The sequence below is a fragment of the Tauraco erythrolophus genome, chromosome 9 (assembly GCF_009769465.1).
Source record: "Tauraco erythrolophus isolate bTauEry1 chromosome 9, bTauEry1.pri, whole genome shotgun sequence".
In the NCBI taxonomy this organism is placed as follows: domain Eukaryota; kingdom Metazoa; phylum Chordata; class Aves; order Musophagiformes; family Musophagidae; genus Tauraco; species Tauraco erythrolophus.
The window spans coordinates 31,496,640-32,650,072 of NC_141473.1; the positions used below are offsets into that span (position 1 = coordinate 31,496,640).

General features: G+C 38.9%; 3 protein-coding genes and 2 non-coding genes across 8 annotated transcripts; 4 read left to right on the plus strand and 1 right to left on the minus strand.

Moving 5' to 3' along the window:
• Nucleotides 1-18,194: 18,194 nt before the first annotated feature.
• Nucleotides 18,195-41,990, minus strand: OPN4 (opsin 4). Of its 2 annotated transcripts, XM_086616313.1 has the most exons (12): nt 41,964-41,990; nt 34,632-34,774; nt 32,569-32,702; nt 31,212-31,415; nt 27,982-28,153; nt 27,103-27,267; nt 24,141-24,248; nt 22,820-23,000; nt 20,207-20,359; nt 19,607-19,675; nt 19,213-19,251; nt 18,195-18,386 (listed from the first exon to the last, which is right to left on the minus strand). In XM_086616313.1, the coding sequence occupies exons 1-12, from the start codon at nt 41,988-41,990 to the stop codon at nt 18,195-18,197; spliced, it is 1,587 nt and encodes a 528-aa protein (XP_086472439.1). The 2 variants fall into 2 exon arrangements, with proteins under 2 accessions (XP_086472439.1, XP_086472440.1); XM_086616314.1 differs by lacking the exon at nt 19,213-19,251.
• A 46,546-nt stretch (nt 41,991-88,536) lies between these two features.
• On the plus strand, nt 88,537-164,001 carry WAPL (WAPL cohesin release factor). Its single transcript, XM_086616194.1, is given in 22 exon segments — nt 88,537-88,621; nt 91,970-92,190; nt 92,193-92,225; nt 92,228-92,280; nt 92,282-92,492; nt 111,725-112,774; nt 119,881-119,999; nt 135,482-135,577; nt 138,803-138,955; nt 139,203-139,339; nt 141,316-141,427; nt 146,624-146,851; nt 151,712-151,823; nt 152,742-152,839; nt 154,419-154,495; nt 155,713-155,888; nt 156,199-156,314; nt 157,037-157,198; nt 158,495-158,702; nt 159,907-159,995; nt 161,091-161,186; nt 161,566-164,001. Coding segments are annotated over 21 exon segments (3,591 nt in total). The 5' UTR covers nt 88,537-88,621; nt 91,970-91,991; the 3' UTR covers nt 161,632-164,001.
• Nucleotides 164,002-197,927: 33,926 nt separating this feature from the next.
• TRNAS-AGA (transfer RNA serine (anticodon AGA)) lies at nt 197,928-198,009 on the plus strand. Its single transcript has one exon. It is a non-coding gene; the product is annotated as a tRNA-Ser (tRNA).
• Nucleotides 198,010-245,470: 47,461 nt separating this feature from the next.
• On the plus strand, nt 245,471-793,933 carry GRID1 (glutamate ionotropic receptor delta type subunit 1). Of its 3 annotated transcripts, XM_086616474.1 has the most exons (18): nt 245,471-245,549; nt 247,695-247,850; nt 470,445-470,729; nt 552,259-552,464; nt 666,145-666,198; nt 679,298-679,471; nt 690,064-690,225; nt 691,531-691,650; nt 735,755-735,856; nt 737,414-737,611; nt 739,572-739,896; nt 741,281-741,419; nt 762,597-762,792; nt 773,851-774,017; nt 775,354-775,594; nt 775,853-775,939; nt 784,773-784,808; nt 793,505-793,933. In XM_086616474.1, exons 1-18 carry the CDS (start codon nt 245,471-245,473, stop codon nt 793,931-793,933), a joined length of 3,156 nt encoding a protein of 1,051 aa, XP_086472600.1. The 3 variants fall into 3 exon arrangements, with proteins under 3 accessions (XP_086472600.1, XP_086472601.1, XP_086472602.1); XM_086616475.1 differs by lacking the exon at nt 775,853-775,939; XM_086616476.1 differs by lacking the exons at nt 775,853-775,939; nt 784,773-784,808.
• A 334,812-nt stretch (nt 793,934-1,128,745) lies between these two features.
• Nucleotides 1,128,746-1,128,819, plus strand: TRNAN-GUU (transfer RNA asparagine (anticodon GUU)). Its single transcript has one exon. It is a non-coding gene; the product is annotated as a tRNA-Asn (tRNA).
• Nucleotides 1,128,820-1,153,433: the final 24,614 nt, after the last annotated feature.

Genomic DNA, 1,153,433 nt, shown 5'->3' on the forward strand with positions numbered 1-1,153,433 from the left:
TTGCTGCAGGGGATCCTAATTGGCTGTTTTGGCTTAGAGAAGAAAACAGTGAAAGAAAAAAACCCAAATACACACACAAAAACGGCTGAAGAGGCTACGTGCAGCTCATTGCCAGCTCCACATAGACCAGGGACTGAGCTACCACACCGATGTCACAGGACCTCTGTGGTGTTGGCTCGCTGCCAGAGAGCCTGAGGTTTGGCACAAGCGCAACGAACATACAACAAGGCTTAGAAGAGGGATCCTGTGCTGCCAACGTAGTTTCTCCATCGCACAGATTGCTCAAGGATCCCTACACCACGCTAGTGTCGCAGCGGGCCCCTATGCATACGCCCGTATGCACAAGGATGCAAGATGCAATCTCAAGTCGAGCCAATTTCCAAAGTCAGATTTCGACCAAATGACTCACCTGCTCGTTTCTGCCTTCCCAGTAAAGGCTTTACTGGGTAACATTTTCCACCACAGAAACTGCTTAAACCTGCAGGGAGCCTTTCAAAGCCAGCGAGTGGCTCCCACCCTACGGCCCTCGCTTGCGGGCCGCCGGTGACTAACGCAGAGCCGGCCTTTCCCTGCCCGGTAGGCTTCCTGCCGACCGCCTAACCGGAGAGCGCCGGCGGACCGCTGGAGGCTGCGGGACCCGGGCGGCCCCCGCCGCCCCCGGCCCCGCTCTGCCTGGCACAGCCCGTCCGCTCGCACCGCCCGCCTTCGCCCACCTGCGGTATCTCGAGGAGCGGCACCGGCCACTCCGGGCCGACCGGGAGCCCACCGCTACCTCTGGCCACGCACCGCTTTACCGTGTCGCGCCGCAGCAGCGGTGGTGGGCGGGCGTCGGCCGGCGTGGGACGGCCGCTCCGCCGCGGCCAACTTCCCGAGCGGAGCGGCGGGCGGAGGCCCCCGCCCCCGCAGGAGCCGCAGCGGCCCTCAGCGGGCGGCGCTTGCGGTCATACGCACCCGCGGACATGCCCCCGCCGCGCCGCCTCCCCCGCCGCCGGACAGCGGCCCCGAGGAGGGGGGCGGGAGAGGCGGCAGCGCCGCTAACGCCGCCCGAGGCGGGGGAAGCGCCGCTGCCCCCGAGGTGGAGCTTTTAAAGCGCCCGCGGCCCTTCCGGGCGCCTCCGCCGCGCGTGGGCGTGGCGTGCCCGGGGCGCCGGTGCCCACCGGGCGCCGCCGGCGCCGCGCCGAGGGGAGGCCGCCCGCCAGCGGGGCGGCGGCTTCCCCGGGGCCGCCGCGAGGGGGCGCTGGGCGGGCGCGGAGGAGCGTGAGGGGATTTGCCGCCGCGGGCGGGCGCGGAGTGACCCTTAACGCGAGACACCGTTACCGGCGGTGCCCCAGCACTTTTAAAAAACCCGGTTTTGAACGGAGGTCACCTCTTGGCCTCGGTGGCAGCGCGGGAAGGGGACACAAAGCTGTGGGGAGCCGAGCGCCGGGGGAGCAGGTATCCGGGGGCGCCGGGCGTCTGGGTGCCCTCAGGGCCGCGGCGAGGGAAGAAATGGCTGCGGGGCGGGGGGAAGGGGGAGGCCGGGCGTGCTGCGCCCTCCAGAGGGACCCGGAACGTTCTGGAAGGCGGCGCGGGCGGCGGGCGCTGCCCCGGCTTCCCGGCACTCCCTGGAGGGGGCACTGGGCTCCTCGTCTGGCAGCGGTCCGGCGGGGCGGGCGGGACAGCGGTGCCCTGCCCCAGCTCGGCAAAAGCTGTTCGGCGTGTGCGCCGATGCTCTGCGAGCTCGGGGCCCGCAGCCTGCAGCGCCCCGTTTCCTCACTGCCGGAACACGTGTGGCATCGGTGATTTCCCCTTAGGAAAAGTGGAAGTGAAGGGTTTGTTGTTTTGTTTTTTCCCGCAGTGGTTCCCTGGTCTTGATAGGTAACGGGTCGAGTGGAAAAGTTCGAACGACAGCCCGAGAAGAGAGAAAGGGTTTGGAAGACAATTTTCAAAAAATACAGAATGAGCAACGTAATTGCCCGCCTGAACTTAAGAGGTTTTTGCCCCTTTTTATTTTTTAATACCCAGCCTTGTGGTAACTTCGTATGGCTGCTGGGTCTTGTCCAGGTCCAAGCAACACACATCCCTCTATTCAGCAGTGCCATGTGAAGTTTTTATCATCCGCTCCCAAACGCACCTTCCAGAAAGGCAGCCGTTTTCTCAGTGCAATGGCTGAGACACTGCTTTATGGGTTTCTTTTTTTTAAAAAAAAAAAAACAACAACCCTGTTCCCAAGCGCTGAAACCCTCGAACCCGTGCGGTGCTCCGCCTGAGTCCGCTGGGATTTTACAGGGGAGCGAAAATCCCCTAGGCTGGGGAAGCTGCCGGCCGAGGCGGGAAAGAAACGTGCAGGAATCACCCGGCGGCGCCGCCGCAGGACGCAGGGAGAGGGCCGCGGGGGGTCAGGGCGGTTTGCTGCGCCGCTGCGGGCGGCTTCCCCCGGCGGGCGGCTCCCGGCGCGGCGGCCCCGTCAGCACCAGGGACAGGCGCCTCGCGCCGGCGCGCGCCTCGAGCGGCGGGCGGCGGCTGCGCGAGCGGGAGCGGAGCGCGGAGGCGGGACCGCCCCCCCCCGCCCCTCCGCCCCGATCCCTGGGAACCGGGGGTCTGGAAGGGCAGCGGTTAGCACAACCTTTCGCGGGAACGAGAGCCAAAGGGCCGCGCGGGTCGTGTGCGGGATGAACCCCTCGCCGCGGTACAGCCTGACCGTTTGGGACGCGTTCTCAGCGCAGCAGCTCTGGCCGATACCTGGAAAGGAAACTGAACTTTCCAAGACTCGTTCTGGAGTTTTCGAAAGCAGGCATTCTTTATTGCAGCGCTGGGTGCACGGGGGATTTCTCCTCCTAGCGTGCACACCTGGCTTCTGGACAGTTATTAGTTATACACTACAATCATGCATGTTCATAACATATTTACATATTCTCAAACCATTGGTTAATTTTCTCTCCCTTTACATGTAAATTACTTCGCATGCTCAGTTCTCTTCCTCCGCCCCTTTCTTTTGGATCTGGGGTATGTTTAGGGTAGGTGGTCCGTGAGTCGGTGGTTGCGATCTCCCCCTGCCGGAATTACCTTTTTCCCCCAGTCACTGCATGTTCACAGTTCAGAAAAACATGATAACAAAGTTTATGCAGTTTCTGGGATGTTCCCTCCAAGGGCAGACAGTTCTTGATAAAGAGTCTCCCTTTTAACCACTCCTGACAGCTTCAAAGATGGTCATCTTGTTAGTTTCTTTAGGTATGCGTAAATCACCTACTGCCCACTAAACCCTTCATGAAACTCTTATGCAAAAACTTTAACCCCTTTATTGTTGGGTAACAGGCCTGCTTAAAAGAATCACGGTTGGGGTTTAGTGTTTCTCGTCTCATGGAACCTAAACTCTCTTTATTGCACATGTGCACCGTGCCCAAGTACCTGAATACATTGCTTTTCACGGAGCGTTAAAGTTGTCACTAATTACTACAAGACAATGCAGTTTATATGAAAGGTTTGTCAGATCTAAGGCAACGTGCAAATAAAGCAGTATTACCATGGATTATAAAATGAAAATCCTTGCAACTTTTTTTTTCCCCAAAAAAATATGACAATGCAGAAAATAATGGGATGGCTGCTGCAGAAGGAAGAAAAGCATACCATAGTGTTGCACACAGTTTTATAGATCACTTAGTTTTCAACAGCGTATTAGATATCACTTTTTCCAAAATTCATTCGTAGCTAAAATTATCCATCTCATTAAGGAAAAAAAGCGTTGATGCTGACAGCAGTATGTTCAATTTGTGTTTTAATAAAGAAATCAATTAGAAAGTTGGTTTAAAAATGGCTGTTTGTGGCTACTGATGCCTCAAGCTGTGGAAATACCAAATTATTTATTTCAGAATTGCTTCTTATTACACAGTTATCAGAACTGTGAACCATTGTCAGCTAGATTAATCTTGAGGCAGCAGTGAAATGGTATGGTAAAACATAAGAAATTTACTCAGGTCAATTTATTTAAACTTTATGTATCTTAATTTACAAATGGTGTTGCTAACCAACTCTGATGGTGATAGATACTTCTATATCTGCCAATTAATGAAAATAATGGATACTTGCAGGGGCTAACTGTGCAATGAGGTACTTTTCAAGTAAGTGACTATTTGATCCTGAACTTGGTATAACAAAAGACCTAAATATATTTTCCTTTTCTGCCAGAAAGCTTCAGAACTTTAAGAGATATTTCATTTTTCAGCTTTGAATAATGCTTTTACCATGCTGTAAGCCTCCCTTTTGTACATGCTCATACCCTGTTTGCATCAAGGCTGTTTGATTCTTTAGGAAGATTAGGTGGGAATAAATGAGGGCAGAATCTGATTTGACTTTCTGTGGCACATGGCAAGGCACTTCTGTGTGCTCTGTACTAATTTCATCATATATTACATGCATGTGCATTTAAAACCCTCCTCAGACCTTCAGTAGCATGTTTAAGGGGTAGGAATTTTGATCATCAGAGGCTTTTTGCAGTCGATCTGTGTTAAGGAATATCAAGACGAAAATATGTGCTTTGTTATCCTTGAAGTTAGCTGTAGCTGTTTGTCATCCTTTGAACTCCTAATCGACTCTGCTGTCTCTTAGAAGCCCTCTTTAAATAACAAAAGCTTCAAATGACCGCAAGTAGTTCTCCTGCAGATGAGAAAGCCCTGGAAAGTAGCGTAATTGATGCCTTAGTCTGGAAAACAGGATCCAGATGGAGGGAAATTATGTTTATTATGAATAGGGTGATGATCTGTTAGATTATTCCATTCTACATGCGATAGAAAAAAATATATATTTAGATTTAAGGGCTTACACCTGTAACAAGGCCTTTAGCAACCTGATTTTCAGCTCCCTGGTAAACACGTCATCAAGGATGACTGCAAATTGGCCCCTAATCCTGTTCTGATAACCAACAGATCAGTTTTGCTTCAGAATTTGTTTTTGTTTGAAACAGGGTAGCATCCACTAGCTTTTATGTGGCTCATTAAGTCACTCCAGGCCAGAGAATTTCAAAGTATGGGAGCTCTACCTGCTCAGCACTCTAGAAGAGCCTACAAACTTGTTCCCAGAAAACTTGTACCTGTCTTTCGGAGGGACAAAATCCTCTATTCTCTTTTTCTAGCAAGCGCTAGTGACAGTATTCAACTTGCATTTTAAAAACCATTTCAAAAATACGTTGCTGACCTACCAATGGCCTTGGAATAGTTCTGTGAAACACCTTTGGCATCACCACTTAATTCGAAAAGCTGAAGATTGAAACTACTCTGGCCAGGCCATGCTGTGCAAACAGTCCTATTTGCTTTCTGGAAAGTAGCTCACTGGTAGATTTAGCTGCCCGTTTTCCTCTGTGACTCACTCAGTGTGATTTGCTTTTGACCCATGAGTTTCACTCCATCCTGGGCAATTTCCTGTCTTGGGAAATTTGGATAGTTCTGTCAAGGGCTAATTCTGGGTTTTCCAAAAGTCTTTCTCCAAGTCTCTTATCCTTACTTCTAATCGCAATCTGATCTCCCTAACTGTTGCATTAGCTGTTCAGCCTCAGATCAGTCACAGAAAGACTGTTTTCCATGTAAATAAGCCCTTCATTTTACTTAAATTTCTGCTGTATTATTTTGTTAGGGTTATGAGGCCTTTTGGTAGGCTGTATGCAGTTTAGCTGCAGTGATTGAAAACTGAAGATACTACCATCATGGGTGGAAACGTGAGAGAATGATCGCTGCCCAGCAGGGCTGGCCTCCTCAGCTACTGAGGGGTTCCTCACCACTGATAGCGTTAGGAAAATTTTACATGTAAAATAAATACACTGCAGCACACAATGGGGACGCGGTTTCTCCCGGGATAATATTTTTGACATCTGATCTCATTCCCTGCCCAGGGAAGGGGTTACAATTCTGAGTTCAGAAATAAACTAGTGATGAGTGTGGCCCTCTGGGAGCCTCTACTTGGTTGCAGTCAATAACCAGATATTACCTTTGGTTTTAGTGGGCTGTGTAGGTGGTGTTTCTCTGGGGTGACTTTGATGTAACTGTTCAGACAGAAGTGTTAACTTTTAGAGGGGTGCAGATCTGGGGTGCATTTGCACTGTCATTTACCCAAACTATAACAACTCCAGTAAATGAAGCCTTTCCATTTGTGATTGCTTATTGCTTAGCAGTTCTGACTTTTCCTGTCCTTTGCACATGCTGTGTAAGGGGGCGGGCGATCTGTGGTCTGTTCCTTCTGTCATTAGCGAACAAATAACCAATTTTCAAAACAACTCACAATTCTCACTTCCCTTCTGATAAAAGACTGGAAGGAATTTCCTTAAAATTAGGACTACAGGTATGTCCAAATAACAGTCTGATTGATGTAGGATTGTGGCTTAATTTCTGGCATTGGCAAAAAAAGCTACCAAAGGAATCTAGTATTTTGGATCTTCAAAATTATTTTATTTTGCAGAAATTTTACAGAAAATCTTAGGAAAATGTAGCAAGCACAGCTCAGATGGGAATCATATTTTTACATTGCCTCTGCTTTAGTAATTTTACCCCTGTGAGACAGAGATTTGTCGTTCCCATTTTCAGTCTTATCTTACCAGTTTTGCAAAGTTCCTAATGTTGCCCACATGCAAAAGCAAACAAACAAGCAAACAAACAAGCAAACAAAACAATCAAAATATCAAGCTGTTTATACATAGAGTTCACTAAAACGTTGTGCATCGCAACTCTAGAGTTTTGCTCAAACATAAAAAAGAAGGCTGTCCCTATGGTAACCTCCTTGGATTGTTCCTGTCATTTCCCAGAGCTACATTATTAGCATAACATTCTGAGTACAGGGTAAAAACAGAGTTATGGCAGTAGGTAACTCAAGATGGACTGTCAGCAGGGTGAACCCCAGCAACGCAGCTTGACTCGTAACCCAGGCTGCTTTCATACTTGGGGCCAATCCAGCCTCCAAATGTCAGCATTGACTACACACAATATCCACAGATCTTGTGCTCCAATTCTAGACAGAAGAAGAGCTGGAATTCTCTCTAAGTTTAAACTTGATCTATTTTCAGTTAATTTGGCTGAATAAATGTTGGCCTCTTAATTCTAGCTCGCTGTTCCTAAGTGTTGAGTTGTAGATGCATGCTGTTTGTATGAAGGGAAAGGTATCATGAATCGCCTCCCACCCGATTCACGCGGTATCTCTCTGCATCTCTCACTTAAAGGCTGATTAATCCATCCCTGCGTCTTTCTTAAAACAGGCACTGCCAGTGCTCTGTTTGAGTACTGAAAAAAGGCTACTGAAAATTTTGCAACTTTTATGCAAAACCTTCCTGATTTCGCCTTGCAGCACTCCAAGAGTAAACCATATGCCCATTTACAGATAAACTTGGGCACTGCAGTAAATTGAATTGTCAAGGTCACAGGGGGGGTTAATGCCATGCTCTGGCTCAGAACTGATTATCTTTGATACTTACCACAAAACAGTGTCAGATGAGTGTCAGCCTTGTTCAGTTTGATTACTTGGTGCCTTGATCTGATGATTTGTTCAGTTGAGCCTATTGATTAATTGAAACAATTTTAATTGTGACATTGGAAGACTAGGATAAAGCTAGCTGAGAAAACTGTGAGCCAGTTGGCTCTTCCAAATAAGGGCTTAACTCAAGCACCACTTTTCCTTGAGCACTAACAAATTGTGTAAGCATTAAAATATATGTTCCCAGAGCCTTTTAAAAGAGATATATATGAACAAAGGCAAAGGGATATATGAACTTTAGGTTATCCAAATTAAGAAAGACTGCTCATCTCACCTACTTTAAAAAACGAGAATTAACGAATATTTTGCTCTGCTGCTGATACACTCACTGCATCAAAGCAGTAAAGGAGGAGCAAAATGACCCATGCTTTTCTGAGATTTTTTCGTTTAACTGTAAATAAAACATGTCGACTGGCTCAGTGGCTTTTCTCACAGTGGCCTACAAGTAATGCTTTGGCCATTTTATAGTTGCAGGTAAAAATAATGATTTTAAAATAAACTTGACAGCCACTGGAGAATGACTACTGGTATATGGTTTTTTTTTTTCAAAGGGTAGCATCTCAGTGCCCCACCTTTCAGTATCCCACAGAATCTTCCCTGGCCCTTCAAGCATAAAGTAAATTTGTTTTAACACCACCACCTCAACAGATAACCTGGAGTAAGCTATTACTGTAGCAATATATCTGTTAAAAGGAAAATAGAACAAACTAGACTGAAACATAAGCACAACAGTTTTCATTTAATACATTTATGCTAGCAAGTCTGTCCTGCCAGTTACATAAATCTACACAGAAGAATATGGGCAAAAGCAAACATTTGCTACTCAGCATCAGTTAGGAGATTGTAGCCAAAGGCTCCAACAAAATACAGTGACAGAACTGCTTCAGGTGAGGACTTGGCTATTTAATAATGATTTAAATAAAGTAGTCTCAGTTTTCATTCACCCATTCTTCCATTCCTTTCTTAGTGTTTTTGGTTGTGCTGGGAATAAGGTAGGAACTGAACTCAAAGCAAGAAGGGCAGGTGAGGGAGTGTGCTAGCTGACTTAGCTTGATTCTCCCAAGTGGTATTTTTTTTGTCTATTTGAAAAGTGTGTAGGGAGATTATTTATTTCTGAGTTGAGAGGAAGAAAGATCAGAAATGTCTTGATTGTCAGATGAGAAATGTACAATTCATGTAAGATGGGAACTGACAAATCAGCTGTGTCATTTGCACTTGCACAACATTTTCCTGCACTAAGCAGAATGAAGGACTGGTAGAGAAAGGCACACCGTGTCAAAAAAGTGTTCTTGACTACCTCAGTTCAATCACAATAAGAAAAATAAACACAATAAGTGTTATAAGTAAAGTAAATCACTAAGTAAAATAAACAAATGAATTTAATATGTCATTTTATTGGCAATTTCAATAATAAAAAGTTTGCTTAGGGTCAGCCAAGCTTTCCAACTGAGTTTCAGTGGCCTAGGGGAGGACAAGTGGGATACAAATTCAGAATACTTTTATATGAGTAACCTGATTCAATTTCCCCATGTTTAGAGGAATGCATGAGTTAACAAGAACAGAACTCCCAGACGAGTCAATGGGAATGTCTTATTCCTTATTCCATTTATCTTATTTTGTTCCTCAGCCCTTTCCTTTACAAGTTGGATATTAGTTGTAGAGGTGCTGAAATGCAAGTTTGAATGAAATGTTTGTTCTGTGATGAGCTTTTTTCTTTTGACAAGATCTTGCAAATTAAGATCAAGTAAAATAATGACAGTCAAATTATAACTTAAGTCAAATAATTCTACTGAAATTAATGTTTCTTAAGTAGAACCAAGCCACTAGCTCTTGGAGGGAGGAAGCAGAGAAAGGCAGGTGCCTACAAGTTAGCCATATCTTGAAGCAAAACTTGACTTGTCAAAGCAACCGATATTTTAAGCGTAATTTGTGGTGAATATGTAATAGCTGAGACTGTTGCATTAGTACTTAGGCTGGGACTTCCAAAGAGTTTCAGTTGCTGAAGTACAATTGAATATCCCTTGCAGAAGCAAGATGCATTTTCAAATCTCTGTCTCCAATCCTGAGAGATCCTAAACTCAGGAAGAAAATCTTAAACAAGTAGGAAACTAATTACTGATACACAAAGTACTTAGTAGGGGATGTTGCTGTATTGCCATGGGACTTTTTGTTTTGTTTTAACATTTTTAACTGACAAATTCAGAGCTGATTTGAGACCCCTGTGAAGTGGCTTAACTGCCATGATTTTCTGTTCAGAGAATCTTCCTTAAAAAGTGAGAAAATTACTTCTCTCTGAAACCCAGCTTCCATCAGGATCCACCTCATGTGGCTGAAGCATTATGCTGTAAGTCCTTACTGGTATCAGGCCATTCCTACTTCTATGGCTGTTCTGGTAAGGCATGTGGCCCTGGCCATCTTTTGGCAAAAGAAATGCACTGATCTTATCTAAAATCAAAATCCTAGGTTTCCCAGAAGTGGCTTCCAATGATGTTGGACAGTCAGCTGTGTTATTTTGAAAACCCCTGCAGTAATTTTATTTTTAAAAACTCGAATTCAGGCAGCTCACGCTATTGCCATGTTCATGACCTGATCTAATAAGCAATTGCCTTTGTGCTCTGACCCAGTAAAAATGGAGCAGGTTCAGCTGTGATGAGGATTCATTCTATTTCAGGAGACAGCACAATGAAGAGAAGCTGCCAGATGCAGCCCTCTAACACATGCTGTGGCCTCCTTAGCCCTGTCTCTGACATCACTATGGTCTGGTTCCTACACATGAGAAAAATCAAGGAGGGTTGAGTCAGTGAAAGAAACAAAGAGGAATCTGACACAGATGGTAACAGGTCCTTTGCTGCTAGTGGCCTACAACAGGAAAGAGAAGAGACACGTTTCATATAAAGTTTTTGTGTTTTGCAACACTTCAGGATTCCCTAGCTTATTTACAGTCCCTTTATTTTGATGCAGTGCTAATGAATATCCTGAACTGTGTTTCTTTTTTTCTATCTTTGCCTTTGGCTGTCCTCTACTGAAACAATTTGGGGTAAAGCAAGAATTAAAATAGATGTGATTTATTGAAATGGAGTTTCACGTGATGTTTCATGGAGTTTTCATGGTTTTAATTCCTTCAGTCAGAATAAACGGTCTCTGCAGTGCCCAGAGAGAACAGCTTTTACTGCATGAAACTTATTTCTCATCTGACTGAAGATAATGACCCAGGACCTGAAAGATTGGTGTGTTTTTTTCTTTTTCAGAAGAATGATTTTCAGAAGGAATCTATGCAGTGAATATGACCAATCACTCAGCTGCCTGATGCTACCACCTCAACTCTCTCCTTCATCAGATTAAGTTCTCTTCACTGAGCAGCAGCAGAAAGTGAGTTTTAACCAGCGCATCTAGAAAACAGCACTTTGAATAAGATGTATCAATACATGTTAAGGGTTCTGCCATGTGCTTCTGTTACTCAGAGAATTCTTCTGAGGACAGCAGCATCAAAAGGATTCATATTTTTAAATAACAGTTGGAGGATTATTATAAACCCAGATTCCATCTGTTAACATGCTAAGGTAGAAGCCTACATGGTTTCTTTGAAAGCCAGGAGGGGGTTGTGTTTAGTTAACGCTGGCTTTGGCACCTGAGGGCATTGGGGACTGCTTGGAAAGGGGTACTAGAAGTGTGAACTAGTGAGAACTAGAAGAAGATGGTGACACTGCTGGGAGACAAGACCCTGGAGGGCTTGAAGGCTGGACTGCTCCAGGACTGTCTCTGGGGTGAGTGACAAGGAATGCTTGACTGCAGGACTTGCCTGGTAGAAGGGATCTGCAACCTGATTTTACGGGCACTCAAGAAATCAGGGTTACAAAGAGAAGTGAGGTAAGAAACAGCTGTTTCATGCCAGGTCCTTGGAAGGGGTAAGTGAAGGCCTGCCCTCTGGCCCTGTGGATTAGCTGGCAGAGAGTTGACTGATTCCCTGGTCTGCAGGAACTGGGGAAAATGAAAAGAATCTCTAGGAGGTGTGGACTGAGCTGAGCAGGCTCTCTGCAGTCTGCACAATAGGATGAAAGTGAGCAGTGGCATTGGGAAAGAACTTCCAAATTCAGATCTGAAACTTTTGATTAGATAAAAAAAACCAATTTTTCTTGTTTGTTTTTTTTTTTTTTCCAAACCTGTCTTTCTTATTTTCATCTTTTTTTAAGTAGATTTGTATAGCATGTCTAATATAGACAAATAAGAGTAGAGGTGTCACCCAAGACACTGAGGTATATTCTCTTCTCTGGTTATGTGTTTACAACTATGACCAGTCTAGCGTATATTAACACTACTCGCAGTCTGATGGAGACCTGATTTCCTTGAAGTCACAGCACAGCACTGGGCAGTTACCTTAGAGAATCCAGTGCTCTGTGATAATAGCTACATGCTCCAGGCACTAGAAATGCTTCTATAAGTTTTTAAGAATATAGTCTTATTCTTTCCTTCCTTCATTCCTTTTATGGCTGAACCTCACTGTATTCTGAAGACTTGTTTGAGTTCAAACTTTGATGAATTGCCCTACTTTAAATCCTTTGACATTAATGGAGCTCTTTTGTGTGTGAAAGTAGAATCTGGCCTTGAAAAGGGTAGCTCATGCCTGGACAGGACAGAAACAACTGTCTGATGTTCAGAGCTGGCTGCACTATGCAGTTTTCTCTGATTTTTGTTCTCGGCAATATCCAGAGAAGGTTGTGAAAGTCTTGTTGGTTTGGTTTTGTAGTGCTTCATCCTGTTAATGTTGCCATTGTTTCCTGGATGACACTGTTGGTCAATGACTCCCTTCTTCCACTGGCGATTTTTTCCCCATTGACAGAGCAGAAAACCCTAAAAATGATTCTATTATCTGTTTGACTTTGCTGACTTCAAGAGATAAATCTTACTATGAAGCTTCAGCCCTCTTTCAAGGATCGTTCTCTTAAATCATCTCCTGTTAATTAGTTGCTTCTTTCCATAGATCTGTTTCAGCACCTTCTCCACAGATTGTTTTCCTTTTTGCTTATGTACCGTGGAGCAAAATTTGATCCAGTGATTTTTAATATTCACCTTCCTCAAGGGAAGACATTATTACATATGGGACTTTTTGATCAAAGAATGTACACAATTGCCTGATACATATTTTTGTGAGTTAAATTTTACTTGACTTACTTGATTCTACTTGACTTATGTTACAAAATAAAATGTACCTGTAAATGATAACTGAAGTCAGCTTGGTGGGCGTCTGTAAGTTGTTTCTGTTAAGTAACTTCTGTTGAGAAAATGAATTACTGTGCATCCTTTATCCACTTCAGTAACAATCTGTGACTTTCATATGTAGTAGTATAGTTTAGACTTTTTGGTATCTGTGCAGTAAAGGAAGAAAATGTGAACAGTGGAAAAAAGAGATGATACTTCCAGTTGTGAATCGGAACAAACTGCAAAAGCCAGTTTAGAGTAGCCTCATGATGATGAAGAACGCATTGTCTCTATTTTACAGGTAGAAATACTGAGATATGAAAAGATTAAGTACTTTTCCCAAGGTCACACAGAAAATACAGGAAAAAAACCCAAAAATAGGATCTTGAACTTCTGATTCCAACTTTTGTGCATTTTATCAGGACTGTTCTTCCTTCTCTTTGTAAGATTTGCTATACCAAAGTAATGCTTTCTACATCAAATCACAGTGGGCCTAATAACAGTACAGTTTGCAGCCCAACTTATCTATCAGTATTAACCTGGGCTTTAAAAACTGTGAAACTTAGGAGATTTATTAATGCGTAGTTCCATGGAGCTAGCAGCAAATACTAGTCTGGAAAAATATTTTTAAAATTCAGCAATTTTTAGTACTGACCTAACATAATCTTAACTCCTTCATTTCAGTTGTGTGTCCTGAGGGGTTGTGTATATGTTTATGTGCATGATTAACTTTAGGCAGCTGAAAAACTTTATAAAAATCAATTATACCAATCCAAAGGGTGCATCTGGGCATATGTAATACATTTTTAAAGTACTGGGGCTTTTGAAGGAAGTGCTGTTACATTAGACGTGCAGCTACTTTCTGTGTGACCCTTCAGGCATGGCACTGTGTGCAAGGTTATGGATTTTCCATTCTGTTTTTCCAGTCAGTGGAAAACATATAGCAATTCTACGTATGCCTGTAAGCGTCCCACGGTCTATTCATGAAATGTCCTTTATGAAACTTTACATGGGAGACCTTGTGCTGTCCAGTAATGTAGTCTCAGATTTTGAGTCTGTTTCTGAACCATCTTCATGCACACATGTGGAAGTTGCAGTGAAGTCTATGTGTTGAGGGAAACAAGTAATGGCTTTGTTTTTACATTGTGGATAAAACATGGCTCACAAAAGTCGCCCTTAGCAACTTTTTAACATATGTGTCATTTCATTTTTTTTAGTGGGTGAAGCTAATTATTGATAACAAGATAGAATGCTGAAATTGGATGATAGTACTGAGAGCAGATTCTTTGTGGGTAGAAAGAAACATGAATTAATGTAATGCAACATATATTGCAACAACTGCCCTATCATAAAATTTCCCATTACTAATGTAGGAGGTAACTGTTTTAAGGATAAACTGTAGTATTAGAAAATCACATACAACTCCATAAATGAAAACATCAAACAATAGTGGACTAAGAGGCACATGATGAGCTTTGCTTTCAGGTTATGTCTGTGTTGGATTGTGTGTTGAGACAGTTTAACCTGAGTTGCAGCCCACTCTGCACTGCAGCATACCTAAGTCTTGACTCAAGCCTGATGAAGTTAAAAACGGTGTTCCTACAAATTCTACTGATCTTTTAAGGTACAGTCAGCATCAGAAGACCAACGTAGGCCGTTTTTGGTATGAATTTTAGTGCTTCTCAGTCATAGATCTGACGGATTATTCCTGAGTATGTATTGTAGTAGCTCAAATGAAAATGAGTCTTTCAAAGGTTCTCCCATATAAAGCCTCTTTGGCAAACGGTTAAAATTTTCCTGAATGTGATCAAAAAAATCTTTGGTAGTAAATCTGAATCAATACTGCTGTACTGCTGTTTGTGTAAGTTTAAAAATAAAACTACCCAGAAGGATAAGGAGGAAAAGTTCACTGTAAAGAGGGATGGATCCCTTTCTATCTCAGCCACTGGTCCTGCTATTTACCCCCAGTTTCAGGTGAATCTTCATCTTGAGAGCCAGTTTCATTGCGAAAAAGCGTTTGTAGGTGCTATGCTGACCAGCCACCGTGAGGCCAGCTTTGTAGTCTAATATCACGAGATCCTGACATCTCTATACACAGTGAGGTGATATCATTGTTTGGAAAATATACTAGCATTTTCCTATGCTGGCATGACTCTTGCAGCATTTGCTTTGCTCTGTGAGCCAGGTACAGAGAATTCCTGTGCTGTATCTCCAGAAGAACTCTGCTGCTGCCAGGGCTGCTGTAACTAAAAGTATTTCCCTACCAAAATAAATCTTCTTACTAATGTTTGTGCTTTATATTAGACTGTTAAGATTCTAGAGAAACTTTTCTGGCTTTGTTAAGCTTACACTGATGATCATCTCAGTCTACCATCCTTAGAAGGGATGTAAATAGGACAACTTACAAATCTTTATAACCGTGAACTTTGCATGAGTTTGAAAATGAGCATTTAGGCTGTAAATTTGATGGGGTAAGGAAGGCATAGTAATCTTTTTGTTCTACATGAGATGTTTAGTGTATGGGATTTTTGCCCATGTCTAGGGTTGCTGGGAATGACAGTACTAATAATGTTCACTTGTGACCCAAGTCTGAGCTTGAGCTCGAGCCCATGGAGGTGCAGAGCTTGTCTGTTAACTCACACCACTGCTTGCTGTTGCCTTGGTCAGCAGGCTGCTCCGTGAGCAGCTGCTGTTGCACAAAAGGCCAAAGGGAAGCGCCTCAGTTTTGCCCCAGCTCTTTCACCCCTCCAAGTCTCTGGAACATACCCAAGCGCGTGGTGAACTATAGGTGGTCTCTCCAGCGCAGAACAGGCTGTGCGGTTGACTTTAACTGAAACATGAATCATCTCAGTCCTAAATTATTTTAATCCAATAAGTCATCTGTGTTAAAGGGTGCAAAGAGACAGCAAAGCGGAAAGAATGGCTGCCAAGCGGAGGATACAGGACACAAATAAAGCTGCTAAGATGACATGAAATATGAACTAGTAACGATTTATTCTAAATGCCGCTGGGGTTACAATGTGAATCACTTGGAGAGATATTCAGGTGAAATGCATTTTGTAGGCTTTCCCCTGAATGATTTTTATAGTCTCAGCAGAGGTGAAGGGAAGGCAAAGCTGTTAGTTACACAGGGAGTACACACAAGAGTTTTGAAGTGCTCCCAGACAAATTCTCCCTAATTGATGTATGCTTTTCAAGCCTCTTGTAAGTAGACGAGCACGAACAGCTGTAGTTCTTTTTATAGGTACAAACTAATCTCTAGTGCGTATAGAGAGCAACATGCTGCGGATTCGTAAGGCTTTTCTAGCCGTGGAACTATTCTTTTTATACCTTCTAAAAGTGGAAGGGAATGCAGAAGAGAGCAGATCGTAGTCTTCAAGAATACTACTTGGGAACAAAATCATTACAGGAGCAAAGGGTCTAGCCCTTAATGGCATGTACCATGCCCTTCTTATTAACATGTGAAACAGCATACGTGAGTTTTGACCTATTTTCTTGACAGGTTCAGCCTTTTGTGCCCTAAAGTGGGCAGCATTCGCTAGCATTTCTTCCCAGTTTTCGGTAGTGTGAATGCCCTTCATGGGAAAGGATGGGAAGAATTACATGCTTCATGTTTTTAAATAATTCTAAAAGCCTAAGCAATAAATCATAATAAAATTCCTTGAACTTGATGACTATCTTTGAACATACTTCCTGTTTGAAGATGATATGTTTTCTCCCTTCTTTCTCCTTATCGCTAGCTGTATATATTATCGGTTTAATATTGTCCTTTCCCTGGAGACAGTATCCGGTTGTGGTAGGTGGAAGGAGGAGCTGTAATAGCTCCTTTCCATCTCCAATGCCTATGATTTTATTTACATAAAAGCATCCTGGATTTTGAACAGGTTGTTTCTTTTGGCAATTTATTACCTACCTGAATGCCCCACTTTTTCATGATCTAACACTTGGCTGCTACAGAAGTCATTATCACCTCCATTTTTAGTTTTAATAGCCTTCCTGTTAATAAACCTCAATTTGAAGTAAGTTTCCAAAAGTTTGCTTCAGAACAATGCCCCATATCTTCTGGAACCCACTGATGATTTTTTTCCCTCTCAAAGGAATAAGCTGGTTACATTATTATTGTTTTTATGGCTTTTTTTGATGTGGCATAAGGAAGAACTGATTTACTTAGGACAAAATTACCTGCCGGGATACCTCCATTTTTGCAACCAAAGGGAGAACTACTGGAGGGCCCATGGGGAAGAACTGTTTCAATAGCTCTTTGTGCCCTGTGCTTTTGGCTCAGAAGGTATATCCCAACTGTGGACTGACTATACCTCATAATTCTTATGACGTAGACTGCTAAGGATTGCAAATGGATTCTGTCTATTTATTCTCAAGTGCTACAAGGAGCACCAGGGAAAAGAGGAAATCACTATTTCATAGAACTCTTTTCCTTTCCTTTTGGGGGAAATAAGTACAATCTTATGGATTTAATCACTGTGGGAAAAAACCTCAGCTATAGGGATGCTGCTGTTCAGAGAAAAGAAAAATTAAAATGCTAAAGTGGGGATGGTAAGGATTCCACACATTTCTAGAATAACTATTTTTGGAGAATTAACCCTTCTCCTTCAAGATATACTTTAGAAAAGCACATCTAAAGGTAAACCACTTTGTTATATTAGAAGGCAGATGTATTGACTTACCCATAAGACATTTTAGTACAAACATTGCTTTGAATTCTTCGTTCTTGTCATGAAACCTGCTATAAGAAAGTTGGGAGGAGTTTCTTTTTACTTTCCTATAGCTCTGGGGAGGCTAGTTAGGAGCGGCTTAAACTGGTCTCTTAAGTGACTGTTGGAAAAAGAAGCTAAGTGTGGAAAGGACCATAGCCTTGTCCTCAATGTGATTCCTTTCTCTTTGCCCAGGATCTCAGAAATTGAAATAAAGATTGGAGACTTAAATTACTGTGCAAGTGCATTGCCTTTCAGTTGGATCATAGAAGAAATGGGGGAAAATGTGTCCTTAACGAGAGAAGGGAGCACTGACTGTGTATTTAAGTTTTCGTTTGGTTGAGGAACTTCCCAATAATGAAGAAACAATCTTCAGGAAGTAATGTACGTTTTCCCCCAAATCTCTCAGCTTTTGCTCAATAATAGCTTCGAAATTAAACAACACTAAGTGAACAAAGGCCAGTTTTGAATCCCATAGTTCCCTTTCCTCTCAAGTTAATCCTAGGAGGCTTGTAGGTAAGATCCATGCAGAGGTGGAATATACCTGAGCAGAACAAAATCCAAGCAGAAGAAATTGTTTCATGAGCTGTGTAAAGAATAGGTTATAGATCAAGAAGTGAACCACTGGAGAGAGTTCTGATGCTGAAAAACTTACTCCCCATTCTTTTATCCTTGCTTTTCTTGTGTTGTCTTTGCAGGATTATTTCAGAACAATGTAGGAAGGTATTCTGGATTCAGCTGGTCTATAGTTGTTCCAGAGATATTGGCTAAGGTGATATTCTAGCATGCACCACTCACTTAGCTGTTTGACTTCTTGTTCTGCTTGTGGTTGTTGATCTTAGGGTACAGGAAACCAGAGTTGTATCCAGAAGGCAGCTCTACTCCTTGGACATTGCTGTATGTTATTGTAATGCTGGGTACCTGGGCTGCACATAGTTTGCAGTGAGACTCTCCTTTTCCTTGTCTGATACCATTCAGGCTCTCACGTCTCTAAGAGATGAAAGAATTTAAAAGAAATTGAAAGCACAAACATCTACAAGGAGATCAGGTTGCATCATCTACAAAAAAGTGGCATATATTTAGATAAATCAATCCCCATGACTATCTCAAAACCAAACTTAAAGGATGGAGAAAAAAGTACATTTTTTGAATATTTCATGAATAACTTATGAGAAAAAAATGGTTAAACAAGTTAATGTACTAGAGCACAGATTTTGCATTTGCTATTTAAGAGTAGTCTACTTTGACAAAAGACCAGGCTAATGACAGCACATTTGGCTATGAACAGAAGTGCTGTGAATATGCTCACATAGTCTATGATTTCAGTGAAGTAAGGTGTCCCTCCATAAAGAGGGACTATTTACATTTATTGAGGCAAGATGTGATGTAAAAGTTAGCGATAACAGTTTTAAGGAGAAAGCGAACTAGAGAATGAAGTGAAAACAGGAATTGAGAGAAAGATTAATTAGCATGTTTTGACGATAGCAATATTAGCTGTCACTTGCACAGGACCAAAAATTGGCAGTGTTAGAATGAGGCTAGCGAGAGCTCATAAGGATCACTACTAACAATAAAGAGATAATTTAAGATGTCTATATTACATTAGGGTTAATACTGCAAAGATAAAACTGGCTTGTTTTCACCTGTCAACTCTTTTCTCTTATTTCCCTGTCTGTCAAGAATTAAGGCAAGTTGACTCACTTGTGGCAGATGTCCAATTTTACCAGTATGTCGTAACTTTGTTACATGGCAGGAGAAATAGACACTAGCACAACATCTTCCTGAATAGGTGATATGGTATGTTTCAGAAACTTACCTTGATTTCCTCCGAGTTGCATTTTGTAGATGTTTGGTGCTACCCAAAACAGAGAACATTAAATAGTTGACAATGTCATTACAGCAGTACTTGCCACAAGACTATGGCTGTCTCAGAGGTACAGCCATGGAAATGTCTATCTCAGCTTACTGTGTGTATTATTCATGTAAAGATGGCTTAAGGAGAATCCTGTAGTACATGTGTTCACCTTCTGCTTAGTTTCAGCGATGATCTACCCTTTGTGATGATGTTTTCTATATTCTGCTGAGAGTATCATGCAATTTTTTACATCTCAAAAAATAACTTAATTTGTGCTCAGAGACTGGGATTGTAATTAGTTTTTGTTCTCTCAGTTAGTTAGACTCATACCAAATATTAAAATAGTAATTCTTACAGTAGGTGTAGCAGCGTACTCTGTGACATTCAATTCCACCATGGGTATGTCCTCAGCATCTACAGCTGTCTGAAAAATGAACATAGATAAGAAAGATATAAATGACATAGGTATGTCACAATATTTTACATATGTGAAATGGAAAGTATAGGAAAAAGAAATAAAAGCGTCAGCAGAGGACTGACTGAAAAGTGGTGATATGCTAAAGGTAGCCTTGTTTTTTACCTCTCACCATATGTGTTCTTCTGATAGCAAATGGCAAGACAACAGAAAGATTGACTAAGTAATTTGGACAGTGAAATACAAATGTTACTGAATATACACTTGAAACCAAACCCAAGACAACATACCATTCGGATGCTAAGTTCACTAAAACAGCACCACTGCTTGTTAGAAATGCAGCAAAGACAGCTGAATAATGAATCAGGGTGGAACTAAAAAGCCGATGACCTTTTACAGCCTCTAAGTCATTACTCATTGTGTTAACTCTAGGTTATCCCCATCTTCTTGGCAGGAACCTTCATGATTAATTACAATGAAATGTGCAGATTTGTTAACCTCCCAGTTGTCAGAGAATTTAGGTATTACACAGTCTATTACCTTCTCACAAATCCCAGAATCATGGTGCTTCAGTTTAGGTTTGGCTCCTACGTCACTAGTTTGAGTTGTGTCTTTACACGTTTCGTAGGAAGTCTGTCTGCTAGCGAGTCTGGAGAACTTATTGGGGGCGTCAGTTTCTGTGTCAATACAGCCCTAAAATGAATACAGCAAAAACAATCACACTTGGTTCCTTAGACTTCCGTCCAATTTGCCCCGTGAGAATCAGTTTTACCTAGACAGAAATTATAAAACAGGCATTGTATAAAAGACATTTCACAAAAGTTATGCCATGTATGACTTCATAAAATCTTTGCTTATGAGAGGTACAAACAAAATTATCAAGTCTGTTGAGACTAAAATTTGACTTACTTTTTTTTTGTTCTCCACAGGATCCACTGCAAAATTTCAAACAAAATAGTATTTTATTGTAGTGGATTGTTGAAACTTCTCTGATTCACCTCATAGCTCTGAGGAGACAGTGTTTCCATAGTAGCATCCAATTAGGAAGCACAGGTGTTTGGAGGAATTAGGGCCAAAGTTTCCCAACATGGCTTGGGTGTGGGCAGAAATAAACGGAAGGAAATGTCCAGGAACTGCAAAATCACTGCTTTAGAAGCATTTGTTCCATGAGAGAGCCCTGATTTTATCAACTTTTCCAATTAATGGGAAACAAAAAAATAAAATGACAAAACACACCAACCCACCAGAATTTCCTAGAAGTAAAAAATTCTGTTCCTTTTCCTCACTCTGTCAGCCTTTTCACTACAATGAGGAAGAACAACAGAATTCCATAGATCATAATAAAAGAATAAAACAGCTAATGGGGTTGCGATGAGCAGCTCATGGCAAACCAGCCTATTTTCTGTTTGACAATGTACCTTGCCTTGAGATGGGGAACATAACAGTGTGATACACTTTCTTGATTTTTTTCATGCAGCAAGGGTTTTTCATAAGCATTCTGTGTGCTTCAGATGTAGCTTCCGTCAGAAGAGAGTATATAATTGCTTGAAAATACTCAAAGCAATTATTGGTACTGTCAGTTATTGATAATTTCATAAACTTTCCCCAGGGAAGAAAATAATAACAAGAGGTGTAGAAAAACATGAACTTCGATGGAACTGGAGAAATTGGCCTGATGAGTCTGTTACTGTTAAGAGAGAATCCCAATTAGTGCCTTTCTGCATTGTGAGTGTATGTCTAGAAGTCTTATAGCTTAACTGAGCCACATATGGTGCAAAAAAACCCCAAAATAGATTGTCAGTGAGCATCAAAGAAATTTTGTTTGTTTGTTTTAAACTTGAGCCTTTCTTTCTGCTCTGTTATTCAGCTGAACTGATATTACTTCTAATAAATCAGAGTATTCTATGGTCAAATCAAATAGTTAAGGGAAAAACAGATTCTTGTCAGAAAACCTTGACTCTATTATTGTTCTGAACAAGATCCAGACTTACTCAAAGCTTATAGGAAATTCTAGACTGCAGCATGCCAATTGCTTGGAATTTTTTACTTCATGTAGTTTTCATTCTCTATTCCACTGTTTAAACTCAAGCATTAAGAGTTGCTTTCCTAAGCAAAAAGAGTTGTTGAACTGTTTGTATGGTTCCCCTTCCCCAGCACTGACAGTACAAGAACACACAGTGTTACTGAAGAAATCTGTTAGTTTTTAAGAATCAGGATACACAATCTAAGAGATACAATATAAAAATGTTCCTTCTTTATTAACCAGTTTGAAAACCTTTTCACCTGAATGGTGGCTGCTAATCAGAAGAATTTAATTCTGATTGGACTGAGAAGTCAAAAGAATACAGAGTATAAAGAAATTGAAAGGTCATTGTTAAAAACAACTGATAGAATTCAGTGCTTGGCCGATTAGATATGATTATTACCTTGATTATGAAAAAGAAACACCAAGAGAATTATGGCTTTTCATATATTTGGAAATTTCATTTAAAACAATTTCAATTAGCTAACTAATATGCTTAGTTAGTTAGTAATGTAACTTTTGATTGCAAGAGGGAGCTGAAGATGCTGAATATTTGCCCACTTTCCATCTGCTATGCAAAACATTTGGTTTCACTTAGACTGGCAGAAGCAAGCTGTTAAGGTCTTCTGTGAGAATGATTCTGTAATGGATTTACTGATTCGTCTAAATCTGATTATTAATATGTTTCCAAATACAGCCCACTTCACTTTCAGAAAACATTATCTGTTTCATTACAACCTTACTTTCACTAGAGAACTATTTAGTGACCAGCAGTTTCTTTTTTGTGTGTGTCCAGACTCCAAATCTGTGTTCAGACAAACACATGCTAGAAGTACAATCATTCAAGGGTACTCTGACTCTAATTATCCCTTGCTTTCTAAAATTCCTGTTGTTCCATCTTTCCACTCTTCTTTCAGTGTCACAAACCATCAAGAAGACAAAGATTTATATTCTGCTTTTACACTTCAGCCTTCTGTCTTTTATTTCACTTTGTCCCTCTGCTTTCTTTGGAGCTCTTATAATGAGCACCATAATGCATTTTATCTAAAGAATCTACCACTTTGAAGGACTCTATATGAAAATGAGTTACTTTACGATTAAAATGGATATATAGGAAGTGTGTCTCTTACTGATTCACTGTCAGAGAGAGAAGACAGTCGCCTTTTTCCTTTCTGCAGCCCACTTAGTTCAGAAGACTGGCTGGTTACTGTCGCTCGTCTGGAGGAGGGATAACTGCTGAAAGACCATGAGCCTTTAGGAGAAATTCTCAGCAGGGATCCAAGGCAAGGAACATATGTTGCAATGGCTGCTCTAATGGATGAGAGGTAGAACCAGACAGATTTTTTTTCTTTTAGCACAAAAATTCAGTAATCATAAAGAATGCATTTATTCAGAGAGATGAACTAGTGCTGCATGGACTGCAAAATTACTGGGTACAAAAAGAGTTTTCCAGATATCCAATATCTCATATACAATCACCCTGGAAGATCACTTATTCACAGCGTTCTGCAGAACTCAAATTTATTGCTTGGCAAGGATAAGGGCATTAAAGTGTAAATCTTCGAACTGAAGGGAGCTATTAAAATGATGTTTTATCTGCTTTCAGCTTAATCAGGGCAAAAATAAAATTCTGTCCCTTTAAACTGAACCTCACAGAAGTACCACATAATGAATTATTTTAATCTTCCCCTAAGCAGCTATTCTAGCTTCCTCTTACACATCTGTTTGCTGGCTATCTGTAGAGTTATGCAAAATGTGCAGTTACAGTATTTCTTTCCTCATATGCAGTGTAAGAAAACTCTTTTGCCTAGCTTTCCCCTTCCTCCCAGCCTTCCCCACTTAGATGTTCATGCCCACCTATTCTCTAACCAGTTCCCCAGTAGGTCTTTGTAAAGGGTGAAACATACGAAGCATATATATGGCTTTGCTGCCATCAGTCAGGTCTCACAAACTGCATCTGAACTTGATATGGTAATGACCCTAGATGTTACAACTCAGAAGAAATACTGTCTGAAATATGAAAGCTTGAAGATGCACAAAATAGGGAAGAGGTGGATTGACTTGCTGAATTGCATCTCTCGCTGGCCTGGTAAATTTGACAAACTGCTATTTGCAACACTGACAAATGTCTTCATCTCTCATGAAGATAGTTAAAAAGTTTATGGTGCTTTCCTTTGAGGTGGGAAGGTCTGTATTTTTTATCATTTAATCTGTAAGCACAGACCAGTATCCATAAACATCTCTAACTCCCATCCGCATAGTAATTTGTTCCAAGTACAAATTCCACTGACATTTATGTGTCACTGAAAAGTTTTCTTGGGGAGGGCAAGGCTCTCTTGCAGAGGTAAAATGAGCAGGTGAAGCAGAAGTCAGGTGCCAGTCCTAAAAGTGACAAAGTTGCTGTCTGATTTTCTTTGCTATATTAAACATAGCTTATAAAAGCAAACTTACCTGTATTTGGGGTGAGTCATGGCATAAATGATGGGGTTATGGATGACAGAAGCTTTGGCAATCACAGCTGGTATGGAGTTCATGAAGGGCGTTAGGACATGGGAATACCTAGAGTAATGCAAATGCATTATATATTTAGTCTTGGGTTCTGTGTAGTCTATGCAGTTATAAACTGACAAGATAATGCTGTATTAGTAGAAGGAGGAGTTCTGTACCCAAACAGTGAGAGACCAAATTTTACATCCTTTGCTTGTAAAGATCAACACCAGCCTAACCGCATTTCTGAGAAACATGATTTTCTTGTGGTTTCGCTTGCAGCACCTCACTACTACGACTCAGGATGGTGGCAGTTCCCATGTTGTTTACCCTAGGGACAGTCAGACTTCAATAAGTAAATGTGCATTCAGCAGAGTATCTATCTGTTCCAAACTCGGCAGATATACTTGCTGAATAACATGTCTAAATAGATGTGCAGAATGAGGCATTATAGGGAATGATAACTAATAAATCTATTTTCCTGTTCAAACTTCATTTTTTGCCTGATCTGAACTAAAAAGGGAAGGGGAAGTATTTTTCTGAATTAAACACTGAAGGAAAAATATTTTCAAAGAGTCATATATTACAACCATGTGCTACTGTGACCAGGCGTATATGCAGGTGATGTGACTCTAAAGGATAAAATAATTATGATTGATGTCTGTCGGCTATGCTGCTATCAGCCAGTTAATTTTTGAAGATAGCTTGAAGTAGCCGATAAGGTCTTGGTGAGGAGAAAGTCAATAGAACGGCTCCGACCAAAATAACAATAACCTTTTGTAGGCAGTTTCTACCAGGCACCTTCTCCATAGACCTGCTTAGAGGCTATGGAGACCTCTTCCTGCATTGGTAGAAACAGTTGTAAGTTAAATGGCCCAGTAAGTCAGTCTTTCCTCCCAAGGATAACATCCTTTTTTAATCACTACTCTTCTTCCTGAGAAGACAGTCTAAGCTCCATCTTTCAATTAGCCTTGTATGTCTGTAATACTATGGGAGAAAACAGGTTTTCCTCTCAATCCTCTCTCAGAAGAAGGTCTCTCATATGAGTGCTGCAAACAAACAATGAAGAGGATTGTGTAAGTAGGTGGCAGCTCATCTTCCTGGTTAAGAAATTTTTCATCATACTATGGGAATATTATCTCTGTGATAAGGTGGAAATGGTTTGCCAATGGTAATACAGGAATCATTTTGTCAGCCGCCTGAATGTTGAGATGCCATTTCACCTCTAATTTAAGGCTTTTCTCTGATAGGCATGTTCTTCATATACAATTTTTAACGTGGTTTCTCCAAGTCACACTTTTAAAGCATTAGTTAGAGGTGTAATTCTTCACAGAGTCTGGAGAACACACAGCAGTGTGACCTTGTGGGAATGGAGTTTTTGACCCTGAGATGAGAGAGAGAGTGAGAGACAGAGAGATAGTGATGGAGAGTTCAGCTAACAGAAAGCAACAGTGACAAAGGCTTTTGTTTAAGCCAACCATTCCTGGAAAATACAACCTCTAGACCAACAATATTAGTGAGCATGACTGTGTGCTAGCTCAGTATTCCCCATCCAAACTATTTTCTGAAGGAATTAAGGTTCTTTCTTCATTTTGTGTGTGTTGTTGCTCTGTCAGACGAGTTGTCTTTAGCCCAAGACTGTAGCCATGTCAGACTCCATGTCTGCCTCCCATATGTGACATGTAGTGATTTTATCTGAGTTCATTGTAATAAAAGTCCTCCAGAAGGCCTTCAGGCTTGGTCTATTAATCTCTGAAAAATCCCCAAAGGATCGCCTAAAAGGCATAGTTCTGAAATGGAAAAAACCCTCAATGAAGCTGCGTTGCTCACCAGATGTCTGTCCTCTTATCTTAGCATTTTTTCTTCTTAAGCATAAGATTTTAGAAGTGCTATGTTTAGGAAGCTGTTTTCCTAAGATGTGTTTGAGAAGAGGCCCTGCAGTGGCCTCTTCCTTTGGTGTGTAACAAAAATCTCCCCTGCCTCCCGAAATGCTCCGTCATAAGTAAATTTATCCTGTGTGTCAATTTTAGGAAATCTACTTTTTATTTCTGACTTGAAAAATACAAATAGAAGTGTTTTGTACTGTCATAGCAGTCTTCCCCTTGAGGATTTACAGTTGACAAGACTTTCTAAAGCAGGTAGTCACACCCATTTTACAAAGGCTAAACTGAAGCACAGGAAAATTCACGTGTTAACATGGGAGAAATATCCACATAGAGCCAAGGCATCTGGACTCCCAGTCTGTTACTTGTATCTGGATTGTATCAAGTATATTCTGGTATCAAGCTATGTACAGATACTGTATTGATAGTATTTTGCTTTTGTTGAATTGCTCAATTAAATAGATTAAGAACATGCTTAGATGATTTATATTTACGAACTTTTATATCCAGCACCAAAAAGCTCCCCAAAGCAAGTTTGTACTAATTTTGAACTTGCTTAAACTTGTAAGGAATTTCAGCAGTTTGATGTAACACAAGAAAACGAATACACTTTTGTAAGTAAAAGAAGTTGAGAAAGAAAAGAAATTCAACTCCTGGGTGGATGGTTTTGGGCCCCTTATTTAGCATTTTGGTGCTAAATAAAATTCAGATAGTTCAAATATGCTAGCATAGAGAATCTGCATTCAGAAGTCATCAGCACAGTAATGTTATGTTGCCAGTAATAACCTTCCTGTTTTCTTTTTTTTCCTTTTTTTCCTCCTTTTTTTTCCTTTTTTCCCCCTTTTTTTTTTTTTAAGTCAAACTAAGAAAAAATCATGGTCAGCATGTGCCTAATCTGTTAAATGTCACTCCTAAATACATGAATGTTTTGGATGCACTTCGGGCATTAAACTTGACAGGTAGCTTTGACTTTCATCTGTCTTTTACAATTTCACACCTTTTGTTGTAACTGAATATTCCTTTGCGGATACATTCATAATTACCCAGCAAAAGCTACCAGAGCAACAACAGAGTATGGTGACCAGGAAATGACATAAAGCAAGATGACAATCAGTGCAATTTTGGCCATCTTCCACTCATTTTTCATCCTCTGATACTGTTTCTGGAACTCTTTATTTCCGTGTTTGTATCCAAATGTCTGAATAGACCTAGGGGAAATAAACATATAACAGCAAAAAAAAAAGGAGGTAGGGAATTGAGCAAATAGCTTCATAAAATGGGGCAACAATTACACTTATACTAGTTTATGCTAAAATTCATACACTTTTAATGTGCTAATGTATGTATGTGACCAGTCCTTCACAATTCAATGCACTTTTGTTGCACTAATCAGTGGTGAAATTCACGTGTGCCTCAGTGAAGAAAATAGTCCTGTACCAGCAGAATTTCCACGTAAGTCAGGTATTTGAGCCAGCTGAACAACACTGTATTAAATAGAGTTAGACAAGCCTTTGCTTCCTTAGGTCTGATTTTGGTACCTTAGTCTCTACTTCTGAGCTATGTGACTGCATATGCTGATATCTATAGGACAGATATCCAGAGATTACAAATGTAGTGGCAGGCATGGCCTTTATTTTTACAACAATCGTTTTTGTTTCAGAGACCCGTGATTAAGTGTTTTACCCTTTTCTGCATCATTAGACAATATACTGAACACCTCTGGCTTAAGTTCAGGAATGCCCTTCTAAGGATCATATTTGTTACCATGTTGACTATTGACAGAATTCTTGTTTGTTTTCCCGTCTCAGTCATGCATACAAATTAAAAGGGAAAAACTTCCCAATTTGCTTCTGTGAGTGTCTTAAGAATATAAGCAGTCACTTAAACAGAAGGATGAAAACTTAAGACTGTTGACTACTTACTTGTTGGCCTTCTTGATAGCCTCAAATATAAAGACGTAGCTGTATATGATAGCAATCAAAGGAATGAAAAAGACAAAGCAGAAAAGCAGCATTGTGTAGGCACGGACTGACGGTGTGAAAGTAATGTAGTCCCAGGAACAGGAAGTCAACAGACCCTCGGGGACATACGCACCTGGAAGGAAAGACGGGAGAAGGCATAAGCCATGACGTGATTCTTATTCTGAGTGCAGAAGTTAAAAATACTCAGAATAACAAGGATTTAATCCTGTCTCTTCGAGGGGAAAAGAGGTTAAAAGCACACACGATTCTTTCTTTGAAGCACCTCATTTCATTTTCTTTTACTCTGTTGCCCTATTGTATTTATGTTGAGCAGTCTAAGGTTTCAGATGGGAAACCCGGATCATTTCATTTGAGTTCTTGAATATTGTTTAAAGCTCAACATAGTCAAAGGATATCTCTCCAGGATACTTCAGTGGGTCTTGGATCAGACCTATATTGTTTTAAAGTATTTCCATTTCCTGTCAAATTGCTGTCTTCCCAAGGAGTGAAATGAAACTGATTGCTATAGCTACCGCTTTTTTAAGCTCGTGCAGGTAAGAGAAATTTACTGTGCAAAGGAGAGAGATTCATTGTGCAGATGAAATTAATTTTGAAGTAAAGTTGAGTACAAGTAAAAAAAAAATCATACATACATAATATTCTGCCTGAAATAAAATATAATCTCCTTAAAGGAACTGTGTCAAACTGTTAAGTCAAAAAATTGTCAACAGCAATGTCTTTTTACCTTTGTATTTTAATTTTCACTGTTTACAGTGATATCTTCTGTTGAACTCTTAAAAATATTGCACCAGCTGTGCTCAGATGCATCTAATTACCGTATGAGAGTTAGTACTGTGGGTACTATTAGAATCTAATTACAAGATAACAACACCCTTCAAGTGATTATTCCACCTTCTCCAATTAAGAATCTAGAATCTAAGACAATATTGTCATTTTGTTGTTTTAACAGTTCCTCATTCAACTAAAGGCTGTTTCTCCCAGTATTGCAGTTTGCCTGCTTAAACATGCTTCATGTTTATGGGCGACCAGAATGACAATAACAAGACAATAAGAAAAATCTGCTGAAATTCCACTCAGTAACTGAGTTGGTTGCAGCATCCTTTGGGAAAATCAAACATTGCCATGTTCTCACCTCAGCTGAGCTGACACATTCTCTTCTGGAATTAGCACAATAATGGGCTGGGGTTTTGAATGATGAGTTCATTCCAACTTACTGACTGAGAGTGGTGACTCATAGGAAGCAAATTAATGGTAGTGAGGCAGATTCAAATGAGGAAGAATAACAGGAACTCTGTGACAAGTTGCAAGGATCAAGATGCTGTATGTGTGTTCCAATTTGCAGGCATAAAATTCACATTTACAAAAGCAAATTAGTTAGTTAGTACTAAATGCCATCCTTATTGGTAGCCTTAGTGAAGATCCTAATGGCTGAGTGGAGAATGTGACCAACACCTTGTGCAATTTGCCCGTCTAGAACACAGTCAAGACATACTGAAGATGTACTTGCACAAAATACTTAGACTGTATTCCTCTTTTGTGTGAATAAAGAAATTTAGATTGACACTACTATCTTACACGGCCCCTGTGGGAAAGAAAAAGTAATCAGGAAAAAATGCCAATACATTTATTTCACTTTTATATTGTTGAATTTGGTTCAGCGTAAGTAGGTATGGGATAATAGGCAGGCGCATCCTTCACAAACTTTGACTCTGATTTCATCCACTGTTCTTTATTCATTAAATAATGAGCTTAAGGAAAAGTACCATTGTCATATAATATGCTGTAATACACACTGGATTTTTTTTCTTTTGATTGGAGATCTACATGTTGTCATGGTTTGATGTGGAGGGGGGGCTGGTTCTGGTGGCAGGAGAGGGGTTTTGCTCCCTGCGACCTCCCCGGTTTTGGAACTGGGTTAGGCTTAGTTCTGGCCACCAGATCAGACTGCCATCCCCCTTGGGGTTGAGCCAATAGGGCGCCTCTGCGAATTGCCCTATTTAAGTCAGGACAAAGGGACCGGAAAAGGTGCTTCGCCCAGGATCAAGCAGAGGAGGGAGGAGGGCACTGCCCCCGCTCCCTGGCTCCCGGCCGGGCAGCTGCCTGCGTCAGGCTGGCGGCGCCCACGGAGAATGGTGGCGGCGGAGCCAGCTGGGGAATGCGGGGGCACCCCACTCCCGGGGTGCCCACTGGGCTGAGTTCACCTGGAGAGGACTGAGATCTGAGAGAAACAGCCGCATTGACAGCAGGTCAGTGAGGATGGAGCGGGAGGAGGTGTGCCGGAGCCGAGTTTCCCCTGCGGCTGATGGTGAGATAGCAGGCGGCCCCCCTGCAACCAGGACGGCCTCGGTGGAGCAGAGACCCACTCGCAGCCCGTGGGGAGAAGATGCCTGAGCCTGAGGATGGTCGTGTTGGGGTGCACGACAAGGCAGAGAGGCATCTGGAGTCTGCGTGACGACCCACGCCGGAGCGAGTGGCTACAGCTCCCTAAGTATCCGAGACTGTGGTGCAGCCCACACCGGAGCAATCTGTGGGGAAGGATTGTTTCCAGTGGGCTGGACTCACGCTGGAGAAGTTTGTGGATTTTTCCTCGTGGGTAGGGGATCCATTGGAGCAGGGGAAAAGGGTGTAAGGACTCCTTCTCCTTTAAGAAAGAAGCAGCAGTAACAGCACGGAATGAACTGACCTGCACTCCCCCAGTCCCTGCCCCTGTGCTGCTGGGGGGAGGAGGTAGAGCCGGGAGGAAAAGGAAGGGGGGGGGGGGGGAAGGTGTCGGTTTTAAGATCTGGTTTTGTTTCTTTCTGTCCTCTCAAGTAATCGGTTTTTGTTTCCCTTTGTCCTTCTAAGTAATCATTAATAAACTGTTTTGCTTTGAGAAAAGCTCTGCCTGTTTTGCCCAGGACCATGGTTGGTGGGTGCTCCCTCTGTTCTTGTCTCAACCCTCAGTCCCTTTGTTTTTTTTCTCTCCTCTCTGCTTTACTGGAGAAGGAGAGACTGTGTGAGTTTTAGTTACTGGATCAGCCTAAAACCACGACACATGTTTTATCAGTTTTCTTCAAATTGATATATTCAAGCCTAATATGCAGGCCATTAATTCAACCCTCTTCTGTATCTGTAACCGGTCTTTAATTCAATGATATGAAGGGAAAAAACTTTTATTCCATTTCACTTACTCCATCCAAAGAAGGGCGGGAGGCTCCAAGCCAAAGAGTACAGCCAGACTCCTACCAGGATCATTAGAGCCTTCTTCTTAGACGTCACTCCAACAGAAGCCATAGGGTTTGTGATGACAAAATATCTGTCCAAGGCAATCACCATCAAAGTGATCATAGATGTGATGCCAAAAAGAGCTCCGCAGAAGCCATACAGCTCACAGCCTTTCAATGAAGATGACAGAAGTAGCAGTGAAATTAATCTATCCATGCTAATTAATTTCTGGGAGAGTTCAAGTCTGTGTTTCTTGTGAGCTACTGTCTTCTGGATTTTATAAAGCAATGGAACTTCAATTTTCCTGCAGTTGTAATGCTATTTCAAAGCTGCTGTCTGTCTTGCTAATTACATTATCCATGGAAATAAACTTTGAAGATTATGTCTGCTTGAACTGCTGGAGACAGTGATACTTAACATATTTTCACTCATTGATTTTTGATGTTTCTAGTGGCATCATTTCAGCAGTTCATTAATATCTTGTTTAACTCCAGTTTTACTGCAGCTCCTGTAGGAACAGCTGCTTTGCTTAACAATGGCTTATAGGTACTTTGATATCATGAAACCGTTTATATCTCAAGGTCAGCACGACTGGAGTAAATATGCAGACTATGAATATATTAATGAGTGATTTTATTCAAACCACCTAATGATTAGAAACAGAGGTTTGGGTTTGGTTTTGATTTTAACACGTATACAATTGAACACTTCATGGAACTAAAAAAAAATGTGCTCTTGGTCATCAGAAATCAAAATAGCAACTTTACTTCTCTGACCTTCCTCTCTGTCAATACCGGCTCAAGAGGCAAAGAGTGGACTTCCTTTTACTACAGTTATAGAGGAAGAATGAAAGCATTTTCATTGCACATTTTCTTGCTGCACGGGAAGCGTTCAGTTAATACTTCTGTTGTGAAACTCACTTTTGCCAGGCTTTCTTACCTCACCTTCCCAGATGCAAGTCCCAGAGCAGGTTATTTAGAGGAGCTTGGTGCACCAGACAGCGGCGCTTCTTCGTCATAGGACTCTGCCAGTAACTAAATTGTGAGGTGATTGGGGAAGAATGCTGGCAAAAAGACTAGTCATGTGTCTTACGTTGCCAGTGTTGCCTTTGTATCTCATACGTGTAATTCTCCTCTCCATGATGGGAATGTATTTATTGCAGGCAGACAAAAATGTTCAAAGAAACATTTGTGTCAACATTGAAACAATGTTGAGAAATGTCCTCAACATTGCAAGTTTATCTGAGGATAGGGAAATAGTAGATTAACTGCCACTATGTTAAGAATATACTTAGTGATTTCTTAGAAAAAAACATATACAAACCTTTCTCACCAAAAATCCAGCGTTTGTGGAGGCTGTTGGTGAAAAAAACTGGAGACTGTGTAATGGACATCAGGAAGTCGCTAATAGCTAGATTGATGATGAATATGTTGGCTGGAGTCTGAAGGCTCTTACTCCTACAAAGATCAGAAGGAATGTTGCTAAACGTTGCTGCACTGTTAATTATGTTGTTACTCTTTCCTGTGAGCCTTGGCAGCTTCACAAATACCAAGACATGCTACGTAGCAAGCTGGAGCAGAGTGTTTCTCATTTCCCTCACCAGAGCTCGTAAACAAGGGTCAGTTCTACACATTTATAGTCCTGTGCACTTCAGAGGATTGTTTTGATAACCAGCTCAGTGATGGGGATAAGTCATATTGTTCTTTAAATATTCTGACCCAGTGCACTGCATGTCCACGATTAACAGGAAATTAAAGTTGATGTACTCTATGGATTTGCTGGATCTGGGTCGTGTTAAGCAGGGGGAAGAGAGCACATTTTCCACTGCTGAGAAGATCAACAGTGATTTCCAAATACAGGGATTAAGCAAACTCACTATGTACCACATCAAGCATTTTGGTTTACATCAATTCTTCTCTATGACACTCGTTTCACCAGCCTGGACACTGGCTGTAAAGAGAGCAATAGCCAGCCTTCAGCATATCCTGCCTGTATATGTTATTCACAGTATTATAGTACAGTGTTGTAAAGGGTACACGTGAAAGCTCAACTGAGAACTCCTCCCTTTGGGGCTCGGTGTAACTTTTTAGCTCCTTTCTCAAATCTTCCGTCTTAAACACAATTGAAAAATACCAGAATAAATGATGGGTTCTTTGCACTGATCCAGAATCAATCACTAGGACTACTGTCCCCTCTCTGCCAGTTTAGGAGCAGGGAAATATTATTAGTAGGTGCTTATAGGCCACTTGTATTTGTTCAGTAGTCTGCAAAGTTACTGAACATAGTTCTGTCTCAGGCAGCTGGCTATCTTACAGTTTGCTGTTACTCGAGACTGCTTTGTAGGCATCTGATGTGTTCTGCAAACATCTGATGTACTTGCTACTTTGCTATCCATATCGCTTTCTGTCTTCATAACATCTTCAAATAGAGACAAGCTGCGTCCTCCAGTGGAACTGCAACTGCCATGACCGAATTTGCTGTATGGGACCAGCCAAACAGCTAAGCTAGCTCGTGTACTTCATCCTCATGTATCTGGTCTGCATGCCAACACTTGTGTTCTTAAGGCCATGTCATTCACACTTAAGTGTTAGTATCTACACTGAATGCACATGCTGAAACCTACCCTTTAATGCTCCACATAAATACAAGCTTGACACCCAGGCTACTTGCATCCACACTGCAGTGATTTAAGTTAACAGAGCCTAATTATCATGTAATTGCTATTATTTTGATTTGTTACAGTAGTGCCTAAAGACTAATCAGGAAGTAGAAGCTCACTGGCCTGGATGTCATGCCAATGCTCTGCCCCAGTATGACAAAACAGAAACAGGAATGGTGAAAATACCACATTGTTGTCAGAGAGTCAAGTTTCCTTCAGATATAAAAGTTGGATTGTGGCTTTAGTTAAAAGCAAATAAACCAAGTGTTAGAAAATGTGAAAATAGGAGACATGGCCAGTAAGGAACAAAGGGTGTAAAGAAACAGACTAGTAAGCAGCAGGAGGAAGGAAACATCTAAAATAGAGAAGATAAATGGGAGGCACAGGTGCAAAACATCCCATCGGTCCGGTGCAGACACAGTTCAGCTCGTAGAAAGAAAGTCACTGGAAGGTTTCTGCTTTGGCTGTTGTACTATTGATTGGCATATCTGGGTGATTCTTTGCAATTTTGCTCACAACTTTGCTATGGCCATGGTTAATGGCAAGTCGTCAGTGGGAAATGGCAGGTTTTCATTTTTTTTTTCCTACAGCAGTGTCTCTTGGTGCATTTTTCATATGCCTGCATAGTAGTCTGATAGTATGCTGGCACTGCATTTACAGAGCATAGTCAAGGTACTGTTAAAGTTCATAAATATGAATATTTTAAAAAAATCCAAAAGAAAGATACCTGCAGAAAGCATAGATGACCAGGAAATTACCCAGACTTCCTGTGATCCCCACTATAAGAATGACTATTCCAATTGTATAATGGGCATGATCTGGGACATCCACTGTGGGAAAGGCACCAGGAACATCTTGCACTGTCATCTTCTGTGGAGTAAACAAAAGGTTGTAGGTATACTGTCAGATTTTACCAAATAAGGTGGCATGTGCTTCTCTAGAAGGCAATATGGTCAAGAATGCAAAAAGACAGCAAGCAAAAAAGTCAGAATAAGCTAACTGCTTTCAAATTACATTTGTTGTTGATCATCTTCATTGCAAAGGTCAAAGGGCGGTTTATATGTTTCTTGTTGATTTAGAATTTTGGTGAAGAAATGCAATCTATTCTCTCCCAAAAGAAAGATAGGGGTATAGAAGAAAAAAAGAGAGAGGAAGTGACCCTTTGTATTGTATCTGACGTCAAGTAAAGCAGTACTTAACAAGTAAATTTTCTGTAGTTTTCATTTCAGGAAAGTTTCTGTATCTATGAAGTATGATTTCTGTTGTCCTCTGACATTACTGGCTACACTTCTCTAACTAAGTAGAAATGATTTTCTATGGATAAACATGCATTTATTCCTTTAGTAGTACGGCTATTTCATTTCTGTCACTGAATAACACTGAATTGCTAGCTGCCCTCAAGACTTAGTTGTCAAAAGCCTGGCAGCATTGAAAAAGAGTCTTTCGGAAACTGAGTTAAGGATCAGAAAACCTACACCACAAATACTTTATACCTTATGCCTGGTTTCCATGCCACTTTTGTTCTCACTCTGCACTGAATGAAGGTATTTTACTCTCTGTGAAGCATGTGATAAAGCACTTGATGAAAGCATTTGTGCCTTAATCAACTAATAACTCCTAGCAAAATTCAGTAGCCAAGTCTGAAGACTACAGCATTTTAAATAATAATACTAATAATTTTTAAACATTTTTAGTTAAGTGTCAAAAGCCACAAACACATTTTAGGTCAAGTGACCTCAGATTAGTAATGAAGCAAACAATAAGGCTGCACCTAGAAAGCAGGGTGACTGGATAGATATTGAAGAGGAGAGAAGAACAGCTGTCCAAACCATCACTGTTCTACTGCCTTTTGAAAATAAGGTCAGGCAAGGAGACTTAAACACTCACCTCTGTGCAACTGCCACTGTCCTTAACGTGTCTTGGCATCAGCTCTAATCACCTAGTATTGTAATAAAAAAGACCAAGCCCCATCTTCATTCATCTGCATGGACAGATTCTGTCTCCATAGATAGGCTTTTCTCATCCAAAGGTGGCACTCCCTCTGCAATGGCGTGCCATGACCACTTCTTATAGCTGAAGCCTGCAAAGCTACAGCCATGGCATTCCTTAGCGCCTGAGCTACAAGAATCACACCAGGGTTGAGAAAGGCCCAGGAAACAGTTTGAGTTGTTTGTAGCCTACCTGCTGTGAATACTGTCAACTTGGCTGTGGGCTAGGATCCAGGACAAGGGAATTACCTGTACCAAGTTCTGTGCCTGTACCAGGCTTAAATAATGCTATGAAGCTGGATGTGGTCTTTCCAATCACTAGTACTGGCAGGCAGTGGTACAGCTGTCACAAGCAGTCATACCTTCCCAGGAAAAGGGAGGTTTCTGGTAGGAAAGGAGGAAAGTGCACAGAGGTAGATATGAAGTTTTCCCTTTTATGCCACAATTGTGATAGCAGCTGTCATTCACCATTAGAGTGCAACTCTGAAATGCCTTTGACAACACCCCAGTTACCAAAGGAAATGTATCTTTTCAGACAAAAGAGGCAGACATTACTTCTGAATACATCTGTGAGACTGGGCTGAAGTTATTAGAGACAGTGTGTATTTAAAACCAATGTGCCAGTAGCAAAAGGTGAACCCCAGGAGTCTCTGGAATTCTGGAAGAGACTGTCTTTTTGCTTGTGTGCTGAAGATCTGCCCACAGCAATCCTCAACAAGTAGAGCATGCTCCCTGGGTTTCTACGTTAGCAGCAATGAAATGCTGGACAAATACTCTGATCTTAGAAAAAAACGTGGCTCTGGCTGTTATTATAATTGGAGCAAAACACTAAGGTTGAAACACTAACTGAATGACAGCATCATGACATTTACTGTTCAGGTTCCTGCAGCAAAGTATAAGCTGACATCACATCATCAACATCAATGGGCACCTTGCCTATGCAGAAATTGCTGTGTTTAACATACTGCTAGTAAAATAATAATTAAAAAAAAAATCCTGTACTAATAGCAAGTGGGGAGGGAGAGTCTGAGATAAAAACTGTTTTGAGTAAATGAGATCAGGTGTTCTTTGGTTTGATTTTTTTCTTCGTTAGCCTTGTGGCTAGAACATTTTCTAACAGCTGTTCTACAGAGAGTTAATGATGATTATTAATGGAATGGAGATTTCTGATGTTTTTCCCTGTAGCTATCCATTTAATCAAACCTAGTTCAAGGTAAGAGAAATGAAGCAACTAAAGGAGCTTGTTTTGGCTACAAAGAACAGATTAAAATGGCTTTAATTTGAATGAAATTTGTGGGGGACTAAGGACAAGAAAAAAATTTAAAAATAAATATAAATACACAGAGAAATCACAAGAGAGGAAAGGTTATTTCAGGGACAGTAGAAGACTTATATTGGAGCAGTGATAGGACATAAATAATAATAAATATATGGGCAAAGAAAAGGTCAGTGGCAAAGAGGAATAAATTCACTTTTTATCATGGACTTCCTGTAGGCCTGGGATTTTTATCACAGGGTCCAACTCTGGCTATTCTCTAAAAGGAAAAAGTCAATTATTAAAAAAAAGTAATTTCACTGTTTTTATTGGAAATACGTATCTGACTGAAAGCTTCTCTAAGTCAAAGAAAGCTGCTAGTTGACCAACAAGGCATTAGATCAGATCTAAGCACTTCGAATTCATCACTAAGTTGCATACATACAGATTCCTTACTAGAAGGTGAAAACATGTCTGTATCGAGTTCAGCTGTAGATCTTCTAAGGGAATTGTACGTCAAAAGAAACAATAGGGAGAAAAAGGAAATCAGGTCAGCAGGATAATCAAGAAATCAGACAATTCCCAAAGCTTTTCTCTATTCAGTTTCTTGAGCAGATTAGCCTTGTTTAGTCTCTGTCTTCTGTTGTCATCCCATGCTATGAGTACTTAGTTGGCAAGGGATAATACAAATCCCACTATTGCAGTCCCCACTGTAGCAGTTGTCCTTTGAGGATACTCTGAACAACTATTTCAATTGCATCAATAATACATAGCATTGTTGCCTTGCATGTTTTCCTGTTCAGTCTTCTTTCTATAAACACTTAATAACAAAGATATGAAAAATTAAGGTAACACTAGCACTTCATTATTTCTCTTCCAAGTGATATGACAACAGTTTATTTAGTGTAAAGTGGTTCAAAACATCACCAAATGCACAAAGAAACTGAACTGGAATCTAAGAAGTTGGACATTCTCCAGTGGATGGACAATGGACTACAGCTTTCCTGAGTCAACAAATAAAAGACGCTTGTACCTGAGACTCCGGACCACTGGGTGCCAGTATACCCACAGGCCTACTGTGCTGTGGGTGGCTTAGATCGGTATTAATTCTGTAGGAAACAATTCATGGGGAAGCACTGGCTTCCTGACAGTCAATCAATATAAACATTGCACGTTTCTCAAGCAAGCAAACAAAATTGTCATGGAAGCTGTGGAAGACATCAAGGTAGTAACTGTAATGTAACAAAATTTCTTCACAATAGGTACCGAGGGTCAGTTGGAGAACATATCTTCTAGCCCAGGATGGCATTTTAGTCAACCTTAAAAGCAGGTTTTGTAATATTGCTTGGATGTATATGAAAACTGGGCTTTTGCTAGAACTGTAAAAAAATTTTTTTTTGTCTCTGATAGACATGTCATTTCTTATTTATTATTTATTTACACCATAGTTTTGCAGAATCAGATGGATAATTTTGGTGTCGTAAACAACTTGGGAACTTGCCACACTGATTCAGACCAGCATTCCTTACAAAACACTAGCCTGCCTTTAGCCATGACTGGGTGTTTCGCAGAACTGTGAAACATGCATAACAAACAGTGATGTGGGAATTTCATTTTCAGTATAGAATTTTAGCAGTTGATTTGTACCCTAAAACAGGGTTATTATCCCTTTGAAAGGATAATCTTAATGGAGGATATTTTTATCCTCCATATATAGGTTTAATCCTTTTCTAAATCCTACTCTATCATTTGCCTCAATAGAGTCAGTGGCAAGAAGTTACAAAGTTATGAAGTTCCTCTTCGTTAATGTATTTCCTTCCCACAGGTTTAAGTGTGTCCTTGGGAAATAGTAGAGGGAAACAGCTGAGTTTAATGCAGTTTGCTGCCTTAAAGTGCTCATTGTTCTCCCTAAAGGAATCCTTGTCTACTGCCTGCAACAAAACAGCTAAACCAGAACTGACTGTTCTCAGTCTGTGTTCAGTAAACTTGACTGAGACTTATGAACTTGAGATGCTTTTTGGGAGCTTGGAGGAAAAAAAATGTTTGATAGATAAACATGTCTAAACTCTTGCTGTTCTGGCCTTCTCTGTGGAGGCTGCAGCACAATGTGGAGCCTCGTTATTCTATTTATGGCCTGCTGCCACAGCTCGTTACAAGGGAGGCACAATTCTTCCTGGAGGGCCACTCTGAGGAGCCAGCCTGCTTCTGGGGGAAGAGAGCAGCGCATAGTCCCTTCTGCTAAGGCTTGGTGCAAGCAGAGAAGGTGTAAAAATAAATCAGTCCCCAAGAACATCAGTGTAGGGCAGAACCAGTATTTCACCACGAAGTTTGTCAGGACACTGGTCTGAAGTGAGTTAAAAGGATAAAGGAATTCATTTGCAGTCCAGGACAAAACCACAATTCCTAAGTGATTTGCCCACGTTGAAAGAAGTCCAGGTCAGCAATATTTGATGCCTGCACCTATTCTGTCTTGGGAATCTGTTTATTACAGACATTTTCCTAAAGAGAAAGTTTTCTAAACAGTTATTTTGTAATTGATTAAAAAAAATACCCAAACCAACCAAACCAGCTCACCTCTGAATAACTTTTACCAGAACACATACCATTTTTGAAAGTCCAACCTCTCCCCCACTGCCCATAGCATAAGAAAAATATTTGTGCATAAGTGAAAAAAGGACAATATGCAAAGAACAAAGTTCAACTATTATTGGGGAATAAAATCTGTCCTTTTTCAGAGTAAGAAAAAAGTCACATCACTTAATTTCTGTTCACTTGGAGACATTGATTACTGAAGTCCTACTAAAGCTATCAGTGATGAGGCAGGAGCAAGGCCATGCATGTAAATACTTGTACTGAATATAAATCATATTCGATGTAGGCTGCTCCTCATTCTCCCAATGGCAAGAGTATAAAGCAAGGTTTAGTTTATACTCACAGGGAAGGAAGAAATCCTCATAAGGTCATTTGGGGATTTGAACAGTCCCTCATTGACTTTGGCAATCTACCAGGTTTCTTTGTTCTTAATTTCCCTACAAACACAGGTAGTGAAGCTGCTTATTTACACAGCATGGCTTACACAGCCAATGGTGGTATTAGGCCTTTTACATTGCAACAAATCACATAGTTTAGAAAAATTATCAGAACAGAAATACTGTAATTTCCTAGGGTTTCTAGGTGCAATGTTTGTACTGCCTACCTACAAGAAGCCTCAAACAACTGATAGCCCTTATTTTTCTTCACAGTTCCTTGCTCTGATTTCTGAGCTTGCCTCTGTATGCACTTGCTCTATGATGACAGGCAACACCAAGAGGCGTGTAATCCCACCTCAATTATGGTTTCAGCAGGGTGACGCCATCTGCTAAGCCCTCTTTCCAGTAGGCAGCAGGGCTTGCCATAGATGGTGTTTGTCCCGTCGAGCAATTTGGGTAGCAGATTTTGTATCCTATCTTCCGGATTTAACCTCAACCACAGCAGCACATATTGCTTTCAGTCCTGAAACTCTCTTAAACCAAACTTTGTGTCAAATTAAAATGCAAAAGTTTGTAAATACAGTCACTTGACCTGGGGAGAGAAAACGGACAGCTCATTACCTCTTTCAGCAGAATAAGGAAAAAATCCATTTTTAATTTCCCAATGTAAATCACTCTGTCCCCAGCATCCTTTTTCATTTTGCCATGCGCTCTCCAGTTCCTCTTCGCCCTCACTGCTATGTTCTGCTATCCTCTTTCATGTGTTATCCATCTAATTTAGTCTGTAAGCGCCTTGGCTCAGGACATTTCTCTGTTTATTTTCCTGTAAAACACTGTGCACATCCAGTTTTTATTAAATAAATAAACAGACTGCATTTTTATTATGCAAATAATAAAATATTTACTGGTCCTTCATTATAAATTAAGATCAAACAAACACTCAATGCAACATCCTATATGCATAAAACTTTTGGAGTGTTTGAAACTTGCGTACAATTTTTAAGTATCCACTGTGTTATGTAAGCCATGCCAAAATACCTGGTGTGACCATGTCAAGATTTTAAGTTGAATTTCAGATTTTAAAAACTTTAAAAAAATAGCTTGAGTCTTTTTTTATTCTTTACTTTTAAACAGACTTTCTTATAAACAGTAACTGAACAGAACTTTATAATCCTAATAGTATACGGAGAAACACAACAAGGAAGAGGAATTCTGAACTCCTTTGTTTTGGGCTTGTGAGGTAGGATGGAGAGTATTTTTAGTATGCCCAAATAAATTTCATCCTGAAGTGGCTTCACAACAGATTCTCACCTTCACACTTCTAAGGAAAATTTCTTTCTGTTTAGTATTTAACAACTGAGAAAGAGCTGTGATAGAACTTAACCTGGGAAAACCTTCTGAACAGCTATTTTGGATAACTGCAATAAAAACTCTTTAACATTTACCTAAGCATTCCACTGGGCTTAGAGACTATTACAGAAATGATGGAGATTTCCATCTTGAATAATAACACAAGAGAGCATTGTGTTTGAACTGCTAAACAGCTGTTTAATACACAAGAACATGTTTTGACAGTCTGCACCGTATTTGGTGTACTTTGCCATTAGACATTCCTCCCTGTCTTCTGCCCATGTAACTGCTGAAAAGCACTGCTTCTACAGTCCTTTCTGCAGCAAATAATAGTTAAAGAAATAAAAAGAAGATTTTAAAGTTTTCATTCTGTTGTTCATTATTGTATTACAGCATTATATGTGTACATGCACCTTAAATGGCCGTTTACAGTTCTATAAATGCCAGCTTTGCCAGCAGAACTACTTGCTACAGCTGTTAGTGACAGAAACACTTACTGTTGGGGCTCTAAGAGGCAGGTCCATCTGTGTGTAGGCATTGGCTTCCGAGTCATTCCATGCATCGAAGGACTCCACAATTTTGGTGCCGTTGGGGTCCTCAGAGGGACAGGAGATCCCTCTTTGAATGGGCTGATTATTCAGGAGAACAAAATCTAAGCAAAACAAAGAAAGAAAAGCTCTCCTCTGAATTTAAGTCAGCCAATTTACCTTTTGTGTGTGTGTAGAGAGCAGATTGTCAGGTTTTCTGGAATAATGTGAGATCCAGTGCAGAGTTTCTCACTAGAGCTTCAGATTGCTTCACTCCATCTTCAGCTTAGCAAAGGGCAGCCGCAGCGGCTTCCATTTAAATACAGGAGATGGCAGGGTCCGCACATGCCCAGTTCGAAGCTTGTTCCGTCCAGATTCCAGCTTCGCTTTACTGACAGTATAAAGCTGATGTTCACTTAAAAGTGCTGTTATCTTTTTTGCCTTTGACAGATTTATGTCTGAATTTTAATGCTATATCCACATTATCCCTGTATGAAGACAAAGTTAAAAGGTTGACTTCAGTGTCTGTCTCAAATATTAGACCGTACTGTTCATTTTCGCTGTATTGGTGAATTAGTTTTTTGTAGTCTGCTTTTAAAGAAGATGTATGTGTACAGTTCTGCTGAAATTGTCTTGTCCCTGCACTTCTGTCTTGTAGAATTTAGGTCACGGTTATTTGTTGGTCCACTTCTAAAAATAAACAAAAAATAGGGATAAAACCCCCTGACATCATCCTTTTCTGCTCTTCAGTTAAAAAAAGAGAAAAAGCACACAAATAACTTTAGGCAGAGAACAGCAAATAACCACTTGTTTCAAGAGTGATCTGCTTTCTTTTTCAGTTGTGTCTATTTAGGGTGTACACGAGCAGATTCTTATTCACACAAATTTTCCTTTACATTGGACTGTGCAAAGAGATACAAATTGTTGTATTCCCAGTTGAAGGCTGGTTTTCATTGTGGTAAACTGAAGTTTAATTGCAATAGAGAATTAGGCACAGAGTGTGAAAAAGCTGTTCTAGCAGATCGTGCAGCCTGAATATCACAGTTTAGGCCTTCCACCCGCCGTCAAAATGACCCTAATGCAAGCTATTACCTTCTTTGCAGTTGGTAATAAAAATAGATGGTGTGAACTGCTTCTGGAGAGCCTTTGTGAGAAGGCTGCGATAGTAATGGTGGGAACTGAATTCCTTCAGCTCAGCACGGATTCCCCTTTTCACATATTTTTCCTTAAACTAGCACTTATTTAAACTGAGGGAAAAGGAATCACATTTCTTTGCGTGAACAGGAGCTGTGCCGCCATATCAAAGGCGCTCACCTATAGTGCTGCAGATTCCCTTTCCATGATAGTCATTTGAGGAGGGTAGCGTTTACCTTGTGTCACCAGGCCACTCAACATTAACGAGAGAAGACACTTCTTAGCCTCTACAGGCTCTCAAACTGTGAGACCTTAAAAATAATTATTAGCAGACCTGTTGTGAAAGGCAGAGAGACTCTATAGAGTATTCCTGCCCTGCAATGTTAAGCAGACACAACCAAGCCAGCTTTAAACTAGCTCTGCCAGAACTGAGCTCAGAGGTGGCTAATCACCTGGTAATTTTTAATTTTGTCAATGTCTGGGATTCTATGGTCGTTTTCTAGGGAGTGCTCTTCCCCTTTTCTGTATGTGTGACATCAGACACCTGAATATCAGGGCAACGGTTGACATGGCATTAATGGTACGAACTTCAAAAGACATTGATGTGACTCCAAATCCATCGCTCTATGTTCTTGCATACACAGTGCTCGCATGCAGCACACTGCGGGTATGAGGCAACAAACAACAGAGTTCGACGTTTTGAGGAAGGACCTTTTTGGAAGATAATTTTGCATTTTACCAATAAAAGGCAAGAGATGTCATTACAGAAAGCCACAATGTGAAACTCATAGAAGCTCATACTATCTTCAATTAAAGCTTATCAAGGGAGTAGAGCAGAAAGTACATTTTAATGATTGAAGTGGAGAAAAAGAAGGGAATTGGAGATCTCACATTTGTGTGAACTTTATGTTCCAGAAGTTGCATATAGTTACGTCTTGGTCTTATCAAACTGATAAGACAAAGTTTGGGACATATCGTCTTCAAGGACGGGCATAAATACTAGATCAGAGGTGTTCTCTGACTTGGTATTCTAATTTTCTTTGTGCAAATCCTCTTAGTTTTCTGCTATATATCTAAGTTTTACACAATGCCAACACTCAATCTGTTTACATACAGCTTATACATTAAGTTACCTTTTCCCTGGGCCACAGATTAAATTTTTCTTCTTTCTTATCCTCTCAATAACAAGTCAATGCACTGAAAACATTTCATTTCCAGTTAGCTTGGAAGCAACCAATTTTGGGCATTTTTAGGGGAGCCCATAACATGTTTGAAATCAAATCATGGAATAAACGTAGTCTCTTTTTAAGTAAATCAAACATTGTAGAAACTGTGTCTTCTTGCTTCATTAGATTTGGCACTGTTGTTGTACATGCCTTTCCAGATAGATTAATTCGATTAGTTCAGCAGCTGCTGAGAGTATATTATGAAAGAATACACAGTATAACGGTGAGAAGGAAAGTTTCCCCAGTGAGAAGTGGATGCTAGTCTAAAGAGAGCTATTGATTTGGTATCATCCTTCCTTAGCCTCTGGGGCCTGCTTGTGTGAATGCTAAGTACTTGCAAGCTGGTGAATTGTTTCTGAAAATTAGACCCTAACACTAAGGTTCATGTCCAATGAAACGTTCTCACATGATTACGGTTGTCTGATGCTGTGTTATAGCCAATTGCTAGAGGCAATTCAACTGACCTGTTTTATATGTGATGCCTCAGCTTCCGTGGAAGGAGAGAAGTCATATCCTAGAACTGCACAAGGTGTGACGTATGAGACATCTCGTTCTCTGTATCTAGGGCTTGGGAAGTCAAAGGCATATAATAGCAAAATGCTCACAAAACATTTTTTCCTCTCAGATTTGCCTGTGTTTTATATGCAGTATTAAACCAGAGAGAAGAATTCGAAGTATTCTACTGAGCAGTAATTGTTTTTCTTTATAGGTAAGGCTTGAAGTTATCAAAAGGCTAGACTTAGGGATCTGGAAGGAAATTTGCCCCCCATCTCTCCCTTGTTTACTGTCCACCAAAAGCTTACCTCTGTTGTATCCTTGGGAAGCTTAATGGAGAAAATATATAGCTCATGACCTCAGGTGCTTTCTAAAAGCCATTCTGCTCATCCTAAAGTTTTCAGACATTTCTGCCACAGTTTTGTGTGTGAAACACACCAAAGCCCACCTGGCTTATGGCCCAGGTCTGAATTGCCCTCTAGTCACTTCTGGAGAAAGAAAATCTGCCCAGAATTCACCTCTCTGAACTCATTCACATTGAGGTGTGATGAGAACATCTTTCCAAGTTTTAGAGTCCTGACTTTCACCTGCACCACTTGCTACTGATAATTAACTTCTGTTGATACATTTTTATAAACCACAGGTAGAAATAACAGAAAGACCATGGACTCCGGGACACTTCCATGAAACTGAGAAAATTGTCTAACAGGACAAGGGAAGGATAATGCATGGGTAAAATTTCATTCAAGTCCAAATGAGCGTAGGAGTTCTTTCGCAATGAGTGAAAGAGAATAGTGCCCTCTTCTTTGGCTGGGAGCTCTGTGTGGAATTAGATTTTAGCTCATCTGCAGGAATACAGAGGGGACTGAAAGAACAGGTAATCTGCTGCTTAGAAGATAAAGACTGCTGTTGGGAAACGCCAGGTGAGTTAGAAGACCAGGGATATGGTCAGCCAGACATTAACGTCCCGGAGACATTTACGAAGGCTCACCTGGGCTTCCTTAAACTGTACAAAGGGTCACTTAGGTTTCCTAGGCCAGCATGAGGAGAGAGGAACAGACTATTCCATAATAGGAAAGGTAAACTCCCACTCTTCTTTGACTGCAGATACAGTTCTGGTATTTGAGTTACCACAAATGAGGAACACACAAAACAAGGAAGTTGGATGATTTTCTTCCCCTGTTATGACAGGGAGAATGATAGTGATAACACCTGTAAAACGTCTTGGGGATAACAAGGCTGCCTCAATATATGCTCTGCTTGCATTCTAAACACATTAGTTCTTTCTGTAAGTGATAGGATAGAGGGAGGAATTACTGATTTTTCACTTGAAAGCCTATCCATTCTCAGTATCTGCCTTTCAAAAGGCAACACCACACTATAAAATCTGAGTCCATAGCAGCATTCCTTACACAGTCCCTCCTATATGGAAGTTGTGAGCCCTGGGTATTTGGTGTGATATTGCTTGTCAGTGGCTGTAACATGTGAAAACACGTTTCTCTCAGAAGCCTTTTTAATGGTCTACTTTGTACTGGTACCTGCAACAAACTTATCTGCTTAGATATGCAGGTGAAAACTAATTGCTCATTTATACAGAAATCTGGTTTCAACCATCTGTGTTCTTTTTGCCTTTTAACAGCTAAGATCTGTCAGATGGGAACTCTTCCACTCCCTAGTTGTTCCCAGATGCATACTGCAATTTTGGCACCCCAAATAACAAAGCAGGAGAGAGTTGTGCAACGTATATCTTCTTTGTGCTCTATTAATAATAGAAATTAAATTTAGTTTTTCATACCTGAAGTAACTTGGCAAGGGAACATGGAAGCAAGAACACCCTTTGTAAATGAAATTGTTAAACTGAGTACAAAGTTCTGTATGGCCTTTTATGGGAACACGCTGTTGGGACTACCCAAAAGTCAATAGACAAAATAGAAGACAGTAAATCAAATCATGTGGTTTCTGTTCAGCTGTAGAAGTGAATAATTCACCTCATAGGTAGTTGTAATTTTATAGGATAGCCAAGATCTATGATCAACAGCAAAAGCACAAACCATGGGGTGCAGCCAGCAAGCATGTAACACTGCAGAGCTGTTTAGCCCCACAGCAGGGAGTCCCAGGGCTGGACTGAGCACAAAAGGGCCAGACCAGAAAGGATGGTTTAGAAAGTCCATTCAAACATAAGTTTTTTCCTAAGACAAGCCAAAAAAAAAAAAGTCGTTTCTGTTGATGAAAAGATTTTATCAGTGATCTCTTCAACAGTATGAATTTAGCTCTGTAACATGGCATTAGACTGCCACTCTATGGAAAGATACAATCCAGCAGGTGCTCTGCCTTAGTTTCCCCAGTACTATTTCCAGCTTAACTCTAGTAGCTTGTAGCTTCAAGGCCAGGTAGCTTGCAATGGTCAACCCACCTCCTCACAGAGTCTGAAGACAAAGTAGTCACACGGAGAGCTCTCCAGACCAGTTAAGTTGGGTTTGCAGTGCCTCCAGAAAAAGCTCTTACCTTGTTTGTGGGCTAAGCCTTCAGATTCATCCTTCCCTGTCTCCTATGGCTTAACATCTGTCCAAAGCCTTCCCTTCTCCAGGGAACTCTGGCTAACCAAACTCTTCTCAAATCATTTCAGCTGGAAGCGTCCCAACTTCCAGTCCGAAATAAGAGCTCTCACCTTTCCAGCCCTTCTCACATGTGTGAAATAAAGCTGATTGGGCTCATGCAATTTAGTGCCTACTCTAGGCAGGGACAAATCATGTTTTTAAAATGATAGAAAAGTAGTATCATTGCAGAAAGAACAACCTCCTCATCTTTCAGGCAATAATCAGATACAAAAAAGGAAACTTCCCTTGCTATTCTCTTGTCCATAATAGATCGGGTCTGTGCCACAGGCAGCTCAGTCTGCAGTGGGCTGTAAGGTGAGGTCAGCATATGGTGGTCCCCAAGCTGCCTTGTCATCTTTGCTGGAAGCAGACATTATGAAAGATTTGCTTAAGCAAATATACAGCAGAATAGTGGGTTTTCCAGCTAGGGTAGAACTCAGATTAAAAAAGAATTATTGGTAGAGAAAGGATGAGAAATTAAAACTGCAGAGAAATCCTATTATCAAGCGTTTTCCCCCACTCAAGTACTGACTGCCATTAGAGGTGCACACAGTGGCCAGTGACAGAGAGCAGTGCCAGGTTTGGGTCAGTATGAACAGAGTTTGTACTGATTACAAGAACAACAATTGGTACCATTGGTTTTTTTTTTTTTTTTTTAATCTCATCTGCTTATGGAGTAGTTACTTCTGAAATAGAAAACTCAATGACTAGGGCCTATCGTGGAGAAGGGCTGCATAAATATCTTGATAGGCAGATATTATTGTCTTCAAACGATCCTCAGAGAATAGATATACTGCCCTGATGGTTGTACAACTGTTTTTCCTGGCACATACTGTCTTGTCTTAAAACATCTCTGTAAATAAATCCTATCCTTTCTAGAAATACCATCCATGATTCTGTAAAAAAAAAAAAACAAACAACAACCACCATTATTGTCAATCCACTGATGGGAGAAAATTATGTTGCTGCACTAATAAGCAGACAGCTTTATCAGTGATGGCAGCTTAAGTCTCAGCAGCTCACAGCTGTTGCAGGTGCCCTGTGCTTTGCTGTTCTAGCCTGCACTGTGCCCAGGGCTTTCACAAATTTGGGCAGGATAAGAAGGGAGAAACAGAGCACTCACTAACATCACTGACTTTTCAAAATCTTGTATTTGAGTTGTTTCTGAAAACAGCCTGAAGAGAGAGTGCAAATTAAAAATACCAGAGGATATTTTAGCCAGGTCTGTAGGAGATTTCAGTGACAAATATCCTGCCCAAGACGAAACAGCCAGCAGCAGCTGAAGCAGACGCAGGATTTGGCTCAGATTACAATGTTCAAGATTTGGGCAAGATTCTGTTATGGCCACTGAGAAGCGAGACATTACGAGGAGTTTCTCCCTGTTGCAACTTGAAACCTTCACACAAAGTCCAAACTCAAACAGACCTAATGCTTAAGCTAGAAGAAAATCCACTGCAGTTTTCTAATCAGAGATTCTCAATGTACAGAAGTGTAAAGCCATATGTCCATTTCTTTGTAAACTCTTCTGCCAGGGCTGTCATCCAACCTGTCAGCACCTTGGACGCTGATTTCCCAAGTGTTCATGAGGCTCTAAATGAACAGAAATTCTTTGTTTAACTCTGCTGTGTGGCTTTTATTAATACCTACTCTGCTGGTAGGCCTGCTCTGCTGGACCTCTGGGTCCTCACTAACTTCTGTTTCAGTTGTTATGACATCCTTTCTCTCCAACCTTAATTAATGGAATGTATAGGGCAATTATCACAAGGCTGCAGACAGGATGCAAGTGTGCCAGTGCGGCTATGTCCAGCTCAGTGTGAGCCCTTTTCATCTCGATCCTGTCCTCTCCTAGCCCATTGCTTGGCTGTTATTGCCAGGCATCCCCTTTTTTCCTCACCTTTTTCCATTAAATCAGATGTATATTGCTGGTTTTCACTTCCAAGGGCCTTAACAGATTATGTACCTCCAGGTTACCTATCATCTCTGCGACAGCATTGGCTTGCCAGCTCTCACATCCTGTCAGCCAGTGATGCTCATTTCCATTGTTCACTGAACACAGTTTCCGACATGCATGATTTGCTTGTCTTCATGCAGTTCCTCATGCTGGTGGCAGTGGCAACAAGAGACATTGACAATAGCTCGGCCGCAGGCACACAGAGCCTGCTGGCCGTATGGTCAGCGCTGACCTATATCGTCTGATTGTTACCTGCTACTTTCCTGCCAGTATGCCTCCATTTCTCATCTCCCTATACTTTGATAACAAGCTCTTGGAGCAGAGACTTTTTATTCTGTGCAGGCATAATGCTTTGACTTGCCTAACATTTCTAGGCATGAGAGTAATGAAAACATTGTGGGCTTCTATCCTCTGGTAGCATTATGAATTTCCTTAACAAGTATACTCTGCCTAATTTTTTGGTGATGAATTGGTAAGTAGTTCAATGTGATTACAATAAAAAGTCGGTTGAAGCTCAGGGTTTTGTTTTAATAAAACTGTGGACTTCTGTTTGCAGATTGTTTTCAGACCTTAAAAAGCAAACCAGAAAGCTTTTTGAATAAACAAACATCTCAAAAGCAAACCTATATGAACTAAGTGATAAAAAACACTGGCACTGATCCTCAGAAAGCCATACTATTATTTCTCACTTTACTTTTATAATTCTGCAGGCTCCCTACAGAACTGGCATCCTGTTCATGACTTGCAGATGTTGCTGCAAATCAAGAAAACATAGCTGGGTAGTAATTTTGTGTCACAGCAAACAAATGTCATCTCTACTTACTGTAAGATTTTTCCACTGAAAGAATATCCTGAAATTCATGTATGTGATTGGGAAAGCTGGGCACTGTATTCCTCTCGCTCTTTCTAGATGGGTACAAATATGCTTGAAACACCAAAACATATTAAAAACATGCATCCTTGAATATGGATTTATTTTCTGGCCTGATTCTCCAAAGCAGTTGAGCTATTTTGCACACCACTACGCAGTTTCCTTCTTGTACAAACTGAACCTTAAGAATGTCACCAGTAGGAAGTGACTGACCTCTCCCCTGTATAATAAACAAGTCGATCCTGTGATAAGGGACATCGGATTTAGGCAAGCCTTATCTCACTACGGAGGTGAACGATTCAGCTACTTCTTTCCTAGTGAGAAAATCAATGTGCTCTTTTCTAAGCAGAGTTTCAGTAATGGAACTTAAGACTGCAGAACACCTCGATAAAGAACAGACACTTTGAAGCATTTTTCCCTGATTACAAAAACATTTCCTTTGCCTGTTTTTACCCCTTTTTGCAGCATTTAGTAACAAAAGGTAATTTACTAAGAGTAAAATTCTCATCCTCTCCTTGCTTTCCCCCCAAGAAACCTCTATCCAGCCAAAAGTTAAGCCTTTGCCCTTACTACATAAATAATATTTTACTAAACAAATGCATTGCTACTGCCTTTGAAAAGGGAGATGATGAAAGTGCTACACTTTTTCAGTGTTTATTTGTAGTAACTGTCAGGGAGAAGGGTAATGAGAAGTACAGTCACTTCTGTCTTCACAAATTTAAGTGAAGATAAGTTCAACAAATCCTAGCCATGCAATCAGTACAAATTGTTACTATTATGTTACTGACTATGGACGAACTTAACAGTCTACTCAGTCTTCTTGTTTTCCAAGTCATTGACTTGTGGTAGAGTTACTTTCTTGGATTTCTTTTAAAGTGAGAGTCCAGGGCTGTTTATTTTGCAGTTCACAGAGAAACGTCCTTTTGCGGCAATCGGAACTAGTTACCACCATCAAACAACTGCAGTGATCTCACTGTGCTCTAGTGTCTTGCAGACAGCAAGTCAACAATGATCATGCTGGTTACTCAGTAAAAACAATAGAAAAATAAACTCCTGGCAGCATTCTGAAGTTAGATACCAAAGAAACTCGGACCTATTTTCTGAGCATAAACGTTTCACATTTAAGGAACAGCATACCTGTTAGGACTCAATTTTACAGTACACCAAAATAAATATTCCACAGAACATAAAATAATCTTCCAGATCTAATCACCCTTACAGAATTAAGCAGTTTTGTACTTTTATCATGGATTTACTTCTCAGAATGCATAAGCCAACATGCTCTACTAACTCAGCTCTTATCACTAGAAGACCTGAGCTCTCCATTACAAAGCAACTGCAAAGCTAGTATAAATTGCCCAAGGAAGATTCTGCCACAGAACGAGTTTCCAAAGCAAGTTCCTTTCCTAGCCATGCTTGTTACCTGACAGACTCCAGTTTCGGAACAAATCCTCCAGAGCTGCTTTACAGTGGATAAACAGTGGAGGCTTTTTTTCCATTCACCTCTGCTGATTTGAAGACTATAGAATCTCATTCTCCAGAGGAACTTCTTGACTTTTTAACAAGTAACTTGGTTCCGCTGTACTCCAGTTCATACCTGTAGAGCGGAAAGAGTAGCATTTCGTTTTTCCTGGGGGTATTTTACAACAATCAAACAGTCAGGTGTTCAGACTCTAAAGCAAACAAACAAAAATTTAGCTAAGAATAAAGAAAAGCAAGAATTTAAAATTACACATGAGTGCTAGACTATGTTGGGGAACAGCAAAGGCCAGCTGCTCTACAGGGGCTGGGAAGCAGAAGATGATAATAACCAGAAGGGCAGGAGCCTCCCAAGCCAGGGCACCATCCCACAGCCTAAGAGTGAGGTGAGCCAAGCAGACCCAGGGGATGGTAGCCAGGATCAGTTGAGAGTCCAGCTATCAGGCAAGTCCATGCCAGCAATGCAGGTCTGAGGCAAACCTGGGAGCAAAAGGCAGCAAGTCAAGGTCAGTGCCAGTACCCACGGCTGGATCACTGAAGCCCATGGCTAGGGACAGGCACAGCTGCGATAGGCTCATATCCTGGTTTCAACTGGGACAGAGATGGTTTTTCTTTTTAACAGAGTTCAGGGTTTTGGATTTAGTCTGGGATTTGTTATGAGAAGAATGTTGATAGCACACCGATTTTTATCATTGGTACTGAGACATCAAGGACCTTTCAGCTTCTCATGTTTTGCCAGTGTGCAGGAGCACAACAGGCTGGGGGGGATGTGCCCACAACTCCCCGTATGATTTGAACTTAGACCTAGGATTGAGGTCCAAATTGGCCAAGGGTGTATTCCATATCATGCAACATCATGCCCAGTGCATAGATAAGGGCTCACCTGGAAGCTGGGAAGATTCACCTTCTGATGGCTCTCTCAGACCCTCACAGTTCTCTCTCTCTCTCGCTCTCTTTTTGCACCTCTTGCTCATCCAGGCGACGGATGGGACAGGTATTGGTCACCAAGTGGTGAGCAATTATACTATGCATCACGTGTTTGTATATATTATTAACAATATAGATATATTCATATATTATTACTTTTAATTTTACATTATTATTAAATTGTTCATACGTCACCCCATGAACCTCCTTCTCTTTTCCACATTGACTCTCTTCCCCCATCCCCTGGGAGTGGAAGAGGGCGAGCAAGCGGCTGCGTGGTGTTTAGTTGCCAGCCAGGTTAAATCATGACAGCTCAGAAAGGGAGTGCAGGGCCAGGCCTAAGCTTAATGCAGCCCCTGGCCCCATGGGTAGAGGGGGTGGATGGAGGTGTCAGGTGAGGCTGGTCAGAGTAATTAAGACCTATTAGTGCACTCAGATCCTTGACAGACCCTGAGTCTCAAATTCTAATTAAATTCTCACTACTAAATTCTTTCTGCTGAATTAAATTCTTAATAAATGAGCCCATTTTCTCAAACACAACATCTTACTACCTTGTACTGATGTCACCCTAAATACCTATTTACCAACTGGCCATTTATTTAGGATCTTAAATTCGGATTTGGAATCTTCTGATATTTCGAAGTTTAGAGCAAGAGATCTCATGAGGGATTATTTATTTATTTATTATTTTAAATCATCTGTTGCATTAGGGAAAGATCTTGGTATTTAATGAGTATCTCTAAGAACAGAAGAGTATGAGAATGACTCCAAAGGTCTGTCCAACCTAATATCCAGTGGCTAAAAGTAGCATGCCAGGAAAGAGTGCAAGAACATGGTGAGATTTCCCTGTAGTACTCTTTTGGCCTCCAACGATATGCAGCTCAGCAAATCTATGCCTCTCAATCATATTTCAGTGATCTAAATCAACATTGATGAGGCTTTTGTGGGTTTGTAAAAGGATTCTGGATGTAACTAAGAATGTACTTTCAAGTTGTCACATAAAAGTCAGGGAAAAAAAGGCTGCAGTCTGAACCATGAAGTTATTTTGGTCCATGGCAAATTACTCCTTTAGTTTGAGCACAAGCACAGAAATCTGAAAGCTAATGCAGCCTCTCTTGGAAAGCTTTGTATAATTTAAAACACAGTCCATGCCACAGAACCAGTTTTCATCTCAGCTCAGCAGCTCCTTCATGATATGCAAGTGCCTTTCAAAACATTGCCAGAACAAACCAGCTGAGATACAAGCTCCCTTTCCCTCCTTTCTCCTAATGATTGGAAGAGAAATGGCAGGGGGTTGGAACTAGATGATCTTTGAGGTGCCTTCCAACCCTAACCATTCTATGATTCTATGAAATCATTAAATCATCCCTCTCAAAATGAATTTTTGATTCACAGATTTTAATGCAGCATCTTAAAAAAAATATTCTAAATAACCTTATTAAAAGCTCTGATTTTCAAGTCTTGATGATCAAACCGCTGAGATTCACGTCCAGAGAAGTGCCTGCAACTGAAGCACCCAGAATGACTAGCTGAAGATCTAGGATCATTTTATAAAATTAGGCTTCAGGAACTGAGAGGTTGAATAAAACCTGAAATCCAACAGAGTAATGCAACATTAACATTTGCTGTGTTGGGAATAGTTTCTAATCACTACTGTTTCTCAGGCTTTTCTTGCGGTACTTCGATGGTGCTTCTACTGAATTTCCTACCTTTACTCATGAGACATTACTGTATTAAAAGCTTCTTCATTATTCACTGAGTGCAGAAAAATAATGGAGAGGAAACTTGAAAAGGGCAACTGTTGTGCATTCTCCAACCATTCCACTGGGGCTGAGTTCTTAATTTTTGGTAACCAGTAGAGTTATGAATATATACGCTCCCAAACTGGAAGGTATTTTGTAAGTTTTGCTTAAGGATCAGTATTGAGAGGTCATATTAGAGATCATTCTGAGAGAAATATTGACCACAGGGAGCTGGGTATTTTCACCCTTTAATGATAATCTATGCAAGTGCATTTTGGAGCACTGGTTCTGGAATTTCACCTATATGCTTATTGTGAGGTCACTTGATGCATTTTCTGAAAGTGCAAATGTAGGACTCAAAGATGCTGATGGTCTTTTGTACAGGGTACTTATTTAACTAAACTCTGATGAATTATGCACAATTTGTTGTTAGTTTTGAAAGCTTCTGCTTTTACCTGCCCCGCCAACTTGTTACCATGCATTAATTTGTGTGTGTCTGAAAACTATCTAGTTTTCCAATTATGCCAGTTGATCTAATGAAAGATATTTACCTACAGAGCTTGCACAGCCTGTCTTTACCTATAACAGTTATAGCAAAGTACCGACAGAAATAATGATGTGTTCCCTGACTTGATAGCATCTCTCCCTAAATTCATGAAACTACGCCAGAAAAATAAAACACAGAGTATGGTCATTAAAAAAAAGCACGTGTCATGTGGAGAAAGAAAAGGAGACTCGCAGCTGTAATCCAGCCCACAGATATAATTCCAGCTGATTTTCCAGTGTCATAATGAATTGTTGCTCCATTGAACTTAGGGCAGCTTCTGAGGAGGGATATTAAATACAATGGTAGGCATGTGTGTGACAACAGGATAAAGCACAAACAATTTGGGCCTCTATAAGAATACGGGTTTGTATTTCAACAAAAGAATTAGGAACTGGAAGCAGGGCTTCAGGAGACTTGCACAAAAATATTGAAAAGGAATTACAACTTTACTATGGAAGGGCAGATAGTTCATATCCCAGTGACGGTACGTTTTGCTGTCTGCTATCAGTTTTAGGTTTTAAAAATAGAAAAGTACTTTGTTTCAGTGAGTCTTACAAATTGTATCTGGAATTTAGCAACTGAGCTGGATTATTTAAGGTTTCTACCATTTCTCTAGGAATAATAGCTTTCAAGTCACATGTAGCTAGCAACTTTTATGATGATGTATGCACCAAGAGGAAACTCAGCGTTTCCTTGGTCACTGCTGGCTCATACTGTTAAAGACTTTAAATATCAGTACTCCTGTTAGCAACTTACATTATGAAAATGGAACCTAACTGTGGCATAAAATGCTCTTTTAATAGATGTTTTTTTATTTTTCCTAGCTATAAATGTTTGAAAATAAGTGTTGTAAAAGATTTTCCCTATGACATACTAGTGACTGGGGAGGACTGAATATCAAAAAAAGTCTGTATCTCGTATTTCCAGCTGCTACTGGAAGTCAAAGGAACAGACACCTTTACCATATGTCTGAATAAACATGATATTTTTCCCACAAGATTTCACCTGAATATTTGTGTTGATAGTCACATTATATAAAACTGTATTAACCTAATGCTTCTGAAGAACTACATTTAACTTGGTTGAAGGCATGTGATTGTTTAGTACAGCTGTTATTAAGTCAGAAAACAACGTAAACAAATGAAAATCTTGTTTCAGACTATTTGCTTTAATATGAAGAATGAAATAGACAGGAACAAGAGGCAGAGGGCACAAATTTCAAATGAGTAATTTACATCTGAACACAAAGAAACACTTTTTTACTGTGAGGTGGTCAAATGTTGAGACAGATTGCCAGAGAGGTTACAGAATCTCCATCTTTAAGGATATTCAAAAAGCTGACAGCACAAAGGGCCTCAGCAACCTGCTGTAGCTGACCTTTCTTAAGCAGGGTGGGTAGAATAGATGATCTAAAGCAGCACTGCCAAACCTCAGCTATTCTGTAACACTCTGACCTTAGGAAGGAAAGGATTTCTTCCTTGTTGACCGGGGGTCTATTAACCAGAAACAACAGTAAGAACATAGCAGGGGCCAAAAGTCTAACATAGATACCATACAGAAACAACAGTTCTGCACTCTGACGAGCTGAGAATGCAGCTTCAGGGGAAAAAAAAAATATCTTAGGGACATGAAGGTCTGAAAAAATCTCTCTCACAAAGAACCAACCCAAAAAGTGACTGCTGAGATGAGGAGTTAGCTGTGTAGATATTAATTCACGGACTACAAAACTCATTTAATACTTTTGGGAATAATAAAACTCAAAATTTGATAAGATTGGTTATAACTTGACTTTGTACACCATGAGCAAATGCTAACCAAAGTATATTTTCCCCAGAATATTCCCATATACCAATACCTCATTGTTGAAATAAAATACACTAATAATGAAATTCAATCAGTTATTTTCTTTATCTAGCCATTTGCAAGTTGTTTTCCTGTTCTGGTACTTAAGAAATCACAATGGAAGCACTTTTTACTCCATACTTCTTAGTAAAATCCAATTTTAAACTCATCACTTTCGTCCATCTGACAGAAGTAAGATTTCACTAGGTAAAATTGAAAAATTAATATTCTGAGTTATGGGTAGTGTCTTTATTGATGTTCTATAGTCAATAGCAATTCCTCTCCTCTCTGTAAGAAATATATGCATGTATTTTATAGGTTTTACTACTAAGCAGTTCCACTAGAAATTTATTTGGCTGATGCTAGCAAAAATCTATGTGATTATTTGGCCATGGTGTGTTTTTCTGGAACAAGAAGATTGTTGGCTGCCCAAGGAAACTCCTACGATGCTAAGGAAAGAGCCATGAAACTTCTGTGCGCTTTCAGAGTATATGAGGCTACCTACACTACTTTCATCAAAATAACCATGTCTGCTTTAACTGAAGCCTTTTTCCAGTTGATGCAATGTGCAAGTGTTCTTGAACATATGGGTGTCCCTCTTCAGCTGAAGACAATACAATAATCATAGCATGATATTGGTTTAAATATTATTTACTATTTTAAGACAAAAAGAGTAAGAGTATTCACATATTGGGCTTGCATAGCAAGAGCAGTGTAATTAGTCTTGTGACAATTTATGTGCAGATCGGCACTTAAACTGTGTTCACTGGCAAACTGAACCTGAATTTCAGGCAGGTGGTCCTCTGGCAGCACCTGAGCTCCTGCAGGAGAGGAGCATGTCAGCTTGGCAATTTGGACTTCTCCAAACCAGGTCCATGCAGCCCTGTCTGTGAAAGAAAGTGATTACCTCCCCAGGCCTTTCATCCTTCTCTGAACTATTTCTCCTCTTCAGCTCTGATGCTGTTGTCTTGATGAATGGGACAAAGAAGCAAAGTTCCCTCTTTGTCTTTACTTTCTTCAGGAAACAGTCACAGGTATTCAATTACACAATAGCCCAGCTGTTTAGAAACTTTTCTGCATTGGAGCGTTAAGGTAGAAACCTTTCTTCAGGCTACACTGCAGTATCTTACAACATATGTTTGCCATGTTTTGCCAGAGGCTTGAACAGTTTACAGCTTTTCCTAAACATCAATTGTTAGTACAAAAAGCAGATACAGAAAAGCTGACATTTCACCTGTCCTTTTTCAACAAATTGGAGTAAAGAACATAATCTGTCAGCTATAATGTGAATTTCTCATTTCTCCTTTGCTGAATTTCAGAAGTGAAGTACTGTGTTGAAACTGGAGTCATCTCCAGGTAAAAGTATCTTTTGATAAATGGTGGCACCGTAAATACAAATTGGAATAATATTAGAGAGTTTTAGGCTCTAACTTGAGCAATTTCTCACCAAGCCTAGATGATGGCTTATTTCTTGGCAATACGTTAAACAGTTTGTATTAAGCAAAAGAAAGCAACAGGGAAAGTAATATATATTACTCAAGATAGTGCTTTCTCAATCTGAAGTTGATAAGGTCAGAATTACAGGTAATTTTTTTCATCTGTACTATTTTACTTTTCTATTATTGTCAGCAAATTTGACGTCTTCTGCAAATTAAATAATTTATATACTTTTGATATAACTGACCTCTGTTTTGTAAGAAAGTATTGTCTTCCAAATACTAATCGTTCCATTTTAGCTTCTCTGCAAGCTGTGAAGAGGCAAGCATTTACCTAGTTCATATGAAGCTTTCACGTGGCTTCATTTTCTGTCTTATTCCATGGGAGACTAAATCTGCAGGTGGGACCAGCACAAGCACCAATATCTGATGCTATGGAGCATACCCACTGCAAACTGCAGAAAGATCAACTCTCACGCCAAAAGAATCTATATGCACATTGAGGATAAGTGACAGAAGTGTTTGGACATCTAAGGCTCCTGTAACAGCTTCTTGTCCTTGTAAAAAAATTATAATCTTAGGGAAAAAATTCTTATGATTGACAGGAAATTTTTATGCAGAAATAATGTAGGTCTTAAAGCAGCTATGCATCTTCAATAGCCTCCACCATCAAAAAACTTAGTTGCCTCTTCTGAACTAGCTGTATGCCCTTTAAACACCCTCCATCCCAGCTCATCCCATTCTGAGACAGATGTCTAAGATCAACCAAAACAAGTCACCCTCTAAGGCTGCCTGTCTGTCTCCACACTACAGAGAGGGCACAGATGACTAGCAGAAACAAGGTATAAAACTCCTGCTAAGGTTAGCTGAGGTGAATCCACCCTCAGGACATAGCTACAGGAGAAATACAGCACATGGGAAAACATTTCATTATGCTGGAGCCTGGCTTTTTTTTAACATCTTTATTTTTTCTGTTCAACTAGTACTAGTGGATCCAAGAAACAGGATTTTGAATTAGTCTTGAGCTTTCTGTTATTATTTGGACTACTTCACATACCACTTCGATAGCCTCTGTTACTTGAATGTTGTACATTCAAACCATTCGGGAGACTGTGCTCTGTGTATGAATGAGATTCCTTTTTAAGAAACAGTGTATTAGAATGCTACGTTAAAAACCAAATCTCTCCTTAAATACCTAAAACCTCAAAGTCTTCATGATGGGACAGTGCCAGCAAAAATAAATTGTAAGGGACTTAACACTGTAGTGATAGATAATGCAGGAAAATTACTACATCTATTCCTAAGTAATCTTAAAGAATCTTCATGTCTGAAAAAAAAAAAATAGTAAAATCAGCAATGCTGGGGCTAGTGAAATAATTTCCAAACATTTCCGGTAAATAACAGTAGTAATGCAAATATAAAGCCATTGTATTGTGTCATTTGAAAAAGTTCCTTGCTTTCACTCCTCTGTTGTTCATGTTTCAGTGATGACTGATGAATAAACAGTTGTTTATCTATAGGAAAGCGGCATTACTGAGTCTGAAAACAAGAGCATCTGCTGCTGGAGCTAAAGAAAAAAGGTGATTAGCACGCAGGGGTTAAGCCAGGTTAGATATAAAGGAGGGACAGAGGACCTGTGTTGTAGCTGGCAGCACAGTTTGACATGGTGCATGTTACTTTAGTAAACAATGTGCAACAAGCATGATTTGTCACAGAAGCCTTAAATTGCCAGAGGCGTTTCTAGTTTTTTAACTGTGCCTCTATCTCCCATTCATGGTCAAAATCAGTCTATCTTTAGCAGGAGGACAGGGCAGACAGTTTCATTCTTGAGTTTCCCAGAGGTCAGCAGAGGCACTGGGGTGCAGATTTCCTGCTGTGGAAATGGGCAGTTCACCATGTGCTCTTTAAGAGAACACTGCAGCCCAACATTTGAAATTTGAATTTGGCTGAGGGTCTTTCATTTATGGTGACACTCTGTCTTGTCATACAAGGGTACAAACCAGGTTGGAATGGGAACGGATCCTTGTATTCTGGGCCGTACTACAGAACCCCTCTGCTTGAACAAGGAGGAATACAATGTGACTGGGAGAAAATCAGAAGTGATGTGTCTAGTGGCATTTCTTTGGGGTTGCTAGGAGAGTGATATAAAGAAATAGGATCTTTTTACTGTTCTCTTTAGTTTGCTAGTAAGGTGGCTAGAAATCCTAAAGCTTAGGGCATACATTTTTCTGTAGTTATTTACCTGGGAGAAAATAGGTATTTCCAAGTTAATATTGCTTATGTATTCATATTAATATAATTAATAGCATCTGTATTTATCTCTTGAAATCAAAGGCTTGTTCTTATAATTCTGGCGTATGGAGTTCAAAAGACTTCGCACTGATTATCCCAACTTCTTGGTTTAGGATAGGCAAAGGGAAGCAATAAAGAAAGAAAAAATATTCCTGAAGGAAAGCCCTGTAGTATTTTAAGATTGTTGGAGTCATGAGGTCCAAAAATGTCTTGGGAAGGTAACAGTTGTATTTCTAACCATACATTTAGAAATACATTGCTTTGCAACCATATAGCTCTGACAGTACACCTAAGTAGCTTGCGTACTTAAAGAGACAAAGTAGTTTCAGATGACCACCTCTTATGGGTTGTCACTTACAGGGAAACAGGGTGCCTAACTGTCCTCCTGTGTATTCTGAAATCTCCAGTAAGATCCAGAAGCTAGAGAGATAACCAACAAGGGGAAAAAAGTTAATGCTAACAGAAATCAGACAATAACCACTTCCCCTTCTATTACGTAGAATACTATCATTAGGTGATGAGTGAAAAGAGACTGTGTTAGTGCCAAGGAAAGAATCAATTCGATTTGTATGAGACAAGAGATTGACACTATTTAAATTCAAGATAGAACTTTACACTGACTGATTTATTTACCAAAAGATAGATACTACTGAGTTAATTAATTTCAATCTTCTTCCTTCACAGACATTACCAAGAAAATCTTTTTAACAACCTGTCTCCACCTGAGGAACTTTCTGCTCCACTTCATACAGAGTGTTTGGCTCTGAGTCTCCTTGCAGAAAAATAATGGCTATTAGGTGACAAGGTCTAACAGAAAACCACCACTCAGACATGTGAAACCAGGTACATTTAAAACTTCTATTTTATAACTCTTCTTTTACAGCCACCTGCACTATCTTCTATATCAAAGTCCCAAGCCTTGATTTACATAGGCATGTGATCTTTGTATTGCTCTTCCATAGCTGATGGAGGTGGCACATTCTCATTTTTGCAAATTAACTTAGGTGACTAAATCTTAGATGTTTAAAAACCTGATATTAAGTAAGATTTAAAAAAAAAAATACCATTAAAGTACTTAAAAGAACTGGCTTTGAAATATAGTGTAGATTATCAGTGCTGACAGCCTAACACGAAGTCAATTATTATAGCTATGTACAAAAATAGTGAGGGACTTAAAAGTGCAGGTGATGAGTTAAATACTATATTTAGCAAAATGTCTGTGATCTACCAAAGACATAAGCTATCAAGACACCTGTAAAATAGCATGCAGAAAATAATCAAAGATATATAATCTATACTGAACAGAGGTGCTAATGACTGAAGTATAAGTATTCAACAAAGTAATTCAAAAGTGCAGATTAGGAGATGATAGCTAGAGGAACACATACAGTCTACAAGTTATTAGTTAAAAAGATAAAAGGAGCTGAAGTTTGTGGCCTTCGTATTCAAGAGATTGAAGAGCTGGATCTGGTTGTATGGGGGCTTGTACTGCTCTCAATGAAACATGAGAAATCCAGTACTAAGTAAGCTCACATACCTGGGCACCGCAAAGAACCTGGAAGTGGTGGGATGAGGAGCTGTTCCAGCAACTGAGGAGCCTCCACAGTGCGAGCAGCAGACTGTGGTCCCTGTAGAGCAGTAGCAGCCAGGGACAGAGCAGCTCACAGCCAGTGTCAGAGTCAGGCTCTGGAAGAAGCAGCGAACATGAAACGTCACTCTGTTACCTTTGAAAAAACACTGCTGCACATGCACGAGTGCTCCATTTTTGTACTGCCTTGTACTTGCCAAAGTTCAGTACAAATTCCTCTTATATAGAAGGCTGATGGAAGGCACCTAACATTTAACTGAGTTGTATAGGGTTTGTGTGGTGACGTTTAGGTAGCATGGGGGGTTACGGGGTGGCCTCTGTGAGAAGCTGCTAGAAGCTTCCTCTGTGTTGGACAGAGCCCATACCAGCCAGCTCCAAAATGGAACCACCACTGGCCAAAGCCAAGCCCATCAACAATGGTGTAGCACCTCTGTGATAACATTTAAGGGGAAAAAAAAAAAAGGCTGCACATCAGCAATTGGAGTCAGAGAGAGGAGTGAGAATATGTGAAACAACCCCACAGGCACCAAGGTTAGTAAAGGAGGAGAGGAGGTGCTCCAGACACCAGAGCAGAAATTCCCCTGCAGCCCGTAGTGAAGACCGTGGTGAGGCAGGCTGTCCCCTTGCAAGCCATGAGGGTTAACAGTGGAGCAGAGATCCACCTGAACCCCATGGAGGACCCCATGCCAGAGCAGGTGGATGCACCCAAATGAGGCTGTGGCCCTGGGGGAAGCCTGTGCTGGAGCAGGTTCCTGGCAGGACCTGTGGAGAGAAGAGCCACACTGGAGTAGGTCTGCTGGCAACATTTGTGACCCCATGAGGGACCCACACTGGAACAGCCTGTTCTTGAAAGACTGAATCCCATGGAAGGAACCCACCCTGGAGCAGTTTGTGAAGAACTGTCTCCTATGGTAGGGACCTCACAACAAGGCAGGGTAAGAGTGCGAGGAGTCCTCCCCCTGAGGGGGAAGGAGCAGAGAACATGTGATGAACTGACCACAACCCCCATTCCTCTGCCCTGCTACAGGGAAGAAGGTAGAAAAAAATCAGGACTAAAGTTAAGCCTGAGAGGAAGGTGTTTTAATATTAAGGTTTTATTTTCTCATGATCCTACTCTGATTTTGATTGCTAATAAATTAAACTAGTTTCCCCAAGTCAAGTCTGTTTGCCTGTGACAGTAATTGGTGAGTGATCTCTCCCTGCCCTTATCTTGACCCACGAGCCTTTGGTTATATTTTCTCTCCCTGTCCAGCTGAAGGGAGGGAGTGATAGAGCAGCTTTGATGAGCAGCTGGTGTCCAGCCAGGGTCAATCCACTGCACAAGTAATAGAAAAAACATAGTAAAGGGGAGGACAGTACAGTAGCACAGGGGACAGACAAGAGCAGAGGAAGGGAAGACATAGCAAGGAATGACTAAAGCAAGCAGTAGCACACCATTCATCTAACAGCAGTAACAAGAGGTACCAGCCCTTTACTCTGGAGGAGTAGAAATAAATCTACTGACAGCATTAATGAGTAATGCTTGAAATCAATAATAAATAACAATGAATGGATCTGAAAAGTCGTTAGTGGTGTGCAGGAAGCTTACTTCCTAAAAGTAATCTGCATGAACATTGACATTAGAGCTAGTCAGAGAATGGATAATCTTGCCTGTGCAAAAACTGGTATATCCTCAAGTGATACAAAAAGCATAAATTCTGATTTTTTGCATGAAAAGAATGTCAAATAAGTTTCTTATAGGTCCCTTTCAGTGTTTTTGCATGAAGCTTATAAATTAAAAATATGTTTATTTCAAAAATGTTGTGAAAGAATGCTGATATTCAGTTTTTTTTCTGGATTAAATCAATGAAATTACTGGAAAAATATCTGGTTGAACTGTCTTTTGCTAAGGGACACCTATTTAGAAATTTTTTTAGTAAAGCTTTCACTGGCACTAGAAGTTAATGATATGGGAAATAATTAAATACAGTGACTATGCCATCTTGCTACCTTTCCCTTGTAGCTACGTAAAAAGCCAAATAATTTTATCTGTTGTATCTAGACAATAAAACACTCTTCCATTACAGGCTATTTTGGTGTAGATTTTTTATCATTCTTTAGGCAGAAGAAAAAAAGCTGCAAGGGCCATGATAAGACTAATAAGTCAAATCAAATGTATTTTATGAGGAATATCTACTGACACCAAATATATTGATCTTGCTCATGGTTCTGGCATAACATTTATGTAAGAGAACTACAAATCTGTAAAGCAAATCTGTCACAGCAATCATCTGTTCAAAGAAGGGACTCCTCTAGAACCTGTACTTAGACATCTAAGAATGGCCTCTGAATGTCCAAAGCGAATGAAAAAGGTCCTTTCCAGGCTCTGCTCACCAAAAGACAGATAGCCCCCTATTAACACGTAGTGTAGAAACAGAGTGGGAAGAGATATCTATCTTATTCCTACCATCTATGAAGGGGGAAAATTCTAAGATAGCTTTCTGAAAAAAATATTCTGAAATTCTGTATGAAATATTTTTAGAAGCAACCAGTAGACATTTGACACCTCCAAAAGTCACAGATGCTGATCATATTACTTTCCTCCTCACTCTGAAGGAAATTTGGTAACTTCAGACCCCACTACTAGTTTGCTTTCCTTTGTTATCCCTTTGGTCCCTTTGGTTTTTCCCCTGTTTGTGCCTAGAAGTTGCTGTTTCCTTGAAAGGCACGTTAAAAACTGAGCATGTGCTCTAACTGGAAATAACAAATGAGGTTAAATTCACTTCTAAAGCAAATTCTATTAATAAAACTGGTTTCTGAAAGCTAGGCAAGTTTCCAAAAGTGTTCAGAGATAAAAAGGAATAAAATAAGATCACGTGGTCTGTAAGAACAAGTGCAACAACTCAGTGTAACTGATACCACTTAACCTCTATCAAACCTCATAAGGACATGAAGCTTATGGTAACTAAAACAAACATACGCTAAGTCATATGGATTTTAATGGTGTTTGTGTGTGGCAGATTAAATCATGGTTGGCTTTAACAGCCTCTTTGCTGGTCGGGAAAGTATGGATATGCCCATGTCACTGACTACCATAGATCCTTGCTGAACAAGTGACTCGTTTGCAGCACTCAAACCCTAGAGGTCTGGCTGTAGTCCACTGAACTGGACTGAAACACACTCTGGTAAAAGCAAAAACTCTCAGGTGAGTTCTCAGTCGTAAGAGCTTCCTCTGAACACACGTGTTAAATCCCATAATGGTAGGCATTGGAGGGAGGTTGTGTTCTTTCAGGAGTTAGTATATGAACACTTTATATAGTAAAAAAATCACTTTATATAGTATTGTACATACCAATCTACCAGATCAGATGTCATCCTAAGGGTTGGAATCCTGTTGAAAGGAAATTGTGAGTATAACCAGAAGAAAACAACAGTAGGATGGCCTCAAAAAAAAATCACACTCAGAATTATTTAAGTAGCATTCTGTGAAAACTTGAGAGTTCAAGCAATACTTCATTTAGGCCAATTTACACTATTCTTATTGCACTGTAAATATCGACTTAGTGATGAAAATAATTTATTTTCTAACCTTTTTCACCTTACTCAGTTCTTTCTCATCCGCACCCAACTTACTGTTCTTTCATTTTCCACTCATTTCTTCCTTCTTTTCTCCTAAGTGGTCTGTCAAGTACATATCTTTCAATCTCTGTGGAAGAATAAATACTTAGTTTCATAGGAAATGGAAAAGCATGACAGCAAGCTATTTTTCTTAACAACAAAGTGGTGGACCAGATCTGCAGCAAACTACCTCTGGGAGCCTAGCAGTCATTGCTTGGAAAAATTCAGAGTTTCGTATCTGCCAGTCCCACTCTAATTTTGTATTCAAGAGTTCTTTGCACACCCAGCAAGCTAACAAGTATACAAACTGCATAACAAGACCTATTAAAAGCTTTCACTGCAATATTTGGCACAGACTTAGGGGCTTTTTGTTAGCTAATGAAGGAAGCCTCCATTGTAGAGGATGACATTAATTAGTAAGACAAAAACAAGGAAACAGTTTTCCCCCACAAGTAAAGGCATTTACTGCATGTTGCTGCATATAATGCACTAGTTGAATTACAATAATTTGGCAAAGTCTGCACCTACTCTGAAAAATAACCAACAGTTTAAAAAAGGTCCACACCCGTGCTAGAAGAATATAACTTTACAGAAGCTATTTCATAGATACAGCTGTTTTGTTAAATAGATATTGACTTAGTTATTTGTAAATTAGTTCCAAAATAGCATAATTCTGATTTTAGAAGCTAGATAAGGAGAATGAAGGTATTTTCTTTAACAAATGGCATTAAGATAAGGTGAGCTTTGGTGGTACTTAGTGAACTACTACAGAATCTGTTCTACAGTCTATTAAACACCATACAACAAGACTGTGTTTGTGTGCATTGTTCCTTCATTTGATTACATTGTCTAAGCAAATGCAATCACAGCAAGATAAACTACCTCCTGAGATAAGACACAGGGCTCAGCCAGAGGCAGCTGTTTCATATCTTTCACAAGCAATTAACTGTTTTCAAGTAAGTAATCTCTTATAGGGAAGGGGTGGAAGATAGCTTGTTCTGTATGAAAGTAGAGGGCAAATTCTGACTTCTCTGAATACAGTTTCTTTGAATAGCTACTCATTTTTAATTTCAAAGCATTGACAAGGCACAATACCTTTACTTACAACCTATTTTATCACATGACAAAATTACAATGCCTTGTCTCCATCTCTTCTGCTGCAGGATATCCAGCATATATTGTTAAAAATATACTTTGCATAATATAAGTGAAATGATAGCTCAACTAAGAAAAACTTTCTGATACAGTACAGCAAAAAGTATTTAGCAAAGAACCCAAGTCTTTAGAAAGATTTCTTTCCCACTTGTTCTGTTGTTCTAGATCTCATCCTCTGCAGTCACCTCTCTTTATCATCATCATGATGCAGACATACAAGAACCTTCTGTATCTATAGAAAAGTAATGTCCTGTTGGACCTGTCCTTTCCCTTAATGAAACCTGTGGAGGTCCATGTTTCTCAAATTTCTCTCACTTCTACTTTGGAAGTAATGTTTGATATCATACCTCTTTATTCCCCTACTGTTACTTGGTCTGAGCAATTCTCAGTGCTTCAGAAGCAAGTTACACCATGACTTACCTACCATTCATTAATATAATTCAATTATATTATATGTTAGATTCTGATTAGTCACTAATATATCTCTATGAAATTTAATTTTAGAAGCACATACTATTTCTGTTACTTCTCCAAGCCACCTGCTCTAGTGCAGCTGGAAATGGTTCAGCTATTATAAAACAAAACCATATGATCACATATGTTTTTCCTAGCCAGCTTATCAGTTTGATTATAGCAAGAAGAAAAAATAACAGCAAAATATTTTCTCAATTGTTAAAGACTGATTATTCTAACAATACTGATTAGGAGAGCTGAGACAAATATTTGAAACATGAACCACCAGTGAGGAATACCACCTCATAATCACTCATCCTTTAAGGAAGTTCCTCAGTTGGGAGTTGCAGCAAGATTCATGAGACCTTTATGAGCAGTCTTGTTCAGCAAAGAAGGGCTGAGAACCATTACTGTAACCCACAGTAAGCATCAACAATTGTTTCTAGTCTTTCTCATAGTATACTACAGTACTGTCCAATTTAAATTGTAAATTTTAGTCAGCAGAGGGTGCCTGTTAGTCTGTTTGTCAAGGATCCTGGGGCACTGTCACAAAACTAGAACCCTAAAAAGAAAAACCAATTAACAAAAAATTAAGTTGGAACATGAATAGCTTTCCTAAACAGAGCTTTATTGCAAGGGTAGCTCAAACACTAGAAGTAATTCTCATTTGCATTTCCAGAAGCAATTTTTAGATGTAACAAATCAACACAGAACAACATGCATCAGTGGTTCCTGCTCCATGGTTGTCACTTAAGACTACAAGTTGAGACTAGTACATAACTAGTGAACCCCATTACTTTCATCTGAATCCTGAAATTCAGGGTCAGTGACTAACTCATTGAGAGTTTGCTTCTTTCAGTCTTTGAGAGCCTAGGGATCAATCACAGGGGATACTGAGGATATTACTGTGATGCATAACAGGATGGATGAAATGGTTTATTTACTCATCACTTAGAGGATACCACTGCTTTAAGTTACTACAGAGTTAATGTTTTTTATGTAGGAGGATTAACACCAATTTGATTTTCATATAAGAATGAAATGCAGTTTATACAAGTGATTTCTAATGTGAATAAGCCTCAGATTTAAAGACAGGAATGCTTTACTAATGTATTATTAACAAAATTGAATATGAGCTTTAGGTCAACATAGAGTTAATATTTTTTAACAAAACTGACTGCAACAGAATCATAGAATGGTTAGAATTGGAAGGGTCCTCAAAGATCATCTAGTTTCAGCCCCTCTGCCATGGGCAGGGAAACCCTCCACTACACCAGGTTGCCCAAAGCCTCATCCAATCTGGCCTTGAACACTGCCAGGGATGGGCAGACACAACTTCTCTGGGCAACCTGTTCCAGTGCATCACCACCCTCTGAGTGAAAAATTTCTTCCTTATATCTAATCTAAATCTGCTCTCTTTCAGTTTAAAGCCATTGCCCCTTGTCCTATCACTACATGCCCTTGTAAAAAGTCCCTCTCCAGCTTTCCTGTAGGCCCCCTTTAGTACTGAAAAGCTGCTATAAGATCACCCTGGAGCCTTCTCTTCCCCAGGCTGAACAGCCCCAGCTCTCTCAGCCTGTCTTCACAGTAGAGGTGCTCCAGCCCTCAGATCATCTTCATGCCTCTCCTCTGGACTCTCTCCAGTAGCTCCATATCCTTCTTGTGCTGGGGACTTCAGAGATGAATGCAGTATTCCAGGTGCAGTCTCACAAGACCAGAATAGAGGGGTCTGAACTGATCTTCAAAGACCTCTAGAAAAATAGCAGAAGCAATAAGCAATCTCACAGATACAAGCTCTTTTTATATAGAATTTTTAGGCATAGATCACCAGGGGAAGTTTTACTGAACTAAGCCATTCATAACAGTCTTTCCAAATCAGTACTACTTATTTACAAGTGTAAGAAAACAAAAGTACTTAAAAGATGATTTTGATGTAAAAAACCTTTGTGTCAGGAAACAGCAAGGGCTAGCAGTTCCCTAAAGGGCTAGAAAACAGACAAAGCAGTACAGGCAAGAGAACAGGTACCTCCACCAGTGAAGGCTCAACATCACCATACCTGAAAAAAGAAAACAGAACAGGCTGAGGAATAACAATTAGCAGTCCAGATGCTTATACACATCCCTGAAGATGAGGAGGAGGATCTGAAGTCAAGTTGAAGCTGTACCAGGATCAGACCTACTAATGGCAATCCAGACAAGGCACCTCATAGAGCGGATTTAGAGTCCAGCCACAGAACAAAGACCAAAAAGAAACAAATATAGTAGAGCTAGAACTATAGACCAGTAGCACACCTACAGATGACCTAGGGCTGAGCTTAAATAGAGCTCCTGGGCAGAAGTGGGTGGAGGCAACAGCTGACACTGGTCAGGGCAATTAAGGCCTATTAGGTTGCTCAAGGTTCTGACAGTTTGAAAGCACTCTTGCTTCCCCTGAGAGAACTGATGTACTAATATCTATATAGCTATGTTTTTGGCTTTTCTTGCCAGGCTTAATAAGGTAAAAAGTTAAAAAGAAAGCGTCTCCTTCAAAATTGCAGTTTGATCACACAAGCTTGAATTACATCCCCAAACATTCCTCATGTTGCATTTAAGTTCACCATAGTTTCTCTTCAAGTTCCTGAAGTCAATGACATTTAAGTGATGTTCAGCTTCAGACATGAGGCTGTTCACATTTCTACTCATTTTATCAACGGAGCAAGAATACTCTGAATCAGGGAGAAACAGAGGGCGACTCAACACCATACAATGAGCCCCAAGCAGAGATGCTAGTTTGGATTGTGGAAGCAAATGGAGACATCAGTGTAACACTTCTTCCCAGCTAATTACTCCTGCTGAGCATTGCTTTTCAGTAATGTTAACTGTTCTACCATAGTACTGTGCTAGCTTTGTTCTGTAACTTCTTTTGCTACAACTAGCTTCTCTGTGCAGCACAATAGCACATGGTATAGGCACACTAAAAATAAAAAAAATAAATAAAACAGTATAGAGGGGGATAATAGTCAAGAATCTGCACTGCCTTGTGCTCTTGGATGTCTCTATGTTGGATACATAAAGATCCCTGAAATGGATATCAGTTGGAGGGAAAGACAACTGGCCACATTGATTCAAGGCACATACTGCAGGGCTCCTGCCATTTTTCAAACTGTAAACACAATGGCTGCAAGTGAGCATGGGCAGGGGAAAATGTTTTGAGCTGTCACAAGGCTGTGAGGAATGTGGTCACATGCTGTGCAGGCACAAGTCATGTGCAGAGCCAGCTGTGCCAATAATCACTTGAAAATTAAATTGCAAGAGCAATGGTGCCCATGTAGTCCTGTGATACCTGTTTGAGACAGCACAGTTCTTCCAAAATATCCTTGGTTTGTGCAAATACAGTATTTGTGTAGCTGTGGATTTATGAAGAATTGCATTGCTTTTTTTTTTTTTTTTGCTTAAGACAAATTAATTCAACATGTGAGGGCCCTGAATGAGGCTTTAATGGCATAACAGTCTCATCTGGGACCCTCACCCACACCTTCTGCCTGTGGCCCAGGAGCTCTACTTAAACTCAGGCTGAGACTTCAGTATCTAAACTCTGCTCTAGGAGTGCTGGTCTCTGGCTTAGTGCTAGTTTAATTTGGCTATTGGTTTAAGTCCTGACCTATAGGCTGCTTTTCTAGTTTCGTCTCAGATTTATTTTGTTTCTCTGAGGTCTGCTGGGTACTCAGTGAGCCATGTCTGACCCTGGCTGTTTGTACTGGACCAGATCTGATCTCTAGGTCAATTTTCTGGTTGTACTGTGGACCTGTGCCATTGCTGCAACTTGCTGGATAACCTGGATGCTTGATCAAACCTGGCTGCCTGCTCAGGTACTGGGAATATTACTCATCTTGTTACTGTGTCTGGCTCCTTGTCTGTTAGGGTACAGCTGGCCTTTGTCTCCTTACAAAATAAAGCTTAGCAGCTATGGAACTATCTGCATGGCCTTTGGGTATCTTCAATGACTCTATTTCTATTCGATATGAACTTAATGCTACTATTAACAATGCCTTACAGCTCACAAAATCCCTCTATGAGTTTTCTTCAACTGCCCTTCAGGCGGTTCTTATAGTTTGTCATTTATATAATGTGTTTTCACATTGCTTCCCACAGATACAGTTCTTCCTGTGCAATGAGCCAGTTCAGAGAACTGAAAATAAAGTGCAGCAGAAATGAGTATAGAAAGCTGATGGAGGCTGAGCATGAGGGATGATACAGCTCTAATCTGGCTTCTTTAGATGTGCCTATTAAATTGCTGGTAGTCTTTTTCCTTAGCTGTGCAGGAGTCAGAGGGTGGCTTTGGTTGCTTTTACTGCTTCTGAAAGAAATTACAGGGCAATTGTTTTAAGTGAAGATTTCTGCTTTATTCAGTGCTTGAGGTAGCCCTTGTTGTTAAATCCCAGGAGAGAAATGATGACAAGACAATCCATATGGTACTGGATTACTATTTGAGTATTCTGACTTTGTCTTGTCTTAAAAATGTGAGAAGACAAAGGCTTGTTACAGAGCACCATGGGCCAAACTGCAACTCTAATGTGACTGCTCCTGCTGTATCAGTCAGGTCCTACCACGCTTTACGAGGGAGGTCTGCCAGGCCAGATGCTGTTCTCATAAAGCAGGCTACTGAGGAAAGGGGAAGTAATAACATTCCGTTCTCCCAGTGCCACATTTGTCACCACAGAATGAACTCTTTTTAGTGAGAAGCTGTAAAAGACTGCAAGGGTCAGCAGGTTTGCATTCTAAGAGTGTTGAAAAAGGGTTTTTTTTTCCACCCAAAACCACACAGAAGAAACACAAAAAAGGCAGGAAGGCAAAAGTAGTATCTTCATCTTGTTGTTCAGAAATGGGACATGAAGTGAGTAAGACAGTTGTGTAAAGCCATTCAGGAAGTCCATAGCAGAAATACAGGCTGCCTGAGTCCCAGCTTTGTCTGGAAGACCTGTCTGTCCTTGCTTGCACAGAAGGCTATGTTCTTCTAGAAATAATAAAAAAATATTTCTGTCTCATGGCTGCTACCAGAGAGGATGTTGGCTGTTCAGTAGCCAAGTCTGTATTTGTGGGTGTGAATTTGCTGAAGGATGGAAAAAAATACTGAAGGTGGAACTATAGCTGCCTGGTGGACTGGGAGTGGTCTGATGTGGCAGAAGGTGTACAGCCTAGTCAGATGGGGACTATGGCAGCAGAAGCTACCTCAGCAGCATAATTATGCAAAACAGACCAGATGCTGTTTACAGCATGTGGAAATTATTTTTTAACATTCAGAGATACTAATGATAATAGTCTTAGATGTTGTTAGAGGAAGTATTTAAAGTGATTTAGTCAACCCTGTCAGACTCTACCAGATACTCTAGAAAGGGCAAGAAAGGAAGATTATATCCTGTTCTTGCCTTCTGGAGATACAAGAATCTTTTTTTTTTTCCATTTAGGACTTGCGTATCAAGTAAGTTTCTCTTGCATCAGTGTAGAGGAGGATCGTGCCATGAGGCACGAAAATTACTTCCCCCCCCCCTTCATTTCTGCAGTTCTCACAGCCTTAATGTTCTTCCACCTTCCTCTTCTTAGAGGCTGTCCGCAGTTGGTTGTTAATGTATTTTTGCACTGACATGCTCCATTGCACTGTATTAATGTATGTAGCTCTGTCATAACATTATGAGAAGGAACAGTCCTGCACTGACAGAAGGAAAAAAATATACACAGAAGAGGTGCAACTTTTTTATCTTGTAGAACTTTAGGTTACAGGTTGCTATGTTGAGGTTTTTTTTTTCCAAGAGTGACAAGAGTATAAAAGAAAAACAACAGAATACCTATTAAGGAATGACAAGTTGGGTAGTTGCTTTGGCTAGTAGCTTTTATTTGAAGTGTGTAGTAAAAGCTAAGCTAAAAGCATGTTATTTTGTCTTCATAGCTATTTTAGCCTGAGTTAAGAATATTTTTTTTTTCTAGTGCAGCAAAACCTCTAGATTCACGTGTATCTTAAATGCTCCTTAATCACTGATGTATTGTGAACTATCGAGTAGGTGTTCAATATACATAGGCTTTTATATATGGGCAGACACTTCCGAACTATGGAAGCAGTAATATTCTGGCATGTCAAGACCTGTTTACAGATTAACTCTTAGGTGTGCTTGTCTAACAAACAGAGCCATTCAAACCTACTGAACAGAAGTAGTTCCCACTGATATTTGGAGTTATGGTTTTATGTCAGGACTTACATGGACGTTTTCCAGGCCACAGATTATATAACTGAAGAGGCTGGGAGTAAGTGGTGGATTAGATAATGAAACTTATCATGGCACAATACACTGTTTATATGGAGATAACTGCAAATGCAATTCTGTAGAAGAGAATTGACTGTGTTCCCTTTTGAAACAGAATTACTTCAGTTAACTCTTCTCCTGAAAGAGAAATCAAATGTTTGTGAGACTCTTGGAGGTGAAAAAAAAGTTTTTGATTAACATAGAACCATATTGTTATAACATGTATATATTTTTAAATATAAAGTAATGTTTGATTAAGTTGCAGTCATCTGATGATGAATGCCTTCCTGAGGGCTGCTGGTGGGAAGATGTAAGCTTGATTTGAATTATTGTCTTGTATAAAGCCAAGCAATGTGGTGGTATGTGGTGATGTGCACTGGGATGGTCTTTCGCTGCTGGGGAGTTACCTGTAAGGAGGGGGCAAAACTCTTATTTTAATTTAGTTATTCACTTGGTTGTGCGTGCTTCCCTTTAAAAGAACTGAACTCCAGTGCCTTAGAAAAACCTAAACTGTTTCTACTGTTTTAGCCAAAGAGCAAAGTTATATCTAGCTGGATGAAAGCTAAATACAGTGGTGGAGAAACAGGATAGTTGCATTATTGTGCTGTCCTCTCTAGGTCCATCCTTCTCCTCTTAAACAAGTCAGAGAAGCCAAGGTAGAAAGCACAGGAGAAGTAGGAAAGGAAGAGAAGGAATGTGTTAAGGAGAGAGAGATATGGATGTGAAATGCCAGAGGATCAGTGAGCAGATGAAACAGACTGAATAAGGAATGATAATGGGAAAGACTGCATGTGGGTTTTTTTTGCCTAAGAGTAATGGAGAAGTGTCTGGTTTGCTAGTTTTCACTCTCTGTCTCCATGATTACAGCTGTGACTTTGCGGGACTGACCTTCTGCAAGATGCTGTATGACCTATCTTCTACAGGTGCCACTCAGTGAACATACATACGCTTGGCTCGTCTGTGAGCCTGTAGACCTTGTCTGCATTTGATGTATTCGGTAACTGTTTGGTGCTCTTGAACGTGTGCAACTGCAGATGGACTTTGTCATGCAGTCTGAGGAATGTCTGTGCCAGCTGCACTCTGAAGCATCAAGTGAGACTACCTAATGTCTCTGAGTGGCTATCCTACACCAGCACAAGTCCCCAGAGTCCCTGCTTGCTAGGTTCAAATAACATCTTTTCTAGCAAGTGACTGGCTATTAGACAGCCAGGTCTGACAATGAAAAAGTAGATCCTTTTTTGTTGAAGAACAGCATCTGTAGCATTTCCTCAAATAGACAAAATCAGGAGTATGCCTTACATGTGTCTCTGAAGGACTACATCCCCTACATCCCCTTTATGATCAAATCTTCAGAGTTTTGAAAAGACACTGTTGCATGTTAAAAGGTGAACATAGGTGGCCAATCATCATGTGTGGCTCTGGACTTGCTGCTTTTGCTGATTTTTCCTATCTCTGGTAGTCCTTTTGCTCTGTGTGAGAGGTGCAAGTTAACTGAATGTCATGTCGTATTGTATTGCGTTGTGTGATGTGTTGGCAGACTCTATGGTGGGGTGAGACCAATGGTGCCAATATAGCAGTTCCCAGTGAAACTCTATTTGCATTCTTTGTAAAGTGCTACTGCTGCCTCTGCAGGATTCAATTTTCTTTCTATTTTTATATCATTTCCAAGTCTGTAGTTAATATTAACTGACAGGGCCAGCTGAGAATCTTGGGATTTCCTATTACAGATAATTAAGGAAAATACTAATTCATACACAGACAGATGCCTTGTGGTAAATTGCACTGCATGAATATCATTGCCTTCACTGCTAATTCTGTTTCCTACTGATTACTGAATCTGTCTTCTAGTATAAGGTGCTAGAGGTACACAGCAGGTTTTCCAGCAAGTAGACATGTAGAGCAAGCTGCAGAGAAGCTCTTTTTTTTTTCTGAAGTATCGCTTTTATGGGCCAGTTGTCCTAAATTGTTCTGTAGCTAGAATATACAAGAGCTTGCATTTTATGCCTTCTTACTGCAGCTTGGAGAAGGACCTGGGAGGGGGACTTGTATTTGTCAAGGACTTTTCCAATTCACTGTTATTATGAAATTGGCGTGTGGTTCCATATTTGGTTACAGTTGAGCTTCCTGTTTTGTTCAGGAGAGACTGCCATCAGGGAGCAGGAAGAGTGAGCTGCTCTGTGAGGTAGGCAAGCCAGGAGCTGAGGATGACAGGAAGGCAGGTGGAGGAAGTGGCCTCACCAGTCCCACAAGACTTGTGCAGTAAAAGCAGAGAAGGGCCAGTGGCAGTAATGAGGGGCGGCCACAGTTGTCAGTAGACAAGTCTATAGTGATGAGACACCTCCAAGGTCTAATGAGAAAGCTGAGCTGGGGTCCGGATCAGCAAGTCACACCACACAGTGGGGCTTACCTACGACATAGCTCAGGATTAGAGGCTACACTTCAGACCTGCTCAGCCAAACCAATGCGAGGGTCTGAACTTAAATACAGCTCAAAGTGAAGTGGAGGAAGCCCTGATGAAGCTTCTCACAGCTCTGCTCATGAGCCTGAGTGAATGTTGCAGCTGCACTGCATCTGAGTTGGGCTTGAGCACAGGGCACTCAGGGGTGGCAAGTTGCACACCCTGTTGGTTCACTCCTGCAGCAGTTGTGAACTACTATGTGCTTGCCCTGTTCTTGAGCTTTTTCCTGGACAGGAGGCAGGATGTTGGGTTAGATGGATCTACAGTCTGATGGAATGCAGCCATTGTTATGGCAGTGTTAAACCTTTCTGGCTTCAGAATAATCTGGTTTTGGACATAGAATAACAGGAGTTCAAAATTCAACTGAATGAACTGCCATAGGTTGAGCAGGTTTTAAGTGTATTGCTTTTGTAAATAGCACTTCTTAGTTGTCAGTGTAAATATATCACCCAAGTATTCAAACAAGCAGGTAGCTGTGATCAGAAGTGCAAAGCTGACCTCTTTAACATATTGGGGAATAGACATGTTTCCTGGGAGACTGGCTGTTTATCTTGTCAGTGAAAAGATTTGATAGTTTAATCCCTGTTCTCTAGGAAGGAGAGTGCTGGAGTCTCCTGACTCATAACTTACCAACAAGCAGAAGGGTAAATGATTGTAACGTGTCTGAGTCCAGTGAAATGTGCAAGAGGAAGGAGATCTATGCTTGCCTTTCACCTTCTCAAGTGTCTCCTGCAGAGAGCTATGAGAGCAGCTTCACTGGAGTCACACCAATTTGTTCTCATCTTCCCACATTGAGTGCCAGCAGCAGGGACACTACGGCAGGTCTGGCTTTTACAGTCCTCTACCTCACGAAGAGCTAGTCTGAGTGTGCAGACTCAGGCCACAAACATCCTGCCTGCAGTACAGGTGTGGCCCCCAACTAGGTCCATAGAGTTGCTACTTTAGGGGGGGGGAAAAAGACTTTCCAGTTGTAAACAGATCAAACTTCATCTGGAATCAAAGAAACACAGAAGTATGGCCTGAAGTAGATCAGAGGCTACATTTCAAACCTACTTAACCAGAGGCCTTTCATTCAGTTTAATATTCAAGTCCTGTTCTTTTATGTTTGAGTTACTGATTTGAAAGCACTTGTGATGAATCAAAGCTACTAGCACACATGCTTAACACTAACTTCTTTGTGCTGTAGAGAAAAATGCAGACTAAATTCCTGGAGTTAAGCATGAAAATTGGGAAATCAGTACAAATATATGGGATACAAGTTTAACAGAGCATGAATGTACTTGGTTGATGTTGCTGAGTGCCCTTTAAGACAAGGATATGGCAAAGCTCAGTAACTGGATTTTGACACTCTGTTGCACCAGCTTGCTTTTCTAGCCCTGTTGTGCCTCTGCTTTTATCCAATTTTATAAGTTCATATCTCAGCATGGTTAACCCTGATTATGGTTATTCCGATATCTATTAAATGAACTGCTTTTTACTAAGCTTTGTTTCCAAGACCCTTAAAAAACCCCAAACACTAGGGTTTGTTATTAACTAGTGGCAAAACAAAGGCAATCTGTGCATCTCCAAATTGCTGCTAATTCTTTATCTCCTCTCCCTTGGAATACTGAAAAGCCGATGTCTAACCACACACACTGTTTCTATCGATCTGAATAACCCAATGAGTGCTGAGACTTGTATTTTCTGTTCATGCACTGCAGCCATCCTGAACTACAGCATTGGTGTAACAGACTGAGATACCCTGTGGGCTCTAACTTAAGCAGCTAATATTTTAATGTGTCGGTATTAATGTGTGTGTGTGTATATATATGATGCCATTTTCAAAAAGCATATGGATCACTTGGCACTTATATGGATATACAATTTATCATAGAATCATAAAATAGTCTTGGTGAGAAGGGACCTCAAGAGGTCTCTTATCTAACCTCTTGCTCAAAGCAGGATCAGGTCTAAGGTCAGACCAGATTCCTCAGGGCTTTATCCAATTTAGTCTCGAAGACCTTTGCAAATGGGAACTGCACAGCCTTTCTGGGCAGCTTGTTCCCTTGCCTGCCTGAAAAGGTTTTTCTGTGTCTGCAGTTAAAATTTCTCTTATTATTATAACTAAATCCATGTTATGAAATAAATGCTAGATTTTAGTTCAGCTGTTTAATTGGAGTAATGTCAGATGCAGAACGCAATGCTGAGAACCTATGTGGGCCATAGGTGAAGTGCTGCTGACAGGGACAGAGGCTGATGTCTGTAGAATATATGCTCCAATAGGGATACAGGGCCCTGCTCATGTGGTATTTAATTGCACACGGAGCTCAATGTCTGTTAACTCAGCCAGAGTAGAGGCTGTGACAGAAGCAATGCCGTGACACCAGAGTACCCTAAAGTAAAAGATGTGTTTGTAAAAGTTGTACTGACGGGGTCTGCCATACCTGGTTTTCCTAACAAGTTTTGCACATCTTCCTCCTCTGCAATCTAGGCATGATTCATGTCTGTGCTGCTGCTCATAACTTTGTAGAGCAGCAAAACCAGCATGAAATTGATGTGATCTTTCTTTGCTGCCCAAAAGGTTCTGAATAGCAGCCCTGGAACAGAGCAGGCTTGTTGACTTCATTCTGCAGCTGCATGACAAATCTGCCTCTAAGCCTGCAGCTTCAAGAAGACAGCACAGCATCTGTTCACATAAAAGATAGCTTTTGGCTTTTCTTTTTCAAAATAATGGGAAATGTAAACTATGGTTTTAAATGGAAACTCAGAAACAGGTGACTTGGGCTTCCCTCTTTTCCAGAAAAGCTTCCCACTTATCTTTGACAAAAGGCTGGATGGATTATCCTCAATTTGAATTAAATATTTTGATCACATGTGGAGAAATTAACATCTAATTTACAAGAAGCTTTAATCCTGGTATAATCATGTTCTATTATGTGAATTGCTGTTTAGTGAAGCTACAAATACAAAGTCTCCTTGATTTTTATGGGCTGTTTTTTTCTATATGCATTTTCTTGTCACCATGACAACTTCCTGTCAGCTTGTCTGACACTGTGCACTTCAGAGAAGTTACAGTTAACCCAGGGCCTGAATGCAGCGTGCTAAGGAGTAACATCTGAGCATCTGATTTCCATAAGCTCATGCATAGTTCTGCTCTGCTGAAGTCTGATGCATCCATGCATGCAAGTTTAAGAAAACAGAACTACATTATTTTACTAGCTCTTCAAGCTGCAACATACTGCAATTTCTCCATTATCTTTTCATTCAAATTATGTACACAGGTTTGTAAAGCCAATATTATAGACATGTTTGTGAAATCAATGTTTAACTAAACAGATTTATAGCCTGACTTATAAAAACATCTTTACTTTTCCTTTAGGAAACTATTCTCTTTATAGTCTAGCTTAGAAGTTTTTATTATTGAGTACTGGGATAGGCACTTAATTGTTGAGTATTTTACCATAGAACTAAGCTGCCTTACACTTGTCTCTATCTGCTCTCCAGTAACCTAGAAAAACATTCCTGCCTGTGCAAATCTCGCTGATCTGCTCTGTCAGGAGGAATTTTTTAAGTTAACTTTGGCACTTATAAGATCTGTGCATTATTTGATCTGAGATGCCTGGGTTGATACTTTGTGAGCTGTGCTGATTTGTGTTGCTGGGTGATGGTGGGTGCTCATTGCCATGCTTCCTCACCACTCTATACAGTATTTTGTTGTCTTGGGAGAGTTTGCACTGGAAACTGGCAGACTTTACCAAAATAGGCTTTTTGGACAGGAAGCTTTAGTTCCTTGAAGGAAGAATTGGCAGGACAAAGAGTTGAAAAATTTATTTGGGGCATATCTGAAAGTGCCTCAATGTTTGAGGCGAAACTGAGACAGATGCCTGATGTACTAAGCCTGACAGATGTACTAAGGGCAAAGTTTCTTAAGGAAATGTGAATGGCTAGACCTCTATCAGAGATGTTTATTGCCCATTGTTTGGCAAGGCTGTGGCTTAAAAACCTTGTGTGTGTGTTTTCCTGTCAGCCTCAGAAGAAAACCCTTGATCATGAGTTGTCTTACATATTCATGCCCAAACATTGAACTAGGTTACACGGTGGAACTTAACAGTAGATGGAGAGATTAGTCTGCTGCACAGAGCAGTAGTACTGCTCTTGCTTATTGCATTGATTCTGTATGTTCCAGCTGGCACCTGCTATGTACATCATGCATAATACATCCATTTTCTGTGTGTAAAGCCTTGCATCATATTTGGTTTTTTGAAGAGTTGTAGTGAATAACTTGAAAGATGCATAGGGATATTCTCTTTTCCTGAGCAAAGCATCTAAGTATCTGAAAAGGAAATTGGTTACTTTTGGCTGCATTATCTGATCAGAAAGGCATGTAGAAATGTGCTAACTACAAATATTTCCACCATAAAAGAGCTACTTGTCCCAGTTTTTGCTAAAAGGCCACTGGAAATACCTTATTTGAATCATGGGCCTGGAGATGGGCTATTTGTTCTGTTTTGCCATGGAAGTAAAGCCTTCCAGGAGAAGCATTCTAGACCTTGTCATTGTAAAATTTCACAGTAAGAGGATAAGCAAGTCGTTTTGTATCACCTAACTGAAAAAGAAGGCACAAACCACTTAAAATGGGGAGCAAGGTTGCGGGGGAAGACTCCCAACTGTCTCTTAGGGAGTTTGTTGGTATTTATTCTTTTACAAGTGCTGGCTGAAGTTATGTTCAGAATATCTGTGTGACCTGCAAGACTAATACAGCTGTGACAAACCAGTTCAGCACTACAAACAGCAGGGATCTGTCAGAAGCAAAACCCTGATCTCAGCTGGTTGTGCTACTGATGAGATTTTAACTTTTGGAGTCCATGCTAAAATGCATGCAGTTGAAAGCAAACGAAGATGTATTTCATTAACTTTTGGACTATAGTTATACTAATGAAATGACTAAGGAAATTGTTGGAGACATGTCCCAGTTTACTCTAAGCCAAAAATCCACTGGACTATTTTAATGTACTGCTGCCAATAGCAAAATGTATGACTTGACAATATCTTTAGGGTGATACAAATGCAGTTCAAAGTAGTTATAATCAGATGGAGTCAAAATCTTATTTTGAAAAATAAACACTAAATGTTTAATTAAATATAACACCGGATTGTAACATGGTTCTTAGCCTGAGTTGCCAAAAAGTTTATCAGTGATCCTGAAGGGTAAGTGCATAAGTTAATGCTTCTAGATTTTCAAGAAATGTTTGGTAACTTCTTTATTTACCAGTAGGTGTCACTGGAGTCCAGCAGAGAGCTATTATTACTTAAAACATCTTTTCTTCTTAATCGAACCTTTATTTCATAGAGAAACACTCAGTATTTGTACATGTTGATGTACATCCAATAAAAATGAAGAACTGCAATCAATGTTCTTTCAATATGTTTTTTTCTGTCTCAGCTACTGATAACTGTTGGTGAATAACTCATTGGACTGAGAAAGAATTCTGATTTATTTTTTCTCTGCAGTATGCCTGAATCTGGTCCAAGCTGACAATAATCAAAGTGATTATTAGATGCAAAGGTGAAGCCAGTTAGCAGTGCCTGTATGATTATTCTTGCCCAATCTTCCATTTTCGGGGATTGGGGAAGAAGATGGAAAATCAAGCCAAGAGCTAAATCTTCAATTTTTTTGGCACCTGTGCTGAAAATTACAGAGTGTCTGGGAACTTGATGGGACAGGAAGGACCTGTCAGCCACAGAGTAGCTCTCTGCAAGACTGAGAAAGCATTTAGGGAGCTCCACTTTTGGTGTCTGTAGGTGCCTACCTCTGGAAATAAGCAGTACAGTCTTACTGGTGTCAGGCGTGTTTTTCCTCCAGTCTTAAAGGTAAACTACTTTGAAAGAATACAAAGAAAATATATAATTATGTGTCATTAGTGTTTTGTGGTTGTACTTTATTATATGCATGTTTCTCTGAACTTGCTTCCTACCCCTTGCATTAGAAGACAGAGCACTGTGTTGAACAAGACTGCTTAGGATTGAGCTAAAGTAGAGCATGGAGTGGGTTTTATTTTCGTATTTTAACGAACTTGAGTTCTTGTCTGCTATGTGTTTGCTAGACAGGGGATCCACAAGGTGTTTTGATTGAAATGCACTTTAAGGTATGCTCAGGTATTTGCAATCTGAAAGGCACAAATAAGCACCAAGTAGCCACCTGTGCTTACTGCATCATGTTCAAGCCACTTAATATCAAAAGATAAAAGGGGAGTTAGGTTTTATTTTCCTCCAAGTATGGTAAGAGGCTTTTTCTTTATGAAAACCACCAGGGAGTTATTTTGAGTTGGTTGAAGCAGTCTTAGTTTGAGCCTAAGCTCTTGAATCAGTACATTCCTCCAGTCTCCTTCAAATGTTTACCAAGAAATGACTGTGCTACACAGTAAGCGTTTATCTCAGAAATTCAGGATCTTACATCCAGTAGAAAACTAGCATAAGGAGGCTGCTGCAGGCCAATGTATTAAGATAATATGCTTTTGGACAGTAAATGCACTGCCTGTTCTGTTGCCCTTACATGTGGCTAGATCCAGTAAATGATTCATTTGTTGGTATGTCTAAAGAACCAGTCAATACAGAGGTGGTTTTTACCTTTTTGTTATCTTTGAAACCTTTCTGAAGTACTCTGCCACCACTTGTTAATGGTCTCTCTCTGTTGCACACTGTCGGATGATCTTTCACCATTTCACAGAATATGGTTACTCTGTATGCAGTGAACCTTTTTAAATGCAGGCAGGGTTGCGGAACTGGAACAAGGTATGGTCCTAGATGTACCAGGGTCTTGTGCAACAGGCAGAAGACATTGCAGCTTTCCTCATGGTGCTGCATTGCAATTTGAATAAAGGTGAAAGTAATTTGTTCAGGGCTGTATTCTGGTAGGACACTAATGAAGTCGCTAACTAGTATTTTCTTGCCACCTGCCTTCCCATGAGTAAATCTTCATTTATTTTTTTAATTTTCATTTTATCAGCTTAATTTGCTAGCTAGTACATGAATTCTGCTATGATGTTCAGGGACACATCCATTCAGGCCTCCTTAGTCCCACAAGCTTTAATTCTATGGATTTTCTTTTTCAGTTGTAGTTTATGTTGCTGTTCTTTGTATCATTGCATACAACCCTCAATAGCCACACATACAGGTCTCTGCAGCAGCTTAGTTGTTTGACCTGATATTGCTGTGGTTTAATGTTTTGTAACTGCTGTAGAAGTGCGTAGTTACTGGCCAAGTTCTACTCTGACTAAAAAGTAGAAACAAGTGCTTGAGAAATACAAAAGTGAAAACAAGTATTGTAAATAAAATTCAAAAGAGAATTGAGTGATTATATCATCTGTATATGAGCCACACACCTAATAATCAAAGCTAAGAGGGCAAAGGAACACAATGTATATGTGTTAGTCATGTAGGCGCCCTTTTTAGTCATGTAGGTGCCCTTTTTAACTGGTGGAGGAAGAAAATTAGCAAAATAAGCAACAGAAATAGCTGCTACCTTATTGCTGGAGAAGTAATAGAATAGGACAATGGCAGTCCTACCAATGAACTACTTATACGAACAATTTAAAACTCTAATTGCTTGTTGTGTTCTCATGTTCTTTCCCCAAGCTTTCTTGGTAGCTTTCCTTAAGAGTTGCTGCCATGAAGAGAGACATAAATTCAATAATAATGTGAAATAATAAGTTCTTAAAAGAATAATTTTAAAAAATCTTCAGGGAGAGAGAGAAAGGCTGGTATTCAGTCTGGTCCTCCTATAAGGCTGCACCAGATCTCAGATGGTTGAGAAGGTCAGCCCCCTTTTATTCCATAATAAAACAATGGAAACTTTACCTGACCAAAGAACCTAGACTTTCCTTGCTCCTTTTAAAGTTAGGCTGCATCCTCACTGCAAATGAGTTGTTTTTTTTTCCTGAAATACCTTGGCATGTTGTAAAATCTTCATGGGAAACAGCACAGGTGGTTACGTTCTCAGCAGAGCTTGCTGAGATAAACTGCATAGCAGATAAAGTTCTGACCTTGACAGTTGTAACAAGGTGAAAGCTACTTTGTGCTTTTCCCACTAGTATTTCACCACAGGTTTTTCTAGTAGATCACCTAGGGGAAAAAAAAAAAACCTGCACAGAACAACCACTGAGAATTTAGCTGTAGCTGAGTGTCTACTGTTGGTTCATCAAGTAAAACTAGTCTTTCCAGAGGCTCTTGCATTGCAGAGATGATGCTACTGCTCACATGATTGCAACAGATGGGTGTGCAGGCCAGAGAGAAGTTGCAGTAGCATGACTTTTTCTGCTAGCTGCCAGAGTTTGATTCATTAGTTCCACGATCTGGGGAACTCTTTCCATATCTGAGAACTGGCCCTTTGCTGCATTCCTATAAGGGTTCCTTTGTTCTGTCCAGTGGTGCTTGTTTCAACCTTTCAGTTACTGAACTTAATGCCTTGGTGTGACCATCTTGTATGAGGAGACATACAATATGATGCCAATACTGAAAAATATGATCAAAAACTGTATGAAGATCCCCAATCTGAATGCCTTTCAGTCTGTCTTCTCAGGGTTCGGGGTCAGAAATAAGCACTATGCTATCCATTGGAAATACCTCCCTAAGAAAAGCCATATTCTTGACAGAAATCACACTTCCCTATATGCTGGGTTGCAGATCTCCCCTCCCTCCCCACCCCTGTATGTTCTGCTTTATAGTCTGCTCTGATCCAGCTGCGGCAGCTCTCTGCAACCCAGCTGTTCTTGCCCACTCCCATGCTGCTGCTGGTGGCGTTGCTGAACTTCCTCCAGCATGCATTAGCTGTGATACTAATGTATAAATTACTGTTTTCAGAGAGGTTGACTAAAGCATGGTAATTAGTTACTTAATGTGTCTCTTTACCCTCCCTTCCTCTTTGCTGTGCAAATGGCAAGGGGTAAATTCTAGCCCCAGCGAAGCAGCGCTCTCACCCATGTGCGCCAAGTGACACTTGAAGGACAGGAACAGGAGGAGACTGACGTTTTGCAAAGAAAAAGCAAAACACACTGAAATGGTTAGCATTTTAAGTGGCACTAATGGGGATGTGAAAGCACTGCAGCAGCTGTGAGTGCAGCAAGAGCAGCAGGACATCTTCTCCCCCATTCCTTCCCACCTGGACAAGAGACAAGGAAGGAAGTACTATAGGAAGCTGGAGAGAACTTGGGAGGCAAATAGTGCCCAGGCTGAGGCACAGAAGAACAGGGAAGAGGCAAAGGAGAAAATGCTGAGTGGACTGAGGGACCACAGGCTTTCATGGTTCTGGGGGGAGTGGGCATGAGGAATAACAGGGAGAGCTTTCCTGTTTGCTGCTTGGGCAGCACTTTGCAGGGAACTGGGGCAATGGGGTGTTCAGCCTGGGAAAACAAATGGAGCAAGGATGCTGTTAATTCCTGTACTTGATAGGAAGGATACCTAGTGGAATGCAATAGGGAGCTGTAGGACTCAGTTTGTCTTTCCCAGAAAAGTTTTTAAGATGGAAAAGCTGAAGTTGTAAGATGGCTGCTTACCTCCCACTGCTGTTCTCATGGAGGCAGATGCTAAACTGGAGTGTTTCATGTGCTGCTTTTTTTGTGGAGGGTTTTGTGTAATCGGGTTTTGGGGTTGTTTCGGGTGGGTTTTTTTTGTGAAGGGAGATGGCAATGATCAACAATAGAATTCCACAAAAGGCATAAGATGGCTGTTGAATTCCACTGTCTTTGAGAATTATACTTATCTACTGCCAAACGTAGATGGGGTTTCACTTTTTATTTGCTCTGTCTTGGTACTTATTTACTTATTTACTTATTTGAGGTAAGCCAGATGAAAATGGAAATAGCAAAGCTTAGCATGTTAATTGCCAAGCTTATTAAGGTGTGAAATTTTCAAAAGTATCTAAAGTAAATTAGGTGCAGAAAAATTGGCTCATCTCTGTTGTTCTCAAACGTAACAATGTTTTGTTTTCCATCATCATCTAAGTAAAAGGTTTTAGTAGACTTACAGGCTGCTTTTGATACCCAAGATAGAATAGACAGCACATAAATTAGTTTAATTTATCCTCTGTTAGTCACAAATTCCATCATGACCATGAATTTGCAGTGTTGTAGATTACTCTGTATGGGGGTTCTACAAAGGCTGGAAATACTGTTGGAAATACGAAGCTAGCCCAGGGGGTATAGGGTGTGTGAGAGCTTTCAAGTGACATCCAATTACTGTCACTATACTGCAAAATTCTCTAAATTACTGTTTAAGTGACTTATGTAACCTAGGCTTTAAGTTAGAAATGTATTTAATTTAACTTCAACTCTTAACTTTATATCCAAAGAGAAACTATTTTCACATAGTATCTCGGTGTCACTTCCTTCCTCTGGCCACATTCTTCGTTCTTTCTGGTACTCAGGACAAACTTTTTTAATGTTGTAAAGAACTCCCCAGACCCTCAAACTATTTTGAGCTCTCACAGTACTGTTTTTTCCTCTTTGTCTAACAGATCGGTTAGTTACCAAATAAGACTTTGACTCATGCAACAGTATGCAAAACTCAAACTGGTTTAGCTATCCATTTTACTCTTGAACTTTAAACAAGCTAATTAGTAGCTCTGGTACAAGAGTACTCACAAGAAAAAAAAAAATCTTCTCACTTTTTGTGTTCAAATTATGTATTTTAAAATTTATAACCCGTTTTCAGTAGCTCTTCAATAACTGAGCCAGAGGTTAAATATAGAAACTTGTAAGCCTTCTCTGAAACACAGCACAAACCTCACCCATATCTCAGATTAAGCTTGTGTGTCTCATCACAAGGCCCAGCCTATTTTATCTTTGCTTTGTCTAGCACCAGTTGTATACTGGCTTTGGAGAGCACATTTGGTGTTTGTTCCTCAGAAGTAATACCTAAAAGCTACCAATGCATTGATAGGTACTTGGTAAAGGCCAAAAACTTATTTACTTATAGGATTACTCCACAAAACCATAGTCTGGCATCTCTTTATTGAAAGCCAGTAATTTGGCAGTGGGTGAAGTGAAGGTAAAGTTAAGAAACAGTAATGTTTCTTAACTGGAAGTATTGAGACAACTCTAAGCTCCTCTGTGCAGTGAAATCAGCCTTATTTTTATTCATTTTGCGTTTGGGACCTGTATTTAAAACCTTTCCTCAAATGACAGATGGCTAGTATGATCATGTGCTGTGAAACCATTTTAGGTTCCAAGGTTGTAGAGGTTTTTTGCTTTGCTTTTGTTTTTTTTTCTTTTCTGAGCTCCTCACTCCTCTAAAACTACCAAACTATATATGTGAGTATGACATTCTTCTTTTAATGCACTGCTCTTCTAGCAGGGCATCCTTAGTTTTCTCTCCACAAGCATTTTAGGCGATACTGCTTACAGAATTTGAAACAGTAGATTGGATGACTGTTTGATGCCCGTCCATATTTGCTGTATGACACAATCTGCATGGAGTATTTTTTCACTCTACAGATCGTATCGTTAATTGAAGTCTCAAAGGTGTGCATAAACATAATGTACGTGGGTGGAGGTAACTGCTTTGCACAAGCTACCGCTTTTGGAAGTAGGAGCACGTGAAAGCCACTATTTCACGGTCTGCACTTCGTCTGTTTCATGGGACTCTTCTGCTGGGCATGCCTCCTCTCTGGAGCAGATGTAAAGGCTGCGGACGGCGCAACCCCTGTGAGTACGAACCGAGTGCCGGCAGGAGTGGAAGGGGCTCGTTTCCCCCGGGCGCGGCTGCCCGCTGCTGCTTGGCGGAACAAACTTTTAATGGAGCCGACGCGGGGCTGGCTCGGTGCTCGCCGCCTTCCTCAGCTCCCGCGGAGGGTTCTGACCTCCGCTCCGGCTCCTTCCTGCTGCCGGGCCGGGGCGGGCCCCGCGGGGGGACGCTCTCCTCACGCCGCGGCCTAGTCCGCTGCCGGAGCCGGGCGCCACTGGGGCCGGACCGGGCTGCCCGCGGCCGGCGCCGCTGCCCCCGCCTTCAGAACCGCGCGGAACCGAGGGGGGGCCGCCGCAGGGAGGCAGCGGGTCCCGCTGGGCCGCCCCTGAGCAGCCAAGCCCTGCGGGCCCGGGCCCGGGCTTTCTCCGCCCGCGCCGGGGCCTTGCCGCGGCCCCGCTCCGGGAGCGGCGCCCCCCGCTCGCCGGCCCGCGAACTACAGCTCCCGGCGGGCCCTGCGCGGGGCGGGCCGGCGTCAGCGGCGCGCGCGGAGCGGGCGCGTGCGCGGCGGCGGCGCCGTCGGTTGAGTAAGACGGGGCGCGATTGGCTGCGGGCGGCGGCCGGGCGTGGGACGCGCAGTGACGGAAGGAGCGGGGCAAATGGCGGAGAGATGGTCCCGGGCCCCGTCCCGAGAGCGGCGATAATCCCCGCGCGGAGAAAGCGGCGCCGGAGGAGGCGGCGCCGGGGGCCCTAACGCGCGCGCCACCCCGGGAGGGTGCTGCCGCCGCCGGGGCAGAGGTGTCCCGTCGGCGAGCGCCTTTCGCAGGAGGCAGGTCGGCGTCCAGAAACCGCGGCGAGAGCCACATCCGCGGCGCCGCCCCGCCCCTGCCGCCACGACCGACGCCGAGGTAGGTGCTGGGCGGGGAGGCGACCGGGGGCGGCCGACCGGCGCCCGAGGCCTGCGCGGGCCGCGGCGCAGGCCCCGGCACCCCGGCGGGCAGGAGCGGCCGGCCGCTGCCCCCGGCTGCGTCCCTCTTCCGGGGCGGCGGCGGTGGCCGCCTGGCGAGGCGTGAGGGACAGCGGCGGCCGCCCCCGGCCCGCCGGGAAGTTTTCGGGGCGCGAGTCGCAGGACTTCGCCCAGAGGTGAAGTGCGGGAAGGGGTGCGGCCTGCCGGGCCTGCGAGTGCCGGCGGGCTCCGCCGTTCGCCCGGGGAGCGGGCGGCGGGCTGCCCCGCGGCCCGGGGACGTGTGTAATGGGGGTTGGTTTTCCTGCGGAGTGGGGGGAGGGGCCGGGGAGGAAGGGAAATGACATCAGAAATCGCCGGGCGTGCACGGTGGGGTGACCCGGTTCCGCTAACACCCCCCTTCCCCCGCGCCGCAGGGGGAGGGAGGAAAAAAGAAACTGTCACCGTGGGATTTCATCAGCTTCTTCTGCCTCCGTGCATTTAACCTATTTTCCTTTCCTTTGATTATGTAAGAGGAACGGTGTAGAGAGAGGCAGCGAGGAGGGGTGGCCGATGGGCTTTTGGGGGGGATTATCGGGTTCTTTATGTCCAGCTGATCCGCCGAGTTAGCTCTGGGAAATGCGGGAGAACTATGTTTCGGGTTTTATTTTGCTTGTATATACGTTTCTTGCACTGCTCCAAATATTGCGGCACAATGCAGGAGAGAGAGGCAGGGAGTGGAAACAGAGTGAAATTGTCCAAGTTTTTAATTTCACACAAAGTGGAAAGCAGGAGAGAATTGTAAGTAAAGAGTAAAAATCCTGTTATGTTGATATTCTCATGGAAGGAGGTACATACGTATTTCTGTATCTTTAACCTAGTGTGAGACAGGAGTTTATAGCACGAGGTATTTATCTTTTCCTGATAGTCGATTTTTAACCTGTTTACATTATATTGAACGCTCGAGTTTTGACATTTTGATTCAAAACTCCTTATGAGACAATTTTAATTTTTAAACTTATAAATAGGAAGATGTAGATCGAGGGCCTTTAATTTCTGATAATGAGGTCCTCTTGACTCTAGGAATCTTCTCATTAAAACTGCAACCCACAAGTCATGATTTAAATCTGCTGTTATTTTTGCAGATGTTGGAAGTGCAGTGTTGAAAATACTTATTTGAGTCAGGGTTTAGGGGAGGAAAATGTGCTGGTAGTGGGTGAAGTGATTTTATTTTTTTTTTTCTGTAAGAGTTGTATAGAAACTGAGATGTTAATACTTCGCTTCAGTTTCTATAGCTCTAAAAAATGACTTTTCTGGTATAAGATGTTTTAGTTACTCTTAAGCATTTACAAGCGTCAGCAAAATAAAACTATTAAGGTCAATTTTTTTGTTCGTTTTCTAAAGTGCGTGGGGAAGTTTTAATTTCGCTCTTGGATGGAAAATGAGAAATTAGAGCTACTTGCAGGGGAGTGAAAAAAGAAAAAGTTTGGCAATAATGTGTTTGGAGCAGCACAGAGTAGGCTGATGACACTGTGGGGAAGAAGAGGATGGAGGTGGGGTTAAAGAGTAACATCTACTAGGAGCAATCAGAAGCAGTCTGCAGAACGGTGTTTCAAAGCAGAATTCTGGTTCAGTAGATAAGCACATGCCTTTGCCATCCGTCTTCTAAACTGCTGGGGAGAAAAGCGTTTGCCAAAGTGGTTGTTCCAGTATCTTTTCTGCATTGCAACACCATCTGCCTGGCAAACTTCTGAAGTTCAAATTTGATACTTTTAATTCACTTAAAATTTGCTCAAACATAGATGACCTGATGAATTGCTTAACTTGTATGATGAGTGAAAGTTGGCCTCCTCTGATAAAGGGGGAACTATTATTAGTGAGACAGCCTTGCTAGAGCGAAGCGATAGAGTGATGTTTCTGGAAACTAGTCTGGTGATTTGGAAGAAACTAGTCAGTCTAGCGCTTCAGGTTGAGAAACTGAGTGTCGAGATGAAAAGTAAACTATGAAGAAAGACAGTATACCACATATTCAGGGGAATAATAATTCAAACAGTTGTCTCGAACAAATAGATCATGTGATAAGTTTATTAATGATGATTTTAAGCACTATTTTGTATTTACTATATATGAAGGCCTTTGACACTTGAAAAGTTGTATTTCTTCATTCTGTAACTTAAATAAATGCCTCCCATTTTATCAACTTTTCTGCAGCATGGAGAGTAATTTCAGAGAGAAAGATGGACTTGATTAGATTCAGACTGACTATAAAGAATTCCAATTTCCGATTTATGTTCAGACAAAAAAAACCAACAAACAAAACAGAGATGATGGTTTACAAAACAGAAATGATTGTTTGTTTTATGTTGTCATTGTCCCGTAGTTGAAGTATTTTTTTGGGAAACAAAGTGGTGTGTCTTCCTTCTTTAGTTAAACAAAAGTAGAAATAGAACACTTGCAGGGAACTGTTTAAATGTGTTCCTGTTTAATCTGTTCATATTTAAACTTTATTCTTCTGAGGGAGCAAACTGTGAATTGGACTACAGTTGTCACAGCCTGTAAACAGCCGTGGTTTATGTTGGTCTGCATAAGGTGTCCTCCCTGTTCTCAGAAACGGGTTGAGAAGTCTCTCTTTGTTCCTATCCCTTGATCAATGAGATTTACTCGTGGGGGATTACTCTGTACCAGTCTTGACCATGGACGGTGCAGATGGCGTAAACGACATCATATTACCAAATAATTTGCTAAGTAAGTCTGAGTGTGCGAGAAGAACATGGGGTGAAGTGTTCATCATTATTTCTGAAGAATTAGTACTTGAAATACCTATGGCAACTTGAAATAGTCTGACAGTTCTTTTCAGTTAACTACAGAGAGTCCTTTTTAAAGCCATAGTGTGTTACTGGACTCTAGCAGAGAGCTGCGTCCTTCAGATGTGGTGAAATATTGTTTAGTTTTCTGCTGATGTTTCCTGAAAGCAGTGCTATCTATACTTGAAAATATAAAATTAGAGCAAAGCAATACCAAGAATAATGTATTGGTAGCAGATTTTTCTTAAGGATCCATTGTGCCGTTTGTTTTACAAATGTGCAAGTAACTGAATTTCGAGTTAAGTTGGTAGATGCATTACTTGTTGCAGAAACTTTTGACATAGTGACATTCGCATGTAAGTGAGTCCATAGAAAGAAGTAGATGATGTACCTGTTGCTCCTGTGACATGAACATGCCTGGTGCTTGTAGGCCCAATAAAGGATGGAACTACAATCATTTGTGCTAAAAAAGTGGGTGAATTTATGGTTTCTTCTTTCCTTTCCAACAGAGAATATGAAACAGGAGCCAAAATGACATCCCGATTTGGGAAAGACCTACAGCCGAAAGGGGGAAACGGCAGTTCCAAGTTTGACGAAGTTATTTCCAACAAACGGACCACCCTTAGTACGAAATGGGGAGAAACCACCTTCATGGCCAAATTAGGACAGAAGAGGCCCAGTGTCAAACCAGATATGTTCCGAAGTCCTAAAAAACCCAAAGTTGAAGATGAAGTACTGAGGATCCATTTGGATTTGACAGTGATGAAGATCTCTTCCTGTGTCTTCAAAGAATGTGTCACAGGCTAAAAGCTCCTCTCAGCTTGGAACCCGGTGAAGCTGCTCACTCTGAGGACTTCACTCCTCTTCTTGAAGCTAACAGCAGAATTAATCAGCCAGACAGTGGAGAAAATGTTGCATCCAGCAAGTGCATGTCTTTTGACAATACTGTTCCTCTCTTAAAAGAAAAGAGCACAAGCAAAAATGTGGAAGATGGAGAATGCAAAGGCAGCAGTGCTAAACTTGTAACTGCAGGTACGTTTACTCAGCTGTCCGGATAGCTCTGTTATCCTCTCATTTTTTACTAATCTACATTTTAGACTTTGTGTTTCAAGGTTTTGCTAAATATTCTAATAAAACTCTGAGACAATTAAATCTTAATTGTAAGAAATTGCAAAGGATGCGCTATTTAACTAAAAACATGAAGAAAATTCCTGCATTTTATGCATTGGTCTGAGATCCTGGGCACTCTAATCCTTATGTCTGCAAATTGAGATACAGTGCTTTAGAGCCAACATTGTATGTTAGTCCACCTTGACTAGAATAATAATCTTCCTTTTCTAAAATTTGTTCTGAACTCAACGCGTGTGTCATTTTTTAACATACAGTATTTTGAAGAGTGATGAGTTGGTAATAATAGAATGCTCTATTCTTAAGTTGCTGGCTTTAATTCAGCGTGGGTACATGCAGGTGCAGATACAGCTTACAACCTCCCTTGTTTGGTTATTTGGATGGAAAAAGTAGCTTTTTGAACTTCAGTTACACAAAGGTATATTTTTTTTTTTGGTTTTTAATTAGCACATCTTTGTCAGTGTGTACATAAAAAGCTTCAGACCTATAAAACAGAATTCTGTCAAACTTCTTTTAGGGCCTGTTTTCAGGCTCTGAAGTGTGTTTGTAAGATATCTTAATACTTTTGAGGGGAAATTCACAAATGCTGTGGAGCTGAACATCACTAATTCTGTTGGAGTCACTCTTAGACAAGATCAGATGTTATTATCTCTCATTAGAAGTTTTCGTATAGTGGGCTGATTAAACTGCAACTTCTAAAATTGGGCAAAAGATCACATTAGATGAACCTTGATGAAGATAACACCTACAGACTTGCTCTGAGTTATCATAATCAACTTTAACGAGAAGGTCTTCTGTAACTTTGAATTCTCAGATATGGTTAACTTAACCCTGGGATCCGAAATTTGAGTGGACTTGTCCAATTGCAATACGGTGGACAAGAAGATACTGAGTAGTGGAAGATATGCATAGCTCAGTTATGCGTAAGATAATTTTATTAGCGATAAAATTCAAGAAAAAAAATGTTGATTTGAACTGTAGTTTGACAGACACATTGGTGGGATGTGTAGTTGTCTTTTGATCTCTTATTTTTGCTGCTGAAATATTTCTTGTTTTCATAGGGTTTTCTGCAGTTTATTTATCTGTAAGTCTGATCGACCCTCAGTCTGGAAATAAAATTTATGTTTTGCTAGTTTGAATATAGTTTTCATAAGAGATTGAATAGATTCATCCCCCAATAGTTACAAGAAGAAGGAATAGTAATGAGTTTCCTTGGTTGTAAATGAGAGATTGTAGCAGAGCAGGTTTTGCAGTGAAACGGTTTCCACGTAGAAGAGCTTTGTCAGAACAGTATTTTTCAGGTTGGCAAAGAAAATGAGAGCGCTGTGGGGACAAGGTGTGATAGAGCTCTGGAAATTTGTAGGGCATGAAAGGCCAAGAGAAACAGACTTGAGCAGTTTCATCGAACTACTTAAGGATATGGTTTAATGGGAGATTAGGGACGGTTGGACTGGATGATCTCTAAGGTCTTTTCCAACCTAGAAATCTATGAAATTGGCGCTTCCTGGCTCCAATATTGTGCAAAATAATATAATACAATATTTAGCACAGAAAATCTTTTTAATTTGATGCTTATCTAAGTTCTAGAACTCGTTGTTAGACAATACTATATATACCATAAATATATACAGCTGTAAAAGGAAGGAAGCTGGCGAATCTTGGTGGATAAGTCCATCAGTGGCTGTTGAGCATGGTGGTGGTCTTGATGGAGAGAGGGAAGTTACTTAAGCAAGTTTACTGAAGGAATTTCTGTTCTTGTGTGCCTTCATGAAGTAGTTGTTGCTGACTACAGTTCAGCCAGAAGCAGTGAAAGACAAAATGCATCTTGCTCTGATGATACTGTTCTTTCAGAATCTATTACATTCTGTTTACACCCAGTCAAACAGAGATAAAAATCTGTTTCATATCTTTCTTCAGAAGTTAAATTCAACTGAGGATGAGTCTTTGCAAAACATCCCAGGAGAGTCTTTAAATAAGGCTAAGGAAACCAAGACTGTAGTTTGGTGATAGTGTTTGTTTTGGACAGTGTAAATGAAACTTGGATGGCTTAAGCAGCTATTATGCTTGCGTGTAGACCAATCCAAAACAAATAAAAATTGTCTCCAAGTACGTCACTAAGATCGTTCAGCAATTAGAGATAGTGGTATAGTTAGTTTAAATGTAGGTACCTCAAAGGTTTCTTTGTTGTTTTAAGTAAAATTTGATGGTATGAGGCTATCTTTCAGAACTGGAGAGAGTTAATTTTATTGATTTGGCAATGGAGGTATGAGGGAAGAGGGAGCTTAAGGGAGAAAACCAGTAAAATGTGGTTTCTTGTTGTGTGATCTCCTGAGGTGTAGTTTATGTACGTCTGCTTACATGTTTCTCGCCCTTCCCATAATCATTTTCCCTTCCTGGTGACTCTTGAACTCCACCAGGTTCAACCACAGTTGTTCAAAGGACTTAGATCCTTGAGATAGCAAGCGCTACTATTGCTGAAGCAGAAGGAAAAAAGATGGCAAAAAAAAGGCAAGCAGATGGAGCAAGGTTAATATTCCCATTGTGAGAGACACTGCAATGTGAGCTCAACCTTAGCCCACATACAACAGTGTATCTCTGGGCGTAGGAGATGGGGCTGTATTAGTACTGATGTTCGTGAAAGTGCTTGGTTAACTTGTTTTAAGTGCAATTTGCTGGTCCTTGTGCTGGTACTGACTAGACAGTGCATGAATTAAGGTCTCAAGACTTCCTGAGAGCGAGTGCCATCATTGTGTCCTAATTCTTAGCCTAGGTGCAATAAGGTTAAGAATTGGAATAAGGTGCAAACTGCGGCTTCAGCGTGGCTATGGGCTGGCTGAGCGCTACAGTTTAGCCTGCTAATTCTGCTCCAAATGCATTATCCTGCATCAATGTCTATTTCTTTGGACATTAAAATGAAGGTGATGCAATGGCAGTTAATTTTAACTAATGTTTGGTATTAAAAAGCAGTCCATTTTTTGGGTTGTTTTCATAGTCGTGCAACTGTGTAACATGGTTAAGGATCTGTATCTTTTATTCAAAATGGTATGATTTTCTGGTCTCTTTTATTAATAGCCTTCAGCTAGTGCTTTTAACAATCTCATTGTAAAGGCTTTGAGAAGCTCTTAATGTGGAAAGCTTCTCATAATCTTACCCTAATGTTGCTTGATCAAGACTTAATACTGTCAGAAGAATGTTCATCAGTAATCCTGTACGTAACAGGTAATGTACAGATGGTAGGAGTTCAGGTAGATTAGAAATAGCAAAAGAGTTTTCAGTATTCATAGTTACTGTTTGGTCACTTTTGTTAAGGTGGGAGGATTGATAGCTAGAAAGTAAGTCATGTCATTGGAAAACATTGTAGTGGTAATTCATGTCAAGCAAAAATGCACCATCTTGGAAGGCGATCTTTTTTATGAGAGAATCTTACAGTAGGATAAGCTGAAATCCCACAGAGCAATACTTTCTTGGATTTCTGAAACACCTTGTTGTTGTGGTTTTTTATTTGGTTTTTAAACTGTTAAGCTTATTCTGTAAGGCGTAAACCCAAATAGTATTTCACACTAAATTCACCTGCACACAAGCTTTAATATAAAAATATTTACAACCTTGCAGAGCAAATTGTGAGGTGCTAGTTTAAAAAAATTTTCTAATAACTTTGGTTTTAGAATATTTATTTAGCTTTTATTTTGAAATTAATGTAGTACAATTTTTCAGATGTAAGTTAAAGTCAAAGCTTGATGAATTTTAAGAAAGGGTATGGCGTTTCATAGTTACATTAGTGTATGAATATGTTTCAAATTGGATAACTGCTTTCCCTGCTCTGGCTATTTCAGTTTAGGGAGATACTACTTCTGGTATTCTTGTGTGTGGGTTTGTGTTCTGACTCTGGATGTTGTGCTCACCTGCTGTCTCTGGCTTGTGTGCCACAGTGCTGGGCTCTGTAACTCAAGCCTTTGGGAGGATCTAGTCCAAGTTGTCGATGCTGTTCATCCGAGAAGGCACTTGGGTTAAGAAATGTCTCAAGTGGTTGGGTGATGTCTCTCATCTTTGCGTGCCTCGTATTCCTGCTTGTAGACTATGAAATACTACTTATTTACATTAATTCTAAGTTAAAATATTGGATATTTAATGACACTTTTAACTGAGAAGTATTTTAGTTGGGCATAGATTAAGTCTGATTTGATTTAAAGCCTATGAGTTTATTTCTTGAAAATATATTTTGCTTGTTGTGCAGAACTAGAAAATAAAATGGCTTAAAATGGCTTTTCAGAATACAGAGCGGTGTAGGAATAGTGGTCCCTTTCTGTAGAGTTCTGATGCTAAGTACAGATTTTGTTGTTCTTGTCTCAGCAGTGCCCTTTAAGGCTTTTTAAGATTAAAAGGACAAAATGTTGCATGTAAAGTATTTATGATACTTGCTTTTTCTTTTTTTTTCCCCCTAACATTTAGAGTAATTATGAAAATCACTATTCTGCATCTTGTCATTTGTCAGTAGGTACTGGTATTCAAACACAGCTTTTTTTTCTGGAAGTAGTTTTGCTCTTGGTGCTGTAAGGAAACATTTGCCACTTTACTATTCAGTTCTTCTGTGTTTCTAGGTAGTTCTTAATGCCCTCCTCTTTCACTTGGGGCTCATGCACATACCAGTAGCAAATCAAAATGGCAAATGCAATCCTTCTTAATAACTTGTTTTTATGCAGTGCAGGAGTGAAGGGATACAACTGTGTTTAACTACTTGTGACACAATATGCAGAATCTAGTTTCATTTAGTTGCTTGAAAAGCATACTCAGTGAATAATTGGCAGAAAACGGTTGCCCTGAAAAGGAGATAGTTCAAGTTGTCGAGTCTGTTCCTGACAGACTATCCTGATAGTACCTTATTGAGTGTGTCTGCAAAGCCTCTGCATCCTGATTATGTGGGTGGCGGAGCCCTATCTTTAGAGTTAGGTTTCAACTTCTCAAATGCAAGTTCATTACATGATTACATTTGACAGCAAGATTTGCCAGGGTATTCCTTTCAAATTGTTTTAGAGCTTCTAGTTTGTGTTTAACGGTGACATGGATGTTTAAGATAATAGTTAGGTCTGAGTAGTCTTATCTTTTTTCTTCTGCAGAGTTGAGTGCAATTTATTTACCTCTTGAGGAAGAATTTCAGTTTAGTCATTTTCTGTCCAAAAATGGAGCAAAAAGTTTGGGGAAACTGTATGAGGTCTGAGCATTTGGCTGTCTTAGGAGAGACAGCTGGCAGCAACCATGATTAAAAACAACTGCAGCTGTGCTCTGGCTGACTCAAAGCATTAAGAAACTGATAGCAGAGAAGGGGAAAAGTCTGCCAGAAAATATGTATACCCATAGAATTTCAGTGTTATGAGGCTTGTTTAGATGGCAGTAGTTATGCTGGCTATATAGATAGCTGGAGTTTATCCACAAGGCTTCTCTTCAATTGTTTTTTTTATGCTTGCCCTTTTTTAAGGTATCACTTCTCCCCTTACACACAGAATTTTCTTGCTGTGTCAGTACCCCAAGTTCAAAGTAATATGATAATTGTTGTCATTTTTTTTTTGACTTTGGTATTACTCTGATACTTGGTTGAAGATTTGGTGGTGCTTTTTTTCTTGAAAGCTTTTCAGAAGTCTCAAATGACTGAAGTTCTGTTTAATTTTCAGTATTTATACTGGTTTGCTAAAATAGCAGTACAGGAAAAAGACTCCTAGATTTAGGAAGGAATCTTTTGATTTCTGCAACGTACTTTTCCCAATGCCAGGGAAGTGCATACTATGTATGTCCATGTACAGAGCACACAAAACCTTTTTCCTTCAATCTATTAACTCCCCTTTCCCAAACAACAGTGAGATTATCAGTACCTTTTTTAGAATCCATACTTTAAAAATCATTCGTTTTTTATGGACTTTTACAATGAACAGTTAGTTTTTAAAAGGTTGAACTTGTGACTGCTTCCTAAGTTCTTTCATGTTTAAAAAGTTGAAATAACTTTGCATTCAAAACAGTTGGTCATTGCTCAGAAGAAAAAAAAAAGGAACATGCATACCTCTTTCATGGGCCAAAGCTTGCAGGAAAGCAAAAACCAGTTGGTAAGGAAGCCATTTCGCGTTCAAAATGCCAAGATCTTACTAATTGTATGGAAAATGCTTTTCAAGTTCAAACTTAGCTTATATTTTCTTTTAAGAAACTGCTACTGTATTCAGTAAAGGGCTTCAACATATTTCTGAGTGGTATCTGAATTCAGACTGATTTAGCCTAAGGATGCATTTATTTTGACAGTTATTAGTGCTGCTATGTTATAATAAGCTTTAATACTTTCTTCATAAGGGCTCACACTAGAAAAGTCAGTGAAAACAACCTTTTTTGGCATATGCCAGCCCTTCGTGTTGCTCGTGACACTTTGTCTTGTTTTCCCTGCAAGGGGGAAGTAGTTAGCTTCCTGGATCAGCTTTCTCCTGCTGCTGTGAGCAAAAGATGCCCTTCTGAGCTACCAGTGAGGAAGAATGTGTCTGTGTCACTGGACTTTCCATTGGAGGTGAACACATGGTACAGCTAGTTCAAGCTCTGACAACTCTTGTATTACGGAGCGTAGCAACTCTTCTGACCGTTGGGTTTGATGTTGCACAGTTTCACATCTCTTCAGGACCATTATAATTTTAGATTTCTGACCAGTAGTCTTGCTTGTGGTTTTGTAGAGTTTTTCAAAGCTTAATTCTGTGCTGGAAGACAGAAATTATTTTTCTTTCTGTAGGAGGGGGAGTTTAGCGTTGTTTACTAAAACTGCAATTTGTCCTTCATTTGAGAGAGTTGAAAACTTTGCATGCAAGTTGGGTGTGGGCGTTGATAACAGGCTGCATGGTATGTTGGGTTTTTACGTAATATCAGTGTCTGTAGAGTCACATAATTTATATCGTTATGAGTGTGGATAGATACAGATGCGAGGCAATGTTAAAAAAAAGTTACATTTGTCTTGTAAGGATGTACTCACCAGAAGAAAAACAGACTTTAAATGAGGTTTTCAGAATGTTGTAGAAGAGTTTTAAGCAAGATTGGAAAGAAGAGTGAGGAGGAATGATAGTTATTCCAGCTGTGAAAGATAAGCTGTAAGACTTGTGCAACTAGGTGCAACTTGGACAAAAATACTTATGTGGGAAAACAGAAAGGATTGAAGTGCAAGGCAAGTTGTAGGGATTTGATAGAAACTGAGAGGCTGGATACAACTGATGACAAGCAACCTAGGTTAATTTTTAGCTATATTTTAATTGGAGGAGGAAATGCCTTTAGTAATGAAGAGTAAATTAATAATTTTGAGGTTTGTTTTTTTTCCAAAAAAAAATAGCTGGGAAGGCAGTTGGACTGAACATGACACTATGGTTTGGCCAGGTGCATGTGCATAGATGGGTGTGAAGGTGGCATTGAGATATGCATGTTGAGTATGAGTGACTTAAGATACAGTGAAGATCAGGGACCAGGCAGAACATCCCGTGGTTGCTAGCTGAAGAGTAGAAGAAAAGGGGGAAAGTGGCTAGATTGTTACTTCAAAAACCAGCATCTTCCCATCCTGTTGAAAATTGTGCCTGAGATAAAAGCAGGTGATTAGCTCTGTGAATATTTTCTGAGCAAGAGGAAAGGTGGTCTTGTCAGCCTGCATCCCTCTGAAAGGCTTCCATTTCCGTCGAAATACAGGGATTTGAAAATAAGCTGTACACCGACTGACAGGAGGTATCATTTTTGCACCAGCGTAAGACAGCCTTTCCGAATGCCTGCTAGTAGCATGTTTTCCGAGTGGAAAAAGAGCCTATGAGGAATTACTTATGGCTTAAACAGAGGTCCAAGGTGAGAAGCAATAAAGCCATGGCTGGGGTTCAGCCTTTCACAGGGTGGAGCTACAGCATGGTGGGCTGTTGTGCTCACAGCAGCAGCAGAACAGTTCATGTTCTGAAAACATAAAAATCTGTTAGGTTCATGGGATGAAAGTAATGGTTTATTAGAGATGCTGAACACTCTGTTACCAGACTGAAAGGCTGCATCTAGGTGACTTGAGAGAAGAAAAGGTGTTTTCTGTCTCACAAGCTATATGTTTAGAATAGCTACACTAACTGAAATTGAGTATAATGTGATTGAGAACTTGTTTGATTGAGAACTTGTTTCATACCTAGTGTTAATAAATAATAAAATTCAAACTTTTTGTATGAATTGCCTTAGAATTTTGATATTGAGGGTGCTGGAAAGGAAACAAGAAGAGCAAACTATTCTTAAGGAAAATATTTCTTTGGTGGCAGTAAATTAAATCTCTGTAGGGTTTTCTGTGGAATTCTTCTGCAAAAGAAGGTGCCACTTAAAACATCTGCAAAGGGGAAAACAGTGTCTGTCCTACCTGCATGCAAACTTGTTGGGAACTCATTTTAATTCAAACAGTAAAGAATCAGAATTACTTAATAATTTTTAGTCATAGCTATGGTTGTGGTGGTTCTATAATTTTAGCTATTTTAGTGATTGTCAGCCATGAAACTGGTCTTGAGAGTCTCATCTTCTGAGGTTCTTGTGCTTATCTTCTGTTTATGCCTGCTAACAGGCACTGCTTTTCGAGATCTTATGAGTGTCAATGGGTAATGATGGATCTAAGTAAATTTTACCCTTTTCTTGGAGTTGCGTATTTTATATCTGTAAGCTTTTTTCCTCTGTTTCCCAGCCATTCAATCATTGGCTAAAAATGGATCAAAGGAGTTTAGTCTGTAACCTTTTCTTGTTACCAACCAAAACATTTAATTTCCAGTGTGGAACAGAAGAGGGAAATAGTAATGAAATTTTTTTTTCTTATTTGGGGAAACGCACAGCTTCTCTGCAGTCACTGGTTTTCTGTCCAACCAGAGAAGACACTGTGTGTATGTCTTGTTTTGGCTCTCTTCCCAGAAATGAGGAATGTGATACAAGCATGTGGTAAAGTTTCGTCTTTTCCTTTAGCTTGGTCAGCTTCAAATTGTGGAGTGATGTAGCTTTATGCTTGGGAACATTGGTGATGGTGTAGTGGGGCTGTAATAAATGTTTCCGAGTGTTTAGGAAGATCAGGCAAAGCTGTAGCTCATAATAAGCTTAACAAACTGTTTCCTACATCCTGTGTCAGTGGTCTTTTCATGAGCTGTAGACGATTCATGTGTATGCACTCACTAGGTGGAGAGATCTGAAGGCCTTGGCTACCCTTTTTTTTAATGTTATTGACAACTTGATTTTTGTTTTCTTGCTTTTACATCTGTCTTGGTAGTCAGGTGTCTCTTTGAAGAGAAATAAAGAGGAATATAAAATTGGCATCCTGCCACCTGCTTGCCCTTTTAATGATTTCATTGTTTCTGACTAACTTTAATATTACCTATGCATTCACAATGAATTCTGTGAATTTGTGTGGTTAATACGAAAAGAAACCTAGTTTAAGTTTGTGGATTTGTGTATAATAATTTGATCATGCTCCTTTTGGCATTAAAATGAAGGCTTCTGCAGCTAGTTACATGACAATGAAGGAGATAAGGTCCCATGCCACAAAGCTAGAGAAGGCAATATGTAGCTTGGAGGATGCTGTGGTTAGCGTTCATCAAGAGTTGCTAGGAATGAGGGAAAACTAGCCCTACTAACTGGAACTCCAGGTTAACATTTAATACTGGCAACTCTTCATGAGTAAATAGAAGAAATAAACATTTATTTTGCATATGTCATAATATTTTGACATCTTAGCATGTTTTCTTAGTATATAAAGGCTAATACTGGCTGTCCTTTTGTTTTCTTCAATTTCCTAATAACATTTCTACTTGTTAATCAGATTTGATCAAACTTGGAGTGGTAAGGAGAGATTTCAAAGGTAAAATGTTATTTCAAGTGTCATGAGAAATGGTAGAGTGAAAAACTGAGTTGAATTAATTCATCTGTTCCCTTACCTCTCTCTTGTCTGCATGCTGGTAAGGAAAATGTGGTTATAACTGAGTCTCTAATCCATTATAAAAGGCAGCAGCAAGCTGGCTAGCCAGCACATGTTGCTGCACGTGATCTGCAGTGTGTGCTGTCTCCTGCCCAGTCAAACAGGTTGGTGTTGAGGAGGCGGCGGAGGGTGGTTGAGATGTGGGGCAATGAGCTTTGTTTGTTCTGTGAGCCCCAAATGTGTTCAAGACAGAAATTTACAATAAGAGGCGTTTTTCTCACAGCCTAGGAGACTGCTCTGTGCTCCAGGTAACTTAAAAATAGCAAATAAGATTCTGCAGCTCTGTTACTGAATTGTTAACAAAAGCATATAGTGTTTGACTTTAGGCAATTAGTGTTAGACCGTTAATAATGGTTTGATTTTTTTACGAAGCTGAAAATGATGTTTTCGGACTTAGAGCCAAGCAACTTAGACTTGTAAGATAGATGGAAATGAAATTAAAATGGGGACTAGGCTGGAGGATGTGTTTCTTGATGGTTGGTTTGGATTATGGTGGGGTTTTTTGCCAAGAAGAGTGTTTGGTTTCCTAAAGGATTTTTTCCCTTCACTTTTTTTTTGGATTCCATCTTGGTGTATGCTGTACCCTAAGGATCAGTGTATAAAATTGTTAACTCTTGCAGCTTTGGTAGTTGATGGAGGGAGTGTTATCCTTTCTCCAAACTTCAGTGTTTCCTCTTCAAGTAAGAAGGCTGTCAAACTTCAAATCTCCTCTGAGAAATGATAAAGGTTGTTTTTATGGCTTCCCCTTTCTGCATTAACTTGCTCGCTGCTTTTAGGCCCTGACTGGAGCAGGTTTTGACCAAGTTTGAGTTAATGGGAGGATAAATGCCGTTACAGTGAACCTTGAGCAGGAACGAGGATAGTTCCTGCAATGTGTATCCAAATGCTAGAAGTGTAATGCTAAGTGATTAGTCAATTGTCTCAATAGTTTCATTACTGTACATATTCTAGTATGTTATCAGTGATTACATGAGAAAATACCAGTTGGAGCTGTCTAAAAAAATTCTCTGAGGAATCTGTGAAGCTGTCCAGGCAAAAAGATAAGTATCTCTAGTTTGACAAAACAGAGCAACTCTGGCAAGATGTAGAACAAATCCTGGAAAAGGTTTTTGCCTGTTCCTTTTGGTCTCTTGATGCTTATTTCTAGGTCCTGGGAACATGCTCACTTGTTTCACAGAAAGCTGCCTTGCGCTAACAGATGATGTTGGTCGGTGACTGTCACAGCTCTCTGTTGCTTGTACCAGTAACTTCCTCTTATGTCTACTTGTTGTTACCAGAGGTGAGAAAGGAGTAACAAATGTGTCCCACTCCACTCCAAGCAGTGGGACACAGTCAAAGGTCAGGTTTAGAATTACTCATATTTTTGCATTTTTAAAACCTTTATGCATACGTCTCTATGTTTCTTTGCCATTTTGTATACGATATAAAGCGACTGGCATCACTTAGGCAGTTGTGGACATAAATTGCCATATGGTCTCTTTATTGGTTCTTCTAGCATTTTTTTCTCATTTCATCATCAATCCAGATGTGAAGTTTTTGAGCCAGGTGAACAGAGAGATTTCTTAGAATCCCCTTTTTTTTGTTCGCTGCCTGCACTAGGAGGCAGCTTGAATTAGTAGCAGAGGTCCTGCTCAACTGATCTAGTGTGGCTTTTGGTCTGGAAAAACTATTGGCCTTCACTTTTTTGTTCTTTAAGACAATATATAGCTAAAGATGGAAGTTGAGAAACAAATTGGAAGTTGTCTTTCTATCTTCAATTAGTAACTTGTTTTCTTTGTAACATTCAGTTGAAAACACTTATGGATGGCATACAATCAAAAAAAGAGGTGGTTGTTTTCACTCTGGCAGTTTCTGAAAGCCTTGCCATTTTTTCAGACCTTTCACCATCTCAATAGAAGACACTGCATAATTACACACTACTTATTACTGAGATAGAACCAAATGTTTTGTGGGTGGGGAGGTGTTCCTTCCTTTTGTCACATAGTACAAAGAAGAAATAGTAATGCTTCTGAGGGCTATTTGGGAGTGTATTTTCAGGTAGACATTAGTTTCTTATGAAGAAAACTCTTAAAATAAAGGTGAGATGTGTTATGGGTACTTGATGAAAAAAAAAGTTGAAATCTGAGACGTTAATGTCAAAAGTATCACAGATGTTCAGCTGAAGAACATAGGTGTCTTATCTGTAAAGAAAACTAATTTCTCTATTTTTTTAAAAAATAAGTGTTTTTAAAAGAAGTAAATAAATTCTAGAATTGCGTTCTTCCTTTTGTACATGATCTTAAAAATGGAAAGGCAAGAGGAAGTCACACTATGGCTATTTATGGTAGCCACAAGGCATTTTCTGTTCTTATATTAAATATGCATTTTCAAAAAAGATAGGAACAGAATATTCTCTTTATATCCATCTAATCTAAATTATATAAGTCTAGATGCACATTTGTGTAATGTTTAAAGCTTTATTACTGAAAAAGCAGTGGGATTTTGACAACTTGGTTACATTTTTTTACAATGAAGGTGGTGAAACACTGGAACAGGTTGACCAGAGGAGTTGTGGATGCCTCATCCCTGGAGGTGTTCAAGGCTAGGCTGGATGAGGCTTTGAGCAACCTGATCTAGTGGAAGGTGTCTCTGCCTGTGACAGGGGGCATTGGAACTAGATGATCTTCAAGGTCCCTTCCAACCAAAACCATTCTGTGATTCCTGCTGTTTGAACGTTTTCATGTATCTAGATGAGTATTAAACTATTACCTTATAGAACTGAATATCTTGCAGTGTGTGAACTTGAATTTGTGTCTCTAATGGTCATCTTAAAAATGTTACTTGGGACAATAATCATCATCACTTAAATACAGCTTTGTGAAGTTGAGTTGTGTGCATCTCTTTGTGTGAAAACATCTCAATGTGGTTGGTGGGAAAGACTAGAAGTTTTACTATTTTTTTTAATTCATCAGCAATGCTTAAGACATTCCTATCTTGCTAGTGACATAAGCTAGAGCATAAAATAAAGCAAGAAGTAAGTATAGATGTGTAGGTGTTTTTCTTTATCAGTTAACATTTCATTTAGGCCTGCCAGTCATTTTGATTGCTTGTCACATACTCTGGTAATTAAGTTCTAGAGATTTAAACAGAAAACAAATCATGATGGCTACAGAAGATTGTTAGGATTCTTAGGAATATTGTGCTAGAACCTGGAAAAAACAAAACAAAACAAAAAGACTCTCTAGTGGGTTATATAGTTATACACTATTGCTCATCTGAAATTACTAGGGGGACTTATTGTGGTATTTAAGCTCCAAAAGAGCCTAATTGCAGTTAAAACCGGGAGAAGAAATTATGTGCCTCTTTTGAACTACAGAATATCTAATCATTCAAAATTAGTTCGTTTTCTCTGTGCTTTCTGTATCTGTAAATAAAATTATATGTTTCCTACAATCATGCTAGCTTCTGCTGTAATAGTTTCTACAGATAAATACAGTAATTTTTGAAATCAAGGTTATCGGAATTGCTGGTGATTTTACACCTTTGGGCAATTAGCAAGTGATTTGCAGTACATTCTGGTATAGAAGCTTGAGTCTGACAGGTATTGATCCACCCATGAGACTACAACAGTGGCTTGACCAAGTGTCCTTAGAGGAAGTATTCCTCTAAAGTCACTGCGTAGTTTTCCATTAATGCATTGTGATGATCCAGTTTTAAAGCCAGACTTTCTACCTGGAGTACAGTAAATGGTTTACTGGTTACATTTTCCATCAGCCTTACTTGTTATTGGAGATGGAAGAACCTTCCTGCTACAGTTTACTAAGACTTCGGAAGTACTGGGTGGTTTTAAAATTTCGGTGTCTGATAGGTGCAAAATGGAGTGGGAGGTTAATTGCCACTTACTTGCTGCTTATAAGTAACTATGTATGCTGTGTTAAATTACTAGCTGAGAGTGAAAAGTGAGATGTGACGTTTTGTTGGTACTTGTGAGTCTGTTCAGAGACAGCTCAAAATTCTAAATTGCTTATGCACGTACTCAAAACGATGCTTTCTTATAGAAAGGCAACAGAATCCTACGGTGGTACAGAAAGCAGTTAATGATGAGTGCTTGGCTTTTAAGATCATTTTTTGGAAGTGTAGTAAACCAAGCATCAATAAAGTTGTTTGGGATAGAATGGATTTGTTATTTGAGCCGACTGAAGAAAGTGATTTTACTCACAGATGAAGAGAAACAAGGAATTCAAGGCTGGAAGGACTAGAAGTATGGTGCTACTGCCTAACATAGTCTGAAATTTTGCTAATACACAAGTGTACTAATGCCTTGAAATACCAGTGTGTTTTTGGTGGTCCACTTAGAGGCAGTGGAGACTGGCATAGAGGAATTAATAGCTGTCTCAGTTTCCTCACTTTTGTACTTGGGACTGTTGGGAACAAGCATGAGGAGAAGAGTAGGCGGGTTGGGTAAGTGTGAAATTGGAGATGAGAATAGGAGCCACTCTAGAAGAAGAAATGTGACCACCTCAGTGCAGCAAGTACAGAAAAATGGAATTGGAGAGAACAGATGTGAAGAAAGATTGTTCTTGTCATGGTGCAGCTCTCAACTGATGTTTCAGTTTGTCCAAATGAGGCTGCTGCAATAAGAGAGGGGAGAGTTTTGTTCCCTTAATAGGTCACAGGCAACTAGATGGGACTGTGTTGCTTGCTCAGAGCCCTACAAATATTAGGCTAATTTTAGTGTATTCCAGAATATTCTAGAACAGTTTGTAGAATAGTTTCTCTGTGTATGTAACTATATCATCAAAATTAATATTTGCATTGAGTGAATTTTAGTTATCTGTTTGGATTTATTATTACTTGGTGAAATAACTACAGCAGCACTGTAGTTGATAAGGTCATAAGGATCATCTTTCTTACAAAGACCTAGTAGGTGGCGATGGCTTTAGCTCTCGGTTACTGAAAGGGTAACTTCCAAGCAAGGGATTGGAAAAGTGAAGTGGTTTCAACTGCTGAACACTGCTTCAGAACTGATGAATGAAGAGAAGAATTCAGGGAGTATGCTTTAGATGGAGTGATCTTAAATGAAAGACTTCAATATGCACTCCCTGAATATTTTTGCTTTTTGAATATAAAAAATCTGAGATTTTAAGAGAACATATGTGAAAGTATAGCAGAGTATAAAAAACCAAAAAAAAAAAAACACTAAAAAAACCCCCAAAACCTCACACCCCCAAAAAAAACCCCAAACAAATAACCTTTTTCAGAATAGTTGATTAACATTTCTTTGGAGACAAATTCGTTGGTAATTTTTTCCATTAATTTTTTGTCAATGCTACTGATGTGCATGAGATACTTTTTTTTGTATCTCTGGCCTCTTCAGTCTGTTTTCCAGGCTTGATGTGTTGATCACCTTCTCTGCTTGAGAGGACAGACTGTAGCTGAGATAATGATTCAAGCTAAGACAATGTAAAATTAAATTTCAATTAAATCTCAAAACAAATTCCTGAATTATTTGACTCGTGGGTTGTAGTGCACATATGCATGCATCTCTGTTCCTTCCCTGGGAAGAGGAGATTTGATTTGGTCCTGGTATGAAATGCAGCTCTTGAAAAATCCCAAGGTTCATTTAGAATGGGAAAACCATTCCCTTTCCAGATACACATACTGAAACTTCTTCCTAACAATTCAGCAATTCAGTATTGTTTAGTAAGCCAAGACAGGCATATTTTAAATGTGCTTTTTTTACATGTTGCTTAGACTTTATTAATTCAAGTAAATATGCACTCAGATACAGAACAGTAAGGGTGAGGCTGCAAAATAGCAGAAAATATTTTTTCTGTATTTTAGCAAGAAAGTCTGAAATTTTTTTAGTTTAATTTGCTGGTTTTCATGCCTAAGTATTATGGTAGTCTTCAGCTGCACAATAATATTAAACATATGGGGGGGAAAAGGAACATCTTGTACACTGTCAAACTCACTCTTTGGTTACAGAAAGATTAATTTTGGTTGGGCCTCTTAGATTATCACAGGCATGAGACTGAAATGGGAATAACAAGATTTCTTGTGTAACGTAGTGATACTGAAAAAGATTAAACAAGATTCCATTGCTGAGATGGCTGGGACTGATGTTCTTGGGGAATTTAATTTTGCATTTCATATATTCTGTGAAGAGCTGTTTTTTATTTCTAGCTGAGTATGTAAGATTCTGTAACAGGCCTCAGCTGGACTCCCAGAAAACTTGGATGCAGTTTGTGAGATATTACTTGTCCTCTCTCCCTGAGGAATTTCGGCTAGGATTAAACCAATTTCCTGCAAAACTTGACTTGGTGGTTGCTTTTTATTACTAGAATTTTCTGCTTGCACCTTCAAGTTATTTTATAAACCGTATGTACAAGGACGGCGTTTAGATGGTGTTGTTTTAATTTGAATACAAGTGAAGGAAAGTCCCTGGAACAGTACTGATGCTCACATTCCTCATTAGGAAGGCCGAAACCTATGAAAACGTGTATGCCACTTGGGTAAATGGTAGCTGATAAAGTTTAACAGTCAGGACTGGTGACTAATGCTAAAGCCTTCAGTTTACTGGTGAGTTTAGGAAGCGTTTGCTACCTGTGCTGATTTGGGCTAAGACAGAGTTGGTTTTTCTTTTCAGTAGCTAGAAGACCTCTGTGTGTTCGATTTAGTCTGGGGTTTGTTCTGAGAAGAATGTTGGCAGCACGCTGATGTTCATAGTTGGTGTTGAGACAAGAAAGACCTTTCAACTTCCCATGTTTTGCCAGCGTGCAGGAGCACAGCAGGCTGGGGGATAGTATGACCAGGACAAAGGGCTCACAACTCCTCTTATGATTTGACTTGGGACTGAGGACCAAATTGGCCAATGGAGTATTCCATATCCTGCAACGTCATGCCCAGTTTATCGATGGGGGCTGGCTGTGAAGTTTGGGGACATGCTGTCTCGGACTTCTATCTCTCTCACTCTCTTTTCAGGCCTCTTGCTCTTCTGGAATTGTGGTGTCAATGATCAGTTTTCATGATTGCTTGATGGGATGGGTGTTGGCCACCAGGTCATAAGCAATTACACTGTGCATCACTTGTTTGTGTATGTTATTATCATTTTATATATTATTTATATGTTATTATATTTTATATATTACCATTATTACTTTTATTCTAATTATTAAATTGTTCTTATATCAACCCATGAGACTCCTTCCTTTTACCATTTAATTCTCTTCCCTATTCTCCAGTGGATGGGGAAAGGGAGAAGGTGAGCAAGTGGGTGCATGGTGTTTAGTTGCCAGCCAGGTTAAACCACGACATTACCTAACAAATTTGAACCTGAGGGGTTGCATTCTACCAGCGAAGCCTCTTTTATCACTGTAGCATTCTGTTCCTGTGTCTTCTAAGCAAGTTCTTATCTAGCTTTTTCTTTTTCTACTTGTCCTTGCCTCGGTTGCTTCTGTTTCTCCAGTTTATCTCATCGTGTGCTACTCTTCTATGCATCAGGGTCTTCTGCATTCCAGTGAGACTTCTTATCTTGCTTCTCCTGGCCCAGACAGTCCGTACAGTGAGTGTTGATAGTAACGGTAGACACCTTGGTTCCTGTGTTTGGTTATACTGTCTCAGAAGTTTCAAAGAAATTTCTGCTCATCTTGTTTCCAGGAAATAACACACTTGTATTTCTGGGTATCTTTGTGTGTGTGTGTGAGGTGCAACAACAGAGCATGACAGGTGCCGATGCAATCTTTGTGAAACTCTGGTACCAAATCCACTGAGCTTTTGTTGGTATTCAGGGAAAACAAAGGGAATGGTCTCCCTATCTGTTTAGAGGACATCCAGTGGAAGACTTAATACCGTCTTTCCTGGTGTTGCTGTTGTGTGGGTGCTGGTCGACTGGAAACAATTCTTACAAAAACTGTTTTCTTACAGTGGAATTTGATCTCTTTGACAGTCTAAGATGCAAGTGTGGCTGTGGGTTGGAGAAGTGCAAGACTAACATTCGGCAGCAGCTCTTCTTCAGATCTGTAGAAGTTTATTGTAAAAACCTGCTTTTCAGAAGTGATTTGATTTGAAACTACGATGAGAATTGCATTTTCTGTGTTTCTTCTGGAAGTTCAACTATTTTAATTTGAAGCAGCAAAATAAAATAACAGTTGCTGAAGTTGTGTGCCATTCTGTTCAGGGTACATTGGTCAAAACTTATGTTATGGTTTGTGACAGGGACTGTAGTGGTTTTAGTACAGATATATTAGTGGATTAATTTCACTGGTTTTAGTAGCTGTACAGTTACCGTGTTAGTGAATTATAGGGTAATTTTCAGCAAATTTACTTAACTTCACTGGTAGGTTCTGTGATCCATGCTGCTTTTTATTTCTACTGTGATTAGATCTCTCAACTGTCCAGTTCTTAGCCCAGGAATATCTGAAGGAGCAGCTATAGACTGCCCATGTAACTACTTTCCTGACTATAGTAGGCTACTATAATGCATCGTGTAGTGTTAACAATGAATATGTGCAAACTTAGCTAATTCATGCATGTTTTGTGTTTCTGATGATATTGCCTATTCAAGTTCTATGCAAAATGAAAAAGTACTTAAAGTAGGACGTCTGAAACAAATCAAACGCTAAAATCTGTATCGCAGAACTTTCATTTGAAACGTTAGTGTAGTTATTGCTTGATGTAAACAAGAATTTGGGGTATATTTACATAAGAATAAAATATGACACTTGTAAACTATGTACGGGAAGGAATTTTCTTTGCTTGTATAATTAGAAAATGCTTTATAATTGCTCTTTATCTCTAATTATTCATTGTAAGTCACTTGTGTGTGAAACACTGAATGGTGATTGACTTTACTGAAAGCTTCGCTGCAGACTTTTTCTCCCTTTTGTGTAGGTTGTATAGATAAATAAGTGATTGTCTTTAGGGCTTACCGTTGTTTTTTTCACAATGCATATGTTTTCAAAGTGACACTTAATTCAAGTTAGTGTATATTTTTGCTAGAAATGGCAAAAATTTTAAACTGGAAGGCTTAAAAAGTATAAACCCAAGAGGATAAGGACCTCTAATGTTTTTTGTCATTGAGCACTGAATATTTGCTGTTATATTGTGACACTTTGAAGTTGCCCGCAAGGGTGATTGATATTTTTTTAATAATGCTTTTTAGTAATAAATTTATCTTTTCTTGTAGATAAAATACAAGATTTAAATGAAGATAATGAGAAGAACAGCCATTTAATCTGTGAGAACGCTGAATACAGTAACAAAACCAATGCTGAAACTACAAACACTTCTGGATACAACATTGAAACCAAGGACTTGCCTGATTCTTGGGACTCCCACATCGGAAAACCAGCAGACTCTCCATCAGAAACATCTCAGATGAAGGGGCCATTAAGAACTCATTTGTATGAATGGGAGGATGAAACTGAAGACACCAGAACTGGAGAGTATATATTAGATTTTGACAATGAGCATCTCTCAGAGATGAAGAGCAAGGATGAGGAGTGTGATAAAGAAGATACTGAAAGTCCAAAGGAAGCCATTAGTGAAGAACTTGTGCAAACTATTCCTAGGCCAAGCAACTGTAGGACATACTGTCGATCCAACAAAGCAAAACAGCAGGGGGCAACAAATTTTGACAAGCTAATGGATGGCACTAGTCAGTCTTTATCCAAAGCAAACAATGAGTCAAATAATGATGGTCTGAACCCAGCAAGAAAAGTTGCTTTAAGTAGTGGGACCAGTTTTAGAGGGACGGTTGGACGGACTAGAGACTACACTGTTCTACATCCATCGTGCTTGTCAGTTTGTAATGTTACTATACAGGACACTATGGAACGAATCGACGAGTTTACCACAGCAGCCCCTACTGACTTGGGAGAAGCTGGACGCTTAAGGAAAAAAGCAGACATTGCTACTACAAAAACTACAACCAGGTTTCGACCAAGCAATACCAAGTCCAAAAAGGATGTCAAATTAGAGTTTTTTGGGTTTGATGATCAAGATGAGGGAGGGGGAGATGAAGGTGCCTCTAGAAGTTCTGGGAGTTCCAATTACAAAATCAAGTACTTTGGGTTTGATGACTTGAGTGAAAGCGAAGATGAAGATGAAGAGTGGCAGGTAGCAGAAAGGAAAGCTAACAAAAAACGAAGTAGAACTGCACCGTCGTCTTCGCTACAGTCAACCTCTGACGGCAATGAAAACTGTTCCCAGGATAGCCAGCTCAGTACTAATGCAGGTAAGCAGAACTCCTCTAGAATATCTACTTAACATTTAAATTTCTATTTTATATTTTGTCCTTTTCTCAGTATACCTAGGAGTTTGTTAAACAGTACTACTGATTTGGAAAAGTTAAATTTGCTTATTTCTGCTGTAGTCCTCTGTAGTGGTTCATAGTTGTCTTGAAGTGTGCTTTATACCCCTTGATCTCTTGCCAGAGGTCGATTTTTTTCTATTTGAACAGAAGATTCTTACCTTTTTGGTGTGTTGAGCATACAGTACCTATGCCCGGAGGCAAATATCTTCCCACAAAAGCTCCACATCAACCCAGAATTACAGACCTGAGTGCAGAAATTTAAGTAGCTCTTAGGGTTGTGAAGTATCTTTTCTGGTGTTGTGCTTTTGAACATGCTTGTAAACAGTTTGGACCTTTCTCAAGTTCCATCTTATCCAAGGATGCATGGCTCGAGGGAGAGGCTGTGGGGACCCATGGAGTGCCAGCCTGATGATTGGCTTTGGATGTGCCTCTGCATGATGTATTTCTGCTTTTGCTTCCAATTTTCAGATATCTCCATCTTCTACATAGGTGGTACCTGTGTGTGTACATGTACACACACACGAGTAAACTGTTTATGCAGAATTTGCTGAGTAAGTTGTGGTATTTGGGTGCCTTTGGAAAATTAATCTTGCTTGGTGGTTGATTGGGTCCCACATAATGACTTTGATCAAGGTTGAGGTTTATTGGTGAATAAGAAAAGGAATAACTTTGCTGAAAGGTTTTTTAGCTTTTTTTTAAAAAAAAGGTCTAATGCCAAAGAATCGTGCATGTTGGAATAATTATTTCAAAACACTGCCACTGTCCTAGGGGACTTTTTGGTCCTCCATTTTGGAGCATGAAGCATGAGAAGTTTTTATCCATTCACTGAACTTGTGACATTTTTAAGAATTTGGTGAGATATATTTCATTGTGATGGGAAGAGGGGAGGACTCTAGCCATGCAAATGTTGGAGAAGCTGTTTTTTTCCTACAAATAGCTTCTGCTAATGTAATCCAGAAATAAAATTTCATAGGAAAAAATGCTCATTTCCTTGTTCTAATTTTAGTGATCTCTAAACCCAGAATTGTCTGTAAGCCTTTTAATCAAAGGTAAATGTAACTGCTAGGTTTTTTGTAAGTTCTAAAAGGGCCAAATTGATACTGATGTTATCAACTGATACTGATGTGTTTTCAAACAAAAGAACCCTTTATTTTTTTTCACAAAATTTAATTATGAGACACTTGCATTCCAGCCTCTTTGGAAAATGGATTTAACTTACAGGGCCGCTTATGAAATACTGCATCTGAATCCCTTTCTCTGATAGTCTTTGTTCAGCCATTTATTCCAAGGAAAAAAATTGCTTATACAGTTAATGCAGCTGAGAAGCTGACCCATTAAATGATCCTTTCAGCTGCTGTCCTCTGGACTCTGAAAATATCTACAGTTTGCATTCAGCACTATGTTCACCAGGGAGGCCATTATACTGCGAGGTATCACAGATTATTTCACTGAAATATTTTCCTCAGAGATTCCTATGGCACGGGTTGATGTAAATCTGTGTTTTGTTAGTTTCTTAGTACACTTCTTCACTTCTCAGGTACAAGCTACTGCTCAGTGCCTCTGCTGAGAGATGCTTCCCCTTTGTTTTGCACCTCCTTTGCTCATTTGATTCCTGTTTTGTGCTACTGTAGCCAGGTGACATTGACTTGCATTTTTTCTTCTGAAAATTGAAAGGGTGACATAAAGTTATTTCGTTAAGTTACAGCACATGCCCTGGTTCAATCCCATAGTACAGACTATAAAAACAGGGAGTCTGTTGTTACCCTAAAATTTGTAGAACTCCTTGATATACTTCATGCTGTCTTCTCTCAGACCTTTGAAAATTTTGAGCATTGTGATCACTCAGAACAGCTACATTAAGGTCCTTGAATATGATGATGCTGAGTCTGAGAATTTGTCGAGGACTTCTGTATCTAAGCCTGAAGTTGTAGTAAAATATGTGACATTGCTGAGAGTTATTATCTTGACGTACTGAAAAAAGTGACCTCTGTGTCCATGGAAAATGCCAGTTTTGAATCCAAGCCTCAGAAAAAGCTTTCAGAACATCTTGCACAATAAAACTTTCCTGAGGTTACAAACAGTACTGAGAGGTGCTAAGTGCTACCTGAGTTCTGTGTGTGCTGTTCTTTTTTTGTACTAATGAATAAATCCACAGATAAAAATCCAGTGTTCCCGTTCCAGATTGACAGGTGAGATGCCAAACTGCCTCTCTGATTCCGGCCCTGGAAATATGAGTTTTGATGTTCTGTGTGTAAAGAATGTTATATGGCATTGTCAGTTTTTCAAGAGATTTGATACTTTCTGTTACAGTCTTACAAAATTTTTGCCACGATACTGGTTTGGTTACTTACCATAATCTAGGTCTATTTTTATGAAACATATTTTAGAATCTTAGTATAAAACATCATGCAAAGATTTTCTAACTGAACTGGATACAGACTGTTCCTTCTAGTCTAGTAGCTCACAGTAGGGGGAAAGTAAGTTTAATAATAAGTATTTAAATGTTTCTGCAAATGAAATTTAAGGAAGCACTAAAGAGTAGATGGACAATATTGTTAGTGCAGGAAAACATGCAAAGTAGGTAAATTCAATTTTAGTTACTGTCTTTCACTGAAGTGTCTTTTCCGTTCACTTGTACGATAGGCTTGCCTCCTGAAATGGTAAAAAACCCAAACAAATATCTTCCAAAAATCCCCAAACCATTAGATGCTCCAGCTTTTTAATTCCTTGACACTGCTCATAGACTTTTCTTTTTAATGAAGGTACTATCGTGCTTTAAGCCGACTGGCAAGTAAACACCACACAGCTGCTTGCTCAGCCTCCCCCACCCCCTGGGAAAAGAGAGGAGAATTAAGGGGGAAAAAAGAAGGAGACTTGTAGGTTGAGATTAGAACAATTTGATAATAACAATGTAAAATTTAAAGTAGTAATGATAGAATAGCAATAATATCTATATAATGATAATACATACAAGCAAGTGGCGCACAGTGTAATTGCTCACCACTCGGTGACCAACGCCTGTCCTGGCAAGCAGCTCCAAAACAAATGAGTCCTGCACTGTAATCCCAGATGAGTGAGAGGCCTGAAAAGAGAGAGAAAACTCTGACAACCCTCAGAAGAGAGTTCTCCAACAGAGAGCATGAGATGCTCCTAACTTCCTCGTCAGCCCTCATCTATGTACTGGGCATCACATTGCATGATATGGAATGCTCCATTAGCCAATTTAGCCCTCAATCCTAAGTCTAAGTTCAAATTGTAAGGGGAGTTGTGGGCCCTTTTCCCAAAAAGATGGGAAGCTGAAAGTGCTTCTTGTCTCAATACCAACCATAAACATCAGTGTGCTGTCAAAATTCTTCTCATAACAAATCCCAAACTGAATCCAAAGCACAGCACTTTCCTAGCTGTTGAAAAGGAAAACTAACTTTGTCCCAGTCAAAACCAGAACGGGTACTTCATAACTTCATAAGCCTGAGATTTTTGGTGAAGCTTTGAGTTCTAGTTAAAGTTGCTTTTTTTTTTTTGCTGTTGCACTGTAAAATTCTCTCTTACTCGTCGGTGAAGCAGAAGCCTCTTTCACCTGCGAACCTCCCAGCTGTAGTCCGCCAGAACGCCAGGGGTGAAAGTATTGATGAGACTTTACTGGATCCGAAAACAGTACCTGTATGGTTTCACTCACCAGAACACAGGATGACTCTAGCAAAGCAAAGCTTGTATTACCAGAGGAAAAAGACTTAATTCCTTGACAGTGTTAATCAATGGGGAGCTGTATCCAAGTGAAGTTGAATAAATGACAAAGAACAGCAAGGCTTAACCAAAAACAACTTTAAGCTTCAGTTTTGAAGAGCGAACCTGTATCTTTGGCATAGCGTTATACTTCTGGAAATAACTGTGCTATCATTTTTTTTCTGTCTCTTTCTAAAGATTCTGCCGTGGTTGTCGGCAGTTTGGGTGGTCACTAAGTTTTCTGATATATTTAACTTCTGAACTTGTAGGCTCGCAATTATTTATTTTCCACCTGTTCCGCTGCGACTCCTAGGACTATGTTAATGCTTGTTTTACTACATTTCATTTTGGCCAGTGACAATAAAATTATTACAGCAAGTGACAGACATAAAAAAACAAAACAAAACAGAAAAATGCTGACTAAAATTAAACATTTCCATGTCTTTGTGTGGATTCACATAAACAGGATAGAGCAGTTGCCCTGAAACCTCCTGCTAAAGGAAAGTATGAAGGTCTATCCTCTCTAACATGCTTTTTTTTAGTTCAGCTCCTTCTTTGCTATATATCACGTAAGCAGTATAGTAATGATGAACTACAGTATTCTTGATTTAAATTGTAGTAGCTGTTATCCTGTTACTGTAATGTAAGTATTGCAGCTTAGCCTTTTGCTTTTTAAATCGGTTCTGATTTACAACCTAACCTTTGTGTCATGCATTTGTTTTCCTTTCAGTGAGCAAGATGAGATTCTTAAAATCTTTTTGGATAGTAAAATAGCTTTTGTATATCAGTATCTAGCACTCAGTTAATTTCTGGGGAGCAAACTTGCCCTATATTTTTTTCTTCCTTTATATCTTCTCAAAAACTGAATCACCTTAATTAGGTAAATATTTTTAGACAGTTGAGAGTACATCAAAGTCCTCAAAGGCAGAGTCCTGTTTGGACTGCAAAATCTTCTGCAAAATTACCCTTGGGCAGTAAAACAAAACTCGGTTGTTTTTCCCCAGGAAATTTGCTGAGTTGTTGCCTTCTAGTTGGTCTTTGAACTTCTTTCCAATTTTAGCCGAGACAGGCAGATTATCTCAAAGATGATAAATGCCTTGAAAAAAGTTGGATAGAGGAGAAAAGGCCTTACATGCTCACATATTGAGAAAAAGGTCAATATGCTCATCTTTTCTCTGAGGGGAGAAAAAACATCCATACAAGAGAGCCAGTGGAAAAAAAGCTTCATTAGTGTCACTGCTTACGAAACTACTCTTGCCTTTGCCTGGCTCAGTTAATGTTAAGAAAAGACTTGTCTCCCACACCCTATTTAGTTTAGATTTGAAAATCTAGTAAGATGTGCATGCAGAGTGCTTTTAGGTTACCAAGAAGGCCTCAAAGAGCATTTCTCAAATGAAAGCATTCCAGATAATCTCACAAAACTAATCATAAAAGTGTCTGATTATGCTAGCAACATCAAAAATGCAAAATTTTCCTATTGTACGTAGGAGTTGAAACATTTTTATCAAGAAGTTTCTTTGAATTTGAAATTATTTAATGTAAATAGGATAGTTCGAGATCACATAGGGGTAGAATTCAAACAGAGAAACTTAGATGATTTTAAAATTGTGGCTTAGTTGATATAGAGCACTGTTAATCATTATTAACCACAAAACCAGCTCCAAGTCTTAGTGCAAGGCACAAATTCCTGTGATGATTGGTGGGTGAAAACATATCTTGCATTTCTGGAGTGATTTGCATGTTTTAATTGCTATAGTCAAGCGAGTTACTTTTTAGCTTTTAATCTACGATAGGAGAGTCCAGTTCTGTTGGTTTGATTTTCCTTGGGAATTGTATTCAGGGCCTGACTTCTTCAAAAGAATTTCAGGATTTGTAAGGATGTGTATCAAAGCAATTTGATTTGACTCAGTTAACTGGTAAGTTCCAGTAAAGGACTAAGTTGACTTTTACATAGATTTGAAAGTATTTTTGCTTTATTGAAGTTAATGGAATTAGTCTGTAATATTTTTCCTCTGTTAGGCTAATTTTATCAAAACATGTTTTAAAGTCAGTTGTTTTCAGATTGTTTACGTGGTGTTAAGCTCTTGTGCTGACATCGTACAAGTGAACTGAAAACCAGTGGGGTGGGATGCGAGAGGCTGGTTCCAGTAGGTGCCTTGCAGTGGGTATCCAGCCTGCCCTGGTGCTGCCAGGTCCGTTGAAATTTGCTTCAATTTAAGAAACTTTTGAGCCTTATTTTAAAAATACTTGTATCACCCAGACTAGATAATTTTTGCGTCCATGTGAGTGCCGTTAGAAATTTGCTTGCCTGATTTGCTTTTGATTGCCTTCTTGCCTAGGCACTTGACCAGTCCTTTTTAGAGGTTGTGAGTGCACTTGGGGTTAGAGTAATGGATCCATCCATTACTGCTTGTGTTTTTGCAGTGCAGTTTTCAAATTGCGGCAGCTTCTCTGGAATAGATTGGTTTTCCAAACTGCTTATCAGATGAAACAGTGCTTCTCTGTGCCTGTCTTTATTTCTGTCTTGAAATGTATGGTAACTTCTGGTTTGTCCCATGTGAAAGAACATAAGCTGGTCTTCAAGATGCTTCAATAATGCTTCAAACACAACACAAGTTTAAAGAAAAAAAAATAGGGCAATAACTTATTAGATCAGTGAATTGCAGATTTACAGTCTAAAACTGAGTACTGGAACTATTGGTAAGGCAAGTATTGATACATTGAAAGGCCATTTCAGCTGTTCTTTCTTTCAGCATACTTCTTTCTGAGCTGATGACCATATTTTTTAATACTGTTTGTAGCAGAATGAGAAAATATAAACAGACTGCCTTCATGAGAAGTAAAGTAGGATCAATTCTTTGGTCCTGTAATTCTAATGGGAAGTATTCTCTTTCTAAATCTCTTAATCTCACACTTTTAAAGAACCTCATCTACTGTTTAGTTAATCTACTGCTCAGAATTGTAGCAGTAAGCCATAAGTAAGCACATACAAAAGGTAATCTGGGATTCAGAGGAGTATAAAATGGGAGATAATAACTTGAATCTTATGCAGTGAACAAGGGGTGCTATAGTAATTGTGAGCATGTACCTTGTAATGTGTCTTCTGTGTATTACGACAGTCCAGCCAGTAAACCTGAGCTCCATCCAAAACTGTATTTGACTTTAAAGCCGATTTTTTTCTGATGAAGATTGTTTATTGTATAATTTCAGAAGCTCTACGCGTGGAGATGTCAGATGTAAGAAATGCTCTAGCAGTTCAATAGCTTTCAATATGGTTGTTTCATGTCTATGTTTACCTTTCACAGATCTTCTGGAGTTTTCGGAGGATGCATCTGGTGTGCCTGAAGGCAATAAGAAATCCACAAATAAACAAGGTGATAAATCGAAGGAGAACACCAGGAAGATTTTTAGTGGGCCAAAGCGGGTGAGTAATATTACTTGAGACCAAGACAAAGTTCTTGTTTTAGTTAAGTCTTCAGTACTGATGTTTCTTCTATGTATGTAATAGGGCTTTTGACCCAGTTTATATCTGCACTTGAGATCATTTGTTGGCTTTTAAGATTGTATCTGGAAAAGTAAAACTTTTAAGTGCAAAATTTTTGTATCGAATACTGGGAATTTCACTTTTCAGATGCAAGTCTGGGATTGCACAATGGTAACGTGTGACTTAGATGCATTCCCTTCTAGATGATTGTTAAAGCAAAACACCATTAATACTGTGTGTTTTTTTCTTCTTTTTGCCGCCTTCTCTCTCTCAAAAAATATCTTTCGTATTATAGAATTGAACCTTTCTGAAAGCTTCAGAAATGCTGAATGCTTTGGCATTGGTATAGTCTTTATAAGGACAAATGCCTTTATTGCATGTGGAAAAGTGAAATTTTCTTTCAGTTAAAAAAAGAAAAGTAACCTCTGATCCTACCCACGTATACCTAAACTATGTAATATTCACTATGAATTTGCCCTTTCATACTGTGAATGGAGCTTATTAATTTTGTTGATACTAGGTGTGGTTTATCTTCCCTGTTATTATAGGTTACTCAGTATTTTCCAGCTTTTGGAAAAGTGCCATACAGCAAAAATTGTGTTTAGCTGTTAGGCGAAAGTTTGCCATAGTGGGATCCATGTAATCTCCATTAAATGACGCTTCTACGACTTGATTGTCCAGGATGCCCATTTCTAATGCTTAAGGCCTTTTCGTGCGCTTTTTGCATAACATGCTCCCGTTGCCTGGTGAAGAGGGTAGCTGTCTCACCATTGTTGCGATCCAGAACTGGTATAGTGAGAGAGTGGGAACTGGAGAGGGAAATGCACTTGCATTTCTCCTTTCCTTTTGAGTTCCGTAAGTTTTGCAGGACCCGGCAGTTGCCTGTTATAACAGGAACTCTTTTATCTTTGTTCAGAATGCATTCAGCAGTCTAACAGTTCTAAGATCTATTTTTAATTGTTTTCCCTGTTATTTTTCCTAAAGAATTCTAATCATTGAATCAGAGTCTAAAATTTCTCATAAAGCTAATTACTTGTGTTATATGATAGTTTTACTTAAAGTAATTTTTAAAGGGTTTTTTTTGGTCTTCCAGAACCAGAAGATTTATTCTCTCCCCAGCTGTGTTGATATATAATCATTTTCCATTTAAAAATGTGGATTTGTGGGTTGGAGGAAGGAGGACAAATTTGTTTTATTTCTCTAAAGCATGCAAGGGAATATTTTCATTTGGGAGGACACATGACCAATAAGTATTGTCAGTTGTCATGCCCTTCTGAAGAGAAGTACTGCTTCCTGTTGCTGCTTGACTTTGGAGAGAATGGGGAGCGCTTATGTGCGAACTCTTGCCTCTGGAGCCTGAAGTCAGGCTATCGATAAGTGAGGAGGGTCTTTTCAGAACTGAAATAGTATTTCTTGAAGACGAGAGTTTCTCAGCTTCTGCTGATTAAATAATCATTTAAAAAAAATCAGCTTCCTGTCAGTGAACATGTTGCAATAGACTGAGAAACAGAAGTACAGGGAATGTAAATTTAACTGTACCTTTGCTGTGTTTTTTAAGAGCAAAAACCAGCTGTGGATATTCTGGTAAATATGGAATATTTCTTTAATGTTGAATTATTTATGTGCTTCAAATACGATTCTATAATACCGTTTTATGTTTTCCTTGTTTAATTTTATACTGTAAATACCTGAGGGTTTATATCAAAACTGTTTTAATTAATTTTGAATGTACACATTGTGAAATTATGTGGAAAAAACCTTACAGAAATATCATACCATATGAGAGAAAAGGGTTTCAATTCGAGAAAATTCTCAATTGAGAATAAACTTAATTCAAGTGGGAAAGGTGAGAATGAAAATCCTTTTTGACCCTGTAGTGATATAATGGACCTAGAAGTAGAAATTGCTGTAATTGCGATTCAGATTTTAAACTTTAATGTTCTCTAATCATATGGCTGTTACATGGGGTTACTAAAAAAGCTTGTAAAGCTTGTTCTGATGGTAATTAGAGACGCTATAATTATCTTCCTAAACTATGGATATAGACTCCTAATCTCAGTTGCATCTTAAGGGAATTTTCATTCTGGGAATGAAAAAAATGCACTAAAGGTACTAACCTGACCGTAGCTAAATGATCAAAAAAAACACTAACAACAAAAATATCTGAAACTTCTTTACTGTCTCATAACCATTTTTGTTTCTTGTAGAAACTAGCAGATACAGTATAAATTATTTCCTGCTAGGTGGTGATGTTAGGGGTATGGCACTTTGCATGACACTGAGCTGAAAAATAAACAGCTGTTACTCAGGAAGCAACAGGTGGTATTGTTAAACTTCAGTAGATCCAGAAATATGAAGTATTTTTTCCAGTTTGTAGCCTGCAGGACTCTTGCCCATGCTTGTGCTTTTGAAACCTCTAACGTTAAAGTCCAGTTCTTGAAACTTTGATCATATGTGTAATAAAAGATTACAAATATTAGTGACTTTGTGAGTAACAGTGTTTCTAAAAACTGCTTTTAATGTAAGGAGTCTCACCGACATCACTGACTATTCACACACATAATAACGAGCGTAAAAGTTGCGGTAGCATGTACATTATGATAGGTATGTAAAGTCTCAAGCAGAATTCTGCTTTTAAGTGAATTAAATCACTTTATCCTAAGCCTGAGTTACAGGGGGAATATTTTGTTCTGTAGCAACATGATTACATACTTACAGTACACAAATATTGGCATTACTTGACTTGCAAATTATGGGTGTGAAGCATACATGAGTAACATCTGCAGAAGTTTGTTTGCAGCTGTTTAGAATTTTAATTCAACTGGTTCAGTAACTTGTGCTCTAGCATGTAAGTGTGGGAACTCTATGGGGCTGTGATATGCCCACCTGCTGGTGGTCCCTTTGAGTTTAGTTCCTGTTTTACAGATGAAACTAATTTTCAGTTCAGGCAAAAAACAGTAAGGTATGCCAGAACTTTTTTGTTGCTGTGGTTCGAACCTACTCAGACTAAAGGCTTGAAAACAGGGGCTGTAAAAATTCTTTCCTGAGATTTCTTGCTCCTGCGTCTCTCACCACAGACTTGGGCTAGAGTCAGCAAATGAGGAGAATCAATTTTTATAGAAATACTCTGAAACAGTTCCAAATGGTCTTACACAAACTATGTATGTCTCTAAATAGGAACCTGGAAAAAAAAAATTAGACATGTACAATAAAGAGAACTAGTCTATCCCCAAACTTAATCTCTTGATTGATCAGTCTTAGAAGTTGATGGCTGTGCCTGGTATTTTGTGCCAGTGCTGTACTTCAGCATTTCTGTTACCCAGCATGCCATTAAGGACCACCAAATCCTCTGAACTGCAAATTTTCTGGGATGGCCCTCTGCTCTTAAACTCAAATGAGAGTGTCACCTGCAACTGTGCTGATCCTAGTTCTCTCTGTAGCCAACCTAGGCAAGGTGAATACTGATTACCTTTGAATATTCCAAGATAAGAACATAAATAGAGTTGCAAATCATAAATAAAAGGTGTATCAGCCTTTCAGCTTGAGGAGCCAGGGGAAGGGGGAAGATTATAATCCTTTTGTCAGTGCTCTTCAGGGCTGCTAAGACACATGGGAAGAATTAATTTGTCAGATGAAGTGGGACAAAGGAGGTATAACAGAAGAACACACTGACTCTTTCCAGTAGACAAACCCAAAAGCAGTCTCCATGTTGTCTTTTCTCAAAGTAGCATGAAATTTCAAGGGATTAGATGAGTGCTGTGTCAGGATTCTTTTCCCCTGTGCCTTAAAATAGGTGAACTTCAGAAAGGAGTCTTTTAGAATTAATTTTTTAGATGCTGATATTTTTTGCACTGAGTATATTTCATAAAGCTTCCATGCTATTATCAACAGAATGCAACTTAGCACCTATAAAAGACTGAAATTTTCTTGAGGATAAACATATGCTTTTTATGATTGGTAACATGAGGAAGAAAGTACTCACTGCGTTAACAGTCTGCGTTGGTGATTCGTGGACTGTTGTTCACACTAAAAACTAACCTGAATGCTAGTCTGTTGCTTAATGACTTCTGACTTTAGTTCAGATTTGTGTATTTCCCTTAACTACTCAGTTTTGCAATGAGAATTGAATGTTAATAAACAAATTTAAAATAGCATAAATATTTTTTCTTATTCTCTTATCTTGCTATGCCCGAAGAAATTTCTCTAAACTCACTTGTTGAGGTCTTAGCTCTAGAAAACCTGTTTTGCAACTGTACACGTTTCCCAACATCTATGCAGTGGACGGGGAGAAAAACATTACATGGGTGTGCTTTTTTCTTTTTTCCCCTCTTGTGCACACCTTGGGTTGTACAGGAAAAGGTATGGAAAAACCTCTTTGCCACAGTCTCGATTATCATAGTGTTTCTGTTTGGGCCACTTGCTCAAGTGCTGGACCACAGAGTTTCCCGTGCAAAGCACTTGCCTTGTTTGTTTTTAACAATGGCATTGCTTGAAAGTTATTCCACTAGTGAGGAATGCATTTGTCAGGAGAAGCTGAGGTGGTCTTGTATTGTGCATTAAAAAAACGATGTTGACAAAAAAAACACCAAACCCAAAAAACCTCAGCCTACTGTAAGGACCGATTTTGCCTGAAAAAGACAAAAAACTGACAGATGTATTTGGCGAAGCTGCCTTTGCTCTTTTTGCTCCACCTGCTCACTCCTGTTGCCTCGCTCTGTCGATTTCCCCAGTTGTGTATTGGAGTAAATTGAGGAACTCATCTGTGTTTAAAAAATAACCCACTAAAAGGAAACGTTCGGCATAAATGTCAGTCCAGTTCACTGAGAGACTGTAAACAATTGTATCCACTCAGTGGAGGGAACCAAAGAAGAGAGATTAAGTCGTTTTAACCTGGTTAAGTCAGCATTGCAACTGAGAAATGCTCACTAAACACAGGCGGCGTTAGCAGGATTACACATGTTACTTTGATCAAGGGACGTTCTTAGAGTCAGTTGTGACAGTGGTGTGGAATATGTGCATGAAATCATTGCTGAGTTCAGACACGGCTTAGCCAACAGACTGCTTCTGAACTCTGTATCCGAGATAAAAACCTGATCCAGTCATAACCCTGTAACTACTTATTGCTTTTCATGTTTTATTCAAGTTTTACAAGTAGCGGCTGTGTTTTGTGCCCAACAAGGTACAGAAATGTGTGCAAGATTTCAAAGCGTGTTTTCGGGACAGATTATTGGAGGGACGTGTTAAATCACTACTGTGTGCAGAGCACTAATTTGCAGTTATCGAGTGCTGAACCAGCAAAAAAAAATACCTTCTTTTCTTCTATGTGACTTCAATTTGATCTGCAACTAGTTCATAGTTCATATTTATTTGCATCTTTCTTGTCCTGTAGGCATTTTTTTCCTTGAGTAGATCGTTTTCCTTGAGTTGCCATGTTCCTGATAAAAATTGTAGGCACTGTGAGAAACTGTCAGTCCTTGAAAATGAAGCTTATGGGTGATCCTGTTGTTCCTAATAGGATTTGCTGTAATGCAGGTTTAAGGGTATAACCTATGAGATCTCTTACAGGGTGATGTGAGCTTTTTCTGCTGGTGCTTCGTGCTGACTGGAAGAAGCTATAAATACCAGCTTGAAACAAATGCTGTGTCCAAGTTTACTTGAGTTCCAAGATGAAATACTTGTACCTGATCTTTGAAAGTGTTTTGAAATTGGAGAAGTACGAAACCAGGCATGGCTCTTGGTTTGACTGAGTAATCTTACGGCTAATATGGCAATGACGTGTGTGTGGGAGGGGAAAGAAAGTAGGCTGCGCTGTGATCTGTAGTTTTCCACTCAGCTTGTATTATAGGTTACAGTAGATGTTTATCAAAGACATCCTGTAAATAACATTTATTTTTGTTTGCCTGCAAATGAACCTGCATTTCCCCAAATTAATTTTTTTAAGATTTTAAAAAAAAAAAATTGTTTAGAGTTAAGGTATGTGAAGATTAATTTATCTTAAGTGCACGACCTCAGGTGGTTTTGGTTAATTATTTTTCCATAGCTTATTTTAAGTAAATAGTCTTGGAAAAACAGCAGTGGAAGCGTAATTCTGAAGTTTTGCTATATCAGTCATAGCGGAAACATAGTACGTTTACTGGTAAGATGAAAGTAGACTGGTCAGAACTAATTTTGAAAAGAACTGCTTGTCTTTATTTCGCGTAAGCTTTGGGAAAAAGTGTCCTACCAGACTGATGAGCAGTTATAACAAAGCATTTTTTCAGTGATATTAAAGTGCTGATACTGCACATGTTGAAATGCTATTTGCATCCTAATTTAGCATGTCAAAATTGCATTTTTTTAAATGGGAAAGATGGTTAGTTGACATGTTATTTTGACTCTGAGGAGTCGAGCTGAATTTTGACAATCAAAATAGTCTGTGAAATCTCTGGCTTGTATCAGTTCAGTGCTAAGCCAGCAGTCTGTTTCATCAGCAGTTTGACACACAGTGGTGGTCAGAGCTGACAACCTGTGACAGCATGCTGCTGCTTCTGCAGTACATTCCTTTCATTTACTGGTTGGTGCTTTCTGGCAGATGGTCTACCCAGTCCTGAACTGAAGTGTTTTTTATGGGTTTTTGTCCAAATACTGTTTGTTGGAATGATGCACAAGAGATGAGCTGTTTTGAGTGCTAACCAAGTATAAACAGCATGTGTATTTTAAGCAACTTTTATATTGCTGGAATAAAAATGAATTTTAAAGATAAAAGGTGATAAAAGGCAAGAATAAATCTGTTAAGTAGTTGATTTGTTACAAACCAAAGCTTCATATTATTGATACAGTTATTTAGCTTAACCTTTGCAAAACCAGATTCTTTGGTAAGCATATTTATTTAATACTGGCTTTCTAGTGCTTACAGTTTAGGGGGTTTGGAGGAAGGGTGGTGTTTTTTTTGTTTTTTTTTGTTTTTTGTTTTCTTTTTATTATTAATGTAAATAGACCAAAACCAATTCTTAATTTTTAAGTTAGTGAACAGGATACCGATCAGGACTGGCAGGTTTTTAGATTAGTCACCTAATTTGAAGAGTAAAGTAGCCCCTCCTGTAATTTTACTAAATTGAGTTGGAGCATAACACCATGAAGCTGTCTCAGAGTGAAAACAAATACCAAGAGTTGGTCTGTTAACTTCAAGATAATTATTTGATGCTGATCAAAATTATTTTCTTCCCACTCTTTCATATTAAATGGTGATGAAGAAGGGTGTGTCCTGGTAGATGCTAAGCTGAGATCCTTCCACCTGGCAAAACTGCTTCCTTATCTGTTCTCCATATGCAACTGTTAGGTAGAACTGGGGTAGCAAGGTTATTGGAAGGGCATTTTTTCTCCTGTGCATTGTCAAGAAAGATGTTATCAGTTGAGACACAGCTTTGTTCTTGGAAAGGTAGGGACATGAAGTGCGACATGAAGGTAACAGGCTAAGTCCTCATAGAGGCAAGAGGAACAAATGAAAGTAGGCAAGGAAATCTTTCTCCCCTTGTGTGGGCTTACGCTTGTCAGGAAGTAGGGAAATCAAGTTTAAAGGAAAATGTTTAATGTCACCGTGGAAACTTTGTGGTTTATACTTTCAGCTCCTACTGGTATTAACTCTTAGGCAAGAAGCAAAGATGCATTGAAATGTTTTTGAAACCAGATTTTTCTCTTGCATCTTCACGTTTACTACCTCCCCATCAGTTGTGCAGTTCCCAGTAATTAACTCAGTGTTTTAGTAATCAGGCAACGCAGGATAACTGTGTAGGATAAATGTTACATTGCACAACACCTTGGTCCTGTAGAAAGTTCAAATCTGGGAAAAATACGCAAAGATACTCAAATATACCAGTTCCATTTGCCAGTGGGAACTTAATTTACATGCAGATGAATATGGAAAATTGTCTTCACGGCTCCCGTGTACTGCATGAGCGTGGTTGGTTCACTCGCTCTGGCTGTTAGATAACGGTGTGATGCAATGCAAGCGCCTCTTGAGTGAGGAACAGTTGGTGTTGAAGGCCCATTGTCCCCATTACAGACATCTAGAAGTTTTTACTTTGCATTAGCTTGATTCTGATCTGCTTTAGGAAAAGCCCAGTAACAGCTGGCATGTGGTAGGTGCTCTCTGGAAGAGCATCTTCAAGTTTGGTTTCATCAGAAAGGAATCAGGTAAGCACACTCGGAGACTCGATGATACGAACCGCAATGTTGTAACTGAGGACATCTGGGAGATGTGCTTGAAAAATATTTTACCAATCCAAATGGAAACGCTTATGTGGGTGTGCGTGCACACACACGCATCCCGACCATATGATCTCTGGAATTTCATTGCTGTTGCAATTTTGTAAGGCTTTCCTGTTAGTAGATTGATAAACTTTGAGTAGATTAGGATTAACAGGGAGGAGGGGTGCGGGGGTGGGGGGGATGTGTGTGTGTCTGCCTTTATATAGCAACAAGAGGGCAGGATTTTGTCTAATAATTATTACAAGGATGTGTTTGCCAGTACAGTTATTTGCAGGCAGATGCAGGCTTCTCTGTTCTCTTGATTCAAGTGATGGTTTCCAGTATTGTGGTGATATGTCTGAACTGTTGTACCCTGTCCCCTTTAATTAGACTTGTCAAATTAGTAACCATAACCATATGGCTTCTGCTTCTGAGCTGACCAGTTTTGGGTACACTCAGTGTAAGCAGCGTACAGAACATCATTAGCTACTTTTGTTAAAGAATGGATCTCGTGTTTATCAAACTGTCCTGTTTCTTCAAGTTGAGCATTCATGTTTCACTTGGATGGTTGACCCATCCTCTTGGTCTGCCCTGTAGGCCTCCTTTTGAGCTTTGAGGAAGAAAGAAAAAGCATTTTGCAGTTTTTCAGAAGTCTGATGCAAGGAAAGCTTCAGTGACATTTTTTCCCCTGCTGCTCATTGTGTTGTCTGCTGCTGATATTCTTCAAATTTGTCTAACAACTTGTAGTTATCTAGCTACGTGCATGCATAATGCTTTTTGCGTACTGCATTAAATGATATAGCAGCTCACGATTAAGTGGTCCATGGCACCCAGAGGTGATTTGTTGGCACTGATCTACCACTGTGATCCAAGTAATGGAGATTTGGTTCACATTTTGAACACTAAATAAATGACTTGTTCTTGGTTTGCTTTTGCTTTTGAACTGCTGTTGGAAACTGCTGACTTACCTGGAGTCCAGGTTATCTTTTTTCCTGTTACATACGCATGGCTCAGCCTGTGCTGAGTTGATATTCCATCGTCTTGTTTTGAAGCGTAATTTTTTTCTTTGCTCTGAATGGATGTTCATTCCTTTCCCTTTTCAAAAGAAACAGTCCATTATGAATAGTTCCATGCTGCGTAACATACTTATCTTTTCTCCGTACAAAGTGAGACGTGCAGTACAGAGTAGTACTCTTGATTATGAATACTAAGTGGTAAATAATAATATATTTTGATTTATTGGAGTTTTTTGTAACTTGTAATTTTGATGAGCATCTGGCATACAGTCTTCCTGAATGTCCTTCAGATATAAATAATGCATTTATCAGGAACGTTTTTAGGTTTTCCTTTGCCATTGTCTTCTACCTTGGAGAGTCTTCTTGCCTACAAAAGCTGCTGTCTGTCTTGTTTCACTAGTATTTTCAGCATGACTCATGTCCCTGACTCTTATTTTCTGCTATTCTTATATCTATGAATGGCCGCCAGTGCTTCATCAGTATGTGCAGAGTGCCAACTCTTGAAAATTTCAGCTGTGAGGCTTTCAGGGATGGGAGGTTAAGCATGACCCATACTCTATGCTGTTTGGACGTGATCTAATAGAACTGACAGCCCCGTGCATTTTGTGAAATCTCTGGCATTAGTTCCAGTTTTGCATCTTGGTTCACCCCCCAGAACCACATGCAGAGTCCCTCAGTACATGTGCTTCATACCCTTACTGAAATATTTGCACTCTTTCAGGCATCTATCTGTGTGTAAACAGCTGTCAGTTCTGTACATATGAAAAAAGGAAACTCTTCTGCTATTCAGCAGAAGCTCTTACAGCTGATTAGTATTGCAGAGTTTATTGCAAATGCCTTAAGAACACAGAGTTCAAAGGAGTGGTATGCTTCCACTTGCTTTTATTCTGAGTTAGTCTTGAGAGGAAAAATTCCTCAAGAAAAGTCTGCATTATTTGAATAATTGCAAGGTTGTCTTGTCTTTAAGAGAAAGTCAGTCAGTTTCTTAAATTGCTGCTGCTTAAATATCAGTGTTGCTTCTTCAGGGAAGCTTGTTATCACAAGCATTTGAGCTGCCTTAAAAAACCCACCAAAACCAAACAAACCAACCCCTTTGCTTTTGTGATCAAACCCTTCTGAAAAGTCTTTGTTCACTAGTGTTCATTTGATCTTTTATACTCTTCTTGGCCTCAGTTCTGTCACACAGTAATCTGAAGCAAGTCTACGTGGTGCTTACTGATTGATCAGTATTGGCAGTTTCTTTGCAATTGTTTTGGAAATTCATCTTTGTTTTGTGTTGCAAGGGAAGATGTGAAGGTTACTTCAGGAGGTGGTTGTAAAGGAGGGATGTATTTGCCATGTCCATGTCCATGTGAGTTACAAGAGAGGCTCCAAAGTCTCTGCATATGTGTTAGAACTGATCAGGACGTATTTCTTTGGAAAGCAGTGTTGGATTTTTGCAGGTGTGTTGGTGGTCGAGCTGTGTGCAATCAGTGTGAGACAGGATGCTGGACCAGAGGGAGGGAATGGTGGGGAGCAGTGTCTACTGTCTAATGCAATATTACTGGGAAGGCATGGAATCACAGATGAAATGATTTTGTTCTAAAAGCGGAAGATATTACAAGGGATAGTGGCTAAAACTAACCTTCATAGATGTTTGAGGTTTTAAATAATTACTGTTTTCAGTTTAGGTTCCATACAAGAGAGCTGTTAAATGAAGACATCCTCGTTTCTCAGAACAGGCATTTGTTGATGGCATTACCTGATTTCTTACATAAAACGTGGCTTTCTTCTATATTGCGTCCATAATCACAGAATCATAGAATGGTTTGGGTTGGAAGGGACCTCAAAGATAATCTAGTTCCAACCCCCCTGCCATGGGCAGAAGAAACCCTCCACTACACCAGGTTGCCCAAAGCCTCATCTAATCTGGCCTTGAACACTTCCAGGGATGGGGCAGCCACAACTTCTCTGGGCAACCTGTTCCCTTGCCTCACCACCCTCAGTGTAAAAAATTTCTTCCTTATATCTGATCTAAATCTCCCCTCTTTCAGTTTAAATCCATTGCCCCTTGTCCTATCACTACAAGCCCTTGTAAAAAGTCCCTCTCTAGCTTTCCTGTAGGCCCCCTTTAGGTACTGGAAAGCTGCTCTAAGATCACCCTGGAGCCTTCTCTTCCCCAGGCTGAATAGCCGCAACTCTCTCAGCCTGTCTTCATAGCAGAGGTGCTCCAGCCCTCAGATCATCTTGGTGGCCCTCCTCTGGACTCATTCCAGTAGCTCCATGTCCTTCTTATGTTGGGGACTCCAGAGCTGAACACAGTATTCCAGGTGGGGTCTGACAAGAGCTGAGTAGAGGGGCAGAATCACTTCCCTCGACCTGCTGGCCACACTTCTTGTGATACAGCCCAGGATACAATTTGCTTTCTGGGCTGCCAGTGCACATTGCCAGCTCATGTTGAGCTTCTCATCCACCAGCACTCCCAAGTGCTTTTCCTCAGGGCTGCTCTCAACCCATTCTCCACCAGCCTGTACTTGTGCTTGGGATTGCCCCGACCCACGTGCAGGACCTTGCACTTGGCCTTGTTGAACTTCATGAGGTTCTCACAGGCCCATCTCTCTAGCCTGTCAAGGTCCCTCTGGATGGCATCCCTTCCCTCCAGCATGTCCACAACACCGCACAACTTGGTGTCATCTGCAAACTTGCTGAGGCTGCACTCAATCCCACTGTCCATGTCTCCAACAAAGATGTTGAATAATAATGCCTCAGCAAGATGTAAAGTGCCTTGTCACAAAATGCTTTGAGATGCCCTGGATTTGATTTAGTAAGGGATTAAGGAAAATAAGCGAAGAAAAGCCCATTTTTGACTGTTAAATCAAAAGGATGCCATCTTTGACTCAGGAAGCCTCTGAGCCCTGGGTGTTTAGAAGGAATTGTCTTTATCTCTTTGCCCTGTTGAGCTTTTTCCTACGCATCAGCTGTTGCTCTCTGCTGAGGAAAACACACTAATGCTGTGTGGACCTTTTCATTATGCTGGCACAGCTGTTTGTGTTCTTTGTTCTTATTCCATGTCGAACCACTGAACTTGATCTGTTATCTGTGCTTCCTTGCTGTATGCGTGTGTACGTGACAGAGGCGCGAGATTTTGAAAAGCCAAGACTGCGGGCACTCCTGTCCCAACTGCTGCCTCGCTAAGAGGAGCTGGAACACCAGGAGGACTGCTCCCCCTGCGCCTGACAAGGGCTGGGTTAGGTTCGTCATGGGGCACAAGGCCTGAAGAAAAAGGAACACGCAGGTGGGACATAGGCTTTGTGCACTGGGGCAGCAAGTATGGCATGCTTTTCCCTTGAAATTCATAAAAATGAGAGTCCTGCAGCAGCAGCAGAGTGTGCCTTGGTCTGTGCCCCTGTTTCTGTATCGAGCTAAGAGAATGACATAAATCGAGGATCCTGTTGTGTGGGCTGCACCTCCCTGCAGCATCTCCCCTCTGGGCACGCTGAGCCCGACACTGCTGCTGCAGAGACCTGGAAAGCTTCTGTGCAGCTGTAGTTCCCAGGCACGAAATGCAGGAATATTAATATATTTGTGTCCATTAAGCAGAGGTAGAATACCATTTGGGACTATTAATAAAGAATATCCCATGTTAATAGAACTTGTGGCAGCTGTAATGCCGTACAGTGCTGTCAGAACTGTAGTAGTTACGTGTCTCTGCAAGGTTAAGAAGAATTGGCCATCAGTGGAAATGGATACTAAATACATGCTACGCTTTTGTGCTGTTTGCTTGATAGTGTGTTATTTCCTTGAATTATCCTGTATACCAGGATAAGGCACCCAGAAACTTATACCCTCTCTTCCCAATCTTAAGCATGCACTGGGAGAATTTGTGGAACAGTTGTAATTCAAGGGACAAGTGATTATCTAGCAAATACTCAGTGGTTCTCTTGCATTAGACATCTGTGAAACACTGTATCTTTCATGATTAAAAAAGCATCTTCGTTACTAAGTTGTCCTTTGTTCCTTGCAATCCTTGATTCACTTTCAGGGTAAGAATTTGGTATTCAGGAACGTGTGGGAGAAAAGAAAGTTAAGCTTTTAACCCTTTTGTCAGAAGTAAACTTTTTTTCAGGTAAGGGTCCATATGACACCATCTTCCCATTTGTGGACAGAGATGTCCTCTTGTAACTGTAGCAGCATGAACTTTAAAACTGGTTTCTCAGTTTAACTTTTTGATTGTGGTGAGATTGTCAGGAAACTGGACAAGTCAGTGCTTATGTTACTTGGCAAAATGAAAAACTGAAATTATAAAAAACCTTATTTTGGTATTCTGACATATGGCCATGGTGGCTACATGTGGCTGCTGAAGGACTTTTTATAGGCATCAGCTGAAAATGTATTGTTTGAAAGTGCTTCCCGGAAAAATAGGTAAAACTGTTTAGACAATGGCCATTGTATACTTGTTGCTGAATGGTACTTCAGTGCTGCTTTAAAAAAATAATTAAAAAATCCAACTAAATTAAGTTTTCTATATGACCACATCAAAACTTACTGTAAGAGGGAAAGAGGCTTTTCTTTTGTTTTGGAAACTAAAATGATTTAGTGCTTGGCAAGTCTTTTGGGCTCTGAAAAGTCATAGCTGAGATTTTCATTCTACTAATATTCTTTGAAGTTTTATTAGTCAGGACATTCTCTTCTTGTGAAGAACGGGAGGGTGCAGCAGCACAGTTGAGTTTTAACAGTAATACAGAAACTCTTGACTTACAGTCTACTTTCTAGCTTTTGACATGCCAAAATCCTGTTCCATTACATAGACCAGTGTTCAATCCATAGCTGGTACTGCTAGGTTTGCTACACATAGTGCCTCTATGGGCTGTACTTAAGCCAGTGTCTGTTTTAAATGGCTGATACGTTATATTTTGACAGAAAATTATTTTTAGTGCTCAACTGCTTTTTAAAAATATTTTTTCCACATTTAAAATGCTAGATAAATGTGTCTGAGGAGGTACGTAGTTACACAGTTTACACAATATATTGCATGTTAGAAATTGTGAAAATTGTCATGGTATATTAGTCTGGAATATTATTAGGCAATTAGACTGGTAAAGTCAGATGCTAGAAATATAATTCGGTCTTTACTTCCTCTAAGAATTAGATTGTATTTCCCAAAGATTCAAGGACAGTGAATTTTGATACATTTTGATTTGGCTTGACACATTTTTGAGCAGGAAGAAAAAATAGGCTTCTTAATTTATTCATATGGATTAAGGCATTTCATTTGAGTGGTTTCTATTCCTCCAAGCATTGAAGTCTATATCAATTCTACATTTTGCTTCTAAACTGGTTATATTTTTTACTGACATGGTGTTTGCTAACATGTCCAAGGACATGGAGCTGTTGGAGCAGGTCCAGAGGAGGGCCACTGAGATGATCCAAGGGCTGGAGCACCTCTGCTATGAAGACAGGCTGAGAAAATTGGGGTTGTTCAGCCTGGAGAAGAGAAGGCTCCAGGGAGACCTTATTGCAGACTTCCAGTACCTAAAGGGAGCCTACAGGAAAGCTGGAGAGGGACTTTTTGCAATAGGACATGGGGCATTGCTTTAAACTGAAAGAGGGCAGATTTAGATTAGATCAAAGGAAGAAACTCTTCACTGTGAGGGTGGTGAGGCAGTGGAACAGGTTGCCCAGAGAGGTTGTGACTGTCCCATCCCTGGAATTGTTCAAGGCCAGGTTGGATGAGGCTTTGAGCAATGTGATCTAATGGAAGGTACCCATGATTGGGGGTTGGAACCTAGATGATCTTTAAGGTCTCTTCCAACCCAAACCATTCTATGATTCTCTGTTGTGTTTGTTGTGGGTTTTTTTCCCCATAACTGTCTGTTTTTGCCTAGAGGAAGATTGCAGACCTTTTGTCTTTGATCAAATTTAAAAAGTAGAAAAAAAGAAAAATTCTTGACATACACACACAGAGCATGTCTTTTTCCATTCGAATGGGTCTGTATGTCTTTAAAACCATGAGATGCTGCAAAGTCTTTCAGGTTTTCTGATACATACCATATTGAGAACTTGTGTTGCTGAGAATACAGAAGGGGGAAAACGGAAACTCATTTTACTTGTTTGGCTACATTATTGCTACAGTAATTTTTGAAGTACATCATGACTACTGGTAGATTTGCTTAAAAAATAACTTTTATTTTAATCTTTTAGTCTCCTACGAAAGCTGTATATAATGCTAGACACTGGAACCAGCCAGAATCAGAGGCTCTGCCTGCACCACCGGTTTTGAAAACTCCCAGTGTCCCAGTAAGTAGACTTTTTTTTTCCCTCAAGTTTAGTAAATCTCCTTTTAAGATTCACTGATATTTTTTGAAACACAAATTCTTGATATCTGGTAATGTCACAGTAATTCAGAACAAAGTCCACTTTGTGATGTGAGCCATTGGATATTTGATAGGAAAGAAATTGTCCATGAAAATACTCTAGAACGGTATCTTCCGTATCATTTCAATATACAGATACAAAAACATACTTTAATCAAGTTATGTTCCCTGATGTGCTGAAGTTAAGCTTTCTAACAATGGACTCCATTTCATCTAATGTGAGAACTGCTGGTAATACTTTGCTGATACTCATAGAAAATCAGAAAGTCACAGGTCAGAAAGGAAAAACTTTAAAAGAGATTTCATTTATTTTTCCTTTCCAATGGAGTAAAGTATTGTGAATTGCTGACTTGAGTCTTTAGACACTATGAAAGAAACAAAATTTTCTGTATACAGCCAGAAATGCTCATATGCATGTCAGATATAGGCATGTCTACAAAAAGTAGACAAGAGGTGAAAACAGTTCTTAAAGTAACTTGTTTGTTCAAAAGTCAACGATTGTTCGGAGGCTTAAGATAATTGGGTTTTAACTCCTTTGACACCCTGAGGATCCAGGGCCTTGGGCTTATATATGTGTAGAAATTGCTACTGATTATGCTAAGAGAGCATTGTTCGTTGTCAGTAAACTTCATTTCATTTGGTGCCTTGCTTACAGTACCTGGCTGACAACAGAAAATCAGAAAGCAGATATTTTTGCAGTGATAAGTCTTCAGCTTTTGCTGTTGTCACTAGTTTCAGTTTTGTTTTTTTCATTTGTTTTAATTCCGCTTATGTGTGTGTTTTTCTGATGATAGCTCTTCTTTGATTTATGGTTGATTTTTGGTTGCATCCTCACTGTATTCCTTCCTTCGACGTTAACTGCACTGCCTGGAAAATGCCGATGACTCATTTAAAAAAACCATTACTGCTAGTGTTTGAGGAGAGAGCAGAAGTACCAGTCCTGGGTTTCTCCTACACCCCTTTCACAATTTAAATTATGTACATTTGAACTGAAGCTTTTGTTGCTTATTGAATCTGTGTGTTGATACTGATTTTTGTGACGTACTCTGATAGCTAACTTAAAGGCAGATTTTGTCTGAGTCTCCTCAGACAGACTTTGAATATATCCTCTTCAGGCTAGGAAAATGTCTGGATCATTCGTAATCAGACAAGCCATTTTGTCTTCTGTCAAACTTCCACTTTGTAACTGGAACCATCAAAATACTAACTCAGGAATGTGGCGGAAGTTTGGCTGAGCAAACCAGTTAGGGGAATTTGTTTGTATCTGTTCCTCGTGTTATGATGAGCATCTGAAGGTACTTCAGTCACTTTTTTTAACATTGATTTGCATGTGTATAATTAAGATTTAATAAGAGTTACAAGAGAAATAAGCCTTGATCCAAATGTTGAGCGGTAGTCCCTGCACAGATGATTCTGACTCTTTAATTTCTGTTGAAATTTGTTACGTGAAGATCTGGATAAATTTGTCTTAGATTTACAGCGAGAAACCCATAGCATGCAAACCACTTAACGCCAAGTGCTCTTTCTTGTGGCCTCTCCAAGCTCCCTTGGAATTTGCTTCGAAGGGGAAGCCCTTAACCAAGATTTGGATGAGATACTTCAGTGAATCTCCTGTGTTCACAGACCGATAAGATCAGAGCCCTCCAGTATGTGCTCTAAACCAGCTTTTCAGGCTGGTTTATTAGCATTTTGCCGCTGGAGCCCTAGTAAGCAAATGCTGAAGTGCTGCGCAGTGATAGAGGCAGCACATAAAGACTACTCTGTTAATATAACAGGTCGTTTTGGCTTATATTTTAATTTTGACTGTCGATGTACGATGCACGAGAAGGCTTTGTCTCAAAATATCCCCTGGAGTGAGTAACAGTTAACATATCCTGTATGCCTGCGTATTAATTCGATTTTTCTCAGTCACACACTTAAAAAGTTCTCATTTTTATGTGTAAGGAAACTGAGAGGTTGAGGGTGAGTAAATGACCACCGGCATTGGCACTTGTACATGTAGAATTTGGTGTTTGGAGGCCTTTCCTGTATGCCTTGTTTTCTGTAGCTTGTCTTCATGTTTGATTTTGTGCCAAAGTAGTAATCTGAAAATAAGATGACTCCTTCAGGCTTACAGTAACCTCAGACTAATCCAGAGGAGTAGGCTGAGGAGAAACCTGTGATACTTGCCTGATATGGCTGAAAACATGTCAGTAGTTACTCCGGACCTAACATCAATTTCTCTAGTACCTGTTGCAAGTTCAGAATAAGTTTTGCTGTATTTCACGCTATAATATGTTGTTCCTAAAATGTTCACACCGCAAATATGAGTAAGGCCAGTGCATGGAGAATACCATGAATTTACAAGAGCATACTCTACCTGTTTGAGGCGTGCACCATGCGTCTCTTATTTCTTTGTGTGGCAAATTTTTATGGTGCTACAAAATTTTTATTGGTAGTCTTTTACATACAGGCAAAATACAGTTTGGAATATCAGATTGGAGGGGTCGGTTTTCTGATAGCTACACCCTGAGTACAGTGGTGCAGTAGCCTCCAGTAGTTAGGAATGAGAACAGCAGGCGCAGAGCTTTTCAGTTCAGGTTGTCTTGAGACAGTGACCGCTCAATGCTGTGCTCGTATCCAGACCAGTCTACTTAATGATGGTTCGGTATAGCAGCCAACTTAGTCAATCCTGGAAGCTCCAGTGTAAGGGGGTAAGATACAAGTATCAACAAATACAAGATAAGTATCAACAAATAACTGTTTTTAAACACTGAACTTGGTTGGTTTACTTACCGTAAAGCTTAAGAAACCAGTGTAAAGGACCCTTTTTTTCTCTCTCTTCTTTTAGTTTCAGAATTCTACTGGAGCTTTCCTGACTACTTAAAACTGATTTTCGTGTTTAAAAATGCATATAATTTCTGGTATCTTAATTATTTTTTTAAGAGTAGGTACATTATCACATAGCTTAGATACATCTTGGTAGTGTAAGGCTAAATAGTCCCAAAAATAGTCCCAAAAATGTGAGTTTGACACAAAAATGTGAGTTTGACTAATTAGTCCCAAAATGTGAGTTTGACAATTGCACACCTGTACTGTTTCCTGATGTATTTAGTGTATGTTTACATGCTCAAAACATCTGCCCATTTTAGCACTTTCTTATTAATAGGTAAGGCTATCTTCAAAGGAGGCAATTCATAAAGATGATGGAGTTTTTAAGGCTCCTGCACCACCTCCCAAAGTGATAAAAACTGTGACAATACCTACTCAGCCCTATCAAGAGATAGTAACTGCATTGAAATGTAGGAAAGAAGACAAAGAAGTAAGTATTCTTAACAAATTTTTAAGATAAAGAATTACTGGTAATCCTAAGTACTGAAGGAACAGTGTCAAAATGAAATTTGGCTTTCCTATTAAAGATAATATTTTATCTAAATAGTTGAATGGCCTTTATTAACTTCTTAATGTTTCCTTGCACTCAAAACTGAATGGATTTTAAACTGTACTTGTTAAGGTTATAATCAATCCCAAGAGCAACTTACCTAGGTCAAAATATTTGTCTCTTCCAGTTATACACTGTTGTTCAGCACGTAAAGCACTTCAATGATGTAGTGGAATTTGGTGAAAATCAAGAGTTCACAGATGATATTGAGTACTTGCTAAGTGGATTGAAGAGCAATCAGCCCCTAAACACACGTTGCCTTAGGTAAGATATCTTAATATAAAATACTGAACTTATATTTAAGAGATATATTGAATTAAATATTCATCAATGAAATAACCATGCTTTAAAATGTTGTTTGGGTAGTTACCTGGCACTTCTGCTCTAAAGAACAACATTTGAAAATAATCGTCAAGATGATGTATTGTGAATAATCAAAAGTAGTATGACTAGGAAGATGAAATAGAAAATTGTACAGTAGGAGGCATTTTCAGCACACTTATTTTCCTTGCTATACATTAAAAAAATATTTTCTGATAACTTTTCTGTAGCACAATCTACTTTACGAAGTCTGTTCTGGTTTTAAATGCAAAATTCAATTCTCAAATAAAATCCTCAAGACTGGAAAGCTTGCTAGCTATAGTCTGGAACTAATGTAATACTGAGATACTGTTTAACTCCAACTGCCTGTTCTTTATCTGCTGTTGAAAAATAACATAGCTGGCATCCACTGGAAGTATTGCAGCCTGAGTATTAATTGGAAGGTTCCCTCAGTTGTCTTGAACTACTAATCGCACTCTTAATATTCAAGTTAAACAAAGTTAGTATCAAAAATGTTAGTCTTGCTTCGAAATAGTTTGTGACTTAATATTGATGTCCATTACCTGGATGAAAAAGGAATTAGAATGATGTTCTGTAACCATGTAATAACTTTTACTTTTTTTTGTATACTTACAAATTTTCCTCTCTGTTTAGTAAAACTAAAACACTAGAGACAGGAAAACTTGAATCTACAGAAACAGGTGATGAGGACACTTTACTTGAGACTTGACTGTAGATGAGAAAAAGCTTTACATGCTTTTAAGAGAGCTATTTTAAAAATTTAATCTTCATGTTCCTCAAAAACGCAGTGAATATTGTTGCTGGAGTATAAACACAAGAAATCTATTATCCAGTTTGTACGTACATGATGATAAGAATAAATTAATACCGTAATGAGAGTTTAGGAGTGGTTTTCATACTGAATGCGCTTAATTTGCTCATATGGCAAGCTTCCTAAGATCTTAAACTGACTTTTTTACTTTCCAAATTTATATCATGGAATGTAACTTGTATAAACACCATAAAAATTTTTTCTTTCAGTTAACAAATTAAAAGAAAAGTATTTTTCCAAAGGAAATCAATGTGTAAGGATAGGAATAAACCTAAAAGAATCAGAAACTGGTAGGTAAGCTCTAACTGGTGCTGTTGTGATGGGAGACAGAAAGACCACTTGTTCTTTAAACACCATTCCGTATGAACCTTGTGTAGTAAAATTCCTCAGTAGTCACGGAAAGCTTGACTGCAGAATCACTCCCACATTACTCCACATTTAAAAGCAATATATTTTCAATAGTCTATATGTTGCACTGTGACAGAAATGACAGACAGCTTGCTAATAAAACGAGGGGAAGACTTCCGTTTTTAAAATAGAACTGTTATGCTGATCGCTGATTTTTCCTGGAATCTGTGGTGTTTCCATCAACCATAAATGCAGCAATAAATATTAAAAATGTTTGGGTGTTTTGTAAAAGGCATAAGGGGGACTCATCAGTCAATTAGGTAGATAACTGTTAGATAGCGATGGAAGCTCACATTTATAGTTTCTGATAAAAGCTTGATCCATAATAGGCTCTCCAGTGCCTCTAAATCAGAGCTTCATGCTTAATCCTGTTAACTGTTTGAAATTATTTCAACTTTTGTTCGAAAGAAGCAAGTTCAGGGTACTCTTTCAAATCCTGTTTTTAGCCAGCCTTAAAATAAAGTAGACACAGTTTGGTGCCGATAAGCAACTGTTGAATAAAACACTGCTCTGTTCACCAATTACCAATTTGCCTTATACTAATTTTAGAAGAAAAAGCCTGACAGAGTTTGTCAGGGTCTGAGGTATATGGTCAGTCATGTTTTGCAGACTTGTTTATCTGCCAGTTTTGTAAACGCGTTCATTTTAGTTGTTCTAATCCAGAATTAATTTTCCCTAGTGTAATCAGCTTGGCGACAAAGTGCGCCATGCCCAGCTTCCGAATGCATCTGAGAGCACATGGGATGGTAGCCATGGTTTTCAAAACACTGGATGATTCCCAACACCATCAGGTATGGATGTATTGTGTATTTCATTGAAGTTTGATGCCTGTCTACTTTGTATGAATTTTATGTACACATAATTCCAAGTCAAGCATCCAATAGAGTGTGCATCTGGGATCAGTGACTCCATTTCAGAAATCTGTAGGGAACTGAAAAATAAGGGCACCTGCATTCCAATTACAAATTCCCCTTCCACCGTTTATGTGCTTCTGGGTTTGGAAATTCTTTTTAGAAAATCATTTAAGCTTTTTAAAAACACTGACAGTGCTTTGGATTAATATTGTATATCTACTCTTAAGGTTTTTTAATAGTTTTATTGTTGTATTTATAATTTCCTTCAAATAAAATAAATTTGAAAGAAATCCTTTCTCCCTGTATTTAAAGATGGCTCTCAAGTGCCCATCTCCAGACTTGCTTGTATGTGAACTGGCACCTTCTCTGTACCTGCTGTGGGGCATTTTTCATGTCCTGTGCTTGTCTCATTGAGCAGTGCTGTAATTGCAGGTGTAAGATGTCTTGAGTATGTGTAGTCTTCTACAGTAAACCTAGGAAAGGCAAATTTTAACTACTTAGGATAACATCTTTTTAACTTGAGAGTTAAAAACTGAAGCGCTTTGGGTTTTCCTTCTGAATTTACAAGTTCAATTCGGCTGTAATAGAAAATGCTTCTTGTGAGCGATAACTATTTTTCCAGTGACTGGAAACCGTGCCTCTTTGGGGTATCCCTTGAGGTACTGTTACAAAAGCTGAACATAGTTAATGTTACTTCCAGTGGGTAGTAGATATGTATCTCCAGTCAGGTTTATTACTTCTATTTAATAGCTCTGGAAGAACGACATACAGTGCAGAAGGAAACTTTGCACCTACAGAAATAGACATTTAAGAGATTGTATTTGACATCTTATCGTGGATGGGGGGAAAAGCTCTAGAGCTTTAAGTAACTAATTTAGAATAATAGCTTATTTTCCATCTCCCTTAAAAATTAGCGATGGCTAACTGTAAAACGTGGGAACCAGGTTCAATGCGTTCATCGTTTTGTGAGCTGACAAAACAGTGCCAAGTGACACTAGAAATAAATAAAGTGTAGTCACGTTATTTAAGACGGTTGCCACCACTGAGTTGCAGGAGATGTGCAGAGGACAGCTACAATTCCTTGGAAAACGGACAAGCTTTCTCGGTGTATTTTTGGCTGTCTTTTAGCAGTTACCGTTATTCCTTCATTTTCAAAAGAACTAGCACATACAGTTCAAAAGGAAATTGCATGCTATTGTTAGTCTGCAGTAACAAAAAGCATTGATTATGTTCACTATTTTCAGTATATTTGATGAAACACTCCCTTTTGTCAGGAAAAAAATAATTGGTAGTTAATGTTTTAATCTAGTTACAGTGCATTCTTGGTACAGGTTATACAGTGTTATAAAATGACTGATTCCTCAAACTACTATTAGTAAATGCTAAAATATGTTCTCTAGCTACTGACAGTATATGCTTCAGCAATGACCCTCTCTAATTGTTTCACTGAAATTTTACTTGTTCAAAATGAATAGAAATTTCTCCACTAAATCTCAGTGCAAAGTAACTGAAGAATAATAAATTACACTAGACTTTGCTTGCATGGCTCAGATTCATTTAAGATGAATAAATTTAAGATGAATAAGAACGGGGGGGGGGGGGATGACGATCACACACACAATTATTTTGTTAATATTTTCTTTAAAGTATTTTGGAGATGGGAAAACTGCCACGATGACATTGCTAATGGAAACAAATACAACTGTATACTCTATTCCTTGTACTGGTACAATGGAAAAGACTGAGAAAGTAGGGGACTTAATATAAGAATATAAAGTCGCAGTTGCAGAGGTACTTTTTGAACCAGCAAGGAAAACAACATAGCCAGTTATCTTACAGATCTGTGCCCCAAAATATTTACATGAAAATTACTTGTTCCACTGAATTTTTCCTGTATGTTTCTCTTTAAGCTACAGTTTCAGTTTTTAACTGTGTTTGTCACTCCAGCTATGCTCTAAAGGTTGTGGACTATTATTCATTTTTTAAATAAAAGCTATATTTTCATTATAGCTGTCAGTAGTTAAGCACAGAAATGTGGTTTTGTAATGTCTTCAGCGTGTGAATAATTAAAAAAAAAAACTGCATTAAATGTAGTGCTGAACCCTAGAAAATAACCATCTGTTCCCACAAGCTGGAGTATAAATAGAACAAGCAAGGGAAGACAAGGATGAGAGTGGGTGTAAATGGTCTGCTGTTTCTGGAGTATGTGTTCAACTAGGATGTTTTCCTGAATTCTGTAGAAGTATGGAGTGCAACTCCGTAGTTAGATATGCCATAAAATTTCTGTCTAGAGCAAACGCTATTTATTTTACTTTTTTCTCCTCTCCACGTTTATTTGGAAGCAGAATGTGTTTTAAGTATCTTGAGGAATAGAACAGTGGGGTAAAAAAAAGCCCAGCCAAAAAAAACCAGCTTCACTTCTGCAATCCGTAAGGGTGGGATTTTTGAGGATTTGAGTTCTTTCCGTGTATGGTAGGGCATGGGATGTCTTTCAGACAACATGTTTAACTGTTTTTAACACTTCTAGAAGATCAGAGCAAAATGTAGAGTTGTTATATTCAAAATTAAACCAACTTGCGTAGAGGGACTTAGAAAAATGAGTTATAGAAAACCCGTATCACAGGCATGTAGCTGAAGCATGTTTGTTCCACGTTATAAGCACCAGTCACATGTGAGGTCCATACTTTTGCAACATCACTGTTTTCCTGTTGCTCATCAGCGGTTGGAGGCTCACTGGCCTGATTGCCTTCTGTATATGTGCTGTTGCAGGAACCTGCTTCTTGTCACACGTAGCCACTGCGCTCCTTTTTGTTGTTCTGACAGTCCTCCTGCAGCCCATAACCTTCCATGTAATGTCTGAGTCCCCTGCTTGGGTCCCTTCTGATCACAGCTGAGTATCTTAAAACCTGGGTGGAAGGTCTGAAGGGAAGTGTTGGCAGAGCTTGTGGGGAGGGAGGACCAGTACTCTCCGCACAATAGAAAGTCTGTCGGATTGCAAAGCGGGGAGCCTGGGAGAGGCAAGGGCTTGGTACAGAAATTACAAAATGAGCCTGATTGCCTTGTCAGGCTTTGGGGTATCTGTAAAGCATTTCTGAGTAGTGATGGAAGAACAGCCTCTGACTTTATGAAATGCCTGAATATTGGCAGCCCACAGTATAAATTCAGAAGTTTCCCCTCTGTTAACTGCTGCATAGTTTCTAGTCGATAGAAACTCCTTTGGGGGCTCGAGCATTTTTTTATTTTCTGTTTTTTTTGCCAGGAAGCTCACCTAGATAATGCTGGTCACTAGAAAATTATTTTTCGTAGAGGTTGATTTATTAGGTCCCATGTTGGCTGAACAACGGTTAGCGGAGTGACCTTTGGTTTCTCTGGAATGCATGTGCTCCTATGTCCTGTTTTAATAACTGTCATTCTGAAGGAACAGAGTCCTCTTCCGGGAACCTGAAATTTCTTACAGTTTAAACCAGTTACAAGTGAATCCAGAGTAAAAAAAAATTTCTACAGTGATGAAATTGCAAAGTTTATTGGAGAAAGTTAATTGAAATTAAAGGAAAGCAATGTATCCCCTGACTATGTAGACAAGCCACATAAATTGCTTTCAGCCGTACCTCTGACAAGGCTGGAGTAGCGATATTCACAGCTAAGACTTCAAGAGCAAACAACCAACCAACCTTGTGTCTAGAGGTTATGTTCATGAAAGGACGTGTAGATTTGGGAGCTCTTGCTTTCTTCCTTCAGTATTCCAAATACGTCTTTGGTAGTCCTTTGGATTAAAGTCTTGATTCACCTGAGGGTTTCCTTGACTCAGACATGAAGAAGTTTTAAGATGGCTTCTGATAAACTGTCACTGCCTAGTCCTGTTTTGGAAATGCTGATGCTGCTTAGTATGACCAGGTATGATTATCACTCGCTTCTGAAATAAACAAGCAGCTGATGATTGCTGTGGTGGTTGGCTGAACTCTAAACAAGATCTTCATCTCCTGTGACACAGAAATTCTGCCCTTTCCTGTTGAGCTGTACAACATTGACATGCCAGAATTAGTCTGTCTCCATCTCTAATTCACCTTATACAGAAAAAGTTGGAATAGATCCATGCAGCATGTTGACTCTCAAGACTTGAACTCACTAAGAGACACAGACCCCCTACCCCTTTCAGCTCTTTTTTCCTCCAGATATCTGAAGGTATTGTGCCCAGCTCAGCTCAATCCTCCATGAACGATTTTCCTTTTCACCATAACTTGGAGCTCACCTGGATAGATGGGTCTCTTGGTGCAAGTGCTGTGCTTACCAGCACTGGGGACAGATAGCTTTGTTCTGATCTCTTCGCTATCATTTGTCCCTTCCTGGCCGTCACCTGCCTTTGCTCTTCTGGATCCTCATGAAGATGAAATTAAATTCCTTCTTGAAGAAGAATTAAGTATTCTTTAGCTTATAAGAGGTCCCTATACACCAAGTCTGTGTAAGATAGGGATGGTCAAGATAATAACATTTCCTTGTTAAGGACTGATGGGGACAGAGTAGAGGGGAAGCTGGTTTGCGCTTTGCCTTCTTCCAAAAAGCAGAACTCTCCTGGAAATTACATGTGTTTTGTGCTGGAAAAGTTTGGGTAAACTCTTAACTAACAGACCTGCTTGGCAGAATTGGAATGTGTGTCACCAGCCTCTCTTCCCCCTGCCCTTTACTTGGAAACAGTGTCTCCATGATCTCTGTATTTTCTAGTGCTGTCACCAGCTTATCCCATCGAACCAGAACGTTCACTTACCTTGCCGTGTACCCTGTGCTTTTTCACTTTGTTTGCCTGCCATCTGTCCCTTCTACAACACTGTGTTACTGGAGTTCCCGTTTCTTATTCTGTCTGCAGCACCGAGTCCCTTAAAAGTAGAAAACCCTGCTTTTCTGCTAGGGTTTTGTAAGTGAACGGAGTGATTTATGTGTCGGTTGTGTTGGTTAGGAGAAAGCATTACTTAACTTGCTAGAAAGGATCTACATTCAGCAGTAAGTGCTAGCGTAGACTGGGACTTGACCGGCTTTTCCTTTCCTACATCTTCAGCTTGTTTATTAAAAATTGTAAAAGGTCTGTCTAACATGGTTACTAAAAACTAACTCTTTTTTTTTTTCCTCTCCCGACCCAAGAATTTGTCCCTTTGTACAGCAGCTCTAATGTACATCCTGAGTAGAGATCGTTTGAACATGGATTTAGACAGAGCTAGTCTAGATCTGATGATACGGCTTTTGGAATTGGAACAAGATGCTTCTTCTGCCAAGCTGCTGAATGAAAAAGACATGAATAAAATTAAAGAAAAAATTCGGAGACTGTGTGAAACTGTTCACAACAAACATCTTGATCTCGAAAACATCACGGTGGGTATCATGCTTTTATTTGAAAGCCTTGGCAGTAGCAGAATGCTTAATAAAACGGAACTTATAAGCATCATCCTTAATCTCATCTCTCCCATAAGGACTCGTGACATTTTGTCCACCTTCTATGTATCTATGACTGCACTGCAAGTATTTTCTTCTTTAAATTTTAAATATCCTTTCTAAAAGGCTGTTCGTAGGATAAAGTTGTTGTGTTCTTCAGCTGTCTGAGTACCATTCGCTCCTGCTACGGGAAGCTAGTTGAAGGTAGCACTTAAAGCCAAGTGACTTTAACCGTGTGTTTAAACACCACGTTTAGATTATTTGACTCTATTTCTTTGCTTAAGTTTTAGATATATGTTCACAAACAACAGGGATTCTTATGTGAGAATGAGAGTATTGTGTGTTAAATTGAAAATGTGGTGCAGGTTCTCCCATTAAGAAAAATTAAAATCTGTTCTACAGAAACTGATTTCTCTCTGCCCAAAGTGTGGTGACAGATCTGTTCACTACCACAGATAGATGAGTTTTTTTCCTTCCTTTCTCAAACATACTCAGCTGCAACAGAGTGAACTGGTTTTGTTTGAAAGTAAGTTTGGCTATGGTTTGTTGCTAGCATCACGCCAGCTTGAAAAGTAAGGGGTAACTTGCAAGTCTTTTTAAACGTGTATTTGAAGAATTGATGACAGATTGACTAGATGAGTAGTCATAGATGGCAAAAATTAGTAATGTGGGTTTGCTTTCACCCTATTTAGTATAACAGATTTTAGTATGATCTTAATTTTTTAATGTACCGTGGTATATTATTTCAATGTTCTCAAGATTGTTAATAGGTTTTTGCCATTTTTGATGTAATACTTAAACCTGACAGGAGAAGCTTCTGATTTATTCATTATGAAGTGAGCTTTTTAGAGCTTTATCTCTGCAAGTAATGTTTCAACTCCTGCCAGTAATCTGCAGTCAAGATTGTATTCCATCTTAAGTTAGATTAAAAGATGATACACCTTCTTAAGCTGGCATTTTCTTTTGTAGTTTTTTGTGACTTTTTTGTTGGCTTAGGAAGGGTTGAATTTGGTTTGTTTTTCCCAAAATTCTAGCTATGGAACAGACAGCTGAATTGGTATGCAAAGTCAGTAATATGTAGCAGTAGAAAAAGCTGAATTTTGGGGGAGGAAGATGATATTGATGATACAATATTTAACCTTGGTAATCAGTTTGTGGTGGCAAAGGAGAATTGTTTTGAAGTTTCAGTTTTAGGCTCGTTTCCTACAAACCTATGAAATGTGCAGGTAAGGGGCTTGTATTCATTTTCTGGGCTTCTGAAATCTGCAAAGGAAGAAGGAATTTGATACTGTTTTCTCCACTTTCAGCTTACTCTCTGAATTCACATGATAAAATCTGAAGATACCAAGACAGAATGAAATTTTTTCTCTAGGTGGTGATCATCTAGGAATTGGCGTAATCAGTGTCTTGTTTCAGTGCTGGTTTGACACGGAAGGCAGCTCCTGTAGCTCAGTCTCAGTGCCAGGATATCTTTTGCACTATAAAACGTAAGATGGCTCCCTTTATTAAGCATGGAACAGCTGGTACAGGTTCCTCATGGCTGAAGTATCCAGCCACACAGACCGCTGTCTCCTGTTTGAGCTTTTCTCGTATTCATAATTTGAGCTAGCCTGATGGTTTTTTATAAAGCATAATTCTGTCCTTGTGCTTTCTTAGGCATAGTTTTAAAGGGAGTGGATATATTAAGAGACTCTGTCCTGTAAGGAAGTTGTCCACGAGTAAAGACTAATATTATCACAGCTCATCGGTTTCAGCTTTTGTTGGTGTTTTTTTTTTTTCCTGAGGCATCTCTATTTGTTAAAATTATGTTGAGCTGTTGTTGTAAATGTGTTGAATACTGTAGTACCTCACAGATGGAAACTGGTTCCCTCCCAGCTGCACCATCTCGAAGCAGAGACTATATAGTGTTTAGAGAATATATGCGAGACAAATGAGATGATAGGTTCTCTTTCAATTTATGGTAGTAGCAATGGTAAATTGAGACAGTAATGAACTTCATATGTAGAAGATAAAGTTGCTTTCACATAGATGTCATGAGATATAATAAGTAGTCTCTGTTTTGTGCCAGATGACAGGCAGAAAATGCTAACAAAAATGCAAATCTTCCAGGGGTAAAGAAAAGATCTGTGCTTTTTCAGACTCAGACACATGCCCTGAGAAACAGAAGGATTGTAGCAGATGTTTTGATAACTCCAGTTCGTGCCTAACCAGTTACACCTTTGTTTTTTTGCATCTTACACAGATCAAATGCAGATGATCAATACTGGCTATCTCTTTCTGCAGTGGTGTTTGTGTGACTATCTAGAAGTTAGGTGGGACTGATTTTTGAGTACTCAAACAGGTACTCAAGGGGTTCTGTTTTCTAGACTGCTGTGAACATTAAAAATGTAAACGCAGAAATTGAAAAGGAGTTCTCTGTGGGCTGAATTTGTTCCAGGGTGTTTTTTGCTGGCTTAGAAGAAGATAAAACCGGAGAACTTGGCCTTCATGTTAGCAAATGGCACTTTGCTGTCAGTCAGCATAGCCTTCTGTAGCTGACGCTTGCAGCTAGCTTCTCTGTTGCATCATAACGAAAACCTTCAGAAGTGACTTCTCTTTTCAGTCAGGGAAAGAGGTTATTCTGTTTTCCCTCTCAGCATAAGGCTGAAAGCTTAAGGGAACCATGTTTTGAACCTTTGGTGTTAAAATTTCATACTCATTGACATAAAAATTGGATAGAACAGATTACTTTCTTCAAAAGCAAGAGAGTTAAAAGGTTGGGTTAATTTTATTTATTAAAAAATAGAAGATTGTTTTCTTGTGCTCAATAGTATAAATATCAAATTATGTTCTCATGCAGTTTTTTGAAGTCTTATTGCCCTTTGGCAGAAAACTAAGCACTATATTTTAAATACAGAGTGGCCTTTGAGCTTTTATTGTGAAGGTATGTAGGAAGTTAACTAAATCTTTTGTAGCTAGTAAGATCTCCAAGGAAAACTTTTAATCAGCTTCTATCTATTTGGTTTAGGTTATGCATGGTTTCAGATATCCATGTTATGTTATTTTCAAGCTCATTTTATAGAAGTGAAAGGAATCATATGAAGAGGATGAGAAAGCTACAGAAAGCTAGGGATCTGTCAAACTGCTGTCTTCATGTTCTTCCTTCACATTTCTCATTTAATGGCTTCAGAAGGGATGTTCTCCATCCATTGCTTAAAATACCCTCATCTCCTTTTGCATTATGTTTTTAACTTACTGTTTTTAAAAGCGTGAGAGGTTGGATCTTGTATCTCCCGGTGATGAGGTAAGAACACTGTGTTTAGTTTCCCTCCTGTAGGAAGACTCGATGAGTGGCTTGGTAATTAAAGGTAGTTAGCAGTTTCCCGGGTGGTGAAACAGTTGCAGGAATAATTGCAGCTTTGTCTTTGCTTCCTCTGTGATGGGGAATTGATATGATGCTGACTCAGGGAGGGATGACCTATTGTAGATTTGCTGCTGCTTCTGTTCTCTTGTCCCCCACAACACTCCAGTTACATTGGAGAAATGTTGTTAGTAAGGATATGCTCATCAGTGACAGTGTGCTGCGGAGCTTGCTCCTGAAAAACTGGAAATAACTAACTTCGGGTGGTAACTTTACTTTATCAAGACTAATCTTCAACTTTCTTTTCCTCCTTGGAAAGCAGTATTTTGAAAACAAGGAAAACAGCTGAAGCTGTTGGGGGGGCTCATCCAATTTATAACTTGGTTTTCCAAGACAAAGGGGTTTTTACTCAAGCCAGGTGAGTACTGTTATTCCCAGGAGGTGCTGAGGTTTGAACTGGTATCCTGGAACATGCTGCACAGCTCAAAATAAGCACAGCCCTCCGTGAAGCATTACAAATCAAATGTGTCAGGGAGGGAAAATGACTTGAGAGTGGTTAAACTCAGTTGGCTTTAATGAGATCTTACGGCTTTTTCACTGACCTTTCGTTGTTGTATTTATGTACCAGATATGAAATTATTAAGCTTATAGTAGCCTAGAGTAGCCTGTGTGTTGTCCAGGTGTTGCAGAAGTCTATACTGGTCATTTTTGTGCAGGTGTAAATTTATACCTACGTATATGTTTTATTATTAACATTTGCCTTTTATTAGAGGCCTTTGGAAAAAACAAGTTATAGACTTGACTTTATAAGTGGTGTTAGTTTTGGTTAAAAACATTGCAAGAGATTAACTAAGATAATCACCTAAAATCTCTTCAACTTCCATTTGCAGGGAGTAAACTTATCTTTGCTGTTGAATTTCGATGTGTATTCCTCTTTTTCTAAAAAAAAAAACCCAAACAGTAAATATAGTAAGATTTTCCACAGTATTTTAGTTTAATTGCTATCTTCTATGAATTTAAAATTAAAGCCACAAAATACCTATGTTAGAATCAAATGTATTCTGAAGCAGCAGAGCCCAGTGCATCTGGGAGACAGAGAAGCAGTGTTCACTGTGGCTTTTCTTGGTTTTTTTTCCTCTCTGGCTGATTTGTCCATTTCCTTCCTCCACTTGTTTCTTTTGATAACAAGAGAAACAGATGAAAGGAGGCTGCTTAGGTTTTCTAAGCTATTAATAAAATCAAGAAAAAGGTGAAAATGCAAAGTACCTTTTTATCAGTTCTGAGTCATTTTTGTAAAATATGCTTATTTTTCAATTTGTTCTTGCTCCCTCTGGTGGTGGTTCTATTCAAAACCTGTAACTTTTTTTATGGTTTTTATACGACGTGTATTTGTATGACTTGATGTGTTGGCTATAGCTACATATTATGGTTTCACTAATTCTGGAATCTAACTCTTTCAGACCGGGCATTTGGCAATGGAGACATTACTGTCTCTCACTTCAAAACGAGCTGGGGACTGGTTTAAAGAAGAACTGCGACTTCTAGGTGGTCTCGACCATATTGTAGATAAAGGTACATGGTGTGAAAAATCAGTGAATCTTACCACGATGTTTGCTTTTCTTAATGTTAGTTTTCTGTGATTAAAAATAGAAGCATTATGTGTTTTTCTCAGCAATGTTAAAATAAAGTATGTAATTCAATATCAAGTCACTGGGAAATATTAGTGACTTTAATCTGTTGCATGTGGGATTGAAAGTAGTTTTAAGATTAAACAGAATGTGTATAATATTGCATATAATGTGTGAGATTAAAAATGGCTTAAACTTGGAGTACAGATCACTGCTACGTATCTCTGTACAGCACACAAATACAGCACACTTCCTCTAGAGTAAAATCTCCTTTTCAGTTTTCTAGAATTATTTTCAGGCTTGGTATTTTTTAACTAAATATCCTACAGGAAGTCAACCTTTCAAGAAGAAATGGTTGGGTTTTTGTTTCCTTAAAGATATATTTTTATTAGATTTTTTGGGTCACTGTCTCAAAAATAGTTATCTAACATGAATTCTTGAGCTGAATAAAGCTTGGTCTTAAGTAAGCAGAGGATCGAAGAGAGGAAAGCATTGAACTTGCACACAGTTTCTGACTTGTAAAGTGTGTGGAGAGTGTGCATGCTGTATCTTTTTTCTCTTTTACGAAACAGTGCATTACAGTTAAGAGAATAGCCGTGTGCTCTACAATCCCTTCATTGTCAGTAGAAAATAAAATATGCAAATAGGTGATTTGTGGCAACAATCACAAACTTGAGGGTGGTTTTTTTTAATTTACTTGGAGAAATGAAAACTTTTGTGATGCTGATCGTGTCTTCATGATTGTTTCCTGTAAAGTGTAAAACAAGGTTGATAGCAACTCTTGAGTAGCTAATTATTTTGTCCACTTGGCTTTTGAAGATCTCTTACTGACAGTGGTAAACAACTTCTTTTTGTTGTTTAGTTAAAGAATGTGTGGATCACCTAAGCAGTGATGAAAATGAAGAGAAGTTGGTTGCTTCATTATGGGGTGCAGAAAGATGTTTACGGGTCTTAGAAAGCGTGAGTATGAGCAGACGCGATGCATTTCTGAGAAGGGCCTTTCCTCAACCAGACCTTTTCAATGTTACATTCTTTCAGGGTAGAGTTACATAGTAACACTGTAGTGGTGGTTATTTTTTATAGAAGATACTAATTCTCAGTGTTCCTGGAATGTTTGTTTGTAGGTGTCTTTTACTGTTCTGTATGTATGGCCAACATTGCAAATTTATTCTTGTTAAGAATAACTGAATGTAGCATGATGCTTTTTCTTAAGTTCCCCCAAAAAGCTGCTGTTTATGGATGTTGTGTTTGAGGCATGGGTTTGGCTCTAGCGTGTGTCTAGTAATGCTGGATCATTATAGAAGCAGTATTTTCTTAGAAGCAATAAATTGATGTATATTTTAAGAATTGCTACTTTCAAACATCAGCTGGCCAAGTGTTGAAGGAGAAAACTGCCCTGAAAGTCAAACTAGTCCTGTAATTGTTTAAGCATGTGTGTTGAGGTGGTAAATATTGTTTAATTAGATCTTCGAACAGAATTAAAACACATAGTAGTTTTGTAGAGCTTAATTGACAGGAATTGTGACCATATGCTTCTCTACAATGCCTTGTTTTGCTGAGTTTGGTATTTGTGACTATATAGTGTTACTCTTTTTGTGTTGTGATACTGTAAGCAAACAGAAGAAGTGTTGTGATGTTTCAGCAGGACATCTCCACACATCAGAAAGCAATGTTCGGGTTCAGAGTACAGGTCAATGAATCTTAATGAGCACCTTAAACTCAAGTCAGAGGGCAAATAGCTACAGTGGTAACTTGTTTTCTTCATAAAGTAAAAGGACAGACTCAAAGATAGTGTAAAAGTAAGCTAAAAACTGAGAACGGTGAACAATTGCTGGAGTACTAATTCAAGGATGGCTACTTAAAAATTAATAGCACCTAGTTCTTTGCCTATCTTCTGAACAGTGAGAGAAAAAAGCCTTGTTTAGTGGTAGAATATTCAGAATTGAACTTGAGGGTGATTTGTGATGTAGTAAGATCCTTAGGAAGTTGAGAGACAACAAACATCAGTGCACCAAACCATGCAAATTTAAGAGAAGAACTTTTACTGTTTCCAAAGATTGATTCTGCATTTCAATCCAGGGAATCAAGGAAACACTTAATTTTTATGACTGGATGCATAATAAGCTCTCAGAAGTGGAGCTGATGTCAAGTCCTAAAAATAACATTATATATATAATTGTATTATGTGTTATATTTTAATGTGTATTTACATACATGTGTATGCATACACGTGTGGGGCTCAGTAGTCCTAGGATATAGATTCAGGGTTCTGCTGTGGCAGAACATTCTGCCACATGGCTTCTATACTTACTGTATCAGGGAAGATGGTTTTGTCTTCACTGCCACAATTTTATGTGATTAATTACAAGGTGAAACCTCCATGGAAGTACTGGACAATGGTAAGTGAGAGTTTACATTGGATAGTAACCAAGAAATGTGTAACTGAAGGCAGTGGGATGGGTAACAGTGGAAGGGAAATGCCCTTCTTCCAAGGCAAAAAAGTCTCATTTTTAATATTATTTTCTCCTCCCCTTTTTAGGTAACTGTGCATAATCCAGAAAATCAGAGCTATCTGATAGCGTACAAAGACTCGCAACTCATAGTCTCCTCAGCTAAGTAAGTTGCAATGAAAAGACAATTTTGCAGAGCGCTGCACATAATAGGGCAAAAGATGTATTTGTTATACAAGAAGATTCTAGGGGTAAAAGCCTCCAGAATTTCTACTGTTGCTTGTCATTAAGTCATGCTGAAGTTATTTTAGAGGAGGGTATGGGTAACTACCTGAGTACTAACAATATGAAGTGCTGCTGTTGTTGGTTATGTAGAAGCTGCAAACTGTGCATTCAGCTTTTCAGTGCCAAGATAGTATGAACACGGAAAAGGGCAGTTGGGAAGCTGTGTTTATTTAGTGTGTTTTCGTTGTGCTGCAGTGTTTACTGAAATGGAGCATAACAGAATTTACAGTGTAACTAAGAACTGGAGCGGTGAAATTGTGTTCCTGACTGTTTTCTCTGGCAAAGATGTTTGTAGAAATACCTCTAACCCATTTATCAATCTGGGTGAGGTCTCAGTTGACTGGCAGAGATTGTATTCCTCTTGTACCGCTCTTCATAAGAGAGTAAATTAAGCTGAAAATTTGACTCTGCAGACCTCATTGGAAACATAATTTTGGTTGTAGGTTAGATATTTTGAGTACTTTAAATTAAAAAACAAAAACCAGAACAGATCACTGTTTACTGTGCTATTTAGACCAATATACATTTTTGACATGTCTTCGTTTCATTTGTAATTGAAATCAGTGTTGTCAATTTGACATTGCACTAGAATAATGCAGTAAAATCAAGCCTGTGGTTTAGTAGTGTTATGAGATTAAGGTTTTACTGCTGGGAAGTCATGTCATTTATTTATTTCTTACAGAATGGAGATAGCTCTGAGGACAGAACAAGAGAACGTTTAGATAACACTGTCACAGTAGTGTTGTGCCTTGATGGTCAGAGGATACGAGAGGCTGGGTTTGCAGGGAGAGCAGATATCTTTTGTAAGACCATGTGATGAAGTAGGAAAGCAAAAATAACTTTTGCTCTTGAAGTCTCAAGCTGATAAGCTCTAAGCCACAAAGCTTTCCTGGTTTTTTGTTTTCACGATTTCAGTTGAGCTCAAAAGATTTTGTAGGTGATAAGTTGATTATCTCTCCTTACAGGCTGGGCATGTGGGCATCAGAAAAATTTTGCCTAAGCTCTGTATTTAAGGTTTTTTCCCTGGTGAGACGAGTATGAGTGTGGAATGTCCTGTATGTTGTCGAGGTAATGTTGTTCTGCATCTTCTCCCTGCAGAGCACTGCAGCATTGTGAGGAGTTAATCCAGCGATATAATCGTGCTGAAGACAGTATCTGTTTACCAGACAATAAGCCTCTGCCTCACCAGAATGTAACTAACCATGTGGGTAAAGCAGTGGAAGACTGTATGAGGGCCATCATTGGCGTCTTGCTCAACCTAACAAATGATAATGGTAAAACAGAAAAACCTTGCATGTTCTGTGTTAAAGCATCAAATAGTACATTAATGTAAACCCTTTTCTTATTCTGATTATGTTTTTTCTGTGTACAAGGCAATAAAGCAGTTATGTATGGTAGGTGCTTGCTTTACAGTAATCAGTAATTTGTCGTTGGAAATGGCATGAGTAATTGCAAGTGTTAAGGTGTGTGCTTTGGCCAAGACAGTCCCATTCATCTTTAGGGCCAAAAGGTTTTTATCCATCTGCTTGTGATTATGAAAAAGAGTACTTTTACATTGAGCCTCTGAACTCTCTTTGTTTACAGAATGGGGTAGTACAAAAACAGGTGAACAAGATGGTCTGATAGGCACAGCTATGAATTGTGTGCTTCAGGTTCCAAAGTTCCTACCTCAAGAACAGAGATTTGATATTCGGGTGCTGGTAAGCTATTGTGTTTTACGTTACCATAAAACGATTTGCCTCCTTGTGCATTTGACTACTCCGGTTCTAAATCAAAGAGCAGCCTCTGTGGTTTTCATTGACCATATATGTACTTAGTGAGGTACTTAAAGAAGGTTTCTGTAAGGATTTGGTGGTTTTGAGCTCTAACCATTTTGCCTGTGTCTGGTGGGAAAAGTGCACTGCTAGATGAACAAAGACATTTAGCTAAATAAGTTTGTGAACGATCTAATTTTCAAATGTCTTTTCAACTTTAGAAACATAGTGGATGCTATTGCTTGAGATAAAGGCTTTGTCAAATTTACCTCAACTTGTGTAAAATGGGTCAGTGTGGCCACAACAGCAACAGTGAAATTGTGTATGTGAAGGGTCTTTTATGAATATAAGCTGAAGGTGTCCAACCTGAATCCCTAATCTATAAATGAAATTTCATCTTTAAAAACATGGAAAATGTTTTCATGTTCAGAATTGGAAAAATGGAGATTCCCGCGTACAAGTTCTCGTATGCAGGGATCTCAGTTTTGCCTTGTGTTTCTTTAAATCCTGATCTCTTTCTATCAAACTGTTTTGTAAAGGTGTGTTAGTAAGTTGTGTGTCCTCAGAAGGACACAGCCTAAAGATGACATTTATCTGGATAGATGTTTTATGCTAAATTATCCTTTTTTTAAAGTATGTAATCCTCTTTGTCTCTCCAATTCTTGCAGGGATTGGGTCTGTTGATCAATCTAGTAGAATACAGTGCTCGGAATAGGCACTGTCTTGTCAATATGGAAACATCGTGTTCTTTTGACTCGTTCTGTACGGGAGAAGGAGATGATAGCCTAAAGATAACTGGGCAGATTGATGCTGTTCAGGCTTTAGTGCAGGTAAGAAATGCGCCAGAAATGTTTTTTTTCTGTTACAGTTACCATGTCTCATGATTGGACAGTCAAGGGGGAAGGGAGAACTCCCCAAGTAAAATTTTTCAGAACTTTTTTCTGTTTAGTATTTTGAGTAGTACAACATAGTGGGGGAAGAGAGGTACCACTCACAACTTTGGCTTTTTCAGTACTGTGCTTTAGAGAAACAGCTTTCCTGGGAAGAGACAGTGGTATCGTTATTACAGATATCAAAAGGCTGCTCTGATCCTCCATAAAGTTTTCTTGTTCCTGTACGGTTTATTTCTAGTTTTCTCATTCCTAAATGGTTTACTTATAGTTTGGTTTTAAGCCATCTGTAAAAATTGTCAGCTACTCTTGTCTTACATGCTTTGCATCCGTAGATTAAGTACTATCTCTTTGGAAATTTGCAACTTTAAGTAAAAAAAAGTAAATATATATTGTGCTATATAAGAGCAATAGAATATGGATGTAGCGAACATGCATGAAAGAGCGTTCTTAACTGTTGTATTGACTAGCTTGTTTCAAAAAAAGAAATCCACCAATAATTCCAGTGAACAAGCTCCACCATGCAAACCAAAATAAAAGACTTGAAAGGATTTTAAATCACAGCCTTTTTATTTCAATTGAGATAATTTCATGGATGCTTTTAGCAATTCTTCTGTGTAACTGTGTGAAATAACTGTCCAGCAGCAAACAAAAAAAAATTCGACAATAAAAATAATAAATATCTAAATGTATACAGCTCAGTAAAGCAGTATTTAAAACTGATGATTATATGGTTTGGGAAGTAATTGGCACGATACAAGTGCACAATATGAGGTTGCTGGTTCAGTGACGTCCTTGATAAGTCAGTTTAAATTTGTCTTCCAAATTTTTGCTTTTTAGACATCAAGGGAAAAGCTAAGGGAGCAAAGAGGGGACAGCTAGCATGAAGAGAAAACAAGGATTGGTAGAGAGCAAAAGTGGACAGGAAAATATGGCAACTTTTAGCCTTCAAGTGGTGTCTCAAAGAAAACGATTGGACATTTACGATCCTCAAGAGGAGGCTGCTGACTGATTCAGCACTGGGGAGGGAGGGGGGCCTTTTCCGCAGAGCACAGCGTTAGTGTTGGGATGAATTATATTTTCCTCTGAAGAAGAAAGGACTATTGTTAAGAAAAGTATTAAAGACTAACTGTATTAGGGGATGAATTGTGAAGGGGAAATAAAGTCTCAAGTATTAATTCAATGTGTTTAGGGTTTAATTTGCAATAGAAGTTCTCCTGAAATTTTCTCCTGTAGCTATTTCTTGAGCGCGAGCGAGCGGCACAGCTGGCCGAGAGCCAGACTGATGAGCTGATTAAAGAAGCTCCTACTGCTCAGCATGATAAGAGTGGGGAATGGCAGGAGACGAGCGGGGAAATACAGTGGGTCTCCACAGAAAAGCCAGATGGTACTGAAGAGAAAGATAAGAAGGAAGAAGATGATGAAGAACTTGATCTTAATAAAGGTACGTTGTCTGGTTGTGATGAGCTCAGAAAAGGCCAAGAATTCTTGATTGCATGAATTCCCACCTCGTTCTCTGCATCTTGTCCATGTGCAGTCTCTTGGGCTGAGATTTCCTCATCGTATCCTCCCAGTGAAACTGTTACAGACTGGAAGTAGGAGCAGTTCAGAGCTGAAGCATGAGAAGTGGAAGAAGTTGTGCTACTTTTTATTTTCCTAGTAGTGCTGTCAGTTTTTTCTTAAAAAAAAAAAAAACCACACAAAAAAAAACAACAAATAGTTTTTTTAGGATCATTCTGTGTAAGAAATATTCTGAAAGGGCTGGCTTTGGGGCCTTTGCCTTGTTCTACTGAAATGGTCCTTGAAAGTTACCTGCCTTAATTTTTTGTTTTTCAGGGTATTGTGACCAGCTCTTGTTTCATGCAACTTTTAGGGTTTTTCCTTCCCCTCCCTGTTTGCACATGTGCTTCTTCTGTCCCCATCTGCTTTGTGTCTGAGTTCTTCTCACTCCATTGGTGGTATCTCATGTAACTCTGTAATGCCTTGATGTTCTGCATCTTTGGTAATTTGTTCCAGGAATTTAAGTATCTCTAAGCAGAGTTACATAGTTTAGCTCTGGAAGGTCAGAAATGTCAGTTCTTTTCGTTTATTCTTCTAATAGTAGGTGCAATATTTTACTTATAATAGTTTTTTAATCTTCTTATAGTAGGTACTGTGTATTGCTTTTTCCAACCTTGCTTTATATCCTTCCTTGTTGTTGTAGCTCCAGCAACTGGTGTCTGCAGCTATTTGTGGTTTGCCAAAAAATGCTGAGTCATTAGCAAAAAGTGCTGTATCTGTTGTCCTGAGTACAGTAAACTACTTTTGGTAGAAGTCTTACTGGTTTACAGAATCACATGAGACATTTATATTTGTATTTTGGTGTGTTAAGCCTACAGTTTCCACATTAAAATGGTAAATAATAACAAAATACTATACAATGTAATGAATTGAAAGTGAGTGAACACCATTTTTCTGTTCAAGAATGTGTTGCCGAGTTAGTAAGTACAGAGTTTGTCTGATTCTTGCCTCTGAAGTCTCAGTCCAAGAGCTTGTTTTGTTTGAGGAAAGAAGGATTCTGAAAAGTGATAGTGAAAGATTGTGTTTGAAGCAGTAAAAGGTACCAGCTGCTTAGGGAATACAATGCACTCGGTTGTCTCTCTTTACAGCTCTTCAGCATGCTGGGAAGCACATGGAAGACTGCATTGTGGCCTCGTACACAGCGTTGCTTCTAGGCTGCCTCTGCCAAGAGAGTCCAGTAAGGGAATAAGTCAATAACTTGCTCTTAAGTCCAATACAATTTTTAGGGAAGTAATAATTTGCAGTACTGAAATAGGTTTATTAAATTAGGGTTCAGTGTGAGCTAGTACATTGATGAAGCTACACTGACGTGTATAATTCCACAGAAAGTTGCCAGAAGTATTCCATCCAAAACATATTTTCTTAACATTATGTTTATCAAAAACAGTTGGAATTGGACATTTAATCTCTTGCACCTCTCTCTCCCCTTTCCTGTTAGTCTTAGCCCACAAATGAACTTACTTTGGAAGTTTCTTACAAAGGAAAATTGGCTTGCCTGTTCTGTAATTACAAAAGCTTGCTTTATTTTTCAGTAGTTTCAATAAGCAAGTTAACATCAGACTTTTTTTTTTCCATCAGTCTGCTTTATTTTTTTCTCTGTTGAAGTTACATGAAATTCGGTTGAAGTCGAAGGTGATTGCCTCAGGTTGGAAATATGTAACAGAAAGCTGAAATTAAAACTTAATACAGAACTGTAATGGTTGAGAACTTCATAAACTCTGCTGTCAAATATATGCTCAAATGAAAATGAGGTTCAGAACTGCCTTCAGGCTTGTTTAAATACACCGTGAAGGCAGAAATGGTCTTTCACGTGCTGTTCTGTACCTTTTGACTGAGTAGTTCCATCCAATTTTCGTGTTTGGAGTGATACTGACAGTAAGGTCAATAATTCTCAACCCTTAACAATTCTAAAGGGAGATTCTCTCCATGTCAGGAGAGTAATATGGTGAGGTTTTTAGTTCCTGATAATCGAGGAGGTCTGGTGGTGGTAATGATCTTAAATGGGGGGAAAAAAAAACAAACACAAAACAAACAAAAACCACAAAAAGCAACAACAAAAAAAATTCAGCAGTTGTTGTTTCCTAGAAACATAGACACCATAGACACCTGGGTATTGCTTAAGAGACATGTAAATCATAGAGATGACAGCAAAAGCCATCTTAATAATGCTATGAACATACTTGTCTTACTGCATCTCATGTGCAGAGTTACATAGTGCTGTGACAGAAAAATAATTCCCAAATTAAAACAGATTGTTTGTTTTATTTCTTAGATCAATGTGACTACTGTGAGGGAGTACTTACCTGAAGGGGACTTCTCAATAATGACTGAAATGCTCAAAAAATTTCTCAGTTTTATGAATCTTACAGTAAGTAATACATATTTTAAATTGATGGATGTAGATATTTATGTAATTGTGTTCTCTGTTAGTAGTCCACACATTTGTAGAAGCATTTAACATTTTTCAGTTTGCGTTTTTAGAAGAGCACAGGATGATTCTCTGGTTTTAAATACTGACAACCCATTTGTCTGTCATTATTTTGGTAGTAAATGGAGTGAAGTTTTCATTCCATTTCATTGTGTCTGGTCAGGAAAATATTTTGAATAATCATCTGCTTGAACCTAGCTGCTTTTACTTACGTGTAATTCTAAATACTAAAATTCTAAAATGAGTGTAGCGCTCAAATATTTTAAAGATGTATTACAAATGCTTGTTTGTTACTTGTGTTTTCTGTTACATTTTCCAGTGTGCTGTTGGAACAACAGGCCAGAAATCTATCTCTAGGGTGATTGAATACTTGGAACACTGCTAGATACTTAACTTCCGCTGCAGGCACTCTAATGCTGGAGCTACCCTTAGACAAAAGAAGAAGTCATGAAAGAAGTCCTTGAAGGATATACCAAGAGCATTCATCTGTGTCATTCGTGTTCGGATTTTTAAGGCTACCTGGTCTCTTAACCATGCAGTCAGCATTTTCTAAAAGACAGTTACTACATCAATCTGCAACTATCAAAAATGAGGGGAAAAAAAGTTCTGAGGAAAATAAATAAACCAACCATGCTGTTTATGATGCAGTGCAGTATTTAAATATTTTTTGGCAGGGTTTACCCTCCCTATCTTTTTTCTTGCTTTGTTTGTGACAAGTTTCAAGGGGAAGAACTTGCTGCTGATAGTGCAACTGCTGTTTACTGTTGAGCCACTGTTTCATGCCAGCCAGGTGCGAAGGCAGCTTAGCTACTGAGGTATCAAACAAATGTTCTAATAAAGAAGTTCTGGACAGCAGCACCGCTCCTATTTGAGTTTAATTTGCTCTTGCTTTTTTATTACTAGATTATTCCAAAATCATAAAATATAAATTTTTAAATACTTTTGTGATTTTAACTACTGTCTATATTTAAAATTTGTTGGAATCCAAAGAGGCAAGGATTGGATAGTTTATTTTTTATACTGTTTTGATTGAAATTAGGTTGTTGAGCTATTTCTCAGTTCTAAAACTATCATAGCCCATGTACTGTAAACTGATAGACCATAACACTTTGTAGTTCCAAGAAGCATGCAAACCCATAAACACATAAAGCCATTTGAGGGTATGTTATCCACAAAAAAAACAGTAACTGTAAAAAGTTGTGCCCTGTTGGAAAAAAGAAAGAAAAAAAGATTAAAAAAAAAGAAGATACTCAATCCCAGGGTAGTTTACACTTCTAGTAAGCAAAAACTTTGAAATGCTGTTTTAATTTGTTTCAAGGAAGTGCTCGAGATGTATTTTATAATGCTCAGTACAAAGAATTTGGATGTTTTAGGGGGAAGAATTTTAAAGAAGCTAAAACACCAATGGGGATTAATGGTTCCAGCTGACATAATCTTTCTATTTCATTCTTCTGTAGTATGACAAAGTTTAAATGCATACAATGCAAAGCCTTAAATTGCTGATATAGCTAAGATTTTGTTCAGTCTGAGGTCTAGTTCACAGAAAAGCATTGTGTTTGAAGACTCAAGTGGAACAAAGAATCCCAGAAAATACATGACTCTTTTTAACAATTTTTTTCTTGCACTCATTATTCAGACCAACAGAATTGGTAATTATTTTTATTAAGGTGGTCTTGAATATTTGCAGACTGTTCTGAGATCTGCTTCATCAACATTTTTAAATACCTGTATAGGTAGTTACATCATGTTATTCCATTGAATTTGTAAGACTTGAAGCCATAAAAATATTAGTTCTATGTATAATGAGGAGGAAATAACAGGAAATCTAACCTGCTTTTAGATCTTGTGTTATCTCCATGTATAAAGTTAAGAACTTGTGCTTTTGTATCAGTGCCAGCTGTAAATTTTTTACATACAGTGGCTGCCTTCTATGTCTTCCTATTTTTGATAATGCAGATTGTTGGGAATTCTGTAAGAAAGTAACTGATTAGCGGCAAAAATCCTATGTTGGTCATAATTTTTTGTGTTTTCTCTCATCACCTTCTAAAACTTAGTGTATCAGTGTAACTTAGAAAAGGTTGTATTCCCCTTTGTTTAAAAAAAACAAATAAATGAGTAGTGAGAGAGAGAGAAGCTGCATGTAAATTATCCACATCAGGAGGAAATGATTGAATATTTTGCCCATCTAGTTTTCTGATTTTAGAGATTTTTCACTTACAATGGGATATCAAATTGATTATGTAGTTTTCTGTGGAGAGATGGCAAGAGATGCGATGATGGGGGAAAGCAGGGACAACTACCTTTCTTTGTTACACTGGTAATTGTTTGGGAATTGATTTACCTCAGTGTTTAACAGTTTTTTTTCAATGTAACTAATTGTCAAGCACTGACAAATGCAGATTTTTTTTTTTGAGGGTGGGGGGAGAAATCACCCTGTGAACTGCAGTGCATTTTTGTGTGTTAGACCCTCAAATAACTCTGCATTAAAGGGTACTTGAGGCCAACTTGCAAATTAAAGTTTTAAAGTAACTTTTTTCCATTGTAAATATTTGTGTAAATACTCTCAATTGGAAATTAGAACAGTAGAGTACTTTTCTGAATCCAATCCTATTTTTATTTTATACAGTATTTCTCAGCTGTGATCTTTGGAGCAAAAGCCAACGGCAGGAAAAATAGTTTGTACCAGTTTCATGAAGTATGTCTTTGGGTTTTTGTAAATAATTTTAACTCAAATAAAATTGCTACTTTCAATACATATCTTGTCTTTTAAAATGTAATGAAACACTCCTTTGAGTGATTGCAGAAAGAAGGTAGTCAGGTAAATTGTTAACAGAAAGAAAAAAAAAGAAAAGAGGAAAAAGAAATAATAGAGGAGCATCCTGAAGGTAGTGCTTCTCTGTGTTTCACTGGCATGTTGGGATAAAAGAAAATTCAGTGCCTGGACCTGAGGCTGTGGTCAAACCAACTAGGGCTTGAAATTTTCTGGAGGTGATGTACTCAATCTCTTGATTTGTTTTTGAGTTCTCAGCACAAGGTGCTGTTGATCCTTCAGCTGAAGGGGCATGTGACAACTCTGAAGAGCTGTAGTTAGCATAACAAAAATATGCTAAAGCATAGGGGCAGTGGGGCTGCTTTTCACATCGTGGGGGATGTTAATGGCTTCTTTCTTGAGTGAGAAAAGAAAATTACTATGAGCATTGCTCTGTTTCTCTGGTAATATGAATGATGCTTTAATTTCAGGATGGGTTTTTTCACATGGATTTTTTTTCTCAAGTGATACAACTAGAAACAGGTACAATAAGCAATAATTGATGAGCTGTAAAGCCAGTTGAATGTGATGTGTCATCTGGTTGCCACTTCAAGAGAATCAGCATGACATAACTATTTCTGTGCTGCAACGGGGTGTTACTGGAGTTGGAAATGTGGAGCAGTATGTTATTAGTATGTGGCACTGTAGGAGGCAAATACAACTTTAGGTAAGCAAACACTTTGCCCCCCCCCCCCCCAAAAAAAAAAAAATCGTAACATCTGGTAAAAGCATTTCATCTTGGTTGTTTTGTCAGTAGATATGTAATGGAAGCATTATGTGTGGATGTTTTGAGATGACATCAGCATTTTCAGATTAACAGGACAGTTGTGAAGTTTCTGTAGAAGGTTTGGGAGTCGTAGTCTTTCACAGGGATTATTTCATTTCAGACTGTTCTGAAATGCATGATTTGCATAATAACAAAGTGATCTGGCACGATCTGTACAGCACTGACTTATCAGGAGCTTAATGTAAAAGCAGGGAGTAGCGCTGGAGATGATTTCTCAAGGTGGGCTGGTGGAACTGTTTCTGTGCTGTCAGCAGATTGAGTCTCCCTCAGCAGAGCGTTGGACAGTGATGACAAAGGTATAAAAGCCTTGTTCTTCTCCCCGAGCCGAGCATCGGTGCCAAGCGTGCAGCTGGAACTGTGCGGTTCTGCTGGGGAACTGAACGAACAATGCACAGCCACTTCTGGGTGGACGGGAGGATAGTGGGAGTTCTCATACCAATTTTAGGCTGTTGTATTTTTTAACTTTTTCTGTAACAGAATATTCTAACAGGAGTTATTCTTTTAACCATGTTTTCAGGCTCAGGTACCTCACTGAATTGATAAAAATGTTTTTGGTGTCAGATGCACTAGTGAGTATTGTGTCTTCCGTCATTTCTCCTTTCTGGACATCAGTAATTCTTTCTTTGAGTAAGCAGAAGTCAAAGCATATTCAGTTGCCTGGGACTCTCACCAGGCAAGCCGCTGTGGCTTTCTCAGTAAAGTGTTTTTTTTATTAATGTTGTACTTTTTGTGTTTAAAGGGCAAGGAAAACAAAAACGTATATTTGAGTTCAAAAGATAAAGAGGATTTAAGCAGCCGCCATTCTTCTTCATCAAGCCCTTCCTTAAAGGGTGGCTCGTTAATTAGGTTTTTGAAGATAATGAAATTGGAGTTTGCCCTGAATCTTGCTGGCCAAGCACTTTCAAAACCAGACCAATGTAATTCTTAATGCTGCTGCTTCTCTTCCTCTGTGTAATATGTTAATTTGTCTTTGGGTAAAGGACACTACTGGATTCTCTTAGCTTCGTGGAACAGAAGCCATTCATACATATTCTTTTTTACCTGCTTAAAGGTCCCTGGTCTAAGGGACTGTAATTTATTAAGACATTTGCAGCATCAGTGGGTGCAGATAGTCTTACTGTAGTGAAACCATTATAAATAATGCAACTGCTTGAAGTCTTTAGCCAAGGGTAGATTGATTTACTGATGCCACAAGAAACTTTATTCCAACTGTGAAAATTAAACTTAATTTGCAGCTCTAGGTTAAGCCTTGGGTTGCCATGCTTGGTGTGATATGCTGGGACAAGAGGCCCTCTCCGCTGATGCAGAGGATGTTGTAAGGAGCCCTGGAAAAAGCAGTCCTCATTGGGAGGGAAGTGAACTATGCTAGAGACTGCCTAAAATTTGAGAAAGACATTTTTGTGTCTTTCACCTCCTGTCTTCTAAACTGTATCTGTAAGTCTCCTGGCACCCAACTTTTGCTACTACATGTCAAACTTCCATTTCATCAGCTTAGAGGAGTAAAGGCCAAAGAATTTCTTGATGTGCAGAAAGCTAGATTACTAAATAGTAAGAGGTGTTCAGAGAGTAGTACCTATTTCCTTTTATGCCTATGGCATAGACTCAAAATTCTTGTCTGAGGTGATCCAGTATCATTTAGAGGAAGATTCACTGTTGGAGAAATATTAATAGTAGGGTAAACTTTTGCAGGGTAAAATTGGGTGATATGGAAAATAGGACTCTGTCTGGCAAAAAGGAAATAACAGGAATTTTATTTAGATTTACTGTTAGTGTAGGAATTCTTTCCGTTTCCTGTATTACGACGGAAGATTTGGTTGTGTCTCTGCATGTCATTTTTAAAAGTGGAGAGGAAGAGTGTTAACCTGGAGTGTGGAGTGGATTAAATTGCTTTCATTCCACCTGTAAAGATGACCCTGTGATTGTCTCCTAGAACAACAGTTCAGTGTTGGTCAGGTGAGTGAGTAGGAATAGTTAGTGTCTGTTGCTCTTTTCCCTGAACTTTCTGTCTCTGTCACTTTACCCTCTTAAGAGGATTAAATGTATTCTCACCACTAAAAATAAGGAATAAAGACACTGAAAAGAAGATGTTCTACCAGAAGAAAGGTTTGATTCAAAGGTGTACCAAAGAATTTATGTTTAACTGTGGAGATGAAGATTTACTACCTGGATAAATATTTCTGTTAAAAGATCCAAACCAGATTTCTTCAACAGGTTCTTAGCTTGCATTGTTTTCACCTTCAGATTCACTGATGTTTAATCAATAGAAACAAAAACTTGAGAAAAGTAACAAGGGCTTCGATTTGAAGGAAATAAAAAAAAAACACACGAACAAACAGATACTAGAAATAATTTTACCTTTTTCCATCCAGTAATTGACCAAAGAAAATATATTTAACTAGCCTGTTGATAGGAAAAGGACTTGTGAATGTGGCTGTGATACATGTCTTAGTGACAGTTACTGCTCTTTCGTTTCTTTCTGCATTACGGAATTCTACTTGGTGGAAAGCAAACCCTGATGAAAAATATGTGTGGATGTGTGTATGCATGCACATGCTCGTGCACACGCACCCCTATGTCTGTATATGTAGTCATTTTGGTTCTTTGCTGTTGCCAGTACCTAATGCATGAAAATCAAGGTGAAGGGCATTTCTGCAGAAGTTTGGATGAGCAAGGAAAGGAAGGAGTTGGGTTTGCATCAAATGAGACCGTTTAGGAGCTATGCACACACCTTACTGCCTCTGCGAACAATCCCAAAGTTGTGGAACTTTGGGCTTTTTTTATGGATGTGTTGTTGGCCTCTTGTCCCAGACATGTGGCTCTTGAAAGCGTTTCTGGAGCAAAATGTTTTAAAACGTCCAGCCTGTGTTGTTTTCTGATCTGCTGTTTAATTTATAGTCTCTGTTTGAGTGGAATTTAAGTACAAACCGTACAGAAAACTTGCAGTAAGATCAAGCTTGTGTCACAGCTTTACTCTTGGGCATAAATTTAGGTTCAAAAGGTTGATATTCAGTTTACTGAACCTCAAAAAGTAGTTTAGTAATGTGTTATATAAACTGCTGTGTAACATCTGGTGTCATTTTGCTGGCTCATATTTTGGATTTTTGTCTTCATTCAACAAGGAATTTTAAGGCAAAGCTAGCTTACCCAGATTAAAAACGCCATTGTGTTTGTCTAGGTTAAAGTGCCATAATGAAATTACACTTTAGCAGCAGAAATGGAGCATTGTAAACTAAATAGAAGTGATGCAGTTATTGTTTGTAGTCTCCTTTGCCCTAACTATTTTTAAAACCTGGCGATAAATTTTTAGTAAGAAAAGGTTAATCTTCCTAATGGAAAAATCCTATTGGAGTTTGTGTGTCGCGTATATTCATGCAAATCATACAACCAGTTTTAAAATGGAGCTTCATCTTGCAATACAATATTTTTTATTTGTCATACCTTAGATTACAATGAGATTCTTACTGGGGATTTTGCAAGAACAAATTTGTAGCTATTTTATCCTGAGTAATCATAAAATTTCCTCCTTCCTAATTTGTTATAGGTTATAACAGTTCTTCAAGTATCATTTCAAATGTAAGACAAAACCAAGTACCGTACAGGACTTCAAATTCCGTTTATGTATTCCTGTAGAACATCAATTAAAAGAGCTGGGACAAACCAGTACTCTAGAATGATTTGCTAGTCTATTATACATCCAGTCTTAAGACTGTAAATTTTTTAAAAAATAAAAATCAGTCTCTCAAGAGAACTAAATCAATTTTTATGTTCCTCACAATAAGACATAAATATGTGGATATCCTTGTGTTGTCATACAGTGTTAAGAGGTTTATAAAGATGAAATACACTGCAACTGTAATTTTATTTAACACTTGTGATTAGCATTCAGAAGTCTTCAGGAGAACTGGTTTGTGCTGTTTGATTAACATACATAATGTAGCTTCAGCTTTTTTAAATCTTCTGAAAATCTCTTTTGAACTTTGCTAACTGCGACCAAATGAAGTGGCTCTTGAACCACGGCTGTCTACACGATCCTACCCTTCTCTGTGAGGATTTTCACTGGACAGAGTTTTCCAAATGCTGAGTTCAAAGCCTGAAGTCGGTAACCTTGGGCTGTCCTGCATTATGCCAATGTTCTTTAAAGCTGAGCTCAGCCTATATACCTTTTTCTGGGAGAAACCCTCAGCAAAAGCTCAGTACATGCCTGGTTCTCAGCGAGACCAAAAGTCCTCCTAAGTCCATGTGAGCATGAGGTCAGACCTAGAGGAGGCTGCCTTGGGGAGGCCTGTGTGGCCAAGCCTATGCACTTGAAATCCACTGAGCAGGGGCTTGAGGCCAAATACACCTGAAGAGGGTTGGCATGTTTGTAGGAGTTTTGCTGAGGTCACTACAAGTGGCCATATTGGGCTCTGGCCCAGGGTCTCAAGCTGTTTGCAAAGGAAAAGCATAAGATGAAGTGGGGGAGGGTACCTGCTCAAGCTGTGTCTGCTGAACACCACGTTTTGCTGATGCTGAAACCCCACTGTGTTTCCTGGGCCCAAATTCAAAACCCACCTGGTTGCTGAGCCATTGCTAGCAACATTCCAGCAAGAGGAGCAGATGGCACCATTGGAATGTACTTGCTTTACTGGGTCTACCAAAAAAATAATTGCACTAAGATGTTGGAAATGATACAATCAAAAATCCTGAAGGAGTTCTATGAACCCAGATTTCACTAACTACTGTCATATGTGAGATTCTACTTGGACTTTGTGAGTATGTGGGTTGAATTCCCAAACAGGAGATGCAGTCTTAAGAGAGGTGGAGATCATCTCCCTTTCAAACAGGATTTTAGGCATATGTAAGACAAGAATATCCGGAAGAACAAGATTATTCTGCACAGCCTTAGTCATTGTCTTAATTGATGCTTCCTCAACACCAGTAAATGTCAGATTATTTCAGAAGCATATGGAATTGTGGATGTCCTGGAGATGAAATAAGAATTCTAGAGATTCACATTTTTGAAGGAAAATAGTATTTCTTAGCAGGGTGGTGCATTAACTTGTCATCCCTCTGTGATGAACAGCAGGGACAGAGAATACCCTTAGTTAACAAGCTTTCCCCAGAGATGCAATCAGGAGACACAGAGGTCTGACAGCATGAAGAAGACTCATCGTGCAAGTTATCAGAAGCTGGATCAACATCTGGGCCTGGCAGGCGGCTGCACAGCACTTCCTGTTCTGAAGTGTTGAGTATTTCTTGTAAGAACAAGATGCCACTGAGGTCTTTGAAAGGCCCCAAATGGGCTGGCAGTTAGACTGCATGTGCTTTTCACTTCCCAAATGAGATCCCAGTAGTACCACATGCCACCCAGATTTAGGTTGCTATCTCCCAGTGTGTTGGACCTGCAAACAGTTGCCATGAAGATTACAGGCAGGAGCGCACCATGAGTAACATGGTTGCAACATAGAGAAATTACCAAGATACAGCTAAGCTCAGTACTCTGCTTTAAGTTTGTCAGTAAACAGTGTAACGTCTGCACACGTGGTGGCAGGCTCCAGAACCACAGTGGCACCAGGCTGCCAAGTGCTTTCCTTGGAAGCTGCCTTGCCCTCTTCCATTGAATGCAGTTGAAAATTGTAGTAAGAAATCTCTGCCTCTTCCCCCATCTTATTTCAAAATCACCACTGAAAAAAAGATTTTAAAAGAGAAAAGTCCTTGTTGCGCAGAAGTACATGAGAATTGTTTTTCAGCACCAGGAAGAAACTTTTATTCTAGTCCCTACTTGTTCTACAGGAAAAAAAAAAAAAAATCATTCCATCTACTGAAAAGTTTTAAAGGGCTACTGTTTCAAGATGCTGAGTCTTGCTTCCATCAGTCTAATGTTCAGGCTGCTTCATGGCACTTGGTTTATGGCCCAGCTTTCCAGTGTTGGTTCTACAGAAATACTAAGCATACATGAAGCTACCAATCCTGAATTTTCACATGACAGTGAAGACCAGCACTGACTGGTCTGCAGAGTACCGGGCAGTAGTATTAGAAAATAGGAGGTGGTTTACTCAGAAGTGAGCTCGCCAGCCATGATGTCCAATTGTAAGAATGGATATTTACCAGACTATAGTTGTTGGAGGTGCTGTGAAAGGTGAGAAACTCATCATCTCTTGCTCTCAATGGTTTCAGAATAACCATTATCATAAGCATCAAATGTCACCGGAAGAAAAGGAAGATTACAGGTCTTTTACTCTTTTTACTCATAGGAGAGAACTAGGAGGTCCAGGAACATTCACAACCCAGCTTTGAATACAGCTTGCCAAAACAAGCTCTTGAAGCTCCAGAGCTCAAGAGCAACAAGTATTCCTCTAGCAGGTTTCATGCTGACTCCCTTCTCTCTGTAGAAATACAGTAATTGTTGGAGGCATGTTGTGACTCTGCCTCCTCTGATCTCCCCTGCAGCTGGCAATAGCCCCGAGGGATTCTTTTGCTGAGTTTCTGTGGCTCTCTGGAGTGCTCGAAGGGTGTGGAAGTACACCTGAAGTCCTGTCTCTGTGATGTCTGCCCCATGGCAGTGGGGGACATCTGCGATCTGCCCTGCTGGGCATGTATGAGCAAAGGTGTGTGTGTGCTTGGCTTCAGAGTGCCTCATTTCTGCAAGGAGCTCTGTGAGTGCACGTGGAGCCTTACATGAGGGATGCAGCACAGAGAGAGGAGAGGAGTTCATTGCTAACTTGGAAGCTGTCATACTGGTTTATGCTGTCCTGGTCACACTGGCTGGGAACCGCTCATGTTACTGTGTAAGAAGTTCTGCACTCTGGTCAGACTGCAGGAGTGTTCAGAGGAGATCTTCTGAACGTAGATATTGTTGTTAATAATGTGGGAAATGGGATGGAAATATGAGGTTTTATGAAAGGCAAGTGACAATAAGGTGTTAAATTGTATCCTGCATAGGGTTAAATCAATTATGAAAAATGAGAAAAGCCACCACACCTGCTGGAGCTCACACATGACTTTATGAAGAGATCGTGCACGAATGTAGGATGTCTTTAGTTAGCTCCCTTGCAGCACTGCTACTTAAACACAAGATTTACTGAAGAGACATCGCCGCCAGTGTTCTGGCAGACACACAATGCTCTAGGCTTTTACTGTTTGTCGCTATTTACAAAGGATTTGAGAATAGAGAGCACATTAGTTAAAAACAGTCGTCTTGGAAACTTGGTGGAGGGAAAAGTGAGAAGGACATGCCAATGTCAAAGAATAAACTGTATAGCAATGAAAAGAGCTGACTGTCAATGACCATCAAGCCCAACTGATGTGGACCAAGAACCCTAAAGCAACTCAGCAGGTGGCTGTGGTTTATAAAATTCACTTACAGTTGGAACTAGAGGAAAGACTGTGACCACAAGCTTTCAAAAGTGCTTCAGAAATAATCCTCCTAATCGCAGGCTAGAAAGTTTAACTTCATTCCAAGAGAAATTGCTAGAAGTTATATGCTATAATAAAGCATAGGCAGCTGGTGAGGTACTTGGTTAAATATTGGGGGGAACCAGCTGCTGTAACACTAAGAGAAAGTGTAAGTAAGGGCTGCTCTTGGAACTCCAAAGGAGCTTCTAAGTAAGCAAACAGGCGTGACACAGTTAAAACCATGCAAGCGCTGGTTGAAAGGAACTCAGGAGATCATCTAGCCCAGACTTGTGCTCAAAGTGAGATGAGTGACCTAGCTAGTTCAGGTCAGCCCTGGCTTTTTCACGCCAAGTCTTGAAAACCTTTAAGGATGGAGATTTCACACCCTCTCTAAGTAATCCACACCAGTGCTGTACTGCTGTCCTAGTGGAAAAAAAATAAGGTGTACTTGTCAAATTAAAAAGAAAAAAAAAAAATCAGTTTTCGCTGAAGCCTCCTAGAGATCCTAAGCTATGCATAGAGAGAAAAGTCCTCCATTGGACTGATAACCTTCAATCCAAGGGCTTAAAAGAGAAGACCTGATCCAAAATCACAATCCTATCTCTGCAGGAAAAGAGGAGGCTGCTGAGTTCCCAAGGGCTGCGGGCTGAGTGCTACACTGTTGTGTGGGTCCGTGAGTGACTTGACAAAAGAGGTATGGTGGGTGGGAAGGGTGATGGACTGCAGGTGTTGGGCAGTCTGCAGGTATTTGGTTATTCATGATAGTCAGATACAAAGCTGAACACAAAGACCTGCAGAGGCTCTAGTGAATGATGGCATGATGAAAAGCACAATGAAACTCATAGCTGATAAATGTAAAGTAATGCATGTGAGGAAAAATTACCTATATCAAGTTAGACTGCAAATTAACTGTTGACACCAGGAAAAAAAAAAAAAACAAAAAAAAACCAAAAACCAGCATTGTCTGACTATTCAGTTTCGGCAGAGGGCAGAAAGACAATTGTAACATTAGGTGTTATTAGGAAACAAATAGAAGAAAAATAAACTGTCTTTGTATCATAGTATGCATCCATGATGTTGCCTTGTTTTGAATATGCCATGGATTTAAGGAGATAGCAAGACAGAGGCAGATAGAAAAAACCAGCCTCTTTATCTTCCTTTCTTCTGCTTTATCATAGAATCATAGAATGATTAGGGCTGGAAGGGACCTTCAAAGGTCATCTAGTCCAACCCCCCTGCAAGGAACAGGGATATCTCCAACTAGATCAGGTTGCTCAGGGCCTCATCCAACCGGGCCTTGAACGTCTCCAGGGATGGAGCATCCACCACCTCTCTGGGCAACCTGTTCCAGTGTTCTACAACTCTCATAGTAAAATATTTTTTCCTAATATCCAACCTGAACCTACCTCCCTCTATTTTAAAACCGTTACCCCTTGTCCTATCACAACTGGCCCTCCTGAACAGCCTCTCCCCATCTTTCTTGTAGGCCCCCTTGAGGTACTGGAAGACCGCTATAAGGTCACCCCGGAGCCTCCTCTTCTCCAGGCTGAACAGCCCCAACTCTTTCAGCCTGTCCTCATAGGAAAGGTGCTCCAGCCCTCTTATCATCTTCGTGGCCCTCCTCTGGACCCTCTCCAACTGGTCCATGTCCTTCTTATGTTGGGGACTCCAGAACTGGACACAATACTCCAAGTGAGGTCTCACAAGTGCAGAGTAGAGGGGGAGAATCACCTCCCTCGACCTGCTGGCCACGCTCCTCTTGATGCAGCCCAGGACGCGGTTGGCCTTCTGGGCCGCAAGAGCACATTGCCGGCTCATATTGAGCTTCTCGTCCACCAGTACTCCCAAGTCCTTCTCCTCAGGGCTGCTCTCAATCCATTCTCCGCCCAGTCTGTATTTGTGCCTGGGATTGCCATGACCCAGATGTAGGACCTTGCATTTGGCCTGGTTAAACTTCATGAGGTTGGTACGGGCCCACCTCTCCAGCCTGTCGAGGTCCCTCTGGATGCATCCCTCCCTTCCAGCGTGTCGACGGCACCACACAGCTTGGTGTCGTCGGCGAACTTGCTGAGGGTGCACTCCATGCCACTGTCCACGTCACCGACAAAGATGTTGAAGAGGGCCGGGCCCAACACGGACCCCTGAGGGACGCCACTTGTGACCGGTCTCCACTTGGACATCGAGCCGTTGACCACTACTCTCTGAGTGCGGCCATTGAGCCAATTCCTTATCCACCGAGTGGTCCATCCATCAAACCCATGCCTCTCTAGTTTAGAGAGAAGAATGTCATGCGGGACAGTGTCAAAAGCTTTGCACAAGTCCAGGTAGATGACATCCGTTGGTCGACCCTTGTCCACTGATGCTGTCACCCTATCGTAAAAGGCCACCAAGTTGGTCAGGCACGATCTGCCTTTGGTGAAGCCATGTTAGCTGTCACCCACAGGTATTATTATACCTGAATAACCAGCAATAGGTGATAGCACGAGGAGGTTAAATAGCCCAGAATTGTTTAGCTTGAAGAAGAAATAATGACTGGAGGTATACGACTGGGAACAAAAACCTCATCTATGATGTGGAAAACATAAATAGGAAATTACTGTTTCTCCCAGAGCTCTCCCTTCATTCTTACAAGAGGGAGCCCAGTGCAATTACCTGGTAATAGAATTTAAAATAAGTGAAAAGAAGTGCGTTTTAATGTAGCACAGAATTAAACTGTGGAACTTTGCTGCCCCACAATACTGGCAACTGTTCACTCTCAACTGTTCATTAGCCTTTGCATACCAGGCAGCTAAAATCCACAGCGATGCATGAGGCAGTAGCGGCAGGTCTCTCCGGTGTCTACAAGAGCTGGTCTCTCCTTTCAAATTTGGCATCGGTCCCCCCACTCCTTACTGCACCGTTGGTTTGTGGCAGTGCATGTGCTCTCCAGTGTGTACGTGCAGGAGGAGCAGCTTTACTTGGAGCCTAATTCCTCAGTTACCCAGCAGTGCCCCAGACACCATGATGCTTCAGGATTAGCTGGGCTTAAAGAGTCATGTCCCTGGCTGACAATCCTGTAGTGGCAGACTGGCCAGACCCTGGCTCCTCCGAGGGGCAGGGAGAGGGTTTGCATCCCCACTGCCAAAGCACTCTCCTTCCTACGGGAGGATTTCCTTGCGTCTGCTTGATGGTAGCCTGGGTCTACTCCCATTTCCTTCCATACTTTTGGTATGTATTTTCTGTAGCTCACCGTAAACTCATTTATCCCCTTCCTGCTTCTCTTCTAGTTCTAATTTCCCTTCACCTCCCTGCTTTCTCCCAGCCTCCACGTGCCTACCAGCCCCTATATAAATAATATGTATTCTTTTCAAAAATAGTTTGAGTCCCTTCTGAATAATCTGCTACTCTCGGATTGCATTTCCAAAAATACTAAACAAATACCACGGCCAGAGAGATATGCCATGGCAGCAGATCTTGCTCACATTTTGACCCCGGGTAGAGTTCCAGCTTCTGATGGCTGAAGATGGCTTCAGTTCAGTTGTCATGCATATCCCCTTGAGCTGTTCAGGTCGCATGAAACAAGGCTTGTGAGAAATCTCCTTACCCGGTCTTTCTGCTGCTCACTGCTAGGCGCATTGCACATGCCTTTCAGGGGACCTCAGCTCACTCTTCAATGCTGTTCTCCCAAGGAGTGACAGGAAGGAAGCCGTGAAATGGTTGTCCAGCCTCAGAGATCATTGAGAGGGCAGCCAGAGCTACGCATGCACGCTGCCATGCACCCTATGAAGTGCTGGTCTCAGGGTGGTCTGTATGCTGAGAACAGCAGTTCACAACCCCGTAAAGTGGCAATGCTGAGCTCAACCGCTGGCCTGTCACACTCCGCTTGTTCTGAGACCATCCAAGGATGCATGAGGGCTTTGGCACAGTTAGGAAAGTCAGCCTTTAAACAGGACTCCCTAAACTTAATTGCTTATGGAAGTGACACAAATTCGAGAGCAGCTCACAGAAATGTATACTGCTCTGGTGTAAGTCCAGCTCTGTGTTAATTATTAACAAGTGGTATTTTTAGTCAGCATTTGCAATAGATGCCACTTGTCTGAAACCTTGTTCCTGTGAAAGTTCATCACAATGTCAAGTATTTAATTAATTATAACCTTTATTTTAAAAGTGTTGCTTCAATTAGTAGAAATGTTTGTAAAAACCTGTTTGATTCCTTTCCTGCACCCTCCCATTGGGAAGGCTAAACAATCATACGAGGTTTAGCCATGCTTTCTAACATCATAGTGCCAAGTTTGTCCAGGATATAAATACAAATCCATAGAAGAGGGAAGACAGGAAGAGCTGGTTTATACGAACATGGAGATTCTTTTATAGAAATCTATAAATGTCTTACAATCAACAAATAATATGCTGTTCTGTCAATAAGAAATGTATAATTTTTAAAACTAGTAAATAAAAAGAAAATAAGTTGCAACACTTGCAATCTTTCCTTTGAAAAAAAAAATCCTTGAACAGTTGGCAGCTCTTAGTATCATTTGCTTAAATTCATAGACCAATTTACATGTAAGAGTACATTACCATGACAACTTCCAAATCTTGCTAAATTCTCTTCTTACTACTTTTTTTTTTTTTTTTTCCCCTGTACTTTCTTCAAGAAAAATGATCTGTAGTCTGGAACCTCCTCCACATGCAAGGACCTTCATCCTGCATCTCTATCTCTGAGTGCGCTTTGAGTACTATTGTGAAAATATAGAGTAGGCTTAAGGCATGTTACCCTCAAAATCTTGGTTATGAAGAAAGAGGAAACATCTCACATATAGAAAGACAAGAAATTATTGTCAGTATAATAGAAATCTTCAGTCTAATCTAAGAATCATTATTAGTCCAGATCTAATTATTTCAGAAAAAGGAAAAAAAACACTTCTATACAGAGACTTGCAATAATAATAAAAATTATAATACAGTTAAAACTCTTATACTCACACTTCCTAGCTTCTTTCCTTTTCCTGGAGTTATGCTCACCCTGCCACTGCTTCTAGCGGTCTTCAAGGTTGATGGCTTCAGTCCAGCATTAGGGATGCTAAGGCTGGTCACTGGCACATGGGGTCTTTTGCTGGGAGGAATGTGATGTTGATGGCAGCATCTGTCTTGCTCTGGGATCCAACTGGGGTCTTTTTTCTGTTTGCCAACAGGCTTTCTTTCACACCTGCTGTTTCATCACTGGTTTGGAACTCCACGTGATATCCAAATTTACCATATATCATCTATCTTGCATATGCTATAAACTTGTTCTTTATTCTGCTATCCATAAAAAGCTAGTTTGTCTAACTCTAGATCTGCATTTCTTTTCAATGGAAAATAATTGTTGATTTGATAGCTGTGGGGTCTCCAGTGGCAAGGCTGTACGTCATCTTTTGTCATCTTGTGCCTGTACTACTCCTCCCAACTGCATCCAGAGTCTCCACTTCTCAAGGCCTCTGCTATCAACCCAGGCCTGTATTTCTCGACGCTACATCGTTATGTTGGTTGTAAGTATCATGTTCTGCACCGAACAACTACTTGTTACTCCTATCTGTACACAACTACAAGTGGTACCATACATGGATAAGCAAAAGTAAAAACAAATCCTCTATAACTACCTGACTGGAAGAAAAAATGCTGTTACAGCTAAGCCAAGTTAAAAGAAAACTTGCAGGCAGGTCAGCAAAGGTTTAGCTGACACAAGCCTAACATGAGTCAGCGCTGAGGCCTTGCAAACTCAGCGCAAAGCACGTGGCCTGTTACCAGCAGTGGCAATGTCTGATACAGGGCTACAGGTTACAAGCAGGCAACTGTCGCATCAGCAAAATGCAGTAAGCGATGCCGTGAGTAATGGGTGCTGTGTTACAGTCCAGCTGCAGTTACAGCAGTGCCTGCCCTGCTGACAAAAATAAGGCTGTACAGGTGCAGAGCAGCAACATCTGGGATTTTGATGACTTCTTGTACAATGAAAGAACCCAGCCTGGTGTTAAGGTCTTGTTCCGAGTTGGCTGGACAGATGCTTGAGTGGAAAATAGCTTACTAGTGAGATCAGCCTGTTCAATCCAGGGAAGTGGGAAGAGCAGCTCGTTATTAAAATAGAAGGCAAAATGAGGCAATTCCTCTGCCTGTCAAATAACTGGGTAAACCTTCTCAGAGTCTTTGCTCCATGTGCTTTGTTAGATTTGGTTACCTCTGTCCTATGAGAGTAAAAAATTCTTGGCAGAGGAAATGCTGCTTTCACAAATACCAAGTGCCAAGTTTTAAAAATTGGTATGATGTAGAGAACATACTTTGTTTTTATAAAACGGTTGTTGAAACAGCCCAAGTTTCAGACAGATTTTAATTGATACTTTGCATATTTTCAGGAACAACGCTTGGTCTTCACTGGAAGCAAAATCAGGCTAGTTATCTTTCAGTAGCTACAGATGAACTTTTCCTCTATGAACAGGGCAGAGAAGCAGCAGTGTGCCAGGAGGGTTCAAGGCATTGCTTGGCAGTGGGAGACAGTGGTTTGTCCTCCGCCAGAGGCCTCTCGAGCGACTTCGACCAAGTGTCTTTTGACGTTCCCCACCCTGGGGCCCCCCAGGAAGTTCATCCAAGTTAATGAAAGGCAGGCCGCACCAGTTAAAACTTCATTAAACCTGCAGAATGGATGCTAAGCCCGTGCTTCAGTTTAATTCACAAAGGGGATTGGGTAGAGCGTTTCCCAGCGCTCCCTGACCCAAATCCCCACCGCGTTCGCTCACGAGTTGTGAGCTTAAACGTCTGTGCGCGCCTGGTTCTAGGCCAGGCTGTAAAATGAGGACGCGTGTGTTTCCTTGTCCCGGTGATCGGGGCTCTGCGTGAGGAGAGAGCTGCTGCGGGGCCGCCGTCGCTGCCTGCAGGGTCACCCCTGCGAGCGCCGGCTTTGCACCGCCCGCGCTGGCCGAGGCCATGTCTGCGGGCCCGGCTCCACCGCCGCCACCGCGGCTCCCCGCTCCCCTCCTCTCGCCTTCTTCCAGCGAGGCGGAGCCGGCGACCGGAGGGGTGGGCGGCAGCCGCGGCCCCGCCCGGGGCTTCTCTCCGCGGCGGGCGGTCGGGCGCGGCAGCCGTCTGCCGGCCCCGCCGTGGGCGGTTTCCGAGCGCCGAGCAGCGCCGGCTCCTGCCGCCTCGCCGGGGCCGCGGCGCTGCCGCCGGATCCCCGGCGCTGCTGCCGCCCGGTGGCGGTGGCGGCGCTGCGCTGCGCCCCGCCCCGCCCGGCGGGGGCGGTTGGGTCTGTGGCAGATGGGGCGCGCGGGCGGAGCGGGCGCGCGGGCGGCTCCGCGCTGACAGGAATTTCCCCCCCTCTCCCCTTCCCGCCGCGCCTCAGCCGCGGACTCCTCCGGGAGAGAGGAAAGGAAGCGCGTCGAATGCACTCGTTCAAGTTCGGGGCAGTTTCTCGCCGCCGCTCCCCCGGGTGTGGCGCCCCGAGCTGTCGGGATGTGACCCCGGAGCCCCGGGGGCTCCTCACCCGCTGCAGCCGCCCCTCGCCCTGAGACCCATCCCGGACGGCTCCCCTCAGAGCTCCTCCGGCAGTCCGGGCTGCCGTGTGAGTGGGAAGCGAGGTATGCCAGTTTTTAAAGGTCAAAAAGCGTGACAAAATTCTGCAGATAAAGATGCTTTCTCTTGTGAGCTGTTGATGAGACAGCCACTCCCCTGCTGCTCTCCAGGCCTGTGTTTGGGGGCTACTAGCCACAAATGGTTGCGAATTTCCTGCAGAAACGTTTTCCCTTATGGAAAAATAGTGATTTGTTAACGGTGAGACTGTGGGAAAATAATTGTGAATTCTGCGTTTTCCAAAGTGAAGAAAAGAATGAATCAATCTGAGTATAGTTGATGTATCCAGTTTCACTAATATTTACAGGAATATATTCAGTTAGTTTACTCTTCCATTTGGAAATTTACATTCCCTTTTTTTCCTTAGGGGACCAGACAAAATGAGTAAAACATATTTCTAAATGTTGACAACCACATTCTGAAGGTGTGTTGGGTCTTCCCTGCCCCAGAGGAGGACTGTGGTCCTCCATGCTGCTGTGCCATGCGTCTCCCTTCAATTCTGCCTTATGGAGCCGCTGTCTTCCCCTCGGGAGCAGTGTTTGATGCCGCACAATTTACATCTCCCCGCCATGCACTGCACAGTCCTTTCATCCCAGTCTCTGTCCTGTACGCCAGCGCATGATCTGCTTTCATTCTGCACAAAGCCTGAGGCTGAGGCTTATGTGCATGCAGGAGCAGCCTGTTGTAAGGACCAGGATGACTGTGGAAAAGTCAGATGTGGAAAGTTGAGCATGAACGGTACTGATGGTTTGCTGTATGGTGGAAATTGCTGTAATTTATAGATGTATAGATGGTGCTGATGTGAAACAGAGCAGATTTTGAGTGATCGATGTTGAAGACTCATATTTCTCCAGAGATGAGAAAAGAACTGTGGTCGTCTGGGCACAATTGGCTACCCATAGTAGAGAGTTATGAAAGCCACTTGGTGTCACATGTTACTTGGAAGCTTACCAACAAGTGAATCCCTGCTTAATATGATCTTAATATGATATGATCTATTCAGTTACAGTTACTTCAATATTGAACACTGTTTTTCGTGTAGGTGTGATTTCTGTGTGAAAAGACATAAGCATCAAGCTGCAAACTAAACATGAAATAGCCCCTAGGGATGCCCTGAGGTTGACGAAAGCACACTCTTACTGCTTTTACCTAGATTAAAAGAAAACAACAAAATGAAGGTTTAAATATTACTATTTGGACCTTTAAAAAAGATTCTTTGTTGCATGTGTGCAAATGAAATGATGGGGTACTCAGAAAAATTCACAATCAGTAAGTGGCTTTGACTAGCGATCAGCATGCTTATACCATTAAAGATCTTTGCATAAAACAGAAAATGGCCTAATTTAACACTGCAGGAACTAAGCAGGTGATGGCTGGAGCTTAAGCAATTAATAATTAAGAAGCAAGAGATAAAAGATACTACCTGAGAAGAAAACATGCTGTGTAATGTAGAAGTGACTGCTGAAGTGCATACACAGTGAAGATGTGACTTGGATACTTTACTCCTGGGCAGCATTATGTCAAAATACCACTATGTTGCAGATTTAAGACTCTGGTAGAATATAGATTAATAGAAAGGGATCACTCTTGCAACTATACGACTCCTTATTCGGTTTTGGAAGCTTAAGAGGTTTTTGACTTAAGGAGTTTCACTGCCAAAGGCAGTTTCTAATTTCTGTTGTTTGGTAACTACTGAGGTGGAATACCTCAGTATTGTGTTCTTTTCCTGGTCCTGTTCATTAGACAGGGAATGAAAACGGCTGCAAGTGGTTCCTTGCTAAAATCCAGGCATGCAGTTTCTATTTTAAAACTCAAGTGTATGTTCTTATGCTACAATATCGCTGACTTAGCTCTAGCTATAGATAGTTCCTTGCCCTCTGTCCAAGCCATTTTTGACTCCACCATTCTGTGGAGTTACATATGCTTCTATTTCAGTCTTTTTTTATTTTTTTTTTTTTTTTAACCTCAGTGGAGTTGAAAATTGAAGTTGCTGTTGAGGGAGGAGTGGTAGATGAACCAGAATTGTTTAATATCGGAGTCATAATTCATGCTGCTCACATCTTATCACAGAAGTACAAATTGTACTGTTCTTGGCATTTCAGTGCTTCCCTCCACACCCCCCCCCCCCCCCCCCCCCCCCTTTAAAACAGGGATTTGACCTCTTCGTTTTGTATAAAGAACTTGATGTCTTTGCTGATTTCACAGTACAAAAACTTCAAGCAAAACCCGGCTTCTCTAAGGACTATGAGGTAAAGGTCAGCTTGAGAACAATAATTAGAAGCAGAGGTTTTGTTTCTGCTGAGTCACTTCTTTTCTTATCCTATCTGTTTCTAGGTAATTACCAGCTTTTTACTAACTTTTTGTAGGTACTTACAAGTATCAGAAGGCTTGTGAGTAGGTTGCATTTGAGAAATTCAGTTGCAGCTGAGCCAAGTTCCTAGTGATTATATTCAATTATTATGATCATGAGTCCATCTCCTTTGCTGTGAACTTTAGATAGACCCTGCCCAGTGGCAGATCCTCAGTAGCCTAGTTAATTCAATAGGACTTTCTCTCCTAGTGAAAATAATGAAGGTAAAAAGGAGGAGGTCATCCTCTTGTGGATCCACGTGTGCTAATTTTACTGCATCCAATTTTTCGTCATTGCTCTCTGGCTATGCTTTCTTGCCTTCAAAGCTTGTTATCCATTGACGGCCAACTGAGCAGTCCTTATACAACTCTAGTTCTGCTTCAGAAAAAAATATGTCAGATTCACTGTGACCTCAGCAAGGCCAACAGCTGATTTCATCAACTCTGTCCATCATAGCTAAAATGCAGGAGCTGCTGCCTTCTCCCTGTTTTTAACTGACGTCATTATGCTGTCAAAATGTTGTTGTATAAACCAAGCTGCAGTGTGTTTGCAACATTAGCACTAATGTGGATGGTCTAACACTTCCTTCTGATTACAATTTGCATACTGGAATTGGTTAAGCTGAAGACAATTAGTAGGGTAAGCAGAGTTGCTCCTGACCTTGGAGCTAAAGGACATAGCTTCATCTTCCACCCAGCCCCAGAGCTGTCTCAGAGGCTTTCTTCACGGTTGAAGAGCATCCAAGAGCCTTGTTAGGATAGTGGCTGCCAGCCTGGATGGATGTATTTGTAGCTGGGAGGGGCATGGTGGTGGTGGAGACTGTGGTTGGCAGAAGAATTGATGCCATGTGGACCCCTGTGATAGAAGCAGTATACTGTTGTAGCTGCTTTCCTACCTGGCCACAAAGATCCCCCAGAAGACTAAGAAGGTCTGTAGAGCAGATTATATTAATGACTATGTTCTGAGATCTGTACTTAACGCTTTCTGAAAATTTGATGCAGTACAATGAACAAGGCAAATACTTCATCAGGCTTACAGCGGTCATCAGAGAGATTCCTTGCAAGTGGCAAGGAAGGGCACAGGTAAATACTTGCCCAGACAAGCTTTACAATTTCTTTTGTGGCATGTAGTTCACAGCAGAAAGCAGAACCAGACATTTTTCTGTGATAACCATAGATTCTGAAATGAGAAACAGCAGGCAGGAAATTTCGGTCAATAAAAGATAGGAATATCTAGCCACTGTAGCAAGCTTATAAGCCTTTCCGTGTTGTCTTCGTAACTGAAGTGTTACCATGTGTAGGTATTGTGTAAGAGAGATGTAACTCACAGAATTTTTCACTTGATGACTCAGACTGATGTTCTGCAACAGAGATTGCTGGAGTAGGGAGCACTGACTTTGATTCATTTCTGCTTGGTTCAAAAATCTGCAAAAGCTTTCCGTTGTGAAGTGATTCTCAAAATTGCAAACATCTGTTAGTATTAGGTTCCATAGCGGACTTGTTTCTCCTTTCATAAGCCCCTCTGAGTTTCCAGTGCATAATTTTTATAAATCCTTTGTCTAGATCTTTATCAAAATTTAGTTGGAGAACATGGTAAATGGCCATAAACTGCACCTCTGCATGCAGTTATTCTGTTGAAAACAAGTGCCGCAGTCCTTCCACGCTGCCCCCCGCAACCCAAAAAGGCAATATCCAGCTTTTATGATTAAAAAAAATGACAATGTCATTTTCTGCCATTCTGCTCATGTCTGCTCTGTCATTCTTCAGAGCAAAGTGGCTGAGAAATGCCTGCAAACTCACATTTCATTTATCCTAAACACAGAGTGGCCTGCAGTGCACAGAGCAGCAGTAGCTGCCTGAGCACGTGGCCTCGAGGGCTGGGCAGCTCCTCGCTGCCTCGTTTTGCTTCTCACCTTCCCTGCACAGATGTGCTCCTGGAGAGCTCGGTTAGGTGTTCCTTAGTGAGATCTATTGGAACCAGAATGGAGGTAGTGCAGGTGTATTTTTGTGTGTCTCTTCCTCTCCTACATTTCACCTCTTGTCTCTGAATTGCCAGCTCCAGAGCATAAAAACGAGTGATTGTTTTTATAGGGAAAACAAAATACAGGAATGATGCTAAATGAACAGCTCATTGGTAACCTGTTTGTTTGGAGCAGACATTGTGAGACCAATTGGCAAAGAAGCATGAAGCAGAACTGGCAGGCAGAGAGCCCCATAAATGCCCTGCACCATAGCCCTTTCTGCCTTGCTTGGAAGAAAACAAGGTAACTCACATCCACAGCCTTGAAATTAATCCTATTAGACAATTTTCTGGAAGCAAAAAAAAAAAAAAAAAGGCATAGAGCTTCTTGCTTTGATTAATCTAGTGGGAATCTGTTGTAAAGACACCCCCTCCTGTTATGCCTCACATTTCCACATGCTCTTGAATAGAACCGAGCTCAAGACTGTTGGGAGTTTCAACTGTTTCAGAAATCTAGAAAGAAAGGAAGCAGCTGTAACAACTTCATCTGCTTTTCTTATTCAATTAACAGACCGTAGAAGGAATGGAAAAGTTATGCGAGATCAAAAAGGAGCTGTCCATGTCCTCGGTGTCCTCTGGTGGTTTTCAGATTTTCACAAGAAAAAAAAAAAAATTGCTACTGGGGTGAGGGAAAAAGACCTTTTCCATAACCAAAACACTCCAGCTACTGTTTGCCCAAGCCTGTCATCTCCTTCCTCATACCCTGGTGGAGGAAGGTGGATATTCATGGGGATCTCTTCTTGGGTGCAGATGTGTTATTACCACCCTTCAAGGTGGACACCAGTTTTGCAGTGATTTACTTTTCTTCTCTTCACTAAAACAGAAAAGCAAAGCATGAAGTGAAGGACTTTGATACGACTCAGTGGACTGCGAAGGGGTGCAGCTTTTCTTAGTGAACTTCCTGGTATTAATGGTTTTAGCTTGAGGAAATGAGGTGTGTGCTATTGCACTGTCAGCCTATTTGATTCTGCTCTGATACCGTATGAACTTATTATTTGCATTTAGTTGGATTATCTTGAAGACAGCGTTTCTGTAAGTGCCATGGAAGCTGGTGGCTGAATAAGGGGGAGAAATACTCCAGTGAGGTCTCCCATGGAGGCAATACTGACATATTTCAGGTTATCTGTGCCCTCTTTGGCATCAGCCAGCTGTTCAGGCAGCACTGGCTGTCCTTTCCTGTGGAGTTATTGTTAAAGAAGATGGAGCTGCTTCTGCTGAGAATGAGGATAGTGGTGGTAGGCCCAAGCCCATAGGAAACAACATTTTGTTGATTCCACTGTTCTTGTTGTTTCTAAGATGGCAATAACCTATTTTGAGCTACGTGGTTTGAGATCTTGAAGTACTTTTAAATCAGCCATGCTAACAACTATTGTGTTTTCACTGTATAACTCTCGGACACTCTGAGCCTTTGGGAATTTTAGTTTGGTTTTCCCCCCTACACAGTCTGGTGTGTATGGCTGTTGTATAAATAAGTCTTTAGTGTTCTCAATTAAAAAAATATAAATACAAGAATAACATGAGTGGAAAAAACACTTTGAAACACACTTGTAAGTTAGAGAAACCCTTGCAATGGGAGAAAATACTGAAGAGTAGAAGGAAAATAATCAGATTAGGATGGGAAATGTTGCTTCCGTATTACTGCACTGCATATTAGTAGTGAGACTTGTAGAACCTATGTGTCATTGAGAAATAGCTTTTTTTTTTCTTTTTCTTTCTTTCTTTCTTTTTTTTTTTTTTTTTTAAGTCAGAATTGTGGCAACCTCATAGACAAACTTCACATTTGCAACAAATTGAGAAGAAATTATTTAAGGTTGAGGAAAAGGATCACGTGCTCTGCTATATCTGGGAGTTTTCTGGCAGCAGAAAAATGGGAATTCTTTTACTTTATGTATTTAGCAGAAGTGATAAAAAGCATGTATATCTGGTGGATTTCAGTCCATCCTCTTTAGTTCTGCTTCCATTACAGTCTCAGAAATGTAGGGCTTGGGTAGGGACAGTGTTAGTGTTTCCTATTGCCCTCTATGGTGTCTCAGAAGTAAAATACCAGCTTAAAAATACGGAAATAAATTGAATTAAACATTAAGTAACTACAATTTGCACACTATAAGGAAGAAAACTGAAAAGATGTTAATAAGCATTATTTACCTCTGAACAATATACTGCTGCCTTTCTATGGCTCAGATGGAAAACTGGGTGTATAAGTAACTCATTGATAAAACAACTTTTAAATAACCACAAAACTGCACAGTGATCCTTGCTACTTTTTGTTATCACTGGGTGTGTTGCAAACCCAGCGATACTCTGTGTTTTGTGAGGCTGGAGAAGGCTCAGATCACTAACATCCTGGCCTGAAAACAGAGTTCTTGTTTTCACAACGTTGCTATTCGAATCTACACAATTTTTTGGGGAATCGGCATATTCCTGTCTGTCAAATGGGTCTTTTTAGTGTGAATTTAACTCCACTTCTAAAGAGCCAATAACATTCGAATGCATTCCAGTTTCCATTGTAATTCATGCTTACAAGTTTAGTCAGGCTGGAAATCTGCAGAATAGCTGAGGTTACATGAAAACAAATATTAGAGCCCTGAACAGGAGTCCCTTAAAACCAGTGGGAGACGACTTCTACTCACTTGCATAGATCCTGAGTCTGACAGCTGTTTGCTCTCTCTTTGGACAAAAGTTTTCAGGCAACTACTTGCACGTTCACATTTGTGGAATGGTCAATTTGTCTCTGCTGGGCAGTTACAAAGATGGGGCACGACTCAGCTTTACTTCAGCATTCTTGTAGACTGGATCTTTTCCCCAGTATAGGTAGGACTGGTATTACTTGGCATTACACTAATTTGTTACAAGAGTATCTGTTTAGTGGTTTATAGCTCAAATAAAACATTTGATCTGATTTTTTTTGTAATGGTGATATTTTTTTTCTGGAATAAAAACATATATAGTGTGGTGGGTTTTTTTTGTCTTTTTTTGTTTTGGGTTGTTGGGGTTTTTTTGGTAGTAATCTCTTATTTTGGAAGAGAGACATTATATAGTAGGAATGATGCTTCGTATCAGGTAAAACTCTTTTACTCTGCACTCAACTTTGAACAAATTTTGGATTATCAAAACGCTGGTGTTTTTACATGTTTCAGCAAAGACTGGCTACAGCTTAACAGCTAAAATTTGTACCCACATCAAGACTGTGCTCATAAAGCAGCTAGTGAGCAATAAATTCACACCCCTGTCATTTTGTACTGATGTCCTGTGTAATCGAGCCCTGAATCTGCTATAAATCATGTTGCTTATGGAAAGAGAAGTCAGAAAATAGAAGGGTATTAGAAAAATAAACAAATGGGAAGCTCTAAGCAATATGATGAAATGTGATATGTCTGTTGGCACAAGACATTTTATTGCTAGATATTGCTATAACGTCAGAAGACCGTTGAAATAAGATCTGATTCCTACCTACATGTTCTTTTATGTTTTGGACTGAAATAATATCTGGCCATTTTCAAAATGAAAATTGGTTGGTCGGTGGTTTTCTTAAGGCAGAATTTTCCTTTCTCACATGGATGAGTAATTAAATTTGTATGTGCTCGGTTTTAAATCTCTCTGAGCAACTTTCTAATACATTTTGTGTTTTGACAAAAGCTGCTCTTGGCATAGGGGCAAAAAGGAATAGTATCCATCAAAATAACTGTATCTGTTGTGTTGCATCATTAAGAGAACAAGCAGATGAACTGTGTCAGTCTTATACCAGGCAGCTGTGTAGATAAATTTCTGTTGACCTTCTATCACTTTCAGTGGTCCATCCTTCTCTTAGGAAAATGAGTAGGTGCAATTTCTCTTTGAAGAAAGATTTACTGTCACGTAGAAGAGGGGCAGGGAAAATGTGAACCAGTCAGTTGCTGTTTATTCCATGGCCAGTTTCAATCTCTAGGCCACTCAATATTGGCTTCATTATACCTGTTACTGCCAGATATTCATTATAGGATTTATCTTTCCATGGCAGTCTTCCTGAAAATTGTGATGATGAGTTTATTTTACTACCTTAATGTCTTCACGACACACAAGTTTAGAACTTGTGAGTATGCAATTCAGGATGGTTTCAGGAGAGCAATTAAATTTGCAATTGTGTTTTGGAAGACAGGATCATTGTGTATCTTTTTCGTGTATTGTGACAAGTAAATCTGTGACACAAATCTTCATTTCTGTATAATAACTGCGTTGAGAGTGACATTGGAGATACCATTCAAATCAAAGTCGTCTGTAATGCTGAAGTTAAAATCTGAGATGTCAGCTATGATGTCAGGCTCCTAGCATTACTTTGAGTATGCTGTGATAAATTAACCGGCAGGTTGAATTCCTTTGAATCTACTCCAATCTTTTCTTTCTTTCTTTTTTTCTTTTTTTTTTTTTTTTAATATACTTTTAATGGTAGCTTCTAAACCATTATTTCTATGGAATAAGTGACTTTGCAAGTTCTGTTACATTTTGTTCCTTGTATTGACACACTAGTTACTGAAGTTAGCATATAGTGAGAGCCATGTTCAGCTCCTGCCCTCATCTGTAATCAGGAAGATAATAAGGTTCCTTTGAATGCTTTTCTTTCTTTACCCCTCTTCAAGATGACAGTGGATCAATAGAGAATTCTATAGCAAACTGAGCTGGTTTTGTAATCATAACAGCTACCAGTTGAATCAGGTAAAATTAGTTCACTCCAATTGCTTATCTATTGTGGATATTTTTATTAATTCTTCACAAAATGTTTCTTCACATGAACACATTTTGAAAGAAGTTTCTCAAAGCATTTTGTAGTGTAAAAGGGGTTTCTATAGTATGCGAGTGACGGCTGAATGCCATAATGAAACATTCAATAATTGCATGCAACAGGGGAAGCCCTGGTGATCCCACTGGGATCAATTACCAAGTTCAGGTCATTTGCAGATGAGTGGCTGAGTAAGTAGTTAATTGGCCGTGTAACTAGTAATAGGAGACCTCTGTCTCCTATAGGAGACCAAGGGCATATAGTAGGCCTTGTCGCACTTGAGTAGTTCTTCCATTAAAATGACTGTATTACCAGTTAGACTTCTCTAAGCTTGTTTTCTCTTACATCGATATCCGTTGTGTTTCCTTTGTCTTTTAATGACCTTACAATTGTTCTATTTTCTCTTTGATCATGGTTAGCTGACCAGGGGCTGGGGTGGGGTGTCTGTTCCACTGCAGTCATCTACTTGTTGGCTTTGTTTGCTGATCATTTTCTTAGACTCATTGTTACTAATTTCCAAGGATTTATTTTATGTTAGGAGATTAGAAACAGAGTTCAAGGTCAAATCTTTACAAGTAATTAGGAGGAAGATGAAAAAAGAAAATTAAAGTTAAACTCATATAATCTGTAAAAGGCAAAATGCAAATTGTGACCCTAAAGTAAGAAGTGATTTTATTTTTAAAAGAGCTTAACAGCACAAGCAGTCATTTCAGACTTTTTATTATTTTTGATGCTCCCAGGCGAATTCGTTTCCCAGACTACTCAGAGATGTTCAATTAATTCTGTTTAGCCTACAGAAAATTTAGACTTCAGGAGAAAGTTACTAATCTGATCATCCAGTTAATCACTCCAAAAGGTACATAATGATGTAGTTAATCAGGTTTTGTTTATGGTGGTTCAGTTTTTAATTATGGGCTACTTAAGCTGAGTTACTGGAATATTTTTTTGCCTGCAACCTTTTGTCATCTTTGCTTCTTCCACCTACTCTGCATATAATTTTAACTGACATACGGCATAATAATTCTTGAATAAAAAATCTCTTAAAATCTTTCTCTTGAAATCTGAGTTTCTTTAGATTTGCATACTGTTCTATTGCCTAAAATATTATGGGAGAGGGTCAATGGGAGTTGTTCGCAATAGCTGAATAACTTGCTGAGTCATGATTTTCTAGGCTCAAATGACTTGCTTCAGCAGATATGTTTCTGTAACACGTTTTTTTTATTATTATTTTAAGCCTGTTGAGTTAAAGTAATAATTTGGAGAGTTCCTTCAATGTTTTTCTAATAAGTGACTTTGAAATATTCACAAACTTACAGACTGTGCTAGAGGATGTTGCTTTATTGGGAAAAAACAGAATTATGTCTCAGGGGTGGGGGCAATTTTAATCCTTACAGACCTAGTCATGAGACTGGATATGTCAGTCTGAGTTCAGTGAGTCTGTGCTGAACTCTGTCAATCAATTTCATTTTAAAACTTGAGACACAAAGGAATGAAAGACTTCTTCATGTTCCACACTGGGCATACTGTGTGGGTGATCCCACTTAAGATCTTTCAAGCTTTCAACCCCACCACACGTGGTCACCATTTAGCCTTGTGCATGGATGCTGCAGCCTCACGTAGTGAGTGCTGTACTGTAGGAAAGCTGAAAGGTAATTACAATGATTTGACCTCTTCTGATCTTTCATGATTCACCTCACCTGCCTCTTCTGTATTACTATTCTGAAATGCTCAACAGAGCAGAGGAATTCAGTGTGTTCAGTAGGGTAAATTTGATCCAAAATGCTGCCCCACTGTATGTCCAGGAATAAATTGAGTGCTGTTAATACCCTATTCCAAATAGTTCACAGTTTCCTCTGATTTATGAGTGGACGTTTAAAACCATCCAATGAAACATCTTTCCCACTACTCTTAGCTTCTGCTGATCCTTCAGAGTCAGTTCCTGTAGTCTAATGCACTTACGTGTGAGCTAGGACAGCGTAAGATCCATAAATATCCTGTTGTGAGCGCTTATGATTACCTTCCAGAAGACAATGAATTTTATGCATATTCTCCAGGGTTCCTTGGAATGTGCTGATAAGTAAATACGTGTGCCTAGAAGTCAGTTCAGTAGGACAATTGTGAAATAAAACCACAATAGAACACAAAACAGACTTATTGTAAGACTAGGGTTTTAGCGTTTTCAAAAGCACATAGAGAATTTTGGAAAGCAAATCCCATTGAGAGTCAAAGGGATTTGTATGTTTAAATCCTTCAGCTGTTTTGTAAGAATGTCTCCTGAATGAATAAATATAGGGAAACTGTACCACAATTCGGTGTATTCACTCCCAAAGGAAGAAAACAAATTCACATGACAGCAAGTAAAGCAACCTGAAAAATTACAAATGATGGAAGAAAAAAAAATACTCGCAAGGGTTTGGTTGTTTTTTTTTATTATTATTTATTTATTTTTAAAGAATATCTATCCTAACTGATAGCTAAAGGCTGGCTGATCCTAAATATGACTGCTATGACTTGAGAGGTTTAAATTTCGCTTCTGAGGTTTTAGGAAAATTGATTTGGGGCTGGCTGGAGTATATAAATCTCCATTATTCTGCAGTGGATGTTGTCTTCTTCACTGTTGCCTTTCATTTAAAGACTATATAATGCTGTGTTATATCCAGCACAACCATATAAATCGCTTACTTGGGAAGATGATGTTTGCATAGGTTGGTGTTTGCCTGTAATCTGTCAAATAGAGTCTAACTCAGATCATTTGTAGTCTGTCACAGACATACCTTAAATCCAAGTGTGTAGGACAGAGCCCTAAAGCCCAGGGGAAGCCCAGTCAAACAGTCATTCACAGTATGCACCAGGTATATTTCTCAAAAGTACTTTCTGCTCAGATGATGTTTCTGTTACTGTGTTCAGTGCTGAAGAAATGATATGCTCATCACTCTGAGTTCAAATGCTGATGGCAGCGGTGGTACAGACATCCATCCTTTATTTATTGTTTCCACAGTGCTGGTAATTTTTCCCCAGTTCAGATGGGTAAACCAATGGAAGTATATTGTACATGTTCTTGGATTATTTTTAAAACAAGACAGCCATTTTTATTGTTTATATTCCAAGAAAGGTCTGAAGAAAACCTAAGATTTAAGCATGCATCTTAGCTTCTCTTTGCATGCTTTCTGAACCTGTACAATGTGATTGCTTCATATGTTCAAATTTTGTCTCAAATGCAAGTGGTTTATTTATTTTTAAATAAAGAGCAAGATTTCTAATGGATAAGAATATAAGAGAAAAAAAAACAGTTAAAAAGATAAGAAATCAGGATAAACCTGTCATTCTCTCTGTATAGACTGGTGAAAGGAAATGTTTGGACTTATTTTTAGCTTTCTGCACAAACATTGCTCTTGTATCTGTTGTGGTAGATAACCAGATGATGGTGCGTTTTGTTGGAAGCAAGTCCAGTCAAAATTATACTAAGAGTATGTAGATCCCCAGAGTATTACTTTCTGCACGAGGTGTGATGTAGCAGCATAGGAGATCAAAAAACTAATTATCATGACAGCAAATTATTAGCAAAATTTAAGGGGTATTTTGTGCTCTTCCTGCTTCCTCACTGGTGTTTGAATTATTTCTGCCATCTTTTGCTAGTAAGATTATTTTTTCTCATGTTTTTGGATTATTTTTTCTCATGTTCTGATACATTCATATTTATTTATATATTTTAATAGAAAAATAAATAAATATATACCCTAATTTAATTAAATCAGTCCTCCCCAATAGTACCTGAATCCTAACTATCTACAGAGCCTGTTGAAGAAATACTATGAAACAGAAGACAGATTCTTCCACTCTTGCAGTCAATAAGCTAGCAGAAGATATATCATATGGAACAGACCATTTATCTTAACAACAAAAAAAAGAATATTTTTTATAAATTAAAAACATCCTATTCCTTACCTCCAGAATAAATAAAATAAATAGAATTGATTCCAAGAACAGCAAACCTAGCAGTGTACTGAATGAGGAGCTCTGACACTGTGCAGGCCTCCCATACTGAAGAATAAAAGACGATGACAGAGATGGAACAGGGTTACCTTGGTACCTTCCCAGGCATTTACTGCTGAGAAAGCTATCCACCCCCTCTTTTGAATTTTAAGACAGGATACCTGACTGTAAAACATGAAATAAAACAGGGCAACTGCTGTCAGAGCCCAGTAATAATTGGAAGAAAGGAATTTTTGAGAAAAAATGATGAAAGGAGAAGGGGAAGGCACTTTCAACTCTTGAAATGAAGAAATTGTAGCAAGTCAGTGAAGTTCTTTAAGGCAAATTGTAGTTACATCAGCCTGGAACTGGGACGTTCTGAGGCCTGGAGTTTGTAGAAGGTCTGTAGGAATTGCAGGCAACAAGAAAAGTGGAAAAAAGCGTAAATGTCAATGTATCACATCATTTATATGAGGGAGAAAGCTGAGAAAAGATGAATGTTTTGAGTGAGAGAGACAGACTAGGGCTGGGGGTCTTTCAGTCTCTTCAGCTCAAAGGGCTAATTTCATTCTGAGTAAGTGCATGAGGGACCAGAGGGAGGGCATGGTGTTCTGGTTTGAGAGATTGGTTATGAACTTTTAGAAAGCAAAGAGACATCAGGAACAGAAATAGGCAGTTGGGAAGAGATAGCTTCCGTTTTGAGGCCTCTGAGCTTCCCTTGTGACTGGGAGAAACAATATAGTAGTTTCTGTGCTAACTCAGAAGAGATGGATTTGTAGTTTGGGAAAAATGAAAACTGATCAGTGATTAAAGGCACAGGACTGAGCCACTTGATTGTCACAGATGTACCTCTCTATATGCTCCACATTTTAAATTCTATCTGAATTTTCACCACCCAAGAAAATTTTTTTTTGGACCTGCAGAAGTATGAGTCTGTAAATTCTCACTTTCCAACACTAAGACACTTATCAAGAGATACAGAAATGACTGATTTTGACATTCCTGGGGACAGATATGGTTGAGGAGCAAAATTCTGCACATGCATGTGGCTGTCTAACTCCACTGTAGTAAAAATTTAAAACACAGCCTTTCACTGAGGAGATGGACAATTTTGAATTTGTGAGAGGGGAAGGCTTAAGAATGTGTTCTGGACAATTAATTTGGTGGCATTGTGTCTTGAAATGAGCTGTTGATCCATGTGATAGAGACAGCAGAGACAATAGCAGTACAGACTACCCTGCCTGCATCTACCAGTATGCTCTTGCATTTCTGTAGAAAGTGAGAACTTCTCTGGAGTCATGAGAGCGGTGAGTCTTCAGTTTGCTCTGCCATTGGCAGCTTGTCTGAGATTGCCAGAAAGATGCTAACTAGTGCCAGATGTTAGTCCTGTGAGGGTCTTCAAATCAGGCACTCTACAGCCAACATAAGCAGGCTGCTTTATTTTCACAGTAACAGTTCTCAATATATACTCATTCATGCAGAGAGGATAAAACTCCATTAGTTATGTCAAGAAAAAAAGGTGCAAGGAGTTATTTATCTAAAGTTCAAATGGAAGATTATCTGAATTATGCTCTGATAATGAAGGCACATAGAATTAAAGACAAAGGTACATGCCTGTGTACATCAGACCTTTGACTTTCTAATCCTGTCCAATTGCTGCAGTCAGGATCATAGAGATTATTTTTGTGTGCTATTGCTCAGCAAAAGCAAAACAGATCAACCATAGTTTGTGGAATGAGATCACCCCTGTCCTGAGGCATCAAGCACAAAATACAAAGCTTCTGGCAAAAATAGAGAGAAACGTAACCAGCTTGTCCTCCTTAAATCTAAGTGAGGAAAGTGCATCTGGCGTATCCATAAAATAAAAAGTGACTTGTTTTAAAAGGAAAGAAAGCATCAATTTGTCATTTTGGAGCTATGGTTTTTTGCAGTGCAGAATTGCTGTAGGAATCACAGCAGTCAGGGATAGAAAAAGACTATTAATTGAGTCCATTCCGCTGCACTCATCGGCATAATCCCCTGATGCAAATACATGGTTTATTAAGGTTGCAGCGTACTTGCTATGGGAATCAGGCCTCTAATAACATCGTCCCTGGCACTCTGGAGGAATAACAATTCTTCTCTTTAGAAGCGTGCTGTGGATGATTGTGCATCAATGCTATACACTGGTCAAAGGAGTAGACCATGGAAGTGAATACAGAGCAGTAAGAAAGGCCGTTTGAAAGAAACCATGAATGTTCAGGTTATCTGCAGGCATTAAGCGCTTTTCAGATAGGTCAATATTTGATGAGAAAGCTGAGATATGTTGACTTGAGATATGCTTAAATTCTCCCAGCGGATCTTGAATTTCAGATCCCATCTTAGTGAGCTTCAATCTAGAGGGGAAAGCTGTGTTGAATGCTGCAGAAAGTCTGAAGGACGAGTGTGAGAAGAAGATAAAAAATTCTGATGCTATCGAAATCTCCATCAAATAGCTAAATAAAAGACCAAAAGAACAGATCTAGCAGCCCAAACTGAATTCAAGGAAGAGACTTATAGAGCCAGGTAGCTTTATTGTATTTATTATGGGACGTAATTCAGTAAAGACTTTTGCCAAGTTCTCTGTCCGCCTCTCTTCTTTGTGGGATGTGGCTTTTGGTCTACAGCTTAGCTGCTTACAGCAGAGTTGGAAACACAGCCATGTCATACAGATGCCTGTGGTTGTATCTGGCCCAGAATTTCCTTCCTCCTCCCCCTACTCCAAGCTTTTGCAGCTGCTGTGACTGCCTCATCTGTACTAGTCGCCACAACGGTAGGAGCTCTAGGAAACATAAAGTGATGATGGCTTTAAGCCACTGTGCTTGTGTGTTGTAGTGCAGGTTGAGGGCCTAAGCTCCAAAACTTGGAGACAGCACAATTACATAAATATCTAACTTGCATCACAAGAGTGAGCTTGTGATACATGCCTCATTTTTAACTGAGCTGATGTTTTTTATTACAAGAGATTGAGTTCATCACAATAAAATTAATTTATCTTTCACTTGCCTGCCAGATCCTCAAGGCTGCTTCACTTTTTTATTCTATCATAGGAGATGATGTCTTCACAAAGGCACACAAAATGCAGTTGAGAATAGTATTTTTGTTTTCTACCGGTTGCTTTACACGCTCGGTGTAACATAGGACAATAGAGAAGAAAAGCCCTGAAATCAAGGCTATTGTTTTCTCCTAGGATTTTGGTTGAGGTTTCTGGAAGTTGTAACTCACTCTGGGTTTCAGTCTGACTTGCTGCTAGGGTCCATAATCAGGGAAGAAAGCCCTAATCCTCAGAAAACAGCTCATGGCGATGATGTGAAGTTGGTCATTAAAAAATCTAGACACCTGATAACTAATAATTTTTAAAATATCAGTCTTTGGTTTAAAGTCTGCTGCCAATTGCTCACCCATGCATACACACATAGTGTAGAAATTTTGGATCTGGAATAGTGTCACTTTAAAGCTTTTATGTTCACCTTTTAGAAAGTTAGTTGCAGTCATTTTTCCCTGTCATAAAATAAATGTGAGAGGAAACATCAAATTAATCATAAATACAAAGGCTGCCTTTAGCAAAGTAGCTCATGAAGCTTCCTTTTTCCAAGCTCCGTGTTTTCTTCAGCATTTTAATCTCCATAGTGTATTTTTTGTTTGTTTGTTTAGTGTGTGTAGTATTGTGCAACAATGAAATTCTTTGCTGGGTCATCTATCATTCGTTGCTTTGAAGAAAGTCTATACAATTATCTTTGTGCTCGTGTTATGCTCTAAAGTTTTATAACTCAGGTGTCTGCAGGCTTCTGCAACTTATGCAGTAGAAGATGCACATTAGAGAAAATACGTTGTTGCTTCTGAAGGCCTGTCCTTGGAAGTGACATAGTTACATCCCCTCACACAAAGTTAACTGTTTATTTTTCCATTGCTGTTCTCTGGCTTATAGCACCACCTACAAGTCACTTTCAAATCGCGAATACAGGCTGGTGATCTTTCCGTGTGTGTACCCTCTTCCACAACGTAGCTGCGATTGCCCACTCTTCCGCAGCCTCACCAGAGCATCAATGACTTCAGCCGTCGTAATTTGCTGCTGTTAAGGATACTGTGGCTCAATGATTTTGTCTATGTCTCGATAACCACTGAACTTTATCCAGTTCCAAAGGTCAATACAAGTCCCTGCGTCCCATTTTTTCCTCAGCTCTGGGTTTTAATTAATGAGAGAGGAGGAGGAACCATGGAAGGGAGTCTTTGTTAGCACTAAGGATAGAACATATACCAAAACTTGGTAAACTAGTGTAAAAGACAGTGATGAAAGACCAGGTCCAAACCCAGTCACTATGGGCAACCAAAACCAACCTTATTGTTCCTTCATCAGGTGGAGCTTCATGCTAAATCATTGGGTTTTTTTAATTCCACCTCAAACCCTTGTCAATTTAACAAGTTAGATTACTTAGGTTTTGTGAGAGTGAAATTAGTTGCACTCTGAAGGAGGGATAACTAAGCTGCACATCCCAAATATCAGTAAATTATTGCAATGGCTGTAATGGCTTTGCTGGAGTTTTTTCTTCCCTGTCTTTCTCAGAGCACAGTATTCCTCGTGTACTTTCATGGCACTATGTACAGTTGAGGAAACATTTATCTCTAGCTCTGCAGTCAGTTAGTTGGCAAACTTTTACTGTGGCTGAAATTGCAATGATACCCTTTATTCTTTTACTTCTGTTAAAAAAAACCAAAACAAAACAAATAAGGGTGTTATTTGTACTCACAAAAATGAAAAGCACTTACCAGTATGGATGCACTCTACAGCTATGGGAACAGCTCAAACAGTTCTATCGCAGCTGCTGTAACAATAGAACATGAAGCCTGGGTTTGTACAGGTTCTTCTTGCTGTTGTTAAGCAGAAGAGGGAAGAGATTATTCAGTTCTATTTGAGGAAACTATTGTTTAAATTGAAAAGCTTTTAGTGTGCCCCTTAGTTAAACCTATGTTTAGTAATTTATGCGTTTTGAGTGTTAATTATGGCTTGTGTGATGTAAGTCAGTGTAGTCGTGGCCGAGTGGTTAAGGCGATGGACTAGAAATCCATTGGGGTCTCCCCGCGCAGGTTCGAATCCTGCCGACTACGGCCCAGATTCTTCTTTTCACCTCTGAAGTCCCCAACAAAAGAAGGACATGGAGCTGTTGGAGCAAGTCCAGAGGAGGGCCACGAAGATGATCCAAGGGCTGGAGCACCTCTCCTATGAAGACAGGCTGAGACAGTTGGGGCTGTTCAGCCTGGAGAAGAGAAGGCTCCAGGGTGATCGTCTAGCAGCCTTCCAGTACCTAAAGGGGGCCTACAGGAAAGCTGGAGAGGGACTTTTTACAAGGGCTTGTAGTGATAGGACAAGGGGCAATGGATTTAAACTGAAAGAGGGGAGAATTTCGATCGGATGTAAGGAAGAAATTTTTTACATTGAGGGTGGTGGTGAGGCACTGGAGCAGGTTGTCCAGAGAAGCTGTGGCTGTCCCACCCCTGGAAGTGTTCAAGGCCAGGTTGGATGAGGCTCAAAGAGCAACCTGGTGTAGTGGAGGGTGTCCCTGCCCATGGCAGGGGGGTTGGAACTAGATGATCTTTGAGGTCCTTTCCGACCTTAACCATTCTGTGATTCTATGATTCTCTGATATGTTCATCTAAAACTTCTTTCACAGTATCCATAATGCAATCCCATTCAAATTCTCACTGGTTTGTTTTGAGTGACAAGGCTATGAGACAAAGAAAATACCTGGTGTGAATATTCCCAGAAAAGCATAGGTAAAATAAAAAATAGTAATAAAAAAGTATTCCTAGGAAGAGAGAACATAATTTTTCAATGTGAAAGGAACCATTCATTTCCCAAGTGTATTACTATTAGCAGTGAGTACCTTCTCAGAAGGATTTTTGTGCCTGGGAGTACTCCTACTTCATTACACAGGCATGAACTTCCTGACAGAGTTACTGACTCTTGCTGGTAAACTTTGAGAAGCATATTGTTGAGTTGCAATTCTGCAGACATTTTTATTTTATTTCTCTTTCCCTCACCTAATTTTTTTTTTTTTAATTGCCAAATACTTTCGCATGAGAACAGAATTCAGTATTTGAGAATTTGTAGGCTCCTGCTGCTTCTTCTCTGAGTGAAGTTATAACCAACTTGTGACATCAGAGATGGCTGTTGTAGAGGTGGTTATGTCATAAGAACACGGTTTCAGGTGGGAAGAGTGAGCAGTAAGAGCAGAAGAAATGTCAAGTAATTGTACAGGTTTCATAATAGCTACCATAGTAATACAACCAAAAACACTTAGTCTCAGCAAAGAGGCAAAACTGTTTCTAAACTGAGAATAGCTCAAAAGTTTTCCATGTCACATCAGGTGCTCTTTTGGATTCTGTTTATTTGACAACCAGATTACCAACTGGTAGACAAAAAAAAAGAGGTTGGTTTTAGTATGTATTGTGGATTACTGAGCTTTTTATCATATGTTACATGTAAGAGAGAGGTAGATTTTTGCAACATAGTAACACATGACAACTCTAGTCCAATAATTTTAACAAAATCTGTTACCTGAGAACAGTGCTTTAGATGTCTGTGGGAACAGCTGTAACAATTACTTAATTCTTTCTTTTAGCAGGATACTTTGGTGTCATGCAGAAAAGAGGGAAGGCCAAATGATTGCAGCATACCAGATGTGGAAGCTTTAATTACAAGGAAATCAAATGATGGCTTTAATTTTGGGGCTTAAGATGCTGGCAAACTTTTCTGCAGAGCCTCTGATGAGTCAGTCACATCAGGAGGAAGTCTTGTGCTGTCTTTGCACATGTGACAGTTTGCTTGAACAGAACATGTGTTTCTGTCAAGATACCCTCCTTTCCTCCCCCCTTTCCTTATTCACTTCAGGAAGAGCAGTGGAAGTAGTACTCTGAGGCCCCATTTAGCCTAGCATCTTCTCTGTCTATTTAGCAAATATCCTGCATCACTGATTCTAAGAATTGATGAGACTGTAGTGCTCTAACTAGTTACAATGGCAGGGGGGTTGGAACTAGATGATCTTCAAGGTCCGTTCCAACCCAAACCATTCTGTCGGGGGAGTTCCTGGCTGCTACATGGGAAGCACCTGTGCCTTGTCGAGACAGGTGCTGTGAGTCACAGTGGTCAGCCGGAGACCACGTGACTCATGAGAGGCTTAAAGGTGGGGCACTCCCAAGAGGGAGTCGGGTAGTTCCCTCCTGGAGACTGGAATGGTAGCAGCCCCTGAGAGAGCGTGAGTTGGAGCTCTCTGTTGGATTGGGATAGCAGTGAGTTTGGATCAGCCTTCTGATTGTGAGATACATCGTGGTCGCAACAGCTGTTTGGTTGCGACCCACTGTGAGAAGATACAGGCAGTCCGCGACACCATTCTATGACTCCATCTTGAACAGTATTAATTTCCAGTTATCAGGGAATAATATATGGAAATGCTAACAAGAAATTTGCACTCTTCTCCAACTGGTCTTGCCATGACGGCTCAGTGTTGCAGGGTTTGTCTCACCTGGTCCATTCTTTGTGCGCCTTGCATGGACACTGTGTTCCCAGTAGAGTTCCGGAGTTTGTTCTTAGCCTGAGTTTGGGTACATGGACTTGATTATAGCAGCTGGGAGCCTTCATTTGCAGGTTATAGAAGTCCAGTTAACCTGGATCCTAACTCAGTCACCAAGCACCTCTGCCCATTGAGGGGCTGATTGTACTCTGCTCCACGTCTCAGTCTTCCCTCTGCAAAATGAGTGTAGAATAAATCCACCTGTAAGGTGAGGAGTACAAAGGTAGTAAATACTTCAGCAGATAGGAGCAGCATCCAGTGAAGCCTCTTTCCTTCATCCTCTGGGAAGAGTTAAGCTTACAGGGAAGGTGGACTTCTGAATCTTGTTAGTCACTGACCTCATGTATGTGTCACTCCACTGTCCATTATACTACTTCCTATGAATCTTCTGATAAATCCATCCTTCCAATTGGCTTTTTGTGTACTTTTCTAGAGAAACTATACGTACGAACTACAAATAATCTCTTCTAATATTTTCTTTTTGTAGTCTTAGCCTAGCAAAAGTTTAGCCCTTTGGGAACTCAGAGCAATATCCAATTTTACCATCTGATACAACGGTTAGGATCAGACCATTGATCCTGATTTGACAGTCCCTCTAATTACATTATGAGGACATTTACCCTTTTTTTTTTTTTTTTTGTACAGCAGCATGTAAGTCTAGCAATGGGTGCTTCACAGAATGCTATATTCACATGCTATCCATGTAGTGATCCCACCTGCAGTACGAGGTCTTCAGTACTATTGCTTTTATTCCTACCACTTCTTGTCTTTGGATATAATCATTAAACATGGGACGGTCTTCCCTGTTTAACTGTAGTAATAGTAATGTCATAAGCCTCTTGCAGTTAAGATAAGAGTTATTATCCTGGCAGAACAGGATACTCTGTTCTGGGTATTTGGGGCAATAAAAGTTGTACCGTAACTTTATTTTATTCCTTAATAAGTAGAAGGTGGAATAGGATGATCTTAGATGGGCTGAACCCTCTCCAAGCTTATTGGACTACTGCATTTGAAATGGACAAATTATTTCATTTTTTGTTTATTCTTGGTCTCCAATTTAATCCAAGCATTTGAAAAACTAGGGAGATTTTTTATTTTAAAGTATTCAGTATCTTCACTTTGGATTTCAGGAACTAGTTCCTACTATATATTTCCGGCTTATGGAAGTCATCTGTAAAAAGTGTGAGTAAATCATCCATTTGAGAATAACCCTCCCATATGTATCTGTGTCTTTTCCTTTCCTGAAGTTATGTGCTTTTTCGTTTATTTGCATTACCTTTTTTCTCTGTACCCGCAGTTGCTATAATTTCTCAACATTGCTTGGTAGTCATGCCTTTGTCTATCTGAGTGCATTACCCCTAAGATGGTGAGATCACCCACTAAGCTGACTCCATCCAAAAAAGCCAAATAAGCCACAGACAAAAATTCCTGGATTCAAATATACTTAAACAAAAAAACCCCAAACATCCACACACACACACCACCACCACCCCCCCCCCACCTTAGAGAGCCTATGAAAAGTCTTGGTCTGTTTGCTTTCCTGCAGACAGCAATGTAGCTTGAAAAATAATAAATATTTCACTATTTCTACTCTGGAGACCATGTGTGGGATGTAGGCAAAATCTGAGAATCACTGAACATATTCATAGCTCTCTGTGCACACAAAATCTGTGCTCAAATTGGCTATCATCACGCCATCAGGTTCTCTTCTACGGTCTTGGTTGACTCAAATGGACAGTAAATGCTGGCTTTGCAGCTGGCTTCTCAGTCACAAAAATACTGCTGCCCTTGCATCTAACTGCTCTCACACAGCGCAGGCGGCCTCCTCCCAGAACTCGGTTTCACTACCGCTGAACCAGTGGTAAAACCTGAGCACTGACAGCACGAACAATTGCCATTTGTAAAGGTAAACATGAGGCCTTATCACTTGACTGCTGCTGCTGCAGATTGCGATACGGAGATGAGTGCTGGGTAATGACAATTCAAGATGAGAGATTGCAACAAAGGGAGAAAGAAAAGTCTCTGTACCAATAATGAAACTACTTAATAGCTCTGATTTATACATAACTTTGAGCAAATTACCTCCCAGTCAAATTGTCACAATTAAATACATTTCAAGACTGCTCGAACAGCATAAGAACTAACAATATTTTTCATTTTCACCTTGTATTAGCTTGGATATTTTTACCTAATGGGTATAAACGCTGTGAATTTGACAAGAACAGGATGGGCGAGAATTCTGAATGATACTATATTAAGGGGTTGTGCTGAACTCTTCCAGATGTTTCCTTTTGCTTAGCAGGTCACAGGTGCTAAAACTTGAGTATTTGACTGCAAGTTACCTTGCTTTCTAACAAGGTTGGCCTATCCTTTGTTCCTTGATTTTTGTTCTTAGTTTCTCCAGCCCTAGAGAATATAAAATATTGATGGTTAGATTTGAAGCATACTGGCAGTGCTAGCTATGATATTAGGTATTTTTTCTGTTTACCAATATACCCTGTTTTAGCCTGTACAGGCACTTGTGTTTGTGCTCTCCATAGAGCTAATTATCTCAAGTGCAAATTCACTCCTGAGTGATTCTGTTTCTAGTTTCACATTTAGCCAATAGGACTCCTCGTCTCCCTCCACCACAGATTCTGTGCTCAGCTGCTACTTAATCCTGTTCCTGCTTGTGTTTCAGAGTCATTTGCAGCTCTGAGCTGTGCCACAGATGAACTGCATTAGAATTTAAAACTGAGGATTCTCTGTTTCTCTTGCCTGGGCAGCTAATCTGACAGGCATGCCTGAACTCTACGGGGTCCTTCCCTTCTAGCCAATTCGAGACGTTAAAATCTGTGGTATGAGTAAAAGCAAAGATGAGCAGCAGAGATATTCCCATATTTCTGCAGGTGAGTGGTATTTTAGCCATTTGGGAGTGGGATAACAGAGTCATTTCCACTCTCTGGCCTACTGAATGTTTGAATACTTTTATGGTATGGATCAGCTTCTGTATAAGAAATTAAGAGTATATGTCTGTCCATGGCAAAGTAGAGTTTTAGGATACAGCAGGTCTGGGCTCACCCACCCAGTGCAGTCACTGTAGAGTCATTCGAGAACTTGTGAAATCCAGACAATCCAAGGCTCTCCAAAAGTTAATTTTTGTGTTTTGTTGAATCTATGCTTAATGTTTAACTTGAGGGAGAAAAAAAAAAAAAAGAGAAGAGTAAGTGTGAATGCAAACTAACACTAATCTCTAATGCATTGGGAGTTCATAATTTAATTAGCTGTAAAGGTCCCCTCAAATTCTTACTAGTACAGGATTAAATATCCTGCCCAGTGGCAGAAAAATGTCGCAGCTGCCTTCTAATAGGGCTGCCATTCCCTAGGGGACCTGCAGTGGGTAACCCCATCAAATAGGGTAATTCAGACTTGCACTGTCTTCTAGATTTTATGTTATGAAGCTCTTTATCATGAAGACCGTTTATTACCTGGCCAAGTAAAGGTCAGATGGATAAATGATTGGACATACTGCATATCTAGAGCTTAAAAAGATTTCTGTGAAATTGGAAAAAGGCAGAGCTGTTCCTCATGAAGGAAGGGAGAGAGACGGCTAATTGCCTTTACATTCACTACTTCAGGAACGTGAGTTGTTGATAAGATGTTGCTAGCTAAGAAAACAATCTACATCCCCATGTAGCATCTAATTTCTACTTGTTGCCTTGCTTCCTAAACCATTTGTACGGTATGTCTCTGAAGCAGGCTTTCTTTCTTGACCTGCTGCTTGTTTGTGTGAAAAAGCTAAGGGCGAGTATAACATTAAAGCTGTTTCCTCCACTTTAATAAAATATCAAGTTTCTGTCAAGGGCAGTAGCATCACTAGCACAGGCTGTATGCTAGACTTGCTTTGCCATTGCTTGGGATGCCTGATGCCAGGATGTGCTCCATGTGGGATTCCTTAAAGCAGGGTTGCTGTATTTGAGCCCCTCATGAGATGTACCCAAAGGCTTCAGTCTTCCTTTGAAACATATCAATATTGTCTTTACTGTGAGTGGCTCCTGCTGCTGTTAATGAATATGGGTTAGAACTTATTGTCTGCCAAGTAGAGAAAGCAGTGTGAAGAAGTCTTGCTTCAGGAATTACTAGGGAATGCACTTTTTTAATTATTGCTGTTCGAGGGGAAAGGAACTTCCTACCTGTTCCCCTAAGAAAAGAAATAGCGCGCTGAGCTTGCGATTATGGATGCTTGTTTAGTGTTCATGCTCAACCTATGCCAACTTCTGGCACAGAGGGGCCTGGTTCTTACTTTGAGGAATGTTTTACTTTGTGAAGAAAGTCCCGCATTGACCAAAACTTCAGGTGGGTTTCAGTTGCAATCTTTCGTTAATGCAGCCTGGGAGTACTCAGTATGGGAGGATGGGACAGTTGAGATTGCTGTCCAGGGTTGAAAATCTCTTATTTCTTAAACTGTTCTGGGACAATTTCTTAAACTGTTCTGGGAAAAGCTGTAACGTTTCCTAATCCAGTACATATAGGAACTCTGTGCTGCTTTAGTTAAATTCTTAAAAGTCTTGTTTACATTGATAAAGGTATCTTTTAGATGATAGCTGGCCAATTCATATCTGGAATATTGGGGCATCTGTTTTCTCTCTCATTCTCTTTTATATCTCCTGTATTAAAAATGTGCTAAGTTATATCAATGAGAAATGAGCTCTTCACTGTGTGGACTGCAAGGTGTTGAAGAGTGAATGTATCGTCTGATTCTGCCCTTTTGAACGCTCTTTATGGTAGTTTTCAGGTTCATAATTATGTTATATTAAATAACTTTTTGCTTGTTTAAAAGAATTATGCTTTCATGTACAGAGTGTGGCAGCAGAACAGACAATGAAAAAGAATAGACTTTTTTTTCATGTTCAGCTGTCTCTTCCGTGGTGTATTTTTGTGCCTATCTGTACAAGCTTAATAAAGCCCTAACCTAGTTTTTTTCATTCACAGTGAAATAAAGTTCATAGAAACTCATGATAGCAACCTCTATTTTGAATCAGAGGGGGAGGGGAAAATGCACTTTGAAAATACTGCTTTAGACAGTCAAATGCTAGATTCTCTTGAGTTACACAGACAAACCCTGTTTAGCTCTTCCCAATGTGCATGACTATTCCAGCAAATATAGGCATATGAAATAATCCCTGACTATTTGAGACACCTGACTAGATTAAAATAACTTCTAAGTTGCATTGTCACATTGAGCACAGCTGAAATGTCACCTGAGTATAGTAGGGAGAAGAAACTTGGCATATAAGCTCAGTTCAAAATTCTTTGGTGATGTGTGTTTCTCTACATCAGAATCAAGAGGTCTGATTTTGAACTTGAGAAATAGAGTGCGTGAGGACCCTGAGGAAGGTAAAAACATAGCACATTGATAGCTGGCAGATCTGCCTTTGTGGGAGATGATAAATACAGATGTTTCAGTTCTGCAGTACAGATAGCAGGAACAAATAGCTGCTGGAAAGCAAAAAAGATTCTCCTTGGCTCTCTGCACACTCAAGGGGTCCATTATCAGAGGCCCCATTGCCAACGGATTGCCTGGGAAACAATATGTACTGTAATGAACTGCAAGGAGCCGTATCTGCAGATAATTAGTCATAATGAAGGAATATATCTTAATTTTTGAGACCTCAGGTTGAATTTTCAGGGCCATAGCTAAGGAAAAAAGCTCTTCTTTGCTTATAAACCAGACAGACCTGGTCAGTAAAACAGTTGGATAGAATAAATGTGTAATTCACAATGTTTTACTGAGTCACTTTTCAGAGCAGAGCACCACTTTGTGTTCACTTTTGACATTTATTCATCTCTGAGGGACCCTACAAAAATAGAGAGAATTTAAAAAAAAAAAGCTTTCCAGAGCTCTCAGATGAGGTAATTTTCCACAAGATTGCAGGAACAACAACAGAAATCAACCTCCAGGTGCTCAAAAGTAGTAGTCAAAGCTGTTTTACTTGAGCAGGGGAGTTTGTTAAAGTTAACTCTTGTATGATTTTGTCACAGATCAGTTTTGTCAGAGTGGTAATGTGACACTTATATCGTTGAAAAACTGCTGCCAACAGAATGCAGCTCACTTGGAGCCTCGTTTTCCTATCACAGGATGGTTGAATTTGTATCCTAGGTGAATAATAACGTAATCAAACCTCTGAAATTAATAGTATAGCTTCTAAGAGTATAATTCTCCTTCAGTCTTCATGCAGACTATTGGGATATACTCAGCAGCTGCTTTTCACATGAGCAACTATATCCATGTAACTTTTTGCCTCAACTCCTAAATGCAGATGATGATGAAAACCTCTTCTGAACAGCCCATATGTACGGAAAAATTGTTGCTGAGTTAAGTCTTCAAATGAGTCCCAAATATGCCACAAATGTCTAAGTCATTCTGTTGATTTAATGTTTTTTGTTGTCAAAGCCTCACTGAAAAAGTGCATCTCTGGAACAAGAAATTTGAGGCAGCTTAGAAAAATATAAATTCGCAACAGTTGGTGACCCTCTTCTTCCTTCTTCCCATCATTAAAAAGAGCTGCCACTTGGAAAAAGTACTTTTATACTGAGTATCAGGGAAGATAAAATAGTGCCTGGCAAATAGCTCTCTAAACGTACAATGTGCAAGAGACAGTCGTAAGGGCACTATGCATAACGCTGGTACAAACCTAGTCTCTCAGAAGGTTAACTTAACAAATGCCTTAAAACGTTACTTTTTTAGTAAGGTTGAGATAACTGCTTATCAAGCTTTGAAATGTGCAATAATGAAAAGTAAGCTAGATTTTCTTTCCTTCCCCCTCCTTTTTCCTTGCCAGAGGAAAGAAATCCCTTATTTCAGAAGCTGCTAAAAACACCAGTTCGGGATTTGTACCTACAGACTCTGGGAAGTACATGTGAATTGTTTAATTTTCATCCTCTTAAATGTTGATTAAGAGTAATTTTCTCAGCTCCTGAGCATAGGCTGAAATAGACATCAGATTGGGCAGATGTTATACAGTACTTCGTGTAGATATTCTCAATTTTGAGACCTAAAGCATTGATCAAAATGTGTTGGAGATGCACCCTCCTGAAGCAAGTGTTATATGTAGGCCAAATGCCATCCCAATTAAGATGGTTAACTTATTTACAGAATTATGTGGATTTGAGGCTTTCCTTGAACTGAGAATGTGAATCATTCTTGGTTATTTGAGTGATTTTTCTTTTTGAATTATGAGGGATTGTGATAGAGGATAAGATCTGAAGAAAGAAAAATGGCATTTTTGCATATAATGTGAAGACTAATTATTTAATCTCCAGGTTCTGAAGAGGAGTCTGATGTAATAACTGGTAGCACCATAAAAGCCCATCCCTGTTATGAATATTTCCATGGAGGACTCATAGGCACCTAGACTGTCATACTTGAAATCCACTGTTATCATTTCCCACCCTCCAGCTGCAGCAAACACAGATTTTTTTTTCCCGGACCCCTCTTTTAGCTGAGACATGAGTTTTTTTAGATGAAAATCAAGAGTTGTATTTATCACTATGAATTACATTCAGCAAAATTTTTTAATTGTTTAAATAAAATTGGATCTTCTGTATGCTTTCCTTCCAAGTTCAGAAGTCTTTTCTCTGAGGTTCTTTTTCTCTTTTCTCCTTCCTCTACAATCGTTAACATTTCCTGCAACTCATTTCAGTTTCTCCTTGCCCAGATTATGAACAACGTTGGCTGTGAAACTGACTGGAAAGTATGTGAGTATGGTGGCTGTGAGGAGGTTCCTCCAGCTTCCATTGAGAGTGGAGGCTTTTAGGGGTTTGGGATCACAGTGTTGCTCCCACAGTACCACTCTGGTCTTTGACTGGCATTCATCACTGTGTCATCACCTTCTTAGGGAAGTAAGCCCTAGATTAGTGAAGCACTGACTACTGGTAGTGAGTTCTGTCTGACGGAGACAAATTATCTTCTGTGCACGTAGGTACCAGACTTTGAAGTCTCATTTCGTAGCACAGGAGTTCTTACTTCTTCTTTCACCTAGGATGTCTCTTTTTCTTGGATGTTTCAGTGCAAGAAAGAAAAAGCAGCTGGGAGAATAGAAGCATTTATGTGGACCCTAAATGAGATCACCTGTGATTGGTCTATCACCATGGGGAACATTCCCAGATGATTGACAAGCAGTTGTGTCCCAGGTAGTATAGAACAATTCTGCTTCTCCTGGCTGTTTCTAGACCATCTTCTTCACATTTGTTCTCCACTTTTGGATTTGCAGAAGGATGAGAATGAGTAGGGTTTTTCTTGTTATGTTTTCATTGTTTTTTCGGTTGGTTTCCCCCCCTGCCCCACTTCATTCCTAAACTCTTTTCTGCTTCCGTACCCTGAATAACAGTGAAAATTAAGTCAAAACAGCCACTTGATCTTCTGCTGTTATGAACAGAAGTGTTTGAAAAGATTTCTTGTGTATGCATGGGACTTGTGCTCTGCTTAAATTTCTTTTTGCCCCAAACAAGAAAAAAATTAAAGTTTGAAATTAAACTTTTCTGTTTTGCTAAATGGCAATTCAGATTTTATGCTCGCTGTCTAGTTAAGACCTCAGGAAATTATGCCATTCTCACTAATGGATTGTTTATTTTGAATAACTCTGAAAGGCACTCCAGCTTTGTTGAATAGAAATGTTCTGTGTAGTGGTACATTTTGTATAAAATACTTGACATTTTAAAATTTGCTTGTAAGAGTAAATGGATTAAAATGTTAATTTGTTACAATGGGTTTCCATAATGAAAAATTCAAAAGTTCTCCTGCTCACATTTTCAGGTCAGGAGAGAGTTTGACTTTTACAAGTCAAAATAAAAGGGATTTTACATAATGCATAAATGATGTCTAACTTCAAAAGGGAACTTTCCTGGAGCAAAATTTCATTCTGTCCTTGCGTAACTTCCCTTTACTACAGGGTCTGGGAGATAAGGGAATAGGCACACTGGGTTGCTTGAAGTATTAGTAAAATAGTAGAGAGACTTTCACTTCCACAGTAGATTATGAGTTTGAACCCAGCAGAACTCATTACTACTGACCAGCTGTTCAGTGGTCTTTTGCTGATTACTTGCTGTCTTTACCAAGAGGGTGGTGACATTGCAGTGAGGATCAACTTCAGCTTGAGACAGGACGGAACACTGAAGGAAGTTTACCAAACTTCTTGTTCTGAAGATCTAGAGAATTCATGATATAGTCTGCAGAGAGAAATCTCTTTTCTGACCATGAGACTGAAGAGGCTGTTGAATTTCAGTAGCTGTGTAATACAGGCTTTGCAATAAACTGAGACGCCAAAGAGTTAGGCTGGGTCTTTGCCTCCTCTGCTCCTGTTGGAAGGCTGCCTCAGGTTTCTGTAATGGCCTACTCCTTTCCAGTCTGCTCTGGACTGACTTTTCTGCTCTAGACCTAGGAGCATCTTTGTTCTGCAGGGCAGACCTGGGATACCTGCACAACAGTTTGCCACGCTGTGTTTGAATAGAGAGGATCTGTGTCGGTAGTAAATGTTGTGGTCACTGAAAGACATTGAACACACTAGTGACCCTGTGTGCGTAAAAATAATCTAGATGCAGCTCCAATAACTGGAGTTCTCTTCTGCTTTAGGAAAGTGGGGGAAAAAATTCATGGTTTGTTGTTTGTTTGTTTTGTTTTTAAAACATGAGGCCTTTGTAATAGATGTGACCAAGTAACTAGTTTTGAGTTGTTCAACCTCTGTTTAAATTTAAAATTGGAATCTGGGCATGTCTCAAAAAACAAAACCAACAAACCAAGAAAATCTTTAAAAAAACATGTAAGAAATTTTTTGATGTATCTTAAATTATATTTTTTTTGCTTTGACAGCTATTGTGTCAGTGATAATTCCAACTCCTGTTTAAAATAAACTCGGTTCTAAAGAATAGTTATAAGATAGCCTCGTATTTCCCAGGGACTGGGAATCATGTATGTAACTTTTCAAATTAATGACAAGACTTGGATGGAGTGTGTACTTCTAGAACAAAACTATCTTGTTAAAAAACACCGTGTTTAGACAGCTTGCAGCTAAAGGAAATCAAATTGCTGGTTTGGCCTTTTATATGGCTTGATTGTTGAGAAAACTATGCTGTAGTATTCATTGTTTATCAAATGCCACTTGGCCAGTGGCACTAGCAAAAAAAAAAAAGTATTGATGCAAGATTTAAAAATCACATTGCAGAAGTCTGTGACTAGTTTCAGTAAAGGTTCCTGGCAAAAAGTTAAGATACGCTGAAATAATAATGAGAACCACTGTGCAATGCAACCAGGGAGACATCAGGCACTGCTTCCTTCATGGAGAAGAGGTTCTTGTTTGTGGTCCCTTACTGAAGGGCATTGGAAGGATAACCTGCATGCGTTTATAAAATCAACTGCTTTTTCCAATTGCCTTCTCTTCTCCCTCCAGTCCTTTCAAAACTAAACAACCTCAGTTCTTAATGGATGTCCTTTTATTGTCACTGTTCAGATGTAGTTTTTTCTATGATGTGTTATACCTGTACGTTACAATTTATATTCACCTAGCTGCAGCACTTGGGCCCACAAGTAGGAATGGGAGCTTATCCGTATGATTATCTGGTTTAGGCATCATGTATGTTGTTTTGACTAGGGCAGTGCTGTGGGCTGTGTTATCAGAATGAGTGAGAACCTGACAGGTGGATTATCACAATGTTAATCATTTAGCAAAAAAATAGTGGTCCTATGGTGACAATTATATTGTGGATGTGTTTGATCTACTCTTTTCTCCCTGTCTGTAGAAAGGGATTTAACAAACAGTGGCTCTTTAGGATTTTTGTGTGTGTACAGTAAGAACAGACTTAGGATCCCATTTCCTCTGTAATTGCATATCACGAAAAATACACAGGTATTTTCCATTCATTTGCAGTGGATCCTCTGTGTGTGTAAGTTTGTAGGTTGTTGGGTTTTTTTTTAACATGCTTATCTAAATATGGTGTTTGTAAAAAATGAGTCTCCTATTAACTGCAGGTTAATGTGATATGAAAGACATGCTGGGCAAACATCCTCTAGCCAGTCTGTCTGGAAATAGATATGTTCTGTGAAGTGTTATCTTGGCTAGTTTACGTCATTCCCCAGTTAGTCAGTTTGAACTCTGTTCTTTTATTGGGTTATTATTTTTGGAAGGTAATTCTCAATGCATTTGTATTCATGAGGCAATGGACAGTAGGTAATTTAACACCTGCTATCTACAGTCTCTGTCAGCAAATGGCCTTCTCCTAGTGGGATTTATAGTTACCTTATGTTTCAAAGGCGGAGAATTCAAATCCTGTTTAGTTTGCTGTGCTGTGAGTACGATATGTGCCTTCTTTCTCACTGCCTTTTAGTCTGTTTTTAAACTAACACTGCTTCTTTTATTCCAAAAGAGAAAAGCTAAAACTTGGAGGGGGTTAACAATTGTTTCACCAGTCAAGGTCTTTTTCCACTCTAAAATAGGAAAAGGTGGGAGTGTGGGGAAGAAAATGAAGGAAAAAGTAACCCTAGTCCCAATTTATTTACTGTGAATATTTTGTAGGCTTATTGTCTTAGTCTCTGCATTGTGCTCTCCTGGTGATTTTTGAGGAGGAAGAGCCTGCACAGGTGTGTGGCAAAACTGAGGTCTAAAGCTGTAATTCCCAGAGGTAAGGGCTTATATTCCTGTCTGCCCAGTTCCTGTTGGCAGGTCTGACTTGAGGTCCTTTGCAGATCCCTTCAGCTCTGTTACAGCTTCCAGTTCTGGTTTCATTCAAAAAGAGTAGAGAAAGCATGAAATGGGAAAGGAGAAGGAGATTTTAAGAGGTACTGGTATATCCCTTAAACCTCTCATTTGAAATAAGGGAATGCAGTGTTTGTGACTGTTTTTTTTGCAGTACTTAGTTTGTAGAAAGAGCATATATGCTACATCCACCCTGCTGCAAAAGACCTGTTTGGGAGATCATTCATATCAGCAGTAGTTGTTCTAATGTTAATCAATAAGAATAAGCTAAACTCTGCTACATCATTTCAAAATGAGAAAACTGCCTTTTGGTTAAAAAAGTAATCAGCGTCATCTGATAGTTGACAGAGAATTATTGCCTTCTCACAGCAAAACTGCATAGAAATGTTCACTCCAGCTGGCTGAGAGACTGTTGAAGTAGACTGATCATTCTCTGGTATCTTGGCCCACATAGTCAATGAGCTATTGTTGATTTCAATCTCCTACTTAACAGGTTAAGAGTAGTCAATGTCAACATGAGTTTTATCTCTTCAGAGTAAGGAAAAATGTTTGGGGAGGAGCAGTACCTCTATTTCCCCCTTCCCCAGGACACTGTGATTATTTACAGTGCTTTTCAGCCTTTCAAAGTTGTGTAGATGGAGTATGTTGTAAAGCAGACCATCCCTCTTCTGACTGTCTCCTGTTTGCTTTTTCAGTCTGCTGGACAGAGTAAATTCTCTGAGCTCTTTTTAGCATTAGAGGAAAAGCTGCCTTCGCAATCTTTCCCTAGATTGCCGTCCACCTCCATAGCCCGTGACTGGGCTAAGCTGAAGAATGGAAAGCCTGTGATTCTGACTGCGTGTTTCAAATTCAATGGAGACAAGTTTTAGGTGCAAATGGAAAAGAGTATGCAAAATAGAGACTTAAAAGAGCTGTATCAGAAACACTTTGGAAAGGCAGAGAAGGATGTTCTTTCAGATCAAGCTTTCTGCTTGAAATGTATCAGAAAGAGGGGAGTTTGTCAAAGAGCATGCTCAGCATCAGAGAGGGTTACTAGCTGCCTAAGGGGGAGCAGTAGTGCACAGTGCCTGGGTCAAACGTTCACTGTACAGAAAGATTGTTAATGTTGGGGTGTTTTACACAGAACCTGTAGATAATCTTGGAGACTGGGGAGAATAACTCTTTCTGCAGGAGAAAGCCTGTAACCTCACGGAAGCAGAAAGATGGAACAGCTGAGGTGGTTGGACTGAGCTGCGGAGTCAGGTCGTGCATTGTCGGCAGGTCTAATGGAACAGAAGAGTTTAAAAGACCTTGCAGACAGCTGCATCTCGGAGAGATCATGCAGCCAGCCCATAAGTACACTAGAAAAGCTCAATCTGGATGCTGGAGTTCCCCATTCCTTTTAGCTGTGTTCCTTTGACAAGGTAGGTGATGTCAAGGAGCTAGTGTTACTTCTGTCCAGATGAAGGCTGTCCCACAAACAGAAAGGATGTTGGTTTGGGAGCATGTCAGTCTAGTAACCTCTGCAGTGCTCCAAAGCACACCTCCAAAAGGTAAAAACAAACCAACAAGCAAGCCCCAAACAAACAGATTCTTGGATGATATGTAAAATAGAGCTCCAGATCTGCTTTACCTTTACAGAAGTGAATACAGTTTATGGCTGGTTAAGCAGGGACTTTCTATTACCATCTGTTGAATCTTGCAATTTCTCTTCCCTCCTGCTTTAGCATCTGTGAGTCTCAGTAGCAGAATCGTTGCTTGGAAACTCAATTGACTTTTTGGATTTACTGGTAGAAAAGAGTGCTCAATTTCAGTAACTTGATTGTCATGACTTCTGCATAGATCTAAAACTCCTGAGCAAAGGCAGTTTCTTCAGTGACAGGCTAAATTATGCAGATATACAGTGTTTAACAATGTTTTCAGCAGGGTCGGGGTTGTTCTGATGTGAACATTTGTTGGTATCATAATTAAGGCGTAAAATAAGCTGCATGGAAACAAACCTATTGAATACGTACCAAAATCAATGTGCCATTTCTATTTTTTTTTTTTTTTTCTCCTGTGGAGTAGAAAACCACCTACAGGTATTCAGGTTGCCATCATCTGACGGTGGGTAAATTTGAGTTTGTTTTTCTTAAATGTTCTGTTTGTTAAACTTCAGTTCTTTAGTGTACCCTGACAATTTATTTTGTGTCTTCTGGAGAAGTCAAACTTCTAATACCTATCAACTTGTGGTAAAGATTCAGTCACAACATGTTTCTCTGGTGTTAGAACAGAACACAACAGTGTATTGAGTCTTTTTGTACAGATAGACTATTTGGAGTTAAGTTTGTCTGAAAGAAAAGAGTAAGTGTGTTTTGTGACTCATTGTATCTAATTTCTTGATTCAAACTGCTTAGGAAACAGACACTCCCTCTTATTCCTTGAGGTTCATATTCCTAACTCAAAAAACTGATGTCAGGAGGGTCACTCTATGATAGATTTGCAAATAATATGTTTGATGCTGACAACTTCTTTTTTTTTTCCTCCTACATATTGATTTAAATAGGTGTGCAAGTGCCCTGCTGAGTGTTTGCTTTAAAGGACTCGTATGGCACAAGAAGGAGTTTGAGTTGAGGAGAGTTTAGGAAGCAGCCATAATATCAGGAACCCTGACATGCACCCCTCCTTTTAAATTTTGAAGTTGGTCACTGTGTTGTTGTTCAACCTGGCTGGCAACTAAGCCTCATGCAGCTGCTCGCTCACCCTCCCCCAGCCCCGGGGGAATGGGGAAGAGAATTAAAGAGGAAAAGGGAAAGAGACTTATGGGTTGAGATAAGAACAATTTAATAATATAAAATCCCAGACTAAATCCAGAACACAGAACTCTTCTAGTTGTTAAAAAGAAAAGCTAATTTTGTCCCAGCAGAAACCAGCATACACTGTGACCTTATCTCTTATATTTTGGGGGACCAGGTAGAGAGGAGAGATTCTGAATTGCTTCATTACGTTCTTGGTCAAATGAATCTTCTGCCTTCCATTTAAATGTGTTCTTTCTGCAGAGTTCTCGTTTATCCATTCCCTCTGTCCTCCAGGACCTTCTTTGAGGAATGTATCATGCATAGATGTTCACAGCTTGTCAAGGAGACTTTTGTGGGGATTTTGGTTTGATGAAACGCTTCTTGAGATTTGTTTCTTTGGGACTATTCATTTTGAGGGTTTGATTTGAAGGGAGAGAGAAGGAAACAATGATCATTGCCTTGTTTTCTGGGTTGTTTGGTTGTGTGGTGGAGTTAGCTTTTTTTCCCCCTTGCTGTTGCCTGAAGTAACATGCATTTCACAAACCTTGCAGAATCGAGACTTAAACTGCATACTAATGAGATTTGGAGAATTACAGGGAACATAGGTGAATGGAGAACGTGGAGTGCTGTGTCTTTGTTGATAGTGTGATTTGAGAGAAAGATATCAGAGCTGCAGTTGCTATCTGCAGTTATGCTCAGGATTCCCATCATCTGAAGGTGGTTTTACCAATACGAAGAAAGCTTAAGAGGGCTTTTTTGTTGTTGTTGTTGTTATGTGAGTTTAAATACTGGATCCTATGTCGTGTGCTCTGAAGTCATAGCAAAGAGATACTCTTCACTCAGTTTCCAGGAGGCATCACAAGGACTGAAAACTGTGCTAAATGCCAGAGTAGGCGATACGAAGTATTAGATCAATACTTGAAATCGGCACATGTAATGACAGCTTTGAAACTCATGTGCATGTGAGTGTGATTGATAATTGCATTAAGAGCCTCTTAAGAAAAACTTAGGGATGCATTTGTTTAAAATGGAAGGAAAACAGTATCTATACAATGCTGTGTACTACACTTTATGGTAAACGTTAGACGTGAAGGCTTCAAAGGGTATTTAAGTGCTTTATGCTATTCATTATCATCAAGAGTAGTATTAAAATCAGCATTCTAGGTTACAGAGCTTGTGGGATGTGCTTTCCCTAGGATAGAGAGAGCTGGTAGCCTTTGTGGTTTGGCCAGTGCTTGGATTCTTCTCTCCCTCCCCGCCCCCCATCTGTGGACAGATTTTCATTAGCAGTTATATGTGTCTGGACTTAAGAAACATTTATTTAATATGACATGAACATAAGAATTCATACCTTTGTGTACTTCTTTTAAAGGCTGGATATGCACTAGCAAACATCACCACTTGACCAATATTTCCACATCACATCTCTTGTAAACTTGAGTGGCTTTGACTTTATTCTGTGGATCATATAGGGGTCTGAAAGTATGGGATAATACCAAGGTACTTAATTACCCCTGTTATTCCAGTGTAGTCAGAAGTTTAGGTTGTTTGCACTTCTGAGAAAGTGCTTTGGCAGTGAACTGGGATTGTAAAGAGTAGAAGGAGAGCAATGTGCTGCTTCAGTACTTTGTCTTAAAGGGCTGTTCTTGTTTTCTCTCAGAATACAACCAGTGAAAAAGACTTACAACTCCCCAGTTAGGGACAGCCCCCGGTTAGGGGCTAGGTTATTGTGTTCCATTTGTGGCTTGGATATTTTCAGCCAGGAAGAGAGCAACCTCCTTTTTTATTTTCAGGATTTGGGGATCTTCAATATTGGACCCTAAGGCTCTTTTACTGCCATTTGATGTTATTTATTACCAGGTAGGAGGCAGGACAACAGCTGTTCCTGCAGAAGGCTCTCACTAGACTTTGCTCTTAAAATTGACCTGCTACAAAAGGTTTTGTAAAGGACATGTTGCCAAGCATTTTTCTCTATGGAAACTGTTGTTCTAACTTCTCACTGATCACTTGGAAATCAATTGTTATGACTTAGCATTATGTTTGTTGTCTATAGGTCTTTTGTTCTTTTAAAAATCACTGAAGTAGTGGGCTGAAAGTTTGTTTTGGCATAACATAAAAATTAAGATGACCTACTGATCTCCAAAGCAGTTATTGCTGAAGGCATTAATTCAGGTGTGGTTTTAACAACGCCTGTTTTTTGGATCTGCTTAGCAGTCTGACTTCTTAATGTCTGAGCATGAAGCCACGTTGAAACTGGCCTAAATGAGGTTAACTGGAAAGAAGGGAGCTGGTGTTCACGTGAAAGAGAGGTGAGTTAGCAAAGGTTTAAAGCAAAACCACGACTTTCTGACAAGTGCAAGCAACAGTGAAGTACATTAGTTACATGCTAGTAAGGAGCAGGTGGGGGAGACTGCATGTAACGAGATAAGGAGTTGTATAGGGTTTAAAAAAAAAAATTAAACAAAATCTTACAAAATAAATTAGTTGCTTTTTTTCATCTTTGTTCCCTTGCCTAGTTGTAATCAAATAATAATTAAAAAAAATCTTTCTCTCCAATCCAGAGGACTTTTAGGCAGATCTGGAGTTTCCTAAGTCTGAAGCAGCCCCAGACTGCTGCTGTTGGCATAAGATGGGGAATGACAGTGCCACTGGCCAAGGCAGAAAAGTCATGCTTGGAAGCCTGACTGAGACAGTGTAAGCACAGATGTAACTTTATGCTAGTATCTTTAATGATATGAAATAAGAGTTCTTGCAAACATGATGTTTTTCAGGAGCTCTGAATATTTCCAGTTGGGGCCAACAGATTCCATGTTTGAAATGTTATGATGTTATAGGTTAACAGAAGGCTTTGGTTGCTGGGTGGGGAGGATTACACTTTTCTTTCTACCTTTTTATACAGCGTATTCATGTCTAGGGAATGTGCAGTTAAATCCTTGACCTTTCGTGTGAAGCCTTGGAAGATCCTGTGGCTCTTTACCTGGGAGTAATATGACTGCTATGAGGGGGTTGACATTTGCTAATTGAATCTGAATTGGCTTATTCTGTAATGCACTTTTAAAAATTCTTTTGCAAACTTTCTGGTAGCAGAGAATAGGCATTTTGTTCTTTTTTTTTTTTTTTTAATGCTGCTAGTAGATACTGGAGTGCGAACTCTTACTTCCTGTTTTCTAGAACAGAATCTGTGGTCGCTAGCACAATACAAGAATTTTAAAGATGGAACACAGAGAGGTACATGCTATACTCATAGGATATTTTACTCTTCCTTCTTGCTGGTATTATCTTGACATCTTTTGAAAGATAAGTTCTCTGCCAGCAAGAATGCTTTAGCTTTGAAGGAAATAATACTGTTTGAGAAGTGGCTTAAAGTAGACCACGTTCTACCCAGTGTAAAAATAACAGTATCCTACCCAGAATCAAGTAAGTGTGGAAATGAATTGCCCATATAAAATTCATATGAATGTTTCTTTAGGAAATACCTTTCTTCACTTTTCAAATAACAGCAGTGAATATATAACAGGGAATCTGCTGGAAGAGGTTCTGCATTTTACCATTCTCTGCTGAAAAACTTATTTGTTTTGCTAAGGTGGTGGAATTCTTGAGGATTTTTTCAGTTGTGTCATATACATTAAATTAACCACAGAAGGTGCCAAAGAAGAATTTATATGATCCTGGATCCAAATGTCATTTTAATACCACTCCAATTCTTTGAGTTCTATTTCTAGGGAGTAGAAAGAAAATCAGTTGCTTCAGAAAAAGTTGTTTCGAAGTATCTTAATTGGACAGAGATGAAGGCCTTCTGAGCCTTTGCCAGCTTCTAGGGTAATTTTTTTAGTCACACCATGACTCTCAATACTGAACTAAGAAAAGCTGTGGTTCCATGTCGGCCTCAATTGTGTGTTTTCTCAATGAACATTATGATTAGGCTGCTTGTGGTCAGAACTGAATAAGTAAAGACCTCTTGTAACAGAAAAAAATCTTGTCCTGTATCTCAAGAAATGGTCTCTCTTCTGTTTAATAACCACCAAGTATGCATATTCTACAAAGGAACCCCACATGAAGAAGAAAGCCTCAGAACTAACCAGGTAATTCTGTTAACCTGGTGGAAATAGCTTACTGTTCCTTGGGTCCAGGACATAGTTTGGACTTTATCTTGTTCCTTAGTTTTATCCTGTAGCTTGGGCTCCCTAAGTCAATTTTCTGCATGTTAGAGGCAAAATCTGTGTATTTTCTTAGTATAAAGTCAACAAGGCTTGCTATAAATTCAGCCTAGGAGTAGGGGTGCTCAGAAGCACAACATGAGGAAGTCTCTCTCAGGAAATTTGGTATAAGCACTAAGATTACTTCTTCCTATCATAATCCTACTCCGAGATTATATCTAAAACAGAGAGGGATTTTAGCAAGACAGTATCTCTTCAAAGGATGGATGTAATTTCTCTAGTAAAATGTAGATTTTTAACAGCACCACCTGGTGACTCCTGTGGCAATACTACTTCATTAAATTATGACTGATGAACTTGCCTCTTTAAGATAGGTAGCACAGCTAATTCTCAGTTATATCAGTTGGTCCATAGTTTTCTTGCGTATGTATGACTGGTTGTTGATTTCTGTTTATTTGAGTAGGTTGACCTTAAATTCCTGGTAGTCAGAGACTTTCCACAAAGCCACTTGCTACTGTGAGCTTTTACAGCAACTAAAAGCAGTTGTTAGCTCAAGATAGTTAACTCAAGGTAATTGCAAAATGTCCCAGGAGGAAGAGATCACATCAGCCTTCACAGAAGGTAGAGATGACTAGTTATCTCTGAAGTAAAGCTTACTGTTCTGTGCTTAACTAGCAATTTACTAACTCTAGAGGTTATATTTTGGTTTGTTTTGTTCCCCCCTGCCCCAATGTCTTTTGTGGAACAGCTGTAGTTGTTAGTTTTGATTGTAGTAACCTGTTCACAAAGTGGAAGCTGACTTAGTGCAAGCTCAGATATTAGATGACTATCAGATGTTGCTTCTAATATAGATAGGATTCAAATAAAATATTTCAGGTTTATGAAAACAAGAAATAAAATATTTCAGGCAATGTCTGTCATTTTTCTCACATTCCCCATGGAATCATTTTATGAGCTTTGAGCTAATACCAGCTGCAGATGGAAACTGGAGCATTAGTAGCAAGTTGAACGTGGCATGCTGGCTAGTTACTTAGAAGATCATTTTACTACAAGGACTCATAACCACAAAGAAGGAAGCTGAGGTTTCTTGCAAGTATTCTAGGTACAGCAGTGAATGAAAAGTAAGGCTTCTCTTCTACTTTTCCTGGTATGCTTTTCTTCTGTTGTCCTGAAGAAACATGAAAAGGACATGTGCGACCTGGTTTGGCAGGGATGACCAGGCCTCAGCGAAGTCCCATCACTGGTCCCCTCAAGGAGGGGCAGTGTGGGTGTAGATAACCCAAGGGAGAAGCAGGCCTTTGACAAGGAATTACAGGGCGGCTGCATAAGAACTGCAAAATCTGCAGTTATATTGCAGCAGCAGTTTCCCAAGAGACTAATTGAAAGAGGTAATACTTTGAACTCCAGTGATTTAAAGGCTGTAGTTCCCTGTACTTGTGGAAGTGACTATAATAAAGGCGATATGATCAGAACAGACTTATGGTTGCTTTAAAGATGGTTTTGAACTCTGTTGATTGAAACAGGGCAATCAGGGTAAACAACCTCTGAGATCTAAGATTTAATATTCCCTTAAAGCAATCATATGGTAGCCTGTAGTCAAGGATCAATAGCATGTAAGAGATAAAAGACTCTCCTTAGAAGGTAGATCTTCTCTTGGTTTGCAGGACTGATTTAGTATTATACTGGAAGAAGAGAAGATTGGAGGAGATTATGCACTTAATTGAGATATGTTTAGGAAATCAGCACTGATAGTGCAATATACTAGTTGTGTGGTGTGGGTATTTTGTCTGTATTTGTTTTTCTTCTCCTTGCTAACATGGATATCAGCGTAGGACTTTTAATTATTATTATTATTTTTAATCTTCAGAAAAGGAAACACTTGTACGTAGCACTTAAGTTGTTCCTAACTCTAGAAAAGAATGATCAGCTTGAATTTCTAATGCTAAGTGCAGGGTATTGGTAACTGTGTATGACTAATTTCATGGTCATCTTGTTGCTTAATTTCAGTTTCTTCTTGTTCTTGTCCTGTTATTGTGGAAAGGATGAAAGTTAACATCTGAAAGAGACCAAACAGGCAGTCAAAGCAAATGTGTCCTTAAACCATGGAAGTCCCTTTGGGAGTCCTGTAAATGAAAAATACTAGTTGGGTGTGCAACAGCATCCAAAATTCTAGGGAGAAATACCTTTGGGCATATCTCTGACTGCTTACTCCTAAATTTCTTTGGACTCCTGATTTGTGTCGCAATATGTCATTCTAATTCAGTTTAAACTATGTTTGTTGAGCTGTGAGGTGTTGCAGCCGGTGCAGTGCTTTCACATTTAATAATAAGTGCTCCTTGCTTTCAGTAGGAACAGGAGTGGACATGAAAAGCAGTAGATAGATGAATAGATTTTCTTCAGGTTTGTCTACAAGTGTGTGGGAATTTCCTCCTTTCTGCTTATTACAAAAAGATGCAAATTGCTTTCCCTCCTCCAGCCTGTGTGCTGGATAATATCCTGAAAACTGAGTCGAAGTGTAAAACTAGCAGAATTTCTTACGGTTTATTTTGACACAAAGTTGATGGCCGTAGCTAGAAAGAACTTCTTTTAGAACTTAGGTTGCACAGTGAAATTCCCCAGCAGCATTACTACAACGCAGAGCACATGGCACTCGTGTTGCTGTTCTCTGATAACCTTCCAACAAGATACAGCAGATACTAGTGGAGCGTTTTAGTCCTCGGCTTTTCTGAGAGAGGCACAATGATTTTTGCAGACAGGGGATGGCACTGTTGCACTGTAGCTCCTCAGCCTCCCATCCAAAATGTCTCTATTTATAAAAAGGGTTTGGTATTTACCAGGAAGGGAACAGATGAACCAAATGCATTACTGCAAGATTTTCTTGAAATACTTCTGCATAAAATATCAGATCTGGGTTACTAGGAATTTTATATTTTGATAAAACCCCCCAAAAAATGCCTTAGCATGCATCTAAATTGGATGTTACCAGTAGGCATAGTTTAAGACACTCTTAGTATTTTAGATTTAAAATGAGACACCAGCTCTGAGAAATCATTAATAATACAATTAACTCTCAGCACTATGGCAGTAATAATTTCAATAAGAATTCAACCAGCAAGCACTTAAAACTCCTTTCTACCTTTCTCATGTTCTGCAAAACACATACTTCCTTTCTCTGAAATCTTAATGTATTGCTGTCTTTCGTGGTCCAGCCAGAAACTCCCTGTGGTAAGAGGCCAGTTCTGAAGGAAGCCCAGTCCACATGGGCATATACATGTGTGGGTGTGGAAGCGTCATTAGACTTGCTTGTCTTGGCTCACCACAGTCATAGGAACATGGCAGAGGGACCAAAATTATTTGTTTTGAAGGATGAGCTTTGGCCGTTTAAGGCAGTCTAGATCTTGATCAGCACCTTCAGCTTGAGCTGTTACTTGAGTGCAGTCAGAGCTGTTACTTGAGCACTGACATCAACAGATGGTGGTGAGGTATCTAACTCTGCTTCAGTCATTCGGTAATTCTCAGATGGAGTCTCATCTGAGGTGTGCTGTTAGCAGCCTCAGACTTGAGGTGATGTAAGTGTAAGTAACGATGGTAAAATCTGCGTTCAAAACACAGGTGGTAGGAAAAGCTGACCAGGCTTGCTGTAATATGATGACTGAAATTAACTCCCTGATTCAGTCCCTTTTCTTGGAGGATTATGGCTACCTCTGGCTGTCTTCCACCAGTCCACTGTGACTCCCTTAGCTTTACCTGAAAGATGGCTGTCTCATTTTCACCTGCATCTATTTCAGCAGGGCATGGGCAGCAGTCCTGAGCTGCACTGTGCAAGTTGGATGAGCTGAAGCTGTAAAGCTGATGTGAGCCAGTACACGAAAAATATTGGCATTTGTGTTTCCTGCCTAGGCCCCTTGTCACCAACCAGTCACTTCAAACTGGTGGTGTGAAATCTCCAGTGGAAAAAAAAAAAAGGCCACTTCTATGACTATCACAGAAATGTCTGAAGTGAAAAGAACAAAACCTCTCGAAAGAAAAGTTAAACTACACCAAAGTCTTTATCTTTCTCTCTCTCTCTCTCTCTCTCTCTCCTCTTCTGTTTTTTTAAAAATTTTTTGTTTTAAATTTTCCCCTCCCCTGGAAGTACATGGCTGAGTCAAGTGAAACAACCTGTGTCATATGACTTTATTTTTTTTGAGATGGAGGAGGGAAACGATACGGATAATTTTGGTCAGAACGTTTCATTTGGCACTGCACCTGATAAACAAACAAACAAGAAAAATAGCTTTTTCAAAAGTAAATATAAAATGTTCACTATGCTTAGCTCTGTTGCAAAAAAAAAAAAAGATTCAACTTGAACTCCCCTCTCCTCATGCTTCCTGCCAGCTGTGGGAAAACAGAGGGAGTGAACAGCTTTACCGGAGCTCAATTTCTCACTTGAAGGGCAGGCCCTAGTGCTGCCTGCTGAGCTGTGTAGGTGACTCAACTCAGGTCTTCCTACTCTAAGGAAGTCAATTTATTTTCTGGACAAGACAAATCAGATCCCAGAAAACCTGTATGCTTCTGTGACAGTATGAAAGGCAGCCAAACAAGCTAATAATAGCAGCGTTATAACAAGGCTTTTGATTCTCGTCCATTGCTAGAAAGAGACAACTAACTAAGAAGTCCTTTGGCTTATTGTAAGTCCGTGCCTAGGTCACAAGGGTCAAGTGCACAGAAGGCATATGTACACTTAAAGCGGTCTTAGTCTGCCTCAGAAAGAGGAGATGAAAGGTTGGTTAGCTATTTTGTGAAGCCATCACTGAAGAACGCTTCTTTCAAAACTATACTCAACCTGTCTTTCCTGAGTTGCTGATGATCATTGCTGGCCAGGAGTTTGATAGTCGTCCTCAGGACTCCTTGAGAAAGAGATTACACAGGTCTAGTGGAAAAGATGCTAATTTTTTTGTTCGTTTGTTTCCTCCCCACCCCCCCCCTCCTTGGCACTACTCGAATTTTGGTGAGCTGGAACAGGCTGAGGGCCTGTAGAACAGCCAGGGAGCTGTTTCAGAAGATTCCTAATCTACTTACTGGCTATGCAGTGCCACCACATTCATGTTCATGGTAGCCTGGAAACAGCATTAATAGAAATACAGTAAAAATATCCCAGTTTTGTTTCATTTGGGGGTTTGCTTAGTAAAGGTAGTATTCTTTCAGGTGCTATTTTGGACAGAGTACTTCTCATTCTGCTTGTTGGTTTGGTTTTTGAACTCAAAAGATCGTTCCTGAAAAAAAAATGTTGGAGCAAAATGGATTTTTCACCTTTTTAAGCTTCATGTTATGCATGTTTGTCTGTGTAGTTATATGATGACTCCTTCCTGGGAATTAGGAACGGAAAAAGTGAACCTTTAAAGATAGAAGAACTATTGGAGAATTATTTCACTTCAGGTAAATGGCTGGTCACCAGTGATGATGATTTACCTTGAAACAGCTAAAGCTAGACTAGAAAAATGATTAAAATTATCTTGTAAACCTAATAATGCTGCAGTAATATAGGAATAAAGCGGAAGAATTCAGAGGGCAAAATAGTTATCTGTATTTGTAATGCCAAGCACTTTTTGATATTTTGAATTTTCATGGTTAAAAATAGAGCTATCGTTATCCTCATTTCAGAAAGGGTGAACAAATACACGGATGCTGAATGGCTTGTTCAAGTTTACTCACTGCGTTCCCATCAAGGCCAGGCCTCCTAATAATACTAGAACATCACATTACCTCGGGGAGTTAAAGAAGAGCTAAACCTTCTCACTTTTAAAAAACGTCATGCAAAACTCCAAGTGCTCTGCATTAAGAGCAAGCCTCCTGCCTGCACTTTTTTTATTTTTTTTCTCCTCCTCCTTTCTTTTTATTTTTCTGACAACACTGAAATGTTCCTGGAACATCTTATCTGAGCCCCAAGTGACTTCAGCATATTTCTGCCTATCATTCGTGATGAGGAACGTCCATGTGAAACTAATCTAGGATATGTGGCACTTATGCATTTAGTGCTGCTGAAAATGGGCTGTGAGTCAAAATGCTGATGACCTACCGTGCACCGAAATGAGGCTGATGATGCGTAAAGTGGTGAACTGTTTATTTCAATACTTAGCTGATGATGCACTATTTATTTTAAGACTATTGGACTGTGTAGTTGTAATAAGGTTTCGAAAGGCAGTTATGAAATGTCCTGATTGTATAGCTGCCACAGCTGAAGATGAATCTGAATTCTGGAGACAAATATACTGGATTCCAGTCATTCAATATCTAAACTTGGTTCTGAATTGCTATAACTTAGACATATATGACATTATATGGAGACATGTATCTAATTACACAGAATATTCCATTACGAAGCATCTTGATTTGGACTTCAAGATGTAAACTCTGGCAAAGCTCCATTTGGTTAGGGATTTTGGACATAGACCTCATAAAGTCACTATTGGAAGGTTATCTCTGACTTATTTATTCCTTTGCAGAGAGAATATTCGCACCAACAAGATTAGATTGTGGATTTACGGATAAGTATTCAGAATTTTCCTTCCCTACATCCTTGTGTTAGTATTGTCTCATCCATTTAAACTACAGGCCTGAAATATTCATGTTTTTTCCTCCTCTGGAGGTAAATTCCTTTCAATTACATAGTATTCCTATGCTGGGAAACAAAACAAAGGATGCTTTCTTGGAAGGCACTAGGTTTTTAAGCTCTGTGTCTGTGACTATGAAAACTACCTTTTTGTAGTCTCTCTATGACTCCACAGACCCCGTAGTGCAGAATAGATGTTTCCCTGGGGAATGCAAGGCTTCCTTGCGGAGCTTCCTTGGAGAAGTCTGTTCTACCTTTCTGCCTAGTAGGTAGTTCAGCACATGAGGTGGGTAAAGTCATGCCCTTCTTTAAAGGATGTATTTGCTACGCACATCAGAAATCCAAGGATAGTTTTTTTTAAATTATGTTCATTGAATAACTGAGTGTAGACTGCACTTTGGGGCACAGCTCAGCTGCCTCTGTAGGTGCTTCTACTTCCCTGGCACTGGTGCCGGCTCTTGGCAGGCTCCAGGGTGATCCAGACATGGACCTTAACTGAACAGGCAATTTAATACCACAGAAAAGATGAGCAACTTTTTTTTAAAAAAAAGTTTGAAAAAAGGCAAGCGAAAATCTACTAGCACTGAGCGCATAAGAAACAGAGCTGGTTTTGGATATGCTTCATGACTAGGAATAGTTATTTGAGAATATAATATATTTTTTATCTTACTATTAGGAAACAATCTACGAGTTGCCCTCTTTTTTTATATTTTTAATTAGGAAAGTTTTTGCATTGTCTTCTGAAGAGTTTTGGGTGGGTTTTTTTTTGTGGCCGCTGTATAATATGAAATTGGGGAATGAATTTAGAAATTCTCTGATGTGATTTGTGAACTGTTTCACAGTGGAGTTTAGTGTAGACCATAAGCCTACTTAATGCCTCTAGATCCAAGAGCCATATAAAAAGTTCTCTCTGTTTCCTAGGATCTGTTTGACCACTGCTATGCAAATTGTGCTTTGTAACGTGTTAAAGAATTTGTGTTGATGCCTAAAGTACCTAAAAGCATAAGGTAATTTACTTGTTAAACTCTGGGTCGTAAATGAGAGATCTATTTCAAGGAACTGGTTGAGTGATCTTGTTTTCTTCTCCCATTCAATGACTTGGTATGCCACGTTGTCTGAAGGTATCAACAGAAACAAGTGTCTCCCTATGCAACTGTGATTTTAAACTTGTGAAAATAAAGTGTGAGTGATGGCCATATTAGTACTAGTTTTCAGGAAGACTTTTTTTGTAAAACTGTTACAACTTGCAAATAAATAAGGGTTTTCTTTAAGCACTTTACTATGATCACTCATCTTTTGAAAATAAGGTATGCATTTTTCAATTCTTAGGATTGGAAGTAAGTGCTTTAATTATCTTTTCACTCACCTTAGAGTGTTTGATCCATAGTTAATATTGCTTACTCTAAAAGAAGAGAAGAGCTTGACTTGTGTATTAAAGGTTGTTCAGTTATAGAGACCCATAATGAAACTGTCTTTGGGGATGATTAAAGATGCCAAGCAATAGTGACTGTTAGTGCTGCTTGGACTGCTAGGTCCCTGTCTCCTCTCAGTTTAGAGCAACTGATCAAAGGGAAAATTTACAGCAAAGTCACGTTTTTCAAGCCGAGAGGTCTAAGGGATGGCAGGTTCCAAAGTGTAATGTGCAGGGGCTGAGGGAAAAGGATGTGTGGGAAGGAAGTGTGTTAACCAGATGGCTCTGCTGTACTGTTTTTGGGAGCCCTTGAAGGGAGTGAGGGAGAGATCAAGGCAGCAAGTTCTGCCTGAGCAGAGTTTCAGCCAAAGGGAGCTCTGTGTGTGCTCTCCACTTCACTGGTTGAACTCGACAAAGCTCAAGGTATACCCTGTAAATAAATTCCCTTGTACTTTACTTTTCGTCTTTCCAAGTGTGCTACTGTTGAATTGGACACGCTGTATGATACTAATGGGGATCCTCTTTCTTTCTGGAAATATAAGCCCCTATTTGCCTTTCCATTCAGATCAATTAAAAAAAAATCAGATTTTTATAACAGTTTAATTACTGGGCTCCTGTTCATTAGAAGTTCTAGGCAATGTGAACCAGTCAGTATTTGTCTCATTGTGCCCCTTGGTGACCTTTAGAACAATTTAATTAAAATGGCCAAAAATAGCTCTAGAAACCTGTCTCTCTGGGCTAAGTATGGAGACTCTAAGCCTTCATTTAAGGAACTCTGTGTCTTTTCAAAGATAAAGCATATGGGGATTCTAGGCTACTGCAAAAGCACAAAGCAAAATATAGGAATGAAAACATGTTGCATAACCTGTAGCATTGCTCTAACAAACATACCACTAGTTACTACTGAAATACTCTGTGGTAAACAATATAAGAGCAGCCTTTAATCTAAAAAACGAGAGGAGGAGAAAAAGTTAAGGAGAGATGCTTGCTAATAATAACCTAAATCATGGCTGTATATTCTCTAAAGAGATGAAAACATCTCTCTGTGTTTCCACTTCAGGTAGATTTCAACACCAGAGTACATTGATCATTTATTTGCTACATCCAAAGATAACCACCATTCATTGCAACGAGTTTAAACAAACTTTAAGTAGTGATATTTAAGGAAATTACAGGCAATGTTTTTCAATTTTCATTTTAGATTTTTTTTTATGCCATCTGAAAGCATTTTAGTTCCTCATCTCAGCTCTTTTTGATATTATTCATTTTTCCTCTGCTTGTTACTTCATCACATTTCATAAACTAAGTGAGGTTGCTGTGATTTGTGCCAACATGGTTTATTGAATTGCCCTGATTTTCTGCTAAACTTGTCTGCCATTAGCTTAAGACTGAGTTTTGTAAGAATACCTCACTGACAGTGGATTGCCTAGAAAAACAATATGGTTTCCTTCATAAGACATCTGCAGGACACAGATAGGAACTCCTCCATATCCACCCCAAAAGCTGCAATCCATTTGCACTTAGTCTTGATCTTCTGGCCAAATTCCAGTGTTTCCTGTAAACTGTGTTTCTGAGAGAAATGAGAATACCGGTTTGCTTTTTGTGTACATCACTGCAAAGATCGATATTGGAAGTTGTTTAGGTGCCCTTACATGAAACAGTGCTTTTTTTTTTATTATTATTTTGTGTTGTTGTTGTTCTTGATGGCCTTTCTTAGGCTGAGTCCAGGCAATAAGCAGCAAATGCTGCTCTTTGTATATCAAAAATGCAAATGCACACTTTATTGCCAAAACTTTTCAGTTTCCCTCAAATACTTGTGTCAACCTGTCTTAACACTGAGAGCTGTGTTAAGCTTAACACACAGACCTCATTTTTGGTAGAAATGCAGTGATTTCTACCATTTATTTTATCTTCAAGAGGGAAGTGAATCCTGTATTCTGGGATGGAAGGCATTATAATCCTGCTGGTTCAGGCATGGTGCTGCTTTGTCGTAGTACTGTAGAGAAACAGCAAAGGCGACAGCTCCTGTCCCGGGCAGCTGATGCTCTCAGTCACCTGACAGGCCGTGACAGAGGAACACAATGAGGAACTGTGGCAAGGCAGTGGTGGAAGACTGAGACAACAGCAAAGACTGTAGCTGAGGTGAAAGCAGTTGAAAATGGAAACAGAGATTGTATGTTGATATTCCTAAGAAACCGCCACAGTGTAAATTGTCCCTGACAGAGCTTAGCTACTTTTTCCTGATTTTGCTTGCACTATGAGCAGCTTAGTGTTTACGGTTCCTGTTGGAGTCAGTAGTCCTAATTAGACCTTTAGCCAGTGATATAACCCCCTCCAAGTTTATGCTGATATGAATACGCAGTGACTCATAAAAAAAAAATCAATCACTATTTCATTAATTGTATTATAACCAGCAGTTTATGCTCAAAGGGAAACTAAGCTCTGAATATTGGACCGTTTGATGACTTAATTAGGTCCAGAAGTCAATGACAGTCAAACTTACTACAGCTGATACACTCCAATATTAACCTTCATTATGAGTGCTTTTTTTTCATAGCTAATATGTAAGAAAGACTCTTCCTTTAGGTACTGAAAAATGTAATGCAGATAGAGCCATTTCTAACTGTGTTAAGAAAGATCATTTTTTTAATGCCTGTGTTTTTGTTTTATTTTTTATAGAAAAAGAGTAGTTGCCATTTTTGCCTGTAGTAGTTTTAGATCTCTGTGAGCTTCTCTCATGAGACACCTTCTCTTGTGGAGATCAAAGAACAAAATCACTTCTATCCCATTTGTGGATCATGGGAATATATAATTTTGTGTGTTACGCTATTTGAATGACTGATCAAAATCAACTACATGAAAGTGTAAATTGCTTTTTAAATAGATTAGAATAAAAGACAGGAGATACATATCCTGAATATTGTATCCAACCTGCTGCTCGATGTTCAATGGCTCAAGTTCTCATAACCAAAGGCTTGAGTATTACATGTTGTAGCACTATCAGCCCTGCTGAACTGCAGCTCCCGAAGTCAGAAATCCTATACATTAAGAAGAAACCAACAGATGGCATTTTATAAACCCCATGTTTCAGTGTCCTATAAATAGAGATTATCAAATGCATAATGAGCACTCAGCAAGAATAATATTCCTTCTCTGTTAACTACTTTATTAATCATAAGCAAGCAACTAATACCTTTTTTGCCTCTTGCTGGTAATTCTGTTTGTAATATACATTATGTTATTATCGTAAGGCTGTGTTCATCTGTGAGTTAACATTTCATGTTAGACACAGAGAACACTAGTGACACCCACTTTTCTTTTTGTCTTCTGCTAATCATATTCTTATAATGTGTGTATACTGGCATTAAGATTATATTGTGGTTTACAATAAGGATGGATTTCAAGTGGTTGGAAATCAGATTTTCTTTTTCTAGAAGGGAGGGTGGTAACTGGCAATTAGGTTTAACACAAGTCTTAGTTGAAAGGAAGTGAAAGAAATTTCTTTTAAAATAATAATAATGCCAGGTAGACAGAGATTGCTTATGGATGGTGTAACCAGCTGTGCAGGAGAAATGTCAAAAGATGGTTATGGGAGAGTTTGGAATGTAGAAAAATCAATCCAAAGGAGTGTTATATGAGAACCGTACATTTTATTATGATGTTGCCTTTAGACTATCATCCTGTATTCTGTCGTTATGAGATTCTTTCTGTTGTAAAGTTATTCTACCTTCCCTCATATAACTCCCTTAATGTTATTTATTGTCTTTTGTAGAAGGAAAGCAATGTGCTGCTTTTAGTCATGTAAGAAGTAAGGGACTAAACCATCTTGTTAAAAGAATGGAGATCAGCAAATCAAAAGTGTATGTAGGAACAAAGAAGTCATTAGAGAGAAAAGAACCCTTATCATTTGGTACATCTCCTTTTTGTGCATTTGAAGTCCTGCCCGCTTATTTAAGGCCTTTTTGATGCTACATCCATGTCAAGGTTTTGGTTTTACATCAGCTGTTCCTACTGATTCCTTGTCAAGAATTCATCTTTCTCCAGATAAGTCATCTGAGACTTCCTCACCTCTCAAGAAGAAAGATGGTTCCTATCAGCATTTGTTTTGGTTTGTGGCATTCAGGGGTTGATTTTTAGATATAGAGAGTGGTATTTATTTTGGATGTTGCTGTATTTTTATTCCAGAAAATATTTTTATAAGGAAAGTTTCTGAAAACATATGAAGGGAAGCTTTGTTCTGTTGTGAATTGTTTTGCACTATTTGTCAGCAGATAATGTCATGAAAGGAATAAAACTGCCTTTTTGTCTTAATGAGGAGTGAGACCAGTAGCCTGATAGTAGTTTCATTAATAGCTATTTGTTTATTAGCCAAAAAGCATAAAGATTGATTATAGAACTGGGATTTGGATCTGTGGCCATGAATGGCTACTTATGAGTGGAATTTGAGCTTCCATTACAGTTTTCGTGGTGCAGCCATTCTGCTGCAATAGGCTGGCCCTGAGAGATGTGTTGGCTTCCCTGGATCCCTCCTTCGAGACAGAGGTTGTGCAGTGGCTGTGGAGGAGGACTGTGTTAATCCAACCAGGGTGGTGGTGGAAGCAAAAACAGTCCAAAGCCTGGGCTTAAAGCTGTCCCTGGGATGAGCCCACAGACTTGGTATTTGCGTAGTCAAGCAGTCTGTTGCCCTTGTCTATGAGCATGATCATTAAATCTTAAACAAGGGATTGATTTTCATGTTCCTGTTATCTTTTTAGAGCAATGAGATATAGAAGGTTGGATCCTATTCTATCTTACACACCATTATCAAAGTACTAAAGGCAGCTGCGTTTTCTGAAAGAGTATTCCTGACAAGCTTTTCACTGGTGGGAAAATGAAAAAGAAATGGAGAGGTGAAAATTTGAGTTACTGCTAAGAAATCAGCTTGGAGAAATTTCACACATTTCAAACTGGCCAAGGTTTTCTGGCTACTATGTGAGCTAGAGACAAAGGAATAAGGCATTAGAAAGGTGAGCTCCTAATTTTTATCTCTTGTTTATAAAGAGACCTCTATATTATACTTTTCTGCCTAGTTTTCTAAAAATGGGAAAGATTTGCGTGATTGCAGTGTATGTGTGTGTTTCAGTCACTTTCCCGTCTCTTCTTCAAGAATTAAAATATTAAAAAACCAGCCAAAACCTAAGTTCCACGACAATGAATATGCAGGTAGAGAAAAGAGGCCAAAGTGAATAATCCTGCTGAGAGAAGGCTACACTGTAAGTTTATAAAATAGTCTTGCAAAGTTCTGTTGTGTACAGAACCACATGTTGCGTTAGTGTGTGTGTGAACAGATCACCTCAAAAAAATTCCTGTAAGGAAATGTAAGCATTTCAGTGGATTAATAGATTTTGAGGACTAAGTAGTAAAACTCAAAAGCTACTGTTAAAGGTCATCTTTAGGTTACTGTAAAAAAAGAATTAACGCTGTGCATTGGTATATGATGACAACGAAGGGTAAGTGGGAAGTGACATTGCTGTGAAGTCCAGTAGGCACAACTTACTAGTCAAAAACCAGGGGATACTACCCAAGAGTTAGGAAATTTCTCTTGGCCTGAGTTTGAGGTCAGACTTGCTGCCGACCGTTTGGTTTCGTTTCCTCACCTCTATTTTATTGTCTCTTGAAATCTGAAACAGCATGCCTGTGCTCCTCACCAGCATGTTTCATATACTACATACAAGTTAGTGCTGGGTGCAGCCATGTGTTGAAAGGGAACTGGCTCTTCCTTTAAACCCTCTCTGTATGGCATTAATCCAAAGCAATTCATTCTTCTTATTGTGAGCTAGAAAGCTTATTCTTCTCATGAGCTGATTTGGTTATCTGTTGCTGTATTAATTTAGTGATCTGATCCTTTGAACCTATTGATTTAATTGTAACTGTTCATTCAATTTTGTTCATTGCATTATTCCATCTTTAATTAGTTTAGTAAAACTGTATAGTGAATCAGCTTAGTACAAGTATGGTTATTTAAATGTGTTTTTTCTCTTGTTCAGCCTTGAAATAAAATCCATAAATGCACAGAACAGATTTATTCCACTACATTGCAACAAGATGAGCTCAAGGTTATAGAAACCAACAGATGTGAAATTTGCTTGCCTCTTGGTTTTGTTTCCTCACCAGTATCCTGAATTTGTTTCCCCTCTATAAGGAGTATAAAGTTTGATTGTGTGCTAATGGAAAATCGTTTGAGCTGGTATGTTACCACCTTCATCAATAGAAGGGTATTTTCATCCTGTGCACAGAAAATCCCATGGTTCACTCCTAACTGCAGATAGTGAGAACTTCCGCTCTGGCATTTAGAAGTCTAAAAAGGCGAAATAGTTCACTGTGTTTTTGCAATGCATCCTCTCAGGCCATATCGGCCAAAGCACAATAAAATACGGTGGCAGCCACTGATGGAATTGAACAGATAGGCTACTGCCGCTGGAAGTGAGAGAAGCTGTGGAGTTGTGCCTGTGTACCTGGTTGTAAGGTGTCGTGCAGGAACCATTCACACAGTTTAACTTCGGCAGGGAGCAGAGCGGCTCCCACTTCCCATCTCTTTAACGCTCTTAGGGAAACATCTAGGGTTGTTCTCCATCTAGTGGCAGTTGGCTCTGTGGTTGGTCTGCACAGCCACGGTATGTATCCATGTAACGGAAACTTGTGATCTTGTGATTTTTTTTTTACTAGTAATGTTCTGGGTGATATGGGTGCATGATTGGATGATGATCTGTCACTTTGAAGGACTTGATAGATTTTTATTTCTGCTCAATGTGGTGCCGTAGTCAGGCAAAGATGTGGGTGGGTGGGCAGAAAGAAAAAGAATGATGTCACTGATAGTGGGCTTCACCTTCCGGGGTCAAAAATGCTGCTGCAGAAAACAATACTGAGCCCAGATTATAATTTGAAGTTAATAATCTCAGATTATTGCACAAAATCCATGCATCCATATCAACTTTCACTTTGAACAGGGAAGAGAAAAATTCTTTGTTACTAACACTTACTAGGCATTGCCAAAAATTTGTTGAACTGAGTGTCTTGGGCATGCAGGAATGAAAAGAAAAACACTCCCTGGAGAAAACGTCTGTCTCTTAAATCAAGTACTGCACATAATAATTACATATGCTTCTCAGGTTTTAAGAAAACAAAATTGTGAGATTTGTTTTCTTAAACGGATGAGAGAATGTGACTGTGAATTGATAAAGTGTACCAAGAAGCATGGTTTTGCAGGGATATGTTTTGTTGTAATTGTCCCTTACTATAATAGCGTTTCTCTTCAATGTGGAATTAGAGGGAGACAGAAGTTCACTAAAAGGTGTCTGTGATGTGTTTATTAGGAGTCTTCTTTTATGTGTATAATGCAAAGGTAGTTGGTAGCTAGTGTGCGGTAAAAGGAACTTCTGAGATTTCAAAGGAAATCCAAGCAGGTGGCAACAGAGCAGAGGAAGAAGATTGAGCGTCTCAAGCAAAACTGTCCAGTAGCTATCCATGGTATAACAGAGCTGAGAGCAATTTCATTCCCCTGGGTGGGGTAAGGCTCTGAACAACCACGGCAGTGAAATGAGGGACCTGTGAAGAAGTGGCAATTTCACTGTGGTGATCCCAGGCCAATCTGATTTTCTTCTCTTATTGCATGGAAATTTCGGGTTTGCCCCATGCTGAGGGGAGGGCAAGTCACTCTGTTGTGTGGACGTTTCTTAAATCAAATGCAGAAGGCTTTCAGAGTTCAGGAGGACCATGGCTCTTTCTGCTGATCCTTCTGTGCCTCTCTCTATAAGTCCTGTTAATTCAGTTGACGTAGATGAAGATGGTGGAGCAACTATGGTTTTTATTTGTTTATTAGGATTGGTTTGCCCTTAATTAAGAGGAAATCCATGCATGCAGGTTGGAAAGAGAGTCTTGGAGTAAACAATTGGGCTTAAAGGTGGCAAATGCTGCTATGTCACCTATCTCTCCTAAATGCATTTTACTCAGTAAATTGCAGAAACTATGCAGAGTGATTGAATAATGAATGCATCTTCAGTTAGTGTTTCTACTGGATTGCTTTGGACTCTGACTGTAAATCTGCCCCTTGAGAGGGAAATCTGTCTTGCTCAATAAGCCCAAGTCAGGTGGCAGAGTCAAAGCTCTCTGAACAAATCACTGAGGAAAGTAAACTATAATTTATCCATAATGGCAAGTCCATCAAAAGCATAAGTGACTAATAACAATTCAGAGGTAATGCTCCAAACAAGGCTCAGAAATCTTCCTTTATTGTAACACATGACATAAAAGTCACTGTGTACTTCGGGCTTTTATATTCCTGGTGTTTATAGGTCCAGAAAGTGAAACAAGGAGTTTGTAGTAAGAAAGGTAAAGACTAACTATTCTTGGGTTTTCTCCACTTACTGTGCGAGGAAAAGGGTGTTTAGCTACTGGGGTAACAGGTTTTGCGGATCTGCAGATAGACCACTACAGGTGGAGGTACTGATGCACTCAATGGCCTTCCCGGTAGGAAGGAGCCAGAAGTGAAAAAGTATGGTCCTTTTGTGTTATCGCAAGAAACACACTTTGCAAATTGGGATTAAGCTGGCAAAGGTGTGAGATAACTAGGAGATTTTGACCAACTTGGGAGCCATTGGAGATATGAGAACAAAAGCACAATCTGCACAGAAATCTTGGAGAGGTATTTAAAAGTTATTTTTGGAATGGACTAAGCAGCACCCCAGGGAAACTGGTCAAGTAATGATATGACGGTGATAAATCTGCAGAACTGCTTGGGAGCATGAAAACTCTTTGATGATTATACTCTCAAGTATGTCATCTAAAATGTAGGTGCAAGGATATGCTTTGGGCTTGAGGTTGGTTTTTTTTATTTATTTTATTTTTATTTCCCCTCCCCAGTGTATAATTTATTTAATGTGAAGTGTTCTTCCAAGAGTAGTTTACTTACTTGCTTGTAGACTTGTGCATGACTCAGAGCAGTATGTGAAGAATCTGCCTGTGTTTCCAGGGAGCAGAAATCCCTACCTAAGTATGCTCTGAAAGGTCAAATTCAATTTAATAAATTTATCTCGCAGGAAAACAAGCATCTTTCTTAGCTAGTGGGGAAAAAAAAAAAAGTTTTGCATTTGAAAAAAAATATCTAAAGCATATTATAGCTGTGTAAATGTGAAGTGCTAAAAGCTCATATTACTGAAACCATACTGGTGTAAATCCTCAATATGTGTTGAAGTCAGCAGCATTACTCGTAATTCTATTATATAGTCTCTGTAAAGAAAGGAGAGCTGCTGGGAAATGCAATTCAAATTTGGTCTTAAAGTACTTATCTAAGGGCTGTATCCTGCCAGCGTTCTTAAAATAAGAGTTTTAATCTATGCCACTGCTTAAAAATCAGTGTTGCCCGGTATAGTCATGTGTGACAATACAGCACTGCAGCAAACAAAGCTGTTTCGACTGCAGACTTGCATTCAGCTGGATAGTATATAGCTGTGGCATAATATATTGCTGTATAATGCAGCACAGCTTAGACTGGAAGCACGACAGAGTGTATTTAACGATACTGTGAAGACATCAGAGAACTTAGAAGCTTTAAAAACTGTTGGTCAGTGAAGTTTCACAAGGATGCTGTGACAGGGACTGTGACTCATGGAGTGCTGGATGCTTAAAGTGGTGCCTGTTTTTCATCCTCCCTGCCCTTTGCATAAACCCTTTACTGTAATATCTCTTGAGTTGTCAGGAGACCCGAAAAAATATTTGGGCCTCTTTATACTCTTTCTCTCAGAACTGGTGAGTCAGGTGTGTCAAGTAATAGTTTTAAGCTAATTTCTAATAAGAATCAAGAAAAGAGGTCATTGTTTCCAGTGCTTTCAGGCATTGTGTACCAGGAACTGAAGTGTTTTGTAGTTCTTAAACTAATTTGTAGTTTTTGCTATGGCTTAAACGTATATACTGTGCCAATAACACCCAGGCGATGCTATGTGGAATGCTACAAAGCCTTGTGGTCCCGGGTTGCCTATTTCCACTGGCCACGCTATCAAGACTGCTACAAACATATCTATGAAATACACATTTTTAACTGAGGCTGTGTAAATGGGCACGGATAGGTGGTGAAGGGATGAGACGCCACTAAGATGTGGCTTATGTGACTTAAACCGTTTGCAAGGTTGTGAATGTCGGGCTGTGTTCATAGGCAGGAGTGTTCATGGAAATAGCTACTTTTCAGGGAGCAGAATAAAATGCCCACAGAAAATCAACCTGGCATGAACAAACATCTTGACACAGGGAAACCTGGGTTAGAAAGCTACTACTCTCTTCGTACGCACGCACACCTTCTGTGGCCTAGAAGTAGGAAGGAACCAGTGTGCTTTTCTTTTTCTCTTCTCTTCCTCTTTCTCACCAGGCCATATGGAAATATTTCAAGGCGGTGTTTTTTTCTTCTCTCTCTCTCTCTCTCTCGAGGTGTATATTCTTTCTCCGCTCTTTCCCCAACACCTAGTCATCAGGACACACTTTTCTCAGGTGGGAGACCTAGTTCAGGTGCCTACTCTAGCAGAACCAAAGATGTGACTTGAATGTAACTAATAGGCAAGCATAACCAGCTTGTGGTTTTGTGTGGGCTTGTCTCTAGAGCTTTTTCTATCTGTCTCAATATAAGATGTTGTCCTCTGCCCTCCCGTCTCCCACTTTGTTAAAAAAATTAAAAGAAAAAGATCATTAGACACCTGAAGTCCTGTCACTCAGATCAGCAATGGAGCTTGGATACTGAATGTTTGCATCCAGACTCAGCTACGTGGAACGGGCTGGTCTCAAGGACCACATAAAACATTTTCTGTTTGAAATTACTTTAAATATGAGAAAACTTTTTCTAGTCTCTGTATGATTTACAACTTGAAATTACTTAAAATTACCTGTTTGACCGGCCAAAAATAAACCTACCGTTTTCCTTAAACCTCCTAGAGAAGTAGGACAGCTGAGTGAGCGTGGTAACTGAGGAAAGGAACTTGATGTTCTTGTTCACCCTTAAATTGAGAACTGAATACAATGTTCATGCAACAGTCCACTCAATTAGCTATGAAATGAATCAGTGACTGTGGTGGGAATGGAGCCCAGGAATCATGGCCCCTTTGCTCCGATGGCTGGATTGCACTGCCTTTAAAAAAAAAAATCCTTTTTTTTTGAGTATGAAATTTAAGAAATACTGTGACAGTTTACCATACTGGTTGGCTTGATTTACTTTTTTCCTTTTTTTCTTTCTTTCTTTCTCTTCTCTAAGAGACAAAAATATAATAAGCAAAGGCATTGCTAGGAAAAATTTTGAAGTCAGGCATACCCTGAGAGTCAAGCTGATGTTTCAGTTATAAAGTCTTCATTTCACTCCTTCCTGGAAACGTGAGCATGAGTTATGAACTCCATGACTGGCAACCTTTTCCTGAAGAAAACATAGATCCCTGGGAGAATATATTCTCTCCTGCTCTGTGTGTGTGACTGCCATTAATGCTAATGGAGTCACTGAAAAGGCAAATATGCCCTTGTTTGTACAAATGGCTGCAAAGTAGATGTTGCAAAAACATGCTGGAAAAAAAAAAACACAAACCAAACAACCCCATGACTCAGCATTGCAAGTCAAAAGAGAGACCTTACCAGATGGGAGAAATGGCCCATTGTGAGACAGTCATTAAATATAATATTGTTCAGAATGGACTGTTGAGAAAGATCAGGTTTTCTTGAAGGTAAAATTACTTTCCACTTAGAGTACTTTCCATTGTGAGGCTTTTAAAGGACTCTGCACACAAACTGCATCAGTATTTAGCGACGGCAAAGGACTGAGCTAGTGCAATTGAAAAGGTCCCTGTTCTTTGCCTCAGATGCAACAAAGGGCAGTGTTCAAGTTCCTGGCTTGTAGCAAAATCTTGCTGCTTACATCACTTCTCAGTGGAGTTTGCAGTGAAGTAAGAACAAACACAAGATCAGTTACCATGTCTTGGCTGGAGGGCAGAACTTTTCAAACGTACGTGTTCAGACTTTTGTGGCTATCTGCTTTGCTATGCAGCAGCATCTACTTTACTGGTTTTGTTACTGTCTAGATGGGTAAAGTGAGAAGTAGCAAGAGTGTGACTTTTCCAGTCTGCAACCAACTGAAGTGGACTGCAGGATAACTTCTAGTGACTTGCTTTTTCCTGACATACCCACCCTGCAGCTCCAATCAATTCTAACACAGCAAGGATATATTCTTACGGTGAAGTGTTGATGAATTTTGTAATAGTGGGAGTAGAGGGAAGTGTGTTCACAATGAAGTATCTATGCAACAAAGGTGTCATTCTTGGCCTATTGTTACCTGAGAAAGCGTGAGATCAGTCAGTATATATTTATGATGGCTACACAAGTAATGAGATCTGGGTTTTTTCTTGTTTTGGTTTTTGGATCCTTTTTGGATTTGCCTGTCTCTTTGTGTTGCTGTGATGGCAGAGGGAAGCTGTCCTAGCAATGTCTCATCATCTGTAACAGGCAGCTCGCTGAACAGCTCATGAGACTGGACAGGGTGTACAATGCAGATGGATCAATAAGAGGCACACAAGATGTTGTTTGAATAACTTGCAACCAGTTGGACAATGAATGCAGTATCATTTTTACTTTCTTGTCTGGCTTAACATCAGAGAGCAGGAGTTGTCCTGGAGAAGATTTTATGTTTGGTGGAGAATCTTGTAAATTTCCCCTCCCCTCAGATGAGTGTCAATGAAGTTAGTTCAGACATTACCTTGATATGGCTATTATTAAATTGCGAACAATTAACAAACGTTTTTACTTGGAGAGCTCGCATCCTTACGTATCAACTGTAACAAAGATGGCAACCATAACTACTTTGCTCCCGTTTTTTTTTTTTTTTTAAAGGATCATTGGTCAGGAAAACAAGCCTTTTCTAGTCAGTGTCCAGTGGATAAAGAGCTTGCTTAGCAGTGAAGGCATAAACAGTTATAGGAAAAAACCTGTTACGCTCATGTCCTGAACAGTAACAACAGGAATCTTTGGCCACCTGAGTGTTAGAGCTCTCCACAAAATACATATTGGTGGTATTAAAAAGTTGTGAATAAACAGATTCCTTTTGAATTTCTTCTGAATCAAAATGTTTTTTAAACATAAATGCCAAGATAGAGATAAATTTGCCAATAGGGATACAGCTTGCCTTCAACTACATTAAGAGTGCATTTATGCAACTACGAAAATGTGGGAGGCTGGAAAAGCCTTTATAGGCCCTTGTCTATTGTAAATAAAATGCCCCTTAAAGAAAAATACAGCATGAAAAGGCACAGTTAGAAGAGAGGAGTAGGGAAGTAAAGATGAATCTTATCAAGATGTAACAGATATTGAATGGATGGAATTAAGCAAACATAAGTATGAATTAAATCAAATCTAGGCTGTGTGTACTCTGCTGAATTAAATCAGTTAAAAATCTGGAAATAATAGTGCTTTGCCTTCTTTATGGCATCTTAAAAGGCATGTCAATCCCAATAAAGTGTTGACTGTAGCAAAGTTTCAGATTGTTAGTAGGCACACAACAAATTAATCGAGAATGTCAACTGTCCTGCAAAGAACTCTGAATCAGCAGCCTCTTCTTGCAGAGACTCCAGTCTATTACTCCTGGCAGATTATTGTACTATTCTATCAACCATTAAAAGAGAAAAGAAGGTTTAAACAAGCTAAAGGAGTCTTCAGTAAAGAAACTTCAGGCTGTCACCACAGGAGACTGATAATCAAATTACTTTTTAAACATAAACATCCACAAAGTTAGGAAAGTATAATAGGTTTGAGTTTTTGCATTACTATTTCCAAAGAGAAGTAGAGTTGTTAAGTTTCTTACTCTAAAATGCAATGAAATTTGACTTTTTTGTGTGTGCATGTGTGTTAACCGTAGACATTTTCACTGTTGGGAAAGGAGGCGCAGTGTTACCACGTTGTGTATTAGAATCTTTCCGATTATTTTTTTTGTTTGTTTTCATTCTTCCAGCTCCATAGACTAAGCAGCTAACAATTGGACTACATGTACACACATAGATATGTACACATATATTTTAGGGGCTAGTGCTCTTATCTTAGCTGGGTGTAAGTGCATAGGCCATTATGGATTTGTGATGTCAGGGAGACTAGAGAATCACTGTCCTGCCCCCCTCACTAGAGAGGAAGATTCTTGAGAAAACTCTAGGAGTAGCTTTGGAGACTATTTCTTCTGTCTAAACTACCCGGTCTGTGAGTTGTTTTCTTTTATCTTCTTCCCCTTCCCAAACAGGAACCATAATTTCATTCCAATGCTTCTCACACTGTTTTAAGCACTTGACATTGTCCCAGTTTTAATGTGCGGAAGCCTCAGCTTAGTTATAGTAAATGGGTGGAAGTTAGGAGAAGACAGGAGAAACGCTGAATCTTAAAGCATTCAATTTATTCTGAGCATAGGCTATGGTGCGGTAAAAGTGTAAATGTTCTTTCTGGTCTTGCAGAGCTCCTGCTTATGAAGCAGCTTTGTAAATGCACAGTAAACATCAGGGGCTTTCCACGTCCAGGCATATCCTGCAGCTGTAGATGTGGTGATGTCTTTCAAAATGTGCCTTGTTCTTGTGGCAGCACAGAGAGACAGAGCCCTGGGTGCAAGGCTCTGAGTGCGGCACTGCAGAAGCCTTTCTAGGACAGAGTTCACCTTTCAAGGATATTCTATGTTTCTAACTGCAAGGTAGTTTCCAGAGTCTTACTCACGCCGTTCTCTTGTAGCGAAACCCGTTCAGTACAGGTTTCGTATCACGTTCATTCTGACAACAGAAACAAGCACAGCAATAGCTCATGTTGGTTAGCTAAAAATCACCATGGTGGTTTGCAAAGGTAATAAATAGAGTTGTTAGAGATGTGCGTAGAATTACATCTGTTGCCACAGAGTCGAACTTCGAACAGTGACTGTCACTCGAGTTGGGTATTTACCTTGCATGTCTCTGATGAGGTGTCGTCCATTGGCACTGTAAATCCAGTGGTACCTTATGTGATGATATGTAATGGGTTGTCCCCTCACAATGATGATAGAATACCACGGCGACTTATTCTTAACATGCAAAATGTTGGCAAATGGGTTAGCCTTTTAGTGCTGACTGCTGCACCTAAACAATGAACGCCCACCACAAAATGTCAGCGCTCTTCCGATTGCAAACGATGAATGGCAGAATTGAAATGAGCTCTCACGTTTATACTGGACTTAGAAATGCAACATTGATAGCTTTTTTTGGGAAGGAGAGAGTGTTACGAAAGATAATCCAAGCCAATGTTTGTGTTGTTTTTTTTTTTTTTTAAAAAGAGACTAGTGCAGGGGGAAGAGGAAGAAAAGATAATGCAGATAATAGGAGAGAAAAGGTAATTCAGCCCGACTTAAATCAGGTTTAAAACCAGACACCATGATGTTTCAATGCTGCAACTCTCCATCTTGCAGAGATGCCAGTGAACTTGCAGTTCTCTTTGGTGTGGTGGATCCATTTAGGTCTCATGATACTTTGCATGTTATAAATCAGGTTTTCTGGCATTTGAGATTTCTTCCAGACGTTTTTCTTGCTTCTTGTTGTTCTCTGGCTGACAAATAGCCTTCTGCCCTTTTGGGGGGCTGCTTCAGTTGGTCTGTTTTATACTATTCTGGGCTCCTGTTCTTTTTTTTTTTTTTCCCCTCTTGGCTGAGACTGGATCCTTTTCTGCATGAAAAGTGTTTGCTCATGGATTTCACAGGAAATTTTGTAACTTGTCCAATTCACTGGGTTTAGATTTTTAATATTTTATATTATTATTTTACTCTTATTAAAATAGCAGCCAGAGGCATCCCAGCTGAGGTCAAGACCTCACTGTACAAACTTAAGGAAGAAGCAAGCCTGCTCCCAAGTGCTTGGAGTGTAACCGGCTGGTGTCTGGATGCCTGCATAAATCGCGGGGTTAATAGCAGCATATTTCTACAGGTTTCAGGCTAGGATGCCAAAGCGCTTTTCAAACACGTATAAATTTAACCTCCTTTCCTCTATGGAAGTCAGAGATGGGTTCTGTGGTAACACCTTCCCCCTTCTGTAATTCCCACACATGTACTTGTTACTGACATATATATGACTGTGGTCAATATAGGTGCTTAACTTTTTAAAGAGCCTGTGTAAGTCACTAAGTGCATATTGATTTGAAGCAAATGTAAATTAGAATTAATTTTGACTCGCTAATGTAGTCAAATAAGGAACATTTCTATTGATCTTTGTCCCAGAAACCAATTCTCTGGATTAAGTGTTTTTATTACATGAAATACAGCATGTAGTATATATCATTCTGCATTGATCAACATGAAATTGCATATTTAAGACAAGGACTGTAAGTAAGAGTAATTAACAAGTGATTTATTTTTAAAAAGTATATCTTGTTTTATTTACCCACCGCCTTTCCCTGTTCTAAAGCTGTGCTTGTAACTGCCACTGAATAGGAGGCTGTTGACGCACGTGGATCAACAGGGATTCTTGTTCGTATCATTTCCATTTCGGCTTCCTTCTCTTCCACTCTGCTCCATCCATACAGCGTCCCTCCCCCTTCTCACTCCCCAGCCACTGTAAAGCTTATCCGTATTTGCTGCTCCTTAGCATTAACCGGTTTTTGCCGTGCTGTGCTCCGCATGAAAAACGTTTTCTACGTTAAATAAATAGGCTGCAGCAACCTGTCGTGCAAGCAAGCACTGCGAAGTGTCTGGAGAATTTGGTGGCGCGAGCGCAGGTGGTGGCTCCAAGCACGCTGAATTTACATGACAGTGCTGGGGTAAGGACGGGGCGAACGAACCGCCCCGGCGGTGGCCCGGGAGGCCCCCCCGCAGCCCGCTGCGAACGGGCTCCCGGCGCCAAGCAGGCGCTAGCCCCAGCTTCCCCCCGGCGGGTCTCTGAGCTCTGGCGTTACCTCGCCGGGTCTCTGAGCAGGATCCGGCCACAGCGCCCTGTTACCAGACTTGCGCCTAAAAGACGGCGGCCTCCGGGAATCGCTCTGTCTCCCGTTATCCGAATGCTGCCACTATCTACATGTACCGCTATAGCGCTCTGCGCCTCAGCCCCACAGCAACTTAATAATCTTGGTAACATCCTGCTCTCAACTCATTTTCTTGGCAGTAGTTTTAATTACGCTTCGGGTTCCTGAATGAATTTGTTTTCTCTGGATCCTTGGCATATTGAGACGCTTGTCACGTTTGGGTGCCTGCAATCACTGATGCGTTTGTTTTAGGGGATGAATTAGTCTTCTGAGCCTGAGCATGTCCAACTTATGAATTGGATTTCATTGAAAGCTAGAACAAAACAAAACAAGAAACGGTTTTGCTGTACCACTATTCTCCCCCACCCTTTCGCCCCCAGCGCGGGGGTAAAACTCTCGCGTTTCCATTTCGCTCGCCAAACGCGGACCATGTCCCGAGCGTGCGGAAGGAGGAAGGGGCATCGCCCCCACCTCGGCGCGGTGCCTCCGGTCGCCGAAGTTGGGCGAGTGGCCGCGGGCGCAACTCCGCGCCCCCGCGCCCTTACCTCCGGGGGGTCGCGCCGCGCAGCACCGCGCCGGCCTCGCCCCGGACCGGGCGGGGGCTGCGGGAGGCCGAGCAACGCTGGGCGCCCTCCGGGCAGAGGCTGCAGGCCCGCTGGAGAGCCTGCGCTTGGCAACCGAGGAGCCGCCGGGGCCGCCTCGCCTCCCCTTGCCCCCTCCTCTGCTCCCTGAGCCGTGACCGTCGCCCCCCTGCTCCTCTCCCGTGAGACAGAGATAAATATATATATATATACACATATGATATATATATCTAAAGTTGTGGACATCTCTCTCTATATATATTTAATTGCAATGAATCCCTGTTCTTGCACGGCCATGTCACTTCCTCGCGGAGCGGCGAACTCCCCTCCGCGCCACCCGCCCCGGCGCCCCACTGCCCGCGCCCCGCCGCCGCGCCGTGCCCCGGCGGCACCGAGCGCCGAGGCTCCGCAGTCACGTGGCGCGGGGGGCGGGCGGCGGCGGCGGGGGGGCCGCTCCGCAGTTCGCGGTCTGCCGGCGCCCCGGCACACACCGAGCGCTGGAGGCTCCGCCGCGCCGCCTGCCAACCGGGATCTACCTCCGTGCTTTTTGAACCCCGGCTTTTTTTTTTTTTCCCTCCCCATCGCCCGTTTTCCTCAATCTTGGAAAATTCTTGGGGTGCTGGGGGAATTTGGGATTTATTTTTTTTCTAAGGGAGGTGTCTGGGCATCTGTCCCCCGCACCCGCTGCCTTGCTCCACCTGCCCTTGCGCCTTATTTTCTTTTCCCCTGCCTGTCTTTCCACCAAACCCGGGCTGATGTGCTGTGCGAGAGGCTGGAAATGGAAGTGTTGATGCTCTGGCTTTTCCCCTGGATATTTCAGTGCGTTTCGGTGCGGGCGGACTCCATCATCCACATTGGTAAGAGAGGGAGCGCGGGGGTGGGAGAGGGACGCGGTAGATAAATAAATGAAGGGAGCGTCTCGTTTAACGTCGGTAATGTCACAGCCAACTCCACGGAGAGGCAGGAGGCGGAAGGGAGAAAGGCAGCTGAATCCGCCCCCCCCCCCCCCCCCCCCCCCCCCCCGATTGTAAAGTTAGGGGCGAAACGCCGGCTGTGCGCCGGGCCGGGCAGCGGGGTGGGATACCGCCGGGGCCGCCGCTGCAGTCTCCCATGTGGCTGGGAAGCCTGTGCTTGGACCTGTTTGCGTGGAAAGGCTTTCTTCCCCGCGCCTCCTCGCCACCGAAAACAAACAACCGCCCCCAACGCCCGAGCAGGAGGGAGGCATAACCTGAACGTGCTCACAGGGAAAACTTTCGGGGAGATAATCCCCTGTTTTCCGTCCCCTGTCGTAGCAGGTGTCAGCCGAGCCGGAATGCGGAGGGGGCAACTTGGCTGGGAAAGGGTTAGAAAGGCGAGATTTGCAGTGGCTGTGTATGTGCGTGTGTCTGTGCGAGCAATTGTCGTGGTTTGAATAAGATCTCATTAAAACCCCTTGGTAGCAAGAAGGCTGGATCAGCAGTGGGAGGAAGAGAGGGATGAACAAGAGGCAGAGCAAAGGCTGATGTGAACTTTTATGGCTTCTCCGAGCAAGGCATGGTGATGTCCAAGGGAAGCCTGGCAAGCAAAAGCAGGCTCTGCAGTCACCTTTTGGCTGGTGTTGAAAGGTACCAGCAGGAACGAAAATGAGGATGTTCAGGGGCGGAGAGGGGGAGAGAATCACTTGTGGAGGATGACAGAGGAGGCGACGGGAGCACGGCTGAGAAAAGAAAAGCGTTAATTCCCACCAGCCTTTTGGGGAGGATGGGAGATCAAAAAAAAAAGGAGGGGGCCGGAGCGGGAGCGATCTTGGCGAGGGAAGGCTCCACGGAGACAGGAAGAAAGTCCCATGTCAACCCGGGGCGGGGAAGGGGAGCAGGGGACCGGCCCTGTAACAAGTTTCCCGGCAGGGGCGGCAGCCCCGACGCAGCCAGGGCAGGCAGCATTGCGGAGACATTAAGGAGACGGGGTCAGTCCTGACCGCAGCGAGGGACTCCGGCCCAGGGACGCTCCCCAGGGCTGAGCAGACCCCGGCCAGCCCCGTGGGCAGGCAGGGAGGCGGTGGGACCGCCTTGGGGAAGTGCCCGGGCCGAGGGGGAGTGGGGAGCGAAACAGCCTCCGCGGCTCTCCCCCTCGGCCCCGCTTCTCCTGCGGGTGAACGGTGTCACCTCGGCTTCTCCCCGCATGAACTTCAGCCCGAGTGGTGTTTGCCAACTAACTCCTGGCGGAAATAGCGGTCCAGTGGGCAGGAGAGGAGAGATGCTGTGTGCGGAGCTGTGATTTCACACGGGCAGCGCACGGAGGCTCTAGCCATAGGCACGCACAGTGTGAATCAGCAGGAGTTTTCCAGGCTGGGGAATAACGTGGTGTGGTGTGTATTTTTTTTTTGTTTGTTTGTTTGTTTGCTTGTTTTGTTGCCAGCGCTAAAGATCTCCCACCGCTGCGTAGAGCAGGGCTGTAAGCCCGGTGTGGGCACACACACACGCTCCGTAGAGAGGGGATCTTATGTAACACACATCGCCAGATGTTTTCACGTTAACTGCATAAAACAGGACAGTGAAATTAAAGCTTCCAGGTTACTGGACACAAATCCTGGCTTTGCGTTCGTATGTGCATGTGAGCTTCAATAAAACCGCTGCCCCAAAGGGCAGCAACTCGGGGAGCAGCGAAGCGGTGAGCAAGAAGTTGGTCAAATTCCCAAACCTGCTCCCTTTCCCGTCTCTGGCGAAAAAGAGACCCTCGCTCCGGCTCAGGGCTCCGTCAACGCCGGTGGAGCAGAAGTGAGAGGGCTGCGCTTGCCCGTGCCCGCGACGAGGCCGCGCAGCCAGCGGCGGCAGCCCATGCGTGGGCCCTGGCCCCACAAGTGCCCGGTGCCCGTGGAGCTGGCCCGCACGGCGCTGTGCGAGCCGGTTCCAGGTTGGCACGGCCAGGGGGGAGTGGGGATGCTGGGGCGGCGAGCGGTTGGGCCGAGCCGGTGAGGAGCGGAGCCGAGCCCTGCTCACCCCCTGCTGCCTTCGCCTCCGCAGGTGCCATTTTCGAAGGCAATGCTGCCAAGGACGACGAGGTGTTCAAGCAGGCGGTGTCGGATCTGAACCTCAATGACGACATCCTCCAGAGCGAGAAAATCACTTACTCCATCAAGCTCATAGAGGCCAACAACCCCTTCCATGCGGTACAGGAAGGTGAGCCCCCCGGGGCGGCACCCAGGGCGCGGGTGGGCTGGGCGCCGGGGCAGGGCTGAGAGCGGACAGCCCCCGGCTCGGTCCGTTGGCGGGGAGGAGGTTTCGGGGCCGGCGACAGCCCAGACCTGTCCTGGCGCTCGGCTGAAAACTTTTCTCTGGTCGGGGGTTGGCGCTGTCTTACAAGGAAAGGGGAGGGACGGCGCGGCGCGGTGCGGCGGCTGCGGCGCCGTGCCCAGTCCAGCCGTGCCCAGGCTGGGGTGGCAGCCGCGGGAGAGCTGGCAGGGCCGGGGGCCCCACGTCGCTCCTGGATCTGCAAGAGCCCCTTCTCTCCGCCGCAGAGGAGAGAAGGCCCGGCCCCATCGCCGCCCCCGTCCCCCCAGCGGGGCCCACGTGTGGACTCTGCGGGGCAGGGCAGACGAGGGTGTCCCGCCCGGAGGGGCGGTTTGTGTGGCGCCGAGGGGCCGGGCAGGAGCACTCGATGCTTGTGGGAAGGGCTGCGGGAGCTGGCGGGGCACAAGCCGGCACCCCTCTCTGCGCATCTGCCCCCTCGCGCCCCGAAGGGGAAGCGGAGCTGGGGCGGCCGGTGGCGGCAGGGCGGCCCTCCGCGGGAGCGGAGCTCCCTCCCGCGTGGCTGGGGAGAGGGTAAGGTAGCCGAGCTGCCGGCTGAAAACCTTCCCAGAGTTTACAAGATCTGACAAGTAGCTATGCAGGTAAATCATTTCAATTAGATTTTGCGAAGGAAAACGTTTAAATTAATCAGCTTGCCTTCACAAATAAGACTTTAAAAAGATATTATTTGTGATTTAATGAAGCCAAGGTTAATTATGGCCTAGGTTATTTCAGAAGCTATGTTTTTCAGTAGTAATTATTCTCGAAACAGAGCTATTTATATACTCAGACTAGAATATTTAAAAAAAATGATTCATCACCAGCCTTACCCTTAGTTTTACAGAGCACAGAGTGAATCTTTCCCTGTATAAAAATTTGCATTAATCCATATGTATTTATGTCTAAGTTGTGTACATGCAAATTATGGCTACGAAATTACACCAAATGTTAATTTTCATGAACTCTGAACAATTTCTTCTGCTATCTTTCTTCCTCAGGCTGAGTGCTAGTTAATATCATGCACATTCAAGAGAAACAGCAATATATACCTTTTCAAGGGCCTGATCCCATTAACAATAGGATTCCTCCTGCTGCTGTGAAAGCTTAGCAAGGCAGTATGAAAAAGAATCTGTGAAATGAGAAGGGGATTTTAAAACAAAACTCCACCCACATAGTCAGACACTAGGGGGAAATAAAAATCTCTAAATAATGGCGGGTTGATTTATTGGCAAAGATTAACTCTGAACAATTGGATCTTCTTACATTTGCAAAAGCTCAGTGTCCTATATTGGAACTTATTCATATTCATGGAAGTGACAGTAGTTGGCTGGCTGAACAATTGCTTTCAACAATGTCTCTTCTCAGAAGTAAAACTTTATGAAACTATTCTGAATGCTGTGGGATCTGAGCTGACGGTCTTGTGGACAGAGTCACTTGCTCAGTTTTGTTGAAAGCGGAAAAGCATGACCAACTGGAGAATTCTTCTTCATCTAGTAGGATATTATTTTTTTTTTAATTGGTTTATTTGCTGACCTTGAAGATTAGTACTGCATTTATGAAAACTACTAAGAAAATAAAATTTCTCTGTTGAAAATCCATGCTGAAGCCACAGAAAAGACTCTGGCGAGGTTTTTCATCTTGTTGGTAGAGAATCTTTGTGCTACCTGACTATATGTAAATAAAGATGTTACTTCCTATCACTTCCAATATGCTCTTTCAAGGCTCGTGTGTCCATTGCAGTAAGAATTGCTCTTTCATGAACTGATCCTACACTGGAGAATTAAGGAAGTAGTTGATAAATGTTCACAATTCCAAAGAGAAATTGTTCTCTGTCACTACTTTATTAAGGAATATCAATGTGTCTTCTTTCGGGAGAACTATGAAATGATCCTGTCTGCGAGTAAAACCTTGCCACATAGGGAAACCTAAGAGAAGAGTATCAGACTTGGCTCAATTTCCTGACTTGCTTTGTTGGTTCAGGCCAGGCCTCTTTTTTTATTTAAGATTTAATTTCCTACTTTTGAAACCGTTATACGACACGCTGACAGAATGATCCACGGGATGTACAAGTTGCCAGGCTGTTATTACCGAACAGCGCGGCTCTGCTCAGTGTTACTCGGTGTCATTCTGACTATTCAAAATCTCTTTGTATCTCACTGTACGGATGTCCTGTGCGTTTTGGTAGAATATTGCGTATAGTAGGCAAAATAACCTGGAGCAAATCCACTGCCACGACTGCTTGCAGAATCTTGCTGCTGCTACGTAAAATGCCCTGACATCCACATTATTCTTCTGCAAGTGCCTCTCTAAGCAGTGCTATGGAAATCAATGTTGCAAGCATTAGTTTCATAGCGATGGAACTTTTTATAGTAAAACCCAATTTGGAATAAAAATAGACCATTGTGATAATACCGCCAGAATAGTTCACACAATCAAACCAATCACAAATATTGTTTTTATTTGGAGCGTCTTTTGCGCAGTCTTGTGAGATGATGTAAATTATTCCTGAAGTCCTTTAAAAAGGAGTGCTGCAAGCAAGGACCTTCATTTCAGTGATACTGTGCTGGTACCATTACGGAAAGTCATCCCTCCATGTAGCGAGGCCTATTACACAGTAACAAGACTTTAATTACTGACGGAGATAGTTTTAACATGTGTTTGACCTGGTGCTTATTGTGCAGTTGGAGAATTTTTGCATGGGTAGGAAGCACGGAAGAGTACTAACTGCAGGGTTTTCTCAGTAGGAGCAGAACATTCGCAGAACTAAAGGCCAAACAGAAGATACCCTGCCTTTCAAAATGGAGTAGTTTTCAACACTGGAAGGTGCTGAGAAATGTCATAAGATTTTGAAAAAAAGCTGTAGAGACTTTGCTTTAAAGAGAGAGAAGGGCACTATCGTGATTGTTTATTGTGACTGAAATAGGTAAATAAAATTCAGAGATCCTTTTCATTCAAAGTTTTGTTGGACACTCATGTTAATGGTGGATGTGTTGGATGCCAGACAATAGTAATTAACAAAAAGGGTAAATTATGTTCCATCTTTAATTTAGAATACATTGCAGGAACAAGATCCTGTTGTACTCTATGTAAAGAAATTGTTTTGGCTCCATCATGTTCTGTAACAAAGTGTGGCAAATGGGTGGCAGGAATTCCAGTGGCAAGGGATGTAACAATAAAGAATAAACAGACCCTGATGTACGTATGAAATTGGGCTTTGTTGTCTGTTTGCGCTTGCAAACAGTTCTCACATTTTGTAGAATATTGCTTTTATGCATGCGGCAACTACTTGAGGGAAAAATTTTTTCACTGACTGTCATGGGAGAACATATACATGGGGAATCATTGTTCTTTTCATATGATTTTAAGGAAATGAGCCCAAATCACAAACATGATGCTAAATTATATCCTTGCTTCCAAAAGAGCTGTGTGCTCAGTTTCTGTTAAGTGATTGAGATGTGAGATAATAAGTGTTTGTTTGTGTGGTGTGTGTTTAAGCTAGTGCTGTGATAACCTTTTTGTGATTCAAGGATTCAAATAGCTCAAAGGTATGAGAAACACTTTAAAGCTTTCAGTTCAAATTGGGGTTTTTGAGCCAGCCATCGATGTTGAAAAGAGACTTTGTGTATGACACATGGATGGCAAACAAGTTTCCTGCTGGGCTTGAAAACATGACAACATGTTTAAACTAAAACCCAAACAAAACTAATGTGTAAGTTTTTTAAAACGTTGCTTTTGGAGGGAAAAAGTTAGCCGTAGGTCAAAACTAGAGCACAGGAAAACTAATACTTAACTTTTGTGGTGCTCTTTGGAGAAGGGATCCAAAGGAGATGGCTGTTACTCAAACTGTGAAACTTGAAAACCCTGTTTCTCAGTGAACAACGCTTATGCATCTATGGAACTTTCCTGGAGCTGAAACTTGCTGTTCTCTCTGCATAGCAATTTCAAATGAATTGTTTCTAATTTGAGCAGCCTTGTATGTGTGCTTGTTGATGTTAAAGTGCCGTCAGCTCTGGAAACCAGAACAAATTTGGAAAATCAGAATGTGATTTGAGAGCAAGAATGGTATTCCATAAATGGGTTTATTGTCAGTCTCATGTATGCTGCTGTGGTTTCAGGACAGCTCAGAGCTGCTGATTTTTTTGCATGTCTGTGTTGAATATGTTGGGTGAATCTGATTTCTTATCATAGTCTGTGGGACTTGGTAACGATACGCACTTGGCATAGTTCTTGAACTATCTTAGATCAGCACACGTGTATTTCAAGTTACTGCCACAGTTGCTTTCTAACAATTTTATTTGTTGAGAAAATATAAGCTGATCAATGTGTAGATAACTAGGATGAAATACAAACCTGGAGAATGGGTCTCAGCAGCTCCATTGCTCTTCTTGCATTTATTCATCTGGCCAAAATCCCAAGCAGAACTGTACTTGTCATAAGTGCATTGCCCAGTGGTAAGGGCAATGTGACTCTGTGCTTGTGTGTGTGCGTGTCTTGGGATTTTTGTGCATAGTTTGAAAACCTGGGGCTCTATTTCAAGGTAGTGCAAGTGTCTCTGACTAGAAACCCACAGATGGGCCAGAAGCTGTGTCCTGGTTTTGTTGAAACACAGGCTTCAGGTAAAGGACTCTCTTCTCCGTTGGAAGAATTTAAACTTAGGTGGCTATTAAATATAGAAGAGGAAGACAACAGCAACCGTGAAAAGATGCCCCTGGGTCATGGTGGTATTGCTCCTCTCACCATTGGGTAAGCTCAGATCCAGCACCATATAGAGTTACGTCAGATAGGTGTTTGTGTAAATGCAGAGTAAGATGTTTTGTTTTGTTGAGCTGTAGTTTCACTCATCCCAGAAGTGAAGGTTGTTTTTAGAGTTAGGATATTGTCATGCCAGAATAGAAGAGTAGAGAGAAAGGAAAGGGAAGCAAAACAAATACAATAAAACTGTGTGATGAAAATTTGTCAAATGTTGCATATACAAGTTATTATTAGTTGTTGTTTTTTTTTTTTTTTAAAAAAAAACTTTATCAGTTTGACTGAATTGGATTTGGGAATTTGGGGCTTAACTAGAAATCATAGACTGTACCTAGATTTTTAATGTAAATGTAAAACTTTTTTTTTTAATTAATGATTCTCATCCGCCAGAATTGCAAAGGATTGGTTTATATCAATATACTATCAATTAATTTTTCTTCAATAGTTTCTCTTGAGTCTTTCATTGTCATGTAACTTTGCCTTTATCTGATTTTCTTCCGTGGCTTACTTGAACACAAGTTTCACACTGTTTTCATCAGGATACAGGGTCTTGTTTGGAAGTTCTTGACGGATGAACTCTGAGCTCTCCAGAAAGAACATACTGTTACATATATTTTTTTTCTAGCTTTAATCTGAGCTTTCAACACTTTTTAAAAACTAACCAGAAAAAGTGTAGGTAGGGGTTCCCTCCCATGGTCACAGAGGCCTTGCTGTGCAGCTACACATTTTTTTCTGCTAGTCTGCTGCAGTTAAAAGCTGTTGCTTAGTGGGGTGAATGTGCTTAACCGTTTTACCTCCTTGTGCCCTCTGAGACCAGACCAAGACTTATTAAGGACTGCCGCAGTGAAGACATCTGTGACACTGTCATCTCATTGTGCTTGTGGTTTTATGCTCTATAGTTTCGTGACTCAGTGTATTATAAACCAATGTTTTGGAGAGCTGAAGAAAACAGCAAATTAAACCGTCCATCTTTTCCCATTCTTGTGTTTTTGTTATGCCGAAAGCAGGGACCTGCAGATGTCTTCAGTAGGGAGGAAAAGAGTCAATAGCCCATCAAGGAGCGTGTTTGGTGCTAAGGATGAGGACAGGCTACAGACTGTGGGTAAACATCCAAACACACGTTTGTTATGCTTCCTCATTCCGCTTTCCATTTGTTACTTTGTAGCCACAACTATTCCGGTTCTGGTCACAGTTAAACTGCAGTGCAAAATATTTTGTACTTTCGGGAGGCAGTCCTTCTGAAACTCATCCCTGCTATGGCTTGGGTGTGTTTTTTTTTTTTTTTTTTTTTTTTTTTTTTTTTTTTTTTTCCTCAGGAGGTACTGGGCTTAGTTCCACCCGGCCACATTCGCTGCTTTTGCTGAGGCTCCCATCATTTCAGGCTGGGGCTGAGCTGCCTGGATCCAGACAGTGCTGTGTATTGGGGTGCAGCAGGCAGTGAGGAGTCAGGGGAAGAAGGAGGTGCTGCTGTGGGCTCACGGCTTAGCTTCTCGAGATAGAAAGGATTTTTCTGCTGAAACACTGACAGCCTGGATGGGACCTGTTTGGAGCACAGAGTCCTGCCCCAGCTCGGCGAAGGCTGGTGGTGGGGAGGTGGCATGCTCAGCTCAGCCTGCCACAGGAGGTGTCTCATCCCCTGCTTGCTATGGGATGATAGCGAATGCCTTGCTGTTCTCATGCTTTGCGGTTAAAAGGTTTTTACTTTTCTGAAAGATTCCCCCTCCCCCCCCCCCCCCCCCCATCTGCATAACAGGTTAAGCTAATTTCTTCTCTCTGTTCTAATGTGCAGACTTGCTAATACCTTTTTTCCACGTTGGGTGTGGGCCACCCATCTATTTTACGGGTCACATACACAAGAGCAGCTGCAGGTTAGGCTGCAATTCTTTTTCAGTACCTAATGGTCTTCCCCACTGATCCTGCTGCTGATCCTGCTCATTTATCAAGGAGCTGCAGTTGGGTTTCTTATTTCAGGATTTAATGATACAAAATATGCTACATCATTAACTAGCATGCTACAAATTATCCCAAAATACCAGATATAAGCAGTGTTCATAAAAATATTAGTGAATGTATTTCAGGGTTCAAGGTTTTCTTTCTGTTTCTCTCTTTTTTTTTTTTTTTTCCTGAAGAAAATATTTTTCTGAGTGCTTTGTTGGTCTGTGGCAGCTTTTCTCAGTCATTACTGTGGAGGAGGATCTGCAAATGCGAAATGAGTATACAAAACCGCCTCAACCCGATCTAGTTAAAATAATGGTTAAAGAAAATGATCCTAAATTGTGGAATACAATCCGTATATGTGCATATACATATGCATGCATGCCCATATGCCCCATACAAATAATTTAATTGCTAGGCTTACTGTAATGTGTTCAGCAGGGAATATGCCTTGAGCTTTTCTGTGTTCAAAATCTTCCAGCTACAGATGATTAGAGGATTGATTATCTAAGTATTAAATTTTAAATTACATCTTCATACTTGCAGAATGAGATGAATTTAATATTTTGATGTGATTTATCATGCTGTGGTTGAGCCATACAGAGATAGGAGTTAAAACGATGCATTTGTTGAACAGAGGGGATATCATGATGTTTATTAAAACTGTTCATGGCTTACCATAGCTCTTTTCTGAAAGGAAAACAAAACAAAGCCTAGTTATACAGCTACAGTAGTGCCTGACCATAAGACTACAGCTCACTAAGACAGTGGCTGAAACAGTTACTTCAGATTTTACTTTTTGCCATTTCAGAGAAACCATAGTCAAACTCTTCATTTTTTTTTTTTTAGACAAAGATCAAAATGTTTTTCATACTTTTATTCATAATAAATTCCCTCTGAGGAGAATTCCTGCTGTGTCTTTATTTGTCTCTGTCAGCTCTTGCTTCGAGGTGTTTTTTAAATTTGCACCTCAGAAAAAATTTACTTAGAATGCATTGTTGGAATCATACTGCTGTGAGAGTCTTATAATTATATGAAATTAAACTTTTTTTTTTTTTTTATTTTTAGCAGCTGTCATTGTTTATCTGATAGTGCCTTGCCAGAAGGGAAATGGCCCACATAGCTATTGCTTTTCTGGCAAGCTATTTTTCCATAATATACAGATATTTAAGTTGATGATTTTGAAAAATGGCTTAAATGGTCAATTTTGCATTTTGACAGTTTTTTTTTTTTTGGTGTAATAGAACTTGCAGTGATTTTTCTTACATACAGAAATGCTGCGTGTTTTTTTATGTTTAGAAACCTGTTGAAAGAGGCTGGGTTTCAGACCAAGGAACAGAACACTTTGCACATGGGACACATATAACTTATGCAGACTACCTCGCACAAAAACGTGTCAGCTCTGAAGTTGAAATCTAGATGCCATCCTGAGAATCCTTTCTATTTCACTCCTCAGTGAGGAAAGAGCAGCTAATGCCGATCCATAGTGTAGCTCTTTGGTTATTAGGATTCTTGTCCATGAGAAAATTGAAGTGAGACCGTTAAATAGCGTGCGGCATTTCGAGAACCTCCTTTTGTATCATATGTACATCTGTAATAATTTCAATGGCAGATAATAGTGATATGCTAATATGCCAAGGCTTCTTTCATTTACATAACTTTAAGGCAATAAATATCTGAAATGAGAAATATGTTGAAAGGGTTTCTTTTATGTTTTTCCTAATAGCTTGCATTTAATTATAATTTGGAGAGCTGATTGCTGTGCTTGAAACTGCATTCAGTTTTGTGGGTTTGGAGTGCGTTTTATAGTCTAAAAGGTTTGTCTTATCAGAAAGTCTGTCTATACTGGCCCTGCTTTTGTAAAGTTCCTTTCTTTTGACCCCGTTGTGGCATCTTGGTGCCTGTCTATTTTTTCCTTTTGCCTGTTATATTATGTATTCAGATATGCAGTAAGAATTAATACTGGAAAGCACTAACAGCCAGTGCTTAAAGGTAAAAAGAACCAAGAAGCATTAATTTCAAGTGGTGTTTTGGCTGCATTAAAAGACACAGCAGGGTTTCTACTGCTTGACCTTACTGAGAACCATTCCCTTAGCAACGTTTCATAGAGGGAGTAAAAGGACAGTAAGAAAACAATTTCCCCCCCCATATTCAACAGAATAATATCTAAGAAATGACTTTCTCTCAAAAAATACAACAAGCTCAAAGCAAAAAAACTCCCAGCCGGTCCAAGGTCTCATTATGTATCCTATTTCTCAGTCTAGTCATTTAATTCTCAGCTTTTTAACTTATCTAAGTCTTTGAGATTTTAACTAGTAGCATTGCTGATGGGATACTTTCAATATCCTCAAAATCTCACTGACAATCTGGTTTGTTCTTATTTAGAAAATGAATAAAAGGATTTTCTGTATAAGCGAATGTTTGTAAAGTTAATGAGAATTGTCTTTGTCAGCGAGTAAATTACTCTGCGTTATACCACTACCTGATATTTAGGAAGTACCAATTACTTGCTGCATAGTATTAGTTTCAGTAGAGAAACTGTGCAGTGATCTAAAGCAGCATTTCCATAGCCCTTTGTTTTCTTAACCCCACTTATCCTGGATAAAGGTAAAACTTGGGATGGCAGGAGGAGTAGTTGGTTTATGGGGGACACAGCCTCTCAGTGTATTTTCTGTGTGTTCACAAATCCTGGATTTAATTTTATGTTTATTTAAAAACTGCTTTAGAATGCCGAGGAAAACTTTGGTATAAGTTGACCATTGTCTTGTCTGGAAAATTAGCTGCATCTTAGTGTAAAGGACCAACATTTTGTCTATTTTTCTATCCTACTTGAGGATATTTTCAGAATAAGAACAGTTTATTTGAGAGGCTTGGAGAAAAGGAACTTAGGATGTGATAACTGCAAGGGTCAAAACACAAAGGGCTAGGATGTTGAAGTGCACACAAAATAGAAAGGAACAACCCAATTATCTGCTTTAAGTTTATTTTTTCTGAAACTTTATTTTTCTTTTCTTTCAGCTTGCTTTTGTCCTGAGGCACTTAAGTTACTGTGGAAGTAGCAGTGGTTTTGAATATAGGTAGGACTTAGTGACCCAAACAGAAAGAGGAGAAGCTTGAGCTTCCTCTGGTCTGAGCGAAATGCTTGCAGAGTATGGGTCTGGATTTTTAAAGAGACTGGAGAAGGGCAGGGATGCCACAGTGTTACCAGGTAATCAGTGTGCAAATAATCAGCCCATGGCAGGCATTTCCCTTCCTGAGAGAAGAAAAGGCATTTCCAAAGTACGCTCACAGGACAAGATGAGGGAAGATATGGTCTAGCAGAAGTTGGGGTTGACTGAACCTCTGCTTGTAGAAAGTCGCTTGTCCAGGACAGCTTGAAATGAGAGTGCCTATATCTGGATTGAAGTGTTGTACTGTCCACATGGAAAGTAATTTCACGTTTCAGTACTACCGAGCTTTTTTTTCTTTTAGAAAAACCCCAAAAATTGTAAGGCAGCTGACAGGTTGTGCGTGGTAACTCTTGGGAAACACTTGGGAGGAAGGCCTTGCAGCAAGGCTTCGAGAGAAACAGTATGCTCAGCCACGAGTTGGCACACCTGTTAGATGTGCGACAGTGCTTCGGCAGCTAGTGGGTCTTGCCTTGCCTCTGGATGGGTACTCACAAAGCCAGCTTCACAGGCAAGCAGGAGCACTGTTGTCAAGCGTGATTAGAGCCACCCTCCTTAAAGCAGGTGGCTGGAGTCATCTTTCCCTTGCTTCTCTGCCTGTGACAGTGACACTGGTGTGGGAAGATTGGTTCACAAATGGGTTTCTAAAGGTTTAATGCCTTGTCATGTGCTGAGGGAGGTTTACGTTTTTGTGACCGTGATGTGTTCTTTTTGCTTTTACATCACTACTTAAAAATGAAACATAATGTCAGCTACAACTCGGTCATCTGGGCAATGCAATGACTAGTGATGCCAGATTCTTTTTGAATCAAATCTGCAATTCTAGTTCTCAAAAGGCGTTTTGCTGTCTTTCATTAGATTTTTTTTTTTTCAGTTATCTAATATTTATTTCAGGAGGGTTTCCTTTGGTTATCTATTTGGTTTGTTCTTAGTGTTTTATTGCCAAGGGATCATACAGTTGTAGCTGGTATCTTTATAGCTGGGATTCTTCACCAAAACTCCAATTTCTCAAAATCAACTAGATGTTGAGAAATACATTTTCCTGTCTGTGGTTGTCCTTTTCACAGCCACCTCCTCGTTTCCAGCCACACCCCATTTTATATGGACAGCAGGTTCCTCATGAGGTTTGTAAATGTAAATAATTTCTCTGAATTCTGATGTCTTTTTTCCCTGCCTTCTCGTGTTTGGTAGCATGGTGTTCCTCCTGTACTTCCCTCTTCCCTGCCACTGCTCAATGTAATAGATTTGATGAACACACTTTTTGTGATTTGCTGGATTATTCTACTTCCACTGCATTTTAATCATCATGATGACAACATCTGTTGACAGCAGTACACAGATGTTTTTTCAGAGCATATCCTAAGGTTTGTAAATGGTTCCTATATCTACATGAGAAAACTAAGATTTCATCTTTTCTGTTTACATTTTAAAGAAAGTGGAACTGCATTATGGAAATGAAATGTGTGTCTCTGGGAGTCTTACTGCTTTTCAGTGACCATCAGGGGAAATCTTTAAGTTTCACACAGCTTCCTGTATGTTACCTGCTGCAGAGAGCCTTGGAGGGGTTTGTGTTACAGAATTAAATCTCTCATCCTGCTTTCACTGATATGATGGGTAGCCTGCCTCTCTTTTATTCTATTTTATTTTAGATTTTAATCTTAACCTGTGTGTCTCTGACATCGTAAGGGAATGGAAAACAGTCATGGACAAGAAGCCAGAGGTGCTCCTTGAGAGCATCTCAGTAGCTCTAAAGAACAGCAAAATATCAGGAACGTGAAAAAGAAATTACAGCAGTGATCAGTTATATTTGCTATAGGGCATTCTGTCAATGCTGGCAGTTAAGTGCATTCAGGACAAAATAGTAATTTGGTCAAAAAATGCTTCATAAAGTGTCCATGGACTAGAAGGCAGACTATGTATTGTCATAATTTCACTGTCTTCTTATTTTCTTTCTTGTGCTAATTATCTTCAAAGAGATGTTGTCCTTCAGGTGGCTCAACATGCAGAAAAGCACCTGATGGATATCCAAGAAATAAAGTTTGTTGATCACAGATGGGAGTTCATGTCCTGCGCTCATGAGGACAATGTGGCTCTAAATTTAATTTTGCTAATTTTGCTAACTGGTCTTTTATTGTTGCTGGCCTGTAGGGAGATTATTTGTAAACTGGAGTCTTGTCTCTTGCCCCAAGAAGTTGTGAATGGTTCCGTTGAGTCAGTGGAAGTGGCACATCTCCTAAAGGAAGCTATAACAGGAAGGCTTGGAGCAGGATGTGTGTGATGTTTTGGCTTTGAAATTTATTTTCTCAGAAAAAGAAATGAATACACTGTTACGTGGAGTAATTAATGGGGAAATACATTATTTTGCACTTCTCTCGTGTTTGTAAAAAGAGAAACTGTGTTCTTAGATGTTCTTTTAGGCTTGCAAGGGCGAAAAGCTTACAGTCTGTAACTTGTGACATACTTATAAGGTATAAGGTTGGGTTTATTATTTATTTATTCCCTCCTCCCCCACCTCCACCCCCCCCCCCCCCCCCCCCCCCGGAAATAGCACTGCCAGTCGCCCAAGGGTGTTTTTTACCTCTGTATAAAACCTGTGCATGAAATGTAAGTTAACTGTAAAATTTGTACACTGTAAAATGCAGAGCATGAGACCAGAGAACTATTGTGCAAGGCCCTAGAGAAAAATATGTATCATACACATGACACTTACCTAGTTGAATTCAAGTTAAACTTAGTCACAAGATTTTCAAGGCAGAAAAAGGCGTGAGCCTGCATCACTCAGTTCACTTCCTGGGACAATTCAGTGAACTGGTAAGGTGAGATCATCCTCTCTGAGGTTGATAAAGAAGTAGGAGGAGTTTCTTTGAAGGTAGAACAGCATAGTGACAGCTGGAAAGGCTCTTTTGGCTCCAGTGCCCCTGGAAAGTGCCTTAAGGTGAAATGAAGACTTGTGTCAATTTGCCATTTAAATCTATTTTCAACTACTTTGTTGGTGAGGTGTATTGGACTTAGAAAACACAAATAAATATATGGATTTAGATAGTTCTGCCTTTTAAAAATGTGTCTTTAACTTAAAAAATGTCCTTTGAGTTTCTTAATGAGAGGTTGTTAGTATGAAGTGTGTCTGTGTTCTTTCCAAACGATTACCTGTTACCTTTTACCTTCCAGAGTATCCGTATTTGCAAATGATGGCTCACATGGGAGAAGTGTGGCCATCAATGCAATAGTGTTCACAGTGCTTTAAAAAAGTGTGCCTGCAGTGCATTCATCTGGAATAATACTGAGATTTAAACTGAAGATGGGAAATATTTGCTGACAGGGCTGGCCTCAAGGCTTTCTTTTTCCTTCCTAAATGCTGATAAAATTGCTTGAAATGTTCTAAAGTATATTGAAGGTTGTCTCAAGATGGATATATTGGCTTAAAAAAGAATTATTCCATTCTCCCCATAATGATATTCTCTCTCTGATGGGATTTTATAAGAAACTTATTTTATCTCTCTTTCTATAGAAAAATATTAATATAGGAAGTAAACTTGTTGAGAGTATTAGTTATCTTGATACAGAGAAAGGTCAATTGATTTTCTGGATACTGGTCCTGGACTAAGTTTTTAAACTGTGGAAGTTTGACTGTGGTTGCTGGTGAATGAGAATTGCTAGCTGAAGAGAAATGGGGCTCGCAAGGCAGTTTCTCATGTGCTCGCCAAGCTCTGCTCTGTATAGCAGAATGAGGAGGACAAAACTTTATGTTCATGACCTCTTTAGGTGTCCTTGGGATTGGAGTTTCTCTTCTCAGTGCTCATGTAGTGTTATCGCGTACTTTATGCCTCCTTCAGACCTGTCTGTAGGGCCCAATAAGGCATCTAGCTCTAGAAACATAGCTTAAGGTGCATGGTAGTCTTTTGCTTCATCCCTTGTTTCCTTCCCTCCCTTCTCTTCACTCTCATCCTTTGATCACTAAAAGTACCAGACTGGCCAAAGGACGTGATAGGATGATATTTGTCTGGTATACCTATTGATTAATGCTGTTATTGCTAAACTGCATTTGCTTAAACCAGAAATGGGTTAAACTAGATTTGAACTTGTGGAGGAGTTTTTCTCCCTGATGAGAGAAGTGAGGACCTGATACTTATTTCGTTTTTACTCTCTATGTTTTGTGGGTTGTGATCCATTTCTTAGGATTGTCTGAACTGTTTGATAGTGGACTGGACTTGTGAAAATCATTTGACACTGTCTTGCACAACATCCTTGTCTCTAAATTGGAGAGACATGGGTTTGATGGATAGACCACTTGGCGGATAGGGAATTAGCTGGATGGTTGTACTCCGAGAGTTGCAGTCAATGGCTTGATGTCCAGGTGGAGGCCAGTGATGAGTGGTGTTCCTCAGGGGTCAGTACTGGGGCCAGTGCTGTTTAACGTCTTTGTCGGCGACATGGACAGTGGAATCGAGTGCACCCTCAGCAAGTTTGCAGATGACACCAAGTTGTGCGGTGTTCTGGACACGCTGGAGGAAAGGGATGCCATCCAGAGGGACCTTGACAGGCTGGAGAGGTGGGCCTCTAAGAACCTCATGAATTTCAACAAGGCCAAGTGCAAGGTCCTGCACACGGGTCGGGGCAATGCCAAGCACAAGTACAGGCTGGGAGGAGAATGGATTGAGAGCAGCCCTGAGGAAAAGGACTTGGGAGTGCTGATGGATGAGAAGCTCAACATGAGCCGGCAATGTGCGCTTGCAGCCCAGAAAGCCAACCATATCCTGGGCTGCATGAAAAGAGTGGTCAGCAGGTCAAGGGAAGTGATTCTGCCCCTCCACTCTGCTCTTGTGAGACCCCACCTGGAATACTGTGTTCAGTTCTGGGACCCCCAATGTAAGAAGGACATGGACCTGTTGGAGTGAGTCTAGAGGAGGGCCACAAAGATGATTTTGAGGGCTGGAGCATCCAGTGGTGAGGCACTGGAACAGGTTGTCCAGAGTAGTTGTGGATGCCCCATCTCTGGAGGTGTTCAAGGCCAGGTTGAATGAGGCTTTGAGCAACCTGATCTAGCGGCAGGTGTCCCTGCCCATGACAAGGGGGTTGGAACTACATGATCTTGATGGTCCCTTCCAACCGAAACTATTCTATGATTCTGTATAACACATTTCTCGGTATTTTTTAGGCTAGCATGACAGCCTGAGTTTCCTCTGCTCTCCTCTTGAGTCACATTGTAGCTTTGGATTTGGCCTCTTACTGTAGACTTTGGCATGTCTATACCTCTGCAAAAGTTCCCGAGAGGGTTGATAATCTAAATCTACTGACAACAGACATGTTGGTTTTTTTTTTTTGATGTTTGGTTTTTGTTGTTATTGTTGTTTGCTTGTTTTTAATTTCCTGAATTTTTTGTTTTTAATTGTCACAGATTGAAACCAGTGGTATAAGATTTAGGAAATAATCCTTGGTGGTGTTTTCTTGACCCCTTGATTGTATTTTCCTGTGCTTGCAGAGAATTGGAGTCAGTGTCCTTCCAGTTTTGTCCCCCAGACACAGAGCATAAGTATGCTCAGTCTTTAACCTTATGCTGTTTAGTTTCCTTAAAATGGTCTGTTAAATCTGTATTTTAAGTACTGAGAGTTTGTCTTATCATTAACTGACTACAAAGACTAGAAAAATTGACTGGCGTTCTTGAACGACAAACCATTATCTAAGTGCTGACAAAGAGATGAACAACCTCCTTGAATTTGGTAGTCTCAGTTGTTTTCTGTAGGGAAATACTATGTAAAGGAGGAGAACTCTGGTCTTGAGAGGTGTAAGCCTCAGAGATGTAAAATGAACATGGGAATTTGTGATGTCTGACAACCATAAGCTAAGATATTGGCCTGTTTGCCAAGCATGACTGTGCCACTGTCATAATGCAGACTAGAAATCTTTAATAGCTGTACTTCAGCGCTTGTAAACTAGTGGGTGATTATTTGTTCTTCTGTTTATATCATTCATCAAGGCAGTCTGGGCTGACAAGGCCTGGAAAATTCTCAAGGGTTTTGCTGCTGTTAATGCAGCGCTCTACAATGGGACCTCTCTTGTACAGCAATGTCGCTGAGGATATCTAATATCATCGTCTATATTGGCACTAATTCTCTGAGTCATAGGAGTTGCGTATTCCTACCCATCTGCCTCATTTGAACTGCAAATTCCTTGGAAATTCTTCCTTTTGAATTTTGCATGTGAACTTCTGAAGTTGATTATGTTCGTTGCCATTAAATGCACAGAGTAGCTATTTGATGATTTTGTGAAAACTCAGACCATTTACTTAAAACATAGAAAGAATGATTTCTGTGAGAATTTTGAGGAACTTAACCTTTTTTTTCAGAATTATGAATAAATCTCTCCAAGAAATCACTGTATGCAGTAAGTTTTGCTGCTCTAATTTATTAAATTTATCGAATGCTTCTGTAGCCTTGTTCAATTCATAGAGGCTTAGTATGAGGATCACAACCTGATTTCTTTCTGTTCAGAGACATCTGAAAGCACAACCTTATAACCATCAATAGCCATGTGAACTTTTGCCTGGCTTGGTCCTCAGACACACTATAGCTGAGATTCTAGACCACACATAACCCCATGGCAATGCAGATTTTAAACTGTGCAAATGACAGTTATTTTTTTACTGGCAGGCTGAGAATTTGTGTATAGAAAATCTTTCCAGGCTCAGATGCGTTTAGACCTGACCTGTGACCAATACAATGTATGTGCTGTGAAAATGAACCAGATCCAGTCCTAGGGATGGATACCTATAGGTACAGGATGCAAGCTTTATCTCTTCTACCCTGCTGTGTGTAGCAGAGCTTGGCATATGCATGAGGATCTGCTTTGGGATGCGTTTCTTCTTGCCTTCCAAGTTAGCTCGGCTCTTCACCCTCAATGAGTGGGCATCTTACACAACAAAGTAATGAAATTGGTATATTGCTTATGCTTATTGCAGTTGCTTGAAATCTTTTGCGGGTGTTTCTGAAACATGATACTTAATCCTTCCACAGGCAGATCCTGCACACAGGAGGAACTTCTCACATGCATGGATTTAAAGGCAGGATGGCTCAAGAAACAGGCAAAGTGGGCAGCTCTGGAACAAGTGACTTCAAGCATATCGTCAGCTTTAGTTCTAGTGATGAATTTGGCTTCTCTGTGAGGCTTGCCAACTGTTGCTGTTGCCCCATGAGAAGGGCTGGGATGTGGATGTGGGTGTGGTGGGTTGACACTGGCTGGAAGCCAGGTAGTCCCCAGAGCTGCTCTGTCACTTCCCCTTCTCAGCTGCACAGGGGAGAATATATAATGAAAGGCTTGTGGGTCGAGATAAGGGCAGGGAGAGATCACTCACCAATTATTTTCACAGGCAAAACAGACTCGACTTGGGGAAATTAGTTTAATTTTTGTTGTAGTTTAACTCCAGCCAAAACTAAGCACCATGCAGATGCTCGCTCACTCCTCCCCCCCACAATGGGACAAGGAGGAGAATAAAAAACCCGAACTGGTAGGTTGAGATAAAGGCTGTTTAATAGGACAGACAGAAAATAATAATAATCATAACAACAACAATGATAATCGAAGAACATACAAAACAAGTGATGCAAAATACAATTGCTCACCAGTCACTGACCGATGCCCAACCCTTTCCTGAGCAGCTATCACATGCTGCCGGCCAACTCCCTCAGTTTATATACTGGGCATAACGTCATATGGTATGGAATATCCCCTTGGTCAGTTTGAGTAAGCTGTCTTGGCTATGCTCCCTCTCATCTTCTTGTGCACCTGGTAGAGCATAGGAAGCTGAACGTCCTTGACTGCTTAACAAGATCTAAAACCATCAGTGTAGTATCAGTTTTGTTCTTGTACTAAATCTGAAAACATAGCACTATACCATCCACTAAGAAGAAAATTAACTCTGCTGCTTAGAGATAACTAAAAACTTCAGTGCAGCATCAGCACTGTTCTTGGACTAAATCTGATAATGTAGCACTATACCAGCCACCAAGAAGAAAACTAGGTTTGTCCCAGCTGAAACCAGGACAATTTATTACCAATCAAATCAGAGCAGGATAATGAGAAATAAAACTAAATCTTTAAACACTTTCTGCCCATCCCTGCTTTCTTCCCTGCTCCAGTGCGTGCTTCCCACAGCGTCACAGCCTCCTTTGGGCATCCTTCTGCTCTGGTATGGGGTCCTCCATGGGCTGCAGGTGGATCTCTGCTCCACCATTAACGCCCATGGGCTGCAAAGGGACAGCCTGCCTCACCATGGTCTTCACCATGGGCTGCAGGGGAATCTCTGCTCCAGTGCCTTCTCCCCCTCCTCCTTCACCGTCCTTGGTGTCTGCAGGGTTGTCTCTCTCACATTCTCACTCCTTTCTTTAGTGACAATTGTGCAGGTTTTTCTTTTCCTTCCTTATTAAATATGTTATCACAGAGGTGCTACCACCGTCGCTGATGGCCTCAGTGTTGGCCACTGGCAGGTTTGTCTTGGAGCCAGTTGGCATTGGCTCTGTTGAACACAGGGGAAGCTTCTAGCAGCTTCTCACGTAATCCACCCCTGTAGCCCCCCATGCTGCCAAAACCTTGCCACACAAACCCGACAGAATGGGAAAGGCAGCTGTTATTGGGGGCAGGGAAGGAGCACCCATTCTCATATTTTCAGTTCTCTCTCAACTGACATCAGGAATAATAGGCTCTGCTCACCTGAGTGCACTAGGACTTCACCTGTGGTTTGTCCCTTCATATTTCTTTCCTATGGTAGAAGCAGCCCGGACTTGGCCAGAAACAGCCTCTTATCCTTGTGGCATCAAAATTCAATTCTGCCTAAACTGCTGAGAAGATGTGAGCTGTCTCTGCTTAGCAGTCTATATGACACATCGTCTGCTTTGCCTGTGTAGTAACTGGATTCATATTTCAGAAAGGTATAGCCAATCAGAAAATAATTGCAAAGACAGAGCTGCATCATGAACAGAATTGAAGGAATGCTGAGTGTTCTCAAAGTTGTACCTCTTTAGCTCATACACAGGTGATCTTACAGGTGATGGCATCCTTAGCTGGTGAGGGAAAGACAAACAGGACTGGTTCACTGGAGTGACTTGCTTCCAGCTAAGTCACGAGTTGCAGTCACTTGACTGATCTGCAAAGATGTGAAGTGATTAATTTCTAAGAGAAAAAACTACACTCTGGTAGTGTCTTTCAGGCCTTAGTGCCAGCCATGCAAATAGAGCTTGGAATCCCTTCTCAGGAATATCCTTAAAACATAACAATAGAAAAAGTCTTCTTCAAAATGCCACACTGGATTTGTTAATTTGCTGTAGCTTCAGAAAGCAAATCTAGGAACAGATAAGGCAAGAGATATGGCAGAGCTGCAGCTGCATAAAACATGGATGGTATAAAACATGTAGAAGATAAGAGTTCAGAGTCTATAATTTTTTAATTCACAGAAACAACTACATATAGCACAGGATATATTCCATAGTGGATCAGAAATCTGTCATTAGATTTTAAGTGCTTTCAGCAGCAAAATATGAGAACAGTGGTTTGAAAAGTCAGGTAGGTATATTTTCTCCTTTATCATCTTTCTGAGAAAACGTAAACAAGAAAATGCAAAATAAATTAGACTCCTAACTGTTTTTAAAAAATTCATTCCATGAGATTTGAAACACCAATTGGAAAAATCCTTTATTTCATTCTAGTCTTTTTTGAAAGCTGAATAGAATGCAGTTTTTCTGTTACAGACTTCCTATTAAAAACAATATTCCTGCCTCAGAATGTATAATTTTTGGTGACAGTAGTGTTTTCTGTTACCTCCACCCACTCTCCCAAATAAAATCCAAGGAAACTCTTGCTGTCATTTCAGATTCTTCTTGTGATAAGGGAATATTTTCAGTCTGAAAACTAAGCAGTTAATAAAGCTTGGGCAGTGGCGGCCCAAGAACCACCGCCTTTTTTTACGCTCAGTAGTTCCCTTTGTTTCATATCTTGAAAATGTTTGGGAGAAACCTCTAACTAAAGTAAACTCCAGGGAACTGTTTATTATTTAGTGTAACTGGATATCTGGCAACAAAGCCTCATTGTAGTTTAGAAGACTTAAAAACAAATGGAAAATACGTGGCTTTTAGATAAAAGCTTTAGTGGGCTTTGCCTTCCCTGTGGGCAATGGTTGCTGTATCCAGGGCTGGATGAGGGACTCCTTGTGCTATCCCAGTACTGTAGAACTGCCTTATGCCTGGCTGGTGTCCCTGCTTCTGTGCAGGCACTCCGCACGGGAAGGAGGCAGGAGAAGAGTGGTGTGGCTGACTCTGCTGCCTGGGCAGCTGGCCGCGGGCTGCTGAGGCTTGCAGACAGGCAGCCCTCAGAGGTCTCTGGTCTGACTCTGTGGGCCAGTCACAACAGGTACCTAACAAACCCTCCTTGGGACTCTTGTCTAATGAGGGAGCAGGATATTTTTGGTTCTTCATGACTGATCATCTGGTCTCTTTCTTGAGAATTGTTACTGAAGTCTGTGTGTGTGGGCAAAATTTCCTTTTAACTTCAACAAGGAAAACACAAACGGAGGCGAAGAAAGTCCTGAAAGTTGGAACTTGAACCAAGGCAATTGGCTTTTATTTCTCCCACTTCTGTGAAATTAAATTCATATATATGCATATGTCTATATACAGACATTAAAAAAAAAGCTGCTTATCATTAGGCAGACTATGTACATGTTAGGGAACACTTCCTTTTCTTTCTGGGAGCCTTTTTCTACATTCCCAGCTGTGGTAAGCAATCCACAGAGAAGGATGTTATTTTCTTGTAATAGAATCACTGTTCTTAACACTACTCTTTATTTTCTACTGTCTCTTATGAGATTTAAACCTGTTGTTTTCATGCAATTTTCTTTTTTTTCAGTAAGAGTTTCCTAAAAGATGTCTTGTTTTCTGACAAAACCGTCTTTTGTAGGAATTTCTTCATGAAATCCTTGCAGTTAGGACAGGCCGACTGCAGCCCCTGCAGGGCTTTGAACAGTAGTTTCTTGACCGCTCTGGTGTCTCCACAGTGGGCCCAGCCTCCACCAGGCTGGTCTGGTGCTCCAGATGACCCAGCCATCAGCTCCCAATGTCCCTGCAGCACTTGCTGACAAATAATCTTGTGTTTCCATTTGCTTTGGAACTCTACAATCATGAGAGTTTACCATGAGAGTTGTAGAACACTGGAACAGGTTGCCCAGAGAGGTGGTGGATGCTCCATCCCTGGAGACGTTCAAGGCCCGGTTGGATGAGGCCCTGAGCAACCTGATCTAGTTGGAGATATCCCTGTTCCTTGCAGGGGGGTTGGACTAGATGACCTTTGAAGGTCCCTTCCAGCCCTAATGATTCTATGATTCTATTCTATGATTCTATGATCAGGTACTTAAATGACCATCTCAGTGTCCTTATGTCTCACAAAATATTGAACCCTCCATTTAACATCTTCTTTCATGAAGAAGGACGCTACACAAGCTTTAACACTATTTGAATCCCATTAAGAATTGTTGTGATGCCTAACAATGTATGTCTTGTAACTTGCTATAGAGACAGTTCCTGATGATTTGGTGCAAAAGAAAGAAGGTGTATTTCCATTGAAAGTACTTTTCTTCTTGCCATTTTTTTCAGATAAATGCTTTAGAAATAGCCATGGTGCTTGGTTTTACCTTTGCAAACCTGAGTTTTTTTGATACTGAACACTTCCTGTTCAGAAATGACTAATTAGCTAGAGGCTCAGAATAAAAAAAGGAGGTGTCAAATATGGTAAGAATATCTAGGGAAGCTGCTGTGTACCTGCACTGTGTGTTTCCTTAGGGAACATTTTTTAAAGCATGGGAAACAGAGACTGTCATTATTACTGCTAATGGGAGGCCTCAGAGATGGAGCTGTTAACTGCTCTAAAGATGGCACTTGGATTTTCCATCTGAAATAGTCATCTTGAGATATAATGTCTTGAGAGATAATGCTGCATCACCCAGATCCCTGGTGACGTGAAGAACTCAGGAGTGTGTGTCTGACTTACAGCCCCTCAAAGCTTTCGTATCCAGGGGAAATCTTCCCAGAGGTCTCCATAAAGATACTAGAAAAGAACAGGAGATCGCTGTTTGCATGGGGCCAGGAGATCTAAAATGGAAAAGCTTTACAGAGTAGAGGATTTTCTTGTCTTCATACACCTTCCAATGACTGAAATTGATAAAAACCCCCAAACAGCAAAGGAGGAGGACTTGGGTTAGACAAAGTTTTTAGCTTGAAATAAACCTTCTTTATGTTTTGTAAGTAGTCGTGTGTCACTGTGAAGGAATCTATAAAGGGCTTTTATCAAAAGGGATTTAGATGAACACTGAAAGGCAAGGTGATACTAGTACTGCCTTGTTTCACTTGTAGTCTTCGTCGTTTTAGTGATGTCAAAGTTTCTTACAGTCTGAGTGCTTCAAAGAGGCAGATAGGTACATGTAAATGTATTGATTGTTCAGAACGTTGTAAGTTTCAGGCTTGTCAAGCAGATTAAAAATCTGTCTTTGTTCAAAGTAAGAAAATAAAGGCAGTCACTTTGCAGTAAATCTGTAGTTTCTTAAACAGAAATATTTTAGCTATTCTAGACCATTTTTAATCTATCACTGTATAGATACTGATATGGTTGCTTTGTAATAGTATAATCTTTCTGCTGTACCTACTCGCGAGGAGCACTGTGAGAATTAATTAACAAGTCCTGATAAGAATATTCAGCATATTCTTAAGTATTTTATTCAGAGATATCTTGCCCTCACTACAAGAACTTGAACTGCATTTCTTTTCTACATTTATATTAGAATAAAAGGTCAAGAAACAGCATTGAAGTGTTTGACCTGAGGGATATATTTTCGGATGGTGGGGCTGGGATGGTTGGCTGCACCACTTACAATTTCAGAGTCTCTGAAACTGCTATTTGATTGCCTTTCAATGGGTTTGCATTAAAAGTTTTCTGAGTGTAGCTGTCCCTTCCCTACTGATGTCAGACTTCGAATTTGAAAGAGAAATTGATAACGCATCTTGGGAGTGACCAAATTAAATAGAAAACCGGCAAGGTCCTGTCGAAGTTGCAACCACTTGACTGTGTAGTGGTACCTATTTTGAGAATGTTTTCAGCTTTTTCTGAGGCTTTATGCAGAGCAATCAGTAATAATTAATTAGTTGATTAATCACAAAAAAAAAGCAGGACTTCAGTACACGAGGATCACTTTTACTTAAAATAACTCTCAGCTTTCCTATTAACAGTCCTTGGTCTTAGCACTTTTTTCCTGGCTTTTCTTCAGTTCCATGTGATCAGCTACAATATTTAGAAGGCCTTTCTTCATTGGAAAACTTACTAAATGCCAGAGGAGACAGGCTTTTGCATGTAAGCAATTTATATGATATTGATAAAGGTCTGTATTTTGTAAATCTTCAGAGTGGCAGTATCCTGTCATATGATTAAAATCCTCTGGCCAGGTCCATCAAGCCTTTCGATTATTTTCTATTACCTTTCCCAGTCCTTCCTGTTGTCCCTTTGTTTTACATTTGTCCTGAGAGCTATTCCATGGTTTGGCCCTTGGAATCTGCCTGTAATTTTATAAAGCAAAATACATGAAGTCTGCACCATTTCTCTTTACCTTTTTGACTCATCTTCATTTGCTACATATTTTTGATAGCTGCCAGAATGCATTTCCAGCTTCCTTGAAGGTTGAGTTTATCTCCCTTTGGATCTTATTATGTTCTGCAACTTTACTGCCCTGGGAAGCATATATATACATATATATATATATATACACACACACACATATTTCTTCATCATGTTACTGTTTTTTCCTTTACAAGCATAATCTATTTTCTCCCTTTCCTGAATGTGTGGATAACAGCAGTTTTCCAGAACGCTTTCTTTGTATTCTGGAAATTGCTGCACAGCAAACAAGTTCGCATTTTGGATGTATTGATGTCTCTTTGGTCTCTCTAAGTCTTGTCACACATTCCTGCATCATGAAGTGCTTTCACCAAGCTCATCTATTTCCTTCCCTACCACTCTGGATTTACTGATTTTTTTTTTTTATTTTATTTTTTTTTTTTCCCCCTCACCTGTCCCTTTCCTTTTCCTTGTCTGACTTTACTTTTGGACCTCCCTTTTCTTCTATTTCTTCTACAAGTGCAGCCAGTGCAACCACAGTCATCAAAGGTTTGTGATGTAGGATGGCTGTTGCCTTAGTACGTTCAGAAAGCCGATGTGAAAAGAAAAAGGAAGCAAAATCAGACATTGCTTAGAGGTGAGAGAGGCCAAAGTGAAAGCGATCTTTGTGCCAGAAGAAAATCCTTATGTTGCTCACTTAGGAGAAACCTGAGGACTTCATCAGAGTGGAAACACTTACCCCCTCACTTTTCTATCTTTCCCACATTCCTCTCAGACTGAATGTACATGAATGTGGTTATGTAGCAAGTCAAAGCAGGAGTCATTTAAACTTGCTCAGACCATCCAGGTCTCAAAAGCATCACATGTGCATCTTTCCTATAGCAGACATGCTTTCAGATCTTATATACCTTGGGAGAGATATTTTCTCCCTCTCTGTCTAGGCTGTATTTCTTATTTACAGTGAAGAACTGATACATCTCGTCACTTGTGATATTTTTTCCCCTCTGTGCATCAGCACAGCTGGAACTCTAAAGGATACACTTCAAATGAGCATTGAATTCTTATATTGTTTGCAGCAACAAACACCACAGTCACAAAAAGACTTCCATTATAGTCTTTAGCTTGGCTCTTGCCTCCCACCAGTGCCATGGATTCCCCTTTCATTTCTGCTATTCATCTTTAAACAGCATATGTTATCTGCAGACACAATGGAGAGACGAGCTCTTCAGAAATGTATGTGATAATAATCCATTCTGCATGCTGTTCAGCGTGAGGTGGCGAGTACCTTGGAATCTGTCCTTCTGTAGGAAAAGAGTGGCTTTTCAAATGAACTTTGTTTTGGAGAAGTAAGGTAGAACAGTGCCCGTTTTTCAGAAGAGTAAGGGAAGTACTTCATGCTAACCTGACTTTGTGGTATTTATAAGTAAACATGAAATGCTCAGTTATTCTCCTGGATTGAGATGACTTGAATCTAGTACGTTGAATCAGAAAGAATGATGAGCGTTTGTTTTTGTCTAGGGTGAATACTGAACCAGCACAGTGCTGTAGGTTCAAAATGTGTCAGTCTCCAGTTTGCTCATGAACATGGCTCTTGAGCAGCATAGAGAGCTGCGGGATTTTGGACTTCCTGAGATGAGTTCCCCTCTCTTAGGTAGCGTGGGGATTTCATGCACTGTAGAAAGTACATTTTGGGCACATCGATCAGTAAGTGAAAGGAAACTTCTGTGTATGTTGGTAGGGAAAGGAGGAAGGCTTTAGTTTCATGTTTTGTTCCTGCTATTTTTCTGAGCACATTTTGTTAGGTAGGATGAATTTCCTTAGATGGAAGACCAAAGTAGACACAAATGCTCTCTTCTTAACTGTGTACTTGGTAGTTGCTTGCTGATGAATTAACTACAAAATTTGGATGTTCACAGTAGGCTGTTGTTCAACTTACCTAACTCAAAGGCTTCAGTTCTCCACATGTGTGAGACGAATTTGCAGCTTTATGTATTCCAGTGGCTTCAAGACAACTAATTTGTAGTCTTCGTTAGTCAGAATGCATGTTTAAAGGAATTGTGCATCTGCAGACTATTGTTCTCAGTTTGGCTGACACTCTGGAGTCAATGTTGCCATTAAATAAGGGTTGTCTGCAAGGTCTGGAAAACAAGTCCAGACCCATACAGTCATTGTCATGTAGCTGCGTTACGGTATGTGAAATTTATAATCTGGTTTCCAGTTTTCTGAAGATGTGTGTTGATTCTACAAGGAACAGCTTATATTATCTGTAAGATATAAAAGATCTGTGGCAAATCAGAGTAATTAGGAGAGACTTTGTGCCTCCCTCCTCTGGTTTGATTCTCTCTAGTTTTTTGTCTGAGAGGGGGAAAAAGGTATCTCACATTGCCATTACTGTAAAATAATTCCTGCTGTTAAACTGTGCAAGTTTGGTGTGACACAGTAAGTGTCACGAGAGGATTATGATCTATATTGTACTCTTCTTAAGTGTGCTTCTTTGTATGTCTTTGTATGTTTGTATTTGGTTTTGTTTTAGAAATTTTTAGTGTTATCTGTTTCTAGTCTTTCTTTCTAGCAAAAAGAACTTATGCTTTTTGATGAAGGCAGAGATAGAACGGATACAAGGAAATTTTGTTTTCAAATACTTTTAATAGGCAGTGATCTTTATAATTTTCTTTTTTACAATTTAACTGAAATTAAAAATTTCTAGAATAATATTAAAAACATCCTTATGGCACTAGTAGTAAGAAGGATAATCAAATAGGCATGTCCTTTAACCCATGCCATTCTATTGGATACCTCCTTTGGGTTTCCATCATGGGTTCAAGATTTGGGACTTAGGGACAAAATAGATTAACAGCTTCTGACATTATATCTTTCGGAAGTATGGGCCCTAAATGACTGTACATTCACTGTGGTTTGTTTTTTTTTTTGGTAGGGTGTACAGAAGATCCGAAGTGCTGAACTTGAAACTTCAGTTTGATTTTCTCCCTTTGTTATAATTAGAAATACAGAAATGCATAAGAATTCCACACAATGTCAGAGTACACGGCTATCAAAAACCAGCCTGTGCTACTCATGTGAACTTTTAATTTGATCCTGGTAGATTTTTGTACTTGCCAAAACCGGAGTTTTGCCAAGGAAAGAGAAATAGACAAATTTAGGATAAAACTCAATAAATTTTTCACAGAAAGAAATGGTACTAAAAAGGTATTGCAACATTTCTTGCAGTGTCTTCACATAAAATATTTTGACTGGAGACCAGTGACGAGTGGTGTTCCTTAGGGGTCAGTATTGGGGCTGGTGCTGTTTAATGTCTTTGTTGGTGATGTGGAAAGTGGGATCAAGTGCACCCTCAGCAAGTTTGCTGATGACGCCAAGTTGTGTGGTGATGTGGATGCGCTGGAGGGAAGGGATGCCATCCAGTGGGACCTTGACAGGCTGGAGAGATGGGCCTGTGAGAACCTCATGAAGTTCAACAAGGCCAAGTGCAAGGTCCTGCACGTGAGTCGGGGCAATCCCAAGCACAAGTACAGGCTGGGCAGAGAATGGATTGAGAGCAGCCCGGAGGAGAAGGGGTTGAGGATGTTGGTTGATGAGAAGCTCAACATGAGCTGGCAATGTGCGCTGGCAGTCCAGAAAGCCAACCGTATCCTGGGCTGCATCAAAAGAAGCGTGGCCAGCAGGTTGAGGGAGGTGATTCTGCCCCTCCACTCTGCTCTTGTGAGACCTCACCTGGAATACTGTGTTCAGCTCTGGAGTCCCCAACACAAGGAGGACATGGAGCTGCTGGAGCGAGTCCCAAGGAGGGCCACAAAGATAATTTGAGGGCTGGAACACCTCTGCTATGAAGACAGGCTGAGAGAGTTGGGGCTGTTCAGCCTGGAGAAGAGAAGGCTCCAGGGAGACCTTTGAGCAGCCTTCCAGTACCTAAAAGGATCCTATGAGAAAGCTGGAGAGGGATTTTTTACAAGGACGTGTAGTGATAGGACAAGGGACAATGGCTTTAGACTGACAGAGGAGAGATTTAGATAAGATCTAAGGAAGAAATTTTTTATGCTTAGGGTGGTGAAACACTGGAACAGGTTGACCAGAGTAGTTGTGGATGCCCCATCCCTGGAAGTGTTCAAGGCCAGGTTGGATGAGGTTTAGAGCAACCTGATCTAGTGGAAGGTGTCCCTGCCCATGGCAAGGGGGTTGGAACTAGATGATCTTGAAGGTCACTTCCAATCCAAACCATTCTATGACTTTTTGCTTTTGGAAATTATGTAGTTCAGGGATATGAACCTGTAGTTTACGTAAAGCCATGGTTGGGACGTTTCTATACCTTTTTCCAACTTCTTTATTCTGCTTCAAAGCAGCATTTTTTTCCCCCCAGAGTTTAGGTTCTGTAGTGGTTTTGTGTTTTGTGTGGCGTTTTTTGTTGTTTGTTTGTTTGTTTTTTTTTTTTTTTGGTTAAACCTAGCTCCAGCTATAATTCTAAAAGCAGTAACTGATAAATAATCACTGGTAAATGAAATATCTCAGCATATTTGTGTACATGCAAACAGCCTGGCATTCTAATATTCCCTTCAGGGAGGGAATACGTTGTGAGAAATCAAGTCTGCAAATTATCTGTCGTAAAAATGCATTATTTCTGGCAAAGCTACAAATGGGGTGTCTGTGTTGATGCATGCCCACAGTGTCATTAACCATGTTCCTTAATAACTATTAATTAGTTTCACTGGAGCTCTGGTAGTTGAGATTAATTGCAGTGGGACGGCCAAGGGGAACTAAAACACTCCTTTATTTCACTTCTGCTGAGAGCTGACTGCGTTTATTGATGGGAGGCTGCCTTTGGTCATTCAGTGACTGTTTGAGTGATGTTAGTTTCCTTGGATCTTTTTACCTGTCATGACTGAAATAACACCTAATAACAGTATCCAAAATTATGACTGGGAAGAAGAGCACTCTCCTCCTCTGCATACTTACGCAGCTTCCAGGACTGATAATGACGCAGAGATAGCATGCAGGTAGTATTATGGGATTTTCTTTCATCCCAGTATTTTTTCAATTCAGAACTCTCTGCTGCAAACTTTACAAACAAATTGAGGACAGGAAACAAATGTGTTGTTGGCCAATGCCCCCATGAACGCAAAACAGGAATTGCAACAGGACAATTCATAAGAATCCCTTCCTTTGCACTTTGAACAAGTTTATATTCCGTGAATAATAAGGGAGCTCTCATTACACATCAAGGACAACCATTTTGGTAGAGAATTGGATCTTCTTTATTTTATCAGTTTTAAGAACTCAAAACTTGTGATTTTTTTTATAGTTCTTCCATAACTGTATCACAGGATCAGTTCTGTTGACCCAACTCAAAGAAGTACACCAGATTGATTAGCCATAGTTATTGTTTGTACACCGCTTTAGTTGGGAAAAGTCAGTATTTTTTCAAAATTTATCTATTTCTAGTTATTAACAAGCAGTGTCTCCATTCATGAATTAACCACATTAAAAGTTCAGCCATATTTTAAAGTTAGTGCTGAAGAGCAGTTCTTTTTCTCCCATTTCAGAGAATTTAATTATTTGTATCCGTTTCTAAATGGTTATTTCTGGTATCTTTGTTCTCCAAATTTCTTCAAGTGCTGTTAAAACTAGTACAGAAGGCTTACCTGTTGCTGTGCAGTCACTAGTGTCTCTGATAGAAATGGTGTGAGTGGTTTGAAGAGGATATGACATCTCAGCAGAAGAAGACGACTTGCCTGTGAGTCCTTACTTGTCTACTGTATTTTCCAAATATATTTTTTGATTTTATGTTGTAGTCAAACTTTGGATAAAATACAGTTTAGGCTCTTTTACTTCCACTCCTTATGAACCTCTCGCATACTTTCTCTGAACAAGCATTTCCATGACTGTTGGCTCTTCATCAAATGCTCCATTGTTGATACACTTACGTGTTTTAAACAGACATTTATTAATTACTAATTGTTTTCTTAATTCTAGTTCAGTTTTTCACTGATATAGTAGCATTAATTTGTCAAGAACACAACAGTCATAGCTTGTTTCTTGAGAAACGCAATTTTATTTGGTCACTTTGCATTGTTAAACTAGTTGTACTAGTTTTCATTCTTCCACATCACCATCAGTACTGGAAATGCATTGTAAATTTTGATGGTTTCTGTTGCTTGCACAAACTTTGATTTTTTTTTTTTTAAATTAATTTTAATTTGGAAGAGATAGAGCAGGACTAGTTGATATGATCATCTTGTAATTTATGCAATAATACTGGAACTGAGTTACAAATATAGGTCTAAAACTGTCAGGTACATTGATTTAAATAAATAAAGAAGTTACCATTTAATCTTAGGCTACTGCAGAGAAGAAGGAAACATGTCTCACTCAGGTTGCTTTCTAATTAGGAAACAGGTTGGTTGGACTTTGAGTGAATTGCAGGCTTCCAGCTGTAGTAAAGCGCTCCAAAGCTTTTAACTCGGTGATTTCTAACCCAGGTTTTTAGACAATTTAGAATCCATATGCTCGAAGAATTTTTGCGCTGCTATTAAGGAGGCTAAATAAATGAAACTTGGAGAAATCCAGAGGATTAAAACATCCAGTTTTTAATGGCATTTGTTGGTTGCCTTTAGAAATTATCGCTGTTTTCTGTGGTGTTTTTTTCTCTGCAGATTTTGTGTATTGACTGATCTTTTCAGAGGTAACCTGCTGGGAAGTGGAAAACTACTAATTTCTTTCATGTATTGACTGAGATCTTTAGAGGTGGCTCAGAGTGGAAGCGGAGGAGGGAAGAGGATGTGGAGTGTGTTAATAAAATCAACCGCAGTTATATTCCTTCAGAATATGTCCTCCCTATACAGGAAGAATTAAAGAGTACCAGCTGTCTATGACAGAGTGGTATGTTACTTCATTAAGGCAGTGGGCTTAGTCATTGTTTTTTTGGGATACTGATACTACTGATTGAAGTAAGTGTGAAGACTTCTATATAAGTATTTAAAAAATTATCAGTTGTGGTCATTAGAAAGTTGACTGTCTTCGGCAGCAGCACTGTAGTATTTGTAATGTTTCTGTATTTAATGTGAAGGATGCTGGACTCATTTTCTGCTGTCTGTATAGGCATTAAAATAAATATAAGAGTAGTTATCTTTTCTTGTTGTGTTTCTTCTAGTTATATTGAAAAATAATGCATCTTTTGTTCTAATGCAAAGCAGTGATAACATCTACTTTTCCTTGTCATGAAATAAGGCAGGTAATACTCTAGTCTTATAAATTGGATAAAAATTTTTATTCTTTTGAAATGGATTACTTCTTTGAGCAACAGAGCTTACTGTGTACTGTGAGACTTAGGTTGCAACCTTCGTTTATATGTGACTTGCTCTTTCTAGACTTTATTTAATGATAGACTGATGAAATTTCAGCCCAATATGCAGTAGAACTGAGTGTTGACTTCTTGGTTTTATTATAATAACTTTGGTCTTGTTCTTTCTCACTTCGCGTTTTTATTTATTTTCCCCTGGTATCTGACAGTGATGTAGTTATTCTTTTAATATCAACCTAGACGTATAACTAACAAACGTATATGAGTGGTCGGTCCGCTCTTGCAGCTGGATTTAGTAAGCCAATAAGGAGTGAATGTTCTTCACTGGGACTGCAACTTCTCTGTCTGTCTGTGTGGATGTGAAGCCAACTTGAAATTGATCTTATTTCTGAATAGTCAACCATTCTTTGTGATTTAAAAAATCAAAGTCGAAAACATTTGTTTGGTGAAGAAGATATGAAACTCTCTGTTCATTCGTGTATTCACAGTGCCTAACACTTATGTGAAGTTAAAGAAATGAAAAAGAAAAGCTCAGGCCTCAATTTTCCATTATTTACGTGGGGAGATATCACAGTGTCTTCATGGCAGATTGTCGCTACGTGTAAGATTCGGAACCATTCTGCTGCACCTTTTAGCTCAGATAGGATAAGACCTATTTTGTTCTCATTAGATTTATAATCCCAGAATTACTTTCAGCACAGATTGCTTAATGGAATGAAATTATGCCTACATTAGATAATACAGTAGAATTTTATAAAATCGAAGATGTGAATATGACCAAACTTGAATATAAATATCACTCAGCGTCTTTTAAATTATCAATTAACTCTTGGCTTCAGTAATATAAAAGGATATTAAAATGTAGTTTAGTGATTAATCCTTGAGCTTTTCTCTGTTCTTGTATAAGGTTTTTTTAGTAAAGTTGCAGTCCTAATTCTTTGTACAAAAACATTGTACATCTGTTGCTCGGAGTAGGCAGGATATTGAAATTCTAAATAGATAAATTTCTTCAGCCTTATGATAGACATTTAAACATTTTTTATTGTAATCCATGATATTACATGGTTTTAATATTTGCCATCTTATTTTATGAGATACTCATGATATTGCAATTTCTTTAAATACTGATAGACACTTGGAAACTGGAGAGACAAATCCAATCTTGGATGCGTCATCCAACTAGAAGGATGTTGTAGAGGACAATTTTCTACGTGCACATTTGTGGTTCTCGGTTTGTGCCTGTGCCACTGTTTTACTGCTGTATATCAGCATTAAGAAGGAGAAAGAGGCAAAGGTAGAAATTGTCTTCTACCGTGGAAATAAAATCGTGTGGTGGCCTTTCTGGCTCTGTGTGCTGTCCTGTGCAACTATTTGAAGGGAGATACAGTACAGTATGCTAATGTGGAAGAGACCTAGTTTTTGCTCCAATGGCACGTAATGCCTCTAGGATGTCATTTAATCCCAACTATTCCCGGCCTGTAATTCTGTTGTAGCCATGATTGGTGGAGAAAAAGCCACTTGGCATACGGTGGTTTTACTGGTCAGCAAAAATATATGACCTATTGAAAGAACAGCTTGCAGGTGTAAGAAAACAAAATTGCTTCATGGCAGAAAAAAAGCAGAAATAATGTATGTCTATTTGGGTTATGCTTCAGCGTGGTGCATGAAACCGTGTGACATTGTCACTTGGAGGATGAGTCTCAGTGAGAGAACAGATGAAATTCAATATGGACTGACTTTTAACCAAATTTTGAAATCCGATAGAAAGTTGTAATTTTAGCCTTTTATTATACTTAATGTTGAAGGAAAACTTAAGTCTTTGTAGTCTCACTAGTTCACTGATGTATGTTGTGTAGATGACATTAACTTCATCTTGAGGCACACCAATAAAGCATACAGAGGTCCTAATGAACGTCTAACCTTATCTTCAAAGCTATATGTAACCCAACACTTAAAACTGGTGTTGAAGTAGTGTGGTTTTTTTTTTGCTTATTGACTTACGGATTTTGTTATTCTAGGAAGTGAGTTTTTTATTTTATTTAGGATATTACTGGGAGATGCAATATGGATTTGGTGATGAGATTCATTAATAACTTGCTGTCTACTGTTAGATTTAGCGTTACTTATATGTTGTAAGACTGCTGAAACAATACTCCTATGTTTAGTGTTGTTGTGAGTATGTGTGAGTCTAAAGGCGTCATTGTGTAAACAGCGTTTACTCCACACTGGGACCATTTGTGCTGTTTTCAGACTTTACATGTTCTTGTTGAAGGTAAGTGGTATTCGAAGAAGAGTTTGTCTTTTCTCTAAAATTATATGGGCATAGTGATTTTTAAAATGAGAACCAAAATCCTGCGATCTTTCCCACTTTTTTCCTGTAAAATATTTGACATCTTCCTTGAATTATTTGCATTGGTGAAAAGCCTGCGTCACAACTGAAGGAAGCAGCCAGATAAGGAGCGAGAGTTGTTGGCACTCTTCTGATTCTTGGAGGTCTGTGGTTTTACTCTTTTTAAGCTTGTCATAGGCCAAACTGTTTTGTCTGGCACTATTTAGATGTGTCCAAATCACTTTTCAGAATGCAATTTCTGGAGAATATTCAACCTTTATTCTTTTATACTGTTCACAGGAGTAAGGCTGCTGGAAGATCTCACATGAATTTAGTGTAAGGCTTTATGACTGTAGCTCTATTGTGATTAACTTTACAAAAGAGGAGTTATAAGCCTCTAAGTTCTTCTGAATTCCCTTGTTAACAGCCCCCATATAGTACAAAGCTTATTATACCTAAGGGAAAGCTAATATAAATGATATCGCAGTATGCCATTAACAGGAGGGTGACAGTTTTACTTGCACTATTAGTTGCAGGTTAAAATCCTGGAGAGCAAAATATTTCATGTGCACTTGACTATAATTAACCCCTTATGTCTTTCCCCGGTAGTCATGTCATTTAACAAAGCTTTGTTTGCAGTGGCTCAGTAACACAGCATGTGCTCCTGCACATGCAAAGACCACTTCAGTGATTCCCTTCTGCTAGAGGCTGGTTACACCGTAGGGCAACTTCCAGAATTAATTAGCCACTCTGAATTTCTTACTGCTATTACAAATTTTAAACACTAAGACAGTAGGAAATTCTGCATCCCCAGAGTCTGTTGCTACCTTCTGCTTTGGATTCCGCTTTTATATAAATACTTACGGCTGGTTGCTTGGTTTGTTCAGTATAACATGGGCATGTATAGGACTGTAAATGCTGTTTTTTGAGAGAAAACTCAAACTTAAACTGTGTCCTGTGCTGCTCTAACAGTGAGGAGAGTGTGCCCCTTTGTCCTTCAGTCAACTTGAGTGCTTCACCCCTTGCCTCGTGCTGATTCCAGAAAGGTAACCCTGCACAGACGGTCCTGTCCATACCAGTGCTTGAGAGGCGTGGGTCTGGATATTTTCCACCAGGCTGTGTTTTTCAACTCTGTAAAACAAAGACAGTGGCTGGGTCTAACATGTCCCTCACTTGTTACCATTAGCCCGAAGAGTTTGAAATCTATAATAGTAGCTTTTCTTACTTGATTTATGGCAAAAGGAGAATAAAGGTTCATGACTCAGCACCTTGCAGCTTGTGTTGTTGGAAGTGAAATTACTTGAATAATCTTAAACTGCAGATCAATTGCTCAGCTCAAATGATGACTACGTGCATGGTGACATAGTATTAACAAACGTGTGGTAAGTCTCAGTGCATTGTAAAATATACTGAATACTTTGTAATACAGTCAAAGTCAGTCAGTGTTAGGAAAGTTTATTGAATTGGAAGAGGGAAATAAAGAAAAGAAGTGTTGGATAAATAAGAAACAAGATTTACTGTTCTTTCCAACTTGCTTCCTAGAAACATAAACCAAATGATCGTATTGCTGTGTGCGGTGGTGAAATACTTCCCTGAATGCTCTGTTTGCATGCTTTTCTTGCATCTTGTGTACTGTCCTGTAGCTTAGCTATGTAAGGAAATTTGTTTTCTGAGATCTGTATTTGCAATAAGCTTCTGCACCTATATTTGCTGAATTGGATCTGTAGTAGACATTGATTAATGGAACAGTAGACTGCAAGAACAAGACAAAAATCAAAATGATGTTTTGAGAAACTTATTTCTATATTGTTTTCCAGTGTTGGAATCTTTCACAAGTCACGTGCATTTGAACTGGAAAGTCAAAATATTGCTGCACGGTCGGATTAAAAAAAGGAAGGGAGGAGCAGGACATAGTAAGAATAGTTAAAGTTATTCCTATTTAAGATTTTTTTTAAATGATTATTTAAGAAACCGTGTCCACTACAAAAACTAGTTGCATCTACGTGTGTTTTTTCTTATTAATTTTAATATTGGTTTGGAGAGGACTCTACTTCGTTGTGAAATTAAGGAAATGGCTGAAATAAATATTCACAAATCAGAGGTATCATTGTGGGAGCTGGTAAAGTATAGCTGTACACGGGAATCATATTTACTTGTCAGCAGTTCCGATTCTCCTGGTCAGCAGGGTCTAGACAAAATCTAAAACTGTTCTGTGACTAATCTGTTTAGATCAAATGAGATACCAACCCTCCTTCTTCAGCAGCCGTAGTATGATAAATATGTGTGGGATATTCTGGGATTTGTAATGTTTTTTCAGTCTAAAAGATTAAATCCTGGGTAGGGAATGGTGTACTTTATTTCAAGAGCAATTAGTACAGCCTCTGCCATCTACTTTACTCGAAAGGAATAATTGATTCCTTTTCTCCTAGTGTGAATGTAGCTATTCAGAATGCTATTTTCTGAATTTTCATAATACAAATTCTGAACTGCTTCATTGCTAAGCTTAAAAGAGGATGCATAAAAAAAGGTCACAGAGACTTGGATCATAAATTTTTTTCATCTCTTTCCCAGTCATTTTAAAAAAGCATATCCTGCCCAATAGAGTACTAAAGATGGCTTCGGCAGGTGTCCTTGCTGCAATGAGAGACATGACCGTGATTCAAAATTCAAGTTTTTGGTCATCTCCACCTGAAGGGTGATTACAGCTCATAAACATTGAGGACTTGTAGACAGTCTATACCGATGACATAATCAGGTCTTGTATGTGAAAAGCCTGATCTCTTCTTGCTTGGGCAGTATTTATCTGTGAGGATAGACATGCCTCTTTTAAAAAAATGTGCTGATACTGTATGACCTCTGAATTGGAATGAACATTTAAAAGTGTGTAAAAAAAAAAAAAAAAAAAAAAATATCAGGTCAAAACAAACTTGCGAAATAGATATTCTTTTTGTATGCTGTGAATTGCTGCATGGTCAATGATGTTGTAAGGAGTTAGTGGTGTGAGATGGGAGTTCCCTGTTTGGTGATATGTTCCTGCATATTGCATAACTGTATTTTCATTATGTTTGTGCTTCTGTTTTAAGTAACCCGATGGTCACTTTTATCAAGGTCCATGAAGAAAATTAGGTAAATGTTCTTAGAATAAATTTTAAAGATACACAGTATGAAATAAGAATTAATACCTCGTGAGTTTGTGCTGGAAAGGAGTAATGAAAATATGATTCTCTCTCTTTGGTCAGTCCCTTTAAATACAGAGGTGTAGAGGAGTTTGTAACTGAACCAGGTTCCTGTTAAGTTCAGAGGAACGTTTCTGCACAGTTTCAATGCCACAAATACCTTTTTTCTCCTCCAGTATTTAATACAAAATATTTACATTTAGCTTTTTGTTTGATTTTAATAAAGGAAGTTATAGTTAAAGCATAATTGAATAAATAGATTTTCCCATTTAGCTACCACTTCCATTTGTGTACCTTTCTACTTGTTCAGCAGACTGTTCTTCTACTATACTGTATTTTTCCTAAAGAGCAGCAGTTCTTAGTTTTATCTTTTTGTAATTCTACTTCTACTGCTAGCATCACTGTCTGTAACACTTGACTATAAGCACCTGTAATCACCAGCCATGATACAGAAGAAATCTTTCAAACTGTAAAATAAGGTTTGGCTCATAAAGTGTTCATATGAGTCACAAGCCTAGTGATGCTTCTGATGCGCTCTGGAGTTCTCAGAGGGAAGTGAGAAATGTTTCTACCACTGCCACTTACTATAGTCTGTCTCTCTGCTTCTATTGCTACAGTGGGAGGAATGTTTTGAGCAAAGCCTCGGCTAACCAAACCTGTGTTAGCCAGTGGGTGTTCCCTTTTGAGCTTGTTTGTCTTTTGATTGTTTTCTGATAAGGTATAGGAGATTAGTTTACCTTCAGAAAGGTCCAAATATGTATTACCATATCAGCAAAAAACCACAAATTCTACTACTTATTCAAAACTAGTGACTTTGGTGAAGGGTGTCAAACAATTTGAAGAAAACAAGCATTTCTTGCAAAGTAAAAGATACATATCTTTTCAGGTGATTTTCTTCTAAACTTTGCTGGAAATCTAAAATGCTGCAGTTTGTTGACACAGCAGGTTTAACCCAGTTCATATGCAAACTTAGGAGGGAATGCTTTCATTAAGACTTGCAATGTTATAATAGGAAAATCTTTATTTCTCAAAAACGAACAAGAGTAGAACAGTATTTTGCAAAATAAAGATTTACAACATAATTTACTCAGATGATGAAAGCATGAAACTGAAGGATTAGTTTGGTCATCATCCAAGAAATACAGTACATTGGAAGAATCCAAGTGGTGTAGTATGCTCATGAAACAGGTAAAATGGTTTTGTACTTCTCTGGTTAACAAACATGACAGGTGCAGTATGTGCTAGTTGCTCAGAATTACACTATTTGAATTTCTCTTTCTTGTTTTATTACTATCAGATGTTAAGCCTCTAAATGCATTTATGTTTCTAGCGATAGTAAAACATGGAAATGTCTGTGTTTGTTTTTTACGTGTGTGTGCATCATATTGCAGTAAAACTCCAAGACAGCCAACTACTGTCTGTTCGTTACCTTATGCAATGTAACTGTTCTGGAAATAAGCATTGCATGTATGCAAAACATGTTTATTTTTTCTGACATGGTATTTACTGTGAGAGTTTAAAACATTTATTACTTTCCTATTTTTTTCTTTTTTTTTGTTTGGAAATCATCTAAAAATAAATTATTGCAGGGCTTATTCTAGCTTTCACAGATACTGAATCATTGTTAGATGTATTTAGGTGACTGATACAGTTTTAATTTCTGCTAAGCTTCTAATAGTATTCATCAGCACCCTCCATTCTCTTTTGAACAGGGGGGTGTCTGGATTACAGAAGAATTATCAAACAGTTTCATAAAAAGGAGAAGGGCTGCCTGTGACAATATTAGTTGCTATAATGAAAAGCAGACAGTATTTTACTGATGTCCAATTGTTCAGTTACAATAATAGTTTTCATGTCTGCTGCAGTACAGTGCCAAGTCTTGTAGACGATATGCATTGAAAGGGTTTTTTTTGATAGACTAAATAAACACTCAGAATCCATATTCCATAAGCCTCGATTCTGTTAAATTAAATGTTCAGTTCATTCAGGACAAACTACTTTATGCTCTGGAGAGTCTGAAAACAAGAAAATAATCTGGTAAGATTTCTGATATTCATTGATATGGGGGTGGAGGGAGTCACTCTAAATAAACTCAAAATTCTTTGGAACAGTACATTGTTAATGATCAAAACTATGTAAGATTAAGCCTGCAAAAGATTGGCTTCATGTAATAATAAGGTGTCAAGCTACTTAGCTGGAGCTAAGAGAATGAAATTCATTAAAGGCAGTGAAATCAGGTCTCCAGTGAGTACAAGCATCCAGTGATCAATATAGCACGTTAGAAAGTACTGGGGAAGGATCTGTTTGGAATGCTAATGGTGTGCAGACCCCTAGAAACAACAACTGCCAGCTGGGGAGATGGGTCGTGCTTCCTCCTGTGCCCAGTGCATCTCACAGCCACGGAGCCAAGGAGCTGAGCCTCTTCTAACCGCAACTGTACTGTGCGGAGGGAATAGCACAATGGCAGTGATAAGGAGTGTGGTGTTAGTCCTGAGTTCATGTTTGCAGTAAGGCCCTTTTCCAAGTGGGAAAATGCCTTTGTCTAAATGAGACTTGGAGAATTTTGTCTGCATGGCCTCAGTCAGATGTAAGGTGCAATTGCCTTTAGTGTTCAGCTGTTGCTGTCAGCCCGAGGAACCAAAGCTTATACCAGTTCTTCTATAGTTTTACGTTTAATTTATAAAAGCTTTCAGGAATAATTTACTAAAAATACTTTCTTGACTGCTTAGTCTAAGACTATCTGAAGCCTTATAGCCTGTGTGTGATGGGGAGGTATGTGTGACAGCTGAATTCTGCAGCTGAAGATTTTCTGCTGTTTTCATACAGTGCAGTAGAATCTGATTATTAAACTGATTATGCAAAATGCTGCTCAGTGACAATTGTGAAAGAAATACCCCAATTTGTGAAGTGAATCAGAACCCTTGAAAAGGACATGGAGTAAACTAAGGGAATGATCTTGTAGGAAGTTCTTGCCTGAAAAAGGTCTGTCATAGCCATGAGCCTTGAACCAAGCCTGTCAGCCATATTACAGAAGTCTAAAATTAGAGAGAACAATGCTAATAATGAAAGTTAGCGAAAACAAGAATTATGTAATTTTTTATTGTCTATGTAGTAAACAGACTTAGAGGCTTCAGTATAATCAGAAAGCTTCATATGCCAATTAGCTGTTGAATTATAATGATTTTAAGTAAATTAACAAAAAAGATGAGAACAGAAGTGACAATACACATGAAAATTCCAGCAGAGGTAAGCAACAGGAGGATTTTGTATTTGGCATTTTTGTGTTGGAGTAACTGACAGAGTGTCTGTTATTTTTGCCCAAGGTATGTGAGAGGGGGAACAAGATTTTTTTTTTTTTTTTTTTTTTTCCCCTCAGATGATGACTGGTCTGGTTCTTAAAGAGCCTGAGGTTCACGCTGGAGCATGCCAGTTCATTTGTTTTGAACAAATATGAATTAAAGAATTATCATCACTGTACTTTTGGTGTTCTTGTAGCCAGAAAAAAGTACAATAGTCTCTCTCTTACATCAGTCAATTGTACAAAGTGGTGCTAGTTTTAAATTGCTCAAGTTCAGGGGCTCTTCAGAAGTCTGTAGGTACTTTCTCTCTAAATATTTCAACATTTCTCATTTTGTACTTACATTTGAAGTAATTTTTAAAGAACTTGCCAGTGTCTTTCAAGGTGCAATAATAAAAATAATAGTGAAAAATTACTAGAAGTATTATTTAAATGCAGCTCTGGGAGACAGAAACTTGTGACATTTATTCCCTGTACTAAAACTAATCCTTCTGTGGCATTTATTTTCTCCTCGGATCCTCCTAATCTTATTACTACAAAATTATTTTTATTATTAACTGTCAGACACCTGTCTTCAGGCTTTTAGCATTTATCCCTATGCCTCATTGGACCCATTGTACAGATGAGGGTGCTGCTTTTCTGTGTTCTGCCATGAACATGCTGTGATCGTTATGGCACAGATTCAGGAAAAATCCTGAAGTCTTTGGTCCATTGTCTTTGACTTAAGCTATACACATGCACACACTAGCTTTAACTAGAGGCATGTGTTTCCTCCTGGGTAAGGATTATTTGGGAGGAGAATGGTAGGGGTTAAATCAAACTTACTATAAGTTTAATGTTAACCAAATGCTAGTTCTAATATATCCTTACAGTAATCAACAAAGGATTATCCCAGATTCATTCTTTTAAAATTATTTGTGAGGTTAAATGACCAATTGGTTCAAGAGTCTGGTTGCCTTTATCAGGCTATTCCTTAGGAATGGACTGTTGAGATAAATGCTGTTAATTAAATACAAATCCTTTTCTCAGTTGTGCAGAAACAGCCTCTCTACTGGTCCCTCTCCTAATCTTGTTATAACAGTCCCTTGATAGGTCTCATTAGATTGTCTCGTTAGCTGATACAGAGTCTATTTTGCAGCAGAACAGTCAGAAAAGTTAATCTTAGTCAGTTGTAATGTGTCTTATCTGCTAAAGGGTTTTTCCTCTTACTTTATTCACTTTTGTTTATTCTCATCATCTAGTTCCTTTTGTTCTGTTGCCCAAAACAATAGACATGAGTGAAACCAGTAATTTATTTACTTTGATTAGTTTTTTATTTAATCTGTCACGGTTTATTGAATTTAATTACTTTTAAATCATTAACTTAAACTGAACAACGTGAGGGGGGAGAGAAAAGCCTTTAGTGTCTTGTACAGTGTGAATGGGACATGCCATGAGCTAGTTCCTGATTTGCCATACTAAAGGAACTTTTGAACATAGAGCTTTAATCAATAATACCCTCTATTTGTCAGGGGAATTTATGGAAATAGTCACCTATAATTGCCTGTGTGGGATCTTCTCAGTTTCTTTCTCTGTGACTTTCAGTAACTTGAGAGATCCAGAAGACCAAGGCATCTTGAAAAGTGACTCTTTCTAAGAATGAACACTGGCATTAAGTCATTTCAGTGTTTGGAGTTGTCCATGATTGTGCTAGCTGAGTTCACTGACTGGCCTGTGGAAGGTGAATTTGAGTGGAAGTAGCACATTTTGTATGGCAGTGTTGTTAACAGGAGACATGAATTCCTAACCATCAAGAACTCGAGATTAATTGCTCCAGTACCTAACAAACTCTTTAGACTTGCTGCTGAACTGTTTCTCATATAGCACTATTCATGTGTGATATCTCTTTAAAGAGGTGTGGCTGGCCGCTGAGACTTAAAATTAGCACTGCTTGGTTCATTTTCCCTCTTTTTCTTAAAATGACACATCGTGTGAGCTATCTTTGTATGGGCAAGGTTTGCCTATATTTTATATCATGATTTGAATACTTTTTGTTTGTTTCAGAATGAGATTCATAGCAAGAGGAAAAAAGTATTTTGTTGTCTATTTTTCAAATCTTTCATGTTTCTTTATCTTGTTTTCTTGAAGAAATGGTACACAGAATAGTTTTCTTAGAGTTTAATTATGTGCTAAGTTAATTATTAGGTTGGGTTTTTTTTTTAGGTCATTGATTTTTTAAATTGAGGCCTTATTGCGAATGCTCACTGTCATTTTTTGTGAAGGATATCTGGCGTATCATCTGCTTATTGTCCCTGGAGACCAATAGTTTGAATTGACTTTGCAGAATGATCCCATCACCCTTCAGATAACTAAGACCTCCTATTCTCCTGTTTCTCAAAAATCATGGTAGCGAAGTTACCTACTGCTGCAAAGCTCTTTTCTCTCTGGTACTAACTCTCTGCTTTTCCTTCTTCCAATGTATCTCTCTACTTTTGAGCCTTGACTTGTTCTGAGGAGTCAGAGCCTGGGGATTTTCCTCTTTCTTCTAAGAAATCTTTTGATGAAGTGAATGTATTGTAAGAAGTGGATGTCAAGCTAAATTAATCTTCTCCACAAAAGACAGATACCAATGTGGAGTGCAACATCAGGTGCACAACTCATCTGCCCTGGCTTCCAAATCTCCTTCCTTTCTCAAATACAATCTTATTCTGCTGTCTTTCATGCTCCATATAATATACATGACAAATCCCCAGCTAAAACTGGCTGAGGCTGAAATAGGTGGAAAAAACGATGGCACTCCTTAGGCAACACTACATGTTCACATTTATTATTCATTCTTGCCGAACACAGTTTTATTCCATTTGGAGCTGCTGCTCTTAGCTTTCTACTACAGCATTTGTAAATACATATGTGATACTCGTTCACTGTTCAAAGTCGGAAGGATGAGAGTATCCTTGGAGAACAGTGTTGGGAGCCTTTGCCAAGTAGCTGTATGTTTTAAGGAGCAAAGGATGATTGCTTGGCAGATGAAAAGTGGGTGAGTTAATTCGAGTGTGGATGCTGGCGTGAAAGAAGAAATCAAACTAAGAATAAGTACAGGAAACAAGTGTGCAGGTGGGAGGGACAAGGGAACCGTTTACTCAGCAACCTGATAGCCTTTTCACCTCGAGCATAACAGAGTCACAATGATCTTGGTGATTTTCACTTAACTGGTCAACAGTCACAAGTTTACTCCCCAAGCCTTTTTAAAATTCAAAATGAGTTTGGGTTTGATGAAACTTGCATCATGTTAAAAGCTGTATCTGCCCACACTAGAGCAAGTTGGGGCTTTTAACATGAATTACCACATACAGTTTAATTTGAATTAAAAGTGTTCATACAAGCTTTTTGTGAGTATGACTAACTGGTCAACTATTCTTATTTCTGTTAAATCTGAGTTCAGACCTGACCTAAATGTCCGCTGGCTTCTAGAATATGTGGTTACATTTCGATCTTTTAACACTTTTTTTTTTTTTCCCCTGGATAAAGCTTTTTTTTTTTTTTTTTTTGTTCAGGCTTTGTGCATGGGTAAAAGGAATGGTAAATTCTTCTTTGGGGCAAATACATTGGCTCTTTTTAAATATTCATTTTTCAGAGACCCAAATTCAGCAACATATTGTACAGAAGAACACCTGAGGAAATGTGCTTGAACAAGCAAGCTGATAAAGCTGCTTTTTGTGTGCAGTGTAATAAGAACAAAAGGCATGACTGATTACTTATTTTTTTGTCCTGAAAGATGAAAAGTCTCTGGGTCTTCAGAGGCATCAGCATACACTTGAACAACAGCCATTCCAGGTTCTGAACTTGTGTAATGTGGGTGCTAGGGGCCTGTAGTATGACAATGACTCCCGTTTCCTTGGTTAGCAGAGCCCTATGGATATTCTGGCTGTGAGCATATGAGGAATTATTCTATGGGAAATAACAAATGTTTTCCTCAAGCTCATATTGGATTTTTAACATGCATCTGCTACTTTACCAACAGCCTCCCACATGCTGCCACAAAATCATAACTTGCATATTTTGGTCTTGGAAGCAAATGTTTCCTATAGGCCTTGACTTCTATCTCAGAGTCCCCAAGGATGATTATAAAATGTTTGTGTCATTAATTTTTTTATGGGATACAGCTTTTGTTTATTTAAAACATACTGAATGTAATAATAACCAGGTGTCTTAAACTCCTACCAATGGTAAACAATATAGAATTTGTAAGTATTATAGACTGAATCCTCCAGAAAAGACTGTCACTTGCAGGAATACAGTGAGCGGCCCCTGCTGCTGCTGAAATTACTTGCATGAAGACTGAGTATCTGGCCAGCTGTGGTTCCTGAGAGCTGGAGAGTGTTTGGCATCTCTTTTAGACACAGGCAGGAAAAAAATCCTTCATCTCACCTTGCAAAACTTCAGTCATTAAATCAAATGGTACTTTCACAGTTAGCTAAGCCTCAATAAAACCTGAGTGGCTAAGCTTTTGAAAAACAGTTCTTTCAGTTTTTAAGACCTATAAGTTAGGAACAGAATGGAGCCATAGGTTTAGGAATTGATAGATACCCCGTATTTTAAACAAGAAACACTTGAAAATCTATTCCTCTTTTGCTTGCCTAATTAAGTGCTGAGATATGCACCTCAGCCTGTCATTATAACTGACAATGTCAGCAATGAAAGAGGCAAAAACTGTTTACACTTTCCAGTCGTTGTCAAAGAGACATTAAAGAGCAACCCCAAATTTCTTTTGCAAGCTTTTGATCACAGTGGTGAAGTACTGAATAACGTGACGCAGAGCCAGAGCGTTCTAGTGACTTCTAGACCAGATTGTTGTGTCTGAGCCTGACCTGACTCCATCTGTGTATAATGCAGTGACTCCTAATATTAATTTTGTGGGAATTTCTTGTATGATTTACCTCAGAAGTACTATTGCCAATTACAAAGGGAGTAGTTTTAAGCACTCAGTGTCTGTTGTGTGAAGCCAGACAACGACATTGTCTTGCACGGTTATCCAGAACCTAAATGATTATAGCAAAGATATAGTCTGGCTGGACAATCTGCAGTGCGGTAAAAAAATTTAAAGTATAATGGCTAAAGGAGAAATGTGTTGGTTCTTCAGCTATCAGTGATGAATAAGTCCAGGGACTTTTACTGCCTGGTTAATAAAAATGCTTCTATTTGGAGAAGGAGAGGGATTCATATTCTAAATGCCTTTAATCTAAGGGCTGATAAGCTGTCTGATCTGGTCCTATTCTTGTAAACATTTTAAAAAGTGAAATAAAAACATATGCTAAATAACATGAAATTTCAAAGAGGTAGGAAGAGATATTTACATTAGTGGACAAGCTTTTTTTACTTTATAATTTTCTTTTTTTTTTTAATTGAATTTATTACCCCATGGACCTGTTTAAAATTTACAGAAAAACAAGCAGGAAAAAATAAAATCACAGGAAAAATAATTTAATTTATAGTGTTGCATTTACATAATAAGTGTAATTAAATCTAACTATATGTCATCTCCCCACTGAAACTTGTAATTACAGAATTATGATGTATAATGACATCTATGTTAAATTTAGTGGGGGAAAATATGAAGGAAGACCATAGCAAATTCATTTAAAAAATGAAATTACATTAAAATAAAAAAAACCCCACCACAAACACAAACAGAAATAATTGAATTCATCCAGTTGAATCTTTACTACTTTTGTTCAGTTTCTTTTTCAGATAGTGTTTTACTTTCTCAGATTCAGAGACTAAATTTTAGGATTTCTCCCTGGCCAATAGTTGCACAATATTTTGTCTAAGCATTTCACTTATGATACGCAATTAGGTTAAACCAGAGAATTAAAAAGCTGCAAACTGGGAGAAGTACAGAAATAGATACAGATTAAAGGAGATCTTTTGTATCTTAAAATCTTCTACATTTGAAGGAGAAGTAGGGCTTTAGCAGCAGTAAATATTTAATCAAGAAACCCAAGCTTCTCTTAAAAACCAGAAATTACTGCCTTCACTACCCCATTGGAAGAAAACTGTAATCAAAGGCACAGACAGTAATTTTAGGAGTTGATTTTAGTGCTGCAAATGCATCATTAATTTTATAACCGAGAACACACTAAAAGACTAAAAATTTTCTGGTCCTGCTATAGATGGGATAGCAGCTCAGTACTTGGATGTGTAGCAGCTGTGGGCCTTGATGGAGATGTTTGAATATACTTCTGTTTCTAGGTAGTGTGTGATTTTCATCTCAAGAAGGTGAAGGACAGAACTAAGTGGCTCATGGAGTTACTTTGTGCTGAAGGCTGAATGTCTAGCTGAAATGGACATCTTGTGGTGGATTCATAGACTCTCAGGCACCATGTGGGGTACTGAAGTAGTCGTCTGGCACTAGAGGCCTTCGGGAGGGCCACTGTACAAAACTTTTCACCCTTTCGTCTATGGAAAATCTAGAACTTGCTTTGCTTGAGGTGATGTTGCAGGACTTCAAATAAACTTAGTAAGGAAACTGGAAATTCTGGTTAGCAGTCTATGAAAAGGAACGAGGTAGCCTTTTCCAGTTCATCTTGGGCAAGCTCTGAATGCTCAACAAACGATCCCTGAATTATTCTAGTGCCTCATATTTACATTGACCCAATTGATTTGTGCTTGATATGAGTGAGAATGGATACAGGCCTTTTTGTAATCGAAAATATTCATAGCAGACTTTCCTGAGGTCTTGAGAACAAAGTGCAGTAGGCGAGAGATGGGAAAATCCTGACTTTTGGCACATCAGGGTGAAAACCCCAAAAGGTTCTAATGTCCTGTTTTGGTAGCTAATCCTTTCAGAAAGCAACGACAGTTGCTTGCAGTCTTCTAAAGGAAGCTGATCTGGCCCAATTCCAGCTTCAAACAACTCCTCTTCTATTGCCTCCTGAGAGCCTCTTTTGCCTCATCAGTGCAAGGTCAATGTTTGACCTTGCAGTGAGTTATCTTGTGACAGATAATTCTGTTTACAGTGCATTCTTTCTGCAGTACAGCCTTGTCAATAGCCTCCTCTCTGAAAAAATGCTTCCCGGGATACATTTTGCAATCGCCACTCTGTTTATAAATGGGCTTTTTCAGAGAGATGATGGCTGAGCTGAATTCCACCACAGTCCAACCACATCACTTGTAACATGAAAGGAACTTTCCTCGATAGGCAGGATTTCTGGACTTGTTTATTAAAACACAAGAATTAAACGCTGTACTCCACTTCCCCTCACAATTTCTTTATGCCCTTCCTGTCTTCTCCATTTCAGTTCCTCACAGTAGCAGACTCCTTTACGCAACTGCCAGCAGCACACATTTTTCCAACTGTACAAATGAAATGAAACCATTGAGCATAGCTGAACCAGAAGCATGATTAAATATATTATAAACTACTAAGAATAGGAGGAACATGCCACGAAGGCATCATCTATCACAATGTATGTGGGGGAAGGAATCTGTCGACTTATTCTATGCTAATTCCATGATAAATTGGTACTTACACATGTGTATGTGTATAGCTGTTTAGTCTCAATTTCTTTGTAAATAGATGGGAGAACAGCTAAATGCCTGTGAAGACCTCTCAAGCTATTGCTCTGAAGTTAACAAATTCTTGGCTCAAAGTAGCTTTCTTGCAAATGAAGTCTGAAAGCTGTTTATGTTTGATTGAAATACCATAATGGAGAACAAATGAATGACACATTTAATTACATCTGTGGAATTAAATAAAACACACTGCTAGAACATATGCGTAAGGGTTGCAGTAGAGAGTTTTATTTTCTGAGAAATTAATTGGTTTATTTATTATTCATAAACTAAAATCACACAAAATGATATTTGATGTATCTGGGCTCTTTAGCATATTTTCATTTTCTCTGAACCAAGATTTGCTGAAAGAGCTTTTATCTGTTGATGTTTTCAGGAGATACTTTCTGAGCAGCCCTTAGATATATGATATTGGCTCTTAGTTTTTCACTTCTTAAATTTCTGTTAAAAAAAAAAAGAAAGAAAAAGAATATATTTTAATATAACTTGTGTGTGTATGCTACTTAGGAAAAAGTTATTCCATGAAGTGGTGCAAAATATACATGCAAGAAATGGAAAAATTGATCATAGTTTACTGTCACTGGTAGATGATCTGAGTGGTGCACAGGATAGGTGGGGATCTGTCACTGAGCACATGTGTGCATGTTTAAAATGTTTGTTTTGGAGTATCCCTGTACTTGTCTATTATAAGCACAGGATCTGGGATTAGTTTTCTTATCTCCATTTCAGAACACTGAACAGGTGTATGATAGAAAAGCCAAAGTAGCAAGACAGCAATTTACATTTCGTGATGATTTGTCTATGCAGTGAGCCATGCAGCAACCCCAAGCCTAAGGAGTCAGAGAAGTTGGGTCTGCCCAGGTTCTCTCAGAAGCAAGTGAGTGAGGGTAGAAGATGACATCCCTCTCCCAGGTGGTGTTTGGGATTTTCTCTTGCTACCTGTTAGTTTCTGCAGTCAAGTGTCTATATGGTTTCATTGTAGATGACTTTTGTTTAGTCATTTAGGTGTTAGGCAACAGTATAAAGCTATCCTGTTTATATTCAGTGATGAGTATGTGGGAACGATGCTATACTGTTGATATATATTACTAGAATCTAGGTGGACTATTAATTCAGAAACAGTAAGTCAAACGTGATAAAGTTCTAGTCAGAAAAGAGCTAAAGGTAATTCTGGGGAAAAAACAAACAGAAAGGCAAACATCACTGCTTCTGCAAATACTGGGAAGGGAAGAAGGAAAGTCCCTTCGCAAGAAGAGAAAAAAGAATGAGGTTGTATCCAGATGTGTTACTTTTCAAAGCTGGCTGCATGAAGAGCACAAGCTGTGGCTGAGTCACAGAGAAGCAGCACAGACCCAAAAAGAACTGTGAGAGATGTAGCAGAGCAGAGGAAAAGCCTGAAGGCAATTGTAAAATACTATGCTGTCATTCTCACTGAACCCTGGCCTCCCCGAGACGATGCAGTGTGGACCTTCTGCTTCCCTGTCACAGTAGGAGTGGGAACTGTGGTCTTGGAAAGTCACAAGGAAGGATCAGTGCTGACTGCAGGAATATAAATACTATTCTTTCTTCTTTTAGTTCCAAAGCTGCATAACTGAGGAAGGAGAAAGCAGAGGAGGAAAATACCAAGGCTGGTTTGTTTCTCTGCTCTTCTTCCTCTCTCTTCCTGTAATCCACTGTATCCTAGCAGCCAGACTGCAGGTAGAACAAGCAGAGTCACAGCTCCAGAGGGAAAAGTAAGCTATGGCCATTTAAATACCAGGGATGTTTTCTGGTTAGTAATGCTTAGTTAGGTGGTAAAACAATATCAGTAGGTAAGCTGTTGATTTGATGTTAGCCACTACTGCCAGTGGTTTAATTTATCCATATTGCCTGTTTTAGGACAATGCATCTCAGCCATAGTCTACAAATGGAAAAGCAAAAAAAAAGTATTTTTGAACCTGTGTGATCAGTTCCATTATGAAATCCCAAATAGTGTCAATAAGGCCCATTCTTTTATATTTCTCATTCTTAAAGCTGAATTTGCTGTATAATATTTTTTTTAATTTATAACAAAACAAGGCTTTTCTGTAAATGCTCACCATGATGTTTTTCTCCTATGGCTACAAAAAATATTTGACATATCAGGCTCAACACAGTGCTGATACTATCTAGGAGAAAATCTGAAGTACATTGAAGTTGATAATGGAGTTTTCAGTATGTTCACTGACCGCTAGGACCCTGACAAACATTTTTTTCTTTGGTTGATTTTCAGAAATAGTTAATGTCATTAATGCAATTTGATGTTATCTGTGTTGCCTTTGAACAAAACTGAAAACTGATCTAAAATTTAACAGGAGTGAAATATGAATTAGTGACAGAAAGACCAGGAACCAATGAAAAAGGAAATCCAGTACGCAGTTCGTGTGGTTGACCAAAAGGCAATTACAAAATCTCTGGGCAGACATGAAACTGAAAATGTAAGTTGAAATAGGAGGAATGGATAGAAAATGAGTGAGACCAGATGGAAAGTTTTCTTGCATCTCTGTGAATTTAAATTATGTACGGATGCCTTTAGAATACAATCTTATGATTTCTCCACTCCCAGAAAAATCAACAATTTAAATGTTAGGTCTAGAACAAGGAAATGTTTTCTTCATACCTATCTGCCATATGACCACAGTTACCTGTTCCATTTTTAACAACAATTTTCTGTAAAAAAGGATGGCTTATTCTCTTTGAGTGTTTTATCAGAGAATAATCATTTATGTGGAAACAAACTAAGGAACACTTTAAATTCTTCAAGTAAAAGTCAACAAGTACATATGATCCATTTTAAAAATAAATTTTCTTTCATTCTGTGTTTCTTGTACTCTAGACAATTGCTTTTTTTTTTGTCATGATGGCTCAGGGTGACTTAAGGCTAAAAAATCTTTCAAAATGACAGGATGCAGTTGGTGCTCTGAGGACATAAAATGAGTTCTGTCTATCAGGGTCTTTAGAGAATTATATATATGGTAGAAGTCGTGTCAGAATTTATCTCAGTCAAAGCTAATATTAAAATCACTGTCAGTTTCCAGGCATCTCTACTGTATTGGAAAGTGTTGTGGTTGGTTAACATAGTCTTGTTTACTAATGTCAACTTTTGATGGATTGTGTGAGTAAACTGAGGAAGAAAAATATTTAATATCTATTGTACCAGACATCCGTATTTCACTGAACTATGAAAAAGTACCTATGGGTAAAGTGTGTTATCTCTTAAAGCGTTGCTAGTCACAGCAATGTATATAAAATATAAATGTTCTTTTTACACCATAATACTTCCAGTGAATTTCCCTGGAGCTAAAAAACAAGTGTAGAGTCATAAACCAGAAAATAGTTTTCTTCTTTGATAGATGTATCAAGTTCCATCCAGTAACAAAGACAAGGGTGGATATGAATACACTGATCGATGCATGTTCCAGCATAAATTCGACGTAGCCACAGTTGTCAGAGAAGTCATCTCATGTGTCACCTCATTTAACCTATGTGGAATGAAGCCCCCTGAATTCAGTTCTGATGAGGGTAAGAATCAAAGAAGGTGGGGAAAACCAGGTGCGGGAAGGAAGTTTACGAGAGGCAGAATAAGTATTGGAGCTTTGTTTCATTGGTTACAAAATATCAGTTCAGACTAGAAAAAGAAAATATGGAGGCTACTTCTCAGCTTATCAGAGAAAGCTTCACCTTCCAGTGTGCATGAAAAAGCAGTTTCAATGTGAGAATCTCATACACATACACAAGCAGTCCTCAGGTAGCTCATGCATCAATGCAATTATGGGTGTGATACTTGGCTTTACATTTATATATACAATTCTTACTCATGTCAACTGACTTAATCTGTTACATGCCAGCAAGGAGAAAGCTTATTTATATTATCATATATAGAATGTTGTTTTGGAGAGCTCCCTTTTCTTGTATGCTTTATAATGAATTGAAGTCACATAGAAGTTATAATCCATATTCACAACAATTGCATTCTCAAAGTCAATTACCTTCATCAACACTGAAGCAGGTTCAATTACAGAAGAAACATATTTCCAGCAATACCTGAAGCCCATTTTAGAAAATGTATGTACGAATAGGATGCTGCATTTGGCAGCTACGTTTGATTTCAACATGAGAGATAGCTAAAGCGACTTTAAGGCAGTAAGAACGTGTTTTTACTGTGAAAAGTTTTTGCTGCATTCACTGCATTTCCTTTGCAATACAGAACTGCTGATGGCTTCACATGTGGCTTCCTGACATGCTCTTGCTGTGGTCATATTCACAACCCTTCCTTTGCTAGGAAGAGGAAGATGAATTGTACTTTTCATTTAAAAAAATTATGTTCAGAGGTTTGGCTCATTTTAAAATCTGCACATGGATTAGTTTGCTGATTTGAGATCTAACTATCTGCTTTTTTTTAAAGGGATTTTGTCACTTACAGAGAGCAGAAGTAGAATTTAAAATGTATTAATTCTAAAAAAATTTGAATATATCTATTTGTTTTTTAGGGGACATTTTAATATACTTTTTTGTACTCTGCTTTTGAGTTGACTGTCTTTAAGTTGTCTTTGATGTTTTAACACTTCTACTATAAAAGCCATCATAATCCAATTTGTATAATGAGTTAATTGCTAATTGCCAGTAATTGTTAGCTAAAAAAAACCCAAACTCTGATAATTACCCTGTAGTAAGAACTGTCTACAAAAAGCAGAATTGCCATTCTTGTTTAGCTCTATCATTCACTTCATCTTGGAAAGTATAGCCCTCTCTTCTAGAGAAGTCTCCTCTCTTTTTGATGGAAAGGTATGTCAACATGATCTGTCATGGAGAGAGAGACGTTCCAGGAGGGTATGTGTGTCCAGAGAGAGTTCTGTGGTTTTGCTGTTTTATAAATGCAGGTTCTCAAATGTTGAAAGGTGTATTGCCTTAAATTAGTGTGAAATTGATCTGGTCTTAGAATGGGTCGGGAAGAAAAATAAACGAGCACAGAAATGTATTATCAGTGAACTTGGCAGTCTTAATTGGTAAACGATAGAGCTGTAACTATTTTATTTTGATTATATTCACTAACAGAGTAATTATCATTTTAATTGATATGTATGAACAGGTGCTTACACTGAAAGCAGTTTCAAACTGGGATGCGTTATGCTTGAAAAGTAGCCTGGGTGATTGTTCTCATTAGCCAAACAGATGGCTGGACGTTTGCTTGCCATTTTATGGAGAGAGAATTATAATCTGACAAGATTTTACATAGTGTGAAGTATTTATAAATCAATAAAAGATTAAATTTATGCTCCGTATTAGTGTAGAGTAAATGCAACTCACATGCTGGGGAATGGTATCTCCATGATAAATATCAAGCTACTGTTCTAATTAACTTTTTTGGAGGGTTTAGTTTCAAGTGTAACGAGGCTAGAGTACCGACATGCTTAGGATTATGTGGAACCAGATCTTATTTTAAATGATGGATTTTAGTGCTCTTCTCTGGACACCATGCATCTATCTGTTTCATCCTTATCTATTGCCTGTTTTTAAAACTTCTTAGGGCTTCTTAGAAGGAGCCTTGCTGTGCATCTCTGAATGTTAACTGGGCACACTCTAAATGTTGGCTTGTATGTTTTAGCCCTATTGAAAACGAGGTTGTGTGGGGATTCCCAACTCTTTAATCTAAATTTACTTTTAGATTTGAGAATCCTCTTCCATTATCCTCTGTATAGTGTAGGGTAGCTCTTTGTAATCTGCGGAATAGTTGTGATGGATATGTTGTGCTCCCTTGTCTGGATGGCGATGTGGTTTTGATAGTGTTCTCTCCAGTGTAATTTGAACTTCCTCTCCATTTCTTAGTGTACTTGGCCCAGCAAGAATGTCTGATTTTGAAAACTGCTATTTTATGTCAAAATAAGTGTTTGAGTGGGCCTTTCGCTCCAAAAATTGAGAGAGAAGATATGCTGCATAAACAAGTGAAGGCACTTACCTCTAATTCTGGAGTCACAAAAAGAAACATTTGCATTGTCTTTCTATATTCCCATGGGTTACATAGACACTGGGCTAATAAATGTTCTTTCGTGTACACCTTTTCTAGTCTTGATTCAGGATCCAAAAGTCCTCTTCCAGTGAGACTCACTGAACTTTGTAAAGTCTCCTGAGAAGCCTGGCTTCCAGCCAAAACCAATCAACACCTAAAATAATAAATCCCAGAAATCTGCACAAGAGGCTTCTTAACAAAGTTTGCTTGGGACTTTTTCTTTTTACAGTTACAAGGTATTTTAGGTACTATTGGTTTGGTGGTGGCCAAGCACCTGTTAAGTTTTTTAGGTATCATCTCTTGCTATGAAATTCTGCCCCAAAATGAATCTTTTTTACTTGGCACTGCAATGCTTTCCAGAATGTTGACTGCAATATCTGAAAAAGAAACAGATGACCAGCTTGAGGGAATTGCAATAGCTCTTCACGAACCTAAGAGTTCTTGATGGTTGCATTGCTTTAATATAATGTTCCTGTTTATAAATGTCAAAGAAAAAAGAATTATGATACAGTAGCATAAATAAAAAACTTAGAAAAATAATTCATATTACACAAAACATTCTAAAGGTCTGTTAACAACTTTTGTTTTACACTCAAATGGCATAAAAGCTCACATATTAAATTTCCAGTTATGATTTAAAACCTGGAAACAGATTTGGGGGAGGTAGGATGGCTTTTGCTTAGCATTGACACTGAAACCAAGCTGTAGCTACCTTTTTACCTTTCTCTTTGTTTCGTGCCTCCATAGCCATATAATAAAGCTTTTTATTTTAGACTTTATTTCAGCCTTGGGATCCAGATGAGCGTACAGCCACACAAACAGTCATGTGGGCACACAGGCTTAGAGTGTCAAAGGCTTAGAGTGTCATGGACAAAGTGGAACGTTTGGGGCTAGAGGAAAGCAGGGCTTCTCTTGGTAACAGCAATAGCTTTTGCTGCCTTAAAATGTTTAAACTCCTGCCATACCTGAAGTCCTTTGAGTCCCAGGCTTGGTGCTACCCGAGCTGGGGAGCCTTTGTCTCTGACACACAGTACCTGCTCAGAGGAACTGCAGTGTGCTGTCCCTGTTGCACCAAGTGCTACTCTGTTAAATAAGCAGCTGTGAATGTCAGATGATATTGAGTCCAACAAAATGATTTTTAGCATTTCCTTGTTTTCCTTTCTCTGTGGGCTGATGTCCCAAGGGCACAGCTTCCAATGACAATCATAGCTGCACTTGTACAGTCTATATTTTGGCTAAGCATTTGAAGCTAAGATGTAGAATCTTTCACTCCAGACAGACTGTAATGCATCAGAAATAGTTGTCTCCTCCTTGGTCCTATGGGGCCAAGTGATAAGGCATTTCATGCTAACCACTGAAGACGTTTTTGGTGCTGAACAGCATTCCTCTTCATTTGTTAGTGCCAGGGGCTTCAGAACAGTAAATAACATCAACAGATTTTCTCATGTTTTAGCCATATTGTTCTGCAATCCAAAGACAAGGCAAAAGACAAAGCTAAAAAAGAGTTGTTTCAGTCAAAATAAGATGAACAGCACAGTTTTCTGAAACTCAGTCACAAATCATTCTGTCAACAAACTGAAATCACTTGGCCTTCCAAAGAGGGTGGTCACCATGGTAACAAAATATACCAGATGCTTCATTTTCCCCAAACCTTTATTCATGTCATAAACAGAGTGGGAGCCCATCCTTCTTTTACTGAAGGAACAGGAGAAATATTTTCATTGGTGCTTGTTATCTGCTGAAAGATCCTCACCAACTTGCACATTACTGGGAAATGCTTTCTAGAGCAGGTGTTCCTGCAAAGCATCTGTATGTGCACAGAAACTCACTGCAGTATGAGTTGAGACCCAACTTGGTACAGCATTGAAATGGTCCTTAATGGCTGATGAATTGCCAGGGGAGGTGTGAGGAGGAAAGAGGGAGAAGGGAATGTTTGGTACTGCTTGTGTATGAGCGCTGAAAGATAAAAGCAAACTTTCTCCAAAGCTAGTTATCTTTATTTCCCATGGTGAGTTTATCATCTTTCAAGGGCCCAGAGCTCATAAACACACACCTGGCTCTTGAGTTGCAGTTTGCATATTGGAGCCCTTTGTCGTAAGGTTGCTGTACTGGAATAGGCAAAGTTGTTTTACTGTTATTGTAGATACAGTCAGTTCGTTCTTAATTCAGTTTTATAAGCATCTCCATGTATTTTGTCTGCAGCTCTGGTAGGCCATCTGGAGCAGACTTGTTTCCCCCCTTTTACCTTTATCAGTTCCTGATACTACTGAATAGTAGCCCTTCGTTTCATAGTTCAATTATCACAGAGAATATAAGGAACTAGAATGAGTTAGTTCAAACTGAAAATGGATCTTGAGCAAAGTTCTGCATCCAAGACCATACCTGAGGAAAATGAACAGGTTTTGGCACTGAATTTGCTTGAAATGCTTCAACAGTGTCTCTCACTGGAGTAGGGTACAAAGCTGGAGTAAAAATCAATGAAAAATTAAGTTGCCTCTTTTTCTCTTCCATTTCTCTCCATTATTCTTCTGTTACTGCTTTACAGAGAGTCGTCTTTTCTCAAAGCTGCTTTGTAAAGCTGTTCTTTGTTTGGCCCTAAGCAAATGTGGAAACAGTCCCTGACGGAGTTATTTTATCATGCTATATATATTTATTTTTGGGAACTATTGTAATGCCAGAAGACTTTGATTAAGAGAACAAGTTTTCTAAAAACATCCAAAGAGTTGACCTTCCCTCTGACTTTACCCTTTCACTAGCTGTTGCCTTTAAGGAGAAAGTCTATTGTTCAGGCTCAGATATTTGTATAAACAATTATTTTAATTCCCAAATTCAGAGATGGTTTTGAAAAGTGGCACTCTTTCAAAGTTAGTTTTGAAGGTTTTTTCCTAACTGTAACCTATGTGTGCAATGTTTTTGACCGAAATCAATAGATTTACTGGAAAAATAAACCTGAGGTCCTCTTATATAATGCAATCTTCATTATAGATCATGTCTTTATTATTCGTAGTGGTATGTAATGGGATTTTCTTTCTTTCTTTTTGTTCTTTTTTATATGATTCTGTGATGAAACATTGAACTTGAGGTTTCTTGTTTGAAGTCCTTAATTATAATTTAGATTTCTAATTGAGGGTATGGTATTTCAGGTTAAAAAAAAGAAAGTAAAGAGGTAGATACATAACAACTTGTAAATTTTCTTCAGTTTTAAGAAGAGAAACTAAAGGCTAAGCCGGAGAAATTTTCATTGATCCAAAGGAAAAGGTTGGCATAGTAGACTTGATCACTTAAAAAGGAAGTTCAGATAATTTCATTCCAATATTCAGCTGAACAACGAAACTCAAAAGTTCTGAACATATTAGGAGGGAAGATGTCCCGGCTCTTGTCTATCATTCCTGTGCTTTGCTCTCCCTGGTGACAGATTGCTACTACCACTTCTAACAGAAATGTCGTAAAGTTTAGGAAGCTGCTCATTTGAGATGCTGCTAAAGGCATTTGGGATGTTTTCAACTATATGCCCGATTCCCGTAGTCTGTTTTGCATAATCAGTAAGTAGGCCTGGATGACAATATTCAAAATTGTAAAACAAACTCATTGTTTGGCCATATAAATCAATGAGAACAGCTTTTATGTCTTCAATCTTTAAACTTTTCAGAGGGCACTGGAACAATTCCTGCATGTATGTAAGTATCCACATATAGTGAAGACGTCTTTAAGGACTTTCTGCTTGATTAATTTCACTTTACAGTTTCTAGGTAGTGTCAATCCAGATATAGCATCCTCAAACTGAATCATTATTTGAATAATCAAATAAAGTTCCTGATAAATATTGTTGCTTTCTTTTTGTATTCTGAAATTATGCTGCCACGATTATTTTCATTTGAATATGTGCTTTCTGCCAATGAGATAGTGTTTCTAGTGGTATTGCTGGTTTAATTTATCCCAACTATTTGCTGTCTTCTATATGTCATTCTAGTTGAAAGTAGGCTGTATAAATTCTTTGTGGAAAACAAACAATGAAATTTGAACTTTAAAAAAGTATAGGAAAATATTTTCCTCACTCTTTCATTGTTAGCAGGTGATAGTATTTAATGTATATGACAGTGAGACTGTGATCTGTAATACAAAGTAGTTACATGTGCACAACACAAAGTAGTATGGCAAAACTTGGAACTCTCTGTGGTGCAACAATTATCAGTATGTCATAGTTCCCCCTCCTTCATGTGATAAGTAAGTATTTAGGTTTTTACTCAAGCTGGGAAAAGAACAGAGCAAATGTCATCTCAGACTATAATATCTGGTCGTATACAATAAATTTTGAACTACGTAATTCCCGAAGGTTAGAAATAGTTGATGGGAACCTTAATTTTCATCAAAGAAAGCTTAATACCTGTAAAATTACTAGCCAAATAGAAGACTGATTATGTCTATGGGTGTGAAAGAATGGCACATATGATACCAAGCATTTGATTGAAGAGATTTAAGTTTAATATACCTTTTTTTCAAGGGAGCGGGGACAGGGAGGAAATACTTATAGAATCATAGAGTCATTTAGGTTGGAAGAGACCTTGAAGATCATCAAGCCCAACCATCAACCTAACATTGCCAAGCCCACCACTAAACCATGTCCCTAAGCACCATGTCTACATGTCTTTTAAATACCTTCAGGGATGATGACTCAACCACTTCCGTGGCCAGCCTGTTCCAATATTGACAACCATTTCAGTGAAAAAATTTTTCCTAATATCCAATCTAAACCTCCCCTGGTGCAATTTGAGGCCATTTCCTCTTGTCCTGTCACTTGTCACTTGAGAGACGATACTGACACCCACCTCGTTACAACCTCCTTTCAAGTGGTTGTAGAGGTCTCCCTCTGAGCCTTTTCTCCAGGCTAAACAATCCCAGTTTCCTCAGCAGCTCCTCATGAGACTTGTGCTCTAGACCTTTCACCAGCTTTGTAGCTCTTCTTTTGGATACACTTCAGCATCTCAATGTCTTTTTCGTAGGGAGCGGCCCAAAACTGAACACAGTATTTGAGGTGCAGCCTCACCAGTGCTGAGTACAGGGAGACAATCACTTCCCTAGTCCTGCTGGCCACATTATTTCTGATACGAGCCAGGATGTTATGTACCTTCTAGACTACCTGGGCACACTGCTGGCTCATATTCAGCAGGCTATTGACCAACGCTCCTGGGTTCTTTTCCCCTGTGCAGCTTTCCAGTCGCTCTTGCCCAAGCCTGTACCATTGCGCAAAGTTCTTCTACTTCTAGCCAACTGGGACCTCCCCGGTTAGCGAGGACTTCTGATAAATGATTGAAAATGGATTGGTGAGCACTTTTGCCAGTTCCCTCAGTACCCTTGGGTGGATCTCATCTGGACCCGTAGACTTCTGTGTGTCTAAGTGGTGCAGCAGGTCACTAACCCCTTGGATTATGAGGGCTTTGTTCTGCTCCCTGTCTTCCAACTCAAAAGGCTGGATATCCAGAGAACAACTGGTCTTACTATCGATGACTGAAGCAAAGGCGGCATGAAGTACCTCAGCCTTTTCCTCATCCTTTGTCACTGTATTTTCTCCCTGCATCCAATAAATGATGGAGATTCTCCTTAGCCCTCTTTTTGTTGCTAATGTATTTGTAGAAATGTATTTAATTGTTTTTTTATGGCAGTAGCCAGTTAAGTTCTAGTTGGGCTTTGGCACTTCCAATTTTCTCCCTGCGTAACTTCATGACATTCTTATAGTTCTCCTGAGTGGTCTGCTCTTTTTTCCAGAAATCGTAAATTCTCCTTTTTTTCCTGAGTTCCAGCTAAAGTTCTCTTCTCAGCCAGGCCGATCTTCTGCCCCACTGGCTCATCTTTCAGCACATGGGGATGGCCTGCTCCTGCGCCTTTAAGATTATCTTCTTGAAGAATGTCCAGTTTTTCTGGACTCCTTAGGCCTTCAAGACTGCCTTCCAAGGGACTTTGTCAACCAGGCTTCAAAACAGACCAGAGGCTGCCTTCTGGAAGTCCAAGGTAGCAGTTCTGCTAATCCCTCTCCTTACTTCTCCAAGAAATGCATGATCATCTGTCTAGGGGAAGTATTTCAGGTTATAATAATATCACCTGGAAAACTTTGGCTTTTCAAGCACGGGTTGATTTAGGCACTGGGCAAAGGTGGTGTGGGATCTCTGCTGACTGGCTTAGGGAAATAGCTTTAAACAAAGGAGAACGTGAGCAAAATACCAGTGACCTGGACAAGTGTATAAAGATTAAAAGCCATAATCCCGCAGTGCAAGGAGAAAAGATTTTCGTTTTGATAATTTATAAAGGATGATGAAATCGGGAATCTGATGAGATGGTTTATAATGAATGATTTTATAATGACACAGAATAGCAGATGTGGTATACCGTGAAGTTTAAATAAGAAGGCATTACAGGGAGTAAAAAATTGGTGTGTGCTCAGCAAAGTCTAAGAATTCATCAGATTGATTGACTGACAGGTGTTTGTTTATTGATTTACTTTTGATAGGGACAGTGTGAAAATGGAAATTATTCAAACAGTCTTTGATCTGATCTAGAAAAATCCAGTGCTGAGGAAGTTAGGTTGGGTAAGAACTGCTCGAGTGACAGAGAAAAAAAGGTTTTAAGAAGGCAAACGTATAAAACTTTAAGATCTCCTGGGGGACAGTCTAAGGAAAACAGAAAGTAAGGTGACCTTCTTTCCTAAAGATGACATTAACAGCATAATTCAAAATTACCCATGTGCAGAAGAAAGATAAGGGAGGAAGATTATTAAAGACTAACTTTGGCTAACACATGAACTCCCCACTAGCTTTATGTAGAAAAGAAAATTACTTTACTAACAGCAGCTATGAAAGAGTAACATTGATTTATAGAGAGGTGCTTAGAAAACCAAGGCTCAAAATATAGCATTTAGCAAGAAACATTAAGAATGGCAAGAAATACTTCTATAATTTCTTTAGCAGCAAAAGGAAAAACTTTGGTCCTGCCTATCAACAGAAAGGCAATTTCTCAGGACATGATGTTAAGAAGGTCAGTGTTCTTTGAAAGACATCAAATATAAACAAGAGGGTAGCAAAATTAATGATAACAATAAAAGGAAGATATATGTTCCAGCTTGGAAAAGAACTTTGTATTTAGCATTTTGATAGTTAAAATGTTTTCATGTCTGCCCAGTATAACTTCAAGATAACATGATTAAAAGCTTGAATGAACCGCAGAACTAGCAGTAGTTTTCCTTTGGAAGCTAGTGGAGGATGGCTAAAGTTGAAAGAAGACACAGGTTTGCCCATCTTTAAAAGAGGCCAAAGAGGAGGAGGAAAGTTATTAATCTGGGCAGTTTGATTCTTGCATACATTCTGAAACACACAAGCTATTTGCAAACACCTGTGATTTGAGCAGAAGTTCAGTAGCTGCCAATGAGGTCAAGTAAGTCTGACTTTCTTTTTTGCTAGGAAGATAAGGTATTGTACGCAGGGGAGAGGAATAAGCGCTCTCTGTCTTGGATTTATTAAAGCTTTTGCCAGTCTCATATGTCCCATTAACTTGTAAGCTAGAGAAACGGTCTTGGTAGAGCTCCTAAGGGGTGACTGCAAAGATCAGAAAATTAAAATGAAGAATCACTCATTAAATGCTGTGCATGTGTGTTGGTTAATTTGTCATACCTTCAACAGCTGTGTTTTTCCCAAAGGAGGAAACGCAACACAAATATATTTGTATATATTTCCAATGACACTGCTTGCTATTTCCTTCCCTCGCCTTTCATCTTTGTGATTGTAGCACTTGACTAGAACATCCCTAGAGTCATAAGGTTACACAGTCTCTTGGACATACTCCTTCTGATTTCAGGTTGCTGGTCAAAGTGTTGGAATGAGTGAAAGATTGGTGTTCCAAAGAAAATCTGTAAAAGGCATGCCTTAACAGAGATAGATACTGTGTGGATATTTGTGAAAAGCAAGCTTCATCGGCAACTTTGAGGGCTACCTTTTGCATCCCAGAATTTTGACGGGTCAATTTTGTAGTCACTTGACTATAGTTACTTGAAGTTACCATTTTTGTTACAGGTATTTTATGTATTAATTCAATATTTTTAACAGAACTTGAACTTGTTTCATGTTGGAAAAAATTCTGATTGAATTAGTTACTTGCATAGATCAGATGTTTCTCATGCTAATGCTTTTGAACAGTCTTTATAGTAAAGTTAGTGATAAAAAGCAACTCCATTTAGGAAATGAATTTTAAAAATGAATTATTTATTTTTTATGCAGTTGCATTGTACAAATATGTCAGTACTAACTCAATACGTGAATAATGGCAAAATATTTTTTGTAGCAAATTTATAAACTTAATCTTACTAAACTTTAGAAACAAACAGACTTACTCCAAATAAGAAAGAAAAGAAAAAAAATGCCTTTGTACAATGTAATGATACCTATCTGGTAGGATATCTTATGCAGTATTGGTGTGTACATTATATATACACATACCTAATTATAGGTATGTAATTATTGGATATATACGTACATACAACTTTCACCTCATTTTTTATGATTACTTTGTTTTTAGATTATTTTATACTTGGATAGCTTTCACTAGCTTAACTGCTTAACCTTCCTGTCATGTGTTAACAGTACAAGAATACATCTTCAAGGCTTCACAGGAAGTTTTTTGCGATTAGAAAAGTGCTATACTCTACCTCATGTTTTGCCATCCCTTCTCCTCACACTATGAATCGAGTGCAAAGCTGTATTATGCCTGTGCTTCATATGTGGATGAGAAAGGACACTAGTGAATTTTTCATGGTCAAAGTGAGCATAGCAACTGCAATTGATAGCATACTTTTGCTAACTGATAATGCACGGTAGGGGAGGTGTGACACCCTACATGTACTCTATATGCAATGCCATTTTGAAAACACAAAACAAAACTTAGCAATGAACTCCATCAAATTCTCTGTCAGCCCTAATATCTCTACTTCAGCGGCCTTGGAGATTCAGAGAGAAAAAGCTTGTAAGAGCGAGAAATATCCTTTTGTCTTTCTATTTAATTCTATTCTTGTATTATAAGCCTATATCATAGACTCGTGTTGTGTCAAAAATACTAGGTGACGTAAGCATGAAGGATAGGATACTTGACCTATGAGGCCACGGAAAGATCCAGGTATCCTGTACCTCTCTTTTCACTTTCCTCAAGATTTTCATATTTATTCAAGGAAGAGAGAAGAATTGCTCAAAAGTCTTTTCTCTGCTCCATTTCCCAAGGTCTCATGGTGTCTTGTGATGTGGAAGCGTCGTATGTGTTTTGTGGCCAAAATACAGGTGTCTCACCTTCTGAGACCAAAAAAGGGAGTTTTGTCACAAGGTAGGCAAATTGACTGTCACATGACATTCCTCTGTGAATGAGGATATGGTATGGGGAAGACATTCCCATATAAAATATGAGTGATTTTAGACTCAATTGTGCTTAAACCCAGCTGAGGCTGCTGGTGGCTAGTACATACTCTAGAGTTGATCCTCTAGAAGATTTTGCCAGCTGATGCTGCATTTCAGGCTATGCAAGTCCAGATCACAGACCCTTTTTTATGGAAAATGAGGGAATAACTGTATAGAATAAAACCTGCTGTCTTTTTTAGATGTTATTTTTAATGGTAATTTCTGTAATATTCAGCAGTCAGAACTAAAACACTGCCAGATTTATGGTTTGGTGTCATTAATTTAGATGATCGTGCCAGGCTATTTTGTTAAACCTTTAAATTCCATGATTGCATCCTAATTTTTCCATAGGACCCATACTCTTTTCTTTGCACAGTGGAATATGTAGAAGGTTGGTTGACAGCAGCATTTGAAATTAGTTACTTCTCTTTTAAGAAACAGAAAAGTAAAGTTTAAGTATTTTAAACAATACATTAACTGCTAGTCAGTGTTAACTTTTTAATAATGACAATACATTCAGCAGATTTAGACACCACTAAATTAAACTGCAGAAGTGTGTAGAACCAGGTATTTAATTTGAATTTAATAGTATAGTAATCACTTGCAAAATAAATCATAGGAACGTATATATTATAGATATATATAAACCATTGCATGAGGACTAAATGTCTTATAACTGTTTAATATGTTTAATATTTATGTATCGTTAGCGTACTGTGATTAACATACTATTAAATCCTAAAGGATAACAAATCGAATTAGTTAAGCTGCACTCCCTTTCTTCCCCTTCATTACTGCAGCCCTACAGCGTAACTGGTTAGCATTCATTATCTATACAATAAATGTTGCTAGCTTTTTTTCTCATGTAGAATCTCTGTGCCGCTTCCCTCCGTGTGGCCTTGCTCTTCACTCCATGCACATGCTTAGGCTGCAAAGAGCGGTTTTGCAAATGCTTCTTAAGTGTCGCACGCATGTGCAAGCTCTTATCTGCTAACTGATTACTAAATGTATCCATTGCACATTTACAGTTTTATATTGGACTTTCCAGTAAATTGGAGTTACTGACTTTACAGGCTGCAGCAGAATTGCTAATTGGGATCTGTCTCCTTAGAGAGTAGTTGAAAGTACAGCAGGGAATAAAAAGGAGAAAGGAAGGTGGAGATTAACCAATAAGGCTGTATTTGTTAGATCAATAGGATCTCAGTCTTTTTCCTCTCCAAGTGGTAACAGCCTGCTGACAGAAGCTAATTGGCTTTGTTATTTGAGTAAAAGGTAACATACCCTGTCCCTGCTGACTGAGAGGCTCAGGGGAGGCTGGGAGCCCAAAGTGGCTTTCTTGGCTGGCTCTGTCAGGCTGAGGCATGGCTGTGTGAGTGCTGTGACCCTGCTGAAGCGACAGATAGAGCAGAAGACATGCTGGTCATGCCTTCTCTGACACCTCCAGGTCAGCATGAGGCCTCTGCTCTGTTGTGCTTCTCACTTGTGCTTCCTATGGATACCCTGGAAGCATCAGTGGCAGGTGAGTGGGCCACCTTTGAGAACAGTGATGACAGTCGCAGCAGCCCTGAGGAACAGGCCATGTGCTTTACCAGTGGGATTTGCCTGCAGGGTACAGCATGACTTACGGGGCTGTGAAAGTGGCTGGCTTAGATTGTTCTAACGTATGTGAAAATGCAGACCATCAGACAGTGTGGTGAGAGCCTTACCCCGGACTGTCTGGCTGCTTTGCTCTGAAGACAGTGGCTTATTTGTAGTCAGACCCCAGGTCAGAAAAAGATGTAGTTGGGAGGTTGGGAAGACAGTGATGACTGATGCCTGAAAAGTTGCCTAGTCCAGACAGCAATCTGGGAGCTGAGCAGAAACGTAGAGATGAAGACTTCAGTTCCTGTAAAGAAGGAAACTAGAGACTGAGAAGGAGGTTAGTGAGAGCTTCCTCCCAGGCAGAACGGGAGCTGGGGCTAGTTGTTCCTGGATGCCCGTGGCTGTTCTGTCGCTGTGTCCCAGAGATGGATGTTATGATGGGGCACTGCATATCACCCCACCTGGGACTCTGTTTAGGACCTATGTTGCAATGTGTAATATACGTGGACGGCATGCAGTCTTTCCCTTTCCATTATTGCCACCTTTGTGGAGTTTTAATGTTTGGTTTATTTTTCCCACTCCTCATTATCTCCAAAACAAGAACAGAGAACTTTGTTTCTCTAACTACTGTCAGCAGTGGGTGATCTACAATTTTATTTCCTCTCTGCCTTTTCATTCTGTCATCATCCGGCTACAAGAAATCCATAAAATTTGTCTCTCTGTCTTTATTTTTCTTTACATTCTTTCATGAAAATAAATAGATCAGAGCAGATTTGCAAAATTATGTAGTATACATATTTAACTTTTCTGTATTTAGGATGACTAGCCAATAAAATGGGCTAGTGATAATGTTTTACAGTAGTCATATTACGTTAGAAGTGTAGTTGAGTTCAGAGTTACATTTGTAATTTTAGATTATCACATTTGTCATATCACCAAAGAGGTTACTTACCTGTTCTTTTGTTATCGTAACACAAATATTAATTGGTGTTCTTTCCATTCGTGCTGAAGAGAAATTCTTTCAGAGAAAGTTCTTTCTATTCTTCTGTCAAGGCAAGATAGCTTCTGGCTTGCTGTCTTGTCAAATTACCTTGTATAGGAACATTCATTTACCCTATTTTATGCTGCACCCAAAAATAGTTATTCTCGGGGGCTACGAAAAGTAATTCTTATTGTTGATATTATACTGTAAGAGACACTACAAGCATTTAACTTCCCATTATCCATTTGGCAGGTAAATGGTGGTGTTTCTAACCCGTTTTGTCTAATGGAAGAAATGATGATATCATACTAACTCATATTTAAAAACTGATTAAACAAGGCACGACACTTAAGGATAAAAAATAAACTTTGAGCTATGGCTAACGGAAAATCAAGGGCCTAATTTTTTACTTTAGTTTTGCCAACAATAAAGTTTTTATGTCCTTTTAAAACAGGGCACTGTCATGAAAGACAGACTACACAAGTAGACTTTGATTAACTCAGCATGGTGTTGACTTTGCTTTTGTCTTTCTGATTTCTGAAATTGTTGGCCGTCAGTTTGGCTTATCCTAGGACATTTTTCTGATTTATAGGAGTGAATGTTTTCGTTGTCTCTTGGAATCAGAAACTTGTATATGCTGAAATATTACTGTCAACAGAATTAATATGGTTAAGATGTGGAACTTACTTTTCATTTCTCTGGAGAGAAAGATAGAGCTGTAGCATCTTATAGTAGATTACAGGTTTTATAGTAAAACAATAGCAGCAGAAGAACTGAAACACGAAGTGGCATACAACATAATGAATAAAGTTAACTGAAATCTGACTTACCTTCTTGCCAGAATCTTAGATCATTTGTTTTAGTAGATAGGTGAGAACAATATTTACAGAGGAGGAGGAATGACATCTGTTTTATAGATGCTGGAATAAATATGCCACAGAGGATTAAGACAGTGTTTGCCCAAGGTCATGAAATAATTTAGTCAAACAAGTTGTGCGTAAATATGATATCTACTACTCATGTGTTGAAATGTGACAAACCATTCCCTATATTTTTACATTCATTATTATTAGGCCTTTCTCCTGTCACTTCAAATCTTTTCTCTATCTTTATGGTTTTTTGCCTGTAGGCTGTTTCTTTTATGACAGTTTTATGTCCACTTTATTCCATATACGTTTGTTACTGTGGTGTCTGAACATCAAATATACAGATAAACACAGTTGGTGCAGAAAAACAATTCCCATATTTGTGAAATTCTAGGAGTTTAATAACATGAATTCAGATTCATTTTGAAAATAAAAGAAATTATTAATATTCTTTAAGAAAACCAAAACATACTCTCAAGAATTTTTTGCTATCACTTTGAACAATTTGTAGAATAAACTGTAAGTAAAAATATTAATATTAACCTTCACATTTAGAAATCAAAATTTTTTTCTCCCATGAAACCTTCAGATTTTAACAGCTCAGCAACCTCAGATGAAAAAAATGCTGGAGAATTTGCGGTAGGTAAACTATCGTTCTCCTGGCCTCTTCCATCAGGCTGTGTTGCCATGCTAATTTATAGCCACGGAGCCAAAGCATTTAAGAACCCCGTCTTCACGAGGTTAAAGGTTGATGAACCCTTGATATATAACCAGTAGTAACAGGTCCTGTAAAGTGGGCTGCTATTCCTGCTGTTTTGCTGTCTTTTTTTTTCTTTCACTTTTTTTAATAAATTATGATCTTTGACAGTCTGTGAGAAATAAATTTGTCGTGTTTTGTACTCTGTTATAAAGTGCTTTCTTGTATCAATTTCTCTGTTAAGCTGGCTGCACTGATGATTCCATTTTTGCTTTGTGACTTATCTCTACCTGCATTTTATTATTGTTGACTGGATATTTTTGGGAAATCTGTTGAAGTCTTTGTGTTTGTCCTTGTACTGGGATAGTTTTCTGGGACAAGATCACTGTTGCTCAGAAACATCTTTTGACAGCATGGCCAGGCAGAGACTGTGTTGACTTCTATGCTTCGTAGAGGTTGTAGTTTCTTGTATTTTAAAGTTGGATTTAAAATCTTTGTTAGCACATTGTCTAATATGTCTTTGTGGTGTTTTTCGTTTGTTTGGGTTTTGTTCAGAAATTTGGTAAGCAACTGAGTTCTTTTTATATATTGAAATGTTAAAGATTTACTTTTCTGATTTCGATACTGATTTTGTGCTGTTTTATCCACGTGGAAAAAATCTTTCAGACTTGATAGTTTTTATTTATTTAATGATTAATCTACAAACTAAAGTGAAATGGAAGGGTTAATTCTCTCAGGAATGACCTTGAAACTTAAGTTCACATATTTGCATTTAAAAAGATAGACAAATTGAGTTTTCAATTTGTACTGCATGCCTGTAATGCATTTTTTCATGTCTCGTGCCTGTAACATCTTCCAAAGGAGATCATCCTTGTTATACCTCCAGCATCGAGAAGGTTTACTAGGTTTGTGGTTTGTTTTTTTTCGGTTTTGTTTTGGTTTGTGTTTTTTTTTTTTTTTATCTTGTTTGTACTTTCAGAGGCAGATGGAAAGTATTTCAGTTGGGCCAGTGTCTTCACTTGCTGTATGCTTTTCTATAATTTGTTCTACAGTACGTAATTCCAAATCAATGTAATAATGTGCTCTAGAGGAGCCGACTAAGGCTTTTGCAGGGCAAGCACTCAAGGAGGAGCTGCAGAAGATATGGTGTATGTTCCTAAAGAGGTTAAAGCACTGCTGATATGCTGAGGAGCGCCCTGCTTACTAATGCTTTCCTTTGGAGATTTACAAGCTGAAAAGAAATTAATAGGAAGGAATGGATGTTGCTGAAAGGTAGTGATTAGGAGTTAGTCCCTTAAGAAACTGCAACATGATGACTCTATGGGTCTAATTTTCCCCTTTGTGCACACATGAAATTCCCACTTCCATTAATGAGAATTACATGTAAGTGTCAAGGGAAGAACAAACCTTGTCTGTAAACTGTTGGAATGAGCCACTTTATTTCTACTAAGGAGTGAAGTAAGACCAACTCTGCTTTACTGGCAATAGTTTTACTAAACTAAAAATCACCATTGGCAATACATAAGTCAATTTTATAGCAATGTTACAAGCTCTTATACAGGTTTAGGCCTCTCCTTGCCATCAAATTCCTAGCCAAATGTAAGGGAACAAACTGTCGCCTGGATCTTGGAAAAAGGAGTGTACTTTTCTTTCCAGTGCATTCTTCTTCACATCCCCTCAGCCAGGGTAGTGATCACCTATTGCAGTGACTGCCTTCTATCTTGTCTTGCATGGGCAGTAAGCTGTGTGCCATTTCTGTGCTGAAGAGCCAACACACCCATCAGCTCTGTTGTATCATTAGAACAGCTGTGTGACAGTGACAAAATCATACAGTCTGTGCTGTAAACCCGTATAATCAAAGGAGAAGTTGAGAGGTTTGACACAAACCCAAATATTTTAAGCCTTTTCCAGCAAAATGCTTTACATTCCTTATGCTCTGTAAGGGGAGTTCCAGTGATCTTAAGGTGACAAAACACCTGCGAGCTTGTAAGTGAAAGTGGGAATTTAGCAAGACCAGCAAGGTTATAGTGTTGCTTAATGTACTGGTTTCTTGTGGTACTGAGTGGCTTCTCACAGCTTGGTAACTACAAACCAATGAGGGAGTCTGTGTTTTGGCAAAGGGTCTCTCTCTTTCATGGTATTTTTTTTTGAAAGTAGATGAGGAGGGGAAACCTAAAGAAGGAAAAAAAGTATTTTCATTGTATTTGCTGATAGATCCAGATGATTAGCAACCTAATGATGCTGATCTCTTAGTTGCGGCTCCTGTGGGTAGCAATAGTGTGTGGGAGGTGAGCTTATAGCAACAGAAATCAGCAAAAGTGCCTGTTTGCTGCTTTATTTATTAGAAGGAAAGTTCAATAGTATTGCTGTGTTACAGCTGGGTAAATTGCATTTTGGTCTGCTGTTTTGGTAAAGTCAAGGAACGTATTTATGCTCTGAAAAGTAATTTAATGTTTGTGAGTGTCACGTTTTGAGGTCAAAAGACCAGTCTATTAGCTCCCAAGTCAGGCGAGACCCTTGGGTCCGACTCCCCCTGCCCTCCCTTGGCAGCTCAGTGAATCGGAGGGTTGTTCGTCTGGCTTATCGTAGGATCCGTCACTAATAGACGAACAGGAGGTAATTTGGCCAGTATACCAGCTCCCAAGTCAGGCGAGACCCTTGGGTCTGACTCCCCCTGCCTTCCCTTGGCAGCTCAGTGAATCGGCGGGTGATTCGCCCGCTTATTAGGGATCGTCACTACTAGTACTATGGGCCGACTCCTTATAATAATTCAAAAGTTTCCGGAAACATACATGTATATTTTATTTGTGACAGAATACAGGTTCGAGGATAGCCGGTGATAGTGACTGACTACAAAACCAACCTTAATTGAAATACTGCAGTGATAATATAAAACAATTACTGATCAGTGATAATACTAAATAGCTAGCAAGATGTTAGTAAGTAATTAAGTAAGTGCGCATAACCCAGAGTTCTTACCCAATAGGCGTCCCTATGGGGGGGAGAAGAGAGGTTCAGCCCGTCGACTGATCCCAGACGTTCCGATGGGGGGGGCTTCTCCCTAACATCCCCTTTGTTTGCTGCTATTTTATACTTTTTTCATATCTTTTAGGTGGAGCTCGAGTGACTCTAGTCATACATAACTTTTATTAGGATTGGTGTAAATTTCTCTCGTGAGGGGTGTTCACAAATTAGGATTGGTGTAAATTGCTCGTTTGAGGGGTGGTCGCAGCTTGGAGGCGGGTGGAGGTGTGACTTAGTAGTTGAAGAACACAATTTCGCCATCACTGCTGAGGCAGCGGTTGTGATTCACTTCCCTTGATGGCATTTTTATGGTTATCTTTACCAGGCGCCTCTCATCCCTGATAACAGGGATGAGCCGTGATACCTCCGTACCACTCTACTCCCCATTTCAAGGGTATTGCGTAGCCCTTGTTCATTGTTTCTTGTCCCCGATAACAGGGATGAGCCATGATACCTTCGTATCACTCTACTCCCCATCTCAAGGATATTGAGGCCTTGTTTGTTCCTGGGAGCAGCAGCTGTGCTTCATGTCAGAGCTGCTCTAATATTAGCTGAATTCTGGGGAACAATATTCTCCCATTCCCCTCCAATTTCAGTCATTTTCCCACAGTGAGAGATGCAGGGATTTGGTGGCAACATACTTTATGGTCGTCTTTTAATCCATTTTCAGAGAGTATTACTCCTTCCATCTTCCTTTAAGTTTCCTTGTAGTTAGAAGGACTTAAAGATGTACATCTATTTGGGACCCAAAACATCAGAAGTCATAGTAGAATCTTGAATAAATGTGTCTGCAACTACTAATTTGAGAAGCATTTGTATTGAAGCAACAAGATGTCTTTCTCTTATTCCCTTTTGCACTTGAAATCTTGCTTGGCAGTAATTTTCTCCAAAGAGAATAACCATATTTGTCTATAAAATACCTGAAGAGCTAAACAATGCCAAGGATAGTGCATCTCTTTCCCCTTTCTCAGCTGCTTGCCTTCGGCTTAGATTACAGGGATTAGTTTAAGACTGTACTTAAAATTGTATTTGAGAGAAAATGGGAGTCCGCTAAACAAAATGACTGTGAAATGCACTCCCTCCAGTTTTCTCTATCCATACCTCTCCTGCCATGTTGAGTAGCCTTAAGCTTTGAATGGTCGTGGTGGAAAAATGTTGTAACAAGGATATTTTGCCCCATAACATACTGCCTATCTTTGCAGTTAACATGAAAGCTCTCCATGGCATGACATGAAAGTTTTTATGATTGCTTTTTGATGTATTGTACATTTATGTAACTTAGAAAATAACAATGTGAGTAAGATAGTTGTGAAGACTGGCAGGACTGCTACTCTTTGGTTCGCTCCTGAGGGATGCATTACCAGAAGCTGGTTTTGGTATAATCGTGTTGTATGGTATCTGCCACAACTGCAGAATCATTATGTTCTTCCAAAATATGAGGCATTTAGTTTTCAGAGAATCAATAAATGTTCAGGTGAATGTTTGACAAAGCATTCGTTGTTACTTTCCAGTTTCTAACTTTCTTGCTCTCTGTCTTAGTCATTAAGCACAGTAGCTTTGCCCAGTGGTACTGTGCTGGGCCAGTTCTGTTCTGGGATGGGAGACCTTTAGGGACATACCTTTGTGTTGGAGGTGAGCCTAATGATTATGCACCATTACTTGGATTTGCATAGTTCCAGTTCTTTAACTTTTCTCTGGCAGTGCTCTTTTCTGGGTAGTAAAGAAAATAGATACTACAGCTACTTTATGGTATTAAAAATATCACAACACATAGTGAGAGCACTGGTGGTTGCCACTTACTTTTAGTGTAATTTCCCCATTTGCAAGGCCATTTCATCCTCTTTCAGTGTTTTCATTATAAGGAATGTGTTAGAATACAATTATCTGAGTTTTGTTTGAATGATTATGACAGACCTCGTCATTTCTTGTCCTAAAATTGCTGTAATTAAATGGTTTATCTGCATCTTAGAACTGGCTGAAAATCAGAGGCTACTGATGTGATTTCCAGTCTTTACGTGACAGCATTTTGAAGTGCTGGTGCCCTTGTACTGTCCACAGTTAAGTATAGATGCTAGCTAATTCTTGTGCTATGGAGAAAAATCTTACATTCACCTAAGAAAACTAAACTTGTTAAATTCTCTGCTGTTACAATTTCCTCACTGGCCTAAAAGACAAGAATTTTGAAGGTTGGAAGCCTATTCCTCAATTATTTTGCAACATGGGTTTTATATGCATCTGGTTGTATTTCAGTGTCACTTTTTGCTAAAAATCCACGGAGAAAGGAAAAGAAGATAAGAAAGTAATTGTTCTGTCAAAGCTAATAATCTCCATTAAAATCTAATCTGTTTAGTGGCTATTTTTCAGTTTTTTAAAAGGCTGTTAGAAATCAGATTATCAGTAATGTGTCATACAAGTCTTCTATTAATACTGTCAGTTGATTTCTTCGTAGAAAACTACATAGCAATCTGCCTATTTCTCCATCTTTTTACTGACTAGTGCTATTTTTCAATGGAAAAGCAAATAGTTTGCAGAAATTCCAGTTCCATGCATTGCCTTGAAATCACTGTTTTTACGTTGATCAGTTACATTTCTTTATTTGGTCTGATTAATATGTAGTTTGATGGTGAGAATTTTGAAATGCTTTGTTGCTCTAATTTTGATTTCTTTGTTCTGAAAGAAAGACCATGCAGTCATCCTCAAGACAATATAGTATAAGATAAAATCTGTATTATGTTCATTCCAACCAAACTAATCTTTGGAAGCATTCATCTGATTCCTTTTGTCACACTTGACCCTCCTTGATATGGCTGATACATGGAAAGTCCCAGAGAGAAAATCTTAATAAAGCAATACAAGCAGATGTGTTTGCAGCGTGAAAGGAACTATCAGAATGTCAAATTCTGAACAAATTCCTTTATTTCAAGAGCACTGAAGAACACAACTCACAGTAGTTGAACAGTCCCAGCGTTGCACACAGTAAACAGTGAACACATGGATGGTGGATTAACCTAGTCCTGTTTTTGATTTTTTGTGATGTATAGCAAATATTTTGGAAAGGAAAACGTATGTTATGTGGTTTTTAACACCTGAAAGTGTTCAAAGACACAATTGGTTAGGACTGGCTTGTCAGAATCTGCCCGTCGATGTTCTACCACTTTGTGTTTATATGCAGTTTCTGTGAGTTACTTTGAAGTTCAAGAGATCTTTGTGTCCTCATGGAGCAAAATCGTGTACAACAGAATCAGATTGAACTGAGAAGAACTTGTGATTTTTACTGAGTTTTTCTATGAATGTATAAATTGTTTTCTAGATTCCTGCCCAGCCTGGGAAATCGGTACAACAGTGGTTGATGTTACCCAGTCAGTAGCTGAGACTTGTCATTTAGGTAATGTTGTCTCACTCTGTCTTTGGAACCCTTTGCCTTATTCCTGGGATGAAAGAATGAGCAGTTGTGGCAGAGTATAGAAAAATTTTGGTAAAATAATAGGGTTTCTTTAACCGAAAGTTTAGCTCACCTAATATGTGCAACCCAGTGGTACCTGTTTAAATCAGTAGGGCTGTTGTTTGTTATCTAGCCAGTGTCTTCATTCTATTTGAATGGCAATCAATTTTCTTAGTTACCCATGGGAACACCACCTCCTTCTCCTCTGAAAACTCTCACCATTCCTGTAAATAACTATTTTTAAGTTATAGTCTATATTTAAGTTTATATTTAAGACTAACAGTCTATATATTTATTTATATAGACTAACAGTCTGTATTTGATACAGCAGCAAATGTGTAATATCCAGGCGTAGGCCAGTCATAAAAGCTGTGTTGCAAGGATTTGACTTGATAACATACCTGATTTTAAAGAAAGAAATGCATGTACTTTAACTACGAAAGAACTAATAAACAAAATATTAACACAAAAATAATTGCACTTAGGTCTCTTTGTTGTTGTATAGTTGTTGATATTGGGTGATACTCACCAGTTCTTCAGATATTGTGCTCTTCCTTCTTTTTCACTTCCCCCCTGAAGATAAAGTGTGCAGTTTCTGCAGCTTCACGTAGATCATCTGTTGCAATAGAGAGATTGAACTATTGTTGGAAGTTACAGAAAGATTTAGCAACACAAGTGCAACACTCCTGTAAGCTGTATTTGTACTTCAGAATTAGCTATCCTGGCTACTGTTTTTTCTAAGCATCCTGGAAATACACAGGTTGTCAGGTTCTCAGGGACTTTTACTTATAATTGCTCATTTAGGTGCACGGATGTTCTGATTCCACATATTTTTGTTGTCACCATCTGTTTATAAAACAAAAAATATGTAAAAAGAAGATGCAGGACTTGTCACAGGGACTTTCAGGGGAAGTTCCTATTGCAGTTTATTGCTTCTTCAGTTGAAGATTGTGATAAAATTCGAGGAATAAGATTTGCTTTGGAGAAATATGATTAAATAGATGTTTTGTTTGAGCATGAATTGTCTCCTTTAAATTCAAATAAAAATGAGATTTCAGTCTTTAAAACAGGTTTGGAGCATCTAATAATGTTTAAGTCATTATTCTATTTTGTAAATATAGAACTCGGAGAACATATTTTGGTCAAATAGCTGCGCATGCTCTGCAGAGATACTGTTAACAGAATGACAGTGCAAGGCTGTACAGACAGGCTGAAAGAGTTGGGGCTGTTCAGCCTGGAGAAGAGGAGGCTCCGGGGTGACCTTATAGCGGTCTTCCAGTACCTCAAGGGGGCCTACAGGAAAGATGGGGAGAGGCTGTTCAGGAGGGCCAGTTATGATAGGACAAGGGGTAATGGTTTTAAAATAGAGGGAGGTAGGTTCAGGTTGGATATTAGGAAAAAATTTTTTACTATGAGAGTGGTAGAACACTGGAACAGGTTGCCCAGAGAGGTGGTGGATGCTCCATCCCTGGAGACGTTCAAGGCCAGGTTGGACAAGGCCCTGAGCAACCTGATCTAGTAGGAGATATCCCTGTTCCTTGCAGGGGGGTTGGACTAGATGACCTTTGAAGGTCCCTTCCAGCCCTAACCATTCTATGATTCTATGATTCTATGATTAACATTTAGCATCCCTTCTGCTAAGTGTTTTTTTTCAGTAATTGAGGGTTTTATCACCATGTCTGCAGCTCTCTATGTTTATCAAACTCTCCTCAGATTCCTCCTCAGTTCCAGGACCTCCCTCCCCCATTCTCTTCCAGCTCTGGGCTCTTTCCTGACACAATCCCTTCCTTTCTCAATAAGCTGCTATTCAAAACACATAGCTATACCTGTTTCCACCAGTGTGCAGCTCCCTCTGTCCAGGACAACGCCCTCTTATGTGTTTGTACAGTGCCATCTGTGTAATTGCACTCAATTATAGTATAGCATCTTCCCTCTAATGGTATCTCCTTCACCTGAAAAATAAAATAATTGAATATTTGACCTTATCTCCTTGTGCAGGAATCAGAAGTGTTAAGATATATTCACTGGTTTTGTGGCCACCTTTAAAAGATTTCAAGTTCATTTAGATGTAATTAACGTACTTTTGACCTATTAGGGCATCGAGAGCTGCAGAGCTAATTAATTAGGATATAATTTTTGTATGCATACAGGTGCACTCATTTAAATGTCACTGACTTAATTTAATAACACACTGTGCATTTGGACACGCTGCAAATTTGATAGAGTTGTTTGTTTCTTTAATTTATTCTTAGTAAGATTCTTTGCTGCTTTTTGGAATCTCTGAATAGTTCAGCTGATAAATAATTTTCTTCCCTTAAGAAAAGAAAGTGTTTTTTTTAGGATGGTGATTAGACATTTTAAAATAGTAACAATTGTTCAGAAAAAAATTCAGTTTCAGTATTTGGACAAGAAGAAGAGAAAGGCAACTGCATCTTTCTCAGGACCAGTGCTTTACAGAAAAAATGTTTGCTTTTTAGAATGTCTTAATAAACACTGAATAAGTGTTGGTAGGTGAGTTAATGTTTCTTGGAAGCATCTATATAATTACACATACATATATTTTCAAAGACCTTTTTCCCCCTATTTTCTGGGGGGAAGCTATTCATTGTACGGATGGGAAAATAATGTTGCAGCATATTACATATCCGGACAAGTCATCTAGAACCTGATCTTGAGGAAAAGTATTCCCTGCCATTTGTTCCCTGTCTCAGCACAGTTCCCCAGGCTAGGCTTAACCAGAACAATTGCCTGGCAAACTACGTAAAATAATGGTTGCTGGAATGAATTCCATCGGGTGTGCTGCACGGCTCAAGGACCCAGAGGCTGTGTTTTATTCCTGTCCTGAAGAAATCAAACCTTACTCATTGGAAGAAAAGAAAAATTACTACTTGTACTGTGTGCATAAGACTGACATTAAAAAATCTAAACCAGTTCTGAGATAAAATTTTAAGACAAAAATACAGTCAATATGTATTCCTCATGTATATACTTTGCTGATTTATCAATATTGTTGGTAGCTTTCTTAGAAGTCAGTTCTGGAGGGTTTACGGCTTTCAAATTGTTCAGAGGATTAATGCAATGCTCTTAATGTCTGAAGTAAACACAGTTCAGTTAAGCCATTAATTTCTACAGAAAGATAAAGTGCTTCTCCTTCCAATCAAGTTACATCGAGCTGAATTTCTCGTTGTCTTTCTTAGCAAAGGATTCTATTGCCTACCCTCTTCACAGAGAGCACAATCTCTATTACACCATGATCTTCACTGTCTTAAGTTTCAAAGCTTACACTGTGTAGGAAATATCAGCCCGTGCAATGACACTTATTCATATGAGGGAACAGTCCTTGATATGATCAGGGTAGAAAATCTGGGGGATGGAGGGAAGAAAATCTTGCCAAAGACCTTTCTCACATTAACAGAAAACTGAGCTTTTAAAAAAAAATATTTTAACAATACGGAACAAGAATCAAAGCACCTTTTTTTCCTATCTTGAAAGGTATTTAAAGTCAAAATCAGGATAAAATGTGTTCACTTTTGTAGTTCAAATATGCCATCTTTACTATGTCTTCCTGAAAGAAAGTCTCTCAGTTTCTTCAGAATCTGCTTGGTCAAATCTATATCTGAAATATCCGTTGAAAATAGCTAGGAGCTTATTCAGTGAAGGCACAAATCCTGTCTCTTGTACAGAGCCTGGGTGTCGGAGAAGTGCTAAGCAACTCCAATGGGCCTGGCAGGAGGATGGCTGAAACTGGAAGATACCTCCCTTGCTCTGGACTGCAAAATGTCATTACAGCTCTTCCTTCAATATTAACTTCGGATTCACAGCTTAAATATCTGCGTCAGCACCAATGCTCATCCTTCTAACCATAAGGGAAGAGCTATGTGATGAAGGCGCTAACCCAAAACTATTCCCAGATGGACAACTTAGCCAAAATTCCATTGGCATTTTCTACTATCGTAGTGTTTGTCAAGCTTGGAACCACTTTGTTTCTTCCCAATGATCCTTAGACTCTTTTAGCACAACCATTTTTTCAAGTTTCTCCTTTCCAGTGCTACTCAAGTTGGGAATTATTTGTTTCCCTGATTCAGTGGTTGTACTCTTTCCCCAGCTGTCATTTTTTTCCCACTTATTTCATGTCTCTCTGTTTTGTTTTGGGTTTTTTTTTTTTTTTAAAAATTTTCCTACCTTTCTCACTCCTGTTTGTTGCACATTCCCATTTACCAAAGAATGTCCTTAACCTCTTTTTCATCCAGTCTTCTATAATACGTTAAGTGACGAGATCTAAAACGAGTTCTTTTATTATCCCACATGCATTTCTCCTTACATCTGCTTCATTTTTAATGTATTTTAAAATGTTTTTCATCAATGTTTTTCATTAATTTTGAACACAAATAAGAAAAGTCTCCCTCTCTGCGAAGGTATTTGTGTAAATGAGTAACTAAGCTCAGAGTCAAAATGCTTCCTGAACAAGGTCCTTTAATAAAAATCAGAACTCTAGGAGACAATTTATCAAGTTATTGCTGTCAAATTACACCGATGTTTTGCATTCTTTTTTTCTTAGCATGTATCAGGTATTTCATGATACTGTCTTTATGACCACCTCCTATTCATCAATCTCAGTTTCATTATACTCTCAGCTGAAACTGTTTGTTAGGACTTCTTGTTTTAACTACAATGACAATATAGATTGCCTTTATTTCATATTCTGAACATTTACTCAACATTTTTTTCTGCATTTTCTATTTATGCAATACTTTTTCATTACTTAGAATAATAGCAGGAGTCACAAAGACATGGAATTTCTTTTCTACATTCTGTAAAATTCTAACATGTATATCCATTCAATTTATAAACACTAATATTTTCTAAGGACTTTTTATCAGCTCTTCATCAAGAACTATTTCTAGACTGTTTTTCATACAGCTAAATTGCAATTTTTGTTGTTTATATCAGGTAATGGAAGGATATAAAAATATATACATAGTTATTTACTATAAAGTTTCACACAATTTAGTATGATTGATCTCTGATGAACTTAAAGAATGAAAAATGAGTTTGCAGAACATTTGATTAAGTGACTTCATAGCTGATGATTACTATAATTCAATATTCACAGTCAGAGAAAATAGTATCCATGAAACTTTTTGCTTTCCCATTTCCTTGCATTTTAGATTTACACGTAGCACTGTGTCATCTTTATTTTTTTTCCTTCCAACAGTGTCTTTGTGCTGTTGCAATAAGCAGGAATTTAATCTATGAGAACAGGCAGGATCTTAATAAGCCCACCTGCTATCATCTTCGTGTTTTGATATAGTTTGTTTCAGTTTAGTTTTCGTGTTGCTATCAGGGCACAGTGTTCAAAGCCTCTTCCCCTACTTTGGTAGTTTTTTCAGTGTTGTCCGGGAGGCTATGAGGTTGGGCTGTGAATTTTGGACCAAGTAAGGCATGCTGCCCTTCATCTCAGATGAGGTAACAAAAAGAGTTTATTTGGTTAAGTGTTCCTAATGGAGTTTCTCTTCAAGAGGTTTCCATTTTTCCTTACCCTATGTTCTCACAGTAAATAGTAAGAATTTCTTAAAGTGTACAGAAAAACCTTTAATCATCTGGAATGATTTAAGAAAGTTTAAGGGGGAAAAAACATTGCGAAAATGTTTACAGTGTATAGTCTGAGAGCTTGTTTCATATTAACATTTGAAAATATAAATGGCATTTGAAGACAGAATTGAGCAAAGTGAAATTCAAAATAAAAAAAAGAGCATGTCAATTTTGCATAGTGGAATAGACTTCAAGTGGTAGTAGCAGCTCCACTGCTTCTGTTGTTTTAACATTAGCGAGGACACAACTGTCACGTTTGTTACAAGAATTGGCTTACGTTGGCTTTGTAATACATTGCCCACTCTGAAACACTCTCTGTCTGCTGCAATTTTTATTGTGGGTTTATGAACCGATGTGACTCATTTAAGATGATAAGCCCTTAATAAATCTAATATAATAAATACCTCTGTGGTGGCTGGTAGTCAGACTTGATGCTTTACAGTTCTGTCATGTCAGACAAGAGGGCAAAAGCACTAATGAACATTTTGGTGCTCATAGAAGTGATGTGTACTTCCTAAAAATTGGTCTCTTCTAAATTACTTATTAATTGAATGTCTGCTTACTTTTGGAATTTTTTGACTAATGTAATAAAAAAAAGTCTGTGTTGCTGAGCTCTGGAGAACGTGGGGCTCTTGTTTTGCCCATATGTCTCATGGGTTGTTCAAGATTTTGGAGGAGAGTACATCAGTTTTTATGGATTAAAAGATTCCTTCAGGAAAACAAAGCGAAAGTTACCTTCATACAAGTAATAAATGAAAGCTCAAAAATCAACTCTTGATACACTTAAACATATACTGCCCTATCACAAATGTTTTCCTTCACTGCTGAATTTTTTGATAACTCTAAGGCAACTCTTGTCTAATGTTACCTGGAGTCCTCAGATTTCCTTTACCCTTTTCAGGCTGACTTAGACCCCCTCTGTATGTTAAATGCTATTTAAGTTCTCATGTTATTACTGATTTCTTCTGGTTAATGGCCTAGTGCCAGGTGTCTATACTGATTATTTAAACCCGTTGGCAATCTGCAATATTACTTTAGGACCTCATGTGGGTATTTGGGCTTATGCTAAAGTAGCTCCATTCCATTTTTTTTATCAGGGAAGAATTCTTGGTGTGGTATTACGAAGTTTTATGATACACAGGGAGCTTTGTGGTCTCATGTGCCACAGGCATACGCTATCACCCTTCTTGCTCAGATCCCTTTCTGTTTGAGATCACTAGGGGCAGCCACAGAATATTTTGGATCGCATTACTGTGAGGAAGTAGATCATGTGCTCCTCCTCGCTCTCTCTGTGTCATGAGACTTGAAAGAGAATGTTTGTCACCCACTGTGTGCTACAACTTTTACCTAATCATCTAGGGTGTCACAGTGAAGAAATAAATGTAATCGGTGCTATGTACTTCAAGAACTTCTAAAAGTTTTAAACAAAAATATCTCCTGTAGTAACAGTTCTAAGGCAGTGGTCCGCTGTATGTTGTATTTCATGTAAGAAAATTTGTTCAGAAGTCAGCTGCATAAATAGCTTTTTAAAGTGAGACATTCATAATCAAAACATTATCTCTCAATGTTATCTCTAAACATTGTGTTACTGACTTTAGTATTTGAAAGTAAGGATCTGTCTCCCAAGAGCTATGCTTTGCTGATGATCATCCCTAACCAGTTACAGTGGAACACTATTTTTTCCATTATGCCACAAATTCAGTACTACAGCAAAGTAATTGAGTTGTTTTAAAAGAAGTAAATGTCGAAGTTTACCTTCTACAATGCAACTGTGTCTGCATTCCCCATAGTTCAAACTGGGCCACTTGAGCCATTGGTGACGATAGTTATTAAAGAGAACACCTACAGTATTTTTTTTCAGTGTTGGGGCTATAAGTGCTTGTTCTATGATTTCTGAAAAGCTCCAGGGTTGTGGTTCGATTTCTCTTCTGATGTGCTTCTTGTAACATGCCTTCGTAATGATGCATCCCTAAAGAAGATGTTATAACCCTCTAACCACTGGATAGCCTGATAACTGCTTGCATTTCTTCAAAAATCTGTCAGTGAATTTACTAGTTAAGTACCAGGAATTTGACTGGAGTCAGTTGCTGTATGGGCAAGTTTCAGATGATACTCCGTGCAAGCTTCCCTTCAGAATTTTGTTCATATGTCTCAGGCTTGCCCACAATGCTGGCAGCTATTCTGCATGAGACCGTCTTCAGCAGAAACTGTGAATGGTGTCATATCAGGCGACAATATTATGAAATGCTGTCCCTTCATTCAGTCATTTCAGAGTGCGGATTTGTTCCCCAGAAAGTGAAAAGTCCTCAGTGTCTTGCTGCACCAACTGAGATACTAAATGAGTCCATGTAGTTGTACAGTGAAGATGTACTAGTCTGGTTTAGAAGAGACATGTAGTTTATTGAAAGCCTCATCTCTGGCTAGTCTACCATTCTTTCTTTTGGAGCATTCAAAACAAATTAGAAATAACTTCAAAAGGGTAAATGCTAATAATGAGTCACTTTAATTCAATAGCCTCTGCTGTCAGAGAATTACAGAAGTGTTTTAGTTCTTTGCATAGGGAGGGAGCTTTCATTGTCAGTCATGAGGTTGTGTCCAAGGGCAAGCTCTGTGAACATTTATAGAAAGATTTCATAGGCATTTCATGCCTACTGCAACTCATTTTAATTATCTTGCTTTAAAGAAATAGTTTAGCTTGCAATAAATGCCACGCCATGTGTGAATACTAATGTTTTATAATTTAGTTCTTAAAATGTAGTACAGAATACAGATAAGATGCAATAGGCTGAGGGCTTGAGAAGCCCAGTTGCTTTTCTAAAATAACTTCATCTTCTTTTCTGTTCTCTCCTTCTCATTGTTGCCTCCTTCTGCCTCAGAAAACAAACAAAAGAAACCACCACCTTTGTTTGGAAGTGGAGAACTGACTTCGCCTGGAATGTCAATGGAATGGAAAGAGATTCCATTCAAAGTCTGGGGGGAGATACCAGCCCAAGTTATCATTACCTTTTTGTTGTATTATGAATAACACCAATGTGATATTGCTAAAAGCCACGCACCAATCTTCAGATGCACTGCTAGCATGCTGAAAATGCTGTAGAGCTGACCAGATTCTCTAGTGTGTTTGCTTTATCGAAGAGGTGGTTCATTGTATGGTGCGTTTTTATTTCATTTATTTAAAAGAAATCCTAACCACTAATTATTGTAAACCATTTAATATATACCATGTGTTTAACACAGGCTGTGACTCTCCCCTGGCTTTTGGGAGTTCTGTGCTAATGCAATGCTATTTCTGACTCTGGTTGACATGCGGTTCTATAAATGGAGATAATTTGTTTTGCCTATTGAGACACTAAGTTGTCTGAGCTAGGACTATCTCCTACAATAAACAGTGCTTAAAATGAGGTGGCTGTAACCTCTGCTAGTGTTTCTGGGTACTGCTGCATACTAATGCATGTAATATACATCAATTGCCAAAAAAGATAGATTTTCTTTTGCTTTAAGGTCCCTTGCTGTCTAGTTCCCACCCCCCCCCTCCCGCCCTCTGTATATTCCCAAGCCATTTGTGATTTTACCTCCTTTCTTCATATGATTTTGAAAGTTCAGACCTAATATATTCAGTAGTAAAAAGCCCAAGGCACCAGTGTTGCATAGGCAATCAAATATTCATGTTCTTTTCAAATATTTATTTGTACAGTGTTAATAAATTAGAAGACAGGAATGTGACCTTTTCCTCCCTGTGAGTGAGGGCAGCTATCTGACATAGCAACACCTATAACAGGTCTTAAATGTGTAATTACATGGATCTAACACTCAGTTGTCTGTTATCAATTTCTTTCTCAGTGGTCATTCTAGTAAAGGGCTCTGAGATTTTCAAATAAGACTTCCACATGTCAGAGTTTCTCTTAAGTGTGAGGATTTTGACAATTTGAGTTTTAGGTGAGTTTCTAACTTTTTGACAATGCACTACAAATTTTATAATGCAGGGATTACATTTTTATATCTGCATGTGCATTTTCATCTTGGATCTCATCAAAAGCATCTTGTCAAAAGACACTTTTTCATGTTTAAATCTGTACTGTTAAGATGCTGTTGTTGTGTACTTGATTTATAAAGGCAGAGATTGATTTGACAATTTAGAGTTGCCTGTAGAATTGTAAGAAGAAATCCAGCAACTCATGGGCATGTGCAGCTGTATAGTAAAGTTTGTATGTGTAATGTTTATCCTGGCTCTCAGAGGAACAGGAGAATTTTCTTTTTGAATCTGTAAAGTATTACAAGCTGAAGATATTTAGGTGAGCACAGACCTCAGAGAATTAAGCTGAAGATTCATTCATGAGGGAAAAGCGGGATGCTGGGGTTGAGATAGATCATGGTCAGAGACATTTAATAAGCCTGTGCTTTGTGCTGAATATAAAGCACAGCAAGGTTAGGTCTAGTTCTCCTTAGAGTATTTGTATGTTGTCATTGTCATAGAATCATAGAATGGTTTGGGTTGGAAGGGACCTCAAAGATCATCTAGTTACAACCCCCCTGATATGGGCAGAGAAATCCTCCACTACACCAGGTTGCCCATAGTCGTAGTTCAAATATTACTTGCAGATTATTCCAAAAGCAATTGAAGTTGATTGAAAACCACTGAATTTCAAACTGTTTTGCCAAAGAACTTAAGTAAATTAAAAACTTCTATGAACAAAATCATAATAAGCAGGTTAGTGTAATAGAAAAAAGCAAACACTCTCCCACTACCCCCCCCCCCCCCCCCCCCCCCCCCCCAGAAAAACCCCATTGAGTCTTCCTAGTTACCCAGAGTTTGTTACATAAGCAATTTCTAGTACTTGTAAGTTTAATGAAGTGTAGCTGTCAAAATTAACTCAATTCCTGGATTCAGACTGTTTGCTTACTTCTTGAGCTGATTATGCTCAGTTGTTTCTTGTATTTATGTTCCTCTTCCAAATAAGAAAAGTGAGAATTTGAATTTGATTCTCCTAAGACTGTGGCTGCGCACATGAATGTTTTCCTTAGGATACAGTATAACCTTCAGGACTTTCATTTGTTTTCAAATTATTATGTTTCATTTCATCAAGGGCTTCATTTTAATGGGGCTTTATTGGATATTTTGGAAATTACAGAATTATGCAAGAATGAGGCATGCATTCGGTGATCTTTCAGGGCTTTTTCTGAACCTAGTAAGTGTATACAGCCATAAATAGTAGTTGTTCTAACAATGTACTCATTATTTAGGTGCTGAGTCTAAAAAAGCTATATTGATCCAAAAAGTTAGAATGTTTGGGGTTTTGTGCGTTGTTGGGAAGAAATAATTAGAGCTATACAAGGATTAAGTTCTGCTCTGTCTTCCTTTTTGAGCTCCTTTTCTCTGAAAAACTGAAATAGGGGCATACAAGGGGAAGAAAATGGAGTATATAAGCAGCATTTCCTCCCTTCTTTCCCTTCCTTATTGATTTTGGGGTGAATTTTGTCAGATGCCTAGTTTTTGGAGTATGCTTTAAAATTTTGCAGAGATGGTTCCGATGTACCAGCACCTGGAGTGCCAAGTGAGATAGGAGGAGACTGATGAGCGTTGTTCCACTGAAAGTTTCAGTGACATCACTATTTTCTTGTGAAAGATTCTGATTCAATTAAATTAGCTTTTTCTTAGCAAAAAGTTTTCAGTTTTTGTCAGTTCCTTCTCCTCATCTCTTTGTTTGCCTGGTTTGTTTTCTGAGCACCAGTGTATTAGGCAAGCGTGTTTTCAAAGCAGCTTTTCACAATTGACTTAGGTTTTCATTTTTCATCTGAATACTCCTTAGTATAGCTGAAACTTCAGGGTTATGTCAAGGCTCGTTGAGAAGCATAGCAGTGTTGGTGAACAAACCTTGGGGCAACCCTGCCAAGTATGATTTGCGTTGCTGCAGTCTCTGTATGTTTAGAAAATATTATTGTTTTGACAGTGTCTTAGAGGATATGCTTTTGTTTTAAGGATTATGACCAGGTAGTCCTAATTTACCTCCAGATGGTCATATGTCTGCCCTTCACTTTTTATTGACAACTGCATTTTCCTGTGTGCCTTCAGGTAAAGGATAAATGCCTGTGTGATGGAGGCGCAGTATAACTTGTCAAAGGAACTATTTGTAGAGCAATATGGAATCAGAGTATGGTCATCAAAATCCTTTTAAAAATTATTTGAGTTATATTCAGCAGTTTGAATCTCTCAAATGTATTTAACAAAGAATTTGCCTTTTCAATGTTGATAGTATAGTCATGCTGTTTGAACATAAATAAAAATCTTCAGATATCATGTTTCCAGGCATCCTTGAAAAGGATTTAGTATAGCTTGATATGAAAAAATTCTTGGGCATATGGGGTTTTCACTTGTTTGTTTGTTTTCGTTTTTTTTTAAACAGTGTTTTATTGTTTCATAACAATACTGTGCCTTTTTTTTTCCCTTCCTTCAAGTATGTCATTGGTATCTTATAAAATGAAGCATTGTATGTGCACTAGAGAAATGCAAATTTATGCAGAGTCACACTGCTTTTAAAACCAAAACTAACAATAGCTTTTCCTGAGTAGAAAGAATTCCCCTTTCCTTCAGGATTGCTATGGGGTGCTTTTTTTCCCATGTTTATGGCAAAAAATCAGACTTGTTAGCTGACTGGTGAAATCTTACCAACAAACAAGCGCTTTCATGGGTCGTTACTCTTCATCTGTCCCTCATCCCATTTTGTAAACATAGCTTTTTTTTTAAAAAAAAAAAAATAAAAGAAGAAGTGATAAATGTTGCACCTTTAATAAAAGATGGGTTTTAATGTGGTTTAGCGTATATTCTCCTGATTGGAAGAGGCATCTGCTCTGTGTGTATCTTGTTGTCCTGGAAAAGATGTGAGCTTTTAGTCCAGCTTTGGTGGTAGCGCTGCATTTCTGCTTGGACTCTGAACACCAGCCTCTTCCCTAGGGGCAAAGTGACCAGCAGTGAGCCTCCAGAGAGAGTCCTACTTTCAGACAGAGAGAGCCTGCTCTCTGAACACAGCAGTGGATCTGTTGTCATTTTACATACTTTCATACCTAGAAAAGTAACTGACCTACTTTTTGGCTTTGATTTAAATCTATTCCTTTCCCTAAGAACTTCTTTTCTTTTATCAGTAGTTACTTTAAGTTCATCTGGCAAATCACTGCAGATGTAACCCAAACTCTTTCTCTTTCTTTGGATTGTATCTGTGTTGTACTGAATCTGGTAATTTGCACTGAACTGTAAGATTTATTTTCAGATATCACATTTTTTACTTTCTTTGCTCCTGCAGAATTATTGACAGGGAACAAACAAAAAATGAACCAAAACTAATAGAATGTATAAGAAAACACTAAAGCCTTCAGAAAGAATAATTTAAGTTTATAGTGTTGATGCTTTATGTATGTCCTCTAAAATGACATTCTGGTTTTTGCCTAGAATATGCGAAGATTATAAAATAAGTTTAGAGAAAATGGAAGTTTTCCAGGAAAACTCATGTTCTGCTTTCAAGATGATTGTCCAAATCTTTTTTTCCTTTATCCTCATTTTTTTTTGAGAGACATAAGCCCACCCCTGAACATACTGGGTCTCGGTGATGAGATAGAAACCCAGGAAATGGAGTGTTCAGATCAAAAGGTGGATCTGATTTCTATGTATGTCTCTGTGTGTAAGTGTCCTGAGAAGACAGAGGAGCATGTTGAGCTTCCTATGACCCAGCAAAGTACTACAATCATTACATTTTTTTGAGAATCGGCATCTCTGTTTCTAGACATGTCATAAACCTTCCAAACCACCAAAATATTTTTCAAGCTGAAGGTATTGGATGAGTTTCCCAATTTCACTTCCTTGCCACCTGTCCTCTCCCAAAAGTTATTCTGAAAAAAAAGCAAAACTGGGAAATAGCTCTTTCAACCTCCTAAATTTAATGTGTCAGTCACAGACATGTACATGTACAAAACTATGTAGTTCCAGAAAACAAATAAATTCTGGTGAACAGTTTATAGCTACTAAATTGCAAGCATGTTATTTCCTAGTATTTCTGTTTTTGAATAGGGAAGACTTTGTCATTGTCATATTTGTTACTAAATTTTATGAGCAAAATTTACAAACTTAACATGGTAGAAATGCTGTTCTGTCATAGAAAGAGAACACAGTCTGTCTTTATATACTTTGTTGATTCAAATACCAAATCTGTTTGTGCCTGAGAATCTTATATTTAAGCTTTAATTTTATGCTAGCAAATAAAATTTTGCTATAGATAAAGTATACAATAATGAAAATAATTCAGTATCTTGTCACCACTGAGCAAGTTGCTTTTGGGGATTTAATTGTCATTTCATTTTTCTTAATGATAATCTAACTAAAAAATAGTTAATGATACAGTAGTAGCAGAAGCTCCGCTACATTCAGTCTATGCTTATTTATTGTTGAAAAAATAGATTGTATGATGATGATAATAAGAAAAGAAATAGATACAAGATTGACAAATTAGCCTGCGTTGTGTTTCTGCTCTTGCTTAAAAAATGATGATTAACTCTCTCAGTTTGCTGGAGTACATGTGCAGTGCAAGGAGCGATGTGCTTTCTTTTATCCATGGTGCCTTCAGACTAAGCACGCTCCCAGGCCTTCATTTCAGCTGCATTGCAGTGATCTTGTCCAGCATCGCTGTGCAAGGTTTAAATATCACATCCTTAGAGGTGGAAGAGACTACTGAAATGTTGCAAATTGCAGACACAGCAAAGAGGCTTTGATTTATAGGCTTGTTGTTCTTTCAGCAGAGAGACATGAATGCTTCATTTGACTAAGTTTCATTTCAGATTATGCAAGTTGCGAGTGAGATAGGTGGCTTAAGAGATGAGGCAGTTTAGTTTTTGATCTCCAGGTCTCCATTTCAGATTCTGCATGAGTCAGAATGATTGTGAACCGTTGCTACTAAATTGCTGTTCTGCCAGCAGTCCAATTTTCTCTCTGCTTTTTGTCCATGTTACTGGCTTGTCTCTAATAACTAATAATTATTAATATTAAAAATAATCAACAATAAGGCCAAGTGCAAAGTCCTGAATATGGGTCAGGGCAATCCCAAGCACAAGTACAGACTGGGCGGAGAATGAATTGAGAGGAGCAGCCTGAGGAAGAAGGACTTGGGGGTATTGGTTGATGAGAAGCTCAACATGAGCCGTCAATGTGCACTTGCAGCCCAGAAAGCCAACTGTATCCTGGGCTGCATCCAAAGAAGCGTGGCCAGCAGGTCGAGGAAGGTGATTCTGCCCCTCTAGTCTGCTCTTGTGAGACCCCACCTGGAATACTGCGTTCAGCTCTGGAATCCTTAACACAAGAAGGACATGGCGCTGTTGGAGCAAGTCCAGAGGAGGGCCACAAAGATGATCTGAGGGCTGGAGCACGTCTTCTATGAAGACAGTCTGAGAGAGTTGGGGTCGTTCAGCCTGGAGAAGAGAAGGCTCCAGGGAGACCTTCGAGCAGTATTCCAGTACCTAAAGGGGGCCTACAAGAAAGCTGGAGAGTGATTTTTTGCAAGGACGTGTAGTGATAGGACAAGGGGCAGTGGTTTTAAACTGAGAGAGGGGAGATTTAGATTGGATGTAAGAAAAAATTCTTCAGTCTTGGGGTGGTGAAACACTGGAACAGGTTGCCCAGAGTAGTTGTGGCTGCCCCATCCCTGGAAGTGTTCAAGGCCAGGTTGGACTGAGCTTTGAGCATCCTGGTCTAGTGGAAGGTGTCTTTGCCCATGGCAGGGGGGTTGGAACTAGATGATCTTTAAGATCCCTTCCAACCCAAACCATTCTATGATTTTATGAATATGCAGATTAGCAATTTGAGCAATGACAAAAGCCATTGTAAATATGTAATCTACTTTTTCAAACATAAAGATACCTTTCTAAGTTGACAGCAGCGCAAAACTGGCACTGAAGGAAGCTTGTACTTCTGCTGTCTTCTAAGCACAAGATTTTAGTAGCCAGAGGTGTTAGACTGGAATCTTCTATGAGTTTCTTGCAATAAATAATTAGTGATATCTTGACTATGTGAAATTAGATATATTTATGTTAAAGTCTGTTTCTATTTTCTTCAGTAATTTAAAACCATTTGTCATGACACATTGCATTTCCTAAAGCGCTACATGTCCACATTTTACTTCTCATAGCTGAAGAATGTGTGAATTGACTTACAGCAAAGCCTACATAAAAAAACCCTTTCATGGTCAGAATGGGCCAACTCCAAATGCTCTGGCTGCCTCAGAAGTGACCATGTTTGGTTTTGTGTGTAGAAAAGATTAAAAGAAAGATTTTTCAGAAAGTGAGATGCTTTCTTGCTAAAGATGTCCCTTTAGAAGTTTCTGTCATGGTAATGTGAGGTGTGGAGACGCAGCATGTTCAGGCTGTACCAGAGGGAACACTCTGCTAATTGGTTAATTCTGCTTTAGTGCCTGGCCACCACTTGACACTGTGGCACAGAGAATTTTACATAGATCAAGCAGGGAAGCTTTTGCTTTTTATTGTCCTGAAATAAGGATATGGCTTCGATGAAATGAACCTTTTTAGTGAGATTTTCTTAAATTTTACCATGTTCTAAGATGTCCCTCTTTAACCTTGCATGTGTGTCACCTTTTTGAAGTTGAAATTAAAACTGGGTTTTTTTTTTGTTTTGTTTTGTTTGTTTTTTTTTCAGTGGGATCTAGTAGTCTTAAGATCGTGGCTAGCGATTCTAGAAGTGAAAAGCTGCATTTCAGTAAATGTGCTAATAATAGATCTTGCTTATGGCCTGTCATAACTACTAACTAATGGATCTGTGGACAGGATGAGTGCACTCAATTCTACTAATTCAATAAAGCAAGTACCTTTTTGGATAGCAGGACAAATTTATTCTTGGAATTACTCCATACACTTAAATGCACTTACAGCTGAACTGAATTTGTCCCCTAAGGTCCTATTTGGAGAACGATATTCATCATTTGTTCAGTTATGATCACAAAGTACAGAGGCATCTTTTTATTTTTATTATTTATTTAAAGACACTGAGAAGTTCGTAGCAACAGTAATTCCAAGCTCTGCAGATCCTATAATGGGAACTAAATAGCAGCAAAGAAAGGGAGTATCTGCCTTCTGCAGATACAAACTTGCAGCACACAATTTGTGACAGAGATGAGAGTTAACTAGTTCTTTCCTTAACTCAGCCATTCATTATGATCTTTGGGAATGTATGTTTTCATTATTAAAATGAAGACACAGTCTTCCCAAAGGCTTAATCAGGAATGACTTGGGACTGGGAATGAATAATTTTAGAAGAAAAATTTCCTGTAAGAATAGTGTACTTCTCAGCTGCTCAGTGTCCTTATGATAGACTCGTAACCCTGTCTGTTGTATTATACTTCAATGAGTATTGCTAGGAAATGAAAGTCATTAGAGAACTGAAAATGGAAGTGTATAAGAACACGAGCCAGGTTAGCTTTGTCCATAGCATGGAGTTGGGATTTGGATTGGATGAATCCTTCTATTTCAGCGCAATTTACAACACTGCTTTCAACAATCACGGAATCATAGAATAGATAGGGCTGGAAAAGACCCTTAAAGGTCATCTAGTCTAACTCCCCCTGCAATAAGCAGGGACATCCTTCAAATCATAGAATCATAGAATGGTTTAGGTTGGAAGGGACCACAAAGGGACCTCAAAGATCATCTAGTTCCAACCCCCCTGCCATGGGCAGGGACACCCTCCACTACATCAGGTTGCCCAAAGCCTTATCCAACCTGGCCTTGAACACTTCCAGGAATGGGGCATCTACAACTTCTCTGGGCAAATACATCAGGTTGCTCAAAGCTCTGTCCAACCTGACCTTGAACGTTTCTTTTCCAGGGATGCAGCATCTACCACCTCTCTGGGCAACCAGTTCCAGTGTTTCACCACCTTAGTTGTAAAAGATTTCTTCCTTATATTTAGTCTAAATCTACCCTTTTTTAGTTTAAAACTATGACCCCTTGCCCTATTGGAACAAGCCTTGCTAAAAGTCCTCATCTCTCTTATAAGCCCGTGTTAAGTATTGAAGGGCTGCAATAAGGTCTCCCCAGAGCCTTCACTTCTCCAGGCTGAACAACCCCAACTCTCTCAGACTGTCTTCATAGAAGACGTGCTCCAGCTCTCAGATCATCTTCACGGCCCTCCTCTGGACTCGCTCCAACAGCTCCACGTCCTTCTTGTGTTGGGGACTCCAGAGCTGAACGCAGTACTGCAGGTGGGGTCTCACGAGAGCAGAGTAGAGGGGCAGAATCACCTCCCTCGACCTGCTGGCTACGCTTCTTTGGATGCAGCCCAGGATACAGTTGGCTTTCTGGGCTTCCAGGGCACATTGCCGGCTCATGTTGAGCTATTCATCCGCCAGCACTCCACAATAGCTTTGTCTTCTGTACTTTAGCAATGATAAAAGAGATATTGTAGATCTCTCTCCAGTGAGATTTGTTATGAGGAGAGCTAAAGGAGGCTTTAAAAAACCTCAGAGGACTTTTAGCGTGCCCAAGTATGTAGTATGTTTGGGATAACTTTAAAGGGAACAGCATCAAACATCAAATATTAATATACTTTTGGTAGACAAACATTACATTTCACATTAGGTGCATTTTTTTTTCTCTCAGGCATGCCAGTTGCCATACTAGTATGTGATTCCACCTACAGTGTATTTACGTTTTCTAAAGGCATTCCCGTTCTCGGTTTCTTGCAAACATTTTTCTGTTTTGATGGTGGTAGGAGGAAGCAAAGAACCTCTAGTCCTGCGATGAAGTCAGTTTAAAGATTTAAATAGCAAATTCAAATCAGCAAGGAGACACTTAAAGCAGCCTTTCAACAAGATTTACTTTCTGCAGGAAGATATATTTGTGTTTGCGTAGGCATGCATATGTGCACATTTATACCTTGTTTATATTAGGAAGCATTAAAAAAAAAAAGCACACATCAACTATTAAGAGCTGACTTCGGCTCACATGTCCAGAAATTTCAAAATTCTCCATATCATCATGTTAGCCTAGCCAAACGCTATCTCTGCATATCATTGCCTGGTCACTGGCTGAGTGCTTTATTCACTCTCTGGCATTTGGGAATCCTCTTTGGGAATCTTCTTGCCAAAGTGGGTCATGATAGTAACTTTATGGGGACCATAAAACTCATTGGAAATAGATCATCAAGTAGGTATTAAAATAACATGCCTGTTGCTTTTGCCTAATTCAAGCTGGGTTCTAATCAGCTGTCTAGGAGGTAAACAAAGTTCATTTTTCCATCCCAGTCTGCCAATTTATCTGTTTTTCTAGTGGACAGTCATGCTTATGTTATCTTGAAACATTTAATTTTTAATTAGTTTTGTTTTGTCAGGTGGTGAAATAGAATGCCATCTTGTCTTCATGACACTAGTGCTTTGTGAATCAATTTAAAAGAATTTAGAGAAGTCTCTTCAGTGTAGAAAAGGGACAGCTGCAGCAGAATATGATAGAAGTCTAGACTGACATGGAGAGGGATCAACTGCTCACTATTTCTTCTAATGCAAGCACTAGGGTTCACCAGGTGAAATTAGTAGATGGCAAGTTTGAAACACAGGAAAGAACATGGCTGTTCTTGCTACAGATTGCCACTGAAGTAAAATTTTACACTGATGCAGGGAAGTCTGGAAAAGTTAATGAGAAAGAGAAATGCACTGAGAGCAATTAAATGCATAGAAACTGGCTTCCTGAGCCATGAGTATTAGGTTGAAGTATGGAATGAGTTTACCACGTTCATATTGTCTTCTGTGGGAATCCTTTCATGAGCCCTGCTGTGGAGAAAGTGCAGGTAATTGAGAGAGTAAAGGTATTGGTAGCATAAAATGGATTGTTTTTACCTGGAAGAATGATAAGCTTGTTCATGGCCAGACTGGTGATGAAAATAACAGATTTATTGACCATGTGATTTGGAAGATTTTTATAAACTTTAGCCAGTCAAGATTCTAAAATATTTCTGTGATAATAGTGAAGTCAAAAGAAAATAAAAAAAGTTCAGTTTTCTGTAAGCTGTAATCTGTTTTTCTCTTCTGCAGTTCTTGGGCATAATATATTTGCATTCTTTCCTTTTCCAGGAAGAATACAAGATACAAAGCATGCTTTTGCCAATCAGTAATCAATTGCTTTGTTACCTGTACCTTCTATATCTGTTTCTGTAGGAAAAAGCAATGGTAGATTGAATTAGCTGAAAAAAGCTACAAAGCAAATGATGTTCTAAGCTATTTAAGCCAAAGTGTTGCTAGACTGGAACAGGATTTTGGTTTGTGATATTGGTGAGATGATGAACATCCGAGCGTTTCAGAAGAGAGCTTTAGAATAGATTGAGTGTTGGAATATGCATTAGGATGTGTATTTGGCTAATCCTTTGGAATTATAAGCATATATTTCTATAGTTGAAATGCATAACAATGCTCAGGAAAAATGCAGTAGAAATCAGTAGATAGAGCTGAGATTCCAGTGTAGCACTTGACAGCCTCTCTGAATGATGTCCTGACAGAGCCTGTCACACATACAGCTGCTTCTGCTTATGTTGTTGCCTAACTTGCAGAAATGTGTTATCCCGTTCACATTTTTATTAATTTGTCCTTCCCTTGTAACCTAAGGAATCCTAGGAGACATCTGGAGGTCTTTTCTGTGCTTAAGAAAGAATGAGGAAGGACTCTGCTGCAAGAATTTAAATTGCTGGTGCAGAAAGTAATGAAACACCACAAGGTGCTGCACAGAGCCTGAAGAAGCAGTACAAAACAAACATGCCCTGAACAGGACCCTGTCAAAGAGCTTGTCTGCTGTAAGGTTGTGAAAGAATTCAAATACCAGAGGGGAGAAAGCTTTGAAGAGTAGCTGTTTATCACACATGCTTCTCCTTGCTCCTATTTAGAGACGCTTGCAGCTACTTTCCGTTCAAGCCGTACAAGATGCATAAAGAGACGCAGATTGCTTACAGGCTGGTAGCATAACGCTTTTTTTAGCACAGAGAGCACTGTATTAGCTCTCTTTTAATGCTGTGCATGTCAGTACCTTGCCCAGCTGATACTGCCAACATGTTTTCCCTGGAAAGCTTTAAACAATATGAAAAAGCACTTTGGGAAAGCTTGTAAAATTCAGTCAATTTGTCACAATGTTTTATAGTTTTATCTCCTTAGTCAGTGGAGACTGAGCGCTGCATATCAAAACAAAACGTAACAAGCTGGAACCATTGCTGCTTTTACATGTTCTAACTAGTCTCTGACTTAAAATATCATGTTAAAGGGTTGCCTAAAATTGACTGTGGTAGTAGAGTCATCAAAGAGTACATGGCAGATAGGCCACCTGGAAACGATGGTGATGATTGCTCTTGTTTTTCCTTTATTTTGATAGCAAAGATGATTATTGCACAGTTGAGTCTCTTTAACTTCTTTTAAAGCTAAGCAAAATAAGTTAAGTAAAACAAAAACTGTGATGGATTCCTTTAAATGCATGCACAAACAAATAAAGTGAGATAATGTAGCACTGAACAAATTATTTGTGATAACTCTTAGAAGTAAAACAGCATGAAAATTTTGTAAAATTGCTGCCATTTGTTTTAATGCTAACTGTTTGGCAGACAGGCTCCTGTAGCTAAGAGGTATGTGGAATATGGAGCTGCTGATTACAAAGGCTTCTAGGATTTTTTAAAAGATGGATGTGGTTTGTATTTTTTTAAAAGATGGATGTGGCTGGTATTTTCCTATTATGAATCCACATTTTCAACGAGTATTTGGTTTTATCTGAGACTCAATTGGACTGGCCCTCCTCATGCTTCAGAGTCCCATAAGACCCTAGTGGGAAGCAGTTTTTACTGCAAGTCAAGAAGATAAAAAGGAAGGTGTTATTTTGTGACTTGATTTAGATGAAACGGCAAGATGAAGCAATGCCCAAGGGAAACCCCAAGTGTGTAGCAGAGCGATGCAAGGGTAGGCTTCAAAATTCAATATCTTATTTTTGAAACCATCATTCTTCTTAGCCTTTGTTTTAGCTGTTCAGAAAACTCCTTAAATGACTTTTCCTTATTTTTCTCCAATAATACTAATTTTAAAGTAATGCATTGCATCAGATGGTCACAGTATGTTGTACTCAAATTTTGGTGCTGCTGTGGAGCAGCTGGTCTCCTACAGCTATCTTCCTCTATTCTGACATCCTCTTGCTGTACTTGTCCCAGCAGACCCGAGTTTTCATTTCTTTCTTTTTTTCCTTTGTTTTCATACAGACAATTATTCCAAGACAGTCTGCAAAAGAGCAATGTGCAGACCTTGCTTGATCTTGACACGGTGACATGTCAGTTTTGGTGTTCAAGCAACACTTCAGTTGCACTTGCTTTTCAGCTGGTATTGCACTTGCTGATACAGCATTTGGTCCTCTCCTCTGTCTGTTTTTTAGTCAGAAAGCAACACCTCTGCATTTTCACCATTCTCTAATCCTTTGCAGTTTCATTTAGAAATGGAAATTCTGTTTCAAGGCATGAAATCTCTGCATATATGGTAAAACAATGTATGCAGGTGTTCACTGCCACAGAGCAGTCTGGTCCCCAGTCACCTGCCCTATGGGGACATGCCACATAAGCTGTATGAAATATGGTCATCAGTCAGTATCTGATTTACTGATTACTGTTTTTCCAAATTACAATACATTTGCTGTACTTGTTTTTATTACAGTTTTGTTGATAACCTTAGTCAAAGTGGCATTCAGCACAGAAAAAAGAAAGCCTAAGGGTGGGGAAGGATGAAGCAACTACAGAAATTTAAAATGTATTGCAGGGATGGCAGGTGTGCTTCACTTCAGATGTTGCTTGTACTTTATTCTGAATTTGTTGTCTGTATAGCAATTGTCATGGAGAGAAGAAAACAGAACGGAGTGTTAATGGTTATCAGGGTTTTAAAATTTTTTTCCCATCTGATTATTGATGGTGTTTACAACATAAAAATTAACAGCTCTAAAAAGAAATAATTGATAGGCACTGTCAGTATAATGATATTATTGTTGGAAGCTCAATGTGGAATAAGTACTACTTGAAATGAATCTGTCGTTGGAGATGAACGTGTCAATGGGAGGTGAAAAAGGTTGTAACCGAATGTGATTTACTAAGTTAAATGTTTGTTGGCATTATATTCCACATGCAGAATAAAAATGCAAGGATACCAAATCTGAACGCTTTCAACATTTCAATATATTTAAAGTATAATGATTACTGTAGTTATTTAGCATAATGACTAAAATAGTTGCACAAAGTACTTTATTTATAGCAACATTAGTAATTAGGTACTTGAACATTTGTTATTTCAGACAGGAATGTCCTGTAGAGCTAACCCATATAAAATGAATTCTCCAATTAGTGAATTTACATATCATGCTTGTTTCTATGAAAAGTAAAAATAATTTTATTTTTCTTGGCAATTTTTGTTACTATTAATTTTGTTTTTAAGGAAACAGGATAATGCTAACTCTCCTTTGCCATAATTAATTGTTAAACTCAGAGATTGCAACCTCAGTGAACAAATATCCCAATTATTTTGCAGTTAGAACTCCCTAAATTTTATTATTTTATGGGGATTACTTGACATGTGGTCATGAAGATGCTTTTTATTCTTGCAGCTCTTATGCTCTTTCTCCTTCCTCCTTCCCTCCAAAAGAAGAAAAACCCAACAAATACCTAGCATAAAAAACCCCTGAGTATAAAATATTCCTCAAAATGAATCAAGTTCATTCTCTGCAAATTAAATATTATCAAATCCCTTAGAAAGTTTTCTTTCTTTTAGCAATACTAAATTAATGTCAATTAGCAAATTAAAGATGATTGTGCCTGGTGTACAAGTTACAGTATAATGAAGACTACTCAAATGCACGGTCTAGAGGCTGGTAAAGGTGTTCACAGAACATAAAAGCTTTGTCTAAAACCTTGACTTGAGGTTGAAGAAAACTCCTTTGCCATTGTTTTGAGTACCAAACGTAGGAAGTGAATTAAATATTTAGATAACACGACCTTTACTGAAGTAGTTTCTAACTCCATGGAGGGGCTTAAGGTTTTGTATGCGAAGTTCCTCTCAGTCCAAATTTCTGCCACTGTTCGTGCACAGGATATTGTCTCAGAGGATGGGAAACTTGTGGTCAAAGTCTAGTTATGCTGAACTCAGGTTTCCTACTTCCTAAGGACTGTTGTGATCACTGATCTGTTGTGTTAAAAGAGATCATTCCTGGCCTCCTTTCTTCTTTTCTGTGTGACCTAGCTGAGATACTCTGACATTTAGTTCATATTGGTACTTTCTACAAGCCCCATAGGTTTTGTGATTTGCATTTGTGGATACTCAAGCACCTCTTGCAAAGTCTGAGGGGTCTGGGTGCTGATCACAGGGCTCTGAGTTTGTCTTGGTGAAGGGACAAGTTTGACGCTCTGATGGCTGTGTCCCTGGGCGGAGAGAGATCTTCATTTTTACAAGAAGGCTCAGTTCACCCTTGGTACAACAGAATATCTGGTTTGAAAACCGTATACTGGGAGTGATAAATTGCTGATTTAAATGTAGTTTACTACTTTATATTTATTCAGATGAGAGTGACTGCCAACACTACTATTTCAAGCTCTCCTTTCAAGCTTCAAAACTCTTAAAGAGAAACAGAAAAGTCATGAAACTCAGTGCAAGCAAATACCACCTAAGTTCCCATTTCCAAATCATTTTGCTAAAAGTGAAGGGATGAAGAATTTGTCACATAGCGGATAAGACGTAACTGTGATTCTGGGATCTGACCTGTTGGACTGGATGGTGGGTTAAGTCAGTGAAACATTGGTAGTGTTCTACTTTCATAGATTAGGATTAGTAGATTAGAGGATTTTTAGTAATAATGGTAACCACGCATCAGTGTCCTTTATGGCAGTTTGTATGTCTTTATTTAAGGACCGCAGTGACCCAATCCAAATTAGGAAAGAAAATAGTATGTGAATAAGCTCCAGTTTTAAGTATTTACCACTATGAAAACAAATCATTCATGCCCATTAGCACTGACGTTATGTTACAAAGAGGTGTGTTTGACCTCCTGTCTTCCTAATTGTCAAATAGTGTTAAATACTAATACATGCCTCTGTTTCCAAAGATGCTTTATTCCTTTGTAAAAAATTCTTGTTGCTCTTATTTTTCTGAAGAAGCAGAAGAGGTGGTTTCCTACCACAGTTCACATTTTGCTGGGAAGCAGGGAAACAGATGTTCGAGTCCTGTATGTCTTATGCTCAAGCAGCTGAAGTGTTTCTATAGCCACTTAAAAACATGAGTGAAGGAATTGCTTTTGATCAGAAAATACCAATTTGTTGAAATGGTATCATCAGGAATACATATCCAGGCCCATAACAGAATTTCTTGAGGAGGAAACCTATTTTGTTTTCAGACAAATGTATAGCATGCTAGTTGTGTCTAACCATTGGAGGAACCTACAGCTAGTTTGTTTGCTGTTTTACTGAACATGGGATTTGAAGTCAGACTGCTTCTGGTTGAATATTTAACTGTTTGGCATTGAACAGTTACACAAAGGCTTAGCATCCCTTGGGCAGGGCACTAGTTGGGATAGGAGACCCTGGTGTTCCAAATTGGTCAGAATAAAGTTAGTATGTAGAAAGGATTTAAATGCTGTTGTCGCCAGGCTACTGGCAGAGCTCTGTGTGCCTCTCTCTGTCTTGTAGTTGATGAGGGTTTTCCCCTCAAAGAACAAAATTCCAGAAGTAGTTGGAATATAGGGCATAGGTTTCTTCTCCTATCTTATTAATGTGTGAAAGGCTAAAGGCCTATGGATATTTCTTCATGACAATCTCACTTTTGGACCTTTCAATGACACACCAAAGGCAGTGCCATGGTAAGGTGAACACGGTGAAGATTTTTTTCTGACCTGTATGTGCCTCTTTTTGCTAAGTCCAAGATCTGGCTGTCAATCCAGAAGAATTTAAAGCCCTCCTTTTTCTTAAGCTATATCTTGACAGCCTATTTTAAAGGCTGTATTTTGGAGAAGCAATACTATATCCATAATGTAATGTTTTAGAAGGCATCTAAAATGTAAAGTATGAACTCTGTGAAATATTCTTCTAGCTTATTGAATGAGTTAAAAAATTAATATTTGACATCCATTCTCTTTTATTTTCCATACTTTTCCTGTGAGCCTTCTTATGTTTTTGAATGATACTCTGGAACATACGCTCTGATTTCTAAGAAAATATGTTTTATTAAAAATTTTTAAGAAGAGTCATTTTCATTTAGAGTACATCTTATCACAGCATGATTGCTTTTGAAACGTTATAACGCAACACAAATGTGCCCAGGTAACATGAAGAATTCAGCACCGTCTGATGTGTAATTCGTTTGAAGTGGTGTTACTTCACAATATGAATGTTTTTTATGAGAAATAATAATGCAAGTGCAATTTTGGAAGATAATTAACAAGTAAAATAACCCAAAAGGTATCTCATATAACTTTTACTCTTTGGAACAAACAATGGCTGTCCAAGACTTCATAATGTATTTCTCACATACTTGCAGAGTATACAGCTGGTGCTGTGGGTAAAGCTAGTAAAGGAATTGATAAAAAAACTGAAGAAAAGGATGATAAATTTCTTTAGTTTGAAGATGACAATTGAGCATTGTTTGAAGATAGCAAAAAAAAATATGTTTTGCTGGAATTTGTTATTTATAGCTAAGCATTTCCAGTATGTCAAGATTTATTTGGAATGTCAGATAAATAGAAAACCATTTATGCTTTTACCTAGTCCTTGGGATTCGGCAGGTGATTTTGAAAACTATCTTGTAAAAAGTAAAAAAACCCACTTGAAATCAGAGTTTTATACAGGGTAAAAAAGGAGTCTGTGTTCAGAATACAGTGTCCTGTTAGCTATATATTGCTAACTCTACTCGATCTTCTGGTAAAAGGGATTATGTCAATTCTCAACAATAGCAGATTTGGCATTTCACCTTAAAAATTCCCAAACCTAAAAAAAATCCTCTGAATTTCAACTTCCCCAAAGATGAAGGTCAAAGCAGCCTGGGGGAAAAGCTGTGAGCAGTAAGGAGAGGTTGGGGAAAAGCATTACGTACAGTTCCTGGAAATGACAAACACTCTGGTCAGATTTGGATACTCTTTACTTCTACCTCGTATTCATTAAATATATGATGTAAAACATGGATGAGACTTGGAAAGGCCTCCAGAAGGGAAAATGCCCACTGTTCTTCTCCAGCTCTGCAGGCCTCCCCTGGAAAGTTCAGCTCCTTGCAGCACTACTCATCTAGTGAACTCTCTGTCTGTGGGACTACCGTGGGAAGAAAAGACTCAGGACTGAGCACCATACTAATACTGTGCACTTCACTTCAGGCTTGAGAGGTGTTTTTATTGTAAACTTTGACACGCAGATGTTCTTCTCAGTCATTGCCTAGTACCACAACACAGCCACTTTCAGGGCAGATTTTTGTTCTCATGGATTACCTCCATGTCTTAAGAATGCACTTCTTCAAATATTGGTAAACACAAGAGTATCACATGCGTATTTGAATCGTTATTATGCCACATTAGAGATCAAACAGTGTTTAGATACCAAGTAAAGGTAACTTCTGTACATCTAGTAGCCTAAAAATGCACTTAAATAAGACTTGCCTTCTAATAGTGCCAGGAGTGCTTTTAAGTGCTCAAGGGAATTCGGGGAAAAGGTTATCTTCTCTATTATAAGCTCAAGCTGTTTCAAAAAAATCATCACAAGTGCGTGAGAACATTGCGTAATCCCTAGAATCACAGAGATGGTGGCAATTTTAAAAATTGGAGTGCACCTCCCAGGAAGTCATGCTAATATAGCAAAACAAGGCCTGTGACAGGAGGGGTACTCTGGCGATGGTTGTCTCAAAGACTGTGCCCGGCTAATTAGTATTTAGGAGTTAGTTATTCTAACATATCAAAAATGCTGGGCTCCGGAGCCAACATGGGACTATACTGGCTCTGCAAGTTCATCAAGAGACATGTAAACTGGTCAAGAAAAAAATGCAAATATGTTTCTGCATTTGTCTTTGTGTGTATGTCCCTAAATGTGTGCTGGGAAGCAGGGATTCTTCTCCCTTTTCCAAGGACTTCTGTGTTGATTCTTTTTGGCAGTCAAGCAGCTACAGTCATTGACAAATAAATTTCACCTCTGCTACCTGCCTTAGGTCAGCAGAGCCCAGAGTTCAGCTGCAATTAGTAAGGCTTAGAGATACAACTGAATGAAACTTTCCCCTGGGTGTTGTGCTGACTATGGTGCATTTCAATCCTTTGCAGTGTCTATATGCCACATTCCTACTCTATACACAACACATCAGTGTCTTCTTCTTTTGTTTGTTTCTCTGTGTGTACCTGTGTCCCTGCAAGGATCCTACTGTGCTGCCCTCACCTGTATTGCTCTGATGCTTGGGAGAATGGGGTTCGAAACCCAGTGGGCTGTCGTTACGGGTGCCAAAGCAAGTTGTTTTACTCTGCAGCTGGCTAAACACACAAGTGTTTTGGGAAGCCAGCAGTGCATGGCCATGTAATAGCACTTGGCTGGACAGCAGCTACATAAATAATAACAGAAAAGGAGGATTCACACTCTGAGCCTCTTAGAGGCTGTGTGGTCCTGCATCTCCTAAAGGTTCTCCTTGCCATCCAGCCCCGCGTGCACTTTCCCCCTGAAGAAACCCATATGGTTATTGTCTGCTTTTTGCTCTGTGAATAAATTAACAATCACAATTACTTATATACTTATTCTGGCATCTTCAGTACATGAAAATGCAGGGTGAGATTTCGTGTGTGCATATGTAGTCAGAGGAAAAATAGCTCTAAAGTGAAAGATGTTATTTTGGTGAAACATCTGTCTGTCTTTATTAGCATTTATACTGAATAGCAAACCTTAGAAACTCATTTAACTACTTTTAACTCTATACTTGCATAGTTAGCAAAAGATGCAGCATCTGATTTTTGCTTTATACCATTCATTCCTCTTGTGCCTTGTGTAGAATTTAAATACATCTCATTACTGTTCTCAGTTATTTTCTAGAATGTCTTAATTTAATTCCCACTTGTTCTCCCCTGTGGCCTCCAAAGAAAAGAAATTAGGTGGGGCAGACAAATTGGAAAGCAGGAAAATACTCTGTGTCAGCTTTTCTGATTGTGTCAGGTGCACTGCAGAAAAAAATTATCTACTTCATTATCTCCTTGTTCAAGTGGAATACTAATCAATATCAAGAGCTGAAAGAACAGCATTTGACAAATACAGGATGCTACTGACAGTTCACTTTTTAAAGTGATCGTTCTTGTTTAATAGCAACTTGCAGGTAACTATTGTTTTTCATGACTTTTAAATGTTTAAGTCTTTAAGAGTCCTGTGTTATCACTTACACCATTGAAAAGGAGGCGTCACTGAACTGTCCTTTTACCTTCTTCCCCTTCCTTTCAAAAAAAAAAAAAAAACCACAAAACTGTTAGCGCATCTTTTCAGAATCAAATAAAGTAAAAAAAGTCTCATGTAACTTGTTCATTTAGAGAACTATCAGAAGAAGTTCTGTTATTCTAACAGCTCTTCCTTATGCTATATTTTTCTTTCTGGACCAATTTTTTCATATGTTTGTATTCATTACTACATGATATGTAGTGAATGCCATAGTATTAAAAGAAGTTACAGAGGATGGATTGGGCAACCTCAAAAATAAAAGACAGCGCAGATATCAGGAACATTTGAGAAATATTTGATGAGGCTTTGGGCAACCTGGTGTAGTGGAGCGTTTTCCTGCCCATGGCAGGGGGATTGGAACTAGATGATCTTTGAGGTCCCTTCCAACTCTAATCATTCTATGATTCTATGATTTTTGGCATAAGATAGTTTGCCTTATGAAGAACATTAACTGTCACTCTGGCCTAAAAACAGTAGAAATCTTAATCTCTAAAAAAAGTGACATATACCACCTCACTCCTTTTTGATATGTTCTGAGCTAAATGTAAACTCAATTTTTCCCTTCTGTTTTCTTCAGCAAAGTAATAATAGGAGTAGCTCTGGTTGGATCAGAAGATTTAGGCAGGTGACAATCCACCTCTTAGATATCTTCTAATTGTAAATTCAGTCACCTGTTTTCAGCACACAGGGATGCAGATCTTTGACAACTCACTTTCCCCTTTAAGGCATGTTTCTGAAAAGCAATGTTTTCAGAGAGCTTACACTTTGGTTTAGGCCCAGCCAGCAACTAAGGACCGCATGGCTGTTCGCTTACTCTTTGGGCAGAGGACTCCTTGCACTCTTCTGCTCCAGTGCTGCTGGTCCTTCCCACAGGAGACAGGCCTCCATGAACTTCTCCGATGTGAGTCCTTCCCATGAGCTGCAGCTCTTCATGAACTGCTCCCATGTGGGTCCCTTCCACAGGTTGCAGCTCTTCGCAAACTGCTCCAGCATAGGTCACCTCCATGGGATGCAGTCCTTCAGGAACAGACTGCAGGCTGTTCAGGCTTCCCACAGAGTCACGGTCTTCTTCGGGTGCAGACACCTTCTCCAGCATGGGGTCCTCCACAGGCTGCAGGTGGATCTCTGCTCCACCCACCATCAACCTCCACGGGCTGCAGGAGGAGAGCCTGCTGTCTCAAGACGGGCTGCAGGGGAATCTCAGCTCCAGCACACCTCCTACTCCTTCACTGACCTTAGTGGCTGTGTAGTTGTTTCTTTCACATCCCACTCCACTCAAGTCTTGATTTACAGGGACAAAGACCCTTGGCTGACACCGGTGGGCTGTGGGGCACCCCGGCTGTGCAGGGCTGTGAGGCACCCCGGCTGCCCCACTGCACCACCGCACCGCACCCCCGCCCCCCCCGTCACCAAGCATGGCAGTCATGGACAGCTGCCTGCGCCTGAGGGCAGGGGCCACACCTGCAGCGCCCATCTCTTTCCACTACAGGTTCCCCAAGAGATTTTGTTCTTTCCTCTTCTTAAATATGTTATCGCAGAGGTGCTACCACCATTGCTTAGCCTTGACCAGAGGCGGCTCCAGCTTGGATCTGGGGAAGCTTTTAGTAGCTTCTCACAGGATCCATCCATTTAGCCCCTGCCCTGCTACCAAAATCTCACTGCGCAAACCCAATACAGCTTAGTACCCAGCATCTGATACTGTGACAACTGAGGTCAGATAATTAGTGTTGAAATGCTCCTCTGGCTTCTTGTTTGTTTTATTTTTTGTTTTGTGTCGTTTTTAAAAACATTCTTCATCCAGTATTCGGAAAGTAGACTTGAACCCAATTTTGAAAATTCTGATCATAATGTTTCTGTAACCTCGTATCATTTGGCAGTTAGATGGAGCACCTGTATATCTTCTGTGGGGCAATGGTATGTAATTGCATTTCCTAGGATAGTATTTTTGTGTGATAGTGATTGTCTTTAAATGGTTTCTGTAGCCAGCAGACAGAGCAAAAGCCATGCAATTATAGACACTTAATATTAGAAGTCATCTCGATACTCCGAATTGAAGCACATGTCTTTTTGCCTGGAGGTTTATATTCCTTCTCTCTCGGCACACCTGTAATAGCCATCAGGAGGTGGCTGTGGTGGTTGGTCTTGCTGTTCTTTTATGGTTCATTGCTCAGCTGTAGAAGATTGGTGTGTTCCCGGACAACCTTAGAAAGGGAAACAAAGATTCAAGTAATGCCCTTGCTGGGAGTGTGTGTGTTTCTTTTTGTGCTTTCCACTTAACAGAGTGGGCAGGCAGCTGTTGGCGCCCCAGCCCAGGATTCTCTGTTAGTGACCCTCTTGGGGACATGCAGCCTTGGTTCCAGAGCCCATCTGACTTCAACAGAGCCACAGCAACTGAGCTGGAGCTGCTGCTTCTTGTTTGTGGATGGGAGTTAAGACAGTGTCCCATGTTTCATCAGTGAAGGTGTCAGCTGATTCAGGAAAACATGAAGTAGTGTTTTTAGTCTTTAATGTGCCTGATTACTGTTTTGGAGGGAGGAAGGGGGTTAGGAAAAAGAGAAGAGGTTGAAGTTCTCCTCCTGTTTCATCTGTTCAATCACACTTCACGCTGCTTTGTGTTCTTTACTAGAAAAGGAGATATTAAAAAGCAGCCAGTGGAGTGTCAGGGTGGTCCATTTACCACATATGTGACTAGCAAGGAATATAAAATCCAGATTTAAATCCAATGCTTATTACTCTGCATATGATGATGATAATGATGTAAGTTACTTTATTACATAATGCCTCTGTTTACGGGCTAAGATCCCATTCTGCCCATTCTTTAAAAAATACCTAAAATTTATATCCTTCTGAATTTTGTCTAGTACAAGTTACAGCCATGAAGGTCTCCTCCTGAACTCTTGCAGAGCTCTCTATATAAGATCGCTCAAAAACCCAGACATTTCTTTCTTAGGAAATATTCCTCGCTGTATCTGCCCTAGAAGAAAAGATGTCTACCTCCTCCTTCTCAAGGTAGATTTTGCCACAGTAAGAGGTGTTTACTTTCTCTACTTTAATACCAGCTTCACATGGCTTAATCCTTACTAATGACTGCAGATTGGCTCTGTGCCATGAATCCACCTAGGTCTATAGACTTCAGAAAAACAAAACTGAGAAGAATATTGGAAATCTAGCCAGAAAAACCCTCTTTAACTTCTTTGGCAGAGTGCCTGGAAAGGAAGAGAGAACACAGAATCAAAATAAGTTACAGGATTCAAAAATGCATTAAATTAGCCCTAAGAAATTGCTTTCTCCTTGTATTAGTGACTAGTGATAATTTGAAACACTTCAGCCCTGGTCACTTCATTATTTTAAAAGAAATGGAAATAGAGATGTAAGAACAGAAACCTTGAATAATAGGTCCAGTGGTTGCATTTTAAAGTAGTAACTCAAACAAAAATATTTTGGTTAAGAGGAGGCACCCTAGTGAAGAGTTAATTTTAAAAGCCGTAAGAGGAATCATAGGATAATTTAGTCTTCAAGGAATCTCTGGAGGTTCTCTTGTCAATCCCCTTCCTCAGAGCAGGGCCAATGGAGACGAGGTTGCTCAAGACCTTGTCAAGTTAAGATTTGAGTATTTCCAAGGCTGAATATTCTGTAGCCCATGTGAGTTTTAGAGGATGAAGTGCACATTTCTCAGCACACATCAGAGAGAGAAGAGTTTTGAACCACAGGTTACTCATACTCTTCATAGGTCCTTCCTCACAGTTTTTATCATGAGAGTGCATTTGGGTTGGTTGTTTTTTGTCGTTGTTGGTTTTGGTGTGTTCCCCCCTACCCGTTAATCAATAATATGTCTGTCTATATGAAGAAAGAGAAGTTCAAATTGCAGATGTTCATTGTTTAAATCAGTCTTGTCTGGCCGTTGTTCAAATGGTCCTATCATGTTATTTGTCTTCTCTGAGGATTAGGAATCCCGCCAAAGAGGTTATGTAGGTTCAGTATGAAGCGAACACTAATAGTCAGTGTATGTGAACTGACTCATCCATGCAAATCTGCTCAGGTTATTTGGCTGCTGTGCTAATCAACTTCAAAACTAATTACAGCTAGGAGTTTGAAGCTTGCCTAGTACAGGCACGCAGAGCTGTTACAGAGCTCTTCTGGATGCAGAGATCTTTCCACTAGGTTAGACTGCAAATTCATTTTATTTTTCAAAAAGTTGACCATATCTATAAAGTAGGAAGAAAGATTCAGAAAGGACAATAGTTACTGTTGTTTTCTCCATGGCTCAGTGGGAAAAAAAAAAGAACTAACAACAACAAAAAAATCATTTATGGAGCATGCAGTACAAAGGGAATATCCTTGTTTCCTGTGGGTGAAGATAATCCTTTATTTATAAAGGATTTATAATCCCAAAGGTAAGGATTTTCTGCAGAAAGTGAAATATTAATTTCAAAGCAATAAATGAAAGGGTCATCACTCCTCACAGTTTTTATGCAATCATTAATCTTAGATTCTTTTATAACTGCCAGAATCAACTTCTTTTTGTTGTGCTTTGCTTGTCAGTAAATGCTTAAATGAAGAGAATTTCTAAGGACGTACCATAAAAGTTTTATAAATGTAATATTAAAACTTTTATCCCCTTGGAATCTGGTGAAGTCCAAGAGAAACAGATTTGAAAAGGACATTCTTTGGCTTTGGTCTGTCACCATGAGTATCTGAATAATTTCTTACTATTTATTTATTTATTTATTTATTGTGTCCTATACATATTTCACTGTCTGTGACTGTCAGAGGCATCCTTCAGGACTTGTTTTCCAATATTTCTCTCTTTTTCTTCCTTGGTAGCTTTATTGTAAGGGAAAGAAGATGCAGTCTGTTTTCCAGGAGTTGTCTGAATTAGCATCCTATTTTCTTAGAAGTTGGAGATGTATTGAGTAATGAATGCAGTGACACAATGGAAGAAACAGATCAGTGGAAATTATAATTTGTTTAGAGCAGAAAGGAGTAGTGAAGATACGCCTGTTAGTACTAGGGGAGAGAAGTGAGTCTCCAGAGAGTAATTCAAAGGAAGTCTTTGGGAAAGAAAGGTGGCACATTCCCCTATAGTTCCTAGGAAACAAAAAGAGCATAAGTTGTACTCAGTCACATCAGAGAGGATGAGTAAATGATGAGGCCTTACTTCAGAAAGGTCGAGGTCTGAGGGATCCCTAGTTATTTATCAAGGATATCACTTTGGTAGAATTAGAATTCTAATATAGTATATTAGAATATAGTTATATTCTATATATAGTATATTCTATATATAGTTATTAGTATATTCTAATATATAGTTATTCTAGGACAGTTGTTCTACCCTATATTTTTTTCTGTAATACATGCTATAATTTCTTTTATTTTTCTTTCTGAGGTTTGTGTTACATAGGATGTTGCTGGGTATTTCTGCAGCTTACTAGGCTTTGCAACTAAGTGGTGTTAACATTTGCCAATGTAACCTACAAATAAGTAACTTGAGGGAAGAAAGGATTTGAAGTTTGTTTGTCTGAAAAATAAATGAGAGATTATTTGCAATGAGAGATGCAACTTCAGTTTAGTTGAATATATTTGCGTTTAGAATGCAAGAGTTTAATAACTATGAATTTAAGAATTTAATGTGCAGTAGTAAGCTGTCTTTCAATGAGAATAATATGTTGGAGAGATTTCTGGAAAAATAAAGTCTACAAGCATATTTTCTAATATTTCTCTGGAATGTCCACAATGCTTCCTGAGTTTTTATGATCTTTTATTACAGTTTGCCTCAGAACAAACTTCTGAGGCAGAAAAGTGCTATCTTTAGCAGAAAAGTGCTATCCTTATTTTAAAATTAGAGAACTGAAACACAAGATAGACTGTGGCTTTCCTAAGGTGCAGGAAGATGTGAGAAGCAGAGCAGAAAGTGACAACTCAGTATCCCATGTCCCAGGCAGGAATGCTAACTCCCAAATATGTCTGCATTTGAGATTGCAATAGAATCTGTTTGGCTGGGTTTAAACAAGCTAGCTTAGACACTGGTAACAATTTCTATGGCAGAATGAATTTCAGTGCAGTCCACATTACTCTGCCTCTCATCTCTGTAGGTTATATCCAAAACTACTGAACTTCATGAAAACTTGGTTTCAGATTCCTATTCTAGCTAACATAAAGGCATTTTTAGTGTCTACCCACTACTCTAGAGTGTGCTGTATAAACATATCTTATTGTATGAATGCACCCTGTTCTGTGGAGTGAGAAAGCATGCTTCTGTAGGTTAAGTCTTCTGAGTTAAGTCCAGAGACTTGGTAATTCCACCAGAATCTCCCAGTTCTGCCACATATACATGGATGGATAATGTCGGTCAGGTTACTTAATCACTGTGCCCTGCAGTTTTGCTTGTGTAAACTGAAGGCAATATTTCCTTGCCTCTGGACAGTGCCACAAGAATAAATTCATGTTTGTTAAATGCCAGGAGCCAGAGGGAAGACAGTCATAAAAATACACGTCTAAGTACCTCAGACCATTGACGCTCCGCAGCTTGGTAACAGCCCAGGCTGCTTTATTGCTATTAAAGAGAAAACAAATATTGTACAATGTCTGCATCCTGTCAATATCTGGAAATGCAATTCTGGGACAGAATAGGGAAGGATGAAAGTTTGATATTTCTGCTGTTTATTGTTTTGAAACAGAAAAACAAATTTGTTATTATTGCTTTAAAAATAATCACAGTTACTGACTTCTAGAGGAAGGTTGCAGCCTGCTCTATGTCTGTTACTGATACGATTTTGCAGAGGTGAAGAATAATGTTGTCAAATAAATGTATTGATGAATTTTCTACCTTTCATTAAATCTTTATCATTATATGTTGTTGCCTAAAATTCTTTGTTTCTTCTGCTGCCATAAAAGAAACCACAAAAGTTTGGAGTGAGTCTAGTGTCGCCTCAATGTAATCCTCTGAAAGTGGAATGCCAGAAGGCTGTAGGCACACACAGACACATGCACACACAAATAGACAGGTACACAAGTGTCCAAGGAACAGAGTTTTAGTCAAGGAATACACTGCAGCCAAGAGTCAAAATTATGTGACATTTAGTGCCTCTCTGACTTGGAATAACTTAAAATTGAAACAATTTTGAAACCCCCTTCTCCCTACCTCAGTTAGCTAAAGGATCCAGGAAAAAGGATTTTCAGACCACCTTGTTTTAGAGCAGAGTAAACAACCACTTTAATGGATTAGAGAATGGATAGATTTTCTTTCCCTTGAGTATTATTGTGAATAATCTTTCTGGAGTCCAAAAACCCTAAAGAAGAGATGGAAAAAATGGTCTGTGACTGAATGGCTAAAGTGATTGATGAGAATATAGGACGTTTCATGTTTGTGTCATTTTTTAATCCAGAGCAGGTAAAAGGGTTATACTCTGACAATTGCTGAGCAGTCTGTGAAAAATAAAGCAGTGCATGGTTTACAAAATCTAAAACTTTTGTGAAGTTTAGAATGTGTTTTACAGCTACTTAGTAATACAAATATTTACTGTAACACTAATGAGTGAGGGGAATTCTTAAGGATAAACTTTGAGAAGGAAAAAACTTTAGTCTGAAATTGGAAAGGAATCACTAGTATACCTTATGAAAAAATACGCAATTTCTAGCTACAAAGACTTAACAAAATAAAGAACTTGGAGAAGAGTTAAAAACAAGACGGATCTTGTGATGTTGTATGAGGAAGCATTTTCTTGCTCTCCCAAGAGATTGAGTCAATTCGTTCAGGAAGCTTTTTCATGCTTCATCAACGGATCTGTGACACTTGTTTTGTTATCAACTTTGTGTTTTTCTAAGCTCTACTGAGAAGGAGAATGTTACATCTGAAAGCTCATCATTTTTCATTACAATTTTTGTGGATTATCCTATGTAAGACATTCATTAACCCATAATGCAAGATGCAAATTAATCTAATAAACTGGCCCATCACAGAGCACAAAAGTAGCAGATCTCTGTTTTATAAGCCTAATTTTGTAAAGTCTGCCAGCATAGGCACTCGGATCAGATTTCTGTGCTGAGACTTGTCATGAATTTCCAAGTAGTTCTATAATTAAGCAGAGTCAGCAGTAAGGTTTTGATCATGGTTTGTTTGCTTTATTGTTTTTCCTTAATTACTAAGGTCAGAGTCAAGAAAACCTGTGAGTAGATGTGATATGTTTTGCCCTAGAAGTATTCTTTGAAATTGCCCACTGTTTTCCTTTTCCATACGTTTCCTTCCTGACCAGGGGTACTATGGAGGTGTAGTTTAAGACCCTTCCTCAGAAATTCACCCTGCAGTGATTTAGGTTTTTCTTCCCCCTTGAACGATATTAGGGAGCTTTGTATCTTGGACTCTTACAGACTGATGAAAGTATAGTCTGCATTTCTACACCTCTTGCCTTGATGTCAATATTTGAAAGGAAGAAAAGACTCTATTAGCTTAATAGGTTGGAGAATGAAAAATGCCCCAAAACAGATATCTGAACTGGAGTTGAAAACCTTCTAATTACTCAGGCAAGAGCAGAATTTATGCTTCATGAATCATTCAGAACAAGCATGCTTATAATCTGCTTCTTGATTATACTTTTCAGTTGATATGCTGGAAACACCCCCCTTCCTCAGTTCATTTTGTCTGCTATCAGTTTGTCTGCCAGAACCAGGGCAGAGCTGTTCCCTCCTTCCTGGCTCTGAAAGGTTCATCCTTATTGGTTTGATTCTTTAATCATGGCAAATCTGCAGGTTTTTAATGGAAAGGAAACATGTCATCTTAGATGTTAAAGTGATGCACGAATATGTCATTATTGCTTTTCAGCCAGCAAAACCTTCGATTTAGCATATTTATATTTATATGAAGTGAGTTTGAACTTTTACTCAATCTGATGGTGGCCTAATTACACAGTTCAATACAACCTAATAACACAGGACAGTAGAAGATTTTTCTTTGTGATTTAGCTGACAGCAAACACTAATCTTTGCGGCTGTTGTCAGAGAAAGACATCTGAATCTATAGCAGTATTTGTCTTTTCCTGGCACTCAATTCCTGCTTTCTCTGTGTGTCCAAGTTTTGTTTATCATTTCCGTTTTTTCTGGGCTCTTAACATTCGTCTTCATTTCTGTGTTTTTTTCCTTCCCTCTGTGACTCACAGCAATGACTTATTTTCCTCTTTGGTTGGTAAACAACATACTGATGTGTATTCTGAATCCGATGTAGGACATTTCTGTTAGATCAGAAGCAGTGACTCAGCTTTCTTTAGCCGGGAAGTGGCTGGTTGCTGAGTCACTTTGGCAAATGTCTCTTTTATGGTGAACAGTGATGAATCTGGCAGTATTTAGGGAACTCCTGAATAAAATTGCTACTTGTTTTGTATGCTTTAAAGGCTGATACAGGCACAAATGGAGGGAGAATAAGTATGTTTAAAGAGTGACCTTGATAATTTAAAAAAGTACATTCTCTGATACAAAAAAACCTTGGCTGCTATTCCATTGTGAGAAGATACCTAATAAACTGAATTCATTCTTGGTAGAGCTGCTGAATAGGTAAATCAGTAATGAAATTATCTTGCTTTTCTTTATTAATGTACTTCATATATTTATATAAAAATTTGCAGAGAAATTCCTCACTTGTTTTGCATGTGTGCATATTTTCTTGATTTGTGGTATAGAATGCTATTTTAAACTGAATAAAAAGCATCCTTTATTAAGAAACCTGGACTGCTAATTATGACAATACGATTTCCTCCCATTCCTCCTTCTTTCTTTGTATAGTGACTAAAAAGTAATGAATCCAAGTCATCACTAGCATAAACCTGTTATGATATCGTTTTACATTTCTATTCTGCTGTTTCTGCTGATATGCTTTAGATGAAGGCCGTAATAACAACAGAAATGAAAACAAGGGGAATCACAGTGACTTCTAGAGACAGATGATGTTAATTGATTGCATTTTTCCCCTTCACTTGCTTTCTTAAACAGAATGACAATAATCCTTCCTTATCAGAACAGAATTCTCCTTGTCACTGATACTTAGAGAGGTTAGTCTTAAAGCCCTGTATGTTTTGAGACTGTAGATAGGATAAGGCTGTACGCGTACAATCTTAACACATGAAGACTGGCAGGACTAATCAGATAAGAAAGAATGTGCTTTTTATGTATTTACCATTTCCACTTGCTTTTCTGCATTTTTTTTTTTAACTGCAGAGCCTCATGCTATTATCAACTTATATAAATTTATAGTTAGTCAGACTAGATGTGACAAATTTAACTTGAGGAAGGACTATTTTTTCATAAAAATAGTCCTTTTTCATAAAAAAATAGTGGTTTTATTAAACAAGAGTTGGATGTTATGCTGGAATTCCGGATTCAAGAACTGGTAGTCAATGTAACTGAACCAAGCCAAAGTTGTGCCATGATCCTGACTTTTTCCTAATTCTTTTTTTCCTCTTTATTAAACCAATAAACATTTCCTAAAGGGAAAAAGTAAATTTATACTTGGATATGTTTCTAAATCTGTGGCTAGATTATTTGGTCTGCTATACCTAGTATTTGGTCTTTCCTTGGGGTATTGGAAAGGAAGTGTCATCTAATGTATATAATGTTGGATATGCACAAACCATCTTTACTGACGTGTTCCTCTTGGAAAAGCTTTTTGTTTAGTGAGAGGAAAGTCATCTGATCTCATTCTTTAGAGAATGTGTTGAAAAGCACCTTAGGAAAACTTTGGTATATCACACCATTTCTGAAGCCTCATACCCTTTCTGAGTTACTGTTCATTCCTGAAAGATTTGCAGAACACTTCACAGGGTTTTGCCATTCACACTTCACACACGTTTGCCCTTCTAGCTAACCGAGTAACTGCTTTCTTCATTTTCATACCTCTACAATGACACCCTGACTGGAGAAAACTGAAAAGAAATGAAAAAGTGGAAAAAAATAAAAAAAGGTGAAAGTGGTGAAGCACATCTGTTTGAGGAAGTGCAGCAAGGATCACCTAATAAATTACAAAATAGCTCCAGAGCACTGGAAGTGCCAAGGAGCATTTTATGATGTCCATTTCTAAAGTATGTACCTATGGAATCCCAACGGAAAGCTGTTACAGGGTATAAGAAGTATTCTGTTGCAATGAGATGCTATGAGGTAAATACAGTAGTGGCCTGGTGAATCGCAGCAATCTCCAATCTTTAGATTTAGATTTTCAGAACTACTTGTACCTTTTCTGGCTACACATTTTATTTATTCTTAACCTCATAAAAGTGAATGGATATGTAAAATAAAAACATCATTGCTTGGCTGAGAGCTAGTGGATACATATATTTTGGGGAAGATAAAAAGCGGCAACCGATTTTGTTTAGTTTTGTTAGTAGTTTGTTTAGTTACGTGGATAATCTAGCATTTACTTACTGGTTTCCTTCCACCTTTCTATTTTCTCAAACAATTGTTTCATCTTGTCTTTCATGTATTTTACTGGCTGTTACACCTTGTGATTATCTTTGCCAGGAACAGCCATTTATTTTATATCTGTACAGGGCCTAGCACAAAGAGGACCCAACCTTGTCAAATCTCTGGTTGCAAACAGTAGTATTAATAATTAAAAACAGCACAGGAAAATTGGATTGAGACTGGAGGTTGTATGAAATGTAATATTGAATGTAATAAAAGACAGTCTTTAACATGTAAATGGGTTTGAGAAGATACAGAGTAATCAAATTCAACTGCATTTTTTTAGTACTTTTCATATCATGTCTCCCAAGGTGCTTTACAGCACAATAATCATGATTAACTCTGGATTTAATCAGTGAACTAGCACAGTAATCCACAAAGTGGGACAATGAGTCAGAAGAGGTTGATGTCGATGAGGACCCTAGTGACCATCTTATAGTTCATGAAGAGATGTCAGTGAAACCCATAAAGTCCGAGTGTGGCAGAGTACATGGGCAATCGATTCTGTATTTCAGAGAAACGGTTCAAACAAAAGTCCGCAGATGTTTCTTAGATAACACAATGATCTGAGGATGGGAGGTTTGAGATGTGTGCTTTGTTTAGAATGATACTGACAAATTGTAAGAGGAGTTTATACCACTTTTTCCGATTTGCTTCAGTTTTGCTTTCACAAATGTTTCTAAGTGAAAATATCTCTCAAATGCGAAGTCTGTGAATGCAAGTACTGGTTTCTTGGCAACCACATCAGGACCTTACTATTTGCAGCTAGAAAGGAGGGTGCATTTTCAAACAGACTGCAAATTTAGAGGTTTTAATGGCATTGGTGGTAATGGAGGTTTATGGCTTGAGTTTTAATCTTGCATTATCAGTCCTTAGACCCCCTAAGTGCAATCCACCATCAGTGTGGTGAGTACCAAAGTAATCTTGAATTATCTAGGTAGTGAAAATCTGAGCAGTTTTTCCTGGTTGTTAGAAGACAGGTTCTGAAATACAAACCTTCCTTTTAAGGATGTTTCGTCAGCAGATGTATTAAATAACCTGTATAGTGTGTTTGAGATGTATAATGATGGGGACTCACTCTCTGTGTTACAGAGAGATTATGATGATAGGAGCTGAGGAGATAGTGTTCCTGCATACATGTCGTGGGAGAGGGGGAAGAGGTGGTTCAGGTACGGAAGGGAAGCGCCTGGGAGGGTTAAAGGGTATTTGATGCAGTGATATGACCCAAAAAATTTAAAGTACAGTTTTCCCCTTCTTTCTACCTCCCTCCTTCATCTCACTGCCTCAAATCTAGGGAAAGCATTGACTATCTTTGATCTCTGTAGAGCATGGAGAAACTGATGGATGTCAGAGAGAGTAGGCAATAATCCAGTTGCTAGGGTCCAGACACCTGATATGCAAGCAGTACAAGTTCAAGTCTTAAATATATTTTCTGTGCCATTCTATATGGTTTACATAAATTGGTATTAAAAAATAATGGTGTAGATGAAGAATTCCTTTTAAGTCTTTCTTTATGGTGAACAATTACAATGGTTTAAGTTAAAATTTTATTACTTTCTCCGCAACTGAAATCTGTGGTTATGAGAATTGGTTCTGATTTTGTAAAACATTGATTCTACTGCAGTTCAGGTGAAGAAAAGAGAAAGGTCAGTGAAAGGAGAAAAAAGAGATATTTTCATTCTCTATTTGTGGATGTCGGCACAGGCTCTAGAATGCATATTCTAAATGTGTGTTGGATCAAGGTTTTAGACTGTGGACTTTTAAGATTACAGAGAGTTTTTAAATTATTCCATGAAGGATTTATACCCTGCTTTGGATAAATGCTGGCTAGTACTAATAAAACAGCATAATTGTCATGACTGCATCGAAGTTTATCATAAAGCTTCTCACTTGTGGCCCCGCAATTTAATGTCCTGGCACATTTAACAAATGTAAATAAATTGACCTTCCCATACCTTCAGAGAACAGATAATTTTCCTATAGATTAGGAGCTCACAACAGAAGTTTCTACAGCAATTGACAGGCTTATTGTGGAGTCACAGCTAGGAACTAGATTTTGTTCTTCATTGCCCTGACCAACCTCTCCTCACTCTACCCACCTTTGCTCTTCTTTAGCCATTTGGAGTTAGGCCCCTTCGAAGCACATCTGTTATTTTGATGACAGTGGCTGGTCCTTTTGTCTTTGTTGTCTTTTTTTTTTTTTTTTTTTTAATGTTAATACATTTTTTTCTTCTATGAAATGAAGAAGGTAGTGCTTGTATAACCTTCAAGAGGTTTAGTAGTGTTGGCTGCTTCAAAGATATAGAACTTCTTGAGCCACAGATCTGGAACTTTACTTACTTATCCACACAGGGAAGAAGAAATTAAAACCCCTTTCATACCTGGAACTTCTAATATCTCCCTGGACTACGGATGGATGCAGTCAATGCATTGTGTCTTTCTTAAGATCACTCTGCATGAAGTCACATCTAACCATATATTTATTATTTATTAAATGAAATATTTATTATTTTACTTGCTATTATTTTCAGAATCTCTTGACACAATTATGCTTACAGGTATGTTTGTGCGGAGATGAAGATGGTACAGGATTGATTTAAATTTTTAGAACTTAGTAAAATATAGCTACATATGAAGAACAACATATCCAGATGAAGTCTCTATTATGCTAAAGAAAATGTTGCTACTTTTTACTACTTCCCCTTGCAACAGGGCCGTGTTTCTGAGATGAAATTCAGCATCTCAGATGAATTTTTTATATCACTTACATGTAGCAGGATTCATTTTTTCCGTCATCTAATGGATCGTGTTTATTGAATCTGACAAACTTGAGAAACTGAGCTTTTAGACGTGAAGGGCAAGCAACTGCCTGCATTTGTTTGGCATCATGGATTTATCAAGACTTTCATCTTGTGCAGACGATTATAGGCTGAGTTTCCATCTCTTTGTGAGAAGTTCCATTATATTTCTTAAATCTTTCAAAAGTAGTGTTGAGGGAAAAAACGATGTTTAGGAAAATCACCAGAAACATTTTATAGAGTTTTTTTAGGGATGCTATAGAGTAAATGAGCAGTTATTGCCATTCTGTTAATTATTTTGATTCAGCAAAGAAGGAGAATATGACTTCTTGAAGGAAAAAAGAATCTCGATCCTGCTTTTAGCAGGGTCAGTACTAAAACTTCTGCAGTTCTGCCTCTCCTAAAGATATGGATACTCAGATGTTTGGGCTAAAGAATCATGTTTTCTTCTGCTCAGAAGTGATTTTGCATCTGCTGCAGTTCTTCTGGTTGAACTGTCTGTCTGATAGTGAAAACACTGATTGCTCCCATCACTGTGGGACAGAAACCTTCATCTTTTCTCCTGACACTCTCTTTTCTGAACACTGTGGAATATTGCAGCTCCTTGGCAGGAAAACTGATTTGCTGCATTGAAATCAACAGGAAGACTAACCACTGACTTCAACAGGAGCAAGGTCAAGCCCAGAGTTACACAATCCTTTTAGCAGATACCTTGAACCTACCACTATTTTGTTTTATGGTTTCTATCAGCTTCACACATGCCATAGATGTGCAGGGCAGTTATGGAGTGCATTTAGGGGCCAGCAGATGACTCTCTGCAGAGAGTGGAGCAGTGGGCAGGTGTGGGCTTGATGATCAGCAATGGAAGACAGCTGTGAGGGAACCTTCATAAGGGAATTTTCAACACCTGGGTGGGGGTGGCCCTTCTGGGAGCAGAAAACTGTGTGTGCTCCAGAGAGGTGGTGGTCTGCTGAAGGTCTGCTTTTGAACAACAGCTCTCTGACAGGATTTCTGCATTCTAGAAGTTGATGATACAGCTCATCTATACAGGTAACAAATAAGGCTTATTTGTTTGTTTTTTGGAGCCAGTTTTTCTTATTGTTTTCTTATTGTAAGTGTACATATTTGTATATGTTTGGAAACCTGTTTTATGTTTGTGTGGCAGGCAAGGCATAAATCCTTTTCAGTACTACCTTAGAGTGAGATCAATGTGTAGAAAATATTTGGGGCATAAAAAGTCAAACATGAGTTAAAGTCTTAGAACAATCTATCTATGTTTCAGACCTAGCAACCCTGTTGGGCAGGGAGCTATTGGATTGCTACTTATGTGGTATTTAGATATGTCGGGTGCTTGGGAGCCACGGACAGATAACTGTTGTGCCTGCAAAAGACAACTCTGTTGTGTGTTCAGTGGTTATATATAATGATTTAAGGCATATTTCACTAGATTTGCATATTGATTGATGTAGTTCAACTTGGCTTTTACATTGTCTCTTTATTGTTAGTAAACTAGAATGAGGTTAAGATTTTGTGTGTTAGATTACAGAATTCAAACGGATGGTACAGATTGTGAAGAATGCCTATCAGGAATTACTTTGGATTTATTTATCTGTTTTTATGCTAGATGGCAGATATATATTTAGGAGGGTGACTGGAAAAACTCGACTATGCAATTTCTAAGCTCTAGTATTAGGAAACTAAGACCAAGTTTCTTCAAGCACCAGCTGAATTCTATTGTGGTTTATAATAAGGTACACCTCTAGCATTTTAAGACACTTCATTTTTATTCTTCTTCTCCTAGATACCCTATTCATACAAATTACAGGAGTTTGAAATGAAACAAGCTATAAACTTCAGGGTGTTAATTGCAAACTGTTAGTAAACAGAAGTTTTTTGCATTAACTTATTGCAAAGGCTATTGAGTAACTGTTCTGGGGTATAGTTTGCTCTTATTTAGGGGACCTTTCATGCCTTTTGTGAGTGTTAATGGCACGTTTTGAATTACGAGGATTTATTTCAGAGGCTGCAAAAAGCGTGAGACATCTATCAGCTGCAAGGGAGCTCAGTGTTCTTAAAACTAACGGTGTGTAAATGAACTCTTCAATTGTATTTCGTGAGGTGCTGTGGTGTGCGCGTTTCCAGCTGTGAAGGATTACTGTTGATCCCACTTGCTCATCTGGAGAGTTTTTTTTGTCTTAGCTCATGCTTTGAACGACTGATTCATGTCTCACATATATGTAATCCATTGATTACTTATTTCCTACTATTCATAGGCACTGCTTATACATTGCTTTATCAGTCATAAACTTTCATCGCTGTCACCACTGAAAGCACTTATCTGGAGTGCTGCTAATAATGAGAAAGCTTATACCATTGTTAACTGTCTCTCCTGTGGTAGAATGGGTTGCTTTAGTTCTCAAAAATACATCTGGGAGGTGAAAAAGGGGAAATAATTAACTGAAATTATGAGGTCTGCAAGCTGCCCTCAGGAACTCCAGCCAAGCTCCTGATAAACTGAACCCATTCCCACTTCAGACCCCGGGCAGAAATTGAGGTGGCTCCTCTAGCCCAAGATAAGGAGAAACAAACTCAATTATTTGAAAGCCAGTCTGAGCCAGGGGTTTCTTCTTATTGCCTCAAGTAAGAAAGTGGAGAGGATGCATTTATTCAAATGTTATAAAGAATATTAAAGATTTATAGTTTCTCTCTTCACTCTTGAATTCCATGACTTACATCTTCACTGGTAGATATATTCAATATTTCAAGGTTAAGCATCAGCTGTCACTGAGGCATACCGCAGTCCAGCTAGGACAGTATATTAACAATGGATTATTCGATATGCTCCAGCACAAGAGGTTAGAGCTACCAGAAGCTGGAGCATAACAGGCTTGGATGCTTATGTAACAAAGAATTTGGGTTTTCCTATGTGCTATGTCAAATAACTTTTAAAATTAATTTTTTTTTTTTAAATTCAACATCAAATCACATTTTTCAATATAAATTCATCAGAGTTTTTCTCCTGACATTTAACAAGTCAGTCAAAAGTTGATTTCAGTGATCAGCTGTATCCTGAACTGGCAGATACCTAAAAATATGATTAATTTCAACCATGGAACTGTGATTTCTTGTTTTCTTGTAACTGCATTATGCATGAGGGAAAATAATTAAGAGTTCCCTTTACTTTCTTTAAAAAAACAATAGTCAACATGCTATATTACAAAGAATGTGGAAATACATTCTGAAATCTAAATGTTAACCGAAAAAATAATTGTTGTATCTAGAAGCTCTTGCTGATTTTTTGAAGATGTAACTGTAACAGTCGTAGTACATTTAAATCTCAGTATACTTCGTAATTTTAGTCATAGTATGCTTACACCTTGCAGCTTGTTTTAGCTTAAAAAATCCAACCGACCAAACAAAAGATTTTTGTTGTTTATTTTTGGTGTCTTTTTTTTCTTTACTCCAGATTAGTTAGTGACTTCCTAGTGAACTTCAAAGCAGAGGCCTACACTTAGAAGCTGATGTTTACGAGGCAAAGATTGTAGCAATTTACCTCATAAGAAGTTTAAGCTCTTGACATAATAGCTTTTTGCAAGTTAATCTTGGAGTGATTTTATGCTTTAGAAGGTGAGAAATGGATCATGTAGTGAAGAACCAGCTGTAGTGTGTGTAGGGGCTGTAAAAGCAGCACCTGTGTTTTACCTGCCTTTGAACCAGCTGGGTCTAAGCCTCTCCTTTGTACTTCTCAGCCCAGGTGAGAACGGTGAGAATATATTTGTTTCATGTACAAATGAAAATGGACACACTGTGCATTTTCTTGGGTGACCTTCACAAAAAATTTAAAATTGCAACTTGAACTTAAGCGTGTGAGTGTGTATATATGATCTTGAATCACTAGGTTAATTTTGAAATTGATCCCAGCCCCAGTTACCACCTTTTGGTTTGTGTCATGAAGCAATTTCAGGCTGCACATACTAGGGCTTTTCAGGTGAAATTAAACTTGGAAGATGGTCTCCAGGAGCACACCTGAAGCTGATAAGGGACAGCTAGCCCACAGCACTGGATCAGTGGTAGTTCCAAGAAAAACCCTGTAATCCTATTCTACGAGCACTTGGTCATCAGCACCAGCTGGTTCAGTGCTTATGAAGTGAGATATCCTTACATTGTGTTACTTGCTAATGTAGATAAAGCATTGGAATGAATTCATTTTTAATTTTTTTTGTGCAGTTGACAAAAAAGGATCATTTGGGACAGAAGTGGAGGGATGGAGGAGAAGTGTGAAGTGCCTGTTGAGATGAACTGAAAGCATCAGAATAGAAGTGCTTCTCATTTGAATAAAACTATTTATGCTTGGATTTTTCTTATTTTAATGAGGATAAATGAAAATCTCACCTTTCCTACTGTTCACAACAGACGAGAGATGATTATGACAGTGCTGCTCCATCAGACAGTAGTCATTGAAACATGTAGGCTGCTTACCTGAGATATGGGAGAAATCTTGTAATCTCTCCTTTGATGAGACTTAAACATCTCTCAGCTCTTCCAGGAGCAAGGTAAATACCAGCTTTGGAAGTGATTACAGGAGGGTTTGTTTCACTTTCAGTACCTCTCATGGAGGAGCCCCATTTTGCATATAGTATGTCTGCTAGACTAAGGAAGTGAGGGAGAATGACTCAAGACCCCGATAATCAGCCCCAAGGTCCCTGTCCCTGCTTCAGTCTTATGGTGCAAAATAGGGTAGCTTTAGCAATTTGCATTGCCTGTGTCATGTTCTTAATAATGAAGGTTAATCTAGTTGAGTTTCAGGACTATGTATATAAGAATATTTAAAGAAAATGATGGTTTGAATTCCACGAGATTAAGCAAATGCAGATGGGGAGGGAGGGTGAGGCCAGTAATTAAGATTGTGTGAATGTATCGCTTTCATCTTCTCTTTTACTGTTCCAATTTTCCTCTTCATCACATTTTATAGATTCTTTTTAATCTGCCTCCTGGGTGAGATATTTTCTTCTGAGATCTTGTTGTACTGTTGTGACTGTGGGGGATAGCATACCATTTCTCCTTTCCTGCTGTGATTTATCCACAAAGATGAATTGTGATTTTTGTACGTCACTTCTAGTTTGAGAGCATACCAAACTTTTTTATGGGTTGACATGCCTGGTGTCCTTTCACCGTGGGGCTGGACTATACCTCTTGCAATGCTGAAAAGCTATTTTCCTTAGGGGAAACAGGAGTCCGGCGTGCTGGAGAAATCACATACGCCCATGCTATTACCATTTTTTGTAGGTCTTTTGTAAGAGCTTTTGTATCTTAAAGTAACATGAAAATTGTGAAGGGATTACTAGATGGAAGTACTGTCAATCAACATGTAAAACTATGTATCCTCTCTAGAGCTTACAATAATGCGTCTTCATAAATGATGCATTTTTGATGCAGAACTTTTTTTTTTTGTCTCATAACATAGGAGATGTTATTCACTTCTTTAATAACCAGTTATTAAAGAAGTGAAATACAGAGTAGTGATTCCTGGTCAAAGTAATTAAATCTCAATTCCTTTCTTTAATAAGGTTCCTTTTGTATTTATTTTTCTGATAAGCGTTTTTTCTTGGATGAGACAACTGGGTAACTCTGTTTTCTGGCTTGTGTTTTTTTCAGAGGTGAAATAATTCTGAATAGCTAAAGAGGGTATAGTATACCTTGTTTTGCCTTTATGTGCATATAATCAAAGACATTTATGTTTAAATACATATACACAGTTATTTATATAAATGTGATGTTTAAGACAATTTTGGTAAGAACTTGCAACATCCAAACAGAGTATATGTTTCTGCTTTATAAGTACACTATGCTCTATGTTAATTACTAGCTAAGAGAAAACTTTCATATTACATTTACCGTTTTATCTTGTTTTCCAAAGGAAATTTGTTTGTGCTTGCATTTGTATTTCTTCTTCCCTTGTAGTTTCTAGTCTTGTTTAATATCAGCTGAACTTGGAAGGCGGGGAAAATCAAAGAATTGATGGCTGCTTTGGGGAGATCCTATTAGTGTTCCCTGCTGTGAAGGATCCCCCATACCTGGAGGAGGTGCTCCCTTCTTATTATCACAACAGACATTCTAGGCAGGTGGACAGTCTTGTGTGCTTCTTGGCCATGGAAGCCGTGGTATTTGCTGAAACAGTTCATGCTTTAGATTCCAAAATCAGCCACTGTCAGGACACAAATCCATGGGAAATGACACTTTTAAATAGTTCTGCTGCTTAGAAAGCTACTTTTTGTACTTTCCCCACCACCACTGTGAAACCGCTATAGAACATTAGTGACTTATGCTTGCTTTTAGAAAAGTAAATTTTAGAAAGTGTGTTATGTTAAAACAGTAAATGGGCTGCAACACCTGTTTTGTACAGACAGCATATCTTTAGTTTATTAAACTTTTTGATTGATCATCTTGCTAAATTATTTAATTTCAGAAAAATTGGACAGTATCGCTTGATGCAATTAAAGCAAATGTGCTAAATGTTGGTCTACTTCAAAATTTTCTCTAGGTTACTTCAAAGTTGTACTTTGTTGATAGCAACTTTTTACTGCTATTCTGTATTTGAGCTGTGTGACAGTTTGACATGGAACTAGATGAAGGGGGTAGAAGACTTGTGATATTTCATGTTGAATGACACTAGTTAAGCTATAAACAAAACAGTTTTGTTCTTTTGGAGGGAAAGGTAGCTGGAGAAATACGCTGCGTTTATAATAAAGGTGATTTAAAACTATTTTGTAGTGGACTGGGTTGAAGAGAATGAAGTTTTTAACTTTTTGGAAACCACTCAAGCAATAAGCATTTTTCTAGTGCTGATGTATTATTCAAGGCAGAGAAAGGCTACTCTTCTCACAAAGCGGTAGGAGAGATACTGAGCTTCTTACCGTTTTGTGGAACAATGTAAGAGGCAGATTACAAATGTTTGAGTGTTGGATGTCAAATTGTTTGACAAAGTACTCATGAGTTTAACAAAGCCTTGACTGTAAAACATCTAGCTGTTATATGCTGTGAACTGGCACGTTCTAAGTACCTGCAAGATGTATTTAGAGTTAGTGCTTTATGTGCAACACATTAAGTCTTGGATACAATATTGGAAGCTGAGTTGTAATGTTCTGTATAACTCCTGCGTTCTTGGGAAGTGGATATTGAGAAATAGATACTGACAGTTTTTCAACTATGACAGATCTCTGAGAGTAATTGCAGAAAGAAGCCAATCAAAACCTAGTATTTGCTGCGTGGTCTGGTCCGAAGGAGCTTAGAGTTTTTTGGGTACTACTGGAATTGTGTGCTTATACTTACGTGATCCCTTAGCAGTCACTATGGAAGATCCTGGCTTTGCAAAGAGTTAAGCACTCAGATTACAGTTCTGAAGAGTGTTTATCGCATTTCAGACGGAACATACTGATATCTGACTGAGCGTGTGATTATATACAGTTATACTCCTGTCTTGTGATAAGGCAGTGAATAACCTGTAACGTGATTGTCACTCTGTTCAAGGAATATAAATTATGTGAATTTAATTGGGCCTTTTGTGTAGTGAATTTAACAGGCTTATGTGCTTAAAACTTATTTCAGTTCTTTAAACTGAATGAGATATGTTTTGGTAGATTGAAGACATCATGCACAATGCTCACCAGGATATTCTATGTTGTATTTGTCCAGTTGCTGAGCAGGCATGCAAGTTGTGACCTTGTGTGAATTCAATAGGAGGCTCATGTCTCTGAGCTTAATGTTTGTCTAGCTATTCTTTTGGAGCCTTCCCAAAGAAAGGAGCCACAAGTGGAAGGATGATAAAGGAGGATAAGGAAATGAGCCAAGTACTACTGGGATTTTGCATTCAAAAATATAATACTGGACTTTGCTCAAAACCTGACTTAAAAGTTAATCCTATCTTCCTCTCCCTTTTCTGCCTTTATTCTTCTGGTCATACAAACTGAGGAGGGAAAAGATACATGGTGGTTTGTTTGTTTTGTGTTTTTTTTTTGTTTGTTTGTGTTTTTTGTTTTTTTGTTTGGTTTTTTTTTTGTTTGTTTCCAATAGCTATAGAGATTGGCTTGAGGTAGCTTTGCCAGGGTAATGTGTTGCCTTGATTGACCTATGGATTCACGAAACTGAAACATGGAAGACTTGTTTGGAAAAAAAATCTTGAATTTTGAAATAAAAATCTCACTGTTATCTGTTCTATGTCTGGTATTTACCACCCAATATCTATGTGAGTTGAGAGCTATGCTTGACCACCTTGCAAATATTTGGGCTTTGCTAATTATTCTTTTCAAGATACCTGTTGTTTACATGGGTATGACAGGACCTTTGTATGTTTTTTTTTAACAGTGATTATGATCCATGCTTTTATTAGAGATTTGATTTCTGTTTTACTTTTTTTTCTTAACTTCTCTCTAAATTGGAAGTGTTTTCTTCAATACTTATGTTGTAGTAAGTGACTGCTCTTCTAGCAATATATTTGTTTGTATGAAACTGTAAATTGCAACTACACTTGCAATTGTCACAAAACTCCCATTTGTGTGAATGTTATTGGCCTGTCTTTGGTATAAAGAATGCAACTGCATTTACATATAGTATAGTTTTTTTTTCAAATACTCAGTCTATTTTGTTGGGAAAATCTATCCCTTAAAACACCTATGCTCAATTAGGGATGTATCACAGGTCAAGGTGTTCAATTTAATTTGAAAATAGAGCTTCTGAAATTGTCTGCAACTTACTGAAAAATGGTTCTTAAGTTCTTTGTTTGAAAGATAAATATAAGTGCAAGTTAGTACAGTTTTTTTTTTAAGGTAATAATTACAGTAAATGCTATTTCTTAATATCTTGTTGAACTGTTCTTTTAAAAGAGAAAGGAATGCTGTACAAGACAGGTGAATGCTACTTTGGTAAAATAAGATAGCTAGGATTTTAAAATTAAGGAAGTTAAGGTAAAAGCATAATTTTGAACTACAAAGATTCATTCTTCAGGGTGAAGTATGTATCTTAAACTGATCTGGAAACTGCATATTATTAATAGTAAAATATTTATTAAAATATTGTAAAGCCCTCTGAGGAAAATGTATGATTAAGTCCAAGATCCTAATCTGACAGTGTAGCTTAGAGCTGGTTTGATCAAATTTGGATCTCAGTAGTGGTACTTTTATTCTTATTAAGCTGCATAAAGTATATTTATTTGAAGCACAGTAGTAGTTCTTTGGTATTTGTCCTCCCTCCCCCATAAGTAACCTTAGCCACTTGGTTCAAGTATTTTAAATACCAAAGCAAGAGGAGGGTAAGAGAGAAACCATTCTAAATATTGGAACGAAGATGTTTTAGGTTTGTGTTGTGGGGTTTTTTTTATTACTAAGTACAAATTTTCTTCTGCATGACAGGAATAATGTGTAGTAGTTTGTAGATAAGTTTTAAGCTTTTTAATACCATAATGTTAGAGGTTCAACTTTCTTGTTGAATTTCTAATTCTCCAGAAGTTTTTGCTTACCAGTTAAAACCTATTTGTTAAGCAAAGTTTCTTCTGCAGTTGTTTCTAATTTGAACTATATATTTAGAATGAATTTTAATGTTGATTTCATATTGTATAACATAGACTTTACATGGTTTCAGAAGTGTTCAATGGTATCTTGAGTGATTACAGTGTAGTATGACACAGTTTAATGTATTCTCTATAAACCTCATCTTTTATAGAATGAAGGAGTTGAAATATTCTACAGTGTTTTTTCTGTATATTTTTAATCCGGTCATTTTCTTGTTCCCTGTTACAAGGGAGGCTGTAAAGCCTCTCTTTGTTAATAAATAGACTCTAAGGGAAGGGAAAATGAAATCTTATAAACTTTAAAATATCTCATAAAAGTAATCTAAACCAGCCTTATTATCTATAAAAATGTTACAGATTGTAAGTCATGTATCTAGGGATTGTCTGGAGCTAGATGCAAGCATTGCTGCTTATTGAGCTGTTCTCATTCCTAATTGCGTGGGGTTTTATGATGCTAAAGGTGTAACCTGTAAGTGGAGCAAGACTGAACATGATCTTTTTGGAGCTGAGAATAGTATTTATTTATTTTGAAATCTGGGGCAGGAGCAATGGACAAGAATTGAACATTGGAATAAACAAACATTGTACAGAATCGGTGAATCTTTTCAGGGATTAGGAGTATTAGAGGTGTTAGTATGAATATTACCTCCATTGGGTGGTATGTATGCAGAAATAAGTGTTATGAATGTTAACAGAAATTTAAAGGTTTCAGCTCCATCAGGCTTAGGATTCTCGCCTTTTGCCTTCCTCTGTTGGTTTAATAGAAGCTTCTGCTCTTCCTTGCAACAACAGAATCCGATGTTTTCTTTGCAATGATTGGGTCCACTAGCCCTATTTCCTTTTATTTATAAAGTGTTACTTATTAATGTCTTGCTTTATTAGTTTTTATTGCATTAACTCTTGCCTTCTGTAAAAAGGCCTTGATTAACCAATGGAAAAATCATAACCTGCAAAGGAAATAAAGATGCCATACCAAAGTTTTGTCTATGAGCTGCCTCAGGCCTTGGGGAATCACTGCAGGAGTGATGAGGTCATTTACTTGTTGGAGCCACTTGGTCTTTAGCTTTTCTTTGGTGAGCTGGATACAAAGGTGACAGATATAATGAGGGTGCTTTTCCATGTGTTGGTGCTCAGAGCAGTTAAATACAATCATCTACCCCTTCCAGACATGTCAGAGTAGCCTCTAGAGATAGAAGCTGGTGAGATTCTGCTGTCAGAGCTGGAGATCATTTAGCAGATCACAAGATAAGGCATCAGATGGTAACAACCTTTGTGCAGTGTTGACTTGGACAAAATTCAAACTAGTGACCTATAGCAAAAAAAATTTGTCTTTTTCTTGTAGCATTCATACTACCAAGGTTTTCTTTTTAAGGTTTGGCAATGCTGCTGTCACTATTTGCTTTTGCACTGCAGGCACAGCATTGATCTTTCGCTCATATATGTGATGCAGGAAGGGAAGAAGGCGTGAAAGATTAGTGACTGTGCTTTCCAGGACAACACCACTGTCTCTTTTGGGAGAGGAAAACTAAAGCTTGAGATGACTAGAGATTACGTGCAATTCACATCACTCAAGTCTGTCTTAGTTTGAAAAGATTTTGTATTTTTCAAAAGCCTGCATCTATGTAAATTGGTGGGGATTCCTGATCACGAGTTGATGGAGATTACACGGTGACAGAGAATAAATTTTCATTTTGACAGACTTTCCTATGACAAATTTCAGAAGATTGTCACTGTGAGGGGTGGTGGGGGAAGACAGCGGGGAGTGAAATAGGAAGGAATCTGGATGTATGTGAAATCCTACTGTTCTCACCACTGGGTGTACTTAAAATGTCATTGTTATATTATCTGACATTTATGTTCTTATCTAAGATAAAAAGGATGCTAAAGAAAAAAGGACTCTTCTCTGTTGTTCTCACTGAAAACACCTATAGGAGGTTCTAGTTCCTCTTGGATCAATAGGAATAGGGTTTAAGATAATTTAGATGAGTGAGTTTCAGTTCATTTTTTAGAAGTTTTGTAGTCCTTGCTTGTTAGGGGACTGGAGGGCTGCATGAAATTCAGAGCTCTTTCTCTGATTTTCTTTTCCAAGAAGAAAACTTTCCATGCTAGCAAGTTCTTGGCTTTAACTCATAACTGCTAATTATCCCAGCCAACTCTGCTGTCCTGTTCCTTTGGCTGAACGTCCGAGGGATCACTCATCTGGCTGTGGACAGGCTTCCCTAGCCCAGGTAGTGAAGATGACACTGACGCCAAGTAACTAGCTCAGAAATTTTTTGTCTGTTAGTGGTGGTGGTCGTTCTGCCTAGAACTGGGATTGTGTGATGGATTGTACTCTCAGTGCATTGCTGTGACACAAGACAAGTTTTTGCTTTTTCTTTTTTCTTTTTTTTCTTTCTTAAATTTTAGTTAGAACAAGAGTTGTCCGTGTGCAAGAAAGGTAGTTTAAAAGGAATCTTCTGTTAACATCATGGGAAAATGAAGTGCAAGGATAATGGATAGTAATCTAAAGGACTATACAACAGGACAGTATCTTGGTTATGCTCAGAAAAATGCAGAATTTGTGTGGGTTTTTTTTCCTCTTTCTGCTATAATTTAAATAGCAGTGGTCTCACTTGGTTTTCATTGCAATCCTGTTCCTGAAAGATGGTTTTCATCAGATTTCCACCCAAAACTCCCCTTGGCTTTTGGTGATCTAATCTATCCCTGCAACGAATCAGTGATTTAGATTTTAAAAATTCAGAGGATTGGTTGGTTAAAAACCTGAGATCTCCATTTCCAAAGATATTGTTACCTTGTATGGAGAACATTGGTTCAAAAAAGGCTGTTGCAGCACATTTTTCATTGATACACACCTGTACCAGCTGCTGAAATGTGACACAAGCTCTTCCTGTAATAAAGAATTCATTTTTTTGATGGATGTTACCTTTTGGAAATAGTCTCTCTATTCTCGCATCCATGCTGGTGATGGTTCAGAACAGGAATATTCTTTATTTTCTTCTCGTAGGGAACACTGAAGAACACTAAGCTTATGAAAGTACCGGTATCTGTATCAGTTACTTTTTCATTGATGTGACAAAGCTGTATGCCCTGTTGCAAGCATAAGGAGACAGACGAGCCAAAAAGGTTAATTATTTCTCATTTTCTTAGCCTTATGTTTATTTCAAATGCTCATCTCTTTCAGTGCCGGAAGGTGGCCAATTAATCTTATATACTTTTGGTTCTACCAAAAGAATGACTGTGGTGCATCTCACTGTTCTTTACAAAGGCATTAAAAGTTCTGTACTGAGGAAGAATACCAAAAAGAATAGAGAACCATTTTGCTTTTGGAAGGCTTTTTGAGGGGCTGTTTAAAGCTAAGACTTGTGGTGAGCTTGGCATGAAAACTCTTTCATCAGGAAGATTGTGGGTTATGCTTACAGAGAAGCATTGGTCTCTACCTTTCTTCAAAGCAGAGTCATTTCATTCCCTGCGAGTTGTATTCGGAGGTAAGGCTTTCAAATAGGAACCCAACACCAGAGATCCAAGCCACTTCCCTTAGTATGGTGTCTGTATTTCCCAGCTTCTCTGGTTTTAAATGATTTGTATCACAGTGGATTTGTCACTGCATGCTCTGACTCTTCCCTGGCTGCATGGAACAGGTGATGGAGCTCTGCCTACTGTTGCATTGTTTATTTTCATAGCTCAGGAAAAATAGGATAAATCAGTGCAAGTTTCTCCTGTGGAGCCCTTAAATATAAAGCGAGCAACATGTTTGGGTTTTTTATGTTTATTGTTCTCTTTTGTATTTTCTGTCATCTCAAAATATTTTCTTTGAGAAACTATGTGGATACAAACAATTGTCTAACAGCAATTCTTCCTGACTTCTGCAGTCACTGTTAACTATTATTTTATGTCTATACATCAGAAATAAAAGTAACTTATTAGAAAAAGTGTAAGAAAAGATGTTATTTTTTAAATTCTTCATCCTCCAAATTTATTTAATGTTTTTACAAATTCTTTGCTACAGAGTAGTGTTAGAGTTGCTCAATATTCAGATTCACTGTCTGAAAGTTGCCTCTTGGCTGGAAAAGAATGGATAATTCAGGAAATTTGTGGATATCAGGAAATTGATGTTGAAAGAATTTTAGCATGAAGCCACCATGCAGAAAGTAGAATCAGAAGTCCAGAAAGTTTAATTATTAGGAATGTGTCTGGCAGATAAAGGCAAAGTACTTTAGGAATGCACCTAAGACTTGTGCAAAGGGACCTCTCTGTGATCTGCATCATAAAATAATCATCTTTTAAGATATTTTAAGAGTTCTCCCCTTAAAAAAAATAGGAGACCTCTTTATTCCTGTTCTTCTATCTTCTCCTTTGCAGTTTAGAAGTATTATTCAAAGCCACCAATGATGCCTCAATTAGGACATCTCCACGTCCTAAAAGGCATAGCTGTAACAATACTCCACAGTGCTGTGTAAATAAACTGTGCCAGTGATGTGGTGTTGAAAAGAAAAAGCAAGAGAAACAAAACAATAAAATGAGTTTTTGATGCAGCTGCATTGCCTTTAACAAGTAATCTAAGCAGTCCTCTCAATGTATCTTAGTTTACCTTAAATTCATTGAAGGGAACTCTACAGCAAGCTGGTTACTCATAGGAAGGTGTTTTTGCTCAACTACTAGAAAGAAATTTTGAGAAGAGAGTTTTGTGACACTGAGTGATTCTAGTGAAACCTCCCTGGATTCATAGACCTATTCCTAAATCTGTCAATTGACACTGCATCGTTTACTTGCTGGGAAGAAGTGATTTCAGGTGAGGGAATGCTGAATGGCTAACATCCGAGTATCTGAGAAATGTGGCTTACTCTGAATATGATGGAAGGCTGTATCTTCAAAACTGAGGAACATAGAGTATGGCTACTCACCTCACAGGAAGGAGGATGTGCTTCGTAGTTTTTTATCTTTATCCTAGAGGAAAGATGTGGCGATAGCCTGATGGTTTTGGGCACAGGTATCTTTCAGTAATTCTCAGATAAACAGTGTGCTGGTAGGTAAGAGGCTCTGCAAAGGTTTTTGTGAAATATGTATGATGTAAAAACCTATTTCTTTTCAAGCATAATATGACCTGGAAAAAAAGTGGAATATTTCCACGTACAATTTTGCTAGACTTTGCTTCTTGCCTCACTTTTGGGAAAGCATTTGTTTGTCTCATGCTGTGATGCAGTATACCATGTAATAAGAGTTGGAAAAGAGGCCGTTTCCTCCATTCTTTTATAATATTTGGTTTTGTATTCCTCCTTCGTTATTGCACTCTGACAGTTTAATCTGTTAAAGCCTTCCATTAGTAAATATCATTTATTGGAGTTACAGTATTATGGTAGTGAGAAGTGGTTGGGGTAGTTTAGCAAGTAGAATACCAGATGTGAACTTGGGATTTTCCTTCAGCTTTGTCCTTGCTTCTCTCACTCTTCAGGGCATGTCCAATTTCCTTTGCCATCACTCAGTTTTTCCTCTTCAGAGCAGGGTGGTTAATACCGTTTTAAACTACTCCAAGATCTGTTTGTATAATCTCATACAATGAGATTTCCCGGCCCCCCCCCCCCCCCCCCCAAAAGTTGCAGTTCAATGGCTTTCTCTATTGTTTTATTAAAAAAAAGACTGGAGTTGTTACAGCGTTTTTGATTGCTTCCCCTTTCCAGCCAGGTCATTTCCCTGGACCTAAATTTGATCTGTGGCCTAGAAGAAACCTGAATAAGCAATGCTAGGAATCAATGATTTCCCTGCTTATCAAGTTGTGATGAATGCCCATCCTTACAAGGCTTGAAAAGTACCTAATTTTAAAAATCTTCTTGGATGTTTTTGTGCTCATTCTGTAGTAGAGATTAAGATTTGAAAAGCAAGACTTCTCACACCCTTTCTTCCTGCAAACCTGTGGTTCTTGAAGTACAGAGCTGGTCTTTACTGGACAGGATTTAGATTGAATATATTGAAGCTGATGGTAAGTGGTGAAAGATTTTTGTACAAAATAGCAAAAGGAGTGGCAAGAGCATCCATGTGATATAGGGTATAATCAGCCTCACTGGTAAAGGAGATCGCTACCCAAATGAATGAAGAATGGGAACCACGTCAAATCTTGCAAAGGAAGTTTATTAAAGCCTCCTAAAGTTGAAAATGTACACATTTCCATTTTAAGCCTGTTAAAATTGTGTATCAGTTAGCACACAGAAGTCAGTGCATATTTATTGTATAGCTCTTCAACTCCAGTACTTTTTAAATTGCTGTTTAACACAGGATAATTATCGTATTCAGCTTTAATTAAATGGAAGTCATGCATATTGGAAACACGATTTACACATTTTTCAGAGTGTAATGATTACGAAGTTATTTTTCTGGGAATTTCAAATGTTAGTTATAAAAGTAAGATTCAGTATATTTTTTTTCGCTTTTTATAAGAACTGGTTCTAGTCTAAGAGAGGTGATTCTGCTCTCGTGAGACCTCACCTGGATTACCGCATTCAGCTCTGATGTCCTCAATTTAAGAAGGACTTGGACCTGTTGGAGCAGGTCCAGAGGAGGGCAACAAAGATGATCTGAGGGCTGGAGCACCTCTCCTATGAAGAAAGGCTGAGAGAGTTACAGCTGCTTAACCTGGAGAAGAGAAGGTTCCGGGGAGATCTTATAGCAGGTTATAAGAAAGCTGGAGAGGGACTTTTTGCAAGAGTATGTAGTGATAGGACAAGGGGTAATGGCTTTAAACTGAATGAGGATACATTTAGATTAGACATAGGGAAGAAATTTTTTCCATTGAGGGTGGTCAAGCACTGGAACAGGTTGTCCAGAGAAGTTGTAGATGCCCCATCCCTGGAAATGTTCAAGGCCAGGTTGGACGAGTATTTGAGCAAGCTGATCTTGTGGAGGGTGTCTTTGCTCATAGCAGGGTAGTTGGAACTAGATGATTTTGAAGGTACCTTTCAACCCAAACCATTCCATAATTCTATGATTCTGTGACCCAACACTCTCGTCTCTGTGTTCCCTACCATACAATTGGATTTGTATATCTGAAAACCCAAGATTGAATTGTTAAGTTCTGCTACTCTCAAACCCTGCCAGCCTGTAGGTGGTAATCCCAGAAGAATTAAGAAAAAAGGAGATGAACTGTGTCACGTTAATTCACATCATCTTAGCTTGTCATCGGGTCACAGGCTAAAAGGAACAATTGCGTAACTGCTAAGGCAGAGAGATGGGCACTGTCATTAAGGAACTGTGAACCAAACAGGCTGCTGAAGTGTGTATGTGTGCAGCCCTTGGGACAATGCTAATAACTAACATTTCTGTGTGCTGGAGGTCTTAACTTTTGGAATCTGTGCACACTGAAGTCATCATGATGCCACATTAATATATATATTTTTTTCAAATTCTACTTTAATGGTGTCAGAAGAGAAATCCTTAAATATAGACATTGATGTGAAACTCTTCAGCAGCACTGTATAGGTTGAAAATGAGCTCTGCCATGAGGAAGCAATGCTACTCTCATTGGAGACTCCCTTATTATATCTCCTTTACTCCACGAAGCATGACGCCAGCCCTGTGCACTCTTACCTGCTTACCTACTGTACACTTCACTTCCCAAGACCTGAGCCCGCATCCTCACCTGGAAGAGCACAGCTTGGTTCCTCGATGCTGTTGAAGAGGAGGAAGGTGGAAGGAAAGTTTGGTCTTGCGCATCGTGAGGTTTCATGTACCTTCTGGCCGTGCTGATGTGCAAACAAGAAGTCACTCAATGGAATTGTGCAAACTCTGTGCTCAAGGTGGATTGGCTGTGGCCTTGTAAGGGGGTGGCAGGAAGCCTGGACTGGAAGCTCTAGGGACAAAGATACCCCATGCGCCTCGGACTGCTTGTTGCATTCATTCACAAGCTTTCAGGTGTCTAACTGAATTAGAAGAAGCAAAACTGTGGAGACTTCCTAGAAGAAAGGGAAGAGATTCTCATTGCAACTCTGAACTCTAATTGTTTACATCTGTGCTACTGTGAACTTCCAGATGGCATGTTATTTCAAACAATTTAAACTGTGATTTCCTTGTTTAAACTCCTCCCACCCCTTTCTACTTGCTTTAGTTTTTCTTCCTTTAAGCTTTCCAGATACTTTTTGTTCATATTTCCCCATATAAAGACATAATCTGCACTGCATGATATCACAACTGGTGATGAAGCTGTAGCTAATTGTGATCTCATAAATAGGAAATCTAGATTTTTTTTTTAATGGAAAAGGAGGGACTAGGACATATATTATTTAGTAAGAAATAGCCTGTTTTAATCTGTCATACATGAAAAGAGAATGAACAAGTATGGGAAATATGCCTGCAAATAAGAGCTGCCACTATCTCCATTGATTGCTTTTTTGGTTTGATTGGAAGCCAGCAGGCTCTATAAGAAATTTCATTCCAAGAAAAATACATGTGCAACATCTACACCCCCTAGTTGAAACCCTGATCTCTGGTTATGACTGGTTGCTCTCGCGCTGTAGTAGAGTTGGTTCCCCAGCCAGAAAGCACTCTTCTTCGAACAGAGACAGTTAAGATTGACATATTTGTGCTTTCTCTGACTTTCTCTGATCTTTCCTGTCTGCTTACAGTACCTGCAGTGATACTTGATTGAAAATTTGAGAGAATAATTTTTCATATCAATGTAGCTTTTAGTTTCCTTTACTGGAGTTAGTTGCCTGCTTTAAAAGGGCTCAGAAACAAATATGTTTGTTTCATAACAAAACTTGAAGAAAAGAATTCACCTTTTTGTGAGAGAGGATTTCCAGCCCATGTAGTGCCTGGGCAATGGAATTAAAAAACTGGAATTATTTTCTGACTAGCAAAGAGGTAAGTCCAATTTAAAATAGAGGATTTGTGCTTATCCAGCTGTGCATCTACTTTAGGACTGCTAGTTATGCTGTCAAGTATTAGGCTTCTTAATGATTTGGGAAAGATGTTTTCAGGGTAGGAATTGCACTCTAACTGTCCTGTTTTTCCCTACATCAAAATGTCTTACAATTTATATCTTTATTTCCGCAATGCAAATAATTTCCATTTAAAACAAACAAAACCCCTATCACATTTCAAGGTAAGGTCTTGTCATGAAGGTGAAAAACCCTCTGTTGATGTGAAGTTACTCTGAAGGGTGCTGGAATGGAGTTGTAAGAACAAGAATTCTTGCTTTCACTCCCAAGGGCTTTGAGTTTTAATATACGTATGATACCCTCAAAAACCAGCCCAGCCCCAGTAGTTTAGAACCACTTTTTGGGTGATCTAACTTATTAGAGCAAAACCTAATGCTCGTATGTTGCTTGAATTGCGTACACTATAATGCAGGAACTATAGGTGAGAGGTCGAAGTTCCGTTCTGTTTTCACTTGGGACCAAATAAAAATTTCAGAGAGCTTTCCTCTTTCCTGTTCCAGGAAGGAGCCAAAAGAGTATACTTGTATGAGCAGCAGGTGAGAGTACAAAACACCCTCATTGCTGTTGAGATGGACATAGTCTCCCAGTGGGGATGTATAATAAAAATCTTGTGTGTAGGGTGCACTAAGCGCACAAAGATTTGTCTTTTCTGAAAGTGTCTGCTGAGAAATATATGCAGAAGTAGGAAAAAAGACCAAACACTGTTCTGTCTTGTTTTCCTTTGTTTTGTGTGGGAAGGCCGAACAACTGGATCTTTGGGAATGGGTTAATGTTTTCATAGCTCAGCCTTTCAGTTACTGGGTCAGTCTGGGGTCCATTGGGGATGTGGCTTTACGTATTTATCACAATCATTTGTCCTATGGATCTTATCTCCCTTAGGGAAGGGCTAGCAAAGTCTGCCTAGCTAAGGAGGTTGAAACTGTTGTAGCTGTTGCTTCAACAGCTACATAGAAGTAGACTAGAAAGGAAGGGACAAATATCTTTCTGTACCTATTTCCCATCTCCTGCTCTCCCCTTATCCCTCCTTGTCCCCTCCCGCCTTTTTTATTTTTTTTTCCCTTATTATAGAAACAGTTGAATTGTGGCCTCCTGCCAATGGACGCTGAATGATCTGAAAACCCTCAAATGTGTTGCAAATATACTGGTGAAGATTGCCTGATGCTTTGATCTCTGTGTGATTTGTATTGGGACCTATGCGGTTTGATCTGGTTAGGTGATTTAGTGTGTTTTCATTTTACACATTTTTGTCTGGGGGTTTTGTAATCAACTGTTGAATGTTAAAGGAAATCTTATAACAAATGATGTAAACTATGCGTATCTTTCAAAGTTATAATTGAAATGGAGGATGAATGATTAGAAGTAATATCTGTTACCAAAGTTTGTCTTACTAATTACTTAAGCACTAAGTTATGGTAGAAGGGCAAGAATCTAGAAGACTCTCTTGCCCAACCTCGCTTGATAAACAGTAGCAAGACAGTGTTGAGTGGCTCTAGGTGTGGCCAGATATTTCCTTCAATCCTAGCTAGACACAGGAGTGGTTCATGTCCTCTCCGATGGAATCGGGAGCAGTAAAGCTTTCTCCTTGATCGTCAGTGGTCGTAGTAGTATACTGACTTTTTTTTTTAAACCTGCTAATATCTGGTGACTGTGTGTTTATCCATGTGTAACTTTTGCACAAAATTGTGTGCTGCTTTATTAGGGATAAATACTTCTGATTTTGAGACACTCATGGGAAAGAGTAGATCTTGCCTTTTTCATCTTAAATAGATAATAGAAACCAGACTTGCAGGTGTGTTTCCAGACTTCAGAAACAAGCCAGCAGGTACGCTATGGTATCTGCATTCTATAGACTTTCTGCTCTGTCTGTGAAGCACTAAGGGCACCCTTGGCATTGCATGCGGAACAAATGTGGCATAGAAAGCTCTTTGTAAATGAGATTATATGCCTTTTCCAGTTGCTTGTACTGAGGAAGAATTTGGGACAGCTAACTAGGAAAGAAAAATTGTTCCTTGTTTGATTTGTATTCCATCCCAAGCAGGGTTCTGCATATAAACAAGCATTAATGTATAATTACAAGAGAAAATGCATGAAATCTTTGAAAATATGTAATAGTGTTCTTTATTGGATCAAAGTACTAGCAATTTTTTTTAATAGGCATGTTACTTTTACTATCATTCATACAGAAATCTTCAATTATTTTTTGTTATGCATAGTCCATGGAAGAAATCTGCTTAAAAGCTGCCTGCACTTATCAATACTCGTTCACTTTATTTTGGCTGTGGTGACTAACACTTTTGCTTACTTATCTATACAGCACTTAAGGAAAGGCCGCAGTTCTTAATCAAGATTCTAAGTCTTATCTCAATATACGTAATTCAGTAATTATTAAAATGATTTCCTTCCTGCCTCATCTATTTGTTACTGTAATTCACACTTAATAATTTGAGAGGTTGAGAGCTGTTGGCAGAAAGTCAGTGTTTATATGTGTTAATTTACTGGTTTACTATTGGTGTTCTGTGAATTGCAGTAGTCAGTTCTACCCCTTCTATCAAGGGCTTATAATCAAAATATAAAAATTAATACCTAGTTACAGATATAGATATTCAAGAAATCAAGGAGATGGTATGGCATAGACAGTAGTATTAGGATACTAATCATCTCTTGGCTATGCCAACCAGAATTAAAATGGGGGAGAGGCCACTGAAGTAGTAAGCCAAGTCCTTACAATTCATATCATTGTGCGTGAAGAGAGATGTATGTTTTTAATGCCTCCATTAATTGTTTGCACCTCCAGCTTTTGGTTTCATTGGCCATGGAGAGGGAGAATGTACTGGCTCAAAGCTCTCGAACGTTATACAATCATTCCCCCATCTCTTTTTAGTTTCAAACCGAAGCCACCTTGTGGAGCTTAGTGTGGATGAGGTTTTCTTCTTTCCTCTCTTCTAGGAGGCAAATGCTGCTGGAATAACTGTCCGCTCAGTGCATGGATCATGAAATATACAGGGACTATGTCCCTTTTAAGACTTAGAGTAGCCTTCTGTGATCTATGTAACTCGGTGTTTTTCTCTGATGCTATGCTCAGTTATACCTGCAACAAATAGCAGAATTGAGACTAGCATGAATGCCTTGCCCATCCGAATAGAAAAAACTGTCCTGTATAAAATCAAAAAACCCAACCTCCCGACATCTCCTCTCCTTCTGTCATATCCTAAACTGCAAGCCAACCTCCCTCAGGTTTGACTTGGAAGTAAGTTAGCTCCATCTGGCTATGCGGGTCATATGAGTCAGTCTCAGTGTTGGAATAGGTTGAATCCTTGAGTTTGGAAACTGCCACTTAAAAGTATTTAAAAAGAAAATTGAATAAAAAAGCTGCGCTGTAGTTGTCATCCTGTGTTGTAATTGGCATGATGAACCTTTTGAAAATTGCGTATTCCACCCAACATCTGCTATTGTGGTAATTATTTTGGAGGCTTTTTATAAACACTGAGGTGTCAACAGTTAGAAAACCTGCTTGTGAGTCCAAAACTGTAATACTTCCAGCAGTCATGTGGCCCTAAAGCAGGCTGCAACTCTGGGACAGAAAAGAAGTGTGTTAACTAGGTGTTGTGAGGAGCTAAGTATTTAAAACTGTTTAGATTAGATTAATTTGAAATTAAAATCCAGATATTCTAGGTGCACACAAGTTCCCCAATCCTTCTGATTGAGGTTCAGACAGTTTATAGTTTCCTGTGAATTTTTTTTTAATATTGGTCTTGCTAAACTATGTAGGCTCAGAGTTTCTAACGTATAGCAGAAATGAGATCATCCAAATAATTTAAAAATACATAGGTTTAATTAGAAACATTTGCAAAGATAAAAAAGGAACATGTGTAGCTTATCCTTACTAAAGTGTTTATTTTCCCAGAGTACAAAACAGTACAGGACAGTATAGCTGATGTATAGATGTGATCAGGTGCTGCATTAAAGAATTCAGAGACTTCCATGGTGTTACTCCTACCACAACAAGGTGGTGGACCCCATTATAATTTGAGTGGAGAAAATCTGCAAAAACTCAAAATATTTCAAAACCTTTGAATCCAGATGAAACCAAGGGAAGCAGGAGTAGAACTGACTATTATGGTCTGTGCTTTCCAAATCTCTCGTAAGAATAGTTGATGAGATTATTGTAGGGTAGAAAATGAACAATGTTCGCTTAAAAAAGTTTGATCAGTTTTCTGATGCTTGCTCAGAAAGATCCTTGGGCCTGTGGAGTATGTTGTTAGGTGCTGGGCTGGCCAAGGGGTGCAGAAGTTTCCTAATTTCCATCTTGAAAGATACTGTTTTCCAAGCAGTAAAGGGAAGAATGCTCGTCTCTGTTTTAGCAACTGTCACACAGCAAAGGACCTGTTCTGGCACTTGTAGCTTTAAATCTGAAACAATATACAAGATAAATGGAAACCACGATTTAAAATAACAAAAGGAGCTATTCAGGAAGCTAGTAATGAACTTGATGGGGGGGGGAAAAAGGTACGAAATCCATGGTAAGTCTGTAGAAATAGTTAAAATAAGAAAAGGAGGCTATGGATCAGTGAGTCATTTTGCTAAGCACATTGGAAACAGTCCAATGTCCAGTTTCCATAAGGTCATGTCACTTTCAAAGGGGGTACAACTGAGTAGAAACGATCTGCAGAAGGCAATGTGGTGTCAAAGTTCCGTGTACTAGACATTTCCTCAGAGTATGGAACTCATGCGTGTATTTGCATTTGTTTATGATAATAGCAGCTTGAAAATGCTACCTGTCACTGTTAAAATTTCTGTTAGCATTTCAGTTGTGCGCTCTGAAGCTTGCTAAAGGTTAGAGAGAAGAAACTAATTTATGTCCCATTAATTAGCAGCACAAGAATAACACCCAACATTTATTTGAGGTCTGAACTTTAGGATTACTTATAAAAGCTGCAGAATTAGTCAAAACTCAGGAGGATATCCTCCCAGGCATAATACTCCCCTAGGATTGCCTTAAAATATATGGCTTAGGGTTAAGTGTTCAGATTGTCTTGACTTGTTGATGTTTGCTTGTGGGACAGTGACTGGAGGGTTGGCAGGGATATAGTGATGCTTATACTGTATTTTTTTTTGTTTAAATTATGCAAAATAAAGCTCTTTTGTTTCTGTCCGCATTTCCAAAATAAGTGTGCAAAACTGCCTTTTCAGCACCTATTTTTTAAAATGAACCTTTCTTTTTGGTAAAAAGAACAAAAACCAGTTTGGTTACCATAGAGATCCAGTCCATTGTGCTCAGTTTGTTCCACACCCTGAGGCGTGTGGAGCTTGCGACTGGACTACTCGTGCAAAGCAACAGGTTTTGGTTCCCATTCTGCTTGCTTTCCTCAGAATGCAGCAGCAATCCGATTGTTTGAGATGGAACTTTCCTTTTTCCCTTTTAACCCTTGGTCCCCAGTGCTCTATTATGCCCACAGACTATTGCTTCCCCTGAGAAAACTCTCAGCTCAGGTTAAAGAAACAAGGTGAACTGCTACTATGGCAATATGCAAAATATGCAAAGACATTTGAATGCACAAAAAGGACCTAGTGTTGAAATGTGAGTGAGTGCAGTACAGAGGCTCGTTTGGCTCTTAAAAACAAGACACAGAAAGGGAAGAGTGATCATAATACAAGCAAAAGTCATGACATCATCTTGTGTTTTCTCCCTTTGTCATGCTGTTTAAAACCAGTATCATGTCAGTGCCTTAACCAATCATAATTTTAAGATCGGCTCTGAAATATGTTTATGTGCCTGAAGAGGACCATGTGCATTTGTTGTTGAGTACAGGGAACGTGTTTGTTCTCAGTCCGGTCTTGCAGTGATTTAGGAAGATGAGATCTTTTTCTTATAGCAGTTTCTGAGAAAGCATACTTTGGCAAGGATACATGAGTCTGGCCCATCTCTGTTACAGATGAGAAGTGCCCCTTTTCTTATAGCCAAGTATCTTGTTGGCCAGAGATATGAATGTAGGGGCAGGGGGATGAAAGCAGCAGAGTAAGCAGAATGGAAGCTCACTTGAGTGTTCTGAATAATCCATGGGGACTCAGTAATTATGTATGACTCTTAATGAGATGAAGATGTTGTAATAGGATTTTTCTGAAGCAAGAAGAAAATTGATGTTCAGCAGACTGAGAAAATGCAACGTGGAATTGTAGTCCAGTGCTAGCTTTGTTAAAAACCTACCGTGCCACATTGAAAACAGTTAAGACTTGAATATGTGTCACAAAATATAGCATCAACTGAAAGGGTGGTGATTTCACATTTATCCACGGGAAATGACCTTGCTGCATACTTTCTCCTCTTAGAAGCAAAGGGGAAGGAGGGGAATCTCTTTTATTCTGCATGATTCTTCATCCTCTGCTGCTCATTTGACATTGGCCAGGAAGCAGATTGAACATGAATTCAGCCTGGACATAGGGACAACTGATTTATAATTACACAAACGAAGGAGAAAAGTTTATATCCCATTAGCAACCCTCAAAGACTAAAGCACCATAAAGCATAATCACTTAACAATGTATGTTTATACATGAATGAATGCCAATCAATGACTTATAAAATGTAAACGATTATGAAAGTATTGGGCCATATCTAAACAGTGTTTGTTTAAAGTTTCAGAAACAAACATCAAATAAAACCCAGTGAAAATGGATTTGTATGATTAGTCTTTCCTCAGATGGAAAGTAATTTCCTCTTTTGAAGGAAATCTTGTACCGTAAGCAGCATATTCAGTAAATACCAACAATATATAATTGGTAAACCCGTGAAGGAATATTTATAATTTTTTAAAGTGAAAAATCTTCTGTAAGAACACTTAGTTTAATGCCCTTTTTGCTTTCTAGCTGAAACTGTGGGGTCTGTATAGCAGAAATGCTAGCATCAGAATACAGAGTTTTTTCAAAGAGAACCTTTGGCAAATGATTGAGCTGTGACAGGGGGGATTTTTAAATACCGAATGGGAATGAGGTGCCCAGTTCTCACTGACTTTCAGTATCTAACTGCCGTTTGTTCTTTTGTTAATCTCTCTTTTTGATCCAAAGTAATTGGTTTCTGCCTGTGTATCTTTATCCCCTTCTGTGAGGCATGTGTGAGAAGGAATGTGTTGCAGGGAGCTTCGGACTGTTCATCAAAAAGAGCATCATCTGTGTGTTGGCAGTCAGTTGAATGTGACAGCATGCTGAATGTGGATTGCAGACCTGCAGAGTGGGAGAGGATGAGAGCAGGATTCACCTTCTGGAGACCTTATTATGCCAGCAACCAAAGCGAGTTATTTGAATATGTAGTAAGCAGGTAGAGGCTGGATTCAATGGATTCACTGCAAGCTATGTGTTGACTGCCAAGGCATGGTTGCTCTGGCTGATAACCTCAGACACTGTCCCACTCCTGATATCTGCAAGATTCTTGACTTAGATCCAAAATAATAAGTCTCAATTCTCTTGCCTTTTCAAAACTTTAACCAGCTCTTTGCTGCTTCAGAATAGAGGGAAAAAAAAACCAAAACAAATGCCACTCCAGATCTCAAACCCAAACCACAAAGATGTCTTATTAAGAGCTTTTGAGTTTAAATGGAGGAATGTTAGTGCAGTTACTTGAAGTCAGAATCTTTTCTATTGAAGTTTCAAAAATACAATAGAAAAGTGTAAACCCTTTTTTGAAGGTTTTTTGAAGTGAATTTTTTGCAAAACTCCGGCTCAGTGCTAAGCAAATTGCCTAAACCAAACTTTCTGTAGGTTGCTAATTCTACCTGGTGATGTCTTAGTTTGATTTGCCAAACTCCTGATCTTCAACAGCTGTCAGAAATGTGACTGGGAGCTGAGCTAGACTATGCAGTAGATGATAATGAGGACCCATGTCTGGGCTGGTTTTGAACTGGGTAATCAACGTTTTCTATGTTTGTATGTATACCATCTCATGTGTAGAATGGGTGAATGAGTAAAATGTTTTTCTAGCATTTGGATGCTTAATAAAATTAGCACCAGAGAAAAATCCTGGTAGCAAGTGAACATTTGTGTTTGAAGGTAAAACTGTGAAAAATAAGAGGTAGGCATAGACCCTATTTTTCTTCGTTATTTGATCTGCTTATTAAGTGAGTTCCATTTATTTTCAGTGCCTTGGATGGCATGGGAAGACTTATGAGGGGAAGTAGGATCATATAATTAATGATTGTATAACAACGCAAACAAGGCTGAACCAATTCTGGTTAGGCAACCTGTGCTGTGTAACTAACTTTTTATTGTAGGCGTGTTTGTGAAGGTCTGTGTAATTCTATTGCAAAGCAAATAACAGTGTGTAGTTTATAAACATTAATTAAGCCATGTGGTGTTTTTATAAGTGAATGTTGTTCAATAGCTAGGAATCAATTACAGATTATTTTTTTTTTTTCAAAGGGCATTCAGTAACATAAGGTAAGCCAGTACACGGTGAAACTCCCTCAGTTCTTGACTCGTAGGCATAACTGCAAGACAAAAGTACTAAATGGTAACTAAGTAGTCTTCTGCACTTTTAAGCAAGGACCTTTGCATTAGGTTTTCCTGTAAATCCTAGGTAATGTGTTTTGAGCACTGTATTATATAGTTTTATATAATATAATTGTACAATCAACTTAAAAATATATTGAGCTATATTTAAATATATACATTGAACTATACAAGTTATGCAATAATTTGTATACTTTAAAATTTTATATAATTGTGTGGCACTTGTATAAACTCAAAATACTTTTTTAAAACTGCAATGTTAACGTCTTGACATCACTGATGATAAAGAACAGGATGCAGTGCCCATAGCCTTGTAGGAATAGCACAGTGTGTTAAATGAATCCATTTACCAACTGGCTGGTTCTGCCATGTGGGATTGTTACTTCCGTCAAGCACAATTAAAGACTATGGGAAGAATTCATGTGTTAAAAACAAAGAAACCCACCCCTACCCTCAAAAAAATCCCACAAAAGAAAACAAAAGCAAAAAAAAACCCGCAAAGAAACTCCAACCACGTAGTGTTTTAGGTCTACAGTGCTTTTTTAGCAAATTGAAAAGTCTATGTAGAAGTTTATTTTTTACAAAAATATATTGATGTACAGAATGTATGATTGTTGTGCTGTTTTTTTTAAATTATGATTAGCTAATTTTAGTAATTCTTAAAATGAGGGAAGAAATCACTTTGGGTTGACAAAACATGAAAGTATTTATTTAGTCAGTTGAAACAACAAAAAAAAGTATTTGGGCTTGAATGAAACTTTGTTTAGCCCAAATAATAGATTCATTATATTGATGTAGTAAATATATATCAACAGATGTAATGCATTGTAAATGGAGCTTTTAGTGCTTTAAAATCAGTGAGATGCAGGGCTAAAAATCAATGTAAGGGCTAAAAATCTCAATCTAAAGGACTAAAATTCAATGAAAAATTGAAATGTTTTGTTAGAAAATATCAACAAAACTTTATCTTTAAAAATGTGTGGATAATTTGATTTTTATGAAGGCAAATATCTTAATACATCTTTCATCACCATATTACCAAATCCTGGTGTTACTCTTACATTCTTTCGGTTTTCTGAGTTGCGAATATCTGGACTGAAAGATTTCACTTAATTTCAGCTCTGTATCCTCTTGAAGTAAGCAGCTATTGTGAAATAAAATGCTGTTCTGAGTCTTAAAAGTTCCAGAGAATCTACTTTTGCCTTTGTTGAAGCGGTCTCAGGGTTGATAGGCCCTTGGCAGCTACGTAACTGTGTGTGCCAGCCTTTCCCCTTTAGCTGCGTGTACTCGATTTTACTGTTTGGAAATGAAAGTTATTTTCAGATTGCGCCTTACCCTACTTCACAGCTCTGTCTGCTGTTTGGGTCACTTGGCTGCCTTAGCTTTAGTGCGGCTGAGAGTGAGATAACAGAAGGATAAGCAGGTTAGGGCTGACCTGCAGCATGGAGAGGGATCTGTGGGAAAGCGGTTCAGAGCCTGTCCAGGAGCTTGACACAAAACACCCTGCTACTTGCTCGTGTTTTGGAACTGTCATTTGACTCTCTTCTTCAGAAAATCAAAAACTTCTGTAGATACTGATCTCCTAAGATACTGTGGAGTCTAACAAGTTGTATACTATGTCTAGTAAATAGCTGGCTCAAACTATATCTATTTGGAGGCACTGAAAAACTGACTAGGGATAAAGTGTCCAATATTGCCAAGAAGATAGCTACGATTTAGAAAAAAGGTAAAACATTCACTAGACCTATAGTACTTGACTCCATTACACAAAAGAGACTTTCAAGCCTTTAAATTCCTCGTCTGAGGGCTCTGTTTGGTATCTGATGTGCTGTAATGGCTGAATGTCAACTCCTACAAAAGTGGTATAAATACTGTCAGAATAAAGCTCACTTTGCTAAGATCTAGGACAGGAAGCTCCTGCTGTGCAAAACCCACAATAAGGAAAGTCTGTTGCTAGCGACGAGAAAGCTGAGTAGGAACCCACTTAACTCAGACTGAGGAATTACTGCTCTGCTGAACTGGATTCAAGCAAGAGTATTTGTACCTATAAATTATTTGAAAGCTCTTAAATTTCTAAGGGAGGAAGAAACCCTTTGGTGCAGGCTTGGTATTCTTGGTATTGGGAATAGGATGTACTTCTCTGGGACTTTCAGACCACTTCTGTAGCATCAGTCTGCACCTATTCTGATGATTTTTGTTATGATTTAATGCATTTCTTGCTCCACAATTATCTGCTGTTCCCTCTAGGGACTGTCGCCTCTGAGGCAAACAACAGTATATACTGAATTGTGGAGGGAATTAGGAATTATGAAAGCTCAGCTAGGAAAAAAAAAAAGAAAAAGAACTGTCTTGAGGTTCTATTCCTTGGTAGATGATCTTCAGTTGCAGGACTTAGTTTAATCAGTATTTTGCAGGGAGAAAAAAAAATAAAGGAAGAAATTATCTTGGCATGGGAAACCACTTAGAACTGGAAGTGAACACTGTAAAAGCTCAAGAACTATTTGCAGTTCTCTGGACCACTTGTAACTCAGGGCCCTGATCCTAGAGCTGCTTATGCCAGTGAATAATATTTACTCCAACTAGTTCAGGAAGGGATAGGTAAAGTCTATGCAAATAAAGGTTTTTCAAGTCTGAATTCATACTGTGGCCCGTGCCTGCTCTAGACTCCCCCTTTAGAATTCTTTGCACATTCTAGCAGAATAAAAATTGGTAAAGTAGAAATCCTAAGTGGGAACTCAGTCACCAGGCTTTGTATTAACTTCTCTGTTATTTCCAAAAATGGCTGGACCATTGGACAGTGCAGGGAAGCATCCCTCTGTTTCCCATCGTTATGGGATTCTGCTGAAAGCAAGGTAGACCCTGGGTGCTTGGAGACCAGCTACAGCTCTGCTCCTGGGCTTCCAATGCCAGCTCAGTTAGCTGTGTGTGGCGTTGCTGATGGGTTATTGGCTTATGGCTAAGAGTGACTCTGTGGCCAGTATCCCAAAGTCCCTGCTCTAATCTGAGCTTTATAATATCATATTAACAGATAAATATGACTCCTGACCTATTTATTTTCAGAATGATTTGGGAAGTGCTGTGGGTTGCGTGATGTACAAATCTAAGATTTAGAGGATTACTGGAGGACATTAAATTGTTGTGGCTGGATCACATTCAGTCTAAGAATATTTTTTTTTCTGATAGTTGATACATAATGTAATTTTATTCTTAGTCATCACAAGCTTCCTGTTTTTTTTAATACTTGGCTTCTTTGCAGAAGCCAATAAGCTACTGACAATTTCTGTCAGCTTAAAAATCACAAAGATCCAAGGGTTCATGAAAATCTAATTCCTACTAAAGACTGTTCCCTGTCTGGTGAGCATTATAGGATCCTGTATCACTCAAATGAAGAGGGGTGTGTGGGAATGAATAGCTTCTTAATGTGGCACAGTTCCTTCCACTCTGCTTTCAGCAGGCCATTGGAGAAGTGGGCACGTACCCACTATATTAATGCAAGTAGCAGCTGGAGGCCTAGCTATGCTGAGGCTTTGAGTAACTACTGAGCTTAATCACGTTAGCAAAGTAAACATTTCCTCAGCATAGATGGCATCTGTGTCTTTAAAGTGAGTAAGGTTTAATGCATAGTGGATAACAAAGCTATCCAAATATGCCTCCCTTTCTAGGTCAGTGCTTCCTTTGAAGTTCACTTCTGTTCTGAAAGGCAATCAGTGCAAACGGTCTGTTGGGCTCCGTATTACGTTAGTATCATGTTTTCACTTATATATGTTAGTGTTATATATGATATTGTATCTGCAAAAGCTGTGCTACAAAAGTTGTCAGGCTTCAGATAACAAAGTGCGCTCTTCCCTCAGGAGGTATCAATCTAATTTTAGACATTTGAAAACAGGATATAACAGAAGGAAAGATGGGGGGAAAAAAGGTGAGAACTGGGTGTATTAGATCTGTAAACATTCTGAATTTACTTAGAAGAAGTGGAGTGCATAGAAAGAAGAGCACATAAAAGAAGGAATGACCTTTGTTAACTCATCCTTACAGTTGTCAGCATAAAAGGAGATCTGGAGATGTGAATAAGGAGAGCTGAGCAGACGGATATGTTTAGGGTACGCTGTAGCTGAAGAGTGAAACTGGGAACAAGAAGTGGAGTGTTTTATGGGAGAAATGGGTGCTCAGTGGAGACTAAAGTGCCAAATCCAAAGTCCCTGAATTTTTGATCATGTTTAACTATGGATCTGGATGAAAGAGAGAAAACATATTTTAAATATACAGAGAAGCCAAGAAGGTGAAGGCTAAAAATCAAACCACCTCTTGTGTGAAGAAAAGAGAATTAGTAGAGGGACTTACGTTAGTGAAAGAATCAAGTCAAGGAAATGTAGCTCTTAGCAAATGTATTTTGTTGGGAGTGTGTCCTTGTGTCTTGGGTGCACAAAATGAGAAGATTTTGCTAGTCAAATCTGTGTTATGAGGGCCTGGATGTGAGTGTTAACTGTCAGAGCTGAAAGAAAAGGTCACTTCCTAGACACTGTGGTCTTTGTCCTTTTAGTTTTGCTCTTAGGGAAAACTCTAAATGAGGTAGTACAGGATGAATATGTGGCCCATGAAGGGTTTACAGTGGAGAACAAACTGTATTAAATTGAAATATGCATAAAAAATAAATTAGACTAGCTTATAAAGTGAAGTTGAAGCCAATTATGGAAATTAAGCATGATGTAATAGTTAATGAAACCAGTGTAGCAAGCACAGTGAAGCTGTGCTGATTGCCAAGAACATCTTGCTTTTACAGTACTTATGTAACCGTCAGGAAAGGCCTCAGAGTATTTTTAATAACAATAAGCCTTTTTAATAACACTTCTTTTCACTACCTTTTTTTTTCCCTTGTGACATTTTGTGCTGCAGGTGGAGTGGGAGGGGAATAAAAAAAATTTGCTTGCGATTTTCCCAAGTAGTATTCCAGGTTATACATGTATTTTTATTGGCATTGTGAGCTTCTGTGAATTGCATGCATGTACTTCATTAACAAGGAAAATTCTGACTCCTGAGGACTTTTATTGACCTTACAAGCTGAATGGAAGATTTGTGTGGTTGTCTGCTATGATTTGCTTCTGTTTGCAACAGTTCAAATTTAATTTCCTTAGAGGAAAGAAATACCCAACAAAACACAAAGCAATGTAATATTGTGTTGGTTCTCATAGTAGCTGTTCTCCAAACATTTGTGCTCTTAAGAAATGGCATAATATGGACTTGAGCATTACAGAACTTTAGTTGTCACTTGTCAGAATTTCTCAGCCTTGTTTCCTCAATAGAAAACTAGATTTCACTTCACAAATCCTTGTCTTACTAAAGTCATAGTAAATAATAAGCCTAATGGATCAGGGTCTCTATTTTAAAATAGACTTTTGTTCTAGTATAGTCCAATAATAGATCATCACCTGCTACTGATAGCCTCTTCTCAGTGTAAAGCAGGTTTTAAATTTATTCTGTGATTTACAAATATATAGTAAAAGCTAAACTTATGTCTAACATGCTGGACTGGAAGCTGAGAGATAATCTCTCCATGAGCTGCTTATAAGATCTTGGGTAATTTAGGTTACACTCACCTCAGCTTCCTATGTATGAGATAAATATTAAAACCAGAGTGGTTAGAAGGCTTACAAACGTGTTCTGAATTGTCAAAAACAACTCCTTGTAGAGAAATACCAGCATTTGACAAAACTTTACCTGAAAGGAGCAACAGTAGAGTAGGAGATGTACTGGGGTATGGGAAAACTAAGATGCTCTACTCTGCATAAACCTTCATCCTAAACCTTATTACTGGCATCAGATGGGGGCTTTGCTGTGGTTTGAATCACGCTTAAATAATATAGTGCGGTGCTTATTTTTCAGAATACTCAAAGCATTCTTTTTTTTTTTTTCTCTGTTCTGCTTTTCTGTACTTCTAACAAAGATCCTCCGTTTGCTTTAGTCAGTGTCTGGAAATTGTTATTGTGGTTACTACTTCTGCCTCCCTTCTGCTTCTGTGATTTGGGAAGACTAAAGGAGAACATATTCATTCATTCTTTCTTTTTCTTTCTTGCATCATGTAGTCTTCTGGCTTCTCCTCCTGCAGTCGACTATCTGATTCATGCTGTAGTTTTTGAATTAGCTCAATTTTGATGGATGTTACTGGCTGGAAAACAGATCATCAGAACTAAACTACTGGATGGAGCAAGTGACTTTCCAGATAGCAGAGTGACTATATTCAAATAGTCCGTTCAGCTGTAATGCTTGTTTGCCTTTGAATTGGTTGTTCACCAATGAATTAAAGAAACAGGCTGTTAGCCTTAACCTGAGAAGTTTGCTTCAAAGCTCCTATCAATGAGTCTTCAGTGAATTTCTGAGAAATACGAGGTGGATTAAGTTAAATTTTTTTTTGTCTGAGCTACTTTTGTTTATTTGCAAAACAGCATTTCTTAGTTGGGAAGTGACCTGAAATATTGAAAAAATAACAGAAGGAAAACATGGCCCTTAGAGTTGGTTGCCTTGACATCCATTCTCCTGGGCATCTGTACTTGCTTAGTACATATATTACTTGAAGTTGTAGAGGAGAATGTCTGAAGAGGGTTGTTAAGAGTTTTGCATCGTTAAGCAGGCCATAATCTAAACTCGTGTTAATATTGTGCAGTAAAGAGAAACCATGTTCTCTCTGAGTTATGCACATGGTAGCAAGATACACTAACTAACTAGTACTTTTATTGTACTGAGACAAATATATTGAGATGAAATCAAATCCTAGATTTAGATTACTAGTGTTTAAATGAAGCACTGTAGGTACAAAATAATCAGAAGCAGAAAACTGATGGATAAAGCTATGCTTCAAAGATGTCCAAGCTTTTAAAAGTGAAGCCATACTCAGTTAAAGCTTCACTGTTCCTGGAGCGAACCTGTGGTAGGTTTTTGATAATGGTACTGCTGTGTTTGTGATCCCAGGCTAGTTTTAATTAATTTAAAAAATGAATTAGATAATTTTCTCTTTTTTGCTCCTCCCTCTGCTTAGGGAATTGCCAAAGCAAGTTTGAGTTATTTCGCAAACAATTCCTGAGCTTGAAAGCACTAACTCTATTAGACATGAAATGATTGAAACAGTGCAACAGCCATTGCCTTGTATGTGTGTTCTTCCCTTGTCATCTATTCTACCTCATAAATCAAAATTCCCAAACAAAGGATAAAAAAAATAGAGAAAACATAAAAGGAAAGGGGGAGGGAAAAGCAAGAACAAGCAAAGGAAGAAGAAAGCACATTCATATTTTCTTTTTTAGAAAAAAAATCGTGAATGACAAACAGGTTTCTGAAACACTGAATATCACTTTCTTTCCTATATTGACCAAACACAATATTTTGTATCTACAGAGAATCATCACATACAAAGAACTTGATGTTGCTTTTTTCATAGCTACAGTAAATGTAATTAAGAGTATCTTTTGCAGATTCCATTATAACTTTGGGTAACTAATGACATTTCTTTTTTTCATTTTTTTTTAAACTGTCTAGGGCAAAATGCTCATTTTGAATTTAACACTAATAATACCATTTTCCATCTTAGTTAAGTACTTCGTCGTAAGACTTATCTCTGCAGATCCTGGGGTTCTGTCTGTAAGAATATTACAAATATTATTGCTACTTATTTTTTGGAAGGAAGATAAAGTACTGCGTATGTCCAGAGAAACTTCTCTTCTATTTTTACTGTTTGCTACATACCACTGCAAATTCAGCATGAAATCACTGCAGAGATAATTCATACTATTCTTCAATATCTTGCATTAAACCAGAGGCACCTCAGAGACCATAACATTATCTCTGGGAATACCAACTATGTAAATATAGACTTGCCATGCAGGGTTATGTTAGACTGTCTAATTTTCTTAACAATAAAAAAGAAACCAGGTAAAGAATGTTTATTTTTCTTCTGTCCATGAGAACCAGTTTTTCAGCTAACTGCCTCCTAATTATTCTGTGGGAGGAAGGAGACTTTTTTCTTTTTTAGTAGAAGGTACTTTAAAAATTTGTTCAGCCTGAGTTGTGTTTCACTGAATTTATCATTTTTCACGTCTTGAATATGAGGTGTTTAAGGCATATGCATATGAGTGGAATTTGTTCTAAACCCATGAAAGACACAGTAACAAACATAGATATCTGAGTTTATTTCAGAAATGTGGAAATTAGCCTGGAAAAATGTATGATCTCAGTTGTTTGCTTATAAGAGCTCTAGCATATTTTGGCTATACTAAAATCAAACAACTAACTTTTATACTTTGTTTATGACTAGACACAGGCTTTGTTATCAGGTCAAATATTTTAAAAGACGATGGGTAAATTAAGATTTTCATTTACAGGACTGAAACAAACACTAGAAGCAAAATTAACCTGTTTAAGTATGTTGGTTTTATTTGACCTAAACTTCTTGACTTTGTTAATATCTTACACTGTGCAGCATGTTGAAATTGAAAATAATACATATAAAAAGGACTAAAAAAACCATTGCTAGTCCATAGAAAATTTTCTGGGATGCCACAAGCTTTGAGAGAGAGTAAAAAGTCAGCACAGGCTGCCATTTTATCCCTCCAGAAGAACCAGCTGACTTCAGCGTCCTTTTTTTCTTGTGTGTATGAAATGCCTCTCCAAATGCCTGTTTGTTTTTGCATATATATGTGTGTATATATATATATAAAAAAATAAAAGCCTTTATATGTAGCTATGCACGTATATACATTTGGATGTGTATACCTATTTAGTGCTCATACATTAAATCAGAAGAAAGCGTTTTTTATTCTAGTACAGACTTATCCTTGTTGAGTATCTTGACTGGACTTACAGGTCTTGATTTTCAGTGAGTTGGTTAATGGAGTTTCTTTTAGAAATTAAAACTGCTTACAAAGACACAAGTTTATTGGCTTTGTAGTTGAAATTTTATTCCACTACCGTGTTTGCCCATGGCAGTATTTATACTTGTCAGATATTTGCCATTTTCTTTCTATTTGTTGTTTGACATCACGTGCAATGTTATTGAGCTTAACTGGGCCAGTACGGAACATGGTCTAAACTGTTTAAAATAAGCGAGTGACAACTGCAGTGAATTTCATGGCCAGCTTTCTTAGCTGTGTGCTAAATTGTACTGTGGCCAGCAGTCACAAGACATGGATCAGGTACCTGGTAAAACTGGAAGACAGGAGCATTCCAGGAAAGTTTCACAGGCAGAACCTGACAGCAGTTCCTCCAGACTTTCAGGATGGAGTTAGTAGTGAACACGGCTTAGCAGTTCCCTGTCAGTTTGCTTTTTTTTTTTCTGTAGCTGACAGCTGGCTAACACAAAAGCAGATATGCCAGGAAAGTCCTGATGCCGATTCTGTGATTTGCCCTAGGATAAATAAGAGCTAGTACTTGACCATCTCTTACATTGCATGGTAAGAAAAAATAAGGAAATTACAGGGTTGGAGCATTCAGCGGGCAGGGGTTGCTCGCGTTTCGCCTGCAGTTCTTTGGGCATCAAAAGGCATAGAACCAAGTTGACAGATTGTTAATTCCTTTTTTTACAAATAGCACCCGTTACAAAAATAGAAAAGGAAGGAGGAGGTTTGGGCTTATTCCAGGCAGGATCCCAGTTCCCTCCATTTGGTACATGGGTGGTGTTTCCTCTTCTGGCACTCAGAGATTTGATTGTTTACACAGGTTTGCTTAGCGAGTGCACAATTTAAAAAATTGTCAGGAAAGCAGACTTGCCTGCGTGCATGCATGTGCACACAGAAATCTATATGTTCTGTATGAAATGCGTGGTGTGGACGAGAAAGAGAATGTTCCTTTTGATAGTACAACAGTTGGGTTTGATGGAAACATCATGGCATCTTGCCCCATTCTTAGCCTTTCTCCAGCAGCCCTTTAGTGCGTGGTACCCTCCCTGCCAGCTTGTCTTGCTGGGTTGAGCAGGGAGGTGGATGTGGCTGGGAAAGAGGACCTGAGAGCTAGAGAAGGATGAAGTTATTTTTCAGGAGTGGCAATTATTACTACTTACTGTAGGTATTTGATGTTTGGGGGACTGAAAGCCTACTGGGGATAAACAAAATGAAGACAAACCGAGTAGGTGACAAAGCATCTGGCTGTGGCTCGCTGAGCTGTGCATATGCATTTCTTTTACATGGTAGCAATAGTGATTTGTGTACCCATGGCATCTATATTGCATATGATGCAGCAGCTGTACTAGCTGTGGTTTTATTGTTGATTAGAGTACAGATAGTTTAGAAAAAACTTAGAAATGCAGAACAATGAGCTAAAAATATTTGGATATTTATTGTGTGCTTAGGAGGTTCTTAAGTTCATCAGGACACTCAATATTGCTTTTATGTGGTGATGAAGATCTGTCTTCTCTTCAGGTTTTATTGAACACTTGAAAAGACTCGAACAGTACAGTGGTTTTAATGACAATTATTTTAAAGGAAATAAAATGTGGAGAGAGATAAGCTGAATTTCTCTTGGATTCACATAGTTAATGTTATAATTGCTTAGCTTGTGCTCATTTCTTTACAAGGAATCCCAACAAAAGCAAACACCCAGTTGAAATTTTCAAGTTCAATTTTAAGCCATAATGCAGGAAAAGAAGCAAGTACAGTGTAAGAGTTGTAATTGAGAGAAGTCTTTTTAAAGTCTACATAAAGTCTAATGTTATTAGCAATACTACAGTCTTATATAACCGATTGTAAAATCTTTGGCTGTCACCTGTGCTGCTGTTTTAAACTTGACTGGTTGTGCTGTGTAGTCATCCTATTGTGCTATGTGAATTGTAGACTGAGGCAAAGAAAGATATTACAATATTTCATGACAACTTCTTCAGAGTTCAAATGAATCAGGTTAGCGCTTTCAGTCGTCTTTTTCTCAATTCACATTACTCCTTGGCAACACTACTGAAGAAGAACATAAAGGATAGGTTGAAGGATGAAATGACAATCATGTAAAAACTTAGAACAACTTTTTCTCCCCTCTCAGTCCAGTGAGAGGCAATGTTGTGCTCGTATCATTTTGCATTACATGGATGTGGTAATGAAGTTGAGTAAAAGTAGTGGAGGTTTTACCAGCAATAGGGAAGCAGAGAATATAGTCTGAAGTCTTTCCAAGTCCTCCTACTTCCAGGGACGAACAGGCCATCTTTTGCAGTTTGAATTCTGTTACAACAAAGTTGGATCAGACATGCTTCTTCATTCTTGTACCCGCTACGCGTTTCTTCCCATTTTAACTTTGCTGCCAGCCATGCGTTTCCTGCCTGCTGTGTGTTTTTTCCATACTTCTACCTTCCTGATTTCTTTCTGTATCTCACCTTTCTGTTCCCCACCTAACTGCCACTAATTAACACTCTTATGGAAGTTATATTGATAGAGATCCTTAAAACTGATCTGTGTTGATTGAGCAGCCAACATAAAATGGCAGAGCCTTGGCTATTCCCAAGCCCTGGTGTCAGCATTGCTTGGCAATGTTGTAGCAGCCAGCAACTGGCCGATTACAGTGGAATGTTTTTCTCTTCAGTTTTTCAGAACTGAAAAATATTTCTGTGCAACATGAAAAAATAATGTTTTTTTTGTTTTTGTTTTGTGGTGCTTTTTAATAAAGTTCAGTAAGTAGAATTTCCTTTAAGACTGATCAGAGCAATGCAATGTAATTAGATTGCAATTACAGGATCTGTTTTAATTTCTGGAAAATAACCTTTCAACTGGCAAACATCCCTTGAAATAATACTGTTTGACTCCATCAAATAAATGGATAAATCCTGGGCAAAGTTCTTTCAGATTTCTGAGACAGGCAAAAGACTGTTTTATAAGAGGGTGTCATTTTTGTTTTGTAGGAATGACAAATGACAACCAGCGATTAGGAAATGCTTTTGCAGAGTTACTAGAGATGCATTTAATAAGCAAGCAAAGTAGTTTAGAAAATGCCAGTGTGCACTGAGGGTATGGTTTCAGAAGGGATGGCAGCATTTTCTGTGACCAACAACCTGTCTAGCACTGAGAATTCAATTGAAATGCAAAGTATAGGACAGGTCAAATAAACTGGCCATAGCATATCTGGAAAAAAATTGTGGCTTATTACAAAATGTGAAATGATGAAAGAAAAATTAGATCTTGATAGCAAACTAACTCATGCATTTCTTTGACAGGAATGAGTGTCAGGCTGTGTCGTGAAGGCAGTTTAGTCCAGCTGAGCAAAACCGGCTTCCAAATCATAGCCATTTCCTGAGTTGGCTGCTCAATAATGCTTCCACCAAGCTGTGCTCCCTGTTATTGCTGGCCCTTCTCCTGAGAGCCGCACTTCCCATACTTAATTAGATGAGAAAAAGGATGAGCTGTTCCTCTCTTTTTCCTTTCAGGCTCATATCTAGAGGGTCCTGATTCCAGTGCTCAGTGGCACAGCTCACTGGCCTGGCTGCTAACTTGAGCGCTCACCTTCAGTGAGCAGTGATCTGCTTTGCCTTCTCAGCTTGAGAAGAGAGTAAATTCCATTAAAATTGCTCTTGTGTTTAATATCAAACCCGTTGTCTGTGGTTTTGGGGAAAGAGAAAGTGCGAAGTTCCCAATGCCTTTGTCATTTTGAGACTCTTCATAGCTTGGATTCAAAGTCTTCCTTTCCTGCTCTGATTTACATCAATATGTGGAAAAAGATATCATTTTCTCTAATAGTGAAATGAGTCTTGGCAAATAGTCCTCCATGTACTGAGCAGCCAGAAATGGTTCAAATGTTCCACTACCAAGTGACATTAAGCTTATCTGGAAAAGCCAGCTCTAACGGGATCTAAGCTGGATAGGCTGAGTTCTTGACTTCTCTAAAATGATGTGTAAAAGCTACTTATTACCATTTCAGCAGGCCTACATTTGAGAATCTTCAGTAAAAGACCAGTGATGACACTTGGTAGTAACATTTGCACTAGTCTTGTAAGGATCAAGGTTCAGAGACAGAGCTTGTAAGGAGTTAATATTAAATGAGACAGCTGCATTTGGTGTCTTCCACCCCACACAGCTGGGAGATGGGAAGAGGGAGCAAAACCGAATGCTTGCTGTGACCACTGTTTTTCTCTGATTAAGATAAGGCCTTCGCTGTGTCTGTTAAGTGTTCATCTTGTCGTTGGAATGAATCTATTGGAGTTACCAATATTTAAATGCAAGAAGGGTAGTGAAAGACAAGTTTAGGAGACAGAATTTTTCTGGAGTGAACCTAGGTTCCTCTACTGCTGTGGGTGACCACCTGCACTTTTAGAGCTGTGGGACACCACCTTCCCTGCTGGGAATTAACATGAGAGCCCCAAGGCTGCCCTTTTTCTACCTGTCCCCTTCTCCCATCCCACTAATCCACCTTCACTAGTATTGATATGTATTTTTTCCTTTTATATATAACAGAATAATCTCAAATTAAAAGGAGATTAAAATGCACAAACGGAGCACTTAGTAACTGGATAATCACTCATCTTTGTTCAGAAAAATACATATGTAAGGATCCCTTACCTTTCTAAGGAGGATGCAGTGAATAGCTTATTGCAAATAGTGAGAACAGGGCCATGCCTTTTTACACATTGATCACCTCTCTCCCCTCAATATTTTGCTAAATTAAAAAACAATCTCATTTATTACAGTATTTGGAACCTTTAACTGTTCCCAGGTGATTACAATGAGTCCTCTGAAAAGCTATTACTGGATTCAAAGTTCTGTCATTCCTGTGTCAGAAAGGTCAGATGCTAGAATTCGGGAAAAATTATTCACCTCAGATGCCAAATGCAGATTATCTGAAAATAGCCATATGCCGGTTTGTTATGGTGATGTGCACATGCTTGAGCTAGTATGTTGCTTTCGATGCCAAATGTCTCTCTCAATGAGATGAGTAGAAGCAGAGTGTCAATGCAGTGAGTATAATCCATTCTAATATTAGAACGTGAGGCTGGATCCTGTGAGCCAGCCTGCCCTGACAGCCCAGTGGTTGCAACCGCAGCTGAGAGTGCTCCATGCGAAAAGCTTTCAACTGCTTCTAATTCTTTTCTTTGTTTTCCTAAGAAGTATTAGCAAAGGGCAACTAATTCCCTCACAAAATATAGGTGCAGTGGAAAATATGGTCTAGTGGAAGTGGAAAAGTACTGTGTTGTATTTTTATTTATTTCAGTTAATGCACTTCTAGCTTGATGGATAACCCTATCCATAGTCATCCTATCTAGAAACTGAGTTTACAAGTGACAGAATTAATACCATAAAAAAGAAATAAAAAACCTCAAATCCCCCCACACCTTCAGCATTAACTTATAGCCTTCTCTGGGTTTGAATACAAAGGTTAAGGATTTCTGAAAATGATATTTTATGTGGAAGTAACAGTGACCAAGAGCTGGGGGATCGATGGGAAGGTAGATGAGAAGTATTGCTTTTCAGGTTCTAGCTTGCTTGTTTTTGGGGAAGGAGTTTTTCAGAAGCATAAATGGCAGGTGGGTGTCTGTATTCCACCCAAATCCCTTTGCAAAACCCTGTCTCAGAGCCCCTGTCTTGACTTTGAAATGGCCAACTGGGTAAGAATGATAAGAAGTGAACTGTTCAGAGCTGATTGCTGCCACCTTTAGGCCACTGGAAATCGTCTCTCTGTGGTGTTTTGTATGTCTTCCAAACTACCAGTTGCAAATATAATTCTAAATTCCCTTAACCTCTAGAGACTTGGAGCATTGATCTAGCCCAAAACTTGCCTTCATTGCAGGCCCACGTATTGAACTTGAACTAACCTTAAAAGTAATACTGTACCTTTGTCATAATAAGTTCTGTAATAAATTTTACAGCACACAATTGTAAAAAACGTAAGCGCTCGTTTTAGCCAATAAAATTTACTGTCTCTTGCCTTTGTTTTATTTCAGTTGATCGTAACTTCTAATAAATACATCAACGTTGATGTTTAGTTCAGTAGCGTATTTGCTTAATGGTCACATGTTAAAGTGTAAGAAAAATCACTGAGAACCTTTTTCTTTGCAACCCCTTTCTACTTAGCACTTCCCATCTGTCAAATCTGTCTCTTTGAATTCTTGGTATTTTGGTCTGCTTTCAAAGCATTAGAGGAGGATAAAGATAGTTCTGTACATAATTGAAAAATAAAGATATGGCGCCAAAAATGTGTGTTGCTGTGTGTCTGACTATGGTATTTATAGGAGACCCATCTCCATAGTAACTAAGTCTCTGCTAAATAATTACCAATGGATTTGTTCTTTTTTTCTCTTCTTCTAACTTGTATAATATGTCTAGCCTTGACTATGGTTTTAAATATAAGAATCGTGCGTGTGTATATATATATATGTATGTTTGCACACTGTATTTGGAAGATAAGCTAAAGAACTTGCCATATATGATTCTAACTCTTTCAGAAGTGACTTCTGGATTCTGCATGTCTGTGGTGGTTGTTTTGTCACAAATGAAAGAATAATGCAGAACAGTTTTAATAAAGGGAATTTTAGTGTTACAGTAAGATGCAGCTATCATGGAAAGCCAGATAACAGAGTGGAATTCCCTGCTTTGGTTGTTCTTCCCACTTGTCAGCTGTGCTTGGGCAGTGCCTGACTCAGCAGCAGATCAGTAGTATTGCATTTCACCTGCCACTTTTTTTGTGTGTGTGGTGGTGTGTTTTTTTTTTTTTGTTCACTGTATTGTGCAAAACAAATACACAAACTTAGTTTGGAGGATTTACTGTCCTGCAGACTATAATCTGTGTGAGCAATGAGCAGAGAAGACAGCTGCAGACCAATGGATTTCAGCATCTTCATTCACTTTTTCTATTGCTGATGACCATTTCTCTGAACTCTTCTCCTAATGCTGAGTCACCTCCACATTTGCTTCAGGAGTGTTCTGGAGAATACTGGAGTGTTTTACAAAAGTCTGTGGCTCCTTATAGGGAAAGTAGCCTGCTTCTTCATTGTTTTATTCCCCAGAAATGCTGTTTGGTGGGCATATTCTCTTTGTAATCCTATTCTTTTGTGAGGAGTCTGCTAGCATTTCATTCTACTTTCAGCAGAGAGAGAAACAACTTCCTAGGGTTTCCTCTGCAAGTCCTAGTTCTTAAAAAGTGCTCAACTTGATCAATCTGAAGAGATCTAGTGAAGTAGCCATACCTCAAACATGGTCTTGCAAAGCACTGCATTTGGGTCAAATAATGACACACTGAACACTTTGTGCTTCTGGCTAAGCTCAGTTTCATCTTCTTGGGAGATCAAATGGGTTCATTTGCTCTAGCAGCTAATGCTGCTTGGTGCTTCAGAGAGCTGGCAGCTGAATGATCTCTGACTTCTAGGATTTTCTTTGTTAAAGAGTTGCTGCTCATACTAAACAGGATGTGAACCATTTAGGACCAGACTTCTGAAGCCAGTAAATTAATTCATCTTTGTATCTGTGCTTACAACAATTAATTGAGGTGAGGCACAGGTAAACCCAAGTTTGTAAATTGATTGTTCACTTTCAATTATTTGCATTAAAACTCACCTCTTTCTCTCCTGGTGAGGAATATATCTGACCAAGCAAAATATTCACCATTGACTTTTTTTTTTGAGGAAGAAGGGGGGGTGTGGAAAAAGTGCCAAGCTTTTTCTTGTGAAATTCTGACATGACTCATAACAGGCTGTGGGATTAGAGACTGTTGTAGAGGTAGGTTGTCTTTTTTTGTCGTTGTTTTCTAACTTTACTGTGTAAATTGAAGCTGGTCCATAGCACATTAAATATTCATCTGTTTGACGTACAGGTGTGGGGCTTTCTAAAGACACTAGTCTTGAGTAGAATGTGGGTTACCCTAGAAACAGTAATAGTAGCAAGACCTGTAGCACAGAGGACCCTGTGATGTGGTGCTTTGAAATTACTGCAAGTAACAGCAGTAACTTTGGTGTTGTATTATACGCATCTTTCAATACTATAAAAGCTATTTGTTGCAAAAACATGTACTTAAAATTGGATTTTTCTAAAAATGCTCTTTATTGTATTTGTGTAATTGTTCAAACGTACATATGGAAAGGGTTAGGAGATGAAAAAGACTGTTTAGAGCAGTTTTTCTGCTTCTGCGAATATCATATAGGAGCCACATGCAGACATATAGTTTAAAAATTGACCTGAATCAATAAGATGAACGTAATGAAAAAAAACTCGGATTGTTTTCCAAAGAACCACACTTGCAATTTTCAGTACTACCACTGCTTTGAAATCTATAGACTCAAATATGTTCCTGAACTGGATGTGGAACATCTCTGCAAATGGGAAGGTAGAGCCACTGAATGTCTGATGGAATTTGTTAAACTTTGGTTCAGCAAGGCATAAAATGTACATACATGGATTTCACTAGGTCAATCCACGTAACTTGTAGCAGTGATAAGTACTGTCTCCTATTGTTAACTAACAATAATCTTATAAGAGGCAGTATATTCAAATTCTGAACATCTTTATTAGTACACTAAATGAAATGAGCTTTTCCGCTTCTGCAGAAGATTCATTCTGGGAAATGCCCTTGAAAAAAATCTCCTTGTATTCTAGCTAAGGACATGCATATTAAGTCTAATCTGCAATTTCAAGTTCTGCTGGAGATGAAGATTTATGATCAAGGTTAGACTAAACCATGGCAATATTCTCTTGGTTAGTATAACAGCAAAATATCTAAGTGAATTTTAAACTACAGAAAGTACAATTTCTTGTTCACAGTACCTATCCCATTTAATCTGTATCAGAGAAGTCATGGATATAACGTCCCAATCATTATCGCTCTTAACAGACAATTACTCTTCTACTGACTTACGTCCCCTGACATACAGTTTGTTGCTTTTTAAGCCACTTCTAGACTGTTAAATAGCCGCACGTTTTATTTGGAGTAGGTGTGTAGACTTTTAATTGTAGCTTGTGTTTATGCATTTGACTTTTTTGTCAATGTCTCCCATTACTTGTTTTGGCTTGCATATCCTAGTTTATTTCCTTTTAAGGTCTATCAGTGTCTCTCTAAAAGCATGAATGGATTCAATTTTTTAAAATTATTATTGATCCAAGTTGGTTTTGTGGATATAATTATTAGAATAAACCAAATCGTTATTGCATACTGAGAAATACTGAGCTATATTTCCAAAAAATCAAATCTTGCCCAACAACAGCTCTGCATGTTAGTCGTCACTAAATAGCAGTAAGTAGTTTGGCAAAATAATTATTTTAAAATGTTTTGGTTTAGTATGTTTAGTTGGTCATTTGATTCTATGTAATATCATTTGGATACTTGGGAACTTGCATAAAACTACTGGATATAAACCTGTATCATAACAGAAGAGAGAGATTTTAATCTACGTACGCCTCACAGTTTCAGATTTCAACAGTTCCCAGTTTTGTTCCACCAAATAAGGGAAAATTAGTGCAGAGTCTAGATTTCTTTCCACTTACTTGCTGACCTTTGTGCGATGTAAAGCGTGAGGTACATAAGAATTAACTAGGTCTGGTTTTGAAAATGGAGTTATGTAATGTATGCTACATGACAGTTTGTGTTGGGGAGCTCCACTGATTAGGAAAACCTAATCTGAGTTTTGGCAATAAATTGTGTAACCGTGCAAATGAACAGCTATTGAGAAACATGTTTCTAAACAAAAATATGTAGTGTATATATTGCATAATATGTAACATGGGAAGCCTAAGAATTTAGTGAGGATGAAAGTAGCAACCTAGTACAGAATTTTCTCTGGAGAGTCTATAGAATTAAATCAAGTGATTATTTCTTTTTCATAAATGGAAACGCTTTATCCTGAAGAACAATTTTTCATAGCAATTGCTGAATTCTGTGGAAAAGTTATTCCACTCTAATCGTCCTGGGCAACCTGCTGTCTCTGACTCTTCTTGAGCAGGGAGAGGTGGACTTCGTGATTTCACCTTCCAGCCTTAGCCATTCTGCCACTCTCTGGAATTAGCTAGACTTTGCCCTAAGAGCTAACTTGATAGGACTGGATTTTTCCCATAATGTCTTCCTTTTACTGTTCAAAGAGGCAAATTGAACTGTCTTCTGTTTAGGGTGGCAGTGAACTTTTGTGGAGTCAAATTTGTCCTTTGATTAACAACATGAATTGAACAGAGGTGGCTGTTGTTTGCTTCTCTGCTTTGGGTTGGCATTACAGAGTCCTTGCTCCTCTAGAGGAGGTACCAGGGAGCTCAGAAGTGAATGGCACAACTTCTTTAATAGTGATTTTTATTATACTTAGAAAATAAAACTGTACATAAACCCCAAATTCATGTAGTTGTCAGCTGAATTCAGTAATTTGTCTGCATGATTTAAGGTTTCTACTAAATCCTTTCTGTGGTGATTAAATCAGTCAGTACAATGTAAAGATTTCTAGTAGATCTTTTGAAGAGGATTGCAGCAAATATAGCTTTAAAAACTTATAAAAATGTGTTTTCTTCGATTATAAGGATCTTTACACTTTAAAAATTTAGTGCCATAAGGGATCTTTAGTTGATATTTTCAAAATAACAACCCTTTATTGTAACGGTCTTCATTATCACAAGGAATTGATCAGCATTTTGAAAACATGAGGCCTTTGTTTGTGAGCTTATAGCACGTTCTGAAATTTCCCCATGTTCACATAGATATAATAGGATTCATTATGTCTTACGTTTTGTTACTTATCACCCAACTGAAGCACATGTGTCTCGATCAAGGTGATCTATGAGCCTATTCTCTACCAGTTATTCACTGCAAAACCACTAAAATGTATCTTGGTTTAAATTATGGGAGAGGTAAATGTCATAGCAGAACACAGCATGCTACATTTGTTGTCGATTGAAGCTGATTCTAAATCCAAGTTTCTGACTTACTTTACATGCTTATTAAAACCGTAAATTTCAGTCATTTATCTGAACCTCTTGTTTTGAGTGTTCAGTTATTCCTTCTCCCCCTTCACCTTGTTTTGTATAAATCCTTTGCATATACCAAGAGCTTTCCTGTGTTCATATTATTGTTATTTTCAAGAGCTACAGGAAAAACGTCGTTGTTTTCTCTTGTCGAAATAGATAACATGAAAAAGATTCAGAAACTAGTGTCATGGGTATTTCCAGGAGCATAACAGTGCTAATGTAACAAAGAACAAATAATAAAATTCACCACAGAGGGATTTCAAGTCTATAAAACAAACAACTTGTATGAATATGATAATAGACCGATTGGGTACAGAAGTGATTTGCATTGGTACAGCTACAGGTCTTTTTTGAAAAATGTAGCTGAATATCAATTCGAATATTTTCATGACCTGAAAACATCACTGTCAACTTCTTTCTATCTAGAAATTCTTACGCGAGAATTACAAGAGAGCTGAGCTCGTACAGATAGGCTAGAAATAAAGACAGAGGTAAAAGAGGCTACATAGCTGAATATAAACATTTGAAAGTTGGAAAGTAAATTACTATATTTCATTTTAATATTTGAAGACTTTAGCAGGAGAGTTCAAGCTCTACTTAAAGATATGTCACAGAATGTGTCTTTCATTGAAGGCTTGTATTGAGCCTTGCATCATTTTTTAATATAGTAAAAGGCGGATGGATGCAAAGCATGAACACTGAGTTGTTAGCTTTTATGGTGTCGTCACGTGAACCAGATGAACAAGCAGCCTGCAGTGTGCTGGAAAGTCGGAGTCTCAGGATGACTTCATACATACTGGGATGAAACATGCTGATACTTGGCCCCTTCCTCGGCCATGCTCTCACTTTCCAGTAAGTGACTATGTGTGCAGGCAGATGTCTCGGGTATCCCTCTGCCAGAGTGGGATAACCTTGCTACTGCAGCAAGGATTGCAGAGTATCAGAGGCCTGATCTGCAGTTGGAGGCTGGCAGTGCTAGTTACTCCAGTCAGTGATGAAAACGTGAGGACACAGCTTCAAAACCACTGCAACAGTATATATGTGTATTTGCTAAATTTATATGTGTATTTTAAAACATGAGTGTAATTCAAGTTATGTGCTTACAGTGTATACCCATAGAATTGGGCACTTTTTCTGCATGTGCAGTCACTTAAAGGCATGTGAAGGGTGTGTATATATTATATTAAATTTACGAAAGCATAGAATCATCTGGTTGGAAGGGACCTTCAGGAGTCCAACCATTCACCCTGCACTGTCAGGGTCCCTAAACCATGTTGCTCAACACCAAATCCACGCGTTTTTTAAACACCTCTGGGGATGGGGACTCCACCACCTCCCTGGGCAGCCTGTTCCAATACTTCACAACTCTCTCTGTAAAGAAATTCTTCCTGGTATCTAACCTAAATTTCCCCTGGTGTAACTTGAAATGAGATTTCAACCTAATTAAAGCAGGCATAAAATAATTAAACTTGTTTTTCAGGGGTGAATTCAATCCATAGTAGAACAACTCAAACACAAACAATGGAAAATATTAATAAGAATAATCTTCCAGAGGAAAAAAAAATAATAAAAGCTTTGAAGTCACTGAGTCATGCCTGCTATAACACAAATACTTAAATAATTTTTCTTTAGTGTGAAAACAAGCCTATATCCTAAAGATATGGCTTTAAATTTTGATTGCATTACTTGTTTCTTTCAAGTCTAAAGATAGCTACTTAATCTATATTTTGCAGCTTTTAATCAGTAAAATACTTTGACACTATTTTTTTCTCTTACTCTGTGTCATGTCTAAAACTTATTGCGCTTGTCTAACAGAACTCCCACCACTGGCTTGACCTGTTTGGTTTTTAGGTAGAGCTGCTTTGCAGCCTACTGATTCGAACATATTTCAAGTTAACAGAATCCTTAATTCCCAAGAATTAGCCCATTACGAAACTCAATTGCTTCAACAAAAATATATTCCTATAATATGGAACAAGTCAGCAATAGAGTAAACGTCTCATTCACACCTCAATGAATTTAAATGCTGACTTCAGGAATTTAAGTGCAGAATTTAAATGTGATCTTCTAGTATAATGTATTTTGAAACTTTTATCTAAAAGATCAGTTTAATAGAATTGTGGCTGCTCTTTTCTCATATCCAACAGAACATAGATACAGATTATAGTGTCTATTCAATGTGATCCACCTGTATAAAACTACAAAGGACAAGCATAGCCAGAGAAAACACTTTTTGAGGGACTAGATCAGCTGTATAGTACACAATCATGAGCAAAATCAAATGCAGAACGTAACTGAGAAGGTCAAGTGCTATGTATGATACCAATGTAAATTAGCTGGAAGGTGCCCTTATTTCATGAATGTTGTATATGCCCAATTTGACTGTTGTGCTGTTTTCTGTGTGGATTCAGGGAGCATCTGGAAAAAAAACCCAAAACATAAGAGGAGTCTGAAAACATACTAGCAAGTACTTCATTGACTTTGTATTGCGATGTCACTTTACTGACACAAGAGTGCTTTCATAGTACTTTTGCCTCTGATGCCAAGACTGTGTTTGATGTCCAAGGTTTTACAGGTCTTGTGGGGAAAAAAAATTGTATGGTAGAATAAACTTAAGTCTCTGAATTTAGAAGACAGTGGTTTCCAGAATTGGTAGTGACCCTAATCCCACACTTGTGGAATTACACACTTGGGGTTATTTTGCGTAACCTGCTGTAAGCATTGGACGAATCTACTGTGCATGTCGTTTTCTTTGAATGAAATATTTGATAGAGAATCTGCCCACTGGTCACAACTGCTGATATGTAGTGGCCTTTTTGCCTTGTTAAGAGTCATAGTTGGCTGCAGAGCAGTGATCAAATCCGTCGAGCATGCAAGGAGCACATGCTGCTAGTGAAGAAAGAAGACATTGTCATCTGTAGTTGTGCAAGCCTAACAGAGAGGCTAAAAAGAGCTTGGAGATGCAGCTGATGAATATAAAGACAACGTAAACCTAGTTCTCGCAGGGCAGTTTTACAGTGGAGTATAGGATAGGAATGGTGAAGAAGGAAAGCAACTCTTCTTTTTAAGAAAGAGGAATAGAATCTTTTTAGACCATCGTGGGCAACTCAGATACTTAGAAGGCTGAGGAAAGTTTGATTTAGTTTCATTAGAAGTTCACGGTGGCAAGGGAAAAGACTGAAACGTTTTCTTTTCCAAGCTATTATAGAGACAATTCTTGAAGACTGCCTTCGTTGATATAACCATCTGATCAGGTTCATGCAAAGAGGGTGAGTGCCGTAAAAGTGCTCCTTGTTTTTATGAGAATTATGTGGATTGAGATTCCTTTTTGGTGAACCAGTTACTTAACTCAGCTCCAGGATGGTCTGGCAGAGCAAATGACGCAACATAGTGTCTATCACAGATATATTAGTTGTGCCTTACTACCATCAGTGGGCGAATTTGGGAACGTCACCAGGACTTAGTCAGAAGGTCTCTGAAAACATGTCAGCTCCCACACAGTTTCTTTGCCTCTAGACATGAACAATGAAGGTGCCAGCGTTAATGTGTGCTGGGAAGCAGTGTAAGTGAACTAGCCCATGGAACACACCCTTAAGGACAGGAAAGCTATAATGACTGCAATTATCTGACAGGTAGTCAGAGATGCCAGCCTGGCTCATGTGGCCCTTGCTGCCAGGCTCAGTATTTTCTCTTTCTTATCTGCAGGTGCTAAGCTGGTAAGCACTACACAGGACAATGGCAGGGTTTGTTGTGTAATTTTTTTTTTTTAATTTTTATATCCTCAAAGCGTCCTAAAACTCTGTCCAAGATGAAAAGTTAAGTAGTAGCAGTGCGCTGGTCATAGCAAATCCCAGCAACTATTAAATGGTTAGGAAAAGCTAAAGCTATGGCTAGTGGTATCATTTTATTGAGAGGCTATATTGGCCAGTACATAATGATTAGTTCCCTCTACATATTTTGAAAAGCATCCTAGGGTCCCTAATTTCTTTTTAAAAGTCACTAGAGATAAGCAAAAGAGACCTTGTTTTAAGTACTTACCCAAAAGCCAGTACTTCTATCAGCACAGCAGAAGCTGTGCAACTCCCCCATGCTGTGTAGCGCACCAGCAGGAGTACTTTAAGTGAAGGGTTTTGTGAGGATTTCCACACATGATTCCCTTCTAGTTCAGCCAGACTGCTGACACCTCTGAGCTGATGTTGTTGATGAAGTGCTTAATACATTCTGTATCCACGCTGCCGGTGCTGCTGGATTCCTAAACTTGAAGAAGCGTGGGTGAAAGGAAGCTGGCTTTGAAAGATGCTCTTTCTCTGACAAACTTCTTTGTAGCGTACATATAGTTTTTTTGGAATAACAGTACTTGCAGGCTTCACTTAGGCACAGTTCATTCTGCCAGTGCAGTGCTCAGAGTACTGGAAGGATGTTTGGTCTGCATTAGCAACAGCAAAACTGCCTAAATCTTTATATAAGAGAAATGAGAGCGTACTGTGGGGTTTTAAACCGTTTGTTTGTTTTTTTCTTTTTATTTTTTTTTTTCACCAAAAAAGCTTAAGGCAGAGATGTTATGTGTATTCAGAATATGAAGGGTTGAATACTCCCTGAATGACCACATTGTGCTTTTGGCAAATGACAAATCTGACGGACGAGGTGGGGGGGTTTGCATGTGTGTGCGCACACGCTTGTTAGGTATTGTTTAGTGGTTTTAAGAAGGTCATGGCTTTGGGGAAGGGAGTTGAAGCAACTAAATGGGTAAAGTTGCATTGCTTTGAATGGAGGCATGTTGTTTTGTATTAAAGATACTTTGCTAGGACCTTTGGGCCCGATAATGGCTGGGTTACTTCTGAAAGCAAAGATTGGGAAGAGTGCTTTTGCATGACACATTATCAAGAAACCAGCATGGTTGGACACTCTTATTAACACCTACTACCTTCTTAGGCTCTTCAAAGTGAAAAAATTCTCACTGTTAACTCTTCCCTATGTGTCATTACGTTTCCTGAAAACTGGTTAAACAGGCAGTATTTGAAGAAAACAGCTTGTAATTCGGTTATTACTGATCAATTTTTTACTGGTTGTGTGTATAAGCATGTTACTCAGAGTTAGATAATCTGCAGCTTGAAGAGACCTTCAATCCTTGGTTCAGTGTTAATATTGAAAAGAATTTTTCTTCAGACAGCAGTAGGTGTCAGACTCTGATTTTAGGTGTAAATACTGGAAGGAAGATGTATCACTGGAAAGTGATTCTTATGCTCAAATTTTAGAGGTTTATGTTCTGAAAATACATGTTAAGATTCTGAAGCTCTGGTCTATTTAGGAGCTGTGCTTTTCATCTGGATCAATGTATTCTGAGAAATAGTGCCTAAATGCTTTTTCATTTTACAAGAAAAAAATCTCTTAATGAAAATCCTCTTAGTAACACCTATATAGCAAATAACAGCTGTTCACATTTACTGTTAAGCTCTGTCTACAAAAGAGAACTTGCAATCCAGCGGCAGTAACAACAGAGCTCCTTTACTTGAATAAGAAAACGAAGCTTCCCACCTACTAATGCTCTTTGCCCTGCTCAGTAGGTACTTGTTATCTCAGTGGTGACTGAAGTTTATGGTAAAGATAGCCTACTTTTCTTTATTGTGAGCCATACCATTTGTGAGCTCTACTGACTGAGTGCGTTGCTCACTTTCATGCAGCAGAACTCCAAGAATAAAATGGTACCCCACTACGGCATGCTTGGCAGCTTGTAGTGGGCTTGAGAGTGACTTAAAATACAATCTAAACAGGAAACAGTTGTATAAAATGAGAGGTAACCTTAATTGTCACAGGATTTAGGGAACCATTTTCTTGCTAGTCTGATGTTATACATTACAGAAACATTACATTACATACATAACAGTCTGATGTTATACATTACAGAAACTTGCTAACTCAGTTTGAAAGAGGAATTGGAAAGTGAATTTGCAAATTTTTGTGCCCTTTTTTAAGCTGCAAACAATTGCATTCAGCTTTTGAGAAAAGAAGAAATGTGTTGAGGGGGTGGGAGGGGGTATAGGTTAGTCAAGCCAATTTTGAGCCTTATAGCAGAGTCTAGACTATGAGCTCAGCATAGTTGTTACTTGCAGAGAAATTTCCACATGTGCAAATGCTTCTTAATGTGATGTGAAGAAAATGGTTTCATGTTACTTGCTGATTTAATGTTAGACTTGTTGCTTTTTTGTTGCTTATACCTTTTTAGCAGCCAGAGACTTCAGTATTCCATTCAGGAAAAAAACAAATGGAGGTTTTGGGAGGATATGCACCAACATAGTTTGCTCCAGTGATGCTTAAGGGAAATTTTAGACTCTGCTAACCTTCTGCTTTTGTTAAAGGTGGAGCCCAATTCCTTGCTCCATGTAGCCTTAACAGTGTATTTTCAAAAAAAATACCAAAAAGAAAAAGTGAGGTTTTACCATCACTGAATTCTAGTGAATGTCAAACAGACAAGTCCTTGTACTTGATTCTCCACTCTGAATAGTCCCCTGAAAAGAACGGACAATGTAAGGAGCTAGGTCTGGATGTGCAGGAAAAAATAGAAGGGATAGCATCTAAAACCAGGAGGGTGGTTTTTACTTTCAAGATAAAGTGATAGGAGCTTTCTGGAGCAAAGGAAGCCGTGCCACAGTGCTCCCAACTCCTTTCTGCAGTTCTGAAAGTATAGCAATGTAACAAGATAATTTGTAAGGCAATTTCAGTAGTGGAGAAAAGAAAAAATTAAAGCCCAGATAAAGCTTCTAGCAGAAGCGGAGAACAAGGTAGAGATGAATTTGACAACTCTTCCACTGCTGCTCTTTCAGTAGTAATGGTTACTTATGCCCAGCATCTCTCTCTGCTGGGAATGGCAAACGATTGCCTCTACATCTAGTGTCTCTGACAGATCTGGCCAGCTGGCAGGGAAATACCTCTTCATGGATTGAATGACTCTGTTCCCTGGGAAGCTGAATGTGGATGCTGTATCCACTGGCCAAGGGAACAAGGGCCATCCTGTGACTTTCCTCTCAAGCTTGCATTACTCCTGGCTGGAGCAGTGGTAAGGCTCACTACACTATTGCACGCCACTGCTTTGCCAAGAGTGGTGTTGTAAAATCCTTTCTTTGAAGTTTAATGAGCTTGGGGTGTTGCAGAATGGGGGAATATAGGTAGCAAAAGGTCATGTCTCTGGGCCTTGACTGTGCTTGTATCAAAGGATACTTTTAAAGTTGCTGATCATCTGTCAGGCACCATGATGAGATGCAGAGTAAACCAGAGTGGCTTTGATTTCTTCACTGGTAAGGTTATCTGTATGCATGCCAGTCCTGTTTTTCTGTTCTTAGCCTTGGGCTTTATACAGCTATTGATTTTATTTTTTTTTTTTTTTTCTCCTCGCTGTTACAACATTAATGCTTATTCAGGTAAAGATATTTGTTATTTTCCCAACACAGCCTCACAATTCATTAAGAATGTGATGGGTTCCTGTGTGCTAGTAATGACTGCTTCAATTCCAGTGAACAGGAAGCCTTACAAACAGCAGGTTAGATATTCGCAGCTAGTTCCGTGGTCCATTACAGCAATTCCTTTTCGTCTTCGCTACAGCTGGCATTAGTATTCAAAAGCTGAAAGTATGCTGGTGGAAAGCTACCTAAATATTTATGGACTATTGCTGGGGTCAGAGTAACAAGGGCAGCAAATGAAATTAAAGATTTACACCATGAAACAAACCGACTTATCAATCACTCCTTGCCACTGTTCAAAGCAGAGATTTTTCGAAGAAGATTTTTTTAAAAATGAGCATGAAATTTTGATCTGTAGTTTCACTTCAATATCTACATTATTTCTTCCAACAAGATGAGCGGGTGGAGAACATTGCAAAAGTGACAAGGCTGACTGTTGCATAGCTTGATTTCATAAGAAGAGTACTCCACATCTTTTATCTGAGTATTTCAAAGTTTTTCCCAAACTTCAGGGTCACAAATACCCGTGTGTGAGGAAAGTAATGTGAGGGGAGAAACCGAGATGGGGCAACCTCAGAAAATATGTATGCCAAGTCAGACTTAAGAATAGAAACCAGGAGTTGGGCAGACTTTGTAAATAAACTTTGTAGTCAAACCTCAGACCAGACAAGGAAGCTAGCTGTGCTAAGCAGTGAGCAAGCTGAGATTGTTTTTAGATTTTTCTGGAAGGGTATAAGAACCTGGATAATTTGGCATCTGCATTAAATGAGAAATGACACTCTTCTGTTTTGTGGAAGCATGACAGAACATACATTTGAAATGGAAATTGCTTTGCTTATTTAAAAGAAAACCTCTAAGCATAGAAGCCCTGCTTTCATTATTTTTGATTAGAAGCTAAGTATTTTGCAATAGCAAGCAGATAGGAAAAAAGCCAGATTAGAGAAGAAGAAAACGATTATTTTTTCTTCAAAATATGACTTTTTTTGTTGCTTTAAGTAAAACATGATTTTTTTGTTGTTGTTATGAGATAAATTTAAGTAAGTATCTAACAAGGCCTCCATAAGGTGACAGCACAATGTGAATAAATACATACATCACCTAGAGAAAATGAACTGAATTGTAAGTGGTTTTAATAAGCAGCGTGCTAGATTTTTCCTTTGAATTTTAGCTAGGGATTGCATAAAACAAAGCCCTAGGAACTGACTTAGCATTATGCACTTTCTATTTTTTTTTCTCAAAGTAAAGTATTTAAACGGAATGAGATATTTTCTTTCAGTAGAATAACGATAAATTAAAAAACCCTGATATTACGTTTGTGTAAAAAAGACATGCGTGTACGTAGAACATTCTTTGGTTTGACTAGGAAAATTCTAAGGTAGATCAGAACCTGTAAGAACAAACATATAATCTTCCAGTTAAATATTGAAATAGCAGTTATTTGCTCTAAGTAGTGCATATGTGAACCAATGTCAGTACAGTCCTGTTGTTTGGAATCAGTATTTGCATTTTGCAAATGAAACTCATCTCTTTTGATGACTCACTAGAATGGAGTTGTGTTGATAATCACCCAAAAGGGATTTCGGATACGCTTGGAGAAGATGCATGCTTGTTTCTACTAGTGGAGTGCCTGAACGTTAGCGTTTGCAAATATTTTTGTTTGCCAGTAATTTGGGATTCTTTTGCTTTCCAGGGAAATAAGGTCTCTGTGAAGGGGAAAGAAAAAAAGAAACCTAAGAAAGGCATGGAATTATTTTAATTCTTGTTATATAAGGCCAAACGATTCACAGAGAGGACCTGAAATTTATTGTCTCTAGATGAGGTTGTTGTTGTGTATCCTGTCTTGTTGTCCCCCTGCCCCAAGGAGCAAAGTATCTGCAATTTTACTGAAATCCACAATAGCTTTAGGCTCAGCATTGCTCAAAATCACATCAGTGATGAGGGCTCTAATTCAGAAAAGTAACTTTAAGTATTTTCCAAATTTGTTAACTGCACTGTGATTTAAACTGTAGTGTTTTGCTTAGAATCACAGCAATTCAGAACCTGGATATATAAATCATAATACATCAATGAGGCCACAAAATAAAGAAATTAATATCTTTAGAGATTCAATTTCTGCTGATTTTTAGCCTGAAAAAGAATCTTGACCTGAAGAATAGTTCTATTGCCTAGTCATTAAAGAAAGCTCTGACATGTAGGCATTCCAGACTCCTTATTCGGGCTCATTAATATTGGGCTGATGTTATGTATGCTGTATGGCCGGTGTGGAAATTCCAAGAACTTCACTAGCTTCAGAGCATCCCCCCTTATTTAGCATTCATAGACATGCCTGTCTAAACATAGAGTCTTTCTTCTGTATTTTACTTAAACTGTATAATCTTTTCCCCAGTGAGAAGGAAGGGTGCACATGGCCACAGATGCCTGAGTGAAATATTCCTCTTGCTACCCTGTGAAAAAATTCGGAAAAGTCCCTACCAGCTAAGAATTTTAGATGAACATATTTACCACTAAGGATCATTAATAATAAATGTTCACATTTTTTTTATTAAAGATGGAACTTCTGATATGTTTTCCTCAACTTTTGAACCCTGTGCAAGATCTGACTGAAAATGCCTAGTTCTCCCACCCAAGACGAAAGACATCTAACTTTTCACAGCTGTTTATTTTGGCTAGAGGAATTAGTTTATTTTCCCTGTGAAATAGACACTTCCTCCAGAGCTTGTCTTTCCCTTGCTCTTCATTTCCCAGCTACAGTACTGCATGTCTCTCTTAGCCAAAGAGATGCTGACAGCATCAATGAAACGTTTCAATACAAAGAATAAGTTATCCGGCAGCTTTAACTAGGTCTGAAGAATGGCTGCAGGGAGTCATAAGCTGCATTACCTCGTGGCACCGATCACCCTGAGGGGTGTAAAGGAACGTTGCAGAATGAGTCTCTTTGCATTCAGGTCATTCAAGAAGACCCTAAATATAGAATCTTGGTTTAAAAAATAATTTGGGGAAAAACAGTAATTCCTGAATGATGATGGGGAAGTTAGGTATGTTGTAGCTCTACACGAGCAAACAGCTATTCTGAGTAGCAGTCTGCCTAGAAAGATGCATGTGGATCTGGAGTGAATTTTCCTTGCTTCATTTTTTAATACAAAGAGTAAATGCACACTAGGACACAGCGCTTCAGATATTTTAATTTGTCCTGCTGTTGTACAGGGTCTCAGAAATCACTTGTAAAGTTGAAGGAGACTCTTCAACAGTGGATTCCCAGTACTGTGGGTAGTGCGTTGTACACTCAGACTCTGATATTAGAATTAGCTGTTGTCAGAAGAGATACTTTCCTAAGATGTATGTAACAAATCTTGCCTACATGGTAGCTGTATCTATATACAATATTTTTTAAGCAACCTTGGAAGAGTTCTGGTTGGTTCCGTGTGTGATACAATAAATATAATTTTGGTTCCATTCTCATCCTCAGGTTTCATTTATTGTGAAAATGTCTGACTTCCCTGAGGTGGTAGATTTGAGAGGGAGAGAAAATGAAGATATGTTGAATATCTTGATATGATGCTTGGAAGCACACTATCTTTCTCTGCCTGCATGGCTTTGGTTTCCCTGTTGTGTCCATGTTTTTCTTAGCTTCCTGATAGAGAGAGCCAGTCACCAGACGAAATGGTTTTACATGAAAGCGCAATTCTTAAACAGTGTTGTCTACTAAGTGTAGTTTTAAATGGTAGATGAACAAAGTGTCGTCTGCTATTTGCATTAGGTAGGATAGCTCCCGTATTTTCCCAGTGTTGATGGGGGCTTTCCCATGAGGAACTGCAGTGTGGACAAGGCCTCAGAGTACAGACTTTTTTTTTCCCCCCCCTGGAATCGAAGGCAATGAGATGTGTGTAAGACCAGCCTTGGTAATCAAGCTGTCTCATGTTTGCCAGAAAATGCAGCCTACCAATCAGGAAGATGAGAGCAGAGACGGGTGACTTCCTGTATGCCAACAGGGAGCCTGGCTGTGTAGGCAATTTCTCCAGTAACTCTTTGGGAGTTGCCCCTCAGAGTGGCATTTGGGAAGCTCAGCCCCATGAGGTGCATGGTTGCCCTCCTCTCTGTGCTACATTACTGCCATGGTTGATTTCCATGCTGGTTTATTGAAAGAGAAGCAACTAGAGGCATCATCTCCTGGGGATGTGATTTGCATTCTGTGTTTAATTAAAGCGTGACAGTTTATGCCAGAGGATGTTAAAATGTGAAATGGAATGCTCTTTGCCAAATATTGGGATTTTATAGAGACTTGGAAACTCATTAGTAGAGAATTTTATTCATAATAAGTGTGCAGCCTGTTTTGCAGGGCCCATTGAGTTTGGCCTTGTTTTCTTTTGGGTTTCTCCCTCACTGAGTTGTTATTTCAGCCTCACATAATGTTGATGGAAATACTCTGAGCAGTGGCAAAACTATTTGAAAAACAGGGCACTAAGCAAAATGTTTCCCTACTAAGGAACTGTTGCTCCAGGAGACTGTTAATGAGATAGAGAACCTCCTCCACACTAGGTCATAGGTTTCAATTTGATCACATCAGTCAAATTTTAACTATCTGATATGCTGTCAGGTGACCTGTAAGAAATGTGGTAGGTATTTTATACTGCTTGTTAGTTTTGTTTCAAACCCAGAAAACTTGATTGATAGTCTCAAAGAGAAGTCAAGGATTAAATAGTAACAATCATGTGGATAACTGCATAAGTACTTTGTAAAGTGGTTCAACAATTCATAACAAGACACAAATGTTTATTACCTCACTTTGTGAATTAGATCATAAACTTACCACTTTGATATCAGCCATTAGCAAGTGAATTCACTCGAAGTATCTATCAGTTTTGATTAAGCATGAAAAGTAATATTATTTTTACAAATGCTTAAAATGTCAGGCAATCTGAAATTGAAACAACTTGTTTTTTTGTACCAAGGTTTACAAATGTAAAAAGGTTTACCAGAAGTCTAATGGAATTTACCTTTCTCTTAATTATGAGGTGAGATCACCAAGATAGGGGTCGCTTTGCCCTTTTTCCTGATTATGTTTTAAGAAATGGCTAACCTCACTTCAGCAGTTCACTGCAGAGCTTCTCTTTGGAGACAGGCACAGCTGGTCAGTCAGCCCTGTCCATGTGTTATTAATGTGTAGGTTCAGATTTGTTAGAATTATTCAAAATCCTATTTTTTCATCAAAAATTGAGCTATAAACCATGGTAAGAAGTGACATTTTCATGTGCGTGAACTGAAACTCTTTAAAAGTCCTTTCCTGATATTGTCAGATAACCTGCACAAAGTCAGAGGAGGCAAGAGAATTCGCTGTTGAGGGTGAGGGAGCTGGCAATGACTGTTGGAGACTGGGAAACGATTAGTGAAGCGTTCGTGTAATAGACTGCTCTCATTACCCACAGACATCCAAAACGTTACTTGATTTTGCAAGGGTTTGATTTTTTTGCAGATAACCCTGTATTATGTGTGTAATTATTTTAATACTCCTCTCTACTGCTTACCTAATGATGCTGAAGGGTTTACCTTGGAACTAGAGAACTGAAACGAGTCCCTGCTCTGCAGACTGGATTAGACTAATTTATGTCAGGGTCCATGCATTCCTAGACAAGACGTGAAACACTGGAAGTTAGAGCACCCTGGACCATATCAAGCTTCTGTTAGGTTTCAGATAATTAGCAGTGGATTCCATTGTGAAATTCATCCTTGAGTTGTTGAACCAAGGAAGTTTGAGTTAACAGTTCCTCATATGACTTATAATCTTGCTTTTCTATGTATTTATAGTTTATAATTTTCAGTCTTTTTCAGTTTAATGTTAAATTGTACATATTTGATGAAGCTTGTTTTGCTGCACAAGGAATAAGGCCTCCTGAAGATGCGTTTCAAAGTGACACTTTTCTGGAGCACTGGGAGAAGCTAGATTGCACCTGCTTAAGGAACAAAGGGGAAAGCCACAGAATGAAAGGCTGCTGATGTTAACTTGTTCTCTTGTACTTTTTCCATAGCTATTAATACAGAATTGTACTAGTACAGTACATGGTGTATTTTGAGTGAATGTTTTCAGTTCTGTCTGACATGTCTTCCTGATGTTCTGGTAAAACATCCATTCAAGTCTAAGTGTTGGCTGTAGTATTCATCTTCCTCTGGAAGAAGTCGGTGGTTTTGCACTTCATGACGATTTGTAACTTGGCTTTGGTAACTTTCTCCTATATGCATAGCTTCTATTTGGAGACTGTGATCTCAGAAAGCCTTGGAAAATAACAGATACAGCAAAGGGCTGGAATTTCCTTTGTTATCACTCCTTGTAGTTGAGGGCTTGCTACTTCCTCGTCCTTTTAATTCATAGACAGTCTCCTACCAAGATTGAGCAGAGCATGGGCAAAGCTCTTTCTCCTGACTCCCTTTGGCTGTGCTGCTGGCTGGCAGTTTCCATTTTGCAGCCAGTGTTGTTGTGGGAGCTGGATGCAGATGGGTGTTGCACAGCAGCAGAGTTTGTCCCCATCTTATCTTCTCTCTTACATCACACCTTCCCTGAAATGGAATTTCCCTATGGTAGGCAAAGGCATATGCAGTTCACGTCTGTGAAGAAAAAAGTTGCTCTTTGGAGAAGTGGGCTTGCTGCTCAGCCCGAAGGTAGGGAGACTTGGAAAAGCAAGGGGAGTTGCTCAAGGAAAGGATTTTCTCTAGAAGAGCCTAGGACTATTTGCTTTCTGAGTTACTGTTACTACCATTTTTCTAAACTAAAACAGGGACTGCAAAAACATGCAATAGAAAGCTAATTTCTAATGACGTACATCATAGAAAAGAGCCACAATGGCCCTTTACAGTTGCTTTAACAGAAAGCTGAGATGTCCCATCATGGAGAGGTTTATTCTACTCCTAAATGCAGATTATTCACGATAAGTTTAACTTTGAATTGATTATTTTTTGACCTAAGGCCTGAAACGGGAGGAGTTATGATTTTAGCTATCGTAAGTAGTAAATATTCATGCTTTTAAGTGAATTTCAGGTTGTATCAAGGTAATTTCCTTTGTAATTAATAACACCGATATAGCTGATTTCTTATTTAGCTTATATACAAGAATTGCCGTGGAGTAAATGATACACTGGACTGTGATTTCCTGTTGATGCTGAAATATTGTCATGTAATGGCCTACTGTGCTCATTCATGGACCTCCAGAAATAAATAAATCAAAGGAAACAGTCTGTTAAAATGCAGTTTCAGCACAATAACTGACACTTTATATGAACTACTCTTTGTGCTCTTTCTTGTAATCAAAAGATATGAAAGATGTGGATTTTTATCGGTTTCTGTGGGAAAGGCTTATTAAAAAGATCTTCAGAGGTTAAAGAAGCAGAGCAGAAGAGATGATAGTTGTCTTAATGAAGCATCTTTAAAAAAAAAATCTTTGCATTTTTATCAAACATATAGTGTCATCTGTGGACACATGACGACAGAACAAGCAGCATCCAGAGCATCCTTTGCAGTGCTGTATACCTATGATAAGACCTGATTCTTTGTGTTCCTTCTGGTTGTATTACATGGTAATATGTTATATCGCAGCCTATTATGTAACCTAAAGCCCCAACAATGAGGAAGGAGGTGGGAAATTGAGCAGAAGTGTCTGTAATGGAACAGAAATACGGCTGAAAGAATTCAGCAGCTCAAATATTTTTGTGTGTGGCTGCAAATGGTCAGAAAACCAGGCAGATTTAGCTGCTTTTGCAGCTGCAGTACTAGGACTTTTCAACGACAGAGCAAAATTGCAAATGAGACATTTAGAAAATTGTTGTATGGGCTTTTTAATAGAAATTGCTCATACCATGTGTTTGACCAAATTTGAATATAGAAAATAAAATTAGATTCAGATTGTAGTTAGTATTTTTCTGAAATTACATTTTGGAATCATAATTATGTATTACAGCTTTTCCTTTTTTTTAAAAAAAAATTATTGGTGGAATTTCTATAATAATCTCAGTTGTTCTAAATTATCTTTTTTAACTAGTGTAGCGTTATGTTTCTGGTTCTAAATGAGGAAGATTAAGACATAAGCACCAGAAACAAAAATCAATATTCGTACGTGCAGAGCTCTATTAGCTTTGGTGGTTAGGTGTATTATGATCAGGTCAAATTTGGTCAAGATGAAGGATGCTCCTCTTAAACGTGTAGTAACTGTAATATTATGGGTGGATTAGAGTATCCTGAAACCTGAGTAGTATCTTGAAGCTTTTCAAAACTATGCAGTGCCTTTCTGCCTGCAAAACAGTGGTAGAAGATAAACGCAATTTTGGTAAAAATCCATTTTGGGAATGTTTTTGTATTTTGCTGAAAAAATGTTTTCACTTTTGTTTTGATAATAGCTCTTTTGATTAATGTTACACTGCTTTGTTTTATTACAACATGCAGTTTTTTTGAAACTGCTAGCTTATATTTCATGTTTGAGATTTTGATTTATTATTTTACACTACCATTGTGTAATTTTATGAAATGACTATGACTTAGAAGCCTTAGAGTTTGTCTTTTGTTCTTATTTAGAGAAAATGATCTGAACTGTCAACCTTTCCTATAGAATGAAAAAGTATTTTCAATCTCTTTATTTGTAATTTGCTTGTAACTGCAAAACAGGAGAGGATCTTTTAACACAAGGCAGAGGAGGAGGAGAATTCCAGTAGAAGACTGTCTGCCTTGAATTTCTCGAAGGTTTGACTTGAACTTTTATTGAAGTTCTGGGTGATTGCTGATTGTTTGAGCTATGTTTCTCTGAGGAAAAAAAGTAAAATTTCAGATTACTGCATGTGAAGGTGGAGCAGAATCACCTTTTTTGAGGAGGGGAAAAGAAGTGAGGATCTGATCAACTTGAATGAGTTAGGGAGCAAATATTGAAGGAGAGAGTGGATGAAAAAAGGTGACCAAAACCTCATGTCGCAGAGGGTGAAGGCAGAAGGGAACAATGGGGAAGAGGAGTGAAATGGAAAGGCTTTTGGTGAGAAGGGTTGCCCAGTGTACAGTTGGAAGGAGCTGGTGCTTGTCTTTTAACTGCCTTACAAGGTATGCTGGTACAAATCTCCAATGTGTGTGTTCGGTCCTAAGCAAGGCTTAGGTGTGGATAAATCTCTCCATTAGCTGTACACACAGCCCTCTGCAAAGGGAAAGGCCTCCATACTCCCACAAGTAGCTGAGCAATGCCCTTTGCTGTGCTGGGGGAAAGTGGCAGTGGTGAGGGTGTCACTTAGAGTTGTTGGGAGGGTGTTGGAAGCATGAGAGGCTGTGCTGGGTGTGGGGAGCTGCCTGTGGCATGGACACAGTGCTGTTGGGCTATGCTTGGGCTGAAGGGGCTCTTGGAATGGCAACTGAAGAGCTTTGCTGTGGGAAACTAGCTGTGATAATTCAGACATCTGAACAAGGTCTGTAACTACATAACTGCAGTCAGCATGAAAGCTAGCATTAAGAGACAACTGATTGTGTCATTTCTGCTTCTGGAACAGAATACATGCCAGCTTCTTAATTTCTTGCTCTTTATTGTCTCATTAATTTTTGTCTCAAGGCTGTGTAGTATTTTATTACCTGCTTTTGCTAATACTTGTTATAAACACCTACTGAAGCTTCATATTAAAGTAGTCTCACTTGGCATTCCAGAGCAGACTTCTCAATTCAGATTTGCCATAAAATGCAGTTTGTGAGATAGTTATATTAGAGAGAACTGCACTCTGCAAAATGCTTTAAAAGCTGGAATATAATTAATTATAAAGTGACCTCTTAAAGAGAGTAGATTTATTTTGTTAGCATGAATTAATTTCCTGATAGAGATTTTGGATTCCCGTCAAAACAGAATTGAGTCTGTCAGTGTCACTATTACCATGTGCAGCAGTATTTACTAACTTTGACGGGATCAGAACTCTCATGCGGGAGGAAGGGCTGCTTGGAGGCCAGAGCTTTCCAACCCTTAACTTCCTTTCTGAGTGTCACAGTAGTGTTGATAACTATTGATGTGTCTACCACAATTTACTAGAAACTGTAATGAGATCAACAGCTCCATTCACATAAGTGGCCGCATGCCAGTGAGGAGGTGTCTGCCAGTTCAGTCCAACTTGTGCTAAACTCCGATTAAGACTGAGATGATAGAGGTTTGTTCTTTGTTACTGTGCTGCTGGGGACCGTAGCATTGAGCAGCATCTCGTTGCTTTTGTGTTTTTTAACTATTTGTGCTGTATCTCTGCAGGAGTTGTAGGTCCTTCAATGGATAAGCCTTGTTTTTCCTTTGTGGTTTTTTTTTTTTTTAAATGCAGCATTTGTATATAAGCTAGCTAGACAACGATTTGTTTTGAATATGCTCTCAATTTCTCTCTGTAGCTGCTGAGGGTTCTGACTTGAGCTACATTCAGCTCGTGTTCTGAGTACTGAACCTTTCAAAAGTGCTTGGCAATAGCCAGCTGACATGGATCGCTCTGCGCGGAAGCTGATGCTGGTTATACTGATGGGTTAGAAACCCTGATGTGAGGGCAAAAAGATCTCCTTCCAGTTCCTGGATCTGACTGCAGCCACAAGGAAAACGAACTGGAGGAGGGAGAAAGTAAATATGTCACTGGAAATGAACCTCTTTGGGAATGTATAAAACAACTGAAGGAGATTTAGAAGACACTTTATTTTTCACCTGAAGCAACAGGTAGCTTGAGCAGCAAGATGGTAAAAGAACAGATTTAATGAGAGTAGGAGCAGGTTTTGAAACTTTTCATATTTTTAGTAGTTTTAGGTTAACTGAGGTAAAAAAAGCTAATGAGCAAAAGCTATTACAAAAATCTGGAAAGAAAGACATAAGAATTAAAGGCAAAAACGGGTCTTAAAATTTGAGTTCTGACACTGTGACAATGCATCCTCAAGAAGAAACTGAGTTGTGGTTCATCTGTGCAACATTGTAGTACTGGGTTTGTGGAAAACACAGAATTAATGTTTGATAATGTTTAAAACTTAGCCAATCAGAAGCAGCTACCCAGTGCAGAATAAAGGATGGGCAGTGCGTAGAAAATTGCAAACTTTTGAGGAAAAAAAAGGCATTTAGACTGTAAAGTCAGGTCAAGTGTCAGCCTGGCATTGAGAGAAAGAGGAAAAATTGCAATGTGTAACATGAATTTGCGAGGACCAATAAATATATGCAGATGACAAGGTTGTGATCTTAAAAGGTGCTCCTTTTAGAAGTGAAAGATACAATAGAAAGAGTGGGATGTTTATGAAGTAAATGGGACTTCTACCGACTTCAGTATAGATGTATGAGTGCAGTACCAGGAAAACCAGTATTATCTAAAGAAAAAAAGCGTATGAGTGAAAATGAGGCTTAACAGCAGCCATTTCATCCTTCCCATAGAAGTAAAGATGGTGTCTATGTAAGAAATAAGAACAGTAGTGATTTTTTTTTTTTTTGTAGTACTGGGGGAGGAATATCCTTTAATGGAAGAGGAAAGAGAATCCACTCATTAGGCCACTCTATAATTGGTTTGAACTCAATACCCACTATGCTTTATTTAACAGGATGACAGAAAACAAGTATGATAGGAAATAATAAGATGCATCCTAAGATGAGTGTGTTTAGAACTGATCATAGAGCTATGGTAATTAAGCATCGGTGGTCACCCTCTGCTGACTTGTTCATTGGAGAAATGAGAACACTTCCCACAAGGTGGAAACTAATGATAGAGACGCTGTGAGTTACATACATCTAAAGAGACAGACAAGAAAGCAAGAAAAACACTTCAGTGTTATTTACGGTCCCAAGTGCTGCTGCTATTTAAGAAAATGGTTTGATTTTTTTTCCCAGATTAGAAACAAGACTTGGAAACTGCCAAATTATCACAAGGCATAAGTGTGTGCCCATGTGTCATTTCAGTGTTGGGCAGCAATGTGAGGTTACCTCATGTGGAGCATTGCATAAAACAAAATTAAACAAAAAAACCCCAACACTCTAATAGAAACAGTTCCCAAACCTTGCGTTTGTCTGAGTCCACCTTATGCTACAGACTCCCCTTATTTCTTTTGCCATCTGTGGGGAATTGTTTCTTGTGATATTTTTCGCTGTGCTTGCAATGATAACTGTGGTGTTGCACATCAGGCACATGAGCATGTGTTTGTGGGAGAATATGCACTGAAGGAACACAAATCCTTCCACTGAGCCCTGGCACGAGGATGCTCTCTTTCTCTCTTTGTGGTTCGGTCATGATGTGCTGCTGCTTTTTTACAATCTATCAGCATTTTATGTATTTTGTTTCCTCTTTGTCTTCATGTCTATATTGCTACTGCAATTCCCATGCACAAAATTAGATGTTGTTGCATGGTTTATGTACGCTTGGGAAATTTATTTGCATTAGCACAGTAAATTTTTAAGTTATTCCTGTGGATAACGGCTTTCTGTTAGCTCCCTCACCCCAGATGCCATACGTATAATACAAACATTGTACTATAAAGTGGGGTTATGGAGTGGAACAGGAAAGATAATCAGAAATGTTAAATTCAGAAGTGATGCTGTTGGTATAACCCCCATGCTGAAATCAGAGCTGAGCTGACAAAGGAAAATATCCAAGTGACTTTGTTTGCAATACAATGAAAAGGTACAGACCCCTGAAAAGGGATGGAGGAACAGTGGTGATGACTCAGTAGCTACTGTGCTCTATTAAGCTGGGGAGCTGCTCTCTATGAGAGGGAAGGATTTTCTTGTAATCTTTCTTCCAAGACTTTGGTACCAATGAAATTGGGGTTTGGGGTTGTGTGGACCGTATTTTCCCCTTTAGAAGATGACTAATTTTAGTGCCATCTGTGGCATTTGGAAGAGGATTTACTCCCTAGAATTTACTCCTTTGAAGTCTAGGTTAGTGTGGTGAATAATAGTGTTTTAATAGCCTATAACACTTTGAGTAACAGACTATAAGCTAAATCTCATTAGAGTTCAAATATCTGGTACTAAAATTACTTGATGTTGTAGCAGTAAGGGCTGAGAAGCAGCTACGAGTGTTCACTTCCAGGAACAAGGGCTGAGTAGGTAAGGATTTTTGGGGCATTGGCAGATAATACAAGAGTGTTTGTGGAGCACTGAACCAAATTATACCTGACTTTGTGGCAGAGCTATCCTTCAGCTTCTGCATACATAACATAAATGACTAAAAAAAGAGTGTCTGTATTTACTGACTAGTTTGATTTTGGCAGGATGCTTTATTTCTATGCTGATCCTGTTTGCTACATCTTGTGTGGTTTGTCTGAAAAAGAGACATAAAATAAAACCTTTAACGTTTTTCTGTAGTTAATTGTCCAGTGATTTGAGGATTTAAAGAGATTTCAAAAAAAAAGATTTTTTTTTGTCTATAGAGAGCTGAAGACTTTAAAAATAATAATTGTTTAGAGTTTACATTTAATAGGGATTCTCATTGTAATTTGAACTGTATTCATTATAAGTCCCTTAATCATAATATTACTAATCCTGCTGAATACAGCCAGTGCATCATTTGTAAACATGTTTCTTTTTGTGACTGGTGGTATGTTTACACAGATTTTCTGCTTCTAGATTTGCCTCTCTGCTCAACTCTGATACCAATGCCAAGCATATGAAATACGTTTTGTTGTTTTCTTTCTTAATCTTTTGTACTTCAGCAACTTAAATGTATTGCCAGGGAGTGTTTTAAATGCAGAAGAAATGGAATTATATCCTTGAGACCGAGAGTGTTTCTAGTCTGAAAAGTGCCTTTGTATGTTTATTTTGAAGTAGTCAATTAGGGCTCCTTTTGAATGCCAGGAACAAGCTATCTCGTGCTGCACCCCGGCGTGCGAGCGGCACAGAGGGTGACGCGTGCTGTGTTGGCACTGTCAAAGAAAATCACTAGCAGTGATGTCAAATTTAGCCTATTGCTGTGAGGACTAAGGAAGCCTGACATCATGATTTGGAGCCTGCCACCTGTGCTCAAGTGGAATAGTATCCCATCGCATGAATGTTTGCGCTGGGTGAAGCGTGCTGTCGAGGAAGCCGTGACCAGAGTGAGGAAGAGAGGCAGCTCTTGCCCCTGGAGCACGTTACTCTGTCCCAGCCAAGCGTGCTGCCAAGGGTGGCTCGCCTCTTTCTGCGTTGGGGTGGCAGTGACTCCTTGGAGAGGGCACATGGCTCTCACATGGCAGCATGGCAGGAGAAATTGTCACGGAAGGATTCACAGCAGTAAAAGCAAAAGAAAACACTGCAGTAGTTTATTATCTTGGTGTGGTTGTGTCCTGGTTGTTAGTAAGGCTCACTGTTTACAACAGTTTAGGAGGAATCTATGTTTTGTTTGGTGTTTTTTTTTTTGTAATTCTAATTCTGCTGCAGGGAGCAGCTGACACATCACGATGTACTTTGCATGTCGCAGTGTGAACTTGTGATTCTCACAAGGGATGTGTCCCGCTGGTGGGTCTGAGGTGATTCTCTCACTAAGGACACCTGAATATAGAAATCACAAGGCAAGCAGCTAGAGCAGAGTGGGAGAGAGAATCTAGATTGCTTTAGAGAAACAGCAGGAACTATATTCCCATAGATTGTTTTTCTTTTTTATTTTTGTTGAAAAGCATAGCATGAAAAGCTGGTAATCTCTACCCAGTAATCTACCCATCCGCCCCACCTGGGGGTCTGCCTTAGACTTAATGGGACTTGAAGCCTAATTTTGTTTTCTCATGTAAAAAATTGGTTACTTTCAGGAAGCAATTAGCTTTGGCTTATATTCTTTGTGCAGCTACTCTTTATTTTTTAAAAATAAGATGGTCTATACTGGTGTAACTGAGAAGGGGAGTGGGGGGGATGTACTGATCAAAGTCCTGCATAGCAGCAACCAGTCTCTGCTTTTGTCCAGTGGTTGTAGCCTGTTGCTTTCACAGTGCAAAATACATGCTGAAAAGTAAACACATACATCTCTATATTTGAATCAAAGAAGGAGCCTCCAGATGCAAACTGAATGAAGGGTAATTCCCTAGCCATTGTAACGTGTTTCAGAGCCAAGAATGAAAGAGGCGGGCAGATGAGAACAGCCACCCATAATTTGTGTCTTGCTTTCACTGTTTTTGGAGCGTGACTTCAGAAGCAGCCACAATGTCTGGCTTTGGGAGGTAAAAACGTAGCTGGTTTGTGTTTATTCATTAAAAGCCATGTTTATTGTCTAGAATTAACAGGATGTAGAGCCAAGGAGGTATTGAAGTTGATTGCATATAGCTTTGTGATTTAGATTTTGGAGCTATATACAATTGTATAAATTGTATCAAAGGCAGCTTAGTTGCCCTAGGTTTATTTGTGAATGTGCTGAATCACAATGAGAGGTCAGCTGTCTTATGTGGGAGATGAGATTTAAATGAGCTGCCCTCACACAGTGAAGTTTGCTCCACCCCTGGAACCACAAAACTCTTTCTTTTCAGCTTTGCATGTACAGTGGTTCTGCATTTTGCAAGTACAGTGTGATGAATATGTTTTGGCTAAAAATGTGAAAGTTAAAAGTATGTCATGAAAGTCATATCGAACTTGATTACCTTTCAGATAGAATTACAGATCTGGTGAATAAAGGGAATGCAGTAAATGTGATATATTTGAACTTTAGTAATGCATTTGGTACTCTGTTTCATGAAATCTTACTTGAAAAATTGATTCAAATTGACTGTGATGGAGATGCTGCCATATGATCTAAGAGTTGACAGGGCAACTGTAAACAAAGAATAATGATAAATGGATGAGAATAGAGCTTTGGGAAAAGCCTAACCAGGGAATGATGTTATATGTGTTCTAATATCTTTGTTAATAACACAGAAAATGAGGAATATCAACTAAATTTTGTGGAGGTACTGAACCATGATAGCTCCAATACAGAGGAAAATACTTGAAAAACACAAAAAAAACATTGAAAGTTACTAGAAATGTGGATGTAAAATAGGAAGAGAAGATGGATGTTGAAAAGTATAATCTGAAGGGAAGAATAATGCATAATAGAAAACTCAGAACAAGCTCACAGTGAAACTTAGGAAATAGTTTTGTGTTTTAGTTGGTGTTCCCCCCCCCCCCCCAATCCTTCTAATTAACTGAAATTAATTGAAAACCTTTTCTTTGGGGCTTCTTGGTGTTAGGCATAAAGACAGACAGTTCTCTAAAACAAACACCAACAAAAAAAAAACTCACTACCAACCCAAAACCAACAATAAACAAACATAACCAAAACATCCCAAAAAAAACAAAACCCACAAACAACCACCAAACCCGCCAACTAAAACCATATACACAACCCCCTACCTCAAAACCCCAAATGAAAGAGCAAACTAAAACAACCTTCTCCTCACCTGACCAGTGCTTGAGTTGAAATGCACTCATTGCACATACTGAATTGCTAAACGGAGAAATTGATGGCTCCCTGGAAGCTGAAGTGTGTACTCCCCTTGTGGGTGATCCTGAAAGTGAGACTCTTACTTAGGATGTGAATCCTTGCTGTGCGTTAGGCTTTTGTTGAATTCATGGCCATCTCATTGCATGTCACATACTAGTCAGGTAGTGACACGCTTAAAAAAAGCCAACCAAAACAAATCCTCAAACCCCATAAAATAAAAACCTTTAAAAAAAGCTTTAAAGAAACAAAGTCATTACCTCCTTAATGATACTGCTGGCGATGCCTTGTGGTATTATTGATAAAATACGTATGTATATCTAAATCTACAACAATTTTATTGTCTTAAAGACATATCAGAAGCATCTTGAATTTTCTCTTGAGAAAATAGAGAAGGATACTTTTGAAAACCGCTATTTTCTATTTTCTCTTCTGTTATTAACGAGCTAGTAGTTAGTGATACTTCTGTATGAGAAAGACTGCACCTGAATGTTAGGAGTTTCTGTAGCATGATTGTTAGGAGCGCAGGTCTCTTCCAGGGAAATCTCTCCCATTCTCAATTATAGTCCCATGTGTGAGGAAAGCGATAGTCAGCACCACCAAAATACACTGCCTAGGAGAGGTGTAGTTATGCTCTCCAAAGGGTTTGCCCAAGAGCTCTTACGAGATTTATCACTAAGCAGACTACTCTTTGAAAGAGGCCTGCCCGTGAAAATGTGACCTCGAAGACTAGAATGCTATTCGTAGAACTTATTTTTTAAATCCTTTATTTTTTTTTAAATCCTCCAAACCAGATTGTCACTATGAAGCCTGTCGGTGAAAAAAGAAACATGGAAGCTGTTATTAAAACCAAATGGAAAAAAACCCCCATCAATAAAATCTCCTCAACACATCCAAAAAGAGAGAGAGATGGATTCAGCTTAATAATCTCATTATTAATATATGTTTTGATGTCATTATTAATAAAGAGAACTTTTCTTTCAATACAAAGACTTTGTGGTGGCCCATCCCTAAATTACTACCTGGCCCTGGCCATGGTCAGTGGTGAAATATCTCCTCTTCAAAACGTTTTTGGAAGGCATCTTTGTTGTCTGAGTCTCCCAAGCGCAGAACGGCAAGTTTGCTAGCCCAGCCCCGTGGCACCCAGGAGTACAAACTGCGCAGAGAAGTTTTAGCCAGCACAGACCACATTAGGCTGCTGTGTAGTTAGCTATGAGGAATAAAAGTGCAAGGACAACTGTTCACTTTTTTGATATTATGGTTGAACAACACTGATAAATATACAGTCAATAGGAAAGAGAAGTAATAAAATGACAAAAACATCAGGACAAAAAAAGCCACCCATGCCTCTTTAACATACAATCAAATTTCTAAGTTTTCTGTCTGAATAAATGCCTCTTGGGGTTAACCCTTTTTCTGTAAGATAGTTTGACAAAGTGGGTATGCATAAAATGTATTATATGAAGTCTTCCGCTGGCAGCGTATATCTAATCAAATCGAAGAAAATTGCAAGGTCACTGTGTATTAATCGCCTTTGTATTTTATCAAGTTTACCTTTTATTGTGTGGTATCCTAACTGGTATATGCAGACCTGCTGAGTTGTGACTGTAGATTCTAGGAACATAAAACCTTACCTCTGAGATTTTGGAGGTCTTTTGATCATCCTATAGGTTAGAGTTTACATTCATATCCCTTCTGAACTACGGACAAAGTGAGTTTGATGTTTCTCTTGCTTACATAGTTTTCCTCTGACTGGTGGATGCTGGTGTTGCTGAAAGACGAAGCTAATCAGTATTTGAAGTGTGGATATGCTTTAAATCCAGACGTAGAGTGTGAAAACAGTGATTTATGTTTTCAGTAATTCAGATGCCTGCCTGTACGTATCACTTGCTTAGAATTTTTAACTTGGGAGAGTACCAACCAACTGCAGCTTCATTGGACATAGATAACTTTTGATATATCAGCAAAGAAGGGGAGGAATCATTAAAAAGCAAAATGATAACAGATTGGTTAAAAAAGTGAAAGTTTGCTATAGCCTTATGTTCTCTGCTCACCTAAAGGGAGTGGCATCTTCGATATCAGTGAGTTACTTGTGTGCCTAATAACAATTTCTCCATAGCTCAGTATGGATGACATCAACAAGATTAAAAGAATAACTAGGATTTGATAAACAAAATGTAATGACTTTAATATTTACTAAGAATTAGTTAACTTTTACATATATATTTCTTATTATTGACTATTATCATTGTACTTTACACATGAAATTTCAACATCTACAGAAAAGTTATTTTCAGGTAAATTACATGGCAAATTACTACAAATATGCTAACTAAAGATTTGAAACTTGGGCTGATATTTAGCTATGCTTTACTGGTGTTGCAAAGAGCATTTATTGTTCTATGATCATATTAAGTGATGTGAGCTCATGTTTCTAGGAATGTAGGGCGTGTATCTCACTTGCATAACATAGAAACATATTTCTGAGGAGTCATGATCTAGTGAACAATATGGGTCATTACCTTCTGTGACTTCTAAATATAAGCTCTGAGATTCATAGCAGCTATGAGAGCAGAATATTGAGTAATAGCAGTAGTACCACTGTGTTACTGTAAACAGTTTTAAAATACAGTGTGGCTCAGTTGTGTGGGCTTTATAAAGGATGTAGGCAAGTCGCTACGTTCAGTAAAGAGCTACAAGGCTTATTTGACATCAGTTTCTCTTGTTCCAAGAAATTAAAAATGGTTCACTTAGTTCAGAAAAGAAAAGTTTATCAATCTTTCTGTAATGACTTTGAGACAATGTTTCTGGTAGTAAGGAGCTCCGTATTCTTGTAGGAAAAACTTACAAAATGGAGAATCTGAAGTTGTGAAAAACTGAGGCTGGAACAAAAGAGACTTTCTGAAATAGTAAGAGTGATAAAATGTTGGATCAGTCAAGCCAAGCATGTGGTGAATCCTAGAAGCTCTAGCTATGACGTGAGAGTCATTTGATAATATTTCATAGCAATATGATGCAGTAACTCGAACTAGATGGCTATAATGATATCCTTCTGGCCTTAAAAAAATATGAATCTGTAGATTTATTGTAGTCATTTTTGCTAGTGAGGTGAAGATGTCAGGTTTTTGAAGGAGGAAGTATTATTACTATTGTTTTTTATATTATTATTGTCTCTATTAGATTTTACCAAGTGAACAGCAACAGCTGCATATTGACATGGTGGTAAATTTAATATAGCTTAGTTTGGACTACATAAATATTACTGAGTTCAAGATTCCTATGGTGCAACCTGAAAGGGAATACCACGATCTCCTTGTTATAATATCATCAAAGTCTTGCCAGCCATCTCCTCCCCTGACCAACTGCATATAACAGCCAGAGACTCATGCTCCCCACCCAAGTGTAATTTTTTTTTTTTTAAACATTTTGGTCAGGTATTTCATATTTTAAAGGCTGAGAACAAAAGCACGTACTCTTCCTTCAGATCTGCTCAAATTTTTGACTGTTATTGCAGTTAAAAGTTGCATCTTTAGTTGGAAAAGAGATGGGCAGAACATCGAACTGTGCCATCGCTGTAGAAACCACAGGAAGCGGGATGTGATTGTGCTTCCTCTGCGCTGATTAACAGCCCTGACTAGCCCTTGGGTTGCACATGGTGCACAGGATAACTGCTTCTGCCTACAATATTCCTCTGGGGACGTTCACAAGCTGCAGTGAGCTGGGAATTTCTCCAGAGACTTTTAACGCACCTGCCCTTAAGACTGTCACTTCCAGATTTTGTGTGGAAAACGTCATTTAAAAAATACGCAGATGACCTCCAGCCTGAATATCAGCTGCTTTTTATGGTGGCTGTAATTGTAGTCCTGAAGCTAAAAGTTTCTAAAAGAGGTTGAGTTCTGGAAATGTTGCTCTAAATTTTTATTGGGACAGGTATGCATTTATGGATTTTGCTGCTTTTGCTTTGATAACTAGATGGTATCTGCTCTGCTACAGGCAGTGGAGTGTTGCAACTGAAATTACTCGGAATCAAGAAGCAGTGATTCCACAAGATATATTACCTCCTCATTTTAATTTTTTGGGGGTTTAAAATATGCTGGTGTGCCCAGTAGCAGAAGGATAATGACTTTTATGGAGAGCAAAACTAAAAAAAAAACCCCAACCCATCCCCAAAAAATCCCGTCAACTTTTATAATAAATACTTTAAAGCAGCAATTTTAAATATATAATTTATAAGTGTTATTAAATATTGCTCATGACATCTAAATCATAAAAAACCCATTAAAAATATATTTAAAATAGTAGTCATGCAAGACTTATTTCAAATATTGCAAACTTCTTAATACTGAAATGAAAGATCTCCCAATCCAAATTAGTTTAATCCAGTTTTCAAAGTGTTTCTTGTCATTTCATTCTAATTTATTCTTTCCCTAATTTTGTTCATTGTAGACCCCTTAGCAGTGCATTCACCTTATAATGGTTACTGGCACTTCTATATCATTTCCCTGAACTAGAAAAAAACTTGCATCCTAATTTTGAGTCAACCATCCGCAGGCTCTTGAGGGGCCCTGGGTGATGGCTCAGCCTTTCAGAAAAGGTGGCAAAATGAGACAGTGATGATTTCTGGGCTGTCCTTTGTGAAATTTCTAGTGTCCTGTCCCTCCATTGGAAAAAACTTCTTGTAAAGATGGAAAACCACTGTCTAGGATTAACGTGATCAAGACTTAAAAATGAACAATTTCATGAATAAAGCTTCGAAGTATTGGTAGGAGATAGGTTGCTACAAGTGTCCAAAGACACAGGGAGTTGGTTAACAGTGCAACTGTGTCAGTTTTCATCACACAGCCGAGTATGACCTGCATGAACCCCTGCGCCCCTTGGGCATCACCTATACAGTCTCCATCCCTCCCTGGATAGGAGCCACCATTCAGCCTGTCTCTGTCTACCTCCTGCTCCTCCAGGCAGTGCTTTCTCATACGGTTGCATCTGTAACCCTGTAGGCAAGTATCACCTGTGAGCAATAGAGCTATAAAGCCTGACCAATTGTTCAGCCTGTTGTTAAGATGTCGCTGACAAATGAAACTCCTGGAAGATGAAGGCTGTTTTCTTTCTGCTTGCTGTCTTTTCCTTTTTTAAGGTCCCGTCGAAGTAAGTACAGGGATGTCATCAGTTGTTTGTGAGATGAATCGGGCTGACCCCTGATGGGCAACGCCTGAGTTGAACTGAGTGCATTGAAATGCTCTTTCAATACGGAAAACCAAACACACATAGATCACATTGGTCAGAGAGAGTCTGGCTTTCCTGAACTCTGAATGTGGAACAATTCAGACTTCTGAAACAAATGAAGAGATATTTCAAAAAGTGAAGTACTTTAAACTCCTCAAAACAAGGGTGATACGTGGTTAAGGTTAGAAAGTTACCTGGAGATAAGTATCTGCCAGGCCTCTGGCTACGTTTGTTAGAACATGAAATTTTGTACTGCTGGGGAAGTGTGTGAGGTGTACAAAACAGATGTAGGGAAGTGTAAGAAGTTAACGTTATGGAAAAAACCCTGAAATTTTATGTTCTTGAATCTGAAACATTTTTTCCATTATCTTTTTACAGCACAAGACATGCTGCTTCTGCTAGTATCTGCTTTGAGGATTAAATTATCTTCTTGGCGTTTTTTGAATTAGGGAGTATATAAAGGCCATTTAATAAGAATGCTTCAATTGATGAGCAGAAATTGAAGACGACAAGATTACATATAGCCCATTCTTTGGATCTTGCTAGAATTGTGCATCTTTGATGTTAAAAACAGACTCTGTAGCCGTTCACTGCTGCAGTGCAATTTTTCACTTATTTGAAACAACATGAAGTGTCCCACTATTCTGTCCTTTAAATTAACTGTGGATAATGGAGGATTTATGCTGCAAGTACAGATTATAAAATAGGTTAAGGAAATATTTTTCCAAGATGGTTAAGGCTAAGATAAAATTTCTTGGTTTCCTGCACCTTATAAAATGAGTGTTACTTTTGCCAGCGTGTAGTTCTTGAGTACTCGAATTCATTAGTTTCTGTTTGTGGTTGTGTGATTCCTTTCCACCGTTTGCCCCAGCATTGCCAAGTGTTTTGCTGGAGCAGCTCTTAAGGAAAGGAGAGCTAGTGTAAAGAGAAATCACTCACTATTTATGCAAATAATTTGCAGCAATAAGTTTAAAATTGAATAAAGTAGGAAAAAAGGATGATGGACGCTAGGAGATGGAATCACCAACTGGAAAACAAAGAAGTTATTGCAGCAGAACAGGTCTGTACAAAGGAACTGGTGATGTAGCAGTGCTCAATTGGGTACAAATGAAAAAACACCAGACAATCAGAAAACACAAATAGAAAACCTGGCAGGGAAATAACTTCTGGTGCCTCATAATATGCTGTTTGATTCATGGAGACAGGTAAAGATGTTCACCGTGTTTTCTGAAAAAATATTAATTTAAATGTAGCACAGAATTTATTTATTTTTGTTTTAAGGAGCACAGTCATATTTATTTGCAGTTACTAGAGTTTGAAAGAATGTCATTGTCCTGCATTTCTTCAGAATATTTTATCTTTCTATGTTTCTAACAAATGCATTCATGCCTGCTGTCTTTGGCTTACCTATCAAGTGTTTGTTAATAGGGGTGTTCATCCCTGTTGTCATGTGTGCTTCTGTTATCCTTCTGGGTTTAGATGGATGTATTAAAGCTACATGTGAATATAATAAAAAACAATTCTGCAGCTTGGATGTAGAAGCCTCCAGCCAGAGCATGGATGTGTGCGTGCCCACGTATTGGCATGCAGGATGCTGGCCCAGAGGTCTGTGCCACAACCTTCACCCAGCTTTTTGCTTATAATGCACTGAAAGGGCCTGAAGCTCAAAACCTCATGTGCTACATGCAGTGACTTCTAGTGACCTCAGGGTACTATGGATCAGGCTGTAAACTAGTCTTGCCGTCCCTGCACTGTGTAGGCTTCATAACAGCTGACAAAGTAACTTTTTTACCTCTTTGAGCTGAGGTGCAGTTCTGTTTGAGCAGTCTGAGAGCAGTGACAGACTCCTGGCTACACAATCAAACCACCTGCAACACGTGTTGTGGGGTGGAAAAAGCATTTCCTGGTGACCTGCCTATTAGCTGGCGAGGTCATACCTGTGTTTGACTTTTTTGGACACTGGCCAAACACCAAATGTGCAAACGTGTGTCCTCCTGGTTTTAGACAGTCAAAAGTAGGAAGGTGTTCCCTCCGTGCGCTTTTATTAATAATCATTTTTTTGGGAGAACAGACACAGGGATTGGGTACATGCACGTAGCTCAGTTGTTCTCTTGATCTGGTATGACAGATTGATTTTTTTTTTTTTTTTTTTCCCTGAACATGTTGTTTTCTTAGCTTTGTGGGACTGTCAAGAAACGTTTCCTTCTGCAATATGCTTTGTGTATGTTTCTGCACAGAATATATATGCGTTCATGTACAGAGTAGTAAATTCTAAAGCCGTTATTACCACTCAGGAAAGAGGTTTTGCATCTATTGTGGGTATTTCTTGGAAAGCACTAGTTGAATGCTTGGTGGCAGTAACAAAAGACAGATAAATCTTAGGATTCTTAGGAAAATAAATCTTGGGGATTCTTAGGAAGGGAATGGAGAACAAAACAACCTCATTTTTCAAGTGTACTTCTGCATCTCAACTTCTGTGTGCAGATCTGATGATCCTGTCTCACAAAAGTCACAGTAAAACTGATAAAACGTAGAAGGACAAGAAGAATGGTTAAAGGTGTGAAAGCTGCCTGTAAGGGAGGAGAAACGTGCTAGATTAGGATTGCTGCATGAAAAGATATGATGATAGTATAAAAGCGGTATATAGAATCATGAATGGTACAGAAATATGAATAGGGAATGAGAATCACATGCATTTTGTAACACAGAAACGAAGGGATGTGCAACAAAAGAGAATTTTTAAAATGAGCAGAAGCAAATACTTTTCTGTGGAAAGCAGAGCTCATTAGCACACAATATTAAGTTAAATTATAAAGGACTTAAAATTAATTGATTTTTATAAAGAATAGTTCTTTTGTAGGCTACTACAAAAAAAGGGGGATCGGAAGCCAGCTCAGGTTAATTCTGTTAAGCTGCTGGAGTCACTCTGAGTATACAGACAGGAGGGTCACACAGTACATGATCTGCTTCATAGAGCCTTTCTGTAAGTATCAGCTGCTGCGTGTTGTTTATTTACAAAGGAAAAAAAAAAAAAAGGAGGAAGATAATATTGGATTAGGTGGCTCCTTATTCCTTTTCAGTACTGCTATTTCTATTCACTAAGTGTGGCCCTTCTGTGCTGCATGGCTTTTAGTCTTTAGTCATCAAAAGATCTAAGGAACAGGGATTGTTCTATTTCTTTTATTTTAAAAAATAGTGTAAAAGTGGTGCCGTTTAGATGTCGTTTTCTAAACTACTGTCCAATACATACAGTTTTTCCTTTAAATTTTTGCTGCAGAGTTTCGGGTTAGGAGAACAAAAGGTTTCCTATGAGGTGAATTGACTTTTTTTTTTATACCTCTGCTCAGAAACAGTGTTTTCAAAGAGATAACAGGATACCTAATGAACAGAAAAGCAACTGTCAGCCTTGCAAAAAATATTTCCTGTATAGTCTCAATTTTATACCTAGTGATACCAGCAAAGCAGATGCAAGAGACCTATTTACTATGAGTGAAACATTAGGTTTCAGCTGTTTTAAACATAGTATCTGAAATGAGATATTGTTACGACAGATGTTGCTACTGTTTCACGAAACCGGCTCAGGATAGTACTTTTCCCAATTTTAATCAAAATTGAATGTAATCAATGGAATTTCAGTCTTTGCTTTAGATTTAGGCAAAATTATGGAGGTTGAATGGGGTATGAATTTTATCACATCATTCAAGTGTTATTCTAAATGTTTTTCTGAATTATTACATAAATTCCTAGAACCAGTATTTTCATTCAGGTTCATCTATAATAAGAAGAAAATGCTTTGCTCTAAGTATCTAACATTATCTGAGGTGGTCCAAATTGTTAAGTTGTAAAGAAATGGGTATGTTCATTAGCCCTTTTTTTTTTTCTTTTGCTGTTCTGTTTAAATCTGAGACATGTCCATTTTGGTGAACCCAGGTTTTGAACTGTGACCAAATGTTTCAGTTATGGTAAGTTGAGGGAGGAAGGCAAGACGGCAAGAGTGGGGAAGGATGGGGTTTTTTGTTTCCTTTGTTTAAAAAAATCTTGTAGACCATCATTTATCTGTGTTGGAGATAAAAGGTAAAAGAAGATTTGAAGTGTGATGACTCCCTTCCTAACTCAAACATCATAATTTTCTCAGTGATTTGAGGAGCATTTGAATTTCAGATTTAGTGTTCTCAAGTTTTGAAGTAGAGGTTTCTGCTGACCGCAAGAAGCTGAAGCAGTCAGCAATCGTTATTTAGGCGTACTCATAAGAAACTAAGTGGTAATGGAAGCTGTAGTTTACTGAAGAGTACAATGTTTAATGTATTTTCTAAATTGGTCTTAAACCATCTATCTGTCCCAAGCAAAGAATGCTAAGCCTCTTGTCCCTTTGGCTACTTGCTGTGCATGCATTAAAGAACTACCTGATGTTTCTTTTATGTCAAAAAGGGAGTAGCAGAGTTCTTTGGAGTTAGTTTAGTTTCTTTGACTCTAACTGACAGTGCCGCTGTTTCTCCTGGATGTTCATAGCTGGATTGGGTCTGATGCATAGCCCACAAATTACCAGTGAATTACTAAAGGACACAGAAGACCGTTATGCAAGTCAGTTGACTTAAAAGTTTATGTGTGTGCACATACATATAAAAAACTATTTAAAGATAAAGTCCTATTTCTACTCCAGTCCAATATCTCTTATTTCAGCTCTGACTAGTACGCCTGTCTCGACTGCTGTAAGATAAATTAGGTCTGAAACGGAGAGGGCATTATGACAGTGCTGCAAAGATAATGCAAACAGAAGAGTGTTTTGTCAGGGGTAAGCGAAGACTTTTGTGCAAGATATAATTGGTAGATCAAACAGAGCAAAATCAGCACTGCAAACTCTGAGGTGCTCCTCTTCAAAGAGAAACTCTTGATGCTGCAGCAAAGCTCTACTTCCATTATTTGCTTGTTGTTTTATCCGATGGTGTATGTGAGCCTAGTGATTTTATTTGACAGCTATTGAGGCAGTAAAATGAGAACTCTGACTGTGATTCTGCTCTTTGGTTCAGAAAAACAACTTTGATTTTTTTTGTCTTTAATCTCCTTGAAGTTCATTCTTAAAAGTGTAGTTTAAGTAGTTAGTGTTCTTCAGTAATGTATTGGGGTAAAATATTAAGGTTGTGACGTGCATATATCTTCACATGCTTTACTGAACTACAGCAGATATTCTGAATAGAAAACTTGGTACAGTCACAATCCAAGTGAAATATAAGATAAAACTTCCTCTAAAACCAGTAGCAGCACAGTAAAAGTTCATGATGATATAATAAATCAGTCACCACCTTAAAAGGTTTATCTGTATGTCCTGAAATTGCTTTTCCATTTAGAGTGTCTTATGAGAGTAAAAGAAATGAATTATAAGGATTCTGACACTGACAATAAGCACTACGTGGTAATTTCTTACATCTCAGCCATGAGAAGGAACCTTCATTTCCAGTATTAAGTGGTAAATCCTATATGTGACACGCATAAAGAGAGATTTGTACTGGGGAGAATAACATGCCCTTCCACCTCAGCAGAATAATAGAGTGAAAACCTTGCTAAAAAGTTCTGTACAGAATTTTGTACAGAATTGTGACATATTTCTAAGACATTTTTAGTTCATGCCTTCAGCCCATTGATTCCAGAGCAAGGGTAGTAGCAAACTCCAATTTAATTCAATATGAATCATTCCTTTTTTGTGATATCACTTTCTCAGGAAATTTAGACTTCTAGGGTGGATTCTGTGTCTCTGTTGAATCTCGAATTCCACCATATTTTGCAAGATTTGTTGATGGAGGGAACCAATGCAGTCTAACTACTGCATTGACTCTGCGTCAGAAACATGAGACTTAACTGGAACGTCAGACCTCCTGCCCTACTTTGCATTTGTGAGATATGTGCCACTTATGAGCTTTCCTGCGCTGCTCAGTGCGCTGTAGTGCAGAAAAACCCAAGTGACTTCAGAATGACCTAGCTCACGTGCTAGAAGCTGATGCAGCTGTAAGCTGCACGGTGTAGACAAAATGTAAAGTCCTTTTGCAGGTCTATATTGGTTCTGCTTTTCATGTCTTTCCAGAAATGAAAAAGATGGCAAGACTTAGCACTACTAAGTCTCTAAAAAAGTAGAAGTAGCTTTATAATCAGCTCATTATTATTATTGTTTTGTTTGTCATTTTCTCAAGGAATGGAATGAGATATTTTGCTGCAACATCACAAATGCAATTTTATTAAAATAGGACTGCTGCAATGTCTTTCAAATCTTACTTGAGAGCTCGTGGCTTTTACTGAAGCCACAACACAATTTCTCAAAGCAGTACCCAATTAAACAGATAATAATAAATCAATGTGAACCTCACCAAAGGGAGAAACGTTAGTTCTAAGGTATAGACGTTTTTTCAGAATATTCAGACAATACTATCATAGGTTAGTGAGTTGCCATATGGAAAAATCGTGCTCTGATAAACAGTCTTGGAAGAAGCCAGCATCAAATCTAAGCAGTTCTGGAGAAAGGGAGAATGGACGTGGAAAGCTGTTGTAACTGGGGAGCAGTCTATGAAAGCATGTAACACAGATGATGAGCACCACAAAAACCTAATGCTGAGATTCCCACAAGTTCTATACTATAAATAGTGTTTAATATTCTTATCTCTAATCTGGAATTGGGATGAACAATTATGTATGGGTGACATATTCAGAATAGAGGCAGTGACTTAACAACAGCAGGTGAACAAGCGGTATAATGGCAGGTGAAACTCTGTGCCGAGACTTGTGAAGTTGTGCTCATGGGAAAATAATGAATTTCACAGCTGTATTGCAGTTTATGGGGGGAAAAAAAATTGATGTCACTGGAGAGAGGTGTCAATGTAAACATGTTAGGAATGTCATGTTTTTCCTCTTTCCTTTCTGGTGACCATGTTTTGTGAAGATATGTGCAACACAGGCTTAAGTAGTCAGAGAGAAGTGAAAACTGATTAAAGATGTGGAAAAGAACAGAATCTTGGTGCTGTTAGGCAAAAAAAAAAAAGAGGTTTCATAATTGAAGGAGAGAAAGTAGTGATGGAAAGAGAAAGCAAGGGAGACTATTACTTTTATCTCTACAAGAGGCAGAGTCAAGGCTTAAAAACTGCAAGAATTTTCTGAACTTACGAAGTTAACGTATTGAATGTTTAGGATCTTAGTAGTTTTTTTTTTTTTTAAGAATCAGACTCTATACAGATAACTAGAAAATACATAACTATATTTGGTAGGATTAAGAAATTATAAAGAATTTAAATCCTCATGCTTCAGTGCAAAAGCCAGTGAATATGACAATATTCTGAAGAATATTCTGTTATAGGAGTTTGGTTTTGTATACGCCTGCATAATTTGCAAGCTTTGGTGAGACTCATGTGGTATTGGTGGCAGATATGGAAAAGACTCTGGCCTGGACAAACCTAGCTAGCTAGTATGATAGATTCAATTTTCTGCTTGTCTTCACTGAAGGTGTTGCTTACACAAGGAGTGCAAAATTGAACCCCGATAGAGGAACGATTAGAGGATAACAGAAGTCCACAGAAGGTCTCCAAAAGTTTTTCCTCAAAAGAAACTTCATCCTTGACATATCTTTTGGTAGAACCATAACAGATGGCTGCAGAAACACATTGTATCATATTTTATAATAGAAAAACGTAGATCCTGGACGGCATAAGAAATACACAGACAGATATTTACCTGAAAAATAGTTTATAGGAATTTAGATTTCTGTTCATTTGCTTCTTATAACATCTGCATTGTTTTGCTTTCAGTAGCCAAAAATAATATTACATGTGATTCTGCTGTACAGAGCCTGAAATATCATGATAAGTATGGATTTCTCTTCATGCTATATTAACCACTCAAACTCAGAGTGCCATTGCATGCTTCATGGAAGTACTCCAGGAAAACAAACATGAAATCAACAGAAATGACTGCACAAAGGAAATTAAGCATTGCTATTGTTCATTTGTCTGCATAAATTATCCATGTGACTCCTTCTTTTCTGTCTGTGTGCAGAGATCAGAAATAGCTTCATAGCTAAATCAAATTGACCCTGTAGGTAAAAAAGTTTAGTCTCTCCTGATTTGTGTAACTGGCTTAAAGGCTGTGCTTATTGTAGCACTAACTGCACTCTAAACAAACATTGGCATTCTTGGTGAAGCAGAAAGCCTGTCGTTTTTTGGATAGGGTTTCTGAGGATGGAGACTGGGAATTGTGTTTGACAGATTCAGTTAAAATGCCACCATTTTAGCTGGCATGTACTCAAGGTGTAGAAGGGAGTCAGGCAATGCTTTATGCTGGAGGCTTTGCATATGTTGCTCTTGAGATCTCTGACTCTTCATAGTGAAGAACTGAAGCAAGAGTTTGCCAGCTGAGTTTATAGAGGCCAATCAGTTGCCGAAATTTTTTAGCTTGCTGACCCTGGAGAAAAGTGATTCTCTTGTGGGCTGAAGTAGCACGAGGGCTGTATGAAGTGCCACGTGTGGGAACTGGTTGTTTAACTGCGGCTGAGATCCACAAGATATCTTGGCTGCTTGGAGGTGCAGGGGTGACACCAAGTGTGAGTCATTAGTCAATGGGCTCAAGCTGAGTCCTGACGAGTCAAGAAGTGGAGAAGGAGGAATGGGAAAGCTTGCTGATGATAGAGGAGGGACCAAAATAGTTCTGACCTGGTGAACTCACCTAGCAACTTGGTAAGCATTGTCAGAGCGTGGAATGGCCCCTGGCTGACACTCAAAGCAACTGCACCTCTGTCCCTGCCACTCCAGAGAGACAGTCAACCTCAATATCAGCCCACAAGGACTATGAAGTGCTCTGTGACAAGTGCTCCTGTTCTGGGATTTACGGAATAAATAGTAGTTCAGTCTACTCCATAGGCATGTTAGAAATTGACCTGCAAGGAATTTACCTCTTAATGTGTCAACAGATGCTTGTATGCATATGTCAGATAGAAAAAGCAGTGTATGTGCACTTGTGAGTTAGTGTTGTCCCAAAATACACCTGTGAGAAAGCTTGTAGGTGAGTGCAAGAGAGATATTTGGCAATACTGATTTGCTCTGGCAAGATGGGAAGTGCATTGTAGATGTGTCTGTATACAGGCATCACTGCAGACCACCATGTTCGAACAAACTTTTTTTTGAGGGCTTCCCATAGAACATGAGCCACTGAATCACTGCTACTTATTTATTGTTTGTGGTGTCTGGTAATGATCCATGGGAGTGGACTGCTGGAATGGACAGGTACTAAAGAGGTTTCAACTGTAGAATTATACTACCAGCTGAGAGTGCAAGTTCCAGCTGGTGTAGTATATCTAAGCCGAGTTGCTCTCATTTTCAGTTTCAGAATCAAAACAAAATTGTTCATTTATGTTTTCTTTTTGCAAATATTTAGATTGTAAAATAAATAAAAAGAAAGGTTACTTGTATTGACATTTCAATTTCAGATTTAAAAGAAAGATTCTTTAAACTTTGATTAAAAAAGTTTCATATGTTCTTCATATGAAACTTCTTGTGTTGATATTTTGCTTTGCAGAGCTTTATATTTAAATTACTTCAGCAAGGGTCACTAGGCAAGAAACTCGTTGCTTCAAAAAGCCTGTTCTTTTGGAATTATAGAATGGTTTAAGTTGGAAGGGACCTTCAAGATCATCTAGTTCCAACCCCCCTGCCATGGACAGGGAAACCCTCCACTACACCAGGTTGCTCAAAGCCTCATCCAACCTGGCCTTGAACACTTCCAGGGATGGGGCATCTACAACTTCTCTGGGCAACCTGTTCCAGTGCCTCACCACCCTCAGAATGAAGAATTTCTTCCTTACATCTAATCTAAGTCTCCCCTCTTTCAGTTTAAAGCCATTGCCTCTTGTCCTATCACTACATGCCGTTGTAAAAAGTCCCTCTCCAGCTTTCCTGTAGGCCCCCTTCCAGGTACTGGAAAACTGCTATAAGATCACCCCGGAGCCTTTTCTTCTCCAGGCTGAACAACCTCAATTCTCTCAGCCTGTCATCATATCTGCTTTTTAGTGCATTAGCACATTGTGTGGCACAAAGAGATCAGTTAGCTGCTGATCTCTGGGGTCTACGTGCACCCCAGATGCCTATTCTCACTAGGAGTCTGTATTGACTCCTGGGGCTTGGTGCAGTCCAGCTGATTGGATTATGAGGTCACTCTCCTGCTTGCAAGATCCAATCATGCAGCTGACTTGCAACACCTTGCTGTGCTTTGTTGTAGTCATGAGGCCAAGGAAGAGAGGAAGCAATATGTCTTTACAGTAGATCTAGCTCTTAGTCTCCAGAGTGTTCAGGCTGTTTCTGATATGTGGCAGCCACCCTGTACTAGGAGAGGGCTGTGAGGAAGGAGAATCCATATATGCCTTCATTACGCTTAGATGTGATGTGTAAAGTGCACAAGAAGGAGGTAAATTTCCTCCAAACTTTAAGCTTGCTTCAGGCCAGGGCTTTATTAACAACTTTCGTTGGTACTGTGGCCAAGGATAATGTATTATGCCTTGGGCTGTACAGCTAATGAACCCTGTTATCAGTGGAAAAAATCTCTTTTCTCTTGTAAAACTGGAAAATACTTGTCAGTCTAAAAATACATATGTGTATAAAATAAGACCGATCTCCATGGAATTTCAAAGAGTAGTAAATATGCAAGGTCATTGTCTGCTGGACAGATGGTCTCAAGATTTAGATTTGGACTATATCAAAATAGTCTTATGATGTAAAGATAGCGTCTGTGACAAAAAGCCCCCCGAGAAATCAGCTGACATGTCTTATCCAGGAAGTAGTTCTTCTAGTTGGACAAAATAATTTCAACCTGGTGAGGGAATAAATGCCATTTGGCTTCAAAGAAGTTGTTTATTCAGATGAATCAGATCCAAAATACAAGGGGTTCATAGTACTGTACTTAAATACTATAGAAAATGCTGAAGACCTCTATAGAACTCACTTTAGGGGGTGTGGGAAGGGTAGGTACATGCTTTCTAAAGTGCGTTTTAGCACAACTGTATGCTTGTATTGCTGAAGAACCTGTCTGTCTATCATAATTTTTAGGAACTTCCTAAGCCAAGGCACTAGGAATTCGATTGTCCTGGTCGTAGCTTTAAAATGTAATTTGAGACAAGATAAGTGATCCGTGACAAAGGTTGAAAGGGACAATAGTGGAAGGCATTTAGATAACCTGCTAATGTTCAAGCCTACGTTGGTGATTCAGGTCTCTAAGAAGAGGAGTTTGAATCTGCCACTACTGGTACAAGAAAGCAAAAGTTTTCTAGCTGCAGTAACCAACTTAAACTCTTAACATACCTGCAAAGAGAAAAAAGAAAGGGGAAAAACAAAGAGTAGCTCTTTCCTGAAGATGAGGGAGTTCTGTAGTGATGAATGATTTACTTCATGGGGAAAATGCATCTGCTGTGCTATTAAGTTCATACGAAAAATATTTTGTGATGTGTGGATCACTTTATTTTGAAACTTCCTTCAGAATTGGCTTATTTACAATGTGTGATTTCTTTCCAGGATCATGATCTTTAAAGAAGATACACAGCAGCTAAAAGCCCACTTTAAAAACAAGCGTTCTTTCTTCCTTTAGTCTCCTTTTTTGACATAAATTTTTAGTGATAACATAAAAGTAGCAATGGAAAGATCCACAAACCACTTGTGATTGTGGAATGCCCTTGAAGCAAAGGTTGGTTACTACTTATGAAAAAGTCAGTTTATTAAGACTAAACTCAAATTAAGGCAGGAAGCCAAGTTTTTAGTAGGGACTTCAGTCAACTGATGACAAAGGGTTCTTCACAAAATTGACAATGTTATAAAATTATAAAAACATCATAAAAATTATGAAAGCAAGGTCTTTCACCACTGATTTTATGGAAAGAGACATAAAAAGTTACATGTGAGAAGACAGTCTATGGTCCAGGCAAGTAACAGAATGAAAGAAAAGGGGACAGATGAGTCTTCAGTCTGAAGACATCACATAAATCTGGAAGAGTCTTTAGATGAGGCTAATGTGTTCAGCAGACTAGTAACAGGTTGCTAGTATTTTTACACCATTTATTGTGTTAGCAACTACTTCAAAAGCTATGGTAGGTATTTTGACTGTCTGAGATCCCTGAATGAAAAATTATAGCCTAGTCTACTGCTCATGAAATTGGATCTTTGGGAAATGATTATTTTAAGTAAATTGGGAAGCTTGGAGAGCTAATAATAACCATTGAGTCTACAGACCCAGGCTACAATGTCTGAGCTCCTGGAAACTGCACCTTCATGATGCATTGGGAGAGCTAGCCTCAGAAGGCAATGCCTCACTTCTGGAGAGATTTTGGAAATTTAAAAGCCCACAGTAGCACTTGTGTAGGTTAGTAGGAGTCAGACAAGTGGTATTCTAGATGGGAAAGTACCATCAGGCCTGGGTATTGATTTCTCCTGGCTCCCCACCTGGTATACATAGCATATATTCCAAATGGGACAGTGATTTTATAAAGATGATGTACAATAAAAGAAAAAAATCCAAGCGGATGTAACAATCATACAATGATAACTAAAAAAAAACCACATTACCCCCCACATGGAATATAATATAGTTGTTGTCAGTACGTCCGGACTCTCGAGCTAACATTTTGCTGTCTGTGGTACCTTGCTGTGACCTCGTTTGCAGCTATGCTAGAATTGGCATTCTGCTTTCACAGTAAAAGTCCCTAATGCTTGGAACAATGTGGGAATCACAAGGCTGTAGCTGCTGTGGTTTTCTAACGTTTGGCTTTTGAATTTTTTTTTAACTTGGCTTATGACTTGAGCATGCAACTATAATATGTATTGTCAAAAAATCTGTGTAGCCCAATAATTAATACATACTTAGAGATGTAGTAAAAGCCTTTTTTGAGAAGCTGGTGACCTATGAATAAACAAACAAAAATCCTCATTTGTAGTGGTGCTTCTGACAAGAAGTTCTCTTTTCTAGTAAGTCACTTGTCATTTTCTAACTGGCGAAAAGACTATTGATATTTAAAGCAGAATCCTCCTCTAACCTATTCTTTCTGTTTCTGTATTTGAGGAATATCTTTTAGTTTTCTTAAACCAATCTCTGCATGCCCAGGTTGGAATTTGGTGCTAGCTGCTTTGGTATGAGGTCTATCTTGTCAGTTTAAGCACTGGGTATCGTTTCCCTTCCTCTTTGCTCCTAGTTTAAAGCTCCTTTCACTGACTTGGCCAGCCTGGTGGCAAAGATGCTTTTACACCACTGATTAGATGGGTCCTGTCTTTTCCCAGAAGTCCTTGGTCTTGAAAAGAGGGTTCCGTGGTTGTAAAAGCCCTGTTGTTGACACCAGCTGTGCAACCAGGTATTAAAACAACAGGTGCTGTCTACTTCTCTGCAACCTCTTTCTCTTCACCAGCAAGACTGAGGAACAGAACACTTGTGTCCTCCTGCTCTTGGCCATTGCTTCCTGAGCCATGCAGTCATGCTTGATATGCTTCAGGTCTCCCTGGCACTATTGTGGGTGACCATGTGGAAGAGCGGTAAGGGCATTCTGGTGTGTGGCCTTTTGTGTGCTGAGGAGATGCATGCAATAGAAGGAGAGGAAGGGAGGCCATCAGAAACTCTCTATTGCTCTTTGATAGGAACATGAAAAGAAAACATATCCATCGGAGAGAATTGATCACCTCTGAATGACTCTCGATTTGCCTTTCGGTGTTAGATTCCTTTGAATTTTCCACTTTCACAGTAGATGTAGCTGAAAAGACACTCACCTCTACCAAACCTGTCTACTACCTTAGGATACCTTGTCAGTTTTCAAATGGGTGTCTTCTTTAGAGTGACTTTAATGTATAGAGAAATCTTAAGTGCAAGATGTCATTAGGCCAATTTTTAAATTATTTTGAATAATATGAGATTAAAAAAGTATTCTGCGTCTGTTCTGGTATGAGGTAAGCCCAGTTATCTACAATGTAGTGTCTGTTTATCTGCAGAGATGGAGGTTAAGATGGTTAAAAAAAAAATTAAAAGAAGTTAAAAAAAAAATAAATCATGCAGTCCAAAATGGGAGCAACTTTCAAGAGATCAGATCTCATTTAAGCATCAAAAGAAGTGGTCTGGTTTTCAAGCAGCCTCTGGCAAAGAGATGCATAAATGCTGAGACTTTTTGAAAATCTGTCTTAAGTTCCACAGTAGGAACTACCAGGTGTTAGACATTTGAACTAGATAATTTCATGTATTCCACTGAGAAGTCTTGAAAATTTGTGGATTTGATGTTTTCCCCTGATTTGACTCATGTAGAGCTGAAGGGGAGAGAGAAACTCAGAGTAATACCCCAATAATTTAGAGTAGCTTTATTAGATGTTTAAAAAGTCATATATGGTGTCTGAAGTTACTCTAGGGCAACTGCTAAAAGAAAAACTGGAGAATGCAGACTTGCAGTATTTTAATGCTGCCCATTTTGTAGTACTGCATGGTCAGGGGGATTTGATATCTGTAAGAAAAATGTTTTTCATGTAAGGAATACTGGTACTGAGTGAGGACAGGATCTTTAGCATTCCTTAAGTGTTTCACGGGTGAGGAAAGAATAAAGTGTTCCTTTTAAAGTTGATTTTAGAAAAAGAAATAGCAGCTTTAGACTGTTGCCAAGCTTGAGATATTTGCGTAATTCCTGAATACAATTGTAAGTATGGGATACGTTGCAGAGATCTTTCAATAGATCAACCCCTAAAACTTGTCAACAAATATGTGCTATAAATATGTACTGAGTCACAGCTAGATTCATAAACATTACAAGTCTTTCAGCAGTTGACATAAATAAATGAATATTGTTGGATAAGTTGGCTCCTTCACCATGGGCGTGCTTCTCCAGCTATGTGAATTGATTTCTGGTGTCTCATCTGGCTTACATAATATTGCTGTTCGCTTTGCTGGTAGAGGTAACAGATATGGCAGGGGTGGATGGGGCGAGGCTCAAAGACAGGACGATCAAGAGAAGTTTTAGGGAGGTGCATTTCTTGAGCCGGTTGTTGGAGCATGGAACTTTTGCTGTCCCTGCATGAGGCAACAGTAGGTTTTGTGAATTTGCTTTGAGTCTTCTGACACCTGGCTTCTCTCCTAATGCAGCAGCCTGATAGTATTATATACACCTCAGAGATGCCTTTCTAAGTCGTCTTCTTAAAATTTAGGTTAGGGGACTTGAAATGCTGCTTTGGGGTGTTGTTTGTGGTTGTTTGAATTTGTTGTTTTGAAGTAGGTGTTTTACTGAGGCACAATGGCAGATTCGTTATGAAAAAGAGATCACACATCAGTGTTTCGGTTTGCTTAAAATTCCTAGGTGAGTAGGAGTGTGCAGTGGCTCGTGCTCCTATTGTGCTGGGGAAACAGCAGAATAGACAATTCTTTTGTAGTTAGTTCAGAAGCAGTGTTGTCGATGTTCATCCCTCCTGCTCTCAGCATAAGGTGAGATATGAAGGAGAACAATTTAAGGGGGGGAGACCCCCAAAAATGTAAGGTTCCATTGACATTTTTTATGCATATGCGTTATTGCTGTTAATTAGGCAAGCAGGCCTGACATGTTCCTTGCTTGTCAATACTGCTCAGAATTCAAATGAGTTTCTTGGTACCAATGAACTGAGAGGTTTTATCAGCTTGTCTAGAGTTGCTATGTTTGGCTGCTTTTTGTAAATGGCAGGAGAACGTTTTCCTTCTGTGTGTGCCGGAACTGAGCCTGAGCCACGCTGACGTTAAGATAATACTTGGCGTGTACGTGTAAAATAGTCCCAAAGGAGGCAGTGAAGTCAAGCATCCCTGCAGAATGCTAATTAAGGTGTGAAAAAATACTTTTATATCGTTATGATTTGTAATGAAAGGCAGGTGAAAGAAGCAGAGGGCGAGAAAGTGCAGTTTGTTCTGTGCTGAAGGGCAAAAGAAAACATTATTATGGAAGAACTTGCAAAGAATGGAAATCAAATACACAGTATTCAGAAAAGCAGTTGTTTACGTCCCTTGAATAATTGAGATGGTTTGCAGTTAATTCTACCTCAGAACTAGAATTGAAGGGAGAAAAGAAGATATTTAAGTCAAGGCTGGTTCAGTTTTACTTAGTGCCTTAAAATAGCGTTGATGCCATTGTGATTAATGTGTAGCTCTGTAAAACTGTACTCTACCTAAAATTAGCAGAAATGATTATTCATGTTTTTAAACATCAAGCTATGATTCCAGAAGAAAATCATTACTAATGGAATTACATTTTGTTGAGAAAAGAGAAGTACAGTTATTCTGGAGAATTTCTGTGCTGTCAGGTACTATTTAGCTGCTTTATTATTATTAATTAAGAAAAACTAGAAAATGTTTAAATTCTGTGATGTTTCACATCCTTAACTATTCACATTGCTAAATTGTTGTCTAAAAAATTTTTAGATTTTTTTTTTTTAATACATACCTTATGCAGTCTTTCCTGGCTCAGTCTTCCAAATCCACCCAACTGCAAAGCCAATAGCAACTCTCAGCTGTAATGGAGATTATTAGCTATAAAGCTGTTTCTGCTCTCAGAGACTCTGACTTTCTTTGGAGGAGCTAGAGAGCAGTATCAAATCTGTCTTTTGTAAAAACAAGACTCTCTTATCTGTCACTAGTGCTTTCAATTAATGCATTTTTTTATCAGTGGAGTATGCCTTGTACTGATTTCATGCTGGTAGCTTTTCCATGCAAAACTTGGCACGTTCAATGAAGATTAACCCAAAACCCTTACTTGATAAGATTAGAGGACGGGGATTAGATTAGAGGACGGGGACGGATAGGGGATGTTACGGTAGGAGTCTGTTACAGGCCACCTGGCCAGGAGGACAGAGCAGATGAGGCGCTTTATAGCCAGATAGGAGCAGCCTCGCGGTCACAAGCCCTGGTCCTCATGGGGGACTTCAACCACCCTGACATCTGTTGGAGAGACAATACGGCAGGGCACAGGCAGTCCAGGAGGTTCCTGGAATGCGTGGATGACAACTTCCTCCTGCAGGTGATAGAGGAGCCGACAAGGAGGGGTGCCATGCTTGACCTTGTGCTCACCAACAGGGAGGGACTGGTGGGCGATGTGAAACTTATGGATAGCCTTGGCTGCAGTGACCACGACACAGTGGAGTTCAAGATCCATGGGGCAGCAAGGAAACCATTCAGCAAGCTCTGTACCCTAGACTTCAAGAAGGCGGACTTCGGCCTCTTGAAGCACCTGATGGGCAAAGTGCCGTGGGAGGCGGCCCTGGAGGGACAAGGGGCCCAGGAAAGTTGGTCCACATTCAAGGAGCACCTTCTCCAAGCTCAGCAGAGGTGCATCCCGACGAAGAACAAGTCGGGCAAAAAGACCAGGAGGCCGGCGTGGATGAGCAAGGAGCTCCTGGACCAACTGAAAATGAAGAGGTTAGCCTACAGAGGGTGGAAGCGGAGACAGATAGCCTGGGAGGAATACAGAGAAGCTGTAAGAGTGACCAGGGATCAAGTGAGGAAGGCTAAAGCCCTAAAGGAATTGAATTTGGCAAGGGATATAAAAAGCAACAAGAAATGCTTCTATAGGTATGTAGGGGACAAAAGGAAGTCCAAGGAGAACATAGGCCCCCTCCGGAAGGATACTGGTGCTCTGGTTACCCGGGACATAGAGAAGGCTGAGGTACTCAATGAATTTTTTGCCTCAGTCTTCACTGGTAAAGCCTCTTGTCTTACCACCCAAGCTGTGGAAAGAACTAGCAGGGACTGTGAGGATGAACCACCGCCCACTGTACTTGAAGACCAGGTTCGAGAACATCTGAGGAACTTGAAGGTGCACAAGTCCATGGGACCTGATGAGATCCATCCGCGGGTCCTGAAGGAACTGGCGGATGAAGTTGCCAAGCCACTGGCTATTGTATTCGAGAAGTCGTGGCGGTCTGGCGAGGTCCCCGATGACTGGAAGAGAGGGAACATAACCCCCATTTTTAAAAAGGGGAACAAGGAGGACCCGGGCAACTACAGACCGGTCAGCCTCACCTCTGTGCCTGGCAAGGTCATGGAGCAGATTCTCCTGGGAACCATGCTAAGGCACATGGAGAGCAAGGAGGTGGTGGGTGACAGCCAACATGGCTTCACCAAAGGCAGATCGTGCCTGACCAACTTGGTGGCCTTTTACGATGGGGTGACAACATCGGTGGACAAGGGTCGACCAACGGATGTCATCTACTTGGACTTGTGCAAAGCTTTTGACACTGTCCCGCACGACATTCTTCTCTCTAAACTAGAGAGTCATGGGTTTGATGGATGGACCACTCGGTGGATAAGGAATTGGCTCAATGGCCGCACTCAGAGAGTAGTGGTCAACGGCTCAATGTCCAAGTGGAGACCGGTCACGAGTGGCGTCCCTCAGGGGTCCGTGTTGGGCCCGGCCCTCTTCAACATCTTTGTCGGTGACGTGGACAGTGGCATGGAGTGCACCCTCAGCAAGTTCGCCGATGACACCAAGCTGTGTGGTGCCGTCGACACGCTGGAAGGGAGGGATGCCATCCAGAGGGACCTCGACAGGCTGGAGAGGTGGGCCCGTACCAACCTCATGAAGTTTAACCAGGCCAAATGCAAGGTCCTACATCTGGGTCGTGGCAATCCCAGGCATAAATACAGACTGGGTGGTGAATGGATCGACAGCAGCCCTGAGGAGAAGGACTTGGGAGTACTGGTGGACGAGAAGCTCAATATGAGCCGGCAATGTGCTCTTGCGGCCCAGAAGGCCAACCGCGTCCTGGGCTGCATCAAGAGGAGCGTGGCCAGCAGGTCGAGGGAGGTGATTCTCCCCCTCTACTCTGCCCTCGTGAGACCTCACTTGGAGTACTGCGTCCAGTTCTGGAGTCCCCAACATAAGAAGGACATGGACCAGTTGGAGAGGGTCCAGAGGAGGGCCACGAAGATGATAAGAGGGCTGGAGCACCTTTCCTATGAGGACAGGCTGAAAGAGTTGGGGCTGTTCAGCCTGGAGAAGAGGAGGCTCCGGGGTGACCTTATAGCGGTCTTCCAGTACCTCAAGGGGGCCTACAGGAAAGATGGGGAGAGGCTGTTCAGGAGGGCCAGTTATGATAGGACAAGGGGTAACGGTTTTAAAATAGAGGGAGGTAGGTTCAGGTTGGATATTAGGAAAAAATTTTTTACCATGAGAGTGGTAGAACACTGGAACAGGTTGCCCAGAGAGGTGGTGGATGCTCCATCCCTGGAGACGTTCAAGGCCAGGTTGGACAAGGCCCTGAGCAACCTGATCTAGTTGGAGATATCCCTGTTCCTTGCAGGGGGGTTGGACTAGATGACCTTTGAAGGTCCCTTCCAGCCCTAACCATTCTATGATTCTATAAACAACTGGTGCGTTTGTTGGCCACTTGATGGCATCACTCAGTTGTATGGAAACTAAACTGCTTTGCCAGTAGAGCAGTTTTACTCTTGTCCTTGGTGTGAGAGGAATTTCATGTTTTATTTTGGACTATTAAAGACTGAAGAGCGCTATTAATGCGCTCCTATAAATTAAATGAAAGCCACATCTCTAGATTTGATAATTGTTTTCCTTCTTTATTGTATATGACTTAGCGTTTTGCAATACTTTCTTTATCTGCATAAACATGAACAGAAGAGTGGTCTAGACTGCTCCTCTTCCTGCCTCTGGTTAACTTTTCAAGGATTGTAGCTAGTGGTTTATTGGGTTGATACTGACACAAAGAATGTTTTCATTCATTGAACTGTCTTTTTGGTTTGCTTTTCCAGGGAAATTGCTTTAAACCTCCGGCTGCTGCAGTCAATATACATGAATCCATTCCTTAGAATGTAATTTTGTTTATTCACTATAGATCCTATAAAATAAGTGTTTTGAAGCCTTCATACCAAAACTAGATTATCTGTCTGTGTTTGGGCAAGACAATAATGATTTTTTTACCGAAAATGTTGAGTAAATGGGGTTTTGGAGGAAACAAGGCACAGTGACTGTCATTTAGATGTAAGGGACTGTTCTGGTAATGTTGGGGAGATCTGACAGTTTATACATGCTGAGAATTGGCCCACAAGATGTCAGGTAGTAAAGCACATAGTTGAAAGCAAGTTGAAGACCTAAATACTACTTCTCCTATGCAGCCAGTGTTAACAAACAGTAACGAGGCGCCCCTGTTAGCGCTCTAAGCAGTGACACAAAGGAGATGGAACCAGCTTCTGACCACAGAAGGCGTAAACAGGCAGTGTAGGCAAAGCAACACAAAGAAGGTGGTAATGCTAGTGTGCCTGTCTGTTCTGCAAGTAATGATTAGCATGTTTCTGGGGGGAAAAAAAATAGAAAAAATAGATAGAGAAACTCATTCCTGTTTTTTCCTTCTCTATTCCCTCCTCTTGTTCAGTTTAGGCTGCTGAATGCTGGAAAAACAAGAAAAAGGCAGCCCAAGAATGGAGGAGATCTTTAATAATATTTTTTTTCCTGAAAGATTTTTATTAAGTGTTTTGAAATCTCATGCTTTCCTTAGCTTTTGGGATGTGTTTAGATGCTGCTTTATCAGGGATATTCTGATATACTGATTACACGTACACTTAAATATGAACATTAATATATGTGTGTATTGGTTTTCTTGCTAACGTATGTACTGATTTTCTGGAATCTTTTCCTCATAACTGGCCTACTGAAATAATCATTATTAGCTTAGAAAACGTAAGCGATGGTGTGTAACTAATTTTTGGATCATGACATGTTTTGGGCTGGCCTGCTGATAATTTTGCCTAAGCTGGAGACTGAAGTGTCCAGCTATAGGACTTTACTCATACAATTGATAAGTGTTTCTAAAATAATAAAAAAAGTGTTTATCAACTGACTTACCAGTCTTATTTCAGTTGCTAAGAAAAACAACCTAAAATTTACTTATGTTGTGCTTTCTAAGAAAAAGAAAATATAATGAAGGATGGAGAAAGAATTCCGAAACAGGTTGAATCATAATTATTCAATTTTTTTCATTATTATATTATCTACTGTAATGGTTTTGGCTGGTAGCAACGAGGAGACTAAGCAGCAAAAATAGCCCAAGGAGGGCTCACGATAACAATTCCATTGCTGGCAAATATTATGTTTCCTCCATAGCTGCACTAAAAGGAAAAATTTGAGTCTACCACAAGTCAGCAATGAGCTTCTCTAATTTTTATAGAGTTAGTGGCAGTCTGTGTGCCTTGCTGGCAGTGTCTTGTCCATGTGTAGATGCTAATGATCCTGCTACAGGTTGGCTTATACGTTTTTTTTAGCTTTAGCCCTGTAAGTCTATGAATTTAAGGACCATGACCCTAGGTTTTACTAGTTTTGCCAATCACTTGATAAGGACCTTACATCATACATACTTACACAAAGGAAAGTAACAGCATCTTGTCCAGAGATGCTCTGGCAATATGGTGTATGTGTCAGATTTTGAAGCTCTTCATGAGCTTGCAAGCCGGTAGGAGAAAGGTGCACTTGGCTACTTGGAAAAGGAGAGCCCCCGGCACTGATTTATTGTGACTTCTTCCCAACAGGGGTTTTACAGCTTCAGAAAATGGACACATAAAGGGAAATTTGATGTGAGACTTGAGAAAACAGGGATTTTAAGGAGGTAAACATTAGAGTTTACTGTGTGTTGGATACATGGATCCTCCGTTTTAAGTTTATATTGTGTTTCTGTGAACTCCAGCAAGTATGTTCACATAGCTCAGAAACTCCAGGCATGTTCTGTCCTCTTTGGTTGTATGATTTGCTGTTTATTTATTTTTTTGTTTTTATTGCAAGAGAGTCTGCAGTACGCGTCAGTGGTTGCATTTGTATTTTGAACGACAGGCTAGTCACAGATGTTCTCCAAGGCCCTTCTCACAATACATAATGGTATGTGGGGGACGCTTTCATCATTTAAAATTCTCATCTCTGTTGGGAAACTTGACATTGCATCTGGGCTCTGAATGCTAGCAAGCAGGGGAACATAATTGCCATCAGGAGCTATGACGAGGCTATGTCAGACTTTCCTGTGGTTTCCAAAATAATTGCGTCGAGGACTGTAGAATCTAAGAATGCCTATTTCCTGGTCCTAGATACAAAAGAACTGTCTTAATGAATGGGAGGAAATACTTATTGTTCTCAAATGTTATACCTCAAAACCATACACATCTAAGTTGGGATAGTTAGGGGTTTTGGTTGGTTTGATTATTTTTTTTTTTTCCCCATCAAACCACAATGAACTAATAGCAAATTTGCTTTCTTGTTTTAAAATGCATTTTGTTTTGATTGAAGGCCTGTGTAATGGAGCAAGAAATATTAATCTTCACTACATATAAGGTGATACAACAATAAAAGTGCTACATAAAAGATGTTTACTGTTTATGTTTGTTATCTTTTCTCTGTATTAAGTTACTCTGTGACAAGTAACTATAGCTTTGTGTGGGGTTTTCATAATAAAAATAATAAAGTCTTAGTTATTTGAAGAAACATAGTGTAAGCACTGAACATAAAGTTAAGTAAAAGCCTACAGAAATGGAACATAGAAAAAACTATTTATTGCTGAGTATCCAAAGGAAGGACAACTGCATAGCACGACATTGGGTGCCAATGGTGCAAATTCATTATCAATTGGCTTTCTCAGTTGATGGAAAAAGTTGAAGAGTATGCAAACATCACAAAATGTAAGGTAAGGAAAAAATATTCTTCAGGAAATCTCATTTGGTGAAGCATCAGTTTGAGTAAGCACTGTCCTTAGATGACTAACTTTGATATTTTCCTTAATTCACCAATAATAGGACTGAATCTTTCAGTAGATCAATATTTTTAATAGAAGCATTTTTCAGTGATATTAATAAGATTATTCTATAGTTTTATCTGCATGATGGACTGTTTTTGCACAAAAACATGTAAATTTTAAAGGTTTTATGAGGTCTAAAGAGTATTAAAATGTAGATAGCTTATAGTCTTTTGCCGTTTTCCTGTGTGACTGAATTAGCTGCAGGTTTGTGCCCTGACTTCATAAAAGTTTCTCGTGCTACAGCAGGAACTTTTGGGTTTTGTTTAGATATGTGTGAAAATGCTTGCTTCTCTGGTTTGTATTATTTTGGATTTAACTGAATGAATCGTATCATCCTCTTGATTTTGAAATATTGCTTGGTGGTCTGCAGTCTTTTTCTTTGTATTGTCATCCTTTCTATCTCATATCAGTGATCCAGACAAACCTCCCAGAAGGATTTTTTCCATTTAATTTAAGAATACCTCTATGGATGTGTTTCCCACAGACCTCATATCTTGATTAAGGATATCTTACCATCTTTCTAAACTGATATATTTTAACTCTTCTAGTGTTTCACCTAAAACTTTTTTTATATGTATCTGTTTATATATAAAATGGTTAATGAACCAAATTGCTGGTTAAATCTTGAATGCATGAATAATACAATAGCTAGTTCCTTGTGTGTTTATTTGTATGTAACACATGATATTCTGCATCTGCTTGCTAGACTAGTTGGTAGATTTGCTAACTATGCACTTTCAGCAGAATAAATTACAGGCCTTGATAATCTAATGGAATATTAAAAGTTAGGTTGCTGAATTATTGCACACCCTCTTCCCCCTTCCAGAATTTGCTATGTTCTCTGGAACTTGATGATTTAATGATAAAAAGGTTTTTTTCTCTTACTAGTGTTGAAAGATAAAGAAGGTGAAAAAATAGTTTTCTGCCAGATGAACTGAGACAAAAGTACTAAGCAAGCATAAAGTCTCTCATCTCATCTCCACAGGATGGTAGTTCTGAAAGCTAATTACAAACACTGAAGTGCCAACTTTGTTAATCATTTCGTTGCAGAGTACTACACCAGAAATCAGGTATATGCAGTGTGGCTGGATTTCTGTTGTCTTGCCAGATCTGAAGTTCTCTTCCTTCATTTGAAAATCATTCTGAGCAAGAAGGCACCAACCTCTCAATATTAAACAGTGGAATTTTTTAAAATGCAAGTTATTTGTGATTAGGTTGATTCTCCTTTTGCAATGCAGTAAAGAGCTCCTAAGGGTTGGTTAAACTGAAAAAGAAGAAAAACTTTCAAGTAAAAATAAAACACAATACAGAGAGGATTTATCAAATATGATCAGATGGTGTCCAAAGTGGGTAGGACCAGCTATAGTGATACACAGAAGTGAGAGACAGAAAGGCATTGAAGTTTGAAGAGGCAGTGTGAATGCCAGTAGGTGGATATATTGTTAGATCTGAAATTACAGTGGCAGCTGGCCTATTGATAATTGTGGAAACAAAGGAGCAAGTTTCTACCCTTTTCTGAATAATAGCAAACCACTGAAAGGGAGACTGAAAAATGGTCATATTGTCATGTTGCCAGGAGCAAGATAACAATTTCTCTTGGAGTATTTTGATTCCCTGCAGTTTGAAGAGAGTGGAATTTAATTACAAAGAGAGCTGAACTAAAGCTCTTAGTGCAAATATCCCTATGAAGATGGTGCCAAATCAGGACTTTGCCATCTGCACCTGTCTTCAGAAATAGGATGGCAATACACAAGGCAACAGTAGAAGTGCAAGACCTTAAACATGATTGTAGCAAAGCAAAATTCTTGCATCATCTCATGTGCCATGAGAAGTCTCACTGATTAATAAAAAGATCATATGAATAAGGTGCATCTGAAAAATAATAGCTGCTCTTCCTGACTTAAATGTGGTCTCAATGGGATGCGACTGGATTTAGAGATGTGGGTCACAGAATGAGAGAAAACTTTAGTCTATATTGCTATGATGTAAGAGTCGAGTTAGACAAATGGATGTTAGAAGATGCTCAGCATATATTAACCTGTATAACTTCCGCCAACATCATGACAGAGATGACATGGAGAATCTAAATGTAAAAATCCAAGGCAATAGATGGAGAAGAAAGCAGACAGGGTCTTGTGAAATTCTATTGGAAGTAAGAGTTCAAGATGTAAAATGTCAAGCAGATTTGCAAAGGGGAGTTTCTGAAAACAGACTTCAAAGAATAGGTTAGGAGAGTTGCTTCACTGATACAACTGAAAACTGGATTAATCGATTGCCTGACTAATTTGGTGACCTTCTATGACGAGGTTACAGCATTGATGGATAGGGGAGGAGCAACTGACAGTGTCTACCTGGACTTATCCAAAGCATTTGATACTGTCCCACATGACATCCTTATCTCTAAACTGGAAAGACGTGGTTTTGATGGATGGACCACTCAGTGGATAAGGAATTGGCTGGATGGTTGCTCTCAAAGAGTTGTGGTCAACGGTTCAATGTCCACGTGGAGACCAGTGACGAGTGGTGTTCCTCAGGGGTCGGTACTGGGACCAGTGCTATTTAATATCGTAGGAGACATGGACATTGGGATTGAGTGCACCCTCGGCAAGTTTGCAGATGACACCAAGTTGTGTGGTGTTGTGGACATGCTGGAGGGAAGGGATGGCATTCAGAGGGACCCTGACAGGCTGGAGAGATGGGCCTGTGAGAACCTCATGAATTTCAACAAAGCCAAGTGCAAGGTCCTGCACGTGGGTCGGGGCAATCCCAAGCACAAGTACAGGCTGGGCGGAGAATGGATTGAGAGCAGCCCTGAGGAAAAGGACTTGGGAGTGCTGGTGGGTGAGAAGCTCAACATGAGCCAGCAATGTGCACTGTCAGCCCAGAAAGCAAATCGTATCCTGGGCTGTATCAAAAGGAGCATGGCCAGCAGGTCGAGGGAAGTGATTCTGCCCCTCTACTCAGCTCTCGTGAGACCCCACCTGTGTGAATACTGTGTTCAGCTCTGGAGTCCCCAACACAAGAAGGACATGGAGCTACTGGAGCAGGTCCAGAGGAGGGCCACGAAGATGATCTGAGGGCTGGAGCACCTCTGCTATGAAGACAGGCTGAGAGAGTTGGGGCTGTTCAGCCTGGAGAAGAGAAGGCTCCGGGGTGATCTTATAGCAGCTTTTCAGTACCTAAAGAGGGCCTACAGGAAAGCTGGAGAGGGATTTTTTACAAGGACGTGTAGTGATAGGACAAGGGGCAATGGATTTAAACTGAAAGAGGGCAGATTTAGGTTAGGTATAAGAAAGAAATTCTTTACTTTGAGGGTGATGAAGTACTGGCACAGGTTGCCCAGAGAGGTTGTGGATGCCCTATCCCTGGAAGTGTTCAAGGCCAGGTTGGATGAGGCTTTGGGCAACCTGGTGTAGTGGAGGATTTCCCTACCCATGGCAGGGGAGTTGGAACTAGATGATCTTTGAGGTCCCTTCCAACCCTAACCATTCTATGATAATAACTAGGGAAACTTCAATTAAATCTAAGTATAACCTCGAGAGATGGTCTGTTGATGGACGCCAACATTGATGAACAACTACCATGACATAATTTAATCTGCTTTAATAGGTGAATCCAGATTTATTCTTTAGGTATGGTGATGTTGATGTTTTCATCATGTTAACATGTGCATTTCTTGCATGTATGATTTGTAGGATGCTGATATCTTAAAATGAAGCCTGATGGCAGTGAAGGCATTCAGTGCAGTAAACTAATAACTACTGCTATTCATATAGCAATGAAATCTGGAGGCAGGGTTGCTAGAACATTGTGGGTTTTTTATCTGTGGAACAAATACTTCTAAAAAGAATTGTTTCTTGAAACATATCTATGTAAATATATCTACAGGATAAATAAATATGAAATCGTATTAGTGTGTATATATATATAGTGTAATAGTATTGTAATGAAAGATCACTAAAGATCTCAAAGTGTTTTGATTCCCCTTCCCCTTACAACGTGAACTATGGCACTACAAGTCTCTGTATTTCAGCTTTATGGAAATCAAGATGAGGGTTATGAAACTCATGTGCAAAGATTGCAGATTCTTCTGAGTGTTTATGAAGCTGTAACTGACATATAGAATTAGTGATTTACTCAGTCACATAGCCAGGGATGCTTGATTGTTGCTGAAAATCTATAGCTAGTGTAAAGTAAAACAGAAAATTGCACATCTTTTCTCATGTCAGTTTTTTGTGCAAGGAAGTACAGACATATGGCAGGAAATCCTGAAAGAATTGTCACCCGAGTTTTCTTCTAGGATCGTATAATCCTTGAATATTCTCCTGCAAAGGAATTTCAAGGTATCTTAACAGTTAATAAGTTTTTTGATGAATTGGAGTCTGTTATGTAGTTGTTCCCCATTGCGCTGCTCATGCAGAAAGTAATACTTTCCTTCTTTATCTGTTAAAAGCTCATTCTCACCCTTCAGTATACTAACTGTGGAGAGGTTGAACTTCTTGGAATCCGTTGTATTTTTATGTAGTGAAAGTCTTCTATTAGAAATATGGCACATTCTGTTTCACATTCTGTAATTCAACTAAAGAAAGCAATTCAGAAAATATGAAATCTTTTTTCCTTAGTCATTCCAATTTTTTATTGCCTGCTATACTATCTCGAAACAGAGAGGCAAGCGGAGATAACACTGTGCAGCATATACTTTCAGGCAGAACATAATCAATTGACAAAACATCAGAATGTAGAAGCGTATTGACTAATTCTTCATTTTAACCCATTGACACAAAGTACAAAACATTGGGATAATACCTCAGCCAAAACAGCCTTCATGAGATATTTCAGCTGTGTTTGGTGGGCTGTTCTGGGAGATAAGGGGGCCCATTTGCTGTTGTCTGTTGTATCTGTGGTCTTTTTGCTGTTAATAAGTGAGCAGCTTTTGATTAGTGTCAACCACTGAATGAAGTTATCTCTTGTTATACAACTGGTGATCAGCTCTATATTCGACAAATAAGTGACTCTCTGAATGCAGCCTCCCGTCACAAAGGCTTCGTTTTTTCTCTCCTCTTGTCTGCTTTGCAAGTAAATTATTCCTTCTACGGACCTGTGTAGCTTGCTTCTCTCACCCTCAGTGACAGCAAAGCTTGCTGGTTGGTGATGTCTGCAGGGGTTTATAGCTCAGCTCTGCTGTTCTCTCCCTCTGTTCCCGCTTCTCTGTTCCCTCCCCTACTGTGCCTAAATAAATTACCTGTATGACATGTTCCGTTTTCTCTGGCAAGAAGCCTGGGAAATCAAATCTGTTCCCGAACCTGGGTCTCCCATTTGGCAAATGTAACGCCTCCCTGCTGTTAAATCAGGTCAGCTCTCTGAAAAAACAAAGAACAATTTTGTATAAGTATAATCAACACAGAGTAAATTTAGATAATGCAGCTGACATATGTTTATTGTAAAGACTATCAAGGAAATAATTTTAAAAGCACTTAATCTTTCCCTGTTGCATTAGGATATATATTGAATGTTCTATGCGTAGAGACGATCAAATGTTTTCTTCTTCTTATCCCATATCAAAGTGAAATATATTCATTTTATGTCTAGTCTAATAAGATATTTGGAGAAACAGTTCATTGATTGCATTAGAAACGAGTTTATGTATTTAATTACTGTGGCTTTATGTAATTAATATTAATTGATAATTAACTGTTAATGACTGATAATTATTCATAACCTGTCCAGTCTCTTTGACTTTCTGGTCTCTGAAAGTGGAAATATACTGAAAAGTGTTTAGAGGAGGGAAAATAAATGCTTGTAATACATCGTGTTCATTTTTCTACTTTTCCGCTCGGTCCCTTTCCTCCAGAGATCCGAGATGGTGGGTCAGTAACAGGGTGGCGGCGCGTCTCTCCTCCATTACCAGACCTGACGCATCCCCAGCGGTCCCGCAGCGTGTGCCGTGTGTGGGCTGTGAGCAGCCCACTCTCTCGCATGCAGAGGCAGTCACCTCGTACGGGGGAAGCACTAGTGCAGGCAGCCTCCCCTCTCCAGCTGGAATCTGAATTTCCCACTCTGCTACTCTGCGTGTCCTGGAGGGGCTCTGAATTACGCCCCAGGGGCTCTTTCATATATCTGCTGTTAGTAAGCTCACGTAGACTGCAGGAGGACGGACTGTGGAGCATCTCCAGTCACCTCCTATCTGGCTTTAATATGGTGGGCCTCTGCCCCGGGGAAGCAGAGCAGCTGGTTTCCTTCGGGCAGGCTGTGCATGTGTAGGTGGTTGCTCAGGGACTGAAACAGCTACTGAAACCCCCAGCCTTCTCAAAGCAGGAGAGTGGTAGGAAGTACCAAGTACTCCTGGGGGACCCTCGGGGCTGGCGCTGCTCTCACCTGTGAGCATTTACTGTGCTGAGCTCCTGGGGACCAACTTTGCTGCTGCTTATTCAAGAGCGTTAGTCAAAACAGGCATCAACGGTTGCCTTAGTCTTACACAGTCTCACCACCACCATTGATTTAGCAGCTGCTGAGTTATAGCTGGGACCTTGACTGGAAACATTTTCCAATCCCAGCTCAATATCAGGTTGCCTTAGCTGGAGGAGTCCTGGAAAGAGTGAGCCGTGTGAGGGGCTGCCCAAGGCTGCCCAACCTGCATGGTCTGTGTTTCAAACTCATCTAACACTTCATTCTCAAAGGCAGATGGGCTCAGATGTATATGCTGTGGTTTTTAAATGGTATGTGCTTTTCCACATCTTTTAAAAGACAGCTACAGTGTTATTAGTAATGGTTTAGTCATTCATTTGTTGCCTTTGTTCTAATGAGTGCCTTCTTTGTTTGAGATATACAGTGAATGTTTTTTCATTGATTTAAAAATCTTTCATAACTCTGTTGTGTAAGACAAAACCTTGAAACTTAAATGGCTCTTTATTGTCCGAAGTCTTTATCCAATGTGCACAACAAAGATTAAGAGCTGAAAGCAGGGAAGTGAGTTTTAAAATATGGGAGTTAAGTTCCTGCTTCCACCAGGAATGACCTGAAGCAAGGGAGGTAATCTCCATCCACATCAGCTTCTGTTTGAAGAAATGATAGTAGTAATGTTATCTGTCCTCAACTTCGTCTTATCAGTACAGATTGCAGATACCGTGTCCTGCTGTAAAGGTACAGGACCTATCTCTGAAAGGCTTCAGCTGATACTGTAATAGGAATCGTTTCAGCTCTGTGTCAATGGCAAGGGCAAAGCCTGTCTTGTTCCCTTCTTAGCATCTAGGTTGGTCAAAGGAATTGTTGAGCTTGTTCTGACCCTGCTTTATTTCTTGTCTTCTCCAGCTTGTGACTTGATGACCCTGGGGATCTTAGCCTTAGTGACCTCCACTGGTTGTGCCTCGGCCAATGCCCTGCAGTCCCTGACGGATGCCATGCACATCCCGCACCTTTTCGTACAGCGCAACACGGGAGGCTCCCCGCGCACAGCCTGCCACCTAAATCCCAGCCTGGAGGAGGAGGAGTACACGCTGGCTGCCCGACCGCCTGTCCGCCTCAACGATGTTATGCTGAAACTGGTCACTGAGCTGCGGTGGCAGAAATTCATAGTGTTTTATGACAGTGATTATGGTAAGTAAAGTGGAGAATTTCAGACACTACTAAACTGTTTTCTTTTTAACTGGGAAATGGAGAGGAAAGTATAAAGGGAGGAGTGGAATGTAACTTGCTGGGCTCTTCATTGACAAAGGGGAAAGTGCTTCAAGTGGACGCAGGCCTTGGTTTAAAGGAAAGGTTTCTGTGAAAACTAGTTCTCAGACAAGTAGCAAAGTTGCTTAGCAACACCTACAAAGACAGCTGAAGTTTGTATCATCTCACACTTTTTCAGTAAAATATTAATAAAGTGTTGACATTGATTGGCAGGGGTCGCGTAGCTGTGCAAAGGAGTTCAACACGGCCTCTATCCCTTCCCAGAAAACACTATCAAAGCTGAATACTGTTCTCTTTAAAAATTCATTTTCACAACAACTATTACCATTTCTTTTTTCACATGCTTCCTCACACTGTTCTCCATTTGGACAAATTTCGCAGTGATATGCTTCCTGGCATTAAACCAAATGGTAGAGTTAGCGTTTTCACTACATCCGATGCATTTCCTTCAGTAAAATTTTTGCTTTGGGCTGAAACTTGAGGAAAAGGAGCCTCTGCCCAAGCAAATTTAGTACCTTGCAATGAGTGTAAAGAAGCAACAAAAAAACCAAATCTCTGATTGTGCAAAGCTCTCAGAGTGAAGCGAACTGTGTGCATAATTTTTGTGTTTAATTATTTTTTTCCCTCCTCTGCTCAACTGATAGGAACACTGTTCCATATGTTTGACTCATGGTATTTTCAGCACTCTCATCTTAGCATATAGAATCTGTAATGGGGGGGAAATAAATTTTCTACAGTATGCACACACTTTTGATTTAAAAGGTAATGCATATGCTTTTGGTGTGATGGCTTACTATGAACAGAACACAAAGAAAGGAAATAAAGGTTAAATTGCAGCTAGAAAAATAATCTTCTGTGTATCTGTGCACTTAGCTTAGATTTTTATACATAGTCTTCCACAGTTGCAAAATAGATCTTTATTTGCATTCTCCCTATGTAATGACAGACTTTCAGTGGTGAATCAGAGAGAAAGAACATATTTGGTTTTGAAGTTTGGCTACTCTTTGTTTTAAAAATCCTAAACAAAAAGGCTATGCAAAGAGTCTTGAGCTAGAATGAGTTCTGAAAGTCTTGGGTTCAGCTTTCTGTTCTCAGTTGTTAGACATGTCACTTGCTGTTTCTTCAACAAGCAAATTGAAGATGATGAGGGTGATTTTTAAGTAGGCATCAACTGAGGCTTTAACATCCTTTTAATTATATAGAAATATTTTAAGCATGAGAAGGCTACCGTAATGCTTGTAGAATTAATCTGTAGACTTAAGAATCTAGCAACTCCGAAAATAAACTACCATGTAATTACTGTCCTATGTAACACTTGACCAGTGAATGTTTTGAAAGCAAAAACCACAATGTTCATGGTAGGTGCTCTTTTGGTGGCCTTCTGGTAGTGATGAGAAAGTTGCTATGTAGCAGATGATTTGGCTTAAAAACATAAAATTGTTTTAACAGTTATTACTAAGAATGAAAACAAAACAAAACACATCCTTTTAAAATGTCTTAGACATCCTTCTAATAGTTACTGTTGTTTCTCTCCTGCTGATTTGTAGCTTTAACCTTCCAAAACTACCTGAGTCAGAGGTCTTCAAAGGGTGTGGTTGAAACCCCTGGGAATCCTGGCTCTGCTAAACACCACAAATGCTCTGTGTACAAACTGCTGTCACTCACTTTCACCTGGTAGAAAACCTAGTTACTGAACTATGCTATCACTTATTGCAGTAGTATATCTGTGTTTCTTTGTGCTCTCTGCAGAGGGTTAACGTCTCAGTACTGAATCCTGAAATTTTTAATTCCAATACTCTGGAAATTCAGTTACGATCAAATTTATCTTTCCATTTATCACAGACTGACCTTCAGTCTGTACGAGTAAGATAGACACTAAAAGGGGATGGAAAATTGCCACAGGCGTTCTGCTCCTTCTAGTGGAGAGCATGCTACATACTGCAGCTGCCCATGCGCTTTCCTCTTCTCTTCCTCTTGGATATGATAACCATCTCATATTAATTCCACTAGAAGTACCTTTTTCCTAAGAATTTGCGGAGAGGAGTTTTCATAAAGAAGCCAACTGACCCTTGCCAGCTCTGGGCAGGCGTTGGTGAATAGAGGATAAATAACCCATTTCCCAGGATATTGCACACAGAGCTCAAGAACAGCAGCCTGGCTCCCTGGACATGCCCTTGCCCTCATTAGTTAGCTTCAGCAGAGCTGTACTTGCACATCTCCAGCAACATTTCCCTGCTCATTGTGCAGGAGTTGACTGGTGGCCATGAGGAGGGAGGTCACTTGAAGAACACATGTTTATAATTACGGAGAGTTTCCAGCACTGGGATTTTGTGTTTACTGTAATAAATGGTCCTTCTCTACCTGCTCTCTGGAAGTTATACTATTCCCTTGAGTAATGTTTTAATTTGTCCATCTGCTGATGTCTAAAAACCAGCCAATCCCTTGGTGCCCTCCTTGTGGAAATTGTCAGGTTTTCCAAAGACAAAATAACATTGCACAATTTAAAGTCCCATGTTTATAGTAATTCTATGCTATACTGGACCTGAAAATGATTTACTTCATAAATTAGTTGTCCCTTATCAGATGTGCATTTTGGATTATAATTTCTGCACTGTCTAAGTTAAGGAAAAGCAACAGACTTGGCAATCAAAAAAACAGAGTAGTCACTGACTACTGAACAGAGTAGTCTAACAAGCCCCTTAATATTGTGCTTCTGATAAAATATGCCTTGTTTTAGACTAGATTTTTTTACCGACAGAAATCTGTATGCACAACTTCAGTGAAATAATATGGTCCTTTTCAGTAAAATGCCTTAAATTTCGTAACAAAAACTGGAGAGATTTCACAGGAATGTAGAAGTTATTTAAAAAAAAGATTGCTAAATGGAATGGTAGAAAGAGTACAAACTGTGAAGTTCCACCTAACGTGAAACCAGATTTTAGATTTTGTCACTTGTGTTGAAGAAATGGATAATAGCAAGAAACGAGTAATAGCTTGGTTCTGGACAAGTGACCTTTCAAAGACCTCAGATTTGACAGTTGCAGCATTCAAACTCTTCTTCATGGTGCACTGTTCTCCTACTGAGCAGTACCAATGGAGGAAAGGTCAGTTGATACATATCCATACAGTTCTCCTGTATTTGTATAAGAAAAGATAAGAGTTCGTATAGATACTGCATCTTCTTGACTCAGCCCTTGTTTTTCTACCTCTTTCATTTATGGTTTGTGCATAATTTTAGAAGACGCACAGAAATCTACTTACAGAGATCTCTTAAGAGATTAATTGTAATTGATCTCTTAAGAGATTACAATGGGAGCTTTCTGCTGATGAGACTGTTGCTTAATATGAAAATGATGGTTAGGCATTATAGGAATTCAAGTCAGCCGTAGCTAAGTCTCCTCTCTTGCTGATGCGTTGTAGAGCTGTTGGAGCTCAAGGCCGGAATGAGACGGCACGAGCCCTGTCTTTGTCCCTGCTATTCTTTGCCATGTCATCTTGAAGAGACTTTCTGGCCCCTGTATGCTTCCCATTCCCATCTGTGAAATGTGAAGAAAAACCTTCTTCCAGTGTGACTGAATTGGTGTTTGAAATTTCTTTACAAATTCTTCAGGCAACAGAGTAAGTGGCATATTCAGGAATAAAGCAATTCCAGTAACAGCTCAAGGGACCAGGGTCATGTTAAATGTAGTGTTTTACCGTAATGGTCTTCATGAAAATCTCATGCTAAATTGTGATATTTGACACTAATTTTCTGGGGATAAAAACGAACTGACCTTAAATTTGTCAATGGCTGTCAGATGGTGCTCTGTGGAACTATGTCTACCCACCTGTTAAAGAGCCTGCAACAGGAGTCAGATCTGTTGTGTCATCTTAAAAAGCTTCAGCTGTGCTGATGTGTTTTGAATTGCTTTTTCCTCCACAGGAGCATCTTTTATACCTCTACATATATTGCATTAGTGTGTAAAGGCCTACTGGGAAGTTTAATGCTTTATTTTGCTGACCTCCTGAATGTAGAAGCATCAGTAATCAAATCTTCTGACACAAAAATTGGTAGCATGGCAAGTTTCATAAAGAATCTTACCAAGCTCTAAAACGACTACAGGTTAAAAGCAGTGGGTGCTGTCCACAGTAAGATGAGGTAGGATAATAAACAGTTGAAAGTGTGCTTCTAGGGTGAGAAAATAAACAGCTGTATGGTTAGAGAAAGGATTTGAGAAGGATTTTGGAAGCTGGATGTGAGAATGAAACAATGAGAAATACCAAGTCTTGTTTCTGAAGATAAATGTGAGTAATAGCTGTGTTTTCCTTAGATTAATCTTACTGTTGAAAAACATGTTGTCTCTGTGGTTATATCAAGTCTCTCTGCTTTCCTACATTCATGTGCACATACCCGTATTACGAAATGTAAGACAAAACAGGTTTTTTTAACTCCGTTTTGTCAATGAAAATAATATTAGACCTGTGAAAGGGAGCTGTAACATTTTGTTCTTAATTTTTCAATAAGTGAGTGTTGTACAAAAGTTCTACAGAAAAACTTTTGAAGAATTTTGTGCCTTTCAAATCTATACATGGAGGTTTGTTCCTACAGGGGGGAAAAAAGAACCCAAACCCACAATTTATTAATTTATAAATTATTTTCAATTTTGATGCTGCATTAGTTTTGAATACTTCCTGCTGAAACTTGCTATGTAGAAAGGACTTGGTTTTCAATATAATGAGTTTCCTGGGAAACTGTTTCTTACAGCAAATACTTGGCAGTTTTTTTTCTGAGTCCTACCTATCAAGGGCCCCATCTTTGACTGGAATTTACAGAAATTATGCTGTCAGTAGTTTTACAGCTAACTATTGATCCTGGAATGGACTCTCCCTTGTAAAGGCTCCTTTGTGCAGGCTGCTACTCTTGCAATTATCTAATTTGCAAAGGGATATAGTAATGAAAATTGAGAAATACATGATTTTACACAATCCATCTGTAACACTGCAAATCAGTTGTGATGTGAAGCTTTGGCTGTCAGAACAAAAGCGAAGTAGAACATTTGCACGTAAGCTACTTCAATCTTACTTGCTTTGTTTTGTCTTTAAGATTTCTTTTATTCTTTTCAGTATAAGTTATCTTCTGGTTTTTGCATCATTATCTCAGCTACCAGACAACCACTTCTGCATTGCTAGGGCTGCCATATTTCTCTGCAGACTTTTCCAGTGAGTATGCCTTGTTTATTGCAAATATAGGGCATTTGGTGCTTGAGAAGTGTTGAACCAACTGCCCATGTGTTGGTATGTGCCCGTTCAGAAAATCTGACACTACCAGAAAGTGTTAGACTTTTTCTGCATGTGCTGTATGGTTGAGTTTGCGTATGACATTAACAATACCTGGGACGTTCAGTTGGTTGAAGCATTCCAGCTGGAACTGTTGCAGAGAAGCTTGAATTTGGATTGCTGTGATTGAATAGTAAAACGTACAGAATTTAAACAGCCAGTCTCAGAGTAAAGGTAACCTTTTTATGGTCAGCAATCCGCAATAACAATGACTTAGGGAATCTTTGGACGTCTCTGTCATTGATGCTGCTGAGTAAGATGAGAGAGGGAGGAATAGACTTGGGCCTAAGCACCTTCTCAACCAACAAAGAACAGGGTCGTCTTTGCATTTATTCTGCACAAATTCTGCATCACCTAGTTATTCATACATAACCAGGGCTACTGGATGTCTGGACTCTGGGCAAATAAAAAATCTTCAACTTCTACTTATTAAAAATGAAGCCTTTCCTGTGGAAAAAAAATGTCTCTCTCTCGTAACAGTATCATCATCATTGCTGCTGCAGAGAATGGCAGGAAAGAAAGAATTCAGCCAAGTTCTCCAAGTCTGTGGGGAGTTTGTGATGCCATGGGGTAGAGGAAAAAAAAATTGACCTTTTGACTTTTACATTGAATTTTATTTGGAAGCTAGTGAAGAAATGACATTGTGTGTTCCCATATTTATCCTTGAATCACTTTTCTGACTGTAACAGCACTTAAAGTAATTGGCCTACTTAAATTAAGCATGGATTTTTGTCATTTTTGATAGTATTTTTTTTATTTAGTAATGCATCACAGTATATAACACTAAATGTAATTAAAGAAAGTAAATTTCACTTCAAATTATTACTTATAAATTAATTCTAGTACTTTGATTTTTAAGGTACATGAGTAAGCATGCTAATAGCAGAAGTAAGACGGCCCCCCCTTTAACTCTTCTGTAATACCTAGCAGGGTATGGGAGGGGTGGGCAGAGGTAGTCTCCCATAAAAGCTATTCACTAAATGCTTTCAGGGCAATGCCTGATATGATATATAAAGGATTTTAAAGTTATGGTGAAGTCTGTATTCTGAATGTGTGCTGTCATAGCCTACCTGGAAGTTCAATCGTAATAGAAACCAGTCAGAGATCTTTGGACAAAAATTTTGGTCAATTTTAGGCAACTTGTCTTACTCATAAATTCAAAGCAAGTTAAAGAAATAATTTTGACCTTTGAAACAGTTTAAAAAACGTTTTGCAAAGAGAAGACGCAGATTTGTTTGAAAAATTGAAAATGCTGTGGAGCAGCACTTTGAAAACAGAGGGCTTGCACTTTATTCAAAATAGTTATTTTTAAAATCAGTTTGTATTTTTTTTCAGAAGTATATTTCTAGGGGGAAGCTCATGACAAGAATAAACGAAAAACTTTTATTAAAAGCAGTTTTCCACTAGTTTTTCAGGTCAGTCATCTAGTCAAAAGTGATTATTAGTCTAGTCCTGAAGGCACTCATTCTGCATTCTTTATTGTCTCTTTTTCAACTCATTGTAACATTTTAGTGAACACTTTCCAGGCTTGACTTTGCAGAAACTAGTGACTCTGTTTCTTCCGCTTTATATTCTGAAACAGAGAAATGTTTCATAATACATCACACTCTGTCTAAAGAAAGTGCAAAGTTCAGCAGTTTGGAACTGGAGAGTGCAAATTAATTCATTTTGAACAGAGAGGTCTTTGAAAATTGTAGATGTCATCTGCAGAAGGTCCTTAGTTCTTGGACTTTCCCTGACTGATGGAAGCTTGAATCTCTTGACTTTTCAAGCCATGGCATAAAGCTAAACTGTTTGTTCAGGCATGTGGGAATGACAAGGAGAAATGTAAGGATGATTCGGTGTACTTGAGCAGGGAGTCCAAGGAACTAATTCCAGAAGGGAGGCTCTTGAGTTCACATTTGTTAGAGAGAGAATGTTTATACATCCATTTAGAAAGTGTTTGATAAATGCATAGCTGGAAATTGAACAAGAGAAAGACAGAAGTCTGGAGGATGTGTGTAGGGCTTCAGGCAGTAACACCATCGTTCTGAGAAAGTATATTCAGATATCTCAATACATAATGAACTTTGGTGAATAAATTCCTAGTCTCTATTGTCTTTCATGGAAAGCAGTAGGGGAGATGGAGAGAATACATACACACAGATGCACACACGCGTATATATATACTATGTATGGATTTCAAGAAAAGTGCTAAAGGAATATGCGTATATTTACATACACATATGTGTATATGATGTGTGTAAATGTATACATGAGTTCATATAAGGAATCTAAGAAATGTATTTCCTCTTCTCCCTTTCTGGCTTTCTTGAGCACTGTTTCCATAGGCTGGGGCTAGCACTTCAGCCAGGACTATTCCTTTTCTTTGCTGATCGATGATAAACAGTGAATGAATATACTCTGGAGGATTTTTTTGTTTGTTTCTCCTCGGCTTGTAGTGCATGGTGGTGGTGTACATGAGAGAAGAGATAACATTATTAGTCATTGTCTTCATAGAAGGAATTAATCTTGAGGATCACAATGAATGTAAAATTCCTGAAATCTTTTTAGAGGAAAAGTATGGTAGGGAATGTAATTCTTATAGATCCTTGAGGGTCAAAATGGTTTTCTACATATTGTGTGACTATAAACAAGTATGTGATATTGCCACTCCTGCATATTTATATGCTTGTGATATATTCAAGTATTTGTAAAGTGGTGCAATACTGCATTTGTGTATAAAAATATTAGACAGAATCAGACTTTTGTTCAACATCTGGGAACTGGAAAGATCTTATCCATGTAATCCAAGATCACTTTTAAATGTAAAGCCACAAATTAATTTCTTTTTTTCTTTCTTTTTTTTTTTTTTTCTGAAAAGATAAATTAAGACTTTAAATAGTCTGTACTGCAGTAATCTTTGTGGAATATGAAATAAGTATCATTCACACTGTGAATTAAAACAAACACAAGGGCCATTCTCCTAGCCCTCGCAGAAATGCAAGATAATCTTGTATTTTGTAACAGCAAGTAGGAAAGCAAGATATTTTTCCTTAGCTGAAAAAGAAAAAAGAGGCAATGATTGAGAAAGGTAAGCAAAACTTGATTGATTTTTCAGGTGGAGGTGAATGCAAACAAAGATAAGTTACATAGTCTGCCTGGGAGGTTATTAAGTCAGGAAATGGAAAAATGTGAATTCCTGTCAGTGAAACACTCTTGGGAATTGTACTGCACAAGTTTCCACCTCTGTGCTCCCTCCCTTCAGGAAGTAATCCATGTGAAACTGCATAGAGTCCCTCAATCATGTGGATCTCAAAGCACTTAGAGTTTTCTGGGCTCAGAGCAGAACCTCAAGTTGTACACTCAGTCAATACCGGAGTCATTTGTGTTATGCACTACCTTTATGACTTTATGTCATAGTTAGGTTCTTTTACCATAGTATCTGAGCAATTTAGTTTCATGCATTATCCTACAAGATAAGGTAGCTGTGCTTGTTCCATTGTATAGAAATTGTAGAGACATGGGATGTGTTGGACTGTTAAAACATTTATGTGACTATAAACTAGGCATCTTTGATTGCAGTAAGGTTCTGAAACTTGTTTTTAATGTCTAGCTGGCTGTCCACGGCTACGCAAGGTTCCCTTCCAGGCCAGAGGTATGGAAAAGTGGCAAAATTTGCTCGCTCTTGGTTTGTGCTGTGCAGGACTCTTGTACCTTCTGCATTTATGTCCTGGTGTATTTAACGTTTAGATCTGTTGCTTTGGGAGTTATTTTAAGAGTTACTTCAATCATTTTAGAAGAAAAGGCATCATTAGACTGTGAAGAATTAAATAAAAAGTGGAGGAAAAGAGACTTCACAATTTGGAATATTCAGAGTCAGAGCCTATTAGGAACGTAATCTGTATGTCTGAGGTTCCATCGGAGAGTGATTTAATATTCATCATGTTATTACAGCATTTACTTAAATGGAAATAATGCATTATTTTTTGCGTACAAATTCAGTAAATAGGATTAGTCTCATTACTGGGGAACATTGAGTCCTACAGAGATCCTTTTAACACTGGATGTTTTGTTTTCGTATCTCTCGCTTTAGTAATCAAGGCCCAAATAGGCTGTTTCTAACAAACATCTGGGAGACTCATGGAGGGATTCAAGAAAGAGAAAAAAATTGAATAGCAATATCCCTGGCATTAATTACATTGATAATTCCCCGAGATGGGAGAGCTCTGAATGGAAACATAGCTACAGTACTATTTGGAGGCAGTAGTTTAGTTCATCATTGGAAGACCTTACGGGGTCAGGAGCTATTGATGGTTCCCATTTCCTAGCAGCCTATCTCATCTATCAGTAAGAATCAAATCCTTGGCTGGATAAATCTTCAGCTGTCACATAGCAGACTTGGAAGGAACTAAGGATAGTAATTCAGCTCTGGTATGTATTATAGCTGGCTTGAATTTCATTTGCAATGTGATCGTGATTTCCTCTGGTCTGCCTCTAGCCATTATTTGCTTATATCATCAGCAAAATATCTTCGTGGCAAAGCAGTCATGCAGAGTGAGGAAAATAGAGAAACTATGCCATGGAAGAATGGTTGTTATGTTTATACTAAAAGACCCAGAAATATTCAGTCCATGAAATGCAAAATACCTTCCTTGCATTCCGGACCATAACCCAGAGATCTCATTTGTCCTAATGCAGCTCCTCAGTGATTTTGAAAGTCGTTTTGCTTTGGCCCACTGATATTAGTATTTCACATTGCCATTAACAGGAGTTAAGATATATCTTGTCTTCCCAAAGCCATATTATACCATCAAGGGAACTTTGTTAAGAAAGGAATAATCCATTAGCTAGAACCAACACTTCTCTGTAATCGCCTTTATCCTTCAAATGCCAGAATCTTTACAGGAAGGAACCGTCTGTCTGCCATTTATTTTTCTAAGTAGGGATATGAATCCCCTTTGCTGTGGACGAATAATTAAAGGTCAAATCCTGGCATTGTGTTCATAAGTCAATGCAGCCTAAGTACTGACACCTAGCTGGATACCCCACCAGGCACTTGTGGTGCAATAGAAATCCTGTTGGCTTGAAGGAACAGTGTGCTTTAATTTTGAGTGAATAACTTCCCTGTTGCTCTGCATTAAGGATGCTGTGTTATGATTGGCTTGTATGGAAGTATATATAAACCCATCAAATTTTATTATATAAAAAGAAAATAATGCGGATTGCAGATATTTGACTCCAGTTGACAGTTCTGATGCCCAAGGTTCATTCTCTCTCCCTTTAGTAAGCAGTATTTGGCGATATACTCTCTCTGCTGTACAAAAAACCAGCATCTGTGGGAGTCTTCGTGGTGGTTTATATCTTTTATTCTCTTCCATCTTGAGCAAGTCCAGACTTACGTGACTGCAGTAATTAAGTGAAACAATATATTACAGTATTAAAAGAGGAATAACAAGGGCAGCCTTGCAGTGGGAAGGGTGGGAGGTGAAGAAAGAGAGACACTTTAAATGTTAGATTATTGGCTAATTAGCGGGGTTGGCTGAGTACTGATGACAGATGTGTTTAAGTTTTTCCTTCTCTCAAATCCTGCTTGCACCAGTGAAAAAGAACAAAATTACAAAACGTGGTAACAGAAGGGGTTGGAACTCCAGAGACAAGAGCGTTTGGCAAGTACAGAACCCTCTCAGTAACCACGAACTGACTACAGGGAGATGTCACATTGCTGTAGTGGCATTACTGCCACTATGTGACAAAGTGTGTTTTGGTCGAATCGCAGACCATCCTCTTCCCTCCCAAGCTCATAATGGTGCCCCTTTTGGCATCTCTCTCCCTTCTTCAGCACTTCTGTGTTTCCTGTCCATCTCTGTACGCAGAAGAGAAGCAGACCCTGCATTCGTAGCCTTTTCCATAGTATCTAGCAATACTCTTTCTGTTTAGATTGCTATAATTTAGCCAGTTCACTTTGGATGGGGTTTAGTAACTCCTGCTGTGCAACAGTAACAGACAGAAAATCAGCTAATTAGCAATAATAGAAATCTTGAATGTTTTTTGATTTTGTTAGAGAACAATAAGACATTTAGGACCACTTCAGACAGTTGCATCAGAAAATTATTTGATGGTTTATAGCATGATGCGATTTGAAAAAATTATTAGACTTAAGTGGCAAGAGTGAAAACTACAAAGCAGTGGGATTTATCTGCTTCCCTTTACGGACTTAGCTCATGTAGTGATGGTGATAGAAGGGCTTAATTTCATTGACTCAGCAACTTCATTGCAGCACATTTAAAAAAACAGTATAAAAATTAACTAAAAGCTTCATTTTTGGGGGGAAGTAGAGAAGGAAGCTTCTTTTGTAGACAAATCTATTTTCTTGTTTAAGTTAAAGAATCTGGTTTGAGTTGGTTTAAACAGTAAAGAATAAAGATGAAAATCTTATTACCTTCTTTTTCAGTGAAAGGAGAGATGTACATGATTCTCTAATTATGCAAGAACTGATGTATCAGTGTAACTTTGAATGACTGAATAGTCTTGAAATCCAGATATAAATGAGTAATCACTGGAAGGAAATTGGAGAATTTATAGCCTATCTAAAATACTCAGAATGACTCCTGAGTTCAGATTCTGTGACAAAGTTTTGCCTGATATGAGGAAACACCTGCATGAGGCACTTTTAAAGATCAGAGCATGATACTATCTGTGCCAGGAGGCCCATGAAAGAGTATCAACTCTTATCCTGCTGAACACACACGTGTCGAGTCCTCTATCTTTGGACTGAATAGAGGGACTGTAAAAGCTAAATGTAACCTCAAATTGAAACACATATAACTTTGCAGAATGAGCTGTCTACGTGTATGCAAGGACTGAATAGTTCAGTTTGTGTTGAATTTTACTCGGTCCCTGAAGAAATATGGCTTCTGTGATTATGCTCTGCATGTGTGAGATCATCTCTGTTTGTGTCCTGAATAATTTTGATATTGTTGACCAATTTCAAACCAATCTATTTTGTGAGAGGTCTCAAGCCTTTTCTATACTATTTGAAAAAATAGGTGATCAACACAAGGAAGAGCTCCAAATTCCTGCTGTACAGCAAGGTGCTGTGCAAACTCAATAGCAAACTATTAGATAGCAAAGAATCAGCCAGAGAACAGCAAGTCCTCCCTTAGGTTTGACAATCAGGGAATTTCAAAAGAAAACAGTCTTATAAAAGATTCAAGAGTGCTAAAAGTTTTAATCAAACATTCTTAAACAAGAGATAATCCAACCATCAGACACAAAGTCACAAGACTCATGACTGTCATTGCTTAGCAAAGGGTTTGTTTCTAATGTTCCAGTGTTCAATCCCTTCTGTTTGTTAATTAACTTTGTGGTTTATCTTCCTCAGCTGATGTCAGGAAGACTCATTGTCATTAGAATAAATAATGCATTGGGAAGGACTTGTGGTTAATGCAACATCTACCTTTCTCTTTTTCACTTTTTTTAAATTCCTCTGAAAACGGCCTTTTCCTTGCTTGCGACTTCACAGAATTTGTTCTTCTGCGCACTGTGGCCATTAATCGCTTTATAGTAAAACCAGACAAATTTGAGACCCTTCTGCTGCAGAAGGGCTGGCAGTGCCACCTGAGGGAAAGGAAAATCCTTACAAAACTAATAATTATCTGGAGTAGGGGAGAGTATTTGAGAAGCTCTGACACTTTACAGGAGAGGAGTGTGTTTTCATTGCAGGTTTTTAATATTAATGTAGGAAGAAAGATCATCCTTGCTATCTAGCAAAACAATAGCTAATTAGATTCTTGTTTGTTAATAACAATGAAAGCTTAAGTGTTAGAACATCAGGAGAACCATCTGGGGATTCTGAATGATTGTTTAGAAAACAAAAGCCTAGTGGAATTTCCCCTTTTTTTTTTGGGCACCTCTGTTTTTCAAGTATTGCTCCAGCAGAATCTGTAGGGATTTTTTTTTTTTGTAATGGATTAATTAGAAAATTAGGAGGTAAGAATACCTATGACTTTTGTGCGTAAATGTGAATGATTTTGGAGGTGTTTAGATCAATGTGTTCCTGAATGTTCTTATTTATGTTACCTACTTAACTGAAAAAAAAAGAATCTCTCAGTTGAAATGCTGCTATAAGGAATTGATATTGATTTGAGTATTCTCTTCAGCAAAACATGCTAACAAAAATTAGCATCTAAATGTTTTTTTTCTTTAATAATGATTTAAAGACTGGGAATTGGCAAGCAAGAGAGATCTGTGGGTTTATATGCAAATAGTTTTGTTTCCCACACGTCTTAGGTGGGAGGATGGCTGCTTTTTATTTAACTAATTCATTATTTGCTGAAGAGATGTTTTGTTAGAGGGAAAATATTCTTTCTTTTATTTTCTTTTTTTTTCCCTATTTTTAAGGAAAAAGGACAGAATCTGATAACGATCTGAAAGATGGATTTTAAACATTTAGTATTTATTGCTGTTAATTACTGTGGTAATTGTGTAGAAATGGCAATGTGCAATGTTAATTTCTAGTTTATTTATTTGAAACATGCAAATGCATCCACATGCAAGTTTTTCACTAGCATATGTTGTGTAGGATGCAGCCATGTTTTCAGACACCAGAATCTCCCTACAGCTTGTCTTTTTGTAAGGTGTCTCTTACAGATCTTGACCTGTTGATATGAAATGTTATAGGTTTAAAACAAAAAAAGGTCCAAATAGTCCTTAAACTTAAAGAGCACAGAAGCCGGCAAGATGCTTCATCTCTATGCTTTGAACTTTATTTAATTTCCAAGGAGAAGTTTTTGGAGGTCCAATGGCAGGGGAGATGACTAAGTTCTATTGCCTTTTAATGTCATCTAAGTGCTTGATCCAGTGAAAGTTTTGCCTTTTGAATATGTTTTCACTAATACCTTTATAAAAAAAAGTCAAAATTTAATTTTACTGGAATTTAGTGGAATCTCCTGTGTATTATTTCAATGTCTCAGAAGACTGCAGAATTCTCATGGAGAAGGATTTATATATGTTCTTACCAATCACATTTGCATGTACATGTTCTCATCAGTCATATTAATCCTGGCCCCAATTAGTCAATCAGACTTTAATGCACCTAATTCTTCTCAGCGTGTTTTGCACCTGGACTTCATCACTCAGGTTTATGTGCATGGCCTGTAACCTTCCAGCTATCACATGGATTGCAGCAGCCCTAAATCTAATACGAAGATCAAGCAATGTTCACATCCCTCTGGCTGTGACTTTTCCACAGCTTTTCTGTCATTCTCAAATGTTCAGATCTCGGGTATGGGGGGCAGATGAGGGGAATTAGATTTGTTTGGTTTTAAAAGTGGTAAATATTTATCACAAATGAAGTTGTTGGCAGTGGTGAAGATTGAGCTGAAGCCCAGCCCCTAAAGCTTCTTATTAAAATGGTAGTAACATAAGCCAACCTAAAATTTGGTTGTTTGTACATTTCAAACAAACCTTTTGTTAATTCTTACTTTTAGACAAAAGGTGGTAAGGCCCTACTTTATCATCAGTTCTGAAAGAAAACTCTTAATATTTCTTCAAAACGGAGGTTGTATTTGTTAGCATTCCTGTTGGAAAGAGCTATTTCTCCTCTTTGATTCGTTGACCTAAAGTGCTTAATAAGGCAAGGGATTATTGAACCAATGGTGGTTGTTTTTTTTTTTCCAAGGTACAAGCTTCAGGAGGGGCCTCACGGTACTCACAGGCAGTTTCGTTCTCTATTTTAAGGGTGAGGAAGTTAGATCAGTATTTATTAAGTTTGAAGTGGCTTCTGTGTTCATTTGTGGTTCGTCTGACAGCCATGCACTTTGCAGTTAGTGTGTCTATTTAAGGTTCAGTCTTTGTTTTTTACTTGCTTCACACAGCAATGGGGAATGGAGCTGCCCCTATTAGAAGTAATTGGTGAGAAGCCATAACTACTGTCACACTATGCAGTGAGGCTTATATCTCACTTAGTTGCTGAGGCTGCATGTCAGAGCCTTCAAAAGGCTCTGCCTTTCTCCCTTTGTGATCACACATTACTTCAGTGGCTTCACTGGAATGTAAATCTTGCGGACTGTGTTATGGTTCTGTCCTCCTTCTGCTTGTGGGCTTTCCTTCTCAACATGAAAAGCTGCAGAGTCATTTGGGTAGCATTAATCAGGGGCTAATCAGGAGCTGGTTGTCTTTCTTTCCCTGCAGTTTTCACAATTAGGGACGTGCCTCTTTGATAGCGGCTGCTTGTGCTGTGACACAGGAGCTAACAAAGCAGAGCCAGCTTTTTGAGAAAGTGCTGGTTTATTTTGCATGTCAGTCCTTACGGCTGGCCACCTGTTGCTGAGACTAATTGGTAATGTTTGAGGATCAGTAAAGGATAGGAGAAAGATGGGATAAACCCATATGCACACAACACCCATGAACATATGTGCTTAGCCTATTTCAAAGGGTGTGCTTTTGTGTTTGTATTCACATCCTCATGCTGCATATGAGTGTGTAATACATAGATATGCTACTTATATACACACACATATACAAAGTAATATACACACAAGTGTACATATATCTTTGTAAATAAAGAGCAAAGGCAATTCGTGATAATATTGATGAATGTCAGTTACTTGAAGTCTATAATTCAGCTTTAAATACAGAGGTAGCACAGAAAAAACTTGTAGGAATAGGAGTTTGGTTTGGTATCATTTAGACATGTTCAAAAAGCTGAATCTTTCTGGAAAAAAATGCAAATTTCTTTTTTTTTTCAAATCAACGCCCAGCTTTCCAGATTCCCAAATAAGTCAGTGTTGTGAAGTTGGAAGGTAGGGACTAATGCATGACATCAGGCTTTATAGGAACATATCTTCACTGAAATTGTGTACAATTTCTTGTACTTGTTCCTTGTGTGCGCACAGGACAAATGCTAGCTATGTATACTATCTTTGTAAGTATACACAGAAAAAAACCCAACACAAAACCCCCTGGAGATGAGCAGTGCCTGCTACTGTTAGAGCTATAAAGCATTTCAAGTTATAACTTTGTTTCCATGTAGCGCTGGTAGCTTTCTTTACCATTCTGCTTTCCAGATTAAATTTGTTGTTTGGTCTGTCTTGGAGAGTGAATTATTTTGGCAAGGTCAGGCTATGTAGGCAATGTGATGTTGTTTTGCGAACGTAAAGTATCTGGCAAACCCAGAAGAGTTTTTCTGCTTAAGTACTGTGAGCTGAGTAATCCTGCCTCCTAGGATTTTCTTCTATTTTTACTTTTTCCCTTCTGTCTCTCCAATGTATCAAATGGAAAAGCTATGATTTCCATCATACAACATAGCATATGCCAAGCACTCAGTTATCGGAGGCTTCCCAAGGTAAGACAGCCCAGATGTTAGTCTTCCCCATACAGTGGATGTATGAAGTGTCTTCTCCGTGACTTCTCCTAGCTTAGTCAACACTTATTATTATGCATAATATAAACAGAGTAGTGTAAGGAAGTCCATGTTACCTTAGTTAGCATTCATGCTTAGACTTTGCTGAGAGCTTCTGAGAATTTAATCTGATAGATGTGGTATTTGAAGTTAGCTTCACGCTTATTATAATTAAAGTCAGACAAGCTGATAAATATTGGAAATGTTTGGCTGTAAATCCTGATGATAGTCAAGGTAAAATATGTTGTAACCTACCTGATACTGAAGCAAAATTAACTGAAGGTCTTGTCTCAAGGTCAAATTCATCTTCTTTTCAGAGATTAACATATGTCCTATGTTAAATTGAAAGATAAAAATTAAATGTGATCTTAAGATGTTTGAAAGTTGTGAGGCAGTAGAATATTTTAGTGTGTATTTAATTACACTTTGAAGGACTTCCGCCTGAATGTCTGTATGTTAGAGGAACGAGTGCTCAGGAGACTATGAAGAGGTGTTGCCTTCTTGTGCTGAACTTCTCTTTTAAGCAGTTTTGTTTACTGTTGGGAAGTATTAAAAAAATTATAATAAAGCCTCCCACAATTTTCTTACTGTAATGGGTAGTGTTTCATATCATTATTAAGGCAGTTGACAGAAGGTACGCAGGCCAGTAGAGATGTAAGTGTTATACAGCAGATTGAAGATGGCTAACCGAATTTTCCTGCTCCCCAAGATGTTTTGATAATTGAGAACTTGTTTTGCTACCCAATGTGCATTAAAAGGGCAATAATTACAGAATCTGTCCTATCATGCCATGTTAATTTTGAATTCCTGCTGTATTGGTCTCTCTTTCATTGTACTCTGACACTTATATGGCAAACATTATGACTGGAAGGTAATTCTGCTTCAGATAATACTCTCTTTCTCTGATGTCCTTGTATACTGATGATTGAAAGTTTAATATGTTTACACAGAGAGGCTTCCTGCACAAAAGTGATTATGTTTTCTTTTGAGAGTGGGACTTATTTAGATAGCAAATGTTTAATTAATCTTCCTGTTTTCTTCGCATGATTGAGGATTTTTTTAATGGAAGGTATCTACTAGTTAAAGGGGGGAAGGAGGACAGTAGCAGAGCAGGGTTTTTATTTTTGAGGGGTTTTGTTATTAAGAGTGTATCAAGATAGGAATTGTTTCATAACTCTCTGAAGGATAACTTGTTTATTAGACTCTTTGGAACAACATTATGCCTGGACAATGGGGGACACATCTGTCCCTTGGGAGTGCAAGGGCAGTGTCACAGCTGACAGTGCTCCCCTTTGTGCTGCAACGCTGGAGAAAGGGTTTGGCATCAGGAAGGATTTAATTTTGTGCAATACCAGAAAGCCCTAGGAGGAGTGCTGGCTAACCCAAATGGTAGAGACCAGGTCACCAGAATGACTCTAGATCATGGTAAAAAAAGGTATCTTTCCTGCAACTCTCCTCTCCTCTGTCACAGATCCTTATGAAATACGTGGCTTCCGTGCAAATGGATGACATAAAGATACTGTCTGCTTCTAGTTTAACAGTGGTAGCCGTGAAGAAGGTCTAGCTTTTGGTATTTACATGGGAGAGTTCTCTGCAGCCACTCGTGGTTTCTGGCAAGTGAGGGCTGATAAGAAAACAGTTACAATATGTTTCAGAAGAATTGAGATCTCAGTCATTTCTAGGCTGCAAAATGCTCTAAAAACTGTTAATGTTTTCTTTCACAAAAGTGAGAAATAATTTTTGCTAGTAATTCCTGTTCACTAGAAACACAGAGACACTAGGATCTTCAAACATTAGCAAGGAGCAGAAACTCCAGAAATGCTGGTTTTGTTGTGACAAGATAGACCTGCTGCCAATAAACCTTTTGGTCAGTTGGTCCTGTTTGATCCAAGGAAAAAAAAATTAATACCTTCATCATGAGTTCAAAATATAAAACTGCTTTTATTTTCTTAATTTTTATTTTCTTTTGGGACATTTTGAGTTAGTTTTGTCAGTGTATACAATAAAGTGTTTCAATATATATAATTTTTATCTTCTCTCTATATATTTTTTATCTTCAACATATATGATTTTTATCTTCAAGATATATGATTTTCATCTTTAGAGGCGAATATTATTCCTCTTGCTTATGTGTCTTCCTGGAAAACACCTAGGAGAAAACTACGAAATCAATTTAAGATGTAGATGCTTTTTGGATATTGATCTTCCCAGAACAGCAGTAATGACCAGTGATGTTTTGAAAGAAGACATCTCACTTTTTTCTCCAGAACTTTTCTGTATTTTTACATACATGAAATATATTGAAAGTAAATGGAAAATGTTTATTTTTATCTCTGGAATTATTTTTTCCTAGCTTTCTGTTTGTTGACAGGCAGGTATTTTATATTTCATTACTGCATAACTTCAGCCAGGCCATTGATCTTTACATTAAACAGGCACCTAGTGCAAACTTTTCCAAAATTTGACATCTTTATTTTCCTTGCTTTTTTCCTTTTAACCCTTGTATTTACTGAAGAGCCCTTTCAGTACATCAAATCCTACAGCCTTATGTTTGCAACTTCTACAGTACTAGTAAAATGGAAATGATCTCCAGCCTTAGAAACACAATACTGCCGATATACTTTTTTAAGGGACTTAGTTCAGATAGACTACTAGATTAAGAGCTCATTGCTGACTTACTCTAGTTTTTTAATGTGCAAATTGCTCTTCAAATTGTTTTACATAAGTATAAGAAAGTATTCATGAAAGATGACGTTAAACCTAAGCACTCTTCCCTTTCTACAGGTTTGTCAATGTATTTCTGTCCAGTTTGCAGTCTTTGCTACTTTGAAAAAAGTGTTAAATTATGAAAATGTGTTTTCTTTGCATGATTTCAAGTTTTTTGTCTCCAGTTTGGACATCCCAGTTTAAGTTGTCTGAACCAGTAATTAGCATTGACTAAAAATTAACAAAATCATTGACTAGAAAGGATTATTTATTTTGTCTTTTGTGTTTTGCTTTTTAAAAGTATTTTAAAATGGCTTTTGTTCAAAAATGCTCCCAGTTTTTCAATAACTTTATAGAACCTGTTTTTTAACTTTCCAGTCTCCTGATTAGTTGTAAATCCTGTTGAAGTCAGGTAGCCACATAACCTTTAATAGTGTTTGAGGAATGCTTGATTATTTATGTGTACATGCATATGTGTGTGAATGTATTTATAGTTAACATGATTTGACAATTATGTTAAACTCATTCTCATATTTTTATATTTATCAGAAACTGTAAGTCTTTATTAACTATTAAGAAAAGCTTGGATGAGACTTGCTTTTTCCGTGGTGTTTATGTTTGTTTGGTCTATGGAAACCAATAATTACAGTCACAAGAGTAGCTTCAAAAGCATTCTGAAGTGTTGGGAGAAATGTATTTATATCTGTCATGATTTAACCCCATCCAGCAACTAAGCTCCACCCAGCTGCTCACTCACTCCCCCCGGTGAGATGGGGAGAAAATCAGAAGTGTAAAAGTGAGAAAAATCATATGTTGAGATAAAGACAGATAAATAGGTAAAGCCAAAGCTGCTTGTGCAAGCAAAGCAAAACAAGGAATTCATTCACTAGTTCCCATCAGCAGGCAGGTGCTCAGCCACCTCCAGGAAAGCAGAGCTCCATCACGCTAACAGTTACTTAGGAAGACAAATGCCATCACTCCAAATGTCTCCCCCTTCCTCTTCTTCCCCCAGTTTTATATGCTGAGCATGACATCATACGGTATGGAATATCCCTTGGTCAGTCAGGGTCAGCTGTCCTGGCTATGTCCCTTCCCAACTTCTTGCACATTGCCAACCTGCTTGCTGGCAGAGCGATGTGAGGAGCAGAAAAGGCCTTGACTCTGTGTAAGCACTGCTGAGCCACAATGAAACATCTCTGTGTTATCAACACTGTTTCCAGCGCAAATCCAAAACATAGTTCCATACCAGCTACTATGAAGAAAATTAACTCAATCTTATCCAAAACCAGCATAATATCCTCAACACAGAATCCAAAGTTTGGACTGAGTCTTTCAACCAATGTGCTTATGCCTACAACAGAGCATGTTATTGAGGCTACTAGCAGTCATCTGCCATCAATCTTTGTTGTTAACCTGTGTCAATGAGATGATTCAGCAATGGATTCCTTGACAGTTCTTAAATTACGGTGTAAGAGACATAACGTATTACCAGAGAGAATGAAAGATCACCTAATATTTTCTCTCTCTAGAGGGTCGCTTCTAGAGGGTCAGTATGTTACTGCGTTTGCTTTTGAAACCAATGTGTGTTTCAGTGTATCATCTGCCACATCATTTCAGATCAGATTTGCAGGGCTGTTTTTCACCATGTCAGTTTGCACTATGTTCTGCTTCAAGCTGACAGTATGGAGCATTATGGGACTTAACATGACCTGACATAAAAGAAATTTAAATAGTCAGAGACAGTCTACTGTAGTCTTTATAAGGTGATTCAACGGGCCAATGAGCTATTGGTTTCATAGGTTGCTTTATTCACAAAGTAAACTCTATAAGTTGGGCTGGAAAATGGGTACTTATTTCTGGTTGCATCCTCTGCTATAATTTGCCAAGATATGAAAATACAGTATGTTAGTGTTAGATATCTTTTGGATTTGAAAATTATTGGAAACTGTCTCTACTTCCCTCTGCAATAGTAATCAAGTATAATCAACAAACACTCAGTACTGGTATATTAAACTGTAATAATGCCTAATCCTTTTAATATGTTCACTCCAATATTAAAACAAAAAAAAAAATCACAAAACCAAACCCAAACATAGCAAGCATGAAGTATTAGAGTAAGTATGGCAGGGGGTTGAAAAGACTGGGCCCAAAAGGGTACCTGTTGATGTTACAGGCACTATGAAGTAGAATTATTGTTGCCATATCAGTAGAGATGTGTTCTTTAAAGTCCATGGTTCCTTAAAGCTGTTTGGAACTGAATTCTGTGCTAATCTGCTAGTAAGCAGAGGGAAGTATTTGCTGAAGAAAAAGAAAATAGATAATACTAATGTAAGAACTCAATCTGGGAATATAACATTATAGGAATCCATGTAAATGGACTATTTCTTGGTTGTGCCAGCTGTTGTGTCATCTTCAAGTTATCTATCTGCTTTTGAGCATGGACATTTGCTGTTGAAGCTAGTCTGCCAGTACTGTGAAAACTGAATTAAATCAGAGTTGAGATTTCTAGCAATAATGCAGTACAAATACTTTCAATAATTCTGTGGAGCCTTTGTGTGTTGTGAGTTCTGCACTGACGTAGCGAGGTGCTTTAAGAGCAACACTATCTGAGAGAAGCCACAGGAAATCCCAGGCTTTCACTCTGTCTCTATATATTCATTTTCAAATGAGATTCTGGACTTGAATACTGAGATAACATGCTGAAGTTATACTGTTTTGAGGTGGTATGACACCAATAACACCCTTTAAATTTCATGCCTACACATCAGCAGATTTTGAGAGAAGACATGCAGGAAAACTTGTAGTTATGAAATGAATGGTAGTAGTTTAACTGAAGAATATTTTGACTGACTTTCCTTTACAAATGTGTGGTTTCTTACATACAATCTGAGGGAACATGAAATCACTAAAATGTCTTGGCTTTTCAGAGAAGAGTTCAAAGTGAGGAGCAGAAAGGGGAGAAAGCTTCTCTAATTAGGGTAAAGATATAACAAGACAAAATACAAAAAATAAGCTTGCCCCTCTTGCCCACTCATTTTTTAGGGTGCAGAAGAAAATGGAGTAAACTTGAGGTTTTTTACAAAGTTAGTTTTTTGACAGCCCACAGTCAAAAACTTTCATTGGAAAACATATGTTCTGACATGGTAATTACTAGTCACTTGCTGAAACCTATTATACTGTAAAGGAGCAGTCTAAAGACCCAAGAGGAAATCTATGAATCAGAAGGAAAAAGTTGTAAGCCACGCATGCAATCATCAGAAATAGAGAAAATTTTACACAATAAAGGTATGATTGTGGAATAAGGAGCCAGAAGCCCAGAAACTGTCAGCCTGAAAGCAGCAGGAAAGCATGCTGAGAGGAGATACTCTTGACAAATCGGTCTCTGTCTCCATCTTAACAAAGCCATGGGTCAACTGAAAACCCCCTCAGAAATGAAACTGAGCATTAAAATTGGTTGATGCTCAAATTATTTTAATTTTAATTTAGATTTTCTTCTAAGACCCATTGAAAGAATTATGTGAAATTGATAAGTTAGTTGTAATTAGTTTTTTGAGTGGTTGAAGAAGGCTCTATGTTTTCCAGAAATAAAATTTGGAGTAAAATTTGATTGTACCACAGCTTTTAAAGACACGCCTAATTTTTTATGTGGTTAGCTCAGATACCAGGAACAACAAAAAGTTTACCAGGTCTAAGTGCCCTGCTCCTTAAGTGTGGTTTTCTCATGCTGATCTGTCTCAGTCACAGCACTATCAGTATGTGAGTTTGTCACTTGAAAGCTGGTTACATATGTCTATGAAAGCAGCAGCCCCACCTTAACTGCCATGCAGACAAACTAAGATATAACTGCTACAGATCCAGCTGCTTGTTATCATTCACTATCCCACAGCACTCCTGTAAGGGTAGAGTTTGTTCTAGCCAGTTTCCAGCTGCCAGAATTGCTTTCTGTCAGTTGAGATAATCTCAGCACCTTTAATTGCGTAAGGAAGAATCTTCCCAAAACTGTTCTCACTGACTAAATTTAGGAGTTCCAAACAACACCCAGAAAATACTTGAAATGTAAGAGAGAGAAGTTGATCCTGTGTGAGACTTGAATATATATTTATTTATGAAAATAAGGTTCAAGGCACAGATGTCTTTCATGCTAGAAGATATTTCCTAGAATAAAACTTTAAATCTCAAAGCTAACTACATGTAAGGTGGCTTCTAATGGAGAAGTTTGGGAAGAGACACCTAAGTCATGTCATGATCTTCTCAATGAATGAACTTCAGCTTTCCGTGAAATATAAATTAAAGAATCAAGCCTTAAACGTTTCAGTGGGAAACATTATTCCTGAAGTTAATGTGTGGGATGTTTTTCTTAATGCTTGATAGATGAGTTTTGTTCCAGTTGGTGACATTAGTTGAGTAAAATAAGCCATTCATTTCAATTTTCAGAAAACCTATTTCAGAACTAGAATTTAAATTAGTGTTTTAGTGTGAGATTGTGGAACTCTTCTCTTTATGTGTTTCTGTAGGCTGTAGGGGCAGATATGTTCTCTCTCAGGCCTGAGCTGTAGATGATAAAAGCCCCTTGCTGCCCTGTTAGGCATCACTGAGTTTTTAGCCAGAGCTGGAGGAGTTCGTTAGTTCTGCAAGCCTTGAGTTTAATCCCACGGTATGTATGTTAAAGAAGCAGCTGTTTGCTTAAGTCACATCAAGAAATGATAGAAAAAAAGATTCCTTATATACATGATTATGTGTATATAATTAAAAAAAAAAAGACTTGAGGAACTAACCATTGGCTAAGACGAGTAATACAACTAATTTAATTCTGCTTTCATAGACGTTAGATTAAATTAATTCCAAGCAGCAGTGGAAGCACCAAGATAGAAAGGGATTATTTTCTGTTTTTCAGAGCTCTCATTGCTCATTTTAAAAACTTTAATTCTTAAACTTGGCATGTTGAGGAGAATGGGTTATGTTGCAGGGAGCTTCAGGCGTTATTGAAACATTCAATGACTTACAGCTATTATGTCGCTAGAATCAGTAAGGAAGAAACATCATCCACCTTCTTTGACTACGGGGGATAGATATGTTCCAGCATAATACAAGTCCGGTCTTGGGACACACCTTCTTGAATGTGTGGAGTGTGTGCATTAATAGCCACTTAAAAATACCTTCAAAGAGAAAAGCAGGGGGAGTCAAAGAGTCAAATGTTAGGGGAAAGGTGTTTGTGATTCAGGAATACAACAACAGTGTGGAGATTAACGATTCGGAAAGAACATTGGCTCCTTTTTTCTTCTTGTTTTAAGCTTCTTTTCTCTCTCTGTGTTGACCTGGAGGAAGAGAAAGGTACTATCTTTTCTTTTGGTCTCTCTGTAAGAAACTGTAAGAGTAGGAGAAAGACAACAATAGGCCTTGCTCATCAGCCTGTTTGAGATGTCTCTGTGGTTTGGTTCTTTGTTTCAGCTTGCTTGTCTATTCAGTTTCCACCCAACATTGTCTGGATGCTCCTTCATGCTGCGTATGTTGAATGTGCAGAAACTCGCACTGGTCTTTTTGAATGCAGAACAACACGGGAGTATTTCTTATCAGAAGAAAGAAGGATGATCCTGGATCATTCTTTGTCACACTAGTTTGAAGAATGTAGAAAGTCTGAATTAGCCCAGGGTTTTTTTTTGTTTGTACAAGGCAGGAATGAGAGCCTATTTTAATATAGCAGATGTTTGACTGGTGAATACTGGCAAGCATTGAAGTCCTGTAATGTTTTCTGGTTTTACTTTTCAGAAAAACTGTGAATAAAACATGGGTTTAACCATGTCCTCTTTAGCAAACCTGGGCATGCCTCAAGCCCTACATGCCTTCAGTTGTGAAGACCTCAAAGCTTGACTTTCTACATCACCTATATTCAGTGTTTTCCTTTTAACTGTCACATTAAAAAGATTATTGGCCACATTTATTGCACACTTCTATCCACAGGGGCTCAGATCTGTATTTTCAATCTCAAAGGTTAAGTGCCAGATTTTACAGTTGAGATAACTTGGACAGAATGCTAATCAGCAGCTCTAGAAGCTCTGTGAAGGGCTTGTTATAGTCCACTTGAGGACTTTTCATTGTGAATAAAGTTCTCATGAAAAGATTAATTACCAGAAAGGCATTTTCTGCTTTGCAATTGTCTCCTTTCACTTCCTAGTGGGACTACAGACTATTTGAAAGTTACTTTCTGTAGCACACATGTCATAGAAATATGGACACTGAATTAGGCTTCCAAGTGAGGCATCCACAACCTGGGGTGAATTGCACTCCAACATTCGTAAAAGTTCTTGATATTTAAAGGAATCCTGCCAGCCAAAGATCTCACAACTGTTCATATGCATGGATTAATATGGCTCTGACTTTCACTCCTGAAAGAGTGAGCCTTGTCCAAACAGAAGAACAGCGGTGGAACTTGGGACGTCGTGTTTCCCACCACATTTTCCTTGCAATTTCTCCTCCCCTTTGTTTTCCGAAGTCTGTTTAGATGTAGCTTGTGCTAACTGCCTGTTTTGGTTCATATGCTGTGTGAATCTGTGATATCTAAATATGCATCAAAACTGCTTTTATATTTGTCCACTGTGTTCATATAATGGGAGCACCTTTCTATATTCAGTTGTTCAGGGTTGCTTCTCAGGTGAATGTGGCAATGTAACATTTGTGAGGATGGAAATACTTATTGCTGACCTGCATGGCTTTTTCCTTAAATCATAAGGTCAGTTTCCTGAGCTTATCAGCCACGGTAGACCTGTTTTTTTTTCCTGATCTTTCTCTGCATTCATATATTATTTCTCTCTCTAGATGCAGAATATTTTTCTTTAAAACAAACAAACAAAAAACTTTAAGATCAATCCTTTCTGACAATCCCTATTTATTCTTTCTATAGAAGACTATTCTTATTCTTCAAAAATATAAGGTGCACTACTAGAGTTATTTCCAGTGTAGTTGTCGATAAACCTTGAAGCCCTTGGTGATCTAATCAAGACACAATAAGAAAGTCAAACTGCGAAGACACTGAACAGCATGCAAAGTAACTTTCAGCATGTTGCATGAAAAAATAGTGAAGGGTAGTTTTAATACACACACTAAAAGCTATGGAGACTCCTTAATACGAGTAGGACAGACACACACACCCTGCCCTGTTCCCTCTTCAAGGACTGGATATTTTATTGCCTTCAGCAAAACCCTCTGGTACTGTTAACCAGTTTAAGATGAAGCTGACAAGACTGAGTTTTCTGATTTCTCTGTTTCTAAAAAGTGACTGTGGATATCACAGAACATCCTTGAAATGTCCTTGAGAAGATTAACATTGACTTTCCACTGAATGGATAATTATCTTACAGTATCACATCTGAATTCACATAGAGTGGGTGGGCTTTTAGGTGTATGTGACAAAGAGCTAATGTAATAGCTTCAGGCAGAATGCTTTGTAATTGAACGCAAGAGAGTTCAAATGTACTGCAGACCATTAATATGTGTCTAACTTCTTTGCTACCTCTCCTGGGTAATGAGGTGGAAATTAAGAGAGATCATTCTGAAGAGTCAGTAGCTAAAGACGTTGTTGTTTATTGCAGACTTTGTTTCAACTGTTGCTTGGTTTTGGTTGTTCTGTTGTTTTAGTTTGGTTTTTGCTTGTATGGCAGGGATGTGTAAACTTCTGGTAGTGGCTTCTTTCTCTCATCTCTTTCCCCATCTGTTTTTCCGTACTTTGCTTTTTTATTTCACTTAAATGTGGTTGTTCTCTTTTGTAGAGAGATGCCTTAGATATCTATAGATTTGAGGAGCCATCTCTGAGAGAAAGGGTTACAAGAGACTGTGGAGGTAGAAGGTCAAATCCCAATTAAATTGCTGTAAAATGAAACATGTTTTGCACAGATAGACTCACATATCTGACTTCACATCACTATGATGCTTCTGCCCACGAGGAGGCAAGCACAGTGCTTTGTTCCAAGTGTACTGAGAGGAAGGGGCAGAATCTGTGAAGCAGGGCAGAATGTATAGAGCAGCCGACTCAATTCATACTGAAGATGGTGGGGAATTTTGTCAGTGGTTTCCTTTATACTATACTGTAAACTGATAGACAGGTTCATATGCTGTGACTTTCCAAACAAAACAAGCTCTTACACATTTTTGGTTCTCAGGAGTATCGGAGCACATATTCAGAACTTTTATAATGTTCTGTTGCTTTTAATTCTAGGTTGGAACAGGGTGTTGGTAGTGTAATGGGGTTGTGCATCTCTGACCTTCCACTACAGGGGATACTCAATGGGAAGGAGCGGTGCTGGAGTTGTGGGCAAAGAAAACTTGTACTGATTTGGTGTATAAAGAATCCCGTACAAAAAGCGAGGAGAGATATTTCTGGACAGTTGTGACAGGTGCCTGCACTGTGGTTTGTTTTCTCCCACAAATTATTCTTCTTCTCTTCTAAGCACAGCTCCAGTAAAGAATCAGGTTTGCTCTCCCGGTGAGAGGATATACGGCTAGCTAACAAACTGATTTTACTGTACCACTGCCAGAAAGCAAAACTCCTACTGACTTGAATTTAAAAAAGCAAAAAACAAACCACCAGAAAAACAACATCAAAAACCTCTTGTGGTGGTATCTTACAGTGTTCCTTTCCTGCTTTGTTTCCTAAGGCCCCGTGATACTATTTCATTGTTTAATTTCTGAAGAATATGACTTCATCTCACTTCTTATTATCGATTTTCTTTAGAAACAAAAGGGAGGCAGGCAGTAAATAGCCTATTTACCAATGACAACCTGATCTTCTCACATTCTGCCATAAATGTGCTTAAATGGTGCAATATTGATGAACTCAGTATCTTACTCTCTTCACCTTTCAGGAGCTTTTGTCACAAAGGGTTAGATAAGGTTTTCCCCTATTAATCATAATATCAAAGTATTTATTTTTAAATTTTTAACTTTAGCTTGACTAGTTAGCACTCTGCTAGTTTTTAGCCCATATAAAAAGACGGTTTCTTCCATTGCTTGACAAAGAGATAGAGCAATGATATGTATTTTTAAAGCTAATTACATTGATATCCTTAATCTAGATTTAAAAATTATTAGTTTGATAACCCCTAGTCCTCAAGCAAGAACAGAACTCCTGTCTCAAAATCCCATAAAGCACTCCAAAAAGAAAATCTGTAGCCCTGTAAAATTTGGAAACAAATGGAAAAAGAAAAGTTTTTCTTTGCTATTGTTTAACTATAAAGACCAAATTGAAGGAGGAATATTGGAAGACAAATTAAGCAGCACAGTAGAAGTGTTGTGCAAAGAAAGAAAGGTCTTGTCAATAAAGGACCGTGCAGTGAATAAATCTTTGCTTCCTTTTTGCTACATAGCTCAGGAAGTCCAAAAGGAACATGATAGAGAAGTTTGAAAAATATATACTAAGATCAGCTTTCATGGGAATGGGATTAACCTTTAAGAATTCTTTCTATCTAAGTCTTAAAAGAATAAAAGAAGTTTTATTTTTGTCGTAAAATGAAGGAGTAATTCAATCTTATCAGAATATAAGCTATTTATTTCTTCATGTTGTGGTGTTTATCTTGGAAATTAACTTTGAATTTAGTATGCTATCTAAGCAGTTAAAGCGTTCTACTTATTTTTAAGGACATGGATGTCTGTTTTCCCTGAGTTTAAGATGATAGAAAAGAGAAAATAATTATTTCTCTTTTTATAAGATTTACCCTAGAGTCTTAGTGTATAACACTGCTATTATGCAAGTTTGGTCTTTATGCTTTTTGCAATAGTTTAATTAGCTATATTTTACATTTTTACAAACTTATGTGGTAGGATTGATGGAAGAAAGAGTGTCTCTGTATATAAAACAGTTTATGGAACATTTTTTTCCTTTTTTTTTTTAAAAAAAAACCCAAGTGTTGATTTAACTATTGCCCCAAAATGATGGGATAGTAGCCAGGGTGCAAAATTAACAGAAAGCACGATGCCAAGTAACTAGAACAGGAAGCAATATCCAGGGTTATCAGTGTCTGGTTTAAAAAAACTGGCAACCACAGCTTCAGAGCCAAAAGACAGTAGATTGGATTCTGTCTTGTAAGATATATTGCCACAAATAGAAAAGTAGACTTGAGTGTCATTGGCATAACAGTGACACAATTACAGTGATAAGTTACATGTAAAATCACTGAGAAATGCCAGGGAGTTTTAGTTATTTATTTTTTATATCTGTAACATTTTTTAACCACAGTGATCACTAACATTAGGTTACAATATAATATCATTCGGAGGATGTTGCACATGTTTGCAAAATGTGTTAACAGCCAATCCAGAATTTATGGAAGGTAGGAACTAGTGCTTGAACTTTTGAAGTCTTTTTTCCATGTATGTTAGCACCAGTCTGTCTCATATTTTAGCCTTAGGTTCCTTTGAAAAATCAATGAACCGAGTACTTTCGTTACATAGAAATACAGGGCAGATGAAAGCCACCTTATCCTTTCCACCATTAATATAAATAAGAATTTACATTTATTTTTTTTAATTGCCTACAATCTTGAGCTACTAAACAACCTCATCTGGAGCACTGCTTTCAGGAGAGATTGGATCACCCCTGAGTCATTAAACTTTCTGTAGCAGCAAGGTCTTTTGATCTATAGATGTTGAAGAAAATGTAATCAACCGTTGCAATGCCGTGTTTGATTATTTGATTATAGGTGTGCAATACTGTGGGACAGGAAACAGAAATAGGTGTACTGGCAAACCTGCATTCTCTGTTCATTCTCATGAATCCTAGAGGTTGCTGCTAGCTGTTCATTTATCTCTCTGGGTGTAGGCTGTCGCCAAGACTCCTCCTTCACCCTTTTCAACACCTTGCCTCTCCTTCATGACTTCGGCTTAGAAAAGATACTTTAACACAAATCTTGAAGGATGGTATCTACAAGAGCATATAACATCCTTTCGTGGATAGATTGCAGAACTGATGCTAAAAATATTTGTAGAGCTTTTTCCTTCTCTTCACCACTGTGATTAACCACCAATTGAAGAAAAATCTTGCATATCACACTTATTTCTCTCTTTGATTAGGATAGAAACTAGAATTGATATTTTGTCAGGCTGTGTTGATAAAGACATAAGGTTAAAATATTTGGCTGGGCAGGAAGTGTAAGTAATTTAATAAGCAATGGTTTGGGCTTTTATTCTTGGGTACTCTGTTGGCCTGTTGCTGACCTTTCTCTTGTCTTGTTGTCCTTAGTTTTTCCTGCTTCAGGCTTTCTTGCCCAAGATTGGAACCTTATTTTCTGTTAAGTATTCTAGGGTCTGCTGACGAAGAACTTGGTGTCAATGTTTGGGAAACAAAAATGTTTTCTAAAGAGTTACTCTGCATTTGATGTTTGATATCACTGCTTTCATGTTGTTTATTTAAAGAGAAAATGAACATACAAACTGAATGCAGATCAAATACTTCAGTGCCCAGCTCCTGCCTTTTTTGGCTTCCTTCCTCGTTTGAAAGGATTTCAGTTTTTCAGTATGGGTATTTTGCTTAGGTGTGGAAATAATAGCTTTTTAAATTTGTTTAAATGCACATGATTTGGATACCTGGGCTTTAGTGACTGTAGCAGTTTGAAATCCAAATCATTTGCCACCTATATTGTAATCAACTACAACAAAGTCTTCTACTCCACCAAGACTGAGTTCTTGTCCAAAATGCACAATTCATTTATGAATATAGAACTCCAAATGAATTGTTTATGAAGTTAAAAAAGCCAAACAAACAAAATGAACTTTCTCCTCCCAGTTCTCCTCCCAAATATTACTCTAAAATTAGTATTTGTGTGGCTGTCAGGGAAGAGGTTGAGTTAAATATATTCAGGATTTTTTTTATGACAAACTATTATTACACCAGATGTTATTGATAAAGTACAAGTTTACTTTCTAAAGGTACCACACCTTTCTCAGCTGTGTTTAACTTCCTTAGATCAGTTTTTAGAGAATATGATCCCTAATGAGATAAAAGTTGAAAAAAAAATACCAATTTGAACAAAGTGGTGATATTTCTTTCTACATAAACAGGAAATATTTCTGAAATGCCTCAATAACATTTGCCCCTCTAGTTATTCAATTAAAGATAGATTGAAAAGACTGTGTGCATAAAATATAAATATGAGCTTACGTGTGTCAAGACCAGAGACCTGTCTTTGTGGGTTCCATCTTTTAATAAATTGAAACAACAGTAGCAAGCATCGGTCAGCTCAGCAGAGAAAGTGTCAAGCTGGAGATTAGAGATGTTCAGCATACCAAAGTTTTAGTGTCTTCCATTGTACTCTTAAAGATGTTGCGTGTGTTAAGTGTATTGTGTTAGCTCCTAACATTTTCAGCTTGATCTTGCAATTCACTAAGTGCACTCAACGTTTTGCTGACTATATGTGATGACCTCAGTATCTATTTTGTGTACAGGATGGGCTTTTAAATATAATACTGTTTGTTTCCTGGCCAATTAATTCTGTTTTGAAGAAAGTCTTAGAAAAGTCATATTCCTCTTTATTCTTCTCTTTTTTGTGTGTGTGAATGTGAATGCAGCACTTGCTCTTCAAGGGCAAAGACTAAAATATTAGGGCGAAGTTACCATATTACCAGTAATACTTGTTAGACCTTTAATCATTTTGCTAGTATTCATTTTTTATGAATCTACTTTGTTCCATTTCCCACAATTCCTTTGTGTATATTTACTTAACATCTTTCTTCTATGTCTTCCAGTGAATCATTTTCTCTGGCAATATGAGAAGATTGATAGGCACTGTTAGATTTAAAGAACTATCTTAGCAGTGAAAAGAGAAGCCAAAAGAAGATGGTGTTCAGCTGTGACTACAAACACTACGGGGAGTGACTTTAAAGGCAATATATTGGCATTGAATCAGCATCGGACTTGTTTGTAACCTTACTCCAATGATGCAAATTCAATTCACAACCTCCTTTAGCTTGGTCAATGCAACAGAGAGCAGACCTCCCCAAACAGAGTGCAAAATGTCCTAGACTTGAATTTTTTGCCTCAAGGCCAAAGTGAATATTTGCGGTGAAATCTGGCATGGTGATTCTTTGACATGTTCAGATGCTAACTGATCTGGTGAACTTTTCACCAAACACATTTCAGCTGCTGGTTGTAACTCATGTGGTGGCTGCTGTAATGATATGACTTAATTCGGAGCAGTCACTTGCATAATTGGTCTCTTCAACAATGAGGTGTTCATGTGGGGAGGAATATTATTTCTTTGGAAATACAAGTTAGAAAATACTAACTGTTCTTTCTAACATCCCCTCTTTCTATTTCAATCTGCTCCCAATAAACCTTATAGCAAAGTCTGGTTTGCAACTTGCCAAACACCTGTTGGTGCTATTTGGAATTGTCTGGACAGTCAGAGGTTTTGAGCGGCTATTGAGACCTGGGTGGTGCTGAAGACAGCTGGCTACAGCCTGCCTTGAGACAATCACCTGTCTTCTGAGTACTCAGTTCCTGAATTCCAATTCTAGCTAATAACATAGTCTTGGAAAACTTCAAGCTGCTTTCTTGGTAATTCTCTCTCTCTGCATGATGGGACTGAGCCTAGAAGGCTCTTTTAGAGAACGGTGCTGTGAGTACATAGGTACGGCTTCTGCAAGGAGCTTCAAATTTGCTGATCAGGCAGGTTTTAAACATCTGTTTCATGTTGCAGGACATTTCAAATAGATTATTTATTAAGCTAATGTTTTTCTTGTATTCTACTCTTATTCTGGTGAATTGTTTAGAGAATTATTGTATTTTAATTTGGTGCTACTTTGCCTCATCATCATTTGTGCTGTACTAGCATAAAATTTCTGAAAGAAAAAGTGTTTATAGGGAGTTTTTGCTTACTGGACATACTTTACTAGGCTCCAGATATCTTCCTTAAATTCTTTGCTAAGTCTTTCAACAGCTTAAGATACTAAAAAAACTGTGGCCATAATATTTAATGAAGAAAAGTCCATTTTACAAATGATGAGACTTAAGTGTTAAAATGTTGTTTTGTTGCTTAGTGCCTGATTTTCAACATGTCGATGTTGGGCTGAAGAGCTTCAAATACAAATGGCAACCGTAGTGTGTGGAGTAACACCCATGGCTGGCTTGAGAGTTGTGTGTGTTGAAACAAACTCAAATGATGCAGTTGTCTATTTAAAACGTAACCATGTTATTGTGTAGTAAATACTTCATTCTAAGGCTTTGTCTTATGTTTGAGTTAACTGGGTGTGGTACACTTAAGTAACGTGCAATTCCTTGAATCTCAGCTGCATATTCAGTGTTTGTATCAGATTGCCTGTACTCCTGCTAGTACAACTTTTTTTTCTGGCTTTGCTTTGTCTTCTCACTTCATTAAAGGAAACATCATGCAAGGAATCTCAGTATCAAAAGAGGAGGAAAAATTAACATGATAGTTCCTACAATAGCTGTAATGTAACTTCACACAGATATATATTCAGGCATAATTTAAACTCTCAACTGTGAAACATGAAATGTCTGGGGCATCTTTCACTACTATTTATTGCTTTCACTGCTATTTATTTATTTTATTGCTATTTTGTGTGCTTGAAGTCTCTGCCACTGAGTTCTGCCTTTGTATCTTAAATATAATTTTTCTGTAATGTAAACTGTAATCTTGTGTGCAATGGACATTCTAGCAAAATAGCTGTGCAATTGCAAACTTGGACTGGAAAAATCCACTGTCATAAGACTATCCGTTAATTTTGAGAATACAAAAGGTCTGAATCTTTCTTCTGGGGACTTGTGTTTGACAGAAGTTTTTTGCACTTTCCACAGCAGAAGGAATATTCTTGAACTTCAAGGTGATTAATTCTTGTAAATAGAAAATACTTGGAAAGTTTATGCCACACACTGGTTTTGAAACCTACCAGGTACTATTTTACAAACTATGAAACTATGGAATATTTTCTTTCAAAGCTACAGAGTGTCAAGGAAAGCTGCATCCTAAATTGTTTAGTGTTTTGGGCTTTTTTTAGTTAAAATAAACAGAGATAATTATTCATGGTCTTGGAAAGAAAATAATATCGGAGAGTACATATCTATATGAAAATGAGAATTATGCACTTGAGAATTCGTGGTATGGTCATACATTTGGCTTGAAGCATGGAAACAGTGAGAACTTTTGTTACCTTTTTGAGATATGTTACATCATTAAGTTTTGCTCTTCTTATCCTGTAATCCCTGCTCACTTCCTTCCTTATGTGATCCTTTTACAAATTCATGTATTTTAAGGCCAGAGAGGATTATCTTATTTGATCTACCTTGAATATCACTTATGCAGCAGACTCATTGAGTTATAGCATATTGCTTGGAGAGCTATTCACCTTGAACAAAGAATCTCCAATGAAGGAGAATCTGCCCTTTGTCTCAGGTAGATGTTCTCACGGTGCCACTAGTCCAGTTCTTACTTCTGTTTCTGTCTTGCCTTTTTAGGCTTTGCTCTTGATCTTCTCTTAAGAATTAAAAAAGCAAACAAATGAAAAAACAACCCTAAAAAAGTCTTCTTTCTCATCTTTCCTTTCCATCTGTCTCTTTATGTTAACCCCTCTACACATCTTTCATCTTTACTTGGTGATGAATACATCTTTTTGTTTCCTTGTTCTAATGAAGAGAAGAAATTGGTAGATATCCATTCTTCTTGGACCTTTCTTTTCCAATCTCCTCTTGTTCTTTGATGTTTGGGTCCACGTGTTTTGGCCAAGGCAGCTGCATGTCTTTCAAAGTTTCCAGGAAAGCATTGATGAAAACTGTGTTTTCATTGAACTGTTTCTGGGTTCATCTGTTTTGATTTGAATCTAGGAGCACCTGCACAAGGAGAAACAGTCTACTGTATGGCAGGAACTTGTAGCTAAAATGAAATGAATGTGGTATTGGCAGGAAGACTATCGTAAAACCTATCACAGTGTGACAGGCTTCAAAAAATGAGTTTGGAAATGTTCTACCAGAACTACTAATGGTGGTGGTTCTACTGCATGTAAAAGCAAATGTATTATGCAAAGGTCACAGAAGAACATTTTTGGTTCTTAGGCTCATTGATGACATTATGCTGAAAATCCAGACAGTTGTCTTCATCTTAGTCTTTGGAATTTGTATACTATCATGAATCATTCTGTTTAGACACTCTTGTCTTGTGTTATGCACTATTCCTTTCATGGTGCTTTTATGATGACATAAATTCTTTTATGAAACTAATGAAAAGTCCTTTCCCATGTTGTGCAAACTATGCTGACAGAGGATCACATGCAAAAACATTCATTAGCAGGGTCTGTAGCTGATGTCATAACTTTATTGTTATGATGAATATTACTTTTGGTGACAAACAAGAACAAAAGAAATGTGTCAGGAAAGGGTATTGGATGGCTGAATTAAAATATGTGTATGTTTAGCAGTCTTCCAATAAAGATGTACCAGAAGGGAGCCAAGTGTAAAATATTTATGTAAATACTGAGCTAGTGTAGGACCTAGTGCCCCAAAATTACATGAATTATACTGCATGTGAGAAATTTCCCCTGTCATTTCTTATATCTTTTTAAACGTTTTTATTTCTCCTTTTGTCTGCTCTCTTGCTGTTACTGTTGTGTTTTTTTTTTTTTTTCCTGTCCTGATTTTGCTTCTTCTTTCCTTGCATCAGGTCAAACATAGCAGCTGCTAAGGAATTGCAGCAGTAGCAACAGTTGTGTACACAAGTGCTGTACTGTATGGATTGCTCCAGCTAGTCTGCAGCTGGCTTCTTATATAAAATGCTTCTTTCTCTCAATATTGCTACTTCCAGTGATATTCCTCCCTTCTGATCTTCCAAAGCACTACATGTAGAAGGCTGGTCATCAAGAGATCTGATAGCTGTATGTGTGTGATCTTTTGAGGAAATGCTGCAGCTTTACTGCTCAAGAACAAAGTACAATCCAGGATACCAGATTTCAAGCGATATTAAGTTGATTTGTTCACTAAACATATTCTTTTTTCAAGGTGTCTTGCTCTAGACAGGCCTATAAAATGCACACTGCAATGCCATAGTTATAGACTCTCGTTCTACCTGACTGCTGTGTCAGATCTGCTGGATTATAGTTTTCCTGTGAGAGCGTTTCGCTTTGTAGCAGTAATGCTCCTAGTATTTGGCAAATGGTATCTTATGTCCTGATGCCCCCTTCAAATTATTTAGTTTCAACTTTGAAAGTCTTCCTAGCTTACTAGGAGGAGTAGTAGAGAAACGATACTGTTCCAGTCTGCATGCTGGAAAATATAAGCAGTTGAAAAAGCGTGGGCTAAATTGTGAGCACCTCTATGAAATATGATTGTCATGTAGATGCCTGATAACTGTCAGTGTTGAGCTCCTAGGCTGCTGATGTACTGATTTAGCTGAGATGAAGGTAAGTGCTGTACTCATAAGTTATGTTGCTGTGCACTGAACTGCATGGAATGAAGGAAATACGCTTTTGAAAGGATAAATGGCTATTACTTTTCCTAAATATCTTATCACTTATGTCTGCACAAGGTAAAGTATGAGTCAAGAAGAGTTTTGGCTGGATATTAAGCATTCTCTTGCCATGTCTGCGCACTGCTTTTTAGAAAGTGTTTGTTTGCTTCAATTGTCTAAAGGAGTGAATGGGGAGTAGATTAGTCTTTCACCTGTAGCTTCAAATACAGACCATGTGCTTATGCAGGCACCAGGACTTTCTTGATGCTTTTGTAATTAATTCCTTCAGAGTAATTTCATACCTCAGAGCAGCAGAAAAGCTGTGAAAACATTTGTTTAAAAGCACATACAATACAAGCACTGAATTTTAGTGGGTGGGGGTGAGGGGGGGACACCATTTTTCTTTTCTTTGCCCTGTTTGAGAATCATCTGATTTGTCAGTTCGCACCTTCAGTGAACACGCTGAAAACCTCTGATCCTTTTTGTTAAGAAAGTCAGAGAAACACTAGTTTGTCCACTATAAAGTGTTTCTTTAAAACCTAGGTTAATAAATAGCACGTATTAAGTGTAGAAGTTCTGCTTCAGAAGCATTTTAGTGCAGAGCCAACATAGCAGGAGGTAACTCCCTGAATTTTTCTCAAGAACAAAGATCAAATACTGTGAGTGAAGTATTTCGGTCTCTTTTAAAATGTGATTGCATATAATCGAAGTATCAAAAGAAGAAACACAAAACTAGCTTTGACCGTGTTTTGATTCAGCACAAAACTTCGCTGCCCAAAGATTACTAGAAGGAAATTGAAGCCTGAGGTCCTCTGTTAAAGTGTAGAAATTGAGGTGTGTCTTTTGCTGAGCATCACTGCCCAGTCTATTGCCCTAATTGCGTTAGTGCCTTTATGTGGTCTGCTAGTGGCCGGAATCACAGAAAAGCAGCCAGCTGCACTTTCCCTAGAATAGTATCACTATTTCTGGCATGGCTGGCTGAAGCCCAGGGCACAAATTTAACTGGTGATTGGCCCTGAGCCCAGAGCTTACACAATGCGTTAGAATCACCAATATCCTCCTGAAGTTTTTGCTGATCTTCACGTTTTCTTACATTAAAGCAAGATACCGTCTCATCCTCTTGTCGCTTCATATTTTTCACTTTTCTGTATCAAGATCAAGAGGATAGAGCATTTGGATCTGAGGTCCATCCAAACTGAGAGAAGACGGAAGTTCAAAACATATAGGAAGTTTTATCCCAAGAAAGAGTATGTTACTTATAGGTCCACTGGACCAACAAAATACTACTTCAGATTTTCTTCAGGTAATAGTAAATATATTACAAAGGAATTAGGTAAAGAAAGAAGCTCGGACAGCAAAAGAATAAATTAATTAATTTTAAATTAAGTAGAAAGATAAAAATTGGTCTACATCTAAAGCTCTTTATTTCAAAAAGTGAAATTCTGAGAAAGTAAAGGAGATAACTCTCGAATGTTGCTGAACTGAACAGCACAAGAACTTGAACATGGAGGAAGTGTGTCAAATCTCTAAAACACCACCACACACCCTCCTATTAACCTGAAGGAGTGATCACCTCAAAGAACATTGGGAACAAGCAAAGAGGGAAAAGACTGAGTGAAGTATATCACATCTTAGAGGCCAAGCATTTTATAGCTAAATGATAACCAGCAAATTTGAGTTAATTCTTATAAACAGAAGATTCTGTGGCCAAATAAACAAAAAGAAAACAGTGAGAAACTGAAAAAGAAAAAAGATGATCCAGCTAGGCTTGCAAAGCTCACTAAATACATTTGTGTTTGGATTTCAGTAAGATTGGTGAATATTGACCACTCCGGCAAAATTAGAATGGCTAATCAAAGGGAGGCTAAGGCAACGGACAGCAGCACAAGTAGAACTGAAATGCAGCCTGAAGAGTGTGTAGTTGTACAGGAGTGACCTGCTAAACTCTCAGCTGGAGTTTGTAAAGAGCTGGCTTACGATAATACAGAAATACATTTCTGATGATTGTACCCACTTAGCAGTATTACTGTGTGATTGATGAGTAGCAACCATAATAGCGTATTTAAGATTGTACTTTAGAAGTTCATGTGGTGGAGGGGCAGAGGAGAGAGAGGAGAAACAATAATCCAGATAACAACAGACATTGTAAGTCTACCTTGAACAGGAATTAAGAATTTAGAGGTGGGGAGAGGTGGGTTTTTTTGGTCTGTTTTTCTTAAATGGGTAAAGATATGTACATACAAAAGAAAATGAGATGAAAACGGATGACATTTCTGAAGGCAAAGTATGCTAAACTAAAGTGATATCTTTCCTTGGTAAGCCCACTAATTGCTTAGGTACAATAAATGCAGCGGTTCTTATATGTCTGGGTTTTAGTAAAGTTTTTTGTGGAAAAAAGACATGTGGAAAATTGTTGGTTTCATTGGAGGTTAATACAGCATGACAACAATGGCTGAAGAGGAAGGGGCAACCTGTTGTGCTGAAGTGCTATGGATAAGTCACAGAGATAGTGTCAGCTAAGGATTCATTTGGAACCAATCTTACTTTCACTACTGCTTTGTTCTGAGAGATAGCATAGTCTGCTTTTATAAATGCAGGAATTACGTTGTTAGTGGATGTCTGAACAGTGCCTAAATGCTTAGACTGCCTGTTTAACTGGGGTGTCTTTACACTCTTCCTGGTGTTTGTACGTTCTGCTGCTGTGACAGTTCACAATGTGGCGAACTTTCATGCCAATATGCTGTCAGTGAACTAAGTCTCTTGAGCTCACTTCACGATACTGACTCCTTCTGCTGCAAAAACCAGGCTGAGGCACCCACTCAGCCCCTGAAACAGGCAACTCGCCTCCTTCCAGAGGCTTCTGAGCTTCCTCCTGCTCTGAGTCAATTGTAATTTACTGTGGTCTTGCCATTGTTCTCTACAGAAGAGCTGAATGGGGGCCAGGATGGTGAATGTGGAAGTGACATTTCTGACTAAAGTGAATTTTCTTCATCACCTGTTTTTTGAGATGTCTAGAAATAGGCCTTCCATTGTTTCCTGTGTTGGGATGTACGTATTATAGAGTGAGGAAGTAAGTACTTAAATATATTTTGAAAACAGGGCTATTAATCTTTAATCTTCCTTAGAGGGATATGTAAACAGCTGGTATACTGATGACAATGGAAAGACAGAAATAAACCGGGCTTCATTAAAAAAAAAAAAAAAAAAAAAAATGCTGACTTACTTTCTTTTGAGGGATTGTATTTAACAAGTAAGTTTTTCTTTTCCACACAGGAGGATTGTTGCAGGTACTGCTTGCAGAAAACTCGACAGCTATTATAAGTGTAAAAGAGTGCTTTCATGTGGTAGAATTCATGAAGAATGTAGATTGATGACATCTTTCTCTCAGGAAGTTTATAATCAAAAGTGTAATCCCAACCCACGGGATTTTTCCTTTTCTATGCCGCTGATAAGCTCCTGTCTTGAAGATGTTATCATGGGAGATTTAAATGACTGCTCTGTGCTTTATAAGTAGAGGAATGGACAGCAAGTCATTATTGCAATAAATTTTAATACGTTTTAAAAAGTGGTTATTCGGAATGGAGTGTTGAGAATTCAGTTAAAAATTGAGGTTGTTATCATCAAAGGGGATTTGTTTCGGTCTTTTCAAAGTCCCCTGTCTTGTCAGCAGTGTATTGTCAGTTCGTGAATTCATCAAGGGTATGTGCTATTTGGTTTCTTCTCTCTCCCATCCCCAGCTCCAGAAGTTACGACAGAATGTGATTATATAACTCTTATTTGCTTATTTGTTTATTTAACGTCTGTCTCCGGTTGCCCGATTTAGGAAGGGAAAAAATTAAGGCTGGGAAATCTAACTGTGATATAAGCTAAAGGTAAAAATAATTTTTGCATATCCTTTCCTAGCTATCTGCATTTTTAAAGTAAACATTACTGGATTTTGAGACCTTGTTTTTATATGATTGAGACTAGCAGTACTGACTTTGCAAAGTAATAAAGCTTAAAAGAATAATGTTGATATTAGGAAACATAATAAAAAAAATAATCCAGGGATCTCCATGCCTGAGAATAACTGCAAGGTGATGTGACATCATAGATGTGAGGTGATGTAACCACATCTCTGTGCCCTCTGTTCTGTGAGGAGGCAGGAGAGCAAGCAACAGGCACTTTCCTTCATCCATGGTTAGAAGGTATAAGGCCAGGGCTATGTCAGAGAACCAATGAATCTCAGATAGCTGTGCACTGTTTCTGTAGGTCTTTATGTTTTTATTAGGAGTATGCTTTGGAAGAACATTCCCCAGTGTGAATATTGACTGCAACGTTTCTGCTTGTCAGTACCCAATCTACTCCTCAGGTTCTGCAAAACCCGCTGGACAGCTCTGCCGTCTCTTCCCTTTGAGAAGCTCTCAAACATGAGTGGTGCTGCTGGCCACGTCAAAAATGCATTCATAGACGTGTGAGAAAGAGGAGGAGCAGATGGCAGGACTCACATAGGCTTTACTTAGACCATAGTTTGGTCTAGTGTTATTAGCTCCTGCTTTCTTGATGAAATATAAAACCCCTAGTGTTTCCTTGGAGTTACTGATGCTAATCATTTGTTTAGGGGTCACACTAGCCTAGCCTGTAGGTAATGTTAGCGATGCACCTTGCTGCTAAGTGGGTATTCACACCAAGTAATGTGTACTTGGAAAGGAGTCCAGGTTCCTTTCAGCAGGCATTGAAATAAATTAGAGCTGAGATGCTGACTGTCAGGGCAGGGGGGCAACAAAACCCCGTGATCGCTGTATGCCCTTGCAGATTCCTCCAAGAAAGTCAGCTGCACTGGAAACTGCTGCTTGTTAAGGCTGATACGTATTTCATTTGTAAATACTCAGTGGAAATGCACATGATAAACCCATCCCTCCCTGCCAAGCTCCTATGGAGAGGTTCAGCAATGATTACTCACCATTACATCAAAGTGATTTTATCAGTTCCATGGTTGCTCAGCTGTTAATGCTAATTTTACAAATCTGTTCGTAATCTGCACAATTGATGCCATTGATTGGCACTGAAACTGAGTCATCTGAATGAGATGTGGAATAGACTTAGCAATACCTGAAATTATTCAGGTAGCAGTCAGCTCTGAGGGGCGAACATGAGATGATTGTGAGTAGACAATTTCAAAGCGGTAACTTGGGATAAATTGTTGTCAAAGCAATCTGGACTGTGGCTACCTCACTGGTGATCTTTGAAGCAGATATTAAAAGCTTGAAACAAGTGATGCATTTATTTTCTTTGTTGTTTTTTTTTTCTCCAGTTTTTACAGTAGAGAAATAAATTGTAATAACTGTGTGCTAGCAAATGACAATTATACAGGTAGAGACAATTTAGATGTTAATTCATATAGAAAAATTTGTTGTAATACGATTTAAGTCTATGAAGCACAAAAATTTTATGGAAAGCCACAGACAGCCTTTTTCTTTCCTCTCTGTAAAGATCAGGATAGTTTAGTCTAAGATGTTCTTTTGTGTTGAAGATACGGAAAGGTCATGGCAAGGATGGTGTGGTGTAGTTTTTAATATTTTCTACATCCATTTACTTATGGCACCACCATTGTTTAAAATTCTGTTCAGTTGATTATGATTCTGTTTTCCTATATGGAGGCAAATGCTACAGAAATTGCTTCTTTATTTCTATTTGTGGAATGGTTGTAATGTGGGTTACAATGTAGCCAGAGTTGATTTTTAGCTTTGGGGGACTCCGGTAGTAAAATTTGAGTGGAGTTGAGCACCCTGACAGTATAAGCAAGCATGAGCAGTTTATGGGAACGAGCTGTAATCTTCACCTGTGTTTTCAGTCCACATGTCGCAACCCATGATAATATCCCAAAAAGCGCATCTAAGCCACCCAGACAGAGGAGGAAATGTGTGCCACACGTAAAACCAGATTAGGCAGGCTTGTGATGAAAATGCAATATTTAGCTATACACTGGCACAATCTCAATCGGGCATTTCTGTGATAACAGGCTTGTGAGTGCCCAGAGGCAGATGAGAGCCTACTGCCATCATTTGATTTCTTGGTTGCCTGGGCTCTGAGAGTCTACAGACATTTCACAAAGTAATAGTAAAACTGCTGAATTCATTAAGAGGGAGAAGAGAGTTCTCCTCACGTATCAACGAAACTAAGTTTAGGAAAGAGTGTTTAAAAAGTGATAATAGATTGGAACAGTCATGTAATTTGGTAGGAAGCACAGAGCATGACGCTATTACACAGCAAGACCACTGACATTTTTGTTGTATGTTCAGATCATTTCTATACTTACTGTAATTGGCTTTCCTTCATGCTTCATTTGCTTTAAAGAACTATATATTTTTTGGAAGTGAATACTAATCGTTGCCCTGAAATTTCATGGAGGAGACATGGACTGTTTTCCCCAAATGTGTCCTTTCTTATTTCTAGAATGTTGTGCTTCTAACACGCTTCACAGCGCTCCTAGATTTCCTTTAGAAAACTAGCCTACTATAAAGGAGGTAGGTGGGCATATTTTTCTTGCAAGCTCACTTTTTTCATTGCCTGGTTAAAAACCCCTAGCTAGACTGCTTCTGTACGTGATGTATTCTTCTCCTCTGCTTAACTAGGTATCTCTTGATTGAAAAAGCAGCTGCTCCAACTGAACACTCTGTACAACCTCTCTATCTTTCTAAGAAAGACTGACATCATTCACAAAGCTCCAGTTAAGCTCATAACAGAGCCAATGAAGCAGATAAATAAGATTCCAGCCTTAACTTTCAGTGGGTTATGAATATTTTTAAAGCCTGAATAGACACCTCTTGAGAGGATGGAGTCAATATGACATCATAGTTGCTGCTGTATATACAGCTGAAAGTTCCTGTGTTTTCACTCCTTTTCTAGCGACAAAATGTTCCCTTCCTGCTCATGCCCAGAAGTGTTTGTGTCTTTGCAGAACTGGGCATCTTGGGCCCATGTCAACTTATGCTAGTTTTGGGATCCCAAACCAAAGCTTTCAGAAAGGCAGAGCCTCACCATTGCCTTGCCCATGATGCCAGCCAGTGCCGTGACTTTGGGCACTGCACCTGAAGGAATGGAGCATATCCGTGACTGTGGGCGTGGGACTAGTGTCCTGCTTTGGGAAGGAGGAAACTGAGGGATTTTTGTACTCATAACCACTTGTCTCTTTTTTCAAAATGGAGCTTTTCCTTCTAATGGGTTAAAATACTGTTTGTGCTTTGTCTCTTTTTATCAATATATCTTGCCTACTTTTCACTGCAGTGGAACAGCTTTGGCAGAATGGACAGGGAGGAGTTGACCTAAAACAATAAAAATGAAGCATGTCAGAGGTGCAAGCAGGCTGACAAGACTCTTAGTTGCTTGACCCCCTGCTGAGATGTGTGTCTCGGTGGCTGTAGACGGAAGTAGACAAATTTATTATTACCGTAAAGCATCAGTCACTGCCCTTTGCAGAAACCACACAGAAAATAGGACCTGTGCTCGAGAATCTAATTACTCAAGGCCTAATCGGATACCTCTTGAGGGCAATAAAAAGTTTCCAGGTAAATAAAACGAATAGTTCTTCACACCCAGCAGTGTACACCAGCTCTATGCTGTGTGGCAGCCAAGCGGGGAGAGAGAGCATGTGGCTTCATCAGTGCTGTGCTTTAATGAATGGATTATAGGAATAGGATTGGGCAGGTATTAAATTCAGACACATACAAAAAAATGATACAGCTTTTAGAGTGTCTCACTGATGGTAATGTGGGCTTCAATTTCTGCCATCGATTGTCTCTGTACAAGTTAAATAAATGTGCACAGCCTCTGCCTGAGCACCCAAAGCACTGGGAGGTGAGTGTCGTGGCTGAGCTGCTGCTGGTACCCGCCTTTGCACTCTGCATCCTGGATAGAAATGAAGTGCACTGTGTGCAGTTACCTGCTCACCAAAGAGAGGGCACCCTTTGCTATGTTAATAATTTATTATTTCCATGGCAACTAGCAACCAGTATCACTTTCAGAATATTTCCCCAGTATAAACTTTGTGTTTTGTATACCACCTGAATCAGACTACGGGAAAGAAACTTGTCTGTTAAAGAAATATAGTTAGATTCTTATTAGACTGTGATGTATCATGTTGAAATCAGTAAAAGATTTTTCTCTAGTCTGTGCACAGATTACTGGGTTCAATTACTTTATCTGACAATGACATTTATACTGTAAAGGTCAGCAAAAAAAGAAATCGATGCATTTTAAAGGACAAAAACCTGTGGTAAAAGAACTCCACTGGATTGAAAATCATGCTTTAAGAAGAAGGTGGTGTTATTAGTGCGTTTGTGGTGAAGTTTTACCAGTTTTTAAGGTTAGAGTTCTTTTCATTAGAAGGAAAGGAATTTCTCTAGTGAAGTGAGTGGACACAAAATCCAGTTACGTTGACTTTGAAGGCAAATGGATGGAGCAGGTTTGTGAATTTTAAACTTCACAAGAAGATGTGCTGGTGGTGTTAATAAGGTTTTAGTCTGCATGATTTGATTTGTGATAACGTGTTAATATATTATTGTTTATGTATATTCAGAATGTATGCATTTTAAATTGTAAATTGTGGAGGATTTGCTAATGACGTGGATTTTTCTTTATATACTCACTTTTTTGCGCTAAAATGTGGTGGTAGTAATTAAGCTACGTTGCTGGCATATTAAGTGTAAAACAGCTGGATCAAAAGTTAGTTTTCTGGTGAGAAGCTGTTTGTTCAGACACTGTCATGAAAAGTCAGAAGGAGTTAGATTGTCTAGGATTTGGAAAATACAAGTTAATGTGAAATACTAGCACATTGCCTTTTGAGCGTAGGTAGGGCAGTGTGCCTTCTACATCCATTAACATGTTGAGTTAAAATCTGCTGGTCTATTTACATAGCTGCTAATACCTTCCAAATCCTGGTTTAGGGAAACCAGTATGGGGCATTAAAGGAAACTAATCTTTTGTCCAAGACATAAGCTTATCTGAAAAAATGAGGCAGTCTTCATGCTGTTTCAGCTGCAATTGCCCTGCCAGTGTCTCCTGCAGGTCTTTTGTAAAATGTTGACATCGCTGTCAAGCAAGCATCTTTCATCTGTCCTAAATTTGCTTAAAATTCCTCACAAATCTGCATGAAAGTCACCCCAAGAGAACTAGAAGTCTGGGATGCTGGAATTTTTAAGGTCAGATTTAGAGTATATTGGCAATATTAGTCATGGAATCGTGTAGGTTGGAAAAGACCTTTAAGATCATCGAGTCCAACTGTGAGGAGGACCTCTTTTCAATATGCTGCACTTTAGACAGTTCTGCCACCGCCACACAGGATGGCTCTGAGTTTAGCCTGGCAGCAATTCATCCCATATTATTCACAGGTTTTCTAAGCTGCCACAACTTGTCTTGTGGAATGAATACTGAGAATTATGTATTTCTTGTTCTGAAAATTATTTTGAAAGACAAAGTTTAGCTGATTAGATTAGAAGAATGACACAGCTGAAAATAGTAAAACATGAATAATGCCAAATTCTCAGTGTATTTGTATTGCTCTAAACGTATCTGCTCAGACTGTCAAAAAGCTTGAGGGAGAAGTATTTTTTTTGTGTCTATGATCTCTTTATTCTCTGACTAGCAGGATTAAACCATCAGGCTCAGGGCTAGGCATTGTTGTTTTCATATATTTACTGCCCTCATTTTGTGCAAATATGCAGATGAAAATGTTAGTTACCTTTCTGCCAGAAGTGAGTGCTACAGAGGTACCAGAAGGAAATAAACAGAACAACAGTTCTTTTTTTCAAGTCAGATTGGAATAATTAAGAAAGCAGTCATCAAAGTGTGCAAATGAGAAATGACTCGGGGCGGGAAATCTTAATTTTTGGTTCCAAGAGGCTGTTTTCAATAAAACAAACAGATTAGCTGCAGCTAGTGATAAAGTTCTGAATGTCCAGACTTTGGGTATTCAGAAGGTGTGCATAGCTTCAAGAAAAATTAGCATTTCTTTTGCTGTCTTTTAGTTCGGTCATTGTCCGGTCTAGAATGTGCTCCTTTCTTTTCCACTCCTTCACTGACCAAGAACATGATCTTCCTTTAGGAAGAAATAGGCCTTTTAGGTCTATGCTATGTAGTGAGAAAACGAGAGGAAAGATGGGTCTGTATAAGCGGAAACTGCCTGATATGTGGTAGTTACCCTACTTGCACTTGTTTTCCAACTTTTTCTTCACCTTTCACTCCTTTTTCTGCTGTTAAAGAGCAATGAATCTTAGAATGGCAACTTTGCTGTACTACTTTGTGTCTTGAGAGAAATATTTTCTGCTTTGGAATCTAATGAAACTCTGCAAGTTTGAACATTCGAGAAACTTGGTCTTTCCTAGTGAGCAAGTGGGGGATGGGCTCTTTGTAGCTTACAAATTTTACATATGGTTGGTTCATTTTGAGTCAAAAAAGTCAATTGATATTTTCTTAATAATTTGTTTTCTGGGTATACTTAGAAAAATATTCTGTTGTTCTGAAAGTGATTGGAGAGCACTAACTATACCTTACCTTCCATTATTAATTGACAGTATGTTTTCTCCATCACCGTCTTAATTCTGATACTTCAAGTGCGTGATTAATATCACTGTTTAATCAAGCTGTGACGTGTAGAGTGGAGTTTTGCTATTTGTGGCTCTGTGACCTGAGTCTCTATTGAACTCAGAATCCTTAATTTGTTAACATTTGACACAAATAATGTGTCTTGAACGGGAGGTATGATCTATATATGGCAATTCAAATATGATTTTGTCTCAGAGTGTTTTCTTGTAATTCATTTCTCATTAAGTCACTGAGAGAATCTCTATTTACATTTGTGCAAGTGGTTGTAGTTCCTAAAGGGTTACTTTGGCATGAGAGCACATTAAAAATGTTCACAATATGAAGACAAGTTCACAATTGCAAAAATAATTACCAGCCAATTTTTCTTAATTTTTCTTTTTGCCTTTTGTTATGGAAGACACGATTGAGTTATTTTTCTTCCTGTCCCAGAACTAGAATCTAGTATTCTAGATCAAAATATTGAATAGTTTTAGATCTGCATTGGAAAGTGCTGTCTTCTACCTGTTGCTGAAATTTGATGAAATACTGAGTAAGAAGTTGCACTTTGCCTAGTGATCCCATTGCTACTCACATCATAGCATGACAAATCATAATTCCCTCTCCACCTGTCACATGCGAAAAACCATTTCTATTCTATGGTAAAAAAAAAAAAACACTCATATGTGCTACCCTTCTTTAGAGGGCTCACATCTAGGGTACCTTTACAGTGTTTGTACTTTTACTCACCTTAATCACAAATTTCTTCCTGGTGATTATGAAGGTTATTGGTACTTTTGAATTTCCAATAATAAATTTGAGTATGAATTTCCAACTACGTTAAAGATTTGCAGTAGCTTCATTTATTTATTTAACAGCCTTCAAATATCTGTACCAAGTAAAGAGAAAAGATACATTGATGTGATTGTAGCAAAAGCATCTTCCAAATTTGAATGGATGGTTGTGGGAAATCATGTTATGTCATATATGAAAAGTTTAGCCTCTGAGCAATGAATCCTCTGTAGGTGCCTCAGTTATCTACAATAGGCCATCAACACTGTCTTACATTAGGCCATTATACAACAGGCAGTGTCACTTGCAGGCCCTGTGTTGTATTTCAAATGGCATGAGACACCTGTTTGCAGATGTTTGAATTGCTCCCAGTGTGTCTGGCAACGAAAAGATTCAGTTGAAGATGGGTAACAGATGGGAATATTTAATCAGGTTTTATTGACAGGCTCAAGAGGTGGGCCTGTGCAAAGCTCATGAAATTCAACAAGGCCAAGTACAAGGTCCTGCACGTGGGTCAGGGCAATCCCAAGCACAGGTAGAGACTGGGTGGAGAATGGATTTGAGAACAGCCCCAAGGAGAAGGACTTGAGGTTGTTGGTTGATGAGAAGCTCAACATGAGCCGGCAATGTGCACTTGCAGCCCAGAAAGCCAACCGTGTCCTGGGCTGCATCAAAAGCAGCATGGCCAGCAGGTCGAGGGAGGTGATTCTGCCCCTCTAGTCTGCTCTTGTGAGACCCCACCTGGAGTACTGCATTCAGTTATGGGGCCCCCAAAATAAAAAGGACATGGACCTGTTGGAGTGTGTCCAGAGGAGGGCCATGAAGATGATCTGAGGGCTGGAGCACTTCTGCTATGAAGAAAGGCTTGAAAGAATTGGGCCTGTTCAGCCTGGAGAAGAGAAGGCTCCAGAGAGAACTTCTAGCAGCCTTCCAGCACCTAAAGTACAAATCGTAAGGAGAGTCGCGGACTCCCCATCCCTGCCATGCTCCCCCTTATCCTGTTGTGCTCCTGCACACTGTCAAGAACACGGCAAGCTGAAAAGTCATTGAGACCTCAGTGCCAACTACAAACATCAGCTTGCTATCAACGTTCTCAGACGGAGCCTCTGAGTAAAACCAAAACATGGAGCTCTTCTAGCTGCTAAAAAGAAGAGCTAACTCTGTCCCAGCTAAAACCAGGACAGCATCAAAAGCTTTTGTGAAGGATTTTTTACCTTAGTGATCAAGGTCACCAGACTAAAAAAAAAACCTGAAAATTTATCAAAAAACAGTCAATCCATGAAAGTAGGTTACATCATAACCTGTTTTAAACTAATTTAAGTGTCTGGATCAATTTTCAATATGACAAGACCTTAGTTTCACTTTGTTATGAAGTTGGATTCAATGCAAAATCAGTATAAATTATTGCCCGATTCAACAGGAAAGAACACAGATTATATTGTATTCGTCACGGGCAACGTAATCTGATACTAAACTCTTGCTATGTAATTTCTGTAGCTGCTTGCGCTATTTACCTTTGGTAGACGCAGGAGAGGGTGGAGTTTGTGTAGATGCGGCCAGAGCATCAGGGCACGTCGAGTGGTTTGAGGCCATAAGTGAAAGCAAATTATGCAGTCGTCAAAGTAACTTCCACTGTGGAAATTTAGTTGCCTTGGTCATGAGGAGGAGCAGCAGAATATAAGAGGATTCTTTAAAACAACAAGGGACAAACATAAAATATTTCTAGCTGCAGAATGTTAAATAACAAGTGATTTATTATAGCCATTCTAAATAGCAAAGACATCAGGCACCGCATTAGCTTTTTTTATTTTTCATTTTTTCCTTAGGGAAATGCTATATCCTTCCACTGGTCTGTTTTCTGTTCAGAACCCCTAGTGCATAGAGCTGCTGGCTGGTTGACTACCTTGTTCAGTCTCAGGGAAAGAAATACAGAGAAAACACCTTTCCAAGTCCTACTTGGTCATCATGCCAAAAAAGGGAAGACGTGTTTGGAAATATAAGTTCAAACTAGAAAGGAATACAAAATTGGACATTGGCTTTTGAAATTTTTCCAACTTAGGGATGCTGCTACAAAGTCAGTCATTTTATAAGTCACTTGCACACCATAATTAGTTCAAATTAAAATATTATCCAGCTACTAGAAACAAAAGAATTAATCTTCAACTGTTGTGTATTCACTGGCACGATTTTGAACAAGGCTGAACAGGTATCTTGTAAAAATCTGGAGAGGAATAAAAGCCAGGCAAAATGTTTAGCCCTAGGCAAGGACGTTTTATTGCAAGATTTTTATAATACAGCCCAATAAACTTCTATTTTTTATTTGGAATTCTTATTGTAAACAAGATTATAAGGTATGAAACAAAGAAAGAGGAGATAATACACCCAAGTACTTTTCTAATAACCACAAAAGAAGAAAATGTGGAGGTAAAAACCTATGCTATTAGAGGCACATTAAAAAAAAAAAAAACAAAACCAAAAACAAAACAACAAACCCACAACTAATTTTTTTGGTCATGTGTTAAGTAAAAATGAGGGTGAGATGTACTCTATTTTGGTTTTATTTAGAAATGTGAGTATGGTCAGTGTTATTTTATGCATCCTTTTATAGAGGAGGTAGACTATGTTAGAGCTTTCTGTGGTCATCATTACATTTGTGGTTAATGTGTTGTGTATAAAATGGACTTGAGTATAAATAATTGCACTGAAAAGTGGCATATGCTTGCTTAGATGGCAAAATAGGGATGTTTTGCTCTCTGCAAGATTTACCTTTCCTTATGTGAAGAGACATTAAAAGTGAAGCCTTTGGAGATGTTTTACTGCATACATTCAGTACGTATGCTTTTTACAGTGCAACTTAGTCTTCAACTCAAAGCTCTTTCCTTCATGTTTTAAACTTCAGTTTTTCTGACCAGATCGTAGAGACTGGTTTACTTGGTGAACAGGTGTAAGCCAAAACCAACCTACTGTTTTCCAGAGCTCTGGGGTGTCTTCAAATGGCTTGGGAGTTTCTAGAGAAAGGGAGTGTTAGGTTAACTGAGGTCTGTCTCTCTTCTCTGCCTTTGAGTCTGAATGAATCAGAGAAGAATATATCAATTATTCTTATAGGCCACCTATGAATGCTTCCAAGGTCAGATACCACATAAAGAAATACCTACTGCTTTCTGCTATGTCCTGTTTGTTAGTGAAATACATTAAAAAAACCCCCACAACTTATTGAACCTGTTCAAAGGTGTCAAAATTGGACATCTGGTTTAAGAATGGACCAGTGGATATTCCTTGAGTATTTGAGTCTGACCACAATCTGCATGGCTCCATTGCAGTTATATCACCAGGAAATTCTGTGACTGAAAAGCTGGATTTCTGAATCGTAGAGTAGGAGCGTGGAAAGTGGAAGTCCTTTCTCAACAAACCACTACCACTCATTCCTTTTGGAACACAGCAGAAATTTGCTGCTGTGTTTAGCAGGGAAGAAAGTGTGCCATGGACCAAGGCTAGTTTGTTAAATTTACATTTAGTTTCATATGCATATTATTATGATCACTGCAGATATCTTCATCCTGTCAGTCCTGTCACTGTCTCAGTGCTTGCTGTTTCCTCAATGGTGTGAAGTCTGATCCAGTCTACTCTCTAGCTCTGACATCTGTCTTGTTTGCCTGTAAGGCATCACGCACACCTGGGCTATGATCTGAGTAATAAATAATGGTAATAACTGTGATTAGAAGCAGTTATTATGAAATCACAAAACCGCTGAATATAACGCAAGCTTCCATTTAAACACTCATACACATGTACAGAAGTATGTGTGTACAAACACAGATAAACTAATTGATGCATACTTGGTAGGATGTGGAGAGGAACACATTGGTTTGTGATGTGGGTTAGGCCGCTTCGGCAACCAAACCCCCCACAGTCGCTCACTCACCCTCTCCCAGCCCCAGGGATGAGAGAGAGAATTAAAGGAGAAACGGGAAACCCGTGGGTTGAGATAAGAACAATTTAACACAGATGATTTAATACACATTGTAGATGCTCACCACCCCCTCGTATGCGAAGCCCGTCTCGCCCCGAATCTGCAATCCCGGATGAACGCGAGGCCCCAAAATAGAGAGGGGGAGAGAGAGAGAGTACTCTGAGAGTGGGAGTACTGGGAGAGAGAGGGGAAAAAAAGGCAATGGAGCGAAAGCGCAGAAGAGCAAAAGCGGCGAAAGAGCCGAAGCACAAAAGCCCTTCTCCCCAGCTGTCCCTCACCTTTATACTGGGCATGACGCTGCATGATATGGAATACTAATTGGCCAGTTTGGCCCTCAATCTTAAGTTCCACCGCAAATCACAAGGGGAATCGTGTCCCCCTTGTCCCCGGCTATGCTCTCCCCTTATCCCGCCGTGCTTCTGCACTCCGGCCAGGACATGGCACACTGTAAAGTCCTTGGCCAACTACAAACATCAGCTTGCTATCAACATTCTTCTCAGAGCGAGCCTCTGAGTGAAACCAAAACACGGAGCTCTTCTAGCTGCTAAAAAGAGGAGCTAACTCTGTCTCAGCTAAAAGCAGGACAGTTTGAATAGAGAAAAAACAAAATTTAGGACCAGTATTGTTTGTTTAAGCTCTTCAAACACCAGTTTCGCAACATTTGACTTGTGTGTTGTTCACACATGCTAAATATTTATATACTGCATACTAAATACTAAAACACGGAATCATAAAGACTATCTGGAATTTGATGTGGAATGCATGCATCTACCAAGAAAGACGATGTTTCATATTGTGAGATTATTCCAAACATAGAGGCTGATTTTTATTTGTTTAGCTGTGTATTCAAGTCTCACAGCCAGACCAAAATTCTTACCACTGGTTTGACTTCAAAGCAATTAAACTAAACAAACCAGTAACACATAGAGATCTAGTCCATGATGCAGTGCTGTGAAAGTAATGCAATAAAGTCTTGTTATATTTTGCTTGTGTCTAAGAAGTTAAAACCCTTTTCAATTTACTTTCAGCACTGTTTGGTCTTAATATTAAAAGTACCTGAAGGTCTGTAAATACATACAGTTGCATTTGAGTTTTTGGGGCTGATGATTTCTTAGTGGTTCTTTGATTTTATTTTTTTTTCTTTTCTTGTTTTCATTGGTTTCAGTTGTTTACATTCAACTTATTAATAGATATTGGCTCTGTTTTACTGTACTATGAAAACCTTGGGTTAAACATTTACTCTATCTTAGATTCATACACGTAGTGCACAGGAATCTTCTGATAATTAGGCAATTTTAGAGCAGCTTATACAATTTGTATAATGGTTTTTACAACTGAGGTGGATTGCTGACTCTGTTAACTCTGACTTTCTTTAAACAACTGGTGTGAATTAAAAAATTCTGTAGTCTTCAAATGTCCAAGTATCTGGTCTGAGTATATACATTGTTTTTAGAAATGAGATACAGACTCTTAGATGTACGAATGCTTTGTAAATTTTCACTTGCAGTACTAAACATACTATTATGTATTGGCAAGCTTCATGTTCGTACATTGCAGTGATTAGCGCTGATATTTGAAGTACAGCAGCAGCTTATGTTAAAGCTTTTTATGATGTACTTATTCAGGGAGTAAGCGGAAATTTTTAATCTTTAAATGCTGTCGTCTTGATTTTTCCTAGCTGAGATTTGAGGAGCAGTGATCGAAGTCCTGACTTTTAAAACAGTCACTTGAAACTCAGTGGTTTCCTCTAATCTTGGACTGCAGCATAGCACAATGCAGCAGTCGCACTTTGACACAGTGCGTTAATGTGAAACTCAGGATCAAGATCAAGACTGAGTGGGTTGAAGCGTTAAAATGGGTTGAAATGTGAAAGAAAATATTTTCTGACCCTTTTCCAAGGTTTTGTGCTGATATAATGAGTGGCTGCTGTTATGTATTTCTCACCTGGAGTCATAGATGTCACTTAGTGGCATCATTGGTTAGAGCTGAAATAATGACTGTCAAAATACAGGAGTGTAACTACAGAGGAGGGAATTAGCAGCAGCAGAAGATTGCAGCTTGCCTCTTAAATCAGATAAAATTGTTGTGCAAATGTCCTTTGCAACATTAATAATTTAAGAGCCAAACTGTGGTTAAATGCTTGGGGAACGCTAGAGCCCTTAAATATCATTTTAGGTTAAATTGTTTGTTATTTATGTTTCCCTTGAACTGTCAGTAGCCTGTAATGTGTGTATGCTGGTTTGTTTCCCAGCCTGCCAAGCGGAAGAGGCATTTTGATAAACTCAGTGAGGCTTTGGTCCTTTGAACTGGAGGAGAATGCTGTGTAATGGAGTTGATGGGTTTTGTCTTCTGAGGGGAGAGTTTTAGCTGCTTCACGCTGCAGCCCTTCAGACTAGACTGTCAAATGCTGTTTCCTGTTAAACATGCAGTCGATCACGACCTGCCTGGCCTCCGAGCTGCAGAGCTGCATCTGGGAATGGAAAGTCCTGTTTTGTAAAGCGCAAAAAGGAAAAAGCTGCTGCATTATGTGCTGGAGAAAGTGGGTGACTCGTGTAACCTTATAGACAAGGTACTTTGAATACAGTTATTTAAGACTATTTGTACAATACAACATTGCACATGATCTTGTCAAAACATGGGAGCTTTTCGTCTTATTGCTTGAAGTGTATTCTGTAGGGGGCTGTCTGTTAACTTCAAAGGAGAATTGGCACACTTGCATGAAAAGAGATCAGAGCTGAGCTTACAAAACTATGGATGTCATTTGTAGCTGTAGAATGGTACGTGCTTGTCTCCTCCTTCTGTTTGAAGTCAGCATTGTTCTTAAAACTTGCATTGTCCAAAATCTAAATGCTATCGAACAATTACAAATTTAATCTAATATATATGAAATTAAATACCAATGGGCTACCTACTAAACCTACAAAATTAAACATGACTAGCACTGTGGAAGTTTGGAGCTAGATAGGGGCTTAATATCTGGTTTTGATATGATCTGTCATGCTGATCATGCTAACACAACCACTTCCCTTCTTTAAGAAGTTAAGTTTATTACTGATGTAACAGTACCTATTTTAGTTCTCTGTTTCAGCTTGAGAGTCTGTGGGACAGAGGTGGGTTTAAATGTGAGTGAGAGTGGGAATATAAGCTGGAGCAGTACCAGGAGGTGAGGGGGTGACACTAGGAAGCTCTGAAGGGGCAGGAGTCAAGGCGAGGACAGGGCTCACTAAAGAGAGTGGAGGCTGTGCTGGTGGGGCTGAAGGTAAAATGGTGTTTGTCTCCACTGTTCAGTCTTTATCCAGAGATTTCTATGTGGGTTCATCACTGATGAAGAATTATTTCACCTTTGTTTCCATATCGCACTGCCCTGCCCCAAGACACGAAAATTTTAGCACTTATAAAACAACTGCCAAATTACAAATATATTTTTCGGCATGCTGGTGTATCTGTCCTCTGCCTTCCTCTGAGATAATCTTTGTGGTTCTCTATCTACATTTTTGTGTCTTAGTTTGTTCAGAGATTGACTTCTAAGCCTCTGGCCTAAACTGTTTGATGTGAAAGACTTGCTGTAAACGGCTTCTTCCCTCCACCCTACCCCTTTCCAATCTGGGAAAATCCACCACAAGGCATGTTCCGTCCAGCGTTTAGGGAACTAGAAATTATTTTTTTTTCCTCTTTTCACAGCGTATTTTGCTGCTTTCTTTCTTTTGTTAGTTCTCCGTGCAACAAGTCCCATTGTATGTTATCGAGGTTAGTGTTTGCCCATAGGCATAAATAGTTTGTATGCAATAGACCAAAATAAATCACTGCATTTAAGCAAGCTCGGAAACTGGAAAGGTTGTTTTGTATCTGGAGCCAAGCTCCTCAAATCAAGTTTATCTCCAACAGCAAATACTATGCAAATACCCTCTGTAATGTCTTTTTTTAAAATTCACAGCTCTTCTCTTACTTGGAGTGGATCCTCAGCTGCAAGGTTGCGTTATGGACTGGTGTGCTTGTTCTCCACTGCTCTATTTGGGAGAAAGATCTGGAAGCAAGTGTTAGGCAGAGTTTAGAAGTAGAGGTCAGACTGACCTTTCCCTGTGTCTGAGAGCTATCCTTGCTCCAATGTACTGTTAGAGCAGTAATTGAATGGCGCTCTCAGTGAATAATAGGAAATGAATCATGCTTGTTTAATTTTTTTTTTAAACTCTCCACCAGCCTGAAAAGAAATTAATCTGGCAGAAGTTGCATGTGTTGCCTTTTTTCCTTTCTCCTGGGTTTCTGCCTTCCCTGATTACCATGACAGGGTATAAAAATAATAAAGATGAAGGAATACTGAGCTCCTGCTCTGCATGCCACAGGTCAGAAGCACCGCAGTCTTGCACAAGGAGGCAGACTGTATCAAGTCAGGAGTGTGTGTGTGCAGTTGTGCACGTAGGTGTGCCAGGGTAGGTGACTGCATAACACTATTTCCTTGCTCTTGAAAGGATATTTCCCATTCCAAAGACACTGCAAAGTAATTGGGTATTGTAGATAGTGCAAAACTGGTGTTTTGCTATTAGGTCTCACCTGATTTTAGAGAAAGAGACAGAGAGAAAGAGAAGATTGATTTAGTCTCTGTGTGTCTGCCATATGCTGAGGGAGTGTTAGTCCGCACCCGTGAAGTGGCAGAGGTTGAAGGATGTAGAGCCTGAGCTGATGGAATGATGGGGAGGAAAGGATGGAAGCTGTAAAACAATTTCTTTAGACAGCCCATGCAACATGTTGCACTGAAGGGTTAATATAATTTTATCTGTGTTACTCTTTTTTACTGAATCCTTTAGGCTGGTCGTATTCATTTTTATGACCATGTACTTTAGAGTGGGTGTTTCTAGAATTACGAAGAAGTTGTTGTGTGCTTAAGGGCTGTTTTGCAGCCAGCAGGAAGGGCCGATGTGGTCAGACGTGATGTTTGCCCAGAATTTTCAAACCTTTGCCTACATTTTTGAATATACTAGTCCCATTATAATCAATGGAAACCATAGACTTAAGTATTTGCCAGCTAATACTGAAATCTTCAGGATTACATGTTTTAGCCAGGAAAAGGAGCTTGCCCTGTCATGGTAATCAGGGAAGGCAGAAACCTAGGAGAAAGCAAAAAAGACAACATATGCAACTTCTGCCAGATTAATTTCTTTTCAGGCTGGTGGAGAGTTTAAAAAAAAAATTAAACAAGCATGCTTGAAATAAGCAAAGTAGGAAGGAATCATCAAATAGAGTTTTGCTGGATACCATGGTGACAAGGATAGCATAAATGCTTCAGTTAAAATCATTAGCTAGTTGCAGAGCTCCTGGCCTGCGCAAGGCTTTTCCATATTAATCAAGCTTTTAAGGAGAAATAGTTTAAAAAACAACTGTTAAGGACCTTATTAAAAAGTATTTAAGCTTTAATTATTGTGATTGCTATTGCCCTTAAAGAGAGTCACAATAGTAGTGAGCTCTGAATATTGACCCATACATTTGTTCTTAAATAATGCGTATAAAGTGTATAAATGAAACATGGAGCCGAGCATGTCAGTAGCAGCCTTCCTGGACTATAAAATTGCCGATAGATTCATATGTGATTCTGCAAGAAGGGAGTTCGCTACTCGATGATGTTGAGGTCACTGTGGACTGTGGCTGCCTACGGAGCAGCTCTGTGTTAGTTATATCTATGCTGATTATGCTGCTGTTAGGAGAAAGGTTTCCTTCCAGCAGTTTGACATGGGGCTGTTTTCAGGAACAATCCCTTTGAACTCGCATGCTGAGCCAAAGTCAGTAAGGTAAAAAGCAGCCAAAGTACTCATCTTCTCGTTTCATATGCATCTGCCTCTGTAATTAACGGCATTTCTCATAGGCTTCATGGTGGATGCTGGCTGTTTTGTAAGCAAGGCTCATGTCAGAAAATTGTTGTGGTCTCATAGGATAAAATCCTGTTTGAAGTTGCTGAAAGTGCAGCAAAAGGTACAGGTGCTTGTATGTTAGGAACTCGCAAGTTGATCGATAAAACTGATGGTTTTGGTGAAGCACGTTCAGGGTAACATGTAGTCTGTAAAAGAGTAGAGTGGAAAATGGGGAGGGAACAATGTGAGGAAGGACACTGCTCTGAGCTTCAACTAATAGACTATCAGTTGTGCTGCTGAACTTTTTCTCACAATGGAGATACAGTCTGAACAATCAAGCAGGAAAATAATCAGCATTTTGTGTGAACTGGAAAAGGTGCAGTGGTAGTTAGGAAAGCTCAGAAGAGGAAATATGCAATGTCAACAGTACGACACCTATATCATAGAATCATTCAATGGCATAGGCTGGAAGGGAACTTAGAGATCATCTAATCCAACCTCCCTGTCACGGGCAGGGACGCCTCTCAACTAGATCAGGCTACTCAAGGCTCTGTCCAACTTGGCCTTGAACACCTCCAGGGAGGGGGCATCCACAACTTCTCTGGGCAATTTATTCTAAAGTCTTACCACCCTCGTACTGAAGAATTTCTTCCTAAAATCTAATCTAAATCTGTTCTCCTTCAATTTAAACCCATTTCCCCTTGTCCTATCAGTGGACACTCTTGTAAAAAGTCCCTCCCCAGCCTTCCTGTAGGTTCCCTTCAGGTATTGGAAGGCAGTATTCACAGAGGTGACCAAATGGAGAGGAAACAACAGATAGTGAAAATATTATGAAGAAAGGAGCAACAACTTTTTGACTGACCCAGTGTATAGATATTAAAGTACCTGGGAAAGAGAATGCAGCTTTGCTGTTGCAGTTCAGCCAGAGAAGAGGAGATGAAGGAAAGACCACATGGGAAAGATACTGGAGACTACACAGATTAGCATTAGGGCAGGTCAGAAATGTTAAGGCTTGTCTAAAGCAAAATGTCTCATTAGAACATGCCAATTTGCTTCAAGTAGTTTTTGAGCATGTATAACTTTGGATAACAAGTTTTCTTTCAGCCATGTTCTAGTCAAAATGACAAGCACAATTTTTCCAGGACAGCCCTTCCTGAGAAGGTGGGAGAGCCCAGCTCAAGCTGTCACTTTTTTGGATTCCCCGAGCTGCCATTAATATTGATGTTTATTGTGTGCAGTAATTGGAGACAGACTTGAAATGGCATTTAGCCTTCTCACTCTGCTTAACTGCATATTTTGTTTGTGCTCAAATGTCTCATTTTGCATTAGAAAAGGGAAAGGTAAGTTGACCTTTATGCAGACAGAGGATTTGCAATTCCTTTCTGCCTTAAAACATAGTAGTGCTCCTCAGTGGTATTTATACTTAGAATTTGAAGAAAGAAAATGTGCAACAACTAGGCTGGTACCATAATTATCACTGATCTATAGTTTATGAAAGAAAGTTGCAAAGTTGAAATTGGAATTTTAGAACTCTGTTAAAGACTTTGACACCTTACTTTGCCTAGTGAGCTACTGCCAAATAAATACACAATTGAATCTTTTTTTATTCTAGATGACAAGATTTGAAATTAAATAATCATATTTCACTCCTAACTGAATTTTAGTGCTACTTCAGAAGGGAAGGATTAATTTTAAATGCTTTCCTGGATATTAATTTCCTTTAAACTGGAAATTGCTATAATCAAAATGAAAACTCTTGACAGCGAATTTAAATGTTCATCATCTGTTTCTCACCATAACTTTGTTTAATAGACATCTACAGTTTACTGGAGAAAAGCCATTCTAATTCCTCACAGGAAATGAAAGCAATTTCTGTATTAAAATTTCAGCCTGTATGGTGAATGAAAGCTAGACTACATACTATGCTCTGAAATGGTGCTTCATGATTTGTTTCTCACAATTTATTGCATGCAAGTATAAGACTGCAGATAGATTGCATGAACTATATGAGCAGACTGTGAAGAAGATTTATTGCAATCATTCAATTTAGATTCATCTTTTGGAAAATGCAAGTATAAAATCATCCATCCTGGTAAAGTCTTTGCATAGGTATTTGACTAAAGTAACTTATCTTTGGTAGATATCCAAGACAAAAGTAAAAGGTTGATGATTTCTTACAGCAATTAAGACTGTCAGAATGCTTTCTGGTAGCAAGATACATGAAAGTAGTTATACAAATACTGATAAAAAATTCTGTCTGGAATAGCTTAGCAAATTATCTAAGTTGATGCTACACACTTATACTTCTGGATTTTTTTTGGTCATCCATAGTGAGATTTTCTTTTAGGATAGGCTTTTCTTAGACTAAAACTGTATTGTAGACCTGATGAGCACCGATTTTTAACTGAATTCTTGTTTGTAAGTATGAGTAGCCTGGAGTGGATCTTTCTTATGAGTTGAAAAATGGGTGAACGTCCAGGTTTCTATATAAATTTCACCCCCAGAACCCTTGCTTTCTGAGGCTCCTGCAGAACAGCCCCCAATTATGTTCTAGTAATTGGTCGTTTTTCTACCTGAATAACTCTTTCAAAGCTTAAACTTCTTCCAAGGTCATTTACTTCCTCTGATAGTGGCATGTAACATCTCTTTTGAGTAAGCTTTTAATTTCCAGTGTGTAAATAATCACTTTCTCCCTTGCACCTTAGGCAATATAGCTTTGCTTCAACTGAATCTCTGTGGTGGTTTTCTGTCTTTTTTGGTTTGTTTGCTTTAATTAGTTGTCGTACAAGATTTTACTAGTCCTATGTGTTCACTTCCAGCTTTTTGTTTGCCATTTACTAACACGGTCTGTCATGTATAATCTGAAATGCATGTACTGGACACGGCAGTAGCGTTCCCACCATTTGCTCTCACATGATTGATTGTAACCCCTTGAATCACAGCTTTGATTTATTGTAAGTCTGGGCAGTGATTGTGGGTGATGGATCATGACGGTCATGATATTTCAGAAGTAAAGTTCAAATTATATTTTAAAAGAATTTTCCCCTCCTTTGAAGCATCACATTTGTAATCTTCCCATAGAGTTTATGGCAGTAGATGATTATAGTGATTGATTCTTCCAGAATCCTATTAGACTAGCTTTATTTTGCCAGTATAGTTTTTTAATTAGTATTTTTTTGACATTATCAGCAAGAATTGATTTTTGAAAAGAATCATTGGTAATATCCTTAATAAGTCACTCACTGTAGATACTAAATTCCTTCATGCTGGCTGTAAACAATGTAAAGGAATAGATTTTGTCACAGTGCAACTGGTTTTAATCTATCGAGTCCCTGTATATTAAAGATTTTGATATTATTTAATTTTAACTTATTTGCTGAAACTTAGCTAATATCTGGTTTTAAAGTGGAGCTGATGGTGCTGTTTTGATCATCTTTTTGTACTGTGGGGTTGCAAACCCCACCCCTGGGTAAAATCCGGAGTCTGTCCTAAGACAGGCCAGGGACTGGCAACAGCAACAAACATTGCCAGAAGGGAAATGCAACGGAGGACTTGTGCAGCTGAGTCTGGCTGGGATGGGGTTGCTCTCTTCATAGCAGCCCATACAGTGCTTTACAGTAGCTTATGAGAATGCTTGCTTGTGTTCCAGATTAGATCTGAAATAAGGAACTTTCTGTGAGGGAAAATACTTCTTCCTCTCAATTTTAAAGCATCTCCGAGTACAGTGTAGCACATTGTCCCAGCCCAAGAATAGCACAGATATTGCAACATTTTGAAAAATGCATTGTCATATCAAAGGAGAAACATACTTAGCTTTTAAATGGACTATGTGGAAATGTAGTTGGTAGATAAGGCAGAGAAGACAAATCTACGTATGTGTATGTCTTTTCCCTGATGTGGTTGTCTTTTGTTATAGCAGACTGCAGCAACATCCTAAAACACAGTAAGATTTTTGCTCTTGTGTGCCTCATCTCTTCTGAATCCCAAAGAAAGGGGGTCAGTGTCTCTTCCCCTGCTAGAGCTACTTACATAGACTTCGAGTACTTATTTTGATACCTAAAAGTGAATATTCATGTAGCATCTCTCTCATATCTTTAATGGCATCAGGTAGGTCTGGTATTTCTAGGCCTGACTAATAAGCGTCATCTCAAGTCTCCATTCAGTAATCTGGGAAAATAAAAATAATTCAGATCATGTCTGCTAATGACCCTCCCTCACTTCTAAATGAAGAGCCAAACATCTCTATAAAACCTTTTTTTTTTTCACCTTACACGCTTCCATGTGCAAATCTCCTTGCTAACTGCTGCTTTTTTTTAGCTTTGCCCACCAGGCAACAGCTTCCAGTGAGCCTGTTTGCACTTAGAAATACCCCTTCTGGCACGGCGAGAGGAAGAGGGCAGGAGAGACAAACATACATACCAAAGTTATCCATGGCTTGGATTAAATTACTCAGATGTTTGGGTCTTAATGAAGATAGAATGCAAGGAGTTTCTGAGCCTTTGGATGTGTTTCTTAATGATGTGTTTAAAGTAACAGAGTATTGCTTCTGTTAACGTAGAATCTGGATAACTTACTCACTTTAAAGTGTTTTGTCCTTGCAATACGCATGTGAAAAAATGCTTTTAATGATTTAGATGAGGAATGGAGGTACAGATGTCCAGAATTAGATTATTATTTTCTTTTAGAAAAGCATTAAAAGTATCTATTTGCTTAACAGTTTTATTTAGGAGTAGACTAGCAAGTTCTGAAATTGTCACGAGGTATCTCTTTGCAACATCACTCCTCTAAGTATGTCAACGAATATGATCCTGTGAGACTTGCCCAGAAGCCAGAGGTGAATACCTTAAGTATTGGAAGGATCTAAAGTCTTCTGTGGTTTATTTCTAATGCAGCTCTGAGGAGTAAATAATTTCCCTCTGTTTTTTTTCTTTCCTCACCTGTCTTTTCTGTTTGGATTTGTAATTTGATAGAGAAGTCTTCTCTCATGAAGTGCTGACACGACCTATCACTGGATGGATGACATGCAAGTTAGGCCTTTGTGTGCATATTCCACAACAAAGTAAATGCAGGATGATTTGATAACAAAAAACATGAAGAGCATTGGCAAGATATCTATTCAGATGTGCCTTGGATATTAAGAAATTCTTTGAGATAAAATTAAATGTTAGATTGTTGAAAAGATTAGTTTGTCTTCCAGTAATAATTTGGAATTAGGTATCTAAAAATCATAGTTACAGATATCATTATTTGAATCATACAGACATTTTTTAATGTCGAAATGGAGTCTGGATGTCTCCTCTCTTGTTTTCTGGTTCATGTCCTTCAGGACCTATTTTTTTATGAATATAATAATCACATGCCCACTTACATTGATAATAAATATATGGAATTATTGGAAATATATAATGGAAATAAATATATGGAATTTAATGGTAGAGTTATTAAAACTGATTGAAATTAATCACTGCCGATGATATAAACAACATTTTAATAAAGTTTATGCTTATGCATTGTCAGGTGTGCTGTGTTAGGTGGCCAAAAGACCCAGTGTTCTTATAATTTAAATCATGTATCTATCTATTCACTGGAGTAACGCGGTACTTTCAAAGTTTTTAGCTAAATTTTTTTCTCTTATACCATAGCCCTAGCACTTGGTAAAGTCTAATATCAGAACTTGAATGTTTATATGGATGATTATACAATTCCTTAGATGAGTAATAAAAATGTTCATGTTCACCCAGTATATCAGATTTAATAAGCATTATCATGATCAAAATCTGCTAGTACCAAAAGACTCCTTGCCAGTGCTTTCTTAATATTATTGCCTTTCCATAATAGTTGGATGATATTTGCTGGAATGACCACCTGCAGAGAAGGGCATGTCAGCCTGATGAGAACAGACTGATGAACACAGTTGGCTACAGATTATTCAGGATCAAGGCAGCAGGAAACAATGAAAAAAATAATCTGCTCCTGTATGAAAGGCTGGCATTTCTCTCTATATAAACTAAACATCCCACTTCTATCCAAATGGACTGTTTTTGCCCATTTCTTTCTCCATCTGGAAATGGCAGACCAAGCTGTCTTTTCAGATCTTAGTTTCTGTCAGGCAAATGGAGGGAAAGAGGGGAATATTGTGCTAAGAACTTACATGCACCAAGCCTTAAAATCCACGAGAGGTGTGTGGGGGTATCGTGTCACTCAAGTGTCATAAGGGAATTTGGAGGTGTGCTATAGAACATCACCTTCCTAACTGCAGCAGTATACAAAACCAAAATACAGTACTACACAAAAAAACAATAAACCATTCTTGAGAATGAAGCTTGGGGAAAGCTCTGCCTGCTTTTACCGAGTCCCTAAAGGGACCACACTGTTTTAGAGACACTTTTTTTAAGGGGAAAGGGAGAAGGTGATAGACCATTAATGATTACATGGGAGAAGTGCCTGAGAGGTGAGGATGGGGTGAACTGAGGGTGCTTTGATATAGGGGCGAGGAGATGGGAACAGAGTCGAGTCCAGAGAATTACTCAAAAGAAAGAAATGACATTAAAGATTTGATAACTGCTGCCATGAAGAATGATAAATTATAGTTTTATTAAGTTTCTGTTAACTATATGCACATATTGAAATCAAAAACTACAGAGTTATAAGTTTCCATGTAGTGTAATCGCTAAAAATCACATCAGATAAATTTAATGGACCTGCAGGATATGGTAATTTTTATTTTCAGTCTAACGTGACTTTCAGCTTCTGTTAGCAAAGGTTAAAAAGAAACTGGACAGCTTTAAGGGGAGCTTGACCATTTTGTTTGTAACAGTAATCAGACTGTATGAAATCTATTAATTAGAGAATTAATAATAAACATTCAAACCAGTTGAAGTGGAGGCTGCAACAGAAATAGGCACTGGACATCTGATGAGTCTGAGATGTCAGCCATCTGAGTGTGCATATAGACCTTTGGAAAGTCTTTAAGAAGAAGTGGTAGTATATGTCTAAGATGGAATGGTGTTCAACCTTGTTTTTTAATTCTCCATACTTGTCCTTTTAACTTCCCAGTCCTATTATTTATGTAGAAAACTGCAAAAAGCAGATGCTTATCTCTTTAAAGGCTATATTTGCAGCTTATTTTCATCCTTCCACTCACGATGTCACAATAAAATTATGAACACAATTATAAATCAAAAAAAGGAAAGTTCGAATCCTTGTCTTACTAAAAATCTACAAAATATGAACTTCCATTTAGGTTTTTTGGTTTTGATTTTTTGCTATATATAATCCTGTTCAGCTGGCTGATGGGAATTTTAAATCAAAGGGTCTATTTATTGCAATGGGAATAAGGGATAGGTTGGATAAAAAAATAAAAAAGGAAGAGAAGAAACTAAGATATGAAACATCAAAGACTGTGTCAGATAAACATCACAAAAATTCATTTGTGGTAGCGAATTATAAAATAAGAAAAGGAAAAGTCGTTAAATAGTTCTCCTGTAAACTTATTTTCATTGCAATATGTGCAAAATGCAAATTTTTGTGATTATGTAAATGGCTTTTGGTATGATTTATATGTTATTCAAACCATGTAATGTGATTTTTATGGGATATTGTCCGAATACCAATATACGTATTTCTTATAAATGTGTTTAACCTGAAGTTTTCAAAGTATCTATGTTTTTCTACTAGTTACTTTTAAAACTATATTATTTTAAATATCAGAAAAAGCAGTTTTCAGAGTGAGGGAGGAATTAAGACAATAAGTGTATACAACTTAGTTTTCTTTCCTTGGGATAGATCCTTTCTGGAGCCATGGTATTGTCTAATCATACAGACTGTGATAGAGAGGAAACTGGTAGTTCAATTTGCTTTCTTCTCAGTTTTTGATTATTCAGCATATATCCTTTCTTTTTTTGGGTTTATGTGGTCAAGATGTATGAACCCCTCATGCAGGTGAAATGGAAAGTTCCATGAAACCTTGTGTGTACTTGCCCATACTCCTGCAGTCACCTCCTCACAATGATGCAGCACTTACTGAGGATGTGCTTGTTTTTCTGCTCAGGTTTATGTTGTTTGCAAATATTTTTTCAAACAAACAGAAATGTTCTTTAAATTCATAGACTCGAAGATTTAAGGCCATAATATTTTGACTCATTGTCTAACACCAGCTATAGAATATAACTTTTTTAGTTTCAAATTAAACTTCTGAGTTCTTTCAGCTATTGTATCTTTTAGAAAACTCTCATATGGGGACCTGTAAACATTTAATCCAAACCCCTACATCCCAAGGGAAATTGCTTTAATAAGTTCAGTTGTTTTCACTGGTTTAAGAAATGTGTTTGTTTTGGTTTCTGATTATTTCGGTTTAGATTCTGCTAGCAGACTTTCCTCTGCTGTTTTTCTGCTCAGTGAAAGTGTTGTCGATCAGTTTTGTCCTTGTTTAAATTTTCATTAGGCTTAACTTTCTTTTCTATAGACAAAGCAAATTGAAGCTCTTAAGTCTCCCACTATAAAGCACGCTTTCCAGACTCAATAATTTCTGTAGATCTGTCCTGGGTTTTTAACATGTCCTTTGAAGAGTGGACACTGGAACCACACAGAAGTGTTGAGTGGCTGCTTTTCTTATGCCGTTGACTGAAGTGATGCCATGTCTCTGATCTTGCTTGATATTTCCCGTTTACACTTCAGCTGAAGACTCCGGCTCCTCAGGAGTGCACGAGTCCTCTCGCTCCACCAGAATTAATATAATGCAGTAAAGATTGGCCAAAATAGTAACACTGAAATCCTTTTCAATTTGAAGTTTTCAAACATGATTTAGAAATATTTATTTACCTTTAATTTATTTATTTTTAAATGATGATTTACTGGAAGCAACAGCTTTTCCATAGCAACAGCTTTTCTTTTCCCAGCTGTTCTTTTTAAAGCCGAGGAAAGGAGGATATCTGAGCGTAAAAAAGCAGTGGCATTCACGGAGGATGAGAGTTGCACTCCGTTTAGTGTCCCCTCTTTGGAAGCGAGTACATGATTCACAGATCTAGCAGATAGGCACAATGAGAAGGGGATCTCTGATCTTGTGTGGGATGGGAGAGAGAAGGAGCTGGCATCCATGTGGAAACAGGGAGATGGCAGCACTGAGGGTAGAATTTTCTGAAGGTAGAATCTAACAGGTTTTATGAATAAGACCATCCACATTGATGGGTGCTTGTCCTGTATAACCACACATTGTCTGAAATCTTGCACAGTGAAGCTGGTGCTTGATTTCTGGGTAAGAGTTTAAAGCAATATGAATCTTTGCCTCTGAGAGAAGGAATCTAGCTGTTTGAATACCACTTTTTTTTTTTTTTTTCCTTTGGTAATGGAAAGATCCTTTCCACTTTTCCACAATCTAAGCTTGAAAAAGATGCTGCGATGTTTTGGCTGTTCATTTGAACTAGCCTCAATCATCTTTTATTTGTGGGTTTTGGGTTGTTTTTTTCTTTTTCAGAACCAGGTCAAAAATGTAAATGAAATAACAGGCTTGAGGATACACTTCAGTTTGTGTTGTGTTTTTCCTTTCTATTCTTTAGTAGTTGCTAAAAGAATTTACCTCAGTATTCCCATGGCACTCTTCAGTGTCCAGTCCTTTCATTTTCACAGTCAGCCTTGCTATCTCTCTTCACATCTTTTTAGCCCATGGGACTATGCACTTCACTAAATCCACTGCAAATTTCAGATGATTCATTCTCTTCTCTTCTAAGTAGATTTTTTACTCACTGTCTCTTCAAATTGTCATCAGCATACTGCAAAGTTCAAGAAGTCTTTTCTTTTCTCTGGTATGTTTATCCTCAATTAACTAGTCTATATTGACTCTAATGTTCCTCCTTTGGCTTCTGCACTTAAATTATACCATGTTCTCTCAAGGGAAATATTTTTGTTGTTGGTTATTTATTGCCGTAACAATGGAGTCCTATTGTCCCTCTCTGCTTCTCATACCACATAGATTTAAACAGATACTCACGTTTTTGGCAGGAGCTTTCCTAGTTGAGGCTGGGAAAGAGTACCGATACACACACAGGTAAACCTCTCAACATTGTAGAATCGATAAATCTTTGACCGCTTGAGATGGAAAGGAATGACTGCTCTATAAGAAGAGAGTAGGGACTTATTCCACTCTTCAAAAGTCAAGTTAGATTGTATGTTTTAATCAGTGAAATATAAAATAGAAAAATTAAGATGATATAAATTCATGTTTGTATATATGATCTCATTGCATTTGTATGAAATAAAAGAGGGTGTGGAAGTTAAAGTATTGAAGAAATACGTGAGTAGGCAAATCAGAGATACATGAGCAAAAAGAACAGGAAAATGTCACTTTTTTATAAAAAAACAACCTTGGAATATTTGGTAATAGGTGGTGAAAGAAAGCATAAATGAAGTTACTACTATAATATAACCAGAAAGTACTATTTTTAATAATAAACTCTTTCTACACAAAAAAAAGAGAAAAAAATATGCTGCTGTATAAAGAATTTGATCTGTGAATCCCTAACTCTCAAGAGCCTAACTTGCAGCTCTTTTTTTTTTTTTTTCTGGTGTTAAAGCACATTTTGTTGGTCATTCATTCCACTCTTTTGAGCAAAAGAGCTGTGTTCATACAAACACTGAATACTTGTTTCCAGGGGAAAAAAATGATTCTTTTTCATGCAAACAGTATATAGTGTAATAGAGCCTTGGAGGTGGCTGGGATGTGAGGTTTCAAATACTGTCACTAGATATGCACAGTAGTGGTTCTGGGGACATGTCAAAAGAAATGAAGTGTGAAACTGTATCTGCAACCTCCTGCCAGAAGGTTTTGAAATAAGGGTGTTTCCAGCAGTTTACATGGCTGTCTCATTCCCTGAAGTTTACAGTTATATTGTCTGCGCTGTTGTAGAAGTCATTGTAGTTACGTGTCAGGAGATGCATCTAAATAAATATTAAGAGTGAGAAGGAAGAAAGTGTAGATAAAATCTGCTAATGTACTCAGTGACCAAAAGCAACGTCATGATAGTAAGAGGAATGATCATACGAGTGAATTAAGAGATTTGAAGAAATACCTGAATTGGAAGGAATCTCATTTTTGCTAAAATGAGAAGACTGAAATGATAAAATAACAAAGATGCCCACCTGAAGAAAGTCACTGTGTTATTTTGACTTTCAAAGATTTCCAGCTGGCATTCTTAAGTGGTCTTTCAGAGATCTGGGTCAAGTTCTCCAGACAAGAAGTTTCTCACCCTGCCCCCTTCCTCGCAAAATTATTAACTATATTAACCAAATGTATTTCAGACGCTGAAGTGCTTGAACATATTATGTAGCATCAAAGTACTATGATTATCATGATGATTGAACTCAAACCTTAAGACAACTAAAAGCGGCATTAGCTATACTTGATGCATGAATAAGCTAGTAGAATGAGAAATGTTAGTCTTTATCTGCTCATTTTATGATTAATTGCAGTATGTGGAAGTAATCTTAAAGCTATAAAGAGGCAGAGCTTAATGTGTTGTGTCTCAGGAATAAAAACCTGGGATTGATTCTACCTGGAGTGAGGAGCAGAATAAAAGATAAAGATAAAAATGAAAACTCTGTATGTTAATCTGAAAACCTGCAGCTGGTTCATCTAGAGTTCAAATAGACTTTCTGTGCTTTTATACTAGAACATCACATAGTTAAATTGTTCTCAGGAACTCAGCAGATTTGGGTATTTTTTTCCTCAGGAGCTGCAGTATGTAAAAGCAACGTGAATTTACTAGTTATAGTTTTAATCTTTTATACTTTCCTTTCACTGCATTTCAGTAATGTAATCTTTTCTCGAGGAGTGGGTTCTGTTTTCCTCTCTCCAGCTATTCCACAAGAATAGAAAAAAATTAGAAGTGAGTAATCATGTTAAAATCTTGTCCTTATCTGATTGATTGGATTTTTGGACACTAGGCAGTAACATATTATCCTATCCTTTCTGGCACAACATCTTGTCCTCTTCCAAGCCATTGCTTTATTTAAAGTAACTTAAATTAGCACAGTGTCTGCTTCTGGGAACTATGTAAAGGCGTGCAGGTTTGCCAGCACCCACTAAAGATTCCAATACCTGCATGGTGCTACTCAGCCAGAAATGTTCTTCATAGCCTTTTGCAATGATAACGTTTTTCCTGGTGACATTCAGAATTGCCTAATTCCTTTCCAGTAAATTAGAAGACATTAGCTAAGAAATTAAGTTAATTGAGGTGGGGAAGAGACCTCTTCATTCAAATGTTAACCTTAGGGTACATTGGGCTTCTGAACTGGCCTTCATATTAACGGCTGTAATCAGTAAATAAAAACTTGTCAGATTTTGGGGGAGTTCCACTGAAGCTTTTTCTGAATGAGTCCCACAATCAAATCTCCATTTAAATTTACTGAGGCATATAGCATATAGCTCTCGTTTCATTTACTCATACATATATATAAAGGAGATGTTATAGTAAACCCTAATTTTATAAATATGCAAATAAAACCCCCTGGTGTAACCAAAGTAAGCTGAGAACCCTGAATACTACTTGCTCTTCAATGTGAAGTTTTGTTTCCCTTGTCCAAGCACTTTGGTATCTCTGACTATAGATTTCAAAATAATATTTTAGTTGATTGTTGAATGGAATTTTTTGGAGACTTATTCTGCTGCCCAACCAGAGATTGTTTTGACTAGTACGCAAAAGACTCCTATTGTACTTGACCGCTTTTATTCAAAAAAAGGTATTTTAACTACATTTATGTGGACACACTAATGGAGTCAGAAAAGTCTATGTAGTATTATGCTCCCATTTTCACATTGTCCTTTTCTATAGCTGAGTTTTTAATGAGGAAATGTTATTTTCCCACGCCTGTAAATATTTCTCTTTGCTGTTGCTCTATAGAAATATAGTAAAGAGAAGAAGAAAAGCTATTGTTACAGATGGTTATCAATTTCCAAATGGGGTGCTTCAGTGAAACCCGGGTAATTGCTCTTGTGTCTGGGCACGCATGAAACCAATGGTAGGCATAGTTTTCAAAAGCAAATTTCCTGTGCCTTCACAAAGGCCTTGTATTCAAGTCATGTGCACAAGCTGTTAAAATATCAGGATTGTAGTTTGGAGAGGGGGTTTGCACAGGAGGATTGTTTAATAAGATGTGAAGCTTTTCGCTTGTTTTTTTTTTTGTTGTTGTTTTAAGAAGGGCTTCACATCTGGGAAGATGGAGGGGCATTCTACTTGTTTGAAGTGTTTATCTTGATTATCATCATAGGAATAAATCGTAGTGTGTAGTAGCTATATAAGCACTCGCATGTTCAGAGATTTCGTACGTGGGAGGAGATTTGGCATTGGGTTTCCTCACAAAAGCTAAATACACACTTGAATGTTTGTAGGACTAAAGCCTAAAACATCTCGTTTTTCAATCTGTTAAAATGTGTTACTTTTGTTTACAATATGATGAGCGGAGAATCTTTTGGCACTAATCTTGGTACAGTATAACACCTCAGTGTGACCAGTTGTCTTTTCAGTAATCATTACTCATTATTTTCCAAAAGCATGGAGCTAACAGAGGGATGCCTGAGGAGGTTTTAGCTGATGACAGTATAAGCAGATTTTTTTTTTTTTTTCTCTAGCATGTTGGGTTTGGTTTGTTTTATTTTTTTCTGTTTCGGTGTTGTGTGTGGTTTGTGTGTTTGTGGTTTTTTTTTGTGGTGGTTTGTTGTTAGTTTTTTTTTTCTTTCCCCCCACTCTGGGATTGAAGTCATGTTGTTAGAGAATGGAGTACTTGTATTTACCATTGTACTAAAAGTAGTTGTCATAATGTTGTTATATAATGTTATTCATGCAAGTGAATAACTGGCAATTGATTTTTTTGGTTGTTTGTTTGTTATTGGCATATACCTATAAGAGGGAATAGTTGATGGTCATTATATATGTGACATGAACTTAGTTTTTGTTTTCAACTCCCTTCTGCTACTACCAAGAGATTTGTTATGTTATATCAGTAAGGATCCTTCTCATCTTGCTTTTAACAGAAATCATTGGAGAACAGAGGAATCTACAATTGATTTTTGCATCCCTCTGCATTTTTGTGCAGTTTTATAGAAGCCTTATTGCAAAAATAAACTTTAAAAAATTTGGAAATTAAAGGAGGATACATAATTTTTCTAATTTTCTGAATTCAGTGCCTGTACGTAAATGTACTTTGTGAGTCAAACAGCTAGCAAAGGAAATTAAACTTCACATACCACCATCCTCATTACAGCCTGATGGATGTCATTTAAATAAAATAAAGATTGGCTGGAAAGTCCTTCTTCCTGGGTTCTGAGCTAAAAATATGCACACCTTTGCCCTTAGTTTGCCAGCAGGTGACCAAACATTGGCCAGGCAGTTCAGGATGAGCCTGTCAGAGCAGGTGAGCTCTGTGCAGCTCAGTGCCATGCTCAGGCTCCATGTGAGCTGGCATCCTTATAGTGACACAGAGCCTCACTGATAATTGCTGCCTGGTGCTGGCTTGGTCAGAGCGTGCTGTACTAAGGGTGATAAGGCTCAAGAAAAGGTGCAGACTCGGTGCCCCTGTACCACCTTGTACTGAAAACTGAAAAATGAGCAATGGAGTGAAACTGTGGCATCTGCCAAAGTGATATTTAGATTTCTCAGTGTAGAAGATTGGAGGTAATACAAAATTAACATCAGTAAAGACTTGGTTGTCCAAAATCTGAGACTGGTCGAGAAATAGTAACCTATTCTCTAAATAGGTTACTCTAAAGAGAGTAAATATTCTCTAAAGAGAATTCCTGTTTCCTCAGTGAAAAGGACTCCATTCCCTAGATGGTTACGACAACAACGTGAGAGTTGGCAGCTCTGACAGCCTTTCTGCTACTTGTATGCCCCAAGCACCTGACTTTTACTTGAACCTACAAAAATACTCCAAAGCAAACAAGATTTTTCAACAGAGAGTTGAATTATTATTTGCTGGCATGTAGTTAAGTAGGTATAACAGCAACTAGCTCCTGCAATGTGTATTTATAGTCTGTACTTTATTATACTGTACAGGTGTTTATAAAGTGCATTGAGATCCTTAGCTGAAAGGTGTTGTATAAATGCAAGCAATCATTATTGTTACACATATAAAAGAATAAGTTCCTCCTGCCAGTTGTCTTTCCTTAAGGGGAAATTTAATTTCTTTATCTTCAGTAATTTTATTGCAGTCTCTCTGGAGATCGGAATGTGCAGTATTTAAAGTTGATTTAAACAAGAGGGAGATTCACTCTGCAATCCATTAAAAACAAAGGGATGTACTTTTGAATTTTCTTTGCTGGACCCTTGGCTATACACACATACAGAAGGAATTGCTATTGAATTCTCAGGTGACATCTGGTTTTCTCTGCATGAGAAGAGATACCTTTTGTCTCTCTATCTAAGGCATTCCCGTTGCACACTTGGTTTGTTTCAGGATGTGCTTATGTGTATCTGCTTATCCCTAGTTTAAGGTTGCTAGTCTTATTTATGAAGGACATACTTCATGTGTCAAAGTATGATATCCAAATGTACAATGCAGTAACTGCTTCTCAACTGTAACAATAGCACTTGTGTTAAAGCAGACAGGCTTACAGTCCCAACATCCTAAATGGACATTATTAATACAGATGTTCATGTAAAACATGACTTCAGGAAGGTGCATCTCAGCCCTCCAAAAGAAGAAAGATATATTTTCCTAATGTATTGGTGGATGGATGTTTAGAATTGCTTGTACCCCACCATAACAAATCTTAGGCTCAATAATTTTATGCAATAATTAAAGTTAATTTAGGTGAAATAAATCTTTTGTTTAAACTTAGGATATATGCCAGCAAAAGCATAGTTTCTGTCAATATATCTATTTTTGTCTCATAAGAAGATATGGCAATGAAGCTGCATAATGTCTTTAAAAGTATTTTAATGCATTAACAGCAGTAGAGAGATGAGACGCTATTACAGCTCATTTGAGTGGTTTACCATTGGGCAAACAGTTGGCAATTATTGCACTTGGAAGAATTAAATGAATGATTTGAATGGAAATGCTAGTTCTTCAGTGAATTCCCTTTTTACTTCAATTGTAGCATATGTCTACGTTTTTTTCCAACAGTAATGAATTTTCTGAGGTGGTTTCCCTTGTGCGTTTGAATGCTAAGTATTAAACTCCAGCAGGAGAGGCCTGTAGTTGATGTTTCATGCTAAATGTGAAAGGGCTGTTGTAGCCTTTAAAAGGCTTTTGTGCTTCTGGGCCTCCTGGGAAGCTGCAGTTACCTTCAGACTGGATGGCCTGTTTTGGGTATGAAGCATCAGTTGTGCGGAGTAACTTTCTAATATTTTTAATAGTAATGTCTGCCTTCTATGATAGGTCGAATCTGAAAACATCTGTTTGTGCATGCAACACATTTGGCTTTATGGTGTGTTCCGTCCCTTTCCCATCTGTTCATGAGTGAAAATCACCAATACCTATGATTTGTTTCTATTCAAAGTCCTTTTCCTATTTAAAAGCCTAATAACAAAATCAACGCGGGCAGTATAACTGCCTAATAAAAATTTTCTGCAGCCATTATATAGGCTTCAGCCTTTGCTATCGCAAGGGATGCTGAGTAGACCTTTGCATTTAATTAATCCTGAATGCTTGTATCAAAATACATGTGGTAAGGTTTTCAGTTTCTACTGAGAGCTGGTCAAATGTCAGCCTGTGATCTGGATTTTAATGGCAAATCAATATTCCCTGTATTTTTCAAAGATTATGTTTCTGATAGCCTGCTTTATTCTTTCCAGAAACCTCTGATTTCTTGCTTTTCTCTCATCTCTTTGAGAAGAGGCAATGCAGCTTCTAGGTCTGAATGGCATTATGTAGTGCCTGGTTGGTCAGACAGCACAGGCGCTGGCACGTTGCTTTGTGTTTGATGGATGTTAGTAGAACTATCCAGAAAAGAAAGCTATAAAAAGGGGAAAGAAGAGTCCAATAAGACCCTGAAAATTCCCAGGTTAAAATGCTGAAGGTGAACTGATCTGGATTTCATAGTTTACATGGGCTTAAAGGGAAATTGTGCTGATCTCTGAAGCAGGAAGCCATTAAGGGTTACAATGCAGAAATACACCTGTGTAGTGCATAGAAATACATAAAAACCACACCCAACTGAATGATTCCCTGCACCGCAAACTGTCACTTGTTGGGAAAATGTTGCAGGGAAGTTCCGCTCCATGACTGCTCCTGGTTTACACTTTATTTGTCAGACAGGTTATGGAGCTTGACAGAACTTCTTGTCTGGTCTTATCTGGTACAGCTGTTCTTATATACGCTGAATAATTAAAAAATCCAATTTTAATTAATTGATTTATTGTACTTGCTGCTATATGTACTTGCTATCGTAAGTATTGCCTAGTTACTGACTTCCTTAATTTCTTTAAAAAAAGAAAAGAAAATGGGATATAATTGCAAACGTGTTACTGTGAGCTCTAGTGTATCTAAAAGCATGCAGAAAGGCAAAGATTTTTTTAACAAAGTTTTTTGAAGTGAAACATCATTAGGAATGAGGCGACTGACCCACAGACATTGTTTTGAAATGGTGAGTTCTAACATTTTTACAAAAATTATCTGGCTGAAAGTAATTGTCTTAGCACTGATTGTGGGAATAAGGCAGGCAGAGATACATGAAGAACTGTAGTGGGTGGGGAGAGATGTTACATGCTCGGAGAGTGACTGTAAGGATAGAGAAAAAAACACAAAAGTGGAAAATATACCTTAATAATATGATTTCACATTTTCACTGGGGCCTAATAAACATTCACATTCAAATATTAATGTAGACGTATCTATTGTAACAGACTTTGTTGTTATACTTTCTGGTCTAATCACTCTGAACAGTTAAAATAATATTGTGAGTATTTTAGGTCGAAAATTTTAGTGCTTGTTCAAAGTCTAATTCTCTAGGTGATTTAGACAAAATAATTCCCTTTTGGTAGCATAGATAGTAATCTTCCCTCTGTTGTTTGAAGGAAGAGAATATTATTATTTATTAACTTAAGAGCTACTTCTGAAGTATGTACTCTTTCAGTTTTCTAACATACTAGAGTATATTCAAATCCTTAAAGTAGGTTATTATCTGTGGCAAGGACCCAAAGATTGTATTCAAAATCATTCATTCAGAAAGCTTACAATGGAGCAGGAGTCTAATCATCAGGATGTGTGTCTCTTTCTTACACCAGTCTTGTTATCCCTTATTTCTTATGTAAACAATTTGCAGTTGCAAAAATGAGGAAAAACAGCCATTGTAAAATAAAATTAATTAAACCTGTCAAACTGAAGTGGTTTAAGAAACCTGTTTCAGAGTTCTTATAGATTATCTTCCAAATCAGTGAATCTTGGAATGTCTGTCTTAAGAAATTAAATAATAAGTGGGAAAGTGGGAAGTGTTTTGTCCAGTTTGCAGTCAAGAGAGACAAACCTGCAATAAAGCAGAGTATCTTTGTATTAAAGATAAGAAATAGTAATTTTTGTCTTCTCTTAGAGCTTAAGGAAAAATGCCTTGTTATTGTTCCTAAAATGTTGGAAAAGGTGGTTATATTTTTTTACAAGTGTATAAATACTAAAATAATGAGACTGTTGAAGTCTCCTTGACACTCTTCTCACTGCTTTAAATATATCTCCAAAATAATGCTCAAATAAAGATATCACTAGCGGTGGGGGGGGGGGGGGGGGAAGTGTGAAATGTAAATCCTACAATCAGCAAATAAGAAAACTCAAAAGCTCGGCATTTCCTGCCTGTTCTTATTGTTTTTCACACTTATTTACTTTCCCTCTTACGAATGTACAAGTGAAAGGATTGGTGTAGGTCATTTGAAAATAGAGCTTGGTGCCGATACTTCAGAATTTACTTAGTGATGGATAAGCATGAAAGGGTGCGAAATAATTTCCTGGTGCTTCTTTACCCTTGCCTTCAGCTCCAGCCTGTTACTTCAGTTTGCTTCCAGCTGTTTTCTACCTAAAGTAAAATGTTTCCTGGCCATGTGCTGCCTCCGTTTCTGTCAAGTGGGGTTAGGAACTGGTGTTGAAAAGACAATATACTTTCTCTACATCCTGGAAATTCCTTTCTACAATGAGCTATCCTTAAAAGCCAGCTGTGCCCAACCACGCAGTTATTTCACACAAAAATAAGCTTAAAGATGCTTGTGTCAAGGCCAAGAATCAGATCTTGTAAATTTATGAAAGATGAATGCTATGGTGGACTCTGCAAACTTTTTTTATATAAACAAGATTATAGATAATATAATAAAAAATAAATCACTTTGTAGATGACAATAAACTTTACATATAGGTGGATAATACCACATTTAGTACTATTCTTTTTTGTTTGTGTTCCAGTCAACCAGCTCAGTGACCAGCCCGACCTCCAGCAGGAAAGGATACATTCCATTATTCTTTATTGTACAATAAAGCCCTTTATTTATGGCAAGCATTAGTTTTGCAGTCACAGTGACAGAATTCATATCTCAGCAGTGCATTGAGGCTTTCTTTCCCTCCTTGTAATAGTTATCCCTGAAATTGTCTCGTTCTTCTGTTGTCAGACCTGAACATATGGTGTATCTGTCAGAGTTAGGAAGAAGGGGCTCAGCCACAGAGGTTCTCTCTCCAGCCAGATGTAAGAGAAGAGACACAAAGTTCATAGTTTGCTGCTCTTATGAATCTCTAGAGAGTTAGTTCCGATTCCAACCTGCTAATTTCATGATTGTGGTTGACACTGGAGTATTGTAAGCATATCCAATTATTATGTCATTTTACAGATCACTTTTATGAGAAATGCTCACCTGAGCTCATTTTTTGTAGTGTCATTTTCCTTCTGGAGTGCAGGTGTTGCATCAGCTTCAAGAAACTGATGTTCTCTAACGAGGAATTTTGAAATATTGTCTCAGAAATTCTGCATGTTCAGCATGCGTCAATCAGATGGGCAATGAGATAATTAAAATAGTACTATGTGATTTTTAAGGTTGAATGTAGGCTACACTGAGAAGAAGTAACTAATTGGAAAAAGGAAGGCAGAGATAGCTGTAGATTGTGTAGTTACAGCAAACTGATGTTTCATTTGTCATATGTTCTAGACGGAATTGTTTGACTGGGATTGAATTGGGATGGCTATACCTTTCCTATGAAGCATGAAATAAATGGGCACAAGGAATTGTTTTATTAGTAATAGTTCAGGATAACTCTTTAATGTTAGAATCTGAGCTTTTTATTAAAAAATCGCTGTTAAGACTACAAGAGACAGGAAACACGTTTATTTTAACAGACGAAAACATTTATAGAATCTTCTATTTTTATTAAGTTCTATGTGAATTTTATATGAATCTTTTTAGTCTTAAAGAAAATGAAGGATTAACTGTCCTAAATTATGAGAAGTGGAAAGAAATTTGTGACTGTTTCTGTGAATATTTGAGCTGCCATGGAACAAAGCTCATTTTTTCTTTTGTGTTGCATGAATTTTTGATCTGCTAAATGGAGGAAAAAAAAATGAGGACATCAAACTCCCTTTCTTATATGATATGTCAGATAAAGTAAAACTGAGCCTAATGCATTATGATTTAAAAACAGATTGTCCTGCATATGTGCATGTGTTTGTGTGTTTACGTACCAATACATTTTAAGAAATGATTGCCCTCTTGGTAATGACTGCAAATAATTATTTGTGAAAAAAGATCCTAGTATGTAGGTACCTAAAACGGTTAGTTGCCTCTGAAAACACTGCTCTTCAGTTCCCACTTCCACCTCTCAATTCCCACCAAGACGCCTTCTCCTCCTCCCCAGTGTCATGTTGGAACAGGCATGTCAGCATTCAGGAAGATACAGTCATGCAGTTCTTTCTAATTGCCAACACTGAATAAATTCACATTCACTTATATCTGTGAAAAACTGACAGATTGTGCTTGTATGTTTGAGCTTGGACAGTCTCCTCAATCTCAAATTTTGCTTTGCTCTCAAGCTGGAAAAAGTCTGAACCTTTTCCATTTTTCAAACTGGGAAATAGACTGTTTTCCTTGGGGGAAAATTTTGTAAGAGGATACAAAATGCTCGTCCAAGTACAAATAGTCTTATCATGTGCATCAAGTATTTTGCACTGGTCTACAACAATATTTCTAACCAGTGGTTCAGCGGATCAGCTGAAAAACGTAAGGCAGAAAAACCTAGAGCAATATCAGCACAGTTAATCTTTTGTAAACAGTTTTCCTTTGTGCAGTGATAACTTTAGATGCTTGCACAAAAAGACAAGTCATTACTAAACTAGAGAAAAGGGAATTTTCTTACTGCTTGTCAAGCACTGCAGTAATTTTGAAGGACTAAACATCATTAAAAGAAAAATCTTTGTGTTTCGTGTATCACAGGTGCATAAAGTGAGCATAGTTATAGTAATGAGTGCTAGTTTACTGAATTTAAATTAGCAAAATCCAAACTTAGCTTGACAACATTAATAAAATACTTTAACCTGTAAACAATAGTTGTTTGCCACAGTCGTCATTTCAGCACACCTGCAATATTTAGCAGTTAGACAAGTGCTAAAGTCTTTTGACGTTTTCCAGAAACGCCTGCATATAACATTAAACCCTTTCCTTTCCTCAGTGACTCGGGATTTTAGACAGTAAGTGACTCTAGCAGGTACTTGGTACTGTGATAAAATTGCTATAGACTTGCCTAAGTCACCAGCAAAATCCTCAAGAGTGCACCTTTCCTGATGGTGGGATTGGCTGCAGTGTTGATTGTATCAACTAAACCAGAGTTAAAAAGGCAGTAAAAAGTCTGCTGTGGCTGGCACATCCCTAGCTTAACTTCTATTTCTTTCTGATGTTTCTGTATAATTCAGCTCTTTTCTGGAATGGAATTAACCACTTAAACAAGCATTCCCATGTTTGGATAGAAGTCCGAAGGTAACTTTCAGTGCTCTTGTTTTGGATCTAGTGTTTGCTAGTTACCTTGTTGACCCTAGTATGTTGTACTTGTACATGAGCTAAATTCTTTAACTGGTATATCCTTGCAAGACGTTACTTGTACCAGGTTTCATACCATGTTCTTTAGGGGGAGAATAAAGAAGTTCACATGCATATTCTATGCCCACCCAGATGGTGCAGCAAGGAATGCTACTGACTTGAATCAGACTGGTTTTCAGTCCTCTAACTTTAGCAGTGTCTATGTTATTGGTACTCAGAATTTCATCACAAGTTGGTTACTTCTAGGATTTTTTTTTTTTAAAAAACACCAGCTATTACAATCCAGCTTATAGATATATCATTAGAGCTATTGTAAAATTTTCTGAAGAGCAAGTTTTATTGTGGGAACCATAAAAGTACTCTAACTTATACCATTTGGCTTCTCCTACAAGCTGAAATTTAATGATGTAAGTGTGAGAAATGAATGTGAAAAAAGAGAGTTAACTGGTCTTGAATAAGAAAGTATTAATACATGTTTCAGAGAGAATTAAGGGCTCCTAATGACATGGTACAGCTGTGATCGGGTCACTGTTAATTTTGAGAACAACCTGGTTCAATATAAACTTTGACCTTTTTCTTGCTTTAAATTTCACTACAAAATAAAAACTCAGACATTTATTATAGAAAAATGCTGAGAGTCATGACGATAGAGTACTGTTTGAACCAGCAGATTTCAGCATGAAAATAATGTGAAATGTGCCTTCGTCCATGCTAATGTCCTAACAAATGTGGTTAGGAAAATGTAATTTTTCAATCAGCCTGAAGTTGAGAGACAGAACTCAAAGGAACAGGTTTTGAAAGGATTTGTTGGTGTGATTTTCCCCTACTGACAGCCAGTTTATTTTACGCTATGATATATCCTAATAGTCTGAGACTTTGTGTGCTGTTTCATAGTTTTACAGGTTAGTGGTAAACCTCTGGTTAGGTTGGTTATTTATAGGAGAGGAAGAAGAAGAAAAGGGATCAAAAAGAGGGCTATGTATATTCTAGACATTGTCATTTTTTCATGGAAAAAGCAGACATGATCTTATGAAAGACAGGTTGAGGTACAAGGAAAAAAAGGTTTAGAGGTGAGTGATTTATTCATCTGTTCCAGGATTTCTGCTGAACTGTGATATTGTTGGGGTGGGACTGCCTTTTTTTTTATTTTGTGCAATGTTAAGCCCTGTAGCCTTGAGCTTCTGGAGAGGTATCCACAGTCACTCAAATGCATGAACTGACTCTTCCTAAGAGTCATTCAGGGACCTCCAGGGAAAGGTAATCGATGGAGTTTCCCTGTTGGCATTGGCTACAAAAGGGACTTGTGAAAAATGGTTGTGTGGAATACTCTTCTGTTAGCACTGCAGGAAAAGTCTTTTTCCATCTAATCAGTAATGCTTGCCTAATTGGCAACGGTTGATGCAGTGGTTTTTTTCTTTTCTTTTTTCTTTTTTCTTTTTTTTTTTTCCTCTCCTGTGTTACAGATATACGCGGACTGCAGGGATTTCTCGATCAGGCCTCAAGACTGGGACTTGATGTATCATTACAAAAAGTGGACAGGAACATCAGCAGAGTCTTTGCCAACCTTTTCACTACCATGAAAACAGAAGAGCTGAACCGCTATCGGGATACATTGCGAAGGGCTATCTTACTCCTAAGCCCGCGGGGAGCCCAGACTTTTATTAATGAGGTCAGTGCACAGCTGTTTTTATCAACATTTCAGGAACATACATGATGACTTATGGAATAGCTTGCTGTGTTTTCTGAAGTGGTAGATTTTGACAATGTTGGTTGGTAAAGGTCGAATAAGATTCTTTGTCGGACTCTGGTGTTGGAGAACTGAAATATCAGGTACTCCATGTCGTGTTTACTTTGTGGGTAATGCAAATGGGACAGCATGGGCCAGATGGGCACTTTCAATATAATGTAGAGCTCTATGGGACAATTCTTTTTTCTCTGGGTATCTTCCACATCAATACTTTTGACTTGGATTTCAACCACTGTCAACAAGTGATCACAAAATCTATTATAGTCTATTAGAAATGAAGCATAATGTGCCTGAGAGAGTCGTCTTTACTGTGGAAATCTCCAAATTCATGTTGAAAGGGCATGTTATTGCTGTTTCAAAGCTGAATCACAGAGTTTTTTAATCAAGTATGAAGTAGAAACTACATGTTAGTCTCTTCTTGATGGTTTCTTGAAATCAATGAGGCTGATTAAGACAGGGAGGTAGCTGTTGGGCAAATTTGTAATTAATGTTGTGCTGTTGGCTAATTTTTGACATTAGTTTTATCCAGGTTTTTCTTAATATTAAATAATTGATTATTTCACGGTGCTTTATATGTTAGAGTTTAGAATGAGACTTAGATCCTCAGTATCAGTTTATGCATATTTGGCAATGAAGTAGTTTTTTTTCTTTTTTTAACTAACCAGGGATAAGACTGAACCAAGAAATTAAAATGCGGATAAGACTTGTTTCCAATTATCAGTTTTGCTGCGTCAAAGCCTGCTAAATTAAAAAAAAAAATCAACTTAAATTAGCTCATTAAATTTTTTTATCATATCAGCATAAGTAAATTCTTCCCATTTATGTTCATCGGTGATTTTTAAATTAATGGGGTAAATTTTATCATAAAATAAATGAGGCAAATGAGTAGCTTGGGAAACACTAGGCACAGGGACAAATTCTTCTTGTGTTTGTGCATACACAAGTATTTTCAGCAGAGGAATGAGGGAGTTCCTGCCCTCAAAGTGTAGTTAGCTATGTGTAGCTCACTCAGTGGATTTAATTCCTTCATAGCAGACCTCCAGCAAAAATATACTTTGCTTAGTTTCCCAGTGAGTCCTAAAAAGTATCCAAATGACATATTAAAAAGAAATCCACATGTGTGTTTTATTCAGACACGCTCTGGATAGAAAGTCTGTCCCCCTTCAGTGCACAAAGTTCCAGAAATGTTCGGGAGTTACATGTGCGGGCTGTCAGGACCCTGCAGATCTCTCGAGCATAGGGGCTAATGTATTAAATTGTTTTACTACTCACTTCACCTTAAAGCAGTGTGTATTATAGGCATTAAGGCTAATGGTCTTGATATATTTCCAGATCCCTGCAGGAGTTTAACTGTGGGCAGAAATGAAAAGTAATTTATTTGGCAATCTTCCTATATTGAATCTTGATTGATTCAGAAAAGCTTTATAAAAGAAAATTCAAATCTTAGAAAGGAACTCTCAAAAGGCTTGAGATGTGAGATGCACGGTGTAGGGAAGTGTAGGGAAGAGTCATTTGCTAGCGGAGGCTGGGCTCACGTTTCCTGGAGAGTTACTGTGATTCCTCAATATCTCAGTCAATAAGTGCAACTGATTATCTACAGTACAATTTCAGACAGTCTAGAATAGCAACTTTCAGCTTAAATGAAATAAATATTCTTATACAGTTTACAGAAAGACATCATTCACAATGTGCAGCAGTAAGTGCCTTTGATATTTCCACAGTTAGTAAATGTTTCATGCTATACATACTATGTAGCTGTATACTGACTAGTATTGTTAGCAATCTGGCTCTGCATCTTGGAAGTTGTTTGAGGCTTTGAAGCAATTTCCCTTTTCAGTTTTAGGAAAAAAATGTAGACTCTAAAAAAACCAGTAGTAACCCAAGAAGAAAATTCAAATATTTTATTGATAAGTTTTGGGTATATTTATTTTCATCTTTTCCACTTTATCTCAAATTGCAAATAAGAATTTAAGAACAAAGAGAAGAAAATGGAATTAAAGCTTTGTTTCTGGAAATGGAAAATTCCATATGAAAAAGAGATTCCTGATTAAGATTTTCAGTTTTGGTGAGTAGATTTTTTTGTAGCAGGGGAAAATGTCTGAGAAACTTCAACTAGATCTTATTAAAGTCTATTGGTCAATAACATATCTTCATAAAAACCAGGTGTTGCACACACACACTCCTGTGGAATGCATAACAAAAATAAGAGTCCTTCTTGGATAGTGTCTGGATTATGAACCCTGATATGAATGGTTTAAACAAGTTTTTCTTAGCACCAAGTCATAGACATCAGGCATTGAAAGCTGGTACAATATTTATTTTGCCTGTTTCAATATTGCAAGTGATATATTTTTCCTGCTAAAAATATAGATCCAGATTTCAGCCTCCCTTATTATCTGTTGGGTGGGCCAGAGAGATCTCATCTGACTTTGGATGCACAGAGTTAGGGAACTCTGACATCTCATATGCAAAAAACTTTCTCAATCAGAAAGACTCAGTTTTAGGATTATTTCTTTAATTTTTGTTTAGGCATCATTTTCACTTTACTGGCTTAGCAACCTCCATGTCTGGTTCTGTCGTGTCAAACTTGCTGCAGCAGAAATTACTGACACTTTCGTAAGTTTTCAAGATTTATTATTCTGCTATAAAATTGCTTTGACTGTAAGAATAAAGAGAGGGAGAGAGGGAGAAAAAAAGATCTTTTCAATGGTGTAGATACTAACATGAAATGAGCCTTTTATTCAGAAAACAGAAGGTAGATGCATTTATAAAACGTTAGCCACTCTAGGTTTTGCAGTAAAAGGTCACTTTGGGATTAAACAAAACTAATCTAAGGAAAGTATTCCCTCCTTCATCATTTTGAGAATAATGTTCTCTTCTCCATCTGTAGAAATCCTTGATATGTTTGGCCTGGTGCCATTGTTCAGTTTATATGCAAACCCAGTCTCAATTGTACAGGTATGCATGTAACAGCAAAAATGATTTTGTATTTTGAAGGCTATGTGAGCTCCTTGCAAGGCAATATACAGAAATAAGAAAAACTGATGACTCAGAAATGGGAAGAGGATTTATTACTTTCAGCTACTCTATTAGTCTCTTTGGCCCAGACGCGGGATCTGAGGCTCCAAAGGCTGCCTCTTTGCAACCTGCCTGTAGGGACAGCCAGACTTCGCCTGCCTCTTCCACTTACCAATGGATCTTTTTTTTTTCTTGTTGTTGCAAGTAGAGGTTATTTATATTAATTACTTTTATCATTAGGGACTCTACATTACATAGTGACATGAATACATGGAAAACAGTTCAAAGAGAGAAGAAAAAAATGATAAAAGGATAGGAGAGCATGGCATATGAAGAGAGGTCTCAGGAATGCACTATATACAGTCTGCTGTATATAACTGACAAATACGTGAGAAGAAACATGAGAGGAGGAGGAATTATTTAAGGTGATGATGCGTGGTCTAGCAGGAAGTAATGACCTGAAGCTAAACAACGAATGCTTTCTAACAGGGAAGTCAATTAGAAACTGTGAGCACTTGGCAAGATTGGTCAGTGAGACATCATTCTTCAGAGCGTTCAACAGTTCACTAGATAAAACACTTGGGTAACTTGTCTACTGGTCTTTCCTGAACTAGTTTAAAGGATATTCTAGATGACCCGGGGTCCTTCTGAAGGACCAGGAAAACATTTGTTGTGTGAAGGATCGTTTGCTTCTGAAGGATCAGGAAACATTTGCTGTGTGAATAAATTCAGACTTTGTACGTTTTGTATGCAATATATTTGAAGAGGAGGGAAAAGATCCTGTAGTTTAGTGTTTCTCAAATTTCCTATTGCAAATGTGCAGTAACTGTTAGCTGTGGAGGGTTTTTTTTTTTTCTTCACAGAACACATACAGTTCGTTTGGGATATGTATTTTAATGATAATTTTTCTTTAAAACCGTTGATGGTACCAGTTGCTTTACAGATTTCAATCATCCTAATTTCCAATATTATTACCTTTACTTTTGAAAACCAGTAAAACGGAGGCTGTAACAGAGTTGTACGTGGTTATTGATTTGAAAAGAGGAAGAATTCTTGGCTTTACAAAATCTTCAACTCAGCATGACTTGTTTTTTTCACAGCTTCACTAAAGTGCAAAATATTTCTCTTTAGGTGCATCTTTGAAAATGGTATCGTTAGTTGTGAGCCTGTCTTGCCTGTAAGCTAGCAAGTTTACTGCAATAAGGTTGCTAGTACATATGCATATCACTGCAGCATGCCAGCTGAAAGCAGAACTCTTTGCATGTCTAGCATAGTAAACAAGTTAAAAAAAAAAAAACACCCAACATTTAATTGTAAAAGAGAGCAAATTAGCTGCATTAAAAATTAATACTAAACCCTTATATCATTGCAACAATTATCTAAATCACTGCAATCCAAATTTGAGCTGAAACTATAAACTTCTGAATAACACAAAGTTTGCAAAACAGTTTTAACTTATCTCTGCCCTGTTTAGGTAGCCACCTCGGTGTCCTCTCTGAAAAGTGAAGACTGCTCTCAGTTTCTCTTTTACTCCAGTTCATGTCAAATGTTCTGATTGGTTCTTAAAAAAAAAAAAAAAAAGATATTCCACTTTTGCTTCAGGCTTTTGGGATCATTTTGCACTGATTTGTGACTTTCCTTCATTCCTGGTCATTGAGGATGTTGAGTACCTTACTCCCAGAGCGCTCCCACTTGGCACTTGTTTGTGAACAATGGTCCAGACTTCTCTTTTTCCCTTCTGCAGTTGGTGACATGCTATTACCTAACTGGAACTACAGGAATTATTTATGGCATCTTGAACAGTCTGCACCCATAAGGAATTGTATGAAATGGTTTTTCACAGGAAGCAAAAACTTTTACTTTTCAGACCTTAATAAGAAAAAAGGTTTAATACTAATTTTCTGGCACTTGGGATTTCATGTTGGCATACATCTCTTGTTTTGTTTATATTGCAAATTTTTGGCATGTTAGTCCATAACTGTTTTACATACAGTACATAAACATATTGAAATATTGGTCAATAAATTAGGGGCAAAAATATTATGCCTCTCTGTTTTTAGAAGGCAATCTCTTTGTTTAAAGAGCTGGTAGTGATTTGTGAGGGCTGATAATAGAACTGTAGAAATAATCATTCTTCTTTCAATAATTCAAGTTAAATTATACTTTTTTTTTTTCTAAATCCTCCTCTGGTTTTCTATTTCTTCCTTTGAGCTAAAATCTTGTCTGCTAATGTTGACATTTGCAATACAGTAAGACTCTTTGTGCTTAAAAAGAATAATAATTATAATTAAAACCCAAGCAAACCTAATTAAACTGCTAAAACCTAACTGAAAACAAAGCCTCCTGTTTTGGGCTAAATTGGCTTAGAAGCAGGTTTCTTTCCAGTGAGCCAAAAACCCCCCAAAACACAAACTCTCCCACTTTTTGTTTCACTATGATTAATCCAAGCTATGGAATCACTGTAAGAATGTTTGGAACACTTATTTACATATGTTGTTATAGATTTGTAGACCCTGTGAAGAGGGGGAAAAAAAAATCATAATTTGGTGAATAAATGACTCTATGAATTGCTTACATAGCTTCATGTAAATTACATTCCTTTTATTACTGCAGGTATGTTTAAGTGACAATAATTTTAGAAGTATTTTTTATTTGACTCCACTAGTAATGTTGCATCAGATTTTGAACCTGAATATTGAAATCACGAGAAACATGAGGCTTGCTGTGTAATTTTGTACATCTCTAACAATAACTGATAGCAGTTTTGTGAGACTTTGTGGGTGAATTGAGGAAAAAAATTATGGAAATTGAATACATTGGCAAGAGTTACAGAAAGTCCTTATGAGTCTAGAAACTGCTTTACTAGCATTCTTACTAGGTCCCTAAGTGTCAGTAAAAATATGTCTGGTTTCAAGCAACTATTTTTTCAGCTCATGTTTTGAATCCGATGACTGGGCACTTGTGCATAGGGGATCATTTATTTTTAAATGTCATTAAATCTGTATGTACAGGAACTGGGCGTTCCTCTTGCTCCAAATGCTTAATCCTCAGTGTACTTCTGGGTCCTTGTTTCATTGCAGGTGTTCAGTTGTTAAAACATGACTCCATTCCTAAAACTTTTGCTGCCGTCCATGAGTAAGGATGGCAGGTCTAAAGGAAACTGTCAAATAACTGACAATATTGTTGAAATATTTTAAGTTAGCATTTAATTCTCTCATGAGCTTCATTGATTTTCTTTTTTTATTGTTATTTTTTTATTCATTAGTTTTCTTTTTTTCATTCTCTTTTTAAAAAATTTTCTCCTCTGTTGCATTTTAATCTTTCCTCACTCTCACTGTTAAAGGAGAAAGCTGAACAGCAGGGTGCAAGGTACATCTGTTCACATGGGAGGGCCCTGAAAGGCTGACATGTCCATAAGGTGGCAGGTGATATGGAGACTGACATTCATGTCCTGGAAGCACGAGCTGCTGTTACTGTAGCGCCGTGTTGGAGTTCATGGTTTTCTCCTTCCCTGGTAGCCCTACGTTAACACAGTCAGTTCCAGAAGTAGCTCTCTGCACAGATTTAACCTCAAGATTGGGGGATTCTAGCTGTCAGGAGGAGCTGTATGGTGGGGTTTTTTTTGAAGGAAGAGGAGCTATTAATGACTTGGAAACACAGAAGTGTTGTACTGGGCCACATGCAGTTCATCTTCAGTAGTCTGCGATAGCACCCAGTGTTGGCTTTTGCAAGAGCTGAGGCAGGACAACTCGCTAGTGAGAACTGGAAAACCAAGGCTACAAAAACCTAACCCTACTTCCATCTACTCCTTCATGGCTGTTTTTTCCAAGTTATTTTACTTCAGATTGCTCAACTGACTCCTGGAATACTGTGCAATTTAAAGATAAAGATTATATAGACACGTATTTTTAATGTAATGGAAAGTTAAATTAAATACTCTGACATATCTGTGGTCATTATAATACATGAATATACGTAAAATGTTTCTCTAAAATACTGCAAATCTGCAGATGACTTTATCATTTACAGCAAGGATAATTTTCTGCAATTGAGGTATAATTTACCAGAAAGCAGAGATTACTAATTAATTATGGATGATTAATTTTAAAATAGGCTCCTGCATTTGCATTTCATTACTATACCAGTGCTAGCTTATTGTAAGACACTATCAGAAGCAGCACGGGTACATGAGAGAATGTGTTTGCCTTACAAAAATCAGAAAAAAATAATGGCCACATAAAAGCTATTTGCCATCTTCCGGTTTTACTTTTTCATATAAACTCATTGAATTGTTCAGCTTACTGTGCTAGGGCAGCTTGACTTTGAAGATCATAAAATACTTACTGCAATTATTATATATTTACTTTTTGAACCTTTGACACCACTAAGTACACACCATAGCTGCAGGTTGATTTTTTTTTTTTTTTTTTTTCCCCATGGACACATCTACGAGTGTCTCTAAGCACAAGGATTGACTTGGAGTACAGGGTTTTGCACAGTCAGTCAATCATCTCTGCCCTAAAACGCACTTCTAGAGCTGGTCTTCTGGATTAGAGAAAATCACCGACTCATTTTGTTAGTTGTTTTAGAGGTTATAGAAGGTGGCCATTTATCCTTAGAAGAGACGAGTAATAATTGCTAATAATAATTTGCACCTGCTTTGCATCTTTTCAGTGGAGGTTTTTAATCACTTTTAGTAGGTGAAATAAAATTATATTTATTCAAGACTTATTTGTTGTTTCAAACTAATTTGGAAAATGATTTAAGCCTTTACTAATTGCTTGCAGCTTATAGTATAGTGCTGTCCGTTTATGAGATAAAAACTTGAGCAAGATTTACCTTGGTTTGAGAAGATTAATTCCAAGCAAGCTGTCCCAGGACTGATGCTCTGTTTCTCTTAAAGTTATTTGTATGTTGGGCAGGCAGCGTACAGCGTAGGTGCAAGGGTTAGTGTTGTTGATGCAGTGCTGCCCAGTGTGTAGGAGACAACACTGAATGTTATGCCTGTTTCTTCACAGTTCAAGGTGTAGAGCTCTTAAAAAATCCAAAACAGAGGCTTATGGAAGCTCTCTGGAAATGTAAGGGAAGAAACATTTGGGAGCTTTGTTCATCAAGGACAAACAGTTAGACCTGATTAAATTAAGCTTATAACTTGAGACAGTGTGGTAATCGTGCAATAAGATTGTCTTTTCCTCCGGCAAAGAGTGTTCTGTGTCAAATGAATAGAGTAGTATATCATCAGCAAAAAGCATCATGTGTCAGTTCCTTCATTTACCTTTGTACCTTGGAGGGTAGAAAATACCTTAAAAATTAGCGGGGATTTAAGAGTTGTTTTGAAAAGAAAGTATAGTCTTATGCTAAGAATTATTTTTCCTACTGCTGGTGCTATTATATAAGTGGTACGCTTGTTATACTTGAGTGTCTAATTATGAATCGGGATGTTGTTTTACTAGGTGCTGATGAATATTTGTCCCCAAAGAATTTACAGCATGCAAGTGGTGACAGATAGAGATATCTGAGGAGTAAAAGGGTTTGATAATGAGTGATGTTCAATGACTGAAATAGCATCTTCATACCAGAATCTTAGAAATTAACATTTTGAAAACAAAAAAGATGTAAGAGATTTCAAGATGTTTGTGGAGTATTTTTTATAAATAGGGGTAGGTGAAGGAGGTTGACGCAAAGTCCAAAATCTTGATGATGAATTGGAGGTGAACGGGAAGATTGGAATAAAAAGTATATGGTGTGAGAAGACAGTTAGTGAAGATAATAAGGGACCTATTGAAGCAATGTGAAGAGATGGATGAAACAATCAAAGCAAAGGGTTAGCGATCTGTCGCGGACTGCCTGTATCTTCTCACAGTGGGTCGCAACCAAACAGCTGTTGCGACCACGACGTATCTCACAATCAGAAGGCTGATCCAAACTCGCTGCTATCTCAATCCAACAGAGAGCTCCAACTCACGCTCTCCAGGGGCTCCTACCACTCCAGTCTCCAGGAAGGAACTGCCCCACTCCCTCTTGGGAGTGCCCTGCCTTTAAGCCTCCATGGGTCACGTGATCTCCGGCTGACCAACGTGACTCAGCACCTGTCTTGATGAGGCACAGGTGCTTTCTGTTTAGCCCATGTAGCAGCCAGAAACTCCCCTGACAGCGATCCTCTTTGTAGCAGAAGTTTCAGCAAGATATGACAGGAACTTGCAATCCTTAAGGTCAGAAAGATGAACTGTGTAACGATCAATATGTGATGTCATCAGAACTGGAAAAGGAGTTTTAACATTTCAGATGGGTAGAAAGAACTGTTTATTAGAAAGTTTATGTCTAGTGAATCTGTGAGATTTTGGGCTTATCCTGGATGAGAGGCTTTGAGAGAAGGAAGAGTCAAAGATGATGCTTGGATTGCAGTCCAAATTGGCAGGTTTGATGTTCTAGCTGTCCATTTTCACTGAGAAAAGGATTTCCTTTCCCTGAAGGCAGAAGGTTGAGAAATCTTGTTATCCACATAAAGCTTATGAGAGTATCCAGAAATTAAGCTAACCATTTAGACTGAACAGAACACAAAAAACATGTCACAGAGAAGTAGATCAAGACTCATCAGCATGTGAATGGCAGTAGATTTTTTGAGTTTATTTGCTTGCTGGATTAAGTTAGTGTAGAGATTACAGAGACAATGGGTATGGGACCCTCCTGAGAATCTTGAATATAAGAAAGCATCCCCTTGAGAGACTGCTGAAGGAGTAGCATAGGAGGTAACCCAGGAGAGAAGTGCTGGGAAGATTAGATTTATCAAGAAAAAACATGATCAGCAGTATTAAAAAACATCTGGCAAGTCAAAGAGAAGAAAATAATTTTAGAGTTTAGCTTAGAAAAGTGAATGAATTATATTAGTAGGAACAGTTTCAGTCAAGTGCAGAAAGCAAAAACCAGAATGAAGAGGACCTAGATTGAGATCAGAAGAGAAGATTCAAGGCAGTGCATGTGAATCACGTGTTAAATGGGCTGCAAGTGAAAGGGAAAGGGAGAATGGGGTGATGAGTGTAGAGCCATAAAGGGTCTGAGAAAGGAGGGCTCTAAAATACTTTCTGGCCTTGGAGAAGAGAAATAGAGTAAGAATCATAGAATATCTCAAGTTGGAAGGGACCCATAAGGATCATAGAGTCCAACTCCCTGCTCCTTGCAGGACTACCTAAAACTAAATCATATCACTAAGAGTGTCATCCAAATGCCCCTTGAACTCTGACTCTCCCCCCACTTCCCTGGGGAGCCTGTTCCAGGGTCTGACCACCCTCTTAGTAAAGAACCTTTTCCTAATGTCAAATCTGAACTTCCCCTGATACAGCTACATTGCATTTCCTCATGTCCTATTGCTGGTCACCAGAGAGAGATCAGCATCTCTCCCTTCACTGTCCCACTTGAGCAAGTTGTAGACTGCAATGAGGTCACCTCTCAGCATTCTCTTCTCCAATATTAACAAGCTCAGTGACCTCAGCTCCTCTTCATAAGTCTTGCCTTTGAGACCTTTCACCATCTTGATCTTTATCCTCTGGACACACTCTAATAGTTTGGTGTCCTTCTTATACTGAGGTGCCCAAAACCACATGCAGAACTTGAGGTGGGGCCACACTAGTGCAGTGTGAAGTGGTACAATCACCTTCCTTGACCTGCTAGCTATGCTGTGCTTGATGCACCCCAGGACACAACCAGTCCTTTTTACTGCCAAGGCACACTGTTGAATCATATTCAACCTGCCATCAACCCAAACCCTGAGATTTCTTTCCATAGGGCTGCTCTCCAGCCCCTTGTCCCTGTCCCATGTGGAGAATCTTGCACTCGCTCTTGTTAAATTTCATACAGCTGGTGATTTCCCAGCTCTCTAGTCTATCCAGATGTCTGTAAGACCTCTCTACCCTTGAGGGAGTTCACAGCTCCTCCTAGTTTAGTATCCTTGGCAAATTACTTGATATACGTTCAATTCCTGTGTCCATATTGTTTGTAAAATCATTAAAGAACGCTCACCCTGAAATTGAGTTCTGGGCAACCCCACTGGTGACAAGTCACAAGCCTGATGTAACCCCTTTTACTATAACTCTTTGAGCCTGACCCATCAGCCAATTGCTCACCCAACATTTTGTCCAGAAGGATACTGTAAGAGACAGTATCAAAAGCTTTGCTAAAATCTAAAACCACCACATCTACTGTCTTTCCTTGGTCAACTAGAGGGGATGACTTGTCACTAAAGAAATTAAGTTGCTTAAGCAGGACTTTCTCCTTCTGAACCCATGCTGGCCATGACCAATGACTGTGTTGTCTCTCAAGTGTTTTTCAATAACTCCCAGAATAACCTTCTCCATAATATTACCACATCCTGAAGTGAGACTGACAGGCCTGTAATTACCAGGGTCTTCCTCCTAACTGTTCTTGAAAACTGGGACAACAGCAGCTACTTACTACAAAGGAATATAAGATGATCTTCCAATTCTTATAATGGCAACTGTGTGGAAGCTATCTTCAAAGATACCAGGGACTGGAAGGCATTGCATATGTGACGTGAAAAGAGGCTGGAAGAGGCAGCACTTTGCTGTGGGCTGTGGTCTTTGCAGTTCTTATCTGACATGCAGTTTGCTTGGTGTCTTGTCCTCCAACCATTGGAAAGCTGTCTATCAGTAAGCGGTAGAGATTTTGCTCCTTGTTTCTATTCTTGTTTGTTGTTGTTTATTTTTTTAATGAAGCAAAAGGCAATGTGCAGAATTCCTTCATTCCTATTGGGGAAGGAGAGAGTTTTCCAGGTTTTCGAATCATTTCCTTTACAGTGTGAGTGCTAAAGCAATAAAAGCAGCTCTGACCATGTCTTCTATGGGGTGGGACAGAAACTCTGTGTTGTAAGGACAAATTCTGATTAAGTTTTAGTTTTTAGTAATGTCTTTTTACTGGAAAAATCTTCATGCTGAAATTTTCATAGAAGGAAATATAATCAGGTTTCTGTATGTGTATTTGCTGCTTTTGCCATTGCTTTTGTTCACTGCTTGTTCATGGTTTTGTTGAGATATATTTTCCTGACTTCTTTTCAAAGATTGCTTTTCAAGATTTTTCTCTTTCTGTTGAGGCAGGTACCTAATGATTATCCCTACAGCACATAAAATGTGTAGGTAAAGGATTATTAGTCCCCTTTTTTCCAGCTGAGCAATGGAAGTATCAGAGAAAGTAGGCAATTTACTGAGTTCACTTGAAATGAGGACTGAACTTCAAAATGTCAAACCAAGAACTTGCCCAAAAGGTCATCCTTTCATTTGATACTGCCAGGTATGTCTTTGCCACTATTGACCTCTAGTTGTTTCATTTGACAGGACTGATAGTCCTGTCACTCCAGTGATCCTTTTGTCAGACATGTAGCCTTTAACCCATACACACTGTGTCAAATATTAAAACTCTCTTCGAACAGTGCATGTTTGCTTTAGTTTCAGATAAATAATGCAGCTTGCACATAAAATCCTTCAGAGCATTTAAAAAGCTGCTCAGATAACTTTAAAAATTTGTATTTTATTTATTGAATTGAGCCCTTTCATTGTAATGGATTTATAGTTTGCTATAGACCATGCTCTGTGAATGAGATCAATTTATTTGGCACTGACCCATTCATTCAACTTGAAGCGATCAGATTTAAAAGCTTTGCACTTTATTAATGTGTGTGCAAATAGCAATTGGATTCCAAGGACATTCTTTAGGAAAGCACCTTGAGTGATCGGTCTTGATATAAAATTCATATTTTGCTTCCAACTTTCCAAAGGAAAAAAAATCTCGTTAACATTATTTTTACATAATATTGAAAAGGGAAAAAAAAACAAGCCTTGAAGTATGACAGTGACTTTCTGTGTTTAATGAAAGAATCTTGACTTGACAAGTTCCCCAAGATGTTTTCCCATAAAATTATTAATGTAGAGACTATTTTGAGATGTGCATCAGTACATTAAAAAAAAAACCCACAAAAAACCCAACCAAAAAACCCCACTTAAAACCAATAACGCTATAGTATTCATTTTTCTAAACTGTGTTAGCATCCGAGATATTTTAAAAATCAATGTCAGTTCTGAATGCATTTTGATTTGAAGTCAGAGCAATCTAGCAAATACAGCACTTTGGCCTGGATACAGTTATGAATATTAATAAAAGTATGCAGTTCAAGTCAGACTCATCCCTGACGGCTTCCATAACCAAGAGACACCCTAACACTGGAAATGCCACCATGTAAATAAGATGGCTACATCATCCAGGCCAAATAAGCAGTGCATGTGTTCAATTTAAGAAATATGCGGCGTGCAGGAGTGCACAACAAAAAAATACCAAAGAGACAAAACTGTGATAAAGGGAGGATCTCGGGCCTTGATGCCAAGTCCTCTTAACTCTTTGGGAATATATGGCTGGGATTCTTACTGTCTAGGTTCCTTCATTAAGAACCCAAAGTGTGAACCATTGCTGCAAACAATGTGATTGAGCTCTAGGTAGTTGTCATGCACGTAAGATCCTGTGCATCAGGGCACCTCCTCTGTCAGCAGCCAGAACATCCTTTATCTTCCTTTGCGATTTTTTTTTTTTTTTTGTGTAAAATAGTAAATTGTATAGAATAAAGCTTTGGGTTTGTTTCCTGCCCGCCCCCCCCCCCCCTTTCTTTTTCTTTTTTAATTTCTCTAAAAATCTTAATAAAAGAATTTGTGTAGAATTCTTTAGAAAAGTTCAGGAAGCCCAAACTGCTAGAGAACCAAACAAATCTCATGTTTAGGTTCCTGATTTGAGTGCTCATAACATCAGTTTACATTTACATCTTCAACTTTTTCTCTTTCTGACTATGTTTGAATACGCTTTATACTTTTTTTAAATGCATGTCTGGATTTCCATAGGGATACTATTCTCTTCAGATAGGGATTAAAAGCCTTTAAAATAATATTACCCATAAAGTATTTTAAAAAGAAATGCCTGTCCAAAGATCATCTAATTTTCACCCAAGTAGTTTTTATTATTTATATCTACATAAAAATAATAGTTACTTACTAACAGAGTGAGTTAATAACAATTATATTTAACATCAAACATGTTTGAATAAACCGTAAGCTTATGTAATATATGTTATATATAAAGTGTGTATATATTGTATGTATTATATACACACACCACATGCATATTATGCCATACCCATGTCAGTCACTTATGGAGGAATTTGCATGTGTGGAAATATGGAAGAACAGAGAATAAATGTTTGTGTTCTGTGCAGCTAGAAAAGGAAAATAAAGATACTAGATACTGGAGTAGAAATGAACCAGAGTTGCAAGTTCCTTAGAATTGTTCTGTTTCAGCTCATTGAGAACATTCACGTTTCTGATGTGCTCTACTGATGTTTTCAAATAGTGTCAACATCTTTCAGTGTAAACTAGATGGAGAAATGTATCTTTAAAAGCCTGTTGGAATTGGTTATTTCTTCACACAGGGGACTTGCAACACTGATCAAATGGAATTAGGGACAATGTAGAAAACCCACCTTGCTCAGGCTCATTGACACTGAATTTTCTGTGAACGGTGAAGGCACAAAGAGTAAAATGAAAAAAAGTTCAAAGCCTGATCATGAGTAAGGAAGGTAAAGCTGCCCCAGTGCTGGCATCGTTGCAAAGTGCTGAGGCCTCTTGGGGAACATGAGGAGCGCTTTAGTGTGAGCAATAAAGTCAGCCAGGTGATGGTCCCAAAACGCTCCATAGTTTAAAGGTAACTTGTGCAGAAGCTGTTATTTATGATTTCTAAATGAAACTTGTGGAATATTGCAATCTCAGTTGAAAAGGAAAACAAAGGTCTGAGGGAAAGTGCCAAAGCATCAACAAACTTGTGAATAACCTGGGGCGGAAGAGTTGTTTTTGCCATTTTGAGGCTAGTCCTCCTGGTGTCTGCAGAAGAAGGGCCTGTTTGGCTACTTATATTTAGTGGCTAATAACGTGGAAGGATGTCACAAGCTCTATAGAAAAGCCATCAGAGTGTTTGTATCAACCTGGCTGTACAGGACAGCTTGCATTGCTGATAGCGGCTGCCTTATGTCAGGAGTATAACAGTCACATTGATGTTCCCACAAGATGGTGTACATAATATTTATCTATGTTCTGGTTTTTGCTGCTTTGAAAAATGAAATTCAGCTTTTCTAGCCAGAGAATTTATATCTTTCTCTTGTTCTCTTTATTTTACTCCCCTTTCAAATGTTTCCTTTTGCGATAAATTTAACTCACTACTCGTGATAAATAGATTAAGAGTTTAAGAAATCCTAACAGTAAATAATTGTGGTGCCGATGTTAAAATCATCTACATAGACACTTAATGACATATGTTTGTACTGTTGGAATTGCTAATCTAAAATTAAAATTTAGAGTACATATACATCTTTACAGGGAGGTACTGACCCAGTTGAACAATTACCATATCAAGGTGCTTTGCTTATGTGTAAAGCTGAAGTCAATTCTTTTCACCTTGACCAAAAATTTAGATGTAAAAAAAAAAATAATCCTAAACTACGGAAGCTTTGATGTTCACTGCTGTAATTAAAAGTGAATGCTTAGGTCCCATCTGTTTTACCACATCACTGGAGCTATGAATGCTGTCAGTGGCCGTGGGCGAACAGATAAATCAAGAAGCTAGTGGGCTGCTCTAGAGCATAATGGCACCCCCCAATTTCCCGCTCAGCTCATTGATATTGATTTGCAAACGAATCTGCCTGTTTGTTTATTGGAATCGCGTCATTACTTCAGCAAAGTGTTTCAGCCAAGATGCAGCAGCTTTCCAAGGCTCAGGATTTCATTGTTTATCACTGTCACTTGCTAGGAAAACTAGCAATGAGAAATTGTAATAATAAAAACCCCAACTGACCAAACAAGCAAAAAAGTGCGAGTTAGAAAAGTACTTTGGTACTGAAGTTTTTCGTGGATACTAAAAAGCTAGAAGCAGAGAAATTTTCCAGCTGCTGCAGCATCCTGTGAAAGTTCTTTTTTCCCATACAGGCTACCTGAGAAACAGTTTGAGGTTTTTGTAAACTAAGACTTTGTCTTGCATCTGTAGCTTGTTATGCAGTCTTATTTATGGCACACTGGGAAAGTTGTTTTGAAATGGGTGTTGTAGCATTTAGCCAACCATTCTGGGAGATGGATGGTCAAGCGACCCATACCCTTGGCCATCCTTGCGAACCATGTTATATATACGGATTTGTAATTAGTTAAATATTGTCATTTTGGCATTTTCACACGGACTTGAATTCTATGTCGTTCTTCTCTCCGTCCTCGGTGCAACTGCGACGGTTTTTAAAGCAACTAAATGAAGCTTAAAGAATAAGAATGCAGCAATGTTTCAACTGTGTTTTAATACAGGTAAAGGCAACGTAGTGCGGGAAGCTATAGCATGGATGGCACTGCTTTCACTCACGCTCATTATTTACTTGTTAATATAAGCAGTCCTAAATCAGATGCTTATCTTGTAGATCAAGACTAGGGAGACGGGGGCTGTTTTCAGTAGATATAATTATCTGCAAGAATAACTCCTTCCTATCACAGGAAAATTGTGAGGATAATATCCAGTAACACTCTTAAGACGCCCGACAGCAAAGTAATGAGGCAAGACAAGTTAAGAGGATGGATAGTTTAGATGACTGGACAGGCCAGATGTTTGTTGGAAAAGAGCTGTGTCAGTGTCTTGAGTTTGAGATATCCGTATCATTAGTGTTTGAGAATACTTTGGCAACCTTTTTTTTGTTAATCAAGAAATTCTTAATTTATCAAGAATGACCAATTTCCATACAGTGTGTGAATGTTAGGAGGACACTTAATGATTCTGAAGCACTGCCTATCTCCTGAACCTCCCTATTTGCTGTTGTGCATGTTTTCTCTCAGTCTTCTGCTATTTTCCCTTGGTCCTATGCAAGAAGGAAGAAAAGGGGATGGGGTTTGTCTTTTAGAAAGCTGGGCAGACTAACATCATCTCTATGTAAGATGAGAGAGAATGGGATAGCAGAGTGCAGCATTTGTCTTGACCTCATTCAAGTAGTGACATTTCCGCTCATCAGCTGAGTCTTCTAAAGAATGTCAAAATGTTATTGAAGAAAACCCCATGCAAACTCCCTCCAGCTCTTTGTTACTTTTGACAAGAGTACACGAAGTCCTCTTATGTGCAGGAGAATGGTATCGAAATGACTGGATTTGTACATTTCCTGTTGCTATTTATTGGCAGGATGGCTTCTGGAAAGGTTAGAGTAGAGTCTATTCATCCAGAATTCTGGCAGCAAAGGTAGCCAGAAATTTGGTGCCAGCCCCCTCATTGAAGCTTGTCCATGCTTTCTTCTTGGTGCTCCTTGCATACACTGCCTCTATAAAACTCCACTGTTGCAATGTTAGAAATATTTTTGGTGAGAATCCTGGGTTCAGCTGAGTTTGCACGAGAGCTCAGCCACCTCTGCAATTTTGTGCTTAACCTTTTGAGATTATATAATGCTAGAGGAGAAATACATGATTTATTTTCCTCCCTGGTGGGAAGGTCCTAGAATGGGTGATGTTCCAGGTCAGAATTAAGTTTTTATCTTCAAACACACTGAGTTTGTAGGTTGTTTAAAGAATAATCTCTTTTGCTTTCTTGACTATAAGCGATGATTATCTCCTGAGAAAGATTACATGTTTCCCCCTTGTTTTCACTAATCAGTCTCAAAAGCCATTTATTGTGAACATACAACAGAGTAACACAAGTGATCACTATTTCACAGGAATTGTCTAACAGGCAAAACCAGTTACAGATATTCTGTGGAAATCTGGAAAAACGACACTTGTTCCTTCTCTGACTTTTGAATCATGTCTTATAATGGCATAAACCCAAATGAATACATCTGGTGGACGTAATAAATTTAAATAAGGATATTTTACACTTTTGGCACAATGTAACTTAATCTGTTTATTCGAGACAATGAGTGATGTTAGATTCCTCCCCCGTATTGTAACTACGCAATATCCAGTGAAATCCTGTCATATGTTATAATAGGAACAATCGTTCTTTTGATTGTTATTGTTTCATATTGAATGATCACAGACTTCAGATCCATTTTGCATAGAAAAAGCTTTTAAATGTCAATGTGGGTCAGCCGGATTACCACTGAGCACAATTTTTCCGCTGTGTGCTGTAATGTTCTTTGACTTCGTTTAAGAAGCTCATAAAAGGTATGAGCTCTTGCTTTCACTTGATTGCTTGAAATAATTTGCTTCTACAGCTGATCTGTGGGTAGGATGTGTTATTGACCAGTACTAGCACAGGAGTCTGACACATATTCCTGGTGGAAATGTCTTTTGGAAAGAAAATTTTGGTTGATTGGGTTGTTCATAGCAATGTTCTGTAAGAGCCACGTTCTGGTATTTCCATCTTTTGTTTTGCAGTAGTGGTTATGTGTGTGGATGTATATGTATATTGAAACAAATAATTATTTGAAATCATTATTTCATTCTTTTGAATGAAAATAGTGACATGATGGTGGCTACACAAAGGACAATTGCTTCTACTGCCTGTTTGCTGAATTGCCAGGCATTTCTCCCAGAGGTATTTTAAGTCTCTGGAGGTGCCTGTGTCCTCTGTTCATCCCTTGGGTTCCGATGTTAATGCTCAGACTACAGACCCTCTTGCTCAACACCTTTTTCCTAGTGCAGGAGCCCAGAGGGTACCTGTCCCCAAGACCAAGTTCAATCTCCCCAGGTTCACGGTGCAGTGTAAGCAATTCCTATTCCTGATCCGAACAAAAGTGAGTTTTCAGTTTTACAGACAAATATTTTAAAGGCATGTTTTGATGGATGAAAATGAGTGTGGGGTCACCTTTTTACAAACAAAACCAAACAGTAAACCAGTCTTCCCTCTTTTAAATAAGCAGCAGGTAAAGTTTCCAAACCCTGTGGTAAGATTGTTACTTTCCCTTAGCATTGTGTCCTTGCTCAGAGGCTCTGGCAGTGCATGCATGTTCAGAAAAGCAGGCTCCACCATTGCATGTCACCAGGTTCTTAGTGTTAAGTACCCCAGCTAGGCTAAACGATGTAGAATGGCAGTGAATTTCTCAGTGTATCTATGGAAAGTGGAAATTGCTGCTTTTCCACCTGGGCTTTATTAGGCTTTTGAAGTGCTCTCCTTCACTCTCTTCTGTGAGTGCACAGCAGTTACTCGATAGCAAAACAAGATCTTTATAGGCTGCGGTACAGGTGAAGACTGTCTTTGTCTTTCCTTCTCAAATTAGGAGTAAGTCTAGCCAAAGGGAAGTCTTAGACATCTATGTAAAGAGCCTTCTGGTCGTGTTTTTATTGCATTTTTCTTCAAAACAGGAGCAGCTTTTTTTCTGAGTGCAAGAAAGGAACTGTTTTTCCTCTTATTCTCTTGGCACGTTTCCAAACCATTTGGGGACAAACACTTGAAAAAAATTGGCTGTGTATCAAAGATAAAATCAGTCCTCATGGGATGGCAGCAAAAGGGAAAGTACAGATAAAGATGAGAATTCAGAATGTGCTCCTAAGAGTGCTTGGTGGTGCTTAGAGAATAAGTTGAAAGCAGGCTCAGGAACATCAAGAAAGGCTGCAGGGTCATAGGATTTTGTTAGATTTAGGAGAAATGCCTTTGGGCATCAAGAAACACTGCCTGTAGATTCATAAAGCTAATATTCATATTATCTCCGTTAAGGAGGCCAGCAGGATTAAAATGGGAGGCTAACTGCCTGAATAATGATGAATTTCACCCTGGAGACCTTAGAGCTCAGCAGAAATCTTTAAATGTTGAGACTCAAAATTGAGTGATACTTGTTTTGTGTAGAGGACACTAACACTAGTACAGATAAAGGGATATTTGTTAACATGCATTGATGTCTAAGAACCAAGTGCGTCATGGAGGGAGATGGTTCAACAAACATCTTTAATTTTCCTAGCCGTTGCTTGTCCCTTATATTGAAATGTTGATTGCACTGTTGTTCTGCTATTTTTATATATATATATATAATTATTTTTTTTTTAACCCTAAAGCATTGAGAAGGCATGCTTACGATGAAAAAGAAATGATAAGTTTGGCGAGAGCATGCAGGGACTTGTATTTGTTTTTTTGAGAGACTTTTGACTTGCCTTGCAAGAATCCTGTTTGTATTTGATTTAAATATTTATGAACAAATAATGAATTTTAAATGGAATTTAGTGAGAAGGGTTTGAGTTAGCTGCTGATTCTGCCAGTAAATAGGAAATTCCCTCTAAGATTACCAAATGAAGTATGATATAAGCTATTAAAAATACTACCAATAGAAATTTAGTTCATTAGCTATGTTGCTAAGGCTATAAATGAGTTTCCTCAAATTCATAAGCAAGTTCCATATACATGTTTATGTAAAACCTGAGCATCTATTTTTGTATATTAGCTATAAGTGTATATAATGGATGTTATGTATATTGACTTCATTGTAGTTAAATAGTATGAGTTATAGATATACAGTATGAATTTCTATACATATATAATGAACTATAATATTTCTACATTTTTAACATATAATTACAAATGTACTCATAAATTAGGTGTTGAACATGTAACTACCCTCTTTGCATCCAAGTATTTTACTGTACATTTAGACAGTTTATCAGTGTTGCTAGACATTTGTACAAACAGCCAGGTATACAATTTTTATTGCAATTTAAAAGAAAACCTCTATGTTTGTCTTTTGGGTAAAATACCTACTGTCAGCAAATAAGCTACATTTCTGGACATTTTTAATGCATGACATCTTGCATGTCAAACTGAAAAGCCACAAGCTCACCTTAATATTAGCCAAAATCTGGGATTGCAAGGGGTAAGGTGGAAGAGGGGAGTACTGGCTGGGAAATGCGATGGCTTTGCTCTATGGTTTACCTGGGCGTGTATCTAATATTACATGTCTGTGGTGGTTCTAGATTTCCTTGGTCTTTGTTTGGGACGTCGTTATTTGTTTTCTTGTTTTATTTTTCTTTATGTTATCCAACTTGGAGACTTTCCAAGCCCATCTCTCCCTGCATGTGCTTTCTTAGTGTACTTTGATTTTTCTATGCAGCCTCACAGTTTTAAGAAAATCTTTTACTTTAGAGTTTTGACAGAGAAATCAATAAATGTAGCCAGTGGTGTTCTATCCAATAAAATATAAGAGTTTAGGCAATAACACTATATTATTTTATTTATTTTCCTCTGAAATTGGGATTTTGCCCTACCTGTTTAGTTTACAGTTGTGACGTCTCTGCAGTGATTCCAATGTTCATCCACATTTTCCTTACTGTGCAGTTCTCAATTGTTCTTGCTTTGGAATTTGGAACGTTAACAGAGTATAACAGATTTCTGTTTTGTTTGTCTGATTGGATTTCAAAACTGGTTGGATGATCCTTATAGGATCAAAAATGGTTTTAGCCATGCAAATACTACTTTTGAGATAAGTAGACAATTCAAATATTTTAGGAGCTCTACTTAATGGTATGCCTTTCTTAGAGAAAATTGGTAATAAGAATTTAAGTTGATATTAATTTATGATTGACTTAAGTCATACTTAGGATCAGATCATATTTTCTGCCATTAGATGTCAAAAAAACCCAAACAGCCAACACAAAGTTGTCATATCTGTATTGAGCTTCCCACAGAACATGCAGAGAGTGCTAGAGACGTTTGACAGATTTTATTTTACTGCTTTACTTTAGTGTTTTATCACAGAGTGTTTTTTCTTAATGAGAAAGTTGATAGCTAGATTATACTAAACTAAACTAATCTCTAATTTAACTTTACGGTTTGTTATTTCAGCTTCATCCATCACTCATTAGTTGCCCTGCCTGCCCACGGTAGCTCAGCTAGGTCTCAGGAGAAGCAGATCAATAGAAAATACTTAGATGAACAGTCGTTTACAGTTACAGCTGTCTCATATAGATGCAATTTTGAACATTAGTGTCTTTCAGGCCTTTCTATCACTTGCTTGATTTGTAGTAGTGCTATCATTATTTCATGTTCTTTCAACAATAAAGTGCAATTCAGATGCTCTATCTGTCCGTCAGTGTCAGCACTATTTTTATTGTTGCTTCTGAGAAATCAGGGAGCTGGACTGTTGAGTTAAGTCAAGAGGACTGACTGGTTTACGACGAGCATCCTTATTGGAACTCGCAGCTAGTAATGGGTTTGTTTTGTAATGCAAAGCTAAGTGGTTATCCTGTGAGATAAATTAGGTGAAATGGGGCCCTGTGTTAATAAAGCAGAAAACTATAAGACCGTTACTTCAGTTTGACTACCTTGTGTGTTTTAGTACGTTCTAGCACAAGCCTAGGTCGTATATTAGTTACCAAATTGATTAGAGGGCTGACTCTGTGGCATTTAAAATCAGCTCAGTTTGTCAATCAGAGATAAATGCCATTGGTAAAAAAAAAATTTAGGAAATCTTAGAGGAGGGGAAATGCAGAAACAGTATGAGACTGGGACCTTGTATAACAGAGCAACATCACAAAGACCTTTTTCTGTCACGTGTAGAAAAGACATAACGGTTATGAGGGTGTGTATGGATGGTCTCCTAGCACTTGTTCTGGAGTAGCATATGTGCTTATGTGACGTTATTAATTTCTGTGAATGAAGTTTTTCCTCTGCTGATACCAATGCACCTAAGAATATAGGTTCCAAAAATGTATGTCCGGAAAGGGTCCAAGGCAATTCCCAGTGCCATATTACTCTTTCAAGCTGACTGCAGGCTTAGAGGAGTGCTGTATCATGTCTTACCCTTGGGTCACATACTAAAAACTTTTTTTTTTTGTCACATCTAGTAGACCTAAAAATTTACTTCAATTGTAACACAGAGTTGCATTCCCTTTGGCCTCCAGACCCTGCGCATTTTAAGATTTAGAGGTTTCTGCCTCTGTCAGGCCATAGGAAGTTCTGCTCCTCCAATCTCAGGTCTGTATCTTCACATCTACATCAGCTAATATCTGAGAAAGAATCCGTATCTTTTGCTGTGTGAGAGTGCATTCATTTCCTAGGGCTGTTTTCATTCCTAAAAAAGGAGGAGAAATTAGAGGCCATGCAAGTCCTCCTCTTAGCTCTTTCCTTCTCATGACTGCTCCCAAGCTTCCTTGCAGCTGACAAGACTTGGTTCCCTCAGAAAGCAAATTCCCAGCAATGATGTGGCAGGGGCAGTGTCCCTTCCATAACAATGAGCAAACAAGGTAATTACTTTATAGCAATGTCCTGTTTTTAGGCAAACACTTGCCAGACTGCTGCAAACAAGTTGGTGTTGACCAAAAGTAATTACTTCCTGAGAGATGTTCAATGCAGCAAGCTGCTCATATATCTGAAATCACCCTTGCATTCCCTGGAGAGCATACAACAATTGCTAAGACCCAGGAAATGAATCATAATGATCTCAGCTATCCCTTCCTGATGGCCTCAGATGTCCTTGGGTGGCTGAATTGACACTTTCAGCTCTGAAGTTATTGCAGTGTAACAATGGCCTCTCCAGACCAGATCTCAGAGATTCGTAATATGAAATCAAGCTCTGCTAATGTTCAGCACCACATGGGCTGAAGGAAACCATGAAAACTCTGGAGTGGGTAAACCCACATGTCAAGATTACTGATACTCTTTGAAAAAGGTCCCATAACATAAGATTTGCAATCAATTCCAAAATATTTATGATCATTAATTTTCATAATTCTACATATATTTTATGTCCATTTTTATTTCAGTTATTTTTAAAGCTTGCTGAATTATTGATGTCAGTGATTCTTGTAATAAAAATTTGAGTTTACTTGATGTCATGTGAGAAAAATATTCTTTGTTTTACTGTGCTATGAAGCAAGCAAAATAACAGCTCAAAGGCTACTTTCTCTAGATCATTTGTTCCTCATTGGTTTTTTATTACATCTCCTTTTAGTCATCATTTTACTAAATATAATTTAATCATTTAAATTCTTCTTACTACTAACTTTCCCTGGCTTTTGAGAATTCTTCTCGCTTAGCACTTGAGTTCTTCAAGTTTTTTCACCTGATATAGAAGCACCATGGCTTTCTGTGTTATCCTGCAAACTATAACCATTGGTGAGCTCTAGGAAAGTAATTTCTTTTTTAAAATATTCCAAGAAATTGAATAAAGGAAGCATAAAGTATGTATGCACCTTATCCAGCCATAAAGTGATGATCAAAGTGGGCAATGATACAAAAGAATATCACTGGATGAAAATTATCAGATGAAAAGTGATGTAGCACAGAAATGACCTCAGGTTAACTTTCTTAAATTGGCATCTGTTTCAAGCTGGGAACAGAATGCATTAACCAATCAAAGACAAATTCAAACTTTTATTGAATATTATGACTTTGTTTTAAATAACTCTGTAAAGACTGATGGATTCATTCAGATGTACTATTTGTCTTTGGGGCTTCTATCAATGAATCAATGTCCTTTATTTGACTGGCTGACATGTATTTAATTTGGTGTAATATATGATACATGGAAAATGCCTTTCAGTTTGAAACGTTAATGACTGATAGTTACCATCATTCAAATTCTGCCTCTTACAATTCAGTTTTTTTCTCTACTCATCAAGTTTACTAATAATGATTAAAGATTTTCTTAGTTACATTGTCTTTGACAGCACTGATGATTAAAGACACAGGCAACTTGTAGTATGGAACAGTTCACTTCTGTCCATCATTGATCTTCCTTCCTATATTATCTGCCAGTTAGATCTAAGTGAAAGTATAGAAGAGCAAGGTTATTTAGCGCATTTGAATGAGTTATTGACAAGCAGGCATCAGTTAGCCTAATAAAATATATATTGTAAAACTGGTAATCAAGAGAATGATATTTCACGCTTATGAGAAGATTCACATTTCATTGAAAATTAGATACTTGCAATTAAGACAAATAACATATTACAATGGTAGTACATGGGTTTCAAATAATTAAAACTTACACTTCATTTGCAGTTTAAAACTTTAGTGTGAATTCTTTATCTTGTTGCATGAAAATCCCACCTTCTTAGATGTTTTTTAAGGAAAAAAAACCCCAGTGTTCCTTAAATACAAAGATCTGAAATATAAAAACTGAATATAAGAAAAAAAAAAATGTTGAAGATGGTACACATATCTGATCTGGAGTTTTACTTACCAAGGACATGCAGTGCTGAAATGTTTCCTGGCTCAGATGATAGGCATATGACTAGACTGAGCTTTCTTGGTTTCAGTTCCCTGCTCTGTTGCTCACTTGCTGGCTGACCTTGGACCTTGGCAAGCCATTACTCTGCTGTGTGCCTTAGTTTCCACAATGTGAGAATGAACTTAATGATACTGGCCTCCTCCTTAAAACATCTTGAAGATCAAGCATATTCTTATGAACAAACATAGGAAACAGTCTTTCACCTCTATTTAAAAGAAGACTATACCATTTCATCCTCACATGAGAAGAGTTTTCCAGTCGGTGACTGATACAGAAATCAGTGCATTCTCTTCCAGGCTGTGACAGAAGGTGTAACTTCAGGAAATTACTTTATCTTGCTTCTGTTTCTTCTATTCCCATCTGTCAAATAAGATTCATCATCACTTTTTTAAAGTGGTTTTGAACCCGCAGAAAAAAAAAAGATATACAAGAGATAAAATTTATTTGAGTGCTATGTTTTAAAGTTCGTACCCTAAATGGGCTAAGTATACCAATATTTGGGGAGGTTTCATTAAAGTTTTCAGTTGTAAAGGAATAATTGGATACCAGTATTAATGTGCAAATGATCTTTTGTCATACACCATTTTTCCCCTATTTTTTTGCCACAAATTCCTCCATCAGTTAAAACTTCTAATCCATCATTAATATTTCCTGTTCAGTAGTTTCAGAGTGAGAAGTGTGGCTTCCTGGTTAATGATTTATGTTCAGTTTCATGTCTTTTTTTTTTTTGTAAATATACTTTCTGTCAAAATTGAATAATAAATCACAATGATTTCAGAATGATTTATCTTGATAACATGCTTGAAGCATTTGGATATTTGAACACCACTGTGCACGTGATTTGTGCACGTATTACACATTCTATAGGAAATAATGTGTATTTGTCCACATATTTCCTTACGGAATTACATAATACATTTAAAAGAGCCTAGCCATGCAGACTTTAGTTTCTTGAGAAGAAAATGGATAAAGATTAGCCAACACATATATGTAAATACTACATGGCAATTATTCTGCAATCTTTGTTCCTTCTGTTTAGATTGATAGTAATTTAACAGAGTGAGATCTTAAATCATAGTACAAAGACATAAGTGCATTCTGTCAGTGACTGTGTATCTTCTGACTGAAGACGTAGAAATATTCTCTTTGCCTTGTGTAGCAGTTCAAGTTTGATTTCAGACATTTACTCTGGCATCTTCCTAGGAATTCACCAGATCGTACTAAGTTGTAAAGTAGACTCTATGATGATGTCTTCATCTTCTGTCGCTGTTATCTGGTTCTTCGATCTTGTGTGTGTGTGGTTCTATCATGTAAGGCTGAATACAAATCAGTATTTTCAGCGTATTCATCTCTTGAGCAGCCAAGTGCTAGGCTACTTCTTGCTTTAACTGTTGACTTGCATACTTCAGCTGCTGTTCTGTACCTTGACTGCCTAGTATTTCATGATGTGTAGATATTTCAACTGTTTTTTAAACACATGGAATCATGCTTGGCTTAATGCTTGCTCCTTGCAATATGACTGCTGCAATATGTTTAGAAATGTATTAATCCCTAATATTCTAGAACATGCAAAAAAGTACAAGTAAAATATGAGCTGTATAGCTTATGTAGATCTCTCTTTCAGATTTTGACTAGGGGATAAGAGTAGAAATTAATTGAGGTGCAATGATATGTGTTTACTTCACATGTGGTGAAGTAGCCCCAACCCTAAATTATATGCTTTAGTTTTCTTTTATCTGCAACCCTGCACACAGTTTGTCACAGCACTGTACGCTCAGATAGAAGAGTGCTCCTTTGGCACCAAGCACGACCTTTACATGGAACAGGTAAAATGGCTCATCAAGGTACGATAGAACAGCAAAATGAATCTGAAGTATTTGTAATTAGGAAAGAAGGTGTTTTGTAGACTAGAAAGGAAAGTTTTACTACAACTGAGAAGAAAAGCTGCAGGTATTGATAAAATTGGTGTAAAATAAACCAAACTCAAAAATGGGTTTTCAGAAAAATAACAATAACTTAAATTCCCTGCTGGGTCAGACCAACATCCCCAGCATTCTGCCTCTGACAGTGACAGCAGGAGATGCTAGCTAGGGACAGTAGGCCACCCTCTGCTGCCCGTCATCTCCCCAGCATCCACATCTGTCGAATTAGGAATATGAAAGAGAATAGGCAGAGATGTATCCTCTAGTATCTATTATTTTTTTTTGCCTGTTATCTATTAATTTGAACCTGTTGGAAATGTTTGCCTCCACAGGCTCCTGTAGCAATAAATTCTAGTTCATGACCTAAGAGGTAAAGTTCCTTTGGGAAAGAAATGGTATGTTAAAAACATATGGATATATGATCTCAGCTGAATGATCCTGGTAACATAACACCTAGTAGAAGAACTTCAGTTGGGTTTTTTTGGACACAAATGAAATGGAAATATTAAAGGGGTTGTCATCCTGCAGGGACAAAGTTGTTTGGGTTTTGGGAATAAGTAGATTCACAAAATTAAGAATAAAGTCCTGGCACAAGTTAGTGATGCAGAGGAAGAATGGATTTCAGCAAAAGTTTTCTGCCAGACTGAATGAGGGCATGTTCAACTGTGAAGATTCAATAACCCTCTGTTTTGGAATAAACCTCACTATGTGCTTTGTGAAGACCAAGCCACATACTCCTATACCGTGCTCAGCTACAGCTTTTAAAAGCATGTGCCTTACTCAAGATGGTGAAAGAAACAGAGATTGATGGGTAAAGTAAAGGTTTGGCTTTTGGAATTTTGCTCACTATAGGAAGATTTTTGAAATGCCAACTTTTTTGATGAATGGAGCTGGAAATTATCATTCACGTCTAATATAATGAACAAAACTATGAGAAAATAGTGCCCCCACTTGATCATTGGTTACATGACCGATTTCAAAACAACTATTTTATTGCTTTATAAGGAGGAAAGCAGATTGCCCAGAATTAGTCTTAGATTTCACTCAGGTTAATATATTGATTTAAAAGACAGTTCTTGGGAAGGAAGAGTTCACAGCATGCACCTCTTTTGTCATGTTCCGCGACTAAATAATCCTTATTGTGCAGCTCAGACTTGTTCCATGAGTAAACTGTAGGGCATTCCTGCATTAATCATTGGTTTGTCATTACTAGCCTTTTCATGACGGTCTTTCTGTGTAGTTTAAATCTTTCTTGTTATTGTTTTTTTAGTTGTTGATGCTTTTGAGGCATGTAATTTTTTTTTGAATGGGATGATGTACTCAGCTAATTAAGCTAGCAATACTCTTATGAAGAAAAAAGAAGAACAAAGGGACTGTAGCTGCAGACTCCTTCCATTGCTGTTAACAAGCTTTGAGGAAAACAGATGTTCATTTGAAGATTTTTAGAAGAGAAATACAAATGTTTTGAATTCAGCTTTAAAGTGGGAATAATATTTGGCCAAATTAATATGAAGTGATAAAGAACAAATTTATCTTCTGAAATAAAAGCAATAATTTCATCATATTCAAGTGCATCTCCCTACACTAGTAAGGCATTTAGATAATTTGTTCTAACTGCCATTCCTTCTTATATTAAATGCCTAGAATTAAGAAATGTGGATTGTTTTCAAATCTGTTTCCTTATAAATTCATGCTCTCTCCAGCAAACTGTTGAAATAAGAATAATGAAGCCAACAGTGGCTGATAACCTTCTCACATTTTTCAGATAAACACATTTCAGGACTCAGACCTTACTGTTCCCAGCTGTTTCAGCTATAATTGCTTGTCTGCCAATGTTTAACTTGTTGGTCTGTGAAGTGGTTTTAGATATTTTAAGTAGGACTGGCTGTATGGAGAAGAAAAACTTCCATCTGTCTATCCTCTGTCTAAATAATGGACAGAAGAGTTACTCTATTGGCCCATTTCTAAGTGCTGTGCTGTAGTAAAGATGAGGTACGGAGGTACGATTGTATGCTGTAGCAATTAAATGAAGCTTAGTACTTTCTTCTATTCCACTTGTGTTACTTCTGTGTAAAATTATTCTGAAAATATACCAAGCTGATGGTATCCAGTGCAGGGACTGCCTAGAGCCCTTCTTTCCAAACGTACAAGCCTATTCATCATTTTAGCTTTTTGTAGAATGAATGAAGTTGTAAAGGGACTGATCATTCACTGACGTCCTGGGATGGATTAGTTTATTGTAAAGACACAATAATGGGGTTCTCCATCAATAAGGAGCATTGTTTGGAAGTTTATCTATAGCAGCAATGAAACAAAAAGGCAAGTTATTTTTCAGATTGTAAACCTCCTTATTGCTGTTTCTACATTTCAATGGTAGGATCTGCACTGAACAGTGTAGAAAGGATCACTTGGCCTTCTTTTGCATCCCAAGTCTTATGAAAAATTATGATCATCTTTGGTCAGATATAGGGAAGAGTACAATACTCAAAATGCTGTTGTTATGTTGTCAAGGCATTTGAAATGTGGATTTGTGACACTGATGCAGCACGGTATGGGTTTTGTTCAGCTAGCCATAAATGGTCTGTCTAGGGTGCAGGTAGTTCTGCAGTTGTCAGCACCATTTTTTGTACTGGTTTCATCTGGGCCTGCAAAATGCTCAGTCAAGTACTAGGTGAGGAGTGTGTACAAAAAGAAAAGTAACACAGAATATCTTGTGTGTATATAAAAATATATGTATGCATGATATTTTAGGAGGTGATGATCAATGCTTCCCCCTTGATTAGCTCTTCTTTTGGGAGAACCTTTGATGACAGCAGCCTCACAGTGACCGTGTTCTAGTTTTCCAAACAAAGCTGCTTTTTTTTTTTTTTTTTCCCCTTGGTCATATTTTTCTCCTCCAGAATGGAAGTTTTAGTCTGTCTGGAAGATGTGAGGATAAATGCTGTTCAAAAGACATAGGAACCCATGGGCAGACACAGGCCTGTTTCTCAAACTGTCATTATTAGTTTTATCCCCTCTATTCCAGGGGAATTAGAGGGGAGCACAGTGAGTTGCCCAAGGCCATTCACTTGATCAGTGGCAGAGTCCAAGAACCAGCTCTCAGTTGTTTCATCTCAGTCCAGTGCAGTAACTGCTAGATTGCCTTGCCTTGTCAAAGAAAGCCTTGCTAATTATATTAGAGCTCTTGGCAGACAGGGTTTGACAACAAGGATTTGTTGACTCTTTCCTAAAAGTGGTTACCAGGGCTCTCAGTGGGTTTGTTTCTTTTCCTGACAGGTCATGAAAACTACTGGTAAGATACTATTCTGCAGGCACCAATGTGTGTTCTTTTAAGTCGTCTTGTTGATGCAGATAACTGAATAATCACCTCTGTTAAAACTATCCTGGTCCTAGCAGACTCTTGTCAACAAAATTTTATGTTTTCCTGATGGAAAGTAAACAAAACATACAGGTAGGAGTGAAATATATGGAAATTTAGAAAACATTACCAGATCACGTAAGATTGACGTTTATGTGCTGGGGAAAACGCCAGTGGTTAAATACTGTGTATTCCTGCAGATTCTGTACAGGCATAGGAACTTTAAAGCTGTTTCACTGTGAATACATGGGGAAAATAGTAAATGGAGTTCAGTTTTGGCAATGTAAAACTGCCACAGAGATTCGGCTGAATGCCCTTTACTTCAGCAAAATATAATGTGTGGATCCTTGCTTTTAACATCAATTATTTGTTTGATGCATACTGAGCTTTTGAGAGACTGCCTTTGATGTTCAGTGGTACCTGTATCTAGTGTGACCCTTGATGCTTCTTCATGGCTGGAAAAAAGTCAGTTGTGAAAACATGGACAAAATCCCATTTAAGCTCATTATGTTTCTGTTGAATTTTACGCTGTCATTCTGCATATCGTCATTTGTCTTATAAAAACAATAGCACAAGAAAGTTAAACATATTTGCATTTCTTTCTTCCTTTTGTGAACTCTTGACTCTTTCACCTTGGTTTAGTCATCTCTTTACACTCAGCTACCCAGCAGCAGCCTTATGAGATTTGATTTTAATAAACTGCCTTGAAAGGTTTTGGGGACATTACAGATTTTAAGAATTGATTTTGTATCATTGAAGTAAATTTCCATTTTGCATTGACCTCTGTAGAGGAATATTCGTAGCCGAAGACAGCAATGTTTGGGACATGGCATAAAGCCCTACATGAGGAAATAGAAACTGGTTTCCATCCGTTTGCCTTGTTATCAGATTAATAATTTTAAATGAAGTTATAAATTAAACGTTTACTAATATTAAAGTTTTCTAGGTAATAAACCTTTATCAAAACATGTTAACGCTGACGCTGATGCTGTATGTTGTACAAACACAGCATTACAAATAGTTGCAATTTCAGCCTACAGGCAGCAAAAGCCCTCCCTCCCTCCTCTCCCCTCCAATACTTGTTCCATTTCTATACGTCCTTGTAAGATTTATTTTCTCATGATAAAGACCAAAATGTAAACTTCCAAAGCGCTCTGTGGGTGGCTATCCATTTCATTCCAAAGGATACATAGTTTTAGTGAACGTGCAAATAACACATCCAGAGAAGCTGAACGGAAAAAATAAATAATAAGGAGTTTTGTGGCATTTAATGTATATCATGGATTTGTAGCAGAAAACAGCTAGGGTATTAATTCCCTTTTATATTTAAAGGTTGATAGCCCTATCTCACAGCATTCACTAGCTGTATTTTGGAATGTTGTAAATAGAAAATAAACTTCTTCACTTCACATCTGGACATCTTTAGGAGCTCAGAAAGTACCTGACTGAGTCTGTCAGGAGCAAGACATTGGAGGAACAGCTGTTGAGTTCACTTTAAACCACTTTGCAGTTTCTTCAACCTGATTCAGTTGAGTTTACTGTTATTTTCAAGCTTTTATGTGTAGTGCCCATCACTGCAAAGCTTGAGTTACAGGTTAGCTGAGCATATTTTTTAATGACCAATTTATTGTCCTCAAGCTTGAAATGATATATTTTTTAAAACGCACTTTGCATAGTTCTAGTTTCTTGTTTTCCTCCTAGGTTAAATTGAGGTTGTGATGATGTAGTAAAATTGTTTTGATGCCACAGTTGCATCAGTCACAAGCAGTGATGTGAAAACTGACTGGCTCCATTGCTCAGGGTGTACCTTAATAACAAATTAGTCTGCAGCCAGCCCTACAGACTGAAAATTTGGATATTTATTTGGATGGAACTTCACCAGGGAGAACTCGGGTACCACTAGGTAGCTGTATTCGATGGATGTCAATTGGACAGAAAGGAGACCTGCTGCGCTGGCATATCTGGTATATTATATGAGATTTTCCATGTGGCATTTCCTACAAATGTTAAGACCTCAGACATAGATCTACTGACTAAGTTTTAGCGACGAACTCTTCAGCCCTAGCACTATTCCTTCTAGTGTTAATTTGAGTTTGTTTTTATTAGACTTCTCAGCAATTGTTTGGTTGTATGAAGATCTCCTGGGATACAAAATCTTCAGCGAATATTAATTCCTCTGTCACAGGAATGAGTTGTTAAACTGGTCTTTGTAAATACTCCTGTCGCAGAGAGGGGGACTGTCACTGTGTCCTGTGATGCTGCAGCAGCCAGTTATGCCTGGGCTGGCCTGTATGTTCACCAGTGAAGACTGAAATACAGTGCAGACATACTAGAGCAAGGGAGGTAGCCTGAATATGGCATGGCATGGCATGGCATGGCATAGCTGAGACACCCGAAAGGGTGATACGTACTAGATGTCCTCGTAAGGAGGGTTTCCTGTGCAAAGCAAAGCTCTCTGCTCCTGTGTTTTTAACTTGACACTTGAAAAATGTCAGCTCAGGAGTCTGTACAGTCCCGTCACCTAGCAAGCTCAAGGCACGGGGTTGAGTATCCAGCAATGTCTGGGAGGGGGTTGCAGGAAAAACAGCATACCCGCTAGGGAATGATGAAGACCCCCAAGGAAACACTGTTTTCCTTGTTTGTCTGGAACTGTTTACGTCTTCCCTGGTGAGACACAGAAACATACAAGTTTTTGATAGCAGATTGCGTGTGATCTATGCAGATGATATTTTTACCTTGGGAAATAGCAGTAGAAATATGTGACTAGTGGCATGAAGCAATTTTAAATACAGCATGAACAATGGACCAAAACAAACACCTCTTTCAAAGCAAAAGGAAATGAAAGGAGGATGCATAATAAACTCAGCAAAAACTCAGAGGAAGGTGAGGCCACCTGTAAAATACTGTCTCGAGAGACAGGAGGAGGCTCACTGCAGTTGTAAGCTGTCTAGAGAAATTTGGCTAATCTACCTGCTTAATCCATCCATTCTGAGCCCAGTACAGGGCGCATATGAGAGGTGAATCTCAATAAAGGGTTTGAAAATCTGAAGGATTTAAAGACACCTCTATTACCTTTCCTCTTTTGGGTTAGTTTAGACATCTTTACTCATGTGCAGAGAGTATCTGCAGTGATCATATGCTTGACTCAGATACCCACCAGTATACACACAAGCTAGTTCTGTAACAGAATTATCTCTATGTACAATAAATATTTTCATATATATTTGTTAGGTTTCCATCCTCAGTCTGGGAACCAGGAGTGAGATAGGAGCTCTACCAGAGGTCTAATTTTTAGTGAGAAAAAGACAAAAAGTGCATGCATTGAAAAGATAATAAATACTTCCAGAGCAACACACTGTCATGTAGGTTTGAGATGTCCTCAGGTAGAGATAAGTAGAACCTTTTAACCGTTGCTTTTATTGAAAGTGAGTCTCTTTGATAAATGTTATCTTATTGCTCTTACTGAACAGCTCATAACATGTTTATTATAATCATAGTGAGGTGAAAAGGTTACATGTAATCTATTATGCAACTCATTTTGCATACACTGGACTGTATATGAGTGCATGGAAAAGCTTGTGTGTGTGTGTTTACACTTATATTTGAAGCTTACCTAGGACATAACCTTTTTGCAAAACAAAATATTCCTAAAATGACATTTGTTTCTTCGTATTAATTGGAAAGAAACTTGTGTATAACATGATGCCAGATGTTCAGTATCATCACAAATCACCCCAGAAGAAAAAAATGCAGGCATAATTATCTAAGGAAATAATGAAGCTAGAAGTTTGGGGGAGTAATTTGTCAGGTAAATGAATCTCAACGTGAGCTGTACGAGCATGGGATGACACCTTATTTGTCAGAAAGCTGTTACCTATTGGGGACGACAACTGCTTCATTGCTTTGTTTTCCTTTGCTTCTTTTCCTGGCTTTCCCTTATGCTCTTCCTCATCAGAAACATCCATCTTGAAGTAGACTGTAAAACTCTGAGCGTCCAAAATGACAGGTATGAAGAAGTTTGGAGAGCAGTCAAATACTGATGAAGAAGGCAACTTCAACTCTTATAGCATTACAAGACACTGCTTCTAACTGTTAAAGAGGTCAATATGGTCAAACCATATTGCTTCCATCTTATTTTTCTTCCTGAAATATTACTCATTAGTAGATTTTTTTAAAATGCCAAACCTCACCTAAAACCAGTTGTCTGCAACTTTGTTTCAGATTCAACATGCAGTTGAACAAATGAGTGAGGAGTTCTTGATCTGGAGCCTGAAACAGTCAGATACAGAATCAGTTCAGATTGAACCAAAACATTTTACCTGTTTGTGTGTGTGTGTTCGTTTGTTTTTGTGTGTGTTGTGTTTTGTTTTTGTTTTTGTTTTTTTTTTTGTGGTGTCGTTTTTTTTTGTTTTTGTTTTGAAAGAAAAAGATTAGTCCAAAGAAATGATTGTTTTGCTCAAAATAAAATATTTTTATATAAGGTAATTATAACTTTCTATTTAACACTTCAAACAAAATAGAACAAAAAAACCCTAATGTGCTTTTTAAAATACTGAACAATCAAAAGGAAGTGAGACTATGCAATGATAGCATGTGTGACTTGTCTAGAAATTTGAACCTGTCAACCTATTTGAGCCAGATTTGATACGGAAGTAGAAAGCGCAGAGTTTTTACTTTCTAACATACCTTCTGGGAGGGAGTGCATAGCAGTGTTCCTAGACCTGGCCCTTCGCTTACAAATTAAAGCCAGAACAAATGTATAACTTGAAAAATATTATTTGCCTTTTTAAAATAAATGGACAAATCAATCCAGTGATGAGACTATAGAAGCATAATGCACTTCCTGTAAACAGAGTACTGAATAAGATTAATCAATCTTCATCTAGGATGAATCAAATTATGTTGGCTTAAACCATAAATTGTTCATTTGTGACAACCTCCTGGTTTCCAGGAATTCAGACTCTGGCAATACCATCAACATGTCAGTTAAGCTGCTCAGAAACAGACTTATTTGAGTTTTAAGTGACTTCCTGTTATTATTTACCTCTTATGTAAGTTATTATGTAAACAGAAAAAGGTTATTTTAATACACTCACAAAGTATGCTGTTCATGTCCATCTATGCATGAACACACATAAGCAAGCCACGTTCTTTGATCCAGCTTCCTTGAACATTGGTTTCAACAAGTGCTGTGGAAGTGTGTTGCTGCTTGTAAGATCTTGCTACGTTTTTTTATGTTTTTTTTAACACTGTTATGCTGTGGAGTTTTACTGTATAATTTCATGCTGTTGTATCTCAATCAATTTCTTTCAAACAAAACAAAGGTTGCCCGTGTTGAGTTCCTAATTGTGGACGCTGTCGCTGCTTTGCTTGTAAACAGCAATCACGTATTCCCCTGATTTTACCTAATAATAGAATGAATGTGTGTGTATGTACATGCTTTTGCAAGGAGAATGATGTGAATTTGAAATGAAAGTGACTGGAATCGTAGAATCATAGAATGGCTTGGGTGGGAAGGGACCTTAAATATCAACCAGTTCCAATCCCCCTGCCATGGGCAGGGACGCTTTCCAGGTTGCTCAAAGCGCTGTCCAGACTGATTTTCAACACTTCCAGAAATATGAGTATTTAAATCTGAGGGTCCAAATATTTCGTAATTAAAAAGGATATATACATAATTTCTCACTTTCCTCAAACGTCAGAAGTCACTGGAGTGAGTCTTAGGAAAGATGGCAGGTGTGAATGTAGTGGAGCAGGAATGGCACGTGGAGAGAGGGGTACAGCACCGTTTCTTTGGGGATTGCTAAGGATAGAAGATTTCTGAAAAATAGAAAAATGTGATTTTTGAAATAAGGGTATAGTGGAAGGTATTTTGTATTACATCTTACCCATCACTGGAAATGGTGTTTCCAATTTTTCTTTTTAACTTCCATAAATATACTTAAGATCAAATGGCAACATTAAACAAATAACTAGAGCAAAATGATGCATGCAGTTTTGTTTAAAGGGTATTAACTACTTGTTAAATAAATATAATATCAGTGGTAAGCTATTGTAGATTACTTAATGTCACCAGTCATAATGGAAGTGTAGCTTCTTTTGTTAACCTGCAGACAGTCACCATCAAGAAGACTGAAAGGCAGTAGTGACCAAAACTCAAAGCATTAGTAAAAATATAAACCAAATATTTGGACAAGAATTTTCCTTAAAAAAAAGTGAGACAGGGAACAATCAGAATTAGGAAAAGTGAACATAGGTTTTCAGAATGAGATTTTTAATTAGTAGGATGTGGAGCTCTAGCAGAATGAGGATGGGAAGGAGGACAGAATCTATTTAACTTGGAAAAATAAAAAGCGATAAAGCTGTTGCAAAAGAATAAAGTTCATAGGAACTCACCTAGAGATCCAAATATTTTGAAACTTAAAAGAATTTCTTTTCTTTTGAGGTTTGCTGAAAATGGTTTCCAATGCACTCTAAAACCACATTGCTAATTGTTTCTTCGACAATGCATGACAGTCAAACGGACTTTTGGACTCCTTCCAATTACTGTCACAAAACCCCTTTTTATTGTATCAGCATAATGAAAAAGTTTTTACTGCAGCTTGTTGTGGTGTTGCGAATAACGTATGCTGCATTTTCTGCTTTTCTGTATTCTACCATTGAGAGACCCCAGGTCATTTATTGAAATAGTGTTTTGCATAAGCTGAGAAGCTTCCCTCAAATAAGCCAATGGCTTTTGGAGGCACAATCCTGCAGTGTCTGTAGGACGTTACCAGTAAAGCGAGTATGGCTGCGGTCACTCGGGGATAAGGAGGAAAAGGATTAGCACATCTCTATGAACTTGCTTTCTACTCCTCTCTCATGTGAAAGCATGAGTATTTTAGCCACAAGATACATAAGATATGACTGTAAGCCAGTATGACTGTTGTCCTTTGAACTAGTTCTCTTTGAAACGGAGCTTTGCCATTTTAAATATTTTGGGAAATTGCTGGCCTGGCATTCCCAGGGAAGCTCCCCACAGTGTTTTGGGTTAGTACTGCAGGGAGCAATGAGGGAGTACGGACCCACCAGGGCAAGCACAGTCAAAAGATGTAAAACAATCCCTGCTTCAGATCTTTATTAATTTAGTATTGTGACAATGTGATGAAGATCACAAAAATGGAACAAAGAAATGATTGGTGCTATAGTTAAAATAATTAAAGCTCATTTGTTTGCGTACTCCCAGAAGGAGAACATGAAGCTACTGATCAACAGTGACATGTAATCACTGCTGTCTTCTGCTGAGTTCAGGACAGCCCAGGAATTGGTGTTCATGGAGGACATTGATTAGATTTTAATTTAGCTTCCACATTATTCTTCTGTTGGTTAGGGAGGGCAGGAGCAGCTGCCAGTTCAGACTTCCGATCCGATTTTATCATCAGGTTATTGCAAAGGCATCTGACACTTAGCACTGGGTATTCTTTTACAGGTTTTATTGTGTACTGCAAGAAATGATTCAGACACGGGATGAAACGAGATACAGAGCACTTCTGAGTGGGCACTTTGAGTGTTGGAGAGACTCATGAGTTGTGATATAAAAGCAACTGGAGTCTTCCGTTCCTACCAAGACAAGTGGGAGGGAAAAATGACCACCCTGAGATTAAACAGGCATATGGCCACAGAAAACATGAAATGCTCAAGATAATGTAGGATGCTCTAAATAGCTCTAAAAGCATCCGAAGCTGGTTTCGCATACATATAGACCCTCATCCTTCATATTATATTAGCAAGCACTATTTTTATCTGATAAAAATATAATCCAATGGAATAATGTGCGAGATGTCATGCAAGGGATATCTGTTGTTGCCTAGTACGTGCTAACATCTGTTTAGCCCATATGGAAAGCTTTAGAGCAGTCTATATGGAAACAATTCTGCTAACTGAACATATTTTGTTTCTCCTGACTCATTATTTATTTTAAGAACTCCTGTTTGATATAGCAGCTCTTTTTTTTCCCTCTAGAGCTTCTTCCTTTATTATAATTAATATTTGTCTCTATTTACTTTCATTTGTGAGCTATTCTTGTTCCTACAAAAGTTTAACTATGAGGTGCTGGAGAGTGATGGTTTCAGGTGAGAAGTAGACAATAGAAATAGTTGAGCATGGGATCAGGAATGGCGAATGGCACGGGGCTTTTCTGGGGGGTGATTTGGAAGAAAACCATGTAGGGAATGAACGAGCTGCTGTGAAAACTGAGATTCATTTGCTTTGTATCACCTATCTCAGCACTGTGCTTGGCTGTGATGACCGTAACCACGCTATAAAACTTGGTCAGTGCTGCTAGACCATGCTTGTGAGACATGCTCGCCCCTAACAAGGTATTACATTTAGAGCAGAAGAGTAATAGAAGCATAATAGCACAGAGAGGATTTCATTCCAAGCCTGACTGTGTTTTGTGTTAGACATTTGTCTATATAAAGAGTAAACAGACAAGAAAGCCTACCAAAACTGCCAGAAAGCAGGAGAGGAGTCCCCAGCAGGTCCCTGACCTGCGATGCTCTGTTCAAGCACACGACACCCCATTTGCTGCGTCTCGAACCATCTGCCATGGCACGTTTGGCTGCCTGCGGCACGCCTGGGTCCCGGGCCCCACAGCCGACGGCGGGCAGCTCCTCACTCGGCAGGCACACAGGGTGGCACGAGGCCGGGGCTCCTCGCAGCCTGGGGTGGCTGTGCCCAGGGTGCCCTGGGGACAAGCAGGTGCTGGCAACTGCAAGGATCCTGCTCTTGCTGTCACTGCTCTGCTGCTGAGAAAAGTGGTTCATGTTAAGTGGAGAGGCATTTCCTCCTTCACTCAGTACAGGAATTTATTTATTTTTTTGTGACTTTACATAGATGCGTGATGCCCATTAGCTCTCCTGTAGTAATTTTCTACGCACGCATCTAGCTGAATGCTCGACTTTGTCATTTACAGATGCTTTTCCAAGGTCCTTTTCTGTACTTTTTTTTTGCATGCAGGAGCAAACTGTTTAACAAGAAATTCTATGACTCCATTGAATATCTGGTGCCTTCATTTAAAAAATAATAACAAAACATATTTTCCTTTAGAAAGCCAACTTTTGTCAGCCATTGCCTCTCAGTTATAGCATACAGCTTCTACTTAGGTATAGATGATCCCCTTGTAATCTCTGATCATTTTGCATAAGCGTTAGAAAATGCTGACCTCAAAGTGGTGACTGCTGTATTTATAAATGGAAAAAAGATTTCTTTAATATGCTTTAATAAAAGATTTGAAAGGATTTTTTTTTTTTACGGCATGTTAGTCTCAAACAACTCCCACCAACCCTCCATAAAAATGCAAATACTGCTCCTGGAAGACTTGTTAATGAAAAAATTATTTTTCATGACTAAAATACGTACCTGGAACAAAAGATAAAATATAAAACATTCCAGGTGAAAGTTAGGTGTTCTATAATGAAGAGCCAATTGAAACTCTCTTACCAGTTCAGTTTATTGTTTATATTTTAATGAAGTTGCTCCTTAATAGAATATCTTTTTTTGTGAGAATAATTTAAGATGTGAAAAATCGTATCTCAAACCTTTGGCTGAGTAATTACATGGATTCTAATTTTAGCTCTGGGGAAGTTTTAGGATTGCTTTTTGGCAAATACTTTTTTGTAAGTTGGCTGCTTGGAAATATTATGTCAACCACAAAACAAAAGAAAACTGAAGAAAACAAGAAATGCCAGCCCTTGTTGAAAATTTAGGTGAACTTGCATCAATTCTCTGTCATGTAAATGGAATTTACTTTTGCCTGAGCCATAGGTGGGAAGATACTGCAAAGAACGAATAGGAAACTTGTAGTTTTGTATGACCCGAGTGGAGGAATGAACTCGAGGAGGACGTTTGAAGCAGAGGTGCACACTAGAGGGTGCTAGTATTTAGCATCATTACTATAATTTCTATTCTTTTGCTACTGAGAAATAATTAGGGGGCTCTAAAGGGTTCCCTACATAGCATGGGACCAAACTGAAATTTCTGAGTGGTGTTTGCTATGTTGTTATGCTTACATTTTGGAGTTCAGTGAAGATTTTCAAGTAATGTTTATCAGGTATTTGTGACATGATTTGTTCAATGCCTTTCCCTTTGTTGGACTGATAGGCTTTAGTTGGATTTCAGTAAAATTTGATTCAGCTCTCAAGAGTTTTAATAGATTACTTCTGCATTTCTAGTATTTGTCCCCTCAAACTCTCTGTTAAACTTTGATTTTAGTAAGGTTTGTGCCTTCTAGCTTTTATTGCCCACCCTAGGAAAAGCATCATTAGATACATTTTATTTAGAAAAGCCGAGGGTTAAAATGCCTCAGGATCAAAAGTATGGAGCTAATGACACAGAAGTCTTCAAGGCCAGGTTGGATGAGGCTTTGGGCAACCTGGTGTAGTGGAGGGTTTCCCTGCCCATGGCAGGGGGGTTGGAACTAGATGATCTTTAAGGTCCCTTCCAACCCTAAACATTCTTTGGTTCTATGATAATTTCCTCTTTGCTCACTGTCCTTCTCTGTATCTGCTCTTTCTTTTCGTATTCTTTTCTCATATTCTCATCTGTGAGTTTGGCCACCTAGTCTGACACCTTATCTCAGGACCTAATTTATCTGTCTCTAACTCCTACCTTTGAAGGCTGCACTGATCAATTCTATAGTATCAGAGGATGTTCTTTAGCATCTCTGGCCAGAAGTGCTTTGTTTTAGGGAAATATCAGAACATCAGGCCAGGGAAAAGTGGTAACCTACCTTTTACCAGCGTTTGGGCAGATTTGCATTTGTCTGTAGATCAAAGACTCTTTTTTTTTTGGCAATAAGTAATGTTCTTTGCTGTAGCCGTAGTTCTGCTTTAGTTCATGGCGTGGGTGGAAGACAGATGATGTGAAACAAATGAGCAAGCATTCACATACAGATCTACCTTTGGAGGATTTGACTGGTACAGGTCTGGTCTGGCCTGGAGGACATAGCCCATCATGGGCTGTGACAGAATGTGGCCTTGTTTGTTCTTTATTGCATTTTCCCTGCCTTCGTCTTGTTTCACGCTTCCCTCCAAATTTCTCAATACTTGTTTTGTCCCGCAGTGTTCACCTTGTGTGCTCGGCTGCTGGTGGGTTGCTGAGCTCCGATGTCTCTAGAGGAACCTTTGCTCTTGTATCTCTCTGTAAATCACGTGCACCCATCACAGGGCAGCACAGCAGACTGGCCCAGAAGCTCGATGCTAAACGCTCTCTCTGATAAAGCTACAGGTGGGTGAGGTAGCTGCATTTTTTCCTTCTTTCCGTTTGGCTTCAGTCACTTGCTATCTAATTACTGAGCACCTTGCGCAGCGAACCATACAACTGACCTTTTCAGTGATCTTGTAATTCAGTCACTGAATCATACTGACCCTCCTTTTATCCTTTTCCTGATGTGTTTATAAACTTCCTGCGCTGTGCCTGAGATAGCAAAAGTTATAAAATAACTTGAACTTCAAAGACAACAAGAAATTTCATTTCTCAATGATTTTCTTGTGTTCTCTGCAAAAATGAGGCTCACCTGTAATTCCACTTTCTTCTGTTGCATCACAATAGTATTGCATATGAACCGAAAGGAGGACCAAGCCTGTTTAATAGTCTCCTGATTTAAGGCAGAGCTGAACTTTAAAATTTGCTATGTATGTGAAGATATAAGAAAGTATATCATAGAGGGAAGTGGTATAGCAAAGCAGCTCCTGTCAGCATTTACGTGCCAGTTTTCGGTGCTCAGTGCCATGCAAGGCAAGATCCATAAGCTCCACAGACTTTTGATTAGTGTTGCCTAAATATGTGACGTCTCATTGTGGGTGCTATGTAGAAATGTTTTTCTCCTGCATATCAGACCTTGGGATTGTTCATTCACACTTGTCCTCCTCTGTCTCTGTGCCTGTCACTGATGAACTTCACGCACAATTGAAAACCTCTGTCCATTTGAAAGTCTTTTCCACCTAATTACAAGGACGAGTAATATAGTGCTTAAAAATCCATCTATTTTACTCAACCCAACAGTCAAAAAGTTAGAGCTTGTCTCAATGAAGAACATTCAGAGTGTACTTAAAACTACACTTAAGCTATTCTTAGTCACCCTCACTCCCCTACATAACCATCACTAAAATACTTCTAATCTCCTTTTTTTGGTGTGCTCTGTTAGAAGATAAAGTACTTTTTTTTTTTTCTGTAGTGACTAGGGGGATATGTATTATAAAAATACCCAGTATTGTCAGCCTTTCACTTAAAATGTAGGTTTTTAATTGCACCGAAGCAAGGCAGATTAAAATAAAGACTTTGGAGTTACTTCGGAGTTTTCTGGTGAATTGCGGAACATCACATAGATATTCCTGTGTTTCAGAAGATCTCACAAAATAGGCATGCTTAGGGTGTGAGAGAGGGAGGAATCCTCTGAAACCAGAAGACTACTTCAATTAACAGATATTTTGTAACTGCAAAATTGTATCCTTGGAAAAGTGATCACACTTTTACCGTAGTAAATAACTAGGAGTCCAAAATGTTCCCGATTTGTTAACTTATGATTATTGTTTTCCTTCTCACAGTGAATTTCCCCATCATTTTTATTTCCTTTTTCAGTCCCTTTATTAGCCTATGATTAAATTGATTGTACTCTTCTTTCTTGAGTGCTGACAATGAAAAAATCCTCTCACGAAAGTATTCAGCAGTGCAAGTTTGGGCACTTTCATTGTATTGCCTATAGTAGTTGATCACAGTGTTTTGTGGTTTTTGTTGTGTTTGTATTTTTTTAATAAACCAGAAGAACTTCAAGTATGTTAAAGTGAATGTGCTCAAAAATGAAATGCACAATGTTATTGTATTAATGGCATCTGCTGAGGGTTGAACTCTGCAGGAGAAAAATGAGAGGAAGTAGCTTATAATCCTACATCAGATGATGCTCTCTACCCTTTTATCACAGCATCCATCCTTTCTCCCATAGGCTACTCCCACCCACACGGTATTTTCCATTTTGGAGGACAGGCACAACAGTCTGTTCTAGCCTAGAAGACACATGGTGCTGATGTGTTTCTAATTCAAGTGCCAGGAGCTGCATGTACTTATCGCTCCTAAGCAATGCCATGATTTTCCTTAGCTGCTTTAAGCATCTCTATATGGCGTCTTTCTCTATGTAAAGACATCCTCTAAAGGTGATGCTGAGCAGTGATCCTTTTCTCTTCCTGATTTTAATGTGGTCTCATCCTTCTCTTGTTGACCACAGCGCTTTCTCTGATACATTTTCAGCCCCTTTTGGAATAAAAGCATGTGTTCCAGTCCACACTGCGAGCACTGCTGTTATCATAGGCTGGAGGGTATCTGTTATAGGATGGAAGGAAAGAGTTTGTTGGTGTTAGCCATAAACTGAGGCTTATAAGCATGCTTTTTGTAGCTTACAATGATAATTCAAGATTCAAGACACTCCAGATAATTCAAGGATCTCTCAAGGGCAAGGAGTCAGAATATCTCCTACTTTCATTAAAGGCTAAGAGCACAAAATAATTTGACTTTTCCACGATCAGAGAGGGATGTTGGTAGTACGTATTCTGCCTTTTGATTTCTGGACATAAAAAGAAGAGCCAAGACAATATCGATTCTTTCAGTGTGTTTCCAGGCTGCTGATGACTTCAAAGGGTTGGCATGACTGGCAGCGGTGGGGGAAGCTGCAGACTGCACTGGAGATGCGTATTAGGTTGGGTAGTTGCTAGAAGTTAACCACTGTAATAACTAGTACCTGTATTGGGGGTTGTAGGCTGATGAAAGGATACTTTGAAGGCAACTGAATTGCATCTAGATGAAGCAATATGGAGGTCTTCACAGGCCCTTCTGGCTCTGAATTTTTAATTTTCTTAATTTTTGTACCTCTTTTGACAGATTTTGGTTCAGAATTTAAGGGTTTTCTGTCTCAGTTTCTGCTGTCATCCTGTGGAATTTGTTGATTCTCATAAAAACATCTGGAGGCAGCTGTTTGGCTGTCATGTGCTCTTGTAGCACAACCTGATGAGTGGAGGGAATAGTGAAGTGTGAGTCCTGGTTCACGTGAGGACATGAAAATGACTGTGCTGGAGCACACCAGAGGCTTACAAGAATGAACTGCTCTCCAGTTGCTGGCAGCAATGGGGAAGAATAATCCGATAGCAGGGGAGGTGCTAGTTTCTGAACACATAAACACAACTTTTGGTTTATGTGATGAAGAGGTTTGCGAGCATGGAGAGTCCATAATAATCACACCTGATGGTTTCGCTAGTTCCCTCCCTGGGTCGGATATAGTGTAGCAACAAAAATTATGTATTTTAGCTTCATATTTAGAGAAAACCGTGAGTGATGCTGGATATGACCTGCTGTCCCTTCAGTTATTTTGTTGACAGATATATATTCAAAACTTTTTCCTTATAAAATATTCAGTAAAATATAATGAAAATAAATAGACTACTTTGAAGGCATAAAGTAGGTTTTTTCCCAAGTTTTATACTATGAATCATTCCCTTGATTTACATCCTAATAATCTGATTTATACCCATTTATTATTTACTTTTGTTTATATATAATCTGATGTCTGATCCTTGTTATCTTCTTTTAGGGCTAAGAGAGGATAATAAAGTTGTGATGCAAAACAACACAAATGTTTAATTCTTCAAAGTCACCATTTTTCATGCATTGCAATGAATATAACAGATTAATGCAATAAATTATGTGAGCCAAAACGGTTGTAATTCTTTGCTTTTCCTTTAATCGTAAAAATTGCACTATTCTTAGTTTACTTAATATTTTTAATTAAAATGAAGATTTTTCCCTATGAAGCCATACTGGCCTCTTCAGAAAGGAATCACTGATAATACTCAAGTGATCAATTAATAACCTTTGCACTCTAAACCTTTTAAAATCTGTTATTCTTCACACTACTTACAGGAGATGTGTTGGTAAATATATTAAGTCTATATAATTATTGTGAAATGCCATTAAGTAGAGCTGAATAAATGAAAAAAGTTCCATTTTTCTAGTAATTTTTTTAGTTTGCTAAAACTGAAATTTAAAAACACACTGTGTGTCAGAAAACAAAAAATATATCTATTCAACAAACATTTCCTTCAATCCCAACTGTGGTTTTAAAACTGGATTTGAAGTAAAATTTTTTCTTTTTGGTTTCATGCAATTCTGGACTCATTACCAATGAGCAGATAGCAGATCACCAGTCTACAAATCAAGGAACAGAAATGCTGATTCAAATGGACATGCTGGTATAGAGGCATATAAAGTTATTCTATATTAAGAGCTACCTATCCAGCATCTCAGTATTCAGCTGCAGATATTTATCTTATTTTTATGAATTTGATTTTTTAAACTGATATTCTCCTGTATAAATTATAGCAAGTTTTTATGATCTGCCTGAACAAGTAAGAGATTTGCCAAAGTAATTTTAATCTGTCACCCAGTTAGAATCTTCATGTGAGTAAAACAGCCAAGAAAATGAAGAGAGAGGCTTACATCTCAGTTCACAGGAAGATTTTCTGCTGTACTATGTGAAATACTGTGTGGAATACTCAGGTTACACCAAACTGTCAGCACAAAGTGTCTTGACTGATACAAGCCTTGATACCAAGTGCTGAGGACCATTCACTTAGCAAATTACAATGTCCTGACTTTAACTTCTGAAAAAAGAATCAAATTAATATCTAATAATTATAATCCAAGTATACATTTTCCGTGTATTTTCACAATTTAGTTGGAAATGCTTAATCCTAGGAATTGTATATCCAGTTGTTCCCATACCAAATATTTTCCGAGTTCCATATTTCTACCTTTAGATTTCTTCCTTTTCTTTAAACTAAGCAACCTGATTATCCAAACCTTTGGAAGGACATTGAAAGAAGATTATAATTGCCTGCATGTAATTCATTGGAGAAAGAATGTCTCACTTTTCCCGCTATATTACTGAAAGGGGTTTTGTTTGTGTGTCTTTGTGGTTTGAGTTTTGGGGTTTTTTTAAAGAAACAGTTGAGAAGCAAGAAGAATTGTGGCAGAACGTAGAGAGGAGATAAATCGTGTAAGAAGTGAGAACGTAAGGGGAAGCCAGAGACCTGACCAAGGTCCTGACTCGGACTCAGGAGAACCCTTTTTCTTTGCAGTAACTTTGGCCCCATGCAGCAGAAGGTGCTACTGAAAAAATCAAAGGTATGGGAACAAGAACCCTTTTCTTGTCTTCCCTGATGACTGGTTGCAGACGCACCACCTTTCAATAAAAATAAAGAAATAAAAATCAGTCTTGGAAACAGCTTCTTATGGAACTGAGTGAGTTGTAGTTTATCTTTGAGAGGAGGCAGACAGCAGGTACAGTTGCTCTCCACAGTGTCAAGATAGCTGTTATGCGTTTCAAGCCAAACTGTTATTCCCGTTTGCCACTCTGAATGTGTATATTAGCACTTATTGCTGACCAGGTGACTTCGTTTGAAACAAACTCCTTTTTATCTTTCTGCAGAGGAATGAAATTTGAGGCTATACAAAAAAATTGGTTTTATGGGAGATTATTGGATAAAGTTAAGTGTATAATGATGGAATCAATTTTTAATAAAATAGAATGGAGAAGAACTCTTGGAGTAGGATATTCCAGCCTACCTTTTCTGGGACTTGAACAATTGGCCTCTAAGAGTCTTCTCACAACTGATAACAAATCAGCTGATGCACCTCACTTCGCTCCCTATAGCCAAGTCCCTTTAGTATGGAGAAGCATCCTTCCTCAATGATAGGTTCAGCAGAATGCCCGAGTGATGAATTGTCAGTGGTATTGAATGATCTTCCTGCTTTGAGAAGAGGCTGTGCTTTATCATTGTGGAAGAATACTGAGAAGAAAGTAAAAAGGGAAGGAGGGGAGGAAAAGTGAGAGGAGACATTTTGCATTAGTGTTATCATTGGTACTATAAAATTACTGATGGTATTGAGGGTTATTCCATTCACACTGCCTTTACAAATACTAAATTCACTTTAAGTGGTGTGAGTGTTCCCTTGCTGAGCCTTTATGTGCTGAGTTTCTGCCCAGAGCACATCTTTATGATTGTTATAAGTCCTTAATAAAAAAGTTTCTGCAAGAAATGCTGTCAGAGGTTTAAATAGAACATCATGAACAAAGTCGTGAAGGAAAGCAGTTGAATAGAAAGTCAATACTATGAAGCTTGTGTTGTGTGGAGTAATTCTCCCAATATTCTTACAGTAATAAAATAATCAAAAATTAGTGCCTCATTTAAAAAAAAAAAAAAGGAAAAGACGTGGGCTGCTGGACAGCTGGAAGACAAAGGTGTGTTGGTGCTAATCATATTCCTCTCAGCTCCCATAATCCACATTGTTCATAAGCTTTAGCAAGAACCACGTCCTGCTTAGGATTCAGTTCACATTGCTCTGCCACATTCTGCAGCCATTGCATTATCTGCAGAGGCAGGAGCGACTACAAATAGTACCAGAATGGAGCAGCCCAATGACTGACCTGGGAGACGACAGCTGTTTGCTGAAATGATGAAAAGAAAAAAAGTACTCACACCTCCCCAAACACCTTCCCAACAAATATAAATATTTGACAGGTTTCTCTCTCCCTTTCCTCAGGAAAACATCATCACAAATCAAGAATAGAGGGAAGTAGGGGGAGATGGTCCATTGTATCATTTGTATTTCTGTTCTTGCACTCTTTGGAATGAAGGATAAGAGAGTGTGTGCCTTGTGTTCCAAAAGTGTGACAAGTAATGATTTGTTATACAGAGATGGCATAAAAGGGGCTTTATCCAGATTCATTCACATAAAAGCAGTTGACGTTTGCTAACTCTTTTTTTTGATTAACATAAGATCGCTAGTGTTACAATTATTACTGCTGAGTCTGATTTGCAGAGTTCCATTTTATTGATTTTATTTTCATTGGAGCAAGACTAATTGCCACATTGGAAAAGTTGTTCTTGAATGACACTATTTAAGTATTATATTCCTCTAAACATTCATTAAGCCTCATGCTTTAATTAAACCTAGGTATTACTGCGTTGGAGTAAGCGTTGGAGGTGCTAGAACAGAAGCAGCAGAAAACGGACATATGTTAGGGCCTTTTCACTCTCACTTGAAAATGTCGAAATTGCTGTGGAAGAAAGAAGGCAGTGAGGGTTTAGAGGTGGTTTTTTTTTTGACATCAACCACATTAACGTGACTTTTTTGCCTGAGTGTTTGTTCTTGATGGATCATAAAACACTTTTTACTTCTTAGAGGGAAAATTTGTTTTATGTATGTATACGCATCTGTTGCTTTTGAGTTCTTTTACTGACTCCGTGAAAGCTAATGAGCTTTGGGGCAAAGGAGGAGTCAGTCTGATAGACTTCTATTCTGGATTTGTAAGGTCTAGGCTCTGTTTCCATAACATATCTGTTGCATCATGTTGGACAAATAATCTTTGTTCTTGTATTTCCTTTCCTGCCTGTTTTACTCCTGCCTTAGTTTCTTTTTAACGAGAACCTTCCAGAGTTTGAATAAGTTTATATATTATTGTTTTATTCCTTGCTGTTGTTACAGGCCACTGTATTCGTTTTGCACGACGTCTTGTGTTAACTTCTCTAATGGTTTTGGCATGTCCCACATACCTCTGTCAATCACACATTGCCACTTCTCACTCCTCAGTGAAGATTCACCTCTCTTGGCTCTGCTACACTGCTGTCACTCAATATTCAGCTCATATGCAGAGCTAAAAATACCTCCTTTTTTGTGTGTAGAACTATTTACCTGTAGATCTAGAGTAGTTTAACAGTTCACATCTCCATTTCCCAGTGTCATTACAGAGGTGCAGAGAACATAGACTCACTTCCCAGGATCACAAAGCCAAGTTAAGAGCAGAATAAAATGCTACAAGCAATCATATGGCTTGTCTTGCTTGTGAAGAAGTCTGTGTACAGGCAAGTGCCTTGATGTTTTGCATAGCTCGTGTTCCCTAGGATGAACAAGACTATCTAATAAGAATGCATTTGCTTCTGTCTTTGCATGTATGTCATCATTGAAAAGCATTTTGCTAATATTTTCTATCATCTGACACATCTGTACTTATTTAGGAATTTATCCCTTCTACAGCAAAATAGTGTTGTCAGGTCAGCAGTTTCCTAATATAATATATTAATATAACAATGTAAAACATTTTGGCAAAAGAATTTGCTTAGTGTACGCTGGTTTATGATTAGAGGTGGCACCTGGGCTTTCAGGTAAACTACTTGAAGAATTTAAATAATAAAATACTGTATTTTTTGTACTTTTGCCTCCGAAACAGTGACATAGACATGTTTAGAGATAGAACGGAGATCCTAAACAACTAGATATTTGCTTTGGCCCAGTGAACTCTGGAAAAAATAGAAAGAATCTGTCTGTTGCCCATTATTACTTATCATTACTCACTCAGGTGAGCAGACTCAAACACTGCACTTTTGGTATTTAACATTGGTATCTGTAGAAAATACAACAATGTACATAATGAGACAGCCATAATGGAATTTACTAAGGTTTGTTAACACCTTATCAGGACTTGAGAAAGCTCAGCACATTTACGCTCCTCATTTACATGTTTTCCCGTCATGAAATTTGAAAACAGTGTAAGCTAAGGTGTTCTCTGTGACTTGTTAACCCCTCAGAGCTTTGACAGAGAGGCATTGGTCAGATAAATCAACGACGTGTAACATTAAAAAAAATTGAGATTTAGTTTTTGGTTATATGACTGCATTCAGGGCTGGATGGAAAAGCAGTGTCATGGCTGTTCATCTGCGTTCATAGAACTATCCTTGGTTAATGGCAATTACTGTGTGGAGGCTAAAGTACTGCATTTTTTTCCGGTGAGATCAAGCTATGAAGAAACAAAATGCCATGTATTACTTTGTAGTAATAATGGAGACTGAGCGATATGTTAACCACTGTTTGAAATCTAGTTCTTAAAAAACTACAGCAGATATAGCCTGGTGTAACTGAAAACAGTTACAGTGGTAACAGACAAAATACCATGTAATTTATGACAATTTCTATTGGTACAAGAATTCTAGAACATATATAAAAGAGAAAAGACAAAGTAAGTGAAGATCATGAGATAGTATTGTTTTACATTGCCTTCTTGGGCTGTGTTAGATGAATGTATTTCTAATGAAAATACCAACATCCCAGGAAGTGAGCATGGCCTTTGGGTATTACAGGCTGTGAATTTTTACCTACTTGCATTCGGGGTGAATGGGAAGAGGGGATTTGAGTTTGGATCTCTTGGAACTGAACCATTCTAATGTTTTGTTTTCAGATTAAATCCCAACCCAGACTGGGACTGCTCTCTCATGCTAACATACCTACATTTCTTGGTTACAATGAAGTCATTTTGCACATATAATCTAGTCAACCTCTCCACCTTGACTTGTCAGCAAGCTATGGTGTGTGCCTACTGTAGAGTGGAGGGCTCTATAGATGGCCCCAAGTGGCTTTTTGGGACAGTTCTGGGCTGGAAGCATTGCAATTTCACCCTCCAGGTGGGATTATTCTCATGTCACTGAGCTGGGGTCTCTGACTGCATTAGCTTGGAGCTCTGTGCTCTGCTGTCCACTGTGCAGTATGGGCTTGCCCTTGATTCTCTTTTCGCATCTTTCAAACTCTGAAACTGCCCTGTACTTATGTTACACAGCTACAGTGATTACAGAAAATATTTTCAGGCCTGCTTTAAGTTATATCCTGTGCTCTTGGCCCTTCTTTGGGACTTTTGCCTTTTGTAAAGTTTTCTCCTTGCCTGTATCATTCCCCAAGAGCCAACTTTTCCTTTCTATCAGAGAAAATCTGAGGCTTTGGTTCAAGACATAGGGTGTATACTTTACAGGTGAACCTGCCTTCTATTGTGTATTCCCAGGCTACCTTTTTAGTCTCTGTAGGGTATTTTCCTCTGGAGTTCTGATTTTGAGCAGTAGGAAATGTTTGCTTATCCTTTTACTTATCCTTTGCTCTTACCCTTGACTGTGACTACCATATGTGCTTTTAACATGATTTTGCCTCATCACTCCAAGGCAGATGCTAGGCCTGTGTTCCTTGTGATATCTCAATTTTACCCTATGACATCACCTAAATTCTGTAAGAACTGCCACTGAGATTTTTGGAGGTTTGACAATAGCTTCAGCTGTGCATTAAGCCTGAAACTAGGAACAGACAAGTTCAGATTAGTCAAGAACAGATTAAGTCAGTAATACTGGAGTATTGATGTTAACTACAGTCATTGATAGTCAAATCATGATAGCTCTCTGCCTTGTAACTTTTTATTTCTAAGTGTAATAGTTTTCCAAAATCATGTTTCGAGAGTGAAGTGAAACTTGACATTAAATTTAACAAACTACATTGGCTCTGCAGGAGCAAACACAGTCCATCCTCAGTAGGTCTGCACAGCTCCGTGGCTGCCACTGTACTGGATGACACAGAAGCACGTTCGATGCTTTGTAGAGCACCTGATGGTGAAAGAGGAACCAGAGCAGAAGCAGACACCTTTGTCCACATCTTAAAATAGAATAGATGTAATCTTTTTTTTTTTTCGGATGTGTTACTTCACATCTGAAGTTGGATCCTTCTTAATTAGGTAACCCAAATTCCCTATATGCCTTTTCCTTGTAATTCCTGGTCCTTGATTACTGTATTAATAGTCTCTTGATCTTCTTTGGCCTGTGTGTAATGATTATATTAACTTAACAGTTCAGCTTGTCACCCACCATAATCCTGAGGTCCTTTTCAGGAGAGATACTACCCAGCCAGTCCTGGTCTATGCTGTTGTATGAAGAATTTTGCACTTTGCTTTACCTTACTCTGTCAGGCATCATGTCGGGTTCTCCCTTTTAATTTGGTGCCGTCTGCAAATCTGCTGAGGGTGACACTGTGTCATCATCCAGGTTGATGACGAAGATAACGAAATAAGAGTCCTGGCACCAGACTCTGAGACACTTTGTCCACTACAAGGCACAGTCAACAACCAGTGGTGAGCTGTCAATTGCTGCCTTCTGAACCTCGAGGTTCAGCACGTTTCCAGCCTGTCAAACTGCCTGTTCATCCAGGCCGTACTTCTTCACCTGCCAAATGAACCTGCTGTGTGAAACAGTCCCAGAGACCTGGTGTAGATAAGAATTTCGGATCTTGGAAGTTCTGCTGTTTCAGTACATGTTTAGTTTCAAAATGGGGCAAACCTCAACTTTTCAAAGAATTTTCAGAACATTGAAGAAATATTAATTTTCATTAACTTGAAATATTATAACGAAGTACAATATCAAAAACATTTTTTCCTGATATTTTCGATCAATAGTCTGAATGATATGAGAAAGTGTGAGTCAAGGGAACCTGCTAGTTTTTACATTATCTTTCAAGTTGAAACATTTCACTACAGTAGCATCTTCTGATAGAAAATAATTTTAGCAAGAACTGACCACTTTAATACATGTATAATCCAACACAACTCAATGTGTATATGTTCCTATATGAGTTAATACTTCTAGTCTTAAGTTTTATTTAACGAATTGCACAATTGCTTTTAAGAGCAATTTAAAATTGCTTTTAAAACTTTTTAAACTATCTTTTCAAAATGTTCTGTCAATCAGAAAATGTTGTCAGTTGTGAAATGATTGCTGAAGAAAAATCTACGTTACTTCTCCAGCACTAGAGGATTCTGAACTAAAGAAATGAAATTAACTTGTATTGTTTAGATTGAATTTTGCTAATCAGAACTCCAGTATAACACACATAGTTTGAATAATACCTTCTATTTAGGTAACATTTCTAGAAGATTTCAAAGATTTTTGACAGGCTTGACTGAACAAGTGTAAATCAAAAGAAAAATCAATTTAATCATGATTTATATAATGTAAGAACTTATTTTGGAATTTGCTAGAAATGGAATGGCTTCCATTTGTGGAAGTTGATTAATATATCTTTGTGATAGCTATAAGAGACTAGTAGCTCTTGAACTCTCTCCAGATCTGATGTGTGATATCAGCATTGTATCAGAGTGAAGACACAACCCTACAGTGTGTCACCAAATACCCCAAAAGTTATGTCAATTACATCATGCTTGTGTAGTATAATGAAAGTGATTTCAACTGGACTGTGCAGTTGAGTTTACAACCTCTCTTGTCATGGATGGCTTTGAGCCTGTTTGTTCACTATTCCATAACTTTTGGCGAATTGCTGGGTTTGGGTATTTGGTGCATTTACTTTTCCAGTCTCCCACTGCTGTTAAATTAATGGTGAATAATTCTGAGAAGAGAAAAATAGAAGAAAATTAATCTCTTCTTCCATTCCTCCTTCTCCTTTCATCTGAAGTAAAACTAAATTTTTTTCCCTACTTTGACTGTAAGTGACCGAAAGGATTTTCTGTAAACTTTTAGACCAAAATTTACATGTAAGCAGCCTAAGTAACCAAGCAAAAAGATATGCAGCATAAATTCTGTCTGGGAACTACAACACTACTGTAAACTTTCAGACATAGACTTTTCTGAAGAAAATTACTTTCCAATAATTAGTCTAATGTTATGACTAACTTTGAGGAGTTCAGTAAAATCAGAAAGTTTTGGCCCGTTTTTGGGGGTTTTCTTTAGCATGGTTACTTAACACTTGGTCTCTAAAATAACCTTTTGCTTATTATTGCTTTTTCAAATTTGTATGTGTATTTATGTCTTACAAAAAAGAAAACAGCATTCAGCTTGTTAATAATACAAGTTCAGGTGTTCATCATGTGCATTTAATGCTATTCAGAAAAGGTAAAAGGACTGGCTTCTTTCTGAAGATTGTTTAGAAAAAAATCCAAGGGTGGGAAGATTCTGCGATATTTTCAGCTTTGAGTGCTTTCCTCTACCTTCTCCCACACTGAGCTTAAGTGCTTTCAAAGACACACTTCTCTGTTGTGCCTTCGTCTATTTCTGCACGATCTTTAAAGACACTGAGCCGGGAGTTGAATATAGTGCTGACTTTTACAAATAACGATTCATCCAACCTTGCTTTTTGCAACTGTAAGTGGTGCCATTACATGATCTTTAACATACTACTTATATAAACTTATGGTGTCAAAGGCAGCATATAACAAGTTGATGCTTAATGGGAATGTCTGCATAGAGCACCAATGGTTATTAAAAAAGTAAGTATTTTCTACGTGCAATAATTCTACATTAATATAGAAGACCTCCCTTTTCCTTGCTGCATTGGGTGTTTACATTGGGCTTGTGAATTGTTTGTATTCACTTATATATACTGCAGACTGTTGAATTTGAAACGCAATTTAGAGTTTTTTGCCCTGAGACTTACCACAGCGTTTGTGTTTGGTAGATAGAAGAAAAGGTAATAGGGAAAGCTTTTGAAGAGTGGGAGCTAGCAGACTATAAAATAAATAGTGAAGTCCGTTAGGCTGAAAATAAATTATGGAAGTCATGCCAGCAAGACTGGAAAAACCTGTAGTCACTGACAACGGTAGAATTAAGAAAAGTACGCAGTCTTTTCCATCTAAGTCTCTTAATTCTGTGAAGTTTTGAATGTTTGAAGATTGGGAGGGTTGGTTTGAGGTGGTTAAAAACCTTTAAATGACAACAATTTTTAATTAATGTAGGTTAGTCAATTTATGAATTGTAATTTACTTTGTAACAATAGAAATGTTGGAAAACTGATGAGACTAAGAATGGTGTTTAGAAATGTAATGAAACCATTCACTAAGAGTTTTAATTAACCACCAGACTGCATGCACTGCCCTTTAGTAGCAAGTCTTTTTAACTTCATTCTTCAAAAGAAGTAATTGCACCATTTCTCAGGGCTGCTGCAATTCTGTAGCCAAGGACCAAAATCATTAATTATCATAATGCTTCATAAGTGATTTCAAGCTAGCGTTTTCATGATCTGTGCTCTGCTTACTGAACACGAACCTTCCACTTCACTTATTCTCATATGTTTGTATATTAACATATCTGCATGTTGATTTAGATTTCCTAACTTTAATGTGCCTGGGTACAGTGATGGCAGTTATCAGTTTTCTAGAGCTCTCCACGTTTCAATGTGTTTATGTGCACCTAGGAAATTCTTTATTTGATAAATTAATTTTGCATGTTTTATATAAAATGTTTCTGTGTGTTTCAGAAAGATAGGTTGGTGTTGAGAATAAATAGGTGCAGTCAATCACTTGTTCTGAAGTTAAAAGATTTGTATTCCAAATCTAAGTTAATGTGACTGTAGGTTATCCAGAGAGTGGCTGATCATACAGCCAGAGAACTACTCATAGCTCTAATATTCACTCCAAATTTACAAACATTTGTGGCTAATTTATTTTCAGACAAATATTTGCATTGTTTTTCCAGAAACAGAAAATGAAGTTCCAATTACCTTGAAAGAGGCCTGTGTAAAGACAGTAGACTTTTTTTACAATAACTTGTTTATGAATATTCATATCTAAAAGTATATGAAAAAAGTTAATTAATCAGCCTGTCAGATTTTCCATCTAAGTACACCAGCAAACACAGTTTGTGTTGTACAGAATCCCTCTCTGCAATGTGAGTACGAACATCTGAAATGCAGTTGCAGTGTACGTTTACCATTATGACTTTCTCTGTCTTCTTTCTCCACATCTGCTGCTTCGCTTTCAATATTGATTAGATGGCAACACTCTCTCTACTGTAATCAAATTATTCAGTAAGTCCTTCTAAAAGGAATAAAAAGTAATTAAAACAAAAAGCTAAACTAGTTTTGTTATAGAAATGAATAAATGAATAATCAAATATATAATGGCACTGTTTTGTGTGAACGCTATTTGTCAGTACATAAGTGTGGAACAGAACTTGCAAAACTACAGTCCAGTATTTTATGTGTGTTTATAAATAAGTGTGAATAAGAATATTCTATGCAGCTCCTCAATAAATGCAGGGATTATATTGTTTCTTCGTATAATTTTTGTTCTCATGGATAGATAGTCAATGTAAGCAGATAGTAATCCCTGATTAAGGAAGCATTATCTCTCTCTTACAAAAGTAACTGAAGCAGAAATTAAATCATTTGCCCAGTGTTTTATGTGGATTCTACTGTACCGATGGAATTAAGTAAATTCATTGCTATCTTTAGACATAAAAAATGAATTTCATTCTTCAAGGCTAAATAAAGAAACATTCTTCTCTCTTTATACACTTGAACTATATCTGTGCTGGTCAATTGATCTTCAATAGTGCAATCTTCTTTCTTTTTTTCCCGTCTAGCTTTGTTCCATTACCTCATTTTGTGTATATACAAAGGTATTTTGTGCTAGGATCATAATGTAATGTTAAATGTAAGCAGTTGCAGAACTAAGTTGAGGTCAGAGAGCTATTCCCAGAGGATGAAAACAAGTAAGGGAGAAATCAAACTGTGTGGCAAAAAAACCTTATAGCAGAGATATATTAGGATGTGAAACAGTCATTTTAGGGAAATATTAGAAACTCGTTCACCTGAGACTTTTATAACTAAAATTGACAAAACACTAGAAAACCATCTGTAGAGTGAAAGTGTTGCAGTGCACAAAACTAGATGAGATACGATAATGGAGCTTTTCAGTCTTGAAATTCGATGATTTTGGGATAGTGAGCTGAATCACATCTATGGTATATACTTCAGACTTCCATGTGTTATCAACCCATATCTAAAAATTGACCTATAATAGGCACTGAATATCTAACTTGTTTTTCTAGTTCTCCCTTGATAACTCGCTTGAAAGAAATAGTTTAGATAATGGCAGTCTACTCCATTTCCAACAGTTGTCACACTATTCATATGATGTGTATTAAAGAAAGACTTGCGAAAAGTATCCTTGAAACAATCGCAGTATTGATTGACTTTGGTTTCATTGTCCTTTCGTGTTTGTATTTTTACTTTTTACAGTACCATTAAACTGCGTACTGCAGTTCTCTTTCTTAAAACCTGGTTTTATGTGCAAGTATGAAAACCTGTTCATTTTTGATAGCTTGAATGCCACAACCTTAATGAACTGCTGAGCTTTGTAGTCACATTTCCTTTACAGCTTTGTGTTACACCATTAGATTGTTGATGTTCCCTAACAACCTTTTATCAGTAGAATTTCCTGCAGTTACTTCATCTGTAGTAAAACTTAAGATCATGGCCATTGATAAAAAAGAATTGTTTACTCATGCAGTGACTTTTAAAAATTATTCAGATAATTTCTGTGGTTGATTTCTTTTTTGATTGCTTGTTTTTTCAAAAAAAAAAAGACATTGGGATTGTTCAGAAACTCACAATTTCATCTCTTTTAAGAGCCACTGCAGTGGTGATCAAAAGTCATTACTGTCTGCATTAATTTGGTGGATTTAATGCTAAATTTACACAAAATTTTTAGGAAACAGTTCTAGAAGTTGTAAAGTTTCCTTAAGCTAAGGCTTGTGATATAAATGCTATTAAGGCACTTAAAGCAAACTTCACATGCAATATAAATATAATTTGTCTTTAAAAGCCTTTAAAATAAGCGTCTTGAAAAAAAGCTCTGTTTAGTTGTGCTTTAGTCTTTAAGGTCACTTTAATGAAAAACTCATTTAGAACATTTGTGTGCTGACGCTATTTTAGTACAAAAGCCATGGAATTTTGCCTTAAGTTAAAAATTGCAAAAAGGACTCATTTGCCTATTTGCTGTACTTATATTTTCCTTTGATCCCTATAGACTTTTCTTGTATAGAACTTCCATTTGCTGCATTTGGTTTTATCTAGCTGAGATATGGATTCAAGTTCTGAGACTATAGATCCAGAAATAATAGTAAAGCCCAAGCAAAGTTTATTCTGGTGATACCTGGATAACTTAGTGAACTTGGGACCTGAAAGTGCTTCTCAGTTTAAAGTCAATACGATTTCAACTGGTAGAAGTGCTGATGAAATCAGACCCAATGGATTGTGGCTAAATTCCCAGAATGTTACTCTGAAACGTATGCCTTCATATTGGAAAATCAGATTATTTTCAGAATCAGATATATTTTATTTGTTCGATTAGAACCTAAAGCACGGCTAAAGTTTGGATTTGCACTCCTACCTGGTGACAGAAATCTCCTGCGATGCTGAAAGGCTTTTTCTACTTAATACCATGGTAGCTGCATCGGAGCGTGGTCTGGGAAACAACGCTTTTCCACTGTGGTTTTGCAGTGGAGCAGGATTGGATTTAATATTTGGGAATACTTTTCCAAACTAAGAGAGATTTTGAAGAAAACTCACTTTAGCATGCTAACATGTCTATATTAAAACTACCCAAAGAGGATGGAACCGAGAATAATCTGTTATGTTAAGGTGGTTTTCCTTCTCTCATCCATGCCATAGAGAATTTTCACTTTTATTAGCTAATAGAAATTAAATGAGGAGTTGAAGTTCACTGAAGAAGATCGATAATATACATGAATAAATTTCTCAAGACCACCCAATTTCCTATGACAGAATTCAGTAAAAAATTTCCAAAGAATCTTAATGCTGATAGTTTTCAACATTGGAAAGGGAAAGCAGTGTTTTGGTAACTGAGCTGTTATCTTCTGTTTCCTGGCACTATTATATCTGTGCTTCATACGAATCAGCATGAGCTGTTGATAACTCTGTATCAACTCTTTTGTGCTGAAATTTCTCCTTGATATTCTGCAGTAATTTTCGTTCTTCACTTCAGAAATTTTGTCCGATGTGTTTCTACGGTAACAACAAAGTCCTGAATTATATTGTATGTTCTATCTGTATTGTTTACTTTAGGAGTACTTGTCATAGGAAAATATCTCGAAGCAAAATGTTCTAGGTACTGTTTCTCAGATGGCACTGCATAATATTATGAATTACTTCATCAACTAGTAACTATCACAGAATAGTTTGGGTTGGAAGGGACCTTTAAAGGCCATCTAGTCCAATCCCCCACAATAAACAGAGACATCTTCAACTACATCAGGTTGCTCAGAGTCCTGTCCAGCCTGATGTTGAATGTTTCCAGAGACGAGACATCTACTACTTCACTGGGCAACTTGTTCCAGTGTTTCACCACCCTCATAAAAAATTTCTTCCTTATATCTAGTCTGAACCTACTCTCTTTCAGTTTAAAATCATTGTCCTTTGTCCTATTGCAGCAGGCCCTATTGAACAGTTTGTCCTCATCTTTCTTATAAGCTCTTTTAAGTACTGAAAGGCTACAATAAGGGCTCCCCAGAGCCTTCTCTTCTCCAGGCTGAACCACCCCAACTCTTTCAGCCTTTACTCATAAGAGAGGTGTTCCATCCCTCTGATCATTTTTATGGCCCTGCTCTGGACCTGCTCCAACAGCTCCATATCCTTCTTATGTTGGGGACTCCAGAGCTGAATGCAGTACTGCAGGTGGGGTCTCACGAGAGCAGAGTAGAGGGGGCAGAATCACCTCCCTCGACCTGCTGGCCACACTGCTTTGGGTGAAGCCCAGGAGGCAATTGGCTTTCTGGGCTGCGAGCATACATCACTGGTTCATGTCTGGCTTTTAATCCAGCAGTATGCCCAAATCCTCCTCTGCAGGGCTGCTCACAATTCCTTCGTTCCCCAGCCTGTACTGATACCAGGGATTGCCCCGACTCAGGTGGCAATTGCACTTGGTCTTGTTGAACCTCATGAGGTTCACACGGGCCCCCTTCTTGAGCTTGTCCAGGTCCGTCTGGGTGGCGTCTTGTCCCTCAACTAATTGTAATTTGTTACATGCATTCAGGTTGAAAAGAGTGTGTATAAAGATATTATTTAACCTCCTGGATGCTTTGCTAAATGAATAGTGTCTTGTGAACATCATAGTTAATGGAAAATGATTTGTAAAAGGACTCCACTCCTGTTGTCAGAGCAGTGGTTTACATGTAGGTGTGCATGTGTGTACATATAAGTAGTGACAATTTGTAATTTCATATTGATCTTTTCACCATCTGAGACTCTAAATCTTGCAGTTGTAATGCAGAATTGACAGCTTTGAAAGTTAGGCTGTCAGATATAAAAGTTTCAAATCTTCCCCTTGTTTCAATCACGTCCAGAACATTTTTCAGAAATTATTCTGCCACAGGAGATTTTGATACTGCAAGATTTTTCTTCTGTTAAAAAGCTTGCACAGTTCCACTGGAGCTAAGATAATTACTTATCTCTACCAAATTAGTGAAACAGAGGTACCTTTCAGATTCTATGTAGTTTATTTTCTTCATTACTAGTCTTAAAGCACGTTGATGAATAATGTAGTTGATATTAAACTGGAGGAAGCTGAAAAGTTTCGGTTTTATTTAGTAAGTTATGTAAATCTCTGCCAGATATCAAGTACCTTTTGAGAATGAGCACCCTGTTGGTAAAAGTATGAATATTTGCAAATTTGGACGGCAGAACTAATGCTGCACTGGCAGCATTTTGCATCTGTTCACAACTTTTAAAAGCAGCAGTTTAAAATGTACCATCTGTAATCACCAACTGCTTAAAAAGAGGATAACGAATGTTTGCTATTAGCTGTGAACGTGGATCAAGACATTTACAAGATCTTGTGAGCCAAGTTATGTGACATTTCTTTGTGTAATATTCTACTCCTTTTGACCGGGAACGAGCTGTAGGTAGAAACTGCACCACCAGTCCCATGTGTTGACTCCTCTCTCTCCTACAGCATAAATGCAGTAACATATAATCTTTTCCTTGATTTGAATGACTAGAGACCCTGCTAGATTAATTAATACTCATTCTCCTATTTTTTGTCACCTCTCTGCGTTTCTTACTACTGGGATGCTTATTCTCCCGATGGCATTACCCCAGGCAGTTGTGCATTCTCTGCCTGTTTGACCTCTCGTCTGATCGTTGAGTTGCAAATTTGTCTTTGAATATATTCTGTTTCTGATGGTGTTAAATTGCTGTGTTACCTGTACAGTTGGGAAGCACACCAAAACAATTTCTCCAAAACAGTAAATAAGGCTAATAATGTAAGGAATGCGATCCTTAGCTGAAAGTTTCTCTAGAGGCTTAAATTTCTATCTTCTGTAATCAAGGAAGGTCTCCTGAGCATTCTGGTAACAGTACTTTGTGAACATCAGTATTACTATATGTCAGACCTCAGCAGCTAAAGGAACATTTAGGTCTCCAAGTCACCTTCATGATTCTAGAACTAAGTATTTAATTTTTGCAGAACAAACAAATATAAAAAATCAGCGACTTCCCACTGGGGTATACAGTAGCTTTCTCCGATAAACTATTTTAATTGCCTGCGTTTTAATGAAAGGACATTCTGTGATGCAGATTTTAAAAATTAAAAGGCTGTTAAATGATCGATGCAATTACAGTAGTGGTGGGAAATTATCATTTTGGCTTAACAGAGGCAGGACACCTTTTAAAATCCACCACCACATATAAGACTGTATCTTCAAAAATCTCATTTATATGCAAATATTTTGGAATGTGATGCATACATGGCCTGTCTGTGGCAAAATATATGTGAATCTTGTGGATATTTTTTTTTTTCATAACTTTAATTGCTGCAGGAATTCATGGTAGGTTAGGGAAGAAATAAACTTAGGCTGAATGCCATGAAGAAGGCATGCCAGAGAGGTTAAAATAGAAGAATTTTATTAGGAATGTTTTCAAGGAGATCAGTTTTTATATCATATCTATTATAAATCTACAAAAATTACTCACATGCAGCAAAATTTGACTTGCAGGTGAAGATTTATATCAGAAAAACTAGGGCCTAAAAATAAATGCATAAAACTTGTTTTTGTTAGAAGACCGTGTTTTCAAGTGTTTGGCTGACGCATGATTGTTCAGTGTAGGTACGGGAGGTATCTTTTTCTCTAGATTAATGCCAATTAAATAAACCACATTCATGTATCTGAACAGACTCCCTTGATTGAACTTTGAAGTGCAGCACAATAATGCCTGCAGCATGGCAGTCAGTAGTAGATGCAGTGTATGTACATTAGTAAAATTGGATTTATATACCAAGACACAAAGGAAGGGGAAAAGTTATGCTATAAAGAGATCAGGGAAATTTTGAAGCAAATGTCAAAAGGAACTCCAAGATAACGATATGAGGCTTTTAAATGACTATGAGAAGCCTGGAAAAACAGTTGTGAAAGCCGCTAAATTTCCTGGACTTTTCACTGAGAGTCTGAGCAGCATAAAGCAGTGCTGTGATTGCCTCTCTCTTCATTTGTAACCCTCCTTTTTGGTTTAGGATTGTTTTGGGGGTGAGGAGAATTAATAACAGAAAAGTCCTGGAGAAAATCAACACTGTTGTAAATATCTAGTGGAAGGTGGTCTGCAGTGACTGCTGAGGAAATATGCACCAGATGAGAAGGTATATATTAAAATCTGTCATGTCCCACCTGGCTATTTTTAACACACTGCAGAAAATGTGACTGATTCTCCTATCTGCTCACACTTTCCTCTTTGAGCACTAGCTGTCATATTCCTGTCTCATGCACTACATTTTTCAATAGATTGTCTCTTTTTCATCTCATTACTCCATTATGAAGATTATAAATATATGAAATTGATCTCAAATTGAACTACCCAGTCCTATTAACTTTGCTGACTAAGAGTGGCATGTAGAGCTTTTTACTTTCATCTTGTAATTTTGAATTTGATCTCATATTTGTAGTTGCATTGTTTTTATTTTTAGTTGTGGTTGTTGGAGGTTTTTTGTTCATATTTTGGGTTTGCCTTTTTTTGTTTATTTGCTTTGTTTTTTAATATGAGACTAGTTCTAACTCAGAACACTTCCTGGTGAAAAATATTGACAAGCACAGAAATAAACTGGGTTAGACTTGTGTTTGCCTTTTCGTTATGGAGAAAATATTTTCACTTTTCCAGACTAACTCAGAGACCTAGTCTTTAGCTGAGGGATGAAGTTTTGAAGTGCTATAGCAAATCACTTCTGTAACAGGCACTTGGACAAATAACAACCATTGTTGCAAAGAAAAGTTATGTGGATTCTGTTTATTATTTGTTCTGGAAAATAGAAAATATTTGCTTAAGTTATGAGTAATGAGTTCAAATATCCGTTGGATAGCTTCTTGTATTCAGACAAAAATATCTTTAATAGCTTCATTCATCATCATATGTGGAAAGACAATAATATCTCTCCTTTTTCAGTTCTGTCTCAATATTTATAAAGCTTGATGTAGGGTTTTTGTTTTTGTTTTTTTATTTTTTTTTCCAGACTGATTATTTTAAATAAATAGTAGCAAGAGTAGTTTCTCCTTAGGTAAACTTGGCTCTTTTCACTATACTAATTAGCTAGTATTATTATTACAACATACTGAAAATACATAATGTGTCAAAATCTGAGCAAGTATCATTTATCTATACAAACATTGCTATTTCCTTAATTTTCATCAAGATTCAGTTGCACTTGAGAAACGTTATTATCTGACTTTAGCTATGATAGTCTATATCTGCAAATATTTTTAAAGCACGTGAGACAAACTCATTAATGTTGATAGAACGGACTTTGCTGTTGGCTTTCGCAAGATTTAGTTTAGCTACAGAATAGACTGAAAACACAGAAGAATATCTCAATACCAAGATACTGAACTAGGTTGTGACTTGACTGTGTTTTGAAAGTATGAAAATGCTGCTCTACCTGGAATGAAGCACCACCGCAGCAGAGATGTGAATTCCGAGGCAATGACCATCTCCTTATCCACGAACAAAGGGCTGTGGTTAGAGAAGGGCAGTGGCTGCATGCCAGCCTGCATCAGGCAGAGGAGCCCCTTTATGGCTACTAATATACAGGACACTTAGAGCTACTCTTACAACTAGAATTTTAAAATTAGATTTTATCTTTAAATGACTAATAATACCCTAATAGTAATAATAAAATCTCTGCAGTGTTTCATTTGTCATCCATTGTTTTCCATTATTCACTAGTAGAGAGTTGAAAGCTTTGCTCACTAAAAAGAGCACTGAGTAACTTCTTTGTATTGGATGAATGTTTTACAGTCAAAAAGATTTTACAGCAGTAGCAGTGTTCTGAGTTGATTATTGATCATTGCTATTCACTGGGGAAGGCAGGTTCCATAGAAAATAGCCTGTATAATGCTTGTGTTGTTATGAAATACTTTTTAAATAAGCATAATCTATAAAAAGATACATAGCATGAGAATTATTGTGCATGTCAGCAATTCTTAAAAAATATTTGAAGGAAAAATACTACACATCCACCAGCTGAAGTAAACAGAGATCCCTATCAATTTAATGTGTATCAGAAACTCAGAAATATTTACTCATTTTAGACAATCTGACTTAAAGCAAATCACATTCTGATGGGTAATGTTTCTTGAATCAGAATAATTTATTTATGTATTATGTATTGATGTACTTTTATTTCCTTTTAATTCAAATTCAATTAGACAATGATGCTTTAAAGCAATCAATATTGAAGTAATCACCCAGTGGAATTAATATGATCACGTTTAAGTGAAATCATAGAATCATAGAATGGTTAGGGCTGGAAGGGACCTTCAAAGGTCATCTAGTCCGACCCCCCTGCAAGGAACAGGGAAATCACTGTTTCGATTTCAGATCTTAGTTAACAAATGAAAAAAACGCAAGTTCAAAAATTTTCGTGGTGAAGTCAAAGAAAAGGGGGAATGCTGTCAGTAATGGGATCTCTGAGAAAAGTCTGGATGGGAATGGTGATGGCTTGCATCGAGCGGATTGTAAAATGTGTAAGAGAAGGAAGATCTTTCCTTTTGTGGCCTCGATTGCTCCCAGGTCAATAAGCTGTGATTACAGTGCATGTGTTCAAGGGGTAGTGATTTAAACAAACACGAAAAACAAAATTAAAACAATAATTTTGAGGTGTATCAACATTCCCCCTCACATCGGTAACACCTTTTGTAGAGGTAACTCCCACCTACACACAGGTGCCATTGGAAGGATCCTCTTTATCTGAGTACTCTCCAGGGAAATACTTGTGGGGAGTGGGCTTCTGAGGTGCTCTCTGTGGACCCACTTTCTCCAGGCATGGTAGAGCTGAAGGCTGAGATTTCTTGAGTATAGCACTTCAACATCCTTTTCATTTTGATAGAACTTGTCGTGGTTTAGCCCGGCTGGCAACAAAACGCCACGCAGCCGCTCGCTCACCCTCCTCTTGGCCCTAGGGAGTGGGGAAGAGAATTGAAGGGGAATAGGGAAGGAGACACGTGAGTTGAGAAGAGAACAATTTAATAACAACAATGTTATAAGGAGAGAGAGATGTATAATAATACTAGTATATACAAACAAGTGATGCACAGAGTAATTGCTCACCACCTGGTGGTCAACACCTGTCCTGTCCCAGCAAACCATCCTGAAATAGATAAGTCCTGACACCACAATCCCAGACAAGTGTGAGGCCTGAAAAAGGGTGAGGGAGAGATAGCACTCTGAGAGTCCAAAAGTGAAAGCCTCTGAAAGAGCAAAAGCCCTTCTTCCTGGTCAGCCTTCATTGATATACTGGGCATGATGCTGCATGCTATGGAATACTTCATTGGCCAATTTGGCCCTCAATCCTAAGTCTCAGTTCAAATCACATGGGGAGTTGTGAACCATTTGTCCTGGCCATGCTCCCCCCCACCCTGTCGAGCTCCTGCACGCTGGCAAGAACACGGCAAGCTGAAAAGTCCTTGAGACCTCAGTGCCAACTATAAACATCAGCGCGCTATCAGCGTTCTTCTCATAGTGAATCCCAGACTAAAATTAAAACACAGAGCTCTCCTGGCTGCTGAAAAGAAGAACTAACTGTCCCAGCCAAAACCAGAACAGAGCTGTTGGAGTTACTTGGGCAGTTTCGACATCCTCGGCTAAAAAGTTCAGAATATTGAGTCTTCTGTTCTCCCAGCTTCTGCATGGTTAAAATCCAGACAGCACACAGTACCATGGCACTGACAGAGATGTCTCATTTCTGGCTCCAGATACTTCCCAGACTGATCTTTCAGCATATACCAGAGATGTAATTCAAACTGACTTGGGCCATCCTGGATGAGTTCTCAGGTGTGGACAGCAAAAGACATATGTCCTCTTCCTTTCCCACACACCAACAGTCATCCCCTACCCATTTTTCAGATTTGGGTGATGTCAGGGAGTTTTGAGGAACCGGTTGAGGCAGAGCAAGAAAGCTGGTCACTGGCCTTAGGCTGTTAATGTGTCTGTACTTCACGATCACCATGGTGTGCCAGGAGTAAGGCCAGGTGGGCCCTACCTTGAAGAGCTTTTGCAAGAGGGATCAAAGTGAGGAAGTGGTGGGGTCTTCAATGCGGATGGCAGTAGAACTGGCTTGGCCTCGATGGGAGCAGTCTCTTGGGGTAGTTTGTAGGTGACTGAGGAGGCTGAGAAGATCATAACATCCCTTATTATTTTTTTCATAAAGATTTAAGGCTTAGAAACATTCTATAAAATTGAAAATTATGATAGTCTGGAGATTCTTATGATAACAGCAACTCTTAAAACATTATTTTTCCCAGAGCTGCATGTTTTCTTACAATGAGCCTGCTGATTGGAGAGACATACCTGTCATCACATATTTGTGTCAGAACCTGAAAGTTATGGCAAAGTTATAAATGGAAAACAAGAATAAATTTATTATTTTCCAGAGATGCAAAACCAGAGAGTACATCTTTCATTTCAGTATGTGTGGCAGATAGACTAAAAATATTCATATTTTGAACTCAGGTACTCATCAGAAAGAAATGTCTTTTTAGTTGCTCAGTTATTTCTTGCTGTAAATGATAGACTCAGATCCTGTGATAAATTTCATCAAATGCTTTAGTTAAGTATATGTTTTCACGTTGTGCAGTTTGTGTTATAGTTAATTAACTATCACCTCAAAATCTTGATTGATTTCCCTCACTTTTAAATTCAAAACTATTTTAATGAGTATTTTATAACATTTTAAATTTTTTTTTGAAATATCTATGTTCAACAAAAATCTAGTGAAAATATATATCTAATATTCCATGGCAGAAAAAAGGGGAATGTGGTCAAGGGACTTAAGAAGATATAGATCTAGGGTATATTTCTCCATAGGAAGAAGAAACTCTTGGAGGCACTTGGTTTCTGTGAGTGGATTTCAAGAGGGAGAAGGTCATCAGCCCTGCTCAGGCATGTTTTTTGCCAGCAGAGGGGTTTGTGTGGATGAAAGCTCTGGGGTTGCTGATACAGAGACAGGAGTTGAGAAAAAGGGTTTGTTAATTCAGGGAGGGGAAAAGACACTCATGAACAGAGTTGGGGTTGTTTCTATAACATTAAGATAAATATAAGATATTTTTCTCTTTTGAATTGTTCGTATTTGAAGAGGCTGCTACCAGCACTCTCTCTTTATTGTTCAAGTTCATTTGTTGAATAAAATTCTGTTATTTAACAGCTCTGTACTAGGTAACTTTTATTAGAGATTAACAAGCGAGGTTCAGCTTTTGAGACTGATTTATCCCTTTTCTTTCAGAAATCCTATAGTTTGATGGCAATGTTAACTTTTCATTGCACATGTTGTTTTCTGGTACATCTTTATTCTTAGTTCTAGGAGAAGGGATGCATAAATAAAAATCCACTGTTCCTCTGCAGCTCTGCTGCCAGTTAATTCCCTATTTATCTCACTCTTGGATGCCAGAGAGGAAATTTAATGTTGAGCATTGGTTCAATAAATGTCAGGAAGGGCAGGCAGTTTATATCCTCTTTTGCAATAAACATTTAGTTCTTCTGACAAAGACAGCACTAGAATATTGGGAGGAAAAAGCTGATCTAGTGGCCTCTGCTTCTTTCAGCAGCTCAAAATGTGGAGCAGCAATGGTGACTGCGCGCACAAAGCTAAATCTCCAGAAGTGGTTTCTGTGCTGTCAGGGATTCAAAAATTTTTCTGATAAAAGTAAGCATTTCTTGTTTGGGAAGTTGAACTATGTGAGACTTGGTCTTGCAAAACATCGGTGCAATTTTTCTCTCATCTGTAAGTATCGTGTAGGTTTAAACATTTCATGAACTTAGTCTTTTTGCTCATATTATCTTTTGTATGCTTTGTTTGCATTGCAATAAAAGACAATTATATCTTCTACCCATCAGGTTAATGAATACCATGAGACTTATTGAGCTAAGCTGGCTTGTATTTTAATCCAGGGTGCATGTTTGTTAGGAAAAGGCGAAGTACAGACTTAGAATACAATATCACGCAAGTTATCCAAGCATTGTTACCATGTCAGGTGAGTTACCATGTCAGGTTAAAGAACTTACTATGCAATTATTTGTTTTATGCGTAGTTAATATATGTCCTATGTGTTTTACAGTAAGGAAATTAAGACACAAATGGAAACGAAGGAAAGTTTTCTAAAACAAAACGTTTATCCGTTAGAGGTACTGAAGTTAGATCTCTTGAGTATGAGGTAATTGACATACCTATCAAGATGGTCCTTCCTTTTTGCATTCATCAGGAGGCTTTGGAGCAACTAAGCTTAATTTCCAAGGGAGCTTCAGGAAGGTGATGAAGTGATGTCATGAACAGACATAAAGCCATCTGAACAAAACTAGGTTAAGATTTGAAGTTAAGCCTGTACGCCTTCCTTGATAAACTAGACAAACTTTGGTAAAATGCAGTGTTCTAGGATTGCTTATTTGGTGTAAAATGCATAATGCTTTGCAAAGGCTTACAGCATTAACATGTCGTATATTGAAAAAGGTAAGTTCTCTGATAGTTGGAGAAATGTAACAGTAACAGGTTTATAACATTTTTTAGAATGAACTTTTATGTCACATACATGATAAATATAAAATTCGTAATATATACTAATATATACATATGCATTGTATGTACATAATTCCTGTATGTACATATCATATAGTGATACATTATTTTGTTTTTTTTGCCAATACCAGAGACCCTTACCAATGAGCTTTTTGAATATATGCAATTATTCTCCTCAGTCTTCAAATCTGATATTTCTCATCTTCGCGTATCCCCATGACTGATGTATTGAAGAGTCTTTCCATTTCCTTCTGAGCTTTTCCTATGACCTTTCTGCTTTTACTTTAAGCCTGTGTTTAAAAACAGCAGAAAAAAACGCTCAAAATGAAGCCTACAATTTGAATAAAGAATAGAATTAGAAATACACTTTAGAGATAGACATTCACCCTTAAGTGTGATGAGTCCTTTATGCTAAAGCTCTCCTGTTTTGAGGTGTGTTTCAGCTACTTGTTAATCAAACTAAAATGGACTTAGCCAAGTAAGAATTTCAGTCCTTTTGTCCTTGATAAAATGCACAAGTGTAAGCAGATGGCTAGCATTTACTAAACCCGTTGACAAAACATAACATTCAGCCTAGAAGAAGAGGAGCAGAGGAAATTTACAAAACCTTTCTCTTTAAACTTCTCCCAGGCACTTAACTTCAGGCTGGATGAAATCCCCAACCATCAGTTTATTTTTACAGCCTTGGCGAATTCCAAAGCACTGGAGAGCTGAGAACTCTGGGCTATGTAGGGGATGGTATGTCTCAACCAGCCTGTGCTGGTATTTAAAAAGAGGAAAAAAAATATTGAGACCTAGTGGCTGGATAGATAACAGGTCAGCTGGAAGGAATCAGATGCTCATAGTGTGTTGCAAGCTGGAACGTGCAATTGCAAGAGCAGCAGGTGTTAGGCTGGGAATTATGGATGGTAGTATTGGTTGCAAGACTTGGTAAGCAACTCCTCTGTGCTGCTCAGCACTGATGGCACCTCACCTGTGGCACTGCAGTACCCCTACTGCCTGGGCACGACCTCGACGGGAGCAGGGAGAGAGGGCTCCACCACAGCACACCACCCTTGAAGGAAAGACTGATTCAACAGGGTTTGATAAACCTTGACACAGGAAGTCTGGAGGAGTAAGAGGACTATGGTATAGCATCTGAGCACATGAATGCCTCTTGCAAAGAGGAAGTGCTAGAGGAAAAGGAGAGGAATGGTGTGACCATGCATTGATACAAAGCCAAGTGTGGCCATGCCGTTGGCCGGAGAGTCCCTCCTGGGCTGTGTTAAGCAGGGTCTTATGGTGAGCACCTGGCAGACTTATGCAGGAAAACAGCTGCTTTCTGGGCCTAGATTCAGCTGGAGTGGGAATGACACATCAAAATTGTCCTGAACAGATGCAGAATTTCAAAGCACGGGGAAGCATGAAGGCTGCAGAGTGGGGCTGCTGAGCATCCCAGGCTGCCGCACAGAGTCAGGGAGCGGCAGGACAGTGCCTGCAGACCGCGGTGTCTGTCTTCAGTCTCTGCAGTGCTCTGTATTCATCAGGTGTTCTTGGATCCGACCCCAAGCTGTCAGCCAACAGCGGCCGTATGCTAGAAGTAACGATCCTGTTAAATAACTATCATGTGAGCGTGTCATTCAGGCTGTCAAGAACACGGAGGCCAAGCATGATGCTTTATTTTTTCCCTTCTTTTCCCAATTAAAAAGCTTGTTACATCTTTCTGATAGTTTAATCATTGAATATTGTGGCCATGAATCTTGACTATATGCAAATCAGAGATACCATCTGTTGACGAGCACTGTGAACTCCCCAGGCTCAGCGCTGAGTGGAAAGCTGGTGCTAGGTGTGTTCGCTTTATTTCCCTTGCACATGTGAGTAGTCACAGAGGGAATCTAATTCAGAGACTTGGAATGAGACCTCCTCTCTTCATCTTCACGAGTTTATTTCAAGCAGCAGAAGGGCAAGTTTCCTTATAGACATCTACTTTACCGTAGTCTGAAGAAAAACACACATGTGAAATTACTGTCTGTTCTTCACTCCTGTAACTAATTCAGCTGAAGGTGCTCTCTCTGACTGTCTAGGCAGGGACCTGCTGGAGCACACCAGGCTGTTTCTCCCTGTCCTGCCCAGCCCAGTGCACAGGTATGCTTGCAAAGGGAGGTAGACATCTTAATTAAAAATTTAACATCTGCTATTCTGAATCAGAGCAATGGGCCATCTAAGCTTCTGTGTAAATGTGGCCAGTCATAGATGCTTAACAGCAAAGGCAGTGGGCATGTGAAGAGGTGCTCTCTCAGCACCTGGTCTTTTGCAGTTTCAGTCCTCATAGAGCCAGGACCTGCGTGAGAGGTGGAGGTAACCTTTGTGAATGTGCCTCCTCCTTTCTTGAAGGCAGATCTTTTGATTTCTACTTGTTCTTTAGAGGCGAGTTACATACTTTATTGTGCTTTGTGTGAAGTGCTTTTTTTTAAACTACACTCTGATAATATCATCCGGCTCTGTCTAGTTCTTGAATTGTGAATAATCATTTCCTATTCACCTTTTCCAGGCTATTTAAAATCTTAGATCTGCTGTTCTACATCCCCTCAGTCACATCTTTTTCCAGCTGAAAAACTGTGGTCTATTTAGTCTCTCCTCATGTGGAGAATTAATTTGACTGACATGGCCAGCTTGTTTCAAGTTTCTTCACTGACAAGCCATTGTACTGGAATCATTTTAGGTCATTAAGGAACTAAGAAAGAGCCATGTTTTATTTGAAATTACTTAAAATATTTTATTGTACTACCAAAAAGGTTGCAAAAATGGTACAAAATCCTGAAATGCTGCTTTCCCCCTGCCTCCCTCTCCTAAAAACTCCCAAACTTAAAAAAAGACTGACATAGTAATTCAAAAGGAAGTCTTATGTATAGTAATTCACTGCAAGGCTGTCTGTTCTGTCAGGTCTGCTCCTTCATATAACATGTATTAACATTTAGTAGAAGTTGTTGTTGCAGGTTGAAGCAGAATAGAACCACCCCAATTTCATGCTAAATTGTTTATGGCTGAAGCAAAGTTAACGTCTGCTATAATCTACCATAATAGGACTACTAAAATATCAATTATTTAACATCATATAATAGCTCATGTTGCAAGGGGTGTACCAAGGTCATCTGGTCCAACCCTGGGCTAAGAGCAGGCTTGTCTTTGAAGTCAGCTCTGAACTTGAAAGCTGGATAAGCTTTCTAATGACACTAGCACATAAGTACATTGACTGCCTTTTTTTTGGGGTTGTATTTGCTACTTTTTCTGATTTTGTTTTTTAAAAAACAAGTTTGTTTTTTTTATTTGCTTGAATAAAAACATTTTTATGGTCTGTAAATGTCTGTTATATACATCAGTGCTCAAAGAGATACTTCGAGATACTTCAGATTTAATTCTTAACTTTTAAAAAAGCTTTAATATATATTTCTTATTTTAATACTTACACTCCTCAATATCATTAATTCAAATCTTGAGAGCAGCAACACAGTTGTCATATGTCTGAGCTTATAGGAACCCTTGGAATTTATTTTATGAGTCTTCTCAGCAAAGACATTTTCAGTAGATTCATTTCTGCCCTGGCTTTACTGTCTACATTGGGGAGAATTTTTGTCCAACTTTTAAAAACTAGTAACCTCATTGCTCCTGTTTCCTGCATTGCTTTCTGGTATTAAAGTGAAGAAAAGGAAACCCAGCTGTACTGTTCTTTCTGAGCTAAAGAGCCAAAAGGTTTTATGTTCCCTTTCTGTTATGACAAACTCATATTAGGTCTGTCTCAAAGTCTCTACCATGCTCTGCTACAGCTAATCATCACTTCAGAAGCTGGTTCTTTGTTTCTACAGCAGAAGTTATTTTGAAACTTTCAGAGCTACAGAATTGCTGTGTATACTAGTGTGCATTTTTTTATTTGGTGCATTCTCTTTTATGATCTCCTTGACTATTTGTTTCTCTTGTGCCTGCATGAGACTGGTAAGATACCACGTCAAATAGTTTTCTGTCTATGCTGAGAATTGAGCAGAAGGAATTTATTTTATTAACCAGCACCTTTTGTTTTTTTAGAAGCTGGATTTTCATAGCATCTCACATCAGAAAAAGTCCTTAGACGTACATTTACTACAGTAAACGCAGGGCCCAAAGTGCAGATTCTGCTGATGAAAGATGGGGAGTTCATTCTGTGAGAACTGAATTGTGCTTTGCTACTGTTTTGCAGTCAAAAATAAGTGCAGTTCTATTACAGTGTAGAATATGACCAACCATAATATAATTCAAATCGCTCATTGGAAAAACACTAAATTGAACATGGTTTCTGATTAATAATTTTTATGATCTGGTCTCACATAGCTTCTAAGTGTCTTGTAAAATAGGATTTCTATGCAGAATGGCTGTTATTCATGTTCCTTTGGAAGCTGAAATTCTAGTGATATTAAATGCACGTGGTTAATAAAGATGCCAGAACCCTGGCATCAAAAGGACCAGCTATATTTGAAACACTTATACTAAATGCTACTTATGAGCTTATATAACCTATTTTTTCTTTCTCCTGTTTTGATAAATTGCCTTTGCTGTCGGTTAGATTATATGAAAATTTGGCCAAGGGAGTTTCTTGAATTCATTAACTTAAAAAAGAAGTATTTTTTTAAGAATTAAAGTTAGTTTATGGAACAGAAGTCACCTGCAAAACAACAGATGCAAATGACAAAGCATCAGAGATTTTAGGGGTTTTTCATATATACTGAGATAATCAATCTCCCTAAAATATGCCCAGACTGATGAGACAGACTTTACAGCTATTTTGCCCTGAACATCGACATCAAAAAGATTATTTCACCCTCAGCATACAATAAATAAACAGTAAACTCATGAAAGTGGACTTAAGGTGATGTCTCAATTAGCAATTGACTCAATGCCCAATTGATGACTCAATTAGGATCTTACAGTTTGGCTGTTTATCTAGATCTCTTTGGTTTGTTTTTCTTGGAGGAATACCAGTATTTTCCTTTGACTAAAATAGAGCATTAAAGTCCATTGTTCTGTCATTGTTCTGCTTTTAACCTTCTATCTAAACTTAGCTGTTTACCCAGAAAAGGTATATTGTTTTTTCAAAACTAGTATCATTCTGCCTCTTATGGATTACCTCTTATCTTTTATCAATTGACTTTTTCACTCATAGTTTGTACAATGAATGGTAGCATGCCAGCATACTTCTGATACTGCAGTGACAGTCAGTTGTTTTGTATTTAAGTCTGCATAACACAAAATAGACAAAGTTTGTAGACTTTGCTTATGCAGAATGTTCGGCTAAGCACAATATCAGGTGCTTGAAGGTATTATTTTTAATGACCTGGAGGTAAGATATGGCCTGCTACCATTACAATGTTAAAATATAAGTAGGCTTCAGTTCATTCAGTGTGACATCATTCCCTAGACAGTTGTGTTTTTGTAAACACAGCATATACTTTTTGCTAATAAAACTGGAGACAATTGTAATAACTAATAACATGTCAACATGTGGTCCATGGTATATGCTTTGGATAGCTCAAACTTTTTAAGAAACCAAAAGTGAATAGAAATGTTCTGTGCTTTTTTTTTGCTTAATTTTAAATTGAAGCAGTTTGTTTTAAACAAATCAATATCCTTGAATTCTTTACAATCCAGCACAACGTTAAAGAAAACCGAACAGAACATCAACATGCCTAGTGCAATTCATTTTCTCTGGCAGATACAAGAGCAAGATACAAGGTAAACCAACAGTAGTTCATAGAATGGCATTTATTTCTTCACAGTGTGACTTTTAAATGTCACTATTCTTTTAAATTCAGTTGAAATCAAAGAATCAAATTTACTTTTTCATTATTATTTTTGCATTAGGCTATGAGAATTTACAGCTTGTTTATTCTCTCGGTCCCTTCAATTCCTCTGTCTCTGAATTACATTAGAGCTGTTCAGATTGTAAAACGTTCTAGGCAGACACAGTTGTCTTTCTGTGCCATGTACAATGTATTTTCTGTATTTCTCCTTATTCTTGCTGTAATTACCAGGAAAATGTCTATGAAATGGGATTTTATAAGAATTTACCCACTTGTGCTACTGAATCCCATTATGGTGAGAGCATACATGAGTATTGTCAAGGGGATAAGTCACAGGAGATGAAATCTTATGAAAAAAAGCATTGCATTTAAAATTAACCTAAATATATATCTGATAGATTTGTAAATTGTCTGCACAGGTAAAATATAGTACCCTTACGTCTAAAAAGTTTTCACATTCCTTCAGGAGTCTTCACAACAAGAAGATTTTGTTCTCTTTTAATAACACACTTTATGAGGAAACAAAATGTTCAGAAAATAATTATTGCAATATTAGAAAGACCCCATTAACTCTTATCTTTGTTCGGTATGCAATTTCTACAGAAAACTATTTTATTAAAATTAATATGAGCTCCAAGAGAGCATATTTCTACCTCACCTTACTTTTAAGGTTGAAAGTCATCATTCTATTGTGACTCTGTAGGATAAAAAATGGAGAAAAGGGAATATGCTAATTAACATGTGAAAATGTGTGAACCTTTTACGTCCCTTTGTGCTTTGCATCTTTGTCTTTTAGCATTGTCCATAAAGAGCTCTAAATTGTGTCTATCACATTTATTTTCCTATACTGGGCTACAACTGTGAGGATATTCTTTCTTACATCAACATAACTGATAGTTTTGGCTGATGGAAAGATATCCTCTTCGTTAAATTGAAGCCACGTTTTTACATAATGTCTATGAAGTCAGTGGATAAGAACTGTTCACAGAGAGTCTCAGAATGCCTTTACGTACTTTTTTAGAAAACTCATAGTTGTTAAGACTTGAGAGAAAAATGACATTGATGTAACCTTAGCACCCACTTAGGTTTTGGGTATAGTGCAGTGTTAAATAGTTATATGAGACATGTTGATCATGTTCACTTGAATAAAAACTTGCAGCTTGTTTGAAATCAACAATAAGAGTATTTTACTGAGCCAGTACATTGCTGACTAGTATTATTTCTATACGTTATGTTTAATAGTGTATTCTGGTTTTCCCTTCCTTGTTTTCACCTTCATAAATCTTATTTTTTAAAGGTCCAAAAGTGTTTGGAAGTTTTTTCCAGAAAGCCATAATGCAGTAGACATGAACAAATGCTGAGGTCAGAGATTTTACTCTTTGATGTGTTGACTACCTTATAATTAAGGTTGACTATTACAATTAATTACAGTGTTCCAATTAAGATCACTTGTTGCTATGGTTATCTCAGTGCTCTAATCTGGTAGTATCCACTGCGTTGCTTGTTGAAGGCTGTCAGCTGCCTTGCTGAGAACTAACTTCACATTGCTCAGAGTAACTGAGTAGTTGTCCTGGGGTGATATTTTGAAAAAATCACAGTTACTTAAACAACATGGGGAAAGTATTATGTATACTTTTAAAATAGGAGATTCTGCGCAGTGAAAGAGGTTTAGAAAGAAACAGCGTATCATGTATTACTGCCGAAGAATTCTATATTCTCTACTTTAAGTATCTGTCCATGAAAATAAGTCTGTGCACTCCCCTTGCCACAAGGTCTAAGTTCCTCATAACTTTTCACGTTCTTAACTTCACTGCCTGACAGAGATGCCTGCCTCTTCAATGAGCAAGCCTCCCCCTCTGAGCAAGGGGACAGAGACAGTAAATGGCTCGGGCTAAATGAATCACGTAGAGCACATCTGTAGTTTATGGATTTGGGCTGCCTTTTCAATCCCAGACCAGCATTTCTTCCTAGCACAAAGAGGCTTGTGGTCAGTATAAACAGGATTTCACAGGACTGCCATATGCTACAGAGTTCTTCCTGCACTGAAGTGCTCAGCATCTTCAGAACCGAGTACATTTATAAAATCTTTAATACATTCGAAAACTCTTATCATGCTACTTATGTTCCATCTGAGAAGTGGTAGAGAGAAAAATTGCTATTTCTATTTTTAGAATATTTTCAGTGAGTTTACACTAAAAAAATCACCTGTGTATTCCTGTGGTGCCTTGTGCCAGGGAATTGGGTCTCAAGGCACTACCTTGAAAACAAATAGTATTTCCGAATTATAACAGAAACCAAGGATTGTTGGAGGCAGAGTATGAGTCACAAGTCTCAAAAGTAAAGTAAATTTTATTTAGCATTTATTTTGCAAAAGTGCTTAAAAATATTTATAAGATTGAGCTCTTTACTAGACTAGACACTTTGCAGATTTGAGTGAATGACTGTCCTACTTCACTTTAATAAACTCAATGAAAAAAAATAATCAAAGCTGTCTACGCCCTCTGTACAATAGATGTCCATTACATTCCCATTTATCAAGGACATAATTGCAGCCTATTGTAGCCATTTTCTTTCCTGAATGTGTTTTAACTGTATTAGGGTGTTTTTCAGTGGTAGCTGTGATGATGTATGTGGTGCAGCTGACATGTTTGTCCATGTTTCAGATGCTGTGCTAGCAGGGGCATCAGACAGGCAGCTTTTTAACATCCTCTCTTCTCATTTGTAGCTGCTATATTAGAGAGAGTGTTGAAGAATGCTTCCTGTTTTAGCAGGAACTAGCTGCTGTTTAAATTTTCTGTTAAAACTGCTAGATCCCTGCAGTGTCTTTTTTTTTTTTTTCCTCTCTCTGTCTCTGTTTTTTAATTTGCTAGGCTTATACTTGTTCGTGTTTGTAACATGATGCTGTTCAATCTGGACTCATGTCTCACTATCCTGAAATTACTCTGAGTTGTTTAATCATAAAAGAATCTCAAATTAGTATGGGGGGTGAGATAGGGAAAAAAATTAGTAGGTGGTGGTGTTGATTTTTATTCTCCAGAGATACAATTCACACCAGTTTGTTGCTGTTCCTGATAGTGTGGCTTTCTCAGTACCTCCACTTCAAACGCTGTTCTTTAAAGTCAAGTGTATCACCTTTCTCAGATACATTTTTTTTCTTGCCTCACTCTCTTTGCAGCCCAGAAAGGTGTGTGTAACTAGAAACGTTCTAGACTTCATGTTCATATAGGTGATGTGCAGGTAGAGTAATCTACTTTCAAAAATTCCTGGTTTGTTGTTGTTCGTGTTTTTGTTATTTTTGTGGGTTTTTTTTCTTTTTTTTTTACCTGAAAGATGTCAGAATTGTCTTCCTGTGACATGGATCTGTTGTTAGGGTATGAGTTGTTTTTGTTCGGTGACATGAAGTTTCTCACAGTGATGAGGAAGAAATGAAACCTCTTCTTACAGGAGAGGAGGTGCTTCTTTGTGAGCAGCTTTATCACTATTGATAATGCAGTACTGTAATTTCGCTAGATTGAAAAAGAATCTATATTCATTTTTGTTATTTGTTCTGTTCTTTTGTGACTCAGTAATTATGACATTTGTGATCAGCATAAGTCACACCCTCACTATCCATCCATTTGGGCAAAAGAAACAGCACAATGAAATTACTCTTACCCTTCTAAGAGTGACTGCCTTTGTATCTGAAGAGTTACCTAATTTGGGCTGCGATCTGTATGAATATTTGGCTGGAGTGAAAAGTCATCTTCTGGAAAAGTGATATGAAGCAAATTCTGGTACTTAAGACTATTCCTTACAAAAGACTGTTGCTCTGTATCCCCCCATGAAGAATTGGTTCTGACCACTCTGAACTCACATAAAATGCTTTTCATAGGGTTTGGAGAAAACTAGACAACTGTGTCTAGTCATTCTTATCGCAAATAGGATCTTACAGATCTTCATGAATCTTATGCTTGGTAACAAAATCTCTCGATATGTGTGTCTTAGGGGAGTGGAGGTTTGCTCATCCACATTTATGTGTCCATATTTGCTCATGCCTGCTAAGAGAAGTAGTTCATCCCATATTGTGTGCAAAATAATGTACTTGGCACTTACACAGAAGTTTTCAACAAAACGCCTCAAAGCTCTGAATCTTAAAGATTTCAAGTATTAAAAAACTTTCAAGAGCAACTTACTGGGAATTAGCAGCGCTGTGTGCAGCACTAGAGATGGAGGACAATATTCTGATGTCAGCTTTCATTAAGCTATGTCATTAAATTAGAGCTGAAACTCTTTGTCAGGGTCTTTTTTTGAAGAATGTCATACTGGAAAAATAAGTAGTTTTAATTTGCTTTAATTAGCAAATTTAATTTATTTGCTAAATAGAGCCTCTTATTTAAAATTAGCTGTTAACTTTTTTTAAAAAATAGTATTTTAAAAAGCTTAAGATATGGGAAAAAAGGTCAAAATTAAATTTTCATGTCAAATAGGAAAGTAACTTAAGACACTAGGATATACACAGCATCGGGGAGGTAATTAAGGCGATGACAGTGTAAGAATACAATGTAGTTCCAATGTCTATAACTTTTTCTTTATTTTTGATCTAGTAGCCCTCTCATAAATAAATTATTATTCATTTCTTTGGCTGTATACATTTAGGAAACAGTTAGTTCCTTGTGATTTAGAAGTAATGTCTGGAACATTTATTTTGTAAACAGATCGTATATGTATAAAAAGCATGTAACTACACAATTGTTTTATAGGAAAAAATATATTTTGTCATTTTCTGATCTGGTGGTTAAGCAGAATTAAAAACTAAAAATTCACGTCTATGCAGTTTGACGCATGTGATGTGCAGTAAAAAGCCCTCCTAATACACTCTCTTCAAAAATTACTCAATGAATAATGCTGAATCTCTTCATTAATTTTATATTTGCTGCAGTAAAGTAGTAAAGCATTAAGACTTACCACTTAACTGTGTGAAGGATAGTTTTAGACAAATATAACTTTTTGAACTTTTGGTGGAAAATATGGGTAGTAAAGTTATATATCAGTAGAAATCTTTGCTTGCAAGAATTTGGTAAGGATCTTGACAACCAATAGAGAACCTCCAGCAGTAAAAGCAGTAATTTTTGAACTTCCAGCATAGGAAGGCTTAGCTTCAAGTTAAAAAACACATCTCCTCTTTCTGCTGGTGCCATATATGACCTATATACGACTAGTTATCCTTTTTAAATATACCTGGTGTTTATATGTATGAGAGAGCATCCTAAGACCCAGTAGAGTGGGAAAAAAATCGTTGCCTTTCTCTTTTACTATATTCTTATGCTTTTTCTTCTACTTGCTTTCTCTTATTTTTGACAGCTATTGTCTTGGTTATCATACCTTTGAGCAAAGAAATCTGAAATACATTCAGAATCTCCTAAATAAGAAGTCATTCTTTTTATGTGATGCAGATGCTTTTAGTCAACATAGACATGAAATGTAGTTCTGACTGTTATGAGATTAGTAAAGCCTGGACAAGAAAGGAAAAATTCCAATGTGGCTAAAGTGTTTGAGTTTCCTTTGTTATAGGAATGATGCTAGGAATCCATCACTTGAAGGAAAAGATGATATCAAAGTGAATAATTTTTGTAATATGTGTTAAAAAGCCATAGCTTCAACTTTAGTCATGAAGTTTTGTAGATTTTTGAGTCTCATGTTTCAGGTGTAATAAAAGTGCTAAATACTAATTTTAGATCCATATATGTTAATAGATATGATAAAATCCTTTTGTCACTGACAAACAGGGTTTTTTGTTTATTGCTAGACAAAAGGTGATATTTTGTTTTTAGAAGGTCTACATTTTTAAAGGTTTGGTTTTGGATCTTAAATGCTTGAGGCAGAATATATAGTAACTCTTGGGAAGGGAAATGTTTCACAGCAGTTTAAAAACCTCATTTGTAGAAACAAATGACGAGATCTGGTCATTTTTTCTTAGTGTGGATGTTCTTGAAGTCCTCAGGGTTATAAACAAGGTGGTATTGGATAGTGAAATTTGATCCCTGGAAAATGTTAAAGCATGGACACTAGTGGACTATAAGGCAAAACTGTCAAAGAGCAAATATTTACTTGCTATTACTTATTGACAGTTATTTTAGGGTTCTTAAATGAAACCCAGCAGGTAAGAACATCTGTGGAGTTTAAAAATTGGGTATTATATTATAGTTTCATTAAGGAGTTGTATAGGAGTAAAGATCTGTACCAGTAATAAGGAGAAAGTTCTGGTAAGCTATTCTCCAAAAGAAGCATTGACTTTTAGTACAGAGTCAACAGTAGCGAAGCCTAGTCTTTCCTTTCTCCAGGATCATTGATGATGTATTCTTACAGCTTTCAGTCATAACTATGGGTCAAAAAATTGTGGTGTGTTTTTTTCTCTTACAATTTATTTTTTCATCTTATAGTTCTTACGATCTAATGAGGTATTAGAACTGGAAATTCAAATCTGACAAGAGGTGCTAAATAAACAAACACATAAACAAAAAAGAGAAGATGAAAAAGAGGAAAGTTAAAATATCTACATCTTGGCCTAACTTTTTTAAGCCTTTAGCAAAATCTTTTTCATAAAGAAAAGAAAATTAACAGTATTTTGTGCCAAAGTGAATGACTGGAGTATCAGTGCAAAAGAACAAAGATACAAGGATAAGAAATCCTGACCTAATTCAGTTTGTTTTTTTTTTTTATGGAGGATTTGCTGTTCCTCATTATCCTGTTGTGACCTGACCAGGTCTTGACATCTAGTTCTCAGTTTTCCGCCTCTTGAATGAGAATTGATATGGTTATGCAGTTTATGTTAAGTCCAAAAGTTTCAATATAGAAGACTTCTATCAATTATCACCCACCCCAAAGTTTCAAGGACTGAATGCTGTATATGAGGCTCCATACAAGACTTTTCCAAATTCTTTTCTCGCAGTATCTAATGAAACTGTATATTAAAACTTGAAATATCCACTCTGCTGTGGTGTCACATTTGACTCAGCAAGCCTCCTGATTTCTTTTTAGTGAGATTCCATGCTTTGGAGGAGTGATACAAGGTATGGCCAAACCCAGTGCTGAAAGAATTCATGATGTATACAACATTAAATAAAGATATCGAACCCAGTAACACTGGCATCAATTAAAAGCACCTTCAGAGACAAGACTGCAGGTGGCCTAATACACTCAGGAAGGCCACTTCTTAGTAGTATTTTGATCAGTGCCCTAAAAAATGACACTTCTATCAGAGGTTCTCAGCTGTAGCAAAAGACACATAACTTGTAGTTCTTTGTGCCAGTATTTCCTTATACTTACTGACAGAATTTCAACAAAAACCTCTTGGGAGTTATGCTGTGGCTAAACTTAGCATGAACAGAGGTGGGAAAGGAATAGAAGGGATTTATCTTGCTTTCCAAAGCCCTGTTGTAAGCTGCTTGGCGAACTTTTACAGTCATTTTCATTTATGCTTTACCTGTAGCTAAGTCAAAGACAGAACTGTACTGAAACAATACCTCCAACCATTTTCCAGTCCACTCCTCTGCATATAACACAAGCATTATTAGTAATTTCAGAATAAAACAGTATTTCAGAAAAAAATAAAATATTTTGACATTTTCTAAATGCAGTGTTTTGACTTCTCTCACATTTCAAAAGAACATATTTTTAAAAAGGAGAAAAGAAGATACATTTTAAAACATAAACAAATAGTTTTGGTTTGAACGACTATCATCAGTTGAACCAAAATTCAATTTCTCATTATTTTTAAAATTTTTTTGTCAGAAAAACTATTCTCAGGAAAAGACTGTTTCAATTAAGTTGTAACTGTAGTTTATGCATTTTTTAAACTTGTCTGCCGAAACAAAAAAAGCCATTATTAATTGAGCTCTAACCAAAAATATTGAAACATAGGAAATTATAGCAGCATGTAAGTTGTCTCGTGAGTAGGTATATGACATATATGTTCATAATAAAGAACAGATTTTCCATCAGTCACAAAACGTGTGTTTTTATGAAAGGACAAAGCATTTTCCTGTTTGCACATAAGGAAAACATTTTATGTTCCTAATCATATAAAACACAACCCCCTTCTGTCTTCCTCAGCAAAATCTTTTGTAAAAGAAAAGTATTCTTAACTTATATGAAGGAAGAATTCTACTATTAATTATATTAGGAATAAAACAGGTAGCTTTTTTCTTTTATATTTATTCTTGAAATAGAAGAGAGTTTTGGGAAAACAAAACAAAACAGCCTCCTGAGTTGTCATAGGAGAGGTCTATTACTCATTAAAATTTCCTGCGTAGCGATGTCCTGGAGTGGAAGCACCAGTATATTCAAATGGTGTATTAACCAGTATAGTTTTTATTGTATGGACATATTACGTGAAAAAAAGGATTGTATTACAGATATGTCATGAGTCATGGTCAAATTCGCTCTCTTTCTCAAAGTTATAACATATAGGTTATGAAATCCTCAAATAGCTACTTTCTTGCTGGCAGAAAGAGATACTGCAAGCAAGCTGTTAATGATATGAGAGAAGTTGCACTGTCATATAGCATCTTTAATCCAGTTTTCTAAATTATTTTTTTTTTAAGCTTAGATGGCATCGTATTACCAGGAAGATTTTAAATATTAATAATGCTGTTACCTATGTATATAATTCACTTTCATTTGTTGTGCAACAGGATTAAAACCAAACAAACCAACAAACCACTCTTATCCAAATAGACCTTTGAAAGCTTCTATTTTGAAATCTTTCTGTCTTTGTAGAGATGGTCAAGGAAAGCAGGGAAACTGCAGAAGGGTTATGATATGGAAGGGAAGGACATGTTGATCTTGAGGGGCAAAAAGAAATAAAGTTTCACGTTTCCCTTCATATTACTACTTGTGTTGCCCCTTTTATTGGAATTTTAACGTTGGAGCCTTTTTTTTATAACACTCCAATCTTTGTTCCCTAGTTTTGATTAATACATATTTTGCTTTATTTACAACAATATTATTTATTTTCCTCTAGACTGTTGCATTTTTTATAGCTCTTTAATTTTATATTCTTAAGTGAATGTATTTTAAGTCAGTAAGTACAGAGCCTTTGAATTATACAATACAGCACTTTAAAATTCAAGTCAGTATTTAATAAGCAGTTTATGTTTTAAAATGTTCATAATTCATGCTTTCAGATTATCCATATTTTTACATTTCTGCTATACTAACAAATAAATAAGTAAAATCAAGAGTTTCAATCAAAACGTGGATTCTAGTTCAGGAAAGTACCTAAGCATGTATTTAGCTTAAAATGAACAAAGACATTTTCAGACATTTTTTTGTGAAATTGCAAAGTGGACAGATTTTTTGTGTTGTAGTTTCTTTTTTTGTCATATCTTCACTTGTTGAAATGAACTAACTATCAGGATTTGAATTCTACTGACAGATTTTTCTACTGCGCAACACAGAATTACACAAATACCTGTTCTAAATGGTCTTCATGTTTTGTTGCTAATTTTAAGAGACCATTTGGCCCCTTTGTTACAAGTCCCTGGTGTTTGCCTTCTGCTTCCCTTCGGTTAACACTGCTCCCCTGTTTTTTACTGGGTCTGTAACCTAGGGGCTGGAGTGGAAAGTCAGAGGTACTGCCATTAAAAGTGGAAGAAGGGAAAAGAGCCATAATGGAAAGAGCTTGGGATACAATACTTATTGCTTCCACTGCCATCAGAAAAGCTGGAAGGGAGACTGTCAGCTGTTTTTTCCGAGAGCAGCGTATTCCCTCCAAGTTCCCCCTGTTACCCCTCCATGATTACAGCGACCATGAAAGGTGAATTTGATATAGGCAAAGCAGGCTTTGGCATCACTGCTGATTTGCTGCTGTGGGCAAGCTGCCGTTTTCGTCACCACTGCTCATGGATGTGGCTGAGGAGCTTAAACTCCCTGTACCACTCCACCAGTTAGCTGGACTAGTCATGGCTTGCTGACTTGCTGATCTTGGTTCGAGAATCTCAGAGCTATAATAAGCAATGACTGGACAAATAAGAAAATCTGTGGTACTGTTGCCTTCTCTAAGCTTATCATCTATGTTTCTTCTGTAATTAAAAAAAACCCTCCACCTTCAAAGGGTGATGTGTTACACCTGTCTTGAGTAGGTTAAATTACTCTGGAGCTGTACATCTGTTTCTGTTGACTTGACCTTCTAGTCAGCTGCTTGGGTTAGGCACCTAATTTTACATACCTAAAGTTAGCTGAGATAAGTTGACAGTAATGATCATTTAATGAAAATTCCTTATAAAAAGTAAAGTATTGGAATCATAGTATCTTAGATGCTAAACAGGACTGCGTGAAATATATCAAAAAGCTAATTAGGCTTCATGAAAATATCCCTGGCTTTAGAAGAGGTTTAATATTATGAGTCATTAGTGATATTTTCCTGACTAGTCTTTTGAAAATTCCCCCTTGCGGTTCAAGTGAAAAGACATTAATTTCTGTGAACTAAAGAACTGGGCAGTCAAGACCAAAAGGCATTTACATTGTCATTCAAACTGAATGCCATTTGTTTATTAAAGCAAATGTTTACAGGTCAGAAATTGGGACTTTGAAAGAACTTTTAGGGCCCTTTGAATTTTTAGGGCCTTTTGGGAGAACTGGTGAAAAAGTTAAGAAAAAGAAGTAGAGCAAACTAACAAAAAAGAAACTTAAAAAACCCCACACGGCTCCATTAGTAGATATAACTAATATTCTTCATATAACTCACACTGACTGTCTCTGAACTTGGAAACGTACTACATCTCCCCTGTCTTTGCTGGTTTCCTTGGTGCCACTGTTACTGCTCTGCATTTCCATAACACACTGCAGAAATGTAGAACCATTTCAGGGTGCCCAAGACACTCTATGTCCATCAAGAAACCGGTGATCTCACTTCATAAAGGGACAGCACCAGAGTTTGGAAGTTATGTCACCCAAGGGCATAAACTTCTGTCTTGTCTCAAAGACTTCAACTTGTTTCCCAAAATACTCTGCCAACAACAGTAGAGTTTGATACTCCTAGTACAATGGTGCTAATGAGAGCGCACCTCCAGCAACACTATGTCAATAGAACTAGAAGGTTATTCAGTTTTGACATTTCCTTTTACTTCCTTGGCATTGACTGGACAGACTAGACTAACTGAGAAAGATAGTGTTTGAAGTCATTTAAATGTGCATGTGGCTTTTGCAACCAACGAGCTTGGTCCAGCTGTGTTTGTGAAGTGAGATAATTCCAAGTACCAGAGCACTGAGATACAGTGCTGGAGATTCACAGGAAGTGGTATACAAAGATTATTATAGACTGGATTTCATTTTTGCATGTAAAACAAATAATCCACAGGTCTCATCTAGTCCTGTCAAGAAGCCTTCATACTCAGACTCTACTTAGTTTTTCCTTGTGTATGACTTACAAATATATTAAAATATAACCATTTGTCCTCAGGAACTGACTTTATGTGATTTCAGACAGCTAAAATCTCATCATTACTAGATATGTAATAAACTATCAGTAATGACCTAGACTGGATTTGTTCCAGAGTCAGATGTGAGGAGGTCCATATATTACAGGAATTTTATCACGCTATTTTCCTAAGCCTATTCCCACAAGTGAAATGAAGTCACATTTTGTCAAAATATTAAAGGCATAAAGTATATTCATGTAATTTATTTGTTCTTCCTTTTTTATCCAAAGGCAAATTGTATCCTGTGAGATACATTAATTTCTTAGAAAGATTTTCTTCCAAAAACCCTGCCAGAGGATTTCTTTGTCAGAGATAAATACAAAGAGGTTGCAGATTTGGAGAAGAACAAGAAATAAAAATTAAGAGAAACATTTTTTTATATAAAAATATTAATGTTATACTAAAGAGAACTGCTTTCTCCTCTTAATAATTGTTCACATTTGTTAGTTATAGGATAATACTGATAATTTTAATTTTCTCATGTCAAACTCAAGAAACTCTGGAGTTTTTTTCTCCCCTTTCCTCTGGTAATGTCAGTGACATGCTTTTATATCCCTCAGCAGTCAGCACCTTTTTTCTTATCTCTTTCTGTGGTCTGTAAACGAGGTAAGAGTTTATGCTGAAGAGACACATTTTCAGTTTGCATTTTGGTTTTGTTTGTCTTTCCCTATACCCTCTTAAAGAGAAAGAACAAGAAAGTCTTCTCTTGCCACACCAATTAGCAGAAAGTATTAGAGCTCTAAAATGTTGTACTTCATATTCAACACTATTATACAGAAACGTCAGAGTATTGCTTGTTGTTCATTCCTGCCGCTAATACAGGCTCCCAAATAGTACCCTACAGTGTTTATGTGTTTAGTTGCAAATTTGTTATAATGGTGTAATGGAGTAAATGCCCAAATCAGGGATATTCAAATAACAAAGAGGAGCTGAAGAATCTTTAGAGAATACTGAAAAAAACAAAACAAAACAGAACAAATTACTTAATAATACTAGAATGTAATTTGGAACATATTTTTCTCTCTTGACGGCGCAATGTTCACTGTAAATTCTGTACTGCTCCCTACCAAAGCTTTCAGAGAGATAGAAAAGATGTACGTGCACAAACACATTAATATATATATATCAAAACAGATAATATCTATATTCATTTATACTTCTGAGCAATCAAGCACCAAGTTTTCCATGGTCTTGCAATTGCAATAATGCATCAGTTTCGCAGTGGAAAGAAGAAAGGTGGTAAACATTAAAACTTTTGCAAAGCATAAATATTCATAGACCTATTCAAAAAGTGCTCAGCCACAGACTACCATGTCTGAGCACTTACTTGAACAGAGAAAGTGTCATGTAATTTTTGTCCACCTCCAGATGATGCATCTAAACAGAAAAATTTTACAGATTATCAGTGCTTTTTTTTTCATACTGTGACACCAAGGCATCCTGAATTCAGAATTCCGTATGTTCTCTATACTTTTTTTAATGCAAGCCAGGTGGTCTGCAGGTCTTTCCCAAAATTAAGATGTTGGTCATCCTAATGAGTTCTGTCATTATATATGTTATCAAAACTCTGCCCATTCCGTCGCTTTTAAATATTAGATATAAGACACCACCTTTGTGTACATACTTAATTGTGGGATACTCAATTTTTCTTTAAAGCATATTAGCAAATGCTGTGAGCTTTGGATCAGCTCTGGAGTCAGTCAAGTGTGAATTGGTTATGGATATATGCTGCCAAGTCTGCAGGAGAATACAAAAGGTCCATTTTCATTTCCTTCCACGAGTAAGTTCTCAGGGAATTTGTGCATTCCTATTGGCAAAGAATTACTTGTTCAGATTGTATTTCAATATGTATCAGTCCACCTCCAGATTTTTCAGGTGTTGATTTTTCTACGAAGTCTTTTTCTGTAATCCTTATGAGCAACCTTTTCACAAGAATAATATTTTAGCATCCAATTGGAGTACATACATTTTGAATATGTTGGATTTTTGAAAATCCTTTATTACATGCACCAGCTTTCATCCTTCAGAAAATCTCTTTGCACATATATAGCTTTAAATGAATACTCTTAAAGGAGCTGCTGTTGGAACATCCAGAGCAGAAAGCACCCAAGTCCCACTGATAAAAAGACTGCAAATTCATTGCCGAATACAAACTTTGTAGCTGAGGAAGCACACAAGAAGATCTCATTCTGACAGCCTGCTCCCTAATTTATCCTTCTTTCAAAATGTAGGGTAGCACTTGGGTGAATGCTGAGGAGAAATTTTGAAGGGGGGAAGGAAAGGCGTAAAGAAACAATACTTCCAGCCCTTAACAGATTTATTTTTTTTTTCACTAGTTGTTACTAATTATTGTAAAGGCGATGGGTTGAGTTAGTTGCTTTGTTAAAAGGGAGACATTTTATGAAAAATACAGGATTTGACTGAGCTGTTGTTAGGAATGTGCTTTAGATGCAGGATGGAAGTTCTGATCTGAGAAAGATAGAACAACCATCTCTTTCAGATCAAAGCTGGTAGTTTTCAGAGCTGTGATGAAAGATGGAGTTGTCTTTCTGTTGGTTATTCTGAAGTGCGAGATATTTCCTTCATGAAAAAAATTATGGAAGTTTCTTTTTTTTCCCCGTGTGAAACAGAAACAAAGTCTGAGGCATGTGCTTTGTGAGGAGGAGTTGTTTTACACCAATTCTATCAGTATTTTGATGCTTTTCATCCTTAGTTTGTGCCTGGATGGTCTTGATTGGTTTAGGCAGCATTTACACATGGCCTCTGTATATCCAAGGTTGTAGGCTTAAGAGGCCTATCTATGCTTGCCTCTTAGAAGCGCATACCCTGACGTTCACGTCCCTTGTGCAGGATCCAAAGTTAGCATCAGCTTCCCTGTATAACTAAGTCATAGTCTCAGAGTTTTACTAAGGTCCAGACTCACTGGTATTCAGGAAATGCCTCCTGAATCTTGCACAAAAATTTAAACCAGTAACCTGAAAAAATTGTAAATGGTTTTCTAATTGCATTATGTACTTTACCCATTAGAAATCATATGCAATGATCTGCCTGTCAGATGAGCTGTGTCCACAGCAGTTGAGCTTCATGTATTTTCATGATTCAGGATCCTCTTTTCTTCAGCCTAGTTTTGCGTTCTGTTGTAGTGAGCATGCTGCTCAGAAAGAACCTTGGTTCTTCTATGGCTTTCAGTCTTCTTTGTCTCATGACTCTTCTGACCAACCTTCAGATGTGTAAGCTGATCAGTTTCTGTTAGTGATGGAAGACGCCTACATTGATCTGAGGTACAATTATATGGAGAATTTATAAGGCAAATCATAACAGGAGTTATATTTTTTTAACTTTTATACATATAAATTTCCAGAGTGCGTCTGTTGCTAAAGCCAAAGATATTTTTTAATGATAAGTTTGCTTAAAATTTCTGTATTTACATTTAAAAGGAGAACTTTGTACCCCAAAACATGTACCTATATCTTGTGTGTTTTTCAGAGTTTTGCCCTAGTAGTTTCTGAGCCTTAGAAATATTAATAAATTTTACCCACGCAGAAGCTTTATGATCTAAGGAAGCATTAATATCCTCTTTTATTCTGGGCAACCAAGTATTTGGATATTGAATCACCTACTCAAGATTAAAAATGAAATCTGGGAAGGCTAAGGAGTTTATAATAGTATGTGTTAATCTTAGGGAAGTTGCTTATTTTGCTTAAATAGATCAACATTCACAGTAAAAATATTTCAAGCTAGTGCTTTTATATTGCTGATTTTATTTTATTTTTTGTAGAAGAGAAAGATGAGTTTTGACACGCTGTGTGTAGAAGCTAGATCAGAGAGTGCTAGTTATATTTTTTTTTTTTCTGATGAAGGCACTGTGCTTCAGAATGGAGCTTCAATTTGCAATTGAAAATATTTGAAAGAGTGTTTTTGAATGCGCATATCTACTTTTTCTCAAAAGTGTAAAAGTCCAACTGATTTCCTTCCCTGTAAACTGCAGCCTTCAACTGCCACCCAGGATGTCAGAGACTTGGATTGCTCTGGCGAGCAAACCCCATGTTTTTTCTAAGTATAAATGGCAAGAAGCATCTTAGCAAACACTGCTTTAAGAGTATGCTGCAACTGGCATGAATCCAGTAAGACTCTTATGCTAGACAGACAAATGTTAAGGGTTGTGCAGGTTAAAGTATTTCTAACTACCTCAGAGTTTGCCTTAATACTTCATAATTCCACAACACCTACTATTAAAAGGTATAACTAAATAATCTAGCTCTTTTTGTTATCTTAGGTTCTTTAACTTATTCTACATTTTTTCTTATCAGAATAAACATAAGGAGAGGGCAAGGGGAGTCAACCATTCACTAATCCATCCACTGTTTGTTCTTCTATATCCATATAAAATCTCTATCAAAAAAAAAAATCAAACATTGTTTAGTACTAAGTTGAATTAGTCACTAAGTTGAATTACTCAAGGAATTAGTAAATTCTTTTTCTGAATCTTATTAGTAAGTTTGTTAAAGAAAAAAACAACCAAACCACCAAAACCCCCCCAAACCCCACAATAAAACAGGTTCTGTAGTCTGCTAATGAATTAAATTAGCATTCATTGTATACTTCAATATCTAATTATTGGTTGACCAGCCATAGATTAATTGTTTTATTTTATTACCTGAAATGAACATCAGGATCCATAGTATATAATTCTTAACATCACTCCTTAATCTTTTTATATTTTACAAGTATTAATACTCTGGATTTTCTGGGCTTTTTGAGATTTGTTAAAAATTAAAATTGCTGATTTGAACTACCCATCAGTTAACTCTTTTAAGATTCCTTTCTGTCGTTTGTTATTGATTAATAATACTGAAATATTTTTTCATTATATATATTTTCTGAGCTGCCGTCATCTAGTAGATGAAGATTCTTCATTTTTGTCTGGTAGGATTCCTGAAGAAAGATTACTTGGAACACATTGCCAAATCAACACATCCTGTTGAATTTTGGTAGGGTAATGTGTATGTACTGTGCTTGAGTTAGATGCACTGTCAGAAAAAAAAATAAAACAGTAGTCCTGAAAAAATGTTTTTGAAAAGATGAATTTGTAATATCAAGTGGACTGAGGGGATTTTCAGTTTATTTGAGAAAGGAAATGAATACAGGGAGGGGGAGAGGAGGGGAGAAAGAGCAAGTTTTCTGAATTATCCTTAGATATTAATCTTTTGGTAACTTACAAAGACTTTTCTTCACGTATCTCGCTGTGTCTTTGTCAATCAGAGTCAATTTGCTTAGAGGCCTGAAAGAGACTCGAGCTTGCATTGAATAGACGACCTCTGTGACAAAAGCAAGAGATTGTTTTATTGATTTAGATTGTATTCATTCCTTAGCAGAAGAGTGCAAGTAAAGATAGATACAGAAGAAACCACGTCTAATGCTTGAACCTGTTACACTTACTAATAATACCTTGAGTAGTAGCCCAGACCTTGCATAAGGATCTCCAAATCTGGTAGGAAGTAAACCTGATTTGCATGAGATAACTCAATGAACTACTAACAATCTCTTGGGGAAAAAAAGATCAATCCAGTGTAAGCAGTTGGTCCAGATTTTCTTTAACAATGGAAAATAAATTAATTTCCATCCTTAGTAATTGTAAAGGCAAGAATTGTGTAGTGGTAGGTTGACCTTAGCTGAAGATAAGTTGAAACTCTGGGCAAAGCAGCAAAGGCTCTACATGAAGCAGAAGTGTTGCCGCAGCCTCTTGTTGCCACCTTAGGTTTTTTGAAGGAAAAGTATTTATGCTGTTCTCCCAACCACTGTCTGAGGGGAGGGAAAAACGAACCAGAAAAACGAAGAGCTACAGCTTGAGACAATGCACCAGAAATCTCAGATTGTCTTTATCTGGTTTTAGGAAGAAAAAGATGAGAAATGTCAAAGGACATTCTCAGTTTGTTGCTTGAGTATCACCACCATATGCATGCGATGAGAGTATGTGAATGAATGAATACTTGTGCGGTGGCTTTTGTCCTTCTATAGCACCTAAATGTATTGAAGGATCGTTGTGTTAACTGCTGCATTGAAAACCATTCTTTGCCCCAAAGAATCTAAGAAGGCTTGACAAATCTGTAAAAATACAGAATATGTGAGGAAGAATAACCCCAATATTAGAGCTAGTTAGAAAATAATTAGACAAGTTTAATGCTTTGAATAAAGAATTTTATTTTGAAAAAACCCCAACAATCTAAGCTGTTGTGGTTCTTGCACGCCTCTCCTTCTCTAATGCCTCTCCCCCTTGATTTTTTAGGGCAGATGTGGGGAAGGGGTACTAAAGCACAATTTAGGAAAGTTATATTTTTCTGACATAAAAGGAACTACAAGAATGTGGGGGGTTTGAGTTACAGTTTCAATGTTTTATAGAATTTTGTAGATAAGCAATATATTTGGAGACAAATGTGAGCTGTATTTTACCATTTATGGTAAAAACATTTATTTCAATTCTAATGCACACTGATACATAGATTTGCAAAGGACGAGTAAGCAAAATAAATGTCAAACCTCCCTGTTACTTGTTTTCTGTTGGCAGTTTGTCATGGGTATCATGATAGAAGTGTTAGAAGGGATTTGAAGGATGATGAGATCTTGCTTTTACCTTTACTAAATATATGTTATACATTTATATGCAAATAAGAAAATTTTGCTGTGTGACAAAAGGAGAAAATTGTGTTGATGCTTTCTGTTTCAAAGAGGTGTTTGATGATTTATCATATTTACTGTAGTGCATTGTTTCAGTTAATGCCATACCTACTTAAAATGGTATAAAGTCCTTTCAAATGTCTTTACAATGCTTGTGGTCAGCCTTGCATGAAAAGGCCATTTGTTCTTCCCATATTAAAGCTTGTGCTTTCATGTAGTTCTGAGAATTTTCTATTACTGTAAATTAATTTCACTTCATTAAGTGGTTGGGTCACAGGCAAAGGAATAATAGTAGTCAGAGACACAGGAGATTACTAGTTTGAATAATCATAAATTGGCACCCACCCGCTTTCTCTCTAATATTGGGAAGAAGCTGCTGGCTGTCAAAGCTATTTCATTAATCAAAAAAGCCTATGAATGTGAACTTTTAAGTTAGACAAGATAAAGTTATTATCTAGACGAGCAATATTTTACAGTGTGGAACAATGGATTCTAGTCCCTATGTGAGCCAGAGACATGATGGTAAAGATTCAGTTTTCTGTGTTACTTTTCTGTTTTTTCAGGTCACTTGTGATTGTTCAGAGTCATTCGCTCAGCAGTGGTACATTATGCATGTAGGGCTCAGTAGTGGAGAGACGACTCCAGAGCATGGAGAGTTTATTATTTAGATATTAATTTGTCCTCTTATGTAAATTATTATTTCTTCTGCCAAGATATTCATTAAAGCTGTTGCAGTAGTTTTCTCCCAGAGGAAAAAAGGATAAGGTCTAATGAAAATTTTTTATTGAAAACAGATAACTGGTGTTTATTTCATAGTCTTTCTTCTAGACCTGGCCCAATGCTTATTGAAAACAACTGAAGAGAGTCCTACCAATTTCAGCAGATTTCTGATAAAAGCATTAATCTCTAGAGAAAGCTGAGGGAGTAATTTATCGAGGATCCACCTCCCCTTTTATTGACTAGAAAGAATGAAATAGTATAAAAGGCCCTGAAGAGCATCCTCAGTGCAGGTGTTTCAGAAAGGGCTGTAAAACTACCTTTTGCGGAGCAAGTTGGAAATGACATGGCCACAGAGGCTGCATATGGAGTGTTGCAGCTGCAGGGATCTGCAAATGACTTATCCAGGCCCCTGGAGCTATTTGAATCATGGTGGATAGACCTCCATCGTTTTTCTGAAACCTTACACAGGACATAAGAGTGGTGCGGAGGAGTGTTCTCACTGCTCTCTTCTTAGCCATCCCCACTGCCACCTCTCTGTTTAAACAAGGGTGTAAATTTCAAATATTGCACTTTCTGCAGCAAAAAGTGCTCTTGATATCGAGTCTGTTTCCGCAGCTTAGAGGTACATGTGGCATGAAGAATTTCAGAGTCACAGTCCTGGCTAGGAAAGACGTATTTTTATTGCTTCTGGAAGCAATTTGGTGGCGACAACACATCAGCTCTGTCAGAGGGTGCAGGTTGAGGAAAAGCTGACAGGGCTTGCCTCTGAAAATACTGTGTGGAATTAACTGTGTGCCTTTGATACATCCAGATGGAAGGAGTGGTGATGCTTTGTTCTGAGTTTCTCCTTATACCTATGCTTGTCACTAGATTACTCAATGAGAAAAGCTTGTTGTAAAGATTGATCAGTAATTTATCATTGTTTCTACCTTATCCATACCGTGTATGATATAGATCATGTGACTAAGGGTGGCATAATTACTTAGATAAAGGATAATTCTGGAAACATTTACGTATGTAAATTCCAATTGTATGAGCCCAATTAGTCATACAATTTAAATCCTTTTGATTTAAAAAGTGTGATACTGGAAATTCCCACCCATTTTTGAGTTGCTGGCACTTTATCTAAAAAAATGAAGAAACTTTGATTTTTGCATCAGACAGATGTTTCTAACATCTTTTTTTCCAAGGCTCCTCATTTTATGTAGTGGTAGTTCAAACAGTGATAAAAACAAGACATCTCAGTTTATGTCAGTTATTACCACAATTATTCATCTGAGACAGGTTTTGAGCCTTCCCTGGAAATAGGACGGAATAGCAAAGCGTAGGACTGGTTTCCTAAGCTGCAGAGACGTGTAATTCCAGAGCAGGACTTGAGAAGCAATCGGTATATTGAGCAATTAATCATCAGTTATTAAATGAAAGAGGAAGTTCAAGTTTGGTAAATTAATTATGCTTGGTAGTCATAAAGAAGGATTCAGGCCCTTGTGAAGCCTGGGAAAGCTGTATGAGATCCTATTTATTTTTATATTACGTGAATGAAACTCTTTAAAATCTGTCCTGGGGTTATGCTTGTTGGTTGTTCTTAATCCATCATGGGTTATAGTAGTGGAGTTTCAAATGAGAACAGTGTAAGAATGCCAGATAGTTATGTTGGTTGTTTTTTGTTGTTATTATTGTTGTTTCTTTCAAGCAAGTATAATTTTTCTGATGAATTTGTGGCTCTTGGCTTGGATAGCAACTGTACCCTGTGGTAGAGGGTATTTGGAGGGATGTGTATGCACATATGCATAGCTTTTACACAAATAAGACTATGTATCTGTAGTTAAGCTAAACGAGAACTGAGAATTGCAATGACTATTTATTCCTGTTTACTGAGACAAAAAAAAAAATGTTCTCCCTATTTTAAAACTAGGTAGGCAAATGGGGTAGAAAATAATTTTGCTAGGTTTTTGAAAGCTACTGAAGACTTGTTCTACGTGTTTGTTTCTCACGATACAATTTCAGGTCACATCCTGAAGAACAGAGAGAGAGAGAGAGAGAGCTGGTGAATCCTGTCATTGGCTCCATCCCAAGTATAGAGGCAGAGCTCTCTGAGCAAGAACGCTCAAGTATGAGGGGAAAAAGTGTTGGAGTAACCAAAACTGAGTAAAAAAAAAGCTTAATTTGGAAACTAAAGTCTTTTGGAATATACCTTATTTAGCCAACACCTAGAAAATGAGAGACACGTGGCTCAAAATACCAGGTTCTGTCTTTTGCTTTAAAAAGAGCAAGAAAATCAACGGTGTACAGTTTTTGGACAGCTGCTGTAAGCTCTTCAATCTGTCTGGGGAGGCAAGAGTAAAAAGGTAGTACAGAGAGAGAGTAAGAGTTCTATGTTTGTAGAGTTTGATCTACAGATGGAGGCAAAAGGCTCCATCTGTCTCCGGGTTTGGAACAGAGGAAGTAGCTGGTGAGGGTTTCAGAATAAAAACTGGTTGGGTACTTGTAATTAATTTAGGAAATAAATCTTTATCTGAAACAGAGAGCATGGAGTAGCTAAGGGAAAGCAAAATAATGGCATAGGAGCGTGTTACAGTCTTCTCACTTGACTGATAGTTTTTCTGTTTCAGCTGTGCAGTTAGAGATAGGTGAGTAATGTTTTGTGCTTGTTGAAAGGGGCAGGAAGAAGTCAGCTGACAGAGAGACAGCGAAGACATAGATCTTAGAGAGAATCGCTGAATAGACTTAATGAAAAGAAACGGAACAATTGGAGGTTAGGGAAGGTGATGTTTGACCACGGTACGTAGGCTGCTGTGAGAGGCAATTTGCACAGAGCTCAGCCATGTGGTATCTCGTCTGACAGAGCTAACTGCAGTGGTGAAATGTGCTCTCAAATGTAAGGTAACAGTAAATCTGGCAGGGAATATGGCTTCCTGCCGCTTGTTCCAGAAGTGTTGCCCTGGGCAGGAACAATGTCTTTATCCCAGAAGCAAAAGGTTACAGAAAAATGTACGTATTCAAACCATTTCAAAAGATCACCCCTCCTCTGTTTTCCTATTCCTAAAGCCACAGAAGGGAGTGAATAGATGACATATAAGCAGAAGAGAAAGAAACTGTGTGGTCTAATGTTTTATATTGATTTCCAGGTAAGTGTGTAATTTGACCAATAAATCCTACTTAGATGTAGCCAAATGTAAACATCAATGGCCAAAACACACGCAAACAGTTCTCACTTGTTAGCATAGTTACTAATACAATTCTACTGTTCTGGATGATGCAGGTCTCGAACAGTTGTAACAGTAGTTTGCCTACCTGTGTAAGTCTTCGATTTATAACGTTTTATGCATGTATATATGTGTGTGTATCTATTTAAATGCACATATATAATATCGAGTTAGTTATTCCTGTACATCAAACTTGAGAAAATTCGCTCGTATTTTTCCAGGAATTTTATGATAAATTCAGGAGTCAATTTTTCTGAGTCCCTGTTCAGTGTGGTGAGAACACAACTTTGTTTAAAACACCCTTGTTACTTGGAGCTGGATGTTTTGGATGTTACTGCTGGCCCGGTTTTCTTTCTTCCGTTTTCCTTTTTCTGTTTATGTACCCATCCCCAGATATCTGTGTGGGTATATATATATGTGGAAGTATATCCACACAAATGTGCACATTCACAAACACACATGTATATCTACCCAGGAAAGGGCAGGGTGACCTGGAGTGTGGCTGGACAATTTTGACTATGAGCTTCAGATTCATGAAGACAAAATACTTCTGTCACTTTCCAGCATTCAAAACAATCGAACCACAGGCTTAGGAGTAGCTGCAGGTGTGACGCCATAGGATATCATTTGCAAGTGGCAACACGCAGTGATATTCTTGGAAGTTAAGGTATGGTTTTCAGTTGGAATGCTGTAATGGAAAAAGCCATAAAAGGCACAGGTTTATGTGCACAGCCAGGAGTACACACATCTGTAAATTAATCTTCAAGTGGAGATACTAAATGGGACAATGTAAGAATTCATTTGTGGTGAGGGCCTCTGGGACACTGACAGAATGTCTCCAAGCATGCATTGTCTTCTCCCTCTTCTGGAGCAGAAAGCAGCAGGTTCAGCACACCTTTTGCTGTGATGAACCCTTCTGATGCTACTGAAAGCAAGAAAGGATCCAGAGTTTTAAAGCAAGGATTACTGTTGAAGGCCTTGAACAAAGACGAGTGACTTGAGCTCCTTGTTTTCTCATATTATGTGCCATGTTTATCATGCACTTGATCTTTCTGCCTAAATTTCCATCTACAAAAAAGGTCTAATAGTACTGCATTATTATTATCATTTTTTTCTTCTCCGTTCTATTGAAAAATCCTTTTATATCGTCTTAGGACTCACCAGTTTGGGACTGGTAGCAGCCTGATTTGAACACCGCACATAGTAGAAGTTGTGTGGGTTTCTCCCCTCCCCAGAACTCTTGTCATACCTACTTTCATGAGGAAAGTAGAGCCTAAGATGGCTTTACTTATGTTTGGTGTGCATTTGTTTGTAATAGTCTTTTGAAAGGACCTGTTAACTGAGTTACTTCACTAAATCATATGGACTAACTGGCTTTTAATATAATCTTTTAATTCTACTGGGTGTGAAGCAGTATTTGAGAGACAGAAGACTCCTGAGCATGAAATCTTGTCCCTCCTGACTTGGATGGAGCTAATAGTCATCCCATATTACATTATTAATTCTTGAATCATATGGTTTCCATGGAATATCATCTTTTTTCTTTCATCTGGGTTCTTCAGAGCTGAAGTAATCAGTCTTCTTTTCTCAGCACTAAATTCAGAAAATAGCAACTCAGCTACATAAATAGACTTTGAAAAATTATTTACTTTTCTTTGACAGTCAAGCTTTAGTAAATAATAAAGATTACGGTAGACAATCCTTATCACAATGGTAAAGGATTACTGCTTTTGTACTTACTGCTTTAAAAAAATTAGAACACCTTAATCTTTTAGAAACAATTTAGGTTTGGAAAAACAAATTGCATTGAAGCTGACAAGATGCTTGCCAAGTTCCAGGAGATGCAATTTGGAATGTCTGAGATATTAAACCTTGAATGCCTGAGTTCCTAACAGAAACAGAGACTCAATATTAACTCTTTCAGCTCTGCTCTAGTCTATAATGTATAAAGTGCATATTTTCATGTGTCTCATAAAATCCAGGATGCCGCTGCTGGGTTTCTGTACTCTCTCGGAGATATGAGTTGTGAAATGAACTTCTGGCTTACTTGCTCCTGTCACATGAGAACAGAGGCCACCATATTACATACATCTATATTCCTTTATCACTTTCATAAACTGATGATGCGCTCTCTTGAAATTGAACTCTGTATTTTGGCCTGCCACTACTGTTGTGAAATGAATTCAGAATCTCACCGCAATACTCAAACCTTTGTATTCTCAGACAGAATATATCTGTGATGCTGCTTGTGTTCATATGTCTTTGTGCTAGCATGGCCATGTGAGTTTAGCAATTAGGATACTTTGGTTTTTTTTATCCTCCTGAGGTGCTTAAAATTGTACTTGAAATACAGCAAGCATATGGTATTAGGATTCTGCTACTAAACTATCTGAGCTCAAACTCTACTCTCAACCTGCTAGTGAGTACAGGACTCTGTCTCTGTTAATATTAATACTTTCTTCCTCTAATGACAACATTTCAGCTAATACATCTTAGGGTCTAATTGTTAATGGGTGAACAAATTGCCACATCACAGACAACAATCTCCAATATGCCTCTGGTGTTTTTCAAACTGGTGTAGTTTCAAATAATAGCAACAATTTCTTTTGTTCTCTAAGTGCATTACTTTATTTTCCATAGAAGTGATTTTCACCATAATTATGTTATCTGGTTGCAGAAATCATCATATTTTTAAACACTCTCTAAATAGTTCTGTATTTATTTTACTTCCTAGTTTTCTATCATTGTTAATTCCTTTAATAGTATTTGTCAGGATCATTACTGATAATATTAAATAACAGTCTAAAGCTCTCAGGTTCAAAAGGAGTAACTGCTGAGAAAATAGTATAACTGAAAAGCTCAAAATCTAAGGATGGCAGAGAATATTTAGAATTTCTTTAAGGTCCTCTATGATGAAACTAGGAACCTTTTCTGTACTTAGCTTCATTTGACTCATGATTGCACTACCCAATGAGATTGTTGGTTTGTTTTTTTTCCTCTGTCATAAAGGTTTTAAAATTTATTAAATGCACACCACCTCTGCAGAACCTTTTGATAGATAAGTGCTATTCTTCTATTTTCAGCTTTGACTGTAGGGCCACTCTCCGAGGAAGTCTTTCTTTCCTTTTATATACTTCCCCCATGTTACGCAGATTAGGTCTGTTTTACCATGATGTCCTTGTTTATTTCTTTGTTGTCTGTTATCTTGCTCTAAATATCAACCCATTTCTAACTATAATGTCATCATATTTGTATTTTTATTGCTATTTGTACATCTTGCACTGCCCTCTCTGTTTGGATGTGACTATGAGCGTATCCTCATTAACATATTTTTACGGTCTCAGAAATTAAAAGTCATTTTAGAGACTGTGAGTTCTGTGTGCTCTTTAATATTGAATTTTCTTCTTGTATTTTCAGACTTAGTCCCTGAAAGCCAGTGCTTAAAGTCTCATTTGAAAGAATCACCTAAGAAAGGTTCATTTTAATGAGAATACTTTTCAGTGGTTACATTTACTGGCTGTTTCTTTTTACCACAAGTCTTTTCTTCTGTCTGTTCATCTTCATTAGCTGCATCCTATTTTAATTTGCACTGTGCATCTATCTCACCTATGCATAAATATTACTTTATCCAGCAGTAACTTTACAATGATACCCGACCTAAGTGAGGAAAGGTTTTTTCTTTCTTTCTTTCTTATTTCTTTTCTGCCTTAAGGTCTTGTTTCTTGTTTTAACTTGCTGACCTCTTCCTTCTGCGTTCGCTGATGATAGGCCAGTCAATTTTTCCCTCATGCAATTCATCTCTTCCTGAGATTGTGTGAATCTCCAATCTTGTCAATTTTATTTTTCCTTCGTCTGGTTTGTGGTCACTTCCTACCTTCCCTGTCCCCTTTCCCCTTTCCCTCATTTATGTTTTTTAATGTTCTCTATATTGTCCTCATCACCCACAGGTCTCAGCCCTTGAATTTTATCTTCCTCTGTGCTTGTGGGTTCATCTGGTCTCTTTTCTGTTTTCTGTATGAAGCATTCTGTTTCTCTGTGCAGCTATCTTGCCCTCATACCAACACTTTCTCTTGCAATATTTGATCACTATTCTGTCTTGTCTTGGCCATATACTCCAAGGCTTTCTATTTGCAGGTATTTACAACTATCATCATGTCAAATTAATATTTTCTCCTTTTTCCTGTGTGGTCTCTTAAAAATACTATAAATTTCTCTCATGTCTCCAAACGCATCCCTGGTCTATAGTTCTTCTCTTCCATGATTTGTATCAGATGATATTGTTGTGTTCCTGTAGTGAATTGACCCTTGCTGGATGTCAGGTGCCCACCAAGCCACTCTATCACTCTCCTCAGCTGGACAAGAGAGAGAAAAATATAACAAAAGACTTAGGGGTGGAGGTAAGGCCAGGAGATCACTCACCAGTCACCATCATGGGCAAAACAGAATTGACTTGTGGAAATGAACTTGGTTTATTACCAATCAAAATCAGATTTAGGGTAATCCGAAATAAAACAAAATCTTAAAACACCTTCACTTGACTCTTCCCTTTTTCTCAGGCTCAACTTAACTCCCAAAGTCTCTGTCCTCCAGCCAAGAAGTGCAGGAAAACAGGGAATTGGGATTGCAGTCAGTTTGTTACACATTGTCTCTGCTGCTCCTTCCTCCTCACACTCTTACCCTGCTACAGCATGTGGTCCCTCCCAAAGGAGACAGTCTTCCATGACGTGAGTCCTTTCCATGGGCTGCAGTTCTTCACAAACTGCTCCATCATTGGTCTTTTCCACTTGTCCTTTCCACAGGGTGCAGTCCTTCAGGAACAGACTACTCCATTGTGACTCCTCCTGCCAGCAAATCTGCTCCAGTGTGGGCTCCTCTCTCCTCAGGGTCCACAGGTCATGCCAGGAGCCTGCTTCAGCTCTGCCTTTCCATGCGGTCACAGCCTCCTTTGGGTACGTCCACCTGCTTTGGCGTGGGGTCCTCCAAGACTGCAGGTGGATCTCTGCTCCACAGTGGACCTCCATGGGCTGCAGGGGTACAGCCTGCCTCACCATGGTCTTCACCACAGGCTGCAAGCAGATTTCTGCTCCTGTGCATGGAGTACCTCCTGCCCTCCTTCTTCACCAACCTTGATGTCTGTAGGGCTGTTTCTCTCACGCATTCCCACTCTCTCTCTAGCTGTTTTTGCGCGTTTTTTGTTGGTTTTTTTTTCCCCTTAATATCTTGTCACAGAGGCACTACCACTGTTGCTGATGCGCTTGGCCTTGGCCAGTGGCGGGTCCATCTTTCAGATGGCTGGTGTTGACTCTGTCAGACATAGGGGAAGTTTCAAGCAGCTTCTCACAGAAGCCACTCCTGTAGGCCCTCAGTGCCAAAACCTTGCCACACAAACTTGGTGCAGTTCCCATCGGGTAACCAGTTAAGGATGTGTTTTTAGTCAGCTTTTTCAGTTAGTAATGTTTGTTGTCACATTCTTTTCAGTCTCCTACAAAACAGATGTAACACTGATATAAAAATAAGGTCCATTCCAATGTCATCTTTTTTTCCCTCTTCTCTTTATCAGTACATTTAACTCTCACAAACTTTTCTTTTCAACATCTTCTGCTTATTGACTTCCCAAGACACTGTCTTTTAAAAATTTTCCCTGTTAATTTTTTTTTTTAAGTTTTGCAGTTGAGCTGCTCATCAGCCATAGCTGATGATATCTCCAATATGCTCTCAAATATATGGTCTTTGTCTTACTCAAAAGTTCAGTGTGCCCAAGTAGATGCTTCAAACTAGGAACTTTGACCACACTACAGACTTTATTACATGACAATAGCATTGTTCATAGACTTCGTTCCTGTTTCTATCTCCCACAGGTTCTCCCTCAATGGGAACAAATTTCACGTCACATCCCCTGTTGAGCATTATTTGTTATATTGTTACACAACATGTTGCTTTCACTTTATCTTCAGAAAAAGAAAGTAACATTTGTTGGACACTTTCATATGTTGGTCTGAAATCTGAATTCCCTTTCATGGGATGGACATTGAAACAATTTTTGTTTTCTGGTCATAGTTTGTCACAAACACAAATGTTAAATTATAAACTGTGCTGATCTGATAATATTTGGGGGCTGCTGGTTTTATTTACCCTCAGCTGGTCAAAAGAGGCTTAAAACAGAGACTCGTGGTCCTCTATGTAAATCATTCTGTGTAAATGATACACCATGCAGTGTATATTTTTGCCAGTGAAGTGTAGGCTACTTTAATTAGATGTAATGGAAGTTTCCCTTATGAATACTTCCGTAACTGCATGGATGGAATAACAGAAATCGGTGCTAAGGATAGTATATCACAAGTCAAACAGGCTCAGATTTTAAAATAAAACTCCATTAGTTTCACATTTTTCTTCCTCTGGGCTTGTATGAAAACTCAGGTACATGGAAATTCTAACACAAATCTGTGTTTTGTCTAAATTCTACCTCAGAAACAATGGGAAGAAAATTAGAGTAGTTAAAATGCTAAAAATGATTCAGTTTCAAGAACAGAATCAAGGCACAATCTGTAATGAATGTTGGTTTCCCTGGAGTCAGAAGATAAGCTGTTGCTCCAGACAACGTAGAAAGGTTCTTTCTCAAAAACCCATTTGTCTATAACTTTGCAAACACTGTGTGAGCTTGTGCTAGTTAAATGAAGTGGAAATTGTTTCAAAGGATGAAATACGTGTTTTTAAATTAATAACTTCGCTTTAGTCTTCTAAATAACTGCATGTAAACAATTAGGAAAAGTACGTTTTCTAGTCAAGTCTCCTTATGCCCTGTAACTGTAATATATATATTTAATATTATTTTTGCTGCCAAAGACTGTCAGTATTGAGATAACTGCAGGGGATCCAATGCCTCTCTGTAAGCTTTTTTGACCCAAATGGTGAATATTTGAACACCTACTTGGAAGAAAAATCTGTGAACAAAGAGTAAACCTCTCTGTACCTGCTTCCCATTGGTGTGTGCTGTGTGTGTACACTGTGCTAGGTGGCTGCTGCCTTGGCTTACCTTTATCTAGCCTGTAAGGATTTGCATAAAGTCATTAAGAGTATGGACATACAAAGGGAGAGTTAGCCCTTCCGTTACTACTGTTACTGCTCCCCAAGGGTTTCTTTCCTCCTAGAACAGCCTTGAAAGAATTATCACTTGACAAGTGCACAAAAGCCAAGTATCCTCATGCAGTATAAAGAGAAGCAAATATTCTTTCCTCTTGGCAGAGCTGATCAGGAGGAGTCTTCTGGTTTGCGATGGTTAAGGTGATCTTTAAGGTGTTCTTTAGAGCTCACACAGCCTGTGGCACTGTTTGTGCGTGTAAAATGCACTGTGACTGACAAGAAGGTCCTCAGACCTCTAAGCATTTTGCTTTATTTATGTATTTATTTTGCAATTTAAAGTAAGAATGCTGTAGGCGGAAAAGGACTGGTTTGAAAGTGATATGTTCGAGGCTGAGGCAAGGCTAGTGTCCTCTTCTTTCCTTGAAAACAAGATAGTATTTTTAAGGAATTTTAGAGAAGAGACTGCATGCATGTGAACAGATGAAAAGATGGATAATGGACAGGGTAATCTTTCATGCGGATATACCTTTCCAAGTTCATAGAGTTTAAAAATCTGTTACCTATGTAAAATAACAGCCTTGTAGTGCGATTGGTAACTTTTTGCCAGAGGCAATGAATCAGCATTAAAATTGTAAATTCATGAAAATCAAAGTGGTCTCTTGACCCAGTATCTGGTTCTTTCAGTTCAGAGTTTGTGCCATGATACACTATTGTGGGAGCTTCAGCTATCATGCTGTTAATTAGGAAATTTTGTGTGCATCTTAGAAAGATGAGAAGTTTGCTTCTGAGTAGAGCCAAGAGGGCCCACTGTATGACACTGGTGGTATATACTGAAATGTGTTATACTCCGACTCTGGAATGGCTACTCATCATGAGAATAGAAAGCAATCATCCATGCTGAAAATAGGTTTATTTACCAAGAGTTTATGCCTGACAAGCTATTTTCAACCTTCATACCTATGTCTATCAATCCCATGTAGGCGTTTCAGACAAACACAGAACTTAAACTGCTAAATCTGTTGAGGTGATTTCTTTTCTTAACGGGAGGCAGGAGGAGAACCAAAGCAACCCAACCAAAAAAACCCCAAGCTCCAAATGCTGGCCTGTTCTGATGAATTTTAGTTTGTTTTCTGTAGTTTGAGTCTTTCAGGAGTACAGTTCTTAACAAAGCATTACAATATTGTCTCTAAAAAGGTGAGACTTCTAATAGAATATAGGTGTACAAAGCTGCTATCTTCAAAAGGAAATTCAGTGTCCTAAGTGAGCAAAATTCAGTTATTTTTTTTCAAAGATTCCACTAGATCTTGAAAGTCAACTCAGTGTGTAGCTTTGGTAAAATTTAAAGTACAAGATTTCTGAGAGGTTATGTTCTTTAGTTAATATTAGATTTATGTCTTTATGGAAATGTAGTTTTCTGACAGCTGTGCAATTATTCGGTGGCACCACTGTGCCACATAGTTAATTGGTCAACAGTTAGCATGTTTATAAATAGTATGTGACATTTGAGCTTTGAAAAGTAAATTCTTACTGAATGCTTTTGGAAGAGTTCCATATACAGTACTTTACTTTTATGTGTCAGTCAGTGGAATACGCATTAAATGGAATGGCAACAGAGATTGAATACAATAAGTATTACATATGAAATGGGAATAATACTAAACAGAAATCCTAAAACATTACATTGAAATGATTAAGGCTAAACCAATAGGCAATGTCATTTATATTACTGTAGTTACTCAAGAAATTTACATCCCTGTAGCCAGGAGAAGTTGCTGTGTACAGTTCCTCTTCTACCAGTCTTCCTTATAATTTTCTTCATCTTCAGTGTTTCTCTTAATTAATATTAAACTTTTATGTAGGTTTTCTTCCATGTAGTTTTGTTTTTCTGATCACCTAGGACCTAAGGAACAGGGAACCAGTACAGTACAAACTTTAAAATACATTATTAGTGTATTTCAGTTTGGGTTATTATCAAATCATATGGTGTGAGATGTCATGTACACCTTTTAATTAGTATTCATCAACTGTAGGGGTGTGTGCTAAAAGCTGGTGAAGTGTTGGGTCAGATGTACTCCCGTTTGTGTGAAATGTCTTAGCAACTGAAAATGGAACTCAGTTGTTGATGGTATTTGGACTTTTGATCTGGGATGGTGTTTTTCTTTCCTTTTTTTTTTTTTTTCCCCTCTCCCCCCCCCCCCTTTTTTTTTTGTTTCCTCTTCTTTTCTTTTTTTTTCTCCTCTGTTTTTGTTTTTGTTTTGTTTTGTTTTGTTTTTTCCCTGGGTTGAGATATTTACCTTATGGAGCAATTGATACAGAGGTTAAAAAAGGACCATCTCATACGTTTTGGACAGAAACCATGAATGAAATATTACAGAGTTTGTGGGGAACAAGAACGCTGGATAGCTATCCCAGACTAATGACCAGACATCTAAGTGGAAGAGTACAGGGATCTATATGACCATTCTGACCTATCTTTTACAGGAGTTTCAAGCTGAATATGCCAGGTTTATACACTTATACTACTGGAGAAACCCAGAATGGTTAAAATACCCTCCAAACTAATGATAGACTTTCAACACTTACTTATGCTTCATCGGTAGCACTAAGGGAAGAATATCTTTTCTTAGCAATGCATTTCTGCAGAATAGTAACAAGGAAATACCAGGCTTCATGTTTTAATGTAACAGTGCATGATAATTTGAAAAAAATTGTCCCAAATGAGTGATGGTTTATAGTAATATGTTTAGCATAGACCAAGAATGAAGTAGTACACACAGCAAATTATCAGGAAATGTAGATGTTAAAAGCATGTTATGCTTGTGGTTCATTAATCATTTGTACGAAGCTAATTTGCACTGAGGTTCTGAATTGACAACTTCTGTTGTAAATGTATGGAGATTAACTGTATCATTGACGTGAGGTAGTGATCACTGAAAGATATGGACTCAGTGAACCTGCAAAGTGTTTTTTAAAAAGCGTGTACATGTACATTTCTAAGATCATGTTCAGAAAAGGGAAAAGTATAGAATTTTTGGCAAAACCTGTTTTATTGAGTACAAATTCTTCATGGAGAATGATGTTCAGTAAGGAAGGGTCATCAAGTTCAGTGGATTTTTTGATCTAAAAATGTATGTCAAGGAGCCTCTTTAAATTCCCGTTTTAACATTTAAAGAAGGAAGAATTTAATAAATCACTTTAAAATGACATTTAGAAATTTTAATTAACCTGTACTAAATGAGAAAAATAAACTTACAGTCCTGATTCAGTTTACCGCAACTGATTTTTTTTTCTCTTCAAGATTTTTGGTCTAAAACATCTTAGTTTCATGACTTTTTATCTAGAGTTGGAATGTTGCACTGTGACCTGGAAAATTTTGTTTTAATCCCTCTACTAATGGTACCATTACCAATTAGGCTTTAGAAACAGTATCAGTTTGGAGTATTCTTTAGTGTGCTATAAGTATTACGAGGAGATTAGACTAGACTTTTAAAAATATTTTATAAATATTTTTTTTGTGACTAGCAATACTTCTTTCATTTATTTTTAATCTATTTAACAAGATAGGTTTTATGCTCCTCTGGAAATACTAAGCTAAGAGGTATTTATTTGAAATGCAAAGGAAAGAATGTTCCTAATGAATTGCGAGACTCTCAGTAACTGCTACAGTGAATTTATGTTTCTGTGAAGTTCTATTGCCTATGAAAGTCACTCCTGGATGTGAATGGCACTATTTTAATTGAAGGCGTTTCTAAACATATTTTGGGTATCTAGGGGATGTAGACTGAGCCCATCTGCTCTACCAGAATTGACTTTTTCATGTCTTCTATCTTAACTTATTTGTATACAAGACATATACAAGGCTTGTGAGATAAACAGGTGCACTTTAATACTATCCAATTAATTACTGTCAGATGTATTGCATTGGAAAATTGGTCTATACCTCTACTTTGAAATCATAGCCAGTTCCCTAATCTTTAGGATGTTTTTGTGGGCATTTAAATCAAGAACAAAGCCGTTTTTAAAAAATACAAGTCCAACTCCTGCAATAAGAGTCAGCAGTTGGAGCTGGATTCAGCTCCAGCTTACAGAATGCTATAAAGAGAGTAGTGACTTTCTCCCTGCTCCTCCACATTGCTATTTTACTATAATAGATTTCAAAGATAGTAGTTAAATAATTTCTTCAAGGATGTGAAAAAAAAAAAAAAAAAGCTGCTTTTGGAATCAGGTCACTGACTAGAACCTTGCTTGGGACAATAAGAGCTGGAAGCAGTTTTCTTTTGAAACCTGTCCAGTGGCAAACATAAAGTGAAGAGAGTATGAATTGTTAGGGCTGAGACTGATTCCTTACAAAAGATTTGCAAAGAGCAGAGTTTTAAACACGATTACTTCCCCAAGCCCTCCTTTACGTATGCTTTCATTATGAACAATAAGATAAAAAAAAAGAAAAAAAAAAAGAAAAATAAAGAGGTCTTTCTGTCATTGTCATACTGGTTGCTTTAGAAATACAAAGGGAAAGATGACAGACGACCTCAGAAGGACCAGAGATTTGTGATATTTGCCCATGATGAAGGTGTATCTATTTTTTTTACTTATTTTGTAGTTGCGAAGCTGACCTTGTTATTTAACCTCATCACCCACCGTTCTGGTCTCTGAAAAGCACTTGGATCTCCTGTGGGCTCTTTCTTCAGATGCTTACTAGCTAGCTCTCTGTGCCTGGTTTTCTGCTGCAAGTGTCCTGGAGGCTGGCCGTTGGCCGTCTGTCTGGTTGGCCAGGAGTCTGCAGAGGGGTTGCAAGCTGGAAGACAGCTGCACAGGAGGAGCTTTGTAACAGAGCTTGGTTCCTGGAGCTCTGGTCTCGAGATGGGAGGGTGTATCCGTCAGTGCCTCCATAGAGCACTCACTGTGGTGCAGATGTATCTGCTCTCTGCTGCCAACTGTAATTAGTCATCAACTGGCAACAACTTTGGTTTTGTGTTCTTTTGGTATCTCTTAGGACACTCTTTCTAAATTGTTTTCTAACTGTGAACTCCCCAGTTTACCCTCATTCATTTCTTTTCTGGAAAGCTATGATGCTCTTTATCCTCACCGTTAAGGTAAAGGATGTGCAAGTAATACCCTTTATTACTTTGATATCCCTCCTAGCAAAACACTCTGGTGGTTCTTTTATATCACAGAATTAAGGGTGGCAGCCTCTATTTCCAAAAATGTAGGCACAACAGGACCATCTGTGTTTGCCATCTGCAAGACATTTCCTTCTAGGATCCTGGGGTTGATTGCTGGGCTTCCAGACATTCCTACTGCCTGTCCCCTGGGGTACACAGTAAGGAGAGGACAGGTTTGTAACTGTATCACAGATGTGTGTAAGTCTAAACTCTTGAGCACATCCTGCTGTGTCTCTAGAACACAGTCTGCCTGTGTCTGTTTGAACACTCACCAGCGTCTCTGAGTTGTCTGGCCACTCATCCCTATGCTCCGCTCTACGCAGCCTGCTTTTTGCTTTTAATATTAAGGTTAGTGACCCTGGCAAAGTAGCCAGGCACTGTGGAAAAGAGCCTTGCCTCTTACTAGCCAGCCATTAGATGCTTGGAAATGGTTTTAGTTTCAGGTTTTTGCAGAAGATCAGGAACGGATTGTTTCTATTCATTTTTTTTTTTTTCCTGCAGAATTGCTATATTTCTGAACATAGCAGTATTTATTGCTTACTTTCCTAACTTCTTTTAATCCTGCAACTGCCATTAGATAAAATAATGAACCGAGTTAGTTGTTAATAAATATAATGTAAATATTTGTTCTCTGCTGCATTCCAATAAAATAATGTTGTTATGGATTATTGGCAGTAAATTACTTTAAGTTATACATTTAAAAGTAAACAAAACCGTATACATGAAAATATCTTTGATCATTTTTCATGAAGCATATTATTATTTTCTTTTATCATTGTTGGTATGAGATCTGAAATCTTAATGCTCATATTTTGATTTTCAGTGTCTCCCTATTTCACTTCTATTGCAAATGCTTTCTACTGAGAAATTACAGTTTTCTACATTCACTGCTTTCCTCCTCTTCCCAGTCTGGTCTGATTCTGATAATATCATTTAAATGTTGTCAATAGTAGTGGTCCACTAAGTGAATTATAATTCTCTTTTTTTGGATTCTGCATTTTAACATTTGGCTGTTGAAATGTAGTTGGGGGGGAAGGAAGAGCATATAGTTTCAAAGCCTCTTTTTTCCAAATTTGTAGAAGCTATTTGTTAGTCTAAGAGAAAATAAAGGAAAGATGGATGCTCTTTAATTTCTACTGTGCTATTTATCTCAAAAGCAGATTTTCTATTTGATAGAAATACTGAGGCATAACTCCCAAGTGTCAACTAGATCCTATATAAAGTATATAAAGAATGAGGACATTTCACATATATATTAATAATTTTTCCACAAAAAAAAACTCAGAAAGTATTTTAGCACATGAATCCCGCCCCAGTAGATGGCAGAGCTTTTCCTCAGCCGTGGTGATCACACAATTTCCTAGCCTACTTTGTTTAACATAGAGTGCGTTTATGAAACAGCCTGTAATAGAACCTTCAGAATATTTCACAGACTTCACCTCTACCCCTCCCCCCACCCCCCAAAAAGAGTGGAGGCATAAGCTTAAATAAATAGCAAGATCTGGAACAGCTTATGATATCACAGGTCTCTAGGACCTTGCTCTTCACACTGTTTAACTTCCATGAGCCTCTAGGAATACATCTCTAGTACACCAGTGCTATCAGAAAGTTGAAACCTCCGAGATGTGTCTTTCATTAGTTCATTTTAGGATTTTTTAGGACACCAAGTGTTTAGGTATGGTGCAAAACTTGAAGCACCAAATGCAAGAAGTTCCTGCTTCCTCTCAGAATATCTGGGTTTAGAATAATGCTTCATGCTCTATATTGCAGCTCTACACAGAAGATATTTATAGGTATTTAAACTTCCCTACCTACTGTTATGTTTCTAAATACATTTCAGGCTTTTAGAGTGCAGAGCCATTGACTTCTGTAGGAGGTACTGAATGGTCTAGCACTCTAATGACTAAAGATGAACTCTTAGCAACCTAAATGTAGGCACTTCATTTTAAAAAACTTTGGCCTAGGTATGTGAACCCAGAAGAAAGAGTTACGGTAATTCATTGCAAGTTCCCTGGCTCTTGCGACTCCCCAGACTTAGCGTTTATTCATACAAATTGCTCACTGTTGCAGATAAATCACAAAATGTAGCCAATGTAACTCTGCACCTGAGCATTATTTAGTTCTGCTTTGCTAATGTTGGCAGCACTTTGCTTTTCCTCTATATGTTACAGCACCTGGATATTTTGGCTGTGTCTGAATATGCTAGAGGGGTGAACAGGGAGAAAATCTACAAGTTTTTGCCCTCTCTTTCTTTACTCCTAGCTTTCCGAACAGCTGCGATTCCTCAAATAGGTGGGCAGTCTAACTTTCCTGCCAGCTTAAAAGAAACAAAAGGGAGACAATTACCAAGGGAGACAATTTTTCACTGCATGCTTAGGAGAGGATTATCTTCTCAGTAGTTTTGTCTCTAGCGGTTCTCATCTGCTTTGACACCAGGGATAGTTAATTTCCTGTAATGCTGTTTACAGTAATGAGAAATACTGTGTTCTCTCTGTGTTGTTTTATCTCTTTTGACTTTTTTTGTGGTTTCTTTTTTGAGATTTTTGTCTCTTTAAAGGAGTACTTCACCTTGTGGATGTGAGAAATAGATTGAGGTACGTGTGTTGCCCATGATTTTCTGTTAGGTTTGTGTAGGCAGCACAAATGAGTAAAGTTTTAAAACACAGTTGCTTAGGCAAGTAATTTATACGTGGGGTTTTTTTTTTTTTTTTAGTGCAGTATAAACTAAAAGCAATGTTGGAAATGTTGGTGTTGGCTACTTAGCTGGTTTTTGGTTTGGTTTTTGCTACAATCAGGTAACAGCACTCCCTTTGCCTACATTAAGGATAGATATCTTGCTATTTCACTGCAGCCTTATGTCGTGGGTGTTTATTCTAAGCCAGTCATCTGTAGTCACTGTCATGAGAGAAAGTGATTCATCCCATCTGATGCTAAGTATCTGAGAGGCTTATTATGCAAATGTGTTCTGGAGAGGAGGGTGGTTGATGATGTTCCTGCCCAGCCCAGTGCAGCAGTCTGTAGAGACTCTCTGTACTGGTACAATTGCTTTTAAGGCCACACACAATGAAAAGGGTGTGGAAATTATCCAGGTTAAAAAACAGTAACTGGAAGGATTTTGTTCATCTATATTTCTTTTCTTAAACAATTTAATTTCAGTGATTCATAGGGTCGTTTATAACACAGCAATACCTGTTCAATAAATGGGGTCATATTGGCACAGAAGAAAGAAGTGGTTGGAGGCAGGGACATTCAAAACTGTGTAATGAACTGTCCCCTGAAATAAACGTGTGCACTGAGACTGTCTTGTTTTATTAGATGAGATGAATCCACAATACTTGCTTAACCGTGTGTTAAACAGGACATTAGCAATATCATTACAACTGTAGTGTACACCTCTTGATATTTGATATTGTTTTATTAGACTATAAAGTATCTTGAAGTGAGTTTATCTATGTCAGACAAAGGGGGCAGTTAGAAACTTCTATGTATCTTGCCAAATCCTTCCACTGAGATCCTCACTTCTAGTAGTGCTGTTTGTGCTAGCAGTCTTTCCCAATTTTACCATCTTAGTGAACCATGAGGGTTATATGTGTATGGATAAATATGCTGCCTGAGGAGATGAGCTGTTTCTTTATAATATGTAGTGATTATCCAAGTTCACACCAGGAAGCCAGAAAAAGTGTCCATACAGATCATAATTTTCTCTAGGGTCTTATGTAAATATAAAGAGAGGATGACTCATATAAACTTCACTAGCGTGTCTCACAGGGTTGTTTTTCATTAAATAGGTTAGCTAACAGTTAAACGATCAGAGTCATAATGAGGCAGAGGCAGTATGGTTTGAGAGGTATATAGAAAAGAAACCCAGCCTACTAGAATGCATTAGATATATCATATGGAAATTAAATCTCATGAACTGCATATTCTGTGTACAGTGGTTCATCATAGGACCTCTTATCATGTTGTTGTACCACCCTACTCCAATATGCTTTTGTGACACATCTAGGGAATGTCTTCGTGGTACAGGGTACTTTGCTTTAGATACTGGAGTCAGAAAAATGTGGCTACCACCAAAAAGATACCTTTACATGAAGCAGCAGTGGAAGAGATGAAAAGAGCTATACTGAAACAATGGCAATGAGATAAATCTAAATGAGTTTTATAGTACCTTTTTGTGTAAGTTCTTTCTGGAATATGTTTCACATCTTTTATTTATTTTTATTATCATATATCTTTTTATTTTTGTAGGCTGTGGAAACCAACCTCGCATCAAAGGACAGTCACTGGGTCTATGTAAATGAGGTAAGAAAGTTAAAAGAGACAACATAGCTTGGTACATTCACTCATCATCATCTTTTGTTTCATATGTTTTGACACAGCGAACTGAGCATACGCTTAGCTTTTTACTTTGTGAATGGTACAAGATGCAAAATTTGTGGTGTCGTTGCTCGTCTGTCTCAGTCGAATTGGCATAGGTTGAATATCAAAGGTCAAAATAAAGCTTCCCATATACCTCATAGCATCTGGAACACTTTATTTTTACCTTCATGTTTTTCCTACTTCATTATATATTTAGGAAGCAGAGAATATCTCAAAAGAAACCTCAAATATATGTTTCTGTACCTGCCAGAATCTGTCTTCGCTGCTATGAAAGCCTATGCTCAGGTATCAGGAGAGGAAAGAGAGCTGAGGTTGATTGCAGGCTTAGCCCCTCTGAATATGCATTTACATGATACACAGGTTTTCTCTAGTGCAGGATTGTGTTGGTGTTTTGGCAAAGATCCAGGATAGCATAGATTTAAAATACGGTATTTCCTCTCAGCAGTAAATGTTATCCTGTTCTACTACTATGATTATTTATTTCACCTTAGTACCGCGATGCCCTAATGGAAATCAGCACAGACTTTTATTTAAAAGCAATGGAAAGCTTGAAATGTTGTACTATGTATAATAATTTATAAATTACTGATTGTTCAGGATAAATGGCACTATTTTATATATTTCTGATTTTAATAATGATTTGTTAAAAGATAGTAAAATATCTAAGTTAAAAAGAACCGTGTTCATTGTTTTATATTTATATTATAAATGCATAGACTCTAATTTAATAACCAATTCCTTTGTTAATTTCTCATTACTTTCTTTGCACCTAGCTAATAATTTTGGATACAGTACTTTTAATAGTAACTATAAATTGTATTGTGTGGCACTAGAAAGGCTGTGTAATTAAATAGGGGTTAGGGAAAGCAAGTGAAATCTCTTCTTATAAAGGGTTTATAAATTCTTTCTAGTCCTTGTTACATTTAAGTACCTCCTGATTTTTCAGCTGCAGTAATGACCCACTACAAAATACCAGTAAGATGCCCAGAGAGTCAGTGTTTATATTCACATAAAGATAATACAGTGCATATTTCCCTAAACATTTATAGAGAGACAGTGTTTGTGAATTTTTTATTTCTACTGTTATTGTTCAGATATTAAAACTCACCTCATGAAGCCTGAATCTGTAGCATCACAAATAAAGACTTTCAGCACTCATGCACAAACGTGCACACATACACAAACACATCACACAGGGTGTCAATTCTGCTTTTTTTTGGGGAACTTTTATGTTTTCTCTTTTATGGCTAGAGTCTGGGTAGGGAAGTTATGACAGCAAAATATAAATCTAAAGTATAACTTTTTAGTGAAAAATATTAGTGCACATACTTATAAATACGTCAAAATGCAATGAAATTCAAACAGACAATTACAAAAACTCAAAATTCATGAAACTTTGGAGAGCTCTTTGCAGGCAAAAAGAGGAAGAAGTGTCTTTTTTTTTTAAACAGAAAAGCGTTGGTCTTTGTGTGCTTAAAGCTACTGTGAAAAGAAAATATGTTAAGCATGCACATAGATGTATCTGTAGAAGTGAAGCCCTCTGCGCTGAGATATCTGTTCAGTTTGGATTTCACTGATGGTGCAAAAGTACTCAGTCATGTTTAGATAAAGGATAGTGAATTGAGAGTTGGATTCATTGTATGGAGTTGGAAGGCTGAAACATTACATGGCAAGTCTTTCAGGATAAAAGAATAGACAGAGATATCTCTTTGCAGGCAGTATCATGCCCTCGTATGTCCTCTTTGAAGCCAAAGTCATAAAAATCTTACTGTTTTAAAAATATATATTTATAAGTATGTCTACTTTTCTCATTTCAGACGTTTTATGTTTCAAACTTGCAGAGCTGTCAAAAGTAGTGGAGCTTTGAGGGAAAAACAGAAATGTATTTCTAACCACTCTTCTCCTTTTAGATTTATATTTCATCATCTTCACTTTTATTCATCCAGAAATACTAAATCATTCCTTGCATTCATTTAGGTAGCGGTTCTACCTGAATTCTGGTTTAACCATGCCAAGTAGCTTTTCAAAAGCAAGAATATTTGTGATTTCTGTAGAAATCCTTGCAAAAGCAAGCAACTCTTCAGAACAATGACTAGCTCAGCTCTGTCTCCAGAATAGTCCAAAGTATTTTATTACCATCAACGGTGTCAGGAGTTGCCAACGACCAGCAACCTTGACCCTAAATAAGATCTGTTAGAAAATAGATGGTGTTCTGCTTGTACCTTTTCTGTTTTATGCCTTTAAGTGTTGATGAAGTGACCTTCCAGCTTTGACAGATGTGTGCTATTTCTTCTTGTGGCATGACTGACACAACTGTAAATGCTCCCCTTTTTTTGGGTGTTTGTTTCCTATCCTTTTTCCTATTTTCTTTTTTTTTTCCTTTTACATATCTTTCTCTTTGGTGTCTGACATCAAGCATCTCTGTTGGTTCCTCCTGACATTTTTCGTTCTCCCATTCTCTTTTTCTGCCTGTTCAGAGAAAACGCTGTACATTGCCCAGGGCATATGTCTGTGGGAGACGCACAAGAGCAACACTTGAAACTGAATTTGTATGTGGTCGTACTAGGAGCAATGCTCTAGGAGTCTGTGTCTGCTTTCTTATTAGCAGCAGCAGTAGGTCTGGGGGTATAAATAGCGCTAGAAACCATGTTTCCCTATTTGTAGGACTTTTCATGGTTTTGAAATTTTCCCCTTTCCAAGGGGAGAGAAAAGATAAAAGAAATTGTTCTGCAAGACCGGAATTTGGACAAAAAAAAATATATTCAAATTAAACACAGTATTTTACTCCCTTGTGTCAATATACTTAATTCTAATTTCAACTTTCTAAACATTCATTATTTTCACAGTTAAATCAGTAAAGTACACAAAGCAATGGACTACTCTTCATAGAAATGGAATGGGTACTGAATTTGACTGATAGCTTAAATGAGTTTTTTCACCATAATCACATCCTTCCTTTAATTTCTTTTTCAACAAACTTTCATCACTCTTCAGAAGAGTAGGCATAGTAGGACAAAGCAAAAGTCAAAGTTCAGATAGGAGATAACTTTTCATGAACGACATGTAGGGATGAAGAGAGGACAACGTAGCATTGCATATCCAAACCATACATACTTGCTCTGAAGCAAAGGAGACATGGGGGTCAAACTTGTTGAACAGCTGTGTAGAAATACACAAAAGACATACACTGAGGAAGACTGTTTCTGAAAGTGCATTTTTGACAGAAATACCCAAAGACAAGCAACTGAAATAATGGAGAATTTTAATTTTCCTGGTAGTTGAAGAAGTAATGTTGGGACACAGGCAAGGCTTCACAATTTCCTGTGACTGACAATGTTATCCATAAATGTTTAAAAAGCTAAGGCAGCCATCGGTTCAGATTTCATTATGGCTAAGGAAATTAGAAGATATTTGGTGTGAAAGTGATTGTGAGATGGTAGCATGCACTGTTTGAAGAAGAGGAAGAAGTGAGAAAAGGAGAATAAGGATAACGGATGTCGATAAAAAGATTGTCCAACTTCACAAGTTTAGAGAACTAGTAGTGCTTTTGGAAAGATAGTATGATGCTGGAAGGATGGCAAAAGAACTGTGGAGTTCTGTGAAGATGAAGGCATAGTAAGGTATTGTTATGGTTCCTATGGGTTATTGTTACAGATGTTGAAATCTGTAGAGAGAAATTCTAGAGAAAAAGTGATGAAAAAAAGGGCTAAGGATGAATGTAAAGATGAAACAAAGTAAATGATTATAAAATGAGGCTGAGTTGCAAAATTACTCATATTAGGGTTGTAAAAAGCAACAAGAAAAGTTTAGGTATAGGAGAAGATAAAGTAAAGTGTAAGTTGATTACTTCGTGGAAAAATAAGCTTTTAATGTTTTTACTGACTCACTTGATGCTGGCTTTACAGAAACTATTAATTGTAACCTGACTGTTAAAAACACATTGTGGTAATTCCAGTTTATTTAGATAAATCTGAGGTGCTCCAGCAGATGAGAGTCAATATAGAGCAGTGTCGAGTACTTTGCGTATGACTACAAAATGAGGTATAGCTAGTGAGCATCTGCAGGTGCAACTTAGAATCCTTGTGGATAAGAAACATAACTTCAATCAATACTGTTGTGGTCTTGCAGAACAAGTAAATCTAGTCCTCAGATATGTTACTGGAAATATCCTTTATAAGATAAGGGAGGCAATTATGTTGCTCTGCTTGACAACAACTTGGCCTTGTTGGAACAGTATTGCAAGTTTTGGGCAAAACACTTTGAAACAGAACAAGAAACTGCAGAACAATTTTGAAAATCCAGAGGAGTGCACATAGCATGATGAAAGTTCAGTAAAATGTGACCCATGAGGAAAGGTTGAAAGAATTAGGTTTGCCTCCTGTGAAACTCAGAAGATGGAGCAAGGGTATAGCAGTAGAACAGATAAAATTAAAAGAAGAATATGATCACATGTTCACTCTGGAAAGATAAAGGAAATGCAATTTAATCTTCTGCTGTAAAAATTAGATTGTGTATTGGGAAATGGTTTATGATCTAAATATGATAATGAATAGGAACAACTTCCTTGGTTACTTTCTTCCATCTCATCATCTCTCTGTCTTCACACCTGGTTCTGCTATTGTTTTTTATTCTTTGTTTTTCAGCATCCTACTCACATTGTGTAAGTCTGCTAAAGGTTTTCAGATCTCGGTTTGGAAAGACAAATACAACTGTACTATGAACACCACTGGATATTTTCTGATCTGTATCTTTGGTTCTAGGTCTTTCCATCTATCTTTTTTTTTTTTCAATATAGATATGGCAGTGACAATTTATACAAATAGTCACTGTGTATACTTCTGATCAAATAATTTATTCAATACTTTTGCTGACAAACATGAAATTTATGGGAACTGTGACTCATATTTTATTTCCAGTCTGCGTGGAATTCCATCCTCTCTGTCCGCTACTGAGCAAGCTAGAGTGATTGTGTTTGATTAGATTCTGTCAGCCAAATCCACCCTTAGGGGTACCCTTAGTGATTTGACTTAGGGCTGAACTTAGTATCACATTCTTGATATCGGTCATTCGAAATGGAGGAGTGTGTTGTAATTGTATGTAGGTTTGATAGAAAGTTGCCCAGTAATTAATAACTGACACTTTCAGTGCTTTAAAAATCAATTTAATTATAAGGTGTAAAAAATATGTCTGAAAACTAAAGGTTAAGAGCTTCTACTTGATTACAGTTTTCATTTGTTGTTTTTCCATTGAATTGATACTCATTGATTCAGATTAACCCTCATCAGATCAGATACAAAGGGGTATTTACTATTAACACAAAATAACTTCTTATTACCCTGATTTTTTAGTCTTAGAAGTACCACATTCTGTACCATATGAAATAACAAATGCTGAAATTCAAACAATATTAAAGTCTAAATTCTCAGACTAGAACCGTGGGAATAGTGGGGAGAACTAGTGGAAATTTCATTGCATTAGTTCCTTTCTGTCTAAATGATCAGGTACTCTGCGGAAAATGAATATACTATGAGGAGGGGGGAAATCCTCCTTATAGGTCAAGTGCCAACCCATCTGGATATTTGTCATGGCACGACACTTACAGAAGGGAGGACTACATTCTAATCAAACAAAACTCTGTTATTTTGCAAAATAATAGTGTCATGCATTCTTCCGTTGCATTTTCCTGTGAACTATTGTAGTTTCCAGAATTAAGCTATGTAAAGGAAAGAGGAATAATACTCTTGATTGTCCTGGTAGATGCCCTAGCACAGTTCCCAATTTTTGTGTGTGTTCACGGGGACTGCAGTGTGGGTGCACAGTATTTCTGTATTGCAAAATTCAACATATAGTTTAATACTATGCAGAGTAGCTTCACTCTAAGGTTGACCAGGCCCTCATTTCTTTATCTTTAAGAAAAGCTTGTGCTGTTATTTGTCTCATTTAAATCAAACAAACAAATAAATCAACCAAACAACCTATGCTGCAACACTGCAGGGTGGATAGCAGAAAGGTAAGTTGTATTTGTAATGGATCTTGCAAAATCATAGATGATCTCTTTTATTGATAGAATGTGGTAAGCCAGCAGATCTTCATGGACTAACCTGAGCTTAATAACTTTTACAAAATAGTCAATAGCTTTATTTTGCTTCTTATGTACAATGCTGACTATAAATACATAAAAAAGAATAGTCAGGGACCAGTTTGTTATTGGTGAAATCTGTTTTCAACAAGAAACCCGAAATAAATAGCATGAAGCTATAGAAATAGAGTATTAAACAGATTTCAAATTCATAGGAAAGCAAAGTATTCAGTAGTATTAAGACAGCTGAAATTCTTGTAAGCTTTAATTGAAAAATAAAACTAAACTCTAATTAACATCCAGAAAAGAATACTTTTGGATGTTTTCTCTTTTCTATGGACAGAAGAGATCTGGATTTGGAAAAGTTGGAGGCAGTAAGCACACAGAAACTACTATAGCAATTGCAGCTGTAAAGCATTTGGTTAAATTCTTCCCAACTATGATGATACTTGTCAGAAGAAGCCCTCATAGTTGAGGCAAAGGAGAAGGGAGAAGGGAAGCAGGAAGAAAAGGTCTTGTAATTTCTGCAGGAGAAGTAATAGAAAGGTTTGGAAATATAGCAAGAGTATACGTTTCATCAGTGGCGAGAAGTACTAGAAAGTTAAGAGTGCTAAGAGACTTGGGGAACTCTGAGTTATGTTGGGATGACATTATCCACATGACTTGAATGTGAGTCAAAAATTTTAGACAGCAGTTGACCTTATTTTTCCTTTTTGGACAGACAACACTTTCCAAATGATGCTGGTGGTGCTGCCAGCAGATTAATTTCTAGATCTTCAGCTGATTAATAAAACTTTCACCAACTCAACCTAGGTGATCAGTCAGAACAAAGTGCAGAAAAAGATTATTGATGCTTTTTCCTTTCCCCTTTTGGAGCATTCACTCAAAACACATTTCTGCTAATCCTTTTCTGGACTGTAACTCAATTCTCTAATTTCTGCTCTTTTCATAGGTCTCTCTTCACCACTGTTTCCCAGTCTATAGAAGGTCCTTTGTCATATGAGGGACAAGAAAATGTCCCATCATGTCTCTCCTGGCGTGATGTATTTCCTACTTTCCGTTTCTGTCCTGCAGCTCCACATTGCTTCTGCCAATAGTTTTCTTTCCTTTCACCACGTCAGACGTGTACAGGATATCCACCATTACTCATCTTGATTTGGAAATCAAATGGTTTCTCAGATATCTGGGCGCTTCTTCCTCTCTAAAATATTTTTCAAAGGTTGAGAAAAATGAGTAGAAAATAGAATTGTAAATATCAGATAAAGTCTATCTCAGCAAACTACTTTTTCCCTAAGGGTAGTATGTAGGAAGGTGTTAGATAACGTATGATGAACAATGCTTTCCTAGTGCAGGGCTTGTAGAGTAATCGTGGGGAAACTTATGATGTGGGAAGAAAGATCCCTTATCAATACAGTGCTTGTTCTTTACTTTTGTTTCAAAAATCATTTCCTTTTTTTTTTTAGAAATTCCTATATCATATATATTTCAGGTGATCAACAGTTAGACCCGTGAGTCTGCAAATGGATATGGCTTCATTTTCACTGGGGTAAAACTAGGACTGTCTGATAGACTGTAATTTTGCTTAGTCTCTCTCTCCAAATGGAAATGCCAAAAGATTTTTTTGTGTTGTTTTTTTTTTTTTCAGAACATCATTCTCTGTAATGATGCTTGTGTTTACTCTGATAAAAAGGCGTTAATAAATCTTTTACACTTCCCTCCACTTATTTTTTCTTGGAAAAAAGCAGACCTTTTAATGACAGCTTACAAATGTTAGTAGGGCAGGCATTCTAAGATCTTTTCAAGTTGTACAAAAATACACAGACTAAAAAAAGTAAAAAAATTCAGTAGAAATACAAGGAATGCACTGTGGAAAAATTCTCAAGATTTAATAAATTACACATTTCTATGCAAAACTTAACAATTCACAATTATAATTTACTCCAGTTTTATTCCAGGTGCTCTATATTTACTACTTGCTGAAAGAAACCTTGCTTCTTTCCTTTTGGCTGGTCTCTTTGACACTGCAGAATTGTTGTTTATTTATTTATTTTTACAAAAATGTGTAATTTTCTTTTATCTGCTTGAAAGGTATACATATACATGAAACTGTACTGCATGCGAACCTGTACCCTGCTTAAAGAAATTTGTAGAGTTCCAAATTGACCTAATTCTAATGCTGTTGGATTACACAGAAACAGTCTTAATCAGCTGGGAGCAAGGTTAGATGAACTTTGAGGAGTGGTTTTATCAGTGAAATTAACATTAAAATCAATGGTGACCTTTTTGTTTTGTCCAGCTTTTGATAACTATCATTTTATGTGCTTTCTCTTGTTGTTTTTTTTTTTTTTTTTCCCCTGAGATAATTACTTTTTAGTATGGAATAATATTTTGTTAAATCAGACGATCTTTTTCTGTATAGACACTTGCTATGATCTGGGAAAGACTTCTAGACACCTAGTGCATTCTTTATACAGAAACAGAGCCAATTCAATTAAATTGTAAATACATTCTTGTAGAGATTTTTAGGAGCATCAAGTAAAAGGGAGAGAGGTGAGGTAGTGTTGGATGTGTGGGAGGACAATGAGAATGGGAGTTGGACAGGTGGTCGTGCATTTCTGTGCTATGAAAAATGGATTCTGCCCTTGCCTTAAAGGATTAACCTTTTTATACGCATGTCTGTGTGTCTGTTCCTGTGGGATGCAGAGAAGTCAGCATAATGTTAAAGTTGAATAAATCTATTTACAGGGTACGCTGTCACAAATGTTTTATAAAACAGCTAATTGAAGGATGTTTTCTGGATTTTCAACAAGTGAACAAATGTCCCTTTAGAGATGTACATAGTGCATTGAGGGGAACTGGAATAACCCAACAAACAGTATCAATCCTAATGCAAAAATTCCACATAAATCGGTAACTTGTTTCCATAAGCATCCTTGTCCTCATTGCCATTCAGTTGCCATTCACCCAACAACAACTCCAATTTTCTCAGCGACATGCTTTCTGGAAATCTCTTTTGGTTCTTTAAATCATTAATGTCATTAAAATTTATAATTTTCTGTCATTACCTCTAGGAAAATAGAGATTGTAATGTGAAACATAATTGTCTCATTTTGCAATTTGTGTTATGATAGTTGAGCACAACTAGAGCAGATTTAAATATTCCCCTGAGCAATATGGCTAGGTATTACAAGCTAACTGGAGTTCTCTGTGTGCAGATAAATAAATAGATAACAAATTCCCCAAATGACCAATATTTGTGTGCAAATAAATAGATAAATGAACGCCACAAATTCTTGAAGAGTAAACTTTGCCATTAATACACAACATGAACAGAAAGGAATACCCTTTCAGTGTTGAGTCAGATGGTGAGAACTATACTATTAGCCTGGGTGAATAGTCAATCTTAAACTTACGTCTGCCTATCAATATATTTCAGTGCTCTCTGAAATATTGGAAATAGCCAATTCTTTCTCTTAGTAAAAGAAAGATCCAGGATAAGAGCACTTAGATAAGATAAAATCTTTTATCCCTAGTTAAAGTGCTCTCCCTCCATCCTCATTCAGGAAATTCAATATTTACAGGCCTGAGTGCAAACTGCTATTGAAGGTGCCAAGCAATGGAGAGTTAGGCTCTTCAAACTTCCTTAAAGCATATCCCTGAAAAAAGCGGAAGCCACCGTCTGTATTAAGTAAAGATTTACCCCATGTTGCAGTGGCAACATCATGGTATCATGAAAGCCAAAAAGCAGGTATTTGATATGGAACTTGGCAAGAAGCACTTGCCTGGCCAAACCAGCTGATAAGCTCTGTTTAGAATACAGCATTCATGCATAGTATGACTGGTACTTACTGTGTGCTGTCTTCTGTTGTGTAGTGATCCGAGAACAAGATTGGAAATTTGGGATATATTCGTTTGGGAAAAAAAAAAAAACAAACCCTCTAGGATCAAATTAAATTATTTGCTTAGTTGTCAGTTTCACAGCGTAAAGAAAATTTTCATATCATGTACAGGAAAGAAAACGTTACTTTTAAACAAATAACTAGATTAATAAACTTTAATTGCAAGATCAGTGTGAAATTATTTTTTCCCTGTGACACTCTAAAGCTTAGAAATATTTTTTGGATATATGCTGTTATTCTGATGGTTGTAAAAGAGCAAACTTCACATATACTTGTTTTTCCTTTTTTGGCTTGGTTTTTTTTTTCTTTTTTCTTTTTTTTCCCCCTCTGTATTTGTCACAGTTAGAATGCAAGTGACCTTTCTGTGAGTGACATTTAAGGTTTCATGTGCTTCTAAGCTAGAACCATGAGCTTTCTGGAAACAAGTCTGCAGGGCTGTGGCAGGCAAGAGGAAGGGGATGCAGCCCCTGGCCAGGGAAGCCACAGCCAGGCTGCTCTGGTGCAGGATGGTGGTGACCTGCTCTCCTTTGCAGTTCAGGCACTCAGCCATGCCTGCCTGATCCCGGATCTGCCCGAGGTGCTCTGCAATGTTGCCTGTGGCTTTATTACCCTGTGAACTGGCATGGAAAGGCCCGTAGACACCTTTAGCTTTTAGAGCACCAGCTCAAAAATGCAGACATAGACCTTTTGTTCCCAGGTCTTCCAACAACTTTTCTTTCTATGCTTTTACATTTCTAAAAAGGAATTCAGTTTCTAAAAGGAATGGATCATTTGCTGGTGTAAGTCTCCATCAGCTACAAAAAAATATAGGAGCTTTTCTCCTATTGGCATTATGTACTGAACTGAGGTATTGAAAGTTTTAGCTACTGTCAGCTGTCCACACAGGAAAAGGTGGCTCTTTCAGAGTCAGACTTAGCCCAATTTAGGTTCTGAATTTCCCTCCAGAGGCTCCCATTTTTCTTCTTTGGCTGTACAGTAGCTAGACTTTTACATTCATGACTCACTTGGTGCCTATAGCTAATGGGAAGAACCTGGGTTAATGTGTCTAATATGATTGATCTTCTCCACTACCTTGCTTCTGGAAATCCCATGGGGGAAGCAGTTCTGGTCTGCTACGTGTAGGCTTACATGTCTCAGGTCAAGCATTTTGACACAGGTTATTAGACGTCTTTGAAAGGTTGTGCATCACTTGGGGAGAACAAAAAATACGTTTGGTGTGAGGGGAACTGCTGGTTTGGATAATTCGTGGTATTTTTTTCCTGTTTCCAGCCACTCACTCTGAGTTTGCCTGCCAGGGGATGCAGCCTAGGGGTTTATGAGTTAAAGCTATCCCATAAAATTGTCTTTCTGTCAAACCGCAGCTCAGACACACTGTGTGGCTTTAACATCTCTCTACCACACAAAAGAGAAATCCAAGGCAGCAGCCTGGAGGGATCTGTAGAGCTTGTGGGTCTCCTTTGGTGTCTCCCTGTAAGGCTACAGATGTCATCCAGTGTATTCTATTAAGCCTCAAAATTTCTGGCTTCTATAAAAATATATTTATTTCCTGATTTTCTGTTTTCACACCACACCAGTTTTTCTGTCATTAATGCAATGAATTTCACCTTCTGCAAAGTTAAAAATTCATGTTCCTAAAAAAAGATGGGAAATCGGCAAAGAACTAAACTGAGCCAAAGCTACAATACTAGTCAACCGGAACAAGTAATTATAATAACTCCATGGTCATTTCACTCACAGCTTGACAGAGAAAACGGCAAGAAAAGAAAATATTTTTTTTTCTTGAATGTTGAAAATGCGGGGCCAGATTCGCTTCTGCTGATGACACATCACAAGATGTGGGCCCTGTTGACCAAGTACAGCAACATGAGTAATTTGCAGCCCCCTACCCTGCAAGGGGCTGAGAGCAGCCCTGTGCAAGCTGGGCAATGGGTTGACCCAGCTGTGCAGCCAACGTGTGCTGGAGATGGGCTGATGTGACCCACAGATGCTGCTGGTGGCGGAGGTAAGGAGCTGGAACCTAAAGCTGCTCCCTGCGGAGGCAGTGCCTGGGGGAACGAATGCAGTCAGCAGTGCCACTGCCTGTCCTTCCTCCCAGTGAGCTCCTGGCGGGAAACAATGATCACAAGCTGTACCGCTGTGATGATTTCAGGATCAGCTAAGCCCATGATATTCAAACTATCTTGAGGTAGAAAAAAGACGTTTTGATTTTGTGGCTTTTTTAAAAATACAAAAGATGTAAAGCATGTAGTTGAGTTGGTTTCAGTTGCAATATAATGGCAGTAGGTGCCCACTCTGTCCCAGGATGGATTGAGAGGCTGGGACATGGGAAGGTCTGCAAAGAAGCTTTAGGCGGTGTGAAACCTGGAAAGAAGAGCAGCCTGTCCTTGAGATCTCCTTATATCTTATCCTAAATTATTTTTTGTGCAGAAACTTGCATGCCTAAATGTGTCGATCCCTTCCATGAAGTTTCTCTTATTTTTTATTTCCTAATACAGACAACGTCAAAAGACTTCCTTGAGTCATTACCAGGATTAGTCTACAGAAATTATCTACTGTTCTCATGGGAAAAGTACTTTCTTGTAACATTGTTGTCAGGTGTAAAGGCCATATTTCCTAAAGACAGTTATGTTTTGCATTTTTTTTGTTTCATTCTGAGGATATAGTAAGGTTTTATTCTGTTAAACCAAAACTCTTTCTATACAAATTTGGTTTGGTTCGAGGTCGTCTTTTTTTTTTTTTTTTTCACTTAGAAACCCATTGAGACCATCTTGGTGCTTTTCTATGAGAAACTACCTCTGCAGTATGTTAGTATTGCCAAGATAGATGGTACTGTGTTAAACTGTTTTCCTTCATTTCAGATGACATGTAAAAAAAACCCACGTTGTTATCAAACACAAAATAAGAACATTTGGCCTAGACTGAGTATGTGCATCTGCAACTTTCTTCTGTTGTCTTTTTAAAAACATTTGTCCAATAATGAAAGGAATATATATAAAATGTCTGGACAAATACATGTTTTTAAAAACTATGTCTTCATTCACAGGAAATCACTGATAATGAAATATTAGAGTTGGTACATAGTGCTCTGGGGAGGATGACAGTTATCCGGCAAATTTTCCCTCTCTCAAGGGACAACAATCAGAGATGCATGAGGAACAATCACCGAATATCATCACTGCTGTGCGATCCACAAGAAGGCTATCTTCAAATGCTGCAGGTCAGTAGTGGTGCCCAGCAGAAAAGTCTATCTTAGGAATTTGAAACGAGATAATTTTCTGTGACTGTATTACTTCAGAGGAAGAATAAAATGAGGACAGATACATCTGAGCATGCAACCTTTGGTCAACTTTTCCTGGCTTAATTATTTGTTTTATCTCCCAGGACTGAGTGCTGTAGATGTGATGTTATGTCCATGAAGTACCTGCAAGTGATTGCACTAACTCAGAGCTGCTTTTGCATGTTTAATTTTCTTAAGGATCTTTTTCTATTTGAAAAAAAAGGAAAAGTTGTGCTGTCATAGTCTCTACGGGGTTACTGCTTACTTATATTTATGCCTGTTAGGTATCTGTTGTGAAAGAGTTAATCTGGGAGGATAACAGAACTCTGATAGGTATTGGGCTGTAGAGCATTTCATATTTAGTTAAATGGACTGAATCTAGCTGATGTATTCAATCTGTCCCATTTCAGTAGTCTCAGAAGTTTCTAGCAGTTGATAATTGTCTGAGAGTGTGAAATATGCACTACTAGTTCAAGTTCCAGATTTTGGTAACAGATTTGACTCTGGTGTAAGTAACATCTCAAGATTTCTTGGCAATTTATCCCAGATATCAGAATTTTTCTTCCAGTACTTTAAATATAATTTTAGGTGTTATTTCCAAGGATAGTGCAATAATTTAGAAACACAGATCTTGGACTTTCAGTGGGACTCTATGTGTTTCTGGGTTAGTTTAGATATAGTTAGGAATCTCATTTGTATCATTTTTGAAGCTGTTGGATAAAACTGAAAGCATTGGCAAGAATGAGAATATAAGCTTGATTAGAAACTTTTTATTGCAAATTTAGTCCTAACCTGAGATGGATTGAGGGAGGACATAGTGGCTGAGCCTGTGAGTTGACTAGCATAGTGTGTTAGAGTGATCCCAGAAAGGACTTGGTTAGGTGGTGGGGAGGGGGCTGTTGGCAGTCTGGGCTGTTGCAGCCTGGTCAGGAAGGCAGTGTGAGGTGAGGGGTCCTTCCAGAGGCAACTCATGCTAGCCTGGAAGAGCTTCTGAAGAGCAAGGTGTAAGGCTGACAAGAAACTAGGAGAGGTAGGGAGATTCTGAGGAAGAGAAGTAGATAGGTCAGGATTTTCCAAGGAACATGGATGGGGGGAAGCTTGTTTTACTTATTTGTGTCCTACTGAAAAATTCTAGCTGCAGAGTCTGAAATCCTCTGAGGGAGGGATATGGATGTTTCCTCCTCGAAGAGAACCTCTGCCTACTCAGGTTCTGTTGTAGTGGTGGTAAAGTTTTGGAAATGCCAATCACATGCTCTGTAGTTCTGAGCACTGGTCTATTCTTTCTGTGCAGGAGAAAGTCTTTGCCTATTTTGGTTTACAAAGAAAAAAACTTTTGATCTTTGTTAGTAACTCTGAGGTATGCTGTAATGACAACAAAGGCCGCTTTTTCAGAGAGTCAAAGCAATTTTCAGTATGTTGAAAAATTTATCTGTCCTGCACCAACAAAACACTCATTGGGGAACAATCTTACGTTACAGCAGGATTTTAAGTATTGCAGTCTATGCTAGTTTATGCATAATCTAGTTCAGAGACTTATCTGAAGAGCTCTGACAGACCTCTCTGAGCAAGTTCTTATTTGCTGAAACAGTTAACGGGTTTGCTAGCATGAATAGCTTCGTGCCCTATTACTAAATTTCACTGAAAAGGACACTTTAGGAAGGATCCTCTTCCTGCTGATTCCGAAACGTGAGTTTTGAGAAACAAAACATTCTCAGATTCTATCTTCCAGAAACATTAAACCACTTTAGAAACTGTCTTTAAGAAAATGAAACAGTAATGTTATGCTTTGCCCGTTAACTCCTTCTTTACGAACTTAGAAACGAGAAAGAGATATGAAGACATACAGAGGTATAAAGTTTGCCTTTTGGAAGTTGATTCCATAACTGTCATGTCCAGCCCCACTGGAATGAAATATCATGAAAGGTGAAGGGCACATGTGAGATTTAGCAAATTAGCTTCCCCCAGTATATCTTGTGTTATCTTAAAGTTTCTACAGATTGAGTATAGGATGCTTTTAGCATGTACAGTTATGTCTGAAGTGTTCCTTAGCTGCATTTTATTCATAGGCTTTGCCAAAACATCTTATTTAACACCTTGTGGGCATACAGTTCATATTAATTTCCAAGTATGACTGGCATGTTATTAATGGTCCTGCAATTCAGGTACTTCCAATCTTCTGTTTTCTTTTTTTCTTGCTTAAAAAATAGTTTTGACCTTTTGCTGTACAGAAGTACATCACTAAATTACCCTTGTTGCCAGAGGCTCCAGTAGCTCCCAGCTCCATGTCAGGCTGCATGAATCCACCAGAGGCAGTGACCGCCTGCCAACACCGAGTCCTTGCACTGCTTTGAAGTAGTTTGATTAACACCATGGTTTGGAAATCCCTGGCTCCTTCTCCCTTGGGCAATCTCATATTAGTAGTTCTTTGTTGTCAAGGTAACTTACCAGCTATTGTTGGTTAATTATTTATTTAATGACTTTGAAGAAGAATAAGCTAATCTCTGTCAGCCTCTAGCTGTAAGATTTTTATAGGGGAGAATTTAACATTTTTAACAAGCTAGTAAAGAAAGAAGCAGTTACGTAATGGATTATTAACTTTATTCTGGCTAAACTAATGAAAATCTTTTTAGAATTATTTTGTTCTCAGTGTCTTTAGTACCATATCCTGGAAAGTTGTTTTTCAGTGAGGGATTGTCCCAGTTTGGCATCCTGACAAGGCTTCTAAAGATCAGGCTGTTCTGCAAGCTCATCCAAAAATTCGTCTGTTCTGAATGCTTTGTGGAAATCCAATCTATTCCATCAACCCACTTGTCAAAATTTTGCTCATGCCCTTATTTCTTGCACGTATGATATACCCAGCTGGGTTTCTGCTTCAACTGGAGAAAAAGCTTTATAAAGTTTCCTGTCTTGATAATTTTATTTGACTTCAGAGGACCACATTTATCTCTTTCTTATTCTTCATATATGATTTTCTGTGTTCATCTCTTTCTTATTTGTAAGTGGAAAAGAGACAGTTTAGAACTTGCTGGCTTCTGTTGGCAATGAGTATCCAGTGGTTTGGGCCATCAGTGTTGTCAGTATTGCCTCATCTGGAGGGAGAATAATGAAGTACTTCAGGATTTATAGTTAAATCTAGTTAGTCCTAGATAGACGTAGTATGTCCCTGCATGGCATTTGAATGGTGTTTAACAGGATTACTGTTTTTAAACTGTTTAGATTATTTCAGATGTAGTCTCACAGTCAATTTGAAGAAATTTTAATTCATAACCTGTTTCTTTCAAAAATCTTCCCATTTAAATACCAATTTTCAAGCCTGTCCACGAACTTTATTTTTGATTAAGATCTCTTATTTCATCAGGTTATTCATGATATGTTCATAAACTCTTTTTTTTTTTTTATGTTTTTGAGGAAAGATTTCTCTTTAGAGATGTAATGCCCATTACAGTTTGTTTCTTCCCATATTTAACATTTCTACAGTTAAAAAGTTGAATCTATGTGAGACGTTATTTATATTAAAACATTACAGGGACACAGTGTATCTGACATCATTTACCATGATCTAAAATATATAGTAAGATTGAAAAGGCAAAAAGAAAACCCCAGCAAGCTGTGCCACAAAATTAATGAGGTTATTCCTCACAGAATTCAGAGTCCAACCTCTCTCCTGAAGAACTATTCCAGGCTTTGTTTTGATGTATTTGAAGAGAAGATGTTGAGAAGTGGGAGAGAGTACTCATTAAAACAGCTACTCTTCTCCCTGTGTAAAGATTTAATTCTTCCAACACTTGACCATCAGCTATCTTTGTAGACATCTTCCTACACAGCTGCGTTTTTATTTATGAATTGTCTTCTCTTCAGGAATGACTGCAATTTAACTACTGTAAGTGTAGTTATTTTTTGGAGATGTATTTGGCTGCCTGAACTTAAGGGCCTAATCCTATAGTTCTATCCAACTAAATAGCCTTACTCTCATTTCACCTATTTACACTGCTGCTATTACACAGCTAAGTGCTACTGGGGCAGTAAATATTGATTAAGTCCTATCAAAGCATTCACTTTCTCCCATAAAGGATTGATGAGCCACATTTTTATTTTCTTTTCATTACAAACCTATATTTGCATGTCTCCTTAGCAAAGTTTATTTTGGACTTTTGGCCAAATGTTCAGTCATGGTGAAACTGTTTCTAAGTACTATATGAATGAAAAATATCCTTAAACTGACTTTACTGCCCTTTACGCAACATAATCTCTCCCTGAAGCCTAATGATATGTGTTTTATACAAGGTGCATTAGCAGAAGAATTGGTCTAAAAAACCCAAACAACCCCTGGTGTCCTCTGGCCATGTGGGATTTTGTGAGCACTCTGGAGGCTCGAATCCCTGGTACGTTCTGGAGCAAGCTTTGCCTCTCTGCTCAGACTACCTCTTTTGACTGCTGGAGTTCTCTATTTGCACAGTTATTTCATTGAATTTTTGTTCAGCGCTTTATCAGGGAGCAGACAACAGTAGCTAGAAAAAAGGGTCACTACCTTCGTTTTTCATTTTTTATTGCCTCTGAAACCTAAATTGCATCCATATTTATTTATAAATGAGATAGGGTAAAATGATAATCTTATACTCTGATTTGCAATTCCAATATTACCTCTTGTTCTTCTGTTTGACTCTTAGCTGTGTTCAGTTTTCTTTATCAAATGCCTCCTGCTAGACTTTCCCTGGACAGTGAGTGTTAGCTGTGCCAAATTCTTGAGATGTTTAGTGAGCAAGGCCAATGCCTGCAGCTAACAAGCTTGAGCATAACAGGGTAATCCAGACCTTGTATTATTGTTAACATGTTGTTATAAAGCACACTGAGTAAGAAAACACTCATCATTATGATAAATACTCATAATAAATAGCTGATGGACAGTGAGTGTTTCAGAGAATAGAAGCTGTAGGTAGAATGATGTGAGATGTGTAACTCAGTAAAAAAGGAAAAAAATGAAAAAGGAAATAAAAGCTGCTTATCAATAAAAAAGAGATTCTGAGAATGTAGTCTTCCAAAGAAATCTTTGGAAGCCCCATTTTTTGAGATACTTAAAAGTGGAACGGGCAGAGCACAAAATAATACACTGACTAGATTCCTTACTGTCAGAGGACTTGAATAAATATACAATTGAGGTCTCTTCTTCTGTGGTTTTAGGAAAATTTTATTTAGGCTTTCATTTGCTTCGGTGATAATAAATAGCCCTTTGGAAGTTTGAAGCTGACATTTGAGTCTTTAATGAACGTTTGTTTTTTGACTCTGGCTTTCTCGTGAATGCCAGACTGCTGGCTGTGATTTTGTTCTCCACAAGCAGCGAAGCATGTATTTAAAACATAGGCATTCACGCAAAGTCTCACAATAAGCTCTGCAAGCTAATTTAAGAAAATGAAATAGGTCAAATTTTCAGTCTCTCCACTCCAACAATATCCTTGTAAGCTTGCCATTATACCATAAGTAAACCATCAATCTTCACTGCTCCTGGTAAGATGCATCCCATCATGAGAGACACACGTGCGTAGCTGTGTTTGGCAGTACTTGAACTTTGTCAGCTGAAGTACGGTTTTAGGGCACGCTGGTGCGTGTGTATGCAGGCACAATGATATCACTCGTCAGGCAGCAAGCGTTTCTGCTGCTGGCAGGCTGCACTGGATCTGAGCTCCTCTTCCATCTGCTTCATCCTTGGAGCTGACTGCTGCGGCCACTCACGGGGTGATTTTGGCAGCAGCAGGGTACAGATGCCCAGCTTGGGAATGAGTTTTTGAAGCAGTGGTGGCTGGATGTCAGCTTATCTTCCCAGCTGGTCTCTTCAGCGGTCTTGTCTAGCTAGAATTCTGGCTCTGTGGGCAACTCAGAAGTTGGAGTCAGTCTTTGTGACTTGTTGGCCTTCCCAGAAGAGCACTTGTCTATGATTAGTTCTATGAAGGAGCTAAAAGCTATCTTCATACGTAACTTTAAAAGTAAAATCACTCTGGAAAATCTCATGAAATTCACATAAACACCTCTATAAAATTACATTTAACAATGTGATAAGGAGAGATTTCCATTCTCATTTAAAATTTCTGCTCTACTAGCGTGTGGTGGATTTCTTCCTTCATTGGAAAATAAAGGTTCATGAAGTCTGGAATAATTCTCAGAAGATATACCAGAACATGCCTAGAATTACTCCTGTACAGGGCGTGCTCTTTAACATATTGGTGAAACAGTCACCATCACTCTTACAGCAGATAGATTAAAAAGCATTTCAGTCACAATACCTCTGGCTCTTACAGCTCTCAGCAATGAAGTGAGAGAAACTGAAAATTACTATTTCTTCCTCCAAACAGGACAGAAATTAAACACTTTGTTCTAATCTAGGAATTTTTGGTTTATGAAGGGGAATCCCTGCAGGTAGATAAATATCCTGCCCTCCTCTGTTCCCCTGTGAATATATAAATAGGGGAAATGAAAAATGCTCCAGAGCTTGGAAAACGCAAAGTAGTCAAGTACATCGCCTTGTTTTTTCTTCTTTCTTGCTTTGCTACCAATTCTGAATGCTACCTGAAGACTAATTTTTAAATTTACTATTTTCTCATGCCTCTGACAACACTGATAGAAACCGAGTATAGTTGATCCCTTGGGTATCTCACAAATTCCCTTTCAATGATCATGTTCGTATTCAGAAGGAGTTGGATAGTTAGCTGAAAATTAAAATGTGTGTGCAGTTGTGGTAGCAAATGTATACAGGCTTTGTCTGCTGAACTCTTTTTCTTTTTGCAGCACCACTATTCCAGAGGTTACAGCAAACTCACGTTGCAAATACAGTCTAGTACATGTGCAGAGATTTTGCAGTATTAAAATGAATATAATAGAAAATAAAGGAAATTGTTATAGCCCTGGATTTACTGTGAGATCAGGCCAGAATTTCTGTGGGTTTTTTTTAATGTAACATTTTTCTACAAGAAAATATAGAGAGTGTGATGAATTCAGGTAGTAAGTGAATGTTATTTTGAGAAAGGGAGCATATTTGAGGCATTTAAGTATAATTTTTCTACCACAGAAAGGAATTAGAAAAAAGGTAGATAAAAATATACCTCAAAGTAATTTAATAATATATCTTACTACAGGTATTGAAGGAATCAACTGTTCAGCTACACTCACACAACACTACTCAGGAATCAGATTAGACCTGGTTCTGTAATTCTGTTTTCTAGCATAAAGCTAGTTCTCATCTGGGATTAGGCAAAGACATTCAATCTATACCACTGTGAATGTTCAGGAGCTGGGTTTTGCTCTGCACACTGTGAAGGATGAAAAGGACATTATTTCCTGAGTTACTAGGATATTTTTGATTGTTCTTGATTATTTTTTGTACTGCACAAAAGTGACTCTTGACCTAGAGGACTACCAAAACAATACTACCATGTGAACATTCTGCCTTCTCTTATTTCTCTTTCACTGTCTACACACTGAATTTTGATCACTCTGCAAAACCAGATCCTTTGAGTCATACTTTATAAGTTTTAAAGGATTCTGCCCTTAATAGAGTGAACTTCTATATTTTGTGTTGGTTTATGGCTTAACTAGCAGACTGAACAAATATAATATTAAAATAAGAGAATTGGTTTTCTTAATATTACAAATCCAGCCTCAGTTGTGGAGGTATGCTGCTGATTTTTTTCCTAGCTTGCATATTTCCAATGCTAAAAAAGAAGTGTTGATTGTGCGAATAAAATTCAACTTTCTCTTCCACAGGATGACTCTTCAGTGAGTGGGGGGTAAAATGTAGTAATGTATGCGTGTCATTTTTACTGGAGTAAATACTCAGAGTATGATTATACCAAAAAAGGGATTTTGCTGATTAAAAAGTATCACATACTCATTTTTTGGATGAGGCTTTCAGTAGAAGAATTCTGGAGTGGTAAAATGCCAGTGGATAAGTGTGTACAACAGGACATACAGAATATTTTTTCCATGGCAAAAAGTAACTTGCTGTGTTCTCTGCAACATTTTCTTCTGCCTTGGTACATTTCTCCAGATATACGACAGAAGGCCGTAAGTAGTGGGAAACTCTTCTTGTGCAGTCCCTTCCTTGCTGCCACTCAGTTTATATCATTCTTTCAAAAGAAAGTACTGAAACAATAGTGATACAAAATTTGTTACAGGTCTAAGTGAACTATGAGGATTAGGTTGGAAAACATGAGATTGCTTTGTTCTGCTCTACAGCATAAGGTAGTTTGAGTTAGATACATGGTCGTATAGGGTAAGATCTCAAAAGTAGTTCTTTTAAGCTTTCAGTCCGTTATACATGCAGAACTGTGGCGGCTTCTCTAAGAGCATAAAAAGCAGAGAGAAATAAAGCAGTGTACACAAGTACATCTTATATTTTGCCCTAGAGCTCTCTGCTAGCAAGCCAAGCAAAATGCTTTTGGGATGGAGGCTGCAGTTTTCCAGAACTGAAGAAGAACAGTGCCAAGCTGAGAAAATGCAAAGCATTTCTGATTTATTGCGGTTCCAAAGCAACAGACAATGAGTTGCCAGTTAAGAGTGAAGGTGTAAAATCAAATTCGGTGGGGAGCAAAGACAATCATGATGGCACATAAGAAATGGCATTACGCATATAAAATCTATTTCTAAGCAAGTGGATTTTGTGGTATGTTGTTTGGCCTGGTTTACTTTGGGGGTTTGGGGGTGGGTTGGTTTTTTTTGTTTGTTTGTTTTCTTTTCTTTTGTGGAGAGTAGCTTAACACAGAAGAGGAAAATTGCCCTGTTGACCAATAAGGATTCACTTGGTAGTTTTATTTGAAAGATGCTTGGAAAATATCTGCAGCATAGGGAGACAAATGCAACTGAGCAGAAGAGACTTATTTGCTGGGACTCTTATTAACTCTTTAACTACTTACTTTTCTTAAAAAGAGAGGAAATCTGGAAAGTAGCTGTTTTGGAAACTCTTTTAAAACAAAAAGTATTAACTAGATAAAATAACAGAAATAGGGAATAGATGTTGATTGTTCAGGAAAGCTGGGAAAGAAAAGAAAAGCAGGAAAAAAGATGGCAATGCCAGATGAGAGAGATCAGTCATAGTATCTCAGGTTTTGCATTACTTTTGCATTAAGATCCCTTTTTATGTTTAGTCACACAAATAAGTGGATATTCTCAACTTCTTTTTTGTGTATTTTCTTCCTATTTTGATTCTTTCAAAATGATTTTATGTTTATGTATCTTTTGTTCAGATTTACTTACACTAGAAGATTTTTCAAAGTGCCTAGGTTCTCAGTTTATGTCAAACTCCAGATTATGGAACACGAAACATTTCGTTTCTGAAGATTAAGATCTTAAGATATCAGAAGTTTACTTGCTGCCAGTGATACAACAGTAATACATGTTTGAGCTTTCACAGCTAAGTGATATTTTTATAGGAAGGATGCAGCTGCATTAACTTCTGCATATACCCCTTTCCTGGTCTCTAGGCAACATTTTCTAAGGAATTAGAGAAATTCAAAAGATAAATGGCAAATTTGTGGATCACCATGAGTAAAGGTTTCAGCTAGCGGAATATCTTTTTAATAATTGTAAAAAAAAAAAAAAAAGCTGTATCTGGTAACTGGTGCTTACTGGAGATTTGAGTTTAGTAAAAAGTAAATCAATCCCCCTGAATCTGTGCATAGATTGAAGAAGAGTGCATGTAAACTCTGGAAACAGGTGGAAAGTATCTAATTTTTTTTTTTAAATCACTTTTCTCAGCCAACTTCCAGTGCTAAAGTTTTACCACTTGCAGTGGATGCTGCTACATGTCAAAGATTGACCTTGTATTGCTGGCCATCTTGGTTCGAAAAATTAAATACCTGGTTGAGCATTTCCAGTGTGGTGTTCTTACTAGAGCCTTTGTTGTCAATTATTGTTCTCTTTATCTCTCATGTAAATTGAAGAATAAGGAGGCTAAAATCAATAGCTCCAGAGAAAGTAGAATAGTAGCCAGTCTCCTGTATATTTGGTGGAGAGAGATAAGACCAAAATCATACTGTCATTTCTCCTCTCTCTTTTCTAAACATTTGCATTAGTATTATATTTTTGCTGTGCCAGAAATTACCAAGGAGATTGCTCAAATGAACAAAAAGAACAAGAACTTAATTCCATTCTATCTTTTTTGCCTTTCTGAAAGGACTGACAAATAGCAATCCTTGTCTTTCATTGATAGATAGCTGGACTCCTTCTGTAAGTTGAGTTCATATTTGAACTGTGCTTGCGTACGTCTTTACAGCACTGCACTGCATTGCAGTGCTGTAGGAAATGCATAGGCAATGCAAGTGTGCCAGTGTCCCTTGGCCAGAAGGGCCCAGGTGGCAAGCAGGAAAGAAGGTAGGAGTGAGCAATGATATTTGTCTGAATTGCCTTGACTGTTGAACACATCAAATATATCCAACTTTTAGTTTCTACTTATGTCTTCTTTTGGTTTATTTGTTAGCCAGTTTTCACAGTTTCTTCGAAAGGATGCTCAGATAAACAAAGAGGCTCATTCTTATTATTGTTTGCAGGTTTCCAACCTGTACCTGTATGACAGTGTGCTTATGCTGGCCAATGCTTTCCACAGAAAACTGGAGGACAGGAAATGGCACAGCATGGCAAGTCTGAACTGCATGAGGAAATCCACCAAACCTTGGAATGGAGGACGATCCATGCTAGAGACTATAAAGAAGGTGAGAATAGACAAACCACAATTGTGTGAGCAATTGAAAGAGTTCTTCATGTCTACTGAGATTAGCCTTTGAAGATGTTTTGACCTCTATTCAATTTTGATTTATTACAAACAAGTGATTTAGAACTACCAAGAATGATCTACAGCTATGAAACAAGCAAGTTATTTATTACAAACAAATTACACACACACTGCAACATTGCTCCAGTGGTGTGTGTTCTACTTCTGTTGTTCTCATAGCTGCCTTCTGTGGAAGTAGTGTGATTAGGAATAGTCATACAAATTGATGTGTGTATGCATCATAATAATTTCCCCAAGAGAAGAACTTAGAGAGCTCGAGGGGCCAACCACCAATAAGGTTTAAGATTTATGTTCCATTTACTACAGCTCAACTAGCTTCTTAAGTTAGCTGAGCATTGGTAAGTATCTATTTATGTACTGTAGTAGCCCAGAGCAAAAGGGATCTGATTTAGCTGTGTTGTCACTAACAGTTACACTGGCTTGCAACATGTTGAATTTCTCAAATTTGGACAGTACTGTGGCTTCGCAGATGCATGGTAACATCTTGTATGAAAGTAATTCGAGCACAAACACTAGTGGAAAAAGTACTCATTTTTTTACTGTACTAACTTCAGTAATTATTCAGGGGAAAAAAAAGCCTTGTTTCCCCATATATGTTGCTGGAATTGTTTTCTCTAGTAAAATGATGCAATCTGATCAAGTGTTACGTTATGCTCTGACCAGTCCTAATGATGCCATCCTTTGTTGTTAAATTAATTCAAAGTTTAGTGTAATTTCAAGTTTCTTTGCTAAAAACTCAAAGTCAAACTCTGGAATATATTCACAAAGAGGTTTTAATAATACTTAAAATTTTATCTTTTCCTCGTGCCTCCTCTGGGAGTACAGCAGGCATACTTTTTTTTTGAACTTGGAGTTCATGCCTTTATATTCAACTCCATGGCTGAACCTGCTGCCCTCAGTTACTCTGAAAGGGATGTTGTCTTACGGTCCACCTAGGTCCTTCTCCTTTTCTTTGGAGTCTGTCTCTGTGGATGATGAAGACCTGATGGCTTTTTTCCACAATATACAGTGGATGTTAGTACTAAAGTAATTTTCTAAAAAAAAAAAAAAACCCCAAACCAACCCAAACTCTTTTGTCTGTCACTGTTTGAACTATTGAAGAACATGTAATTGCCACATTTAAGTTCCCTGTAAAAATTTTCAAATTTGGCATACCTTTAATGAAGAGAAGTCTTTATAAAGGCAAATTTGTTCTGTTCTAAATTTCTGAAACTTATTTCCTCAGGGTCATATAACTGGGCTTACTGGTGTTATGGAGTTCAGAGAAGATGGTGCCAACCCCTATGTACAATTTGAAATTCTGGGCACTAGCTACAGCGAAACATTTGGCAAAGATGTGCGGAGGGTAAAGATGTGCTACTTCTTTCTCTCTTTTGTTTTCCTCTAAATAATATCCATTCTGCTTCACAGGATAAAATGTTATTCTTTAAGAATGAATTAGTGCTACACTGCAGAAGAAATTTACTGTAAGGGAAATATTTTCTAACATCATACACACTTAAATCTTGAAAGCTAATTTTATATTGGTAGGCAGGAGTCCTGCAAGTTGTTTCTATGTGCAGTAATGATGCCGTGTCATAACAGTACTGCGAACATAATAGTGAAGATTGCATAATTCTGCTCACGTACATTATTGTTAATTAAGATATAATTGATATAACTGGCACTTGTCTTACTAAGGAAGCTAACTGAGAATATAAATTACCGAGACACACAACGATGTTTCAAAGTATAGCTACTGCAAGAATTTGAGATTAAAAAAAAATCTAGAGAAGATAATTTCCAAAATGGACAAGGTTATGTTGTGTAAAGTAAAGGATGATGTATCACTGGTAGCTGGTGGAACCAGGACTGATTAGAAGGGAGTTGGAGTGGTTCCATGGGGTTGCTAACATAAATCGTTGTAGGCTGAGAAGGCTACCTTCAACATGTTTATGCACAGGGGATACTCCGAAAACACCTGAAATTCTCATTTGAACAGTGAGGTTCTGATTGGAACCCAAGCTACAAAATGTCCCTAAACTGGTCAACCAGTTGAAATACAGATGTTACCACTGTATGGTAAATGGGTCCTACGTTAAGCAGAGCTGTACAAACAAGATTCCATGAAGAATTAAAATCTATGATGTTTTCTATTTTCATTTGACCATTGATTTCTATGTTTTGTTTCGATCCACCTGAATTACATGAGTCTAAACAGAAAAAAAACAAGCAAAGAACTTGTGTTTACATTATCATCTTAAACAGCTAAACCTGAGATTCTTTCAGAGTCAAATTTGGCACGAGGATTCTGGACACTGAGCCAAAGGCTTGCAATATCTATTAGAAATGCAACAGAACAAGAGAAGCGTTTGAAATGTATAAAGCTCCAGGAGATATAATTGAAAAATTTCTGTTGCCAAAAAATGTCTCTGAAGACTTCAGATTGGCTGGGCACCTTCTGGTATTGTAATGACCAGAAAAGGCTGTTTCTCAGTCGGCTTTCATTTCTAGAAGATTTCTACTGCAAATGAGGAAGTCTAAGTTCCAAATACTAACCTGAATGATGAAAAATTATCTTAATTTTGGAAACAGTGTTACCTATTTAATAAAACAGAGTTGGCTTAGGAGATCTAGAAAGAGATTCCAGTTCATAAACAGAAGTATGCACCTTACTTTTTGCACAACTATGAATAACAGAAGTCCTTGGTGCCATGTGAGGTGCCGTGGACTGTCCTACTCTTTTTCCAGCTGACACTATAGGAAAGCATGAGTGTCCTGTTAGTGCTGCGTTTTCCCTAGCAGATGGATGCCATGGGGTATTTGAGTTTGGTTCCATTTTGTTACAGAATTCCCAAGTGACTTTAAGTCCCATAATCGCTTTATGCTTCGAAATACCTTTCAGTAAAATTGGCATGATTACCACTCAGAACAGGTTTGAGGCCTTAAAGGGAAATTATGATGTGTGAGTATGCATTATTACTTCTTTTCTAATGTACATTTCAAATATGGTAACACATATACAAAACCTCTCACTTCAGAATGTGTAGCACTGTGGACAAATTGAGATATAATCCAGATGTGTGAAGTGGAGATAACTAAAATATCACTCAAAAGGGACCACAAGGCAAAGAAATAGGTAAAATGACTAAATGGGAAAATGACTAAAATGGCTAAACTGTTATACTACTGATCACTGTCAATCCCTAATGTGCTACTTTGGGATTACGTGGTTAACATAGCAAGGCTTAACTTTTTGGATGTTAAATGCAGAATATTATACAGTTCCCAAAATGAAAGGGAGTACAATTCTAAATTGGTAAAAAGCTACTGGCTGTGGAATACTACTCTGAGCTAAAATGAAGTTCTGGAAATGATCCTTTTAGCTTATATATAGACAGAGTAAAAAGTCAGCAACGTACTAGAGAAGTCTATAGGAGAATTTGGAAGAGATGATAATTCTTAGAGCAAAATTACTATGGGACTACTGGTATTCAATTATTTAGACAGCCTGACTTTTTATTATTGCAGCAAAAATATGTTACAGCTCAGAAGTACTTGTTGCACTGAGACCTGGTATTTCTGCAGACAACTGTTCCTTCTACTAGCTCTGGTTGAGTTACGAGTGCAAGTAAATATATGTATTTGCTCGCTTAATATACCTTCTTTATTTCACAAGTCTAACTATATTTTTGTGGTAAAGGCTGATAACAGCTTTTGTGTATTTTGTGTATGTGTTTTCTTTTTCCTTTATTTGGGATGTTAGTGAAAGGGAAACTTTAGAAAACGCTCTAATTTTTTTATTTTAAACATAGAAGAACAGAGTATGTCCTTTAAGGTATACCACCTTGCTTTACAAAAGGCTGGGGTGATTGCTTTCTATTCACTGTGTGCATGTGGAATTGGGGAAGCATGGTGTATTCATGTTTTTAAAAGAGGTCAGTGTGGTGACTTGTCAGGACATTTGAAAGTTGAAGGATAAGATTTTCAGAGAATCTGAAAAGGCTTAAATGCCTAGTGCTTGATGATTGCCAGTATGACTTATGTTCCTAACATCTGTAAACATCTTTAAAAATAGCAACCTGAGTATCTGTATATTTTTTTAAAGAAGCAGAAGAACTTGATGTAAAGAGATAAGGGGACTATAAAAAGTATAAAACATAACAGAATCAAACAAAAAGGAAACTTTAATAGCTGATGCCACACTAATGTTTTAAATTGAATGAAATTTAAGTGAAAGAGTGAAAGAAACACAGGGGAAGTATAACTTGGAAAACCAAGATAAAGTGGCATAGAGTGTTTAGGTAAAGCCTGTGGAGCAGATGGAATGAGACTAACAGCTTATTATGTTCAAAACCATTTGAGACTTCTGAGATTTGCATTTGTAGTGGATAAAAAACAACCCTTCTCATTTCACCTCTTATGTCCACCATGCTAAGGGTGTATGCATCAAATTCAGCACCAGCTTTAATTGCTGTAATTGCTGTGTTATTCACCATTGAATGGTCTTTCTCTGAATTTAGAGGTACCAACATGCTGCTTTTTTTTTTTTTTTGGCTTTAAATTCTAATTTGTTTGTCCTTTATGAATTTATTTTTTTACCTGCATGGATGTGTAAAGCCTCTCTTTTGTGTTTACATTTTTATCTCTTCTACCTAAAGATTCTTGAACCTTTGGTTCATTCCCAGCACTGGCAGTGGCTGGAGGTGATCGTTATGTCATTTTGCTTCGTTGGCTCACTGTCCCCATGTAGCATGGAGTTGAGGGTACTTGTCTGCTTTATATAAACTTTTGAAGCCTGATAGAAAAAAAAAGAGTCTAGCAAAAACATTTAGCTTTTAACATTAAGAAATTGAATGAATAATAGTATTAAAAACTGTATATTCCTAATTGTATGGCAGACTATCCCTTCACAGCATGTTTGGAATTGTTAATGGAGGACTATGTCACACTTCCACAGTACAAAGGACATGAAATGAGAAAGGAGATCAGGACTCCATTAATTCCCTCTTTATTGATTGTCTATATTGTTAGTTCTTATTTATGAAAGCCTTGCTGTAACTTTCAGAACATCTGAGTTGGTTCGTATTTCTTATGTGTCTGCATTGAGTGGATTCCATACAATAGAATAGTTTAATGATCCAGCTGTGAGGCACAAAAACAAGGGAGTCAGGACTTCAGGATGGTATTCCTAGCAACTCACTAACTCACAGTGAACTCTGAGTTGTAAACCTACTTGTTCTTGTTTGACCATGTACGCAGAGAATACTATAACAACTAACTGCCCTTGTAGAGATGTGATTGGGCTTAATTCGATAATGCATGTGAGGAGCTTTATGATTATCTTCATCCTTGGCAGGAAGATCTTCTGTAACTGTGAAACTATGTTGTTATTTAGTTTACTTTATGACAGGGATCATATTTTTTATAAAGCAATCTGCAATTCTTTCCTAAGCTGGCTGCGATGAAAGCAAAATTAATGGTTTACACACATGCTGTATTTCATAAGAAACATTCTGTTCAAAATGATAACGTTTACCATTGGCTATTCATTTCTGTCAGTTGGTATGTTTTCATTTTTTTAAATTAGATTTTCTTGAAATATCATCTGCTTCATAAACAGTCATACTTGTTTCCTTCAGCACTTCTGAGATGGATTGCAGAAGTCACTGTAAGTAATTTTGTGATATGTTTCACAGTTGTTGAAACCCCATTTTTGAATTCTGATACAGTGCTTTAATTTAGATTTGTTACTTTTAGACAGAATCTCATCATTATCACGATGAGAAATCCCATGCTGCCTATTCATTGCAAGAAGGAACTGTATTTTTAGAGGTCTGCAGTAGTAAGTGCTTTCATCTGCAAGAATATTGTCAAGTCACATCATAAGCTGCTAAAAGATATATACTGCAGAGAATTATCTTAGGTGGTTACTGCTTTAATTGAATCAGTTTTACTCATATGGAAAAATACATAACTAAATTGTCTGAGTTTAGCTGTAAAACAGATGCCTGCCTCCTATTTGAGCACTTCATAAACATGCACTGGGGTATAGTAATTCAGTTTAATCTGTTTTTCCAAGGTATCTTTCAGCTGAAATGTAAGACTGAAGTGTTGGCTACTTGTGATCACTAAAGATCCCTTGTTACCTTGCAAAGGGAAGGGCTAATAGTCCTCTCATTCTGGGTAAAATACAATTTTCACATATTTATATTTGATTTAATTTTCTCTTTCTGCTTGAGTTGATTGTTATGGTAGAATAATTTGTAAGAAGAGTATTGTGATTCATCCTATAAATACATTGTGCCAAACTGGAAAAAAAAATTGGAATATTTTACTTGAAATAACAAACCTCTCATTTTCAGTTGTAATTTTCTGTACAAGATGGATGTGAGGAAATATAAATGCATTCCTTGCAAATTCCATAAGTTGAATTATTCATGGTGAAAATTACAGCTGAACATATAGGAAATGGATGTGAACAATTTTTAAACTATAGAAGAATAGTAGAGAAGAAGCATGATGAACCCGTGAGTTTTTTCTGAAATGAAGCGGGGTCCCTGTTTGCCCAAGTTCTTCAAATTGGGCGTTGGATTTTTTTTTTGTAATTTAAGGATTTTATGTTCTGTATGCTTTCATTGTAAAATTATGGCTGAATTATTACACTCACTAACTGAAAAGTAGGTAAGCATGTTTAGAAATGCATTTTTTTGTTGCAAATGTGTAATACATAGTTCTTTTTCATTTTTTTTAATTTTATGTTTTTGAGAAATGTTGCCAATGGGACCCATGCGTTTGTGTAAACTGTTACTTGTATTTGCAAACACAAAATGCTGTATGTTTTTGCAAATTATACCAGTGTCAAGCCTGAGTAAAAGGGCTGTCTTGCAAATTTCAGTTGGAATTCCTCCAAGCATAAGATCATGCTGGTCTTCTCCTTTGGAAGACTGTTTGAATGTTTATATGACATTTTCACAGCATGAAGCTTGAGGCTAAATTTTAAAAAACAGCCATATCTGAGTTATGAGCGGGGCCAGGGTACCTACAGCAATTAAGACACTGCTGAAGTTTCCATAGCCCACATGCACTACTGCCTGTGTGTTTTAGAAATTCTGTTTAATTAATAAGCCACCTACTATGTCACACTTACCAGATTATAATGAAACTTTGGTATAACATTCTCCTTTTTTAACGTGTATGCACTAATGCATAAAATCAAGATGTTAAGAGTGTTAAAATCAGCCTTCTAAAAGCAGTTACATCTTTGATTATGGAGTTTTCATCAAAGCTCCTATAATTTATTGATGGATCCTAGGAGAGTATTCAGAATGGGATGAAGAGAAAGCCCCTTTCTGTGGTTCAGCTCATGAAGAATTCTGTGCTCAAGTGTGCACACTATGAAGAAAAATGTATTTCCATAGGGAAACAGGTCAAGATTTTCTGAGCTTAACACCAAAGAAAATAGAAAGTCTTTGAAAAAAGTTTCACAAATTCTTTTTACCTTTCTGGAAATCCGAAGACAGAGATTATTTGTTATTCTCTTTTGCACAGCATCAATCTTGAACAAAGGCAATAAGACCACTACTTCAGAAAATAACAATAGTCTTTCCTCTTTTTAGTTCCTGCCCTAAGAAATATCTTTGAATCATGATCATTTTTTAAAAATCACTCCAAAACCAGAAAAACTTTATATTGAGTATCAGACTAGGTTTTTTAGTGTAATGTTTATTTAGCAAAATCACTTTGAAAGATATTAATGATAATGCCAAAATATAAGCTCCATTGTTTTAACTAACAAATCACTTTGATGTCGTCTGGGCTTTCATAAGTACATAAATTAAGGAGTTCTAACATCTTTTCATTTGTAGCATGATTTCATTGTCGAAGACAGTTGCAAGGACTGCATGTTGATGGAGACCATGCACAGTTTCCTTTCTGTAGTGTTTGAAATACATGTAATTCTCCTAATTATCGTTTTTGTCTTATATCATTCGGTAAACTGCGAATACATGTAGGTGCCAAGCATAGTTTATGAAGTAATTTATTTCAGCAGTAATTTTAAAATCCATGATAACTACATTGTCTTCATCTGTATATTGCTCTGATATATATTCAATACATAAAGTGGATGATAAAGTACAGGTAGTTAAGTTGTTTGGCCATGTTACATCACAGTTTTGTTAGGAAAACTGACAAAATTTTATGGTTTCTGTTTAGTCTTATTAAAATAAGCAACAGAAATTGAAGTTATTTAAAATTCCCTACCAATTTTGTTTTTCTTTCTGCTATTTCATGCCAGATTATATTACTGTATACCAGTAAACACTTTCACACGCAAGTTTTCAAAAGACGTGTTTAATGGCAAGATATCTTAGTGGTCAGCCCAAATGTGGGACATAAAGAACTTCTGTGTCATGAAGTGCCACAAATTATCTGACTTGCTTTGGCTTGGTTCCTTAATTTCATTATACTTTAAAAAAGAATAACCTTAATTCCTCAGCTCACTCTTTTGGAAAGATACATGCAAAAGGGCATCAGAGATCTGATTATACCTCTTTGTCCATATTGGCTAATTCCTTGAAATAATAGCACTTGGCAGAGATTGCCTGCTGGTGTTCCAGTTCTTGGCAGAACTGCCTTTAAATTGAGGACTTTCTGCTTTCAGACCATGCAGAAAATACTCAGTTCTGCCTTAAAATAGGTACAATCTATAATCAATATGAGCCTGTGTCAAGGAAGGAATTCTAAAATATGCCTGGTCCAATACCACAATATCCCTTGCTATAGGAGTGGATGAATTTATATACTTGGGCAAAACAGACAGATGTCATAAAATTAAACTTGTTTTCCATTTTGAGACAACATTGCTTTTACTGCTTTTACTGGCATGGAGACAGTATCAGGCATAGATAATAACTCTCAAAATGGAATATTCTTTCTGAGCATGACATCTATGTGACAGGCTATCAGATTATAATGTGTCTATTTTTAATATGTTAGTGAGTGTAATGTACAAATATATGAAGGAGCGCCCTGACAATATGATTGCAAATAGGACACATTTTTAAGTTGTATGTTGGTAACAAAATATATTTCTTTAAGCAATATATAGTAATATATACATATAGTTTAAATATTTTCTAGCATGAAAGAGGCATGTGAGCAGAACACAATAATAATTAAAAATATTGACACTATTTAAAAAGTCAATTGTCAATATGTTGCTGTAGGCTGAAACAGTTATGAAAAGCAACAACACATTTGAATTCCTCTTAGTGGAGGAGTTAAGGAGCAAAAAAAAAAGCCCTAACAACACAAACCCCTTGAATACTGAAGCTCACCAAAATCTACTTTTGATGGAGGTTATTTGGAATGATTTCCAGAGGTTGAATCTGTCAGATGAATCAGCCTGTTTGCCCTAGGAAGCCATGCTCTAGCTATTTTAAGTTAAAAATATAATTGCCACTGGTCTGAATGGAAAATAGGATGGAGGTGATTTCTTAGGTGACTGGATTCCTGGTAACACAGAGCATGAAAAATTGTTAAAAACTTGAAATGACACCTAGATCTGACATGGTGAGTAGAGTATCACAAAGAAGAGGTATACTTTGCTGATAGTGACCATACACTCAGCTTTCTTCATGAAGACAGGGCAGGCTCAGAAAGCATCCTGTTGGTACAGTGTAAACTCGACAGAAGTGTCATGTAGAAGAGCTGAACCCTGGTATCTTAAATGGCCAAATCACCTTTACACTCAAAATTCTCTTATGAACAATTATATACCTGTCCTGAAATTAAATTGGAAGTTGCGAAAGTATCTGATTGCATGCCTTAAGCCCATTGGGTTTTTATAAATAGAATTGTACAGAGCATAAAGCATGCAGGATGTCAGTAGAGTATTCTGCCTATGAATTTAAGATACCATGAAGGACTCGGTGATGTAACTCTTCTTCTGTATTCATTACTGTGCTTTGAGATTGTTGGATGGAGGATGCTATCTATAATCCTGTAATTCTTCAAATGCATGAAGTAAATCCCTGAAACAGAATACTACTTTCACGTAGCAAAACAGCTCCAGCCTGCCAACATCTACTTCACTCACAACAATATCTTTTCTATGAAAAGTTCAATTGCAAAGTCTCATGGAGTTTATTGATGAGGTCTGAAGAATTTACAGGCATTGGGCTTTGTTGGATAGCAGATGTAATGAAGAGTGAAAAAAAAAAGAATAATCCAAGGGCTCTCTGTTGTAGTGGAGGAGTTAAGGAGAAATATGCTACTGCTCGTTATTGACTGAAGCAGGTAGCCACATACAGGCTTTCTTTTAGGAAAACAAACAACATAACTGATGTTAGATTTCACTATTTTTATTTGCTTTAAAATTGCTTGCGAAGGTCAGTTTCCCTGAATATGACAACTAAGAAGAGGGCTAGCTTGCTTATAGCAGTAAATTCCTCCCAGTTGAAATACCATGGACAGGTCCCTTCCCAGTTCTTGACTCAGGACAGTGCTTGCACTTGTTCCTGCTGTGTCTGAAGTTCCTGTGCCGTCTTGCCTGGTCCTGCTGTTTCTCCCACCATCACAAAATTTTGGGAAAACAAGTGGGGAGGCAAATCCTTTCTCCTGCATGTGCTGTTTTCTGGGGTAATGTGTCTGTGGTGGAAGTAATGATGACTGTTTTGTGTTGCATAGTTTACTAATAGACTGGGGAATTTACCAGTCTGTTAAGTGAATTGTCGGTTTCAGCAAGTTGACCACTGTATCTCCCTGCATTGTTCATTGTAAAGTCTCAAATTCTTAAAATTATATCCATTGGTAAAATTTGACTACAATGCTGTGAGAGAAGTAGGTGTATTTTAAAAGAATTAAGATGATACCTTCTAGGAACGGTATCTGGCTGATATAATTTCTTGGACATTTGTTTTGTTTTTAAGTAAGGACTATTATCTAAATATACACAAGGTTGACAGAGTGTAAAAATAGGTATTCTTTTACAAATCAGGCTAAAGCTTTCCAAATACAGTGCTTGGCAGATAGGCAACTAAAGGTACCAAAGCATTTAGTCCCTGTGGTGTTACCAGAAAGTAGTTCTAGACAAGTACAAGAACTAGCAATTGCTTACATGGAGAGGAAAAAAGATAATGTCCAGTAACTAGGAACATGAGTGACTAGGAACATGAGTGATATTTAATAGTGAGAACATTCAGTTTGAGTAATTCTAGCATCATGTATAATTTCCTTAAAGCTATATGTGCAGTTTATTCTGCCATAAGATTAATAATGCAGTAAGGCACAAGTTAGTAGACGCTTTGCAAGATTGCTGTCTGAGCTGACCTCTCTCTTGTTCTCTCTACTCTCATTCAAGATGCCATTCAATACCAATTTACAAGGCCACTGCAGCTATTTACATTTGAGTAGCACTTGGAGGTTATGGTTTTGTTATACCGAGAGTTGCCCAGGTAGTTAACTATTATTATTGTGTAATACGTAAACCGTGTGGTTCTGTGTTCAGAAAGCTGCTCTTGTAGTTTTGCCATCCTGACAGAAAAACGTTATCAAAACCTAAGTTTTGACAACATTCAGTATTAGGACTTCTCCAAGGTGTTTGCTAAGACAGGATGAATAGTTTTGTGGATCAGGTGTAAAGTATATTTTTCAGGCTAGGTATAACAAACATTGCTGCTCACGTTTCAAACTCAAGGAGGGGATCTCTGGATTTGAATGTGAAGTTTTGTCTGCTTTTTTTCTTTCTCTCTCCTAAGTTTTAAAATAAATAATTGGGAGTGAAGTATTTCTTAGTAGGTGTTCTGAACTTTCTCAGTGATATTGCAAGGTAATCTCACTAGAAATTTTAAAGAAAAATAAGTGTTGTTACTCCATGTTTTTATTAGGACAAGCGAGGGCTACAGAGAGCACAAAATATTTACTTTATAAGCATGAGGGAAGTGCACTGAGATTTTGTTATTATTTTTCATTAGCTCTGATTGGGTTTTGAGTGTTCAGAGGAAGACTTTTCCTCAACAGACTCACTGAAAGGACATTCAGCATCTTCAGCTTTTTTCTCATTTGAACACAAATAGGAACACAGTAACCAGTGAAGCAGAAAACACAGATTTGCTGGCTGAACTGGCTTAAAATGAAAGAGTGAATCTGAACCTAGGGTACAGCCCACAGAGCCTGCTATTCTAGTGAGGCTCTCATTACAGGACATTTCAGTGGCTTTCTTAATTAAAACAAAATGTCCAATCTTCTCTGGATCTCAGGATGAATCTCTTTATGTCAGGGGCTTGCCCTCTGGGTTTGCTTCTCTTCCTCTCAGACATCCCCCAGTTTCACCCCCAGCTACATGGTCCTCACTTGTATATCACATCCTGCACCCTGGAAGCTTCTCTGTGTTGAGAACAGTCACTTGCCTCCATGGAAGCCATCATCTCCCCTATTTCTGCAAGCAGTTCAGCGTGACCTCGTGTGTAGTCTGGCTCTGAAAGATCGTTAACTTCCTTTGTGCTGCCTAACCACAGCTTTTTTAATAGAATGCAACATATAGTCATACAGTGAACTGAGAGATTAAAGAGATGCCGTTCATTTCACAAATCAATATAATGGAGTAAAATTCAAATCAGTGTTGGTTTCCTCTGATTCTATTTTGAATCTCGATGGAGGGTTTGGGCAAAGACAAATGAATTGTTCCAAGATTCAATGGATATAACTATGAATATAGTAACTATGCTATTTTATAACTATGTTATTTTAACTATGGTTTGATTTACTAAAAAGTAAGGAAAAAATGTAAAGAAATGTCTAGTGTTGCATCTCAGAAGAAGAAAGGGAGAAGTTTTTCATATATGTTTACAATATTTATGTAATGTATTTCTGTATATTTTGCCTATGGGTGGTATTACAAGACAATTATTATCAGCCATGACTTACCACCTTCATAACACTTTATCCAAGATGACTCCTGTTGAGTCTTTCTAATTATTCATATACCACGATCTTTCTCTATTTCTTCCATTCCCAAGATGTAGTGCGAAGTAGTCATTTACTGTAGCCAGTAAAGAACAAATTAAAAATATTGTTTGGATTGCCTTTTTAGGCAATTGCCTACTATTTTTAACTTTTGGTGAGAGTCAGATTTTGTAAGGAAAGGAGTTCAGATTATACTAGAGAGATGTTTTTCAGAATTGATAAAAATTTTAAGGCATTAGGTAGTTTTGGCTTTAGAAGAATTATTGCAATTACATTAGTTTTTCAGTATAATTTATTATGATTTTTCAAGAGAGAGCTTACTGCAGTGCTAGTGCTTTGTTTTAACAAGCATGGTGCAGGCAAACATCTCTGTAGCAACATCCTTTGTGCTTCAGGGTGGTACGTTACTGAACCAGCCATGGGAGCAAGGACACAACATCCCAGCAAACTGGCTTCCCCATTGCTGACTCGGTGTGATCATTCAGGTTAATTTGTTGAGTATAACATAGTTCAATATTGGACACTCTGACGAGGATATGAGAGTAATTATTATCTGACATCTGAGTCATCTGTGAAAAGTCAGAGCCACCATCACTAAAACCTTTGTGTCTGCCACAGAGGGACTCCACTTTGGAAAATAAATAACCTTCATCTTAAGGGAAGCTTTCTAGTTGCAAAGGGTCACTGTTGGTGGAGACAATGAGGTTGGACATTCCTCTCTCTCTCTCTGATATATGTGAAACACATGAAGTTGAAGTCTGCTGGCACTGCACAGAGTAAAGAAGCAATATTCTGTTTTTTACTTGTATTAATTGCACACTTATGATATTGTTTAATTGTTTTTTGTGTTGTTCAAGAAACAATGCATTGCCTGCAAATTTTGTTTTTTCTGTATGTTCTTTATAGAACAGGTTGGCTATAAAATGTCATAGGAGTTCACCACATTTATAGGTTGAGCTACAGCTGCCCTAATAACATTTTATCCCAACAAAACCAGGACACACATTTCCTTGCTAAAAAATACATCGGTTGCCCTTACTATACATAATGTCTGGCTGAAGTTGAGGGGGAAAAGTACAGCCTGTCTCTTGACCATTTACAGCACTTCAGAGAGGATCTTCCCCTGTCCGCTGCTCCTGCTGCCTGCCAGATTATCTTTCTCTGTTCTCATAGATTTTGAACAAAACGTACTTTAAGAACTTGTACTGGTTTTGCTGATGTCTCTGTAGAGGAGGATTTATGACAGGTGTTTTGAGTATTGATACTGGATTTTGAAGATAAGTTGCCCTGGTTTCTCACCCTTTGTGAAGCAAAGAAAAAGAGTCAGTGGGATCTCCTGGAAGGACAGGAGGAATTGGAGCAGCAAGGATCTCTTCAGCTCCCTTCCCTCCTGTGTGTCTCAGTGCAGCCTGCCCACGTTAATAACCCTCATTGTTCCATGGTAGTTATTCAGGCTGCAGCAAAGATTAAATATCCTTTCCTGTAGCTGAATTAACTTTCTAGGTGTAGGTGGTATAAAATAGGTACATCAATGTCTGAGTACTGTCTCTTGTTTTAATTATTTCAGAAATCCTGTCTGTTCTGAATTCATACTGAGTATTTTCAAGACTTGGAAGTTCAGGATCAGACCAGCAGCAAAGCTCTGTAGAAGCAAACTTTCCTGGTGAAGTGAGGTGTTATAATTCTGATTTTGAAACACCGCTCTAGGATATCTCACTTCTCTAGCTCGGGCTTGCTTCAGTAGGTATTGCATGGTCCAGTCCAGAAAGACAGTATATGGATGAATACTGCTCCAGATCAATGAGCAAAGGAAGTAATTGCTTTCTTTCCTCCTTCTTCTCCATTAGAAATTAACACACCTTAAACCCAAAGCCGTTTAGTGTACAGCCATGATCCTGCCCACTGTCACTGGTCAAATACTGCGGTGTTCCCCGTGCTCCCTATTGCCAATGGTAAACATTAGCAACGGCTTCCAGGTTAGAAATCTGGATGTCTGTTAGTTTGATCTACCTTAGTTCCAGAATTTCTTTAGTTTCTGTAGGCATCTCAAAATGCCTGATGACAAATTAAATGGAATATAGAACCAGGCAACAGAACAATGCTCTGTGGGGGAGTGCACCAAGAGCACAGGCAGCTAATTTGAGTAATCTCAGAAACCTGGGGATGCAATGATTAATGAGGAAGGGACCTCCAGCTGGCCTGTAACTTAAACAAGCTGACAAAGTCTGTGGAATTAAATATTGGTTTGATTGACAGCATCTCTACTGAAATCCACATCAGGACTAGTTCTATTGCCTTCCTGATGTATATTCATTCTGAAGTATGCCTGGTCTCGGGTGTCTCAGACTTTTTATGGCTCAATATGCTGAATTGCAAATCTAGATGTTCTCCTTTTGTTTGTTGCTATAAATCATTTACATAAAAATACTGAGTCTTTAAATTGTGGGAAAGATTATAAAATATGCAAACTCATATACACACATACATGCATGTATAGATTTCACTGTATCTTAATTTCTTCTGTGGCACATTAGAATCTGCTTTTTTTTTTTTTCCAGTCACTTAAAAAAACCTACAAGTCAACAGAAAGCAGTTTTTCTGGGGGCGTTCTGAGGGCTTTATATGAACACATTTAAAGATGAAAAAATCACAGGGGTCAGACTCATTATTTTACTTCGGTGTGCTGACTAGTGCTGTCAAAAATATGGGTTTGGGAAACAACATACTCAGTGGAAATACAAGGATGTGAGAAAACCAGAAAGTATTTATTGATGATAATCATCAATACACGACAGATGATATCAGTACTTCCATTAGCTGATTACAAGCTAGAAATACAATTATGCTTTCCAGACCATATGTTAGGACTTACATTAATATTGCTGTGAGGAATAATTTTTCCTTATTTTCCCTACATAATATTTTGAAGATAGCCATGTAATCTCCCTTCTAGTGCCCTGGGCTAACCTCAGCTGCCTGGTCAGAGTGCAATTGGAGCTCAGCTCCAGCCCTTCCTCTCAGCAGAGGATCTGAGTTCTGGGACCCATCAAGGTAACACACCCCGGTGACTCCTGTTTTGGCCACCGCACAGGGAGAGTAGCTTCACGTCTGCTCAAAGGATGGATAGACAGGCTGGAAAATACTATAAAGGTGGTGACATCTGGAATGCCTCAGTTTCCTCTAGTATGGGAAATTGCAAGTTACTTTATCACTTAGCTGATGAGCATCTGATAAATACTTTTGGGCAATGCCAAAAAATTGGTAACAAGTTTTTTGGTAACAGTCCAGAAAGAGATAGATGGCAAATTTTGATACAACGAAGACACAAGCAAGTTTAGCGTGTGAAGAAGTATTTCTTATTTAAATCAGTTGTATTTTTTTTTCAAGATAATAGAAGTTTTTCATAGACTGAGAGATAATTCACATTCTAGGTCAACTTTTCTCTCCATTTTTCAGAGAATTAATAAATATTTTTGCTATCATTTTCGGCATTCTAATTTTGTTTCATGCATTAATTTCAGGTAGTGATTTTTTTGGTGTGTATGTATATAAATATATTAGCTGCTTTCATGTAAAATATGACGAACTCAGTCTTGAAAGCCTAAAGAAATGTATCCTGGTTTCACAGATAATAAGCAATTACTTCTTCTACTGCAACTGGCAGTGAAGTACAATCAGTGCAAGTAGGGATTCTGTTTGCAGAAAGGGACCGCATGTAAGGTAATCTACTTAAACATACAAACAAATAAAATGGTCCTCTATCTTGTTTTTCTCTGCCGGTTACCTCTCTTTGCAGCCATTCTAAGCACCTTTAATCTAGCTGTGTGTCATTACTAGGCATATATGTGCCTCAGCAAGAGATTAGTAAAGGCGTATATTTTCTATTCATGATCGTGTGTCTGATTCTAATTATGAAGTCTACTTTATTAAAATTTACTCTCATTTGACATTTCTTTTAATTATCTGAAAGAGAATGCTCAAACTTTTTTTTTTTAACTTTTCCTTTGTAAAGACTAAAATATTGATTTCTAGCTAGCTGGATTTTGTTTTCTGTCTTGCTGCTGCTACTGTTTTGTCTCTGTAGAAATACTGTCTTCCTAATATTACCTTCATATGAAGACCTTTGTACATCTGCAGATCGTTATTTTTCCTTTAGAGGAAATGAGGCTGTCTTGGAAATGGGTTTTGAATGGATTTTTATATTCTCTGATTGTCAAATAAAATCAGTTGATTTGCAATGAAAAGAAGAATATCTAATGATAAGCATTTTATAGATAGATTTTTCCAAGCTATTATGTTTTGTTGGTCACAGCACATGTGATAGGACGCCACGATACTACTTATAGCCAGTCACAACTTTTCTGAAAAGATCCATGTTCAAGACGGTTAGCACAAATAGAGAGAATAGCCTTGCTTGGCTAGTAAAGTTATTGCCTGACTGCAGTGTTGTGATGCTGCATAAGCAGTGGCACCGAAGTTAGTGGAGGCGGCTGTTCTTCAAGGCTCAAAGACAATTGTACAGACTGTGGCCCAGCTGTGGGTAGCTATTAGCTACTTTAGTGAGGACATTGCCAGTGATTGACTAACTGATGGCTGCGAAAAAGCAACAGTTACATCAAATTGTTGAAACAGAATTCATTAGTAATACAAGGAGGTTCATTTTCTGAAGCAGCTTTGTATATAGAGTGAATATGAATTTCCTTCCTGAAGAGCAATATGGAGAACAAAGTCCATAGTCACACTGATCTCAGGTGTGCTTTGGGACCCAAATCCAAACCACTCCAACTGCTTCCAAATAGAAATAGGTGTTTAGCATCACTGCACTCGATATCAAATTATCACTTTAAAAAAAAAAAATCTCTTACATGCATTTAAAAAAAAAAAATAATCCAGTTCTTTGCAATTACAGATGATGTGATTTGCCTGAATATCTCCTAGCTAGATGGTTTCTATCTCTCTTAATATGCATGTTTGTAAGACAGTGACATAAATATATTAATTTACTTAATTTAAATAATTGATTAAATATAGGGAACCAGGGTACAAGTGCACAGAAACTACCTTATTTATAAAAATGTTTCTAACCACTGTCAGTAGTGCATATTGGTTTTGTGTAGCTGTTTTAAGGGATGTATCTGGAGAATATGGAGTTAGGGGGAAAGGACATCCAAGAAAGGCAGCTGCCTGGCATCTTGTGAAAATCAGATGGTGCCTTTGAGGTGACCAAAGTCAAGTGAATGAAGTCCAAATGAATTTGGATCTGATCACAGCATGACTGACCCTGTGGGTCTGTCACTTGTGCCCATCCTGGTGTGTGTCATCAGGGTATGATGCCAGTTGCTGCCTTGTTTAAATGTCAGACCTGTCCCAAGGTGAGGGCTCACACTGCTCTGCTGTGTGCACATACCCTCTAAGGCATGGCATTATCCTTTTTTCACTGTCCCTATCCTATCCTAGCCCATGCTTCCTTTACATGAATAATATTAGCCATAATCTTTTGCTTAACTTGCTGTGTTACAGTGCAAATTAGCCTGTTTGTGCCCACCTAGTTTCTCCTTGAAGTTTATTTTCAGCTGTATTGTTTCTCTGTGTTTGAAGCAGATTTTTAACTATGTTAGTTAATGCATGACGTGAATTGACTTCTATTGAGATAAATATAAGCTGCTAGTATCCATCCCCCTGAAAACTCCCTTGACTTTCTCCCCTTCTCCGACTGTCATGTACTTTGAAATGATTTACTTGGCATGTGTTAAACTGTTGAAGCTGTGAAACAGTTGTTACATTTCACCACAGAAACGACTAAATACATGTGCAAAAAGATTAAAGGCTCTCTAGGATGAAAATCACTATACCACAATGATTATTCTGACTGATGAAATTCTAAACTGCATGTGGTTCCTTTTTCTTCTAAACAAGAAAAAATAAAAAACGTTAAAACATTCAGATATGTTATGAATTTCAGATTTTTTTTTTAAATAAAATAGCAGACATTTGCCTCAATAAGGTTTTAAACAATCTTTCATCTTCAGGACTTTGTTACATTATGCCCTCAGGAACCTATTCTTATTATAATTATGATCCAGAGGAAATATTCTTGAACAGTAACACTTTTCTATGGTAATAGCACAGTAGATGTTACACCGAATTGATGATTGTTTAAAAGCTTTTTGCCTGTATGAGGTAGAATGGTCCAACATCTTTGAAACTAGATACTAAATTTGGGTTGAACTAGGAACTGTAATAAAGGAGAAATATGTTCTAAGGAAGTGCGTTGAAAATTAGTAGGTTGAAGATGAAAAGACTGAAATTATTAATGAGTTTTTCTTTCATTGCACAAGAATAGATGCCATTTGTGCTGTTGAAAGTTTTGTGGTTAAAATTAAAGGATCTGTGTTCTCTCATCACTGTTCTCCTGTCACCTGTTACTTTAATGATGGTGAAAGGGTATCATGGGGTCAGTTTCATAACTAGAAAATGCATAGGGTTTTGTAAGTGTTCAGGGTAGTTTCATGAATATTATCAACACCACAACCATAATAATCATTCTATATTCTAGAGTTTTTATTGGAGCCTAGAACAGTGGTACTTCCAAATCGAGGAAGATAAAATTGTATGAGTTAATTGGTTAGTTATTGCTGTATGTGACTGCTGCGGGTTTGAGTATTGTCAGTAGTATTTGTAGTTTTCTTTCTGATCTAGAAGAGAGTCAAAGCAGCTGAAGGTATGTTCCATGCTATCAAGCTAGCTTTGATAGATGGCATTCTCGTCCTTCTTTTTACTATTTCTATACTTTAAAGTTCCCTTTTGGGTAAGAAACTGTGGTCAAAACATGAAAATCAAGTTTTTTATCATGTTTTTCAGTAAGTATTGAAAAATCTTATAGAACATTCTCTTCTTATTTGTTCAGTAGACAAGTTTTAAAAGTAGTTTGGATAATTCTGTTAGTGTTTAACCTGGTTAGTATCCTGTTTGACATCAGAAGTATCTCTTCTGGAGTTTTCATGTATTTCTGTCTAAAATGAGGAAAACTGAACAAACCAAATCTATAAGACCCAAGTGTTTGTTTTCTCCACTTTTAGAGAGGAACAAAGTGTATGAGTTTCCTCTTTTTTTTTTCCAACGGTTGTTTTTTTAATTAATGGTTGAATAACTTATTTATAGAAATATAGACTATCCATGAGTTAATTTTTTAGGCCAAAGTTAGATGTCTAGTAGAGACGTTATCATTTTAATAGGCTAAAGGCCTAGATGTTTATCTTTAATCCTTGTTGTACAGGAATCCAAAGTGGAGTAGTCATAGTGGTCTCTCACGGCTTTAAAAATCTAGTCTAATAGCTCCAAAATCTGATAATGGAACTGGCTTTCACAGTTGGTCTCCATCATGGCGAAAAACAATGTTTTTATATTTCAGTTGCCTCTGATTTGTCTAATGTGGGAATCTTATTTTTCATCCAAGAGTCAGGTTCAAACCTAGCAATACAGAGAAATATCTATTAATATCCAAATGCATTTATTTAGTTGATATTTTCCTAGTACTAAAAAGAAAACCTTGTTTCAAAAACAGGTATTCTTTATACTAGTGTGAGGCCGAAAACTCACAGTGGATGAATTTCTGAAGAAGAGTACTTGGCTCAAAAATGCACTTGGAGCTTGGGTTTAGTAGAAGCATTGTTTACATATTCATTTTTAATTCAGAATTTTGGAATCATATTAATTTTGCTTTTTTTCTTTTTCATTGTAACAGAACAATCTGAAACAAAATAGTGACAATACCTAATATCTGAACATGAATAGTGAAAACAAAATGAGAGTTTGGCAAGACTTCTTATCACTCAGACTTGATATATGTTTCTAATTCCATGTTTTAGAATGTATATGTAATATTAAAATGCAAGAAGAGAAAAGCTGGTGCATAATCTTGGTGGTGTTTTATATCCTCTTTCAAAATTTTGCATTGTTTTACATATTTTGTGCTACAGTCATTTTTCTACATGCTATATCCACCCTGAATATCTTGCTTTGTAAGAATACGTACAGATTTGGGTCATAATATACCTGGTGATATGCAATTTATATATAACTGTTCAAAAAGTAAACTTATATAACAACAGAAGTTGTATTTAAATACAGAGTATATAGCCTGATAATTTCACGTGGGGAATAATGAGGAAACAGTGTGGAGAAAGATACAGAAGTGACTGAAAAGGGGAGAACAGAGTTGGGAATAACTTTAAGTTAGAAAACAAAGGCTATGTGACAAAGAATTGTATTTTTGTATCAAAATGAGGCTATTGTTTGCAACCACTACAAAAGTTAATTGAAACTGACTAAAAAAAAATACACCTAGAGAAGAAAAAAAGAAAAAGAAGCCATTCATAACTGTAATAATTACTGGAATATCGCTTTGATAGACAGGTCTAAAATTAGAGTTTCTCTCATTTATTTAGGCTGTAATAGAATGTTAGTCCCATGTCTGCTATAAGAGATTAGGAGACATTATTGGCTGTCCTTCCACGAGAAAACTGATAGTAACAATCACCTGCAAGGGGAAGTTAATCCAGATTATTAACCTTGTCATATTTTTGCTAGTGTAGTTGATAACACTGTCAGATATTTTTGAAGCTCTTTCTGTATTCCACAGAAAAGAGATCAGTGTAGAATGGAAGGGAAAGACGACCACTAACTTGTTCTTATTTTCTTGTGAGTCTTGTGTATATCTTAAGCAATATACACAGTTGAGTGAATATTACGTTTGTTATTTATTATTATTACATTTAAGACTATATTTGTAAAAATTCTTTTTCCTTTCATTTATAAACCTTTGGAAAACCTTTAATTCTGTAAAGTTAAACATAGTTTTATTTTGTGCTATAGTTCCAAAATGTAGTTTTCTTATAAATGGAATGGCATGTTGACCACTTCTTTATTAAAAAAATTTAAGTCTTCTACTGTACTTTAGGAGGTGTAAAGAGACTGGTTTGCCATTCACTTGTATTAGTAGTAAGTTAAGAATGACCAAATGAATCCAATAAAAAGTTGGCAAAAATAAAAAGCTGTAAATAAGATAATTAATCTCTAAGATATCCCTTTCAAAGAGATGATAGTTTTGTGATACAGTCTATGATGTGGATGTCCACTATATTGTAGTATAGAAAACAATAATTTAAGAGAAAGTGTACTGGAGCGTATGTTCCTGAAATGTTCCTGTTAATGCAGACAGAAAATCACTAGGAGCACTTAGCAAAGATATCACAGGTACAGAGTCAGCTGGAACCTCAGTTGACATATAGTTGTGTTAGTGCTGTCAAGTCAAGGGATCTTGATCAGATTCTGCCAATTAAGGACCTTGCTTGGAATATTTTCCCAATAGGATTAAAACATCCATCTGCTCTGGAGTCTGTGTAATAACAGTTCACCTAGTCATAACTAATCTAGCTTTAAATTAACTAATTTAGATATTGCTAGTTTAATTTCCACAGCACCATGAAATTCATACACAGGCTGCAAAACTCATTTATGTTATTGCTACAAACCTTGCAAGTACGTTCATGTGGATGCAGTAAAAGCAGTGCAAATCATTGTCAACAGGACTGCTATACTAACTGCTTATATTCATGCAATTTTATGTTACTTTTGGCATCATGCTAATAAATGAGGGTTAAATAGGAGAATATCAGTGTTCTACAAAAATGTTTCATTGTCTTAACCACATTATTTTCCCTTTGAAAAATTTGTCATTGTTTCTTAACAAATGATTTCTCATGTCTGGATCCATCCCGTCTTGAAATGTTCATTGATGTAAAAAATTCCAACAATGCTGATATCCTGCAACTCTTTTTATGTGCTAGAGCACAGCATCTCAATGCAGTATATGTCTGCTAGATAGGTTACATATGCCTGATTCTGATGTGAAATCAAGAATAAACTAGAAATACATTAGTGTACAATAGATTGATTGGCTGTCCTCCTCCTTGTCTCTAAAAGGACTTAATTCTATACCAAATGAGAATCCGACTGAGTCTGAAAACCTGCCTTCTAACCCTTACTTAAATTAATGTCTGGACCTGTTGAATTAGTTCCTCTGAGGTTCTTGAATACGGATTTCAGGATCAAAATCTTTATCTGACATGTCCAAGTGCAAAAGATGATTAACAGTTTGTTGAACAATGGATGATCTTGCAGCCTATCTTAAAAGGGACATTTTTCAAATGTCTCTGTTTCCTTGCGCTTTATCTCACCATTTGTGTTCAATAAAGTGAACCTTGAGAGGATAGGAAGAGATGTTGGAGGTGAGGGCAGCTGCAGGGATGGTACACCTGTACAGCTATGTAGCTTTTACCATGTCATGGAGTTGTGGGATTTGTCTGTCTTATACCTCTCGTGGTAAATTCAAGACCATGAGGGCTTTGAAGACTAGAAGATTCTGATCGAGGATTATTTTAGGTCTCTCTTGTTCACATTTTACCTTAATCATGGCCACAAAAAGCATAGAAACCAGTGACATACCAAATTCAAAGTGTTTTGTTTTTTTTTTTCTTTTTTTCCAAACAATTTTATATGGCTCACAAGATTCTGACTACTCAAAACCAGGTCTATTCTCTGTTGTTTGCTCTTGTCAGATTTCTCTGAGCACCAGAGAAATTATCTAGACAGCTCATGAGAAAGGCTAAAAATTGTATTTACTTGTTATGATGTTTTAAATTTCAAGGAAGGGGTCCTGATGCAGCAAGGCTTCTAACTTGAGCCTAATCCAAAATTCAGAGCAACTGTTGATGTGTCTAAACTCTTTGCTGAATCGAGGCTGAAACTTTACCCATTGTTAATGTACACTTGTTTTTGACTGCAGTGAGAACCTCATGGTTGTGTCTAAGGACAGGTTGGCTGGCAATGCATAAATTCCAGCCCATAGAAGAAATCTGGAGTGAATGTGATGACTGTGTCAATGTACAATGTTGTAATTGTTTTGCAAGCTCCCTTTATCACATATGGGCATCTCTTGAAATGAAAAAATAATACGGTTTGTGTATGAACATGAGAGAATTCACTGCACTTGTTTATTGTACCATGGATTAAATGATAATGTCAATGCCAATGTTATAGTTAGTAAGTCAGACATATTCAAAACTAACATCTCCAAATGCTAAGGAAAGACAGAAAATGAACAGAAGTAGCATAACCATAATGTATCTGCTATTATCCTTTGTATATTTATTCTGCAATAATAAACTGAGATTGTAAAATGTAAATCATAAGCATACTTGCAGATGTTAATGCTTGATATTTTATCATTCAGAGTTCTGCTTGCTCTGCTACAGGGACATGTTTATGTTAAAACACAGTGTCTTTATCAAGTAATTTGAGGTTAGTCGCATTATAGTATTTGCAGAATGGTGGAAGGAAGAAAACCTGAAGAGGACTTTATTAGATAGCTCATCAGAGATGCAACTAATAGTATTTTGCCATGACATCAGAGGGTGTTCTTGGAGGAACAAACAAATGTTCCTCTCTTTCTAAAGGATGCTATTTGGCTAATATGCTGATCAGCCTGTCAGGTGCACTAGCAGCAAGTGATACTTCTGGTGACTGCAATCAAGGAAAATAAGCTGCATGTCCCTGCTTGCCTGCCATCTCTTCTGTGTTTGACATTCTTTCTACTCACTCCTTAGAGCCTCTTCTTTTCTCTCCCTCTGTCTGTCTTCCTCCCATCTCCTGGCCTTATTGCTCATGTTTTTCCTGGGCATTATCTCCTCCTCCTCCTCCTCTCAAGCCTCCGTCCCACTGCTCTTTGAGATTTAAACTGTGTCCATACTAACAGGTGTATTCTCTCTTCTGTGTCCATCAGCTATGTGGTATCATCAGGTGTATCAAGTCCTCGTGGACCTCCTGTAACCTTCCTTTTTTGTCTGTTTTTGTTTTAAAAGCTATGTTATTTTCCATTGTTGTTTATGTAGTAAACTGTCGGTGTCCTTTTCAAAGAAATTGCTTTTTCTTATTTTTAAAGTTTAAATTTTTATTTATGTTACTTCTCGCCTGGGAAGTTTATCTTATAGCTCAATTTTCTTGATGAAGAATGCTAGATCTCTGCTTCTGGTAAGTGAACCAAGTCTACGGATCTGCACTTACTGGAATGCCTCTATGGTGTTGGTTTATAGATCCAAATATAGTTGAAAATTTACACAGTGATTGATTTGAATATGAAAAATATTCAGAATGAATATTTCAATATGAGGGTCTAAAACTATCATGGAAAGTCGACAAGGAATCTGCAGAAGGAAGGTACATAGTGTACAGCTGAGATTTAACCTGAAGAGTAGATGGCTTTTGTACCAGCTGAAGTTTTCACATCTTTTCATTCTCTGCATTTAGTCTTCTGTATTAGAACATTCTCTAATATATGAATTGCTGTGACCAGATCCTTATCGAGGGGAAAGTTGATAAACCAGATAGTATTATTGTTTAAGTTCAGCAAGAAGTCAGATAGGACCCCACAGATTTTGCAACTAACTTAACTACTATTAGGCACTTCTGCTTCCTCCTATAATTTTCTTGTTTTGCTCTCTTCATTGTTGTATACGCTACCTTAGAGAAGAGGGTAAGCTGAAGTCTGAACAAAAATCTTGTTTTGCATGTCATTACTTAAAACTTTCTCATAGCAAATGTATTTGATGCCTCTTATGTTTTCAACAAATATTTTCTTATTTCCCTTCATAGGTCTATGTAGAAAGACAGATAGGAAGATAATTATTGATCAGATTTATTGTTTTAAGCGAAATTATAAGGGCTTTTTAATTTGTTCAGATGTGAGTACATTTCACTTTAACATTGTCAGTCTTTTTTTTTTTTAACCATAAAGACTAGAGATTTCCGCTTTAAAATTAGAGATATGATGGCCTTATAATCATATGACTCCAGCATCAGGAGACTTCAAAACATTTAATCAGACTTGCTGGCAACATTACAGTTAATGTTCACAAACTAATTCATAAACCAGTTAGCCTTATATGTGATGCATAAGTAGAATGACTGCCAGTGCTTGGCACCAAATCTATAGTCTTTTGTTTTATTTTGCTAAATTACTTCGGCCAATAAAAAAGAATTTGTATGCTTTCTTAACAAATTTATGTTTTACCTATTAGATGGCAGACGTGAAATATGCAGATTTTCTAAGACTTTACCTAAAATGTGTCTGCCATGACTTTTGATTCTGTTTTAATAGCGTGTATTGTCGAGTGCTGATCATCATAACAGTGAAGTTTCCCTGGAATCTCACCTCCAGAAGCTCAGTGGCTGGCATCTTCAGTTGCATAGATGAACCGTGCTGACATTAAAAAAGTCTGAGCTTTGGTAGTTCAGAGAACCTAATTAATCATGTAGATTGAATGAAAGCTTTTTAACATAGTATTTAGAAAAATCACACCAATATAAATCAGCTGTAGTGATAGCTGGTTGGCAGTTTTTTATTTGAATCATTTTCTGGTGGATTAATTTGCAAAGAAAAGCATTTATTTTGGTAAAAACCTAATAAATTGAAATTTAGAATTTTTTAACTGGCCTGAAGGGTTTAATTTTGACAAGATAATAAAATAAACCCTCCACAGTATTGAACTGTTTTAATATCTTCTGAATTGTATTGTGGATCAGGTCCTTTTCTATATTTCCGGTACTTGGTGATCCTGAGGGACTGGAGTGCATTGTAGGAATTTATTCAGTGGGATATATAATATGCTTTAGCAACTGGTCCACAGGAAGAAATTGAGAACCAGGATCATAGTGAAGAGAAAACAGGGAAATGTGTTTTAATGCTGGAATGGATGAGATCTGCACAGGATTTTTCTGAGGATTTCACTTTGTCACTTTTTCACAAAAAAAAAAAAACAAACAAACATTTTGTTTGAAATGAAAATGTCTCAACAAAATGATTTGACACTGCCCAACTTAGATTTGTCTCTGTAGATAATGTCTGCTCTACATTGCATTTCAGGAGAAAACCAAACTACTTGGTTTCTCCTATGATAGCGGTTTCAGGACTTTTTCTCAAGTCTAATTGTCATGCCTCCTTCAAATATATACATAAATTAGTGTGACGCTTCAGGTGAGATAAATTCTTGAGCTGCTTCTGGAAAGACAAGCATTTTCCTAGAGGGAGGATGATACTTAAATAGTAAAACGGGTTCTGAAAAGGTTCTACAGCATGTGTGTTTTGGGAAGGAGGCAGAAAAAGAAGGTATCAAAGTGGATCTTAAGCGTTTCTACTGAGTTTCTTTCCCTTTTGAGTGGTCCCGTACAGCATAGGTAAATCATTACACCAGGAGTGTTCTAATTCAGAAGCATTTTACTAATGAACTGCTATAACAAAGGAAGGCTATATTAAAGTGTGCATTTGGGATTTTGGTTATTATAAATTACATACTTTGAAATCTCATTTAGAACCAGGAACTAAAATGATGTTGGAAGGCTCAGAGGATTAATTCTTTCTGAACAATAGACTGTCACTGATCACTCTGTAAAGTAATTATGCCAAATTTAATTATAATACAAGCACATTGTATGATAGTCATAGTGTGCCCAAAAGAGAGTTTGAAAAGGTGCCTCACAAGCATATGGACTAGCTCTGGGAGCACAGTGGCAAATTACACATGTTGTAATTGAGTACAACTTAATATCAGGCTTTCTTAATTAAAGGTTTGGGGCTATGTGGGGTGGATTCTGGCTGGCACACTTGGCTTTTCAATATCATCAGCGTAATGGGACAAACTAACTCTTCCCTCCCCATTTTATAAATTCTGGCAAAAGCCCTTATGGTTTCCAGTAGCACTAATGTATTTAAATAAATTCCAGTATCACAGTGGTGGTAAAACCAAGAGTAATCAAATTGTTACAGGAATGGAAACATAACTGTCTCTCCTTCTGATACTTCAGCTTCAGGAACTGCACTGTCATCTGTTGCTGACCTTTCAGTATGATCCAGTCATGCAAACCTAAGGCTCCTACTTCGCTTTGTTTGAGTCTTCTCAGTTTTCCAATGATCTTCATGTTGGATTTGGACTAGTTATGAATATACCATTGACCCTTTAACTATAAAATCTAGTACAGATCTTTACAGTTTCATCCCTGTGCCAGGCTGGAGCCTAAGGCACTTGCTAAACTGAGGTTTATGCTTATGTCACGTCAGGGCAAGTATCTTAGGAGAAAGATCTAGAGAATGAACGTTCCAAGTAATGAAGCAGGAACGGCAGCAGTGAGGGATAGATGTCTTCGATTTGTATGGCAACATAAAGTGTTCACTATAATGCAACAAAAATGGTTAGGACCACAGGTCAGAACTAGAAAACTGAGTGTAGAACTCATTTTAGGTTTGCACTCACAGCAGGCTTCAATTTGGCTTTACATCTCAATGGGAAAAAGTTAAAAATAGAAATACCGTGAAGAGCAGGAAAGTCAGTCTAATCTAATATGCCTTCTTTTATTTTTTTTCTTCTTTTACCTTATTAATTTCATATGCAACCACTTTGTTACATAGGAAATCTAGTCAAAAATATGAGTCTGGTGTTGGTCTTTCTACATCTAGCACAGAGGCTACTAACACCCTGAGTTGCAGGTGCTTCCATATAGCATAACTTCTAGTGATGCAGGGGATGGTGTCAGCACATGCTCTGCTCTTTGCTGACATGTCCGTTTCTCCCTGTCCCAAAATGCCTTTGTTGAAAATTGTTGTTCAATAGAACTAGTGAAAGTACTTAAACAAAAAAAGTAGGGAAAGGAGATTTCTTTGTTTTCCATTTTGTTTTCCAAGTCATCTTTAGAGCAGGATTATATTTTCAAGGAAAGTGTAGAAAAATGGTGTTAAAAGAAATCAAGAACCTTCTGTGCATTTGGGTCATTTTGCTTAACAATGTGATATAAATATTTGCCTGGAACATGTTAATAGCCAGCCTTCTGTAGTAATTTACACCATCATTGAAATGTTTATCAGATCCTAAGCCACATCTGCCATAGATGGGAAGAGTGTCAGTTTGTTTTATTGAAGAAGAACATTGAATGTGAAATCTTGCAGGAGCGGTGATGTCAGCAGTTTGCACAGCATCCGCAAGGAGACATTTAACATGTCTGTGACGAAACCTGTGTTGATACGGTGGGCTGGTGTGGGGCTAGGAATGGTGTGCTGGTGACTGCCATTATTTGGTGTGGTTACTGGTCTTTCAGTCTTCTGAGATTCCTTAACCAAAAGTTTGTGACGTATTTATATGCAGTCCATTATACAAATGAGCCTTAGTTCTCTTTGAAATTCTATGTATATATGCAGCCTCAGGAATGTTGCCAGTCTAATGCAGACTGAAGTCCTGATGAAAATCATTGAAATCAGTTTTATTCATACTAGCAGCAAACTCCTGCTTGCTGAGAGGTCCAGTATTCTTTCCTCTAACTGATACGGTACCACTTCAAGACCTGGAGACTTGTTATAAATAGTTAGAAGCGTTCCAAAAGAAGAACAAGTGATTAGGATAAAAAACTATGAAAACTAGTTAATAGTATTGAGGAAATATTTTTTTGTTTCTTTCAATTTAAGCTTTCCCCAGTGACTGTGAAGTTTAGTACTGAAAGGCAATTTAAACTTGGCCGTATTCTTATGAGGGATAACTGCACAGGCTTTATGCATTCATATATACATATATATCTGTTTACATATATCATGTATATCATATATATATATATTTTTAATGCCAACTGCGTGTTCCATAAAGGAGAGTTGAAAAAATGCCATTTTCATGACAGCTCTAGGTGAACGAAAGAAAGGATATATTTTTAAAAGAGAACATTTTGGTTAATTCAATTAGGATCTTAGATTATTAAGTCCATGTTACTCAGCAGGGAGAAGGCAAAGTCCTTCACTGGAGGAGCTGTCTCTAATCAGGCTCTTCCTTTTGACGGACAACCTAAAGAGATGCATCTAATCACTCTTGGGATGCAGGGCCTGTGACCTGAGTACCCAATCCATCCAGCTAGCCAGGCGTTTCAATACCTTTTGAACGAGAAACAGTCAAATGTTTTTTCCCTTCCTGGACTCTAAAAGTGAGTGAGTGCTTGTGCTGGTACCAGTCTGACAGCCCGCAGAGTAGGAGCCCTCCTTCTGCCTCTGAGGAATGAACAGATGTAGGTTTCACGGTCTGAGCTGCCAGTTCTGAAAGGACCTCAGCTATCGGACACAGCTGAGGATAGAGAAGAAACTGCATTTTGTGTGCAATTCTGAGCACAGGTTGTCGACTGACGGTGACTTTGGGAGTGCTAACTAGCAGCATTTTAGTAGCATCACCCGGGCTGATGTAACAATATTTGTCACCTATTCATTCATCCCTCCCAGTAGTTGGTGAAATCTATCATGGAGCTAGTTATTAATCTGTTCAATGCAGGCCCTTCTAGTTAAGCAGTGGGCAAGTTTTCACTCAAGTATCATGGGCTACTAAGTTGATGGACAGCCAGCAGATTGTAGGGACTTTCAACCATCAGTGCTTGTCCTGAGCCTGTTCCAAAGCAGCTGGGAATATTGCACCACGGAGATACGGACAACAACCTATAAATATTAACGCACTGTTATTTTTGTTTCCTTTCATTAATTTGATTTGTGAGCAAAGTCTGTAGCCTTCAAGTATTGAGACCTGCAAGCAAATTCTGTGAATTACAAAAAAAAAAAAAAAAAAGCCATGTTGGCTGGAACATTTGTAGAGGCCTCATGTGCTTTATGCAGACACTGTCTATGGAAATGATGAAAGTTCAGCAGTTGCTGCAAATTCCTCTCCGCTTTATGAAGAGTTGCAGGCAGTCAAATACCAACAACCAATTTTAATCTGAGCCTAGTGAGAGGAGGGGAGATTACTGTTAGCTCATAGCTTTCTGCTTCATGTATGTCACCTTTTGCTTATGCAAGGGAAGGATTTTAGGAAGAGATCGCAACTAATACAATGGAGGGTGTTAGAATTTTTTCTACTGAATGAAAGTTTATTTTTCCAAGAAACATTAAATGAGTCTATGATCTTACTGTGCACATAGGTAAGCATTTATTTTCCATTTTCTAAGTATATCTTATCTAAGTATATTAAATCTCTATTGACAAGTGACATTTGCTTTCCACTTTCCTTGTTCAGCTGTGTCTGCATTTTAATGCTGAAATGCACTGTTGAAGAAAAAGTAGATTTTTAAGGCAACTCTTCTAAGATCGTTTTAAAATAAAGGTTTAATACTATATCAGAAAGTTAACTTTCCAAAGTCAATTTTCTAATTTTCTATTGACTGATTTTGGCCAGTCTCTATTATTTGGAAAGGGTTGGCTTTTTGTGTGAGGTTTAAAGTTTTTTTCCCCTCTGAAAAATATATGGAAGAAGTAGAAGAGATCCACAAGAGGAAAAAGGGTGATTGGGGATATCAGATTGCTTCTATAGGAACAGACTATAGAGACCATAATTCTTTAGCTCAGCAAACAGACATGAGAGGGGAGTACAGCTAGGTGTTTATGAAGCAAAGAGATGAAAAGATGAAATGGGAACAATTATTCATTTTTTTCTCATAATGGAAACATAGAGGATACTTAATAAAATGAACAGGTAACCAGCTTACAACTAACAAAAGAAGGTACATTTTCGCAGACCGTATGCTTATATTTTGGTATTCATTGCCACAGAATGTGTGGAAGATAGAAGTTTAAATGTACTCAGAAGACCTTAGGAAAATGAATACCTGATGGGTCCACTGAAGAAATAGACTTTATATTGCATTAAGGAGATATTTTTCATACTTAGAATTTCATGAGGGGGAATACTGATTTTTTCTTTAAACGTATAAATGCCTGGATAACAATCACCATAGCAACGAAAAGAATATCAGGTTAAAGCAGTAAGGAAGGGATTTAATGAATGTAATGCATGTGATTTTTTTTTTTTTTTCCTCTTCCGATACATTTGTGGTAATTCTCTGCAGTAATTCTGCATCCATGTTTCTCTGAGACCATTGCCCATTTTAGCCCTAATGCTGCCTACAAATGCTCTGCTATTTATTGTTAAAAGTCTGTGACTGAGAGCCGTTTACATTGTAGGAATAAATCTTGTAATGTTTTAAGCTAAAGTGGTCTGCAAATGAGATCTGACCCATGGGCTGTTCCCAGAGAGCTGCTGCCTTTCACTCAGCAGAGGCTCTTCCCCCTAGGTCAAGGTTTGGTAGCAGGACAGGGCAGAGCCCAGATGGGCAGTAGAAGCCGGGGCTGTCACTACTTATCTGTGACTTTGTCTCCTCCCACTGAGAAGTTTGGACCATGCATAAATCATGTCTTGTTTTCTAATTTGATCAGGTTTGACATGTCAAAAAGCTTTTCTCAACACTTTGGGAACATCATAAATCAAAGCATCAGGTGCAACATTAAATGAGCTTTGGAGTAATTACATAAACTTACTAAATTATCGAGTCTTTCCAAACATGATGTAGGGTTCTCTTATAAAGCTTCTTGCAGATCAGTGTTTATTTTTAAAGCTATAGTAAGGAATTTGAAAGGTGAGTCTTTAAGCATTACAGATAGTATCAGCTGTCTGTCTTACCTGCTTTCATTTCTTATCTTTGACTACTTTGCTGAAACTACCACATCCTTTCTAGTGATGGAGTTTTGCTGATACATGTTAGCTTGTGGAGCTGAGGAAAAGTATTTCTTACTATAATCTTTCTTATATACCCTATGTGCACTCTCTGTCACAGCGCGAAATTGCTCAGAAATACTGGTCTTCTAGTATTTTTTTTTTAAAGCAAAGAAGTCTCCTAGCGTTGATTAAAATGGGGGAAAAACAAAGGAGGGTAAAAACTTTAAAAGCAAAAGATTTGTAAACAGTAACGTGGAAAAGTGTTTTCCATGCTTACCACGATTTCTTTATGAGGAATAACCAAAGATTAGCTAAGTGTATTTTTATGTTCCTTGTGAATACTTAGCAATTGGTATATAGTTTATATAAATGATAATATCTACGGATATAATGTTTCCATATTCTCTGCTAATTGGCTTTGCGAGCAAGCTGATTTTATTTGCCTTAGAAAACCTGCTCTGTGCACGTAACAAAGCCAGAGGGATAAATATATTTTTAAAAGCTGTCTCAATGTAGCTTTTTGTTAATTAAAACCATTAAATGTATATCATTACACAGAAGAGAATTCATATTTTCCTTAATACTAGCTACAGTTCTTCTATTTCTTGAACAGGTAATTATCCATTACCAAATATCAAGTTATGTTTTTTTTTTTATTCAGTTATTTTCTTTGTTGCTGAGGAGAAAAAGGTCTACAAATTGTGAAGCCATTCTGTGTCACATTCTATGAGAAGCAAGGAAAAAAATGGAGTCATGTTGTAAAGACCAAAATAAGGGAAAGTTCAGTAAAAGTAAGCCCAGTAAAACCTGAGCTTTTAAATTTATGACAGGAATTTTCAGTGTCCCATAGATATGGGTCTAGATTCCAGTGCTGATAACCAGAGCCAGTCAAAATTCCCTTAAATTCTTTGGCAGAGAAACTTTGGTATTTATGGTTATTACCTATGTCACCAGAGAATATTAGCTTCTCTTGATTGCAGTTCTGATAAAATATTGGTTTTTAAAATGTTCATTTTAAAGTACCAGCATTCTGTCTAAGACTTTGACCTCTTTTTGTCAAGATTTTTAAATGTATTTTGTAGGTTACACTTATAAATCCACACCTTTTGAATTAAAATGTGAATAGGATAGTTTTTCCTCTTGGACACTGTCCTTATTTTTATATCAAGGCTACCACCAAAATATCACAAGGTAGTTAGATAATAGCAATAGTAGGAAATTAAATAAAATAACAAATATATACAAATCTAATGCAAAATGGAAGAAGTCACTGAATCTCAAAGCTTTGCAATTGAAAATTTTAGTAAGAATTTTATTTTTTAAATAATTTTCTACCAAAAAAAAAAAAAAAGAGTTGTGGAGCTTTTCAAAAGTATCTGGAATTTGGGAGAAGAGTGTTTTTCAATACAGGATTGAGAGCTAGCTCGATAGGTGAGACCAAACAGTGGTCTGAACTTTGCTTTCTTTCTGAGATGACTCAGTGCCATCAACCAGAACCAGAAAGCGAATTCTTGATGGCCAGTCTTCAGAAGGTCTGCAGCTGGTGAAATCACACTGTGGTTCCTTTCTCACATGACCACAGAACAGGCCAGGCTATGAAAAGTTCAGTTGCTGGAGCTGCAGATACATATAGGTTTCTTGAATACATAGTGAGAAGTCAAAAGCATTCAGCTCAGATAATATCCAAGGAATCCAGTAATGAATTGCAAAAAAAGAGCAGATATTTTGGCATAGCCAGCCAATTGTAGCATGCCAGTTAATTGTGTAAGTGCAGAGCACTTGTGTATAATGACTGGAAAAGATATGGTTTTCCAGCTGCACGATCCTCTCTTGCTCTCCCTCTCCAGTAAAATTCTCAGAACATCACTGCAGGGAGGTATTTGGTTGTTGCACTGCAAAGAGCAGGACAAGAACCTATATAAAATCAACATGAATTTGTATTTATTTTTAGACTCAACTTTTCAATGATTTTTTTTTTTGTTTACAAAACAGTCTGCTGAGTTCACTATTGCATAGATAACAAGGGTAGTTTTGCTCTCAAAAGCTAGCAATTTCCCACCAAAAAGCATTTGGAAGCTTTGAAAAGAATCTGTTCTCTGTGTGAAATGGATTAGTTTCCATTTTACCCACACATAATGAGTAATGGCAGGGGGAATCGGTTCAGTTTTGTCCACAATCGGCTGCTCCCAAACTATCTGACTTTCAGTATTTCACAGCAGCGTTCAGAGTATCCTTGGAGTCCAGCACCCGCCATCTCTCACTCAGCAGAAATTTTATTTGTTTTTAAAACTGCAGAAAAAAGTTGAGGGTCTTGTTTGTCTTCCAAATAGGTGAACCAGTGGCAAGGAGTTTATGCTGTAGGGTTTTTCAGCCAGCCACTTGTGACATCTGTTGAGGAGTTTATATTTGGATTGGTCTAACTTTTATGATTACTTATCAGTTTTAATTTTATGCTTAGAGGCCTGCTTGTTCATACCAACCGGTAATTTACAATGTCCCTGGGAAGTGTCTGATTCAACAGTATCTTAGGTACTCACAATTAGTTTATTCGACCCTTAGAAGAATTGTGATGCTGCACGTACATCTTTTGCTATAGCAATGCTGCCATCTGATTCAACAACAGCATTGCTACGTTATAGCACGTTTTTCATATCTTAAAGCCTTGAAAAGTGGCAAAACTGCAGATGGACAGAGGTGGAGGCTAACTGCCTGCTTTACAAGAGAAAAGCCTGTGAGATCTTAGAAGAAAATAGTTCAGATTTATTTTCAACACTGGTTTTGCTGCATTTTGATTTTGTGTTAGGGAAATGAAATGCAAAAATTTGGGGACAGAGTAATACTTGCCTACGCTTTATAGAGAAGCCATCAGAGGGTAATATTCTTGTTCATATTGTTTTCATCACTCTTACGATTGCTTCATTTAATACTACATATTTTCCAGTGCTTGTGTCGCTACAGTGTCCCCCACTAATAACATCAGCATGTTGCACTCACTGTTTCTTCAAAGACTAATATTAATTGAAGCAATTTATTCTACCAGAGCTGAAGATGGCATATTTGTACTTTTATATAATGAATATTAACAGGTTGCATTTATCTTGTCATATCCTATCAGCTCCTTTTTCTGCTTCATGTGGATTTGCTGCCCCATATGCGCTTTGCTCAGGCTCAGCACAGGTGGTTTCTCTGCGTCACCTGAGATCAGAGATGCTCACCAGCTATCACAATATGGAAAGAGAAGCAATCCTAAAGTGGTATCATTACTCCTTCATTGACTTGCTGGCAAAATAATGTCTCATTCTGCCAATTAATGGAGCTATATCTTGTTTCAGCAAAAAGGTAATATTCATAATTTATGTCCTTCAACATAATATTAAATGTGAGGTATATGCAATATGAAATATAAAGTATATGGTGCTGATCCATTCCCTAGGGGTATGAGAAGTCTTATGCTGTGTCAATAACAGCTGTAGACTTAGAGAGAATGACTACTTCAATTCTGCATTAAACTCCTCAGTCACAGTACTGCAGAAAGCTACTGTATGCACAAATGCATATACAGGAATATCTTAGCTTCCTTAACATCAGTAGTATAAGGCATAATGTGACTAATCTTCATTTATATCATAGAGCTCTAGTATATGTAAAATAGTTGGCTTTTTAATAATATGGCCATTACACGTAACTGAACTGAGCTTTGGCTAATTAAAAACATAAAGGAAGCTACTTCTTCTCACATCAAAATATTTGATATTCTCTGCAATGAAGAACCATAAAAATAGTGGAGCAAGATACTGCTGAGTTATGCTAGATAAGGTCAAAACTGTTGATCGCAGTGAACGGTAGAATTTGTAGAGCAAGAGCTGAATAAATACTTTTACACAGGCTTCTAGAGAACAAAGAATATTAATGCTGAAATATCTTTACCTAGGCCTCTGTCCTCCTAAGCTACCCCTACAGTTCTGGGTTAGGTGTTGTAGTTTTTTTTCCCTTTTAGGTTCTCTCTATCTATTATGTAGAAATTAACTATAAATGACATGGAGAGAGAGGCTCTATATCCTAGACTTTAATTACTCTCTGGATGATGGTGGTTTAATACTGTAAATAATCTTACATAGCAAAAATATATTTCTGATACTGATTTATACTGATTTGCATTTAGTTTTAATGTAATTTTAACACTTTTCATTGGATTTGAGAACTTTGGATTATTTTTGAATTTTTTCTTCCAATCTATAAAATTTCTTCTTGTTATGCAGCTTCTTGCTGAAGTACATGTTGTTTGTACAATTGGAGATTTGTGTTTTCTTAAATCTTAAAAAACGAGTTTCACTGGACTGTCCGTGTGATAGTGACTCAGTTAACTCTACTGTTCTCTCTTAATTGTGAGCCAATTCCTTTATAAAGGAACTATAAACTATAACTATATATAGTTTGAAGGGCATCATGCTACTTCAAGGGCAGTCTTCCTGTGCCATCTTAATCCTAGACATTTGCCATTTATCTTGCTGTGCTTCTCAGAAGAGCAGTGGTGTATATCTGTTTCCTTAGGTATGTCCGTTCAGGTCAATTGCTCTTTCCTACTCAAATCCCTCCTTCAGTGTTCTTGAACTTTCTTTATTTTCTATTCTAGGTCTATGAGCAATTAACTTTATACAAGTGTAACTCTCAATGGTATTACGTATGTTTGCTAAGTTAAAGCACAATTGTAAGGGATTGTAGGCTGGGACCTTAAATTGCTTCTGTGCACTTTCTACGTAGCTTCTTCTTGGCTGAGTTCTAGGCATGGCTTCGTTTCGGCAGTGGGGAGTGGATTTTTCTATTGGAGATTAAAGTATTTGAGATTTTCAACTATTCAGGAATTATGCCGTTCACCACAAAGACTAAACCAATACCTTTGACCTTTGTGAATGATAATATGGCTTCCTATTAGCCTTAAAGACAGTGATTAATCCACTCACCTGAGATGTGGCAAACTGATTAAATCACAGGCTAAACCTTGCACTTTGGGACTTGGATTAAGTTGTTCCACATTTGAGAAAAGTCTCTCAATCACCTTGGGCTGGGAGCCAGCATTACGTGAAACACCAGTTCAGTTCTGGTATCTCTGGTGAATTCAGGAATGACTGGGCTGTCAGACTGTTCTTTTATTTCCTTCATATATACACCTACTCATTTTCTGGATGTGCCAAATCTTTCCTGTGAACATTATTTTTTTGTTTAGAATTATCCAGACAAACTCTGCCCTTTTATCTATTTCTCATTTCACAGCCTGCATTGAGAAGGAATAAATGTTTCCATTGTATTTCACATGAAGGGGTCTCTGTAGAGTATTAGAAGTCAGCAGCAGTAGTTCTGTTGTCTTATATTTAGTTTTGTTTCTAATTTTCCCATTTCTTGGTTGTCATTATCTCAGATATTCACAGTTGTGTCTTTTACTTTTCTTGTACAAACTGACAACTCCACCTTAGTAACAATTGTCCTGTTCTCCCTTGATTTTCTTCCAGCATGCCTAAATCATGCTAAACACAGAATATTCTTAGCACTGTATATTCTTCTCAGCTGTGTTGTGACTGCTTTCTGTACAGCCTATGCCACGAGACCTCTGATTCCAAAATTGCACTGGTACTTTCGCAGCTCTACTCATTACAAACTCATCACCCATTTGCAGCTCACTGTCACCCTGCACAATTTTTTAACATTACTGTCTGTGTTTATTTCTGTAATTAAAGTATCTCTATTTCTCATTTTTCCTTTTCATAAGTGTTTGCTTCCAGTTATGTGAGATGCATATTATTATTTCATGTCTGGGTTCTTAACACTCCCATTTATTTTTCTCACTGTTTTAGTCTGACATATTTGCAGCACTTCCCAGTTTTGAGATATCTTAGCATCTTAGACATTTTAATTTTAGTGATTTGCTATTTCCTGTTCCAAATCATTAAAAAAGCTATTAAGTAAATAAGATCTTAATATTGACTTGCTCTAAGCTACCTCAAAACTTGATACATCATTCTTTATTGTTGCTTAGAAGCTACTCCATGAATCATGTGATATTGTCCCTATTCAGGAAATGAACTCAAATTGTCCTAGGTGAAGTTTCATAAGACCCTGTATGAAAGAAAACTAAAATTCAGATACAAGTATATTGTCCTCTTCGTTTCAGTTGCCTATTAATTCTGCAGCAGTATTGAAAAAGCAGTCAAGTTTGCCCAGAATGGCTTGTTCCTTATAAGGTCTTGTTGATGTTTTATTATCATTTATATAGCACCATAAATCTGCAAAACACTAAAAGTAGAATAAGCTACACTTTTCTTCCTGAAGATCTCATGTTCTTAAAGGCCCAGTAACGAAGTAACAGTCTCATTAATGCGCTTTGCTGTGCTGAACACAAAACCAGGATCCTGTTGGACAAGCACCACTGGCATAGTAGCCATAGAGGAGGCAGCCTTTCCCTACTTCTCCATTTTTTCTTACTTTGTATTGGCTAGTCATTGCCTTTAAAGGGCTTAATGTCTCAGGAGGTAGATGATGCTGTTTGCTCAAGTATCGGGAATGGGAGAGGGCATCTTTCTGTGATCTTGCTGTCCTTCTCTGAATTTTACCATGCAGATGCAATCCTTGCATGGCCCTGTAATGGCAAACTGAGTGTTTTGAGCATTAAACAGGAGGTGATAAAATTTTAACCCCCCAAAAATGAGAGTTTCTTAAGACTTGGTTCACAATCCTCTGCTTCATAGTTTTAAAATGTTTTGTATTTCTCAGTGGGTCTATGGCTATGGGTGCATAGGTATTCCAAACCCACTGCAGATCTTTGGAAGCAGGCTATATCTTTAATACGAATAAATGCAGAATATCAGAATAGAATAAACATCTGGACGTAGATGACCTGCAGTTATTTCACTGCAAATAAGGTTGAGTTGTGCTGGACCAGAGAATATAGCTCAAATCAGTTTAGCCTGGTGATCTTGTCCATTATCTTGTCCCTAATAATGACCATAAGCTTTGCTTTAGAGTAGAAACGTTAGAATATTTCCAAGAAGTATGTACCTGTTATAGAAATAAATTCTATCATTGTTTGGATTTGCTTGCAAGTATAAGAATTGGTATCTTTGCATTTGCTTCATCCTGTTTTATGTAACTATGGATTATACAAATACATGGTCCAAAAAAAAATTTGTTTTAAATTATGATCTCATATTTCAAATAATAAGATTTCGGTAACTTTAAGGCAACTCCAATCATAAAAAGGGAAATGACGTTTCAGAGAATCCCGTCAGTTTCTTAAGAATGACCTATAGTCCAATGTGTGATTCCTTTTAATACCTTGCTGTGAATGATATTGAATGACAGCAAATTCCCTAGATTACTGGTATAGAGCATTTTTAGAAAGCATCCTGGGTTTGAATACAGATATTTGCTCTACTTATTATTTAAATAGAGTTCTTTTTATTCCTCAGAACTACAACACAGGAATGTCCAATTTGCTCCATTTATTTAATGGGTCACTGCCTTATTTCATATTTGTCTCCTGTAAATATTCATTTTCTTTTTTACATTTGGTTTGTTCAAGGTTTTTCTGATTATCATGTTTGTTTAAAATCTGCTTTTATAATGTTGAATGTTTCAGTAAGCGTTTAGCCATATTGAAAGTCTGGCAAAGAGAGTCAGAGGTCCCAACTATACATGCATGGTACACAGACATCATATTTGATTTATGCTATGTTGACTTCATGTTTAAGAACCAAGTTGTCATTGAAGTGAAATCCATTTCAATTCAGCTTTAATCTAAAAGCACTATCAGATTGTGAATGGCATAGATTAATTCATTTAACTCCATGCACAAAACAGAGAAAATGTGCTCTGGGTTGATACACGTGTCCCTGTCTCACAGTATGAGAACTGCCTCCCTCACCCTCTCTCTTCCATTTCTTGTCTGTTAGAAGTTCTTCAGGTTTTAAGGCAAGGGTTCCCAAATTTAATTTGTTTGGATAGTGTAACCTTAGCTCCAAAGGAGTTACAAATTTTCAGGTTTTGGTAAGAGAAGATGCATGCTCTGGATTGATTATAGCCCTTTCAAACATTACTATACATCTGTTGAAAATTATCTTGGTGTATTTCTTGTGGGAATCCCATTCTCCCTGAAAAGTAGATCATGTTTAGGATGGCATCATACTTAAATATGATGTTAGACAGTACTGACATGCATTAGTTGGACAGGAACTACTGCATCATAACTATAATACTGTAGATCATGTTATTCACTGTTGTGATATAAGCATTAAGTCTTCACTTTTTATGCTAATGTCAGTTTTAAACTGTATTTACTAGTAGTTTGGGATTATCTTCATCTCTATTTGTTTGAGTCTGAGTCAGACATTTGCCATAGTCCAGTGGTGTGAGTGTTCACAGCAGAGTTATGAAAACTAAATTCAAGTTCCTGATTCGAGGAATAAGTAATTATTGTGTAGTAGAGCAGCATTAACATGCAGACCTTGCTGAGTTTGTAATCAGTTTCATCTCCTAAAGGAAGTGGCACGCAGGCTCTCAATCTAATTGAGCAAGTTCATAGGAGGTAGTAAATCTTGCAAACCAGTGTTTAATGCATGCAGCCTTGATTTACTTGAACAGAAGGATTGTTTGCTTCATTGTGCTGATGAGGGTCTTCACACTTCTGGGGAACTGTTTCTGATATTCTCTGGTGTGAGTTTACCATGATATCTCAATACGATTTCCCCTGGGGAACTAATCACTCAAGTTAAGTGTTGGCCAGCCAGCAGCTGCATCATTAACCAACTCATGAAACTCCTTTGTAGAATCTGGCTTCTAATTTATCAATGAGAACTCAGGAACCCCAAAGTTACATTGACATCAAGTTGGGTTTTTTTTGAGATACTGACAGATATCAGTACCTTTCAGGACAAAATCCTGAACAGCAGCTTCATGAGGCATACTTTGGATGACATCCTTTATCATTTGACATTCTCAGGTTGTCTAGCCATGTAATTGTTTCATTTTTGTGTTGAGTATGTGTGTTTGGAGATACATATTGCTTGTAGAGGTTGAAAACAATGTTAAAATTGTGAGTTTCCCTCTCCAAACTTTTTCTTGCAGTTCTGGCTGAAAATCCAGTAAATATTGATAAAGGTCAGAAGCATGTTGAGCCAGAATTTTCCAACAAATTCCTTTTTTGTCTGAATTTCACAGTTGTTTCCTCTGGTTTGTCTTTATTGGGTGATTGAGCTTCTAATGTATGGGTAGAACGATAGGATTCCCAGCAACATGGCTATTTCAGAAAGAGAATCTAGGAAGAAGGTTTAAGTTGAAAAGCTTTAATAAAGTAGATGTTTTCAAAACTTGAACGCCCATGATCTAGTAACTAGTGAATCAAAAAAACCTCACCCAGGCTGCCATTAAATATATGTTCCAGAGATCATTGATTTTTAAAACACATCCTACAAGTGCTGATTCTGCAAGCACTTGTTGTCATAAGATCTAAAAGCTTTTATCTCCTATCAGCTGATGGCTGTGCTATAACCTTTGGCTTCAGACTTCTGGTAGGAGCAGGGTATGTATTTCTACAAAGAATGAAACTCGTAACAGTCTTATCAAGTTACAGCAGTACTCATTGTGTTTAACAGTGCTGGAAATTAGTTTCTCAGGCACTGATCTTGACAGGTCAGCTGTCACAAATTGGTAGATGTATCTGTAAATACATTGGTCCTATAAACAAAATTCTGTCTGCAAGAAGTGGAAGTTAAAATTGGCACATTTCTGAACAAATGAAATGTTCTGAAGCACAAGGATGCACAGGAAAAATCCCTTCTGGAAAAGGTTTTCCTCATGTTCCATTTATCAACTTTCTCTGTGTAGTTTGCTTTTTAGAGACTGAAAATTTGTGCCTCCATAGAGAACACTATGGAGTTCTGTGCTGAAGTGAAATATGCTTCTCCTCCTCGCACCTACCCCTACTGCATGAAAGAGGAATCTTTGTCTCTCTCCTTTTGAATAAAAGCAATAAAAGGACATGTTTCTAGCTCCTTTTAGGAGTTTTTGGTGTTAATGCAGAATGCAAAAGTTAGGGTATTTGAAAAGTCTAAGGTCTTGATATGAAATCAGATAGTTTTTGAAGGGAAAAGAAGTGAGAGAAGGAATTGAAATATCGGTCCACCAGTGGTGAAGTAATAAATTAATGTGTTAAATTTTCTGGTTTTTTAGTAAGTATTTAATTATTGTCTGTAGATTGTACAATCCATTTTGGCCAAAACCTTCCATGTATCTTTGTCATATACTTACTGCATAGGACAGCTGAAGAAGGCTTAGACAGTAAACATTCTTTACAGATTTGGGACACAGTATGTACCACACAGACCTATACTAATTTTTGAAATTTATTGAACCATATTGATTTATGTAAGCTGACAAATTGGTCAGTTTGGTTTGGCAATAACCAAAGCTAAGAAATATCTGGACATATTTCAGAGCAGGCATCTTAATTTGATTTTAAAAAATACTATAGGTATCTACCTAGCTATAGGTAGCTATAGGTATCTACCTGTATTGCTGCAGATGCTTTTATATGCAGGAGGTCATTTATCACTCCAAACTGGCATCACAGGGAGAGAGTTTTCAATCTGAGATACTTTAACTTTCAGGAGTGTCATTAGAAAGCTGAATATTATTCAGTTATTCTCTTCCTCCACCCTCCAAGTCAGCTGGATAAATGGAGATGTAGGTTAATTCTTTCCTCTCCTCTCAGCTTTGAAGATTTAGTGACTATAGAATAATTTTCATCCGTTCTCGTGTGACGGTTGTGGTGGCTGAATATTCACTGAATGTCCTGTTCTTTTTTAGTTCCCTGTTTATCTGTTTAGTGCAACGAACAAAAATAAAACTACACAGATCTTTGCCATCACATTTTATTTGTCGGTTTGATTTTTGAGGTTTTAGGATAAAACTGAAGTCATAGAAATAAATCATGTAGGACATCTAGCCATAGGCATTTTCAGTTAAATAAGTTCTTTCCAAGAAGGTTTTGACTTGTTACATGAAAATTAGCTTCTGGCAGGAAGAAGCCACATTTCACAGATCTTGGACTATGTTTAATTTCTACAGGGCATGCCTTCAGCTAACGACAGTGCTTCCACATATATGAGATAGTATTGGTGTTTAAGAGCAGAGATGAAAAAGAAGAAGGAAACAGTGTCTACTTGATACTATTTATGACACTTCTGAACAAAATGACACCATGCATTCTGTTTGAAAGTAAAAGGAGCGTCTGACTGCTACTGCTACTGAAGAGCATATTTCATTTGAATAATCCAAAGGTCATTTAAGATTGACTTCTCTATTGAACCTATTTTACTGAATTTTACTGCATTTCTCTTCAGAAAAATGCTACAAACTTGATTTTTAAAGCAATATATTTTATTGAAAAATAAAATATTTAGATGTAACATTCCAGGGAGATATTCTGGAAACATGCATCCAGGTACATCTAGCACATGCACGAAGTACTAATAGATATGACATACTTGATCATCAGGAGTCTGGGAACTTGAGAAGGTGTCATTGTTCTGCTGATAATGTAGAAGCAGGGCAAGAAGAGAAATCAAGACTTAAGATAGGATCTCAAAAAAGTCCGAGAGAGAAGAGGAGACAGTCTTACACCACAGAATCTGTGTCAAGAATTTATGACCATCAGTGAGTGAGAACGTTGTGCAGCAGGGAGAAAGGTCGGTCTTTGATAAGCAGTAGGGAATGATTTGAAAAGTAGAAGGGGATCTGAGCAGAGAGGGAAATATGAGATAGTGAGACCACAAGCAATCCTGAAGACTGTGTCGTGGTTTAACTTGGCCAGCAACTAAATGCCACACAGCTGACCACTCACCCTCGCTCATCCCTGGAGAATGGAGAAGAGAATTACAGGGGAAAAGGGAAGGAGACTTGTAAGTTGAGATAAGAGAAATTTAATAATAACAATAATATAAAATCAAAAGTAATAACGATAAAATAGTAATAATAATAATATATGAATATGTATAAATTTATAATAATAGATACAAACAAGTGATGCACAGTGTAATTGCTCACCACTCGGTGACCAACGCCTGTCAATTCGCAGCAAGCGATCCCAAAACTGATAAATCCCGACACTGCAATCCCAGATGAGTGAGAGGCCCAAAAAGAGACACAGAGGGAGAAAGCGCCCTCAGAAAAGAGTCTTCCTAACTTCCCGGTCAACCCTCTGCTATATACTGGGCACGACATTGCATGATATGAAATACTCCATTGGCCAATTAGACCCTCAATTCTAAGTCTAAGTTCAAATCATAAGGGGAGTTGTGGACCCTTTGTCCTGGCCATGCTGCCTCTCAGCCTGCCATGCTCCTGCACACTGGCAAAAAGACGGCAAGCTGAAAGATCCTTGCTGTCTCAGCACTAACTATAAACATCAGTGCGCTATCAACATTCTTCTCATAATGAATCCCAGACTAAATCCAAAACGCAGAGCTATCGTAGCTGCTCTGCTAAAAGGAAAAGCTAACTCTGTCCCAGCTGAATCCAGGGCAGACTGTCAGGCAATATAAACTTACTGGAGAGAAATGTCATATCAGAGTGATCTAAGTGAAATAATATGACAAATACTACAGATAATAGAGTAGTTATGTTACAAGCATCAGTGAAAGCACATTCAGGCAAGATACTTGTTCATATCTGACCTCTGAATCTCACCAATTCTGATTCTGCATTAACAAAACCCACACATCTCTCTTCCTCTCTATATCAGTTCTGGATTTGGTCAAGCTACTGTTAAATGTTTACATAAACACTGCAAGATTTCTGCCTGACAGTCCTTCAGACTCACTGTACTTTCTGTTCTAGTTGGCAACGTGGGACTCTGAGAAAGGACTGAACGGTAGCCTACAAGAACGACGTCTGGGCAATGACTTACAAGGACTGACACTCAAAGTGGTGACTGTCTTGGTATGATCCTATTTGAGTTCAGGAAACAAAATGCTCAAAATAGAAAGGATCTGACTGAGTATTTTGGGCACTTCCCTCCGTATTTTTCTCTATCGTTTTCAATTTTGTATTTTTGGATGATCAGTTATATAAGCAGGAAAGATAGATGATGGCCTTTTATTATTTTATGTGAAGCTGTACGCTCTCAGAGATACAGAGCATTTATTTGTTTGCTTATGCTGTTCTTCTGCATCGTAATTCCTACTGGGCATGGAAACGGCACAGGGCTTGAGTGCACAGGGGTGCATTCCAGATACCATACTCTAACTCAGATATGCAGTTTCCAGCATTTCATGGATTTTAAGATCAGATGGGCCATTTATGATAATCTAATCTTGGCTCTTGTACACTGCAGACCGTAAAATTTAATCAAGTGTTTCCTCCATCAAGCTCATAAATTCCCGTTGAGATGAACTATATCTTTTAGAAAGGCGTAGTCTTTCCAAAAAATCATTACACTTTTGGGACTTCTGTCCTTTAGTATCCAGAGAGGCAGCAGAGCTCTTGTCAGCTAAATGCTAAATTAGGGGCAAATGAGGGCTTGAATTCATTCCTTCCTAAAATACTGTAGTTTGCAGATTGCAGAAACCAGTATCTGTTTGTCATTTTTATTTCTCTTTTTCTGAATCATGGTACAAATCTCAAGTACTGCATAAGATCATTAAGGCACTCTTTCCAGAAGCCAGCTTTCTTTCCTCTGTCTGGTGACAGGTGAGGTTATGCTGCAGCTTAGGTGGGAGGTGACTAGATCGCTTCCAAAAGAAGGTCAGTACCAGGTTGCAAAGGCAGCCAGCTGCGATGGCTGTGCCGCCAGAAGCCCCGGTGTTTCCCCGCAGGATAGCAGGACTCTCATGCCTGACAGAAGACATACCACATAATGCTATGTTCCCTTGGTCCCAAAACATATGTTTATATAAAATAGTCCCAGAACCATTACCCATGAAGGTTATTCTTTGAATTTTCAGAATTTTAAATACTCACAAAATGCAGCATTTTTAGCTCTTGTTTCAGTATGTCTTCTGTGTCTTCTGGATATCGCTGTCTGTAAAGGACGGGTTTCTAAATCTGATATGCTCTGAGAGATGAACAGTAGTAATGTTCCTATCTAGGACTCATATGCTTAATATCTATATGCTAGACAGCTAGTTAGGACACTAAGGTAGGTGTCTGTGCCCCCTTTTTAGACAGTGAGAAGAGGCAGATACTTCAGGGAGCAGTCATCCTGTGCACACCAGGAAGTTGCTAGTGGGGATTGAATTGTCTTCTGGAATCTGCCTCTTCTCACGAGCTGTGGAAAACCCAAGGCCGTGGATGGGACTCAGATGCTGAAGCACTGATGTCTGGTTGGAATGCCTCATAATATTCTGCATGACCTACAGTTTTTGTCTCAGAAGGTTACGAGTGTCTCAAATTCTGTGTCAAGTTGTCCAGTATTAATTCAGGAAACATCCTTCTGCTAAGAGAAGCAAACTAAAAAACTTGTTTCGTGTATCAGTTAAGATATTGTTTTGTTCTCAGGAAGAACCTTTTGTGATGGTGGCAGAGAACATACTTGGGCAACCAAAACGATACAAAGGATTTTCCATTGATGTCCTAGATGCACTTGCCAAGAATCTGGGCTTCAAGTATGAGATATATCAAGCTCCTGATGGCAAATACGGACAGCAACTTCAGAATAGCTCCTGGAATGGCATGATTGGAGAACTCATTAACAAGGTACACAGAGAAGAAACTGCTTTAAAAAAAATAAAATTAAAATTCTCCCCATCCTCAGTTCCAAATTACAAGAGATTGAATTAGAATGAAAGCACCAGTGCAGAACATTGCTGAGCTATGGGTGGTTTGAGTGTGGTGTAAACTGTGCAATTTAAGAGCCTGTATACAGGATAGGAACTAGAGAGTCTGTTGTTCTATTTGCTCCCAACTGTTATCAACACAAATTATATCAGTGTAAACCTGTGTGTTTATATAGCTGTAATAAGAAGAACAGAGGTCATGTATGTGTGTGTGAGTGAATGACTGTGGAAAGTAGAGAAAAAATATTGTCTTTTTCTTAAAATATTAATTACTATTATTTTTTTTTCATTATGTATTTGCTACTTATTTGTAGGTATGACTTTATTTGGGTCACTTTGTGGCAATGTAATGATCCACTGTTTGACTCCAAAACAGGAAAAGCGTCCCTAGTAATATACCATAAAGAAGTGTTTTTGAAGGACCAGAATTTAAACTCATCTCAAGATTATTAATTCATTTGAAACAGAGAGGACCAGACTTCTTTTCTTAATTACAGTCTTGTAAATCGGGAGTAAGTTAATTGAACTCCATTGAAGTAAATGGGAAAAGTCCATAGTCTGCCAGAGACTGAAGTTAGAGTGTATTTTGTTCATGGTCTCACTATCTGATGTGGGACAAATGTTAATCAAGAAGGAGAATCAAATGAATTAATCTTCCACATGGCTGCCCTTTGTAGAAAAGGTTACTGTTCTACAGCGGAGATATTACTGAAAGTGAAAGCTTTCTCATTATCTAGTAGGTAGGTAGCTCAATATCTGGTAAGTAGATGTTTAGGAAGAAATAGAAGCAATTAAAGCAATAGCAAAAATGTATATAATAATGGGATATTCTTGGTTGGTGCTAAGGAATGCAAATAATTTTTTACTTATTTTGCATTGACATAAGTTGTTTTAATTTCATTGATTTGAAAACGTGGTAAGAAATCTTGTTAAATTTCTTTTGAAATTGTTTTCTTTGAAACAACAAAGTATTCTATTACAGTATTTTTTAATGTTATTTCTGCTACTAGCTTTTCTTCTGACTCCAAAGCATTTCAAAGCAGACCTCCCTCACCTAACAATTATTTACTTTCCCAACAAAATGTAGAGATAGGAAACAAAAAGTAGATTCTCTTTTTTAAGGGAGCTGTTTTTATTAATTTGGAAAAATATTCAAAATCTAATTGCAGCTTTTCAAAAGCTTTGGGAATCTTTTTTGTTAACTCCTGTTCTGTCTTTCATTGAGTTTGCATACTCTTTAAGGACCCTTTGTGTATAAAACCTACTCACTTTAAATGTTGAGGTCAAAGCAGTTTCAGGGGCTAACTTGCCTTTCGTGCATTCTTCCAGTTGCTAGTTTTTGCCATCGCTTTATTCATTGTAAAAATAAACAAAATATTCACCCTAGTTGTTGTATGAAATCCATTCATAAACATGGGAAGTTGACAACTCTGCAGGGAAAACAACAAACATCAGCTCTTTGCAACTTGGTGTCAAATATACAAGCCAAACAAATGGTGTTTCTTTCCTGTTGCTTGCAGTGCACCAGGTTAATATGGTTTGAAGTTTTAGATATCCTTTGGAAAACAAGGGAAAGATAAAGGTTAAATAAATTGCACTCTTTCCAGAGAGGAGTCAGGGTGACTTTTTGTTTTAGAGTACTTTGACAGGTTATGTTTCACTATTCCGCTTTAAACCTGTGCAATTAATTAATGTTCAAATGAGATGAAATTGATTCTGGTCTTGTTTTTAGGCAATTTATTTTAATTTGTCTAAAAGTATTAAATTATAGACAGAAATGCATGGAATCACTTGGTTCTTAAAAGGTTTCTCCTTAAGGCTCATGCTGGCAAAATTCATAGTGAAAGGAAGAGATCTGATTTGTTGCGTTTGTCTCGCAGAGAGCAGACCTAGCCATCTCAGCCATCACTATAACACCAGAACGAGAGAGTGTTGTGGACTTCAGCAAGCGGTACATGGACTATTCAGTGGGGATCTTAATCAAAAAGCCCGAAGAGAAAATCAACATCTTCTCTCTCTTTGCTCCTTTCGACTTTGCGGTGTGGGCTTGCATTGCTGCAGCCATCCCTATAGTTGGTGTCTTGATATTTGTCTTGAACCGCATCCAGGCAGTCAGGGCGCAGAACGCTTCCCAGCCAAGTCCTTCTGCTTCCTCCACCCTCCACAGTGCCATCTGGGTCGTGTACGGCGCCTTTGTTCAGCAAGGTACTTACTCTCTTATAAACACCACTGATGGATGTTCAGAAATGTTCTGTCTTGGGTTAAGCAAGTCAGGACAGGTTAGTCTTGGCCAGAATGGTCTAAAGCTGAGATAAGGCTTGTACAGGGAAGTAATATGTTTTATTAGCCCAGCTGATGAAAAGCTGGGAGAGATAGGTAAGTTTGGAGGAGTTATGTTCTGCTTTTCTGTCTCTCAGTAAGTCCAGAAAAAACACTCTGTGCAGGCTTTTCTGCTTTGGGAAAATGGTAATATACTATAGAACTGCTTGGTACAGCATTGCAACACTCCTCCAACTCTGAAACTATCACCTTTCTAATGGTTTGCATTTAAATTTAGAAATTTATATATTTCTGAACTAATGTGAGACAGTTTATCTTTTGGTTCTTTGAACTAAACAGGACAATTATTTGTAGCCATGTAACTAACTTTACACTCAGGAGTCTCCAGACATAGGACAAGTCCTATTGAATTCAGTAGGATTGCTACCATCAACAAAGCTACTTTTGTAAATAATTGTTTGCAAAATCTGCCCACACCATTTTTGCCCTATATCTATCATGTTAGTGCTGTTCTTGGAAGGCAGGTTTTGTTGAATGTTATACAGGTATATTGTTAAATTTTTCTACATTTTTTTCATTGTGATTGCAAACTTATAAAGCTTCAACTGGAAAATCCTTGCTATTGCTATGAAACTTGGTTCCCCATCTTGTTAAAGTGTCATCCCTGATGGGTTTAAGTACAGTAAGATACAATCAGCACAAACATATGCTGATGTGACTATCACCAGCTGTATGGTAAGGTTTGTCTCCAACAATGTTCAAGCATAACTGTGCTTGAAGCCTGCTAGAAAGAAATCTTCACGTTGTTTGAAATGTTACAAAGAGTAACAAGTAATGATGCTAATGCTTCAGTCTTTGCAGATTTAAATACAGCACAGATAGCACACAAACCATTGGACAGTTTTGTGGGTTTTTCCAAATCTAATATGGTCATTGAAAACAGAATACTATTATTTTCTGAACACTAATCATTTAATTCCTGCATATTAGTGGTGTTTCACCATTAAACTAACTTTATTTAGAATATTTTTCATGTTCTGTAGATTTGATACTCAATAATTCCCAAGTGAAATATTTTTAAATACGATTTCGTAGAACAGTATCCAGGACAAGATGTTGACTGCAGAAAATGTTTGTAAATTACCAGTCTTAACAGAAGTAGTGCCTTTCTCACAGTGAAAGGGCAGTCAGGAGGGGAAGCAGAAAGGCAGAGGGGTAGCTCCAAGAAAGTTTGACTTAACAGGGCACACAGAGGGTAATCATAAATGGAAGCCATTGAGAGACCCTCATTTTCTCTGTTTATTTGTAGGGGGAGAATCTACGGTCAATTCTGTGGCTATGCGCATTGTAATGGGAAGTTGGTGGCTCTTCACCCTTATCGTGTGCTCTTCCTACACAGCAAACTTAGCAGCTTTTCTCACAGTATCAAGAATGGATAATCCTATAAGGTAAGAGCCGCTTCTTAACACGAAGCCAGAAACCTGGATTTCACAGAAAGGTATTAGCCATTTGAGCACTCATTCTTGCAAGAAGGAGATAACTCTCTAATAAAATACTCTGCTTATGTGCAGTGGCTGCTTTTCTCTTCTCAGCCCTCCTTCTTCTTCACTCCTACAAATCCAAAGCAGTTTTGACAGGTGCATGGAGAGGACAATGGCACTTTAATTGTGTATTTTTCCAGAAGAGATGTCTTTCATGTTTACATGTATTTTGCTTAACGAGAGCTCTCACTGCCTCAGCTGTCTTTATTTCTTTGTTGAACATCAGAACAAACTGTCACCTCTAGGGAACATTTCACTTCTCACCTTCAATGTGCAATTTTATGTTCTCAATATTTTGATATACACTGTTTTTTATACTATTATTTGCATGTAAGGTAATATAAGTGGTCTTTTGGAATATAAACAGCCAAAACATACATGGTCAGATTCAGTGGCATTATTTGCAGAAAAAACTTCTTCTCAAGGAGGAAAAGATAACCGAACCTGACTCCAGGATAATAGATGTAATATAGCAGTTGTTTTATTAAATTTATATATAATTTTCTGTACTTGTGTTGGCAATATTGCGATGAGAAATTACAGCTTCTGTAACAAATGCAATTTATCTTGCACCTTTGACTTCTTTCCCCTGCCGTTCCCCTCCTAATCCATACCCAACAAGAATATTTGCAGTATACCAGAGAGCTGCTTGTTGTTTGGTGGCAATTTATGTGTGTGTGTAATTTGTTTTTCATCAGAAAATTTGAAGGCTAATGTATGTCTTCATTTTTTTCTCAAAACACAGACAAAATTTCAAATTTCACACTGTCATGGAGTACTGGGAGGGCTGTTGATCTTCCATGGTCGGTGATGACAGGATTAGGGTCTGGTATCTCATGTTCGGTCTGATGGTGATGGAGTGGAGAAGTGGCCAGAGGGTGGGCAGTGTGACACAGGCTCTCCTAGAAAATGCTGAGCCAAGGATTTTAGGTGCTAAAAAGTGACACGGTTACTCTGTTGGTCTCACTGGGGGCTGCCCTGGGAAAACTAGGACTATAATCTTTGTGCTCAGCTCCTGAGTCAGAGACATTAGCACTTAGGTGAAGCTGGTACTTTAAAAAGTTACTTTTGCTTTCTCTGTGGTATCTGCACAGAAGGACGTAAATAAATGCATTCCTTATAAACATGAATTTAACAGTTTTTCCAGTTTTTAACTTGCCATTGTGTACTTGCAGGAAATGTAATGCTTTGTACGGATACAGTGTTATAATAATAATAAAACCAGCCCCAAACCATAACAAGTTTTGTTTTTAAATTAATTTTCTGTTAGTTTGGCCAAAATAAGTGGATTTTAACAGTAATAGAAACAAGAACTGCAAGTAATTTCTGGAAATAACATGAGAAACAAAATAGAATAAAACTATTGCAGAGTATCTGTGAGGACTGACTGTAGTGGGAATAAGGTTAAGATCAATAAATAAATTGCTCTTGAAACCAAAGACAGAAATAGTTATCCAGAAAGCTTGAACAATGATCTTCTCAAAATTTTCTGAAAGTTCTAGTTCCTTCATGGCAGAAGAAATTGTCTGTCTGTTTGGTCTACTGAGCACCTCCTAAAACTCAGTAAAGTTCAGAGGAGGATAAAAGTTGGGGTGAAATGCAGTGAGGAATCTGCAAAAAGAGACACAGGTTTAAGAGCAGAGGTTGGGATTGCCCCAATCCAAGTGCAGGACCTTGCACTTGGCCTTGTTGAAATTCATGAGATTCCCATGGGCCCACCTCTCCAGCCTGTCAAGGTGTCTCTGGATGGCATCCCTTCCCTCCAGCATGTCAACCACACCACACAGCTTGGTGTCGTCAGCAGACTCACTGAGGGTGCACTCAATCCCACTGTCTATGTCACCAACAAAGATGTTAAACAGCATCGGCCCCAATACTGACCCCTGAGGAACATCACTCGTCACTTGTCTCCACTTGGACATTGAGCCATTGACCTCAGCTCTTTGAGTGTGACCATTCAGCCAATTTCTTATCCACTGAGTGGTCCATCAGTCAAATTCATGTCTTCAATTTAGAGACAAGGATGCCATGTGAGACAGTGTCAAATGCTTTGGACAAGTCCAGGTAGATCTGGACTAAATCCTCTCACTGAAAACTTCTAGTGCCTTAGGAGAGAGGGGATGGGGTAAAGAAATAGGTTCTCTGGAAACTCTGTGAATCCTTCCTCCATTTCTAAGCTATGATGAAGTTATTTTCATGTCCCCACTCTTTATGAGAAACATCTTATAAAATGTTGTGTCAGATTTAGAACAAGCATTTTTCCTGAGTAAGTAAATTACTGCCTTACATGAATGCATTGTGGCCTGGCGTCTCAGCTTCCAGCACTACTTAGCTTCAGCATCGTATGATGTCAAGTGACTATTTTGCCTTTCTAAATTTTCCACTCAGCTTGCCCACATTGTATCTTTCATGGACCCAGAAAGGAATACTTACTTGAAATCCATTTTTCCCACCCAAAGAGGCACGATGAGTTAGAGCTGAAAATTTGCTCACCAGCTGAGAACTACCAAATCCATCCATGTATACTTCCATTGTTAAGAAACCAACCCCCCATCCTCTCAGTAAATGTATGTTGTTATCTCTCCCTCCATAGAAAAGTCCTCTGGCGTTCAGTACTGTTGCTGCTAAATTGACAGCAGGAGAGAAAATAGTATTATGGTGCTGCAGTAGCTGCAACGTAGTTAAGATATTCATTACAAGACTGATTTTCTTCCCAAGCCCCCTCCAGAATGCTTAATAGAAGTTGTTTCAGCATCAAATTTGGTATGTGTGGTCTGTGACTAGCAAAATACAAGTATGCTTGACTGAATAACTAGGTGTCAATCAACGCAGTGATCTTTACCTCCACAATTTCTCTGCAAAACAAGTGTGTCATAGAAATCATAAATGATATTTGCTAGAAAAAGCTTGGTGAGACATTCACTGAAGCAAAGTTGAACTGTCTGAAGGCAGAATTTTAGAATTAGCACATCAGATGAAAGCCTGCTGATGAGGGACTAACTTACTTTTCTTTTTTTAAATCTAGTAGTGGCAAACCTCATAAGGTGTCTCCACCCCGCCACAAATTTCAGGGACTGTTTGTGGCTCACAGAAAGGTGAAATAACCAGAGTAAGTAGGAGGCACGGCATAAAACAGCTTTGATATGGTGCCTATATTTCTGTATTTCCTGACAGAGACTTCCTAAATCCCAAATGGGTTCCCAAGTGCTGTGCTGTTTAAGTGTCCAGATCCCATGTAAGAAACGTGCCTATCTTGGAAAGAACAAAAATCTTCTCCTTAGGTTTTCGCAAACCCATAAGGCTTCATCACAAGCATGATAACAGGGAGATGCACTGGCTTTCTGGTCTGGCACAGCTCCACGTGCTGCCTAGATCCCCATGTGTCCTGCGTGCCTGTCACTCATCCTGCTGTGATAGGGTGGTGAGGAGGGTCAGAATATGGAGTTTGAGACTCACACGAAAACCCCTGGCCCTTCAGGAGATCAAGGACAGCAGAAAATAGAGTGAACCTTCCCCAGCTGTCCTCCAGTTTCCAGTTGCGGTTGGTACTTCTGCACCCCTTTGCTCTTTTAATACTGCCTCCTCTCATGCTCTTGTTTTCTCTCTGCTCCGACCTCACAACAAAGGACCAAAGGTAATGTAGTGGTTACCTCAGGATTTCTGTGTTCGTGGAGATTCAGAAGCAGGGCAGGGAATCATGAAGCAGATTTCCCAACTGCACGTGGGCAGAGGAGTGACATGTTACCCAGTTCCAAACAAGATGTTTTTTGTGAATGTGCTGGCGGCAATCACTTTGGAGCTCAGGCTAGGAGGCTGTGATCCATGTTCTAACTTTGTAAATGAGCAGTTCTTAATTTTTGTTTTTAAATAGAAATCTAGGTAATGTTAGAGCCTGTGCTAATCATTGACAAATCTGTTTAAACTGAAAGGATTTGCGTTTATTGTTTTAATATGTGCCTTCCGAACTGTAGGCAGCTGAGAAGTCTTCTAATGGGTCAGTCTGCCAAGCAAGGGCTGAATTATTACATGAAAATTTGTTCTTTCTTTTGTCTTATTACGTTTTCAAACAGCCCTTGGATCTGCTGTCTGACCTTCCATTTGTAATTATGAGTTTAATTAGCGGTGACTTAACTTCCAGCTTCATTTCTTGTTAACAAGCAGACTACACGCAGTTCAGCAGTTGCACAGATATTCTGAAGCTCAGGTTTAGGAGAGCTCATCTGACAAGAGGTTTAGAATCACACAGGAAAAATAGGACACAAAAAAGTAGGCTATTTGCAAACTCAAAGAGTTTAAATTTAAGATTTTATCAATTTGATCCTTAACATTTGCACATGCTATGGATGTTTTGAAAGGCATCTGTATATATGCATTCATGGACTGCATACAAATGCATGATATATATGATTTTAAGCTCACAGCTTTCGTTTCATGATTTCTTTATTTGTGTTTTAACCTGAAAATTTCATGTGTTTTGGTGACAGCTGAAGATTTACTGCAGCTTAGTTGGGGTGATAGTCTGGCACTCAGAAGGCTTGGGTGCAAATTCATTTTCTACCACAAGCTTTGTTTGACCTTGGCAAGCTTTGCCTCCTCTCTGTCTCAGTTCTCTTTCTGTACAACGGAGTAAGAGGTTTTTTTATATCTTATATGGCATGTTGTCAGGTTGGCTGCTTTAAAGATGATGTCAAGAAATGACCATATTATAATAGCTCGGCAGGTATCAAAAAAGATTTTCTGGGTTGCATACCAAACAGAAACAATCTCAAAATATTTTAAAAGAAAATGAGGAAAGTATTTTCAAGATGTGAGCTGGAGGGAAATGAGCAAAAGTTTCATCTGTTGTAGTTAACTGGATTTGATAGGGTTGGTAGCAAGAACCTCAGAGGAATCCCTCTGTATTTGCAGTGATTTTGCCTCAAAACTCCTTGTTTTCGAAAACAACCTTCCTGCTGTTAATATCACATGTGGCTTTCTAAACGTTTCACTGGATTTTCTTTTGTTACGTTTAATTTTTTTATGTCCAATTTGTACTACGTTTTGCAGTGTCTGTGCAGAGCCTCAGGCATGTTGGCAGGAGGCATGTATGAATGAGCATGACAAAAAATAATTATCGTGATTATTATTTAAGGCCCGTGAGCAAAAGCTTCAATCATTAAATAACTAGATTAAGTTCATCCATAAAGACAAAGGCTAAAAAAGAGTGTAAGAAAGATGGAAATGAATTAGCAAAGACAAGAACTCAAAAATATTTTTTTTTTCCAGAACATTCGCTGTTTGGACCACATGGAAGAAATGTCATGGGAAATGCTCTGCAAGCTGTGTAGCACAGCAGCAGTGCTCAAGGGCAGAGCTTGCCAGTCATTTGGCTTCAGGCACTGTTCAGGACAAGACATTGTGGTGTTGTCAGTGCTAGAACCCCCATCATCTATCTCTTCATTTCGTGTTCATTGATGGTGTTGCCTAGTGGGTGCTTCTGGGAAACCCAGAGCTTCAAAAAAGCTGAAGCCTTTTAAAAAGCTTTCTGAGTGTTGGCATATGCCGCTCAACCACGGTTTAAAATATATCCTAATTACTCCTGTAATTGAGCAAGCAGGCAAGCACATAAGTGCAAATATTTCCCAAGGACATTTTTTGGGTAAAAATGAGAAGACACAGCTGAAAATCAGGCCTGCATTCCATCCTTCCAGTTGCCATTATAAAAATGTGACATATATTGGAGATCAATGGGAAACCAAGAGATTTGTGATTCCACAGCCTCTTCAACTCTACTTTTACAACACCTATATTATAGCATCTCTTCATTTGTTACTGTTACTGGGAAGTTCTGTGACTTAAGTGGGTTGAGGCATTAGCATTCAGAGGCACGTACAGTTTAGAGAAGAAAATTATTTCGATATGACGTTAGCAAAATCTGCCATCTGTGCAGGTAATAAAATGATTTTTTTTTTTTTTCTTTTGCTTTGGAAGGGTGGAAATCTAGCAAGAGCAGCAACCTTCATGACAGCCCATCAAAATGTGCATGAATTGGACCAAATCTGAGATTTAATACGTAGTCTCTTCTTCACATCTCAGATTGAGTCACCTTTTAAGTCAGATTTTCTCTTGTTAATACAGGTTATTCACTGGATGTCCACAGAGCAGAGTAGCTGTATGTTTTATGCATACATTAAATCTCATTGATCCCTGACTTCAGCCTTCTTTGTTGTAGTATGTGGTTTCTTTTTATTACAAGAATAGTAGCTATGGCTTATTTTGCTGGGGTTTATTTTCTATTTGACTCCTAAGGGATAAACGATACAAAATGCAGTAACAGAAGATTTTTGCCCAATAGGATATTTATATTTCTATTGTTTTTCTCTAAAGAAGCTCATTTAATGTCTTATATGAACTGATAATGAAATTTAATATAACAGGATATTAAAAAGGTAAAAGAATGATTACTACAGCAATTCAAACAGGGATGGTCTTAAAGCTTCAGACATCTCCTAACTGTAAAAACTACCTCAGCCCACCATTTTTTAAGGACAAAAACAGGAGTAAGAAGAAAAACTTCATGGTGAATTCTGTTTTGGAAATGGATTCTGGTTGCAGAACAACCATTAGAGCAGGCTGGCCAGTGTGCTCGAGTATTTGAGCTTCATCCCTGCAAAAGCATTAATATTTTTTTCAACTATATCAGATAGATATTTATTTGACCTACAATGCAAAATTACCTACCTGCTTTTTGCATGTTAATATACTATTCAATGTGTTTGCCTGCTGACCGTGTTTGCTATTCTTTTGGACAAACATATAGTTACATGCCTTTATGGTATATTTTTTTGTGAGAAGAGTATTTAAACAGAGACCCTCAAAGTGGGAAGCCAGGTAGAACCTGAAAAAAATATAAATATCTTCATGACACTTCCTAGTGAAACAGCTGCCTGGAAAAAAAAACAACAACAACAACAAAAAACCACAAACAAAAAAAACAAACAACAAAGCAAAACACCTGTGAAATTACTTGTATTTTATACTATTTGTCTGGGCTGGTCAGAGTCCTTAGTATTAACAGTGGGCCCTGTTATAAAAGCCATGCAGGTTGTTCTATTACAGGGTAACACAGTGCATATTTCTGCATTTGTTTCCAAATCATTTGGAGTCAGAAGGTCTCTCTGAAAGCAATCCTGCAGCCAGAACAAGGAAGTAAATTGCATTTGCAAAACTACCAATAATTAGTTAGGGTAATAATTAGTAAGTTACTTCCTGTGAAACAATGAGATGAAGTTGAAAGTAGGTGTACTTACTTATAGGAAGGGAAAGCTGTACCTGTTTGCTTACTTGCTGTCAGCTCAGACAGGACATACATGATCTTCCAACTCTGTTAATCTGTTGCATGTTTTGTAAAAGGCTTCATTTCCATGTGTAGGAGAAATAAAAAAAAGTCTTCTCATCTTGCACAATTCCTCACCAACACCTCCCTGTGAGCAGTGGTTCTGTCATTCTCGTACCATGGTTGCTCAGCACCAGAATTTCCCACCCTCCTATATATAGCAGCAATATAATTTCCTACCCTCCAGCAATGTAATTTTCCCACCTTCTGTTCATTGCCATATATTCAGTGTCAGCAGGATGACTGTGAGTACAAGGAACATGCACTAAGTTGTTTATTTCTTTAGATTATTTTGGATGGAGAGGGGAAAGAAGGAAAGGTTCCACCAGGAGCAGAGGAAGAATGCTTTCCCAGCCATCCTCCTGGAGTAGTGGTTGGTTGGTGAACACTGACCAGTGTCACTGTGCTGTGGCCAGTCCTGTGCTCCACTCACATGATCCATCTTTCCCGTTGCAAGGTTTGAATTAATAGCCTGCAATAACAATTAAGTAATGATCATACCTCCTATAGCCTAAAAGTTCAACTCATACAATCAATTCAGAAGTTGATCTCTTGGAGCAAAGTTTAGCAACCATTCTTTCAGAGGGCAACAATTGAGCCTGCCTATGCTGCAGGCTGCAAGGTTAAGAGCTTCAGTTTTGGTAAAATCAGTGCAGTGTCATCCGTTTCATGTTGTGCTGATGAAAGCAGTCATAAATTCAGAAATCAAACTTTGCCTGGGATAGGTAGGGTAGAGACGCATGTATTTTTGCCAGCTCTGTTCTGGGTACAGGAACTTCGGTCAAGGGATGATGGAAACAGCTTTGTGCGGTAACATCTTAAATCATATAAGCTAGATTCATTAGTGTCGTAACGATTTATTTTTGATTGTCTGATATTTTTTTCTCCTATGCATTTGTACGATTCCCATGCATTTGTAGTATGTATGCATATTTAGTCGAATGGTTGCACTACTCTTTTATAATCACTTAGAGAAAAAAATTTCCTTATAAGGAAATTTAGAAACTATTCCTGATGATGTAAAACCAGCCAAACAAACAAAAACAACCCAGCAAAACACTCTGGAGCTGGGGATTCTTAGTTTCTCTAGACTCTGGAAACTGAGAAGCTACTGTTTATTACCATGAGTGCTTCCCTATTAGCTCTTAGTTCCTGTGTTGCAAAAGATTTTCTAGAGGGAAAGAAAACTTTTCTGGAAATAATACTGCATTGCTAAGGGAAGGATTGCATATGTTCTTTCTGCTTCCTGCGCTCATCTGCCTTACTGAGAAATGTTCTCTTCTTCTGCATGCTGCCCCCATGTAATATAATACAGGAGCATTTCCAGACTCATCTGGAGATGAGGGAGAGAATAGTGTTGCCTTAGAAAAGCTATATTGATACAGCTGCCAAAGTTCCATTAAAAGAAATATAATCACATGCACTAAAGTTGTTTGCCTTCTAAACCATTAAAACCAGCCTAGGAGAATAAGCCACCGATTTAATTTAATTGATTTATGAATAGTCATATCTATCTAGACTAGAATAGAACGTTATCAGTCAGAATGGGCTAGACAGTAGCTACTATGTTTCTTTCATATGGCAGTAATGCAGTACCCAAGCTCATATTTCAAGGTATGTAATTAGGCTACCCAATAAACGAATTAATCTCAATACAAGGAACAGTTAGTTGGTTTTGATGTGGTGCTGTCAGTGCTTCTAGGATGAGGTTCAGTATTCAGGTGAGACTCGTGCAGGGTGAGGAGAGAGAGGCAAAAGGGTAAGGTCTCTTTTTTTTTCCCTCGCTGTACGTCAGGCTGAGGTGGGAAGTACCCCATACACCAAGCACTTTGCAATCTGGGTCCTCTGAGAAACAGGCAAGTGGGCCTCTAGACTTTAAAATATGCATATGTAATGCATCCACTTTAGACATCAATAATAACTGATGAATGCTATATGTGCTTTCAGTATTAATGAAGAGCCCTATGTTTTGATTTCCCAGGAGTACCCAGCACGTGTTCTGGCAATCAAGATGCCTCTTCAGAGCCCTTCTGTTTTCTTCTCTTCTTTCTGTCAACATCGATAGCTTCTGCTTTACTCCCTGTGGTAAGGGAATGGTGTGAAGCTGTTTTCCAGCACCACTTTGTACCTCTGACAGGTCTGAGCGGTATGAATTCATGCAGCTCCTCCACCCTGGCTATGAGACTGCTGACACTGGTGCAGGCAGCAGCCCAGAGCTTTCCACACTGACATCCTTGTTCTCGCAGTGTGACAGCTCCTGATAAATCAAAAATTAATAAAGAGTTGAGTAGGACCTTATCCCACACTGGGATTTCATGGACTTTAATGGAACTACTCACAGTATAATGATATCCTAACAGTCATGGTGTAAAGTACCGCTCGCACTGACTAAGGACTTTATAAGCCAGCACCAAGATGCCAAGCTTATCCGTTCCCCACTCTATTTAATTAAAAAGCTACTTTTCGTCATCTGAGAGCAAAACAGAATGGCAGTGGTATCAGTACTTATAACACCAGTTGAGAAGGAAGAAAGCAATTTCTTCCCTCTTGTTCTTAATCATTAATCTTCATTAGGATTTATAGCTTCCAAATGTGAGTGGTAGAAGACATCAGCGTAGCAAACAATTTAAAGTGCATCTGCATAAATAATAGAGGTAGTTTGTTATTTTCATTATAGGTAAAAGTGTGTGTCAGTCACCAGATGTGTTTGATTCAGACAATATGATTTGCATGCCAACTTTATGATATGTTTGATTTAGGTGAAGTGACTAAAACCTGCTGTTGGGACTGAGTTGCCGTTAAACACCAGCTGCAGTTTTTATTTTAATTAATAATTTAAGGAGTAGAATACCTTGCTTTAATTAACATGTTAACTCTTCACGGTACTCAGAGACAGTTTACAACAGCAAAGTGATTTAAAAGTAAAGTAAGAAAATATTCAAATGTAGTTCAAATGGTGCATTTCTTTCCCCCAAACGTGCTACAAGCTCTTGAGATGTTTTTCCCTTTTCTTCTTTGCATTTTAATTTCCTCCTCAATGTTGAATTGAATATACAATGTGTGTAAAGGACATAGGTTAACCCAGATTTTTTAGCAGGACTGATTATTCTGGGTTTGTAGGATGAGCAGCAACTGCTTATAGCTACTCTGAATCCCTTTCCAGGCTTTTAACTGAATCTGCAAACATCTTACAGATTTGCTGTTGTGCCAAAACTTTCCTTTCCATTCTGAAAATCTGCCCAGTCTACTTCTTTCCATTCGTAAACCGTAAACATAGTGGCCAAACTGGGTAATATGTCAAGGGTATTAATTTGCTAGAGATATGGAGAAATGGGGTGGTGAAGAGGGGTTGTACAAGTGCCCCTCGTAAATATAAAGACTTCACTCCCTCAATTAAACGTCAGAGAAACTCATATGCGATCGTAAATGCCCAGCTGTGAGAGAAACTTCATCCAGAGATCACAAGGTATTGGGTGCCAGTGGATCCAGCTTTGAGATGCAAATCCTCAGAAGCTTGCTTCCATTGCTACCACTATTAATAGTTATTTGTTATCCCATTTTTTTGTTTTTAAAAACACTTTCAAGCAAAGTAATCTTAACTTCCACTGTAAGGACCATCATGGTTTCTTTCCCATATTGATAACAATATCAAAAATATGGGACATCCAGAAAGAAAATATTTATTACAAACAAGTAACCAAAAAAAAACCCCTAGTTAATGGAAAAATCAGCAATCTAAGTGACTTATGCTTTTATTGCCTGGAGGAGGTTTGGAGAAGAGAAGGGTTGGAAGTATAGTTAGAAACATAGGACTGGCAATCAGGAGATGTTTAGTTGATTTTGAGCTGTTTAACAGATTTCTTTATGTGCAGTGCTGGAGCACAGCCAGTGTCAGCTCTAGGCAAAATGAACTTCTACAATACAGTGACAAGTCAAGTCACACTCGCGCAGATCACTGCAGATGACTGGAGTTGCTGAGGTGGTCCTGAGGGCATCGTTTAGAAATAGCAATGGATAGGAATAACCAGAGGTCTAATTTTGTTTACGGAAGAACCTGTTTTACTGATGATGATGAGAATCTAGTTTGATTTTTGGATCCAAAGTTGAGTGTCTCAGCCAGAAGAACTATTAAGTCTTGGGTTTTTTTTTGAAAACGGGCATGTTTCCTAAATAAACCACTAGAAGATACTAGAAGTTCTGAGAGCAATGGGGATACAGCCTAGTTGTATGGATTTTTGTCCTGCATTCCCTGCATTTCCTTGACTTTAGCAAAAATGCTGCAGATTGTTCTGAGATCAGTAAAGCAAAAGTGAGATTTCAAAGTGATAGCATATTCCTGCTGCATCTCAGACTCTTAGAAAAAGTACACAAAACCTACAAATGTTTTGCCAATACAATGTGTATAACTAGTAATTAATTACTATTAAAATCATAAATATGACAGTGTATCATTTATTAATAGCTGGACTGTCTTTGCATTTCGGTGGATATACCTATGATTTGTTCCCTTCTTTTAAATCCTAATCATGCAATAGTTCTGCAGGAACAGAATCCCAGTGAAAACACTCGATCTGCAGTGAAAGCATTGCTGTATTGGGAATTTAGAAGACAGTTTAGTTTAGTTTCCTTGTCTTTCCTTTTACATGAAGGAACTGAGTCTGGTGGAAGTCACTTTAAAGAAATAAAACCGTTGTAGAGGCTGTACAAGTTCAGTACTTCTAGTATTTTTGGTATATATTATTTGGTTATTTTGTTTTGCCTTTTTCTTACTGTTCATGCTTTTGTCTCCTCTCCTGGAGACCCTTGAGCATGTGCTGTTTTGTGCATGAGTAGTTTCACTGATCTCAGCAGTACTGGACTACCTATTAGGTATTCTAGGTACGCTAAAAAAAAAGAAAATTCTTCGGGGCAGCAGAAGAGAGAGGGTCCTAATCCTATGCTGGAAGGGCAGCAATTTTTGCTGTCACATGTGGCACAGGGGGCATGTAGCAAACCTCCTCCTGTGGCAGAAATAAAGCTAGCTTTAGTTTCCTTCCACCAGTAAATCCATAACTGAATGCTATATTTTGGCTTTGGTTGACACCTGACATAGGGCACTGAGTCCCAGTTGAGACAAGGTCTCATAGATGCCTCCACAATGGCAGCACTGACTATTATTGTCATGAAAACAGCTGCTATGATAAGCAGCTGCTGCAGTGCCACTACTTGCTGAGGAGTTCAATCACTGTTTGTTTTAACTATAGTAAAAGTATGTAGTTGACATGGCAACATGTTCTGTGACACACGCCAATTGATTGGGTTTTCCATTGGAGGAAAGTTCCTGCTTCTTTGAAATCTTGTGTAGCAGCTGTTCCTGCTCCTCTGATGATGACAAGCACATATACAGCTGTAACTGTCTACACTGGATGTCTCTTTCCATGATTTGGAAATGTTTAGTCCTGGTGTGGAGGGCTGCAACTTTATTGATTGCGTGTAGTTTAATCTGTCAATGCTTATGGATTCCCTTGTAGAAACTCTCATGAGGCTTTTTCCGTTAAGGCTTTTGTTTAGACTAAAGTGGATGGTATTTTTCATGAACAGCTGCTGAAATGAATTTTATATGAACTACAGAATGATATATTTGCTGGTGAAGGACTTGATCCTGCAACGTGTATATTAAGCATGCAATACTGCTGCCGATCTCTGCTGGACTACCTCTATCAGTAAAGTAAAGACCTTGCTGAGTGTATTTTCTGAAGAACTCCATTGTTCTGCACATCACTGCACTGAGACAGAATGAAGAGCATCTAAAGTGACTTGATTTGCAGTGAAATGGGAAAATGCAGAATTTGATCATGTCACTATAGATTGATTGATTTCAGAGCTCAGCTTGATTCTTCATAATTTCAATGAAAATCAGAGATGCACAAATTAAAACCATCGACCTAATTCTTCTGAAGTCTAGATGTGGAGATAAAATTCCTTTCATTTTAATATTCTTCGTACTAAGGCTACTGCCATTATAACAATACTTCGAACCATTTTATTTGCCTCAGTAAGAATAACCTTTAAATTGGCCCATTTTTAGTTTATCTGTCTTGCATCCAGTTTAACACACACTGGTAACATTCTGTCATGGTTTGATGTGGAGGGGGGGGTGGTTCTGGTGGCAGGAGAGGGGTTTTGCTCCCTGCGACCTCCCCGGTTTTGGAACCGGGTTAGGCTTAGTTCTGGCCACCAGATCAGACTGCCATCCCCCTCGGGGTTGAGCCAATAGGGCGCCTCTGCGAATTGCCCTATTTAAGTCAGGACAAGGGAACCGGAAAAGGTGCTTCGCCCAGGATCGAGCAGAGAAGGGAGGAGGGCACTGCCCCCGCTCCCTGGCTCCCGGCCGGGCAGCTGCCTGCGTCAGGCCGGCGCCGCCCACGGAGGATGGTGGCGGCGGAGCCAGCTGGGGAACTCGGGGGCACCCCACTCCCAGGGTGCCCACTGGGCTGAGTTCACCTGGAGAGGACTGAGATCTGAGAGAAACAGCCGCATCGACAGCAGGTCAGTGAGGATGGAGCGGGAGGAGGTGTGCCGGAGCCGAGTTTCCCCTGCGGCTGATGGTGAGATAGCAGGTGGCCCCCATGCAACCAGGATGGCCTCGGTGGAGCAGAGACCCACTCGTAGCCTGTGGGGAGAAGATGCCTGAGCCTGAGGATGGTCGTGTTGGGGTGCACGGCAAGGCAGAAAGGCATCTGGAGTCTGCGTGACGACCCACGTCGGAGCGAGTGGCTACAGCTCCCTAAGTATCCGAGACTGTGGTAAAGCCCACACCGGAGCAATCTGTGGGGAAGGATTGTTTCCAGTGGGCTGAACTTACGCTGGAGAAGTTTGTGGATTTTTCCTCGTGGGTAGGGGATCCATTGGAGCAGGGGAAAAGGGTGTAAGGACTCCTTCTCCTTTAAGAAAGAAGCAGCAGTAACAGCATGGAATGAACTGACCTGCACTCCCCCAGTCCCTGCCCCTGTGCTGCTGGGGGAAGGAGGTAGAGCCGGGAGGAAAAGGAAATGGGGGGGGGAAGGTGTCGGTTTTAAGATCTGGTTTTGTTTTTTTCTGTCCTCTCGAGTAATCGGTTTTTGTTTCCCTTTGTCCTTCTAAGTAATCATTAATAAACTGTTTTGCTTTGAGAAAAGCTCTGCCTGTTTTGCCCAGGACCATGGTTGGTGGGTGCTCCCTCTGTTCTTGTCTCAACCCTCAGTCCCTTTGGTTTTTTTTCTCTCCTCTCTACTTTACTGGAGAAGGAGAGACTGTGTGAGTTTTAGTTGCTGGATTAGCCTAAAACCACGACACACTCCTACACGGACCTGGAACAAATGTTGGAAATTTATATAAATACGTTATAATACAGGTTTTTTTTGTGTATTTATTTTTTAGGCTCACAGGTGCTAAAGATGGGTCAATTCTAATGTTATCTCATTGTTCAGCTAATACATACAATACATACTTTTCATGTAACTCTCTGAGTCAATAAGGCTGTTGTTCCCTAGTGGCAGTTTATATCCATAACAGATGGGTTTGTGGTTTGGTTTTTTTTTTATTTCCTGGTCTTCAATCAGTTAAACTACTTAACTTGGGCAGACTAGCTATAGAGAATGTCTTTATCTGGAAGTTTGACCTCAGTTTCAGATGTTTTAAGACATGCTCTACCCACTCATAAATTTTACTTAAAACTGGGGTTCCAAAGTCTAAAGATTGTTCATCTGTGACTAACAGACTAAGGCTAAAATCTTTTGCTTTGCTCGCAAATGGAAATAAAAAATAAAGAGGAGTCAGGTCAGGATTCAGATTCTGAACGGAAGGACCTTCTGCTCATTAGAAATTATCCGTACCACCAGACTGCCACCCACAACCTTGATTCGGTTTTGCAGACTATTTTCTCACTGGAGACATGTACAAATGAGAAGCTGATCCTGCAAAGCTTGCTTGGCTTCCAAGTCTGTCTCTCAGTGGGTGGACTGATGTGATCACTGACAATAAACACCATATTCTCATTTGTTCTCATTGTCTTGGCAAATACATCCATGGAGGGTGTAGTTCTGAGCAATTTTATCTCTCAAAATTTGAATGCTTTTCTGCAATTCACAGTAGGCAGAATTCTCTCTCAACTCACTGCTTTTCCACTGGTGATAACATTATCAAATTTATCTCTTTTCAGATAGGATTTTATATTCTAGGTTTCAGCTCATAGGTATTTCTTGGGCTTATACTGGTGGTATGAGGTTGTCAAATCAATTTAGTTACTTTTATTTTTACTTAGAAGTTTAGTGGTTTTACTTTTTTCCCTAAGTGTAAAGCACGTATTTCTCTCTCGTATATCCTGTTGAGAAAGCACTTATAGTTAGGAACCACACTTATATTTATTTCTGTAGATGTCATAAATTCCTAGCTTTTGGGGAGAAAAAAAGTTTAAAAGCAAATAAAATAGCTTCAAGGTATTTAAAAACAAAATTTAGAACTTGAACCATACGTTTTATGTATGCATTTCTAAGGCTTCCTTTAGGTAGAGTGGTTTAAAAAGTCTCATCATCTCTGGGCCTCTCTGTCTTGATGGCAGCCATCACCTAAAATATTATGCTGAATTGAGCAAAAATCTCAGGATACTGGCTTCCTTAGGTAAAAGATGAACATAGCTTTCTCTGCCAAATATGAAAAAAACAGTAAATGTATTTTACTGTCTGTATACAACTTAAGGATTAATATTAATGAAGAAAATTAATATAATTTTGGTTGAGAGAAATTATTTCTATCTAATTATTTGACAAAGCATACATAGTGCTGTGAAGGGAGAGTACTGTACTCACAATGTGGAAGAATGAGGGTAGAGTGCTGATCACTACTTCTATGTCAAACCCTAAGCTTTATTATTCCCAATGTTATACATGCAGATGAATGAACAGGAGCTAAGCATGAAAAATCTTCCATAATTTTTAAATAATTCTGTGGGTTCAGAAATACTGAAATATTATTTCTTCATAAGTAATAGCAGACTGGAAAAATCCCTAGTTTTTCAGTGTGAGAACACAGGCAGTCGTGAAGGCTAAGTGAAAACTACCCCTAAATCAAGGAGCTGTCAGGATTTTCCCATTATGTTTTTTTCTAAGGCTAAAGTCAAAATAAAATACTATATTTATTACTGTGATGTAAAAGACCATTACTGGATGACATCATGGTGCCTGCCAATTGGCCTGTTTACGATAACAGACTTCACACACACAAATCCAGATCTGTGCCTTGCTACAATCTTTCAAAAAAAAAATGAACAGTAAAGATGAGGAAAAACTCAATAAGCAAGTTTTTTTTTTTTTTTAAACTTGTTCCTTTGCTTAGAAGTCCTTCTTTTAATTAAAAAAATATAAAGTTACTATGAAAAATGGAAAATCCCCTTTTTTTAAATTTAGAAATGGCAGCAGCCTGTTCCTTCTTTTTTTTTAATACTTTGATCACATCTAATGATCCTGATGACACCAGTTGTGTTAATTGATCAGCAGTTACCTCAAAGCACCTAGTGACGGGTTAAGTCTGTCACTTGGACAAAATTTGTTCATATTATTAATCCAGAAGGTCTTGGGTTTATAGCAGTTCCAGAGTAAAATAAACCAATACTGGCAACATATTTTTAGTGCACATATCTACAGCTACACGAGTCTTTAACTCATAAGAAACCATCTCCAAAAATTAAAACTTAAGCAGTATTGTTATTCTAGCAGTTATTTCTATTGGTCTAATTGTAAATGCTAGTACAGCTGCTGCCTGACTGTTTATTCTGCAGCATATGGTTTATGTCAATAAGTTTCTAAAAAATAAGTAGAGAGTCCAGTGTTCAGTTGACTCTACATGAAGTAATTGCAGCTCTGCTGGAAATTATGTATTGTTGCATTTATCTAGCAAGCACAACTGTATGTGTTAGATACTTTGGCTGGTAATACGGTTTTAAAAGACACCAGTTTTATTTAGCTTGACCATGGATATGTTTGCTTAAATCAATTGGTTTACATGTACTTGCCTATTATAGCAGTCACACAGTGGAAGTATCTATCTACAAATTGAAGTTTGGCTCCTATAACTGTAAGTGAGGAACATTGGCTTTTTCTGCTTTACTAGCTTCATCTTTAATCACACTTACAGAGCGTCCTTAATGGCTTGTGAGATCCAGTAATTGAGGTGGTAAGGTTAATGGGGCATCTTGTTATGCTACAAGTTTTTGTTGCAAATAATTTTATATATTAAACGCATGAAATCTTTGTCATAAGACAGTAAGACAAGAATTTCAGTGGCTAAAGAGAGTGGGTCTAGCTGATGGTTGGTTTCAAAAATAAAGCTTAAGAATGACGAGAGCAGCTGCCTTTAGAGAAGGACACAACAATATGATACAACCAGTATCTGAAATGTAGCAGTGAATGATTTTGTCTAGCAATGGCAGATCTGAGGGAGTTAAAATAACAGTGTCTAAAAACTGCACATTTGATTATCTTAATTCACCCTGTAAAAGCCAGGAGATACTAATCTCCATTATCTTTTATGTATGTGGCTTACCCGCCATGCCCAGATCTTTTGATTCCCTCTCTGGCCATGGAGATGCTGAGCATCGCCTCCTCTTTCAATGTAGAAATGCAGTACAGAGCCATCTTTTTATACTGAGTAAAAACTGTGGTCTAGACCATTCCCTGTCAAGATAATTTCCGAGATAGGTTTTTGGCTAAGTGGTCCATTTGGCAAAGGCATAAGGTTATTTTCTCACGCAAACAGTCATCATCCTTCTGAATTTATGCCACAGGAACTGCCTGCTAGCTAGGTTACCTACTGTGCCGCTCATGGAGTCCTTTGGGGACCATCTGTCTCTCTCACAGGATATTTCCAATGGTGGTGCAGGATGGAGAATTTCCTGTGTCAGTGGCTGTTCTTATACTACATCAAACAGGGCACTGGGAGAAGGGCACATGTAGTCCTTGGGACACGCAATGCTCCACATTATCTCTTTCAAGGAAATTCTGCCAGCTAAAGGGGCAGGAGTTGCCTTAGCACATCCAGGCAAAGGCTCTGCCTCCTTCCCTGACACCAGTACTGATTATTTGTTTGTTGCAAAGCACTTAATTTAGACCTCAAATTCGCTCACTGGGCCCAATGATGTTTAGAGAACTGAAGAAACTGTGCTGCTCCAAAAGCAACACAAACTGTGCTTTGGTACAGTACTGATGGTCAATAAAATGTAATTTAGCTAAAACAAAAGTACTGATTGTCAATAAAGTACAATTTAGCTGAAACAAAAGGCATGTTTCTGACAAAAAAAGCTTCCGCAGCAGTAAAGGCATTAGAAGTGATGCAGAAAATACTGACATTATTAAAGCTGCAGGCTTAATTACTTTTTTTTAATATCCAAACTCTCATGTTCCAACTTTCAAACAGAATAGCAGCATGAGCAGTAGGCATTTTTAAAGTTATCAGCTGAAAGCTCTGTTAAAGAACAGTAGCTAAACATGTTTCCACTACTGTGCTTCTACCAAACATGCACTCCTACACACACTGAAATCTGTACACCAAAGCTGGTGTGAAAAAGGTTGCCACAGAAACCCTCCTGTGTGTATTGAGTACCTTTCTTTGTCATTTGTACATAGAATAGACAGAAATGTGTCTTTTAACAGCCAGATCATCCATCTCCAGGATGTAAGCAATTCCATGGGATATGATGAAACTTATATTAAAAAATAAAGACGGAACTAAATGTAGCATGTAATCATTTAGATCGAGACTGGAGGAAAAATGGTCCTGTTCAATGAAATGTACAGGAAACATTTAGGGGACCAGAATATAACTTTCGGGATTGTTAAACAAAGAGAGAAATAAAACCAACATGAATTCTCTCATTTTTCATTAGAGTTTTAAATTTCCGGCGACCTCCAGAGTGTTCATTTTGTACTTTACCAAAGTGCTATATACAGAGCTGGAGAAGTAAGAGGAGGTTTTGGGGTTTGATGTAACTCCCAGTTAGCCTGAATCCACAAATGTCCAGTGTATATAGAGAAAAACTGTTCACACTCTCTTACTTAAAGTTGCTTAACAGCTTAAAATGATAGAAAGTCCTTAACACAATTTAAGAACTTAAGCCACTTAAACTCTTCGAAGCAGCTTGTGAGTTTGCAGAGTTTTGACAGGGTGGGAGAGGCATGCCCGCTGAGCTGCAGCCCCGGGGACAGAGCTGGCAGGCTCTCACACGGTGTGTCCCAGCAAAGGGGCCCTTTTGGCGCCACGCCTGGGAGGCCTGGAGGTGACGTGATGGAGAAGATGGAAGAGTTTTCTACATATTTTTATATAGAATAGTGTATATGTCTGGATTGCTTTGCTTTACATTGTGTTGCAAGGAATCTTACAGGATTGTGAGGTGCACACAATGGCATCCCCCAGTGAAATGGGGAAGAGGGTGGCAGAGAAATATTGTCTATGACAAGTTTTCAACTGTAGAAAACAGCTTCAGCTGATGGGCCAAGGGAATGCTCCTGAGGAGCATTGTGAAGAAATTTTCTGAAAGAGCTGCAAGGCAAAATGTTTTGCCTTTGTGGCTCCGGGAGTTGGATGCAGGTGGGAGGTGGCATGTGTGGGCCTTTCAGATATTTTCAGGAGGATTTTTATTTTTTTTCTGAAAGATTGTTTTGGGGAAAAAGATATGAGGGGGGAAGGCAGGGAGGTTGCTTTAGTTTGACTGATCTCAAACAGCATTAGTCAGTTGGTCGTATCAGAAGCGTGTGTTTGTTATCATGTGAAGTTACACATTTATAAAACAAAATAAGCCATTATTTATGAGATCCAGCTTGGTCCCTGCTGCCGCATGTGGTGGTTAATAGTTGAGTATGCTTAGATGAAAAAAATGGTGGCACTGCACAGAAGCAATACTCTAGGTCAAAGAAAGGAGGCACAGGAAAGAAGGTGGAAAACAGTTAGGATGTCTCTTCTGATGGCAGTGATGCCACCATATATGTTTTGAAACTTGGCCTGATTTTCATTGATGCAGGCAATGATTTACACCTTTTTGTGCAGAAAAGGCTGTAAAACAGGAGTGAATTACATTCTGTACAATTTGAAAATAAATGATGCATTCACAGCCACTCACGTTAAGGCCCATTTACACTTCCAGAGTGGTATGATGAGTAAATGAGAGTTAGGCTTGTGTGTGAATGAAAAATGCCAGTTTTACCAGAGGCTGTGAAAAGAGAGCGAGAGAGAGAGAGAGACTTAGTGGAAATTGGAAGCAAGACTTCTATTTGTTTGCTTAAAGAAGTCGTATTGATTTGGAGTCAGATGGAGTATTGGTGTAACTGCAAACTAATTCCACTGAATTCTGCAAGGTATTTCTGGTGGTGCTGGAAGCATATATTTCCTGTGTCTGAGTAAGTCTTTACTGTGCTACATTCTTCTGCAAACTTGGCAACATAATATTAAACATGAATTTTTATCTGTCAAAAAAAATATCTTTACTGAGGTGAAAAAGAGCTTGGGTATAGTTAAATTAATATGATCTCAATACAATTAAATCACTCCTTGGTTTTCTTTTACGATGAGGAAAGAGATATGCAAATGTCACTCCGTGAGGATAAGTGCTTTCTGGCTAATGACAGACATAGAAACCATTTAAAGAATGAAATCTTTGCAATGTACTGCGTAATACTAATATCTCAATATCACTTGAATTTCAGAACATTTCAGGATCTGTCCAAACAAATGGATATATCATACGGTACAGTCAGGGACTCAGCAGTGTACGAATACTTTAAAGCAAAAGGGACCAATCCTTTGGAGCAGGACAACACGTTTGCTGAACTGTGGAGGACTATTAGTAAGAATAATGGGGCAGATAATTGTGTGTCGAACCCTTCTGAAGGCATCAGGAAGGTAAGATGGGATCACAGGGGTTTTCAGTTAATTTTTGTCCTGTATCAATGTTGTTTGCATGAAGTTAATAATGTTAAGTCGCAGGAAAGCAACAACATAGTAATTAAAAAAAAAATAATCCCTATCTAAAGTTCCTTTTAGTAACTCGATGGCAGATAAGAATCATATTTTGGGGTCATGGTTGTCAATTTTAGTACCTTATCTCTGCCTAAGTCTTCGGTATATAAATCCCTCTTTGGATCTGGCCATAAGATTTCCCAGTTTCTTGGGAGCTCCAACGATACCATTGTGAATGTCATTCTTTACATTGTCCACATACTGACTCTTGTCCTTTGCTCATTCGAGTGGTTTTTTTTCTGAGTTGGTGGATTGAACTTATTGGAAACATGAGTAAAAATCAAGGGATTCACTGAATGTACACTAATCTATCTTAGAACAGAAATTTAATACAAGATTTTCTTTGTTTATTCCAAACTTTAAAAAATGCATATACTATTTCACATATCACTGTGCTTTCATCCAACATTTATTTCTCTCTGGTATGACTACACGTTTTTTTTTGTGAAACTTGGCATTGATGTGCGATTCCAGGAGCGACATATAACAGCTTGGGATCCTACATCCTTCTGCCAAGTCCTGTGATAAACAGCCCTGGTTCAGATCATGCAAATACAAACGTCCACATTTTCGCACTCTTAGTCCGCCTCTCTTCTCTGTCTCCCATCTTGTAGCTCAGCAAAAACAAATAGTAAATAACATCAAACCGCATGTGTCCAGGAGCACGTTACCGCAGGAGGGATGCAGACATAGTGAAAGTTTAATGTGCTGCTCTTTTAGGGAAAAGCGTCCTCTTTATTTATCAATTGATTTTTCTCAAAAAACAAGCTAACCGCTGTTATTAACGTAGAGATTGTCTGATCAGAGTTACTCTGTTGTCAGTGAAAAACTGATTCTGAACAAAATACATTAGTAGTTCTTTATGCTTTTTTAAGTGCGAAATAATAAAATGGTTGAGGCTTGTGTTTCTTTTCCTTCTTTGAAACTTTTTCTAACAGTGAGAGAGAAAGCATCCAAAATTTACTGTTTTTTTATAGTGCCATAAGGGGAGTGAACACAGTAATACAGGCCATCCCATTTCCCAAATGAAAGTCCTTTAACAAAAGATTCCCAACTGCTTGTGTGACTTTTGGACAAAATCCTTATACAAACACTCTTGTGTCTTCTCAGCACAGGAGTATTTAGTCAATAGCTTTGGTTCACCTTGCTTTTTCTCCCATCTCCCAGCTGAGCTCCCTGCCCTCAGCTCAAATTGCCGTTCTTCCTTGGTACAAGGTAGAGCTCTGGCAACAGCAAAGTCTGCAATGTGTTGATTTTTTTTTTTTTTTAATCTACTCAGCACTTTATGAAAATGAGGCCTTTATTTTGAGAGACTCTGTTAGCATATAAAGGAGGTAGAAATAGAGCCGTTAAGTCCTTTTGTATGTATCCTAGTAATAAAACCAATAATAAAACAATTTAGTTTAAAAAAATGCATACTTTTTTTTTTCTTTTTTACCATTCTCATGTCGGTGGATGCTCTTTAGCCATGAGATGGTAAATACTCTCATTCTGCAAGCAGGCTGCATGCTGCCAGTTACAATAGCTAGATTTGCCTAAGCCAAAAATGTAACCATAGATTGGCAGGCTGTTTAGAATACCAATTATTTTGTCTGTATGGAGCTGGCAGCTCCATCTTATCTATGTGATAATAACTTTTCATGTTAAGTTTGATTTGAATATTGTAGGGTGATTTTTATAGAACTTGATCAGCTCATTCAATTAACATCAACAGCAACCAAATTTACTTCAGTCTCCAAAGCTGACCAAGGCTGCTATTTGATTAGACACCTTCATAAATTGGGCTTAATACTTACTAACATTGTCAACTAAACTGTTGTGTTTATAGTTTAAATGTCACTCTTCCTAGCTCATTGAGCTCTTTGAATAAGCAGACAAGATTTTCATGTCAAGTATTATGACTAGAAATTCTTTTTTTTTTTTTCTAAAGGAGAACTCACATCAGCCAAGGACATGAGACTTTCCATCTGTAAACATATAGTGCTGCATGAGAGAGATGTAAATGTGCCTTAAAAATGTATTTTATAGGAAATGGGAAATCTGAATCCCTCTAGCATAAAAAGATCCCAGAAACATTTTTCTGAATGAGGACTTGCCTGACACAATGCAAAAAAAAATCACTACTCCCCTTTCTCCCCTCCTTCCTCTTTCCATTTTCTTCAGGCAGCGTCACAGTTCAGCTGCAGTTACAAACAGAGCAATGCTGCTTCAATGCACAACAGGAGAGTGCTGCTTATTTATGACACAGGCAGGTATTTTGGATGTTTGTCTCTATTCCATTTACCTCTCTCTGTTTGCCAGAGATTTTCCTACTCTCTTTGCCAAAAAAACAAAAGAATAACAGTGGAAGAAAGTCCTGAAAGCTTTTGTGGAGTTTGGTTGCCATGGCAGAGGTCTCTTTTCAGACACAGCATGGTCCCTGTAGCCACAGTGACCATCTCCCATTGTCAAGGTACAGCTTTTGCAACACTGGGAGAGCCACGGAGAGGGCATTAATGCACTGCAAAGTCATGTAAGCAACAGAAGGACGTTTCAGAGCCTGGGGGGCACATTGCTTTTGTCGTACTCCAGAGGCAGCTGAAAGTGGTCTTTGCAGATGAAGAATTTCATTCTATTCATAAATGTCTCTGCATAGCGTAAGAGGAGGTTACCAGACAAATCACCAGTCCATACAGAATGCTATTTTGCCTCTTGAGCTTTCTGGTACTGTAACAGATGAAGATTAACTGACGCTGTTGTATGGAAAGTTTCTTTCTGGGTAAAGCACATCTAGGATCCCCAAGAAGCATGCAGCAGGTAGCTCCTGCCATCTTATCCTGGATGGGCATCGGTACTCGAATCACACACATTTCTAAGCCATTTGTAAATCTCAGCAAACTGCATAATACTCAGTGGCAATCAGTTCTTCAGACTAATTGTTAATTACCACAACATATGTAATAACACGTGGCTTTTATTATTGTGGGACTGGTTTTGCTTCGAATGAAGTAATATGATCCCTATGCAATCCCATACATACCTTTTATATATATACATAGGAGAATTAAACTATTAGTGTGGTATTTTTTAAAAGCCTTGCTTTGGTATAGACTGTTTGTTCCCCTGTCCAATCAATTTGGTGCCCAAATGTCTCTGAATCCCTTCTTTTCTTCCTGTTTATCACTTTTGATGAAAAGTGATCAAAACCAAGTGCAGTACAAAATGTGAATGTATCGTTGATTTAGGTAATGCCACACAAAGAGAGTTTATTCCTTCCCTTTTTTGCTTCCTTCAAAAAATTCTCTCTCTTAATGAACACTAAACATCAAATCAGAGTGTTTCTTGTTGAACAGTCGTCTGTGCTCATTTTTATTTTGAAAGTAAAAGTAATTTAAAATTTTAATGAATAGGCCTTTTCAAACTATTTTTTCCAATAAGTTATTGTCCACAATTAATTTTATATTGTGAATTGTGGCTGCTCATCCATATGTTTTCGTGGATCCTCATAAATTTCTCCATTTCTTGACCCATCAGCCTTTGGAGTAAAAGCAAATGCTTCCTTAAGGCCTGAATATATTGCATCCTTTAGTGGCTTCTTAATTATATTAACTGTCAAATCATTTGAATAGAATTAATTGGCATGTTTTCTTTTTATTGGAACTGTGTTGCTTCTCTTAAAGTACTTTTCTACAGATAATAAATGTTATCTGAGCATGGTTTTGAACTACTCTACTAATGCTAACGTAAAGGTCACTTTTTCATATTTCTGTGGTACCAGCCATATAATGGGATCAGCTACAGCGACACTGTTCTGGCAGTAAATTAATGATGAATGTTGCATTATTCTGGTACTTTTGTCTTTATTATTGTAGCTTCTTCATAAGTTTCAGATAGATCACAGACATATCAGTGATTAATCTGAAATTCATCTTTTTTTCAAGTTGTTATTATTTATTTCTATGCTTTCTTTGAAAAACCACAGTTTTACCATCAGTAAACCAGGATCTTTTGAACAATATTGTTCCACCTCTCTCCATGTTGAAGAGTAACATTATGATTTTGCTTACTGCTTTTCTAAAGTATTACTATTATCTTTGTAGTCCTTCTTACATCTAGGAAGCGATCTTCCTTGGCCTTTTAATTTCTTTTATGATTGCAAAGAAGAAATATTTAATTTATAGTTCTTTTTTTCTTAAATCTGTTTTCTTAAACCTCTTCAACCAAAGATAAATCTGGTGTATTTGGTGTAAACCACCATAGTAATTCCACCTACATGGAATAAATGAGTGCTGCTTTGACTGAATTTCTGTTAAAGAAGTTTTTGAAAGTTTAACTGAGTTATTTTTGTTTTGTTCTGCAATACGCGTGCATGCTGGGAGTTGCAATAAGGTCATAGCAAAGGAGCAAAGTATGAAAGCCAATTAAAAGTCTAAAGTCTAAATTTTAGCTTATTATTCTGTGTTCATGTCAATCATACTTTATTCAAGCTATCTCACTTATTCGCAGCTGGTATTTGCCACGTTCCCTTTTACCACCTCTATATATTATCTTTGCAATGATGTCTGATCACTAGAACATTTTTATTCTATTTTGGGCCCTAAAAACACACCATGCAGGCTTTAGATGGCTGAGCTGTGAATGCAAGAGCCTGATGATATGGATCTTTGCTGTATTGTGGTCAGGACTCGGTTGCATGGGTAGGTACGTCTGTGTCATATGCAACTTGGGGCCCTTGATATGTTTCCTGCTCATACATCCCGTGAGTGAGTGCCAGGTGTACCTGCAATTCTTAGTCTTCCTACCTTGGGTACCCCTCTGGCCTGGAAGATAAGGAGTATGAAATGTACACGCATGCGTTCTTTGATGTGATGAAAATGAAAAGTCTAAACAACTTTTAACAAGTTTTGGTTTGATTTTTGGTTGAAAGTAAGTGTAAATTTGATTTTATTTGGCTTTTATTGCTTGCCTAGTGAAGGTATATAAAAAGCAAACATATCTCAAACACACATATGTATATGGTTTGGTTGTGTGTCTTGTACCTATGTTTTTCAAAGTTTGTCAGTTTTTCTTTAAATTGAACAAAGGATACTTCTTAGCTGTCACAACAGATATTACAGGGATGCCCTGGTTTTGACTTTTTAGCAGCTAGAAGAGATCTAGGTTTTGGTTCTAGTCTGGGATGTGTTCTGAGAAGAATGTTGATAGCACACTGATGTTTATAGTTGCTATGGAGATATCAAGGACCTTTCAGCTTCATGTGTTCTTGCCAGTGTGCAGGAGCACAACAGGCTGAGGGGGCGGAGCACGGCCTGGAAAAAGAGTCTGCAACTCCCCTTATGATTTGAACTTAGACTTAGGATTGAGGGCTAAATTGGACAATGGAATATTCCATATCGTGCAATGTCATGCCCAGTATATAAAGGAGGGTTGACCAGGAAGAACAGCTTTTGCTTTTCTGAAGACTCTCTTTCAGGCTCTTGGAGTTCTCTCTCTCTCTCTCTGAGCTTCTTGTTCATTCAGGATTGCGATGTCGGGACTTATCTGTTTCAGGATCATTTACTGGGATGGGACAGGTGTTGGTCACTGAGTGGTGAGAAATTACACTGTGCATCACTTGTTTGTATATACTGTTATCATTATACATATATATATTCATGTATCATTATTATTACTTTTATATTATTAAATTGTTCTTATCTCAACCCACAAATCTCCTTTCCTTTTCCCCTCTAATTCTCTTTCCCATTTCCCTGGGGTGGGGGATGGTGAGCCGGTGGCTACATGGTGTTCAGTTGCTGACTGGGCTAAACCACGACATGGGATGTGAAGGATGCTGAATTTAGACTGCAACTAAACATTAGGTCATAAGGAATCTTTCCATGCAATGAACATTTCTTCAGAGAAGAAAATTGCACAAGTAGAATAAGGTTTGGAAGAGACAAATCTTCACTTAGGAAAAAAGGATCTTTGGAGATTCTGGTTTTGGCAGTCAGAGAGGGGAAACAGTCTTGCATTCTGTATTTCTGGGAGTTGAGAACTATGCATAACTAAGACTTTAAAACTCAGATTCCTGTTTATGAATGATCAGGCTGTGAGAGAAATAATGGTCTATAGATGTGATTACACTGAATAGAATGATTTATGTAATAAAAAAATATAAAATTGATATGACGACACCTGGTAGACTGAGTTTATTGACCACTTACAGTTGTAGGACATAACTTAGGATAGAAACACTGCAAATGCAAGAGAAGTAGACCTTGTCAAAAGATCTGCTGTCTAACGTGGAAAGTCAGTGTACAAAGCTCTTCTATAAAAAATAACATACAGAAAACCAAGGCTTGAAAAGTAGAATCAATAATATGATTTTTCTCTAGACATTGCATTATAATTGAAATCGAATGTTTGAGGAAGACTGTGTTCCTCAAGTACTACTGAGAAAAAGATGATGAATGTATGACACGTTGCCAGTGTTATTCTTTTGTAAATTGTAAATTTGAAAAGACAATTTACAGAGCAATTTTAAAACAACTAAAAGATACAGGTATTTAAAAGAAGCAAACAAATGGTAAAAAAAAAACCCAAAACACACACACACAAAAAAAAACCCCAAAACCAAAAAACCCCAAACAAACAACAAGAGAAATGTAAGACACGTTTTATCACAGTGATTTAGACCAAATCTTTTTGAGGTCTCTTCTTTCTGTACATCCATCAGGCAAGTTTTTGTTCTCTGAGAACATAGATTTTGAATAAATTCTGTGTACAGTAACAAATGAGTCCCATGAGTGCATATTTTTAACGCACTTGAACTTCGACAGTTTTCTATCATGGGTAGCAAAAGCCTGTGTACTATTTACCATAGAACACAACTTGCTTGAGATGTGTAAAAACAGTGCTTTTGATGGTCCTTCCCTGCCAGGAACACCAGTGGGACTGATGCCCATTGCCTGTTGTCCCTAACCAGGTAGGAGGCCTATCAGCACCATCACAGATGTGAAAGCATAAAATGTGAATTGTTAAAGCCCATCCCAGGGATGAGCAGAGAGCAAGATGCAGAGATTTGCTGCCAACAACCCAGTTAGTTATGGGCATACGATTATTCAGAGAATACCATTGAAAAGCACATTTTAGGCTTTCAAGAATGTAGTTTGCTGACTGAATATTGACTAGATTCCTTGAGGAATCATTCCCTTGCCATCCTTAGGTTTTTTACATGTTCTTGTGTTGATAGTTTAGGAAACCTTTCCTGGGTGTTGCTTATAGTAGTGATTTGGTTGTTCTTTCCTCCTTTGCACCACCGTTTCCAGTCTAGCTAGACAGCCAGGGATAGTATTAAAATGTAGATGTAGAAGTCTTGCTCTAGTCTGGTTTCACAGAGTGATGTTTAAGTGGGAGATGTTTTTATGAACATGCTAGTTTAATAAGTTGTGTCGGCTAAATCAATTTATGATTTTAACAGTAGAGTCCTGTGGCTCCTATTTGAATAACTCCTGTAAGGCCATACTGTAGATCAGATAATGATGTTTTGTACTAGTATAGCAAAAGTTGTCTGAGGCTATACACATTAATTACTGTTACTCTGGAATGACCAGGGAGGTGGCAGAGGAGAAAGTGGGGACAAACCCGCAATGGAGACATACCCTTAACAAAAAATTATTTTCAAAGTGGTCACAACAGGCTCATTTAAACCTTACCAAAGAGGAAGGATATAACATTTTGACTCAGAAGAAAATGAATTTGAGGATCTTTCCCTTGATGCAGATTAAAGGGAAGGGGAGCAAAGAGGTGAATTGTGGCAAGAAGCTTGCAGAAAATCCAGACAACATACTTTTAATCTTTGTTTCCCTGGATTCTACCCACTAGAGGAAAGCTCATTCATAAGATTTATTGTCATGTTTAAACAACTGTCAGGGACTTCAGAAAGCTATGGTTTATATCGAAGTATGGAGAAGTAAAATTAGCTTAATTGCTCAACTGAGGAATCCAATATGATAAAATAACTAAGGGAGTCTTATAAGCTTACTGATGAATTCAAAACTGAGCTTACACAAAACCAGAAAATACGCGGAAGGATGAGCTAATTTCGTGTCAGAGCTGCAGCTGTTTGCTAGAGGAGCTTCGTGATTTGGTTCCCACAAAGAAATATATGCTGGACTTCAGCTCTCTGCCTGGCTTTGTTCTGACCTAATGAAAGATGTGAAATCACCCAAAGTAAAAAAAAAAATATATAATAATAATCTTGGAAGTCTACATTTGTGACTACTCATTTATTTACATTAATGGTTCCAGCCCATCTGTTCCGCTGTGCTCTATATGTTCACTAGAGACTTGAAAACATACTATTTAAATATATTAGGAAACCAATGATTACTTTAACCAAACAAAATGATGACTTTTTTCTTTATTGAATCCCTATCCAGGGATGTTTCTTACATCTTATGTTAAGTAAGGTGATTTACATTCGTTGCACGCACTACGTGCAGGCATTGCTTTGAATCCCAATTAAGGCTGACATTTAAGGACATCTGCGTGGGTGTGTGCTAATATAAAACAATATTTGTCCCAAACCTGAGATAATAGGAGATGCTGGTGACTCTTTGTCGTGGTTTTAGGCTGATCCAGCAACTAAAACTCACACAGTCTCTCCTTCTCCAATAAAGTAGAGAGGAGAGGAAAAAAAAAAAAAAAAAAACAAAAGGACTGAGGGTTGAGGCAAGAACAGAGGGAGCACCCACCAACCATGGTCCTGGGCAAAACAGGCAGCGCTTTTCTCAAAGCAAAACAGTTTATTAATGATTACTTAGAAGGACAAAGGGAAATAAAAACCGATTACTTGAGAGGACAGAAAGAAACAAAACCAGATCTTAAAACCGACACCTTCCCCCCTCCACCTTCCTTTTCCTCCCGGCTCTACCTCCTCCCCCCAGCAGCACAGGGGGCAGGGACTGGGGGAGTGCAGGTCAGTTCATTCCGTGCTGTTACTGCTGCTTCTTTCTTAAAGGAGAAGGAGTCCTTACACCCTTTTCCCCTGCTCCAATGGATCCCCTACCCACGAGGAAAAAATCCACAAATTTCTCCAACGTGAGTCCAGCCCACTGGAAACAATCCTTCCCCACAGATTGCTCCGGTGTGGGCTATACCACAGTCTCGGGTACTTAGGGAGCTGTAGCCACTCGCTCCGGCGTGGGTCGTCACGAAGACTCCAGATGCCTTTCTGCCTTGCCGTGCCCCCAACACGACCATCCTCGGGCTCAGGCATCTTCTCCCCACGGGCTGCGAGTGGGTCGCTGCTCCACCGAGGCCGTCCTGGTTGCAGGGGGGCAGCCTGCAATCTCACCATCAGCCGCAGGGGAAACTCGGCTCCGGCACACCTCCTCCCGCTCCATCCTCACTGACCTGCTGTCGATGCAGCTGTTTCTCTCAGATCTCAGTCCTCTCCAGGTGAACTCAGCCCAGTGGGCACCCTGGGAGTGGGGTGCCCCCGAGTTCCCCAGCTGGCTCCGCCGCCGCCATTCTCCATGGGCGGCGCCGGCCCGACGCAGGCAGCCGCCCGGCCGAGAGCCAGGGAGCGGGGGCAGTGCCCTCCTCCCTTCTCTGCTCGATCCTGGGCGAAGCACCTTTTCCGGTTCCCTTGTCCTGACTTAAATAGGGCAATTCGCAGAGGCGCCCTATTGGCTCAACCCCGAGGGGGATGGCAGTCTGATCCGGTGGCCAGAACTAAGCCTAACCCGGATCCGAAACCGGGGAGGTCGCAGGGAGCAAAATCCCTCTCCTGCCACCAGAACCACCCCCCCCTCCACATCAAACCATGACACTCTTCCTACCTCTGAAAAAGAGAAGGAACTCTTTAAGCTCAGAGAATGCCTTTTATTACAGGATTAACATAGCTTTCAGGAGGACCTTTGTTTATTTACACGTTCGCATTTACATGAGGAAAGCTGTAAATAATAGAATCATAGACTGATTTGGATTGGAAGGGACCTTAAAGATCATTCAGTTCCAACCCCCCTGACATGAGCAGGGACACCTTCCACTAGATCAGGTTGCTTAAAGCCTCATCCAACCTGGCATTCAACACTTCCAGGGATGAGGCATTCACAACTTCTCCGGGCAACCTGTTCCAGTGCCTCACCACCCTCAGAGAGAAGAATTTCTTCCTTACATCTAATTAAAATCTACCCTCTTTCAGTTTAAAGCCATTACCCCTTGTCCTATCACTACATGCCCTTGTAAAAAGTCCCTCTCCAGCTTTCCTGTAAGCCCTCTTTAGGTACTGGAAGACTGCTAGATCCCCTCAGAGCCTTCTCTTCTCCAGGCTCAACAGCCCCAACTCTCTCAGCCTGTCTTCATAGGAGAGGTGCTTCAGCCCTCGGATCATCTTTGGGGCCCTCTGGACCCAAAGGTTCCATGTCCTTCTTATGCTGGGGACTCCAGAGCTGAATGCAGTATTCCAGGTGGGGTCTCACCAGAGCAGAGTAGTGAGGCAGAATCACCTCCCTCGACCTGCTGGCAACGCTTCTTTGGTGACTGTGATGACAAGGAAGCACCACTTAGTGCTCATACTGTACCTGTCTAGTTACATGAATGTATGGAACTGGTCATACTCCTGTTAACCCATATCTCTTACAAAACATACATGAAATTTCATCAGCTAAGGCAATAGCTTTTGTTTACCTGTTACGTAAGCCTTGCCTGCACTTACAGTCGGCTATGTTATCCTCTTTATTCCTATTAAAAGTGGAAGACATTTTAGTGAGGTTTGATGTAGATGAGGTATTGTTGGGAGGGAAGAGCGTAAGAAACATATTAAGATGTTGGAGGTCTACAGATAAACTGTGACCTAATGAAATACCACCATGGAGTAATGACAAGCTCAGGGTTGGTTTGTTTGCTTGGCTTTTGTCCTACCTAGATGGGTAGTTTAGTTCAGATTTTGTTGTGTTGATGATGTATTTACAGGCAAAGAAAGGAAACTATGCTTTCCTGTGGGATGTGACCGTGGTGGAATATGCCGCGCTGACAGATGATGAGTGCTCTGTGACAGTCATTGGAAACAGCATCAGCAGCAAAGGATACGGCATAGCACTCCAGCATGGAAGCCCCTACAGGGATCTTTTCTCCCAGAGGTAAACTGAAATAAAGCTTGTTTTATAGAATTCCTCTCTACAACCAGCAAGGCATCCATTTGTGGTTCACGTTAATTTTGGCAACTATTGAATAAAAGACAGCAAAGAGGTTACGAGTTCAGGCTTGAACAAAGCTGCTATTTCTGCTTCACGTGCATCTGCTGAGGAAGGAGGGGACTGGAAGTGGTGTGTGGCCTCACACCTCCAGGCAGCACTGCCCCTGGCAGAAAAGGGACTGGTGTCCTCAGAGCTTTCAGTGAGCTAGAGGAGAGACTGAAGAGAGATCTTTGATTCGTGCTACGTTTTGCAGGTGATGAAGCAATGTGTTGCTCCCTACAGTAAGCAAGTAATAATGTCCTGGTTTATCCTTTAGGATGGAGTGACAGGTCAAGGCCTCACAACGGTACAGGAAAACAAGAATTGCTGAGTATTGCATGGACTTGCCAAGACTATGAGACTATAAATCTATGTCATTTAGTGATCTCTGAGCTGTCAGCTAGGAACATCTTTTTCACGTGAATATGTACACTGAAGTGAAGACATGCAGTTGTGCAGGCACGTGTGGTCTTGGCAGAAGGTGAGCGGGTGCTCTGCTCCAGGAAGAGAGCTGAAACAAGATTTCCTCATCTCGCTCCTTCTTTATAAAAAGGGATAAAACTCCAGCTGCATAACCAGAGACAAAGCTGCCTCAAGAGAAAATATCGTTAGTAAACAACTAAAACAGTTATCAAACCAAATCCAAAATGAATCATTCATGGAGAGAAGGGACGCTTCACCGAGAGGCAAAACAATGATTAATTAGCAACTGTTAACACAGTAATTCAGGCATGAAGCAATAGCGTTGAAGTAAAATCCTTTTGAATAACTACCTCTGCTGAAGTAAATGAATTGGTCGCTGCTTAAACAGATTTGTATTAAGTGATGCACAGACAGTAGCATGTTTATTCTCACACGATTTTGAAATTATTGTGGGAGAGCAGCAGCGGAGTGGGTTGAGCATTTCTCCAGTAGGACCAGCTGTTGCAGCTGAAGGTAGCCAGACCAGCCATGACTAACTGAAATATGGTGATTTCCCTTGGAAATGCTTCCTGCAGTGCAGTAGAATTGTTGACAGTCTCTTCTTTTTTTAAAGTTACCCAGTGGTGTTTATCCGCTGCTGTGAATAGAAAGAAATCCTGGTATAAAGGAGTTTCAGATGAAGAACACTACCTGGTGGTGGTGATGGGATGGAGTTTTGAATTGTGGAACAGTAGATTTAAGAGTTACAGTATATATGGAAAAGATCAAAAAAAAAAGTATCACTGAAAATAATACTTGTCTTTTGAAATTTCTGCAGGATCTTAGAGTTGCAAGAAAGCGGAGATTTGGATGTTCTTAAGCAGAAATGGTGGCCACGGATGGGACGTTGTGACCTGAATAGCCATACCAATGCACAGACAGATGGGAAGGCACTCAAGCTTCACAGTTTTGCAGGCGTTTTCTGCATTTTAGCAATAGGCCTTCTTCTTGCATGCTTGGTGGCAGCATTGGAGTTGTGGTGGAACAGCAACCGTTGTCATCAAGAAACACCGAAAGAGGTCCATAACTTTTATTCTTATCACAATTAAAAGTAGAAAACACAAAAGAAAGAGAGAGCAAGTGGAAGTTGTGGGATTTTAGGTGCTCTCATACAATAAATTTGTTTTATTTTGATTTGCTATACTAAGCTTTGCATATAACTTTTTGGGTGGTTGTTTCTAAACAAATAAAAAAACCAAAATGTGTCTTTTGTGCACATGGAAGGTGCCAAACTGACAGCCCTGGAGACTAAAGTCCTCTATTTATTTATAGAGCAGATACAGCATGGGCAGCAGCAGTGCAAACTTCCCCACATTGCCCCACCAATGTGCCTCAACCCTGACCTGGAGAGACCACCTTTAGGGGTAAGAGAGTAGTTCAGAAACACGCCCTCAGCCTCTCTGCTGTGAGTGGGGAGGCCAGTCACGGGCACCCAGCTGTGCCATCTGTGGTAATATTTTCTCTGATCTGAGGCCCCATCCATCGGCTGTGAGAACCATGACCATCCTGTGCAGCTGCCAGCAGCTGGTAACTGTTTTCCTTCACGGCTGACCTAGGCTGAGTTTGAAGAGGTACACGGGCAATTAAAAACAAACCAGCTAGTTATTAACTGAATAAGCCATATTGCCATGACACTGTTTAAATGCTTCCTTTCTTTTGAAATCAATTTTATTTCTAAAAGTACCAGCCTCTGAGTAAACCAACCTTCACATGACGTATTTTACCTAGGAAAATATATCTGAGAATTTCTTGAGTTCGAAGTTTTCACGCACCACAGCGAGTAATAGTTAGCAATGCTATATAATAATCAGTCCATACTGAGATCTGTCTTGCATGAAGCCTGTATTTGTTTACATAGATTAAACATTTAACAAACTAACCTCTTGTAATTTTGGAGACACTGAGGCATTTGTAGGTGCTTTGATCTTGGAACAGATGTTTGTTACAAGCAAATAATAGCAGCGAGTTGCACTACAGCTGGAAAATAGTACATAGCCCATCAATTCCAATTTATGTTTCTCAGGTTGCCACGAGTACTATGCTAACTGACGTACCTATCGCCTGTAAACAATTCTGGCAAATGGGATCTGAAGATATATGTTGCAGTCTGTAACGTTGTGAAATATTTATCAGTAAGATTCCATTCTTCCGAGTTCCTACTTCTCCCATTTGAATTCATCCGTCATGCTCGGTGATAAACATCTGCACCATGTTTGTGGGACAAAACCGCAAAGTCACTTGCTTGTGGCTCCACAACGTACAATAGCAAAAGGGAAATTTTAGTAAAAGGAAGCGTGTCTCTGCTTTGCACAACGCCGCACTCCAAAAGCAGGCACAGGGAGAGCACGAATAGGTGCTCTTCCTTATAAAGAATCTTTCATATGAACAGGAGTGTGTGTTTAATTGTTCTTTGGTTAAATACTGTAGCATTTCTCCCTGTTGCCTTTAGAACTGGCTCCTGCTGTAAGCCCAAAGGCCCCACCTCACGTTAGCATCGCTAAAGCCCAGCCCTAGCAGCAGCCCCTTCGCCACTGTGGTGAGCACTCAGCCATGGGGCAGGGGCCTCATTTGCAGCGTCCTCATGCTGTGTGTGCACAAGTGTTCGCCTTGCCGTACCCGGCAGCGCGTTCCCCTCTACGCTCAGGGACTTGCCTTTGTGCATCTTTGTAGAGCGAGACAAGAACATGCCCCAAAGACAGAGTTTCATATAGGTACGGTGAGAGAATTCACTCTTTTATTGCAAGGAGATTTAAATACTCAGTTTCCACCTCTGAAAAAGAATCTATTTTCCTGACTTTAAACATTGCCTTTTTGCCCACTCCCTTCTTTTCTCTTTTTATATCTATATGAAGGATTATTACAGATCCCTGGCTACCCCGTTGTGTCTTTTCTCCCCTTCCCATCCCTCTCCTCCTCCCCCTTTCCCTCCAATGGGTTCTCGGTTAGGGTTACTCTGTACATCCTCTTTTGCTGTTTCCATGATGAACAACAGAATACTTCAAGCTCCCATTTTTTAAAGTATAATGAAGTTACCCCTACAGCAAAGCTGTACTTGGGAAGATCACCTGTGCGTGAGGCTGGGTCTGCCCTTAGGGCGCAGCCAGTCCAGGTTAATGGAGGCAAATGAAACTCAGGCAGAGCACACACAAACAGGCTCAGGAAAGGTCAGTGAGGTGAGTGCTGCCAAGAGAGAGGGAACAGGCTCAGCGGGAGCCCTGGCACAAGCAGGTGTATAGGTCAAAAGAGAAAGTGTGTGTTCCGGAGGAGAGGGCACAGGGATGAGGGCTCACAGGCCAAGCCAGCCAGGAGGGAAGCATAAGGAGGGCAGGTGGGATGGAACGCAATGAGGGGTCCCCACAAAGGCCAGCTGGGTGCCACAAAAGGCAGGTGGCTAGAAGGAGCTGTGGATCAGAGCAGGGCAGCCGGAGGGAAGGGCGACTGCCGCCCAGCGCCGGGCACAGGCAGGGGCCTCGGGGACACCTGGGTGGCCTGACGTGGCCACCTGTCGGTACAATCTAAACTTTGCTTTCGCCCCGACCCCCCGCAGACGGTGTCCGGTCTCACTCCGGCCGCGATCCCGTCCCCTCGCCGCACACCTCGCTCTGGTCGGCCCGGGCGGCCGGGCTGCGTACGTGACTAGCGCGCCCGCGCTCATGGCAGCGCACCCCGAGCGGCCCGCGGATTGCGGTGACCGCTCAGATGAATTAGCAAATGAATGTAGCAGCTACTTCTTGGTAGATTAGAGATATTTTATGTATGTACTACTGGTGAGGAGGAATTGGAGGGGATTGCCAATGGAAATCTCTGTGGTTGAGGTAGGAAACCAGGCTTGGTTGAGGATTTTCAACGTGTTTGGGAGAACCAAGTTTGGAAACTTTGGAAAGGACAAGATCCAGGGATGAGGGGACACTGAGTGCTGGGGACCCCTCTGCTTGAGTCGGGAACTGTGGCTGAGCGTTAGGGGACCGAAAGCAAAAAGAGGATTGGGTTTCCAGGAGGAAGTGTATTTGGGGTATTTCCTTTCTCTCGCTGTGTGGTATCCAATGTTTCTGTAGCAATAGCCGCAATGACAGAGCCATGGCATGCATAACGTACACAGAACATTAAAATCTGCCTCTTAACTGTACCTGATGCTCCAGCCGAGCCATTGGTTCTGTAACAGCTGCAAACTTGAGTCTTGCTGCTGATTTTCGTCTGCTTTTGGGAGGGCTTTGGCAGAACACGAGCGCTGTGATATCACCTAAGAATTGTGGCAACTGGATTGTCTCCCAGCCATTTTCTTCTGTAAAGTGCAGAGCTTGCAGAGGGTCATGGAAGGGGCTGGTTTTCTTGCAGCCTAAGATTGGACTTTGGTGTCACCTCATGAGGGGAAGGACAAGGAGGTGTGTTTGGCTTCTGTGATCCTACCCTGTCAGGAGCTTTCTAAATCCGTTATAGAAAATTACAGTGGATTTGGGATTGAATGATGAGTTGTTGTGACTTGTGAGTCCTTCCTGCTTTGGCGTGACCCACTTGGTAGGCTGTATCGTGCCAACCATTGCCAATTCAAAAAACAGATGTTGGGAAGATGTATGCACAACTGCTCTGGCAGATTTATTACAGGGTTGGGCAGACACGCTGCTTACTGGAAAGAGAAAAAGGATTTTTTTTTAGAGACTATCATTTTGTATGTCGTGGGTCTGTGAAGTCTGTGGCTGGAGGAATCTGCACAGCCTTCATTAGCATTGGAGAAATGTTTTCAGCTGACGTTAAAGCGTTGATATCTGCCAGTTCTTTGTGTTTTCCTTTTCTACTTGGTATTCCCTTGACTTTTGTGGAGGTTAGCCTGAGCCAATACATTGAGCTGTTCAAGGACTCAGACGTCAGTGTGGTATAAATCACCACTCTTAATTACAATGAGTGTGAAAAATATAGTGTTAACTATGTAACTGGGAGGTACGGGAAGGCTGCCTTTGAAACCTGGCAGCATAACTTGGACTGTGACATGCGTCTGATCCACATTTGTAGAGACTCTATAGGAAGAGTTATGTCAGATGGAGACTACTTCTAGTCGGAGTATTTTTTACATTGCTTGCATTTGAAGAAAATCTGCCCCACCCAGTTAAAAAAATAGTATTTTTCTACCCATTAAGTCAGTCCATTAAGGTAAACCTCCAGGAAAGATGAACTTCCTTTACTTTCCCAAAACCACAGTTGCCGTTGGTTCACAATTCTATCATGCAAAGAATAGTGAAATTTCTTGCTGGAAGAGTGAAGACGGGGTTGATTTTCAGGATGCTGATACAAGATAGGTATTTTTATTCTATTTGAAGCAGATTTGTAAAAATGTTTCTAATGAGTTCTACTGTAACAATCTTAATGTTATCTGTTTTAATTCTTAATTTAATCATTATCAAATCAGATTAACAAAAGAAAGGTTAGTTCCAACATCAGCAGAAAAACATACGGCTGCAGCACCATGCCACGTTCTTCTATTAGGGGTCAAGTTCGTAATCTCTTGAAGATGTAAAGACATCTAGTAATGCCTAAATGCCCTTATTATTTTCTAATTCAGGAAAATTTAGGTTTAGTCATGTTTTTCAAATCAGATTTTCTAGAATTTATAATCATTCTCTCCTAATTATTGTTAATACCCAGCCATCCTATACCCACAATGAAATTTAGCCAGCTCATACATCTATGTATTAAAATCTTGAATTTACACAGCTGCTACTCAACCTGCAATACTGATACCTAATCTTTTGACTTTGATAAGCTTCAGAAATTTGGAGAGTTGTAAAATAAAAAATGAAAACTAATATTTATTCTGGAATCTCTGTTCAGTCACTCTATGTCCCTTTTGAATAACTGAGCAATCAGATAAAGTTATTGAAACCTGGTACCACAGGAATGTTGAGCTTTCAGTAATTATCTCTGGATTTCTATATCTTTTGGTATGAGTCCCATGCATTTATTTCATGATATCAGTAAGCTGTAATATAGTTTGGATCATTTAACTGCCAAGGGCTTTGCCACATCATCAGGTTGTTGGTATCTTTTATTCCATTTGACAGACTGAAAGACAATTTTCAAATCTTCATTGTCATTACAATCGAGTGTAGCTGCTTGGACTCCCCAGCATCCTCTGTGCTTTATCAGCTGTGTCTGATTGTGATGTACTGTTCCCCTTGAAGATTATTACTTCTGTGATCTCTTCGGAATTATTAGGAAAGCACTCCTAGTTCATCCACATACTATACTCCAAAACAATGGAAACTTAGAAGCAAAGATAAAATACTGTACTATTCACAGAAAGACAGTTGAATTTCCTTATTTTTCACTGTGCACAAGATGTATTCACTAAAAACAAATTAACAGGCAACCACACATCAAAGAAAATTAGTCACTTACACAGGATGATTTTTTTTGCTGGGAACTGGTACTTGTTGCGCCTTCCGTAAAAGGTGACATTGATTCACTAATTGTTAATACAGCTGTTGAAAGACAATGTTAGAATGATCTCCAGAAATTCTTGGTTTGATTCTTTCTTAGCTCAGATAATATATTATAAATCAGAAATGTATTTTCTCCAAACCAACTGTGCTACTCCTAGCAATGTGAATGTTTCAGAAACCATACCCAGTGTGTTTGAGATTTTGTAGTGCATGAGGATTTGGGGTTTTTACTGGCAAAGGAATAGCGTAATTTTCCACCTCCTAAGTTGCTGCTAGTCATTGCCTCATAACTTGTGTCAAATTTATAATTCATTAACAATCATAGTCTTCATAGCTTAGTTTGTGATTTCTTAACTTTCTCATGCTTCTGCAAAATCATTTCATTCAACAGACTCTTTTCACTTTTCTGTTCTCACTTCTTATTTTTAACTGGTTAAACAAGGGCAGCAATTCAGGTATGTCCAGAGTGGGAACAGACTTGTGTACTAGTAACAGCATCTTATCATTCCTATTTCCTGCTACTCCCAGCTTAATAATGTTTTAACTGTTACTGAATCTCAAAAAGTCTGGATTCTGCAGCGCTTTCTAGCTCTATAGGATAGTGGGAGGTAGCAAAATCGCTCTAAAAATTATCACAAAGATCTTGGCAGTATGTAGGATGAAAGAAAGAAAACCTGTATCTCTGGCCAGGGCAGCCTCGTATGATCTGCCTTAAGTTCCCCTGTTTCCGTGTTCGATGATATGCAAATTCCAGCCTACCTCAAAAACTTAAGCAGTCATGAAAGTTACCCACTAGGACTCTTCTCTGGCGTTAGAAGACTGTGAAACCCAGTGTACCTTAGAAGTGGAAATATGAGCTAGCAAATACGAGTCCAATGGATCAAAATTTGTCACCGTATTCGTCTCACTTCAGTTCTCCAACCAGATATTATTCCATGGCAATCAAGGCTTCCGTACCTTGAGCATGGTGTCAGCAGTGTTGTTTTTGATTATTAAAGAGTCTTATGCTTTCACCATTATTTTCACTTTCCTTATCTTTTTCTTTGTCACTTCATTTACCTTGTCTCCTTTGTGGTGTTATCTTTTTATCTGACAATTTGATTTCCCCCAGGATGGTTCCTTTGAGAGTGAAAGGAAACATGAAATCATCAAACCGATATTTTATTTTCCCTTCATTGCATGTCCTTTATATTTTGTCTTGGTTTTATTTTAAATTATTTTTTCTGTATTTTTATGACATGTCTGAAATCTTTGTACATTTTTTGCTCAGTTGCATTTGTTTGTACCACTGTATTGTATTCTACTTTTCTAAGAATAAATAAAGTTTTTTGGGGAAAATAAATAATGCAAACCCTGGCAAAATAATGCATTTTAATGCCATCTAGAAACTCAGTTTCAAACTAGCTTTGAATATAATAAGCTGAGAAACTTCATTTAACTAGCATTTTTAAATCGGCAAAGCAGTGTTAGGAATCAGTCATCCCAGAACACAAAGTTTAATGTTGTTTAATGTTGAAGTATAAGCTGGAAGAATGAGTTAAAGAAAAAAAAAAAAGAGGAGGATATAATATATGAATTTCCTTGTACAGAAATTGGTAATAGCTGGAAGAGCATCTCAACTAGCTCAGCGTTGACTTTTTACATGAGTGAAGAAACGAGATTTTGTCCTTAGAGGTCCCTAATGGTGAAGCAGATATTCTGTAATATCTGGTCACAGATAGTGTGCTCATCGAGAATCCAGTGAAATCAGTCAACTCTTGCTATTGATCACCATAGATTTAGGTCAAGGTTTTAATAGATTTAAAAGTGGTATGTCATCCCCATGATTAATGACACTGGGTCCAGGCTTCTGCTACCCAAAGCAGTATTGAAGCATTCAAGTTTGGTTCCAGCATATTGCCCTAGCTGCAAGGAAGGGATTTTTGTGTTTGGTTTAATTTTTTTCTCAGTCATATAAGAAAACTCTGCTAATGGGATTCTTAGGGATATAATCTAGACTTGTTCTGCATGAACCTTGGGCGGGGAGGGAGGAAATAATTGAACAGAAATAAGCTTAAAAAATGAATGTTGCCATGCAGAGAAGTCAGAAAGAAGCAACCTGGTTAAAGTTCCAGTTTGGTGATGAATTTAAGTAATCACCTATCCCACCCAGAGAACTTCTGTGGCTACTCATATACTTGGCATGAGCTTATGTATTTTACTGAATTGGAGCCGTAATGTGTCAGATTCTTTTAGATTCTTCACACAATGTTTACAGCGCTAATATATGTATATTTTTATCTCAGCCTACAGTGATATTTTAAAGTTGACTTTCTGAGGGGGTGTTGAATGTTCAGCAATAACAAAATCAGTAAAACTTTAAAATAAAAACCATAAAATGCAACTGTTTTCTCAATATTTTTTTTACGTTTTTGTGGTTTATAAAGTGTCTTAGGCCTTAATCCAATTAAGCATTTAAACATACACGTAAAATTAAGTAAGAGTCTGATTCTGATTTCAATCAGATCACCAAAAACACTTCCATTGATTTTTGTGGTGTAGGATCAAATTTGAGTTGCTTTGAAACCAACTTAAACTGGAAGTTGCATGTGCATTGAAGTGATTTGCTGAAGACTGAACTTACTGTACAGTAATATTATCAAGCAATTTATAAATCTATTTATCCATTGAACTTAAATCATTTTATGCCTGAAATAACCTGAGCTCAATATTAGCAAAGTATAGAAGAATCAAAGGTACTAATATTGTGAAATACATATATTTGAAAAACAATAACAAAAGTCGATGATTTGGTTATGATTTTCCATACATTCAGAACCATATTTATAAGCACGTATATAGAAAAGTCCTACTTTGACTTACGCAACATAACAAGTACTATTTCTTCGGAAGTATTCCGTATCCAAGAGTTTTGTTTTGGGAAACTAGTTGCCAGATTTTTATTATGCTGAGCTATTTTAATGATTTGGCTGGCCATGTCTTTTCTCATGTCAAAACAGGAGCTTGGGGAGTTTCCAAAATACAGCCCTGAATGAGGATCCAGAAACCTTTTCAAAATTCAGCTTTTAATTGAAATATTTGTGTCTAATAGTAAGGAGGAAGAGTTTTCTAAGGCTGTCACGTAGCTGGAGTAGAGAGGAAAGGCTTTGCAAGGCAACTATCGCTGGACGTCAAACAGGTTGTAGAAGCAACTCCTTGTGTCTCCTGTGCCAAATCTCTCTTGTATTTCTGGCATAACAGGAAAAAAATGAAAGTTTTGAGATTTGGATTTAACTAGGCTGGAATGGTGAAGAAGGATGATAGAGCAATCTGTTATGCCTGATGCTCCAGTAGAGTAAATCAGACTGTTAGAGGGTAACATTGCTTTGCTTTGGGCTCAGTAGAGTGAAAAATTACATTCCTTATGGACTAGATAATAATTTGGAGTTTAAAAGCTGTGTAAAGCAATGTAAAGAATCCATTCATTTTTAGTCAGTTTTGGAACAGAACCTTTGTGAATTTAATCTTTACTTTGTAAAAGAATAATCTGTCACCTCACAGGGTTATTTTAGATGTAATTGATTTCTGAAAACGCCATCCTCTTCAGTGCCATCCTCTTTGTTTGCAGTGGCTAGAATTTGCTATTTCAAATGAGAAGTATAAGAAATAATAAGCATATGTTTGCTGAAAAGAATGAAATATTAATTACATTATTAGCCTCACTATTTTGATCCTTTTTTTTTTTTTTTTCTCCCCACATCTTCCTTTTCCTTTCTGTCTGGAGATGGCCAACGATGTGAGGTTGGGCCTCAGAAGTATGGTGAGAATTTATAATAAACATACAGATAATTGGTTTGTTGTTGAAAATGCCTGCACAGATGAATCCTTGCTAGTTTTCTCCTCATCTTTACCTCTTCCTGGAACTCCCCTTGAACCTAACCTTCGTGTTGTTGGAAATGCCTGTAACTACAATATATGCAGTGTGTGCACAGTAAAGGTTTATCCATGTGCAAGTTCTCCTTTCTCCTAAAAAAGTTCCTTTGCAGAGACATTGGCATGCTCATCAACCAGCACTCATCCTGTACTGCATTTTGCTGCTTGTGTTGAAAAATGTTTCTATGCATTCTCTTACTATTCTGTTGATTTTTAACCTCATGAAAACTGTGGAAACGTCTGTATAACGTGAACCAGTCATTCATTTCCTTTGTAGTTGAGTCATCAGCTTCTAATGCTTGTGAACCAAGGTTGGTAAGGATTTTAAAGCTTGAACACCTCAGCATGAGGCTGAATGTCCCCTTTCTTATTGAGTAACAAATGAGGATGCTATCACAGCCTCTGACCTTGCGGGTTTGAGCCTGCTGTTGGTTATGAAGACTAGCTAGTGCTTCTCTGAGATTGCTTAGTTGATGGATTGTGATGACTGTGGGAGCAGATGACTGCAAGATACTGTGGGGCTACCTGCTGTCACCTAATGTGCGGTGCTTGTCCAGGTGATACTATGTCCTGCATATTTATTCACACACAGTGCCATAGAATGCAGATGCAGTTGAAGAGAAAAAGTAAAACACAGATGTTTATCTGGTTTAAGTTGGTGTGCATCATCAGCTTGGGTGGCCTGGTGGGGAGCTTATTGTTCCGTCCATTTCTGGACAAGGCTCCCAGGGACAGGCTAAGGGACAGTCGCAGCCACTTTCAGAATTAGATCCCTGGCTAGATGTATGTTCAGGTTAGACGGATCCAACCTGGGTAAGGCAGGGCAATGTGAATGTGGGAGGATATGGACTGCTTCATGAAGCTCCTTGCTACTTGTAGCAATGCTGTAGCAAGTCACTGTTACTTGATTGGTTTTTGGTAATAGTTTGTTGCTTTCACCAATTACAGATATTTTCTGTCTGTGGATAGATGCAAATAAACTTTGGCAATGTATTTGGAACAATTTTCTATCACATTAACGTCATCTTTGCAGTATTCTGTTATTTCTCACTTTTTTTTCAGGTTTATTTAGAAGGGAAAAGAATATTACTGTCTCTTCATAAAGGAATTTCTGCTCTCTGGTGAAGGAGAGCACCTCCTAGTGAAAAAGGTGGCCTCTTGTACATAATTTTTTATGAAGTTTTGTGTCTTTGAAGATGATTACACATTGAATGAAATTAATATATTGCAAAACTCTTTCATTTCTTTTATCCTTTCAATTGGATAACAGTCTACTGGACCTCAACAGATGCCAGTCTCAATGCTTTCTTCTAACAGCTGTTTTATGGATAATAGCTTAGTTAATTGCTAATTTCAAATACATGCTATAGTTTCCACTTATGAGAGCAGAAGCTTGATTACAGAGTTGAGCCTATTTATAAAATAGTTTTTCAAGTAGACTCTTGAGGTGCATCTGTACTTATTTCTAATAAGGTACCGTTACGGTCAAACCGGCGTCTAGCAGAGTACACTCAGAAACCACTCGGCAAATTTTATGTAACATTAAGTGCTATTTGACTAGGTCAGTTGCTTGTGTTAAATTAATGACAGCAAACATACATCATTGCTGCATCTGTTTACACGTCTGTCTGCATTTCACTGCATTGTCGACTGTGGAATCTCTAGAATAATGAGTGTGGCAAACTGAATCGTATTAAAAAGGGGTTATTTGTATTAATATAACACCATACTGTGTTGTCATTGTTTTGCAGCACATCTATTACATATATCACTACTGCTTTTTCTTCTCAAGCAAGCCAATTATGTTTGGTTTGCCACTCTGCCAGAGCCTCCTGGAATAAATTAAAATTACAGCTTTACACATGCAGTAGCTGCAGCTGAAAATAATGATTATGACCCTGGGTGAATACAGAATTTCAAAATAATCTTAAACAAATGTACATATGCAGAACTGCTGCTGCTTCTTCATTTCTCTTTAACAAGATCAATGTTTGAGTCTGCGATGTCTGAAACCCTATGGACAGAAGCTGGTAGCTGGGTAGAGCTGTGGGTTTTGACACTAAGAGAATAGCCTGTGGGTACCTGAGCATGGAAACTTCTCTGTTTTGGTTTTATTTCTCTGCTTTGTTTTTCAGTTGTGCTGTATGTCTGTCTGTGCATGGAAGTGCCTCAGAGACTTCCTTTCTTTCCTAGCTGGGTACATGTGTGTCTTCGATCATCTGTGCCTCATGACCACTGATACCTGTATTCTTTAACATATGTGTATGAGTTAAGAGGTGTTTTATATAGATGATAGAGAGACTGGCATGTGACCTGGTCAAGGTATGAAGAGGAAATGTCTGTCTGAGGCTGAGGCTCGATTCAAATTTTGAACCCCGGTCCTAATCACAAAATTCTCAGAATGAAAGTGTAACATTAACATTTATGTTTTGATTTCATTCATTCTCTCAACGAAGAATAATCCTTCATATTGTCACCCAAGACAGAAACAAACAAGCAGGCAAAACAGAAATGTGCCATGACTGATGATTAAGACTATATTGCTTTAAAAGATCTCAAGGATTATTTTCTGCCTATCTCCTGAGGCTTATTAAGAACTGCATTAACAAGCTTTTAGTACTTGGCTCGATTATCAGCATCTGACCAGGAGGTATCGACGCATTCATGATAGTCCCTCAGTGTATATGGCTGCCTGCCCATATTGGCTACATTTCTGAATTTTTAGTGCTTGATATTTAGGGTCAAGACCATCACTCTTTTTCTTCTCCTTTAGTCTAGTGTGGTTTTATTTGCATGTGTGCAATGCGGATGCAAGTTATCACAGTTTTAGCATAGTTTTAGCATAAAATTTCTGCAGATATTCAGCCTTCCTTTTGGGCCATTTGTCTCCCTTTTTGGCCTTACTGAAGCTGCTTTATCAGCTTGCAACGTTTTTATCTCTTCAGACGACTTCTCTTGAACTTTGTGATAAGATCAGAGAAATAATGAGTAGGAACAAGAGGCCATGTTAGTGTCTTTAATAAAAATATTTTTCTCAAAAATCTTCCCTTTGGAAAATCCCAACCATTGCAAGCCTGTCAGCTGAGCAGTATTACCTTTGAATTAGTTGTGTTTCAAGTGATGTAGACCATTTCTTGAAAACATCAGCCAATAGCTCCTTTCCAACACTCAGTGAGATGTTTCTCAAATTTGATGTTAACTGACTCCAAACTTCCCAAGTAGTTTTGTATTCTTTCAATCTGACTGCCCAAATGCTTTTATTAGAGCCCACTGTTAAAAGTCACAGAAAATAAGCTAGAAAAAAATATTGATTACTCTGTAAATCATTCTATCCGCATTTATATTGTGCCATAATTTCTCTCTGCATGATGAGGCCAAACTTGGTTAGCCCTGAAAGGGAGTCATAGTTTCTTGCAGGTGCACGGTTAGTCGTTCCCAGACAATTCTGGTGAGCATCCTTCAAATCCATGCCAGTGGTTGCCACGGTGTGCTTCTACTGTCAGTCATAGGCCTTTGAACCTGTCACTCATGATCAAGTATTTGGGATGTATCAGAAACATGTCCTTCATTTGCCCTTCCAGAACTCACACTCACTGGGGAAGAATGACATTTAAATTGGTATTTATTAATAAGATAATTTCCTGACCAGAAGTAATGTTTGGTTAGCTGTTTTCCTTAAGCTTGAGGAGGATTAGCCTATGTTTATAATTCATTTTCCTTGCACATGATATTTTTTCTTCCCTTCCCTGATTAATTTCTTCAGCTGATCTATTTGGAGTACAACATTAATATTGAAAATAGAATCATGAAGGTAGCAAAGGAAAAATATTTGATCTCCTTCTGGCAACACAAGTGTATACATTTATCCAGTAGTGCTGTATATGAAAAGTGAGGTTGAATTGGCATGAAACATCTGAGATGTGACAAGTTTATGATATTAACTAAGCTTTGCATATTGAGTACAGAAAAGAAAGAGAAGAAACCTTTGGTAACATGTCTGTCAGACAGTGAAGTATTAAGTTTGGAACTCATTCATTCAGCTCTTGGAGAGACCTAACGGGAGCTAAGTGGAGCTGAAGCCAGAAACCTTTGTGAAGAGAAGCAGCAAGGCTTCCCCCGAGGGACTCTCCTTTGGGTAAGGGAAGTCTGTGCTAGAAAACCAGCACACCAGCCTCTTCTATGGCTCATTTTTCCATGCCGGGTCTGGTGACTCTGCCATTCTCTAGCTCCAAGCCTCAATTTATTAATTTATAGTTATTTATTAATTGCAATTCATTATTTTTTTCATAGAGAAATAAAAAAATAGGCAATAGTTACAGCATCAGAAAGCTTGAAAATCTCTTGCAATGCAAAGCATTTCACAATTAAGGTGACAAAGCCTCAGGAAATGAAAGAAATGCAACATAAGTGCTTAAAAATTATAACAAATGTCTCATTTAATGAGAATTATAGATCTAAAAATAAAGGAGAACGCTGAGCTTACAAGGGATCAAAAAAATCGTAACTTTTAGGATTCGTTTTTCTGTCTTTATTACCATTTAACCCTTTTTCCATTTCCCTTGTTACTTTTCAGTAACATATGCTTTATTGCTGAATTTTTCAGGAGAAAATACAGGAAAAGAAAGATGAAATTTACAGAATTTGCAAATTCTGAAAGCTTAGTTTGTCAAATAAAGCCATCTCAAAACCTTCAGTTTCAGAAATCTTCAGATTCAAGGCAGTCTTCTTGTACGTAATGACAAACTAATCTTTCCAAGAGTTTCTATTTTTTATCTTGTTTTGTTCTGTTTTTTAAAGCATTTGAAGCTTTAAAAAAAAAAAGCATTTAATGCTCATTCATTCAGCATTAAGATATTTCCATACAAAGCTTGACATTTAGTTATTTAGCTGTTCTTCATCTAATAAGACAAAGAAAAAGGGAAGAACCTTTTAAAATGTGGTTTTATTATTCCTCAGAGACAGAGTTGTTTTCCTTAACCTTTACAAACATTTTATTTTAACAACAAAAAGAAGGAATGATGTGAACTTCTGGGCTCGTGAAAGCCTTTAAAAAGTTTTCTCTGATTTTAATAAGGCCGGAAAGTTGTCCTTAATGTTGAAAAGAGAGTTAAAAGTAGGCAAATAAAATCCCCATTCCTACATCTTAAAAAAAAAAATCCCAAACATTTACTTCTCTACTTACTTCATAAGGTATTCTGTAGTTGACAAAATATGATGTCTGTGTGCAGGAATTAGGCTTTGCTTTTTCTTTATAATGAAAACTATAGCACGCTGAAACATAAGTTTATAATGTAAAATGTAAGCAACTGCAAATCCCCCTTTTTCTGAGGAATGCTGTCCCAGGGCTGGACTGTGCATAGTAGAAGAAAAGAGGGCAATCCTGTTAGGCCAGCAGAGGGATACGTTCTAAACGATGTGGTCCTTCATAACCCCTTTGGTCTGGACCGGGAGATGTCTGTGAAGAGTGTCCCATCTGTGGCTCTTCATGTTTACATCTTAAAAAAGCTGAGCTACATATATAACCAGAATTAAATCATCCTTTGAATTTATGACCTTTTGTGCACAGATGCTCCAAATGAAGAGCACGCTTCATTCACAAATGTATTTTTCCTCTGTAAAGGGTTAATGACTGCATGTTGCAAGTATTGAAACTCTACCTTTCCCTCTGGCTTGGTTAGTTACCTCAGACACATTATATTTGTTCCCATAGCAAAGCAGGATGGAATGCACTGAGGATGTGCTTGCAATCAAAAAATACAAATAAAATTTTGATGTATATTTTCACTTGCAATGGTCTGAAGAAGTCGTATAGTATTTCCAAAAGCTCAGAAAAATTAAGAGTCATGAACATTTCTCCAAAGTCTTATTTAGAAAGATTTGTTCTAGTATTTGCTCAGTTCTAACCTGAGTTCTCTACTTTTTTCTTACTTTGTAGTAGGGGCTTAGCAAGAATATGGGTCCCAGATAACTAGAATGCCAATCTAGGAGTCTAAATCAAATCTAGCAGTGTTTTTGAGAAAAGAAATAGTACAGGGTACCTGAAGAAGCAATATATAATGTGCTTCTGGTCGTTACCTTCCTTAGACACAGATAACCTCATACATGGTGGTAGCTGAAGTCTTTGGGTAAGCAGAACTTTGCAGTGAGCTTTCATTGGCAGATAGCTGAGGAAAACACAGCAGCACGCAGTGGGACATCTGTGCAAAAGTAACGTGCCCCGAGAGGTCAAGCCCTTACTCCCAGCGGAGTATAATACAAGAACATTTCTCACACTTGCCCCTAGTCCGCAATTTTACTTCAAGAAATAGAAATAAATAAAATTGTGTATTAGATCCATGTAATCTCTTGGCCATTGTACCACAACTCCCTGTGGATTAATAGATAGTAGATAAAATAGTAATACTAATTATTATTATTATTCCTATATTATTAATATAGGAATAATAATAGTAATAATTAATAGTAGATAAATTTATCTAGCTACAGAGTTTATGAAAGCCTCTGTGTTATCATCAGCTTGGTGCATTGTCCAGCTTATTGAATGAAGAGCCTGACAGGTCAAGTACAGCTGTTGGCAAGAAGGACTTAATGCAGCTGCAGGGGTTATCTCATTAAGTATTGCCTGGCCCCTCTCTGCCACAAAAATTTATCTGTTTAATTGACTGTCCATTGATTTTGTCTAACTTGAAATTATCTGATTAGAGGACTTGGCTGAAAAAGCAGTATTTTTTAAAAAATAGTTTGGTTCTTTGGTGAGGAAGATGATATCCACTGGGTTTCTGGGAGCTTCATTGGGATTTTGGTGGTTTTGTGATGTAAATGAAATAGGAATTCATTTTCTACTGATTAACAAAGGAGGTGCAACATGTAGCTCAGCCTTGTAATTGTTGAACAGTTGTACTCCAGTTGAAATCAATATGGATTTAGCCTAAGCTAAGGACACAGGTTTGGGTTCATCATCATGTAACACTGTTTCATTTCCAAATCCATACAGACATCAGCAAATCCAATGGTTCTTGAGTAATGTAGAAGTGGTGTTAAATCACAAGGTTAGAATCAGATCTGTAGTTGACATTGACTGGAATCAAGGGCTTTGGAGTTGACTTGTCAATTTACAGGTGAAAGCAAAGCTGCATAGCAGTGGATACCACCAGAATATTGTAATTCTCTGTGCTCCACTTGAACACCGATGGCCAAAGATCATGAGGAGTGTGTGGTAGCAGCACCTTGTACTAGAGCATCTGTAAGACCGCTGATGTTGAGTTTAACCAACGTTTAAGAATACACTGATCTGTGGGCAATTAGAGGTTACTGGAACACATGCGTTTCCAGTAATCCTACTTCTTAGGCTGGAATCTTGCTGATTGCCTAGTGCAATTACAGGTTTCTGTCAGACCAGGGAATTTCTCCAGTTCTAGGATTGCTGGGCTTTTATAGATGCTTTGCTGCTACACTTACATCAAATAACTACAACTGCAGATCACAGCTGTGCTTTATGAAATATAGAGAAATGATATATTATAAACCTTTTTATTGGCAATATAATGCTAGCTATTAAAATTCAGTCATACAGCATCCCAGTTGGTTGACTTTACCCTGCCGGTTTTGTTGCTTTCCAATTTGAGCACCCTGAATGCGGTGCTGAGGTGACAAACAGCTCATTATAGGTCTTCGCTGCTTCAGGTTTTAAAGACAACTTCTGTTGCCATATTTCCTCATGGAAGCTAAAACATATTAAGTAAGTGGTCCCGAAAGTCCTTTGAAGAGATTGCAGCGCATTCTCGGAAGACAGTGATGCATTCTCTAAAGACCAGCGTTACTTTCCTAAGCTCTGATCACAGACAGACTTTTACCAGATGACATGTCAAGATGATAGACAGCTTGTAGTTGGTCACACAACTGTTCAAAACACAAATGAGTGGTCCTCTCTCCAGGGCTCCCAGAGTAGGTCTCTCTTAGTGCTGTTCCAGTAGGTCTGTAGTCTGTGCCACACAGGTGACCCAGGGCTTCCTGCTGGAAAGGGAAGACTTCTTCACCACCACAACCCCTAGCCAGTAGATTTTGGCACATGAAGCATTTGCCCTGCAGTCAGCTAGGCTGTGCACAGTGTTTTACTAATGTTTTCCTGAGAAAATGCACTGCAGCTAGATGAGACATTGGTGAGCTGTCTTGTGGTTACAAGGCAGCAAGCTGCTCGCTAGAATCTGGACTTTCAACTCGCTTGTTTGCCTGCCATGTGCTTTTTTTCTGGACTTATGCAAGGTGAGCTAAGGGCTTATAGGATGTGCTGGTCCCTGGTGTCAGCTCCAGTTAGCTGAACCAGAGCCACTGGTTTACCTCCAAGGAGGATGAGATTGACAACATCAGTGGCTTTTGCATGCTGAGATTGAGCTGGTGTGTTCTTCAGCATGTGTTTCTCAGCTGGAGATGTTGGGCAGACCTTGAGGTTTTACATAGGCACAGATGAAATCGAAGCAATGTAATAAGGGAACAGCAACTCCTGTCACACAGAGGAAGTAGAGGGGGGCCAGACAGGACTGGAGGTTGTGTTTGGACTGATTGTTCTGATTTCTTCCTCACTAGGACAAAGAAGTGAACCTGGAGCAGGTCCACAGACGCATGAACAGTTTAATTGATGAAGACATAGCCCACAAGCAAATCTCTCCAGCATCCATTGAAATCTCAGCCTTGGAGATCGGTGGCATGCAGCCAGCTCAGACCCTGGAACCGGTACGCGAATACCAGAACACACAACTTTCTGTCACCACCTTTTTACCAGAACAGACAACTCATGGTGCCAGCAGGACACTCACAGCTGCCTCCGGCAGCAACCTGCCGCTGCCCCTGAGCAGCTCAGCCACCATGCCCTCCATACAGTGTAAACACAGGTCGCCGAACGGAGGACTGTTTCGTCAGAGTCCTGTGAAAACCCCGATCCCAATGTCATTTCAGTCTGTGCCAGGGGGAGTCATTCCAGAAGCAATGGAGCCCTCACATGGAACATCCATATGATGAAAACAAACAGTAAAACAACCAGCAGAGCTTTTTAATACAAAATTTAAAAGAAACAAAAAAAAAAACACCAAGAAAACAAACTCTTACATTTTTCTTGTATATACCTGTAAATAATGAAAGAATGAAGTGGGGTAAAAGTGTATTTTGAATATTCCCAATTTTCGAAGTCAGTAAAAAAACAAAACAAAACTAAAAAAAAAAAAAACAAAAAAACAAAACAAAAATGTATGAATGACTTTGTAAATTTTGTTCTATATGAATAAAAAGGCAAACTACTTGTGATCGTTCTCAAGTGCCAAAGAAGACCAGTTACTGGGACTGAGGGCCGTACTTTTTTTTTCTGTGGATTTCAACACTTTTTCCCTTACTGTTCTATTTTCTTTTTTTAAGAGCAAAAAAATTATCCACTTCTTGCTAGAAAAGTCCACCATGCTCAGATCTTGCCTTTCCCCAACCAATATTTTATAATCAAGATGGCAATTCACTCAGAGAATTTAACAGCTGGTATTAGCGTAGCAGTAACATGTTTTAAACGTGAATTATAACTGAAATCCAACAAACAATAAACAGAAAAAAAAAAAAGAGAACTTTTTCCTTCTAACAAAGATTTAAAATTCCACACAGTTTCTAAGTTTAAGCACAGGATTACTGAATTGTGGTTTTACATGTCTGCTGCACTATGTGGCTCTTTTTATTTAACCTTCTGTGTTTCGTTATATATATGATATATATTATATATATATTATATATATGACATATATATATATAAACGCTTTGATAAACAACAGGGTTTGGGTTAAGAGGAAAACTTTTAGGAAAAACTGATCAGCTCTTTTTTGTGTCTTGTGTACACAACTGAGAAGAGGGAGGAACCAGTGGTTAAAGGAGTGAAACAAGGAAGAACTTTAAGGGGCAGGGGATACCGGCGTTGCAGTGACTGTGCCCTCTCATGCCGTCTCTTTCTTTAAGATTTCAAGGAATCTGCTGCATAATGGATGCAACGCTCTCTGTTGAAGTCATATCCCTGAATGGCAAGGCTAAGCTCGTGACTATAAGCACAGCTCTGCTTTTTTTTCCCATTGATTTTGTAAAGAGAAACATTTTAATGGCCATGTCTATAATCTTGTTAGAAATGGCTGTAAAATGCCTTTTTTTTTTGTCTGTGAAACACAATCAGAGGACAAAGATAGAGAAACATGTATAGCTAACTTAATGTCTCGTTCTGCAAATATTACCAGTGCAATTTCATATGACAAAAACCCGAAAACAAACCACATTTTTTCCTTCCAAAATAGTAGTTCAAATGCCCAAGATAACGGATTCCCCCCACCTCCCTGCCCACTGTTGCTAGTGGACCATCACTGTCTTTTAGAATTGGGATAATGTAGTGTCTTCTCAAATATATCCCTAGAGCTAGGTTGTAACTTCCCTTTGTAGGTGGATTTCTTCACCTTATTAGAACACTGCTGTTTGGAAAAGGCTGTAGATCTTGGTGCAGCAAAATCACTGCCTACATTAACATGAAAAATCACATTTGAACAGAGGTAAAAATGCATTCACATCCCAAGAAAGTCAGCAGGCAATCTGGGTCAGATTTTTGGATAAACAAACATTCCATTGACTGCTCCTAATTTGATTTGCATAGTTACACAACAAGTATATTTATGGGGTAATAAAAGTCCCTAAATTTTTACATTTCTAGTTTAAGTGGCATGGAAGAAGAGTCAAACTGTGATACAAAACCAGCCTAATGGAAGAGCATACTCAGCATACTACTTTTTAAATGAGGAATATTGATGGTGAGCTTTTAGAAGAGGTACTCTTGCAGAGATTAATTTGTCTCTGTTGTCAAGCTGGTTCCTTGTGAAGACAGTGTGATTTTGCAGCTTGGCACAAATTACACTATTTGCTTTGAACTAATTAAAAATGAATAATGCTCTAGTCAGCTGACTAGATTTATCCTACTTAGAGGCTTGGCCCACACAAGCTTGGGATTTTTTTTTCTTTCTTCTTTCATCATACTTTTGCTTACCATTATCTTAACAAACTTATGGCCACAGAAAAAAAATAGACATTTCTTCCCCTGACTTCTTCCTGCCTTCCATGAACGCACTAATTAGTTATGGTAGAAATGGCTACCCAGAAAGACTGTGCACACCTAGGTATCTGTAAAGACGCTTAGAAGAAAGCACACAACTATTTGCATTGAAGAAATCCCTCATTTTTATTACCAATTTAGGATTTTAGCAGCTGCAAAAGAACACGCTCCAGAAGAGGTACAAGGAGATGTTTTGTATAGCTACAAGGGTGCAACCTGCAAGCTAGGGCTTGGCTGGAGTGGGTGCTCCCTCTCTGGCATACCAGGGCGAGGAGGCCATTGCCCCTTGTCCTGAGCATCCTCCAGTGCACCAGCGGGTGAGCCGCTTGCTCGGCCACCTCGGCAGCACGGGGCAATCACCCAGCCACCTCCTCTCTTCTGGGTGGCGAAGGGCTGTGGTGAGCTGCAAGTGCACGGCAGCAGAGCCGCCGCTGCCAGCTCTGCGCCCATGTCGTGGCAAACAACCTTGTCCGAGGTTGTCCAAGCTGCTCCCTTGCCGTTTCCCCACAAAGTGTGGAGAAGTGCTGTTTTGCGGCAACAAAGCTCAGAGCAGGGGATTGAAACCCTCCTTTACTGAGGCATCGTTGCTTTCACAAAACTTATTAGATCTTTTTCATATTACAGTCTGAACCACTGTACTGAATAATTTAAACTGAACATTTGTGGAATAAATTGTGAATACAGTATATTTTGGGGATTAACTTTAACGTTCTCCATATCCAGTGTTCTCCTCCTGGCTTAGTCTTGCCATGTGCTGCAAAGTCTGGAATAATGGTTTAATTTATAAACAACGTTGGATCTCACTGATTCTTGTGCATAGAATATGACTTGTCTGTTTGAATGCTCTACAGGATTACATCTAAGATGATCAGGATCTTGAAAAATCAAACCACACAATACTCTCTCAGAAAAGTATTTAAGCATGTGTGTAAGCACTATAGAAAGCAGCTGCTTTCTGCACAGGTTGAAGTGCTTTGCTGATTAATAACGGAGTTAAAGATGCACGTCTCAAATTAAATACGTAGCTAATTTTAAGCAGGTGAGAGAGCTCAACAAATTCCCTGGGACTGTTCAGTTGCTTAAAGTTAACCATCTTGAGTGCTTTGCTACACTGGGGTCTATACTGAAAAGTACGAATCCACAATGGATCTGTCACTATCTAGTAGTTATTTGTTTATATAAAAGTTAGCAAGTCATAGTTTGGGCCTGTCAACCATGACAGGAAGCTGTTAAATCTTTCATGTGATGGTGGTTTGGTTTTAGATTATTTTAGCAAATCACCAGGTTCTCCTTGAACATAAACAATGTTTCTTTTCCCATAACTTTCAGTTTTCAAAGTAAATGCAAAATGTATGATTTCCATATTCTGTCTCCTGTTTTATATTTATATCTTCATTTTGACAGATCAAAGCATTCACTTTCTATAGAATATGTATTCACCACAAACTCATGCATATATATATATATACATGCGCAGTTACTCACAGAAGAAGTGAGAAATATAATTTCCATGTGATGTAAATGAGCATAAGCTCAAAGCTCTCACGGAACTGTGCTTATTTACACCACCTGCAGATCTGACCCTTTGCTTTTAGTATCTGGCAAGCTGAAGTAGAAAAACTACAGAATTCCCTCAAAACTTTGAAGACCAAACTGTGCCCTTGATTTTCAAACAGAACTTCCTCCGAGTGTGGTAAAAAAGGGAATAATATATGATCCCAAATATTCCTGCTCTTCTAGGATGTTTACATGGCAAAGGTGATTGTGCATGAAATGGAAATTGAGTGCCTATACCTTCCTTTTATCGTGCTCTTTTGCTGATGAACTTTCGTGAAAGTGACATCTGTGGCACAGCACTTGCAGTGCATCTTGTTCTATCCATCCATTAGTTTAGAAATGACTTTATTTTCATACAAAAATATGACTCCTTTTCTTCTATTTGCTTGCAATCTGCAGGCACTCTGCTTGCAATCTGAAGAATGCATTGCTCTTATTTCTTGGTATGTCATGTTTTCCTATCGCAATGGAAAAAAGAGTAATTGTGCTTTTTAATTTCAGAGTCGAAACTTGATAGAACGTTTTTCTGCTTAGTTACAGCTACACATGTGCAATACTTGTCTTGAAATTCCCAATATCTGCCTTGCTTTGGTAATGTTACTGCACTGTAGGTGAAGTCTCAGCAAAACGACTCATTTTCTCTTAGTCTGCTGATAGAATAAAACACTTAAACCTGGGTTCTCACCTGTGTAAATCAGCATCCCTCCAGTGAAAGGGTCAATTGTACTGAGTTCCAGTAGGTGAGAATTGTCTTTTAATACTGGGTGTGAGAACGCTGCTTCCCATAAAGTTGTATTCAACAATAGCTCTGAAATAGAAATGTTTTGAGAGGCTCAAAAATGAAGTGGAAAGAGGAACGTTTATTACTATTTTGAGCACTTGACATGGATTTGAGTTTAAACCGTATGCTAAAATAGCTTAGAGAACAAATTTTTTCTTAAAATCTGTTCAAATTTAGGTATACCTCTCCCCTAACAAAGGTTAAAAGCTGTTGGCTTAGTGGCAAGTGGAGCGTTCTTTTCAGAGCAAATCATGTTACTGGGCAGTACAGCAACAACCCTTTTATTTTATGTTATTTTTCTTTGCTGACTTGAACTTATGTTGTGAGCAGCTAAAGAATAACATAGATCTAAACACAACATATCTGGGGGACCCTGTTGGAAATTTCCCAAAGAATCCACATCCTTTGACAACCCTGGGAAAGGCAAGGAGAAAGCTAGAAGAAAACTCTGAAGAGAAGCAAAATTAAAGGTAAAAATGAACATGTGGTGTAGGGGGAGGGAGAGAAGGGTGGTTACGACTCATATGTCCAGCAAAGCTGTATTACTTGTATGAGAAGCCTGGAATCCATCATACAAGCAGTCATCTCAGTTAATTATTACTTTTCTTAATTTTTAGGCAACAAATAAAAACAGCATTTATTCTACCAGAAACAGTTGTTTTATCATTTAAGAGTTGGAATTATTTGTTTGGTGATACCAGTTTTTTGGCTTGACTGTTGCTCAGCTGGGGAAAATCAGCTTCACTCAGTGATTTGCACCCAAACCAGCTGGGAGCTGCTTGCTGGGTGACACTCCCAATGACCGCTTAGGTCTGCAGCTGGGGAAAATAAGCCTTAATTAGCTAGCCATAAATCTTTAACTTCTCTCGTTTGGGGTAAAAGGCAAAGCTTAGCAGTATTGGCTGTATATGTCTCTGGGTAGAGGTGCAGTTTTTTCTAGTGTTTGTGTTGGAGGAAAGCAGCACAGCAATGTGGCCTCTTCAAGCCTGCAAGGTAACTAATTACAGAAGTAAGTAGTATATAAATCTTCAGTCTCTTACTGAGTTTTGTTTTCTCCTGAGTTTACAGTCAGGCTTATTAGAGGGATTTGTTTAATTTATTTTTTTTTTTTAACTGCACGCTTACAGAGTACTACTTCAAATTAGTTTCTCTTTTTCTCCATTTAAATTGATAGATTGCTTGCTTAGAAATCAATTAATGCTGGTAGTAACTTCATATCATATTGTAATAGAGCACCACCATAAAAAAGTTGTCTTGGTTTTTTTTCTAAATTCCTTTTCTTGCAAGTCTTGTAGTAAGATGTCTCCTCTCTCAGTAACTGTTCAGTTCTCTTGTTACAGTTACAAAGCTTTATAGTTTTGAGACCATCAAGGTTTCCATCTGTTTTGGTCCTTATATAACATGGGGGGGGGGGGGGGTGGGGAACAAATCCTCACAATATTAGATAGGCACAGATATGGCAAGTAGGGAAAAAGCTTGGACAAAAAAGAAAAAAATGTTCGCATTTCTTGCCAGAGCTTTAAGTGCTTGGATGACTGATAGGGACAGAAAATGATTTCTGAGTAATATGTTAAGTGAGACTGACTGTACTGTAGAAATCATCTGAAATGTTTCTAGTGGGAAACTACAAGTCACAGCTCAAGATGCCCCCAAGTTGTTTTCAAGATAAAGAATAATACTTTTTTGTTTGGTTGGGTTTTTTTATCATGTCATAACTGAAACTGTATGTGAAGGGACATGGAATCAGAGGTTTTAAAACAGCTTTAGTTAATAACCAAACTGCTTTTAGACTCTGATTCTAAAAAGTTACTCATTCATTAAAGGAAATACCTTTGAGATTTTCTATATTTCGTTTTTTCTGAAACTATTTTCTTCTTGTAAAATATATGTATTTGTTTTCTGATGGAATAATTTTCAAAGTGATTAAGTATAGCATAAAGGAGCCCAGCACTCCAGGTGAGAATTACAGCTAAAAGAACATACATAAGAGCATACAACCGTGACAAAGAACTGTGAAGAAGAGAGATCCCAGATTTATGTGGGTTTTTTTTCTATATATCAGCAGAAAAAAGAACTAACTTCTGTTTAATGTACTTATATGATTTATATTGGATCAATCCCATCAAATGAAATACTTACCAGAAGTAAAATATTCCAGCCCACCAAAGTGATGAAATGCACATTTGCAAATAAATCTAAGCAGACACTGGAAATGTTTCCCTGTCTTACGTAGAAACCATTATTTTAATCTGCTGACATGAGTATACTTATCAGTTAAAGATCTAAAGGACATAACTCAAGTATTTAGTAGTGTTCTCCTGCACCTGGGCTCATCATGCCAAGCGCTCATGATGCGTAGTGTCCCACAGCCATCGGTAGCCGCACCAGCAGCATGGGGAAACAGGAATGAGATTAGGTTTGGGAACTACCTCTTCATCCTGAGACAGAGAGTTCTCACCCATAAATAAATCTGGGATGACAGTAGGTGAAAATCTTTATCTGGGGGTGCAGACCCTTTTTTGTCTTGGTACACTCAAAAGGATCCCAGAGGACTGAGCTCAGCCCTGGTTGCTGCGCATCACCCCCAGCAGAAGGGATGGGCATGTCCTGCTCTGGGTGAAGGAGAGGGATGTGTCTGTGTGTGCTATGCTGTGAGTTCTGCCCACCATCAGGGTGCTGCTTTCCAGCGTTGGCTATGTTGCTGTGGCTGAGTGGATGACCCAGGAAGTGTTGGGTGTAGGCAGGTACAGTGTTTGTAAGCTGTTGAAAACAAGTAGTCACTGCATTTCAACTGCTTTTTAAGAGCTGTCCAGGAAAAAACATAGTAAGAGTTTTCTTGATTCTAAAGCTGGCTTGGATTATGGTGAGAACCAATTTCTGGGATGGTGCTTTGATCATGAAAGCTTTCAAATTCCAGAATGGCAACCACTAACGTGGCAGTAGAGCCCACGGCTCAGCACATGCCCGACCGGAACCCCAGGGCGACAACAGAGTGAGGCAGTTGGCAGCGTTGGTTCGCTGTGACCTTCCTAGAGAGCTGGTACCTGCTGCAGTGGAGGAGGGCAGAGCCCCAGAGCAGCCTTGGGAGGGGGAGCAGGAGCTTCTGCAGAGGGGGGATGTGGGTGCACACCACAGAGAAGGGGTAGTAGCTTGTGGGCGGGTGAAGGTCTCTGGAGAGGAATGCTGATGGTGTAGGCAAGGCACTGGGGTGGGTATTATTCCTCAGCAAGGGTTGGTGAGGCTTGGAAATAAAGCAGGGAAAGTGCTGTGCCAGAGTACAAACACACACAGGGGTATGAACCGTAGGCATGGAGGTTGCTAAATGCTGGTGGTGTTATTTACATAAAGGTTTCCTAAAATCTGCATGATGCTATTGGGGAAACTTGGGTCAGACTGGTCCTGGCAAGTGGAGAGAACAAATAGCCATTGGATTGGGCTGTGAGTTGCTGTTTTGAGTCTGTGCTGTTTGATTTCCCCTCCTGTTCTGTGTCTGTAGGTTAGGCTCACTCCTCTCTTCTGAGCTGTGATTAGTTGTGCAACGTTTACCCAACTCTGTGACGGGGGGGAATGTGCTTTTACAACATAAGAACCATTTCCTATTGTGCATTTGCATTCCCGGCTTTGTCTTGTCGTTCATGTCAAAATGTCAAGCAGAGAAACATATGCTTTCAAATGGAGTTTCTGCAAACCATTTGGATCAATAAGGACTGTCTGTCTGCATATTTGTAACATCTGCCACAGAGGGATATGAAGCTCTATCAATTCAGTGGCTTAGTAACCCATATTTTACTCCAGACTGTAGCTTGTTTACATTTGGTGACAGGAAAAAAAATCAGTGCTCTGGGTGCTGCAGAGGTCTGTTGTAAAGCAAGCCCTGCTGCTTGGGAAGTAGATGTTTCATCTTTTGCATGCAACAAATACATGCCATCCTGACAGACCCAGGTATTAATCCATAGACATGTCACTCTGAGCTCACGACAGCCCAGAACGGCTGCTGATCTTGCCAGGTCTGCTCCGAAGGCTGGCACAGGCAATGACTTCCGTTATTCTGAGACAGCACCTGGGAAACTGCCAGGGTGTTGGGAGGAGAAACCACCTGCCTGTGGACAGCAAGAGAGATCTGAGGTGGAGTGGGATGGGGGAAGTGTCTGGCCACAGTCCATGGGGCAGTGAAGGCAAAGGCTTCTCCATGCTCTGCTTGGTAGGATTTGGAGGATGAGGTGCATGTCTATGGGCTGAAATGGTGGTGGAGGGCAGCATAGGAGAGATATTTAAAAAATAAGGAGAGATTGCAGCAGAGCATGGGGCAGGTTAACAGCTTACTTGGCATTGGAGCAAAACTCCTGAAATGGTGTAGGTACATTGTGATAAGAAACTGTGAGGTTCCTACGGTGCCAGCTTGGGTATTTGACAGTTGTTGGGCAAGTCTCAGGCCTTTAGTTATGCAGCCTGCTTAGTTCCACAGTATTAAGTGCCATGAAAAGTGTATTAAACCTTTTATTAAGAACTCAAACAGCAGACAGTGAGAACATGCAAAATGTAAAGTGTTAAATTAGACCATCAATTTAATTATTCTTTATCACTTAATCCCTTTACCTGAGTGGCTTGTTAAAGGGAAGCCCTTCTCTGCTGCCTGGGGAGGAATTGCAGAAGGCAGCTGCAGCAGCAGCCTCCGGAGGGGAGGGAGAGGAATTGGAAAAGCTCTTGTGCCTGAGCAGAGGCAGCTTCTGTTTGTAAGAGGCAGATGTGAATTTCTGCGGGGCTGAAGCTCGAGGGGAGCGTGAGAGTGGTGGCGGAGCCGAGCTCGGCCGGCAGCACTGACCCTGGCTCACCGATCCGGCACGCGGGGTGCCAGGCACGGTGGCAGCAGCCAGAAGTGTTAAAAAGAAGAGATAGGTTTTACTGAAACTTTTTTTTTTTAAATCTAAGGGAAAATTCTAGCATTTTCCTCACCAGTAAAGTGCCTGTTTTCTCAAAGACAAAAGCTTCTATATATGTGGGATTTGATTAGCAGGTAAGATAACAATATATTAAGAAAAAAAATAAGTCCTAGTCTGATGTTTCTGGAATTTTTTTGCATTGGAATGTATTGTCCAAAATTTTCTTGAGTTGAATTTTGATCGAAGCTTACATTGGAACTGAGGGTCTATTATTCGTTCGGTTGGGAAATGGATAGGATTTTGTGTTTAAATTAGCTGGTCAGCATTACACAAATACCAGCAGAAGCTGAAACTGTTTAGTGAGTTGCGAATTAAAATTATTCATAGTTATCAAAGACAGAAACATTAAAATTTCATTTTGCTTTTGTTTTTAAAAGAAGTAATTGGAAGTAATGAGCATTAAATTACTCACCTGACTTTACTTATGATGGATTTATTAAGTCATTATTAAGAGATTGAATGGTGGCACATGTTGATTATGTTTAGATGTCACTTGTCTTTTTTTTTTCAAGCACTAGAAAGAAATAGCTCAAGTCTTCTGACATCAAAAAAAAAAAAGATAAAAATTGATGCTACGATTGAGTTTAAGACATTTAAAGTCTCCAGACTATTAAATTTCAGTGAAACTTATAAACTTAACTCCACAGAACCCCTTTGATAGTCCCTGATCAAAGTAGAAGTCATCTCACCATTACTTTGTGCGTGTCGTGTCAGATGCATGGATTGAGATTTCAAAGCTGTTTCACTATTTTGGATTATTAATTCAAACTCATACCCTAATATTTATTGAAAGCTTTTTGTTTAGGTTTTGGGCTTTTTTTTTTTACTTTAATCAGTTTTGAAGCTTTTACTATTCTGAATACGTTTCCATCTTAATAACTGAAAAACTTCAGATAACAAGTTTTGCATTTTTCTGCCAGGAGAGAATACTGAAAAGAGGACTTCAAATCACAGTTATTAACCAAGATGCCAAAAATGCCTGCCATTTTCTTCTGCCTCTGGGCAAAGCCTCATACTACGAGGTCTTTGGTCTTCTGCTGGGACGCTCTCTGTTGCGGTCCTACAAATATAGAAATAGATGTGTATTTGTAGGAATCTGGTAATATAAAAGGTTACGGATTCAACAAATCTTCAAATACTTGATGTTTACTTATGCTGGCCTTCTGTTAGATATCCTGTATATCCCACCTTTGTGGGTCATACAGACTTGAAGTCCCATGAAAAGATCCAAGTGTTAAAAAATAACAATACAGAAGACTTTCAGCACTGTAAACAGATGTTACTTCACTCTTAATGGTGTATGGAGAGAGAAGGTACATTTCAAGGACTATTAATGCAGGGACCATTAAATAAACTGCAAGTAAATATTGTTTATATTTTATTAATCCTAATAATGTTTGTATTTTTCACTCTCCTTTGGTAAATTTAGTTCAATAATTCATGCAGCATCTGCTATTGTATATATATTTTTATAAAGCGATTATATTTCTTGGCATGTAAACACAAAGGCAGTATTACCTCTTGCATTAGGAGTAGGAAGGAATATTTATTTTTATCTATATTTGCTGTGTTACAGCTCTCATATTCAAGGCGCAATAACTTTAAAAGCACACGGAATTACCTTGTGTAAGTGAATTGATCCGGCTGAAAAATTGAAAGCATTTTTGAGGAATTGGGCACAAAATAGGGTCCTCCTGCCTGAAAACATTGAAATCAAAATGTTTTGTTATTGGCTTTAGGTGGATTTTTATTTTTCTTGTGAAGTGTGTTTGAAATGTCTTTTTTTCTTCTCAGAGGGGAAGAGACCAAATATGCAAAGTTTCTCTGGCTTTCCTTTGCATGTTTGCCTTTAAGGTTGCTGTGATGCATACGTAGGTTTTTGGGAGAGGAGGGTGTTTGTATGGGCTGGGTTTTTTGTTGGTTTTTTTTTTTTCGTGTGTGGGTTTTTTTGTTTGAGATGAAGAATAATGTCCCAAAGAAAATGGTCCCAAAGTCTCAGCCTTAACACTAGGAAGTTATTTGCTGTCTAGCAGAATCTTGTATTTCTAGCTATCATCTGTGTGGCTAAATCATAATCTATTCTTCTTAGTCAAACTTCCCAGAGAACCAAAAATTTTTGTCTGTTACTGTGGCTAGCATAAATAAGGATAATTTCCTATTACATGTGATCTATCACATAGTGCCTAATTATGTCACCTGGAGGCTTGACCCCTCTTCACTGTGGCAGGTGCAGCTAGCAATTTCCTGGAATTTTCAAACCAGAATAAAAGAACTCCATTTGGTTATAATTGAAGCAAAACCAAAGCAGTGGGCAAAAGAAGCATTCAACCCATCCCAATGCCATGGTGTATGGTATTCCTGCACATGGGCATGACTCCTTACTGAGGTTGCAGATGGATAATGAGTTTCTTGTAAGCAAGTTTTGCTGGAGCTGGAGGTCTGGCTTATTGCCCCAGGAATATTAGTTTTTTTAACTGGTCTCTTTCTTTTGTCCTTTCCATGCACTTCAACAGTTCCAGCTGCCAATATTCAGGAGAGCTTATCAATGCTTTCTAATCGGTCCTTGTGCCTCCTTTTGGGACTCGCCTGCATGAAAACCCTTTTCCTTCCTGAAGGAGTAGTCCACTCTGCGTTTAATGTGACTAACAGGAATGATATTTCCTCCACTGGACTCACCTATGTTTTCATGGAGTAACTTGGGAACTTAGCAACAGTGATCTTCTTACTGGCTTATGTACACTCGTGCAGCTGAAGGAGAGGGAAAAAGATGAGGCGGGAGCTGAGGGGGTAATAATCAGACAGCGAAAAGTAAAACCCTGTTAAAAATCTGAATTCTTATGGGGATAATTCTCTTTAACTGGTAAAGACTTGAAAATTTGTCCCTTGAACAAGTTGTCTGGCTTCAAGACGTAGCAATTGCTACTTTCTTCTCATTTTCCTCTTAGTAAGTTATCTCGTCAGCTGTCACCCAGTACCCTTTATTTTGAACACCACCGCTGGCAAGTTGAGTCCTGGGCTGGAAACTTGGAGGTGCCTGAGCAGAGGCTTGGCTCCAGCTGAAACTGCAGGACTGACTTACGCTTGGGTGCTCGCTGCCCCAGACAGGCACGCAACTCCCCACCCCTGGAAGATGAAGCATTCGTGGTCTGATTTCTATCAAGCCTCCGTGTTTCATGTTCCTCACAGCCTCCTTTAGGCACTATGAAGCTGTCTTTGTCCCTGGAGATGCAGACGAGATTACAATTGTATTGGGGCATCTAAAATTGATCCCATCTGTGAGCACTACAGAGGCTGGTCAACCAGGTCCTGTCTTCTTCTGAGAAAAGAAGGATGGTGTGAATCTTTGTCTGCTGTCTATAACCTAACTCCTCTAGCATTCTTCTGGTTTTTAGGTTTTATTGTAGGCAATTATAAGATGTGAAGGAAGTCACAGGTCGAGTACAGGTCTCTGTGTTAGCAAGTACATGTGCAGTGTAACTCGGTCTGGTTTGCACAGGTGGCTTTGTTTTATACTGGGTAGCTTCATTTGCATGTGTGAAATGCCTTAGTCCTAATTGCCTGACCTTTTTAATTGTTTGGCTTTTACATGTAAATTGGTTCTATGTCAGCCAAATACTACCTTAATTAGAAAACAAAATATGCATCCTGGCACCTAATGTTTCCATTAGCTTGTTTAAATAGTCTGAGATTTGGAGTTGGGCCAGACTGTTTATTCAGAGTGCATTTTTAATTGGTTTATTGGCACGTAATAATTGATATATCACTGATCCATTATTAAAATAGAAATATGTTTGAAAGTGTTCTGACACATCCCTGTGGAGTTTAACTGAAATATTCACTCCTATACAGCAGTGCAGGCCTTTCTTCTTTTGATACTAAATAATAAAACCAAATGGTTTGATGGTATATTTAATATATACCTGCCTTTGTCAAGAAGAGATACATCTTAAATATGAGCAAAAGATTAATCTTTGAGCTTTTGTATGTATAAAGAAGCTATTGTTTTCCTCTAAACCTCCAGAATGGATGTACTCATTTTTGAAGTAGGAAACTGAACTAAGGACTATTGTGGTCAGAAAACTAAGAAATTATTTTTTTCTTGAAGTGCACTTCCTTTGAAAACAGACCAATTGTTTCAATTTTTTTTTTTATTTTTTAGTCAAGTGTAAAGAGATAAATTACTAAAAGATAAATCCATTCTTAATCTGAGGAAAAGATCTCTTGCTATCTCTTAACAACTGAGTTGTGCTAAAAAGTACTTTTGAGGAACATCTTCCAATGATTTTTTTTTTTTTTTTTTAAATGCACCTCTATTGTGTCAACTGGCCCATCCTTCATGACCCTTTAAAAAGGAAAATAGATTTAAGCAGCACGGCTTTTTCCTTCTGAAAAAGGCATAGTGGTTAGTGTTGGGGTGTTTTTGTCTGCCCTCCCACCCACCATTACCCCTACACACACTTTTTCTGGTATAAACCCTGCTGTACAGGCTGTATGTGGTAATTCGGGAGGAGGGGACTAGAAGAGTGAAACCTGAGCGTTGCCCCGCTCAGCTATGGCTTCCCCAGCAGCTCGCAGCGGAGCTGCTGCCTCCAAGACCCCTCGGCTCCCACAGAGCTGTGCGGTTGAGAGCATGCGGAGGATTGGAGCTGCTGGCTCCGCTCCTGCCCTGGCAGAGCCTGGTCCCATGGGAGCTGCATGGCTCGCGTTCACCTCTGTTGTGATGCTGCATGCTCCTGGAGATGTCTGTGTCTGGTGGGCTCAGTACTGCATAACTTGCGGACCTGAAGTCTATGCAAAAAGCTGCTGATGAAGGATAAATGAGTAACGAAAATGTTGGAGGAGATCCTCCTTACTCAATCCAGCCGTACATCACTAGGAGTCCATTGTTTTATTGTCAGCTTTTTGCTGGCTTTAGATGTTCTCCCACTCATTAAGGCTTCTGCCTGTGCTCAGTTACCGTCCTTTGAGCTAGCTGTGTTAGCGAATCCTTTGGAGGTTTCTGGTCCAAAGGACTTGCCTGAGCTGGTCTGTCTGTGAGAGGTGGCTGCTTTCTCAAATACCTTTTCTTTGTGGTCTTTCCTGGAAGGATGTAATCGTGCCCTGTCACTCAGAGCTGCTCTGTGTTTTGGAGAAAGTAATGACATTTCATCACACTTATCTTCTTGAGTGATGTGCTGAATTTTCTTTTTTTTTTCCAGTGAAGTTCATGATAAAGCTAAAACTGTTCAAGCAGGCATTGGTTTCCAGTAACTGTTGCTTCCCCAGCCAGAATCAGATGGAATTGTGGTGGTGGTGTTTGTTTTTTGCAAGTAACAGTATTAATGCATCAGCTTCATTAAAGCCCTTCCATCAGACATCGGTACCTCTTCTCCCAAAGAGATGAGATGAACGTGTGCTAAGGGCTGGAGCCTGAGGGAACAGCAGTGTTGCACACCCCCCCAAGTGCAGCATTTGAACCCCAATCCAAAGTCGGAAAGTTCCGGTGGCACAACTTTGAGTTAGAGATCAGCCTATATATTTGGGGAGAAAATGGATTTGTTTTGCATGACTTCAGGGACTGTTATGTTGATGTTTCTCTGTATGCCTTTAAAAAGAAAAGTGTGTGTGTGGGGGGAACCACTGTTTAGCTGCTAGATGGAGGTCCCCCTCAGGAGTGTGCAAGGGTAATGATCCTTCTGTGTCCCTGTGAGTTTTCAGCTGGGATCTGAACCACATCTCATGCACATTGCTGAGACAAGAGCGACTGACGGTACCGAAGCAGAGGAAATAGCAGGCAGCCACTCTGTCCCTTGCTGGTCATCTCGCAGAAGACATTCTCGTCGTGTGCTGCTGAAAACTTGAGAAGTCTAGAAAGTGTTTTTGTTGTCCTTCTAGGATGTTTGGATTTGAAGCTTCTCCTTCCTATCTTGCAAACTTTTAGCTATTGACACCAACTATGTGTCTAGATCCTTTCAATGTTTTCTTTGTTAATCTGAAATCTTAAATGATGCGTGTTTAGGGTAAACCCTTTGTTTCCAGTTCCTAGGCAAAATGTTTTTATTTGTACAAGTATATAATCAAAGGAACAAAACCTTTTTTTTTTTAATGACAGCTGTTGCTGAAGACTCACTGCCTTTGCCTGCAGAGGGATGTTTCTGATGGAAGGAAGATGAAACATTTTTAGTTAAATATAATGACAAGTTTATTCTGGAGTATCACAAACTATGCTCTGCAGTATTGCCTCTCTTGCTTACCAAAGTCACCAGATTCTTCTAGTTTGAAGCATGTCTAAAACGCTTACCCTGCTGTAAAGGTGAATTATGGAGGAGTTGGAGCTGAAGGGCCATCTCCTACTTGGAATGAAAAACTAAAATGCCACCTCCAGAGCTTCTTAAGTCCTGTAACCTTCCTGTCCTGGCCACGATAGAGAGTCATTGCCCTATCTACCACTTGATTTGACCCAGGTTTCCTTCAGCTAGAAACAGTTCATATCTGTTACCTTCTCTATCCCAGGGCAGCTCTCTAAAAGCTGGAGCTGGTGTATGCTGAGCACCTACGGCTACAAACTACTCGGTTGCATCCCGGAGAAAGAAATCCTTTCCCTAACTGAGATGACAGGCCAATCGCTGTCACCATGGTCCTTGCAATTGCAAAAATCATTAGGAGTGTCACAATCAGAATGTGGCAAAGGTGACCCTCCTGGTTGCTACTAAGCCACCATGGAAGCTGACTGTTAGTGGAGATAAATACTTAAAAAAAAAAAAAAAAAAAAAAAAATTAGCCACAATCAGAGTCCTTCCACAGGGTGGGAACTGTAAGAAAATACAGCCATCCTTAGCATACAAATAGCTAGTGTGGTATTATGAGTTATTATGGTTCTTAAACATGAAAAAAATAATTCTGTGTGGAGAGAGAAAATATTCCCTGGAGAATTGTACAAATAGAGATTTCAACTCTTAACTCGGAAGGTGAAAGAATGAAAATGTACCTGAGGCAGCTTTTGTTCTCATAGGGTATGGATTTGCTTATTCTTTTATCCGTAGCAGTGCCAATGGTCAGTTTGAATCCTAGGTCATTTAAGAGTAGGAAAAGCCTTGCCAGCAGCATCTCCAATTCCACTTGGTATTTCTGGAAGGAACTATCTTTTTGCAAAAACTTGTTTCCTGGAGGAGGGAGCAATGAATTTACTGGCTGATACTCTGCTTATGTTCTCAGATACTAATTTTTTTATCATCACATTGCATGAGCAATTTAGGGTTAAAAAATTAATTACACCAAGATAAGGCAGAAGAAATAGATACAGTCAGTAGTCAGAGTAAGGACATCAGCATGTTTTGGAAATGTAGGGGCAAACGACAATGTTTTCATTTCCTGGATAAAAACTTACCACCCCCCTCTGCCTTTATCAATTGCTTGTTTCCTCCAGAAGAAGAGGGACTCCCACCACTCTCTCTGGAAGCCCCTAAACCTATTCTTCAGCCAGGATTACAGTCCTTGGTAGATTCCCAGCACCAGTGTGCTATTTCTTAAATTAATCTTAAAGGGCTCACTTCCTTACTTATATTCCCATTTTATTTAATTACATTTCCTGAAAAGAAGCCGTTCTATTTTACGTTTAAGACTGCTGTCTGCATGGGAAGCGAGAGGTAGATAGAGCTGGTAAAAAAATCTATTGCAATTAAGCTTTTTGTGCCAGTAATGAAGCTGTGACCATACCACCATGATATCTGGAAAATACGTTTCTCCAGCATTGTTTTATTTGTTTTAGTTCTTTGAAGACTTCAAGTAAAGTAGTTTATAAAAAATGTTTAAGTTTTTTTTTTTTTTTAGAAAGTGATACTTTTTTTTTTGTAATGTTTCACTTGCTGCAAAATTTCCTCTGGTTCTAACTCCTTTGTCTGAAAAGCCTGAAATTACTTCAATTTAGCTGAAATAAATCTTTACCTGAATCCAAAGGGCAATTTGGTGTTTTCTCTGAGAGACTGTTTTTAACCTTTTATTGTAAGTAAGCAGGCTAGTTAAAGGGAAGACAACTGATCCTTGAGATGCATCACCTTGAGGTTACCAAGATACAGACCCCTCTGTCTTGAATGGGTGAAGGAAAACAGAATTTTTCTTTGTATTTCTGAAATGCCTGTTATGATGCTTACAACTGTTGTGCCTCTCTTGTCCAAGGTGGTAGCTTAGCCCTCTCCATCCAAGTTGGAGTATTAATGCTTCCCTGGTTTACGTGTGTCTCAGCTGGGATACAAAGCCAAGCTTAGTGCAATAAACCTGTTAGACTTTCATCTTTAGCCAGGTCAAAAGATTACTATCTAGCCCATCACAATGCGTTGCTGGTGTTATACATGGAAGTGGTTGAAAACCAGAGCTAAAAAGATGAAATTGGTTGCGTAGCTATAGCAGTCGATGTCAAAGAGTAAAAGACAAAAGAAATGACAAAACTGTGGTCTTTACCAGTCTGATAGATTTTCTGTGGACTCCCCACCAGCTCGTGCTCTTGCTTAATCTCAGCCTTAACAGATATTGATCAACAGAATTACTTTTCAAGGTCATGGCTCTGGACAGAGCCTTGCACCAGAGATAAGCAGCGCCTGCTTCGCAGGTGGGGTGATGCTCGAGATAGCCTGTGAGAACGGCTCCTGCGGTGGCTGCGCAGTCTGTGACCTGCCTTCGCAATGCTGGAGGCTCCTGAGGCTTGTTCAGATCACCTGAATGCTGTCGGAGAGCAGCGCAACCCTATGACTTTATTAATTTGAGCTGCATGGAGTAACCCAAGCTTTATCTGAATTTAAAAGGACGTTTTTGACTCTTTTTTTGTCTGTCTTTATTTTTAGTGTAAGATTCTGAGGGTGTGGGGTGTTTTATCTGTACGTGAGCTACTTCATCTTTCAAGCTATAATCAGAAGGTTTTCTTTTTAAAGTTTTACAAGTTTAGTGCAGAATCTTTGAAATGAATGGTGCCTGTGTGAATTTTATCTGAGGTTAGCTGTGTGACTTTAACTGCTACCAGAAGACTTCCCCCCTCCCAATTAAAATGGGAAGTGAGTATAATTTTAGAATGCAAAGTATTGGGAAAATTATTATGAAAGATGCTAGTTTGTTCTCGTATTGAGAGTTAACAATGGGACTGAAAAAAAAAAACCAAACCCTGAAATATTTTCTGTTTAATAAGTATTACTTCCTTCCAAATTACAAAACCTGTTCTTCATCACCGAGGAAAGCTGGACTGTATGGGAACAGGCATTGGAATGATTTTTGGCTACAATAGATTGAAAAGCTGCTTCCCAGTAAATAGCAGATACTTGATAATGGTAGCAAACCCTCAAAACTTATTTATTAAAGGTTAAGCTTTAAGAGTCACCCAAGCACACTATTTTGGGATCCTGTAAAATTTGGAGCCTAAACTATTTTCCATTTTCTCTGGAAAACCACAGTGATGTCACTCACCTTTGCACTGAAAACATTCTGAAATGAGTCCAAGCTGTTTAAGTTTTCTTCTGTTGGGTGAGCTGGATCCACCTATACTGGATGTTAGCATCTGCAGTAGAAAATGGAGCTCTTGGGACCTCTCCAGCACCCCTAAACCAGCTTATTTTCCTTCCCTGTGCCTGCCCTGTGAACATCAGGGCTAGTCCTAGCAGATTTGAATAGATTTTATAAGTACGCCTCCACTTATGTGTGACAGAAAATCAGCTGACGCATGATCAGTTTATTTCTCTGGTGCAAAGAAATGATAGGTTGCAACTGGTTACCATTTTCTAATGATCTCTGTGCATTGAAAGAGTCATCAGCTTTGTTCCGTGTAATTGCATTCTTTAAATGTGGCTATTTGTGGCAGATTATAGCTTGCAACTACAAATGCATTTGAGTAGACAGCAGATGAAGTCCATTGGTTGTTCTTTTAGCCTTACCGAAGCAGCTTCCTTGGTTTTAGTGTGGTGACAGCTGGCTTACCTCCATAAGTGGTGAAAGCAATGTCTGAGGTGCACTTCAATTCCACAAAAAATACTCAGCTCTTGGCCCAATTCTTCTATTTCTTGAATTATATATTAATATAATTACAGAAACTTCAGTTTCTACTGTTGTGAAATACTCCTTAGAAAACTGCAGGAACTTGATGCAAAACATTCAAGCATCTTTTCATTGTACACTGTGTATTTTATATAACATTTAAAATAAAACACACACACCTCCCAAAAAAGGACAGAGCTCCCATATTAGTGTAAAGAGTTGGGAAGGTCTTTGCTGTCTTCACTATAGACTGTATCTTTCTGAAGTCAATACTGATCCTATTTTCAGTGCACCAGGTAACTTACAAACCCAAAAAGCAGAAGTTGCCATTTTTAACCTTTAGTTCTTATGTAGTAATATAGGCTAGTTAGCTATTTTTTTTCCAGTTTATTATAAGACTTGAGTGGTAATTCAGTCTTCATGCTAGCTTAATCTTCAGCTCAGTGACTGCAAATTACTAACAGAAACACATTGAAGCTGCTTTAGCAATTATGATCTCAAGGTCAAACAGAAATGAGAAGTGACTGCTCTTGTTTAAGGTGCCCTGAGATTCACAGGAGTCATTTCCAAACACTGATCTCGCATCATTTAAAAGGAGCCGTACCCTTCAAACTTTCCCAAAATCTTAATGACAGTCCATCTTTTCTGCTCTACCTCTCCAATACTTGCTTAACCTGTATTTTAATTTTGATTTTTGTAATGTACTAATAACTTTCATCTGTATGTCAGAAAACATACTAGGTGGGTGCCTCTGGAGGGAAAACATGGGACAGTCTCATACTGAGCTCATGGTGGACCTCTCCCCTAAAAGCAACCAGCACAGTCTCTTTTTACCCGTGCATGTGTCTGTGCACACACACACAGAGTATATTTAAAACATGGTGATCATGGTTATTATTTATGTAAATGAAAGGGATTTTTTTCTTTATAAAGGACAGTCTTTAAAAACAAACGAACAAACAAAAAACCACAAATGTGTATAAGTGTTGGGTGGGGAAATCTTTCCACATGGTATCATGTTAACTAGGAGTTATGTTTCCTGATGTAACAGTGCTGAATAAACGTAAGCTCCAGAACATGTTCCCACCCACATCCCTGTGTAGCAGGAGTCAATTGATATACCTCAATTGAAACAGTGTCTTGTGTAGAGGAAAGAGGAATTGGGCATCTATCACCTCTTGCAGGAAAAGAATGACTAAGGATATACACAATTGAGCCTGGCAGAGGAGAGGAGGGTCCTTTCTTCTCCTCACTGAAAAGTAGAGGATATGGCAAACTAAATCCCTGTTTATTTATTTTCACATGCCAAGGAGTGTTGACTCCCTGAAAGCAGACATCTCTCAACTCTGTTCTGTGTCTTGTTTTCTGATTAATGATGACCTTGGCTCACAGCCAGGAGTCTTGTCTTTACTCAGAAAGGAAGGCTAATTTTCTGTAGCTCTAAAGCAGCACTCTACTGAAAATCAACCCTGTTTTTGTGTGAGAACAAATATCTCTGAAAGGTAGGCTACTTGAGAATCCAGAGGAAACTCTACTAGTGTCGTCAAAAAGAAGAAACTCAAGGACTGTAAGGTCTAAGGGTCTGACATTTGGAAGTTTCTTATAGGAGTGGAGGAGAAACCTGAAGAATGTGCTCCTCTGAGACCATGCTCAGTAATGCATCACAAATGGTCCTAGCACTCATGAACCACAAATCCTGTCTCTTGAAACTGAAAGATGGCTTAATTTTAATTGGTTTGCGGCCAACATATACAAACATAAATAGCAAATGCATTTTGGTTTTACATGATTGTACTAATAGGCTGCATGAACAAAGAGCCTACTTGCAGCACATATAGGCAATTTAGGAATTTCTACAGTGAAATACCATTATCAGATGGCAAAGGAATATTCTGAACTGTACAAAACCCAGGTGCAGTAGCTAAGCAACTACCTCATGTGCTTCTTGCCCTTTGAAGAATGGACTCATGTAGAGGGGAGAACAACAGTCGGAGCTAATTTGGCTGACTTCCCCATCCAGCTCCTTCCCTTCTTTTACCCTGTTGCAAGTACCTTTATTTTACCTCTTCCAGATCCTTGTGGCTGTTCAGAAGTACTCCCCTTGTGCCCAAATGCTGCTGGGGTAACACACTGTGGTCCTGGCCGGAGCTGTGCAGCCCTGTGCTGACATGAGCAGCTGCAGCTCTTGGGAACGGTACCCTGTTCACCCCACCCTCCCTGCGCCATGGTGTCCGTGCTTGTGCAAGGGGGCTTTTCTCAGCAGTTGCTACTCTCTAAAATTTGGTTGGTCTTAGTTGAAGTTATAGGAAGAAAAAAAGCAAGTGGAAATAATTTCTATTTCTGCCTCTTGATTTCCTAATTCTGGGTGCCCTGAAATGCCTGGAGCTGTGTTTCATGTTTGATCAGAGGGATGTAGGTGTTTTTGAGGAACTTGACTTTAGTCCGTTGTTAACAATTGCTCAGTTGGAAGCGATGTGGTGGGCTCTCTGTCCAGGTCCTGTCCATCTGCCAGGCCTGCTGTCACAGGTGCTGCTGCGGTCACTTTTGGCAGACAGACATTAGCCTGAGGTGAACAAATTAAATTCTTGCAGGTCAAACCCAAAGATCCTGGAGGGAGATTTCAAGGCCGTCCATCTGATGTGTTTGAAGTCAGCAGAGGAGCAGCAAACGAGATAAAACAAGTGTTGTGGGAAACCTCACTTGCACGCTTTCTTGTGTCAGCCCATGCTGCTCAGCCCAGACATGGCTGCAAGCCTCCATCCTGGCAGTGCTCCTCGAGTGGGCTGTGCCTATGCTCTTCCCATCCCATCCTTCATTGTGCAAGTGACTGACTTTCAAGCCAGCAGATGTTTGGGAAGCCTCTTTTATTCGTGCAGCTTCTGGTGCTTGTGCATGAATTAGCCTCTTCAGTCACAACTGTGTGTCTCTGCCAGGGCAGCTTGCTCGTCCACCTCCGTGCCCTCGGTCTTCCAGTGCCCTGAGGGAGGGTGACAGGAATGAGGAGGGATCGCAAGAGTTTAGAGTCTCAAGCAAATGTGCCAAACCAGCGTAAGCAGCACTGGGAAAACAGGGGAAAAGAAAATATGAGGTGGAAAAGGGGAACGCTTAAGCAGAAGGAAGGTTGTTCCCTCTGCTCTAGGCTTGGAGGTGGCCCCGCTGCCTGCAGGGTGAGCAGGAGTGAGGAGGAGGACGGTGTCACCTCGGCCCTGCTGTGGAGCCAGCTATAACTCACTACTATAGCACTGGTAACAACTTCTGTAATTTGAACTTACCTAGTCAAAAGAGAGAGATTTGAAACAACTAAAGTCAATTAAAAGTTAATGTAAAAGCGACAGAGAACACTGGTATCTGCAGTGACGGGGAAGGAGAGAAGGAAATGGGAGGTGTCTGAAGTGGTTTATCTCCTCAAAGCCTCATTGGTACCCCATTTCTTTTGCCCTTCGTCTATTTTTCTCCCCACTTTCTCTAATCGTTGTCATTTTCTTCGGGCGTTGCTCCTTTTATTGAAGACAGGTTGTCCAGTCAGGAACAAAGGCCTTAATATCAGACTCTATGGGACCAATTGCACGGTTAATGTGCTGGATGTCACCTGTCAGAAGGAGCATCTACTCCAGAAACTTCCAAAAACATCATAAATATTTCGTCATCTACTGTTTTTGAACGTGGTTCTGTCAGGAGCTTTGTGTATGACTACATGGGTATTCCTTGTGGGTTCTTATTCAGCAGTAGTCTTGCAGCAGTGAAGTATGGTAGTGGTTTGGTGATTTAGAAGAGTTTTGAGGCTTGTCAAGATTTATAAACTTTATAGAAAAATAACTCCAACTTTTTACGTTTTCTTTGGGAAAACAAATGTATTTGGGCAGCCAGCATCTTGGAAAATCTACAGCAAACCTCAAAGAGGGAATTCAGTGAAGTCTTTTCTCTAAAAATATTCCCGGTGAATCATGTTATGTGGCTATCAAATTTGACACCATTCCTTTTTAGTAAATGGCTAAAGAGGTAAAATTAACCTAGATTGTAAAATCCAAAATTATTAGGGTGGAAAAAGAGTCCTCAAAAAAAACTACCCCAAAAAGGTATATACAGAAGAAATAAATTTCAAAAATGAAGATACCTTTTTCCATGCAAGCTCTTCTGTAATTTTGCAGTACTAAATCCTTGAAGAAAAGCTTGTACTTCATCCTTAGTGCAGGAAAGGAAGATCGGAGACGTTTCTGGTCCGTGTTAAGCATTGCTGTTTCTTTACATACTGTTAAATGCTGACCACAAATACTGCATGTTGCTTCTAGTTATTCATGTCTAGCATCAGCTTCAAAATCAGTGAAACTGTTCTCACATTTCTTCCTTAATTAAGGAAGAAAGGCTATAGTGTCCCAGGAAGGTACCTCACAGTGCTATTGTCTGCCTTTTCTAGCCAAAGCATGAAGTCAGTAGCAGCCCCTTGCAGACAGGAGTGTATCAAGATAGATTACCAAACATTTAGAAAATAGATCAAGCAGAACAAGAACTTTGTTTGAGAAACGTTATGTTAATGCTTCACTAGACAGACCTCAATACTGTAGGATATTAATAAATGAGGTATTATTTGTTAAATAAAGGGTGGGTGTGGATGTGTGTGTCCATTATAAAAGAACATTTATTTTATATTATTTTATTTTATAGAAGATAAACCCCTCTAGCTTTCAGAACGGGGAGCTCTTTCTAATTGACTACAATCACTTGCTACAGAGAACTTTGGTCTCTACTCAAAGTTCCCCCAAACACTGTATGAGGTACTTAACTGGGTTATGTGTTAATATTAAAATGGATTGGAACAAAAATCATAAAGTTCTCCAGGGGTGTAAAAAAATAAATAAAATAAAAAACAAAACCAAACTCAAACTGAAAAATATTTTTAGTTTGACGCTAACCTCCAGTGCTGGTAGCTGCCTTTGATGTTTCCTCTCCATCACACAGAGGGATGCTCCCGTGGTTTGGGGCATGAAGCAGTCATTACCAAGCAGCGGCACAGGGCTCTTCAACCCGTAGTGTCTTCCAGATAGCACAGACTAGATGCAGAAGACTTCTGTACATCTTTCCTAAGTGAGCAGTTCTCCAGTGTTTTAGGGGGCTAATGGGAATAACATTACCTGTTCAAGGCGTCACCGATTCACGTGCTGAAATCAGTTTGTTAGCCACAGCGCTGAGCTGGGCCCAGCAGTGGCTGACCTTGTCATGCTATTCACGGGTGAGCGCTGTCTCCAATATTTTCCTTTTGGGAAGGAGCAGATATCAAAATCTTTTTTTATACATATCTTTGAACGGACGCTACGTGAAATGTCGTCGAGCATACGCGATTTATAAGTGCTGCGCGTTTGTGACGTGCCGCTCTCCCTCTGTAAGAGGGATTGTCTGTAACGTTGGCAGCTGCAGAGAAGACCACGGCTAATCCTGGTAATCCCTCTGGCTTGTTTATGCTGTACATATTTATCTGTTGTAAACGTATGTTCGATGGGCCAGGAGTTCAATAGGAGTGAATTTGTGTCTAACCTTGTAACGCTGTAGTTGCTGCCAAACGAGTTGTCGGGAGCAGAGGTCTCTGCAGCCCGACGCGCTGCTGGGAGCACTGCCCTGCAGACGTTTAAACAAGCCTCCTCCACGCAAACAACTGCTCATTGCTGAGTGCAGGGATAGGTAATTTGTGGGTTTGTTAGCAGTAAAGCTTAGGAGATCGTGTGCACCTTGGGACAGCTTCAGCTCAGCCTTTATCCCAGGCTGGCAGCAAACTCTCTATTATCTGAGTTGGCTCAGGTCACCTTTATACCTATTACAGAGATTTAAAGCAAACTTGTGCTTCACAGAATCAAGCAGAGTTTTATCAAAGACTTTGTGAGGTCCTGTTAGCCACAATAAGGGTATTATTGCTGCTAGTCCTGTTACCATTGGAGGAATTACTAACGTGGTGCTGGCTGTGTTGCAGCACATGCCCGTGGTGGCAGATGGGACAGAGCTGGCTGGTGGCATCCGAAAGCTTCTGTGGGAGGCAGGTGCACAGCAGGAGTTTAGAATGGGGCTTGTCTTGGCAATAAACTTTCACCGAACCAAAAGACAGACACGTACTTTTCAACACTTGTTCTTTTGAGTTTACTGGAATAAAAACTGGATGTGTGAAAGTTTAGAGGCCTGAGTGAGGGCTCCAGAAATGGCACTGGGATTTAGAGGACCCCAGGGATAGGGATGCCGTGTTACCAGCAGGTGCTTTTTTGGCAAAGAGGTCAGAGTTTAAGTCATGTTTCCACTCAGCTGCATCCCTTGACTTTTTTGTTTTTAAGGGACACACACACACACACACATAACGTAAACACTGATCTTCATTTAGAAATACTGTCCTGAGAAACACTTTGTTCTCCAACTGATTTTCTCATAGAAAGCTTCTGCTTCAATAAATTCTCAGCTTGAAAAGGGAAAGAACAGCAACTTTTATTTATTTTTTTTTTTTTGTGGGAGGTTTCTGACCTGCTGTATTTTAGAGGATATACTACTGTGAAGGTTTGGCTATTGCAGAAGGTAAAGCTCCTGCTACTACTTCACAATGGACTACTTCACAATGGAGATCCTAAATCCTTTAGCACTCAAGAGCTGAATCAAAGCTGAATTCAAGTGAGATTCTGAGGCTTTTGCTACTGTGAGATGTGACGTTTCTGAGGCACCTGGCTGTAAGTAGGGAAGCCACAGGGAAGCTGTGACAGCTGGAATTAAAGGTCTGCTCCAAAGCCTAACGACTTCAATGGGTCCCCAATTAGCTCTTACAGTGTGATTTTCTCTTGGTAAGAAGTTGGCAAGAGGTCATAAATTAACCTGGCTCAGCCTCAGGGAGCTGCTTAGGATTTGGTTCATGCATGGAGGACTGCTCTCAGTCTTCCAGCACACTTTCTCCTCTCGTAACTTCTATAAGATGACCAAAATCTGAGTGCTACATTTATGAAATAAGTGATGTGGGAAGATCTCTTGTGGACAGGTTAGTAAGTTGAGCCATGTGCCCGACCCGTTCGGCAAGCTGCAGATCCTTTTGTTCCCTATCTGCAGCCCCATGGGAGAGAAGAGTGGAGAGTTTATTTATGGGTTACAATGAAATTAAAGCTGGAGAAACAAGTTGGCTAAAAAGACTGCAACGTACATGGCCGTCAAGGTCAGGAGGAGCAGGAGGGTCACAGCCCAAGCAGCTGCTGTGCAGTGGTGTTGGTTGTGAGGGAGTTTGGCACATGTTGGTAGGCTGATGCAGTGAGGTGATGAGTGTTTGACACCTCTCGAGGGGCTGACGGGGCTCAGCAGCTCCTGGGTTTGTGGTGGCACATACTTGGTTTAGCTGCACCATCAGCACCTGCCGTCTGACTCTGCTGTTTCCTTATCCACTTGCAAAGTGCAGTAATGAAACAGAAGCCTTGAAATTCCCTAAATTCCTAGCTGTTCTGACTGGAGGTATAGTGAAGGTATAATTTGTATGCATACTGAATTGTCATCTGGGGAAAAAAAAAAAAACCCAACAAAAAAACCCAAACACACACACCTGCTGAAATAGAAATATTAAAAAGATATATAGTTTGGGTTTGTTTGTTGGGTTTTTTTTCATGTTTGTTTGGTTTTTTTTGTTGTTGATTTTTTTTTTTAAGGCTTTCATTTAACCCTGCTGTGTTGTTCAGTAATAATAAAAAGATGGGGCTTTGGGGGTGGAGTAGGTGTGTGTCTTTTCTACCAGAGGAAGGATTGGGGGAGTGGAGGGAGGAATTTAAAAAAATCCTCATGCCTTGGTAGCTGGTAGGTGAGGAATTAGTCAACATCACACTAATTTGCCACTGGAGCAGAAATGTCAGGAAGGATTGTGAAAATGCACGGATGGTAGCAATTATATTGATAACCTACTATTCCCAGAAGCAGAGAAATCAATCTTGCACTGACAGGACTGACAACTTTCTATGAAAATCAGAAAGGAATCAATATTCCTTGCATGATGGAAATAGCTGTGAGGACTTTCTTGTTTTTGATGGTTTTCATTTTTCCATATTTTTTTTTCTTTCTCCAGACAGGGTGGTTGAAAATACTGTACATAAGAGAAGAAAGAGAAACATTAAAAGACAAGTGTCATTAGATGCATAGAGTGGCTGCCTGACTAACCTGGCTTTCTTTATACTTAGCTGTATGTAGTATTTTAATAGCTTTGACATTTAGGAAGAACGTTCTCCATGAGTCCCTTGTTCTGTGCTGAGGAGTGTGTGTGGATGCGTTACTGATACTGAGCTTTACACTTTCTTTTTTTTTTCTGCTAGCTCTGCATCAGAGCATTAGAAACAATTTACCTTTTGTCCTGCCATTAGTTAATTAGATGAGTTCATTGTTCTGTTAAAGGGACACACTTCTACAGCTTCGCTTCCCTGGCTGATCCTTCACTGACAGCTGTGTGCCAGATAATAGTTTAATTTGGTAGTGAATTAAGAGTTTTGGTATTTTGCAAACTGCCTTACCTCCCCTTCTTTTTTGCAGAGATGTTACAAAAATTTATACCAGCTCAGGTTCTCCAACTCTGGTTTCCAGCCCTTTGGTGTGTCACCAACCATACACTTTGCACTGCATTTCATTTTGGTTTTCACACTGCTATGGATTTTATTTTAGTTCTAACACATATGGAAAGGGAGCATTTGAACCTCAAGAGAGCTTTCCATTTTGAAATATAAGTGAATTTGTGATTGGGAAGCTGAAATAAAAACAAAGTGGTTTTTAACACACATAATTTTTCTTCAGATTTTCAGTTTGCTCTTCTGAGATGTTTCTTTTTTAACCCACTTTGAAGTGGGGAAAACTGTAAAAATGTTCTGACGTCTGTGAGCTGAAAAGGGTTATGCAAACTTACAGTGAAGAAAATGAGGGAATAAAGTTGACTGTCCCATCTGCATTCTGTCGCTGCCTTGTTACTCACTATACTGAGAACAAAGCATAATATTTGGCCAAAAAAAGGTAAAGTTAATGTGAAGCCATCTAAATCTAACAGATTAGAAAGGACTGCAAAAGATATGAAGGAGATAGTTAAAAGTCCATGAGCTGAAACCAAATCACATACCATTAATTGAGAATCTGCCTCTTTCAGCAGTATGTGAAAGAAAACCAGAGGCTTTGGAATATATTAGATTGGGAGCATTAAGTTTAACAAGAACTTGCTAAACGGTATGTTTAATAAAATCTCAATAAGAAAAGAAAGACCACTTTGCTCCTCAAAGCTATATCTCCTAGGAAATGTATATGAACCCAACTGCCTGGGCAGAGCAATGACTGTGTATTGCAAATTTGTGTGATAGAGATACATGATGTGAACCTGAACTGCTAGAGATCCAAAACTGCAAAGGTCCAGAAAGGGCCAATTTATTCTTCCCGTGAATAATAACTAGGCCAAAGTTGCGTACTCTGCGAAACGCTGCATTTCTGCAACGAGTGCGAGAGGGCAAGAGGAAAGTTTTGCTTTTTCATGATGAGGAGATAATTTAAATGTATGTAATCATAAAGGCCTACGAAGGTGTTTGAGGATCACCATGGACTGACACTACCTGCTCCCTTTCTCACTGTGCCCTTGTGGAGTGGTATTTAAAAGGCAGTGAAAGGCCCAGGTTGAGCTCTTGCGGGTGTCTCTCAGAGCCTGCAAGCCCAAGGACTGGAGGTGCCCCTGGGCTGGGGCTGGAGCAGGGGCACGCAGGTAGGAGGAACTACTCTGGCATCCTGGGAACATCTGTGGTTTGTGCGGCACCTGTAATGGGTACAGTAGCTTGATGCAAGAACCGTGCTCCTGCAAAAAGCATTGGTTAAGATAACCCTGATATCCAGTATCTGTTGCCTTCTCTAATTCTTCCTTCTTTGTAATGGTTGAAATTCTTAAATAATCTCGACATGGGGAAGCAATAGTGTGCTGCTGTGAATGTAGTGCCAAGAAATGTGGATAGCAAAACCCCATTTGTTCTACAGTAAATGGATTTAAGGGACACATACTTGCCATAATTAGAATATTGCAACAGTCTTTGCAAGTCTTAATTAGCACCACCAGATCAGCAGCTTAAAGAAAACTGTAATGCTAGCACCTAACAAGCTTCTTGAGTCAAAGGAAGCTAATCCCGAATTATTCCCAAACGACTCACTGTGCACATCAAGCAGGGCAAGCGGCTCAAAAAAAAAAAAAAAAAGCTAACTACAAATGGAAAAGCAATTCTTCCATTGGAAGTGGGATTAAATCAGTTTAGTTTGTCATGCAGAAGCTCGTGTGTCAAAATTGCTCTTCAGGTTCACAGGTTGACCTGGCTCTGACAAGTTTTGAACAGAACCAGTCGCGTTGGCAAAATAGATCTTGTAATGCAAAATACTTTTGAAACAAGATGATCTTCAGTTCTGAATCTCTGATTAGTATCAGCAGTCTGGCTTGGAAGTTTTCATGAGCCTAAAATGCCCAAGAGTCATGTAAATCAAGTTCATTTACAGCATTTCATTTCTAGTATCTTTAATTCTGAAACAAAAAATGATGTTCTCCTTCATCAAAAGGAACTGTGTTTAGCAGTGTCATAATATCCCACTCTTTCAACTTGGATATTTTTTTATAAAGAACTTGCTGTAAACTTATCTTTTCCACAAGTAGCTGAGCTTTAATGCAGTGTCATTTTCTGGTGGAGAAACATCTCTTCGTAAAATTCCCGAGAATTTTCACAGCAAATGATGCTCTATAGGATGTAATGCATTACAGTTTGGCATCCCAGCACATTTTTAATGCTTTAGCAAAGCAAAATGTGTGTTGAACCAGTCATGCCTGGAATAGTCCGTGTCATGTGAATGTTCCTGTTGTGTCTAACCATTACTCTTGTGTTTTTTCTTGTTGTAGATATTCCAGCATGCTTTGGCACTTTTTCTTTCTTCTTGAGTGCATGCCAAAACATAATTCTTTTTAACTTTAATTTCAGGAGTTGAGGTTTTTCCATCTTTCTTCCAAGGCAGGCCAATGTTGCTGTATAAGGCAGCAAAGTTTATGTTGCAGCTGACAGTGACTGAGTATACCACTGGAAACACAACAGCAGCACAGTTAGTTTATTTGGTAGAAAAGGTGTCATCAGCTGGGCTCTAAATTTAGGGACTACCGACTGGCCAAGCAGGTTGCAAACCCTTTTTATAAAAGTCCTCCGTATCTGGCAGAAAAATGACAAATATGCTTTCAGTGTCCTCATGAGATGCACATATTTCAGCACGCAGAATATATTCACATAGTGAAATGTGTCTCCAGATTTCCTCAGCAGTGGGATTCTTCGCATTCTTTCATGCAGCATTCTTTGGCACATCTGTCTTGTCTGGATATTGCTGCTCCTCTTTAATTTTTTTTTAACCAGAGCTGTTTAAATTCTGGGAGAGTAGCCCTCATATTTGGCAGCACCAACTCCTGACATAGGCAGCCAACTGAGTATATTATATGTGAAGAACATCTTTTATTCTATGTCCGTATAAAAACCTAGCATTAGATATTTTTTGAGACCAATAATTTATTCAGCTACCAAAAATCCTTCATTTATTTTACTTTTGTCTTTCCTAAATACAGACAGTCAAGTTCACTGATGCTCAATGCTCAACAAATTGTTAAATGAGCTTGTCCATTAAGTACACTGAGTCTTATTTTCTAAGACAGATGTTGCATTATACCCTTTAGGTTTATTACATTATCTCTTTAAGGTAAGTTTGGCCTTACTCGACTTCCAAAGCAGAGATAAATAATCAAAACTGTTTGGAAAAAAAATAGGATTTTTTTTCTTTATTTTTTGTTTTGTTTTTCTTTGATTCCGTTTGTGTGTTTCTTTTTTTTTTTTTTTTAAACTAGGCTTATATATCTCATTCTTGTATGTAGAAGATCTGAAATTCTTGATTGAAGAGTAGAAGGTTATCAAATACTCTACATTGCCCTGGTTTGAGGCCAAGGATAAGGCTTCTTTTGTCTGTCTTTTGCTACTTGGTTACAAATGATGTTTGGTTTTGGTTGACTTTCTGTCAAAGAGAATTTTTTTGTTTGTGCTGACAGATTTGTGCTGTTGCTGAAGCACTATTTTAGTGCTTTACAGTGCTACACTTTACCAACTTTTGAACTTTGGTAAACCAAAAAAAAAGGGAAAATTTGGAACCCACTGTCTAATCCAACCTCCTGCAGATTCCAATCTGAGTTACAGACTCCACTCCACTCAAACTGAAATTTCTCCAGGCTTTCGTGTTACTTTCATGTTAGACCTTGGTCCCCTCTTAAATAAAGAACCCTCATCTAGTTTTGCTTGAGCATCTCCATTTAACTTTTGGAGCACAGGTATGAAAGCCACTTGATAAACACTTGCCCATCTGTTGACACTGACCATTTCTGCACTTGTGCAGTATGGGTAGAGTAGTAGCACCCTTTGAGAAGCTCCACAGCATGTCATCTCCCAAGCATTAATCCTAAAGCAGAGGTAGAGCAATTCTCCACATTCTGTGCGTTTTTGTACAGCCTTATGATGAAATCTTCCTGCCCGGATTTGGACTAAATGTTCTTAAATATCTCTTGTTTCCATTTCAAGAAACGGTCATTTACTTCTCTTTCTGAAATGGCTTTTGGAAAAGTCAACCATATGCCTCATTGCTTATAAGAATAATAAATACCTCTGGGCTTTGGCAAATCCTTAGCTAAATGACTCCAGGGTCAATTTTCTCTAATAGACTTAGTCACTTGATGCATGCTAATTTCTGAAGGAAAAAGAACAAAGGTGATGTATGTTGAAGAGCAACTTTAAAGTGGCTTTCATGAGAGTGAAACATCTCACCGTAAATCCAGAGAAGGGGCTCTGAGCCCTCTTTGACCTGCCTTCACCTGACCCTTCTTAGAAAGGGTTCCTGGACGTATGGCAGATGGCAGTGAATTAAATGCAAACAGACACTAACCGGGTTACTCGTTTTCAGTGTGCAGGAGCCAAGTGCCCACCACAGGCTCTTAACAATTCTGTCATGTTTTTAGCCTGGGCATTGAGGTAAATCAGACCAAGCTTGCCACAACTGCTTCAGCTGTACCTGAGAGCAGCTGTCTGTACCTGTTGTTCCTGCTTTTCTTGACCCAATTCACCTGGTTAAGCCTTGTGCTTTTACTTGCTCTTGCAACTTCTTTTTGAAAGGAAAGAACAATAGCAAAATGCTTACTATTTTGGCTGATGAGCTGATGGTAAGGAGAGCAGTGACAAATGGCTATGTTTACTGGGAAAGCTTTCATACTTTGCATTTGGCGATGCCATCAGAGGTTTTGTCAAGAACAGCTTAGAGTTTCAAAGGTGCTTGTGACACCGATGGTCAGCAATTGTCAAATAAAATGGAATGACGGCGAACAAGTGAGGCAGTGCTTCAAAGAGGTCTTTCTCTGGCACAGAGAGATGAGACTCCAGTTGAGGTGCTCCTGAGGTCCTTCAGTTCTGACCTCAAAGATAATTAGTGAGAAAGGATTCAGGATCCTTCCTCTGTGCTCAAACTTTTGTTCCTCTGTCTAAAGGAATACTTTTAGTGAACAGAAACCTAAAACAGGCAGAAGCATTGGGACTTGAAGGAAGGTTTCCGAATGTCTATGCAGAGACTGGAAATATTTCCTTGATGTTTTTCTGTTTGAAGAAGCACTCCAGAGGTAACAGCTCCTGAAGAGGTCAGTGACAGTAGGTCAGTGCTTTTGATGCCTGAGTGTCACTAGACCTAGTCCAAAATCTCATGGTGCAACAGGGATATGTCAGTGTATGCAGATTAATGGGGATATAATTGTCCCAGGGAAACTGTTTTGATTGATGAGAGGCTGACAGAGTCCTCTCTGGCCTCTTGTCAGTTTGCTTTCCTGAGTAAGACCCCAGGATAACAGAGAGAGAACTCCTCAGGCACCAGCTCCAAGACTTCCCAGTCAGCTGTCTGTCAGGTCCTCTCGTTCCATCGGTGGGTTGAAGAAGAGACAAAAATGTAAAAGCTCTGAAAAACAGCATGCCTGGGGCTCTGGGCTCCAGGACCTTTGGAGGTTTCCAACGTTTCCGAACTGGAATAAAGCAAAATGCTGAAACTCTCCAACTCTCTGGGAATTATCATTCTCTGCACAGCTCCCAGATATATTTAGAAAATTAATTTCAGGCTTTTCTAGTTTCAACTTTTTCCTCTTCCTTCTTTAAAAGGCCCCAGAGTTGAATTAACTTCCGAGATCTCCAGTGTGAATTCAGCCCCTACTGCCGCTGTAATTGCCCGATAAGCACTGTGTGAAACGAACCCCTGGTCTCACACAGGTCTTCTCATAACTATATCTGTTGTCTCACCTGATGCAGATGGGCTTTTTTTTGACTGGAATCTCATTAGAGGGTTATGAATAACAAAAGAGTCCGGGAGATGAATTGTCCTTTCCTCCCTGTTACAGGATAAAACATGGTAGAAACTGAATGTCTTCAACAGGGCAGCAAGGCCTGCTCTCTAGATAAATAAATTATTTCAGCTTTGAGAAACGTCAAACTAGAACTTAGGACCAGCACAGAATTCAAATAGACTCTTTGCATAGGTGCAGGTGTAAAATAAACTGAGGGGGTAATGGTGCTGAGCAGTGCAAAAAGCACAAGGAAGCTTGCAAGTTCTTGTGCTATGATCTGTGCCCAACAAAGTGTTTCTTCCTCTTCCTCCCATCTCTGATCTGGGGTTGACAGTGTCATATCTCATAATGGTATTATAAAGGAGGGAATAGCTTGATCGTGGAGTGATATGGGAGAGTTCTGAAATACATAATAAATTGTAACACTAGATCTAGTATCTGGGAACTTGTTTGTTTTAGTAAAGGACAGTATCTTATTTTCCTGCTTAATTGCCCTGATGTTTCTGGACTTATCCCTGGTAGGGCTAGTTGCATTAGAAATAAGAGCTATATTCTATTTCTGCTTTCCTGTAAAATGTTACATGTAAGTGAAGAGCATTTTCTTGAGGGCTTTTTAAAGGGAAGACACTGACATGATAGCTTTAGATGTGATCAAAAAACATGTGGGTTTATTTTGTCAGCGTTGAGCTGTGCTGTCCTGAATAGTCTCGAAGTTCCCTACACACCTACACCAGTTACACAGGAAACTTTGGTGCTTAGTTTTGAAACTATGCACAGGATGTTGCCTCTGACACAGTGAAGAGACGCTGAGTTACACTATAGCAGTATTGACGTGATATAAATGACAGACTGATTTTGGTGACTCCATTTTCTGTTAAGATACTGCTGTCAGAGAGAGGTAGAATGGATTTGTGGTAATTTCCTGTTATTAAAGATAGGTAATGTGCTACCTGATTTGTATCTCAGTTATACCTAGTTGTGGATGGGCAAGAGCAAAGAACTGCAGTGTCTGGGGACAGGGAGCAGGTGATATTGCTTTGGTGAACCTCCTGCTCAGATCAACAGGGAGAACTTTTTCTTCTCTGTGTCTCTCTCTTGTTTTTGTTTTTTTTTTTCCTTCTTATTATTATGCTATTGTGGAGTACGTGTGAGTTTCGACTTGTAAATCTTTCACCAGCCTTAGAAATTATGGAAAAGGCTGAGCAGATAAGGAAAAGGTTTAAACAGTGCTTTGAACTGTAAGTGGAAGCTACCAGAGCTAATAAAAATGAAAGTGAATATAAATGTTTGTGGGCTAGTGGTGCAGGGGTGTCAGGGGAGTAAGGTAAGAAAAAGTAAATAAAAAAAAAATGACAGCTACACTGTCTGTATGGAAATACTCCAAATCTAAATAAAAGCATAGAAATAGTAATAAGTTTCTTCAACTATTCTAAAAAATATAGAGAGAACAGGGAAATTCAAGGGTTAAACCTCGAATACAAGGGTTCCTCAAATAAAAGGCTGAGCCTTTTATAAGTCGAGAAAAACACTGTATACTCAGAAGACATGCTCATAAAAGGATGCACAGCAAACCTCGGAGTACCGTACAAAATAAACACTAAAGCATCACTGACTGTAGTAATAATTGAAGCAGTGTGGTTCAAAGGAAGCAGAAAGCTAGGGAAGCCAAAGCTCAGCTTGAACTGCTAGAATAAAGGGAAAGAAAAGAATGAATTTCTAGGAAAGCACAAGGCGAAATAAGGAAATTACATTTGCCGAACTTGACAAAGAGCATGTTAGTAATTGGTGTGGTGCAGTGACAGAGCTCCTGGTCTGCTCCTGGTGAGCTGCAACCGACTGACGCAGGGACGGTACCTTGGGGCTGGGCAGTGGTGTCAGGGCGAAGCAGTGTCCCTTTGCACGGGCTACATCCAGCACAGACATCGTTCAAGAATTGGTTCAAGAATTTAAAAATGCCCTGAAGGATAAACAGGAATATTTCTGTGAGAATGACAGCTGGAGAGTTTCATCCCAGGGTAGACAGAATTTTGGTGTGATTATGAGCAACATGGAGGGCCCATCAATTGACCAAGGAAACTGTTCCTGCTGGGTGTGACCCAGTACTTGCAACATCAACCGAGGTAGGATCAATCAGAGTTCCCACTCATTCAGGATCTAGGCAAATAAATAAATATTTGCCTTGAGAGCTGGAAAACATGCTCTCCTTTCCTGACTCTGCTCCAAAGTTAATAGCAGCAAATGGTTCCAGATGTTGCCTGCGCTGGAAGGAGCTTTGATGTTCCTCTATCCATTTTAGGAAAGCGAGACATCACATTGGCAGGTAATATCAACAGCGAAGCTTCTCAGCCTTCTAGGCTACATCTTGTAGAGGATGTTACTCATGTCTTGGCTAATAGATGAGCGTTTCTCAGACACCGTAAGGCTGCGGGGCACCTGCAGCAGAGGAACAAAATTTTTCCTCATTCTTGTGCATATGGCAAGGCACAGACAGCGTGGCCTGTGCAGAGGTGTAAAGGAAGAATTCTTTCTTTCGTGTTTGAACAGGATGTTATTTCCTGATTGCATTTAATTTTTATAAGGTTTTCAAACTCGTTGCGGGCTGTATTTCCTTCATCTTGAAAAGAAGCCCCAGGCTATGCTGTTCCTTGTGATGCGTACATTGCTCATCAAGGCTCTGACAGTATGTTTTGACTGCCTGCTTCACTTGTGGTTGTGCTGCGCTCCCCTGCAGATGCAGCGGGGTGAGCCAGGCGTGGGGGCTGCTTTTGACCCAGGACACCCAGGGAGCCTTCAGGGTCTGTGTGAGGGAAGAAGAGGGAAGACGACAGGGATGAGAGGCACGTGGCGCAGAGCCAGGTCGTTTAACTTCTATGGCAGATAGTTGCAATGAGGGGAGGACAGCCAGGACATTGGCTTCAGAGGCGATAGCAGGACTTAGTTAGGGTCCAAAGTGCGCTGTACTATGACTAATAATTCAGAAAGTTATTGCACAAATAAAACCAAGTAATGAATCTGCCTGAAAAGGCAAAGCAGGTGGGAGGACAGGTTGGTTGACAGATGGTCAAGGTTTTGGTTATTTTATTTTATTTTTTCCCCTCTCTTCTATGGTCTACCTTGCTTTGAGTTGTATGTATGTCAGAAGTTAATTGTTTTAGCTTTTTTGCAAAGCTCAACAAAAGATGTTTATGATCATACCAATTCACAAATGAAGGAAGAAACATGCCAAGCAGTAATACCAAGCAGAAAAATATGTGAAGAGATGCCCACTTGTGCAGCTCCCACATAGGGAAGGAATGCTGGTCGTTTTCTCAGTTATTGTGAAAAGCATAAAAATAATTGTTGCTGAAGTAGGGAAAGTATTTAAAAGAAGTCATGGGGAAACTTGCAGTGAATGGGAAAAAAAGTAGGCTTCAGGTTACTCATTTCAGCTCCATAGGTGATTCGTAGCTAGAACACATTGGAAAAGAGGTTGCCATGCTGCTTGTTCATCTTGCAGGTCCCTGACTCAGTCCCCAACTGAGTCCACTCATTTCATTCTTATGATTACATGATCACGATCATAACATATTTGGGGGTTGGAACTAGATGGTCTTTGAGGTCCCTTCCAACCCTAACCATTCTATGATTCCATGATCAAAGCATGAATCATATTAGCAAGTTTACTGTAGTGATGAGAGGATTTGCCACCACAGAGACTAGATACACTGCATTCCCAGTGAATTTCAAGGATGTTAGTAGCAGAGGCTGTACAACAGTTAAAAATCAAGGGGGTTTAGGCTTTACTAAATTATATACATTTCCTTCTGGATTTCAGTCATAAATTAGTAGAATATGGAATCTGTATAGTTCACAGCTTCTAAGAAAGTGCTCAGCACAGAAGCATTCTCTTAAAAAGAGTAATAGAATAGCCTTGTAGAAATCACTGGCAGAGCTTCTGTACAATGGGTGGTCACAGGCATGAGTGGATGAGCTGCAATCAGAAGATGGCAAATAATCCAGTGATCTTTGCAAGCGAGTACGTCTTAGTACGTGTATATAAAACAGACAGTAATATGCTTTTTCATGATGCCTGGCTTAGATCTTTTACATTATGGAAAGCTGAAAGGAATATGGGCATCTAGCATTCCAGATCATGTCTGCTTTTGTTAAAATACAACAAGGAGGGTAAGGAATCAACGTAAGTCACCTTATTCATATCTTGCTGATAACACAGTGAAAATATGTGATGATAGATATATGAATGGAATCTAGGGGCAGAGGAAGAATCACTCGAGGGAAATGCATCAAGAACAAATATTAAACGTCCATAGCTGCTTGTCTTTTGCATTTCTATGTGAAACACATGGAAGTTCAAAAAGTTTGAAACTTGTCTAGTTACACCTTTCTTTACTCCAAATCCAGAAATTCTGGAAGATGCTCATAAGATCATGTAAATTGTGAGGAACAAAATATGCCCAGGTGCAGATTTCTTGAAATTTGCTCAGAGAATGAAAAAAACCCCAGACCTATGAGAATTGTAGAAAGCATTTTGTCTCTTCCATGCTGCTTTTGGCTTTTGCAGATTTCCAAGTGTATAGGAACCACCTGCAAAGACTGTAATAAGTAGTATACCATTTTTACAGTATAAACTGTTTCTTGTTAGATTAGAAATAAGTTATCCAATATCCTACCTTAGCTACTGTTGCAACATGAAAGGTATTACTGAAGCGTCCTCTTTCTCAGAATAATTACACAAACTGTACACAAGGTTGTACTTAGAGTTTAAAAATTGAAAGCACTTGTAATGGAAATAAGCTTTTTTTTTTTTTCCTTCTGCTCCACGAAAGGCTGTTTGAAAACACAGTAACGCAGTAATCCTGCACTGGTGTTCTTGGCAGTGATAGAGGGGGCTAAAGAAATCAAGTTCTCATGTCCTGAACTATTACTGAAGCAACACTGATAGATAGTCTCTACGAGTGAATGGTTCTTCTAAGAATTGTATTAATAATCTTAAAAAAAAAAAAGTGTTTAACTTTATGTAAATAAGACCTTACTACTTTTATGTCAAACAGGAATGTGGGAAAAGGATGCTTTGAGCAACAGAACGGAGAGAAGAAAGCCTATGCACTTAATGGCAGCTCTCTGCCTACCCTTGTAGGCATCTCTTGTCATGTGCTTCCAAAGAAAGACCCTGGGTGGGAGCAGAGCTACTACATCCATCACCGCAGTCTGCTCTTAAAGTAAGCACAGAACTGGTGGCAAGGATAAAGGTGCCGATAATTTTATTTTATACTAAAGTATATTATATACTAAAATATAATAATATTTTACTTTAAATAACAGTATGTCTTTTTGCACCTTTTGCATGGAAGTGAAACTGCAGACTCTTACTGGCTTTGTGAAGTGCAGAAATGCTATGTTGATCTTACGCTGTTACCCAGGGTTGTTTATGCATAGCAGCAGGCTTCAATAGTCTCAGTGTTGGGCTAATTTCCACCAAAATGAAGGCAATCTGATCTACATGCACACAATGAAGCTAAATTAGGTCCACTGTGCTTTTCTGCATCCATTTTGGATGTAACCCACAGTAATAGTTTTGTGTTTTGTGTTTTTTTTTTTTTTTGTCAACCACGTACCAGTATCAAATTTCTGGAAAAGAGCTATTAGTATAAACCCAACCACAATCATGTAACTGCAGAAGGTGCACAGGTTGCCAGTGCATCCCTCAAAGTAATAAATGGGATAATTAAGGAGGGCACTCAGAGAAAGAAGCTGTAGGGAAGGACTTGTCTCTGAAGCTCTCTGCAGGCTTGGCGGGCTTTGGCTCGCTGCCATTTCCCCTCCTCTACTGTTTGGTTAAATGCTAACACCATGCAAGAGGGTGTTTGGCCTGTTTCTGCAAAGAGTGGGCTCCTAATGCATGGCAGAACAGACATGCTGAGACCCAGCCCCAGCCTGAGGAGAGGAAGTGCTGCTGGTGGGAGTTTCTGGAGGATGTCTTCTTGCCTGGGTCTGGCCTTTCTGTTCTCAACACTGCAGTGTCACAGTTGTGTTATTGTGGCATCATCTAGAGATTAAAGATGAATTGTGCCAACGCTTGCAAAAATATGTGGTAAGAAAGAGCCTCCTGAAGAACTTGATTCTAAATAAGAAAAAGTGGTGAAGAGTGAGAAAGGACACGGAGCGACAAAATCTTGCAAAAGGTCTCACTGCAGGGTCGGCAGCAGAGTTGACAATTAGAGCTGGTCAGAAAAGTCAATTTCTTTCCTAGCAAATGTTCTCCTTGAAGGCAAAATGTGAAATTACAAGAGCTTTCAAGGAGCTTCCTGGAAGTGAAACAGGCTGACTCTTTGCCTCCTTGGCTCTCTGTGGTCTCTTACCTGTTGGAGAGATATCCAAACCTTGATTAGGAACAAAACATCCCAGTCTGTTGCTCAAAATTGTAGCAAAAAGCATATGGCAGGAACACTTAGAGCATCACTATTTATCAAGCAAATCTCTTCACATATGTCAAGAGTACTCACTGAGTGCTCAAGGTATTGACCGCTGGTTTTAGCAAATCGTACATGTTAGCTGGCTAAATTATTTATTGTAGAGGAGGAGGTATTTTCTGTCATCTTGCTGGGAACTGTAAGGCGAGTGAAATTCCATTTCTAGGGATTTCTGTTGAAGATTGTCAACATGACTGTGAGTGAGCACTACCCAGAACCGTTAAGAACTAAGCTAACAACATATAGTGACACCATGTCCTAGTTTTGGCTGGGAGAGAGTTAGTTCTTCTTTTTAGCAGCTAGAAGAGCTCTGGGTTTTGTTTTTAGTCTGAGACTCGTTATGAGAAGAATGTTGATAGAACACTGATGTTGGTGCTGAGATCTCCAGGACTTTTCAGTTTTCCATGTCTTTGCCAGTGGGCAAGAGCACAACAGGCTGCGTGAGCATGGCTGGGATAGAGAGTCCACAACTCTTATGATTTGAACTCAGACTTAGAATTGAGGGCTAAATTGGCCAACGTAGTACACCATATCATGCAATGTCATACCCAGTATATAGATGAGAGTTGACCAGAAAGAAGGGCCTTTGCTCTTCTGGGGTCTCTCACTCTTGGACTCTCAGCATGCTTGCCCTCTCTCATTCTCTTTTTGGGCCTCTTGCTCATCTGGGATTGCAGTGTGGGGACTTATCTGTTTCAGAATAATTTACTGGGATGGTCACCAGGTGGTGAGCAATTACACTCTGCATCACTTGTTTGTATATTATTGTCATTATACATATATATTCATATATTGTTATTATTATTAAATTGTTCTTATCTCAACCCACGAGTCTCTTTCCCTTTTCCCCCTTCTCTCCCCCATTCTCTGGGGGTGGGGAATGGTGAGAGAGCAGCTGTGTGGTGTTTAGTTGCCAGCCGGGCTAAACCATGACACACCGGAGCCAAGGTCTTCTCTACCTGATATTTCTTAATTGAAGAGTTAGGAGAAGAAAAGCACTTCAGAGTAGCAGAGAAAGCAAATTCAGTAAAATCCAGGAAATGTGCCTCCATGTTAGGTGAGCAGATCTCTCCCACCTTGAGCTGCATTGGCCTGGGACTCTTCCCAGAACTGTGGCTGCCTAAGGACCTTGCTAACTTTGCTTAACTCCCAAGGCCGGGAGAATCTAGCTGCTGTGCAGACTGCTGTAAGCAATCCACTATTTCCAGCATTTCTGCAACCTCATTCTGGCTGAATTTACTCTTGTTGAAATAATCTGACCCACAGGAAGGCTTGTGCCTGAGCTCTTGCCTGAGCTCTCCCTTTGCTGCAGCCACGCACCGCTGCTTGGTTAGAGCAGACCTCGTCCAACTGCCCACCCCACTCGTAGCTGACCCAGTAGCCAGCGCTTTTGTCCAGTGTATTGCTGCCAGTCCCTGACTCACAGCCCCAGAGGCATCTCTTGCAGCCCTGCCCGCTTCTGTGCTTCAGCTGGTTTAGGAATCAGCTTAAATCCCCACTACAAACATAAGGCACTCCTGGGTGGAGTTTGTAACTCATTCTCAGTTTCCCAAAGCTGCTGCAATAGATGCATTCCCTTCAGCGCAGGACTCTGTCCTTTGGAGTTTTTGGGAGGCACTGATCTCTGCTGTGTTGCCAAAGGCATTAACTGACTTCCCCAGGTTGTTCCAGGCTAACGCCTGCCTATGTTAAACAATGATTTAACTTTATATTTTGCTCAGGCATATAGAAACATAACCTTGTAAAAAAGTACAATATTTCTATCAAAGGCATATTTCAGCTTTTTCTCATCTTCTTTTATCTTTCTTTTTGTCTTCTGAGAATGTCATTGAAAATCAATAGTTCTACTTTAAATTTAAGCTTTTAAAAGTGTCTAGTTTTGTTGATACAGTGTTTGATAACTGAGATATTTCTGCTAACGCAGTCAGTAAAAATATTCTTCAGGATGGTGTTTCAGGCACATCTTTCAAGCATTGTGTTGCACCTTATGTTAGGCTATGAAATAATTTTGAATAGAAACCATAGCCTGACTGGCAAAAAGTTTTTTTGTTTTTCTTTTATTTGTTTGTTGGACTTTTTCTCCCTTCCCCCCCCCCGCCTTGTCTTTTCTCTTCAGCACACTTTGCTGCAAAGTCTGTTCACCACTCAGGTAACTCCATAAAACTGTATGACCGCATTTCAAGAAATTTTTAACAGTTTCTATTGGAGAGCAGAAGAGCTTACCTGCTGTGTCTGGTTTTTGGAAGACCAAGCAGTAACTTACCTCTTCACTGAGGAAGAAGTCCCTGGGAATTTTTCTTTTCCTTCTAGTGCTCATCCTTGTTTATCTGAGTGTTTCATGGGCAGCTATTCTCAGCCATCTATTGCACAACCTGGGGTGCTGCTTGGGCACATATGGATTAAGATGTGGTAGTTGGGATTTGGTGGTTCGAGTGTGAGTCTGGTGCTGAGCTCATGAGAACTGCCTCCAGCTGAGCCGCAAGCACATGGCTGGCGGTTCAGAGCTGGGGATGAAAGACTGGTGGATGCAGCAGTCCTAGCTCTGGTTTCCACAAGCTATCAAAGATAACATGCTTTATCTGGACTAACTCAATGGCCTTTCTAGACTTGAGGCAAATGCTTGATTTAACCAAGATTTCTTTCTACCGTGTGTGGGAATATATGCTTTGTCACAAAAGAACTGCCTTGTGGTAGCTCGGCTAGAGTGTTACTAGGTCTAGATTTCCAGGCAGAGATTTGTATTTGATTTGGAGGAATGAATAAAATGTCCCATATTTAGAGCAGTAGCAAGCAGAGGCTAGTTGCTTGTCTCGAGAAACGTCAGGCAGAGCTGCTGCCTGCTCTGCCTGTCTCAGCCCCAGGGGCTGGAAAAACCTTCCTGGGGTCTAAAACTGCTTTCTTAGATAGGAAACATATCACGTGTGTTTCAGTACTTGCCTCTTTCTTCAGTCTTCTGTAAGGATGATTTGCGTTTTCCTGAGTTGCTTATGCTTTGACAAGGGTTGTGGAGGTCTCTGAAGAAGGACTGTCTATCCTAAAACACTCCTGTTCCTTGGGACTGACATCAAACTATGATCACAAGCTGGGTCAGGTTAATCTGGCTGAGCTTTTCTCCATATATTCCCTTAATGGCAAGGAGGTGATTCTCCTTTCTCATCAGATCTTTTGTGTTTGTCATGTAAGTTCTAGTACTTGAGTACCTTGCCCTGACGAGCAAAGCAGTGGCTGCCACAGCTGACAAGACAGAACTTTCTTGGATTTTAGAAAAGTTCAGGGAAGTTCTAAAGCTATGAAGAATTATTTTAAAATCAATGAGTCAGGCAGAACAATTGGCATAAATACAGTCAGTGTTTACAGCCACACATATGTAGAAGTTATTTTGGGTCACTGCAGTATAAACAACAATGGCTTAACTAAAATGTTAACATTCTATGTTCTCTAACTTGTTTTCCATCTTGATGGCTACACTTCAGATCAGGGCAAGTAAAGCTGTAAGGGAAAAACACACAATAGTGTTTTAAGACTGAAAAACGTAATGCAAATGTCTGGGGTGCAGACTACAATGTAGTTTAGCTTTGAACTTTGAGGCCAGGGTGAATTGGCTGGCACTGAAATTCCTGCTTGGGTGTCTTGATTACTGCCTGAGTTTGCACCAGATCTGTTAAATGAGATTAGAAGTTTCTAAACTACACTGCAGATAGGACAGCTCGCTTTGCTACCCTTCTGCATCTGAACAGGAACACTAAATGCAGCAGGAAATGGAGGGGGCTGCAGTACACAGTCAGCACACCAAAGGAGAAAATGATGCATCTTTTCAGTTGTATTTCTGTGCACCCCTGTTTAAATAACACCGATTCAGTCTTGGGAACTTGGATGTGTCATACAGCCAGGCCAGTTACTGCACCTCTTGAGTTATGATGGAAAGGTGTGACGTTCAAGCCTGTGCTCCAAGGATGCTTGGGGACTTTATTACTCAACTTACAGTAAGATCTTGAGTTCCTGGGTGAGCTGTGTTTTATTGTGACTCTTGAAGAGGCTATTAAAATTATCAGAAAGATAAAGCCCTGTTCAGCCTGGCTATGATCTCTCTAAATTACCTCAGCAAATTCCCAGACCTAGAGGTAGCTGGAGGCCAGTCTGAGCCTCTGCAGGTGTTAGAGCAGCCTCAGGGCTGCCCCGCATCCTGCCTAGTGCAGTCAGCCCTGCGCTGCTGATGCTGGGGACCACCAGAGCACGGTGGTATCTGGCCCCACTCCAGTGCTAGTCCCATCTGGTTTCTCCCTACCCTGAGAAAGTGGTTGCTTGCATCTTTTTTTCTGTCTTATTGAAGTGAGTGGGCTCAGGACCCAAAGAGCAGGACACCATTCCAAATATCAATGGATTTTGGAGATAATGCCTAATAGTTAGGATGTCCAGATATTCTGAAGTCACATCATATGGTTCCTGTAGAATCTACTTTTTCAAGTTTAGTTTGTTGTGGTTTGTGTTGTTTTTTTTTTTACCTAGGTTAGTGATTTGTGCCTAAAAAAGGTGAAATGTTTTTATTTGTTTCCCATAGTGCACCTGTTCTCTAATTCCCTGCTGTTTTTCCTTTCCAACTAACAGTTTTTGTGTCACTTGTTTTAACTTCTGTTAAAACCCTGCAACTCAGACACATTTCGTTTTGTTTTCCCTCCCTCTGCTTCCCAAGGAGTTTAGATGCAAGTATCTAAATTGTAGATGGTGAGAGCTTGCTGTGATAGATACTTGAAGGAACCCTCTCCCCAGGTGTTTCCAGATTTTGTAGTTCAGCACCATCAGGGCTCTGCTCTGTTCTCTTGCTGTGTGGTTGCTTATTGTTCCACGTCACCTGGAAATAAAAATGATTCCTAAAACAGTCAACCAATTTGCTTGTGGGGTAGAGCATGGCCTTCTCAACTGATAGATGACGGAGATAAGAGGGCAAAGCATGGGATAAGAGAGGGCAGGTTGGAAGAAAAAGGCCAGTATTAGAGATCACATTTTCAGAAGAGCCTAGGGAAACAGCCATCATGAAAATAATGGACATCACTCCATGTGCTCACAGCTTGGATGTTGTGTTGCCCTAGCATGTTAATCCTGAACTACCTCGTATTGTTAACATAAAGGACACACATTGGGTTTAAACGATAGTAAGCCAAGACTCACCAAAGCATATAAATGATTGACCAGTAGGGTTCTATCCATGCCAACATGCCATAGATTACAGCCAGATATGATCTTCATAGCAGACTAGATTCTGCTGTAAAACTTCCCATCCTCATGTGTACCCGCTGCCCAGTGCTGTGAACTGAACGTTTCCAGTTCCATATCGAGGGAGCATGTCATCGGCTGGCTCTTTAGCCAGCAGCCCAGTTTTTCTAGGGCTTAATTGCCTTGGCTGCCTAGCCGACTGTCAGCCTGAGCAGAGGGAGTGCTTTACCAAGTCTTTTATTTATTTAGCTGTTGGATGCATCGTGCTCTTCTTTTATTACCTGTCACATCTTGCCCCTTCTTGCTTTATGCAGAGCCCATTCCGCAGCAGGACCCCAGGCTCTCTGGCAGGAAGATGGAGGTTTCACTCCGTACAGCAGTCAGGAGAACAGTAGGAGCATGGCACATGTTTGGCATTTCTTTCTTTTCCCCAACTGGCTGCATATATTATATCTTGAAAATCACTGGGCAAGAGCATGAGAATCCAGTTAAGCATCTCAGTGATTTGAAAAGGGAATAAGGTAAAACACAAGTAATGATAGCTTAAGTAAATTGTGCCAGTAAACTTCTTGGGGAAGAATTGCACTGGGGACACAGAATTAACAATCAGCAAGGAGTGCTGATGCCTACACCCACGCTTTTTGATTGATGGGTATTTTGACAACAAGAGCAAATCTTTTCAGAAACCAAAATAGGCAAGCAAAGGGTATTTCAGTATTGCAAATGACAATTGAAAAAAAAAAAAAATCACTGGGAAATGTCTTTATGTATCTGGCAAGTATGTCAAAACGTGGTCCAAATTGCAGACCCAGCATCAGCAGAAGCCATGTCATTGACTAGAGTGCTACTCTGTCTAGAAAGAAAATTATGGGCAAATTAGCTGCTGACATGCACTCTGCAGAGTCACTGACCTAGCAGAGTCTGGATTGAAAATGTTACCAAGTTAAAAAGATGTTTGATGACTAATTTTACATGTGTGTAAGTGGCTGTGTATGGAGCAAACCAGTGGAGAAGTTGACAGCCAGCGTTTAGACTCTGTGGGCTGGATTTCCTCTCTGCCTACCTGCCTGCAAATACCTGAAGGGCAGGTGGAAAGCTATTGAGAGCGCCTCTGTTGCCCTGGGAAACTTTGAGTCCTTCCAGAGCTCAAATTGTTTACTTCAAACTAGTCTGTTTTGAGTGCTGATTAAGTTCTGATTTTTCTTCAGGAAGGAATAAAAGTATGTAGACAACTCATTCAGATAGAGAAACCTACATTTAGACAAACGAATCACACCCTGTGTGCCTGCAGCTCCCCGGAAAACAATGCCAATTACCAGCTCCTGGGGATTTGAGCCTTTGCTGATGTTTATGTGAGAAAAAAATAACTGCAAGCATTTAAATCTGAGAAGAATGCTGGATGAATACATGTATCAAGAAACATCCTCGCTATCACAATTTGACTAACTGGAAGTGGACTTTTATTTTATTTTTAAGAAAAGTAAGAAGTGTGTGTTTACACACTCATCCTCTTTGCCCTTCTTTCCCCACAGTTGTTCTATAGTTGAGGGGTGAATTAAAGTTGAGCAGGGCTCGATTGTTTCCTGATTGACACTCTCCTGACTCAGCTTCTTGGGTTTTGATTTTTTTTTTTTTTTTTTAAGTGTCTTTAGAATGTTGGTATTTTTCTGATAAAGCCATCTTAACCATAACATATCCTTCTTTTCCTTTTGGAATTTTCCCTCTTTTGGAAAAAGACCAATTATTAATGTTCAGAAAAGATCATATTTAATCCTGGATTATTGATAAACCTAAGACTTCTAATTATGTGATCATCCGGAATTCATTCATACCCAGAAGTTTTTCACCTTGGGAAAGGGGAAGCTATAGTTTTCCAGCAGGACTTTCACTTTTCCATCAAGCTTTCTTCAAGCTCTGATGGGTCATGAGTTCTGAGAAAGTAAAAGTTGCAGCAGTAAGTTTGGAAGAGTTTCAAATTTTCTATATCTCTGAGCACAGTACAGCATGGCTTATTTTAATTAAAGTCTGGTTTGCACTTGGAAGAATAGAAGAAATGGTCCCCATAAAATTTTTTAAGACTCTTTTAAAAAAAGTGTCTTATATAGAGTTTTTCCCTTCCTCTAAAATATCGCATATGTAGAATATATGGCAATGTTGTATAAAAAGGTTTTATTGGCACTTGTTGTAATGACTTTCATAACTTATTCATGAGTTCACTGCTCATGAGTAATTTGGTCATCCAAAATACAGGCCAATAAAACTTTTCTCATACCGTACTGTGATGTCTTCTACGCTTTGGGTGGGTAGAGAACCAGAGATATACCAGAAACATGTTGTAGATCCTTTAAGGGAGGGCTTAAAATATAAGTTCAGCTGTGATGAAAGTGATTAAATGAAGAGAAGCTGATAAAAACCACCAAGACCAAAGCAAATGTGTTTTGGTTTTGACCTGATAAAATTGATATTGCTTTTTAAAGTGTGTAGGGTTATGTGTACTTATGGATCAGAAGTTGGTGCTAGTGACATTTGCTACTTATTCTTGTAGGTCTCCCTTTCTGACTTTTTTTTTTAATGCCGAGTGAGTGGCAGTGGGACAGTTGTTCTTGTATAACTAGAGCTGTATGACACTGGACTTTTTTATGGCCTCTGAAGGAGTTCATGAGGGAACACTTTGATGCAGTTGGAGTATGGATTGGATGCAAATCTAAAATCGGGCTGTCTGCGCACAGAGAAAGCGATATCTTATAAATCTAGTTTGACACGATTCCCTATTTTTAGCTCTGTGGTACAGCATCATGTGACTAAGTGCCCTGAGGGTATCTGCTGCTCCTTCAAAAGGAGGACTCTCACCTTCGGAAGGCAGGCTCATATTTGTTATGCTACTCAAGAAATATAATGAACTCCTGACTAACATAACATTTTTATAACCAAGAGAGCTTTCAGGTATCTGAGCTTGGAGATAACATACTGATTACCACTTATTTCATTTCTCTTCCACTTTAAATCAGTGGCATGAAATTTATCATCTTTGAGCCTGTTTTTCTGTCAGACTACTCATACTATATATGTCTCTTTGTTGCAGTATATGAAGATCTGTGCTTATAGAGTCTTCTCTATTTTTTTTTTTTAAAAAAAAAAAGAAAGCATATACCATGTGTATTCTCCTACCCAGGGCAGGGTGGATATCCACCCCGCCTGCCAGATCCCACCCATTTCTTAGGCAGAAGCTGTTCCCTCTGATGAGAGGAGCACGACCATGCGCCTGGTGCATTTGTAATAAGAATATTGACCCTTTAGCATCTTAGACAGAGAGCTGGCCCTTTCCCATAAAAACGCAGCATGGGGAGCGTGGTACTTGCTGACTGCTGTAAGTAAGGCTGGTAAAGGGTGTGAAGGGAAGGGCTTGCTTTGTCAGGGCTGATTGTAGAGGTACTTTTGCAAGGTGAGATGATCTTTCTTCCCAGTTAAACAAAGGAAACTTTTCAGCCTGAGTAAAAAGTAGAGAATTTTTTCTTAATGAGTTAAATGCACTGCCTCTTTTATTTGCTATTGAGCAAAACCTGAGCTGAAGCCATTCTCTTGGAAGGACTGGTGTTCACCATCCTGGGTATACTGCAAGCAAGGCCAGGGTGTAGAAGGAATAAAAAAAAGGGTTGAAGGAGCAGAAATATGTAACCATAAGGACCTAATGCACTAAGTGAGACTGGTTCACGGATTTTTCTGGTAATTATGACAAGAGGGTAGCTTTAGAGTCACCTAACCTGACAAGACTGCAGTTCTTGATTGAAGACAAGCCTTGCAGTGAATATGCCCTCAATTAACAAAAATACTAAGGATATTTGCCAACTCAAATACTTTACTGCTACTTAAGGTAACTCAAGAGGGTCACAGAAAATGCCTGGCTCAATAAAGCAGGTGACTAAGCCCTTGTAAAGCTCTCCTAGTCTTCAGACTGGCAGTTTCAACTCATAACGCAGTGTTGTCCATCAAGCCCCAAGTGCACATGTGATAGTTTGAGAGGTTTGTAAGTTAAATCTGTTTTCTGGGTGTTCTAGGTACTGAAAATGTTGTCTGGTCTTTACAATCCTGTTAAATTTTGCGCGTTTTATTTGAACTATTTTTCAGCAAAGGAGACCTTGTCATCTATGGTTCCTTGAGTTGTTATACAAATATACATTACATACCTACTGTTCCTGTTTTTATCTTTTTTTTCCACAGATCTATCATTAACCTTTAGCATTTACTGTGGTTCTAGCAGAAACTGTGTACATCATGCTCCAGTTTTACTGCAATCTGAAACATGAGATAAAATTGTACACTAGGCAGTTTGCATATGCATATGCATCACCACATCCTATGAGCTAAAACGCAGACACAGGTATTAATGTTAACTATTCCTTAAGATAGGATTTTAAGAGACTGTTTAATTTATGTTATTTACTTTTGATTCTCTCTGCTAAGGAAATGTGTGTGTCCCTCATGCTTGCATGCAGTTACAGCTAGTGCCACTGCACTTAACAAGGTAGGAGGTCCTATCAATTACATTTTTCAATGCATCCGCAAAAATGCTGCAGCACTCAGAATTTTACACCCCGCTGCTGGCATGGGAAGATGATTGTTAGTCCTCCAACTGCGTGTCATTTTCAGGTTAAAATAACTATAAATTAATTATGTATTTCTGGAAGATGGGGAGGAGTGGATAAAAATGCCTAGATCACATAACTTGTGACAGCTCTCTGTTGTCTGCAAGAAGCGTCATTAATTTTCACCTCCTTGCTTTTCCTCCCTACCTCTTGTAAAGGTCGGTAGTAAGGATACTACTTACAAGAGCGAAGTGGCTGTCCTGTTCATTTTGTCGTACTATTTTTTTTTTTTTTTTTTGCTTTGCTCTTCTGAATATTTTAGATTTTTATAAATTGTAGAGGGAAATACCATTTGAATGATGGTTTTATAATTTGTGGCGCTCTGGGAATGAAGAATGGGGGAGGTGAGTTTCCCTAGAGTTTCCTGGTGATGTCTTAGGCAGAGATCACACAGAGGTTTACCACAAAACAAACATCATCCTTGGTTTCTCACCGCTTTGCCTTCCTTACTGGCAACAAAACACCTCTCTAAATAATATAAAGATTAGATCCACAGGGAGAAGATGCCTTGCCTAACGGCTTGTCTAAGTGACAAAGCCTAACACATAAATGAACCATAATTTGTTCTTCTGCACCAAACTCTGGACTACTTTAAATTGTGTTAGTGTCCATGGTTCACTTAGCAAAACTTCCTTATTATTTACAGTCTTGATTCAAGATATGCTTAGAAAAACCCTACAGGCTAGGCAGCTGGAGCCTAAGAACTATTAAGATCTATAAACCCCACAGAATTACTTACTTCACCTTCAGATCCTGCTCTGAGAAATCCTAAACCATGTTTACAGTACCACATCCGGTACGAAATGAAGGACTTCTGTGCGGTGACTCATACAAGCCGTGAGACACCTCCATGGAGAGCCCTTCTCTGTCAGAGGCAATCTGGGCTGTTGCTTCGCTGCCTGTGTGTAAACTCTCCTACCATTCAGCTCTGTAAAAACCTGCACCGAAGCCTTCCCACACTTGTTTGTTGAAGCCGTTTTGTTTTGTGTGATGGTAGTGAATATGACGTAGGCTGGGTGTATAAAAGCATGAACATCACCATGTAGATTGGTATGTTTGTCAGGGCATTCAATGAGTAGTTCCTCTGCTGGTGGGGTATATAGGGTAGGACACTTCAGCATCCACAATGCTAAATGCTCAGCGAAATTCAGTATTATTAAATTGTTTTTCTGAAAATAGCCCCATTTGCTGAGGGAATGCCTAGCTCTTTCTGAAAATCAGGCCTAGCTCACTAGCTAAGCCATTGCTGAAAAAGAGTACTTGCTATTTTAAAACACAACTTCATGAAAATGCACTGAGACATATTAAGATACTGGAAAAAATTACTAGATCGTTTATATTGTCACTCTCTCTGTAAGTTATTAAGCACACTTCAGTGGTATAAGCAGGCTAGCTCTTTCAGTGTTTGATGTAAACCATATTTATTTATCGATCACATCTGTGAAGAGAACATCCTCCTCCTCTTTTATACACATGGCTATGTTCAGCTGTAGCCTGCACACCATGAATCATGGATGTGATAGTAATAAACTTTATCAACAACTCGTTATGGAATTGAAGTTTCTGTTCCAGAAATACTGCAAGTTTATGCATATTCTTCAGCTGTTACAAATGTTTCTCAGTTGGTGTTTAAATCATTGATAAAAGTGACAACTGGAAAATGTGGAACTTTCTGTAAAAACTTCAGCTGAAAATATTTTTCATTTTCAGCTGCAAATCAAAACCTGACATATCCCAGTTGCAAAGGAAAAAATATTTTAATTCTGAATTACCACTGTGTTTCCTCTGGGGAGATGATTTAGGTGTCTTGTGTTTATCTATTTCATTCTTGGGTTCTATCTTCAATGATACATCATGATTTTTCTCTTGTGATGGGACTTAGTGGAGTGTGGTGCTAGATGTGTGAATGTAATTTAATGGCAGATGAAGAAGAGATAGCTGGAAAAGACACATTCATTTTCTGTGAAGTTTTTTTTTTTTTTCCAGATTGAGATATTTTGCTATTTGATGTTTTGATAAGAAAATGAACTTTACCAAACCAAGCAACATCTTCCCATTTAAAAAAAAAAAGCACTGAGTTAAAGACTCAATATAAAAAAACACCCCACATTTGACCTATCATAGCAAACAAGAACACTGAGCTGTAAAACTACTGTCAGTATGCAGAACACATCTTTTGTTCATAATACATATGTATGAGAAAATTATCTTGTGAGAGGCACATAGTGAAGAAATCTTGATTGCTTTCTGGTGTTATTTATATATTTAAATTAGATAGAATTTTAAAATTAGTATATGCAGAAAACAAAGGGGATATTTAGGACATACCAAAACATTACGATAATATCCTCATTACTAATAATTACTCTGCGCACATCTGATACAGCTCAATAAAAGTCACTTAATTTACACCAGTATGAAAAAAAGATGAGAAACAAGACATTTTGATTTTCTTTTTTTTAACGTTTTTGATACAGTGAAGAGATCATCTCTTAAATCTAATTGGCTTGGATAGAAACGTTGTTACAGCTGGCTGAAAAAAAGTCTTTGGTCCACTGTAAATCTGTATCATTGGCTTCCATGTGTTGAACAGAGAGAAGTCGTTCAGTGCTGACTACCTTTCCAATTAATGGAAAGAAAGCCTGTGAGTGTGACGGATGTTAGAGAGGGATTCCAAATGGGCCCCATGTCTCCAGGCCAAGAGCCCTTCTCTGAAAAAATGGAGATAAATGGAGAGAACGTCTGCTTAGCCAGGCTCCAAGAGGAAATCCTCTATTGTCCCTATTTATTACAGAATGGTAGCTACAACTATGTGATCTTTTTTTTCTCAGTGTATATTTCATACTACTACTTGTTTAACACTTTCTTATGCTGCACTTACTTTCTTCTCTCACTTACATGAATTTAGTCATTTAAGAGGGTTTTTTTTAAATCTTTAATCATAATTGAGTGAGTTGATTTATACATAGCACTTGTAATCACATTCAAGCAGATGCAAGAAGGGCTTAGAAAGGACTTTCAAAGTGCCAATTAACTGTGGGATATAGACACTGGATGACGACTTATGCATTGTTGAATAAATCAGTCTGTAACACTATAAAATCAATTTTGCTTCATATTGTTTGCAAAACAATTAATATAAACAATCTAATTTCAAAACTATAAAATCAATTTTGGCTCGTGCAGTTTCACAAAGCACTTAATACGAACAATCTGACTTCAAATGTCTGCTGTCATATGAGCAGCTGGATCATTAGTCTTAAAAACATCGACAAGTCTTTGATTTAACTGAATTGCCAGGCAAGGTAGTGCTAGAGATGATGCTTTAGCTAATGATGTTTCTTTAGGCTAACGAAAGGACTTAGCAAAAATGACGATCCCTATCAAAATGAGCTCTGTCACTTCTGCTAAACCTGCCTGTGCCAAACTGGGGCTGGTCCCCTCTGTGGAAAGTGATGTCTTTGCCTCGCTGCAGGCACCCGTGCAAAGTTGAGCTGAGTTCCCAGCTCAAAGCCAAAGTTTTGCCCAACAGTCTCTGCCTTGAGCTCTGTAGCTTGAAGCCCTCCTTGGAGATTTAGCTTATAATTTCTTATTTCTGTACAACCTAGACACTATTCAAATAATTTCTTTAGGCTGTGTTAGCAGAGGTAATATTTGAGGAAAGAAGTACCCTTGCTTTGAGAGAGTTAAATGGGCACAAATCAGGCAAAGGAATTCAGAAGAATTTGTGGGAAAAAATAGAATAGAAATACTCACAGAAGGCTAAGATGGTGGTGAACAAAAAGAATGAAATACTTAATTTCAGATCTAATTTTGTCTTTCTCAGCCATGATGGTGACCTATTAACAGATACTTTCTGTAGGAGGGTAACATGTAGGATATACATCTAACAGACTGTAAATGGAAAATTCTTGGAGGCAGAGAGTTAAGTGTAACTTTTTGCGTGAAACTTTTCAGCAAAATATGCAAGTTTAACAACAGTAAAATGTTTTACATGAGTATGTATTGACTTTAGTAATTTTTTTTCAGTTTCTGAAAGATTCAAAACTCTAGTTTGAGTACTTAAAAGAATGTATTGACTTGTAGGTTATATATGACTTTATATTTTAAAACATTGTTGAAAATATTTTCTAATAGGTGAATTAAAAGAATAATAAAATAGAAAAAATTTAATATGATATTTTAATTTTTGCAACTATAAATTTAGCACAGATAAAAAAATATTTTTTTCATTGTGATCTAGTCTGCATAGCATTGAGTAAGTGCCTACAGACTCTGCCAAACTATATTTGTTACTCTAAGAATCAATATAATAGTAATAATTAATAATACAAATAGAAAAATAAAGTCCCCGTGGAAAATGCTGAAGGGAGAACAGTACCATGCTTGATCTTGTGTAGTGCATGTTGATACCATGTCATAAAAATCTCATCCAAGAGTGAGTGGGTCTATCCTCCTAATCGTGGTACTTAAGTGCTGCAGATGTCACCGCTGGTTCTGCTGATCAGCAGAGGAGTGGGGATGGCACAGGGTGGCAGGAGCAGTTAGAAAGTGTTTTGGCTCCTAACTTTGCCTAAAGCGATTACATTAATGTTGGTTTTCTAAGCATTTTGCGTGGTGTCAGTAAGTCTGTGTGTACTGCCTTGCAGCTGATCAGGGGTACCCAGGAGCCTCCATCTTTCTAACAGATTCTTCCTTCTTGTAATGCCCCTGGAGAAAAAATAAAAAAGCTATAAAGCAGATCTGCCACCGAAGGCATGGGATGTGCTGCAAAGGCTATCTAAGCACGATGACAGATGTGGCAACGCGTTCTTGCAGCCTGTGGGAAATGCTCAGACGTTGCCGTGGGCTTGCTGAGGCTGCTTTCGCGAGCTCTAGCCAAGGAAACTGGGAGGTCACCAGCTGGAAAGCTGGTGATTTCAGGTGTGTTTTCAGCAGACACATGAGGAGAGCTGGCAGCCGTGGCTGCTGGTGCTGGTGGGGGGGAGGGGAATCAGCCTGGGCCCCAAGAAAGCTGGGGAGCCCTGTCCTGCACAAACTCCATTACTGCTGCCTCCTAAGGAAGGTCTGCATGGAAAGCTTTATTTTCTGGTGATGCAAGTCAGCAGGTTGGCTGATCATAACTGTAGGCGATACAGATTTGCTGCTTGCTTGTATTTCAAGAAAGACATGTACTTCTACTTAGATTAGCCAATCTTTATCTGGTTTAGGGATTCATAGCATGATCTCTCATGGACTGCTGTTCTGGGTATATTTGTAGTACAAATTTCCCAGTTAAATATAAATTAATTACCATTTATATTACAGTATTATCCTTGGGCCCCCAAGGCTGCTAGTTCTGCACTGATTTATACTGTAAAAAAAAAAAAAAACCACCTTCATTCTTAAATAGGTTACTATTATTATATGTAAATGTGTAAGACAAAAAAATGTTTAAAGAGGCATTATCATCTCCATTATTTTCTCATCCTTGTTTCAGATAGAAATAGATTAAAGTGGTTCTTTCCATGACTCTCAGAGAATTTCTTACAGGAGACTGGGAATTTGGCTGAAAATGTCTCAGATTTCAGACCATGTCCATAAACAAATATGTCCACATAGGTATCAATGTATAAATAATAATAAAGCAGTGCAGGAACTGATGCTGGAGTGAGGAGATTGCACTGTTTTAATCTGGAAGTGTAGAATCTAAAATGTGCTTTCTACTATTTTACAATTATTAACATTCAAGTTAGAAGTTCAAGCTGTATTTCCTGGGTGGAGACCTGTATTAATGAACGTGTGCTACCTGAAGCCAAAACCTGAGCTCTGCAGAAATAGATTACATTCCTAAATTTATTAGAGTCTTTCGAACTCTTGAATGTATATGCACAGTATACAGACTTACCTAAGAACATTAGTGACAATACCACCCAGTGATGTTAAAACCTCCATTTTCAGATGCCATTGTCATTTTATCAATTCTTATTAAATGTATTGGAGATTATTTTTTGTTGTTGTTGTTTCGTTCTGGCTCTGGCATAGCCTACTGCCTCAATGAGAGACCGCAGTCCTGCTGCAGGGCAGCCGGGGCACAGGGAAATCCCTGTCGGAGCGTTTCACCCCACCAGGTGGGCAAGGGAGCTGCCAGGCAGGTTGCTGCTGCAGGGCTGTGCTGTCTCCAGTAAGGTTTGGGTTGTGGGATCTCTGGGGTGTGATGGGAGGTGTTTCGCCTCCCCGGACTCCTCAGGTCATGAGTGGCTCTGCAAATCTGCACAGGACAGGAATGGGAAGCTCCAGTTATCTGGAGGTCTTAAAGATAAACAATGTTTTTCCTACTTACTTTTGGTACCTATAGAAAAACTGAAAAAGCCCTAGGTTTCAGTCTAATCTATCTGTAGAGAAGAATGGAGACAGCCTGTACTATGGAAACCTTGGATCTCAGTCTGCTTTTTATACCACAAATCAGTGTCAGCTGAGCTGATTAAACTTTACCCATCCATTTTAATAGATTCTCAGTAATAGTTTCACTGAAATCAGCATGAGTAATGTGTATGTCAGGTATGACTCAGGTGGAGATGTGCGTATTTCTGTGGGAAAAGGCAAGCAAACTTCTGGCTTAAAAACGTTCTTAAAGCAATTTCAAATGCGGACTGCTTGTTGGTTTGTTTTTTTTTTTTGGGAGGGCAAGGCTGATAAAGACCTTATCTTCAACCAGGAATTCACTAACTGAATCTTGGCATGATGCAAAATGAGAGATGCGGTAAGGCCCTCTGTTGTAGTTTCTGGCATACTGGCAACATTTAATTTCAAATTATGTAACCTAATTCATAGAATCATGTAACTCATTTCACTCATATACAGTAGTTATCTTTTTGCTTTGAGGTTTTGCCCGAGTAACATATGAAGGAAATTATTATTACTATTGAGGTCTCTGTTGGAAGAGGAGAAGTTAGGATTTGAAGGGAAACAAATTATATTAATCAATTGTCACATTCCTGTGGTCTGAGGGAAATCTCTCAGGTCTCTAATATGAGATAGAAAATAGCTGAGGTCATATATCCCACAGACCTGCCGAACTAGAATGCTTGTTTTGGCTAATTTTTCCAAATAAAGCTCTACACCTGGAGGCTTTAACGTAATCTGTCTGAGCAGTGAGTCAGTTTCTACCTTTGAAAAATTGTTAATGAGTAAAAGGGGAACCATCAAGAAGACAATTGGTGATGTTAAAAGTCACACTTACTGAAAAGTGAGTCTCTGAAGTCACCAGAGTCTTCCTAACTGACGTGCTGGTGTTGGTGAACGGCTGGTGTGAATGTCCTCCACAACACTGAAATTCAAATAAAGCTCTCTATGTTTGCTGGACTGCAGTCAACCAGCAGGTGCTTTACAGGAGGTCTCTTGCATGTCTTTCCAACCCTTTAGAAAGAACTGCCATCCTCAGTGTTAGAGACTCGGTTAGGGCTAATTTTAGGAGTTTGATGAACCATGATTTTCTTTTCATTTGCTCATAGGGGTTGTAAATTGCTAACGATCTGCAGCAGAAATTAATTATTGCTAATTATTCCCTTTCAGCCACAGCTCAAATCTTTTAGCACAGTGTGTGGATGCAGGTTAAATGAAGTCAAAATCTCATCCCCTTTTCTGTCCTTGAAGTAAACAGCAAATCCCGCACACTCTTTGCATCCAGGTTGGCTCACGCAGGAAAGTGGTGGTGTGCGGGGGGGGGGATGTTCATCATGTTTTCAGAGGCAGAGAGGATGTCTGTACTTAAAGCCTAAAATGGGATTAAGGCCTTTCTTTTATCACAGGTTCACTCTTTCCTCTGGAGTTTTAAGTAGGGCAAGGTGAGATTGATATCTCTTGTAAATAAATACATTGAGAGAAATTCTAAGAGAGAGAACAGTGCATCTGACTTGATGTAAATGAAGGTCATGATAATGCTCCACGAATCCTATGCAAAATGATGGTATTTGCTATGCAGTCTGTATATAACCAGTCATGTTGTTACTGGAAAGTATAACTTGCAAAATTTAAAAGTTAGAAATATAAAGTAATGACTTACTGTAAAGCAAAGGCTTTAAACTGAAAGAGGGCAGATTTAGATTAGATCTAAGGAAGAAATTTTTCACTCTGAGGGTGGCGAAGCACTGGAACAGGTTGCCTAGAGAAGTTGTAGATGCCCCATCCCTGGAGGTGTTCAAGGCCAGGTTGGATGAGGCTTTGGGCAACCTGATGTAGTGGAGGGTGTCTCTACCCATGGCAGGGGGGTTGGAACTAGATGATCTTTGAGGTCCCTTCCAACCCTAACCATTCTAGGAAAGTAACTCCAGGATAACTGACATTGAACTAGTTAGGCAAACTACATGGCATGTCACCCAGTCCATGGTTAACTTGCCAGAAACAGACATGTGGCTTTGATCAACACAGAGGGTGCACTGAAGCCATGTGCTCCCACTGCCTCTGTCAGCTGAGTCTGGAGATGGGCAGCAAAATCTGAAGACACTTACCAGCAAACCATGGTATTCTCAGGGGACAAAGAGAAGTCAAAGCATGAGGTTTTTTTCTTCATATAGAGCAGCCCCAAGCTGCTCTTCTTTCACTTCATAGCCCAGTGCTTAAGGGACTCCTGGAGTTTATAAAGGTGTTTTGAATCTTATCTCTCTCTGACTCAGAGCTGTGATTTCAGCTAAAATAAGGTAATGATCTTTGAGACAGGAAGAGTTCAGGTGGTTTTCTTAGTCTATGGTAGAAGCAGCATGTGATTCAGTGAGTATTTCTGCAGAGAAAAGCTGGGGCTGCCAGAAGCATTGGTTTTAGGTGCTGTCATTTTTGAGATAAATTCCCCGTTGTCAATGTAGCCTCCTGTTGACTTCAAACCATCAAATGCAAAGCTGCTTCTGTTTCTTTCACCTGTACCTGGCAACTCCTCATACAACTCATTCAACATCAGTCGTTTGCTGGTGGGAATTGTGACAATCTTGTCTTCCATTTTGTTTGAAGTTGCAGGTTAAAAATCATCTCTCCAGCAAATCTTATCCTTTGACACAAACTACACAGCTAGAATAGTAATTTATTGAAAGGGATGGTGTTGTTATCTTAATGGTGATGGTGAAAGCTTTTAATTCCCAGATGGTTCTCAATGACACAAATCAGCTCTAAAGAGTGGTTTTGTTTCTGTGGAACCAGCTCTTCTGCACCTCACCGTATATCTCTACTATAAAACACAAAGAAAATGGATCGTCCATTGGTCCTCAATATTATCTCTCATAGTGTGGAAGGTGCAAGTACTGATCTCTTCATCAGAGGGCTGTTGGGGATAGCAGTGGGCTTTCCATTGCTCCATATCACAGGAGCTATGATCGCTCAGGCTGGTGACAATTAGCTATATGTTGAGACATCCCCTCTGCTCCTTCTAGAACCTGCTGCTCCTCCATAAGAAACCCGAATGATGGCCTTCCTACTGAAGTGTGCTAAAAAGAGTTGCTGTATGTAACTGTGTACCTTGAGAGCTCATCTGCAGTCTTTATTACATCAACTACTAAGAATCGTTTGACTGTAAATGCTGGCTCTCTCTTGCTATGAATCAATCAGTCATTAACCTTAGCAGTATTGACGCGTTCTCACTACGTGTTTCAAGCAGATTAATAAACAAGTGAAGAGTTAAAAGCCCATTCTGCATGCTGTGATGCATTCCTGTGTTACTGGATCTGGATAAACTCAGTGACACTTCATCATAGTGTGAGAGATTTACGAAGGAACCAGAGCGTGGGAGAGAAGGGGAAAGGGAAGCTTGTGCTGAGATGTGCTGATAAAGAAGCAAAGCTAGACACAGAAACGTGCATACATCTGCACACCTGAAAAGCAGGCATCTGACAATAAGCTGACACGTGTTAGGCAGGAATTGCTTTCAATTTCTTCTGTGATTCTCAACAACTTTGAATCATTCTGAGAACAATCAACATCGGTACATTGAACGGAGAAGAGAAAAAGAAGAAGCAAAAAAAGGGCACGTGCATGAAAGTGGCTCCTTTTGTTGTGTCTTTCTAGGTGACTATAGTTAAGAGCATATGCTTGTGTCTTGCCCAAGTATAATCCTGTGTGTAATGAGGTCCTTGACTATTTAAGAGATTCTTTAATAATAAAAAATCCTAAGTCATTCAGAAATCCAATTTCTAACAATGTATAAAATGACTTGGAGGTCTTCTCTCCCCAGCCTAAAAATAGTCTTGAACATCTTTTTTTTTTTTTTTTTTCAATTCCTCTTGGCCAGCAGTCCCCAAACAGTGGTACTGTCCAACATGATGCCTGTGAGGCTCTTAGATATTTGCTGGAACAATATTCCTGTGAACAGTGCAAGTTGAGGAAATATGATGTCACATGCAGAGCTGTTGCTGCTTGAGGCTTCTGCTGGCGAAGAGGAAGGGTTGGGGGTCTCTGCTTTGGGGCATTGCAGCCCAGCTGGCAGGTGCGGTGATGGTGACGTGCAGTCCCTGGGAGCAGGGGCAGAGTTGGCCATTGTGGGTCAGTGCTGCTCTCCAGCTGGCTCCCACCACAGTGCTGGCACCTCGGCAGGCAGCCGAGTCCTGTAATGGCAGCCAGAAACTGGGGAGGACTGAGAGCAGCCTACTTTTCATTACCTGACGACTCCTGGGTAAATAAGGAAACAGATGTGACAAGTACAGCACGTCAACAGATGTGACATGGGACTCCTCCAAGTTCTGCTGCTGGCTGTAGGAGCGGCCAAACTTTCCAGCTTCAGTTGGCAGAACAGGCACCAGCTTTGTAGCTGTCTAAGACAGGAGGTCTGGAAAATAAAGTCCTTCCTAGGAAACATGAAGCACTTCACTGAGCCTCCTGCCTAAGTGCTAGGACCTGAGTCTGCAAGTCCCCAATATGGAGCCGCCTTTGTGAATGAACTACCTCCACTAAGTAGTTGTGGAGAGAGGTGCCCAGATGGCATCTGGAAAACCTGCCCATTTCAGTGCCCATGCTCCAAACATCCTGGAACTTGACAAGTCACCAGGGGGCTCAGCAGCTTCATTTTTCGTAATTCCTAACATATGTAGAACTTCAGCTATGACACAATTAATTTAAGCCATTAGCGAGAGCTGGATCTGGGCCTTTGCAGAGCCAAATGGCTTATCTTTTGTGGTTTAGGAATGAAATATATTCTGCTGCTTCTGAACAAGGGTTTACAAGGGACTAATCTGCCTTTGGGTGTATTTCCCCTGACAACTTTAAGCAGGCTTGCTGCTGGGTGAGCTACCCCCATCCTCGTGACCCCAAGTGCATGTGGGTCTTGAGGGACCCGGGAGTTGGCAGTGTGCAGGCACAAGCCTTCTGAAAAATTTCAGATAGGAAGTTATTTCCAAGCAGACTGATCTAAAGCTTATTGTTTTGTCTCCTTTATTATTATTCACTTTTCTAAGTGTGTTCATTCACATCCCAGGCAAGACCTTATTAATGACCTCCTGTTAGCTTCCCTTTCATGAATATGAATATCTTTGTGCAAAGTTTTGCACATTCAGCTTCATAAAAGCGTGGCCTTTAAAATCAGCACTGGAGTCCGAAAGCTTTAAACAATCTTCATGTACACTAAAGAATTGCAGTTCACTTTTAAAGTTCTTAAATTATATTTTATATTCTAAATGAATATATGTAAATAATTTTTGAAGTATATCCTCCTGAGTTTTAGACCTCCTAGCCAGTTTTATTTTACTCTCTCAGACTATATAAATGTCTATATATTAGACGTGTTTATGGAATAAGTAGCTATTACAGCTGAGTATTTAAATCAAAATTAGTAATTTATACAGATTTTCTACTTTAGACTTCATTAGAAAATAATAATTATATCAATTCAGTATCTTGAATTACTTTTATGTAACTCTATAGATGGCTTTGGATAAAAAACCCCAACAAACCCCCTCTGAGTATCTCAATTTTTAACTAATCTACACTGATTAGTTGTGTTTGGTCAGATGTGTAATATGACATTGTTCTTCTGCTGGGACTGAATGAATGCACAGATAACCATGATATGAATCATTACCTTTGCAAAGCAAAATCCATTTTCTACCAGCTTACTTCCCATGAGCATTCTTTATAAAGATGAATTGCTGAAAGGCAATATTTTTGAATATATTGGCCGTTTTTAAGTGTTTCCCCTTGAGCAGCTTTAGAAATTATTTGCACCTGATTTTTAAATGGGGCAAAGAAGCTGAGGCTCTGACTAGGATGCCCACAGGTGGTATGTGAGTCACCGGCGTCAAAGGTGATTATGTTGGAGGAGGATGCCAACCTGGTCAGCCCCATCCCATCCACTCCTACAGCCTGGGTAATGACCTGCTCCAGAGACGCTCTCTGAAATGCTTAGGGGAGGCTGAGGTTTTGCTGAGCATGAGTCTGAGACATGCCCTGTGGCTGTGGAGATTGACACTGTACCTGGCATATAGCTGCAGGTCCAGTGAAACGACTGTTCCCCCGTGGCTCCTGAGACATGGCACGTGGAATGGGTCATCCCTCCATGCCATGTGGGCCTGACAGGAGAGCTCACAGGTGAGCTTCAGAAGTGCTCTCCCGGTCCGGACTAAATCACTCATGCTGCTGTATTTTTGTAGCGAATGTTGATGTTTCTGTAAGCGGAGGCACAGTTTGAGTGATTTCCTACTGACTTGCTCACAGAGAGGAGCGCTGGGAGTGAATGTTCCTATTTTATCAGTGTTTTCTGCCTGAACTGTCTTCAGTTTAGAGGTCTTTTGTCACTTGTTTTTGGGGATGTGTTTTCCCCTGTAAGTTTACCTTGGCTCATAGCCAAGCTCGCAGCCTAAGCAAGCCAATCTTGAACAACTTTGCTCATGGATGAGATGTAGGAATTGGAGAGGTAGATGGTTGTGTCGTTACTGCAACTCACAAGGATCAGGCCCATTTCAGACTCTGTCTCTGTTTTTTTGTGTTATGCTGAGCACATTGGGGATTAGTGCTTTCCTTCTCAGCCTGCCCGGTCTGTCTGTCTAGGTTGTCAGATGTGCACAGCAATAGGGATTATTTAGGCAGAGCATCTGGTGCAACTGGGACCCAATGTCACAAGGTGTCATTAGACACCATAGTTATGCACAAAATGGCAAAAACAAAGTACCAGAGCAGGTTAATGCAGAACAAGACACACATGAAACTATAGGGCTGATAGCCCTGTGCTGATAAAGAAGAATATCTCACAGGCCTCCTTGAAAGCAGAGAGAAATTCTAGCTCTTATAAATTATTTGTAATTATAATAGCATCTTATTGCTGTCTTTAAAAAAAGAAAAATATGAGTATTTTCTAGGTAATGCTGAGGTTTCCTGGTTCCTGAAGGAAAGAGATGAGAAAGGAATTGGCTGTGAGTACGCACAGTGATGAAACTGTCATCTCATGGTACGTCCCAAAGAACAACTTCAGGAAAACGCGTACTCAAATTAATACTACAGAAGTGGGATAAGGCTTTTGAAGATCTCATTGGCAGTTAGAGGCTTTAACCTCCTATGGATTTAACACCAAGTGAAGTACTTGCAGGTTTGTGGTGTTTGTTTTTTTTTTAAATCCTGCTCTGATCAGGGAGCCAAAGAGATAGTGCACAGCACTCCCCTCGGCTGCTTGAGCTCGTGCGCTGGAGAAACCAGACGGTGGGCACAGGGAAACAGAGAGTTTCTCTGCCCAGAGAAACTCCTGATTGAGGACAGACCAGCATGAAGGAGTCTGAGGTGGTGATTAGAAAGTTCTTATTCTGCCTTTCATGGAGAACAGCAAAAGGAAAAAATAATTTAAAAACCTCAAGAACGGGAGGAAGCAAATTAAATTACTGTATGAAAAGAATAATCGCTGGTAGAAGTGCGAAGTGTTGATCTTCTGTATTTTTTGCACATTGTAGAAATCCTTAAAGGCTGTCAGCATTTTAATTAAATATGACAGCTTGACAAAAGGAGCAGCTAGGTGTGAAATGCATATACTGCTGGAGGGAGGCTTTCTGCACAACAGTGACCTGAAATCAAGAAGTCTCTGACTGTGACCTTCGCTGTGCTTCACGGAGCAGCCAGAGCTGCAGGCGGGGTTGTCAACTGTGCAGTCCCCAAAACTGACATACCACATTCATTACTGCATGCGTCAGGCACAGCAAGAGCACCGCCACGGCCGCTTGCTGCTACTCATGCTTGCTGCGCACGAGTGGAGAAAAGACCCGACCCTTCCCCTTGACATGGAAGCTTGGTTTCTTGTTGGTGCAATGGACCTTACCTGAAAAATGCTTGGAACTACATTTTTCCAACTTTCTTTCTGTTAAGGGAAAAAAAAAATAATCTTAGTTGTATGATTCTGACACTCAGTCTTACTATTATCAGAGATCAGCTGTCACTGTAGCCTCTAACTAAGTTCTTTCTACCATTACACAGCTTTTCCATTAAATACTCCCTACAGTGCAAGGCTTCCTAGCTCAGTAACACTTTGCTGCGTTTCAGGCATCTCTATTATTAATTAATTTGCTATTCACTGTAATAAACCCCGTCACAATGAATTTATTTATTACAGTGTGGATATTTCCTGTCCTCTGATTATGGTTCTTTGACTGTTTCAACTGCAGGATTTCCCCCCTGTCAAGACACGATACCCTCTGACATTCTGATTCAGCAGACCCTGACCTGTACTCATCAACAGCAGTTGACTGTAAGATGACTCGAAACCCGCTCTGAAATGCAATTGAAAGTGCTTAAAAATTTTCAGTCTTGTTTCAGATTTTGGAGGGTTTGGATATTTCATGGTTTTCAAGATGAGGGCCAAGTCTGTCTGTTTTTTCTTTGAGGGTCAAGTCTCTGCTTTGGCAACAGCTTCGGGGAGAAGAACCTGGGGGTGATGGTGGATGAAAAGCTGGACATGATCCAGCAATGCGCACTGGCAGCCCAGAAAACTGTCTCCTGGGCTGCATCCAAAGAAGTGTGGCTAGCAGGTCAAGGGAGGTGATTCTGCCCCTGTGCTCTCATGAGACCCCACCTGCAGTACTGTGTTCAGCTCTGGGGTCCTCAGTACAGAGGAATGTTGGAGCGGGTCCAGATGAGGGCTATAGAAATGATGAGAGGGATGAACACCCCTCCTGTGAGGAAAGGCTTGAAACAATTGAGGTTATTCAGCTTGGAGAAGAGAAGGCTCTGGGAAGACCTTGTTGCTACCTTCCAATTCTTAAAGGGGTCTTATAAGAAAGATGGGGACAGACATTTTAACAGGGCCTGTTGTAATAGGGCAAAGCGTAATGGTTTTAAACTGAAAGAGGGCAGATTCAGACTAGATATAAGGAAGATATTTTTTACAATGAGCATGGAGAAATGCTGGCACAGGTTGCCCAGAGAGGCAATCGATGCCTCATCCCTGGAAACATTCAAGGTCAGGTTGGACAGGGCTCTGAGTAACATGATCTAGTTGAAGATGTCCCTGCTCATTGCAGGGAGATTGGTCTAGATGGCCTTTAAAGGTCCCTTCCAACCCAAACTATTCTGTGATTCTATGAGTTTGTGCAACTCTTGGGAATCTGCAAAAAACACAACCAGGCAGACCTTGGCAGAGCTGAGCATGCTCTGTCTGGTGGAACTCCTCTGCTATTCTGGGTTTGGATCCTAAATGAGACTGATTTATTTTCCACAAGCAGTTCTGCTGACATTAAATCTACTTCCATGATATATTACATTGTAGAAATGTTTTCTTCCATATAATTTAAGAAGTAAAACTGGTTTTAGATTCAGAAAAAATTCTAGATCGCTCGCTCAAGAGTGGTAGGTTGTACATTAACTTGTAGCTCAGCTTGTTTGCTACTGTGAAAACTCTCTTAGATGAGAAGATATATTCAGAAGGGACTGCATGCTCATTAACATCCTGAAAAGATATGAGAAGGAAATTCTGTACAGGAAAACTCAACAGTCATTGTACTTAGGTAAATGTAATTGAGCTCTGCTTCCATGATGCAGAAAAATATCTTCCATGCCTCAAAGTAGTTGAAGAGTTCAACTGATTCCTCACAACCATATAATAATTTATCATTCATTATTATCCCGGTAGATTTCTAGTACTTATTCTCCCATAATTTGTCCCCCTCATATCCTCAAGCATAAACAGTCATCTGTGTACAAAGACTTGAAACAAACATCCTTTGAAAAGAGCGAATTAAACATTATGTATCAGTAATATATGATTCAGTGATACTTGTTATGAAGCAGTAAGAACATTGTTTATTTCCCTACATCAGCATATAAACAAGGTGATTAACGACAAAATCAAATGTTCCCATTCTATTCATACACTAATAATAATACCTAGAACAGCATATGATTTGTTGCTAAAACTCAAAAAAACCAACGTTGCAACAGAGACAAGTCCAGCTGTGATGCTGGTACTCTGGAGATGAGCTAGGCAGGGCTGGGAAATTCAGTGGGAGCTTTGCCAGTGTAGTTCAAGGTGAACTATGTTAGATGTGGCGACCTCTTTGACTCAGAGGGGCTGGGCCAGTGCCACTGAAAACATTCAGAAATACTTACTCAGCGCCTGGCGATCTGGCCTGCACATCCCTGTAGCCATTTCAGAAACTTGTGTAGAGAATTGAATACCACTGTACAACCCAGCATGGACAAAATCAAAATAAAATGTGCGTTCAGCAGAATGATCGATAAATGTGTTGCAACGGGACTTGACAGCTTAGCTGGTCATTTTCTGCCTTCCTACTGTTGAGAGAATTTTTTTGAGGAAAAAAACAAAACCAAAAAATCCTACCCTTTTTGAAAACTGTAAGTAGATTTATCTTTGTAATAAGAAAACTGTGCTGTTTCAACCATACCAGCTTTCAAACTGTTTCAGATTATGAATTTACCAGGTTCATTTCATTTGTCAGCATTTTTGTTACTCATTTTTATAGACTTATTTACAGAATGACAGGCTTTTTCATGCTCTCTCCTCCATCCTGGAGCAGATGGCCTCTTATGGAGGCTCATCTCATCCGTCTGCTTGCACACTGATCCATTTAAAGCAAGGAATCTTTTATAGTACATAGGGGATTTTGATGGATACTATGCGCTAAAGCATTTGTGTTGCTGTGTAATTGAATGGCCAACCATTATCTAATAGCGTTAAGGTATGTAAAATGAGTACTAATTCTACCTATCTCTTCAGCTTTTATCACAAGCACAGGTGCATAATTTGAGTTATGATCATTGTCCCCTTTGGGAAAAGGAATTCAGAAATCAGACTGTCGTCGGGTTGACATGAACTCCAAAAGCAACAAAACCAGGTTTTAGATTGGCCCTCCCATTTTTGTTTTACTCTGCCGCATGCTCTGTGCATGAGGTTAAACCCACCTAGCCGTGCTCGTTGAGATGATTTCCTCTCAGTAGGGGGAGAAGAGAAATGAGAGAGAGTTGAGGTTCACCAGAGCAGCTTTGGTTATAACCATTTTTGCAACAATGGACTGCCACGTTTGAAAAAGATGCTATATATTTAACTGTGCTGAATAAACCAAGGAAGTTCCTGTTATGGTCACGTTTCTTTGGAAAGGATTTCTCTGAATCTGGGAAAGAACATGGCTGTATGGACTAAGCAGAGTATTAGTAATGATCTTCTCTATGTATGGATTTAATCCTGCTTCTCTGGTTTAGAGGGCAGGGCTCTGTAGTTATGAAGGTCATGCAGATATTTTTTCATAATTATGTATGCCTGGCTGGATTGGTCTGGTGTATGGAGGAGGAGATAGCTGTTATCACAGATGACTGATAGAAATCACCGATGTGTATGCAGTAAGAGAGCGGTGGGACTCAGGTGAGAGCTCAAGTCCTACCTCACCCCTCCTCTGGCCACAAAGGAGTGTGCCTATGAGCCTGCAGTTTCTACACATCTAGTTAGCTGGTGTTACTGAACTTAGTCTGATCTAATTCTTCTGGAAGAACTAGGTTATGCTTTGAATCTCTCCCTTAAGCGCTGGTGGTTTGCTCAGACTGAAACTTGACACGTAACTTTCAGCTTCTAAAGGTCATTTGTGTTCGTTCCTGCTCTTGAAATGTGGTTGAGCCTTTTAGAAAAATAAGAATTTTTGTAATGTTAGAACAAGGTTATTGGAACAATAATATTAAAAAATAAACTCCACCTACTTTATTAGAAATCAAAGCAGCTTCTAAAAAGCTTAACGTGTACATAAAGACATCTGAAAATGTTATGCTTCTGTTTTCTGATGTCTTCTTAGATAACATTAAATGGTGAAAATGAACACAGTATGATGTTTAGGAAAGGAGGAGACATTTTTTTTTCTGATGTTTTTAAAAGTCACTGTGGTGGTGTTTTTTGAGTTTTGACTCTGATCCTGAACACAACAGAAAAAACAAACGGGAGAGCTGCAATGCCTGTCACAGTCTTTACCCCAGAAATTTTTGCAATAACCCATCCTTCTCACCTTTAAAATCTCTCCCATATACGTTATCATTTAACTAGAAAGACTACAAAATCTATTTCTAGATGAAGCCTAGGAGGAAAGGTTAGACTAGAAAGAAATCTGATCACCTTTTCAGTTTAGAAGGGTATTTGAAAGCAATGACTGAGCCAGACTTTTCATCACTTGCAAATTGTTTCATACTGCTTGGTAATTTTTTATCCATTTTTAATTGAAGTGGTTTATGTCTAAAAAAAGTTGTTTTTTTCTTTTTTTCAAGATTCAAAGAGTGAGAATGTGTTGAATTTTAGAAAACTTTGATGAGGAAAGTTTGAGTAATTTTTTTAATTTCCCATTTCATTTCTGTGAGCCCAAACTGGCTTGTACCAGTTCTTCATTGGTCTAATTAATTCTGAGAGTTTTGATATCTACAGCATATTTTCTTCCTTTTCTATGTCTTCCTGAGCCACAATTTACCTTCCCAAACTACTCCATCTTCTATTGCTCTGAAGTTAAATCATTAATTAAAGATCATAAAGAATAAAAGTTAACTCCCTTGATTTCCTCATTAACAGTGTCCTCTGGCAGCCCCAAATCACTTTCAGTGCAGGGAGGGAGAGGGAATGAGACAGCACTACAGCTTGCTCTTTACCCAAGCCCTGAGGAAGAGTATGGGGAAGGAAATCCATGATTTGCATCTCTATGCAAGCCCTTTTTTGAACCTTCACCTTGTAGCTCTGCAGGAAGGACAAATACATGCACCAAAAAAAATGCAGCACGTGGTTAGAAGGAGCCCAAGAGTTATGGTTACTGTCCCCTGCACAGTGCATCCTCGGCAAGCACAGCAGCAACTTCTTACTTGATGCTGCTCTGGACCCTGGAAGCTAGCCAGGAAAATATCATCTTGAAGTGATTTGCAAACCCCAGTAGTGTGATACCTAGAGGAAAAACTGTTGGCTCTAACCCTGATCTTTCATGAAGCCTCTGTGTGCAGCTTGGCGTGAGCAAGATCTTTTTGGGAGGCTGAATAGAGAGAGACTGATTTTCAAGGCCAAGGAGGGAAAAATAACAGATCTGTATACTCTTGATGGGTGAACCCAACCTTGTGTGATCTTAATTTGAGTTCTTTCTTGGTAAGGCTAGAAGTGGTGTTCTTTTAACATATCGGTTAGGGATTGTATGTAAACCCTCAGGGGAAAGATGGGTCTCGGACCCCACCTCCATCCTTGGCCCTTGAACTCTGAGGAGTGTATCTATGTTGCAGCATACATCCTCCTAATCTTGATCCTCCTGATCTTGACTGCAAGCCTTGAACATCCTTCTTTAAGTAAATTCCAACTAGGGACAGATTCTGGTTTGTCCCTAGGGTGATAAACTCGTATAAAAGCTGAAACCACCTTGGGAAATTCCGGAGAGGAACTCCGAGACCTGGCTACCCCTTTTCTTCCCATCTTCTAGTCTCTGTAAACTCAAGGATTTGGGTGGTTCTGCACCTTTATGATTCTGATCTCAGTTTATTCTAAGGTGATGTAATTCACACTGGACTAGAGGAAAACATTTTTCTAAAGTATTGAACTGTCCAGGGGGTTGTTTTGCTTTTGCTGGCAGAAGAATTTTTTAACAGCTTGGGTGGAGTATTGATCTGCTTAAAGGTAAGAAGGCTCTTCAGAGGGATCTGGACGGGTGGGATCAATGGACTGAGACTAATTGTATGAAGTTCAACAAGGCTAAGTGTTGGATCCTGCACTTGGCTCACAACAACCCTGTACAACACTACAGGCTTGGAGAAGAGCAGCTGGAAAGCTGCCTGGTGGAAAAGAACCTGGGACTATCAATCCACAGCCTGCTGAGTATGAGCCAGCAGTGTGCCCAGATGGCCAAGAAGGCCAAATGCATCCTGGCTTGTATCAGAAAGAGTGGGGCAAGCAGGACGAGGGAAGTGATTTTCTCCCTGTACTCAGCACCTCAAATCCTGTGTTCAGTTTTGGGCTACTCCCTACAAAAAAGACATTGAGGTGCTGGAGCGTATACAAAGAAGGGCTATGAAGCTGGTGAAAGGTCTATAGCACAAGTCTTATTAGGAGCTGATGAGGGAGATGAGGTTGTTTAGCCTGTAGAAAAGGAGGCTCAGGGGAGACCTTATCGCTCTCTACAACTACCTGAAAGGAGGTTGTAATGAGGTGGGTGTCAGTCTCTGCTCCTAAGTAATAAGTGATAGGATGAGAGGAAATGGCCTCAGGTTTAAATTGGATCTTAGGAAAAATTCTTCACTGAATGGATTGTCAAGCCATTGGCACAGGCTTCCCAGGGAAGTGGTTGAGTCTCCATCCCTGGAGGTATTTAAAAGGCATGTAGATATGGTGCTCAGGAACACGATTTAGTGGTGGACTTGGCAGTGCTAGGTTAGCGGTTGGACTCGATGATCTTCGAGATCTCTTTTAGCCTAAACAATTCTATGATTCTATAATTAACAGATGTTTGGCAGTGGAGCTGTTTCTACGCGCGTTTGTCTGGATAGAGCCCTCTCAACTCTTCAAGCAAACCTGGGCAGTTTAACCATAACTGTATTTACAGAAAACTACCTCATCTGCTGCACAAAGCTTAAACACTGGGGAATCTGATCTCCTACCACTGTTTCAGCGACATTTCCTCTCCCCGTGCTGTGAGCCAGCTCCTGCTCTTTGTGCCCTGCATCCTCCTTCACGTGCCATTCCACCCCAGCCATGCTCCTTGCGAGTGCTTTCCCCAAGCAGCCCAGCCCAGCATTATGTGCTACTGAGTGAGTCTTGCTGCAGCGTTCTCTCTGTGCACAGAGGCAAGTTGCGGGATTTATCTGTGTAGTTTCCCTGTGTCCTATTGTTTTTCCCACGTACAGCAGAGTAATTACATCCTAGAGCGAAAAATGAACAGAAAGAGAGCTTTCGTCCTTATCTCTTCCTGCCTCCCTGTTTGTTTTCTTCCTATTCAGTTGCGTTTGAAACAGTTTTCCCTTAAACATTTCAAAATCCTCTCCTCATTTTTAATCTTTTTTGTTAAATGTTATTTAAAAAGAATATCCCCACAAATTGATTTTCTTTCCCCAGAAAGACTTCCAGATTTGAGAGGTCCATTTTGAAGAAAGTAAAAAGAGAACCCCAAGGCATTTGAAATTTTCTGTTCAGATCTGCTTTTGGTGCCTGCAGTGCTCTCCCAAGAGTCAGGGCAACGTTTACCCCTGAGGTAGCAATTAAAGATGGAAACTTTAAGTGGAATTAAACTTAGTTCCCAGGGAAAGTCTGACTCTCTTTTTTGACTAATGCCACATGTTATTGGACAAGTCATTTCACGAACCCTATTATTCTGGGTTGTTTTTTATGCTGGTTGTGTTAAATTTTTTGTTAAATTCACCACAATATTGCTGATTCAACACTTGTTAGGATTTTTTTTTTTCTCTCTAAGAAACGTTCTTTGCTCACTGTCAAATATCTAGTCATTGCAGTGAGTGAGTAAGGGGAATTTTTTACTATGCAAAGCAGTATGCAAGACCCTCTCCAAAAAAAAAACCACCTTTCCAGCAGATGACCACTTCTGATATCTCAGTCAATTTTTACAAACAGGCAAATAAGAGTAAACTATTCAGTCACAAGAAACCTGGGATTGTCTTGAGGCTCATTACAGTTTGTGTTTAAAAAAAAAAATAAAATAAAAATAGCCTGACACAGGTTCTGGAGGAGGTAGCACTAAAAGAGGGACAGATTTATGTTGATAATTTGAGTAACACAAACAAAACAAAGCATAGTATATTCTCTGTGTGTTATACTTAGGTTGTTTATCTTTCAGCAATCCTGTTAGTAATGTTCTTGTTAAGGAGTACCAGAAAATCTGGCAGATTCTGCTGGGATTAGCTGAGCTGGACTCATCAAAGGTTGTGCACTGTATATTAAAGAGCAGAGGCAGCATGTACCCAATGTGCATTTTGTTTAGCTCCCAAAGAAGCTCCAAGGAATGTGAGATTTAAAGTCCACAGATGTCAGAGGAGGGGAAAAAAAGAAAAGAAAAAAAAAAAAGGAAAAAAAAAAAAAAAGAAAAAGCCCCCCTCCCATAGATGGTAAAATCTTAGCAAGGACTTGGTGTGATAGCACTAAACAAGTGCACATGCTCACGCATAGGTAAGCAGAGGATGCTGGGAATGTGATGCAGATCTTGGTGTCTGCTCTGCTGTAGTGATTTGTGCACGGATTCCGGCAGCTCCCTTTTCATTTATTTGAGCCACTGTCCAGGCAATGGCATAGTTTGCAACATTGATTTTTTCCTCCACAGACTTCAGAATAACTTTCAAAGTCTTTCCGTCATTTCTGGTTTATCTTTCTGCCTCACCTCTTAATGTATTCTTTCTTTAGGCTTAGTCTAAAATGCTGAGGACAAAGTTTTTATGAAGAACACTGCAGTTCTGAGTTTTGTTTCTTTTCATTGCTATACTTCTTTAAATTGCACATACACTAAATAGAAATGTCATCTTTTAGTCAGCTCCAAGCAGAGACAAAGCTTTAGTGCAATATACCTAGGCTTGCTTTCAGTTGAGTGGGTTAAATAAAAAGTAAATCAACATTTAAATCTGAGTGCTGCTCCAAAGCAAGCCTTTCAGGGGCTTCAGAGCTGTTTGGTGAAAGCTGAGAGGCGTTCTGTGTTCTCTGGTTCTGCAAACATCTCAATTTTCTGAAGTAAAAATATATCAAAAGAGGATGTCTTTCCTTAAATGAATTCTGACCTGTCTAAAATCAGCAGCATGAGATACAAGCGCTCATGATACAATCTGTACCCATACACACAGCCCTCTGCTTTCCAGAGAGAAGCAGCTGGGTGAGCTTGATAACTATCCAGAGTTTTAGATGTTTATCCGGAAAGAAGTGTTTGAAATTCATCAGCAGCTATTTGAGATATCATAGAGACTTCTGCTCTGTTAAAAATGATGCTACACGTTTAGACTTAAAAGTTTCCTTAAAAATCCAATGCCAGAAGCTTAGAAAATCCAGGAATAAAAAAGGAAACCTGGGTGAAAGTATCTTTTACATCTTTAATTGCATCCCCTGCAAGGACCTATTCCTATAATAGAGGGCATATGATAATTAGCATAAAGAAGCAAACTACAAGTGAAAAGTCAATGGACTTCTATTAAAGAGGGATATAAGTTTTCTTTATACTCCGTGGAAAGTCCTTTTTTGAAGCATTTATTGCAGAATTGTAAAAAATAATCCATAAAGGAAAGCAATTTTGCCAGGAAAATGATGTCTTAAAAGCTGTTTTCCACTTTACAGTGCATTGCTTGTCTTTTGTCATGCTAAAAATGTTCAGCATGTTTCGGGGTCTATACTTCTTTATCCCTTCTTCTACTCAGGAAATGTCAATAATCCTCAGAATGAGATAGAAATGTCGGCAGTGCCGTTCTCAGCAGGGATTACTCGTTTCAGTAAGTAATAATTTTTAGTATCTCATCATAGAGACAAGCTGGTATCTGAACCCCTGCAAACAACCTGAGGAAGGCTTTTACAGCCACCAATGCCAAAATTCCACCACCCCCCCCACCCCCCCTTCTCAGTTTTTGACCAGTAATTATAATTAAAGCTAGTCTTTTCCTTTTTTTCCAAACAGATGGGAAATATCAAAATGTTAAGTAGCTTCATTTTCACCACAGAGCTCCTTCAAAGGCTTTAAACTTCTGGACAGCAGCCAGATTTTCAGTTGGGTTTTTCTCCTTGTGCTTAGTCCCTATAGTTCTCAAGGAATAAGAAAGAGGAGTTACACGCAACTCCCTTTAGCATGCCCTGCTTGCTTTCTCTACTACTCAGTTAGCAAACTTTACTCAAAGTAGGTTAATGTTTCTGATGCACAGCAGGCTCCCAAACCAAGGCTTGATTTTTTATTTTTTATTTTTTTTGAGCTGTCAGCACTCATCCATTCAAGGACCTATTCTATCTCTCTGTTTAACTGCAGCAGGACATTTTAAAATTTAAGTCTCAAAGACCTAGGTGCTATTTTTAGAATTCAGAGGGGTAACTTTAAAGATAATCAGCTATTTTGTTTTTCTGCAGTGACAATTGTGATTTATCTTATTGCTAAATAAGGCTTTACTTGTGGGAATTTGCATGGGGAGTCATCCAAGAAAAACAGGAGGCAGTGGGACTTGTATCAGAAGGCAGGTGTATTTTTGGGTAGTTCTTGTTTAGCATCTCCCCCTCACCAGTACACTTGCCTTAACTTTTCAGGTTCTGAAGACTTCGGGCCTGGGCTCTGGATCAAGACTTTCTCGTGAAGAGGATGAAGGCAGGCATGACGCTGTTTGTGACAAAGAGAAAGGGGACGCAGCGCAGAGGAGGCAGTCGGGGTGTGTGTGTATATATATATACCCTTTTCTTCTTTCCTTTGAGATCAGAGATTCTTAATGTCCCCTTTCCTTTCCCTATGTAAAAGCAACTCAATGCAGGCAGGTTCCTGGCACTATGGTGCCAAGGGGTATGACGTCTGTAAATTTGTGTATGTTTTGTTGCATGTCCTTTCTGTTATTTGGCAAATCCATGTGTGTCCTGGGCAAGTGTTTGTGGTGTTTAGCATTCTTTAAGAAGTACATATGGAAACTAATAACTAATAACTGGATTTCGAGAGGATAAAATTGTGTCTCAAACTTATCTTTAAGAGGTGGGCTCATTGGTCAAAAAAGGGAGGAAATAACTAGTGCAAAGTGCTCACTGCAGTGTGTCAGGAGCTGGAAACTGGAAGCTATTAATGCAAGTATGTGGCCTGGAGGAACAAATATGTTAGATGATCTTCTAATAGATGATTTTAACTTAATCTTTTAATTTTAGTCGGGAGGAGTGCGAGAAGAGAGTTTCATATTACGTATGTTGATCCGAGTTATTTGCCTGACATTGATGATAAGTTTTTCTGTGTCACTGTAGTGAAGAATTGCACGGAAGTGCCTTCATCTCAGATAGGAAGAGACTTGATACTTCACATTTTTATATCTCTGTGCTTATGAAATATGTTACAACTTGGATGCTTCTTCTGAGAAGCCCTAGAAAGAAGCAGAAGTGATTTCAAAGGCAGGAGAAGAGTTAAACTGAAAAAAGCAATCTGTATAAACTGTTTTACAACTTAAGAGTTATGCAAAGCCGTATCTTACCTTGGCCTCGCACCCCAAATTGCATGTCCATAAAGCACTGCAGCCCTGCCTTGACATATTTTATGGCATACTTCAGCTTTGAGGAAAATAAATGAGTTGTTAAAATGCTTCTGCAAGTTCCATGGTCTGTCCCATCAACCTATGGACAAGAGGACCTATGAGCCTGTCTCATGGGTATGTAGGACATGAAGTCTTGGTGGCTTATGTGCTCAGTAGTGTTTGTACTATGAGTAAGGTGCACTTACTATTCCCAGTTGTGTTGATGTATAGCTGTATAGTAAATGCGTTCCCCACTACCTGTCACGTAGTTACCCAGGTGATTGCATGTAACTGATGTTACACAGCCTTATGAAATTGCTGCACTGTCTGGTGCGTAGTCTAATCATAAGTAGCAGTAGTTATATTTAACAACTGCATCCTCAGCTTAGAAGGGGTGCTTGTAAAAAATGAGATCATCAGCTTCTAGAAAAGTAAAAGTGGGATCTAAATCATAATTCATGTGAGTAATGATGAAGAACCGATCTTTCACGTCCTGTACAGTTAGTGGTGCCTTAATTTTGAGTGCCTAAATCAGAATTCCTTGAATGGTCATATACTTGGGTAGTTTTATGCATGCAAAAACCTTACAGGAGAATCCTACTGGGGCAGAACCCAGAAGCTCTGGCAGGAGACAGGCAACAAACCGTGCTGAGTGCGATCGTCTGCAACCATTTCCCTAAAACACCTTGAAACATATTGTTCTGCCCACTGTCCTCAGGGGTCTGCAGGTGGGAACCTCCTACAGCACTTCTGCGTTTTTACGTCTGATCCCAGATGGATCCCACATTGCACAAGGAGGAGGGAAAATAGAAAGCTAATAAGCGGGGATCTCAAAAGCAAACTGCTTTTTGTCTATAAAGGGCTTGATCCTCATTGCACTGACATGTTTCTTGCAGTGCAAAAGAGGAACTGATGTATGAATTAGAGCAACTGATGTACATTTAAAGAAATTTATGATTCTGTAATTAGATGGGCATCTCTACAGAAAGTATGCGTCAGCAGCCTAAATAGAAGAGAGGAGAAAACGGATATATTTTATGTTTCTCTCTCTCTCTCTTTTAGATCTAGTACACAGTCCAGATAAGTGTTTCTCCAGAGTTTATTTCCGAAAGAGGTTCTTACTGCAACAGCATTTATTAAGATCCTATAAAGAGATTGTTATTTTGAGGGCGTTTGTATGCGCTGGGATAATGCCACTCTATAAATAGAATGCTTTTTGTTTTGTTTTTAAAATAGTTTTCTGCTTTTAATGAAATAGTTTTTAAATAGTTTCTTGCTCTCAAAAGAGCAAAATACAGCTGCTACTGGCATCTGATTAATGCTTGCTATTTCATGATAACTGTAATTAAATTCAGCTAATTCTCCACTGCAATATTTATGGAAAACAAGGACCACAAGCTGTAGTTCAGCTTTTATACTGGGGAGTATGAGCACAGGAAATAACTGCGAAAAGCTGCAGGGCAGGGGCTCGAGGTGGCCTGCAGGGAGCCTGGAGCTTTTCCTTTGCGTTGTACTGGGTGATGGGGAGCTGGTTCATGCAGACCCTCCCTCATAACATCATCTTCTTGCCTCCATTTCTTTTCTTCTGCTAGGAGGATGTGTCAGCAGAGAAAACAGTCTTGAGGCTGTGCTACAGAAAGGATTGCTTCGAACTGTGCCTCAGCCTTCACTGCTGTGGAGATACCCCTCTGACTGGGCAACCATCATGGGGATTTGCAGCCACCTTTGTCGACCTTCAGTTTAAGATCTAAGGGAAGAACAGAGAAACGCCATTTCCCTGGAGACTCCTCTTTGGTGACGGCTTCTGAAATACCCAAGCTCTGACAAATGGATGTGGTGGCAGTTTGTGGATACATTAGTGGTTACAGCAGTGCCGCTGCTCTCAGCTCATCACACGTATAGGGAGCAATGACAAGAACTGATTTTTTTCCCCTTTGTGGCAGTGCCTGTCCAAACTGACCATAGGAATTCCTGCAGCCAGCTTTACAAATCATTACCTGAACACCTCTGTTTTACTCCTCAGCAGGCAACTATTCTGTTAAAACCAAGTTTTCACTTCATGTGCCCCCAAAATGGTGGTGTGGTCCGCACAATGGCAGGCAGGTAATCCTCCACAGCTAACGCAGCTCGAGGAGCATAACCTGGGAGAGACTGACTGCAGGCAGACAGTGAAAGGTGCTTGTGTGCCATGGTTGACTTGCCCTGGTTTTACTAACTTTTTTTTTATTTTTTGAATGAACACCAAGTACACCTAGCAACGCCATGTATCTCAAGCACGAAGACTGTTTCTCAGAGAACAAATATCACGGTAGACTGTTGGGACAGAAAAATGGAACATTAACCTTGCAAACATCCATGGGGTAAATTTAAACAATGCCTTCTTCCCGCCATCAGGGGCTGTGCTTAAACACTAATGACAGGTTTCCCAAGCTCAGAGCTCCAGAGCATGATTTGTGAGCAAGCCTTTGATCTGTTCTCACCCAACATACAGGTTTTGTCGATTATATGGAAGATGGATGCGTGCTTGGGTTTGAAGTGGGAGAACACATCACATGTTTTGAAGCATATGCCAGAGAGTTGCCTATCCAAATATGTTTTCCAGAGTGCATCTGTAAGTATACAGAGGAAGACATTATTCTGGTTACATACTAGGTGAGTACCTCGCCGTGCAGCAGGAGAGATGCCAGGACATGCAGTGATTGAGTGTGTTTCCATAAAAGGAGACGGAGGCTGCAAGATCTGAAACAGCTGCTGAAGTAGCCTGTACAGTCACCGACTTCAAGTTACCAATTCTTTCTTAGTGTTTCACTGAAAATAGTTCAGTTGTTCAATCGTAACTTCAGCCTTGAGACATCTTGGTTAAATTTCAGGCTTGCAGTGGATGTGTAGATATCAGTTACCCTGGTGTAAAGTGAGGATTAAAGTAAATCTATTAAAAATGTTTCGCTAGGCTATTTCCTTATCCAGACGAAAACATCCTTTTTGGAGGGTAATAAAAAACATCACCAAATATTTTTGATAAGTCTGGCAGGTTTAGAACAAAACACTTCAATTTTTAGTTTTAGTACTAGGTGCTTTTTTTCAGTGCCCTACTTTCTCAGGCTTTTTTATAATGTTATTGTGCGTGGCTGAGAGAGAAGAACTCGCTTGTCTTCCTCAAGTTTATTTAGAGCTTTTCATTGACTAATGCCTTTTGTCACAAGTGACAGTGAAGGACCTGTTTAGTAACAGAGATCAATGGAGATGAAGGTGACATTTCAGAGCAGCGCTTTAAAACTAATGCATGGCTATTTATCTGTCCACAGCACCTAGGAACACTGGCTTGCAGTCTAAGAGCATCATGACCCTGTAACTTCTGTCCCTGCCTTTCTCCTCCTAAAAGGAACATTTCCCTTTTCTGTCACTCTTCTCCAACCCAGTAGTTTTCTCTTCAAATTTCTTCTTGCCTCCTTTAGAAAGTTCTTTGTCATTTTTCACGCTGTCAGTGGGGTTAGGCACTTGTTGGCCAAAGTGGGGCTTTGCCAGCAACCGATCAGTGACTTTATCCCCTGGGTTACTGCACCCTTTGATTTTGCAGGGACGGAGCCTTCAGCAGTGAGGAGGTCCAAGGGCATGAAGGGTGTCACTTCCTTTTATTTTACACTGAGAAAAGTATGGTGTTGGTACCAAGCAAATTAAGGAAGTGTGATTTCATGCTCCAGCTCTCTCTACAAGTTTAAATGCACTAAAGATACTTGTGAAGAGTGCTAAAGTGATAGACGGTGAAGAACTTAAGGCCCCTTTTCGCTTGGAGAAGAGGTACAGCAGAAGTTAATTGTCATCCTACATTATATACAGGAGCCGTCAGCTTTGAGCATACAGTACAGTTCAATTCCCAAACACATTTAGGATTTAATCCATATCTTCTTCGCTAAGAGATCCAGGAAGGGTGGCAGCTTTCAACTCTGCAGTGATCTGAGACCACCACATACTCAAATAAGTTTCAAAGCAGCTGCCAAATTAAAGCACTACCAATGTTGACTGGATTTGAGTAAATATTTACTGCCTTGCATCCAATTACTCCTCACTCTACACATAAGCTTTACCATCTGTGTCCAGAAGTACTGGCTTTTGTGGTCTGTTTGCTCGACATTCTCTGCACTTAATTCTAGAATAAGAAAGTCAATTCAGATAATGCATAATGCAATTACACATAAAACACAATCTCAGTAACTTCTGTACATTAATGCAATGAAAACATATTAATAACCTACTACATATCCTGCCCGGTTGTCTCACACGATGTCATGGCAATGCGTTTAGCACAGATGAAGCACAAGAAAGATGGATTGCATTCCCAGAATTCACTCAGTTAATGGAGAAAAATCCACCCTGATCTAAGCTAACTCCAACAATTTCTCAGAAATATTAATATCTCAAGCTCTCGTGCCTTTAATAAATTAAAATATAATGTATTTCAATGGAAAATAAAGTCTCCGTTTCTCCTCTGCTGGCATTTGCTGCAGCTGATAGCTACAGTATTGGTTTCAAGCAAAACATGCTGAGCTAATTATATTTCTTCCAAACACTGTTGATTTCTTGATTGCTAATGTGGTATTTGAGAGTCAGTGATTCTTAAATGTCAACTTAAGAATCCATCTTTACCAGTCTGAATCCCCTAAATGCAGGTCTTGTTTTACCAATATTCTCGGTAAAGAATTACTCTATCTACTGCTTGTCTGGCAAGTGAGACAAATAACAATTTCCAAAGGCTGTGGTTTTTTTCTGCACCACATTTAATTGGTGGGAGCATGGCAACACAGAAACATTTTCATTAATGCATCATTATTAATCAGTGAAAGATGGATGCAGCACTTCAGGGAACCACTGGATGGTGAATTCCCTAAACAATTTACTGTAGCTTCCTTCAAAGAAGCAGGTCTTTGGAAAGATGGACAGCCCTATTAGTGTGAATGTTGCAACAGCACAGTGACGATGAGCTCCCCCTTTAATGTGTTGTGTATGAAAAGGGAAAAGATCCTAATAACTGGATAATTCTAAACTGTTTGGTAAACAAATGTAAATTTTTTTTTTTCTGAATTTGTTTAAGGCTCCATGGGCACAGTATTCATACAATTTTTGGATGATGAGTCACATAAATATTTTTAGTTAAGTTTCCACTTATTCTTCTTCTTACTTGTTATGACATTTTATCTATTATTTCTTTTAACATATTACAATATTGCAACACAATAGTAATTAAGCCTGTTTTTCAATTTAGAGGCATCTCTAGATGTCTTGCAGGGAAGGTCTATCATCACGAATCCCCCCTTGGAAGAGAAAAGCCTCGCTGACTGCTGTTCAGAAAAACAGTGGCTCTTATTCCTGAACTTGCTCTAGGCATGCAGCTGAGCAGTGTGCAAGGTCTCTCAAGCAACAATAAGCTGCGAGGTGCAGAGCCATATTTATTTGGGAAAAGAAGAAGGAGTTAAAGTCTCTGCTCGCTGGCATGAAAGTACACAAAAAGACTTTTGAACGGGTATCTAGATATGTAAATTGTTCTCCAGTCCTTGATATAAATTTGCCTCTTTGGGACTCTGTAGGGATTGATCGTGGGAACAGTGTATGAATTCGGTTGCTCTTGTAAGCAGAACTCTTGATTTTTAGAAACTTTTCAGAAAATATCTTGATTACGTACAGAAATCTTTTCTCACTGTGAGGAAAGAGCCCCTGCGCTACTGCCAGCAGTAATGCAGAGACTTGGGTAACATGGCACCCTTTTCTATTGCCTTAGTTGCATTGGCACCTCTAGGCAATAACAGACTGATGGAATGTGACGGATGGAGTTGTCATAAAACAGTAAACCATGGAAGTGTTGCTCCTTGTGGTCCTAACGTATGCCAAATCCCTCTGCTCTGCCTGTCAGTTAAACAGTGAGCAGCGTAGCTCTGCAGGCTGGGGTGCAGTTGCCGTCTACTGGGGCCAGACAGGCTGAGCTCTGTCTTTTTGCAGGAATTTGTGGCCTGAGTTAGGGTTCTCCTGGTGTCACGAGTAAAGATGATGGCAAAAGCAGCTCTCCAGCATCTAGTGCACATTACTGGATGCTGAAGACAGAAGAATCTTCTCTTCAGTCTCAGTTTATCTCCATACAGCGTCCTGAAACCTTTAGCTTGTCTCCCAGTTGAGCTAAATCTCTCAAACACTGCTGTCCTCCTGATTTGCTTGATGCTACATTTCCTCCTCTTGTGTATCTCTGGTTGAGTGCTATCTGACTTGCTTTATTTCTTCTTAACTGATGCTAGTAAGCTTTTTGGTTTCCTTGGGAGCATTCATTCATGTGGAGATACGACCTGAGGGGAGTATCCCATTATCCTATTGCTCAATCAAGTAATGTTCAGGCATGAAATGCCAACGTCTGCAGATTCGTAATCATTTTTACCCCTTTGGATGAAAATATTTGGAAGTGGAGAAACTGAGGAATGCAGTTAAATTGAAAACATGGCATGATATATTCGCATCCAACATGAAATTATATTGAATGAAAAGAAAATAGCACAACCTTTTGCCTAGTTTTCTCTCCCATAGGATTTACATTCTCAGCAGTGCAAATCAAATCTCATACATCCATGAGCCTATTTACTGCTTTCAGCTCAAATTGGAAGGGTAGCACGTAAGAACTGGTATATTTACTTTCTGTTTAACTCTCAGGAGCAAGACATAAACCTGGGACCTATCATGATTGACATAGAAAGTCATTACATAATTACGTGGAAACCACTTTTATTGAAATATCTGTGTTAAAATGTGCATGCTAAACAGAATATTAATAGGCTCTGAGTCTAATTCCCTAAGCTTTAATTTAGTAATAAAGAAACTTCAAGCATTTTCAGCATTATTTCAAAAACACTTTAAACAGATCCTGTTATAGGGCAAGAATTTTTGGAGAGAGAGAGAAGTTATTTTGCTTTGGTATCAAAGCAAAGGTTTGATAAAACACTCATTGTGATATAAAGCATATGCACAGTTTCAAGCAGTAATATCTGTGAGCTCTCTTCAGTATCAGCCTTTCTCTCCAGTTCCCTCCTCACCTTTCTGCCAGGTGACCAGCTCTTTCCTTTCACTCTAGTTCCTCTACTACATTTTGTTCTTTTCTACTGGCTGAAGAGGGATCAAACCTCTGTGTTGTTATTCTGATGCTTCACCAGGCATTACCCTTCCAGATTTCTTAGTCAGCAAAGTCCCAGCCTGCAGTCCTGTGTCCCAAGAAGTCCTAGTCTCTTGGACTAAGCTGATGTTAGCAAATGAGTATAGCCCGGAGGAGCAGATTTGCAGAGGACAGAGGCTGGTGTGCAGCTGGTGGTTGACATCCACTTGGTACACATTGCAGGAGATTTTGCTTTGGGCAGGTTCTAGTCTGGTCCTGAGGTGACTAGCTGGAGCACACCTTTCAGTTTAACGTCATCTGAAATGAGCCCAGTTTAGATGTCCTGAGACAGGGAAATAGAAACACGGGGATTTGCAGAGGTAGAAGAGCAGTCTGAACTAAAATGCTAGCCTAGGTGCCCCCTCACTCTGTCCTGGCTCCGTGATTCAATCTCTGTCCTTTCCATTATCCCTTCATCTGGTCAAGAAGCACTTTTTCTGTCTCCTAGGTCCTGTTTATTTGTGCTTAATGAGTGTCTCCCTTCCTGACATGAACTTTCCTGGCTTACTCTTCCTTCTCCGTGCTGCCCAAGCTCCCATAGGAAGAGGAGGAGATGCTCTTCCTGCTTGGCACTTGCCAGGAGCATCCCATAGGCCAAACACAGAAACACACTTAGCTCACAACAGAATACTTTTGTCTTACAACAGTGCCTGGCACTACTAGGCACATGTGAACTGAGCCTTTCTCTTGTGTTTACTTGACAGCATATAGATAATCTCTTCCCATGAAGAAGTGTAGGCACAGGACTGTATTTCTGCTTCAAAATCCTGAAGGATATGAAATCTGTTGGTAAAGTAGTTATTAAAAAAAATAGTTGTGAGAAATAATATTCTTTCCTTAATCTTAAATTTATCCTATTTTTTTTAATTCATCCTAAATAAGGCTAAATATATATTTTTATATATATTTATATAATAAATAATATAATAATTATAAAAATATAATTATATAGTATGCAAACTATAATAATAAAATATAATATATATTTATAAAATAAATATATATTTATATATATTTATATAATAAATGAACTCTAGGAATTCGGCCATAGTATGATCCCTGAATGCATAATCCTATGAGAGGAAATAGCAGAAATCCACAAATTTAGAAATTGCTATTCTTTTTTTTGTGATGCTGCACCCTAGGAATTCTCCACACGAAATAGATCTAGAGCTGCAGTTTATCATATTTTTATTAATGTTTATGGAGCAATATAAATATGTGTGTTATTTTTTTCCCCAGCAAGTCAATGCACACAACCTTCTCTCTGTTGTAAATCTGTCAAAAGTCCTCAGGAGATCTAGATTCACAAGGCTTCAAGTCTAAGGTGCTTATAGGAAAAGCTTCTTCAAGAAAACAACTTGTGTGACTAGCTCTACTGATATCTGTGAAATTACTTGTACAAAGGAGAATATTAGAATGGTTCCATATATTGATAATTGATATAGGTGTCTCTGTGAAGTACCTTTATCTATTAACTTCACTTTCTTGTTTTCTTTTCCTTTCTCTTTTTTTTTTCCCCCCTAACAGAATACGTAAAGTTTATCAAGGTTATAAATCTAGGATTTTTTTTTCCTTGTCTCACTTTGAAACAAATACATGATGAAACGTTGCTTCTGCTAGTGTTTGCCCACTAGAGTAAAACTTCTCATGAGGGCAGCCTTCTAGCCAGGATCCAAATAGATCTTCTGCATGTATAAAATCTCAGGCTTCCCATAATATCTTTTTGTTGTTGTTGCATATTAGATGTAAACAGCAATAGGTGGAGAGTGTGATAGCTTCATGAAAATAGGGAAAAGGGTATAAAATGTTTACATGTGGCAAGAAGAATCAAGGATCTTTGAAAATTCTCTCTTGTGTGAAAGTTACAGCATCATCATTCTTTCTGCATGACAGTCATATTTAGTTATTTTGCTTTTCAGAACAACTGTTGAAATCTTTTGATGCATGCCATATAATAATTTTGTTCATATTTCTTTGACTTTAGTTTCCTGGCCACAGACTGTACATTTGTGAAACAAAGGTCTGAAACCTTGAAAAGGAATGTCTTCCTTTTCTTTTGATTCTGATTGCGGGAATGGAAGTTTCATATGCATTGACATAACACAGTCTGAAACAGTAATTAATTAAAATCCACAAAGTGGCATGACTATTTAAAACCATAGGTAATATATTTAATGGACTAGACAATACCCAGGGAAAATAAAGGAACAAATAATAAGCAAACACTTTTAGATGGAATCTACTTCTAAATAATACCTTTGACAAGAAGAATAATTTTCTGAATCACCATTTTCACACAGAGATGCAACCATGAGGCAGTACTACAAACTTACAAGTTAAGATAGCTTCTAGTTCTCTGTGTATAAAATAAGTTTTTCTATTTCAAATTAGTTTATCAGGCCTATATTAGCTATTAGCTATTATTACAATGACAATCAAGATAGTGATAGCCATAACCAAGAAAAATCAAACACTGTTGTCTTATTAATAAGATCTCTTTAAAACAGTATTGATTTTCTGTAGTTACGTTATTTTCTCTGTGGCCAAACAAGCAATGAGATAGAAAGACAGACTTGATCCTTGTCTCAGGAAGTCTGCAATTGAGGGTGCTAGGTCTTACAGTAGCTTACACACAGAACTAAAATATCACATTGAATTTCTTACTGTGTAAATGAGTTATTCCTCCCTGGGTGAAATCTCTGGCATAGGAAGGATGGAATGGATGCACCTAGCAGAGGACACGCACAGCCCAGCAGTGCAGCTGCTCCTCTGCCCACGGCCACCACCTGCGAATAGGAGAGAGGAAGGTGTGCCTCATGCCATCTCTCCTACTCCAGATAAACTGCCACCTTTACCTCATTTAATTGCTATCTAGGCTTTTACCTTTCCCAGTGTCCCCTTCTCTGCCTTCATGTGGCCAGTCTCAGCATCTCAGACGCCAATCGGTCTGTGAAAAGAAAGTGCCAAGTATGGTCCACTGCTGCTTGTGCGCGGGCTTGCAGGAATATTTCATTTTATCTTTTCTGGTGGTAGGTGCCATGTTTTCCATAGCCAGGTCCATCTGAAACCAAAATCTTTCAGTTACCTAATGCCTCAGTGCTGCTTCTTTGTTCAACAAAGCCTTAAAAAAAGACCCCATTTATTGCCTTATATGCTTATCCCTTAATGAATGTTGTCTCTTAGTAATTCTCCAGGACAAAAATCAGTTGTGCCTAATTGATGTACTCTAGTGAAGTTTTCATCAAGAACTATTAGGAATACGTGAAATGAATCGTAGAATAAAAATCATAGAATCGTTTAGGTTGGAAGAGACCTTGAAGATCATCGAGTCCAACCATTAACCTAGCAATGTCAAGTCCACTACTAAACCGTGTGCCTAAGCCCCACATCTACACACTTTTTAAATACCTCCAGGGATGGTGGCTTAGCCACTTTTGTGGAAAGCCTGTCCCAATGCTTGACAACCATTTCAGTGAAGAAATTTTTCCTAAGACCCAATCTAAACCTCCCCTGGTGTTGTTTGAGGTCATCTCCTCTTGTCCTATTGTATGTCACTTGGGAGAAGAGACTGACACCCACCTCGTTAGCAGCTCCTTTCAAGTAATTGTAGAGAACAATAAGGTCTCCCCTGAGCCTCCTTTTCTACAGGCTAAACAACCTCATCTCCCTCATCAGCTCCTAATAAGACTTGTGCTATAGACCCTTCACCAGCTTCATAGCCCTTCTTTGTACACGCTCCAGCACTTCAATGTCTTTCTTGTAGGGAGCGGCCCAAAACTGAACACAGTATTTGAGGTGCAGCCTCACCAGTGCTGAGTACAGGGAGACAATCACTTCCCTAGTCTTGCTGGCCACAAGCTTTCTGACACAAGCCAGGATGTTATTTGCCTTCTAGACTACCTGGGCACACTGCTGGCTCATATTAAGCAGACTATTGACCAACACTCCCAGATTCTTTTCCGTTGGACAGCTTTCCAGCTGCTCTTCCCCAAGCCTGTAGCGTTGCATGGGGTTGTTCTGAGCAAAGTGCAGGACCCGACACTTAGCCTTGTTGAACCTCATACAACTGACCTTGGCCCATTGATCCAGCATGTCCAAATCCCTCTGTAGAGCCTTGCTACCCTCAAGCAGACTCACCCAAATTGGTGTTGTTTGTAAACTTACTGAGAGTGCACTCAATTCCCATGTCCAGATCATTGATAAAGATATTAAACAGAACTGGCCCCAATACTGAGCTCTGGGGAATACCACTTGTGACCAGTTGCTAACTGGATTTAACTCTGTTCACCACAACTCTTGGGGCCTGGCTATCCAGCCAGTTTTTCACCCAGCAAAGTGTATGCCCTTCCAAGCCATGAGCAACCAGTTTCTCCAGGAGAATGCTGTGAGAAGCAGTGTCAAAGGCTTTACTAAATTCCAGGTAAACAACATTCACAGACTTTCCCTCATCCGCTGAGCTGATCGCATAGTCATGTCAGGTTAGTCAAGCAGGACCTATCTTTTATAAACCTATGCTGACTGGGCCTGATCACCTGGTTGTCCTGTACATGTTGTGTGATGGCACTCAAGATACCTGCTCCATAACCTTCCCCAACACTGTGGTCAGACTGACAGGCCTGTAGTTCCCTGGATCCTCCTTCCAGCTCTTCTTGTAAATGGACATCATGTTTGTTAACTTCCAGTCAATTGGGACCTCTCCAGTTAGCCAGAAAGGTTGATAAATGATTGAAAGTGGATTGGCGAGCACTTTTTCCAGTTGCCTCAGTACCTTTGGGTGGTTTCCATCTGAATCCATAGACTTGTGTATGTCTAAGTGGTGTAGGAGGTTGATTATGAGAGCTTTATTCTGTTCCTCATCTCTGTCTTCCAACTCCGAGGGCTGGATACCCAGAGAACAACTCGTCTTACTATTGACGACTGAGGCAAAGAAGGCATGAAGTACCTCAGTCTTTTCCTCAGCCTTTGTTGCTATGTTTCCCTCTCGCATCCCATAAAGGAAGGAGATTCTCCTCAGCCCTCTTTTTGTTGCTAATGTATTTATAGAAACTTGTTGTTGTTGCAGCAGTAGCCAGGCTAAGCTCTAGTTGGGCTTTGGCGCTTCTAATTTTCTCCCTGCATAACTCACGACATTCTTGTAGTCCTCCTGAGTGGCCTGCTCCTTCTTCCAGAGATCATAAATTCTACTTCTTTTTCTTGAGTTCCAGCCAAAAAATCAGTATGCAAAGATGCTGTGTGGCCCAAGTTGCTCATTCCCTTGGCATCCTGTTGGGCCCATACTGTCTACCTCTCAACAAGTGTTTTCCTCTGCACACTTGTACAGTATAAAATCAAGCAAGACTTGGGTCTAAAGTAGCTTTATTAGTGTTGAATTGAATCATTTAAACTGTTAGCCTAACATACTTAATTTGGCATTTGTGTTCTCCTAAGAGCATGGGTTTGGTTTAATTTGTTTCATTTCATGCTGTACTCAGTTGTCTGTAATTTTACTATCAATTTCAATACTTTTATGGTGACTTAGATAAATATTACTAAATTATGAAGTTTTTATAAAAGCCAAACAGGTAATGCTATTAGCTTCAGCCACTTCAAAATAATCCTATTGTTTTCCAGTCTAATTGCCATATGATGAATGTGCAAACTTACGAAAATTAACCATTTCACTGTAGATCAGTAAATTATGCACTGAGTATTTTTCTTCATCCCTTGCTATAACAGCATGTCACCATAGAGCTGCCAACAGCCAGTGGACAGTGATACAAGTATGTTCTGATCTGAGTTCTACCTTGAGGATACTGGTGGTTTTTGAAACTACCTGCATCAATACATGGTCACGTTCGCACTGTGAAGTAGCCTGGCTTAGCTCTGGCTATAGGAATGGCTTCTCCAAAGACCTCAAAGGTCAATGAAATACAAATTGAATTTTTTCTGTTTTACTTGACTTGATGGACTTTGCATTATTTCTATTCTGAATAATACAAGACTTAGATTGATCAAGCTATACCTGCTCCTCTCAGGACTCTAGCAAAGCTATTGGATTAGGAAATTGAATCAGTACAAAGAAGTTCTATATAGATATTTCTATTAATAGCTTTGCATTTTTATTAAAGCAGGATAACTCTTAAAGCCTCAGAAATATTGACGAGCTGAAGAGCTGAAAGAGAAGTTGGTTGGTTGGCCATTTCTGGTTTGTAGAGGTTTTATAGGGGCTTCCTTCATTCTCTGGCTGATTAATCCTGGATCATGGGAGCTGAACTGTACATCAGCTGGACCCAGCTGGCACCTTTCAGAGCCTCTGAATGATACCGTCTCCTACAAATTTGGTGAGTTTTGTTTCTTTAAGGATCTCATAGGGCTTAACATTTCTCAGCGTAATTGGGAAGAAACACGGCTAATATTCGTAATGGAGCAATTGTCACTCCAAACCCCCAGATTCCTGGCTGATAGCTCACTGCATTAAGTGACCTTCATCTCTTGATAAAAAATGTGAAATAATTAGCCTGAAGAGAAACATGTCCAAAAAATGTTCCAAATGCTCCAAATTCCCAACCCGGGAAACTAGTGCCTCTTTTTGTTAGGAGCCCACTCCTGAGTAGTTCGCAATTTATGTCTGTGAAAAGCACTCAGATCTAGGTCTGGACCTCAGCGTGGGCTTCTCACACCGTTCCACACCTCTCACAGTGACCTCTCTTCTCCTCCTTACCCCAAAGCACACTCCTCCTGAAGCAACTGGTATGGAGCGGGTGAGAGTCTGAGATTTCAGACAGCTGTTCCTGCTCTCCCCAGCTTTTTTTCACTCTGTTCCTAGCAATAAGCTGTTCAGCCCTGAGTTTTATCAGGATTGTCTACATCCCCAGCATTTCTGAAGAAACACAGAAGGGGGGAAAATATCTGGCAAAATAAATATACAGGGGAATGGAACAAGAGAATCGCCAGCAAGAAAATCAATGTGCAAAGAAGGAGATGGAGGAAGAGGAATGAAAGTGTGAGGGAGGATAAAAACAGATATAAAGAAAAAAAAGGGGAAAAAACAGACAAAAGGAGAAATGGAAGCACATGCTGGAGAGCTGTATGAGCCACCCAGGAATATTTTTATTGCACTACTAAGGAACTTCAGCAGAGAAAAAAAACATGGGAAATACTGACTCAGGACTCTTTCCTCCCCTAAGCTGTTTATGACATAGATTATCAACACCTAGATTGTTTCTTATGATGTTTTCTAGCAAGAATATATTTTCTTTTGTCTATATTATACCTCTATGTTATATGTCTTCTATTATTATTCTTGTGATAGGTACTATTAGTTGAAGACACCACTATGTTTTCCTTATGAATGTGATTTTTGTCTTCTCCTGATACCTATTAAATATGCCAAAGGGTAGCTACTATTACTAGTGGAGAAACGTGGCAATTGGTTAACTGTTAGCAGTAAAGAAGAAAATCTGCTTGAGTTGCGCATGCAGAATGAGCACACAAGGCCTCTAAAATATCTGTCCAGGATAGGAATTACAAGGAATACAGCCTCGTTTCAATATATTTAAGTACACATGGATAGCCCTGTACTTTCAAGGTACAATACTATCCATTTAAAGTATATCAACCTGCCTGTCAAATAAATCTTTTCTTTTAGTACACAGAGCTAAATGTACAAAACTCTGCAAAACCCCTTCACTTTTCACAACCTATAAATCACATGCAATATCTCTGCATTATATAGCTTCCATCATGCCCAAAATCATGTTATTGAGCCTAGGCATGGCATAATCATTATCCAGCATCCATCTTATCTTTCACACACTTAAATTCAGAAATTATTTTATCCATAGAGAAATGAGTAGCTCCAAGAAATGTCACTATTCCCAGCCATTCTTTTTGCATTTGACCTACAGTTCTTCCTTTTCTGGGAGGTATAAAATACTTGTTTTGCTCATAGAAGATACAAGTTAAAAATAAATCTAAGTGGGCTTTATCGGTTCAGTGGGGAAAACCCTAGCATTCAGGATAGGCTACATATACACACTGAGGTCACCTTTTGTCTCCATCCTCTGCTGATTCATTTTTGAGATGTCATAGTGCTATGGCTGAGTCTGCACCTTCTCCACCTGGGTTGGTGTTCCTGATGCTGAGGCAGAGAGCTCTCGTGGGCTGCCCAGCAGCAGCAAGACCTGCTGAGAGCATCTCCTCAGTGCACTTTCCTAAAAGATCATCCTCAGCCTGTATGACTCTGGGCAGCTGGCTGTATGGGAATCCACATTCCCATCTGACAATGTGGTCCAATGTTTCCTGTCTTCCACTGAATTTATCTCCTTGTTGCCCCAATTTCCAAACAGCTGTTTCCACTCTCTAATTCTGCCTGGTGGCCCTAAGCTGAATTTCCAGTTTTCTTTTCCCTTTTCCTCCAGAGGCCATACCGTCTTTTCAAAAACTCTATTTGGTTTTGAGATAGATTTCCACTTGGATTTACCTATATTTTGCTATTTCTGTTGATATATTTATGGTAAATGAAAGGGGGAAGTATATATTGAATCTGTTGCTATCTTATCTGGACTCTAGAGATTTACATTCTGTTGAATCCTTGCCAAAAATTACAAGGTTGTTGTGGTTTAACCCCAGTCGGCAACTAAGCACCACCCAGCTGCTCGCTCACTCCTCTCTGGTGGGATGGGGGAGAGAATCGGAAAAGTAAAAGTGAGAAAACTTGAGGGTTGATATAAAGAGAGTTTAATAGGTAAAGCAAAAGCCGTGTGCACAAGCAAAGTAAAACAAGGAATTCATTTACTCCTTCCTATCGGCAGACAGGTGTTCAGCCAGCCTCAGGAAAGCTGGGCTCTGTCACATGTAACAGTGACTTGGGGAGACAAATGCCATTGCTCCAAATGTCACTCTCTTCTTTCTTCTCCCCCCAACTTTTATTGCTGGGCATGATGTCATAGAGTATGGAATATCCTTTTGGTCATTTGGGGTTAGTTGCCCCCCCCAGCTATGTCCCCTCCCAATTCCTCACTCCCCCTCAACCTACTCGCTGGTGGGGTGATGTGAGAAGCAGAAAAGGCCTCAATTTTGTGTAAGCACTGCTAAGCAGTAAGGAAAACATCCCTGTATTATCAACAGTTTCCAGCACAAATCCAAAACATAGCCCCATACCAGCTACTATGAAAAAAATTAACTTCATCCCAGCCAAAACCAGCACAAAGATATGTAAATATGGCCAAATAAGGAACCGATGGACCTCTGAAACTGAGAAATAGATTTGTTCATAACATGCAAAGATGATGGGGAGGAAACATAAACAGATTCTTAAGGTGCTAAGTGGTCTGCTGATAAAAACCCCATAATATCCCTACCTTCTGATTTTTATACAAGTTCAGAATCTTACATTTGGATTTCTTTTAAGAATGAAGAAAGCACTTTAGTTATTTTTCTGCTTTTATTAATTTAACCTTAATAAACCTTTTGGCTATTTCAAGTTCCTATTTTTATACATAGAACGTGTACTTTACTCCTCACAGATTTATGAGTGTTTTGAAACACATATTAAAACAAGAGAACAAAATCTGGCTGTTATCTGTCTAATGCCATAGAAACTGTCAGTGGCGTAATTGAAACTTAGGGCTCCTGGTACAACTGTGGAAAACGTAGGGGCCTGATTTCTAGTGGAAGCTCTCAGCAAACGAGAGCTGATGCAGGGGAAGCGCACAGCATCAGAAAGGGATGGCGTAACACTGTCTCTTGTTGGAGCTAAGACTGAGCTCGCTTATTGCTTGCTCTATGTACTGTTAGTTTTGCTTTTGTTATATGTATTTTCAGGGTCTCTGCCTGACTTCAGGCTTCCCATTGCTGCAAACCCCAAGTGAACCTCCAGGCATACGTGCCTAATCTAAAGAGACAAGGTTGGCAAGAATTGCTATTACACTCAAGTTAGAAATACAAGGCAAGGGAAAGTAAATCTGTTGTTTAAGGTATTATTTGGCTCTTAGTTTTACCTGTGGTGATATATGAAGTCTAGGGCAGAGAAGGGAGATGAACTTTAACCTTTCATTCAAGCGCATTTAACCATAAACCTGTCATTTGTCATAGCATGCATGATGAATGCACAAATACAACTGCTTTCCACATTGCTCCTCGTGGAGGATATTACAGTCATGACACTGTACAAGGATCAACCAGCTTGATTTAGTTCCCTACATCTGCTGTACAGCCTCTTCAATACCGTGAGCCAGCCCTCAAGGCTGACACGCCTCTTCTGAGACATCATAAAAATACACATATTTGTGTTTGGAAAGCTTTGTGGTGGGAGGATGCCAGGACCAGTTGGATAAAGATTTTTAAACCGTTTTCTGAAAGCTGCTCCTGGGAAGTCTTTCTTTGCAGTATTCAAAAGCTCTTGTAAGAAGATATACAATCAACACTGGCTGAAATTAAGACATTAAATTAAAGCATATGCAATATTAGAAAAGCTAAACACAAAACCAAGAGTTGCCTAAAGAGGCAGTTGTGCCTCTAAGCTTTGTATGTTTCAGACAGATCGGATACAGTTCATACCAAACATCTCAAAATAGTTGGACCCTCAAGGGACCAGTAGACTTTGGTCATACTATTCCTGCAACCTACATCCTTCTTGCCTTTATCCCAATACTAATGTGACATTCCGAGCTTCCTGACGTCAATTAGCAAATTTCCACTAACTTCAGTGGGGCAATAGCTGAGTACTTCACTCATCTTACATGTCCACTGTTTAGATGGAGAGTGCTCCACGGTGGGCTCCTTCCAAGATCCTGCCTGTCCTATGCAATTGAGCCCGTGAAGCATAGCTTCTCGCTGCTGACTGTGCTTGCTTTGAAACAAGGAGGGTACCGTGTTACCCGTCCTGTGCCTGGGCTAACTGGCCTCAGGGGCTGGGGCATGGGGGAGGTGGAGAGAGCTGATGGCTGAGGAGCACTGCTAGAAGAAAGCAGCTGTAGATGAGTCAGATCTTGAAATAACAGCTCTGTAATGGGTTGCTTTACCCCACAAATATAGACATAGTTACCTAAAGGGTCACCAGCAATTGTTGTCCGTAATGACTGTGAGCGATGTGATGTGAGGTATGCAACGCTAATACTTTTGCAGCATTAAAATAAGGATGGAAATCCACTTTTTCCTCCAAGAGCACAGATAGGAACCAGGAGTGTTAGGAAAAATTGTTAAAACTATCCAAGAAAGTATAATTAAAGAAGCAGTCATCCAGTCTACTCTTCACTTGAGGCTGGTACCATGTGGGCATTTTGGCTGTAGTTACGTTGGTCTGTTTAGTTCTAGTGACCTGTTTCTTGTATGTTCAACGGCATTTTCTTTCAGATGCTATAGTTCAACGTCTTACCACTTCGCATTATGTGGTATTCAAAGCTTTTTACATTACCTCTTTGTAACTTCAAAAAAGGCAAATTATTCAGTCAAAAAAGGCAAATTATTCAGTATGTCAAAGGAAATAACTTTCATCCATTGTAACCTTGGGCTGAAAGCAAAGGTTTGTAATCTGTCCTCCACTTTATTAAAAAACATAAGGCATCAGCCTTCACATAGCTCAAATATACATTTCCTTACGTGGTGACATACCTTGTCTGATACTGTAGAATGAACTTGATATGAATTTCTATTCAGCGCACTGAATATTATTTAACACTCCAGTGCTGTGTGATTGAACACACTGGTCATGGAAACAGAATAGTTGCTCAGCCTTACACAGCCTTGCAGTGCTTTCCTTTGCGCTTTCTTGGGTTTAGGGGTGTTTTTTTCCTTCCTACATTTAAGGATTGAGCACTGTTCTCTCCCTTCCCATGATCAAGAAGAATTTCATTCTCAGGAGCTGTCCTTCGTACCAGGATGGTACAGCCTTGCCTTGGCAATAGCTCAGCAAATGTCTGGTCCTATGCATAGCCCTCCTATGACACCCTTCTCTCTCTGTACATACATGCTTGCACATATATATATGTATAGATAGAAAAGTAGAAAAAAATGATAGTTTTAACCAACCTGAGATTTCTGGTTTGGGCTGTGCCCAAGGGACTTTGGTGGTGGCAGCATGAAGGCTCTCCTGTCACTGTTTAGTTTGAGGTCTCTGTGGCACCAATGGCTTGGTGACATCTAAGTAGGCTCTCAGGGGCATATGAATTGCTACTCTGGTTATTGTTCAGTTTTCCGTATGAAGTACACACGACTACAAATTTGAGACACCTTTGCCTAGAGACTTAGAACAGAAATTCAAGAATTAGGAAAACCAAATCATTTTATGTAATTGGGATAGAAGCTAGTATTGAGGTTTTCTGCAGAAAATCTCCAACTATGTACACCTCTTTCTAAGACAATATCTATTGCTGGTAGTATTGGTTTTAGCAGTTACAGCTGGCCTAGAGAAAAGTGGGAAATGGACGACTTACAGGGTATCAATGCCTATATCTTTTTCAGGTGCTGTGATCGGAAAGTTGTTGTATATTATAGAGAATAAAATTCTGCACTCTCAGTCACATCTTGCAAAGATTACAGGAAAGATAACCTGTCCAATCATCATTATACACTCAAAAGCATAGATGGAAAAATCCATGTGTATCAGTTAGGTAAGTCTCAAGGAAATTTGCAGAGGAAACAAATGACCCGCAGCAAAAATGGATAATACTTAACAAAATTAGAACGTGGGAGCCATGTTGCTAAACTAGCAGTAAAATGACCCATTTTTTTCAAAATGAAATTACTTTTCTGCTGAAGTATAGAAAAGAGATTTTTTTAGGCTGTATTACCACCTGCTCCTCATCGTTGGGATCTGTGTATTCAGTTTTGATTTATGAGGGAAAGTGAGGGGAATCGGATTCATTTTAAATGGCATATATCAAGATCATAGTGGTTTGGTCTTTTCTTCCAGGCTGTATTTTTTTTTCTAATCCTATTTTTGTACAATAGCAAAATTTTAACCGCTTACAAAGCCAGAGAATTTTCATTTACTTCTCTTCCAATGTTTTATCACTGCTCCTCTATAAAGCAACTCTTTTGCTAAAGATTAAAAGTGAGCTATTTGGTAAGTGATGAGGCTAGCCAACAGATAATTAAACCACAGGTCAGATCAGCTGTTATAATATCTTTTTTCTTATTTATAACTTCTATGTATGTGTACATATGTGCATATGGGTGTATTTAATACTCTCAGGAAATGTCAATCTAAACCCCTTGTCATCAGACACGTGGTGCAGCAGTGGCATAATTTTCTTATTGCTTTTCAATATGTGAAACAGAGTGTGCTAGACATGTTACAAGGCCATCCTAAAAAAATAAATAAATATTTTGACAAAAAAAAAAGATAAATTTTTTCACCCTCATGGAAAGCCAGGAGCCTCGGTGAGCAATTTGCCTTCAAAACTTCTTTCAACTGTCTATATATCTCACATAATCGAGCTTCTAGTAGCCTGAAGAGAGATAGTATAATTAAAAAGGACAACAACTTGCCTGTTAATAATCCTTACCTGTATTGCTAGCTCATCTTTAATTTAACCTTAGTAAAACTTTGCTTCTGTTTCACCATATGGAAAAAAGCCATCTTGGTCCTAAGAAAGTAATACTGTGTCAACAATTAATTATATGATTAACTCCAGTTTGTCAGTGAATTGCACGCTTTAGTCACTGTAGATCAAGGGGATCACAGTCTATTTGACAGTGCCTACCAGGAGACCAAAGCAGAAGGATTCTGGAGTCAAAGCGGTGGAAGTGGGGTCCAGTTTCTCCCTACAGGGAAGAAAAAAAATGCAGCGCTATGTGTATTGTGAGGATACTTTCCTCTTCATAGCTGAGAAATTGCAAGTATGGTTCTTAAAGAGAGTCCTTACACTTTCTGAATTCAAGTATCTACTACTGCTGGTTGAGAAGGATAAAAACGGAGATGAAAAATGCAATAGAAATCAATAGAAAACTTTCTATAATGTAAATAAATTAGCTGACGTCAAATTATGCAACTGATATTTTTAGACAGTCTGGGAAATTTGGATAAAATTAATATCTGGACTCAATCAGTAGTAAACACTACTGATCTTTAGAGCTAAAATTATGTGCAGCTTCTTTACAGAAAACTTTGGGAAAAAATTACTCTTGAAAATTCTCCAGAAATATTTTGTTTCTTCTGTAACTTTTTCTCTCTTTCTGTTTATTACTAAAACTTTCTGGTTCCATACTCTTGTTTAAAAGTTTATCTTTTCAAATATCAAGTCAAATTGTATATCGGGGTAAATAGAATTCTTTGGGACCTGTAAGTACAGGTGTTTAATAAATCAGAAGAGAGTTTTTATATAGACTGAGTTTTAAATATGGCACCGCTGCGTGTTTTTCCAAAAACTCATTTTTCTCACAGTAAAGCTGTTTTTCAAGTTTTTCATTAAAAACATCCTGATGGTTAAAAATTACTCTCCAATCAAGAGGTTAGGAAACTAAGAAAGCAAGAATGAAGAGCTCTTTGCCCTGAAGATGCCTCTAAAAATATACCAGTCCTCTGGGGTATTTTGAGACAAATGTCTGCTTTTGAACCTTCTTATTGAAAGTTCTTGTGTAAATTCAAACTAAATGTTATTTGAAACTGTAAAAATTGATCTATTTTTAGGAGGTGTTGTTTTGGCTTTTCATCCTTCCATATCAAGAGAATGTGAACTGCATGACAAAAACGTAAGTCCAGGGTGGAAAAATACATAAAATTTGTAGAAATGTCTTTTCTAGAGAATATTGCCTTTTGTGTTATTCTTTTCTTTTTTTTTTTTTGGTTTGTGAGAATTGTGATATAGACAAAGTTTTCAAGAAACTCCCTTTGCTAGTGAGTAATTACATTGCAGACATTTATCTTTAAAAAGAGGAAAGCCTTAAAATAATCCAACTCTAAAATTCTATCTTTGAACAAGTTTAGAATTCTACCTATCATGGAATCTTTAAATAGATAATGTCAGTCTTTTATCTTTTTACCTTTCTAATATATATGTGGGACCTAAATATATTTTGTACTTTCAGTCTCTCTAAAATAAATGTGTGATATTTTTTGCATATATCTTAAAGCAAAATTGTTATGGATACTGACCTTTGCACTGTTCTTCATATACTTCTGAGTCTGGAAATATTTAATTACGGGAGAGAGAGAGACGTTTTACTTGAAAAATGGCTCAATATGACTGTTAAACTATGTTAAATAAGAATATATTCTATTTAGTCTGTTTGTTTAGATGGTTATGATTCTGGATGGATTCTTGGCATGGGTAGGGGGTTTACCAAGGTGTGAGTTATTGCCCAAGAGGTGTGGATTTTGATCTTGTAGTTCTGGATGTGCTCCAAATGCTAATGTATTTGATCAGACAAATAAGCTATTCCTTCTAAGGGAGAGCTAAGTGTAGAGAAGTTTCAGGAATAATGAAATATGTTTATCTATTTCATGGGTGTATAGTTCCTGAATATAATCTGAGAGAAAAATAAGTTTGTGCAATAAAACAGAGCTATTCAGATTTTCACGGTTATTGCAAAGGACTCTATTTTATAGTCTTTTCATGAGCAGTTGGGTTTAGTCCTGGCACAGCCCTGGTTGTCGGCTTGCAAAGAACTTGTCCTTGTGGAGTTTGTTCTACACTTCAACACATTTTTTGTGGATGGTCCTGGTCCCAAACACCTTGTGGTTCTTCTCAGTTTCAGCTTTTCCTGAGGATCCAGTGTGCACTTTTTCCTGTGTACTGATATTGGCTATAGAAACAGGGCAATACATGCAGTCGATGCCCTTGGTTTGACTCAGAGCTGCTCATTCCCGCAAAGAGCCTGTTCCAGCTTCCTCAGACTGACACAAGAGTTAGCTAAATAACATCAAAATCCCATAGATCCATTTCAGGACCTGAATCAAATCTAATTTACTCTTTTATTGATCTATATTGGGTTTAGTTATCTTTAAAAGTCAGGTCCCTATTTTGGATATAAAAACCTCATCCTTCATATCTTTCCCACCTTTGCTTCTGCTTCTTTATCACCATTTATCTTCATCAGTTTCTATGGTATTATATCCAGAACAATGCACAAGAGAGGAACACATCCAGTCGGTGATGAGGGAGTGAATACGATCACACAGGGATGCATAAATGTAGGAATTTACAAAATAATTTGTTCACTCTCAGCATTTCTCACTTTTAATGTAATATTTTTGAAGATATTATTTTAAATCTTTGGACCTAAATTCAGATTGACACTATATAACTTCACAAGAACTAAATTATATCCCCTTAAATCTTTGTGCAGACTACCTGGGTTAGGGTTTATTACAGTGAGCATATGCAGGGTGGCACAGATGTGCTTTCAACATACGGGGTAGAGAAAAGGAAGGGAATTTGGAGGAATATGACAAAGTCATGATGCTACTTAACTACCAATTCAGTACGACTGGAAGACTTTAAATTTATTACTCATAAAACATGTAGGAAACTATCAAGCTGCTGTTGGAAATCAGGACCAGGAGGGCAAAAGCAAGGGATTTGTGCTCTTTTGCTTTGGTGCCTCTCTGTACTACTGCTGCCTTAATGCTGTTTATGTGATTAAAAAGCACCTAAATGTAGCTTCTGTGCTGCCCTGTGCTGAAGGCTGGGCCGCAGCCAGCTCTGGCTGATGATTGGGGTAGAGTAAAGCCCCTAAAAGAGCCAAAAAGCTAGGAGGTTAATCTGAAGTTATTGAATGAAAAATTGTGTCTTCTAAGTGTCTGGTACTGGAGTTGTACAAAAGACCTGTTAGGGCTTCTCACTTTAACCCCTCTTGTGTCTTTTTTCCTCAGGAGATTTTTTTTTTTTTTAATGGAGTGACATTTTCCTCAGTCTTTTTGGATCTTGCATTAGTTGTGAGCATGGTCTGCAGCAAAGATAGAAGTATGATTGCATTCCTTATTTTACCCAGAACATCCATTGAACAAACCTGCACCAAGCTTGGTAACATCAGGATAAAGAAACACAGTTTAGCAGAAACATATGTGTAATAATTTTAAATGGATAGCCAGCATGGTCAAATAGAATTGAAATTGAATTTTAGAGTATCCAGAAATTGGATGCCTGATTTTTTACTATTAATAGACCTATCAGACTTTCAAACATTCAAATTAAGCACCAGTGCTAAATGATAGCTATGTGCTGAAAGAATACGAATTTATTCCAGCTCCTCAACTAGAGATATTAGCAGTCTTTGACAGAAACAGGAAAAGTTTGATTTTTAAGAGCAGGATTGTGAAGGAAGGTGGTGTACATCTAGCTCAGAGGGAGCAGTCCTGAGTAGGGCTGACGGTACGCTGGGACAAATGTTCAAGCAAGATACTGAGGGACAGATGGGGCTGGATTGTCGGTGGACTAAGGCAGAAGCAGGAGATGGGATTATGGTTTCGACAACGAATAGCTAACTACCAGAGTAAACAGATAGGCTTGATGCTAGGGCTGAGAGGGAAGAGTTAGACACAGCAGTCGGGCTAAAGCAGCATTGCGAATTTACTGCAGCGCATGGTGCCACATCTCAAGCTAGCATACAAGAGCGCAGTAACAAACCCACCGGCACAGCGCAGCCGTGTGGTTTACATCTGCACTTGCTCGTTACACTTGGAACTTCTAATCAACAACCAAAGGTACCAAAAGATAATTAACAGCACTGTAATGTATATCAGCTGGTGTACTCCCTGAGTAAGTCTCTTTGCTGCAGCTGAGAGAATAGAAGAATGGATCGCAAAAGCATTTATTGGTCATCTTCATGCTTTCTTCTCCTGGGTAATGCTATCTTTAGAGAAGTTCACCAGGTTATATTTACACATTGAAAGGGTTTTTTTGACACAAAGACATCTTGGTAATATGAACTAAGCGTTCAATTGTTTTCAGGCAGTTTAAACTGAAAGTCAAATATTTAAAACACTGAATGTTTTGGTTTTAATTGTGCAACCCACTTAGATGTTTCCACTATCATATTACAAAACCTCATATGAAGAAATGTACAGAAATCAGAATGAATTATCACCTGTGCTCACTGAGGTGATACCTACCATAAATGCTGCAGTGCTGTTAAGATATTATTTGTCATTTCAGGGAAATTAAATTTCTAGAGCAGCTCAAAGCTCGTCTTGTGTTGGTATCTGCCTGCTGGAGGGTATTAAAAAAAAGGAAAAAAATTATAAAAATGCTTTTATTCATGAAGGATCCAAGAAACTGAAATAATTAATGACTGGGTCTACTGTCCTTGGAGTTATTGGGACATTTTCTGTTGATTTGAGTGAGCTGAAGTCAGTCCCTGTGTGACTTATCCAAGATACTGAAAGGACCCAAAGTCGATTCTTGGGCTAGATTTTCCCCTTCACTGTCAGGGTAAAGGGACGGTTCATTTCTAACCTAATTGCCCTGCTTCGCAGCCTGCTCTCAACCATCCCTGGAAGCCTTGCTTCTCTTAGTTTGCTGTTGTGTGCTGCAAATCTAACGATTTACAACATCACAAATTACAACCTCTGTGTATCACGTTGCTGGCACCACTGTATTAGTCAAATCACCAAGCTACATTTTACTGAAAGCTGACAAAAGTATTGGGTTGTTAAGGCTCCATTTTAGCTTTGTCTATGGATGATTTAATGTAGAAAGAAATCAGGTTAGGAAAAGTTGTGAATATGTATTTTCTAGGGGGAACAAAAAAAGTTTTTTCTCGCCTCCTCTCACTGCCTCTCAGTCGTCGAGAGAGAAAGAAATGATGAAAATGACACATGAGCTGCTGCAAAGCCTAAAAATAAGACAGCTTTTATTTTATATTTGGAAAGGGAGATTAGTTGGTTCTGTGGCTATTTTTCTTTTCATATTTTTTTTTTTAATGTTTAAACAAGGTGGCATTTAAAATAGACATTCACCATGCCAAAAAAAGCAAACAAATTTATTGCATATTATTGCTGGGGAGGTGGATAATGGGAAAAGAAAAGTGGGGAAGCGAGAGGAAAGTGGGGGCACTTACAGGAAAATGCATTTGTGTGGGTTTGGTTTAACAGTTTATGACAGGGAAGTAGTTAGACAAATTGCTTCGCATTTACACCTAGAAATGAAGAATACCCTTTCTCTAAAAAAGGAAATACTGATGGGCCATCCTTGAAGCTAACATTAGATAGGCAAGACTAAGGATGCTGCTGGCAGGAGGGTAAATGTGGAAGTGTTAACTGTGGCCAGACCACATATGTAACCTTCCAGTTCAGCTAAAGTAAAGGTCCTGAGGTTAAAAAAAAAAAAAAAAAAAAAAGGACAACTGAATGGTAAGAGTTGGTTTTGGTTTTTTTTCTAAACCATCTCTATAAAATTAGTCCTGCTTTTTACAAAGAGTTTTGACATTGGTCTCAAAGTGCAGAAGTAAAAAAATAAAAACCACCCAGTTCATGCTTTGAAGTTCACTAGGATTAGCCACAGAAGAGCAAATTCCAGGAAGAGCAGGCAATCAAAATGCAGGCAAGCAATTAGATCTGCATATTAAGTATGAAAATACACAGTGCTGGGTTGCATATTAAGCTAGTGCTGTAACCTTGTGCTTCCGGAGCCGCTCGGAAAGGCGACTGTGCAAAGGTGCTCAGGGGACTCCCCTCCCGAGGGGCAACTTGCTTTCCTTTGGCTATAATCATTGGCGCGGTGCTGTAAGCCCACCTTGCACTTGATCATGCTTAGCAAGCTGGCTGGGCACAGCAGGCAGCAGCGAGCCCTGCCTGGGCTCGGGAAAGCCCAGCTGGGCATCGGGCAGGGCTGTGAGAGCTGCGTGGGGTGAGTAGCCAGCCTGGCAGGTCGGGGGGTGCCGTTGGCCAGCCAGAGCAGATGCCAGACGCCTGAGTGACTGGGAGGTTTGCAGGGCAGCTGCCCACACTGTGCTTGACTCACTGCTCTGCTCTGAGACTCACTTTCCGAATCATTAAATTCACTTCGGAAAAAGGAAGAGCAGCAGCCTGGGGAATTTTGGTATTGTTATTATTGTACTGGTATTTTACTGCAGTACAAGGAGCTTATTCTAATTTTGGAAACCAACGCTACTGGAACAAACTACATTTTATCTGTAATTACTATTATTATTAGCTTTTTTCCTTCTCTTTAAAATCGCAGACTGGGATTTTCAAATGCTCGTGAGACTGCATTTGGCTCTCCTTGCTCTCTGCTGTTCCTCACTGGCAGTGACCCCACAAACAGGAAAACATCTGGACATCCAAGCACCCATCCAGGCATCTGGCTGTTCCATCATTGCCAGCACAGTTCATGAGTTTCTAAGATTAGCAATACCTTACTTGTAAAGTTTTAGCGTAGCGCTGCTACCGTGTGTCCATCTCCTGTCCCTGATCGTCTCTCTGTGCACACTCAGTAACAGCCAAATGTTAATAAACCCCATATTAAAGTCTTGACACATTTGCTCACCCAGAATCCTAAACGCTTCTGTAGATTAGGACCCAAGAAAAAAAGGGGGAAAAAAAGCTAGTTGCCCATCCTGTTATGAGAATGGCTTGAGTGTCCAGAGGATCCAAAGGCAAGCCATGAAATCCCGGCTTGTTGACCAAGTAATTGCTTTCTAGAATCCATTGGCCAGCTTCACGTGGATGATAGATAATTGGATGCTTCCACAGGAGATTTAGCCTCAGCCACTTCAAGAAAGCGCACTGGCTTTTAGTGAGAAATATGGCCACTATACAAGTCTGAAATCATTTGACAGTTTATGTGACATGGCATATATGAACTAAAATAAATGCCACTCTGTCTTCCTGTCCAAGTCCTTAATTTCTCTGTCTACCTCCAATCCTTCCATTTATAAAAGGCTCTTGAAGATGAGGTACTAGCTCATTAAAAGATTTTTTCTTTTTTCTTCTTTTTTCTTTTTTTCTTTTTTTTCTTTTTTTTTCTTTTTTTTTTTTTTAAGAGCTTGATATTGTGGGAGGGAAAGGAAGTAATAAGAGTAGGGTGGGAAGAATGATCACCTCTAAGGAAAGCAGCTTACTGTTTCAAGAGCCAGGCAAAAATCACTTTACTTGAGCATCAAACATACAACATAGTCAAAATGTTTTTTTTATTTATTTTCCCCCTCTGAAATAGCACATTTGACAAAGCTGTCCTTTAAATCTACTCTTAACTTTCTCACTTCACCAAGTTTGAATTTGCTGTATTTCTCAGCCCTTTGTGGCAGTGTGGGTGTCAGAAATATGCAGGTGATGTCATTTTTCATTCCCTAATTCAGCGTTTAATTGACACCATAATTCCACACCCCTCCTCCCACCCTTCTTCCACCTCTTCAGGGTAAACCTTGTTCTCCCAGGCCTCTTGGGTCAACACACTTCAAAAAATGTGTTATCTTCATCATTTAAAGTCTTCTCTAAGAAACGGAAGCTTCATGACTCCTTTTCATTTTTACATCCTGGTTGATATGGAGACAAAAATATGTCCAATGTGGTTTTACTTTAGTAATCCTATTCAGTGATCGAGAGCAGACTGGTCATCGATATACTTTGAATTATGAGGGTTTTTTTGCCTTAACTTTATTATTTTTCTGATAAAAAAACATATGCCTTATAAATTCTCTCTTCTGCATAAAATTCAGTGTTGAATTATCAATTTTTTATATAGCTATATTAAATTAATCATGAGAATAAGCCCTTGGGTAAGGTATTTTGTCATTCCTTTAATTCACTCAGTGAAGATTCCAAGGTACATAGTAGAAGTTTTGCCTTTTTCCCCCGCAGTGGGATATATCATTACTAGAGGCAATACAAGTTTAGAAAAGAGGTGTCTGGGAGATATATAAAATAAAAAGGCAAGAACTTATTTACATTGACAGACAAAAGGTTTCAGTAGCCTGGCTCCTCTCTTCTTCAAAGGATCTTCCTGCTCCTGGTATCCTAGGGGTTCTTCTGAAAAAGGAAAGTAAAAGCCCTAAGACCAGCAGTGATATATGGATTGCACCATAGACAAGTGTCCTTGGGACTGTATTGGGAATCAAATTCAACCTGTGGGGCAAAGATCTTCCTCTGCCTTGTCTCTTTACCCAAGTGAATGGGGACATGTGATATATTTAGGTCTTATTTCTTGTGCCCAGCTTCATCTGACTCGTAAATGTAGACAAAACCAAAACCCACCCACTCATTTCAATGAAGCTGTGACAGTTGTGTTGGCTGGGAGGTAACATCTAAACCACTGGAGTAACTCAGGACTATAAAGCCAGACTTTTTGAAAGCTGAGCTTTCAGGCTTCTGAAATTGTTAGGCAAAACCACAGCCTAGCCTGTAGTCTTTCAGCTTAGTTAATATCTATCTATCTAATCTATCTATCTATCTATATCTATCTATCTATCTATCTATCTATCTATATCTATCTATCTATCTATCTGTCTATATCTATCTATCTATCTATCTATCTATCTATCTATCATCTCCCTCATTATGGCTACATTACAGCTAGTTGTCTGTGATTACTTACTGAGTCAACTAATGGGATAAGGTAAAAAAAGGTGAATGAGAGCATATTGGGCAATTCAAAGGTTGAAAGGCTATATTGAAACACATCTGGTCATAATTAACATTAACTGTACCATTTCATCCAGCCAAACATAATTACTTGTAACTAAATGTATCTCAGTGTAGTTGATTGACACATGCACTGTATAGCCATCATAAATAAGGGACAATATTTAGGTGACTTGCAGGAAGAAATAAAGAGTATGCTTACAGGAATGGCAGGGAAGAAAAAAAGTTTGTGGTTTTTTTTTTTTAAAAAAAAGTATTACTGCCAATTAACTTCATACAAAGTTTAAGATCCTTTTTTTTTTTTTAAAGGTATTTCCCATCTTAGAGCAAAGTTTTCTTTTACTTTCTTCTGTCAGGTTACATGGAGGTGTAATACATAGCTACAGTGATTATGGTTTTTGTCCTTTATTGTGATCAGTTAATGCTGCTAATGGAAAGAGTTACTGAAAAGAGGAAGGAAAATGGTGTTTATAGTGTGTGCAAGACAGGAATCAGTAGTAAGTAACTGATGCTGCAGTTGGTGATTTGCCAGTGCTAAGCCAATGTTGAAGATGATTAGTTTTTGTCTAAAAGCTGTGCCTACATGTCCTACTGCACAAGAGAAGTCTTCTCCAAAAGAGAAAAAAATCTCTTTGAAATATGATTTAAATAATGTCTGTAAGCACTACCACTTTCACTGCTTCATCTCTTCATGTACTTACTTGAGTAAGTGTTGCAGTTGTGCAGTCATGCTTTCATGGATGTTAGGGACAAAAAACCTTGAAGTCTCAATCCAGAATTCATCAGAAGGAGTTGGAGAGAGGAAATTCTTTACTGGAAATTGCTTTTCACTAAGTTTTTCCTTGCCAGGAAAGGCTGACTTCCCACAGACACCATACTTCACCATGGGCTTTGAAAGAATGCCAGTTTTACTGAAAATTCAGTCTCTTTATTACAATCGAAGCCCAGATGAGCTGTCATCCATAGCAGCACTCAACTAACCCAATGCGAATACTGTGTGATTCATCGATTATTGTCTGATATTACAAATGAACTCTCACTTCTAACTGTGAAAAAAATTAGACAGAGATGAAACTCACTGTAAAGGCAGCTGAGCAGATTCAGTTGCAATGATGAGAAAAAGGAATAATTACAACTCTAAGTTGTACTGAGAAACAGCTGGGCCTATGCTGCTTTTCTTTTTTTGTTGTTTTGTGTTTAAATTTTATTTAGACTCCTGCAATTTTGTTTACAGCATATCTCAACATAAGGTACCATATGCTAGCAGATGAGTGGGTGCTAATAAGAGCACATATGAGACAACTGTGTCTCTGGGTACCCCTTTCCCAGTCACCCCAGGAACATTCCAAGTTGAGGCTTTAGCCTGGAGACAACTGAAGTTTGCTGTAGACTTTTCCTGGTATCAACCCAGGTGTTTCGGTGGCCATCTGGCACATGAATAAATTAATGAATGTGAAGACTATTCCAATCCTGTGTCATTCAGAATGTATCAGCAGGATGCTTTGTGGTGCTGTTAATGACTGCAGAGGACTTTGAGACTTTGGATCTCAGATCGTTACTACAGGTGATGGTGCAGGTCTAACTGCACTCAATTCTTCATCCACGCATAAGCCACACAGCCAACGCATAGCGGTAAGAGTGGGCTCCTGTCTGGATCTGCCCCCTGGAAAGGCAGCTGAGCATGGTGGAAAGGCTGGGGTGCTCTGTCCCCATCTCTCCCTGCATTACAGGAACAGCTGGGCTGCGGCTGCCAGCACTGGCCTTTGCTTTTGTTGCATTTCCCAGTCTTATGCCTCTTGCTTATCGGCCGTGTCCCATACCTTAGTTGGAGACTGTGCTAAATGCACAGCTTTTTTTTTTGCCTATTCCTCAGAGCCTTCCAGGTGCATTGCCCAGGTATCACACGTGTGTGTATCTGAGATACTCCACACATCAGTCTGAGAAAGACCATCTTTCTGGCCTCTGTCATTGTCATGACTTGAATGCATCATTTAATAATGTTGATCCATTTGGAAGCTTTACTGGGTATATCACACATGCACACACACACACACACACACACACACACACACTATATTTCACAATTTTCAAGGCAGTAAAAGTCTAAAATAGAAATAAATCAATATCCAATGGAATGGATAACAATTCCTTTCCTCAGCCTTGGAATTAATACCTTCTCCTCAGTAACCAGCTCTGGAGGGGAAGCCATTGTTCATCTCAAAAAACAAAACTCAATAAATCTTAATCCTGCTAAAAGATGATAATTCTGAAAGGAGCCCAGAGATAATACAGTCCAGCATCTCTGCAACCAAATGTGACAGTGCCTTTCTCTTTTACTGTTAGGTCTACTGCTTACGTTATGTTTATAATGTAAAATTTTTTAAATGTGGGACTAAATTATCATTTTAATAGCAAAACTGTTTTCATACTCTTCCATTTGTTCCACTTATCTAGAGGAATTCCATATTTCTTTCATTGAACATCTGACATATCTTATATCACTTAACTTATATCATTCTTGTCAAGGCTGACATTGAGTGTAATAGCTTCCAGCAGAATATCTCCATGAGGCTGGACCAGAGGCCCATACAGTCTGGTATGGCTGCATACTGCAAAGTACCAAACAAGCATATGGCTACTCATTCTTAATAGTCTCCTCTCTGACGATTTTCAGGTCAGAGAACTGCCTGAGTCAGTTTGTGCATGCAGAAACCCTCAAAGGATCTCCTGTCTGTTAGTCCTGTCTCATTTGACCCCTGCAAACTTCCTGAGACTGCTGAAAGCAGATACAAACCATTTAAGAACATAACTTGGTATAAAAGGCAAACCCAAGCAAAGTAAGCAAGAACAATGGGAAGTATATTTGAAATTGTTAGGTGGCTCTCATCAAAGTCAGAAAAAAATGCCCAGTTTTGAAATGCAGAAGGATTTCTCTCTTTATGCTTACCTCACCTCCTGTAGGCTACTCTTCTGTCTCAGCTGGGATGAGAAGGCGATTGCTGTCCGATATAGCTGCACATCCATGGCTTCAGCCAGCAACTGCCGCTTGGCAGCCCAAGGACTCTCCACACTGGGGAGAGGGGGCATCAGGGGCTGCGTAGCTGCGGCTGCAACTGCCTCTTAGGGAGCACTGGGACCAGCGTTTCTCCAGTGCTGGTGGTGTGTGACCCTGCAAAGCTGGGTTGACATCATGTCAACAAATCAGCTGCACAGAGATGGCAATAACAAGCTCACTTCCATGTTTCAGCTCAGGCCCCGTGACCCAAGTTCTCAGCCTTATTCACATATCTGAGCTGCTGAAGACATAAGCCTGTCTCAGGAGTTTGAGGATCTGCAATCTAAACTGCAACCAGGTGCTTAAAGCTTGAGAAATGTGTCAGTAACTTCTACACTTGGGCCCCTATCCTGAGTTCATGCTAGAAATATTTCCTATGAATATTTTACAACCGTGTTAAAATGTATTCATTTTGCACAAATACCTTTTGTATTTGCTTCCTATGAATATTTATGCTGCTGGCTTTTGCGGTGCAAAATCTGCATGGAAAGGTATTTTAAATTGCTCTCTGGGCTACTCACACTGGCACTGCCTTCACACGCTCCCCATCAGTGAGCAGATATGGCACGAGGCACCTTTTGGGATCAGCTGCTGCTCACTGTCGAGCTGGGAGCCTTGTCAGGTAGCAGCAGTTTCTTCTCAAACGCACATTGAGTCTGCTCTTACTACCATCACGTCCCCAGGTAGAGAGCATCCGTGTCTGTCTTTCTGACTAGTGCATCAGCTGATATAATGGCAAAGAAATGGCATTTGAAACAATTGCAATTGGATATATCTTGGGTTTTGTGGTTGGGTGTGTTAGGAGCTGCCCCCAAAAAAACCCTCTTATTTGAAGCTTTCTGTTGCATCTGCTTTAAGACATTTGCAATGCGAGACCATTTAAATTATGTATCATCAGACTGACACAGGGATAAATCTGTGTTCGGTAATCGACAGTAATTTTTTTCCTGCTGCTACTCGGTCTTTGTTATTCTGGCAATGTTCTTCCTAGTGGGCAATTACGGAATGACCTCTGTGTGTGGAAGAAATTGCTTTTAATCCAAGATAATTGTCAATCAGTATACACATAGAGCATGATGACATCTCTCTTCTTCTGTATACGTTTTATTTTTGTGTACATATATTATATTTGTATATTTTATAAACACCTAAGAACAATTATTAACATGCTTTATTTGTGTTTATATGTTTATTTTAAATATATGTATTTTAGACATATAGTTCAACATCTGTAGTCTATAAAAATATAACTCATACAATTTAAAATTATATAGACATCACATAATGATATCTAATATATGTAAGCATACACTTCTTATCCACCTAAACTTCCTTTCTTTTATTTCCTCATAAGTCTTTAATACCTGTAACTCTATGCGGCCAAAAAAATATTTGTGGTTAACATATTGAGTCTGTGTTTAAACTACATATATTTTTATATATATACACATACATACATATAACAGTATATGTTGTATTTTTATATATTATACACAATATATGTACACATAAAATAATGTATTGTAATGTAATACAGTGTAATGTAATGTACGGTATAATACAATAGAATATAATATGTAACATTTCGTATAGCAACATATAAAATGTTATATATTAAATATATAACTCATAACATATAACATATATAACACATAACTTATAAAACCTATAATGTGTAATGTATGACATGTAACAGATAACGTAATATAATGCACAATGCATAATGTATGAAATACCATGTATAGTCAGTGTAAGCTTTACAATTGCAGTCACTTACCATAATGAAATCACGCTTTGTTTTTTAAAAAATCTCATTAAAGAGTAGCTCTCTGAGCACAAGTATGCCTTTAATTACTTTGTCTAACAGGAGCTTGTTCTGTCTGATTTATCCCAGTCATGGTAAACAGGTACTGTCATTTCACGTTCTCTCCCTATGAAAGTTTTGCTATGACACCAATGATTTTATCTCCATTCTCTGAAGATCTCTTTCTGCCATTCATATTTTTGAGATGCAGCCAGCAGTACATGCTATTCAGCATGAAGGAGTGTTCATTTATAATATGGCATTCTGCTACTTTTTCTATTAATCCGTATTTCTTTTTTTTTTTCTGGGTTAATGTTCTGGTTGCCATCTGACTGCTCTTGTACACTGAGTGAAGTTGTTTATGACTACAGGTCCCCTTCCTCACTGATCACAGTTAATTCAGACTCCAAACAAGAGACAGCTGCTAAAGTGTTTCCTGACGTGTTGCTTAGTATGAAGCACTGAATATCAGATTGCCGAATGCACTGGCATTGAGTTTTTATTTACTATTTTTTTTAGTGTTCATTTCAGTCTGCTTAAGTGGTGACCGATTTGAAATAAAGATTTTTCTTTTAAATCTGTATATTTCAACATTTTTGTAGGGTTTAATGTTCTCTAACTTGATTGAGTAACAGCAGCTTTAATAAAAGACTCCTGTCTGTCTGTCTCTCTCTGCAGGTTCCCCATCAGCATTTACATGTAAGAAATGCTCTTCCACACTACATGGTCAGCTTGTTCCTCCACTACAAAGAGCTGCTGAGACCGCTCAGGCCTCTGACGCAGGTGGGATGGACCCCGCATGTCTCCAGCACGGAGAGATTTCTCTCAGCAGCAACCAGGTAAGGGCCAAGAGAGACCACAGCGCTTGAATGTCCTGTTAATGGCACACAGAAGGCCAAGGAAGCAATGGCAATAGCTCTGAAGCTGTATTTGCTAACCAGAATGGCAAAATGAAACAAATACTTCTTAGAGAAGTTAATACTGCAATAACTTTGTCACGTACCATATTGCCTCAAGAAAAGGACCTCAGGTTTTGCCCCCCTGAAATGGGTGCCAGAAAACACCTCTTTGCGTTCAGCAGTGCCAGGGACAGGCTGTACCTGTCCAATTCTGCACATAAACTGACGGACTGACATAGTGCATTCATAAAGGAAAGCTGCTCATATGGTTAAGTTGTCCACTTTAGCCTCATGACATCTCACTTTGGCTGCATGATCCGACTGTGTGTTGTGGGGGATATTGCTCTGCAGATGAGGTGTTATGCATACCTGAGTCTATAGTATGTGAAGGGAAAAGTTCAAGACATGGTTAAAAAAAGAAAAAAAAAATTAAATCAAGCAAGCACCATTATAGACTCCTTTACACGCCATAGTGATGCACGGCAGGAAGTTTGCATGTGGTTTGACTGTGAAAACTCTTGCAAAAATAACAAACACACTGTAGGGCCTTGACTCTGACACCACTTTTAGTTTCCATGATATTTATGCAAAGCAAATGTTTTGACATTGGGTGCTGACCAGAAGCTAAGCTACGCTTTCAGATCAGGGTACGTATCCTAAATGACCCATCTCCTCCTTGCACAGAGCAATCCTACATTTAGATCACCTGCTAGGAAACATCGGTAGGTAATAATAAACTTCCATTTTCTGCACTTCAGGCTTGCAGACTTTTTGTTGATGTTCATTTTAGAGAGGGCGTTTTGTGGGATTTTTTTGGTTTGTTTTTCTTTTTCCAGAGCGCACATTACTGTCAGTTGGAGTACTAATGGACATCAACATAAACATCATCTCTAGGGCTGTTCAATGAAACTATCTAAGGCTGATTGTCTTGAAATTAGCTTGACTCATATCTGAAAATTGCCAGTGATTAGCTGATTATGGTTTGAATTGAACTCAGATTGCTACAAAAAGCTACAAAAAGTCATCCTCAGATATATTCTAGTAAATGATGCCTCCGATGCCTCAGTTGCTGCCAGCACTTGCATTAGAGATGAAGGTCTATTACTACATCACATTGACGGCAGTCATTTTAAAATATATATTCTGCCTGGGGAGAATCTATCTCCTGGGGACAATTCTGTCTTTTTACTTTTTAACCTACTCACTAGTTGAAAAAAAAAATTGAGATGTCACAAACAGCAGAACACATTAAAATATCCGCCCTATGAAAGAAACTTGTATCCCCTCTGTAATACAATTATTATAATTACAGAGTGGTTCATTCCTAGTGTCTTATTAAGAACCATCCCTTCTATACTGATAGTACGTGACATTTAAAATAATTTTAAATAAATCAAAGGCCCAGTGCTAGCATGCCAATAAATGTCAAGTCTATTAAAAAAAAAAATTGTCATAATTATAAAGTTCTGTGAAAACTGGTTTGATTAAGTCCTGTGGATTTAAGGGCTTTGATACAAACAACAGAAGACCTCATCACTTTCACTGTCTAAAACTGCAAATCCATACGTTTGGCACATATGTGTCTGTATTTCTTAGAGCTGAAATAAATATAGTCCAGCTTCCTGAAAATAAGGAAGTCCTTCATGGTTTCAAAACTGGTCAGTTTTGAGCTATGTCTCTGCATGGTAGAGAGCTTGCTTTGCTCTCAAACTCCTGATTTTTATTTTCACCCCAGAGAAAAGTCCCTTACATTCTTTAAATGGGAAAATGTGAACTCCAGCCCTTCTTGCATTATCAAGCATATTGCACAGTGAGATACTCAAAAGGTATCTCCAAGTCAGAAGTCATATTTCATTCACATAAAAGCGAGCAACAGGATATTGCTATGCCATTTCTACAGGCATAGATTCAGAATACTTGTAATCGGTACTTACTTTTTCTTTTTGATGAATATTTGTCTTCCCACAACAACAACAAAAAATTGTTTCTTGCTATCTCTGGTGATGTGAGACGATGCTAATGAGAATCCTGCACTGAAACCACTCATGCGATGTAAGGTGTGCGGTAGGGATTAGGGAAACACCAAAGACCCTCTGGGAAACATTAGTGGTAGAAACCATATGAGACAGACAGATGAGCACTAATTGCCACGACCAGGTGGCAGTCACAGACCCATAGGACACCTCAGTTGGAAGGGTGCCCAAGAGGCTCCCCCTGCTCCAAACTCCACTCTATGCCGGGTAGCACATGACAGACTGGTTTGTTCAGTGGTTGTCACCCATCTCAGGAACCCAAGGACAGGGTGTCTGACTGCCATGTGCAATATACAGCTAAACGTTGTCAGGCAAACAGAAACTCGAAAATGGCAAGCTTCATGTTAACCTGAATTTTTACCATTTTTAGGTAAGATCCTGAAGAATAGGGTCTAGTATGACATGTAAGTGTCAGTTTTTACAACAGAGATGAGGGCTACAGGGGAGGCTTCAGGGACCAGTGCAGGCACACACTGTCATAAATGATCTGAAAAAGTGGCTTAATGGGGAGGGGATGACATCTGCTCATGATACTAAATGTGGTTCTTAAAGGAGAGGGGCACATGTTCAGGACCGCAGAAAGAACCACTGAGACTTAATGACTCTTAAATTATTAAAAGTATTTCTAAAAGATAAAAAAACAGCAGAGGAAATTTGGTGAAAGAAATGAACATGGGAGACCCTTCTTACTCCTCAGCAGTTTTTCATCTGAAATGATCATTTCTGTACCATCTCTAACAACCAAGAAATGCCATACCTGCAAGCTAGCATTATGGCAGCATCAGCATAATGCTAGCAGTCAAACAAGAAGAAAAAAAGGAAATTAGGGATTTTAGACCAGGTACAGAGTACAAAGAAAAGCCATCATTAGATGTTATATAAATCTCTGGTTTGCCTACATCATGATTATTGCTTGAGGTGCTGCCTGCCTCCCTCTTCTCCATCTCAGAAAAGGGTGTAGTGAAACTAAAAGTAGTACTAAGGACGATCAGATATCAACCAGCTTCTCCTGGAAGGATTAATTAAACAAGACCACTCCAAGGTGTAATGTAGCTAAGTAAGGCTGTGTAGAGGATGACAAAATCTGGGCAACAGGCGAGGGTGTGTGTCAGGAATAGCATAGTTATCTCTAATACAATGAACAGGAACAAAGGAAGGAAATAAACAGAAGGCTGCTAGCTTCAAAACAAGCAAAAGGAAATGATTCTTCTCTTGATGTTAATTTACACTGAGGAAAAAGCTTTGCTGCAGAGAATCAAAAGTGAACAATATGCAGTCAAGTCGGGGAAAAAATCCAGTGAGGACAAAAAAATGAAAAGATAGCACATGTGACTCAGAAATTAGCCACACCATATAAATTCTTGATGGGTGGCAGAGTACTCTGGGAACATCAGTGTGCACTTGACCAGTTCCTAAACTCATACCCAGGTGTCTATTGGAGATATGGTAAGGGGCATGTTGAGCTGATGCAGCCTGGCCAGCCTCATGTTCTTCTTCAGACTCTTGCTGTGGCATAACCAGCAAATTAAAGGTCTTAAAAATATTAAGGTTGCTAAAACTATTGATTTCTACTTGGATGGAATCAGTGCTTGATGATATAAGATTAGAGAAGAAATATATGATGTCTGTGCTGTTAAAAGCACAAGGTGGACCTCTTAAAAGATACATTTTACAAATGCGTTCATGCTATTTAACACCTAAAACTGAATTCTGACCTTAGTTATGTAGTACATATTCCTTGTCTGTCTGCTTGCAAATTAACTAGTGACTAATTATTTAGGCTTTGTGAATAATTTAAATAACCATTAGAATCTCTTCAGTCATTAAAGAAAATGAGACTGTCCCTTACTCTTCAGATCTAAAAAAAAAAAAAAATCTTCATGCTTTCTCTACATGCCCTCAAAAGTTTCAAAGCAATGCAAAAACAACAACAACAAAACCCACAACAACAACAAAAAAACCCACAACAACAACAACAAAATGTATAGCTGGAATGTAAACATCTGCCTTTTAAAAACACTCAAACATTTGTTGTGCTAATTAACACAACTTGCAACAAAGATGAATCTGACATTCCCAGCCCTTTCTGTTCAGTACCCTGATGGGAATAAATTGATGTTTTATTTTATTACTTCTTCATTTCAAATTAAAGGTCTCGAGACAGGGTAGCCTTGGTATCTTAGGATTTTAAAGTGGTCTACACAAAAAAAACCTACAACTAGAATAATAGATAGATGCATAAAATCCATGCCTAGATCTATAAAAATGAAATAAAGATCACAATACTAATTTGACTGTCTTCCTCTAGTGACTTTCCTTCATTCTGTTATTAAATAGTAGAGAAGTGAAAGATATAACCTGAGAAAAATTATTTTTTTTTATGATGATTCAAATGACCTGCTGCTTTTCTCTGTGATTGAAGTCTGGCTCCTTTTTTTCACCAAGAAGGAAGATAGTCCCATGAGCAGAACTGATGCTTCATCTCTAGGGCATGGGGAAAGTCTGCAACAGGCACACAAAACCTCCATCTGCTGCACCTGGCAAGTGGACTGTAGCTCCATAAAAAACATTTCAGGGGCATTTTTCCAAGTGCTCATGTCACCAACAGTTCGGCCATTCATCCTGGACTCATTCATCGGGTGGAAAGAGGTATGACCCTTAAAAGAGGCTTAATACCCCATTTTGTGCATGAATGTGTGCATGAGGTGCTCATGTGTGGGTGCAGGGGGACAACCTGGGCTCTCAGAGGCTTTAGCTGGCTCCAGAAACTCAGAAGTGCCTCTGCCATGTAGTACCAGGGTGCTGAACTGGCCCTCACCACCTGAACTGGTGGTGATAGTGCTAATAAAACAGTGAAGAGTTGAGATCCCCCCAATACTACCATCCAACTCCAGTTCTGTCAGTACCAATCAAGATACATTAACAACTAAGCCAGGATGGCAGTCATTTAGCAAGCGTAAATATTTAATTTAGGAACAATAGCAGGTCATTTAAATAATTAAATTCAAAGGAACACTCAGACGACTCACAACACCATAAGGGTTTCATTTTGTTTGACATCAGCGTGTACATTAACTACAAAACTAATGCTAAAAGCGCAGGAGGTGAAGGAGTGGAAATGTCCTCAGTGCATTGGTCTGATGCCCAAATGCCACTGGTCCTCGGCAGAGGTAAACTACATAGGTGCTCAAGTCACTTATCGCCCCACCTATGCACACACATTCAGACCAAGGAGCTGTGTGGTGCTGCATCCTTTGCCTTGGCCGGAGTTCATGATAAAGAGAGGAAAAAAAAAGGACACGATGGCTGTTGTGCCGGTTGCTCTTGGAGGACCATCCTTTGTTTTGGCCCTGGGATGCCTCAGCTGGCTAGAGAAGTGGGTGTGAGACCTTTTGCTATAAGTTGCCATCAGTCTGTATGTAAAGGCGAAGGGAGTACAGCCTCGGGCACTGCCTGCCCAAGTGGGCAAAACAGCCCCTGACACTGCTGCCGGCGTGGCTCCTCGCACTGCAGTGCCAAGAGCAAGGATGGCTGCTTTGCCAACGGCTTCTTGGCAACAGGTGTCTAGAAAACATGATGAGGAGCTCAGGGTTGCCACTTGTATGAGTGTGCCAAGACTGAAAAAAAGTTTTTTTATTTTTAAAATCCAAACTGGAATAATTAGTAGCCAAAATCTTTACCAAGTTTTAAATTCAAATGGATTTGATATGAGCACTGCTGATGTCAGTTAAAAAGCACTATATAAACATAAACTAATTATATATGTTAACTATTTCAATGTGCCTAATTACTGTTTCTTAAATAACTACTTAGTCACAGGTAAGTCATGTTTAGGAACATGTTCCCTTAGCTATGAAGTAAAACACGCACACATGGACCAGACTACATTGGCTATGCAAAATTTCATATTGCTGGCATGAGGTTTGGACATAGACATGGAGCTGAAATGTTGGCTATTCACATGTCAGAAGGCAATCTTTTGTGCACTCATTTGAAATACTAGCTTTTAGATCAAATGGCAGCATGAAACAGCTGTGGACTGCAAGTCTCCTACCAGCAACTAATGACAAGCTAAACTAAAAGCTAATGAAACACCAAAGAGGAGTCCTACAATGCCAGTAGCAAAGCAGCCTGCTGCACAGTAAGAAGTCAGTCTGTTGAAATCACCTACAACCACTTGCCCATTCAGGCACAAGGACCATAGCTACAGCTGCCATGTCCTGTTGACTTTCCCAGATGCTTCTGGGAAGACCCCAGTCCAGGCAATCCCTGGTCTACTGAGTCACTGATCTACTGGGAGCCCCCCTTGCTCCACCAGGGAGATAACTGGGGAGCCTGCTCTGTTACAGCATCATGGCACCTCAAGAGGTTGCTGCCTCAGTGGCCACCTTCACCCATCCGTAACGTCTGCCACTCTCTCAATGCATTCTGCTGGGTGGCCCTTTAACTTCTGTAAATGGCTGATGAGTCAGTAGGAAATGTCACACTTGGAGGTACAATGGGTAAGGATCAAGCGTGAGACCTGTTCAGCTGTTTATGTTGCAGGCACAGCAAATTTTAGTAAGGCCAGGAAGCAGATTATACCCTTGCTAGCTGTCACAACAAAGTCCAACAGTGAGGCAAAGCCCTATCCCCCCACAGCTAAGTTATCCGACACATAAAAAGAGATATTGTACTTTTAATAAAATCCTACATTAAATGTAATATACTTACATACACTTAATATGCTAAATATATTAATTTTCAGTAGTCAAAATAGTGTTGTTAACAGCCCCACTCCTGCTTACTTCGTTTGCATCTGATTAGGGAAATCGACCTCCAGCATCTCTGCTGATTTTTATATTTCTCATCTTCATATAACGCGACTTCTCCAGGGCTCCACGTTCCCCTCAGGTGTCTATCAAGGCATGGCAGTTTTAGTGCCTAGTGGAGGCTGTCGGGGAAACTTGCCGACTCAGTGCACCTCCTGTTATCGTGATTCCTCGCTAAGCCCTTGTGTTCCCTTTTCCATCCAGTGCAATCTGATTTTCTGCTCCCGGGCAGACGCAGCCTGCAAGTCAATGGGGAAGTGAAGGGGACTGCCTATTTCCCTGCTGCTATTGACAGCTTTGAAACACCGCACTCCGAGCAGCAGCCCTGTCCCCAGACACTTGGCAAAGCCACCTTTAGGATTATTTCTGTTCTCTTCCCATTAGAAAAAACCCTTTATCCCATCAACCTATTAGCAATTGGATATCTTACTTTACGCTCAATTATGTTCCCAGAGAAAGAACGAGTTATAAAAGTGCCTTTTGGACGAACATCAGATGTGTTGCTTGATGAATTGCAACCTGGTAAACTACTTGGAAGCTTTTGAAACGTAAAGTCTATTAAGCCTTTCAATAAAATAAGGCTGTAATGTACTAGTACTTTTTTTCTCCAAGGATGGCAAATATAATAGAACAATACCTGCTACTGACCGGAGCTTATATTTGTCAGCGGGCGTTTGTGTTTTCAATTCTGTTTTTTGTAGGATCTCAAAACCCGAATTAAGTAATGATGGACCATCACTGTGACAAATCCTACTCCAGCAGTCCCCATCAGTCCCAAGAGTAAGTAGAGTCCATGTGCCATTGAAGGGGCAATGATGAAATGCAGCCTGGTGGTCTCGGTTTTAAACACCAAACTCTGCAGTCCACATCTAAATAACTAATAATGAAGAGTTGTCTCTAAACTCAGCTGAGCAAACGGACTCATTTTCTGGGATTCCTTCGGCAAGGGCACTCATCCTGCAGGACAGTCCTTGAGGTAGTCACAGCTTTCAGAAACAGTCACAGCTCTGGCTTAAACCCTTCATGTGGATCCTGAACTAGAAATACTTCTTAAAGATAAAATATTGTTTGCTATCAGCCTTAAATATAGGCAACTAAATATATTTAAACCTAGCTTAGCTGAAGGATATGACCTTGGCAAGACTAAATGACTATCAAAAAATTATGAGCAATTTTCTGCAGTAGGTGGAGAAATTAAACTTCGCTGTTTTTCAGCTTCTGTTGTGAATACAACCTTAACATTAACCCTGATATAGAGAGAAACCAGGCAAGGGACTATAACCTAACTGCAGCTCTAACAATTTCTTCCCAAAGGATAATGGCGAATATCCTTTATCTTACTCAACAAGGTCTTTGCACATAGTCAGAAGATTTTTTCCAAAGCACCTACAAAATTAACCATATCCTAACTTCTCCAGCCTGAAGAAAAAGAATCCCCAAAACACAATTTATGAGATTCCCTGCAAAGCCTGTGACTTCCTCAGATGAGGCAACAGCTAGGGAGGTACTAAAAAAATGGGAAAAGATGTCCAACTCTTTGCAACATATTTCTGAAACTGTTTTCCTAAAATACTTATCTTTTATAGTGCAAGAACACAGAAATACATTTGAAATCTATTTTCTCATTTACAATGTTCTGAGATGGGTTGGAAGTGGGTGTGTTAAAACATATTTTTTTTTAAAGCACATTGAATTAAAATCACATTAACACAGAAATCGATAAGCTCTTCTCAGTAGGGGTATTACCCACTGAGTTGTAGAGCTTCACTGTGTTCTTCATGGACTTTATTAAGGAGGTGTCCCTTCAGAGAAACTCGAATCAAGACAAACTTTAGTCATAACCTTTTCTCGCAGGCTTGGCTCCTTTCAGGATTGTGTGCCAAGGATTAAACTTTTCAGATAGCATTCCCATTTTCCGCAAATGTGTAGCTGGACTAATGAATTTTCTGCAATAATAAGCTGGGTAAAGAACACTTCAAGTGTGTCACTGAAACTGCTGCTTTTAAGAAGATTGGGTTTCCAAGCAACATATGCACCAGGCTTAGAAACCAACAGCAGTAATCATCCTTATGCATAGGAAACTAAATAAGGAGTTTGCTATTCAGTAAATCAAAACTTTCTTTTGAACAGGTTAAATGCTTTCAAATTTAAGTTTGAAATGTGTCCTCTGTCCACTGGTTCCAAACTGCAGTGGTCACAAGTCAAAAAGAAAGCATCATGCAGGCAGGGTTATAGGTCACTGAAGAAGTTTCCTCAAAATATTATTACACATGGGGAAAAAAATCAATTATATAAATTTGGGTAAACCTCAAACAATAAAAGAGAAAAGGTCATAACAAAATCAAATAATTTTGCAAATAATTATGCAACAATAATCCCTATGAGAATAGTGTTCTGAAAGCTGTTGCTTTGTGCTCAACGTTAATGTCATCTAACAGTATTTTGAATTTTATTCTGCTTGCATGCTCTAACAGTCAAATAAAAATGGTAGAAAATCAAAGTGTGTTTAAAATTGCTAGGTTTTGTGTGTGTGTGTGTGTGTGTATTTGTGCATGTGTGTAATCTTAGATTTTTCGCTACAAAGTACTGTGCTTCATTTACCATGAATTGAAGAGTATACACATTTATCTGTAAACCCTAAATAGAATCAAGAGGTTAAATCACTAAAAGACCCTTTCTTTGAAGTGGCTGAGTTGTGATCCCCTGGAGACTCCAGACAGATGGGTTTTTTTACTCAGAGAAGCACAGAATACCATGATGTCATTTTTGCAACACTTTAGATCAAGTGTCCTAGATCAACAAGACAGTTATGGGAGGATTAAGCAAACAACCAAACAAAACCTCCAAAAATTATACAAGTCATATGCTAAGCCAGGACAAACCAATTAAGAGCTTTTGAAAGCAATTTCAGTTTATAACAATCAAACCTGAAGAGTTCACAAGATCTGAGACAGCAAAGGAAGCTTTAGAGTAGGTCACCATTATAATTTCTGATGACCAGGGAGAAAAAAGAGAGAGGAACATTCTGCCAAGGTGCACTAGGAAAGAGATGAAAGTACAAATACACACAAAATTTATTTGCATAAGCTTTCTAGTCATCAGTCTTTCAAATGATGCTTGGAAGAACGTCCAGATTTCTACAGAAATTCTTAATCAATTGTAAAGTAATATCAAACAAAAAAAAAGGGGAAGATCCTTAAAAAGATGCAACTCTAAAACAGTAGACACATTTTCACCTGTTTGCCATTCATTTACTTTCTTCCTAAGAAGATTTTTACAAAGAAGAAACTTCTTGTTGAAATTCCGCTGTTTACTGAAACCTCAAGGCAAGAAAGAGCCAGTACAAACAAACTTTAGAGAGAGTTTCCTACTTAACATTAAGAAGCAGAAATCAATATAGCTGGGTTAGATAGCAGAGCCTCAGAATAACTCTTTCATTAAGTGCGGAAGAAAAGTCTTTCTGTCTGCACTTCTGTGTTTAGGCTGTTGTATTATTGGATTTCTGGGTCCATTAATAAAAAATTATGTGTAACCTTACATATGGTTTGGGAGATGGGAAAGAAGGAAGTGGTAGATAAAAGTATCACCTCAAAGGTTTATGGAAGTGGATAGAGAACTGGCATTAAGGGCTATTTCCTTGTTACAGTGCCTTTTATTATTTATAATTATTGATTTTTTGTTGTCGTATTTACTGATACTGACACTCTGCTCTCTCATGTACTAAGTTTTCTCCTGGTTTCACTAGCAACTGAAGAAATATGTCCAGGAAAACATACTCTGATCAGGTTTTGCTAGCATCTAAAACAAGGCTTCAGCTGAGTTAAATTAAAATGATAAGTATAGCCACTCAACCAGGGTTTGCTTGTGCTTTCAACTTTTGCATAAACACTTGTTCATGACGTCTGTGAATATTATGCCTGAGCCTGAGATATAATTTAACTTCTCAGTTAAAATAATAAGCATACCCAGGAACATAGTGATGTCAGCCTATGCCTGTGTATGATGGAAATATTGAAACAGGTATGGCCAAGTTGAGCCATTGATGCAATACTGGTTTGCAGTAGTGCAGATGATACATACTGACTATAATGGACGTAATCTCAAATGCACTATTGTGTAATAAAACAGTTTGAAAAGTGACATAAGTTTGAATGACAGGAGAAACACCTCCCAGAGACCCTCAACTTTTTTCCTAGCAAGAAAACCAGACCAAAACGCAGAACCAGCAGATCCCTCCCTATCTTATGCATGGCATCATGACATACGTAGAGTTTTTATTGTTAAAAATATTTTAAGCTTTAAGCTGTTTTGTAATAAAGTAATATTTTTAAAGTATCAATCACATTTATGTAAAAATAAACATAGAATTAGATACTTTGTAATGAGCTGCCAGGATATCCCCTAAGTTTACAACTTTTGTAGCCATACTTGAAAAACACTCTGGTTTAAATCAAACACCACATTTTATGAAACAAACTCCCTTTGACAATGTTGTGGCTTAAATCAACATGAGTAATAGGAAGGAAATATTATCATACACTAAAGAAGCAATGTAGAATGTTTATGTAAGAATTTTACATCAGCTGTTAATTACCAGTTTTGTCAATTACAGACATGAAATTCTCTTACAGTTAGTGTTTAGAGAAGTGGCATGTGACATACTACAAAAAAATATACTAGGTACTGGCTACCAGCTAGCTGTACTGTAAGAGTATGCTACAGAATACATTTTTTGAAGAGATTGTATAGAAAAACAAAATCAAAAAACTAGGCATATTCTGGAAAGTCCCCCAGATGTGCTGGAGTTTAATAAACAGTGGAAGAATAGCTTTTGACTCTGTAGTTAGAAGTCTTCTCATGGTGGTCAGAAGATGACCGGTTTTCCAGCTTTCTATTTAGTTTATCTAGGCCATCAAGCCAATTTAGAGTGGCATTATTCTAATTTGTTCTATGATCTTACCAAAACCATAGCTCTAAAGATCAGAAAACGCTGGGAGAAGGGCCCATCACAGTCTTAGCCTTCAATTGAGTTTGAATTTCTTCTGTGGACTGCTGACAATTATAAATTATTTTGTAGGAACTGATCATTAAAAGAGAGCACTTAAAAAAAATTATTTTAGAGGTTAAAGTGTGACTGGTTGTTTTAATTTGATTGGTAGTCTTCAAAGAGGCAACATTTTAATTTAAGGGTCAACTTGTTCTGAAAGGTTAACCAGTCATGTAATCTAGATAAGTCTCAGTCTAAATAGGATAAAGATGGCCATGCATAATTAAAGTATTCAAAGGCACCTTTGTCAGTTCACTGCAAGCTTTTGGGATGCCTTGAACCATGCTAAAGGAGCACTCATTGAAGCAAATAGTTTGAGAGATCTATCATATTAGTATGGGTAGTGAGTCCTACTTTATACTAAGAACTAATTTTAATATAATCATCCCTATGTGATGAGAATTTGTAAAATAGATTTGCAAAGTTTGATTATCTCTACTTGAGAAAACTTGAAATGTTCCATGTTAAATTTGCAAGTTTAACTCTATTAGTTTCTTAAAACTCTTCTGCTTTTACTTCCCATAGCTCCTTCTCTGTTAATGTCACTTAATAAAGCATAACAGTTCACACCATTCTGCCTTTAACTAAACACCAAGAAATCCAGTATGCTAGTGAAGAACATTTTATAAGTTATTTTTTATTTACTTTTCATTGCAAAGTCCTTAGGTACTTTGCACATAAGTACCCTACTATAATGAAAATTTTATTTTCTTGTTATTTCTTATTCAGAAAGCAAGAGTTGTCTCAAGAAAAAAAAAAGAGCACAGAAATTATAATCTTGAGTTTTGAAGGTCCAAAAAATAGAACTTTATTTACTTCTTCACACCTATAAGCTATTACTGACAACACATCTATCAACTGATATCTAAGGGATCATATACTGTGCCTGCCCCTCCATCTTTAAGTAACTTATAAGTACATTGACTGGTTTCATGTGCAATGTGCCTCATTTGCATAAAAAGCGAAGCAACATCAGTTTCTGCCTATTTTCAGAAGCTAAATAAGAAACTTCATCCCAGCCCTCTGGCTGGAAGTGGAAGAATAAACACACGCAGCAGACACTTGCTGGCTGCACAATTACGGCAGTTTGAAATCAGACCTATTGACCAATGAATCTAAGTCCTGGAACCTCAAAAACTAACCCCAAATCCACCCTTCTCTCATGAATGCAGCAGCGAAGGAGGAGTTGTTTGCCAGTCCTGGAACAAAGGACTGGTGTGATACCCAGAGCAGGCCCCATCCAATGCTATGAAAGGAAACTGATGATCTGAGAGGGAAGGAAGCTTTATCTTTGAGTACTAAAACACAAGATAATACCAGAATGAAATCACAGCTAGAAAGGCAGTAACCTAGAGATTAGCTGAAGTCTTCCCTGTAATTCCCTGCTTTTTCTTTCCAGGCAAAGAGGAGGAGGATAATCTTTACAGAAGACATGTTATATTTGTGATTAGTTCTAGTGAGCTCATTTTGGAGGTCTACTAAGGCAGATTATAAAAACTTAGCCCCCTGATTCTCAGGCTTGCTCCACAGAAGCAGAAAACTTTCAATTCTTTCATGAGGCAGTGCAGAAATAAAGCTTTCCATAAATCAGAATACTGTTCCATATTTGCACATAATGCTGACAAACAGCTCAAGACCAGACACACTTAAATTCAAACTAAACACTGACCACCTCAGTTCTTTCTGATAGTCTGACTCTGTGCCTTCAGAAGAGTGAGAGGTCATGTTAGACCTGAAAACTCAGTGTAGGCAGACTAAACATGGCCCGTATGAAGCATTGACCAGAGACCTGCTTAAGCCTAAGCTTATGTTTAACTTATGAATTTATCTCACGTGAAAACAATTTTATATGGAAGTCAGACTTGTATGGGGAGGCAGTAGCTCTCATGAGGCCAATTTGTATCATTTGAAAGCACAGAAAAAGTTGCACAGGTCCTTCTGCAGGTCTGAAAGCTCTTTTCAAAGTAAGTCAAGGCTGAAACCAGCTGCTGACTCCAGATGGACTGTGCTTCGTATGGCTCCCTGCCAATGTTGTGATTTGATGGTGAGCCTAATTACGATAGATCTGGTCCATTGCAGATTTAAGGTACTCGATGGAACTTAGATGCTGTAACAGTAGTGACTCCTTTCCCTAGTGGTCATTTTGGGGACTTCCATACTCTGGGCATACAGTTGAGAGAGCAAAATCTGTTACAGTGAAGGGTTCATGTTAATAATTAAGGTCACTGATATAAAAATAACTACAGTTGTATAACTGAGCTCTTTATGTTAGTAAGATTTATAGTGAGAATTATTAACTCTAACAGCTATTTTATCTAAAGCAATGTCCATGAAATAGGATGACCTTTTATCTATTACCTGTTGGGTTTACAGCATCTATGAGTTCCAGATTGATGAGTTTCAGACTCAGGCCAATTTCATTATGTATTCTATTTATACTACACTTCTTTTCTTCCTGGATGATTGCTTTCTCAGGAAGAGGAAAAAAAAGAAAAAAAAACAACAAACAAAAAATCAACAAACCACTATACACCAAAATTTAACATGTTTATGGCATGCAAACTTGATCAGATAACTACAGCGGTTATCAGATGCACAGTGACTCTGAGCCCTCGCAGGGGGGAGATGAAGCACTGAACCTAGCAACCCAATAGGTTAACAGTGGTAAATGTTATATTATTTGCCATAACACGTTTATTTAATACGCGATATGATAAGGCTCCTGTGATCAAAACAAAGACGTCACAGGGATGCTTGTAGGCTTTGAAAAGACTGAAATTCACAGAAGAACTTCAGTTCATTAACACTACAGACAGGGAAAATGGCCTAAGCAGGCACCAAAAACTTTCAAAACACTTCCTGACTTTCAAGGAATCTTCTTTTCTGTGTGGATATCACTGCCTAGGTTGTCACATGGCAGTCTTCATCAAAACAAAGACCATTTCTTATTTTGGACCTTAAAGAAACAGCTGGAGTTTCAAAACACTCGGCACCAGGCAGATCCAATCGGTACCACAATCTGACTGAAGGATGCTGAGCCAGATGTACGGCAAATAATGAGAAAGTTACTACAAAATACATGATGAGGGGTTGTTAGAGCATACAGAGAAACTGTAACTGCTTTGCCATGTTCTCCCCTCAGAATATTGCTCAAGTGCTTTTTCAAACCTGCTCTCACAACACCTCTGAAAGTCCAAATGAATTATAGTGCAAATCAGTCATACTGTGGTTGAATGGTTTTAAATAAAATTGACTATTAAAATGATCCAGTCCCTCTATTTCTCCTAGGATATCTTTATTTCCCCTCTGAGGTCTACAAATCACATCTCCCTGTGCTTTACTCTCAGGCTCCCTACTGAAGTACAAAATCTTTAATTGGAGTATTATTTGATCCTTTATAGCCCCAAAGTTAACTTTTGCTGACTGGCTTCTTAAAATGCTTCAAATGACAGAAACATTGTTAGACATCTCCATGAAATAATTAATAGTGCTGAAATTTGCACCATCATCATTAAACCCTGGGACTAACTGCCAGCTGAGATAACTGAGGCCTTTAATACTTTTTGTAGATTAATGACTTTATGTTTTTTGTTGGAGAAGATACATCTGCCTGATCCCTCTGCATGAGTAGCCTCATGATAAGTACAGCTAGAATTTATTTGCCTTCTTCATAAAACTTTGTTACATAGAAGAAAAATATGAAAAACAAACAACCAACAACGTAGTCAAATATTTCTAGAGAATTTGGGCAGAATACAGTGACATCCGTTTCCCTACAAATCAGGATTAAAATGGACTTTGTGCCAGCTCTGACAGAGGGAGGCTCCAGATCAACTTATATCAAATGCAATACTATAACATAGCTGTATTGTATCTTTGATATGCTAAATTAGTAAGCTCATCCTATCTGTATCAAAGAAACATTCAAGCTACAAATCTGTAACAGGAAAGACTGAAAATGGAGCTGAATACTGAAAGATGCTACCCATGTTAATCCCTAATAACTGTGTGGGAGAATATGTGGTTATTAAAATGAAGAGACTTAAATAAAGAAGAAAAAAGAACCAAACGTTAAAATTGCAGCAATGTAAACCACAGCACGAAAGTTAATCGTACAAACATACCTAAACATGCATCTCCAATAAATCTTCATCAGGTGCAGAACAACTCCCACACAGTGTTTCACACAGTGGGAGAGGGTCTGAATTCCTCGCTAGCCAGGCTTCATGGCAAATCCTGCTGAAGATAGTGGGTGATACCTACAACATTATGGTCACACCCTACTTCCCTTGGAAGAGGGTGAAATCTTTGAAGACAAGACCATTGATTTATGTCAGTGAGAGGAACAGACATTTTTCTTTGGGTTCTTGGTATGGGTTACGATCCAATGCAGCCAACTAACAACATTAGCCAAAGAAGAAATTCAGAAATTCTTAGATCATTGCTATTTGGCCACCTGCTCAGAATAAACCACCTCCTTATACAGTTTCTCTTCATTTTTCTGTTTTTGTTTTATTTTTTTTAATAGTATGCCTGTCAAGAAAACTATTTATCATATGCTCTACGACAAAAGCATCTGGTAATTCTAACCTGGAAGATTAGCATCAATATTATTATTGTTATCAAGTACAACACCCCAGTGTGGATATAGACTAGTATTTCACACACACCTGTATTTAGTCTATTGTGACTTTATTTAAATGCTTAAATAAATGGCTTGATAATCAAAAGTTCTGATTACCTAGCAGTAGCTCATGCTGGCTTTTGACTGACTTTTAACTTTGTGAAGGCCTTCATTTCCACGATATTTCTTTTCTTTCTAAAGCAGCAAATACTAATTTTTACCATCTACACTAGTGGTTATGATTTTATGCACTGATGATAGCCTGCTTTGTTTTAAACCATACCACTGCTCTGTTAAGTATAAAACCATAGAGCTTTTTGGATTACTGATTAGTTCTCCTAAAGGGCATCACAGCCTCAAAGATTTCTCTCTTCCTAGGAGATGAGTAGAATCTGCATAATTTGTATTTCATGACAACACAACAGCTCATGCTCTGAATTACTAGTGTTATACTCTGATGCGTGTCAGCAATGGCAGTGCAGTGCTGGCTGGTTATTTAACAAAGCTAAATTAATTTGTAGCTGTCAGTCATGTTTGCCAGATTTGCTTAGATTCTGAAATTTATTGACAAGCTATAATAACTGACATTTAAATTGTCTGTTCTTATAGAAGCAAACACGAAGCATGGACCTAAAATATGACATTTAGTTCTAATCCCTGTTGTAAATGAGAAGAGAAGAGAAGAGAAAAAGAGAAGAGAAATCATTTGAAACTTCTGTAATTCTTCTGCTTAAAAGGGATATCTCAAATGGCCCAGCATCTTTTTAAAGTAGCATTTGAATATCTTAAATTTACCTCTTCCTGAAATATTTATGGCTATTTCTCAAATTCCTTGACTCCAGTTGATTTTATTCTGTCAGACAGGCGCAAAAGGGTACATTCATTTCTCTCTGTACCTATACTACTGCCTCAGTCAAATCATAAGTAGCACACAGTTTGATGGTAAGGTGATTGAGGGGACCTGGTAGCATCATGCTTGCTGCTGCCAAGTGAGAATGGGACTTTCAGCTTCTTGTTTGCCACTTTCCCTCTCTATATGACTGCCACGGTGCTTGCACATTCACAGCAATGTAGAGAAAAGGGGCAAAAACTCCAGCTTCCTCCACTCCTCCAGCAAGGTGTTTGAGGGCCGAGAGCACATGCCTTGGGATAGCTTTGTGCTATGGTACACGGCTGATCATAACAGGACCTTGACGACGCATCAAGGGCAACTTTATTGTTAAACAGTGACAGTAATGCTATATTACACCACAAACCTTTAACAGGAAAAATACAAACCAAAATAAAACAAAAAACCCCAAACAAACACAAATTGCAAACCTTTTTTCTTCCTCTTGATGTCAAATGCTCCCCGAAAAAAGAACAGCTTGATGCGCTGGCCACTGTCTTGCGTGCAAACCTCAGGTCCTTGCCTGACTTCAGAAATGTCAAGACCAGAAAGGAACAGTATGTTCCTTTTCTATTTTGAAGTAAATGTTTCACTGTAAAACAGACCAATAATCCGTGTTAGAAGCCTGTCTTTCCATACTGACTCTACTATAAATCATCAAACTTGAACATACATAATATGAGGTATTACCAGTCTGAAGGGTTTGGCATCGAGGTTTGGCTCAGACACAGACTCAGAAGCTCATTTGCTCAACTGAACTTGAACACCTGAACAATGTAATCTCTTATGGCTGTGAAAGTGAATAGAAAATTCACAGGAATTGAATGTTCTTTCTGGATTGTGGACATTTGGCTTTTATCAGAACCTCAGAGTGTGCACACAAAACAAAGGGAAAGAGTCAGACTAAATTGTGCAGGAAAAAATATATCTGAAATTATAACTAGTAGTTGGGGGGGAGACTGATGTCTGACCTGCACAACACCACCCCTCAACCTGCCTGGATAGCTTTTTTGATGGCCCGCCCTTTCAGTCCCTCTGATTGTAACTGCCAGTGTGTAAAATCAGCCCTTTGTGTAGATTGCTTTAGCTGATTATTGTAAAGAGTCTCCACTTCAAGTAAGGGGTTAAATCCTCTCTCTGTTACGTGAGAATGTTTTTCTTCAAGGGGTTTGATTGGCCTGGTGCTGGCACATTCACTCCATGGAGAAGGACTGGGGCAGTGATTGCAAAAATCACACCCTGCACAGCTCCGTTTAATCTACTATTGTGTCAGAACACAAAGAACAAAACTAGCTCCTGGTTGCCTTAAAACCTAGAAGTAATGTTTTCTTTCTTTTAATAGTGGACACATTTTTGAAAAGCAACAACATCTGATGCTTTAAGTCCTTCACTGGTCCCCTAATGATGACCGACCAGAACATTAGAACATCCTTGGCTTCCCTTCAGGCCTTTTAACTACTCCAGCTGGTCACTAACTGCTCTGTAAAAAGACCTCTGTGTGACACATTTGTACACAATATGGATCCTGCAGGTTCTCTATCCCCATGGCACTAGTTAGGCAAGTGTTCCCTTCATGTATTGGCTATGCCCTGCCTTTCAGGCATGTATATATATTTTTTTTCCCTTCTTGCCAGCTTCCCTGACTTCTATTTTTAATATTCAGTTAACTTTGTAGAAAGTAATTATATTCTGCTCATTCTACACCAGCTGGTATTTACTTCATCCTCCATCAGGCATCAACAGAGCATGGGGCTGCAAGACAGAAATATTACTCTGGCAAGCATAAATATTTCATTTTTCACACCACAAATGCGTTGATGATTTATTAATTAGCCTAAAGGCCTGCTGTTTCTGCATAGCTGAGTAGCAAAATAACTCAGCTACGACGACTGAGAAAGACTATGGCTCACATCCCATTGGAAAGCTTTGACCAGCAGCGTGTCTGAAGGCTAAAAAACATTTCCAATGGACCAAGACCAAAATTACCAAGATAAATCTTGGCCATTACAACCTTTGGACTGGCTTTGGAGGAACGCCTTGTTGAATTTCAAGCAGTAGTAGCTCAGATGCCAGCCTCGTGCCGCTTCCGCCGGGGGAACCTATCTGGCTGCTGTCAAACACATTCTCAGCAGAACTGATACTCTATAGCAGCCATAACACTCAAGCAAGCCAATAAAAGCAGGAACTTGTGGAACACTGCATTATTATTCCTTGGTGTTCGTAATTTCAGATCCAGGCTGGCAAACATATCTGGCTTTTTGCTTTAATAAAAAAAAAATCCTAAATCTCTCCTTTAAAAATTCAAAGGATCATTCTTATGTCTTAATATTACTTTCAGAACAGGCTGAGATAGTCTCTACTTAATTTGATTTAAAAATGCAATGATTTAGAAGTTGATTCTATCAATCTCTTAATTTTAAATGAAAAGCAGAGAAAGGAAAGATGCATGTATCAAAATAACTTACACCAGTTTTAAAGTATGATGAAACACTATTTGAATTCTAGAAAACATGCCAGTGTTCTCATTTTGATTGTTTGCCTTGATTTTTAATTCTATTAAAATATAAAACACAGCAATTAATTTTCTTTAGGCATGAATGAAAATCTGAACTGGACTGCTGGATTTGAGCGGGCAGTGGTTCAATGTGGTGACCAGTTATGAGTGGCAGAGTTACTGCTCAGGGAACAAGGTAGGCTACAAGGATGGAACCAGGTGAGACTCAAGGAGCTCAGCAAAGGCAAATGCAAGCCCTGCACCCTCATCCTGGGCAGCTTTAGCAAGACAACAGCCAGCAGGTTCAGAATTATTTCCGTCCACTGGGCACCTGCAAGGCCACATCACACATTCAGTGTCCCAAACATCATCCTTCACTAGGGGAGAGGTATCGATACCCCCATGGAGGACACTGGAGCACACAACTTACAAGAGGGGCTGAGGGAGCTGGGCTTGCTCAACCTCAAGATGAGAAGGAAGAAAGGTGACCTGGCTGTGGTCTTCAGCCACCTAGAAGGAGGTCCAGAGAAGACAAAGCCAGACCCTTCTCAGAGGTGGGCAGTGAAAAAATGAAGAAATGTTCATAAATCACAGCAAGAGAAATTAGAGTTGAATATAAAGTGAGGGGAAAAAACAACCAAACACCATGAAATGGTTAAGTGCTGCAGCGGTTGTCCACAGAGGCTGTGGAGTCTTCATCATCGGAAGTGTTCAGTACTCAGCGGAGGAGACCCTCAGTGAGCTGATTGCTCTTTGAAGCTAGTCCTGCTTCGAGCAGTAGGTTGGACTATTTAACCCTCCCAGTGGTCCCTTCTAACCTAAATTATTCAATGATTTCGTGATTCAAAGAACTTAGTGGTAATTGCTATTTATATAGCCTACTTAATAATGGATGTTATTTGATGTTTATATCGTAATGTTTTGACCCTATTCAAAAAAAGATATCTGTTTTCTTTCTCTGCAAGGAAATATCTTTTACACTCTGGGAAATAATCTGACATAACCAGAATGGCAGCAGTTTCAAATACATTAGGGCAGCATTTCAGTGTAAGGTTCCAAAAACGTAGCCTTTTGTCCCATTTGGATTGAAAACACATTTTACAGTAGCAGAAGTTTCCACGGATTTAAAGTCTGCCTGGCAGTCACAGTGCACGTACACACATCACTTTAACTGTTGCTGAAATAAAGCCTGTGCTTTTGGCTATCTTCCCATCTTGCCTCTTATTAAGACTTTTTAGTAGGATGTTTCGAAAAAGAAATTTTGAGATTGGTCTCATTCCTAATTTTCCTTCAGTTATTTACCTTTTGCATGTAACCAGAGACCTCATTTGAGACTTGATAGGTGGTTTAAAAGTGTGCAGCAAAGAGCAATCGCTGCCCAAGGGAGGTGGTGTATGACATGTCAGACACATGGTGGAAGGGTTGGAAAGGGATAAGGAGAGGTATCAAAAACATCAGAGCTGGGAATACAGTCTATGTCTCTGGGTCTCAGTACAGTGTTATCTGGTAGATAAGTGCTGGTACAGGAGAAAAAAAAAAATCATTAAAAAGTCTCTTGCTGACAACCGTCTGCCTGAGGTTAAAGACAGAACAAAGTCAGTGTTAGACTTCTTCCCAAGAGTTATTTTTAAGATTACTCCTGCTGGCTAGATAAACATCATGAGCTGACGCGAAGGAAAACGTAAGGGAGATGCCGACGTCTACTTCATCCATATGCCAGTGGCAGGAGGCAGTTGGCAGCCAGGGCAGCGGGAAGCAGCAGTATTTTAACCTCTGGTGGGTGGTAGTGTCCACCACCTGCCCGGCCTCCCTGCCAGGGAGAGGTGCCAGTGGCTCCAGCACCCCGTCTGGCAGCAGGGCTGAGGCTGGGCTCAGCACAGGCGCCAGGCAGGCAGGGAAGGGCTGGGCGTTTAAACCTCAAAAAGCAGTGGTTGACAGGATCTAGCAAATGTAAAAAAAAAAAACCACCACAGATGTAAATCCCTCCTTTTGGAAGATTTCCTAAGCAGTTTATGCTTTGAAGGGGCCTTACCACTGCCAGAACATTCAAGGTTTCCCTGGACACTCAACATTTTTCTCTAAAATGCTCATAGCAGACTCGGCCAGTTCTGACCATTTTGTTACCAGTTTCTGGGGATGCTGAAAACAGGGTGGGTGGTTCATTTCAGAGTATGCCCAACCAAGCATCACAGGATCTGGGGGCCTGCGCCTCGGTTTCATTAATTCGTGAGAATAGTATCTTTACGTTAAGACCATGCTTTTTTCTCACTTACATACTCCACATTTTGAGGTAAGAAAAAAAAAGGTTTTGGCAGACAAACATATTTTGCTTCAGCATGGCATTAGCAGTAAGGCTCTTCTAAAAGGATCCCTAACAACTGTGTTTTAGTGTAGCAAGAATTGAGTACATCTGGACCCATTTCTCTCAACACTTCCTAGCAGCTTCTGTCAAATGTTACTGTATATAATTATATAATTTCATTTTATTACATATTAATAATGGATGTGTTGCTATTATCAACATTAAGTGAATAAATGTAGCTTTATTAAATTTTCGATTTATATTACAATGAATGTATATGTTAATATACCTGTAATTGCAGATGTGTTTTAGATGGACAGTTCTCCATTAGTTTCTTAAACAAGGAGTAGCAGCACCACATCATTAACTGACGTAGGAAGACACTGAAGGTTCTATTCCCAAGACAGAAATTTTGATTTTCTTTTGGTGTTTTTTTAATAATCCTGGCAGTTCTCTGCACAATAAAGACACAGAATAGACAACATTACTGTAAGGAAAGAGGAAATGCAAAGTTTCATGTTTGTTGTTGTTTTTTTCTCTAAAAAATTTCAGACATTTTATTCCAAATTGCTGCACAAAAACGTCTGAGATCTCACACACTGAAGACATCATCACATTTTCTGCCAATTTTATACTTACAAGCCAGAAGTAAATTGACATAAGACATAGGTAGGTTTGTTGTTTGTTGTTTTTTTTTAACTAAAAACGTCAATAAAATATGATAACCTATATCTGAGAAATCTGCGTGTCTGCTGCACACATTCAATAATTTACTCACTTCTAGGCAAATCCCTTGTCTCATAATACATTTTCAAATGGTAGATATCGTGGGAATTATCTGATGAATACCTTTGCCATTCCTGTCAAAACTTTGGTTGCCTTCCGCCCTCAAAAATCTTTGCTTAAGTCAAGAATTCAAAGTTATTAATTGCCAGCTTGCCCACTTTTCGGGCTGCCTTGAGCATATGTCACTTATTACAATATATAATGCATTGTAGCTGTGAAATGGAGCACCATAGCAACAAGGACATGTAGGAGAGGACTATTAAACCACGGAGGAAGGTGTGACAGAAGGCCTGGGGTTTGTCAATAATTCATACTTTATGGCAAGAGGAAATTGATAAAAGGCATTTTAAAAGAAGTAAATTATTCTATTTCTGTGATCACGTAATACATCCTTCATGAAGATGTGAACTAACACCTCTAATAAAAGGTAAAGGACACACAATTCAGCAGCTGATCACTTCGATCTCCGTTTCCTTGCTGTTCCACACAAATCAAAATGAAATACTGTCCTTGAAGGCAAGACGCGATAAGTAGCTTCCCAGAAAAAGAAGAGACAACAACCAACATGATAGAGACAAAAAAACTCAGCACTCTTGGCCTGACTGCCTCGCTGTGGCAATGCTGCTCTTGTAATTCACGCAAACGCTCGGCCTGGCAGAAGCCAGGCTGAGGGCCCTCGGAGGGCAACAGCGATGGAGAGTATTAGGGGGAGATCGCGGACTGAACAAAACAGTAGACTTGCATTTGGTTAACCTCTATAACGACATCAGAAATCTTTCCCAAAGATCAGACTGTGTACGGACAAAGCCAAAAATAAACACCAGATACGAGTTGTGTGTCTATCCACATCTTAAACATCATAGCAGCTGAAAAGCATTAATTCCCTGTAAAGTATGATTTATAAGGACATTGACATGCTTGAGTTTTTATTGCAGCAGTTGTCTGTTCATAATACTTTACTAACACACAACTAGAAATAGCGTGAATGAACTCTTCTTGCCTATTCCAACCTGACTTGGAAAAGCACCTTTTGAAAATCATGTTTCAGGCTGATTTGTTTATCTATATGAAGAGAAGCATATTTTGCAATGGGCATACATAAGCTGAAGGTATACCATCCAAAGAGTATACAACGGACAGATAGTAAAGTGATGATATATGGAAATATCTCTTTCCCATGTACTGCACACAGGGATACAATAGTCGCAGGGCCAGAAAATGTGATGCTCCCAGTGTGGCACTCCCAGGACAGATGAAACGAGTAGATACTCAGAAGGGGAAAGAAATCATAGCTGTGTCCTGCCTGATGTAGTCAACAGTAACTAAAACCTTTGCCTCTGACATGGCATGACCTCAGTCACATTGATCTGCAGTTGGATGGAGGGAAAAAACGGGAAGGAGGAAAGGCCTTGATGGACATTCCACGTGTTGCATGTACTTGTTGAAGTTATAGGAAGCTTCTACTCAGAGATAAAGATTCCCAAGTCCTCCTCTATCTTAAAAGGAGAAAATACAGTCTCCAAGATACTGATGTCATCAGGACTTGAGACCAACTTACTTGTTATGCTCATCAGCTTTTGTGGGAGCACAAGCACCTAATGTTTTGCCAACATACAGTACTTGAGCTTATTGTGCTTGAAAGATTTGCTGTCTTGCAGAAATGAATTAATCACGAGTAGTGCTGCTGGAAATACTGGAAATATTTAGGTGGACAAATACTATCATGGGAAGAGGACAGCTTCATTTAATTAAATAATGAAAAATAGCAAAATTATTGAAAGAAATTAAAAATTCATGGTTAAGCTGAAGAAAATTTTGTAGTCAGAATATAGTGATAAAAGCTCCTTTTAAGGACACCAGAGACATAGCTCTTCATTAGAATGTTAAAAGGAAAGTTGAGGCAAGGGAAAAAAAATAAAGAAAATCAAGCAAGGATTGATTTAATTGAGAATTTGGGAAAAAATGTCTAGGTTAAAAAGCATTTCCATTCTTGTTTAGAGTAATGTAGTTATCCAGTAAAATCTAAAAGCTTTTCTGAGGTGATGCTGCCAGTGGTGGCCTTTAGAAGACTTTGAAAAATACTTTCGGAAAGTCAGGGAAAGGAAAAGTCAGCCTAAAATTAGATTGTTTGATTGAGTGTATCCAAATGAGATTATAGTGTGAAAACCTACATATGTTCATCTTTCAATGCACTGCTAACTAAAATATGCACGGCTTGCCACATACAACTAAGGTGAACAACTGGTGTAAAACAAAACAATCTTACTCAAATGTATCACTAACTCTGTTAGCTGGAAATCCCTTTTGCTTTGATATTTGTTCTGCTTTAAAATCTTCAGTGCATGCTCTGAATAATTTTACCAGTGACTTTTACCCAAGACTTTTACTTTACCCAAGACTTTTATAATAAACTACTATTTTTAAAAAAATAAATTATTCTAATCTAGAATAAAAACCTTTCAGGTCTTTATTACAGTCTGCACAGTAAAACAATTCAGATCTCTTTAATCCCAACACTGTCTCCTAGCTGGCATTGGAGAAGCACAACCATGATCCTATGTTAAGAAAAGGAAGAACATCCATCCAGAAACGCAATTGGATGGGACAGATACTTCTTTATTTGCCACTTAGGTGCAAGAAGAACTTTCACTCTCCAAAATTAGTGCTGCTGCATGGAAAACCCCCTAAATCAAGTATGCTTTGTCCCCTTGCATGGGGGTTAAATAGACAGATATATTTCCAAGGGTCATGAAAACTTCTAGAAAGCAGCTCTTGAAGCATTCCATTATTTCAAGTTTTAATGATTTCAAGACATATTTCAAAGCTGAGAAATAGTCAGTTTAAGGTCTATAAGAGACAAAGCCACATGCCTTTTGTAAAGTGCTGACCTGGCTATAGGCCATAGAAGCACAGATAGAGGCTTTGGACAGGTTCGCTGAGATGATTTCTGAGACACAGTTTGCCTGGTGCACAGGAGACTCAAGGACCTCCTGTGACTACCAAACTCACTTCCTAGCTGTACATGCAGGAGTAGAAAAAAAGTACAGGGTTTTGACGGCATAGGGACCACACCATGTTACATCAATAGTTTCGTCTTCGATTGATTTTAGTGACTGAACACGCCCATAATTCCTGGCTCTCAAAAATCAGGAATTTCCTGAGAGTGTTCCCGAAATAGGGAGTTAGAGAAAGAAAGGTGGCAGGTTACAAAACCCTGATGATGTTCAATACAGCTATCCGTTTTCTGCAGCTGAATGGTGTCAAATATTCAAAGTGGGGAAAAGGGGAAAGGCTTTAAGGAAGAAAGAGAAATCTTTTCAAGTATACATGGAGTCAGAAAAAAATCCATCTATAACTGAGTTTAAAAATTAATTGACTCAAAGTGACAAAAGTCTAGAAGAAAGTTTCATTAATTGTGCTTGCTCAGTAGTTCCCTTTGGGACCAAGGGAGACCTGTTCCTCTGCAATTACACGTGGTCTCGACTAGCATGAAGGTGAGTGGACAGTGCATTAGCCTGCAGCAACATCAAGCCTGTATAAGCACATCAAAGGACACAGCTTTAAAAAAGATTTTATAGGTTTGCTTGTAAATTTTTGTATGAAGTTACATTTAGAGAAACGTTCCTTTTACATTTGCTGAGTTTGAGCAATGAACATCTCTCCTCCCTTGATTCCATGCCCTATTCCCCTTTCCAGCAACCATAAAAATTGCCTAGAAGTGTATCCATAAATGATTTCTCCGAAACTGGTCAAATGCATTTGCACAGAACTGTCTCACCAGCTTCTAGCTAATCCTACCATGTCATTCTTACGCGATCTGAAAGATATGGCAACAAAATCCGTAAGTGGAAGAGGCTGATGCTGATAATACTAAGATTGCTACAAATAGTGCTCCACCATGAAAGTTAACAAGTTTGTGACTAGCTCTCTGGGAAAGATGGACACAAGCCAGTCTTACTGGGCTGCATATGAAAGTCATGCAGACTTTCAGAAGTAGCATACTATAATGCTAATATGTTGCTGAAGAGCTAGCTGTTGTCTCAAGTATGTTGTTATTGCCTTGCTTTGTTCTTCTAAAGATCTTCTTAATGACAAATACACTTTTCTTTTTGTTAACACAATGGCCAAGAACTTCTACCGACAAGGGTTTTGAGAAAGCATAGAGCAGCAGACACTCCTTAGAGGAGTAATCCATGTTTCATTCTTCGGTTTTTATTGTTTTAGAAGCTGCAGAAAATTACATTCATAAACTTTCCTTAAGAATCAAGAGAGTTTATTATATTCTGTTCTGACAGAAAGTCTAGGGTAGAATTGCTTCTTCCTTTGCAGCTTTTGTTTCAAAATAAATGTATTTTCTCCTATTTCTCCTTCTGTATGCATTTATCATTTTTTTCCATAGTATTTCATGTTCAGTAAGACTACTAACTTACTAGCTATTCTTTATGGTCCCTTTTATTCATTATCCATGGACAAGTTTACATTTAGATTACACATTTTTACCTTTTTATTGGAAAAAAATGGCAGTAAAAGTACATTTGATATAATGCTCTACATCCAAATAAGCATTAATAACTGGTCATGAATTTCCCAAGTCCTACAACAAGAAAATAAAAAGCTACCTTGTGCCACCTAGCTTGGTCTATAGTGTGAAGTAGGCAGAGCCAGATGTCCGAAACTCTATGCTGGTGTAGTATGCCAAGAGGAACTAGAATGTTATCAGCTTCACTTCACCCCACAGTATTGCCCTGCCTTTGGAGAAGCCAATCATTCCTTAACAACCTTACCATTTTGGAGAAGCCAACCATGCCTTAACAACCTTACTATTTCCTACAAAGCCAAACATCACCAGTTTTACCATGCATGTAACTCTTCCTTGTCATAGATAGTCACTGAGTTCTCGGGAGAGCTAAAATACTCTGTCCACAAAGCAGAGCTGTAGATGCATTTGGCTTAGACCTTCAGCTACTGAATGACCTCTCTTATCCAGCAAGCTAAGACAAATTATCATCTGCACTAGCTAAAAAGCCAGCTCTGGAAAATGAGAATCTCAGTCTTCTGGTTGTTTCTGATTCTTAGTAACCTTTGATCTCAAACTATTATTCATATTCAATAGATGGCATAAATGAGTGCAATAATTTCCAGAAGCAGCTATAGCAATAAGCCAAATTCTGCCTGAACATCTTTGTTACCCACAAAATTATTGAAACTGTTCCCTTGTTAATCATCCATATGCTGGTGCTGGGGAAGACTGAATTCACTGAGTTATGTCTCACAGCAGCAAATGCTCATTTCTCCAACAGTCTTTTATATACATCTTCCCCTCCCCCCCAAAAAAAAAAATTCACAGCAGATAGTTTAAAAACCTAAACCTTAAAGTTTTCACTGAATGTAATAGAATCAGGAACAGTTGTTTCTGTCTTCATTTTTTTAAACCTTTGGCAATCTCACTTTGGAAAAGGACAACTGAAACATGGTAACTTTCCAAAAGCTGAGAAACTTTCTTCATCTGACTTTCCTGTTTGCTCCAGAAATGGAGAAGGGTTAGAAAAGCTGCAGAGTAGCAACATAGGAGAAAAAAGGGTAAGTGGATAAAAATAACCAATGAAGAATAGATATCACTTACTGCACACAATGTCAAAATAGAAGATGCGTGTGTTGTGCCTATGCCTTCCCAGGTTTACTGGGAGAAAAACATTAAATATTGAAGCATCTGAGGATAGAATTTATTTCAAATATCATGTTAGAAAGCCGCAAAAAAAAATTGAGAGATAACACCTAAAGAATAAACACAAGAATTGTTTAATTCAAATACCTCAAAATGGTAAGAGCCTCCAGCATCTATAGGGGAAGGTGAGCAGAGAAGAGAAGTGCTATCACTTCTCGAATGAGCTTGGAGCAGGTCTGTTATTCCCAGCTGCCAAGGTGAAGGCGGCTGGTTTGTCTTCTCTTCCGAAGGAAGGGCAGGCAACAAGCACAGCTCTGCCAGTCTGTGAATTCATGTGCAGCATTACCATGGACACTACTTCAAGTGCCACCTGGCAAATAATTTTTTAGTCCCATAGGCCTTTTGGCTTATAGTCAGGGGCTGTGAAAACACAGGTTTAGCAGACAGGGCCTGGCAGCCCCAGGACTGTCTAGTACGAGGAGAGGAGTCGAGCCACGGGGCCTTATCTCGTACAGCAGTCACAGCTCGAGCAAGGCAGAGCCAGCCCACGCCACCCTCGCCACAAGCTAAATAGTAATGCTAAATACCCCACAGATATCAGTTTAAAAAGCAGAAGAAAAAGAATCCCTGAGGATGCCCAGAGGGAAAAGCACAGAAAAACTAACTACCCATATAGACAAGTTTATGAAAGCAGCTTATTTTGAGGTTTAGCTTTTGCTGTTGTGCACAGAGCTACCAGCAAAGTGGGTACAAGACAGCAGATGACACCGAACTATCTGAGCTCTTGCTTGTGTCATGGATGGGCTCTGAGGACTCCACCAGTGGCTGGCTGGAGACACAGCTCATTGCCACTGAGCCTGCAGCACTGAGAGGTGAGCAAATCCTATTTTTGACAGACTTCAGGGTGCCCTCCTCTCCATTTTCCCAGCCCTCGCTGCTCTGGGAGGGAACAATTTAAACCCATGAATTCAAAAGAGAAAAGAACAACTTTTTCTAGCAGTAGCAGAAGGGTGATGAAATAATCTTTTCACTGCAGTTGATCCTGCACAGGTCTATTAACTTTATCGAAGAGAAGACCCAGCTGTTTAAAATAACAGCACAACAGCTTTTCTGTCTGTTCTGCTCCAACAGCAGTGCAAATCCTCCTCCGTGCCTCTCCTTGCAGAGCTCTGGCTGCAAGTTGCTCCTAGGGTAATGAGTTGTAGCTTGAGAATTTGGAAGTACTATTCCGCTCTTTGGAGGAAAAAAAAAAGTTGGCTATCATAAGGACAGAGAAAAGTAATGGTAGGTTGACATGAGGGAACAGATAATTTTCACAAAGTTTATCTGCAGCAGATTATAATTCTCAAATGTAAAACCCATTCAGTGAAAGAAGAAATCAAATAGAAACATACTGAAAAAAGTATTCCCTGATCTTTTCTCAAGAGATGGAAAGAAAGTATATTAGAGCTGGTTGAACAATTTGTAATGAATAATGTAGCTGACAAATTCTACCTTTACTTTGTTTGCATGTATTGTCAGTGAACATTGGGCTTCTCAACTGTTTGTTCATTATTCAGAAAATATTTGCCAAATAATTCCTGTGCATAACGAGTTCTCAAATAAGAAATACACTCTCAATATGATTACTTACAATTTAGGAAAAATACTTGGGCAACGCAGGTATGTTTCATGGAATGTGTAAGTTGCTCAAAGCAAAGCTCACATAGTAAATTACCATGATTTGTCCAAAGCTGTCATTCAGTGAATAAGGTGGCTGAGACCTGCCTGCTGAGGAAGGCAAATGAAGCAGCATAGCTTGGATGGAGCCTGGCACCAGCCAGGCCCTGAGCTCTTAAGCTCCAAGCCACTGCTTATGAATACAGGGAGACTTCTCATGGCTTTGCAGTTAAGCCCATAGTTAAAAAAAAAAAAATAAAAAAAATTGCCAGCTTGAACTCAACATACCCACACCTCTGCAGGGCTTTTATCTAAAGTAAGGTACAGAACCTCCTATAGCTACCACTCTTCTATTTTTCATGCTTTGCTCCCCCTTTCTGACCTTTAGTGAATAAATTAGAGCTATTTCTCTCCCCGCTATTGCATTTCAAGTCCAAGCACGTTACAGAGTTAACATGTTTACAGACAATTCCTGAGCTGGAACCTCTTCATTCTTATATTGACCCCAGTTAGTCTCTGAGTAACTCACAGCCCACAACACATTAGTGCTCAGACCCTAACGCACTTGGCAATCATCCCTGTTCCTACAGCCAAGGAAGACAGGACACAAAGGTTACGCACAAGAGTATCTATTTTGAGGGCATAGGGACATGGCTGCAGCGTAGCGAGAAGAGATATGGTCCAAGGAGACTGAATTTCCTACACAGGTAATCCTGCCACTGTCTCCAAGCAACTGATCTGGTCTCCAACCACCAAATTTCTATCAGTTTGTTCAGTCATTCGGACCAAATCTACAGTTTACTATTACTTTATATCACTTCTGAAACATAACCTGAGGCTCTATTTGTGTCATGGTTTAGGAAAGATAAACAAGAATGGAGAGTAAAAAAATTGTGGAAGTAAACCCCCATTTTCAGATTTTTTTCAGCCTTTACCATTAAGTTTGAAGAGAGGACAGACTGAGCCTGTAAGAGCAGCACATCAATTATTTTCTCTTGCTTTCGTTACGGGGAACAGTTAGAGGAAAAACAGACCTGGCATCACCTTCCATCAGCAGATTTAGCACTTGGTGGAAGAGATGAGAGCATCATAAACTCTGATCCTGTTAGAATAAATGTTTCTCTGCTGAGAGGAGAAAAGAGAAATCTTCCTGGATGTAGATCTTTTGAGACACCACAGGCTTCAGAGATAAATCTATCATGTTGAATAGTAGCATCATGGGTGTCAGAACCCCAGTGGTGGGGAAGGTCAAGAACAGTTAATAAGGGTATAGTATTTCCCCATTTTATTACTAAAATTTAAGGATACAAAACCTTGATCCTATTACTGAACCTATCGAGGGAGAAGTCAAAGGGTAGCACAAAGACACTACAACAGTAGAGGAGGGGTTTATTCTGTTCCCAATCCAAGTCTGCACCAAGCTTTGAGGATGTATAATGAACTGCTTTTGTGCTAGACCAACTTGATTTGCTAGAGAAAAATTATCAAGTTGGGTGACTTAATGCAGTTTGAAAAAAAAAAAACACACAAAACAAACAGATAACTTTGCATTTAGAAGATAAATTTTGTTGAATGAAAGTACAGGTAGATTCCAACACCAAACTGTTTTAGTAAATCTGCTCAGATGTGTGAGAAAATTGGCTCAAATGCATGTTTCATTCAGTCCCTGATTTATTGCTGTTAGTCTTAATTTCTTCAGCAACTCAAAACACATGTAAGTAGAAAAAAAATGTTTCAGAGGAGTTGTTCCACTCTTTACAACAGCAGGATTCCACAAGATATGAGAATTGCCCTAAGTTGATTATACTTTGATTCTTTCTCTTGTCTTTGGCTGTGCTGGCCTCCTCTGCTCAGTCAGTGAAGCCGTTACACAGCTGACAGGAAATTTCCCAGTTGAAAAATATGCTGAGTAGCAACCGAAACTTGATGAGTTTTCAACAAGCAGCCACTGTGCCTCTTTACAGTATAAATGATGGAGTAAGGTATGAAGCCTCTGAAAGGCCCATAGTAGCCTTGGCCTTGAACTTTCTTTGCCTGCATTTCAAGCATCTTGCCCTAAGTATCAACTATTATTCAAGAAGCCTTTTGAAATTAACTCTCTTTACTGGGTTGTGGAATTGGCCTTTTTGTGTGTGTGTGTGTGTAACGGTAGCCCCTTGCTTGTTTAATACAGGAAGAAAACACAAGTCATTATCAGCAATTCACTCTCCTGTAAACTCTAAGATTTGAAGCATGAAGCACATAGTGTTGACCCATTCAAGGTACACACAGAGGATCAGTAAAGTCGGATAGGCATTTGATACAAGTTAGGCTGTCTGGGGAAATGAAATACCTCAGAGCTGTTTCCTTTTGAAAGTTTTCCTTGAGGATATAACCTGTCAGGCAATTCACAGAGTAGAGCCGCCCCTATATGCCTTTATCATTCAGAAACTATTTAAATTAAATATACGCATCTTTCCGCTGAAGGTTCAGGGTGGCCAAACAGATTAAAGCTGTATATAAAGCAGGATTATTATCAGTTGTTAGACTCTGCTTTTCTATCTATTTGCCCCCACTGCTGCAGTCCTTCACGTGTAAATGCCACCTGTGCCCCGCTGATCAAAATTAATACTTTATGTCCATAAATTCCTTCCAGCTTTATGACTGACCTGTAGATTTTACTGAACTAAGCCACTTGCACTTCTGGTGGGTTTTGTCTACACTTAGAAGAATTGCAGCTACATTTCCCAGTCTCAGTTTGTTGAAATTTGGCTCAGACAGAACCACCTCTCCGTACAAGCTTAAAAAAGTGGAGTTCCTATGTCCTAAGATTACATTTTTGTCAAAATTCACTTTCTTGACATAATTTCCTAAGGCTATAAAACATTAAAGAAACTGACAACTCCAGACTGCATTTGTTTTAGGAGAACGACTCACAGAAAAGTTACAGCGGTTGCTTTTAGGCATTTAGTTTATATTCTAAACTTGATTTACCCCTGAATGGTGCTTTGTAAGCCATTTGTGTTTCTGATTTAAAACAGAGCAGCTCCAAATTCTTCTGTTATCTAAGCATGTCAGAAATGAAAATTAGATTGTTTTTTGTGTTTCTTTTATCATACTAGCTTGACTCCATGCCACACATGAAAGCTTGGTCTCTGCTCTCTTCTAGCCAGAAGTACTTAATCCTCTTAATGGGTGACTCACCCATCTTACTTAGTCTGATCAGATAGGAAATCATCTGCGCAGCCAAAGAATTACAAGTATGGAACAACACTGCATGAAATTACCTCAAGGATTTCCATATGGCTCTTGCTGTCTACAAGACTATCCTACCTAATAAGTCCAGGAGATTCAGATAAAATATTTACAAACCCTACTTTCATTGATTTTTTTTTTTACTCTTTTGCTCTCCTCATTAAACAAGACAGATACCCAATTTGAAGTCACTAGTTAACAGCTAAAAGCAGCTTTAATAGGTTTCGTAGCAAGTAGGAGTGACAAAAACACCTCTTCTATCACCTCCTGTAGGTCAATAAAATATAACATGATGAACCATCTGCTGCTTGTATAATGGGTAAAGGCTGGAATAACACATCAGAACTAATCTAGTCTTTTCAGGGTTGTCTTCATGAGATCTAAATGTAACCCTCCCACTGGCTACATGCAAGAGCTTCTGACTTGGCTCTGGGATAGTTGAAGGCACTCTCTGCACTAACAATCTTCTCTGCTTCCATTCTCACTACAATCAGCTCTCCAGGCAGTGAAAATATAAATTAAATTACCAAAAGCACCTTTAGCTATTTCTCACAAGTCCCCAGAATAGACTAGTAGTTTAACAATACAGTCAAAGAGGTAAAAACAGTGAAGATATAATATTAAGAATCAAATCTTGCATTTGAAATGTTCACATCTGGGAAAAAAAATCTCTGAGAATAACAAGTCAGAGTACTTATATGCTACACAGAGCCAGATAGGAGGTGGATGATAGGCTTTTGTGAGTAACAGGCAGGGGCTGAAGGCCCGTCATGCCGAAGTGTAGGAAGCTGCATGGCCTTGGCAGGGGTACACATGGCACATGCATGTTGTGGAGCAGGTAAGGGACATCCCAGCCTCCTATTTGGCTCCAGGAGTGCTGAGAAGCAGTGCAAAAGGGTCAGCTGGACAGGAGACAATAGAGAGGCTAACACTGGTCCCAGACACACACTTAACCTATTAAATCTGGAAAGAACCCAGCACCTTGCTGTGAAAACCACCACCTTTCCAGAACCTGCCCTGACCCAGCTCAGGGAAAACTCCCACGAGCTGCTATATATGATTATCCCTTGCCTCTCCTCATGTTGTCAGGCTCTGCAGAGAATGCTAAGTCTATAGAGAAGAATGATGGGATTTTCCGTGACACTTTGTAACACCGCAAAAGCGGAAAAGTAGGAGATTACACTCCTACTGTTTTTATCTTCTGAAGAATAAGGGAGGGGGGATAAAAATAAAGAGCTGTGATGCAAAAGGATGTATTTAGTTGTCCTAACTTACTCAGCAGCTAAAATTACATTTAATTAAGAAAACAATAATCTTCTTGAAATAGCATTAACTTTAAACCAACCAAATCCATTAAATATCTTCAGTTTAATTTCTAAATACTATAACATAATTACCTTATCTGTTCTGATATCAATTTAAGCAGAAAATTTAGTCTCTTGAGGTGTGTTGGACAGACACTAACATTATTATCAATATTTCCTTGTTATTTTCACAATTATCTTTCTGAATACTAATCACTAAATACAGTTTAGATGTACTTTCTCTAAGCCTTAGCTTGCTTTGAGTTTCTCACTTCAGCTGAAATTCAGAGAAAACAAGGAGCATTAATCCAACAAAACAAAAAAATAACTTCTCAACTAGCAAATTAACAAACCAGCTATGCTGAAAAGAAAGGGAAATCCCTGCATATGTAAATATTTTAAGTCACAGGGGTTTTGATTTTTTGCTTCATTTCATCCTATGTACAATACTAGCACACTTCAGCTGGAGGCAGCCCGTTAAACGTTCACTTAAACTATGCCTTGCTAAAAGGAGAGATACCGACTATTCTCTTTCATGGACATTTCTCATGGTAATTCTTTATTTACTTCCTCATATTGATATATAATCCTAAAGTAAAAATATTTTAAATATTCTATGTGTTTGTATTTTTGAATGTAAGACATAGGGACTACTAAATTTCTCAGTGTTTCCATTAAAACTTACTGTCTGAGGTTTTCTAGGGCTGCTTGGAACTGAAACTGAGGATAATTTTTAGATGTTTCAGAACTTTATGAACTGTCAAAAACGTTAAGTGATTAATGTAGCTTTTTTTAACTCTTCTTCTCTCAGAACTCAGGTCACCCAGAAAACAGATTAATGCATGGATTTAAGATCAGGAAGCTTTGTACAATTAATTATGGCCTAGATTGATAAATAGCAAATAATTCAAAACCCATCTGAATGGTCTTCAAAACACTGACACCAATAAAACACAGCTCCGTTTCTGAATCAAATTTGCCTAAGCTCTGATGGGATGATCTCATGCTCATGTAAATTAATGAAACTGTGTCAGTGACATGCCTTTCTAAGGCAGCATCTTAAAGAAGCTGTGAAGTCCTTTACACCTCTAAATGTAAAGTGCCATGCACATCTGGCAACAGTCCTATTTCAGGGAAGAAAGAAGTCTTCACGTCAACAGAAGATTTTGGCCCTTGCAAAAAGCAGTCCTAATTTATCTAGAAGAATGAAGACAACGATACAAATGAAAAGCACTGGCAACCAGAGTCACTATCACCTTTCTATAGTGAGGTGGCTGCTGTCACCAGGACTGACAAGATCCTTGGGTTTAGAGCAGGCTCTGAACATGATGGCAACTTAACACTATTTTCAGTATGTCAAGGGAAGGATGTCTTCCTCACTTCCCCATCCCCACCCGCCATATGTCGCTTTAGTGCTAGACTCTGTCTTTAAGCTATTTAATCCATTCAGCTAAGGGACATTGGTCTTGTGTTTCACACTGACCTCCACATTCTGAAACGAAGTGCATTTCAATATCATCTGTGCTCACCTGCAATTACATGCGTCCCACTCCGCTGCATTTCAGGGCATCTTTCTATCTTGTGCAGGACCGTCAACGCATTTTTCCCAGCCTAGTGTGCCCTATGGCATTGCCCCATCTTTCCGTCCCAAGGGACTGTAGGGTGTCAGGAGGGTTCTGCTCTCAGAGCAGGGACATGTTCTTCAGAGAGCACAGCAACAGCAGCTACTGATTCTTCTGTGCAGAGATCACTGTTGATGGAGAGCACCCTGTCAGAAATAAAATGATCCCTGTCATCCACTGAGATTCAGATTCTGTGCAGCATTTGTGTTTTGCAAAAGAAGGTGTTTTTTTCCTAGGTAGTTGGCAGGTTTGTCCCTCTCAAGAGCCTTCTTTCAGCTGAATCCAAGCCCTCCCATCATTTTGACTGATCTTAGGAGAGAACCATTATTTCAGCTGACAAAATGTTGGCTGTCAGACACCTAGAGGGAACCATACCACTGTCGACAGGGTCTCATGTCATACTTTAGCAATAACAAAAATTGACTCATTTTGAATAATTAACTTGTAAACCATATTTTTTTTCTAGGGAAGACCTCTTCCTTTTCAGAACTTTCACTCTAACTGAATGAAACATGGGTGAAGGACCCTCCCCCTTCCCCAGAAGACCAGCCTCTTGACCAGAAAAGACTTCCCAGTCCACACAGTTGTGCTGCTGCACTCCAAGTGGAAGAGTTAAGTGGTAGGATCCTGGAACGTCCACCCATGGGTGCTCTGCACTGAATCTGAACTGCCGTGTGTTATTCCTATAGTGTGTACTATATTGTCCACAAGTAAATACGTGTTTTTCCTATAAGTATGCGGAAAGAGTGGTTCAAAGAACACTAAAGCACAGTTGTGTACTAAGTTTTAAAATACTCAGATCCCAACAACATCTTAGCTGACTACTCACACCAACATTAGAAGTTTCTCCCTAGCTCACAGTTTGGTCTTTAGATAGGTGTTCTGAATATTTAGTAGTGATGGACACATATCCTAGAGATATGTGACTATCAATCAGAAGCAATGTGTAATCAAAGATTTACGTTACTGAAGTGAAGCATGAAGGAGATGAACATCTCAGGTCACACCGGATCTAGCACATGTATCAGCCTCAGAAGAGTCTAGAGTTAGCTACAGATCAGGAAATCGTCCATACAGCTGGAAACATGCGCACCTACCTCATCAGCAAAAATTGGACTGAGATCATATGCAGCACATATCATTGTTCACCCAGACAATGCAGTAACTAAACGTATTTCATTTAAAGTTGCAAGAAACAGAAGACCATTTCTTTCCAAATATTGCTGTTAAGTGTAAACCCTTTGTATTACTGGTTATTTTTGCAGAATCTTGTTCTGTTCTCACTGTGATCACCAATGTTGTTTTACCCCAGTTGGCTGAAATATTCCTTCACTGTATATTCTACTGCTTCTTGTTTGCATTTTACACTAAGTTAGCTTTTTCCCCCACTCACTTAGTTGAAACATTGATCGCATGTATCCATGTCTAAGCCACATAATTCAGGATTAACCATTCCACTCTGCTAAATGTCATTGACTTCTGCTCATTTCTTCTTCAATGTTTTTTTACTTAAGGACTAAGTAAATGGTAATAGCCAAGGATAGCTTCATCCTGTACATAAAGGGCACCTTCCTTTTTGAATCCTGAGGATGATCTTATACCAAAGTGTTCTAACATAACTAAATTAAATATACCAATTAGCATTTTTTTTTCTCCTGACTTCAATAGTTACCTTTCATCCTCCATTATCTGTTTATTATTTTTACTACCTTGCAAAGAAAAGTAATCCAACTTGTTTTTCTAAAACACCCAGACCCTCACAAAACAGCAAGAAATCATGTGAAACTCTCCCTCGGCAAAGTTTGTGCTTTACAGAATTGGCAGGTGCACGCAAGGAATGTGACACAAAGTGCAGTTCGTGTGACTTGCCAGAGACTGAGGCTTGACAGCCAACTGCTGCCTCCATCATCGGCATCGCTGCCTTTTCTTCTCATACTTGCAGGCAACTTTGACACTCATCTGCAGTGCCCTGACTGCCTCTGCAGCTTGCATTTTGCACACCTGTGATGTCTGTGAAGTAAAGGCATAGTAACAAGCAGAGTTTCTGATCAGGATATGCCAAGCACTGCTTTAAAATGAGTTGCTTCAGGCTTAAGGCTGGTGTTTTGCTCACAGGTGCTTTTCTGAAAAACTTAAGTGGCAAAGTAAACCTGACTCTGCTGGCTCTAGTACTAATGCCAAGCAGAGGGCAGAGGACATCAATGGCAGCAATAATCTGTGTTGAGGGAGAGGGGCAGATCTGAAAATGTAACGTCTGAGTGACATGGCAATGACTGTGCTGATGCTCAGACACGTAGGGAATTGCATGGTGCTCTTCAGGGTTGTCTAACACAGTAAATGCAAAAATAAATTAAATAGGAGTTCTCTCTTTGTAGCAAGATTTGCAGGGCCATGTCTCAAAAGAAACACGCATTTTCCCTGGAAGGATTTGAGTGGGGACAGCAAGTAGTAACTCTTCCAAGGCCAAGTTTCTGAGGGATACACTCTCCTGGCTAGCTTCTCTGAGAAGCCATTTTGTGGCTATTTCCTTTCTCTGCCTAGGCTATTGATGTCTGCTGAATTATTTTTTTCTGGACAGTGACATATACCCTATGAAACTCAGGAGTTTTGTTTTCAGAAATGAGATTTTTTTTTTTTAAATGGACATACAAGCAGAATTGCATTTGCCTGTATGCAAATTTCTAGGTAAATATTGTTTAAAAACTTCTGCTTGCTTGAAGTTATGAATCCTTCTGTCTCACAGTGCCTTAAAGAAATAAAGCTGAAATATTTTCACCATTTTCCTTAGACTGATCAACTCTAATCCAGACTACAAAACTAGCTGCTACAAAAAAAGCACTGGCTACAGGTATTGCAGCACACAAAAGTGAGCGAGTTTGCTCACATGCACACAGGCAGAGCACCCTTGAGCAGGACAGATATTTCAGAGCCATGCTGCTGCTCCAGCCCTGGGAGCAGGCTAAGACATTTGCAAGGGTTTTAGCACGAGTTGGCAACCTAACCCTGGGAAATCCTATGCACTATCAGAACATCACCTCATGGCTTCAATGGAAACAGAGGACACTCAGACCTCCTCAGAGTCACTTATCCAATCAAAGATCAAATTCGGTATTTTTTATATATGCTTTGAAGAATAAGTTTGAAAATATTTCAGAAGACTAGTTTATTCACAGAAAAAAAAACAAACCTCAAATGCATTTTCCTGAATTAATTTGTGAGTCTACAACAATTGGCCAAGCAATTTCAACAGGTCAAAACATCAAGGAAACAAAAAAAAAAACCACAAAAAACAAAAATCAAGGCAGCAGCTTAGAAACAGTGTTTTTTCTTTTATCACATGGAAACAAGGATTTTGTTTTGAAATTTATACAAATTTACTTCTGAACACAACCTCCTGCTCCCCACAGAAGTAAAATACTTACTTGGAGATTGAAATAAGTTTTCTAGTTATTTGTAGCAGTTTTCTTTTTCTTTCTCTCTCTTCCCCCTTCCCCCTCCCCCCAAAAAACCTAATCCAAAACCAAACAAACAGAAATTTCATTCCCATTTGACCTGAATTATTTCTCTTGTCTGAGTCACCATCTGTATGAAAAACTGACAAAATCAACCCGATCTTACCACCCTCAAATGCTCATTTACATCCACGTATTTCATAGGCTAAAAAGGAAAATACCTTTTCTGCTTCAGTCCAGGAAAAAGAAGCTTCTTTACAACAGAACACAGGTACAAGTCCCAAAGCAGCAGACTTGAGAGCCTGGCAGCTGAGGTGCTTATATACCTCCTGCCCTGCCAGCTTTTTTCCCTCGTTAGTGTTGATTAGCACTTTTGCAGCTGAACCTTATTAAGGGGTGGTGCAGACCGGCAACACCCAGGTGTGAGGGCAGCTTCTGGGCTCCCTGTCTCCTATTCCCTTGCAGCTGTTGATGCGCTGGTGAACGGTGCGACAGGAGATTTAATGTGCTCCCATGCTTGATACCAGGTTATGAGCATCACTATCTCAGAGCAAGGCAAGCAGTACTATGCTTTATGCTCTTTTTGAGTCTAACCTGACATCCTTCTCTTACACATAGACATAGGAGGCCTCCCGAAAATGAGACAGAAGCTCATAAAAATAGATCACTTGTAGATCTGCTTTAGCACTCTTACTGAAATACAAAATTATACTCACACCTTGGCCTGTGATTTCCAAAGTAATGCAATTACTTTGCCTTGGGAAGTAAAAAATCCTGAGACAACCGGGTCTCTTTGAAAATTCATTTCTTTTTCATTTTTTTTTCTTTTCCCATAATTAGCAATTATTTTAACACGTGGTTCTGTTCAGAATCTGACACTCCTGTAAAGTTGATGCGTCTGTGTTGAAAACACCAAAATAAAAGTAACAAGAAAGAAAAATGAAGAAACCACATATAACTTGACTTCTCCACCCACAGTGCTGTGTACCTATGAATCTGTTGATATTTTGCTTGTTTCTATTTAATATGCAACTTCTACATTTTAGATAACATAAAAAAATGGTAATTTATTTTGTTTGGGTTTTTTTGCATGTGCTTCTGATTTTTTTAACTGGGGAATGTGACTTACATTTTTGAACATAAGAAGAGTGGAAAATGCCTCAGCATTAAAAACACAATGGGAACAATTTTAAAGCTGATAATTTCCATAAAACATTTAGATACACTTCAAACCTAAATGAACTGCTGATGAGAGAGCTATTTTTTGTGTTATGTGATAGCAAAATTCTGAAATTCTTGTTCAACCATGACTCTCACTGAAATTTAGGAAAAATTTGTCTGAGTCAAGACAGCAGGATTCAGACCTGCTGAATTCAGATTTTTCTGCAAGACCCTAGGGCCACATTCATACTTGATTTAAATCAGCCCAGCAGAACTGAAGTCAATAAAATGTCACTGATTTATATCAGCTCTTATTTATTGCTATGGCACCCGTGCCTACTGCTATGCCCCCATTGTAATCATTCTCCACCATTCATTAGGTGCATATATAAAAGCTGTCAAAAAACCTGACTGTTCTTTGTAAAACTCCGAATGTCATATATCCCTCATTTGCAAAACAGGATCTTGATCTTACTAATGCTTTTGGAAATAAGGATTCCTATGACTCAGGCCCATGCTGCTCCACTGAGATAAATGAGATATAAAAATCAAGACTGGAGTGCAGAGAAGATTTCAGCTACTGTGAGCCTTACTGTTTGCATTGCTTTGAGGTGTGACATGCAGGAAATTTTAGGGCTGGCTTTTTCTGGTTTATCTTACTCTGGTAACTTCGATTCTATCTAATGTGAAAATTCCTAGTGTCGTTTCTAGGCAGATACCCTGTCATTTCTTATTGAGTTGCTTTAACTTTTTTCCTTTTGTTGTTGTTCCACAAAGACGCTGAAAATTCATTTGCATCAAAATGCCCTATCCAATTATTTATGCAAAGTGACAAATCATTACACCATTCAAAAACAGCAAGGGGGGGGGGGGGGGTGGGGTTGGTGTTGCTTGGACTGTGTCCAAATGAGTGGTTTGATGCAGACCAATGGGGCAGCTGTGAAGTGGATCCCCTGACTGCTCTCTGGTTCAGTTCTCAGAGTGATTCAGTGCCCCCAGAGCAGATTCCTTTTGGAAGAAACCCAAGTGATGGCTCCATGACACAAGCCATGTAGTCCAAGAAGCCCCACTGCCTCCTTATGGCTCTCCCAGCTTCAAATTACAAATCCTAGAGGCGTTTACCCCCAAGGACTAGGTTATATTTCATCTGGAGTAAATCAGCCAAGACATACATAACACAGGTATATAACAATTCTGCATTAATTGTTTTGGTCAACCGACTTGCTCCTCTTAAACTGAATTACTGCTAATATAGATGTAACCACTCTCCTGTGAACTTTTAGGTTCCTTCTCCAGAACCTTCAGCAAAACTCAGACTTAATTCATAATGCCCTTGGTAATATCACAAAACAACAACAAAAAATCACTCTTGATCTACAAACCCAGTGTGGGAATTTCTACCCAAATAGACTGCTGTCTTCTTTCATTATCTTAGTGGTTTGTAACAGTACAAAGATACAATTTTAATACGTTAATAATTTATTCTTAACTCTGGTTTCTGCTAATTTTGAAGGAACAAGAAATTGTAAAAGTATAGTGTTATGATTCTACTCTTGCTTCCCTTTTGGTTTTCTTCATTTTCCTTTAAGAGATATTACTGAAGTTTAACTCAAAACAGGAAGATCTTGTCTTGTATCCCACTGCTGCACAAAGGATTGCTCTCAACTATGCACCATATGCTGTGCCATATAATTTCTTAAGTATTTACTACTTTAAATGAACCAATCACAATAGTCTTACCTGATAGAGTCATCTTTCACACAGGCTGAAGCACAAAACCTTTTGTCTAAATCCATGACATACTGATTGTCTTCTGAAAATTGCTTTTTGTTTTGTGCTGCTTTTACATGAGTAGATCACATTGAGAGATGGACGGATTATTTGTAAATAAGCAAGTCAATATGACTGTGAGACAGATGGCTATTCTGGTGACTAAGTGCTGTAAATCATGGGAGGACAATGGAAGCTTGACCCTAGAGATTTTTTTCCCCTTTTTTTTTCCAACTAGTTGTAGTTGAATTCAAACTACAATCCTCTAGGTAAATTCCAGTATGTGGGGATTAATTCTGATGAATTAAGTCAGCAAAAGGATGACATAATCCAGTAGTTTGTCCAGTAGCAATTACCCACCAGAATTTTGGACCTGATTGAAATTCCATTGAAGTAAACTTTATTTCATTGATTTTATCATTGATTTCAACTCGACTGGAATCAAAGCATTCATTACTGCCTTGACATATTATTGAGTCAAGTTGTTGGGTATATATACATTAACAGGTAAGAAATCTAAAAGAATGTCACCAGAGAGCACAACAGAGCTGGGCTGCTCTTTGTTCTTATTCAGATACATATCTAATCTTTTTTAAAAACTTCATGGATCTGCTTGCCTTATTAATGTCTTGAGGCAAGGAATATAATGTATTAAGATTAAGATGAGTTGATCTAAATTTGTTGATTTCCTTGAACGTCCATATCTGTGATGCACTAGAATAAATATACACAATACAGCTATGTTCTCCATCATATATATTAGATTTTTTTTTTTTTTTTAAATTCTGTATCTCTTGTAAATGTCAAAACTTTACAGCTGTGATAGTCAAATTAGATGTAGAAAATTCTGGCTGAAATTTTGTAATTCAGTAAAGTTTGCCTAAAATTGAAAGACAGATGTGTAATCTTAATTTAAAAATCAAATCCCTGAACCACTTGTCCCACTGACTTTGTATGTTGTGAGACTGCTTCTAGTAATGTTTTTCCCCAATAAATGGTCTAGCTAAAGAAGATAAGATTAAAATGTGGAAACAAATAAGGCCACTCATTCAGCTGCCAAAATAGTCTTCATATTTTCAATGATAGTAAATTCATATTTACCAACCTGTACCCCTATTTTCTAAGACACTTCACACGCATAGTTCTCACTAAAGCAAACAGAACATATTGTTGCACATCACTTAAGAGACAGTGTCAAATTAATTTCTCTGTACAAGTTCTTATATTAATCTAGTAATCATTCCTTAAAGCTTTCTAGCTCTTCTGCCATATGGTTATTTGCAGAGAAGAACACTAGAGTTGAATTTGGTAGTCAGTATTTGATTCATCCACAAGAGAATCCTTCACTGAAACAGATAAGCATATATAATCAATAGTCATGACAGTACTGTTATGTTTCCCAGACTGCACAGAATTGACAACTTTGCTGAGTCACTCACCACAACAGGACTTGCTTCATTAAAAAGCCAGTTTAGTTATAACTTAATTTCTTTACAGTTTGTATTGCATTTTTATTCTTCTCAAATGACTTCGCATCATCACCTGCTCTAATTACCTTAGATCTGCTACATTCCTCTTGAATTCCTTAAAATTCTTCTTAGAATTCATAAAGCAAATCAATGTATATGACTAGGAAATGACCCTACTACTCTCATCCTTGCAATGCATGTTAGAAATTATGTTTGTCATTCTAAACAGCCTGCACAATATACTTAATGTAGAAAGACCTGAAAAGCCATGCGGACAATGGCTTGCACTTGAACAGAAGGAGTTAAAAAGAATAATGCTATTGCAGAAAGGATCCAGTCCACAGAAGAGGAGACAGATGTGTCAAAGGAAGGGACCAATACATCAATGTATTTATCAGCATTTGTCTGGGATGAGGAATGTTGGCTGTGAAAAAAGGGACTGCTCCTGAAAAGCCACAACAGGTGGGCTGTCTACACAGATCAAATTAGCTGAAAATGGGGGGAAAGTCACTGGATGTCACTACTTCTCTGCAGAAATCGAGCTGAGGGAATGTGGTGCTCCATCTGGCAGAACAGTATTCAGACCTACAGAGGAGGAATTTTGACCGTGATCCCTTGGGAGCGGCTAAGACACACATCTAAATATGAAAAGCTTGATGAAATGAAGCTTAAATTTAATTTCCAATTTCTCTCTCATATTTATTTTTTCCTTCTTTTTCTCATGGGGGTGATTTTGATTTTCTTCATCATTACTGGCTGGTCTGAAAGCAGTGAAATATCTAGAATCTTCCAATTTTATCGCTAAGAGTGATACCATCTCAAAAGGCATTTTGGTGTCATGATATGTAACTTTATTTTGCAACTTGATTAGGTCCAATTGTGATATGCATCTTATCTATTTTTTTAATTCTCTCTTTTTAAATTTTCTTGATATACTTGAGATGTCTTAAATGGTTACCATTTGTTATTTCTTTGTTTCCACTTTGCAGTAGAATAAGGATCGGAGAACATCCTCTCTAAGATGTCCTGCTCATTTGTTTTCTTTTGATATATTCTGAATATGCCCTTTCCTTTGTCATATGCAGTGCTTTCTTGCAGCAACTTTTAACAATTGTGATTGATTTCTTGGTTTTCCTTTCAACCACAGACTAAAACTTCTATAGTTTTCCAGCTGCCACAGTATTTCAGTTTCCGTATGTTCACATTTTCTCTCAAAATTTGCTAAATTATTCTCAAGAATCCACATTTTAAAAAATCTTCTAAATCTATCTTTATATAATATGACTTATCTATACGTAATAATAAAACATTGAGACAGTAAATAAAAACTTCATTCAGAATTCTCCATAAACATTAAATAAATTCAAATACATCTTCCTTTTGTATTGTTAGGGACACCTATAGTTACCATAAACACAGCAAGGAAGTGCTTGGGTTCACCTGAAATAATACTGGTAAGTATCTCATATCTTCATTCAAATGATCAGCTTTTTTCTTAAGCAAAACCTAGGGAACATGAAGGCATTGGAAACCAAACTTCACAGTGTCACTGAGAGCACGTTACAACTATATAATACCTTCTTGTACTCACAATACTATTATTGGTATGATATTGAGGATTCAAGTTACCTAGTCATCCACATTTATGGAATTTTTAGATGCCTTTGGCTATAAGCAGGTGAGACTGGTGGATATGCTATTCATCTAGAGGGAGACATGAAAAACACTAACTCAGCAAGGCCCATTGCCTCTACATTTATTCAGAAACGAAAATCCTGCAAGAATTAACAGCATCCCTTTGCATTATAGTCTTCTGTGTAAGTATGCCAATTTACTGTAGAAGGCCAGAGGAAAGCAGAAATCAAAAGCATTACCCAAGACAGTTATGTGCCCAGTCAGTATTGCATTTCAGTGGTGAACACGAAGGTGAGCATATGTGAATTGTTCCTTGCTCTCCTATTTCAGGCAGGGCAAAGCAGCCAGTGTATCCAGTTTTTCCAGCATCAAGATGTTAGTCTTAGAAGCAATTGTGATATCACATGAAAATTGGAGAAGCAGTTGAGAAGCTGATGGCAAAGGAGAGAAGTCACACAACTTTTTTATTTGCAATTTACGTGCCTGATAGGAACAGTGTCAGAGTAATTCCCACAGATGAGTGAAGTGCGAGTTGCCCCACAGCTGAGGAAATGTTCATGTTGTTTCTTTTTTACAAAAAGAAAAAGAGAAAGTCATAAATACGAAATGTTATTAAAGCAGGAAGGTTTATCTTATGATGAAATCTTAATCTTCTTTCTGAATAATTTTGCAGCCATTTGTTTGCATTTTGTGATATTTCACACAAAACAGGATATTGATTTACTTTAACACACAACTGAAAAAGGGCAAGAGGAGGAGATGGGGACAAAGAGAAGAAACTAATTATGCAAGATAACCCAACCATGCTTTGCAGATGCATAATGTTAAGTACAATGCCCAGGTGCTGGTGATCCTTCATATATTGGGTTATAAAACTCCAGAGTTCAGTGAAGGTTTTGGAACAGAATAACAGAGGAAGTGCTAGTTCCTGCCAGTAGTGAGGATGGACTAAGGGAGCAGAATGTCTTCAGTGAAAGGCATCAGATTCAGAAGAGATAATGAAATGTAGTATTGGTTGACCGAAGTGATGCAACTGATACTTTGTCTGGTGCTTGGTTTGATTGAAGCCTATAGAGCTGGGTGCGTTTAACGAGGTGAGAACACTTATACATGAGATTAAGACTTTAAAAGGTATGGTGAAGGAGTTGACTGCAGCTGGCAGAAGTATCTGATGTGTGTACAAATGGATCAACATGCTTTCTGGTCTCTCTCCATATGTAAATCTCAATAGCAGTTGGATGAATCAGCAGAAAGGAAGATCTCAAAAATCAGTTTCTCACTGACCTGGTATCTCCTGGACTTTAGTGCTTTGTTTTGCCTTTAATATTATTCAATACATGCCTATTTGGAAATTAATCATCAGTAAAATTCAATCCTTTTGGAAGTTAGAGCTTGATTTAAAACCAAAAATTCTCATTTTAGACAAATATTTGCACATCCACTTTTCAGCAATCAGTTGAATCTAAACCTGTGTAAACCCAACACCCACAAGCTGATCTGAAACTTTCATTTGGTGTACACATAGGAAGTTGTTCCTCACTGAAGACACTATGATTTAAATAAGTAAGACAAAGACTGGAGTAAGACTCTATGATTTCTGGCAGAGTGATTAACTCTATCCCAGCCAGAACCAGGAGAGAAGTGTACTTCAACCGATTTTAATAGAACGTTTTGGCTTTGAGTACACATTATCCAATGAAAAAAAAACCCACAACAATCTAAATCCTTAAAAGCTCTTGAGAATCCCTTCCACAATTTCTCTTTTTCTTATTTTCTAAAAGAAGTAGTAAGATGAAACTTTCTCTCTCCTTTCTGCCATCCAGCATCTCTGATCTCCATGAGCAGAGGTAGAGTTACAGGCCCTCACAGAAAAAGATCACTGCATCTTTCTCCACCTCTTGCTGCTCCAGCCCTGAGAATAGGAAGATGTTCTGCTGATAAAATGGCCTGTTCTTTCCTATCCTCAGAGCGGAAAAAGATACAAGACCTTTCTGGAGAGGAAAAATAAAACCAATTCTGCTGGAGAAGAGCAGCAAAAATGTGAGCCTTAAACATGAATTCCTAGGAAAAGGATAGAATCCAAATTTGGATCTTTAATTGTAGAGACCATTGGACAAATCTGAATTTAAAGCAGCCAGGGGAAATGACGGAGCTCCAGGTGACTCTGTCAACAGAGCTATTAATAAATGATGGGTTTCTCAGATACGGTACACAGAAACAAGAAGCTGCCTGCTGCTCATCTGCACACTGCTGAGAGCAAAGCATATTTGCACAGACTGTTTTTGGCACTTAGGAAGGGGAAAATTGGGGTTTGTGCTGAAAAATGGAATGCTTTGTTTCCAGATCGGCTGCTGATATCACTCTGTTCCTAGCAGTAAGAAAAAGAGGTTTTAAATATTGACAATATTTCTTATGTTCTGCATGAGGAGTAAGTGGCTACACTCCTTTCTCTCCCTTTATCCTTTCCTATCTTGACTTCTGTTTTTCTTCGCAATGTTTCTCTTTATTTAAAAAGCAGGCAAAATTAATGTTTCCTCAGTTGAAGCAACATTTATAGCCAATACTTTCCCTGATTTGGTTTACATCTGCAAATTGTCTACTCAGTTTTATCTCCTTGCTTTTACAATTCTCCATTTTGTTTAATCCACAGTACGCAGGAGACTGGTAGAATTACAGGAAGAAAATGAGCTGTGTAATGCAACCTGAGGAGGGTGTGGCAAAAGGGGAATTACTGGTAAATTGATCCAAAGGAATTATTTTAAAGTTATCTTTTCTAAAGCTCTATTTTAATGGAATTAGATAGATGTCTGATACATATTTAATTTCAACAACCTTTCAGAAACCCGTGCTTGCCTATTATATCTCTGTGTTGTAAAGGATAGTTGCAGCTATGATGTTTGTTTTATTTCAGGGTAAATTCCATAGGAAAGTAGGATATTTTAAAGTTATGCAAAAGATCTCGAGAAATCAGAAAATACTGACATTATAGTTTTGCAAATATCCTCTTGCTTTTTTTTTTTTTTAACTAATCATTGTAACCTGCAGTTACAATATCTAAGGAAGTGCAACACTTTCTTTTCTATATGGGATTGACATATTTTATCAGATTTTATGTGTTTCTTTTAAATCTACAGTAATCTCACTGACATAATTGTTCAGTATATTTTAACTGACTTAGATTTCTTGCATGAGATCTTGACTCTCATGAAGACAGTGGCAAAACTACAATCCCTTAAATTTCTATCTTTCCAAGTACTAATTTAATAATCTTATCACTGATCTTACTAATACATTTTCTTCTCAGATTCTTCATGCTTTGCACACAGCTACAAGATGAAGCATTCTGTCTTGCTGGATAATTTTCCATGAATACAGTTTGCTGAGGTACACAAAGCAATGCTTCTGACAATGCAGGTTGATGAGGCCCCGAAGTTGATTTTGCCTTCGTTAATTTTGGCATTTCTTTATATTCAAATGTTTATTTCTGCAATATGACATTTTTTCTGAAGTGGCTATTGATTTACATTTAAAAACAAGGAAAACTGTTTTAAAAGGATATAAAGAAGGTTACCTAATTTCACCCATTACTAAACGAAGATAACACATCCATGCCAATCAAACAGAGCTCAGTCCTGGGGCAGTTTTACACAGGGGTCCAGTCCAGGTAAGTAAGTATTTCACAAAGTTCGTAGCCTTAAGCAGCCCAGTATCCCCGGGCTGGGGATATCCAATGGAAACACAAATTGACTGCAATTATTTCGATATTAAGAGTTCACTTGAAGTTTTGGTGGATTTGGCCCCAGAGTTTACAACCAGGTAGGAGTCTTGCACCCGTTTCACACGAAGAAAAGAATCCAGGCAACTCAGAGGAATATTTTTTTTTTTCTTTTCCTCTTCTCTGAATATATTTTATACTGTTTGGCTAAACAATATGAGACTTGTGGGGATAGGAGATGGAGAAATGTTTCACAGAGAAGGATAAGATTATGATGCAAAAGCAGAGACAAAGTCTATTTATTTATTTAAATTTTACAGTGTTCCACTTTTTTACACGAGGCTGAGCTCAAGAGGCTACACAAGTAGCTCATCTTAGAACAATGGCCTTAATTTGCTTCACAAATGAGACACGGGAGCCCCGGAGGCAGAGAGAAAACATGAGATAGGCTGAGGGGAGGTTTCAGTGTAATTAGTTCTGCTTAATGTACTTTCAAATTTAGTGTGGGGTTCAGCTCTTCCAGTTCACCTTAAAAAGGTAATGGGGCCCTTTTTAAGCTGCCAGAAAAGATTTGGCTCAGGTACTGAGGGGGCTCCAGTGCAAATTTACTTGTATCATTAGAAAAGCCATTTCCTTTTACCTGTTAACCTAATGAAAGTACACTTCATTTGTAATTTTGTATAATTATACATCTTGATGAGACAGATGAATGTGAATTCAGTATCAGCTAGTGAGTTCATCATTCCTTGTATCATCCATTTCTCAATTATCTCTAATGGTTGTCTTCAAGAGATTTATATCTTGTCATTTTCCTACTAACCCACATAACATATCCTAGCAGAATTTTACCAGTGATTTGTCCTAAGATCAATTTCAGTGTCCCACACCAAGTTGCTGAAGGTTAGGCTTCTAAAATACTTCCAGAATATCTTCAGATATTTCCAATGTACGTAAGATTTACTTCTGGCTCACTGTATTCCCATTGTTTGCTTTCCATTTCCAGAACAGTCAGGTACGCCAGCACTGTCTCCTCATCTCAAATTTCCATCCCCTTCCTTCTTTCGAAACCTTGCTCAGGTACATGTTAGACCTTAATCATATAGCCAGTTATTTCTCTATACACTTCTTTTTTATACATTACTACAGTTTCCTAAATGTCCTGTGGGGTTATCCATTTCTCTGCTCTCTTATTTCCATTTCCTCTTATGTCTCCATGGATAGTTCAAAAGCGAAGTGACCTCCACCCTGGGCTCTGGGCTGTGTATCACAGGAGTCTTCTGGGTCTTTCATTGCTCTTCTTTTTCATAGTAGTCTTTTCCTCACAGTCACTGTTTGTTTTTGGTTTTTTTTTAAAAACTGCTTAACTTACTTGAAGGAACAATACTTACAAGAGAACTATAAAGCCTAAAAGTTAAAGCAAACAAGAGGCACCCCAGAGAGTGCCTGCATGCTTTTCAGAATTTGTTGGTGGTTCCTCAGAGAGCTACGTATATCTGAAAAAAATATGTTATGGACAAAGACTAGTGGTTCCTCTTCCATGAATCTCTCATTAGGAGGCCATCTGAATCATTCAGCTACAAATAACAACAATAAAATATCCCACATTTCTATTCTCCCTTTTAGCCTCTTCGTGGTCATGTCCAGATATTCAGGGAAAGGTTTCATTTCCATTTTGAAGTATGGAAAAAGTAAGCTCACGTATTATGGTGGTTTTTCTGTGCTCATCCATCTTGCTGACTTTCATCTTGAAAGCTTTCAGGATTAACAGAGAACTTTTTTTTTTTTTTTCATACTAAGGTGATGGAGGCAGCAGCCTTAGTAGAAACAAATCCTTTTCCATCAGAAGGAGAAGGGTTCATAATGCAGCTCTGTTTATCATCCTACAAAATAAGAAATATTGCAGCTGCTCTGTCTGCCACTTTGAAATGTTCAGAACCATTTATGCTTTGTCATTACAACATCTACCATTATTTGCTCAACCAGGACAGTATTTCAGTGCTCTCATGATAAGTATTTTGGTTATGAGTATTGTTAATTTTCCCTCAAACATCCATAAATCGTCAGGAGTTCTAGCCAGCATCCTATCTGATCATGGAAATGCTTGTAGGTAATTTTTTTTTTCCAAAAAAATTTAATAAACATAGTTTTATGAAATACATGAATAAGCAATGTTTAGAGATACGCAGATTTGAATAGGTTGGAAAGACATTAAATAAATGTAAGGCAGATTCCATCTTACAGTGCAAGAAAAGATATAGGTGACTTTCCATCACCTGCTGATCAATCCTTATTTTATTACAAATGCTGAAGTCATTTTGTTCTGGTTTATGAGCAATAAGCTGGTTGCTCAAAAGTGCAAAAGGCTGGGCAAAAAAGAAGGGACAGCGTGTTTTCCAGAACAGAACTGCTTGCTAGGACTGGCCTTGCCCTGTCTTTCTCAAACTATGATTGATGTAAGAATAACCCTAGACCAAAAGCCACAGTATCACTTTATACTTCCAGCAGCTTCCAGAAATCAGGTTTCCTATTCTACCTAAGGATGAGGCAGAAATGATGTTTTCAGGCTCATAAGGTAATAAGATTCCCCAAGGGCTCTCATAACTCAGTTTTATTGTTAAATGTGGTTCTTGTTTGGATGGTATTTAGAAGAAGCTCTTATGTGAAGAAATTGTGACCCTTCAGTGCCTGACTAGCACATACCGAGCTGGGTGAGATCTTGCCATTGTCAACGTATATGAACTGGCGAGTGGGTAAAGGCCTGTCATTATGCTCTCACCTGTCACTGCAGCTTGGTTCAGACAATTTCTAGCCTCAGACGTCTTCATCTAAAAAAGGTTGTAGTACTACAATCACAAAATGAGGCATAATTCAGAGAAATAGAAGTGGCAAGGGAAAGAGCACTGCTTAAAAAGAAATATGTATGGTTAAATGAAGAATTAACAGAAAAAAATTTACAGGGAAAGACTATGAATTTTGGTGAAGTTTTCATTACAGGGTAGAATATGATTTCAATGCGTTTTTTTTTAAATGTATTTACTGCAGTGTTCCTCAGCTTAGCAGTAATTCTTGGATATACCTGGCTGAAGATTGACCCTGGAAACCATTTTCAAAGAGAAAAACTTGGGGTCAGGTCTTTGGCTACTATAGTTCCACAATTTTACTTGAAGTAACTGAGTACAACTCACTCCCTCCAGCACAGGATCTGCTTCTCTCCTCTATTACAACCCTGTTGACTAGATAGAAGCAGAGATGGAAAAAACTCACAAAGAATTGTCAAAAGAGGTGGTATAATTCTTCAGAATTGCTCAGGCAATAACAGCAGTACACAAAACTAGATTTGGGAGCTGGATAAACATCTAGCTTCTAAGTGATGTCTCAATCCTGCAGTAAAAGTGCTACATATTTGAAGAAACACGGAATGAGAAGTGATTTTTCTTAAACTGAGAGAAGTACTATTCAAGGTATAAGAATATCAGCAGAACAAAGAGATTTCATGAATCACAATTTCCTCTGTTTTCATCTTTTCCTTTTTCCATTTATAGAACAAAAATATCAAGCATGCAGATAGCTTACCCATGTAATGTTTCATTTCATAGTTTTTTTGAGAGAAGGCAATAGAGGAAAAATATAATAATCACATCTTGCCTGTCATATCATAACCATATTGCAACTGGGAAGATTTAGAAAGGAAAGCAAAAACCTGAAATGTTTAGAAGATTGCAATGCATTGATGTGTATGTACAAAAGAAATCCTTGGCTAAGAAGTGGTGTTTCTCACTTTTCTTTGCTAAAATGTGATGCAGACAAGGGGATTTCTATGTAAAGCAGCAGCAATAATCTCTGTTCCCCCAACTGCCACAAGGTGTTACAGCCATATGTATAGCAGGAATTTCTTCTGGATTTGCTGACCTTCCCATAGAGCTCATCATACCGATTTCAGTAATTTTACATAGCTTTGTTTTAGCCTTATATGCTGTGTTCTTGACAGTATTGGCACACAGTAGCAGCTTAGAATATAATAAGGTGTTAGTTTTTGCTTGTTTCCATCCCTGCTGCAGTCGTTGGTTTGGATAATTATTGTATTCCTTTCTTTTTCCTCCTTACCTTTTTAAGCCCATTGTTCCAACTTCTGGCAATGGAGGAAATGCTCGGGATGCCAGCATCGCCTCCATTTTGCTGTTCAACTGCTCTGACTTTGTTTCCGTGAGCTGCGGGACCTCGACAGGCTGGAGAGGTGGGCCCGTGTCAACCTCATGAAGTTCAACCAGGCCAAATGCAAGGTCCTACATCTGGGTCATGGCAATCCCAGGCACAAATACAGACTGGGTGGTGAATGGATTGAGAGCAGCCCTGAGGAGAAGGACTTGGGAGTGCTGGTGGACGAGAAGCTCAATATGAGCCGGCAATGTGCTCTTGCGGCCCAGAAGGCCAACCGCATCCTGGGCTGCATCAAGAGGAGCGTGGCCAGCAGGTCGAGAGAGGTGATTCTCCCCCTCTACTCTGCCCTTGTGAGACCTCACCTGGAGTACTGCGTCCAGTTCTGGAGCCCCCAACATAAGAAGGACATGGACCAGTTGGAGAGGGTCCGGAGGAGGGCCACGAAGATGATAAGAGGGCTGGAGCACCTTTCCTATGAGGACAGGCTGAAAGAGTTGGGGCTGTTCAGCCTGGAGAAGAGGAGGCTCTGGGGTGACCTTATAGCGGTCTTCCAGTACCTCAAGGGGGCCTACAAGAAAGATGGGGAGAAGCTGTTCAGGAGGGCCAGTTGTGATAGGACAAGGGGTAATGGTTTTAAAATAGAGGGAGGTAGATTCAGATTGGATATTAGGAAAAAATTTTTTACCACGAGAGTTGTAGAACACTGGAACAGGTTGCCCAGAGAGGTGGTGGATGCTCCATCCCTGGAGACGTTCAAGGCCAGGTTGGACGAGGCCCTGAGCAACCTGATCTAGTTGGAGATATCCCTGTTCCTTGCAGGGGGGTTGGACTAGATGACCTTTGAAGGTCCCTTCCAGCCCTAACCATTCTATGATTCTATGATTCCATTCCATCTCTCTGGAATATGGCAAGGAGCAGAGTGAGGGATGCAGGCACTACAAAAGATAGCCCTGGAGAGGAGGAACTTTGTTAGCTCATTCAGCCCTATTTTGTGGACAAGTTTCACTGCTTCCAGTGGCTGGGGCTTCACGCCCTCCTGTAATTCCGCATTCTTTATACCTCAGATTATACATTTTGCTCACATACAGGCTGGGAAGACCATCTAAATTTCTAAATTGTCTTTAACTTCATTTCTTTAGTCAAGGATTTAGGGAAGAAGAGAAGACCACCAATTGTTGTGTCCATCAGCAGATTCAGTTAGTAAATCCCATTGTGACATTATATCCCTCTTTGCCTTTAAACACACTCGTATTCCTTATTCTTTTTCTTCCTTATTTATTTAGTGCTTGGGTTTTTCTCTTTCAGTATGTTAACAGAAAGTGAAAAAAAAGAAACATTTGAAAACACAGTATAAAAAAGATCAGATATGAAAGTCATGTCTGGCATGAGATATGACATCACTATCCTGAAGTCAGCTTGAGTCTGCCTTCTTCTTGAAACAGTGGGCTCTGGAGAAAGCCCTCAAGATCCATATTACTTTCAACTTTTTTAATCCCCACTTGCTTTAGCACTGATCTGACAACTGTTCTGCTAGCACTGAACTCACTATTACTGAATGATTGATTGGCAGACTTCTCCCTTCTGAGATAGTGTGTCTGCTGCTGAGCCTGTGCTCCTGTGACTGAAAAAGGACCAAAGAATTTAGAGATGCTTTGCTTTCCGAAGAGCCTCTTCATTATCCTTCAGCTCCTCTGACACTTCAGAAATACAAAGTCAGGTTTCCCTCTGCCTTTTTCCTATTTGAAATTATTGTTTTGTTGCATTTTGACTGCACAAAACATTGTCATTCAAAAATAGCACCAACTCTGTCAAATGAAACATTGTTGTTAATCTACATCCTTTGGCACTGGTGTACCAGAGCGCAGAAGTTCACCAAATGGTGAAGACTGGGATGGAGATGGGAGTGAAGTTGAGTTAGAGATAGATCTTTCACACCTCACATCCTCACTGAGGCCTTGGCAGTGGAACAAAAGGAAGGTGTGAGTTCATGCCAACCTGAAAGAAAGGCTTCACTTGCAACAGTGGGATCTGGATTGCTCTTTGCTGTGGGCTTGGGCTAAACCTTGTTTTGCATTCATTTCTCTTCCTCCACATTGCTCTTGGCATAAACTATAATGACCTCAAAGACGTGAGATAGGAAGATCACCTGTGGCACTGGAAAGATCTATTTCCATTCTTCCGGAAAAACTGCTTAAAGGGATGCTTGAGATCACTGAATCCATAGATATTTACTTCAAGTCAATTTCTGCAAAGAGCCCCCACACAAATGACAGCTGCTGTATTTGTGCCAGAATGCTTAATAGAGTTAGCAGTGAGGCGCACATAAGAGACAGCACCTGAGCTTTTCTGAATTCAATCTAATGCAGACTGTTCTTTATCAACCAAAACATTTAGCCTCTGTGTACCTCCTCCAGAAGCAAAGTAGTCTAAAAGAAGTTCTTTAGTGATGAGAACAACTACTTACGACTAGGCACCTTTCATTTCAGAAGAAGTAGCTACTATTTAAGAACACTTTAAGTAAATATATATTACATTCATTTGTATTCAGATTTTACTAACACAGAGCTACTCTCACAGTGGTTAGTTCATCCATTATTTATATTAATAACAGTAACAAATATTATTCTTCAGCTTGGGCATAACCTATTTTTAAATATTTTGAAAAGTTTGGCAAATATTAACCCTCAAACATCTCTGTAACTCTGGAAGGTGTTATTATCCTCCTTGTGAAGAATATGAATGCCAAATATATTCAGTAATTTCAGTTTCCCATTGAGATATCCGATACTTCCTAGCTTATTGTCCTTTCTCCTAACATTTTATTGATTTTCAAGAAGCACCTAAAAAACTTAAGGTAGATAATAAAACCCAAGACTCTGTGTAGTAGAATAAAAGGAAAATCTAAGCCAGATGGACTACAACCAAACTGGAGCTTGGCAGGTAAAAGAGGATTGGTATTCTTTTGCCCCATGGCAATACTTTTATTTTTAAATGTCTTTATCAGATACAGCACTAACAAACAACACAGTGTGCAAAGGCAGGCTAATTAGTTCCTTAGCAAGGTTAATCATTGCATCAGCATGGTACTCCAGCCTCCTGCTGTTATCTACCCAAGAAAACTGGCTAACTCAGTTAAATGTGGGTTTTTTTTGTGTTTTTTTTTTATATTAGAATACAGCTTTTGTCTTTTACCTTGTACTTGAGAAGTCATATTTTAGAGAACATTGGTGAAGAAAGGAAAAGAATGTACCATGTTGATTTATGTATTTAGCACTGTTAATGGTCTTTTCTGGAATTAGGAAGAGAGATCAGAACTGAAAGAGAACTTAAAAAAATGGTTTATGCTGTTCTGGTTTTGATAACCAAAAACCCCCCACCATTTTCCTTCCAAATTCTTCCTGCAAGCAATGTGGCTGGACATCTCCTTTTGCACTAACTCCAGATGCGTTTTATTGTTCTCTGTTCACTTTCTGATTATAATTTTGGTTGCAAGTTGTCAAACTAGGCTTTTCACTTCTTTCCTCACATTTAACGGAAATACACAATTCTTTCCTCTTTTATTCTCATCTGGCTTTAGTTTTCCGCCATCTTTGCACAGATATTCTACCCCGATATACCAAGCAGACCTATGACAGATGGAATGAATTGCAGTCCCCTGTGATGAAGCTCATCAGTGTTAGCAGACTCTAAATCTATTTTTTTCTTTCTTTCTTTTTTTTCCTCTTGTTTTTAGATCTTCTTCAAGAGAATGGCTGGATTCCCACCCAGCCCATTTCAATGTTGAGCTCTGAGGTCCTAGACTCCTTTACAGTCTGCTGAGAAAAAAGGCCCAAAAAATGTGATTAAAATGTTCAACCACACCAAAGATTTTGATATAAATATCTGCAAAAGACCAGAGCTGGAAGATTGAAAGAGAATAGGATATGACAGAAATGTCATAACTTTGAAACTATTGTTTAATAAAATAAAACTATGGTTGAACTTCATGTTGGAATGTCAAGGTGCTGTGATAAACGAAGGACTCAATTCTGTTTCACCTGCAGGAAAGGGAAAGAAATTCTTGGTAATGCACTTTATTAAAATGCTGATTTTGACTTTTTGCCTATGACAGGGTAATCCATAAGAGAAAGTAACAAGGCAGTGAAGCTTTGAATTGCAACACCTCTCTTCCTCCTCTTCCTGCACTTCATGTTTTTCTTCCCTCCCTTGGCTAGCATAGGATTGGATGACTATGACTCAAGCACATAGAAAATTAAAAGGCATGTACAAAATTAAAAGGCTTACTTTTGCCTGATTCCTTATTTACCCATGTAACCATATACATAAAAATCTCAATAGTCCCAAGAAAAGGGTTATCTGAAAGTACCAATGGTGTGACTATGTGACATTTTCCAGAAAACTGACTTAAGTTGATGCTTTTAGATCAGCGTATAGGAAATCTAATTTGAAATTGGCTTCAAATTAAACTTATACCACTTGGTGAAATTTCCTGATATCTATTTCTTCTTAGTGGCTCATGCTTTATATTACAGGTATAACATCCTGCAGAAGTGTTATTCAGTGGATTTAGAACAAAATGAATTAAGAAATATCTCCCACATTGTGTATTCACCTGGTTATTTAAACTGAAGGAATTGATTTTTTCCAGTCAATTGTCACTCTGAAAAAAGATCTAGGAAGACAGGAGGTATGAAAAGAACAACCAAACAAACTAAAAAGTAAACCTACCATGAAGGCTTTGGGCAGAAAAGACTTCACTGACATCAATAATGTTCAATTTTTAGATCATTGTACTGAGACTTCAGCACAGGAATGAAGTCTTGTGGAAAAAGTAAACAATGTAAAAGCTCGTGAAAGAGGAGCACCCCTGGATCTTACAGTCTTGGCTTAGCCAATAACTTGGTGTGGAACCTTGGATAAATCACTTGTCTGACTACATCTCATAAAATCAGCTGGAAAACAAATATAAAGACTGGCCTCTCTGACAAGCTGCTTTGAACAAACTGAAATGTGCTCCTGTGACATCCCTGATTGACATCCATTTCTGTAGATAAAAGTTGCCTAATGGGTATGTTTGGGGGAGGGGGAAGAGTAACCAAACATGACAGATGCAAAATGTACCTATATTCATTTACTGAACAACAGGTTAGAGTTCTTACTCATTTAAGGTTAACAGCGGTACACAAGATAAGTCAGCAAAAAATTGGTAGCAAAGTAGATGGTTTTCCAGTTTATTTTCTTCAAATCTTTCAAAAATAAATCAGATTTGAGTGGCTGGTAAAAGGTTCCAAATTAATTTGAATTTTATCCCAACCTGTTCCTCCATGCCAAATGTTACAGTCTATATGTGGATCAAAGTATCTCAAATGGGCACGACTAGTGAATATGAATTCTCTGGCACGTGAAGTCTTGCTCACCATTTTACCCAATTCAATGCAAACACATCACTGACCTCACAGTGATTCATCATCCTTATTACGAAGGAAATGGAATATTTTATGAAAAGAGTTGGGAAGCTGGAAGAAGAGGAACAGACAAAGCTGATGCTATGTCCAGCTAGTTGCTAAAAGGTGTTTCATAAAACTTGAAAAAAAAATGCACTATTCATGCAGGTGAGTATATGTATGAGTTAAAAAATTTGCAATATACACTATGTTCCTGGTGACTCCTTAAATATTGGTGCTTTACTTTGTTAAGATCTGCTTCTCAGAGCAGGCGTGTGCATGCAACTTGGCAGTTGCTAAGGTAACAATCATTTGGGGGAAACAGCAGAATAAAATAGACTTATAAAACCTACATAAAATTTACATTAAATGGCAATGGCTTCCCTAGGCTTACAGTAACCCTCTATATGTTCATGGATATACATATCTAACACAAATGTTTCCATTTTCCAAGACTTACCTAATCGTGTTTCTGTTTTGAAGGTGAATGGCAGTGTCATTTGTATTTGTTAAAAAAGAAAAATATGAGTTAATAATGGAAATGTACTTTTGTCTAAAACCATCACCAGTTAATGCTTTAACACACAAAATATTTACTCTCATCTCCTGCAACTGTTTCTTCCCCAAAGGGACATTCCCTAGCACACCTTCAGGGGCTGCTGAGAGACCTGTCACCTGCTGTTTCCACCCTTGAGCCTGCCAGTGCTCTGGGGTGCAGAATGCACTAAGAGCTGTGATAGTCATCTCTTCCTCCCTCGGCTCTTTCCATTATACCCAACACGTAACATTGTCATGACTAGCTTGGATTTTCTCATGCTGTCTTCTTTTTGTAATCCCACGAATTTCCCTAGCAGTATGAGCCTCAGACAATGTGAGTGTAAGTGGACACTTGCATCCATGGTATTTGAGATAAGGCACATGGATTCATACTGCACCCCACGTTGCCTTCCAAGCTTTAGTTTTATGAAAAAAAAACATAGGCTGGTTTAACTAATGAAGATATTCTGAAGCTGCTTTAGTTAGTAATATGCTATATAAGGTTGCTTCTTTTAAGTAAAATTTTAACTATTTTAACAAAACAGAATTGAAAATTGAAGAAAATCATGCATGTGACTTTCTTGTTTATCCATTTGTCAGCTCCCTCTGGGAGCCATCTGATCTTTCCTGTAGGTCTTGTACAGCAAGTCCTACCAGCCTTGGAGGATGCTTTAATGACATCAGGAAATCATTCATTCCCCTAGGAAATTTTTTCTTTATATAAGGTATCTGCATCCCTTTTTTGAACATGTGAGACATGCAATGTTCTTAGATTATGATGACTGAGAGCTGAACATCTGTATTAAATCTATGAGTAAACCAGCAAATGTTAAAAAAAAAAAAGAGGAAAAAGGAGTGTCCTGCAGGTTGCTAGCACTTTCTAACAGCCAACACTCATCACGCTCACAGATGGTCACAGTCAAAGCATTTGGGGGGACTGTTCAGCATCAGCTTCTTAAAGACTCAGTCATCGTTTTCTGATAGGGGAGCAGAAAAGAAGGGTGGTCACAGCCACACAACAAATGCAAATCAGACAGAAGTACCAATGTTGGCGGTATACAAAACAAGAAAACAACAAAGCACACCAAAACTGAACCGAAACTCTCAATCCACCCTTTAAAAGTAAACATGTGCAAAGGCCTATATTCCCCTAAAGAGAGTCACTTAAGCATTCAGTTTTGTGTCAATAATCGAGGAAAAGATCGAAGTAAAAACCAGAGTTCCCCAGCAAAGACCCACTGCCTAGAGAAGGAATCCAACATGTCAGAGGTGCTGAAACAACTCAAAAAGATACCTCAAGATATGCATGATAAATTCAAGTCACGACGTTTACGGAGTGCTCTCGGCAGCCCTCCGACTTCACGCTGAAATCTGGTCACAATTTTCACACTGGTGAAAGATCACTTGCATTGCTGTGTATGTTTCATTTTTAGGAAAAACAGAGGAAAATGCGAGTCTTCAGGCTAAACACTTCCCAGATGTAAAATTGTACTTGCCCATAATAATAAAGATTATGTTAGGTCAGATATATTTTGTAAATGTCTTTGAACCTGTTTGTCTACCTGCAGGGCAGCAAAAAACAAAATAAAACAAAACAAAAAAATCAGACCAAGCCAACTTTCAGCATAGAAAGATGGTCATAGCTAAATAAAGCCTCTCTGAATCCAACTTGTACCCTGAATATCCCAGGGGAATCAAGTTGTGTCTGGTGTTGTCTGTCTCGATTCCCTGCCTGCCTGTCTGTGATTCTCAAATAGTGATTTCTAAAATGTTAGCCCCACCAGCAGGCTCTGGCTAAGGCTCCCAGGGAGCTGAGCCAGCGGCTCCGCTCTGTTTTCAGCCAGAGTTGTGGCATGTGCCCAGCGCACCGGAGGAAATCACGGCGGGGAGGGAAAGGGGGCACCTGCTCTGTCCAAGGGAGGAGAGAGCAAAACTCCACTTCTACTGTATCCTCCCTCTGGCAATCAGAGCAGCAGCGACATGGTTTCTGGAGAGAGAGAGGCATTAGCTGTCCCGGTTAGCAGGCACCCAGCAGGTTGCCAGAGGGAAGAGGTAGTTTGGAGATGTAGTTGGGAAAGATCCCTTTTGCTCTTTTTGCTCCAAGTTAATGTTTTTTATTTGCACAGATTAGAAAGGTTTGGTTTCTCCTTGTGTTGACATGAATGCGAATGAGGCATTTGCCTCATGAAAACACGAGGACCATCGACACAAAAAAGGCTTTCTTCCTAAATTGGCATTTCCTCCACTGAGAACGTTTTTTGTCTTTAATAGCTAGTGTGCTCAGTGTCCTCTGCAAGCCTTTTCCTATTAAGGAGAGAAAGTCCAGGGTACTTTATGAAACACTTGATTTCACACTTCACAGTGGCTCTCCTTCCCTGGGAATTTACAGCTGCTCCTCAGGACGGGCAACAGGCAAAAGTGTGTGTGTGCACGCACGGGGCAAAACATTCCAATCTGCAATATGTTGATGAGTTTATAACCGCACAGTAAATCTCAGAGCAAACAAATGCTGCCATTCATTACTCCTATTTTGTCTATAATTTTTAATACTATTCTGGTCTATGAAAAGAAAAATTATAGGGACCATTTAAGTACTTTCTTACTATCAGCAGAAGGGGAAATCTAGGATTTCAGCCAGTGCTCTGGAAGTATTTTGCTGTATGAATTAGCATGTGTGCAAATAATTAAAAACACCTGGTTAAAAGTAAGTGATATTAAACAAAAGTCAGCTGACACCGAAATCTGCAAGATATATCAGTGTTACAAGACCAACTTAATAGCCTGAGAAAACTGATGGCAGCAGACTGACATCGCAGCAAGCCTGAGACACAAAGTCTTCACGATACTTTCCTGTTTCAGTCCAGGATATACCCAGGCATATCTCTTAATATCTCTGAGTCACCATAATCAAATCCAAATATCTCATTATAACATCACTTGGAGAAGGCCAGTGTGTCCAAAACCACATCCAGATGTGAATATCTTTAAGCTAAATCGATGTGTTTCAGTGAAGCGTGTGCTAGGAGACTCAGGTAGGTCTTTCCAAACTTGCCTGCATCATGTAAGTTTTTCAAACCTAGAGCTACTACTTTGGAATAGCTTGAACTGGGCAATAAATAGTGGAAAGAAGACTCTTATGGCAGGAGAGTAATTTTCATTGTAATATAAACACGCGCCAAATTTAATTTTTAGGATAAATGGGGAGTGACAAGAAGAGTCACACAGTACAACATAATTTAGTATAATTTACACAACTAACAAAACTTTTCCTGAGGTTTTACAGTGTCATCTTACAAGAGACATTTACTAGCTGAATTCTGACTTACTTGAAATCTCTCTGTTGACTTAAATGGAATTCTTCTTCCATGAGACAAGCAGAAATGGATGTCCTGAAGGAAAAGAAACATTTGTCTCTTAGTCAGGAATAAGTAACGCGAATGCTTGCACATCTAGAGAGTCAGAGGAAGCAAATAGTTAGCTATACTGAAGGTCCTCAGGGTTGCTGGGGATCCTTTCATCAGAACCGATTTTTACACCAACATTTGGCGGCTTGTCCGCTATTTGATGGTGGAAAAATAGACCCTTATGATACCTCTGGTAGGGGCATAACATATGGAAAGAAACGGACCCTGTGATAAATTGGATCTGAACTGGCAAGCAAGTCTGGCCTTCCTGAAATTATTGAATTCACTAATGGGATCCTTCTCAATGTGAAAGGAGATAAATATCCAGACCATTTATCACAATCAGATTATTAAACATTTAAAAGTGACATTAAAGGGGACGATACTCAGACTAATGTGCATACCAGAACTGGCAGCCCAAAAGCGTATTAGCAGTCCAAATTGCTAAGTCCTGAGTCTAGAGGTGCTGGGCTGGGTGTCTGGTGAAAATGAACATCATTTGCCTGAGGCCTTGGTGCTGTAGTTTGACTGTTCGACACTACAGTAAAAGCAGGCAAACAGGAAAAGCAAACCAATATTCAGGGGAGCTATGCGCAAAAGCTCAGATCCTTGCACAATCACTTTGTTGTGGTATCATCTTTATTTTTAGCATATTTTGATAGAAGAGACTTTTTCTTTTTGTCTCAGCCCAATGACAGTTAATTAAATAAACATTTCCCTAGATCCGGATACATATTTTATGTGATGAACTGGTTCAAAGAAAAAAACCTGTTTGAACTGCAGTGGGTAAATGGGTGTGGGGGGTGGAAGCCCTTACATAAATAATCACATCATTTTATGAATCATCACTTAGTGTTTTTCATCACCTCCTCACCTCACTCTGTTATTCCTTCTCTAGAAGTCCGTTCTGTTTGCTTTGTTAAACTGACATACGAACAAATCAATCTGTCTGCTACAGAGTAGAAAAAAAAGAGGAGAAATTCCTTCTGGAGTGCATGGAGAAGATTTGTTCCTTTTTCTGGCAATTCAATTCAGTTAAACCCTGAAGAGCCATTCATTAGGTTTTGATGTTGAATTTTGGAACAGAAAGGCTACTAATTAGAAGCAGCAAGTGCCGTATGATCACTCACGTGCCCTGTCCTCAGAAGGGAAATCAAACATACCCTTTGAAATAAATACAAGACGACAAATGCACTGCACCTCCCACATATTCTGTGGAGCTCTGCCGGGTAATTTGAAGGACAGCAGGAGGCTGAAGGAGACCTGGAGCCTTTCTCACCCTGTCATGACCTCAACCCTAAAGAAGGGAGTGAATGTGACGGCCTGTGTAGCTGGAACAAGCAGGAAGACGTTCTTTCTAATTGTCTTCCCCTTTGCTTATCTTCATGAAGGACCAGAACAGCCGCTGCCTAATTGACTATTTCAAACCCAGTTTCTACTACATAAAAAAGGTAGGAAAGAAAATGTTATTCCAGGTAATGGCCCAATTGTAGTTACGTCACTTTTATACTACATCCCAGAGAAACACCAGTTCTAACATTTTATGTGGCTGGCCATAGAGAACACAACAGGGATTTCCTAACTAGGATAGCAGCTAGTGAGGGTGGATTACCCTTTCCGGGACATCAGTGGCTTTTCTCCTGTGCTGAAAATTTTGATTTTATCATTTTAAACAATTTTTAGTTTATATTAATTACCAATACCATGGGAGGTAGCAGAGGAAAATTTGTGACAAAAATGGCAAAAATGCAATGGACTTCAATGATGACATAAATGGTTCTTTCAGAGACTCAAAGATTTGAAGCATAGGATAAGCCTCAGTCAGTTTGTTCTGGAAAATTTAGGCCACCAAACTTCACACAGTGACTTTGCTAATGAGCCTAATAACTTAAAGATAAACTAAAGCATCTATGTGAGAGAACGTCCAATCTTACAGCAGAGAGAAAATTTACTGCATCACTTGGAAAGTTCTGCAATTACAATTATCCTCATTATAAAAATGTGTTCCTCTTCATTATTTTAGGTGCTTTTGTTGAAAGCTTAATGGTTCACTCTCATTTATATGGGAAAAAATAAACAGTTTATTGTGAAGTATGAAACTATGGTATAATGTTCTCAAAAATTAGTTCAATTTTAATGAGGCTGCAGAAAAAGTAAGTTATGTTTTCATTTTTGTTCTGGCTGGGAGCTGAAACGCAGCTGTAAGGGCCATTCCAACTCAAGCAGACAGGCATAGCTGAATTCTCACACAAAACCCTGACCTCTCAGGAGATGATGATCAAATTTTCATTAAGACCTTTGAATCTTTCTGTTGAAGTCCTTAGGCTATAGGCAGATCCAAAACAACCTACTTATAAACCAAAGTATTTACCCTTGGGGGGCTTATTTGATACGAAACACAGCTGCTTTTCATTTTTTAAGTTGATCAAAAACTATGCATTTGAAATCCACCTTGGGCTTTCAAGTTCACATACAGAAGCACAAAAGCAAGTATAGCTCCATATTCTTTTCCTACAGGATGGCAGTGGGAAAAGTTTACAACAATCAGGATAGCCTCTGAATTTTCACGCAATTTCCATTCAGTTTTCACATGAGCCTTTGTAAACTGCCAGTATTTACCTGGAGAAAACAATTTCCCACAATGCCAAAAATGAAAATGGAACTGTAACTTACAATTGAAAGTAAACAAAATGGTTTTCATGACACTAGATTAAAAAAAATAAAAAGAGAGTTTGAGGCTAAGCCAACATTTTGTTTCGGTGCTCCACTTCATATAAATAAATCTGTGCCAGAGGAATAAGATAGCTTTGCATCACTAGAAGCTGAACAGACGCTCATTTCTTTATGATTCTCAGCCCACCTCTGTGGTACTCAGATTCCAAATTGATACTAAAAACTGATACTGACAACTCCTCCTTAAGACTTTGAATTGCACCATGGACGAAATCTGCTTTGACCTTCATGATCCCCATATACTACCAGTAAAAATAAACAAAGCAAAGCATATTTGTTTTTCTTATACTGAAAGAGAACAAGAGGGGCTCTTAAAAGGTGGAACCTCCTTTTGTCTGTACATCATAGATGCATACGCACACACATACACACACTCGTATGCCAACCCTCACAGATTTTCTGGTATCTCAAGTCTTCACTATAAGCCACACCAGCTCAGAGAAGAAACAGACATACTTCCACTGCCCGTGTGACACGTAGATTTGTTAATTGCATAATCCATCTAAGCAGCAAGATAGAAAGATGTAACAAGTTCCAGTCATACCTATGTTATTCCCCTAGGGAGAATCCTTTCTTCAATTATACTATCCACTTTGCAAGGCTGCTTTGTAGCTGGAGTTAAGTTTCTTTGATTAATATGTGAAAATATATTCTTCAGTTTTCTTAGATCATTAGTAATTGCTGCTTTGTGGCATATACTTCCAACTGAGATTTTCACAGGGACAATTAAACTTCAGCATTATGCTCTCAGTTCTAAGTTGCTGAAATAACCATCTATTCAAGATTTGCAGTGTAAGGAAAATATCACAAATACTTTGGAGCTCTTATGCAGAGCAGGGAACAGGCTTACAGGTGTATTTCTATGCTCCTGGATTTTTTAAACCTGTCCTTTGTAGTCCTGGGAAGAAAAGTGGGACAGATGTTTTAGAGTAGCAGAGTATCTGCAAATCCTACAATTTATGCTTTTAAAACAAGTGTGTCATATGTGTAAGATTTATTCTGAATTCTTGCAGCTGACCTTGGGTACCTTTCCCTTACAACCTCCCCCTAATATGATATAATAATCAAGGTAAATCAAGAGTCAATGTTTACTCAGATTTCAAACCAAAAAGGACAAAGCATCAAATTGCCTTTGAAGAGGTAGCAACTTGGGGCACATAGTAGCGCTGCTCTGAGCATTACAATGACTAAAAAAACCCCAAACCAGAAATGTTTATATCATGTTTAGCTTCGTTACTATTTGCACTAATATTTTTCCTCATTTTAATTTGCCATATAAAGTACAATCAAGCAGTGAGCTTGCAATAGACTGGGTTCAGTCATCATGTCATTTTTGTTTTTTCTTCTTTCCCTGTTCTGGGACATGCAGGGATTCCTCTCAGCATTCCCTTCCCCCAAAAAGTTGAGTTAATAAATTGAATCATACTAAAGATTAATTTTCATAGACAGAGGTGAAAACTGTGTGCTTCAAATGGAAATCTAGTGCACAATATATCAATCATATAAGATGGACAAACAGGTTCGCAGTTTGAAATTTTTTGTTACAGTGGAAACTGAGGCTCTATTTAAAAGTTCTACCTCAGTATTCAAGGAAAAATAACGGCATTTTTTTTTGTTGTATTTCGACAAAATTCAAGTTCTGTATATACTAAATAGTGTCCATAATTTGAAGATAGCAACTCATTTGCAGAACAATCTTTAGGTTCTGAAGATTTCCTTAAGGCATTTGACGTAAGTTATACCTCAGCAAAGGTCAGCTCTTGCTTTAAGACTATTGAGAAGGTTAATTTGACCAGATGAATTCAGACTTCACTCTGAAACTCAGTTGACATTTTTAGATGAAAAGTGAGTGATGGTACTGAAGGAAAAAAAAAAATCAGTCTAAGCTGCTCCTGTTCAGTCATCAGGGGAATCAGAAAATTTTCTATTGCACAGAAGAGTCAACATTAAAACCCCAAACTTCTCAACTAATGTTCCCATACGGAAGATGGATTCTGAAGCTCAATAGCTTCAAATAAGTTTTTTCACACTGTAGCAATAGTAATTTATACATTTCTGGCATGCCCATAGTCTTGGCACCTCATAAAATTTTATTTTTGATGTTACGCTCCCTATCCTGATGTAGCTTCAGCAGTCATCCAGGAGCAAGAGGGAAGGATGGGATGGGCAGAGTGTGTCTCTCCAGACTAAGGCAGGAACCCAGCTAACTGTGGGATGGACTTGCTGGGCTTCAGTGCAACAAACAGGACTTGAAGTGTGGGTGACAGTCCTTGTGCATCGCACTGACGGTTACAAATGAAGGGCAGAGAAACAACACCTACAGTTTTAAGGACTGCAGTTAGAGTAGAAAATAAATGTTGGAAATAGTCTATATCTGGAGGAAACAAGAGATGTATATATCTGTGTGCACACATATATATATATGCATAACGTAAATATATATATATGTACATCCACACATACATACATGTAACAGAACTGAAAATTCCAGAGAAATGCTTGCCTTTTTATAAGACAAATATGAATGTTTAAGTTGCCATTTTCACCTACAGTGCACAATCCACTTTTGTAGCGCTGAGTAATTTTTAAGCAGGCACGCTGCCACTTCAGCAGATGGGTAAGAGTGCAGCCATGCCAGCAAGCCTGTCCCTGAAGTTTGAGACTCCCTTGCCAGCTCCCCGTCCCAAAATCCTTGAGCAGCATTCATTGTTTCGCTTCTGTGGCTAGGGGGGATGTGTCGCTGCTTGAATTTGGAGCATGAATTAACTTAAAAATCCCCAATCAGCAGAATGAAATATCTATTCTGGGAAGTAAATCCACCAGAGTTTGGATTTTTTGTGAGAGTAAAACAGGAGAATCAGCTACGTGCAGTGTTACGCGCTACCCTCGATCTGCCAGGGGGGCTCGGCTCATGCTTTCCTTAGGAAGCAGCAGGAATCTTGGAGTTAGGGAAAGGGACGTAGCTTGGGACTGACACAACTGCTGCTTCTCCAGCTGCCCCCCGGGCTCGGCCGAGGTGTCCCGAAGCCTCTGGGATCTCACTCAGGACTTGGCAACCTCTGCAGTGGCAGGGTGAAAAGAGGAGTTTGCTGTCCCTGCCTTGAGTAGGGCAGGACTCTCTTCTGCTAGTATGACCCCTGTCAGTGTGTTTCTGGTCACAGACATTTATCCAGGGGAAGGTCCTGAAGATTTCTTTGACTTTTTCAACAGAGCAGCAGTGTGGCTTTTCACAATATACGTTTTTCTCAGCATTGCCTTACTATGAGACAGAGTTTGCATAAATTCTGCTTCATATAAAAACAAGATACAAAACATATTTAAATTCATTATTTCTTATTTTTTTCCAAATAGTCAAAAGCAGTACCAGTAGCTGCAGGTGCAAAGACTGAAATTCTAGAGATCACACAATCACAACAGGGTTTGTTTTTTTTTGTCTTTCTGATAATGCTGTATCAAAGCACAATAGTTAAAGGATCTATTATAAATTAATCCTTGCTCAGAAATTAATTTTGATTTCCCACTGCTTTCTCTTCTATTTGGGGCATAGTTTTCTGTTGGGTAAATCCTTACCTGCACAGGGCTAACAAAGACATAGGTAAGCTGTTAGAGCTGAAAACCAGTTGTATTTTGTAAAGTGTTGATATGTGTAGGTTTGGAAGTGTTTATCTTCACAGGAGCAAAAAGAAAATAGTCAGAACAGTGCATGCACTCTACAAATAAAGCAATTTAATTAATATTGATTTAACACTGAATGTCCCCTGCAAAATATGATCTTTTAACACTTTTTTACTGTCAAAGATGCATGTGAATTTTGTAAAATATTTGCATACACATTTAAATATACATAAAAATATATACATACGTTTGTGGCCTTACATTACTATGCTAAGAAATTTAGAAACATGATTTGGATCTGGATATGTCATAATTTACCCATAAGTGGGCTAGCTGGACAAGAGCAGCTAACAATTTTCCTTCAATCATGGCTGTAATTAAGAAGGAAGAAAACTGAAGTGGCTGAAAGTTCATGCTAGAAGACTGACATGATGTCAGGTTTCATAAGTAATAAGATGTGGAAAATGTCAAATTATTGCTGAGGGAGAAAATGTCAACGATGCACTTAAAATTAGACTTTTCATGTAAGAGTCCCAGTGAACAAGAGGATGCAGAAGAAAGATTATGACCAAGGTCTGGATGCTGGCCTTCAAGAGAGAGTGATGTCTCAGTCTCAAGTGCACGGATCTGTTTCATTTCTTCATTGACACCAGCAAAATATTTTGGTTCTGTGCCTTCTCCTAGCTATTTTCACAAAGAACTCAGCTTCTTTATCAGGATTAAACCTGGATAGGATACACCTTCCTCAAAATACTTGTCTTCAGCTTTTCAGCTCTTTTGTTTGGCCTGAATAGGCATAGCTCTAATAGAGTCAGTGGAACTACACCCCTTTTACTCCTGCTGAGGATTTGACCCTCTTTTGTGTTGTGGTTATTTGTCTTTTTTTAAAAAAAAAAAACCTTTCAGAAGAACTTTTGAACATGAAAGTGTTATCATTTACTAAACTAACACATTCTGAAATTACATGTCATGCCAAGAAACACTTAATGGCGCATAGGACTGGCATGCCCCAGTTTAGGGAAGTCTTCAATAAGGTAGGGCATACTGCAGTCAAACCCCCCAATCCTCTGTGATCAAAGTACTTGAAAGTGAGTAGGCAGCTTTTTTCAGTAAATGTTCGGTTTTAAATCATAACAGCTTGTTTCCTTGTCCTTGTTTGTAAATTGCCAACATTTTTCCCAAATGTTCTAGACATCTACCAAGGGAAAAACTCTAAAACTTTATGGTGCATCTGAGTGGATGATTAATCAATCTTTGAACTTATAACTTGAGAGCTGCACAGCCACAGAAACTAGCTGTTAGGAAACATTAAAAGTATGCAGCTACCCGTCGTGCAGTACACATTTCTTCTCTCCCCCTTCGAACTTCTGTTGCCATATTGCTAGTAAATTCTTTACAGAAAATAACACTCTTTTTAAGTTTTAGAGCTATATTATCTGTTAGAACAGTCTTAAAAAAACCTCCATGGGCATTTGTTTTCAAAACTGGGATGTTTCACCTTTTTTCAATACTGTATCTAGCTGAATTTCTGAAGTGGAAGTCACAGTTTTCTGGCAGAAGGTTAATATCAGTAAACAGAGAACCAGGATTTCCCTGAGCTGTAGAAGGACAGTCACTACATATTTACAATACACCTTGTCAAGTACGTATTATGTTTGTGCAACTGTTACTGCACACTTCTCCCGCAGAGTAAAAGAGGAGAAAGGACATCAGTGAGGTCTCAAGAATCCAACAATAGGTGAGATTCAGGTGTTTTCCACCTGGAAAGCTTTGCACATATAATGTTTATATCCTGAATTTCAAGAACCACAACTTATCTCTTTTAAAATTACACTCGACACTTTAATTTCATTATATTTATTCTTCTTAAGATTAGATATTATTAGTACTGTATCTGAATATAAGTGATGACTGGTGATATATAATACTAACTCCTCTCTGAATGTTGTTTGAGTAATTTGGAATTATATTTTGGGAGGCTTTATAACAGAAAGAACAGCTGGTTTAGAGAAAGGGCTATATAATGAAGAGTAAGGCACTCCTAAGTATTTTGTTGGAAGTTAGATATGTCTTAGTTACAACTGAATTTTCAATGTCCTTAGAGAGAGAGAGAAACCTCAGAATGCTTTTGTAATCTCAGAATATTTCCTCTTAGACAAGATTAACCTCAGCTGGGCATTAAATATGAATATATTTGCATTGAAATGGCTGGTATTTGCACTTAAAATCCATGTTTTATTATGATTTCAATATCCTATAATAATTTTCTTAATGTATATTTCAGTGATTCAAACTTCAATGCAGCCTCATATATTTTTCATTTGGGATAAAATAGTTCATAACTACATCACCTTCTTTCCTACCTAATACAATTTGAAAAAGATATTTATCAGTATTTAAAAATATTATTTCATTTTTTACATCGACTCAAGATTAAATTATCTATATTAATGTAAATTTTCCTAGAGAAGCAGGTGTATTGGTGTGATACTCAGTAGAAGATAATTTGTTTTTTATTAGAAGAATGCCTGGCTGATAGAGGGTCACTTCTACTTTTAAATGTATTTTATTACTTAATTGACTTTCCATAGATATAGAACAGAGAAAAAAAACCCACAAAAACTAAAACAACCCAAACGTCAAAAAAAACTCCACCTGGTAATAAGGTAAAAATTACATATATAATTTTTTTTTTCCCTAACATAAAAATAGGAAATTAAAAACAGGCATCCACAAAGAAAATTAACTTCATGCCAGATCCCTGGGTGAAGCCTTTTTTTTCAGAATAGCAATTCAACTGTTGCTTGCGTTTAGCACTGAGTAAAATCTCATCACAGTTAGTGTTAAATACATGTTTGTTAGACACTTTCTTGTATTAAAATGGGGTTTATGTGCTGCTGAACTGATCCTTAAAGCTCTGACCAGCCGTGAGTAGCTATTTGTGAACCTTCATTGAAGCAAGTCGTGTGCTGCTATATCAAATCATCAATAAGCCTATGCATGGAGCTGCTGCATGGTTGAAAGCATGAAGGAGAGCAGCAGGGAGCACATGGACTATTGCAGCATTAGAAGGATGTGAAACATTCATAACATAAAACTGCAGGCTTTAAATGGAGCCATTTTGCCAAGAGAGATCAGAGGACAGAGTCTCCCCACACCTGCAGCCTCTGGGTATCTGATGTGATTAGCAGGAGCAAGAAGAGCCTTCCTGCTGCTGCCTGGGAAATACGCCTTCTCTATATGTGGCTGAATTGTCTCTGACCTTTTTTTAAACCTTTAGGTAACAAATTGAGCAAATAATGTTTTGCAGCCTATGCTTTGATCTTCCGGTCAGAGCATTTTGGTTAGATGTGACTAAGAAAGTCATCTTACTGCAGTCTTCAATTCACATCATGTGAAAAACACATCATCATCTGAAATACACATTACACATATACAAAAGCTGAAGGAAATTCAGATTCATAAGAAGAACTAATGATATGAGTGATGTTTAACTGGATGTCTATGTGTCACTGGTAAGCTATGGGCTTACTTTCTCTTGCTTTAACATTACTGTTTGTATGAACAAGATGTCCTGAGAAAGTCAGTCTAATAAGTTTGGTGAGATAAAGTAGAAAGGCTATTTTATATTTTCTGCAATTTTGAATTATATTTATTTTTCAATAATTTGGCCCAAAAAGCCTTAAGGTGTACACATCCCCACCAACACACATAATTTGACTCCAGATCTTTTTATTTAAACTGGATGCTTACATCCTGTTTATAACTTTTGAGCTATTAATTTTCTTCTGTCTCTTTTTCTTACTGTAGTCAATTTTTTGCTGCTCTGGAATATATGATTGATCTGTGTGAGTTTTTTTTCCTTTTTTCCTGGAATTATTGGCTTCATTTATCCCCATCACGTCTGCTACCTCTCCTGTTAAGAAGTTTCACATTAACAGATTATGGTGATTCTGTGGTAACTGAAAGATATAAAAAGAAAGCAAATAGAAAGAAAAAAAAAAAACCTGCTTTCACTAAAGTTTCAATTAGAGTTTTCACTGTAAGGGAAAAATCAGATATTTCTAAGTATAACCAACAATGTTCTTGTCCTGTGAGTGTTGTGTTTTGTTACTTATCTTTGGAATATATGAGTGATCTGTGAGGTCCTTTTCCTGGAATTATTTGCTTTATTTATCCCTACTATGCCCACCATGTCTCCTGTTATGAGGTTTCATGTTAAGACATTGTCGTAATTGAAAAATACAGCAAGAAAGCAAATAGAAAGAAAGGAAAAAAAAAAAGATTGTCAAGAACTGCTGCTGTTTTCCTCTTAGGTTTCTGTGGCTTTAATGGACCTAATCCACATTAAGATGATGAGACGCTAAGCCAAGGATATACACCAAAATCCAATGAGCAGCTTTGACTATTTGACCTTCTTATTGTCTTGCAGACCACTGGGTACTTTTTCATTATCTCATTACAGATTCTTTCTTATCAACAGTCTCCTTAACTCTGTGTTTCATATGCTCATAGCGCTATAGATTTTAAAGAAATCACAAGATTCTACAATTTACTGATGAAATTATTTACATGTCAAGGATGCCAGCCAAACTGCTGGAGAGGGCGCCATTCAACGTCTGCTCAATCCTGTTGAAAGGATGTGAGAAAAATACAAGTTGTGAATACAGCTTTAGTGGGATGCCTTGCAGGGATTAATTTCATTAGAAAAAAAATTACAGCTGCTGTTAGTATCGCTTTCTAACAACAATCCTTTTGCAGTAAGATTCAAGGATGTTATTTCTCCCTCACTTGGATGAAAATGCTCAGGAATGGTTTTCTTGGGCTGCATTCCAGCCCTTGCATACCTAAAACAGGGCTAATCGTACCTGTCAAAAAGTTAAATGGCTGGTCTAAGGTCACACTAAGGTCTGTCCTTGCTGTCACACTTCCTGAGGGCATGCAACTCGCTTGTCTTAGGTACTAAGCTGTCACTGCAGCCACCTCCCTTGCACCACTGATCACATGAATAGCTGTGACAAAGGGGAACTCTTGCAATTGTTTTGGGCAAGGTCACTTAGGTGCTAGGCTTTAGTAGATCCGAAAGTGGACACGTATTTCCCCACTGCTGATCGCTACGGGTACACATAACCTGGCAATGGTACTTGGCATTGGTATTTTTGATACGTATCTGCACTATAAGTAACTAACATTTGAAATCAAAAAATATAGTCAATCATGGTAGTGATCCTACTTAAAGTAGAGGTGGCCAGTGCACAGTGCCACCATGGAAAATAGAGCACAAAATTTCAAGAAGTTGTCGGAAAATTTCAACCCCTCTGCTGCAATCAGAGATTGAGATTACACTGTGATCTTTCTACTGTCCTTTCACTGGACATGCACTCTTTTTTGGGCTTTCTTTGGAAATTTATTATCAAATATTTTTTCTTTTTTCTCTCCTAAACGTTCCAGTCACCAAGAGCAGAATACAGAATGTGAGCTGCTGCGTCACTGATCAAAACAAGCCAAAATACCTTAGATCAGAATTTGATCCACAGGTGCAGGTATGTAAAATATGGATTGGTGTCAGCAGCTTAAAAGGAATGATAATTAGAGAGTGTTTGAACCTTCAGGTGGCAATGATATGTGTTTACTTATTTATTTTCAGCATGGCACTTTTGTCTAACAAGAAGAGAGATTTACAAGGCCTGATATCTGGAGAAAGAAGTGGGGTTGTCAAGGCAAAGAAAAGAGAAGCAGGGTCCTTTTCATAATAGCATTTCTAAAGAAACCATTTTAATTTCAACTTTTCACTGTATTTTATCAATATTACAGAAATAGCACTCATGGAGATATAAAGCCCTGAAATTATAAATCCATCTTTATGGCATGATGTTGTCTAAGATTCACTCAGGCTTTTCCCAAGACATTGTATTAATCTCCAGTGTTTGCTGATTGATGTGCATCTTTGAAGTCCGTCTCTTCTCAAACAGCTTCACAGTAATTGTATCCTTCTGATCTGCTACAGATTCTTCCATGCCAGCTGCTCCTGCTCAAACCCTTCATGGGTCTGTTACAGGGAGATGGAATTGTTGTGCATGCTAATTTTGCATTATTGTCAACAACAAATCCATCATAAGCTGAGCTGGTAGAATATTATTCAGAAAATATGTTCCTTGATTAATTTCTCTATTTTGCATTTCACAAATGCAAATTGTCTTCTGCTGTGCTTAACAAAAGAGCTCTTTAATAGATCCAAGACTGGACCAAACCTTAGCATGCTCATCTCATTCAGATTTCAATGCAGTTAAATTAATTTGAACTCACTCTGAATATAGTTCACTGTTCAGTAAATATTTATTAAATAGACTACTTGGATTTGGCAGTAAAATTCAGCAAGTAATAACATATTTGTAAAAACTTTTTGCTGCCTACCAATTAGCTCATAAATAACAAATGTCCCATGCAGAACAAGAAGTATGCGAGAGACACCAGCGATTTTATTCTGTTCTCTGTGAAACATGAATGTTCTTCCACATCTTAGACTATGGAAAGAACATCAATGTGACACTGCATGTTGATATTTATGGACATGAATTGTCTACTAGGAGTGAAATATAAACAGATCCAACTCAAAATTTCCTAATATTTTATTCCACTATGTGAACTCTACTTCCTACTGTGATATCTAAATTCTAATACAGGCGAAATCTCATGCAGACAGAACTATTTATTTCTAGGTTATGTATACTGACTGGTCCAGTGTTTCTTAACCTTCTACTACCTTAAAATTCAGTGAAGCCCTAGTTTACTACAGGATCTTAACCCGAATGAGCAGCGTTTCCAGAGAGAGAGTGCTAAAAGGAATGTTTTCATTTGTTCACAGAAAACTAGCTTTCATCCAGAAATAATTTAGTTTGGCTTGCCACCTTTCTGCTCAAGCTTTCCTCCCTGTGTACCACAGATCCAGTCATATGAAAAAAATAGATTCAGATATATTGATTTTCCTTCTGATGGCTGTCTGTCATCAGACAGGTGTGGGAATCTCCTACAGAGGCAAATGATTGAGTTTGCTGGCAATTTCATGCTGTAGTTTTATTTTCTGCTTTTATTTTTATTTTATTTTTTCACAAGCCATGTCAGCTTAACCTGAAGGTGAGCAGAAAAGCTAGTGAAATGTAAACTATGAAGGTAATTAATTTGGCCTCTGACCAGGTGCATAACCTTTGCTGTCTCTATGTTTGTGTTACACTACCTACTTACTTGTGCCCTCCAGTCCCAGAATTCCTCTTGAAACTAAAAGGACTACTAGTATAAGCAAGCTACTCTCCAGCATAAGGAAGAGGAGAATAACTTGTTCTTACAGGAGGAAGAGCTTATTGACAGTGTTGGGTTGTTTTTCTATCTGCACCATTTTGAAACAGGTAGAAAGGGAATTATACATTCAACACACGTCTAACCCAGGGACATATTGCCAGTAGCTTTTCCAAAAAGTGTTACTGCTCAAATAAAGCTGATCTATGAGCCTCCCAGCTCAGAGAGTTTTACAATGCAGTCAGCATTTTCTCCTTTGTTCCCTTGATTGAGCAGTCATAGATTTAAAACTAAGAGATTTAACCAGACAGCACAAGAAGGAACACAAAACATACGATTTAGGTGTCCAGCACAGAGCTATACATTCCATTGCAAACCACGAAAGTCAAAAGGCAAAGACTTTCAGGGTCACATCACATGTAAGCTATAGGAGTGTGGGAGAAGGCAGCAATGACTGGCAATGAATGTTCTCATGCAAAGGGTCTGGGTACCACAATAAAACCCTACCCATGCCAACAGCATCCTGACAACCACCGAGAATACCAGGCAGCTGCGCTGCTTCCCTTGCCACAGTCAGGACGTGATAATGCTGATGAAAGTGTGACATGAATTACCCACAGCGCCAAAATGATCAATCTAATCCGGTTGTTAATCAGATGTGACTTGAGGTGGAGCAAATTTGTGGCACTGATGCTAAGGGTTGGCCTAAAGGGTTTAAAGTGATAATTCCACATCCCAGTGGTGCTCAGAGAGCCAAGGTCTGAAATAGATGCTGACAATAAAACAGCAATTTCTTTTTGCCTTAGCAGAAATTAATCTAATTCCAAGTGCCTATAGTTGTAGTCTCCGCTGAAGACTGACAGATTAGAATGGATTGGAACCAGCCAGGAATGTTCTTTGTAATTCATAACAGCGTAGACACAGTGATCTGGATTTAAAAGTAAAAATCAATCTGAGCTCCTACTTGGAAATGAAAGGGAAACCGTTCTGAGTACTGAATCAATTAGACTGGCAGCTTTTAACTGCCAGTTTTTGAGATTTAAATTGAATATTCAAACTCAAATCACAAGTGAAAATGAGCGCAGGGGTTTTAAGTGTTCTCCTCACTAGAGGTGTGATCCACAGAGGACAGGACTGAAGTTTCCTTTTGTGCTTCATATCATCACTGAAGTGTCCTGGTGGACACCTGAGTAGCTGGGAATGACAAATTCAAGTCAGGGTGATCAAATATGGACAGCATATCTCAAAGGCACAGCCACAGTACTATCTCCACTACCAGGCTGATACAAATTTTTCTCTTGTCTCTTTTTTTTTTAATTATTTTTTTAAAATCTATGTCTAGTTCTGTGTTGTTTGGTTCTGGTTTGTTTTTTTTTTTTTTTTTCCTTTTTAGCTGTCTTTCATTTTGAAGAACACTCGATACCTCAAACCAGGAGAAAAAAAAAGTGCCCTATAAAGATATCAGAGACTTTCCTCCCACTCAAATCAATAGAGGAAGCTAACTTTTTCTTTTTTAATCAGTCTCTATTTATCTACTTGAAAGCTGTCATATGTTACAGTCTCTCTGTGTGACTTACTGCTCATGCCCTCTTCTTGCCACATTGCTTATAATTGCCCTTTCCCTGCCCCTTTCCGCTCCAGGTAGTCATTAGATGCCAAACACATGAAGTGCAGATTGCTGGCAGCTGCCTAGAGAAACACAAATCAGAGACTGTCCCTGTGCTTTAAGAGCTGAATGCCTTTCTGTGTCCAACATTTGGAAATATGTGACAGCTGGGGACAAACTCCTGCCCATTGGAGCAATGCTGCTGAGGGCATGCCCAGCCCAGAAGCTCCGTGCAGAAAAGGATTGTTCTGCATCTTCATGGAGAGACACAGCGTTAGTGTCATGTTTCTTTCGTCACAGTGCCTTCCTGAGATGGAATTTGAATGAAGATTTACAACAGTTTTGCTGTGTAGTGGCTGGCCTAGAAAGCTGATACAATCCTGTTTCTCCTAGTAGGTGGATTCTCACACAGACCTGTGAATTTGGGTTCAAAAGCTGCAATTATTTTCCCCCCATTTATGGTGGACTATAGCTGTGAGGAATACTGTCGTGTGTTAGTATGACACCTTCTTTTGTACAGAGTTAAAAAAGTCTGAAAAAGCAAAGCTCACATTTTAGAAGGTATGACTGGGTCTCAGACACCGTGGCTTCAAATAGACCAGATTAATTTCTGGAGACCTATACATAGGATGAACTTGATCTGATAAGCTCCCCTGAGAAGATAGAGCACAGCTGAAGAATCTGCTGCTCTGGGAGGCTGACAGGAGTGATGAGTCCTTGCTGTTGGAGATGAAAGCTGTGAGATGGGAGCCAGATGCAGAACACTGGAACATTGAACAGAAACAGGTAAGGGTCGTAGGTTGACTACAAACACCACAAACCATGAATCAGGCTTTGCTGCTCATGAGGCGGTTCCATCTACTGTTATGACCAAACAGTGGCTTCAATAGTGAAGAAATTAATATTCTTGTCATTGAGCTAATTAGCCACAATGCTTCTTCCACATCCCCTGTTTTCCATGGAAGTTTCCTGCCTGAGGACTGTGATATCTGACAAGATCTATGGATTAACATAGAGAGCAACAGGACTAAGTTGCGCCTTCAATCAATTAAGGATCCTGGGGCTGAAAAATATTTATGCAACATTGGAGTCTGGGAGCACTACTTCTTCCCCTCATTGTGCAGAAAATTTAAGAGACATTGACTACTAAAGAAATCTTTGAAGACAAATATTTACCATAGAGCTGTTACCTCTTTTCTAGCATTACAGACAGCACAAAAAAAAAAAACACACCACAAAACCAACAAACAAACACAAACAACAAAAAAACCCACCTGTCAATGGTTTAGGCATACTGCAATCTCTATTTATGAAGCCAGTTAAGATAGTAATCTTAGTGGGGTAAGGAACAGTTCTCCTATATGAAGAAGGGCTAAGTAGATTAAGACTTTTCAATTTGAAGTAGAGATAAGTGAGGAAGACATGATAGAGGTCTATAAAATCAATGGAGCAATAGAAAAGTGCACAGAGGACAATTATTCATTTTTCTTCTAATGCAAGGATTAAAGGGAATTAAATGAAATGAACAGATGACAGATTTTAGAAAGCATAAGGGAAAAAAACTTCACACAAAATGCAATTAAAACTGCGGAGCTCATTACCACAGGATGCTGGAGATGTTAAAGTTTATGTGAGTGCAAAAAGTAACTGCAAAATATACTGAAAGAAAAATCCACTGAGATTTCTCTTCATGCAGGCACTACACAAGTCTCAAGATTTAAGCTGCAATTCACAAGAGCTTCGGAGAATATACCTTGGAAATATCACTCTTAGATGTCCACTGCTTTCTACTGTAGGAGGTAAGATATCGTGCCTTGATATACTTTCAGGCTGGCCTGGTGCAATGATCTTACATCATTACTTACAGATTTACCGCCACAGAAAGCTGCAAAGCTGAGACAAGACCATGGGTATTTAGCTGTAACTGCAGCCACCATGACTGTTGTTTCCTGTGGGATCAAAGCTTGCACTGGAACACCTACCTCTACTAAATACATACTTGTAGTGAAGAGCCACAGAAATGCTCTGGTTATCAGCTTGGACATATCCTGTTTTTCATTTTGTCTTTTGTAATGCTTCAACAAAGCAATCTGAAGATGGAAATGAACTTCAGTGACTTGAATAGTAGAAAATGAGGCAGAAAATGGCACGTGTCTTCAACTTGAGTGAGATAGAAAGAGAAGAATTGACTCTACCAGGGTTAAAGCGGCTACATATCTCAGTGCAAGTTCACAGGACAGTCTGCTAGTCCTGGGTGACAGGAAAGCCCACATGGATGCCATGAAGAAACCTGACAGATAGTTATACTATAATGCAGTCACTTAGAGCAGATCCAGTGTTTAGAAAGGTAATTACAGGCTTAATGCGATTTGATTGTTCAGCAAATTACAATGAGATGGAAAAGGTTATGTTCTTTTCAGCCTGCTTTACCTCAGCTTCCAATGTTCTTAGGTTTTCTCCCTTTGACATACATTTGGACAAAGAAGTTTGAAAATTAGAACCAGAATCCGTTTAAATCTAATACAACAGAAATTCTCACCATCCAGCAACACTCTTTGCAGAAAAAGTGGGAATAACTCAGAATTATGACAGTTATGTTATATCGAAACTATCTGAGTCTTCCTTCCTTCTACTTATTTTTCCCTTGGTCTATTTTTACTCCTGATTTACACGAGTACACCTGAAAAGATAATGAAGCATGTGCTTTTAGGACTGATAATTCACAAGGCAGGGTCTGCAGAGAGAGCACCTATACGGATGTTTGCTGCGATTACCAGAGGGGCTGTGGCAGCATGTACAATAGCACAGTAATCTTTCTGCCCCCTCTGTTAGACAGAAACCTGTTGCTATATATAACTGGATGTGCTCAGTGTCTTTTAATAAGAAGCAGAAAGACACGTAGGTGCTTATTTTATTTTGATTAACAAAATTGCCAGGAAGTTCTTGACAAAACATTCATGGCAGCAATTTTAGCCATCAGTCTGGGCTCCCAGTAAACATCCAGAAATCAATGCATAATAAAATATTTTTTTTTTTAAAAAAAAGGGGAGTGTGTGTGTGGAATGGATCAGGACTTGGATTATTAATGAGTAATGAAATAAAGATTAAAGATACATTAACCTAGCGTCCAGTCATGGAAACTTAGCTGTCAGATGATGTGGAGGCTGGCTGTTGTGAGGGAATCTGATGAATGCAGGCTCATGGGAAGCTGTCACAATGATGAAACAAGCCCAGCCTGGGCTAATGGATTTATCTATTTCTACCTGGCAGACTATAATAGGATCTGGAATCATCCTGCTGATCAGTGGGCATCTGTAGGAAGCTCATCGTACAAAAAATGTCATTAGGACTGAAGGGGAATATTTTTTTGGAGCTAGATACCCAGAGACATCATCACTTGAAAAAAAAACAGAGAAGGAAGAATGCATGTTGGGATATAACTTGTAACAGATTTTCAAACCATCTGCAAAGTAGTAGCTAAAATAGCTGATGTGCTCCTGTTGCCTGTTCATGAAGAATTCCCACAGGAGATTCCTTCCCTTCCTGTTTCCCTGGAGAACTAACAGTGCTGTAGATCTAGTGTTGCATATTTTTGCCTGAATGTGTAGACATTTTGATAAAGGAGAGGCTGCAATAATCAGTACTTCCAAAACCCCTAGGTGAAACGCTAGAGGAGTCAGTTGACTTTTCCAATCTGCTAAGGATAGGTGCCAATAGAACTCACTTGGAAAGCTGGAGACTATCATTAAAGCAGTTGACTGCAATAAAAGACAAGATGACAGAACATATGATACCTCTATTATACATGTATGAAACTAAGCCCTTTTTGGCAATTGTACTGAAACCTGGGGTCATTCCTGAATGCAAACACATATCAACTTCGCCTTTATTGCTCGAGAGCAGAGTGGTCAGTGCTGAAGAAAGGTGCTGAAGGCACGTCCGTGCCATCTCTATGTTATGTCTCCCACATCTACTAAGACAAAGAAAACATAGAAACTCTCAGCTGACTCCATAAATGTGCATGAACCCATGCAGTGGAGAAAATATCTGCCAGTGAGAAAGTTATTCCTATGCCACATCCACACTCAACCCTCACAGCAAGGATTGTCAATAATGTTTTGGCATTGAGCTGGCTTGAGCCAGTTTCAAACATCTCATTTTATGCAGTCCAGAGGACCAATCATATCTATATGAGATATCTATCAGAGTCACACTGTTCAAATCCTAATAAAAGTTGCCTGCCAAAGACATTAAATTTTGCTTTCTTTTGTTTTTCATCATTCTATGAATTCTGGAGAACAAAAAACTTCTTGTTCCTCTCCCTAACAGTTTTGAATTGCTCCTTGTATGACAGTAGCAGCCATCAGCAGCAAAACAATGGCCAACATAGCTCAAACAGTTGGTGTCTTTTTAAATTTTTAATATTAAAAAATTAACACCCTGGAAGCTGCCTAAAAAAAAAATTAAAAATACCCTAAGATCACTTAAAAGTCAGTATTTTGAAACACAGATTTTGCATGTATGAAAGGGAAAAGTCTGGCAAAAAGACCAGCTTTGCTAGAAAAGATAAATGTTTTTAAATCAATGCTTTAGTGTAGAAAATGAATGACCATGACGCTATTAGGAAAAAAGCACCAGAAAAAGCAATTCTTCTTTCCAACATACTTCAGCATAAATAAGCAAAATATATAGTGTACAATGAAATAATATAATTGTTACTTTTCAAACCAGAAAGTTCAAACTGAAGTACGGCTGAAGGGAAATTGTTATGTACACAAAGAAGTCTATAACAAAGCAAATTTTATGCAAAATCCCTAAATATGACTCACTTTTTCTTTCTGTAGTATGTTTATGGTCATGCTGTCCAGCCAAGAAATAAAATGTGCAAACAATAAATGGAAGGCATTTGATTCAGATATCAACAGCGGTCAAGGGCATGATTTTCAGAAGCTGCTATGTAAACAGAACTGTTATTTTTAATGGGAAAAAGAACATACAAAGAATTTGGAAATTCCAATTTATCTACGATGGCCACTGGATTTGTATTAATATTAGAACAGAGTGTTATGATCTACAAGCCTTTCATTCAATGACTAAAGATAAGAGGTTCTTTAAAGTTGGACCCCCTGGGCTTGTATATACCAATGGCATCAGACATAGACATGCAGTTGCCACCCTCCATGGATGGTTAGAAAACAGAGAGGTAAAAAAAAAATTGTGGTGTCAAGGAACAACTCCTCATTGAACTCTTGCTCTCTGCCAGTGAGGGTCTGTAAAGACAGTGAGACTAAAGGTATTTCCGTAAGTACTTCAGACAAGTACTTGGACAGAAGATCAACTCCTTGTCCTCAAATTTGCCTCTCACTTAGAGTGCAAAATGCCAGTGATTTATTAAGTGGGCAAACAAAGAGTTTTGGAAATGATACTATCTTTCCATCTTTCTCCTTTGAGCGCGTAATGATACATGTTATTTCACGAGCCTTTTTGTACTTGTGATAAACCTTCACTTATAAGTGTGTCCGGTAGTGGATGGACATTTAACGAAATCTCTTTTGTCCCTTTGTTAGTGTCCTTCAGGGCAAAAATTTAGGATCTTATTGCTCATGTGGTATCTGAGCCAAAACTACTTCTTGAATTCCATGGGTAGTGGATCAAGAGACTCTAAAAAGTAATAGGAATAAATGAGATCTGCTGGATTACTTTTCATTTTTCTTTTGAAATAATATTTCATATACTTTGCCATTTTATGTACGCATTTCTGGACCAAATCCTAGCTAGTGTAAATCAGGGTCACACCACCTAGTACATGCAGTGGAGCCACGCAAACGAACAGCAAGCCTGGAACCGGCCCACTGCAAATAAGTTATAGATGTACCTGCTTGTGTACCACATTACTAGTTCCTGTTATTGCTTTGTAAAGTGCTTTGGGAAATTAAGGGAGCAGTAGGAGCTACATTAAATTAGATTTCAGTCTCATACAATCTGACCTGTATTTCACAGTAAAAGGGCTGATACTTTTGAAATGCTGAACAATAATTTTGAATAAACTATTCAAAGTAAAGTACTTCAGATGGCTCTATGCTACCCTGTGGGAAAATATGGGAAAATCCATTGATGGCATATTGTTCCTTTCTCCTCCTAATTATCATTAATGCTAATTAATAAGTGGATGTTGGTTCAATCTCATTGTTACTCCATAATGCGTAGTTTAAATATTATGATAATGAATTCCAACTTCTCCAGCTGAATATAATAAAATGGTGATTAATATTCCCCAGGTCTGAGACGGAATATGATTCAGGTGATCTAAAATAGCTGTAAGTGAAGAGTTGGCTATCCATCAGTTACTGAAGTTGACATAGTAAATGTAAGGTGTGATTAGCGATGTGGTGAAGCAAGTAGGTCACTGGTCTCTGCTCAGATCACAAGTACTGTGGCCACCGTGACTTGGTTCAAAATTGTTTGGCTATGAACTGGCTGTGTCCTCGTATTCCCCTTGTTCAATTCTTGTGTCTTATTACTCTTGAAATCTGCCCACATACAACGCATATTTCTGTACGGAATGTAAAAAGCAAACCTCTCACTTTGTAAAATAAGAACTATTTTCCCATGGGCTCAACTAGGATGTGCATAGCTAACAAAACAATACAGAAATTTAGCGTAGTTCAGAGACATCCAGTATTACATCAATGCACTTACAATTAAAAATTTCAGGTCCTATCCCAGATGCAAGTGCCTGTCATAGACGTCATCCACCCTCTCATGACAGTATCCCAGAAAAGGTTCGTATGCAATGACACATGGATGGATGCATGAAATGACCTTGGTGAGGAATCTGTAGGCAGGTGCCCATGTGAGGCTACGACAGCCACTGGTTCTGAGGAACTGTGCCACGTGGGCCAAAACCACATCACTGAGCCCTTTTTACTGTCAGATTTTCCAGAAAAAGTCTGAAGATTATTTGCCAGAGGATATGCAAGAGGGTGAACACTTAAGAATGTACAATGCTTTTATAAAAACTCACGTTTTCTGTTATCTCATATCTCTAGGATTGCCAAAATGATATTTTCTGTAGGAACAGAAGGAGGTACAAAATTGGGAGCTCTTGATCTCACTCTGAAAATAACCCATACAAATTCATGCCCTAAAACTGTTACTTTACATAATCCAAGTTACACAAACGTGTTACTCTAGTCACATGCTGAAATCAAAGGAGTTATATAGATAGAGAATAGGTATAGACCCAGAATAAATCCCACCCTGACTAGCTACTCTCTCACACTGTATTGTACTCTCCCACCTCTCCATGTTCCATGAACCAAGAAGTTTTAAATAAGAGTAACAGAAGAGATGCACAGAACCCCACCCTTTATTGAAAAATCAGTTTTCTAGCTGCAGACAGAGCTTTAAAACAAAAACGTACAGAGTTTAATCTGTGATATGGGGTTGTGTCACGAAGAAGTGCAAGGTATGAAGTATCTACTGTGTGAAAACATCACAAAGCTGATAAACACTGCCCTACCCATTTTTGTTTCTTTGAAAACAAACATGTCCTTCTCTCTCTCTCTCCCCCTGCATACCTCTATGCACAAAAAGAAAAAAGTTACAGCTGTCTTGTGTTTCCCAAGAGTATTGCACATCTGGATAATAAAGAGGTGAATTTAGTGAGGAGGTAAGCATTCCTATCACCTCACAGCTCTTAAAACCATGCTTCTGTCTATTTTGCAGCACTCCCTTAGCCAGCTGAACAAAGGCAGTGCAGACTGCACCCACCCTGTCCCATTGCAATCTGGAGGGAAACCGGGAAAGCAGATACAAAGCTCCATTTGAAGATGGCATTCCATCTATCTGTTTGTTTTTTTTAAAAAACCCTCAACACCGAATATTTCTAAAACTGCTTTGTTTACAAGTCACTTAGAGGTAATACACAAAAAGGGCTTGTGTGCTGCAGTGCAGAAACTCTGAACTTGCTGAGGGAATCACATTGCTCTGTAACCAATGGGGTACCCTGAGGCCTGTTTACTGATGGATTTTACTCCTATGTCGCCATACTCTTACTTGTATCACCTCTGAGACTTCATCCAGGAAGGAACAGATGACATGGACAAATACACACGCAAACTCTCTGCTCAAAGCCCATGCAGAGGCTTGTGTCTTTCTTGCCTCTGATGGGGCACAGAAAGGAGTCTCCCTTCTTACCTGGGGAAGCAGGCTACTATTTTATCATTATCTACTTTCTAGAACAAGAAAACAAATGACAACTGAAAAATAGGTTATTATTTTTTTTCTAACTGGTAGGATATATACATAGAACACTTTGCTTTATTTAAAAGCAAACAAACCAACCCCCTCTACTCTCATTTTTGCAGTGGTGGGTGTTGGCAGTGAACTGGAAAGCTGTTGGAGCAGGAGCAATGTTACTTGAATTCTAGAGCACTGTATTTGCTAACAAAGTAAAGAAGTAGAAGTTCCACATGTTATCTTGCAACATCGATGCAAATAGGGGTAAAGAGGACTATCACTTTGCGCAAACAATACCTTATTTGTCATAAGGCAAACTCAATGGTGACAACTGAAGGGACGAGTTTATGAAAAAATCATAGTTTTCTACCAAAGGATTTATGATTTTTTTATGCAGAAAAACTGCAGAGCATAGAGATTTAGTTGTGAGGGTTTTTTTTTCTAAAAAAATATAAGTTGTTCAATTGTTTTGGTATAAATTGCCTTCTGTTGGTTTTAAAAAGTGAACACAATATATTTTTTGCCTTCACTCACAGAAAGAATCCCTCCCTATCCATTGACATATGAGAGCCAAAAAAATGTAAGGCTTATAACGGGAAGAAGTAGTGTTTATCCAAAATACTTTTTTAAAAAAGCAAACTAACACCCCTCTAAATGCTATTAACAACACACACATAATGCTCTATGAAAACGCATAACCACGCAGAATGAGTTGCTTTCCTGCCTTAGGTCCGCACAGGTTCCAGAAAGCAAAAACCTCTGAAGTCTCCTATCTGAGCAGCCTCGCCCCTTCCCATGAACATACTATCCAAAGCTGGCACCCCACCACAGCACAAGAAGGTGGTAAAGGAAACCGTGGGTGTGCTACATGGTGCCAGTGGCAACTTTGAAAGAGTCCTTGGGATCATGCAATAGGCACACGTAGAGAGCTTGTTTGGTACTCTGACTCACAAACCGCCCTCAAAACAGACACATGGCTGGTCCTTGAGCATTGGGAAGGTATAACAACTTTTCCAAAACTCTCTTCCACTGAAATCTCTTCTCAGGAGAGAATGAATAGAGACTGAAGTAATTCAGGGCAATGGATTTTCAGTGTTTAAGCTTTTATTATCTAAATCTGAAGAGACTAGAAGGGAAAGCAAGAACTTAGCATTAGACAGTGCTCTCATCAAGAATTCCTGTTAGAATGTCAAACGAAAAGAGTTCATTTTTTTTCTTTGTTGTCATAGGACAGATACCAATGCTCTGAGGAAAAGTGGCATAGATGAAGAATGAGGTGAAATATATTTGGAGATATTACATTAAGACTGTTACAAAAGAGAGAAAAAACTTCACTGATAGAGAAGAATGGAAGATTTATGTGGTTTTTAGTAAGGGCACATCAAATGTCACTCTATTTGATCATCACTTCATGCAGTTACCTATCACAGCACACTTTCCCCATCAAACATAGGTACAGACACAAAGCAGGTTCTGTCTTGGTTCCCCTGGGTAAGGTCAGTCACTGACCTCAAACAATTTGCCACAAATGACTGTATTATTTGTTTACCTCCAAGTAAAAGCAATTTGCAACAGTATGACATTCACTCTCACGGTTTAATGTATATATTAAAAAAAAAAATGGCAGAAGACTTTTGTTTGTTTGTTTTTATCGAGTGATATCTCACTCCAGTTGAGTTTAATACAATGCAAGCCAAAATCCAGTGCTAAAGAAAATTGAAATCTGATTAGAAAAAAATTCTAGAAAATATCTGCAGTATATCCTCCAGCCAAGGGGAGTCTGCTTCATTATTCAAATGGCACATGGAAAAAGATAGATTTGATCTGTGCAAGAATGACTCTAAAGAGTGCTCAACAGAAGGTCAGAAGAAATTTCAACAATAAATATTTGCAATCATTCACTCAGATTCATACCTTAAAGATAAAATCTGTACAAGTTTATCCGGTGATCTTGCTTGAGCTTAATTTCTTGAGCATAAGAATAACTGGGAGATGCAGTCCAGGAACGCTTCTGAATGCCCTCTACCCTCAGACAGTCCACAGGATCAGGCTAGACCTAATCTGAACTGCAGCTCCATGAGATGTCCATTGTGTGGACACCAGGTCTTCAGCACCAACTGATTTACATTATGAATCTGCTCATATTGCTCCACGCTACTTGCCAGTGTAGATGTACCCGGAGAGACACAAAGCTATCCACGTACATCTGACCCACAGAGACCACTGGATTTAAGGAAACATTACTTCCTGGTTAGAAGTTAAAAGTTGCTCTTCAGAAAGTAATGGGAAAGAGATTTTGCAAAAGAAAACTCCAACCCCTCCACTCCAATTATGCTAACACTGGATGTTCTGGCACCAATAATTTAATTTGACCATGTAAGTTCACTATTGTACGTTAATTATATTTAGGAGGCAATGATTCAGTAACCTACTCAAATAGATTTACCTCCTGCCTGCAAGGCTCAATTCTCAGTAACATAAATAGAAAAAAGCTGAGCTGAACTTCACTTTAATATTTTGACTTGCACTTTGGTGTGTGGGAAGATTTTAACCAAGCAGCTGCTAATATAGTAAATAAAGAAAACAAAAGTGGAATGTTAGTTATGGCTTGGCAATTAAATAAATATACTCAGAAAAAAAAAAAAAGCAGAGAAAGGCTTCCAAGAGGAAAGAGTTCTCTGAAAAACACACAAAGGATACTAGAAACTAAAAGTCTACATCAGAAAATAGGTCCAAATTCTTAAAGTTTACCCTGGTCTGAAAGGAAGGACTTTTTAATGCAGGAATTCAGTGCTGCTCAATGCGATATGCCTTGTGGAACATAAAGCCTGTTTATTAGTTTTATACCACATTCATTTCTATGTTTTTTTATAAGAAGTATTTATCTGATTAGCACATTACTGGTTACAAATGAGAAATTAATGTACTATAAAATGCAACAAAATAGGATATCTAGTTAAAGACTTTAAAAACCAATAGAATTTAGGATGCCGAGAACAGAAAGGAAACCACTAGGAACTGGAATAATCTAAAGAAATAAAAAAAAATATTTTGTTAAACTTGTAAATCAGTTCACATCTTGTGGAAATTATGGAAATAATAAACACTTATTTTTCCCAAAGAAGCTTTCCACAAAGTGTCGGTTCAATGTGTGATAGATAACCTGGGGGTAGGTGGTGAGAACAAAAGAAAAAAACGCAGAACTTCAATAGTGTACAAGTTAAAATGGATCTCACTCATCACATCTTCAGCAGAAGATAATGAAGGAAAGGGTGAGCCTTGGTAGAACCTCCTGCTATTACTTTAGATAGCTTTTCCTTATTTGCATATCCTTGAGCTTTGCTTGTAGTGTAGAAAATAAATAGCAAGTTGCTTAAAAAAATGTTCTGTGGTAAGGAAGGGAAAGAAGTTGGTTACACTGCTAAAACATCTAGGCATTTCATATACAGTGAAGCTGAGCATGTGTAAGTTTAAGGCCATTGAGGGAGAACTCATTCTGACTTACTGTTGTGCCCTGAGTTACAGTCAACAATTTTTATCTGATTTTCCAACAGAAAACGAGCAGAGAGGCAGCATTCGCATGGGTATACGTCTTCCTTCAGAGGCTTTGTCTACATAGGAGTGAGAAGCAGTGCTTGCCGCTCGGGTACCCAAAACACGTTGTAGTATTCACCTTCTATTCCTCATCAGCATTTTGAGCAGATTGCCAGCTGACCGTCAGCTTTGCTTCTGCTATGAACATGGCTGACAAACATGGACAGAAGGAGCATATACATCAGTATTTCAAAGGTCTGCTTTCTGAGAGCAGATAGCACAGAGCACTCTGACGGGCAGCCACAGAGTGTTGTTGCCTTTCAGGAGATGCGTGGATAAGTGAATGGTATGCATAAGCTAGGGTACTCTTACAATAATTTTGTAAAATTGCAATAAAGCAGCATTTCTGGTTTGTGTTCGTATAGACCATAGCCCAGAGAGGTACTGGTTCATGGACCTCTAGAATCAATGAAAAAACATAGGTACTTCCACTTTCAAGCTCTGAGGGACCACTGAACACTTAGGCAACATTAACATCTTTCTTGGGGCTTTTTAATTTTTTTTTTTTTTAAATACAGAAAATTCTTTTACTATTACCCGCATTTCATTTAGCTTTGTTTTTCAGTAATAATGAAAAGGGTGTTTAAGGCTGTAAATCCATTGCTTCAGAGTAAGACCAGGACAGTAAACCAGCACAAATAAATGCAAAAGAAAAGTGAAACACAGCAGGATACAAACACAGTCCCTTTCTAACACAGTCCCTTTTTAAACCCTCAAATCTTGTCATTTTCTGAAAGAAAAATGAGCAAGTATGTTCAAATTAATTTTAAAAGCTTTCATATGTTTCTTTTTGAATGTGAACCTCAGAGTCCAAATCACTTGTTACAAGGATGCCCTCTCTAAATTGCTTTCCTCTCTGCTTTATCAAAACGTAACATCGTATTGTTTCAGTTACAGATGTAATAAGATATAGATTTCAGGGGAGAGAAAGTAAAGCCTATGCTTGTTGTGAATATATTGCTTTTCACTGAATAATTACTAAAGGAATTATTTAAACATTTGATCAAGCTGCAGTTCTGAGAGAGCTGATGGTGGAAGGTGGTAGGTTTGGCATTCCCAAGTGGAGTTGCTGGGAGGTCTCCGGGGGCTGGGTGTTGTCCCTCATTGCCATGTACTCCCTGGTAGTACATGGGAGTGCACCTCCCTCTAATTTTGCAAGTTAGCAAACTGGACAAAATACAGCCATGATTTTCAGCAATAGGGACAGATCAAAAGCAAAACTGTTGTAAACCTCTGATTCAGAAAAAGAGAAATACTGAGTCATGAAGCACAACATGTTTATTTGCTATGTAATAAGTTTGGATTAATCTGAAACACTTCAGACTGGTTTAATGCTTTGAGTGAACAAGCTAGATAGTGTTTTCAGTAGTAGCAAAGAGCATAGAATAAACTGAGAAAATAAAGTTAAACATTCAGCTGTAAATAGTGCCCTCCCTCTGCAGTCCACACATGTAAAACAAAAGATTTGCATCAGGGTCTTTGTAGCACAGGCAACATATTCCTCACAGTTCTCTGTCTTCTGTGCTCTCCATCTCATCACGTGAGTGTGCACAAGCCATACATTTTGAGGCTACTAATCTTTGCTTGTATCCCTATCGGTTCCTAAATTTTTCACATTTATTTTTGTCTTTCAATGTGGATGAACTGCAGGAAACAAGGATGACAGCCAATAACCAGCTACGGTGCGTGGTATATTGAAGGGAATAGGTTCAAGAGCAACCATGGAAGTCCTAAGAGAGAAAGTGGTCTGATGTTTGGGGCAGCAAATCAGAAGTTATTGTGTCTTGCTTCAGTGTGTGCTTTTGTGACTACCCCACTTTACAAGGCACTTGCACTGAGGAAGTACAACAGTGTCAGACAAATGAGTGAAGCTGAAACAGAAACCATCCCTTACATTTTGGGTTAGCAGAAACCCAAAATGCACAGAAGTACATCAGCCATGGCTCCAGCAAAGGGGAGATGCTTTTTGTATGTCATTATGAAATTGAGAAGAACTGAAGACTGCAGATATTCATGCTGATGCTGTGTTTTAGATGCACAGGCAGCTCTAGGAAATGTAAGATAGATAGAAGTGGAATAAATTCTTTTGCTATATTTGAATTACTTTTGTTCAAAAATATAAACCTCTGAGGAAAGTCAGAGGCTGTTCCTGTGCTGCTGCCTGAAGGAAGGTGGTGAAGAGTTCATTGAAACTCCTACCGGGAAGCAGGTGGGATGTAAGGCAGCACCACTAGGTAGGTAGCAATAGGAAGCCATGCTCTGTGCCAGGCCAGCAGAGCTTTGAATTAGGGTTTTGGCTGAGCCACAAGCTTGATGCAGCAGTTAGACTGTTCCAGCTGCAGCAAGGGGATGAGGGGAAGGTGCTTAGACAGCAAGTATCTTTAATTAATCTAGTTAGCAGAGAAATATCTACACTAAATGTCTCCCTGTCTTGTTGGCCATACTCCTAACACACCACAGCAGAGGCAAGGTGGCAAAGGCACTGTACGCAGCTCCTGGGGAAACACATTACAGTGTTAAGAACTGCGTTTTCAAGCATCGTTGGTGAAATTCCTGGGAGTGTTTGGGCTCGGGTCAGCCAGCGAAGACTCATGGGTCTTCTCTCCTTGTTGGCAGGAGAATTCCCTGGCCTTACAACTTTAAGTACTTGTTGGGCAAAACTTTGTGCATTCTTTTCTTTCCTCTCCAGCGAAGCTTCAGCAGCAAGTGTTCTTTTACAAATAAAGGACTTATAGACTCGAGACTAGACTGGATCGTACTGTCCTCAAAATCAACCACCAGTCTAAGAGGTAGCAGAATTCCCTCCCATAGTGAGTCAAGTAGTTTCTAATCAGCTAAAGCTATCTTCCTATCTTCTTCAGATACTTTAAAGTGAGAGGTACACTACCTCCTCTGTGCGTTTACTTCCAAGGCAAATCCCTTTCACTTGAAATTCCTTCTAACTTGAATTTTGTTTCACCTTACAGCCTCTGAAATTTGAAATACTAGTTTTACCAACCAATGTGCATTAGTCAATTTAAAATGCAATTACTCTTCTTGATCATAACGGCAGACCCCTATTGAGGGTTCAAATGTCAATAAAAAGTGCTGATTATACTGATTTGTCATTGATCTTCTGGGATTTCCATGATTGTAAACTAAGTGGTGAAGAAGTTTCTGCAAATGAGTCTTTAAGTCGCCTTCTTTAGGTCTCCCTGTCTTGTGCTGGCAGAGTACTTGGTGCCCTATGGGAAATGCAAGGAAACAAATACTTAACTCTCTTTATAAGATCTTGTAATCAGAGACAGAATGTAGCTCAGATGGAAAACGTATTGATCTAGACAAACCCTTCTAAGATCTGTAATTTCTATCTTTCAGTTCCTTCTGCAGGATCATTCCTCTTGTGATGGTGCTCCTTTTAAACAAACCACCTAGCCTCTCTCCCCCTTTGACTTCCTCCATTTAAGACTTTTTTCCTTAAGACTGTTTTTCTGTGCTGACAGTTTTTTGTGATTTTCTCTGCAGAGAATGCTGTCTGAAAATGAAACTCCCTTTAATATCTGTCACAAGAAATTCCTCAAAAAGCCGAAGTAACTGCATAGTACTCGAGCATCTCTGTGGCAGATTTTCTTGCCAAATGCCACGGTCAAATTGAAGTTTTCATATCCCTTTCCATACTAAAAGGTAGCATCTGCTTCAAGGCTGGATACAACACACCTTCACTACCGAGCCTTCCCAAAGTCTACTAAATAGCAATGTATTTTTACTGTAGCTAGCCCAATGTAGTGTCTTGCAAAAGGCACTGAAAGCTTGGGAACAAGGAGCAGGGCTTAGGTTAACAGCACCAAGGCTGTAAAGTGACTCAGTTAATAGCAACATGTCTGTCTCCAGATTTCTGGAGACAGGAATGGAGGGATATCGAGCCTCAGATCATAAAAGAAGATTTGAAGATTGCCTTAGAGGTAGCATCTCAAACTCTTCAGTGCTGTGGAGATTGGGCAAACCTTTCACTGACCCTGATCATTTCTAGGCAACTCTCCAAGGAAACTTGCCGACTTTACCACTTCTGTGGAACTTAAGTGAAATGGCAATTTGCTTGGCTTAGCCTGGCACTCGGACAGGCACACTGCCTCGGACTTGTTCATTGCTACTTTATTGCCTAGATGCAAAAATCAGGTGGCAAATCATGAAAAAAAAAAATCAAGTTTTGATCTCAAAACCAACGTTCAGAACGAATTTCCATATAGGTCCACAGCCATCCCCTTTCTGAAAAGGACACAAAGAAGTATTACAGAGAATCCACAGCAGTCAATTATTGCTGTCTCCTTTTTTTGCTGGATTTAATGGGATAGCAGTGAGCAAAGGTTACGTTTTGGCCAATAGCAAGTGGAATGACCACAGGCCTGAAGTGCAGTCACTCCCAATAATTCTCAGGGAAGGCAAATGTTTCATTTATAACTAGCCATTCTTTTCAATTCCATGGTACTTGTCCCGGGAAGCTGTTTACTCACTGATCTTTCAGCTGCACTGTGCCCTCCATTGCCCTGAGACATTCAGATACTCTAATAAGCTGAACTTTGTGAAAACAGCAATTACTGCATAAAGCCTCAGACATGAGAAGTGATGTAGGCCCCCAGACCAGTAAACATTCACTTAATATAGTGTCATCTTCCATCAGTCTGTCATGTGACCTTTAAAGTTTGTAATTGATTTATATTAATGTACTATAAAAGACAACTTCTAATTTGTGTTATCATTATGTTGCTGAGTTACCGCTTTCTGTTGCATCTGTTGTTGCCTGTGCCAACTGGTTAGATAAGATCTTTTTTAGAGTTTGCTGAAACTCAAGAAAATAAAAAAGGTGTTCTACTTCTGAAGATAGTTGTATACATACACCTGTTTCTTGAATAATTCATATGTCTTCTGAGTGCTAGCATCTGAAAGGGAAATACTGCAGTAAACAGCAGGATATGGGCAAAGCCTTATACCAGTAGACAAAAGGAAAATGATCCTGGGATAAACATATTGTCATTTTATGACACATCTGAGGTAGACACAGACTGGATGGATAACAAGAGACAGGTCAGGAGCCTGAGCTCTGCCAGGCCAGGGCTCAAATGAAGCTGCACACCATATCAGGTCAGGATTCCTTATGGATGTATTTTGCCCATAGCATTAATCACAATAATCACATGATAACTGTGTCCTGAGGGGAAGCAGATACTCTGTTCTGAGCTGTGTTGCTTTAAAAGGAGTAACCATCAAGCCCTATTCTCTGCATGGCTCGTTGTAGGAAAGAGACTTGAGTATCAGGGTGAATTTCTAAGTTCTACCCTTTTTCCAAAGCCCTGTAGATCCTAAAACATAACTGTGGAAAATTGTGGAATAGGAGGTAGGAAGCAAAGCAGGAAGCTGTGAGTAACCATCATCTAAACCACTTGGGCAAATTGGAGGAAAAGGACACTGGATTTTGAGATGTCAGAAAGCAGAAGAGAGATAGTGTAAAAGGAAATGTACAAAACATTACATTTCCTCGAAGTTACAAAGAAGGGAAGCCTATGTAACATCCTAAACACCTCTTTGATGCCATCATGCACCACATAGACTTGGATTATAAAATTGCCATTTAACTCCCAGAAATTTGATAAAACTAAAACTCACTCTGCTTTGATAAGCAGCTCACTTAATTTGCTGAACTTGGACTGCATTCACAAATCTCAGAGGCAAAAAATTTCCACAGCACTTGCATGAAATTATGATTGACTCATCACAATATTATTACTCACTCTACTGAGTGGTAAATTCATTCTTTTTCTCTGCTCTCTCTCACAAAAAGATGCACAGATAGCAACATCTACCATAGTAGCTTTACAGAAAACTGACTTCCTGGTCATTTTATTGGTGTTTGGTTGTTTTTTTTTTTTTTTTTTGCCAAGTATCTAATCCAATAAACAACAAAAGCCACCCCACACTATTTGTTAGAGTGTAAGCTTGTTATCAGGGTGCTAGGGTGTTGCCATTTGTTGCGACGGAGGGAAGACCAGGACGCTCAATATGAGTGATCAACAGGCTTCGTCTTTATTGCTAAACAATACTACACTTATAATCGCTTTAATTAGCTCATGCATATTGCAAAAGGAAAGCTCATGATTGGTTGATATATTTGAAATCAATTTCTCCCCTGGGTCCTATCTGCGGTTACCTTCTCCCTTCTGCTGTACCTTATCTATCTGCAGGCATCCTGTTTGTTTGTAGACATCTGGAAAACAGGATGTTCTTCCCAAGGTCTTGTTTAGCTAGGTGGCCAATTAAACTAGCTGGGTGCTTTGCTTCCCAAGGTCTTGTCTAGCTAGGTGGCCAATGTCTGCGTGACCTCTCTCAGTTAACCATTCCTCCACAATTCCCCCGTTTTTATTTCGTACAACATACGCTCGAGTGGTTGTTTTTAGAAAGAGAGCCTTAATACAAGAAAGGGTGCAACTTACACAAAGGAGTACTATTATTATCATAACAAGGATCATTATTCCTGTTTGTAAAAGGCCTTTGATCCATCCGCTTAACCCCATCCAATTTCCTAACGCGTCTAATCCAAAAAGTCCGGTGTCCTGTTTGATTTTCTGGAAGTGTTGTACGAGGTCCTGAATTTCTTTGTGAATAGATTTAGAATGATCGTTCAGATCCATGCAACACATACCATCAAAGTCCTGACACCCATGCCCATGGGCTAGTAATAAGAAATCTACCGCAGCTCTGTTTTGCAGCACTGCATGCTGCACTTCAGAGAGATCTTGAGCAAGAAGTGAAAGGACTCTGCTGGTCGCATTTGCTTGCTTAACTACCCAGCATGCCAATTTGTTTATATTATTATGTGCCCTGGCGGCAGCTACACCTGGGGCAAAAATTGAGGCAAATATGGTTTCCCATGCATTCCACAATTCGACTCCATCATTACAGTCGGAAGATAAAGTTTCAGTGATGTCCCTCTTATAGCGGTACCTGTGTGTTGCGTTAGGGTGCCGCAGTGGAGCTCCCAGACTGAGTTGCCCAAATGTGCACGGTCCCCCTCGCGGGTATGTGGGGATACCGGACCAGGCGCGATTGCCACATATCAAAAAATACCCTTGTGGAAGGCGTCGGGGTGATGATGTACCAAAGGCAGGATGGGTTTTGTTAAGAACCACTGTTTGGCACCAAGTGGTTTGCCATTGTGTCTCATTACCAATAGGAGACAGAATGGTTGGTGCAGTTTTATTGTTTGAATCTGCACCTTTCCCAATATATATACAGAAGCTGGCATTGAGCGAATCTACCAGATCAATCTCTTGGGGTTCTGGGCCTACCGGGAGTCTCCAAGCCCAATCATCATACTTCTCAAATATGCTTTTAAGATTCTGGTTGAAAGAACCAAACTTCGTGGAATTTCTTATGTTATATCGTTTTCTTAGTTCCGACATGGAATGGTTAAAGGGCTCAAGGCTCTCATTCAGTGGTACACCTATCAGGCAGGTTGCAAAGGGAGAAGAGGGGCTTGCTAAGCTTGCGCAAAAACTAGTCGTGTTAAGTGAGCGGGCTAAGGTGACCCAGAGATTTTCTCTTGGATCAAAGATACTATTTTGAAGCGTATAAATGCTGCATGTTATTGAGCAAATAAGATATAATTGGCTTACTAATGACGCCATTTCTTTCGTTTCCACTTAAACCGTTTCGCACACTTTAGCTTCGTCTGTTCCCACTCCTCTTTCTCAACTGACCAAGAGGCGGGCACCAAGCACTCTCTGCTACACTCTTTTTGTAAGAGTAGCATTTCCCGAGCTTGGTTACGTACTATGTGGTACCAATTATGGCAACTAACCCAATAATTGCGGGTATCTGGTAACTCGTGTCCTGTAACCAACAAAATTCTACTTGCTCTTTCTTCCTCTACTAAACACTGTTCACACCAACGTTGGGCTCGAAACAGCCGATACCACCACTTCCGTTCACAGGTGTAGCATACGCACAGAACCCAAGGGTCACAGGTGGCACAGACGTGGCATTTGATTTGTGCCTTTGGCGTCTCAAGGGGTAAGGTCATCTACGGGGGTCCCAGACTGTTGACTTCCGAGGCTTCCAGCAGCTCCCACCGCAGGCTTTACCCAGCGACTCGGAACCCAGATGTTACCTGTAGTGGTAGAAACACATACATAACCACGTCCTAGATATATCACTTTTACGGGGCCTAACCATTGACCTGTGAGTGCGTCCTTATAAAAGACCTTCATGTCTAACGGCTTGGGTGGTTTGTCTTCAGAATAGTGTTTGACCACAGGGGGGTCATTACTTTCCCCAAATATGCATAAATGATTTAAGACAAAGAGTGCCTTCTGTACTCGTTCTCTAACATCTGCAACATTCTTGAACTTTGTCAGATACCGCTTGATCGTCCCATTTGCCTTTTCTACAATTGCTTGCCCTGTAGGGGAGTGGGGGATGCCGGTAGTGTGGGTAATGTTCCACATTTGCATAAAGTCCTTCAAGGACTTACTGCTATACGCGGGACCATTATCCGTTTTAACTACTTTTGGTACCCCCAACACTGCAAAGCAGCTGGTTAGGTGTCGCTTGACATCCCGTACCTTTTCTCCCGGCTGCGGAGTAGCCCAAATCATGTGACTGTATGTGTCTACTGTCACATGCAAATACTTTAGCCGGCCTAATTCAGAAACATGAGTAACATCCATCTGCCAAATTTCATTAGATTTCAAACCCTTGGGGTTAACTCCGCATCCGAGTCCTAGGCCGGAATTGTGATAGCTACAAGTAGGACAAGCTTTAACAATGGCTCGAGCTGCTTCTATAGATAATTTATAGGCTCGGGCTAGGCCCTTTGCATTTTGGTGGAAAATAGAGTGTGCTTCTCGAGCCCGAGAATGCGGGGACAGAGGAGCCTCAATAACGTTTGTTACGAGGCGATCTGCTCTAGTGTTGCCTTCCCCGAGGCCCTCTTCCCACTGGTGACTCCGTATGTGTATAACGGCATAAGGAGCAGTTCTCTGTGCGATCGCTAGCTGCATGCTGACTAGCAGTTCCGTTAGGCGTCGATTTTTCGATTCTCGCAGCGCGGCATCTTCTATGCGGAGGGCTACGCCGACGACATAAAGAGAGTCTGAGACGATATTCAATGGTGTGTCCCTCCAACTGATAAATGCCCATACCACTGCGAAAAGCTCCAAGGTTTGTAAGGAGTCCTCTGGTTGAGCTTGCAAAATTTGATGTTTCCATTCTTGATTTTCTTTCCAAGTGATCGCAGCCGTCCGAGACCGACGACCAGCGTCAGTGAAGGCTGTGAGGGCATTGGCAATAGGATGTTTAGACCGTTTCGGCTTAGTTATCCAACCCACATTTTCCATCCATGAGAGGATGGGTGACGGCAGTGGTTTTGTCACTATTTCAGCTCCGTCACAAAGTAGGGCTGTTTGAAGATCTTCAGAGTTCTGCAGATACCACTCTAAGTCTGTCTGCTTTATGGGTACCCAGATCGTTTTTGGCGGGGCGCCTTCCACTTGCAAGATACGGCGCCGGCCTCTTTTGATTAATTCCGCTAGCGTAGCTACCTTCTCTTGTATCGTACGCCTTGGCTGCAACGGAGGAGCGACCCACTCCAACACCACGGTGGTCCCTCCTTTCTCCCCCGTTTTTATTTTTTGCTGGGTTAAGGCTGCCATTAAATATTGGTCCCCACAGAGAATGGTTAGATCAATAGGCAGGTCTTCAAGGCGTCGGTGGGTAGCGCGGGTGGTAATCAGAGTTGCTATCTGTTGTAGGACCATTTTTTGCTGTGCAGTGAGTTGAACAGGTGTCGCAGGATCAGTTCCTTTTAACAGTGGACGTAGCTGGTTTAGCAACTCATTAGGAATACCAACTACTGGTCTTAGCCATTGCAGGTCGCCCAGTAACCGTTGGGCATCATTAAGTGTTTGAATGTCCATGTGTATTGACAGCTTCTGCGGTTGAATCGTAGTATCAGTGATTTCCCAGCCTAAGTACTTCCATGGGCTGCTTTCTTGCACTTTTTCTGGAGCTATTATTAAGCCCATCTTCCCAAGTTGTTCGGTCAGCTCTTGTTTCTGTTGGGGTAGAAAAGGAGTTGATTGAGCTAACAATATGTCGTCCATATAATGATAGATCAACGTTTGAGACCATGACTTTCGCAAAGGTTGGAGAGCTGCATCCACGTAGAGCTGGCAAAGCGTGGGTGAGTTACGCATTCCTTGAGGAAGGACTGTCCATTCAAAACGTTGATCTGGCCCTTCGCGATTAATTGTTGGTAAGGTGAAAGCAAATTTTTGTCTGTCGTCCTCATGAAGAGCAATGGTGAAGAAGCAGTCCTTTAAGTCCACAATGAGCAGGTGCCATTTTTCAGGTATCATTGCAGGATTAGGTAGGCCTGGTTGCAGCGCTCCCATGTCATGCATCTGTTTGTTAACTGCTCGTAGGTCATGGAGCAGCCGATACTTTCCAGACTTCTTTTTTATAACAAATATGGGGGTGTTCCAAGGACTTGTTGACAGCCGAAGGTGTCCTTGATCAAATTGTTCTTGCACCAATTTGTGGGCTTGCTCTAGACTTTCCCTTTTCAGTGGCCATTGTTCTATCCACACTGGTTCTCCTGTTTTCCATCGGAGTGGGATCGGGAAAGTCCAAACAATGGCCACTCCTAAAAATCCGAGGTCAGGACCATCCCCATTTGTGCCAGAATGTCCCGGCCCACTAGTGCGTGGACTCCCTCTGGGAGGGGTATAATTGAGACGCAGCAGGCGATGATTTTGTCCCCTATTTTCCATTGTAGGAGAGGTGATCTACGAGCGAGAGTTAAACCCCCGACACCCGCCACTGTGGTATCAGAGGCATAGGTGGGCCATTCAGATGGCCATTTGCAGGAGTTGATGATTGAGACGTCGGCGCCGGTGTCTAACAGTGCCATGAGTGACAAGGTCTGATTGTCATAGTGCACTGTAACTGATTGCCGTGGTCGCTGTTGCAGATCCACAGTCAGCAGGGCTGCTTGGCCCGTTGATCCGAACCCACTTTGTCCTCGGGGTTGTTCTTGCAGCGGCGTCAGAGTCTCAGCAAGTTGTGGTAAAGGAATTAGCTGCGCCACTCTCGAGCCTTTCGGGACATAGAGCGGTGGAAACAGAGTTTGAGCCATGATTTGAATTTCTCCCTGAAAGTCTTTGTCAATAAGTCCCACTAATACATTAAGTCCCTTCATGGTGGCAGAAGATCGCCCTATAAGTAACGCTCCGGTGGGTTGTCCGTGGATATAGATAGGTCCCTGGGTGCCGGTAGCAATCTTGACCGGTTTAGAGTCCATCAATGTACAGTCTATTGCTGTTGCAAGGTCCAGTCCGAGGCTGCCGCTGGTTGCGGGTCGGAGAGAAAAGGATTGCAGGTTGCTGGATAGGCGGCCGCTTTTTGTGTCGTCGCGGGGCGGTTCCTCCCGCTGGATCGTCCGTTTCCCGAGTTGGAGCGACGACAAGCAGCATCATTGTGAGTATCCGATCGACAATTCCTGCACCATACAGGGTTAATTCCGCAATCTTTCCTCATGTGTCCGGCAACTCCGCAACGGAAGCATCGAAGACGGGAGGGGGCGCGGTTGTTTAATCGCTGCGCTGAGGTTTGCAAAGGAGCAAGGGCTGCAAGAACTTGGCTCTGAGTAGTCTTCGCTTGTTCGCGTAAGCTGACTCCGAGCTCTTTAATTGCCTCAGCTAACATAGCTTGTGGCCCTACTGGTACCTGAGCCATTCTTTCTAATCCCTCTTCAATGGTCCATGTCCCTGGTAATGTGGCTAAGATGTTACGTGTGGTTGGGTTACAATTCTGTATGGCACACTGTTTCAATATAGTACTCTTAAGATAATCGGGCACTCCTGCTGCTTGTATCGCATCTGCGACACGATCGATAAAGGTTCCGAAAGGTTCTTCCCTTCCCTGTTTAATACCCATGTAAGAGGGAATTCCTCCCGGCTCCCTAATACGATCAAGAGCGAGCCTGGCCAGTCGCATTGATTCTTTTGCTTTATCTGGCCCCAGCAGTGCCTGCGCTTCGGCTCGGAAATAAGGTCCCAGACCCAGCAGTTCGTGGAGAGTAACTCCATGTAACGGGTCTCCTGGTTGTCTAACTACTGCCACTGACTCCTGACAGGCAGCCTGCCAATGGGCATTAAACAGGAGTTGCTGGTGTTGAGTCAGAATCAGCTTCATTATGCTACGAATATCGCTTGGGAGTAAAACATTGGTTCCCCAAATATAATCTAACATTTGTCGAGTGGGTTCCCCTTTTATGCCTGATTCACTCACCGTGGCCCGCAATTGAGTCAATAATTTCCAATCTAGATTAGTGAGAGCTACGTTAATGTTGCCCTGGGCATCCGGTGGTGAATACAGCGCGGGAAAGGCTTCTTGAACAATGCCTGTGGCAACTTCTCGCTCGCCGTCAAGAAGGGCATTCTCTGCGATCTGCTGCCACAGTTGCTGCCGTTCATTAGCTATTTTCTCTCCATCCGGAGAGGGGTTGGCGCTGTCTTTGCTCGGCGGGTGCTTGTCTTGTCCCTCCTCAGATTTCCCTTCCTCCCCCGATGGGGGGGCTGATGGATCAGAGTCAAGAGACGGTGGAGGTTGACTCCATGTCTCCGTGGAACCTTTGGGGATTACTAACGACCGCACTGAGGGGGGTAAAGGGCATTCACTCGCCTGATTACCAATATTTTCTCCTGGGGAAGCAATGGCAGAACCAGACCCAGTGGGATCATTCAGCCTCGCCGAAGCTGCTGCGGCAGCTTTTTGCTCTGCTCGATGTTGTAAGAGAGCATTAAAAACTGCGTGCCAAGGTTTCATAAGTTTTTTCGCTGTTTTGTTATCTTTTATAACTTCCTCAAACAATTTATCACCGAAATTGCGCCACTCTAATTGGTCGAAAACTGTATCTGGATTTAAGAAATAGCCTCTCGCGACTCTATATGCTAATAGACTTGGCAATTCCTTCTTATAATCTATACCCTGTGTGCTTCGCTTTTCTAAAAAGCATTTAAGCAAATCGTACACCGCTTGTCTATCCATACCTGACGTCAGCGCTGTTGCAGCCTTTGCAAGACCTCGGCGGTGCGTGGCCGGCGGGACCCTCTTTAGTTCCTCCCGGGCGCGGGGCTTTCGCTGTCGCCTCTTTCGCCTCCTGAGCTGCTGTAGCAGGACCGGTTCCCGGACTCCGTCGTACCGTGGCTCGTGGTCAAAGTCCCGTTTTAGTGTTCCTGTTCCGTGATCGCTGTTCTAGGGTCCCTGTTCTCTCGCTCTAGGGTCCCTGTTCGGGCGCCATTTGTTGCCATTTGTTGCGACGGAGGGAAGACCAGGACGCTCAATATGAGTGATCAACAGGCTTCGTCTTTATTGCTAAACAATACTACACTTATAATCGCTTTAATTAGCTCATGCATATTGCAAAAGGAAAGCTCATGATTGGTTGATATATTTGAAATCAATTTCTCCCCTGGGTCCTATCCGCGGTTACCTTCTCCCTTCTGCTGTACCTTATCTATCTGCAGGCATCCTGTTTGTTTGTAGACATCTGGAAAACAGGATGTTCTTCCCAAGGTCTTGTTTAGCTAGGTGGCCAATTAAACTAGCTGGGTGCTTTGCTTCCCAAGGTCTTGTCTAGCTAGGTGGCCAATGTCTGCGTGACCTCTCTCAGTTAACCATTCCTCCACACTAGGGTACTTGATGCAACTTCAGGTTTTAAGAATTGCTCAAGACAATATTTATCACGTCATCAGGAAACAAACGCTAAATCTTCTTAAGCTGTTGAGAAAATAGATACTTCTTTTAAAGTGTGCTTTCCTTCATCCTCTCATTCTTATCTAAGTACCACAAACTGTCTCGTGGCAGGGCTGGAGTATACTGATGTACAGAAGGAAGTTATGTTTCTGGATTTCTCTTGTGCAGCACAGGTGCTGTCTCTTCATCATAAAGATCCCTTTCATAATGGCTAGAAAACAAGTTTTCATTACATTTTTCTTCTCAGATTTCTTTGCCAGATTTGACCATCATTCCAGATCTGGTAATTTTTGGTTTGAGAACAGGTTTCTTCAAGTGCTATTTAATCCTCAAAACTGTAGATCATTTTTATGAGGGTCAGTTAGAAATCCCACAGGTTTTGAAACCTCTTAAAGATTAGAGAATTGTAGAAGGCTGGATTGGAATGTGATCTTCAAGAACTTATCTATTTTATTGCTTCCAAGGGGCTTGTCAGCTTCCTACTGAAACACAGTTCAGTAATTGCATAGTGAATGTAAATGAGAAGGTAGCTTTTCATTAGTGCTAAATGATCAGGTTTATTGACATTAGGGATACTTTTTATATAATTCCATTGACAAAAGTATATGCTGGAAGGTGTCTCTATTTTCCAGTAACAAGTTTCTATATGTAATAAACCAACTCATTACATAGTATTAAGCTACCATGTTATTGTTCACTTGGAATACGCCTCTATTCCAATTCCTCCTATCAGCCACATCAAAAGTGTATTAATCTATTTTTAAAAATTTTTCTTAAAAACTATTTAAACTTCCTAATAGCAAAAAATTACTTATAATTACTTTGTCTGTGGTTCTAAGGTTCTCTGAATTAAACATTCCACAGCAGGGCACACCTGAGAGGAGTTTTCATGGTCTTTTAGGCAAACACACTTAATTAATTCCCATATACATCCCTTTGTATTGCTTATAGAAGTCCGCAGTAATTCCTCCCCCTTTTGCAAAGAGGGTTCATATTTACACCATACTTCTGAGAACCAAGCACAGCTCAGCCTGAGGCATACAGCAACTCATGCACTCACAAAAGAAAATAGATTGCTGTCATGAGATAAAGGGGTCCGTAACAGACTGAATTGAAGGTATGTAACTTCAAAACCTTGTTAGGTGTTGATCTAACCCTCCCTAAGAGAGCTTTCAGTGATAATATTTCTACCATTTCCTCCGGACAATCATTTCTAGAATATAACTATTCTCTCTATACATTTTTCCTATATACAGAAGCCTTTTACATATTTGTAATGTTATGCCTCCCCTCCTGCATCCCTTCAGTCTTCTTTACAGTCTTCTCTTACCCCTCACTACTTTATTTTCACTCTTCTCAGTTATTCTTATGTCTCATGTTTTTAAAATCCTGACCTTTTCTATTGCAAATTTACCCTATTTCTGAGGGTAAATTCAGGGTCCCTGAATTCTCTGTATTGGTTATTTTCTCTACGTCAAATATCCTATCAGTCATGCATAACTGAAAGGACTGGTTGAGTCCACAGAGAATAGATGTTTTGCAAAGTGTTTCTTTAAGTTTTACCAAAGATTTGACCTCTAGAAATATTGGTCTTAGGTTCTTTGGGACAATACTCAAAAAGCAAAGCCAGAAACCATCTGATCTCTCATCGAGAACTAAATTAAGGAAAACCTGCCTTCAAAGTTTGGTCCAAAGTTTCACAATCATAATTATTCTTTGATGCTTCAAATTTCAGATGCCTAGGTCAATCGTACAGTCAGGTGGCCAGCAGAATTGAACACTTGCAGTTCCCAAGATCAAAATACAACCAGAGGATAAAGTAGATGTCAGCAACAGAAACCTCCCAGGCTAGTACCGAATCTTTCAGCAGAATCTCATTTACAGCAGACTGCAGTAACTCAGTGTGTAACTACCTCCTTCATTTCTTGCCTATGGCCAGAGATCAACCACAAGATAAGCGGCAAAGGGAAGATACCCCATGCAAAGGGAAAATAACGTCCTGCTTTGCATAAAGCTGCATTACAGCATGGGAACAACCAAAGGTAATAAGAGTTGCACAAAGGCAAAAAGATGTATTTTAAGTAAAAAATTCTGAAGTCTAAAGTAGTCCAGTGGTCGCAGAATTTTTCCTATGTTATTTAACAAATTAAATGCTTAGATTAAAAAAAAAAAGAAACTAAGAGAAAGAGTATTGATGGCCTGAAATGTACACTGTTTACAAATTCATTTTCAAGACGTGTCTTTTTAATTTAGTTTCCAGGATAAAAATAAAACTTTGATTGAGGAACAGATTTTCTTCCCAGGACATACTACTTTTTTTTTTAAATAATGTTTAAGGATACATAAAAAAAGAGTTCTGGGATTTTAAAATCTCTGAAAATAGAGAAGTCATTTGAAGTGCAATTGTGATGCATTTAATTAGTTTTTATTAAGAATACAATAGTTCACGAAAATTACTCTAAAAACTATTGCATTTAATTTTTTTATAAAATAAGTAAGAGTTGACTACGAACATTGTTATTGCATTAAAAGCTCTCTTTGGGATTTCTTTGACTGCATCATTTTTGAACACAACATAGTCAAATAGCTCAGTCAGTAAAAAGTAACTAGCTATTTGTAGGAATATTAACATTCACGGCAGGCAAACTTTCCAAGCTGAAATTAGACTAAGGTTTTGATTCAAAAGAAAAACTCTCATTCCTCTTGCTCACCTCCTGTTTAAATGCAACACTATTTGGGGGGGGATACATTAACATCTAAGGCTCTTTGCTGATTTGTAAAGTGGATATGTGAAATCATGTACAGCCTACATCAAGATATTATAATACATCTCAGTTTTTAAGTGGTTCTTATTCACTACAGGGTTATTTATTTGCAGTTTCTTTCTATTTCTTTGCCACTGAACCCCTCAAACATCCAGAGCTGAATATGCAGCCTCAGAACACCCTGTCAGCTAAGGATCCCAGCAAAGCCAGGAATGACGAGCAAAATCTCCATCCTACTGCTCCTGGCTGTGCTACTGAGCTGCTGCAACTCCTCAGCAAATTGCTGGCTTAATAAATAAATAAATGTGATCAGGAAACTGATTCTTTTCTGTACACAGAATTATCTGACAGAGTTGTTATTTTCAGGAGAAAACAAAAGACTGGTTTTAGTTGAATCATGCCATTTTTTGTTTTAATTGATTCTATGACATAAGGTGCTTTTTATGTCATGGCTTTATTTTTTTTTTTTCTCCAAAATCTGAGTTGTAGTTGCATGTTCTTCATAATGACAGAGCTGGTGCTATGACATGTTTATGTGAGAAGTCTAAACCTCAGAGAAATAGTTGAAATTAATCAGGAAAAATCTCAGAAATAGATGTCCAGTAGATGAAAAAAATGGCAGAAATAAAGGAATTGATGTGAAACAGGGAGAGTGAGACAGACTGGTAGAAATATCATAACATTTGCTTAAAACAGTTGGTGGGATGATGGCTTCCCTGTTTGACTAGAAAAAAATCAAGAGAAAATAGGAGAGTAAAACAGAAAAGGAAAGCTGAAAATAAGAAAAGCAAGAAAAAAGTTAAGAGAGGAAGAAGCAGGTATTGACAATCAAGGAGGAATAAAATTGCTTCCTTCGATTGTTAGTTGATACTCTTCTGGGGAAAGAAACCAACATGGACTTAGATAAACTTTATGAAAGCTTAACACTCTGCTATTTAATCACTGATGTAGCAGAACAATAAAAAAGCAATAGTTAGAGATACAAGACAGATTTATTGGAAGTCTCTCTAATTTCTATCCACTTTCTTCCATTTCCAAGTAAATCATGAGTTGGTAAGGAAAGCATTTCTGGAGAAATATAAACTTGTATGCTTTTTTCCCAATGATCACTGTAAGAATTACCACATATTTACACAAAAGAAGCCTCAATCCAAATCACTCACAAAAATAAAACTCATCTGAATAAGACGACCAGAAAGGACAAGTAACTGGTGGCTAGACTCAAATCACAAATCTGAGTTTTCTAACACGTTGGCAAATCACTTTTCTGTTACTTCTCCTGTCCTGGTAAAGCCCAAAATGATCCACTATTTCTGTCTGTAACACTGCAAATGCATCATTTTCACTCATGCGCTTATGAATATGTTATAAGTTGTGACTAAATGTAATTATGTAAATGATAGTCATTTGTTTGCTGTACAGATTAATGTTCTGCTTCATTGGGGTCCCAATATGGAGCAGCAGAAGTTTGAGCTTTGCAGCTGTGCCTCTGTGTGGTGCTGTCTCTCATCTAAAAATTAAAATAAAGATGAAATTTGTCTTTTACTTAATGTGAACAAAACAAACCATCCCTGTGTTACTTCATACATTATCTATTACTTTCTATAGGTAGCAGAATCAATAACCTTTCCCAGTGGTGTTAAACTCCTGGGGAGTAATTTCATACACCTGCAGCTCTCTAATACAATGCCGAAGTGTTAATTAGAATCCCAGTAAAGGTTTTCCTTTTTGTAATGATGCTTTTTAAAGCTCAGCTTCCTTTGTCAAACTGGGACCTGTCAAAGGGCATGAAAAGTAAAGTTCTGCTGTACTGAGAAGATTTGGCTAATAACGATTTAGGGAAAACATGTTTCCCATCCTGTGAAATATTTTGGTAAATACGAGATTTTTTTTTTCCATTTTGCATCAGGATTAATCTGAGAGCTTTCTAAGGGTGGGAGGAGTGTTTAAAATAGAAAACCTCTGCCAAAACCTAAATACTCAGATGCTCCATAAATGTATATACACGCTTCCTTTTAAGACAAGTCACACAGGAGATTCTGTGTATTTCTGGTTGTTTCTCCTCCCTCTCTAGAAAGTTACCTGGGAAGGTTTTTCAGAGCCAGAATACAATACTGCTGTCAGATTGCCTGGTTCCATAGGAAGTCCCAGATCTGACTAGCTCTCAAAGTTAGGTAGCCTGTTTCTTTTGTTTAAATTGGCAACATTATACGCAGACTAAACACAGCTTCATGTTGTTACACTAACAGTTCTGGTGCTCATAATACAGTTATCCCAAAGTCTTTATATTCAATTTTCTAATGATGTCTTTTGAATTATGCATGTCTTGATCTACTATAGAAGACATAATGGAAGTAGCTCTAGGGAAGAAGAGTAAAAAACCTACAAAGACTTACAAAGGTAGCAGCTAGTTTGTTAAAAGTGAGTCCAAAAGATAAGTGATTCTCTTGCAAAAGTTCCTTTTACTGACAACATCAATCCTTAGACTCGCTGTATAATCAGTACAGCATGGCAATGGAGGCAAGAATAGACTGCCTACACACTCTGATACTTTGTTAGTAAAAATTCAATATTCAGAAAAGAGAAAATTGTCTCTCAAGGCTCTTGCATCTAGTAACAATGAAAAAAACTGCTCTTCAGGTTCATGGTGTCATCCAAATCCCTTTCCACAGAATTTTAGCACATCATTACTTAATCAGCTTTCTATTAATTACACATGTAAGAAAACTATAACATTTTTCTATTACTTTTTAACTATCTGTCACAGTTCCCCAACCATGCTTACGTAAGAACTAGTTAAAAGATGTTGTTGGGATCTCAGATCTCCGGTAGTGCCTGGAGAGCACTTGGTGACACAGAATTAAGCATGAAATGAGTTTAGATTCCCTCTTGAATCTTCTAGGGACATGAACCTGTTTCCAGTTGCTAAAGAGTAGCTTTGGAATGACCCTCACTGTCTTTGTATTATGAAATCACGTAGGAGCTCTAAGACAGCAACCCATGCATATCTCTGAGAACTGGAAACTAATTTCTTACACTGACTTTCAAGTCATCTACCTCTCATTCGAAAAACAGATTTTTGTCTACACAACAGAAAACAGAAAAGTGGCTGGGTAGTTAGTGACCAATGTGTCTTGCTGGCACCTTATATTGCTCTAGGTGATGTAATATTTTCACACCTTCGAAATAGTCCTGCTTGTAAATTACTCAGATTCCTAAGTGAAAGGAGAATATTAACCTGGAAAATAGTATCTTTAATAGTGTGTTGACATCACAACTATCTTCCTTTCAGGCCTTACTCCATTGAAGAAATATCTCCAGGTTATTTGGAATATTTAAAAATGCCACCCACAGCAGGAAGAAATGTGTTAAACATTTTTAACATACTCATTGATTCACGAGGATTAACATGCATTATTTCATTATATACATACACAGTGAAAATTACAGTAGAGCAACTTATATAGCATGCTGCTCTTTCATAATTTAACAGAAAACATTCTTTATCCCCATTTTAATCTTTCCCTACTTCTGTGTGCAGAATGATAATCAGTGTACAGAAAGCTTGCCTCCAGCCGACTCAGATCCATTTCTCACAATACTTGCACATCAAGGAGCAGTATAATTGCATAGCCACAGTGACAATGACAGAAGATCTGACCTACTAGGATGCTCCATGAGTGCAACCAACTCAAATATTCACAAAGCTACTAATTTACAGCAAGCATTGTCTCCCATCAGGGTTTTCCCTTTGACTGCATGCAGATTCCAAGCTTAATATGTCTTCTTCCAATGCAGAACTGTAAAAAATTAATATTTCAGAAGGTGGAAATAGGAAAAGGGAACAATGCTATGGCTTTCCATACTTTTCCTAAAAGAAATTTTTTTCTAAGTAATTATTAATCATATGTGTAACTAATTATGGTTGAATAGTTAGCTTGTAAAACAACGATATATTACTACTCTTTATTGATTTCTAATCAGATTTCAGTTTTGTGGAATTAATTATGCTATTCAAAAATATTTACTTGTTAGTATTATTCCTTGTAAACACTGTTAAATGTCAAAGAATTTTAAGCTGTTATACGAGAATGCAAATCAATAATTTTTAATATGTTTGTCACTTCTCAGTTACAAAGAAAACTTGCATTTCCTTTTTTCGCACCAGAGTGAAACAAAACAGTGACAAATGACAATAAAACCTAGAGCACTAACTAGAGAGCTCTTGTGGAAATAAAAGCATTTTTTATCAGAAGGTTCCAGTTAAAACTATTTCAAAACAGTTGTTTTCTAAGGGTTGGCCTAAAGTCACTGGTTCCAATCTGTTCTAGGTTATGAATTAGGGAAAATGCAAGTAGTAATCTGTAGCGTGATCAACTAATGTTCAGACTACAAATTCTAATCTACAAATTAATATCTTCTTTTTTTGAAAAAGAAAAAAGGGGAAAGAAAATCTTAACTAGCAGCATTTGGCAGCATGAGAAAGTGCTAAATATAAAGTGGTCATGGACTACAAGCATTGCACAAGCCAAACTGTAAGATTGCAAGCCAGATCTCTGCACATTTTCTTGCCAATATGTCTCAGTCTTTCTCTGGAAGGCAAATCGTATTAATGCTAATTCAGCCTTTGGCTGTTCAGCTAAAACTACCAATTCTTTAATTTATTTTTTTTCTCCTATCAGAAGGTAAACTCTTGTCAGTACTTTGGATCTACAAGGTCTAGGACCTATTCTCAAGATCAAAAGTCAATGACACATCTAGACGAGGCACCTAAGAAGTTCTGGTGACGTGAGATAAAGTTGACTGTTTTGGCTTCATGTCAGGTTTGGGCTCAGGAGTCAGTTTGGAGGATAAGTCCTTCCTCACAGGGAAGGAAAAATGTCTTTTTAAATTCTGCTAGGCTGACTCTGAGCTGCAAATACAAAGGCATTTGTGAAAGCAACATCAGCTCATTTTAGTTACTGAGGTAAATCAGTGCCAGTGTGAAGAGGCTGAACAGAAATGCTAAACTGACGAATTACTTTAGTCACCAGTAAAGTGACAAATCTGAATGGTCACTCACTGCTGGGGGGCCCATAGCTTCCCATGGAGTCTATTAGCTCTTAGTTGTCCAAGCAAAACTGCTGCTTCCCTCTGTAAAGACTCCCAGTTCCCATAATTCCCTCAAGGCTTGGCTTTGTCTCTTTACCAAACTCACCATGCCAGCTGTGCTTTAAACAGCTCTGGCAAAAGGCATCTGGGAATGGTTATTTTATTGTAGGGAGGTTCATGTTATGCATTGCTGATCAGACCCTGAATGAAGCAGACCTCTGTTAGGCATTTTGGCTCTATTATTGGGAGTAAAACAGAGGAAAGAACTCCAAATGGAAACAAACAAACAAAAATCCTCAGACCCCCTGCCAAAGTTGGGGGAAAAAAAGAGATAAACCCTTCAACAATGAGAACAGTGACTAGTGAAGGTTGAAGACCTCTAACAGGGTCTGAAGAGCAGACTTCATGGCAGTGAAAAGCAGCATGTAGGTTAAAGGATTTCACTTCTTAGTGTTTAGGAGCCTAGCATAACATTGTAGAGGTATATTTTGAGGAAAACTGACTCTGTGAAAAAAGAGACAAGGGTGTATTTGTTTTGGTTTTTCTTCTTTTTTGTCATCATATAGTTGATTTAGTAAAGATTAAAATAAAAACAAGGAAGGATTTTTGAAGTTCAGAAACCCATCTTATGAACTTGGGAGTCTCCACAATTCCCTAATCCAAAGCTTGCTCGTGCTTTGGACTGAGACAGAACATTGTTTTCAAGCATGAGCACAGGACTCAGAATTCAGCCTTTACGAAGAGACTGCAGTTTACCAAGAAGTCACCTGCAAAGCACGGAGTCAGGATCTGCAGAAACGGGAATAGCCTGTGTTGTGAACATCATCAGTAGCCAAGAGACTTAGTAAAACTATGTCATGGGGAATGCTAAGGGCTTTCAACAACAGTTGAAAGTACTTGTGACATCTCATGAGAGAGTTCTACAGTTGTTACCTTGCACAACACCTATCAAAATATGCCTCAGGGGGAAAGCACACACAGGTGATGAGCTGAAAGTCAGGAAAAATCGTAGCGGGGAGGGGGAATAATTAAAAAAAACTAAAATCACACAGAAGATGTGTGTCAAAAAAAGACAACTGAGGCCAAAGAAACGACAAGAAATGACAGAAATGAAACCAACAGAATCACCTTTTGAGAATAACATTGTTGCCTAAAGGATAACCTGTCCTGGATCTCAGAACACATGTATCTAGACATTACTAATAACTGCTCTTAATAGGGTTCTTATTCATATTTGTATCCTAGAAGTTTTTAGGTTAGAAGAGACCTTGAAGATTGAGTCTAACTATTAACCTAGTGCTGCCAAGTCCACCACTAAAACATGTCCCACATCTACACATCTTTTAAATACCTCCAGGGATGGTGACTCAACCACTTCCCTGGGCAGCCTGTTCCAATGTTTGACCGCCCTTTCGACAGAGAAATACTAGAGCTTAAAAAAAACACAAACACACAACACAAAGCAGTTAACTCAGTTGCTGTGTCATACAATGGCTCAGATACGCAACATGAACTGGTTAGAAGCAGACACTGGAGGAAGTAAACCTGTGGCTTTGGGTAAATGCAGAGCTACAACCGAGACAAGAAGTTATTTTCTAACAGGAGAATGGAGAAGTTGAAATAAATACAAGTATGAAATAAGTACATTAGGTACAGGGAAAAGACAAAAATCAACCTGTAACACTTTACCCAAAGTCAGAAATGCAGTCTACTCCTGTGTGTGCTACAGGTTCCTTCATTTCCATGTCCAAACCATCTGGCTGTTTACAGAGTACAACGCATGGAAAACTTTTAGGCACTAACTTGAAAATAGGGACTTTTCTATGTTTTAGTAGGTGATCATCCCTCTCTTCAAAGGCCAGGCAAGGAAAAAGACAGGAAGAGTCTGACAAGTCATAGTGGGTTAGCTCATTACAAACAAAAATAGAAGCAACTGATCGCAGTGCAAGTCTACAGGTTAAACATGCTTCAACAGCCGGGGTCTTGCCTCTCTCCACTGGGTCTGGCTGCCACCTCTCAACCCCTCTCCTTGTTTGACTACAGCACTTGCAGCACAGCCAGCCACCATTAGCGACTTCCCCACTGACTTCTCAACAGTTCCACTCTCCTTTAAACCCTGCTTTTGAACCTCTCAGTATAAGCTGGCCAAGCACAAGGGAAGAAGCACTCAGAAGTCCTTCTCTCCCTGCAGCCAGCCTCAGAGAAAAGGACTCTTGTCTCTAAAGGTTGGCTCTGTTCCCCTTCATAGCTACTTCTACCAACTGGCAGCTACCCTCCCTTCCTGGTACTGCTTATGTGGAAAGCCCTTTTATTTACTTGTTTATTTATGATGTGGGAGAGTTAATTTCAGTATGTATAAATGAAAGCCTGCAGGACAGTAGGAGGAGGTAGATCTTTCAAATTAAATTTGCCATTGGTGCAGCTACTAAATTTCCATTTTGCCTATCAGGCTACAAATAAATAGTCATAAGCCTATTAACTGAAGCCTTCAGATCTTAGAAATACCTAAATTCTTAAATTCAAGATTTTTATCTACTCTTCACCTCCTACCTCTTAAAAATATCCCTAATGACAGTACTTGCTTTCCTAGGCATCACTAGTAAAAAACTATATTACATGGTCCTCAAAACATCAGACAAACTGATATATGCAACCACCTTTGAACAGAATTTCTTCTTTTTAAAAAAAATATTTTATTTTCCTACTCCTTCCTATAGTAGCATCTTCACTATTCTGATTGCTATGGTCTCTTCATTATTATTTTTACTTCCCATTTTACCAAATTTGCCCCCAGATTTTTCAGTATGACTTGAAATCATTGCAGAAATATTTCCAGGAATTTACAGGTGACTGGGAAGTACACTAAATGCCTGCTAGCAATGAAGTGCAGATACTTTAGTCGTTCCCCGGGCCATGAATTGTCACCCTCCCATGGAAGCCACCGTTGCTGTCTGTGGGTGAGGATTAGCTTTTGGAAAAATAGCTGGGTGGGAAACTCACAGGATTCTTAAGCACAGTTGGTGAGTTGATACCAGACTACTGAACATAATAAGGCTGATCTAAAGCCAAAACAGAAAAACAAGGATCTGATTACATTAATTTGAAGTTATCACAGTGGGAATAAGTAGAGCATACCCACTGTTGGCACACAGGCAGGTAGGAGATGTCATTACTAGTGAAGCTGCATATTAATCTTACATAGAAGTATCACAAAGCTTTCACTCTTTGGGCAAGACTGTGCAGGGAGCATTGCTGCTTGTGCCTGGGCACGCGGCCATTAGTGGCATCTGAGGATCATGCAGTGGCACTTGTAATTGCGGTGTCTTGTCTTTGCACAGTGGGTGGTTGTTAATGGTTTCTTGGGATCACAGCAAGTGCTCTCTTCACTGGCTGTTTCAGCACCTCAGGCCAGTATTTTCATCATCACATGTGGCTGCACTAATAGGAGCAATCCTCAGGTGTCTGACATGTCATTTAGACAGATGCTTATTCCCTAACTTCACATGAACTCAACTGCTTGGTTACTGAACTCCAGTTACATCAGCTTCCCAGCCTTTCTACAAAGTTTCTTTTTAAAGATTTCCAAGTCATGGTGTTTTGTTGTAACAGAATATTTACTGCCTTCCTTCATCCAACCAACTTTTATTTTGCCATGATTTATAACGCCAGGAATCAGGAGGGATGCTTGCAGATGCTATTGATTTCAGCATCAAGCTCAAGATGTCAAGGTGCATGAGTGAAATTCTGACTGCATAGGTGAGGTTTGAATGTTCTGCAAAACCAAGGGAAGGTTTCGAACATCATCTCTAGCCTTGTTCAGGACCTTCTTTGCTGGGCCATGAGATTATTTTTCTGTTAGCCTGTGGAAGGATACACTGAAAAACCACGGAATTTTTTCAGGGGCACATGCAGATCCACTAGCATAATGAAAACGGTACTGCATCAGGTGAATATTACCTTGACCTGAACTCACTACAGGAAGTCTCGCCTGCATTGCTGCTTTCAGGGCAATTATACTTACCCATTTCTTTTGATATTTCCAGTAATAACTTTATACAGAACAGTTATTCTATCTCATTGACTTGTTTGAATCTTTCATTTTTTATCTTTTGTTTGTTTTATTTTAGTCTCCCTGAAACAGTGCCGGAGTTGATCTGATGTGGGAAATTCTTTTCAGGGCAATATTGTGCCTTAGGCTTCACCTTTGTGGCATCAAGATCAAATTCAAGAATCTCAGCAACGTAAAAGCTGGTGCTATGTTGAGAACATTTTTGTGAGTTCTGTGATATACAATACACACTCCCCTTGCAACACTCTGACACGTTTCTGACATCCAGTGACACGAGCTAAGGATAGCAGAGCTGACATCTGCACTCTTGAGCCAAATGCCACCAAAGGGTTTTTGTACAAGAATATCTCTCCAGTTGCTGCATCTGAAACTTTGATTTTTAAAATTTTGTTTCCTAAGCTTAGTTTTCTTCAAAAAGTATTCTTAATTAGGTTACTCCTAAAAATACCCACCTTCCCACCTCCTTCTCCCCAACGTATTCTAGAATTGCTATGATTTCTACTTATCTAGAGTAATATCAATGGTGTCTAATCATTCCTAACCTGATTTCCAAAGGTCAGCAAGAATAGGTAGAAAGAACTGTTGCATTGAATTGTTTTATTCTCAGTTTGTTCTGCTCCAGTCCAATTACTCTTTCCAGGATGTGACATAAGTAATGTGTTTTCTCAGCATCAATTTTTTTCTGCCATTCATTTTAGGATTCAACTTCCCTTCATTTGCAGCCATGCAATTAGTTTTATCTTGTGCTTCTTTCAGATCTTGCCATATGCAAAAATGACATGGTATGATTTCTGAAATATCTCTTGTGCTGAAGAGACAGCAGAAGATGTTCTCTTGAAATGTCACCTTCCAAATGGAGTTCTGAAAGCAATAAATTATTTTCCCTTTTTGTCCACTTGAACCAAATAGAAGAGTAAACTGCCGGATATCTAATCAAGCCTGCAATATACATATTTTCATACTTTCATAAAGAGTTTCCATATCTTTGGATAAATTATCTCATTTCAGTATTTTCACTTTTGAAGATTTTCACAGGTCTGGGTCATATTAACCTTTTCCTTCTTAAAACAGCCAGACATCACCTCACAAAAATTCCTTCATTATCCTCTTCACTTCAGGCCTTATTCTTAACAAGAGTCCATTTTGTGCTTGAAGCTTTCCTCTGGCCAAGCAGACTACCCTAAACATAACACATTTAGACAAATCATATTTATTTTTCCTCCCACTGTCTTTTTCATGATGAATATGCCTCATAGCACCTCACTGGTAACATCTTCTCTTGCGCTTATCAGTGCAGTTCCCTGACATGCTGAGGAAACAACTCCTCTACCACATCTCTGAAACAGATATTTGTGCTACACACTGAACTTTCCCTACACCTTTCATCTCTAGGATGCAGTTTATTTTTGTCTTGACATCAGCCAAGGACTTTATAGACCCATTAGAAAAATATAATTTTTTTTTTGGCTCGTTTTGCTCTGTAGTCAAAAACAACTCTTCCTCCACAGCTGCTTGAACTTGCCTGAACACCACATCCTGCTTTTCCTGCTCCCCTAGAAGCAGTGGTTTGCACTGAAGTTTGACTAGTTTCCCATTTGCAGGTCACTCCTTCTTTGAACAGGTGATGGCTAGGTCCTTCCTGGGAGCTTTGTGCAGGTCACAGTCAGCTGGTGATACATACATGTGATCCTTGGCTGTACTTCAGGTTTATTGGATATGTCCAAAATGGTTCTAATAAGAACTTATTCATATCTATTCTGTTTTCCCCCTCACACTCTTCATGATACCTGCCAGCAATGGAGATGAATGAAAGATCGGATGATCTAAGCCACTTTTTATGACAACGTTCCTAAACACTTCTGTCTCATCTGTGCCACTCACTGCATACCTAGAAAGTGACCAAGCTGTTAAACCATTATATGTCTTAAAGCAGCAATATACCTGTACAGGGACGAACAAACCTGAGTAACTTGCTATTGACTTCATGTCACTGTGATAGTTTATTAAATCATCTGCAGTCACTACTGTTGGGCATCTTCTAACATGAGCTTCTGAAGAGAAACTAGCTCAGGGATGCAAAGAGATGATTTTTGTATTTCACAGAAGGTTTTTGCTAAATTAAAGGTGAGGCACTTCTGCTGTATTTGGAAAAAAAGTAGAAAGTGTGCTTACACATGCAAATGAAAGACATGAACAATGATTCTGACTGTTCTACACTTCTGCAGAGATCACAGTAAGTGAATTTTGTCATATATACTGATCACTGTTTAATGCATGCACAAGGTCAAAGAACACAGTGCCTTGATAAAATATTAAAGGATTAAAAAAAGAAAAGGTTAGGATATGCCATTTAAAAAGATAATTCGAATTTATGGGAAACTACCATGCAAAATATTACTAAAGTGAGCAGTGCCTGTTAAAATTGATGAGCACCTCCTGGGATGTTGCTATGACATAATAAATCACTTTATCTAAAACATATCCTACATTAAATCATCCAAACATATTTTATTGCTGAAAATATCAAGGAGCATTTGCTGAGCTGTTGCTGTTTAACTTAGGTACCTGAACTACCAGCCTAGACTCCTTGTGTTATCAGGAATGTTTGCCAAGTGGTGATTCAGAACACCTCAGATAAAAGCCAAGTCTTTTTTCACTGACTAACCAGAAAGTCTTTGAGTTACCTTCTACAAATATGCATACTTAACCACCTTCATGACTGATACTATTAAACTACTAGTGGATTCATCACTGACATATCTAACAAGCTTCATTTCTCACTTTTTTCCATCCCACCCTCCCTCCCGCAAGAGGGCACATCTGCCTGTAAAAGCCTAGCTACAACTAATCACATGAAGGTATTTTGGTTTGACTCTTTTAATCATAGATACTCCAAAACAGAAATGTGATCTTACATTAAGGCTCTGAACTATTAAGGTAAATAGGTTGATTTGAGAAAGATTCACTTTTTCAGAAGTAGTGATTTTGATTATGTTCGAGCAGATATGGCTTGTGTGTGCAGGAAGCAGAGAACTGGCTAAGGCACAATCTTCCATCACATCAGATAACACTTTTCCATCTTTTCAACGTTTTAGGTTTTTATTGCAAGTCTGAGAGGCTAGTAGCTAACAGAGGAAAAACTGCAACTCTCAAGGAAGATGCAAGAAGCATCAGAACTTTTTGACTGGAGGCAGCTGTTGGGAAGACCTGTCCTGTTAGTCTTCAAAGTGGCTAACACAGCCCTCAACCTGAAGGGGAGGAAAATAGGAAGTGTTTTGCAGTAAAACTTTGGAGAAAAAGATGGGAGAAGGAAAAGCAGAGTGAGCTTGTGATGGAAAGCACTGGAAGTGGGTCAAAAATCAGTTCTGATCAGACAATTGAAATATGGTGAACTTTACAGGCCATAGGGTCATGACTGGAACTCTGAACATCCATACTCCTTATCCAGAGACACTCCAAAGATTCCAAAAGTAAGGCAAGCAGAGGGAGCAAACTGTTGTGATGTTTTTTGACAACAAAAGACTGACAAATACCCACGTGGCAAAGTTACATAAGTAATTGATTGTTGGAAGAACAGTGAAAGGAAGTTCATGGAGATAATATACCTGAAAAACAGGAACCATGGAAGTTGTCACATTCAGAAATCAAAATATTTGATTGTACATCCAGAAGGGAATTAGAAAAAACAAAGAGAATAACTAAATTATAAACAGTGTATGAAACAAACAATAGAAAAAACTTGCTATATTCTTCAAATAGAAGTAATAACTATGATAAGCTTTTCCTGGTACCATCAGTGATGTTTCCTAGGAAGTTGAGTCACTCCTGGACAACATGCCTCTGCCATGCTGTCACTGGAACTTGGCTTGAAACATGGCTAAATCCATGATTTTTCCAGCTTTAACAGAATCTTTAAAAGGGAGTTTCAAATCTTTTTTCTCCTTCTTGCTACTTTATAGTTTGTTTTTTTTTTCCACACATTCCCCTACCCAGGTCAACTGCCTGAGAAGTTTCACACATGAATGGTATACCATGAGCTTTCAAAGGGAGGAGAATGGAGCTGGCTTGTTGTTTGCTAACAAAAAGTCATGTTCACAAGAAGGTAAATTGTCTTTAAAGTAACTGAAAGATCAGCTATAACCTGAAACCTTCAATATCTACAGGTCTGACCAGAGACATACAGTACAACTGCCTGAAGAAGAGTCTTTGCCAGGACTCCAGGAAGCATCTAACACATCAAATGAGATGTGTTTTACCTGATTCAGTTACTAGTAGAGACAGCTTCGTCTTGCACCTTCCAGATCTACTCCAGATTATTCATCTATTCTCACAAAGCCAAGAAGTCCTAGTGTCACTAAGACATGGCAGAACATGGAAGTTATTGTAGTTATTATACTTTGCTTGAAGGATTGTTTGAGTGACATATAGGCCAAAATGCTATAGCCTAAGCTTTCCCTAGGCATCTCATTTTGTAGGAAAAAAGCAAAGCTAAGGCAGCAGAAATTTACCCTAGTATCATTATTAAGATCTTTTCTCTCAAGATGGATTTCTTCATCTCATAGAACAACCTATCAACCAGGAGTGCTGGGAGGTGGCTGGTACAAACATCCCTGGGACCCATTTCAGAGAGGCAACATGGGGTGCTGGGCATTACCCTTTAGAAAAAGTGAAGGGAAATAGACAAAAAAATATTTCCAGATCTGAACAGCTATCTAGTAGGGTTTTACAATCTGCCAATATTAAATTCATAGCAACACAAAGACAGCTGACAAGCAAAATTCCTCATTATAGTTGACTTCAGAGCTTTTTCAGTAAAATTACAGTTTTTGTGAAGCTTGTGTTAGCATGACATGCTAAATTAAGACACTTATTTATAATGCACCAGTATTGCTGACTGCAGCCTGGACCTGCTTGTTTGCAGAAACAAAGGAGTCTAGTTGCATTGTGCCTTGAGGGCCCCTAGTGCACAGTTGTCTTTCTTCCAGTGTCATCCTGCACCAGTCAAGCATATACTTCTACAGCCCTCTTTGCAGGTGATGTGAAAGCATTTTGTGCTGTACAAGTGTTTTACATCAAGCTACTCTCTGGGTTGGCTGGATTTCCATTAGCCCCATCCTCCTGAGAGCACAGCATGGCCTCTCAGTCACATTACAGCTGAGTCTGCCATGAAAACCTTCCACCCAGCCGAAGAGAGCTCAGAAAATGCTGATACAGCTCTACAAGTACTAAGAGATGTTGCCTAATAAGGAACAGAGGAGGAGGAAAGTGGATCTGAGCTTCTAAACCTATCCCCATGCCCACATCTCAAGCAGCAGATATATATAAAACCGTCCCATTCTGGCTATATTAGGCTCAAAAAATGTCTGGGAGGAAGAAAGAGCAGATGTAAATGAAACTTTTTTTTGTTGCTTTTACATGAAAGTATGGCTCATAATCAGTGTCCTTAAAAAGCTGTTTGAAAAACTGATATTGCTACAAAATTTTACTGACATCAGCAGGTGTTTGCGCACTTTCATACATATGTTTGCACACTGACACCTCCCAGCCCCATTACAGCACAAAATCCTTCTCCTAAAGCTAGTTCTTTAAGGCAGCATTTTAGCAACCAATCCTTACATCAAAACACACAAAACAAACCATGCTTATTCCTATTTTCTTAGAAATCTTCCTTCTTTTAAAATTTAAATATTGAACAACAGAGTATACTTGGCCTTTATACAAGGGTCCATAATGGACAAAAGAATCAGCAGCAGTGTAGCCTAGGCAATTAAAACATATTTCTTTGATTGTGCTTAAGGGACACCAAGTGCCAGAACAGGAGAAATTTTAAGAACTTTCATTTGTAGACAGCTATTTCATAACTGGTAATATGCAGCATGTAATTATTGTCATATATAAAATGCTGCATTAAACATTAATTTACGTCTTTGTAGATCATGTGAAGAATCATTCTACGTGCCTTGAAAGAGTACACAAGAGAACAGTTAATTATCTCATTTTTCAGAAATGAGTAAAGATTGGGAAGATGAAGTCCACATGAATTACTACAACACTATCAGCCAGAAAAGCCAGGGGCAAAACCAGATTGAATTTGCTTAATTAGGTCCAGATCCAGTGAAGTATACACATATCTTTAAGCCAGTGAGTGAGACCATGGACAACAAACAACTTAAAATAACTATGTTGAAAGAGAGTATTAAGCTAAATATGGCATGGGTTTCAGCTTCAACATGTGATCTCTCATATGCTCAGGATTATCTGCGTGCTCAAGCATTTTGCACGATCACTGTTTTGTCTCTTGTCAGAGAATTGACAAGTAGGAAGTTCTAGAAAACTGTCTGGAAGCTGATTAACACCCTATTTTGTTCCTCCTCATTTCTCAGTCAGCTTTATAGAAAAAAGTTTCCCTATAAGGAAGAAAACAGCTATCAGGACTGCAGACTGCTGGAAACAACATGTATGGAATTATGCATTTAGGAATATTTAATATCTGACAAAAATATGATTTTAAGTGTTCACATTGTAGTTCAGAAACACTGGACAAGGAAAAAACTGCTTGCCACTGGGAAAAGCTGAAACAGCATATGTTATCAACTTGTGGATAATACATGAGGTTTAGAGATATTTCCTGTCTGCACAGCAAGACATTCCTTTCTTGGTGTTTTCTTGAGATAAGACACCCATCTGTCAGATCATTATAGAAGTGACAGAGAAAATATTTGCCAGTACCTATTATTTGACATATCGTGGAAATAAAGCAATTATTGATCAGAGGGAATTCCCAAAATGTAGTAAAACAGGATACAGCTCAACTAAGGGGCAAAGTCCATAACAGGTATTATGCTAAGCTGCAAAGAAACTTGCTTGAGACAGCCCAAGTCATACAGAGGGACAAAGCCACAGGAGGAATAGGATAGAGGAGAGAACTCATAGAGATGGGGCAGAGATAAATTGTGCTTGATCTGCAACAAAATAATAATTCTTCCAATTTACAGTCTAACCTAAAAGAAAAACCACTTTTACCTAAGCAAAATGTTTTGTCTTCTAAATTGACTTCTAAAGAAATTCCAATAACATGATATAAGAATTCATTCTAGAGATATTTCAGAGTAAAAGAATAAGATTATAAGCTAAGCAGTACAAATAAAGAGTGAAGTAACCCCAGATACTTGTCAAAACTTGAAGTCAAATTTAAAAGGTTAATATTTTCATAGATCTAAACTTTAAGTCCCTCCTTGGTCCGGAAATAGAAATATTATGTTGCTCCTGGAACCCAGAAGTCACATTAACTACTGAGATTAAGGGGAAACAGCCATGCTGAATTTTGACCCTTTTGAAGTTTGCAACTATTTTGCACTATACTGTGTTTTAATAAGCATCTAATTATTTTCTAGTTCTCTGGCCTTGAGAAATAAATAGCTCCTAGCTGATAAAGGTTGAATATCCCTCATCCAGATAACAGCTCATGATAAAATTATGGATACACAAAGGTCAAGTTTGATTTTCCCCCCTCCCCCCAGATATTTGCTCAGTTACTTCAATTTTCTTAAAAAGGTGAATGTGTCTTTAAAGAGAAAATGCACATACTGAGCCAGTTTATGCTGCAGTAGCTATGACAACAGACTTCGAATCAAGTGTGGAAAAAGCTAGACCTGAATTTTAAATTTAATTTTTTTTTAAGTCTACTCTTCACATTGCCTACTTTGCATTTTACTCTAAAATTCTACAGAAATTGTAATTTCTTTTCAACACTATATGCATGGTATCTTGTATAGCAGATCCTATAGATGTTTTTAATGTTGGAAAATAAAATACTTAGAGAATTAGTGGACATCTCCAAATGTCTTCAGATGAATATCAGACTACCTTCTAGGGAATATGCTTTACCCAAAGGTGCTAGGCTTAATGCAGATGGGCATGTGTTAGAGATCTGATTTCATGAAGGAATGATCCCATTGAATCAAATATTAGCAAACTGTATTCTGTAGTCTATTAGAGATGAATTTTTCAAAATCAAAAGGCAGGAGAGAAAGTAGAGTTAAAAGTCAAATTTTCAGTTGAATCACTAACTGGGCTGGAGCAAGAAAGGAGAGACTTCAGTTCTAGCATCTTTTCCTTTTTTCTTCCAATCCTTCCTATTTCTCTTTTACACATGATATTCACAATCATGGATACTATCAGCTTCACTAAACAGACCATCTGGCTCCCTGTTCATGTCTCCCTTCCCATTCTTCTATTTTTTTTTTAGCAGAAGAAGCAGAGAGCAATTTTTTCCTACCTCCATCAAGCACGACAACTTAGAGATCAAGAACACTTTTTATTAAAAAAAAAGAGAAACTCAGACCATTACCACTAACATCTCTTCTTACTCCATAAATGTTCCATCTGCCCTCTCCATCTATTTTCTTGGAACAGGTCCAAGGCTTCACAGGAAAGCCAAACCACTTTACAGCCAGGACTACACAGAAAAGGAATCACTTTAACCTCTTTGGAAGCGACTCACATCACCTGTGCTTCTAAAGCAACTCTTTGAACTACAGCCACCTGTGAGCTCCCATGCAGCTGACCAGGCCAGGGACATTATGCAGCACCTTCCTCCCACTGGCCCAGCTCAGCTCCTCTGGGGCCAGGGTCCCTGCAGCTGTGTGTGGTGAATTGCAGGGCACCACACTCTGCACTGCAGAAGTTGGCACCATAAGGCATGGAGGCACAAAATACAGAAACATGATCATCATGCTACTAATTGGTTATTAATTCCCTTAAGAACTGTTTTTGAGTAATTAATTCTCATAATTCTCTCAGAAAGCCAAAAATGCATAAGGAGTGCATAAAACATAAGTCATTCTTTCTCTTAAAGTTGGATACCCTCAAATTTTTAATTGTTTTTTTCCACTTAGCTCCCTCCAGTTTCTCAGTAAGGTGCCTTCTGCTGCCATGAATGAAAAAAGACTAGTTGAACAAGCACTGTAAGCAAGCAGCCTTAATCTGCATTATCTTGTTTACCAATGCATTTCCTTTTAGTTTTAGCTGCCTGCTAGAAATTCATATATCTCATACGTAAGTAGCCAACTACAGATACATTCATGTAAAGAAGCTCTGGCCTCAGGTTTGTTCTCTTTTCAAACTGCAGCCCTCTCTCACACTCTTGCAGATCCTCCCTGCATTTCTAACACCTTCAATCTAATTGAATTGTTGCCGTGTTCCATCTAGTATTTGCAAAGCTTTGGACAATTTTGAAGTACTTACAGATTTCACCCATGGCTTGCGAACAGCTGAAGACCACCATCACAAATCCTCAGTCAGAAGAAGGGATTCAGATTTTACTGACTGGAGCAAGACACAGATATCTGTTTAATCACTAAGAAAGAAGAGACATGAAAAATTGCAAGAAGCAAAGCCTGAAACCAAGCACAGCCCCAGCTTGCAGTTTACCCAGGCCTTGCTTCCATTTCATCTAGGGGCACTCTGCCTGGAGAAGACTGTATTTAAAGAGAGCCTATGCCCTGGCACAGCTGCCACCTTTTATCCTAATTTCCCCCTTGGGAGCAGAGAAGCAGCATTAACTCTTCAGTGGCTTGTTCAAGGAGGGTAGGACAGGGCACAGAGCACTTCTTTCTGAGAACTCCTTGCCCTTTCATTTGGAAATACTCCCAGCACATCATTCAATCTCTGCTCTCCTAGCAACAAAGCTCTTTCTCTTCCACCCTCATCAGAATCAGGATGAAAGAGTCTCGCCATACATTTTGTTCTTTCCATATGTATCCCAAATAATACCTGTTAGTAGCATCTTTGTTTCTGCATCCACTACACTCAGCACATAAAGCTGTTTTCTTTCTGTTGATGAGTCTTGTAAAGTGCGTGCACAGCTAATTTCAAGTTTTTCCTCTTTAAAGCAGAAACAATTTTTTAAAAACATTTTTTCATTGACTCCAGTGGGCATTGAATGCTAGGGAAGTAAGAGAGTCACATCTTGTACCAGAGTTGGAATAGCCTTTCCATCCTTCCTCTCTCCTGCCATGCAGCAGCATTGAAAACCCTGTGTCAGTCTCTCATGTGGCAAATTTGAAAGGTATTCTTTTTTTTTATAATCATGGAATGATTCATGGGCACTTGAAGTTCAATAAATCCCCAGAAGCAACCAGCTTGGTTTATTTTCAGCTCTGATGGCCCACAGACAGAAAAAAAAAAAAAAAACAACGTATTTTCTTTTAGACTTGGAAATGGGATTTTTTCCTTATTATATGTAAACAATCCCCGTAACATAGGAGGATTAAAGAAGTTCATATCAAAAGGGAATGCTTACTAAAATATCAGCTTCTCCCTACTGCTGGAGGATTATTAGCATCACTGAATTCCTTCTCTGTTCAAACAATCTATTGCCAGATTTCTCTGAGCAGTACTTTTATAGTTGCTGCTCCTTGACAGCAAGCGTCTGGGCAGTTTATCTTTTGCGTGAGGACAGTGTTGCAAAGAGAAAAAAAAACAAGGCGCTGAGTTTCCTGGTGAGGAGGGTGTCAGAAAAACCTCCCTTTGTAGATAGGGCCATTGAGTTTGAGGTCTTCAGCAGAATCATGAGATGAATTGCTTCCTTTCTAGGAATCAGTCTGATATAGCCTGGAGAAATATCTTCTTAGAAAGAGAGGCATTTTTACATTCACTGGTGCATTTCATACCTTGCTCTATTACATACATACATATGTAGATACATAGATACAGTAGCGTGATAGCAATAAAGGGGGAAAGTTTTCCTGATGATACAATGTATTTATCTTCTGCCTCTTTGCCAGATGTTTTATAGCCAGATTGCTGCCTAAACTTCTAAGTAATTGCAGGATTGTCTTTTGATCATGCAACTATGTGTATAACATCAAGTACTCACTCAAAGATCCTCTAAAAGCCTCTCCCATACACTGAAAGGGAAAAAAAGGGGAGTAAGGGAGAAAAAGGAAAGGGAAGATATCAACGTTTCATAATTCATAACAAGTGGTGTCTTTTTTTAAGAGAGACACTAATGAAGCTTCACGTTAGATTAGATGAGCTCCTAGTAAGGAGGTGTGATTCCTTTACCAGCCCTGAAATATCTGAAAAAAAGACTCCTTTACAGAGAGGGTTGTGAAGTATTGGAACAGGCTGCCCAGGGAGGTGATGGAGTTCCCATCTCTGGAGGTGTTTAAAAACCATGTGGATTTGGTGTTGAGGAACATGGTTCAGGGACCCTGACAATGCAGGGTGAACGGTTGGACTCGATGATCTTGAGGGTCTCTTCCGACCAAATGATTCTATGATTCTATGATGTGCTGGTCATGTACAGTGACATCTAGCAATAAGGGGACACACACATGACACACACAAATGGTGCAGAATGAACATAAATTGCTTTACGTTATGTCTTAAGTATTGCAGAAGGCTCCATGTAGTGAATCATTGGGAAACTTTTTAGTTCATTTAAGTCTTACTGTGCTAGGTTTTTTTCCTACTAATTTCTTGAATTCATAAAGCCCAAAACAAATTTTGATTTTCAGTGTAGAGATTTAGCATTCAGACTACAGAATTGAATTTAGCACTCAAGATGCAAAAATAGTGCTGTCTTAAAAAGGGATACGATCTTTTTATTTATTCTTCAAGGAGAAACTGAAAAAGAATACCTAATTAAAGTGTTTTTAAAAAAAGAGAAAAATGCGTGAGAGACAACATTTACTTAAATCTTTAAAAACCTAATCTCTTCCACGGGTTTCATTTTATTTCCATACTATGAAAACATATCCTTCTTTTGTTTCTCCCATTTTTTTCTAGGGCAGACACTTAAGTAAAAATACCTTTTTGTAAAGCTATCTGTGTATTTGCTCAACCTATTTTTAAATCCATGTTTCTTTACAATGTTTGACGAAAAACTACTGACCATTTTGCTGAGAGAAAGTTGTTCTGCTAAAGTTTCACATTTAATTACCAAATATTGGAAACCCTTCTGTGCGCTCTAGCCATAAAGATGGCTTCCTTATTTTCAAGTCTTCTTCTGTTTCTCCCAATTTTCATATTGGTTGCCATCTAAATGGGATTTTAAATCTCCTAGTGTGACTAAAAGAAAGAAAAGTTCTGATGACTTTCTATGAGTCTTGTTTTTTAAGGATATACAGGTACTTTGGACAATCCCAGACTTGCCTTCTAGGAATGTCTGCCTTCCTTGGATACTCCCTTGCATGACCAGTTAGTGGTAATACAAAAGGTCCCACACATGGTTCCATATTCCCTCCACCAGTAGTCAGACGACTGCCATTTTCTGGTCTTTTTGGTGTTTTTTTCCATTGAGTCCCTTGGTCACTGTCGACATGCCATTTTGTTTGTCTGTGCCTTAGTCACTTAGAAAAGGTATTGAAAACCTTTCTGTATAGAATGTAGTTTACAGAGATATGCTTTTTTCTTCCTGTATATTGATACAGCACACAGCATGAACCTTTCTTTTCGGTTTGATATTTTAGACTGTATATTCAATAAGCATAAATTGTGAAATAATTGTGAAGTTGTGAACAAAGTTGTGATTTATACTACTGCGCTTCAGTCTTCAGATCCACCTGTCCTCTCCTGTAAATGTCAGAAAAGACCTGACGTGGGACAGTTGATAGTTTTTCATCTCAGAACCACTTTATTTCCTGAAAACCAATACACTGACAGTTCAAAACAGCCATAGAGAGCATCGTCAGTCCTGCCTTACTCTTTTAAGAGTGCTGTGGACACAAGCTTCAGGTAATTTATAGGCTGAAGAGGTGACATACACAAGGTGGAGGAAAGAAAGACGGTTTTGAGAACACCTGGCTGCTTTGTGCTGGCTTTACTCTGCATCATATGCCAGATGAGTACTAAACATAACAGAAACATTATAATTCTTGGCAGAAAAACGTGCTGTGTCTTCCTAATAACAGTTGGGTCATTAGTGGTCATTCAGTCCGACAGATCGAGGCTGTCTCTAAGCTATTAGGAAGATGGCGAGAGGTTGGTTGTGAGAAAATGTACTCAAGGATCACACTGAGCAATTACTTGGCTCAGCTGCGTGCAGAAAGGCAGCCCTCGCTGCAGGCTGATAGACTGGCTGAAGCCAAAAGGGAAATCAGCACTTCATAAAAGTTAACGACCAAGGATATACTTCTTATGAGTCCTGACGATAGCAGGATTCGAATGCAAAGCACAATACTGTTCCCTCTTCCCTTGCTCCCTTTGTTTTGGACCAGGCTCCCTTCCTTTTTATGTTTTTGTTGCTGTTAGTTTTTAATGCATGTACTTGTGAGAAAGCCCTGAATAAGAAGCTCTTCATCATTTTTTTTCCACTTCACTATCAGACCTGATTCAGGTAGGCCATCCTTTTATTTTTGTACTTTCCCAGAGGTAACATCTCAAGTGAGATTAAACATCCTCTTCCAGATGGCCCATTTTTTGGTGAGGAAGTTCATGCATGAAGCCAAGTATTGGCAAATCTTAAATCAGCATCCTGTACAGAGAGGAGCACTGACACTCTGAGTACTCAGCATTTTGACTACTACTATCATATTGCCTGTACGGGCATTTATTTCAAACAAAGATATTTCTCATGAATGCTAAACACACTAAGTGTTACTGTCCATCTCCCCAAGGTTATAGTGTTATGTTTAATAATTTTATTAGTATTTTGCTACTATTATTATAGTTCAAAATTATTAACAAATAATAATATTTAAGAACAAAAATTAAATGAATAATCAAAACCAGATTGTTTTCTTTCTACTTCCTGGAAACAAGAGAATCCAGTACAGCTTTCAGCCCTGTGGCGTTTAAGTATGTATATATATATATATGCTGAGGACTCAAGATCAACTGTGACACACTAAATAACAGATTAACAATAACAAATGTAAATTAAATATCTGAATTGTTAAAAAAAAAAGCAACCTTCTAATAATCATTATTTATTTTCTTTCCTTCTCACTTGTATATATCCTTCTATTCTACCTGGCACATTTTAATGTTTTTCTGTACTATAACCAGGTCTGCAAATAATTCTCATAGTTAAGCATTTTTTAAATTCATATAAGTGGGCAAGACATGTGAGATAAGTTACAGTGTTTGTTATCAAACACAGGGTTGGAAAGACAGATTGTGCAGTAGAGAGAAGGGCTTAAAACTGATGATGGTGTATCCTGCGAGAGGTGCCCACGCCAGCTTCACAACTAGAAGCACAACGGTTGTGTCTGAACAACACAGCCCTGAACTCATTAAGTTTTCTTGCTGGTTTAAAACATTAGGATTTTATTCCAAACGCTGTGTGATTCATTCTGTGACCACAGACAAAATATTTTCTTGCTATTTTCCATTTTCCTAGTTGTTAAGCACACATAAAGATGCTTCTTATTTTCAAGGCATTTTGAGACTTAGGAGGGAAAAATTTCATGGAAACATTAATACTCAAATTTGATGTTTAAGATGAGTGGCATAGGGCAGGAAGAAAAGCAAGGAAAAATTCACTTCTTAGTATGGTGCTAGCTCTGGAATACGTAATCAAGAGACAAATCTAAAACGGGTATCATTCCAATAGAGCTTTTAAAATACAGAATAAATATGAATACACTTCAAGTATTCTGCCTTATCAAAACTGCATTTATTTGGAATAAAAAATCATTGTATTGCTAAAGGAACAGTCATAGCTGTGAAGAAAAAAATGTTGAATTATTATGGCACACAACGACAGAGCACTTATGACTGCTCAGGGCAGACTGCTCAGTCAGGATTTTTCTCATGTGTATTATCATATAAACCTCCTGTGCCACTTAAAATTTTGGGAGGTTCAGGTGGTGAAAGAGCAAGAGTGAGATAACTTTACTTACTGCTGTGGAAACCTATTTGTCATCCATGTCTAGAATTAGTGTCTTTTTACTTGAGTTAGAAAAGTTTACGTTAACTCCACAACATCTTCCCTTCACCCCAGTGTTCCTTTCTTCACACACACATGCATATCATTTTTATTGGAAGATGTGCTTCCATGAATTGTACTACCAAGGTTGTTACTACCTATTTGCCATTGCTATGCAGCTTTAGATTATCATGTCAAAATAAAGGGTCATAGCACAGCACCACTCCAAAAGTCAGACACGTGAATAGTAACCTTTTTGTCTGACTGTTTCTGAGATAATGCATAAGCTCAGAGGATTGTAAATTAAACATTTCATAAAAGTTATATGATTAATTCATTAGATTTCTGAAGTTTTATATGCAATATGATCAGATCTATCTTTGTCCTTGTCAAGCAGATGTATACTTTTGGTCCCAATCAAAGGTTTCCTTTGCCACAGGTTCTGCAGTAGGAGAACAAATCCCAGTCTTGACCAGGAAAGGGAAAGGAAAGTAAGGGAAAGGACTATCTAAAGTTTGCTGAAATCATGAGATGTTACTCTGTCTCCAAACTTATACTTTTCCATGGTAATATCAGGGGAAAGTACAGCATCAGTGCTGCAAACCTAGCTTGGAGGCAGCTTTCAAAATATCAGAGATTTTTTTGCTGGTGCAGATGATATTGAACATATGGTGCTTGAAAGAGTGGCAAACATTGCAAAAGCCTTTGGAATCATCTGATGTTATTTTGTGTTTCCTCGCCCTCAGCTTTTAAGGCTGTCATATTTTCCTAGTAGCAATATAGTGACCCATTTATGGCAAAAACTGCACATTCATCTTTTCACTAGTGATGTTATTTACCATAATGAAAAGGAAAGAGTCAAAAATGCAAAGATAAGCCTAAATATGAGGAAAAAAAGTACTATTTATACTATTCGTTGTATGGTCTGGATTATCTTTCCATAACATGCAAAGATTACTTGGTAGGCATGAGTTGACTGTACATGTTCATTGTACACATGCAGCTTGAGCAAAAGTCCTTTCTTGTCTATGACTACAGTGTTCTAGATATTTCAAGGCAGAGAGCACAACATTTTCTATCATTGATGTGAAAAGTCAGTCTGGAATGGGAAATGCCACAAAGCATGAAGTGATAGATTACCATCATTTTTGCCAGGCTTAATAACACACAGTGGCTTCACATTACACTATTTTAACTAGTGCCTGCATTATTAATTTGGTTAGGAAATATTTAAAAAATAAAGCCTTAAAAATAGCATTGGCTTGTTTCCCTCTGAAACTCTGTGCAGGTTTTCTCAATCTTACATTTAAGGGAAAACTTTTCTTCTCAGCTCATGCATTATGCAGTTCCTAAGTCTCTCCATGCATCACGTGCCTCACACTGAGGGATTGTAGTAGAGACAATTGCGTCATATCACAAATTTGATTTTCTGCTGTTTATTCTATGGAAAAGCTACTCTGGAATAGCTTAATTCCCTGGCACTATCTGGGTATCTCATTGCTCACGGATTCAGGCTTCCAAAATCTTCCTGTACTAAGCAAACATCCTGATCTCAAGGTGCCAAAATTCAGGTTTGAGAAGTCTATAAACTTCTGCTTTGGGCTGTACTGAAAACCTGAACATCAGTACTTTGAGGCATCAAACTCTCAGTGTTGACCTTACATGTCACAAGACACTAATCTAAAACTGCATTAAACCAGTCATTGAGATGAGTAAGTAATCATTTATTCAGAAGGTGGCAAAGTGTCATCCTTCATATTTCATATGTGTCTGTCCATGCTCTGCAGCTAGGCAAAGCCGCATGAGAATTAAAGCAGGATGTTAAGCCTGTATATCTTTTTCTAATTGCTTGCATCTGCATTTCGGTCAGACCAGTTCAGAGTAAGTGTGGGAGTGTATGGGACGCTCAGTTTCTGCTCACATCTCTGCACTTTCAAGCCACCCAAATCAGTTTACAGTTGGGATTGTCTACAATATCTGGTATGAGAGCAAGACACTTCTGTATCCTGACAGACTTCCACAGGATGTACGCATATTGTATCAGACAGAACTAAAGCAAACCTTGGGAACAGATTAAAAGAAGAGCATTCAGACTCCCATCTCTGGAAAAGGACGTAAAAGCAAGTGAAGAGTGATGACATTATTCATTGAAAGCTCTCTTGCAGTCAGCTCATGGGAAGTTCATACATTGCTGAGGGGAGTTTATAGTCAGTTATGGTCTTCAAGTGCTTTTCCATAATACAGTGCTTCTGAAGTGTTTCAGGAAAGAAAAAAAAAAACAACACAACAGAAGAAGAGCTAAACAAAGATACGAAAATGGAGGCTTTCAAAAAAAAAAAAAAGAAAAAAGCTTTCAAACACTCAAGAAGGGAATGTACCTTCATATCTGGAAGAGATGGAGATGGAAATGTCAAGAACTCAACCCCATGGCAAGGGTCTTCAAAATCTCCTATAAGGAAGAAACTTTTGTCTTGCAACTGTCTGGCTCACTGAAATCTGAAGGACAGTTTCTAGACTTCATGCAATTGAGTCAATAAGTGGAGATGGTGTGCAATATGGGGCCTTTTCATATTTCGTCAAGCTTTATAACTTATTTAACTAATTGTTGGGTTAGTTGATTCAAGCTGTCTAATGTTGCTTGACTGATAACACTACAAATATAAGTCCTGAGCACAACCTGCACAGGGTACGGTGGTAAGTGCTTTCTCACCGCAACTGAAGAAACTTATTGCAGAGCCAGCCTAGGTTGAAAATTTAGTTCAGAAATAGTAGAGGAACTAGTGAATGTCACAGCTCCATTCATATGCTTCTGCCTTCTACATTCATTCCTTGGCTTTTAGACTGAGACTTCCAATAAGCGTGCTGAGTACAAAAATGTTTTCATTTCTGTATCATGAACATCTGCTTATTAGGAACTGGTTTGATGCCATGAAATGCTCCTTAACAAGGCATAAAAAGAACTATCGTTTGATCACAAATCTCCACTTAGTAATATAATAATATCCATTTCATCATTTATAGCTAGTTGTTCAAATAGTGATTTAACTCTTTTTTTTGCAACAAAGGAATCCACTGCTAATAAGATTTAGATATATAATTGCATGAGATTCCAGGACTGAACCCTCAGGATGGCACTTTAAGCTTGAAAATGGTTTCCATAGTATTTGTGTCTTAAATATGGCCACTGGAGATGGGTGGAGGTGATGGACTTTTGATTCATATTACAATTCTGGTCATGGAGATGGCCTTGCATTTTAACTTAGAGTCAGCTGGTTGAAAGTCTGTTAGCAGTTTACTTGTTCAGCGTGGTTCTGCTCAGGTTGTCATCACTAGCTGCTACAGTGTCAGTCTATAAAATTCTTCAGCAATTCATGCTGAAATGTGCTGGCTCAGCTGTGGGGGATACGTGACTCTAAGTCTGTACTGAGACCTCACTGATACCCTGTAGACCACTGTCCAAGTTAATCAGGTTGGAAAAGCTTGAATAGAATCAGTGCAGGCTGCTGTGTACAAACACAGTGATGTGTGTGTGTGTATATGTCAACGTCACAGAAAGAGGTGTTCTGCATACGTCTCTGTGGAGGAGATCAGATCTACAGGGTGAGCGTTACAACAGTTTACATGATTGATTTTTAATATTATTTCTGGAGAACTTACATTTTAAAGTCAAGGGTGAAAAAAGAAAAGAAGAAATAATAGGATTATTGCAGCTTCCGAAAGCACTTTCGCCTGCAACCTTTTTGCAGCCAAAATGATACTAAAGGGAGTGAAGTAACCTTAGCACTGCTCCATAGCAACACCAATATTCCCTCTTCCTTTCTTCCAGCCAGGCAGTGAGGTTGTCTCAGGTATTGCCTCACCTATGTAATGACAGAGCCAGGGAATGAAGAATGTGAGAAAAATCCTCAGAAAGTAGAGTAGAAAAGATGAAAATTTTACCAATGGAAGCAGGAGCAACATAGGGAAGTGAGCAAAGAGAGAAACTGACTTTATAGCCTGCAGACCTGTACTGATGACAGCCTCACGAGGGTGAGCAACACTGTCCTTTTCTTTCTGTGTTAGCCAGCTCAGGAAGTTATACCTTAACATATGTTCAATGCCCAAGTCATCCTTTACGTACTCTGTGGGCTTTTGTCCAACATGTTCCATTTCCCGCATGATTTGGTTCAAGTTACAGTTTAATACCCTAGTTGCTTGCAGTGTAATGGCTTTTAAGCTGAAAAAATAGACAAATAAAAGATGATACAAAGCATATCAAATTGAACAGAGGGGATATGGCTGTAAACAAGGGGGGGGATCATCAAATCCGCCTCCCTGAACTCCCATGAAACCGAAGGCAGTTAGAAGGCAGCAGTGATCTTCATTGCTACAACATGGAGGCAGTTGTTTGTTGCGTTGCTGTGAAGCAGCAGCAAAAGAAAACAAAAGAACATTTCATCTATTCACTTTAAGCATCTAAAACCATGCCTTTGTGAAATCTGCAGCTTGGCTTCATTGTGCTACTGAAATGAACCCAAGATCTTTTTTGACGTTTCAAATAACAAGAACAATATACGTCTCCATTACTTTACTTACTTTAAGTACATGTGTTTTGTAGTTAATGTAGTTCCTGGTGTTATGAGAGAGCAATGAAAACAAAATCCATGCTTAATGCACTGAACTTTGACAACAGCAGCTGCAACTCAAAATTAAAATCCACTTCTTTGCTTTGCTCTAAGGGTCTGAACCAGCTTTGGGAAAGTGCTGCAGCACTCAGTGAATGAGGATATCTGAAATGAAAAACGCCTGCACGGCTGCCCAAAGGACAGATCAAACGACCAAAAGCAAACAGTGATGTGGTCAGCTGTCTGCTGAATACTCAGGTGAAATCAGACAAAACCCGTGGAAATTTCAAGACAAAAGACAGACACTGGATTTTTATCATCTGCTGCAAGGCACTAATCATGGAGATAAAAGACTCATTTATACAGGATGACTTGACTCAAAAGCCAGAGGCAGCAATGAAGGCAATGAAGTTTCTGCCACTGGTCTCAGAGCAGTTTAGATCTGGCCAGAAGACATATCCACTGCAATTTTGGTCTAAGTTGGTTTTTGGGGGTTTGAGTTTTTGGATGTTCTTTTTTTTTTTTTCAGACAGCAGCAGTGAACTGATCATTAATCATTTTTTCTGTGATCTTGTGATGCCCTTTAGATGTTTAACTGTATTTTATAATGACCCAATATGTTCAGGTTTTATTCATTTGTTTTTCCTTTATATCATCAAGGACCTGCTTTGGATTTTTGGTTGAAGTAGGAATTATGCAAAATCTCACCTTCCTCTGAAGGAAGGATCTTTAGAATAGCCTCTGCTGAGTGTCTGACAGGTGTCAGCCTCAGATGCCACTCTGGCTGAGCAAGGTGAAATTCTCTTCAATTATTTTCTTCAAGTATCTAATATAGGGACATTGGGAGAAAAATCCAAGGGAAGAAGGATGTGCAGTCACTATGGTCTTTAAAATATTATAAACGAGGACTGACAGAAAGAAAGAGTTGCTGGTGCCAGACTTGCCTGCTCCCAAGGGATGGCATCTGTGCAAGCCAGGACTCATAACTTGAATGTGGAGTCTTCCAACTGTCTGTCCTTCACAGAAAAGGCATTTTTTTTATCATGCAGGGCCCATTCATGGCACAAAGTCTCTCCTACAGGGATAAATGGCAGCTAGGGAAATAATACGGCTCCACTGAATCCGAAAATTGACATATAAAGTTAGTCACTTAAAATGAAAGAAAGTGCCAAGGTTTACAGCTGAATTATGTTCCTATGATGTAAAAGATTATTGATTCGGTTAAAAAATAAAGTCACGTTACTAAATGTGCTTCTTATTATATGTTAATCGCAGTAATGTAAATATCTTGCAGATCTTTGTGCACCATCCACCATTCATTTTCAACGAGAAATAGAAATAGCAGGAGTCAATAGGTTTGACTCTGCAAGCTTTCTTTCTTTTTGCATTTAACTTTCCATGTATTGAAATGCTCTGAATACAGATTGAGTTGCTTTGTTCGATATTTATTATTGTTCCACCTGCGTCGAAATGGGAACAGCAATGGCTTTGATAAATAGACTCAAAGGCAGTCAAAATTCATTGTGCCTTTTCTAAATGCTTTTGGGTCCTCTGTTGGAGTTCTTTTTGATAACTTCTTCCAGTAAGACACCTCTTGAAATCAAAATAGATATATTTCTTGCTTCCACAGAACATCAGTGCAAAGCCTTTCATTAATTCAGATTGCCCTATGTCACATATATGTTCTTTTTTTTTTTTTTTTTTTCTGAGAGCCAAAATCTGTTCCTCTTTCCTGTGTTCAGAGATATGGTACTCTTTAAGTCAGTGGGGCCATGTACATGATAACTGAGAGATCATTAAAAATAAAGGTGTCAGAACCTGGCAGCATTAGCCTTCCAAAGCACATCGACGAATATTCATTATCACAGTATGAAGTATCATAAATAATTAGCACTAAACCCACACATGCCAAGTGAATGATCAGTATGACTTCATATTGTGATCAGCTTGCCTGTTTATTTTATTACTGTGCTCATTTGCATGCTCAATTTTTTGCCAAATTTTGCCGTTCACACTAGTTCTCCCAGCATTTGTGTGAAGAAAGAAAAAGTCACTAAGATTGTCTTGTTATTTTCCTAAATCAGGACACCAACTAACTAAACATTTCACTGTACAATAATATCACAATCTTGCTTTAACTCACCATCAAGCCACTGCACCGAGATGATCTCCCTCTTTTTTAACCTTATTTGTGAAGGTAGAATGATATTACAAATTACAGTCATAAACCAAGGCAATATTAGGGTTGATCAGGTTGATATAAACCTTCCTAAAATGAAAGAACTAGAGTTTAAAGACGTATATTGCATGTATAAAGTTATTCTTTGAGAATTCATGTTTGTGCCTGTTCTCTCTTCCTTTTTTTCTTACACTGAGGACTTTTTTCTCCCAAGAGTAGAACGGAGTGCACAAAAAAAGAACACCAAAATTACTAACTTACACACACGCAGTTTTTACGTAAATATGCCTTTAAATTTAGTTCCAAGATACCTTTGTCAGCAGCCCATGATGTAACTTGCTGAATAATGAAAGAGGGGCAGCATTAGTTTAAAGTGATTGTTGTGTTTGTTCCGTTATTAAGTTTTGATGTGTAGTGCTACAGGCTAACGCAACATGACACGGCTAAGCGGTGAAATGAGTACTATGAAAATTTAAACTGAGGCACACACCGAGAAGCTGGAAACAGCAGAACATGAGGCATCTAAGGCATTTGAAAAGCAAACAAATGAACAAAATAATCCACTCATCCTATTATGTCTACTTTCCCTTCTTCCTCTGCGAATCTCATATACCTGTGCCTGAAATACACCTCCTGCTTTCACCTTCACTTCAGATTTAATCCAGATGTCTTTCTTGGACTATCCTATTTATTAAAAGCTTGTTGGTGAATTTACCATTACTGACAGTTCAGCTAACTGGAGTCCCTTGATATACCCACAGGACAGGAAAACAGAGCTGCAGCCTGGGTGAAGTGAGACAGGTGTTCAGGGTACTGAAATGGCTTTGTAACCCTCCGTGCAGCACAGTCCTGTGCAGCATGGCATGAAGGGCTCGTCTGCACACTTCATGTGCTGTCAAGCTACTTGAATAGTAGCTAAGAGCAGTCTATCTTGCTATTTCTATGGACTATATGCTAGTCCATATTTCCTAAATAATCCACAAGCGTAATAGCAATAGGTTCACCTCAGTCACGATGATCATCAGGCTAGTCAGAAATTGTTCCATTCCTTTTTTTTTGTAAAAAAGATATAAATTCACCAAACAGAAATGGGAAATACACAATTATAATAAAAATCCTGTTACAGGAGGGAGAAAAACAGCAAAGGCATTTGAAAAAGTCAAAAGATTCCAATTAATTTTCCATTACAGAATTGTTCATTGTTTTGAAATTGTACAGAATGAGAATAGAAGGTTACAAAATTATCACAGCAGCATAATTCAATTCACAAAGATGGATTTTATTGTGGTTTTGGTTTTTTTTTTACCTTCCTAACATTTAGGGATGGGGAAGAAATGCACACAGGCTAAAGTATTTTCAGAGGCTCCATTTGGCTCCATAGTTGAGCAGCTGGCAAGAGGCTGCCTGGTTTATATTTCCTGAGAAAACACTAAAGTGACAACTCCCATGGCAGACCCCAACTGATCCCGAGTTTCCACTAGACCGAGTAAAACACAAGGCTGCTGACAGCATGTGCTGAACTGAAGGGAAGTGGGACACAGCCACACTTCTGCCACTGGGCAACATCACCCCGCTGAGGGAAAGCCAGGGCTGCCCCTCATGGAACGAAGTTCTGCCAGAGCTTGGCACAGCTGCATGTGAAAGGTTGCCTCATCTGCTGATGCAGCCTCCCCCAGAAGAAGCAGGTAGATGTTGACAATAAGAGATCTGGGTAAGCAGCTGGCTCTCACATTGCACCCAGGCCTCCGCTGAGTCCTGCTGCCTGGGTCTGGACCATCCAGTCCCAGCCTGCCCGCGCATCATGAGCCTTGTGACTGATTTGGGATGCAGCACCTCACGCTTAGAGTGGGAAATGATGGGTACACCCCTAAAAGCCAGGCTCTTCAGAGCAGACAGAAGGAGTCCTCGTGGAGTTTCTGAGTCAGCCAATATAATTCATTAGATTCCACAGAAAACTAAACAACAACTTTGTGTGTCAGAGAGGGACTATAGGGAATTTGGTTGTCGTCTACAGAAATTCATGGGAGAGATTGTGTTCCTGTTCAGTGGTTCATTTTCAGAAGGTGATTTAGCCACTTGTTTTACTCAATTTAAAACTGTCAGCTTGTTTTTCATAAGAGAAAATAGATCAGAGAGAACCTGTCTTTTTTTTTTCTTCTCAATTCTCAAGCAGGCCCCCCAATACTTCAGCTGGCCTGGGCAGCTTCCCTCAGCTCCCCGCCTATCGTATCCTTGGGGAGGTATCTCGTAGAGAGAAATCAAATCAAAATTTACTGTGAGATTAAAGGCATTGGAGATCAGAGCAAGTTGCAAGGAACCACTGTGCTTCAGATTAATGCTCTAACCAATGCTGCTTTGAATTCCACTCCAGCTTTGCAGATTATAAGGGAATAATAGTCAAGTTGAAACACAGCTTTTTCCTCTTCGAAGTGATCACGCTTGGCTGGAACTTGCTCCATCACTGTCTACACTAATCAGTCACTTCACAATTTGCCTGGCACCCTCTGGGGCTGCCCCCCCCACACAGCTCCTCCTTCCCCTCTCATTTCAACTTCTTCCCAACTTCTTAGGCTGGTAGGAGAGAGCTTAGAGGGACATCTCACCAAAAGCAGAGCTGAAACTTCGGAAATAAAAGGCTAAATCCGAGCACAATGAAACATTTATTTTGCAAACTTGGTAGCTTGCCGATCTACTTTGTTTCTCAAGGTAGATTTCTCTCCGCTTTTGCATCAACAAAGACAATATCCTTTGGCTCTGCTCCCTTCCTGTTTTCTCTTCCTGTTTTACAATGAAGAAAAACTGACTTGAGGCTAGTGGTAAGAGTGAGCATAGTCTTTAACTATTGCGCTTCTCATACAGCATTTTGCTAACTCTCTTGCTAATAGAGCTGGTAGAAAGGAAAACGAGAGAGGGGAGGCCATTCTCTTTGCTCCTTTTCTTTTTTGCTACTTTGAAAGTTTTGAATATTTTCACATAACTACAGAGCTAACAAAAATGAGACGTAAAATCCCTTTTGAAAGGTGAAAATCCAATATTAGAAATATGATTACAAGACACAAATGTAGCTATTTGAAAAGGTTTGCTGAACAGGGAACATAGGGCTGTTGCATAGTTCCTGCTCAGGAAGAATGAAGAAAGGGAAAGGAGCAGGCTGCGGGGAGACAGAGATAGTCTGAGATTCTTTCAATTGAAAATTGAATCCAGCTTCATTCATTATATATTTTTTATGAATCTGTGGAATGAAAAAGAAAAGGTTTCAATGAAACGCAGGGCTTCCAGCTTGCTTAAGAATATCACAAAAGCCCTTATTCAGTTTCCCTTGAAGCCAAGAGAAACATGTCATTTCTGGTTCAATTTTCAGCTCTTTGAAGCAGAAACTCACTCTTTTATGTGTCCCTACAGTGCCCAGTCAATAGGTCTCCTGTCTCAGCAGGGGCTTCTAAGTGTTATTGTAATAAAATTAATTAATCATAATTTTTAATGAACTCCTTAATATTTTCAGTATCATCCTTGACAAAAAAAATGTATGCAGGCTGAAAAGGCATGAAAGTTTAATTTAGAATACGGTCAAGAGAACTTCTTCCTATAACAAAGTCTAGTTCAAAAGCTGGTAAAAATGCTGTTCATACCAAGCAGGTGCAGAAAGAGTATTAACAGTGTAACAAAATGACATCTAGACTTTACATCTATTTGTAGCATAAAAATTAAATGTGTGATGGGTGAGGTACGGACTAGCATGTAGGGATGCTATTTACGACTTTAAGAAGACAGAGATGTACTATTATCTAGCTCCATCGGCTTGGAAACAAAGGGCCTCTCAGAGACAGTTGTGTAAATCTTCCTAATATGATTTCTCCCCACTCTTTTGCAAAGTAGCACTTAATACTGACTTCTCCGCTACTGTCATATAACCTCTGAGTTAGCCATTGAAATGAAAGGGCCAGTTCACATCTCTTACTGGCACTGGTTCAGGTTGCAAATGTGGGTAGACACTGCTGCATCAGTCTGCACTTCAATAAATGTTTTTAAGGCTTATTTTTCACAGCAGGAGCAGAAATGAAAAGTGAGATTCAATTGTAAATGTTGGCAGCCTGGGAAGAGTGCCAGTACGTCATAACCCCATGTACCAGCCCAGCCCCTTTACTTTGTAAAGTACAATTATTGTAAATTGGTTCAGAGCTTGGCAAACATATCAGAGGGATGCATATGCCTCTCTGTAAATATGCATATACAGTACACATAAATGATCCCAATTTTCTTATTCTTTCTGGTAAAAAGAAGTTAAAAGCCTTGAACTGAACTATCCTTTTCCCTTGGCGAGGGCAGATTTCTGTCTGAGTTAGTTTCTCTAGGCTCTCCTTAAAGTCAATAAAGAACACAGGTATCACAGAAGAGGCTTATCTCCCGACACGAGAGACATGTGAGGCTTGAGCACTTCCCATCTCTCTCCATTAGCTACAGTCCATCCTAGGCAGTTAGATAAACGTCTTAAACTTGGTTGGATTAAATGCTTGGTATTTGGATGTCAACCATCCATGAGTTGAATCTTCGTATAATTCCATATCAAAGACCCACAAATCTATCTAAAATATGTCAGTTTTTTATAGAAAGTATCAATTTTAAAGGCTTCTATCTGTGGTAATTTGCAAGCGTAAGAAAGTATTAGGTCCCTTTCACAATAAAAATATTTGTCTTTTGTAATTTACAGTTATAAACACGATAAAAGTTATAGTATAGAAATTGATAAGATTTTACCCCAGAATTTAATCTTTTAATTCTGCTTTAATTAAGCAAAACATACCATAGAATCAATAGAATATCAGGTTGGAAGGGACCTCAAGGATCATCTGGGCCAACCTTTCTTGGTAAAAGCATGGCCCATCACCCTGTCCAGCCAAATCTTAAAAGTGTCTGCTGCTGGGGAATCTACCACTTCCCTGGGGAGATTATTCCAAAGGCTAATTGTTCTCAGTGTGAAAAATTTTCCTCTGTGTCCAATCGGAATCTCCCCAGCAGTAACTTGTACCTATTACCTCTTGTCTTTTCCATGGGTCTCCTTGTAAAAAGAGAGTCTCCATCTTCTTTGTAGCCACCCTTTAAATACTGGAACATGGTGATGAGGTCCCCCCTAAGCCTTCTTTTCTCAAGGCTGAACAAATCAAGTTCTTCCAGTCTTTCCTCACATGGTAGGCTTCCCAGTCCTTTGATCACCTTTGTGGCCCTTCTCCGGACCCTTCTCCAGCCTATCCTCATCATTTTTGTATAGCGGAGACCAAAACTGAACACAGCATTCCAAGTGTGATGTGACACGCACTGAGTAGAGTGGGATAATGACTTCTTTATCTCTACTGGTGATGCCCTTGCTGATGCAACCCAGCATCCTGTTTGCTTTCTTTACTGCAGCAGCACACTGTTCACTCATATTGAGCTTGTTGTCCACCAGGACCCCCAGGTCCCTTTCCACAGAGCTTCTCCACAGTCAGGTAGATCCCAGCCTGGGCTGCACTCATGGATTATGTTGTCCCAGGTGCAAGATCTTACATTTGTCTTTGTTGAGCTTCATAAGGTTCTTGCTAGCCCACTCTTCCAGCCTATCCAAGTCTTCCTGCAGGGTCGCTCTCCCTTCAGAAGTGTCCACTTCCGCACTCAGTTTGGTATCATCAGCAAATTTAATCAGGGTACACTTGATCCCATCATCCAGATCACTTATGAAGATATTAAACAGCATTGAGCCCAATATCGATCCCTGGGAGATCCCACTTGTGACAGGCTGTCAGTTTGAAAAGGAACAACTTACCACTGCCATCTGGGTGAGGCGTGTCAGCCAGCTCCCCACCCACTGCACAGACCACTTGTCTAGAGCATAATAATTTCTCTAGGAGGAGGCTGTGGGAAACCATATCAAAAGCCTTGGAGAAATCCATGTAGACAATGTCTGCTGCTCACCCCACATCAACTGAGCAGGTTACTTTGTCACAGAAGGCGACAAGGTTTGTCAAGTACAATTTGCCCTTCGTGAATCCATGCTGGCTTTTCTCAATCACATGCTTCGTTTGACTTATGATAGGCCCCAGGAGGATTCATTCCCTAACTTTCACAAGGACTGAAGTAAGACTGATGAGCCTATAATTTACTGGATCCTCCTTTAAGCCCTTCTTGTAGATGGGGGTGACAGTAGCCTTCTTCCAGTCTTCAAGGATGTCCCCTGATCTCTATGATTTCTCAAAGATTATAGAGAGTGGCCTCACAATCATAGAATCATAGAATGGTTAGGGCTGGAAGGGACCTTCAAAGGTCATCTAGTCCAACCCCCCTGCAAGGAACAGGGATATCTCCAACTAGCTCAGGTTGCTCAGGGCCTCATCCAACCTGGCCTTGAACGTCTCCAGGGATGGAGCATCCACCACCTCTCTGGGCAACAATGATGTCAGCAAGCTCTTTTAATGCCCACGGATTGATAACATCAGGACACATCGGTGTGTAGGGGTCAAGCTCCCGCGATAGTTCACATATCAACTCTTCCTTCACTAATGGTGGGTCTGTTTGCATCAACATGGATTTTTGTTCAGAAGGCCTTGGGCCCAACAGTGCTGCTAAAGACAGGTGAAGACACTGTTGAGAACACTCTTGGTGACTAATTCACCTCTCCTGTTAAACAGTAGACCAGTATTTTCCTTCTGATTGTGCTTGTTGTTTACGTACTTGAAGAATCCTTTCTTGTAGTTTTTGACATCTCTGGCCAATTTCAATTCAAGCCGAGCTTCTGCCTTTCTAACTGCATCTCCGCATGCCCTGGCAATGCCCTTAGAGTTATCAAGGGGTATTCTTCCGCTTTTCCATCGCTGGTACTCTTCTTTTCTGCTTTTGAGCAAACTCAGAAATCTTGCAGTTCAGCCATATCATTGAACAGAAAATCCCCTATGTGGATGAATAAGAGGAAACTTTTTTCCTGCAAATTATTTCTCAAAAACATCAGCTGTGTGATAAAGCTGTGGGATTAATTAATTTAGCACGTATCTATAATTACCTTACTGCAATCCCTCTCTCCCAGGACTAATGCTAACGCTCCAAACCTCTAAGCATCTTCAAATGGCAGCTTTTTTCTAATCATAGCATGCCACAAATTTATTTTCTTAGCTTCAACACATATGGAATTTTTTTACCTACTACATACAGCTATTGTAGTTATAGACAGACTAGAAGAGCTCATAGTTATCATCACTACCTTACAGCAGACACCACTTTAACATGTAATTGCTCTTTTCCCGTTAATGCTAAGTACCATTGGGAAGTTAAGTGCAAGGTATAACTCAGATATATAGGTATATGCCATTTCTATGCCATAGCTAAATCCAAAAATTCTAAACAGGGAGACACCACTGGATCAGCTACTCTGACCTCATTTAATCAAGTTATTCTTCAGAGAGATCAGTACCTCATATTTAGCTCAGTAATATCTCCCCAAAACCATCCAGTTCTTGATTTGAGAATTTAACAGGAATTTACATTCTTAGAGTTGTCTATGCCACTCACATTTTTTATAAACACAAAGCACAAGATGCAGCAGAGCACAGGTGTTTTTTTAATCATGGATATTTATTTACATTAACGCATTTGTTCACTTCTACTGTGAATCAGTAGATTCAGTACACACTTCCTGTGTACCTTTTCTAAGTTGGTGAATAAAATGTATCAAGAACAAGTATTAGATACCACTCAAATAGAGAGATATTTTTTAACTTTTACCTGGATTTAGCAGAAAGATCATTCTGAAGACTTTAGCTGGACAGAGAACAGACAGTTATCTGGTCTGTTTGAATTTCACAAATGAAACAAACCATAAGTCATTGTTCATGGAAATTACTCAACTGATAGTTAGAAAAACTGTATTACATTCAGGATAATTATAAACTTATTATAGCTGACTGGCAACAAAAAGGAGATAAATCATAAACTGAATTTCAAAAAATTATTCCTGACAAGAATAATTTTCTCCTTCAAGATAAAATGCATATCATGATTTTATTTAAAATCCAGGTCTTGGGTAATGTCTGATCCCATGAATAAGCATAGCAGGTGATCAGTAAGCTTTCATTGAAACTGAAGCCATCAGCCTGCTCAAAACCATAACTCAGATGAAAGCCTGGCAGCCCTATACTGGGCATGATGTTGCATGATATGGAATACTTCATTGGCCAATTTAGCCCTCAGTCCTAAGTCTAAGTTCAAATCATAAGGAGAGTCGTGGACACTGTGTCCCGGCCATGCTCCCTCTTCAGCCTGTGATGTTCCTGCACTCTGGAAAAAACACGGGAAGCTGAAAAGTCCTTGATGTCTCAGTACCAACTATAAACATCAGTGTGCTGTCAACATTCTTCTCATAAAGAATTCCAGACTAAAACCAAAACCCAGAGCTCTTCTAGCTGCTAAAAAGGAAAACTAACTCTGTCCCAGTCAAAACCAGGACACCATGTAGCCCAGGAAACCATAGTAATTACATTTATTATTTAAGGAAAGGAGTAGCAAAGCAATGAGTGTGTCTTGCTGCAGGTATCTCCAGCCTTATGGGAGGAAGCAATGTGGCCTACAGCCCTCTGGCGCAGAGTCTTTTTACTTCAGCAAATGCGCCACTTTGTTTCACCGACATACGTGAGCCGTCTGGAAAAAATCCTGTTGGGGGAACAGTCACTGCAAATCATCTTGGTTTTTTAGTACCTTAAATATTTTATTTTAATCCCTAACTAAAGTATATACGTGATGAGCAAGATAAAGCAAACTCTTTAACAAGCTGTCTCTTCTTTTTGGACAAGTAAGCCCTGACTTACAACACATGGGAGACGATAATCAGCACTTCCCAAGATGGCCCTTCTTTAAAATGACATCTTGTTAACATAATTTTTATTCTAGTTTCCAGCAAAACTAAGACTTGCACTGTCTGTCTAGATGTGTCTGTTCCAGTCCGTTCACTAGTAATTTTTGGCATAAGTTGGGCAATTTCAAATTAAAATTAGACAGAGGTAACTTTTAAATATACTCAGTCCCTAAAAACATTAGTTAGCAACTGTGTCAAATAGAGACAATTACTTTCTGGAGGAAAGTCAGTGTAGATTTATCCTGCAAAAATCAGGAATCGGCCAGGTAGTCCCACAATACTCACTCAGCAGCCGATGGGCATGTTAACTACAAGAAGCAAGGTCAGAAGACAAATAAGGATTAGAAGAGCATCAGGTATGAACTCATAGGAAATCATATACCACTCTAGATTATAGAATATTTTTAAGGACTGATTTTTTTAAGTTTCTTGTACAAGTCTTCCTATTGATTTTTTAAAATCTATCTTGTAGTGTTATACTAATATTCTTTTTTTTTCCTGCCTCTGGAATCCTGTTTGCAAAAGTGCCCACTGAACAAACTTCTGCAGCACTGTAAATACATTTTCTTATTTCTTGTTCCCGCCATATAGCAGCCTTCTTTCTTCAGTATTGAAAACATGGAAACTTCACCAGCTGAAGTTTGGTGGAAGGAGGAAGAAAGAAAAGTACTGGCAGAAATAAGTGGGTCAGAAGCTGACACTGACTGTGTCTTTGGGAGCAGTGAAGAGCAAGAGGTGTGCTCCTGTGTTCCAGCTCCTATGGCAGTTTGCTAGCCTTGTCATCTGTTGTCCAGGCTTGCTACAATTATGAGGTGATCTTCAACCCTTTTCTGTAATCTCATGGTTACTTTCCCTGATATGCGTTTAATCACTAACATATTTATCCTCCAAAGAGGGACATATTTCATTAGAAAATGGAACAAAATTACTGAATCTCCCAGTAGTGCTTTAACTTTATCAACACCTTGACTTCTCTGGAGATCTTCCTCAGTCAGAGTGACAGGGAAGCAGGAGACCACGATCTGAATGAAGGCTTGTCTTATTTCTTCTTTCTTTTTCTAAGCTAATTTTTATTTTTGTAATCCTTGCTTTTCTTGAGGTTATTTAAGATGACAGCAGCCTCTTGCCTTGTGTGTTACAGAACTACAACTATTTTCAGAAGCAGTATATTCAAGGAACGAGAAATAACATCTATAAAACTTGTCCAGTTGGTTTACTTGATCTGTGTAATACTTCACGACACCTATTATTACAGACTTACTGGACTTCCTCAATCCCCTTGAACATTGCACACTTGCTATCTTTTTTCTTGATAAGAAAACCACAGTATAACCTTAGTAGCATTTTTTCTTTCCCTCGAGATGTGTATCCTTATAGATTGTACTCTGTGATCCTCTCAATTCAAAAGTGTTCCCTGAGTAAATGCTATTGAATCTTGTAGCTACAATGCTACTCCCCCACCATATGTATTTTCTATACAGATCATGGCCTTTTTCTCACTTCTTGCACAAAAGCTTGCTGAGAATGAATGTGTGGAAGGTCCATGACATCTCCCTTAGTGCATATTGTGTTCTCTTTCGCCCGTGGAAGGCTGCAACAACCAGAGCTGATAAAGGATAGAGAGAAAATGTGTTACAGAATAAAGCCACAATGCAACAAATATAACTGTGAGAGAAAGGATGTGTTATTGCAGGAAGGCAATAGCTTTGTGTGATGTCTGAGGTCAGACTGTACTGTCATAAAGGCAATTCCTGGCTTTCTGACCCACCTACCAGAGACTCTGCAGAGGAAAACAGGGAGCAGAGGAAACTCAGTGTGTCCAGTCTCAGTGCATCAGTACATTGGTGTGGAGAAACTGAGATACAGGTCTACAGGGCTTCTTCCATCAGAAGAAAGAACACTCAGAGCCAGAATATGTATATCTCTTGAATTACTGAACAGAAAATAAATCAGAAATCCAAATGGTTCCATCTAGTTCAGCATGTCCAAACTAATTTGCTTGTATTATTATCATTCAAATGAGCCTTCCCTCAAAAAATAAACCACAGTGCTAGGAAAAATCATTGGTCCTGCAATCGGGGAATGAATGAGACATGACAGTGCTCTTCTGGAAGCTCAGACGGCCTGAGCTTGCCTCAGTTATCTTTTCCTACAGTGATAACATCCTACGGGATGTAATTTTGTGTCATTTCTGACACTGTCATTTCAGATGTTGTAAAATTCTGGAAGTGAGAGAAGGGATCAGGGAAAGAGGGGAGGAAATGGAAAAGAAAATACCATCTGACAACAAAATCCAGTCCCTTGTGTCATCACAAGATCTGCATGACTTGTCAAGATAGTCACCAATCTGATCAAAATGTGCCTACAGCTGGCATAGCAAAAGTGTCAAGCCTTGGAAACCACCTCTTGGGTTGTTATTAAAACCTACGTAACAGAGAGGTACTGCAGCATTTGGCCCATTGATTTGAGTTTTCTTTTCAGACAGCAGCCTTTCTTCTTTCTGAGCAAAACTTAGAAGTTTGAGATTAACACATTTCTGTTAATCAGTGACAGTAAAGCGGAGAGGAAAAAGGCAGTTGCATGATTTGCCACGTTTAGATAGGCTACTTTTCTGTGGGTTTCTCAAGAGCTGATTCTCTTGAGTTATGTTGATCCTGCAAGAGATGCTTACATATGCACTGCACCTCTTTCAGATATGGTAAATTTGTGGACAAATTGAATAAGGACTTGCCAGGATGAAATGCTTAAAGTAGCTGTATGAACCCTAAGCTTTTGAAAAACAGCTCCTGATTTAGGTGGCCTTCAGCTTTAAGTTCCCATTTCTCAGAAGGTACCTTTTTTTTCAGGTATCAGGCTTTCAGATTATTATTTTTTTTTTTAGATAGTTTTCAGGTCATCAAAATACTGAGCAGCTATTCTGCGAAAGTCAAAACCCTCAGGAGTCTCCAGTGTCTAGCCCAAAGTGGAAGTAGTCAGAAATCTCCCGCCACTCTGTAGTGGCAGTTCATTCTGCTTTGTGGTTCCAGCAGTTAGATAACTGAAAGTGGCTCACTGTTTCCTGAGTGACTAAGAAGAACGAGTATGAATTCTTATTGCCCTCAGATAAAAATATTAGGTCATTCAATTCTGGGGGTTTTTGTGTGTGTGATGCTCTCCTAGGAGAGAGGAGAATTTAGCTTATGGAGAAAAATCAGAACAATTTTAGTAACTAGATATTCTAGTATTTGATGTATTAATTAAGAGGAGGTAACAGTGGTTACTAAAATGAATACGCTACAGAAGTAGGAAATTACATGCTTCGTATGTCACAGCCAGAGTGAGAACAGAGGATCGCATTATGCTCTCATAACAGTTAAGACAATTTTTATTCTCTTGCTTTCAGACTAATTTTGCCTGATTTACTTTAATACAAGACCATAATCTGGTCCATATTGTAAGGCACTTCCTATTTCCTTTCAAGATGTTTGTGGGTGCAAAACTGAACAAGAATTCCAGGCAGAGTACTCTTCTGTCATTTACCAAAGGAAAAAATGGTTCTAGTCTGGCATTGACTGTAACACTGGTAAACACAAATAATAAAAATTCATGAGCAAGATTATTTCCAAAGCATGAGATCACAATACTAAAAACTAATCACATTCTGAGTACTTTTGATTTTTTAGCCTATTAACTGTTGAGAAGTTAGAGTTGGTTTTCATGTTTTTCCCTGTAGCAAGTCAAAGACTTGCTTAAAAAGAAAACAGAAGAAAGCTAAACTGAGATTCTGGGTGAATTCTGGACTTATTGAGAAATACCAGCTATGGAAAACTCACAAGAAAATCACAGGACATGTCAACATTACGCTTTTACACTGTCTGGTGATATAGAGAAAACTTTGAGTTTTATTTCAATAGAAAAAAACTAAGAATTAACTAACATTTATTAATTATATGTCTATCAGTTCTATGCTTGTCCAAAACGGCGTCACTTTCTCAAATATTTTTGTGTTGTTACAGGTATTGTTTACAGCAATAACTGTAGCACAGTTATTGATACAGTACTGTCAAAGGAATAAAGGGAAAATTCATTGATATATTTTGCATCAGCTATTGAACACCATTGAATTGTCTATGTTCCCCTACAAAGCCAGAAGAAACACAAAAAAAGTACAGTCTGGTGGTGCTCAGTGTGTTTAGGTGATCATTAGATATCTTGTAGAGATTGACAGCATAAATACATTTGAGTTTCTTTAAAACAGAAGATTTTCCTTTGACTTTAAAGCGTTGTGTACATCACAAAAATTTTTATATGACAAAGTAGAAGTAATTTCAGGTTTCAGCTGTTCAGTAGTTCCGTTAATATTTAGTAGAAACACAATGGAAAAGAACGTAATATGGTTTAATTAACACTGTCAAAAAGGTACTAAAATTAACTTGTCGGGAGGGATAAAGTTAACAAATCTCAGCCTTTTATCTCTCCATATGATCAACACTCATATACCAAAGACATTTGACTTGTTAAGACATGCATAAAACTACACCACTAGTCTCCTTCACTGTAGCTTATTGTCTTGGGCACCACAGGAAGAAAGAAAAAACAGCAGTAATGTGGTTGAATTAGGCCAGAACTTGATTAATTTTGCACATTGGGGATCTCTTCCAGAAGTCACTAATCTAGTGCAGAGATTGCTCATTTGTACCATCTGGTGGAAGGCTGCCCACTGCCCTGCTGTCCTCCGAGCACTTAACCCAGCCCGGCCTCACTGCAGGGAACTGGCTGCCGTCAAATCACACAGGAGCTGAGAGGACAGAGAGGAGTCTTTGGGTCTGTGCTTCAGCAGCCAGAGAAACCCTGACGGCCTTTCACCTGCAGAATCACAAGATGCCTCTCTAATATTGTTTTAAAGCCCTACTTGTCAGGAAATCCAGCTCTTGATTGACAGCTACCTTGAATTGATAAATATCCAGCTGCAGCAACATATGACCTGATCTATATTACTTACCGTCACCCTAGGAAAATGAGATTGGAAGAAGGCGCAGCGCTTAATCCTGTTTAAAATCTCTATAAATTATCTTCATAGATTAGATTAGTGACATCATTTTCAAAAACACTGAAATAAATATCTGCTTCTTGTTAAAGGTAACTAAAAATACACGGGGCTTTTTGCTAAGATGTAACATGTCTTTCTCTTCTAAAAGCAGGTCAGATATGAGGGTGTTTCCCATAGAAGGGAGTAGCAGCGGTGAGGGAATGTTTGCATCTCATCCAAATATTCCATTTGTGTTTTCCTTCTGATGTTGCTTCTTCCTTTCCCTGTTAGAAGTATTTCATTTTTATCCCATTTAAAATGATATTTGAAGTGCTGTGTTTTGCAATGCTAAACTGTAATGTTTGATCTTGCAGGAATGCTTTTTCCCCAACGAAATTCTGAGGAATTCAACCCATAGCCATGAAATATTCTGTGTAATTGGAAAGACATTTTCCATCAAAATACCTGAGAACACTAATGCTCAGTATGTTCAAACCATCTTTCTACTAAACTGTTCCAATACGACTATAAAAGAGTTACATTCAGCACTTCCATTTCATACAGTATCACCCTGGCATGGTAACTCTAAACATAGTAATGATTGTCCTTCTGTGATCACAGTGCTCTGCCAAAGCTATGGTTTTGAAATGACCGTATGCATCTGAAATCAGCAGGTTTTCAAAAGACATAGTAGAAATCTGTATGGGATTTCAAAACGTGCTTAGCTGCCTTGGCATGTTTGCAAAAAGAACACGAGCACTGCAAAATCAGTCCCTGCTAACGTGCTCTGATGTGCTTCATTCAGAAAGTTCACTTTACTCTTCTCCATCCTGCCATTCACTCACAGAGATTCATGTCATACGTTGCTCACCCTCCTCCTCTTATGACATTTGCTCTCTTCTCTGTGAAGACATCTATACATACTCTCTGGTGTTTACTAAATTAGAAATGTTCCATGTATTTACTAGTAGATCGAACACTCTTTGCAGGCAACATCAACCCACGATCCATGTACAATGCAGCAAGCATTACTGTCTCCTGACATTCCTAATACAGAAAGATTGTACTTTGTGTACTGAGCACAGAAAGCCAACTGAACATATCCACACCCGTATTCAGCCATGAGCACTGGTGAGTTAATTTCTGTATTAGAAGAGGCTTTCATTCTCTCTTTCATGCTTTCACGCTCTCTTTCATGCTATGTGTAGACTTTCCTTTACAGTAATTTCTGCAGAATTTTAGAAGCTGCAGAATCTTCTACAGAAAATGCTCTAGGAAACTATTGAACCCAAAAAGGGTTGTCTTTTCCATTTATTTTTCTTCAAGCAAGAAAGATGTACTTAGAATAATACATATTATTTAGCCTGATAAAATATGGCATGTACTATGATGTGAGCATTGATTTGTTTTTCTTTGCCCATCTATTACCTCAATCAAGATATCTGGAGAAGGAACTTGAGTAAATCAAGTTGTGGAAATGATCCTTGGGTTAAGTTGAGAGAGAAGAGAATGCATAGTATTGTCATCCGGGCACATATAAGAAGCTGAGTTATTATGCTAACCTTCTCTATTAAGCCAGTGTATTAGAAAGATCTGATTTCTTAAAAGTAATTTCATAAATACATTACTATCTATGAACAGGTAAAAAAACCCCATGACTATCTACATTATCTACACTTCAGCTAGATTCTGAAGGGCAATATGAATAGAGAATGGATGAGCTGACAGACACAATACATCAAAGGAATTAAAAGCAGCACCTGGTAGTGAATGTGTATTTTGCAGCTACTTTCTGATCTGCTCCAGACAGTGCTACTGTTTGAATTCACAGTGTAAAAAAAAATACAGATTTTGCAACCTACTTTATGATAGGAATGTAATCGCTTCTATAGTCCATATCTGTCTCCCTATTACCTGGGAGCTATAGCTTTGCAGAGTTTTGTGCACTCCCCTCAGTCACACCTACCAAAACACAAATAACTTCATTTTTTGAGGAGGAATAAAAAAACGTTCCTTCTAGCTGTAGGATGGCTCATCACTAAAGTCATAGAGACATTGGGTTTTTACATTGTATCTCTGCTAGATACAATTTCAAACACCGAGTTTCCCAGCTCTGTGTTAGCTATTTAACATAGATTTTCACAGACACACAATTAAAGTCAGGCTTAAGGTAATTTGACTAGAAAACCCCATTAAGTTGTTCACAGAACAAAAGCTTATTTCAGAACAAGATGTCTGGACAGCACTTCTATTTAGCTTCTGGTGAGATCATTCTACATCCACCTCCAGTCCTCGTCCAGGGGATTTTCACCACAAGTTTTTACTGCATTAAAAGCAGTGTCTATATTGAGGTTTTATTCTGATGCTTGATGACAGAGACCAGTGTCACTTCACTAATCTGAGCTCTGCCATGTAGTCCTGTTTACACTGCTAGAGATTATTCCGGACTGAAAGCGGGTCTTGTGGCACAGGAGCAAGGAGCAGCTCTGTGCGTCTGTGAGGAGCGATTGCTGCAATCCCACTGCTGGCCAGTGTTAGAGTGAACGGCAAAGACAGGGAAAATATGCATCTCGAGTGTTTCTTAATATTGATGACGAACACCACAATAATTTGTAACATACAAGGAGGCCCCATGTGTGTCGCTCTTCTAAGGAAATAATTTGGAAGTAAAGCGGCTGGACGTTGGTGCTGTGCATTGGTCGCTGCCACAGCTGCTGGTAAATGCCTACCAGTTGTAAAGTGATAAGGAAGCTATGAGGCTCTTTATGTTCCTCAGTGAGCAACTGATAAACAGAGGACTGTTCTACCCAGTCTCACTCTCCCAAGGTTTCCGTTACCCCAAGCACGATGCACTTGTCTCCTTGGAAACCAGTGCACTATGCCCTGCGCATAGAAATCCTACCCACACTGCATTTGCAGAACCAGGTCCCAGGTGCCTGCCGAGAGGAAAAATATAAGGTTTTACTCTCGCAGGGTGCTCCCAGTAACTGAATTCAAGCAGGAAAAGTCATTATTGTGTATGCATAAGTGCATTTTCCAAATGAAGCATAAGAATACAGCAGCAGCAAGGGACCCAAGAAAGTTTTCTTTCCTCCAATTTCTGAATCTGTCAAGTCACATCACAGAGGAATTGAGAGTATTGTTTTGGTGATCATTTGAGGGCACTCTAATTATGATACAAAACCATCTGCTTATTGGGGAGTGCCTAATTACTGTGTGTTCAAATCAGATTAAACTTGAATTTCCTTTCATCTAATTCTAACCTTATTAAGAATTGATATCTGAAATCCAGATCATTAAAGAGAAGTAGTAGACAGTCTTATAAGAAATAAGTTCCTTCATTTGTACTATACTCTACCATCATCCTTTTTTAAATGAGTTGCCATTTCCCAAAAATTATAACAGAGTCATTTCTACCATCCCATAGTGTTCCTCTGCACTTCGGAAATAGTTTCCCACCAAATCATCTCCTGTTGGGAGGGAGACCCACACTAGACCTGCCCCCAGGAGCCAGTGGCACTCCTGGCATTCCTCTGACAGGACAGAAAAGCTTCATTTTACTGCTGTGGTAAGGGATGCTTGGCCATTTTTAATAAAAATTTTATGAAAGAGTAAGTTTTAAAAGTAAATCTGTTAATTAAGCCTAAAGTTGCCTGAATTTGTTCATGTTTAGGCTTCAGGTAAAGCCTGCCTTTCAACACACTTCCCTGACAAGCTTCCTTCAGACGCAGAAAGTGCTGCTTCTATCTGTCATTGAGAAATTAAGTTTAGTGGATTGTCTCATACCCATAGGTGATCACTTTCAATATACTGCAAAATTTTATACTGAAATGGGCTACTACAAAACACAAATTACTGACAGAGGAAAATAAGAAATTAAGTTGCCTTCCATTCCTCTTGCCTTCTCCTTTCCCCTTTTGTCTCCACTGCCTCTGTTTTTTTAGTTGCTTCACATTTAATTTCTTCTTCCACTAGTCAAATAACGTAATTATTTGGCTGGTTTTTGCTGCTACTCCTATGCATAGCTAATTGGTTTCGTCAACAAAAGAATATCGAATGATTAAGAAAGGTTTTCTTATTTTAAACAACATCTGATGGATAAAATTTCTGTTTGCCTTAAAGGGGATGGGCATCTGAGTACCATAAAAAGCAATCATTCCTTGTCTCTCAGGCAAATTGGAACCACGACCTAACAAACCCCTCATGCTGCTTTCAATGTTTAGGGTACACAGGGTGGCAAATTCAGCATAGCCCAACATTCAGCAGTCTTAATCTTTAAAGAAATTATGTGACAGGTACACATTTTAAATATACAGTTTGACATTGCATAAGAACAAAGGTTAGAGAGGTAAAATGTAATAATTTAAGAGATTTTTCTTCTCAAGGACTGTATGCTCTCTCATAAACCTGTATGTACTAATAAGACTCATATATCACTCCTGATGCAATGTACGGGACAGAATTAACTGTAATTCTTGGGTTTTCTTTTAAAAGAGAATTATGATTTCAAAAGATGCCTGATTCGCAGCAGTAGCAAGTGACAACCTCTGTTTATCCGTACTTAAGAATTTACATAGCTAGTGGTATGTTTTTCATTATAACATTTCATTAAAATCCTGTAGCTTTGACCTGTAAGAAATGGCTCTGAAGGTGAAAGATTAATTTTATCTCCACATCTGTTTTTTCGTAAAAGTGCTAGAAGAAGGTGCAGCAAGGATGCTAACTGTGGGAGGAAGACAACTCCAAGGAAAGGGATTGGTTTTGATATGCAACAACTAGTCCATCCATGAGCTGGGTAAGGCTATCAATGCATTTCAAAATCTTTGTAAAGAAGCTTGCCCTCAAAATTACCTTGAAATGTCATGGCCTTTACTACTTGCACATAAGGAGCTTAAAAATTCCTTATTCCTAACTAATTGCTCTGGCAAGTATAAATATGTAACTTTTCTCTGTTGTTTGTTTTAACTGCTGCTGAGATGAATTTATAAGCACAATAAAATAGGAAAGTATATTTGCAAGGTAAAATCATCACATATATTTATTTTATATTCCCAAATTTATTTTTTCTAAAGCAAATCTTTCTGACTACTTAAAAATATATTAATACATAATATTCACATTGTAGTATACAATGTATTTTGCTCTCATGATAACAAGTAAAATATATTTGAAATTAGAACAAAGATTTTTCACAAATTATTCTATGGATTTTTCTGTGGGTATTAAATCTGTAATATGTTGCTCCCCAGAGTCTTAGGAAAACAAACATATCTTTTGGTTACTTTTCTTACCCACAGAATTTTGTATGAATAAGTGCAATCACACAATTGTAATTCCTTCTTAAAAAAAACACCCGAATCATTGTATTTTTTTTTCTATCACTATAGCAATTTCCATCGCAGACCCCACTGTTAAATGGAAGACAAGGTTATGACTTCCTACAAGAAATGAGACGAGCTATTAGTCTGAAGTGGTAGGACCTGACTTTGCATCTACTAAAGAGGGCACGCACGTACACACACTGAAAACTCACATTCATGTCTGCGTTCCACAATGACCATGAACAGCTACTTGTTTTACGCAGTTACCCTTTATTTTATTTGTCTTTGTGCTGATTTTATGTATGCAGCTTGCATGTTTCCAGAGTATTAGTGATGATGGCATTCCCAGAAAAACAAAAGAGACAGGCTTGTATAGCATAAACAGAGGTAGCTAGCAGTACAGGATGTCAAAGATACAACCTATGAAACAATTTGAGGGCAGCTTTACTGTTTTTAAGGTGAGGAGCTCTGCCCTGGATGGCCATGCTGCACTCCGCTATATGGTGGATGCAAATGTCAGCAGGAGCTACTGCACGTTCCCAGGAAAGGAGCACATCAGCTGCAGCTAGCTACTTGCTGTTAACATTTACACAAGGATGACTATGTTGTCCTCACTGATGTCTTGATTCTGCTCCCTAGGACAGTCTCCATCTGAGCTATCGCACAGTAACCACAGAGCACTGTACTTTGGTGGTCATGCAGGCTTACAAAGAAAGTGGCAACATTTACCTATTTACATCACTGTTGTCATAAATACAGATTGTGGTAAGAGTCTGTGAATGTCTCCTCTGAATGAGAATGTAAGTGTTGTGGGAATGTGCAAAGTCAAAAGTATACTGAAATGTTAAGTGAATTTATGAGCGGTAAATGGAATTGAGACTATGTGAAATTGCATAGCTGATCATTTCCGTGCTTCTTAATACCCTAAGGGTTTTTTTTAAAATACTATTTTAAAATGAAGTTTTGTTATTTGCGCTGTTGAACTGTTTTGTCATTTTATAATGTCTCTAAATTGTACATATAAGTTACGCAAGAAACACATACAAGCCCATTGATTTTTTACAATTAAAGTTCTGACGTCATAGTGCTAATGAGTTCAAACTGTGTGGGTGTGCTGAGTTTTCAAACAACAATATATATTTTTCTTTCTCTTCTCTTTGTATTAAGACTCTGAGCTGACATTGTGGAATCACTGCAGCAGCCTGGGAATAATGATGCACAAGGTAGAGAAACCACTGCCCCACACTGAGAGCAAGTAAGAACATACAGGCAGAGCTGGGCTGCACCATCAACAGAACCCTGCCAGTCTGTCTGCTTATGGCACAGTCACAGATGCACAGATTTGTCTCAGAGGACTGGCAAGCCTAAGGGGAGGGAGAAAAATAAATGGCAGTTAATGTAGATTAAGAACTGGGTTTATGATTTTGATTGTGGGTGACTGTTATTCATACTGATAGGCAGGTGATCATCAGAATAAACTGGTAAGGTTTTTTATCTCAGTAAATGACAGCAGGACAGTTCTATTTATTCAACCAACTGGTCACATTTAATTAGTTTTACTACTTTAAACCCAAAATAAGAATTCAAAACAAGCATTTATAATGCCATGAGCTAAAAGGAGAAATTTGTTCAGGATTACCTCCCATCCTGCCCCAGCATATCCCTGTATCATCCCTGCTGATGAGAGAATCTCTCTTTTCCTCTCATTCTTTATTTATGCTGGGGATGTTCTCTGCTGCTCAAGCTTTGCTTCTCTCACCTCTGCAGGTGCTTCAGCCCTCTGAATCTCTCCCTAGCCCTCCACAGTACAAATATTTCGCTTTTGTCTAGATGAAGCCCCTGGAGCTTTCCTCAGAGACAAGGAAAAGCTGTAGCATGAAGCAGTTCTACTGTTAAACACAATTCAAAAAAACATACAAAGGAAAAAAAAAGTCAAGAACATGAAGGAAACAACAGTGTGTTTCTGCCACTTGCTTTGCAATCTCACCAAAGTAGGTCCTGAATTCTGGTCAGAGTCTGACTGACTTGCTTTTTGCACAGCAATTTATTTTAAATGGGGCATAGTGAGCCAATTCTGTGCATTTATGAATGCACACAGCTATCGCAATCTGCTCAAGCAGCACAGAGGGGGTGGGAAGGCTTGCTGGGGAGACATCCACCACACAGGAGGCATCCCAAGCAGGTCAGAAAAACACTGCTAATGACTATACTGTGATGTGAACATTCATCTCCTTTTTAATGAATTCATTGCGAGCATCAAACTCTCAGCCCAGAGGGTGTCTTTACCTGGAACCCACAATAAATTCAGACTGAATGCAAACTCCTGTTTGCAAACAGACACCTTTCAAAACACTGGAATTATGAGTATAGTCTCAAATCTGCAAACTGAGGAAATGTTAATGTCAAGTGATAATTTTAAATGGACAAAAGGTTCCTGAGAGTGATGTTGGCTTTTGTTCAGTTCTGATAAGCCTTCATTCCCTCTGAGAGAAATGTAAATTGGGAATATTCAAACCACACAGGACCTGACTTTTCCTCACATAAAAGTGTCTCTGTATGTATCTCAAATCAGGGCTGGCTGTAGGACTTCTTTAAGAGGCTTATTTTCAAACGACTTAGGGATATAGCTGAGCACCAAATATTTAAAGTTATAATTACATAATTGTCTGGTTGGAAAATAGGACAAAAAAGGTATGAAAGGTATGCCATTGGAAGAAATTCTCAAAAACTTCTGAAAGATATATTTTTGTTATAGTTTTTTTTCAAGATTCATTTTCCCTGAAAAATTCATCCTAATTTACTCTTGGGTCTATTCGTAAATTGAAATTATCAGAAAGTCATCCTACATTATTTCCAGTGGTTCATCATCTCTCTCTCCAACAATATAGTGAAGTCGTTTTAAAAATGAAAGAAAAGCCAGAATTCTGCAGTGGGAGTGGGAGAAGACTTGGCTAGATGACCCTTAATTTATTTTCCTAGTCACATGTTTGTCTTGCTAACCATTAAGAATACTTCTCTGTTATCTTTCTTTCTTTTTGACAGAAAGAAATGTTGAGAAAGAGGTAGAAGCCAGGAGCCATCGTTACCAAAAGGCACAGACTTTCAGAATAAAACACGGCAGATATCTCAGGCTTCCCTTTTCTTCTAGCCATTGCACAGACACCTCAGAGCTCCCACACCCTCACGGGAATGTCTACTATCACAAGTGTCAGACAGATGGTAGTGAGACTCTTTCCAGTTGACCCTGTTTCTCAAATTCTGGTGTCCAACATGCCCTCCTAGGGCGCTTTCCAGGTCTATGGCCTTTACTTATGTAAGCTGATGAAGACAAGAAGAATCTGGGCTCAGCTAATGAGCTTTTGAAAAGATTTCATAGGTCATCAGAAAGAGAAACAAGAGAGAGTCATCTGTTAGTTCTTCCACTCCATGTTACCAAGTTATCCTGTCAGAGCTTTTTGACCTAAGGAGGAAGCTCTGCAGACTTTTTATGTTCTACAGTCGTTGTATAAATCACGTCTTGGAAGATTAAAATTTAATGAAGACCAGTGTCTAAAAAAGAAAAGCCTGAATAATAGAGCAAATAGAACAAAAGACTGAGCTGCCTTTATCCAGGGATATGATACAGGTGTCGACCACAAGGAACACTGAATAAGCAGAAGCTAGCAATTGTGCATGTTACCCAGTGAGGGTGGTAAACAGGCATGGGGACAGCAGGGGAAGTCATTAGAACTCAGCTTTGTTGCTGTTTTCTGGGAGAGATGGACTATTTCTATAAAGAAACATCTTCCTCCACTCCCTGAAAGCCAGATGTTCTTGAGCATGTGAGCTTTATGCTGTGCATCCAGACACTAATGACAGTGCTCTCCGGCCAGGTAAGTCCCAACAGATGGAAGCTAGAAGGGTTCAACTGAAATCTGGAGATAAAAAACTTAATGGTATGGAAGTCAGTGAAACCTTTCCACAGGAACAGCTAAAACTTGGTAAGGTCTATTCTTGTTAACAGACAAATACTTGCTCTTTTCCCCGTTTTCATTTTTTTTTTTCTTTTTGTTATACCTCTCTCTGCTTCAAAGGCCATTACTATGTCCTTTCTGGCAGGTGATCCGTTGAATCAATAGCTCTTCAATAATTTGTCAGGAATTCCCAAAACAAAGGAAATTCCACTGTGTATCTGATGGACATTTACCCCATTAATCTTCTCCCTTGCCTTCAGGAGCACCTGGCTCTTGAAGCATTAATAAAATCCTAAATCCATGTAACACACATGACCAGTTGTATGCTGTCTACTGGGTGGGTTGAGAAGAGGAGGGGAGTCATTTCAGTATGGACTCTGCAGGCATCAGGCTGCACGCTGAAGTGTGGGATTTGATTGCCTTCATTATGGTGGTTGGTGCAGCTGACTTGATTATAGCCATAACATCACAAAGGCCTTTGTAAAAACCAGAGTTTGTTCCTAGGATCTCCTGTGGTGGTAAATTATAGTATGAATACACAATTTGGCAGAAAGTAATAATCTAGAGTAATGTAGCTGATTTTATTGCTCTTCAATTTCATTAAGTGTATTCTTGTCAGGCAAGGGATAGGCTTTCAGCTCCTAGAAGCAGATGCTGACGTTCTAAAACTAGACCTGAAATACTCATCATGAAGACAGAGGCCATTTGCACAGTCTGGACCCAAACGAGGAGTGATGTTGGCATTTTTGGTTCAGAATCATTTCTGTTCCAGAATAGATGTATGAAACAAGACAAGTACTGGTTCATGGTCTGTGCATTTCCATTCCTTACAGATTGACATCTCCCCTTGCTCTGCTGACACACGTCCGTGGCAAGCAGTGCCCAGCAGGGCTCACCTGGCAGAGGCGAGCAGGCGATATCAACGGGAGCAATTTGGCAGTCAGCTGCCCACCGAGAGGGCACCCAGGGACAAGCCTTTCTGTGTACATCTGTACACATCTGTACTTCAGCTCCTGACAACAGCAGGCTGATCCTACAACGTCATGGAACAGCGGAGTTAAATCACTGCAGAGAAATGTGGGTTTATGCTAAAATGACAGACATGACACTGCAAAAACAGAAGCAGGAGCACATGCTCCCTTCTGCTGACTCTGCTTTAAAACATGGGAAAGTGATGTAACAAGTATTATTTCTTAAACTACTGAACTAAGGTTTCTCCAAGCTCATTTGTAGGCATACAACTCCATCATATTATTGATAAGCACCTAGATTCACTCACACACAGATAGAGGAAGTCTGTAAGAATTTATAAGAAAAAATATATTGGAATGACAGTGGAGCAAAGAATTTTGCTTTCAAAGGTCTCTCTGTTTCTATTGGGTATTAGTATTAGGAATGCATTTTTCATTCCCAGGGCATGTAGAAAAGGTTATTGCATGTTGTCCAGTGAAGCGCATCCCAATGCTGAATACACTTACTTCACTTTCCATGTGACTTTCTTTCCAATTCATGCACTAAGGAGGCCAGTAACCTCTGCACATCCTTCACCTTCCACCCCACTCCCTTAGTTCTGTCTTCCAAATTTACTAAAAACCTCCAAAAGCCTTTGGGAATTTGAATCAAATGTTCATAATGAAATGATGGAGAAAAGAAGCAGCTTTACTGATTATTTTTAAAGATGCATTTTCCCTCTTTCACAGAAACTCTGCATTGCACCATGAGGCACAAAGATGACATGCTCATGGAATGAGCCCAGTTAGCTCAGGAAGAGACTGCAGCCTGAAGGCACATTTCAGACCTTGCTGGATGGGACTCTGAGACCCTGGCAGAGTCAGAATTTTATCATTTTTTAACTGCTGATCCAGTACACAGACGGACCCCATGTCCAGGACTCAGTGCAGGACTAAGGTTTTTTCTTCCAATGGAGAACAAGGGTTTTTCTCTGTGCTTGAAGCCCCTTCCCTTCCTGCCTTGCCTCGGAGGGCAAACACAGGACTTTGCTCTGCCTTGGTGAATCTGAAATTTGGTAGAGACTGATTTAAGCTGCTATGTGGGATAAGATGGGAAAACAGTTACTAAGGTCAGTCAAACAGAGGATTTACTATAAAAACTATATAGATATATTTAGTGTGCATCTAGTGTTCTTTTCTATCACCGTGTTCAGAGACTTCTGGATGTATTGGATAAATTATTAAAGTTTGATCATCCATTCTTTACTTGCAAGACTCTAGATTAAAAACTGTGATTATGGGCAGGCATTAAGGTAATAAGCTATTTTACTTCAGAAATGGACTTGTCTTGTACATTTTTATACATCGTACATATATCAGGAAAAAATCAGGATTGAATTTGAAGGAGATGGTAAAAAACTAGCTGAAGGAGATCCTGAAGTGCTAATACACATACGAACACACATTTCCATTTTGTGACCCCAGCATGGTAATCTAGTCCAAATTGAATTCTGAAAGTGATATTAGTTTATACAAAATAACGAGTCTATATAAATTCACTGTAGAAGCAGAAAGCTTTCTTCAACTAGCTGATTAAAAGACCTTTTCCATAGCTCTTTAATCTAATTTTTATGTGCTACATCCTATTAGTGGGTTCTTAGAGAATAAAAGATTTTAAATATATAATACCAAACAAATCAGCTTCAGGTTTGACAAGCTGTTGACTATACATAAGATAAAAAGTAAGTATTGAGAAGAATGAAAAAATTAGCTAAGCCTAAACTCCTGTATGTATAGCTTACTTATTACAGCAATACTAGGGAAGGAAAGCAATAATTATAGTGGCTAATTCCCCTTCGAATAATACGGTGCAGTGAACTTATTTCTTGCATGTGTGCAATATTGCTCTCTACTGGCTGCTGACCAGATAGGAAGAGGCAAAATTTAACCAAAGAAACCTTCATGTGGTCTGTCAAATCCTGAATCTATCTGTAAGCTGACAAACCAATTCCTAAGAGGACTGATCACCCAGCAGCATCCAGCTGACTTCCAAGAGCTGCTGGATATGCAGCTCCTTATTATTACAAAGACTAAATAGAGAATCAGGGGTGAAAAACTTAGGTGATGCAGTCTGAAAATCTTTCCAGCAGCTAGCCACCTAAACAGAAACATTACAGCAATAAGGATAATACTCTTCGTGAAATAAAAATGAACTCTATTATTGATATTAGTGAAAGGAAATCTCTTTTTGCCCACATGAAAAGGTTTGCAATTCTGTAATAAATACAGTACAGTTCTAGTCTCTGCTCCCCAGGTACAAATGTATAATTTATCTGAGAACTATGTCTGCCATTTAAAGCCTTTGGCATCATTATTTTAACATTACAGATATTACCACTAAGTGGAAAAAAACAATGAAGGAAACAGAAAAGGTGGTATAAATCTCACTTCTGTTAAATAATGCTGTCTGTAAGTTTGTTCCCTCCAGGCCCCACAGAGCATCCTTGTGATTTCTTAACCTCAGAGTTACCTAAATATTATACTGCTGGAAATCAACATAGGACTCCCTCTCTGATATATGTATGTGGCTTGAAGACAAGCTTGTTAGAGATGTGCAGGTGATGGAAGGTGCTGGTGTAAAATGCAAATACTTTCCCTCTTTTCTTCCACAGTCCCAGTCACATTCTGACCTCAGAGTCAAAATGCTAAATAAACAGCAATGTGTGCTCTCAAAAATACAGTTGAAGTCTGACAATACTGATTGACATCAGAGTGGCCTAGAAGCTTACAAATCTGTTCCTGACTATAAAAGGGAGAGAGGAAAAAAGATTATATTCTGGGGCATGGAGAATAGTTGAAGATGGTTCTCAGTATGAACACTTTTAAGTAATCTGAATAACTTTCCTCACAGTCTGATAGACATAGAAAAATTGTACGGAGAAAATCTGTATCTTCTCCACTTTCACACTATCCTTTTTGAGATGGAGACCAGAACTGCATACATGTAGGCAGTATTCAAGAGGTAAGCTTATCTGGGTTATATTCAGGGGCAAAATGATGTTCCCTACTTCGTTTCCTAACTAAATCCTTATAATTCTCAACACTGTGTTTGGGGTTTTTTGTGGTTTTCTTTGACAGCTATGAAGCATTGAATTGACTTTTTCATAGAACTACCATTGCTCAGAGGTCCTGTTCCCAAGCAATCGTGATCAGCTCAGACCTTATTTTATATGCAAAGGTAAGACATTTTTCCCCAGATGCATCACTTCACAATTATTTACACTGAATTTTACTTGCTAATTTAATAACCACTCTTGTAAGGACCTCATACTGTTCTCCACAGCCAGGCCTTGTCTTTTCACCCTCAACTTCCCAACATCAGCACATTTTGCCGTCTTACAAGACACTCTTTTTATGAATCATTTATAAGTATGTTGAGCAGTACAGATCCCAGCACACATCTCTGAGACTCCCCTCATGATCATGAGACTTCCCTCACCAATAATTTACTCATACACTTTTTTCCCCAAGTTTTAAACAGTTTTTTTAACCCATAAAGTACCCTCCCTTTTATTCTACGGCATCTTTGTTTCTATAAGAGATTTAAAATCTCTTGCTGATAAACCTAGTTGAAAGACTTTTAGAACATGGTCTGCACCAGTTGGGCTTTGTAGTGTCTCAGGATTCAATGGAAATGGGAAAAAAAAAAACATTACAGAGCAAGGTAGGGTAACAACATATAACCCAAGCAGTTACCCTACATCATGGTGACCTCCTCTATGCAGCTAACCTCCTACAGGGAGGACAATGAAGACCCTTGACTGATTTGGTTTTTTGCTAGAGTTTTAAAAGACTGTCAATAGCAGAATTTCCTACTGGTGAAAATCAGTTTAAGGATCAGTCACAATCTGATCCTCAAGGTTTAGATAACCCGCCCAGAAGACGGCCAGAGCTCATCCATTCACTCAACTTTACCTCAAATTTCTGCAGAGGTGTGAGGGAATGGAGTAGAAGGAGCTGGCAATCTCACAGAAATTTTCATAACATTTGCTTGGTGTCTACCAGAAGACTTTCTTGGGCATTTAGAGTATTTTAATGTTGAAACCGAAACGAATACTGATAGCAGTGAAGCGCAGCCAAAATTCACACTGCTTTTTTCATTGTTATTTTCATCAGCCAAAAGAATCAGTTGATAAAAGCCACTGATTTCCTACTGACTGCATGCTTCAGCAATGTACATTATTCTTTTATGAGCTGAACCTGGTACAAAACTAGACTTCCTCAACTTAAAATAGTCAAAAAGCAGAAAATAAAGATTTCAAAAGGTAGTGTGAGAAAAAAGTCTCACTGAACATCTCAGAGGGTCTCAGTCTTGACTGAGGTGGTGACTGAGGTGACTATTTTTGCTGCTTCATATACTACTGTGTAACTCTAGAGCTAAGTCAAGAAGGAAATCAAGTGGCCTCCTCCAAATGATAGATGACTAAGATGGCCTTTCCGAAAAACGAAAGCTGTGTGTGAAGTAAGAAGACAGGGACAAGATCAAAAGCGAATGCCTTGTCTCAGGAGACAGAAAAAAATATGGCTCTGGAAATGGTGGACACAGTTCAAGAGAGGACACATAGTATATCAGACAAATACATACTGTCGGCTGTCTAAGGAGCTTGCACCTTACTGTCTTGAAATGCTGGACTGATTTGAAGTATGATGTGGCTACGACTTATAAGAACTGAGTAAATAGAGGGGCTGGTAGGGATGAAGGTAACTTTACAAGAGAAAAATGGATCATTACAGAGAAAAAAAGATAGAACCTTCTGATCTGAAAGTCTACAAGATGTCCTGGAAGAACACAAACTTTGTTCACTTCTAAAAAGAAGGTCAGGGGACATGCAAGGGAAACTTGAAAAAAGTGTAATGCATTCTTAATTTTTAAAAAATAATTTCATTCTGTTCACCTTGTAGAAATCCAGTTCACTTATCTAGATGTATATGATGTATTAATTGGAAAGTCAGGTAGAAAACACTATTTAAAATTATTTATCTATCTCTTTTAGGATTTCTTCAAGTAAATCTACAGAAACTCAGAAAATTTTAAGCTATCTTAAAACACACTTCACTTCTGGAGAATATTACAATATACTCTGCATTCAGCTTGAAACTGAACTGATTCTGTTAGAGTATATTTCAGCATACTTGAAACGAATTATAAAAACCATGCAAGATGGGCAGCACTAGCATTCCTGGAGTGGCCCCATCCTTTTTCCTTTCTGTTTCAAAACAACATTCTCCTAATGCACTTGTCTAAAAATGCTGTTCTAGGAATCTGAGGCTTTGGTATCCTCAAAGACAATGAAGTTATTAAAGTTTTGTCCCTTAAAGCTTTGTCCATTGAAAAGTCAGTTGAACAGGAATGTGTTTCATTACTGCCAAACAGAAAATGGAGGATTTTCACCAGCCTGGGCTGCAGCTCCAAGGATGCCGTTGCATCTTCCGCAGCCAGGAGGAAATGGCCTGCCTTTTGTAGGCAGGGTCTATACCTTAAGTTAATTAGTTAATTATATTCAATTCAACTCAAGACAGCTGGGTAATAATAATAGGATGCCATAATTCCCCCTTTTTGTTTTACAGTTTTTTGTTTTCAAAGATGTTTTCAAGAAGGCTTTACAGTGAGCAGAGACCCAGTCCATTCATTCCAACTCCAGCACACTTCCCTCCCACAAATATCACGTCGGCGCTTGCAGCTTTACCTTCTTCACCAAAGGACTCTCGCTCTGGCTCTGTCTCTTTTGGCTCCGGCTCTCGGCTCGGGCTCTGGCTCCAGCAAGGGAGTCGGAGTCCTCAGGGTCTCTCGGATGTATCACATCAGGGTCACCAGTTGTTGCTCACCAGCCTGGGCTGCAGCTCCAAGGATGCCATTACATCTTCCACAGCCAGGAGGAAATGGCTCGCCTTTTGTAGGCAGGGTCTAAACCTTAGTTAATTAGTTAATTATATTCAATTCAACTCAAGCCAGCTGGGTAATAATAATAGGATGCCATAGAGAATGGTATTTTAATTACCTATTTCTTATTTTTGACTATCGAAATTTTGACCAGCCCTAAAAGTTGGATGGAGAAAAAAGGTCAGATTAAATTTCCATGCCCTTCAAAGCACTCAAACCTGTCAGCACACCCCAGCCTGGTGCCACACTCCTGAATCTGCAGGGGTGACTCCCTCTCCCTTAGCCAGGCAGGCAAAAGCGAGGATCGCTGCTCCAAGGAGAGAAGTCTGGATGGAAGCCAGGCACTTCTGCTCAGGAAAGGCAGAGCAGAGCGAGCCAGGGAGACGAAGGGGAAGCAACAGGGATGCTTGAGGGTCAGATTTGCCCCTCGACAGGTGGCACGGTTGTCCCTTCCTCTCCTTCCCTCTTGTCTGGGCAGCCAGGGCAGCTGCTGCCGGCACTGCTTCTCTGGCAGGCCAAGCCCTGGCTGCACCATTTCACCCCTACATCTACTTCAGTTGGCTTAATAATCCCTGGCAGGAGTATCGCGGTGCCAAAATTCCTGCAACTAGACACAGAGGAAGCAATTAAGGTTAGTATGATGGCATTTGTCTTTCTGCTACTAATCTCTGGTGAGCATAAGCTAAGACTTTTAACATCAATTTTTTCCACACAGGTTTTGCATTTAATTATAGAGTAAGGGCACTGTGTGTTCCAAGAGCAATCATCTTACTGACATGTTATTCTGAAGCCAGTCTTCATTCAGTGTGACACATGCTGGTTATGCACTACCAAATAGAGCTATAATGAAGTGAGGCTGGGGAAAAATACGTTGGAATCTGAAGTAATGCCAGCTAAGAAAGCTTATCTCTACTTTATTATTATTATTATATTTAATAAACAATCTTTCATGTCTACAGAAGAAAGAAACAAATGAGAGCTTTCTAGGGTAGATATAAAAGCCTTGCATAAAAAATGTGTTTACCAAGTTATAACTACTGAACTTTCCATTTTACTCTAAAGAAAAAAAAAAAGCAGGCTCAAACAAATGGAAAAGTTTACAGTTACGATGTGAAGAAGAATAAAACCCTCTAAAGGTAGAAGATAAGAGTATATTCATGGCTTATGAGCATCTTTGGTCAGGATCCAGCATTTTGTAAGAAATGAATCATGAGCTCTTATGTTTAATTACAATTTAAAGATACATTGAAGGGCCTGGCAAAATTTTCTAAAATATCTAAATACTTCTGCTGAGCAGTTTTGGGGGTGGATTTTTCTTGACATCTTCATCTAATCAGTCTTAGATTTCTCAGTCACCACCTATGAACATGAGGCTGCTAGGTGGTAAAGGATCCTCACTCTTTGCTGAGACAGTCCTGTAAGTTGCCACGATGTGGGTGGTATTTGTCAAGCAAGTTGTGAGCTGTGACTGCATTTTTCACGGAACTCTCTTCATTTCACTTCTGCTGTATCCTAACAGCCTCTACCATGTTTATCCCTGTTGCTTAACAATCGCATCCTGACTTGACCTGGGGCTTTGTTGCACAGTATAGGGTGCATAGCACCAGAAGTTCCTAAACCACAATTGAGGCTCAAGCCCTGTTACAATATTGGGCTTTTTTGTTTTGTTTTGTTTTCCTAAAGTACAGTAATTGCTGCAAAAAGAGATCAAATTTTTCAGATGTTACAATAGGAGCTCTGAAGAATTCAAAGTTGATTGCTATTCTGTATATATTTCCATGGTCCTTGCTTCTCTTTATTTCAAGACAAAATCTGTCACTGAAGAATGTGTTGCTCTTTCAGTATAAACAAATAAGTACAGTATCAGTTTTCAGTTTCCAAATTATATAAAATTGATCTTGAAATAGAGAAGATCTCATTCATATTTCCTAGACTTTGCGTTTTCACACCTCTGACTCACTGTGGGCAAATACCAAGCCACTGTTACATTAAGAGCTCTTGACTGTACAAGACTATTTCCTCACTTCTCCTCATATCCACTTTGTATGAGTGCATGCGTTCCATAGGTGAATCCATCCCTGAAAAATTTACATTGTTCTCCAAGGAACTTATTACAGGAAAGGTATCATGAAATATCTCTGTTCAAAATAAGGACAGGGTCAGAGCTTTGTGTGAGCTCTATGATGCACATTTTTTGTTGCAATTTTCATTTATATTTTATGGTTCTTATTATAAAAAGACATTACATAGATTATTTTGTATGTTCTAGCTACACTCATAGAGATTCTTTATTAATTTCCGTAATACACTTCACATCTGGAGGTTATTATTTGCATAGCAACAGTTTCTGCCAAGACCAGTGTCTTAAACTATATTCTAAGAATATTAACTCACAGCAGAATTTTATAGGAAGCTCAGTGTAAATGCTACTCAAAAATAAAACAATTTCCTAAGCAAATATGCTGATTTCTGTGCTGTACCTGCTTAGAAGCTCTGTGTTCCTGTGACGACACATAACTCAGTGCCAAACTGGTTATACCCTTAAGTTAATAAATTTGCAGTCTGTATAGGCCAGCCCAATGAAACGGTAGTATAATGTAGTAAACTCCCTTTTTCTTCATCCAAGAGGCATCAGCTCCCTGCCTTCCAGTAATACACAGCCCCATAGTCAGGTCTGGGATATGCCTAACAGCCTTACAGACTGTGAGCTCAGACTGAGAGATGAGAAGTGATTCAGATGATATTTGATCCTTTTATTAACCTTGATTCTGACCTGCCCCTCAAATTATGAGTTGTCAAGGACCTACTTCAACAAAAGAATGAGACAAAGCGATTGTTCTTTTATTATTAATTAAAGCATTTTTCTATCATGTTATTTACATAAATTCTTCTTTACTTTTATCATGACCTGGCACAGAAAGAAAGTCTTCTGACAAATACATTACCCTCAGGAAAGCTTCAAAATTTGTTTACCCTATAAATGTCTTTGTGTCTTCTTTTTTACATCTTCAGTTTTACATAACTATTTCTGTTTGCAAGCACTTCCAAATTTGTATGTGATTTGCATATTAGGGTTTTCAATTCTGGCAAAACATGTCATCACTTTACATCTATGGCAAACCAATATCAGCACTTATTACTACTGTAGTTACTGCAAAGTAATCTTACACTTCATTACATATCCAAAATAAATTTAAAAAAAATACTCCAAAACTGAACTGAAAAAATAAGAAACTTTTTCGTTTCTAAAGATGGTCATTATAATCTTTTGAGTTATAGAGTGGCTTCAGTATATTAACATATAATCTCTTATAAAACAACCTCCTATGCCTAAGTCTTCCTTCCTTGCATTTCAACAAGAAATTCTCTTGAAGATGCCAAAGCCCTCAATAAAATTGACATTACAATGTTTTCTAGGGAATGTAATAGTAAAAAGAAAGATGTCTAAAATATTGTCACTAAAATTCCAGCGATTAATCTCATTTTATTGAAGTTTGCACACTAAAACAATCCAGTATTCCATTACATTGTTTTAGCAAGAATAAGCAGACTATCAATTTCTCACAGCCATTTTGTAAAAAAGAGATCCTTTCAGACAAGACCAATATTTTAGTAAGAAATTATATCTGCGGGAAATAAGCAGAAAAACCTCTCACTGTCATGAAGAGATTTTCTTCCTTCACTAATAATTTCAGAGTTCTAGAAAAATCCTGGAAAACTCTTGTTGATACTCTGTTGTTAGAAAGTTGCCATGGTATTGGATTTTACTGTTGGCTTTCTTTTCCTGCATAAAAGTGCAGCATGTTAGATTCTCCATATGTGCTATGTTCATTAAACTAGCTAAAGATGTTGATAATTTTCCAACAAATTGTTGTAGAATTTTAAAGAATAAGAAGCAACATTAAGAAACATCCTAAAACCACAAACCTGAACAATTAAACCTGATTAGTAGCTCTATCATATATATATGCATATTATATTTATGTGTATACTCATTTTGAAAGGTGTTCAATGTTATTCTGTAATAACCAAAATTATTATTGCTTGCAAGTAGTTCTATTCCCATGTTTATAACCATTGCAGACTTTAATAGGATAACGTTTCAGCATTTTTATGATAGAAATCATTAAAGGCAGGAAGATAAGGAGAGATTAAAGTTCAAGGCCATGTTAGCAGTGGTATGACTTCAGATGTCTACCATCCAACTCCAAATCATACTTACCTATCCTGTCCTAGCTTTCTCTCTGTATAAAGGGTCTTTATCCTCATCAAACTCAAGCTACTAGTCAAATATATTTTAAGACTTGGTTTTATACCACCTGCTAGCAGTATTTCTGAATTTGTTAATAATATCCTCTGGCAATCCTATTATCTTGTTTTATCATGCTAAGCAGGCTTTGATCTCCCAGGTACGTCTGGTACCAGGTACTGTATTGGCTTACAGTGCTTCCCAGAATCTAGCTCCGTTTAGCCATATGGCCTGTCTTAAAGCACTTAAACCTGTGTTTCAGTGAGCTGATGCTTTTCTCAGGACTACCCGAGTTCAGAGTATCCAACCTAGTCTCCTTCTTGGATATCATTACTGAAAGTCATAGTAAGAGAAAGTTGGCTATTCAGTATGTAGTTTTTATGTGCTTACTGTCATAATAAAAGATAATGTGAACTCAAATTTTTCATAATTTTCATCCAGAGCCTCAGAGCTGTTCAAGACACTGTGTCACCTGCTGTGGAGCACTGTGGAATATATGCTGCTGTTACTTGCACTCTAATCAAGCTTTTTCTTTTGATGGAAAAAACATCTAGATATCAGAGTGTCAATGCCTGATTAATTCCTATAGAAGTAGTAAGAATAAGAATTGCAAAAAGAACACAAAAAGGAACTGACCATATAGCATGGTCTGGTAAAGCAAATCTGATCATAAGCTGTTTCTTCTAGCTATGCATCTAGCACATGCAGCCACACTGTTGTTTTGTTGGCTTGCTTGCTCACTGGCTTGGTTAAACATGACTGGCAGTTGCAAATTGAATTGTTGCTAACTGGTGCCTCTGAAGAAATAAACTAAAGCATTCTTACTAATTTCAATAACTTAAACACTTCTACATGAAAGAAAAGAAATATAACCAAAGAAAATTCTTCTATCAGCAGCCAAATTGCACAGTCTTGATAGCTTCCAGAATAGATAGCTTCATGATACCATGAACAAAACAAACAGAAGTCTTTGTCGGAAATGGCATGTTCATGCGGTTTGAATTCATTAAGTTCTCCATGGTAAATTGAGATAATTTTCAATTTTGTTGTTGCAGCTATAGCAAAAGCAGAACCCCTTCGCAGACAAAACAATATACATCAACCCCCCTCTGTCACCTTACAATAAAGGGAATCATAATCAAACATCACAAAAGAAACATGTTTTTCTTTCCGAAAAACATCACTTTATTGAGTTAGAAGCTTCAGCTCTGAGATTCGTGTTCTGTTCTTTTTCCCTTCCACCAAATGTCAGTCACTTCAAATATTCTCAATTCTTGCACAGAAAAGATGCCTCTGACCTCCGCATTATACTGAGATGATTAGCTTCTATGAGCATAACAAGAAAAAGCAACTATTTGAAGTAACAGTTACAATAGCTGCCTATATTGTTTTCCATGTACCCAAAGCTTCAGCCCCTGGTATATGCAGAGATTCCTAATAGGATATTTCTCTGTGTGAAGCAGAAATGGCTAAAGCAGAATTCTTGATGGAAGTTTGTGTGTGTGAGTGAAGAGAGAAGGTGGCCTTTCATAAAGGTTTCTTGCATTTCTAACAGGGTAAGAATTTTAAATGGCAGTTTTTTAATTAATCTTGAGGCATTTGTAGATATTTTTTCTGCCCATTCTTTTTGAGAACTTCCCCAGATTAGACCACAATACTTGCCAGAAAAACTCAACCAGAAATCCCTTCATTATCAATTTGCTGGTAGAAAAAGAATGGTTACATCTAAAATATAGCCTATGAAGTAGCAAAGCTTTGATTAATCACAAAATATAGAAAAGTAGGGTTGGCAACATCCTTCATAAATTACCTAGTTTAGCCTCCTTTTTTCCAAGAGGAGATCCGTTACTCCATTCCTAACAGATTTTTTCCTAACCTGCCTCAAAAGATCTGCAGGGATGGAATTCCACCTCTTCGATAAGCTTTTACAATCTAAGGTTTAAAAGCTCTACTCAACATATTTATGTATTTACTGTTTTCCATTATTTGTAATCTCAGGGTTGAAATCTCGGCAAGAAAGAGAAATTTCCTGTGGGAGACAGGAGGCCTGGTAATGAGCTAGCTGGAAGCAGGGGTCTTTAGAGCCTTCTGGACCTGGTCCATTCCATAAATCAACTTGGATTATGGACTTTGCTATTATTATTTTTCTTGGATTTTTTTTTTACTTGAGGACAGGTAACTGTTTGTACCTTTCTCCTGCAGGTATCCTTAATGCTGGCCCCTACTGTGACCAGCTGGCCATCTTTTGATTTTTCTTCTAGAGACTGCCTTTATTTGAGGTAAAACAGCATTTGCAAATGGATTTTTATAAATAATGATAGGAGCAAGCACCAGCACAGTTTTTACATCTTTCTTCCACACCACAGGAAAATCTGCCCTTCTGACATTTTTACCTCAGTTGGAAGCAAGAAAAATCAGAGATCTCATAAGAGAAGTTGAGATCAAGATCTTCAAATGGTCAGATATTTGAAATAAGCATCTTATCTGTTGAGCCAGCCCAGCAGTGGACATTTCTGAGATTTTCCCATTCATAAGTCACACAACTTTTTGCGGAAGCAAAAATCCACTACCATGCATGCTGCTAACACAATGATCCAATTAAGGTGAAAAGATTCAATCTACCATTTCTTGATATCTAAAGCCTGATTAAGAAGACCACTTTTTACAGAACCACATCAGCTTCCTTGCTTTCTCTCTTGGCTAATCTGAGTTTATGTGGATTTCTTTAGATGCAGTTTGTAACATTTCAGGGAGGAAATCCCTGCACCTATCTCACTCATATTCTTAGCAATTTTAGGGGTCATATTCGGATTCTTCATGTATCTGAGAGCATGGACTGAATCCAGCTGATATATGTCCTGTCTTCTGATAAATCCAGTACTGTTCCAGCATGAGCTTTGCTTGCTTAGTAGCGAACGCCTTAACTTGCCCGGTCTCCAGTCTGTCAGATCTGACACAGAGATGCTTTTCCTGGGTAAATTATGGTAAATGGTGCCACAAACACGACCCAGTTCTGATAAGTATGTTTCAGAACCAATTATTTATCTCCCTCTAACTTTTAGAGCTAGATTTAGCTGAGGAACAAAATGCTGTAGGGGCTGAACAGTCTTGAAAGTCTCAAAATATAAATTGCTGTGTTATAATTACAACCCAATTAAAATTTAGTGTTGCTCTCTTCATTAATTATCATCTCTAGCCTTACAAATAAGTTGGGAGAGACTGCTGTACTTTAGATCATGTAGCTATATCCTCCTCCCACTTTGACTTTCAGAAAACCATGGCTAAGTTCTGTGCTCCAATGATACAGATGCAGCAGTTAAATCCCCTGGTTTATATTCTTGGCCTCATAATAACCCCATTCTGTGACTCACGAATGCTCAAAACTTTCCACTGATTTCAAGCAGAGTTCTTGCTTTAGAAGGTACCAAGAATTGAAGTCCTATGAACAGCAATATAAATGGAGGCCATAGTATGAGGATTCACAAAAGCTGTTGATGGGACATGTAAGCCTACAGGAAAAACCTCAAAGCTGCACAGTCACATTCTGATACTATATTCCGCTGCTTCTAAAACTGTAAAAGATTTTGCTGGGTTTACTGTGTACCAGTATACTTTACGCTATCTGTAGTGCCATACATCTCACTACTTTAACCTTTATTTGGGAAGAGGTTTCCCTTGCCCTTCTGGAACCTGCATAAAAACACAATAAATTCTGCAGCAGGTCTGACCTGGATCAGGTCTGTGCTGGTAGGTGATGTGCAGTTCACAAGGCCAGTCTGAAGGATCAAGAAATCATGAGTTCAGACTGTGGACATGACACAGGAACTCGTTGCAATTTAACAATTTAGAAATTGCTACATTCCTAAGGGAGACAACACTATGATTTACCTTATATTATTAGGCACACCTTGTGTTTCACAGGGAACGTCCTGTTTCAATTCCTTTAGTGTTAGTGCTTACTTAGGCTGCTAATGCCAAGGTCTACCTGAATGTCATGCACTAAATTTGCAGGAATTAGACCAACATGAGTACATCATTCAACTATGGCCCTGTAATGTTTCACACTACAAAGCGAGTGTTTCTGCAGATTGTTGCTCAATGCCACGTAAATATTTCTAGCCTGACCAGAGCTTAATCACCTTCCTTGCACCAAACACACAGTCACAAACTGAGCAAAAACTCCATCTCCCTTATACCCTTCTTATTCCACAACTAACTCAAATATCTTTTTTGTTTGTCAGATTCATCATTCAGATCAATCACCTATTATTTTACACTGATGCATGGACCGTCTGAAGTAGCTGATTTACTGATTCAGTGTTAACTGATTTTAATTGGTCCAATGCATTATTTCATCTCTAATTAGCTGAGTAAAATCATAGTACATTAGCTCTGTAATGTCTGTCTGTCTCTCTTTTTTTAATAAGTAAAAAAACTCATAAAAAGTGAAAAGGACTCTTATTGCATTAAAGAGCACAGATCTAACCTCAAGTGAGATGTTTTCCAGCAGCTTAACTCTTATTCCAAATTAGTAACCACATCCCTCAAACAGATGTTGAAAAGAAACATATGAACTATAAGAGAACAGTGTGTTGTGAAAGGGAGTATAGTAAAAGGATGAACAAACAGACATGTAATTTAAAAGATGTTTCTGCCTTAATAATATCCATCAGTTCTTCTGTTGTGTTTAGAAACTAAATGTCAAAGTATCTCTCGCTTGGACAGGTGGGTAAGGGAGATCACAGCAACCAGCAAGGAGTGAGCTGCTTCAGGCATAGGCTTACAGGGAAATGCGGGAGGACCACAGTACCTACTTCCACACCACGGACTGAATAAAGGATGGCTATGAGGATGGTTTTGGACATGATCTTATGATTTCTCATACTTTCCTCAGGGGGATTTCGATGAGGTTCCTCTTTCCCTTCATGCTGGCCAATACCCCAGTGCAGTATGTTTTCTTTCAAACTGTTATTGAACATGAGGACACAGATCTGTACCTGATGTGCTCAGCACGTTAATTGTATTCCCTTTTTTTGCCTTCTGATTTTATTCACTGCTCTGTACGTACATTTTAAATATGTTTTCTATTCATCAAAGGGCTAATAGTTATTCTGAATTAAACATGATTCCCAGGGATTGGCAGAGCTTTCTTCTCCAATATGCATATACAAAACAAAAATAAATCTCAAAAGAAATGTCAGGGCTAATTAGACAAAACAGTGTCATATACACTGACAAAAAGAGACCCATCGGGTAGCGTATGTGAAGTGAGATTCCCAGTCATCAAAGCACTCCTTTCTAGTCACAAACTGATTTTCATTTCCTCCTGTCTGCTATTGAAGCAACAGGCTTTGGAATCTTGCTGCTTTTTCTTTTAACTTTACATTGGTTATATATTTGGGCAACATAAAGGTTGACTTTACATTTCTTTCAGCATAAAGTCAATCAACAAAATCAGCATGTCTTTCAAAAGAATTAGCTTTCTGTCTTTCCTCACAGGGGCTGTAAAGCGTAATTAATGTTTGCAAAGCACTAGAATATTCTTGCATAGAAAGTGCTAACTTAACTGCCAGAACAGGCAGTGCTGGTTCTGTCAAAGTTCCCAAATGTGTCTCAGGGACAGATTCAAAAAGGAATATTGGCACAAAAATAAAAAGCAGCTGTGGACTTTCAATGCACAGCCTAAGGGCCCCCAAAACATCTACCCCAGGTCTACTCAGTTCTGTAAGTACAAAACTCACTTAAGTACTTTCCTTCTGACCTCAGATCTTTGCAGGAAGGAGGAGTTGGGTATCTGAGCTTCCTCTGACTTGCTTATCCCTGGCCTGAAGAGCCACACATCTAGCTCACAGCCACCCAGAAAGTAGACAGGCACCTGAAGAAATTTAGTTTTCACATACTATATGGCTGAACATACTTTGACCAAACACAATTTTAAAAAGCAGCATCTCAGAGAGAAGACAGTGGTGGTTTGAACAGCTAGGGGGGTGTCCTCTGCTTCTACTTTTTTTCCAGCAATCATTTCACATAAAATGAAGAAATGAGATTTGGTTCCTTTTAAAAGATCATCCCCAGCTAGGAGGATTAAGACTAGCATCACCTTCCATTTGCAGAATTGCTGGTACAATAGGTCAGAAGAAGGCTTCCCACCCCATCTGGCCTGTTCCAACAGATCACAAGCTCTGCAGGCCAAGAGGAGACTTAATACAAAAGTACCATACCTCATGTTGAATGCTCCAAGTGCTAAGTATGACTACCTGTTTTACCCTGAAACTTCAAGATCTAAATGTCATTCTGTGCATCACAGCAGTTCTGTTTCCAGTCCCAGTTTGAATTAAAGACCACACATGGCATGAAAACTACTAATTGTTTTCAAGAAAATAGTATACCCATTAACCAGACACACTCTCAGACCCTGAACAAACTAAGTTTCATTTGGGATCTATAGCAGAAATGGTTTCATAGTGAAGTGTCAGAACTGTCATGAGTTGTACGTTAATAGGTGACATGTCTGGGGAAGATAATATTTTCTTTAGGTATTGTATGTGTATTTGCAGTAACTGAGTGAAGTAGGGAAAAAAATAGCACAGGCTATTTACTAGAGGTCACATTTTTAATCACAAAAAATTGAAGAGATCTGCCCTTCAGCTATTAATCCCTTCAACCAAAACAAAGCACAAAAAACGTAAAAAGGACTCCCACTAAAGATTTGAGCTCTTTGAATGTCTTAAAAACAACAGTAGAGAATAATGAAAATGCAGGGAACTGAATTTGTTGGCAGACTGTCAGCATTTTTATCAGCCTGGGGGCAGAAAGTTTGTTAGAAAGATTGAGGCCTTTGTAAACCCTTCGTTAACAGTGGACTTAAAAAGTATGGGATTATAACAATTGCTGTACTGATCTAAGTCAGAGGTCATCTAGTCAAATGGTTGCCATTAGCTGTGTCAGAAGAAAGCCAGCAGCATATCCTATGCTCATCAAATTACTGTATTTGACCTTGGCTGAAAGGAAAGCAGAGAAGCAAAGCGTAGGCAAGAGGTCTGTTTTGTTTATGGAGGGAAACGCTCCGCGGGTCAGCAGTAGTGCCAGGAATGTAATAGCTGCAAGCTCTATCCACTGACAATGAAGAGACAGCGCTGCTGGGAGATGAGCCCTGGAGGAGCCCAAATTCAGAGCACAGACTCTGAATCACTCTTTGGAGGGTCTGCTTCTTTTCTCTGGTTTCCCCATCAGGATCCTGCAGTGGTTAGTGTCCAAACCATGAGTTGGGGTGTTTTCTGGTTGCCCTGCTTGATCCCTACAGTCACGCGGAGCGCCCCACAGCGGACAGCAACAGTGCCCTCAATGTGCACAGTCACTATTTCTGAAGCTATAAAATACGACTTCGGTGTAACAACTAATACATGGCAGGATAGATCTCCGAATCCTGGGAGCTAAGCTGTGGAAACCATTTATTTCCACCCAGGATTTGCAATGAGACATGAATAGAAATGTTGCCATTGTTCTCAAGATTCGACAAATTTAACTGACATACGCTACAGCGTGTAATCATACCCCAGAGACTAAGAAATCCTTCCTGAAAAAAAGATCAAGGGCACTGTTTATACACAATGATGTTTCGTATAGATGGGTGTTATGTTGTTACACTTAAATTTAAATTAAAGTCAAGGCAGAGTGAGAGAGAAGAATTACAAGGGACATCAATAGATTTATTGTGTCATAGATACAAACCAATACATTAATATTTTAATTGACCTTTAGAATTGCATAATTTTTTTTTTCTGTGTTTGACTAATGCTAGACTTCTTAAGAATTCATGTTACATATTCTGTAAAGTAGAAGTGGAGACTATCAAGACCTATTTACTAAGTTGTGTATGCAGTCGCTCAGCAGTTTGACTGCATTGTGCTTTCAGATATTTCCTGAGAAGACAGATTGATGACTTGCAGATGAGGAAAGGTACAAGAGAAAGGGTGAATTCAATGTTTTTAATGCAATATTGCCTCAGTTTCTTACTGTGTTATTAAAATTCTAGCAAGGCTTTTTGAGGACTGATTATGTAAACTGTATTTCTTAGGAAGTGGATACTTTCTATGATACATGAGTATTTTTCAAAAATTGATGATGTTTGTACATTTTTGTGTATTTGCCTATATGTTATTAAGTGTAAGGCATAAATATTGTACATCATTGTGAAAGAAATTATAATCTGACAAGTTTTAGCATTTAAAGAGAGTCCATTTTTGACCATTAGACTGCTCTCATTTGCCTTACAATCAGATTCCTGAGTCAAGCTGAAACAGACCACAAAAAACAATGACCCATCAAGGAAACCAGTTGCACTTTATCCCAAGTCATTTAAGCTCCCAGCCTTGCACAGATGGAAAACTTTAATGATGTGGGCTCTCTTATAGGAACAAGTCTACATTTTCAGTAATATAAACCAGAAGCAAAATAGTATTTGGGGATTCAGAAGCTGAAACCAGATTGTTTTTCTAATTCAGTGCATTGAAATATCTGTAATAAATGGAATATCTGAGCAGTGAGGAGATCATCCTAATGATGGGTCTGTTTGCCTAGAAGACATATGCTTGAAGCAGATGCACTGTGTTTGCTGATGCACAGGTCAGGGAATTCTGAAAAGGACATTCAAGTTGGTAGATAGAAAAGTTTGACAAATATTTCAAGACTTCAGAGATGTCCATTAAATCAATCATCATTTTTTGGTCACATTTAAACCAAGTGATTGAAGATTTGCTATATTGTGCTAAGGCAGTATCTGTTTTGGAAACAGCAATGAGACTAGCTAAGCCAGTTGACTTTAACAAGCAGGCAAAAAAAAACCAACAACGTGTGGTGTTCATTACGGAAAACCTTGTATTCCTTCAGCATTGTATTCGTGTACTTTAGTTTGATTATGTACATTTAAGGCCAAGCTGCATGGGGTTTGTGTCTTTCTTGGCAGAAAACAAGATTAATCTGAGGGGGCTGGTATTTTTATGCTAATACAAAATCCTGGTGGAGTGAAGGCAGCAGAAGCAGCATCTCACAGACCTGGAAAGAGTCCCTTAGGGTTCCAATAAACCCTAGGGGTGAAATGACTGTTGTCATATAGTTAACTAAAAAATAGAAATCCAAGTCACAAGAAATACAGTAGGTCTGTGTGCTTTGTGTTTTGTTGGGTTATTTAGAATTTGGCTTCTTGAATTTGTCAAAGACTTATTCATTCCTCCACCAGATTTCCAGCCATTTCTGCTCATAAAGTACAGTGGGAAACTGAGAAGGGACAAGACAGGACTGATACATCACCAAATAGACCAGAATCATTGGAGAAAAATAGTGCATCGTAGCCATATTTCTTGCCAAAGAAGAATCTACAAGCTCTGAACTGGAGGAGAAATGAGACCTAGTTTTGCAGTTCTCATAGACTGCACAGCAATTAGTGTCTGAAGTCTATTTAAGGTTCTGGCACATGCAATGGGTGACCTTCTAGTATGGCAAAAATGGGAAAAGGATTAAATGATGTTACAAAATATTGCCTGTAAATGCTTTGTCAAAGCCAGTTTGCCTGAGTGCCTGTTCAACTGAGAAAGCCAAATGAAGATAAGATTTGTACTTTCCAAAACAAAAAAAAAAATTATCAAAGCTAAAGAAGGAAAATATAATTATTTAAAATTTATTTTGATATTTCATAACAGCAAAATACTATTGCACCTTAATCTCTTTCTAAGAATCCTGCAGTACCTTGCTGGACGTTGTTACAGATGAAACAAGTATTCTTGAATGACAAGTACTGATCCATAACACTGTAAAAGAAATACTTACTAGTGTTTCCTTCTAGATTAAAGAAAAAGCAACAAATAACACCTTTCACCTTCCAGTCCACACTGGTGAACGCAACAAGTCACGAAATATCTTAAATACTAAGACTGAAATAACAAACTTGCAACTTCATGCCTATTGACAGGAAACGTAGATTAATGGGAAATCTCACAGAATATGTACATCTGTCTCATACAATAGTTAGTGAAATCACAGTGCTCAGTGCTTAAAAAAGAGAAATACTTATGTAAGATGATAAGCAGGACATGGCACCTCCAGAAAACATTACAAATTTAAAAGAACCTGTCAAGATACAGAATATTATAATGCATGTTTGTTAACTAGCCCACATCAAATGAAGGCATATTCCAGTGGATAAAACTGAACAGTCAATGCCAGGCTTACTGTGCCAGGTAACCAGTTTTTGAGGAATACTTCTTCACATGTAAGCATAATTTTACTACTGCTATGTTTGCACTCCGCCTACACTGGCTTTCCAAGAAACATGAAAGAAAATTAATTCTACCTGCAAGATAATCAGTACAGAGCAAATCCCAAAATTGTTGATGGAAGCATTTTCAGAACATTAGTTGTAAATGCAACATCGAGCATGACAAAAAAAAAAAAAAAAAAAGACAGAGTTTTGCTTTTGAGAGCAGGATCATGCGTGGGTAAGCAGTTGTATAACACTTAATAACACCATTTTGGTTATTTCTTTCTAAATATCCATCAGGTTGGACAAACACAGCAACACTGATGAAGACGCATTGGAGCACTAGTAGACGTATAATATTGTTAGAGTGTTTAATGATAACAGCTATTTCAGAGCAATGAAAGCAGTGGCATATCTGACACTGATGCTGATTTAATCTAAAAATGATGCTTTTACTAAACTTCATGTTAAATTCTTGGCCAAGAGGTTATTAAAGGAACCAAATCTAATGAATCAAGGACAATTGGATGCATATATAAAATACCTGATATATAGCTGCAATATTACTAAAAGGTCAGTGTTTTGGAAGACCGATGTGGATAGGATTAAAAAAGAAAACATTTTATGAGATTCTATTATTTTGTTTGTTTATCAATTTTCTCTGAAAAATCTTCAGTAGCTTCTAATAGACACCCTGGTTATACAAGCTACGTGTAGTCAATGACTTCTTTATAATGAGGCCATAGCAAATGAAAAAAATATGTTAATAAAAATTTCCAAGTAAATTTTAATAATGAGAAAATTATGTGTATGTGTGCTGTATGATAAGCACTAATGTAAAAACCTAACTCAATCAGACAGTGATCCACAGAAAGATACTACATTCAATTCAAAGATGAAGAGGCTACATTAATCAAATCCATTATCTATTGAAAAAATGTACTCATTTCAAATAATTCTTATATCTTCACATTGGTCATACAGCTGCCGCCTCAGTAACAATCTAGCAGAGTATGCTAAGTGAACTTGATTTTAAGGGAAATCTTTATCACAGTAGGGCCATACATAACAAGAAGTCAGCCTGAATACATCCTAAGTACCCTCTACTGCCAGCAAACCCAGCTGGGGCATGAGGTTGGAAGGTAGGAAGGTCTTCTCATTATCTTCTCATTATCATAAGCCATTCAACTTAGATTTCAAGCTCAAGAGTACCAGAAACTTCAACTGGAGGAAAGAGGTATTCCTCCACCAGCACAGCAGGTCCATCAGTTTGCATTAATGGACAGAGAGCCTATTTGCCTCTGAAACAGGAACCTCTACATGACTTCTACCCTTCTAAGATGAATAGCATAATTCAAAACTCCAGCAAGGTTGACTTGGTGACCTGCAGCCACCAATGGAGCAAAATCAGTACCCTGACAGTCCAGTACTCTAAACCACTGATGGGCTCAGTTGCCAGCCTCAAATGGCTTCCCAGTCTTGCCTCTTCTGTGGCCAGGGGTGTCAATAACTCATTTATAAGCAGAGAGTAAAATGTTGGGTGCTCAGATCCAAATGAGAGTCTCAGGCTCTCATTATCAAGTTTCATTTCCACTTTCATGGCATTACTGGCTTGTTCCCTTTTTTCCCATCTGTTTGTTTGTCTTACAATTTCATTACACAGATGGTCCCTCTTTTTTTTGTAAATTGCACTAACAACAGAGCATTGGAAAAGCTTACTGTATTAGTTGTCTTGCCTGGGAAACCTGCTGCACATCTCAAAGCCACGCATCAGTTGTCTTCAGGCTCAGGCAGTTGATTTTTATTGTGCCTGGTTTACATTTTCAAGCCTTTCTTTACAATTGTAAAAGCTGAAAAAATACAAGGGGCCAAGGGTTTAAATAAAAACAAACAAACAGACCCAGAGAGTTCCTGATAATTTCAAAAGCTTATGTTGTAAGCAAGGAAAACTGTGCCAGCTGGAATATATTCTATCTATAGACTGAAAGGGTAGAATCATTCATTCCTGACTTCCTAGTTCAAGTCTCTGTAAAAATCTAAGAAGAGACTGAGGTTATTATAACATGTTTGAGGGACAACTATATTTTCTATGACATGAGATTTGTTTCAAGATTATTCTCTGGCCAGAAGGAAAGAAACTGTTCTATGTTTTTGTTCCCCTTACCCAACTGAAGAAAAATGCCTATGATCTTTCTATATAAAAGTATGTTGGCTTATATGCAACAAACACTGTAGCATTTATTCCTACGGCATTTCAGTTTCCCCAAAGTTAATTTTTGCCAAAAACAAACTAAAAAGAACAATCTATCCAATGTCATGATTCCTTAACTGCATTAATCAAGCAGTTCTTCACAAAGCCCTTGATGTGCATTGACATGCATAAATGTTAGCCCTCACCATGTGAGTCAAGAAGCAAAACAGAAAAAAAAATTAAAAACAATTCGTAGCCTGCTTTTTCTTACCTTAAGGCTGAATGAAATTAACAGCCTTAAATTACATAGGGTAGGATTCAGAGTATGTACACGTACATGTCCATTAAGATGGATGTGTGCTTCTGAGATAAGATGCCTACCCTTGAGCAAATGCTGCCCCATAAGAGCAGATGTCAAAGTTATCTGTTTAGGATGGTCTACTTTATACCTTGGAAATGTTTGTTTTCAATAGCTATAAATAGAAGTCTAGAGGAGTAGTTGAGATACGTGGTAGGTGTTTGGAGCTATGGCAATAAATAACAACGTAGTGGCCCTAGCTTCCTACAGATGATACCTCTGGGAACTATCGAATATTCCAAGGAGAAAAATAAATATGAACAAATATACTAGCAAAAATTCATGTTCAGGTAGAGAAATTGAGAACAAGTTTTCCTGCAGCCTGATCAGTTGTAAATAGACGCTTATTCCACTGACCTTGCTAATTCATTAACACTAGATTTCCTTACTCTGCAAGTTTTCTGAGATCTATTCACACTACTAACGTAAACTCTTGCTCTGCTTTCTGAGACAGTTGTCTTAGACGGTATTGTCCAAATTGTTTTCTTGAAGAGCCTAGTTCTAGGAGGAGAGGAACATCACTGTTGAGCATAGCTCAAGAAGAATACAAATTGATTTAAGACTTCCTCACTTTATTGGTGGGAGAATATGAGAACATATTTCTGCTCAAATAAGGGCCAGGCAGGAATAATAATCTCAGAAAAGAACTAAAAATCTGTGATAGTCAAAATGTGTTAGCATCATGTTTATGATATAGGAAGCATACAGCCTTCTTACCTTAAATAAGATTTCCTGTTGCAATTCTGTATTAGATGACATGAATTGCCCTCAGCAAACAAATTCTTATGGATAGTTGCCATAGGGAAACGTCTAGGAGAATTAGACGGTTCACTGTACTATGGCAGCCTTAGATCAGGCACTTCTAGCAGCTGCAACAACTGTACGCCTTTAAGGACAAAATGGGAGAAGAAGACAAGAAGAGAAGTAAAAGAAAAATGGTGCAGAAGAGAGAAACAATACAACAACCAAAAAGAGTACAGCTGAAGAAACAGAAGATGATCTTAAAGCATGATAGTGGGAACATATTAAAGTGTAGGCTGTTGATGCAAAGACACCAGGCAAACTACAAATTCACTGGATTCTGTAAGACTGGCTGGTTTCTACAGACTCTGAGATTAGCAAGCTCCTGCATGGCAAGTTGAACTGCAGTTTTATTGACTCCTCTTATGGGATCAGGGACAGTCCTTACCACGTTTAACTGGGGTCAAAATTTTCCTATCAGAAAAAAAGACATGCCTGAACACAGGGGATGCTGAAGTAACTTCTTATCTAGCCATCATATCTAACAGTGATTTAGGAAAAGATGCACTTTCAGCAGAAGATGGAGGTGAGTGCTGCTAACAGTTCTCAGAAATGCTTTCTTTTTCTATTTAAGGTTAAGTAATTAAGACTTTAGAAGGAAGTTTTTACTAAGATCAGGTTTCTCAGTCTCTTTTAGAAAGATCTGTTGCTCAGTTGTTTACAAAGTACTTGTACTTGATAGTCTGAAGACTTTATACTCAACCATTTGTAAACAAAGTGGAATGGTCTGAATTTAGTCTTGACCCTGCCTCGAGCAAGAGATCGAACTACATGACCTTCTGAAATCCTTTTCAATCTGATTTATTCTAGGATTCTGTCATCCATTTAATTGTTCCATTTGCTGGCATCTAACAGTCATCCTCTTTAACCTGGGAATTTAAAACTTCACAGTAGAGGAGAACTACATCTACGTACAGAGAGGGCAATATCACCTTTGTGCTGGTTAGCTGGATGATTAGACTCCAAGTAGATCTTCTCAGACTTCTTGTTTTAGAGGTAGTTCCTAAAGTAGTAAGTCTCAGTTATCAAGACTGCAATGGTTTAGGAGAAAACTAGCTTCCTTGACAAATTTCAGGAGACAAGTAGAGTTGGTTGGGAACTTAGACAGAGACATCTTAGCTACTGTACTGTGTCATGACATACTCTTAGAACATGTTTGTAAAACAAAGCATCACTGTACCTTATTGCTTTTCCAGGCAAAGGCAAACAAAGGAACTGGACATCACACTCTAACTTTCTCTTTGTATATGTTTCTGGTAGCTTGTCCAGCTCTGTATTTCTTTACATCAAATATTTTCCAATCTTTAAATGTGTTCGAGACTTCTAATAATTCCACTGGCAGCCACTGACTTCTTACTTGCAGACAATCTGCTAGATGTTCGGTTTGACTATTCTATTAATTTTTCCTACACATCCATATAACTGCCTCTTTAGTGTGTTCACATCTTTCTGACATAAATTTAGGTTTTCATCCCTTAGCCTATTTCTGTCCCCACGTAATTCTACTACAAATACATGGACTTCTGTTAGCCTTTTATTTGCAGGCTGTCTTAGCGATATGCTGCTCCTTGTCTGATCTCTTCAGGGTTGTTATTTTTTTCCTTTGGGGGTGTATGTATATTCCATTGTCAGAACACAGTGAATTATTCTAGGTACTGTCACCCCTAGAGCTAAAGAAAGATGAATAAGTATGTCACAGTTGTGTGTTGAGAAGCCTACACTTGAAACATAAGATCCTACTGGGCTTTTTTCCCCAATACATCATCCTAAAAAATCAGATCTAATTTACTGCTGGCTATTTTTAGCCCTTCTTTTCAGAGTTACTGATTTCCATGCTCCTCCTTCCAATTGAATATCAATGCTTCAAATTATATCCGTTCAAGATAGCAATGTCTCCCGTGAGAGTAACAGTTGCTGGTTACCACCTGCTGGCCAGCCAGGAATGAATTACTGAACATGGCCTGCTGCCTTTCACGCAACACTCTGTGAACATTAAAGTACAAACTATCTTAATTTAACAGGTATATCCAGACCTTCTTACAAGTTCTAGAGATGAATACCAAAAATCAGTACAATCAAGTTCTCAGATGTAGGTAAAACAAAATTTTAAGTATGTGCAGACACTTGCTGTATGAACTTCATGAGATACCATGGCACGTAGCACAGTAAGATCTACACACAGGAAAACAAAACCTCTAACTATCTGGAAAACTGCTGCTCTTCACATATCTGGAGAAGTTCTAGTATGAATCAAGCTCATGGGAAGCTGGAGTCATTTCTACACACGTAAGAATAATGCATGCCTTTCTTGGATATGTGAACAAAATGCTCTGTTAAAGGGTTATGCCTTTTCTTGTGAAGGAGCGAGATTTCTTTGGGAGACAGGGAATAAGTTCCACCCATCACACAGATCAAAGTCTCTGTCCAATGCAAAGGCAAAGGTAGAGGGAGGGGATGAGAGCAGTGGTTACTGTAGAAAAGTGACTGAAAAAGAAATGCTAACAGAAGAGGTAGCTGAGAGCTAAGGCACAGCCCATGCAAACACTAGAAGCATGATCTGGGGGAAAAAGATGGAACATTCAATTCTGAGCATTGAAAAGGCATGAAGATCTAAGGAAAGGTATCTGCCATTTCAAGACTGTGTGCTGTTCAATGTTGAACAGCTCTGTGCAGAAATAATTTGCCACTTCAGGATTTACCTGGCCTTTGTAGCATGACCAAGATGATCTCAGACATCCTACACTGGTTTCTGTTGCAATTTTCTGATTTTCATGCCTGACATTCACGCAAACAGAAAGCATAAATAAACTGGGAAAAGCCCAGTATCTAGTAATCAACAGCATCCTTTTACTGACTGCACTAAAAACTGATAAAATAAAACTAGAGCCAGCTGACCAGGAGACAGCAGTGTTGCTGAATTTCCAGGAGGATGTTACATCCATTTCTGTATAATCTCTTTCAAGGTCTTTAGCCAAAAAAAAAAAAAAAGCCGTGTGTTTATTGATGTTGTTTGTTTCACCTATACCTACTGGGATAACATAGAATTTTCATGTTACTTAAAGTGGTGCTATTGGCATAGATCAAACTGTATTCTTAGTGACTGATCTCTACATCAGCAGTGGTGTGAACTTTGCTGCTTTTTCATTCTTTAAGATTTTAATCTGTGACTCACAACTTCACTGAGGTGTAGAATAATCTCCAGGGAAGAATATTTTTCAATCAATAGCACATTAGTAGAAAAGCAGTACATGCATGAATAAAACGCATGAAGGATGTGCTTCCTAAGTCTCAGCTCTGTTGTCGTATTCTGATTTCCCACAGTGTTTGCAATTTAAGATTCCTGGTTGATAGAAAGTTCATTGTGATACACAGGATTTATTTAACATATATAAGAATTAACCACAAATTTTGGAAGAAATTTGAACTGTGTTAGAGTAGATTGGAGCTATTAACATGTTTGCAATTGCTCAGACAGAAACCTTAACATCCACAAATCAGTTGACACAGAAAGTCTTGATGTCTTTGTCCTGATCACTCTTCCTTTACTTGCCACAGAAGTTGTTGCCTGGTATTCGAGAACAAGTTACAAGATTCATATCCTTGTGGTACTCTTTCAGAGGTGCTTTCAACCAAATTTGATTGTCAAAACCTCAATCTTAACCTCTTACTGTCATTGCTGAATTACATCAATTTTGTACAGAACTAGCACACACATCCAGAAGCACAGAAAAGGTTATGCAAGTAATGGTAAAACCAGTGCATTAATCAAAAGCAGTAAGGTGGCATAGATCTAGAGTGAGCATAACAAAACTCTTTCAAAGAGAAACATCTGAGCTTACGCTCTGTTTAAGACTGCAACCCTAATCAAGGAGCTGCCCCCAAGAAGCTTTGAGCCAGTAGCAGAAGGCCCACAGAAGATTCTGGTGGAAACACCACAATCCATAAGCAAAAATCCCCTACAAATCAGAGTAATATAGAGAAGCAGCAATATCTCCTGATTCCTATGCTATCAATGCAGTCCATATGAGGCAGGGTCTCAGTTACAGTGGAGTCCCTGAAGTGTACAGCAGGCTGGCATGAGAGACTAGAAATGTGCTGACAGACTCATTTTAATGTTAAAAATGAAGCATTTTACTGAAATATCTGTGTGCATGAACAGGCAGGAACTCCTCAACATATAAAGGAGTTGTTCAGATATTTTGTTCAATTTCTTTCCTCCTCTCCTTTTATTGTATTCTTGTACAGCAAATTTGCATTGCAGAAGTTGTCAGGGAAAGTTGGAGGTTTGAACAGTCTAGTTATAGATGAACATTTGGTATCCAGAGTTTACCACAGTTTTTACAGTTTTCAATGAAAAAAAATAAATTCCATGTGTGCTAGGATTTCAACACATCACAGGGCAGGTAATGAAACTTAGTGTTCTTGGCATAAGCCTATTAATCAAAGGTTTCATCCTAAGTACTCACTCCTACATCAATGAAATGACATTAAAGTTCTCAACTCTGCTTCATGCTTAACATCAATTCAAGCTTTTCATACACCCATGCTTTGTTCCCAGCTAGATACCAATCCACATAAAACCATTTCTACGTTAGAGTTTCAAATGTCACTGTCGTGCCTTGCAGTGAAGCCACTGGAAATCCTCTTGGCTCCACCTAATTATATTGGGAGTCTTGTACATAGACGTTTTTCCGTGACACTTTGTGATCTTATTCCCTTAAGTCTGGACAGACACTCCACCTATCAGAATAGGAAGATACCTTTGTTCTATCTCTGTATCTCCAGAACCAGAAAAGAAGCTTTAAAATCCTTACCAAACTGACCTGAACTTTTTAATAATCTAGTGAAAATTTTCTATTTGAGGGAAGTTTTAAGGAGATCCCAAGTGTATTTAAATTCATATGCTTTATCCTCGTTTGTAGCCTACATGTATACTTCTCTCTTCCTACACGTCTCTTTTTCCAGGTCTTCTTCTGGGACTAGGTGAGCTTTCTACAAAGTTATTCTAAAATTACAACTTTATTCAAGTTTTCTGAGTTGCAGAAGAAACAAAAATCTAGGATAGGGACACAAAATAAAAGAAAAACATAACACCCTTCAGATTTTTTTCCAGAAATTTTGAATAATATCACACCATTTTCAGGAAGAGAATGAATGAGAGTGTACGTCAGATCTGTGTTATTCTTCAGGGAAAAACACTGTGTGACAGTGAAGAGGAGATTTAATAAAGGGGGGGGAAAAAAGGAAGACTGAATAGCATGTACCAAGGGAATTCCCCTTTTGTCTCCTCTCTCCTACCAATACGACTTAGACAGGAGGATCACTTTTCATCAAAACATCTCTCCTTCATATTCTTTGTATGCTGTGTCTAGCACTACAAGACACCAATCCCAACAGGTTCCTTCATGAATGACTTTAATAAAACTTATAAAACCATGTTATCCTATACTTCCTCACATGGATACCAACTTTTTTTCCCCTTAGTGCTCATACAGTCTTACAGTCCTGTTTATCCCAGTATATTAAAACATAACAGCTATGAGAACTGTCAAAACCAATTCCTGTTTCCTTGCACTGGAGAGGTTCAGCATGTGTTATGACTTTATGGTTAACTTTCATTAAAACCTAAAAAATGATACATACAATGCCGCTGGGAGGTAATGAACTAAATGCTATCCTAACTTTACAGACTTAGAAAATGAGATGTCAAGTGTGGGGAAGTACACCTGTAATTGCTTTAGTGAGAGAGACAGCTGGAGCTGATCCCTGCTGTTTCTCCACAAACAGCCTGAATGAAAAGATACCTCTCTGGCTCTCCTGAACTCTCCCAAAGGGTCAAATTTCACTTCAGCTGGTGTAAAAATCTCCCACTTACTCTACTTATTAATTTCTTTGTAGTTCGATCTTTCTTAACTTTGCCGCTAAAATATAACCCACAAGCACCCTTAGACTTCCACCTTTGGAGAATTAATGCCAACAGATACTCCAGGTTTCTGGGCCAGCTATATGCATGCATATATGTGTGTGTATATATATATACATGCACTATATGCATATTAAATCAATCTGATTAAGAAAGTTCTAAAATAAGATAATAATAAGAAAGTTCTAAAAGCAGTGGGATGGAAAGGGATTAAGCTACTCAAGTCCTATGGATAAACGCATGCCCAAATCTCCATATAGTCTTTTGTCAACATATAACTTTCCCAATAATATAATTTTACTGCAGTAGTTTTGGGTTTTTTTTTTTTCTTCTTCAGAAGACAAGTTATGCTATTTCTGTAAGAAAAAATGTGCACTGTCAAATTCATTCGGGAGGAGAGTTAAAACAAACTGCTAAAGTTAACTGCAACACTGGCCTTCCACAAAAATATTTTAAAAAGATAACACTAGACAGCAGTCAGAAAGCAGCAAGTGTCAGTTTTCATTAAAATCTTAAAGTCTGTTCATCTAATTGACAACCTTTATGAGATGCTGAGAAGTTCTGCTGTTTTTCTACCTTTTTTTTATTTGGTCTGTGTGATTACCATGGCAAATGGACCCCACTGCCTGAGCAATTACGGCCTCATATCAGCAATGAAGAAGCTCAGCCTCTACCCGGCATGTAATATCCTACTAGGATTAGAAACAGGCAGTTTAACAATGGTTATTTCATTTTGACTCATCAACTTTGGGACGACTCCTTTTTTCTTGCTTGTCTGAAGTTTGGACCTGTATATTTTCAGTATTTTGTTTTGCCTAACTACAATCTTAGGCTTATCCTAGATTTGTCAGGATTATTCTTCTTTCTTCTGTCTGAAGGGAACAATTTGTCATTAACTCTGAAGTTTACTAGAATACAGCACCAGCCTATGGACTCCACGCCATGTAGGAAGAAGGAAAGTGTCTTTCCAGTCCCATATCAGTGAGCTCCATCAATTTGTTGTCCCTATAAGGGTCAGTTTTCTTGTATAAAAAATGCTTCAAAGGAAGCTATGCAGATTGGATATTACATTAGATCATCTGATGCAGGTCAAGAAATTGTGCAGAAATCACACTTATGGCTTTTGAAATGTTTGTACTTCAGGTGTTTAAGAAAAATAAACTACTTTCCCCCTTCATGTTGCCACCCCTTGGTACTGCCTTACATCAGCCCCAGAGAGAATCCAGGGGCACCTTTCAAAGACAGAAATGACAGCTATCCATATACCTATTTCTCAGTCTGCTATTTACCTCAAGTAGATTTTTGGGCACAGTGGTGATAGATTTTTATCATTTAATTGAATCAGTCACTGTCTATTTGTGTTTGCACTGCCAGTAGTATCGGTAAACACTTCCCAAAACCCAGGATCCTTGTAGGTACTAAGCGAAGCACAGGAGCACAGTATTCCCTCTCTCACACTGCACAAGTGACTGCAAAGCGAGATGACTCACACGCATTCTGCTCATTTTCCATACTGAATGGTTATCTCCAAACGATTAACAAATTTAGAAAAGTTTTATATCCTTGAATCATTTTTGTTCAGGCAGGTTCTTTGTGGATCATTCTCCAAGCTGAAAGAGGGCTTAAAATATGACTAAAAACTAAACTCAAGGCTCTGGAACTAAAACTTCAGGACATGAATCTTTTTAACAGCTAGTTAGATCCCCAGTTCTGGCACCCATTGTAGCACAAGTACTTGAGGATAACTAGCAATTGATTTAGTATCTTTTGTTCTTTTAAACCGGAGTGCCAAGTTTTTGCAACCACAGAATCTAGCAGGCTAGTGAAGACAGTGAGACAGCTATCCTGTCTATCTAACAATAATCCTGGGGCAGCAATGTTAAAGCTACTTTAGAAGGACTACGTACATTTCCATTTCAAAATGGGTATGTGCTCATAGTCTACACTGTCATCAGAAAGATCAAAGCCCACACCTGTGGTTAGTGGTTTTCAACCAGGGGCTGTTTTTAAGGACAAACACTTCACTGAAAAGAAGCGGGGGCCAGAGGGAGGAAAAAGAAGAGGGCATGAAAAAAGAGTAGACACAAAGACCCAAAAAAGTCATTATCTTCCACATTCCTGAGTCAGAAACACACCTCCTGGTAAGGGCTGGCACCTCTCTGACACTACAGATTCCATCGACTCTTTCTCAGAAAGATGAAGTATCTGATCATGGGTTAGGCTACAGCAGACAAAGATGACTCACCTATTCCACAAATTGCTGATAAATGACATTACTGTTTCTTTCACCTCTGTATGAATAACAACATTTTCTCCAAATATTTTATTGAAGTGGCTTCAGTCTATCACATCTAAGGCTTCAGTTGTCACCCTTTCTGTTTTACTGAGAATAAGTGATTTACCTTTATTTGTAGGGAGGTATATTACCTATATAGCTGTCTGGTCTTTTTGATTTTCCTCTCACATCTCTCCTCTCTTCTTAAAGTCTTTCCTTACAGCTCTGACAAAGAATAGAATCACTACAACCTTTTCCTTACTTTAACAGAGAACATTAAGTAATCTTATTAAATTGCATTTTCCTCTACAGTATCAGAGGTTTCTATCCACCTTTCAGAAAGCAAGAAAAGGAAATTTGGTTTGTAATTCAAAAAATAGCCTAAAGAAGAAAGCTCTGAATCTTTTCCCTGTTCTGCTATCAGCCACAAAACTACCCATTAAAATCAGCTTCCAGGCAAACTGATGTTTTCTTAACATATGTTCCTCAAAGCTGTGCCAGCTGTAGCGCTTTCTACAGCCAATCACTGTGTTAATTGAGGTAAGCAATGAAAACATAAACACCTAAGTTACAGCAGCTTCTAAGATATTTAAAGCTGACTTAGATAAGCTGTGCTAAACTACCAAAATCGTGTCTCCGGTCCTTTCGTATTTAAAGTAAGGAAAGTGTTACTGGTGGTTTTGTTTTCTTGTCACAGCTTGTGGCTCATAGGAATAACAGAGACACCAAATGTAGCTTTGGTTTCTGTTTCTAAGCTCATAATGGCCTTAGCCTTGTTTAGCATAAGACCCAATTGGATATATGAAGTATTTGAATCTGCATCAGCATCTTCTTTGGTTCAAAACAGTTTTGCCATTAGTCATTTTGAGTTAAACAGGCATTAACAAAAATATTGCAATCTTTCCCAGCATTAAGAAACTCAGCTGGCTTACTAAGGACCACTTCCCTCTCCAGTATTCAGTTTTGTGAGACTTAACATACTGTTGAAAGATATTCCAGGTTTTCTCATAATTCCATCTAGTGGTACTGATCAATCTTTAGGCATCTCGGCCCAAGGGTGGAAATAATACTATTAAAAAAAAATAAATCCCTAGATTCCTGTGTCATGCATCTCTGAAAAGAGCCAAAAACCTGGAGGAGAGATACCTGATTCTGCTGAGAGTGGCAAAATAAAAAGAATCCTCTGCTAGGCTACCTTAAGGAGCACATCTCCAACCAGTGAGCACATTTGGAGCAGTGAGGTGCTCAAAAAGCACCACATCCATAGCTTTGAGATGCTGTCAGTACAGAAAGACCAAGAAGAGATGCAGAGTGAGGACACAGTGACAAATTGGCTTCCCAAGACGACCACTATTGTAGCTTATAGAGAGATGCCAATCTCATAGGCAACAGCACCAAGGAAGTTGTAAGAAAATGGAACTGCTCATTCCTGTCAGGATATGCATGCAACTGGGGCTTTTGGCAGTCTTGAGGTAAAAGCTTCAATTCTGCTTAAACCCTTCTATATTTCTGGTGAAGAACTGACCCTCAGGTATGTTAGCAGTATGGAAATGTATATAAACTCCAGTTTTTGCCCTCCTGACTCTCTTTGTGTTAGGATTTCGCTACATCACCGGTTCCCAGGTGACTAGCCCAAAGGCAGGCTGCATTTTTACATAAAGCATAAGTTGATTAAAATAAAGAGATCACTTCCTGCTCAATTTGTACATGCAAAATACTTTTCTCAAAAAAGCACAAACCTCCTCTTTTTTCACATTAAACAGAGGCATTGCCCATGCCTTTTCAAGAATGCAGGAAAGTCCTACAAATCGAAGTAACTTTTATTCTATACCCTATTAAAGGTGAATGATTGCATTACAAGGTGTAGCCCTCTATCTTGTAGCCAGTCATTTAAATACTTATTTGCTACGATCTCTGAGATGCCGTGTCATTTTGAACTACAAGAATGAGTTATTAACTTGATGAGAGAAGAAAATAGACACAAACTATGTTCTCCTAGTCTGTTTTTTTTTTGTTGATTTCTTTTTTTTTTACAGCCTCTACAGTTCCTAAAGAATATGGTTTTAAATTAGGATCTTTGACAGAAAAAGCAGAGCACACTTTATAACTCCCAGAGCTACAAGAAACAGCTGTATGCAAGCATAAACCCAGACAGTTTCTGTCTTAAAGTGCTCCAGGACACTGTTGGCCCAGTTCTCAGTTGCATTACAGCCCCTGTTGTGCCATTTCTCTTGTGCAAAGAGGCTATAAAGCCATCTTCTGCAGAAATCCCTTCAGCAACGGGTCAAACGCTGAACAGCACAAAGCCAACGTAGCTGTTCATTGCCTCGTCTTCAGTGGTCCAGAGCCTTAGGAGATGCACAGCTCTGCTGTAACATCTATTTGCCTGCTATCTCCAGAATAGCTCATCTACATGCCAAGAAACTGGGTTACTACAGTCTTCGAGGTATTGTAACTTTTACGAGGAGAAAAAGTCTGGTCTAGGAGATACAAATGTATTTTATTTTTTTTTTAAATTCACATTGTCTTCTCTCAGGGAACTCTCCCTGTGCCAGAAACTCTCCAGCACGAAAGCTTGGCACGGTGGTCTTTTCCCTAGGCCACTGCAGTCATTTGTAGCTAATTATAAGGTAAAGGTGTTTTTTTCTCCTCTCTCCTCATGGATTACATATTCCACAATCATATGTTCAACCTAGATTAAAAAAATAAATAGAAATATAACCTTCAGGCATGTTATTTCTCCTAGACTGCACAGAAATAACTCCAGGAATATTCACTGTCATTTCATAGATTACATGGGGCAGGAAATGAGTTTGAGCTGTTGTTGCTTTTGGATGGACGCTGCTGTTGAAGCAATTGTGGCAGATTTGCAGGAAGCATACAGATGGCCTGGCAATTACTGAAATGGTAGAGCCTCAACACTACAGTTAATTGAAGAACAGGAATTTTTAGTTAAAAATGTGGATGACATAAAATAACCTTTTATAAGTTTTTCCTTAAATTTTCCAAGAAAGGTGTCTGAGAACTGCAATATTTTATCTGAAAAATGAATGATGTCAACTTTTTCCATTTTTAATTCATAGGAAAAAAAAAAGCGGAAAAGAGATCCTTGTTATGAGGAAAAAAAATGCATATACAGAAAATCCAATTTTCCAGTACAAAGCTGTTCCAGTAGAAAATTTCTGAGGAGACTTCAGCTCAGTTGCAAGTTCTTCCTCAGATTTTCTTAATGTCTCTGGTCAGTCTTTGTTTCCCTGTGTCAGCAGCATATTTGAAAACGGATAAGATAATGGTTTTTCTTCTATCTTTCTTTGAGTCTTGGGTATGTAGACAACAAGCTATTTTGGATGGGCATTCTCTTGTTATTATTTTCTGTAGGACACTGCAATGCATGTTATCACCTATCATTCAGAGTTTCTAGGTAATGTCCTAATAGCAATGATAAATTTGAGTAATTCACATTAACTAAATATTTTTCCCCAAGTTTACTTGTGATTTTCCAAAACTATAAGCACATAATTATAGAAGCACAACTCTATGAGGATTAGTTGCTTGCTCTTAAAATTGAATCAGCCCATTTCCATAGTATCCTTGAACACATTCCGATACTTGTATTTGAAAATTTACGAAGTGAACAAATTGTATTGCGAAGTGTACAAAACTCAATAACTTGAAATTTTAAACAACAGTCAACCCTCTGGGATAAAAGTAATAATTCAGTTTTTGAGTTACATCAGAGTTTTTGTGCCTTATGTAAAAACACATTTGTTCAGCTTGCTTGCCGCCAGATGAACTCCAAGACGATAGTTTATTATGGTTGACTGAACATAGGAGACGTGCGCATATGCTTAAAAGGTAACCCTTCTGATGACATCTTTACTTCTTATAAAGGCTGATCATGTTTTAATGCAACTTATCATTATGAAACAGGACACGTTATTTGTTCTACATCATAGAATCATAGAATGGTTAGGGTTGGAAGGGACCTCAAAGATCATCTAGTTCCAACCTCCCTGCCATGGGCAGGGAAACCCTCCACTACACCAGGTTGCCCAAAGCCTCATCCAACCTGGCCTTCAACACTTCCAGGGATGCAGCATCTACAACTTCTCTGGGCAACCTGTTCCAGTGCCTCACCACCCTCTGAGTGAAAAATTTCTTCCTCACATCCAATCTAAATCTCCCCTCTTTCAGTTTAAATCCATTGCCCCTTGTCCTATCACTACATGCACTTGTAAAAAGTCCCTCTCCAGCTTTCCTGTAGGCCTCCTTTAAGTGCTGGAGGGCTGCTATAAGACCACCCCGGAGCCTTCTCTTCTCCAGGCTGAACAGCCCCAGCTCTCTCAGCCTTTCTTCATAGGAGAGGTGCTCTAGCCCTCGATGAAATCAGCATGATTACCAATACGGCCCATGAAGTAAGCTTCTCCTGTGAGTGTCAAACCTCTGGCAAAGGTACTGTCCTTTGTTCAGGAACTTCAGCTCTCAGTCTAAGCTGCTTTTTTCCTTCTCCAGGTGAAAAGGACAGGATCACTATGGGAATGGCACAGCAGCAGCAGTGAACTCTGCGTATTTTGTACATGCCCTAAGGCAATCTAGGATTGCTTAAAGCAACTTCAAGTACCAGATTTGACTTAAAGCAAAACCAACACAAACCATAATGCAAACCAAAATCTTTTCTCTTTAAGTATCATATTGTCATGGTTTGATGTGGAGGGGGGGGTGGTTCTGGTGGCAGGAGAGGGATTTTGCTCCCTGCGACCTCCCCGGTTTTGGATCCGGGTTAGGCTTAGTTCTGGCCACCGGATCAGACTGCCATCCCCCTTGGGGTTGAGCCAATAGGGCGCCTCTGCGAATTGCCCTATTTAAGTCAGGACAAGGGAACCGGAAAAGGTGCTTCGCCCAGGATAGAGCAGAGAAGGGAGGAGGGCACTGCCCCCGCTCCCTGGCTCCCGGCCGGGCGGCTGCCTGCGTCGGGCCGGCGCCGCCCACGGAGAATGGCGGCGGCGGAGCCAGCTGGGGAACTCGGGGGCATCCCACTCCCAGGGTGCCCACTGGGCTGAGTTCACCTGGAGAGGACTGAGATCTGAGAGAAACAGCCGCATCGACAGCAGGTCAGTGAGGATGGAGCGGGAGGAGGTGTGCCGGAGCCGAGTTTCCCCTGCGGCTGATGGTGAGATTGCAGGCTGCCCCCCTGCAACCAGGACGGCCTCGGTGGAGCAGCGACCCACTCGCAGCCTGTGGGGAGAAGATGCCTGAGCCCGAGGATGGTCGTGTTGGGGGCACGGCAAGGCAGAGAGGCATCTGGAGTCTTCGTGACGACCCACGCCGGAGCGAGTGGCTACAGCTCCCTAAGTACCCGAGACTGTGGTAAAGCCCACCCTGGAGCAATCTGTGGGGAAGGATTGTTTCCAGTGGGCTGGACTCACATTGGAGAAATTTGTGGATTTTTTCCTCGTGGGTAGGGGATCCATTGGAGCAGGGGAAAAGGGTGTAAGGACTCCTTCTCCTTTAAGAAAGAAGCAGCAGTAACAGCACGGAATGAACTGACCTGCACTCCCCCAGTCCCTGCCCCCTGTGCTGCTGGGGGGAGGAGGTAGAGCCGGGAGGAAAAGGAAGGTGGGGGGGGGAAGGTGTCGGTTTTAAGATCTGGTTTTGTTTCTTTCTGTCCTCTCAAGTAATCGGTTTTTATTTCCCTTTGTCCTTCTAAGTAATCATTAATAAACTGTTTTGCTTTGAGAAAAGCGCTGCCTGTTTTGCCCAGGACCATGGTTGGTGGGTGCTCCCTCTGTTCTTGCCTCAACCCTCAGTCCTTTTGGTTTTTTTTTTTTTTTCTCTCCTCTCTACTTTATTGGAGAAGGAGAGACTGTGTGAGTTTTAGTTGCTGGATCAGCCTAAAACCACAACACATATCAACAGAGTTATTCAAAATCCTTCCTTTCTCACCAACATATTCTAGGAGAGGAGGTTTGACATGGGGAGCTCCTTGTTAATGTGGTGGGTGACTCTTGGAGCAGAAGCTCTTCACTCTCTATCCTGAACAGATAAATGCCTGAACGTACAGCTGCAACAGTCATTTGGTGAGGGAACGCATTTTACTCTGATGAATACTAAAGATGCTGAAGGAAGGACATTTGACTGTCATGTCAGATACTTACAGAATACAGGACAAAGAAATAATCTCACTCAGGAATTATCAATTCTCACTGAAGAAGGAGATACCAGACCTCTGATTCTTTCATCCCAGCTGCAATATTCAGCGTGAGAAATAAAGTAGATGCCTTTGAATCCTGCATACCTGGAGCTGCACATCAACTGTTTGTGTAGGAAAAGGGAAACACAATGTAACGGATGCTTGATCCAGCTGAAAAGTGTTTCTTAAGCATAAAAGAAAGAGCATGCTTCACTTCTCTGAGACCTTGGCATAGCAGAGGATAAACAAAGAAATCTGGGTCCAAGGGACTTCAGTGGAGGGATAAGGTAATGCATATATCGCCCCACTGTACACATGCAGAATCAGCAGCAGAACCCGTGGCCTTGTGCTCCACAAACACAGACAGCTAATAAAGTGGTGACACCAGCTCTTCTGGCACAGGGAACCAGCACAAACAAGTGGCCCCGTGCACTTCTCCCTCTGGAGAACAATATATCAGGAGGCAGTATACAGGAGAGGCTCATGTCCCAGACTTGCTGTCTTCACTTCTGGAGGTTACTGTCAGTTCAGTGCAGCAGTGGGACAGGATCCCTACATGCAGTGCCTGGAAAGCCCAAAATAGACACAGACACAGGGACGCTTCTGTGCCTGGTTTTTAAAAGGCCATCAGTCTAAAGCTCCTGGTTTAGACTGCCAGCAGCACAAGCAACTGTTGGCACAAAGCGCTGCAAACACAAATGATATAGTGGGGATACTCTTGCTGTAGTCATGATGGTCTAAGAACATTAGCGATGGAAGTAAGTAGAGGGAACGTCTGGCATTATGGAGATTTATAATGCCTATAGTGTCAGCAAACTGCAGCAAGAAGCAATGAGACGGGTCTACAAAACATCCAGAAAGCTTTTCCTCAGCCAGAATTTCTCTGGAGGCATGAGCCCATTACATGCTGCAGTAGAGAAGCAGCGGACAATGCCGGCAGGGTGGTTAGTGACTAACGTGAGCTGAACAGGCTGGGCAGGTGATGCTCTGTCCCCCTCTCTCCACCTGCCTCAGTAGCTGCAGCATGGTCCCTACACCCCTCAACTTTCCCTGCATGCAACCCAAGCAGGTTTGTCAAACGACAGCTTTTCCCTGTCATCCTTGTGATTTCTTTCAGCCAGGTTTTAAAAATAGTTTGTGAGCAATTATGTGTCACATAAGAATAAACCTGCATGCTGGTGCATCTTTCCTGTCACCACAAAATAACAGCACTACAGTTTCTACATTTCGGTCGTCTTTTTTTTTTTTCCTGCAAAGATCAACAACTTCTGCAGCAAAAGGACACAGTATAATCAGGAGATCACCAGCCTAAAATAAGTATAAAACTTGAAAAAAATTATGCACTTTGTGAAGAAACCTGATGCTTTATTTAGCATTCAAGCACACATACTGCAAGGCCGAAGTCATCTATAAAATAAGTCAACATAAGCTTCTTCATATCACTGGAGCTGTGTTTACTAGTGAGGACTATACATTTGATTTTTTTTTCTTTTCTCTTGAACCCAGATCCTGCTTTGGTAGCTGTTTTCTCTCACAGTGTTCACAGGCATTTTGCTGAGCCTTGTTCCAGGCATTTGCATCAGTAAGGTGAGCCCCTGAGATGTTCTGCCTTTCCTGTGTTTTAGCCAACTACTTAATACTTCAAAACTGAGGAATTGCCATTTGTGTACAAGTGAGTACCCCATGCACACTGTGTGGTCACATCACATAAAAGTAGACAAAATTCACTCACGTTCTCCACCCTCTGAAATGCTAAGAAAAAAGCCGTTGATTTCCCTGTTAATGTCTTGAGGCAATTATTTTTCAAATCAGGAGCCCTGCCTGTTGCTCATTCCTTCAAACAATACTATGCTTTTCCTCTCCCAGAAAAGTGATTTGCCATTGTCTGCAGCTACCTTGGACTGTTTCAGAGCTTGCTTAAAACTTCTCTTTGAAACTGGAAGGCCTCCATTTGCAATTAGGTTTGATATCCCAGCTTCATGGTTCAAAAGATATTTGAGCTGTCTGCTGATGGAAGTTCATGGTCACCCAAGGAACTGTTGCATCATTACCATCCTGTGGAAAACACTGGATTTATTCCAATAAAGGAAAACTTTGGTAAAGAAAGCTGTAAAAGGACTCCAACCCTAGCTCTCAACAGCTTTGTCGTGGCAGTGAGTAATTTCCCAGAGTATTTCACTGTATCCCATAAAGTTGTGTTTTGAGTTGATGAGATTTCTGTGTGTTACTGATACATCTAATTTCATGAGTATTGAGTGTGAATATAAACTGTTGTGCAGTCTGCCCAGGAGATTTCAGATACATCTGAGAAGAAAGCTGACAGAGTTTCTGGCAGATACTTTTGTATGGATCACCATGCATAGCGAAAACCTCAGCTCAGCTCTGGGTGAAGAAGTCAAAAGGGAGGGACTTGAAATGACCCCTGAATGACTGAGGGACAACAGCCAAACAAGGGCAGAAAAACAAAACTTCAGTGGCAGTGAAACAGGTATCATTAATATGAAGGGAATTTGACAGGAGTTATGGTATACTGATTCAAAATTAGCAGGATTTTTTCCTGGCTTCCTTTAGAGTGATTGCTCCAATAACATTGCAGGATGAGCAGGGATAATAAAGAAAAACAACACCAAGGAAAAACCCTTCTGGGGTTTAAGCTCAACAGTTTCTTTTTTGTAACTCAATAATTATATGTCTAGTTTTTCGAAGTCCTGAAACATTAAAAATAAAAAACCTTCTTTCGATTTTTAAATTAAATAAATATACAGCGTTACTGCAGCCTGTGTGATCCCAGTCTGTGAGCTTACCATTGCTGAGTGTCTGTTGCTTGAACAGAGTGGGTGGTGGTGTTTTTAAAGGCAACAAGACCAATAATATATACAGAGTGGTTCAAGACAACGTGCAATTCTAAATATTTTCTGCACAGCACATTAGGTCTGCAGGTTCATAAGCACCTTTTAGATTCCATATTTTAAACATTGGTCTTGAAAAAGACCTGAAAAAAACTCATGCATGTCCAAAGTCAAGAATATAATGTTTTTTTCTTGAACAGGAGGAGTGATTTTGTGACCTTGCCCTTCCCAAAGACAAGACTATTGTCAGTACTTGTGCACTGATATTGTTCCTATGCCTGACACCGGAAGACAAATCTCAGGCAGACAGATGCATCAGTAGATTTAAAAGGCCAGCTAATACTCAACTAGTATAGATCAGTGACCTTCCATTGACTTCAAGTGTCACCATGTGGCATGAGAAGAGCTGCTCTCACTGGTTGGCTGGCCTCAAGCTACTATTTGGTAAACTTAAGCTTCTACCAAGGAATCATTTACAGAACAACGGGGGATTGCTCATTGATTTCTCAAACACTGATGAAGCAAAAGAAAAAGGGAAGAAAACAAAATTCTAACCGCCCAGAGCAGTCAGAATGGAAACAATCCTCCCCATCTCCAAAACACCTGGAAGAGTTGATTATAACTGTAGATCCCAATTACAGTGATGATATCGCAACAACATGGATAGTTCTTTAAAACAAACAGAGATGAAGTAGTGCTATTGATCACTATTATTAGCATAGTAGGTCAGCATAATTTAAACCTTTCCATTAAGGCGCAAAGATGGGTTTTCAAGATAGGGTATACGTGCAATTATTGAGCTGACTAGGAGGTAGAAATGTAATTATGTAAACTAACTAAATTAAGAGGATTGCACAGTTCATTAGATTCCATTTTTTTGGTCAGCATTTTGGATCACCAGCTGCTATAGAATTTCATTTCCATTAAAAAGCATTAATTGCATCTCTTCTGTGAAAGTGGAGCAGTTGTGCTAGTGTGAGCAACTCCATCCTTATTCTAATGCAGGTGTGGAAATAGCCTTCTGCTCCCTGCCAGCACTCAGGACAGCCAGACCCTCTTCCCTCACCAATCCTTTGAGGGAAGAAGCGACTCCTGACAAGGATGCCTATGATCACACTGGTTTGTAGGAACTTGTATAGTTGATACTGTTAAGGATTTAAGGCGATTCATCCAGGAAATATGACTGAAGAGAACATCCCACTGCTAAGTAATTTCTAGACACAGAGCTAAGGCCTTCCCAAAGAAGTGTCTCTATGGTCAGAAGGAAGAGATAGGTGAGGCTTAGTCACCATATGTTACACATACTGAGCTGAGACAGAGAGCTCATTTCAGGACGGGACTTTCAAACGAACCTGAAAGCACTAGGCGTACTATTCCAAGTTAATTGCAGTCAGATATCAGTTACCTGTTTTCCAGAGACTGAAAAATCCAGCCAAAACTACTGCCCTAGAGTCAAGCTCAGAAATCTGGTCTCTATCGCATACTCATGTTATTGCCACTGTCTCTTTGTCCACTTTCTCACGCACTCCACTGAAGGAATAAACGAGCCCCTGCTGCCAGATGAAGACTCCAGGAGGGACTTGGAAATCTATGGGCCAATCTACATACAGCTGGAGACTTCATTTCAGACACTTCTCATCTCTGACTTTATCAACCTTCTGGTTACTGTGGAGTTATATTGAGGTAATTATGTCTCCATGTCCTGCCAAATAAACGTGAACCACACCTTTACCCCTTGGCAACAGAAAAGTTTCCCACCTGTAAGAGGTCAATCTGAGGATAAAACAATCTTCATTCAAAACTGGAGACTATGTTACTTATCAGTTGCATGTGACTCTCCCTTCCTCTCAGGGAGATCTCTTTGTCATCAACCATTTTTCTACAGACACTGCTGGCTGACTGGAGCCCTCATCAATCAGTCACCAGCTCATTTCTTTCTCCAGACAGCATGTTCAGTCTACAACAGGCAAACCCCACTCTGCTCACATCCCTGCTAGACTGTTTCTTGGGGTTTTGTGGAGGGTGGTTTTTTTATTGTTTGGAGGCTTTCCCTAAAGGCAGAGGATGCTTTTATTGCAACACTCCAATATGTTTTGCCTCACAGACTGGTCACGCAAGCTCTTTATGTATGAGAGTTAATGGTGAAGAATTTAAAAAAAATAAATTTCTTGTAAGTGTAAAGAGTGTAAATGGATATAGTACAGTCAAGAGAGTGATTACATACTGGCTTTGCTGGACAGTAGGTTAAAAAATCCTAGTTCTCCCCTACTCCCAGGAATTTGCTAGATACAGACACAGATGTTTGCAGGGAAAGAAATGGTTCCTCACTCAGGAGCTTGTTTATGTAATATTTTTCCATATGCAAGGGAAAAAAAGAGGATTTGGATATCTGCATAAAAAGATGGATGCTCGTGCTGTGTGAGGCTCCTATGGAGGCATATTTGATTTTTGTAACTAACAGCTTCTGAACAGGCTTTACCTGCAGTAAGCATCAGACTCTGTACTTGTTCTTTATAAATGAGCATCCTGCAGGTGACTAAGCAAAGGGAATCTATGGAAACCTCCTCTTACAGCACGTAAATCGTTGCTGCAACATTTGTTTTTCCCCTGCTGACTGTATGAATGTGTTGCTTGCAGAGATAAATTAGGGACTCAAGAGCAACACATTCAGCAGCCTCAGTGCCCCGACCTATACCTGCCTCTCTTTGCGCACAGCCAGGTTTACTGTGATGATTCGTTTGTAACATGTGGATGTCATCACACAGAAACCATCCCGGTGCAGTCTGCAGCACCAGGATCAGCGCCGTACCCACGGGTTGCATTTCGATATGCCAAGGAAATTTGTAAGGTCCTGATAGACAGAGCACTGCGGTCCCGTGCTCTGCGGGGAGTACAGGTCTGCCACTTTTACTCAGACCGAATATGTCAACTCTATAACCCTACATATTTATTGTCACAGGATTTCTTAAGCTTTTATGGGATGTGAGCTGGACAGCATTTTTCTTTTCCCGAGTAGAAGATAAGCATGTCTAGAGAATGGCAGCAGGATGGGCGAGCCGCTGTCTCTCAAAGGACAAAAACCTGCCAGTCAGCCTCTTGTCTCTGTGCCGGGCAGATGCTGGTGGGCCTCAGCCCCAGAGCAGCAAAGTAGGAGCCTGCATTAAGTTGCTGCTTGAAGATCCACAGCACCACAGAGCAGTAAAGCCAGATTTAGGAGCCAGGAGCCATGTGCCATCTCCTGCACGTGAAACATAAGGTACCTTGCCCTGGCGCAGCAGCAAAGTGACAGAATCTGGCTATAAGTGCTACACAGAAAGGACTAGATTAAGAGAGATTTCGTGAAAGAACAGACTTAAGGAGCTGTTTCAAGAAGCTTAATGTAGATATGCCTCTAGGTGAAAACCTTTTATTCATTACCAGGATGGCTCATTCACCACAGTCTCAGTTCATACCATGATGATCAGTAGAGAATCACTATGAGATCCCAGATTATAAAAAAGTAAAAACATAGAGGGAGAAGAGACACAGAAATATTCAACCATGCAAACAAGAGAAAAATCATAAAATAACAAGGTAAAACTAAAGAAACAAATACATTTTCAATACAAATCAGAGAATGAAAATAGATGCTACCGCCCTGTATTTTCCAGATCTAAAAATGTATTTGAAATGTCAACAGAACAGGGTCAAGCCTTTTTGAGTGTTCCTTCAGACAGGCTCCTGACAGTGTCTGTAATATCTAGTTCCACTTATGTCACGTATGTCCAGCTCTAACAGGAAAGCCAAGGAGAGTAACACATGGGGTTTGGTGGCAATGCCATATCTTGTGTAGAGTGACGCAGCATTTCAGCATGTTCGCTAGGGTGGTGCTTGAGAGACTACTGTGGTTTTTTTTTCCACGCTGAGTTTCACAACAACTGCCAAGCCACCTTTAACAAAAGTAAAATCTGGCCTCTCATTGTCATGGTTTAGCCCAGTCGATAACTAAACACCACACAGCAGCTTACTCACCGTCCCCTGTCCCTAGGGGATAGGAAAGAGAATTAAGGGAGAAAAGGGAGAGAGACCCATGGGTTGAGATAAGAACAACAACAACAACATAATAATAATAAATTAATATATGTATAATGATAATACATACAAACGAGTGATACACAGTGTAATGTGTGACCAATGCCTGTCCCGTCCCAGTAAACAATTCCAAAACAGATAAGTCCCAACACTGCAGCCCCAGAGGAGTGAGAGGCCCAAAAAGAGAGAGAGAGAGCGTGCTCATTCTGAGAGCGAGAGCCCCGGAAGAGAAAAAAAATCTTTCTTCACAGTCAGCCCTCATCTATATACTAGGCATGACGCTGCATGATATGGAATACTCCAATGGACAATTTGGCTCTCAATCCTAAGTCTATGTTCAAATCATAAGGGGAGTTGTGGACCCTTTGTCCTGGTCATGCTCCCCATGTGTGGCCATGCACACTGGCAAGAACATAGGAAGCTGAAAAGTCCCTGGTGTCTCAAGTGCCAACTATAAACATCAGTGCACTGTCAACATTCTTCTCATAATGCATCCCAGACTAAAACCAAAACACAGCGCTCTTCTAGCTGCTAAAAAGAACTAGTTCTGTCCCAGCCAAAACCAGAACACTCATATTTGTTATTAACATCTTTAATATGATGCTCATAATAGACTATTAATGATCCTCTTTCTGTCTCTTTTAAGACAAAAGAACACAAGTTACCATGCCTTCTAAGTTTGGTCTCAGAATAGTCGCAAGAGCTCCTCGCATATAAACAACTTTACTTCTCCTATAGGAACTTCATAGCCTCTCTTCTTGTTTTTCTGGCCCCATGATAAAAATTCCCTGGGAAAATGTACATCACTAAGTTTTAGAAGAACTTTAAAAAAAACGTTCTGTAATTACTTATCCCTTTATTACTAGTTCAGTCATTCAAAAAGTACTCAAATCCTTGTGCTTTTTCTGTACAATTAATTATTTCTCCAGTTTGTCTGCCCAGAATATACTATTTTTGTGTGATATTGTTCCTCTTCATTTAGCTCTTCATGTAAAGCTTCTCAAATGACTGATGTTCATGCAACTGTCAAAAGGTTTGAAAATATTTGATTTTCCTTCTCCTTTTCACTAGCCCAGATCCGTAATTTTATGCATTCTGAATCTATATCTTCATCTCAAATGGTACAATGAATAACATTTTACTGGGTTAATCAATGCATGCCTCACCTCTAGCAGCAGAAATCCACCGTACACTTAATTAATTCATTCCTAGGACTAGAATTAAACTATTTATGCAGATTGTGGTCACTTCTTGACGGCTTTCCCTGTTTTAGAATCAAGACGACAAAGCAGATTGGCCTAGCGGCAGTGTTATTGACATTTACTTAGACCTTGATATTGCAAATATGTTTGATATATCTAATTTTAATAAAGAGGAGGACTTTATTCCAGAATTTTAAGTTCACAAAAAGATCAGTTTTGACTACTCCCATATATGTATAGACTTGTAATAACTAGATATTTCTTTCTTTCACCTCAAAAAATCATAGCTAGGTTCTCAGACCCAGCTAACCACACTTCTTACTACTGTTCTTACTTGCATCCTGACTTTGACTAATACAATTTTTATGGCACACTTTTGACCAAATTCCCCACACTGCTTGATTTATAAAACAACTTAACAATATTTTTCTTCATAACCTGAAGTTGTTCAAAGCAATCAGATCAGAAGCAAATGCCAATGCAGTGATCTTAATTGGATCAGCATTACTCCATTCCTATCTTTATTCTAGTTTAGAACTAAAGAAGATTAATGTGAAGGTAAGAAAGCAGAAAAGCATATGTTCTCCTGGTTTGAAATAAATCCAGATCACTTTTTTAGTTCAAGGCACAAGTTCATATAACTTTCCCATAAGATTAATAATAAGCATTTCAAGGCCCTTTGTCTACACAAGTTGAAAGTAGAATCAAAGGCCTTTGTACTGATCATCCTTTCTTGCCTTCTTATTTACCAACTGTAGAAACTTTAAATCTCCTGAGCGTCCTGGTGCTTTGATAACGCCTCTTCATCTCATGTCAAGAAGACTTTTGCAAATCTGGCCATAAAACTAATTGAAAACAGTCAAAAAGTTCAACTTCATATTAGCGGGTGTTTAGTTTCCAATGGCATGTAGTTCTCTACCGGTAATTTTAATATGTATTTATTTTACTTTTTACAGAAGTTGTTCTTTTATTAGCCATTAAATATACTAATCAACATGTCACCATCCAGATCAACTAAAGAATGTCTATGAGACAGAATAAGTTGAGCTCTGGGAAATAAGTTTTTATCATTTCCTTCATGAACTTCACTGCTTTTCAGATAGTCTGTCAAAAAAGAAGCAATCTGTATTTGCTGTTCCTTCAAAGGTATAAAGCTTTATAAATTCATTGCTGCCTTCTTGGTAAAATCAATATAATTCATCACTTAGAATTTATTTCCCATCAATCAAGCTCTGTATTTCCTCTTTTGTGTTTCTAATTGCAAGTTTTTGATCAGGCCTCTGTTAACAAGCTCCTTGAGAAATATAGAGGAGATATCAATGGACAGAGAGGTAATACTTGTTCAGATACTCACACACATCATATCCCATATTTTCATGTTCTTCACTTCTTGTTATACAATTGCCTCTATGTTAATACTTTTTGCTCCAAATACCTCTTCAGGACTCAGTCTATCAAATTCTCCAATTCATCACTATTATGCAGAAGATCAGTTTGGATGTCACTTCCAAAGGTTGCTTTGACTAAATTTATTTGTTGTCTCTCATCACTGATTTGGTTGGTGGTCTCATGTAAATAAGTCGAGAAGTGATCAAGTTGTCAATATTCTTTTGATTGTGATATTTCCTAGCCAGTTGCAGAGCAGGGCTTCCAACTCTAATGATCAGTATGTGTTCCTCTACCTGAATTTATGGTACCTAACAAGCACACACACTTTCAGTTTTTATGGACCACCTCCTTGTTGCAGTTTAGTTTTGTATTAAAAACAGTCTCTTTTTTTTTTTTTCATATTAATTCATTCATTCTTGTTGTCTTCCTTGGAAATAAAACACAAATCTATGTCTATTCTTATCAGTTGACCACACATATAGAGCATTAAAAAAAATGTTTTTGTATAACATATAATCATAATCTATTTAGAGACCAAAGCTGAGATGTTCCCTGTGTTGAGCTTGCTGTACAGGATGCACTTGCATCTGGAAGCATCATCATTAAAAGGCAAGACTGGACAGATACTATTAATCTCCAATTGCTCTCAAATCTTTTTCAACATCATCAAGCCGAAGGAAAATAGTATCACCAAACAACTCAGGCATTTCTTTTGAAAACATCTCTTCTCTGTACCATCAGGACTTGATTGGAAATGCCCAATTGTACAGTTCTGCAGGATCCGTATCACATTTATGTTGGAGGGATGTCAACCAGCCTTGGCACTGAGCAGTAAATTAATAACATGTTCCATTGGTAAGTTTCATTTTGAATTGTTGCTGAGTGGCTGGCATCACTTGAGTGGGAAGTAAACATATCAGACTTAAGCAAAATTAACTGTCAGGGCTGGACCCACTACTGAGAACAGAAGCATTTCCAGGTAGAACCACAAGATAGTGTACATGAATGGGGCAGATACTTTGGGATTATGATAAAATAGCTTATGGCTAGTCAGACAGCTTTATCTCCCCAGGTTTCCTCCATAGGGGTGGAGAGGAAAGAGTTCTGGATGAGGAACCCAATAGAAATGTGTTGAACCAGTCCTTCGCCCACTTTCTGTTCTCGATCTCTGACAGCATCAACAAGCTGCAATCCTTTTCTCATCTCCCCACTGTAAATCTACTAAAATAAAACTTGTGATTTGCTTCCAGATAAATGTATCTTTTTGATTGTATATAAAAAGGTCACATTTGAAAGGCAAGTTTCAGACTCATATAGCCAAGAATGGTGCACTCAGAAACAATCAGGACAAGTCACAGTCTTCGTATGCCTGACAGGTGCTCTCAGCCCTCAAAACTGCTGCTGAAAAGGAGTCCTTGAAACTGCTTTTGAAAGTCAAAGCCATAGCACACATAGCATATAAAAGAACAAGTATTAGACCTTGCATTAGCTTAAATTCCCAGGGAAAATGAAACTACGAAATGTAAAGTACACTGGTATTGTTCGTTGGTTGTACTATGTTCTACTTACCAAGAATGTCTGAATCTCTTTAAAATGTTTTAAAAGGTAAAATGATGTTATGATGCATGCAAGAATGAGACAAAATATCAACTCAAATAATGCAAAATAAAGTCAAAGATTTCAACTATAATCTTGAACTAAATTAAACTGGCTTAGAGGTTCAAAATTCAGCTCCTGATGCTTTTCCACTTTTCTTCTTTCTCCAACTTTTACTATCTGTATTTTGAATGTGCTATCTACCAAAAACTCCACAGTAGAATGACTTCCTTATTGTCCTGTTACTTCAACTGTTTAGGATGAGGAAAGAACAGTTATACAACATAAAAACGAAGTGGCTGCGGAAGGGCAGAGGAAAGATCCTTCAAGTCTGTTGTTCTGTTTTCAGTAGTGGGTTATAAGAGATACTAAGGGAAGAAGCTACGAAACTGAGTTTCACAATGATTTATATGCATTCAAAAGAAAAATAACCAAACTGTAGAATATTTTGGTCAAAAGTTTCAGTTCTGTTTCAGAATTAATCATGTGTACATCAGAGAAAAGCGCCCAAGAACTGTTTATTTCACATCAGTGGGATGTGGAGCCCATCCACATCAGGAATTCTGCAAAAGCCTGTTACTAATTTTGTGGAAAGTCATCTGTTGCACACACACAGTGTGAAGTTCTCAAACACTTAACTTTGCAACGTCTGAGAAGAATTTTTTTCAAGGGAGTCAAAGCCACTTTTCTTCTACTAAGGGACAAGCTCATAGCATGACAGACATTCTAAGACAATCTATTTCTGAGTTATCTGAGTACATACATAGACCTTTAAGATTTTTTAAAAGAATAGAAAAAAATTCTTAAAAGAAATAAAAAGAGAAATACTATGCTTTGGATCAATGAAAACTGGACAAACAATTTCACAAAATGTAGCAAAAAGGAAAAACCAAAAGATGACCTTTTGTTTGAAGAAAAAGTGGTAGAATTCAGATAAAGTACTTTAGAAACTGTTAGTGGGCTACTAAACTAACGCACTTTAAAGGAAAGTTCTTACTCAAACTCCAGTAGTAGAAATTACTGTAGAATTTCAAGTTTTTACTAAAAGGCATAAGAAGCTTAGACTGTATTTTCATTAAACTTCTCAGCAATGAAAATCCTCCATTGACCAAGGCTCTGGACTTGCTTAAGGTTTAAAGGAGCTCAGACCCAAGGGCCAACTTTATATCACAACACTTCCTGCATGTTTTTTTTCTCAACCTGGTAACTGAAGCTGCACAATCAAATAGCAATAATTATCCAGTCACTTGCTACCCGTGCTCGGATACAGCATATTTTTAGTGATACAGATAGCTGAAACAGTACACTGATTAAGAAAAGATTATTCAGTTGCAGTGTATCACTGAAAGCTTTATTTCTTTTTCATGTAATACTCAGAGTACCTTGAAAATAAAACAAAATGATAGAAAGAAATCCTTATTCCAGATACGTAGCAAAACTGTCAACCAGAATCTCTCCATTTCCCTCTCTGGTGCATAATGTTTTCCCAAGTCGTTTTTGTCAAGGCACATCCTCAAAAGGTATTTGGAATTATTTTGAAGAGGGCATAACAGCAGCAAGTCTGTCATAACAAGGGCAACACCTGTGCTTCCCCAGTTATCTGGAATCCCAAATCCAGTGTATATCTTTTTGTGGTTTAGGAGTGAGGACCATGGATTTCAGTTGTGACTTGACAATGAAACACGACAGGATATGATTATCTGAATATCGAATCAGATTTCCAGGGAAGCTGCCTGTCTGAAATCATTGCATTTTTATTAAATTTGACACTACATGTAGAGATAAAAATACTCAGTGACTACATTTCGTTATTATGGTAAAAAAACCTACTTTGAAGCTTCTAGACTATCTAAAGGTCCAGACTATGTTAACAAAACACACAATCTATAGTGCTTTGCTACTTGGATAAGCTTGCTGGAATGAATGCATGTGGGCAAAGAGATATCACTCAGCACAGGTTGTAGTAGCAGTCTGTCAAAGAAAACTGAGGTGTTATTTGAAGTGGACAGAAGAAGCATGGTTTAGTCTTAGAGTAGCATGGAAATGGTACAGTAACCTGGCCCACAAGCTGGGCTATGAACAAGGCAGGTTGGTGGTGTTTGCATCACGTATTCTGTGGTACTTATTCATAAGGGCAGACAGTTACGCACCGATTCTCAGTATTGCATTCATTGAAGGAATTATAGTTCACTGCCCCTACCAGGTGTAAGATACACGAACAGCTTGTATATATTACGAAACACAAGATACTTCAGTTTCTATAGTCTCAATAACAAAGTTCTAGCAATCCATGCCAGACAGCTCTAGGCTGGAGAGGCAGTTCAGGTGGTTATTTATTTCCAACATCATTGCTAGCAAGTAGTTTCCAGGCATTGTTAGATTCCTACTCCCTAACAACCAATTCCCCACTATTAACATGCATTGACAGCCCACTCACTACCTGTAAATGTACAATGTATTTGGCACCAATCAAGCTTCATTTGCTGCCTGAGAGTATGGATTTAGTTTGATGGACACTCAAAAACAAATCACAGAACTGCTTGGGGCCAGATAACGCAAATAAACCAGTGCAAACTGAAATTTCAGCTAACAGCTGGAGAAGTCAACTGGACGTCATCACACACGGCTGCACAGTATATAAAGGATAGAAGCAATTGACTGCATTTCTAGCAAATTACAGTGTATTTCCCAGGCTCACAAAGATTTTCCACTCCGTTACCAAACAAACAAAAAACATTGTTGTGAAAATTGAGAAACATATCTGTATTATTTGTATTAATATTACAAATATATCTGCTAAGTTGATTATTGATGCACTGATAATTAATGCAATGGAGCATTAAACCAAGAGGTCTTCCCAGGTATCCAGGAACATGTACGTCAGTTTGCTTATCTAACCATCAGATCTCAAAGTAAACTCCTTTGACAGTCCCCCTCATGCTCTGCTGGGACCATTCTGCTTTAGTGTGGGGCTGAGGAGAGCTGTCCTGGTTTGCAATGTGAGAGACCTTCCCGTGTCACTCTGGGAACTGAGGTTTTGAACACTTAAAAGGTACAGTCATGAGAACTAGAGAGCCAGAAATAATGTTCGCAAAGAAGTTTACCCTAAGTTAGCCATCAAGGATCTAGGTTTAATACAGAGATAAGCCTACCTAAACTCTGAGGAAAACACAAACATGTAAACTCTGTATTGCATTAACCATTTTCTCTCTTCTTGCTAGAGTCTATACAGTAACCTGTTTCAGAGAACGAGCCCTCTCTTGTTCAGTTCCCATATTATTTGCTATACGAGAAGGGAGTCTATATCAGGGAGCAAAACTGGTTGGTGATAGTGAGGTAGCAAAAGTAATGAACAGGAGGCAGTCTGATCAGGAAGCATGACCCAGAAACTTGGGGAACCATCCAGTTCCTTGGCCGAGAGAAGTGCAGGTAACAAACCTTGCACTTAAAAAAGGTCGAGTTTGTGGGGGCTTTTCTGGAAAGGAGGTACTGAGAGAGAAAAGCTAACATTGGTACTGGGATTACTATGATAATAACAAAGAGAGTGATTGCAAATGGAGCTCTTAAAGCCTCTTGAGAAAAATCCATTATTCTTTATTTTTAATTTTGTTTGTAGAATAGAGAAAAAAAGTGCCCTAACTTTTCAGCCATGGAAAAAGTCCATGTTTTACTCAAATTTCCAGTAATGTGAACAATCAGTGAGTGACCGATTTTAATGAGACCTCCAAGAGCCATTAGAAAGCTAATGGTTTCTCAGATGATATCACTTTGCCAGTTGATTATCTTGCTTCATGTTGGGAGTGCATGCGATTACTGCCTTGCAGGGATCATCAGCAGCACCTCTCATACTGAAAACAATGGCAAGTAGTAAAAAGTCTGATTTACCCTTCCTGCTTGCCCTGGGCTTTGCTCTCAGCTCCTTCCAGGCAGCCAGCAGAGTTGATGCTCACTTTGGCTCTGCAGCCTCCATCTCAGGGCCAGTAGCAGCCAGCGAGCTATCTCATTCTTGTCCCAACTTACTGCTTAACCAAAGTAGTAAGCGCCTTGGGTGGCTGCTGCGGGTGACTCACAGAGATCTCATTTCACAGAGCACTTGAACCCCAAGAGGAGAATAAACATTTACACTAATGAAGTTGAATTAATTTCCAATAATATATTTCCATGTACTGATCACCATCTCCTGTGGCATTTAACCCATACAACACAACACTGGTATGTACCAAGTATGCGAATTACGTATTCAAAGTATATATAACCAATTTTTCTCACTATGATATCATCCTTCAGTTAAAAAAAGAAAAAAGATAGTTAGAAGACACACTGATGCCATTTCCAAGGGAGGATTCTGGGACATGTGCAGTCCTTAGGCAATAGCTTTTGTTCAAAAGGTGAAGATGGACCTTTACCAAAGGAAAAACAAGATGGTTTTGAATGTGATAATTGCCCAGGTACTGTTAATCCCGCAGGAAATAAGTGCAGTGTCTTTAACACTTTCCGAGTTAAATGTTTTCACATTTATCATGGCAAATGCAGAGTATCATCAAGATATCTGTTCGCAGATCTTGGCTAATAGCTAAAAACTGAATCAGCTCTATTATTGCCTTTATTGCTGACATCTGTTTCTCCCTAAAGATGTGTGAATAACTGCAGCCAACACAGCTGACAGAGAGGGGAGAGATACAAACTGAAAATTAAAAGTGCCTCTGGGATATTTTCAGGCCCACTGATAATAAATTTCAAAGACTGCTGCTTTCTTACGGCGTGTACTTAGACCTTAGGCTAAGAATACAGTACTGTAGTATAGATGCCTCTTTTTCTAAGATACAACCTTTGTATTTATACTACAGCAGGGCTGTATTTTCTAGTGTTTCCCCTCCTAAGGAAGTTAAAGAATACATGTTTATCCATAAAAGCTGTAACGATACCATATTAAGGGGAAGAATTTGAAGAAATTTAAAGGCAGGAGACTTGGCGAACAGAATTAACCTTCCAATCACTTGTGCTGAGAAGGTAAGGAGAGCTAATTTGCAGCTCTGAATTAAGGGCTATACTACCACTGATTTGAAATAGTCACAGTGAAGCCTCCCCTGAACATCTTTTGTTGTGTACATTTGGAATATTCCATCTGGCTTTTTTACAGAGAAGAATTTAAATGTAGTAAGGAACACATTCTTCACTCAGACCTATCTTTGCACATTACAAGTGGAGAAGTGACAGTGAAAAGGAGAGCTCGCTCAAGTGGAAGAAAGTGGCTAAGTTATTTTGTTTATTATATTCATTACAGTCATGCCCAGGTACCCAACAAGTCTAGGGCCCTGTTATGCAAAAATCATTGTGAAACACACAGTAAGAGCTGATGTGAGTTCTGAAAAGCTTGCAGCCAAATAGATAAGACAAAAGCCGCTGCAGAAAAGAAGTACACAGAAGGACTGAGAACACAGCAGTCCTGGTAAACATCTTCTCAGTATCATAGGAATAGTTTTATTATTTTCTTAATTGCATGTTTGAATTGGGTGGGTGAAGGCACAAACCTCTGGTGGGAAAGGACTAGCAAAGCGGAAAACCAAAGTGATGAGATAATGAAGAGAGGAAGGAGAAAGACAGCAGGAGAAGAAGGAGCAGCAGAAGAGAAGACAGAGCTGCACAGGATACCGCAAGGTAGCACTTGACCTCCTGACTGGGAATAGAAACAGGCATGAAGACACTTGCCAAAATATTCACAAAAATTGTAGAAGAACAAATGTCATATTCAGGATATTGCTGTTTGTTGCAATATCATTCACTGATTAAAATGATGAACACCAATTCTACACTGAAAATAGATACTGACAAATCACATGGCTGAATTGCCCTTTCTTTTAACTGTGTGTATAATTTTCCTGTTCACTAATACACAACAAAGGTACGAATAAGGAAAAAAAGTGACTCGTTTAGCAGTTACATTCTCATAGCTGAGCGGTTTGGTGTTTTCCTGCAGTTTCATCCTAAGCTGTAGTATAGAGCACAGACAGGTATGTCTCCTAAAAAGGAAGCCATCAGGGCTTACAGGTGAGCTACAAAATCATTCTTGCCAAGAAAATGCTTTCTAAGAGTCTATTGTTATCAGACACTTTGGATCTAGACACTTTGGAGAAAATATTACTGAAAAGCCGTTAGACAACATTAAATATCCTCATTAAACACTGTCAAGCTGATATCATTAAGTTATGAAGATTGATCAAATATGTTTGACAGAACTGTAGGAGCCTCAGAAGGCCTCCCAGACATTGCATGCTAAAGACAGAGCTGCTATAGCTGTGATTTTCTCAGGCTCCAAACTGTAGTAGGGCATTATACTATGATTGCTTAAATGGTTTCAGAGCTGTCTTTGAACTGTGCACAGGAACAATTCTGGGACAATTGGAAATAAAATGGTGAGCCTATAATTGCTTAGGTCTTGGGGGGAAAAAAGAATCAGTTTTGCACACAAATTTCTGGTAACTTTCCAGTTCTTTAAGACAAATTACAATAGCTTAGCAGCAAAAAACCCCAAAAAAAACCCAAAAAAACCCAAACCTGTTTGCTTGTTTATGCCTAAAACAAGAAAAAAAAAAAGAGTAGGAAGATATATGTACAGAAAATAATTTTCATTGCAATACCCGGAACCAAAATATAAGAAGTTTCTGTTGAAGAGATAGCCCTGCAGTTTTAACAAAGAGTGCTTTTAAAAACTTTCTTCCCTGGCAGACACTAGGCCAATGACAAGATCTGATATCTCTGGCTGCTCACATCTGCTCTGGGCTCCTCTGTGAGCAGAACAGCTGCCTACATTCTCAGAAGCACCACTAGAACCATTGCTACTATCACCCTCATCTTAATGCAGTGCTATCTGGAGAGCTAACCAAAAACTGTAGTCTGCTTTCCAAAAATATCTTAACGAAGATGAAGGTCCATTCATTTTTGTGGTTAGTTTTTTTACACACTTTCTATTTTTCAGGTTTGAAGTTTCTTGAATTCTTTCTCATTTATATGTATTTGACCTTGATTAAAGTCAAAACTTCTGAGGGAGAGGCTGGAAGCCGAAAGGGAGACAAAATGTGATTTCAAGTTTGGGAATTTCCTAACAAACCACCCTTTGATGAATTGTAGAAATTGATCATATTGCTAAATATATTTTTCCCTAAAAGCCTTTTTAACCGCAGAAAAAGAAAATAAGTGAGAGAAGAGAAATTTCAATTACTTCCACCTCCTCAGCACAGTAATGAGGACAATCAAAGCGAAAGTCAGTGTCCTGCATCATCTGGTGGAAGGCAGTTTCTTTTTTTCAGCCATTAATCTTAGTGTCAGTGTCCCTGAAGGTTTCATCATTCTTCTCTTTATCCAGAAATATTTACCTTCGCTTTCAAACTGTTTGAATTTAGGAAGGAAAGAGTTCATCATTTTGTGTGTAATTTCAGCTGAAAATAATTCCAAAAAGCTTTGGTGATAACATACTTAGAATTCGAGTTGTACAGTGCAGCAAAAGCTCTTAAATTACTGCTCAAGGGACTGACAGGAATTGGTTGCTCAGTGAAGGTGGTCTGTCAATAGGAGTGAAGCAGATCCATATTCAGTGAAACACTTTGGGGAATACCAAGAGGGGAGCCTGGTAGCGTGGAGCAGCCAGTTATGGTGGTCTCATACAGGTTTCAGTATTTGTATGATATAAAAAATTCCTTTATCCCTAAGTAGGCAGGAAGAATGAACTAGCTTTGCTAGATGTTACCAGGTCAGACCTCAGGGTATTAACGATACTGTTATTTCCAAACGACATGGAAATTCTGCATAAGAATATCTTTCAGCTCCAGTTAACTAAACAAAGCGGTCACCGCTTTCCCCATCAAGCCAAAACAGAGTTACTGTGTCTTCAAATCCACAGAAGATGGGCGATTCTGGCTAAGTTTTAATTTTGCTTAGATTGTTTTTTCCCTACTCAAACACGCAGTTCAAATTAAAAAGAAAATCAGCTCAATCATATTTGCTTTCTCTTGCTTACCACCCTGCAGCCTGAAGCAAGCTGTGGCTGCTCAGATACCTTTCTACCTGGTTGCAAGACTGGTAAAACAGTAGTAACAGAGTATGAGGAGTGGAAGTTAAAGGATTTTTCCCAAAACAAAACAAAAAAGTAATGCAAGATAACATTATTTGATCAAAACATCATTATGGAAGAGAAAAACTGCAAATATGCTTCAGCACTAAGATCAGAAAGGACACTTGCCCACAGGTCTATTGAAAGACCCCAAATACGAAACGGTTTGCCCGGATGAGGTGCAGGTGGTCATTGATGAACTGCACAGAGGTGAAGCCATTCTGCTCGCAGCACACCTGGCTGCTGATGGGTCGCAGGGCCCTCTGACCAAACAGCTACTTGCTTTTCTGCAGAATGACTCAGGTAGCGATTAGCCCTGCAGGCAACAGCCAGAGTTTGGATCAGAAAGCACGGAGAAGCAGGGAGGGATTATTGAAGCAGCAGGTATTGGAAAGGGCCTTGCTGACACTGTGCTTGACTTGGACACGAAAGCGCTATGCTCGCTCGCTATGTGAGACCAGACACCAGCCTTGCTGAGAGCACACATCTCCAGAGGAAGAAGTGGAAGACACTGTGAGAAGAACAGCCCGAACATCAGAGGTTGTGAGTGTTTCCATTTTCGTCAAGAATCAGCAGCACTCATGTCAGCACAGAGATCAGAACATGATCTGCAATTTGACAGCATCTCTGGACAGCCCACCGCACCACACACTTTTCTCTCCCCAGCCTGCCCCCACTGTTCTGCCTTCCTGAGGCCTGTAAACCACTCCCTGTACGGGGTTAATCCAGATGAGAAAATTCCATTTAAGATGGGCTAGTTAAGTGGGCTGTGCTGTACTCATCATCCCAGTGCTGTCTGGGTTTGGGAGTCTGACTCCTCATTGAGCTCATCTTGTTCCAGCAAGCACACACACTCCTGTCTTTTGTTACTCACAATGCATGTTAATCACCAATGAACGCCTTGTTTTCAAGTACTGGTCTGCTGCATGAATCACCCAAAAGATGGTCATAATTCAAAACACACCACTGAAAACCAGTGCAACGTAGCCTCAGTTGTCTCCCTTTAATATATTTCTTTTGGGTTATAATATGTCTAATTTCAGTTCCCCAAAGTTGCCGAGATAAGTGCAGCATCCCCCTCGCAGCCCAGCTGGTAACTATGGTGACCAGCGGCAGCGATGAACACAGCTTCTGTTCCAACAGGAGCCCAGAAGCACTGGAGCTAAGAAACGACGTAAATAAAAATGGAGTTGAAAAGAAAACCAAAGCATTGACAAAACTTTGTCTGGGCTCTAAATACAACACCATGGAATATATTATTCGTTAATGCTTGTAAACACGTATCTCTCACAATCTCGTGACCCCTCACATTTAAAAATGCCAGATAAAAACAGCAAAGTGTATTTCTTTGTATTTAGACAGAAAGAACAGAACGGATTTATTGCTGCCCATGCCACACATACACACACAGGCACACGCTGCAGACACGCTTTGACGCAGCTAGCGGCTGATTCCTCCCTTAAAGAGTATTATGGCAAGAAGTTCTAGATCCAGTCATGTCTGGTATGTGGCACAAATGCGATAATAAGCAGATGCAGGCCTGCAGGACTTAATAAATCCGCTTCAAAGTCATGCACGCAATGTCCTGATCTGCAGTAGGCATGTTCTGCTGGGGAAGGAAACGCAAGATTTGCATAATGGACAGAACGCTGCTCAGTCTTTATCCCCCAAGTATGCCTCCACCCGCTCCTGTCTGCTAAGCGCTTGCGAGCTTCCCTTCCCAGCGAAAGCCATGACTTAGAGCAGAAGCGCAAGGGTTGAGGACTGACTGTCATTGCTTTATATCACACAGCAGAAGTGTTGCCACCCACATCCACGTCGGCCGTGTCTGTGTGCACAGCACACGGAGGTCTGCCCTTGCTCTTAATGCTAAAACCAAGTGTGACTTGGAGGTGAGTTTTCTATCTGTGAGAGAGACGTGTGCTGGGATGTTGTCACGATCTGAATTCTGTCTTGGGTGCTCCCCATAACACTAGGGTAAACTGAAAGGGAGCGATTTACCAAGCACCTCTATAACAAAAGACTTGCCAAAATTAGAAGCCAAGTTTTTTTTGTCTCCAGTTAAGCAATGAGCTGTCATACATAATTCAAAAGCTTTTTCAGAATATTTCACACATTAATTAGTAGTAGTACTATGAATATTCTTTCATTGTATCACTGAAGTTTTTTTGCAGCTTTCTAACTGTACAAGAATAATTTTTTTCATCTCTGGAATTTGCACAATACATTACATTGTGTTTGCCTTTTCCTTCTTCCACTATTTAAAAAATGTGTTTCTGTTTATCCTAAGTATGTCTCAAAGAAATTTGCTGTGTAGCTGGCAGCTGATTTTCTGTACCATGGTGCTTCACTGGTTGTATTCTAGCCAGAAACAGAGGCAGAGGATAGAGGGGAAAATAATCAGGCTGATTAGAGTGATGTTTCAAAGAACATTGTGCTGGTTTATTCCCAATGAAAGGGTGGAAAGGAAGAGCTATGGGTTTGAAGAGTTAAATGGACAAGAGGAGAGGTAAACAGAGAAGAGACCTTAATTTAATGTCTCTGCTTGCAGTCAGCAGGTTTCAGGGTGCTTGTGTATCCCAGCTAATCAAATACTAGTTTCTGTGTGACAGCCTCTCCTCCCCACTTGACACCCCTCAAGGCTGCTTTCAGCTTGCTGAAAATATTCAGACATAAAACCTGGAGAACCTGAGCCAGGCATGTATTTTTGCTGGTGAGGTGGTAGAACAAACCCCATAGCACATTTCATGTTCCTTTGCATGTGCTATCTCGAGGCCTCCTCTCTCTTCCCCCCTACAATGCAGTCCCTTCAGAATAAACACACAAACTAAACAAAAAGCCCTCCTTTCCCCTCTGAAAAAGAAGGCAAACCACAGCAACTTTGCCTGAGCAACCGCAGCATTTCTGAATACTCAACTCTACCAACATCTGTTTCCCTTGTCTGTAGTTAAAATGCAAATGCCATCTTTTCTTCTCTCCCTTCTCCTTTTCCTGGACTACTATGAGACCTGCTACGTGGTTTTAGCCAAAGTAAAAGATCTTTTCCTTGTTGGCTCTCTTCGAAAGCTACAGTGAACAAAGCATTTGTTATTTTTATATCACAGTTCCACTCCTGCTTGACTCAGAGCAGGAGACTCTGTCATGGAAAGATGAGGATTCTCATACGTAGATTGAAAAATATTTATTGCACTGCTGGTTTAACCACTTATTTTCAGAGCGCTGCTTTGAAAACCTGCTAATGGAAATAGCCAAAACCTATTAGAAATTTCTGCTTGCCCGAGCACCCAAATGTGAAATGTATATCCAAGCCTTCTCTGTCTGTAGCAGCAAATTCATCTTTTCTTATCCTATAACCCTATTATTTCCCGCCTGACAGTTTTCCCCCTCTGTACCCTGGAGCCTTCTCCCATCCCCGAAGTCATACTACTTAAGTTCCTCAAGGACTTAAAACCTTTTTCTCTCTCTATTGTCTGTAAAGGATCCCACTTCAGGACTAAGCAGCTGTCTTCTCACCCCTCCATATGCTCTGTGAGGGTATTTTCTACATCCATGTCACCATGCAATAAGCATCATATCTAATGTCACTTCCTAGTGAAGACGGACTATAGGATGGAATCCAGCAACAAGTGAAAGGATAACTTGAAAAACACAAGGTCTCTGGCAAACTTAGGTCCTTAAAAGAGGGCTGAGGAAAACAGAAAACAAGCGAAATGCAGATTGAAAGTCTGGAGGGTGGAAAAGAATGGCAGACTTTAACATCTTTGAGGAGAAGAGGAGATTGAGAAACAATTTGGTGGACCTAAACATGCCACACTGGATTTGAGCACTAAGGACCTCTTAGGATTGCTTAGGGGAAAGTGATACTCACAAGACCACACAATCTGCCACTGTGTATCTCTCTTCTCCCTGCCAGTATCTTGGAAAGCAAGAGACACATCTCAAAGGAAAAACAAGCAAATGACCAGAACTACCCGCAGAAACTCATTAATTAGGGACTGGGATGAAGAAAGAGACCCAAATTAGCAGTTGGTGGAAGATGTTTTTGGAACAGGCCTTAAACCAAGAAATCAGAGAAGTATTTGATATTACAAGGTATTAGACTTGTGACTAGGGATGCTGAGGCCAAGGGGATCACTTGTGGGCTAGAAGGTATGAGCACATACAACTGCATTGTAGGATCAGAACCATAAACTCTGCAATGTGGTGCCTCTTCCAAAAGAGTGCCAAGTACATTAATTACCTGTGTAGGCATTCTACAGTTGGAATCAATTACTTAACATACAGGATCATATATATGACACAAGATTTTTCAAGGAGTTTGCACTTCAGATCACAGACACATGAAAATGCATTATTCAATTCAAGTAATTAAGATCTATATTTTCACAAATCTTCACCTCCATCCAGACGTTGTGCAATATGCTTACGTATGCCTCCACTCTAGAAAGTGTTATGTTTTTTAAAAGAATCTGACTTCTTTATAGCACAATATTTTTAATCATTATGACATAGTAGAAGGAGTCTCTGTGGCGCAATGGGTTAGCGCATTCGGCTGTTAACCGAAAGGTTGGTGGTTCGAGCCCACCCAGGGACGAATGCTCTTTCTTCTGTCCATGTCAGGACAGCTGCAATTAAATGGTCTTCAAGGTCTCTTCCAATCCAAACCATTCCATGATTCTATAACTATTAGGTATAAGGCTATTTATAAACCACAGAAAATTATACATAAAAAACCAAAAAGATATTTTTCTCTAATGCTACCTCTCCCTCCTAAGAGCAGAAACCATTGTTAGTAGTAAGTTGTTTATTTAAGCAAGAAACCCTCAGCACTCTCTCATAATAGCTACTAAACTACTCAGTGATCTCAGGTTAATACATAAATATTTTAATAAGCTACTTAATTTTGAAGAGGGATTGTTTATTATCTATATTCTGTCAGACTACATGCACAATGAAATTACTCTCTTATGGTACATTTCAGCATTAGCATTTTCAAAGGCCAGTAAAATGGAAACATAAAAAAGGAACTTTTTCTTAATTACTCTTTAGATATCAAAACATGTTTAGTTGAGTTGTGAGCATATGCTAGAGGCAAAATATGGCCTATTCAGAATAGTTTCCATGTTCCAAAAGTAATAAGCCTTATTCTTTTGATACTAACACAGACATAAGGAGGAACCACATCAAAGTAATGAAGTTATACCAGCACGGCATGCGAGTAGAACCCAGTTATATTTTTAAAGAAGTTTTCTCTGCAGTCACAATTTGAAGGGGAAATAGAAGAAACAACAGCAGCAAAAAAATATTAGTAATTTCAACTCCTGCATGAAGTTCCTGTCATATTTGAAACTCAGACTTATTTGACTAAGAAACCAACACCAGCATTTTGGGAAGCTACATAGCAGCTTTGTCAGGATGGCTATGGAAGAGACTCGGAACATCCTCACTTGACTCGATGTGTTGTCACAGCAATTTGAACTGATGGCAGTTTTGAAATCTGAACAAAACTTTGTACCTTGACACTACCTGGAAAGTCAAGATGCAGTCAGAACAGCTTCATCCAACGCTCACAACTGCTCAGATTAAATTAGTTCCCATCCATTACCTTCTATCCTCTAGGTCTAACATTATGTTCAAAAAATAAGGTCAGTGGTGAGGTGGGGTATTTCTTAAAGAAAGATGATGTCCCAGAACAACTCTCAAATGGCACCCTCGAGATAGTGTGAGTGATCTAGCACAGATATGCAGAATGCTGGTGTATCCATTAACCTCACTGTCTGCATGCTAGCAGAGCTCAAGATCTTTCTCATCCATTTCCTTTCTTTCCTCCTTTCTCTTATTTGTTTCTGTGTATCTTCAGGAACTGAGAATAAACATACGCTCAGAAAAAAAGAAACAGAGAACAAAAAGCCCCAAGACCCTAAAGTCTTTGCCTTTGAGAAAGGAGTAAAAAATCTACTTAAGCATCGCTGTTTCCTAAACATTCAACTCTGCCCCTAGATTTTATATAGCGTATTATTCTAAATCATGAGGATATGGAGGAAAAACTTCGCCAGCCTAATGAATAAGCTAACCTGATAAGAGTTCATGAGCTGACAATCCATTCTCTGTGACAGGCCTAAGAACCTCCTCAGCTTTTTAAGGGGAGGATGGAGGAGCAGAGAAAGCAGCAGTGCTATAGTTAAATACCAGTCTAGCTACCCTATCCAACAGAAAATACATTATGATTAACTTCAATTTTTGAATCCTCACTGCACAAGGAAGACTACACAGAAAGAGAAAAAAATGCCATTTTCTAAGAGCTCAAACAGCCATTAAAATTAAGAACTCCCCTAAAAGTAAGGAACTGCATCACCCAGTAATGACAGGTAATTTCTAAGGGCAGAGAGAGGATGCGCCTGGTGGGAACTGAGCATGGCTCTCTTGGCACGACATGTAGCCATTTCCAGAGGAGCGTAGACACATGACTGCACAGTCACCCCTTTCAGACTGAGACTGCTTTGACCCCCAGTGCTGACAGACCAGCATGACTCCTTTTTTCCATTATTAATTTTAGTTGTTCTGGTTCTGTTCTGTCCCACAGCCTGCTTGTTGCAGTCCCTTGGAGCTTTTTTCCTCTGTGGCACCAATTCATTGCCCTGTATCTCTTGACTTCTGGGATTGGAAGAGAGTCATCTAGTTCTCCACAGCACACACCTGAGTGATGTGACACACACACAGTTATACAAGGCTACATGTTTTGACACCTGTGCTGTTTGCAGCTGTGGCTTCTCATCGCAAACGTGCACAGCTTCACTTTCATGAAACAGTTGCAGCTTCTGGGACCTTAAATCATACTGAGTATTTTTGTTTTGTCCTATCTGTAGCTCTGCGCATCTACAAGTACCCACTGACGCTAACATCCGCTTCTAGCAGCCCAGACTACCCTGTTTTCAGTTCTCTGTTGGACAAGATGTCAGCAGATGACAACCCATACTCTACTGATGTCATTCTATAATTTAACAATGTTAAATATAAGTCAGAGTCTGACCTCCATCACCTTTTTAGTAGACACTTTATTATTTTGTTTTCCATCAACCAGTTAGACCGGGGAAGATGGTGATACTCTGTGCCATAATTCATTGCAACATCTTAAGCATATGCTCATGAAACGGCAGCTTGTTGTCAGACTTAATTATGTCAGGCTTATCACAGCTAGCAAAAGCAGATTTAGTACAAACAATCAGCTGCTGAACTCTACAATCTTCTAATATAACTATTCTAAAAGACATAGTCAAATACTAGTTGATGATAAATAAGCTGCTGGGGTTTGCTCCCCACTGTGTCTGTATGAATAAATCTGTATTTTCTGTCCAGTAGACCGGGGTTTTTCTCCTGTAAAAGCAGCAATAGTAGGTCTCTGACTTGGCAATTTCATCTTTTTTTTTTTTTTTTTTAATGGGATACACGACAAACTGGGATATATGAAGGTCACTCTTCAGGGGAGGCCAGTACAAAATTTATATGGTCCTCTGAGAATTTCCGGTCATTAACTGACCTTCCTGCCCGCTTTATAGAGACACTTGCTTGTAACGCCTTCAGAACAATCACCCTTGTGCCAGCATAGACATTCCTCAGGAACAGGTAAAAGGGGTCATAAATGCTCCTTCTAAGGTGCAGCTTCCCATAGGCACCAGAGATTTAATCTGCCAATTGACCGTTGCTACTAAAAATCAGGGTTGCTTTCCTCTTCTTTTATGTATGAACCTTTATGATAACTCAGTAATACAGCAACTAAAATAGTCAATGGAGTGCAGAAGAGAATACTAGCTATATCATCTATTTGTAGCATTCACGGCAGAGAGCAATCTCACTGTTCTAACCTCATCCTGAGTTTTGGATTGACTGTAAAGCCAAAAAGCATCTGTTACATCCACAGTACCCTTTCTCTGGCTTTTGATGAATGATTCTAATCAAGGCAAAAAATATCCAGGTGACCCTAGGAAAATCCTTGAAGTATCCTGGAAGAATCCTAGAAGCCAATATATCTTACAAATTCAAGCTGGGAGGCCCAATATCTGCCTCTTACTGAGTCTGAAAGGAAAAGCAAGCACCTGCTGGTGTGAATTCTTAGCTGGCACAATGACGAGAGGCAGCAGGCTCTATTGCAGCAATGGAAGTAATCAGAGAAAAGATTGCTCTCCCAGAAAGACAAACTCAGGACTAGTGAGGGAAGGCATACTATGTCTACCTACTGTTTCATTCCCACCTGCCTTCAGAAGATGACTGTGGACGATTTGAGATGGATGGGAACGCCAGGCAGGAGGAACAGCAGCAAAAGAACAACTACTGGACCTTCAGAAAATCCCATGCAGATTGCAGTTGACTTTCACTTGCTGGTAAATAAACATGTATCCTGTACTCTAGGAAGTTTAGCAGACATACAATCACACACCCTTGTCTGCTCAGAAACCCAGTAAAGCATAGATCAGGTGTCAGCTCATCATGAACTACATGAACTATTGATCTCATAGGTCTTCCGTGTATCTCCTCTGCTATTCCTCTGATTTTTTCTTTTGCAGTGGGTCTCCTAGTAAGTTAGCTTATTTCTTCTACCCCCTCACCTCCGTAATGTGGAAGTAACTTGACGTTTGCTGTCACCAGTTTTCTCCTTCCTCTTGTCAACCCTGTGGTCTACCATTTCCTCTGCTGTAGCTCTCATCACCCTCCCAGCTGTGAACTGCTCTGTGCAGCAGCCCTCTGACTGACCTGTGGTGTTCAGATGACAGCACCACACCAATAGCAGCAATTCGCTGTCCATTTTGGTCGGTCCTTAAACAGAACCATAGCCATATTAATAATTATTTACTCATGATATAGAAAGAATAAATACTTAACTGCTCATCTTAGATTCTCTGTACTGCATTTTGTAGCTAGATATACCTACCTTTACAGAAAGTTGTGAAAAAATTTTAGTCTTAAAACATAAAGAATCGTGGAACTGGTGCATTGGCCCAGCTGTTTGAACATTCTGGGTCTCACATGCTGATGACAGAAACAGACACCATTGCAGAAGCTGCCATGCTGATGTGCCCATAATCTGCTCTCATTTCATGTCTTATTTCCTTTAAATTAAAGGTTGAATGGTGTGTGAGACATCACCCTTCAGGAGTCTTTCCGCAGTCTCCAAGGATTCCTCCTGAGCTGAGTATTTCCAGAGGCTGTAAATACAGCCGTTAATTTCTCTGATAAATAAAATAAGGACATAGGAAGAGAGAAGGAATTGGCACCACTGTGTCAGTTCCATTACTTAGGAAAATTATCCCTTTACTCTTCAGAGCACAGAACAGAGATTTGCATCCTAAACTCTGCAGATTTAATTTCTAGCCTCCCTTTCTGTGCTGCAACTCAGACCTGGAACTACCAAACCACTACCATACAACAAATTCGGAAATAGCAGTGCTGCTTTTTTATTTCTCTCTTTCTGACTGCTACTTTGAAGGAGAAATATGTTATGAATTTTCTCTTTATTATGAGTATTGCTAATCTTGTTTGAAATTAAACAGTCCACGCACAAAAAAGCTGTAGATGCATTTTTGTCCTTACCTCTGGTATTTTATTTTCCTCCAACTTATTTTGTAACTTCAGTTTCCTTACTCTCCCTTAGTACTCTTTGCTTTTAAAGCAACAGAAGCATTTTTCTTCTGATAGTATCCATTTGAAAAACATAAATTTATATTTTCAGATGGAGTTGATGTGAACCTCTTGGTTTTGATCTGACAACACCTTCATTATAGGTATCTTTTTGCTGAAAAACTGTTTATTTGTATGCCAAAAATAAAAATATTGGCAAGGGTGTTGCAGGAATTTTCTTGCTGTAGAAATTTCAGAGTTCTTCAAGACAACAGTTCTACGGTCATTAAAAATGGTATTGTTAAGTCTTTCTGAGTGTTTATTAGTCCACTCTGACAAAATCAGTGAGGAAGGGTTTCTTCTTCCCAACAATATATTAGAGGAGAAAAGAAAAATAAGTAAATCTCTTTTTTGACAATATTTTAAAAATACTTGTTTTACTGTGTCAGTTATTATAAAATTTTGCCTCTTTGAGAACAACATAACCTAGGAGACATCATAAACCCAGAGCACCAAATTAAAGTTTACCAGGGTTTCTTTAATATACTACCAAACAAATCAAGTAACTGGCAGCACAATCATTTTCCTACCATCCTTGGAGGGGTTTTGTAGAATGGAATATATTCAAGTTTAAGTTCTTCAACATAATTTGCACTAATGACTGGATTGCCTAGTGTGAATTGCTGAATGCTGCAAGTTAACAAAGAGGAGAAGATACCCAATTATTTTTAAAGGGCTAATGGATTCTAAAACGTACTCTTTATGTACTTTAAAGATGATGTGTTGTTTTAATTATTCATAATCACAATGTAATAGCAAAGTATAGCTGGGCATATCTGTACAGATAATGAGGCTAAAATTATCCCCCTATAACCATGCTATGCTGGTGATCTTAGCGTAGTGAAGTATGAGACAGGGAGGATCATCTGGAGTGTCACTAGCCATGGTAGCAAGAGAGCAAAAGTCAGAAGGAGGAGGTTTCCATTTCATGACAAGGACAGTGAAAAGTTACTCAGAGCTGTTGCCTAGGAAGTGCCTACACTGGAGACAAAGAAATCGCAGCAGTTTCCTGAGCTGTCATTCAAGCTCCTTTTGCTATTGCTAAGACTGCTTTAGGACCAGATACCCTGTAGTGTGGTGAAACTGTGTGAATACTCTACAATCACTCCCAAAGGACTCAGCAGTATCTCCAAGATGCCAGTTCACCTTCTCAGCTCCTAGAGCTGTTGGTTCCATAAACTGCTGGAAGGTTTTAATCCAAGGGAGGCAGTATCTTCTTCAGTAGGAGTAACTCCTGCTATAAGTAAGCTGCATCTTCAGGTATCCCTGGGGAGAAGTGACACATATCCTTTTCCTCCCAACACGTCATAACTGAGAGATAATGGGTCTGTGCCTTGATAAAGAAGGGAACAACTCTGCAACCATTAAAGTGTGATTTTCTGCCAGATATGACTCCAATACTTCATAGAATAACATCAGCCCACTCTCAGCCCTTTGCTGCCCTTGAGCACCACAGTTGTCACAGGAGCGCCACTACAATCATTATTTACTTAAACATGGAATTACAGAACTAGATGGAAATGGCAAAGATACACATATGACTCGACATGAATGAATCTTTGAAGTCATACTTGTTAAAAATTAATGTTTAGGAAAGACAAACGCAGCACCACCATAAAGTCTCACTGCTGAAACTGCACACGCTACTGCTGAGCTTTCCACCTCTGCAGCAACTGTTCTGACCCCTTTGAATGTTTGCTGGTGCTGGTGTGCTTGAGCTCCTCTAATGCAATGCTAGCTTTCAACTTGGCTATTCCTAGCTCTCCTCATTTTCAATAAAGTCAAACACCAACACCTTTAAATCATATCCAGCTGTGTTGGAGTGTATTCCTAGAATGACTCCAGTTTCCCAAATTACTCCTGTTAAGGAAAAAATTGTCACTTTTTTCTCCTTTGGCAAGCACTGGATCTTATTGTGAAAATAACTGGGTTTAGTAGCAAGGAAAAAAGCCTGATATTATTTGTCCCAGTCATCATGAGCAACCCTGGGTCTGTTTCAGTTCAAACATGGCTATCAGCAGCAGCTGGGAAGTGACGTTGTCTCCTTACAGAAACTGAGTCCAGAGCTCAAACCTATCCATGAAGACATATGATGGCTTCATGTTCTCAGCCAGGCAGGACATTATTGCTTAAGGTTTCCTAACAACTTATCTAACACTGTATAAAAGCCCTATCTTTGGCACAAACAAGGAATTGCAGTCTGCCTGCATGTTTTAGAAATCATGTTGATCTGACTGGAAGTGCTGCAACCTTTTCAGCCTGAGAGTTGGTTTGTGTATTTGCATTTTTTCTTAACCCATTTTTTGCTGGGCAAGTCTCTTGGCTGCCAGTTTAAATCACAAATAGGAGTTATTGAAGACTTTCTCGCAGTTCAGTTGAGGATATCTGGAAAATGGATCCTAGCTCATCTAGATTTTTTTTTTTTTAATGAAAAAAACCTAGTGCAGGCTTCCTAACATGTGTGCATGTTAGGTGGTGTGCACTCATTTGTTCTTGTATTTTTTTCCAACTAAGATCTATAATTTTCCCAATTCTTTTATATTTTGGCTTCCTAAGGAGACAATACTTGTGCAAATCAGCTGGCAGACACCCAGCCCCCAAGCCTGGGAAACAATTTAAATCATGTCTGAAAGAAAAGCAGAACTCTCATACATGCCACAGGTTTTGTGAAAAATGGTGTTTGGCTGCTGGAGAGGGACCAAGGCGGGGAGAACTCAGCTGCTACACATCCTGCTCAGTAGTAACCAGTCAGCCAAACTAAATCTCCAGGCTAGCAAGAGCACGTTCACATACTTTTCAGTGAGGATGCTTGAGTACATAAAGGGCCAAGGAGGCAGCAGACGTACCATAGTAAGAGAAAGGAGTCAAGCAGAAGACACACATCCTCTATGAATTTCCAGAGAGGTCTCCCAGATCATTACACCCATATTTCCTTTGACAAGGTTTTTCCTCACAGTCTAATGAAAATCCTCATGTCCTGCCACATCAAACCTATGATTCTCCATCTCAGTGCTTCCCTGCTCTGGTCTGGCTGCTGTTTTTGCACCAAGATCTGCTCTGTGAGCATGCCAGCTCTCTCCTCTGCTTTTAGTTTCTAGTAACTAATTTTGGGTCTCACCTTTTCCAGTTTCATTTCAGTATGTCCATGCCAATCATCCCTAACCTTAGGTCTTGCCAATACTTGATTCATTTTTACCTTGTTTATGCTTTTGCTTGGTTGTTCCAGTACTTACACAACTCCCGATGGAGCGATACTAACTCCTACTACTATTCTGTTTCTCCTTCCCTTGTATCAGCATAGTTACTCGTTGTTTTTTTTTTTTTCCAATCTAATCCCTCCTAGTAACTGCTGGGAATTTTTTGGTTCAGCTTTTTGCACACTTCAATCCCAAAAATGACCTCAGAAACCCAAACTTACTAATATTTTTTTTTTTTAATTTTGCGAGGACCTTTGCATTTATTCTCATTCTTTCCCTTCTCTATAAGTTACTTCGTAATCCCCTGTAATAATAGTTACCCAACTAATTTCTCATCGTTGAAACTAATCATGCAGTTACTTCCTACTGATAAGAGTGAAGTCTAAATGAGTTAGTGGTCTGAAATCCCTTGTCCTGACATGAAGAGTTGTCTCTGACACAATACAAGAAGATAGTAAGCCATTAGTATCTTGTCATATTCTAACTTCTATCGAGTTAATTAACCTCATTACCTAGGGTTAATTAACCTCAGAATCCCATTAACATCATATTTTGCCACTGGGAGGCTTCTATCAGCTGCTCAGAAACACCCAACGTCACCCACTCTGATGCATCACTTAGTGAAAGTGTTGAGTTAAACTCTGGAATATTATTCTGGCATATGTCACAAACTTTGTATCAGAGACACTTCTACAAGTTCGTTGTGACCCTACTTGAGAAGATCATATGAGAATTATAAAAGCTTTTACTGAGGAATAGGGTGTAAATGCCTGGTAACTGGGGGATGTTGTGTGAGGAATGGAGGGAGGGTAACAGAATCAAAAAATAAGAGAGAGGAAACTAATGAGAGCAAACTAACTTACTCTTTCCAATGATCTATTTATGCTCAGGGATGTTAGAGTGTATCTTTTCTTTACATCCACTTGCTTCCCACACACTTCTCCCCATTCACGTTTTGGTGATCATTAACTCCTGCATTTCCAAAGACAAGGCCAGCATGAAGAATTTCAAAGCTTAGCAAGTATACAAAGCAGTGATAACCAAAATGTGCAGCAGATTCTTTTTTTTTTAGAAATTAAAACAGTGATGTGTCACATCAAGATCTCATTTTTATAATCCTGTTCTTTAACGAGTACAAAATTGTGTTATTTTTTAAATGTCCATTTTGTTCTCTTTCATTCAATGATAAGGGCAATAATTTAATAATCTAATTGTATATGACAAATACTTTTTGAAAATCATTGTAGGCAGCCTAAAATTTCATTAAAAATATTATTTTAAATTGAGCTCAGTAGTGTTTTTAAAAAGTTCTGTAGAAAACGCCAAATGGAATTTAGATGTGCAGCTTGTCTGAAGAATCTTATTATCCTGAAAGGCAAACAGGGTATTGAAACACTTCAATGCTGATGCTTGAGAGTGGCAGAAGCTCAGGATGATTCAGAACAAAGTGGACGGGAAATATTTCCACAAACTATATCCCCACCCCTCCCAATACGATGATTATATTTTAATAAAGGAAACAACACTTAAAAGTTTATCCTGTGTGGCTTAGTGAATTGGAAGAAAACTGATCAGTCCTCAAGAGTCTGGGTTCATGTTCATTCATTAAGTGTAAATATCAAGTCAGAAATCTAAAGAGAAATATGCAGATACTAGCAAGAGCAAGGAATACCACATTCTTTGAAATGTCAAAGTTCTTACAAATTAATTATGCAACTATGAAAAACAGTAAAACTTTGTTTGTTTAAAATAAAGAATAGCTATTTAAATGACAGAAATAACACAGCAGTATGCAGAAGTGGTTGTAGATTATTCTTCTGCACCCCAAAAGCATTAGCAATAAAGGAATTTAAAATCATGTGATCTTCTTCTATGGAAAAATTACTGGTTCTCTACGAAATGAGGAAATTCATGGAGTGGGTGAATCTAAGCCTTGATCTGAAATGAAATCAGTGAAATTTTCCTGCTCTAAACATCTGTGAAATTTGGGTTAGTATTAGGCAAACACAGAAATCCATGTGGTTTCATTAATAGACCTTGCTGCATCATTACATGGATTCCTTCAAGGTTTTTGTTTTTGTTTGCTTTCTTTGTTTGGAGACCCATTTGCCTACTTGTTTACTTGGTGATAAAGGGAAAGTCATTTCCATTCATTGCTCGTATAGGCATTAGTAAATTAGAGTACCCAGAACAATGTTGGATGGCTCTTGTGCACACAAGAGTAAATATCCATCCCCTGTTGAGCTATGCCAGCTCTCAGGATTCCCAGAGCAAGAACAAGCTTGTGTCATCCTGACACTCTGCTGTACATTCACAAGGCTTATTATGGTTTATATTCAACATAAGTACTATCTTTAACACAGAGATTATGTCTTCTTACACAGAGCTAATTCTTGCTTCAAGAAAGAGCTACCGTTTCAGGAACAGGGATTAACTCAGGCTGATCTAATCTCTGCTTGCAGTTAACCTGCTTTTGGCGTAAATTCAGATGTACAACCGCTGGCTGTTTAAAGCGTCACTCAGCTCCAGGGTGTGGAATGTGCAATATTCAACATTCAGAATGGAATACACCCAGAGCATGTTTTACTTGGGACCTGAATCAGATCTCACTTTCAGAAGCTCTGTATTCATCACTTTCCATTTGAATTAGTATGAAGGAATACAATGCACATGGCCTTGATCACAAGGTATTGTACTTTCCCAGTTCTAGCCTATTAGAACTCAGGTTCTACCAGCTAGCTCAAAGAGAAGTTAACATTTGATAACTAGATTTTTATGTTAATATGAGACAGGCATGATGGACAGAAAGCTTGGACTATTGGTCAGTGGTGTAAATATGATCAAAAATACTGAATCTGAGGGCCTTAGTGGGGAAAATTGTGGCAGAGCATTCTAGTTCAAGGGAAAAGTCCAAGCTCAGAAGGCAGCCTTGGAAATTAGGTAAGAGAGATGGATGAGTAATGTGGAAAGGTAAAATGTTGAAATACAAAGCAGACCGGAAATCAGTGCAAGTATTTAAGGATGTGGGATTACATCACTGACGCAGCAAGTAAGGTGGATGACTTAATCTCAGTCATGGATTTCAGGGGATTCAGGTAAGCATCAAACAAGTCTAAAAGAGGAAAGGGTATAGTTTTCCAGACACTGAAAGTACACAATTTTGGTTGAAAAGGAAAGGAACAAATTCTGCCTTCAATCACACTGATTTGTACCTGGAGCAACTCAGCTGAAGGCAGTTGTGTCAACGGAATTTAAACTAGGAATATGAGAGCAAAATTTAGCTCAAAAACTGTGCAGCTGGCATTTAATGGACAGCTGACTTTCTGGAAATTGGGTCTCCAGCAATGAAAACACCTAAGGGTCAGTACTTAAAGAGAATTTGTTTCAGAGAATGGTAACTCAATGAAGATGGTAGATCCCCAAACATACTCAAAACCTGTCTGAAACCTAATATTCTAACAGCTCAGTGTCTCTGGAAAGCGTGCTCTGTGCAATGGTGAGTGAGGCTGCAATTACACACAGATCCATCAGCATGATAATTCATTTTCAGATAAATGAAAAGTATTACATGAGCCAGCAGTACGTCAGAAAGACATATTTGGCATAGAAATGACACGTGAACATAAATACAAATTTTATGTGTATTGGTCCTGCGTGACCAGCCATTATCTTAACCGTGTACCAGATCAAAAGCCTCAGGCATCCAAACGATCTCTGGTGAAAAGCACTATGCATGTATACAACGAGAAAAGATTGTGTCACTACATAGTTGAAGATTGTGGCATCAGTAATCAGGCAGCTATGTCATAAATCATAACACTCTGATATGTCCCAGTCCTAATTTATTCACTGAACATTTGCTTGGATTTTTTTTTTTTCCTCTTAAAAGTATTTGTGGAGTTGCTTAGCATCCAGCAAGTCAGCACTGAAATGGCATAATTTAGTTAAGTTATTCTTTTCACATCAACCGCTGAAAGAAAGGTGCATGCAATAAAGTTAGATCTTAGCCATGCCTACACCCATGGTAACAAAACATCCAGTTCTTTGTTCGCAGCCGGCAACCTGTCAGTCATGGGTGTAGGGGAGAAACAGAGCTTGTAAAAACCATCTCACTCGAGCAGACACCCTCCTGATACGTACACAGCCACGCAGGGAGGATATCCATGGTACCCTGGGTGCGGTGGAGCAGTTCTGCCCGCTCCCTGCCCTGCTCTGCCTGCTGAGAGATGTCACAACAGACTTCCCTCGTGCTTTGTGATCTGACAATTTGTCTGCACTGTTAATGTATGGCAGTATGCCATTTCTCATATTCATGCAGCTACACAAGTCTACAGAAGATTGCCACTAAGTTTAGACCAGTTTCTAACATGCCAATAATACCTCTAATGCTGAAACACTTCATTATATTACTAGGCCAATATCACTGCTTTTAATACGGCTCCATCAGTTGCCTTAACTTTACCTTCACAGAGAGCTATTATTTAAATATTACACATCTGACAGGAGATAATCCAGAGTTTTTGACAGTCATGACAAACACAATCACTGGGAAAGATCAACTATACCGGCTCTTTCATTTCCCGTTAGAGGACTTCATGTTTCGGAAAAATAAAAAAAAAAAACAAACAACAAACCCACAAACAAAAAAAACAACTACCAACAAATTTTTCTAGTTCTGTTCAACATTCTGAATGTACCACATTCAGTGGTACCTTTGCAATGAATTAACTGCTAAATGCAGAGAAGAGGCTCCCCAGTGACCATCAGGCAATAAGAACATGCCTACTTCAGTATTTGTTAACTCCTCGTCGCCTATGCTGAATGAATTACACAGACAAAAACAGCAGAGAGATTGTCTTATTTCGTGCTCTACTTAACTCTTCTAACAGCCACTTTTTCTGAAATCCAACCAAAATGCTGAGATCTTTCAAACATCTGAGTGTGTAGTTGTTTTAAATGGCAACTGTGGTGTTATGTAATTCTAGCTCTACATGTAATTAATGTATATCGTGATAAAGCTGTCAGTTATTACTAAAGTTCTATATAGAATCAGAAATCCATTTTGTTAGTGTACTGTGATGTTCTACATATGATCAGACATTGCATGTATATTGTTAGCTGAAAGAATAGCTAGCATTAAATAAAGGGTGCAAGAAGTTTTGCCTTAGTCTACATTCTTTTCTTTGGATGTTATATCCTTCCTTTTAATCTATTTCCCAAACTTTTTTTTTTTTTCTCATTAGTTGTAGAATAATCAGCTTTGACACAATGAAAACATTATCTCCTTCTGTAACTGTTTCATACTTAGGAAACAAATGAAGGTTGTATTTGCTGCAGGACTGAACCTCGGTGACCCTTTTTATCACTCATATTGCACATTTTCCATTACAAGTGCTTCCTGTTTTCCCAAAGAATATTACAGCAACAGAGGCATTTCCCCTGCGTGTATTGCTTTCAATGCATCCAGATTAAAACAGAAGGCAAACATTTCTCCTGCTGCACTGAAAGGACAGACCAAGTCAGGCACAGGATGCCTCAACTGTTCATTGTACTACATGCAAATCCACTCTCTCTGAAAATGGCAGAGAACATGGAAATCTTCAGACTTGCTCACTCTGCTTCTAAGGATTTTATTTTTCCTTTTTTTCTGGGTTTTCCTGTTTTACCCTTCCTTTTCTCCACTTCATATTCCTCCTTTATTTTTTACCCTAGAAGAACCTAGCTTTCCTCCCACAAACATCCTTCTTTTAACTACCTGTCACATAAGCCCTTAATGTACTAATGTTGCCCCCAGTTCTGCAATAAGGAGAATCTTTCTAAAGTCCAGAGAAATGCTTTCATGTAGCCTGGCACAAAATGTCACCCTTCTCTGGTTTTGTTTTCCATCAAAAAATGTCCTGGTTGTACTAGTAAGAAACTCAGATTTCAAACCAACCATCCACCAATACTGTACCAGATTTGTTTAAATACCACTTGTAAAAGCCACTGATTCATCAGTAAAAGGCATCCTTGCCTTATTTTGGTTTCAGGCAGAAATACAGTAAACTTTATGCTGAGTGAAGAAGAGGGAAAGGGGTGAGAAAACCTGAGACAATAGTGAAAATAATTTTAAAAGACAATGTTTCTTTTTGAATCAGAATGTGTATATTTGTTGTGACATACTGCATGAGAGATCATTTTACAATTAGAGATTTCCATTTAAATTGAGAAACACTTGTTAAATAAGAAGGTACTAAAGACACCTAAATCAAGTCTCACATATATTGAGCTCTACCACTGAATTTCATCTTAATCATGGTGAAATGTGTAAGCTCACTTAATTAGCATAGTTAGCTTGAAATAACTTTTATTTCACATGACTTTCCTTGAGCCTTATTTAATCTGTGGTTCCTTTTATCTAAGCTATGCAGCATACTAGCAGTCAATCTGTTGCACGGAGAATATAACTTGATTATTCATTTACAAGCTTATTCCAAAATAGATCATTCTAATGGACAAAATCTACATATGCATCAGACCTGTAAGCACATGCATTCATCAGTTTGGCCCTATGGACAGCAGCAGACTTCATTTGTCCATGGCTGAACAGTGCACCTAAGCATTGCCAGACCATTTGTTTCTCCAGCTGTTCAGTGCACCCGTGCTTACCAAACCCAGTCCTCAAACACCAGCGCGGTTGCTAATTGCTACTGTATCAATGCAGACCCCAAATCCCAAGCTCCTTCTCACAGACCATCATACACCCAGTGCACTTTTCCAGCTCCCAGAGCAGAAAAATCACAGAAACTTGAAAGACTACTCATTGAAAAGCAAAACAGAATAGCTAAAGCTTCAGCAATCTGCCACCTTTCCATATAAAGCTCTGCTTTAAGTAAAACGTCCTTAAGGTAGCAGGTTTCAGCTTCATGCAGTGTATCCCTGGCTGTAACCACCCGCAGCCTCCAGACAGACACAAATTCCAACAGACCGGGTGAAGATAACTGCTCTGCAGCTCTTGAAAGAGTGAACAATATTTTTGCCATTCTAGTGGACTACGAAATAAATTTTCCAAAAACAAAATGAGAACTTCGGGAGGTCAGGCTACTCCCAATTCATGAAGCTGTCAAAGGAATGTGGAGGTAACGAGAGGACAGGAGTGCACTGAGCCTGACAGGCACTGTCTGCAAGTTTGCTCCCCAAAGCTTTATCTGTTTCACAGGGTCACATTCTTGGAAGGCAGAACATTTGCTACTGAAACATTTGAGTCCTAGTGAGAAGGGTTTTCAGTGAATCACAGATAGAAACGCGTATAAGTGTCACAATGCTGTGGTTACTGACTTCTCATTGAAAATGTAGGTGTCACAGTGTTTGGATCTGTTTCTGAACAAATAAGAAAATTTACTAAAGAACAACTATTATGCATCTTGTAGATCGAAAAGTCCTGAATTGCTGCTTTATTTTTTTTTACAGTATCTCACATACTGGATTCCCAACATGCTTGGCCACTGTGCCTATCCCTCTCAAGGTTTCTTCATTTTGCTTGGGAACTATGTAGTTTCCTACAATGCTCCTCTGGAAAGTTCTACAGTGAGAGCATTCAGTCAAATGCCAACAAATCCTTGCACACTTTTTAGATTTGAGACACTCACCGTTGGAGGAGTTCACTATCATTCAGGACTTTGCCCAGCAGTCCCCCTGTAGCACCTGGCATGCATGGTTATCTCCACACCCTTCGGTGTGCCCTTGCACCCAATCAGCCTTCAAAATTACTCAGATTTAGTCCCCCTTTACTCCTTTCTCATTCATGTTTCTTGGGGGTTGAGGAGGGAAGAGGACGTTACACCCCTGTGGCTTCCCACTTTTTTAACAATTCATTCTTTAACAAGCCAGGAATTAGAGGGAATGTACAGATGAGACAGAGGTTACTGGAGAACATCCAGCCGGCTCTTTACTTAAAACTCCCTGAAATACGTACCGTATTTGAAATTGCTGACCATCTGTCATCAGCAAGAGCTGCTTCTCCACCCACCTGCACCCCTTTCCTTCTCCCTGGGCAGTCTACGTGGAAGCTCTCGACCCACATAGGAACCACAGCCACTGCTACAAGATCAAGTAAGCAACACGCAACTATGCAAAAAGCAGTTCCACCACACAAATTTGTACTTTGTATCACATCAGGAGAACAAAAAAGAAAGAAAAAAGGAGAGGACTGCAGTTAGGGCCATTAATGTTTCATGAAACCTCTCACATCCTCCCTACAACTGACAGGATAAAAAAAGATACAGTCATTAAAATTCAGGTAACAGGATACTGCCTTGGTGTTCTCTATATTAAAATTCTGAGCTTAACTACATCTTTGAAGAAATTTGCGTCTCTCCATATTCTCTATCATGAGCATCTCAGGAAAGACCTAATGCTCCAGTTACAACCTCCGGGAGCAGTAACAACTGCCTATATGGCTCATATAGTGCAGCTTGTTGCCTTATGGGAGAGGTTTTGTTACATTACAGTGTCAAAAGTCCACATCACCTAAAAGATTACCATAGAGTAAGGTATGTATACCTGTAAATTTCAAGGTCATTTCTTCCATTTCGTTAACAAATACATGTAGTAAACACTGAAGTTGGAGGAAAAGACTGAAGTGCTCACAGGTAAAATTTTTCTTTACCCTTGCAATTTCTAGGAGCCATTTTGCAAAGGAAGAGTTTAAGAACTGGAGTTGGGATTCACATTTTTACTGTGTTATTTTGCATAATCAGAGTAGTGTTACCAAGGTGATAAAGAGGCAATGTAAATAAAAATCAGAATTTCTGAGCAGAACTTGAAACTTTTGAAGCTTTAATTTAATCTAGCTTTTATGAAATGATAAAGGTTCGCTCTGGGTTTGTTTTTATACTATTCTCTTGGGAAGCCTAGGAGGGTAAGTAAATGCTTTTTCACCAAATTAAGAAAGCTCTACATAGCATTCATATTTAGGAGTGAAAAAGATTGTGAACCAAGAAAGAGTTTTACAAAACTGCATGTGGTGAAAATATTTTTCAGATTTTGTTGAAAGCAAAACAACATTACTTTTTCCCATCTCTGCTTTTTGGAGATTTTAGTTTTGTAATCTTTACCTGCCTTAAGCATAAGGGTTTAGCAGAATACTGTGAAATAGAAGAATGACATGTTATCTATTTACATTTAACTGCAGCCCATCATTTATCCCACAGACGTCTAGCCTAGGCTGATTCATTACCATCACACTAATCATCCCACACCCAGGCTCGGCACACCTGGCAGAGATGGCTTTTCTAGTCAAGCATGAGCACTAATGAAGAAAGGAAAATTTGTTCCATGAAGAATGGAGTGCTTTTTACAAAAAGATGTGGAAGGAAATAAAATGGAAAAAAGCAGATTTTTTAGAAGTTTGTTTTCCATCATAAAAAGTATGATTATTTGTTAGACTTTGCAGTTTGCTTTATTTTAGATATGAGATAGGTATAATCTTTCTTGGCGTTGGTGGAAATCTTTAACGGGTACAAAAAGGAAAAGATTTTAAGTTAGGTTCCTTGTACAACTCTCTGATTGTATTTTGTCAACACTGAACATTTGCAACCTTTTCAGGTCACTAGCTCTAAGAAAAAGCATTGGGAACTAAATGTGCACCTCTAAGTTTTCTACATTTCTTAGTATATTACCCTTTGATATACCGGTAGTTCAAACAATATAGCATGTTTGTATAGCATGCAACAAATCATATCAATAACATCTAAAATAACAACAAAAGCAAACAAACAAGCCATTTGTGTGACTTATGGTTGTTTTCTGATGATGAACATGGCACATGTCACTGGTTCACAAAGCTTATGAAAATAAATGACAAACCTCTGCTGCATTAAGTTCAAGTAAGAGTGATTAGAAAGGGTCTCCCTGCTCAAGCTATTTACCACTGTCAGAAAACACTACATAGTCTTCCTTCCAGCCCCGATGTGGGACCCAGCTCTCATTCAAGTAAATAGGAAACTCTTCTGCTCTCGCTGCCTATCCAGAGACTACCTGTTAGAAATTTATTTCCTTCTTTTAAGCATGGTGCAATCAAGCATTAGGATCACCCTAAAAAAGCTGAAATTATACATAGGACCTCAGGTTCATGAAAGCCAGTATACTACTGTGCAAACACTTTGTGTCTGATTTAAGGTTCAGTGCAAACTGCAGCATTTTCTCTATACACCTTCCCTTCCCCTTAACTGTTTAGCTGAGTTCTGAGTAGCAATCAAGGAAATTTATATTCTGTGAAATTCATTTTTCCCTGAAAAGTGTACTTGAAAACATTTTCAAGTGTGTGTCTGAATATATGAAAGTCATTCCTGGGAAAAAAAGAAAACACACGACAGTTTCCCTTTATACTATGCATGTTATGCAGTTTATGCTATTAAAAAGGAAGCTACAGTCAAGGTTTGATAGTGTATTAAATGTTTGAATTCTTGAGAATGAAAAGCTTATTATTAAAATACAAAGATATTGAATTTTTTAAATAGTAAGGCATTAAAATACACATTGAAAATAAATTTTAGAGTTGTTTTTTTTTTTTCCTACAGTAACCTGACATTTCTAGATAACTGTCCGTGCTTTATAGCCAGACCCATACAGCAATGTGCACTTGTGGAAGGTCAGCATCAGCTTTATAAAAAAAAAAAAAACAAACCTTGTGAGATTATCAGAGTTTTTCCTAGTCTTTGGAAGATGCCTGTGTTAAGCAGGTGATGATGGTACTACTTAGTTATGACTTTCAGTAAGATGTGTGGACAGACACACACACTCTTCCACATTTTCTCTCTTCTTGCTGTGATCTTCTGGATTTTTCTTTAAATCTTAGTTCACCCTGTTTGGTTTTTTTTTGCCAATGCACTTTTCTGAGAATAAATAACAGAGCTTACTACTGTGAACCTATGACAAAGCGAAACTAAAAATGTTAGGTTTGAAGAGTCCAACAACTTGAAAATTGATCTATATTAAAAGGACAAATTTAAGTCCGCACACAGGGGAGAAAAGAGTTTGAATCATCATTATTTCCCCAGAAGGTCCATAGAAATAATAGATTATATTTTTGGCCAAAATCAAATTTAGTTTGGAACCAAAAAAAATTAAAAATCCCGGTTTTGTTGCTTTTTCCCATTAAAAAATAGAATATTTTAAAGAAAAACATCCTTGTAATGCTGCTTTTCCTCACTTTTTTTCTTTTTGGTCTTTCTCCACAAGCATGAGAGAGGATGCCTGAGACAAGATGGAAATGCTTGGTCCTGCAGTGGAGCTGGCAGCAAGGTGTCACAGGGCTCCACACCTGCCCTGTGGGTACAATGACAACACTGGCATTTTTGGCTGGACTCGCAAGAACTCGTGACATACTAACAACTGGCAAGTGGCTGAGACAACTGTTATTCACAAAAGCAGATTTCTTCAGTGAATAGATGTTAATAAAGACTTATGTACTATTCTTTCTTTCATGTTTGACAGACATGAGAGTCTTTACTAACATTTGCCTTTAAAAAATGAAACAACTTTAGGGACATCCAAAATTTTGAACTATCTGTACACACTCAGTTGATACTGAAGTAACTCTTGACTAAAAATAATAAAGAAATTTCTCCCTGATCACAGGCTACAGATCCCTGACAAGACTCATTATGTTCCAAGTTTTAGATACAAAAAGTGCTACTTAGTAAACGCGTTATTTGGATCTCAGCCTGCCCAGGAGGCCCATCCACCACCAGACAAGAGGCAAGAGATGGCGTGGTCTCTGTCCCAGGTGTCTCTGTTTTATAGCCATCTTCCCATGTCCAGACTTCCTGGGCAGTGCTGCTGCTCAGGCCAGGGTCTGAGACAAGGTCTGATAAAACTCCAAAGTGGCAACAAAATGAAGAACATATTTTAACCTTATGTATCTCTCTATCTCTTTCTTTCAGTTCTGTTTCTATTTATTCTTCCTTTTTATTAATTTCAAGGTTTCACTACATGGGAGAGGAAAATCTCAAAAAAGCCCAAACTCCTGTCTCATTGTGGAATGCAAACAAAGCAATGATACCAACTGTGCAGACTCAGAAATAAGACTGGCCACTTTCCCAAGTTACACTTTTTTCTTTGTTTTCCTATGACCTTCTTAGTGTCTCGGGTTTTGACATTGCTTAGGAAATATAAGGCATCTCTTTCTTACTGCCATCTGCCTGTCAGCACTGATGTAGGCAGGACAAAGAATGAAAGGTCCAGTCTTCGTGAATGGTCATGGATCCTGCTGCTATTAGGGGAAGCAGAGAGCATTAAGGAATGGAAATTGAAGCTGAATAGGAAAGGAGGGAAACAGAGACTTGCTCAGGTCAGTCCATGAAATACGTTTCCAGTGGAAGACTTGAGACTATGCAAACTATATTTAAGAAGGTCAGAAAAATTCTTCTTGTTTGACATTTTTTCAAATTAAAACGTCACAAGAGACCATCATGGATGCCTTATGGGAAACAGGCTTGGATTAGCACAATAAGGCATACACTATATAGGTATTTTCTGACTTCCCTCATTCCATAACAATGTAGTAGGAGAGACACAGCTCTGTTAAAAGCATTCCCAACTCATTCAGCCATACTACCATGACTGATTCACAGAAAAGAGAAAACAAACTAAATATCTGTACAATTCATTTCTACTTTTCTGTCTAAACAAAGGTTACAAAATTGTTTGATTGCAACAGGTACCAAGGAACATAGGTGATACATCAGAATGTGGCCGTTTGTAAGAAACATATAAGACCCTATTAGAGAGCAAAGATATATCTTCATATGTTCTGAAAATCTGATCTTTTGCATGTTGGCTCACTTCTGCAAAGCTTGGTGATAAAGTTCTTAATTTTTTTTTTCCCTATGTCAATTCTTGCCTCTTCAGTAATATGTACAAAATCCTCAAGCTTTTGTAAAATAACATTTCCTGACACCTGCCACCGGGCTTTGGCAGGAAGCAGAATTAAAAGAACCAGACTCTGAAGGTTTCTTCACTCCTTGCAGGATTGCTCTGCTCGACAGAAGCCTCCTTTGGAGCTGTCTTTACTTGTAACAAAGTATATTGGTCTCCTGCCTATCTGCACACTTTCCTTTGAGGTTAGTTTCACGAAGGACCATGTCCCCAGATGTGTCAGTGTATTTGTGGAACAGGCGTATCACACCTCGAGCCACAGTTCTCGCTGGGCTGCTGACACTGGGGAATAATGTAAGTGCAAAGGACTCCCACCTCTAGCACTGGTATAACTAATCCTTTTTCTCGTATTCCTTTGAAGTTAAAAGGACAGCGAGTGGTGACATTTAAATGCCATTCTGTCTGTTTATAGTATCTTTTCCTTCCAAACAAGATGGAAGAAAACATAAATGCAGATAAGCGGGAATTGACAAGAGCATATCTGATGTAACAGGATGCCTAAGTCTCCTAAGTCTTTAAGTCCCCAACTCTCTTCCCTGCTGCTTTCAGATACTGTCCATGGCTTGCTTTTCCAGTGATGTGACCTTAGCAGCTTTGCTCCCTTGAGTCAACCTACTTGCTGTGCCATCACACACAGCCCACTGGTCCACAGCAGTGAGTCAGGCAGCTGAGTACAACTCTCAGTTTAGCTAAAAGTATCATTTGATCTCTTAGTACCTCAGATATGTAGCAGTGTGTGTTTACTTCAGAGACCCCCTAATCAACTCTCCCCAGTAACCTAGCAGTCTGAAAGAGATTTATCTTCCTGTCTCAGGTCCCTGTCTGCCAAGTATAAAGTGCAGCCTGTCCATCTGTGACTCTCAGTATTAGCTCATTCAGACAGCCACTTGTTAGGAAAAATACATCAAGACACTAGACAAGGAAAAATAAATGTATCTTAAACCAAACAAAATAACCAACCAATACATAAATACGACTGAGGTCAACAGCAGAGTAAGTAAAAATGCAAGCATCACATGCCTTTGCTCAAAGAAAACCAGAAAAAAAAAAAAAGTGCAATCTACTACAGCAAATTAAGAGAGTCTATTTTTCATCTGCATGTGTCTAATATCCTCACCCCCTTCAGTGGGAGGAAAAATACAGCATTATCTTTCACCAGGGAAAAAAGAAATAAGAAGCAGCTATTTATTCTTCTTCCAGAGTTTGGAATATCAATGCTCTTTCACCAGCTAAACATCCATCACAGCTGGTTTTGTACCAGTGAAGCTGCAGTTCAAATGAAGCATTAAGGATAACACAGTCACTGAAAACAATTACTGGAATATTCAGCTGTGCTATCTGCTTGCCTAGAAAGCTACCAGAAACTTTGATCAAAAGGGTGTTGCACCAAGTCTGTTTGGGGTATGGCCAAGCTCCTTCAATCTAGTTTGACCAGTCCCTAATTAACAGTCCTTTTATAGTTGTAGTTATTAGTGCTGAGTGGATTAGTGAGGTGATGGTGTATGTTCATGGAACATAACTGCTAGTCTCTGGACTACATGAGAAAATTTATTCACCCAGTTCCAGTGCACTTCCTCTCCAGTCTTTCAGTTCTGGATTTATCTCCCTAAAATTGCTTTTCCCAGCTGAATTTTACAGCTAGCTAATTGACTTTCTGTTCCTTCTCTTGCACTGTGCATGAATAAGGTCTCTTCAGAGTTCTGCTAGCAGCTCTTTCCTTTAATAAAAATATTGTATTGTGTTCACAAACCACCTGGATGGAAGGAAGGTTTGCAAAATACACAATAGTATTTAAAAGATGAATAATTGAAGAGATATTGAGCATTGTATTATCTTTACTAGATCTCTTCATGCCAAAATGCTAGAGACATGTGGCTTAGAAGGACTGGATTCTATCATGTCCTGAAATGACAACCTAAGCTTCAAGAAATATTGACATAAATTTATTTGCTCTCCTTTTTCTTCTTTTCTCTCTTTTCTCTGCTCCTCTCCTCTATTTCAGTATTTGACTAATTCTGGTATTTGATTCCATAAAAACTTTGATTGTTTTTCCTCAATTTATTTTACACAGAAAATTCCATTTTTCAAATGTTATGGAAATTTGCATCGATTATTAGAAGAATTTTGATCACAGGTGGATTTAATATTTTTTGCAGTGATTGATAAAGAGGCAGAGTGAGCGTCTAGGATTTCAGGAAGCATGCTGAGGCTTTCCAACTGTGGGTAACACTCTTGTTATGAACTTTTGGGAGAAGGAAGGGAATGAAACAGTAAAAGCAACCCATGTTGTAGCACATCGTGTATCTGCATATGAATCCAGTAACAAAAAAGTATAAAAATGCAAATTATTCATTGACAATTACACAGTCATTACTATGTTTCAGAACCAGAGCCGAAGCATGGCCATTCTCTCTGCCTTTTCAAAATTTATTTCATTGAATGTTCATTTCACATTTTGGAGATCATGTCTGCAACCATAAAAGCTGGGCACCACTACCATGCTCAGCATCGGACACACTATACGTGTGTGTATACGTATATATGTTTTTACATAAAAGAAATATCTTTCCATATAAATATTTTTAATGAACCTCCAGCTTCTGAAATGTTGTTCTAGACCAGTGCTTGAATTCTGCAACTAAAAAGGCACTTTGCTCATGGATTTTTCTCTGAGCATTTTTTTCCTTCCATTGATTTCAGAATTACATAAAACCAGGATTTTTTGTGACATTTGGGTCTTTTTACATCTCGTCTTCATTCAAAACAAGAAATTTAAATTGCATGTGATGGAAAGGTGAACAACTAAGGAGATGCTCTGCTGCTTCCCCACAGAGCTTTCTACTGTCCAGTTCAGACTGCCTTTAAACTCCAAAGGAACAGACGAGCTAGATCTTACTGACCTTTTCTTCTAATACAGACATTCAAGATGAGGCCTGATACTGATTTTAATTTGGGAAAAACTGTACTTCTGGCCTCAGTTCAGAACATCTGTGCAAAGGCTTATGAGCTCTGCAGGGAAGTCTGAGTTATTTCTAATAATCATTTAAGTGTCTAACATTTTTCTGGTACAGCTGTTTTCTCTAAACACCCAACCTGACCATGAGGTTTCCAGGGAACTAAATACTGACAGATTACTTTTTTCCACTAGTTTCTTTAAAAGCAGTATTTTAAACAATAAGTAATAGTTTGCAAAGTCTCTGGAGTCAGGTAACTTGTCTGCTTATACAGACAGGTGGTAGATTTCTTTTTTGAAGATGATGGTTACCATGAGGTTCAAAAAAATTCTCAAAACTCTCTTCAACATCTAGATACAGCAGAGGTCAGTGACAGAGAGCAGCTCTGCTTGCTGTTGAATGTGAGAATGGGCACTTTCTTGGAAACACAATGTTCTGCTCATTGTTGTATGTGAGACATCCTATTG

Coding starts and splice junctions, on each gene's coding strand:
- GRID1 (XM_086616474.1), top strand. CDS start 245,471: ATGGAAGTGTTGATGCTCTGGCTTTTCCCCTGGATATTTCAGTGCGTT. Junction 245,550..247,694: donor GGACTCCATCATCCACATTG/GTAAGAGAGGGA, acceptor TCGCCTCCGCAG/GTGCCATTTTCGAAGGCAAT. Junction 735,857..737,413: donor TCAAAGTGGTGACTGTCTTG/GTATGATCCTAT, acceptor TTTTGTTCTCAG/GAAGAACCTTTTGTGATGGT.
- OPN4 (XM_086616313.1), bottom strand. CDS start 41,990: ATGGACCTGCCTCTTAGAGCCCCAACA. Junction 32,703..34,631: donor GTCATCTATGCTTTCTGCAG/GTATCTTTCTTT, acceptor TGATCTTTGTAG/GAGTAAGAGCCTTCAGACTC. Junction 19,676..20,206: donor ATTCTGGGATTTGTGAGAAG/GTAATAGACTGT, acceptor TTCATTTTTCAG/ACAGCTGTAGATGCTGAGGA.